Source organism: Camelus bactrianus, chromosome 10 (genome assembly GCF_048773025.1).
Source record: "Camelus bactrianus isolate YW-2024 breed Bactrian camel chromosome 10, ASM4877302v1, whole genome shotgun sequence".
In the NCBI taxonomy this organism is placed as follows: Eukaryota; Metazoa; Chordata; class Mammalia; order Artiodactyla; family Camelidae; genus Camelus; species Camelus bactrianus.
This window is the reverse complement of record NC_133548.1, coordinates 27,963,138-29,116,570: the sequence shown is the minus strand read 5'-3', so window position 1 is coordinate 29,116,570 and position 1,153,433 is coordinate 27,963,138. Positions and strand designations below refer to the sequence as shown.

The 1,153,433-nt window shown below is 38.3% G+C and overlaps 3 protein-coding genes, 2 non-coding genes and 3 pseudogenes across 17 annotated transcripts; 1 reads left to right on the top strand and 7 right to left on the bottom strand.

The window, feature by feature from the left end:
- Positions 1-18,507: 18,507 nt before the first annotated feature.
- Positions 18,508-33,036, bottom strand: BDNF (brain derived neurotrophic factor). Its single transcript, XM_045523934.2, is given in 3 exon segments — positions 18,508-22,216; positions 32,798-32,817; positions 32,820-33,036. Coding segments are annotated over 3 exon segments (987 nt in total). The 5' UTR covers positions 33,022-33,036; the 3' UTR covers positions 18,508-21,451.
- A 264,052-nt stretch (positions 33,037-297,088) lies between these two features.
- On the bottom strand, positions 297,089-297,161 carry TRNAA-UGC (transfer RNA alanine (anticodon UGC)). The gene has a single exon. It is a non-coding gene; the product is annotated as a tRNA-Ala (tRNA).
- Positions 297,162-309,514: 12,353 nt separating this feature from the next.
- Positions 309,515-386,863, bottom strand: KIF18A (kinesin family member 18A). Of its 3 annotated transcripts, XR_012509632.1 has the most exons (19): positions 386,737-386,863; positions 378,161-378,533; positions 375,732-375,889; positions 372,717-372,821; positions 372,194-372,304; positions 370,902-371,099; positions 368,815-368,991; positions 367,307-367,381; positions 366,982-367,094; positions 362,657-362,819; positions 355,903-356,067; positions 350,909-351,030; positions 345,400-345,632; positions 322,449-322,887; positions 321,644-321,751; positions 316,317-316,426; positions 313,747-314,029; positions 312,684-312,786; positions 309,515-310,048 (listed from the first exon to the last, which is right to left on the bottom strand). XR_012509632.1 is itself a non-coding variant. In XM_045524134.2 (17 exons), the coding sequence occupies exons 2-17, from the start codon at positions 378,483-378,485 to the stop codon at positions 313,947-313,949; spliced, it is 2,685 nt and encodes an 894-aa protein (XP_045380090.1). In that variant the 5' UTR covers positions 378,486-378,533; positions 386,737-386,863; the 3' UTR covers positions 313,397-313,946. The 3 variants fall into 3 exon arrangements, 2 of the variants coding, with proteins under 2 accessions (XP_045380090.1, XP_074228321.1); XM_045524134.2 differs by lacking the exons at positions 309,515-310,048; positions 312,684-312,786 and having other exon boundaries at positions 313,397-314,029; XM_074372220.1 differs by lacking the exons at positions 309,515-310,048; positions 312,684-312,786 and having other exon boundaries at positions 313,397-314,029; positions 386,630-386,763.
- A 17-nt stretch (positions 386,864-386,880) lies between these two features.
- METTL15 (methyltransferase 15, mitochondrial 12S rRNA N4-cytidine) lies at positions 386,881-858,223 on the top strand. 11 transcript variants are annotated; one of them, XR_012509638.1, is made up of 15 exons: positions 386,881-387,003; positions 388,962-389,199; positions 392,025-392,311; positions 467,664-467,800; positions 522,567-522,758; positions 526,794-526,972; positions 569,800-569,867; positions 587,362-587,514; positions 592,726-592,849; positions 599,101-599,175; positions 696,925-697,051; positions 842,089-842,153; positions 842,869-843,011; positions 849,261-849,465; positions 853,878-858,223. XR_012509638.1 is itself a non-coding variant. In XM_074372221.1 (8 exons), exons 3-8 carry the CDS (start codon positions 392,042-392,044, stop codon positions 587,374-587,376), a joined length of 861 nt encoding a protein of 286 aa, XP_074228322.1. In that variant the 5' UTR covers positions 386,881-387,003; positions 388,962-389,199; positions 392,025-392,041; the 3' UTR covers positions 587,377-587,741. The 11 variants fall into 11 exon arrangements, 5 of the variants coding, with proteins under 5 accessions (XP_074228322.1, XP_010963041.1, XP_045380092.1 ...); XR_012509634.1 differs by lacking the exons at positions 587,362-587,514; positions 599,101-599,175 and adding an exon at positions 844,619-844,689 and having other exon boundaries at positions 853,878-858,222; XR_012509635.1 differs by lacking the exon at positions 587,362-587,514 and having other exon boundaries at positions 853,878-858,222.
- Positions 858,224-928,176: 69,953 nt separating this feature from the next.
- Positions 928,177-928,282, bottom strand: LOC123619633 (U6 spliceosomal RNA). Its single transcript, XR_006728314.1, has one exon. It is a non-coding gene; the product is annotated as a U6 spliceosomal RNA (small nuclear RNA).
- A 175,190-nt stretch (positions 928,283-1,103,472) lies between these two features.
- LOC105076547 (RWD domain-containing protein 1 pseudogene) lies at positions 1,103,473-1,104,573 on the bottom strand (annotated as a pseudogene).
- Positions 1,104,574-1,121,972: 17,399 nt separating this feature from the next.
- On the bottom strand, positions 1,121,973-1,122,898 carry LOC105076546 (glyceraldehyde-3-phosphate dehydrogenase pseudogene; annotated as a pseudogene).
- A 17,890-nt stretch (positions 1,122,899-1,140,788) lies between these two features.
- LOC105076545 (high mobility group protein B1 pseudogene) lies at positions 1,140,789-1,141,805 on the bottom strand (annotated as a pseudogene).
- Positions 1,141,806-1,153,433: the final 11,628 nt, after the last annotated feature.

Sequence of the window (1,153,433 nt, the reverse complement as noted above, 5' to 3'; positions counted from 1 at the left end):
CCGCCAGTGTCTCTCCAGGGACCTCCCTCTACATTTGTTTGTGGCTGACTGTCTGTGACATTTCCTCCACTTCCTGAGTCCCAAGATGATTTGTTTCTCATTTGAGTTTGAGCAGCCTGGGAGATAATGTCAAAAATCAATCAGTTCCCTGAGAAGCTTTGCACATCCAATCCCTCAACTTTGCATGAAGGATAATCTCTGCTACCTGAGTCTCACGGGAGTGGTGAGGCCCTCCGGATGAGAACCAGGAGGTCAGAACATTTCCTAGAACGTGGAACGTCATGCACGGGAGAAGGTGCGTCGCATGGCATTTGAGTCCCAGTGCAGGAAGACGGGGGCTGAGGAGGTGTCATCCCCTGGGACTTCTGGAAGCTGCAGGTGGGGCATGGGAGCTCTTGATCCAACGTGGATAACCAAGAGCCCCTCTAGAGAGCCCCAGGAACAGTCCCCGAGTCTAGTCTTCCCCCTCGCCTCAGTTTGTCCCTCTGTTATGGGGGAAGGCCATGACGCCTTGGTGCTTTGAACGGGTTTCTGAGGAGAGATTAAGGCTGGGATCTCAGGGTTCCCTCTCCTCTCAAGACAAGCCAGCAGCCGCGGGCTCAGTGCAGCCTGTCATGGATTTGCCTTATAATGTGTTTGGTAAAGAAATTGAATTAGTTGCGACATTTAAAACAAGAGGCTGCATATGAAACTCCACATTTCTGGCATCTCTTGAAGAATCACATCTGATGATCCCAAGCTGGCATTTCCACAGCGAGTGTAGGCTGCATGGAGGGAAGCGTCTTCACGTGGGACAGGCACTCTCCTGTCTGCCCAGGCCTGGTCCCCACGCGGCCCCACACTTCCTCAGGTTATCTGCCTGGTCCCCAGGTTTTGAAAGAGTAAAGAAAAGTAACAACGGAGTTAAAAGAGATTCCTAGTTTGAGACAGGAAAAGTAAAAGGCACTTTCTAACTATTGCCTTTATATATTGTTGTCCCAGTTTCGCAGAAAGAGACACTGGAGATCAGAGAAGTTAGTTAAAACGCTCACGTTATGTGGTTGGTAAGTGGTAGAAATGTAATTTGAGGTTGGGGCTCTCTGGCTCCAAGTGGTGTGACCACAGAATTCCACTCTGCCTTTCCATCATGATGGCCTCACCTGGGATCTGCCGCCCCTTGATGAATAGATGCCCACGCATTGCTGAATCCCCAGGGCACCTGTCAGGCCCCTCGGAGTTCCCATTATATCGATCACCATACTTCATACCAGGAAAATCCAAATGGAGTCTTGCTAGTCTCTTGCCCTGGCTAGAATCCTCTCTGCTCTCTGAATCCCTAAGAAGGATGTGTGTTGTGATATTCAAATAGGAGAGGAGCAACTGCTTTGTGAATCACCAAGGTGAACATTTGCATTCAGGTTAAGAGGTGAGGGGTAAGAAGTCGGATGACTCTCTGTCCCACAAGTCAGCGGCCATCTGCACTTCACATCACTGGCCTGAATTTTTAGCCTCATTAAATTCTTTCAGGTCATCTGGTCCCAATCTTTGTGGTTGCCTTACGTCCCAGGAGTTACTGTCCTTTCTAACCTGTGCTTTTCTGCTCCCACCTCCCCACCAGCCTTAGTTGTTCTTGCAGTACTTATAGTTGTCCTCTTAATTCTTCCCAAGAACCGACAGGGGCTGCTGGGCATGTAGCAGACATCTCTCCTCTGGGTTTCCACATGGCATCCACCTTGTTCTGTCAAAGGTCCTGGGGAGCTACTTTTGCTGGACTCCACCATGTTCCACCTGATGCCCCTGCCGAGAGGCGTCATGGTCACATAGGGTTCTGTGCACCAGTGGTAAAACAAATGCCTCTCCTCACGTTCTGTCTTTCGGTGTGGCTACCAAGCTGCTGGTAGCTTCAATTCTTAGAGAGACTGAGCTTGGCTGGTTTTAATCACAGCATCCCTCTGCCCCCGTCCACATCCTCACACGGCTCTACTGGACCCAGAGGAGCTGCCTGGGGAACTGGGCTGGGAGGCACAATTCGGAGCTAGAGTCTGCCCTTCTCCTTTGATGACTAAGGCTGCATTACTGCATCAAGACTGTCCGCCTAATGCCGCTGTCCCTGAGACTGAGTGTTTTGAGCAAATCCTTACTATCTTACCCACACTCGGCATGACTGGATGTCAGTGATGAAGGAGGCTCAGAGTCTAGTCGGAACCCCCGAAATCTTAGGTGGCAGCGTTTTATATTATCTTATGACCTTAAAGCCCAAATCATCTGAAATAGGCTATCACACAGCCTCAATCTAGACACAGGTTGGCTTAAGTGTTCCTCTGGGTGCTTGGGTGTGCAGCTCCTGTGTCCTCTTTCCCTAAGAAAGCCTCATGACTCAGAGGGGACTAGGGGTTTGGACTCCCGTACTGTGTGGGCTGGGCACAGGGCTACAGGACCACAGTGGCTGCTGCAGTAGGTGGAAACCCTGGGGCCGCCCGAAGTGACAATGAGGGCATGGAAGTGGAACCCAAGGACAGGGTTAGGCTGCATCTTAGAAAGGGACGGAGGTAGTGCACGCTCCCTCTCATCACTGCCTTCCTCTGCAGAGAGCCCTCCTCAGTTCATAGGATGGCATATGGCCGCCCCCAGAGTTCTCCTGTTTACATGTAATAGTTCCAGAAATAAGCAAAACTAGTCATGTCTTTCCCAATCTCACTTTCGAATTTGCAGAGAGGAGAGCCTGATTGTTTCCACTCAGATCCATGTTTATCTCTGATCTAATCAGTCTGCCCCACCCACCATGTCTGTGTCTGTGGATCCAAGGCAGTTCACAGAGAAGGCTGGTGGGAGCTGACAGCTGGAAACACATCCATGCCACCTGAGAATATTTTTTCCATCCTGACATTCACTTGTACCTTTCTGGAAAGGCATTGAGGAGGGGAGGGATGGTGCTTAAGAGAAGCAGTGAGATCTAGCAAATAATCTTTGTAGCTAATAGTTACAGAAAATTTCCCGTATGCCAGATACCACACTGAGTGTGACAGAGGAATTATCTCACCTAAGACACACAATGAGATCTTAGCCTTATCTCATAATGAAGACACCAGGCTCAGGGAGCTGGCTGGACCAAGATCTCCGTGGAGAGCAGAGCTTAAACCCAAACTTATGCTTCTAATCATTTTATTTACAGTCAGGCACACCTGGTTTCAGATCTTGAGGTTGCCACTACCTATGTGATTCTGGACTAATCCCTCTGAGTCTTAGTTTCCTCATCTGTAAATGGAGAGAAAAACACCTTTCCAATTTAAAATGTTGAAGCCAGGCACCTAAAGACCATCATTCTTTCCCTCCATGTACCTGGGCTTCCCCACCCCATCCCAAGCACCCCTGCTTTTTCTCTCATTCAACCTGACTATAACTGAAACCTCCAGAGCTCTCCAGCCATGCCCCCCGCCAACTCCAAGAAACCTCAGATTAAAAAAGTGACAAGAAAGCAGTATTTGGAGTCAGAAGACATGGATTTGAATCTTGTGTCAGCATTATACTAATTTCTTGATAAAGTCTTTTCACAGTGCTGACTCACAGTTTCCCCATCTGTAAAATAAGACTAGAGTCCTGCAGAGATATGGAAGTGGTGGGGCTGATGGTGTGTGTGTGTCTTAATGATTAAATAAGAGATGCATGTGACATGTTCGAGAAACGCAGGGGCGCCACACACTTGGAAGAGATTATTACTAGGGCAGAAAACTCCCAGAATGACCTTTTGGCCTATTGCCTGGTTCCCAGGATGTTTTTGGCAGGCCATCGTTTGCCCAGTACTTTCACACTCTTAATTCGTAGCCGGATATGTTCGCTCGTCTTACCTCTTAGGTGGCAGCACTTAGGTGGCATGAGTCTAGAGTCTAGGGTGTGTCTTTCAAGTTTCTTTACAGAACTTAGAAATGATGGATGTCTAATAAATGCTAGATATACAGACAGAATTCAGGCTTTCTATGCATCTGTCTTTCATGTTTCTGCTGCAGTGGTTTTCAATAGTCTGGAGACCTCCTACCAATAAAGGCCTTTGAAAAATCTCAGAAAGCCCTGTTCAAATGCAAAGGTATTATTAAATTTGCAGGAGATGCTGTTGTTACTAATAGCATGCAGATGTATGAGCAGCAATGGAAATAATAACTCTTGAAGCAAAAATGCTTTTATTTCTGTTTTGTTCTCTGCATTTGGCAAAAACATCCTATATGGGTCAAACTGCTACATTTCTGTATCCTGTGTGCCTGAGGGCACATCTTGAGATATCAAAAGAAGAAAGAAACATATAGCAACACGGAATCATGAAAATTTAGAGCTTAAAGATTATTATGTTCAGCCCCACCACCTCACAGATGAGAAGACTAAATCTAAGAGACGTGAAAATGACTTGCCTAAGGTCACACAGTGAAATGTCACCTTCGTATGTCATTCTTCTTCCCTGGAAACATTTTGATGTCTTCAATATGTCGACACTACCTTGGAAGGAAAACAATTTTAAGAATGAAATCTTTCCTTCCAAGGCCCAATGCCATATATCTTAGACTTGCTGATGGAGGTGGAAGGGGAACCAGAAAAGCCCGCAGGCTCACCACTTGTTCCTCAGCTCACCACAAATACACCCCTCAAGTAGCTAATCACAACCCAGCCAGCAGGCATCTAACCAGGTGACTTTCTTCAAATTAAACATCAAGTCACTTCATTCAAATAATTATCTCTTGAGCATCTACTTCATGTCAACAGTGTGCTAGGCTCTTGAGGGAAATAAACTTCAGTCACAGACAAAAATAGGTAACACCTGTAGGACAGAGGCAATCCAGCACAATGCCCGAGATACGGGCCACAGAGCCAAATGAGCTACTTACTAACTATGTGACTTGGAGCAAGGCCCTTAAGTTTTTTGCTGTCTCAGATTCCCCATGTGTACAGCGGGGCTTAATAATAACGGCTGGGAGGTTCCCAAGCTTAATACATATCAGGTGCTTCCAGTGTCTGACAGACAGTAAGTGTTATATTAAGTATTATTTCAGGTGCCCTATCTCATTAAGTCTCCTGGCAACTCTATGAAGTAGATACCGTCCATCTTTCAAAGAGGAGTAAACTGAAGCTGAGAGGTCAAGTGACCCCTCCAAGGTCACCCAGAAACAGATGCATAGAGCCAGGGTGCAAACCCAGGTCTATCTGACAGCCTGGCCTGGTGTCACACCCACTGCTCTGTGTGCTGCCCCGAGAAGCAAATCTTGCTCTCAAGAAGGCTGGGTTCTAGGAGTGGTACAGCAGGACTGAGAACACAAAGTGCCCCTAGAGAGCTAGAACTAAAATGGGATGGAGATTTCACGACAGGCTTGTGGAAGACCATTTCTAGCTTGGGAAATCAGGACAAGCGTCAAGGAGGAGGTGGCATTTGAATTGAGTCTTGAAGGATTTATTTATCGAGAGGTAGGAGTGAGAAAGGACTAGCAAAGGGTAAGGGGTGGGAAGGGCAAGGTATTGATGGGAGGTAGGCAGTGGGTGTTTCAGGAAAGTGGATCCTGAGGTTCATTCAGGAGAGCAGGGAGGGATGGAGCCTGAAAACCTAGGTGAAGCCAGATCACAAGGGCCTCAAGTGTGAAGCTAAAAAGTGTGCATCTAAAACTGGAGGTTCCTAAAATGGCACTTAAAAAGACCAAATGGAAAAAAAGAACAAAAATTAAAAATTAAAAAAAATAAGACTTTGCAACACGGTGATTATCAGTGAAATTGGTAAAATATGGGCTTATTTACTGAGCTAGCTCTCTTTTGAAAAAGTCACATCAGTTTTTGGAAAAAAAGATTTTTTAACCAAAAAGGGAGCTGATTTTGCAAATAAATATTTATTCATTGGAAGAGCTTTCTTTCTGAAATGTGATATAATTTCCATATTTAAATGAAAATGCAATCTTAGATATTTTTCCTTGCCTGGCTAAGCATACCTAGAACTTAAATTGCATTTGTGAATTCTTTCCTTTCCTCCTTCCATCCTTCCCTCCCTCCCTTCCTTCTCTTTGTGTCTAAGCTCAGTTCACTCCTTCGTCCTGGACAAGTGGTGTCTTCTCCAGATCTTTAATTCTGATTCCTCCTTCACGTTTTGAATGTTGTCTATGTTTGAATTTCACATTCATTGCGACCTGAACTCTCAGCCACCAGGGCACCCAACATCCCCGGAATGGCCGAGCTGAGAGGGATGGCAGAGAGGATAGAGTCTAACGTCAGGTCGGAGCTGAGAGGACTAAGGCCCAAAGAGAGAGCATGACTTTCTCAAGAACATGGAGCCAGTTCAAGGCGGAGCTGGGACCTGAGCTTGTCCCCTGTTCCCCGTCCAGTGCTCATTTTAGTGCATGGTCTGAGCACATGTGTAAGCAGGGCTTAGGGGAAGAATTGAGTTTCTTAGGAGTGGTTGGTTCACAGAGTCTCAACAGACTTCTCATGTACTGTTTCAAGAATTAGAATCCATGGAGTATTTAAGGCTGGAGGGAACTTTGAGATCATCAAATCCAGTGTCCTCTTTTCACAGAGGAGATGACCAAGGCTGAGAGAAGAGAAGGGGGCCTCGCCCAGCTCACACAGCTGGAGAAGGGCAGAGCAAGGTCAGGGATTCCAATCTGCTGACACTCAGGCCCATGTTTTCTCTCTGTACATGATGATCCTTATTTTTCCAAGTCTCCATTTGAATCCGTCTCTTTATAGTCACACACACTGAAAGGAATTCTACCGCACACCACCTGGAAGGGCTTCAAGTGGAATGCAGCCAAACCAGGAGGAAGCCACGCCCTTGGTTTCCACTGATGGTCAGTTCAGGTTGGTGTGTGGTGGGGGTGGAGGTGTGGGAAGCCGGCCAATTCATCTTTAGCAAGTTCTTCATCCTTTTCTACCCAGAATGCATCACAGTTATGAACTCCTTCGTGAAACCAGAACCCAAATGAGTGAAAGTGGGGTTAGGAACTGGCGAAGCAGTGTCCAGCCCAGTCAAAGCCAAGGCTTCAGATTTGCACAGCACTTTCCACAGCCGCCCGCTCCTCACACTCACAGAGGGGACACGTGGTGAAGGCTCAGTGGCTGGACTGTGTCGTGGGTGCGGCTTGTGCCTCTGAGTCCGCGCATGTGTGAGAGCATCGCATAAACTATAAAACACACGGTATGGAAAAAAGGAAAAGGAATCCAGACACTCACCCTCATTATCCCATTCTCTCCCCTTTGCTAGGAATTAGACCCAAAGAAGGGTATCGGTCCAAAAACCTAGCAACCACCCATTGTTTTCAACTTTGCCTGCCTAGTAAAATCGCCCGGGAGCTTTGAAAACAATACCAATGCCTGAGCTCCACCCCCAAGTGTTCTGATTCAGTTGATTTGGGGTGGTGTCTAGACATCACGATTGTTTGAAAAACTCCCCAGATGTCTAACATGTAACTAAGGCAGAGAATCACTCAATTGGGCCATTCAGTAGCTTTCTCTGATTGCTGGAACCCATTTTTTTTGTACTGCTGCTAACTTCTTTGTAGTCACTTAGGGCTAAATGCACTTATATACTGCATTATTCAATTTTAATAGATATTTGTTGAGTGCTTGGTGGCCAGATGGACTGTAGTGGCTGCAAAGATGAATGAAAATGCCCATGGCCCCAGGAGAGCATAGGGCAAAACAAGGGGCTCAGTCACCCATACACGTAACTACTGCCTGGGAAGGGAGCAGTTACTCTTCCTGGGAAAATCCTGATGCCCTCAGAAAACTGAATCTTGAAGATTCTATAATATGTGGGAACAATTTTTATCTTCTTAGTAGACGATTTCTTTGTAGGGAGAGGCCTGCTTAATGGAAAGGTTTTTTTGATAAGTCCTCCATCGTGTTGAAAAGAACCTTGGGCCAGTGTGGGTTTGGAAAATGAATGCTTCCCTGCACAACAGAGAGTGAATGCCAGGGAGCAGGGCTGGACACTGGGTAGGGAAGAGGTCAAAAGAACACTTGGTGACTTTTTCACTACGAATAGAGGCTCATGAGGCCATTTTTAATAAGTTTTTTTAGATGAAATGTTAGGTTTTATGGAATGTAAACCCCACTTTCCATATTTACTAAGAAACCTTTGGTAAAATACACATTATTCACCAATGATTTGGTAAGAGTGAATTCTGTATGGGAAATACAAAGAAGTGCCAGATCCCACTTTAAGACGGGCTGAGTAAAATCAGGGGATACATATGGGGCAACATCTTACAGGTAGGGTTGCTGGAATTATCAGGTAAAATTACAAGACACCAAGTTCAACTTGAATTTAAATAAACACAAATAATTGTTTAATTTAAGTATGTCCTATGCAGTATTTGGACCAACTTACAGTAAGCAAATATTCACTGTTTATCTGAATTAAAATTTAACTGGGCATCTAGCAGTGAGTTACGCTTCAGTGGGATTTTTACAATCAGAGAGGAAATCAGAAAATGAATGAAAGCACAAAGGAGGGAGAGTGCAAAGTGTATCGGGGGAATAGGGAGGGGTGGGTTGGGAGTTGTCTGGGCAATAAAGTAAAAAAATAATCTACAACCCCATCTTAGAAGGTATGAATGCCAGTCTGAATGATCTACACTCTGTCAGCACTGAAAATCCCTGCAGTATGTTAAAGGGGGGGGGGCAATCATGTTTTCTATCCATCCATCCATCCATCCACCCATCATCTACATCAATGTATCTGTATCAATATGGCACATTGGAAAGCACATATCCTCTGCATTTATATTCTGGTTCTACTATGTGCTCCCTGAAGGATGCTCAGCAAAATGCTCAGCCTTTCTCAGCCTCAGTTCCTTGAGAAATGGGCATAATTAGGTCTTCATCCTGCACTACTCATCAGGATTATCACACTGTCATATAATTGCTGAGCAGACAAGTCCATCTTGAATGCCTCCTTGAGGACTTTTTTTGAAGGTTCCGATACTGTGTGTACCAACTCATACCCTTGTTACTCTAAAACATTCCGCTCAGTCTGTCCGTTTCATCCTTTTGCAAAAGCACTGGACTTTACCCCTGTGTCCTTACCGGTGAGTAAGGACAGCATCCCTGTCTCCTGCCAAGTCAGTACGTGGGCGTTGCTCTGTGTATAGTGCTCCGAAATGTTTTCACCTGATTTCCACGGAACCTTCAGGGGGATCCTTCTGCTATCATGGGAGGACAGACTGAGGTGGGGGTAACAGAATGGAGGTAGCGAGCCCACTAGAAGACTACCATGAGAGTCCAGGCGAGAAGGAACAAGGACCTGAACCAGAGTTGTGGAAAGCAGGAGCTGAAAATGGAAGGAACGGATGAAAAGAAATGGCACAGAATAAAAACAAAGGGGAGTCCTGACACTGGTACTTGGTCTCCTTGACATTGTTTCCATTTTCCCTAGGCACGTGTCCCAGCTATGGGTGAAACCGATGCTCCTTGGCAGTTTCAGATGACACCACCCCTAACTTTCCATTGGATGAGGGGAGGCCCAAAATAGCCTCTGCCCACAGGCTAGTGATTCCTGGGACTCAGATTCCTGTTCTGAAAACCCAGAGAAGAAGCCGGGCACTTGCCCAATTACCATCTCCCCAGCCAACCAAGGCATCAGCCCCTGCTGACGCTGACGCAGAGTGTTTGCCGATTTCAATTAGCCCCATGGCCTGGCTTAGCTCAAAGAAGCCCTCCAGGAAGGGGCCGGGAGACCTGGAGATGTTTTTCCTAGTAAGTGTCCATCAAACTGACTGCTTGGCAGTTTGAGACAGGGGTTTGGGAGAGACCGAAATATTAGAAGGAGCAGAGGACAAAGCTAAATGTGAATCTAACAGCCACTTCTGAAAACAGAAAAGATGCTCCAAACCATCATCAGGGATGACTTGTTTTTCTTCTCTTTGCTTGAACTTTATAACGTCCTTTGGAGTCCAGCAGAATAAGCCAAGCTTCAGTGAAATGACGAGTGGAAGCTTGTCTCTGGCTCAGAGCACGCTGCCCAGAGGTGGGACAGGTGATGCCCCGCCTGCCTTCTGGCCTGTGGAGCTGTGTTCTCCACGCTGCTGGCTCAAGCCTTGTCTATGGGCTCAGCCCTCCTGCAGAGTTAGCCCCTCTCCTGTTCCTGATCACAGTGAATTTGAAGGAATTTGAGGACCCTACTAGTTCAGGATTCAGCGTTTGATTGAGCTTTCTGGTCATCCCATCCTGATGCTGAACGTTGATTTTCCTATCTAGAATTGTTTTGTTTCCATGGTGAGGCTTCTACTTGATTTGATTTCCTCTAGGTCTAGGGTCCTAGCTGGTTAATCCTCAGGTATTAGACTCCCACACCCAAGTCCTAGCCACCAGGGTGGGAGCAGAATTCACTGATATTTCCTCCTCATGCTTGCTTGGAGGAAGAGGAGTCCAGGGCAGTGATTATTCTACTCTGGCTGGTCCAAAGAACCACTGGGAAACTTAAAAAAATACAGCTGCCTGGGTCCCACTCCCAGAGATTCCAATTTAGCTCATCTAGGGTGAGCCCTGGGCATAGGAGCTTATTAAACATTCCCTAAGTGATTCAAATGTATATGTCAGGATTAAGAGCCACTTATCTGGTGATTAACGTTGGGGGCCTTCGCGTTTACAACAATGTGGATGGACCTGGAGGGCATTATGCTTAGTGAAATAAGTCAGACAGAAAAAGACAAATACTGTATGCTCCCTCTTATATGTGGAATCTAAAAAAAAGCTGAATTTATAGAAATGGAGACTAGAACGGTGGCTACTAGGGGCTGGAGGCGGGGGAATGGGGAGATACTGGTCAAAGGGTACCACCTTCCAGCTATAAGACAAATATGTTCTGGGAATTCTAATGCACAGCATGGTGATTATAGTTCACAATACTGTATTGTCTACTTGAAAGTTGCTAAGAGAATAGATCTGTAATGGTCTCACCACAGAAAAGAAGCAGTAATTGTGTGATGTGCTGCAGGTGTTAGCTAGCGTTACGGTGGTAATCATTTTGCAATATATAAGTGTATCAAAGCAACACATTGTACTTAAACTTACACAATGTTATATGTCAGTTATATCTTAATAAAGCTGTGGAGGGGGAGAAAACATAGGGTTATACTGAGAATGCCAACAGATTAACATAGAGGCAGCAGCAAACTTGCTAAGAATTGTGGGTAGCGTATAAACAATGAAAGGAAATAAAACAATGCTGATTTGAAAAAATTGGGGGGCCTTGGGATTTTATAGATGTGGCTTCAAATCTGACTTTACCATTTATTAACTGTGTGACCTTGGGGCAAGTTATTTAGGTTGTGCACTGTCAACTTCCTTGTCTCTAAAATTATATGTATCTCATGGTTGGCATGTATTTTAGACAGCACGCAAAGGATCTAGTGTGGCATCTGGGGCAAAATAGGGATATAATATTATTGCCTATTGCCAACTTCTCTTCCTTATGTTCAGCTGGTTCCTAGAGTAATCACTCCCTACTGGGGCTTCTCCAATATGGATTATCTGTCTGAAGCCCACGGAATCCACTCACCGGGAACACGTTGACAGAACATTCTTTGCCCCTGCACGCCCAAATTCTGCTCCAACCTGATGGGCACACCCAGTCCTCAGATCCTTGACTCACCTGAATGATCTATACCACCACCTATGGGATCTGTTCTTGAGAAACTGAGGCAATCAGGAGAGCAAAGCGAGTTCATCTTTTGGGTCAGTTCTGTTCTGTTGGTGGTGACTACACAGACCACACCCTTAAAAAGGATTCTGAGGCTGAAGCAAAGCTCAGAGGGGACTTCTTCCTGAGGTCTGCCATCCCCAGAAGAGTAGGGGAGAGAAGGCACACGGCGGCCCCTCTCCTGATGCCAACTCAGCAGGACCTGGCTCACTGCCCTTCCTCTCCTCCACGAAGCCCAGACACAAAAGAACTTTGTAAATTTCCGGCCTAGGGAAGACTGGGCATTCCTGAGTTTAGCAAGTGGTTCTAAAACACTCTGACTATCACCTCATCCTGGCTGCTCACAGGAAGCCCTTCCGATCCGCTACGAGATGGACCGGGTGACAGCCACCCGACTTCCAGGCATTGGAAACAGCTGGCACAAAGCTCTAGCAACCCTGCCCGCAGGCTGTCCGGCACAGAGCGGTGCTACGTCCACTTTTGGAAGTGTCTCCACGCCGCACGAGCCTCTCGGCCTGCCACCGCTTACACCAGCGAGCCAGTGTTCCCCTCAAAGCTCAGTGCTGTTAGCACCACTAGCGCTCTGCCTTTTTGAAGAGGCCCAGCTCTTCTTAGACATTTGGCTGTTTCCGTTTCTTTTGTTTCCACATTTGCCCGACGGCCTGCCACTGTTTCAGTTTTGCAGTGGTTAACAGAATGGCTCCAGGCCCAGGCCCCGCTCTGCGGCTTCTAGTCTACGCCTGCTGTGAGGATTAAGTAAGTGGGCACAAGGAGCCTCGCACAGGCCTGCCTGCAGTAAGCACTGGTCATTCCTGTCATGTGAAGGGCTGGAGGACATGCAGCTCAACGGCAAGGGACCGTCCTCCAGCCGTGCCACAGCTAATTTTAAGAAATGTGGCCGTGGTTCCTTATTTTTCTTTCAGACTGTGTGAGTTCATCCATGTCACCTTCAGTCTTTTCCATTCAGTTGGGATGGACACTCAAGGATAATGGGCCCCATTTGGATGGTACAATCTAGAAACATGCCTTTTATTGTAGTGTCTCGCCTTCTCCATTTGCCTAAGTATGTGTACTGGCCACAGCTTTACTGCCAAGGAGTGTCACTAGGGGATGCAGCATGAGAGTCACCTCCCTGAGTCTTCCAGTAAAGGCAAAGTGGCCCTGGATGCTAATGAAGCAGATGAAATAAGATCCCCTCTAAGAGTCAGACAGTGTTAGAGAACCGTCTCTGGTAGCTGCGCTAGGTGAGCCCGGCTTGTCCGCGGTCAGCAGAGCCAGCGTTTGAGGCTTTGCCATGGGTCCATCACTTTTCTAAGTGCTTTATGTGCACTGACCCATTCGATTGTCACAAAATCCTATGAGGCAGGTGGTAGTATTTTTTACCTGCCCTTTATAAGTCCTGTCCTCTGAGAGGTGAGAAGCTGGATCCCAGAAGACACAGAGCCCTGAGGTCACCAGAAAGGAAAGATGGACATGAACTGGGAGCAGATGTGGATTCAACTAGAAAGAGAATATAGGCTTCTCAGAGATTCAGGCCCAAAGGTCTCTGGGCCAGGAATAAGCCAAAGTTGGGTGGCTTGAAGGAGGAATTCCAGACTCTGCCTAACCATTGAGCTTTGTCTCCTAAGCTGGCCAAAGCTCTGCTCAGAATGGACTTCCCTAAAGGTTTGCTGTGAAGAAGTCTGCTGTTGGAGGTGGTGTTGCCGTGATTAATCATGTGACACCCTTGTCTTCAAGGCCATTGTCTCGAGAGAGAGGCTGCACCCAGATCGGCGGGGTAGCAGCGAAGTAGGCTGGGAGCTGCATGGCCTCGGTGAAGCTGTAAACCCAAAGGAGCTAGAGGCAAGCCCCACCCGTGTCAGGGGGTTCTACAGACAGTGACTTTACAGGATGCAAATCCTGCAGTTGGATCCAGAGTTTCCCAACCACAACGCAGCAAAGCATGCCAGATCTCTCTTTGCCAGCACCACTGATGTCATGCAACGACATAAAGTGTAGGCAAATATCATTGTTTGGCTTCGAAAGAAAGTTTAGAGCCAGGTAGAAAATGTCTGCACCTTGAAGGATATTTAGGCACTGTTTCCAAGGCACTTTCAGCCTGATTGTCAAACCATTGGTAAATTTGTGTGGTTCTGTATGAAGTAAAAACCTTCCCTGGGTTTTTACTTCCTCCACTCCCATTTTGACCCAGGTGCCTCCTGATTTCAATCCTGTGGCAAGTACCGAGCAGTAAGCACATCAGTGATGGAGGAGAGAGGAGGTGGACAGCGAACTCTCAGAATGTTCCCCAGGCATTAAATGCTTCAGAAACCTCTTTCATCTCTTTTACCACAAATGATGAAGTAGGAAGAACAGAATGATAAACCCTTAGGGCTGGAATTTACCTCCCAGACCATCCGGTTCAATCTCTTCCTAAGACAGACGAAGGCTTGGAAGTTCCGAGACCATAACTGGCTTGGCCGCCCTAGTTAAAGACTGAACCAGCAGGACTCCAGGCTCCTAAGGTAGGCTGGTCAGAATTCAGGGTTCCACATTGCTTAATAGATGGGTAACATCTCGGACACCCTCCACCCCAGCCCATAAACAGAGAATCTTCAAATACAATTTGGAGTGTCTAAAATGTGCAGAAATATGCACACACACACACACACACACACACATACACAGATGGGGTGGGGGTGGGAATAGATTATTCTCCGGTCCTCCTTTCCAGAAATAGTTCCTACAATCAGGAAGAGGTTTGCCACTGAGACTGGAGAAGCCCTTTGCGTTTACAGTCTGGTCATTCTGGAGGGGTGAGCCTCGGACTTCTCAGCTGGACGGTAATAGCTGATTAATTCAGGAAGCTTATTTAATTTGTGACCAATATAGCTCTGCCTCACAGAGAGGGGGCCATGCTGGCAGATGCAGAGACCAGCTCCCCAGATGGAATAATCTTTTTCTTATTAATTTGCTGCATGTTGTTTCTCATTTCTCGCAGTCTTTCCAAATATGTTACAAACGACTACATGCTCCGGGTCCTGAATCCACTACTGCCGTAGCTTTGAAAGGAAAGGAAAAAAAAAATTGTTGACTATAAACTGCAGCGAGCTTTCCCGGCACACATTTTTGTGCTGGCTTTTTAAATCGTCGTTGCCATCTCCCAAGAGATGGCTCCACCTGGGAGTACCCATTGCTCCTGCGTTTTTCAGGAAATGGAAATCTAGATGGTTTGAATGATGTTTTCAGGGCCCTCAAAAGAGGTAGTGGCACGGCTGGGACTGGAACTCGGTTGCAATTTCTTGGGCTGGGCTGTCTTCCTATTGTCTGGAAGAGTACACAGCAGGCTGACTGTCTACTCCCCTTCATCCAGAGATTCTCAAACTCAGGTGGGCATGAGGATCGCCTGGAGGACTTGTTAAAAACATTGGTTGCTGGCCCTGCTCCCCCTGAGCATCTGATTAAGTCTAGGGTGGGGCCTGAGAACATGCATTTCTAACAAGTTCCTGGAGATGCTACGGCGGCTGGTTGGAGGGCACACCCTTGCGGACCATGGCTTAGTCCAATGGGAGGAGAACACGGGTAGTACTATTTCCAAGTAAATGCAGCTTGGTACCTTTCAGAGGTCTCTGATGTTTAGAGGCTTTCTACTGTTTTGAACCTTTTTCATCTTTTCCCCCTTGATACACATCAAGTTCAAGTTTAGAAACTTATTATTTTTTAATGTTAGTGCTCAACGGAGAATGTTGACTAAATTAATTTGAATGTGTACCTTAGTACCTGATATGGATTTTTCCAAAATGTGAGCACTTAAGCTAGACAAAAGTCTTTCCCCTGGGTTCAGCCATCCTCTGCAGACCAGCTCCTGGTTTCTAGGAAGCCATGGGAACAGCGTACAGTGCCAAAGTGCAGTGCTGCGGCGGCCTCCTCGGGGTGCTGTCTAAATGCAGAGCATGGACCTCAAACTCGGCCTGTCAACCAACTTTTTTGTCATTGTTGTTTGCAAGCTTACGGTTGTTAACACCCTGTCACTAACTACAGTGTTTCGTGTAGGGTATTTTAGGACACAAGGGCTTAATTTTGCAAAGGAAAAGTACTTTTGTTTTGCCAGATATAAACAATTAGCAGCTCACACTTAAATATACAATGAATGTAAAAGTCCTATTTGTTTATTTTGCATGTGTGTGTGTGTGTGTGTGTGTGTGTGTGTGTTGGGGGGCTGGAGATAAAATTTAATTAATTGGAATGAAATTGTTTTTACAGTTCCATGCTACTGACATTACCAAACATATAGGGTTATTGTTTTTCAGAAAAGCAAATGTCAGGTTGGGGAGCTTCTGATTTAGTGTCTTGTGCCCAGCAAAGAATTCAAGGGGTTTGAGGTCAAGGCCTATGGAGATCCTGCAGAAAGCGCCACGTGAATGGCTCTTTTTCTTAATGAGGAATACAATGGATAAGGTCACAATATTTTTCTAATATTTAAACATGTTTTTCAGGCAATTTCCTACATCTATTTACATAGCAAAATGTAAAGATGTTGCCTTCTTTTTTTTTTCCTACAAAGAATTAAGTGGTGGCTAGAATTGAGGGACTAGATGAAGAAACACAAAAGCCTGGGGACAGAGGTGCAGGCAGGGCATGCATTAGCTGGGATGGACCCAAAGGCTGGCTGGTTTAGAGTGGCCACACCTACTCTAGCCACCGAGCTTGGCTCTTAGGTGGAGAATTCACAGGACCAACCACCTGTTAAGCTTATTGAAACCAACAAGAGTCAGAGTCCCAACTATTCCTCCCCTCAAACCAACCAACCAACCAACCGACCGACCAACGTTTAAAACAAGTTAAAACAACTCACAGCTTAAAAAAAAAAAAGAAAAAAAAAAGGCCCAGATTCCATCATTAATTTTGCTGTTCAACATTTTTAAGTTGGATCAAATCTGTGGATCACTCTTTCCAGGCTAAATACATCATCTACCTACATTATGTTCATAAAAGTTTTTCTGATGCCAATTATTAACATTCTTTACTTAACAACGGCTTACTGAAATGTGCAGCCATTTCCGCTTTAACTGACTTAAAGGACAGGCTTAATATGAGGTGGACGTGGAGAAGACGTGTCTGTTTTAATCACGCCTAAGCCTTCACGTGGCAGGGGTGCTGGCCAAACTGAGCCCAGGCAGAAAGGCTTCTATCGCAGTTCATAAGGTGTGCAACATTTTATCCCACGTCTAGTAACCATTTAAGTGAATGAGGGAAAGCTTAACACTGATGCATTCTAAGAATTAGGTCACATTCTCACTCAGAACTGTGCTATTCATAGAATTAGTATAGCTAATAAAAGGACTTCATAGGCACTGCTAATGACCAGAGGCTTATCAGTAAGGGGAAAAACAATAGATAAAGCAACTACCTGGGTTATTTTCAGGCACCTTAATGATTACAGAGGTTTCGCTGCTTACCCAAGGAACAGAGTACAAACTGGCTACTCCTGCTAAGTTCAAGTTAGTTAATTCAGTAGATGTCTCCATGTTTTGTTTGCTTGTTTCTCTGATCTCACCTTTGCGTCACGTTTACCAAACTCCTTTACTCCTTTAACTTAAAGGGGTTTGGACGTCACATTGAATTCTCACTTTTTTTTTTTTTCTTACTCAACCCTTTCAAAAATCTTCTAGTCTTCCTCGACTGCGAAAATCGGTTAAACTTGAAATTTTGCCAAAGTTCTAATTCCATGGCTGGGCTCACGCCTTGCCTGGCAGTCGGGACTCCTCTTAGAGGTTAGAGTATTTTGCAAATGCACTGGATGGGTTAGGATCGAGTAATTCCTCTCACTCGATCTGCTCTCCCACACCCAAACCACAAGCCTATGTTTGTTATGACTTTCTTGATCCTTATTTATAAGACAATACAAGAGGAAACCATGTGTGTGTGTCTGAGATAGAAATGATACATTGCAGAGATATAGTTCACCACGTTCTGCCATGGGTTGTCAGTGTTCAAATGGGGAGTCGTAAGAGTAGGAACAGATGCTTTTTTTTTCCTTAATGGCCCTTTCTCTCATTAAAAACCCTTCCATTTATTTCCCTAAGATTTGGTGATAACTTTAAACACTTTAACTCAATTACCCAGCGGCTTGGCAGCCATCTCAGAGGCAAATCTTTTTAGAAATCCTAGCAAACTGTTAGACCCTAGGTTCTGTGATATAAAAATCTGCGTGTCCCACGGACAAAAATTAAATCAGTGCAATGGAGACAAGTACATAATGCAAATGGCACCATTCCCAAACCAAGGGCACAGGACCTGCCTCTAAATATTGAATGTCTGTGTTTTCTTTTTATTTTTTTCAGTCACTGACTTTCTAAATTTGGGCCAATTTATCCTTATTATCCCTAAGTAAACCTACTTTGAATTTTTTTTAACAGTTATTTTATAATCAAATAGAGTTGGCCAGCCCTGATTCACAGGTCCTGATGTTGCTAGGACACACAGCTTAGTATCTGATGAAAGGATATCACTTCAAAAGGGAAAACTTTCAAGAGTCCTGGAAAATGACAATCCCATCTTCCACTGTGGAAGATGGGCCCAATCCTAGAGCTTCTTGAAAGCTCACAGACTGCAGGATTGGCCTCCTGGGCTTTGAAAGAAGCATCCTCTCTGGAGGGCTGTGCAATGGCTAAACCTGGTCTGGTTGGTCTTAAAGCAAGGGACGCACGTATTTATGATAAAACACGTTTGCATGTTTGTTTTACAGTGAAGAGAAAAAAACCCAGAACCCCCAGATTTTATGTACTTTGAAAATATATTTAAAAACATTAAAAATTCTATATTTAAAACATATATTATATGTTAATTAGTACACTTAAATAGAACTTATATTTACAATAGGCTTCTGATGCGATTAAGTTTTAATGCCAATTTTTTTCAATAACATAATTATATAAATATACTAAAATACAATAAATATTTTTTGTTTGTTTTACATGGTGAATAATATCTTTACCATAGAGAGAACAAGGCCACAGACATTTACTTACATTGTCAACGGGAATCACCATAAAAAAGCAACAGGCCTGCTGCCATGCATGAAACACTCCTGCCACAAAGAGACCACAGCAAGACTTTAAAATAAAAACAAAACAAAACAGAACCAAAATGAACAGCAACAGAGGAAGAGTTTAACAAAATAAACCTTAGGTCAACGTAAACCACCAAGCATATGACTGTGATGTAGCTTATTGAGTAAGAGAGTGCCACTGACCACACCATTGCTCAATGTCTCCTACTTGGCCGCTTAACAGATCTGGCCTTTGCAGGACACTTTAAGACCATGATGGGGACTTTTTTTGTTTTGTTATCATTTTGTCCCTCGAAAGGAGACTGTGAAAAATTAACAGACAGCAGATACTCCAAGGGTTCATTCCATGTGAAAGATAATTACAAAGATATTCTTTTCAAACAACACAAAACAAACCTATGCTACACAAAAGTATTCCTTCTTTCAAAGACAGGTATTCATATGATGCTGTAAAAGATAGGCTCGTTCTAAATGAAAAACTGAACAAGTAGAAATTATTTGCTGATGGTATCTTCATTCCCTGGGTCACGATGGACAGCCTCTCTTGTTTCTCCCTCACCCTACTAAGATGCAGCAATTTCTTGAGGCTTTCTGCTACTCAAGGACACTGGTCCAGGACAGTTTCAGGTTTGCACAATGGGCTAAATAAGCCTTAGCACTAATTTTCCCTGGGATCCCTTTTACCCAGGACCACCATTCCAGGCTCCCAACTTGATTTCTCCCAACCCAAGATGGCAGAGGTAAGGCAGGGGCCCTCTCCATGAACAGACAGGATGGATGGGAGGTTGCCATTGCCTTCACTGTGGGCAGCAAAACCTTGTCAGCTCTGTCTTCCATCGAGCAAGGAGCCTTCAAGCCTTTGGTGTCCTGGAAGGGCAGACACCTCCTGAAGTCTTGTCTCTGGACAAGATTTTTCTATTGGTAGCCATGGTCATCCAACCTGAGTTTGGGGGCCTTTTCCTGTTCCCTTCCCCCCTTTACCAAAAGTTCTCAAAAGACAAAACCCTGGTTTCCTCAAGTCTAATTTCAAAGCAGTAAGTGTTCATGCAGCAAACATCTCCCATCTCATTGCATCAATTTCATGATCACGATGCCACACCTGTGGTTCTGAAACTGCTCCAGGCTAATCCAGCTTTATGCATAATTATCCAGGGATGGAGGGTGTGAATCAGCTTGAGCGTGGTCCTCCAGCGAGAACCTCTTAGCACAGTTAGATAATGTAGGCACTTAAAGCGCGAGGTCCAAGCAACTTGACACGTGTCATTCCAGAGCCACCCCTGAAGGGTCCTTCAGAGGCCTCCCTTTTGGAATGTCTCAAGTACCCTTCCCCACCCCCACCTAGACCTCAGCATGGCCACTCAGAAATTCTTCCTGCACCGCCCAGAAATGATATGTCAGCTCCACACAGCCTCCAGGTGGCTGTCCAGTCTCATTTCACTGGCAGTGTGGACTCCTGCTCTGATCTAGGTGTTTCTAGGTCCATACAGAACTCCACCTCTCACTTGCAAGGCAGTTTTAAGCCCTACCATAATTTTTTTAAAGCCTTACAAAGATTTACCCAAATGTTAACCCCTCACCTAAAAGAATCTATTTTCCCCCTCATCTAAAAAAAAAAAAAAAAAAGAAACGAAGAAAAAAAAAAAGAAAAAAGAAAAGAAAAGAAATCACTGTTCTCCATGCTTCTATGAGTGCCAAGACGTGACAAAATTTGTCCACTCACTCACAGCAGTGGTCAAATTCAGATGCGCAACTGATTTTCCTCCCTTAAGGGAAAACAAAACAGAAAGGGGACCAGAGGGGGAGGGGGGGAAAGAATGTGCTCGAAGTAAATGTAGATCTTTGGACCAGAGAAGCTTCCCCTGACCAAGGCCCAGCGGGGGAGGGGGCGCCTGGAAGGTGCGTCCGTCATGGGAAGTGGAGTGAGCACTTCATTCGTTTGCCTTAATTTTTATTCGCTTTCCGGTCATCTGATTGACACGACCAACATCTCAAAAACATCCAACATCTTTTGTCAACCAGAATATAGATGGAAGGAATTCTTTCCCCATCCCTACACCCTGTGGGAACTAAAAAACAAAACAAATGAAAAAAAAAACACAAAACAAACAAAAATATACCCCTCCCGTCCCCCATCCCCTAAGCCAGTAAAGCAATGACAACAGCACCTTGACATTGTTTTAATTCCAACGCTATCAGAAGTTAAAGCAGTAAAACAGATAGAGTACTAACAAGAACGAAGATACTTACTGTCTAAAATGTAAACGGAATGTTTTGGTTCAAATTTTTGTTAGACTTTTTTTCCTTTCTTTTTTTTTTTTTGTCTGTTTTCTGAAAGAGGACAGTTTGTTATCAATTCACAATGAAAGCAGCATGCAATTTATTAGTAGTATTTTTTAAACTTTTTTTTTTAAACGTTTTTCAATTCTTGGCAACGGCAACAAACCACAACATTTTCGAGGAATGTAATGCAGACGTTTTAAAGTTGTGCGCAAAAAAAAAAAAAAAAAAAAAAAAAAAAAAAGAAAGAAAAAAGAAAGAATGAAAGAAAGAAAGAAAGGAAGAAAGAAATGACTGTTTCCCTTCTGGTCATGGAAATGTCCAATAAATAGATTGTAGAGCCACTGGACTGTATAAACTTCATTTATACATGCAGTTCATAAAATTATTTTTTTTTCTTAACTGAATAATTTACCCTGTTATGTCTATATACAAATAGATAATTTTTGTCTCAATAGAATCTATACAACATAAAGCCACTATCTTCCCCTCTTAATGGTCAGTGTACACACACAGGAAGTGTCTATCCTTATGAACCGCCAGCCAATTCTCTTTTTGCTATCCATGGTGAGGGCCCGCACGTACGACTGGGTAGTTCGGCACTGGGAGTTCCAGTGCCTCTTGTCTATGCCCCGGCAGCCCTCCTTTGTGTAACCCATGGGATTGCACTTGGTCTCGTAGAAGTACTGCTTCAGCTGGCCTTTGGAGACGGGGACTTTTTCAAGGACCGTGACCGTCCCGCCCGACATGTCCACGGCAGTCTTCTTATCCGCCGCCGTCACCCACTCGCTGATGCTGTCGCACACGCTCAGCTCCCCGCGGCGGGCGGGGTCCGAGTGGCGCCGGACCCTCATGGACATGTTTGCAGCATCCAGGTAATTTTTGTATTCCTCCAGCAGAAAGAGAAGAGGGGGCTCCAAAGGCACTTGACTGCTGAGCATAACCCGGGACGTGTACAGGTCCGCGTCCTTGCTGCTTTCCTCGTTCGGCCGAACTTTCTGGTCCTCGTCCAACAGCTCTTCGATCACGTGCTCGAAAGTGTCGGCCAGCGACGTCAGGCCTCTTGAACCTGCCTTGGGCCCATTCACGCTCTCCAGAGTCCCGTGGGTCCGCACACCTGGGTAGGCCAAGCTGCCTTGTCCTCGGACGTTTGCTTCTTTCATGGGGGCAGCCTTCATGCAACCGAAGTATGAAATAACCATAGTAAGGAAAAGGATGGTCATCACTCTTCTCACCTGGTGGAACTGTAGGGAGAAAGCAGAAACAGGACACAAGACTCTTTAGGACTTTCTTTGGCAGGGACACAACGCAGCCCTCTGACTGTAATTCCAGGCCATTCTGCCGGGTCAGGGTTTTTGATGTCCTGGTGATAAACTCCAGCTGCACCAGATACAGGTTAACGTCAGCGGTGTGCTGGACGGGGCTTAATGTAAACCAGGGACGGGCCGCCTCGGCCCCAAGATTTAGCGTATAAACCCGAGATCAGGTGACTCTGGAACAAGCGACCAAAACCTTCGCTTCAAGTGTACCTGCTTCCTCCCACTTGAGCAGCTTTGTTCAGTTTAATTTTGAATGATCTCTGCTCAGGCTGTCACAAGAAACACAACACCAGAGATGTAACTAAGGAACCACTGCAAGGCTGATAGGAATTTTTTTTTTTTTCAAGTTGGCAACATGGTCCCACTGCAGGAACGTGTGACAGGAACAGTCGTGGCCTCTGAGGTCTGAGTGGGCCTCTCGAGCTCTGGGCTCCTGAGGCATGAACAGCACAATAAAACAGAAGTCAGGGAGCTACCAGGAGCCTTCCCATTGCCTTTTTTTTTTTTTTTTTCCTCCTGTAGAGATAATCTATCAGAACCAAGGAGAAAGATCATTTCATCAAGCCATCCTGTCTCACAGATAAGGACAGCGAAGGCCACAGAGGACTCGCCTCCTGTAAGGAAGGAAGTTTCCAGTAGAACTCAGGGCTCTCAATTCCAGCTCCAAAGTCTTTCTACTACACCTGGGTGGTCACAGGGAAAATGAGTTTTGCTTATTCCCAAACAGAAATCATTTTCTACACACTGATGTCAATGACGTGTCCATGCCTGGGGCAGGTATTATGAAAAGAACGTGTTGGCTTAAGAGAGAACTGGAGGAGCCAGCATCCAAAAGCTCGGGAGGCAACTTCAACCACCTGCTATATGCACATCCAGCTTATCCTCCACCAACGCTCTGAGCCCCTCGCCCCTTGGCTCTTCTGGCTTATATACAGACCCATCTGAGAGAGCCCAGCTTCTCTACTTATTGGAATGTGGCCTGTGTGTAGGTGTGTGTGCAAGCTCGGAAGTCACTGTACCTTTAGGAAGTTGAGTGGCAATGTGCGCGTTTTAGTACGGGGAGCTGGTGCTTCTTTCTGCACTTTTGAAGTTTTCTGTGAAGTCCCTTAACAGCACACCACAAAATTAACCTTTTCCTGCTTGCCAGAGGGTTGCTATGCTCTAAATTTGGTTCTTGCATCTGCAAGCATGCTCCATGAAGCCAGTGAGAAGGAACGGATAAGCAAAATGAAAACCTACCTACAGACCAACACAAGGTGACCATCGGACGGTGAAGGACTTCAGAATCACTTACCTGAGGCATCGTGTCCCTGAGTAGTAAAGACAAGCATCTCCCCCCTTCGTTCCAACACTCTAACTTTATTCTTACTTCTCAGCTCTGGAGTGAGGACTTAACAAAAAGACACGCATGCACCACACAGCTGTTATGTTGTTCCAACCGGCAGGAAAGGGGACTGTTTCCTCTGTCCACGAAGTGTCACTCAACAGGAAGGTAATCTACCCCTAGCCAGTAGGTCATATCGCAGAAATAGCTGAAACTCTGGGAGTGAGAACCCAGTGACTCTGTTCTCCACTTTCATCAGAGATCACATTTTCTACCACTCCCAGACTTTGTCACCATCACGAACACCAGCCAGTGTCCTGGTAGATTCACTCTCGCTTTGTGCAAATAGCAAGCAAGCTCAGAGCTGCTTGGAGCACATGGGCTGAGGTTGGGAAGGGCACACCAGTTTGAAGAGAACACAGCTATCCATTCTGCTAGTACCTGCACTTTTGTGGATGTTCTGCATTCTGCACCATCAAAGAAATGGATCCTCCAAGGAGGTTTCTATTCCTGGCAGGCAGTATTTACATCACTGAATGAAGAACCCTTTCTCCTAGTGTTCCCAGTCCAAATTAAAACAACCCAAGGGGCACCTCAAATGTAGGCCGATGGAAAAAAGGCAAATTTAGAATATTTTACTCCAGCCCTCTCTGTCACACTGGTACAGATTTGCTGTGATCAGCCATCTTTTAATGCCATATTTTAATACTCAAAGATACCATCTTTATAAAGCATACCATTTTATGTACCGCTAAGATATGGAAAAAATGCAGCCAGTTAAACTATTGTTTTCTTTCTTACTTAGAACTGAAAACAGTTCCTTTAGACTTAGTTGGACATATTTTATCATATAAAACTTTTGTGCATATGTAAAAAAGAAAATTAAGCAAAATAAATTGGTTAAGGCAATGACAACTATATTGCAACTGCTGCAAAGCCAATGACAAAAAAAAATGACATCAACTGTAAGACAGAACCCAATTTCAGAGACGTCAAAAAATGAATAAGAAAATGTGTATCTTAGAATTAATGAAACAGAGTAAGAGTAAATTTTGTAAGTATTTACTAAGTGCCCATATTACTCACTGCTTAAAAGGACCCAAGGTACTGAGACATCTTAATTGTTTATTACCCCTATCGCAGTAATGAGTCTTTTAATGATACATTTTTTCTATACTTGGCTTAAAGAAGTTTACCCTTTAAAAGTTACAGCCTTTTACTTGTCTCATGTACCCTTTTATTAATAACTTTTCGGTTACCAAAGTAGTACTTTATCATTTTCTCATCAGTTTCACCAGTAAATATTTCAGAGGAACAAACAGCATCTGAGTAAATATTACTTGTCTTTCATCCTGACACCCAAACAGAGATTCAGCAATTAACTACCTGGTGATAAAGCCCAGCCCCCATCCACAGCCCTGCCCCCGAGTGACATCTCTATAATGCTAACTGCCTACTGGCTTATAAGGCCAATACTTTCTGTCGAATCAAAGTTACTTCCCAATTTTCTGTTTCTGACAATGGTTTCTTGATGCTTTGGGACCACCCAGGCTACAGGCTAGAAATCTCGGAATCAAGTTAGATAATACATTTCTGATATAGCCTACAAATCCAGTCAGTAAAGAAGTCTACTTGTTTTTTATCTAAAATATCACTCCTGCCCATCCTGTTTCTCCATCCCACCACCACCACCACCTAGGCTCAGCCCTCGCCATCTCATTTTGATTCTAATGCCTCCCTTCCCAATGTACATGACATTCTTTCTGCTCCATTTATTTAACTCTGAGGACCACTGCCTGCCTAACCCCTCAACTTACCATGCTCTTATACAAAAACTTGCAATGACTGTTCCACCAGATAAAATCTAACCTCTTTTACCTGGTTTTTGACACCCTCCAAAATCTGGCATCACCCAACTTAGCTCATTTTCTCATGTTATTCAATGCTTCATCACCTCTGCTCTGATCAGGCCACTGTCCTCGGAGCCCCATATACATTATTGCCTAGAAGCAACTTGCTCCTTTCTTCTGGCAAATTCTTTTTTCTCTATCTACTAAATCTTACTTATCCTTCATGACCTGGTGCAAGTATCAAACCACACATGCCACCTTCCCTAATTATTCTAGCACACACTCCCCTCCTCCTCCTCTAAAATTCTACATGACATCTCATTTAATACTTCATTCCCTACTCACGTGTTCAAATTGTTGTTTGGTTCCCCTTCTTAGCTTTGATCATAGAAACTTGGTTCTAACATGCCTAAATCTTTGGAGAGCTTTCTTTTAGAGGAAGACTGAATTGTCTGAAATTCCATCTACTGAAGAAATCAAGCCTTAAAGTTGAAGGGTCTTAAACGTTTGCTAATTATGGTCAGTCTTCAGTTAGATGATCAACTCTCTGAGGGACTGGATCAAATGTGATTCCCCCATGATGCTTAACACAGATGTAATATAGGTAATAATATAAGAGTGCTCAGTCAAAACCCACTGATGGGTCTATCGGACCATGAGGAAACCCAGTTCTGACATCATTTTCATAGGAAGCTTTTCCATTTGGAAAGCACCAGTGAACTCATGCAAATTATTAGGTCAAGTACAGGCTGGGCTAAATTCAAATGATAAGTTCTGAAGTATTTGGTAGATGGTAATTATCGAAAGTGAGGAATCTCTGGGGTTTCTCTCTAGGGTAAAATTTTACTTAAATAATAAGTTTTCAAAAGCAAGTAACACTATAACATAGTACTTGCCCCTACTACTTCCTGTATAGCTCTGTTTCTAATAGAAAACTTGGAAAGGGGGCAGTAATCATAATACTAATAATTACAGCAAAATTTGGAAGTATCACTCTTAATGTCCCCTTTCCCTATTTACCTCTTCAATGAGTAACTGTATATACCGTATTAGGAAACCATAAAAGGTTAAGTAAGCGAGTCGATGACGACTCTTACATTTTAGCTCTTCAGATGAGTCTTTATTATAAAAGAAGATAAAGAGGCTGTGCAAAATTGCCAAGTAGATCGTTAGTCTATATATCTATTTATACATAATAAAATTCACTGCTGCTAATTCTGTTCCAAGGCTTACAACAATCAGCTCAGCCACATCTATAAAATGCTAGGAAGGCTGTTTTTAGCCCCATTCTCGAAAAATTAAATATAGTGCACAGGGCTGAAAAGGAAATCAGCAAAACAGAAATAAGGTTTAGTTTTAAGCATGACTCACAAGGCTTAAACGTTCAACCCGGATGAATACCCATGACATCAGGCTGTACTAATAACTTACATCTGTCTAAAAGGCCACAGAACATTTACAAACATCATCTAATTTGACTGTCACAAGAAGAAAGGACAGGTATTACATAGATGAGACAATTACTGTTCAGAGAGGTTAAGTAACCTATCAGATATCACAAAGCTAAATGGTTACCTGCCTCCTTGTCCAAGTTTTTACCATCAGGACCATGTTTTAAATGTTTTTTCTTTGTTTAAAATGTTTAACTGCAGGGAGGGGAGAAGCTGTGCTAGGAAAGGTGGTCCAAGAAGGAACTGGTTTGCTGCAATTGTGTGTAATCTGGAGCCCAACTTTCTAAAGGCAGCACCATTAAGTTAAGACTTTGACCTTTACGACCCTTCACCTTTAAGGCTTGATTACTTCAGCAGATGGAATTTCAGACAATTCAGTCTTCTTCTAAAAGAAAGTTCTCCAAAGATTTAGGCGTGTTAAAACCAAGTTTCCGTGGTCAAAGCTAAGATGGGAAACCAAACAAGAATATGGATAACTCGGGCACTTAGGGGGAAGAAATACAAAGCTTTGTTCCCAGTCCCTCTAGGCTTTGTCTATAAGCATGTAGTCAAAGAAAACACAGTTTAAAGATATGGTTGCTCAAGTTAGACAGTCCTATAAGCAACCAGGACAATGGCAAGGTTGACTAAATTATCAATATATAATTCTTAACAGTGATGCAAATCTAGTAAGAAGCTACGTTAATGCAATCTTGCAAGTCAATATAAGTAATCTTTAATTTGCGCCCAGTTTCACTACATGCATAGTCTTACTGTTGTCATTTATCAGACATGGAATCTATTTCCAAGTCTTACAGTCTAGGAGGGAGGTAGGACGTATATGCAAAGTAACCAAAATACAAATGGAGAAATGACCCAGGAAAGCACAGATAAAATTCTATAATGAGAAAGAGGCTACTTCCAGTTAGAGAATGAAGAATGCTTTGTTGAAGAAAGTAGTAAAGGATGGAAAGGATTTAAAGGTACCCAGAAAAGATGCCTGTGGATGGACTGCAGCTTGGTTAAAGGCACGGAGTACATTTCTGGAGAGAAGAGTTCTGGAATAGTGAGAAAGAAGAGTGAATGACGATCAGGTTTTGGAAGATTGAGGACGATGCTAAAGAGTCTGGACCCCACCATACAGGCAGGGAAAAATCAATGAGAATTTCTGAGCCAGAGGAATGCTTCAAAAAGCCCAGTTTATCACCATGTACAGGAGAATTTGAAAGAATGATATACTGGAAGGGGCAAGTCAATTCACTGATTTTATTCTTAGTGGCTATTGAGCTTTGAAAATAAATAAAGGAGTTACTTAAGTACGGAGTTGGGATTAAGGGCATGGATACATCTTTTAACTTAATCCATGGAGGGACGGATGGATGGATAGATGGGTGGATTTATTTTCAGGCTTAAGTTGCCAGAAGCAAAGGGGTTAGAGAGAAGTGTGCAGAGCTGGGTGGTAACCACAAGCCATGTCTGGGTTGGCCAAAGGAACAAAGAGGAGGGAGGTGGAGGGAAGACAGGAATATAACTCTGATTTCAACCATGATGACCCTGAACTTGGATTTCACGGCTTAGCGCTTTTAATTCAAAGATTCCAAATGCTTTGCAAATATTAAGTAATTAAGACTCATAGGACCCTAGAGGTGCAGGTAACTATAATTATCCCCATTTCGTACAGGAGGAAAGAGGACCACAGTTTTTAATCAACTCGTCCATGTGCTGTGGATCCCTTGATAGAACAAGGTCAGATCCTCCGATTCCAAAGGAAAACTAGGACTTCATCTCCAGGGACCAGTTTCTTCCATCGCTCTGCATTATTTCTGTATTGCTCTCCCATTAGGGATATACTGCTTAGCCAACAAGACAAAACAAAAACAAAACCCCTCACATTCCTCAAAGAAAATAATGGGGAGTTGGAATCTACAATTAAAATGGAGGGGAAAAAGCTAATGATCATTACAGACGCTCATCTCCTAAGTTCCTCTAAAAATGGAATTTTTAATCATAATGTATTTTATGTCCAAGAGTATCCAATTACACTTCCTACAAAGCACAACCCTTCATACTAGAGTACTCTCTGATCCCGAGTGTGCCCATGGTGTTGAGTGACACTTAGGGACATGACTTGGCTTCACTAAGAGCTTCAGACAAACTGCTGGCTCTTAGTTCAAACCTGGAATGATACAGACTTGTAAGGAAACATGAAAAACAAGGGTACTTCTCTGAATCATACATCTGATAGGTAGAGTTACATACATATTTGATAGAAAGCACCATAGCACTGGTCCCCAGTGAACTCCTTCTCTTCCCCACCCCAGTTCTGAAAAAGGGTTTTTTCATTGGTCCTGTTGGACCTACCTTACCCAAGAGTAACACTAGACCATCTTCTCCACTAGGATAGGGATTGGGCATTCTCTGAATGACCATAATTCGTGCAGTACCTTGTACAAACTAGGTTCCCACGCACGCTGAATGACTCAGTTCCCTTTGTGCTGGTAATATTTGCATAGTATTCAAGGAGGCGCAATTAAACTAAGAGCAATAAGTCTTCAAGTGAGCTGTAATGATGGAGTGAATTTTGGAGTAAGAGATAGAAAATGTCTGGGCAGAGAACACTGCTACCCACCCCGCCCTTCCCCTTCCTGGCATTCCAACCCAGGTACTGCTGCCACCATGCAAAGGTCTCTAAGTGCTTCGATAACTACTGCCCTAGGAAACCTACTAATGTTCTACGGTAACCAAGGGAGGATGCCTAAAAACTGGAGCCTCCCAGAGCTGGCAGTTTTATCCATGCTCTGCCCTGTTCCTTTTCCCGTCTACAAAGAATTATACTGCCCCAACAGCACACATCTCTAGTCCATAATAAGGAAGCCTCAAACATACACAGATCACTTGCATATCAAATGAGTAGACTGTCGAGAAATGCTTTCTAAATTATTTTTTTTAACCACCAATTTTTAGATTACAAGAACCAAATGGCAGCTAACATCCAATTAAAAAGCCTAACCTCTTGAATTAGGATTGTTTTCTTTAGAATTTCAGGTGGAATCTGTCATAGTGAACTAAAGTTCATTTTTAGCAATGTTCTAACTATTACATTGCCAAAAGCAAAGTATTATTTATCAAATTCCCAAAAGTGGTAGACAGTAGCATTAATTAAGAAGATATTGTCTACCTGGTTCCATGAAGTTTCAGTGATCCACTGTGTAAGGAAGGTCTTGAAGTAAGTATCAAGTAGCCATCACACATTTAATGACAGGGGTTGATTTCTACAAGTTTTGTGAAATCTTTCCTATAAAGGGAAAATGACTTTGGAAATAATAAATAAGGAGATACAAGCTTCAGTGCAACACTGACATTTAAGTTATATGGAAACATACAGACTTTGAATTTACAGAAAAATTTCAAGTACAAAATTCATCTTATGCAACCTAAAGCCTCAAACTTCAGATAATTTTTGAGCATTAGAGTTATAAATTTAAGTGTATTAATGCAATTTCTGTTAGTAAGAATACAACAACTAAAAGAGAAATTTGTGGGGCCAAAATTTGGTTTTGGAAATGTAGGTATGGGATAAACGTCCATGGGCTGCAATTAAAGGAAGCCTTGTTTCTGAAAGTGTGACCCGCGAGCCAGCAGCATTAGCATCACCTGGGAACTTACAAGAAATGAAGACTCTCAGCTTCCCCTCTTGTATCCCACCCACCCCAGCCACTGAATCAGGATCTGCATTTCAGTAAGATTCATAAACTGCAAGGCGATTCATAGTACAGTTGAGAAGCACTGGACTAACATGATAAAGAGAAAGAAAGCTCCTGAAGACACGGAAACAAAAGGGTTAACGCCGACTTAAGGATTGTGGTGCATTCTGAGCGTCTGCCATGGGCTCAGCTGTCATCTTTTCTCCTTGGTTCAACTTGTTTCACTGGGACATTTATTATGTGGGAAAATATTTTTGCTTTTGTGATGTTAAGTAAAATCTGGGTTCCCTTTATGTCAACTGGCTTTTCCACTATTGTGTTTATACCATCAAGTGTAGGATACCTATAAACATGACAGGCTGAATGAGAATTTATAGGGTACTGCTGATCTAAATCGGGACTTCCACTCAATCACTAATTTTTATCTTGGTGCTACAAGGCAAATAGAAGCATAAGTGGCCTCCCTGTTCATTACAGTCTCAACATCACTCACGCGATCAGAATGATACTGGAAATGACATGACCAGTAAGAGCCGCTGGCAGATTTCCAGACACACACATGAGCGTTACTTTCAGTCAGATGTCTCTGATCCTTCTGAGTTCTTTCTGTCCTGAAATGGTGAAACGCAGACACAGGCAGAGAGAACTGATTCACCCACTCAGTGGAGATTTCTTATGTACAGGCTTGCCCTAAAACCAACAGATCCAGCTCTGTCCTACCAAGTCCTATGAAGTTAAAACAGAAAACAAAAAGCTCACAAAATAAAACAACAACAGTGCCATCGATAACAACAAACCCCTAAAATATATTAGTGTTAAGTATCAAGCACCAAAATCCCCTCTCCAAACCCAAATCTGTTTCGCCTTCCATAAGGTACCAGCGGCAACCTAATTTCTCATTTGGGTTCCAACATTTGGGATCATTTGCTTCAAAACTAAAGCACCGAAGATGGTTTAAAAAAAAAAAAAAGATTTCCAAAGAAAAGTAAAACATTTGAGATGAACAACATTATCAGGGAATTGATGGGGTCGATTCACAAACAGAACTGGAGACTGGTCCACGCTTTTTACGAAGGACTGCAAAAATGGCTAGTTTCCAAACCCCCAAGAAGTCACCAAGTTCACCAGTACAAGTGCAAATGACTCACACTGGGAACCCTGAGACTGCTGCGGTTAAGTCACTTGCAGATGGGTGGGGCTGAGACGACACAGGGCCCTCTTTCCCCCGGTAGCATCCCCAGTGCTGCTGGCCTCCACCTTGAGCCCCACAGAGCCCAGATGTCAACACAGCTAAGGGACTGCCTCCCCAGTTACAAACTGGGCGTACCTACTAACAAGCGATGTTGTGAAAGCACGGCAGAGCACCGTCTTCCACGTTCCCAGATTCGGGAATCTATCTTTAAAAAAAAAAAAGGTGCAAGGTTGACACAACTGCATTCTTTGTCCCTAAGGGGAGAATATGCACTAACTCAAACCAGAGGATAAAGAAAATCCCCCTTTAAGAAATGAAGTTCACCATAATGTAGTGACTGAGAACATGCCAGAACAGTTACCGTCGGAGGGGAAAAAAATAAGGAAGAAAGTTAAGACCCATCCGTCCCATTTCAGTCTCTTTCTTCAGAACTGGCAATTTCAAACCAACAAGTTGCTTTCAGGGTGCAGTTGGACAGCAGAGTTCCTGCCAGGGGATGCTACGGGAATTCTGACAGCTGTTAGCCAACACCCCCTAGACACTGTCGCCACACAGACACACTCTTTGTGGACCCCAGAGCTACAGTAAAGCTTCCCAGTTTTTCCACAGATGGTGCTCCGAAAATTTCCATACCCAGTGTATGCCTGTGGTTAATTAGTTACCTGAGCAATTTCCATTATAGAAAGAATATCTGTATATAATTAGAGCCAGCTTAGGTTCCGGCTAGAAGGTTTCAACATCATTAAGTCGGGGTAAAAAGAGAATGGGGTGGGTAATTCTCACCTGATGAAGAGACCTCTCTCCAGATTAGACCCTAGCCTCGGGAGTATGCAGAACATTAACTTTAAAAAAAGAGAGAGAGAGAGAGAGATGGGGGAAGAACCTGGACAGATAAGCTGCCCCTGGAATCAAAAGATTAGCATTCCTTTAAAAGCTACAACCAAGAAATCCTAGGGGAAAGATGAAATTAGTAGGAGAAGGCATTTAGTAGCTCTCTGTCGCTCACCTTTATGAGACCATTTTCTGAATCAGTTTGTTAAACTCCACTGAAGCACAAACGCACACATCACAGCCCTTCTTCTGCGATGCACAGCCACACCAAACAGGAGCGTGTGGGCAGAGGCCAAAACGTGTGTGGACACGCCACCCTTTCTGCAGCAACGCCGTGTTCTGCGCGTTAACGAGGATTAACCTCCTGCACACATGGAGAAAACTGGTGGTTCCACACATCGAGTTGTCCTTCGGGTTATTTTTGCATCCAACCCTATAATTTCTTTTAATTGCTTACCGTAAAGCACAGAGAAGTGCTCATTATTCGTAGCTTAATGCAGGAGCAAAAATAATTGAATGCGCTCCCCCGCCCACTGCGCTACCCCAGCTCCCAACTCTTCTAAGTGTCACTGTTCATCTGAATAGCAAGCACAAGGAAGCCTGTTCCAGGGCCCTGTACATAAGGAGCCATGTGGACGCTACTCCAGAAACGGGCTGCGCTCCAGAGCTACTATAAAATACAGGGAAAATATTAACATCTCAGATGACAAGAGATCTACATGGCTGGTCAGAAAAGATCCACATCATAGAACGCACCTAAATGGAAACATTCACTTCTGTGGCTCCATGAGTATCAGGGCTGTGAGAACATCTGTTTGTCTCCATCCTGTTTCATTAAACACTGATTCCTACAGAAGACATACAAACTCAAATGCCAACGTATTTAACCTAAGCAATGGGATGAGGGCTGTGTTTCTACATACTGCCCTAAACAAATACGGTATTAGTCGTGGTGTATATGGGGGGTATTCTTGGAAGATGCCCCGGGGAGCTGGATAAATAAGCAATACTATACTTCTCTTTTTAAAAAGTGATTTATAGTAATAGTTAACATTTATTAGCTGTGAGTTAAATAATCTGATTATTGATGGTTAACAGCTGAGAAAACTAAGGCTCCCAGAGATTCTGTAAATTGCCCCAAGACCATATGCCTGGCATGTGGCGGAAATGGAATCTGAACCAGGGCTGGTTTGCATGCTTCTTTCCATACGGGGTCAGATGTGGATGTGGTGTCTTACGTTTTGAGGGAGGTCTATTTGGCAGAGACATCCTGCATACCTTAAGGCACCAATTCTATATTTATTTAAGCAAAGAACCATATGATCGTTCCTGATAAGTAGTTTGTTTCCACACTAACTCCACAGAGGCTGAATATAATCCTAGTATTTCTCCTTCACTACCCTCTTCCCCATACTGAGTTATTCCCTCAAGGCACTAACCAGACGTGCATACTTAATAGGGCAGGGTGTCAAAATTACGCATGAAGTTTATTTGCTTGAAATGGCAGGACATTTTCCCCTGAGAAGATCTCTTCGGGCACTGGAGCACAACCACGTGCTTTTCAGACAAGGAACCACAACTGCCAAATACGCGTGTGTCAACTCCACGTAACTAAGAATGACTTCAATCAAGACCCAAGTGCCCATGTGCCTTTGAAAAAATACTTGTCAGGGTGGGCATAGCTCAGTGGTAGAGTGCACGTTTAGCACGCATGAGGTCCTGGGTTCAATTCCTAGTACCCCCACTTAAAAGAAAAAGAAAAAAAGAAGACAAGAAAGAGAAATACCTGTGGCATAAAAATCATTCTTTTTACTACCCCCCCAAGCTAATACCCTCCAAGTCTGGAGACCTGGTACCCTAGGTACCCACTTCTGACCCACCACATTTGTCCTGTTACTCAGAATAGAGCTGAGGGGCTGAGACAAGAGTTAGAAGTATGCCAACAGCCTTGAGCTTCTTCTTGGGGAGCAGTTCAGACACCTAGTTAGGAGAACAGATGGTCCAGCACGGATAGAGCAGCGGACCCTCAGACTGTGCACATAAGAGTGATCAAGTCAAAACACGAAGGGAAAAAGAGTGATAGAGTAGAGACCTCATACGAGGTCCCTGCTACCAAACTGGTACCCGAGGGCCCTCGGCACCAACGACAGAGGCAAAGTGGACCCCAAGGCCACACTATATGCAGAACATACACGCGGGATGACATCCTGAATGTGCGCATGGCTGGTTAGATGATGAAGGCATGAAAGAACAAACACCCAAGTTTCCGGCCACAGTCAGCCCTCGGGAGAGAGCAGACTCCTAGAGAAGCAGCCGCGAGGAGCCTGAGAGCAAAACTGGAAATGCCTGTTGTGAAGCCTTCACAGGTATTAACAAAAGAAAACGTGTATCCGTGTTTGTCAGCGGTGTGTCAGCCAGCTCCTGGCGCTCCACCCTTACACCCAGGACTTATTTCCCGTCTCTTGTGTAGGCCAGATACAGTCATCAGTGCAACTCCCCAAGCAAAACTAGTCCACATAGGGGAAGAGGAGTGGCTGCCCTGTTAAAGTGGCCCCATCAAAAATTCTATGGAAAAGAAGGTTGGATTGAATAACCGTTCTGCCAGGCTCCTACAGCACACTTCTCTGTGCAGTACAACTAAAGTTGTTGTTTTGTTTTTTTTTTTCCAAACAGAGCGCACTGTCCTTAGAGAAAAATAAGACTGAGAATCAATCTTACCAGTGAGAATGGCAGAGTTATGTGAGGATGACCTGGAATGTATGTTTTTTAACATGTGGAGATGTTACCTAGGCTATAAATCTTACAAAGAGGGCACCCTGTAAAAACTCATTCAGGACACTACACAACAACTTTCAGCGAGAAGCCAGCCTAGCAATATTGCGACACCGTGTCCCGGTAGTTTTAATTTATCTTATAAAGCACTAATTATATAATTACAAATCTTGGGGGAAGTGCAAAATTACTTTTCAAAAGAGCATCCTCTTGGGTATGAAAGTCCCAAGCTTACAAAGACTTCCTTCCTCTGTGAGTTGGGATATCTCTCCCGAACTCAGTCCCTAGAAATAAGCATTGAAAGCCTGGTACACGGTGCGCTGCGGTTCTGTTCCACTCAACACCGCGGTGCTGTTTAGACCCAGTATTGTAGCTTGGTGAATAATGAATGCACGCTCAACTTTCCACTGCAGGAAATTCTGCAAGTGGCAACGTGGGTCCATTCCATGTGTGTCATTGGGGCTGGCGGAAGCCCATGGCCATGGTAAGGCATTGTTTCCACTGGAACTGATGCCTGCACCGGCTCTCGAAACTGGGCAGTATTCCCACGGCAAAGCAGGGGCGAGGTAAGAGACTGAGACCTCACTTAGAAGTTCGCTTCTCATCTTTCGTGACATGCACTCTGTTGGTGAGGCTGTAGAGTAACAGTCATTCTCATTTAATGACGGTGGGAGTACAAACAGTTGAAGATCTTTTTGCAGGACAGTGAAGCAACACTTATCAATTTATAGATGAATTTTCCTGCTGATCCAGCAATTTCACTTCTGAGAATAAACGTACAGTGATATGAAGGTACATATGTACGCAGTGATGCATACACAGGATTATTAATTTCTACAAGGCATAGGATAGCAAACATACTATTTCCATCTAAAATAAAGTAGATAAGCCACAGAGCATGTTTACAATGAATTCGTGCAACTGTGAAGAACAAGTTAGCTCCCATATACTGATATGGAAAGCTCTCTGAAATATATCGATAAGTGACCAAGCAAAATACAGCTCAGGGTATGTATACACATACAGATTCTCTTTTGTTTTAAAAATAGGGGAATATAATAATATTCATATTTACTTGTATTTCCATAAAACACACTAGAAGGGATTCACATGAGACTAATACAAATGACCACCCACAGATGGTATATGTTGGGTGGGGAAACTGGGGCAGGCACAACACTGGTGGGCAAGACTTCTCGATGTCGACTTTTTAATACTATTTTGATTTTGAATCATGTGAATAAATGATCACAAATTAAATGAAAAAATAACGAACTAAAAAAATGTTTAACCTAGTGGCTTTGCTTTTGGCAGCAAAGACTCTCCCACACGGTTCTGATGCAAGAGACACTCAGGAGATTTACACCAGTTCTGGGTCCTGATGGTGACTAAACTCAAAAGTCTGGGGGGTGGGGGGTACCATCTCAATTTCTGGGACATTTTCCTGGAAGAAACCAGGATAAGGTGGGACAGTTGGGGACAGAGGATGGTCTCTGGGGCTGGGGGCTGAAGACCTGAGTTCTGATTCTCTCTCTCCCACTTGCTATTAGGTTGACCCTATGAAATGGCTGATCATCTGCCATATCTTACCATCAAATTGGGTGAATCTGTGGGTGAACCTTCACGGGTGAGTTCAATGCAAGGACCCTGCTGCCTCAGCTCTGTGACAAGAGGAGGGTAAGTGTTCTCACCCTGCCTGCCGCAGCATCATGCCCAGTGTCACCAACGCGTGGGAAAGGGTTCTATAAACTGTAAAGAGCAACCCTACAAACAACCATTGTGAAACACAACATCAAGCTGAGGGGTGAGCACGGCCAAACATACGAGGAGAGCAAGACCCACTCCCAAAAGTCTCTGAGACACTGAGATAGTGAGGAGGAAGGCAAACTTCCAAAAGATGGGATCTAAATGTAAACGGAACACAAAAGCAGGCAGACAAAGACTTTGAAGAGGACGACACATAGTTAAATGACTCCATATGTGGTCATCTGCAACTGAATATGCTGTACATTCCAGAAGTCTAAAAGGGAAATTGAAGAGATGTATGTGGAACACACTTAAAGGATACAATGAATTCGTGCAACTGTGAAGAACAAGTTAGCTCCCATATACTGATATGGAAAGCTCTCTGAAATATATCGATAAGTGACCAAGCAAAATACAGCTCAGGGTATGTATACACATACAGATTCTCTTTTGCATACAGATGCAAGATCAAGGTGGAAAGAATGATCAGGGATGGGGGATGGAGGGGGTAGAGCTCAGTGGCAGAGTGCACGCTTAGCAGGCACGAAGTCCTGGGGTTCAACCACCAGTGCCTCCATTAAAAATAAATAAACCTAAGTACCCACCTCAAAAAACTTTTAAAACAAAAGATCCAAAAGGATGGCTCTCATCCTTGTGATCTTGCAGTCAGTGCTGCCGCTGTCAACACACAGGTAGGCCTGCACTCCCCTCCAAAATCAGGTGCAAACTTCAAACACTTTTGAAAATGCTCCCTAGAGAACCTTTTACCCTAAATTTAAAACCTGCATGAAAAACCACTCTTCAAAAAGGCAAAAAAGAAAAACAAACAAACAAACAAAAAAACCCTTCTCATCTCTCTACGTAAGGTCATCTGGAAAGCAGATCTCTCATTAACCAGACGGTCAAAGTTGTACCACAATGTGCCATGAAAATCCAAAGGTTGTTTTCCTCACCTTCCTGAAGTGAAACATTCCAAGAGGTAAGGAAAAAAAAACCCAGGAGAGTCACTGGTGGTGCCCTAACTTGGTACTCCAGAACTACCTCTGATTAACAATAAGAATGTGATCTATTAAGTTAAGGATTGCTTTATTCATTCAGCACAGGTTTTTAAGAACTCACCAAGTGCAGATGTACTTTGCTTTAGGAAAATCATTTTCAAAGAAGCTTCACGTAAAGAGGGAATAATTAACTTGGAAGTTCTTAATGGATTCTTCAAGAGACTGAATCCTGAGTTTAAATCCTCACAGATTTTCAAATATAACAAGAAAATCAATGCTGGAGGTGGACACACTCCCAGCTAATTGTCAATAACTTTCAAGGAAGTGTCAGTGCTGCCCCAAGTGGTCAGTTTTACGTGGTTAATCATGTAGTTAGAGATACACAAGATCAAAAACAATTCTTTAAAAAAAATGTTTACAGAAACACAGGGACAATGAATTGACACCTCCAAGGAGCAAGCCAGGGTCAGGTATATAAGCTCATGTTTCATCAACAGAGCTTTGGTCTTTTGATCGAAGTTGAAGGTCACAACCTGCTGTGTTTCTGTCATTTCATCATGTGAAGAAAACTCAGTTGTAGTCCATGTTTATCCCATGAGTTAAAAAAACCCACAAATGTTTTTGAAGCTACATTTTTACCTCTTCTCCCTTCAGAGCCACAAAGGTCACGTAACTTTCTGTGGTTGGGTTATCTATGAAAGCCTTCCACTTGGATGTCAACTTGTCAGACATACAGCTTAGGATGATTATGACTTAGTGTTCTCCTAAAATTAATCTTTTAACTTTTTGTTCATTTAATAGACATCTGAGCACAGATACTGGGGACACCAAAACTAATGAGACAGAATCCCTGCCTCTGGGGACTTCACTGTTAGAAAGGGGATGGAGAACGGGTAAGACACAGAAACAGACCATTACAGTTCATTGCAGTATACACTGCAATTGATATATGCACAGGGGCATTCCCCAAAGAGAGAATGAAAAGGGAGGGAAGGTAGCAGAAGAGGAAGCTGTTGGTCCAGGTTTTTGTTCAAAATGGACCATATTTTATAGACTAAAAGATTATCATCTATAATAATACAATTATTGTATTTTACCTGATCTGCTAACCTCTTAGCACCCACGGCCCATAAAGTAGAGGACCGATGAAGAATTCAAAGTTGGTGAGCTTCTCAGGCATGTAAGCTGGAAACCAGAAGGCTCATTTAGGAATACTTACCTAGAACTCATTTCCCATTTAGAGTGCTTTTTTAGCTGACTATGCCAATGCTGAAACCTTTATCTTTTCCATGGGACATGCTAAATTATTTAGCAAATAGCTGTGGCATCACCTAGTCCATATGTGCCCATCAGTCAGCTAAGTGCCATGGGGACGAAAGACGTCATGGGAGACATCGTTCTTGCTTTCAAAGGGCTGATGATTTCAATTGTTGCGTTAAGACTAGAGAACATGAAAGCAAAAAGCTAACTTGTAAGGCAGCTTCTTAGGGACAAGGACCACATGCCTCATTCAACTTTGAAAAAAATTACCATTTACTCAACATCCCCCTAGTACAAACTGGGGGTAACCATACCTCCTTGAGGCCCTTGGGATTTTGAACTGAGAAAGAACAGAATGAAGTTGTCAAATGAGAATCACAATAGCGAGTCAGAGTCAAGTTAGCAAAGCTGTGTTAGAAAAAGGGGTGGGGTCTACTTCCTACTACCTTGAACCAAGGTCCTGGGACCCACAGAGCTGGAGGTGGGAAAATGGGGACTGAGGGCAGAGGTCTTGCAGGACATGTAAGAAGCCAGCCACATGTTTACTGCTCACTGCATAATGGCTAGAACGCCAAGAACCACCACATTTGGCCACGGTGGTCCCACAGAGTAAGAGAGGGGTGGGCTCATTTCAGTGCAGCGGTCTCTTGCTTTGGGAAGCAAGTCCCCTGTGGAAACACAGGATGGGGGAAAGGACTTGCCTCATACGTACTCTAGGCACAAAGAGTGTAAGTAACTTGTCCCAGATCACAGACCTAGTGAGTGACAGGCTTGGAATGCAACTTGATCACCAGGTCCAGGGATGTAGGTCCCAGGCCTGGGCTGCCTCATTTAGTTTCTATTTAAGAAATGTTTCTTTAAAGTTAAACCTATCCTGGGCAGAATACTCCAGAATATTTTTTCTAGACTAAAACATCATATCCACAGCTCCGAGCAGAGAACCTGATACAGAGAAGATTTCACAATGATCTCATAGTTGTGTAATTATTGTTTAGATATCAAATTGTCAGATACAGGCCACAGATGATCTAGGAATCCAGAGAGGGCAAGTTTTCCCTTTTTGGGCAGGAGTCTGTCTAGAGGAAGTCAAATTCGAGCTGGGCCTTCCAGAATGAGGAGGATTTAGATAGATGAAAGGAAGACAAAGTCAAAGAGTAAACAAATTAGACTCCAAAGATGATAACAGAAGAGTTCTGGTTTTGTCAGTGTTGGTATAAAGTGAGGCAGATTCGAGCAGGAAGCATGCTGATACAATGATTCACTGTCTTGATAACAGAAGTCATAAAAATGCTCTTTTAGGGCTCGGAAGTACCACTAATGACAACAGTGGCTGAAATTCATTCAGCATTTACTATGCCAAACACTGTTCTGAGCATGTTACATGGATTAACACATTTAGTCCTTACCACAACCCTGTTAAGAGTTTGAGGCACAGAGATTCGAAGTCATTTGTACAAGGTCCCAGACCTTGTTAAGTGTGGACCTGGGATCCAACTCGCTCCTTGGGCCCAGGAATGTTGTCCCAGGCCTTCTGCTCCCACATGAAAGTAAGTCTGTGATTAGGAAATACATTTCGAGTCAAAAGAATATCTTCAACAGGCCTCCCACTTCAAAGCTTCTGAATTTCTGATTATTTACAAGGCTGCAAATCCCTTTTAACCACATTCTAATCCAAGTATTTGGACAATGAAGGAAATGTTAACTCTTCCAATTTATTCGGTTTCTAGTTCAGCAATTCTTAAACCTTCCTGCCCATCTGAACCACCTGTGGAAGTTTCTAAAAATAACGTACACCCGGGCCCTTCCCCAAACCTGCGAATCTCAGGGACGGGGACCCGGTAGCTGTATTCTGTAAAAGTTTCAAAGGTAATTGTGATGATCACCCTGTTTCAGAACCACTGCTCCACACTGTGCTCTCCAACACTTCACTTACGGGATCCTCAGCTTTAAGCCAAAGTATAACCAAGAAGTTCAAAAAAAAAAAAAAAAAAAAAGAAGTTCAAGGAACAAGACATCAAAAATCGTATGTCCTTTCCTCCTCTTTTCAAGAGTTAATTTTTCTTTAAAAAAGGAAACTAAATTTAAAAACTCCTCGGAATAAACATTTTTTTTTACCTTCTCATCACCGGTATCTTCCTTGGCTCACAGAAAGCCAGCCACCTCGCCTCTAGTGAGAGTGGACAGTCAGCCAGGGTGTTGACACTGACCTACATCTGTGCCAGGCACTCACATTAACGAGTCAAGGGTGAAATACAGTTTCTTACTTGACTTCTGCAGGTCATGGTTGCAGCCAGACTGATGGTAAGAGGGCTGGATTAGGAGTCACTGAGCTGTAATCCTTGCTCTGGTTCTAGAGCTGTGCATCTGGATCAAGTCACGTAACTACTCTGAGCTTCTGTTTCCTCATCTGTTATATAGGAATCATGTATCAAATCGAATGAGATGTGGATGCCTTTTCTTAATGCATGGCGCACCACACCTGCGGATGAGATTACTAGCCAAGTCTGCAATCTTGCCTACACATGACAATAAAATCATGATGACTAACCAACTGAATTCTGGTCCCAGTACCAAGGCCTACCGGGGCTTTGCACCAGGACAAGTCAGCATAACCTCTGATGCTGCTCGAACAGCAGTGGAGAGGGCCCCCCTAGATTTTCACATGAGACTGACTCCGAACGACAGTCAGAGGCTCTGGAATAGCAAGATGCTTCCAGGTTTTAAGAAAACCATTGCCAGTGATGTGAAAACCAGAAAAATACACTGGAATTTTAGGGAAAACATTTCAAAGCAAATTTTATTAACAATGATAAATTTTGATGACTAATAAAATCTTTAAGATAAGGTCATCCTGCATTGCTTCTGTTGTTACACGTCTACAATTGCCTCTAAAAATAATGCAGTGGGGAAAGTTTCACGTAGAAGCATCTACTTTACCAAGTTACCACCTGTGAATACTTTAAGCAGGCGGGTAAACACAGCTCTTGATTCAAGAGAATGGCCACGGGGACCGTCAGGAGGACAGTCACATCATGATGAAGGAAGGAAGATTGAGGACTTCGGGATTTCTGCTTATTGACTTTTCTCTAGAACGATAGTTTTTGGGCTGGGTTTTGCAGAGAAAGGAGTCAAGAGACTTCTTGTAAAGGGAGAAATGGAGGTCAAAGAGGCAGGACACGGATGTTCTCAGCTGTAGTTCAACCAGAACAGCAGGGCTAAGTTTTGTTTTACACACTGGGGTTCCAGATAAGATTCTGTTAGAAGAAGAAGAAAAAAAAAAGCAGTCCTACAAATGTGCTTATTTACATTTACGGCACTAATGTGGAGGGTAGTGGACATGGCTCTGTCCCTCTGATGTTCTCTCAAAGAAAGGAACAGTCTCTGGTACTATTTATTTATGACTATTCTGATTGCCTTGCTCAGGAGTGAAAGACAAGGGTGCGAATGTGGCTCTGGGTTTGGGATTGGAAGGAAAGTGGGACCTATGACCACTTCCTGATCCTGGTGTCATAGGGGAACCATGTGAAACTTTGCTTCTTTGTTGTTTAACCTATCAAGAGGTTAAACATTTCTGAGTTGATGGTGCCAAACCATCCTCCAGTTCCACTGACATATTTACATGATCCACGAACACTACATACAGATTCTTATTTCCACCATGTATTTGAGCAAAAACACCTCCTAACTTTGCAGGGAAAGGAGACCACCCAAAGGATTGAAAAGCAGTTTTTGGTAAACCCTAAAAAAAAAAAAAATACCATTGCTAAACTTAAACATGTTATTGACTAATGTTTAAAGGTAAGAGAATATTCACTACACGGATTTTTCCTTCTCTTTTCCCCTACTCCGTATAATCATGAAACCAGCTTCTAGTAAGTAGAAGCAGTCTCACACTTTAAGTTTCTTTAGAGGGGAAACACACAGGATTTATAAACACTGTCAAATAAAAGACATATTCCTAAATACTAGTAGGCCCAAACATGTCCTTGTAAGTAGGGAAAAACATCCATCATAGCATCAGTGGAAAGGAACAGCATCTTTAGTCCAGAAGTTCTCCTTCTGCTGTGGTTTCTACTGGCATCATTACTAGAGTTCCTCTTGAAATATCCTCAACTATATATACAGTTTTATATATATATATAAAGATCAGTCTCTTCGAAGAGAAAGAAGTTGTTCCAAAACATCACAGTCCATAACTGAAAATACAGTATGGGCAGGAAGTTCTGAAATAACTCAGAGAATGTGTTCAACAGATTTTTTAAAACTCCTTTAAGCTAGTATACAAAGAGGTCATGGAAGCCTTACCTGGGGGAGTCAATGGAGTTCCTTCTCAAGGAGCACCTGAAGATGGATGGATCCATCTAGCCCACCCAGTGCCTGGCACCCACTAGGCACACAATTAATGCTTGGTCAGTTAATAAATAAGAGAATCACTCCCTGTGTATAACACCTTTATCTTTTTAAAAATGAAGCAGCTTGGAAACAGGGAAAAAAAAATAGATGCAGAACATAAACTATAAGATATGTGATGTTCTAAAGGGGATGTAAATAATAAACTGTTTGCTTTGCTGACTGACAATATGAATACTTGAAAGCAGTATCAGAGACTGTAAAGAATAAATATTCATAAGTACTAGGAGTGAGCTGTGCCACTGATGGTCTAAACTTGCACCTTAACGACATCTCCATGTTGGTGAATCTCTGACTGTTCTACACAAGAGCAAAGTAAGCTATAAGTAAGTGTTTTTTAAAAAGTTAATTCTATCCCTGTTGAAGCCTGATAGGGTTGGGGGAGAGGTCCGTTTCTTTGACAGTTAACATTTAAAAAGAGAAACTCTTTGGAAAACTGTAGTATCTGAGGATTCCATGGTCCCCAGAAGGGGAAGGGGAATGTTGAGTTTTGGGTATTTTGTTGTTGTTGTTCAGCTGCTGAACTCTCTAAAAAAAAATCTATGTCAAAATTTAATTTCTTAAGCTATTTGGGCATCTGAATCAGGTCAGAACTCTTTTTTAAAATAATTCATTCTGTCTGATCCAAATGAAAAATAACTACTTTTGAGAACCCATTCGTAAGTATGGAAAAAGTATAAGTCTAGCACTTTGCAAAGAAACGGGGACGACTTCTGATGCTCAATTCACGATGCTGCACCTGTCCAGGCAGAGGAGTCAAAAACAGAAACCCATGACTGTCGTCATCAGGAGTGCATGTCCACTAAAAATAAGGTGCATACTTATATGTTTATACTTACATGATCAAAATATTTGAAAAACTTAGGAGTACAAAGGTACTTCAGAATAGACCTGACTCCAACCTTCCATGTCAGTATCCATCCTTCCTTCAAGGGTTTCAGCCTTGGCTTATACGTTTATAGCAGGAAACCGATCATATTCCAAAGAAGCTTCTTTTTTTTTGTTGGAGTATAAACTCCCCCCCAACACAGTGCTTTGTATGTAGTGAGCCTTCACTATTTCCCTAATTAAATGGAACTGAACATTATTCTGGATACTACATACAGTACCTTAATTTCTACGGCTGGTCCCAGGTCTGTTCTCTGGGGCAACATAAAATAAACCTACTCCCTCCTCCTTGTGCTAGTTCTTCCCATTTGTGAAGACTGTCCTCTAAATTAGGATGTCAGAGACATATCCCACATGCCGCCACCCTAACCCAGCATTAACATCAGAACATTCCTTCTCACTGAGGCTGGACAGCTTCAGAATTCTTCTTAACCCAGCCTTCCAGGGTATACCTACCATCACGAGTCTCTCAGGGAGAAAAGATACATTCACCATTCCAGCCTAAGTTTTCTCATCCCCAAGCCACTCATTCCAAGTTCCCTCAACCATTTCTCACTTGCAATCAGTTTCAAGCTCCCCTAGGCACCCTGGTCACAATGACCTCAACGTGTACCAATTTGTCTATGATGTACCTAAAGCAACTGATTTTAGTTCCTCAACTGAAGGTAATATTCTATATACAGTCAACTTAAAAATGGAGGAAAATTATCAGCTTCCCCATTTGAGTATTATGTTTCTACTGGTGTAGACCAAAATTACAGTAGCTTTGTTCACATCCCCCACCCCCACCCCAATATACACATACCACTGGCTCACCCTGAACCTCGGCTTATTTAAAACATCTAAGTTTCCTTTCTACAGTCTAAGTCAGCCCCCTAAACCTTGTCCCAACTCCATATTCTACCCTTCAGTTATACAATTGACTTTTAACCTAATCATAGTATTTTACATGTAAGTAAATGCAAATGATCCAGATTCTATCATTCGACAGAATGTCTGCTGGCTTTATGTTTCAAAATGATAAGCATATCGTCTGTGCCTTCAGAAGCCATCATCAGCCAGCGTGTTAATGCTGGATGTACTTTCCCCATGTTGCATAAGAGAGAACACCTTCAACGGTGTGGTCTAGGAATGTGGCCTGGGGCCCATGCCAAGCATCTCTTCCAGCGGCATGGAGCAAATTTCTCGACCTTCAGATTCCGCGTGATGTCAAAGAAATTTATCTGTGTTTAAAAACACTCCCCATAATTTAAGAAATAAATGAACATGTGAAAAGATAGAGAAACTTGTTCAGCTTGGGCAGAGTTTCAGTTTCCAAAAGCAGAAAGCAAGTATCAGAAAATGCAGCAAATGCTGATGGTAGCAGCTCTAAACCAAGAGTGATTAGACTACATCCCATGTGGCAAACATTTTACTCAATGAGTTTCCTTCTTTCCCTCTCTCTCCCTCTTCCTCTCCCCTCCCTCCCTGTCTCTCTCTCTGTGTATGTGTGATACACACACACACTTTTTTTTAAAGCAATTTTTTCTCTGATTGCTTCTACTGATGACACAGTATACAGACAATACAATGACTTTCTTTGGCTATCTGCTTACCAGAAATTGGCACAAACTTAACATATACTGTTTTCCATTCCCTGAAGCACAATGACTGGCATCTCCACAGGGACCCCCGAAATTGAAAACATTTAAACAAAAATCCACCAGTAGGTATATAGCTGCCACTGTCTAAATCAATGTTAATATTCTTATGTTCCAAACATGATACTTTTATGAGTGAACCAAATTGTGCCTAAGACATTCTAGAGTTAAGCCAACAAAAGGACATTTGTAGTAGGTACTAGAAAAACAAAAAATAGTATTGTTGCATGTATTTCCTCCAATTTCTGCCTCTCTGCCAGCAAAACAAATAAGCATTTTTCTCCCATGATAACGTTTCTTCCTTGTCTACACTGGTGCTCAGGACTTGAGGCAACTATTAATCAATTTATTTGTTCATTCAACAATATTTGTCAAAGAGCCTCTTCTGCTACCACAACTGTTTTGGATGCTCTTGTGGGAGCAGAGTAAAAATGAATTAAATGTAGATTTTGCCATCAAAGAATTTTAAGCTGATTTGTCATTATTGGTTTCTGGTTCCATTGTTATTTTTTGGTGCTGGCTCAGATGTACATCTTTATCCTAAGACTGAAGCAACTCTTACAATTTCCTTCTTCTGTCTGGTTCTTTCTCTCCCCACTCCCCAGTCAACTTTTTTGGTGTTTAAAGTCTTCCTACATATATGACCTTTATTTTATACGTAATTCTTCTCAAATCATGAAAGCTAAAATTAGATCATAGATCAAAGACATTCTTAAGGTCACTCTACTCAATTTATTTGGTGTTATTATATCTCAGAAAGGACAATGAATTGCCTGTAGCAAGTAAATAAAATCAGAACCTTTGTCCTTAGCGCTTAGGGATATATCCTGGAAAATAATAAATGTCAAAAAGGAGGCCAGCCCTTACTCCTGGCAGGTTATTCTACACTTGGCTTAAAATGCTGAAAGGACTTAGTGTAGGTAATGAGTTAAGGATCTGCCTGTTTTAGAACCTCATCTACAATCCCAAGTGCATCCTAAACTATCCCAACACATACCCTCACCACGTCTGAACAGAGCAGCAAGGTAGTCCCAGTAGCTGTAGCCTTGGGAAAAGGGGGCATGTGGCAAATAAGCCGTCTGGCTGGTAAAGCTGGTGATTTGTTCTCTAGATGGCACTGTTACTTCAACTTCTGATGAGTTGCTTAAATTCCCTGAAGCTGTCCACTTATCTTCCTTCAATTTCCATCATATAAATCTTCAGTTTATACATACTAGTTGTCATGAACTGACAGATAGCCTCCTAGCTTTATTTTAAGAAGCCATTTTGAAGTTCAGTGATTTTTTTTTACCATATGATTTTACACGTTTCCTAGTTATACTGTCTTAGAGTTAAGGAATCTTCCCTTTGCCTGCCCTCCTCCCTCTAAAATGCAGAGGCATGTCAAAAACACAGACGGTCGTCATAAAGCTTCAGTCAGACCAAAGGAATCAACATGAAAGCACATTTAAGAGCTACTAGGTTCTGCGAGCTTTCAAAATCAGGACATTACTACCATGACAACCAATGAAAAGTCCTTTCAAGTGGACCTTTGGGGGAAACTGCACGATGTTCGTTATTCTCCGGGCTCTTTGGAAATAAACTTTCACTTTATTATGGCTGTCACTGAGGCTTGTTAATTTACTTAGCTTCCCCAGAGTCCTACACCCAGTCCCCAATTCATCTACTGGAACCCAGCCTCAAACTTCCGGCAGTCTATGAGTGAGACATCAGGGCAGTGAGTCACTGCTTAGCTTCCAGTATTATTGGGTCAGATTTGTTTCACCAAGACCATAGATGTCCCAGAGTTCATACTTGAATTTGAGTGCTTGCATTTAAATGAAAGCTCCTACACCTCTTATTTAACCAGATACTCACGGTTTTCTTACAGAAAGAACACCTTCCCCTTCACTTAGAAAACACGCCCATTTATCACTCCCTCACCCCAAAAAGTTTTCCGAAGTCAATATATCAGTAAGCGCCATTGTTTCATGTCTATCATCAATGATTCCATATATTTAAAAACTGGGTCCATGACTTTTCTAAGGCTTTAGTATAAGTATTCTGGAAAGCCAGAGATGCATTTAAAGTATAAAATTATTTAGGATTACACAAGTCTACACTTTACATGGAAGTTTAAGGAGACTTAGAGGACACATATGGCTAAGTTTTAAAACACCAAAGCCTTCCTCTGTTTCCCAGGGTTGAACCCCACTTACAAATGGCATACGGATTTCATTTGCCAACATCATTTATTGCTTAACATTACTCCATCCTAAACAGAGTAAACGGATGCAGAGCGTAACCAAGAAGTTCACTCATTCACTTCTGAAGCCCATCTGGGCATGTTATTCATCCTAATTAAGAAAATTTATCATGACGCAACTTCATGGGCTTCTGGTTCAAATGATTTCTTCCTCCATTTAACAACAGACAGCATTTTCAGCCTAGAATTCCCCCAAATTCTCTCCTCCATTCCTCTTTTAAAATGCAGTTCACAGCTTGAGATTACAGAGCCTGCCAGTGGCTGAATGGCTGCACTAGATGGTTGAGAGTCCTTCAATTAAGCAGCAATTTTGCAATTAGTGGAAACTGAGGGCTCCACAATAATCTTTTGACAACAAGTTGAGACAAGTTAGCAATTACCCTATTAAAGGGATATGCTCCCTGGCACTGGGCGAGGCTAGCCCCCTCGCACAAACTGAAATCTTCCATATAGGGAGATGCAAGTTGAAAATTGTGTCTCAACCATTAAAATAAATTCAGTATTAGGGACATCTGAAGTGGCGGTGCTTTTCCTTTTAAAAGATATTCTGCGTTGAGCTCTTATATACTCTCCACGCTGTTTTTAATCAATAAGTCTTAAAATTGTTCTTCTCTCTACTCTGGGACTAACTTCCTAAACCTAAAATGTTAATGAACTACTTGTATATGACCTTTCATTGTGTACATCTTCAATATTCTCGAAGCTTAGTAGAAGATTAAGTCAATGATTAAGACCTAAAGCTGCTGGCTGTTACATTCCACAAGTTCACCACCTGGATATAGAGCTGTGTGTGAATGGGGGTGGGGGTGGGTATTCACAGAAGGTTCTAAAGACAAATGTACAAAAAATGTAAACAAGCTCTCTGCTATACTATCAGGTGGACGTGCTCAGCTTTCGGTGTGTGCTAAGCTACAAACCAGAGCTATTCATGTTTGAAAGAAATGAGATTATCAATCATCTGCATTTTGACTATTGAAAAGCTGGGCCTCTTAAAGACTCCAGGAAGAGAATAACTTACATTCCAATGGTGCACCTACTAAACAGGAAGCCCAAGGACTTTGATCCAGGATTTTAGAAATTTGCATTATTTACAGGATCCTCACGCCCCCCCCACCCTCACCCCCTCCCGGTGAATCAAGATGAACCAGCAGCATCCCAGCACCTCCCCACCCCTCTTTGGTCATTTTAAGATTTAGACAATTAATTCATATAGTAAAAATGAATCATTTGAGGTGGTCATTACATTTTGGGCAAATGATCACTGTCTTGGTTTCTCTTGGTTCCTTCTGATTGCAAGTAAAAGTTATACTTATTGAAAAGACATCATAAAACAGAGTTCCTAAATGCTTTATTTTCCGCATACTCAAATGTTAACCTACTATAAAACTTAAATGACCTTAAGTATCGCCTTAAAATAAACAAGGTTTCCAGTTACTAATCCAGCTCTGAATGGGCAATGAAAGGCTCCAAAGGTATGTGAAAAAATACTCTGTTATTTTGCTTTAAAAAAAATGTGATGTCTAAGTGTGTATGCAATGTTCTAATGCTTCAAAACATGTACGTAAGTCTTGTTTATCTGGAAATCATTTCTTTCTGCTTATATCATTTATAAATAGAAATGTTCTGTAATGACTTAAAATAGCTCTACATACATAATGTTTCTCCTGTCATAATACTTAGTACTGGTCTATATTTACCAACTTTTATCACCTTTTGCAAAATAAAGTGAGAGAGAGAAAAAAAAAAAGAGGACTGTATGACCCTGGAATTCCAGTAACGGTGACCAACGTGTTTTAAATTCCAGTTAAGGTTACGGTTATATTTCAACAAGTGTCTCTTTCCTTTCTCTCACCTCCACTGCTAGTCTGGCAATGAACTTAAAAAAGAATCTTAAGCAAGGTATTTGCAGAATCAAGGAACAGGAATTAGTGACTGTTTTAAAGGGGTGTGGTTCCCAGGGTCAAAACTTTGTAAATTTTATATGCAATGTGATCTACTATTTTTATGATGATGATGATGATGATGATGATGATGATGATGATAATAATAATAATAATAATAATAATAATAATAATTTGAAGTGCTATATGCCATAATCTCAGAAACCTCTAACATAAAATTTATAATGTTGCATGAGGTAAACACTGAGGGGTCCGACGTTTAGACGAATTAAATCTGTAATCATAACCTAATAAGTAACATGCAAAAAACATAAGTAGATATAAATATAATTTTAAGGCCAAATGACCCCTGACTTTATAACAAACTCATATAAAAATAGACATTTTTGGATAAAAATAAAGGAGAGGGGATATTTTCCAAGAAGTCAAGCCAATATCAAGGTCTCATTTACTAACATTATTATATGCTATTAAAATTCAATACGCAGTTTTATACGCTAAAAAAAATCAACGTTCCCAATTAAATATTGCTTGGCTTTAAAAGATAACTGCACTAAAGGAATTAATAAACACTCAGAAATATGCTTTTCTTTGCTTCTGGCCAAGAACATTCCTGCATTCTTGTCAGGAAATGTTCGCTGTTTACTGCTGACACTGAGGAATAAGAGTAAGAGATCCGAAGGACCCTAAAATAAGATCTAACTAAGAAGCCCTAACACACCACCAATCGTAGTCCGTTCCCCTGGCTCGAGGAAAACTTTTTGCATTGGAACCAAAGAGGCGCGAAGAGTCGAAATTCATCCGAGTCGGGAGTCAGAAGCGTCATTCAACAAGGTCCCTCCTCCCTGTTACCGAAGGGATCCCTCAGTGCCATCCCTAACCACTTCCCCACCCCCAGCCTCCCGCCCCCAGGAGCTGCTGTGGGCATCTTGGCCGGCAGAGGGCACCCTCTACCTTCCCTAGCGCCGCTCTCCCTGCCCCCTCCTCCTTCGGGCCCCTCCAACCGCGTCCCTCCACCCCACTCCACCCCGCTCCACCCCCAACACACAAACACAGCATCCTAAGACTGTGACTGTGACTCTAGCACACCTAGCAGTTCTGAGGCTTTTCTCCCCAGGGGTGCCCCCAGTCTGCAATTCCCTTTCTCTGCCCGTCGGGCAAAAAGCCTCCAACCCTCAGCTATTTCCTTCCAGGCACAGCTCTCTCACCCACTTCCCCTTCCCAGCTCTGCATCCTCAGAGACCCACCCGAGTCAGGACAGCCTTCACACACATCCCTCCCGAGACGTGAAAGTCAAAACTTCTACTTCCCTGGAAGGTGTCCCAAGGGAGGGCACGAGATGGGAAGAGGTGTGAGCACAGCTGGCCCCGGAGCCCCGCAGCCCCTTTCAGGTTCGAGGAGTGTCTCAAGTTTCCCTAGATACACTGGCATTGGACCTGGATAAGTCCGCTTTGATCTCAACTCCTCGGGAGCAGGTGATCGTGTGCAGCCCTGCCGGAGCCTCGGGGACGGGGATGCTGGCTGCGGGAGCAAAGGGCCCCCCAAAATATGCGAGGGGACCGCTCAGCCAATGGGAAAATTAATACCCCGTCCCAACGCCATCACCTCAGTCGGGGCCCCGTAGAGCTGACGCCCTAAGTCACTCTCACGACCCCTCCTCTGCTGGAGAGGGTTTCGGGAGACCCCGGGGCGCCGTCTTCTCCCGTCGCGCAGCTCTGCGTCTCCTCTTGGCTTTCTCGCCCCCCATTTTCAGGGCTTCCCGGGGTCCCTCTCTCTCGGGGGTCCCTGGCTGCCCCTCAGGGTTGTAAGATGGAAGGGGAAAGCTCCTCGCGAGCAACTCCAATCCCCCCTTTTCGTGGAGGGGAGGAAAGGGAGCGTTCTGGCTTCTTCCCATAACTTCGGGCCCCATCAGCCAACTTTCCCGGCAGACGGGCGTCTCCCGCGCCAAGCCCCATGCCCGACGCTCGCCTACCTCGGGGTCCACACAAAGCTCACGGGTCCTCGGCGGCGGAGTCACATCGTTGTCCCGCTCCTGGCCCCTGAGCCCAGCCCCGGTCCCCGTCGTGGAGCCGCTCCCCGCCGGCCCCACAGCAGCGGTGGCAGCTGCAGTTCAAGTGTCTCATCAAAGCTTCACGAGGAGGAGGTGGGGGGCGCGCCGGTTGGGCTCCTCGGCCCCGCCCGAAAGCCCGCGGCGCAACGGGGTGCGCGGGACAGCGAGCGGGCGGGTGCGCCCCGGCGCGGCGGCGACCCGGAGCTCCAGCCTGCGCCTAGAGCTCGGGTCAGACATTATTTAGCTCTTCGGTTGAGCTTCGATTGGTCAAACGGCGCCGCCCCCCGCCCCCCTCCCGGCTCGCCCGCGCCACCGAGACCCGTGCGGGGCGGCCGCTTAAAGGGAACGCCGAGCCTTTTCCTCGCCCCCGCTCGGCCCCCGGAATTCCCAGGGCTGCCGGGGCTCCCTGGCCCGCGCGCCCCGCGCCGCCTGTCACCGGGGCCCCAAGACGTAGTCCCGCAAACCCCGCGCGGGTCCCCAGGGCGCCTGGACAGGACGCACGCGCCACGCCCGCCGCTCTGTGGGGGTGCCCTAGCCCCCGCCCCGGGGAACCCCGCATCCCGCGTCCTCCGTGGAAATCCCGGCTGTGCGCGCGGAGGCGGGAGGGAACCAGCGCGAATCCAGCGCCCCCGGGATCTGGCTCCCCTCCCTAGCAACTCCCTCCGCCCCATCCCAGCACCCAAGTTCTGCGGGAGAGGGCGTGCGTTTCCCGGGCCACAGACACACCTTCCCGCACCTTCCCGCACGACGGAGCTTGCAAACGCGAGCACACAATGAAATTGCACAGAGCATAGGGGCTTTTGGTTTACTCCGCTGCCTTAAACGCGCCGGCTTAAACAGAGTTCGTGCACTGACCTCTCTGGAGTTTGCCTAATAGGAATTCAATCAAGATAATAACGGCATTTTTTATTAATGAACACCCCCAGATAACGTTACACCAAGTTACTTGCTCCAGCCAGGAAGCTGAGGCAATGACAGACCTCACTAAAGCCACAACGCTTTCTAGCCCACCAAACAGAGAAAAACGGAAAGAGAAAGAAAGAAAAGAAACCCACCTTTTCAGTCACTACTTGTCAAAGTAAACATCAAGGCAGCTGCTCTGGGGAAGACTTCGGCCCCGAAACTCCCAGACTCTATTATTTTTTTCACGTTTCCTTTGGTTAAAAAGAAGGGGTAGGGGGGAGTCTTTGGTGCCCGGTATGTACTTCTTCTGTTCTGCAGCAAAGAAGTTAAATTATTGATAGTGGAAATTGCATGGCGGAGGTAATACCCGCACCCCCTGAACGAGGAGCTCCATTTGATCTCGGCAGAGGCAGGGAGATTTCATGCTAGCTCGCCGGGGGGAGCGGCTGCGCGAGCAGCCCTCTCCGGGTGAATGGGAAAGTGGGTGGGAGTCCACGAGAGGGCTCCACGGTGCCTTGACGTGCGCTGTCATATGATACCTCCGCTGCCTCGAAATAGACACTCCAGTGCACGAATTACCAGAATCAAAATTCAGCGCATTTAAAATGATACATCTTTTATTAGAAGAGTTCCGTTCCAGGGCATTGCACGGTTTTGCAGATGTTTCCACTTCCCTCCCTAGCAAACTCACACACATAAACCAACCCTTTTAATAATGAACCTGGGCAGCAAAGATAAATAAAAAGCCTTCTGTTTTAACGTATTTGTGTGTTGTGGGGGTGGTAGGAGTTAGGGGGTAGTTGGCTCAGTTACTCCTCTCCTCTCGCCCCCCACCCCCCCCCCCCTCCCCAGCAGAAGAGCAGTCTTTCGGATTCTTATTTGCCGGTAGCCAAGACCCTTGGAGAGAACTTAAGTGGCTAGGGTCCAAAGGACCGTTTTCAATTTGCCATTGGACGAACGCTTTCAACCGTCTACCTAGGTTCCTGCTTTAAAGCTGGATTTTCTTCCCATTAGTTCGACCGGTTCGTAGGCACTAGGACAGACCTTATAATTTAGAATGGGGAACAAAACAGCGGCATTTAACTTGAAGTCCTTGGACCTCCTCCGAGCATAAAAATCACCTGGGTGCCTGTTAAATGCAGATTTCTCCTCCTGAAATTGTGATTTAGTAACGATGGGGCAGCGTCCAGAAATTAGCATTTTAACAAGCACCCCATGCAACTGGAATGCAGACTATCTGAGGTTACATTTTGAGAAATAATCCTTTCTTAAGGGAGGCATAGATGAGTGTTAGGGAAATCTCCCATCCCCCCAAAATTTGGTAGGCAGTTTTCTGTGTATGTGCATTTTTTCTGTAATCTTAAAGGGGTTTGACCTAATAAATTGCTAAGACTCATTGCTTTTAAGAATTTCTCTAAACACGCGAACATTAATTTGGGGAAAGGGAAAGATTTATAAACAGTTTCCTTTCTGGACCCTCTTGTGGTTATCAGGAATGTGCTGTTGAACTGAATATATAATATTATATACTCAGTTGAGTTTACCTAAGGGTTGACAGTTAAAAAAATGAGTGCACTTATATTAGCTATTTTAGAGCTTCCAAAGACGTAACAGAAATTACTATTCTTGTTTTATAAATGAAGAACCCAAGGCTCAGTGCCACGAAATAATTTGCCCAAGTTCACACAGCTAAATGCCAGAGACAAGGCTTTAATCAGTCAGAAACTCCAGCTAGAAATATCCCTGACTCTCCCCAGCCCCCCAAAAGGGAACCTATCTGTTTCTTGAAAGTGTTACCAGGATGTGTGATCTTTCATGGCATCTTTGCACATTGTTGGACTGAGTAGTCAAATTATTCAAATATATGCATATTCTTAGAGTGTCACACATCTAACTTTGCACCTCTTGATAGTATACATGACCAATACAAGCTACCCTACTGCACAGATGGGGAAGTAAACTGCAGAATATGTAATGGGAAATATGCAGGCTAGCCAGAAGCAATAAAGGACAGAGGCCATGAAGCCTGGCTTGGCCACCTCAAAGAACCTCTGTATTAATTCCTAGGAGTGTAGGCTGAATGCAGACGTAATTTCTTTTAATATTGCAAAATAATTTGAGAGGCTTGTTCATAAATTAAAAAAAAAAAAACTTGTACTACCTTATAAAGTACTGAAGGAGCCCTACCCTAATTGTTTTAATATAATTTAATGCTAACTTCAAACCAATGGTTACTTTCCAACTTTAAATTTGCTTGAAAATGAGTTATTTCCCCAGATTTTTAATTTGTAATTTAGTTCCTTCCTGAAAAATCCCTAGCCAGTGAACATCCAGAATCTTAGCATTCTCAATGCTGCTGAATGAGAAGTTATAGCAAATCTACCTGCTAAATTTACATTGCCACGTCAGCATTTCTGCTGAAGGAAGGAGTGTTATTTCTGAAACACTGTTTGTGTCCATGGCCAGTCTTATTCCTACTCTCCCCTGACGTTAAACAGCTAGATGTATCTTTACTTTCCAGTGTGTGGAGCAGTTCTACTGAGGAAAAGACAGACGAGTCAGAAATGGCAGGAATATTTAGAAATAAAGGAAAAACACCAACTTCAAATAAATCCTCAGATGAATCACACCTCTGAACACTTTTAAGCACTTCCAAACTTTCTGATTGGTGATTATAGTGTTACCAAAAGCATAAAAGCCCAGACTTGAAACACTTGCCTATTTGCCTTAAAAATACATCTTACATTCAAAGACAATGCCAAGATAAACTAAGATCCTACCAGTGTCTTGCATGGAATTCTGAATAATTTTTTTCTTTGTTTAATTCAGGTAGCATATAGAGATAGTGTTAGAGGTCTAAGGTCAAAATTTCACAAAATTATTTTCCTGCTGTGATCAATGGTGATGCTGAAAGTATAGAGTACATATTTCTGATTCTTCTTAAAGACTGACCTCTGACATGATTGAAATACAGCAAAGATTCCAAATGTGTGATCTGAATGTTTTCTCCATCACCAAAAGGAGGAAAAACTTCACTGCTTGAAAAGAAAATGCTCCCTGTTTCACTTTTGTAGGACTTAAAAAAAATAATTTTGAATTTGTCCAAATCTTTATTTATTTTTGGTTATGGTCTAATACCATCACAATACAATCTTCTAGATGGACAAAGGTCAGGAAGAAATTCCCATCTATTCTTATCAGGAAACAGAAGCTAATCCTCATTAGTGTCTAAGTGGGGAACAGAGGCAGTAAGCTCAGATTTGACACTGACATATTTTTTCTATTAATAATTTTAATTGGCTGAGGTCAATTCTACTAACACTATAAGCATTTTATGTTTCATTATGTTTATTTAAGTTTCCTAGTTACCCCTGCCTTCAGTCGTCCTTATATATAAAAAAAAAAAAGTTGTCTACAATCAAATGAATTGCCCTCAAAAACTGCTGAAAATTAGAGTAATTAGCATGGGGATAATATGAAGTAAAACAGAAAACTCTCCTGCTGAGCAGAGTGGCAAAGATGTTTTCAAATTCATGCTGCATGATTTCACAGGCCCAATCCAGCATCCAACTGTCACTCACAATCCTCCAAATTATTGAGTCAGGCCTGTCCTGAGGAAAACCTTAAGTGAGAAATAATATCCCTATTCATTACATGGTACATTACTATGAGGTGTACTTCTCCAAAAGCTTTTTATGAACCACAAGCATAGATGTGTGCCCTACTGAAATGTGTCCAAATTGGTCAACACCTGTTCCAGGAATTATGTAACCAGGCATGGCCATTAAAGGCAAACAAAAGAAAGGAACCAGAGTAAGAAAATGTTGGAAGGTCCAAGGTTGGGAGAGTAGAAGGAGAAGGTCAAAACCTGATCCCATCTGGGAATAATATTTAGTTGGATCATGAAAAACAGCCCCCCAAACCATTATGAAACCACTGAGACTCACTCCCAAGCATATGAGAGTCATCAACTTGTAACCCTCCAAGGTACCAGATTTTCCCTGAAAACATTTAAAGATGAATAGTGAGCAATAAATTGGTTTACTCATTATAATGTTTCTGTAAACATGGTCAAAAGGGATGTGATTTGTGGACTTAGGACAAGAGTTAAGACTGGCAGTTGTTGGTCTTGCTGGGAGAAGAGCCATGAGAAGAGTTAGCAGGTTTAAACCAAAGGGTTTCAGGACTTTGAATCAGATGGCGAGGATCAGATTCCCTCATATTTGAGACCTAACCATTTAGGCTGTGTGATGATTGGGGTGACAGATTTCCCAGTCCTAAATTTTATATTCTTCATGGAGAAAGTTAGCAACATATGTAAAAAGATAATTTAGAAAAAAAAATAATTACCCAACTTCCTAAAGTCGTATTTTAAAAATCACCCTAATTTGGCCTATTTTTACGTGATTCTGAATCTATACAGAGTCTAGTATTCTTTTTTTTTGTTTTTTGATGAAGGACATGAGCAACTTGTGCCATCAGCTGTCTTGTCCAAGTCCTCTGGATATCCCAGGCCTAGTGGGGACAAAATCCTCAATGATACACACGTGACAGCAAGGGTTCAGCTTTAGACTGGTCTTGCCTACAGAATAACTTGAATAACTCTGCAACTCTCAACCTTCTCAACTTCAGTTTACTACCTTCACTCTGTAGTTAACATTCATTCAACTGATGAAAACTTGCTGACTTCCTAATGCCTTGTGGGCTATGATCCAGGCATATGAGTAAAGCACATTTCAGCTCCCTAGCTTCTCAAATTCTGGACCTAAGATTTGTCTTTCAATCCATTGGGCCACTTGTGTATTAGTTAAAAGTAGGAAGTTATGCTTTGTTTGGTTTTGTTTTCCCTTGCCATAAGTTTGGTGTATAGAAAGATGACCATCAGCATGACCCTAGTGGTCAGATGGTAGTTGTGATGGGCAAGAAATTTGTTCCTAAAGCTGGAGGGGCAGCTAGCAGCTGGGGAGGGCCCACCGTGGTTGATCAATGCCTTAGCCATCTTTGTTTAGCAGTGCTTTACGGAAAGTAGTCAGAGAATGAAGCATCAGGGTAGAGATAGTGGTGGGTAGAAAATGAGATATACATCAGGACAACCATTTTTTTTAACTATGATTAGATAGACTTACAAAAAGATAGATCCAGAAGGGATCTTAAGAGATTATCTCATTGTCCTCACAACTCGTGGGGCCATCACTGCAGACCAGGAAAGTAGACTACACATCCTTTTTCTGAGGACCTTTCTAAGAATCCAGCAATTCTAGTGCTTGGAAGTTCCCACTTGTAACATATTTTTGTTCTTGTTGCAATTTATATCTTATTTCGTTTCATCCAACCTTAGTGAAGATGGAGAACAGCTGCTTACTAACCTTCTTGTGTTATTAAGTCACCACTCAGACTTTTCTCAAAGCGAGAAATCAGATCTCACAACCTTTCTTCATAAACTCCAACTTCCAATCCATTCATTAATCATGTCCCTTGGTCTACCCTGGACCTTCTCCAAGATCTCCATATTCTTCTGAAAATGTGGAGGCCCCGTATTAGACATGTCTGTGAAATTATCCAGGGCTCAGGAAACATGGGAGCCATGAATTATCTGAACACAGCTGTTGTGAAAAACTAAAGGGAAGATTCAATCAGATTGATAAATCCTTCCCTTGCAGCTTGGAGACAGATGTGGTTATTTCACAAAAAAGATGAGCCTTTACATCAAAGCTATGTATTCTATCCTTAGTTTTCAGATGAAGCATTTTTCAAAAGAAACAGATCTTGAATAGGACATTTTGTGTTTAGTTCTCGACAAAATCATATAAGAACAAGTGATTTTTCTGTTCTCCAATTAACATCCCAAGTTATGGGCCTTTAACTGTTAAATTAGGAGAGTGCTTTCATATTCTCAAGTGTTCATTTTGAAATAATTTTTCTCAGAAGGTAAGGTCTACGAAACACTACCCTACTTTTGAAGCTTGAAGTTTCTCCTAAATTGAACCATTTATTTTTGTTTTGTCTGTATACAAAACCTAATTAGAACAGGGTAAAACTAAGTTGAAGTTCACAAAAGAGGATCATGCTAACCTCCATGATTCCTAGAATCATGTTTCACCAATGATTTCGCTTGTCAGGTATATCTCCGTTAGGATCTTCCGATCCAACATGACTGAATATTTTGGCCCTTCCAAAATATTCCAAGACAGGATCCACACCGAATTAGAAAAATAGGGGGGGACAGTATAGCTCAGTAGTCATGCACAGGGTCCTGGGTTCAATCCCCAGTACCTCCATTATAAGTAAATAAATAAAAACCAGACTACCCCCCCCAAAAATATTAAAAGTAAAATGAAGAAAGTGAAGACTTTCTTTACTACCAAACTTTATGCCTCTCCCAAATACAGTAAAATCTTTAGCATTGAGAATCTTTTATCTCAGACACATTTTCTAGGAGGCTTTGGGAAGAATGAGCCAATGCTATCATATATTCTGGCCTTTTTAAGCAAAAAAAAAAAAAAAAAAAAAAAAGGAAAAAGTTCCCAGGATAAATAACTGAAGTTAGCTTGCATTGCTTTGTCTATACTGAATGCTAACTTGAATTACCATTCTCACATAATAAACATATTTTTATGGTATTACAAGCAGATTGTGGATGTAGATCATCTTAGAACTACTTTGCAAGCCAAATTTCCATTGCCTTCCATTTTATCTGCACACAAAAACTAATTAAAGTGAGTAAAAATAAGTTGAATTCCATAAAAGAAAATCATGCTAACCGACATGATGCCAATTTATCTCAAAAAATATGTCGAAGTTTGACATATTCTTAACTATTTGCTTCACTAATTAACATTTTTTTCTAATTTTACTTTTTGTTTTTATGTTTTTGACAATTTGTATTATTATTTATCTATATGATTTTGCCGTCCATTCCTAGAAGAATTTATAAAGTGTCTAATTTACCCTTCAATTAATTAATAAGAGCAGAACTTCAGAGCACTATGTAATAATAGAAGTTAACCACCAAAGCAAAATTATATGCATAGATGTCATATGAAGAACAAAAGAAACAGTCTTAAAGACTATGTCTTTCGAAAATAATGTGAGTTTAAAAATATGAAGTTTAAATTAGTAAACATTTTGTAATGTGTTTAAAACTAGAGATTTCAAGAAATTTTAGAATTTCCCCTTTACTTCTTGATTTTCGTTTTGAAAGAAATAAATCAATTTTTGTTTTGTTTTCCTAGGGCGAGAGGGTAGGAAGCTACGAGAATAAATAAATAAAGCTGTTGTCAAATTTCAGATAAAAACCTAGAACCAGGTGAAGTAACTGAAAACAGAGAGAATAATACAGGAATCAATGAAAACCTGAGGTTTCAATTGATCTTGTCTTTGAGTATCTCAATAATCGTAAAGAAACTATGGAATGTTGAAGAAGTTTAAAATACTGTAATTAGTTTTGTCCTACCAACTTGAGATTAATAACGTCTTATTGGAATGCTGTCAAGATTTTGTTAATTATGTTTATATTTTAGAAATTAGTCTAGCTTTTATGCGAAACACTTTATTTTGAAAATCAAGATAATTAAAATCTTGCACAAACTGTTCATTGTTTGCTTATATTTTAATTATTGGAAAATAGGAGAAATGTCATTGTCACATAATACGATTTTAAGGCCCTCAGTAGTCAAGAGAATTTGGGTCCTAGTTTAAACTGTATCCCTCTCTGGCCGTGTGACCCAGGTAAGTCACTTCACTAGCCTAAGCCTGTTCACATCAATACCGTCAGTTTCATAGAAATGTTTGCTGGATAAGTTGAAAGATCTTGACTACTGGGCTCCTCAGTTGCCTGACCAATGAAATGTGGGCAGTGGGCTATAAGCCGTGGTTGTCAAGCCTGATGGCACAGACTTTAACTAAGAAGGACCAAATGATTCAGGTGATTTCAGTGTATTTGGGGAATCTGTGAACTAGGTCATCTTTATGGTACTTTTTTCTAAAGTTGGACTGCTTTCAGGAACTGCGTGATCATTTGTTAAACTAAAACTTGGAACTCATGTAATTATTTCCCCTTAAATTAGAGCCTTGAGTCAAGGTAAGCTTTCATACTCTTCTACATTTTCTATTACACAGACATCTGTGACAGGGCTTTAGGCAGACTTCTTCATACACCAAAATGTCCTTGAAGATCATCCTTTCCTGCTGGGCTGGATTCTGAGCTCTGGGGACATAACAAATGTACAGTGAGTTCAGGCCATCCTTCCTCTTGTAGCTCAGAATGGAGGCAGGATGAGGTCTCCCCATAGGCTTCCACATCTTTAACTCCTTGAATGACTTTGGCAGCTCTGCAAAGACCACTGACTTGTACTATCTTAGGTTTACCAGTATGCATCCAATCTCTCATTGAAAACCACATCTTTCTAAGAGTTGCTTTCCAGGAGGAAGATGGATGAAATTTATTAGGAAGATGCCCAAGTAGATGTACAATCCCTTACCTAGACTGTCCCCCTGGTTTAGTTTCTAGAGCTGGTATTCTGAGTTCTGAGTTGGTGTAAAGATGCAAAGGACCCAGACACCAATACTTGGCATTCTCCCAAATGAGATGCTCTTTCCAGAGGAATTCCAAGTTTGGAGCAGGGCTTTGGGAAGAAGAATGTTAAATTGCACAAGGAAAGCCAATAAACATTTTAGTCCCCAGCAGGGACTGTAAGCCTTGTAATTATGTTTAGGATTGTGCTTGTCCATCCTCTTCTTCTCCATATCTGTAAACAACATGTTAGCTTTGGGGGTTTGTCATCCACTGTGTTTTTGGAAGGGGCGTTCCTCATCACAGCGTCTGCAGTGCTGTAGCCAGTAACAGTTTGAAAAGGCAAATTTATGAAAAGGCTTCTAAACACACCAAATCCTAATCTAAACAATTTATAACGTTTCTTACTCAATAACTCTCAGAAGTCAACTAACTTGGAACTGCCCTAAACAAGTTAAGAAGGGAGTTAGACATTATCCATGGGGTTAATAAACTCAAGTAAGTGGAAGGAAGAATGTGCAGGTGAAGAGTTCCAGATTCTCATCTTTCTCCTTAGTGACTTCATACTTATTTCTGGACAATTCTGTCTCTCACTAGTGTTTTAAACAGGACAGCAATCATCATAATAGCAGCTAAGATTACATAGGGACTTACAGAATAGTTTGCCAATGGAAAGAACGGTCTTGGAATTAGACAGACCTGGGTTTGGGTTGAGTATTGCCACTTACCGGCTTTGCTACTTTGGGAGACTTAATTAATTAACTGATGCCTCAGTTTCCTTATCTTTAAAATAGGAATATTAATAATCTCTGCCTAGAAAGGTCGTTGTGAGGATTCAACTAACTATGGAAATGTAGACTGCTCGCCACAGTGAACTCAGTATTATTAAGTTAGATTTGATTCTACCAAAACACTTTTAAGTAGTATCACTCTCTCCAGTCTGTGATTGTGAAAATGGGGCTTCCAAAAGGATAGGTGAAAACCAGTCATTTGAAAGTCCTCCATTAGTTAGCAAAGATTCAATATAATTATAAAGCAGCATTTGTGTAATAGCCTATAATGAAAAAGAATATGAAAAGGAATAGCATATATACATATAACTGATTCACTATGCTGTACACCAGAAACTAACACAACATTGTAAACCAACTATACTTCTTTTTTTTTTAAGTCTCTAAAATAAATAAATGAATAAAGCAGCATTTGGGGCCACTGATTTTGAGGTTCTCAGCCATTCAAAAGTTGTGTTGAAGATCTCTTAATAAAATGGATATGCAAAACTGAAAATGAGAGACCCAAATCAAATCTGAGTGGAAGCCATCAGACAGGAGGTGTGATTTTATAATGGACTTTCTAACCAGAAAACATTAGGTTTGAATTTTAGCTTTTCTATCTAAGATTCGCTGTATAATTTTGGGTAAATTACTTAAACGCTCTGAGCTCCAGTTTCCTTATTTATACAATTAGAATATAAACTATCTCAGAAAGTAGCTTTGAGGGTTAAATAATCTATGTCAAATGCAAAGCAAAAAACCTAGTACATGCAAAGTGAATGTTATCCCATCCCATCATAATTTGTGTAAACTTTCCCATAGTCTAGCAATGAGAAAAATGAAGTCTTTATAACCTATTGAGGCTAGTGAAGTCAGTCACACCAGGTTATCTGGGGCAATGCTCGCTGGGTTAATGAGCATAGTCTAAACGTTTTCTCTTTCTCAACGGAGCGATGGATTTCTTGGGCAGTGGGGTAGTGCTGGTAGTACTAAGGATAAACTTCAGATAATAGCAAGCTCAGTCAACAGAAAGATGTCTGCTACAACCTAGCCGTCTCGTCAGTCAGTTCTTTCTCTACTTGGCAGCTCATCTAACGGCAAAAGTGAATTTCAAATGTTTTCTCCAAATGCCGGTTTCCTTTTGCCCGAAGGGAAAACTCAGTGGCGAATACCGAAAGGCAGGAAGAGAATAAATTAACATTTCTGAATCTGTGCTACGTTAGTAAGTGCCCCCTTCCCCAAGTGTTCTGTTGTCAGATACGCTTGGGAAATGCTGCACCGCAGTATATGCAGACTTTGTGACTAACAGGAGTCACAGTCACCTTCATATCACGTGTCAATGGTGACAGATATCTCAGAATACATTGGTGCTTATCACTGCTACAGAATTACAGTATTCACCTTGCTGCTTGAGTTTATTTAGTGCATTAAGAAAGCACAGAAACAGACTCACAGACATAGAATACAAACTTGTGGTTGCCCAGGGGGCAGAGGGTGGGAAGGGATAGACAGGATTTCAAAATTGTAGAATAGATAAGCAAGATTATACTGTATAGCACAGGGAAATATACACAAGATCTTATGGTAGCTCACAGAGAAATAAATGTGACAATGAATATATATATGTTCATGTATAACTGAAAAATTGTGCTCTACACTGGAATTTGACACAATATTGTAAAATGATTATAAATCAATAAAAAATGTTAAAAAAAAAAAGAATGATAGATGTCATCCTGAGTGCATCAGAAGTTATTTTAAATATGGCATCTTCATAAAAGTCAATAGCTGCCTCATCAAAGGGCAATCATGTCCAGTGTGGGTGGCTGTGCCAATTGTTTTTGAACTACTGCAGCAATCTAGCCAATCCCAGGGATTGGCTTGCAGTTTTTCTACACCCACATTTTTCTTAATTATCTGCACCAGGCTGAGTTAGCTAAGGACAGATCTATAGCATTTCCTGGATGTCACAATGCCCACACACCTTCTTCAATCTTTGGGTTACCAGCTCCCTTTTATATTTCTCCTGGTTGGTCCATCTAATTATCTATTATCATGTGTATATAATGCATCATTCATGAGGCCCCAACAATTTCAGGGTGTAGTATCTTTGATTTTTAAAAGGAAATGACCTGAAAAATGAAAACTTCTCCTTGCACAAAGTAAAATAAGCATTTAATTTGATAATGAGTCTCTCATCATCCCATCCCTTTAAAAAATAATCTGCAGAAGTTTAAGATCATTGTCCAAACGAAAACTTTCCAAGTCATCATTTCTCAGAAAACTAGAGGTTCAACATGTAGAGTCTTTCTATGCTGGGTTGCTTTGATTTTTCATAATGTGCTTCTTAACAAACAAGTTAAGCACCAGTGGCACCCAAAGCTGTAAATCACCAAAAGTTAGGATGACTGAGGCCCTCCTATCATCCAAAAAATAAGTTATCCATCGTATCACTCAATCTTGGAGCTAAGTAGAATTTAGAATTTATCCTGAGAACATTACCCTTGTTTTATGTGTGAGGAAATAGGGGTCCAGAGGGACTAACTGATTTTTCAGCTACTAGCAATGAGTCGGGAGCCAAGCTTGAACTCAGGCTTTAAGTCTGGTTCACTGTGTCCTCTTGATAAAGGCAAGAGTCCAGAAGTCTGTCTTATTCTAGCGAACAGAGCAGATTAAAGGACCATTTATGTCTCTAAGCGCCACCAAGATAGGTACCTCGGTCTTATTCATTGCTGAATCTCCAGCATTCTGCACAGTTCCTGGCACATAGTAGGTTGTCAATTAGTGTCTATAGAATAAGATTATGAATATTAGAGTATCTATAGAAAGTATACCTCTTAGGCAAGTGGGAAATGGCCTGTCAACCTCATGACCACCGTAAATATCAGAATATCTACCAAGAAAAGCAAGACCTCAGGCATCCAAGACTGGGAGGAAATTCCAGAGAGTTTTCATCAGATATGAATCAGATATGGCTAAGTGGCCTCAGATAAGCTCCCCAGGCCCCAAATTCTTTGGCTCACAAGTGAAAGTAAAGTGCTTCTTGCCTTTGGCTCTTCCTATCCTCTGTGTTGGTTTTGGAGAGGAATTAGTGACTATGCCTTAGATGGTGTACCAGCTTTAGGAAGACCCTTGCCTTCTTTGAGCCTCCAGTTGTGGGAGAGTGAAAAATGGCTCAGGAAGAGAAGGTCATAGGCAGGTCAAAACTTCTCATTAGGCTTACAGAACTCTGGAAACTCTTTGTAAATAACTTTTTATTCTTTTAGAGTATAGAAATCGAAACAGGAGGAAATAATGCCATCAATCCCCTCAGATGCTTGCATGGGGTTTGAGTCGGCATGATCTGGAGAGCTGTGAGTACAGTCCTGGAAATTCGAAGAACTAGATTGAGACTGTCTTCACCTCTTATTGGCAATATGATCTCGGGAAATTCTGAATCTGAGTTTCCTCATCTGTAAAAGGTGATTGATGTGGTTCCTACCCTACACACTGAAGAGATCAGATAAAGAAACCAGCGAAGAGCTTTCACAGCACTACGTGCATATAAAATAAAATTACTAGGAAATGCACACATAAAGTCTGCATTGTGGCAGAATTCTTTATAGAACTCCTTTACAATGTTAGCAAAGGGGGAAAAAGTCCATCTGAACTTTCAAAAACTCAGAATGAACACTCCAAAAATTGCCAGAGGAGAATGGAGGCAAGGATAAAGAATTTAACATTTTGATCTTTGCACCATGGTGTTTTGGGGTATTAGTTCTTAGGGAACATGTTTATCTCTCTCAAGTCACACTTGTTAAAGCAATAGCTTTAATTTCCAAAGTAAAAGAAGAAAGATTTCATATTTTTGAAATTATGGTCACTCTTCTGCCAAAGAGGAGAGAACATTTCTTTTTATTGTTTAAGAATTTAATCTTTCTCTCTCTTAAAGGTAACCACCCCCCGCCATTTCCATAGGATTCAATAAGGGTAAGCTCTCACTAAATGCTAATGTTTATTTTTATTTATTAAATATCACACACTGTTCTTTACATGGATTATGACATGTAAATTTAAAGAGACTCACTGCTTGTTAAATCCACTAGAAAAACACAGAGACAAACATGCCCGTGTACACACACACACACACACACACACACACACACACACAGCAGTAGCAAACCAGCAGAGAAAGATACCAGCCAAAGAAAGATAATTTGAGATGCTTCTGAGGTAGCAGTTGTAAAATTAAAATAGGCAACTCATTAAATTATCCATAGAGTGAAAAGAAAGCTACAAAAATAGATATTTTTCTGGCAAGTCAGTGCTTTTCAGAACAAATTTAGTTTTAAGCAGAATTTTAAAATCAGATTATATCAGTTCATATTCATTAGAATCATGTAAATGGTTAGTTTTTTTTTTTTTTTTTCCTAATTAAAGGCAAAGATTAGCTTTACTGGGCTTTGGTAGGAGTATATTTAATAAAAAAAAAATGTTCATTTAGACATCATCTTAACCAACAGTTGGTAAGCAGTTTAATCAAGTGAACATCATTTGAGCAAGTTGGCCCTCATCTCCAAATCACAGAATTAAAAAGAAAAACCCTTTGTAACTCGTGCCTCAATGCTGATTTTTCCTCATTTCTATTTGTTGGTTTTTGTGGCTGATTATCTATTTCATGGTCATCCAGGCCCTTGCCTCTCACACTGCCTGGTATTGGAATGCTGTTTCTTACTAAGCTTCCCCTAGAGGACAGGCCAGGAAAAGGAAAGAAACTAAATTCACTAGCTTCTCCTCTTATTAAGAATATAAATTACAGATTTGATTGGGAAAGTGTCTGGCAAATGAACAAAGAGGCTTATGTATTTTGAATTTCGATCTTTTAAAGGTATTCTTTCCAACTTATACTGATAGGCAATTGATAATATTTTTTAAGCAAGCAAAAAACTTGCTTTAAATATCCCATTTACTGCCTTGACCATACGAATTAGATGATAATTAAACATAACTAACACTCTGGTTCAGTTAAATGAAAATGCTGTATGCAAAGAGAATGACATGGTGATACATCCCTCTTATGGAGTGTCTGCTTCCCAGTTTGCAAAGCTCTTTCAGATATTGTCTTCTATCCTCCAAAAATTGCTGTGTTGTAGGTCTTACTATCAATGACACTGAAAAAGCTACAGGCAAAATGAATATATTTTCATCTGAATCAATACTGATATATTCCATTGGGGGAGCTAGACCAAGCTAACATCTCACACAGACATATTAATATGCAAGACCAAGGGTACAAAAGTAGGCTAGATTACTGTACAGTTTTTAAGGTTAAAAATATCCCTCTCCTCTTTCTTCCCCTCTCCTCTTTAACACCTTCTAATCTTCCGTCTGGTTTCACATTGGACAGTTGAAATTTCTTGCCTTCCTGTTGAAGAGCTCTATGTAAACACACATAAACAGTGAATATCAGGTGCACCATTCTTAAAGTGATACTCATTTTCACGACACTTTAGGCGAAATCATTTCATCTCACAAGTCGAGGATGTGATGTGCGCGCGGGTGAGAGAGGATGACGTGACACTTTTGAGGTTTGTTTAAGTTGTTAAAGATCTCGAGGTTACAAGAATTAGTTAAGCATTTTCCCTGCTTGTCTCCCAAAGACGCGAAATCTACAATTTTCTCCGTTCGACTGTCAGATAAATTGGCAAGTTGACTAAAAGGATAATATTCCCTTAACGATGCAGTCATTTGAAGCCCTAGCAACTGTATCAGGCGGCAGCGGGTATTCGCTAGCAAGGCGTCTCGAGGAGAGAGGGAACTTAGCGTTTCAGAGTGACAGATTTTTTTCTCATCCATCAAGCCGCCTCAAAATGTCACAATATTTACACCTCTTCCCTGGTGAATTAGAATCCAGAGACACGCAGACAAGGGGGGAAAAATCCGACCGGTTGCCGCTTGATTGGGGGAAAAGCAAGCGTTGCAGCTTTAAATTCTGCCCCTCCATTCCCCGTCCCCCCCCCCTCGGGATTTTGCAATAAATCTCCCAGTTCTGCGTTCAGCCCTGCAGATCCGTATTTAAAACAGCACCATCTGGGAAGGGTGGGTGGCGATGGTGATGCGGACTCCTTGGAGTTCCTTTGCAGCACGCTTGGAATTGCATCAGACTGATCAGAAATCCCCCCGCCCCCAAGCCCAACCCCTCCCGCCTTGCTCCCCTCCCAGGCCCTCCCCTCCCCTCCCTTCGCGTAGATCTGACTGAGAAAATGACTGGATCTCGGAACAATCTGCCCCATTCGCTGCAGGCTTGCTCCGTAAACCCTGCCCAACGAACGCTCCCTTTGTGTGCGGAGCAGCCTATCACCGTCATCTGATCCGTGCCTGTTTTTTTTTTTTTTTTTTTTTTTTTCCTTTTTCTAAATCTCCACAATATCCTCGCGTTGCCTACGAATCCATCCTTTCCACCTGAGCAGAGTTGGGGTTCTTTCTTTTTTCGTTCACTAGAACAGTCCAGTCTTGAGTTTCGGAAATAGGTTTTCCCCTACGCTCCCCTCACCCTCAGCCCAAGCCTCGCCTCTTAATTAAGGACTGATCCAGGAAGGAGGAGTCCAGAACGCCCAAGCCCTGGGGCGAAAGCTGCCACCAGGCTCGGCCCAGCGGCCGGAACAAAGGGCCCGGGAAGGGGGTGGGTTGAGAGTTGTAGGAGAGGGGAAAGGGCAGTGGCCCCCGTGCAGAGGCACGCAAGTCCCCGGGCTCCCAGAGGAGAGGCAGGACAACGCTGCCGCGCGCTCCGGCGGCTCGCAGTCCCCCTGGGGCGGAGGCGGGGAGGTGGAACGGAAGGCTGGGAGGCTCTGAGCAGCTACGATCACCCCCACCCCCGGCCCACCCGGGCGGCGGCGGCTGCCCCACGACGAGCCGGTAGCCTTCCACCCGCGCCTCCGGGAGCAACCTCGCGGTGGCTGGGCGGTCTGCGCGCCCAGCTGATTGGTGGCTCTGTCCAGCAGCGGCGCGGAGCTACGAGTGTTCTCCACCGCCTCCAGCCGCCAAGGTCCCCTCCCGCGGCCCGGTCCCTGGCTCTTTGGCCCGGAAAGGACCTTCTCCTCCCAAGCAGAGGCCCCCTTTTCCTTAGTTACCCCGACTGACTCGGACCTGGGCTCAATGAGACATCCCGCCCGGCGGGGGAGCGGAGCGCGGTCTCGGCGACTCCCCTTCCCTTGAGAAAGCGAGAGCCCTCTAAGCCAGCGCCCGAAACTCGTGGGGAGGGAGGAAAGAAGGAAAAAAAAAAAAAAAAAAAAAAAAAAACCACCCAGAAAGAAACATCCAGCCAGGCGCAAGGGAGACGGAGGGGAAGAGATAGAATAAGGAAGGGATGGAGGCAGAAGGAGGGGGCGGGGTGGAAGGAGGGGGGGCGGGAAGGAGGGAGGGAGGGGGAGAGGGAGGGAGGGAGGGAGGGATACACTGAGAATGAATCCTTCTCCCTAGAAGAGCTGAAATTACCTTGATTCATTTTGGGTTGGAGGTTTAGCGTTAGCTCTTACCCTCTCTCCAACCTCCACCACCCCTTTCCTTCCCGCATACCACCTCCACTGCCTTATTCTAAACGGTACAAAGTCAAAATTTAGAAAATCGAACGTTGTATAAAAGCTTCATAATTAGTAATGAATCTACTGTACACACACACATGCACACACACACACACACACACACACACACACACCGGCAAAGAGAACGGAAAAGAGGGAGGTGAAGGGAAGAAAAAGAGAGAGAAATCTTACATTTGAATCAGACATTTGCAGGTCCAAGTTAACTAAACTCATTATATCCGCATGAAAACTGAGCTTCCCCACCCCCCTTTTCGCTTTACCCCAAGGCTCTCACCTAGGGCAATTCAAACTGAGCAAATATCAAGAAACAACCCCCCTCTCACACTCTCCTACCACTTCCTCCCCTCCACCGCGTGTCCTCTCAGGAAGATCCAACATCAAAATAGCTCAAAAATTGGGGTTGCAGGGGGTCCCCGCCCCGGTGCTTACCTTCTTTGCGGCTTACACCACCCCGGTGGCTAGATCCTGGAGATAAACACTTGCATTTCCCAAAGTTAACCCAGTATACCAACCCGGAGCTTGCCAAGAGTCTATTCCAGCCTACACCGCTAGGAAGCCAACTTCAGCGAGCTCAATGAGGGGACCAAACTGGGGCTCGCTTTCCAAACGCTCCGCTCCAAAATCTGACTCTCTCTCCAGCCCCGATCTCAGTGTGAGCCGAACCTCCGAAAAGACGCTTCTTAAGGGCGACACAGGGCTGGCTTACTGCGGGGCCGAGACGGCTACCTAGGGTACCACCACCTCGGACAAATCCGTTGGCTCTGTCCAAGGTGCTGAATGGGCTCGTATCTCCCGGATTACACACCCGGCGCAGCGGGAGGAAAAGGCTAAAAAATCTCTAATTAAGTGATACTTGATATTGCTCTAGACGGTTTCTTCCACTTCCTTACGTTTTGTCACGTGCGGGTGGCTTTGCCAAAGCCATTCTGTTAATAGTTGATCACATGTTGATGAGACCCTTTTCTTCTATGAGAGGCTTACCCATTTCATCACCGGTGATATGCCCTTCTGACTTATTTCTCTCCTACCAACCCCACCCCCATCTGCACCCAAACTCCCAGTCTCTACCCCATCCTTACCCCCACTCCACCCCTAATCCCAATCTGTAATAGCATCACTGTTTTTAGATGGAAATTAACCTCCTTGCAAATGTCAATTACATGCCCACATATAAATCATAGAATATGCTCATACACCACACACATAGAGGCAAAGAATGGAATGCAAGAAGGCTGGGAGAGAAGCATCAGCCTTGAACAGCCAATATAACACACACACACACACACACACACACACACATACACACCCCTTCCAGCTCCAAGTTTGTTCCACGCAGTTCCACATTGCTGTGTTAAATCTCAAATGATTCCAATTAAAGTTGCACTATGTAAAAACCCGATTCTCCTGGCCTGAGTAGCTGCTGTTCTTTGGCTTGTGAAGTGCTAGGAAGAGCTGTGATATGCCCGTTGTTAAGCAACATGTCAAGATTTTTCAATTATAATGCAGGGTTTATTGCTACTCACCATTGTGCCTTTGCTGTCCTGGAGACTCAAGTGTCTTAAAATCCCGTCTCCCCAACAGATGCTGGAAGGTAATGTGTCTTGTTTGAAGTCATCATGTGAGAAGTTCGGCTTTGCTCAGTGGATCGCCCACCACTTGGTGTGACTTATGAATCTAATAACCCTTTGCAATATCCGCAAGCTTAAACTCTCAACCACCTTGGCGACTACAGAAGACAAAGCCACTGGCATCGATGTTGAAAAACCTATAGATTTATGCAAACGCCTTCATTCCGAGAGACACGTTTCCTTTTGAGTTCTTACGTGATTCTAATGAATGAGCGAGGTTACCAATGACTGCCCAAGTGCCCCGCTATATAGCGGGTGGTTCCTGGGACTGCCTCCCACCCGCCGGTCACTGGGTCCTGGCACAGAAAGTTCCCGGGGAAAGTGAGGAGTTTCAGGGTACCCTCATAAAAATAACCCAGCCTGCACACCGCCCCCTTGTCCACTGCTCAGGTCACACCTGGGGCTCTGGCAAAGCTGAGCTCGACTCGGGAGAGTTCCCTGTCGCCAGGTAAGAAAACCTTCGGCTAGTCAGTCTAGGGCGGGAAGACCGCTGGGGAACTTGTTGCTTATCAGCGCCAGCAGACTACCGCTTTAATAATAACACCAAAAGCGCGGGGGGAAGGGGCGGGGGGCGGCAACGACGACTATCCATGCTGTTTACGTGACCAACTCACTGTGACTCCTTTGGTAAAAAGGAAACTTCTTAGAAAAGTTCGTGCCCCTCCCCCTTCCCCAATGACTAAGGGTCTCCAGCTGATGAGGTCGTGAGTGATGATCAAGTGAGGAGGGGTGGGAGGTCGGGCGGGGGAGGGGGGATGTGGATGACTGACTTGTCCTTGGGAACAACTACATGCGTCGAAGCGCGCATCAGCCCGGCAACTTTCCCTTTCCCTCTTAGGGACTGATGACTAGGCGAGAGGCACCCGGGCGAGCCACTAGTTGCCCACAGGAACCTGTGTAAACCGAGCTCTCGAGCGGCGGAGTTGAATGAAGTTGTGACTGCGTCTGTTCTAATGGGTTATGGCTTCTCAAATGTGAGTTAACGGCCCCGGTGCGCAGCTAGGTCGGCATGGCGCGCGGCGGAGTGTGGAGTCTCGGGCAAAGGCAGGGAGGGGTGCCACCGCAGCGGCTCGGCGCTCCACGTCCGCTCCGTGTTTCTTCCCCGGAGTCGCTTCCGCATCATTCGGGGGCTCCTGGGCCACCAGAGTGCCCGGGCGAGCGCGGCGGGGAACCAGAGCCCCGCACCGAAGAAGCCAAGGCTGGAGCTGAGAGAAGCGGAAGGGGGCTCTCCCAGGAAGCCCTGCGGTCAGCACCCGCGCTTCCCCACCAGTGGCTGCGCAGGCTGGGAAGTGGAGAGGTCACGTGTTGGCGGAAAGTAACTTAGAACGGATAGCATGAACTTCAAGGAGAAGGAAAAAAATCACAAGAAAATAAACCACGTCCCCACCCCCTCACCCGCACCTCCCTCGCCCTCAGTGTATAAAATAAAAATAAAGGAGCGAGAGGCGGGAGATGCGCGCCGTTCTCCGCTGGAGACCTGGGGAGAGCTCCAGAAATCTCAGGCAACAAGCTATATAACTCGGTCATTGGCAAAGTCCCCCCAGCCTAAGGAGGCGCTAACCCAAGGTATCTTTCCACTGAAGCTGCCCTTTGCCTCTACCCCAGCCGGCGCCTGCACAGCCGAGCAGAGAAACGGAGGATGAATGTAAACCAGTTGTTATGGAGATGACGGTCGCTCCGAGGAGCGCAACTGCCCTGGAAAGTCCCCAGACGCATTTCAGGTTTCGTCGTTTTGGCACCAACACCAAGATTTTACTTTCCACCCAGAGTTCCCACAAAGGGGAGCCCACCAACAGCGTCACAGGCCCTGGCCGTGGCGCTATTGACTGCAGGGATGAGGCAGAGAGATGCTGCAGAAGATGGTGGATAGCTCTCAAGTTTCAGACCATCCAGCCCTTTCCAATTTCCCGTTTCTTTATGCCGATCAAAAGTGCTATATTTGGATGTCATTTGTGCTTCCCTAAGTGTATAAACCTCAGTTACACGATAGGATGATTAGAAGCAAGAGAACATTAGGATTCAGTGGCTGCTGCAAGGTCCTGCTCCCCTCCCCCTCCCATCCCAGAAATGCCTGCCTTATGGAAAACAGGCTTTACTTCCTGATTCTGTATAAGGACTTCTGTTCATTGGAGTCTCCATTAGTACTGGATTATTACTACTATAAGTAAGTCCAGTGTTGAGGTGATATCACTCTAGAGACGTTTCCAGAGCCAACCTTGTTTATCCTAGGCTCCAGCCAAGGTACATATATTCAAATGCTTGCCTGACCTCATAAGGGACAGTTCTAGACTTGCCAAGCTCCTAGAGTCCTGAGGTAGGTCATCATAAAAGGATGCCAGACACCTCCACAGTCACCAACACCACAGTTCTCTCCAACTAAAAACACTGCTCAGATTGTCCACAAATTGCCACTTCTTGTCGATCCATGAATTAGCCAGCAGATGCTGCCCTAGGACTGGAACAGCTGGCACATACCATCCTCAGAGATCTTGGGGTACCGTTTTTGTGGGCAAAACTGGTTTCCTGAGAATGCAGTTCATAATGCTATAATTAAGTACCATTGTCTATTCAGTGTCTCCAGTACAGATCTGAAATCTTGGAATTACACAGGGGGATGATTACTATATGAACATAAGTATTCCCCATCATCATTTATGTGATATATTCATGTGATGTTTTCCTCAGCAGTTTGTGGTCCACGTAGAGACTATTAGTTACTTGTCTGATGGAACCTAATTCTGCAAATTAACATCATATTTGATAGCGGAATACCCTGAATTGTTAGCTTCTTTTGGGGATTCAAAACATGATCTACCAATTAGTTTGAAATGATTTAGACAATGCATGATTGTACGGAAAGTATTTCCCAAGGAATATTTTTGACCATTGCTCTTCCTCCTTGGAATCATTACTAAAACTTACAACTCACAGACCAAGATGAGGGACAAGAGTTATTATATAACCAGAGTTGCTATAGAGAGTTGGGGAGAGGAGTGAAGAGATGGTGCTTGACATATGTATATTTTACTCTCAATTTCTCAGTTATCTGAGAAAGAATTCTCTTCTCTTGGTGCATGATCAGCTTTCCACCGTTTACTCTCCATCCAGTCACTTACATACTTTCTTTTTTCCATCTGCAGAAATCCAGTTTCTAATATAAGCAAAGGTTGCAGTCATTCAATTTGTTAAGATAGATGCCAAGCACTGGACCTGTTACAGTTTTAATCTCAGGAGCACTTGTTCCAGAGGTCATCTCATTTTCTCCTCAAAATCCTAGTCGGCTGTGATATGAATATCACACCTCTCCAGGTTCATCTGACCCCATTCATTTTTAGTCATGGTAAGGACATTTCAAACTGAACAGTAAACAAGGTTTGTTCCTTAAAGATTACTACCTAACAATGTAGCCAAATTGAAAGCAACGTATATTAATACAACCTAGAAGGAAGGATTTTTGCTTTCAAACCATGAGTATTGTGTTCTTTATTGGCAAATTGTTTGATGTTCACATGCAGTTTTCTACCAAAGCCATGGTTATAAAGATTGCCCGCTGACTATACCTTTATGAAGGGTACAAAAATTAATAAGAAGGGACTTATCAAAACTAGGAGGCACAAAAAGATCATTAAGTCGATGTGTCAAGAGTCTCAGAATTAATGGGAGAGAGGTAACAAAACAGGAGTCTACAAAGTCAGAAATGAAAAAGGATTTCTTTTCTTTAGGAAATTAACAGACTCTTGGAATACCTTGAGATAAAGTCTACTCTTTCAATTTCTGAAAGGAAATTTAGCAAGTCATATTAAAAAATAATGGCTTGGGTACTCCCTCCACCATATCAAGGCAGAAGTGATGAGACAGTACTCCATTCTTTCCTCCCAATTTTCTCCCCAAAATCTGTCTGTAGTTAATTGCCAAGCTCTCCATCTCACCTTGTGTTGGATAGATTATTTCCTTCCTTCTTACTCTTATTTCTTCCCCTTCACCTTTAGGACTTCTTCTATGCTCTGCACTTTGATAGAGGCTGATGGTCAACGTATGAATAATCCCCTAGCCCAAAGCATTTCAGAGTCTAAAAAACACAGGATCTAATCTATGAAGTCAGTGAGTCAGGTGAAGATGATACAGTTGAAAAGCACTTGGTTAATTATTGCCAATATGTCAAGATCTGCCTTCTCCTAGTCATTACCTAAGGATCAGTTGTTATAATCAGTGAAGAAAAGTGTTCACAGAATGGCTTCAGATGGTGACATAATTGCTGTCTTGGAGGTGTAGAGAAAAAAAAAAAAACAGGTAGCAAAAGAGTTCTGCTTATGATATAAGATGTGATTCTGACCAGGTAGGAAGAAAGAGTGGCTCTCTTAGTCACTTCCTGATCTCTAATGGTTCTCCACAGGCAATAGAAGGAGAAGCATAGAATCACGAAGCACAATTTGGAAAGCTTTCTGAAAACAAGAATAGGCAACGATTGCCAAGAACCTGGTGTTGAGCTCATATTTAAAAAGATCTCAAGGAATCTTCCATCTACAAACCCAGTTTAGTTAGAAAGGAAACAATCAGAGTATCAAAAAGAAGCAAGCAAGAGAAAGCCTTGGAAAAGTTATGATTTAGTGGCCATAACCTCTGTGCATTCCTGAGCCAGACAAGTAAGCATGAGACAGAAGATCCGGATGTGACTTAACTCAATTTCAGGAAAACCAGACAACCCCATAATGAGGCTGAAGCAAGACCACATGGAATATTGAGGAAGAACTCAATGACTGTTTCTAAACCATCTTACAGACAAGAGATGAATAAGAGGAAGTATGGGTGGCAAGTAGAGATGTGATGTTGTTAATATGAGAAGTTGATGGGAGATTAAGACAGGTCAGGAACATGTCAGGTCAGGGCTTGCAGGAAAATACGCTGAGCTAAATGTAAGATCATATCAGAAACTGAATAAAAAGAGAAAGCAAATCCTCGAAGAGTCATATAACTTAGGACCATGGAAAGGCAAGTGAAAACAAGTGAAAGAGTCTGTATTGTGATGGAGCCTGACAAGGTATGTTTCAGGTCTAATCTGCCTAGAACATCTGGAGAGAAACTTTCACAGGTGCCAAACCATGCTTCTCATACTTACTTGCACATGAATCTCCTGGACAGTTTGTTAAAAGCAGATTCTGAGTCTAGGGTGGGGACCAAGATTTGGCGTTTTTAACAAATTCCTAGGTGATGAGGTTTGACCACACTTTGCACGGGCTGCTCCAGCCATCATTTATGTTACAGCTTCACTGAAAACTAGCTAATCCCTTTATTAACTGAAGTGAATGCCAAATAACAACAACAACAACAACAAAAATCAAGGAAGAGACCTGTTCCTTTAACCTTATGTTACACAAATCACAAACTCTAGCTTAGTCTTGAACCCATTAACTCCAGAAAGTTCCTGAATACAATGAGCATTAACCTCTTATTATCAGTAACAATGTCATAGTTTGAATGTTTGTCATTTCATAGGCATTAGACTAAAAGAGAAGAGGATCAGCTTGGAATATATTGGGCACATTGCGAAACTGAAAAGGAGTCAGAGAAAATGATTCTAGTCATGTAAAGGGGATTGGTTAGGTCATATTATGAGTACTGAGCTCATTCTGCATTTCTTTCTATAAATAGGATATTTTGGAACTAGAGAAGGCATAGCAGAAGGCAACCAGAATGACAGAGGGATTTGGGGAATTTGCTTCTGCTGAAAGGTTAAAGAAACTAGGTCTGTTTTCTTTTGTAAGGAGAGGAAAGATGGTACCTCACTGAGGTGATATCATCCTAAAACTAGTGGAAGTAATAGGATGCGACAAGAGTGCCTTATGGAAACAAGAGTAGAAGGATTCTGGCAAGGAATGAAGGCCAGAAGAATGGCTCCAGCTTTTCTAAAGGCCTTCAGTTAGCAGTGTTCCTATTGGCAAAATTCCACTAGTCACAAAAGGAGCGGTAAACACTGGATTTAGATCAGGAAATAAGTGAGAGATACAACATGAAGAGGCAAGAGGGCACCTCATCTCTTTCTTCACTGAGAGCATGTTCAAATGGGCATCTATTAATCCTATAGAAGCCCTGCATTCACAGCATATGGTGAACTTTACCAGCACTCCCCAGGATCAAGACTTCACTTCTGTAACACACTTCTGCTTCCTATTCATCCCCAAATGGTTCTTTTCCTATACGTTCAGCAAAAAAAAAAAAAAAAAAAAAAAAAAAAAGTAAACAATCAATTACAATTTGTAGGGCTCTTCTGCTAAGTTTTCCCTCTGCATCAATCCTGGAAAATGCATCATGCATAACTTTGCAAATGAGATCCTAACATCTTCTTCTGACCCCTGAAGCTCAGAGATAGAATGACTTGCAGGTCACTCTGGTTAACCCCACCATTTTGCAACAGGGGAATATAGAGCTCATTGAGTTAATAATCATGTAGTTTTGTCTATTTGGTATTGGAATATATACACTTTCCAGACACTTTGAAAATTCCCCACTGAACTCTCCGGAAAATATCAGTCATGCCATGAGTTAACTCAGAACTCGAGTCCTCTGTCAAAATCCATTTTCAGCTTTGTATCTTTTCAATAAGACAACCCACGGAAGGAGGCGGGAATTGCTCTAGGTCCACTGCTTTAAGTGATCTCAGGCTGCCGTGAATGGTCAGGATTTTAGGAAATCAGGTGGGAGAAGAAAGCAATTCTCTCCAGCTTCTCCTTGGAAATATATGATGTTCATATGTGTGCTATTATCTCTAACTGCTTCTTCCTCCACCAAGACAACATGAGATTACCTATCCCCACCTTCATGCTACCCTGCCCTCCTCTGAATAAAGTTTAGCCTAGAGAAGAGAGGAGCAAAGGGTGTACTAAGAAGAGAAAGTAGCCTCTGTGTGGCTCCTGAGGTGGTGTTTTGGTTAGTTATTGCTGTGTAACAAGTGACTCCAAAACTTAGTAGCTTAAAATTAACATAAACATTTATTATACCCACACTTTCTGTGGGCCAGGAATTCTGGATGAGTTTAGCTGGGCAGTCTGGCTCAAGGGAAGAGGGTGGGTGGGGGATGAGGTGGGGCAACATTTCTTATGATGTTGAGGTTTTAGCCAGAGCGGCAGTTTTCTAGAGACTTGATGGAGGCTGGGGAATTCATTCCTAAGCCATTCATGTGGATAGTGAATTACTGCTGTTTCTTGGTAAGAGGTCTTGTTCCTCCCCATATAGACCTCTCCACTGGCTGCTTGAGTGTCCTCACAACATGGCAGTTGGTTTCCCAAAGAGTAAGCAATCAGAAACAGAGAGCCAGGCAGACACCATCCTCTGTAGAACCTTGCCTAGGAAGTCATACAGCATCATTTCTGCCACATTCTATATGTAGAACTAAGTCTAGCCTATACGCAAAGAGAAGAAAATTAGACTTCCTCTATTAAATGGAAGATTGTCAAAGAATTTTATAACATATTTTAAAACCACCACCGGTGGGAAAAACTTTAACTTGTATCTGGTACCAAAAATGTCAATGCAACTGGGGCATGATGGAAGAGGGAGGGAAGAGTGTAAGAGCAGGCAGAAGAAATAAGAAGGTGGGTTAGATCTTGCAGGCCTATAGAACACTTTGGATTTTTAGCCCCAAGTCTTTGGGAAACCATTAAACGCAAAGAGTTACATGATTAGCTTTACATTTAAGAATGATCACTCTGGCTGCCCTGTGAAAACTGCATTAGAATAATCTAGGTATAGAATCTTGGTTGGGATCCATTACAGGTGCCAGGTGAGAGATGACAGAGGCTTAGACTTAGAAAAGTAGGCAGATAAGAGATCTATTTTGTAGGGAAATCAAAGGACTTGGTGATGGATTGGTTCATGGGGAATGAGGAGGAGAGAAGCTTCTGGCATGAGCAAAGGCATGTTTGAAGGAATCATTCACTGAGTGGAGAAGATTGGAGGAAAAGCAGATTTGCAGGATAGGCAGGGGGTGGAGGAAACCAAGAGTCTCAGTCACATAATTTTCACAGCCACCCTGGGAGGCTAGTTAAAATGATAGCCACCATCTATTGGGCACTAACTCTGCCCCAGGCAGTGTGTTCAGGACATTACCTACAATCTTTTGTTTAATCCTCTCAATAAAGTGACTATTATAACTAAGGTGTGCAGAGGTTAACAAACTTTGCCAAAGTCAAACAGCTTGTAAGGGACAGAATAGTAATTAAAAGTTTCTAAATGCTCAATATTGTTAATTATTAGAGAAATGCAAATCAAAACCACAAAGGGGTATCACCACACACGCATCAGAATGGCCATCATTAAAATGCCCACAAACAATAAATGCTGGGCAGGGTGTGGAGAAAAGGGAACCCTCCTGCACTATTGGTGGGAATGTGGTTTGGTGCAGCCACTATGGAAAGATTTATGGAGATTCCTTAAAAAAACTAAGAATAGACTTACCATATGATCCAGCAATCCCACTCCTGGGCATATATCCAGAGAAAACTCTAATTCAAAAAGATGCATGCACCCCAGTGCTCGTAGCAACACTATTTACAATAGCCAAGCCATGGAAACAACCTAAATGTCCGTCGACAGATGACTGGATAAAGAAGTTGTGGTATATTTGTACAATGGAATACTACTCAGCCATTTAAAAAAATCCATTTGCAGCAACATGGATGGACTTTGAAATGGTCATTCTAAGTGAAGTAAGCCAGAAAGAGAAAGAAAAAAACCATATGGTATCACTTATATGTGGAATCTGAAAAAATCACACAAATGAATTTATTTACAAAACAGAAACAGATTCACAGACATAGAAAACAAATTTATGGCTACTGGCGGGAAAAAGGAGGGGGGAGGGATAAATTGGGAGCTCCAGATTTGCAGGTACAAAATACTATATATAAAATAGATGAACAAGGTCCTACACATAACACAGGGAACTGTATTTAATATCTTGTAGTAACCTATAATGGAAAAGAATATGAAAAGGAATATATGTATGCACATGAATGACTGAAACATTATGCTGTACACCAGAAATTGACACAACGTTGTAAACTGACTATACTTCAATTAAAATAAATAAATAAATAAAATCCAGGATTTTCATATCCCAAAGCTTATGCTTTTAAGCCTTAGACTACATTTACCCCTCCTTGTCTTCTCTCCCTTAATACATTCATTATTGTTTTTACTGCAGTCTATTTTGTGTTAGCATATTGAAACAAGCTAGTCTTAATTAACTATACTCCCTCCCCAACACACACACACAGTGTCTGGTATACAATTGAAGCTCAATATAATTTTGTTACATGAGTTGGAATTAAACTGATCCCTTTACCTCTGGGGAGACTTGTTTTCTAATCTCATATAACACAGAAACCTAGATTGGAGTGCAAGATGGGGCAGGAAGAAGAGCGCTGAATACTAACTGTCCTGTGTTCCGGGAAGGCTTAAACCACATCTGGAGTCTCCCCTTCCCCCACCTCCATCCTAGAAGGTAGCAGACGCATCCTAGAAGCCTCCACAGAACACAGGCCAACTCCTCTCTAAGGTGCAGGTTATTCTTGAAATCCAAGAGCTGCATATCCAAGATGGGGTATACACTGCAAATTAGGGGGCACTAATGCGATGACTCAGAGTCCCAGAATGGGTCTGAGTTTGCAAATCACTGAGGAGATGTTCCCAAAGTCTTGACAGATCTATGTTAAGGCAGCAACAAGGACATCATATTCACCAACATTACTGTGATTCAGAATCTAAATAGTGACCTGAATGCCACAAATGTCAGCCAAGAAATGGAAAAAGAAACGAGCAGGCCAGAGATCTGGGTCTGCTGACAGGCCTGGGAACCCAATCACTTGGAATAAAACAATTGTGAAAAGCCTGGAATTTCAAGAGAAAAGGAGGAATCTCTAACCCCCACTTCAGGCCTTTCTGGGTTCCTCTGCCTCTGTTTTCTGCCTCTTGTAAGGAAAAAGGCTACACTAGGAAAAAAACCACTCTCATCCTGGCTCCATTACTAACTGTATTGTCTGACCTTGGCAAAGCATTTTCTCTCTTGGGGCCTCGGCTTTTCTACCTATGTACTGGTGTTAGAGTTGACATTTTTATGAGCTAAATTATTTCCTCCCCCACCCCCCAACATTTATCTTTGGAAGTCCTGATCCTTAGTACCCCAGATGTAACCATATTTGGAGACAGGGTCTTTAAAGAGACAATTACATTAAAATGAGGATGTTCAGGTGGAGCTGTAACCCAATATGACCGGCATTCTCGTAAGAAGAAAGAGAGATCGGGGATGCGTGTGTGCAGAGGAAAGATCATGCAAGGACAAAGCAGGAGGCTGGCCATCTACACTACAAGGAGACAGGCCTCAGAGAAAACCAACCCTGCTGGCAACTTGATCTTGGACTTCCAGCCTCCAGAACTGTGAGAAAATAAATTTCTTTTGTTAAAGCCATCCAGCTTTTTGGTATTTTGTTATAGCAGCCTTAGCAAACTAATACATATTCATACATATTTCAAACTGCCAACTTATCTGCTATTTCCTATTTCTGTGAAATTTCCCTCAATAGGTTTGGTGTTGGGACTGATTAAAGTTGACTGCAAATGCTTGGACAATTCTCCCATCAAGAGGTGGGATCTATGTGCTCCTCCCCCAAATCCTGGTGGGCTCTGTGACTGCTTTGACCAATAGAATATAGCAAAAGAGACACTGCGACTGTTTCTGGGTCCAGGCTTTGAGAGATTCTTAGCTTCCCCTTCCTGTCTCTTGGAACACTATCTCTTGGAGCCATTGGCCACCATATCAGAAAGACCGTTTGAAAGGCCATGAGATTACATGAACAAGGAGAGGGCCCAGCTGAGCCCAGCCTTCCAGTTTACCCTGCCAAGCAGCTGGCATGTGAGTGAAACTGCCCTGGACCAGACCAGCTCCTACTGAAGACCAGCTCCTGCAGAAGACCCTCAAATGACCTTGGTCAATGTCAGGGAGAGTGATAGAATTGCCTAGTCAAGTCCTTTTTGAATTATTATCTTACAAAATCATCAGATATAACATTGTTGCTGATGTAGGTGGGCCACTAAGGTTTGTAAGTAAGCCACCTCATTACAATGATGTAGTAAACATTTCTAAACTGATTTACTGGATGTTTATGGGTCTGTCAACTCTGTACAAGCCTGCTCTTACCAGGTCTCACTTTGTGGGAAGAAGTAACGTGCAGTTACTAAGGGAATGGGCTTTGGGTTTCGATAGGTTCTGCCTTTGTCAAGTCCCTTGTTTTGTTTCAAAATCACTTGATATTTCTGGTCTCAGTTTACTCATCTGCAAAATAGGGCTAATCCCCCCCTGCTGGGTGGGGGTCTTGTGAGAATTGAGTGTGTTGTATTACCTATATTTAGACATCATATTGCTATGCAGATAGCATCCTACAGAGGGTAACCACAACTACTTCAATAGTAATGCCACTGCTGGTGCTGATTACGATGCTAATTCCAGTCTCACCTGGGGAGATTAAGACATGCAAAGACATTAAAAACTGGAAGCCATGTAGCAAAGTTTAAAGAGCGTAAGACTTCATGTAAGCCAGAATTAGTTTAGTTTAGTTTGTTTTTTTTTAATGGAGGTACCAGGGATTGAACCCAGGACCTTGTGCATGCTAAGCATGTGCTCTACCACTGAGCTACACCCACCCCCTCAAATTAGTTTTGACTGCAAGGGGCTCAAGATCCAAAAAATTGTAGATTAAGTGTATTAGAGATTTGACTTCCATGTAATGCCAGGTGGGGCCCCATTCTCAGCACCACTTCAGGGTATAATTTGGATGCTTCTTCTTCACCATCAGGAAATAAGAAAGATTCCATCACTTTAAGGATCTTTCCCAGAAGCTGGACACACTGCTTTTGCTTATGCTCCACGGGCCAAAATTTAATCACGCGGCCAAATCTATCTGATACATAGGCTGGGAAATGCCTATTTGATTTAGGATATCTGTATGCCCAGCTTAAACTTGGGAATTTTATTACAGAGGAAGAAGAGAGGAGTACTGAGGAAAAGAAGTAGCCTTTGTGATCGTTATTACTTATTGAGCATTTATTATTCCAAGTGCTATGCAATTAGAATCGTTACCAGCCCTATGTGCTTAATATTCTTATTCTTGTTTATGAGAGGGGAAGGATGAAGCTGATTTAGTGCCTGAGGCCAGGTTGGTATCAGGCCTGTGTGACCTCAGGGTCTATGCTCTTTTCACTCAAGGAATCCTGTTCTAGTCCTGGATTTGCTGGTTACTCGCTGTGTGACCTTGAGCCAGTCACCTTGCCAAGAAAAGGCAGATTTACCATGAAGCTAGTGAAACACCTTACTTGTATGGACCCTTGTAGAGAGACAGGACTTTCGGGGAGCTGTAGTGCCCTGGAGGTGGTATGGTGCGGGGGTAGAGAGGAAATGGATAGGAAGCATTTCTATGTAAGCATTTCTGGCAAATTTACCAGAGACCCAAGAAGAAAGGGACTCCACTCTCACGACTTCAACAATTTGTTGTGATTTCTCTTCTTATTCTAAAATATTCACTCTTGGACATAAGGTTGTGTTCAGAACATTGTATTCTTTCTTAAAGAGAGTCCCCAAATTGTGCATACTTCAGGTCCCACAAAATCTAGATCCATCCCTTGCCCCAGGTGAAAATTCAAGAAAGCCCATGAGAATGAATTCCATAAAGTTTTGTTTGTTTTTTTTTAATTGATGTGTAGTAGACTTACAATGTTGTGTTTGTTTCTAGTGTACAGCGTGGTGATTCATTTATATATATTTTATATATATATATATATATATATATATATATATATATATATATATATATATATACACACATTCTTTTTCATATTATTTTTCATTATAGGTTATTTGAATGAAAACTTGGGTCTGAGAAATGGCAGAGCAGAGACTCTGATCAGGAGGGCAAACCCCCTGGGAAGTAAGGTGGGGTCTTGGAAGTACAGGAAGGCAGCCCTCCCCTTCACCCCCAGGAACTTGTCCCAGATTCCTCCAGGGAAGGCACTGTCCCCCTCTGGCATATATCCCCAGGGCCCTAGCTGTCCTTTACTTTAACCCTAGCACACTCTGTCTCCTGATAGAATTGCTTGTGTCCCTATCTGTCTCTCTACCTAGAGTAGCAGCTTTTAGAAAGTAGAAACCAGATTTCTTTCATATCTGCACGTTCCCAGGACCGAAGCAACAAGCTGGCACAGAGGAGGAGTTAAATAGTTGCTGAATTAAATTGAACTGAGGGAACTGCGGACTCAAGGGCACAAAAGGGAGCACAAAAAAGCAAAGTTCCTAACTCACTTCTTTACTGTGTGATATTCACCAGGCCTCAGTTTCCTTCAGTGAAATGAAGGCATTAGACTTATTGATCTCTTAGGAGGGCAATTCCGAACCCGACAGCAGTGAACTAATTAACATCTCTGCACTCTGTATTCTCCAAGTGCAGGCTCCCTACCTCAGACTGAGGTGAAATCCAATCTGGAGGGCTCATGTTCATTAAAAAGGCCTACGGCATTGCTTGGAAGTGTCAGATGCTGGCCTGCCCAAATTCCAGCAGGAATAATTGCATTCTGACAACTTCAAGTTCCCCTGCACTCTTCAATTGGATAAGGTAGGCTTTGCTTCCCATCCCAAATTATTTTGCACTGCTGTCCTTGGCTGTTAAAAAGAGATGCCACCTCATTTGTAAGCCAGTTTGCTCTTTCTTTTGAAGGCCTAGTAGTTGTGCTGAGGTTTAATAATAATTTTGACCAGTGAAGACATTGTAGGACTTCAGGCAATCACCATGGATGAAAGGCTGTTCCCGCATACTATATTAGAGCTAGTTTGGAACCTTATTATTTGTCCTCCGGTGCTAAAGAATGACACCGAGACAAAAAAAAATTCCGTTGCAGTGACTGATCTGTGTATTTACGGGAGGAGAATGAAATGCGATGAGAATTTGAACACCCCTTCTGATAGACACACAGGCTTGCCTATAAAAATTGCCAAGAGCCACATGTGTTACCTCTCGTGTGACCTCATCAGTAAAATAACTATAGAGTCCAGTGCATTGTACATTTGTGTCTTAGACACCCTGAACCTGACCTGATATACCTTCTGAGCTAATACAGGAGTAAGAACACATGAAAGGTATTGGAAATTGATGAGGCCCCATAAATTTTGCTATGATCATGATTATATGAATTTGTTTATTTTCTGTCTTCATCGTGGAATGCAGAAACAGGGGAGGGAACTTGCCACGTCTTGCCCTCATATTCAGTTCCAGCAAGATATCTCTGTAAAATCATTTGTTTAATATTAAGGAGGTAATTTAACCCATTTTATGAAGCTTTATTTTATTAGCAGATGCTATAATAGGTTCACATCAGATCATCTTTCTTTGGTTATAATAATAACATCCTTATCCTCTTAATGATGAAATTTTCTCCACTCCTTTGATGTCTGTGCTAATTGCTATCTCTTGTAATATTTAAATTCAGAATTAGAATGACTTTCTTCCTTCATCTGTAGCTCTTAAGAAAGTCAAGTTGTGAACACAATGACACCAAATCAAACCCTAACTCAAGGCCTGTAATAATCTTACTGAACAGCTCAATGACTCTGGTATTATAAATAGACAGTTCATTTTTTCCATCACCAAATGTTTACTGAGTACTTCCTTTGGCTAAGTACGAGTGATGAAAAGATTGCTCTACCGGATATGACCCTGTTACCCATCTCCTCCTTGACACAGATAGTATATATCCTGGAAAAAACTAATAATTTCACAAAACGTACGTGGAGTTAAGATGAATGAAGTTGGGTCATGGGAAGAGGAAAGGGGTGCTGATCATAAATTACAAAGTAAAGTCCCTGTAGGACTGAACTCTTTTCTGAACTCTTTTTTGGACTTTTTCTGAAATCTCTTCTTAGAAAAATGAACCCCACTTTCCAAACTCTGCTTGGAATTTTAAAGTAGTTACAGATGCATAGCAGTTTATTTGGGTGAAGCTACCCAGAGCATGCCATATGTTATTTAAAAGATTTCCCACTTGACTACTGACCTTGCCCCAGAGTTTCTTGCATTGTTCAGCATGTCACCCAAGATGGGAAGTTTCCAGAGTGCTTTTATGACCTTAAATTTATTATCATTATTATAATTGTCAAAATTCTCCTACTCTTGCGACCATTTTACTGATGGTTAGAAAGCCTTTGGATTAAATACTTTTTCAGTGATTATGATCTGGTTTAGTTAGAGGATTGTTGGGGAGGGTAATAGCTCAGTGATAGAGCACATACTTAGCATACACAAGGTCCTGGGTTTAATCCCTGGTACCTCCACTTAGGGAAAAAGAAGGATTGTCAACACTTACCCTTTAATTTAGAAGACTGAAGTCAGAAGTGTGACATGGTATTTATACAACTTTTAGGCCAGACTTTTATTTTATTTGCCTATTTGCCTACTGTCACAACTTAAGCAAAAAGAAGCAGGCAAAATGCTCAAGGATGATCATTAATAGGGTAGGTAACTGTAGACAGAGTCCTAGAGGCACTTTGGTCCTACAGACAAACCAAGTTAAAATCAAAATCTGTTTTATTATGGGTTTATGATTGAGGTGCGTGTGTGCATGTGCGTGTGTGTGTGCATGTGTGTGTGTATGAATCCTTTAATCTCATCGAGGAGGGATTGAGTGAATTTATATTTATAGGGGGATGTCTTCTAACTGGTAAATGTTCAATAAATGTGTTCATTGGGTGACAAAAGTACCAGATATGTATAAGGAAGCCACTTGGTTTATTGCAAATAGTCTTGAAAGTTACTCACCTTCTATTTAACTTAATTCAATGAATATACACTCTACACATGCCATAACTTGTGCTATGCTCTCTGAGTGATTCAAGGACACCTACCATCTTTCCCTGAAGATATTTACTGCTAGTGCAGGTTGGTAAGCACATGTGTAGCCACCATCCCTTCTTGCTCCCACATCAGACATTTCTAATCGATCGTGGTGCTCTTTCTGTCTGAACCTAGACCTAAGTCTTAAAATCCTTTCAAGCTCAATGCTCTAGGCAGTACTTTCCAGTCAATCTGAGTTGGAACAAGTAATAAAATCCATTTGCCATTCTGACTCTAAGGGAGGGGCAGATATATACACAAATACCTATGGTGTCAGACAGATCATATTATCAACAAAAATATTCTTTAACTATTTCCTATGTGCTGGATCAAATTCTCAACAATGGATTGTGGTAGTGACATCCTTAAGGAAATCCTATTGAGACCTTCTTTTGAAAAGCAAAAAAATCACTTTGAAAGAAGATCATCATCTTCTAATTGACCTGTTTGATGAGATCAACTGTGTTAGAATTTTTAGGTGTACCACACACCTAAGGAGGAAAATAAGGTTCAATTTCAATTGCCTTCACTGGAGTATGAGATGAAGCAGAACAAGTAGAATGGAGTGGTTTTTCAAGGAAAAACAATTCACAGGAGGAAAACAAATATCACTGAATGGGAGTAAATAGAAAAGAATATTGAAACTAAAGTTATAAGAATCTCTTCTCCTCTCCATTTGACGTAGGGGAAAAAAATTCTTTTTCCTTTTCTACCTTGATGGAAAAAAAATCTGATTCCTGTTAGATTAGCTTCTGTAAGGAATTTTAATCCTTAATATGTTAACAAAGCATAGAATATTTTTTAAAGTAAGACATTCAACTTAACAAGCTGCTATAGATAGAAAACTTGTGTCCTCCCCAAATTCTTATGTTGAAACGTGATGATAGTTGGAGTTGAGGTCTTTGGGAGATAATTAAGTTGTGAAGGTGGCATCCTCATGAATGAAACTAGTGCCTTTATAAGAGAGACCCCAGAAAGCTCCCCCAACCCTTTCCTCCATGTGGAGGATACAGCGAGAAGACAGCTGTTCACGAACCTGCAAGTGGGTTCTCACCCAGCACCAAATATGCTGGAGCCTTGACCTTGGACTTCCCAGCTTCCAGAACTATGAAAAATACATTCCCGTGTTTATAAGCCACCCAGTCTACGCTGTACTGTCCTAGCAGTTGGAACAACCTAAGACCCAAGGACTTTCCTTGGCACCCATAGCAGATTCTAAAAAGATAACAGTGTACACACAATACAAAGAGAAATATTGCATTAGCCAAAAGGTCCTAGGTATGTTAAAAATGTGTTAAAAAATAAAATTGACGTGCCTATCACTAAGTGGAAAATGTGGGGCCTCTGGGAACGTCCCACAATAGCTGTATTTTCTAGCGCCTTTTTTCTTTTGAAGGAATTCTTAGCTTAAATTTGAATCAGTCATTGATCACCTCTCACTGCCTCTCACATAATAATAATAGTAGCCTGATGCTTTCTGAATGCCAAGGACTGTTCAGAGAGTTTGCATGTCTTAACACTTAATCATTAACAGTCTTATTGTCCTCGTTTTACAGATGAGGAAACTGAGGCAGAGATAGGCTGGGCAATTTGGTCACAGTCATGCAGTTAGCAAGTAGCAGAGCTGGAATGAGAACCCTCCTAGCCTGGTCCCCGTGCCTGCATTCTTAACTGGTATGCTCTACAGCCTCAGACTGGGAACTGAGGCCACAACCTGGTATTCTGGGTTTCCTGGGATAGTTCCATTTCGAAACGTGACCATTAGGACTTTTTGCCTTTATAATTAAATTTGTCCTTTTAAGACAATATGTAAGTAGGAATACAAGGATGACCAAAACTTGGTATTTGCCCACAAATCCATGATCCCATTCATTCATTCATTCATTCATTTTCAACAAACATTCATTTTTGGAGTGCTCTCCATTAGTTTCTTATCCCAGGGACTATTCCCTGGCCTCAGTTTGCTGATTTTTTCCCTCCACCCCCAGATTTCTAGATCATGGGGTTTAGTTCCTGGTTTTAGTTCTTGGGGTTTTCCCTTATTTACAGTTTTCAGTTGACTCATTAAGCCTTATGCCTTTAAATACCTTTTATATAATTTGACTCTAAAATTGATACCTCACTTTGGACCACTCCATTTAATACTCATCTCATATAACTACTGTCTACTTGACAGACGCTTCAATAAGCAACTCAAACCAAACACGCCCCAACCCGCATACAGATTCCTGCCCCTGCGTCCAAAGTCTGCTTCTCCCAGGGACTTCATACACCGTAAACGGCAATTTTATTTTCCTAGTTGCTCAGGATAAGAGTCTTGGTGTCACCCCTAACTCCCTTTCTACCTCATTCCCTTTCCGACCCATCAGCAAATCCTGTCAGCTCTTTATTACTGAAATATAACCTGACTCTGACAACTTCCTTCCTCTCCCACACTCCCCCGGTTCATGCTATCATTACTCCTCACCTGGGTTTTTTCATCAGCCTCTTAATCGGTCTGCCTGCTCCCACCCTGGCCCATTCCGGCAGGGTGTCTCTAGGGTCCCTCAGCATAACACTCAGAGAGATCCTTGTAGAATCAAAGTCAGGTTAAGTTGCTCCTTTGCTTAAAACTCTCCAGCGGCTTCCAACCTCACTTGGCACAAAAGCTGGTACTCTTACAGGACTTATTATGACTTGGTCCCCCAAGGACCTGTGAGGGCCTACAGTTTCTTCTTCCTCCTCAAGGCTGCCGTGACTTTTAGGACTAGCTCCTTCCACTCTCCCCTCGTTCATTTTTCTGCAACTACGCTGGTTTCCCTACAGTTCTTTAAACACACCAAACACAGTCCCTCTTCAGTACCTTTGGATGGCCTCTTCCTTTGCCTGGCTGCTCTTGTTTTAAACAACTGCGTGACTCACTCCCTGACTCTTTTAGTTCTTTGGTTAAAGGTCATTTTGTGAGAGCAGTTTTAGACCGCCTCAAACAATATGCACCATATCCTCACTGCCTCACTCCTCTGACACTTCCTGTCACATTATTCTGCTTCATTTTCCTCTGAAGCATTTATCAGTGATTGTCATGCTGTATCTTCATTTGTTTATTGTTTGAATTGCACCATCAGAATATAAGCTCAGTGAGGGCAGGGACTTCATCTGTTTTGTTCCCTGTTGTATTTCAAGCTCTTGGAACAGTATCTTGCATGTAGTCATTGCTCAACAAATACTTGTGGAATGATTGCATGACTGACTGATTGAATGAATGAATGAATGATTAGGGATCTACTGTGACCCAGACACTGGGCTCAGCCATGAACAAGACAGACATGTCTCCTGCCTTCGTGACTCACACTCTATTGCTTACCAGCATTCTTATTTTTTCTAGAATGTAGCATCTCTTTGATGGTCAGGTGAAAATAGAGAATGAACAAAAGGGGAGGAAAATACTGTGGTATGGTAAGATGATGGCTAAGGAGAAGGAAGGGTGAAGGTTTTAATGCACAATGTGGTTTAATATTCCTTGCACTCCATTAGGGTCATCAGTACTGGAGCTCAGTTAGGAAGGTGCTGGATACAGCCTGTCCTGAAGTTTGCTCTGTGGACTCTCTTTAAGATGTTCCACCAAAGGAAGGAAGATCAAAGTCAAGCCAACCTGCCATGATGGTTGCTTATCTTGTGGGCATTACTCACAAATGCTTACTTTACCCCACGTTGTTCTTAGAGCATATTCTGCATGGAAAATTCACACCTTGCTTTTTGCTTTGTTTCACTGAACATCTACCTGCTATTTCTGGTTTGTTCATGTGAATAATGTTCCATATGAACCAAATCCCAGGAGTGTTGCATGCTGCCTGAATTTTCAGGGACAAGATGGAAATTTTGAAAATTATTCTCCACATTCCCCTGGAAAGGTTGTGGGCCCTCCCCTGCCCCTCTCCTGTCTGACTTTTTAAAAGCTGATTTATTTAGGGACAATGGATTTTCCTCAGTTCTCCAAACACTTCAGGGCATGAAGAGCCCATTGCAGGAGGCTTGCTGAGGAGAAGGAGCTGAGGTAACTTTCAGAATTCCTTTAAGGCTCATTGACATTTCAGGAATGGTTTTGAACAGTAATTGGTTACTTTGCTTCTGCAGAAATGGGTCATCTTGCATTCAGCTGTGTGGTTCGAAGAGTCAGAAGATAGAACCACAATTTTTTTTCTAGCTAGTGGTAGTTCCCTGCAATCATAAAGTATTGAGATTTATTTTGCTTCTGGAGATTAATTTAGGCATGGTGGACAGTGAGAATTTGCCTCAGGATTTATGGGTACAGATGAAAATAATAAATAACAACATGTATTGTAACATGGGACGTGTTCTGGCTCAGTGGAAGATTTTCACTTGATTCTACCAAGTAGCATCTTTGCTAGATTTGGAAGACTTTTCTTTTTGAATCACTATTACCCTTTTAAGTTGCCTGGGCTAATGAGTGTTTTGGTCACTGAAGGAAAGTCATGAAGTGGGTTGGATAGGAATGAACAAAGTCTTGGGGAACGAAAGTGGATCGCTTTTGGACAATCATTGGGTGATCATTGGGCACGTACAGACTGCTATCATTGGGTGATCCTCACCATGTACCCGAGCAGGGCCTTATGGGGCCTTCCAAGGTAAACCTCTCCTCCATATCCTCTGCAGTAGCTCCTCCCTGAGGTACCCAGATAATAGTATCTCATGCATGTTTTCTGGGTGTTTCAGATGCTAAAAACCACCACCAAGTGAAAGAAAGTAACTACTTGATCATGAGCACATAGCCCCCAGACCTTCTGGCGCCTAAGGATTGATCACCGTCAACCAATCAGAGAATTGTGCACAGCTGATCGTGCACCCCGGGATGCCCTCTCCCTCAGCTGGCCTTTAAAAATGCTTAGCTAAAACCCCTCGGGGCGGTCGGGGCTTTGGGGGCTTGAGCCACCTTGCCTGGCCCTACAATGAACTTTTCTCTGCTCCAAACTCTTCCATTTAGGTTTGTTTGGCTTCACTGATTTACATATGTATCATAGTTCTTGAAACTCAACAGCCAAACACTTTTATACTTTTATTCCCTGGTTCCATACTGGCACATTTCCTTTAGACAAGGGTTAATTCCTGTGTAGCCACCAAGGATGAAGGGTCACAGAGTTCATGTGAAGAAATGGAATGAGGAATGAAGGTGTCAGTGGAGTGGCAAGACAGTGGATAACAGTTCGAAATGGTCTCTTGCCCTAATACCATTTAATATGCTGCCAAACACTGGGCTGTACTTTTCATCGAGCATCTAATTTAACTTTCATAACCAGCTGTGGGAAAAGTGTTATTTTTCTGATTTAAGAGATGAGGCAGAGGAAGCCCAGAGAGGTTAAGGGACATGTACAAGATCATGCAAATGCAACCAGTAAGTGACTTTTTAATTCCCAAAGCCATCTGCTCATTCATTCATTCATTCATTCATTTATTCACCACCCCTCACCTGCCCAGAGAGATGCACTCTGAGCAAACAGGCTATGCCTTCTCCTTTACCTCATTTCTGTATTTCTAATACCAGGTTAAATGCAAGATGCATATAAATTGGTGCTATAGGGTGAACCGTTTCTTTTGGCTCGAGCCTGGAGAGTGTGGTAAGTGTACATGGATTGCTGGAATGATAAGAGACCCAGCTTCTCTTCATTATCTGAGCCAGAGCAGGGTGTCAGTTTTTTTCTTTTATCCAGTAGAGGTGTCTCCTACCGAAGCCCCAGGGACCCTCCGGCGCCCCGCCTGCCTCCAGGGCTGTCCTTTCTTAGGAGGCTGTGGAAAATAGCCAGCAATGTTTTTTTTTTTTTCTTTTCCTTTCACTCACAGTTCTCTCTCTTTTCACCTGGGCCTCCTAGTAAACTCTATTCTTCTGTTTTCCTCTGGATGGCTACTCTGGCCCCACGCCATCTCCACAGAACAAGAAGCCCTCCTCTCTGGGGTAAGAGACTTCTCATTCCCCGCTGGAGCTCCCTCAGGAGATAAGGGTTTTTGGCACGTTGTCAAGGATGTTGCAGCTGAATGATCCACCTCTGTGCTTTCTCCCCCTTGCTTTTTGTGACATCTCCTCCATTCTGCATTGTTCCCTGTAACTTTTGTTGATGACAAAAGATACCCTCCATTTACATTTGAAAAAGGGTAGCATCTCTCTTGTAAAGCTGGAACAATACCTACAGAACCTCGGCTTCCGTCCCACTGACTCAATTGAACAGTAGTTTAATATTTTAATAAAATAAAGACCTCTTTTAGTACCTGCTGCTGGGTCTGTGAAGTTTATGATGCATCTTTTATATTCATTTCCACATTTAAGTTCTAATATTTTCTCTCTCTCCCCTGAGCAGCTTAATACACTGCAGGGAACACTTTCCCTTGATGATGAAAACAATATTTTTAAAGGTAAGTGGGGCTTTTAGTTTAAGTATAACCAGGGGACTCATTAAGGAATGTGTTCAATGTCCCAGTACCTGGATTCTGGCTTCTAAACTACTACTGTACATGCTTGAGTTTAAATATTGTTATTTGATCATTTCTGGGGGCGGGGAGGTGGAGGGAAACCATTTGTGTAAGGTTAATGAAAAGTCAGTAACACCTGTGAGCTGATTCCTACGAAACCTCAATGATGATATTATTTTGATGAAGTTAAATAGTCCTTAAGGCTTATAGCCTCTGAAACCTGATTTGTCATTACCCAGAGAGAAGTGTTATTCTCTCAAAGACAGTCTTAAATTATTAGGTATACTAAGATTCCTGTATAAATTGCCATGTCAGTTTATTAATTCATAAGAAGACGTGTAATAATCATTTGAACTGAAATACTTGTGTAGCAAGAACGATCACATTGTTTTCCTGTTCAAAGACCTACATATGAAATCAAATTATAACCAGAAGATTGTACGGTGAGCACAAACACAGTATAAAGGAGATTAAATTGATTCCAGTGTCAGGCTAAGCTTATCTGCACAATGGCTGTTCCCCACGCAGGCTGTGTCTCTGAGACCCAGTGGGGAAATTTTACGAAATTTTCGGAAGCTTGGGATCCATCTCAGACCTAAAATTAGGGTCAGGCGTTTGTATTTTTTTTTTCCCAAAAAAAGAAAAACGCGATTCTCTTGGTCAGTCAGGGTTGAGACCACTGATCTGGTGCGCATTCGCCTCCACAATAGGAAAGGTTTTGCAACGGGGTCATGTTACCCAAAGTCCACTGGGCAGGACTCTCTCTCCTGGGTGGTGGTTAGAATCACAACCCCAAGATTTGCCTTGGCTATTTCCCTTTGCCTGGGGTTACAAGGATGAACAATTCTCTTTTTAGATAAATTTTTGCATTTAGTCAAATGCTTGCTCTGACCATTGGCTTCTCCGTTTTAGATAGCTTTGCCCATCTCTGCTCTGATCTGCATGCCCTGATCATACAACTAAATCTTCTGTGCACACGCAATGCTGTCTCCTTCTTTGGAAGTTTTGAGAGACCCCTGTTATTCTACTCCCATGTTCCACTTTTTCAACCAAAAAAAAAAAAAAAAAAAGTCAGCAGAGAAAGGAGGATTTTTTTTCCCAGTTCTGTAAGTTTATGCAGAGATAACATGTCTCATGGAGAGGCGTCTGGGTCGCTCCCTTACTAGCTGCGCTATCTGAGTCCTTAGTTTCCTTCTCTAAGGGCTAACACAATGCAGCAGGGAGAAGCCAGCTGGAATGATGTACGTACAATGTTCAGCATGGCTCCCGGCACAGATCACGATGGAAAGGATGAGAGTTGTGCTGGCTTCCCGTCACACTGAATTCTCCATTTTCGAGTGTATCTTCAAGCCTTTTTGCTGTTGGGTTTACTGTTCCTTTCACCAGGAAGCCTCCCCAAATTCTGCCAGAGACAGTCCCTCCTCTCTCTGGATATATCCACAGCCTCTTTGTTCACATCACTTTCAGATAAAGCTTCTCCCTTTGGGTTGGAAATCACTAACTTGCCCAAAAAGCTGTGAGCCCCTGTTGGGGATAGGCACTGCCTTCTCATTTCTGTGTCCCTAGGGATAAAAGTAGTACCTACCTCAGAGGTCGTTGTGAGGATTGAGTTAGAAACTGTTAGAACTCCTGAAAAAGAGGACCCAGCCCACAGGAAGTGCTCAATAACACTAGCTACTGTTGTTATTCTTATGATTATTATCAATGTCCAGCACAAGGCCTTGCGGAGAGCAAGGACTCTATATGAACTGAATGAATGAGCAAATGAATAGATGGAGATATAAACACTTTTTTTTTCTCATTATGGTCACTGAGCATCTTAGAAACAAATGTGAGGTTGACATCTGTTATTTTAGCCTGCCTAGCATTCATCTCCCTTTTTGTGGTGATAGCAGCTCTGTTTTCTGTTGAGGCACCATCTTTGTCTGTGCAGGTGGTTCAGAGGGTACTAACTCATCCCCTCAGCTCCAGACTGAGCAAGCAATCCAGAGCTGATCACTCAGCATACCCCAGTCCATCTTCGCTATGACACTGTGCTTACTGTATTGGAACACGACCCACGTTGTTCCGATGAGAGTCAGACTTAGGACTTCTGTTAGCTCCGTGGGAAAAGAGGTGGTGTTTGGCCTGGGGTTGCTAATTTACTCCGATGTAAGCTTGGAGTTGCTGGTGGCCATCTTTGCTGCTGGTGGGAGAGAATCTGCCTGAGCATAAACCCACACAGAACAGAGCAGAAGCAAAAGACAGAGACAGGTTCTCAATGACATCTTCTGAGCACTTGGCTTCAGATATGCCTGAAACCAGCTCCATCTCTGAATCTTTACATTAGTGGGTAACTAAAAATTTTGGTTCAAGAAACACTGGGGATCCTAAGATCCTCTGAGGTGTCGGTACGGTTCAAACTACTTTCATAATAAGATGTTGTCTTTTTCACTCTCATTCCCTCAGGAGTCTGCAGTGGAGTTTTAGGAGCTAAGTTACGTATGATAGGGCAACAGATTGAATGGGGAAGCAGAAATGAGAATGCAGATATCTTCTATTAAGACAGGCATTAAAGAGATTTATAAAAATGTGAAATGATATGACTCTTTTCACTATTTGGGGGAAATATAGTTATTTTTCAATAAAAATATGCTAGCTCATAACATAATGGATTTACCACTGTTGATTTTTTTTTAGTTTCTTTTTTTTTTTTTTTTTACAATTTTTTCCTTTAATTTTTACTTCGGGGGGTAATTAGATTTACCTATTTATTTATTTTAATTATTATTATTTTTTTTAATGGAGGTACTGGGGATTGAACCCAGGACCTCGTGCATGCTAAGCATGAGCTCTACCACTGAGCTCTACCCTCCTCCCGACCATTGTTAATTCAAAATGAATTTGTTAATACATACTTGAAAATAATTTCTCAGTATTAATTTCTAGTATGATAACTATTGACAGATATAACCTATATAAACAAAAGCTCTTGGGGAGGGGGTTATCAATAGTATTTAAGTGTAAGAGGATTCCGGAGCCAAAATATTTAGGAACCACTGAGTTACACAAACTGATAAATTCCAATTTTTTTTTGCCGAGGACATTTTTAGTTGGGTCTCTATCACTTCCAAGTGAAAGAGACGTAGGAAAACAATATTGCCTGGACAAGTTGCGGGTGCCCTACTGGCCAATAATAAACTTTCTGGTTTTTTGGACAGAAAAAAATCTCTCCCCCCTTCCTCTCAAAATCCAAAAGTGAGGAGAAGGCTTGCAATAAATAAAAGAAGCCAGGAAATGTTAAGACTGTGTTGCAATGTAAACCACACACAGGAAAGAGACCCTTCTGTCTCCTAGCACGGAGACCTATGAAACCTGTCCTTATGGGAGCACAGGGGGCTGTTCCGGACCATTGGGATGATTGGCTGTGCTTTCAGGTCAGCAGGACTGATCAGTTTTAGGTTAAGGGGCAAAGAGTTCTTTTGTCTTTTGAATCTATCAAGGTAAGTTTTTAAAGCCTGAGATCTCACAGTCACCTTCTAATGGGGTTTGTCACTTGGATTTTGGTTTTCATCAAAATTGTCCTCAGTTTGAAACTTCATAAGTCAAGGAGCTGCTTTGAAACTGCCTGAAGATTCAACTGGATGCTGATCCTGGTACTTGGGCAGGACTGATCTCTGCAGGCAAGCCAATTTTGGGAAAAGGCCTATAACAAACACGGCATTTTTTTTTCTCTCGAATTGCAAACATTCAAGATGCATGGCAAGTATGCATGGACTTATTTATTCAAGAAACACTTAAGCGGAATGTCATAATCAGAGTAACGATGGGGGCAAGGAAGTCCTCTGAGGAGGTGACGTTTGTACTGATCTTTGCTGTGGGAGGATGAGGTAAAAGACAGTTACTGGTAGAGCACAGAGTAAATACAGGAATCTCCAAAGTGCAAAAGATCTGATCCATGTGAGGACCAGAGGAGAGGCGAATGAGGCCAGAGGGAAGTGACTAAACCCATGAAGAAAGGGAAGCAGGTGGGGAGACAGATCTTGCAAACCATTGCATAATGGCAATTCACTGAAGGATTTCAAACCAAGGGGAAGGGGAGACCAGATGTATAGAACTGCTAAAGGCCAGGCCGTCTGCCCCTTGACTTACCACTTCGGGGAAACTAGACTGTTGGTGGGTCCTCCGTGCCCTTCTAGCTGTTCCGGCTGCTGTGTTTGCTTGCGCTGTTCTTTACATCCAGAGGCTGCTGCTCCATCTCCACCCGGAGATTTGAAATCCTATGCAGCCTTCCAAGAACTGCTCAGACACCATAGCTCCTCAATGAAGCTATGAACTTGGGCTGTTTGGGGCTGTGAAAAGCACACGGACATTGACAACTAGGAAATCTGGTTTGGGTTCCTGGCTCAGTCACTTTTAACATCACTGTGAGTCTTGCATAAGATTGTTAACCTTTCTGTGACCCTTGTTTCCATTTAGCTGACGATAATATCTATCTCAAGGCGTTGCCGCGAGGATCAAATGAGATGGCATTTGTAAAGGGCATGTCTCACAATGGGAGCTCCACAGATGCTGGCTTTCTTCTGCCTTGAAGGGCAAGATGGCCGTGGTGAAGCACAGGGGCTGTGAATCAGAAAGGTTTGGGCTCGCCCCCCACCTGCTGCAAGCTTCCTGCCTGATCTTCGGAGTTATTTCACCTCGTCACAGGCTCCTCATTTGTACGTGGGGCTAATGAAATCATAGGGCTAAAAGCATGGGATTGCTGTGAGGATTCAATGAGATACTCTACTGACAGCATTTGGCTCACTGCCTGACAGATAATAAGCGCTCAGTAAATCCTGGCTGTTGCAAACAAGAGCAGTCCCCAGAGTGGGGGCTCTGTGACACACACACACACACAGTATGATCTGTGAATGCCTTCTGAATGAACGTTTATGGGTGTTGGTAAATTCAGCTGTGGGGTATTGGCAGTGGGGTACGTGCAGGGAGGAGAGGAGCAGGGAACTGATGGAGACATTCATGGAGACCCTGGGCATCCAGCAAGAAATGCCCAAAGCAAGCACAGGCAGCAAAGCAGGCTTCAGAAGTTGAGGGGGACGAACTGTGCCTTCGTCACAACTGTGGTGCGTGAACACAGGCTGAATCTCTCTCCTACGCTGTAAGCAACAAGAATAAACTTCTTATGAAAAATACAACTGAATTTCAATGAGTCTTATTTCTTTCTTGATGATATTTGTAGAGCCCCAGAGTCCAGACGTGATAGCTCCCGCAGAAGGCATGAGTTTTGTCACTGCTGGTGTGACAATAAGCTTGCCAGCCTGGCTCAAGGAGGGGGTGGGCCCAGGCTGGCTGTCTCGAGTAGGTTACATGTCACAATCACTTAAGCCACCCCCACAATCAAGAGGTGCAACTGGCCCAAAGTCCTTGAGTGAGGAATCTTAGGGAAAGGCCACACAAGAAGGCCCCCACATCAATGCTGATCACTAGTGGCATGATGGCTCCTTTTCTAGGCACACGCTCATACTCCAAAGGGAAGCCCTCGAGTTCTAGAATATTCCCAACTGCTGTGTGGGTGACATGCTCAGCCCTGGAGCAGTGGCTTTCACACTGGACACACAACTCAGTTTATTGGAGTTATATTTGGTTGCAGAAAGGTGGAAAAATCTGAGGAACAGCACTGACAAAGAGCCAGAGTCTGGAAAGTCAGACCTTGCCCAGAGCAACAGCTTTGAACAACTCCATTCACATCACTGCCTGTATTAAGTTGGGCAGTGCATGGGCTGAAAATGTCCCAATTCCAAAATCCGTACATGAATATTGAGCCCTTATGATAAGCCAGATGCTTTCTCACAGATGATGTTATTTTATGAAATCTGATCAAACATCTCAGGAGCCATTCCTGAGTCACCTCCTTCCCTCGCCTTACCCCCAACCCAGTAGCAAGTCCTGTGAGCTGGACTCACCGAGTAAAATGTGCATCTGATCACTGCTTGACACCTCCTCACTACGGCCTTCGGCCACGTCCCCTCCACCCTCACCTGGAGGATCTGGGCAGCCTCCTAACTCTACACACGCTTCCACTCCTGTCCTGCCCAGCAGCCGGAGCGCTCTTTGAAAAGTGGAAGGCGGATCACATCACCCAGCTACCTGAAACCCTGCAGGTGCTTTCTGTCCCCCTTCAAGTAAGGTGCAGCCTGCTTGCTATGACCTATGAGGCTCTACACGATGTAGGCTCACTGCCTGCTTCTCTGATTCCGTCTCCTCATTCTCTCTTTGCTCACTGTGCTCAGGCCACTGGCTGTCCTTGACAGTCTTCAAATCTGTTTCTTCCTCGGGGGTCTTTGCACCTGCTGTTCTTTCTTCCTGGAGAGCTCTTCTCCTGGGCTAAATGCCTTCTTCCTTTCCTATCATCTTTTAACCAAATACCACCTCCTCAGAGATGTCTCCCCTGATTGCTGTATCTGAAATATCTTTCCCAATGAAGCCCAGTCACTCGCTACCCCCTTAAGCTGCCTTATTTCCCTTCAGAGTCCCGGATGCCAGTGTTCAGCTATAGCCCTGCTTCTTGTCTGTCCCCCCCGCTGGCATGTAAGCTTCATGAAGACGGGGACTTTGTCTTGTATGGCTTCTCCTTCTAACCTAGACCAGTCCCTAGCACACAGTAGGTAGTCAATAAATATTTGTTGAATAAATGCTCAATGAGCTTAATCCTTAGAGCAGGGTTTCTTAAAGTGTGACCCTGGAGGGTTAGCATCAGCCTCTACTAGGAATTGTTGGAACTGCAAATTCTCTGTTTCTAGCCTGGACCTGCTAAACCAAAAACCCTGGCAGGGGAGCCAGGCGATCAATATTTTAAGAATCTCAGTAGGGGATTCTGATTCATACTTAAGTTTGCGAACTGCTGCCTTAAAACAAACATGTAAAACTCTATCAGGCCTGCTACACAGATAAAGAAGGCAAATTTTAGAGAAGTACCCTAGTTCAGACAACATAAGGAAGAATTAACATTTACTACCAAGTGCCACATTATAGGCACTGAGTGGTAATAATAGTATTTACAACAGTATTACTATCTACTATGTAACAAGTGCTAGATTGCATCTTCACAATAATTCTATTCGGTGGGTATTAATGCTTCCATTGTTACGCTCACTAAAGCTCAGCCAGTTAATTCACCCAAGATCACCTAATAAGAAAGAGGCAGAAAGATCTGCTTGCTTGCTTCTTTCGTTTTTTTCAAAGGGATCTAACTAAGGACAGATCACTGATGTGGCAGCAGATATGCAAGGAAAACACATTTGGCATTTTCCGAAACAAATGCCAAGTTTCCACAGTTGGAGATGATGAATGGTAGGTCTTGACCTCAAGGGAACCCTCAGAAAGAGAAGTAAATGCCCTTTCAGTGGCTTCAACTCAGAGACACTGGCCCGAGCCAACCTTGATGAAGTCCCAACTTGCCAACTTCTACCTTGGAAACAGGGGCTGGGGGGCACTTTGGACGTGGGCTGGCAAAAGACTGGCTAGGGCACCACGAAGCATGAATAACTGTGGGCTCAGCGAGTCACATGGGTACCACTGCCTTCAGGGAAGAGAAGTGACATTTGATGGTGATGGAGAAGATGATGATGGAAATATATAAATATATATACTTCTGAAATCGAGTCACAGTTGTTCTTGGAACTGCACACCCTGAACACATACAGGCAAAACCCCAAACAGCAAATTCCTAAAATTATGCTGCAGCAATCTGGTCAATTTAACCATGAATATTGATGGGGAGATTACGTCAACTGGCCTTTCCACTTCTTCCTTATTCCTTTCTCTATTTTGGGTTTTCATAGCAACATCAATCCATTGCTCTATTCTTAGTTTTATTATTTTTTTTCTAATATGGAGGCAAGCATCTGTGGGTTGGATATTCTTTGAAGTCTCTAATGTAGGTAAAACCTGTGCTGTATTAATTTCCACTTAAACCTGATATCTTTATAGATTTGTATTTGCAAATGCATGGGGGATTTTCCAAGGATCCAGGATATTGCTGTTAAAGTTTTGCTTGTAGGCTGCCATTGGCCTAGAACCTAAGGGAAAATGGCTTTGGACAAACGGACTTACCGAAAGCAAAACCAGTGTGCTGGGAGTTATCAGAGAAAGGGGGCACTGTCTGAGCCGTGTGCATCTCCAGGCCCTTACTCAACATCTAGCACAGAGTAGACATCTAAATAAATCTGCATGGAATGAGTGTTTGGATGATGGATACACAATAGGACCTCAACAAATAATCTTTGGTTGGATAAGAGAAGGGAAAAAGGCAGGACCCTCACTGCATCTGTCATACTGATTAGAAAAGTACTACCAAGAGCCTCAGGGAACGTCGAGTGGGGATGTGAATAAATGCTTGGCACATGGTAGGCAGAATGACAGCAGAATGAACAAGCAGTCATATTCCCTGCCGCACAAATTGGTATCCGCAAGGGGTAATGAAAACATGCTGAGTTACTTCCTGAGAGCAGGGTCCTTACGCCTGGAGTATATCTTTCTTTGTAAGTCTGTGCATTCTACTGCGTTACCAGAAACTTGGGTTGCTCATTTGAGTGACGATAGCTTTGTGTCTCTTCTTATCACTTCTCAGAGGCACACAGACACTCATTTGTGCAAGCTCCCCTGTTAAGGCAAGGGTATGGTCCAGGCTGCTGACATGTCCACACTCATTAGAGCCACCAGAAGAGTCATTCCCAGCTCAAAATGCTTGGAGTGTGGCTTTGTTTACATACACAGAAGCACTGCGTCAGCCCACAGTGCAGACTTCTGACACATTTGATGCTGTGGGAGCCTGTGACATCAGGCATTGTTCTGGGCATTTCCCTCCGCTATCTATATACCAAGCCCATGTCACCACCTCTGCTGAGCTTTCAGAAAGAACTATTGTGAAAAAGCTTTTCTGGAAAATAACACTTCATCTGTGACTGGTGTTTCCTTTAAAACCAAGGTTATATTCTCAGCCTGATTTTAATTTTGTTTGGGTCAGGAGAACAGATGCCACTGGGCATCTGACCTCTCTTTCCATGATGGAAGTAGGCACTCTCTGTTAAGGGTCTTAATTCTTAATTCATGGGCCATGTTAATTAAGCTCCTTGTGTGTCAGTTTCTTCATGTGTAAAAAGGGGTTAATATTTATACCTATGCTAAAGGAGTGTTGTGAAGGGATAGAATTATGGTAAGAAAATCACTTGGAATAGTTATTTGAAGTCAAGCTTGGGAGACCCCCCACCCCCAGAGTTGTGGCATGTCCTATCTTGCAAAGAGGCCTTGGTAGCAGGGAAGGAAAGGTGACAGGGGGTGGCCCTGTTGGTGGGGCAAGGCTCCACACCTCTGTGCTATTTAAGTCTGTTCAGCACACATACTCACCTAATGTTCAGGGCTCCATGTCAGATTTCAGGTAGTAAAACCTTCTAACAGTTGCTTAAAAAGAAAAAGAAAGTTGAAAAGCATGGCTCTAGCATAATCTTCCATTTTACAGATAAGATGACCGAGGACTCAAGATCCCTAGACCCCCACACCAGTGCCTGCTCTACTGTCCAGCTCTGCCCCCTCCCCTCAGCTCTCCAAATTGACTGTTCTTCATCTGTGGTAACAACCCAAACCCATCAACTGGACAGACATAAGACTGACAGATGTCAACTCTCCTTCTCTAGTTAAAAGTGAGGCCTAATTCAATAGTTTGTCCAAGGCTATATAGTTAGGAAGTTGTTTAGACTGTAATGTGGGTTTCTTTGTTTCATCATTCAGCACAATGGATGGAAAAGCTACTACACTTCTGGTGCTATTTCTACTGGACGCTCTAGGACCCTCTGCCCGCGAGGAGGCTACAGCCATAGGGCATGAAAATTCTCATAATGCTGCAAGATTATGTTCCAAGGTTTTGCTCCCTCTCATTCCTCCTAAGGAGTGCAAAGGACTTAAAAAACCTTTAAGCCTCTCATTTTAAAAAATCCCTCATAACCTGTGTTACGAAGAGACCAGGATCTACATTCAATTGGTAACTTTTATTTCTTGGTGTGGTTTTTCCTCATTTATAAAATGAAGATGAAAATGGCCGTCTCACTAGGCTGTCAGGAGAGCTGAATGAGACCATGAGTGCAAAGCCCCAGGCCTGCCGTTAGGCTTTATAGAAGACGTTCAGCCAGCTGGATCTTCCCTCCTCTGCCACGGTAAACATGTGCCCTCTGTTTCCCCAGACTCCTGTGAGGACCCACCTGGACAGTTTGGGTATACTAAACTCTTGTTTCTGAACTTTTTCCTCTGTCCCAGATGAAAAGTTCTTTTCAGTTTTCAGAAGCCCCTAGCCCCTCATGGTCCAGTCTTGAGGTTGGCATGGGGGCTGTGTTTGTTTTTGATTGTCTTTTTTGGAGACTAATATTAACCCCATGAAGTAAGCAGAGCAGGTGCCATTACTCCCATTCTTCAGATAATAAACCCGAGTATCAGGGAGGGACTTGCTCAAGGTCATGTAGCTCACAGTGTCCAGCTTTATCTGACTCACATCCGCTGGTCCACTGGCCTATCTGGCAGCCTCTGGTCACCTCTGGTGGAAACCTTCCTCTAACCTCTCCCAGTACTGCGAGTTGTATTTTTAGAGAAGACAATCTTAACCGCCTCCCAACGGGGGGTAAAAATTCTGGCAAGGGAGGTCACTCCACCTCGGCGGTTGCCTCAAAGGACTGGAAACGTGTGGGAGGTAGAGGAAGGGGACTGGAATGACATTCGGGTCCCCACACCGAGAGAGCCGAGGAGGTGGGAGACATGGGACAAGTCAAGCAGAAAGGAAGAGCGAGACTTTCCAGGCACCGCCTATATAAACACAGCCCTGATGGAGGAAAGGTTGCCTGCAAGGACACACTTGACGTTTTCTTGAGTTTTCGAGGGGAAGGGCTGAGTCACCACGGAAACACCATCCCTGTCCCTCCCCCGGGGCATAGGCAGTGAGGTCTGACTCTAAAGCCATGTGAGGGATGCTTTGCATTCCTGAGCTGCTCACACATTCGGGGGAGGGTTGCCCCTCCTGCCCTCCAATTTGCCCACACACTCCTGGCCCAGGAATTTGAGGTTCCAAACTACTGTTTTAATCTCATCCCACCAGTCACCTGGAGTCATAGTCCTTGATCTTTAACTTAAAGGCAATTTAGTTTGTCTCCTATTTGGAGACTCATGTAACATTTCATCTGCAATTAATTGGAGCCCCAACTTAAAGTGGCTTAAATGTTAAAAAAAGGAAAAAAAAAAGTGTTATCTTAAGTAAGAAGAGAGCGGGAGGGAAGTGGTTGGTCACAGGGTTGGTTAACTCAGGGGCTCAAAGGCAGTAGCTTCCTGCCATCTTTCTCCACTGTTACCTTTAGAGGGTTAGTTTCATCTTCAGAGTCATACAATTATGGTCACGAGAAGATGACTACAGCCCCAGGCTTCACATTCTGAAACAGATTTCCCAAAGGCAGAAAGAAGTGTTGTTGCTGTTGTTTTGAATCAGAGGAAAAAACTTCCCACTAGTCCTCTGACAGTTATTCCTGTGTCTTTTCTTTTTTGGTCAAATCGCATCTTGCCCTTAGCTCAAACAAGCTATGCCAACAGGAATGGCATTACTACCACCGGCTGAGACTAATGAAGACTCATTCCTGGGAGCTTGGGAGAAGCCCCTTCCAGCAAGACAAGTCTGTCCAGGAGGAATGTCTCCAACTAAATCAGGCTCGGAGACAAGGAAGGAGGAAGGGGAACAGGCTGTTGGATAGGTGAGCAGGAGTGTCTTCTACAGTATTACCTATTGCTGCCCAAGACCGCTGTGAAGATTAAATGATTAATACGTGAAAAACACTGTGCGTGGTTCCTGGCAGAGAATGAGTTCAATGTTACTTTCTCTGCCTTTATTTTTCGACTATCTTCTGCTTGCTCATCCTCAAATTGGCTTAGAGTTTTCACCCATATTTTCTGTGTTTAGGATGCCCCCTTCCTGACACAGAACTACTGCCTTACTCTGTTTCGGCTGCTATAGTGGAACGCCATAGGCTGAGTGATTCATGACCACAGACATTTATTTCTCAGCTCTGGAGGCTGGGAAGTCCAAGATGGAGGCGCCAGTAGGTTTGGTGTCCAGTGAGGACCTGCTTCCTGGTCCACAGAAAGCTGTCTTCTTGCTGTGTCTTCCTCTGGGGAAAGGGAGAAGAAAGCTCTCCTGGGCCTCTTTCATAAGGGCACTAATTCCATTCCTGAGGGCTCCACCCCTATGACTCAATCTCCTCCCAAAGGCCCCATCTAGAAGTACTATCACTTTGGAGATTCAGTTTCACCATGAATTTTAGGGGGAGACACAAACATTCAGTCTACAGCAGCTGCCAACACCCTATGGCACATTCTGAATGTCAAACATGCGGTGAGGTCTTCCTAGAGCTCTCAGTCCTCCAAGGTGTCTTTGGTTTTCATTTATGGTTTTATCACACTTTGCCTTGTCTTTGTGCACTTTCTGAAATCTCCCTAGACTGTGGGCTTCTTGGTGCTTCGACTGGGTCTCATTGGCCCCTAAATCTTCGGTATAGCCTCTCATCCGGCCTGACACAGAACAGGCACTCAGAAAACTTCTGTGCGATTGAACTGAATGCATTTTGTTCCAAGCTGCTACTTGGGCTTCACAGTCGTAGAGCTCCAACTCCAATAGTGGCCAGAGCTTGGGGGCACATTCTTTTTTTAAAAAATCGTGATGAAATACACACAACATAACGTTCATCTTCTCAACCAGTTTCAGGGGTACAGCTCTGTAGTACTAAGTATAATCATACTACTGTGCAATCATCACCACCATTCATCTCCAGAACTGTTTTATCGTCCTGAGCTGAAACACTCTGTACCCATTAGACAGTAAGTTCCCATTCCATCCTCCCCTCTTCTACTTTCTGGTAACCACCTTTCTATTTTATGTCTGTGTGAGCTCACTCTAGATACCACACTTACGTAGAATCACACAATATTCATCCTTCTGTGTCTGGTTTACTTCATTTAGTATAATGGCTTCAAGGTCCATCCATGTTGTAGCATGTGTCAGAATTTCATCCCTTTTTTAAGACTAATATTCCATTGTGCATGTATGTGTACACAAATACATATCACATTTTGTTTATTTATTCTTCTGTTGATGGACTTCTGGGCTGCTTTCACCTTCTGGCTATAGTAAATGATGCTGCTATGAACATGGGTGTAAAGGTATCTGCTCAAGTCCCTGCTTTCAATTCTTTTGAATACATACCCGTAAGTGGAATTGTGAGATCATATAATAATTCTATGTTTAATTTTTTGAGGAACCACCAAACTGTTTCCCACAGTGGCTGCACCATCAGCACATTCTTTTGATTTGTACCAGTACCCCAGCTCCTGGGTTTGGGGCTTATCATCTCTAGCCCCCATAAAGAAACTGAGAAATCTGATTTATAATCACAAATAGCCAGAAAAATTTGATTGGTCCTAGTGGGTCAGGTGCTCATCCTGGATGAAACTTGGATTGGGAGGCTGTGGGAAACTTACGTAGAACAAACATGGCTGCCGAGAGTAGATAATGGCGGTCCCTGGAGAGAGGGGGTTCACGCGGCTTCTGCAGACCACCAACAAAAGTGTGTACAATAAAAGAGTTTAGCACTCAGTTTGGCTACTTGTGGTCACTTTTAAATCTATGATTTCTTCTTGACTGTCCAAGGTGGGGAGGGGTTGGTCTTCCATTCTCTAATGGGAAGTCCTGCCAAAAAATGCGGTGAAGGAAAACCTCAGACTAGGTGTCCCCTCTCATGTTTCTTCTCAGTCAAAATACATTGTATGTTCCAGGTACCATTCTCTTTTGATAAGTGACCAGAGTCCACACTGGGCAAGAGGGCTTGTCCTTGGCAACGTTACAGATTGATGACAGATGAACTGTCATTACAACAGCTTTGTAAATGTGTTTTGCCAGCACTCAAGGTGGGAAAAAAACCCACAAAAGGAGAAGGAGAGGTCTTTAACATTTTGGCCAATGATGTCATGTCATCCATCAGAACCTGGAACTCTGCCACCCACCCACTTGGCCGCTGCTGGACCAGAAATGATGAACAGAAGTCACTGTGGTTTTTTTGGTTTTTCAAAAATAGAAGAAAAAAGATTTCGCTAGAATGTGGCATGTCTGGGTTCCCAAATACATCTACTTATACAGGGAAATGGAGGCCCCAGAGTGTGCTATTGTAGAGATCGTTACAGGGGTCCCCCAAATCTCAAGGTTATCAGTCCTCTAGAGCAGGGAAAGATAATTTTGCTCAGCTTTATCACTTTTTCTGATTATAGGTGTTGTGGATTCTCACTCTTAAAAAAAAAAAAAGAAAAACTTTACAGAAATAAATGGCTTGGAAAACAAGGATTCTCCATCATCTTACTCTATAGATACAACCACTGAAAGTCTTTGGTTTAAATTCTTCCAAAATTTTTTCTGTACATATATGCTAATATAAGTAAAGGCATATTTTTCTTCATATGATTGCGTTGACCTAAATGGATTAATGCAATAATATAGCTCTGCAATTCTTATTTTTGTGACAATATGACTTAGACATCTCTCCCAGCCAGTGTCTAGAACTCTCATTCATTATAGGCTGCACAATTTTTTTATTGTATGGATATACTTTAATGTGCTCATTCACTCCCTACTTACAGCTATTCAGGAAGGGAGGAAAATATTTAATGTTCCTATTTTTCCTCATTATTGCTCCTTGCTTTCCACACCTGTCATATTTTATTGGACAAAGGTGATTTTTGGATCAAAAGTCATAAGTGACTTCTGTCTGCTCCACTGGCCATGTCATTGCTTTAAAATTAGTGTCTCTCTTGGTTATTCATTGTGATGCTCAATTATGTGGTTATTTATTCTCAACTAAAAGACATCGCCTCTCATCTCTAAGTTAAATGGTAACAGAATTCCCCCAACTCCACAGAAATCTCAGAGGCGTCTCAGAGCTGTAGGTCTGGGGAGAACCAGGTGAGAGGGTCAGAGAGTTCTTCTGTAGTTTCTGTACTGGTTTTCGATTTTTTTTCCCCCTAGTTTGGTTTCCATGGGAATCGGTGATGTGCACAGGGTGTGTGTGTGTATGTGTGTGCGTCTGTGTGTGTCTGTGGGTGCGAGCATGAGCACGTGTGTATGTGGCATGCATAAATGTACGTCTGGGCAAAAAGGCCTAAATAAGGATAAACTGCCCAGAGCGAACCCCAAGGAGGCAGCCAGGTGGAGTTCTGGGGTTACCGGGCAGTAGGTAAGGTGAGCCTAGTAAATTAAGGCAAAGCTCAGGACAAAGCTTGGATGCTACTTCTACGGTTTTCATGAATTTGGAAAATTGATTCCTTTGTTAGTGTGATGATGCTTTGGGCATCTCTGATTAATTAAATGCTTCTGAGCCCCTTTGTGATGAACATTGTGACTTCTGAGTAATGCACCATCGAATAAGCCAGGAGATCTTGGGGAAATCTCTGACAGTCTTTATTATTCATACTTTGCTTGAACCACAAATGTTGGAACAGAGCTTTGATTTAAGATGGGTGCTGGTTGTCAGAGGGTGTGAGGTTGGGAGGTGTGATTGGAGAAGGGTGGGTAAGGATTAAGGACGAATTCAAGGCATCTTGCTTGAATACTGTTGTCTGTAGTTATAGGAATGCTAGTCTGTGTTACTTAAGAAGGGCAGCTTTAGAGAAGCTTTTATTCTTCAAGTGCTAATTTAAGCACAGCGTGGTTTCCCAAGTATAAATACAGATTTAGTGTGTACTCTACCCTGCTCAATATACGATCGTGTAGCTGCAACAGCCACCTTGTCCTCAGTCTCACATTGCTGGGCGCAGGCAAGAACCATCAGCCTTACACTTCTGGTTTTCTTTAGAAACAGAGATTGTTTTCTAAAGACAAAGAGACCACTGCACCCTTTGTGACAATAACTACAGTTCCTTAATTAAGTTGTCTTTTTAGTGGATAAAGCCCCCTCTATCCATGATTTTATATGGTCCTCTCTAGAAATCCCCAGAGGTATGGGCATGGATTATTATCCCCTTTTTTTTGCAGTTGGGGACAGTGAGGTCGGGAACAGCAAGCAGGAGCCAGGTACATGGTGATTAGAACATGGACTCTGAAGCCACACAGAACTGGGTTCCGATCCAAGCTTCACCCTTTATACTGATGTGACCTGGCGTACGTTATCCAGCTTCTCTGCCTTTAGTTCCTTTTTCTATAATGTGATGATAGTCATCCCTACATAGGGATTATTATGAGATGAAGTAAAATAAATGTACTAAGCATTCAGTGTAGTGCTTGGCACACAGGAAGCCCTCGGCTAATGTAGAAACTTAATAACATTTGTAAGGACACAAAGATGGTAAGTCACAAAACAGGACTAGCGCTGGAGTTTGGCTCTGAGCTGAGTGTGTGTTTTACTACACCACATAGCCGGTTCAAGGGGTGTCTTGGGGAAGTGAATTCTTTCCTGTTGGAACAGTCTAGACGCACTCTGCTGTGGAAGTTGCATACTTGACACAGCCTGATTCTGCCCACGTGAGGCTATTTTAGGAGATAAAGAATGCAAATGGAGTGAGCACATTCTGAGCCCCCTCTATGTGGCAGGAGGGTTTACTGTGCTGTTTCGTCTGATCAGCACACTGATCATTACAAAGACCAGGGAAGGGAGGCTCAGAAAGTAGACCACTTGCTCAAAGTCATGTAGCTGGTATGAGACAGGAAATAAGACCTAGAGCTGTGCAATACCAAAGCCATCTTCCCACTGCTCCAACCAAGGGCCACCAAGAAGCCCCCTTCACTTCTTTTGGCCGGGTGGGAGTAACTGGGGGCTGAGATGGTGTGAGCTGTATTTGGTTTGCCTGCCAGCTCAAGACTCCTTCCTCAGTCTGATTCCCCGGACTATTTCAGGGCTGCCATGCCATCCCAGTCCCCCCTCGGAGAGCCCTGAAGAATGTGCAAAAGAAAAAAAAGAAACCCAAGAAATCTATTATTGGCACTCGCCCTCAATTTGCTATTATGACGTCCATCCTGCAAAGAAGTGTTTATAGCCTTATAAGGTTCCCAGCATCAATTTAACTGTGTTATCACCCAGTAGATGATACAGAACGCAATCTCAGTAGCAGACGGCAGAGAGAAGTGGGAGAGTTTCTTGGCTGGGGAATGAGAGAGAAATGAAAAAGGGCCTACTATGCTGAGTCACTCAAGCAAAGCAGCTTACTAGGGACCACATTCGGGCCCGAGCCAAGACGCAGGAGCGAGTCAGATACTGGTTGGTGGGGCTGAGATGTTCCTCTTTGGGAACGCATCTTCTGAGAAGCTGCAGCCAGCAAAACGGGGGAAAAATGCCAACATCCTGAACATTTTAAGTTCATCAGTTATATTTTTACACAGTTAAATCAAGCACAAAAACAGAAAAAAGAAAGTCATGTTTCCACCAGCTTTCCTCCAGCCTCCCCCAACACAGCCGGATGGCTTAGCTCTCTTCCTCTCATCACAATAATCCAGCTAGCATTACTGCGTGCTGTTCACAGGCCAGGCTTGGGGCTCAGAGCATCAAATGCCTTGTCTCACTGAATCCTTGTGAAAATCTCATAGGGTGGCTACATTGGTCCTTCTCATTTCTGAAATAAGGGAACTGATGCTTAGAGATGTTGAGTTCCTTGATCGCGTTTCAGAACTAGAGAGCTCCAGAGCCAGAGTCAGCATCGGATTCTTTCTGACCCCAGAGATGGAATCCTTAACTGCAATGCACTACTACCTCAGTACTTCCTTAAGCTACAAGAGACAAGAAATTTTTCAGTTCTGGGTCCCAAACCTGGCTTGTTAGCAGGATAATTAGGTGCACTTAAAGCAAAAAAAAAAAAAAAGGAACAAAGCAACACAAAAAATCCTTATAGATTTCTGGACTCACTCTAGAAGATCTTTATTTAGAAGGTTTGTGTTGGATCCTGGAAATTTATATCTGAGTTCTCCCCAGGTGAGTCTAATGAAGACCTAAGTTGGAAGCCACGATTTCATCTATTCCATTCATTTCCAAAGCAACGGCTTAAGAGAATGGTGCCTTGCCCATGGAAGCACATCAGGTTGGTGGTACACAAGAATCTGATTCCTGGTCCTTTCTCCATATTGCCGTGGCCATCAATTGATTAATAAAGCAGTAATATGTGCAGTCAAGTCATAAATTCTGTGAACTAGATGGGACATGCTTTCGAGGAAGGGGCACACAGTGAGATCTGGATAGAAACAGATATAAACCACTTTCCTCAGGGAAGGTTCTCAGAAGGCAATAGAGCTCCTTGCAACAATGTTCAACAAACGTGCCAGGCCCTTAGTTTTCAATAAGCAGAATTTGGAAAGTTGAGAAATCATTGATCAAACCCAAGGTATTTTCAGAAAAAGAGAACAAAAGCATGGACATGGGGATGGGAACGTTCTATCAAGACATGGAAACGTGAAGACTCCACCAAACTGAGGAGCCCAATAGTTACAGATGAGGAAGTTCTAGAGGATGAGCTCCTTAGGAAAAGAGAAGTCAGATTAAGGAGAATATTATTTAGGTACACCACCTGCAGTGAGCACTTGCCATTTTGTTTGCTATCTAGGATCTGAAACTCCTTTCCTGTATTTGAGGAGTTTGCCTCCACATTAGTGTATGGAGATAAAGACAGAGGCTAGATACTTGCTCGTCTCATCTCTGGAAGCTTTGCATAGACATGGTGGGTGATTAGAAACTCCAACCAGATGATACATCTAATCAACTGACTTATTTAGAATTCACTTGGGTGATTGAAGTATGGCGTCTTAGGTCCGGTGGTGGCAGAGGTAGTAAGGCAGGGGCTGTGTCCAATGTCTTGGCACTGTCTCTGGGATGTGCCCAAGGCTGGTGAAGGTGGCCACTCAGCTTCCCTAGCTCCTGCCCCTTGCCCGAACCAGGTTCCCCAGCCTTCCTGCTGAGTCTGAGAGCCACACAATGCCCAGCCAACAAATTTCTTTGCTGCTTCATTTAGCCAGAGTCAGTATGAATCCTTTGTCATCAAAAATCTTGACCTGTGTGCCTCCAGGCACTGAAGCCTCTTGCTTCCCTGCTAGAATTTCTCAACAGTTTTTTTGTTTGACCTGTTCCAACCTTTTCTCTAACTACAATCCATTCAAGAGGACACATTTAAAGGCTTCATCTTGTTTAATACACATTTGTGAGTTAGCTGTCATCATCATTCCCATTTTTAAAGATGTGGAAATCTAGGCTAATAGAAGTAAGTAAAAACATCTGGGTTCAAATCCTCTCTCTGCTACTCAACTTTGTGACTTTGGGAGAATATTTTTACTGCTTTCATGTGTTTGTCTTTGAAAAGCAGGCAGTGATCATCTATCTTCTAGATGTAATAAAATGTTTCTTAAACAAGTTTATTTTCATCATTGTGACTTTATCCCTCCAAAAAAAAAAGGAATATTTATTTCAAAGGAATAAAAAAATTAGAGCCTAGCATCCCCCACCAATCCTAAATTCCATACAAGCCAAAATGTAAAAAAATGGATAATTTTGAACAAAACTGGTTTTCAACTACAGTTTGATTCCAGTCTATCAATGGTTTGTTTTATTGTCCCGAATGCAGTATTTTGTCTGAGTTATGGCTGTTTTATAGAAATACTGGGCTGAGAGCAACTTTCCTGAGGAAGATGAGCCAGTATCATCTCCAACTGATTGAGCATTTTTCCTAAAATGTGTCTGGGAATGAAAAGAAACGCTCTCTTAATTGAAGACTCATGAGGTCTGGCTTACTGGAAACAATAAAGCCATCACTTAGGACACATGGCGATGTTACAGGCTCCAACATCTCCCCCAACATGAATGCCAAGGGCTTGATTGGCAGAGCAGGAGTCTTGAGCTCTGCACTAGAAGCTGGGTGGGAAGAAATGCTTTTCTGGGAGCACAGAGACCTTTTCTGGAGAAACAATTCAGCCAGATACCTCACTGGTCCTACCGGGTCCCATTTTCTTTCAGAATCTAAGAGGACTGATATTAAGCCCTCCCAAGAAAATGGGTACACATGGCCTTTTTCTCCTTCCTTCCATGTCCACAGCTGGGAAACTGTTCATGGATGTCTCTTTTCAGCTATTCCCTAGCCCACTTCCTTTCCTATGTACTTGGTACTACAGGCCCTTCTGAGTATCTCCTGTGAACCTAAAATACAATTTTTATCTATATCCATACCTCTCCTTACTTCATTTTCCTTCCCCTTCAATTCCCCAACTCCCTCTCTCCATGACTTCTCAGAAGAAAATTGTTCTTCTTGTCCACACATGGGGTTGACCCTGCCTCTCAGTCTATCTTCATCTGCTTTCCTCCTCCTTTCCCTAACTCTTTAATAAATCCCTTTATTTTGACTCTACCTCCCCTGAATAAGTGTTCTCCTTTTTTCAGAAACTCCTCTCTCAACCCTGCCGTCTCTTCCATCTACTGGCCCTGCATCTTTCTGTTTACAGTTAAACAACTAGAAAGAGTTATCTTCATTCCCTGTTTCAGTCCCTCACTCCATTCAGCTTCCTATAACCTTTCCCTCTGGCTCCTCCTTGCACCACTCCACTAAAACTGCTCCTGCACAGTTTATAAACTGCCAGTTCAGAGGACTTGCTCAGTTTTTACTGATCTGAAGATGGAAATATGTGACTGTGATGACCTCTCACTCCTTCCAATTTTCCTCTTTTTTCACTTCCTTGACCCTTCCCCTCACTGTCCTCCAACTTCTATGGTATTTCCTGCTCAGTGTCCTTCAATATCTTCTTTACTTCTCCTAACTGTAAATATTGGTGTTGACAAGTGACAGCTACCCTGTAGTCTTTGCCCCTAAATTTTGTTTAGCTCTTAGGCAGAGATATATTGATTTTAGGGAAGGTGAGATCCTACCTCAGATCTGGAACATACATTATGGCTGGTTTAAGCAGAGTGGAAGTTTTTGTCCCTACCTCATATTTCTGCCTTGAACATAGTTGAGTGAGGTCATAGAGTTTAGGCTTTGGCAGCCATCTTGAGACCAGGAGGCAACAACTGTGAAGATGAAAAGTCAGTGTGTGGAAAATGGCAGAACAGAAAGGAGAAAGAGCCTAGATCCTTGATAACATTGTTGAACCCAGACTAACATCAGAACCACCTACCTGCATGATTCTTATTATGTAAGATTATTAATAAATTAAGCCACTGTTAGTTGGATTTCTGGCTATTTGCAGCTGAATGCACTCTAGTACTGCAATCCTAGTATTGCAGGGCTTCAATTTCTTCTTCTTTGGTTCTTTTCTCTTTCTTCTTCCTGTATATTCCCTTTTAGGACAATCTTATAGCATCCAGGGCCACAAGTATCTCCTGTACTCTGGTGTCTTTCTGTCTTGGTGTATTTGGGCCGCTATAACACAAATACCATAGACTGTGGCTTAAACAAACAGACATTTATTTCTCATAATTCTGGAGGCTAGAAAATTCAAGATCAAGGCAATTGCGATTGAGTGTCTAATGAAGACTTGCTTTCTACTTCATAGATGGTTATCTTAGCATTGTGTTCTCACATGGCAGAAAAGAGAGACAGAAAACAAGCTCTCTTTTGACTCTTATAATGGCACTAATCTCATTCATGAGGGCTCCACCCTCATGACCTCACATAATCCTAATTACCTCCCAAAGGCTACTTCTCCTAGTACCATTGAAAGTTGGGGCTTTGACATATGAATTCCAAGGGGATGCAAACATTCCGTCCATAACACTTCCAAATGTGCATTTCCAGCCAACTTCCTTCTAAAGTAATGTTTTGAGCATTTATCATGTATCAGGTACTGTTTTAGATTCTTTACATATTTTTGTTAATCTTCACAGCAGCCCTACGAGGAATACCTCATTATCACCATTTTACAGATAAGGAAAGTGAGCCAAAGAGAGTTAACTTGCCTCAGATTCACAGAGCTATTACAGATCAAAGCTATGATGTGATCTCCATGAGTCTGATTCAGAATCTGAGTTCTTGACCATTATGCTCTGCTTCCCACTGCCAGAGAACGCCAACGTTAAAAAAAGTTGTTTTTCTATAGAGGTTTAATCTACTTCTTATTATTTTCACCTGGTTGGTCATCTGCTTATTCAGAAATATTTACTCTGTTTCCCTCCTCTCAACCCCTCAGACACTGGAAGAATCTCTCTTGTCCTCTCTTCTCTTTTCCAGGCTAAAGAACCCCAGTGACTAGAGCAGTTTCTCATGTAACAGTGTTTCCGGACCCCTCACCAACCTTTAATCTAGACACATTCTGATTAGATTTTTTCCCTCTTAAAAAGGGATGTTCCTTACTGGACCTAACACCATACACATGTGTGGTCTGACCAGTGGAGGGGTGAATCGGTTGATCACATTCCAGAAATCCCAAAAATGACATTTACTAATTATCAGCCACTTACTATGTGCTAGAGTCCATGCTAGGTATTTCCTGTGCATCAAAGTATCTTAAATTTTCTGCTGAAGTACCCTGAAGACAGAGAAAGTGAGCGTCTATTCCTAAGGAGCTAGGAGCATAGCCCAAGCAGCAGCTGTCTGTGTCTTGGAAGTTCCTCACCACTTTGAGCTTTAAAAATGGCAGCAGATTTTTCTTTCTACTCAATAACGGATCCCTGTTTGGCTTACTATAAAAATAGGTTGTAAATGATTTGCCATTGAGTAAAAGAGAAACACTGGGAACACGCCTTGTATTTATGCCATGGCCTCCCATACTCCCAAGCATACTGCCAAATACTCCTAGGAATTTGCCAACCTAATCTGAGAAGTGTAACCATACATTATCTTTATTACTTACAACAACCATTCGAGGGAAGCGTATCTTGGGATAGCTCAAGAAACAGTGGCTCACATATAACTTGCCCAAGTTCTCAGAGATAATAAGCTGAACCTGGCTTTGAACCTAGACCTGCCAAAGCCCTTTCCGCTGCTCTCTGGGCTACCTTAGGAAAGTGTGTATGAAGGCATATCTGAGAAACTGCATGTGTGAGTCTCCTGCACAGCAGATGAAGATTCCACTCCAGAACACTCTGAAGTCAACCTGATCCACAAATCCAAGCAATCTTCTTTTATTAGCTCAGCCCGTGTTGATGTGTGGCACTGCTGGTTGTTGTACACCTTGAAGCCATTTCCCAGGACCTTTTGCAATGACTCTGGGTGGTAAGAAATTTAATGTTCAGACCCCAATGCTAGACTTGATGTTTAGCTCTGCTACCTTTTCTTCATGCCCAGGATGAAGAATTATACTTTACAATACTATACATATTACATATGTGTGTGTGTGTGTGTATATAAATATAAATATAAATAAATAAATACGTATATATACATGTATATATCTAACACAACTCCTCCTCAGATGTCTTTCTCTGACAAACTGAACGCTACTTCAGATCTTTTCTTAAGTCTTCCTCAGTTAATCTGGAATCTCTCTGTCATCTATGTGTTACAGGGAAGCTATTCATTTTGGCTTGAAGAAGCAGCAAAATTGTCTCAGAAGAGGCTGTATTTGAGAACAAGCCTGAAAAATGAGCAGTATTGGAGTGAGTAGGGAATACTCATCCAGGAATCACAATGTGAGAACATTCACGGGGGCCAGGAGGGTAGAAGAAATTGATCAGCAATCTCGTGTGTGTGCGTGCGTGTGTGTGTGCGTGTGCGTTCATGTGTGTGTGTGTTTATGCTGCCAGTGGATCCAACTGGTGTTCCAGGTTCTTGTCCCATCCCAGAAGGAATTCAGAGACAAGACATAGAGGTTAAGAAAAGTAAAGTGAGGCTTTATTAAAGGATGGCTAGTACACTCTCAAGGGGAGAGCAGACAGGCTCAGGTGAGTGACTGCCCTGAGTTTCTTTGGCAAGTTAGTTACATAGGGTGTAAAAATGAATGGGTGGAATATTCATTGAGGAAAGAAGGGCTTGGGGTCGTATTTCCTGATTTTCATCCCAACTCCACCTTTCCAAAGGGAGGAGGGATTTTTGTCCTTATTTAGTCTGGATCGGAAGTGTCATGGCATCAGTGCATGATGGGTACTTCCGACCTGCAAGGCTAATTTTATTGAAATGAGGGCATAATGAGCAAAAGGTTACATTCAGACACTGGAAATCCCTGCCTTTTCTGACCGTTCTTTGTTGGTCTGGTCTCCAGGCCAAAAGGTGTGGCCCCTTATCAGCCCAAAGATTCCTGCTTTTCTTTCTCTGCCCAGGGACTCCTGGTGCTTATATGATGTATGTTTTCCTGCATTTGGCCTGTGCCCCTCCTTTCTGCCCAATTCCTGCCATTTAGTCTGTGTCCGCCTTTCTCTGCTCATATCTAGCTATCTGCCTGCTCTAACATTTATACTTGTATGTTGGTGGGGGATGGGAATTTGTCTTCAGGAAAAAAAGACTGGAAAGTTAGACTGGGTTAGTCCATAGAGAGCCTTGAAAACTCATGTTAAGATAGCTGTACTTTTTCTCATATGCCAAAAAGCATCCTGATCAGGAATGTTTTTGGATAACGCTTTTGGCAGGAGAATATGGAAAAGGTGAGAGGGATGGGGGGAGATGACTTTAGACTGCATAGCCAATGAAGTTTCACTGCAGAGGGTATATTTGACCTGAGATCTGAATGACCTGTGAGAACCAGTCATACAAAGATCTGGGGACTGAAAGGCCTTAAGGTGGAAATCTGCTTCAGGTGCTTCTACTGCAGAAAGGAGCCAGTGAAAGGAAGGTGGTATAGATAAGTCATGAGAAGCAAGGAGGTATCATCTCACACCAGTCAGAATGGCCATATCGTCAAAAAGTCTACAAGTAATAAATGCTGGAGAGGGTGTGGAGAAAAGAGAGCCCTCCTACACTGTTGGTGGGAATGTAAATTGGTGCAGACACTATGGAGAACAGTATGGAGGCTTCTTTAAAAACTAAAAACAGAGTTACCATATGATCCAGCAATCCCACACCTGGGGATATATCTGGAAAAGATGAAAACTTTAATTTAAAAAGATACATGCACCTCAATGTTCACAGCAGCACTATTTACAAATAGTCAAGACATGGAAGCAACCTAAATGTCCATTGACAGATGACTGGATAAAGAAGAAATTATACACACACACACACACACACACACACACACACACACAATGGAATACTACTCAGCCATAAAAAAGGACAAAATAATGCCGTTTGCAGCAACATGGATGGACCCAGAGATTGTCATACTAAGTGATGTTAAGTCAGAAAAAGAAAGACAAATATCATATAATATCACTTATACGTGGAATCTAAAAAATAAAAGGGTCCACATGAACTTATTTACAAACCAGAAGTATACTTACAGACATAAAAAATAAACTATGGTATCAAAGGGGAAAGGGAAGAGGGGTAAATTAGGAGTTTGGGATTAACATATTCATACTACTATATATAAAACATAAACAACAAGGCACTACTGTATAGTACAGGGAACTATATTCAATATCTTATAATAACCTATAATGGAAAAGAATCTGAAAAAGAATATATATATGTGTAACAATCACTTTGCTGTACCCCTGAAACTAACACAACATTGTAAATCAACTATACGTCAATAAAAACATTTTTTAAATAAGTTTTAAGCAGGGAGGTGCTTTTACAGCTTTACTTTTTGAGAAGATCACTCTGACTGCTAGATGGAGAACAGTTTGGGAAACAGTTAGGAAACTATTTCAATAGTCCAGGCCTGAGTTGATGGTGGCTTAACCCAACCTGGTAGCCAAAGAAGTGAAGAGAAACACAGAGATTCCAGTTATATGCTGGAGATAGAAATGACTGGAGTTGGTTCAAGATTAAATATGGGGAGTGGGGAGGGAAAGGGAGGAGTCAAGAATAATCTACAAGTGGGGCGGGCTGAGAAACTGAGTGTATAAAAAGAAAGCAGGAGAAGGTATAACTAATTTCTCTATATTTTGCTTTTTCTTGGAAGGGTTTAATGCTTACAGTGGGAGAGTACCGCGTCACCACCCTGCTTTACGATTGGATGCTAGGGGAGGGTGCATGGTTTTAGCACTTCCGAAGAGCTATTTGGCAAACTGTATCAAGAGCCATAAAGATGTTCACACCCCATTGGCTGAGAAATTCCTATTCTAGGAACAGATCCTAAGGCACAGAGAAAAACATAATGGTTATGAACATATGTTAACGTCGACATTACTTACAAAATGGCAACAAATGGAAATATCCTAAATGTCTGATAATAGATGATCGCTTTAGAAACCGATACTTTTGTATAATGTCATATTATATAACCATTACAAAAATAAGATTTTAGAGGAATAATGAATGATTTGAGAAAAATGCAAAGGCGAAGTACAAAACTATAAAGCAAGCATTCTGTGAACAAGCGTAGAGGTGGTAAAAGGGAGAAACTGTGTCCTCTGAGCAGTTGATATTAACATGTCTCTGGGTTAAACATTTACAAACATTTGGAAGTTGTACTTTGATAAATTGCTTGCATGGGTATAAGACACGCCCTCCTCAGGGTATATTCAAGTAAAGAAAGGTAATCCTTAACTTTTCCTGCTTTCTAAAAACACTACTATCCTATTGATTGTAGATATTTTGCTTTGCTGAGCAGAAGACAAAGGAAAGACACAAGTCTGGGTGTAACAGTATTGTTTTGCAAAAGTGAGAGAGTGCAGTTAGGAAGTCAGGCTATTTTGTGGGAAAGAAGGAAGGAGGAAAGAAAGAAAAAGAGAAAGGGCATCTTAGTTGGGGGCAGGGCGGCCCAGTGAGAAGGGGGGCTCTGGCAGATGAGTCAGTGGCATCCTCAGCTTGTTTGCAGCAGGCTTTTTGTTGTACAGCCTCACTTCCTTGTCCCTTAAGGTATCTTCAGTAAATTAGCAATCTTTCACTAATTAGAGTGGACATCTGTTGTTGATATCTATCCAGAACCTATTTCATCTTCTGCTAACACCTTGGTTTTCCTCTGGGGAACCACCCATCCCTCCCACCTGGTCCATGTGGTTTGGGTGGTATTGACCCAGCCACCCACTCCCCAGACCCAGGGGTGGGGACATGACCCAGACGAGGCTAACGAGAGCATCTCACATCCTTTCCTCTCGGGACGAAAGATTCAAGGATGGACTTGTGATCCTACGGAATGGAACTGGGGATTTCTCCTTCGGACTATTAAGAGAGTGGAAAGCTTTCTCTCCCCTAGAAGTTTTGAAGGGAAAATGTGAGCTTAAAACCAGAATCGTGAGGATGCCAACCTAAAGTTTTTGTTGCCTTTCTCGCCACCACAAGGAGAGAGCCTGCCTATGAATAAAGCTAATCTAGAAGAAGACAGAGCTGAGAGGCAGACTGAAACTGGGACACAGCTCTTTCACATGCTAGAGTTACCTCTGGACCTGTTTTCAGAGTGTGCATGCATGTGTGTGGGTGATTCTTAAAAATGTGTTATGAAATACTTCAAGTTTACCAAAATGTATAGAATTAGTTTAATAAGAACCTGGATACTCACCACGCAACCTCATATATAAAACAGGTTAAATTTTTGCTTCTTCTTGATCACACCCTCTCCCTCCCTCTAGAACTCGGGGTTGATTTCTTCCAATCGCTCTTCTTCCCTTTTTGGATATACAGGTATTCTTGAGCTATGTTTGTAAGTACTCTTAAATAATTATATATCCAAATGGTGTTACGGTACTTGCATTCTTTTGCAACTTGCTTTGTTTCATTCAACATATTTGTGGAAATTGTCTATGTCCCAGTGTACAGTTTCAGTTCACTCATTTTTCTCTGTGGCAAAGGTTTTTCATCATATTGTTACACCACAGTTTATTTATCCCTTCCCCTTCAGCTGGACATTTAGGTCCTGAAATTTTCTATGAGCCAATTAAATTCATTTTTCTGCCCAAACCAGTTTGAGCTGAGTTTTCTGTAACTTGAAAGGGTTCTGGCAAACACACAAGAAGATTTTGGGTTCCCTATTGCAAGCGAAATAAGTGGAAGAGGGGACAGCTGATGCCTGGGTTGCAATTATGAATCTTGAATAAAGAACTGAAATGAAACACATGGAATTGCTTGGTGGTGACACTGTGGATAATCTTCTAAAATGTTTTAAACTTTTCCCTGTTTCCCACAACAAATGTGTATTTTTATTATCATCGGGGAAAAAAAAAACCCTATGGCAAATAAAGATTAGGAGACAGTCATTGCAAAATGACCCCTCCAGGGTAAAAGTGACACAAATTCATTAGCAGTGTACGAGCCAGAGAGGATTTACAACATGCACTCCATGGCAAACATGAAAATACCATTTAGATATTTCTCCAAACCTCTCTTCTCTGTGTCACTTGACTCCCTGAGGGATGAAAGCCCCCCCTTTTTTTTTCATCAGAAAGTTCTGGGCCTTGGAAGTGGGGTCCTCTTTGCTCAGAGAGCCTTTCTTTTCCCTTTCTTTCTTTATTTTTAGCCGGGTTGTGCATTTCATGGGAATCAGTCGAGGAGGCAACCAGTTGGGAGAGGCAAATCGGTGCTCCTTGAGTCTCAGAGCTCCCCCCCTCAGAAATGGATAGCTTCTAGGCCCCCAGCTGGAACCCAGCCCTGTGAGTCACCCCACTTAATAGCACTAAAGCAAGGGAAAAATAACAACGAAATACTATCAGTCTTTATATAGGATGCCTTAGAATACGGTGCCCGAGTAGAAGAGGCAATGAGAAATCGTTCCCCAAATTAGGGCTGAGGCAGTTCAGATTTAGCATCCGCTAGCAAAAAAAGGGCCCTAAAAGTGATCTAATCCAACCCCCTCACTCTACAGACTCAGGTAGTGACTCAAAGAGAACCAAGGTGGTTTGCCCAAGGGCACACACCTGGTTCATGGTAAGGCTTGGATTTGACTGTATGTGTCTGAATCTTTTTGCTCCATTCTCTGAGCTGAAGAACAGCAGTGCTTTTGCTGTCAGCTGTGCTGAAATCACCAGAATTCACATTAAATGATTCCAGGTTGTCTTCCCTGTTTCTGTAGCAGGAGACTCTCGTAGGCAGCATACACATATAAATGTCTCTGTTTGTAACAAGAACAACAGGTGCCAATCTGGACCTGCAGCATCACTGGATTGGGAAGAAGGTAGATGGTGAGAACCCCAACTGTGATTTTTAGGACAAGAGTGGGTGAGATTCCATGGACTGATATTTAATAACTCCAACACCAAGCTCCTTAAAATAAGAAAAGAATTATGAATATGAAAATTTAAAAAGAAGACTCTAGAAATTTCAAGTTGTGGGATCTTTTTTTTCTCTGATAAGTGGCAAAAAATTAGGCAGACATCAGGGAGTTAGTGAGAAACATTGCTAACTGATGATGAAAGATGTTTACAAGCTGAGTCCTAGGACCAATACGCAGTTAGCTTACTTACCTCTTAAATTGCTGCCTCACTGGGCAAAGGGCATTGACACTCAAAGTGATGAGTTGGGGTCCTGGAAAATGCTCTATCATCTGAGCTTCTAAGACAATTGTTAAGGTAGAAAGGTAAATTTTTGTTAAAAGTTTAAACTGTTTTAAAACAAAAATGTGTTTGGAATTTTCCCCAAGATTACTAGACTATCAAATTAACTAGACATCCTATTCCTTTTCCTTATCCTTTTAGGTAATTTGTATCCTCTTATCCACAAAACGATGGAAGTAAAAAATCATGTAAACAGCTAAAAAAAGGGGCAGCTTTAGATGTTATTGCCAATAGATTTAGAAAAATGGGTCTGTATAGATAGAAATTCTCTAATGAGCAAATGCACTCACCATCCTACACCACTTTCTCAGAAGCATAAATGTTCATTTATTCATTCAGGCAAAATTTTTAAATGAGTCACTGAGAACATAAACTAGAGAGAGAGAATGGCTAGGACTGTAAAGCAGAAGCAAGAGCAAATATTTAAACTATAACATAGAGATGGTTACTTCAGATGCGCATTCAAAAGAAACAGGAGGTCAATTCAACAGGGAGCAGGTGGCTGGACTATCAATGGGTCCAGGGAGGCGATAACTCAGGAGTGATGCTGCGGCGAAGGGCACAGTCAGAAAAATGAATGGGTGATTTAGGAAATGCTTGATTCTTAAAAGCATTTTGGTTGAAGTGATACCAAAAGGATGATCTATCATTTTTAAAAAGATGTTTGCTACTTGTGGTAAATGGCTCTAAACTCAGTAACTGTTCAACAAACATTTGCGGAGCATCTAAGAAGTTCTAGGGTCTCAAAGAGATGGTCAATATATTTCATTTTTAGTGCCAGCTCTCAGCAATTAGAAGTGGCTGCCGGGGGATTGGGATGGGCTCAGCTGGATAGAGTGCCTTGATCAACTAGTGATGTCTGCACTAAGGCTTGGGATGGGCTCAGCTGGAAAGAGTGCCTTGATCAACTAGTGATGTCTGCCACTGGTATAGAAGTAGAGAGTGGCAGCTTGAGTGTCAAAAATGTGATATTGCTGTTTCAATTACCACTGGATAACCAAAGGTCCAAGAGATCATCCACCCAGAAATCTCTTCTGATCTGTCTGTTACCAGTGATAAAAAGATGATTCAGACATAGTTCCTACCTTTAGGGAGCTCATGGCTTTGTAAGAAAGACAAGACACATATATAATTAATTCTAATAGAATTTGCTTTATGCTCTGATAGACTATGTTCAAAATGTCATGAAAAAGAGGGGAAGTTATAGCTTCGTGGTAGAGCATGTGCCTAGAATGCACAGCGTCCTGGGTTCAATCCCCAGTACCTCCATAAAAATAAATAAATAAGTAAATAAATAAAAACCTAATTATCTACCCCCTAAATAAATAAATTAATCAATAAATTAATTAAAATGTCATGAAACCATGTAGAGCTGGAAGCCTGACTTTGTCTGGGAGAGCTGAGGAAGACTTCACAAGAGTAACAGACATTTAATATGGGTCTTGAAGGATAAACAGCAGTCCATCATATTTTAAAAAATGGAAAAGAGAGTATTCTTGGTACTAGCAACAGTGTGTATAAGACCAAGATACGTGTAAAAGCCTGGGATCCTGGAGACTGATAAGTAAATTAGTGGGCCTGGAGTATATATTGAATGGGGAGAAATAGGAGGAAATGACACTATAGAAGTAATTTGAGCCCAGATTATGAAGAGCCCTGTCATGCCCCATAGTAAGTTTAGACACATTCTTGTAAGCAACAGGGGTTCGTTGAAAGTATTTGACCACTTCTGCTCTTGAAAGTTTGTCCCAGCAATGTGGAGGGTAAGCTGAAGCTGGGAGAGTAACTGCGTAAGACAAGAGCAAGTCAGAAAATAAGGTGTACGTCATAAAAAGGACACATAAAATAAGGCGTCCTTGTATAAAAAATTATCTGGTGTAGCCAGATAAATGTCAAAAGAATAGGCTTATGAAACTTTTTGAAAGCAAAAATGTGTTTGGAATTTTCCCCAAGATCAGAGCTTCATTTTTCTCATCTGAAGTGCTGCTGTGAAGGTAGATGTGGTCACTTACGCAACTCATTAATTTTCTCTGCCAAGCTGGCTGGCCCCCCAGTGTTCTCAATCTCATTGATCAGCACCCCATCCAGTTGCTCAGGACTAAACCCAGGAAATATTCTTGACAACTACCTCTTTCCCCACTTCCACATCTAATCAGTCTCGAAGCTCCATCAATTCTACCTCCTAAATGTTTTTCAAAACCAGGTATTTCTTTCCATCACACTCTAGTACCATTTTTAAGACACTGTCATCAATCCTGTGACATATTGGTGAAGCCCAACTTGCAGGGATTAAGTTAAGGCAGTTGCTGTTTCGACCAGGTGTACCGTAGGCAGATGTGTTTATTTCCTCATCGACTGCAAATGTGAATTAAGCATCCCTTAGCTGCCTGGACTACATTTAAGCTGCAGGATCCAAAGGCAAATATAACATAGGCCCCATAAGACAGTTACCCCAGGAAGGGACAAAGTATTGAAAAAGAAATGGGATATATTCAGCAGTCTGGCAGTTAGCACAGTTCATGAAAAATGACTTTCCCTTAAAAACTGTTTTACAATGCTGTGCTTTTATTAAAAAAAAAAAATCTTAGTTTTTCTCCTGAGAGAAGTGTTCTGCTGGAGTAACAGGCAGAAACATAGCGGGGTGGGTGACATCCAAGAAAATGACGTTGGAGCCATAATGTACGTATCCTACACAATAAACACTGTCACTTCATGTAAACTGGTGAGAGTAGGGTAAGAAACTTGCTATTATGGAAATTGCTCTAACACTTCTCAGCACTACAGATGTAGTCTCAAAAAAAAAAAAATCACAACCCTATTGAGATGGAAACAGATTGCTGGATTCAGCGGGAAGGTTGACAGGCAGTGAACATTTCTGTTAAGAAAACATTCCCACCAAACTCTTCACCTCTGGGCTTGACACTGTTTCCCCTCTGGGGGATGCTCCTAAGGGGTACAGTGCCTGAGCAGCAGGGTGGCTCTGTTATAAATCCCATGGCTGAAGTCAAGAACTGCCACTCACTCATTCACCACCTAAATATTTACTAAGCACCTACTATGATCCAGGCAGTTACTCCCTGCTCAGTTAGAACAGTAAACAAGGTAGGTAGAGGCCTCCTCGCAGGCAGTTCCATGACACAAGACAGATATGAGTGGGTCACTATTTATGCCAATTATCTATAGCAATAGGTACTAACAGTGAAGCAGAGTAGTGTATGATGGGTGATCGGAAGTAGGAATGGGGAGCTACTTGTCCAGGGTGGTTAGCGAAGGTTTCCGCTGAATTGTCAGGGGCGATTTCTGTCTGTGATGGTGACCTAGGAACAACAGTATTTACTTAACCAGTGTTTTCACCTCAAAGTCTTTGGACCCAATGAGGTGGATCTTTTAACGCTGGGTCCTCTGATTCCTCATAGAATCAGAGAGGATGCAGGAGAAACCTCTGCTTCTTCCTTAACTCAGTAGGGGCATCTTAGACTCCTAGGAGATGATGTAATGGAGTGCAAAACACCGGGAGTTTCAAAGTTAAAAACCTGGGTATTTCAGTCTGATGTCCCCTGATGATGGGCTGAGTGGCCCCAAGCAAGTCACCCATCCAACTGGGTTTGCTTGCCTGGGAAGTGAAGTCTCACGGTCAACTCCATGCGGGAAGGCAGAATGGCTGACCTGTCCCCTGCTGTCTCTCCACCTCCCTGAACACAGGGCCCAGGGCCACAACGGCCCCCTGAAAGCGAACGTTGTTACCTTTATTATTAGCCCCCAGGCGAGATTCATTCCCATCCCGGTAACACAGTACCTGAGCTCAGTCTCTTTATAACAATGACAACCACCACAGCAAATCAGCCTCTGACTTTGCTACAACCGGACCTACTGCATGGAGTCTAGTCACTTCTCCTGTCTGGGCCTCATTCCCTCTCCTCCGTAAAGGGAAGAACTTCATCTCAGCAATTCATCCTGGCTCTAGAATCGTGGATTTTTAATTAAATTTTACAAGTAAAATTGTATTTCAAATACACTAGGGGGACCCCGTGGTGAATTTTAAAATGATCATGTAGTGGAATTCTTTCCCAAAGCAAAAATGTATCATTTTTTGATACTGTTCCTCCAGGTGGGGTCTTACTGCCTAAGAATGGGCTTTCTTAGTGGGATGTATACCAGCGTTTTAAAACATTGCTATCTCTAGCTTCCATTGAGTTGTCAGGGTCATTTCTGGGCTGAAGCATAAACCCCAGGCTGTTGGGGGAGGTGTGAGCCCGGGAACTTGACACTGTCCCGAAGCTACGTCCTGTTCTGGGAGTGGACATACTCTGCCTTCTCTTGCTTGTCCTTTTCTTTCCTCCCTTCATTCCTCACCCCTCCCTCCCTCTCTCCCTCTCTCTCTCTCCCTCTTTCTTTCTTTCTTTGTTTTTTTCTTTCTCTTCTTCCTTTGGAAATGTTGGCAACATTATCAATACGTCATTCCGATGAGGGTAAGGCCCAGAAAATATACCCTTTCCAAGGAATGGAATCAAGAAAAGAGAGCAGTAACTTTAAAAAAAAACAAAAAAAAACCCAACTCTTTCTTGAAAAAGAAGATAGAGTGAGAGAGAGAAGGAAAGTAAAGGGAATGAAATAATAGGAATAAAGGAGAAGCTAATACTGATCGAGTGCACACAGCATGCCAGGCTCTAAACGCTACGAGGCAGGTACTGCTGCTACGCCAGTATCGTGGACGAGGAAACTGTGACATCTCAAATTAAAACTCATGGAGATGGACCACATAGCACAGGTTTAAAAGAGAGCAAATGAGAACAAAAGGAGAGACGGAAGTGAGGAAGGGAAATGTTTAATCTGGAGATTACTTGTTGGGTCAGTGGTATGAACTGGAAAGAACCTGAGTTCTGGTCCTTGCTTCTCGATGGACACATCTGTGAAATGGAGAGAACAGACTCACCTTGAGGGAGATGTGAAGATTGAAACAAGATTAGGTACATGAGGGACCAGTGACTCCACAGCTCAGCAAGCTAGTTGCCTTCCATTCCTCCCAGCAAATCTTTGCCTGTTTTTTGTCCTTTTCTGCTGTATGTACCACTGTTTCTCCCCATGCTCTACCTCATAGCTTCCCCAACTGGGAATCACAGAATCACTAGGAAGCCTCCATTCATTCCTTTAAGTAAGAGATCTCAAAATGGTGTCCCACAGATTGGATCTGGCCTTCGGATATGTTTTCTCTGGCCAAAATAGAATTTTCATTAAAACAAAAAAGAAGTTTGAGTTAGCTGCCAGCACCTAACATTGGCAGGGGAGGGGGCTTCACAAAAAATTTAGAGTTTTGTCCTTTCTTCAAAGATCAGGAGATTTGGCCACATTGGGCTTCCTCCTACCCATCAGTCATTGGCTGGACTTGGGCACAGAGACGTCCAATCAGCTTGTCTCCAACACTCTCCACTGTGTTATAGTCATTGGCATTTCAGGTCTAGTCTCAGTAGACATTTAAATTTGTGACCCTCTGTTTTAGGCTGCTATTGTCCTTTTTCTTGGGGTTCTTTGAAATTGTAAATACATTTGAGAGGGGAATCACATATGTAAAAAGTTGACAGGATGAATTCAACATTGAAATCAAAGACAGTATCCTTACTCCCGGGATAGGGTGGGAGGTCCAAAATTGGATGGATTGGGAGGGAAGGCATGGATCTGGCAAATAGTAGGTGCTCAGAAATTTTTTGTTGAATAGATGAAAGCAGAGTGGCACATTATGAGAGGGGCCTGGAGTCAAGCTTTTTCTTGAAGCATAGGATCCAGCCATCACCAAGATGCACACTTCGGGCCTTAGGACAGACTTAGCTGATGAAACCCAACATGGTCCATCCCTGGGCCCTTTTCCTTTTGGGCGATCATTTCTCCTAAACTGAAAATAAGGACAAAATCCAATGAAAGATTAATTAATTAATTCAAACTAGTTTAAACATCTTTATTATTAGCTTTATTACATGCCAGAGACTTTGCTAGGCTTTGAGGGTACAGAATAAAATCAGAAATGCTTCTCATCCTCAAGAAACTCAGTCTTCTAGAGAATCCAAAAAAGAAATTAGCAATTACAGTATGGGAGAGGTGTTATGATGAGAAATACAGGGTGGTATTATGGGAGCACCTGGGAAGAGAATATATTGTGCCTCCGTATGTGGTACCTTCATGAGAATAAGAAAAAGGACCTCCTCTTCTGAGCAGATGCAGTCTAACTTAGGGCACATGGCTTAAACACAGCCTGGTCTTGAAAGATGTCTTGACCTGGTGCTTTTGGCCACAAATGAGGTGATGCTATTATGTTGTTAGCTATATCAGTTAGGTTATGTTCCACTACAAGTAATAGAAAAGCCAACTAATTGTGGCTTAAACCATAGGACACTGACTGTTTACTTAGCAAAAGGTCTGGAGGTAGGTGGATCCTAGGTTGATGCAGCAGTTCTGTGGTCTGTGGGTCCCTGGGTCTATATCTCGGCTATTTTTAGGTCTTCTCTTCATGGTCACAGGATGACTGTTGTAGATTCAGGTCTCCTCAAGTGATCATTTGTCAAAGTCAGGATATGGGGGGGCAAGAGTGGCAAAAGACAATTCTCCTTGCATGCTTTCTGCTTTGATCAGGGAGGGAAAATCATTCCAGAAATTACAGCCAGCAGATTTTTCCTATATATTTCATATGCCAGAGTAAGGTCACGTGACCACTTCCACTGTCAGAGAGGCCGGGAGAGCAAGTATCTGGCTTTCTCATTCTTCGCAGTGAGAGGCGCATTGGGAAGAAGGGCGGCTGGGAATGTTGGCTGGGTGGACGCTTACAGCGTCAGCCTCACTAACTCAGACTTGGAGAGCAAGAAACGACTTCCTGGAAGAAGTGCTGCTTGAGTCAAGGCCTGAAGGATGAGTCAGCTCCAGCAGGGCAGTGGCGGAGGGGCCGGAAGGCAGGTGGAGACTGAAGAAGCCAATGAAAGAACAGAGAACGTGGCAGCAAGTTCTGCAGGACATGCGGGATCTTAGAGAACTTAAAAAGGTACAATGAATGGAGAGGCAGAAAAAAATAAGGCTTATCTTGACAATTAAGGGACTTGGAAACTGGATGGAAGAGGCAATTTGTAAATTGCAGTCTGAAATAAAAGTACTAGGATTTCTAATATTTCAGTTAAGATATGTAAAGTTTTTAAATGGGCATAATCCGGCATCGTTTCAAGTGTCCGGGCATTTACTATATGGTATCTCAATTGTGAGCTTATAGGTGATGGAGACTGAGCACCCATAGGGAAAGACTCTTTGCAGTTGATCTGTTCTTCCATGAAAAAAAAAAGCTCACTAGACTTCATGATGAGGATGATGATGACGACAGCAATGGCAGCTGATACTTACTGAGCATTTATTCTATGGCAGCCACTGTTCTAAGTGGTTTATGTCTATTAACTCACTAAACCTTCTCAACAACTCTACCAGGCAAATGCCATTAAGTCCCATTCTGCAGATGAAGCAAACTGAGTCAAATGGAGACAGTACCTTGACCAAGCTCAAGGCAACATGGCTCAGCCAGGAGACAGCAAATCATGCTGATGTTAAAAACGTTTCTATTTCTCCCTGTCAGTGGGTGATACTGTCGGTGTATATTGTGTTTGAGCCAGCAGAGGTTAACCCTAACTGCCCTGGGCTCTATGGCTCACGTGTCAACTAGTCACCAGGGGACAAAAGTAAGAGATAGATTGTACCCTCTATGGATTGCCTTGCCTGAGACAACAGCCTGAAAGCAAGGAGTCTGGGCAAGAGAAATCAATATGTCAATGTGGACGTTTTATTAAAACCCAGCCTTGGTTTCTTGCCCAATAAAGTATATTGCTCACAGCCTCATCAGGGCCATTGCTGCCCACCGTGTACTGTGGTAGACTATAGACTTAGGTCTGTTTGGATCATTGATTTCAGCTTTTTAACCCTTCATTTTTTTCTCCTTCCAAGAATATTGTATTAAATGCCTGGTGTGTGCCATGTCTTGTCTGAGGCCCTGGGGATGGCCAGACGAATAAAATGCAGTCCTTGCCTTTGCGGGATCAGATGGTGATGTTTGTCTTCCTACTTTCTTTCCAATCTGTTGGTTATCTTCTTGCATTGTTCTTGGAGAAGATAGAAGAGGTTCCTACATTCTCAGATTTGGCCCAGATGCCACTGAAGCAGCCTAATATGATGGAAAGAATGTGGGATTGGAAATCACGAAATCAAACCTTCGATTGGGTTCTGTCACTTAATCATAAGTCCTTTGGACTGATGACTTCGCATTAGGTTGGCAATGTGGGAAAAGCACTGGATTTGGAGATACGGTTTCTGTTACATTAATGATTGGTTGGTTGGTTGGTTGCATCTGCCTCTAACCAGTGTAAAGAAAGGCCCAGCGTGGTTTAATCTCAAGGAAAAGCTATAATCTCAAGTGCTCAGTTAAGCCGTATTTCTAACTATTACTACCAGCCTCCTAGAGTTCCTCCTAGAGCTGCAGAATGACTACAGAATTCAGGAGGTCTGAAATCACACCTAGGTCGGGCTACATGCTCTGTGACATTCTATGGGATCTCAGGCCTGTGATTTAGGAAAAAACCCAAATAACCATGGCTTAAGTAAATCAAAATTTGTTTCTCTTTTATGTAAAGATAGACCATGGAGGCCTGGTACAGTAGCTCCATACTCCATCAGGGACACTGATTCTGTCTATCTTATTGCTCTACCATCTTCAATATGTGACTTCCATCTCATGGTTCAAATTGATTGCTCTAGCTCCAGCCATCACAACTAACATCCCAATCAATAGGAAGGAGAAAAACTTTTCTCTCTTCGTTTAAGGACATTTTCCAGAAGTTGAACACAATTCTGTTTATATTCCATTGGCTAGAACTTAGTCATGTGCATACATACCTGCAAAGGGGTCTGGGAAATGTCATCTTTATTCTGAGCAGCCATTTGCCCAGTTCAAATGTGGGGGTTCTTTTACTGAGAGAGATTAAGAGGCCAAATATCAGATCAGAATGAGCAATCTTAGCCATAATAAGTAACTTCCCTCTTTGATTCTTCATTTTTTAAAGAATAAATGAGGCTAATATCTGCTTTGTTAGGATTTGTGAATGTTAAAAGGACATGTTCTTATGAAAGTACCTAGCACATAACAGGTGCCCAATCAATGGGAATAAATCCAATTATGCAGATAAAATATCTGGCACATGGTAGGTGCCAGTTCTTCCTCTTGCTCCATTCCTCTTGGTTTCTTCATACATCCTCGATGAGATGTGTGAAAATAAGCTAAAAGGAGCCAAAGCCTGGACCAGTGCTGGCCTGATACATGTAACTCTTACTGCTTTTACCTCTTTCCCCTGGCCTATTCCATCTGAGACAGGTCTGACGCTCAACATAGTTAGGACATGAAAACAGAAAGTGAACCTTTGGCAAATTGCCTCTCATTTAAGTCCATCTTGTAGCAATTTTCAGAGTAATTGCTATCTGGAATCTGTACTGGGGAAAGTAAAGGTCAGTGAGGGCTCCTTCAGTGATTAGAAACTCTTCATTCTAGGGATGAGGTGGGGTAAATAAAGCTAAGCTCTTAAAACAATCAAGATGACCTCATCATTTCACAGAGCTGGAGCTGGGAGCCAAACTGATGCTGGGGCTCCCTGTGTGGGCCTCAGGGCAGGGCTCTCATTGCCAGCATCCAAACTGGACTCTCCTGGGTTCCTCAGAGCAGAGAAGAGAGTTGATGGGGAAGGATGCATCCTGTTCAGTAGAATCTCATCTCAATATCACCAGTGCCTTTTCCACAAAGGTCGGGTGAATGTTTACCATCTGGGAAGACTCTAAACAGCAACCAGTGGCAGTCACTTGAGTGAAATTACACTTGGGACCCCAGAAAGCCAAATTTTCTCCCCAGTTTTCCTGCAATCTACTATGGAAAGAGTCAGATATGGGAAAGTACAAGGGTGGTCCCAGGGCCAAGGTTCTCAAGGTTCTCAATGTCCTTGAATGTCTCAAGGACATTCTCAACCATTTACTTTGTATCTGGTAGAAATTCATTTTACTTATGAATTAATTAACGCATTCCTTCTGTCTTTCAATGGTGATGTATTACATGCCTACTGGGTGTTAAATACTGGAAAGAGTAAAGCCAGCCTTGAAAGGAAAAAAATCTCAAAGCAACAGAAAAGCAATAGACATAATGAGGTGGTCAGGATGGAAAAGGCAAGAGATAAAAATGGGAAAAGGAATACAGTTCCACTCTATGTGCTGTTTATTATATACATGGCCACTGATTTTTTTCCCCCCAAACCGTATTGTTTTCTGTTTCAAATCTAACATATATCTATCATGGAAAATTTGGAAGCTATACAAGAGCAGAGGGAAGAGAGTAAGAATCTCATGTAACCTTACAGGAGCAATAAGCATTTCTGGGTTTTTAGTTTACAGCCATCCAACCCCACCCTCATCTCCCTCCTTTCTAGACTCCTTTGCAGCAAAATGGGGAGCTAAGCAAGGGTGTAATTTTAGGTAAAGTTCCAAAGAAGGTGACTTCAGTCTAATCCCACAGGAAAATTCTGAATTATGTTTCATTCTAAAATTCTGGATTAGGCAGGGGACCTGGGCTCTAGCAGCCTGAGTGCAGTCCATCTCAGAAGTTACTGAGTGATCTTCCACACCAAAGTTAGGAGGAAAGCCACATGGAAATGGGAAAAAAGATTTGAGGAGATCTGAGCAAGGCACTGGCCATTTGCTCAGTAGTGACACTTAAAATGTTTCCTGAACTTTTACCTGTCCAACGACTGTTGCTGGTCTGTGACAAGATAAGTACAGATAGTAAAAGCCAGCATGTAGAAAAATATCTAGCAATTTGACAGAGTAATTTTATATCTTTTGAATATCTTTTGAATATTATAATAAATTTTGAAAATTAGCATTATTTTATTTTATTTTTCTAGTAATTCACTTTATTTGCACTTTACAAAAGAATTGATCTGTGATATATTAGGGGAAAAAAAACAACCCTGGTCCATCACTATTTATGTACCATTGGGCTGCGGTACATATAAAAAAAATGTAGCTATCAAAATGGAAAACCATGCATTCATTCACTTACTCATTTTAAAATATTTATTAAATTCCTGTTATGAACCAGAAATCTTCAGGGGAGTTACAAATTCAGCCGTGATTCTTTTTTGATCTTACATTGTGGTGGAAGAGAAATGATACACAAATTCACAAGTTAAAAAAATTAAACATCAGGTAGTGGTAAGTATATAGAGAAAAACAAAACATGGAAAGAGAAAGGGGATGGCAGAGAAGGAGGTTTTATGAGGCGGTGTATTTGTTATCTATTGCTGCATAACAGATTAGCACAAACTCAGTAGCTTGGAAAATACACATGTATTACCTCACAGATTCCAGGGTAAGGGTTTAGTCATTGCTTAACTGAGTTCTTTGCTCAGGGTCTCATAAGACTGCACTCAAGGTGTGGGCTGAGCTGTGTTCTCATCTGGAGGCTCAGCTGGGGATTAATCCACATCCAAGCTCACTCTGGTTGTTGGTAGAATTCATTCCCTTGTTGCTGTGGAATTGAGTCTCTTGCTGCTATTGACTGGAGGTCACCCTAACATAGAAGCTGCTCTCAGCTCCTTGCTACGGAGCCTCCTGACATAGATGTTCACCTCTTCAAAGCCTGCAAGGGAGGTCTCTAGAGTGAGACTGACAGCTAGATGGGGTCGTAGGTAACAGTCACAGCTGATCCGCTAGAGTGAGGGAAGTTGAAATTGCAGGAGATGGAAGGAACATTAGCTGGAGAGAAGGCTTTGGGTGGTATGTAGTGGGGATGGAATAGGAATCCTTCATAGAGTCAAGGGGAGGATATAATGAGATACTCTCTGTAAGACATCAAAATGGTATCTGATATACTTTGGGGGGTCAGATGATGCATTTACTGTTACTGTATATCATCTTGGGGCAGGGAGAGGGAAAAAGCAATCCTCAAATTCAGAAAACTTGAGGTTGAAATAAAAAACAAGGGTAAGTAAGTGGCCATGTCTAGTGTTGAAAGTATGAGTTAGAAACTGAGATCATAGAACGGGATCACTGGGGCAGTCCAGGTTTGAGTTCTCTGTCCAGGAGAAGCAGGAAAGCCAGAGGCCACTGTGTCAAATGCTTAGGTGTGATCTCTCCAGCAGTAACGACCTGCATAATCAAGTCCCTAAATGATCTTATTCATCTAATTTTCTCTCCTGTAAAAGGAGGCTAGCAATACCCATTCTCTTGACTTGGAAGTTGATTTCTAAGAAGTCAACAAGGCTGAGCAGGAGAAAGTAGTTTAAAACAGCACTCTGCAAATGAGTGTTGTTTCCAAGAAGATCCGTTTCAAAGAGGGGAGAAGTGGGGATGCCAAAGACTCCCTGGGATTAGAAAAAACAAATACCTGGCTGTATACAATAACTCCGTGAGTCCGGAGGGAGGGGAGAGAAAGAGGAGGCAAAGCAGTGTACAGGGATCAGGAGTCAAACAGCAATTAAGGGAACAAAGGTCAGCTGGATGATAATTACAGGCAGTTAGGGAGGGAATTAGAGCTGGAGAGGTGCTAATTACATAGGCCATTTAGACAAGGGCGGGGCTTCCCTGAGAGGAACAAAATGAGGGCTGATTACCTGCTAAAAATAAAGCCTGCCCCCTCTGAGCCTGGGCTCACAAGTCTGGCACCAGCCCAGGCAGCATGAGGCTGTGTGCTCTGCGCCACAGCGCCTCCTCTGCTTCCAGTGTGGGCGGGGCCTGCCTCCACCCCTCGTCAAGTTCTGATCCTACCTCTGGGAGCTCTCTGCAGCGTCGTGGGGGTCAAGGGAAGGGGCTGGCAATAGAGGGTTAGAATCTGGGTAGCCACCAATTGATATAATCCCCCCTAGGGTTGGCTGTGCCCTGCAGAGGGGTGCCAACCAAGAGCACCCTAGGGGTGAAATCCAGGCCATACTCTGTTCCTCATGCCAGTGCCCTGGAGGGGGCTGCAGCTGCGGGGAGGAAGGGGTGCCTTTTCTTGATTTGCATTAAGTCACCATATGGACTATCTCAGTCCTGTAGCCAGTGCAAGAAGTTTGGCCCAGCTCTCCCAGATCCCAGCACTGTACCCTTTATTTCTCTTATCATCTCGTGGCATCACCATTCCCCATGAAGGGCTTGCTGAAGCGGTGAAAGGATGTGGGAGAGGTGGCGGAGGTGAAGCACGTGCTCAGAGCGTGTTTTTCTCAGTCAGGGTCTTCTGCCTCCTGCTGTACTTGTACCCATTGTGACGCTTCCTGGGGCACCTGCATCCAACACCCGGCACAGGTGATCTCTCCTACATGTGGAGATTCTCTGTCATGATGGGTAAAGCACACTACCAGATACTGAGTCCTCTGTGTGCTTCATGTGACATGTCTACCTTTTTTTTTTTTCTTTTTGGTTTTCCTTTGCAATAATTATCTATTACTGCATAACAAATTACTCCAAAATTTAGTGGCTTAAAACAGCAATGAATATTTATTATCTTTCATTAAGTTCTGTGGGTCAAAAATTCAGGAACAGGTGAGGGCTATAGCTCAGTGGCAGAGTTCATGCCTAGGGTGCACATGGTCCTGGGCTCAATCCCTAGTACCTCCATTAAAAAAGTAAAGAAATTAATTTTAAAAATTTGAGACAAAATACACAAATCATAAATTTTTTAAAAAATTTAGGAACAGCTGGTGGTTCTGCCGTAGGGTCTCTTAAGGTAGCATTCAAGATGTCAGCTGGGGCTACAGTAATCTGAAGGCTTGACTGAGGCTGGAGGATACACTTCTATTTATTTATTTATATCGTTGGTACAGTATGTAGTATATTGGTTTCAAGTGCGCAGCACAATGATTCAGTATTTTTACAGATAATGCTTTATTTGAAGTTATGACAAAATAATGACTCTATTTCCCTGTGCTGTACAACGTCTGGGGGAGTCTACTTATAAGACGGCTCACTCACATGGCTGGCAGGTTGGTGCTGGCTGTTGGTGGGAGGTCTCAGCTCCTCTTGTGTGGACCTGTTCACGGAGGTGAATGCTCTCATGACCAGGTGGCTGGCATCCCCCAGAGCAAGCAATGCAATGGTCCAAGGTGGAAGTGACTGCACTTTTTGGACCTAGCTTCAGAGGTCACACATAACACACTGTAACTTCTACTATATTTTTCTTGCCGTACAGTTCATCCTTGATTCACGAGGGTTGAAAACCAGGAAATGGAGGTTAATGGAGGTGGGGGTCAACTTGGACCATTGTGATAGCCATTGTAGTAGGTATTTGATTACATCTACTGCATTTTTTTGAAAATTAAAAAAACAAAACGAAATAAAACATTTGATGCTTGTTGCCAAGCTATTAACTCTCTAGTGGGCTCTCATTCACAGGGGTTTCCTTGACTCAAGGGATGTGTAAGCAGTTTGAGATGGGTATTCATTCATTTGCTCACTCAGTCACAGATTTACTCATTCCTTCGAAAGTATGTGTTCAGTGCCTGGGCACCTGACAGATGGAGAAATTGAGGCATTGAAGTCCAGTGACTTGCCTAAGGTTGAGTGGCAGAGCACAAAGTGGACCCAGGTCTGACTGCCATCATTAAGCATTTGAGAAGCACTTAAGTGCTTGACTGGATGCTCAGAGGTGAACGGTACTCCTGCCCTCAAGGAACTTGAAGCCTTGAGGTAACACACATATACCCAGAGACAGTAATTGTGATAAGCACCAACATGCTATAGGAAGTAGCTGTAGGAGTTGCAAACATGGTCATTGCCAGCTGAAGTGACCAAGGGCAGTGGTGAGAGTTGAAGTTAAGAAGAGGACTGAGAACTGACAAAATGAAAGTCTTTGCCGAGCTCGACAAGAACAGATGCAAAATGAAAGTGGAGCCTCTCCGGGTGAAGTCCGATTGGGAAGGGACTGGGTTCTGTTAGTGGGGGTGGGAGGGGGCTGGAGCCAATTTAGCATGCTCTTTACATGAATTCGTGGGGTGAAACTTAATCCCCGGTGTGATGGTATTTGGAAGTGGGGCCTTTGAGGGGTGATGAGGTCATAAGGTTGGAGCTCTCATGAATGGAACCAGTGTCCTTATAAGAGAGACCCTAGAGGCCATGTGAGGACATAGCAAGAAGAGTGCTGTCTAGAAACCAGGAAGGGGGCCCTCCCCAGGCACCAAGTCTGCTGGCATCTTGATCTTGGACTTCTAGCTTCCAGAACTGTGAGAAATAAATTTCTGTTGTTTGTAAGCCGCTCAGTCTCTGTTATTTTATTAGAGCAAACTGAGTGGACTAGACAGCCCTCAAAACCTCTTTCCAGCAAAGTGACCAGTGGACGGTGTCCTCCCCAGGGCCTCCCTCTCGGCTCATCATCAAAGCCTTGAATTGTGATACCAAACATGGTTCCTGGTCCCCCACATTTTCCATGTTTAGGTTTCCGCATGTGCCTATCCTGGACGAAAAATTCCCAGGGCCAGAACTGCAACATTTGCCCCCGCATTTGTTCTCAGAACGCTCAGTGAGCTTTCAGCACACGCACCTACATTTTCCTATTACTGACATTATCACGTCCAGCGAGGCGGTGAGGTGCAGGGAGTGGTTAAGGGCAGAGCCTCTGGAGCCCAACTGCCTGCACTCAAATCCCGGCTCTGCCGCTTTCACACTGTATGAACCCCTGTAAGCCTCACTTGTCTCATCTGTAACATGGGGATAGCAATCTTACCATCTCAACAGGTTTTGTCGTAAAGACCGAGTTAGCACGTGTAAAACCTTAGACTAATTCCCGGCATGTAGGAAATGCTCAAAATGTGTTTATCATTACTTATCCTCCGATGATCTACATTGAATTAGCAGATCTCAGTGGTTCCTTGATGGTACTGATCTAAAACACCCTACAATTTAAGGGTAGCTTTCCAGAGATAAGGGAGTGAATGGTTTGGAAGGGCAGCGGAGAGAAGAAACACGGTATCAAATGGAAGTCGCTTCTCTGGAAATACTAAAATGAGAACATGTGGATTCACAGCTGAGGAAATGCAGTACATAAACTTTGAAGCAGCTTGTCCTCACCTTTTCCAGCTGGGGCACATCTGCAGCTGGAAGCCAAGCTAGGATGTCAGGGGGCTTTTCAGAGAGTGGAAACACAATCCCACACTTTTGGGCGGAAAGAAAGCAGACTTTTTTTTTTTTAATTGAGGTACAATTTGCATACCGTCAAATGCCCAAATCTTATGTGTACAGCCCAAGCCTATATTTAAAATCATATGTGCTCCTGCCGCAATATTTGAAATAAGTATGGATGTGACTAGGTATTGAAACTTGGAACAACTGTGTCTAGAGACAACGTTTATTATGAAAGAAACTCAGTCAATATCAGAGCATTTTTAGGGCTGAGAGGGAAGAGAACTTACACTTACTGAACAGCTGTTATATGCTAGACCTTTGCCGTGTGTTTTTTCCAGTTAAGGCCTGCCACAGTCTTTTGAGGTGCTTACTCACAGCCCCATCTCACAGATGAGGAAACTGATCCTCAGTTTACACAACTTTCCGCAAAGTCACAGACTATTTCGTGCTTTTGAATTGGACCCAGAAACTGTCCTGCTACAAAATTACTATGCTCTTTTCTTCCTACTTTAATTACAATTACCTTAAATTCAAGTCATTCCTTATCTTAGAGACATCCAATCCAGTTTTGTTTTTGTTTTTTTTTTTTTTTGCAACGTATTAAGATGAAACTCCATTAGATGCCAGGGAAGAAGAGGACAACTGAGATAAAAAGATGAAGCCGGGTGTGATTTTTGAATTGCTATGAACACTCTGGAATGAGTCCAAATGGAATGAGGCAGAAAGGTAAGTCATGTTTGATTTGTTTCATCATTTTTGAGCTGGGGAGGAAATATTTATAGAATAAAATGTCATGAAGATGCATAGTAGAAACTAGGGACTGTTGGGTTAGACATAGAAGGAAGGTGAGAGGGTGGCGGGGGAGTTGCCACCCGGTACTGGTCCTACAGGATGGCAGATGTCTGCCCCAGTGTGTGAAGCAAACATTCCTGCCCCCTCCCCCACCACCCCAGCACGGGCTGTCCTGCAGGAAGGCTAAGGGGCCTTCATCAATCCGTCCTACCAGATTTTGCATACTCCCAGCACCCAAGACATCATTAATTGGCAGAGTCAGATCAGGGCCAGGCAGGAACAGATCGCAGGAGGGGGAGGAGGCCAATGAGATGGGAGAGTGAGACCTTCCGAGCAGGGTCAGTGGAGGCAGAGGAGAGTGACCAAGACTTCCCGAGCTGCACTTTTCCAGAACCCACACAACTGCTCCGTGCGTGTCCATGTTATCACTAGGGCTTCTGTCCTCTGAGGTCTCAACTTCCAGTTGGATTTTCTAGGAAGCACATCTCTCCTGTGGCCTCTCAGATGTGATGGTATTCAGGAATACACCCTGTACACCGCGCGCGCGCGCACACACACACACACACACACACACACACACACACACACCCCAGCATGGCCTTCGTTAATTAAATAAGTTTATTTCTGTTAGAAGTTTTACAAAGGCATTTTCTGTTCCGTTCTCTCATTTGCATCTATTTCTGTGAGGCCAGGATTTCATTAACGAGCAGGCTTCTTGACTTGGCCTCATTTAAATTTGTGCTTTCTGGAAGGCATACTTGGGGAAAAAACTGAGGGGAAAATAAAGACAGGTTGGGTGCTTTCATCTCCAAGGTAACCAAGCCCTGGAGCAGCCCACACCTTGAGGGTCTGGACATTCCAGTGAGAGGGAGTGTGAGCTGGGCAGGGAAGACCCTGGATGAGAGCCAGGTGTGCCAAAAACTTCCCTTTCTTTTGCTCATTCTTTCTTTGACAGATACTGCTCACCTGTGTTAGGGACGCACTGGTCAACAGAAAGATCTCTGTCCTCTCAGACCTTAGTCTGGTGAAGAATACAGACAAGTAGAGGATGGAAAGAAAAATACAGGGAAGGAGCACGCAATCCAGACTGAGGTTTTATTTTTACGTTGATTTCACTTTTTCAGCTACTCTTTCCGACGCCCGACCAGCGCAGACCAGGAAGGATGTCAAAAGACCTGGGGATAAAAAGCCCCTGCTGGTCGTACCCAGAAACCTGCTCAGACCTCAGTGGTGAATCAAGAAGTTACCTTTGCGCTGTCAAGCCCCATAGAAGGGCAGCTGACTGGTATTGTTTTCAAAGCTCACGTCACTGAAGAACTAAGAGTAAAGTTGCTATTTAGGAAGTCAGAGGATGTAGTGGGTTGAATGGTTGTCCCCAAAAGATATGTCCAAGTTCTAACACCCAGAACCTGTGAGGGTGACCTACTGAAAAAAGCAACTTCGCAGATATAATTAAATGAAGGATCTTCCTATGAGCCCATCCTGGATGTAGAGTGGGTCCTATAGCCAAGGACGGGTGTCCTTATTAGAGAAAGGAGAGGGACATTTGAGGCAGACACGCGAGGGAGAAAGCCCTGTGAAGACAACGGCAGAGGCTGGAGTCATACAGCACAGAGGCCGAGGAGCGCCAAGGATGCCAGCAGTTGGCAGACGCTGGAAGCGGCATGGAATTGATTCTCCCGCGGAGCTTCGGGAAGGAACCAACCCTGCCCACACCTTGATTTCAGACCCCTGGCCTCCAGAACTGTGAGAGAGTAAGTTTCTGTTGTTTAAAGCCATCAAATGTTTGATCCCTTGTTACGCCTGCTCTTGGAAATTAATCAGAGGGTTAATGAGATTTTGCTATAGTCTCACTCCGTAGTAGACAAGAGACCAGGAATTGGGATGAGGGAGTCCTGATGCGAACAGAGAATGACAGGATTTTGATATGGTTTCTTCCCCAGGCTCTGAATTACCCCGGGCAATTATGTGGCCACATTTGTACCCCAGGATCCTGTCCCTCCTGGATTTCAGTTATTGGATAATGTTTGGCCACAGACCCATGGAGACCTTGATGAGCTAATAAGTAGATGACCTGCAGACACAGATCAAACATTAACAAGCAAAATACCCAGAGAAGCTCTTGAAATATCTTGATTTTGGTTATAGCAAAAAAAAAAAAAAAAAAAAAAGAATAACCATAATGACAAAAATCAGAACTTTTTTTTCAAATTCCTTACAATTATCATATGTACATGAATATGAGCCCACAAAATGAGGTTATTTCCTATTCTCCCAGGGAGAAAATCAAGAAAATTTTGCTTCCCAAGATGAACAGGTAAACTTCCAGGTATGTGAATGGAATAATACAAATGCATGCCTATTGTATCTAATCTATTCATTTAATTATATTTAACTATTGTGAATCACATATAAAATACTGTATCAGTTTTGAAGTATGCTTTTTTTCCCCCTCATACGTCACAAAACAACCTTACTTAAACTCTTCAAAAAGTATCTTTGACATCAGTATCTTTTCTATCACTGGAGCCATTTTTTGAGTCATTGAATTTCATTCCTTTCCAGAAAACATCATTTGTATTTCTGCATGAGTTGTGGGAAACAGAGCACTTAACTGAATTCTTACATGACATGGTCACTGAGTATTTTATCTCTAAGCACGCAAGAAGCCAGTTTTAGAACAGGATCCTTGCATTTTTCATATGTCTATCTTTGCAATTTCCACACTGTTGCATATTAAAGTCATCCTTAAAGAGCTTGTTTACAACCATATCCAACACTTGGAATTAGGGGCTTGTAATAATTATAATACCTAGTAAGTCTGTGTTGAATTTCTTTGTCTCCTTTTCAACCAATTCTGCCAGGTAACTTCTGTAATCATCTCAAGCCAGTAGTAGCTGAGGAAGTTCTAGGGCTAATATACCTTTCCCTAAACAGTACGTTATGTTCAGAATGAAGTATGAGAGAGGATGTTTGCTAATATGAGACATTTTGACAGAACTGAATAGAAGGGAACTCCATCTTTTCTAAAGGATTTTTTTAGAGGGACAGGGAACATTGCCAAATATAATATTATATAAAATGTAAATATATAATATATATAGGACTACATAAAATACTATATTAAAAGACTATTATATTAAATAGTGTTGTCTTTGTTTTGAATTACCCCTGAGTGGGCAATGTGATCTTTTCAGTATTTGGGGTTCTAAATATCTTACTTCAATCGTGGCCCCATTTAAAACTGCCTTGAGTCAGTATGGCTCTCTCCCTTGAGAATTTGGACTAAGACCCCGTGGTTGGTTGGTGGTGGGCCCTGGAACTGTAAGGTCATTGAGTCTTTAGGGCAGGTGACCATGTTAGGGTATGTGCAAGATGAGTAGGTAGATCTCCTGAGAGTAACAAGCAAATGGGTCCCCCAGGCAAAGGGAGGCAGAGGAGAAACCATGCAATGTAGTGAGCGGTGGCACTTGCTCCTCTATTTGTAGGCTCCAAGAGGCACGGCTAAACCTCGTCCCTGACCCTGGAGGGGCCCAGGATTGCCCGCTCTCTTCTTACAGTACATCCCCAATTTCCTGAATCAGATTGCATGCAACTCAAACACCTTTTATTAAGACTCTCTCTAACTAAGCTTTCTTCTCTCTAAATGCCTCACTTTCTTTCTCTGATAAATGGGAACATTGGCAGCCCTCCCTACTCCACAGAGTCAGTGTAGCAATAGGATGAGGTAGGATATTGAGAGTACTTTGCAAAGTGTAGAATGCCTTAAGGGGGAGGGTATAGCTCAAGTGGTAGAGTGCATGCTTAGCATACACAGAGTCCTGGGTTTGATCCCCAGTACCTCTTCTAAAAATAAATAAATAAATAAATAAACCTAATTACCTCCCCCATTTAAAAAAAAGAAAAGCATAGAATGCCTTTAAGACATGGATAAGGATTTAATACGATGGTTTCTGTAACTGTTCAAGCTGTTCTATAACTGTTAGTGGCAGGTTTGGGGAAAGTTAGGGGAAGTGTCACCCACCCACAGCAAATTAGTTCCTGTGCTGCGTTCACATGCCCCAAATCCTGGGATTGGGTCGTTTCTGTCATGCCTCACACATCAGTCTCTCTAATGAGCTAAGGATGGTGCCCGCTCCTGTGGATACCTCTTAAAGAGGCAGAGATTCAGCAAAGACAATCTGGGGCCCACCCAGAGCTGACTGGAGCCCAATCGGATAACGCTGTCCGCCTTCCCAGTGCCCCTTGGTTCCTGCCTCAGGTTCTCAGTGCTTCCGGCAGGTCCGCAGAAGATTCTACTGTCCATCCTATCAAGGCAGGACTCTATATAAACAAACCTTCCCTGAAATCTCTCCATCAACACATCCGTGACTTCAAGGCCCTGCTTTGGGTTGGTATTTCTGTGCGACATGACCATCCACCCCCAGGTAACATGGTTGCTTTTGATTAAAAAAGAACTTTTTAATTTTCCTATTATAAAAGAACTTAGGAAATAAAAAGAAAAAAATTACCTACAACTCTAAAAACGAAAGATAACTGTTGCTAATACGTTGCTATGTATTTCTATAGTTTTGTGATATGTTTCTCTTAAAAATTTTTTCCAGCTTTTTTGATATAACGGACAAATAACATTGTGTAGGGTTAAGGTGTACAATTCAATGATTTTATATGTATACTGCAAAATGGTTACCACAGTAAGGGTAGTTAACAGATCCATCACCTCACATAGTTACAGTGGATGTGTTTCTTAAATATAATTTACACATACTATATATTCATTTTATTCTGCCCCTTTTTAGGTTATGAACATTGTTTATGCCATGAAATGTTCTTTAAAAACATCATTTTAGCATAAGCACAATAGTCCATAATTTGGCTTTTATATAGTTAACTCCCTCTTACCTGGATAATAATGTTATAATGACCAAGTCTGTGTCTTTGACACAGACCTTTGTATAGCTGATTACTTCCTTAGAATATACCTATGTATGCATATATACATATATATTTATGCACAGAAAGAGAGAGAGAGACAGAAGCATTTTTGAGGCTTTGATGCATGGGTTTATTTAGCGGTAAGAATTTGCTATTTTGTTGCTGCCCAGTATCTGTCTTGTGTAGTGGTAACATCTAAATTTGCTTTTAGGAACGGTGAGTACCACATTCTCAGTCCAGGCACTTTTGTGAAGCTAACTTTCCTTTGGACACAGGACCCCAGAGGAGACATTTGTGTCCAATCAGAGCCAATCGTGGCACTTTTGCTTGAACGCAGAAGCTAAAACAACCTCTTACTGTTAGATGTGGAACTGGGAGAAATGGCAGCCTCTCGCTGCTTCTTGGGTCCCCCAAGGGGGCTTGCGGGAGAGGGCGTGAACACAGAGCAGGCAAAGAGAGAGAAGGAGAAAGAAAAACTAGTTCCCAAGGACACTGCTAGGTATCCTCCATCAGGCTCCGCCTGAACTCAGACGACCCCTAGTCTTTGCAGGGATGTGAACAAATATGTTTTCTTGTTTACCTTAAGGCAGTTGGTTTGTGGTTTCTATCACTTGAAATTTTTAAAATGCTATTTGATAAACACATTGACAGGGGCACTTGGGGGCAAATAATACTCTAACCCAAAGGAATGATTCCAAAGCTACGAACCTTTGCATCTCTGAAAAGCAGGATAGACTGGGAAATACCTTCAAACCAACGAGATAAGTCGCTGCTCTTTCACTCGTTGGAAGGACAGGACCTGGACCTAGTGAGAAGCACGAGGCCCGCTCCTTGCTCTGAGGACGGCCCCTAACAGGAAGTTGGCAGCTCTCCCAGACTGAGCAGATAAAGAAGGGGCCGGGGCAGCAGTGCGGAGGTGGATAGACAGATGGCATCTGCTTATACTTATTAAGGTTACGACTCATGGCCAGAAAGCTCCAGCTAGATTAGGGATGATTACAATTTCCCTGGTGAGTTTGTATTTGTCAACATCCCTGAAAAAGTCATGGCCCCAGTTATAGAGAAAGCCAGCGCTCAAGAATACAATCAAAGAGCACAGAGAAAGCCACCCGCGTCTTAGTTCCCAGAAAAGGATGCTCCGGGCTCCTCACTAGCACGTAGCTTTTGGCCCACAGGTTGATCAAAGGCTTGCCATGCTGTGGGGCCTGCAACATGATGCAAATCCACCCAAATAATCACCAAGATCTCTAAATCCCTTCCAAATGTCACAAGCCACTGTTCAAATTCCACATATGTGGGTGGAAAATGATGGCTCTTAATGACCTCATTGAAAAGACCCAGGCTGATAGGGGAGAGGACAATGGGTTATGCCCCAAATTTTATTTCAGAATGGAATGTTTACCTTCTTAACATCTGGAGGTGGGAGCCCTTTCACGTTAAAAACAAAACAAAACCTGAACCTGAACGCCTACTTTGTGCCATACACTTTTGGTAATGAAAACAGAGCATTGAAAAAGATAGACAGGGTCTCTGCCCTCATTGATAAGGCAGTAAGTCCAGGACCCTCCGGTAGCGTATTGAAGGGCACCTAGCCTAATCTTTGGGGTGGTGACCAAGGAAGACTTCCTGGAAGAAATAAACTGGAGGAAAAAGAAGTAGTGAGGGAGAAGTGTTGGCAGAGGGACCACTGAAACTCAGAAGGAATGGAGGGAGAAGGCAAGTTTGAGGGACTACAAGTATTTCCCCAAGGCTAAATCAGAGCCTGTAAGAGAAGGAGTCTTAGGAGATGTTTGGATCAAGACAAGAAGGATTTTGTGAGTTGTTTAGACACTTGGGTTTTATTTTGAGGGCAATAAACATGTCTAAATAGGAAGGTGAGTCTCTCTTAATTCAGGGTTTTTATGTTCATTGCCAGAAAGGAAACCATATACTTTAAGATTTGCAGACTCTTTCTTCTCCCATAACATGGATTAGGCATTATTTACAGTAGAGAGAAGGTTAAAGCAATCGACTAAAGCAGTAAATGTGCAACGTTATTCCTGCCAATCTGTTCTGCAGGCTTCCCCTTTCCTCCATGGTCCTGTGTCTTCCAGAAGTAAGCAACATCCTTCCTCTCTGATGTCCAGGCCAACACTGAGAATCCCCAGAAGGCACTGGGATCATGAAAAATGCAGTGTCAACAACCAGGAAAGGAGCCGGGAGCTTCCCGGAGACACTGAATTTGAGTGCAAAGCAAACGATCTTTAACCACCTATTTTAGTGCATTCATTGGAGAATCAACTGAAAGCACTTCTAGGGAAAGCCTCATTGGCAGTTAGCAGGGTCGTTAGTTTACGTCTCATATGAAGTAATCCACAAAGCACTTTCGTTACCTCATTTAATCTTCTCCAAAACTGTGGTCAGGAGTATTTTTCTCATCTAACCCACCAGGAGACCAGTTCAGCATGGTTTGCCTGGAGTCACGGGGCCTGTTCATAGTTGGGGTTGGGTTGGAAGTCATGGGTCCTGATGCAGAGTTTTGCTAGCAATTTCCGGCAATGCTGAAAACCAGGTGGTGTGAAGAAAAGTTGCCGGAACAGGGCAGGTGTGGTCTTCAGCCTAAAGAAGAGAAAACACATTTGAAACAATCATTTGTTCAACAACTTATTGGAATATCTACTATATGCTATGTTCTCTCACTGGTGATGGAGAAAAGGTAAATGCTTCTTGCTAATAGAGCACATGCAATTAAGGGAGAAGTTGGGTATTCAACAAAAGACTTCCATATTTCATGCTTCCTCAGGATGTCTTCCTGTGAAAAATGGTCCATTGCCCTTTTCCCAACGAAGCATAACATTTCCTGAAGAACTGGCCTTGTCAACTTTCCTGTATATCCACTGAACCCAGAGTGGGCACCTGGCCTAGAGGTGGCCGATCAGTCACTCCTGGCTTCTGTGATTGGTTTCAGTCTGGCTGTGATCACATCCGGGTGTTTTGTGGAAGCCCCACTGTGGAGGATACTTGCGTCCTTTTCTGAAGGACCTTGGTTTGCAAAGAGGTATAACATGGGAAGAGATAGTGACCATTTTTGCCATCCCATGGGGAAAATAATATATGCTTGAAAAGAAATGAGTGTAACACAGAATAAGGCAGAAGTTAAGAGAGAAAGAGCAGCAAAAGCTTCACGTGAACTCCTAGGTCTAGAGATGTCTTTTGGGTTTGGTAGGGCAACCCTTTCGTGGGTTAAGTTAGTTAGTACTGGATTTCTGTCCTGGTTGATACACAGAGAATTACATAATCACCAAATGTGACAGGGACTAAGAAGGAAACAAAGACGAGACTATGAAAGAGGATGACAGTGGGCATGTGGTTCACATGAGGTTATTGGGAAAGCGGCATTAAAGTTACAACATGAAAGACGAATCGGCTTTAGTGAAGCCAAAGTGGAGACAAAACCTCCTTGGTAGAAAAAGGAACATGTAGGAAGGCTCTGAGGAGGAAGGGAACTGTTGCAAGTACTTGGAGAGCTGTTCAGTTGAATGGAATGCATTTTGTTTGGCAACACTGGACTATAGGAGCTAATGGCTAGTAGCTGCAGTAGGTTGGTTATAGAAGAAACAAAAAGAAAAACTTTCTAGCAGTAAGAAAACCATGATTTCCTTGTCACTAGAGGTCCCAGAAGAGAGTATGGTCACCTATCAAGGGTGTTTTACAGGGAAATTCAGTTACTAAACGAGGGGCGGCTGGTAAACATTTATTTCTTTATTCCTCATTCAACAAATACTTTTTGAGCTCCTGCAATGGGCAAGGTATAACAGCTGTGCATAGCAGTAAACAATATGGAGTCTTAGAACCAACTTAAAAAACGAAGAGTCTAGTGGGGGACATTGAAAATGCATGTATCAGTTACATTACACGATGGTGAGCGGCAGAGCAGATGAAAGCACGAAATGCTTTGTGACCGCGTACAAGGACAGCTAACACGATTGGGAATGACTTCTAAGGTGGATTCCAACGCTATGAAAGTATGATTCTAAACATCGGGGAAGAGTTCTTACGAAACCTGTGACTGGAATCCGAGGGCCATCTCCTAATGTGGCTGGGAGACACAGTTCCCAGGATAATGTTAAATGAATGATTCTAGTGCGAGTTAGAAGAATTAGGCAAACAGCCTGCCTTGTACAATGGCACCTTAACAAATATAATAAAGAGAAAATATTACTCTCTGAATAGTTAGCATAGAATTCATCTTAGGGAGGGACTGTCTCTGGGAAAATCTCTTGAAAAATTTCGGGAGTGGGGAGGCTATAAGGTACTGGGAGTATAGGAGGCCACAGGAGGCCTCACAATAAAATGAGATTTTTAAGCTTTTCTGCCGGAGGCAGTAAGAAAAATTTGTGTCTGGTTTGGTTTGGGTACTGTTTCCTCAAAGGTGGAGAGAGGGCAGGGAGATCCAAATCACAGGTAGAAGAGAGGAGATGGAAAGTGGATCATGGGAATGAGCCTGGTCATTGGCCTTTTAAGACTGGAAGATGCCCAATGTTCCATTTGAAGGGTCTTGCGCTGTTTCTCCATCTTCCCCAGATCCCTGACCCTAGAAGAGTCTATTACACTCAGGAACGCCTCCAGGGAGGGTGTGAGTGTGTTCACATCGGTGTGAACATCCAGGAAAAGAACTGGATTTGTCATCAGGTCCCAAGGTCCGCATTACATAGACAGAGACACTGTGCGTGGACACAGGAGCCCAGAGGTGACAGAGATGCATAAGCCCACAGGTACCTGGAGAAATCCAGGGAAGGTCTTGGAATTCTATGGGGGCACGGAATGGGGAGTTTGGGCTCAATCTTATCTGGATCTCAAGGGACAAGAAGGACTCAGGATCATGAGCTCTGGGTTACACTCACCTTATTCTAGACTGAGTGTACCCCATGCTACATTTCCATTAGAGCATGAATTATATAACTGGAGGTACACATCCCTACATTCCTTCCAACCACCCACCCCAAGTGTGAGATCCTTGAAAACAGGTTCTTCATAGCTTCTCCGGTGCCTAGTCCTTCACACAGATGGGGCTGGAGAAACGCTTATTCGGGGGAGCTGCCAATGCTGTTCCCCAGTAGGCCAAGGAGGAATGAATCAGCCTCAAGCCACTAACAAGGGACAAGCTCCTAGACAAAGGCCTGCACTGGTTCTGGGAACCGTGATAATGAGGCTGCAGAGGGCCCCGGGCTGAGCCAGCTGCGGAGGACACAGGCCCAGCCCAGCTCCAACCTCGTGTGGGCTCTGACTGCAAACCGGGATGTGGAAGCTCATTAGGGAGGAATGTTTTTTTAAAAAATAGCATCATCATCTCTAATCAGCCCAGGAGCCAGGGGTCAGATCCTTCTTAACAGGAACGTGGGCTGGGAGGGCAGGGTAGGGGCGGACGTGACAGGGCACGAAGGGCAGGCTGCAGTCAGCTGCCGGGAGTGACACTTCTGGTCACTCACCCACCTCCGAGGGCACCGTGCTTGAAGGTCTTAATTAGGCCCCTCTACGGTGCCACTGGTTCCTTGGGAAGCCAATCCCCCTAGCCTGTCGGAAAAGAGCAGACGTGCTCAGGCCTGGGCCTTGGGAGGGAAAAGCGAGGCTGGCCTGGCACTGGGTGAGCAGCAGAGAAGGCCTTCTCACCCACACACGCCTGGCCCTGCCAGCAGCTCCGGGCTTGTGCTTCCAGGACTTCTGCTGGGAATGCTGAGAATGGATGAGGGGAAGGCCCAGACTTCCTCCCCACACAGACACAGCTTATTGGAAGGATGCTGGCGCAAACCACGCTGCTGGCTGTCCCCTGCTTCCCTTCAGCTCAATTAAGGCAGTAATCGGTATTTCTTAATTGCTGCTCCTGCTCCATCTCCTGCCCCTCCTCCTCTCTCTGTCCACTGCCGTGTGGTACCAGGAGACCAGTCTGTCCTCTGGGGCTGGCCTAGGAAGACAAGGGATGTGGCTTGAGGAGGCTTAAAGGCCTCAAAGCCTGGGAGGGAAAAGCCTTGCAGAAATTGTTCTGTAGCTGGAACCGACCTGACCGGGCTCAGATCCAAATCTGAAGCCACCTGCCAGCACCCAGGGGGACACCCTGTCTGGCCTTTGGATTTATTTCTCCCTGGTCTTGCTTTTCTATTGCTAGCTTCTCTACACTTGATTCTCATTTTATAGGTATGTTATTTCATTATCGGTGTCATTGTCTGTCATAAACCGTCTCGGATCTTTATGGAATGAGACCAAGTATAAAGATAAAAACGAAATCACAATTATTTGTGTGGCAATAAAAACGACAAGCGGGTAACGTGATGTTGAGGGGCGGGTGGGTTTGTGTAGGGCAGCTTTAAAAGAGGGATTTTTGATGCTGTCAAACCCAATTTGGATGCTCTCCTTTGAGGACATACGGAGATTATTTGCTATGGGAGCAATTCTGGAAGTTAAACAGATAATTTCTGCTGATGCATTCAGGGAGCCTGGGGTAGCCAGGCACTTTCTAGGGCTCTCAGATTAAGACTGACTAGCTGTGCTTTTTGATCTTACCTCTGTCACTCCCTCCTTTCCTTCCTTCCTTCCTCCCTCCTTTCTCACGCTTCCTTATACATTTCACTGAACATTCAAGCTCCAGGTTCTGGGTCAGATGACAACACAAAAGTAAAGCAGGTATGAGTCTTCACTGGAAACTTGGGACTATGTTCTAAGAAGGGAAATCAGGTATGTCCACACGTAACCATGTAGGGTAGACAGTGAGTTGTGTCTTTAAGCAGACACAGCCAAAGCTGTGGGACTCTGCCCATCTCACCCACCATGTTTAATGCCCAGGGATGCTATGCAGGTATTCATTACACCTTTAAGTCTGGCCCTCTTGGATAGGTTGACATTTAATGGACCCCAAGATGCTTTGTCTCAAGGCAAATACCTATTTGAAGCCCTTGAAGCCAAAGATCTGTTTAACTGATCTCTCACACAGCCCTGAGAAAGTACCCAGTTGATGCAGACACTCTTAATTGGCGATTAAGTTGGCAGTGTGGGTCTGTCTGCGAGAGGCTGACGGAGTGTGGGGTTGTTATGAAATCAAAGCCCAGACCAAAATAATGGACTCCAGACCAAATAATGCTTTCTCCCAACTTGACTCTGAAATCGGTCTCTATTAGGCATAGCTTATTCATCTTAAGCTAATTCATTAACTCTTTCCAAGTCCACATCCTGGAAATTCAGCCTGGTTGCCAGGCCCTCCAGGAATTGTCCAGCAGCCTGGGAAGTGGTCAGTGGCTCAGACAATAGTTAAGTGGTACAAACAAGGATAGAGAGTGGAAGAATTTTAAGACTCAACCATTTGGACCATAAAAAACATAATATGAACCACAAACATGAGCCACTATATGATTTAAAATTGTAGAGCAGTAAACTTATTTTAAAAAGTAAAAGGATTTTAAAAAGTAAAAGGAAACAGGTAAAATTAATTTTAATAATATATCTTGTTTAATTCACTGAATATAAATATCACTTCAACATGTCATCAATGGAAAAATGGAAATGGTTCACCTTTTTTTTTTGGGTGCTAGGTCTTCACAATTTGGCACAGATTTTTCCTTTACAGATTAGATACATTTTTGATGCTTAAGAGTCACCCGTGGCTGGTATAGCTCAGCACAGATTTGGATGGTTGGGAGAATCTTGTCACCACCAGAGCCCATTGGCAAGAAATAGCAACATTAATTTTTATCTTCATGCCATACATATAGCACATATACACATCACTTTTCTTTCCACAATATGGTTTATCCGTGTAACCAATCAGGAGGTATATATTTTAATTATGATTTCTCTCTTTTTTTTTTTTCTTTTTCAAATGGAGGTGGTGGGAATTGAACCAAGTACCTCGTGCATGCTCAGCATGCTCTCTACCAACTGAGCTGTACCCCCACCCAGGAAGTATGTATTTTATCCCCATTTTGTAGATGAGAGAATAAAAACTTAAATGTAGTAATTTGCCTTGCAAATGACTATAATAGGTAGCAAATCATAGAGCTGGAACTTGACTCTTCCAGGTCCATTTGACTCTAAATCCTAACAAGCCAGCATTACCAAGGTCCTATAAGAGCCACAAGAAAGGTTTGGGGTCAAGGATGTTTGAGGAATGTTCTTGGGGGTGCACAGTGAAAAGCAGCATGGAAAAGGCTCTGTGAAGTCCTCCGGTTAAAGGAACCTGCTTACCTTCGTTGAACACAAAGTTTTCTAAACAGGGAACATGGAACTGTTTTTTTCTTTTTTTCCCCTCTTCCATTATTACAATTTGACGGCACATATACATTATATTGCATGTAAATACACATATACAATATATCGCAACATTTTTTTAGTTTACATATGTGTACTGATCATTGTTTCTAAGAACAGATTAGAGCTTTAGCTTTTTAAATTTACATAGTTATCAAAAGAATAAAGCCAACTACAAAATAAGAATCAACAGAATGCAGTAATCCAATCATAAAGGACAGTCAGATGTGCATACACATATTCAAGAAATCAATCATCTAAGTTATAAATAATAAGTAGTTCATTTGTGTCCTTATTTATTTTGTTTTATTTTAGGGACTGTTTTTCATGCAACATCTATTAAAATTCTCAGGAACCAGTGTCTCACATAACTTGCTTTGGGAAATGCACTGTGCCAATGGAATTCTGGTCATTGAAACCAGGCTCTCAGCCACATGATAAGGACAGGATTTGTGAACGCCAGCCTCAGGCATTCAAAGAAGGCACTGTCTGGTGACTTTGGTTTAGCAATAATATTGTTCCTATTTGGCCCCTTCAACTTCAGATTAAAATCACGGAGTTTCATTTTAGGCAGCCAGAATCCACATAATACAAGAGCTCAAATCACCAACTCTTTCCCCACCTCACACAGTGATGATTTCAGTTCATCATATCAGCTGGGGCCCCTTTAAGACCTTAGAATAACTTCTGAACCAAACAGTAAGACTCAGATTCATACAGTGTAGTTTTAGCATCAAGTAAAAGTAATCACATGTCCATTTTTTTGACAATAGAGTATTTTCAAAGTATAGGAAAATTGGTACTTAGGCGCACTACACGTGGCTTGAGGACTTCACAAAAACTCAGTGGAGGCAGGAGCTGTGACCATCATCATCACCATTTTAAGCTGAGGAAACAGAGGCACAGAGAGGTGAAGTAACATGCCAGAGGTCACTCAGCTAGACAGCAGCAGAACTCTGCTTTCAGGAGCCAGCAACTCGCCTCTATGTTCAGCCATCACCGTTTAGTCCTGAATCGATGAATCCTCCAGAAAAGCCCATTTTAGAACCGAGTTGGACAAATGGGATGGTTGAGCATGTGTGCAAATGGGCAGAGAGACAGAGAAAGAGGCACAACAAAAGCAGGCAAATTAGAATATATTTTTAAAAAACGAACACAACCCCCTGCAAATCAGAATATATTAGAGACTGGGAGGGAAGTCCTGCTCGACCGTTGCCGTCACTTGGTACTTTACGAAGAGTTTTTATGTGCATTAACTCCTTTGATCCTCATCATTTATTTGAGTTAAGGACTAGTGCAACTAACAAAGTGGCCAAGTGGGAGGGGAGCTCTGGGCCCCCGAGGTCAGGTCCCCCTCTTTCTACCACAGGACTGCTGCTCGAGGAAATTAGCCACAAGTTCCTCCAGGCTCCTGTCTTTGCCTTAAATCTTCTAGCCACACTTTAAAATGATGACTTTGTGTCCACGGCTCCTGCTTCAAATGCTGCATCCAGACATCACCCAGGCTTCCCTCCACATTTCTAAGGCCCCAGTGAGACTGACCAACACAGCATGGCGAGGAGCCAGCGTTCTTATTTCCTGAGGTTGGACGGCTGGGAGGCCTCCGGGCGTCTGGGCCCACTTCCCGGCGCACAGCTGCCGTGGCAGCGCCTGCATAAATGTTTCAGCATCAGACTGGGAAGCCACATGAGGGACCTTTTGGAGGATGGAAGCGCTCTCCTTGTGGCAGTGTCAGGAAAGAAGGAAGCAAACCGAGGCCTACAGGGGACCCCGGGTGGAGACTTGTCTGGCGGGCGTCGTGGAAAGCCCTGACCCAAACTCCAAACCTCTCAGGGTTCTCAGCTGCCCTCAGAGACCCCAAAAGACTGGCTGGACATTGTTGTAGGAAATTCATGCTGGGGGGGCGTGGCATGGGGGGTGGGGTGTTAGTGTCCCTCAACTCAGCCTAGTCCCTCTGCTGGAGGGTCACATGGAGAGGTTGTTCTTTCGAGGGGATCTGGGCATCATCCTGGCAAACTTTGGGTCTCTCTTTGTTTCCCCTGCTGGTTCTTTCCAGATGTAGGAGGAAAAGGCCTGTTTTATATTTCTGTTGAACAAATTAGTTACACCTTTTGGGTTTTCTCACACAGACCAGCACATCAAAACATGCCTTAGCACTCTGGAGAGTGTCCCAGTGGTCCCAGACCCTCTGGAAAAACACTCATTTGGACAGCTGTGGGAGGTGGGACCTAGAACTTGCCTTTGAAGCCCCCCAGTTGGAGAAGCAAACTTGCCAAAGTGACCCCCACAAAAGGGACGGGGGGAGACTCTCTGGTGAACCTAGTTCTGTGATCAAAATAGATTATTTTATTAGACGCTAATGATGGTGGTGACGATGTTAATAGCTACCATTTAGTGAGTATTATTTGCCAAGCACTTAACACATTCATTCATTCCATCAAGATGGCTCCTCATTATCTTATTTCGTTTTCACAATAACCCTTTATGAGCTAAGCATTATTTTCTCCAGATGATAGAACTGAAGGGGAGAGCACTTATGAAATGTGTCCAGTTTCCCTCAGCTTGCTTTGATATTGGAGGCTGGACTCAAAGTACATTTTTTTTTCTGATTCCAAAGATCATATTCTTAGCGAATCATTCATTCATACATTCATTCATTCATTTATTAAGCAAATATTTATTGAGTGCCCACCATATGCCAGGCATTCTTCTAAGGATGTACTAGGGATATAGGGGTGAACAAAACAGAGCTTTCATTTTAACAGAGAGACAGAGAAAAACCAGTAAATGAGTGAATTTATAGTATGTTAGACCTCGATGTGTAAGACAAAATGATGCAGATGTTAGATGCTAAGTTAAGGAGGAAAAGTTAAGCAGGGGAAGGAGTGTAAGGAATATTGGAGTGGAGAGAGGAGAATTTGTTATTTTTGGTCGGGCATTAGGGAATATCATCCTCATACGGAGACACCTTAACCAAGATCTAATTTTAAGGAAGTGAGCCATTCAGGTGAGGAGAGTTCCAGTTGGGGGAATCTGTGCAAAGGCCCTGTGGTGACAATACGCGTGGCACTGGAGCAGAGAAACCAATGCAGCTAGAGTGAAACAAAATAGAAGGAAATCAGGTCAGAGAGGAAGTGGAGCCCAGATCAAGCAGGGTCTTGTAAACCATTGTGTGGTGTGAGTGATATGAGAAGAAGTCAAAGGAAGGTTTTGAGCAGAGGAATGAGTTGAGCTGATATACCCTGAAAACAGCTGCGTGTAGGTTAGTGGACATATATATGGTTAGTTCTGTCTGTGGATGGGGCCCAGGAGCAATGACACCCCAATACTAATAGGTCCATCTAGCACCTAGATCTTGGCTTCTAAATGCCATTTTTCCCAATGGAAGAAACCAGGGCTCCTCAGAGAAGTTGTTATTTCCAGGACTAGGGCAGAAAAAAATATAAGATGGGATGCCTTCTGGTGCCAGAAATAAACGAAGTGCCTGAAAAAAGGGTTGGAGGCATGTTGAAAGGGGATGGGACTCAAGCTGAAGTTCAAATCTAGGACAATTTGAGCAGCAAAATAAATAATAATAGAATCAGATTAAATCCATAGGATAAAATAAAAATAGTAATTTAAACATAGCATTGAATAAATTAGTAAATGGGGGAGAAAGGACAGAAGAATTCGAAATAATAAATGTAGAGTGAATGAAGGAAATACAAGCTCACCATTAGAATCCCACGGTAATGGTTTTTGCAGGCAGGTTCCACCAATAAGTGCTCAAATCAGAGGGTGAAATTCGAACAGAATAGAGTATTAGCCCAGTTTTAAAGTGTCTCCTCCAAGATGTAGACCAACTACAAAGAAGACAACAATAACTTTGTAGTGGAGAAACCCAGTACGTGCCACTTGAAATCAAGAGGTTAAAGCTGACATCACCAACAAAGTAGTGATACTGCGGAGCCCTGAGTACGATGCATGGAGAACACAGAAGCACGTCTGTGGCTGCCTGCTAAAAATGCATAATGTCAATCCCTTCATGAGAACACACCAGGCAAACCCAAGTCGATAGACATTCTATAAAATTACTGTCACGTCCTCCTCCAAAGATCATTAGAGTCAAGGAAAGCCTGAGAAACTGTCACAGACAGGAGGAGGCAAAAGAAATGACAATTTCAAGCCATGTAGATCCCGGATTACATCCAGAAAGAGGAGAAATTTTAAAAAACAGCGGGGGTGGGAGGGAATGATGAAATTTGAATAGGAACTGTGGTTAACAGTGTTAATGTCCTGGTTTTGTCCTTCTATGTAAGTCGTTAACATGATGAGGGGATGTTAAAGGTAAAGGATATACCCGAACTCCCTGTACTAGTTTTGGAACTTTTCTGAAAGTCAGTATTTCAAAACAAACAAAAAATTTAAAACTATAGAACTTAACTAGACTTCTTGTGTTAATCATGTCACAATATGTACATATATAGAATCATTAGGTCATATGCCTAAAACTGATATATATTATATGTCAATTATATCTCAATTTTTAAAAACTATATTAAAAAAAAAAAAAACCTTAGAAAGCCTTAAACAGAATGTTGCTGGATTGAGAGTATACTGTATGGGGGCAAGGACACAGGTCCGAAAACTAGTTAGATGGCTGTAATGGAAATAATCCCGGTGAGAACGATGGTGGTTTGGACTCGGATGTAGCAAGGAAGGAGGTGAGAAGGGTCTGGAGTTTGGACCTTTTTGGATGGAAGGGCTGACAACATTTGCTGGTAGGACAATTTTAGGAAGGGAAAAAAGGAACTGAGGATGACTTTGAGATGTCTGAACTTCTGACAGAATACATTTTTAACGTGTTTTATTTGTATTATTTCAATTAATCCTCACAAAAATATGAGTCAAATGCTCCAGTCACCCCATTTTATTAGTAATAGCAAAAACAGCTAATGTTTTCTGAGTATTTTCACTGGGTACTGCACACGTTAACATCACTTGTGTCATTACTCCTATTTAATGTAAGAGAAACCGGAGGCCCAGAGGGGCTAAGTGGCTTTCCCCCAGTCACCCAGCTGGGAAGTAATGGAGCTAGGATGTGGCCACACTGAGCCTGACTCTGGTGCCCGAGCACTCTGAGCATTAGGCCAGAGCACTCTGCTGCCTAATTCTATCATCGAGGGAATGGAAATTTAGCAGGTTGCATAATCTGCCAGAATTCACGCGGTTCGAATGGGGCAAAGCCAGAATTCGACCCCGGCTCTGATTTCAAAGCTCAGGCTCTTTGGCCTGAGGCTCTGCTGTTGGGTCCTGACCTTCTGAGGGCGGACAGCATCCGAGACGGAGCCCCCTGGCATGGCCTGCCCGGGGCTGGCTGGGGGCTACAGATGGCGGGAGGCCACTAAGGGTCAATCTTCCGACTGTGGGTACCATTTCCAGGCTGGGGATTCAGGCGGCTTCCTCGCCCCGGGTTCGGATGCCGGCCAGGGCTGCTGCGTGCCCTGGACCATGATGGGGAGACGTCACCAGCAGGCCCGAGCAGCACCGCAGCTCCATATGCTGGAACCACACGCGCCCAAGCAGCCTGCTATGCCCAGCAGCCTCCTTGGTCAACCGCCAGCTGGAAAGGACAGACAAATCATGCACTCATTTGAATGGGCCAAAAGGTCCCTGCTTTCCCTTTCTGCTTGGTCGGTCAAAGGCCCGCCCTAGCAGCCCCTGCCCCTAAAGCATAGGGAAATATTCTCAGTCCCTGAAAAATAGAAATGAAATCTTCTCACAAGAAGAGAATATGCCCAACTAATCAGCCCTGAGTGTCTTGGGTAATAGTTAACTCTGGGTGATTTTTTTTTTCTGTTTCTTTCTTTAATTTTCTTTTTTGCCCCATTTTTAATAATGATCTTGCAAGCTTGTATATTTAAATAATGGATAATTTGATAGTTATTTAAAAGACAAATCTAGGTGTGGACTCTGACTTAAGGCTCCTTTTATTGAATGCTAGGTTCACTACTTGCTAGCTATGTGACCGTGAGCAAGTTTACTATTTAAATTATAGTTTTCCTGCCTGTGAAAAGGGGTTTCTAGGAGATCCTACTTCACAGAATCTTTATAAGGATTAAATGAGATAATATATGCAAATAATTTAGCAATAACTTCTAGCTGTGTTATTATTATAATTATTAACTTTTCAATTCTACTGGATTTTCTCTCCTCCATGTTATCTCCAGCCCCTTGTGCCCATGGGAGTGCTAAACTCATCCTGTTGGCAAAGAGAAAGACTCTTGGGAAAATGGGGAGCCCCTCCAATGGGTGGGCTGAGTGAGTGTTGATGAGAGAGAGATTTCTCTGGAAAAAGTAGCCATTTCATTATGTTTCTTAGCAAGGCAGTCAAACAAAGGCTGGCGTTATTTCACTATTCCTATTCTCCAGGGAGCACATCCGCAGTGCCTCCAGTAAATTGGACTTTCAAAGGTAAATGTAAATTCTAGTGTTAATTTATTTAAAGTAAATTATTCAGAGAGTCATATGTCAGCAAACCTCATTTTGTGGCACTATATTAATGTCTTCCTTAAATACAGCTCGGCCTTTCTAAAAGCTGTTTTATGGGTCCAGGAAATCTGTCTATTACAAAGAAGTGCTTATTGTAAAGGATGTTTTAGTCTTTGGGTTCAATTAGGGAGAGAGCCAGGGTCAATGGGAGCCCTACGTGTGAAACAGCCTTAATAGCCGAGATGTAGTAGGGAAGTGGGAAGCCGGCTCAGGCACATGGGTTTTTACCCGGCAGGAAGGGATGTGAAGAAAGATAAGAGAAGGGCTTGACTCAAATTTCACCAGCCTTCAGGGAGCCCAGTGACAGCGTCTGACCAATCCATTGTAGTGGAAAAAAGGCAGGTTCGGTGTGGGAGCTTCTGGGTCCTAGTACCTTCTCAGGCATAGTTAATCTCTCCATGTCTGAATTTCCTTCTCTTTACGTTGGGGAGAGGAATGTCTCAAATAAAATAGCTGTGAAATGATTTGAAAGATTCAAAGAGCCACAGAAATACAAAGGATCTTATTTATGGCTATTAATTGCTATTTTTATTATCAGCACAGGATTGAATTGTCGATACTTCTCAATTCTTGACATATTATCATCACTAAGGCTCTTTCTCTTATATACTTTATTTCTTTATTCTCTTTGATCCTGGTTCTTTATCTCTATTCCCTGCCACTTCCCGGCCCCCAACCCTGCCCCTGCCAGAACCACTCTTCTGTGTTTAGTACGTTCTTTAGAAAATACACACACATACTCATTCACACACATATGGGTGTTTTATGTGCATGGGTTTGTAATTTCCATACAAATGGCATTGTTTGCTAGATCTCATATTGTTTCTTTTATCACCATCTCTGTGTTTTTAAGGATTGTCTGTGCTGCTACCTATACATCTAGTTAATCACGTAGAATTGCCACCTAGTATCTCAGAATAAGCCTTCCCCATCTTCAACAATTAACTTCCCCAGTAAAGAGCCTTCACACTGCCTCTGATTCCCAGCCATTGCAAATGACAGCAATGATCACATTTGAGAAATACACGCCCAGGAGCAGAATTGGGCAAAGGACAAGAACAGGTGATTTCCAGACTAGAAAACCCAAAGGACTAGCAAGCATTTGAAGTTTTGTTCAAATGTATTAGCAATCAGAAAAGTGTGAATTAAAACAAATGAGCTATCACTTTACATGTTATAGATGGACAAGAATTAGAAAATTGGAGAGCGCCAAGTACGGGTGGAGATGAGAGATACAGGTCCTTGTCCGTGGTTGGTGGGGAGAGATGGGGAGTGGTAACTGCACAGTGGTTTGGGAGAAACATCTGGCAGTATTTAACCAAATTCAGACATGCACATTTTCTGATAGGTATTAATTATATTATTGCCTTTTTGCATTAAAAATAATCATCAAACACCTACTTTTCTCATTAAAAATAATTATTCAATACCTACTAACCTAGCTCCACCTTGCTCTACCGTGTTCTAGAGCTCAGACGCAATCCTTGTTCTCATGGAGCTTAAGATACAGGGGGATGTGCTCGATCGTCTCTGTACCACCAGGACCTAGGAGGGCGCCTGGCTCACTCTAGCTCAGTAAATGTCTGCTGAATAAATGAAGAAGGAACAGCAGATATTAACCACACCACTGCTTTCCAATCTTACCATAAATGGACCAACTCTCAGCCCCTAAGACTGTCCCCCAGGCAGGACTGGTTCTATTTGTCCTGCAACCTATTCTTGGCCTCCAGGATAAGCCTTAAACTCACATCCCAACCCCCGCCCCCCCCCATGCACATTAAAGTTATTTGTAACTAACATTCATTATCTTCCAAGCACTTAGCTAAGTTCCTTTACTGCCTAATACACATTCAGTGATGTAGGTATTATTATCATCTTCATTTTACAGATGAGGAAACTGAAGCTCAGAGCAGTGATGGAACTTGCCTGAGGTCACACAGCTTTTGAGGTGCAGGCTAATTCTATCTCTGATTATTTTTGCTCAGTGGTCTGAGTCCCCCCCACCACATCAGTTTGGGTAGAGTATACTTTAGTTTGGGGTGCCGTAACAAAACACCACAGACTAGGTAGCTTATAAACAACAAAAATCCATTCCTCACAATTCTAGGGGCTGGGAGTTCAAGATCAGGGTGCCAGCATGGTCAGGTGAGGGCCCTCAGGGCATCACAGATTCCTTACAGGTAACCTCACATGGGGGAAGGGCAAGGACACTCTCCCAGGTTTCTTTTATAAGGGCATTAATCTAATCACCCCAGATCACCCTATCACCTCCCCACATCCCACCTTCTAGTGCTATCCCATTGGGCATTAGGATTTCAATGTATGAATCTGTGGGGGACACAGATACTCAGACCATAGCAGGGGGCATTTACCTTTGTGGCAACACCCAGTGCCTTAACATAATGCACATTATGTTCTTGGCAAATACATGCTGAACAAAAGCAGCATTTTTATAACTGTCTGTTAAGGCATTGGTTTTCACTCTGAGGTCTGAATAATCACCAACACTAGCTCCCTGCCCTCACCCTCCAACAGCACAGCTTTAATCGGGAGAAACTGCTCATTAGAATGGAACCCCAAAGCTTTGCCTTAGCTCCTCCCAGGAGCCTCAGCCAGTCCGCTCCCAAATGGTTCTGTTCAGGGCTGAAAAGATTTATAGCATCCTCTGGTTGCTGACGATGTTTCTCTATTGATCCCACTTCCGGAGCTCTGCTCAGGGGACAGGGAGTGACTGAAATGCTAAATTTTTACCAGGCTCACTGCAAAATCAGCCAGACAGCCCAGGCCTCCTTGGGGACCAGGAGCTGAAGGCGGAGAGCCACTGAGTCACACACGCTTCCTCCTGACCTACAGTGGGCAAAACCTCCCCCTCCCTCCAGTCAGTGCCTCAACAGCCAGTTTTCAGGTTTATTGCAAGGTCTTTGCTTGCAGGTTTCAGCCTTCCCTTTCTCACAAGCCATTTACTCCACCATGGCCCTGCTGCACCTTATAGTCCCGACACGATAGCCCCTTTCACACTGGTGACCGGGATTGCTCTAAACACGTTTATCTTCTCCATTAGTCTTTACCCTCTTTGAGGGCAGGGACTGTATGGCTCCCGCACTTAGAACAGTCTGCCGGTGGAAATGTTGAATGAAAGAATGACACGCACACTGGTCAGTTTTCACAGCAGGGACTGAGAATGTGAGACCCACCTCTACCACAGGTGAGTTACAGATACCCTAGTTCAGCTCTAAGATTCTGGAGGGCAGGAACACCATTTATTTCAGGTTTAGATAGAAGAGATCTTATCCATGGGATAAAAACTGGGTCAGGGATGGTAACTGTCCATACGCCACCCCTCCCTACTGTCACACCCATGACAGACATCGTTGACTGTTCACGGTGTCCTACTTTGCCGGGTAACCAGGCAGGCTCTCCTAATCGTGAGGGACAAAGCCCCTGTGCCACCCCTTTGGCTGGGAACAGTGAACCACGTTGTGATTTGCGTGACAGATGGTACAAACCCGTGGCTTCTCACAGTCTAATTGGAAAGAAAATGCTTTCACAAATAAAAAGATTAAATAACACTACAATGCTCTGTAATTTACTCACTCATTTAACAAAAATTTAACGAGCATCTATTATGTGCCGACAAAGATTTATTGAGCATATAACATATGAAATGCTGGGGATGTAGGAAGATGAATAAGGTGCCAGTCCCTGCTTTCAAGCAGTTTGTAGTCCAATGGAGGACATGGAAATATTGCATTTAATATACAATGTGCTAAGCTGTTGGGCACAGAAAACATGGGATGCTATGAGAAACCATAAAAATGGCCTTGGGAAGTCTAACAAGGAACCAGAGAAAGGGTACTGTATTCGTTTCTTGATACCACTGTAACAAATTACCACTAATTTGTGGCTTAAAACAACAGAAATTTATTCTTTCATAGATCTGGCAGCCAAAAGTCCAAAAATCAAAGCCATATTCTCTCCAGAGTCCCTAGGGGAGAGCCAGTTCCTTGCCTCTTCCAAATTCCGGTGGCTGCCAGCCTTCCTTGGCTTGTGGCTGCATCACTCCAATCTTCAATGCCACAATCGTCAGAACTCTCTCTGCTCTGTTATCCCATTGCCTTCTCCTCTGTATGTGTCAAATCTCCCACTGTATTCCTCTTATAGGATACATGTGACTGCATCTCATGACTCTTAATTTAGTCACATCTATAGTCTTCTTTTTGACATGTAAAGTAACAATCTAATTCTGGGAGTCAGGATGTGGATATCTTTGGAGGGTGGCATTTTTCAGCCTCCCACAGGTACCCAGCACTTGAACTGTGCCTGGCACATTATAGACACTTTGTTAAATGTTATGTGAATGAATAAAGTTGCACCTAACCTGTGAACACAGGGATGAGTGTGTGGAGAATGATAGACTTGTGCAGAGAGTCCATGAGACAGGAATCAAGAGAGGAGGTCACAAGCTGGGGAAGGTAGCAGGAAGACCAAAAGTTGTAGAAACTGATTCAGTTGGACACCAAAGCAGAGCAGGCAGGAAGTAGGGACAGTGGTGAGCAACAGCAAGACACCGAGAAGAAAAGTCAGGGAGTTTAGGATTAACCTCTGTAAAATCGAAAGTTTACCAGCAGTCCATTTATGCAAGCTTTGCTAGGCTAGGACACCGATGAAAACAGTGGTAAGGATGCTGAGATGCTGGTGGGCTCATGGTTTCCATCTGTTTCTGGTGCTTGCAGTGCCCTCCCCAAACTGCCTCCCTAGCTTACTCTTACTCAACTTTCGGGTCTCGGACCATGTGTCTGTTCCTGACACTAGCTCTCTCATCACTGCCCTCTTCCCACAGAGCCCAGGGCAGCCAGTTAGAGAGGAGAGCAGTAGTAGAGCACAGTGGGAGACAGTGAGGATGCTGGAACAGAAGCTCTGGGGGCAGGGATTTGGGTCTGTTTTGTTCACCGCAGTATCCTAGTGCCTAAAACAGTGTCTGACACACAGTAGACACCCAATAAATATTTGTTAAAAGAATGAATGAATGGGGCCAGATTTGGCATTCTAACCATGATTCTACAACTTACTGGCTGTAAGTAAATTGCTTAATCTCTCTGTGCCACTGTGTCCTTATCTGTAAAAATCAGGAAACTAATATCTGCCTCATGAGGTTGTTCTGGAGAGTAGAAGGGCTGATAGGGGCAAAACATTTAGAACCATGCTGGGACCAGAGATGTTTTTCAACTCCACACTGTAGAGGTACTCAGAGGTTTCCCCAAAGTCCCCTATATGTTTAATTTTAAAGTACATTCTAAACTATTTTCAAAACTGCAAATTTCAATAAGATGCACTCTCAAAAGTATCCTGCATCAGCACCAACCCACAGCAAGACACGTGTGTTCCACTTGCATTGACTTTACAAATTAGTAAATGATATGATCTAAATTTTTAATTTAAAGCTAGACTAGCAAAATGGTATCTGTTCGCTCTGTTGGGGTTCTAAGGAGAGATTTCACTGGAACACAGGGTACATATTCTGGGGGGAGATGCTGGTGACTACTTTTATCTAACTCTGTTTAAGACAATGATAAGATTTGATTTCATACATTTCCAAACATATGCAAAGACGTAAAGTTTGTCTTATTTGAAGGAATGTCCTTCCTCCAGCCTGAAGGAAGAGAGAACCGTTGTGATTTGTTAAAATCATCAGCGTCTTAGCCCTCTGGTTCCACTGCAGTTATAAACCATGAGGCACCAACATGGTGTCTGTCTTTATCTGTACTCACTCAGTGGAAAGGGAGTTGTACCAGAAATAGCAAAGTGATAGGTTATTCTTTCAAAACATAGAGCTCAGCTGGTCCTCTCAAGTATTCATTCATTTCAGAAGTGAAAATTAACAACATACCATGTGGCGGGTATTGTGCTGGGTGCTGAGGTTGTAGTGGTGATGGATGCAAGACAGACAGGATCCTGCCACGATGGAGCACAGAGCTCTCGGGCAGGAAGAACCTCAAACGATGAGAGGAAGTAAGAGTCCTGCGGTAAAGGAAGTTCTCCCGCGTGAAAGCTGGAGTCAATCACTTAGGTGGAGAAGGGACTTCCCTGGACTTTGAGAGGAAAAGAGACTTAAGCTGAGATCTGAACCATAAGTAGGAACAACAATAAGTAGGAATTTTTGTAAAAGGAAGGACGGTTTAATAAAAAAAAAAAATGCAGGGAGGTGAGGGACAACAATATTCCAGCAGAGATAAGGACATGCATCAAGGCACAGAGGCAAGACAGAGAACGCCATGCTTGCAGAACTGGAAGAAGCTGAACATGGCTGGACCGTAATGCTGGGGCTTTCACTGTCAGCCCTCATTTTTCAAACATGCTCACTGGTAGATCACTCAATGTATTTCTTGGCCTTTAACTGCTTTTTTCATTTCAATTCCCTTTTTTGGTTGTTGCCTGCCCCGTTCTAATATCCACTTTTCCAGATGGTCACCACTGTTTGCCATGTGTCCAACATCCCTTCAACTTTTTGATCTTCTGCAGCACCCTTAACTCTGCTTTCCTATCTTGGTGAAAATGACACCTTCCTGTCTGGTGGCCGCCCCAAAGCTTTTCTCATCTGCCTTTGTTGGGACTTAGATTTCATACCCACAGATAGCAATCTTCAAAAGGGAGATTGATCCCAGAGTAATAACTCTCCAGCCTGAGCTTTGCAAAATGAGGGAAAGTCTTTGATCCCTCTCTGGTTACCCCTTTGAATGAAACGAAGTCTTTGAAGTTTGTCACACCTAGAAATGAGAAAACAGGACCAGCGGAGACACAAGGTTTAGTAAGACCAAGATGATGTTGTGTGTAGGTTACTTTGTTAAAGGATTTAAGATTTTCCAAGAATCTCATTTAGGTTTAGGCTGTCAAAATTAGCATCAGAAATTAGATAACTCAAGCTGAATGCTCTTCCCCCATCCTCCTGGCTACATGCACCACGGTGGCAATCCCACACTGTAACACTTTCTCCCCCTAAGAACTTTCCAGAATGTATTCCAGATGCCAGACAAGTCAATATTCAGATGCGTTTTGCATAGTCCACAAGCACACACTATCCGCCTTCTAGAATTGCACAGAGAAACGTGATTTGCCACCAAGAGTTAGGCAACAGGCACAAACAGCAGCGCCATCTGAGCACCAGCTCGCCAACCCTGAAGCCACGTGATTCACACCACAGAGGAAATGGAATCCAAAATGCTGACTGAGTTAACTTTGTAATCAGGTCCACCAGGCAGGGATGGTTATGGGTTGCTCTGGGGCCTGGAAGCTCTCCCCTAAATAACTCAGTCCACCCTGTTTTCTCACTAGATCAGCAACACGTACTGAAGATCAGTTAAAGCATGTGTTCCTTAATTATCCTCCAGAAGAAGACTGTAACGAGTCTCAAACAGGAAGTGTTTTTACCCTGTGCTCAATTCTAGCACTAAGTTGCCAGTAGGTGGCAGAAATTCAAAAAAATTTAATAATTCTGCTTTCTTTTAAAGCAAGGTCCAAGTGTGTTGAACCCAATCTTCGATAGTCATGTCACATCTGTATAAGATTAGAAGCGGTGAAAGAAATGCTTGTGAAGTTGATGGATAACCAACTTGGATTTACCACGGTTTTAAGTAATTTCGGAAATTTCCTTGGAGGGTTTAAAAAAAAAAAAAACCATGGTACAAAGCATTTAATACATTGTATTATTTTTATGACTAGTCTTAAGGAATTGCTCTGTATTGCGTGGATTTTATTCTATAGCCAACTCTGGTCTTGGGCCTTTTTATTGTCAGTCCACACTCACCACCCATGAATTTTGAAATACTGTAGTTCAAAGTTTTCCAAAGAAGATGAAGTTGGCAGCTTCTAATGAACTCTCAGTCTACAATAAATAGTCTGATAGAGGTTGGGTTTTTTTTTAATGCTTAAAAGCGGCTTTTTAAAAAACAAAACAAAACACACACATGCACATACATATTTTCCAGATGCACTCAGTAGGCAGAGTTATGTGGAAATACGAACCAGAAATGTGAAGGAATAAAATTTCAAGTCATGGAGAGGAAAAAAATCTGACATAAATATTTCCAATTAAGATCTACAAGATATGGTTTATAGGCTTTCAAGTGGGACCCTTTGAAAGCAACAGGAAACACACAACATATGAAACGTAATGAAAAGTTTTCCTTCTTATAGAACCTAGGAGAAAAACCAAGCTCTGAATGGTTGGGTTTTTTTGAAAGACAAATCAAACAACACCCAGAAGCCGCTTAGAGGTTTTGGAAGAGGTTTTGGAACATTCTGGGTTCTGTCGGTAACTTTGAAATTCTTCAGGAAAGACTGCCATAGAAATACAAAGAATTAAGGAGGAGTTTTTGGTGATACCAAGGAATCAACTCACCACTGCAGAAAAATACATTCTTTCCATATTTGTATGAGCATTTTTCCTCCCGCCTGATACACAGAGAGGCAAGACCCAACCTAATTTCATTTCAAACAGATACTGAATTTCCCTCCACCAGCTGCGATGCAGTCCTCTCCAAGCCAGCTTCTCCACCCAGTGGTTCTGTCCCTGGGCGACCTGCCAATAACCACACCAGTTTGTCACTGTGGCTGTTCTTTAGGTTTGGAAGCAAAGAGCTGGGTGGGTGGGGACCCATCCCCGATTACCCTATGCTTCTATTACTTATACCAGAGGCCAGTGGTATTTCAAAATTAGGTTCCCTGACCAGCAGCAACAGCATCACCTGAGAACCTGTTAGAAATACAAAGCCTTGGACCCTCTCTTTAGACCTACTGAACCAGAAACTCTAAAGGTAGAATCCAGCAATCAGAAGCTCTCCAGGTGCTTCTGATTCACACTCAAGTTTGAATCTTTCAACAGAGTAGAGGCTCTCTGTAGTCAAGATTTAGGGGTTTCTCCTGCAGGCTGTGAAGTGAATCCCTAAGTACCAAGGGTGGAGGCAAGGAGGGCAGACTTTGGAACCTGTTTGGTCATTCTCAGTATAAGAACGTGATTTTCTTTGTTGTATGAGTGGAGTTATTTTCCCACAAACCGAGTTTACTTTCTGAAAATCAATATGGTGGAGCATAAGAGGGAGGTCTTCGACTCTACCACTTTTTAGCTGTGTAACTTTGAGCAAATGACTTATCAGTGCCTCAATTCCTACATCTGTAAAGCAGAGGTAATACAAATTCTACTTTTTTGAATTGTAAGGATTAAATGAGGCAGTGCATGAAAAGCATGAAAAATAGTGCCTGACATGTGACAACCATAGTAAGTGTTCCATATTATCATTTTTATGGTCCTTCAAAATCAAACTCACTTGTCACCTCCTGCCTCCACTACCCTAAATTGGTTGATCCTTTTTCCTGCCTCCACTACCCTAAATTGGTTGATCCTTTTTCTGTGCTGTAACTATATTTGTCCTTAGCATTTATACATTAGCCTTGGCCATGGCTTACACTCCTTAATGGAAGAGGAGTGGTTTTCCAGCTGAAAATCGGGATGTTATTCCTAGAAGAAAAGGGTAGAGAATTTAAGAAGGGGAAAACAACACATATCTATAATAGGCATAATACTTAGTCTTTGTAAGTTATTGCTTCTTCTGCAAAATCAAGTTAAACTAACAAATAGTCATTGAGCCCAACACACGTAGCTGTATGTAGACATACAGCCACATCATGAGTTTTGGTTATATGAATACCCAATGATTATCTACATATTGCTCACAAGTGACCCACCGTGTGGCATGTTATATTTTTCCTGTGTAACAGGTGTCGGAGAAAATTATGAAAGGCTTTAGTTGGCAAAACAAGATTAAGTGGATCTAGTTCAACCATCCAGGCTGTCTTTGCTTTTCATTGTCTTTGACCTATTTTATAATTCTGTACGTTGCAGAAAACTAATAATGATGTGTGTTATCGTTATACATAGAAATGCAGATGATTGTGTATGGTGGAATGCTGTAGTAGGCAGATTCTAAGATAACCTCCCAATGTCCTAGGATAATCTTTTTCTCTTAAATGTAGGCAGAACATGTGAATGAGATATCATTCCTGTGATTATGTTATGTTATATGGCAAAAGGGAGATTTTGGGGGGTAGACATAATCTAATCACACGAGCCTTAATCTCACGGGCCCTTTAAAGTAGAGGGTTTTCTCCAGCTGATGGCAGAAAGGGAAGTTTGAGAGATTTAAAGCACCAGAAGATTCTGACATGTAGTTGCTGGCTTTGAAGACGAAGGGGACTGTGTACAAGAACCAAAGAAGGGTTTCTAGTTGTCGACAGCAATCTCAGCCAATAGGCAGCAAGGAAATGGGGTCCTCGGTTTTGTAGCTACGTGGAACTGAATTCAGCTAGCATTCTAAGTGAGCCTGGAAGCAGATTCCTAGACTCTCCAGGTAAGAGTCCAAGCTGGCCAACAACTTGATCTTGGCCTTGGAAGACTCTAAACAGAATACTCAGCTGAGCCCATCCAGACTTCCCACCAACAGAACTGTGTGAGATAGTAAATGTGTGTTGTTTTAAGCTGTGAAATTCGTGATGATTTGTTACGCAGCAACAGAAAACTATTATGAACGAAATTGATTATTGCCCTGTGAATAGATCATTTTGCTTCTCTTTGTGAATTCATTTCAGGATTCCTTTTTCTTTATATGTGATTCTGATCTTTGAATTCACCTTTGTACTAGTTGTAACATTTTACTGGTTCCTACAGGGATGAGTGGAATAAAATTCTTTGACACGTGCTCGATTTATATTTGTACTATAGTTAGGAATTTAACTTTTTTATTTGAAAATTGCTCTAACACTGGAATGACCAATTGTTTTGTTTTTTATTTGTTATATTCTGCAAACCTGTTACTCATTCAGTCTACTTTTTTTTTCTTTCTAAAACTTCATTTAACATGGTAAATCACACCAGGTAGTTTATCAGTTGCATTCTGCCCCTACTTGCCAGCATCTCTTCTGGACCCCTCAATCCCAGTACTCCTGTTGGGATTGGTTACCCTCTAAGCCTGCTGCAGAACTGTCATCCTGGAACTTCCCTTTATCACCGCTCTGCGAATATCCTTCACTTCTCTCCTTTTCCTTATTCCACTTCTTGAATTGTTTCTTTGATTATGCCCTTATTTTGTGGGATAGCATCTTTCAGTAGCTTCCTGGAAAATGACGTATGAGAGATCAACTTTTAAAAATATTTCATATTTACATAAGCTTTTCTTCAACTTTTACTTGATTATAAAAGTAATTGTGTCGAAAATAATTTTCCCTTGGAATTTTGAAGGCATTATCCATTTGTACGTTAGCTTTTAATGCTGCTCTAGAGATGTCTTATGCTCTTCTGAATCTAATTGAAGATTGGTCTCATTGTGGCTTGGTCTCATTGTCCCATTCTCACCACTTCCAAAGATTTTAGAATCTTATTTTTGGTCTGGGATGCAACAGAATTTCATAACAATGTGCCTTGGTGTGGGTCATTTAAATTCAAAGTATTGGCCAATGGATGGGTTTTTTTTTAATATAGAAATTCAGGCTGCATCATATTTGACCCTCAGCAGCAAGCAGTATAACTGGCTACTCTCTCCTTCCTGAAAGACTCCTGCATTTTCCTTGGCTTGTGTCTCACTCTTCTTGTTTTCCTCCCAGTTTTCTGATGGTTCCATTTTAATCCCCTTTGTATCTTGTCTTTGGAGTTCTCTGTTTTTCCTTATCTAAAATATTTTCCTCCCTGTGTCTTTAAATACCATTAATATGCCATCAAAATGCCAACTATATCCAAATACGCATCTCCAGCAAACTTCTCAGCTCTGGGTAATACCTGCAATAGCCTACCTGACACCTTACATCTCAAATTCAGTGTGTCTCAAGCTGAACTTCTATATTCTCCTTACATTTATCTCTGGTCAGTGGCTTCCCTCTTTAGCATCAGTTGTGGGAGCCAGAACCAGGAATCTTCAGTGCTTCCCTTCCCCTTGTCATTATATTCAATCCCATCCAACTCCAGTCACTTCCACCTGTAGAACATTTCTTGAGTTTCCATCCTCTTATCTCCATCTCCATGGCCACCTACCATCACTGCTTTCCTGGTGGCTGCAACAGCCTCCCAACTAATCTCTTTATGTCTATTCTTTCTCCAAGTCATCATTCTCCAGGTAGTAGTTTGTGATCCAGTTTTCAGGTCAAATCTAATCATGTTAATTTTCTAGTGAGAATTCCTCAATAGTTTCAGATTGCACCTAGAATAAAATTCAATATTCTTGAGGGACCTACAAGGCCCAAATGACCTGGCCCCTGCCTACCTCTCTAGAACCTATGCCACCCTCTTCTTTCTCATTTTGCTCCAGTCATACTGATTTTGTTTATGTGTTGAAAGTGTCAAACTTTTTTCCACCTCAGGGACTTTTCCTAGAATTTTTCTTTCCTCCCATCACATAGCTGCTACTCATCACTCATATTCAGCATAAAGTCACCTTCCAGAAAGGCTGTTTTCTGATCACCACAGTATAAATGAGGGTCCTCTTTCATTCCTTCATTCCTTTTCCTTTATAATACTTACCAAAATGTTGTAGAATTTGTATAATCTGTTTGTTTCTATTTTTCTTTTCCATTAGATGGTAGATTCCATAAAGGCAAGAACTATGTCTGTTTTCTTTACCACTATTCCCAGCACCTAGGATGGAGTCTTATCTGTTACATGAACAGTTATTCACTTGGAATTTTAATAATCTGACTCCAATCTAGGCCTCTTCACTAACTGTGTAAATTTTCCTGGTCTTAGTTTTCTATAAAAAAAGGATAACTGTACTGACTTCACAAGGCCATTGTGAAGAATTAAAGGACAGAATTCACAGGAAATGATTTGCACAGTGCCTGGCACATGTTAAGTCTTAAGTAATTTTAGATGAAAATAATAATGATGGTGAAAGGGTATAATTTCAGAGCCAAGAGTGAGAGAAATGGGATGAAAAGTCAAACAAAAAGGTTTTGATTGTTTCTACATGTTTCAGTACATGTGTTCTGATATAGCAAAAATACCACAGACTGAGTGACTTACCAATTTCTCATAGTTCTGGAAGTTGGGAAGTCCAATATCGAGGCACTGGCTTTCTGGTTCACAGATGGCTGTCTTCTCACTGTGTCCTCACATGGTGGGAGGAAGGGGTGAGAGAGTCCTCTGGGGTCTTTTTTCATGAGGGCACTAATCCCATCCATGTGGTCTCCACCCTCATGACCTAATTACCTCCCCAAGGCCCCACTTCCTACTATTATCACACTGGGGGCTAGGGTTTCAACATAAGAATTTGGGGGGTTGGACACAAACATTCAGTCCATAACACTACCCAAAGCTCCATAAATTATTGACTTTTATTGTACATGATCACAAAAGCATGTGCCCAGCTATCCCACTATCTGTGTTCCACAACTGGGTGAATATAGAAGACACTGTTGTTGTCTACCCCATTTATTTCTTCTCTTCTTTCTTACTAATAGCACATTCTTTCTGTTCCCTCCAGAGATTCATCCTCTCCAGATAACCATCTGCAAGTCAAGCCCATCTTGGGAGTCCTACTCCCCTTGGCAGTGACTGATCTTGGAGCAGGCATGTAATTTAGTCCTTGTCAGTGAGATGAGGAGGGAGTTCTGCTTGGGGTTGGAGAGAGCCCTGGGAAAAGTCTCCTTTTGAGAAGGTGCACAGAAAGAAAAAGTCCCCTTCTGCTGCCCCAGGACCCTGGTTGTGGCATCTGTAAATGGCATATGTAAATCTGTGACTATTAGGGGAATTGGTCTTGAAAAGAAGCTGCTGTAGAGCAGAGAAACAGAAGGAAGATGGATCCTTTGTGACATCATTGAATGACTGTTTTACCTTGCTTGAGATCTGCACTCTTTCTCCTTTGAGTGTCTGGCCATAGGAGACAATTTGGCCTAACATTTTGTCAGGGCATAATGTCACATGGAGCCCAGAGCATCCCAACCAGGACTCAGTGGCTAGCTGTTCATCAGAGGCTGAGGGCCATGGACCTCTGACCCTCTTCCCAACTTTGAGATAACAATGATATTTAGTCATTTATTAGACAAAGATTACTTGGGGGTGGGGTGAGGAGGAGAGAGTTTGAAAATACTTTTGCCAGTAAACAGAACTCCCTATTTGAGTGTCCGTAAGTGGGTGGAGTGATGTATAAACTAGCCACGCCCAGCGACAGGACAGGGCCACAGTGGCTCCAGTGAATAGACCCTTGTTTCTACAACATTATTCTTCCACAGCCCTGCCAGATGGAAAACATCGTGTGTTTTTCCTCTAGAGATAGGGGATCGATTCATTTTCCAAATGTATCAAAAGAACATTCATTGTTTTGGCTCTCTTTGGCTCTCTTTTGGAGGATTTTTATTACCCCAGACTTCAAAGGCCTTAGAAGATTCTAAAATGGAAGCAGGCTTCCCAGGCCCAGGCTAAAGTCTGATTAACCCGTGAGGCCAGAGAGCATCAGCATCAGAGGGGGCCTGAAGATTCTGTTGTCCAACAGGCATTCCTCATGCAGTTTCCTCTGTGCCTATGCCCACGCTGGACCTGAGAAATCTTGTAGAGAAGTTTAGTGGCATTCCATTTCATGTCAAGCTAGGTTCTAAAGTTAACACCTAAGGCAAAAAAAAGGTCAAAGTGGCCTTGAAGGAGCCTTTAAATAACTAATGTAGAACGGGGCATATGGTTTGCTGCGTACAACCCTGCATGTATACATCTGCACCTGCCTGTATAATTCTATAATATATTTGACAATCTGTAATAGTACCTAACAAAGAATGTATGGAAAATGTAGAACGTGGTTAGACTAATATTCAACAAGGCAAGATGCTCCCACCTCTCATGCCACGAAAGGCCAGAGGCACGGGGAATATGAAAGGAACAGAAGTTTCATATCCCCCGCATCCTTTATTAAATGATATCCATATAGTTAACTGTACGTGTGGTCTCTACACTGGAAAGTTATGGTTTAAAGTCTCTTTAGTTTTTTTACATATACATATATATATATCTTGGAGAATGCCAGAGAACTTATTCCAAGTCACATTAATGGCTAATGGTGGTAGGAAAACTTCACAGCCCCACACTGTCCCTGGTAGGGATTTGTACGTCCAACACTAGGAGGCTGAGTGTGTTTGTGCCAGAGGTTCACACACCTGCCCAGGTGTCCCAGAGCTAGGAAGTCATGACACTTTTACAGGACACCATGGACAAATCGATATGTGAATCTTAAAATGATTACATCAATACTCTGTTACCAAATCAGGTCTGAAATGCCCTGACAAGTGCCAAAGGCTTCAGAAAAAGTCATTTCTTAAATGCCTTCTTTTCTTTCTTTTTTCTTTCTCTGCCTGTTTCACAGGGTTATTACAATAAAAAAAAAAAAAAGATATTTGCGAATGTTCTCTGTGACTTTCAAAGAATGATAATTTTATATTGTTTTAAGAGGCACAGAGATCCCAGTCCATATACCCTACTTTGTGGAATCATCAAAGTAAGTGGTGAAGAGTTGTGAATATAGGTGTGGCCCACGGCCCCTGAAAATCTGGAGATTGCTTGGGTTTTGGGGGAGGGTGGCTGACATTCTGCCATAGTGAGAAGCCCTAGACATTTGTGGATCAGGGTACGAATGCTGGGACTTGGAGGGGACACTGTTGGTAGAACAGAGGAGACTAAATGTGATGACGCATCTAGTCCTGTTAAGGAAATTACCTTGGATGGGCCCAGTCAAGGTGCAGAATGGGACCCCATCTGCTAAGACTTCTAATTTCTTGGAACTAACAAACAATCAATGGGACTGTATTGACATGTTCTAGGTAGGGTGACTACACCCTTCCCTTTCCTTATGCCACTGAAATTCTGATAGGATTGAAAGAAGAAACTTCGAGTCTGTTATCTTTCATAAAGCTCTGACATTCAAAACACAACAATAGATCTATGCAATTTAGTATTATTTTGTAATTTTTGCATGCATATTTCTTTACTGTCTCTAATTCATTCAAGAAGGATTGGAGGGCAATGGACTTACCTTAGGTTCCCTCCAACCTTTTCCCTCACCAAGCCCTGAACAGGCTGCAGCAAGCGCCTTGTAGCCAGTCTCCCTCTCCAGAGCGCCCGTGCCTGCCGCAGTCCACTCCCCAGCAGCCAGTGCGACCTTTCCCAAACATGTACCACCCGCTGTCCAGTTAAAAACATTAATACAAGCCGCATATGTTGTTTAAATGTTCTAGCAATCACATGAATAAAAAGTAAAAAGAAACATGTGAAATTAATTTTAATAATACATATGAAGTATATCACTTAGATATCAAAAATACTATCATTGCAACATGGAATCAACGGGGAAAAATTACTAATGAGGTATTTTACATTCTGTGTACTAAGTCTTCAAAGTCCAACATACATTTACACTTACAACACATCTCAGTTAGGACTGGCCGCATTGGAAGCACTCAGTAGCCACACACACCTTGTGGCTACCACAATGGACAGCACACACCTGGTGGATCACATCACCTCCGCGATTCCCATTGCTGGGTTGCCCCGTCTAGGGTTTCTATTTCGTGTGTGTAAGTTCTAGGACTGCAGGGATTTGGGATATGTCTCTAGCACCTAGAATAGCGCTTAGCAGGTAGTAATGACACAATAAATATTTGCTGAAAAAGCTAATTATTGAATGGCTGTGTGTTTTGCCTACGAAGGAAAGAGCATAGAAAATGGTCTGGAAGGACAGACACCAAGAGGACTGCAGTGGTTACTTGGGGAAAGGACAGGTTGGAGAGAGTGATCATAAGGAACTTTGCATGTGTTATGTTGTCATTTTGTATGTCCTTTGGTTTTCCTGTGTATTGGGCTATTACTTGCACAATAAAAATAAATAAAAATAATTTTAAAGATAAAAAGGAAGATAATGGCTCTTTATAACCAGAAAAACTGAAGGTAAAAATCAAGAATTAACAAAGACAAGAACTAGGTTATGATGTTAGCTTCCTATGGCGGCTGTAACAACTTATCACAAACTTAGTGGCTTAAGACAAGTAAATTTATTTTCTGACGATCAGAAGTCCAAAGTGGGTTTCACTGGGCTAAAATCAAGATAACACCAGGGCTATGGTCTTTCTGGAGGCTGTAGGTGAAAATTCATGTCCTTCCCTTTTCCACCTTCCAGAGATTGCCCACACACCTTGGCTCATGGCCTCCTCTCATCTTCAAAGCCAGCAATTCCATCACTCCCACCCCTGGTTCTGTCATCCCACCTCCTCTGTCTCTCCTGCCTTCTTCTTTCACTTACAAGGACCCCTGTAAGTCCTTGGCCCCACCTGAGTAATCCAGGATAAGTATCCTTCTAAAGACCCTTACATTAATCGTGTGTACAAAGTCTCTTTTGCCAGGTCAGGTAACATGTACCCAGGTTCTGGAGATCAGGATGTGGACATTGTTGGGGCCATCATTGTTCTGCCACCACAGTTACCTTGTCAGACTCAGCTGACTGCCTGCCTGTGATGTGGGATGGGCCCCATCTGTGGGCCCTGGGGTCACTGAAACGAAGCCTGGCTGCTGCTCCTGCTAGAGGTGGGTCCCTGGCTCGCTCTCCAAACTGATCATTTTCAGAAACCAGGGGAGGCTGATCTTGGAGTTCCTACAATTTGTGCCTGTCATTCCCCTTTGGGTGAGAGCTGGATCTAGCTCCTGAATATGTGTGTGCAGCCACTCAGACGGCCCCCAGCAATTACCACCTCCTGGTATTCAGGCCCAGGTAACCCTCTCCCCTAGACCGTGGGCTGGACTTACTGACTTGCTTCTAATGAATAGTATATGGTGGAAGCAATGATTTTACTCCCAAGATTTGGTTACAAGAGATTGTGGCTTCCATCTTGAGTCCCTTCTCACATTTTTTTCTTATTCCAAGGAAATAGGAGCCAGTTGCTAAGCTGTGTGCTGCCCTGTGGAGAGGCCTCTGTGGCAAGAAACTGGTATCTCTGGCCCACAGCTGGGGAGTACCCAAGGCTGCCAACAGTCACATGAGTGAGCATGGGAGAGGGTCCTCTCCCTGTGCAGACTTGAGACGGCTGCAGCCTTGGCTGACACCCCGATGATTAGCCTTGTGAGACCTGGAGCCGGGGACATTGTCTTAGTCCACTCAGGTTGCTATAACAAAGTACCATAGACTGAGGGAATTTTAAACAACATGAACTTATTTCTCACAGTTCTGGAGACCAGAAGTTTGAGATCAGGGTGCCAGCACGGTTGTGTCCTGGTGAGATCCCGCTCCCAGGTTGTAAACTTCTGACTTCTCATATGTCCTCTCATGGTGAAAAGCAGCGTGAGGAAAGTGTTTTTGTGACTCTTCTAAGTGCACTCTATTCCATACCTCTAATCCTAATTTCAACTAATCCTAATTACCTCTTAAAGGCCCCACCTCCCAATACCATCACATTGTGGGGTAGGGTTTCAACACAGGAATTTGGGGGAACATTCAGCTCATGATATCCTGAATGTATTAACATATTCGGTTCATAATAGAGACTTGGCTAAGCAGTGCCTGGATTCCTGACCCAGAGGAATGGTGATATAATAAATATGTGGTGTTTAGTTCCTTAGGTTTTGGGGTAATTTGTTATACAGCAATAGATAACCAGTACAGATTCTTCCCTCCCTCTCTCCTTCCCCCACTCCTTCCTTCCTTCCTTTTCTTTCTTCCTTTCTTTCCCTCTCTCTTTCTTCCTTTCTTTCCCTCTCTCTTTCTTCCTTTCTTTCCCTCTCTCTCTTTCTTCCTTTCTTTCTCTTTCTTTCTCTTTCTTTCTTCCTTTCTTTTTCTTTCTTTCTTTCTTTCTTCCTTTCTTTCTTTCTTTTCTTTCTTTCCTTCTCTTTCTTTCTTTCTTTCTTTCTTTCTTTCTTTCTTTCTTTCTTTCTTTCTTTCTTTCTTTCTTTCTTTCTTTCTTTCTTCCTTTCTTTCTTTCTTCCTTTCTTTCTTTCTTTCTTTCTTCCCTTCCTTCCTTCCTTCCTACCTTCCTTCCTTCCTTCTGTCTTTCCTTTTCTCTCTCTGTCTCTTCCACTCTCTCTCTCTTTCTTTTCTGGCCTGATCTAGTTCCCTAAGATAACTTATCCTGAAGATGGTCAGATAATAAATATTTCAGACTGTATAGGACATGTATACTATCTGCTTAGTATTCTTTTTAATATATGGTTTGTCAACCCCAGAAGCCCATGTATGCTGGGTGAGAAGCAGTTCCTTCCAGCCTGTCTCCTCCAGTTACTCTTCTGCTCAAACCTTTCCACAGTTTCCCACATCTCCAGGAATAAAAGCCAAAGGCCTGGTGATGGTCTGCAAATTCCTGCACATTTAATATGCACATCCCCCTAACATCCTGTTCCAGCTGCACTGACTTCCTTAATGGTCCTTTATGAGGTCCTTTTATGCTCCTCCCTCAGGATGTGTGAGCTTCTGTTCCCTTCACCTGCAGTGCTTCCCCACCCCCGAAATCCACACGGCTTGTTCTTTCACCTCCCGCCTGTCTTGACCACCCTATTTAAAACTGCACCCTCATCTCCTTCCCCAAAATTCTTACTTCTTCTCTGCTTTATCATTTCCCATCTTATGTACTAGATATATATATATATATATATATATATATATATATATATATATATATATATATATATATATATATTTATGTTGTTACATCTTCTGTATTAGAACTTAAGCTCTATGAGGCCACAATTTTTTTTTCTTTTTGGTCTGATTTTTCCCCACAGCTGTAGGCCCAGTATTTGTAAAAGTGCATGACACTCAACAAATATGTGCGAATGAATGATGTTTTTAAAAGAGCACTGGTCTGGATTTGAGGAGCCCTAGCTTCCCATTTCACTATGCCAAGACTCCCTGTGTGGCTTTAAGTATAAAACATTAAGCAAAATTTATAATAAGTAGGTGCTATTGCTGTGTACTAATTTCATGTCCCGTGCTCTGCTAAGTGGTTTATAAACATTACCTTATTTAATCCTCACAGCAAGTGCTATTATTAGCTCTTTTTTTATGGATGAGGTTCACAGAAGCTGAATTTCATCATCTGTAGAAATGAAAAGGTTTCAGCCAAATAATCCCTAAGGTCTCTTTCCCCCTCAAAAGTATGTCTTTTTATTTGAAAATTTATCTATGTCTTTCTGTTTGAAAAGATGGGTTTATTTATCCATGACTCAAAGGAAGAAAGTAAAATCTCAAAGCTCCATCATAAATTTGAACCTCAACACCACTTTCAGATAAACAATCTTTTGCTTCTTTTTATTCTGAAATGCTCACCTCAGCTTTGGGTAAGTTCCCTGGAAATGAATTATCACCACAGTACACGCCTCCCATTATCAAATAACTTCCAACACAAATACCCAAAGTGTGAGGTTAAAAACCCTTGCGTTTTGAAAGAAAATCCATGACCAATTATTTTTAGGGCACCTGAAAAAAGTTCCATGTTCATTATTGGTTTCCTATTAGTAGTGGAATTCAGAGCTGTTGTCACTGAATGTTCTTTGCCTCTAGCCTAATAGCCTTTCTTCAGCAACTTGTCCTAAGAAAATTGGATTAAGGAAAAGCTCTATGAGACTCTGTACCTACACCTTGAATCACGCACTTGAAGGCTGGGAAGGACCAGAATGATAACCTGAGGCAACTCTCATTTTGCAGAGCAGGGGAAGGAAGGCTCAGAGAAGGTAAACCACTTACCCAAACACACACAGCTAACAAGTGACAGAGTTGGAAATTTGAACAACACTTTACCTGATGCCAAAACCCATGCCTTTCCCACTTAATCACATTTCCTTATTGTGACCTTGAAAGACAAGTTCCTTTTTGAAATTTTACTTGGAGCAGCAGTTTTTGTTTTTTTTTTTCCTCCCCAACCACAGCAAATGCAGCAGAGGACACAAATGCAATACATTTTCATGGTGTGTTCAGCGTCTGATGGAAATCAAACAGTATTTTGCATGAAAGCAAACAAATAGTATGACGGGGCGCTCACTAGCCTTACTATAATCTATAATGGTCACAATTATGCAAAAGAATATAAGCAACAGATTAAATGAGTTATCAGCACTTCCTAGAGTTTGAAATATAATAATGAAAATGAGACTGAGAGTAATAGCCTTGACTAAATGCTTATCATATGCCAGGTGTTGTGCTAAATGATTTCAGTCCAAATCCAGATGTAAAAAAGAACAGAGAATGCATAGATTCAAATCCTGGCTCTGCCATTTGCTAGGCTGGTTATTTAAACCACGATTCATCATTTAGGTATATCCACAGAGCAGGGATCACTCCGGCACCTACTTCATAAGATTGCGTAAGAATTAAGCGTGTAGAACAGGCATTGAGGTTTTAGCACTTGCCAGGCTCTGTTCCGAGCCCTCAACCAGTGTTAGCTCTCATTACCTCACTCCATCCTCACCGTCAGCCCAGAGATGCTTGTTCTGGCCTCAGTAACTGACGTAATTACACACGAGGATACTGTAAGGAGAAGTGCCTAGAACATAGTAGAAACGCAATAAATACTGCTTCAGTGAATAAGCTTATGAGCTGTGTGCCCCTTCTGCCTTCCTTTTGCAGTTGAAGAAACTGAGTCTTAGTTCATTTTTTAAGGATCACACGGCTAGGCTTTGTGATAGGATGGTATTTTCAAATGTGTGATAAAGAATCATATCAAAATGCAATTACATGAACATGAGAGAAGGATGATCCTAAATTTGTTCTAATCAGTTTTAATAATTTGATTATTTTCATATATGACTAGTCATTATGCTAAGGTGTCAGTTACCAGAGGCGTACCTGATCCTGACCGGGACAGATCAGTGTGCTGGGCTAAACCTGTAGGCAATGCAGAGCCACAGGGCATTAGATGTGGGGCGACATGTGCAAAGTCATTTAGGGAAGATGAATGTGGCATCAGTGTGCACGAAATATTGGAGGGCCAGGGGCTGGGTGCAGGGAGGGCTGTACAGCAATAAGATGGGTTGGAAAAATACAGATCCACCTTAGAGTTATTCAAAATCATTAGCTTATTCTGAGAGCCAACCCCTTCCCAGCTCCAGATCTCATTCAGCAGGACACAATGAGCAGGAGGAAACCTAATCGAGCCTGGCAAATTCCAAGTGGCCTCCAAGTACCCCCAGCCCAGGTAAGAAAGGCTAGATGGAGAATCTGCCTGACCCCAGGGATATTGATATGGTCCTTTGCAGGGGAAGAGAAAAATTTGATCTGGGATTTACCTGTGACTGTCAGAGGGGATGGTGTGCACTCATGAATAATCCAGAGGGAATTCAGAACCCCAGAGTGTCCACTGCTCCGCTGTCGGCTGGCTTGGCTGATGGATGTGACCGTAGGGTCAGGTCACCCCACAGCACCTGTTTCTACTCCTCCTTTGCAGCTCAGCTCTACCACATCAAACACACTAGGACAGACGTGGAGCCGGGTGAGGCTGGGGAGAGAGGAAGAGCAAAGGTGGAACATGCTGGACACTAGGGCTGGCTTGGTCTGAGGGATCAATCATGTCAGCCTCGGTCTCACTAGGGGCAGTCAAAACAGTGTGGTCTCCATGCCCCCCCAGTGCTTCCACCAGTGACGGCCAGAGGCAAATCCAGAAGTCAGGGTGTGAAACAGATAGGGGCTGCAAGAGAGAAGGGTGGACTTGTCTTGTGACAATGTCGGCAGAGTCAGGACCCCTTGACCATCATTGGCCACTGTGTTTGCAACTGTACCCAAGAGGCTGTGATGACGTTTGGAGATGTGTACAGGGAAGGGATGGAAAAGGGGAAGGATTCCTGAATCAGCGGGGGATGAGCTTGAAGGAGGCAACGTTGTGCATCAAAAAGAGCAGACTGTAGGGTCCAAGAGACTTGGGTTCAAATCCCATCTCAGCCAGTTTCTGGTTGTGTGACTTTGCACAGGTTTTGTCACCTATCTGGGCCTCAAGTGCATCATATGGAAAATATGGATAATCATGATGCTAATAGGAAATAACACCTAATGTTTTGGAGCACTAAGCTATGCCAGAATTATAATGTATTACATAGCAAAATGTATAAAAGTTATATATATATATATATATATATATATTCAAATTATGTGACTTTGAGTCCTACCTCTGTAACTAATTAAGTAAACCTGAAAAACTAACTTCTCCAAGTTCTAGTTTTCTCATCTGTTCAAGGAGTGAGTAAATGGAATAGTGCGGTTATGAACAGTCCCATAGTTGCTGCTTACTTGGCGTTAGTTTCTCCCGCCATCTTTCCTTTCCCGGCTCCATGAATAATTCTTCAAAACTCTCTCACCTAGCCTTGACCTCCATCCAGACATCTCTACTGCTCCAAGTTGGTCAAGGATTTGTAAGTTAAAGTAAAATCAATCTGTCCAATAGATCTCAGAAAAAGGGCACTGAGGCTGGCACCGAGCCCTGGGTGGTAGTGGATTCTTTCCAGAATCTTCAGGCTTCCTCCCTGTGATGCTAGCTGCTCGGAGCACCTGGACATCTTGATGTACCAGCTATTATGGGAAACTCCATCCCATCTGTGGTGATCGTGGCCTCTTATAAGAAGATTCAGAGCAGACCCATAAGTAAACTGCTAGAGCGAGTCCATGAAGAGATGCCCATCCCATTCAAAGCCAGAATTTTTTCCCAGAAAACCCACAGATTCCCACCTTTCCATCCATTCAGCCAGACTACCAGATATCTTTCTCCCTCCTTTCTGCCTAATCAGATCTTATCCACCCTTCAAAGCCCCACATCAATGAGACCCTTTCCTCATGGTCAGATGTAGCAGGTTAATCAGAGAACACAGGAGTCCTCTTGTGCCCGGGACCTAGCAGCTCATGTTAGTCCATGACCTGCGGTGCCCGGAACACTTCCACGTACTCTAAACTAGGAGGTGGGCTGCCTGAGGGAAGGGAGTTTTTGTATATTTTGTTTATCCTCTTTCTCTGGCTCCTAGAAGAGGGGCTAGCACTCGACACCCACTCACTGAGTGAAGGACTGTGTCACGTGATTCTCACTGCAACTCTGTGGCTTTGGTGGGGCACGTGTTACTCTGACCGTCCACACCTACAGCAAGGGAAAGGGAGTCTTGGAGGCATAAATACTCCGAGGCAGGGAGCTGATGGACAGCAGAGCTGAGACACAGACCTTGATGGTAGCCTCTGAGTCATCCTCTTTCCAATAAACCATCTTTCACCCCATGTTTATTTCCTCAACTACGTTTGAAGTTCCTCTGAAGCCCTGTTTGAGAAGCTCCTCATGGAGAGAAACAGCTCCTCCAAGTGGAGTTCTCACTGTGATGATAGTCTTCATGGTGGCTTCCTGACTTGACTTGTGGGCCTTGCTTATTTTTAGGCTCTAGGCCTGCCTTAGCTTCGGATACCTAGTTAGGCTTTAGTTTGTCAATCTGTAAACCTGCTAAGCTATGCTCCTACCTTCCAGTTCCAGCATATTCTCATACCTGGCTGTGATAGGATTATCAACTTTCTGGTTAACCACAGAGCCAGGGTGACAGCGTCATTTCTTCCTAAGGCCTTTGACATTCAGCCCACTTGACAACACAAATTTGTATACATTTTAAGCGCACGTGCTTTGACAATCGCTGTCCAAAGTTAGGTACGAGAGATTTTTACTTTCTACTTTATGTATCTGTGAACTGAAAGAAAAGCAACTTTTTTTTTTAACAAAGATTGTTACTTTTATAATCAGCATAAACAAAGATCTTTTCAACCCAATTTTTAAAAAAGAGTTTTGTCATCTGCTTAGTGAAACATACTGGAAATGCTCCAGCAGACAACTAGGATATAAAATACTGGTCTTGAATTGTTCCATCTCGTTCACTTGTACCCTGCTCCACTCTGTCCACTGCATGCTTTGTTCACTCATTGGTCCCTTCAAGTTATCAAGCTCTGGTTCTGTTCCCCCAGCTTGTTTGTTCCAGTTCTCCTCATTTTGCTTATACCTACCTGACCCTACAACTCCCTTCACAGTGGAAGAGCCAATGACCTCGGAAGCTGATCTTCGTCAAGTGGGGAAGGTGCCAAAGGAAAGATGGTTGGAATAGAAAGCTTCCTTCTTTGACTCTACACAAGCAGCCATGAGGTTATATACCCAATTGTTTTCTCACTGGTTCCTGGTATTTGCCTTATTTTTCTAGCTGTATTTTACATCACTCAAAAGCAGATGTTAAATAATAGTCCTCTTTATCCCACCTAGAAGGAGCTAAATATCTTTTCTATGCTCTGGACCCAGATCCTTTCCAGTGAAGGGCGTGTTTCTGCAGTATTCTGCAAGAGAGATTTCCACTTGCTGAGAATCTCTCGCCCGGTTTATTGGATAATTGATTAAGCTCAAACTATCTAGTATGGTTTACAAAGTCCTTCATAATTGAATACCAAACTCTGTCACTAGGCTCTTCCTGCTTCCCTCTCCCACGTACGCAGCCCTGTTTCCAGTAATAATTTCCTCACCATCCCACAAATACATCATTACCATCATTATTAATCATCATGAATGCTTTTACATTTTGATGCCTTTGTCCAGTGTATAGAATGCCCTTCCTCCCTCCACCCAATCTGATAAGGCCTTCTGTTTCTTCTAAGACCCTCTTCAATGGCTTATCTTCCATAATAACTTTCCGTAGTTCCTGAGTCAGAGTTAGTCTCTCTCTTCTATATTTTCCCACAAAACCTTGTGTAATACTTGTCACCTTACTCATAGGATGTTTTCTCTCTGACTTTCTCAAAGACTTAGGTCTTATTTTTGTGTGTCGGGGGGTTCCCAGCAGTACATTTGATAATATCTGACAGAGCTGGATTCAAGAAATATATGTTGAATGAATGCATGAGCAGAAGACAAGAGGGTTCTCCAGGTATTTACCGTGATGGATTTGAATGCAGAGTGATGGCGAACAATGAAAGAATGGAAGGCGGGAGTGGGGGGGTCATTTTACTGGAAATCAAGGGATTAGCTCTTGCATCACGCAGTGCAACTGACCGCTCCCAGAAGGGAGACATCCAAATGTAAGATGCAGAACATTAAATATTGAAAGCAAAAGTTAAATATTAAATTTTAATATGAAACATTAATGCCAATAAACAAAGCCAGCCAGAAGGGGACAAAATTAGGACCAGGATGTAGCCCAAAAGGAAAGAGTCAGGGCTCAGGCTGAAAGCTGACCATGGCCTGGACTTTCCCAGCAGGGCTCATCGGTAACGGTTACACCCATCAAATTTCCCAGGAGAAGCAGTGGAGGGGGGAGAAAAAAACCTTTTATAACCCACAGCCATAAAACCCAAGTCTTTCCTACAAAACAAAACACAGTAAAGTGTTTCAGGACCGCCAAGGCTTCAGAACTTATGGTACCCTGGAACAAAAATAGACGCAGCAGAGAGGAAAATGTGAGGTCGCTAAAGCCTTGGGGCAGGAATCCTCTCTTTACTTGTACTGTGTAGGGCTGGGCTTGTGTGCAGCCAGCCAGGGCAGAAAGAAACAACAAGAGACATAAAAGAAGCAAAAACAATGGGCTTGGTCCTGTTGATGCCAAAGAGGGTTTTGCCTGAATGAGGAACAATCCTGGGAGCAGATAATTGAAACTAGCACACAAAATTTTAACTTATAAAGACCCAAAGCTTATCCCACCTTGGGGCATGGGACCATTCGTGTCTGCCATGACTGTTCAGGGTCAAGGGCCTCCCAGCCTCACGGGACTCAAGCTAAACCTGAAAATCTCATAAATTGTGAGTTTTCCATCAGAAAGCCAATGGAGTCGGTTGGTAAAGTCAGTAATTAGGTAAGGTGTTGAGTTAGATGTCAAAAAGCTCAGAATACCTTACTCCTACCCCTATATTCACATCTTGCTGGTTTATGAAAAGTTCTTATCTAAACATGAAGGTGGGGACTGCAGGGCCAGGTCAGATTCTTCCAGGGCAACTGTGGTGAGGTATTAGGAATGGAAATCTGTGACCATCGAAAGGAAATAATTTTCACAATGTTGGCCTTCAGGGTCAAGATGACACAGAAGACTATTTGTCTTGCTTTAAGCCTCAGAGCTGAGAGGAAAAGTGAAGAATCCAAAGAGCAAGACCTCTCCATCACAGCAAAGGTCTCACATAACCAGTCCCTAGGCTGACAGGAAATTTCAGAGATCGTGGAATGTAGAGCCCACAGTCCCGGCCACGCTCTCTCCTGATACAGGATGGACACCAAAGTGTGCAGGTTGTCAAGACAGAGGAAAGGCTCCAACAAGTCTCGCATTCTCCAGAACCCTTGCAGTTTCCAGGGGAAATATGGATGTGATAATAAAGGAAGGAGGGTAATTTCGCTGGAAGGATAATCTTCACAAGAAATTAGCAAGCATGAGGGGGGAAATGAGCATGGATTGGTGGTTTAATTTTAACCATCTGGAAGGATTAACTGATCGGTGCTATCAAGTGACCATATCAAGTGAAAGTCAATCAGGAGACAGCTTGGGAGAAAATTAGGTTTTCTCAAAGGAAACAAGGTATGAAAATGGAAGCTGGAGACAAGAAACACAAGGTCCATATTATGTGACGCTTTCTCTCCTCAAGGTCTCTTTCTTCCTTATGATGTATTTTGGCTACTTTCTCTTCTTTCAAATCTATTTGAGCACTTGTACCTCCCCGCTTTTGTCTAACCCACGTAATCACATGAGGCTGAGAGAGGTTAGCCCCGAGAAGCCGGGGTAGCCTGCTGAGCTTCAGAAGAGAACGGGGAGTTTTCATGTGAGTAAGTTGTGCTATTCTTGGTGGAGACAGTCTCACTGATGTCTTCACCTGGGGTGAATGTAATCTGATCCCCTGGTAAAATATTGCCTCTGGGACAAATAAATATTGAGCCTGTTTTATAGGAAAAGAAGAGAAGTTATAGTTTGTATGCTATCAGCAACAGCAAATTATTCTTAATGCCTCACCAAATGCAGAGAAAAGATTAATGAGCCAGACAGTCAGGAATAGAGCCCAGCTTCCATCCTGAGTCACTGGGTGACTCTGAGGTGAGTTACTCAACAGTACAGGCTTTAGTCTCCATGCCCGAAATAGGACCAGATTAGACCAATAAGTGGTTCTCAGACTATTACCCAAGACTCCCGAACGGTTCATGGAGAGGTGATGCAGGGTCCACCAGAAAGACAAAGGGATTGGAACAATGTGATTGCTCCATTTCAATCAACTTATTTATATATTGGACTTTGGCATAATGGTTTATATTTTAAAATGGATTCAAGAGGGGAGGGTATAGCTCACTGGTAGGGTGCATGCTTAGCATGCACAAGGTCCTGGATTCCATCCCCAGTACCTCCACTAAAAATAGATAAATAAAGCATGAAACCCATTTATTTATAACCTAATTACCTCCCCCCACCAAATAACTAACTAAATAAATAAATTAATTAAAAAAATTGAAAACCCTCTGGGCTCTAATAGCTGATCACTTGACAATGTGGCCCTTTTCCACCTCCTTTTACATACATAGAGAACCCCACTTCTGAGCATGAATGAACTGCAGGGATCACCTAGGTGACTTTCTTGCTTTGACATGTGAGGAAGCTGAGACCCAGAGCAGAAGTGACCTGCCCAAGACCTTCTGGCAAGTTGGTGACTGAGCAGATGCAGTCTTTCCATACTCCCAGATCTACTGCTTCCTTTGCTAGGTCAGTGATGGTGAAACTCAGTCTTTTAGTGTGTTGACTGCCATAATAGATCCCACAAACTGGTGGCTTAAACAATAGAACAGTATTTCCTTACAGCTCTGGAAGCTAAAAGTTCAGGATCAAGGTGCTAGCATGATGGATTTCATTCTGAGGCTCATCTCCCTGTGTCTTCACATGAGCTTCCCTCGGTGCATGTTTGTGTCCTAATCTCTTCTTCTAATAAGGGCACCAGTGGATTAGAGCCCACCCATATGATCTCATTTAATCTTCATTCCCTCTTGAAAGACTGTCTCCAAATACAGCCACCTTCTGAGGTACTGAGGCCTGGAACTTCAACATATGAGTTTGGAGGGCAAATAATGCAGCCCATAGCCCTCCAGGATTATAAAAATCACTCCAAGAGTTTCTTCAAAAAAAAATTGTAACATACATGCACTGGTTCAAAAAATGCAAGCAATTCGGAATGGTATATAATGAAAAATCGCTTCAGTCCTCCAGTTCCCCTTCCCAGAAACAACTACTGTTGCTTTTACTCATGTCTCTTTCCAGAAATAATTGATGTCTATTCAAAACTATAGTCTAGGTGTGTCTCCCTAGTATAGACCAGGAAGATTTAAAACAAACCAAAACTCTCCTCTGGCTCAATCCCAGACCCATTAAATCAGAATTTTGGAGCCAGTGATAGGATAGATTTGGGAAACTGCTCTAGGCCCTTGCTACTCAGAGGGTGGGGTGGTCTGAAGTCCTGCAGTGTAAGCTTAGTGACAGTGAGCAGATGAAGCCAGAGCAGAGAAGAACAGGCTGGTGCCTCCAGGCGCAGGAGACAGATCCCTCCCACCCCCGGTGGCCTACCACTTGGGCCAGCAAGTCTTTTGACAACATGTTCCCCAAGAAGAAGAGAAAGGGCCAACCTCAAGAGCTGCCTTGCCATGCCTTTCCCCTGCTAAAGCTCAGGGCCCACTTTGGTACCAGTCACTGAAAAGCCTGCTTCAGATGATGCCAATTCTGCCATCAGACCATCTTTTGCTAGAGAATGAATGTGCCCACTGAGAGCTGGAGGATGGCTCCCGTAAACCACAGAGAACGCACTGCAGAATCGGCAGTCTGACAGTCCCCTGGGCTGGTGCGGTAAATTGCTGAGGCCATCATCCGTGGCAAATAACCCAGCTTGGCTGCTTGGCAGGCCGGGAGGCAGGGACCCAGGGAGGGAGGTGTCAGCCAGGCAATTAGCCAGGGAAACAGCATTCCTTCCTCCAGGGTGGATTTTCCTCTTTTCAGCACCACTAACTCAAATGTCAAACAAGTTGTAACTGCCATGGAGAGCAAGCCCTCGTTACAGTATTTGCTTTCGGTAAGAAACAGAAAACACCCTGCCCATATGGGTCTTACCTTTGGAGTTCTGGGGTTTGGGATGGGGCCAAGCGAGCTGCTGGTTAACCACTTTTTTCCTCCCACCCAGCTCCTACTCCTAGTGCTGCTAAAGGGGACCGCTCCTGAGCACCCTTAGAGCTGGTGAAAACCCAGAGCTGGGGTTGCTGTGGCTAGATGTCAGCCCCAGTCAAATTAAAGCATGTTTCAGCATCTTGAAACCAACCTAGAAAAGAGTTAATGAGGCTTTGGATTCCACCCAATCCTGGAATAAACTGAGATGCCCTTCACAATCCTGCAATGCCAGGTGTTTGCCTCAAAGAGGCATTTATGGGAGCCACTGGTTTGGGCAATTCCCTTTGGCAACAGCAACGGAGCCCTGGGAACTGACCACCTGGGTGAATGTTAGATGCCAAGGGCTTCTGTGACTTGCCCAAGACCACTTGGCGTGGAGACCGCTAGGATCACAAATTTCCTGCACCTGAGCCCCTGGAAGGCAGGTAAGACAGTTTGTGAACTGACTGGATGGGCTACCCAGGGGTTCTTTGGAGTGGGAGGCAGGTAGGAAAGGCTCCAGGTGAGGCAATGGTGATGAAGTCTGGGAGCGGATTGCACCCCACCCTGGAGCTTCGAAGGCACACCTGGCCCTGCTAAGATCTCAGGGCAGGAGATTCTCTCAGTCAGAGAGCAGGCAGCTTCCTAAAGTGGTTCTCTTCCCTCCTTTACCTGGAAAGAGTGTGAGGGAGGTGGTAATGGACATCTTATCTCCACTTAGGAGGACTGTGTAGATCTAAGCAAATCTTGATGCCTGGGGCTAAGAGGCCATGTTTAACAAGGTAGCCAGGAATAGGAGGAAACATCAGGTGAGCAAAAGTTGATTGTTTTGAGTGGGTCTGAATGGTGGAGGCTAAATTCTAAGAGGGCAAAGCAGGGCTGGAAACAGAATGGAAAGATAAGCAGTCAGAAGTTGTGTAGAATGTGAATGGAAGGTGGAGTGAGAGAGTAGAAATAGACCCTCGGGTCTCCCCAGTGGTTTTTCTTGGCTGCCAGCTGACTAGGGTATGGGTGTATTACTTGATTTAAAGAAATGAAGTCAGGCTAAACACAGTCTTGGGTACAAAATGCAGGAGCCCCCCTCCGTGTGCCATCAGCCTAGATGAGCTGTGCACACAAAGCTGCGGCTATGCAGGTCCCTCTCCACAGCTCTGGTCACTGTATACCAATAATATTTAAATTGCATCCTTGGGTATGTGGACAACGGTCTGCCAAGCCCTGGTCTAAACCACTCCCTTTACTTCTTGGAGATCAGCAAGGTATTCATTAACCGTGACCTCCACTGAGAGCTTATCTCATGGCTCCCTCTCCTTAACAATCAATTAAAAGAACAGCCAACAGTAATACACAATGCTTCCTGTGTTCCAAGCAATGTTTTAAGAACCACAAAAATATTTACTCATTTAATCATTGCAGCAATACTTGGGAGGTAGGTACTAATATTATTGCCATTTTACAGTGGAGGAAACTGAGGTACAGAAAGATTAAGGAACTTTCCTGAGGTCATGTTAGTGAGTGGCAGAGAAGAGGCAGAAACCCCAACAATCTATCTCCAGATATGTGATTTAAACCTCTGCCCTGAGTTGCATCCTGAGCTCATTGTACTCTTATAGCTAAATTCATGTTATTTTTCTCTGGATTGGCCTGGGGGATTGGCAAAAATGCCTACATAGAAGATGCTTTATGAAAATCTTTCACATATTGGGAGGAAGTACTTGAGTGAAGCTGAAGCCCTTTCTGCCAGGGCCCCTGTCGAGCTCATGGATGGCTTTAGGAAGTACTTTATCCAAAGTACTCAAAGCAGGGCTCTCTAGTAGATCCACAGCCAAATGAGGAATAAGGGACAAATGCTTCAAGGAAGCATAATATAACCTTAATATAGCTGTGGGCCCATATGGTCCAGTCCATGCCTAGAGTCATATACAAAGAAGTACAGTCCAGAGCCCAAAATAATTATAAGTGCATTTTGATTTTTGTTTCTTCCTGAAAAAATTAAATGGGCTACATTTCTTAACTCACACAGATTTCTAAAAATCCTTTTGTCTCTCTTTCCTGATTTATTTATATCTCAAAGCCGTTCCGGTTCCTCTCTTTCCCAGTTTGCACTTTTCATTCTCTCCCCCAAATCTCTCCCTGACATCTCTGCCATCCTCCTCCCAAAAGTGGCATCTGGAGATCCCCTTCCTGGACTGTTGAGGGACTTGGCCGCTCTGGGTCTTCTGCTCTTTGCTCACACCCCAGGGAAGAAGAAAAATCTTCCAGGAAGTTTAGTTCTTTTCTTGTTTTGACTGTTTCTTAATGAGGCATTCTCTTTGAGAATTTCTGGAAAACACAATTCTTAATTGTTACATTAATAAAGACCATTTTTGAGGGTCTCCAATATGACAGTCCTTGTGTGAAGTCCTTCAAGTTTGTTATTTTATCTTCCCAACAGTCCTCCCAGAAATGTGGTACTGCTATATCAGTTTTATAGATGAGAAATTTTAGGCTCACAGAGCCTAAAATAACCATGCCTAAGGTCATACAGCTAATATGTGGCAAAGTCAGACCTAGTCAAATTCTTGCTTCTTAAAGCGTAGTCTATAGAACACGGTGATGAGAACTAACTGGGGTGCTTGATAGAAATGCAGGTTCTTGGTCCCATCCTAAGGGAGTCATTATGGGGAGTGGTCTTGAGGAATTTTAGTGAATATTCAAAGGTAGGAACCTATTATATACTTTCCTGCCTTATCGGCTGCAGCTTTCCCCTTCCCTTGCTCAGCTCTGTCAGATCCAGGACCAGGCATCTAACTAGTCATTTCCTGCAGGTGCAGTCCCCATGTTTTACTCTGCTTCCCTTTCCCAGTAGAACAAGGACGAGCAGCACTTGTTTCCTGCTGGGCCTGGGTTGGTATTTAGACGTGTGAGTAGGGTGTCCAGTCTATTCAAAGTCAGAAAGCAAACAAGGCTCCCCGCTGAAAGATCCAGGGAGGGCGGGACTCCAGCTGTCTCGGGCAACTGCACAAAGGGATCCAGGCCCCAGTCCAGCTCTCTGGAGCAGATGACACCCAGAAGGAAGGCCATTTGGCATGGTAGATAGGGCTCTGGCTGGGAGCGAGCAATCCAGGGTCTAGTCCTCGCTTTGTCACTGATTCGCCTCAAGTCACTGGCGTTCTGAGCCCGTGGAGTCACTCTCTGAGCTCCACCTGTATGCTAAGCGCTTAAACAAAAGCTCCAATCTGAGCTCCATCTGTATGCTAAGTGCTTAAACAAAAGCTCCAAAGATCCTGCCTCCTTCGAAGAACCTAGGATTCTAGAAAACCAGGACCCCAGGCCATCTGGGAGGCATCTCAGAGAAGCGATGGTTGGGATATCAGACATTTCGTTATCCTGGCCAGTTTCATTTTCTTCTCTGACATCAAACTGCAGCATGATTAGCATTGCTGCTTAAGCAAAGCTGAGGCTTGATGTGGTCAATGGTAAAGAATTAACTTAGACAATCATTTACAAAATTTACTAAGCACCTCCTACTGGCCAGGTACAGTGCTAAGAACTTATGATAAAGCAGGGATGACACTTGTGGAGTATTTATGATATGCCTAGCACTGAATGTTTCACATGCATTGTTATTTAATCCTACAACAATCCTACAAAGTAGGTATAATTATTATCCCATATTATAGGTAAAGAAACTAATGCCCAGAGAAGGTGGCCTAGGGTTTGAATCCAGGCATTCTGACCTTGGAACTCTTGCTCTTCAGAACCATACTACATAGGCCACTCTGGTCCAAGGCATCAGATGCCCAGAGGGATGTTTATTCCAAGGTCTGGCTGAGTACCTGGTATTCCTACCTCACCTTCGTGTATAGACTTCTACATCCAATTGCTGCTCTGCTGTCTCCATCTCCCCACTACCTCTTAGCTGCCTCCTTTCCCAAGCCTTCAGACCACAGTCCAGAACTTCACCTTTTTCTTCTAGATGAGTGCCACAGCACGCTCGCAAGCTTTCTGGGACCCATCCTGCTCCTTCCAGTGCGCACTGCCTGATTCACCCTCCACCAGCTCCATGGCAACCAGATCAGCTCAGGACCAGTCACACCACCACCTCAGCAGCTCCCACAGCTCACATTACACCAAGTGCCAACTTGACATTCCAGACCCACCACACCCTGGACCCTGAGTCCCCACCTCGGCTTGGGCCTCACTCTTGGCACCCTCCTGAAGAGAGAGTGAGTCTACGGGGTTTGACATGCCTCATGCAATCTGGGTCTCATAAAAATCCTATTGTTCTCTTTTTATAGAAGTAGAAACAGAGGTTAGACTTTCCCAACATTGGGCAGCTGGTAAACAGTTGGAATTTGAACACCAATCATGTGGTTCAAATGCCATGCCTTACACTGCATTCCCTTAACTTTAATTATTTTGCCATTTCCTTTCTTTCTTCCTTCCTTCCTTCCTTCCTTCCTTTCTTTCTTTCTTTCTTTCTTTCTTTCTTTCTTTCTTTCTTTCTTTCTTTCTTTCATTATTTTGCCATTTCCTTTCTTTCTTTAATTATTTTGCCATTTTCTTTCTTTCTTTCTTTCTTTCTTTCTTTCTTTCTTTCTTTCTTTCTTTCTTTCTTTCTTTCTTTCTTCCTTCCTTCCTTCCTTCCTTTCTTTCTTTCTTTCTTTCTTTCTTTCTTTCTTTCTTTCTTCCTTCCTTCCTTCCTTCCTTCTTTCCTTCTTTCTTTCCTTCTTTCTTTCTTTCCTTTCTTTCTTTCCTTTCTTTCCTTTCTTTCTTTCTTTTTCTTTCTTTCATTCTTTTTTTGGCCATATCCTCCTCATACGTTAACCTTATAATTTGATGTTTTTCCTTTCAAATGACTCCCCCCCTTTCTTTTTTTCACTTTAATACATCTTACCTCACCTTAAAACAAAAATCCAAAATAATCATAGGTTTTGTGTTCTGGTTACTTTTTCTAATGTATGTTCAAATAACTGTTTCACACATTTACCTCCGTGCCCCTGCTGCCCTTCACTTCCCTGACAGTTCCCCACAGATATGATTCTAAGGACAGGGATGACAGCAAGCAGCCTAGGGTGTTGGAAAGACCGTGGGCCAGAGGAAGAAAAGCTGGCTTCTCAGCCTGACTGTGCAACCATGAAGCCATCTGACTGGGCAAAGGGACTCCCGGCCACCACTGTAAAATGAGGTCACTGGACGAAAGGGATCCCTAGGGTCTCTTTCAACTCTGCCACCCTGAGCCTTTCTTCAGAGCATTCTGTGACAGCCAGGCAGCAAGGAAAGTGCCCCCCATTTTCCAGGGCTGCTGTGGGGATCTGGTGTAACATACATGCCAAGCCCTGTGCACAACGCCTGGCCCAGTGTAGGTGCGGGTTAAGTACTGGCCGTCACTCCCTGCTGGGCTGCTGCGGAATTCCTTCTCCCTGTCCTGCCTCTCTGTCCTGACCCCCAACACCTGCCAGGAACAGGGAGAGAAAAGAAACCAGAGAGGAGAGGCTGGTGCAGCTGGAGCCGGGGAGGGAGGGCTGTAAAATAATCAGAGGGCAGCCGGTGGGTATCGCTTTGCGATGATTGCTCTGGGAGGCTGTGTCAAAGTGAGAGACTGAGTCGCAATCATGAAACATTAGCAAGTTGACACACGTGGCCCCGGCCGAGCAGGGCTCTTTGGTTACAAGAGGGCATGACCTCTGCCCTGGCCCTTAAAGCCAGGCAACTGAGGACCCTCCAGTCACCAGGTCTAGGGGCCTGCCTATGTGGGGAGGCCTTGTTGCCCTGGAGGAAGTCTAAACCCCTTGCTTACCTATGACCTGTGGCCCTGGGGAGACTTCGGGTGGGCCTCCCTGCTGGGGAGACGTCAATGCTCCTGTCAGATGCTGGGTGGGTGGTCTGCTGATGTCAAGGCAGTGGGAAGACTTGTTTTAGACTTTGCCATCTCCTGGGCCTTGCTGCCAAGCTGCCTGCACTTCCACCTCCAAAAAGCTGTGTGACTTTATGAAGTTACTTAGTCTCTCTGACCCTCAGCTTCCTTGTCCATAAATGAGGATAAAGATATCAAGTTGTCCAGGTTAATATGAAGGTTAAATCAAATATTGCACGTAAGGGACCCAGGGCAAAATCTCTAGATAAGACCAGGGGTCATCAAAAGACTGTGAGGTTAGCAGGGGCAATAGTGTTTGGTTTCCTTCTCTGTAAAGATGGCTGGGCCGGTATCTCAGGTTCACTGTTGACGCCCACTGCTTCTGAGGAGGCTACAGAATGAACTTCTCAGAATGACCTTCTTAACAAGGGCTGTGTTTGCAGACAGGAGGCCCTGCCCTCCTGGATGTGTATATAGAGTCAAAGCCTGATAAACACAGATTAGGAACTTGTGTGTGATCCCTTAAGCAGACCTGTGAAAGATGTGGGAATTTTCAGAGCTCGGAGAGCAGCATGGGTAAGTTGCCCCAGTACATTTTTTTTCAGTTCATTAGTTCATTGATATTCACGTCTCCTACCCGAGGCCTGGCTTTCACAAAACTTCTTTGTGAAGCCCCCATGATCCTCATGGTATTCACACTCTTGGGTAGTCCCCTCTTACACTGAACCAGAGATGATCTGCGTGACCAATAAACTGTTGTAGAGGTATAAGGTGTGATGTACACATCTAGGTCATGAAAAGCATCCTGGCTTCCACCTCGGTCTCTTGGATCACTTGCTCTGGAGCCACCATACTGTAAGAAGACTCAAGCAGTCCTGCAGGGGGCCTACAGGAGAGGAGTGAAGGTTTTCTGCCAATGGCCAGCACTAAGATGCCAGCTCTGTGAGTGAGTCATCTTGGAAGTGAATCCTCTGGCCCCAGTCAAGCCTCCAGATGACTGTAGCCCACATATTGGCTGCAACTTCAAAACAGCCTTTGAGCCAGAACTGCCCACCCAAGCCACTCCTGAATTTGTAACCTACAGAAGACTGTGAGAGAGAATAAATATTATAGTTTTAAACCACTAAGTTTAGGGATAATTTTTACACTGTAATAAATAACTAATATAGAACATCTCTAGAAAACAATATGCTCCCACGTTAGTGGAAAGCATTTGACATTGAAGGGCTACATTTAGAATCAGAGAGGCAGTTGAAAACAGGAATTAGAAACATTTAATCCTGTGTTCCCAAGCCCTGGTTCACAGATCTGTATCAGAATCTCTTTGGGAACTTATGAAAATACATATTCCTGTGCCCTACCTGGGAAATTTGAATTCATGAGGTCTGGTGCCCACCGATCTATATTTTTATTACATCTATAAGTTCCCCAGTAGTTTTTGATAAACAGACATTTTCAATCTAGACCAATGTCCTCATTTTATAGATCAGGCAGTGCTGAGATGGGAAGGGGCCCATCAAGGGCACAAAGCAAGGCAGGGACAGAGGAAAGAGCAGAATTCAAGGGTCCTGGAGTTAAGTTTGAGGCTCTAGCCCCAAGTTCACAGATTTATCAGTGGAGTTTAGATGTCAAAACAGGAGGGCATCCAGGGAGCAATTCATCTCAGGTGTGGAGACGCCGTGCTGACCGTTTCCTCCAAGGAAGCGTTTGGTGGGCCCGGCAGGCAGGCAGGCAGGCTCCACCGCCTCTGTGGCTGGGCTAATCACACCCATCTCTGCACAAATGCCAGGTAATAGCATTGTAATGAGCCTGCTGCGCTTTTAAAGCTGCGCTGAACCTGGCATTTGAGTGAAGAGGACCGCGGGGGTTAGGATGGACTCCCATCCACCAGCCTCGGCACAGTGCCGCGGTAACCATGGAGACCGTCGTGACTGTCTTTCCACATGCGCGTGTGCGCTTGCGCGCACCTGAAATTATGGGCACGTGACTGCAACGGTGCACCTATGGGCCTCGATCCACAGTGTGTGTCTGAAAAATACGTGAGCACACACACACCTGTTTGTGTGGTCACTGCTGCCATCACATCCTGTGCTCCAGCAAACACGCGTGATTTGCAGACGCAGGAAATGTCTTTGATGTCACGCATGCTTCTTGTCCATTCTCGGCGCTACGTGCGGCGATTTACAAAGCCAACACCTCATGTTTGATCCAAGCAAGACCTGATGTGGAGCCATGATTCTGGTGGCTTTGTAAATACTTTCAGGGCTCCAGTTACAATGGTCGCTGAGCGCTGTGTGGAGATCAAAGGCCTCACCTCTGCCATGGTATTTGTAAGAGGAAGGGGTGCAGCCAAGTATGTGTGAGGGCATTTGTAGACACAGTAGTGGAGAAGGTGTGGGGGACAGAGGATCACCTACCAGGACTAGCTGCCCCCGCACCCGCATCGCTCCGACCCCTGCTCCAACCATCCGGCTTGGAGCTTTGGCTTCTCTCCCTGTGGGCCTACTTCCAGCTGAAGCTGGGAGGGGTGTTTTAAGGAGCTAGTGCAATGTTTGGCAACCTGGCTAACTCATCAGTCTCAGACTTCAATGTCCCAGTTCTAACAACTAACGGCTGGTGATTCCAGCAACTGCTCCTCTCTCGTTCTTCCTGAGGCTTTTGATGTATCTGCTTCTATGAGAGTTATCTGTCATGTTGTGTTACAGAAATTTGTTAATGTGCTTGACTCTCCCGCCTCCTGGTCCTGGCGCTCTTTAGGGGCAGTATGTCTATCTTGTCTACACTGCTTCCTCAGCCCCTGGCCCGGCACCTGGGACCCAGGTGACAGACAGTCAGCAGTGGATAGGTTTTGAGTTGGGGCCTTGCTTCTGTAACCAATCCTTTCCTTACCCGGATCTCTGTCTTACGGCCTCTCCCCACACCTTTGCTGGAGTCTCTTCTCAGGGACTTGTCTTCCACCCCAGGTTTTCCTTCTGGGTGCCAGTGTCCTCCCTTACTCCCACCGGTTCCTGCAGAAGCTGAACCCTGCCCCTGCCTCCCAGCCTATGCCAGAAGGCAAACACAGAGAGCCTAAGTCAAGCGTCATCGATGATCTGCACGTGCAAGGGGCCTGGGGCATTCAGATAATGCCTGGGCTGAGGCTGCCACTCTCTAGCTGCCTGAGCTATGTCTCCCTGGCAGGTGGCTACTTCCTAGTGCTTCAGGTGCCTCTGGAGTGGCAAGATCCTGTCCTGATAAAGGATCATTGTAACGATGATTGTTGCTTGAATGACAAAGCTGTTGTATATCTGTCCCAAGTGTTTTCTGTACTTAATTCTCACAGAGAAGTTTCTTTCATCCCCCCCTTACAAAGGAAGAAACTGAGGCTCAGAGGGCTTAAGCAACTTGCTTGAGGTAACACAGCCTCTGAAGACCAATGGAAGTGGCACAGTGGGGTTGAGGGGACATAGGTTATGGGCTTGGTCACTAATTTGCCGATTCACTTGGGACAACATACTCTAGGAGCTTTATCTATAGAACAAGGAACATGGCAGCAACCTCTCTGGATTATTCTATTGATCCAATGAGCTGTATCTGCAAAGCATCTAAGCACACAGTTTGACACTTGGTAGGTCCTCACTCCAGAAGGGACTGTTCCCATCTCTCCTCTTCTTGGCCTCTTCTAGTTCTATCTGGAGTTCAGGGACCCTGACATAGAGGCAACACACTGATGTAATTCCCGATCAGAACAGAGCTATACTTTCCTCCTGTCACCTCTTTATTTCATCGTCTCTAATGGGACATAATGAGAGAGCTGGCATTCACCCGTCTTTAAAAAATTTTCCTCCTGACAGTAAATGTATGTCCCCCTCCCCTTACTGTTGGATCATTGTGAACGTGACAAGAGAGAGCCTTATAGAGAAGCAATTATCCCCAGCAAATGAATTCCACACACATTCAAAGGCAAAGATTACAATGAGAACAGAGACGTACATTATTAGGAAATTAAAGTGGAAATCAAACAAGGATTAGGAACCCCGAGTCTCAAATATTTAATTGTCATAATTGCCTAATTAAAATGGTTTTTAAAGCACTCCTCCCCCTCGCCCACGAGTGCTAGAGGGTTCTACTGCCGGGAAGACAATCGCAGCACTTAGACTTATTATAACATGAAGGCTGACCCCTGGCAAACCTTTTCCCTGAAAGAAAAGTTACGCTGCCTCTTCATTCATGCCTTCATTTAGCAACTACAAAGCTAGTGTCTTCTACTACACACTGTTTCATAGGCAGCCGGGGGGCTCACACCCTGGAGGTAAATGGGAGGGGGAGGCCTTCAGAGCCAAGGTGAACCGACTGGTATTACCCAAACCCTGGCTCATGGTTTGCCAAACCAAGAGGGAGCCAGGGCCAGTTGCCTGTACATAAAGCTGGGTCGTGGCCACGGAGGCCATGGAGGTAGGTCAGACTGGAAGGAATAAGGAGGGTGGAGACCAAGATGAGTCACACAGCACAGCAAGTTGAAAGAAGGGACCAGGTGATGGTCCGTTGGATTTAGTACGTCAATACAGATGTTCCCTAGGATACCTGTTGCTTGTTCAGTATCTGTCCTCCCTTGCTGGACTGAATGCCTTTTGAGGGCAAGAAACATGTCCGTCTGAGTTGCTGTGTCCCCAGTGCCTAGCAAACAGTAGGGGCTTTATAGATGTGCTGTTTAGTTGAATTAAAGTAATATTCCTTTGATGTGGACCTTGATGTACTTAAGCCAGGATGGACACCTACTAAGCCTGACATATAGTAGCTGCTCATTAAGAAGGTATTGAGTAAGTAAGTCTATGAATGAATGAATGTCAAGGGCTGTTCCACATGCCGGAATAGAAAGATGATTAATGCATGGCTCTTGCCCTTGAATAGCTTCTAGATGAATGAGGGACACAGATTTGTGACCAGCTAATGAGAACCCAACCTCATCTGAGATGAGTCAGGCCATTTATCAAGCACAAGAGCTGGCATTTCATTTTCATTCATCTAGGGAGTGCTTCCAGGATCAGTTTTGTGGGTCCTCCACTTGAGTGCAAACTTGTTGAGATCAGAGACCTGTACAGTAGTAGGCTATCACTTTGTATTTGCCGGATGAAGGCATGAATGAAAAGGCGCTGTAACTTTCCTTCAGTGGGAGAGTTTGCCTGGGGTTGTTTTCATATTGTGACAAGTGCTGTGATTGTCTCCCCGAATAAATCTTAATGCATTGCATCCAAGTTTGCTTCCTTGCTTAACAAGTACTTTTTCCTCTGACATCCTAGATATCTCGGAATATTGGGTTGGAATGCTCTTAATAAGTCTACTGCAAACACTATGCCAGATACTAAGGGGAGATGGACAGAAATGTATGATTTGATCTCGGCTCTCAAAAGGCTCACATTCTAGTAAAGGGGATAAAGCCTAGATCCACCAGAAAGATCACATTAGCAGCATCCAACTGGAGAAAATGAGATGCCAGGTCTCATTTTTGATAAATGGTATTCTGCCTCCCCCGCCACCCTGCCATGAGCTTTTGCCTTATAAATCCCATTGCCCTGCTGAATGAGTTGGTTAGGCAAGGAACACTGATTTATTGGAATGGATCTATGTTTCTATCACTCTAGGCTAAAAATAAAAAGTGTTGGGGCCTAGGACTGTCACAGAGAACTCCAGGGCAAAATAGGTGACAAACCGCATGAGATGTGCAGGTAACTGATGATCTGCGATGTCAGAGGTGGGTCAGGGAACAATTCACTTGAGAAGTGGTATTTGAACGTGCCTTGAAGGGTAAATGGATTCTGTATGGGGAAAAGTGTGAGCACAAGAGAAGAGAGAGGCATTGTGCCATGATTTGACATGTGTACCTCATCTAAGTTCGTCCTCAAGAGCGTGTAGTGAGGTTAAGTCCTGCTAACACCCTCTCTGTGCATTTGAGGAAACTGAGTTCAGCGGGGTTGAGTCCCCTGCCCACAGACATCCTACACCAAAGGGGCTGAGCCCGTCTCAGAAACTGGTTGTGGGACTTTGAACCCCCAGAGTTGTATGCAGGGGAGCTGGTAGGACAGGAAGGTAAACCTGAATTCACTGAACTCAATGAGCTAGAGCATTTATAAAAATAGACTTGGAAACCTTTTCTAATTTTCTAGCCCTTTCATTTGCTTTCATTTGACTGAGTCGTGTGGTTATTTTTGCCTTCACTTTGACAGTGAAATCTCTGCAGGTTGGGGAAGCAGTCATATGACTGACAACTCCCGTTGCATTCAAAGTCCGGCTCGGCTATCTTCAATGTCTGGCTTTGGAAAAAAACAATCTTCTCTGAGGAGAAATTAAGAGAACGTAGTAGAAAAATGGGGGAACTGGGAGAAAGCGGCCCCAGGAAAATACATAAGACAAACACTCCTTTGATTTTCAACATTCATATCAACCAGGCACAGAGAATTTCTGTACTAGGGTTCCTGCAAAAACTGGGAGGGGGTGGTCTCCGGCATTTTTTTAAGAAGAGCTCAGGTGATAAATAGAAGAAGGTGCTCCATGTGCCCCAGAAGAAGGACTCAGTCGAAACAGAAACACAGCTCAAAAGAAGGAGCCATGATACGTTTCAGAGTAGATACAGAGATGCTTAATAATTTACTTCATTGCAGGATCCAACGTAATACTTGAAAGCTTCAATAAATAAGCATAATGGCTTCCCTTTAAAAATGTATTGGTTGGCAATTTATTTACTCATGCATATGCGCCTTATGGTATGTGACATGTCGCCCTCCCTCTCTTCGAGGAAAAGTGCTCTATAGGAGGCTTTAATTAGTGCTGGCAGCTAAGGGCAGAAACTCTTTCTATACTTAATCTCTCTCATTCTGCACAGTCTTCTAGGTCAATCTTTCTTTCTTTATAGCTATCCTTTCTTTCCTTTTTTATCTTCTCTCTTTTTCTTTCTTTCACTTTTTCTGTTTCTTTCTCTTCTTTTCTTCCTCTTTCTCTCTTTGATCTCTCTCTTTCTCTCATTTCTTGCCCCTTCCTTCCTCCATCTCTCCCTCCCTTCCTTCTTTCTCCTTTCTTTCATTACTTCCTTTTCATTCATTCACTCACGTTTCAACATATTTCAATAAATCTGGCCCCAGGAGATCCCAGTTGCATGGGGGAAACATGGGAAAAGTATGATACACTGGTATGATAAACGATGCAAGTGGGAGGTACATATATTAGGGTCAGGTTAAAATTCTAGTCACGTGAGTGATATATAAGTGAAAATTACTAAAAACTTTCTAAAAAGAAATTTGAAAATATATAGCCAAAGCATTAAAAGCAGACATACACATCAACCCAGTAATTCCACTTTGGGGAATCTACCCTAAATGAAGGAAGACAAAATAAATCCCTGAGTATGGAGAAAGCTTTATGCAGATACTCATCAAAATATTATTTATTATAAAATCAAACAACAACTCAAATTTGTTTTTAAAAACCATAAATTATTTAAAAAATAATGGTGCATCTATTCAATCGGGTTTTAGTTCTACATGAGGTAAGGTTTGGAGAAGGATTCCAGAAATGCTTCCTGGACAAGTTGACAAATAAGCAAAGTTTTGGCTCAACAAACAAATGATTGTTACAGAAACAACATTAACAAATAATCTTGAGCAACTGCCAAGAATATGCAATATATACGTGTTTTAACATGTTTATCTTTTATTATCCTTTACTGAACACCTAATATGTGGCAGTTTGCTAGATTTTCAATTTGTGCTTTGACAGTCTAATCTTTTTTAAATCTCCCAAGAATTCTGAGAGGTTAGTAAAAGTTGTCTTATTTTAAACGTTGGGAAAATGAAGCTCAGAGAAAAGAAACAACATGCCCAAGGTCAAACAAATAAGCCATAGTTAGGGGATTAAGCCTGGGTCTCCTTATTCAAAATTTGGTGCTTATTCTGGTGCCTTGGCTGACCTGATAGAGAGTTATCTTAATATGTAATAAAGTATGTAAAACTCATAAGCACCCATACATCTGGAAGTGGGAGAGTTGCTGGTTCCTCAGCCACTGTGTTAGCTTGTTTTCCACTTGGGAGAAGGCTCCACATCATTCTTATTAAGTGAGCAGTGCTCCTCTTTAGAAAGCCTAAATTAAGACACTAGTTACTCCAGTCACGAAATCACGGCAACAGTTGCTTACTGGGGTTAGTCTGAAAGGCTGGTCAGGGCCGCCATGTACCATCACCTGAATTGAATTGGATGTGTCGGCAGTGTGCACCACGGGGAGTCTCAGCTGCCCGGAGGAAGGTCATGTTTAGAACACCGTTCCTACCTCTCATGCCACTTGGCCTAATCAGACGCTGTCACCAAAGAGAAATGACTACAGTGATAGATCTCATGACAGTTTCCAAATCATATTAACATACACGTGGAGTCCCACAATAAAATTGTGTAAAGGAGACCAAGCAGGCTTTAGTACCCTCACTTGACAGATGAGGAAATTGATGTCCAGTGAATGCAAATGCTATGGCCATGCTGTAAATTGGTGCATTCATTTTGGAAAGTAATTTGCACACACATACAACAACTTAGAAGGATGCAAATTCTTTTGCCCCAGTAATTCCACTTTGTAGTGGAATTCTGTCCTAAGGAGAGAATCTAAAAACAAACAAAGAGCTGTGTGCTCAAAGATCATGATCACAATATTATTTGAAAGAACAGTAACTGAAAACCACCACCATGGCAATGCCTTTGGGAAGATCAGGCATGAGAGTGGAACCCTCATAAATGAGATTAAGACACTTAGAAAAGGGACCCCAGAGAGCTCTCCAGACCTCTTTCTGTCATGTGAGGACACAATGAGAAGTCAACAGTCTGAAGCCTGAAAGCACCTGACTCTGCTGGAACCCTGACCTTGGACTTCCAGCCTCCAGAGCTATGAGAAACAGATTTTTGTTGTTTATAAGCCACTCAGTCTATGGTATATTTGTCATAGCAACTCCAACTGACTGAGACTGACTAATATTCCTATGAGACAGTGACTATTATCACAGATGGAGCTGAGGCACAGTAACTTCCCTCAGTCTCAGTTCGTAAGTGGCAGAGCTGGGCTGCAAACACAGGTGTTCTGGTTTGTGAGCTCACACTCACCCACGGTGATCTGCTGGCCTCTCTCTGACAGCCAAGACCCACAGAGTGCTTGCCTATAGGTTTCCACTTCTCACCTAGATTATCTCATTTCATTCTCCTATTGGCATTAAGAGGAACATACCATAATCATTCCCATTTTTATAGATACAGAGGCTGGTGTTTGAAGAAATTAAGTTACCTACTCAAAGCCCCACAACACTAATGCAGGCAGGCTGACTCCGGGGTCCTTGTGTTTGACCACTACAATAAGCTGCCTGCTGCTTCTTGGTCTTCCTTTCTGTCTTTTCTGAACTTTCTGCAATGACGGGGCTTCTCATTACGATTTCAATTGGATGTCCATCCTGCTGCCTTATAAACAAAGTCTTATTGGGAAACACCAGGTCTATCCGTTTACATATTATCTGTGGCTGCTTTGCCACAATGGTAGAGTTGAGTAATTGAGACACAGATCATATGACTCACACACCCCAAAAAATTTACTGCCTGGCCCTTCACAGAAAAAGTTTGCTGACCCCTGATTTTAATCATCACCGAGCTTGGAAGGGCAACAAGGGAACTAGAATCCTTGTCTTTCAACTATCAATTTCTGGGAGACAGTAGGTAGGAAGGGAAAGGAGGAAATGTGCCCCCAAGAAGATGTGACACAGTCATGCCCCAAATCTGCAGCTGGCCCTCTGTCTTCTCAGACCAGATCAAACTAGCAAAATCTAGAATAAATGGTGTCACTAGCACATTGTTTTCCATGTGCTAAACCATTTCATGAAAGCCTGCACAACCACAAAAGCGGCAATGAATGACTCTGGGGTCTTTTGTAAATTACCAACATTAAAACCACTTTGAAAGACTTGGGTGTGTCCACAGGATAAAGACTTTGAACAGACAAGTGAGAATGGAGAGTGTTTTAAAGAGCATTCCAGTCATTTCAGAAGTTTCCCATCTAAGCAGAAACTCAGTAAATGGAAAGACACGCCCTTTAGCGCTAGGAGAGTCCTCCACAGCGGCCTTTGGGGCATTCCAGCTTGGGAGAGGGGTGGAGTAATCTTTTGAACCCCCTGAAATTGAAGCCAAGCGTCCAGGGGGCCAAGGTACAGACAACACAGCCTCAGGAGAGTGAAGCTAAGCTACCAGCCACTGAAAAACTGGAGCTAATCATGTTTTATGCTAGATCAGACTCTGCCTCCTTGGGCTGGGGAATGTTCTTATAAACACAGAAAGAAATCTAAGGAGATTTAAAGAAGTGAGAAGACCGAGAGAGAGAGAGAGCGCGAACATCCTTTGACGACTACTGTATGTTTCACATTCTATGTCAGATGGTCCTCATGCATTGCCTTGCAACATCTATCGGTGCTCTCCCCAGTTCACAGATGAGAAAATGGAGGCTCCAAGGGACCAAAGTACTTGCTCAAGATCACACATCTAACAATAACAATAAGAAAGACTTACCAAATGCTACGTTGTATAGTAGTTTAGAGGATGGTCTCTCTTTGGGGTTTGTATCTCAACTCGGCCTCTTACCCTGCATTTGTAAATCACTTAACTTCTCCATGGCTCATTTCCTTCACCTGTAAAGTAGGGATAACATTGGCACTTACTTTGAGCAGACATAATAATAAATAAGTTAATTAATTTGTACAGTGCTTAGAACACTATCTGGCACAGAGTGAGTATGTCTTTAAATGAAAACTCAGTGCTAGGCAGTGTTTGAAGTACTTCTTACATGCTATTCGTGTAATCTTAACAACAGCCGTATAAGTTAGGTACTCTCCTCATTTTATAAGGTTCCAAACAAAAGCAATTTTCTCAGATGGCAGAGCCAAGGGGTAAATGCAAATAGCCTAAATGCAGAGCTGACGCGTTTGACCATGTCTTTTGACCATGACACTTTTGACCACTGCCTCTGGTTGGTGAGCAGGAGAGATCTGTATGTTTGCTGTGCTTATGACCTGGTTTTACCTCTTTGTGCATGGCTCTAGGAAGATCTGGGACCAATAACAAGAGGACTTTCTAATAGTCAGAGCATCCAAAGTTGAGGGACTGAGTTTCCTTTCTCAGAAGATGTAAGACCCAGGTACTTTTTTGAGCATCTACTCTGTCAAACATGGTGTCAAGCAATTTCAAGTAGAGTAGAGTAGAGAGAATCAATCCTGCATTGGGTGGGAAGCTGGAAAAGCTGGCTTCTGAAATCTTTCCAGTTTTGAGGTTCTGTCCCCCATAAACTATAATGCCTATGAGAAAGGAAAACGTATGCAAGCAAATTTTAGTTAATAAAGTTATAGGGAAACAGAGATGCTCATGAAACTTAGTGCAAAAAGTATAAATTTCTCATAAAGGGCTGGGACTGGAAACTTAAAAGTTTTCAGGGCCAGAACCACTTTGTCTCTCTTCCTCTTTGTGCATGGATCTCAAATGCTTGCCCCCCCTTAGCCCCAGATTCCAGCTCACATTTGAGGTCCAGCATACTCAGCTACTCTGCTAGAATTTCTGATTTCGAGTCTAAAGGAACTCAGCTTGAATAGAATACCCATCCTTGGTTCAGTGAGCTACAGCAGGGGCAGGCTGGGATGGAGGGGGTCCATGGTTCAAGGAACTGGTGTGACCCAGCCTTATGAGAGTAGGTCAAAGCTTTCAGAACCCGGGGCTGAATAGCTGCCCTAAATCATGTTTACATCAGGATTTCGCAGACACCTAGATAGTGACTACGGACTTTATCTTCCCTCAGAGATTCTGATTCCATAGGTACTGGGTAGGTTTGGGAACCTATGTTTTTGAATTGCTCTCCTGGGTGATTCTAATGTGAACCTCTGTACTACATTGTGATTCTATCTTTCATGCTGCTAACTACCCCATTTCTCAATCAAAACACACCCTTTCACCTCAGAGGAATGTACCCGTACCTCTTACACAACATCTATCATATTAGACTTACTCTAATTCTGTCTTCTGTCCCCAACTTAGTTATGTGGTCCTGGAGGGTACAGATTATTTCTTCCAGATCTTGCCAATTCCTACAGCATTTACCACAATGACAGCACAGCGTTGATTCCCCATAGAATCAATATGGTTCTGAAAACGTACAATAAGCTACACTAATATGATGTTTTCCACCTCCCCAACCCAGGCAGGGACACCCACTCGGAAAACGCCTAATTGTTCTGTGATTCGACATAGCTGGGTAGTCAGGCTGGGATAAGGGTGATTAATTACAAGCGGCCAGCTGTGCTGCCCCAGAGGCTGGTAGCCTGTGTCACACAGTCAATTAGCTACCAGACACAATCATCTAGGTTGTTATTTATTACTGGGTATGTATGAACAGTGAATGCTGTGAGGCAGAGGACAAGTGAGGAGATCTGTTACTATGGGCCTCCACATAGAAAAACCAGAGAACACGGTGATGGTGGTGGGGAAACAGGGACACCAAAACAGGGGCAGTTCTCTTCAAGTCAGGCAACTGGAGAGGTTCCAGGTCCTCCCACCCACAGCTCTCAACACACAAGATGAGGTGGAGCTAAACAAATTCAGTGCGACCAGGGTATGCAAGACACCAGGGAGGCCCGGGGGCAGAGAACACAAGATAAGACCAGTGCATAAGATGTCTACAAGCTTAGGGGTGAGGAAGAGGCAGGCACTAGAGAAAAGAGAGATGACAATGGGCACTTTAAGTAGCCTTCTCTGGCCTCAGTAGACAGGCTGTAGATGAGAAATCAAAAGACAGCTCATGAGTGGTGTGGGTCACCACTGTTAGAAGGCAAAAGAACATCACTTTTGACAAAGGTGATCTGGAAGAGCATAGAGTGCCAGCCAGACCTGGAAGGTAAAAGGAAGAGTATTGCAGGAAAGGGGAAAAAAAGAAAGTTAAGCTTTGTAGACCCCTCCTCTTAGACACTGTACTTGACACTGTTGACAGACAGTGCCTCATAGTGGAAGCACCATGGATACTGGGTCAGATTCAACCTGACTTTGAAAATCTTGGTTCTGCCACTTATCTTGGGCTAATATCTTAACCCATCTGGGGCTGTTCCCAATCTGTGAAAAGGGAAAAAGATATTTATCTCAATGTGTGGTTATGAAGATAGATTGAGATAATCATGTATGTGGAACACCTGGCTGGTTCTTCAAAAGTGATCATTTGTTTTATTATTATTGCAGTGCAAAACAGACCCACAAAGCTGGCTTGTCTATTCCACAGATGAGAATGAGGGAAATGATGTAATTTATCCAAGATTACAAACTGGTAAATGGCAGAGTCGAACTTTAAACTTTTATCTGTTTGACTCCAAAGTATGTGCCTTTCCCAGTACATTTTTTTTAATTGAAGTATAGTCGATTTACAATGTTGTGTTAATTTCCGGTTTACAGCATAGTGATTCATTTATACATATATATATATATATATATATATATATATATATATATATATATATATATATATATATATATATTCCTTTTCATATTCTTTTTCATTATAGGTCATTACAAGGTATTGCATACAGTTCCCTGTGCTGTACAGGAGGGAGAGTAGTAGTAAGTAGTATCTATTTTATATATAGTACTTAGTATCTGCAAATCTTGAACTACCAGGAGAATTTTCCAGACTTCAGAGACTAAAGACACAGCTCTGTACCGTCACACTTAGCCCTTTTTCTGCACAAGGGGATTACACACCAGCAGAGAAGTGGGGAGAATAGATACAAGAACCAGTTTCCAAAAGGGTTGAGTACCAACAGCTCCCCCTCCATCCCCGAGCCCTGGGACAATGTTCAGTTCCTTTAGCTAGACTCCTACCACTGTGATGAATTCTCTTTCTGGTGTCCACTTACAACCATTTGTTATTTTGCTCCCAATACGCCCCACTCATCCACACTTCCACATGAAACCTGTGCCCACGGGGGCTTGACCCTAAGGATTGGGAGTCATTTCCTCTCTAGAGAGAGAAATGAAGTTCCTCTCTTCAACTTCCAAGTAACTCATCACGGCATAGATATCATGCTGAGGTGGCTACATGGGTCCACTTTCTAGTCATCCCTGAATATCAGTTCCAGTCTAGCTGTTTCCCCTGTTGCAATATTTTTACTGTTGTTACTCTTTTAGGTACCAGCTCTACAAGCCAATTTTCTTAGCCAGGAAGCCCAGATTTTTTTTTTGTTTTCTTTTTCCTCTTCTCTTCCTCATCTTTACTCTCCACCTCATCCTTCTTCTTGTTTTCAAATAGGAGTAATTGCATCTCTGGGTCTTCCAGAAATAAAGCCCCACTGTTTCCTCCAAAATGATAATGGCTAATATGAGTCTAAAGACTCAATCCCTAAACCAGGACTTAAAGGAAACTTAAAAACAAATTCCCAAGAAGCATTTCTTGGACCTTGAGCACTCTTACATGGGGATGATGACTAGGGGCTCTTCTGTTAGAGCAATAGTTCTCAAAGTCTAGCATGCATTATAATTACTCAGTTTCTAAAATGTCTACCATGTTCCCTGGTGATGTTGATGCTGCTGGACTGGGGACCCCTTCGAGAACCACTTTGTTAAGATGATCTCTTTACTTCTGCATTGCTGAAGTTCAGCCAGCTGTATTAGGATTCTGGGAAGCTCTCCATTCTCACTTCTGTGACATTCTGCTCTTAATTAAGACCAGGAATGGTCTCTAGTTGGGCTTTTCCTGACGCTGACTTTTCCAAATGGTGCAACAATTTCCCTTTGAGAGTCAACACAAACGGTACCAAAGAGTGACCCTATTTAGGCATGCTCCAAAAAAAAGTTGACTTCTCAATCTGAAAAGCTCATTTAAACTCAATAGCCAGGGGGATGTCAAGTGTGTAAATTATATGGAAATCTTGCACAACAGGGAAGGTCAATATGGAAATACCATTAGAAGTGTTGTGTTTCTTTTCCTTTGGGTTGTAATGTGAAAAAAAGGACTTTCACTTACTTGGCCACTTCATGTTTATTGTTTAACAACTCTCTCCCCTGACGCCTTGTTTATGCATGCGTAAGCTCACATGGCCAAAGGCTAGATGTGCATTCTCCTTATCAAATGATGTAGTACATTTGGTTTTTTAAAAAAAACACAGCTGAAAATTCTGGCTTGGTATAGAAAAGAGCGTGTAGATAGAGGAAAGAGATTTTCTCCCATTCACTCAGAGGAGATGAAACTATAATTGGTTCCCTCCCCATAGGATTCCACTTAAGAGTTAGTTATTGTGAATGGGGTCCTTTGAGTAGGACTCTCCACTGAGGACATAGGGCTTGGGGCAACCCTGAACAGTTCAAGGGCCTGAGACAGCGTTTCCCACCATAGCGTGCACCACAGGATGTGAACAGGTATTAAGCAGAGGAGTTTCAGAATCAAATATGTTTGGGAAATGCTGGAATAAGCAGTTAAACAAGTTCATTATAGGATTTCTCAGAGCCTTTATCTTGGTGGTGTTCATTGTTGATCTCTTAGAGAAAGGATAATTCTGTAGAAGTCTCATATATTTAATTTTTGAGTAGGTAATACAGTCATATGGTTCAAAATTCAAAATGTATAAAAGGGTATACACTTCAAGAGTCTTTTTTTCTTCATCTAGTTCATCTCTCCACAAGCAACATTATTTTCTTGTATATCCTTCTAGAAATACTATATTCATACATAGCAAATATGTATGTATAGTTTCTACTTCTAAATAAATGATGTTATATTATAAACATCAGGATATACCTACTTCTCTTACCAAATATTTTTCCATGTTAGTACGTCACAAAGCGCCTTGTATTTTAATGACACTAGCATTCCATTTCATGGATGTGCCAATTCTAGCTTTTGTGAATGTGTAATTTTTTCTAATTTTAAGTTATTAGAAACATTGCTGTAATACATAGTCTCATATGTAGATATTTTTGTATGTGTGAGACAAATTCCGACGTGAAATCCTCACTCAATGTATATATAATACAGAGAGTATGAAAGTGCCATATCAAATTTTTGGAGATTTGCCGAAATGATAGGTGAAGAGTGGTTTTTTTGTTTGTTTGTTTTTTTTTGGTGTAGCAATAATTTATATTTTTCTTATTAAGAATGATGAACATTCTTTCATACATTTAAGAGCTGTTTACATTTACTTTTCTGTGATTTCTTTATGAACTTTGCCCTTCGTTGGATTGTTGGTCTGTTTTTATTGATTTGTAAAGTTCTTTATGTATTATAGAAATTAGCCTTTTGTTATATGAATTGAAAATATTTTTCCTAATTATTTCTTTGCCTTTTATCTTTGATTATGATGGGTTGTTTTGTTTTGTGTTTTTTTTTTTTTTTTTTGCCATCCAGGATTTTTAAAATGTAAACAAAATTATTAATTTCATTTTAAAGACTCCTAGATTTTTAAAATCATAGTTTAAAAGCTTTTTCTGCTCTGAAGTTGTAAAGAATTCATCCATAGTTTCTTTTAATACTTTTATGTTCTCATTCTTACATTTAAATAGTTGATTCTTTTGAAATTTATACTGAAATAAAATATTGTTTATACATCCATTTTTCCCCCAGATAGTTAACCAGTTGTGCCAACAACAATTACTCAATAATTCATCTTGCCTCCAATGATTTGAAATACAACTTTTATTATTTATTAAGTTCCTGTATTTAGGTCTCTTTCCAAACTTTTAATAATTTCATGGGTCACTTTTCATTCATATGTCAATAGCAAACTGTTTTAATTTATTAAGGCTTGATAGTGTGTTTTACTATTTGGTAGGCTTGTTCACTTGTCACCCTTCTTTTTAAGAATTTTCCTGGCTATACATTTTTGTTTATTTTTACAATGAACTTTAAAACTTGCTTGTCTGATTAAAACAGTTCTACTTGGTATATGTATGGGATTGTTCTAACCTTGTAGATTACCTACAGAGAGTTGATATCTTTTTGAGTTTGCAGTTTCCTTTCTAACAATATAGAATGCTTTTTTCCCCATTTGTTTAAGCCTTTTTGAATCCCTCAAGAGTTTTAAATTTTTTATTATATGGATCTCACATATTTCTTGTTAAATTTATTTCTAGATATTTCATCTTTTGTGGTTGTTGTAAATGGGGTCTTTTCTGCTATTACTATGAAGCTTTATTTGAAGGGAATATTATGGGATTCATGGTCTGTAGGACCACCTTGGGAAATCCTGCTCAACTTTGTGCATCCTTTGTGCTCTAAATAGTGTGTATCCTGGATGGGGAAATTACAGTTCCACAAAGCATCCAGAGACCATGTGAGGAAGGGTAGGAGGAAGACCGTTCTTGTGCTTTTGGAAGAGGTGAGTAGTTCTGATCTCATTCTGTATTGTATAGAAGCGCTCATAGAATATCTAAACTGGAAAACTGCTGAAAGATCAAGCAATGAAATCCTCTCATACAGATGTGAGAAAACAGACGATCAGAAATTTTAAAAATGACCTACTGAGGTTGGGCAGAGGCTGGGTTCTGGTCCCTATCTGTGGATGTCTGGGGCTTCTTGTAGCTTAGCTGCCTTGCCACCAGTAATAGGCAACACCCTCTTATCCTGTCCTGAATTTCTTCATGATTCCTGACGTTTGAGGGAGTATCCCTGACATAAACTTTGACCTAGTTATATACCAGACGCTGTATCACCTACTGAATCCACACTGGTCTCTTTGACACTATACATTCTCACTTCCTGGCCCTGGGCAGTCTTGACTAACCTGCCTTCCTATTCCGTTAGAACATTTATCTCTTTTCCAAACCTAGACAAATGATTGGGTCGATTTGTCATTGCACTTGCAGTCAAAGCTTGGTTATCTGGGTTGTGTGAACCATGGCTTAAGGTGCAACAGGGACCTGAAATGAGCTCTCTTACCTAAGTGGGTTCAGAAAATGGAGTTGGTTCTCTTGTTGAATCAGAGCAGGGTCTAGAACCTACACCTATACCGCTTCCTCCTTGATCTCCCAGCCCTTCTGATTTCAGGTAATAGGAGTTTAACTGTGGAATATTTTAAAGCCTGATTTAGATTGCTGATGATTCTTCAATCTTTCTTTGACTTTCATGAGGGTCTCCTTCCCTCGCCCCTTTCTGGTCAATCAGGAGTTGAGTGTAGTTTACCATCAAGGTTTTTTAGTGATGATCATCATTCCAATAGGCTTTTTCCATACAACCTGGTGGGAGAAGCACTGACTTGGGGAAGCAAAGGGCCTGGGCTGATGTTTTGCTCTGATGACTACTAGTTGCATGACCTGAGGATGGTCACCTAAACTCTCAGGTCTATTTTCTCCATCAATGGGAGACAGAATAAATGAACCATGGTGAAGTATTATGCAGCAGTCAAAATAGAAGAATAACAGTGATATGCAAAAATCTGGGTGCGTCTTAGTAATACACTTTTTGTGTTTATTTTCACTTTGTTCACTTTGAAACCAACTCAAACTTACAGGGAAGTTGGAAGTATAGTCCAGATGCCTTTTTTTCTTCCTGACTCACTTGAAAATAAGTGCCAGTCTGATACTCTATCAGCCTCAAATATTTTATAGTATATTTTCTACATACAGAGACATTCTCTTACATAACCACAGCACAATCATCAAAATCAAGAAATTATGTTAATATTTGACCACCATGCAATCCTCAACCCTCATTTAAGTTTTGTCAGTTCTTCCAAAATTCTTTTTATTTTTATTAAAAATTGTTTTTGCAGAGGAAGGTAATTAGGTTGATTTATTTATCTACTTTTTTTTTTGATGGAGGTGCTGGGGATTGAACCCAGGACCTTGTACATGCTGAACATGTGCTCTGCCACTTGAACTATACCCTCCCCTCCCCCCAAAAATGCCTTTTAGAGCAAAAGAGTCTAGTTCAGAATCACATATTACATTTAGTTGTCATATCCTTTTAGTCTCCTTCATCAGAAACAGTTCCTCAATTTTTTTTTTTGACTTTCATGACCTTTATATGTTTGAAGATTACAGCAGAGTTATTTCATAGAATGTCCCTCAACATGAGTTTGTCTGATGTTCTCTCATGATTAGATTCAGGTTATGTATCTTTGGCAAGAATGTCCCAGAAGCAATGCTGTGTTCTTTTCACTGCATCCTCCCAAGCACATGATTTTGACTTGCCCCATTGCTGATGAAGCTCACTTTGATCCCTTGATTAAGACAGTGTCTGCCAGGCTTCTCTGCTGTGAAGTTGCCCTTTTTCCCTTTAGCAATATAATTTTCGGTAAAAAATAGTCTGTCCAGAAATTTTGAACAGTATAATGCCATTTTATAAAGTTAAAAATAACTAGATTTTAGGAATATATAGAGATGAGATAAAAACCACATTTTTAAAAAAAGCAAACAAATGATGAACACAGAATTCAGGTTGGCAACTACATTAGGTGGAAGAAGGAGGAGAGGTGAGGAGATAAGAGGGGAAGGAACGCACAGGTTTATACAAGTTATCGCCAACTTCCTGGTGTTTGTGTTGGGTGGTGGGCTCAGAGGGGCTTGTTTTATTGTTAAAAACAAGTCTAGCAAGAAGTAAAAGATGGCCATGGTTGGACTAATGGTGACAGTGAGTCAAGAACCATTGATTATGATTAATCCCATTCTACGCACTTAAGGCCCAATTTCTAAAAGTTAACTGTTGATTGACAGATAGGTAGCCGAGAGATACTGGAGACTGGAAGAGAAGAACTAAGTTCACCCCAATAACTACTGCCTTCAGCCCCAGCAACAGTGATTGTGCTTATATGAAAGGGGCCAAACACTCCACATCCTTCAGTTCCTTTAGCCATGTCTGACTGGTTGGAGCCCAGAGGACAAACTGTACAGACCTAAGAAAGCCACAAAAGCTTAGAGCATTTTGATAATAAAATCTAGGAAAATTCTTCTTCCTGGAGCAATTTTGCATGCCCAGAACTTTTGCATTTTTCCAGCTTCATTTCCCTCTTGCAAGATCACATATGGACTTCCTAGTCCTCTGCCTCACCCAGGTCCTGGCTCTTGCATGTATGGGTCTGGCACGGTGGGCACAGACAAGACTTCTTTGCAAAGAGTCCTGTGTTCTAATCCCAGTTGCATCTTTAATCACTAAGTGATCTGAGACAAATTATTTCTCTTTCGTAGGCCTCAATTTATCTAGCTGATATTATCCACACTTTTCTTTACTCCAGAGATTCAGATTTAGTAGGTGTGGGTAGAGCCCAGGCAGGTTTATTTTGAAAAAGCTACTCAGATAGAAGTCAATGTACTTGCTGATCTTTACATCTCATTCTCTCTCCAATGGTCTTACTTTAATGCTATAATGCTTTTGCTTTTCTAGGGGTTCCACTCTGTTGGACGTCCAGCGAACTGAGTTTTCCCTGGAAAATGACCACACTCCACGGAAGTGGGCAGCCAAATGCCTGTCCTGTAACTCCCACCCTTAGCTTTAGCCAGTTTGTCTAGGAGTTGTCACCTGACTCAAAGCAGGTCAATTATATTCTCTTTCCTGGGAACTGGGAATTGGGACAAAGAGATTCCAGTCTCAATCTTGGGCATCTCTTGAGTCACAGTGGAGATTTCTGCATGGTAATTTTGGGTAACAGAGAAAAGTTTTAAGATGAAGCTGAAGCACCAAAAAGAGGAGAGACAGGAGGTGAGAAATGCACACTGAGTTCTCAGTTGTTCTTGATTTCTTGGTTCTGGTCCCTCTGGATGCCTGTTTCCTTTACGCCCTTCTGTGATGGTTAATTTTTTGTGTCAATTTGGCTGGCCTCAAGGATGCCCAGATAGCTGGTAAAATGTTATTTCTGGGTATGAAGGTGTTTCTGGAAGAGATTAGCATTTGAATCAATAGAGGGAGTAAAGATCACTCTCCCCATGGGGATGGGTATCATCCAATCTACTGAGGGTCTGAACAGAACAAAAATGTGGAGGAAGAACAAATCCATCCTCTTTGCTTGAGTTGAAACATCTATTTTCTTCTGCTCTTGGACATTGGCGCTTGGGTTCTCGACTTTCAGACTCAGACTGAGACTTATATAATCAGCCCCCAGATTCTCGGGCCATTGGGTGTAGACTGAATTACAACACTGACTTTCCTAATTTTCTAGTTTGCAAACAGCAGATTGTGGGACTTCTTGGCCTCCATAACCACATGATCTAATTCTTGTTATAAATACACACACACACACACACACACACACACACTACTGATTTTGTTTCTCCAGAGAAACACACTGACTAGTACACTTTGGAGAGGTAGATGAGATGACGAAATAATAAAGTCTACTTTATTTTGCTTAAGTTGCCTCTTTTGAGCTAATTGGCACAGTAATTTGCTATCTCTTGCCCACTGCACAGTTCATCCTCCTTCATCGTGGACTATAAGAACTTCGCTGTGGGTTGATGGACCATAGACTGAATAGCTATAGGTAGGGGAAAACCTGCTGAACTGGGAGGTGGAAGTGGGAAAACCAGAGGGATGTGAAAAAGCAAGTTAAAGTTCTTAGCTTGTCAGAAGGAGAGAAATACTTATTAAGTCTACACATTAAAAGTATATTTGAATATGTATATTAAAATTTTCAGAAGAACCACTGAAAAGTCAAATACAAATATGTATTTCTTTATAATAGTTGGAGTAACACAAACAGACAGAGGGAACTTTAGACCTTTTAATATTACAGATCACCCCGTTAGAAAAGCAAAATAAAAAACAGGATGTTGCCCTCAATGAAGAGTAATGGTATTAAATCAATAACAAGAATGCCACTTCCATCCTACCAAACTGACAAGCAAATAAAAATTATACTATCTAGTGTTGTCAAAGGTATGGAGAAATAAACTCCATGTGAACTTCTCATGTGAATGTATGTTGCTACAATCTTTCTAGAAGGAAATTTGGCAACATGTGCCAAGGCTGCGATTTAATGTATCTTTGATTTTTTGACCCAGAAATTCCACTTTTGGTAATGTATCCTAGGGAAATAATTAAGAATGTAAATAAAAGTATTCATTGTAACATGGCTTAACATATTACAATAGTGAAAATGTTAAAAATAACCTAAATGCTCCAATTATGGTATTGTTATAATGTCATGCTACTTCCATACTTCAGAACACTATGCAGCCATTATCAATTATAATGCAGGCTAATATTTATTAACATGAAATGAAAAGACATTCACCATAGTTCCCTAAATAAGAAATAACAAGATGCAAAGCAATATGAATAGAGTTTTTATAAAACTAATATGTATCTCCATACCCCTAGAAAAATGTTCAGGACTCAAACTATGGTTTTAAGTGATGTTTTTCTTTAAGAAATAAGCTTGCTTGTTCATTTTCTTCTTTTTGCTTGTCTCCTACAGTGACCACTCTCATGATGATAATATCCTTTTCGATGTGACTTAGAGTTTACCTAGGGCTTTCCTACTCACGGTATCATTTGAGCCATGTAACAGCTCAGGAAGCTGAGTGGGGAAAATATTTTCAGCATCCACTTGTATCCACGAGAAAACAAAGTAGTAAGGGGCATAACTGGCATTAATTCTTGGGACTTCTTCATCTAAGGCCAGTACTCTTTCCCCTGCACCATGAGAGAATAGTACAGTTGGAAGTGTCTACATGCATAACAGTAGGTTAAGCTAGATGAAATATCAATCAGATGTAGATCGACACATTCATTGTGTGTGGGTCCTTGGACACGATGGTTAAAGACAGTAAGAACAGAGGGAACTCACAGGTGCATGCATAGGAATTGAAACTACATTAAAAAATACGGACATGCACATATATGGCATTCTGGGAATATATTCAGAGAGATATTAAGAGTGTTTGAAATATTTTGTGTAAAAATTTGAAAGTACATTACTGGGTGGTGTAAGTAGAACCAAAATTTGCCCAATAAATGGGAAAACCAGGGGACAAGAAGTCAGATCAAGTGAGTAGAAAGAAGGGCAAGGGGTTGGAATGGAGGGTCGGGGGTAAGGTGACCAACCGCTCTTGTTTGCCCTGGACAGAGGGGTTTCCTGGCTCCAAGGATTTTTAGTGCTAAAACTGAGATATTCTTGGGCAAAATGGGACAAGTTGGTTTCTCTAGCACTGAGGAGAAGTGGAAAAGGGTTGAGGCAGAATTCAAAATTTCAGAAAGCCAGCAAAAACAGAACGAGCAGAGCAAAAACCTGGATAAAGCCTGCACCCCTCTTTTAACTTCTTTTGTTTGAAGAGGCAAGGGTGTGCTGCTGTGTATTGCCTGCTAGAGGGAGAGAATGCACGGCATGGCTATAGCCAGGCTCTAACTACGGTGGGGCCAGAGGAGGGATTTGGCTCAGTTTTTCTTGGAGATCGTTTATTTTACCACTGGGCTCCAGTCTCAATTTACAGTAGAGCTTAGCACTTGAGAGCTGCTAAGGTGGGCATCTGACGCCCTGGGTTGACAACTTGCCATGTGGCCTGGGGCAAGTTCCCTAACCTCTCTTTGCTTCAATTTTCTCATCTTTAAAACAGAAATAATTATAATCCTACCGTATAAAGTTGCAATAAGCACTGAATGAGATAATACTTGGAAGTGTAATGCCTGACATATCAGGCTCCCAAAATGTTAGCTTTTGTTAATACAGTCACTCTTAACCTGGAAACAACAGTAGCCCTAGTGGAGTTTGTGGGCTTTTGCTTTTTTTGGGGCACCAAAGTCATTAGTCATTTTATGTTGAAAATAGTCTACTATCTAGTTCCCATCACAACCACTTCTCCTCCTATTCCCATTTCATGTTCACCCTCCAATTTCCAAACCTCTCCTGGCCGGGATCTTTCTCTGTGCTTTATTCTTTACAAATGTCCTCGGGCTCTATTTCTTTTTGCAAAGGTACCATTCCAGCCCTCTCCTGCACCACCTCCGGTGAGTATGTTTGTATTATCAGCAAGGACCTTCTGGCAGCAGAATCTCTCAACTGAGAGGCACCGTGAGATTTGCAAATTATGCTTTGAGATCCTTCCACTTATACTCCAAGACCCTTCATTCTCACTCCTGTGGCTTCTAGGAAGAAGGCTGGTCCTTGCTTACTTTGCCTGGACATGGTCTTCAAGGGGCTGAGAGATGGCCAACAACCATACCTGTGTGGGGCAAGTGCTTGGCCATGATAGCGGACAGGGGAAAGGTAAGTCTGAACGTGGGGAAAGGGAAGAAATTTTTGAACTGATCTCTGGAAGCCTCAACCCACAACTGGTTTTTAATTTTTGGAAGTGCCCTAACTTCAGTAGTCAATGGTATTATGAGTGGAAAATAAATAAGCGAAAACTAAATAGCCATGTGGATTTTGTTGCAGAAGGTGAATTGCCTTTGTGGCTACAGGAGGGCATTTCCAGAGGAGTTCCCATAAATGTTAGTGGGATGAATACTGACAACTGGGAAGTATTAAAGCTGGCTAATGCAGGTAGGAAACAGGATGAGCTCTTCCAGATCTTACGTGGTACTGAAACAAATTCCACAGAGCATTATTCTGAAGGAAATTTTCCCTGCCAAGACTCGGTCCTCACTTTGAGCATTGGACAGCATTGCCTGAAGGCATCCCACACTTAGCCTGAATTTCCAAAGGGCTTACATTCAATCATTCATTTGTTCACCAAACATTTATTAAGGCACTGAGCTGACTCTGGGACATAGGGATCAATGAGACATTGTCCTTTCCCTTGAAAATTTCACAGTCTAATATGAGAGATTGGTAGTAAACAGATCATTACTATTAAAACTCTATACCAAAGGCCTGGGAGTGTGTAGGAAGGGGTGAGTGTAATAGGCCTCAGGGAATGAGTTGAGGTTTGAAGGATAATCTTTCAGAGGGGAAAACACTAAAACAAACTTCAAATTGGAGTCTGTCAATTTAAACGGGGGAAGTGATTTTGGGATGGTGCTAAAGAGGAGGGGGTTTTAACAAGGATGCAGAACCCTGAGGACCCACAGACCTTGCACAAGACATCCACGGGGACGGTGGGAGTGGAGAGATTGAGGCGGAACATGCAGGGTTATGTAAGACAAGTAAAGGACCATGCCCTTTATTCTTTAGGTCATGGAGAGCCATTGAAAGGTTTTATACAGAAATGATTCATCTTAGGAAGCTTGCTCAGGCCGCCCTGTGGAGGATAAATTTTATGGGGCTAAAACTGGAGTTAAGATCAGTTAAGAGGCTCCTGTGTTAGTTGAGAATAGTGATGGCCTAAACTAAGGCAATGCCACTGGACATGAAGAGCAGTGAAATTTGAAAATACACGAGTAATATCATGATAGCAAACAATTTCATAGCAAACTAAAAGCTAGGCAGTGTTCTAATCCTCAAAACAAACTATGAAGTAGGAATTATTATTCTTTCCATTTTAAAGATACTTAAACTAAAACCAACGAGGTTAAGAAACTTGCCCAAGGCCATTTATTACCAAGGTGGCCTAGGACCAGGAGGTGGGGATCTTCCTGCACCTGCAGTCAAAACTTCATTATCTTGGCATGAATTAACCATGTTAAGGCCCAACAGGGATCTGGAATGAGCTCAGCTCTCCAGCAGAGCCCCCAAACTAGGCTTCTGCTAAGATTATCCAGGTAGAGACATTCCATCTTTCGTAGGATATGGAAGACTGAAACTTAAGAAAGAAGTTTGAGCTGGAGTCATAGATGTAGGGGTTATCAGCAAATGAGTGGTAATGGAAGGAAGCCTTAAGAGTGAAAGGGATTAGTTAAGGAAAAGGAGCTGACAAGAGGTGAGTAGAGATGAGACAATACCAAACTGGAAGAGATTTGAGGATCTCATGGGATATTAACATTTAAGGGTCTAGCAGAGGAAGACAAATCTCCAAAGGAGATGGAAAAGGAGCATCCACAGGGAAAGGAAGCCTGCTGTTAGTGAGCTCCTGGAGGCTAAAAATAAAAGACCTTTAAGAAGGAGAGAGAACATTAGGGTCAGGGGCTGCCAAGGTACAAGGTAAGAATAAAACTGTAGCATGTCTGACAGTTTCAGAAAACAGGAGGGTACTGGTGATTTTGGTAAAAGCAGTAGGAAGAGAAGATCAGAACGAGGAGCCTAGAGTGATTATGAGTTTATGACATGAATTCTCTCTTTGAAGATGGTCAGTACAAGTGTATCAGACAGGGTCCACTCAGGAAAGCACAGCCACCATGAGTAATATGGAAATTATTACGGAGATCAGCCCCTCTACAAATGTGGGAGGAGCGGGGGAAGGAGGGAGTTGGAGGGTCAGAGAAGCAGTCACTAAACCAACTACCTAAAGAGCCAGTGCAGGCAGAAGAGTTGGAACTGGCAGGGCGATCCTAGGGGCAGGTCTGCTGGCTTAAGCGGGGCTCCTGGAGAGGTCTGTGGAGACTGCCAGCTCTGTGGGTCTGCGGGCTGGTCCGGGGAATGTGTTGGTCAGCAGGGCTGGCAGCCAAGAAGCTGAACTAGAACAAGCTGGTGCCCACTGGGCGGTTCTGCATCTGTTCCTCTGTCACCCTGTCTAACTGTGGCGACCTTCCCGTTCACCTCTGCCTTCCAAATCTTATGCTAGTTCCTAGACTGGCAAACAATGACCAAAGCCACGTGAGGAAGAGGATCCTGGGGAAAATGGCGTCTAGCCTTAGTCAAGTTGGAGAAAACCCAGTCTAGCATAGAAGGAAACAGGGAGGTAGTTTTGCTTTAGTGGAGAGCCCTTGAGAATGCTACAGAGGGCAAGGTCGTAGCTCTGAGGCAAGGGCTCAAAAGAGGCCCAAAGGGGAGCAGTCCTAGACACATGTGGAAGGATTAGCCAATGACAGGAGAATGGACTCTGAATTCTCAGAAGAAAAAGGGAGGTGGCAAGGATACCTGTGGCCCTGATACCTTCACAGACAGAAGGGAAGGTAGAAATTATAGAGCCCCCATTGTAGAGGGGAAAGGAGTAAATTCATCCCGACATGGGGAATGGAGTGACTGGTAAGGAAAGCCAAGGCTTTGGAGCTTTTCTGGGTGCCAGAGTAGAAAATGGTGTGGCTCTAAGATGGACCATGTAGCTCAAAAGCACATGACTGCAGGCTGAGTAATTGAATAAAGACTGAGAGTTCGGTTGCTAAGAGCAACATGGACAAGGAAAAGCAGTTTCCACTGATCTGGAAAAAGAGCTTTTGCGATGCAAGGTGTGATTCAGTGCGCGAAAGGAGCCGCATCTCTGTCACTTCTGTGGCTGGCGCAATGCTCTATTTGCATTTGACGGATTGAGGTGAAAGGTAGTGATAAGAAACTATGAAGGAAGGGACCAGCATGGAGATCTTCTAATGGACAGCTCACTTGAGTTTATAACTACAGTTAGACCAGTATTCAAAGCAGCCTCTCAACCTCAGTATAACTGATGTTTTAGACTGGATCACTCTTAGTTATAGGGAGCTGTCCTATACATTGTGGAAGGTCTAGCAGCATCTCTGGTCTCTACCCATCAGATGGCAGGAGCAGTCCCCTAGTTTTAACAACCAAAAATGTCCCCAGATGTTGCCAAATGTCCCCTGGAGGGCAAAATCACCCCTAGTTGAGAATTACCGATTTAGAGGAAAGTAGCCAGTATTTTTCCATTTTGCTGAACTAAACTTCCACTGTACTGGGAGGGATTGGGGGTGAAGTTCGATAGGGCTTTCCTGAAAATGGGAAACAACCTACACTATCCAATAAAAGATTGGTCAAATTATTCATGGTAAATCTATATAAAGAAATGTTACATAGCCATTAAAAATAGTGTAAAAATATTTTAACATGGAAACCTGCTCCAGATTAATTTTTCTAAAAGCATGTATGTGTATATATGTATATATATTTGGCCCTGACAAAAAGGTATGAGAGGATATACACCAAAATGTTAGCAGTGAAAATCTTAGGGAGGGAAGAATTACAGGCTTTTCTTTTCTTCCTTTGTTTCCTTATTTTATACAGGAATATACAATTTTTAAAAAAGGTAGTGGGGTGGCTATACCTCGGCAGAGCACATGCTTAGCAAGCAGAAGGTCCTATGTTCAGTCCCCAGTACCTCTATTAAAAGAAAGAAAGAAAGAAAGAAAGAAAGAAAGAAAGAAAGAAAGAAAGAAAGAAAGAAAGAAAGAAAGAAAGAAAGAAAGAAAGAAAGAAAAAGGCAGATGTGGGAGGAGAGGGATGTGCTACACTAGGCCAACGAGTAAGGGATTTGCCTGTTCATGTTTATTTGTTTCGTGTTTGCTCCTGAAGTTATATGCCAAAGAGCTGCCATCATCTGAACTTTGATGCAGTCGATGTGTCTATTTTTCCGGTAAAATTGAACAAAGCTTATCTAATGGTTGGAGGATGAGTAAAGTGGGCTGTTTCTGCAAACCCCTCCTTCCATCAAGGAGACGTTCAGGTATGGGAACCACACAGAAGAGTCTGGAAAAAAATGTACCCAATACAATGGCCTGGAAGACCCTCTCCCTGCTAATGACCCAACAAAGGGAAAGGCAGCTCCAGGTTTCTCTTTGGGAACATTCACTATTTGGCCTATACTGACTGTAGGCCTTTTTGGTGCAATAGCCGCTCATTAGGCTACACGCATTTCTTTAATTACCCACTGGCTCCAGCATGCAGCTCTTTCCCTTCCCCACGGGCCATAACTCTGAGGAATCAAAGCCTTCAGGCTTTAGTGAGTCAGCCCTGAAGGGGCCAGAGAAGAACAAAATAAGGGGAGGGCAGGTGCGCCAGGGGACCTTGGATGCCTGAAGCCAGTCAAGCCGTGGCAGCCAGGGGGTGTGCACCTCTCCTGCAGGCCTTTTGTTTAGGGGACTCAGAGTGACAGCCACAAGGGGAGGTAGAGGAAATGAAGAACCCTTTCAAACGCAACAAGAGTGATTTCTTCTTGTGTATTTATAAAGACAAGTTTTTAAAAGTGAGATTTGTTTGACAGTGAGTCATCCCCAACATTTGATGGATATGATTCAGATGACCTTCCCTGACAGCATATTCTGAAAATACAGGCTAAAGTTTCCTGATTGTTCAGAAACCCTCAAAGAGTTCTAAAAGGCAGCATCATCAGCCTGGTTTTTAATCATCTATATTTTTGGTGGTGGTGTTGATAGGTTGAAAGCAAATAATAACAACCCCTGGCTCTGCTGAGAGGAACGGATGCTCACCTAGGACTGGCAGTAATTAAGTTGCCATCAGATGCAGAGCATAGACAAGGGGGAATTCATGAGTCTTGAGTTCTGAAACTCCCTCAGTAACCAGCAGGGTGACCTGACTGTGAACAAGACGCTTTACCAACCCCAGATGTAACATGAGGGTAGGTTAGACTACACAGCATTAAGGTCCCCATCAGCCTTCCGTGATAGCCCAAGATTCATCAAGCTTAAGTGTCGTCTTCTGTGAAGCTTCAGCATCTTGGGTTTATCTCTGTAATAACGCTTCTCATAGAATATTGCCATTGCCTCCCTGGTCTATTAGTCCTCATTACATTGCAGATAGAATCCCTGCCTTATTCACCACTGTATTCCAAGAACCTGGAGCATTGTATGTAGCACATAGTCAATAGACATTTGTTGAATGAAAGTAAGGCTGATCTTAGAGCTTCCCAATGCCAGCTTCCAGTCTCATTTTTCTGCCTTCTGTTATTTCCCCTGCCTTCCCATTGGGTCTAGGATATAAGCTATCTTTTACTCAAAAAAGCTTTTACTCAAGCTTTGGGTGACACTTTGGGGAATCAGCTACACTAGACACCTTTTGGGTGTTCACTGTATTCCTCATGACCATTGTTGTGACCATGGGAATGCGCCTCTCAGATGTTCACCCATGAGAGTATGGTCAACCAAGGGCCCAAGCTGCTGAGCTATGAAATGAATTGTCATGTTTTCTAAGACCTTCTAGCCAATGACTGAATCCAGCAGGGATACTAAGGTAGATCTCTTCCTGGTAGACATGGGTCTCCCCTGATGGGCAGCTTTGGCCTGGGGACTCCACAGTGGTCTTATTGAACTCTCCTTGAAACTTCAAACTTGGACTTAGAACTAGTCTGAGATATTTTCACCCCTTCCCTCCTTTTCTCTCCCCTTCACTTGAGATAATATTTACATCTGATGGCTCTCACCTGGCTCCCTTACCATTCTGTCACACAAATATTTCCCATAATACACTTTATTCAACTTAATCTTGTCTTGGCATTTACTTCTCGCAGGACCTGGACTAACACAACCATTTACTCTGAGAGTTTCCTCTATACCATTGGGTGGGCCCCAAGGGTCTTCTTTGTCCTTCACTCACTCCTAGCAAAATGGGCCAAGGGTAGACTAATCATATTTCCTTTTCAAGGAATTTGGAGTTAGTAATAAGTTAGTCTCTGTGCATGGCTGTAACCAAGAGTAAGGGTAACCAATGGTAACCACAGACAGCCATCTTCTGATCATCATGAACTTGATGAATCAGAGAAAGTCAATCTGGAAAGAAACACAAAAGCAGAGACCTAAAGATACTACTGCTGGGCACCTGATAACATTTATCTCCCTTGTTTCAGACCCCCAGAGCATAGCTGTCCTTAACTTCTGCAAGATACTTTAGTATCTAGTCAATACATTCCATTTTTGGCTTAAGCTAGTTTAAATTGAATTCTGTTGCTTACAATCAGAAGACACTAGGCTCAGAGTCAGTACTCATACCTAATGAAGTTTCTGTAACGACACAGGCCCATGGCTAACGTATAATGACAGAGGGTAACAGTCATTGTCCTATGCCCCATCGTGAGGGTGACCATATAATTTATAATCCAAATTGTGATGCTTCTGGGAGTGAAAGAGGGTGCTATTCACAATTTCACTGAAACAACAGGCTTAATCCATGACTGTCTTGGACAAACTGAGGTTATTATGTCACACTACCTCCATAAAGAGAGCCTGTTGATAACAGAATTAATGAGGTTGGACACAATTGTGGCAAAACAAACCCCTTATAGTATGGTTGAAATCCTAGGTGACTCTAAAACAGAAATTTTTTAGATTATTTTTTCCATGTCCTCATTCTTCAGACAAGGAAACTGAGGTTCAGAAAGAAGTAATTAGCTCAAGTCCACTCAGAGAATAAGTAGAAGAGCTGGACTCAAACCCATGTCTCTGGTCCCCTCATCCAGGGTTCTTTCCTCCATGCAAGAGCCCTTAGAAGTGATGACTTACTTTCAGTGTGAGTTCATGGCTCTCCTCCCTGCCTGGAATATCAGAGCCACTCAGAGCAGAGCACTTATTCTTAATGACAGTATATTTCTAAAGCATGCTTGGGGAGTGTCCTCCTTGTACCAGTGCAACAAATTGTATGTTCCAAAGAAGGTTGCAATGATATCTCTCATCCCACATGCTGTTCTACAATGGATTCTTGCCACTCCTCCATCAAGAGGCAGAGTCTATTTCTCCACCACTTTGAATCTGGGTGAGCCCTATGACTGCACTGATCAAGAGGATATGGTGGAAGTAATGCAGATGAACCATGACTTCTTTGCAGTTTTTTCTTGGGCTGTCTAGAATGCTTACTTAACTTAAGAAGTTCCGTTTTGGAAATCCACCTTCCATCCCCATCATGCTGTGAGAAGTCACAGCCATCTGGAGAGGATGTGGTCAATAGCCCAACTGAGCTTCTTGCCGACCGCGAATACCAAGTCTCAGTCATGTGAATGAGCCATCTTGAACATCCAACCCTATTGAGCCTTCAGATAACTGTAGCTCAGCCAACATTCACCTGCAATCTCACAAGCAACACTAAGTGATAATGACTCAGGTGAGCTAGGTCAACCCGTGGATCCATGAAACATGATAATAAATTTTTGTTTTAAACCACTAAGTTTTGGAGTGGTTTTTTTAGGTGGGAATACATAACCAGAACATCCAGAACCCTCTCTTCAAGTCCAAGGTGGGAATGGACCTCCCTATTGGGGTAAAGTGCTTACCTCCTAATTATAGCCACTGAGAACGATCTTTTGTCAAGAGAGTTCTTTCCCAGGGGTGATGAATGGGGAAACCATTCTTCTGAGTTTTTATCACCTGAGATAAGAACTGTGAGTTCTTTGGGATCTTTTCATGGAACAAAACAAGGTAAATTCCAAGAATACTTGGCATTCCATCCATGATTCGGCCTTTTGCTTACAGGCCTCATCTCCTAAACTCTCTGCTGTGATCTGACAGTACCTCATGGCTTTAGTGCCTCACTGACAGTGAGCTGTTTCCTGCACCATGCTGTTCTCATGTCATGGTCTCACCCTGGAATTCCATTCCTATCTCATTTCACCTACTCCAATCTCATTCATCTTTGGTGTTTTTTGAGACTGGACATTCTCCTCTCAATGAGGTGTCCCTGAATGCTCTGCATCCACTATCTAAGCAGGTAACACATTTTATTGGAGTTACTTGTTAATACATCCAGCTTCTCAAGGAGGATTAAGCCTCTGGGTGATGAGACAGTCCCTATAAATTATCTATCTATCTATTTATCTATCTATCTATCTATCTATCTATCTATCTATCTATCTATCTATCTATCTTTTTATTTATTTACTTATTTATTTATCTACTTATGTATTTATTTAATTTGGGATCTTATTTCTTTTTAAATTCTCAACATTAGGCCAGACACTGATCAAGAAATGTTTGATGAGATGAAACCAAGGAGGGTCAATGAAAATAAATAGAATGTTTTTTAGAGAATTCCTTCCCTTTTAACCAGCCCCATTCACCAACTACTACCAATAAGAATAACAATAGCAGCAAAAGCAAACACTTATAAGGCATTTACTGTGTCAGGAACCCTTCTAAGTGCCATACATAATACATACAATCCTCATAGCCTTATGAGGTGGACATTATTAACATCCTCATTTTAGAGATGAGAAAACCAAGTAACTCACCCAAGAAACCACAGTCTCTGTAAGGGCCAGAGCTGGGATCTGAACCGACAGTCTGGTTCTAAAGCCTGGGTTCCTATCTACCCTTCATCACTGCCTCCCTGGAACTCATCACCGTGACTCGAAATCCCTGGGAATGCTCGGGGTTCAGCACCCCTGGCTCTGCTCTACAGCACTCTGTCTTGGGCAAGTTGCTAGTAACTGCTGCATTCCCACTGGGAGACGAGGTTACTGAAAGAGGAAGAAAGGCAGATAAATAATTTACCACCTGAGCACTGAGAAGAGATTTCTTGGATTAAGAGTCAGGAAATTCAAAAGACACAATTGAGACAAGAAGGTAATAAATGACACAATTATTATCCAATTGGCGACAGGCTCATTCCGGCTCTGGAGGCTGCATTTCCCCTGACGTGGCTCCTACTTCTGCCCCTCCAACATAATCCCTCCACAAACAGAGGCAGATTTCCTCCCACCCACTTCTACCAAAAGGAATTTGCTTGTAAAGCCTGAATTCTCTATTTTTTTTAAGGAGTGAATCTCCCAAGTTATTAAGGATGTGTGTTGAGCTATGGGACTAAGGAAGGAGTCAGAGAGAGAGAGAGATGAAAAGAGGGAGAAAGAAGAGAAAGCCTTGTGGGGTCAGCAGAGAGAGAGAGACAGAAAGAATCAGAGACAGAAAGAGGCAGAGACATATAGATAGATCATTTTGTTGTTTAATATAACCTCTTGCTGAGAGGGCACCCACCTCAGCGGGGTTCCTTGGAAATGTGGGTAAGCCAGCAGTAGATCCACTGAGGAGATCAGCCAACTGACCACCCAAATTCCAAAACAGAACAGAAACTTCATTTTCTGTCCAGGGGTTGTTTTTATTTTCTCTTTGCAAAGGCTGTTGGGAGGCTGTATTGAGCAGTGAGTGAGAGTGTGGGTTCTGTGGCCAGGTTGTCTGCCTTGGGATGCTGGCTGTACCACTCATGAGCTGTGGGAGCTGGGACAGGTGTCTTCACCAATTTGTGCTTCAGTTTCCTCATCTATAAGGTGAGAGTCGTAACAGCACTGACATCAGACTGGTAACGATGAATATGCACGTGCAACACTATGAACAGTACCTGACACACTGGAAGTACTTGATAAACACTAACTTAAATAAACAATCTTAGCAAAGTACATGAGACCCAGAGCACATCCCTTCTCTGATGAGGGCTGTGGAGACGAAATTCTGTAGGTTACTTCTCTCTGCAGTCAGAGGTTACCGGCCAGAGAGAAGGGCCTCGCCTGATGGGCTGGAGATCAGGGGGAAAGAAGTGTTAAGGATGGAGAGTCACCACTTGGATCATTTCCCACCCATCTATAAATGCCTACCTCCAGTTGTTCATTTATGAAACACAAGTAGCTATTACATTCTTCTTATCGGGTCCTGTGCTAGAAGCTAAGGGTAGAGAAATGACTTAAGAGCTGGTACTCTTGAAACCATCATATTACAGGGAAGAAGATGGACGTGTGGAATTAACATAAATACAATGGGTTCCCAAGAATATCTGGATTCAAATCCAATGACAGATGAGCAAACTGACCTTAGCTTTATGACTTCTCTGAACCTCAGATTCCTTTTCACTAAAATCCAAATAAAATAGTAATAATAATAATGATAACATATATAATTCAAAGCTTTTATGAAGGAGAAATGAAAAAATAATTCACAGAAAATGCCTAATGCAGAGCTTAGCACATAAGACGTACTCAATAATTATGGCTTTAAAAGAAAAGTGATATAATAGATAAAAGAAGAGTAACAGAAAAGATGGTGGCTTTAAAAGAAGCAGTGATATGGATAAAGATCTATGAGGAGCCAGAGGGGGTCAGTATTAATCACACTGTGCAGTGAGGGAAAGGGGACTGAGTAGGAAAGTCTGCAGAGAGTGGGGGGTATTGGAGCTGGCTCTTCAAGTGACTAGGAGTTCACCAGGGGAGAAAGAAGGGGACATTCCTGGCAGAGGAAATGCCAGAAGCAAAGCACAGAGGAAAGAAAGGGGATGGTCCAGAAAATGGTACGGAGGTTCCTTAAAAAACTAAAAATAGAACTGCCATATGATCCAGCAGTTCCACTCCTGGGCAAAAACCTGGGAAAAAACAAAACCTCTAATTCAAAAAGATACAGGCACCCCAGTGTTCATAGCAGCACTATTTACAATTGCCAAGATATAGAAGAAACCCGAGTGCTCATCCACAGATGATTGGCTTAAGAAGACGTGATATATATAATGGAATATTACTCAGCCATAAAAAAGAATGAAATAGTGCCATTTGCAGCAACATGGATGGACCTAGAGAATATTATACTTAGTGAAATGTCAGACAGAAAAAGACAAATACTATATGATATCACTTATATGTGGAATCTAAAAAAAAATACAAATGCATCTATATACAAAACAGAAGCAGACTCACAGACACAGGAAACAAACTTATGGTTACCAAAGGGGTGAGGGAGGGGAAAGGAGGGAGAGACGAAGAATGAGGGATTAACAGATACAATCTACTATATGTACAATAGATAAGCAACAAAGATTTATTGTATAATACAGGCAATTATACCTGATACCTTTAATGAAATGTAATCTGCCAGAAAACCTGAATCACTATGCTGTACACCTGAAACTAACACAATATTGTAAACCAGCTATACTTCAATTATATATATATAAAAGAAAGGGGATAGCAGGTTCAAAGAAGGGAAATTCGGTGAGGCAAAGAAGGGAGAGAGTAGTCAGAGACGATGTGAAAAGGTAAATCAGGCTGGATCTTAAAGAAGACCTTTCTGGACAAAATATGGAGTTTATACTTTATCCTGTAGGCCAATATTTCTCAAGATCTGTTCTGTAAAACACGCACACTGGAAGATGGGAGCAGCCACTGCAAGAACAGGGTCTGCCCGCCAGTAAATTCGGGACGTGCTGGGTGGTACCGAGGTGAGCTCTTCGCTCCCAGACTTTGCAGCTCCCAGAACACACTAAGAGGCCTCCCTCCCCAAGAAGAGGAAGCATATACAGCATTTCCCCCCAAAGTTTGTCCCATACGCTGTAATATTATTGCAGAGAAACCTAGGCAAATCCCGCTATAGGTACGACAGCAGAGGCTGCATCTTCTGATCTGCGTTTAAGCAGTTTCATTAAACAATGGGAAGGATGTAAAGTCAGAGGATGGATTGAGGGCGATGAGACTGAAGACGGGGGATCAGTACAGAGGCTGGTGAACGGTGCCTGTGACAGACGGTGAGGTCCAGGGCAAGGTCGCTGGGGAGCAGGGGGGCCAGGTTAGAGCTGCAGTAAAGAGCACGGACTCTGCAGCCAAGCTATCCCAGTTGGAATCCCAGTTCTGTCTCTTACTTGCTAACGATCTTGGACCAATGACTCTACCTCCCTGCCTCAGTCTTCTCCTCTGTAAAATGAGAGGGATAACATACTCATGGTGGGGGGGGGTATATTATGAGGCTTCAATGAGATAATATTTATAAAGCACTTAGAATAGTGCCTGGCATCTATTAACACTGCAAGAGCATTTTGTTAATTAAATGGAGAAGATAAGATAGAATTCTCAAAGGAGTTTTGCTGGAGCAAATCAGAAAAGAGAGTGTGCTGTCCAAAGCACGCCTCAGCTCTCTTGCCCTGGGGCTGGTTCCCGTGGCTCCCCTTCTCCCTCTCTGGTTTAGTTTGCAGAGCAGACTAGTTATATTGCTTGACAAAGAAGCAAACTGGGAATTTATATGAGCATTCAATTTACATGAATGCAAATAAAACAATAAAATGAAATGTAAAATAATAAACAGATATATTATATTAAAACTACGTTATTATAAAATAGGGAGTACGAATGACATTCATACACACGTGTAAGTCGTGTGGGCCATTCGTCTTCCTACCCCACGCTCAGGGAGCTGTGACTGCTATTGGCCCGGGGCTCTCCCTCCCCTGTGCGCTGCTCAGAGACGAAGTCACTTGCCAAGCTGAGGATGATTCCAGGATTTAAAGGTAGCAATTTCTCATGACTTGCCTCTGAAATGCAGGCCAACTCAGTCTGTTGCTCAACTGGAGAAATAAAGAGTTGTTTCTAGAAGAAATACTGGCTGTGTTAGTCTTACTCAAAGCCTCCCATAAAGACTTTGCAAGGTAATTCTGATGCTGTGTTACTTTTGTCTAACACACTTTAGAACATCCCTGAAACTCTCTTGAAACGTAAAACTGAGATTATGACCTGGGTCTTCCTGACTCCAAAGACCTTGCTTTTTCTACCACATAGACCCTTGTAGACAAGTGCTTATGAGTCATCTACTTGTTAATTTAACACCTCTTTACTAGGTGTCTGCAACATGCCGGGAACTGTGTCGGATGCTTGGGGATGGAGTGCAGAACAAGTCAGACACAGTCCTTGTTCTCCTGGGGCTTCCAGGCTCTGGGGAAGGTGCTGAGCAAGAAATGAGTTGATACCGGGCAGAATGGGGATAAAGATTTGCCCATCCATGTGCACGTACAGCACTGGTTTAACCCACTTGGTAAGTAAGCCTAACCTAAGTTAGGGTCCTGGGTGTCATGATCAAATCAAATTGAAACCAGGGCTAACTACTGGAATGTGGGGTCTCAGAGAGCATGGCTTAGCCCAGTTATCTTCCACACTGGCTGCCCACTGGAATCACCTGGGGAGTACATAGACTCAGGCTTTATCCCAGATAAATGTGATAAAAATCTCTGTTTAAGTTAAAGACTAATACTTAACCCCCAGATGAGAAGATGCTCCGCCTCAATCCACCTGTCCAGACACTACAGAAAAAATGCCCTCGATTTTAGGGATAGAAGCATATATGGAATGGCCTTGAGCACATCAGCCCTGAAGATGGGCCGTCACAGCTGGAATTCTAGCTCCACTACCTGTGGGCTACGTGGTTTATGTTCTTTTACCTTGCAGGCCCTCATGTTTCAATAAAGAGGATTAACTAGAGTTGAACCTCACGATTCCTCCTATTACTGGAAAGTTTGCTCTTGTGTTCTCTAAAGCTAAAAACATATTCCAGAAGAAGGATGCTGAGTATAACTGAGAGGCAGGGCTGATTCACAAAGCTGAAGCTAAAAGAGGAAATGATTCATATGTTAAGGATGTGCAGTTCCATTCAACAAAACTTTATTGTGCATTTGGGATGTGCCAGCCTAGGAACTAGAGATGCACAGATGAAATCCCCATGGGTCCAGGGGTGGGATGTGGGACTGATAACTGCCTTCCATCCTTTAAGAGCTATCCCAGAGGTTATGGGCGGGGTTCAGTGGGGCACAAGAGAGGGTATGTTCAGCTCTACTCAAAGAGGTCAGGAAAGACTTCAAGGAAGAGGTGGTATTTCAGTGGAGTATTGAAGAATGAAGAAGTGTTTGTTAGGAAGCCACCAAAGAGACAGATGCCACTCAGTGGTTAAATACATGCAATCTGAAAGCAAACCACATGTATCCCATTCCCCAGTTCTATCACCATTGGCTTTGTTGTCTGGGGTAAATTACTTAACCTCTCCGAGCCTCAGTTTCATTTTCTATAATAGGATAAACAATTGAGGTGCCTTGTTGGATTGTTCTGATGGTTAGAAGAGTTAAAACATGTACATCTCTTAAAATAGTGCCTAGTACATTGCAAGCATACAGTAAATGTTGGCTCCGGCAGAGAAAATTGCCCGTGCAAAGGTACAGAGGCAAGAAACAGCACTGTAGAGTGGGTAAACTGCTGGCAATTCCCAGTGACCAGTAGAAGGAGCTGATGGGGACACGAGGGGAGGGGTGAGCTGGCAAGCAGTGGGAGATGAAGCTATAGAGGACAGCAGGGACCCAATCATGAAAAAGCTTGTACTCAAGGCATGGATTTTGTCTCCTAGGGCAATTATTCTTCAACATGATGTGTCTCTAGAAGGAAATATCAGAATCACTGGGTAGGCAGTATATTTCATTCAAAGCATTTTCAAATTTCTAAATCCCCACTGTTTTGCTAATGTACACTACCAAATACAAAGGCAGGAAACTCTTCTCAGCACACAAGGCACTCTGTCTTCAGAGTCTGGGGGAATCTGACACTTCAGAGAAAGGAGAGGCTGTGGGGGCGATGTGAAGGGCTGAGAACACCGTAGTGGGAAATAGGGAGCCATTGAAGGATTGTGATCATGTGAGAGTCGTAATTAGCCTTACATTTTAGAAATAGGACTTCAGAGGCAGTTTGAAAGGAAGTGTTGGAATGACAGAAGAAGCTGCTGAATGCTGTAAACAGACAAATAGGAGAAGTTTGCAATGGTCCAGATTAGAGGTTATTAGGGCTTTAATGAAGGGAGTGGTCATGGAGGCGGAGAGGAGGGTGCATAGCCTTTATGGTGGAACAGATGGAAGGGGGTTGTCATAAAAGCATCCAAATGGCCGAGGGCTCTCGGATTCCTGTGCCCATGACAGGGCCCTTGGTCCTCATTGCAAGCACCACCTTGTCTTGACTCTCAGGTCAGACTGAATAGATTCATCCTTTGAACTCAAATTTCTGAGTTCCTAATACTGTGGCAGGCCCTGCGCTAGGCAAGAAAAGTAAAGACTGTGAATGTCCTCTACTGGGATTATCTCATTGTGTATTGTCAAAAGACCACAAGTAATCTTGACCCTCTAACTTGTGGGTTTTTTCAGCTGAGAGCCAGAACCACAGGAAGGTCATTTTTAAAACCCATAATCACGCAGATTTCCCCCAGGCTGGTTTGGCAACCAGGTGCAGACCTCCTGTCTGAATCCCGCCTGACTCAAGAACGCTGCCTTTGCTGTAAAGCAGAGACGTGAAGGGGACAGGAGGGCAGCCAAAACCATTCTGTCTTCACACCCAAATCCCTGGGGATTAGACTCATCATCGTATGGTGACTTGGAGGCTTCTGACAAGAAAAGCCAAGACATAAATCTCAGCCATTGTAAAACCATGCGGGAAGCAGGCCAGCCCATGTTTGAGAGCCTCATTCACAAAATCTCTCTGATCTCCAAGAGTTTCACTCAGCGTCTGAATGCCTGTGGTTCCCCACCTATAAAGCCATGGGGACAGCCTGCTGGCTGCTGCGGTCTTCTTCCCAGGGAGGAGGAAGACGCCTGTGTGGATGTTTCCACCATCTCCAGCTCTGAGCTCATTAGCAGAAGGGGCTTCTTGGAAATGTGATGTCTCCTGGTGCAACAGCAATGTTTCTTTTTAAACGTTTACAATGATTAGCTGACCGTGTAATTAAACATTGTGCCTTTAGTTTGCACAGATCACAGGTAAAAAGGAGATTGGGCAAGGAACGCAATAAAACAAAAGCACAGCAAGGATGCTAAATCTCTCTTCGTGTAAGAAGAGGTCTTCGGGGTCTCGGCAATGGGCAGGGTCTGGGAATCTGAGCTAGGCAAGGGGCTTGAGGTGAGGGGGTGGTTCTGGGGCTGGGGGGGACTTCACTGGCCTGTTGCCTCCTTCCAATTCACAGGTGGTTATCTGATGAGAGACATCTTGGGTCAAACCAAAATCAATCCACTGCCAGATGGTCCCAACCACGGGTCATTTGGAAAGGAGTAGGCAAAGAGAGCGACTCTAGATGCTAAGCCCTGGGACGGAGATGAGGAGACTGGTTAGTGGTTAAAAAAAAAAAAAAAATTGATGAGGATGGGAAGCCTAGATAAGCTCGCTGACCTAAAGGTCTTGGGGACGAAGGCTTTGAGCACATCTGGTAAAGCAGCTATGGAAGTCCTGATCTGATCTGCAAAGATACCAGGATCTGACTTTGGATGCCCCGCCCTCCTGGGCAATCAATGGCCAGCAGGGTTTAGTGGCCCATTTTACAGATAAGGAATCAGGCTCAGGGAGGTGAAACAAATCACCCAGGTTCATACATCTAGTGAATAACAGAGCCAGGAGTAAATCCAGGCCATGTGACTCTAAATATCATGTCCTTTCCATTATACCAAGTGTTTTACAAATGTCTGGAGAGAGGTGAGAATTCTGGGTTCCCAAATCAGAAGACAGATGTTAATGAACAGAACGAATCAGGCTGATGGTGGGCACCAGTACCTGGAAATGGGCTGGAGCCAGGGAGGTACTGAAGATGCAAAGGGGGATTACAGAAAGGCATCTCCAAGGCATGGGTCTAGCAAGGGGCCTGGATTCAGAGGTGAGGTCCACCTCAGAGAGATGTCACAGGACCACCAAGATGGACGTGCACATGTGAAGGGATAGAGAATGTTCTCTAAAAGGCATTTACTGCCTCAGCTTCTTAAGGGGAATATGCAGACATGACTACATAATTAGAGGATCCCAGTACAAAAGGAAAAATGTGTGCCACTTACCCAAAAAAGCAGGAAGAAAGTGTTAAAGGTGTATTAGAATACAATACTTCCCCGAGCCTTTGGTTCTCTTTCTCAATCTGTCATTGTATTTTTATTTGCTATTTAATGTTGCATTCCCTCAGGCTTGGGAATTCTCACCAGGTGAGTGCAGACCCTCACAGGCATCTGAAGTTCAGCTCTGCAGTTTGTCAGGTGCACGAGCAGCCCACCTGCTGCAAGGAGCCCCTCACCTGCTGCAGGGGGTCCCCACCTGCCACCAAGCGCAGAGCCCAGTCTGGAGGCAGGGGAGTCCTTCTGCCCTTCCCACAGGCCCAGGGTCCCAGCTCACTCACAGCGCACAGCTGGTGTCCAGGGGATTGCAACTGCTGCCCCAGGACCTGCTCGGCACTGGGAGTGGGGCAGCCAAGGTAATGCCAGGAACGGCTGGCACCGTGCTGCCACGCCCACCTCAACTCGGTTCCTACTGTGCTTGCAGCCCGGCCCCCCCACCAGAGGCAGAGGGCAACGGTAGTCACTGGGCCGAGGTGGAGAAAGGGAGATCAGGCTGGCATTTGGGGGCAGGGGAGTGGGCTACTGAGAACCCACCCTGGGGAGGCAGGAAGGCAGCAGGAGGCAGGACAAATGTGAGTTGAGACTCCAAGTCCTTAGAACAAACTCTATTGTTTCATTGGACTTGACTTATGAAATACAATATCAAAGATAAAGTTATTAAGAATTTCAAGATGGTGACCACAGAACACTATACCCCAAAAGTGGGGTTCTTCTGATGGCAGGGTCCTGGTTGCATGCCCATCAAGCTAGCCCCAAGAATATGCAAACCTCAATAGCAGTGGCCTTAAACAGATCACCACCCAGTAGTCTGAGGAGTGCTGAGCCTCCCCCACTCAAGTCTTCTAACTTCACTCCCAACGCTGCCACACCAAACCACTTCCTTAACATGAAACCCATGCGTCTTGGTTCTCTCCCTCCTTAGGGTGGCTTCCCAGCACTTCCAAGAGAAGAGTCAGCCTTTCCCTGTTCGAGCTCTGTTTCCCAAATAATATTCCTAATCTCAGTGTCTGTGAACCCAAAGGACAGTTGAAAAGCTCCTCATTCTCTCTGCTAGGAAGCCTAGGTCGTCATTATTCAAATTTGATTTTTAGTGAGCTGCCTTGGGACTCCAGGATGTGGACTGGGAATGGAAACAGCCATGAAGGTGTCTCCTGTATCCTTGCTGTGTCTGTAAGTGGATTGATTTTTCGTTACTTTCCAACAGCTATTGGGAGGCACTGAACACGTTCCCCCACATGTCTGTGGGTGCTAATGCTCTTTCAAAGGTGCCAGAGGATTGGTGTCACTGGCAAGGAAATCTTAATTGGCCTCAAATAACATATTTCAGAGTTCAGAAGGGATTTTATTAATGATTTCATTCTAAAGGTAGTGTTCACTATTGCTTAACCTTTGCTGCAAAGGTAATCGCTCAGCCCAAACTATTCTTCCAAGAGGGTTAAATCATTCTTACCCTTTCTGAGGAGACTATCAATAACAGAGAGGTTTCTTTTATACTGTGATGCCCCTCATTTTTCCCTCAGATGCTCCTCTTCTTCCCTCCATGGGAATGTGCCACAGAAAATCAGCTCATTGGGTTTCCCATTTGACATCTGAAATGACTTTTATCTTCATATTATTTTTCTTGAACAAGAAACACCTTTTTGAAGAGTTCTGTTTATGCCATGAAACATAAGTATAACCTTTTTGGTTCCTTCTGGGTGAAAAAAAAAAAAAAAACTTCAAGAGGGTATAACTTCAGTGTCAGCCCTAAGCACTTGGGAACTTTATGGCTCAGGAAGGGGGTCCTTCAAACGTTCCCTTACAATAGGATAATAATGGGCAGCCTAATCTTAAACTCCCAAATTTTTTCATCACTTAATAAATTTGCTTGAAAGTTTACCATTCAAGCAACTATTTTCTCATCCTTCTCTCCCCCTACTTTATGATTTTTTTTTTTCATTTTTTGATTGGGCTAGGATCCACAAAGTGGACACGAAGTTTTCTGGCCATTTTTTGAGAGTCCTGTGGCATCCCAGTTCAGCCTCACCAATATTACAGTCACCATAAGTTTATTAAGTAAAAATATACATTTGCCTCCATAAGCTTGAAAGGCTGACCTGTGTCCCTGTTACGGAAACGACAGGCCAGTCAAGAAACAAGCACCACTCGGAGGGTTGGAGTACTCAGATGTATTACGCCGGCGGGCTCAGAGGGGCTTCTGCTCCGAAGCTCTGAGCGCCTCCAAGACGTGTGCGTGAGGTTTTATAGGGTAAAGTACAAGCTTGGGGTATTTGGCCAATAGGCATGCAACAGCTTTAGCAGCATTATCATCACAAAAGTGGAGGTGGGGAGGCAGCAAACAAACATTCCAAAGCCAGATATGTATCTTTGAAAATCCAGCTGGCTAGCAAAAAACATAAACAGCAAACCAACACTGATAAACTTAGATTTACAAGTTAGTCCAGCAGAACTCAGATCAGTATTCCAATACTTATACTTGTGAGTTATCTTGTTAGCCCAGCCCAGCTTTTCCTTCACATCCCCTCAAAATTCATAGGTCTAAGTCCTAACCTGCAGTGTCTCAGAATGTGACTGCATTTGGAAATAGGGCCCTTCAAGAGGTGACTAAGTTCAATGAGATCATTCAGGTGGATTCAAATCCAATGTGACTTTGTGTCCTTATGAGAAGAAAAGATTAAGACACAGACACACACACAAAGAACATGATATGAAGACAAACAGGAAGAACACCTGCAAGCCAAGGAGAAAGGCTTCGGAAGAAACCTTGATCTTGGACTTTTAGCCTCCAGAATCTTGTGAAAATAAATATTTGTTGATTACGCTACTAATCTTTGGTAGTTTGTCTTGCAGCCCTAACAAACTAATAAAAAGTTTATCTTATATCCATTCAATTTATCATCCCTTTCAAATTCTTTTAATTTCTCAAAACAACTTTACTGAGGGCTAATTTACATATAATAAAATGTATCTTCTAAGTCTGTGGTTCAATGAATTTTGACAAATGTATATACCTATATAAACACACCACAATCAAAATATAAAGTATTTCCTGAAACCCAAAAAGTTCCCTCATGTCCCTCTGCAATCAATCCCTATTACCCAGCTGCAGGCAAAATCTGACCTGCTTTCTGTTATAACAGATTAATCTTGTCTTTTCTAGAATTGCAAAGGGACAGAATCAGATAATATGTGGTAGGTTAAGTGTATGCTTAATTTGTTTAAGAAAGAAAGACAGGGAGAAAGAAAGACAAAGAAAGGAGAAAAGAAAGAAAGAAAAAAGAGAAAAGGAAAAACCTGCTAAACTTGTTTTTCAAATTGTTTTACTTTCGTACAAATTTCACTGTCTTAAATGACAAATTTATCATTTTACTTTCTTAGCAATAATGAATGAGAGTTTCACTTGTTCTATATCCTTGCCAAACCTAGGTATTGTCGCTTTTAAAAACTTTAGCCATTCTAATGGTTGTGTAGTGGTCTCTTATTGTGGTTTTAATTTCAGTTTTCCCAGGTGACAGATGATGTTGAACATCTTTTTATGTGTTTACTGAATACTCGTACATCTTCTTTGGAGAGATGGCTGGTCAAATCTTTGGTACATTTTTAATTGGGTTATCATTGAATTGTTAAGTGTTCTTCATATATTCTGGATACAAGTCTCTTATCTGATATATGTGTGGAGATTTCTTCCTCTATGGCTTATCTTTTCATTTTCTTGATGGTGTCTTTTGATAAGCAGAGATTTTAACTTTTTTAATGATGTCCATATTTATCAATTTTTCCTTTTAATAGCTATTGATTTTTGTGTTCGAAGATATCCCAAAGTTGCAAAAAAAAAATTCTCCTACGTTTTCTTCTAAAAGCTTTGTGTTTAGTTTTTACATTTAGGTATATGACTAATTTTAAGATTTCTTTTTGTGTGCATATGATATAAGGTAAGGGTCAGGATTGATTCAGGTGGCCGTTCAGTGGTCCTAGCACTGTTAGTTATAAAGACTCTTCCCATTGAATTACCTGGGCATCTTTGTCAACAATTTACTGACCATATTTATGGAAGTCTATTTTTGGCTCAGTTGCTCCATATGTCTGATCTTATGTCAATACTGCACATCTTAACTACTGTTGCTTTGTAGTAAGACTTCAGGTCTAACTTTGTTCTTCTATTTCAAAATTGTTTTGGATTTTCTAGGTCCTTCACATTTCTGTATACATTTCAGAATCAGCTTACCAACTTCTCCAAAATAAAACGATTTTAATTGGGATCATGTTAAATCTATGGGTCAAGTTTGGAACAATGGGCATTTTAATAATAATGAAACTTCTCGTGTACGAATATACGTTTTCTTTCCAATCATTTAGGTCTTTGATCTCTCAGCAATGTATTTTAGTTTTCACTGGACAGGTCTTGCACACATTTTGTTAAATTTATCCCTAAATATTCAATATTTATTGATGTTGTTGTAAATTATATTTGTTATAATTATAAATGTTATCTCTTAATTATTTCTAGTACACTGGATTACAATTGTTTTATATATTAACACTGCTTCCGGAAGCCTTGTTAAAATTCCTATTAGTTCTAATAGCTCTATTATAGATTCTTAGAATTTTCTATGCAGACAATTTTGTTGTCTGTGAATAAAGACAGTTTTATTACTTCCTCTCCAAGCTATATGAACTTTATTCCTTTTTATTGCCTATTGCATATGCTAGGTTTCCAGTACAGTCCTGAATAGAAATGATGAGAACAGACATTCTTATTTTGTTTCTGTTCTGAGTGTAAAAGCATTCACTGTTTTGACATTAACTTTGATGTTAGCCTAAGGTTTTCCACAGATGTCTTGTATCGGGTTGAGGAATTTCATATCTACTCCTAGTTTGCTCGTGGCTTTTATCATGAGTAAGTGTTGAATTTTGTCAAATGCTTTTTAAAAAGAAAAAACATCTATTGAGATTATCCAATGATTTTTCCCCTTTAGTTTGCTAATGTGGCAAATACATTTGAATGATTTTCACATGTTAGAGCAAATTTGAATTTCTGAGATAGACTCTGCTCCTGCTGGCAGTCCCAGACCAGCTTTGTGCTGCCCCAACAAAGGAACCAGCAAGCTGAGTGGAACCTCTTCCTCAGAAGTCTGACACCAGCTTCCTCTGAGACCCTGAAGTATGCAGGCTCTTCTCAGAGGTCCCTAGGGGACAACTTCTCAGGGTCAATTCTCTGGGCAACTCATAATCCCACCTCCTCCTTTTCTCCTCTCAGCTCTAGAGCTCACGGTGCTTTTTTAAAATCATAGTTTCTCACAGTTGAAAATAACTTAGAGATCATTTAGTGTTACCTTCCAGCCAATGACGCATGAATCCCTGGAGCAGTATTTCTGTGAAATGGTTGTCCACGCTGGGCTTGAAATCATTTGAGCCAGGAAACCCAGTATCTCCTGCAAATACAAAGAAGTTAAGAAAATCAAGCAGATTAAGAAAATATGCTGTTATGATCACTGTTTTAGCTTTCCTGAGTGCTAAAAGGTGTTATCCACAGTTTAATCTGTTTCAGTGTCTTTGTTTTTGTTTGCTGGTTTCTGTAAACTCTATGGACATACTCTCAGGATTCCATGAGTTATTCATGGAAAAATTTTTTAGAAATTTATTTCTACAGAACCCTAAAAAAGATACAGGTAAATATAGGTATATTTCAATCATCCAGTAGGATGATTTCCATGACCATAGAGTGCTTAGAACAGAGTACCGTTTTCAATGGCCATGTTCACTTTGTGTTTATATTTACAATCTACTTGAAAGACTATTATTGGTTAAGAACAAAGATACTAGATCTAGAGTGCCTGGGTTGAAAAGCCAGATCAGTAACTCACTATATGTGTGACTTAGGGCAAATTATGGTGTCTTTTCGTGCCTCAATTTCCTCATGAATAAAATGCAGATAATTAAAGTGTCTCATTCATAGGACTGTTGTGAGGGTTAAATGATTTAATATATTAGAACAATGCTTGACACATAGTAAGTGCTATATAAATGTTTGGTAGTATCATTAGACAGTACTAACTTTACTATTGCCAGCTATTAACAGAAGACAGAATTAATATGTATCTTAATCATTATGCACCAAGTGAACACTGAACAGTATCACAGCACGTTGTACAAAGGATTATAGTACTTGCGATATATAAAGCAGTAAGAGAATTAAGTAATTCTAAGGCACGCATACTGTAAACATACCCCACAACACAGATAGTGGCAATTTAGTTTCACTATATCATATGTCATATTAACGTTCATTTAAATTTTACTGCTTTTATAGTTTGCTTATATTTGATTTTAAATTGGTTTTCTATTTATATGTTACAAAGACTAGAAGCATGTGGAGTTTGTTTGGTTTCATGTTGTACAAATTTAAATTACATGCTATGAAAAATAATTTGTCAACGCTGAAAATCTGTGAGATAATTTTCCCCTCTAAAGTAGATCCATGCATTACTCAAATTGGAGAAATACTGGTATAGCAAGGCCAGTTCTTTCCCTAATGAAGCACTGTCCTCAGTGGTAGCTGTTAAGTGGGAAAGACATAAGACGGGCCACTTCTGTCCACAGCCAGCCACGAGGGAGCTGGTGGTAGTCATTTTGAAACTCCTGAATCAGGGAGGCTCAGCCATGAGATTAAGGATCCAAGTGAGGAAATTGGGAGAAGGTGCATCTGGAAAAGACCAAGTACCTATGATGGAAGAAAAGTGAAGCGCCAGAGGTGGGTAGGGTGATACAGAACTAACAGTGTTGGAGTTCCTTTAAGGGCCAAACACCACCATCATAACAATTCCATCAGCTGGTGGCCTTACTCTCCACTTTGCAGATGAGGAGAGTGAGGTTCAGGGAAGTTTATAACTTGCCAACAGTCACAGAGCTAGAAAGTAGCAGAGCCGGGGCTCCCACCCAGGCTGCCTGGCTTTACCTGTATTATTTTCTTTTAGAGCTCTATAGAAATAAATTTAAAAATTTTTTTCCGTGAATAATTCATGGAATCCTGAGGGTATGTCCACAGAGTTCACAGAACCCAGCAAACAGAAGCTGATCATTTTGCACTATTGCTTTGTCCCTGAAAGTCACAGGCAAGCTCTGAGATGGACACCGACGACTAAAACTCCTGCCAGAGAATTCCAGAATGCAAGCCTTAATGGAAAGGCAAGACCAGAAAGGCCTCTCTGACTACTTCTTGGCTTCTGATGCTCGGAGGGACAAGGCCTGAAGGCTGGGTTATTGTGATGGCTAATTTTATGTGTCAGCTAGACTGGGCTATGAGATACCCAGATAGCTGGTTACACACGATCCCTGGGTGTGTCTGTGAGGGTATTTCAGAAGAGATTAGCATTTGAATTGGTGAGCTTTGTAAAGCAGATGGCCCTCCCCAAAGTGGGTGGGAAGCATCAAGTCCATTGAGAGCACGACTAGAACAAAAAGGTAGAGGAAGGTTGAATTGACTCATGCTGAGCTGGGACTTCCATCTTCTTCTGCCTTCAGTGATCCAGGTTCTCAGGCTTTCAGACCCAGACTGGAATCTACACCATCTTCTCTGGCTCTCAGGCCTTCTAACTACACCATTGACTTTCCTAGGACTCCAGCTTGCAGAGAACAGATCATAGGACTTAGCTTCCATAATTGTGTGAGCCAGTACTGTCCCCGAGAACAGTGTTCACCTCTGGTGACTGCTGAGCCAAAAGACACAGCCAAACCAAAGATAGAGAGAAGGAAGAATTTCTTACTTGCAGCAAGTAGGGAGAACACTGGGGATCTTTCTCAAAGCAGTGTCTCCCCAACAGCAAAATCAGGGAAGTTTTAACCTAAGGGACATGTATATGCATGAAGGGGCTGGGGCAGTTGACAGAGTCCACGCTTTAGTTGCTTGAAGTCACCAGGGTCAGAAAAGGTCAACACCATCAGCCTTTAGGCTACAGGTGATCTGGTGGTAGAGCACTTTACCACTGAAACAGAAATGGGAGTCTTCACAACTGACATATTATCTTTGCTTTGTTACATTTCTTGCCTGATAACACGTGATGTTTCTGCATTCTTTCATTCCCTAAGATCATTAGTTACTGAGACCTGTTCAAGGGCAAGCATTATGGCCAGGCTTAGATCACAAAGTGGCTTAGGCCCAAAATGGCTTCTCTTACGTCAAGAAAGCCATGTCTGGTTCTCTTTCTCCAGGGATCCCCCAACCCTATCTGCTTACAGTCCCTCACTGTAATAAATCTCTGTCTAGATACATATACCTTTTTGGTTCTGTTTCTCAGGAGAACTCTGACTAACACCGTTACCCCCCTGGCTGAGGCAGTGAGAGAGGGCTGGCTCTCAGCATTCTGACGGTTCTTGCTGGAGGAGCATTTCTACTGAAGCTTCTTTCTTTCCTTAACCCATCTGTGTCAAGGAAGAAATACTGCCATTTATTTTCACATGTGGGTTCATGACCTCAACTAGTTGTAGATCCAAATATGCCTGGGAAAAAATAGGCTTTTCCTTCCTCGGTTTACATGTCATTTTCTGCCAAGGAAGCTGAGGTGTCCAAGTCTTACTGCTGGGAGAATCCTTTCCTCCCAGAATAGAGTGGGTGCGGCAAGGACAGCACAAGGACCAATGCCTCCCTCTCTCTTCACCCCAGTTTCTGCGTCTCCCTTGTTCTTCTCCACGAGAAAGCAACACACGAAACTTGTAAGCCTCAAATCATCACGTGACAAGTTAGAGTTAAAACACGCCCAGGCCCTCAGTTTTCAGAAAGCCCAGTCCCCAAACGCAGGGACCACTTTTGTGAAAGGGCTGCCCATTCCCCCCTTCTCTGCTGCCGCGATGTTCACTAGGGGACCCCGGAGACGCCAAGAGCCTGGTTCCTCCCAGCCTAGACTCCTCCAGCTGCCGCTACAATATAGGGTTAAGGTCACTTACTGCTCCTCCCAGCGGTCTCACTATATTAAGGTCAGGTGTGATTTTTCTGGAGTTCAGTTAATATAAATATCTTCAAGTTATTGATAGTTTAGAAAAGTTTCTTTCAGCTTTACAGCTAATTTTAGGTAACTGTCAAATTTAGGAAAAACTTCATGAAGCTGTAAAAGTTGGGAAGAAGTGTTCACAGACCAGTTTCTGGCTGCATACATTCCAAACCTCATTTCCACATATTCTCCACTCTGCACATATTTCTGGTGCTGGGTGTCGGAGGGAATATTCATATCGTGGTTTGACCTCTGGCCTTGAATCTTTATGTCACGACACCAAGTAAGTCAGCACAGAAGGCCGTAGAACTATTCCTTGAAGCTCCCTCTGCAACAGGATGGCCAATCATAATGTAACTGTATAGGGACGTGGCCCTGACCCATGTGAATAGGTACCAGCTGTCCCAATTTCATCGTGTCTCCAATTCAACTTCCCCATAGGATCTCCAAGATGCACATGGTCATTCCAATACTACTCAACATGCAGAAGAGTGAGAGAGGAGGGTGAGGGCGAAAGGGTGCTCTTAACTGAATGCAGTTGAATATAAAGAACTGCAAATCTTACAAGACACATGACAGCATGAACACATTACAGGATTTCTCCCCAGAGACCTGGAAGTGACTGATACAAATAAGCCATAACCTTAAGCTTCATTAGCTTCACAACCTGTCTCTGTCTTGCATTTGGGGTGTTAGACTTCTTCCTCTTCATGGTCCATTTTTCTTCAGTGTTCATGGTCTCCTTAAAAGTGTCCAAATATTTCTTAGTTTTATTTTACTTCTTTTTGAGATGGCCTTCCTAGATTGCTGAGATAGATCATTAGTCATTGAATTGTTATTTAAATAATGAATCCCCGCTGCTCTTTACCCTAATGCAAATTACAGAGTGTGGCCCGTGGCAGAAAGAACGATTTGAAGGGTCTTGAACTTGTGACTTTTAATTTGGGACTTCAGTCTAAAACTAACATTTGTTATCTCTGACTGTGGCATCTTAATATTTATGGTACATCTTTTCTAGTTGGTCAGTAATGTAGACCTCAGGTTTCTCAGTTTTGGCTACTCAAAAGGGTAAATGCCCATCTTTTGAAGTACCCCTCATGACTCCCTAGAGTGAATTTTATGTACAACACATTGACTGTATGGGGCTAGTGGTCCCAAACAATCTCCAAATTTGGTGAAAATCTAGACCACTGTTGTCACATGATGTATCTACAAATAGACCCAAAACACTTTTACTTGTATGGTTCCATGCTCCATATCATTCCCTAAAGGATTTCAGGTACTATATGATTATAATTTTTATGTTGTTCTCTTACAAAGAGAAAAAAAAAAACTACAACAGAAAATGAAAAAACTCAGAGGAAAAGGAAATGGTGTACACTAGTCAGAGGGCAAAGTTTGTACACAGAAAAGCAGAAATGCAAACGTGATGACCACATCTGAGTTAGTAAATCAACTCTGAGTTTCTATGTGAAAAACGTAAAAAGGGAAACCTGATTCATTATAAGATACACAGTGTTGAGCAGATCAAATCATCATGATTTCTCAGAAGCTCAGCTTTTCCTGGTTCTGAGTGGGATCCAGGATACATTTCATTCACTGTTTAAATCCCAGAGTGGCACCTAGTACTTAGTAAACACTCATTAAATAGTTGCTGGAAAAATAAATAAATAGATGAATGAAATCAATGTTTGCTTTCTCCAATAAGTTGGAACTTATTTAAAGGCCTGTACTGTGCCTCATTCATCTTTATATTCCCCCATTTAGTATGGTTCATTCATTCATTCAACAAGCAGCTGAGGACCTGTTATGTGCCAGGCATTGTTCTAAGCTCTAGGAATTTGATAGTGATCAAAACATTCCAATGAAGAAAAACATAATTGAGATAATTTATATACACGTATGTATTTATATTTATATAGCATGTTAGTGAGTGACTCTTTAATACAGTAAGCACATGTTTGAATTCCATATGAATTCCAAGAGGAGCCTCCTTCCTCAGAAAACCCTTGAGGGTCTTCTAACCAAGGCCTCACAATTGTGACGTAACAACAGGGTCTGTGGAAAAGCTTCACTGGAGGCCTTAGAATGTTCTCTGGATTTTGTGCCTTCTAATAATGGCTGGGATATCTTTTGAAAATCCTAAATCAGAAGTCTATAGGGGAGAGGGTGTGGAGAAAAGGGAACCCTCTTACACTGCTGGTGGGAATGTAGATTGGTGCAGCCACTATGGAGAACAGAATGGAGGTTCCTTAAAAAATCTAAAAATAGAGGTACCATATTTTCTAGCTATCCCACTCCTGGGTATATACCTGGAAAAGATGAAACTCTAATTTGAAAAAATACATGTATCCCAATGTTCATAGCAGCACTTTTTACAATAGGCAAGACATGGAAGGAGCCTAAATGTCCATCAACAGATGAATCAATGAAGATGTGGTGTGTATATATATACAATGGAATATTACTGAGCCATAAAAAGGGATAAAATAATGCCATTTGCAGCAAAACAGAAATAGACTTGCAGACATAGAAAACAAACTTATGGTTACCAAAGGGGAAAGGGAGGGGGAGAGATAAACTAGGAGTTTGGGATGAATGGATACACACTACTACATATAAAGTAGATAAACAACAAGGACCTACTGTATAGCAAACAGAACTACATTCAATATCTTTTAATAACATATAACGGAAAATAATTTTAAAAAGGATATATATATGCATAAAACTGAATCACTTTGCTATATACCTGTAACACTGTCAATCAACTACACTTCAATTTAAAAAAAAACAAATACAAAAACAAGAAGACTGTGGAGTGGGAGACCTTGGAGCCCAGAAGAGTTCTCTTGGGAAGCACTGTCCTTCTCAAATTCAGCAGTGGCAGCCTGACTGAGGCCATCTTTAGAAACAGAATTTCCTCAGGGCCCATTTTTAGCTCTGAGCCATTCTGCTTCCTACTAAGGAAACTCCCAGGATGGGGCCACCCCACCCAACCAAACACCCCCGGTCAAACACGGTCATTGGCCCCTGAAGAATGTTCCCCTCTCTTCTCCTTTGGCTCTCCTTCTGCATACAGGGACTGTTCCAGCATCCCTGTTATCTGTGGCGCCAAGAAGACTAAGAGTCCCGTGACAGCAGGGGCTGGTAGGGCATGCACTGGAGGCTGCCTGACGGCCAGGGCCCATTAACCTCCTCCCCCAGCTCATTGTTTTACAAGTGGTCATCGCCACCTCGCCGCCCAGTCAGAAGCTAGTAGCAGCTTTATAGCCTACTTACAGAAAATGGCTCAGCACTTAGGCATTTTCTGGTGCCCCGGGTTCAAAGTGAAATTAATTTCCATTACCTCCCACAATAAATCACCTCACCCAACACATGTATGAAATTCCATTCAGGAGACTCAAGTCTTTCTGGGGCTCCACAGAAAAGCACACACACTTCAGCTTGCACTTAGTTCACGTCCCTCCTTGGGGTCGAGCTGATAGGGCCCCACAAAATAGTTCGGTTCCAAGGGAGCCATTGGGATGTGAAGCTGGCTTGAGGACCCTGGATTTAGGTAGGGGAGAAGGGGGAGTTCTTTCTCTCTTGGAACACATTTTGGTCCCTGTCCTCTCTCTCTGCGGCCTTTTTTCTCACAGGCACGGATGCGCAGAAGCTGATGAAGTAATAGGGACAGTAGCGGCCCCCTCTGTTTGACATCATAATCTAGATGTGGTTGGAAACACTCTGAGGTCTTTGAGGGGATGTGTGTGTGGCTGGTCATTCTAATTCTCAATCTTTTTATAAGAGAACCTGCTGAACGATCACAAGTGCAGTGCGCGGCTGGATAATGAAGAAAGTAACTAGCCAGGTACAGCGTCTCTGAGACAAATCCACAGAGGCTGAAAGGATGGTGACGTGAATCACGCCTGGCGAATCGTGTCTGAGGAACTGAAGTCAGAAAGGCGAAGGGCGAGGGAATGAGAGAGCCCCAGAATCTGTGAGCTGGGAAGGGTTTTACAAAGCACTGAGCCCAGTCAGTGGACAGGACACACTATAATAGTAACTAATACTGTTTGTTTGGCCTTCACGATGACCAAGGGACTTAGCTGTAACTTTGTTTCAAAAAAACCCCGTGGAAACCCTATAAGGAAGGTACTTCTTTTCTTTCTTTTTTTTTTTTCCAAGAACAGTTTTAGATTTACAGAAAAATCGAGAAGACAGGACAGAGAGTTTCCATATACCCCATACCCTATTTCTCTTACTGTTAACATTTTACATTCATATGGAACATTTGTTATAATAAATGAACCCATACTGACACACTGTTATTAACCAAATACTATACTTTACCCAGATCTCCTTCACTTTTCCCTAATGTGCTTCTGTCAGTTTCAGGATCCCATCCAGGGCACCCACATTACATTCAGTGGTCACGTCTCCTTAGGCTCCTCTCAGCTGCAGTGGTTTCTCAGACTTTGCTTTTGATGCCCTTGACAGCTTTGAGGAGTTTTGTTCAGGTATTTTTCAGGGTGCCCTTTTACTGGAATTTGTTTGATTTTTTTTTCTCATGATTAGAGTAAGGTTAAAGGTTTTTGGAAGATGAGATAGGTATTTTTATCCTCATTTGCAAATGAGAAAACAAAGACTCAGGGAATGGGGAGAATTACCTTGAATCATGTCACCAAAAAGGAATGGAATCAGGTTTGGAACTCAGGTCTCTCTGAATCCAAGAATTAAGTTCTTAACCATTGTATTGTTTCTCTGTAATCCAATAAGCTGGAAGCCCAACTGGGACTTCAGTCTCCAGCCTACATGGATGTTTTTTCCACAGAGATGGTTGCATGCATGGATGGATGGATGGTAGATGGATGAACAGGTAATAGGGAGGTAGGTAAGTTGAAAGATGATAGAAAGTTGATAGATAGATAGATAGATAGATAGATAGATAGATAGATAGATAGATAGACTGACTCTTTATAATTGCTTTCTGATGATATAAGTAACACAGTCGCACTAAAAATACCCAAGCAGAATAGATGTAGGAAGTCAGGGTGCCTTGTAAGCCCTCTGAAATAATTTCTACTGTTAGATATAGAATCCTCCAATTTTTTCCATGCTTATGCCATAAATTATGCAACATATATTTTTTAATGAAAGCACCTTTCCTTCAGTTTTGCTGTGAACCTAAAACTGCTATAAAAAATTAAGTCATTTTTAAAAATGAAAGCATCTTATGCAGATTGTTCTGCATCTTTTTTCTTAATACATCATACAACATCATGAACTATATACATTCTTAGTTCGACATCAAACTTTCTACACATCCTTAATTAAGCGGTTCCTTAAAGTGAACATCAGGTCTCTTAATTCATTGCTGGTGCCCTTTCCACTAACATGGTAGGCCTAAAACTTCAGCAGGTATGAGCATCACTCGGGGAGCTTATGGAAATGTTTATTTGCAGACACCAAGGCTAGAGATTCTTATTCAAACGGTCTGGAGTAGAACTCAGGAATTTAGATTTTTTAATAAACACAATTTCTTCCTCTAGATCTATAGATGCAAGTGATTTTGAGAATATACTTTGCAAAAAGTGTCTAGTCCTCCTCTTTGTATCTTGGTGGTATAGTACTTCCATTCTGACATCCAAACTTCAGGAATATCAATTAATTGGCTAGAGTGAAATAAATCTGAATATGTGACTTTGACAAGTAAATGCTGTTTGAGATCTAAATGGACTTGCTTTCATGACTGAATAGATACTAGACTGTATATTGGGGGCAAGCAGGGGTGAGCACTTCACATACACTATCTGACTTTAACCCTTCAACATCTTGAGGGATAAGCACACCAGGATTTTATGGATGACGTGCTTAAGTCTCAGAGGAGCGCATGAAGGTCACATGAGTGGTGGTCCAGGTGGAAGGCGTCAATCCAGACTGAATCTGAGTTGTATATCAGTTCATAACCAAGTGACTTAACTGTCTCAAGTACCTAACTCACAAGAGGGGAAATAACCAGGTTCAGAGCTGCCAAGACCTCACTTTTCACAGAAGGCATTTTCCACATGGTGGGAAACCTAACCATGAGTAGCTCCCAGCCCTACATTCAGCAATATTGTGGCCTGGGTGGAGGGAAGTTTTTCCAACCTGATTTTAGTGTGAAAAAAAATAATCCCAGGGGATTCCCTAGATTCTGATTGGCCCACCTTGGATACATACCAGCTTCTAGAACTAGCCAAGGAGCTGTGGAACCACAACTGTCCAGTCATGGGTCATATGTCTAACCATGGTACCCCATTAGAATCACAGGTAGAAGAGGAGATGCAGATCCCGAAAGCAAGGAGATGGGGGCTGGACATGGTTACTAGAAGAAAGGGAAAGTGTACTGGTCCATAGCTCTTTGCACCAGGGCTAACAAGCACAAAGTGCACCACATTCAAATATATTTCAGATGTAGTGCATCACTCAGTCCTCACAATGGCCTTAAGGAATAGGTACAGGTAACCCCCTACTTTTTCCAAGTTCGCTTTAACATCACTTCACTTTTACAAAAGACTTAACGTTAGTATCTGTTTTTGCTAACCGAAAGAAATCTGTAGAGGATTTTTTGCTTTTAGGAAAAAAGACTAAAAGAGAAAATAGTGTACAGTGTTTGTTCTGCAGGGACCTGTTCCAGAGGCAACAGGCACCCTGAGCAGGGAGAGTGCCACTCTCCTTCCCGAAAATGCACTTGGCATCGCAGCCTCAAGCCCCATACCTCTGAACCCTGTCTGTGCGCACCTGTGCTTATCTTGGTTTATTTTGAGACGGGCCTCAGACTGGATGCCATTCAATTCAACAGGTCTCCACACTGCGCTGTTCCTGTGGCAGGTGTGGCATTAGCACTGACAACACGAAAATGAGGAAGACTGTCCCCGCCCTCAGTCTAAAAGGGGAGGTGGATGGGAAGAAACGGGAAGAGATGGAGGCAGCATACCATGTGTGCTCTGGAATCAGACAGCCTGGGTGGAATCCCTGCTCCAGCTTTTACTGTATGACCTGGGACACATTTCTGAACCTCTCCCTGTGCTTTGGTTGTTTCACCTGTGAAGGCAGAGCTATGACATTCTCTACCTCTATGATAGTCCTACCTTTTATATTATTGTTGCAAGAATTAAGTGACTTAATACTTAAAGTGTTTAGAATAATCCCTAGCACAAGGGAAGGGCTACCATGAAACTATCATAAGACAGGGTGAGAAGTACAGTAACAGAAGTAAATCCAAGGCACGAAGGAGGGAATAGTGAATTCTTTCACGGGAAGCAAGGCAGATGGTACTATCACTGCTAGGAAGAAAAACAACTACTGCCTATTGATGCTCACTGTTTGCAGGCCCTGTGCTTGTGTTCACCGTGAGCCATTTCACTTAATCCTCTGAATAGTGATTCAAAAAAATTTTAAATAGTGATTTCATTTATTTGGCCCCATTATTATGGTCATCGGATAGATGAGAAAGTAGAGACACAGAGAGGTTACGTAACTCACCCAAGGCCACCCAGCGAGTATGTGACAAAAGTAGGACTTGAACTGATGATGCTGATGTCAGAATAAACTTTTTAAACCGTCAAGTTACGTTTTAGTGGTTCTCTGTCCCACCCACAATTATTGAAAGCAACTTTCCTCACTTCGGTGCTTGATTCTTTAGACCCTGAGATCCAGACATTCACAGAGCTTGCCCGTCAGTCTGTCTCTACTGGCCCGGCTTGTCTCATTGGCTGACAACAATGGTGTGGAGGGTGCTGGGGCTGAAGGGGTACCCCTGTTGAAAGGGGGAGATTTCAGAGGCCAAGACAGAGGACAGAAAGGGGGCTGACAGGGCGCCTTCCAACCTACCCCCCAGCCCCTGCTACAGGCACCAGCCTCCCTCCGCCCTTTCTCCGCACGACCCCATGACGCCTGATGAAATGAAATCTGCCTCCACAGGAACAAGCGATGGGCGTCTGGTTCCCTGGCACTTTTAGTCTAATTGCTGCCCAATGAATATAATAGCTCCCCGACTAGCTTTTCAACAACACAGGCTTCTGAAGCCATTCAGAATGGGCTGAACACCGGTAACATTCACCCTCCTGTCTGAGGGGTGAAATCCAATATCGGCCGGGCGGTCCTCGTTTACGACTTGGTTTTCATCTCAACAAGGTCCCTCAGTCTCAGGTTTACTGTCCAGTTGCTAGACAGGAGCAATCTGTGACATCCCCCTAACCTCTCTCCTGCTTCTCACGTCCCAGGCCTGCTAAACTCAGGATAAGATCATGGGATTACTTTTCAGGTTGAGAACAGGAGCGACAAACTCCAGCTGAAACCCATTTTGTTGAGCTGCTACCTCTTGACCTTGAAAGAGGCAACTAGTTCAAATTGTGCTGGGTTCGAGCTTGGAGAGCAGATGGAGCCTTGGCAAATCAGTTGGACTTGCTAAGGCAGTTAGCAAGCGTGGACACATGTTGGAACATAACTGCAGGGAGCCCCTTGTCTTCACCCGAGGTCAGGCAAGGAGCCATGAGAAAACTCAGCTCCTGGTGACTAAATCTTAGGTACCTCCGTGCTCTGGTTGTCTATTGCAGGGAAACAAAACAGTCCACCCCCAAACTTCACAGCTTAAAACAACAGCTGTTTTGTTATCTTTTTCATTTCTGTGGGTCCGCTGGGCTCAGCATGGGAGTTTATTTGCTGTCTCTCTTGGAGTCTGTCATGCAGCTGAAATCAAATGTTGGCAGGGGCGGAAGTCTTCTGGAATATCCAAGATAATTCTCTCCCATGTCTGGCACCTTGGCAGGGCAGCTGGAAGACTGAGCTCAGCTGGGACCCTACGGCAGTCAGGCCTGTCTCTCCAGATACTCAGGGCCTCTTCCTTTCTGCACGGAGTCTCCAGGTGATCTCTTCACCTGAGTAGCTAGACTTCTTAAGCGGTGGCCTGGGGCTCCCCAAAGTGGAAGCTATCCATGTTTAATGCTGAGGCTCAGAACTGGCATGGTGTCACGTCTGCTGCTGCACTCGCTGGTCAAAGTCCCAGGGCTAACCTGTATTCAGGAAGGGACTTCACCGGAGTGTGGGCACTGCAGGAGTGGCTCAGTGGAAGCGGTCTTGGGAGAGTAGCTATTACACACGTAGTTCTGCACCCATTGCTATAAGCAGGCACGAACCATATTCCCTCATGTAAGCATACTTCCATCTTACAGAAGTACCGTTTGTTTTGTGCTTACCTTAGGTGAAGCACTTCGGTCCATGGGTTATGCTATTCCTTTTTTTTAGGCTTACAAAAACTGAGAGAGCTAGGTATTGGTACCACCGAGTGAACAAACTAAGGTTCAGAGAAGTTGAGTAAACTTCCCTAAATTATCCAGCTAGTAAGTGATAGAACCAGGATTAAATCGAACATCTGTGTGCCTGCAAAAATCTGTCCTTTTATGTGTGTATATATATACAGACAAAAGTCACAGCACCACCAGTTCTTGTCATTCTGGTATGTCAGAAGCTAGCCACAGTTGGCCCAGCTGAGGCTGTCGGTGTTTTACCTAGTGGGGCAAGGATGTTGAGGCAATGTGGCTGTAAACTCAGAAGTTCTTTGCTATGGGGTAGTCGGGCATCCCACCCTGGGTCCCTGTCAGTCTCTGCTTGCTTGCTTTAGATGAGCTCAGGCCCCAGGCAGAAAGCTTTTGGTTTCACTCAGCTCATGCTCATTGCTGGGGACCATGACCTACGAACCCAGCTCCCTGGCTAGAGCCTTACCACTTGTTTCCCAGCCTTCAGCCTCCATCTCTGATCCTTTTGCCTGGACCCCGTGATTGGTCCCCCAGGAGTCTGAGATTTTCCTGCCCAGGCCTGACCTACCTGCTGACCCTACCTTTCCCTGCTTTACTTGACCTTGATGCACTTGATCCATGCCCTGTTTCTGGTCTCCTGTGATCTGTTCTTTTGCTCATTCATTCATTCACTCATTCAGTAGGTCAGTCATTCCATAGCTGTTTATTGAGGGCACCTCATGCCTGAGGTCCTATTTCTGGTACTGGAGATGGGATAGGGTCCAAAATTAACATGTTCCCTGCCCTCATCGACTTTTAATTCAAGCCTGGGGGACAATTAATAAGTAAGCAAGTCACCGAAAGTATGACTGCTCGTGGTAAGGAAGTGAACAGGAAGAAAAAGAAGTGCAAGGAGAAAATTAAGTGTGCATGGGAAGAGGCTGCTCCAGACAGGGATGTCAGGAAGGTGTTGTCTGAGGAAAGGACACTGGAGCACAGGCCTGGATAAGAAGGAACCAGTCTAAAGGAGGCTGGAAAAGTGATCGTTGCAGCGTGAAGGAACACCAAGTACAAAGGAAAAGAGCTTCATGTGTCAGGAGCCGTGCTGATGGGGCTATAAAGGGGTGAGGGAGGGGAGAATGAGCACATTTTGCTGGTTCCAGCACTCTGACCCTCCATCCTGAATTTCATGAGGATCGAAGTAGTTCACAGAGGAGAACACACAGGGAAATGTGAGACCCTCCAGGCTGGGTTGGGGACCCTTCCTACGTGATTCCGCTTTCTGTGGTTCCCACTTCTTGGCTCTTGTAAAATTATTTAGCTGTTTCCTACTTGTCTGCCTTCCTTATTAAATTGTGAATTTTTCCTCTCTTTATACAAAGTGTCTACCACTATTTCTGTTGAGTAAATATTTATTGATGGAAAGAAGGAAGGAAGGACACATGTTTGGTAACTAACCTGTCCCAATCCTGCCATTTGTCATCTCTGGTTTTATAAATCAAGTTTCATGAAATAAGCCTTCTCATTTGTGTGTGTCCTCAAGGTTTTTATCAAAGCTGTCTCTCAGATGAGCTGACAGCTAGTTTCTCTACTTTGTTTTTCCTCTTTCCGCTTCTTAGGAAGGCACTGAAATTTTGCCCGGTGATGCAGGCTGAGGGTCACCATTTATTCTTCCTGAACTCCTCCTGAATGAGGAGGACTTTCATGCAAACCCCATGCTCTGCCCATCACTTCTGGAACCAGTGAGTGGTCCTTCCCATTTTGAGGACAGAGGTAGATTTTCATCTTCCCCTCTGGGTCTTTCGGTCTGTATTGGGACTTCCCAACTATTCCCAAAGGCAGAAGTCTCACGGAGAGGAGAGAAGGAGAATCTGATGCTGGCCAATTTGGTTTTGGTTAACTAGACAGGTAAGGATCTAATTCAAATAAAGAATCAAACTGAAGCTTTCTGTTAGCTAGGAATTTCACATCATTGCCACTTCTTTGTAAGCTCAAACCCTCAGAGATGTTTAGGTAAAAACACAAAAGTTAACTCAACAAATACTTACTGAGCACATTTTGTCCCCAGTACTGCGGATACAAGCAAAGATGATCAACATAACCCCTACCCCAGCTGGTAAAGAGGTAGTAAGTCTAAAGAATGGGAAAATTCCACAGTGCTATGGAGGGACATTGGATGGGTCCATTGACTTGTGAATTAGTCAGGGTAGGCCAACGTTTTGCTGTGTCATGAAAACAATCTGCAAACTTCAATGGCATAAGACAACAAAGGTTTATTTCTCACTCATGCTATGGATCCACTGCAGGCTGGCAAGGGATCCAAGCTAATGGAGCAACCAGCAGTGACACAGGGATTATAGCTCAGGAGGGTCTCGAGCTACCCATGCCCTGCAATGTAGCCTGGGAGTGACACATGTCAATCCTGGTCACAACTCATTAGCCAAATCCAGTCATAGCTCCACCCAAACAGAAGGGGTCCAGGACATTCAGTCCTCCAATTACAGAAGAAAGGATGTTTAAGGGTGAGAAGTAGTGAGGATCTGGGCACAGTAAAGAGCAGGAACAAAAGCTTGCAGGCAATGGAGTGAATATGATTTTGGAAGACTTAAGCTTGGAGAATGAAGGGTGGGTTGGGGAAGAGAAAGAGAATCCTTGGTCATCACTGTAGGATCTAAAACATCGTAGACATTTCCCAAAGGGAAGAAACAGCCATTCAGCAAACCTGCTGGTGATGATTTGTGCATCCATGCGTTTGCTCATCCATATCAGATACATGCCCTTCCCAGGCATACTTTACCTAAGGGCTTTCAGTTGCTCTTCCAGCATCCTTTCCATCATTTTGTCATAGTCACTCTATGGGCAGAATGGCTATGAAAGTACTTTCTTAGCAATTTCTTCAATGCTAACTTTATTATGATACTTTATTCAACAGGGAACTGTATAGAAAAAGTGTTAACCTTCATGAGTCACAAAGAAATTCTTAGAATTCAGGAAGGTACGAGAGGGGGAAGGAACTGTCTGCGTGAGTGAACACTTTAAATATCTGCAAACCAAACCCTATACAGATGTGAGTAATGGAATTCATCTTCTCAGCGGGGACTGAACTGTGCTATGATTTCCTTGTTATCAGTTTTGGGGCCAACCAGGTAATTTCCAAAGGCTTGTATGAGAAGAACTGAAAGTTCCAGGAATTAGCATTTCACTGAAGTATTTCAATGTTTTCGTTCACTGTTCCTTTCATCAAATATTAACTGAGCATGTACTGCATACCAGAGCTTAGGAACTGAAGCCATAGTCGTGAGCAAAACAGCCCCGCCTACATGGAGCTGACAATCTAGTGAGAAAGACAGACAGTGAACAAGTACACATATAATGCATCAATGCATACCTACATAATGTGGTGGTGGTAAGTACCATGGATAAAAATAAAGTAGGGTTAGGAACATGGGGCCCTAAGAACGGTTAGGGAGGGGTTCTAACATAAGACGTCTGAAGGAGGCTATCCAGGAGAACAGCTCAGGAGAGGCAAAGGAAAAAACAAGGGCAAAAAGCATTGGGGCAGAATCATCCTTGGAATGTTCACAGAAACATGGGGAGGCAGTATGGCTGGAGAGATATAAGCAACAAGGAAAGAAGTAAGAGATATTGTCTAAGAGATGGGAGAGGGAGACAGACAATGTCTCCATCCCCTGTAAGGATTTTTGCTTTAAATCAGAGTGAAGTGAAAGCTGGTGAGGGATCTTGAGCAGAGTGGTCTGATCTGATTGAGGGTTTAGAGTGATGACTCTGGCTGCTGTGTGGAGAACAGAGTTTCACTCAAGAGTGAAAGCAAGATTCATTCAGAACTATTCTAGATGAGAAACAATTGTAGCAGTGGTCGTAGTGATGAGTGGTCAGATTCTGGTTCTAATCTGAAGGAAGAGCAGAGAGAATTTGATATTGGATTGGATATGGAGTGTGAGGGATGGAGTAGAGTCAGATATGACCCCTAACTTTCCATCCTGAGCACCTGCAAGGATGGCATTGTCATTTACTGAAAAGAGAAACGCTAAGAGCCCAATTTTTGACAGGTTAAATATAAAATGCCTGCTAGACAGTCAAGTGAAAAAAGCAGGTAGGATGTCCGGGAAGTGAACAGGCTAGAAATTTGTATGTAACTGAGGGGAAGCACTGTCTCAGTCACAAGGTGAACTGGTTCCACACTTGGACGTTTATACTAGTTAACACTATAGACAGAATACATAGGGAAAGAGCAGAATGCTGTAGGGAAAGGAAGCTCTCCTGTAGAGTTAAAAGTAGTTCTCAGACTAGGACCCTCTGAACTTGTTACTGATTATTTCAGGTAAATGAGTGAGTTCTGGTATCCTAACGAGTCCAAAATTAACCCAAATATATTTTTCAAACGTTTGTCAAGACCAGCACAGCCCAGATCACTCTACTTTATTCCATTCCACAAAGTGTCAGGCATTGTCATTGTCTCTACAAAAATGAAGGTTATGAATTTTGCTTCCTGGAGCTCAGAACGAAGTGGCCATGTCCCGTGAAACATCCCACCTAGAGGGCACTTCTTGATCAGGTCAGTTCTCAAGAAATTCAAAGGGGTCTGCAAACAGGGTTTGTGGCCACAGAGGGCGCCAGCAGTAAGAAAAGCTGCAATGCTCTCATAGTCTAACTGTAACATTCAAAACAACCAGCTACAAGGACAAAGTTTAAAAAAAGAAAAGGGCATTTTTTTTTTCATTCCAGAATTGTCCCCATTGAAGTACAAATGAAGTATTCCAATGCATGGGGGATATGTTTCTCTTTATGCTATTTAAAGAAATAAAAAGTAAAGTAACACAGAGATACTACTTTCCATCCACTGTGTTAGCAAGCAGAAAACATCGGTGACACCATGGAGACTGCGGGAAAATGCAACATTTACAAAAGAAAAACAGTTTGGTACAATCTTTGGTAAGCACTGCAGCATTGCATATTTTGGTAGATTGAATGATCAGTCCCAATTCTTCACTTCTCCCCTTGGCTCTTCTCCCAAAAGCAGAGTGTATTTCCCTGCCCTTGACTTCAGGCTCAGCCATGTGAATTGTTTTGACTAACAGGATATTAGCAAGTATGATACAAACAGGGGCTTGAAGTGTGCTTTTGGGTGGTTAAGTGTGACCTCTAATGCGTTTACCATTTTCTGAAGAACAAGACTAGGTTAACCTGCTGCTGTTGGGAGGAGGATCAGAGATACACAGAGTCAGCCCAGCTGGGCTCAACTTAGAGGTTGGCTCCATGAGGTTGAATGAGCATTGTGTGAAGTTACTGGGTTTCGGAGTGTTTTTACAGAGTTTCAAGCACTAGCCAACCAATACACCCACCAAGCATCATTAACGATGTTAATACTCTTCGATCCTCCAAATAAAATATGCTTTGAGAGCTTATTCAGATGAATTCACATGTGTATCAGCATGGGCTAGGTTCTTCTGAAGTAACATGTAAGGCTTAACTCACAACAACGTATTTCTCCCTCATGCAAACCAAACATGGGAAAACATTAATAATGTGTATTTGATGGTAGATGTTTTGAACCTGAGTTATGTCTACTCATGGTATACAAATGGATCGGCGAGAAACAGAAGAGCTACCCAGAGCCAGATGAGCAGAATAACACCAGTAATCAGAGGGCTATCAAATTTCAAATTAATTCCATCTGGCAGAGCTATCTCTCTTCTGTATATTTAGCCTTCGTAAATAATATAACAGAATAAATTTATTTTAAACTTTGAATTAAAATGCCTTTTTCTATTTTGACCTGTAGTAGCAGAAGAATTAGAAACAACCTACCTGTCTAACACAGGGGGAGTCGGTAATAAATTAAGGTATACATAGGATCATAAAAGGCATTTGCAGGATAAGATTAGGGGAAAAAAGAGAAATAAAATTTCCAAGGTGTGATTTTTAATTGTGTAAAATATTCACGTAAGTGAACACATTTTAGAAGGAAATATGATGTAAGAAAAACATAGGGTGGGGATTGTTAGTGGGATATTTTCCCTTTAAAGACCTTTTAACCACATTTTTTGTGCTGTCAAAATAAAAATAAAATGACTCTCATTAAATGTCCTTCTGATGCTGCTTCTCTAGGAAGTAACTAGTTAGAGAATACATTTGCTATGGAATGCTAGCCCCCTGGAGAAACGAGATAGTGCCTATTTAAACATCTTAAGGGTATCAGATGCTAAGGTGTAGTAACTTGCAATTAATACCTGTAATTTGATGAACTGGTAACCAAATCCATCCACCTGAATCCAATCTTTCTTTTTTCATCATAGACTAGAAAAATAACAAGGTTTTAAGCTGTCAGTTCAGGTGAAACACAGAATTTGGTCCTTAGTAAACCTTAAAACATTATCTACACGAAAGAGAGAGAGTTTGAGGGCCCGGAGAGAGGGGTTGCCCGGCTAGTGAGACAGGACACTTCCCTCAGGCTGGAGCCAGCAAGCACACTGGCATTCTCACACACTGAACAGTGCTCAGCTCTCCTCCCCTGGGCAGCCATGGCCCCAGAGCCAAGGCTGAGGTCTCCGCCTCCCAGATGCCACACCAACAAGCATATCTCTGAGATGGGTCAGGGTCAACATTTTGGAGACAATTTCAGAAAGACGCAGTATCTCTGGACATTATCTGGACATAGCTTCTCAAACTCCCAAAATGAGTATAACAAATTCAACATACATTGTTGGGAACTGTAAATGGGTAAATTCTCAACTGCTACAGTTCCAAGAGATGTCTTGATTTCTCAATACATTTTTTTCAAAATAAATTTTTCATTCATTCGCCATCAATCCATATTGGGTGTCTCTTTCCAGCTAGAAGCAGGAGAGAGGGTAGGAAACAAAAAAGGACGAAGGTCCTTGCCCTTGATAAGCTTACATTCTCCTAGGGAAATTATAGATTAGTTCTGTTCTTCCTTCAATTCTGGGCTAGGAAAAGGTTAAGAGGTGAACTTCCAAAGTAAAGATTCACATTGGTAATGGCTCCTGGCCCCAGGCTGTTACTAGCCACACAGTGCTTCACCATCTCTTTTTGACTTTCATTAATCCTGTCCAAACCTTTGTAATTATCCCTCATTAAACCCTCTTGAATTGCCCCATTCCAGTGGCCATCTGTTTTGTATTGGACTTTGATTGCTAAGGCTTGGAAAACAGAACCTAAGAACTACGTAGGCAAGGTTTTTCCCTCTAAAACAAAATGAATTTACATGGCACAGACCAACCCTAACAGGAGCCCTTCATATACTCAGTGCAGAAGATCTCTTTAATTTTTTACTTTTTATCTCTCCCTGAAGATAGAATTTATCTCCCATTCTCTTCCTGAATTGCCAAGGAGACAAGGTTATTTTATTCATTCAGGGTACTTTCACTTTATGTCTGATATTTTTTCATTTGAAAGTTTGAAAAGTTCAGTAAAGCCTGAGACCATAACAGATGTTAAAATTTTACCATTAAACTTTAATATAACCCCTTTTGGTATTACTAATGATGTCTGATGGCTTTAAGTTTCACAGTAAAATAAAATCATTTGACTTTATTTTAGAATGATGAAACATACTGAAGTCACATACTATTATTTCAAGAGGCTACCAGAAGTAGAGACATAGACAGAAGTTAGTAAGATGGAATCTATTACCACTGGTCTCCCTAGTCAACCATCTTAATAAAAATTGGTCTAGTCAGGAAGCCAATTAAAGCCTCCTACATTCTCCTTCATTGACCAGAATAATAATCGTTGTAAAAGTAGTCCAATTGGGAAAGGAAATGTTTCCCCCAGAAATAATATACCAAAATTTCTCCGTATTGCAGAAGTATAATTCAAATCTGGCATTAGTCTTCAAGATGTTTATCCGGTCTTCCCTGACTCCGCCCCTCCCCACTACCATTACCCAAGTTCGACAGCTTCCTGATGGGTCCTTCTGCCTCTAGTTTACATCTCGCCCATCCCATCCTCCATGCTCCAACCAGAATGTTCTCCCTACAAAGTGAGTCTGATCATGTTTCTTCCCTGTGTCAAACCTCTGGATGGCATCCCATGGTCTACAGAATAAAGCAAACTCCTGAGAAACACAAACTAGTCTTGGCTATCTTTCTGGTTGTCCTTCCTCCCTTTCACAGCCCCAGGATCTATGCTTTAGATACTTTGAGTGCCCCACGTTTTTATTTCCTAGATGTAGCCTGCTCTAGCTCTCTTTCTGGGTCTTACCCATGCTGTCCCTCTGCTTGGAAAACTCACTGCCATTGCCCGTCGTAAGCCTCGGGAGTGTCTTCTCATGCTCAAGAAACCAGGTTAAATATCACCTCCTGCCTAAAGCTTTCCCTAAGTGTCTCTCCACAACAGCCTTCTACCACCGTTCATTTCATTCTCAGAGTTTAATGGGGTTTTTTTTTTAATCTACTAAATTTCTTTTTCTTTTTTCAACATCATATCTCTTCAGAGTAGGGAAAGTTACTTAATACTAATTCTCTTTCATAATGCCTGCCCCACTGAGTCAATGAATTCTAATTATAAATTTAGAAAGGAAATGATATTTATCAAGTGCCCACTAATGTATTCCATGGACATTAATTGTTACACATAGTTTCATCTAATCCTCACAACAGTGTTATATAGAGAAACACTATTATCCCATTTTGTTGATGAGGAAACTGAGCCTCAAAACAAAGAAACATCAAGGGAGTAGAGCTGGTCGTGGGGAATCTAGAATTTGAGCTCATGCTCCATCTGACTCAAAATCTATGCTTTTTCCATTATATCACGATTTCCTCTTATAAAAGGTGATTCACAGAATTTTAAGACATCTTGTTTGCATAGGTGTCATAGATTACAAAGTGCTTTCACAGCATTATGTGATTTGATCACCAACAAACCTTTGAGGTGGTTAAGGCAGGGTGAGGGACCTCACTGTATAGATCAAACAGTCAGAAAGGACAAAGATTTGCCCAAGGTCATTAAACCAAAGACCGCAGGCATCAGGACTAGAATTCCTGTCTCCTAAGCCAGTGCTCTTTCTATACAACAAAAGTGTCTCCAGCACAAATAGTATATTCTCTTCCCAGAAGGAAAGAAGAGTTGGAACTTCAAAACAATTTAAATGTCTCCAGAGGCTCCAAATGAACCTCCCACACGTCTTGCTCTTTTGTCCTATCTTAATCACTGAGGACCTAACCTCTGCCCTGACTGGTCAGCTCAGCCAAGCTCCAAAACAGAGATTCCAATGTAGCAATCCAGCAGCCAACTCTGATCTCAAATACAGGATTTCGTTTTTGTTTTTTTGCCCCAGGCCGCATTTTTAAAAAATGTAATCAGTTCCTAATTAAAAAAAAAAAAAATCTGGTGCCTAGTTTCTCTTGGGGGAAAAAACAAAAAGCCAATACTGCAAAAATCACCAGATGTGATAATGAGATGAGACAATTTATGGACCTGCTAGCTCCTGAGTTTCCAGGCCAGATTTCACCATTAAAGACTCCTGGTTGACCATTCTACGATGCAAGAGGGCTTGCAGGAGCATCTGCCACAAATTTGTCTTCTCTAATTTTCTTTTCCAAGGTTAATTCAAGGCTTCTGCCTTCCTGGGATTATTCCCATCTCTCAAGCATTGAAGAGCATCGTCTATGAGGACAAAGTCTTTGCTCCTTCATGCAGAAACAAAGAGACCAGCCACCATCTACTCCTGCTAGCATCCCTTTATGAAACCCCATCCCATCTGTGCTGGTGATTACTCTTCCTTAAATGCTCCAAAGGAAAAGGGCATTGGTGAGTGGGAGAGAATTGCTCACTGCAGGGGATAAGAGCTTAACTTCTGTTCTATCAGGCTTCAGTTTTCTGTCTCTCTTTCCTTGGTTTCTGAATGACACTGAAGAGACAGTATCATAATGTAAATGACAAAAATATTCTTCATTGATCTCTCTAGGCCTCAGTTTCCTTATCTGTAATATGAAGGTGGCCAATTCTTTGCTCTCTAAAGAAAGGCCCTTCCCAGATCTAACATTCTCTGACTCAATGAGGGAACCACCATTAATATACATCCAGTTTTTGTCTTAACAGTGTTTTACTTCCCCAGTTGTAATTTAAAATGTGTCCTGATTTTCAGGTAGGAGAACAGCCCACCCTACTCTCCCAGGCTTCTGGCTGCTCACAGAGCCAGGGTACCTCCTGAGAACCCATGGAAATGTAGAAAGAGTCTTAGGCTAATAGCCAGCAACCCCACTGTGCCACTCGCCTACTACATGGTCCTGGGCAAGTCCCTTTCCTCCTCTGGGCCTTGGTTTCCCCACTGTAAAATGAGAGCAATGGGTTAAATTCAGCGAATCTGTGATTGTGGAGCAAGAAGTACACATCTGTAAGCTTGAGGAGCAGGGGTCATGGAAAAAACGCTGGAAAGAAAGTCAGGAGACCTGGGTGCTATTAATAGTTCTGCTACTCACCAGGTTGGTGACTTCGGGAAGTCACACACAGACTCTCTGGGCCTTTGTCCCTCTTAGCCTTTGCCACTTTTGTGCCATGTTTGTGTGTTCATTTTTAATCTGGCCAGCATCACTCAACTACACAATCACTCGGACCTTGCAAGCATCTGAGTTTGCTTCTCCCCCTTTCCCTGGGAGTTTAATTCATTCAGCGGCATCTACTGAGCATCTCTTGGAGTGCCAGGACTCTTCCGAGGGTGGGTAATATAGACAGAAGTGTGCTGCCCTGGGGAGGCTGACTTTCTGGTGAAGTTGATGGTTCTCCCCGGTACGGACCACACCAAGTCTGGATGCTGATACCACTGACTTTCTTCATCCCTCATCACCTTCCCATTCAATGCTTTATCCTCATCCCTTCCTCACTGGTGCCCTCGTGTCCTTTGAGTGGTGTGCCTGGCCCCTACTCATACCAGTCCTTCCCTAATCCCTGCCAAACCCACAAGCAGCCAGTGAAAGTAAGCATGTCGAGTAAATACTAAAAGTCAATATACACTAATGGATAACCTTCATCCCAAAGGAGTGGTGTGCACGGGGCTCTGGGCTCAAGAGAATGTGGATTCAAATGGTTGTGAAGCTACTCACTGGTTGTGAGACTTGGGTCAAATTGCTCAATTTTTTTGGAGCCTCAGCTTTCTCATCTGTGAAATGGGGACAATAACGATAGTACCTACCCTTCAGGGGGAGTTTTAAGGTTGTATATGTCAATACTCAGCACGGTGCCTGGCTGAGATTTTAAATGCTCAAAACATGGTTGCTATTATGATCAATACAAGGCCCAGACAACAGCATTTGTGGGCAGGCTGATTTCAGAGATGTTCTGTGAGAGAAGAGGCCTTCCCATCACCCCCAGTCATGCTAATTAGCCTATGTGAAGGCCGGCAGGTACAACGCCTCAGTTCAGAATCACCCTCAGTGAGATGTCCCAGGGAGGGAATCAGCGGCAAGATTGCAATTCGACCCTCTTGCTGCTCTGTGTAGGAATGAAAACCTTTGCCAGTTACAGAGCAACACAGCACTCCCCTGGCACATGGTTTTGACTTCCAGTGCCAAAACACAAGGCTTTTTACAAAGCTCTTGTTTTTCTGCAAACGTGTTTGTCAGGGGCCCTGTTTTGCAGATAATGGATTTACAAAGAGGCCTGTTCTTTCTTCCTGGCACCTTGAAAGGAAAGAAAAAAAAAATCCCTGAATGGGAAGAAGGATCGAGTTGCTGCTTTGCATGTACAGTGTCTCTTGCCTACAGGTTATGCCACTGTGTTGGAAGCTAGGTTGCAAAATGACAAAGTGCCAAAACACAATGACTCACAATAGGCTAATTATATAATGACACTATGATTATCTGAAAGATAACATTAAGAACACACTAAAAGGATGGATGGCCGGGAGGTAAACCTGAGGGGAGCGGGGGAGGGGATTGAAGGGCCATCGAGGCAGGTTCCTGGGATCCCAGCCCTGTGCACTGGAGGCCAGGAACCAGCCTCCAGACTCCTGCCCAGCCTCTCCTCCTCTCTGCTCAGGAACAATCCCTTGCATAGTCTGGGCTGCTTGCCTTTCAGGTGACCCCCAGATGTTCCCTTTGCCATCTCTGTCTGTTAACACCACAGTTTATAAAGGACAATTGGGTTGGAAACCACATCAAAATTTCAAGCCAAACATCTCAGCTACACTGCTGATATTTAAAAGCAAACCACAGGTCGTTCTATAGTTCCACACGTCACTGATGGGCTTGTCATTTTCAGATGGCCAGGCCAGAGCAATTAAGCAAAGGTTACACTGGCATAAAAATTACTGCTCTCTGATGGAGGGCCAACTCCAGAACCTCTGGCCTGCTCAGGAGACTGGCTGCCAATTCCACATTTTGATAAATGCATGTTGAGCTCTGGAGGAAAAGTGAGCTTCATGAATATATGCAAGTAACATTTTGGTTTACTCTTCCTGGTTTCTTTCCTGGACTCCCCTGGACACTCCTGGACCCTCCTGGACCAGGATTCTCAATATTCATTCAACGAATAGTTACTGAATACCAATTTTTTTTCCTTTGACAATCTCCAAATCTGATGTTGGAAGTAGAGCAAGGCACAAAATAATCATGGTTCTTGCCCACCAAGAGTTTATAGTCTGACTACGGGGACACATTTTGCTTTCAAGTGGATTTGCCCTTGCTGTGACCATGGGAGAACTGCATTACTGTTCCTAACTGTCCACTCTTCCCTCTAGCCATGCTGTTTGCCATGTGACTTGGAGGCGGTTCCTCTTCCTAGAGAGGGAGTTACTTCCCTACCCCACTTTGGATGGGCTTGGTCATGTGACTTGCTTTGACCAATGAAATTTGGCTTAGAGTTACAGCAGGTCCACGGCAAGCTTCGTCCTTAAGAGACAGCACATGTTTCCACTCATCTCTTAGGGAACCTCCACCCTCTGCCAAGAAAAGAATATGCTCTATGTGCCCTAATGGTCCCAGAAGAAAGAGAAACACATGCAGCAGACCTGAGCTGAACTCAGAGTCAAGCCAAGCCCAGCAACCCAGCTGACATCAGCAGAGCCACCCAACTGACCCTCAGACGTATGAGTGAGAAATAAATGCTAATGGTTGTACGCCACTGAGACTTTGTGGCTGTCCTGTTAAACAGCATTTTTATGGCAATAGCAGACTGACACAAAACTTTTTAAAGGTCCTCATAAGGACATTAGTATAGGATGTGTTTAGTGCAAAATGTGTTTCACCTAAAAAGATGGTGAAGAAAAAATTCTGAAAAGATACTAAGCAAACCAAAGCGTTAACACTGCTTTCCTTTAGAAAGAGGTTTGGGGAAATGCGCTCAGGAGGGGGACCATTTGCTTTTCAATATTCTTAAACTTTCTTTAAATTTCAGTAACCAGCATTATTCCTTTGCAACTTTTAAAATAAATGCATTTTTAAAAAACACATCACTTGAAAAATCAAAAAAAGGGAAACCGAGGAGAGGAGAAAGACACATTAAACCTAGGCAACGTTACCACTTCTTATACATTATCTTATTTAATTTTTACAACAATCCTGCAAGGTGGGTAATACAATCCTTGTCTTAAAGGAAACTTTAAGGAGGAAACTGGACTCAGAAAGTTCTGATAGCTTGCTCAAAACCAAACAGCTAGTACACTGGGAAAAGAACATTTGAATGCCATGCTTCCAACCTCAAATCAGTGTACCTCCCTTCATATTATATTATTGTCACATGCTGTCACGATGAATGAACATGCAGGGCCTCAGTTTCCTCATCTGGAAGAGAGAGAGGTCTGGACTGCATTGTCTCTAAAGTTCCTGATGGTCTCAGGCTCCGTGAGTGAGAAGTCACATTATGCAATAAAGATTCTTTACTTTCAGAGGGATACAATCAAATTTCCTTTAAGTATAGTGCTCCCCTAGCTCACATAAGTGCTTATTATTTCCAGATCATTAACTGTTTGACATAGAGATTTGGCTGAGAAACCTGAAGCTCGAGAGTTAGAGGCCTCTGCCAATTGAAGATCAGTCAAATGTGGATAATGGCTTCTGTTACTCTAATGCAAGTCTACAGGCGAATGTGATTCAATTTATAAAAATTCTATCAAATGCAGCTTTTCAGGAATTCATCTGTTGGGTACAACAAGGTACATCTGTGCTATATTATCCAAATAAGATCCACCTGGCAGGCAGATGACGGTAAAGCTTAAAAAGGAAAAAAAAAAAAAAGGCATTTTTAGAAAGTACTTCCATCTCATCTCACTCTGTTTTAACTTGTTCTAGTCTATCATCCTTATTTCTAGGTAATGCAGAGATATTAAATTTGGCCAACTAGTGGATGATGTATTTTCATTAACAGAAGTGGATTGGTCATGAGAAAACCCTTTCAAATGTCATGCCAGAGGATGGAAGATTGGGAACGAGAAAAAATGGTGAGGGGCTGGGGGGGAGCAAAAGCCCATTCTTCAACCAACTGGCTTTGCTTATGATGAAATTCATAAAATGGTCATGGACGCTTTGTAATGTGAAACACCAGAGGTTTGCTCTAGCTTCTGCTAACATCAAGGGTCCTAAGAATGCTGAAGGCCATTAAGAAAACTCGCAGTCCTCTGAGGGCATTAAGAAGATCAAGGCAGGTTATGTGGATGTCTGGGAAAGTTGGGCTTGAAGAATAGTTTCCAGGTCAATACGATTTAACACGCAGGATTCTTCCTAAAGTCGCTGTTCTGCCTTCGGTGACATTTTGACTTTCAGCAGATCTCCTTCCCCTCTCCCCATCCCCTGCTCATTTTTCCTCTTAGTCTCTGTGGCTTCACCCAAGACAATGTCATCCATTCTTATTTGGGCCTTTGTAAACCTAAATAAGTGCAGACTAAGAAGTTAGCTTCAAGAGCCAGACATCTATTTCATTATGAATATCTGTCTAGACATAAGAGGGATCACTCACCACTGCCTCCCAGGATCCTGGGAGTGCCATGACAATAGCAGAGCAACACAAGACAGACAGACAGGTGTCTCCCACCCCCGGGGCTCTGGCTAACCTTAACAGATTCTACTTTCAGCAGAAGCGAACAGGAAATAGGGTGACTTCTCAGTTGGTAGAAGTAAACATGCCGTGTGCAAAGACTGACTCTATTTGCTGAGTTTGTGGTTTTCTGCTAAAGGCAAGGGTGGTTTCTCGTTTTCAGGGAAGTCTCATAGGTTCAGACTTACTAGTCCTTAGATTCATTATCAAACCAAAAGGATCAAGAAGAAGATGTTGGCTGGTTGGTTATTTTGTCCAAAATTCGAAATTTTGTGCAGAATTGTTCATTTGTAATCAATAAGGGAAGTGTGGCATGCAGCCTCCTTAGGAACCGTGTTAACTCATAATTGCTTCCTCCCACCATCCTTTCTGCATAATGGTGATACCGAATGCAGACCACTTAGTGCTGGTAAATTCATAGTGGTGTTGGAGTGGGCCCAAAGTCCTTTGCCTCCAGACAGAAGTTTTTCCAAGAGAATTCGCCATCTAAATTGTTATTTGAAATCTCCAGAGCAACCTCTCAGTGGCTTAACATACACATTCCTAGAAACAGCCTCCTTAGACTACATTGTTCCCATGTTTTCCATGAGGAGACCAGGCTACCAATACAAGCATCAAGCTAGATTATGGATGTGCTGTTATTAACAACATAAAACTTGGGAAAAATACAAAAAAAAAAAAATTAACATTGCTTCCCTCAAAATTATGTCATTAGGAGGCCACAAGTTCACTTGCTTGAGGCTTCTTTTGCTCTAAACCTTCTCTTACCTCCTTGGGAAGAGCTTTGAGTCACTTAACATGTGTGGAAAAATTAATCCAAATACCTCAGAATTATTTCTTTTTTAAACCAAAAAAAAAAAAAAAAAAAAAGACATTCCCTAGGTTGTTCTACTCTTTCTAAGCAATTTGGTACCTAAAGATTGTTAATATTTCCAAATGTCAAATCCCCCATCAAAGGATTATTTGCAGCTATTAAGGGCATACCAAAGACTGTAACACAGACCTTTAAGGTAATTTTGAAGTTTTAAAGAAGGCAATTATTTTGGATTAAGCCTTTCTAAGGAGGTGGCTACTTTGAGGAAGATTGCTTATTTGCATACATACATTCAGGTCTCCTTTTTGGACAAACCACAGAAGGTCCCGGTCTCATCGTGTTCTATGTAAATAGCCCCTCCTTGTCACACACAGATTCCATGTGTATCCTACTCTGGGAAAAAGTAATACCGTAACTTAAGAGTCACTCTCCTAGTCTTCTTAGTTAAGCATCTTTTCCCCAGTCTAAGTTTGAATATCAGACTTTGAGGGTTACAGTTTTTTTCTCTTGTATATTTTTATCCTGTGGAATCACTGAGTGATGGCCTTATTTTATTGCTAATTATTCTTTGTCATATTTATGAGCCTTTTGAAGAAATAGGAGCTACTTTCTGCAGAAGTTTAGGTTTTGTGTATTTTCACATCCCATTGTAATTTTTATAGGGCAAAAGTGGCAAAGATAGGAACATTTCTATCTTGAAGTTAGTGAGATGATCTGGGTGAATGTTAGTCAAAAGGTTTGGAATTGAAGCCCTATATGTAGTTGAGAACTTTACTGCTAGTATCATCTTCCTTTAATCTTTTTATAGCACACCACCTCCCCTGCAAAAAACCCCACCCAGTTAAGAGACAGATTGGAAAAAAATGATAGAAGCTCTTTAAAAAATCCAAGAATAGAAATTGGTCATTGGTCTCATTTAACTGGTTAGGTTGATAGGTCACATTAATCAATATTTGGTTTCGTAGCAGATGTGGAGGAAGTGAAAAGTCTGGATTCCAAAAGAACCCAAGAATACTGAAAAGAATCATATTTCACACACACAGGATAAAAATGGAGAGGAGGCAAAGATTTGTGTCTATCTGAAAGCAATAAGGATGAAAAAAACACAGCTCGTCATCAAAAATCACTGTGAAAAACCAGATTTGAATGCTGCTTAGAGTTTTCTTAATTAAATTTCAACGTCAGAAAGCCATGGATAAGTATACATCTTAGTGCACCACAGTGTGGTCTGGTGTCCACCTTGTGGGGAGAACTTCAAAGTCTCTCATATAAGTATTCCCTCACAAAGGTACACATTCCATCATTCCCTCTCTCCATCTCTCTCTTTCTCTTACAAACAAAGTTTAGCTTCTTGTATCTTTTGCAGAAGTTCTTCTGTACCTTTTTTTTTCATTCAACAAACATTTACTAAACTCTCCAGGTGGGCTAGCCTCTCCACTAGGTGTGGAGAGAAACACAAAGAAAAAATTGGTAATGGGAGCAAAGGAATCCCAAATGATGAAAATTACTAAAAAATAGGAAGGGTTTTGAAAAATAGATGGGAGCAAGTTTGAATCTGGAGAAGACTCACTCCCCTCCCAGTGTCCACTCACCCAGGTGCACTTACTAACCCCTACTGGGGTTTCCCAGGTACTCAGGAGACCAAGAGAGCCAGATGGAGCCTTCTTGAACATGTCTTTTCAACTTTTACAACACGCTTTTTTCCTAACCTTCCTAAACCTATTCTTCACTTGCATTCACCAAATCACACAGCTGCACGCTAGCAGCCATGTCTGCCCACTTCCAGCTGAGCTGGCTGTGTAACACAGCTACAGGTCTCCTACTAATAATTTGACTCAGTTGTTGACCAGTACAGTTATTTTAAGGCCGGCATGTGACTGCTGCTGGCAGGTTGGGATGCTGAGGAAAACAGGAAATGAACTAAATCATTTATTAACACTGAAAATAACAAATTGAAAGGTGTTGGGTCCTGGGGTAAATAGCACTTGGCTGCTGCAAATGAGGGAAAGGGAATTTTCCAGAGAGCAGGCTTACCTGAAAGAATTTTCCAAAATTTAGTTTTGGTGTCATGGAAAAACACTCATTTTCAAACAATGTTGCTTATTGCCAGACATGTTCTCCAGACGATATGTGCTTGCTAAGAACTATCACATGAACGCTGTCGTTCAAAGTCATGGCACTGATCGTGCCTTGAGTAGATCCCGCCAATTAAAGGGAAAAGAATGAATAAAAAAGGAAAGGAAGTTTTCATTGTGCACCCATCATATGCCAGGCCCAGTGACAGATGTTTTCATAACCACCATGTTACCTACACGTTAAAATAAACCTGTGAGTTAGAAAAGCCAATTTACAAATGTAAAAAAAAAAAAGAAAAGTAGAGGCTTGGAGAGGCTAAATAACATGACTGAAGTCATGTAGCTTTAGATAGTGTGTGCCTGAAACCAAGAGTCATGTCTTCTATTAAACTATGAGGCAGCTCGCACTCCAAGTGTTCTCTCCAGTGAGGGGATTTATTTAGGGAGTGGAAGCTTTGGGAAGAAATGAAACTTTTAAAACATTTTCTAATTAAATAATCCCTTAAGAGATGCTAAACTCTTAAATCACAAATCATACTTTGATTCAGACTGAAAAATCATGTATTAATCATCTTTTGCTTGAAATATATATAGGTCTAGAGTATTGTTGAAAATAGGAAAACAGTTTGCTTGGACATGACCTGCTGCCCTGTCCTTTCCTTTATCCTGGGACTCTGCACTGCTTTGGGAATGAGTAGTGACCCAGGAAGTCAGTACGTAGGGAGGAAGGTGGGCCTGGAGGTTGTCATTAAAAGGGCCTGAGGATTTTATCATAAAGAAAGTGACAACTTATGAGTAAGGATGGTCATGGCGGTATGCTTTATAGTGGCAAAATTTGGAAATACCCAGATGTCCAACACAGGAGACTGGATAAATAAAGTGTATTTGTACAATAAAAGCTTTTTCAGTGGTTAGAAGTAGTGGTGTGTTGGCGGGTGATGGACATCTTGGGGTTCATTATACTATTCTTTTTCTGTGTGTGTTTGAAATTTCCCATAATAAAAGATTTTAAAAATACTGATATACATATATTGACCAGCTTAGAAATATTTTTGTGATATCTTGTTATGTGGAAAAAGCAGATTATTAAATGTAGTAGAAATGCCCACTGTTCATCTGTATCCAGCCCCACTCCGCTGCCACCCCCTTTCAAGTACATGGGAGGACTGTACTTCCTGCCCCCTTGCACTTGGGCAAGGCCATCAGATCGGTCAACAGATGTAGGCAGGGGCGGTGTGTGTCACTTTCAGGCTGGAATAATTAATTGCCAGTGTGCAACTCTCCAGCCTTCTTTATTAACTATCTCTGTAACTGATGGCATTTCAAGTGGTAGAGCCTTTGACCCTGAGTGAGGACAACATCAAACAGCTCCCTGATGAAGTAGGCTGGGCATGTAGTATGAGCAAAAGGTAAACCTTTGATGTTTAGAGCGACTGAGCTGTTTGCTGCCGTGGCATTGATCAGTGTATCATGATTGGTAAATTAAATGATATCATTTGAAAAGAATACTCAGCTTGCTCCCTCCTCTCTGTCAGGTCTCTGTGAGAATCTCATTTTCTGGGCAGCTCCTTAACTTAAGCTTATATTTTAAAACGTCAGAGCCCATAGGATTTGGCAGATAATCTAATTCTGTTATAAATACTTGGGTCCACAGAAGTGAAGTGATTGCTGAGGACACAAAGATTCAGGGCCAGTTCAATGTATATATATTCTGTTTGTCTGTCTCACTCATTAGACTAGAAGTTTCATGAGAACAAGGATTTCTGCCTGCCTTTCCAGCTGTAACTAACCTCTGCAACTTGAAAGGATGGATAATGAGTAATAATAACAATGTATATCTATACAACACTGTCACCCACACGTATTTTCAAATTTTGCTCTTATTCCAACTTGGAGAAAGTTAAAACTATGATTATTTAAAAACCAGGGCCTAGAAGAAGTAAGTGATCTTCTCTAGTTCGAAAGCACACAGCTAAATCACGATAGCTTACAGTTGATTGTGATCTTTTTCTGTGCTAAGCACCTTCCGTGTTTATTGATTTGACCCTCACAACAACCTTGCAAGATCAATTGGATCATTATCCCCTTTTACGTGAGGAAAGAGACAAAAAAAAAGGCTAAGGAATGTAATTAATTCATTCAACTGACATGTACAGAGTACTTGCGAAGGCCAGGCACTGCTCTATGCCCTGAGAATTGAGGTCTAGAGACAAAGCCCTTTTTCTCATAAAGCTCATACATCTTTGGGGGACACTGGGAAATACTAATATGTACCAGAAGCCTCTGGTACCCCCTCCCAGCTCTCAACCAGATTTTTGAGTCAAGCTGCTCCCTGAGGGCTTCCATTACTTGGCACTGACAGCATTTCATCTCAAAAGCTCACCTAGCATCTTTGTTTTCTGTCCCTGGATATATGCTGGCCTACAAACAGCTCACAAGTGTGCAAGGAACTGTCACCATGGATGCAAACTTCAACCAACAGGGGATGGGAGCTGATGGATAAAACTCTAATTTCCAATTTAGGCAGACAGTACAAGGAGGCAAAGAATTAGAAGTTCATGCTAAGTGCTATCAAGAATGCAAAGCAGGGTGAAGGCATGGAGAGTGATCCTGGGGCAGGGATGGTAAGGTGCTATTTTTAGGTTGGATCTCTAAGGAGGACCACTCTCAGGTGGTGGCTGATGAACTGATGTCAAGGAGGTAGTCTTGTCCAGGGCTGGGGCTTGGGGTGGGGAAAGATGGTAGAACAAGTGGATACAAAGACCCTCACGAAGAAACCAACATGGGGGAGAATAGTATGTAAAGAAGTGGAAGTTGGTGGTCAGATGAAATCAAGTCTTACTGGCTGATAAGGAAAATCAGAAATTATTCTCATTGTGATGGGCAGCCATTAGAGGGTATCAAGCAGGGGAGTGATCGGATTGAATGGAGTCTTCTGGAGTCCAAAGCCCAAGCTCCTAACCTTCGTATTAGTTAGGACCTGGAGTCGGCTGCTATGTAACTGAGACCTAACTTGACAAGAGCAGAAAGTTTTCTCTGTGTCAGAGAACCATCTGGGGCTGACACTACAGCTCTGTGACACTGGGGCTCCAGAGTCTTTGCGATTTTCACTCCTTCAACAGATATTTATTGAGTGCTTATTATATACCAAGGCACAGGAGATACTCTGGTGAAAAAATATATAAGCATGGATATTTATACACAAATACTTGCCCATATGGGGTTTATATTTTGGTGGGAGGCAAATACAATAGATACATATATAAATAAATTGCAAAGTATATAAGAAAGTGGTTAAGTGTTAAGGAGAAAAAGCAAGTAAGTGATGAGGAGGATGGGGGTAGAGGTAGGGTTACAATTTTAAAATAGGATTTTCAGGGTAAGCATGGTTAAGAAGTTAACACTTGAACAGGCAGCTTGAGGTGCGTGAGTTAACTATATGGCTAAATGGAGGAAGATCATTTCAAGCAGAGGGACAACCAGGACAAAGACCCTGAGACCAGAGTGTACCAGGTGGACAAGGAGCAGCAAGAAACAGCAAGCTAGGGCAGAAAAGTGGGTAGAAAGTAGTAGGTGAGGTCAGAGAGGTAAAAGGACCAGACCATGAAGGTCTTTACAGACCATTGCTAGGACTTTTCAACTCCAGGTGAGGTGGGAAGCCTTGGGAGGGTTTCGAGGGGGTGAGTTGTTCTGACTTAGGGGTTAAAAGAATCACTCTGGCTTCTCTACTGAAACCAGACTGATGAAGGGAGTGGTAGGGTAAATGCTGTGAAGTCATAAAAAGCTGTTGTCATAATCCAGGTTAAAGGACATGGTGGCTGGGATCATTAGAGGTGGTGAGAAGTGGATGGATTCTGGATATATTCAAAAGCAGAGACAATGGGATTTGCTGATAGACAGGATAGGTTTTCTTGGAGAAAATGAGGAAAAACAAAGATAACTCTAAGATTTTTAGCCTGAGCAACTAGAAAGATGAGGCTGCCATCACGGTGAGATGGGGAAGGCTGCAGATGGAACACGTGATACCAACAAACCCTACGAAGTTTCCCTCATCCTCATGATCAAATATATGTTGCCACTCCCTCTGATTCCACAATCCTATACATGGGAAAGGGAGAAAACAGGAAGTAAAGGACATTCCTTCTGTTTTAAAGGCACACATCTGATGTTGCTGCTCATATTCTTCACTCACATTCCTTTGTGAAAACCTTGACACCTGGTTTCAAGGATGACTAAGCAGTGTAGTCTTCTAGACAGTCATGAGCTCAGCTAAAACCTGGATGTTCTACTATCAAGAGAGAAGGGGAGAATGGATATTGGGGAAGCTCCTGCAGTCTTTGGCCCTAACCCCTGGGTACATTGCCTCCCCAGCCAGCATCCAAATACATCTTTTGAATCTCTTCCTCCCACAAAGACCTTCTTCCAGATAGACCCCTCTTGTTCAAACAGTGAGGCATTTACCACAAATCCGATCCCACCAATGGCAGGTGGAATGCTAGTTCAAGTGGGAGATACATCAGCTCCTCATTCTTTTATCCAACGAACATTATCTTACCACCTGCAATGATTAAGACCAAATAATAAGAGCTGTGGAAAAACAAAAATTAAGAAGACACTATCTATGTCATCTGAAATAAAGCTGCAGGCGAGGGAGGAACAGATATGTATGAAGAGTCCTGATCAAAGGCAGAATTAAATTAAATCAACTTTAAGATGTAAGCAGTGTGTTACAGGAGACAAGGGTGCTTGGTGGACTGTAGACGTTGAGTGGGTCAGTTATTTGAGAGGGTCATTGAAGAATGAGGAAAAATTTGATAGACCAGAAAGGCAAGAGAGGCCTCTGTAGCTCAGATACAGATGTGGGGGGGAAAAGGAATGATGAGATGTCTGGTGGGCTGGGATATACCCAGAGTGCATGGAGAGCTGTAACACGATATGAGGTTGGAATGATGACTTGGGGTCAGATGGTGACAGCGTGAAATCCCTCACAAAGGTGTTTATACTTCATTCTGCAGGTGTTGAGAAACTGCTTAGGGTTTGTGAACTAGGGGATGACTAGATTTGACTTTGATTTTAGGGCAATTACTCCGGCAGTAAGGTGGATTGGGTGGGGAGAGACAGCTTAGAGGAAAACTAGCCCCCCTGCTCAGTTTTGGGAATGTCTGCTCCTGAGCCTGTCAACTGCTCACTATTCAAACTGATGTCTTCTCTCCTGAGTTCCCCAGAATGTTCTGGATTTCCTGGAATTTGATGGCCTTCACTGCTGCAAATATGAATCACTCTGCATATTTACATTGGACCCAGAGAAGCTGATGAGAATAAAGGATCCTATATAATGCCTGAGGAATTATGGGACCTAAAATTCTTTGTCACAGCCCCTGGGCAGCTTCTCCACTTAAGCTCATATGAAAAGTTAGAGCCCAGCGTATTTGGCAGATCATCTATTCCAGTTATGAATACCAGACTCACAGAGGTCCTCGTGATTTCCTGCGACACAAAGCTTCAGGGCTAGGGCCTTACATCGTGGGTTTCCTCGTCCAGTGCTTGATCCACCCACAATAACTGCCAAAAAAGCCCTCCTCACTCAGTAGAGTCTCATATTTATATTAGTTTGGGGTCAGCTCTTGGGCTAGCATGGGTCAAGAAAAATTTGACAAATGTTAATTCCAGTAACTACCCCAAAACTAAAATAAAGCTTGCATTTCTCAGGCCTAATGATATTTAATACTCATTAACACATTTTCAGTTAAATTACAGAGTCACAGAGTCTCACAAAGACTTTAAAGTTCATCTGGTCCAGTTATATAATCTTTAGAATTCTACGTGGTTTTGTGAAAGGCACACGAGTTTAAACCAGTTGTTGTCCTGAGTCACAGAATAATAAAATGTATTAATTACTCATTCACTCAACAAAAAGGTAGGGGGACAAATTGGACCCAGTCCTTAAGATGCATATAGCCCAGTAAAATACCTATAAATCTCCTTAATTCTTTCCTCTGCTGTCCTCCACACCCTTGTTACTGATTTGACCCGTTTGGTAACTTTAGCACTTTGTTCCTGGATTTATTCAACAATCTGAATTTGACTTCAGGAGGAAGTAAAAAGTACTCTTTTAAGCCATGCAGAGACACCTCTCAGCTGCCTTTCATTCACTTCAGACTGTAACTCGCCCAGGACAAGTATCTGCTAGAGCCCGCTTTCTTGCTCTGTTTGCTGGGTTCATGGCAGTGACTTCCCCCAGCCAGGACCAGTCATCATTGACAGGCACTATGGAGACTCTTGACGGGGCCTGAAAATAAATTGCTTTGGTCAAAAACACACCAAACCTTAGCCATAAATTAACCTGACAGTAGGAACTAGACAAAACCTGGTTCAAATAAAGATCTGTTTTCCCTGTGTTGGAGTTTCACATCTTGTGGGGGCTAAACCCCTCAAGTGAGCCCACACCCTTGTCCCAGAAGACCCTTTGCTGGTTTGAGTACCTGTTCACTCTTTAAGTACGTACTGGCGGGAACAGTGTGTACGTTCCAAAGATAGAGCCAGCGGTTGTAATAACAGTAATAAGCTTGGGAAAAACTCTTTCTCATTTATGTATGAGAGTAGGAGACAGACTGCAGTTAGGGATGTATTACCAAATTCCAATTTCATAGTCCAAGCTTTATGGATCATTAGTACTGGGTGCACCAAACGGCTGTGTGCAAAGGTGGTTGACCCGGAGAAACACATGTGTCTTGGGATCTGAAGCTCTAGGGCTGTGCTATCCAGTACAGTAGCCACTAATCACACAAGGCACTTGAAATGGGCTAGTCTGAACTGAGATGGGCTAGAGGTGTAAAATGTACATGCCAGATTTTATAGATTTAGTATAAAAAGGAATTTAAAATATCTCCTTAGTGATATTCAGATTGATTGCATACTGAAATAATATTCTAGACTTATTGAGTGGAAGAAAATAATTATTGAAATTAATTTCATCTGTTTCCTTTTACTTTTTAAAATGTGGCTGCTAGACTATTTAAAGTTATGTACGTGGCTGGCATTATCTTTCTATTGGACAGCGTTGCTCTAAAGGCCTGCTGGAGGATGAGCTAGCTGGAACCTCCTTAACCCGTCTTTAATTGCTAAGAGGGCACGCCTTTCCCCAACATAGAAACAGTGTTGAGAATCACTTTAAAAGAATCTAGTAAACAGACTGGAATTGTCCAGAGAAATGCTCCCTTTCCCCAGCCCTAGGGCCAAATAAAGAAGCCCACTGGGGGTATCTCTGCCCTGAGAAAAAAGCCACAGAAGAGATTTTAAAGACTCCCATGTGTTAAAAAATGTGAAAATACGGCATCCGCATATGACCACAGGACTGAGGCCTGACGCGCAGGGAAGGTTGCCAGCACCACGGTCACCAGGCCACCCAGAAACTGCTCTCCAGTCCAATCTACCCACATAATAAGTGTGCAACCAGGAAGGCTAGGAAAGAGCTTTGTTCTCGTCACCTTCACGCTGTGACAGCTTCTTTGGCCAGCTCATATGAGGTCATTCATAACGCGGTCCTTGGCACTTGACCTTTAATTCCATGGCACCATGGATCTTCTTTCATAAACTGGGCTCCCTACTTCTATCTGCCCCAGCCAGAGAGTCCCTTTGAAAACCTAAGTCAGGGCAAGTCATCCCTCTACTCAGAAACTTACTGGGGCTTCCAAAGCTCCTACAGGAGCCTGTGAGACCTGCCACACCTCCCTGACCTCGTCTTCTACTCCTCTGCCCCAGCTCACTCAACTCCTGGCACTGCCAGGGCCCTGGCCTTTTGTAAGAAGGCCTCCTTGACTGCTCATTTAAAATTCCATCCTGCCCTCCTGTGTTCCCAATCTTCCTTACCTGCCTCTATTTTTTTCCTTCTTCTTTCATAACACTTACACCATACTTATAAACACATTATAAAACTTACTTATTCATCTAATTATTTACTCTCTGTCTCTCTCCATTGGAATATATCACAAGGGTAGAGTCTTGGTGTGTATGTATGTATTCTGTTTACGGATACAACCTAAGAAACTAGAACATTGTTAGGCACTCATTAAGTATTTTAAAAATTCTATTTTTTTTTGCAGGGGGATGTAATTAGATTTGTTTGTTTGTTTATTTTTAATGGAGGTACTGGTGATTGAACCCAGGACCTCGTGGATGCTAAACATGTATTCTACCACTGAGCTATACCCTCCCCTTTAAGTATTTTGTTTTAATAAATAAAGGAAGTTATATAATGTCCATCATCCCTTCTATTCCTATCATTACCTTTCCAGGGTAACCCTATATCACCTGGCACTAAGAACCACCCAGGAGCAAACCAACTCATTACTCTGTTGTGGTCCAATCCAACTGAGCCTCTCTCCATCCCTTCCTTAACAAATCCACGAGATACTGCTAACAGCCAAGTCAGTAATGTACAAACCTCTGGCAAATGCTGGGGTTCAAATAGTTTATGATGGGATTCTCTAACAAGTCTCTGAGGTAAAGCTCTTTTACTAGAGTATTTAGTATCTAGTATTTTACTAGAATATTTAGTTTTAAACCTGTAGGTAATAGAGAATCATTCAAACCTTTTTAGTAAGAGAGATGTGATAAAGGCAGTGCTTAACTATTCATTCTTTTCGATTCTTCAAGGCAATATTCTCTGAATCAATTCAGAGAGTCATAAAACAAACGAGTTGGTTCACATTATCTTCCCCCCTGCAGGAATGCCTTCATTGAGTTACAACTTGATTGTAAATAGGAAGACCTTTTATAAAGAGCTGTACAGGGATCAGCTGTCTGGACAGCCTCTCTGTGTCTTTTAGAAAGTTTCTTGTTTGGTCAGCAATGAGCTAATAAAGAACCCTACATGATTGTTACTACCTTAAAGGTGGTAACTGGAAAAAAAAAAAAAGTTTCTGCTTCTGCAAATGAATCATTTGGATTTCTTTTGTCAGGGAACGGCATCATTGAAGAAATCTAATATATTTCCTTTTTAGCTTTAATTGTCAGAACAGCTTAATTCAGTGCCCTATTTTGGTATTTAACTTACTCCCCATATCTTGTAACTTTTGGGGAATGAGGAACCCAGCTCTAATACCTGGAGGGAGGAGTATCAAAGAATTTGTGGACATACATTAAAAAAACATAGTAATTATTAAGTATTTGGGAGGAAGATCTTCTGAGGCTACCAAGCATTATTTTAACTCTAAATCAAGTCCTTCCCCCGCCAGGCAGATTTTCTAAACAGTAAGGGTTTTCATACAGTGTGTATATCAGCACAGATCAACCTTTGTTCAGTACGGTCTGCCTGTAAGATGCATTCTTTTCTATGTCATGTTCCAATGGCTACACCCAGAATTTTTTGGTTATGCTCAGACTTTTAGCTGTAATTCTACTGCTTCCCATGTGTAGTGTTCAACTCCTGCATTCTAGTTAGGTGTGAGAGTTGTCATGGATGTTGGGGTCAGCTAGACTAGCGTCTGAATCTCAGGCCTGCCAAATATAGCTATGAGATTTTGGGTAAGTCATTTTATCTTTCCATACCTCAGATTCCTTAGCCATCAAACAGGAATGCTTGTAACTACATAGCTAGATTGTTGGAAGGATTAAATTAATTGCTAGAGACAAAACCCCAGTAAGAGTGCTCAGCACACAGAGGGGGCCTATTGACTGGTTTCCTCACCACGACCAACAACACTCATAATCACAAACCCATCTCTGCTTTCTTGCACCTTCTGGACCTCTTGGTTTTCACACTATAGTTTATGGAGTTCTTAGGGGCCACCTGGGAAAAACTTATGGGTGGCTCTCCAGGTCTTTACCTCTGCGTCCTCCAGAACAGTCTGCTTTCGTCTATTTTATACATTGATTTTAGTATAAGATTTTAGTTTGAAAAAAGTGTATTCCAGAACTTACTTATTTTAAACTTACACTGTAAGTTTCTTCAGAGGGGAGAAAATTTATGATCCTTTTTTTGGGTCATTCCTCAGTGTTAACCATGAGACCGTACATACAGTGGATGTTAAGTAAATGTCCAATCAATGATGGAACTAAAAGCTCCTTGTGGCTCTTGGTCTTCAGCGGAGCTTGGTGTATTTATCTACCTATTTTGGTTATCCCAAATGACACATGACCTGCCCACAGATGGCCATCTGGTCTCCTTATGAAAGATCAACACTATAAATTGCTTTTCTCAGAGACCCCATAAATATGGAGCTGTTGGCGCTGATTAAAATGTATTATTGACTTTCTGAGTATATTCTAACTGGAATGAAGTTGTGCTCCTGAAACTTTTGAGGGTTTATAAAAGTTCATGAAAATTCTTATATTTCTTTGCAAAGTTGATTTGGAAGTTGTATTTCTCTCTCTCTCTCTGTGTCACTCACACTCTCATGTAAGTGCGCCAAGATACATACAAAAGCAAATACCAAACTGCTAATAGTATTTCTTTTTCAGTGATGAGATTATGCATGTTTCTTGTGTCTTCCTTTTGCTTATCTTCACTTGATACTTTTTTTCATAAAAATGTATAAAATGCATTTTCCTGAGAAAGGGTATGAGAAAGAGAAGAGAGACAGAGAAACAGAGAGAGAGAATTGAAAAGATTCAACATGGAAATCTGCACCCGAATTTCTTTACCTAGTAGATTTTGTCTGCAATCCTCCTTGAAATGTTGTTCCCTGAAACTCTCTGTGCCTCCATTTACTGGTGATAGTGCCGTTTGTAGCTTCTCTGTACCACTGGTAGGCAGGCATTGTAGGTCAATATCCGTAATGTGTCTCAAGAATGACAAAGGCCATCATCCAAAGATGATCATGCCTTTAATGAACAAGCCCTAAAGAGGAGTGGACCTGAAGCCTGAGGATGTTGCATATTATTTGAATGCTGCCTTTATTTTAAGACAGTGGAGTCATAGAACTCTAGAGCAGAGATTCAGAAAAGAGGATCTCTATTCCACCCCTCACCCCGAGACAGCTGAAGTTCACAGAGGGGATGTGGTTTGCCCAAGAGGATCCCTTTTATCCCGTGAGAGCTCCTTCTCTACCTTTTCTTGGCCTCCTTGCTCAATCATCCCAGATCCGTATAATCAGTTTCCTCATTAGTCAGTTTTTAGAAGTTGTACTTTTACTACATTTTCCAGGTAAACAAGAGCAAAAGCAAAAACGCCTCGGAAACGAAGCTGCATCTCATTTCTTCTGCCATGGCCACTTTGCTTAATGACCTAAATGTGCCATCCCTTTGGTTAGGGTATTGATTTATCAAGGAAGAGGGTGTTATTGAAAGGGAGTGAGTCAGAACATCCACGCAGGCAGACACGGCTCTAAACACACTCCGAGCAAGATGCTGGGGGCGGGTGGGGAGTGGAGGGGCAGACCGCGAGTTAGGGAAAAACAAAGACTTTTTTATGTTTAAGACACAGAAAGGAAAAATTACAGTTCCCTGTCTGCTCACTTCACTCAGACTATTGAAAGTAGGCCAAAGCCAAGGGGTCCCCTTTGGGCCTTGTCCTTTAAAAACAGATCCCAGGCACACGCTTTACCAGTCCAGGCCTGGGCTGCCAGACTTGCAACTGATTTTGATGAAGCTGAGTATCCTCTTTTCTCACGGCTGCCCTAACAAACTGCCATAAGCTGGGAGGTTTACAATAACAGAACCTTATTCCCTCATCGTTTTGGAGGCTAGAAGGTAGAAATCAAGGTGTTGGCAGTTGGTCCCTGCTTGGGGCACTGAGGAAGAAAATTCTCCTTGCCTCTCTCCTGCCTTCTGGCTGTTGTCAGCAATCCTTGGCATTCCTTGGCTTCCAGATACATTACTCCAGTGTCTGCCTCTGTATTCACATGGAGTTCTCTCTACGTGTCTCTTCTCCTCTTATAAGAATGTCAGTCATACTGGATTAAGGGCTCATTCTACTCCATTATGACCTCATATTAATAATTACATTTGCTAGAGTTGCCATATGATCCAGCAGTCCCACTCCTGGACATATATCCAGAGGGAACTCTAATTGGAAAGATACATGCACTCCAGTGTTCATAGCAGCAGTATTTACAATAGCCAGGACATGGAAAGAACTCAAGTGTCCGTTGACAGAAAATTGGATAAATAAGGTGGGAGACTACACACACACACACACACACACACACACACACACACACACACACACACAAAATGGAATACTACTCAGCCATAAAAAGAATGAAATAATGCCATTTGCAGCAACATGAATGGACCTGGAGGTTACCATACTAAGTGAAGTAAGTCAGACAAAGAAAGACAAATATTATATGATATCACTTATATGTGGAATCTAAAAAATTATACAAATGAACTTACTTACAAAATGGAAAGGGATTCACTGACATAGAAAATAAATTTATAGTTACCAGAGGGGAAAGATGGTGAGAAAGGATAAATTAGGAGTTTGGGATTAGCAAATACAAACTACTATATATAAAATAGATAAACAATAAGGTCCTACTGTATAGCACAGGAAACTATATTCAGTATCTTATAATAACCTACAATCAAAAAAAGATGAAAAAGAATATATATATGTGTGTGAATCACTATGCTGTACACCAGAAACTAACACAACATGGTAAATCAACTATACTTCAATTAAATTTTTTTTTAAATAGTAAAATTATATTTGCAGTGACCCTATTTCCAAATCAAGTCATATTCTGAAGTACTGGGGCTTAGGACTTCCACATATCTTCCTGAACACAATTCAACCAATCACAGGGGACAAGAGGCTTAATGGAACCAAGGGCTTGCTACTGTAATTGAGAAAAGAGCAGCATCCAGTTGGAATGACAAAACGTGGCAGTGATAGCATTGAAGTATGAGCCAGTACTACTCAAGGAATGAGGAGAGCGCAGTAAAGGGAACCCTCAGGGCATTTATGAGAAAGTAAGAGTAAATCAATAGTGTCAGAGCTGTGAGCTTGGGGCAAAGTAGATGGAGAGAACAGGGGAGCTGCCTTTGGCTCAGAGGCCCTTCAAGAGGTGTTGGAAGTCTAAGTAGGCCCATGGAATGGAGGAACTTAAGCTCAGCAGAGGAAATTGTGAGACGATTGGGATCAACTGCAGCCATGGTTGGTAACTCTAGCCTATGCCTGCCTGTTGGCAATTCTATGTCTTTTGAGTGTCTTGTAGATACATATGAACACCAACGTGCTACTCTTCTTCCATAACTCATTAGAGTGAGGGTTGTAAATTTAAAAACCTACAGGTGCCAGGGGATAAGAGAAATGAGTAAAGTGGGCTTGGTACAGAATTCTGAAAATCCATAGATTTTCAGTTGTTTAATTGGCACTGGGCCTTGGAGCTGGGAAGGATAAAGAGAATGCTAAGGATCGTATCAACCAGAGAGGATGTTCTCCACCTGTAGGGTGAAATCCAGCCTGTTCTCCTCTCACCAAGCTGTGAGGCCACTGGCCTCCATCAGCCCTTTTTCTAGTTTGTGCAAAGGTTCAGTATAGGCAGGGAGCAGCCCTGGTTCCAGCTTGTTATTGCCAGGCTCAAATGTAGGCTTGGATTTTGGATTTTTGAAGAGAAGCTATAATCCCTGCCTCCAAGACAATTTCAGGATTAGTCACATTGGCCCAGTGTCTTGTGGAGAGATGCCAGGCGATCCCTGGTGCTACCACCCAGGCAACGCCTTCTGAATGAGTATAAAGTATTAATGTGACTGGCTATGAGTTACAAGTTATGTTACCCTGGGCAAGTCATTTGATTTTTCTGGGCATTTGTTTCAGCACCCAAGACAGCTCTCTCAGAAGTTCTTGCAAGTGCCCGGCACGTGGCTGTCATTCAGTATGTGGCAGCAGCTATTACTTTCAAGACTTGGTTGTGAGTACATGCTGGTACCCTCTTCACAAGGGAAGCGCTGCCACTGCATCCTTATTCTTGTCACAATCAAATTACCCCTTTGAGAAACCACGTCTAATAACTCTACCCATAATCATCACAATATACAACGGCGGGGATCAGAAACCTTCATCATCACTTGCTATTTACAAGCATAACATAGTTATCCTTAATCACATGACAAGAACTTAGAGATGATTTAACACACTACTTCAATTTCCTTGTTTGCCAGGTGATAAAACAAAGGTGGAGAGCGTGAGAGTGAGAGCGGGAGAGAGAGAGAGATGGAGACAGACAGAACGGGAGAGAGAAGTATTCATCTATGGTCACACAGTGAAATATTAACAGAGCATGAAATGCAGTTTATATTTGTGTTATTGTTTTGGTTTGAGCTTGAAAGAATTTCATGGTTTTTATTGAAACATTAAACATTGCAGATATTATTTCAAACATTGTTAAGTAATAAATGTGTTCTTGATTGATTTTGGCAATAATCCAACTTTCCAGTCTGAACTAAAATGTAAAAATAAAAATACATTGCCCAAACCACCCCCTACCATCCTCCATCCCATCTTTGAAGGGAATATATTGTATTAAAAACATATTTCACTGAGAGGCAACAAAGGCTGTATTTAGTGTTTTGAAGTGCAGGGTTCGCATTGATGTCTTTTGTGGGGAGGCTGGGGAGCATGTGCTGGTACTTTCCATACAGAGATGTGAGGATTGAATGGTCAGTGCTTGGTGTGTCATCAGTGCTCAATAAATGGTAGCTTTGATTCTCCTCCTCCTTTTTATTCCCACATACTGTACCCTATGCCCCATTCCTGGCCAGAAAAGACACATGGACTCAACACTTCTACACTGCATTGTGAACATTTAGGACCACATCAGTCTCTTTTATTTTGTAAAGAACTGGAAACTAGTTCAGGACTTGTCACCATGGTCATACTCAGTAAAATGTTGAATTTAATTGACTTACTCTGCTGCATTCAATCGTAAGACTTTAGATTGTGCTCAGAGCACAAATTCTTCTACACATTTGTTTGCATATTTATAGTCTACCATATGCTGAAAAGGATTTAAGACTATTCAAACCAATAATATAAATATTATCCCAAAGAAACTCAAATTGTAGTTGCTGTTTAAATAGAAGACCAGAAAAAAAAAAAACTACTAAGCATTTATGGGATAGCTGCCTCCTTGAATTCTGAGGACTGGTGTACTTACTTGTTTTCTCTCGGATGGTGGCACACACACACTGCATGACGGTTTCAAAGAGGAAATTCCAGCCATGCCCTCAGTTCAACCATGAGAAAGTCAAAGCTCTCCGGGCCTCCTTTGGCATAATGAGGGTGAGTGTTCACCAGATCTCTAAGGTCCTTGGACGGGTAGAGATTTCTACGGTGGCTTGTTTTAAATGTTGTCCCTGTTTTCTTTTAGATAACACACATTTCAGGGCCGGCCTCAGTTTGACAGAGAATGGGATGTGTCCTTGTGCAGTCTCCACCACCCAGAGCAAATGAGGACATATTTTTGTCAATAGGGCTTTTCCAGTAAAGAGATTCCAGAAAGCAGTCTTCCCAGTGAAGCCAGGTGGAGTCTTGATGATAGGTGACACATATGTTATGGATGGATGCCAGCAGGGACAACTGATGACTGAGGACCAGGAACCACTTCTGATTCGTGACACCTCATAAGCTCCCTCAGAAACACAGATGCAACCACTGACCTGGCTGATTTACCCTGAACTGACCAAAACTAAGTTTTGTGCCACAAAGTTGAGATGAAGGATGCTACATGTAGATTAAGTTTGACTATAGCAAAGTTGCAATGCTGTGCTCCTGAGCTTCTGGACTGAAATTTACACGAGGTACACACATGTAGCTAAGTATAACGATATTTTTTTCTGATTTTTAAGGTGATAGATGCTCATTATATAAATGTTGTCTGCCTTCATCGTCATCAAGTTTTTTGGAAAAAAAAAACCCTTCACATTTATATAGAACTTTATCATTTAGAAGGTATTTTTCATGTTTAAAGTCTCATTTAATTCTTATGACAACTTTGTTAGACAGAAATCTAGCTCCATATTACAGATGAGAAAACTGAGGCTAATGAAGTGAAAGTAAATTCCCTGTGATCACCAACTACAAATGGGCAAAGCCAGGAACTGAACCCCAATCTTCCCACTCCAGTGCTTCCTCCTTTTTGAAAAAAATTTTTTTCTTTCCTTAGGCTCAGCTGTGTTCCTTATCATAGCTGTTTGTGTGTGGAATAGCCTCCTCTCTGTTTCACAGGGCACATGATTTCTGCCTTAGCAAAAATTAGACGACAGATAGGAAAAAGCCTTGAGATCAGTGAAAAGAATCTGAAACATTATCATCTTTTTTGCACTGATATTCCCCAAATTTAAAATTAAGATTTTTTTCTCCTCTCAAACAACTGATACCTAACAACTCTTTAAGATTTAGTTCCATAATATTATCCCCCTTCACTTCTTACTTATTTACATCAGGCTCTTTGCCTAGTTCTCCTCCTCAAGAGCCCAGTTACTAAGGGATATCAGGTAACAAGAGGATTGATGAGAAGTCAAAAGGCCACAGCTGGTTCAATGAGCAGAGATCAGGGGATACCATTTTTTTCTAGACAAGAATTTTAAGCTCCTTCATGTCCCCAGTCCAAGTGGAAAAACATCATTCATTTACTCATCCATGTATAATGGAAAATTCATTTATTGAACACTTATTTTTGCATTGTTTTGATGTAAGGCATTTAAAGATGAACAGGGCATTAACCTTGTCTTTACAGAGTTCATATGTAGTGGCAAAAGAAAAACCAAAAGATAATTACATTATAGGTGTGGTAATGGAGGTTGACCATCTGGGCCATGGTTCTGTGTTTGAATCTATGTCATCTACTTCCATCACTTTTATGGCTGTGGGCATCATCAATTGCATGAACAGGGAGTTAGTATTGACCTGAACAGATGGAACGGCCTTCAGTAAGAAGGTACGTTTGAATTAGGCCTTGAGTTTTTCAGGCAGAAGACAGCATACTGCTTTGGCTTGCTTTTCTTGGTGGCAAATGTCAAGTGGTGTCCAAGTGCTGCTTTCTCCAGAGTCTTTGTTTATGTGGTTTGTTAAGACGTGGACTCCTGCTTTTGGAAGCAACGGATGTGAAATACGGAAGCAACACTCAAGACAGCCACAATGTTGTCAATTCCATTGATTGTTGAAAGATTTATACAGTGAAATACTCAACACCAAACATGTTTTAACCTCAGGACCCTTAATGTCAGGGACATAGACTGACTGGGTAGAGCTACTCAAAGTTCTAGTAGTTTTTGCCTCAAGAATAATCAATCCCACCTGGTGGAATTAAATGGAAGATTGTATTTCTCAGGTCAGAGAACAACAGGAAGCTATAATCAGATTAAATAAACAGAGTGAAGGTCTATGGATGTCTCACTCATTGTCACTATGTCAGAGGGTACCATCTGGTAAATACTTACTGCGAGTCAAGTGTACACACAGACCCAGTCGGCTGTCATCACCAACCAGCTTATCCCCAGGGCTTTGCTGTTTTCACATACCTGAAGGGCAACTGTATTACCTGATCACAGTTACTCATAATCCAGCAAGACTAATACCTGACACTTGGCCAGGGTTTACATACAATCAGTTACTGCAACTCTATGGCTCACCTTGAGTATGGCCCACAATGGAGACCACTGGCCATGCTTTTAAATCTTTATATAATAGACTCTTGGCCTTATCATTCTCACAGATAGGACTAAAAATAGATGACCCTTCAGTCACCCCCAATTCCAGGTCCCAGGCACGCACCAGAGTTTGAATTGTCTGCAACCTAATTCCCATCAAAATCTTAGCTGAGAAAAATGGTATTCATGGAATATAAGTATAAGGGGCATATTCTTCATCTAACCCTCTAGGATCCACTTATAAGATTAAAAAATAGCATTCATAAACGTGCCCATAATCGTCTTTGCCAATTCAGCTCCATTTCCCCTTCTAAGCTTTCCTCTGTAGTGAAGAGGTCGCAAGACTGGAAACTACATTTCTGAGAAACTCTGCTAGCAGAGGACTAGCACAGATTCCCCCAGAGCACTAGTGTGCAAAGTTGGAAGGAGGAGGACAAGCTGAAGCTATGTTACTGCCTCCTGGGCAGTGGCAGAGATCCACGGGCTTTAAGACACATGAAATAATACAGTGACTTCCAGGCACTTTGCTGTGAACAGTCCTCCTTGGTACTGGGGATACTGCCAGAAATTTTCTATGATTTCTGCATCTTCCTGGATCCCTGAAAGCTAGAAGCAAGCAAACACAGGAATGAAAGTATTTATTGTACCTTCTTCTGGGAACGCTCTTTTCTCAGATGCCCACATACTGCACAGGCTCACTCTTTAGGCTCAAAGTTGTGTGTCACTCATCAGCAAGGTCTTCTCTGATCATTCTTCATAAAAGTGCACCCTTCATGTCGCTCTGTATCCCCACATCCCTCTTTACTCTTCACTGAGTACATATTCAATTTTTATTTTTTAAATTATGTGTTTATTTATTCATTGATCTTCTATTGGAAAGTCAGCCCCAGGAGAGCAGGCACTTAGTTTTCTCCACTGCTGTATCCTCAGCACATGGTGTATTAAAGGTGCTCAGTAAATACTAGTTGAATGAATGGATAGATGTTGAATACAAGAATATGTAACGAAGTAGTTAATAATAAATAGTAACAATAACAATGGCTATCTCAGTCTGTTTGGGCATCTATAGCAAAATACCATAGACTAGGTAGCTTATAAAAACAGAAATTTATTGCTTATAGTTCTAGAGGCTGAAAAGTCCAAGATGAAATTGTCAGCATGGTTGCCTTCTGGTGAGAGTCCTCTTCCTGGTTCATAGTCGGCACCTTCTCGCAGTGTCTTCAGATGGTGGGAGGGGCTCGGCAACTCTCTGGAGCCTTTTAGATAAGGCAGTAATCCCGTTTATGAGGGTTCCATTCTCGTGGCTTAAGCACCTCCCAAAGGCCCTACCTACCAACATCACCATATAGGGCATTAGGATTTCAACATGAATTTTTGGAGGACACAAACATTCAGATGGTAGAATTCTCTTCTGAACCCTCACAAGAATCTCCGTTAATAGTCCATTCATGATAATATATAACATTGCCAGAGTAGTTAATAATGATAACAACAACAACAACAACAACAACAACAATAACTAACCTTGATGAGCAGTTCCAAATGCCAACACAGTGCTGAGTATTGACATATATTATCCCACCAAATCCTCCTAGTAACTCTATGGTACAGGAGGCAACATGCATTATCTCCCGGCATTACATTCTCCCTGAGGCTGTGTTTGGTTCAAGGATAGAAGTGACTGAACCAAAGGGAAGCTCAAAATCTTTGTTTGATGCCGGAAGTCAGACTTCTCCCTTCTGGATAAGAAGCAGGAGGCGTGCAGTGCAGGATACTGCAGCAGTCATTCTATTACTACCACAAGCAGAGTCAGCTTAAGGATAAAGCCAATAGGATGGAAGGCAAAGGAGAAAGAGAGAAAGAACTCAGGCCCATGGTAACATCACTGAGCTGCTGGACCAAACCTTACCTGAAGCCCATCCTACTTCTTTCAGTTATATAATCCAATAAATTCCCTTGATTATTTAATCCAGTTTGAGGGTTTTCATTGTTCCTTGCAACTGAAAACATCTGCACTAACATGAGTAGATCCTACTTAGTAGCTCTGTGATCTTACAGCAAGCTATAGAACACCTCTTTGTTTCTGTTCCCTCATCCATGGAGTGAAAATAATAATAGAATTTAGCTCTGGATTTGTTGTGGGAATAAAGAGATAACATAGATAAAAGCACTGACCACAGTGCCTGGCACTTAGCAAGATATATGTATGTTAATATTAATTCAAGAAGCTCACAATAAAAGGAAGAAGGGAGGGCTGTTAATTGCTTTAGGTCAGATGTGAGGTACCTGACCATATGTGCTCCCATGGCAACTTTTTAGATGCTTTTGTTACCACACATATGTATTCTGGTATTTTATTTACATGTCAATCTCTCAAACTATACTGCAGCCTTCTAGAATCTAGAAGGCGAGACAATGTCTTAGTATTCTTTGCACCTGTCCCAGTGCCCAGCTTTGTGCTAGGCATATGGTGGGTGTTTCATTGAAATGTACTGAAAGTGTATTGAACTAATGAACCAAGTTAAGAGAAAGGAGCCTGAAGAAGGCAGGAGATAGGGAGGCAAGTGTTAGAAATGTTGTATCTGCTGGAAAAGGTTTCAGGAGGGGGCGGGAGAGGTGGGGGATTAGCCTTGGATGGGGGAATGCCAATAACGAGTGGGATCTGATTTCTGCCCCCAAATGACCATTATCACATTTCCTTTAGGGCTATGCACACAGCCAGGCACTAAATATTTCCCAGTGATTATTATTCCCAGGCAAGGACTGGGAAAAACATTTGTAACAAAACGAAATAGTACAGTGAAATTTCCTCCAAGAGGGCTGGGACCAGTATTTGTGTTTATGTTATAGGTTAAACCAAATATGAATTTTTAAAGAAAGAATTACAATTTTTTCACACAATATTAATCTTCACTACATAATGTTGTGAGAATGGGACAGCTCCAACAGAGCAGAGAAATGAGTTACTAAAGATCCCAAGTTATGCAAATAATAATTGTAGTAAATATCTTGACACTACCTAGTAGTATTTTTAGAAACATTTTATTTTTTCTTCATCAAAAGTTATGCTGCAGGTAATGAAGCATGTCTTGTTACTTCCCTTTAAACACAGATTAGTCATAGATTAAATCATTTGGAGTAGACCAAATCCAACAATCCCACTGTTTATGCATTAAGAAGCAGCAATAATGTCCCAGGCTTGGGGCAGCCCTGGGAATATAGAGATAAATGAGGCATGACTTCTATCCTCATAGAAATTACATTTTTTATTACCCTAGACTCAACTAATTGGAACTTGTTTGTAGTCAACTTTAAGGAGAAAAAGGCAAAAAAGAAGGTGAGGTCATTTTAGGGAATCTGCATTTTTACAGCAGTGGAGTATCTCCTGGGGTTAGTCCACACTGAACACAGTCTTCCACACAGCAGCTGACATTTTCCATTTCTCTAATGGCCCAGGGTTCCCATATAATTCTTTCAGGCTGCACTAGTGGGCACACAGCCCCCTCCCCTTGGAGATCTGAAATGCGTGTGTAAATAAAAAGCACAACGGAAACACCTGTGGATCTCTCCTGGGGGTCAGGTGTGTGGAATGGCCCAGGAGTTATCTCACCACCCTTGTTTCCGTGCATTGGAGGATCTGTTTCTGATTTGGACCCTGCACGGGAAGTGACACATTGCCAGAAGGAATTTATACATTCTTTTCCAATTCCTCCCATTGCTGTTTTCTTCTTCCTCTCTATCCCCTCAATTAGCAAGGCTCTTTGCAGATGAGAATATTCCCATTAGAGAGACAGAAAGCTGCAGTGTGATGCATGGCCAGCGTTTTGCAGAGCAGGATGGAGGAAGCAAGACTTTCTAGGTTATAAATTAGTGGATAAAGACCTAGGAATCAAAGATGTACCTTAAGCACTAACTTTTGGGCAAATGCATCAACAAAGCTCAAGAGTCAGTGGAAAGATTCTGGAAGAGACAGCAAGCATTGCAGGACCAGTGATGCACGTGTGACTGGAGTGAAGGATTCCGGAAGGAAGACAAAGATTGTTCCAGATAAGGGGTTGGTTATCACCAAATTCCTAATAACTATAGAGGGCACTTATCCAACTTTGACTATGTGCCAGGTGCTACGTTAGTGCTCTACATACTCGATCCATACTTACTTTCTCTAACTTGATCCAAGATAACCCTTTGAGATCACGACTGTTATTATGTTAATTGTATTGATAACCCATAGCGAGACTCAAAGAAGTAACTACCTAAGATTCGATGGCCAGAACTCAAATGCATGCCTGTCTAACTTGCTTTGCTTGTAACCACTAAGTTCTACTACTTCCTTGGCAGGGGAAAATGAGAAACAGATAGCAGAATTCATCATCAATCCTTTATGATCTGCTGTGTGTAAATATTTACAGTACATTGTATGTAATTGCAAGTCATGCAATATGGTTTATATTTCACATAGTGCATTCAGTTACTAATAAAAAAAACCCTTTGTCTTTTCATAAAACATAACCACAAAACGATACCTGCAATACTTTGGCAAGTAACTGGAAACCATAAAAATTGGTACATTGCTTATTTGCAAGAGAGTCAACTAGAAATACTAGAACTTGAAAAATGCAATAATGAAAATTAAGGACCCTAAAGCTATGATTTAGCACCAATGAAAGAACGGAAGATATAGGAGAAAGATGCTTAAATATATAGATTAAGTATGCATTTAATGGGAGTTCCGGAAAGAGAGGAGAGAAAGAAAAGGCAGAGGTTATCAGTTATTTCATTGATACCAACATGCGTATTTTTTTTCACATTTTATCTTTTCTAAAATCAGGATGTGTTTTACTTTTCTGGAGGCTGTACAGCAGTTATCAATTATCATTGCCTGTGTAGGTGAATATCAAAAGTGAAAACAAAACTTTCAGAATAGGGGTCAGTGGCTTGGAGGAAAATTCCAGAGACTGCTGTGGAACACTCTTTTCAACCACTAGTAAACCAACAGTTGTGGTGAAGGGGGTGAAGCAGATCAATCAGATGTGCTTAACAACATTTTCCAAGGACTAGTCAGTAATAGGTTAGTTGTACATAATTTCAAAGCCAGATTAAGAGCCCATCACTGATGGCTTTTAGTTCCTTTATGGAATCTTTGAGGAAATGCTGTACATAGACAGTAGCCAAAATGTGATTCAGAAGACTTGGATTCTTCATGGGAAGAAGTTTCAGGAATACCTGTGTTGGTAATTCATTTAGCTTTTATTTTCTTTGTTGGGTATTATGATGGTTAATTTTATGTGTCAATGGTACCCTGATTGGCCAAACATTTTTCTGGATGTTTCTGTGAAGTTTTTTTTTTTTTTTTTTGGAGGAGGGGTAAGGTAATTAGGTTTGTTTATTTATTTTTACTGTTTTTTTTTTTAAATTGAGTTATAGTCAGTTTACAATGTTGTGTCAATTTCTGGTCATACAGCACAATTTTCAGTCATACATAAATATAAATATATTCATTTTCTTATTGTTTACTTATTTTTAATGGAGGTACTGGGGATTGAACCCAGGACCTCGAGCTTGCAAGGCACGCATTCTACCACTGAGCTATACCCTCCTCTGTGTGAAGTTATTTTTGGACAAGATTTATATTTAAATCGATGGACTTGGAGTAAAGTAGATTGCCTTCCATAGTGTGGGTGGACCTCATCCAATCCACTGAAGGTCTGAATAGAACAAAAGGCTGACCTCCCCTAAGCAAGAAGGAATTCTCCAACAGACTGCTTTAAGACTCTAACTCCCTCCAGAGTCTCCAGCTTGCCAGCCTTCCCCAGCAGATTTTGGACTCACGAAGCCTCCACAAACACATGAGCAAACTCCTAAAATATATCTCTGCCTATAAATATGCACGCCCTATTGGTTCTGTTTCTCTGGAGAACTCTGACTAATATAGGTATGAACAATGACATATAACACAATTTTGTCTAATAAAAAAACTTCTACAACAAGTATAAGATAAATGTCATTTTAAATGACAAAGGTGTATGTCAGAGTTCAATTGGGCATGGGTTTATTTTCTCTATTCTTGGTTACATAAATTAATGGTACAAGTTATCGTTGATGGTATCATGAACATGATGAAACATAGTAGTTAAAGAGAACATTTAAAAATTCTTCTTGAAGACTTCCCTCAACTGACAAAATGCGCAGACTGACGATGTCCTTTGACTTCCATACAGGATTACAAAAGAAAAGAAAAAAATTTACATTCACATACAGCAAAATTGTAGAAGGCCAAAGATAAAGAGAAAATCTTAACAACATCCAGAAAAAAGGACAGATTATTTTTAAAAGAGCAACAGTAGGATTGACATCGGGACTTCTCCCAAGCTAAAATTGAAACCAATGAATGAAGTCATAATGTGCTGAAAGAAACACTTGGCAACCCAGGATTCTATATCTAGTTAATATTCATTAAGAATAAAGTGAAATGGGTGAAGCTGATCAAAAGATAAAAACTGTCAGTGATAAGTTCTGGAGATGTAATGTACAACATGGTGACTATAGTAAATAATACTTTATTGTATATTTGAGTGTTGCTAAGAGAGTAGATCTTATAAGTTCTTATCACAAGAAAAAAATGTAACTGTGTGGTGCAGGATGTTAACTAAACTTTTTGTGGTATTTCACAATATATACATATATCGAATCATTATGTTGTACACCTAAAAATACTACAATGTTATATGTTAATTATATCTCAATTAAAAAAAACCAATAAAAGTGCAGTAAGACAGCCCCAGGTAAATAAAAATTCATAGGATTCACAAAAGGAACTGGACTAAAGGGGAGTTTTCAGGCCAAAAGAAAAGCCCATTATGGGAGCAAGACGATATAGGAGGAATGAAAATTGACCAAAATGTAAAATGATGAGACTAAATCTAAATAAACATTGTATACAATGATAATTGTGTTTGCAAGTTAATGTATAGGACAAATGCATATATAAAACAAAAGCACGTAAGCCAGAGGGGGTAAAAGGAGTGTGTGATGATCTTTGTCTTGTCTGGGAGGAGATAAAAATAAGTCATTGGACTTTGGTAAGTCAGTGATGCATATTGTAATTTCTAATGTGATCACTAATAGAAATACTTTCAAATTAAGAGAGAAAAATGTAATAAAAATAATCCAAAATGTAAGAAAAATCATCCACCAAGAAGGCAAAGGGAAATATAGAACAAGCAAGAAGGCAAGTATTAGATTGATCCATAAAAAATTGTTGGTTTGTAGGAAGAAAATGGTCAAATATTGGTGGATTTCATATAACTCAACTTATAGTGAGATAGCAGATTTACACCCAAATACATAGGAAATGGTGATAACACTGGTATCAGACTCTACATTATTAACACTGCATAAGCCAGTAAAGCAATGTCTTCAAAGTTCTGGGTGAAAAGGTACTTGAATACAGAATTCTATACTCAGCCAAGTTAGTAATCAGTAGTAAGAGCCAAGGTGAGATATTCTTGGATAAGTAAGAACTCAGAAAGTTTACTGTCCACATGCCCTTTATTTAAAAAAAAAATTACTCAAGAAGATGCAATTGCAAAATAGAAAACATTTCTAATTAAACAGACTAACATGCAATACTGTACCCAGTGGTGGCTGGATATAAACAGAGAAGCAAAGGAAGAGCTAGAAAGAAACTAAGAGAAGCCTCTGGGAAGAATCTTTGTCAAAGGGCAATGTCTTCGTAGAGACAATTGTTGCTGAGAGATCAGCCTCTGCACCCTGAAAAGCGAATTCAAACTCAGAGGCAGAGTTTTGGGAGCAAAGAAAAGAACAGCTTTATTGCTTTGCCAGGCAAAGGGAGTCACAGCAGGATAATGCCTTAAAGACTGTGAGCCCCTCTTGGGGTTGGGGTCTTAAGGTTTTATAGAAAAACTGGATGGAACAGAAAACATGGTAACACTCAGGGCATTTTACAGGGTGCTACATTCCTCTTAACCTCAGTGAATCTTCAGGAGGAACTCCGGAGGGTCTGTCCATTCTTCTGAGATTATCCGCCTGTTATCTCCTTCCTGGAGCATAGCCTCTGGGTTAAAGTTATTCTCCGTAAAGAATGAACCAGCAAACAGTTCATCAGGGAAGTCGGTTTGTTAGTTGGCTTTATATTCCTTCACCATTGTTTCTCAATAGGGGATTATTTTGCTCCCTATGAAAACCTGGCAACATCTGGGAACATTTTTGGTTTTCACAACTGGAGCAGGGATGGCTACTGGCATCGTGTGAGTAGAGGCCAGGATTGCTGCTCAGCATCCTATTGTGCCCAGGATCGCCCTTTGTAACAACAAGCAATCTGGCCCCAAAAGCTAAGAGGGCCCCAAAAGTCAATAGTGTAATCTCCGATGTCGAGTATTACATTTCCTTCACTAGGATCAAGTCATACTATTTAGTTCTTTATGAATGATGTCTACAAAATTACAGTAACCATATTGAGACTCCCAGGAGGATTACGTAAAAGAACAGAACTTTTATTCTATCATAATTTAATGAAGAAAAAGTGATGGTGGAGAAAAGATAGATGGAAGGATGTGCACGTTACACATCACCTGGGGACCTTGTTAAAATACAGATTTTGATTCAGGTGGTCTGGGGTGTGGTCTGAGATTTGAATTTCAAACAAGCTCCCAGGTTTTATTCTTCCTGGAAACATTTAGTATTTTCTTTCTATCCTTTGTGTTTTGAGATTCCCCCAGGAAAATCTCCACAACAACAACTTATTGATCACTATTTTATGTGTACTATTGTTGTTTTATTTGAAAACAATTGTTACCAAATGTGTTCCGTTAGAACCCCCTTTGTCAGTTTTGAATGACTAGAAAGCAAGCAATAACATGTAAACAAGTCTCACTTTAGTATTTTCCTTATGGTGGTTTTCTTTCCTCTTTCAAAGAGGAGTGAGAGCTTTTTGATTGCTTTGTATATTTCGATTTTATATTTATCCCTGCTCTGGCCTGAATTCCTCTAAAGCTAGAGTTTCATTCATACGGCAATGTTGATGTAAAACATTCATTCGTGTATTAATTTCACATTTAGTGATGACTTGCTGGGTGCCACATTCTGCTAAGGGCTGGGAACAGAACAGTAAATAAGCCATACAGTCTGGTTGGAATCTTTCTGGGAAAGCTTTTGCTTTCTTGAGAAAAAAAGAGACAAACCTGGGATAACCTTACACTTTCCTTTTCTTCTTGCCTTGAACACAAGAAGTGACAAGAAACACCTGGGGGATTGCAGAGAAAGAATTCCTGAGCATTGCTAAGCGGCTGAACAAATATCAGTAATTAGTTCTCTCTAGATTTCTAGTAAGTGAGAAAGTCAGTCCTCATTTCTTAAGCTATTGTAGTGTGAAGGAAAAGCCGGGCTGGTCTAACAAGATAACTCACAAGTCTAAGAATGTGAAAAAAGCTGGGCTGGGCTAACAAGATAACACACAAATCTAAGTATCAGAATACTGATCTGAGTTCTGCTGGACTAACTTGTAAATCTAGGTTAATTAGTGTTGGTTTGCTGTTCATGTTTTTTTTGCTAGCCAGCTGGGTTTTCAAAGATACATATCTGGCTTTGGAATGTTGGTTTGCTGCCTCCCTGCCTCCACTTTTGTGATAATGATACTGCTAAAGCTGTTCCATGCCTATTGGCCGAATACCACAAGCTTGTACTTTACCCTATAAAACCTCATGCGCACGTCTTAGAGGTGCTCAGAGCTTCGGAGCAGAAGCCCCTCTGAGCCCGCTGGCGTAATACACCTGAGTACTCCAACCCTCCGAGTGGTGCTTGTTTCTTGGCTGGCCTGTCGTTTCCGTAACAGTAGTTAGGTATTTTCCTCGCATTTTGTATGAGGTGTTTTTGACTCATACAACATAAGCCATCACAAACTGAATGTTTCCCAGTGATGTAATCAAGTACTTGTAATAATGGTTAAGGATACCGCACAACAGATTTTACACTAAGTGTTAAGTGGTAAAATGGGCGCAAAAGATACAGCGTTATTGCTTTCAAGAACAGAATAGAAAAAATGGTCCAAAGTTTCAGTGGGCTAGATTTGGATTCAACATAAATTAGAACTTTCTAACAAAGTATTGCATTAATGGAGTGTGCTATCCTGCAAAGAGATTAATTTCCTATCTGTTAAAATTTTCAGGAAGAGGCAATAACACCACAGAAGGGATTCCAGAATGGTATAGAGGGATAGATGAGAAACTACTAATATTCCTTTTTTGACTCCAAGGTTCTAGTATCAATTTTCAACATGAGTGTCAAAATCAAGAAATCTTTACATCAGAAACTTTAAAAAAATGGTTAAATCCAAATTCAAATAACCAGGGCACCCCAGTTCCTCAATTCTGATTGAAATTATACTGGACAGTTAGAGATGATAGCAGTTTCATCTGATTCCTACTCATAAAACTGAAACATCTTATTTACACATAAAAATCTGACTATTTTTTCTTTCTTCTATGAGTCAATAGACATAGGAAACTTGGGCTATAGCACAGAACCTAGACTTTTAAACATATTAAAGTGGTAAACTTACACAGAACTACTAAAAAGCTGTCTAATAGATATGTAGCATGTGTTTCAATTCAACAAAATAAAAGAATACTTTTAGCTAAAAAATCCTGTAAACAATTACAGTTATAACTCTACATGATTATTTAATAATCTTGACATTATAGGAAAGTTCAATATATTAAGATGTGATTTTTTAAAAAGTTTCAACCAAAGCTATTACTTAACAATTCAATGTTTAGGGCTAAAATGAGAGCCTTGCCAAGAATGGCATGGCCACATGTCCCACTGCCCACACAGAGGGGAAAAATGGCAGACCTCTCAAGTTACATGACTCATTCACCACCTGAGAGATATAGAACATACTACCCAGGCCACTCTGGAGAAGTCAGAACATATTTTAAAAGATAATTGTAAGATATAAATTACTTATTTTTTAAAGCGGGTGAAAAAAATTCACTGTGCCATTTGTACAGCATTGGACTTGCGTTCCTTGTAATTAAGCAGCTTGCTTTCCTCTGGGAAATGCTAAACATGAACCATACATAGTAGGGCCTCCCATGGGATTTCTTGAACACAGGAAAACATAGCATCAGGTACTGTGGTTTTGGGGCACAAGGGGGAACAAAAGCACCATGATCTTGGATTTCTTAGAGCTTATAGTCTTGTTGCCATGAACAACGCATGACTAGAATGCGATAGAATATTAAATACTGATTTATTCTTTTTAAGTAAAATAATTTCTTTCCTGTTTTTCACACTCTAAATAGAAACAGCTCACCCTGAAGAAATGCAAGCTTATTTACAACATTCATGGCTACACAAACCTCTTAGACTACCGGCTCTGATTTTAGTTAAATAAAGTAACACATGAATGACATTCTGAACTTCACGTGTGTAGGTTAATCTTATAATGCCAAATCTAAGGTTTCAAAGTGTAATTGCCTTATGAATATTTACATAATATTTATATATATATTTTTGTTTAAATTACTGATATTTGAATTTAATTATATTTAATATCAAAATCAAAATCTAAGTGATCCGCACAAATCTTTACATTCTGCTACACTGAAGTAGCTCTGCTTCCTAAATGTCTCACTTCATCCCTATCTATTATCTTATTGGTGGACTTGGTCTCCCCTGAGCCTCCTGAGTCTCTCTGTCACATTTAGTCACATACTCCCCTGGGTTCCAGGCACCAGGGACACCTAGGCTCCTGAACTGACACAACTGAGATCCCTGTCCCAGATAAACGGTCATCTTAGGGTAAGGAATGCAGAAGAGCTTATCCACTGGATGGACGCAGCTTTTTGTTTTCATCTAAGGTATAGGTCATTTCATGTTTGCATCAATGATTTATTTTCATTTATTTGACTTTTCAACCAGTTATGAAAGCTTCTTAATACACACCTGTGTGCAGGCTGATTGGCCCTATCACAAACAGACATGGTTGAATACAGAAGGTCCATTTTGCTACAAGTCTGCTAAAGCTACAACTGACTTCATCAATATAATAGTCTGAAGAATTGGCTATTCAGGAATAGGTTTTCTCCCTTCCCCCAACCCCAGTATTTTTCTTTCTAATGACACTTCTAATTGAAAAATATTCTACATCCAAGCTGCCTGCATCACTGAGTCATGCTAAGTTGTGTAATATTATGTTACATTCCATCTGGCATTAGATACTATGGGAGGGTCTAGAATTTTGAACTTTCATTTAAATATAAATATATTTCAAGGTATCACGAAACTACCTATAATTCAGGATTTATCTTGCAAACGTGTTCTACGTGTTCTTTGTGATGGTCACGAAAAGGTAAACATTTATAACAGTCATTGTACCAAATGTGCTTTTCCTATCCAAATGTTAAAAATTCCTGCCATTTATCTGAAGAATTTGTTAAGCATCTAAAATTTTGTACCACTAAGTATCTGGAATATGCCTTGAAGCAACTTCTGTTTACAGACAAAGTCTGTAAGATATCCAAATACCACTGTGATGTGTTTACAGTTTATAAAAGAATGAAATATCAAGTCCTTTTGGGTGCATGTTTCTAAATGAGCATTAAATGAATTGGGAAAAAAAAAACTAGAAAATTTTCATGTCTGGTGCGTGCCAAGTGAATGATTGCATTCATTTACCCTTTGCAGCTTGCTTTTGGTTGATGAGGAACTCTTTCTAACGGTCATTAAGGTCATTGCTGGGAATTAGTTTACTTTTGTAAATGAATTTCACCTGGAAATGTCATTTCTCTGCAATCAACTGTATCATCTTGGGCCTATGAGAAATGATGCTGAACTACTGACAGATGGAGAATTTAGAAATGAGTTCCAACTAATTCTGACAGCCATCACTTCCCACCACCCTTAGTTAAAAATTAACTTCCAATAGTGGGAAAGAAAGATGATGAAACCCACCCAATACCTACAAAAGATGTTTAATATCACGAATTGTTATCCATCATTTCTTTTTTTGGGGAGGGAGAATGAGTTGATCTAGGGAGTTACAATGACTACTAAATAAAACCAAAGTTCATCTCCTACAGAATTAAACTTACAGTCAGTCATGAGGAAGCAGTCTCCCGGGGAAAATCATTGTTAACAGGAATCAAAAAGTATTGTTGGTCAAAAAGAAGCACTAAAATTCACCTGCATAGTTTATCTAGTTCAATTAGTCCTCAAGGCTTGTCTTTTAAATTTCCTATGAAATGGAGAATAGCAACAGTAAATTTCTTAGAGTCAAGATCATTCAGGTATTTAAAGTATTTAAGAGAGTACCTTTGACTATCTGGGTACTACAACGAGCTAACAGGCTTGGTCACTGCTTTAAAATAGAAAAGGTAAGCAAGAGGGAAGCCTCTCTCATCATAGGCTCTGAAAGCAAGAACTAGAATCATGGAGTTTGGGCCTTCAGTAGTGTAAGTACCCGAATGCTTGAATGATTTATATTCTAGTGGGAAAGTCTCAGGGTGGCTTTGTCAAATTAACAGCAAAATAGATGACTTCAGCAGATGCATTCGCTTGGAGCTAAACACTGATTTTGGAAAAATCCACAAGAAAGATGGTCAAAATATATAGGCCTATGTTATTATAATTATTGATGAATGTTCTATCTTTTCCCAGCATGCATATCTCTTTTTAATATCTTCTGTCTCCTTCTGGCTTTGCTGCTTATGTGCCAATGATGGTTAGACAGAGAAATGCAAGCTTTTGTTGATGCCCATTCTTCAATTCTTGGGTTTTTTTTTTTTTTTTCAGTATATTAGGAAAAGATGGAAGGATGTTTATGAGGGAAAATTGGTGGGATTTTATTAGCTAAATAAGTAAAGAATAGTAATGTAAAAATTGTACATTTCAGTAGCATAAACAATGCAAAAAAGTGGCAGAACTGATCATTATAAAAAAGGTAAGTATGTTTGAACTGGGAATGGAAACTTGAGGATAGGCACTCAAAAGATGAAACTGGGTAATGTCGTTAATGGTCACCTGTGCATGGGGAGTGATTTCACTCAGAAACTCAGAGGATCATGTTTGAAGTTTTGGTGTATATTATTTATACATAAAAGGAGAGAAGGGATAGGGTAAATATGAAAAGATCTGAGTTTAAGTGATCACTCTAATATACTACAAAAGCAATTTCAGTTTAATTATGTAAAGAACTTAAATGTTGCCTTATCTTTGAGAAGTTATATAGTACAACTAAGCATTTTATGTTGGGAGATTTGGGAAAAATTAATCCCTTACATCTCTTCTCCTCTAGGTTCAAAGCCCACTGAGAAGTAGACATGAGATCTGGATGAAGTACTAATGAAGTACTACTTCTCTCCAAGTTTAGATCTTGAAGTTTTAATCCAGCCAGTCTCATGAAGGAACACAGCCTACCCAATGCTCTTTGAGTGCAAATGAGCAAGAATGGAAATGATGAGAGGATGGTGGGGCTCTCGGCTTACGTCCTGACCCTGGCTGTTTACTGCATGGAGATAAAGTCTGACAGAACACAGGCCATGAGGAGGCAAGCGGAGTTTCAAGAGAATGTAGTGAGAGGCCAGGCTACACATGAAGTAGAGTAGTAACATTCCACACTTTAACCCAGCCCAGCAGAACAATGTGGAATGATGGATGCTGGGATTTTACTGTCCCCAGTTAGACAAATCACTTCTCTTTGGGGGAGAAAAAATAAGAATGGGGAAGAAGAAGTTTCTCTCTTTCCTCTTGGAGAAAATAAATGTTGGATAAAGTTTTAAGATCAAATGAAGGAATATGTAAAGATGGAGAAAACATTTTTTTTCCCCTATACTGTTCTGTCATTTTTCTGCTTGTATTATTCAAAATGCTTTCAGCTGCAAGTGACAGAAAATCAATAAAAAGTGGCTGGACACACAAAAAGTTGTACATGAATGTTTATAGCAGTTTTATTTGTAACGGCCCGAAAATGGAAACAACCAAAAGTCCTTCAAAAAGTGAATAGTTAAATTATGGTATATCCACATCATGGGATACTAAGTAAAAAAAGAAATAAAAAGGAATGAACTACTGATACACGCATCAACAAGGATGAATCTCTCAAGGACGTTAAGCTGAGAAAAGCCAATCTCAAACAGTCATATACTGCATGATTCCATTCAGATAACATTCTCAGAATAACAGAGGTGGAGAACAGATCAGTGAATGCCAAGGGTAAGGGATGGTGGGTGGATGGGTGGGTTCGACTGTAAAGGGGTAACGTGAGGAAGGTCTTTGTGGTGATAGAATAGTTCTGAATTTCAGTTGCAATGGTGGTTAGATTAAAAAGCACATGCAATGAAATGGAATAGAACTGTGCATACATATTATACTTATGTCCATTTCCTGGCTTGATATTATGCTATAGTTATGTACAAACAACTGGGGAAATACTAGGTAAAGAGTACACAGGACTTCTCTGTACTATTTTTGTAACCTCAAGTGAATCTATATCTCTAAGTAAAAAGTTAAAAAAAAAAAAAGAAAGAAAAAAGATGATTCATGTAAAAAGGGGAATACATTGGGTTATGGAATTGGGTAGTACAGGGGTTGAATCTACCAAGTTTCAGGTAAATCTGGATAAAGGAACTCAACCAATGTTACCAAGAGCTTTCTCTCTCCTTTTCTCAGCTCTGCTCGCTTTTCTTTGTTGACTTCATTCTGAAGACAGCTTTCTCCATGAAGCTGGGGAAGGTGTCAGATTTAGGCTTACCTGATCCTAGTATCTTGTAACCCAGGAAGGAAACAAATTCTCCTCCATTCTTAGAGAAGACTCTGAATTTTCGATCGGAAGTCCTCTTGGAACTGATCGTCATTACCAGGAAGATGCACTACACTGAGTGGTCAGGATGGGCTGGGGGAGTGTGTGTGTGTGTGAGCGCGTGTGCGCGCGTGTGTGTACGAGAGGGCACACATGCACAGAGATAATTCCATTAGGACTCAGTGAGGAAGAGTGGTTTTTGAAAGAACAAGTGAGATGGTTTCATCAGACTCAGATCAGGTGGACCAGGCAAAACAAACGTCTGCTATAGAACTAAAACGTCACAATGACAACTCTGTGGACATGTATGAATACTTGATCCTCTAACTTGCAAAACACTTGAATAATTATATGTTATAATGAGGAGAGGTTATGCTTTAAATTATATGCATTTTTGGGAAGAAAAGTAAAGGCTAGTAGGAATGAACAAAATTTAGTAAATAACTAAAAACCTACAGGAAATATGATCCCAAGGCATGTGGCAATATAAATCTCAACAACACTGCAACACAAGTGAAGTTGATAATGAAAAGTTAGAAATTTACTTCGATCTCTAAATCATACAGAAAACCAAATTTTATAGGTAAAATGATAAATAGCTGAAATAGGCTAAATTGAAGTTTTGAAAAAAAAAAAGTAGAGGCCCTCTAACTTGGACTTACATACTCAAACCTGGAAAGTACCTTTTTAATAGGCACAGACCCCACTGTAATTCTCTATTAAGCTCAGTGGTAGCTGGGGACTTTTTTTCTGAGTTGGGGGCATTTTAGGTAATGTTTTGTAGCCCAAGACAGTAAAAAGGTTGTTCACGGCCAGGGATGTACTCTAAGTAAGTAGATTCCCTTCAAACTGTAGGGGCAGAGCTAACTGGGGAATAATGATTCAGCTGTCTTGAAACTGAATGGGGAAGTGGAATGAAAGTAGATTTATGTGGAGAAAGCAAACGAAGCAGGCAGAGAGAACATACAGCAAGATATTTCAGGCTTAGGTTGAATAGATTAATATTTTTTCAATATGGTGCTCTTTCAGGCTTAGTTTGAATAGGTTAATATATATATATTTTTTACCTAATACGAAGTTCAGGGGAGCAATGTACTTGGAATGAAAGAACGTTTTCAAGTAGCATTTTGAACTGATTGAAAATTGGGGTGGGAGTTAACCTACATTAATAATTTTACTGGGAAGGATGGGAGGGAATAACAATTTTAAAGAAACATACTGATTCTGAAGCAGCCACATGAAGGGAGAATGAGAAAGGGATGTGTGCAAAGGGTGGTGTGTTAGAAAGGATTCTCAGCATTTCATATTTGAGAAGTGGCTTGCAGAAAATAAGAATATTCTGCAGGGATGAGAAATGAGGCTGAGGACAGTATTTTTGTCCAAAGTTCTGATCATAGGACTGTTTTCCTCTCATGTCACTAATCTTCTTAATTATACCAAATAGACATCTTTCACCTCCCATCTGTTTTAAAAGTAGAATAATAAACGACTTTTTTATTCTTGAAATTTTATTATGGCTGCTGGTTTATTTTGTCTTACATCTGCTTTAGGTAGAGACACACACACACACACACACACACGACAGAAATATCTCAGAACTAACCTTTCCTGACAGCTCTTAACTTGATGGACTAATCCCTACAGTGGCTGTTATGCAGAACTTGCCATTTGCAAAGCTTGAATGGTTTCCTAAATGATGTTCACTCTGAGAAATATGGACTATCTGTCAATTACTGCCTTTTGGGGGAAGTTACAGGAGAGGAAGAACTTAGTACTCTATATATACATTTCAAAAACAATTGTCCTGTGCTGATTCTTGAAACACAAGATTATATTTTTGTCTTAGTGTCCAAGTTGTGTCTTCAGACTTTGATTATAGAGTCTTAACACAAAAACATTCAGAATATAAGCCAGTGATTTTATAATATAGCTTACCTTGAGTAGCTGCCAACAAGTTGTAAATATGCAACAAGTAGTAGTATGTGATTTTTGATTGCAAAAGACACAGAATAGTCCTTGAAAAATCAATCCATAGGATTTGTGAATGTCTTTGGTGATACTAAAGACTGCTACTAATAATACTTTACTAGTAAAACTTTAAATTTTGTTTTTGATGTAAACAATATGAACTAAATAGAGTTTATTTAGAACTGTAAAGTGCATTGAGTAAATCTTTCCACAAAGTTACAGATGACCATGGGAGTGAAATTTGCTCTTTGCAGTAGATGCTTTTTGTATAGTTATCTATATGCAAAGTATTAGCCCCACTGCAGATGGAGGTAGTGAATTATCTAGGGATGACGGCAACTCTTTATACCAAGCTTAGTTCAAAGTCCCAACTCTGCTATTGTCTGGTTATTGAGATCTTTGGCAAATTATTTAACTTTTCTAAGTGTCTTCTTTTTCTTTTCTAAGTAGAAAAATAAATATATTTTGTCTATAAACCATCACATGAAATAACTGTGGCTAGGAGTTTGGAAATTCACATTTTTTTTGTTTTAGAAAGGCAATATAATATATATGCTGTACTTACATAACATCATCTGGGGGGTCTGAGGCAACACTCCATAATCGGGCATTAATATTTCTGCAGTGAAACCTTTGAACATTCACACCAAGTGGGATAAAGACCATCAATAGTCTCACATCAGCGGAAGTCAGGTTTTACTGCCAAAAATTACAAAAACAAAAAACTTCTGATTTTCAAAATCTGTGAAGTTTTAGAATAGTAAACGAGGGGCTGTGAATCTGTAACATTGACTTTAAAGGCCTGTTATGAGGAATAAATGAAAAATGCATTTAAAGCACTTATCACATGATAAGAGCTCCCAAAATTAAGATTATTATTAAGAGCTATTGACTGATAGGCCCTCCACAAATGATGGGACACTTTATAAGGCTCCTGACTGGAAGTCTCTGTCAAAATAAGGTTAAAATGTTTTATCTGATTCCAGAACTTGCATCTCCATCAACACTAAAGCTCTAATTGAGCAGTTATCTTAGATATCCGAGTTATTTCAGTGTGAAAGAATCAAATAATAATTCCAAATAAAATACATTTCTTATGAATACCAATCTCTCTTCAGATTGTTAAACATAAATTCAATATTTATAGTCACTTTTGCTATAATGTTTTGAAAATGTGAAATTGCTGACACCACTAATATATATGGGAACAGTTTGAGCATAACGTGCATTTTGTGTTTGTTTATGTGAGATTTCATCCAGATGAAATACTAGGTGAACATAGAAAATTGTATGTAGCTGAACCCAGTCGTGTAGGAGTTAACAAAACATAGCCAGCTCTCAAGTACAATGCGCCACAGCCATCCACACCAGGTGGTGTTATAAATTTCTATCTGATTAATATCACCTGGCCTTCCATCACTTCACTTTAATCTACAACCCTCCGACACTCACTTTCACAAGCAAACTTCTTTTTCAAGGCAAAGTGCCATATTTATAGTAGTATTTATGTGTTTCTTAAATGTTTTAATGTGTGAAACTGGGCTTGTTTATATTAGGTTCCGGTCTTTCTTTTATTATGTCAATGGCAAAGCTTTTGAGTGTTTATTGCACAATTCTGCACAGTGTGGTGAATTTTAGGAACGTATATGCCCTGGTATAGCAGGGCTAACTGTCATTCATCATACTTGATGTGTTTTGTACTTTTGGCTGGTAAGCAAAGTTACTATAGTATCCAGGCACATAAGAACAAGTTCTTCTGTTAATTTAAAAAAGTAGGAGAGCATAATATAAACTTACTTATAAAAATGTTACTCTATAAAAACCAAACTTTGTTTTAATTATCTTAACTTAGTAAAAAGGAGAAAGGTTGGAGTTAGCATTAATGTGTTGAAGTGGTTGTTTCAAACTGGTAAGTAACTCTTTTGAGTTAAATCTCTATCATTGTAACCCTGTTCTCTAGTCCTCTGTTAACTTTATAGCCATTATTAATCTAGAACATTGGTATTCAAAGCGTGTTTTTAGGAATATTACTAGGAGTGCTTTAATAAAAGGATGTATTTGTTTTGGTATTAAATAAGAAAATGGCCATATTTTAACACATTCATAAGCAAGTATGTAGTGATGAAAATGAAACATCTGGGGTGTGCTTTAAAATACTCTAGCAAAGAAAATTAAAAAAAAAAAAAAAAAAAAGACAAGGGAAAAAAGGAATGTTCCAGACAAATGTGGAGAATTTTGGTAACTGGATTCAGTACTATGATTATATGAAGGTTCATTGTACTAGCCTCAAAAATTTTTTTTTTAAGTTTGATGTTTCAAAAGAATTTGGGAATTACTGTGTCAAATCAAGTAAGATTCTGATTGCAAGACTCCAGGGGCTTATATCGTCAATGTGCATGATCAACGTCCTAGCAGGCTGCCATTTCCCACTCTTCTTTGACATGGAAACTTTTCTTGGTGGAGTACCCAGGTAAGCCATGTCCTGTGGAATACACTTTGGACATCATGGTGTAGAATTAATAGTGCATACTTCAAAATATTCTCAGAAGTGCTGCACAGTGTTAGTCAAAAGAGAATGTTCTTTAGGTTTTTCTCTTATTTTTGATTTCCCACATTAAAGTTATTTGTTGTCAGTGGTCACTAAGAGCAATCAATCTTTGATAGCAGTATTTATGAAATTCATACCTAAAAATTTTACAAAGATGTCAACGCTGCTTTCAAATGAGAATAAAAAAACAAATTGCAAAAGAAATAGTATGACGCAAACCAAGTATATAGGTTCGTATGCAAATAAAATAAATAACTATTACCAGTAGTTACAACTGGTAATGATATTTGGGTGGGGGGCGGGGAAGGAAGCACATATTTTACTGTTTACCATTCCTTCTGGAACAAGATATTTTTTAAGAAAAATAAAGATTATCTTAGTTAAAATCAATCTATGGTGTCAGGATAGTGGTTATCCTTAGAGGGAGCTGGGATACAAGAGAGCTTTCTAGGACACTGATAATTCTCTATTCCTTGATTGATGGGCTGGTTACATGGGTTTGTTCACTTTGCGAAAATTCATTGAGCTGTATATTTATTACCGGACTAATTTTCACACAAGTAAAATTCATTTCAAAACTGTTTTATAGTGACTTAAACAGTACCTTGTTCTAGTTTAAATTCATATATTTTCTCCTTATTCATATATTCAACAGCTTTCTTTTCCCACATTTATTAACATTTATTCCCTCTAATTTCTCCTTAACATGGTTGCATTGCAAAGGCATTGTTATTAACTAGGCGAAATCTGTAGCTGACAAAAATGGCATCTAAGAAAATCACTCACGTCGTATGGTATGAGGTGGACCATGAGGTAGGGTCACTTAATCCTGCAAGCTAGCCATTCAGCAGTACGTGGTAAAAAGATGTCTTTTGAGACATATAGTTACCTAAAATAGATGGAAAGGAATAATAGAGAGGCTAGAGTGACTGATAAATAGGCAACACAACCAAAGGCCTAATGACAAAGGGAAAACAAAAATCACGCACAGAGGATCTCCCTACGACAGATCCCGTGTGTGCTTTTATGGATATGGAATTACGAGTGTTGGAGCTGGAAGGAACTTCAAGGATCACTATTCCATCTCACACTCTTCCAACTAGATTTCAAGTCAAAAACATGCTAATAACTAAAAGGCCTAAAATGTTGCAGCTGGTTGTTAAATGGTTGCTTGATTTGACGGGACAGTTCCTTGGCCACATAAAATTCAAAGTGCATTTAACCAAATATTTGTTGTATTCAGAAGATAAACAGTCCAAACAAAGGAGGTGAACAAGGATATATGATTAAGTTGCAGCTCCATATACTTCCTGTAGTAGAAAAAAGTGATTAAAACATTTTCTTCATATCATTAAGGAACATATGCATTATTTTCAGACTTGGTTCTAGTACCACATATCTTGATCTAATCTGAAACACAAATCTACAAAATTCATTTCATATAAAATAAGAGTTTAAGGTGTTAAAGGGGTAGCAATGAGACAGAAAAGCAAGCACTATAAAATCTATGTCTTTAATATATCAATTATCAAGAAACAATATCAGTATTTTATTCATGAAGACTAGTTAAATAATATTTACAACAACTTTATGGGCACATATATGTACATTTGTACATCCAAGTATTTTTGGAAAGAAAAGTCATATATGATTTTTAAAAAAAGTAAGACCTAAGTCGTAATTTTATCACTTCTAAATTCTCCTTATTTTAAAAAACCAGTAAGGAAAAGATAACTCTACTGTTTTCTAAAATGTCCTAATCAACTTGTAGCTTAGTAAAACAGAGCTGCCACCATGCTGACCAAGGGATTTTAAAGGGTAGCAAATATGTCAGAAATGTAAAACACACCTTTTCTGTTGAAATTTTATATTTGCTTGGAATACAAAAGAACAAAACAGAAGGAATTTCGTTTTCTGCTTGCTGAAGGTATTTGGGTAAAGCTAGCTTTTAAGATGGTCTTCTTTCAAACAAGTTTCTGAGAGGGCACTGCAAACAAAGCCTTTTAAAAGCTGCCTCATCAATTTCATTTTCCTTGATTTTGAAGAGACTTATCTTAGATTTCCTTTTGAAATACTTCTTCCAAATTTTCTAACCATGCTTGGCTTTACTTTATGGATGTTTCGTTTATATTCTAGAGAAGAAATAAAAAGATATATAAATATGGTAAAAGTATCATTCAAAAAGAATTTTCACCATTCGTTAAATTTCACAGTTGTTAATTAGCATGATTTAAAACATAGCACCAACAAAGAAATATTAATACATTTGGTTTGAAAGTAGAAATTCATTTCTCCACATTGTAAACTAAAGTTTCAGTGCACGCATAAGTACACCCTTCCTCTCCCCACAGACAGTAGGCAAAGTCAGTGAATAAGCCACCACATTGACTTCTGTTCTTTCTGAACAAAGGAAAGACTGTATTTGTACATTATCTTTTGTGCATCATCATTTTTTTTTCATTCTTTGGATTATTTCCCTAGGACTCTCACACTGCTACATTTTACCAGTTTAGAAGTATCATTTGAATCCAGTACTTCCCAATGTGTTGATCCTGATCCCACAGCCTTTTATCCTTTCATGGCTGCCTCTCAACTGTGTTCTACTTATGTCCATCCTTCTGGCTCTTTGTCAATGTTCACAATGATTCTCTACTCACTGAAGTGTAGTTACAACAAGGTGCCTTCTTTATGGGTCAGTCTAATCTCCCATCCATTTTCTTGGTCACATTAGGTTTTAGCTTTAGGGGCACATTATTCTCTTGACACTATTTCTTGTTTCTCCAACTGCTCAGTAAACAGAGTGACCTTCTCTCCCAGTGACGTTCCTTTGCTTTTTTATTCGTACACTGTTAGCTGGAGAACGCAGGTGAATACATTCTAAGGAAGGCAGTTTCAGTTCTCTCCTGCTTTTCAAGTAATTCCTGATGTGTACCTGGGCATTTTCACTCGGATACCCTGATGTACATAAACCTTTATCTTCCCTTAAACTAATGCCTCTTTCTAAGTGCTCTATTATGCTTAACAACATATACTCTTTTAACCAGCTTTAGCTTTTCTTTCCTCTTTGGCAAGTACTGTATTTAGTATTATCTCTTACATTTTCTTCTATAGACTTTTTAAAAAAATTCATCTCTCCTTACACATAAGGTATTTGGTGCATTTTACACTACTTTTAGACAATAAGCATATTAGGAAACCTAAATCTCTATCACTTGAGAATTACAAACGTATTACTTGGCTGCAGGATTATGACTTCCTGGAGAATTTTTTCAAGGAGACCAGTGGGCAGGACATATCACCAACTGCAGTTACACACTATTAAACATTATTAAACATGGCATGTTAAACCAAATAATCGTAGTAAATTTTACTTTTCAGGACTTTACTGTTTGGCTTTTAAATCTGCACAAAAGACATTTTCATTGAACTTAAAGTAACTGTCACCAGCCACCACAAGAAGTAAGGATTTATCAATACAGGTTGGCAAAACGACTGAGAAATTTTGTATTACTCTAATGAAAGAGCACGGACAGAAAAAAAAGTAACAATAGTTTTCATGTTATTCTTAGAAACACACGTTATCTCATGAAATCTTTAAATTTCAAGTACTATAATAATAAGTCCCTTTACAGAAAAACCAAACTGGGTCTTAACGATCTTCGTATTTATCATAAAAACAAACAAACAAACAACCTTGCACATAGAGAGTGTGCAGTAAATAAATACTTCCTGATTGAAGTCTTAGGAACTACAGCATCAGAAAGATAGAGGTCTAGGCGCAAAGGCTTAGAAACGGGTTGGCGCTACGCACCTCCAGCTTCACTGAAGATGTGGTTTGTTACCATGGACTCATGTGACCTTCATATGAAACTGAGAGGATGCAGTCCCCTCTATCAGTATTTTTTTCAACTTGCTAATGGGAGTAGCAATATAATTGTAACTGGGTAAAGACTGGAGCCTCACAATAATTGCCCAATGAGTCAGAGGCCAAATTACTAAAAATAATAGGCTAAGAGAAAAATGTCAAGTGGATATAGTTATCTGTAAAATATACTTAATCACTAACCTATTAAATAACATAGTTAGCTACTTATTTCAATTACTAGTTAAATTATTTACCCACTCTTCTGTAATATGAGGCAGTATGGAAAACAAAAAGGTGGTAGAATACAGAGTTAGAAGATCCAGCTCTGAGTTTTGGCTCTATCATGAAATCTCTCTGTAATCTTGCATAAGTGTGTTTTCTATTTTGTGTCTTAAGTTTTCTTATCTGTAACAGGGATAACCACACTTACAGTATAATAAAGGTGATGAGTATATAAAAGGAGATTCTTATGAAAACACTGCAAAAAATGTAAAGTATTATCCATATGTTAATTAATCATGTTATTAAATATCAAAATAAGAGCTGAGACATACCCACTGTTGGTCTGTTTTCTTGTAAATGTTTATCACTTGAATTATCTTGATGAACACGTTTGGCAGATCCAGAATTTACCTCAGCAGTTAACGAAGTATTTGATGTAGAACTTCAGGGGAAAAATTTCTATTTTAGTAAAGCATTTTTTATGTCTCTAAGTTCCAACACATATTCTACATGCAGTAATGATTAAAGAAAAAGTGATTACTCTAAAATATTAGGTTGTAAAATCCCACAGATGTAACTGGAGACACAAAATAAATTTTTGGCCCATAGGGAAATTTAGTTGTATGTGATTTTAATGATGCTTTATTCAAATCAGAGATTACAATTACAGATGTATGTCACAATTCTTTAACAGAACATTTCCAGGGTGCTGGGCTGGAATAAAAGCAAATATTGTTATTCAAAGTATAGCAATAAGGAGCACATTGCAACGAGGTGAAAAACTAAACACATGTTACACATTTGGAGCAAGACTCCTAATCTGGGGAATATAAACAAGTGACATTGTTGGGAAAACTTGCTTCTAAATCAAAGCATGGTAATCAACTGCAACTCTCTCTCTGATTATTGCAATTAGAGAAAGAAAAACGAAAAGAATGACCTATTTTCATTTGTTTGATTTTCAAAAATTTATATCAATCTCACATTATCAATGGGTCAAATTTCTAACTCAATTTGAGTTGATGTTTTACTAAACACCTATTGTGGCCTCATATCACAAGATATACAAATGAATAAGGCACAAAGAACCTATGTCCTGAAAACTAACATAATGGATACACAGTGGGGAGGGGGAATTATAAGACAAATAAACAAAACACAAGGTAGAGTAAAAAATAGTGCCACAGGTTTTCAAACTACAAGAAGCTATAGGTTCCTGAGTTTAGAAGAAGGAAGAAAAATGGAAGATTTTGTGGATGAGATGAATTTGATCCGGGCCCTGAAAAACAGCAGTTCAAACCTTCTCAGCCCTAAAGAGGATCAAGTTTTAATAGGCAGGGTTGGGGATTGAGTGGGGGATGACATTCCCCCCTCCACACTGATTCAAATAAGCTAATTCTAGGAAATTTCTGGCTAGTCAAGATATTATATACCATTTTACAGGTTGATACTAATTGGATTGTCAGTTGGATTAACAACTGGAGGCTTCCCTTTTATGGCAACAACTTGTTCCGGCAATCCTAACTACGTGGGTTTATGTTTGTGGAGAAGGGAGAATACAGGTTAGTTACATGCTCATTGAAAGTAGTCTGAAATGGCAATTTAATACCATAGCAAAAAAGAAAAAGAGAAATAGGCATGAACACAGTGAATGCTGGGAAAAATAGGTTAACCTATGTACTTCAATTTTCTAGAACTTATAAGAGAAATGTTTATGGTGTTTATAATGGTGATTTTGCTTAAACTGCTCAAGAATGCAAATAATTACCTTCCCAAAATGGTTATAGAGAAGTACTTGTATTATGAAAGTAAACATATTCAGTTGTAGAAAAATTCTATTCCTAAAAATTGGTAAATAAACTAAGTTACTATAATTCTATTTTGGATACTAAACACACATTTTTGATAGCATATGTATCAGCTGTTTAAGGCAAAAAATCCCTTTTGGTCATTTGGTGATTTTATTTCTTCAATAAAGATTAATGTCATTGGTTATTTTTGAAAAGGGTTGTTTTCCCTGCTATTTATCTTAAAAGTTGTCTTTATTTTTTTTAATGGTATGACTCTTCACTTTGTTTTTACTTGAAAATTAGGGTTTTGAATAAATTTATTTGAATAAAACTCGCATTTCTAGAAATAAAATCAAAGCCTAATAAAATAAGTAATGTATTTATATATAAGTAAAACACACTCAAACATTTTTAGGATTTAGATAACATAGTCAGCCCACTGATGAAATGTTTAACATTTATGTTATAAATTTATGTTCAATCATAAAATAAAAAAGACCTAAAATTGGTATGGTTACAAATTCAAATTATGTTAAAGGCTATCTTGAGAAGAAATCTAAAGAGTCTTCTAGTTGTATGCCACATATATTTCCATACTTATTAATAAAAGTTAAGATTTAGCTTTTTGTTCCCTTACATAGGTAGAATGTTTCTGCTTAATGAATAAAATGCATGTCCATATTCTTTCATGCCAAGATAACTTTTAGTTGGAATCATACACATCTTGCAAAACAAACCAAAAATGTATGTAAATGTGAGACCATTTCTGGGTACTAAGACTGTGGAACAAACGAAAAAACCAACCAAACTAGCATAAAGCAAGCAAAACAGCAAATTGACTAATAAAAATAAATAAAAATTTATATATCTATTTTATTTGTATATTTGGTAAACTGATTCATTTGGTTAAAATAGTCTTATGTTACCGTGACTATACAAGTTGAAATGATTATATACCTGAAATTCTCAGGTTAAGTAGTTACCAAAAAATTCAGTCTGGTGGGTTTTTGGAATACCCAGTGCTTCTGGACTCTATTTTTTTTTTTTTTTGATGAGAAAAACTCATACAAAATAAATGTATACATAGATGGAGCCTTCCCTTCCTCATTTAAAAAAACCATAACAGAATATATACACACCAAGTATGTACATACAGCTGCTAAGTGGAAAATACCAGAGTTTATTACTCTCAAGCTTGTGTAGATTTAATTGGGAGAAAGGAAGATTTTTTAAAAAGTAATTATGTACATTTCTAGGGTTAATCTCTTTTAACCTTAGTTAACGGCAGGATCTAATTATTGGTACCAGAGGGAATGTAATAGAGCAATTAATAGGCTATAAGAAATCTCACTTTCTTTATATGTCCTTTAATATTATCTTACAATATTAGTTACTCATGTGAAAACCCTTTAACTTTTCTAAAACCACTCCAAATACATAATTTACATACCTGGACATTTCTTGAAAAATCACTTGATTTTGACATGACTATGTTTACACTTAAAATTTATTCTTAGCTATAAACTTCTGCCACATCTTAGTTAATACAACAGAGCACACCACCAGTGAAGAACAAAAAACGTCCTCCATATTAATTAATGAAGAGAATGACATTGTTGACACAATGAAAATTAGTGATAAGATGGTTGAAACAGATGTTGCTGGTTAGCTAGGCTCAGTCAGTAACTGACTGCCATAGATGAGCCAGAATAACTACAGAATTCAAGTTTGTGACATAGCAAAATGCAAAACTGTAAGTGCCATGGATAGTCAGAGATATTCAGGAAAAATCAATCCATAAATTTTAAACATTCCAAGGCTTTGCTGTACTTTGGAGGGAAAAGGACAGATCCTAAAAGCAACCAGGAGATGATACTCTATGTGCACAAATAAATAGGCTACTTGTAAATTTGTTTACAGTAACCCAGATAACAGGTTCACGGTGGAAAATACAAAACTTAAAAAGAGTTATCTTAAGATATACTCTTCTCTCCATAATCATATGTAAAAGAAAAAGAGGTAAAGCAAGGCAGATCCATTTTACAATATATCCATTCACTCCATCCTGTCATTGCACTTAGCATTACAGGATATAAAGACCATATAATAGACTTCATGTCATTGAACTCAATTATTTAAGACTTCTTTCCTTGTCTTTGAGTTTTAGCTGTTTTACTGCTATGTACCCAGGTATGTTTCTCTTTTATTAATGCTGCTTGTGGTTTACAGTGCTTGCCGAACCTGCAATTTGTTACCTTTTTGTCAGTTCTGGAAAATGATTAGCCAACATCTTCTCAATACTATTTTCCACGATTCTTTTTCTCTTTCTTTCTGGGGCTCAAAATACATATATGTTAGACCTTTTTAACTGTGACCCATGTGTCTCTTTCACTCTTCTCTATTTTTTTTAATCTTTTTATCTTTTTGCATATTGGTTTGTATTTTTTCTATAATTTATCTTCCAGTTCACTAAACTCTCTTCTGCTGCACCTAATCTGTTAAATTGATTTATTGAGTTTGAAATGTCAGTAAATTCTATTTTTCAATTCTAGAGTATCCATTTGATTCATTTTAATAGAATCCAGTTCTTTGGGAAATTATCATCTATTTTGTTGAGCTTAATCACAGTTAAAATTTTAAAGTCCTTATATGATAATCTCAAAATCTGCACCACTACTTCTCTAATTTGTTTTTTTCTCTTGATTTTCAGTCCTTTGGTCCTGTCTCCTGGCATACTTGGTAAGTTTTGCTTAAGTGCTAAGCATTGTGGATGGAAAAACTGTAGGGGCTGTAGATGACATACTCTTCAGAGACAATTTAATTTTCTTCTGCAAGAATGCAGAATAGAAATAGATCACCTTGATCCAAAAAGGGACTGAACTATCTAAGGTCTGTTTGAGGCTTTCAAGAACTGGTCTATTGCCAATATGCCCTATTCTTTCTTACAGCATAGGCCTTTAGGAGTTTTAAATAATATGCTGGGTGTTTAACAGGATCTTTCTCCATGATGATCCCTGAACAACAATTTTTGTATCCCAGCCCCATGAGAAGATCAAAACTCTGCTTATTACTTTAGCCTCTTGGCAGCTACTTTTAGCTTGGTTTCTCGGCCCCTCATCCCATAGAGTTTACTACCTGGCAAGTATCTTGAGGGCAAAAGCTACACAGAACGACTTTGTTTTCATAGCTCATTGAGCAGCTGATAGCTCTGAGCATCTATTTTCTGCTTGGCCTCAATGCTTGATGCCATGAAATAGCAAATCCTAACTTTAAAAAAGAAGGCACACCTTCTTTTCCTTTTCTCTGGGATCTTAGACCCTCAAGTCCTGGTTGTGTTGGTTGTTCTCTAGTGCCTTCAAGCAGCTGTTCATTGTATTCTATCAGCTTTTACAATTGTTCTTAATGGGTGGCTTGGTCTGATACAAGGTACAGTGTCAGAGCCAGAAACAGAAGTCTATTCATTCATTATATTTTACTCATATATCCAAATCCATTAAAATAATATAATTTTAGGACTGAAGAAATTCAGTAATAGCTAAAGGGAAAAATACCAAGTGAGTAAAAAATTGTCAGCAGAAGAAAAGTTAAAATTAAATGACCCTTTTGAAGGCCAGGAGACTTTTGGATTTATTTTTAATAATCTGAAATATGGAATACTTTATACAAATAATAAGTGAAATACTTGGGCTTTATCAAGATCTCCCTTTGACAGTATAAATCTAGTGCCACATTCAGAGCAACTTATTATATATATGCTTAAATATGAACTGACAGTCTAATTACAAGAAATTAAAAAAGCTACAGGAAACAAAATATGAAGATGATCTTACGTAAGTATGAAGACTGCACCAGCTTGTATTTAATCGTACCTGGTCAGTTTCCGTTTCTTGTTGGCAGCAGCAGTCATGGCCATGTAGGATGGTACTATGCTTGGTATCGGCAGAGGATGTTTAGTTGAGAATGAAGAAGGGGCAAGCCTGTATATCAAATAATAAAAAATAAAAAGAGTAATTTTGATTTGTACTATGGACCAAAAAGGGGGCATAAACTTCCATAATTAAAACACCACTTTGTATTAACAGATAAACATTATTTAATACTATAAAACTTCCCTGGATTGTCAGGGGCTTTCTTCTCTCTTTTTTTATACCATAGATATATGTCAAGAGATTGCAGCATAGAAAGGTGAAGATACCATTCTTCCCATATTTGGATTAATTGTGAATATTCAGGTTACGTGAGAAGGATATGTCTTTGCTTGGATGACATCCAGTCAACCACAGGACTTAGGACTACTTCAGAGTAAGCTGAGACTTGTTAAACATCATAGAAACTGGGGTAGTTCCTTTAGTGAAGACACTAATGAATAATAACAAACATCTGGTAGTCCTCCAGTGATGCCTTCTAGCATTTGAAGGTCTCCTTTGAAGCCTAATGAAGATCAATCAATTAAGTTTTAAAATTAAAGACTCTACAATATTGTGTTAGTGGATTAATATTTAGAGAGAAAGACAATTAAGATTTAATGAAGGTAAAACACCAGCTTCTGTAATCAAGATAGCATACTTGATCTATGAAATAGACCTTACACATAGCTACAGAGGAAAAAGCAAGCTAATAGCTTAAGGCTATGTAAATAAAACAAAAGAATTGGCAAATACTCCTTTTTTGTACCTTTGTAAAATGTTATTGTTTGGTAGTGATTCTTGTTCAGGTAATTCACTTTTCAAGCTCCTGTTGTCTTCACATATAATAAATGTAGACTCCAAATCTTCCTGTCCATACTCTTTTCTTCTGCGGAGAGGGAGATCTACTTCACGTAACATTTTCAGGGAATTATCACTGTTTACATTTGAGCTGATGGACTGACAGATGGTAGTATGTGATGATGGTTTTAATGTCACTGTAGATGGATTTTGAAAACTTTTTCTACAGTCTTCTGGAGTATACACAATGGGCTGAAGATCTCTGCTGAGAGAATCATTGAGCTGCATACTTTCAGACAGTGTAGACTTCTGAGCATGTTTTGCTTTTAAGGGAGAAGGCATTAATTTTCTTCGGGTTCTTTTTTGTGGAGGAATTTTAACCACATTAGATTCACTTGAAGATGTGCCTGTTCAACAGAATTAAAAAGAAGCTCAATAATTTGCTTAAACAGTTTTCCAATAACCCTATCAGTTAAAGGAAAAAAAACAAAAACAAAAACACAATGATACAGTATATATTCTGCCAAATTGATAAAAGTTTAAAAGAAAGTAAGTTAGAAAGAAGAAAATTACTGCTAGTAACTTTAAAAAAGTTAATAAACTCATCATAAAGAGATTCTATAACAGAAAATAATACCAAATGGCTAATTTCAATCTTAAATTATAGATATAGCTATCCTGAGATGTTGGGTAATTATGGAAACAAACTCCAACCAGTAAATGTAGGCATCTCTCTAAGGATTTGCACTTGACTCTCCTGTTCTACACTCTCTTATTTCTAATTATCCTCTTGCCACTGCCTCCTCAGTTACCTGAGTCCCCAAATAATGGCATTTTTTACCTTTTCCTTGCATTTCTCATCTTCACCAATCCCACCTTTCCTACACTTACAGTTAATAATTCTGATCATGTCATTCTTCTGTTTAAAGATGCTTAGTAATCTTTAAACAGAAATATAATATTAGAGATTTTTAGTAGGGGAATTCTTGTTCCTTGCTCCAAAATTAAGAGACAAATTGTTTTGTTTAAACTTAAGTGTCAATTCCCACAGTACTACACAACCTTAAATATTTAAGCACACAAGCCTAAATACTTAAGTACTTAAAGACTTCTCAAATATCTTTTTTTAAAAAATGTACAAAATAATGACCTAATTACACACATAACAATAAACTTGATCAGCTCCAATGTCCTTATGTTACATTTCTTAATTTTTATTTTTTCTGCTTTGCCTATTTCATTCTGGGGAACTTCATGGTATCTGACATGAAGTAACTTTGCTTGGAGTGTGCTATCTAGGGAGGTGACTATAATGTGTAGTTCTGCCCATGTTTTCAAATCATGCAGTAAAATTTCCAATTGATGTTATATTTGCTTTACAATATAATACTAACTTAAATAACACTGAAAGCAGAATAGATTAAGTGCTATGTATTTCAATAAAGCAATTCAAATGTTCAATCAAGTCAGAAGTACACTTGTAACAATCATCAACAGTACATGCATTATTCTTATTATGTTGGTTGACAATAGGCTCTGAGATGGCTAGGTTGACAATTACCCTCTAGGAAATACAATTTAAAAGCAGGAAGGAAAATATGATCCCTGTTCTACTAAGGAATTTTACTTTTCTGAGAACTAGATAAATGAGATCCAGATCTTAAAATAATTTTCCACTCCCTTTAACATGACATTTGTCAAATTTTCCATTACCAGATATTTTTATACTAATGCTGCAGTGTAAAGACAGTTACTTTTCTCCACTGTGCTGCTACCACCAATTTGGTGGCTATTAATAGTGGGAAGATTAACTTCTTTTCCCGTGAGAGGCAGCAGGGGTACACAGAGGATAGAAAGCTGTATCAAGGATAGAGAACTGAATTGGGAGTCAGGAGACTTGGATTCTATTTCTGGCTTCACCAGCGACTCACTTTATTGACCTTGGACAACTCACTTGTTGTATAGGCATTAATATCCCCTAGAAAAAAGGGGGATACTACCTTTCTGTGTACAGAGAATTTTCTAGGATTAGATAATATCTATAAAACACTTAAGGTTCAAGGAAAGGCTCTAGAAATATAGGCTTCAACTGCTACTATTACGCTGTTCACAAGGTAAGTTGTAATTTTCTTTCCAGTGTTCCATCAATACCTAATGCATCGTTATCACTAAGAGAATACATTTCAAACAATAGCTCACTTTCGTTTTATCAGATATCCAGTTCAACAAGGCTGATGATAAATTGTAATATAAACCAAAGGTGGTGTGAAAACAGGCACATCTAAGTGTTATTTGAACATGCAGGCTTCAAAACAACATTCTAAAACTTAGAACACAATGGAATAGAACATCTCAAGGGATAAGGATTATCCAGAGTAACTATTTTTCTTGCATGTATCTACAGAGGGGTAATCTCTGGAGTGGCAGTGGGCAAATTCCCATGAGAGCGGACCACATTTTCCCTGCTGCTTACAAAGAGCATGAAAAGGCGGCGGGGGTGGGGGGGTCTTCTATACACCAAAGAGATATCCACCTGTTCTATGGGATAATTTAAACATATGCTCAATATCAAGTTTTGATATAATCAGACTGACTAACAATTTGTCAATGAAAGCAATAGTAATCTTACAATGACATATCTTTACCCATAATTCTGCTCTCTTGATAGGATATGATAACTTGAAGGAGAAAGATGAAGATGTGACCAATATCATTGTTTTACTGGGCCTGAAAGAGATGCTACAGACATACAGCATGTACAAAATACAAATCCAGAGGGTTCTTTTCCTTTGATCCTTTCAATTATTAAGTACAGATAAAATAGTAAGAAGGGAGCAGAAAACAGATGGCCAATTTAGGACTACTTAGGCTGACTAGTTGCTAAGAAAGGTTCAGAAGATAACCAGAGCAAAACATGATTTAAAGGCTTAAATTAAAATTCAACAGTCAACTCACTGTAACTGTAAGGGGACAATGACTCCATTTATTCAGTGAAAACTAAAAGCACATAATTTTATTTTGAATATGATTTCCAGAATATATAATTATAATAATAAATAGTCATTCTCCTTTAGCTAGTTAGGTAATGGCGTACTTTGAGCGGGTATGGCAAACTGGAGAGTATTGGGTTAGGGGCTATTGGATATGCTGGGTCTATGTCTATAAAAGAGGTTTGCTGTATTTTTCCATTACAGCATGTGCAGTAACTTTCCAGAAATGCAGGCTTGGGGCACGTGAAGTTTCCCAAGTCAGCCTGGGAAAATACTATCTAAGAGGATTCTGCAATTCTTGGGCCTATAGAATGGAAATGACAAACAATGAACCTGGAGGCAGATTATAATTCTTTAAAGAAGGGCCCATAAAGTGAGAAAAGGAATCATGTAGTTACAGACTTCCAGAATAAGAGACCCTTCTAGATGATGATAGTTAGTCAAGGAAATACCTCAGCAGTGGACGTGCCACACAGGAGGGAAAAGGAACTTAAATATGCATTGTTATAAGGTAGGCTCTTGTAAACTGGGATGGAAAAGAGTGGCAGCTGCTTGGGAGGATGGCAAGTCTTCTCTCCAGGGTCTCTCCATCTAAGGAACCATTCTACACATCATACACTTGAGTATGGAAGGTAGTACACATCTTATGGTCTGAAAAATTCTGTTATTTCTAGACCATCTCTTGGAACTTTTAACTCCCCAACGTATTGTAGGTGTACTGCATTTCTATTGCCCTTAAATGGTTATGATCCATGGGTACATGAACGACTTGTTGAAACTCAGGTCCAGCCAGTGGTGACAATAAATTTGTTGATCTCAAGAAAACGAGAGAGGGCTAGTGTGACTGAAGTGTAGTGAGTTAGAGGGAGGGTAGAATTGAGAAGCTAGAGATATTGACAGTGGCCAGCTTGTTTTGGGGTTTATTTATAAGATAAGGGCTTGGATTTATTCCAAGTGCAAAGGGATATCTGTGAAGGATTTTAAGCATGGGTATGATGTGATCTGATTTATGTTTTAAAGAAAGATTGCTTTGCTTACTGGGTGGAGAAGAGAATATGAATGGGCAAGAAACAAGAAACTCAGTAACAAGGCTATTGTTATAGCTCAGGCAAGAAATAATGAGAGCTGGGACTCGAGTGGTAGCAGCAGTGATGCAGAGATGTGGAAAGGTGTTGTAATCAGACAATCAGGTAAACTTACATAAAGTAAATCCAGAACATATGCAATGACATACATAGGTGTGATTAGCTGCCTGACACTAAGCAACAAAGATAAGGCATTCATATAAAGGAGTAGTATTTATTAATTTTACACAACTTAACAGAAATTGACAACTTTCCATGAAACCATGAATCATTTCCACATGCACAATTACAGAAAAGTTCAAAAGGTCCTAAGCATCATTCCCTCATACTTGGCATTCTCTTATTACTGACATTCTCTTCTCCCCACCCCTACTCATCAGGCTTGAGGTCCTGCCCCCTTGAGGAGCTCTGATCCAAGTAAATGCAGGTGTCTTCGAACCTGCTTCCTTCCCTTTCTAGTTTGGATGCTCGTGGACCTGAGGCAGTAGATACACTTTAGGGTTTGATGATATGATTTCTTATTTAGAGATGATGGGTGTTCTTATCATGCTGGGGCAGGGAAAAGGAAAGAAGGAGAAGGAGGCTAAGTAGGAAATGGTTCTAGAACAAGGGTGGCAGACAGAAGAAAAATTATTGAAAATAGACTTTGGCTCCTAGGAAGTTGTACAAAGGGTGACGTGAGGGGAAGATTTAAGTTAACGGAGTGATGGGAAAGGGCATCTCCCTTTAGGTTGAGCACTGGACTTTCTCTGCAAATTCGTCTCTAGACATCCCCAAACAACTGAAACAGATTCACCCTCAGTTCAGACACAGACATACTATGATTTCAGATACAAAAGCTGACTGCCCCATTCCCGATATCTTGTTAATTATCCTATGCATTCAATTCATTAAAAAGGAACCTATGTATTTTAAACCCATGTTTAGTGAAGTTTGTAAAAGCAAAATGTGGTCCTGTAAAGAATACATTCATCAAATAATATACATGACATACATGATATTAGAACCTTTTCTTTTTGGTAGAGGAGGAAGTTAGAAAGGCACTGAATACCTGAAGAATTTCTTACTAGAAGAACCAGCCCTTGGTTGGCTCTGCCTTATATGCCTTGCCTTTGAAACTTCCGTAGTATCAGAAGGGATATGAAGGCTAACTTTGCAAAAGACAACCAATTTTAACCACAGTGGTAACCTAAGTAGAAGCATGCAACTCCCCTCCCAGATTCCCTTTAAAATGACCATACAACAGAAATAGCAGATGGATGGACCTGGAGATTATTATTCTAAGTGAAGTAAGTTAGAAAGAGAAAGAAAAATACCACATGATATCACTTATATGTGGAATCTAAAAAAAAGGCCACAAATGAACTGATCTACAAAACAGAAAGAGACTCACAGACACAGAGAACAAACTTATGGTCACCAGAGGATAAAGAGGGTGGAAAGGGATAAATTGGGAATTTGAAGTTTGCACCTCTTGGGGAATGATGGAAATGTTAGCTATCTTTATTGTGGTGGTGGTTTCATTGGTATACACATTTATCAGAATTCATCAAATTGTACATCTGAAATATGTATAATTTACTGTATAGGAATCATACCATAAGAAAGGTGTTTAAAAAAAAGAAATAGGAGTAAACTTGCCCTGGTGCTGGTAACAAGGGAGGAGTATCATCTGCACACCAGGACTCTAGGGGCCTTCATGAAGGGTACTGTGTAGCTAGAACTGGAATACAGGAAGGCATGGAGAGAATAACATATAATATTCCCTCACTTCATCCTTCAATGCTCTCCCAGGGAGTTAAGTAAAAGACACTGGCAGATGGCACTAAAGTTCCTTAAATGAGGAACAGGGATGAGGGGGTAGGTAGGATAAAGGGTGAGACAATGCTATAAAGTAAAATGGTGATATGTGAACACTAGCAGCAGCACTAAGAAGCCCAAAGATTCAGTCCTGGTCCAGCTGTCTCAGTGCAGAAAGGAACACTGAACAGAAAGTGCCTAATCCCATGGGCCTTGTTCCCAGCCTTGGTGGCCACACCACACATGTTGGGCAAAGAGGCAAAGTTTCTAGCTGAGGTTACCTGAGGACCTGATTTTTCTACCTCCCTAGGCTGTGAAAGCCATGAAAAGGAATGAATTCTCCCCTCTATTTCTGGACCTTAATATCTACTTGATTATCAGCAAATTATGGGCAAAAGCATACTACTAATCAGCATAGAGGAAACTCACTGGACCAGTAAGAGGATAATATACAGGAGTGGCAAAGCTGGCACACAAACTCAGGCTTTCTTGATAATCCAGGTGTCATGTTCTACCTATACCAAGCTCCTACCACAGGGAGAATTTAATCAGTTAGGACAATGGCTAAATAAAACATGGGGCATTCACAATTACACTGTTATTTAAAGCCACATTTTACAGATTATCTGATGATTTGGGAAAATGTTCATGAAATGAAATAGTAAACAAATTTTACATACAGCATGATCCCAATTTTGAAAAAGAAACAAACAAACAAAAAACTATCAAAACCAAATCAAAACGTACATACAGATCCTGTGAACAAAAAGGGGAGAAAAGTCACAGGAAACAGAGCAGAAGGAAATACGACACAATCCATTAAAACACTTATATAGGTAATGGCTGGGGAAATTCTGAGCAATTTAATTTCCTTCCTTAAAGATTTAATTACTTTTTATAATAAATATATGCTATTTTTATAAAATTACAAACAATATTTTTTTTTTTTAAAGAGGAATGTTAGGGATAGGAGGGAAGAAGCCAATTAAAAAACCAAATTCTTTCAAGCCTCAGACTTTCTCAGGAATTGGAGGCATGAGGTTGTCTCTGAAGGCAAAGGGTGAAGCTAAAAACCGGAGAATTGGCTGAAAGTCTGTATAAGGAATGTAGGGCCCCCTCTCCCTCAGGAACCTCCTTGCCCCATCACCATCACCTGTACTGCCAGATAACTGCTCCTTTGTCACCGTGTTAAGAGACATGAGGTTTTATTCTCTGGACAGGTTGCAGACCTGGGGCCCATATACACAGCTGACACTAAGGAGAATAAATAATTTCTCAGTAATGAATGTATGCAGGTTTTTCTCCTGCTTCTCTAAAATACTGGTAGCCAATCTTATATATCCCCTAAATGGGAAATCAAATACTTCTTTTTAGATAAACCATAAAAACAACAAAAGAACTAAGTACTGACATTTTCAGGCTTCCTCAAACTAACGAATTTCCTGGAGATAGCCACAAAGCAAAGCTCATTAGCTGAAAGACCTAACTAGGTACACAGAACACAACCAGGATCATCAGATATTTGAGGATATGATTTCAACATGATAATCAAGATATACAACTACACACAGGAAAAAAAAAGTGAGAGAAAATAGACAATGTAGAAATTGATAAGTATCTTAGGATAACAATAATTAATATCCTTAGAGAGATGAGAAATTATTACATTCATGAAACAAAACCAAAGTGCTATGGAAAGAAACACTGAATTACAAGAAAGAGTTCTGAGAAATTTAAAATGAGAGGGAAAAAAAAGTAAAAATAAAGGTTGTAAGTTAAAGTTGAGGACATCTCCCAGAAAGAAGAAAACATAAAAAACATAAATCAAAAGAGGTAAATACTAAAAAACAGATAACAGAATAAGAGGATCAATCCAGGAGATCCAACATCAGATTACTAAGTGTTCCAAAGACAGAACAGAAAGAAAGGAAGAAAAGTATTATGGAGGTTTATGCATGTAAGCATGTGTATGTCATAAATACATAGACGAACATTTCTGAGAAAGAAAGGTCCACAAACTGTTTAGTATGACTTAAAAAAGACCAGCACCAAGGAATAGCGCTGTGACATTTCAGAATACCAAGGATCCCAAAATCTCTCGGGGAGAAAAAGTCACATACAAAGTATGGAGAATAAAAACAGCATGATAGTTGACAGCAACACTGGAATCACAAAATCAATGTCTTCTCAGTTCTCAGAAAAATTATTTCCAACCCAGAATTCTATACCTAGTCAAACAATCAGAAAATGAAGATACTTCCATACATGTATTGTCTAAAAAGATTTTACTTCCTATGCACCCATTATCTGGAACCTACTGGAGGATGTATTTTTGTAGAATAAAGGGGAACAAGAAAGAGGATGGAGAAAATGTCAAATACTACATACAGAAATCGTAAAACTGTACACGAAAGAGGATTTACACATTTCTTGGCTCAACAGGGAATGATATTTACTTAAAAACACTCTAGGGGTTTATTTTGAAAAAAGTGAAAGACTGCTTGGGCAAAAAGGGGAGAGAAGAAAATGTATATACATTGTAAATGAGTTAAATTCTTATCTTCTAAAATAATAAATGAGTAGATAATATCTAAAATTGGAAAAAATTTAAACAAACAGAAATCAGCAATATAAATTTGAAATTTAGAAATTAGGAGGAAAAATCAAAAGAAATAGCTAAAAGAGGAATAAGAATTGGGAGCGGGCAGCAATAGGGCAAAGAATACTTCTACAAATATTATAGTACTTGTTAGCTTTCTAAACAACATACAGGTATTATTTTTATAAAAATATAAACTGAATTTTAAAAGAGGTGGAGGTGGAGAGGGGGAGAAAAAGGAGGGGAAGGGGGAGTGGAAGGGGGCCAGAAGAACAGACACATATATATGCACAAACATGCAGGGGTTTTTAATGAAGAGAAAAATAGTCAAATTTTGGGACTATAAAAGGAAAAAGCAGACCAAGATTACATCTCTTGCTTGTCCTGGAAGAGCTTTACTCAAAATCTGTGGACTGTGAGTAGGGTCAAAACTGTGAAGCTTTACATTCAAAAGTCTAACTGAAAGGTGTAAGCAAATAGCATGAAATGAAATGGGCAATCAAACAGAAGGGTAAAATGAACATTCTAGGCCTAAGGGAGGTGGGGAAGATCTTTACTTAGTCCCATTCACCACTGGCTTACCACCTCATTCTCCAACCCATGTTTCCCCTAGTATATAACAAAAAGAAAGACAGGCCAATTATCTACTTAGTAGCGTTTAAAGAGAGCCAATAAAAATGTGACTCAATCAGCAAAAAAGGGAAAATCATTCACTACGTTAAGAATGGGCAGAACGGATTAAAAGTTATAAATCCCAGGAATGCAGAAAAATTCCTTTTCTTCAGGGAACAGGTACACCACTTCTGAAATCTGAGTGTTGGCATGTGTAATTTTGATATGCTATAAAGTTTATAGAGAATAATGGCAGAAATAAAAATAAAGTGTAGACAGCAAAAACTGCTAAGAGATAAAAGACACATTTTCTGTGAGGATATGGATTAATCAACCTGTTCTCAGATATTTTAAGTGTCCTAAAGATCTCCAGCTTTAGTTATATTTCTTAGACCTATCTTCACATTTAGATTCCATATTAAGATAAGATATACTTTAATTTTACAGGTTTGTTGAGAAATATTCAGATGATTAAACTGAGAGGATGTCACTTTAAGGATCAAGAAATTTTCTATTATTATTTTCAAATTAACTGGGATTTAAATAATTCTAAAGAACAGTTTGGGAACTACCCAGAGAGAAACTGTTAATTGAAAAACAACTTTGATATTGCTTTATTTATAAAAGTCTAATACAGCTATCTTGAAATTCAAGAGTATCTTAAGGCTTATTAATATCTCACATAATTAAAGGCACATATTAATGAAAAAACAATATCATATACCCTATTGCTATTTTTAGAGTCATGAAGCTTTTCTTAAAAGTGACAATTTAGCAAGAATGCACATAATAATGCTAGAGATTTATTAATCAACCAATCAACTCCTAATTTAGGGAAGAGGATAGGCAATGAAGTTATATGATTAAATAATATAACTTTTCAAAATGATTACGTACTACAGTTTAAACCAGGATTTTAAAAGTAATCAGAGATAGGGCTACTGAAAGATAGAAGAGCCCTAGGATAAGTTTTGCTTAATGAATCCAACCCTAGTCTTTGTAATACTTATCCATTAATAGTTTAGGAAACATCTTAAAATATTTATATGATGTTTTAAGACATCTTATATACAACTGAAAATGTGCATTTCAGGATAAAGTGGTTAGTGTTCTATTCATCTGTTCCCGCATTATGGCTAGAGATTCCCGTTTTAAAAAGTTTGTTTACTGTAAGTCCATACAGAGACTTAAAAAGGAAGTCAGACAAAAACATTTTGTTGAGACTGCCAAGTTTTAGAAGCATTTCAAAATACTTTTAAGGATTAAAACCACTTTTAAAACGAACTCTAAATGCAAGCACTAACGTTGTAGATTAGATGGTGAAAAAAATACAATTTTCATCAGTAATAGTCCAAATTCTAATACGTTACTTAGATTACAACATAAGTACATTAATGTATGCATAGTTTGTATTGTATTGCATAGAATAAAATATGCTATCAATATAAACAACAGCTTAATATCCAAACAAAAACAGTGAAAATAATAATGAAATTAGAATTACTTTGCATGCCCACTAAATTATATTTGCTAAGTGGTTAAAAGAAATTATGAGTAAATATTTGATGACTGGTTAAATGGTTAATGAAGTAAACAAAGTTTAGATATTAATCTATTTGCTATCACCCTCCAAACTTCTGAAATTTTAAGGAATATGATCAAATAATGGCAATGCAATAAAAGCAATAAATCAGATATTTTGATTCTTTTAGTGAAATATAGGAGAGTCTCATGAAGAAGTATATGAAAAAGACATTTGAGAAACTAACTGCCTATACCTCAAAGGAAACATCTAAAATTGTGTTTACTGGCTGTATTGTTCTTTAAGCTATTTAAGTCGACCTGTGAGCACAATCTAGCTGTTTTTCATTATTTCTATCTTTCAAATATTTCAATTCTCCAAGAAGCCTATCCCACAGATCTGGCCAAGGACTCTGAAATGTTTCCAGTAGAAAGCAGGAAAAAACAGAGTTGCTTCATGTCTATCTTTCTAGAAGTAGTTTTAAGAAATGTCAGTATAGTTTTACTTTTAAAAGATTTTTTATGATATTTATTTGTACTTAGCATAAAAAATTTCCTTAACAAGCCCTTAGGATTAAATGTTACATAAATATGTGTATATATATAATATTACATATATTTCACTTCTTACATGATCCTACTAATATACAAGGATATTACATAATTTAAGATAATTATACATTATATACAATATCCTCATACATTAGCAGATCAGGAAGAAACAAAGTTGCCTGTAAATGAGCTAAATCTTCATCCCTTAGAATGAGTTGATAATAACTAAACATAGATAAATCAAGAAACAGCATTATAAGCACACTGTTCAGAAATATTAAGTGAATACTAGAAGTTTGTTATGTCATGTATTTTAATAGAAAATAGAAAAAACAGACTTGTTTTATGTCAATTTTCCTAAAAGTAGTTTTAAGAAATGTCAGTATTTTCTTACTTTTAAATGAATTCTTTTAATTACTATAAGAAATGCCCTTAAATCAATGTATTATTAATAACAAACTAAATAATTTTAAACCAATGCCTATTACAGATAAAAAGGAACTTAAAACTTACCCATAAATGTTTCATAGTAGCAAAAAATGAAAGGCCCAAGCAATATAAACTCTTACTTTATGACATTCTCACATCATAAAAATCATGTAGTTTAGCAATATCTATTTATTTTACTGAGTTCCCATTTTAAAATGGTCATCCTAATCCCTTATTAATTATAGCCAACCAGGAAAATCACAATGGGGTTCATCTCATAAATAGAACCAGAATTTAGTACTAGATGATTTTAATGTTCACTAAAACTTCCTTATTTTATAATTTGTTGCTCACAGTAAGAAAGTAACATGCTCATATATTAATCATATTTGTTGTTGGCAGAACTGAAGTCTCTTGTTAAGTTACCAGGGGGAAGTCATGTAAAGAAACCAAGTAATACAAAGTAATAACATATATAAATATAATTAAAATAAAGACCTAAAAATACAAAATTTTCTTCACAGACCCAAAAATATGAATAGAAGGCAACATACCACTTCAACCCCCCAAAACTGAGATTCTATCACCTGACTACTACCACTAGAAGAGAACATAAGTGTGAATGAAATGCAGATAAATACCTTTAGAATTTAAAATTGAGTTATATAAAAATTAAAAATCACCATAAATAAGAGAAAAAAAGTATCATATATAGCAAAGGGTTTAGAGCTCTTATATGAATATATATGTGTACATATGTGTGTGTGTGTGGTCATCTATCAAGAAAGAACTCTCACAAAATAAGAAAAATGAAAGATAACAGAAAAATAAGGCAAAGGAAATGAACAGGTAATTAATTCAGAATGAACTACAAATAGACAAAAGCACATGAAAAAAAATGTTCACCTTCACTACCCATTTTTGGTGGTAGACTATACAGTTAGAATAGTTCTGGAGAATAACCTGACAATGTATATCAAATGCTTTAAAAATGTACAGACCCTTTGATCTAACTATTCTACTTTTTAGAGGCTTAGTCTAAGGAAATAATTAGACAAATTTGCAAAATACATACACACACACACAGAGATATAGTGTGTTTAGTAGAGTGTTGCTTATAACAGCAAGAAAGTGCAAATAGCTAGATGTTCATTAGCAACTGATTAGGCAAATGTAATACACAGCTAATAAAATGACAAATTCATATTTAATAGGAAAATGTGTGTATCACAAGTGGTTCAGTGAAAAAAAGCAAAACAAGGTTAAAACATAAGTGAAAGGAGCAATAAACCTCAAAATAAATTGATGAAAAAACTGTTTTTGACTGTCAATGAAGTCAAGAGTTTGTTGGGCAGAGGGAAGGTAGGGTATGATAATTGCTACAACAGTGGAATGAAAAATACAATGGAAATGTACAAGACTGAGTGCAGGAAAGGGGAGAGAACTTATTAATGGGAAGGTTTCACAAAAAAGGCAGTACCTGAATTGGACTCTCAATGAGCCTAAGGATTTTAATGGGTTAGGATGTGGGATGGAGAGGAAGCAGCACTCAAGACTGAGGGAAAAGCCTGGAAACTGCAGAGGCAAGAAAATGAAAGGACATTTAAGAGAAGGTTGGGACACCAAGTGCCATATGGAAGTGAGTCTGCAGCTTGACACTGGACTGGGAAAGCCTTTAACGCTCTCCTAAGTAAGGGGTCTGCACTCCACTAGGAAGGTCATTTTAGTGTGAAGAGTAGCTCTGGAGAGGGCAAGATCAGAGAAACGGAGTATAGTTTAGATATCACTATAATTATTCATTTCTTACATCAGATTTTTCTCAAAGTGTTTTAAAATAAACTGAATTAAGAAACATCATTCTATTCACTCCCTCTCTGTTTAAATAAATCTCTAAAACACAAGAACTGTCAATTTCATGTGGTTTCTTAGTTAGGAGGGGTCTATACTTTTTTTTCAGCTTTTTGAAATTTTCCACAGATGGTTCCTTTAAATAAAGAGAAGAGATAATTTATCACTAATGAGTTAAAAATCCCCTCTTAAAAAATGGGCAGACCTTCTGGGGTCATCTTTTGATGTGCCATATCATGTGTCCTGAATGATTTTACCCAGAGGAACTAATTTATCAAAAGCTTAAGACTGCAAATGTTAGAAGATTTACAGAGCTGTACTTTAGTACAGTAAAAAGCAGAAAGCAGTATTTAGCAAACATGAGTCACAGTCTGCAAAGTAGGGTTCATGACAGGGAGACATTGATGAATGGGATTAGATCTAATTGAGGTTTGGTACAAAATGATGGCAAGGATTTTTCTTTTGCTAGCACTCAAGTTAATATGTACGTGAGCAAGTATTTTGGGAAACGATACTAAATTAAAATTAGTTGGCAAAGTTCTAAAGTGAAATCAAATATTAATATATGCATTTCAATAAACACGTCTAGGCTACAAATGATTGATACAATTACTGTACTAATCATAAATCTAGATTCTTTTTAACAGCCTTGTGACTCATGGAATTCATAGTTGTAAATGATACAGGTGAATGAATTTTAACTATTTAAAAGACATGTAACTTTAAGGCACTACTGAATTAACCAAACTAATAAACATTTTATAATGCATTCATAAGACACTATTATGGTTATTGTAGTATTAATGCCTATAAAGATAATATCAGCTGTTTATGAGTATCATAGAGAATACATATTCCTAAATATTAAAGAATTGACATACTCCTTTAAATTAATCCAGCGGTCTAATAATAAATCAACCATAATCTTTTAATACTTGTTTCTGGGAAACAGATCCCATGTTTTCTTCTCAGTCTCATTTTCCTAGTATTTATGCTTATTTAAGATGGAGAAGAGAAAAAGACAATGCAAAGAACCTTTTAATTTACAGTAATATTTGCAGTTACAGATGAATAACTGAACACTGTCTTATGTACAAGCAGATAAGGGCCAAATAAAATATATTTAGGGCTTCAAGCATAACTTCCAATGTCTATTGGTAATGATTAAATTTTGTTGCCAAATAGGAAGATATATCAAAGATTTAGTTTATAAACACTTTGCTGCTTTGTATTTATTATATGAGGAATTAATATAGAGATTTTCTTTTTTTTAAATGAAATTTCCTTGTAGTCAAGTAATTAAAGGGGAAACTCAAACTTACATTGGAACTCGATATTCAATCAGAATATCTGTATTATAAGATTCTGGTTCTACTACTATCTTCTATTGTACTTTAAGATAGAAACCACTGACATGGGGTGCAAAATTTAAGAAAAGATTAGAGACAGAAATATTACTGTGAGTTTCCAGATGGATAATGAGGAAATCTTGACTTTTCATTTAATGTCAGAAATCTTATCAGTTCTATAAATAAACCCTGCTGCCAGCACCCCCATCCTGCATGGCACTCAGTGAGTGTACTTTCTGCTTTCCCACCCAAAAGAGATGCATGTTTTACTTGAGGTCAATAGGCACGCAGTATGGAGGCAAAGATTTCAAGTCAAATAAATATCTAGCTCAAAATTAAGTAATAACATTGGTAAAGCATTAAAGTTAACAAAATTTATTTATTTATTTCCTTTTTGTTTTCTTTTTTAACAAAGGTACTGGTGGTTGAACGCAGGACCCTGTGAATGCTAAGCATGTGTTGTACCACTGAGCTATACACTCCCCTCGAAAATTAACAAAATTAAAAAGTTTCTTCTTGAATATGAAGTAATATTGGCTTATTAATATAAGAAAAATTAAAATAGTCCATATAACAAAAATATAAAATCTAGGGATATCTTTAACAACAAATGTACAAGACATATATGAAGAAAATTCTAAAACTTTGTTGAGGAGCATACAAGAGGATATAAATATGGAGAGATTAACTATTCTAGAGTTAGAAGATTTGATAGTGGGAAAATTTAAAGACAAAATTAATTTATAAATTTTTAAAAGATCTTATTTCCTTGGAATTGGAAAAAAAATTATTCTGACATTTACTTCTTAGGGACAGCCAAGATCACTTAAAAAACAGAATAGCAAAGGGGGACTAGTACAGCTATATATCAAAAAATACTATAAACTATTAGTTATTAAAATAATAGTTACTAGCTCTAGGATAGACAAATAGACAAAAGACTAGGATAAAAATCGAATAAGCAGAATTATACATGACTACTTACTGTATATAAATTAAAGGTACTACAAGGATAGACTGACAATATTAAATTATATAAAAATGACAAGCTCTTTGGAAAAAATCAAGTTAGAGTCTTGCCTGTTATCTTACATCAAAATAAATTAGAAGAAAATGGAAGCAAACATTTAAAAACCTATGGATGAAAAGGCCTTTTGAGGAATAATTCCAAAGGCAGAGAGGGAAAAAAAATGAGGCTGCTTTATTACATTGCTGTATTAAAAAAGACATCTCAAATAAACAACAGTAAATGATAAACTTGAAGAATATATTTGAAACACGTATGTTACTGGAAAGATTTAATATCCTTTGGTGATCTCATCCAGTCCTATGGCTTTAAATATCATCTAAATGTTAACAACTTTCAAATTTGTATTTCAGTTTAGACTTCTCTCTTGAACTCAAGATTCCTATATCCAACTGATTACTTGATATTTCCACTTGGATGTATCTTAGACAAATTTAAAATGCTCCAAATTGAACTAATATCGTCTATAATCTCCACACTAGAAACTTGCTCCATCTGAAGTCTTTCCCATCTCTTTTAAGGTGACTTGATTCTTTCAGTTGCTAAGTTCAGAAATCTTAGAGTCATCCTTGACCTTTCTTTCTCTCACAGCCCAAATCCAATTTGTCATGAAATCCTGCTGGCTCCACCTTCAAACTATATTAGAATCTGACTACTTCTCACCGACTCTACTGCTACCCACCTGGCCCAGCCAGCATCATCTTTTACTTGGGTTACTGCAGTAGTGTCCTGTTTCAAACTTCTGTCATATGACAACCTATTCTCAACTCAGAAACCAGAGGGATCTTTTTAAAACGTGACTGTTACTTCTGCGCTTAGATTATGCCGTGGTTCCCTGTTTTGTGCAGAGTAGAAGGCTGTGTCCTTATAATGACCTACAAGGCTCTATGTGCCTTCTTCCCTTTTATCTTAATGATCTCATCACTGTCTGCTTTCCTTCATACCAGTTACATGTCCTTCTTGCCATTCCTTGAAAAGGCCAAGCAAACACCTTGTGTTAAGAGATTTTTGTACCGCTTGTTCTCACTACCTGAAAATGACTCTTGCCCCAGATACCTACAGGGCTAGCCCTGTGAACTCCTTCAGGTTTTATCATTGAGGTCTAACCTGACCATGCTATTTAAAGTAGCAACCTGTCTCCTATCCTACTCCTGAACTTCCTTTACTGCTTTTCCCTTAGCATGTGCCATCTTAAGAATCTGTTCAGTTTACTTATTATACTCATTGTCTTTCTCCCTGCACTAGAATGTAAGCTCCATGAGGGTGAGAAAGTTTGTTTTGTACTTTGATGTATGCCTAACATCAGAGAAGTGCCTGGCACATAGCAGAAATTCAAGAAATATTATTGTATGAATGAGTAAATATCCATATCTTAAGCTCTTGTAAATAAGTAACAATTTTTACTATACATGACAATGCTGAAATAAATGTTCAAGTGATGGCTAGGTCATTCACAGAAAAGAAAATACGTTCTTAAATACATGGGAAAAAATACACTCACATACACTAGTAAACAAAAGAAAAATGGAAAGATATTATTTATGACTATTAAATTGGCAAAGAATCAATAAGCAATTAGCAAAGACAGATGAGGGAGAGAGAACCTCAAATTTAAAAAGATTTAATAGATACATCAACCAATGACAAGGTATGGGCCTTATTTGGATATTGATATTAAAAAGAAATTATTATATGAGACAATGGAAGAAATTTGAACACTGATAACATTAGGTATGAAAAGGGCATTGTGTCTTCTTTTAGAGACACTAAAATGTAAATGGAAGAAATGATATGTTGCCTGAATTTTCCTTCATAATAATCTAGTGTAGATGTAGATAGCGTAGAGGAAAGTACGTGGGGATCTTAAGACTAGCCATGAGACAATTCTTGAAGTTAGATGATGGGTACAGTACATGGGCCTCATTATGGTTTTCTTTGTATTTCTATGTGTATTTGAAAATGACTTTTTAAAAATTAATAATTGAAAATATTTTAACACTAAAAAGTGGTGAGGTTAAAGGAGAAAGGGGTTCTTTTCTTACACTGCTGATGGGAGTTAAAATTTGTACAATTATAAGGGGAAGGGGGTAATTACTTGGCAATATATAATAGAAACTTCCAATTCTAGGAATTTATCATATAGGTAAAGAGACATGAGGACCAGGACAATTTGCTCACAGCAATATTACTTATAATAATAAAAGTTTATTAAACAACCTAAATGCCTAACAAGAGTACATATTAAATCAGCCACGGTTAATCTCACCAGGCTTTTAAAAACACAGTGTGTGTTTTAAATAAGAACAATGCAGTTGGTCTAGTAAGTGCTTTATAAAGCACCAATAAAATATTCAAACTCTATAGCATTTAGTATTTTTGAAATTTAACAAAACCACTTGACATTATGAGAATACAGGAAAAAGTCAGTGACACATATGTAAGCTTAAGATGAATGAGACACATTTGACTTATATTTTGCTCGAGTTAAATTTTATTTTGAAAATTTGTTAAGAATACCATTTATAACAATTTTAATAACATATGCTATCTGGCTATTGCTTCATGTCTTTAGAGATGCAAACATAAATTTCTCTATTTATACTTTTTTTCAAATGGGGTACTTCAATATTCTAAGACAAAGAAAAATAAATATTTATAAGTGGACTCACTTCATACCCCCCTCCCTGTTATTCATCTTTGACTCTCTTCATAATGAAAACAACACACATAATTCATGGAATGAACAAGATATACTAAGCAAACAGGTAAGCTATAAAATCATTTGAATATTAAAATAACAAACTAAGAACAAAACATAATAAAAACAAAACCCACCTTCTGATACATTATCAAAAGGAAATACATACATATAAAATGTAACACGACTTCAGTAGTATTTCTTTTTGAACATGTTATAAAAAAGAAGAACCAAAGAAATATTTGGTTTTGCTATTGATAAGGATAGTCTATGCAAAGACACTGTAAGTGAAATATAAATTTTTAAATAAGGGATAATGACCATCATATAGCAGGTGGTCAGCATTTCTCAATCTTCGTGTTAAAACTCTACTTCCTTTCCAACATCTTGAATACATTATAAAGAAGCAAGGCCCAAAAGGTATGAGAGAATCTGAAAAAATTCGTAAGTTTTCTTTCCAAAGATCTCAGTTAGGTCAGTTCTAATGGTGATAATGCTTTATTAAGAGAAAAAGAATACAATATACATATATCTTCAACTTCTCTGTCATCTAAATGTAAAGATATAGGAAACCTAATAATTGAGACCTAGGTAATTTATACCAACCTCTCTACTGAAGGCAACTAAAAACTCTGGGCCAAACATAAAAAACATATGCTTGAAGGCACAGGAGAGCTAACAAGACTGTGAAGAATTATAGGCAAGTATCAGGAGGAAGCTGAAGACTCAGGAGACTACTGTCTGCATTTACAGCTGTTTTCCCTTCGAGGTTATTGGCTGATGCTGGAGGAGGTGGCAGAAAAGCTTAGCAACATTGTTGAGAGCTTTATAGGACTGGGATGCTGGAACTGGAACTTAGGGCCTACTGGAGGGAGTTCTTCATAGACCCTCCTTGCTTTGCACTGGGGTCCTGAACAGCTAATCTCCAGAGTGCGAACTAGGAGCAGGCAGGCCCTCGCAGAAACTGCAGCTCAGTTTCAAATTATCTCAGTCCCTAAAACTGGACTGAAATGATTTCAGATTGCTAATGCCACCAGGGGTTGGAATAAGCAAATGTAAATCCTCTCTGAGAAAAACATTATCAGAAGCCTCAAAGGATTTCTATAAACAATTCTGCAAATACATGTGTGATGCACAAAAATTAGCATGCATTCAAGGAAATGAGACCACGTAAAAGAGAACCAGGAGAAAGAGAATAGAAACAGACTCAGAGGGTTCCAGGATTGGAATTCTCAGACACAGACTTCACCCACAATATTCAATAAGAATTTTTGCAAAGAAATGGAAACTACAGAAAGAATCAAATGGAAATTCTAGAACTGAAACAAAACTGAAATTGAGAACTTGATGGATTTAAGAACCATTTGACACAGTTGAAGAGAAATTACAGAATATGTGAAAAGAAATCTCCTGGAAGAGAAAAAACAATGAAAAGCAGGAGAGTAAAAGGCATAGATAAGACAATGAGAAAGCACCATGCAATATAATTGAAGTCCCGTAAGTAGAGATGACAACAAAAGTGGCAGAAGCAATATTTGAAGATATAATGGTTAAGAACCTCACAAAACTGATGAAAAATAATGCAGAGACAAATTCAGAGTTCTGTGAACCCAAGTAAGAGAAATAGTAATAAAATTATATCTAGACACAATATAGCTAAACTACTAAAATTCAAAGACAAAGAGAAAAGATTTTAGGAAGCCTGAAGAAGTAAGGTTATATTCAAGTGAACAACACTTAGAATGAAAGCTGACTTCAACAGCAACAACAAAAGCCAGAAGATAATGAAATGATATCTTTAAAGTGCTACAAGAAAAGAATACTAAACTGGAATTCTATACCCAGCAAAATAGTCTTCAAGAAAGTAGGTCAGAAAAATATAACTTCAGATGGATAAAAACTAAGAAAATGCAACATCAGCATATCCACTATAAAGGAAATGCAAAAGGTTCTTTAGATGAAAAAAAATTTTCTTGGAGGGAGATGCAGAAATGCTAAAAAAATGAACAACAAAAAGAGTAAATATGAATACTGACTGTATACACAATAAAAATAATACTGTAGTTTGATATATAGAAAAATAAAATACATTGTAACAATGTATATGGGGTGTGTGTGTGTGTATATATATATGTATATATCTTGAGGGGAGGGATTAATGTAATTAAAGAATTTAATGTTTTTAGCAGTGAGAAGAGGGTTATAGTAACAAATGGTTACTTTGATAAACAGACTTTGATAAAGCAAGGATACATAATATTACCCAAGGGCAACTAAAAGAATATAAAAACAGTTATAGCTTCCAAGCTCACAGAAATGAAAAAATGGAATATTAAATATTACTCCATCATTTCGAAGGAAAATTCAAAAGAAAAGGAATTTAGAATAAGCAGTACAATTAGAAAGCAAATCACAAGATGGTAGATTTGAACACAAATATCAATAAAATCATCAAGTATAAAAATAATATAGTTCAACTAAAAGATAAAGACTGAATAAGAACAAAAAGCAAAACCAAATTATGCATGTGCTGTTTATGAGAGACACGTTTAGAATAAAAATTATAGAAAAATTCAAAGTGAAAGAAATGGAAAATGATAAACATCAGGCAAAAGAAAAGTGGGGTTGCTTCATTAATATTAAACAAAGTAAACATCAAGTTAAAAAAATTACTAGAAAAGCATTTTGCAATAAAAGATGTAACAACTCTGAAATATACAGGAATAATAATACAAATTCAGTATATAGAAAGCAAAAGTTGACAGAACTATAAGGAGAAATGGGTGGCAGCAGAATGCTCTCTGCCACAGAAAGATGCGCATGCCCTCGCCCCGGAACCTGTGAATATGTTATAGTACATGGCAAAAGGGATTTTGCAGATGTAACTGAGGTTATGAAATTTGAGATAGGGAGATTATCCTAGATTACCCAGTGGACCCAATCTAATCATATGAGCACTTAAAAGCGAAGAACTTTCTCTAATTATAGGCAGGAGAGATGAGGCAGAAGGGAAGGACAGAGAGATCTAAAGCATAAGAATGACTTGACCTGCTTTTGTTGGCTAGGAGATGAAGTGATGAAGAGGGTCATGTGATAGGGAATATGGGTGACTTCTAAAAACTGAGTGCTTGCTTAGTTCCAGGTACTTTAGCAAGTTTGGACTTGCTTGGAATTCAAGCTGCCTTGCCAACAGTCAACAAGAAAACAGAGACCTCAGCCCCACAACCCCACAAAACTGAATTCTGCTTAAAACCAGAATGAGCCTAAAAGTACAATCTCCCCTAGAACTTCCAGGTAGGAGTCCCCACTGGCTGACTCCTTGATTTTTAGCCCATGAAACTCTAGGCAGAGCAACCAACTGAGCCTGTTAGACTTCTGACCTACAGAGCTCTGAGATAAACTTCAAAGGTTTAACATCATACAAAGTATTTTCTCTAAATAAAATTCAGTTAAGCTAGAAATCAATAACCAAAAAAAAAAAAAAAAAAAAAAAAAAGACTGGAATTTGCCTTAGCTTTTCAATATTAAGAAATACTACAATGGTCAAAGAATAAATTACAATAGAAATCAGAAAATATTTTGAACTGAAAAACAATGGAAAATCAGAACTTGTGGGATGAAGCTAAAGCTGTGTTTAGAGAGAAATCTATTTACATAATGAATAAATTAGAAAAATCAGGTGAAAATTAATAAACATTCATCTTTATCAGTTAGAAAAAAAAATAAAAACAGAAACATAAACTAGTGAAAGTAGAGGAAAAAAGTAAGCGTAAAGATAAGAGCAGATTCAATGAACTAGAAGACAAAATCCACATTGAAACAGAAAGTAAGCATACAAGAGGAAAAAAAACACAAAGCAAATATTTGAATGACAGTTCTTCCAGGAAGGGATCATACTAAAAGAAAGAAAATCAAAGACACAAACCTATAGAGATTTTACCTGATAACTCTCTTAAAATCTACTGACAGTTAGCAATAGTTACTAACAAGAGAAACTGGGTAATTTCTGGACATCAAGTGATCTTCCAACAGAAAAATAGTAAATTCTACACTGTTAGTTGATCTCAAGGACATACAAGATTATTATGTGTTAGAGAATATAATATTCTTAATTATAATCATCAGTTATTAATAGAGGTTAAATTCTAAAGAAGGGTGGAAATAAATTATTTAATCAAAAACAGGTAAAATAAAATTAATGCTAGTCATTTAAACCATCAAGCATACTTACTCTTACACTTTTGAAAGATGCTGGTTAATTAAAATGATTCTTAAGTTAATTCTCCCATTAATTCTCACAAAACAGCAAATCTACTAAAAAATTAACTGTCTTGTTGATTGATACTATAACAGAGGCTACTCCTTAGAAATAAAATTTATTTATTTACTGAAATAAAAGCTGTACTTACAAGGAGAAGACTGAACTGGTCCAAGCTGTGGGAAGGTCATAAGAATAGAAACCCCTGGTAGATCATTTTGCTTTGTATGTTCAGTAGTTTGGTCAGCCCAAACCACCACTTTCTTCCTCTCGACCAAATGTTCAATTTCTTTGAAGTCAGACTCAAAAGCAGCATTTAACAGCCCAGATTCTTTTAAAGCACAATACTGTTTTCTTAGGGCTGGAAGTAAAGCATTCAATACTCTACATACAAAAAGTGACAAAAGAGAGATAAACACTAAATTTTAAATATATTATTACAGTTCTATGTAACATCCAAAGTATTTGCAGATGATTAAAATGGTTCCCTGTGCATATTTTCCTTAAGAATATTTCAATCAAATATTTCCACATACTCTTAATACGTTAAGTATAGAGTGGACAGAATCTTGGATGAGAATTACAAGCACCGGGCTGTAGTCTCAGTCTTCATTTGCTTCTATGTGACCTGGACAAGGCACTAACTGAGGTTTCTCCTCTGTAACGTGGGGTACAACTGGACAGTCACTACTTTCAACAGGGGACTGTTTTCAGAACTAAATGAGTTAAATTCATATAAAAGCTTTCTGCAAAGCATAATGTGATTCACAAAATCAAAGATATTGGTTTTATTGTTACTAAATGCCATGAGATTGAAATGAAATATTAATATACTCTAAAATGATAAGACTCATCTTAGCCATGTAAGATTTAAAAAACAAACAAAACTCCATTTTCCTTGAAGTTAGTTCCTCAAGGGCTAACACAATGGCTTTCAATGACATTCAAAGAAGAAAATTGTGGAAAAGTATGGTGGGTATGGGAAATTGATATGGCACTGAATTCTTAGCTCTGATTCAGAATCTAGCCTGTCATTGTTAAGCAGAGCAGTACTAAATGTATTTTTGTATGTACTAGACCTCTATGTAGAGTGTTCACTAAAGAAATGCCACAGCTAAAAAGTTATAAATGATTCCTAAATTTTATATCAAGGAAGATAAACAACATGAATAATCTTGAAATGACTTAGTCCTAGTGTTCTACATGACTCATAACATCCAGGAGAATAGAACATTTGAAATATGGATAGGGAAGTGGGAAAGGAATAGGCATTAATTTTAATACACAAGAAAATAACTGCTTTATTATCCAGGAATCTTAAATATTTGGATAGCAGTACAAATAAATTGTTTGTGACATTTTCCTTTTTGGTGATGGTGTGGAGTAGTCCATTTAATAAGCCAAGTAGGTAACAACTGTTGGGAAAATTCATTAGTCAGAAAGTCCATAAAAACAATTATTGACTGAGCACCTATACTAATCAGGTGCTGAGCATAGAAGAGTTAGCATAGCAGGCCTGAAGCTGCCATCGTAGGAAAGGATTGTCAGTAAGGTGGTCCTTGGCTGGCATCTTGAAACATGGATTCTGAAAGGGTTCTGATCATTTTCAGGACTATTAAGAGTGGCTCTCCGTGTTTAAACGGTAGGAACAACGTGGTCTACACTGAACAACTGCTTTCCTTTTGTAAAGTCTAGAATTTTGGTCCATGCTAGGCAGAGGGTACCTATGCAACCAACCCCTAATAAATGTCGGCCTTAATGGGATTTCAAAGCAGACAACATTTCACATGTGTCATAATGTTTTGCCAGGGGACTTAAATATATCCTGTGTAGGCCCACCGGACGAGGACACTTGAAAGCTTGCAACTGATTTCCTTTGGACTTTACCTCACTCACCTTTTCCTTTTGCTAATTTTGTTTTGCATGCTTTTACTCCAATAAATCATAACTATAGGATCAACTATATGATGGGTTCTGTGAGTCATTCCAGTAAATTCTCAAACATGGAGGTGGTCTTAGGGACCCACGTTAATTATGTATGCATTTCTGCATGTACGTATGTTTGTTTGTATGTATATATTTATGCATTCATTCATTTTAAAATTTTTGAACCCAATATTGATATATATTGCAAAATGATCATCACATTAAGTCTATTTAACATCTGTCACTATATATGGTTACAGAGTTATTTTTTCTTGTGATAACTTTTAAGATCTACTCTTTTAGCAACTTTCAAATATGCAATATAATGTTTATTAGCTATAGTTGCCATGCTGTACATTACATCTCCATGACTTATTTATTTTATAACTGGAGGTTTGTATCTTGTGATTCCCTTGACCAATTCCCCACCCTCTCACCTCCAATACTCCACCACCAGTCTGTTAATCTGTATAATCTATTCTCTGTATCTATAAATTTGGGTTTTGGTTTTTGATGCAATGAACACAGGTGTGTATATATCTTTTTGTGTTAAGTGTTTTCATTTTCTTTGGATAAAAACCCAGAAGTGGAAATGCTGGATTATATGACAGTTATTTTTATCTGTCTATATTTTCTACTCAGTGTTTATGGTTTCAGGTCTTACGTTCAAGACTTTAATAATCCACGTTGAGCTGATTTTTATGCATGGTATAAGACAGAAGTCTAGTCTTATTCTTTGGCATATTGCCTCTCTTTTTCTTGGTGATTCTAGCTAAAGGTTTGTCCATTTTATCTTTTCAAAGAACCAGCTCTTGGTTTCACTGATTTTTTTTTCCAACTTTTTAAAATTCACTTTTTATTTCTTATTTTACTTATTTTCATCTATTTCACTTATTTCTTTCACTTTGTTATTTCCTTCCTACTACTAACTTTAGGCTTTGTTCTGTTTCTGTTCATCTCAGGATATTTTTTGATTATGCTTTTGATTTCTTCTTTGATGCACTGACTGTTCAGTAGCATATTGTTTAATCACTTATTTGTGAATTTTCCAGTTTTCTTTTTGTAATTATTTCTAGTTTTATATCACTGTCATCAGAAAAGATGCTTAATATAATTTCAGTCTTCAAGCTTCTTCTGTTAAGACTTGTTTTGTGGCCTAAGATATGATCTATCCTGGAGAATATCTTATTTGAGATTTGAGAAGAATGTATATTCAGTGGCTTCTGTATGGAATGTTCTGTGCGTATCTGTTAAATTCACCTGGTGTAACATGCAGTTTAAGGTGGATGCTTTCTTATTGACTTTCTGTCTGGATGATCTATCCACTGATATAAGTGGGATATGAAAGTCCCTTATACTTACTGTACTGCTGTCTATTTCTCATTATGCCTATTAATATTTGCTTTATATATTTTGGTTCTCCTATGTTGGGTGCATAAATATTTACAAATATTATATCCTCTTGCTGGATTGACTCCATGCATCATGATGCAATTTCCCTCTTTGTCTCTTATCACACAGTCTTTGTTTTAAACCCTATTTTGTTTGTTATAAGTATAGCTACTCTAGTTTCCTTTTGGCTTCCATTTGAATGGAATACCTTTTTCCATACCTTGGCATTCAGTCTGTGAATGTTTATATGTCTGAAACGAGTCTCTTGTAGGCAGCAATAGATAGCCACTCTACGTCTTTTGATTAGAGCATTTAGTTCATTTACATTTAAAGTAATTATTAATAGATACGTACTTAGTGCCATTTTGTTCATTGTTTTCTGCCTGTTTTGTAGTTCCTCTGTTCCTTTCTTCCCCTCTTTTTCTATTCCTTTGTGGTTTGATGACTATCTTTAGTGTTAAGCTTAGATTCCATTCTCATTATATTTTGTGTATCTACTAAAGGTTTTTGCTTGGCGGTTACCATGAAGCTTACATATGACAACTTATTTACAACAGTCTATTTGAAGTTGATAACCACTTCCGTTTGAATGCATTCTAAAGGTCTACATTTGACATTTATCCCTCTGACACACATTTTATGTTTTCAATGTCATATTTTTATCTTTTTATCTTGTGTACCCCTTAAGTAATTATTGTAGTTACAATAACTACCTTTTTCTTTTAACCTTCACACTAGCTTTGTAAGTAATTAATCCACTATTTTTACTATATATTTACCTTTATCAGTGAGATTAATACTTTCATATTTTTCTTGTTAATAATTAGTGCCCTTTGTTTTCAGCTTAAAGAAGTCCTTTTAACATTTCTTATAAGGTTGGTTTATTGATGACAACTCCTTTAGCTTTTGTTTGTCTGGAAAACTCTTCATCTCTCTTCAATTCTGAATGATAACTTTGCTATGTAGTTTTCTTGATTGAAAATTTTTTCTTGTAGCATTTTGAATTTACACTAATTTTTTTTTTTTTTTACCTCTACTCTATGAGCTCAGGCTAAGATGGTTTATCACATCTACTATTTGATCTTATTTAAGCCTTTCAAAATTGTTATAAAGAAAGTTTAAATTTATTTTGACATATAAGAAAATGAAGGCTTACTGAGGTTAAAAAAAAATTATGCAAGGTTATTGCTAATATAAACTAGAATTGAAGACCAACTCCAAAACTCATACTCCTACTATTATGTTGAATTGCCTCTGTAATGCTTTGGTTCACCAATTTTCTAAATAAGTAAGAGTTAGAAATCTTTTTGCCCATTTTGAGGCAAAAATTTATCTTATATGTATTAATCTGTTTGTCTGATACATCAAATACAGTATGGCTAAAATAATGTTTCTTTGATAACTCCTGCAGCTGGTGTGAGTGCAAGTAAATGAATGTTCAGTGTCTGCTGTAGGCACAGATATAGAAAGTATGAGGAGTTCAGGGGGAGCTTCTGTCCCCAGGATAGTTTTTCCCTAAAGTTTTTCCTTTCCATTTTCTTCTTCTTTTTAAAATAACTATGCTAATATAATTTCCCTTAAATTGAAAGTATGGAAAATTAATTACCAGTTATTTGAGAACACTAGAAGAACTCCAGAAGAATTTTAGACTGGCAGAAAGCCCTTAGAGAAATAAATTTCTCATTTTTACAAAGCATGAAAGTGACACCTAAGAAGTTGACTGATGTATCCAAGGTAATAAAATAAAGATCAAGTCATACCTTTTTACTATTATATCTCAAAAATTAAAAGATGTTACTACTGAGTTAGTAGAGGGAGCATGAAAAAGCTACCATAGCATCACTTAAAATTTGGGACACTTGATGTTAAAAAAACATACATTTTTAATAACTTTATTTTAATGACAGCAAAAAAATCATTCTGGAATTATGAAAAAAACCTGGCTACTCAAAAATTCAGTTGGTATTAACAGTAGTTGTTTCTAAGAGGGGAAAAGGATGGCCAGAGGACAAGCAGAAGAGACTGCTTTTCACTGCAGAGGCATTTTTAGAATTTTGTATTATATGACATATAATACATAAAAATTACAAATTTTTAAAGAAAAATGCTTTTGAAACTATAAAGCACTGTAAAAAATTAGAAGAAAAGAACCACAGTTTTTATACTTTCTTAGTGTTTTTTAACTCTGCATGCTTTCTGATATTGCCAAACACTTAAAAAATACTATATCTTGTATTAGATAAAACTAAATTTTCTGGCAATGAAAAACTGAACTTCTATGCTTCAGTTTATTTAGATCTACAGTGTTAAAATTTTTAGAATAGGTAAATCCATGTACTTACGCCTCAGTCTGCCTGTGTTGCTGTTCTTGAAGACAAGCTAGATCCACCATATGTTTAATTTGGGCTTTCAAATCTTTGTTCTGGAGGTGCAAATGGTGACAATGAAGTTCTTTACTGAGTTCCTGGAGAAAATAATATAAACTATACTTCAGATTCCTTTAAAAATGTTAAACTCCAATCAATTTGAATAAACCTTACTTTATATTGGTATCAATAGTTTCAATTTCTTTTCATATGAAATAGTATATTTAAAAACAATTTGAAAAACTTAACTGTTCTGGTACAGGTAGTCTATAACTTACAAATGAGATTAAGCTTCAAGTTTTCTCAGAAACTGAATGTCAGGAACTCAGAATAATTTTATTATAATGACAGTTTCTTGGTTTATCCAACTTGTTCATAATACTGTGAAAATACATGAATATGACCAGTTTGGCTTAAATGTCACTTCTTCAGGAAGGCCTTCTCTAAGCATTACATTTAAAGATGGCCATTGTCTACCCCCAATAGTCTCTGTCATAGCACTGATCAGTAACAGTTCCATTTATTTATTTGTTTATAGATTCTCTGTACTAGAATGTAAGGTTCACCATGAGAATAGGGGCTGTGTCAAACCAGTTCAGTGTTACAGCCCTAGTAAACAGTGTCTGGAGATGCATGCAATAAAAATTTCTTACCTTCACCCAATCTTGGTATAAGCTTCATCCTAGAGCAAAAGTGTAAAAACATTTTTGTAGGCTCCCATTTCCTAAGCCTAATGTGCATAGGCCCAAATGTTCCCTAATCCACCACCTAAAATTACTTAATGTTCTTTTTTTTCAAATCTACTAAATTTTAAGTATGGAAAACATCAGCTAAATAGTTACATTAAAATGTGAATGGTAATAATCCAATAGCATTCTTAGACTCTCAAATTGGAAAACTTTAGTCAATAAAATAAAAGGGAGTGAAATGTCTCACACACTGTTAGGAGCTGAGACAAAAATTCCATAAGCAGGGGATTTGTGCCAAGAAGCTTCTTCCTATGGATAATTCCCATAATCCATGTTAGGTTTTCAATATTCCTTCCCAACCTGCAGCTGGCCATAGATTCGCTATAAGCTTAAAGTTACTATTTGTTTTTCTTTTTTGTAATACTTCTTATGCCAGTGATAGGCACTATGACAGGGAAAAGAATGTCTGAGATATATTAAAGTTGAGGGTTGTTTATTCACATGATTCATGATTATATTTCAAGAAATACAGCAAGTATTTTAGAGAAAATTCTCTTTAGGGAGTCAGGATAATAGAGTTAGAGCATTGGCCTATGAGTCAGGTGATTTTAGAGATGGCTCAACCATGACACAAATGCTACCTTAAACCAAAAATATGGTGTTTATGGAGATCAGTTTATTTGACTAAAATTTAAGAGCTTGACTCGATGATTTCTTTAGTTTCTTCCAGTCAGAAAATTCAATGATCCTAAAAATATGAACATATTTGACAAATATTCTATCTTTTCTTTTTAAAAAAATTCCTTCTTTATATACTTTCTCTGATATTATCTTCTCAAATCACTCTTAAAGAGGTAAGCCTTGATTATATAATTATTTTAGTCAATAATAGGTCTTGGCTAGCTTGTCATCTTTGGAAAACCAAGTTTATAATTTGAATCTTTTTCTTGTCTTGATACAGTAATGACTGAATCTGCCTGGAAAAGCATGGCCTATTATGAAAGCTACAAGTACGTTAGTAATAGCTGAAGCAAGGACTATAACAAGAGGTGATATATAAAACTTGAGAGGTATCCGGGTGCCATGTGAGGCCTAGGAAATCATCACGGAGACTTTACACGAGGGAAAAAGCACTGAAGAGTGAGATGATCAGTTACCTTTTAGAAAGCTCATTTTGGTTGTGGTAGAGAGAATGAACTGCAGTAGAATATGAATGGGAACATCAAGACCAAGTGTAGCAGTCCAATAATGGGGGCTGGGAGTCTGAATTAGGGTTGTGGTGGTGGCAGGTACAGAGAACTGAATACATTTGAGAGGTTAAGATTCCAGTAGATAACACATAGTCTCTAACAAAGAAGTGGAACGTTATAGATAGGTGAAGCAAACCAAAAACTACTATAAATTCAGCACCTGCAACCTTTTCAAGAGAACCAGCTCTTGTGCACCAAAGGAGAAACATTTGTTTGGCCAGGGCATCAGCTGTTTTCTCTGAAAACTTACATCCAGAGCATGGCCTGCATACTCTCCTAGTACTCTGGTGGAGGCTGTCACCTTCCATGATGAGCCTCCTCAGCTTTAGATGCCTCAGATGTAGCATGGGATTTCAGAAGTTACCTTTCGTAAGCCCAGTTATTCCCTATTATAATTTATTGATTAATCAGTGTCTTCTTTGGTTTACTTCTTTTAAGTCAGGTAATATATTATATAATCTCAAGATGAATATGACATTTTAAAATAAGTGAGCTTTACTGCACTCTGTTGATTCTTATTTTGTGGTTGGCTATATTCCTTTGATAACTATGTAAGTTTAAAAAGCTAAAGCTCTAATCTGTTCTTAGAAACAATGATCAGTACATATATGAAACCTAAAAAAATGTGCAATATATTGTATATGTGTATTTACATGCAGTATAATGTATATGCGCAGTCAAACTGTAATAATTCTACCTAATAAAACTGAAAAAGGAAATAAAATAAAATAAAATAAGTGTGCTTTAGTTTTATTCTAGAGTAGATATTTCTAATTTTGTATTAATGGAAAAATGACTTAAAAAAAAAAAGCAAAACTGTATGAATGTGACCCACTCCCCCAATCTCCTACCTAGGGGAAGATCTATAAAGCTCTTTTGATCAGATTCTCAAAAGCATCTATGACCCAAAAGGATCAGAAACACTATTCTGCAGTCAAAACAGAAAATGAATTTTATAATGCAGCTAACTCTGCTGCACCCCTTTTATGTACACCTTTCTTTGGCTCTTGATATTTATGATGCTGTTGCTTAGAATATTATTAAACTATTATTTATCAACCATCAATTATGTATTAAGTGGTGCTATGCCTTTGTGTACAGCATTTCATTTAAGCTCATAACGCTTTCAATGTATTTTAAAGATGAGAAATTAAGACAATGAAGTTAAATAACTTGTCTAAAGTCACACAATTAGAATTAGTATTCAACACAACTATCAAATAATATCAACCACACTACGACCAAAGTCTATCCTCTTTCCCATATTTACATTCTCCCTGTAGGAAATATTCTAAAGCTTTGTCAATTAAGTTACATTATAAAATCTCATTACAGTATGCTTTGTACTATATTTAATTCCCAATCTACTGAGCTAATTGCCTTGCATGCTTTATCAAGATATTTTGAGGATCTGTAGAATTACTGAGGTATAGATTAAGCTGTTGGCTGACCTCAATGAATCTCCCCACTAAAGAACTATTCAGTCTCTATCTTTGGCTTTCTTCTTAGGAGACAGAGTATCTGCTGCTCATTGCTCCTTTCACTGCCTTGAACTGTCATCACTGACTACTTCTGCTAGTCTTCCTCTCCTTTCAGTCTGAGTCTTAATGCCAAAAGGATGGCCATTTACATCCACTTCCCTAGTCATGATGCACTGGGTAATATCTCTGAATATTAATCATCACTAGCTGCATTCCTTTGTACTGAATATTTAATATTTCATTTCACCTGTATTTATTTTCAGTCTAGTGCTTCTCTAGAAATTTGAAGATTCCAGAGGACTAGACGCCAATTAGCTAATACATAATATAGACTTTCAGAAAAGCATCATCAAAGTAAAGACTTTAGATGTCCCTCCTTTAGAAAAACAGAATATAAAGAAGTCATTGTTTTAAAGTGCTAGGTGGGTATTTAGAGGGGTGGAGGTATAGCTCAGTAGTAGAGTGCATGCCTGGCATGCACAAGGTCCTGGGTTCAATCCCCCGTGCCTCAGCAAAGGGGAAAAAAAAAAAAGTATTAGGCATTTAGATAAAAATTACTTTGAAGCAGTTGCCTGCTAGCTACTTATTCCATATTTATTTTCCCCTTCTTTCTACTTAAGAGAGCTCTAATTTTGTTCAGGATGCCAATGTGTCCAGCAAAAACACTCATCCTTCCAGATTCCCTTGCATCTAGGGATAGCGACATGACAATTCTAGTCAATAAGATATGTCTGTTAGGGATTTCTGGAAAAGTTTTTGCTTTCCCAATACAGATCTCTCTCTCCTCTTTCTTTTACTTTTCTTCTTTCGGCCTAAGTGTGAACTTAAGACTAAAGATGGAATAGTGATAGTGCAACTATGAAATGAAAAGTATAATGATGACACTGATGAAATTTGGGAGGTACTATGTTCGGAATGAACTGCATACTTTCAAGAATAATTATTGTTAAGTGGGCAAAATATAGCCCTAACTGCTAAGGGCACTAAAGTCAGATTTCTACAGTGTTGCAGTTGAACACAATTCGGATCTGACTCAGCCATTAACCATCACTACTCATCACTACTCTTAATAAATATAACCTTTTGCCATTCTAGATGGAATCTCTTCAGTTCAGTACATAAACATACACACATACAGCTTTCAAACCAGCTTTCTTCAGCCATAATACAAACAACGCTGATGACATTTAAAACTATTTTTGCACAAAATATCAAGTATTAAACTTAAATTACCTATATGATAAAAACTCAAGTACAGTTTGAAATAGAATTACTTCATTCTAACCTAAGAGGTACCTCATAAAAAGATGCATTCACTTAAGAATAACATTTAAAAGTAACTTTACTCTTCTGAAAGTACAGAAAAGGCAAATCTAGTAGGTAATTAGAAAGACAGAAGGTATCTTCAGTTAAAAACAGTAAAATGAGTCAATTAAATCTCAGGGAGATGGAGCAAAAGTTGTGAAGGATATTTACTCAATAATGAAGACAATGAGTTTAAAGAGCTCAGCTCTTACAAAATAAATCTAAATATACAAACACATACATACCTTTGGAATATGACCATTCTGACCTAAGAGTCCCATTTCGGCTTCGACACGGTGGAGCCAATTAGTATTCTCATCAAATTGCTTCAATTCCTCCTCCCTTTTCTTCTCTAGGTAGCAGCGGCGAGTTTTCAACATTGCAAGTCTATGATCTCGTTTGCAAGTGGCCTGAAAAATAATGCATTTAATAGTCAACCTAATTTTTATGATATTTGATGTATGTGATATTATTAGTACAGTGGTATATTTCCTTTTAAGTTTGCTACCATAGTCTATTAAATTAGGCTATACTTTTGTACTTAAAGCTATTTCTCCCTTGAAATCTCACAATAGTAGTGCTTGCAGGAAAATAGGAAATTGAGTTGTGAGTCATTTTTATAAAATTACATGTTGAGAGTTTATGGCTTTAAGAAATACAGTGGCCAAACTGAAGTGTATAACTTTTTTTTTTTTTTTTTTTGGTGCTAAAATACATTCCTTTAAATGTTGTATTTGAAAGGTTCATACAAGGTCTGGTAAGTCCCATGATGTCCTTACTCAAAACAAAGCGGATGCAAGTCCTGCTCTTATTTTCCTTCAATTTGAAAGATATGAAGAAGTGAGGTGTTCAGTAATTCTGGTTTTGCTTCCAAGTCCTTTAGACTGCTATTGCAAATGAGAGAAAATGAGCTTATATCACAGTGCTCATAAATATCTTATCATTGGTTCAGGACCCATAATGGGTATTCCAAATATTTTTGGTGTTTCATCTGGACATAAATTGAGATCAAAACTGGCCTTCTGGTTTTTCACCCAAAGGGTCTTGCATACTATCATGAGCACTGTGGGCCAGAACAGCTTGACCTCTCTGAACTTGCCTAAAGACACTGAACTCAATATTCATCAGATATGATAGCTGATCCTGAGATAATAAATTTCCAAAGATTAGAACAAGCACTTGAAGCTCATTTGGGAAGTAGGGAATATAAGAATGAAAAAAAAGCAGGAACTACATTTGAACTTGATTAAAGATCTTACTCTCTTTAGGAGATTAAGTTTTTATTATCTTTTAAAAAGATATGTTGACATTTTTGAGAAAAGTAAGCAGTAAAGAAATGTGGAAAAATATGAAACAATGTTGCTCTTCTCACTACCTCTTTTTGTTTGTTTTAGAAAATAATCAGTTATTTTTCATTAAAGTGTTACTCATGTTGTCATGCAATGGGTAATCAATTATTCTTTAATTAAAACATAAATATATTTCTGTAAATCTCAGTTTAAACTTCTAATAGAATACTGGTAATGAAATCCACATAGACAAAAGCTCTTTGAGACACTAAAAAAATTTTTTAAAGGAGAAAGAGGTCCTGAAACCTGAAAAGTTTAGAACCACTGATATAACAGAAGATAGAATATGTGGTTTCTTGACTTTCTTCTGCTATTCAGCAAGTGTGAAAACTTAGGTAAGTCAATCTCAGTGGGTCTTTAGTCACCTCATCTGAAAAAATGAACATAAAAGTATTGTACCAGCCTGAAGAAAGGTAATTAAATCAAATTATCTTTATTTTGCTTTAACATTTAGAAATGTTGTACCAAGTCTTAGAAATCAGAGCAGGAAATGATCTGCAGGTCTTATGGCAGTCAATATTTAATATCAAAAAGATTCCAACAGAAAATCTCAAAAAATCTACTTCTAATGTCCATTAATTGTATTCTCTATAATGGTTCTCTATGGGGACATTTTCCATCAGGGTAATTTCTATTGAATTACTGTTCTGAAATAAATAGCAGGTAAGTGTTTGGAAATAAATTCTAAAATATGTATGTTAAACCATGACATTAAAGTAAATTGTTTCCCATTAAGGTTTCTAAAAAGCTCCATATATTTTATTAACAAATCTCCAGAATACCATAAAAGGTCTTGAGTAAGAATAAACATATAATTCTAAAGTATTAATTATTGCTTTGTGCTAAAGGACTACAATAAACTCATTATTTCACTAAAACTAATTTGCATATTATCTTTATACTACCATGAAATTACTTAGGAGCTTCACTTTAATACTAATCTCAGAGTCCATACTCTAGAGCCATTTATAGCTGAATCAATGAGATTATTTTAGCAATTACGATAGTAAACCTCTTTGGAGGGTCCCAAACAGATATAAAATTTCTTGCCCCAGCAAGCAGTTTGGTAAAACTATAGTGTGACACTTCTGTGAGAACAAACAAACTCAGCCTCTAGATGGCTTCCTCTGTTTTTCAATAGTTTATAACGAATAAATTAAGAGGTTTTATCTCCTTTGCTTATCTGGTCTCAAAGAACGACTATACAAATTGGAACGTGGATTGAAATGACCAAAAGTAAAATATCATAAAAGGTAAGTGGGTTGAAAAAAGCAGAAGAAAAAACATGCAAACAGAAAATAATTAAAGAAACCAGCCAAACCCATTCCTTTACTCTATGTCTTTTCTAAGTACACACATTCAAAATTCAATGCGGTAAGTCAAAGAGAGTAAAATAAACACTATTTAAATTATCTTGGGATTAAATAGACCAAACTCATTAATTGTACTAATATTCTAAGGTTCAAAAAATGGCAGTCTGATCCTAAGCTCTGGTAATATAATAATCCTTTGCTTCAAAGATTGCCTTTTGACTGCAAAAACAGACTGTAAAATTCCTGGCAACCAAAGCTTCCACAATTTGGCTCACTACCCCTTCTGGAATTGACTGTCAATAACTCCCAATATGGCAAATAGTCTTATATCATGTGCCATCTCCAATCTATTCATAGTGGTTAACTCTGGCAACTTCAGATTCAGAGACAAAGAGTACTGCAATCAATCAATGATACAAGTAAAGGAGTGGGAATTCGCAGGAAGCATTGAGTATAGTTACGCACTTCCACACACACTGTCCTACAAATAAGCTGTGCTCTGGTCAAACCGATGTCCCATTTAGAATACACTATTCTTTTTTATTTTTTTCCCCCCACTGATATTCTCATGCAAGGCCCAGCATAAAGCTCATCTCTCCACCAAGAAGCCTTTCTTCACCACAACTGGAAGCCACAGTTTTCTCCTCTGAATAGCTATAACACTTAAAGTACTTATAGTACAGCCAAATGATCAAAAGTGCGGACTCTGAGGCCAGACGGCCAGAGCTTAATATTATTTCAGCTATGTTAATTAGGTATATAACTCGAGATAGCTTACTTGAATTCTCAGTTGCCTCTGTTGCTCACAAATGGTGATAATATAGGATCTACCACATAGGCTTGTTACAAATACTAAATATATTAACCCATGCAAAAGCAATTTGAAAAGTGTCTGGCACATAATTAATGCTCAATATTAGCTGTTTTTATTGTTATACTACTACTGATGTGACAATCATATAGTGCTATGTCATTTTTATATAATTTCATTGCTTCAACTAGCTTTTAAATAATTGAAGCTTATATAATGTCTCTTTTCTTTACCTCTATTGTGTCTAGCACAATGCTTTGCATAGAAACAAAAAGGTTCAAAAAAAGCTGGTGTCAAAAGTTGAGATGTTAAGCTAGTATTAACTTCTCATGACTAAATTTCTTGTTTTTTTTTCAAGAAATCAGATAATTGCACCTTCATATAATTGACATTTAATGGATACCTACATAAAATCGAAAAGAATTATTATCCTCATTGAAAATTACTCTATAATACATGCAAATAATTAAGATAATATACACAATTATTAGAACATGTAATATAGTACTATTTCAGAATTCACTTAGTAAATATATGAAAGGGGTTCATTACAACAAACTGATATATTAAATATGAGATAGTCTGTTACTTGGAAGTCATGAAGATTATCAAAAATATTGGCAAAAATTTTGCAGTTCAAGAAAGTTAAAGTACAAACATAGCAATAAATCTCAAAGATATAAATTCCATTTTTCTTCTGCTCTAAAAGGATATGCGGAACATTTTAAATGCATTTGAAAAACAAAATTAAAAACAAGTTTTCAGTATTCAGCACATTATTAACTATAGGCACTATGCTGTACAGTAGTAGATCTCCAGGGATTATTTGTCTTGCATAACTGAAACTTTGTACCCTTTGAGTAATACTTGCTGGTTTCCCTTCCCACAGCCCCTGGCAACCACCATTTGACCCTACTTCTGAGTTTGACTTGTTTGGATTTTTCATATAAATGGTACATATCATGCAGGGTTTGTCCTCCTATGTCTGGCTTATTTCACTTAGCATAATGTCCTCCAGGTTCATCTATGTTGCAATTGGCAGGATTTTCTTTCTTTTTTTGTAAAAGCTGAATAATATTCTATTGTTGTATACTTAAAAAACGTTAAGAGGGTAGATTTTATGCTAAGTGTTGTTACTAAGACACTATTATTAATAATAAAGAGGGTGGAGGAAACTTTAGAAGGTGATGTATAGGCTTATGGCATAGGCTGTGCTGACAGTTTCACTAGTGTATATTATCGCCAAACCCGTCAAGTTGCCTACATTAAATATTTATGGGGCTTTTTTGGTATGTCAATCATATATACCAGTAAAGTGGTTTTAAAAATAAAGGCATTTTCAATAAGGCATAGCAAATGTATATTCAGTAAATGATTAACTAATTTTATAATGTAGTTTAACAGCTATTGATAAACTCATGTATTAATACATTTTTATTAACATCTTATAATTAATTTCTTAGCATATCACATCTTTCCCATTTCATATGCTGAAGAAAACCCTAAAATGCTAGTTTTTTAAAGCACTATTTAAAATTTGATGGCTTTCAGACATTAAAAAAAAAATAAAAATTTTATGTATTGTTAACTTCTGGGAAGGTAGAAAAAGAAGGCTCACTTGGGGCAGAAGTCTAAGTGGACGGGGAAGTTATTTACAAGAGGAAAGTTTTAACAAGTAATATGTAAATCCATCTCATGCATTACCTACATGGTTAAACTACATAAAATACATAAAAACGCAATTAACTTTATCATCAATGAACACCAAAACTAGAGGAATCCAATATTTTCAAAATGTTTATTTTTCTGATCTTTGATAATCTGAAGTGGCACATTTCCAAGTACACATTTTTTTTATCCTGCTTAGAGCACATGTTTCTTGAATTTACATCATATTGACATCTTATTAGCCCTGAAAATTCTAAGCCTTAAATTTTGTAAATTATCCTTTCCCCTCATAGATCTCCTTCAGAATATCTATTAGATAAATGGATGACTTTGCAGTCTATCTTTCATGTAACAACATCTTGTTCACATTTGCTACCTTTTTATATTTGGCATGATGTCCTCACATCTCTCAGTTCCCTAATTCTCTCTTTAGCTATATCTAACATGTGTAAATCATAGGGATAAGAGCACAGACTCTGGAGGCAGCTTGTTTGGAGTTCAAATCATAGCTCTGACTCTATGAGCTGTGCGATTTTGGTCAGAATAACTTTTCTGTGCCTTGGTTTCCTCATCTTAATTACAAGGATAATATCACATGTGTTATAGGGTTTTCTCAGAATTAAATGAATTAATGTATGTAAAGTGTTTAAAACATTGCCTAGTATTGTATCTATGAAGTGAAACTTTAAATTTCAGTAAATAAATCTTTAATTGCTGGAAGTTTCATTTGTTTTTTCTCATATATATGTTCCTTCTTTTCTTTGATTCCTTTATTGTTAATTCTTTCTTTGATGACTTTTTCATTTTTTAGTTTTTATCAGGTTGCTATAGTATATGAAGTTTGGGGATTCTGTCATATTTGCTAAGTCAGCTGACCTGCTTGTGGTGGATTGTTTCACCACATGTTTTGTAATTTTGGATAGGGAGTTCTCATTAGTGGTTAGAACTGAGGATCTATTTCACTAGATTGAGTTTGTATTGCTTCTGTCCAATTCCTTACAGATTATCACTACTCTGATACCATTTTCTATGTTAATTTCTCACTCTAGGGATTTGCTAAACAATGTATGGATTGTAGAAATTCAAACCTCAAATCCTATGAAGTGTATTTATTATGACAGTATTCAAATGAGATTTTTTTTTCTTACCCTAATCTTGGCTCCTCATCTTCCTGTGCTAGTTGGTAAGATGTTTTTTTCCTGGTGCATTTCCAAAACGAAGGGTGAAGGCCTCTAAGGTTCCTGGCTTTATGTGGGGCTGGTGGGGGCTGTTATTTCCAACTCCCTGTCTCCCTTGAGTCCCTTACCTAAGTAGTAGTGTACATCAAAGCAGGGTAGTGAAAGTGGTCTGTGCAGAAGGGGAGGGAAGTGCATTACTATATTAAATAATAAAACTGATTGGAAGTTGATCTGGGTTTTTTTTAGCACTCTGCAATGGAAATTCTATCAATGCCAGTGACAAAATATTCTTCCCTGGGGAAAAAAATATACCATTGGTCTAAGTTGCAAAGTATTGCCTACATCTGGAGTGGACTGCTCTCACTGCCCTACCTTGGTACCCAGCTCTCTCTGAGTGTGTTAACTTCTCATTCAGTTTCACTAACCCTCACAGAAGCAATTGTTGTAATTGTATCTGAGATTGTAGAGATTTTTTGTTTCCTTTTTGATTTTGACACCTAGGAATTTAATTTTTTTCTTGTACATTTAAGTATACAATTAAAACAATATTTGTTAGATTTCCTCTAGAGGAATGTTTGTGGAGAATTGGTGATTGAATAACATATCCTGTTAAATTTCTGGAATTATAAGCCCCCATGTTTTTACCTTCTCTAAAATTTAATGATAAAGTTGTTAAATACCTTTTCTACTTTGTCTTCAGAACACATCATTTCTATTTGCTTATGGCACTGTTGTTGATAGAATGACTTAAGTTCATTTTCTTTAAGCAACATTTCTAACTTCAGATATTCTTGCCTGATTTCTTCTCGATTCTGGAACAAGCAGTTCAGAATTTCTTGAAATCTACCAAAAATAAAACACACAGAATCTCACTATTTTGTGACAGATAATACAAGTGTACTTAAACAGAAATATATGAACAAGAGCATATATTCCACCCATAGAATTAGACTCAGTGATAAACGGCAAATAGGTTAGACTGACTGTTTCCTATTAAATTACAAAAATGTTTGGAAAGGGTTATGAAAATTATTTTTATAACACTGGATTTCCCTCTCTCTCCTCCAAATAAGATCATGTTATTAAAAGATATAGGTATTATAAGGCCTCTAGTGTTAGTCATATACTGTATTTTGTTTACATAATCTACCTGCTAACCAAAAAGAAAATATTTTGTTTTTAAGAAAAGGATGATAATCTGGACCTGCACTATCCCAATTAACAAGGCCCCAGAAGCAACACAGTACTGTGTGCTGTTTTGCTGTTGGCTCACTGTGTATAAACAAGCAGTGGGAGGGATAATCATATGGTGCCTCTATGGCCCCCTAGGGAAAGTGAGATAGTCAGTTTTTAGCTTCAGAACTTGTTACAGTGAAAACACACCATACGGTTAGGTACCCCCTACAGTCTGGCTAAGAGTCAGCTGACACTGCCAGGACCCAAAACATTCAAGTTTATAATGTGGTAAATCTAGAAAAGCCGCTCCACTGTGCTTCCTCCAAAGGGCAATGCAGATATAGGGAATCAAAGTTGGGGAGTGTGACTCACATCTCCTCAAATGCATACAGACCTAAAGCGGATTCACTTTGGTGAAAGCCCTAAATGGAACCTGCAATCTTGCATCCCCCAGGGTCAGCAGAACATTGGTCACAGCAATACTCTGATTTTATAAAAATATATTTACACTTTTAAGTAACAAATCAGGCCTAAGCTACAGAAACAGTAAAACAATTATACCTAGGCAAAATTCTCAAAGAAAGATTAGCTGTGAAGCTTTTAAAATAAAATGGTAACAAAGCAGATACACTTAAAAATAAATGTTCTTTGGCCAGAATTTTAGGTATATTTGTAAGAATCTATGGTAAAAACACTGACAATTTACGTCAGTAGTTCTTAATGAAACTCTGTTGGGAATGAATATAAACCACAATACATCGACTTCACTGCAGTTTTGTCAAACTGATAAATATTTCATAGGAAGTATGTACAGACATTGAAATTTCATTGTATTATATTACAACAATGCTAATGCCAGTAAATGATTTGATAAGTTATCTTTAGGTTATGCCCAAAGATAATTTCTTAGTTTTTCTGTAACATTTCACCCAAGGACATAGTTAAATATTGGTCAATTTTGAAAGTTTATGGTCCAGACTTGTAGTTGGTGGTGTTTAGCGTTTAGGATGGAAGTAGTGGAATTAGTATCAAAGGTTTCTAGAGAGCTGTTTTTAAAAAAAAACTATCATTTGAAAAAAAAGAGTTCTAAGGGAATGACTAATAATAACTATTTTCTAGTCATTTAAAACATTCAAGTAGCTAGAAAACCAAAATCTTTACTAATAATCTTAAGTGACACATGATGAACTCTAGACAATTTTCTTGGTATAATCACAAGTGAAGTTTTATAATTAGTCTTTATAAAGAACAACTGTACTTTCTTCTTATGCTTTTTTTGAATATTATCTTTCCAAAGACCTTTGATAGAAAGCAAATATTGCACATTCTTTCCTTTATTTAAACCTCATAAAAATGTTATTTCTTTAAAGACACTTGAAAATTCATGGCTTTAAACAAGTTCTATGCAACATTATATGACTGATGTGATAAAAAGTATTTCATATATTTCTTTCAGAAGACAGATTTTTTGAGAGAAAATGACAAAGGCTATGGGATACATAATTTTATTATTACCTTCTTTATAAATACAAGTAAATTATTCAACCTGCTGAGTGAATTAAAACTTCAAGTTTTATTATTGGTTGGGTTGAAATGTGAAAAGCACCAAAGTTTATTTCATAGCTCAGGCCATCTCCCTTTTGAGCCATTTTACCAGAAAAAAAGAGTTAATAATTTAAAGCCATCAACTCTGGAAAAGTCTACTAACTGGTAAGGTTTTTAATTGGTAACAAGATCTGGTTAAGCAGCACTGAGCAATTCCATGTAAGCAATGACACCAAATGTGAGCAGTTGGTGACTGCTTTAATTGTCAAGAAGCTTGCATCAACAAAGAGATATCTGGTTGAATGAGGACCAATACCATTTTTGACTAACAAAATGAAATAATAATACAACAACTAATAATATATCAGAGTTAAAAGCTTTCTTTGTTAAGACTAGATGAATAATGAGGAATCAATTTTACTTAAGTTATTTTTTAAAAGACACTGTAAAATTGGTGGGATATAACAAAAAGCTTCAAAAGACTATAAAATACAACAATTTTATCTTGACAATGGGCTGCTAAGGGGATTAACAGAAAATAATTTAAACACTTTAGAAAATCTCCGGTATGAACAGAATTCTTCTACTATAACAATATGTGGGTCAACTTTATGCTATATTGTCACTGACAGAGAGAAATAACTGTTTAATTACTTCTTTTGGTTTCTGTAAAATGGGATAGTATGGGAGTAAAAGAATTAGAATTAAAAAGGGATGATAAATAGTTCTCGCCCTAATCTTACACTGATAATTGAGGAAACAATACTCCATTTCAAATTTCAGAGTTGTTGTAGAGATCAGATGAAATTAACATGGGACTAAAAATCATCAAAACCTACAAAGCCAACTCCAAAAATAAAGTATTATTATTATTAGAAGTAGTTATCTTAGCATCTGGGGTCAACTGAGGCAGAAGAAATGATTTTTTTTCAAAATTAAGGATATTTTATGAAAACGTTAATATACAAATCCAGTTTTAAAAAGGTATTGTACTTGAAAATAGGTTTAGTCACTGTTGACTAGCCTTCCTCATGTACACTAAGACATCTTCTACAAACTCTAGAGTTTGTTCCAAAACATTGTGAATAATCAGTGGTTTAAGTTGTGGTTAGTTTTTCATATGAATGATAATAGAAAATTACCTTTGGAGAATGTTAGATAAGTTTAACTTTATTCAACTTTAATCAAAGTTGAACAGATTCCTTTAGTAACAGGGCCTCTTAGAGCTTTCAATATGCTAATATACTTCAGAAATCTCTTAGATTCCGTAAGTAAGACATAATTTCCAAACTTGCTTGATCCAAGAATTTCTTAATGTCTTCTTAGAACTACTCAAGATTCACAGCTTTTGAACTAGTGTCCCATCAGGACAACCTACAAATTGTCTAAGTTGCTTAGAAAAAAGGACTTGTGAGTACTGTATTACTAACAGCTTTCTTTTTAAATTTACCAGCTAAGAAGCTTAGAGGGAATCTACCAAATTTCTGCATCAATTTAAATCACTGAGAGATGTCCCTTCAAATAATTCACTGCTTAAACTCAGTAAGTATATTATTAAGAGTTACATAAAGTCAGAAAAGGGTAGATAGGATTTACATGAATCATATAAATAATGATAATGCCAGATGCAATTGCTTGAATGTTTGTGTCCCCTAAAATTCATATGTTGAAACCTAATACCCAAGGTGATGGTATTGGGAGGTGGGGCCTTTGGGAGATGATCAGGTCATGAGGGTGGAGACCCCATGAATGGTGTTAGTGCCCTTATAAAAGATCCTCCAGAGAGACCTTCCTTTCTTTTGGCTACATGAGGATGTGAGAAGTCTACAACCTGGAAGAAGGCCCTCACTCAACCAGGCTGGCACCCTGCATCTTGGACTTCAAGCTTCCAGAAGAGTAAGAAATAACTTTCTGTTCGTTTGTTTATAAGCTAGCTAGTCTGTGGTATTTTGTTACAACAGCCAGAACGGACTAAGACACCACAGAAGAAAAATATGAAATCTACTAAAAACTAATTTCATAAGTAACATACTTGGCTTTACTTTCTCCAACTTATACCTAAGTCTTGGTTCTTCTCTTTATCTGTATAATCACGATTAAATTACCTGATCTCCAAAGTGTGCAATATAAGACCAAACGGTGACTTCCTGAATTCAGTTGAGAATATATAAAGACAAACAACAAATGGTGATGATACTGTAAAACATCAGACTAAATTTAAAATTTTAAATATCTGACTAAATTTTTTAAAATCCTCAAAATGAGATCTTAACGTCATTTTTACCTTTCAATTTCTTTTTCATGAGGGTTTGAAATCATTAACTTTGCTTTGTTATTTTCATCAGTAATGGCTTTCTGTTCTTCATAGGCCTTTAGTTTTTCTTTTAACATTAAAATCTAGTAAAGAGAAACAGTAGTTAAAATACAAAACAAATTATTTGTCTTCATAATGCATGGCCACAGAAAAAGTTTAGCTGTGAAAAATAACTGAACAAGCCAGATTTCAATTGTAATAGGAAAGCACATCAAAGTTTTAGACAATAAAGATTGCAGAATCCCATAAATGGGGAACTGAGGGAGATTAGCAATAATGTAAAGGGCAGACATACCTCTTCCTTCTGTTCATTACAGATCTTTACATACTGAGTTATATGATTGTCGAGGTTAAGAACATTGCTTCTCAACTGTTGAAAAATAGAAATTAAGATTATGTATATATAGAGATAACAATCACAGAGTTATATACACAAACAAAATGGCATTATATTTTCATGAATTCAGTTCTCTATAAATTCAGAATTTGTGACGATTATGATTATGTGACAATCGTGATAAATTATGCTGATGTTTAAAATCTATGACAAGAGGATGTGCTGTGGACATTAGCACATCAATAATATAAATGAAATTATAAAGAAATCGCCTTACTATCTGAAAAAAGGTACTTTTAAGAACTTGCAAAGCATTCACTCACATTATAATAAAAATTGCCCACTTTCTTTATCTTTTCCCCTCACTTCTAAGAAACAGGTAATTTTAATTTCCACCCATTTATAAGTTCAAGTAGTTTTTAATGAGTTCTTAATACATTTTATCCTTTTTATAAAAGTATGGCCCTCTTGGCAGCTATGGAACAGTGGAAAAAATATTCAACATGTAATCCAAATACTTGATTTTGAGGCCCTGCCCACTTCTCACTGAACTTAGAATTTAACACTTAAAAACTCTGAACATGTGATTCCTCAACTGTAAAGTAGAGGTAGAAATGACTTCTTCAATGGGTTGGTGTAAGGATTGCATGAAAAGCCTGTGTGAAAAACTTTTGTACATCCATATAGTACAACCTTTCCCAATTTATTGTACAAACAATATATAAACATTTCTCTAAGGAAGATAACAACCTCCTTATCTTCATGCAATGGGAGTAGCAGAAGGGTAAGTGGGAAGAGAAGCCATCACATCAGCTGAACTCCCATTCTATTCCAACCCTGAGATCCTGTGATTTTACACATACATCATGTTTAACTTACATTTTAAAAAATTACCCCAAACTACTGGCAAAATTACTGAGCTAATCAATCAAGATTATATTGCTGGAGCTACACAGACTGGTTACATCAGTATCATGAGCGTGGAAATAATTTTTAAAAGGCTATTTACTTCACAAACTGAGGCAGATACTATATCTGCTTTACAGATGAAGTAACTAAGGTTTGGAGAGATTAGCTAACATGCCCTAGATTTTCAGGTAGAAAGTGTTGGTGCTGGGCTAGGCAGAGTACCAGCCTTGGCTGCAACTGATATGTTAAAGCCTTCAGCAATTACTTGAGCTGCCATCAAAATATCACATGCCATGATGTGAAAAGAGTTAGAAAGAAAGGCACTAAAGCATCCTAGCTGCCCAAAGACTAAATGTAACAGTATCTATTATATATGTAATCAAGATGCTTAATGGTTTAAGTGTCTCAGTTAATACTCAATTAATGAGGTTAGTAAACACATTTCTAACTGTTTCCTAACTCATTAGTAGAAATACAACTCTAATATTTTGCTGGAATTACAGAAAAGAAGAAAATGCACCCAATACCCTTACAACAAAGGCAGAGTAAACACTTACAGAAGATTTAATGTCCTTTGCACGGTTAGCATACTTAAGAGTGTTATATGTGTCATCGTAGAACACAGAGGAAGGACTAACAGCAGCTATCATTATAGTTTGACAGTTTCCTCCAAGAGAATCCTTTAACAAGCGAGTGAGCTTACTATTTCTGTAAGGAATATGCTGATTCTTCCTCTGAAAGAACAAAAAAAGAATTCTTATGTCATTTTCCACATTCAAATGCAAACCTGCTACCATTTCACTATAAGAATTTAAGCACTGCCCAACTTTTTCCAGACTCATGATATAATTAGTGACTGAAACGATGATAATGAATCTTATGAGACTATTCAGTGAATATATAAAACAAATATCCCAGTGAAAAACTGTATCTCCATCTGATTAAATATGAACTTTAGTTAATCATAAAATTTCAGTATTGCTTCATTAGCTGTGATAAGTGGACCATATTAATGTGAGATGCTAACAGAGGAAATTGAGTGTGGGGTATATTTAACAAAATCTTCCTGTATTATCCTTATAGCAACTTTTCTATAAAACTATTCAGAAACAAAAATGTCTATTAAAAAAAAAAAACTCCATTCATTTTTTAAAAAGAAATTAAAATACAAAAGTAATATATGCCCTATAGAAATATACTAGAGGAATAATAAGAATTCTGCATGGCATAGAGCTACTTCTCTCCTTAAATAACCATCTAACATGAATACAAAATATATTATAATTAAAATCTTACAGATATTTTATCTGAAAACACAACATTTCTAAGAGAACTTAATTTTTCTAGGTTTTCTTTTACTTAAAAGTTAATAGTTCTGATTTTAAAGTAATAATTTTTTCAAACACTACCACTTCTATATACAAACAGAACAGTACAGTGTTAAGCTTAAAGCAACTTTATGCTATCCAATGTAAACCTTTCATATTATAGAAGAGAAAAATGAAGCTTGGCAAAAAGTGAAATGACTTGCCTCAGGTCACATGGCAGGTAATTCACAAAGCTAGGAATGGGCCCCAGGTCTCCTAACTCCCAGTACACTATGCTGTCCACCATAGATAGCAGTCTTTCCCAATCACTGGGGAAGATGCACCGTTGGTGCTACTTGGAATGATTTTGCTTGTCACTGACTAGTAAATGGCTCAGATGGAGTCAACTAATAAAATTAAATAAGTATATGGAAAAAATATCATGAATGGCTTAAGTTTAGACAATCAGTCTCTATACCCTGCTGTCTGCCTACATGTTTGAGATTTTAACTTAGAATATAAAATATATCTCGCTTTTGTAATCTTCATGTGATTTTAGTAACTTGCCTTTTTAAAAAAGACTTCCCAAATCATTTGAATTTACTTCATACTAGATCAAAATGCAACATTTTGAAGAGTTTAACAGTAACTTTCCTAAAGCTTTTGAGTTTGGCTTTAACTTAAATTACCATATTTTAACTTTAAAACAAGGAAGTCATTTTTACAAATACAGAAGTTATCAAATATGCTCTGTTCTAATAAGTACTTCTAGCATACAGTAGATTTAAAATATTTTTAAATGCCTTAAAGTCATCTAGCAAACACTATCTGATTAGGTGATTTAATTACATTTTCTACCTTAAAACTCCTCTTTCTCTCTAAGAAAAACTAACACTTTAATATTTAATACAACTTTACAGTATGTACATAAAATACTAACCAGACCAGAATTAAGCTTTTCTGAAATGCGTTTTTTGTTTTCATGCCAGTTCAATTATCTTGCTTGCTCTGTAGTGACCATTAAATGGGAATTTTAAAAAATCAAATTCAAATAAATGATGAGAATGTACCATAGAATATTAACTATCAATCTTATATTCATCAAATTCTGATTATAAAACTAGAAGTTAAAAAAACAAAACAGCACTCCCCATAGCTTTATTTGAAATAATAGGCTCTCTGAGGTCTTTGCTCTGTATATAAACATTATTGTTACATTCTTAAAATCTGATTTATAGTAGACCTTAAAAACAAAATTATGTTAAAAATAACTTTCTAAGAACTATACATATTTCAATATCTCAAAATACTTAAACAAATAAGCATATAGTACCTACCTTTGTATCTGCTAAGGCATTGATAACATTCCCAAGAGCTAAAAGTGATCGATTAATATTTGTGCCTTCTATAAACCGGGTCCCTTTAGCACTGGTAGAACTGGCTCTCTCAGACCCTGCCAGGTCAATGAGTGACATCTTGGCAATTCGGACATTTTGGTTGATACTTGCTGTTTTATCTTGTTGTCTCAAATAAATCTTTATGAAATTACAGGAGAATAGGGAAAATGAGAACTAGAGTTAACAAAATTAAAAGGGAAATGTACACTTTATTTTTAAAACAGCAGGAAATTAATTATTTTCATTTAAAAGAACAAGGTATAATCTGACTGACTGATAACCAAGAGTACCAAAAGTAATCACCAACATTAAGAAAAATTTGAAAATAAAAAGGTTTCCTATATGGGTACCAGAAGGCAAGTTAATTCCTGTCCTGATAGGTCAAAAACAACTGCCACTTGTATTCTGGTAACCCTTATAAAGCAAGGGCTAAGACATTTTGGGGGAAATCTCAGTGTCCCAGATAAACATTTCTCTCAAGACTACTGATAAATCAAGAGTCAGTGGTAAGAAAAGAAAAGATTAAAATTTTGTGGCCTGAAGACTTTCTAAATGACCTGATTGCTTCAGATCTAAATTCTTTCAACTATAACTTTCAACAATTTCTTTCTAAAAGATGAGTTTCACATAGCATAATCCAGAATTAAGTTATATAATCATTTGGATTTTAAAAGGACTAGAAACTACAAATAATAACTAAGACCCTATGCTTTAGCTTTTTCTAGAATTGTATTCCTAAAAAGTACTGTATCAACAGAATCACATGCTTCCTTAAAGAATGCAACTACTTACATGGTCACTATGGTGAAATCTTTTGAAAACTCAATCAGTATCTCCCCATTTATTTGTTCTGTAAATCTAGATCTATAAAGAGAAAGTTTGCTCTGAATCTAAGATTATCTTTTGGAAAGATTAAATATTTTCACCAACTCAGAAAAAAAACAAACACTGCAACATCTAACACTACCACTTTACTATTCTCTATCTTCTTACAGATAAAAATTTACATTTCTAATTTACAACATGTCAATTCTAAATATTCTTGACAGTCATCTCAAATCTAAATACTTTTGATAGAATCTTCTCAAAGCTGCAAAGTGATCGCTGAGAAGTAGAGAGGTCCACAGATGAAGAGATTTTTTTTTTTTGTATGTGTGAAAATTACCATCCATAAATTTGGGTTCATTTATTTCTCATTCAGTTTTATGAGCAATAGTCTAGCAACCTGTTACCTGAAAAACAGCATGAGAGCGAGAAGATGTAGCATTCATATCAGTGGGATGCTGTGTCCTGTTTTTGTTTCCATTATCCAATAACTGTAAAATTTCCTCTGAGGATTTGGGCTAAAGAAGTTTAAATAAAAGAAAAATATACAAATTAGCCATCTACTTTAAGTTTTTAAATAAATTGTCAACAAGCAAAATAAAAGCTAAGAAAATGCTTTCCATAAATTTAAATCCCATGAAATACTGTATATCATTTGCTTAGTATTTTGGTGCCATATGAAAAATAAAAGATACCATCTAATCTCTCCAATAAAATATAAATACATTAAGCAGAATAATACACTATATTAAATGTTCAAGTAGATTTTTAAGAGAAAAGTCCATTCAGTTATTTCCAAGGGAAACAAAGTAAGACTAAAGATATACCCTGATGATTTTAACTCTACACTTGGTTATTTAAAGATAAGTAAATAGCTAAATAACCACACTTGCTATTCAAACAAGGGAAAAAGAAGTTTATAAAACACACCTGATGTAAAGTCAACCCTTGAACGACCACCCCTTTTTGGGCATCTTCCCGGACAGCAAGTGGCCCTGAATTTACTAAGAGGTCACGAATCTGTTCATTATATACCTTAAAATAAAAAGGACAACTTTAGCATTGATGTCAAAGCAACAGTGACAGCATCACACACACACCTGTACATATTGCTTATTTAAGGTTATATTAGAATTTTATCTCAAAGAGAAGCAGCAGCTCATTTCCATTCACTTCACCCCATCTATCACACATTGTCATTACTTGCTTAACATCTGAGCAAACAGATGATTACCTACACTTGGACTTAAAATTTAAAGGTGCAGTCATTATACCCTCCTCCATAATTACCAACTTGATGACTACAGTGAAAAAGAAATAAGATAGCTGAAATTGCCTTTTCTTATTTCCTGGAAATATAAGAGACACACTGTCTTGGAAAACTCTAGCAATCTGAATGTAAGTTATATGGAAGTCACATGGTTCTTACTAGAAAAGATACAAATTGTTTCATAATGCCCTAGTCCAAACGTTTTAAATTTTAAAGCTTAAAAGTTAAAAAACACCCACACTCAAAAATGGATAGTATTTATTTCAATTATCCTTCAACTACATTAAGTTTAACACATAATTCTATGATAAGTTCCATAATGGGACACACCCACATCCCAATTTGAATGATGGGGTTAAGTGATCTGTCCACAGTCACAAAGGTAATAGCAGAGCAGGGATCAGAGCCTGATATCCTCACTCTACTGCATGGCACTGAATACACATCTGTATTTTAAGTCTCTGAGAATTACTTTTTTTTTAGTAATTTCTATAAATAATGCACAGAAATAGTACTATTGACCTGATTTCATGAATTTACTAAAGGTACTAAGTTTTCTTCTTGCCAATGAAATGACAATTACAACTACTTGATTATATTTTTAAAAAACCACATATAAAATTAAGTCTTTAAGAATTATTTTGTGTAATATCTATATTATAATAAATAGTCCATAGTGGTAATTCATTGCTGGTAAAATTTTCTACAATGAATGATAACCATGTTTAAATGTAATAAACTCTTAAAAGTAGTAAAAAGATAATATGAAAGATAAATTTTTTGGTTCTCATTTTTCTGATAAGCAGCAGCCACTTTTTAAATGATTCCCCTTACCCCCTTCAATCATACAAAATACACAATTAGAACATTCACTCTCAAGCTGGTCCGTGCATCAGAATCACCTGGGAGCCTTCAAAAAACATAGATGCCTTGGCCACAATCCACACCAATTAAATTAAAATATCCAGGGGGTGAGGCCTAGGCATGTCTATTTTTAAAAAGCTCCATAGCCAATTCTGGTGTGTAGCCTGAGTAGAAAACTATTAGAATGGACACTGCCTTACCATTAATAAAATGAAAGCAGATTTTAAAAAAGGAAAAACAATCAAAAACATTATAAATAACCAAACTTCAAAATTCTCACAGTTACAAAAGTATCTAAGGAAGAAATAATGAGTACGTCCATGCTCCCTTCCTAATTAAGTTCAGAACAATTCTTTTCAGTACTTAACTATAAGAAATGAGTTTTACTTTTCTTTTATCACCAAGTTCTAAAGACCAACAAGAAAATTTTTAGCAACATAATCAATTTTTTCAAAAGTGAAGAAACTCTCCCAGTAGAAACCAAGCTATAAGACGTCAATATAACAGCAGTGACAACTAGAAATTTACTCTCGATACCACAAAGGACAGGTAGTAAAATTAGGGACCTATGTTTCTGCACTGGTTTCTGAAACACTATCTGAACACAAAGTCAGAATGTCAATCACTTAGTTATGATTTGCTGAATGCCAGCTATTAAGAGGGTAACAGCCTCAAAGAACGATAGGGTATGTCAAAAGGACACAAGACACAGTGTGAAGGAGCTGCATCTGGCCAAATCTGGCACAACTTGCGCACATAAATAAATAGTTAGAGAAAGGGATTATAATCTATTGAATAATGTTAAGACTCCATAAATCCACAATGATACAGTAAAGGAAAGGAAAAGCCCTCCTAATATTAGAAAGCCAATGAATAAATGTATATGAAATCATGGAATTCAAAAATCACTATCATCTGCCAACATAATCGTAATTAAGGCAGGAGTCACCAGTGGATGGTAAAACTAATAGATGAAAGTTTGAGGAGTAAGAGGATATTTACATTGATTCCTTATAAGTTACTGATTAATTATAAAGGATAAAGTAGTATCTTTATAGTAGAAAACTTTGTAGACACCAGCATAACAAAATTGACCAAAGCTAACATAGTCAGTAATGGGACTAACTAATTATAATTACATAGGCCTCTTGATATGATGTCATATAAGAAAAAATCATTGCCACTTCTATGGTATTTCTGAAAGTGCATAACCTGAATGCAATCATGACAAATCCAAACTAAGGGCTTTATGACAGTAACATAAAATACAAAGAAATAAAAATCCAGATTAAGGTTTAAGTTCACAAATGAACACAATTCATAATCTTAGATTTTCTTTTTCAATAAAGGACACAAAGAGTAACTAGCAAAATTGCATTAAGGTCTATAGATTAGATAACAGTATATCATTGTTAATTTCTTGATTTTGATAATTATTCAGTGTTTATAAAAGAAAATTGCATGTTTTTATAAGTCTAAGTTATAGTTCAGGAAAAAAATTGCATACACACATACAGAGAAAAATCAAATGTGGTAAAATGTTGATATTTGGGAACTCTGGGTGAAGGTTATCTGTAAGTTCTTCGTACTAATCTTGCTACTTTTGCATAAATCAGAAGTTATGGCAGAATAAAATACTTAACAGGAAAAGAGTAAGATGCATAACAAATACTTAAGACCAGGAATTTTAAAGATATATATTTATGAGAAGATTTCTGCATGATGGAATAATTTGAATGTACCACGGACCTTCTTAAAAAAAGATTTCTCAGTACTATTGATTAATGTAAAAAATGACATTGCGAACTTACCTCCAGATAAGAAACTGCGGTACTACATATCTTCTCCTCTTTAATCTCATCCATGGATTTGTAAAGGTCTAACATTGTTAGATACATCACTCCAGGCTCAGCAGCTGATCCTAGCATTGTGTGGGTCTTCCCAGCTCCAGTGGCACCATACGCAAGGACTGAGTTTTTATGAAAAGGTATCAAAGCTTTTTGTTATGACATATAACATTACAGTACCTACTGTCTATTAATAGTTCCATCTGGCTATCCTAAATGGTAACTATAAATCCACCAGATTCAAAATTAATGTACAGTGTTAACCTTAAAACCTGAGAATTTTAACACAAATTGACTTACTCCTATATTCAATATTGAGAATACAGCAGATGGTGTTATCATCCACCCATCTGCCCCCCACCTCCTCCCTTTCTTCTATAACAATCTTACAAATTTTAATCAATTATCAGTCTCATCTATTAGTCTCAGTCTTCTTTAATCTGTCCTTTAGAATTTGTACAGTTATTTTTAAGAAAACAAAATATGAATATGTTAAACCTTCTTAATTGTTCCAGTCCTATATGAGAAAGTTCAAATGCTTCACCTACAAATATTTTTAGGCACTCTAAGAGAGGACACCTGGATATCGCTCCAGCCTATTTCTACCTCTGATCTAGGTATACTAGGTAATTTCAAGTTCTCTGCAGGTGCTGTTCCTTTTCTATATTCCACTGCCTTTGTCTTGGAGAGTCCCTCTACTGAATCCAGCTGGAAAACTTTTACCTGCTCTAAATATTCAGCACAAACGTCAACTTTCCTGTGCCTTCCCTAATCGTCTTCAGTCAAAACGTCTGCTCCCTCATTTGAGCCCTCATCCTTTTACTCGAGCACGTACCACACTGTATTTCTAACCATGAGCTCCACCACACCAAAGGCCATGCATCCCTCACACCTACCTGGCACAGAGTAGACTCCGGTGCTTAGCACAGTGCCTGACATACTCAACAACAAATAACTTTGAATAGATGAATGTATACTTATGAAAACAGATAAAAGTGACAAACATACCAAAATATGAAAAAGCAACCCTGCAATAACCATGTTTCACGTCACAGGGAAGTTGGGGGAGGAAGCTGGGAAGAATTAGAAACTTGTAACTCAGGACAAGTTTGCTGAATGAATGAATTTTAGATAGAAGTCATTTACAAAATTCCTTTTAAATTTTTTATTTTGGGCAAATTACTTTGTTTTCAAGATTCTATCCAGTACAACATAAAAGTGATGTGTTTCTTCAAGTGCAAAAAATATAAAATTAAAAAAATCCACTCTGAATTACATACCCAACAGAATATCTAGCTAGGGCAATAAGCTTTTGAGAATTATTTTTATAAGTTACACCTCTCTGCTAAGTTTGTTAACATACTACAAAAATACTTTGCAGTAGAATGAATTAAACTGATGCATGTTTCATTTTGTTCTATTTCACGTAAACCAGCAGTACGTCAAGAAGTCTTAAGATAGCTGGCAAGAATATAAAGTGAAACCAAGAAGACACCAAAGATTCAGTATTACTTTGGTAGAGATTTTTTCATTTGGAGTCAAGAAAAAAAATTTTAAATCTCTAGAGAAAATACGGAGTTTCATGAATGAGGAAAAAGAATACCTGCTTAAAAATGAAAATCAAAGCAGTTCTAATCAATAAACCACATTCCATTCTTGCTTGACCTAGAGGGTAAGTCTTCTGTAATAAAAGTGAATGAGTCAGTGAAAGACAGTGAAACATGTTATAGTTTGGGGGTATCTTAAAGAAAATGCCATAAATAATGGTAATTACAAAAATAAGGTATTAATAATGGTGTGAAGTGCCTGGTAAGCATTCAATTAAAATCTCTCTTTCTAGGAAATCAACATGGCTGTTTTGAAAGGCAAATTATTAGAGGTCTATCTAGAGCACTAGAGATGATTTTTGGGATAAAGATATGCTAAAACAGCACATGATATTCAATTAACACGGGCTTTTAATATTTTTTATTTCAAGGTACTATAAAGAAAAATGGTGCTATAAAGAAATTGCCAAGTGTTCAGAAATGCCCCACTATTCCTCCGGGATTGCTCTATAGGTAATTATTGGGAGAATTTATGAATACAAATTGTGACAAATCTGACACTGAGTACGAGAAGCATGTGGTTTTATAACAGGAAACTGAAAGGATGACCATCTACAGGAACCAAAGCAAGGCCCAGGAAGAAAAAGTTTCACAAACAATATATGTTATATATGATTACTATATTTCAAAGAAAATCTACATTTACCAGTGAACGTTTGCTGAACTTTTTTTTTTAAAGCAAACAAGCATCTTAAAATTGATCATATTTAGAAGAAAGAGTAGATGTCCCCTCTAATGTAAAACTGAAATTAGACGGAAACATTAAAACCCAGTTGCAGCAATTACCTGTGCAATTATATCCATTCAAAAAACTACGAAGAATTGGCTTAGTAGTGTGTTCAAAAACTTCCAACTGAGTTGAAGTTTCATCAAAAACAGCATCAAATACAAATTTAAGATCCTTATTTTGTCTCTTTGTAATATCTCGGTTTATAGTTTTCTTCCCGTGGAAAAAACTGATTTCTTCTTGCTTGGGATCAAAAACTAGAATATGCTTATCCACAACATGGACCACTTTATGGAATCCAGCTGCCTTTTCTTTTGTGTTTTCAGGACGCACTCGAACAACTACTTTCATGTGATGACACAGGTCTTCCTCTGTGACAGACATTGTTGATTACCTTGATTCCTCTGTTTATGTGAATGCCTGAATATTTCTCTGAAATTAAGAAATATTAATATTATTTCTACTTGTATGCAAAATGACCAGCATGTAGTACTCACTAAAATAAGAAAGGTGTTAATTCTGTTCCACTCACCTGGTAAATATTACTGGAAATATATTTCTATATATATAGTTCATTCCTTGGTTTGAAACCTTCCTATGGTTCTTTAATCATATTCAGAGTCGAAGTGCTTTTCAGTTTTCACTTCATGTTTTACTTACTTTCCCCTTTGCTCACTCCATTCCAGCTAACATATCAAGCACTCCAGTATGGTCTTTCCATGAGCCATTTCTTCTATTGTAAAGTGCTTTCCTCAATATCTGTATGACTAACTTCCTCATTTCTTTTAAGCCCTTGCTCAAATGCTGCCCCCTTGCCCATTCTTATTACAGTTGCTAATCCTATTCCTAATCACCCTTATACTACTCTACAATTTTCCCAAAGCACTACAACTTCCTAAAAGAATATGTATTTTTTACTTACTTATTTTTTGTTGTTTACTTTCTCTCTTTTAATTAAACTATAAACTCTTTAAGGGCATTTAAAAAAAAAATCTGTTTTGCTTATCAATGTGTTCCAAGCCTAAAGCACTGCCTAGATATGGTAGACGCTCTATAAAAACTTGAATAACTAAGTTAGTAAATTCTAAAAGGCTTCCCCCCAACTTGGTCTTAACTTTTAGATCCTAGATTATTTTCCAGATAGCTGAGGTTCCCAAATTGTTGATCTTTATTAGTTTATCTTTACTGTTTTTATTTGATGTAGTCATATAGTCAGAGTATAATTTTTAACCCTGCTATCATTGATGAACCTTAAATTTGCATCATTATAGAACAGAAACTAGGATCTATATTCAGAGATTAGGACCTCTGAACACACAATGGGGGAATACACCATTTCTATCACCTTTATACATGGGGTAGATAACTGATACATCCTTGGGACTATTTTTAATACTATAGGTCTCTGAGATGCAGGTAGAGACAAGCCTGGTTGTGTCAATTTCCACTGCCAAGAGGCTTGCAGCCAAGATCACTTTTATTAAAAATAGTAAGCCAAAGCTCTCTCTTCATTACCTTAATATAATTCCGAGAGATCCTTTCCTGTCCATTCCCATGACCCAAACATTCCCAGAGCTCTTGTGAAAGTCAAAGCTACGTTTTTGGGTAGCCTAGCTGTGATTATACATGGTTTAGCTACAGTGTTTGAGTTAAAGTGGAAGCCCAGGGTCTGATTGATATTTCAGAGATTTATCAGGTTTTGTGTGTGTGCACCATTCAATGTTTTACATTGTGATATAATGTGATCACTATGCAGATAACATACTATTGGGAATAGAGACTACTGAGGTCACTGAAGTAATATAGATAAGAGATGATGTTGTCAACTCAGAACAGGGTAGGGGTCAGATTTTGGATACATTCTGAAAGTAAAGACAAAGGAATTTCCTGATAGATGTAGGGAATAAGAGAAAGACAGGGCTCAAAAATAACTCCGAGGTTCTCGGTCTGAATGATGGAAGAATAGAATAGTCATCAACTGAGCTGGAAAGAACAGAGGATAGAGCAGGTTTCGGGGTAAGAAAGATCAGGAGTTCATTCTGGACATCTTAAATTTGAGAATTTTAATTGACATCCAGGCAGAAAGGTCAAGACAGCTGGCAGCTAAGTGAAGAAAGTAAAGGTTGTCCTCAGAGTCTTATTACCGTTTGAAACTTTTCACTGTTTTTAAAGTTTAACATGGCATTAAGATTTGGCGGGGGGCGGGCAGGCAGTGGCTTTTAAATCAAGGAGAGAATGGTCAGTTGTGCTAAATACTGCTAATAGGTTAAGTACCTACTAAGAAGTAACCAAGGGATTTGGCAACACAGGGGCAAAGGAGAATGAAAATTATGGGGAAATGGTAGGACAAAGGCCTGAATGGGAGAAGACTCAGACAGCAAATATTGGAAGCATTACTGCAAAAGTGAACTAAGAAATGTTAGTTGGTGTGGGTAGAGGAGAAGGCTTAAAAGAAAAGTATCTTGTTTGTTTTTTAGAAAGGGAGAAAAACAGCAATGATAAAGCTAAAATATGTCACAAAACCATATACTTTTGGGAAGAATTTAAGTAAGGCCAAAGCAATTTAAAAGCAGAAGACACTGGACATTGCACTCCCTTTTCAGGACTCTGTCCTTCTCCCAAAAGAGAATACTGAAATGGAAAGGCTGGTCACTAGGATTCTAACAATTAGGTCCCAGGTGAATTAGTACCCTTCTCTTTCTTCATCCTTGAACTTCTGTCTAGCCAAGTACCACAAAGCGCTTATACCTCACTTCTATGACATTGGACAAGCTACTTAGCCTCAATGAGTCTCAGGTTTCTAATTTGTATAAAAGAGATAATACCTCATAGCTGTTGTGAAGGATAAAAGAGTATTAAGTGTATTAAGGCATTCAATAAATGTCAGTTATCTTCCCTATCTGCCACCATTCCTGCCTCTTCTTCCCAAAGATACTGGCCTATCTTTTTAGTGTTTCCCAGTAGGCTTATGACTAGCATTTTGGGTAGGATAATTCTTCCTTGTTCAGAACTGTCTCAATATTACAGGATTTTAGCATTTTTGATCCTGGTGTATTAAAGGCTAATAATAGAGTTTCACATTCCTTGTGATACCAAAAACTGACCTCCATACACATTTCTAAAAGCTTTTAGAAATATTCAACAGTGCTTTGACGTTAAGTGACAGATAAAATATACACAAATGAAATGGTTAAACATATATAAAACATCAGGTGATTATTTCAAAACAGATCGTAGAATCTCAAGGTTCGAAAGTACCTCTTATTAATTAACTCATTAATTCAATAAGTTAACTGTTAGATGTTAAAGTTGTAAAGAGCTTTGGTTAACCCCACAGTTCTGCTACTAACTGGCTGTGACAGCGGGCAAGTTGCCTCATCTGTGAAGTGGGACTAACATTAATAGCTAACTCATAGAGTTCCTGTGAGGATTAGCATTAGAACAATGCCTGGCACAGAGTATGCCCTATTACTGTTATTACTGCTATTATTATTATCATCATCATCAACATCATCATCATCTATAGTGTAGTAAAGGAAATAGACATTGATAAAACAATAACACAAATGTGCAAAGGTGACGTGCATTATAAGATAAAAGTTAATAGTGCTGTGTGAGACTGTAATGGGGGATTAATACAGTTAGAAAGCTTCCGAGAGGAATGACTGGAGCTGAGAGCTGAAGGATGGAGTTACTAAGTAGGTTTAAAAAAGAACATTTCAGGAAAGAAAACTAGTGTTGCATTCAATAAATATTTATTGAGTGCCTTTTACATGCTAGGCATTTTTCTGAACTTTGGGATAGAGAGGGTCAAAAGGGTGTATGTATATGTAGGATTCTATTTTAGATAAGGCAGTTGTGAAAATTTTGTCTAGTGGGGTAGCTTTTTACAGAGACTTAAGTGAGGGAGCAAGCAAGTAAGTGGCTCTCTGGGGCAAGAATATTTCAGGTAGCCAGTCCAAAAGCCTGTGGTAGGAAACAGCTTGTGCAGAGGACATAGCTGGCTATGTGGTCAATTTGCTTAAATCTCATTTCTTTCAACAGTTTAGTTTGAGATAGTTTTAATTCTATCTGCAGCATCTAAAGAAATGCTCAGTTTAGCTGTGCTTAGTCTTGACTGCAGCTGGAGAGAATAAAAGGGAAGGGAAAGGGTTACATGAAAAAGATAAAACTGGATGAGGGTGGGACCAGATTTAGAAAATCTTGAATGCAAGGCTATAGAGCTTACATTTGACTTTGAAGTTAACTGGCAATTATTGAATGTAAAAATCATGTTCAATTATGTTCAATAAACTGATGATTTCAGAGATTAATGAGGTTGTTCCTACATTAAAACATGATGCCTGATTTCTTTTTTAACATGGTTAAGTAAAAGAAATGGACATCTAGTTGATTCTGAAAAAGGCACACAGAAAACATATTCCTTGACCATCTTTACTAAGAAGTGGCAAAAGAAAAGTCTAAATATTGTTATCTGTGCGATAATAATAATAGTGTCGATTTAAGAATTTTTTTTTTTGGATAACCATTCAGAAGACAGTATCACAGCCCCTGATCAGTTTTGTCATATTTACTTTTAAGTGGTATTTGTTGAATAGAATCTAAAAAGCAAGCTGGTAGGATTTCATTGGTGGGACTAAAACATTAAGGATAAACACTTCCAACATCATTGTCCATTGTAATAGAAAGGTATTTATCTAGTCTAGATTGGGTAGAATATGAAAGAAAGAGTAATGAAGGAGCTAATGCAGGGGCTGTGGTTGCTAATCTATAAAACAATAAGGTTGGACTATATGATATCTAAGGACCTTTTCTAGCTCTGAAATTGTGTGACTATTGCATATGATTAGGAAAGGGTGTAAGAAAGTGACAAGAAATAACAGCTAATAGGACTGTATGACTTTACCTTGTATCTCTAATCTCTTGTAGTGTGCCTGGTATATACTAAGTTCTCAAATATTTGATTAATGAATAAATTAATTAATAAACTGTAAAAAGTAGACACAGAATCCAAGAAGCAATTTACCCCTAAATGGACGGAGGCAAGTAAGCAATATATCTAAGAGATCACATCTCAACATCTCACAGTACTGTACAAGGATTGGCAATGACAGGAAAGCACAATGAGGACCCTGATGCATCAAAAAAAAAGTTGAGTATGTGGCCAACTTCTTATTTACAAAATTAGGAAAATGAGAAGATTATCTTTTATGTTAATCACTGAAGATGGTTAAAACACTCACTTAAAAAGGGTAACATTCAATTTTCTGGGAGATTGACTTATATAGAACAGCTCATTCTTTTGCTATATTTAATAAAGAGGTGTTAAAACCTAATTTTCTTCAATAGTTGCAAGTTAATATAAACCAAGCTGAACAACCGAATCCTTAGCTTATATTTCTAGGTACTGTTAACCCTAGACAAAAATTTAAGCCAATTAAGTGAAAGATTATATGCAAGTATAGTAATAATATTTATTTAATTTATTGGGTGCATATACTGATACTTTGTCAAAAGCAGTCATATTATGTATCTCATGTGGTTCTGCGCTCAACTCTCCAATGACCTCTCAGCATAAGAATAAAATGCAAACTCCTTGCCTGCCCTGTAAGTTCGACATCTGGCCCCTGTCTACCTCTCCGTTCCTGTCTTCAAATGTTATCCTCTCCCTCGATTATTCTGTTTCAGTCACACTGTCCTTCTCAGTGTTCCTTTAACACTTCAGTCTTGTTCCCACCTCATGGCCTTTGCACTTTCTCTTCTCTTTGGCAAATCTTAATCCCTCAGTTAGTCATTCAGGTCTCTGTTCAAATGTCACTTCACAGAGGCTTTCCCTATAGATTCCATTCAAAACAATGTCACCCTGCCTTTGCCTTTCCAATCCCCTCCTGCTTTATTTTCTTCCTCTCTAGACTCATTGGATAATATATGTTATTTGATTACATATTTATTGCTTTTTTCCCCTCTAAAATGTAAGCACTGTGAGACTATGCACTTCATCTGCACCCCAGAACCTAGAACAGGGCTTGTCAAGTATTTAAGATTGATTACCTACTTGTTGAATAACTGAACGAATAAACTAATAGATTTTCAAGATATGTGTGCAAAAAACAAGTGCAGAATAGTGGACCTGGCATTCAACCAGTTGTATCTTTAAATGATACATACATATTTGTACATGCCTGGGCTCTCTCAGGAAGAGAACACAAGAAATTGAAAACACCAGTTGCTTGATGGTGGGAAACTATGAACGTCTGGGTGTCAGGCAGGCTCACTTTCTACTTTATATCCTTTTGTACTGTTAGGATTTTAAACAAGTCTAGGTATTTTTATTTCAAAAACAGAACAAAACAAAAAACATTAAAGTTTACCTTAAACACAACCTCTCACTTAACAATTATGGCATACTTTCTACTGTGCTCTTATTTTACAAACAGAAATGTGTTAAGCAATTTACATGCTCTCATTTAATCCCTGTAACAATCCTATGATACAGGTATTATTATCATGTCTATTTTATAGAGGGAGGAACTGTAGTATAGAGAGATTAAGTTAACTGGTTAACATCACACTATTAGAAGCACAAGACATGGGATTTGAACTCAGAATGACTGAATCTAAAGGTCAGGGATTTATTTAATCACTGCTCTCCATGATGCAAATATATAACCCCCAGAAATTTTCCAATAGAAGAAGTTAAAATTATTTATTTACTATTTTTGATAGAAACTTTTGGGCCTAGTGTAGGAGCTCTTGAAGGAATGTTGAAATAAAACTGGAAGTCCATGATTTCTCATTGCCTGTTGGATATCACACAGTATCTTTTCTCAGCAAACATGCTATTAACTGAGAATGCTTGGACTAGGTCGATATAGTGATAATTAGTAATAATGAACAACGATTATCATTTGAGCACACTCTGTATGCCCAGCATTATTGGTAAACATTTGACATTCATCACCATATTCAATCCTCAGAAATCATATAGATTCTATTACTGTCTCCATTTTACAAAAACAGAGTTAGCTTTAGGGTAAGGAACTTTTCCCAGATGACCTAGCTAGAAAGTGAGGAGCTAGAAAGTGAGGAGCCAGAAAGTGGATCCAGGTCTAAATCCAAAAAGTCCACGTTTTTACCAACTGTGCTCTACTGGAATCAGAACAGAGGGCTTTCAAGCAATGGAACAGAAATGTACACATTTTCTTGAATGTAGACTGGTACAGTTATAAATTATTTCTTAAATACAAACTCAAATCTAAGTTACATTCAGATTCCACAATTTTTAGGACCAGGAACTACCTTTCACACTATCATTTATAGTCTCTAAGCAATTTAAACTTCTTATTGGAAATAAACTTAGTGTTAAAGCCATTGTTTCTACTAACTTACAAGCATCAGGGAAGAATGAAAATATATGGACTATTTTTTCCTCCTAATTATCATAGAGTTGACAGCACAAAAGTCATTTTATCGTGTACCTTAATTGATTCAGAGTATATTTATAGAGGGACAAGATGCACTTTTAAAATGAAAATTTTATGAACTTTTAAATACTTGTCTAATAACAGGAGACTATTACTGTTAAAGGCAGATAATCCTTGTTTACTCAAACTGACAAAACTTACAAAAGTAGAAACTTAATAACAAGCACTACCTAGTTTTCGGATCTTATACTCTCTAGCAACAAAGTTCATATATACCTCCCAGAATCCAAGGTGGGGTGCTGACTGGGGTGGAATAACATTAATCAACTAAAACCTGTAGAATGCCTTATTTTACCTGATTGTTAATGGCAATCTAAACTATATATCATACAACAAAATTATTCAATTCTGGTCAAATAATCTCTTCACATAAAGAGCAGTCAGCCTTGACCTCTCTGAAATTGAGAGCCTAATGAGCTCCTCAAGGCGAGTCTTGCAGAAACTAAGAGCAGACTTCAGAAGGGCTGATTCTAAGTGCTTAGAAGTCCCTTTCATTTGCAGAGCACTTTGTCAACCAGTGTCTCTTTCATAGCCCATCTAATTCTCAGTAATCCCGTCAGGAAATACTGGCAGGTCTTATTTTGATGCTACAGTTGGGGCTCAGGGCAGAGTCCCGATTGATCTTTGCCAGGCTAACAGCAGAACCTCGCCAGATGAAAAGTTTCCAAGTCGGTTAACCAAGGCTCCTCATTTGATAGTTACGCCCAGAGTTACATTTACATCTGTGTCTGAAACAAAATACTGTGAATTTGGAGTCCGGAAGGAACTTCACACTGTAAGGTGCTGGACAGTTAAAGTCCTCTGCCAAAGTCTGGAAAAGGGGCCAGGATGCCCTTTAAAACTTCCGACTTCTTAGAATTTCAGGGAGGCGATCCCTGCCCTTCCTGCAGACAGTCGAGGACTCCCGATCTGGCAGAGCCACTAACTAACGGGTTCTCGAGTTCCTTCTCCCTTTCACTTTCTCTCCAGGGACCCTAACCATCCCCACCCTCATCCTCACCCCCACCGCCCCTACTCAACGCTTCCGTTTGTCAACAAGCCCACCTGGTCCTCTATCCCTAAGGCGGCGGGACCCTTCCGCTTCCAGCGAGACAAGTCATACAAAAAGACGTCTCCGAGACTGGACTTTTCTCCTCTTGCCTCTCACTCACCTCAGGCCCAGAAGAGGTTACCGCGACACTTCTCTTCAATGTCCTCCTCCCGGCGATTCAAACTTAGCCAGGAGATTCAAACCTAAGCCAGCTTCCTCAGCGACTCGTTTCATTGGCTGCCGTCTTCGTTGACGTCATCACGCAGGACGTTGCCGTGGCGCGCTGCAGATTGGCGCCAGGAGTCGCATACGCGCGCTACAGTGAAAGCAGGCTGGCCCCGCGTCACCGTGGCAACGCGCACGGCTGCTTCCGGAGGCAGTGGCAGAGGTGGGCGGGGCTAGGCCGGAGCAGCAGGTGGGAGGCGGCCACCTGGGATCTTCAGGCGCCTTCAGACCGCGGGCGCGGGGCCCGGTCCCAGGGTTCAGGGTGTGAGTGAGACGGGTGCGGGTAGGGGTTGGCGTGTGTCCTCTGCGAGAGGGAGAGGCGGAGCCTGATGGGTGGATTAATGGGATCTGGGTGTTTATTTTCTCCTTTTCTCTATTGAATAATGAGGCCTCCAGGCCACAGGTTCCACGATCTGGAAGCTGTAAAGACACCCTTCCTTTCAGCCACTGTCACTTGGTCCGAACTAGGATCAGTTCGCCTCGACTAATTTAAAGTCCAGTGCTTTTGGTTTGAGGCCTCAGGCTTCATTTCTCAGGATCCTTAGGCCTTCTCCCTTAGTGCTGACTCGGAAACTATTTGGTGTATGGCTGTTTTTTACATTTCTTTCTAATGATGGCATTACAAAATAAATTCATTTAAATTTATTGGCCTAGTTCATTATTGAATGCAATGGGTTTTTAAGTCCTAGGTTGTAGGTGTTATTTTAGAATGTAAACTTTAAAAAGAAAAGAAATAACTGGAAAAAAATAGGAAATGTGTTTGCTAAGAGACTTCATCTTTTATTTCTCAGGGTATTTTTAATAGTATGCTCTGAATTTCATTGTTGTTCTTTATACTGCTATTATTGTACCCATTTATTTAGCAGTTATATATTGTAGATTTTAAGGACATAATAGCACATGATTGAGTTACAATCCCTGCCCACTTGGAGCTTATGTTTTAGTGATTCAATATCACCATATATCTAGGACAGCACAACACCAAATGCAGACTATTGTAAGTGAAACAATGTAGGGGAAACCCTCATATTATAGATGTTTCCTATTGAAGAAAATCAGAAGCTCTATGTATTGTATATGATTCATTATATATGATGCATGTTTCTGAACACTGAATAGAGCATCAATAAAGCTACTAACTGCTGGCTGTATTACATGTATTTTAGCTAATGAGATAGTGATTTGTGTGGTGCTGAGTTTGATAGTGAAATTGAAAAGCTTTTAATTTTATTTCAAATATGCACTCACTCTATAGTGTCTTACTTTTGATGTCCTAGGCATTTTACCAATTTTATATATGTTATATAATCATTTAATTCTCAAAACAGCCCGTAAGATGTAGATACTGTTTATTTTACTGAAGAAAAAACTGAAGTTTTCAGAAATTCTCGGAAGGAAAATATTTCTTTTGAACTGTACAAACCAGCCAATTCAGAACTGAGTCATTTGTCTCTGAAATACTTTATAGATTAAATGATATTATGATACCATCTTAATCTAGTCTGAAAATAGTCATGTTTTACCAATATTTGTAAAATTGCATTGTTTATAGGTGAATAAGTGGAAGTGTTTTTAATTTTGTCATTTTTGATACTCACGTTGTATAAGGCTGACTAGTCTCTCAGGTGTTTCCACACCTAATCCAAGTACTTACTTTAAGTATAACTTTTACCATTTAGCAGTGTTCAGATGATGAGGTTCATATTCTTAGGGTTTTGTAGATTTAGTCAAAGCAGAGAAATTTTAACGTTGTAATCAATGCCATTACTGTGCCAGATGGCTTCTCTTTAGTTTGGCAAGACATTGAGGAGTATAACAGAAAGATTAAGAGACTGAAGTATTTTGTGCGAAATGAAGGGAAAAGATTCCAAACTTTACAAACACGTAGTGCTAAGGAGACAGAAATCGCCACCTTTTGTTAAAGATTGGAGTATAACTAATGCGCCGTGTTATTGAGAACACAAATTTAACACAGGTTCATAGTAAACTGGAAAGAGTGGAGAGAAGGATAAAATGGAAAGTTAGATTTGAAGTTGCATCAGACCAAAAAAAAAAAAAAAGTTAAAGTGAATTTGAACCTGGCAATGGTAAGGACTTATTCACATCCCACCCCTCCCCCAGGAACACTCTTTGGAAACCCCAGCGCCTGCAGGACCCTTTGGCAGCTGGGGACTGGAAGCGGCGGAACCAAAGGCAGACGGTCCTCGGTTACTGGGGCGGACGTGGGCCCAATCTGTCCGTCCTTGCAAGTTTCCCCCAGGGCTGGGACTTGGACTGGCGGCAAATTCAGGTTCTCCGGCACCATAGTGGTCGTCGCTGGCCCGAGTTAGAGGCCAACTGAGAAATCTTCATGCCTCAGGTGAGGAGAAGTTGGCCGAGTCCCGGAGCCCTTTTGGAGCCCGCCTCACGCCTTTGGGGGAACTTCAGGGGTCGCCGGATTCGCACAGGACAAAGGAAACACGCGCCTCACTCTCCCGCTTCCTCCCTTCAACACACACTCCTGCTGATTTCTGAAGTTTCTAAACTGCTCCCTTCGTCACAGTGTAATTCTTAGGCTAAAGGATGAATTCTTCCCTTTCCTTTAGGACCTCTTTCACTTTCTCTGCGTTCGGGTGCCAGCCTCCAGGTCGGGCTTTTGGCTTTAGGAATTACGTTTTCAAAGGGTTTTTTTCTCTGTTGGGAGAGTTGAACTGCAATGACGGTAATTGGGAGCACCGTTGAGGAAATATTGTTCACTTATCTTTGTGCTCCTACAATTAAAAGAGTAACCTGGCTAATTCTGTAATCTCAGTAGTTTAAACTGAATTTTGCTGGCAGAGAAAAGTTAAATGGCTTACCTAGGAAACTACAGAGTTGGCTCTAGAGGTTGAGTTTCCCGACTTCCTGCTTCTTATACTGTGACCAGAGAGAACTTGAACTCTTAAATCATTTAGGGTGGCTAGTTCTTAGGGGACTGCAGGAGTGCTCTTGGTTATTTGGTAGGAGGTTGGGCTGCAGAGGAGGGGGAAGGAAAGCTCCCTTTATGGCGTGCCCCCTTCCATTTTTAGGGAGGTATTTAAAGAAACGACCGAAGAGGAAGATCAAGTATTGAACCCTTTTCTCCATGTTTACCCACATTAGTAGCCAGTTAGTGCATTGTAAAATCTACAGGCTTTGTACCTTGAGCGTATTTGAGTAAATACAAAGAAATTGAATGCGGAAGAAAAGAATTAAATGCTGGTCAAAGAAACATTTTATTTTTCTATGTACTTGCTTTTTCCTGTGTGTTCTGATTCTTACATTGGAACTGATGGGCTTTTTATTTGTTTGCTTGTTTTTTTAAAAAAATTCAAAATCTGAGCATACAGTGTAGATTGTTTAAATACATTGGATAGGCAAAAGAATCAAATAAGTTATTGGTCATACTGTTTAAACACTCCAGAGTCCACTATTGTACATATGTTCTCTGTGGGATGCCCCACAGTATTCTGTATTTCCAAGTGAGTAGGACCAAGCAATACGGTATTGTTGCTTAAAAAAAAAGAATTTAATTCATGGGATACTACAATTACATAGAGTAATCAAAGTACCATTCAATTACATGAGTATATTAAATAGAGCCAGTGGGCTATGTTTATAGCATATAGGTTAAGATAAAAGGTTTTGGGGATAGAATGCTGGTGTTACAGTTCTAGCTTTAAGGGTCTTCTGGTTACTTGACCTTTTGACAAACCACTTCTCTGTTTTCTCATCTGTAAAATATAAATAATGATAGTACCGTCATCTAAGAGTTGGGGTAAGGATGGAATGAGTTAGTACATGTAGGGTGCTTAGAATAGTAAGTGATACTTAGTGCTCAGTAAGTGTTAGCTTTTATTTTGAAATATGTTAGAAATACTAGGTTAAAGTGTAGTTTGGTTTACTTACGTAAGCTTTCTGGAAAAACATAAGGCATAGTTCATAATTTGGCTAAGTTGTTACTGCTGAACATCCAAAATTTTTCTTAAAACACTCATTTCTAACTTTTTTGGCCACATTTTTTTTGTGTCACATTTGTAACAATTCTGTGGATTATGGCTTTTATAAAGTTGACATACTATCCTCAAGGTAACATCTTATTGATATTATATTTATGTAATAGCAAATATATATTTTATTTTCTGGTCATTACATGTGATTGACTTTTTAACATTATTCTTCATTTTATACTGCTAAAGGAAGGGAAAGCAAATTTAAGTGAGATTTGTATTTCTTGAAATATTTTGAGAATGGTTTTTGGTAGGGTCATTGAGACAGGTGAAATTTCCTGATTCAAGAAACAGGGTTTGGTAAAAATGTTAATCCTGTAGACTCTCCCCAACCCCCCCCCCTTTTTTTTTAAGAAAACACTTATGAAGCACCTAGTGTACTTCTGATTTTGTGACTATAAAGGGAAGAGTGATGTTAACTTGCTACTTACTGTGGTAATATCTAAAATATTGCTTGCAACTAAATGGATAAAGAGCATAATGTTTTCAAAAGGTCTTCTGTTAAGATGTTTACATAAATACTTTTTTCCTCTGCATTTTAAAGAATTACAGAATAAAATGGAGCAAGTATGAGAAAGTGAAGGAATGTATCAGTTATTTATTTGCTTGTTTTTGAGGGGCAAGCAACAGATAATTAAAGGTGAAAGTGAAATGCCAAAAAGTGTTCAGTGGAGTGTTTATAAAGTTCTAGTTTCAAATGATGTGTATTCACTGATAGAGGCTACAGTGATGTGATCTCGTTAGAGAATATCCATAACAAGTCTAAGATTTTCACAGACTGATCACTTCCCATAACCCCTTCAGTCATGATAACTTTCAAATTAACAGTTCTGATGCATTGAACCCATTCTTTAGACTTACTTAAAATTCAAAAAAGCGTATTTCAGAAAAATGCTGACTAATCAATTTTCACATCTCTGATGGTTAAAACATTGATGGTGTCAGAGCTTATCAGGTCACATTAAAAATTGTATTTTCAGATAGTTTCTGGGGTTGTCTTGATTTCCTTGCTTTGCCAGGGTTAGGGTCAGAGTAGTCACCTTCACTTGTTTGAGATGATGAGTTTTACATATTATTTTCTGTGTAAAATATTGCATACTAATTGCTTTCCCCCAAGTATTGTAACATTCTTTTTTTAAAAAATCCAACAATCATGATATTTTAAATTTTTTTCTAGATTTGTTGATCTACAGAATGCTTCGATCCCCAGATTTTTATAGGATCTCTAAAAATTTTCTTTCATGCTGGTTGGAATCTGGCATATTTAATTTGGGTGTCTTGCCAAAAAAAATACATGCTACTGCAGAAAGATCTAATGAATATGAAGCCCAGGAGCAAACAGATCAAACTGAAACTCAGGAATTACACAGATCTCAAGATAGAGATTCTCAAGCGATGACTAAATTACATGTTCCAGTAATGGTGGATGAAGTCATTCGTTGTTTGGCACCACAAAAAGGGCAGGTAAGTTGATTAGTTATTTTATTTTCTAACACTTTTTTATTGTTAGGTTGTTTTATTCTTTTATTGTTAAGTTGAATTCACTTAATATTCACAATTTTAAGGTGTGCAATTCAGTGATTTTTAGCATATTCACAAGGTTGTACAATCATCACCACTAACACACACTATCATCTCCCTAGTAGGACACCCCATACCCATTAGCGTTCACTCCTCTTTGACCTCCTTCTCCTTGCCCCTGACAACCACTAATCTATTTTTTACCTAGATAGAGTTGCCTAATCCGGACATTTCATATCAATGAATTTATACATTGTGACCTTTTGTACCTGCCTTCTTTCACTTGGTATGTTTTCAAGATTCATCCATGTTGTAGCATGTATCTTACATCATTTCTTTTTATTCCTCAATCATTCCATTGCATGGATATGGCATTTTTAAAATCCGTTTATCAATTTATGAGATTTAGATTTCCACTTTTGGGCTACTGTGAATAATGCTGCTATGAACATTCATATATAAATTTTTGTGTGGACGTGTTTTCAGTTCTCTTGGGCATGTACCTAGGAGTGGAATTGCTGGGTCATATGGTAACTCTATGCTTAACTTTTTGAGGATCTGCCAGATTGTTTTCCAGAATTGATTAGTTTTATCAATTAACAGTTTTAAGAGGAAAAGAACATTATGCTGGCTGAGTGGTTATGGTATGAAAGCCAAATTCTACTATAGCTTGTTGAGAATTTTGGTATCTTTTTAGGAATAACTAAAGACAAAGGTAAGGGTCTGAATTCCTGTTCCCTGTTTTCTTAGGCTTAGTTTTCAACTACCCTGCTGTCTTATTCAGAGTTCTCCAGAGAAACAGGACCAATAGAATGTGTATGGTGTGTGTATGAGTATAAAAAGAGAGAGAGATTGGTTGATTGATTATATAGGGTTGGTAAATTCAAAATCTACTCAGTAGACTGGTAGGCTAGAGACCTAGGTAAGATTTGTAGTTTGAGTCCAAAGGTGGTCTGCCTGCAGAATTCCTCCTTGTTCCAAGGAGGTCAGTGTTTGTTCCAGCAAGGCTTTCCATTGATTAGATGAAGCCCACCCTTGTTTTGGATGGTAATCTGCTTTACTCAGTTTAGCAATTTAAATGTTAATCTTATCTAAAAAATACCTTCACAGAAACATGCAGAATGGTGTTTGCCCAGACATCTGGGTACCTGTGATCCAGCCAAGTTGACACATAAAATTAACCATCACACTTGCCTTATTTATAGTGCTGCTGATTGGATTATATAGATCAGATATGAAAATCTTTAAAATCAATACAGAGATTGCAAAAATCTTAGGTAATACAATATCCAAAAAGAAAAAGCAAGAATCTTTCTGAAAATTAATCACATTTACAAAAGGAAAAGAAACCTCTATCATAGTACATTTTCTTTTAATATCTGTTTATAACTTTGTGCTGATAATAATCAGCATACAGACTTCAGAACTATGGTCTCTTTTCTAGAAGCTACTATTATTATTTAAAAAGTTATTTTCATTTTAAAAGTCACACCTTACTTCTTTTTCCAATATACAGTGCCTTAATTGTTAAGAGTAAAGATTCAATAACAGGGCTGTCTAGGTTTGAATCCATTGTGTAACATGCATGGGTGTGTGAACAATCCTCCCCCATCCCACCTCCCCACACAGCTCTTAAGAAACCATCAGTAATAGGACTTAGGTGGCTTCATCATAAAAATATTCTGTTTACCTTATCCTCAGACAGTATATATATAATGAAATAAATCCAATGTTCTTAAATGAGAATGTGTGTATGAAGCATCTGGCTAAATGCTGTCACATAGTAGGGACTCCAAAATACACATTAAAATGTAAGTTAAAAAATTAAATTGGATAAAACTGCCTGTTAAATATGACTTCATCTAAATGAAATTCTCTTCATTTTCTTTAAAGACTCAGAGGGCAAGGATAGCAGTTAATACTCATACCTAAATACGAGTAAAAAATATTTATAAATATATGATACATTAGAGGTATATGTGAAGAGGGAAAGGGCAGTTATTAAAAGAGTAGAACTGAATTCTATACTTGAATTTGATCTCTGGAGCCAGAAACCAAAGCTTATTGTATAAATTTGCTGAACCCTAGTATCAAAAACCAAATATTTATTTTGCATTAACCCATGAAGTAGAAAAACAACCAAACAAAAATAAACCCCTTAAGTCTCCTTCTAATTCAGTATTGGATCTGCCTTTTTCAAAAACCAAGTGGAGTAAAATTAGGCAGTTCTACAACTTAACCTACCTGGCTGTTTCATTCTGTTCAAGTTCCTGACAAATGTAATCTTGATTTATTTTGACATTCCCTTGTTCTGATTTAAGTTGGTTTTCTAGTAACTTTTTATAGAAAGTTTAATTTTGTGAATGTTACTTCTGAAAATTTTAATGTGAGGTACATTTAGAGCCATTGTTATTTCTCTCCTTTTCTGCTGTCTGGCAGACAGCTTTATTCACTATTCCCTTAATCTTCAAGTAATAAAGAACTAGTGACAGTCCTTGGACAGGAAAGGTCTTCATTTCTTCCAAAATCCATTATTTGCTTCTTTTCTTCCTAAGCCTTTTCCCAAAAATCATTTTCCTTTGCAAACTATGAGTCATACATCCACTTGTATCAATCACCCACTTAATTACTGTTTTTCATATCACCTTCAGTGATGAATTTACAAATGAAACTTTTGATCATGACAGGAACTTTAAAAAATACCTAAATGTATTTTTGAGTGAGACCTTGGTCATTTAATAATTATTTCCTTTTCTTTCATATTTAAAAGGTGCTTACCTAAAGAAAGTAATTGATTTTGGGATGTTTTTCTGCATCATAGCCAATTCATTGCATATTAATTTAGTTTTACAAATACATGCAAAGTATTTATGAGTGAATTTAAAAGAAAAAAATTCCTATCTTCCTCTTCCTTGGGAGGTACAGAAGAAATTAAATAAATTATAATTCTCCTTGTCCAGTTTTCATTATTTTATATTCTAGGTGAGTAACTTTTTAGACAGAAGTATTACTTGTTCTAAAAACACTTTTCTTGGCTCTTGGAGATGTTTTAATATAGGCTATGTTGGTCAATTTCTTGTTCCTAATTTCTGAAAGCTGGAGAAAATAAACATAATCCTGCCTAGTTGAGGATGGTAGCAGTTTGGGAGATAGAGAAGACTTGGTATTCTTTGCCCAATAGTATTGCCAATGTAGTTTGGTGCTTCACAGTTTCTGTAAGAGTGGTAAGTTATGAGGGACGTGATGGTCATGCAAGGACAAATACCAGTACTGTGTCATTTTTTACAGGTAGCTTATCATAGCTGTGCCTCAGAGTTCTCATCTGTAAAATGAGGAAATACAGCCTATCTTATATGGTCACTATGAGGGTTAAATGAATTCATTTATGTAAATTGCTTAGAATGATGTCGCCTAAGTAGTATGAGCCCAATAAACATTAGTTGTTGTTATTGTGGGTGTAGGATGGGTCAGCATTGGGGGATAGATATAGTAAAATTCAGGAGAAAATGCCAGGAGACAGCAAAGGTGGAAATAAAAGTTCCACCAAAGATGGAACCGACATGTTTAGAACTGAAAAAGTACTGTTTTCTCTTCCTGAACTTTCCTCATTGCCATTCTTCAGGTCTTGAGTCAAATTTTACTTTCTCAGGGAAGCTTTTTCTGAGCCTCCGGAGGAGGCCAGTCTCCCTTCGTAGAGTCATATACTTTTCTTTCATAGCACTTATAATAATTTATAATTATAATTTTTAATGAGATTATTTATTCAATGGACATCTCTCCTTGAAGACTGCCCTCCACGGAGTCATGTTTATTTTTTTTTTTACCATTATATCATTATATCTCCTGTGCCTAACACAAGGCCTGTAACATGGTGTGTTTGCAATTTTTAAGAGAATGAGTAAAAGCCAAAGTAAACTGGAGGATAGATGTAAGTCACAGGTAAAAGGAATTTCCCTTGGGTACTGAGGTAGCTTCTCAAGCTTGAGACTTTTATATGATTCCAGCCTCTGTGGCTCAGTCCGTTGAAGTAACTGGAGAAACCTTGTAAAGGAATAGATATGAGGGCTGAGAGAATGAGCTAGTATCTAATTGATGCAAAATTGATTGCGATAAATATCAGGCTAAGAATATTCTAACCATTCAAAATAGTATTTTACCTATTTTGGTATTCTAACATTTAATATTAATTTCATAATTACTTGGTTCACCAAAGTTGTCATGGTACAAGATATGATAATTTTCTTTATAAAAAAATTGTTGTGTTCTATATAATGGATTTTTCTTAAGATCAGTAGCAGTATTTCACTTGTTTTACTTTAAATCTTTATAATCTTTAAATAGAGAATAAACATCAAAAAGAAAATCCTGGGACTAAAGGTTTACTCTCTCTAAATATTAAAGGCTGATCAATCACAGAAAGGAGGAGTTTATTTTGTTTGACCTCAAATTATTGTAAAAGTTAGGAACTTTTATAAGAGACAGGACCAGTACTATAGCACATGTAGGGAGATGCATGTTTTTTTCTGAAGAAAGAACATTTTAAATGTCAGATGGAATGGACTGTGTTAAGATGTAGTGTTTCCTCTCCTTTATTTTTTTAACATATAGCTTTCTTAGAGGCAATTTTTTTTTTACATTAAATTCTACCATTGTTTATTTGAAAAATATTTCTATCTTAAAACCTCATGTAGCTAGTTAAGTGACCTTTGTATCAAAGTATCTTCAAGAGTGATATTTCCAGTGTAGTGCTGGTAAATATTTAACACTTGGTCTGTGGGTCAAGATAGGGTATGGATTTAAAAAAAATGAAAACCCTGAATAATTTTGTTTGCTAATTTCCATGAAATACAAATTCCTACCATGGCCCATTTCAAGCTTTTAACCTGGTGTCACTGAATGTAGCATTAGGAAGAAATATGTATAGTTGGCTCTCTCCAGCTGTTGTGAATAACACTGGTTATGACTCATGATTGATGCCATTAGATATCTGTGAATTATATAATGGAAAGAATTTTGCCTGACAATTATGAAAATTAGTACAGTCTGTAAATTTTTCCTTTGGCTTATTTGATGTTCCCTAGTTAAGGCCTGTGTTTTATGTTTTTCTATCCTGGAAGGTACCATGGAGTAGCCATGGAATATTGTTTCTCATACACTTTTTTTTAACAGTGGCATTCCTTTTTTCCGTCTCTAATAAACAATCCATCCAAAATATAAAACAGATAAAACCAGTATTGTATAAATTTGTTTATATAATTTACTTGTTGTAAAGTCCATTATGCATTACAGAACAGTGAAGTATTTTGTTGAATGCAAAACTTTGAAATCAACATCATTGTCCTTTAAAAAAATTTTTTTTCCTGGAATCTCAGCTTAATTTTTAATTAAATAGAGCTAGTAAGAGAATTTTAAATTAAATTTAAAAGGGCATTTTAGTAATAAATATATTAAAGGCTCAATATAACAAGAAGAGAAAGCAATTATAATTATTTATATATACATCTAATATGAGACCATCAAAATATATGAAGCAAACCTGACAAAATTGACAGGAGAAAGAGATAATGCTACAATAATAGTTAGAAACTTCAGTACCCCACTCACAATAGTCTGTAGAACAACCAGATAGAATATAAATAAGAAAATAGAGGACTTCACACATTAAACCAACTAGATGTAACAGACATGTACAGAACACTGTAGCTACACATGGGATATTTTCCAAGACAGACTGTATGTTAGGTTATAAATTAAGTCTCAATAAATTTTAAAACATAGATTATCATACAAAGTATCTCCTCTGGTCGCAGTGGGATGAAGTTAGAAATCAATAACAGAACAAAGTCTGGAAAATTCATGAATTTTTGGAAATTAAATAGCACTCTTAAACAACCAGTGGATTAAAGAAGAAATCACAAGGGAGATTAGAAAATACTTACAGACAAATTAAAACAAAAACAAAACATACCAAAGCTAATGGCACAGAGTGAAAGATGTGCTAAGGGAGAAATTTATAGCTACAAATGCTTACATTCAAAAAAGAAAGCTCTCAAATCAGCAACCTAAAATCATAAAGTATAGAGCAGAGATAAGTTAAATAGAAAATAGAAAAACAATAGGGAAATCAATACAACCAAATTGAAGGGATCAACAGAATTGACAATCTGAGCTCAGTGAATTAAGAGAAAACAAAGAGAAGACTCAAATTGCTAAATTGAAAATGGGGCATAACTATCAACTCTACAGCAATAGAATCATATAGGATCATATGAGAGTACTATGAACAGTTGTATGCCAACAAATTGGATAACCTAGATTAAATGGATGAATTCTTAGAAACACAAAACCTACAAAAATATATCATGCAGAAATAGAAAATCTGAATAGACTTGTAACTAGTAAGGAGATTGAGTCAGTAATAAAAATCTCTCAATAAAGAAAAGCCCCAGACCTGATGGCTTCATTGGTGAATTCTACTAAACATTTAACAGAGAATTAATATCAGTTCTTCTCAGACTTTTCCAAAAAACAAGATGAGGGAACGCTTTCTAACGTATTCTGTAAGGCCAGCATTTTCTTGATACCAAAACCAAAGACACTACAAGAAAAGTTCAGACCAATATCTTGTATAAAGACTGACACGAAAATCCTCAACAAATACTAGCAAACAGAATTCAGCAGCACATTAAAAGAAATAAGACACCATGGCCAAGTGGGATTTATTCCTGGAATGCAAGGATAGTTCAACATACAAAATTTTATCAGTGTAATATGCCACATCAACAAAATGAAGGGGAAGAAAACCCCATATGATGATCTTAATTGACGCAGAAAAAGCCTTTTGATAAAATCCTTGAAAAATCTAAACCTGGAGGGCTCATACTTCCTCAGTTCAAAACTTACTATAGAAGTACAGTAATCAAAAGAGTGTGGTACTAGCATGAAGTCAGACACATAACCCAATGGAATAGAAAAGACAGCCCAGAAATAAATTCTTGCATAAATGGTTGAATGATTTTTGACAGGGGTGTCAAGACCAGTCAATAGGGAAAGGACAGTCTTTTCAACAAATGGTGCTAAGAAACTGGATATTCACACACAAAAGAATGAAACTGGACCCTTACCTAACGCTACATAAAAAATTAACTCAAAATGAAAAAAATTAACTCAAAATGGACGAAAGATCGAAATATAACACCTAAAACTATAGCACTATTAGTAGAAAGCATAGGACGAAAGCTTCACAACATTGGATTTGGTAGTGATTTCTTAGATACACACTAAAGGACAGGTTGCAAAAGAGAAAAATAGGTAAATTATACTTCATGAAAATTTTAAAAATTTGTGGGTCAAAAGATAGAGTTAAAAAGGTGACTCACAGAATGGGGGAAAATATTTACAAATCATACATGTGATAAGGATTTAATATCCAGAATATATAGAGAACTTAAAATTCAAAACAAACCTGATTCAAAAATGGGCAAAGGACTTGAATAGACATTTCTCCAAAGAAGATATACAAATGGCCAATAAGCATATAAAACCCTTTTCAACATCACTAATCATTAAGGAAATGCAAATCAAAACCACAATGGGATACCACCCCATGCCCATTAGAATGTCTACTATCCAAAAAATCAGAAAACTGTGTTGGTGAGGATATGGAGGAATTAGAACTCATACTTTCTTGGTGGGAACGTAAAATGGTATAGCAACTGTGAAAAGCAATATGGTGGTTCCTCAAAAAATTTAAAATTCATTATTACTCCATGATCCAGCAGTTCCACTTCTGGATATATTCTTAAAAGAATTGAAAGAAAGGTCTTGAAGTGATATTTGTACACCCATGTTTATATAGCAACATTATTCACAATAGCTAGAACATGGAATTAGCCCAACTGTTCACAGATGTATGAAGAGAAGCAAAATGTGGCATGTACATAAAATGGGGTATTATTCAACCTTAAGAAGGAAGGAAGTTCTGCAATATGCTACAGCATACATTAACCTTGAAGACATTTTCCTAAGTGAAATAAGCCAGTCACAAAGACATATACTGTATGATTCCACTTACATGAGGTATTTAGTGTGGTCAAAATCAGAGACAGAAGGTAGAGTGGTGGTTGCCAAGGGTTTGGGGAGAGGGGCATGGGGAGTTATTGTTTAATTGGTATAGTGTTTAAGTTTGAAAAGATAAAATGAGTTATATAAATGGATGGTAGTGATGGCTATATATAATATTATGAATATATTTAATCCCTACCACTGAAATGTACACTTAAAAATGGTTAAGATGATAAGTTTATGTTACATGCATTGTGTATTTTAATTAACACAATAAAAATTTGTTTTAAAAAAGAGCAAGTTGCCATTTTGAAGAAAACACATTTCTTTTTAATATTTATTTATGTTTTCTAGAAGTAGGTGATTATTTTATAATTATATGCAAACATTTAAGTAAAATAAATACTTTTGCTTTTATTTTACTATTGCAGATTCTTTCCTGCAGATTTTTTCTATGTGTACTTCTAAAGGATGTCTTTAATATATATTTAAAAATCCAACTGGTATTAGATTTAATGATTAGCTTTGTGTTTATTATATGCAATATTTTATTAGTACCATATTTATTTTATCTGTTATCTGATATCTCAGCTATTAGTAGCATTATAAGTAGCCTGCACTACCAGTGATGTGATGAACAGTTTACATTACTGTTGTTAAGGTATTTAAAATCTTTTTTAGGGAGTCAACAGTAGTAAACACAAAACTATTAGATAATTAAATATTGAATTCTTATATTTGATCATTTAATTAAAATTTTTTCTATCAAAGATTTTTGTTATAAAAATTACAGTTTATCAAAGCTCTAATATGTATTAGTTAAACTCATCTTACTCAAAGTATCAAATTTCAAAATTCTTCTTTGATTTTGATGTGGGCCATATTGGAGTATGGATCCCACTGATAAATTTGATACATATTCTCTAATGAGAATGTGTATATTTGATATTATTTATAAATACTTGTTCATATTATGTTATAAGAAATGTGAAAAATGCAGAAATGAGTTTTCTGGTTTTTTTCAATTTTTATTTGGCATGTATGAAAAAGTGAAGTCTAGCTAAATGAGCTACTCAGTCATGTCTGAAATGTTGCTTACTTTCTTTAACAATTTTTTTAAGTTTTAGAAGTAAATGCATCATTTATAATTAAAAGGAAAATAACTTGTTATGCTTATTTTCCTGTGATGATGTGGTACTATTAAAATATTTATTTTACATATATATTTTATATGCATTTATGTAAATAAATATTTATAATTACATTAGTTTTTATATTGAAATCTTTAATAATTACGATGTATTTCCTGAATGTATATCTACCCTTTATAGTAAGTTTAGCTTCCATGAGAATATTCTTGCCTTTCCTCCAGTGAACTAATGCATTTTTATCACTGTGTACAATTTTCTTCATTATAAATAAAGGACATTGGATAGATGAGATCAGTAACTTAACTGATTCTCTTGCCTATCCAGTGGTTTTAAATTATTTTTTAATAATTTTTTATAATTTTATAATTTTAAATTATAATTTTAAAATATTTTTATAATAATTTTTTAATAATTTTTATAATTATAATTTTATAATCTTCTTTCTGGTCCAGAAGCTAAATGTTTACTGTATTTTTGCTATTAAAATATAAAAATTTAAGAATTTTTTGTTTTAAGTCTAACTTAAAAGGTAATTAGAAATTACAGCTTCCGGTTCAAATATAACCCCAAAATAAATGTGGTTCCATGGATGCAAAGATGATCTTCCATTTCAAAAAGTCAGACATATGTACTGAATTTTAAATTTATTTGAGCCATTCTTCTAGTTCAGTAGATAGAGACCCAGGAAGAAAACAAAGGTCAGTTCTGTAAGGGAAGCTCATAGGAAAAAAGAGAAGCGTTAGGTTTTTCTGTTCACAAAGCACATTTGCATGAGTCATTCTGAGTACTGGTTACTCTCTATTTAGGTCAGCACTAGTCCCTGATCAATAGTCTAATCATAGTTACTGCAAGTGGCTAGGTTCAGTGGTTTTGTCTTTTCCTATTGTTTTTCTGGGTTCCATATTATTTTTGTGAAAAGTGGTAGGAAATGTACCTTGACCTTGTGAGTTCTAATAACATTTTGTTTTACTTTTCTTCCACTACCTTCTCCTCATATAACAAACTACTTAGCTGTAAGTAGCATACTTAAAACGTTATTTTATGATAAACCAAGTTGCGGAGCTTTGTGGTGACTCATCTTGTGACAATCTGTGAACTCTCTCTTTCTTCTTTTTTGTGGGTGCTAGTTTTTGTGTCCTTTGGTTGAAACAAATACCATTTACCAGGAGGTAATGTGCATTTAAAGATTTTACTTACTTTGGTGAATATTGTTTCAGAAAGTATTTATATGTATTTTTAATAGCTGCTTACTTTCTTGTGTTGTATAAACTTTTTTCTTGGTTTGAGTATTTAATATATGAGATATTGTTACATTGCATTGTGTGCTGATTTTAAGAATATATTATATCCTGGTCATATTCATTTGTTCTGTGTAGTATACAGTATTTTTCTATATTTATAATTAAATTTCCAGAAAAAATTCTTTCTTTTGTTATATATTTTTTTCTATTTGTAAAGCAAAATAAATTAACTCTGGATGAAGATTTTACTGTTTGCAAACCACTTTCATATATTATTGTCATTGCTTTTCATTAGTGCTGATCTCAGTAGCATTTTGTACAAAGTATCATGTTAAATGTAGAAATAGGAAGATGAAATACGTCTAGCGCTTCTGTTCTACTGGAACCACGTGGTAATAAATGATATTGGTTGGACTTGAATACTTCTAGCTAATCACCAGATTGTATGGTGTGCTTTTTTTCATCCACTGTTAGTATTAATTATTATATATCTAGTAGCCAGCCTACAAGATCTTAAGGGCCTGTATTAGACCCCTTAACACGTTAGCTCAGCCAGTTTGGCCTAATATCCCTAGAGTATAGATCACTAGCTTCCCAAGCACGCCAGGAGCTATGTCAGTGCATAGTCATTTGGAGCTTTTTGCTTTTGTTATCATAATACCCTGCAGAGGAGTCCTGGTCATCTCAATGGTTAGCTCACTGGGTTTTTCAGAGCTTGTTCCAAGATTGATCTTTCACTTTGACACGGAAATCTTCTATTTGTAAGGACAGGAGAAGAGGATGAGTTGCTCAAAGAAAGGTATAGGATAAATTGACTAGAGCCATCAGGTGTTTGAGGCTTAGAAATGAAGATGGAGAGAAAGGGTGCTGTCAAGAGAAGGAAACTATAAGAGATTGTTTTCAAGGAACACTGTTAATACTAAAAAGGGAAACAGACTTAGTGAATTTCCATCTTCTCTATGCTTTCCCTTCTTTTCCAGCACCTCACTACCTTGTATCTCTTCTCCATGGTTTTGGTTCTACTTTTCCTTTGTAGCAGAAATCATGAAAGAGTTAAAGCAAATCCAGTCACCCACCTTCCCCTCCACCATTTAAAAAAGACTTATAAAGACTAACTTTTCTACCAGTACAGAATATTCTCACTAAGATGATTTCTTCTTTGAGCAATATCTTTTTTTAATAGAAAGGCTTGATTTTGCTCTAATTTTAAGTTAATTTTAAAATAGTAAACTACCTTAATGAATGAACATGAAACCAACTTTTCTTGCTAGGGACTACTTGAGAATTTAAATACAAAGTGAGATATTTCAGAAGGGAGAATTTAGATAACTGTGAGAGAGAAATGTTTTATAATGTTTTCTTGGGATAATATTTTCGTAACATCATGTTCATAATAGAAACTGCCCAGATTTTTCTAAAGTTAAATTTTCTCCTGAAGAGCCATTAGCTTAATTGAATAATTGATAACATACAAAATAAAATATTTTAATTCAGGACTTCTTCAAAGAAGTCTTAGAAATTCTTTGAGAAACTTGTATCAGGAATATTCAGTCAGTTCTTCTTAATGTGATTATGCCTTCTGAAAGCCAGGTGTGAGAAATAGTGTTAGTGACAAATTGTCCATTTCCTGTAAAATCTCTATGTGTAGATTAACACCATTTTGGTTCAATTATGCTGAATATATTATTTCCAAGCCTTCTGCAATTGGATAAAGATAAACAAGTATCAGTTTAAAACTGATTTTTTTGTTTGTTCATTTTTTTGTTTGTTTTCAGTATGTTCTGTTCTGATACATCTACGGTAACTGACTTTCCATAATTACTCATGGAACAAAAAATCCAAAAAGTTATTGTTTTTATAAATGATTAATGAATGAATTTTACTATTCTGAAGATGTAACCATACAAATCAAAATTTTGTTTGTTCATGACCAATTTAATCAATAAATATTTATTGACCATGCACTGGATATATCTTAATCCATTTGGGCTGCTATAATGAAGTACCATGGAGTGGGTAGTTTATGAACAACAGAAATTTATTTCTCACAGTCTGAAGGGTGTAAGTCCAGGATCATGGTCTCAGCATGGTCTGGTGAGTGCCCTCTTCCTGTTTCATAGCAGGTGCCTTCTTGCTGTGTCCTCACGTGATGGAAGGGCCTGGGGATCTCTGTGAGCCTCTTTTATAAGGAACGAGTCCCATTAATGAAGGCTCTATCTTCATGATTTAAGTACGTCCCAAAGGCCCCACTTCCTATACCATCACCTTTGGGGGTTAGGATTTCAACATAATGAACTTTGAGTGGATACAGACATTCAGACCACAGAAGGGTACACATTTTTCTTCATTTGAAGAAACAATATGACCTGGCATGCTCCAAAAATAGCTTAGAGTTTCCTAAAGAAGGTAAGGGAAAGGCAGCCTGGATGACAGGATAAGTAACTAAGTTATTGTTAACAGAACTAATAGGAAATGAAAAATCAAAGGTAATCTATTTTATGGATGCTCGTTTTGCTGATACAGGAGCAAACTCTAATTGAGTTAATACTATATAATTATATCCACAAAGTAGGAGATTTTATGATATGAAAAGGCAGATATTCATTTGTATTATGATATTAAAACCAAGATATTAATTTGCATTTTAAATAAGATTCAATACTGCATTCCTTTCTGGATCTTTATGTCAGTTTAGGATGTTAATCACAGTGTTGCAGGTCTCTGATACTTTTCACTGAACTTCTGTGATAATGGGGGAACAAGAATTAACTAGTTAAATGAGAAAGCAATAAACCGTTTTGAACACTTGTGTTTGATTTTGAGTTAGGATGATTGCATATTGCAGTTACTACTTAAAGTACTATAACTATTTTATTCATTTGTTTTGTTTTGTTTTGGGTTTTAGGTAAAAAGTCTTCTAAGTCTTTCCAAAATGTAACCTTACTTACCTTAGAGTATATTCAGCTAAATTAAAGTTTTCTTGATTGATTTAAGGTAGTAATTTTGAACGTCCATTCTTGTTCTGTACTATGTAACAGTGATTTTCTAAGTGCCTTAATTTCCCCCTTCCCTAAATCCCTACATGGCTATGTATTTCTGGGTACCTTTTTAATCTTTTCTCCTGGTGCTCATTTCTTAGTATGTGCTCTTCTAGCAAAGTCATCTCCGCTTAATTTTCCAATAGAGCTAATCTAAGCAAACTGAAGAGTTTAGTTGAAAGTAGCTAGTACATCTATTAAGTCAGAAAACCTGGAATACTCCTCCTTCAGATATCCACATGACTGGCTCCCTCACTTCTAATCTTTATCCAAATGACATGTTTTCAGAGACACCATCCCTGGATACCCTATGTAAAATTTCAACTAGCATCCTGCAATATTTGATAACCCCTTTCCTTGCTTTTTAATCTTTCTTCTTAGTACTTATCACTAACATGCTACGTATTTCATTTTCATCTTACTTCTTAACTGTCTGTTCCCCTCCCCCATACCCTGCCTCCGTGGCATCCTAGAATATAAGCTCCATGGAGTTTTTGTCTGTTTCTTTACAACTGTATCCTCAAAGCATAGAAGGTGCCCCATGAATATTTGCTGAAATAGTTATCAAATGGAGAAATGGAAAGAAAGTACTGGTAAGAGAGATATTAAGAAGATAGATATGGCAAGTGATTGGGTGAAGAGAAGAAAGGATAGGGAAAAGTGAAAAACACGACAGTGAGCTGTTAGGTCTGAGTTTCTGTGTGAAAATGAGATGATTTCCTCATTTAGTCAATAAATATTTATTGAGCTTCCACTGTAACAGGCGCCTGCTCTTGATGCTGAGGATACAGTGTAGAGCAGAACTGGACTTAGCCTCTGAGGAGCTTACTAAAATTTAGTGAAGGAGACAGGAATTTATCAAATAGTTGTCAAGGTGAATATGAAATTTCCACAGCTGTGAAAGAGAATAAATATTTGCATATGTGCATTTCCACATCCACAGATTAAACCAACTGTAAATCAAAATAATCAGAAAAATAAATTCCAGAAAGTTCCAAAAAGGAAATCTTGACTTTGTAGCTCATGGGCAACAGTTTACAAAACATTTACAACTAGTTACATAGCACGTACATTGTATTAGGTATTTAAGTAATCTAAGGATGATTTAAAAGTATAAGGGAGAATGTGCTTAGGTTATATGCAAAAACTATACCATTTGTTTTTTCCAGTTTTATTGAGATGTACAGCACTATATACATTTAAGGTGTACACTGTAATGGTTTGACCTATATCATGAAACAATAAGTTTAGTAAATATCCATCATCTCATATAGATTCAAAATTAAAGAAATGTAAAAAAATTTTTCCTTGTGATGAGAACTCAAGATTTATTTTCTTAATGATATAACATACAGCAGTGTTAATTATTTTTATTATGTTGTACATTACATCCCTAGTAGTTACTTATCTTACAACTGGAAGTTTGTACCTTTTGACTGCCTTTAGAGGTATAAATCTCCACCTCTCTCCCACCTCCCACCTCTGGTTACCACAAATCTGATCTCTTTCCCTATGAGTTTGTTTTGTTTATTTGTTTGTGTGTTCTTGAAGTATAATTGACCTGCATCACTATTTCAGTTCCTGTTAAACGACATAGTGATTCAGCATATCTATACACTTCGTAATGATCACTGTATGTCTAATTACCATCTGTCACCATACAAAGATACTACAATACTATATTATTGACCTATGCTGTACATTTCATCCCTGTGATTCATTTGTTTTGCAGCTGGAAGTTCGTACCTCTTGATCTCCCTCATCTATTTCTCTTCTTCCCCGAATTCCCTCCTCTCTGGCAATCACCTATTTGTTTTCTGTGTCTGTGACTCTGTTTCTATTTGGTTTTGTTTATTCATTTGTTTTTGTTTTTGTTTTTGTTTAGATTCCACATTTAAGTGAAATCATACAGTGTTTTTCTCTAAGTTATTTCACTTATCATTATACCCTCTAGGCCATCATGTTGCAAATAACAGGATTTCATTCTTTTATGGTTGAGTATTATTTCATTGTATGTATATACCACATCTTCTTTATCCGTTTATCTGTTGATGAGCACTTAAGTTGCTTCCATATCACAGCTATTGTAAATAATGCTGCAGTGAACATAGGGTAGATATATCTTTTCCAATTAGCATTTTTGTTTTCTTTGGATAAATACCCAGGAGTGGGATTGTTGGATCTTATGGTAGTTCTATTTTTAATTTTTTGAGGAATCTCCGTACTGTTTTCCATCGTGGCTGTACCATTTACATTTCCACCAACAGTGTATAAGGGTTTCCTTTTCTCTGTATCCTTGTCAACACTTACTTGTTATCTTTTTGATAACAGCCATTCTGACAGATGTGAAATGATAGCTCATTGTGGTTTTGATTTGCATTTCCTGATTATTAGTGACGTTAAGCATCTTTTCTTGTGCCTGTTGGCCATCTGTGTGTCTCTGAAAAAATGTTTTTTCAGATCCTCTGCCCATTTTTTAATTGGGTGGTTGTTGTTGTTGTTGTTGTTGTTGTTGATGTTGAGTTGTATGAGTTTTTTTGTATATCTTGGATATTAACTGCTTATTGGATATATCCTTTGCAAACATATTCTCCCATTCAATATATGGTCTTTTCATTTTGTTGATAGTTTTCTTTGCCTTGCAAAAGCTTTTTAGTTTGATGTAGTCCCATTTGTTTTTTCGCTTTTGTTTCCCTTGCCTGAGGAGACCTAAAAAAAATATTGCTAAGGCTGATGTCAAAGAGCATAATTCCTGTGTTTTCTTCTAGAAGTTTATGGCTTCATGGTTATTTTTAACAATATTAATTATTTCAATTCATGAGCATGGTATGTCTTTACATCTGTTTGTGTCATCTTCAGCTTCTTTTCTCAGTGTTTTCTGAGTACGGTTCTTTTACCTCCTTAGTTAGATTTATGCCTAGGTATTTCATTCTTTTTGATGTGCTGGTAAATTGCATTGTTTTCTTAATTTAACTTTCTGATAGTATTTTGTCAGTGTATAGACACAGAACAGATTTCTATGTATTAATTTTGTATCCTGCAACTTTACTGAAGTCATTGATGAGTTGTACTAGTTTTTTGGTGGTGTTTTTAGCATTTTCTATGTATAGTATCATGTCATTTGCAAGCAGTGATGGTTTTATTTTTTCCTTTACAGTTTGAATTCTTTTTACTTCTTTTTCTTGTCTGATTGCTATGGCCAGGACTTCCAATGCTGTGTTGAATAAAAGTGGTAAGAGTAGGCATCCTTGTCCTATTTCTGACCTTAGAGGAAATGCTATCAACTTTTTACCATTGAGTGTGGTGTTAGCCGTGGGCTTGTCATATATGGCCTGCATTATGTTGAGTTATATTCCTTCTATATACCCACTTTGTTGAGAGTATTTTATCATAAATGAATGTTGAATTCACTTCAGATAGAAGAGAGAATATGTGTAAAGTTTTTATGCTGGATGAGAGTATGATAAGAATGAAGGATTATAAATAAGCCACTGAATGAGCTAAAGATGCAAAGGGGAGGTGGTCAAAGATGAGGCTGGAGAGGGAGATGAAGGTCAGGGTTTAGGTTTGCCTTTTAAGAAGACTATTCTGTCTACACTATAAGGCTTTTGTCCTAACAGAAGATAATTAATGGTGATAGTTGTGAATTTGGAGAGGAATGGAAAGATTTGAGAGAGAGATTTAGGAGGCAAAAAATACAAGATGAAGCTGACATGAATTAAGTACCATTTTTATGTTAGACACTTTGTTAGGTTCTAGTAAAAGCCTGAAGTAGAAGAGCTCTCTGGAATAAAACATTCACACACACACACCCACACCCACACACACACACACACAGCGCATGAGCGAGCGAGCACGCTTTGGGATAATAGTAAGGGGAACTTCCACCTGGGGCTTCACAGAGGAGAGGAATGCTTATATGCATCTTCAGAAATAACAAGGAATTTTCTAAATAGATAAGGAGAGGAAGGGAATTCTAGGAAGAGAGAACTATTTGTTCAAAGGCAGAAAGTCATGAGAAAGCAACATTTGTTCAAGAAAGCAAAAGTTCAGAACATGAGGGAGTTTGTAAGGCATGCTAATGATATGGGACTTTACCTTTTGGAGTTGGGGAGACTTGATACTTTCCTCTCTCTCAGTGCCCTGAGGTTTGTCAAGAAATCTTTAAAATTGAAGCTCACCTGGGATTAGAAATGGAAAAATGGATGATTGTGTTTGAAGAGGGGGCTTTCACTTGACATGTCCCCTAACAGAAATGAGAAACTGGAGGTAGGAACTAGATACGGTGATTGAATGTACCACACAGGTGACATTTAAACCTTTGAGAATAAATGTAATTGTCAAGGCAAAAAGAAGGAAACCTTGGATAATACTTATATTGAATATTTAAACTGTAAAAGAATTTGGAAGGTGGAAAAAGAAGGGATAAGAGAAGTGGCTAAATATGTGGAGTAAGTTGGAATATGAATGCTTGCCTCTTCTAATCTACTTCATTACTTTGGGCCCATTGGCCAAGGTCTTGAAGAAAAAGGTTGTTTTCCCTGCTCTGTGAATAGAGCAAATAAAACGTAAAAATGATTTTTAAACCCTCAATACCTGGACTGTTTTTCTTATTTAGGATTAACTCTTTCCTTGCTATAATTAACAACATTTCATCCAAATTCTAAGACACCCACTTGGTAGTCCACAATATATGCATTATTATATTTCAACTAGAGATCTAAATGTTGTAAAGTGACTTTAGTTTATTTGAACTTTTCATTGCTGTTGTTTTATGTATAATAAACATTACCACGTAGATCCAGCTAATCAAACTAACACTATTATTACTACTAATCCTGACAGATTTATTTACAAAAAAGAATACTAAAGAAATTGCACAGGCAGTTCAAAGTCTGCTAGTTTGGAGATTACCCATCTCTGGTCAATTATTTGAATTTTGTTGTATTTCTTTTCATGTGTTTATGGCTTCAATGCCTTTGGCTAATGTTCAACCTATTAGTTGCCTTATTACCTTTCAGAGACTAGCCTGTGTTTAGTGTAAATTAAGTGGCAGGGAACACCCACTTGAGTTGTGAACATGATTTCTTAATTTTATCTTTCCTAATCTACTTGATGAATTATAATGTTCATACCTAATGGAAAAGAGGAAGGATCTTCTTGCATGTGAGTTTCCATTGAACGCTCTGCAGGCATTTTCTTATGGCAACTATTTTAACCAAGGCAAAAAACGCCCTTTTTTCATATTTATGTATTGATTGTATTAAATAGACCAAGTTAAAAAAAGAAAGAGTAGAAAAACAATTAACCAGGAATAATGTTTAATTTCTAGATGAATTCTAATTGAATGGATGTTGCTATTAGGTGCTTTATTCTACACTCATTGTCTATAAGAATATTTTAAATAAGTGTAAGTTAGCTTAAATTTACCTAATATTCAAAATTGAAAGTGATGTTTGATATTTAAGAAAGGCATTCAGAGAGTACAGTTTTTGTAAATGTATTGTCAGTTGCTAAACATTAACATAAAATGTGTATGCTTGCTATAAACATTTATTTTCAAGATTCTTAAAAATTGGACATTTTGTATGGTTTTCCCTCAAATAATATCAGTGCTAGAGACAGAAACGTTTTTCAATGGACATTTTATATGAATCTCTGGTTGTGGTTTTATTTTCTAGTATTTTGCATAAAAGTTCAAATGTGAGCAGAAACTATTCATTCCCTATTTTTATTTTTGCTTAATTTTGGGGATATGTGATTTCCTGTAAAAATGTGAGTGTAGATTCTCCTATAAATTTTCTGAGTTTTTTTGATTATTCAGATTTTATTGGTAAGGCTTTATTACTTTATTACCTTAAATGATTTGGGTGACCATCAACAGAATTTTTTAGACTGTAATTTAAAGTAGTACTAATGTTGTTTTGGAAGAGTACGAAAACATTAAATTGTGTGCACTATGTCAGTTAGCCTTTGATGGTTTTCTTTTTTGTTATGTTAATTTATTCTCAAGACTCAGAAATAAGGGATCTTTTCTATACTGTTTATTTACACAGCTGATCAGTGGACTTTAGGTCGACAGTTATCTTGAACATTTCAAATTGTTTAGATTTTCCCCCAGTTTTCATGACATTTTATATATTGATTTTGTTAGATTGCAGAAGAAAGGCACACTCATATAATTTGATACTTGTTTGTGTACTTTTTTTTTTTCTAACATAATGATGTCATATCAAATTACTTTTGGTTCTTTTGTATGCTCTAAAAGAACTTTAAAAAATTCAATCTGATAAGTATTGAATGTTTTTTATGTGTCTGGCACTGTGTTGGGGGACAGCGAAGTTACCAGAATGGAAATTGTCATCTGACCTGGCCTCCATTTCATGTGTTACTGCTAAGTAATGATGCTGTCTTGGAAATGTCAGTTGATTGTCTAAGCCTTGGTTCCTAATAGGGAAAAGGAAGAGTTTGGAACTATATCCTCTTTAAGGGCTCTTATAAACTGTAACAGATTATTTGTAATTATCAGAGTTGATTTCATAAATGGCTGGATATCTTCTCTTTACCTTTCCAGAACCACTCTCTACCCTTCTCCATCATGGTATGTGTCCTGAGAGGCTGACCTTTACCAATTACATCATCTGATTCCCCTGCTCTTTGGCTTCTGGTTGAATTACACCAATGGGAGATACCAGGTGGAGATAGAGGGTGAGGGGGAAGTGAAGTCATGATACTTAACCACTGGTGCACTTCCTTGTGTTGCCTTGAGTTGGCTGCTTTCCTCTTCCGAAAGCCTTACCTCCTGTCAGGAGGCCCTCTCTATATAGCTAACCCTCTCTAGATATTGATAATCACTTACTCTTCTTGCCATTCAGGCTTAGGGATGGTAATGTCTCTTGCTGTTGCACGATCCTCTAGAACTGTGCACTATTCCCTGTTCTCTGTCCCCTAAACTCTGTCCACATCTTTGAAAATAGTCCCTTAATTAAACTATCATTCTCAGATTACCAAGTATGAATATGCCACCTTTTTTCCTTTCCAGAACTGACCGCACGCTTTTTCTCTTGGAATGACTTGTCATCAGTCTCTGTATTTTAAGGATATACTACCAATAAGTGTCATCAAGAGTCTCTATAAAATGAAAATATTCTGGAAGGGACTGCATGATAAGCTTTCTGACTAATATGCTAAATGTCAGTAGTTACAATTGTATGCTGCTTGTTATAGAGATGTGTGTATGTATGCGTGTGTGTGTCCCCTTTTCCTTGCTTTGTAATCAGATGAGAGTTCAACATTTTAAGTTATTTTCCAGATAGAAAATACCAGTAGGCTAGTTGGATCCAGATGCATGAAGTTTTTTCTTGTGGCAGTGGGGAATCTTTGAGGAGTTTTAAGATACAGAGTGACCTGGTTAAATTTCCATTTTTTATAGGCTACTCAGATGGCTACATGCTGGGTGAATTTGTAAGCAATGAGGATGATTTTTTATATTCAGTTAAGATAATAAAAGATAATAGATATCTGAACATAAACAGCAATAATTAGTGTATTGAAGAAAGGAGTTGAAAAATCAGCAGTTGTGGCAGTGGATTGGATAAATGGAAAAAAGCTTAACCTTGCTGTCATTATTGTGTGAGTAACCAGATGGAGAGTGTTGCTGCTACACAATTTGGAGAATAATGGAAGAAGATCAGGTTTGGGGGAAGTTGATGAATTAAATTTTGAGTTTGTGTGTTTGAGATGCCTAAAGGACATCTAAGTGTTCCTGTCCAGAGGGCAGTTGATTGGAATGGTCTGAAGCAAGAAGGAGAAGACCAGATTAGAAATAATAATTTAAGGAGTCTTCAGCAAGGCAGTACTGAAGCTAAAAAAAAGAATGAAGTCATTCAATTATTGCATGTAAAAAAATTGTGCACCACAGATGGGAACCCAGAGGAAACTAATGTTTTATGAATTTGGTAGAAGAAAATGACCCAAGGAAAGAAAGAGAAGGAATGGCTCTCTCTCTAAAGAATAGAGAGCCAGAAGACTTCTGGCTGCATGTAAGCCAAGGAAATAGAATTTTAAGACTCAAGCCATCAACAATGGCAAATGCGCTCGGATTTCAGAAAGATGGAGACTAGAAATATTGTTTGGAGTTGACAGTTAAATGATTACCGTAGGGAGAGTAGTTTCAATAGAGTTATAGTTCATTGAATATCAGATTTCTGTATGGAAGGGACAGGAAGAGAGAGCAAGTATTAACTGATATGAAAAGAATCTGGATGAAGAAAGTAGGAGAGAATATGGAGAGTAGTATATCATGGGAGGGTTTTATGTGTGTATGTATGTATGTATGTATGTATGTATGTGTCGGGGTAGGTGGGTAGGTAGCATCCTCCTTAATTTTATGAGGGTAAAGTAGGCCAGAATGAAAGTTTGAAGATATAGGAGAGGAGATGTCTGCTAAAAGCCAGAGGAGAGTCTTGGTTCAAGAGCACAGGTACAAGATAGGCCTTGAGTAGAAGAGAGTTATTTCCTCTTTTGAGGCTTGAAGATAGGATGGGTGTGACTGAAGATAAATTTGTGGGTAATGGGTCAAAAAAAATTGAGAGGAACCTAGTCTGAGTGCCTTTAATTTCAGGATGAGATCAAAGACCATATTGTCTGTAAATCAGAAGGTTGTTTGAAGAGATTATTGAAGAGGGGTTTAAGGAGGTTGTTGAAAATTTAGAATAGTCGTTGAGAAATGAGGCAGTGTGGGATAGTGGTTAAGAGCATGGGATCTGGGACTCTTCTACTGATTAGTTGTGTGACCACAGGCAAATTACACTATTTTTCGGGGTCTCAATTTTCATCTAAAAATGGGGATACTTATAGTTTCTACCTCATTAGAATATTGTGAGGGTTAATAAATGTTTAGTGTGTGAAGTATGCCTGGTACAGAGAAAATAATCTATAGTTCTGATTATTGATATTTTTCAAGTGTTGATATATACTTGAATTATGAGAGATGAAGTGAACAAGTAGTATGGTTGGGGGAGGGAGAGATAGAGAACAAGAACGTTAAGGGGATGTTCATGTGTGAGAAGTGAAGTAGTTGTGATCAAAGAATATTTGAATTTAAAATTTCGGTTAGAACATGTTGGGCCAATGAAAAGGTTTAGCAGCTGACTGTGAGAGGTGAAGGTCATTGGATTTGAGATGGACATATTATCGAAATATCAGAGGTTTGTACTTATAGGCAGAATGACGGAATGCAAATCTGCACATGCAGGCCAACAAAGAGGTATTATTGTATTGACCACTTAAATATGGCAAATGGTATTGTTGAACATGACTTGATTTTCTGAAATGGAGAGCTATTCTTGGTACAGTTTCTCTCAATGTATACAATAGTTGCATTCCTGGAAATTCAGTATATATTCAATCCTTATAAAAAGTACTGAATGAGATAAAAATTTGGTTTCAGGCTCAGATCATTGTTCTCCTTCTCCCCCCTCCCCCTTGGGGAACTGTGTGTTATGTAGAGTATAGGTTATATTGAAGCACTGTGCTGTGTACTGCAGGGCATGCAGCATTCCTGTACCTCACATGTTACATGCTGGTGACATCCTCCAATTCTTTTTTATAGCCTGAATAGAATTTCTCAATGCTCCCATTGAGCACCACTGCATTAGGGCAAAGAAGACACAGTAGCATGTGGATTAGACCCAAGGAAAAGGGTCCTGATTTGCACAGTGATCTAGTCTGATAGGGAAGTGAAGCAGGGAATTACTTGGCAAAAACAAAACAAACACACAAACAAACAAAAAACCTGTAAAATCCTGATATAAAATTGCAATGGTGCAAAGTAATAAAGTTTTCTTACAGTCTCACCCTCTGTCCTCATTACCTCCTTCCACCAAGCCACTCCAGCTCAGAGGTAGCTGGTAGCCATGTTATGCTAACGTTTAGTTGCCTGGTGCAGTAAGAATTCTTGACTGGATGTGGTGAAGAGTATAATTTCAGCATAATTTCTCTTTAAACTGCATTAACATTTTCCTTTCTTTCTACTGTACTTCCAAGCATTCCTGAAAACAGGTGCAAATACCTGATCTTTCCCATTTAAATGTTTATTTCTCGATTTTTTTCTTGCCATCAGTAAATATGTTGCATAAAAATGTAATCATTGAATTTTTGTGTTTGCTTGTGAACATGTCCAAATGCACTAAAATGCAGTGGAATCATTGTAGTTTCATATTTTGTTCAAACTGATAAACTTGTAGTAGTGCCACCCTTGTCAACTGTTAAGGGTTTTTGTTATTTTGGAAGAATCATCTCATTTGCAGCAATTTTATTCTGGTGATCCTAATCAAATAGAAGTATTGCTTTTGAAAGATCAGTGTTTAAAACCTAGTCAAGTGTGCTGTTTAGATATTGTGCTTATTTTAAAGTAGGTGATTTTTGTAATACTGAACAGTTTTTTTTAAATAAAAATTAACATTATAAAAAAAAAGGTTGCCCAGAGAGTTAAATGAGGTTTGATAAGGTTTTTAGCTTTATTTGTGAAGTAAAATCCCTGATATTGAAGATGAGTAGTTCCTGAACTACACATGCTTTGTGAAATATATTCCTATTTCAGTCTATTTCCTGGGGGATATGCCCATGCCATGGACGTTATTGTGATTAGCATTAATTTTTATGCTTCTTGGGTCTCCCTGCAGAGAGGCCAGAGTTGTTAAAAAAAAAAAAAAAGGAACCTTTTTTTTTTTCCCCATAAAGGTCAGAGCTGGTCTTGAAATGGAACACTTATAATGGTCACATAGCTGATTTAAATGGCACTATGTAATTATATCACTATTTTATGCACAGGTGGCATATCTTTATTACATTACATTTCTTTTATATTAAAGTATATATCATTTTTAAGTGAGAAAAATTAGATATTTCATAAAATCCAATTTGTTCTTGTCCCTTAACACCTTAACCTTAATACGTTACTTAGTCTATGTTTTAAACTGGTAGAAAATAATTTGTTCTCCATCTTTTTTTCTCATTTTATCATAGACCCTTAATAATCTTGAAAATAAATTTATTAAATCAATTAAAGTAATTCCAGCTGCTTTTAAGTTCATGGGTGGGAGGCATTGTTTCCCTTATGAGATTTTTATAAGCCATAATAGTTTTTATTTACCCTAAAGTGAATTTTTCAAACATCTGTCCTTTGAAAATTCATTTTGGTATGTGATGTGGTACATTAGATGAGAATTATTTCTTTATCTTTGATACATAACATAGTATTTTTGCTTGTTTGTTTGCTTGTTTGTTTTAGACAAGTTCCTGAAAAGATTTGTGAAAATCAAATTTTAAAAAAACTCTTACATCCCTACTGAATTATATTATAATTTTAGTATGTTTTATTTGAATAAAATGTTGAATACTTATTCCAAAAATCAATTAGAGTTTGATATGATTAAAAGGAAGTATATTTTTTAATTTTCAATTTTCATCTCAGATTTGAAAGTACACAGAAATTGGAATAATGATGCATAAGGAAATTAAATGCAGCTCCTAAATCTTACAGAATAAAACGTTTTAATATATGATATTTGTTAAAATGTATCATGTCATAAAGAAAATTCTACCTGGCAGTATTACTTAAGAGTAATATGATTTAAGAAAAATACAAAAGGTAAATCTTAGGATACATAATTTTGTAACATTTTCTCTTGGACTATTTAGAAAAATTGACTGAAAAACATCTCTTGGAGTAGTTGGGCTAGAAATAGTGGTTGAAGGGTAGGAAGCAGGTGTAGAATGCTTTAAAGAGGATATTTTTGGAACATGGCAGGAAATAGGGTGCCTTAGGGATGGCAGTTGTGACTCAGATTAAGCACAAGACTTCAAGGTAATTTCAGGCTAACTGTAGTCACTTCAGTCTAGATCCTAGAGTTTATCTATTAGGGGAGATTGAAAAAAAAAAGGTCAGTTAACACACTATGATAACCAGTCTACAAATGACTTCCATTGATCTTTCAATTCTTGGTATTTGTGCTCTTTCGTAATTCCTTCTCATAATGAGTTGGGTTGACCAGTGTAACCAATAAAACATTGCAGACATGGTGGTGCATGACTTCAGAGGCTAGGTTAGAAAAGAAATTGTGGCTTCTTTCTTGCTATCTCTCAGATTGCTTGCTCTGGGAGGCCAGTGACCATACTTAAGCATCCTGTGGGAACTGAGGCTTACTGCTAACCACCATCACCAGGTGAGTGAGCCATCTTTGAAGCCGTCTTTGTCCCAGCTTCAGACAAGCCCTGGCTGACACTGTTACTGTAACCTGTGGGAGATCCCAAGCCAGATGATCCTATATTCCTAACCCACAGAAACTGTGAGATAATAAGTGTTTGTTGTGTTAAACCCCTAAATTTAGGGTAATTTGTTAGCGGCACAGAGAAATACTATACGTAAATAAGAACAGAATTTCAACTGTGGTAATTGCCATAAGGGAAAGGTATGCATCACTGTGAGAGCAAATTACAGACGTCTGATTTAGTATGGGTGTTTGGGAGAGTCTTAGAGCTTAGATCTGAAGAACAGAAGAGAACATTCCTGACAGGGACAGCATGTGAAATGCTGTTGTGGAAGAAGACAGGATACTTTTGAGAAACCTCACCAGTGTGTCTAAGTGTAGACAGCAAAGAAAAGTTGGAAAGAGGTGAAGTCTTCATCAGAAAATGCTAGGCCTGAGGCCATATTAAGGATTTTGGTCTTTATTTGAAAAGCAGTGGGAATCCATTAAACATTTTCAGCAGGGGACATGGGGGAACCAGATTGGATATGTATTTTGTGAAGAGCATTCAGATAGCTTTGTGGATAATAAAGGCAATAGGCTGGAAATAGGTTGTGTAAGAGTGGATGAAAATTGAATTTATCTAAAGAGATGTTGATAGTTTGGACTAGAGTGGTGACAATTTTGATGGAGAGAGGTAGGCAGGTTTGAGAGTTTTTGTATTAAACAGAATGTGGTGATGAGGAGATAGACATGAGAGGTAGAGAGAGGGAGCTGTTAAAGGTGGGTTTATTGCCTTGTCATTGGATGGAGAAAGACTCAGTATTTTGAGAAAGAGTTTATATTTTGTTTTGGACATATTTTTAGATGCTTTTCAGATAGCCAAAATGGAGTTTTAAGAGCTAGTTGGGAACTCAGGAAAGGTCTGAGCATGAGACCAAAATTTGTCAGGTTTATTTCTTATGAAGTCATAATTCATGTGATGCAATCTTTGAGGAGTGTTGTGGTCAAAAGAACACAATTTGTTAAAATAACAGTTATTTCAAAATAATGCAAATTTTTAATGCATTTCTCAAAACTATGAATGGAGCTCTTAATTCCTAGCAGTACTTTCTATAATAATTTCTTGTTCCTTTTCCCATTTTCTGTCTTCATCAAGTGCAGTTGCTCTACCACCTCTTTCTTTAAAAATCCTGAAGAGCTACCCGTCTAGCCCCATCCAGGCTAACTTTTATTCTGATTCATCCTTCATTTTCTTTGCTCTTCAGTATTTAAATTGATGTAACTGTGTTTTCCTATTTTGATAACATAGGGCTTTCCTTGCGCTGGAAGGTGGGGAAAGAAACTGGGAACACAGAGCCAGATGTTCCTTTGATGGCTTAGGGAGAGGAGAGTTAGGGAGTGCCTCTGGGAACGGTGACCCCTTAATGATTTTTGTCATGGCAGTGAGTTTTCAGCATATGAGTAAAAATTGAAGCCATGGGCTTATTTTGCTCTGTCTTTGAGTAAATGAAAGAATATCTTGATCCTTAAGTAGCTCCATCATTTAATGGTTGGGGTAAGGAAGATGAGCCAAGAGGAGAACTGATTGGGATCTTCATTGAGTTCTGACTGGAACCGCTCAGCTAATTGCTGCTTCAGGTCTCAGGTCTCAGCTTAGATAATGGTTTCTTTGGGAAGCCTTTTCTGACAATTTTTTTTTCAGGTTATACTCTTCTCCAGCAGCTGCTCAGCTCTATTATTATCTTTATCATTGCTGAAATTATTTAATTGCATATGGTCCTCAGCACTCTAACCTCCATTTTGGAAAGATGGTGGACAAGTTCACCGCTGTATCTCCACTAAGTACTGTCTTACCTTTTATGTAATGAAAATTATTAAGCATGTGTTTAATGAATTCAAGCAGATATTCTCATTAGACTCAGTAGGTTTCATATGTGTGTATCAACCACATTTCTTTCCTGCTTAGCTTACTGTCAAAATATATAGACTTGCTCTTTAGCAAATAACATCTAGCTAAACTCCAGGTTCTTGTCTTAGATTATGACTTTGAACTCTCTGCCATCTAATACCTATAAAAAGTTTGGGGGAAATAAAATTTATGAAGGGCTGCAGTGTATTTGGACCATATCATTTTCACATTCTTACAATTAGTTTAACTGAACTGTGCTTTGCCGTTATTCCATAGCTTATATTGAGGGATGTTAAAAGTAATGCAACTTTCAAATTCATCGTTATATTTACTGTAGGGATGGAAGAGGAGATAGTTTTCTGTGATTTCTTTATGAGGACTGATAGGAAAAATTTATTTAATGTGCAATAGTGAGCGATCTTATTTGAATGACTAAGGGTTTGTTTTTGTATGTGTATTCATAAGTATGTTTAATTTTTTGTGGATATAACCAATGATGAAACTGCATATGTTTCTCTCTTTGCAGTGGCTTCTAGGAAACTCAGATAAATTTTGTGGTCTGTCTTTATCAAAGGACATAAGTATTTTATGTTATGTTTTGTGTAACTGTCTTATTGCTGATTTTAATTTTACCTTTTTATTTCTTCTGTCTTTATTGCCATCTTCATTTCCTTCATATCTCCACTTCTTTACTTTTTAGTTTTCTGTACTAATTTATTTTTGTAAATCATCTCTTTTTTTTTTTTAATCATAAGGCATTTAAAAATTGTATATAGACATCTACAGCATAATGGATCTCTTATTGGCAATTTGTTGAGGAACTGATTCGGTATTAACTTTGACTTCTCTCATTGGATCCCCTAGGCTCTCCAGGATATTGAGACTGGCTGTGTCCTGTGGAGCACCCCTCTCCTAGATTCCAGTTTCTGAATAAAGGGTCTTCTTTGTTTTCCCTGCAGGGTATAGTCTTTCATTTCTCTTTTCTCTCTCTCCCAACCCAAAAGCATTTCTAAACTATTTTAAAAATAGTTACCTGTATTGTAACTTTGTGAGTTAACAAAATATTTGAGTTAGGTAGAGGTAAATTTTGCGATTAAAAATGAGGAAAGCTAGTTACTTGCATTCTTTTATTTATTTTTTGTAGTTTTTTTTTTTTTTTAAGAACCATTTAAGGCATTTATTAATTCTAGAAAGGTCAGTAATTTTGGATCACTCTTAAAGATAAACTGAACCTGAAAAAAATTATAAGAAAGTTTCTGTGGGCTAACTGTATATGATGATTTTAGGCCTTTTTAATGTCTAAATTTTGTTTTCACTGTTATTTGAAGAAATTAGGAAATATCAAATATTTACATATGAATAGGTGAATTTAATTCAATACTTTAATATTGGTTATGTTATTTATATCCTCTATATAATTTTAAAAACTAGGATTCTTTATGGAAATATTTGCAATAGCGATTTTAAAGTAATATATTTTCATTGTTTTGCTAACAAATCAAACTTTTCAAGTTGTTTCTGACTATTAAACCTTTCTGGAAAGTTGTTGCATATCCTTCCGGTCATCTAAATTTATCACAGGCCTTTAACTAAGAAGGCTGGTGAACCCTCTTTCCTTTTGATCTTGCATCCTGGCGGGTGCTTGGATGTTTCTTCTGTAAGAAAAGTTCTGGTGGATGAGTCAGCGTGCTGAGTCACAGGCAGCATGAAGCCTCTCGTGTTCTATACTAACTAATTGGAAACAGTTTCAAAATTAATTAAGGCACAGTTGTCAGCTCAGTGTTACTGATTGACATCCCACCAAAGTATTTTGTTTTTTGGCAACTTGCTTAATGGTTCTTTGGTATTTAGGTTTTTGTTTTGCTTTATGATTTAAAAAAAAAATCTGTTGAATAGACCTATAGTTATCATGTTGATTTTTTTAAAGCCCTTTGATGAACCCTATGTCATTTATGTTTAATTTCTCCCTTGTTCTATGCCTTTTTTCCCCTTAAAAATTATTCAATACAGTTCCTTCTTTTTAGCTTACTAATTTATCAGTCCATGGGAGAAGTCTTTTATGCTCCACAGAAACTAGTTCATACAATAATATTATATTGATTTGTCAAATAAGAGCCTGCTTTCCAACTAAACATTATGTGTTTTATTTAATAAAAACAAATTTAATGGCATGGGCTTAGATTCCTTTACATTTCATTAATTTGACCTTAATAAACTGATTAAAAAGTACATGTTTTTGAAAGGTTTTGTTTCTGTATTGTACTTATATTTGTTTACAAGTACTTATTTGTATGAAGGATTCTGCAAAGGGGAATTGATTAGGTTTTCTTCATGGAAGATTAAACAAGAAATCAAGACCAGGAAGAGATTTTGGCTAAAGCGGTCAAATATGTTCTGGCAAAATGATAAAGTGCTGGGGGAAGAAAAAGAAGAGAACTCACATATTAAGTTTGTACTAATTTCCTGGCACTTTACATATATAATTTCTTTAAATCTTCCTAGCATTCCTGGGACAGGGGAATTATTTACCCATAATCAAATGTGGAATTTGAAGCCCAGCTAGTAAGTAACTTATTCAAAGTCTTCAACAATATCTGTATAATAAACACATTAGGCAGTTTATGGCAGCCCTTTGTGTGCTGTCTCATGGCAAGTTTGGTACTATGCCAAAGAAAAATTTAGGAAAAGCATTTGATCTAGACACACAATGGCCAATCTATATGACAGTAAATAGATTATATATCTTTTAATCATTCCTCTTAAATATTGCTTTTGAAGTTATTTGATTAAAATTGAGACATTTTACAGTTGATGATATGTCATAATTTAATTGGCAGCATCTTTATTTCATGGTACATAAGATTAATACCGCATCTTATAATCAATTTGATCTTAGATTTTTTTGGAATACAGTAGATAGTCCTTGTTCTTTTCACTCTTTCGAAATGTTTAAGAACAAAGGCAACCATTTGACCTTTCAGTTTTTCATTCATTTTCCCCTAAGTCTGTTCTAATGAGATAGGCTTTAAAAAAATTCTATGGTTAAATAAGTTTTAGAAACACAGCGTAATCTATCCTTCTCTTGGAGACTCATTGTGTGCTAGATATAAAAATCTTAGGTAAGAAAAAACAAAGAGTTTTTAAGTTTGTTTAGCATGTTGTTATACAAACTTATGTAACCAAAGAATTCCCCCCACCCCCACCTCTTTCTTACTTGTCTGTTTTTCAAAGAACATTGTAAATGTGCCTAAAGAAATTAATGCTCTACACATGTAATACTGGAAAATGCTGGATTATACACTCTTTTGCCTAAGAGTATCACCAGTTAGAGTCTATTTTCTGAGGGTCAACAGAGTTTTCTTTAATTCTTCCAGTTTTATTGAGGTATAATTGATATACAGCACTGTGTAAGTTTGAGATGTATAGCATAATTATTTGACTGACTTACATCATGAAATAGTTACCACAGTAGGTTTAGTGACCATCCACCGTCTCATACAGATATAAAAGAAAAGAAAAAGAAAAAAAATTTTTCCTTGTGATGAGAACTCTTAGGATTTATTCTCTTAACAATATTCATATATAATATACATCGGTGTTAATTATATTAATCACGTTGCACATTTCACCCCTAGTATTTATTTAATTTATAACTGAAAGTTTGTACTGTTTGACTGCCTTTATAACCTCCACCCCCACCCATAACTACAGATCTGACTTCTTTTTCTATGAGTTGTTTGTTTGTTTTTTGAAGTATAATTGACCTACAACACTGTGTCAGTTACTGATGCACAACATAGTGATTCGATATTTCTATATATCACAAAATGATCACCATAGTAAGTCTGGTTACCATCTGTCACCATACAAAGATATTACATTATTATTGACTGTATTCCTTACACTGTACATTTCATCCCCATGACTCATTTATTGTGTAACTGAAAGTTTGTACCTCTTAGTTTCCCTCAGCTATTTCACTCTTCCCCTACCCCACAACAGATTTTTCTTTTTCAGCATTCTTACCCACCCTCATTTTATTTTTACTTTTCTCTCATGGCTTAGCCAATGATTAATTTTACCAATTCCTTGCATTTTTTTTTCTTTGCTTGAGTCATGTCTTGATGTATAGTTTTTCTTTTTTTCCTAGCAAAATTGTGATACTTGAATCTTATTAACCAGGTGTTTTGGAGTTTTATTAAGGATTTTAAACAGCTGGATGATTCTTGGTAATGTTTAAATTACAAAGGAAAAAGCTCAGTTTTCTGGCCATTTTATGACATCTAAAGTTCAGTAGGTTATGGGAGCCTCATTACCATATCTTATGCTGCTCTCTTCAAAGGCATGACATTTTTCATCTTCAAGGACTCACTAAGAAGGAGGAAATCCCCATTCCCTACTATATTTCTTTTTTATCTCTTTACTTCGATTCTCCCCTCCTTTTCACTCCCCATTTTCTTTTGTCCTCTCTCTAATATCTGGAGTCAGTATACTTACCAATTCTATGTTCTTTTCAGGATTATTTAATCATGTAATATTTGGTCATACTTTTCCCAATAATATTCTTCATTATAATAATGTTGTTTCTGGAGCCCTATTCTTAGCACTTCTGTACAAAAGAGCTTGCCTAAGTCTTTGGCTTTTTGTACCAAAGCTAAGCTAGCTTCTTCATACCTGTCTTGCTGTAGGCCAATAGATCACCATGTTCCTTTAGTCACCAACACATTCAATATACTGATCTTATTGTAATCTTTTCCAGTTTCTTCCTTTCTTACCTATGGTATTCACAGTTCTGCTTGTGGTCATCATTAATGTCAGAAACTATTCTTGAGTTTGTGTTATGTTTTAGAACTGTAGTGGCGATCATAGAGTTTACATATTCTATGCTTAACCCTATGATCTCAGGAAAAATCCATTAATTTATAACTTACTGAATCTATAGCATATAAAGGGAACCTGAAGAATTATAATACTGCATAAAAGGGTGTGGGATATGAGATCAGAAATGTGGACTGGTGCCAGATATTTTAGCAATTTGACTGCCAGGATAAGACACTACTAGGTGCGACAGCTTTGGGCAAGGGAATAATATTCTTCATTTTTCCTATCCTGCTATTTATTTAGCCCCAAAACTTGAATTTATTTCAAGTAGCTTGAAGTTTTGTTACCAGCATATCTTGGCTTCAGTCTCTTTTCTGATTTTTTTAGCCTTTTCTACTTGGAAGAACCTATGTCATAGGATTTTCTGATGATCAAAGTAGACATTGATCATGAAGCATTTCATAAACAGTGTTTCGTAGATAGAGATACAGAAATGACAATAATATGATGACAAAACATACTGGAATATAGATGTAGCCGGGGGGGGGGTGTATGTGTGTGCGCGCACGCGTGCGTGCGTGCATGCATGTGTGTTGGGGTGGGGAGGTGAGGTGGTGAAACTACATAATTTATTCTAATCTAGCAAGTTTAGCCAGTTAGCAGATGTACTACATCAGGGCCATTCTTGTAGCTTGCAATTTTTGAGACTGGAAAGCAGGAGACCTGGGTTCCAGTGCCAACTCTATGTGACTTTGTAGATCATCTTCCCTTCCAGGACACTGTGCCTTTATAGATTAAATAATTGTTTTGGATTAGTAATTATTGAAAGGTATGATTCTAAATTGAAAATACATGATTTTGGAAGATTAGGCAAGTAGTAGTTGAGGATGGATTAAAGATCGTATGAGAGTAGGGCCATCCCTTTTATTTCATTGGATTATTTCTGATGGATTACTCAAACCAAACTGGTAAATGACTGCCTAGGATTCATCTGCTTCCAACAGAAAACTTATTTTAACTACAAAAAGGACCTATATAAAAAAAAAATGATAGCAAAACAGAGTTTAAAGTTCATTTAAAGTTCATTTGCATTTCATAAGTTGAGAATCAATAAATAAAATTCTGAGGCAAGAAAACATCCCTACAATTGGAAACCACTCATTGAGATAACTGAGGAATTTAGAAAAAGAAGTTGGGTAATATCTGATACTTTTACGTTCCTTACCCACCTAGGGCCAATGTAGTCTCTTCAAATTTCAGATATACAGACTACAGGCCTGTCATTGCTCAGGATACATCTCTTGGGCAGGCAGTCCTAAACTCCTTGCCAGACTAGGTTTGAAAGGCTTAATCAGTCTCTCTTCTCCTCACACCCTCTAGTCTCCTACTGCTCCTTCCTGACAAATTGTCAACGAAGTAGTTGGACTAGAAAAATTTTAAGATACCTTCCAATTTGATAATTATACTGCACCAGTATAGTACTGATCCGTCATCAACTTGGTCCATATTTCACTGTTACTGGTTCTTTTGCCTTCCCTTCCCTGTTATTGCCTGTTTCCTTGTTCTTTCTTTTCACTTCTCTCTATTTGTGCCATGGCATTGAGGTGGATTTGTGGGAGAGATCTTGTGGGAGCAAAGGAAATGGACTGATATCTTCTCACTAACACCTCTTCCACATGCAAACACACAAACCAGTATCTATTCTTTTGGATATAGAGAAATGGAGACAGTGAGAACAAAAATTAAAGAGAAACTTGAGGATATTGATTTCGGAAAGGTACTTTAGGAATACCTATACTAATTTGAAGTGGGGATGATTTTAATAAATCAAAGATTCCCCCCTATACACCTCCTGAGGAAAAAAACTAAACAAAAACCCCCTAACATTTATATAATTTCGTTGTAAAGGAGGAGGATATGTTGCTATCACTTCTAGGTATCAGCAGATTGGGAGTCCTACCCATAAGGATTAGAGTGTTAAAAACGGAAGAGAATAATTGCTGTCTATTCAGGAGAGTTGAGACTAACTGTCTTTTAAGGCTTTATTTATCAAAGGTATTCTCAGAAGGTAGTGATGAGCCTGAAACTGTTCCAACCTGTGCAGAAATACTCCCACACTATGTTGTTGGAATAGATTTAAGCACTCTGTAAAACCATGCCAGAAAGTTCTTACCATTTGAAGTTTCTGCCCTCAGTTGGATTAAGAGAAGGAATTTCCCATCTGTTCAGACAGAAGAACAGTAATCAAAAAATAGGTAATAAGAAAAGATTTCCCTATTTGAAATGTGCTTTTTATGGCTGTAAGCTTTTCATTGGAAGAAATTCTTGGTTTTCACAAGACAAATATTTGGACCTGAATTAAAAGCTAACTTATAGCTCTAAGTATTGTACTATATAATTTATTTGTTTGGTTGGTGCTTGAATTCAAAACACAATAGGTATTCTTCGTTGGATTATCCTCACCCTTCCTTCACTTTAAAAACACCACATCACTACCTTCTCATCTCTTAGCAGGATGACTGCAAGAACCTCTTAATTGATCACTTACTTTCAATACATCTTCCATTTTGCTGTTGAACGGATCTAACTTTACATCTGATCATATTGCATTTCTTGGTTTAATGGACTGTAAATTCCTGGCAAATATAAACAAGTTCCTTTATCATGAGGCCCATTCTACCACTTCAGCCTCCTCTTCTGCCACCCCCATCAGACCTGTGATGTTTCTGTGACTTCCCCATGTGCCCTGTCCCTTCTTTTTTCCATGGTGTCATTTATCACATTGTTCTTTCTTCGCCACTGGCATTTACTACACTTTTGTAATTGTCTGTTAACTTACCTGTTTCCTATTTTACAACCGGAGAGATCATATCTACTCTGTATTTCTCAACATTTAGCCCAGTGCCTCACTCAGTAACTATTTACTGAATTACTACTCCTGAGTCTTGTAAATTTCTGTTTCTCTGCTCAGCAAGGTTTAGGATTGCAAGTAGGTTTATGGCTGTTCTTTAAGACCTGTATTTTCTGAATTTTCCCCTGAAAAGGAGTCTTTAATTTCTAACTTTTACCCCTGCTATTATTGGTCCCACCATCTTCCTTTAGATTTCAATAATCAGGAATAGTTACTTGCTCCTGAAATAGGGTCAACCCCTGGCATGAGTGTCTGCTTTATTCACATTATATAACCTTGGTTAGTATATCTCTATTTCTGCTTTGTTTCCCGAGACTTTTATACTTTCCTTCTGTCCCCTTGGCTACACCTGCTACCTTATGTACATTCTAGACAAGTGAATTTAAGTTTAGAGAAGTAAAGTGAGTTGCCCAACTTCATAGAGAGGAAAGTGATAGAATTAGTTTTATATGCCTCACAGCTTATGCATGTTTTGTTCGTTTGTTTTTGCTGTACCACGTTGCCGGTTCCCTTCTGGTTCATAAGCATTATGCTTAAGCTGCTTTCCAAAACTGTCCTGTAACCTCCCCTCTCTTGAATTCATTTCTCATTTCCAAATAGATGGCAGGAAGAAATTGGGGTTCAGGATGGAAAATTTTCTTTCCAGTCAGTTTTAATGGAGATTTGTTTATGTATTTAATGATAGCCATATGGTGGTCATACCACATTCTTTTTATAGTTTGACAGTTCACAGAGAGCAAAAGGGAAAAAATATGTTATGAAACCTTTTTTTTTTTTAAATTCATAGCCTTTGGGGGACTTTTTTTATTCTAGAAATTAATTTTTAAAAAGAAATATTCCAACATGTGATTTATATAGTTGAGGTTGGTTAATTGGTGGGGGAGAGAGAGAGAGAGACAGAGAAAGAGAGACAGAGAGAGATGAGCCCATGAAAATGTTAGTTTCTTGGTTGCTTATAAAGGAGAATAATTAAAGAATTAGAAAACTTCATCTTCCTGTTGTCCCAAAGTTTTGTCTTGGTGACCCAGTCTACTGAGTGGGCAAAAGAGTGTGCTCAGAACATGATGGAACTGGCATTTAGAAAATTCAACAGATAAAATATTACACCCACTGACTCATGAAACAGAAACAATTAAGGTCCCAATTTAGAATGATTCTGGACAGAGCCTCTAATCGTTAGGCTCGTTTAGCAAACATCCATGTGGTAGAGTTGGAAGCATGAGCTAAGTGCAGAAATTAGTAGTGCTTGGGAAAGTTCTGGTTTAAAATCTGAGCTTCTGTTAATCTCCATAAATTGACTCATTTGCATTTTAATATGAATATCTAATATCAATTGAAATAATGGAGCTGTTTGAAATTTCAGCTGAGGAGTCTTATCTGATGTTTCTGTTATTGATTATTTTATCTGTAACTCATAAGTGCAAAGTTTATCTTATTTTCAAGCAGGCATTTTTATTCATTAAGTCTCCAGTGAAGGGAGCTGGGAAGGGAATTAGGAGATCCAACTTGCAGTTAAAAGTCAGGTTCCAGCATAGTGGTTAAGCACACAGATTGTGGAAGCAGACTGTCCTTAAATAGGACAAACCTCTGTTTTTCCTTTTATTATTTGCTTTATGATCTAGACAAGCCACTTACCTTCCCTTTGCTTCAGCTCTCTCATTTATAAAATTTGGATTGTAATAATACCTACTTATATTATAGGGTAGTAAGTTCATGGTAAATTTTAGCAATTTGTAGTTTCTGCCCTGCCATTAACTCGTTATGTCATCTTGGGTAAATTACTTTATATTCTTGGGCTTTATTTTATTTATTTTGTATGAAGAGCTAAATAAGCTCCAGCTTCTGGTTCTAGAGTTAATTTTAATAAAATGAAATAGACATGTAGCAGCTTTTGAATGAGTGTATGACAAGTATATAGATTTTGATGTTAAATAAGAGTTTGAATAAAACAGATTTCTGATCTCAGAGGCCTGTGATTCAGTATTATGTTACTTTGGACAAGTTGGTTTCTTTAAGCTTTAGTAATATTATGTATAAAATAGGTTGATAAGAGCTATCTCATGGTGGTGTGTTCATTTGAAGAAATAACATGCAAAATGCCAATTATAATGCCTGATATATAGTATACATTTACAAATGCTATTGCCTTTAACTCCCTCTTACACAGTCTCTCTATTTTTCTCAGTTCTCTTTCTCAGAGGAACCTCGTTCTAATTTGTGCATTTGAATTTGTGTCAGTTTCAATACGGGATGATTTTAGCATATGACTTAAGTGAATTTGTGGATTGATAGTGAATTTATGAGATAAGAGTAGGCAAGTTTTATCCAGTTCTTTGAGGAACAGAGAGCCATATTAAGGTTGCTGAAAATTAAAAAGCTACAAAAGCTGGAAAGAAGGACCTCCTAATGGCATTTATTATGGCAGGATCAGAATTGAGAACACAGGGAAAAGAGAAGTGAGAAAGCAGGATAAGAGTAAGGTGGATCTCTAGGTGTCTGTAGTATGAATGTGACATACTGTAGGCAACACCAGTCCCAGCTTCTCTTGACTTCTTCATTTTGTTGAGGTCTTTCTCTGCCTCAATATTATACTATATGCAGTAATTCCCCAATGATAAGGACCTGTGGAATGTATTACCCTCCAATAAGAATACGACATTAGTTCTTCATCTGATTTTGCCACTAACTTTGTAGGCTTTGGAAAAAAAAACCACCTAACTTTGCTAAGTTTCAGCCTCTTCTTTTTGAGGATAGAAAGAGGTAGACAGAGAAGGAGTTTGGATTAGATGATTTAAATGTGTTACAACTCTAAAATATTATGGCTCCTAATACTAATCTAAATGTATTATCCTGCCTAATACAGAATAAGCAACCTTAGGAAATGCTACCTTTATTCCAGCAAAATTGCCTTTAGAGCCAATTCTTGATCTGTCAAAAACAAACAAAACCAGCCTTTACTACTTTACAGTTTGAGTAATGCATCCTTTCTCTTTTAACTGTGTTAGAATTTACTTTGTCTTTTCCTTTCCTCCTCTGTCAGATTTCTTGGAGTGTCTCTGCTTGAGTTAACAGCCCATAGGCCCTCTTAGGAGGTGTGAGATGGAGGGATAGGGAGACCATATTGAATTTAAAAGCTGGAGATTTGAGTAAAGGCCAAAGAAGAGAGGACAACACAGAAAAGAGATTAAGAGAATGGGACTTGGAGGAAGACTGCCTGAGTTCAAATCCTGTCTTCTTCCTGTGCCTCAGTTTCCTTAAGTTTAATGAGGATAATAACTCCAATAGAGCTGTACCAAGGAGATTATTTGGTGAGCTTAAGACAGTGCTTGGTAAGCATTGAATAAATGCTTGCTAGAGTTAACAATTATTTTAAAGGTTTTAACTAAGAATCTTATCAGGATTATATCAAGAAGCAGATTGACCAATCTAAGTTTATTTGTATGCCATTTGAGAATAAGTGCAGTAATTAATAGCATAGACTTCATTGTGATAAATATGAATTACTAGAAATCAGTATGACTGGAATTGAAGACTATGTGTGGGAATATGTACAATATTCCTCTTTAGGAAGAAAGATTTCTGCTTGGAAAAATTTGTATGTTCCCACGTGTTTCTAATGTGTTATTGCTCTTACTCTTTAGGGTTTAAAGTGTACCCTAGGGTAGGAAATTAGATTTGGAAGGGACCTTGCAGAAAATCTCATTCATCTCTTCTACCTTATGGAGACATGATCTTGGAAAAAGTACCTATTTGGAGAAGAAAAATGAGATGAAGATCTGAAATTTCTATTAAGGCATATACAACATGGGAACATTTTCTAACTTGAAAATAGCTAGAATGGTTAGAAATTCATTTTTCTGTTCATGTCATAAATGTATTTTTTGTTTTTGATTTTCAGCATTAACATATCTCAATGTATTAGGAAGGTGTATCTTCAGCAGTTCAATATGCCGTAATTCTTCCTGACTGTGGATAGTCATTACAGTAGAATATTTGAAGTCTTTAAAAATGACCTTTTCAAATAGATAAATATCTTTGCCCATAAACATTTATGTCATCACTTTGTAGATGTTTTAAGTCACTCTCATTTTTTTCTGAAGAAAGTTAAAAATTACCAGTGCTTTATTCCCAGGGGAGGGGGAGGGAATAAAACAATGAATGAACATTTGGACAAAGTCATTTTCTTAAATGATACAAACTCCCAAAAAATAATTTTTGTGAGTTGGCAAACTTGTCTGTAGACAAATTTGTTTCCCTTCTTGTATTATAAAATTATGTATTATCTTTTGAGAAACTTACAAATGATAGTATGGATAATTATTTTTATTCTCTGGTAGCTTTAGTCAGCAAATCTGATGGCTCTACCCAGAAGATAATGGCTTTCAAACACACATAAAAGAATAGAAGATATCCTTGCATCAAAATTCTGCAAAAACAGACACTTTAGTTGTTTCTGAAAAACATGGTTGTTTAATCCATGATAGATATAAAAGAAATGATATTTAGCCCTTGTTCATGAAATTATAAACCCCCATCTCCTCATTTCATGAAAGATGTAATGATTCTTAGCTACAGGTCTATCATTGGAAAGTAATCAATTAAGGAGGAACCGATGGCATGATTTTTCTCTTAATATCAGGTTATTATTCTACTTTCAAAATTGCTTCTGTTAAGACAATAGGATTCTACAATTAATGACCTGGCTTAAGTTTCAGATTTCAAATTTTTGTAGAAATTTAATCTGTTCAAGAATTGTTTCCTTGATATCTTTCATAAGTGCAGGAATATATACTGATCTGCTGAATTTATTCTCAGTGTGACCCTGGCTTCTTAAAAGTGACCCTTACTGTTTTCCAAAAACTTCTTTTTCTTTAAATGTTGGAGTGGATATACTTAATTCTGGCATAGAATTTGTGCATATGAAATCAGTATGATGATAGAGATTTTGCAATAATTATAAACCATAGGCATTTGTAAATTAGTATAATAATGGTAATGTTTATCATTGCCCTACTCCTAGTATATAAAATGTACTAAATGGCCAAAATATTAAAATATACAAACCAATAGCAAAGATTACTTCCGTTAATAAACCTAGCAAGGCAATAGAACTCTGTGATGTAGCTCTTCATTTAGTGCATTGATTCTCAATTCTGTCAGACCTATTATCCCCTTTTTATTATAAATATTTTGTAGTATCTTTTTTCATCCTAAAGATATAGCCAAGTATATACAATAACAAATAAATGTAATGTACCAACTATAATTTGAAGAAATAAAGGGAAGCAAATCATAGTAAATGTTAAGTGTTACATGTAAATGCTGGAAAACAATGATACAGTGGAAGTTTGGAGTTAAGATATATCAGAGATCATATAATATTTCATACAAGAAAGATAGTAAGTTGAAAGAGCTAATGTACAGACAGACACTAGAATAAAAAGTGATGTTAGAATAAGTAGTAACAGACCACATTTCTTAGTTTTTTGAGTAAAAAGGTAATCACTAGCCAAAGTAGGAAAACATGAGAAGACAAAATCAAATTGGAGAAAATGAGTAAGGCCTTATTTTAAATGTAACATTAAAATATTTGTCTAGTTTGTGACATAGGGTGGTATAGTAATAAACTATGACTTGTAGTTTGAAATTCTTATACATGTATAAAAAAGCCTAAGAAGAACAATTTTAGTGTCATGATGAGTTCAGTTTGGTGTCTATTGAGTTTGCGCTGTTGGCAGGGCACTGTAATGGAGATATTCAGCAGGTAGGTGAAAATGATAATTAGAGTTCCAGAAAAAGGTTACATCAACAAGATTTACCTTTGAAGATCATTCACAAAGGAGGAATCATTGAAGCTGTAAGATTAGATGATATTATAATAAAGAAGACAATAGTAATAATAGAAATTAACATCATCATCATCACTGCTAACATTTGTTTGTGTTTACTATGTGCCATGCGCTGTACATCTCCTTGACATACCTTTTCTCACACAACCCCTATGAAATGGGTGTAGTACAATTATTACCAACATCTCCTTTTTACAGATAGAACAGCTAACACAGAGAGATTGCCTTAATTCGCATAGCTATTAAGTGGAAGAGTTTGAATACAAACTCAGGCAAATCTGGTTCAAGAACCTACTTCCTATGAAGTAGCCCATTCCTATGGAGGAGCGCATTCATTTTAAAAGCAGCAGTTAAAAGAAAGAAATAGGAATTGGTGAATGGAGTAAATCGGAGTGTACATTTTCATGGAAGGCCAAGGACAAGAGTATGGTAGTTAATATCACAGGCTTAAGAGCATTTTAGAAAAGGCCATTGGATTTGGTGATGAGTAAGTTCTTGGGAAGCAGTCATTCAGTAATGTTATAAAGCCCAAGAAAATTATCAAAGCATGTGTTTTTTCCTCCAGAATTTCTAGAAATTTTTAATATTCTGTTTATTTGTCCAATACCCATTCTGAACTTGAATATACTCTATCAAATTGAATGTGAGCCGTAGCAACCATGCTGTAGCCATTCTTTTAATAAATCCTGATGTCACTCTCAAAGGAAATCTATCAGAAACAAGCAATCTAATTTTGGATTTGTTTGGGGCAACAGAATCTGTTGAAAATACCAAAAGCAATGATTAAATTAGTTCTAGATGGAAAGACAAATATTGCAGAAAAGTTTAGTGTGAAAAGTAAAAAATTTTAAATATGATTTGTACTATGTAGTTAAGAAGAAGTAACTCATCATTTTGGGGTGTGATAATGAGGAGAGAAATATTCATGTGGGTGTTTTGATGATTAATTAGTTGATGTGTGTAAAATGCTTGAAGAAAAAAAAAGTATGGCATAAATTCTAAATATTATTATTTTATTCCCAGAATGCTGTCAGGCTTCATGGCTGCCTTCCCATGTGCTCATCTTTCTGCACTTGTTGCCAAAACTTCTTTCCACAGCAGCACTGCTTTTGCTGTCATCTGAAATCTGTTCCACATTTCTTTTTTCAAAACTCTCTCCACATGCTGTTACTTGATTATCTAATTTTAATAGGATGCTTTTCTTATATATAACTATGAAGGTAACCATATGTGTATATCTGAAACTAAATACAAAGTATATACATAGCATTTACATGTCACACAGAGAACATTACACATAGCAAACACATTTTCTAACATTTAGTTCCTTAGGTAAAATTATTTTGTTTTTGTATATATTTATAAATTTATATATTTTTAATTTATATATGTATATATAAAAATTTGTATGTTATATATATATATATATATATATATTTCCCAGAATCACCTGACCCAAAATGGCCTATTCCCTTGGGAACTTAATTATCTTTAAAATATAGTGAGCTGTTTTGTTAATTCTTCAATGTTCTATCTGTTATCCAGATCCCTTTTCCTTGTTCATTAAAATAGGAACTTCAATTTGAAAACCTGCCACAACTAACATAACTTCTTTTATTAGAATTATTTATTATTCATTATAATTTTAATGCATTTTCCAAATTATAATTTATGTCTCTTTGGGAAAGTTTTTTTTTTTTAAGAAGCAAGCCAAAATATTTTTCTAATGGGCTTAAAATCATCTAAAAATTTTTGATATGAAGTTTAGAGATAATAGTAAAGTCTGAAGAAAATACATGCATCAAATTATCGCATATACAGCTCTTTAAACATAAATATTAGTTATCCTTGGGGATTAACCACTGCCAAAATGAAATCACTGTATTTCATTGGTACTTTATTTTGGTATTTAATTTATTACACACACACACAATCTCACTATTGTATCTTTCTTTACTGATCTAAAACTAAGACAAGCATTTAAAAACTGTTTATCTGTTAACAAAATGATTACTTAAACCAAAAGGCACATTAGAAGGTAATGTTATCATGATGTGATCATTCTCTTGATATCATAAAACTAGAAATAATGCATCATTGCCTTTAATCCCATAGTCTGACTACCTTGTAACCACGGATTTCATTCCAGTATTGGTGGTGTAGAATGTATTTATCTGGAAAAAATGTTTCTGCTTGAAGGAGAGTAAAACAGATATTGTATCATGGTGTATAGTTGTCTCCCCAAATTTAGACATATGTGGTTTTCTTTTGCTTTGAAAACCTAGATTATAATTATTTCAGTGTTTTCTGAGTCTAGTTGTATACATAACTAATTTGCACTTCCTCTTTCTCCCGCATTGTGCAAACGCTATACTTTATTGCTGATTATCTAATTCTCTGCTGTTAGTGATCTTGGATAATGATGTAAGATTAGTTTCTGTGTTCTCAATGATAGTGTGAGTTTATAGTTTAAATTGGTTAATCTGGAAAACAACGTAAGTGCACAGGAAATATCTTAGGAAAACTAGGGGGAAGTACAGAATATATCTTCTCGCCCCAGTTCTTGTTTTTTTAGCTTTCTTCTTGATTAGCATTCCCATTTCTGGTATTATGAGCTATGTTGTATCATAATACTCTTTCTCAGATGTTATTTCAATATCTTATCATTGTGTTCTGCTTACATGGATTTTCTTTTGTTCAGTGTAAATTAACTTTTTAAATGATTTTATTTCCTCAGTGTAGTCTTGAAAACATGGAGAAAAACTGGTTAGCATCCATCTATGGAAACTTTGTGTTTTAGAAGATTGTCATTTGCCAATTGTAATGAAAACTATTTAAAACCCTTATTTCAATTTTTGCCTACCTTTAAGAAAAGATTCCTATACTCACATTTTTTTATTCTTTCTTTTTCCTTCCTTTCCTCTTTTTTCCCTCTTTATGTTTCTAGCCCTTCTTACCTTTGTCACTTATTTATGGAACACTTCTATGTTCAGGCATGGATGTCTAAAAATATAAAAAATAATAAGACAATGACACCCTCAGCCTGACCAGTGTAGAACTGGGTGTGTACGTAAACTAAGTGCAAGTGATTACTGTTATAAGTGAGAAATGAAAAAAATACTACAAAATAAGAAATTCTGGTGATGTATGTCATATATGGTAGGGTAATTAAGAAGAATAATCTCCCTGCTTTCACTCTTTTTTAGAACTATTAATCCAAGTGATGATTTCTTTTAAAGAGAAATTTTATTTTATTTTTATTTTATTTTTTTAATTTTTATTTATTTATTTTTTGGTGGGGGAGGTAATTAGGTTTGTTTACTTATTTATTTATTTACTTTTACAGGAGGTACTGGGGATTGAACCCAGGACCTTGTGCATGCTAAGCATGTGCTCTACCTCTTGAACTATACCCTCCCCTGAGAAATTTTAAAATACAGAAAAACACAAATTATAGGACAAGTAACACCCCTATTCACATACCCCTGAGTTAATATTTTGTCTTAATTTCCTTTAGTTGATTTTTTAAAGAAATACAACATTAATAGACACAATGAAATTCCCTTTAACAAACACAGTTCCATCCTCAACCCCTTTTGTCCAAGGGCAGCTGTAATTTGCACTTTAACTTGTAGGCAATGAGGCAGTCATTAGCATCTTTTAAAAGGGGATTAACATGCTTAGGTTTGTTTTCTTAACAAGAAAAGAGGGCCAAGCAGAGATTAGATCAAAATGGGGAGAGACTGGTAGAGAATTAATGAAAATGCTTATGTAATAATCTAGATGATGATTCTGAGAATTTAACTAATGGAATAACTGCTACAATGGGGAGGTGAAAGTAGATTTGAGAGTGAATTCTGAGGATGAATTCAAAGAACTAGATAATTGGATATTAAGTTTCAAGGAAAATCAGATGTGGCTGTCATTTTATGTGTTTTGAAAACTTAACAGAAGAAAGATTCTCCAGATGTTTTTTTATCTTGGCTATTCAAATCTTTGAAAGCATCAGATTTAAAATTAATGTTTATAATGTAAGGGATTTTTCCACTTACATTCTTCTATAATGAACATTATTTTAAAAATTAATTTAGAAATTCAAGGCAAATGTGATATAGAAGAATACTAAACACCCATTAAAACACTGATGTAGGTTCATAGAAAGGTGATATACCAAAATTACTGACTGTAGAATCACAGGAGGTGATTTCTATTAAATTTTTAAAAAAATTTTAGTCATTTTTAATGGTGAACATAATGTTTTTTAAAATTAAAACTTGTTCTAAGTAACTAGATTTGTGAAATATTTAATAATTACAGTAACCATAAATCTATGGCTGTTAATAATAATGATTCAAAGTCAATATAGGTGTTTCTGGAAAAAGCATAATTTCTAAAATTCAGTGCAAACTCCTACCAGATGAGAATAATTCTACTTGTTCTCTTTCTGCTGCAACAGAGTGGTGATTGTTTTAAATCAAGTGATTTCTGAGCATATTTCCTAAAACTTGTACAGAAGCAAAGTTTGTGCTTGTTTGTTTACTAGTGAACTAATGATTTTCTCCTAGTCTGGTGACCCTGGGCTATCTGTGGGTCGTTGAATGGGGCTGCTGTGATTGTGAGGGTAGGGCATGTAGCCTGTGGAATTCTGTAGAGAGCAACCAGGCCAAGATCTGGTTATTTTGTTGGGAGAATCCAAGTATCAGTACTGGTGAGTCTTTTCTTTTGGGCTTGTCAGTTTTTCCAGAGAAGAGTCCCCCAGTCTCCCACCCACTCACACTGAGTAGAGGGGAGTCCCTGGGGTCTCTAGGGAAGGGAAGAGGACTTGCATTCAACTGCCTCGATTTCATTGTACACCTTTCTCTGCCCTCTGCTGTGCTTCGAGACCAGTCTGTTTGGACTGTTTCTCCAGAGAATGAATTTTCTGTCCTTTAGAAAGGGTAGTGGGAGGAAAGATGGGCTCTGACTGATCCTATATGAATTCCAACTGCTTCTGCTTTCTCTATCCTATCTCTTTCCCCATCTTCTATGGAAGCTGGCACCTACTTCAGCTTCTTAGGCTCTGACAAGTCAGTTTTTACTTATTTGCACTGTCATTTGAACAGGTATTAACATCTCTTATCTTTGTTTTGGGGAATTTACTCCTTTTCATTTATTAATAAATGATCTTAAATAGAGTTTGGGGAGTATGCATTAATTTTAAAATGAGAGAAAGGTAAGTAAAAAATGATGATTGGAGCATGGAAAGAACACTGAACTTAAGATCAGCTGACCTGAGTTTAGTCCTGGCTCTATGTGACTTGTAGCATGCAGCTAGGTAAGTGGCTTAACTTTATTCAGCCTTTGTTTACTTATCTGCAAGACAATATTACGTATCACTTTGTATTGTTGTGAGGCTCACAAGAGAGAATATATGTGAAAAGTTTGACAAATGTTCTTTTTTTTTTTTAACATAGCTTAAAAATATGATTTAAAAGCATATCCTGCTTCTAAGTAATTCTGAGATTATTTTAATCTTAGTTTTTAATAATGAGAATGAATAATATTCTAAACATTTTAGGTGACATTTCATTTTAACACATTTTTATTATTAGTAGACTATCATCACTGGAGTGATGCTAACTAAATATAGTGACATAGTAAAGATCCTAACTGAAAATTTCACTCTTTAAGGTTGATTTCTTTAGTATTTTTATGATTATTTACATATTTTAAGAAACTTTCAAATCTTTGCTCTTTTTAAATTTAGTTCAGCCATAATTATAGAAATTGATATTTCTGATTCAGAAAAACGTGATTTTGTCTTTCATCACGAAATAAATATGGCTTCGGAAATGAAGAAAGTTAAAATAAATATTCTAGGGAGCTGTGTTTTGTCTGGCTGCCTGCCTTGTCTTGCCTTTTCTTTTCCTTTTCATTATCTTTTCTAGGCATGTGAAGAGGTATTTGCTACTAAGAAATGAACACTTTGGCCAGACTATCTGAAAAGGTAGTTACCTTTGCAGAGTGTTATGTCATAAAATGAACTGCTTTCTTCCTTGGTGCATATTTGTGAGTCTAGGTAGCGTATAGAAACTCTAAATTCCTTAGATCATTAATATAGATTAAAGCGATTAAATTTCCAGATATGTTTGTATTTTTTATTCAGTTTTGATAATCCACTTTTAATTAAAGGAATGCAGCACAATTTTAGCATCAAGCCCATCTAAATGCACTGGAGCTGATCTACTTTAAGAGAACATAAATAGATCAGTCCCCTTTTCATATTGTTCTGGCAGCTTGTGTTATATTGGGGATGATTGGTTTATTGAATATAATACCTTCAAAGGCATCATGGCAACTATGTCTCAGGTTGCTAATTTGATGATGAAAGCTCATATATTATTACCTTTTTACTTTTTTTTATTGCATTAGAGAATACTAATTTTCTTTATTTGATCCATCACTATTTTCTACCTTCCTGTTATTTCTAACAGATTCCATTTATTACACCATGTTTCAGCATTCTACTAACTGCTTTATATTCTGTATTACACTTGATCTTCACAATAGCCCAATAGTTATTAAATCCCTGTTTTAGAGACGAGGGGACTGATGCTGAGAGATGTTGAGTTGGTTTCTCCATTGCCTCAGACACTGCGTTAGGTACTACCAGCCTCTTGAGGGGATTGAGAACAGTTCTTAATTTCTGATTGTCTCCTAATATCAGGTCTATATGCATTTCTCAAAGAAGAATAAATAGAAAATAGCAGTATTGGACTATGAGAAAGTTTTGCAGCCCAAGGAAAGAAAAGCAAGTTATGAAGGGCTTAGAAGAAAATCTATCTTTTGTTGACTACTTCCCTCCTCCCCCCTTTCACGTTGGTATTTTATTTTAGTTTGCATCTTTATTATGAGACTCTAAGAAATTAATGAGTGATTGGGGCAGCTGATTTGGACATGAAAACTCTTAAAGATTTTTGAACCTAGGCTTTATAAAGAGGTTTGAAAATTTAAAGAAAATTTATAAAGATATTGCAGGGAGTTCCCATATAACCTGCATCTGTTTCCCATGTTATTTAACATTCTACATTAATACGGTACATTGTTTATAATTAATAAACCAACATTAATAGAGTATCATTAACATAAGTCCATACTTTATTCAGATTTCCTTAGCTCTTACCTAATGTCCTTTTCCTGTTTCAGAGTCTTATTCATTATACCACACTATGTTCAGTTGTCCCGTCTCTTTAGGCTCCTCTTGGCTATGACAGTTTTTCATCCTTTCCTTGTTTTTGAAGATCTTGATAGTTTTGAGGTATACTAACCAGGCATTTTGTAGAATGCTTTTGGAGGGGGGAGCAGATTTGTCTGGTATTTTTATCATGGTTAGACTGGGCTTATGGATTTGGGGAAGGAAGACCACAGAGGTAAATTGCTGTTTTAATCACATCATGATAAGAGTATATATCATCAATACTATTTAACACGATTTATTTAAACTTCATCACCTGACTGAATATTTGCAGATTTCACCATTATTAAGTTACTTTTTTTCCCTTTCCATGCTGTACTTTTCAGAAGGACATCACTACACACAGCTAACACTCAAGGGGCTGGGAGAGTTATGCTCCCTTCCTTGGGAGTGGGGTAACTACATAAATTATTTGGATTTCTTCTGCATGCAATATTTTTCTCTTTTCCCTCATTTTTAAATTAATTCAGTCATTTATTTATACCAGCATGGACTCATGGGTATCTATTTTATATTTGGAATATAATTCAGTACTTTATTTTGTTGCTCAGATTTGTTTCTGTTTTGCTCTTGGGAGCTCTGTCAGTTGGCTCCTATATCCCTTTGACACACCCTCATTAATGAAGGTTTTTGCTTTTTGTATTTTTACTTAGTTAATTTCTTACTTCCTATCACTAGAAATGCTACAGGTTCACTTTGTATACATCCTGCCTGAGTCCTAGAATCATCTATTTCTCCTTTATTTGGAGAATGGTGTTAAAAACCAAGGTCTGGGTGGTGGGTGTGTTCATTGCTACTTGGGTGTCCTTGATTTTATACCCACTAAACTGACAGAACAAAGAAAGGAAATAAATGTGTTTATACTAACCTGTTTTTATACACGTATCTATAAACATTTCTATATGTAATCATGTGTATCTTTATTAAGCTAACCATGAATTCATACTGATGTCTCTGCTCTATTTTTTTATTTTTGTCTGTTCTTACAAATTAAAGTCCTTTGAGATTTCTTTCTAGGTTCTGTTCTAGCATATTTGCTCTCCCTGTTTTATACTCCCTCTTCTCTAGCTAATACGCTTTTTAAATTTTTTTATTTTTAATTTAAATATTTGAATTCTCCAATTATAGAAAGGTAATCATCCTTATTAATATCTTTATATCTTACATGTCTTCTAGAGAATCTTAATATATAAACAAGCAATTACAAATCTTTGCCTTTTTATAGATATTAGGAAGATTTTTTATTCATTAGTAATATGAGTTGTTAATACGTTCCCCACATTTGACATTTGGCTTTGCTTAAAGAGGATATTTTTGTTTTATTATTTCTGGATTTTTTAATCATAGTAAGCAAGGACTTCCCTACTTCATTTTTTTTATAACCAAGTTTTATTTAATACTGTGTGTTTTTATTTTTACCTTTAAATACTGAATCTATTTGGAATTTGCTGAAATATAAGTACTATTTAGAACTTATTGTAATACGTACATTATGAAATATTAACTCAGGTATTTGTTCCAAACATTTCTCTCTTTAAGACATCCATTTTGGACTCTTGAATCATACATCTGTCTCTGAATTGGAGGTTTTCTTTAAATTTCTTGCTGGCATCTATTAAAATTATTCCACACTACTCTTACTAACTTTCTCAAACTTGCACTTCCTCATGTCTCAGTGAATGGTGTGACCAATTAATTGTGTAGGCCAAAAACTTGGGTATCACCTTTGAATTTCTATCTTTTCTCACTCCCTTTACCTAATAAATAGTCATTAAACCCTGTTGAACTTACTTCTAGAATATGTCTCAAATATATTTGTTTCAACCTGCTTTGTTGCCTTTGCCTGAATCTAGGCCACTACCATCTTTTTCTTAGATCACTGCAGTAATACCATACAGTATCTGTTCTTGATGAACAAGAAAATTTTTTGCCCCAAAAGAGCGCACATTTTGCTGAAGGAGATAGAAAATAAATGGGTAAACAAATATATGTAGGCATATATATTTTTAGGTGATGATAATATAAGTTCTACATTTTGTTATAGGAATGTTAACTTAGTGTTAGTACGGTGTTTAGAGGTAGGAAAGAAAACTGGACAGGGGGAGATTAATTAACAGATAAAAGACAGTGAAGGCCAGAATATTGATAGTGGTGGAAGGAAATCACAGATTAAAAAAAAAAATAGTAAAAATGTTTGTTTTACTTTGACATTTCAAAAGAAATATGTATTAATTTTAGAAAACTTAAAAAATTCAGATAAGTTTAAAGAAGACCAAAAGTACCCCTATAATCATATAACCACTGTTAATCCTCTTGGCATATATCTTTCCAAACTCCTGTGTTTATATGATTTTTCTTTTTCTTGCAGAATTGGAATCATACTATTCATACTTTTTTATATGTTAGCAAAAAATGTAAATATCTTTTTTCTATAATATCATCATTAATAATATAACTCGGGAGCCAGAGTGTCTGGGGTGGATTCCTGGCCCTATAACTTACTAGCTGTGTCCTTGGAAAGTTACTCCACTTCTCTGTGCATCAGTTTCCTTATCTATAAAATAATAGGGGTACAGTAGGGATTAAATCAGTTAGTGTTGGAAAGTGTTTAGAATTTTCTAAACATTTAGAAAATGTTCTAAATAACTGTCTGCAATTATTATTATCATCCACTATTCTTCTACACTATTAATTTTTTTGATGGTACATCATATAATATCTAATGGAGGTAGAGTAGTACTGGTATTTGTAGCCAAGCAGACCTGACTGTGCTACCAGTTATTACCTGTGTGACCTTGGGCCATTGATCTTACCGCTATGAGATTGTTATCTTACATGTAAAATGGGGTTATGGCAGTACTATGTAGAGTTTTTGTAAAAAATAAACTAAAGCATTCATATAAAACACCAACTTAGAAAACTTCCTGGCACGGATTACATACCCAATAATAAATATTACCTGTTATTCTTGTCAACATAAAATAACTGCATAAAGGGCATCAGAAGTCTAAGTTTTTAAATAGTGTTTTTTTAAAATTGAAAAGCTATGAGTTTCATAAACGTCTTGCCTTTTACAAATTTAATAATTCTGAGGTGGACATACTAGGAGAAAAGTTCTATGTAAGTAAAAGCTGATTTATATTGTACTTATTTCTTACATTTCTGCGTTATTTAAGATATTTGGTAAGTCTTTTTAGAAATGAAACATTTTGATAAGTTCTGAAAGAACATACAAAACTTTGAAAACATTTTTATATAAACTTTTGCTGAAATAGTCAAATGAAATGTATATTTTGCAAAGAAAGAATTAATACCTAACATTTTATTGTATAAATATCAACCAGTGAATAGGGGCTCTTCATTGAAAATATACAGTAGAATTAAATTTTTTTAAAGTACTTGAATCTGAATCAACAAAAATGCTGATTTCTACAAAGATGATTGATGCAAATGACTTCAAATTTGAAACATTTTCTGGTAGAGCAGATGTTTTATTTGAGACAGGTGTTTCAGGTTGTGTGAAGACTCCAACTAAAATGTTTTCTGTGCATATAAAAAGCTGTATTTAATAGGAAATATGGCAGTGTAGGCACAACATTTGGGTTGTATGGATTAGGTAAAATAAAAAGTGAAAATCAGAACACAGAACTCTGGGAACTAGAAAATTATATTACTCACAGGATGAGATGAACTAGGAAAGCATTTGAAGTTCGATACTTTCTTAATTTTCTTGATTTTCTTGGCATCAGTTTCCCCATCTGATGTCATAAAAGTGATGGAGTTTATTGGAATTTATTCCTAGAATTTCTTTAGGTTCTGAGAAGGAACATACAATGTAAAAGCCTGATGAGAGGTTATGGCTTCAATTGCTTTGGGTGGATGGATGGATAGATGAATTTTTGTTTTAGAGTTGGACAATCCTTCATGAGTTTGTTGTATGCATGCATATGGGACAGGAATTTAAGACAGGGACTAATTTAAGACTATAACTTTTACTATATTATCACATCTCTGATTTAGGGCTTCAGTACTTCTGCTTTCAGAAGAAATACTTAACACAAGTTACTTGCTTTTCATTTTCCATAGAGGTGGAAGTAATTTGATGCCTGACTGCTTAATTTGCTTCTATTATCCTTTGCCTGCCCAGACATTCTACTAGCTATGTGGTTGCTTATTTAGGATTTGCCATTGTAAGAATTCATACACATACACACTGCTCTTGAACCAGCATATTTCTATATGGCAAAGCATCATTAATATTTTTTCATATTAACAAGCATAAATAAAAAGTGCATTTACTGTATAGTATTTTGCTATAAAAATATATCACGCATAAACAATTTACTGCTGTTAGAAATTCAGCTTATTTCCACGTTTTGTTATTGTTCAGTATTTCATGGAAAACTGTTAACTCTTTTATGTAATTATTACACTGGCAATAATTACTTGACATAGACCAAAGGTTATGTACATTTTATGATGTTTGATACATCATAAATTGCCCTCCAGAAAATACCTACCTGTTGACATTCTACCAGCAGTGTTACTGGGGGTCTTTCCTGCAAGACCAATAAGTAATATCCTTTTTTATCAAGAGCATGTTATTTCTATTTTCGTTTTCATTCCCTTATTATGTCAGAAGTTAAACATTTTAATTGTCTATATGTATGTCTTTTAATATGCCCATTTAATAAAATTTCAGGTGTTAATAATCTTATTATTGTTTCCAGCAAAAATTTAATATTATTGACGTGAATACTTTCAGATCGTATTCACTGAAAGTATTTTACCAAGTTTTAAAAATTTATCTATAAATTGTCCTTATAGGTTTGTTGTGTGTGTGTCTCAGAAATTTTAATTTTTATGAAAGACAGTCTGTTTTCCATTCATTTGACTGTTTTTTGTTATTATTTTCATGCTAGGATAGCCTGTCCCCACTCCAGAATTATATTGATATTCATTTATATTTTCTTCTTGTACTTTAAATGTTTCATTTTAAAATACTAATTCTATAAGCCAAATGCATTTTATTTTTACCCAGTGTATGATAAAAGAAAATCTTTTTGAACTGATTCAAACTGTGTGTATGCATGTGCACACATGTATGTGTATATTTAAAACCCAATCGAGAAATATTTTAATTGGAACTTTTAGTTCATTTGCATCTAATATAATCACTGATAACTGTGGGTTGAAATCTATAATCTTACCTCTTTTTTTTTTTCTATTTAGATGGGTTCGATATATATTATTATTATATTTAGCCCTTATTAATTTTCTGTATATATATATATTCTTTTTTCAGTAACATTTTTTAAGTGAAGTCTGGCATACAGGCATGAAAATACAGATATTTTAAGTGTACAATTTCATGAATTTTTATAAATGAGTATATGCTTATAATTACTACCCAGGTGAAGGTATAAAACATCCTGGTATCCAGAAGGCTACCTCAGAGGTAACCACTATTCTCACTTTATCACCTCCTTTTCCCGGTTTTTGAATTTTATTTAAATGAAATCATAAAATATATACTAACTTATGGCTGATTTTTGCATTCACCATGTTAGTGATAGTCATTTATATTTTGATAGGATTAGTAATTCATTATTTTTTTAAATTGCAGTGTGGTATTCAATTCTATGCACATACAATAATCTATTTGTCCATTTTCTTACTAATGGGCTTTTGAGTAGTTACCAGTTTTGCCTATTTTGAATGAAGCTAATGTGGTCATTTTGGGGCATATCTTTGAGTAGTCATATGCAGCCATTTTTCTGCAATATGTACATAAAAGTGGAATCACTGAATCATAGCGTAAGTAAATATTTACCATTTGGTGGATGCTGCTAAACAGTATTACGAAGTAGTTTAATCTCTTTACAATTCTATTAGCAGTGTATGAGTGTCCCAATTGCTTCTCAAACTCAACACTATTTGGTATTGTCAGTGTTCTTAATTTTAGGATTTTTTTGTTGTGTGTGTGTGTTGTGGTATTTCATTGGTTTCAATTTGTATTTCTTTGATGAATAATGATGTTAAATACTCTTGACAGACTCAAAAGGTTCCAAGTCAAGTTCTTATCCTGTTACCTCATATCTTACATTTTTCAGCTGACAGAAGCATAATCCCACTCAGTTGTTTAAACTGAGAGCTTGTGATGTCTTCCCTGTTTGCTATGGTAGTCTATAATGTTCTGTAAGTGTATACATGAAGTCTTTATTATTGAGTGAATAAATGAGCAAATGAATACTGACTCCTCCACATCTTTCATTTCAAATTGATATGTTTTGGCAATTGTAGATCTGAAACATTTTTTAATATCTTGTTTCTTTTTTCTGCTATCACTGCTATTACGTTAATCTTTCCATGATATAGATTCAACAAAACTGACTTAAAAGTAACCTGGCCAATTTGGTTATAAACCTAAAACTGCTCTAAAAATAAAGTTTATTTTTAAAAAAGTTATCTGAAACTGTGATTAAGTTTTTGCTTTCTGTTTCCTTTTTTTTTTTTCCCCCACTGGCTTGGCCCAATCAGTGAGGGTTGTTATTTAATGACTAAGAAGGGCCTGGGACCTCTGCCATTTAAGTATAGTAATCCTCAATCCTCTCTTTGTATGTCTCCTCCCTAGAGAATTAGCATAAAGTTTCTTAACAGTCTTCTTTTCTGAGGTTGACAAAAAGTGAGGTAGAAACAAGATGATTTTTATAAGCAATACAAATGAAAAGAATTACATATTTTAAACACTAATTTCCCCAGTTCCTTGGTACTTTATTTAAACTTTTAGGCCTTTTCTTCTACTGGTGGTTTCCAAGACTTGAGTAAGAAAAATGAATTCTAATAAATTGCTGTTGAGTATTTGTTACCAGTTTTTCTTTAGTTGTTGTTGGTAAAGAAAGTAAAAGCATAAATAAATGAAACTTATACATACACGCTAAATTGTTGATTTTTTTCACTCGGTTTTGTTTCCTTCGTCTCAACTCTGACAATACCGATTGGAGGTAATAATACTGATTGATGTAAATTTACTTTTCTGTCTTTTCTATTTGTCTTGTGAAGCTAGAAAACAGGCAAAAGGCAAGATAAATAATAAAGAAAATATTCATACTGAGAGACATGAATAACTAACCTGTTATATAAAGACATGGTCTCAAACATATGTACAGAGACACACTGATGAGTCATAACCAGTTGTAAGTAATTTGTCGCTAATATTTAAAAACATTACATATAAGTACTTAGGACTGTGCTTGACTTATAATTGTCAACTAGCCTATTCTTATTATCATTACTACCAAAATTTTGCAATATTTTACTTAAACTTTTAAAAACTGTAGCTAATTCAAGTTAATTTTACTGTAATGTATCACTTAATATGCCAATATACACTCTTATAGGGGAGAGAAAGGGTAAATAATAGGTACTGGCTTGGAATCAAACCATAGTCTATCTTCCTTACAGAGTTGGCCCTGAGAAGTATGTGTAACCCATGAAAGCCATCTTTCATGAAATGGGCCGAGAAAATCTGAGACTGCTCTGATAGGCAGTTCCTGGGTAAAGGAGATATATTGGAAATTTGTTCTTAATGTTTAATCCTACTTAATCCACATTTTACTTAATGTCTTTAAGTTTAAAACAAGTATTATAAGAAAAGGGAATATTGCATTTTTAGAAAGCATAAAATACTTGCTTTATATATTCTTAAAATATTTTCTGATTTGAAATCTATCTATAATGGTCTCAAATTACATATAATAAGGTCCTTAGGATTAGGGGTCATATTTTTTCTGTATTTGTTTTACTGTCCTGCAGTGTGTTAGGTATTGTAGCAGTTGACTGATAGTTTCTTTTTTTTTTTTTTTTTATTAAATTGAATTCTGTTTCAAATAAGTAAACATTAGCATTTAAAAGAAAGGCAACTGGAGCACAAATTTCTTCTAAAAGCATTGAGTTTTAAGTCGGATTGATTTGGGCTTGAATCCCAGCCCCACCTCTTAAAAACTTGGGCAAGTTGCTTCATCTTGAGCCTCAGTGTCTATGTCTTGTTTTTATTCTTTATATTTGGAAGTATGATTATACCTGTCTTTTAGAATTGCTATTAGTATTAAATATATAAAAAAGCATCTTTAAATTAGGATATAATAGCCATTGAACAATTAGTAGCTATCATCATCATAATTATCGTCATTATTTTATTATTGATACTTCAGGATCAATTTGACTCTGTACTAAAATCAAAGCAATCCATTGTCCTATACTGCATTTAGAAATAAAATAATTTATCAGTTATTACCCACTAATGGTTTTAGGTTTAAAACTGTTTGAAACATTATTTTAAGGCCCAAGTTAAAAGAAAAGTGAAGAATCATTTTTTTCTAATCCTGCACGTTATTTATTCATTCACTTAATAAATATTTATGGAGCTCTAACTATGTTTCAGTTACTGATTGCAACCCTGAGAATGTAACAGTTAACAAGAAATATCTGTGTTTTTATGAAACTTATGATCTACTAAGGGAGACATAATTAATACATAATCAAATAAATATATAAAAATATGCACATTTATATGTTATATATGCACTTACATATAATATATAAATACTTATATATGCATACATGTATATATTTTTAAATATAGTAGAATCAAGGGTTCTGTTTTACAACCGTGTTAAGTTTTAGATGTATGGTAGAAATCCAACTAGAAATGACAAATATGACATATGGGCTTTTGAGTTTTAGAGAACAAATGAAAAGTTAGGCCATAGAAGATATCTAATACCACGGCCAAGGAAGACGCAATTTGAGGAATGAATCATCCATTGTGTGAAATGCTGAGGTCAAGTAAGATAAGAACAGAGTTTCACCTAAATAGAGGTCATTGGTCATTTTGTAAGGAGATGCTTTAGGAAAGTGGTTGGGATTGAAAACCTGACTGGAGTGGGCTGAAGAGAAAGTTACTGGAAAGCAAATGTAGGCGACCTATTTCACAAAATTCTGTATTATTGTCAATAACTGTGAAATATTTTACAGTCAACAAAAAAAATACATGATTTCTTAATGTCTACATGCTTAAGATTTCTTTTTCTTCAATAGATTAAGAAATCTATTAAAGTTTTCTTGATAATCTTTCTTTTCAATATATAATACTAAGTTTTTAGAAGGGTAATTTTATGAATTTGGATTTTATATTTATAATAAAAATTGTTTTACTGGTTCACCCCTTTAGATGAAAACATATTGTCTCATAAATCTTATTTGGCTTAATTATGAATAACCATAATTGTCTTGTTTTTCATTATATACAATAATATATAGTACTTATATTATGGATGCAAATGGCATAGGTTAACAGTGTGGAAAAAATTTTAAATTATCTAAGCTTGATCATATTTAGTTGGATAATAATTCTTTGTAAATCTTTTGGAAATGCAGTATTTTTGTTTATCTTTAATAATTGCCTTTACAGTCTTAATTTCACCCAACACCACAGTAAAAGAGCGTTAAAAAAGTTTTTTTTAGGAAGATGATACTGTGGTTAAGTAAGTTTAATCCATGTATATAGTATACGTGTCAAAAGCAAGGAGATTCTTTGGATAGAATAGGATGGTGGAACCTGTGAAAACATACTCATATTGATGAATCTTTAAGTATGTATTTTTGGAAATAAACCACTTTACCAATCACGTATCTTCATTCTAGTAATCACACAGGGTGAATTCTGCATTAATACAGTTGGAAAGAAATCTCATAAAAATGTAACAGTGCTATTCTTGATGAAATTAAACAGAATAAGCTAAAATAAATTTTTTCTGGAAATTTCTTAGAAATACATAATATAAAGCTTCTGAAGTCTGTGATAGCTCTTTAAAAATAAAAATTAATATAAAAGTATCTAAGCTTTCTTCACAAATCCAAAGGTTCTTCTGAACAGAAGTAGGTAAGTTTGTAAACTTTCACATTGATTATGATCCTCTTTGACTAGCTAAATAAATCCCAGCTGAGCTTTGTGTGCATGTCTTTAGTTAGGTTGCTGGAGATTTTTAGAATCTTTTAAAATGTACCATTCAGGAAATGCTTAAATAGAATGGTAAGATTGCACACTGGTATACCATATAGTTCTTAGAAAGGATGAAGTGGGGCTGGTAGGGAAGGAGGTGATATTAATAAAGTGTAACACAGGATCCTTATGAGGATTGAAAAAGGTAGAGCATATCAGACACTATTTGTTATTTATTGTTCGAAGTGTTCCAAATAACAAGTATTTTCTAACTTGAAAAATAATAATAGAAAAAGAAAAAAGTATCTCTTCTGATTTGGAAAGATCTTTAGAGATTGTAGTTTCATCACTTTATTTCACATATATAAAAAGTATATATGTCCACATACACATACACATATATACTTTGGGAAACAGCTTTACTATATTGTTTGTGTATGAGAAAGTGTAAGGTTTTAACTTATGTCACACAAGTAAGTGATCAAGTTTATGGATAAAATATACCTTTTGTTTTATAAAAGGGTTGTATTTGAATATTTATAATATAGTTTAGACATTCAAGCATTGCTGTCTTGGACATTTTTCATCTTTAGCCGTGTTCTCTTTTTAGACTTCCCACAAGCCTGGCCCATAACCAGAATTGATTAATATTCTGTTCCTTGTCTTTTGTTATACTAGTTTTCATGACACTTGAAAATACAATGAATACCATATCACAAAATTGTATATACCATATCACAAAATTAACTTTTTCAATGGGAAGATATTCTGGGATGTATCATACTTGACTCAGCCTATTTTTGGCATTTGATTCACCAAACAATATATATGAATCACATATGTCATTTGAAAATAAATTTAAATACATCATTGGAAAGATATTTTAATATTCTGACAGTGTCTTAAAGCAAGGCCTAGATGGTATTTAATTCATTGTGATTTTTGACAATGTAAATTATTAAATAACTTTGATCTTTTTTTGGATTTATTTAGAGATACTGTTTACTGGAATTCATTTACTGTGAACTAAAAGTTAATGATGTAATGATATCAAGTGAATGTGTAAAAATTTGACTCATGCATGAATGTTAACTTACTAGTTTATATTTATAACAATAAATAATTGTCGAGTAGAAGTACAGAAGAAACAAAGATACGAGATGTCTGTTTTAAAAGGATGCATAATTTTAGCTGTAAAGCCTGTGTTAGGACTCACTTGAGTTTATATTCCACTACCTAGCTTCAGAGTCTTGCTATTACCCATACATTCTTTAGGCTGAGCCATAATTTTTACAATATCGTCTGAAGTATGATTATTATTGTAATTTCCCCCAAGTCAACACAAGTGATAGAATTTTAGGTTTTCTCTTTTTATCCTGGGAAATGTCATCAATAACTTCTTTTGGTATAGACTAATAATATTTATTTTCTAAGGGAAACTGTGATTATTCATATAAATAATAGTCTAAAATATGTAAACTTATTTTTTAGAACCCATTTACCTTAGCTTATTTTTTATGTTTACATTCATGAAATATCATTTACCATCATCTGCTCAATGTCTGATTTAGGTATGTAGTTTATTTTATTGTTGTTTTATTTCCCAGAACATATTTGAACTTGTAATAAAATATAGCATGTGAGTGGTACTATAAGCTGACTGAAATACTGTGCTAGTAAGTATTGTTGAATTTTTATTTCCCTCAGAGCCCCACAAGAAATGTTAAATTATTCTATGTGGATTCATAATTCCAAGTTTCTTTTCTTTCTTTAACATACTATATTGAAATTTGGGGATATAAACCTTACTGCAAAGTCACTAATATCTTTAATTACCAAATCAGATTTGTGTGTTTAATTTAATATCATTCTGTCCTGTGTATCTTCATTTTTTATTTCCCAAAGAAAGAAATGAAGCCTACAGAATGTTATAATAGATAAAGATAGGATTATATCTAAAGTCAATATCAAATATTATTTGTGGAGAAAGAGACCATGAAATAACTCTAAGGATTTTTCCTAAAGCTGTAACTTCTAAATTCAATTCTAAATTGAATTCTTTAGTTTTATTTATAAACTCCTTATATATACACCTTGAGTTCTTTTGACAAATGTGAAACACATCTGGATCAATTTATTAAAGTGTCAATTAACCACGGAGCAAGTGGTAGTAAATAACAGAGACCAGTTTTAAAACTTCCTGACTCCATCAGTACTCCATCAGCTGAAGTGTACAACTGGTGAACAATTATAGGAGTAAACTTTCATGAGTGAGTCATTTCCATTTGATGATTCCCTGCAGTGATTAGCTAGCCAGCACAGTAAACTTCACATTTTATCAAATATCACTAGGATGCCATACAAGAGTATTTTATGATTTGTTCAAATAACATTGTAATGGAAATTTCAATAAAATGAGACTCCCAAATTGATCATAATCAGCTGTGTTTTCATTGCAACAGCACTTAGTTATGAGGCCATTACTACAAAGTTCTTTGAAACAGATTTCATATAAATTTGCAATGCTATTGATTTATAATCTTTCTTTTCAGGAATCCTGCTAGAGCCCACTGCAGTGCTCTTTATTTTGAGTTAATGCAATTGATCTGCTCTTAAATTTGATTATACACTGTTGACTTCTTTAAATTTTTTTCTTGATCAATAGTTATTCAAAAGTTGATTTAATGTTGTTTATTACTGATGATTTTAAGATTACTTCTTATAAAGAGAAACCTCTGGCTTCTAATTTCCCTTAATAGTTCTCTTGCCTGTGACAATAATCACTTATTTGGAGAAGGGACATAGATGGCTTCTTTTTGCATTTATCCTAGAACATGAATAAAATCCCTTTCTCACATGATCCCTTTTTCCTGTGGCTTACAATAACAAAGGTAATTTATATTTCCATAGGTGATGAATAAAGATCAACTATTATTTTACAAAATTATAGGGAAAAAAATCACCATTTCAAACATTTACCAGTATTTTGATAAATTACTAACTTTAAATTTAAATTTCTTGCTCACTTGACTTGTTAAGTTATACTAGAGTTATTTCAAGTTTATTTAACACTATTAAAAATGCAAAGGAAGAAGGAGGATATAGCTCAGTGGTAGAGTGTATGCTTAGCATGCACAAGGTCCTGGGTTCAATCCCCAGTACCTCCATTAAAAATAAAAATAAAAATGAAAATAAAAAATCTAATCCCCCCTCCAAAAAAAAAAAAATCCAGTTTGCTGCAGACATAAAAATTTTTTTTTAATATAAAGGAGATATCTCTTAATTTATAGTCACAGATGTGTTTAGATTCTTTATTTTAGAGTTTTTTTTTTAGATTTATTTTAGAATTACAGAATATTTGAGCTTGAAGAGATCATTTTTCAAATCTTCTTGACTTTTTGTTGAGAAAATTCAGGCCTGGAGAGGTAAAGTGTCTTGTCTGAAGTCATATAGCCACATTTATATATATATTTAAAGCATGTTGCTTATAAATGAAGTGTTTAATAATTATCTGTTCAATTATATGTATTTTAAAACCTAGATAAATGATCATGACAGAAGACATAAAACTAATGTTTACATTAGGTAGAATTATAATGTGAATTAATGCAAAGTAAAATACTTAATAAAATTAAGTGATGTTTTAAAAAACATTTTTAATGATGAAGTCAGTATTTGCTATGCTTAGCTCATTTGCTTTAGTTACCACTTGTTCAACCAAAGCAATAGATGCAGACTGGCAGTAATGAGAATTATCCTAGATTTCATTTACATTATACTGTATAACGAAGGTATAACACTGAGTCTACTAATAATAACTTTACTTGGCAGCAGAGAGTTACTGCATATCTCCCAGAAGGCAAGTGGTCTTTCTTTCGTGTGACTATCATATTAAGGTTTACATTTTAAAGTTATCCCTGAAGTTATAACGCATTTTATAGAATTGAACTCTAGCACAGATGTTTTTACAGTTGCCTGTAGAATTTAAAATTGGTGACAATACTTTTACCTAAAATTTTATCTGAAATTTTAATGCAAACATTGATTTTTCTATATAATTTGATGAAATTTGTGAATTTCTCTTTTCTTATAATGTCTTCGGTTTGTGTATCATGGTAATTCAAATTGCTTTTACTTCCTCCTTTGTGTTTTAGTTTTTTTGTCCTTTGTGAGACACTCTTGAGAATTCAACAATTAATTAAAATTAGAAGACTTAGAAAAAACCTGGAACAGAAGTTTAGAGACAAAAAGACCTAAATTTTGTTTATACTTTATATTAGCATAAAGAAATTTACCTCTCAAGGGCTTACCTTTTTGTGTAAAAGAAAAAAAATTTTAGAGCAGTCAATAGTATTCTTTTTTACAACTTAAAAATATTTTTATAAAAATAGTATATGGACGTAAATCTGTGGTATATTTCAGGTCTGTGGGTAATATTCTAGTGTTTAATTATGAACTCCAAGTATAAAAAGGCAAGTAGTAATATATTATGGAAGAGTTCTTTTGGCACAATAACATTTTAAGAAGTAACAACAATTACATATCTGAAATATGATAAACTCCTAAAAGGCAAAGTTGGGTTTATTTTAAGCCTATTGTGAAAACTAATGGTCAGAAAATAGCTTAGCATTGTGTTCTAACAGTAAAATATCTTAATTAACAGAAAATGCTGGTGGTTTCTGCCTGATTTTCTCTTTCTAGCAAGAATAAGGAGAATTTTCTTGATCTAATTTTAATATTTTAATGCTTATTATTTTACATTAGCTTACTCCTGACCTTTGTTTGGAAGTCAAACATATACTCAGTGATTATATATTTGAAGCCTTTTTCAAGTGATTAACCAGATCATCTGAAATTTTATGGAATATTATGTTTTACCTCAAACATAGGCTACTGAACTTTCTTCTTTACTTATTATTCCGTTTTTTTTTTTTTTTTAAGGGTCACAGATTCCTTCAAAGATCACATAGTCTATCTTGTGGTATCTTAGGACTATATCAGATAAGTGGGCTTGATACTTTGTATTATGAAGACATAAATGGTATTGTCTCACAGCAAATGGTAACACGTTCTGTAGTACATAATTTGGCATAACTAAAAGATTTCCAGGCTTTAAGCAATTTCTGACTTATTTTGGAGTCATGTTTATTACAACATAAATAAAGAACTGGAGATAGAGAGTTGAGATTAGAAGTTTAATTTTAGGTGAAGGATTGAAAGAATAGTTGGAGAAATTGACTTTTAGTGTTTCCTCCTCAAATCCAGAAGGCATGATTTAAGATGATTTAATTTAAAATGGATTGGAAATATTGGGCTTTTTTAGTTGTTTAATAAATAGAATTAACTGAGAAAAACCACCTGAAAAGTAGGACATACATAGGGAAGACTGGCTTCCCTTTGTTATAGCAATTTGTAGTTTTTGTTTTGTTTTAAGAAGTTGTTCCCTTTGTATTCCAACCTTATATAGTCCTGGTGCTTAGAAATATAGTAGTTTGCATGTTACACTTATTGTTTAGAAATCTAAATGGCCTCTGCAGTAATGCTCATATTTAGCATTTAAGTACCTTTGTAACTCTGGACTATTGCTGCTTCAAGTATTCCAACCGTACTTTTTGAAAGTGGGCTGTGGTGTCATACCTGGGAGAGGTTCAAGAGGCACACAACACAGGTTTCATGGTCACTGGTCCAAGAACAGAGACCATGATGTAGGCTTTTGAGGTTCTCAATGTAGTGAAATTCAACAGGTGGTAGATCTGTTATAGTGAGACTCTCATGTTGTTAAATTATTTTTATAGGCAATAAATCATTTTGACTATCTGACTTAATTTTCTGATTTTTGATCTCTGATGTTTTGAAAGACAATATTTCTAAATACATTTGAGGTAGAATTAGATATGCCATTATTGTCACCATCAAGTGTTTAATGGCAAAATAATGTATTATGTAGTTATCTATAGTGTACAAAGCATTTTCATATGAATTATCTCTTTGTTTCACACAGCAGTATTAAGACTTACTTTTATTAAGTGACCTTTCCAAGGTTATGTAGAGTGGAGACCTTTTTTTTTTTATTTTTGGTGCGGGGAGGTAATTAGGTTTATTTGTTTATTTATTCTTAGAGGAGGTACTGGAGATTGAACCCAGAGCCTCCTGCATGCTAAGCATGCCCTCTACCACTTGAGTTATACCTTCCCTCTGCGACCCTTTTCTAAATGAACCCATTGGCTAACTCTTCCTGGTCAGTTAAAAATTGAGAAATTTTGGATGCTTTGTTTCTCGTAATAGGTCAGAATACCAATATAGTTAAATTAACCCCACTGACCAATTCATTGTCCCTACATGGAGTTGTTTACACACAAAATATGATTAGTAGTGTGGTAAAATTTTAAAGGACAATAATAAAAATTTTAAACGTATTACTTTCTGAAGAAGAAAAGTAATAATAATACTTACATTTTTAAAATATGTTTTTAAATAGTAAGTAAAAGACATCTAGTAAGCTGTATTCTTTTAATTTGGACTGAATAAGATAATTCAAAGATATTTTCTTTGTTTTAAGGCATATAGGAAAGTCAGACTAATTATGAAATTGTCTTATTATATTCTTATTTCAGATATATCATACGTGATATTTACTGCATTTAAAATTCTTTGAAATTTCTCCATCTAGAAGTGTTAACAGTATTGAGAGGCTTCTTTAAAAGACCATCTGCCAAATGAAGGTTTCGTTAGTGTTTCTTCAAATTCAGAAGCTATGAAATGTTTTTTGTGTGTTAAGTTACTTTTAGATTTAGTGTAAATTACTATGGAGTTTAGGCCTTTTGAGAGTAATTATTAAAATACATCTTATCAATATTATTTATATAACACCATACCATTTTCAGATTTCCTTCATGCATATTGTCTTATTTGCATATCCCAGTAACCTGGTGATGTGGACTAGAGCAATGTATTTTTATCTCTATTTACACATGAGGAAATTGAGGTTCAGAGAAGTTAAGTACCTTGCCCAACTTTTATGACCATTAAATAATAGATTCTGGATCAGAAATCAGATATTTTGACCTTCAGTCTCTTTCTTTTATACCCTGCTGCCTCATTTATATCTTGCTTTTCAATTCAAATAATACTTGAAAGTCACAAAAGCAGTAAAATATTTAGATTTTATTAAACTTGCCTCTTCTAATCATTTTGAATTATTTTAAAGGCAATTTCTTGATTGACTTTTCTCTTCTTAACTTATGAGACTTTTTCTCATGTCTTAAATTTTGCTGTCTTAACATCTACTCCACACGAGGATTTCATGTTAGTGTAGTATTGGTCTGCTTTGATTTGTATAGAATTAATGTTATTTGGAGGCCAAGTAATAGAAAATCTTTCCATTATTGGTTTTATTTTAATGATGTTAAGAATTTAATATTAGAACCATGCTGAAACCACCTTTAGTAAAATGTCTTACCCCCACCAAAATTTTTTGAAAAGAGAATATGCTGAACACATTTGTTAACGAGTTCAGTATTGCATTATTTTCACATTTTTCCAAATACTATAAACAGTATATATTTAATTATTATTAGAAGAAAATAACTGTATAGCATTCTCAGTAGTTGTGTACTGTTCATGGGAAAGTGTGTCCAGAATATGGTATATGAGTTTCTTGATGGTGTAGATTAAAAACTATTTTTCTTATTTAAAAAACTTACTGACAGATTTTCATTGTCTTGGCCTGAGACCTTTGTGAAATTGCGCTTGTTGAGACCACCCATGCCATATTATTTTTAGCTATTTGTGTTAATTCAACCATTGTATCTGAAAGCTGATCACGTGGCAGTCCCTTGTATGAGCCTGGGGCTTATGACTGAAATTCATTCTGTGTTACAGATAGAAGTAAAAGCTACTCATCACCAGGAAGGATGAATACTCCAAATATTTAATTTAATACAATTGAAGAACATACTTTATAAAGAAGAGAAAAAATAAGTTTTGTTATAAGTCAAGATTTCTTTTGTGAATTAGAGTTTAAGCTACAAGATGAAATGCTTGCAGAATTTAGGCAGAATGAATCATCATAGTGACACCAATACTCTTCACAAAATGAGAAAGGAGATAAATTTATTGCAATACATGGATTATTTTGTTTGTGGTATGACTTTTATGTTATTTTGAGATTTTTTTCCTTTTATGTAAGCCCATGTAATAGATACAAATAAAACAAAATAAGCGCATAGCAGACAGATACTCAACAGACCTTGACAAGACAATAAATCAAGGGGTTTTGTCGGAAAAAGGTTTGTTCAGAATGTTAGCTGACTATAAGGTTGGTGGCCTTCTATGCTCACAGTTACATGTTCTAATTTATTTTAGGTCTGCCAATGCATCAGTGTCTTGCCTGTCAAGAGATTAGACAGAAAACCTAAGTAAAGCCTGAGAGAAGTCACTGATAGTCTTGAGTGATTTAAGTACACATGATAGAACAGTATCTCCTTAGCAATTATAACCATTTCAGTGGCATTATAGAGCAGATCACTCTTTCTAGTGAATTTTTGTAGTCATAATGTCCATTATATATCACATATCATGATATATCATATCATATCCAAATAACTAGCTCTTCTCTGTTAACATTTGTCTCATTAGTTACATCAAAGGAGTTCTGCTGTTGCTTTTGGTAAAAGTATGCCAGGTACACTGTATTTGGGGCACAATATTCCCAAAGGCTGCATAGTGTATATCTATATAATGAAAATTATTTATCTTACTTTTTTTCTGCATGTATTAATATTTTTTATTAGGATGAGCTTTTAAAAATACACTTAGAATTGAATGTTCTTTAAATACTTTTGGAAACCAAACTTCTTGCTCCCTCTGTGAATTAATGCTACTATAATTGACCCTATTACATTTGTGGATTTTATTTTTTATTATTCACTTTACAATCTCTGTTTGGCAGTGTCCCTCACTTCACTGTTTCAAGTTTACTGCAAAGAGTTATTCTATTCCCATTTGAAATTCTTAAACCTCTTTATCCTATCAAGCTGCCTGTGTCTTCATATATTTTTCAGTTTTCTCTCTTCTGGATTAAGAAGTTATTCCTTGGCCTCTCTAACACTAACTGGGAGGTGGCAGGGTATGCTTAACTTATTTCTGCCTCTGTCTCTAATTGTACCAGCAATTCATGCTTTCCTAAGAAAGTGGCTCCAATATACTTATCTGTAAAGTGGAATTATTTTACCTACCGTACAGGCTGTGGTAAGAATTAAATTAGATCAGGTTTTTAAAGTGTGTGGCATAGTGAGCATTGGCACACAATAATTGCATAATCGTGCCTGTTGTCCTCTTAGTTACCTAGATAGCATGCTTTGTGATCATTTAAACAATTTTTCTCACTTCTCCACACACTACATCTAATTACTATAGTACCTCTATAAAAAAAAACAAAAAAAAGTAGTTAGTAGTACAGTTTCAGGAGACAGAATTGTTCTTAAAATCCGGTTTCACTATTCATTAACTGTGCCTCGGACAACTTATCTGACCCTTTCTAAACCTCCTGTTTCCCCTCTGTAAAATAGTGATAATCATAGTAACTTGGCTCAGAGTGCAGTTTGGACAGTCACATTCAATTAACTAAATGTGTGTGTGTGTGTGTGTATGTGTGTGTATTTATGCCTAGGTATAAAATGAATGAGTAACACAAAAAAAATGTTTAGCACCGTGTTTTGCATAAAATAAACAAGAAATAAATGTACATACATTTGTTACTACTCTCCATTCCTGTTGCCAGTTCAAGGTCTTGTGTTCTCTTACCCGGATTACCTCTGTATTCTCACACCCTAACTTCCATCTGATATTGGCAGTTATATTATTTTTTGTACTTAAAAAAAGAAGTCCTCAAAGCTCTTCAGCGTCTAGTAAATATGGTGCAAATTACTTATCGTGGCCTTTTAGGACTGATGCAGTTTGACTTCACATTACCTTTCCTGTATTACTTCCTGGTTTGTCCATCTTACAGCAGTGTTACTGTGAGGATTAAGACAGGGAACAAATATCACAACAGATAACACACTATCTGGAGCATACATGAAAGCTGTTCATTTTTCCATTTCTGTTTTCTCCCTTTTTCTCCTTTCCACCCTTTTCTTTTTAATAAATCCTGGATTCCAGTCAACCTTACTCTTCCTTATATCTGACATATCCTTTCCTATGTCTTTGCCTTTGTTAAGATCTAATTCTCCTTGTTCTTATTTATTTATGTAGCAGCTATTTGTTGATTATATTTCATGTGTTACTGTTTGGCACCAGGGACACAAATATCTGGGGCATCTTTCAGAGGTTATTCTAGAAAGAAGGAACAGTATATTGAAGATACTAAGACCTCCAGGCTGAAAGCTACATGAGAGTAAGACCCATGCCTATTTTGGCCTGCTACTGTACTTTCAACTCTTGGAATAGTTGGAATACAGCTAAAGATGTATTGGATTCTCTTAACTGTTTGAGAATAAAATTTGAGAGACATGGAAAGGCAAAGGGAGAGGAGGCATAAGACAGCTTGTTATGCTTGATAATTATATGTACTCCTGTATGGCTAGAGAATACATTGTGAAGTTCATGTCTGGGAGTAGTGGGATAACGTTGGAAAGAAATGTAAAGGCCAGAATATGAAGACTAGTGTCCATTTTTCCCAGAAGTTTGGACTCTTATCGTGTAGTTGTGGAGAGCCTGTGATGAAGTTTAAATAAGAATGTCACATGCTACAATTTTATTTTAGAAAGGATATCCTGTTAACAGTGTAGCAAGAAGAATTAGAATTGAGATTAGAGGCATGGATATGAGTTATTATGAGCAATAATAAAGCAAAGAAATATGGGGGCCTGAGTTAAAAAATAGGAGTGGAAAGATTTAAGAGATAATTTTTATGGAAAATCAACAGGACTTGGTATCTAATTTGATTTGGAGAATATGGAGAGTGAGAAGAAAGTGTGAGTAATTAAAATTAATATGTTTTTTTACTCCTGGTAAAATGTTTTATATATATATATATATGCACGCACACACACACACACACACACACACACACACACACTTCTTATATTGTTGATTTCTCTTTACTAGTTGTTACTTCTGTACATGTCTAAATTCTCTTACCAAACTGGAAGGCCCATAAGTTATTATCTTTGTATTACCTCATATGGCCTTATCTTACTGAATGTTCAGTAAATATACAGATTATTAATTAATGCCGTGCATTTTAATTCATTTACCTCCTGAAAAAAATCTAGAAAGTTAAGTACATGCCTGAGACATTTTAGTATTTCAAAATGAAACCAGTTAGAAATAGGTGATTTAACTAAAATTTTTTCAGAAGACTAATTCTAAAAACTTAGAATTAGTAATTGCCAGAAAGGAAAATATTCATAGGAAGAAATTTTAAAGTGAAATCAGGTCATATTGTTTCCAAATTCAGATAAGAACTTACTTAAAAAATTTGCACAGATTGGAAATGACTAATCAACATTAGTTAAACAAAATTGGAAGATCTGCCCTTGAACTGTTCATGGCTAAAAATGTTTTCATGTCCAATTTTAACAGCGTTGTTCCAGTGTGAAAATTTCAATGATTAGAAGTCTTAGATTGGGGAAAAAATCAATTAAGTAACTATTTATGCAGGATGATCTTGGGCAAATCCCTTGATTCCTGTCAGTCTTCCCCCTTCAAAGAGCAGCCTTAGCTGTCTTAAAGGATATCACTTTTGAGAGATATGAAAGGGTAATGCTAGATAGAGTCTAGAAAAAGCAGTATGTAACGATGGAATTAAACTTGGGTTATTTCTGTGGGTACTTCTAGGTTTAATCATCCATGAGTCTATGATTTTAAGTTAATTTTTTTGTTTTTAATTTCAAGATCAATTTGAAAACTAACTTAAGAAGTGAGTCTTCACCAGTTGTTACACATAGTGGACAGACATTTTTTTCTAGCCCACATATAAAACATAATTGTCTTTGGAATTTAATTCAACAGATTTATCATCATAAAGTCTTAAGAAAATTAAAATGGTAGAACAGTGACTGCTTTTAGCTGTGTTAGAGGCTTAAGGTGCAGAGTTCCCACTTGTATCTATCTTTGTAACAAGAAAAAAATACATTTTCAAAGAATAATTGGGTTTTTCTTTTCAGTGTGATTATTATGGGGGAGTATTATGAGTTGAAGTGGAAGGAGCAGAGATCTGGGTTTTAATATTAGCTTTGCCCTCAACTAGTTACCTCCTACCCTCTTTCACCCTATGTCTCCTAATAAGTGAAATGAGGAGGTGGCATAGTCTGTTATATCCCTCCGAGCTCTGAAAGTCTGTATCTGTATCCTGTCCATATCAGATCCACAGCCATAGCTCAACTTTTCAAGTGTGACTCATCTTGGGGAAAAGTAGAATCTAATCCTTTCTATGATATTTAGAAGACCATGGGGATAAAATGTCATTTAGTTGTTTTGATTAAAAGAGCTAACCTAAAATAAGAGATGTTCATCTTCTTATTTCAAATGTAAAGGAGACTGATCAGCAAATAAAAACATGATGCTATAGATTTATATAATTACAGATCATTATTAATGTTCTGAAAAAGTTCTCTTCACTAATGACAGTTAGTGATATTAGGAATACATTGATATTGAATGACTTTAAAGTTGGGCATCTTATGACTATTTTATGTGATCTTATCATAATGAGTCTTATATGTTGAGGAGTATTTCTGAATTCATATGCACAAATGAGTGTTGCTGTCTTTATCGTAGTTCCATTGGGAGACTGAGCTCATTTTTTGTATCACATCATTAAATATATACTTAACACCTACTACCATATTAAACTGGAGGCAAAGTTGGAGAATTGTGATGAATTTTCTTCCTCAAATGATAGGATTTTTTTTCCCTTTAAATCCCTTTCATTTTGATTCTGATCCCCAGTGTCCCTGTGCTGAGAAATCATCAATTCACTTATCCCCCAGACCCCACACACCATCCAGAGCTATGCAGAGGCCCTGCATCTTCTTACTCACCTCATGCCACACTTAGTTACCCTAAGATGCCTTTTGTTTTAACCTGCTTAGACCCTCTACGACCAAAGGTTCTACTTCTGTATTACAGAGAGGATGGAAATCTCTGGTAGCACTGGGAATCCCATGATTGAGCGTCCATCCTCCTTTAGTTCATCATCTAGCCAGCTGTTCTGAGATCTTATCACCTGTCAGTCACTTCACTGGTCCTACACCTTTCTGGAATTTGTTCATGTTTTCCTTCTCTCTTTTACCCAATTTCAAAGAAATCTCTCTTTTCCTTAAAGACACCACCTACCCAGAGTAACTAGCATTCTCTCTTTCTGAACTTTGTTGTTGTTTTGTAACTAAAAGGTACAAAAGTGATTGTTTTCAAATGACAGGAAAGATAGAAAGTTTTTTTTTCTTTCTTCTATGCAAAAATCCTCAAAGAATATACATTCTAAAGCTCTGAATACCTAGGCAGCTGCTTAAAAGAGAAGAGGAAGAGAGAGACATATATACATATCTCAAGCGTTAACCTGCTGCATAAAGATAAAGAAAGAACTTGGTTTTCAAGAGCCTAAATTCCAATGGGAATGAGTCATCTATAAAACATTAAACTTTTCTTGCATAATTTTTGTAAAGCCATCTCTGCCATGATTCTTTCTTATACCATCCACTTTGTGTTCTTATTTTTTTCTTTCACTCCTTCACTCCCCTCTTCTCTTTCATTTTTTTTTTCAGGAAGAGCACAGAATTCAGAGTTGGTGAGACCTTGTTTAGAATTCTCTTTCCCTCACTTACCAGTAATACGATCTTTTAAGGCACATTATCTCTCTGCACCTGACTTTTCTATTTGTAAAAATGGGGATAATGCCATTTGTTCATATGCTCTTACAGAGCTTTTGTTAGACCAAGTAGGAAAACATTAATGCTTGGAAACCATAAAGCAGTGTGCAAATATAGGCTTTATCGATTTAATGCAGAGGCAGAGTGGTGCCAGAAAGAACACAGGTTTTAGAGCCCAATACACCTATATTCAATTCCTGCCTTTGCCACTTACTAGCTTAGTGTAATCTTAGTTTCTGTGTAGGTAAAATTTACTAACATCTACTCAGTGGTTATAAGGAAGAAATAAGATAATCTTTATAAACCTCTCAGGTAAACAGGGTCATATTTTATCCCCATTTCTTAGACAAAGCATCCGAAGCTCAGAGAATTAAACTGAGTTGGACAGGGTTATACAAGTGATAAGTGAAATTACCAGAAAAATCTCTTCGTATCAAATATGAGTTTGGCTTTTTAAATGAATTATATCAGATAATTTCAAAGAAAGAGTTCCAGATATAGTTGGAGCATAAGCTATACACTTGAATATATGCATAGTTGAGACTCATAAAAGGATTGTTTTGAAACATTCAGATTTATTTATTCTTATGCTTTTGTTAAACAAAAAATTTGTCCAGTTCCTTATTTTATTATCAACTTGTACAAATTAAAAGATGCGCTCTTATGTCAAGTTAAGGACCCAGGAGAAAGGAAGCTGTAATTGGCTCCCTTTCAGTTGCAGTGCTGAGTGACTCACAAGGCCTAGAGGTCTCTTACTATATTCGATGGGCAGTGTATATTAGAATTTAAAAACTGAAAATCGATGGCTCTAATCACCTATTAACCTGGGACATTTGGTGGGGTTCACTTCTAGTTTCATAAGTCCCATTTGTTTCCCACTTTTTGCTTTGTGTTCCACCTGACTGGTAATAATAGATTATTTTTTTCCTATGGAAACTTCCTTGATTGTCAGTACATTTCCAAGGTCATAATCATGATATATAAAAAATAATCATGTAAATTATAAGCATCATCTCATATTTTCCAGAATATTTTTAATAATGAGGATTTTTCTTTTTAAATATTGATTGGGACTTTCCTGGCTTGGGATAAGGTAATCATATGTAAATTATTTTATTTGATATACTCTTAGTTTAAATCCAGGGTTATACAATTGAGGCATAACAAGAAGTTTATAGTTTTGCCTGGCAAAGTTCTTTATTTAAATTAGGCTAAGCCTCTAGCAATTTTAAAACTAAGGTAAGCTATGGTGGAAGATTTTTACCTGTTCATAGATGCATAAAATAAGTGTATAGACCAGGAAAGGAAATTATTTGATCTTGAGAATATACTCCTAACATCCATACAAATAATAAGACTTTAAATGTTGTTTTAAAGTTACTGCTTAAAAAGGTAAAAAAATATGTGTAGCCATAACTTTTGTGCTGACAGTAATAGAAGTGCAAGGTTAAGTTATGCTAACACATTTATGTTAAAAAGCAGTGCTTGTCCATTTTTACCACATTTACATCTCTCCTTTATTTTACATCCCTCCTCTTCTCACTTTTGATCAGAAGATTTTCTCCCATATTATTCTTTGAATAACAGGCTAACTTTTCTGAGGACCTGATCAGAGGATGGACTCAGCATGGTAGCTGTAACAAAAAAATCAAAGCACAATTGTGCCTTGTCTCTGACCATTCTCCCCTGAAATACATTATAACATTCAGAGCAGGGAAATGTTCACATCCATTATAGGAATTTCCTTTGTGCAATGTACACATGAACTTTTTAAAAATTATATGTTTAAATATGTTTAACAGTCTGGCTTATAGTGTGTTATTTGTCATAGTATTCAATGTTATTGGAATAATTGTTTTTATTTTCATCAGAGCAGTAAAGCTTATTGAGAGGGCACATTCAACTAAGAGCATAACTTTGAGGGTTTGTGCTGAGTGTCTTGACTTCCAAACTAGCTACAATCAACTGCTTTGTTCACACATATATTTCTCATGGTCCAGGTCTGGTTTCTTGCTCAAATGTGACCTATTTTTTTTTTAAAATAGTGTGGCCAAATGATATAGCCGAGAAATAGATTCAGATCCAATTAAGTTTATTTTGTATCTAGAGTGATCCAGGCATTTAAATATACATATTCTCAAACATCATATCCTGTTGTCCTGGCAAATCTTTCCCTCTCAAAAGTGTCTCGATTTAGATGAGAAACTGTATGTCACCTTATCAGTTATGTAGGTATTGGGGTATCTTCCAGACTTTCTTTTTCTTTTTAAACTCTGGAGAAGTCTAAAGACACTATAATTTTACGTGACCTTTCCTAAGTTCCATAGCTGCTTAGTGGCAGAGCTAGAATTTACCCCAGGTGTTTTACCTTAAGCCTAGGGCTTTTTCCAGTTCTGATTTGTTAATTTGTCTATTTTTTCAGGTTAGATTTTTAAAGACCTGTCCTGGGACTATTGTTAGGTATAATCTCTCTTGTGCACACACGCTCTAGCTCTCTCTGTATTTTTGAATATCTTTATGTTTAATGTTAAGCATTTATAGAACTTGAGGTAATTCAGCCACACTAATTGTAAACTACCTCCAAATGATGAGAAATTGTTGGAAATATTATTAGCCAGGTGCTTGAAAGCATTATTAAAAAGCTAACAACACAACACTGTGGCCAGTTTGACCTTATGGAGGGAAATATAAATTTCATCTTGAATTGTCCAGCTTGTGCCGGAGATTATCATTTTCTGATACTCTGGCAGATTCTCTTGGATTGATCATTCATAATTGATTCACATCTCATGTATAACAAACCAAACTCTAGGCAAAACAATTGTAATTGTTTTTCTGTTTGCTATCAGCTCTGAATAGGATTATGTGTATCTAGAAATTAAGGTAGCTGGCAAGAGTAAATTTTGTTCATGCTAAGTGGTAATTTTCTTTTTCTTTGTTGGCTAGTTTTTTCTAGATATGACATTTGGTTCAGGAGGACATACAAAAGCCATCTTGCAGAAGGAGTCAGATATTACTCTGTATGCCTTAGACAGAGACCCAGCAGCTTATGCAATAGCTGAACAGCTTTCAAAATTCTATCCGTAAGTAATGCTCTTGTATAATTATTTCATTTTGGTGCTATTACAGAGTTTGGTTTACCATCTTGGAATTTGTCCTCTCTTATTTGATGTGCTTCACTAAGTATTTCTGCCCTTTTTCCTGCAAAATAATTAATGTACATGGTATTTTTAGAACCACTTAAAATAATATTACTACATTTATTCCTTGTGAATTAGTAAATATTAATACAAAAGTGATTTTTGGCTAAAATTTGAAGATGTGTTGAAATCCATCCATGAATAATATTTTGACAAATAACCCATAGTTTAAAAATAATTTTAAGGTATTTTATGAGTTACAGTTACCACAGATTTAGTGGAGTAAATTTGTAAGAATTCTGCAGAAGTAGAACTTTTACAAAATATAAAATATTATCTTCCTGAGTGGTAAAAGCATCTTCCTTTGAAGAAAAAATCCGAATTAGTAAGTTACATCCTTATGCTGTATTGTTTAAAAGTAATCAGCCTGAATAAGAAAAATGTCTTGAAAATTAAGACGATTATTTCCAAATATGTAAAGGGTTATTTTCTGGAATCGGGACTTGTTCTATTCTCTCAAGCTCCAGAGACTGAAATCAACAAAATAGATGAAAATTTTAGAGGTAAATTTTGACTTGATGTGAACTAGAGTTTTTTGCTAGTTGTAACTGTCGAACAATAGAAAGATTTCTTTCATGAAGTAGCAGAACTATAACCATAGAAAGGTTTAATCACAGACTAAAGGTAGAAAGTTGGATTACTAATCTAAGAATAGTTTTTCAGCTTCTCTCAGGTCCCAGACTCTTTGTAAATCTATCAGTGTGATGAATTCTCCCAATAAAAATGTAAATAAACATACCAAGGTTTTTGTTAGCAAGATCACAGGGTTTATGGGGTACCTAAAAACTATTTAACATTAGGTTCTTTTTTTATAAGAAAATATGAGGATGTAGTTTTATGACCTGGTACTAACTTTTTTCTTTAAATCTTTCTGTCATTTTAAGCAGTCCAACTTAGATGCACCTTCTTTAAAAAGATCTTGTACTAGGGCATTCATATTTGTGAAACATCTTAGGAGTTCACTTGATTATGACCTGAACATTTATAGAATGTGTATAAGTCTCCATTAAATTTCACTATCGTAGAAAAAATTGATTTTTTCTTAGATGTTATTGTTTCTGAAGGCAGTGATTCCCAAGGTCTCTCATTCCTTCAAACACCTTACTTTCTCAAATGGAGCTTATAATTTATCAGTTTTATCAGGTGCAATTTTTTACCTAACAGGAATCTTGAGACTCTGTATTCTCTTTTCAGTTTACACATGTGGAAACTATTAGCTACATATATTAAATGATTTGCTAAAAGACATACATCTCTTAATAGAGACAGATTTATGATGTATTTTACCCATTACCGAATAATCTCATTTTATTAAACTATACTACTTATCTCAAATCTTACTGAGACTTCTTTAGTTCAAAATAATTCTTTTGCCTAATTTAATAAATTAATTAAAGAGTAATGAAATAAATCAATATAAAGCAGGAAGAAGGAGTTAATACAGATAACAGCTCAAATCAAAGAAAATGAAAACAGACAAAGAAAGGATAAAGGATAAAAATATCCCAAGTGATCATTCTTTGAAAAGGACAAAATCCCTTTTCAGCCTGATTGTTAAAGGAAACAGAGAGCAAAAATATAATGATTAAGATTGAGAGAGAAGACCCAGTCATAGACAAGATAAATTATAAGATATTATAACTGCAGTTCTGTGGCAACATATAAAATCTAGATGCAGTGAATTATGTCCTAGCAAAATATAAATTATTAAAATTGACTCAATAATTATAAAACTTCCATAAGTTATTATCATAAAAGAGATTAGAAAGGTAACTAAAGTACATAGAAAAATGCACTATGACCAGATTTGCAATTGTTATTTAGCTCTTAAAGAGTAAGAAAGAATTTACCTGATCATGGTAAATATGGAAAGCTGTTAAAGTTCATTGTATACTGAATCCAGTATCTTTTTAATGTCTAATCCTGCTAGCATGTAAGAAAAAAGAAAAAGTCCAACATCACTGAAGATATAAATGCAAAATTCAAAGTATAATAGCATATCTAATTCACACATTATTTAATTATTTAATTGAAAGAGTGATACCTATGACCTATTAGGATTTTATACAGGAATACAGGAATGGCTCCATATCAGTCAATCAATGGTTGATAAGCATCACAATTATCAACTAGCTATTCTTATTAAAATCTCTAAGTTAAAAGGGAATATAAATAAACTGCTTAAATACACATATCCTATTAACCAAGGGCAAATGGCAATTATTTTCTCAAAAGGTGAAATACTGTAACAATCTAAGTCAAAATCAGGTTGTAAGTATGGATTAACTTCTATAAGTGTTTTAATCAATATTTTGGAAAGTCTAGCAGATGTAATTAAGAAACTAAAACAAAAAGTTAAAATAGTCTCTTTTTTATAATGATTTGACTCAGTACTTAAAAACCCAAAAGGACTTATAAAATTACTAAGATGATACAATAAGATGGTTAGATAAACAAGTAAAATCTACTCAAATAGTATTTACCTAGAAAAGGAAATGGGAAAAAATATTCCATTCTTAAAAGTACCTAAAACTATATAAATATTTAATAATTTAACAAGAAAGACATAATTCGAAGTAAAGATAATTATATATATATACTCTATATAATTTTATTGAAAGACATACAAGATCTGAACGAAAAAGAAAACATATTTGTTTAGGGGTAAAATGGATTAGAATTATTAAAAAGCCAGTTTTCCACACTTGCATATATGCATTTATTGTACTTCCAGGAAGTGTCTTAATTGATTTCACTTTAACTGATGTGTGTGTGTGTTTTTTAATTTGGATAATATACTCTTGAGTACTTATGGGGGAAGTGACAAGGTCTTTTGAGAAAAAGAAAAAAATGAGAAGAACTTGCCTCACCAGATTTCAGATCATGCTATAAAGTTACCATAATGAAATCAATATGGTATTGGCATAAGACAAGGCAAGTAGATTAGTGGAGGAGAGAATCCAGATATGAATTCTACTATATAAAAGGATTTAGTAGAAGATAAAGATATTTTAATTCATTGAGAAAATAGTGCATTATTAAATAAATGGTGTTGGTATAATGCCTGTCAAACTTGAAGAAAATAAAATGGATCCCTATTATAATTCAGATTCAAAAATAATTTCCAGATAGAGTAAAAATGTATGAAAAATTAAAAATAAAATCCCTATAAGAAAATTGAAGAGATTATGTATATACATATATATACACACAGTCTAAGGGTAGGAAACTGTCTTAGTTGTGATGAGAAATCATAAATCTATAAAAGTAAATAATAGAAATATCTATTTATATAAAAAATTTTAAAATATATGGCAAAAGTAGTATGGTAAAATTTCTAAACAGTTAACTTAGAAAAGAAATATTGGTAGTATAAAAGATAGGAAAAGGATTAATATTATAGAGGAGGAAAAATATCTTTTTTCTCTACCCTTCTAAGTTCTCAGCTGGGATCCCTGATAGAAGACAGATTAACAAGAGAAAAACATATAAATTCAAATTTTACATGACACAGGAGACTTCATAAGGAAATGAGGGCTCAAAGACACAGCTAAACCAGATCATTTTTATATTAGATCTGATGAAGAGTGGAAAGTTATGGAAAATTATGATAGGACAAAGGGTATGAGCTAAGTCACCTAGGGAAAATTTTGCAAGCCCCATTTAATCAGATGCCTCTAGTCTCTTCATTTTCAGAGATAAGAAGGTTTCCTTCTTTTGGGTGTAGGGAGGGCCTCTCTCACAGGCGGGTCTTATGACCTGCTTTAAGGAAAGGTCAGAAAGTTCTTCCTGCATGTGCTGTTTCTCAAATTCCTTCAGTTTAAAAAATATTCAGTATGCCAAGGTACCATATATTTGAGGTAGCTTGTCCTGAACCCCATCAATGTTTATCATATAGGAAGAGTTCTTTCAAAATTGATAAGACAACAAAATCCTATATGAAAAATGGGTAAAGGATAGAAGGGCCAATCATATAAAGTTAAGGTATGAAAAGGTGCTTCACATAAGTAGCAGTGAGGAGGGGAATGAAATTAAAATAGTAATGATATAATAATTTATACTTAACAGACTGGAAGGACAATAATTTTGAAAGTGAAGATATGGGAAAAAAGATACTTACCCATTTTTCATGAATCTCTTTTATTATTGAAAAAAATACATAACCTCCTTAGAATCTATCCCATCCAAATAAAAGAATCAGTATATAAGGAAACATTCTTAGACTTACTACAGACTTTGTGTGTGTGTGTATATATATATATAGTTTGTGTATATATATATAATCATGGTGAACTTGAGAAAGAAGAAATTAATGGCAGGAGGAAGTATGGAGAAAGAGAAAACAATGGTTAAAAGAAATAAACCGTGAGATTGTATGATCACATTTCTTCATATGTATGTGAAGTAGAAAATGCCAATTGATGCTATACATTATTTATAAATATCTATGTATACATTTATAAAAATACACGCAAGAAAGAAAAACACAAATTTGGGCTAGGGATTATTGCTGAAGATAATGGATAGATGGATGGATGGTTGGTTAGAAGGATAGACAGATTGATTATCTTCCTAAAAATACATATGTAATTACAACTTGTAGTAAAGTGCACAATAAAGGAAACCTTTTGTCATTTCAATGTGCATATCTTTTGAGGAAATATGGTTCTTTCTTTCTTTCTTTCTTTCATTTATTTATTTATTTTGCTGTTGTCAAAGAGGAGGCTGTGCTTCTCTTGAAAAAAATCTCATGTTCTTCACTCTGTCAAAAGTAAGTCAAAAATAGAAACTAACATTTTCACAGAAAACTAAGCAATTCATAGGAAGGCTGAATTTTAGGCTAACTGTTTTTAGCTCTTTCAGAAAAGATGACAGGTCAGATCACCTGTTGTTTGAAAACTGAAACTTTTTTCCATTGCCTCTGAAGACTGTACAAGAGGAAACACATTAAATTAGAGCAGTGGGGTGTTGGCTGACTTTTCACCACAGTGTAAGATGGATGTTGGAAGACAATTTTTTAAAACAATTTTTTTCTGAATTTAGGAATAATATGTGCTCTGTATACTAAGTTTAGAGAATATAGACATGTATAAAGAAAAAATGAAAATCATAATTGAGTCCATCATTTGACTGTAAGTTTAGACAGATTATAAAATATAATAATCTATTACTTTCAACAGTTTATAAAAGTAGATAAGCTTATTGGGACAAACTTATGCAGAAAACTATGAAGAAAAAAATTAAACTCACTTAGTAATTACCACCTTAGTAATAATGATTTTGTATATTTCCTTCTTTTTAATTATTGATATTTCCTTATATTGTGTATGCTATTTCTTGCTTGAACTTTTTGAGTATTTTTGCTTTTTATACTTCTGAAATGTTGGAATATCTTGGCCAAGTTTAGAAAACCATTCTGATCAATTATATTAAATATATAATTAGTTTAGAAGGAATTGGTATCTTTAGTCTATATCTCAATCCAGAAGCATGATATATCTTTCGATTGATTACAGCATTTTGTTTCTTATTAATGTTTTTTCTTAATTAAAATGATAAAATATTGAAAAGCACTGAGAAGAAAATTAAAATAATTTATAATTTCACTACCAATATTAACAGTTTGGAATATTTTCCTTCTAAGTTTTTTGGTTATATATGCTTTCATACATATATACTTTTATAGCTTACAATATTTGATTCTACTTATACATTATCAGCACATTCGTATTTAATTAAATTACCTTAAAGAATAACTTTATTGGTGTAGAATATTTCCTTAATGTAATTATAACTTACATTTTTAGAATTCTAATTCTAATATAGCCTTATCCATATCCATATCGCTACTATTTAATTCTTACTATTATTTTAGATGTACTTCCTATAAACAACAAATACCAGATATACTTTATGTAAACAAATCTGAGTATGTTTTCTGTAAAGGATAATTAAGTCAGATATGCTTGCTCTTTCTATGTTATCTTGCTTTATATTTTCTAGAAATTTTCTTTGTTATTTAAAATTTCTTTTGTCCATTTTACATGTATATGTATTTGTTTTTTACTTTTCTCTAGTGATTTGGATGACTTTTTAAATTTTTTAATTTACTACTGGCTGATGTTAGTGTTAAATTTTAAGATTAAAAGTATTTAAACTTTTTTTGTTAAATATGCAGAAAAAAATATTTATTGTTTAACAACCACATGTAAAGTGAAAGTGTAATACTCTCATTTTTATTTCCCTTTCCTTTCTCACCCTCCTTCCTGCCTTTTAAAATATTATTTTGGATTTTAAACATTAATATCTACTGTTATGATAATTATTACTTAGCATTTGCATTGTTTATAACAGTCATGTCTAAAATAGTTATTTTACTTAAGTTGATTGAATTTGTTTCAATGCACTCCACTAGCCTTTTTATAATACTATAAACCCCATTTTTGGTTATTTATGTAGGCTCATTTCTCACCCAGTCGATTACATGTCGTTTTTCTATAAATATGCAAAAGAAAAGCATCTGTGCCTCTGTCTACCTGGGACTGTGTTACTAATGCTTTTTCATATGGGCAACAACTGATTTAGTGTAATATTCTGGGAGTTGTATAGATATTACTCTTTTTTTTCTAACATGTAGTGTTGTGGAGAAGTCAGGTCAACCCACTGTATTTTTTCCTTTCCTGGGTAATCTGCTTCTCACTTCTTTCCATTATCAGGCTGGATGCTTACTAGATATATTTCTTTGAATATTTTTGATATTCATAAATTTCACCAAGAAATATTACTAATTGGTCTCTTTTTATTATTTTTCCATATACTGTGTGAGTAATTTTGGTCTATTGATCAAGTCTTTTCTCCACAAAGAAGTTTTTGTGTTAGTTACTCCCCCGCTACTCTATTTTCTGTTTTTTAACCTGTGAGCACTTTTTCTTTGTTGATTGGAGTATTATCTGCCCCACACGTCCTTTATTTCTTTTTAGTGTTTTCCACTACTTTTGCTTTGCCTCAGTATTATAGGAATCTCTTCAAAGTTATTCTGTATGTTACAGATTTGATTTTCTACACTGTGACTTACGGTTTTTACTGCCTCTTAAGTTTTAATTCAACTATTGGAAGTTTTCTTTCCCTGTAACCTTACTTAATTCATCATGTTATTTTCTGTCAATTCCTTTTTATTTCCTCTTGTTCTATCATCTTGTTTTAATGTTTTATTTTATAGTCATCAGACCTGTCTTGAGATTTATGAAATCCAAAGTATACGCATTCTAAACTTTTAGTGTGTGTGTAATAAATCCTTTCAAAAGTATGCTTTTGCTCTGTATCTTGAGTACAGAGTTCTCCTTCTGTCTTCCAGAATCTCTTCATACACCCATCTTGGTTGTATATTTATTTATGTGTGTAGTTTTTACTGTTTGGGTAGATTCTCCTTTGAGATACTCATTGCTCAGTCATGTGGGCCTAGAATCTTCACTTCAGATTTTAAGCTAGAAAATTACTTGAGGTACATTGTCTCTTATTGCAAAAATTTTAGCATTTGGGATTCCTTTTCTAGGATCTGCCAATGGAAAGAGAGTTCTATTTTCTTTTTCTAACTGGAGAATTCAGTTCATAGAAGCTACTATTAACATAATGTATTACTTCTTGGCTCTTCTAGACTTCTCATACTAGAGAGATTCTTCATATCCAGGGCACGTTTTTACAGCACTTACCCACTTCTGCCCTCACATTATATAATTATGATCCCTAAATAGATCAAATGATACAGGTATTTGTGGCTGGATATGAAGAGGTGATGGGATAAAATGGCCCCAGCATCTTCAGAGTATTCATATCTACACAGTTTAAATGATTCCTTCAAGTGCTCTCTTGTGTCTCTGAGCCAATGACTGTGAATGGAACAATCTTAACCTTTTAACTAACTAGCTTCACTCCCTTTAACCAAGATTTAATCTTATCTTTGGTAAGAAGAGGTATTTTTCCTGTATTCTGTCATCCATGAGGAACATTAAGTTATTAATACTATTTGAACTTCCACTGTTTTGCTTTTTTAAAGAGAAAATAAGTATCAGTAGCTGGCCTCCATCTTTTCTATTACAGTTTGTCCATGGTCATTAACTTGGAGATTTATAAGTACATTTACCTATATAATATGATCTATTCTAAATTACACATATATGTGATCCGTTCCAAGTTGTGCAGTCTGTTCTCTAGTGCTTGAATTTTACCATTTACCTTCTCTTTCTTTTCAGCCACTATTTATTATTTTTATTTTAATTCACACAGGAAGCCTGGGTAAAGGCAAATCTAGACCTCATTTCTTCAGGCTTGTGGCTTGTGTTCTTTCTACCACACTAAAAAAAGAAAAAAAAATACATATATATATACATAAATAAGTAAAATAGCAATTTAGTCACATTCTCTAGCAGAGCCAGGACTAAAACCCAGGCATTTTGTCTCTAGGACCAATGTGAAAATCATGTAAAGGAATACACTATCTTAAATAGCCCTATCTCGTTAAAATTTAGACTGCAAGGATAAGATATAAAACATAGCTGTTCTTAATCTTACTAACCCATAGGAGGTCAGTTCTGCGATGTATCATCAAAGTGAAAGAATTTTTATAAATATAATAAACAAGCATGAAAAAAAGAAAACTTGGAAAAATTAACCAGATATTTTTAAATGATTCAAGATGTCACTTTTTCACTCTTTTTGATAATAAAAACATCACTAGAACAGGATATTGTATTTTGCCCCACTGATTACTATTAAATATAACTTTTGTACCAGGGATATCAATCTTGCAAAATGAAGGTGTTTGGAGCGGAGGTCGGTGGTTGAAAGTACTTGGCTCTCTGGTTTGCTAAACACTTAGTTCCAAGGCTTTAGAAAACATGTGTCGTACTAAGCAGTTTTCAGGAAGTCTGACAGTTCTAGTGGTTCTAAGGGGATTAGGACATACAGTCTGCGCCTTCACAGAGTTTACAATGAAGCAAAAATAGATAGCAAACAGATACTTTCACTATTTATTATTTAAATGCAGTTGTGATTATGGCTAAGAATGAATACAGTAAGTTTTAAGAGCAAATATGAGTATAGTATGTTTTAAGAGCAGTATGTTCTAATTTAGTTTAGAGCATCTGGAAAGACTACCTGAGTATGTGAATTCAAGTCAGAACTGCAAGACTAATGACTAATAGCTAGGTAAAGAGGAAGGGACGGTAGAGCGAGGGGGAGCACTTTTAGTAGTGAGAACAGTATTTAAAGATCTTCAGCAGGAAAGAGAATGTCATATTGAAGGGACTATAAAATGAGCAGTGTGAAGGGTTGATAGAGGGAGAGGAAGAGTGGCTAGGACTAGATCATACAGGACCTTGTTAAAGATTTTTGATGTTATCTTAAGAGCAATGGGAAGGCACCAGTGTTTGAAACAGGAAACTGACACATTTGCATTTTTAAGGGATTATTCTGCCCACTACATGAAGAATGGGTTGGAGGAGAGTAAAACTGGAAAGGATTCAATAAGATTGTTTAGAAGGCTAGGAATTGCCACTCTACCTAAAAGCTGATGGTGATTGGGCCTTGAAGATTTTATTTTCCTGATCATCCTATTAGAATTTCTACTTTGCTTTAATGGTCCCTAGCTTCCTATTTTAATAGCATTCTAAAAGATTAAAATAATTCATTCCAAAGTAAAATTATGTTGCATGTTTATAGGTGAAATTGAAGTTAGTATTGTGACACTAAATTTTAAAAGAACCTTCAAGAATTCCTGACTCGGTCAGTATAAAGAAGACAAGGAATAAGTACATTGAATTCTGCCATTTTCCTGATTCCTGCAGAGTGTTTGAATTCTTACAGATGACTTTCAGTAATTTCCATTTCTCTAGAATCTACTCCACCTCTTCTTGTCTCTCTCTGGGAGAATGGCACCAACTGAGAAACATATATACATTCATTCATCCAGTGAATGAGTCCAGGCACTAGTCTTACTTAACTGTTTCCTTTCCGTCATCTCTTGTGTGTAATCAACAGTAAGGGCCTTTTAGCTCTCCCTCAAGTCTTGGCAGCTTTAATATTTGACCTTTCTTTTCCTTCTTTACTCTGAAGCTAGACTGCTTCTTTTATTTTAATACCAGCTATGATTCACTCACTGTAAAACTTTACTTGGATAAATTGCTTAACCTCTCTGTTTCTCAGTTTCCTCATCTCTAAGATGAGGATAATAATAGTACCTGTTTCCTAGGAATGTTTTGGAAATTAGCTTTAGAACACTGTTATGTCCTTTTAGTGAGTCATGAAATCATTGTATTGGGCCTTGATCAGCATTTTATAGAATGGAAAGGAATAGAAGAGGAAATATCCTATTGCATAACATGAAGTTAAATTAAGTTTTGTTTTCAATGAAATAATATGTATACATACATATACACACACATATATATATTGTATTTTTGTGTATGGGATTTCAGTTAAACCATTTTTGTCTATGTATCTTGATCAAAATTTCTTGAAAATTGGCTGTCCAAATGGCTACATTCCACGTTTGTTCACATTGTTTACTAAATGTTCATTGAAGACAGAAATTTCATCTAGTGTATATTCATATCCCTAGAACCCAGTTCTATGGTTGGAATGTATGTGGAAATTAACAAGTGTTTGTTTATGGTTCAAACAAAACAGAAACCAGTGGTGTGGATGACAGTTACGCTTTCTAGGATCCTGTTGCCTGGAAACCCTAATTTGTGTAGAGAATTAGAACCCCCTGAAAATCGCTATCTCTTAACCTGTACTTTGCCTAACTGTCTTGCAATGAATGAAGTAGAATGTAAAATAGATACACTGACTCTGAAGAAAGGAAATATGGTTGGGTACTGGAATAGAAGTAAAAATAAAGTAAGAGATAAAGGCCTAATATCTGTAATCAAAACATATACAGTGTATGAGACAGAGAATAATTGAACTTTTCTCCTGACTTGGGATTATAATAGTACCTTAGGAAAGGATGATGAATAGGCTTAAAATGGTTCCTTATCCCATGTTTACCAAATGAACTGCTTTTCTCAATTTCTAAGTCTCCTGAATTCTTACCAGGTGTGCTGAATAGTCTCCTCTCTCTGCCCGTGTCCACACTGATCCTGGGAAGATGACTTTTATGGTTTTATCAACAGGCTTCCTTGTCTTCTGGCTTCTGGTTGGGTTCAGCAAATGCGACACACTGGCGGGAAATCAGAGGGCAGAGGAGAAGAGTTCAGAGTGTGTCTTAGCAGTGGCCAATTCCTCTTCAAATTCATTGTCCATAGTCTCTCCTACTACATGCATCTCTGGCTCTTTGGGGCTTTGGTCACCACTCCTTGCTCTTGCCTCTTCACCTCTTAGCTTCAGGGTGCTTCTCACATCCTTTTTTGCTGCTCCTTAACCTAGTCATACCTTTGTAAATAGTGTCTTTATTAAATTTTTTTTTAGTTACTCTGCTTGAATGTGCATTTTTTTCTTGCCAGAAATTTTACAGACTCACAAGTTCTCTGAACCTTCTTTATCTCTAGTTGGATCCTTCCCCTTTGGATTGATCCAGATCTGACTTGTGACAAATATCCATCTGCATTGTTGGAGAAACAGTCTAGACTTTGGAGTCAAAGTCTTGGTTTGGAGTCTTAATTCTACCTCTTTCTAGCTATAGGATTTTAGATGAGTGACTTAACCTTTCTGAGTTTTTATTATTATCTCTAAAATGAGTTACTGTTAATATGTATCTCATGATATGTTATGAGGATTAAATAATATTATGTAATTAAATTTTTAGCATAAAATTAATAGATATTATCTATAGATGCTTTCTTATAATAATTATTATATAAGATAATATATAATTACACTAATTACTATCATCATTATTCTAAGTCTGGAAAGTGTCAGTGGCATATACCAAATGATGATTGGCATTTATTTCCTGTCTTAACCTGCTTGGTTCCTTAACATGCACATATCAAAACTGATTTAAGAGTTGAGGTATGGGACACTGCATCCAATTTTCCTCACCTTGCACAATGTTCTGGCACCTCCCTTGTGTTACAAGCTTTCTTTCCCATTGTTAGTATAAATACTGAAGACTACATCTGTCAAAGCTCCAAGCACTGCTCCAATGAGCTGTATCCTTGTCTTCCTCCTCCTCACTCCCAGCCCAGACTTAACATTTTATCAGTTTTGATTTATCCATCAATTTTTGGTTTCAGGTCAAAATAACTAATATTTTATGAATGTCATCAACCAATCACAATATGTTTCCTATGTGTCGCCCATTCTTTGGCTCTCTCCTATATCCATATGTTGCTGGCTTCCCAAAAGCTACCTTTTCCACATTAAAGAAGGTTGAAGTTTTTCCAGATTTAAGTTTTAGCTCCTCCTTCTTCTGAAAACTGAAAATTCTGGAAGAGTAATTCTTGAGGTATCTTCATTTTCTGTAGACCTAATTTCTTCTTATATATTACTTAGCTTATTACTGGCATGAGTAGAAAGTCTGCAAGTGTTTATTTCAAATAAACTCTTTGATTTTTGTTTTCTGACAACAGAGACTTAACTATAGACCTGTATAGACCTGTATAATTAACACCTCTATACTCATTCCCAAGTTATGTTGTAGATTTATTTCTTCAGTTAGAATATTTGATTTAAAGTTTACAAAACTGATACATGGAGGTCAACATGTATATTTGAAATGCAAATGATGTTGCATATTATCGTAACTATGAGAATATGAATTACCTCTTCACAAACTTAAGATAATCCATTTTTATTGCCTACGTCATTTGAACATATCCATATGGTACCAGGATAAGAATAGCAACTTGTTCAGCACCAGAATGACTATACCTAGAAAGACTTCATTTTATTTTATCTTGGTAAGCAATACATATTTAGAGTCATATTTTATTACATATGAGAAAATTTTAGTGAAACCCTTTATGTTTGGACTTCCGAGTTATTAAAAGAATGAAAACAGTAGTTGTATTTTCTCTAGTGTCATAAACTAATTAAATCAAAATAAGTGTGCTATAATTACATGTATAATCCTCCTATTCTCTACACCCTCACTTTTGCCTATTATTTAAAGTAAAGCTGAAACAAACAGCTGTTGGATTGGGTTATCTACTTTAGTGTTTTATGCTTGTTTCCTGAGAGAATACAATCTAAGGTTAATGCACAATTCAACATTCATTTTAGTGCCTGCTGTGTGTCGGGAAATAGGCTGGGTTTGGGGAATACTCAGAAGCCCAAGAGAAGGCCTCGGTACCACGAGAGAGAGCTCATTATCTAATAGATAGGTAAACCAATGATGCTATCAGGTAGCTAAATCTCCTGGAAGGTGAAAATGCCAAATGTAGTCTAAACCCAAACTTAAATTATTTTTGGAATATGTATTCTTATTTTCTCTGCAAGTATTGTTTGTTGCTCATTTAGTTCAATTCAAGAAAATTTATTTTAGGGCAGATATTAAACCACATTCTGGGAATATAGCTGGTTAAAAGAGCAATATAATCCCTTTCTACTTTATCAGGAAAGCTAGATATTAAACAGATGTTTACAGTAGAGAATAATGAGTGTTAGGACCCAGAAATATTAGCTATCATGGAAATAAATTTTTATAGCCTGGTACAACTGACTATTATTTAAATAAAGTATCATTACTACATATATTTGTGAGAAGGAGGGATACCCATTACATAGGACAAATTATGGACATTTCATAGGACAAGTAAAATGTCTATGATAACTGGGTATCACTGGTCAAGTTAAGTGAGCTGTTCAAGTAAGACTTCTATACCACGGGCTTTATTCCATGGTAAAATTCCTAGAGTTTTTCAATGATAAACCATAGCTTTCCAGATGAGGTTAAACTTTCTGACTTACCCTGGAGGCCTTTGAGGATTTGGCCACTGTCTTTTGTCTGCATTTATTTCCTGTGAGTCCATACCAGTCTTTTCATATCCTCCATGAAATATTAAACTACTTCTATATAAAATACTCATCATGTTGTGTCATACTGCTTTCTACGTCTCCGTGATGTTCAGTTACCTGGAGCATTGTTTACCCCACTTGTCTTTCAAGACTAAGCACTGTGTCCTCTAGGAAGTCATCAGTGACTCTCTCAGTTTGATTTAATATCCCTCTTCTTTTCCCCATCACACCACGTACAATCTTTATCCAAGCTCTTAACACACTGTTCCATTGGTTTACTTCCATATATTTTACATTCTTTAAAGTATGGCTGTGTCTTACTTGACTTTGTAATTTCAAAATTCTGTAGTAGATACTCAGTTAATGTCATATGAATGAATGGATAAATGAATGGATGATGATTTTCCATTTTCTGCATTAATGTGTAGAAGAAGAAATTAGATGCAGTTTGCTGAGTTTATCTGCTTTCTCTTTCACAACATAAATAGAACCCTTCTAAATCTCCAAACCACTGTTTAAAATAATGTTGTTGGTCTAGATCTAGGTTCTAGAGATAATTAAGGAGCTAACTGCAGATTCAACTCCACTAAATATTTATTAAGAAATATTAGGAGATAAACTCAGATTAGATACAGTATACCTCCCAGTTAGCTTAAAGCCCTTATTACCAGCTTTTACTATCTAGAAACCAGTTAGTTGTTACTTCTGTTTCCACTTGGGGTCCTGCACACCAAGGGAACCTATATGAGAATATATATTCCCACTGTGAAAAGATCTTTAGATATCATATGTTATAAGAAATTTTATTCCATTCTCCACTAATTCTGGTCTATTTTCCTTTCACTGATACTGAAAAATTCATATTTAAAATGTCAAACTTCTATAAATAAAATTAATCATGTCTTTTAAAGGAAAAAAAAGTTAATACTATCTATCTGACATTAAATTATCATGTGATAATTAAAGATATTGGGATACGCAGAATAATTTAGAAAATACTTTTTATATTAACACCCTAACTTATTTTGTATCTTGGAGAATTATTTTTCATATCAGCATGTATATTAAAAGGAACATATTGTGTGCAATGTGTAGGCTCAGCGTAGGATTTTCTGCACTAAAACTTTGCAATGATATTGGTTAATTGCTAGATTTCAGGCATCCTTCTAACCTTCTTTTTAGTGGGTGTGAAAGGGTTCATTTGTAAGAGATACTGCTACCGACAGAATTTTTTCTTTTTCTCCTGGAATCTCAACAGCAATTCCCATGTTAGAGGCATCCCCAGAAAGTTCGTCAAAGGATTTCCACCCACTCTCTGAATATCTAACAGGGCTTGACCCATTTTTTCTCTTACTAAAGTAGCAGCATACGCATCATGGAGAAAAATAGAATAAGAGCTTGTCTCAGCTTGGAATTTCAGAAAGTTATCTACCTATATGGAAGGAGTTCAAGTGGAAACCAAAATTAGTCTTTATTTTCTTATTATACACCTAATAACAATCTAGATTTCTCACACAGAAAAACCACACCTGATGGCATGAATATGGTTTTATTTTGAGTGGCTTAAAATTTGTATTTATATTATCAAAAGCAATGAACATAAATACCAAAAATGGAGCACGTTATAAGTCAGTAAGACTCCTTTGTACCTGATTTTATGACACAAAGTATCTTGATGAATTTGGAGATAAGTATACATCCATGAAACCATCACCGCAATATATGCCATATTCGTCACCTCGGAAAGCTTACTCCCATCCTCTTCATTTATTATTATCATTTTTGTGATAGGAACACGTAACATAAGATCTACCCTCTTAGCAAATTTTAAAATACATAATACAATATTGTTAACTATAGGCTCTCTACTGTACAGTAGGATTTATTCATATTGTATAACTGAAACTTTGTACCGTTTGCCTAGTGCCTCCCCAATGCGCCCTCCTCCCAGCACCTGGCGACCACCATTCTATTCTCTACTTCTGAGTCTGACTGTTTTAGATTAGGACACAAAGTATTTGCCTTACTGATTAAATAGTATAGATAGTAATAGATAAATGCGGGCTAAAACTTTGAATATTAGTATTAGTAGAATTCTTTAAATGTAAGTAAAATATAGAGAATAAGAACAGGTACTTTTAAAATGATTTTGCTTATATAAATGATCAAATCTCAGTATTAGATTTCTGTATCCATTTGAACTGTAGCTCTTATTTTTTTCCCCTGTGGCATTCAAGTACTCATATAGATTGTGGATGATTTTTTTTTTTATCTAAAGAATAAAAGTCTCTTTGGAATACAAGACTACCTTTAGCTTTTTCCTCTTATTGACCATCTGGCTTTGGGCAGGTTACTCTAGTGGCAGTTACCTCATCTTCTTCAGGATGAATGAGATACCATAAGTGAAAAAATAAGGTTTAATTATTTAGATAGATCTTAATTGTTGTTACCTCTTCTGTTGTTATTTTTTGAAGTCAATCCCCCAGCTAACATTCAAGTACAAATACATGAGTGGTGTATTCACTTTTCTGTTGTAGTTATTTCATGATCTGTTTAGATTCACTGTTTTGAATTCCTCCTTCCATTCTTTCTTGGATTTACCCAAGTCAGGCTTTCAACTGCCCCACCTTCCAAGTCTACCAAAACTCCTCCTGTCCAGTCACCAGTGATATCCACATTACCAAATTTAATAGTGAATTCTCAGTCCTCATCTTACTTGAGCCATCAACGTCATGTGATGTAGTTGACCATGTCTTCCTTCCTCAGACTATTTTATTTGGATTCTTTGGCTTTCCCCCTTCCTGATCGGTTAGCTTTTTCTGAAACTCCTTTACAAGTTTTTTCTCATCTTCTCATTAAGTTTGTGCTTCTCCAGGGATCAGTCTATAGGCCTCTTTTCTGTTTACACTCACTCCCTTAGTAATCTTATCCAGTCTCAGAGCTTTAAAAACTATCTACCCATTGATGACTCTCTTTTCTTTTCTTTTCTTTTCTTTTTTCTTTTCTTTTCTTTTCTTTTCTTTTCTTTTCTTTTCTTTTCTTTTCTTTTTTTTTATCTTTAGACAGATCCATCTGATTGCTTAGTTAACATTTCCACTTGGCTGTCTAATAGAAATCTCAAATCTAACATATCCAACAAAGCTCTTGATTTTCCCCTTAAAGCCTGATTTGCCCTGAATCTAACCATCTGGTAAAGGCAATTCTATTTTTCTGTTTGCTCAGGGAAAATAAAATAAAATACTTTTTAATTAAAAAAAAATATTTTGTCTTTTTCACATTGTCATACAATTCTGTCTCAAATTCCTATTAGCTGTACCTTCAAAATATATACAAAATCTGACCCTTATTTACCATCTTAGCAATATCGCTGTAGTTCACGCCACCATCATCTCCTACTTGGTTTTTTGCTTCCTGACTGGTTTCCCTGCTTCTGCCATTATAATATTTTTGTAGTCTTTTCAGCACTAGAACAAATTATCTGTAAAAAAAAAAAAAAAAAAAACCAAATTCGATTATGTCACTCTGCTCTGTGCCCACCTTCATTTTACTCCATTCTAGCCTGACCAACCTCCCAGCCTCTTGTCCTATTCTCTGAATATTCCAAGCATGCTTGAAAAGATACCTGGGTGAGAAATTAGATAATGGAGAACCCTGTTAATGTGTTGATGTGTCCCAGACTTGAAAAACAAAAAAAAAAAAGTAAAATGGAATTATTTGGCAAGGTAAGAGCTTATCAGATTTTTCAAAATAGTAGAGTACTCTGGAAACATTTTCTTGAAATATTTTTCTAGAAGCATGGTCATTTGTTCATTTGTCCAACATATATTTGTTAAACACCTACAATGTGCCAGGCAGTTTACTCTGTGCTTGGGCTAACTCAGTGAAAAAAAATCAGACAAAGAGCCTTGCCCCGAGGAATTAATCTTAGCATGGCAGAACCCATAATAAATATAATGAGTGAGTTGTCTATGTGAGAAATGTGATATATGCCATGGAAAATCACCAGAACAGAACAAAGGGGATTGAGAATGCGGGGGAATGTAGACAAAGCTAGTTGCAATTTTCAGTAGGGTAAATAGGATCTCATTAAGAAGAGGAAATTTGAGCAAAGACTCAGAGGAGGTGAGGAATTAGCACAGGATAGTTCTGAGAGGATGTGCAGTGAGGGAGAGGAGCAGCCAGGGCAGGGTGAAGCCATGAGGGTTATACCACACATGCCTCATCTGTTCAAAAAAAAGCAAGAAAGTCTGTGGGAAGTAGATAATGAACAAGTAAAAGTAGTAAGAGTAGGAAATGATGTCAGAAAGCCCATGGATGGGAAGGAGGGTGGTGGTGCTCAGATGACAGATCAGGCAGAGCTTTGTAGGCAATTGAAAGAGCTTTGGCTTTTTTTCTGAGTGAAATGGGAAGTCATTGCAGATTTTTGAGCACAGGAATGAGTGACATTGTCTGACATGTTTTAAAAGCATCACTCCGGCTGCTATGTTGAGAGTACTCTCAAGGGGCGAAAGGCAGAAGCAAGGAAGGTAGAAACAAGGGGGCTATTAAAATAATATCAGTAAAACTCTGTTTAAAATTCCAGTCTTCACTAGAATTGTAAGAATGTCAAAACTAGGCATTTGATAAAAGTACTATACACGTTTACCTGTTATTAACATGCACTTGTTTGTCAATTATTCTTAGTCATATTAAAATTCCTGTTACTATATTTAGATTCATTGATTTCCTCTGGTGCTTTGCACCATCTCTACTTTGGAGTATGAGACAGAAACTCAAAGACAGAAATGATGTCTTATTCACTTCTGTATTTTTAGTGCTCAAAATATGTTTCTTGAATTAAGTTAGAATAGCTGAAATATACTGTTAATGTGCAGATATTATCTTAGAAAGAGAGAGAGCTAAAGGTCACTTCCAAATAGTAAACTTTAGTTGATGATAATTTAGAAAGCATCATTTCTAGAGTATAAGAGTTTCATTTCTTCATATGTAAAAAAAGAATTTTATCAGTCATATGAGAGTTTCTATGTCTGTCCGTTATAGCTTTCACTTTCATCACTGTCTTTCCTTTTTTTGGTAGATAAAACTGCAGTTTTACCTTAATTGGACTTTCTGTATCTCTTTTAATTCCACATGATAAAATAAATATTAACAACAGTCTTGAAGAATTAGGGAAAAGGACCTCCAGGGCTGATCTAATTAGTAATTTTCAAAGTGTTCTCTGTGAACCCTGGAGGAATTTCTTTGAGTCTGCTATAAAGGGGAGGCATGTGCTAAGCTTGCAGAGAGTTAAATTCCACAGATCTAGCCCTGCTTTCTCTAAGAGTTGGTTACTGGCAGACATCAAATTTCTTACATTGTTTTCCCAGACATCATATTACTTTAATAATTTTGTAAACATAGGTCTGTTATTGAGTGAGTGCTTGTTCTTTTGAAAGGGGTGATACGGATTAAACTTTCTAGCTGAGAATGATCATTTTTTTATTATTTCTTTACTAATAGGAGACCTTATTAAGAAAAATATAATTCTGTATCATAATTGAAGGATAAGAAAAAAACGCATCAAAGTAAAAATATTATGTTTAAAACTAGCGTTCTCGAGGGATTTTTGGATGATTTTGAAAATGAATGCCAAAGAAGGGTTCCTAAATTGTATGGAGTGTTGATGCCATCATTGGTGTAAATATAGCAGTTTCCCATTAGGTCCGCTCCAGTAGAAACAGAAATTTTGGTGTGGTTAGCATTAGTCTCATGACTTCTTTTGGTCATACTTTTTCTCTCTTAGCAATAGAATTTATGGTACGTGGTATTTGATATGATTAAAGTACTTCAAGTGGTAAAGAATATCTAAAAACTTAAACAGATGTGTTTGCTTTCCTGATTTGCTGTAGTTGATGGTCCTTTTATCTTTCTACCTGATTTAATAAAATGCTATACTGTTGACATTTCAGCTACTTTTTTAAGAGGAAAACTGTCTTATTCTCGTTTCCTTCCTGTGGCCAGTGTTACAGCATTCAAATGCCTAAGCAAAGATATGAGTATTAAAGGGTATTTCAAACTAAGAAAAGCATTCCAGGATGTCCAGGTGGGTTATGGTAGCAATACATAAAGTTAAGGGACAAGTCTTCAGTTTTACTGATCATTGAAAGAAAGTTCATCCTAACCATGCATAGCTTGGCCTAATTCAATACATATGTTTCTGAGACGATTGTTTCCTCTTCTGTATTCCCCAGGAAAATGTCATATTCAAAGAACAAATAATAAGTTTTTACTAAAACCTTGTTCTAGTTATCTATATGTACATGACAAACCATCACACAACAAAGCAACAACCACTTTATTATGTTGCTAATTTTATGGATCAGAAATGTGAGCAGGACACAATGGGGGATATTTCATTTCTGGTTCCTAATGACTGAGGCCTCAGCCGATTGCTCAAATTACAAAATGGCTAGGACAGCCAGTTTAGCACACATTTTTTAAGAAGTTCAAAAACAAGCAACTAAATAAAAATTTGGTGATGTATTTGTAGACTGTAAAAAAAAAAAAATCTATGAAGAAAAGCAAAGGCATGTTAGTGCTCAGTTCAGAACCTTGGCTGCATATGTTAGTTAGGCAAGCATATCAGATTGCAGGCAGTCAGGATAATTTTCCATTTCCTCATCTGGCAAGTGTATGCAAGGCTATCTATTTCACTGTTATACTTTAATCGTAACAGTTTATTATAACTACTGTTTTTCTCTTGTCTTGAATTTTTTTTTAACTCTGCCTGAATTTTAATATGGTATCATTTACAGAAGAGTCAATTTAATAATCATTTTGCATGTGCTCTGGGATTAAATAGTTCTAATTTCAGCTACATAAGATTATTGGGGCTGATTTTTTTTGTTTGTTTGCTTCTCCTTCCTGCCCCACCCCCTACCATATAAATTCCTAGGGTCTAACCCCTATTTTTTTGTTTTCATTATGGTCCAGGAATCTGCATTTCTAAAAGCTGCTCCAGGTTATTTTGAGGTATGTCCAGGTTTGAGAACTACTCTATCTGTCATTTAAATCTTATACTTCTTGGAAAGAGTATTTATAAGCAAGTATCAGAAGGACTTGGGGACAAAAGGAGACTCTCTGACTGAGGGCCTTTGTACACAGTAATTGAAGATCTGAGAAGCCAAACAGGGAGGCTGCCTAGGGATTAGCAAGGCCAGAAGCCACTGCTAATCCTGGGCTGGAGAGACAAAGGCAAAGAGATAGTTGTAGAGTTCAAGAACCCAGGTCACCTGTCCAGAGCTGGAATTGTGGGAAAGAGACTGAGAAGAGGTAGGGAAATATCCTGTCTTCTTTCTTCCTCCTGCCTTCTGATCTGTTGTCATCTTCTATTGCATGACCCTGATGGAATCCTGGCGAGTGCAGACTACAGAGTTTAGCTCTCCTAAAACACAAAGCAGAGCAAGAGAAGGGCAGAAGATAGATCCGATGTCCAGCTAGATGAGGGTTGTTATGCCTTCTTAACTGATTTGGCTTCTTATAGTTTGGGCTGGAAATCAGAAAAGCAGAATAAAGAATTGCAGATGATGGACCCATACAACATAGTTTTGCCAAGACATAGCTCTACCCTTACTCATTAGGAGACTTTGGGAAAATTACTTAATCTCCATTCCTATTTCCCCATTTGTAAAACGGTGAGAATAATTAACTACCTCTCCACTTTTGGAACTGTGAACCAAGAAGTTTAAGTGAACTCATGTGGCCACAAAAACATGTTTTACATTTTCAAGGGAAACAGTGATACCCAACACCTGTTGTATATAGCCAAACTATTAGTTCAAGTTAGTTCACAGTTTCAGCATTACATCACACGTTATTTCTTTCAACAATGTCATATCTTTGCAAAGCTGGATTTTCATTGGTTGTTTTGATTTAAAAAATAAGCACCATGTGAAAATCAATATGAAACAGTAAGGATAGTACTGTTCAACCTGATGCCAAGGTTTGAAAAGTTGTACATTGTCTAACAGGTGTACACAGACTTTTAGTAAGTAATTATGATTAAGAATAAAATAAAAATAGCATTTCTTCTTTAATTAATGCATATCTCAAGTGAATAAATTTTAAGATATAATACTTATTAAGTTGCTTGGCCTTAATTACTTAATATGGAATTTTTCGATATTTGTTTTGTTCTGGGGGTGTTGTGAAAAAATTACTGAGGCACTAAGTGTACTGTGAACCAAACAAGTTTGGTAACCTCTTGTCTACCTCATACCATTGTTAAGAAGATAAACTGAGCCAATAAATGTTAAATGATTTTAAAAGTGCCTAGCAAGTAATAGGTTCTATATGTCACATATTATAGGCCAAAAGACATGAGCAATAGAACTCTAGCCACTGTTCCTACTGTTCCCATGAAAACCGACCTGAATTTTTATGATATTATTATGGAACACCTTTCAGACTTCAAGCTTACATCTCCTACTATGATAAGTTAGTGAAGCACATGGGTGATGTCTGTCAGTGAGGAAGACCTCTTCAAGAACTGCTCAGTCTGTTATGGTAGCCACTAGCCACATGTGGCAGCTCACTGAGCACTTGACATGAGATTCACGTGACTGAGGAACTGAATTTTTAACTTTAATTAATTTAAATTAAAAAAATTAACACTTGATTTAATTATTGGAAATCTCACATCTTTTTGAAGACATGTGAATTTATTCTTTTGACTAAATTTTATGGACTCTAAATACAGATCAAGTATTTCTGATGAAATTTTGGCACTTAAATTGAGATGTGCTAGAAATGTAAAATACACACTGGATTTCAAAGATTTGGTATAGAGAAACAGAATGTAAAAGATCTCATTAATAATTTTGTATTTATTAAGTTATCCATGATGGACATATTCTTTCCTATAACTTTGTACATGCCTTTAATTTCTCAAGAGGAAAATTATTGAAAATGGAATATGTGAATTTAAAATTTTGAAGTGTGGTAAATACTGCCACAGTTGTCACAATTTATAGTAATAGAGTTTTTGTTTTGTGACTTGTTAACTTCTTAGGACAAGATTTGTTCAAGAAAAGAAACTTTTCAAAAAAATCTTTAAGTACACCTTTTAATTGGTTTATGAAGTGAGTTGATTCATACTTTGATGCTGTAAACATCAGTGAACATCTTTTATAATTTGACCCGCGAATTAAGCCTTATATAAGGCCAGAACCTGAGAGTATTTTCAGATTGATTGGTAATTCAAACAGAATTTCCTACGGAGGAAAGAAAATACTGTGATGTAAATCCAGAAGTAAAAATTCATCCTCTCCTTATTCAGCTACTGACATCTTTGTCCCATAATCAACTTTTAGAAGTACAGAAGTTGACTTATAGATAAAGTTAGTTAACAGTTAATAAGCCTTTACAAGGCTTTTTAAAATCACTTTTTAAAAAAATGATTTACTCACAAGTCACCCGAGGGATTGAAATTAACCAGAAATATAATCAAAGGAAAACTGTTAAGTAGCTTATTTTAACCAACAAAGGCTGGTTAAAATAAATTAACACAGAGTAGCTATAACGTCACTTTTTTTAAAATTTTAACTTGTTCAGAATAATATTTTTGAGTTTGATAATAGCTTCTATAAAATTCTTGGTAATTTATATTAAGTTGAAGACCGCAATGAGTATTTGAAAGAGAACACTATTAGTTTATTCTATAAATTTCATCAGGTTTAAAAACCTTAAGTGGTTTCTCATCTTTTAAGGATGAAATTTAAAGTCCTTTTGTCAGGGGCTAAAAAGCCATTTATGAAATAGTCCCTGTCTACCACTCCATTCCGAAAGCCTATCTTTCTTTTATGCCAACGGCAGTGCTTCTGTATATTGTATCCATAACACCTTTCTTGCTCCTTCACCTAAGAAACTCCTACTACTGTAGCAAGCCTTCCTTGGCTTCCTAAGTCGAAATCAGGTGTCTTCTTTGTGTTCCTTTAGCATCTACTTTTTATCTCTGTCATAACATTTATTATATTATAGAGCTTTTACCTATTTGCCTCTTCTTCTACATTGGAATATCTTGACATAAGGATTTTTTTTTCAATCCTCTTTGTTTAAAACAGTGGTGTATAAAAGGATCTAATAGGTGTGTGACAATGAATAAATTGGAGAATAAGGCATTTCACATGGGGATGGATCCACTGCAGATGGTTTTAAATTCAAAGCATGATACTTTTTACCCAGAAAAGCTTACTGAAGTTATATAACTTTTCCAGTTATAGTTCTTCTATTGTAAAAGTAATAAAACCAATGGAAAACATTTTGAAATCAAAGAAAGACGTACGGAAAAATTCACTCATAGTCATCCTTGTAAACTCTGTGGTATTCTTTCCTGCTCGTTTGTATTTATTTATTTGTTTTTGGTTTTTTGTTGGGTATTGAAATCTCTGACCATAATTGTGGATTTGTCTTTTTTTTTTTTCTTGCAGTTCTATTAGTTTTTGCTTCAAATATTTTGAAGCTCTGTTATTAGGTGAATAAAAATTAGAATTGCTACTTCCACCTCTCACCATTAGGTACTTAGCTAAAAATTAAAATACCCCTTTGGTACTCCACCTAATACTACATTATAACATGTAAATATATCATTTCTTAAATTACGTTTTATTTTCTATGACGGTTAAGTTCATGCTTCTTAAATATTGATATTTTCTTGTTGCTTTGTATTTTGTTAGTGGTTCAGTAAGTGTTCATTAATGGATATGTCCTTTCTTTACATCATTAAACGGGTAATGCTCATCATTATGCTCATTATTATGTTGTATAATCTAGCTTCCTTGCCCTATTAAACAAATGATGTTATTATATGATGTTGTACTAATTTGCTACGACACTAAGGAGATATTTTAGAACTTATTTTCCATCAAAAAATGATGTTTCTCTTATAACATTTGCTTCTTGCTCATAAAAGTAGGGGTAGAAGAGCCTAACTGTGTAACTTTCTGGGCAGTATGCATGGCTGATTCAGCAAAATTAATTATTGATACAAAGGCCAAAGCAACTTTCTCTTGGTTGGTATTCTTATCTAGAAATTCACCTTCAATTCTTTTTTTCACCTGCCAGAAAAAGCATCTTCTCTCTTGTTATCAGTGACCTTTGACTTGTCAGTAGCATTCAAAACATTGTTATTTCTGCATCACTAATAAAATGTATGAGGTCAACCACCCTGTCAATTTTAGCTCTTCACTTTCCTATCTTACTTGCATTATTTGTGGTTGGGGTGTAAGAAACGAGTTTCAAGGATTTCTGCAGATATTTTCGGAAAGGGGTGATTCTTGAATCAAAACTATCACATCTGGATTTTTCTTTTATCCTTTTAAACAAAGCCTTCCCTCAGTCACATCTGAAATATATCTTGTTCTTTAAGGCTCTGTGACTTTCTAGCCTTCCACTTGCTTCTTAGTAGTGCACATCTCTCGTATTTTTACTAACTAGAGGAATATTTGAAGCTAATTCGAAGAGACGGCTGAATTACTACCTTTGTTTCTCATACCATGTTCTCACCCCACTGTATCTACTCTTCTCAAGTAAAGGGTGAAAGTGAATGATCACTTTTTGGCCCAGCCCCCTGTTGTTAAATTATAAGCTTAATATTTTGGCCAGAACTTTGCTTCACTCTTCACACATAACCCTCTCAGCAGTATATTTTATAATTAATAAATCTGCTAGCTTTAAGGACACCAAGCCTCTCAACTAACTCCAAGCTCGTAACATTCTCTCTCAAGAAATTGTTGAAGGTCAATTTGATTCTTGCTAGGTCATCAGTTTTCTTTTATAAATGAGTCAGTACCCCTGGGCCCTGAGGTTCCCCGTGCCATTCAGAAGTAATATAATGTTGTAAGAGACTTACCCTGTAATAACTCACAAAGCCCTAGATGCTTCATATTTACTAGGTACCTGGTGTTCCAGGAATCAACATTAGAAATATGTCACTGACCAGTCTACACACCAGAATTCTATTCAATATCCCGGTCTCAGTTTCCTAGCTTCCTTAACTCTAATGACAGTTTTTTTTTTTTTTTAATCCCACCTCAATCATTTACTCACATGATCATACCCTAGCTCTCTAAAATTTCTTTAAATATCCCACTCTCTGACCATGACTTCCTGTCCTTCTAGATCCCCTTCTCAAATACTCCCACTGTTTTTCAGCCTCTTGGTGAACTCCAACTTCTAGTCAGTTTCCAATGACCATAATTCTTTTTCACTATCCATCAGCCCCTTTATGTCATTACTCGTCTTTTTCCCTTTCTTCCTCTGTCATATTGTCTCACATAACCCACAAATTTCTTTATAATTGTACTAACTGAACTATTTCAAATTTATTACCCCAAATTCATTCAATCCATTCATATTTTTGGACACCAACTGTGTGTGAGGCATGCTGGGGTGTATTAGTGAAGAAAAAAATACAAAAATCCTTCCCTTCTTAGGACATACATTCTAGTGGGAGGTAAAATATATGTTATCAACAAGTGTTAAAAAGAATATGCAGTAGAGAAAGGGAGTAGGAAGTATCTATGAGAGGAAAGGGGAAGGATTGAAATTTTAGCTAACAAAGAAGGCATCATTAATTTCAAATGGACATTTATTTCTGCCAGTAAATTCCCATCCTCCTGGACAAGTATTTTATACCTCTACTCTTCTTAAATCTCTAGATCCTTTTTGCTCTCTTTCTCAGCCAGTGACCTTGCCACCTACCGATAAAGAGATGCAGTAAGATACGAACTGTGTCATATGTCTACCATCAGTTACACAGTCTTAACCGTATTTGTAGCCACTGTGTCTTCCCTTTAGTTACAATGGAAAAATGCCTCTTTTGAGTAAGGTTTTACACTGAAGCACTGAATCCCACTCTGTTTTTCTTTTTTTAAGGTCTTTGCTCCTGAAATTTTCCCTTTCTTGCATTATCAGTCTCTCTGTCCCCCTGGGAGTATCCTCATCAGTAAACAAGAATTTTTAATATCATAGTTTAAAAAATCCTCTCTTGACCCCACATTACTTTATGGCTTTGCTTTGTTTTTCTTTTCCCTTTACAACAAAGCTCCTTGAAAAAGTTGTCCATATTCTTCACTCCCTCCAGTTCTTCTCTTCCCATTTGCTCCTTAAACCACTCCAGTTGAGCTCCTGTCCTCCTCACTTTGCTGAAATAACTACTTCTTCCTTCTTGATATAATGTTTTTTCTGGGCTTCTATGACCTGAGAGTCACTGGTTTTCTTCATCAATCCACTTCCTGGTATCCCTCTCCTCCAAGAGACTTCTAATTTTGGAGTGCCTCTGGCCTTTGTCTTTGGCCTCCTTTTCTGCCTACATTCTTTCAGAGTTTGATGGCTTCTAAGTCCGTCTCTTCACTGATGCCTCTATACCTTGTATTTCTAACCCTTACCTTTCCCCTAAACTCAACTCAGGTTTAGTCTATTTAGCTGCTTAAAATTGCCACTTAACATGGCCAAACCCTAAATATGTTTTCCTCCCCACCAAGATCATCTTCTATTTCTTGTCTCAGTCATTGGCACTCAGTTGCTTGGGCCAAAAAACCAAGAAGTCATCTACGACTCCTCTCCCTCACTAATGCGTGTTGACGACTCTAAAATATAGTCCTAAGTTTGCTGCTTCTTACCATCCCTATTTCTGTGAACTTAAGATATCTGCATCATCTTTAGCCTGGCTTACTGCAAAAGTCTTCTGACTTTTCTGTCTGCCTTAAATGAGCTATACCTATCTATGCAACTTCATGTTTCTCCAAGCTCTTCCTTGTTCACAATGTTCCAGCCATACTTTCTTTTCTGTACCGAGGACATATCAATTTCATTTCCATATCAAGTACTTAGCTCCTGCTACTCCTTTGCTTAGAACACCCTTCCCAATGCGTGGCTGCCTCTTTCTCATCATTCAAGCTCAAACATTTCAGCCTTTCGTGAAGACTTTTCCTTCATTTAAAGCTGAAGAAGCTTCTTTCTTCATCTCTACCGTCACTGTTCTCCATCCCCCCGCCTTTTTTTGTAATTTATATTTTTTATTGCAGTATAGTCAGTTTACACTGTTGTGTCAATTTCTGATGCACAGCATAATGCTTCAGTCATACATGAACATACATACATTCATTTTCATATTTTTTCACCATAAATTACCATTTCCCCCTTCTTACTTTCTTTGTAACACTTACCTGTACCTGAAATTATCCTATTTATTTATGTGTGTAAAGGCTAGTATCTTTTTCCCCCTCACTTCATCGACCTGTTGTCCTTATTTGTCTCTCCTGTTTGTTGCCTGGGACATGGTAGGTGATCAATAAGTATTTGTTAATTGATTGATTCCCAGAGAAGACTAAAGACATAAAAGAGCTCCCTACAGTTGAGTGAACACATGGGTTTAAAGAGGAAACTGATACCTTTCTAAGCAAAATTAACAACATTTTTGTTAAAATAGGGAAGAACGTGGGAGCCCCAGGTTATGAGAACACATGTTGTGCAACTGAGACCTGGAGGAATTATAGGTTTTTGGCCTGGCAGTCTCACTTCTTACCTAGATGTCAAAAAAAAAAAAAAAAAAAAAAAGTCCTATAATTTATTGTGGTTGGACCATAATCATAGTCTGTAGAGTAGGAATGGCAAATGGAATTTAATTGGAGTGTTGAAGCCTGCTCATTGGTAGTTGCTGTCCCTGGTTCATTTTTTTAAACAAGTGTCCTGGCCTTAGAAGGAAGACTTCCCATAGGTTTGGAAAGCAGGAGTGGTAATGTAAAGGCATGTATTTGATTTTCATTATCTGGAATCCATAAACAAAATGGGATATTTCACAAGGTTCCTTGATGGGAATATGACACCTGAGGATTCCTTGAAACTGTAAATCTCTGGTATTTTTATTTCCCTGCTGGTAAATCCCCATTGACCTAGACCTGTATTTTCTCTGGCTCAAGGAAAATAAAGTACCAACCAAACCAAAACAAAATTATATCAAAAACTCCTGTATTGTATGTCATAGTTATTGAAAGTACTTAAAATAGTATTTCTTTGCAGAAGGTAGCTATTTTGTTCATGAGAGTTTCTCACTTTTAGCTCATCATTTAGAGGTTAAATATTTCATATTACCACTCCTAAGATAACTCCTCCATTTTTAAGAGAGCACATTGCCTAAAATTTTTAATATTTCTTATAGGTCTTTTAGAGACAGGAATAAAAAATATGTGACTACTATAAATAGATCTATTTCTTCCTAATCTGGGTCGGTAAATCGATTTAAAATCCTGCCATCTTTCACCAGAAATGTTCTAGTTACTGGATTTCAAGAATTGTGTCTTATCTTAACTAAAGACCTAGACCCTATCACTGTATCAGTTTATTCATTACTTCCTAGAACCCCCCAAAGAATACAGTTCTTATCTTTGGGCATGGTAATAGATAATAAATGAGTTTACTGAAATAAATATCAGACCCACAAACTAAAATCCCCAAATTCTAAATCTTTCATAACCTTCCATTGAACTTTCAAGAAGTGTTACATTTATAAACCATTAGAAACAGGTTATCTCTTACTAGATCATTTTGAAACTTGATAATCTCCTTATATGCCACTTTCCATTTCAGAGAATATGGTCTTATTAGGATGGATAGACAAATGAATGGATGGGTGGATGAGTGAGTGGGCAGAGACAGATAAATAATATATATATATATGTGTATATATATATATATACACACACAATATATACATGCGTATGTATGGATAAGTGTAGAGAGCTTATTGTGTGTTTGTGTGTGTGCGTGGACATGCATTGAGAACGTATATTAATATGGCTCCTCCTAATGACCTTCACAGATTGCTTGTTAGACATTCAGGTAGCCACCCCCTACATCACTGGGTAAGAGTATACTCTTATTTCTCCTCGATATTTACTGATGTACTGTGTGTTAGTCAGTGTCATTACACCATACACAAAAATTAATTCAAAATGGGTTAAAGACTTAAAATGTTAGATCCGAAATCATCAAACTTCTAGAGAAAAACAAAGGCAGTATGCTCTTTGACACTGGTCTTAGCAATATTTTTTTGGATATGTCTCAGGCGAGGACAACAAAAAGAAAAGTAAACAAATGGGACTACATCAAATTAAAAAGATTTTGCACCACGAAGGAAACTATGAACAAAATGAAAAGGCCACCTACTGAATGGGAAGAAATATTTGCAAATGATACTTCCAGTGAGACTGAATCCAAAACATACAAAGAGCTCATATGACTTAACATCAAAAAAACAAACAAACAAATTTAAAAATGAGCAGAGGACCTGAACAGACATTTTTCCAAACACATTCAGATGGTTAACAAGCACATGAAAAGATGTTTATCATTACTAATCATCAGCGAAATACAAATCAAAACCACAATAAAATAGCACCTCACACTGGTTAAAATGCTTATTATCCAAAAGACAACAAATAACTGTTGGCGAGGATGAGGAGAAAAGGGAACCCTTCTGCACTGTTGGTGGGGATGTAAATTGGTGCAGCTCCTACGGAAAACAGTATGAAGGTTTCTCAAAAAATACAAAAGAACTACTATAGGATCCAGCAATTCAACTTCTGAGTATTTTTCTGAGGAAAATGAAAACACTACTTTGAAAAGTTATATGCACCCCTATCTTTTTTGTGGCATTGTTTACAATAGCCAGGATATGGAAACGCCCTAAGTGTCCATCAACAGATGAATGGATAAAGATGTGGTTTGTATGTATGTATATATACCTATGCTTTATATATATATAAAATTTAAAGTACCATATATACACACATATATATGACATCTTTATCCATTCATATATGTATAGTGAAATATTACTCTGCCATAAAAAGAATGAAATCTTGCCATTTGTGACAACATGGTTGGACCTAGAAGGACCTAGAAGGGAATTATGCTAAGTGAAATAAGTCAGAGAAGGACAAATGCTATGTGATTTCACTCATATGCAGAATCTAAAAAACAAAAACAAATGAGCAAATATGACAAAACAGAGTCATAGATACAGAGAACAAACAGGTGGTTGCCAGAGGGGAGTGGGATGGGTGAGGGATGAGAGAAATAGGTGAGGGAGATTAAGAGGTACAAACTTCCAATTACAAAATAAATGAGTCAAGAGTATAAAATGTACAGTGCAAGGAATATAGTCAGCAATAACATAACATCTTTGTATGGCGATAGTAACTTAACTTGTGGTGATCATTTTGAAATGTATAGAAACATGGAATCACTATGTTGTGCCCCAGGAAGTAACGTAGAGTTGTAGATCAATTATACTTCAAAAGCAAACAAACTCATAGAAAAAGAGATCAGATTTGTGGTTACCAGAGGCATGAGGTGGGAGGATGTAATTGGATGAAGGTAGTAAAAAGGTACAGACTTCCAGTTATAAGATAAATATATGCTAGAGTTGTAATATACAACATAATTAACATAATTAACACAGTGTGTGTTATATGTGAAAATTGTTGAGTAAATTCTAAGAGTTCTCATCACAAGGAAAAAATTTTTTTCTATTTCTTTAATTTTGTATCTGTATGAGATAATGGACACTTACTAAATTTATTGGGATAATCATTGCATGATGTATGTAAGTTAAATCATTGTGCTGTACACCTTACAATTATACAATGCTACATGTCAATTATTTCCCAACAAACCTAGAAGAAAAAAATATGAAAGTGTTTCTTTCACCTTATTTCTCTGGTATAATAATAGCTGTATTATTGATCAGTTAAAGTACATGCCTCTGTGATTGATGATGATCAATTGTAAAATATGGAATGAGACCATCAGAGAAGTGACATGAATTCTGTGGTACAATGGGAGTAAAGGCAAATTACCAAAGATAACTGATACTATAGAAAACAGTGATGAAACAAAATAGGTGCTTTACAGTCTATAAATGTAAATTTAGATCACGCTCTTTTTGATGAATCATAGGCAGGTGTGTTCCTCATTCCCTTCACACCTTTCCTCTTCCTTCTCCTTGAATTCCTTAAATTTACAAGATATGAATTATCCAGCCAAATTAATAGCCTGTGGAATGTGATGACGAAGTCTCTACCTTGCTTAGGTAGAAGTTCACTGGCACCATCTTAGAAAGACTATAGAGATATATAACTTTCTTTGAGAAAAGCTTGAGAGACTTGATGAGTAAATGAGACTGTCAATCCTATAGGCCTTCTCTTTATTATCTTTTACTTGGCATCTAGTCACACATGCCTGAGGGCCCCAGATACAGTATCTGATGAGCATCTTAATGAATATTATTAACAATTAATAAATATACCACGTCAGTCATAATTTCATCCGTATTCCTTCCTCAGCATTAATGTTGTAGTTCGCTGGTTTTCTTCTCTGTCTAGATTCCCCCTTTTGGTAAACTCATCAAGTTTAACAGCTTCAAATACTATCTTCATACTAATCTTCACTCTGAAACTCTAGACTTGTATAGTTAAATAGCTTCTTTGACATTTCCATTTGGATATAGAAAGAGATCTCAAATTTGATGTGAGCAAGGTTGAACACCTGACCTTTGCCTGAAACCTGCTTTACTTATAGCCTTCCCCATTCTTCTTATTGGTTTAGCCAAAATCCTTGTTGTCATCCTTGACTTTTCTCTTTCTCTCTCACTCTACATCCAGTCTACCAGAAATCCTAACTTCAAAACACACTGTGACTATCTAGACTGCACCACTGCCACTGCTACCACCCTAGTTCTAACTACCATCTCTTATTTGGATCACTGCAGTAACCTCTTACCCAACCTTCTTGTTTCCTCAGTGTATTCTCAACACAGCAGCCATTAACGATCCTTTTAAAACTTAAGTCAGATTATGTCAGTCCTTTGCTCAAAATTCTGCAGTAATAACCATTTCATAGAAAATAAAGACCTTACAGTAGCTCACAAAGCCCTACAATGTTCAGCCTTCTCATTTCCTCTCTGTCTTTTTATCATTTTGCTCTGGTCACTGTGGCTTCCTTGCTATTTCTCAAAATTAGTAGGCATGCCTCTGGGTTAAGGCCATTGTACTAGCTATTTCCTCTGCCTGGAATGTTCTTGCCTCTCTTTTTCCCTCCTTCAAGTCTTTGCTCAAACATCGCCTTCTCGAGAAGTGAGGCCTACCGGGCCACTTTATTAAAATCACAACCCTAATACTTCTGACCTTACTCTTCTCCACTTTGTTTTTTATTTTTTGATGTCACTTCTCACCTGTTAAACCTTACAATTTAAAATATTTGTTATTATTTCCCACCTCTACTAGAATATTGACTTCACAAGGCAGAATTCTTTGTTTTGTGTGGTGATAATTCTCAGTAGCCTGTAACAGTACCTGGAATGTTGCATGAGAGGGGCGCTGTTCTAGAGACTTAGATTTGTCTGCCTAAATCACATTCTCTTTGTCTCTCTTACACAAATTAAGTGAAAATAAGGAAATAGAGTAAATACATATATTTGGGTGGATTTATAAGTTATTGCATGGTTAAACCAACTTGATATGAATGCCTACATATAAGAATAAAATATTTTCTATTTTAATATAGAAATAATACTAGAATTTTAATGTTTTCTTGCACATAAATTTCTGTCATCAGTAGCTTGAATATATATTGCTTAGCTTGATATTATTTCAGTGAATATTGTTTCTGAAATAGGAATTCTATTTCCCCCCTTCTCTGTACAAATAATCCTCTGCACCGTCCATAGCGAGACACCATTATAGAAAAATCATTGTCATTCTGGTTGTATATTCTGTTTGATGGATTCTTCAAGCCTTGTAAGATCTCATTTACACCCACTTTAAAATGAAACCGACTGTGTTAATTAGCATCTTTTCGTTATTAAATATAATACATAATTGGAACACATCTTTCAGGGGTTTTAAGCTTACAGTTTCAAGTCTAATTCTAGGATAAGGCAGTACAATTGCTCTATTTTGATTGTAAATTCCTATATTTATTTGAGCAATATCTTTTCTGAATAAATGACTGATATTCCTGCACGGACTATACATAATAACCCATTTTTTTGCATTCTGTAGATTTACTGTTCCTTATTGCTCTATGTCCCTGGTTAGAACCTTATTATTATATTTATCAAGGGATATTTACCTAGTACATGAATCACTTTGTCTTTGGGACATGTAAATATTTCTAATTTGACACTTGTGCTAATAGTGAGTAACTCAGTTACATAGCACTTTAGGACAAGGCAGAGTGAAATATAGCATTTTTTAATCTGATATGTAAGGAGCAGGGCATCTTAAATCACCAGATACTATTTTGGTATAATCTATCACCTTTGTTAACATTTTATTGGATATAAATCATAACATATCAGGTTGCATAGCGACAATATGGTTCACCAGGCACTCTATTTTTGTAACTTTATTTAAAACTGACATGTAACTTGCTGTACCTGAAACCCCAAGTGAGCCAGTTATTGGAGTGTAACAAAGTTTTGACGTCAGAGTAGCTATTTATTCCACTGGAAACCATTAGCGATGCATTACCCTTTGGCACTGCTGTTTTTTGCAGAAACATGGTTAAAATTTTATGACTGATTTGGACCAATTAGATTTCTTTCCCTCTTACAACTGAACAATTATATGTAATACATAAATATATATGCATGTGTATAGATATAATATGCACATGCTTTATATTCCTCAGATGTGTAATATATATTTAAACATGTTTATATGTGTATATATTCTAACATTATACATATAAAGCCTTTTACAAACTTTTTCTCAAAAGCCAAATATTATGGTTTTATTTTTCTTAATGACTGATTACTATTTTATGGAAGGGGATTGGCTGCATGTTGTTATTATTATTACAGTGGGTGTGGCTGCTGCATAGTTCTGTTTGTTGGCATTATTACTGTTGCTCCTGTTTTAAGAGGACTCCTTAGGATTTCATTTGTTTACTACCAACAGTAGGTTCTTTGCAAGTGATGGGGGTAATACCATTTTGTACAAATGCAATGTAATCAGTTACAGACAGGTTTTCCTCCTACTTAGCTTTACTGTTTTTTTTCCCAAAGGTACTAAAATATGCGCTGTGCATCCATGCATGGAGTTAAAGTCCCTTGACTCCTGAGCCAGCCAAGCGCCAGCTACATGCTGAGCTCTGCCAGTGCATTTCAAATTGAATCTGATGGGACTACCATTTGGCATTAAGAAGAGGAAAAAGATTTTAGTTTTTTATTTAGTAACCTAGCTGCTCTCAAAATCCTGTATAAAACATTGCCAGAATTGTGTGTATGGAATAACTCAGTTGTATCGGTTAAGGAGATGCCTGCATTTAATCTGAGGAGAGAAAGTTATTCTCTCAAACTTCAATGTCAGACCCCCAAATTCAATAATTATTAGTACTATTATTTTTAATGTATTATCTAGTTATTAATTCTCATATATTTTTATTTAAGTTTAATTGATTTATAATATTGTGTTAGTTTCAGGTGTACAGCAAAGTGATTCAGTCATATATATATATATTCAGATTATTTTCCATTATAGGTTATTACAAGATGTTGAATATTGTTCCCTGTGCTATATAGTAAATCCTTGTTGCTTATCTATTTTATATACAATAGTTTGTATCTGTTAACCCCATGATTGTTTTTCCTTGGAAAACTCAAATGCTTATGTATAAATTTAGTAAGAGAGCTCCATATTGGTAACCCTTTCAGCATATTATAATTTTTCCAACTCCATCGTTTTCTCCTGCAACCCACCAAGACTTTCTTGAGATGCAACTCTGAAAGAAGTGTATTTCTTACGAAGCATCGTAATATTGCCTAGTGGTTAAGAGTAGAAGCAATGGAAAGAGAGCAAATAGGATTAGAATCTCAGCCTGCCACTACCTCTGACAGTGCGCAGATTATTTCAAAATTCTGAGTTAGTTTCCTGAATTTAAAAATAGGTATATAATAATAAAGGTGATTTTTCTGGGGAGAGATTAAATGAAATCACAAACATAAAACTCTTAACTCACTGTCTGGCAGCTATCCTTTGTGCTGTTGGATTTAGTAACTCTTGTTGTCTGTAGAGGCAGTATGGCATAGTGCTTAGTACTACAGGCTTCAGAGCCTGACTGCCTGGGTTAGAACCCTAGCTCTCCTGTTTCCTAGCTATGTAAACCTTCAAGAAGTTTCTGAACTCTGCTGCCTCAGTTTCCCCATCTGTACAATGGGGGAATAAAATAGCACCTACCTCAGGTGTGTTTCAAGATTATATGGTTTATTCAAAGAGACTGCTGAGAACAGTGCCTGACACATAGTAAGGGTTCAACATGTTAGCTATTATTGTATAAAAATTACTGGATTTGGGCTTCCTGGTATCTTAGAAGTATTTTAAGTATAGCTCTGGCATTTTATAATGATTAAACAGGCCCAGCTATAGAAATGATTTGCCTGAAGACACGTCGCATTTATGGACATTTTGACATCCAGCCCAGAGATCCTGAAAATGGCCTTTCAATAAATATTTATTGCAAAACTCATTTAAACACAAATGAAATAAGCTAAATAAATGACACCAAAGTCTGAATGAATTCCTTTTAGTACTTAGTGAAAAACCATGTTGTTTCAGATTTTATTGTCACACTATTTAAAGTTGAGATACGTAGTCCCTTCAGCAATCCTGTTTGTGCTCGTATGAAGCTAACCTAGTTAATTCTGATTCAAGATTGATATTTGGATAGCTGCTGTTCTCAAGCACACATACGTTTTTCATCAGGCAGATAATTTGAATCTGATCATACCTGCTGTGACCTAACCATCCACATTAGTGACACAGATGCTAAATCTCTATAAATCCATTTCTTTATTGCCTCCTCCTCCTCTTCAAGGGTGAATGCTAAAACTAGAGCAATAAATAGACCTTTTCTCCTGGCATGTCATTCCACCTCCTTAAAAAATGTATACATAGCTCAAGAATTACTATATTAAGAAGTTGTTGAATCAGTTTCATCAGAGAGATGTGCACACAGATGCCCTGAATCAACCTCTCAAGGCTATCTATAGTAATACTTTGACATCTTGGTCTTGGAATTAACTGACCTGAGTTTAATTCTAAGCTTTATCACTACTAGCTATGTGACCTTGAACAATTCACTCGTTATCAAATATTTATTGAGCACCCATTCTGTTCCCTATTAGTGTGCTAGATAATTTTATAGAAAGATGTTTTAGAAAAATATTCTCTACACTCAAGTTTTAATAGTTATAAAATGAGAAGAAAAGTGTTTATATTATATAATTTATAGGATTGTGTTGAAGGTCAAAATGTGATTATCCAAGTTAAAACATTCTGTGACTCATAAAATTGTGCAATATTATTTACTGTTAAAACTCTTTGACAATATGTTAATATCTAACATAGTACCTGACACATAAGTGTGTTCAGAAAATGTCTATAGCAGACTGATTCCCTTAAAAATCTCAAAAGAATCTATCTGTGCATAAAGAATATTAACATTTCAAAATTTAAACTTAAAAATATAGATGATGTTTTCTTTTGATTTGGTTTTCTTACTGGATTCCACATATACTCAGAGTTATGTGGAAACTTCCTATGGAATTTCCTTAAGAAAAAAAAGTTATGTTAGACAAAGTCATTTTTATATTTCCAGTGTTACCAGCAGTCTCTACTTTCTGCAGTGTAATACAGGGTTTGAATTAAGAGAAATTATAAGGTTAAATCTATTATGGCCAACAATTGACATTATTTTTACGTTCCTCAAGCCACAGTCACCAGATTTTTGAATAATTTAACTTATATGTCATATATAAACATACTAGGTAGCTGAAAATATATTTTATATCTGAACTTAATAATAATATCTAAATAATAAAATCTACTTAATTGGCTTAGTAGTCAACTCCTTAAAAATCTTTCTAATTATTTGAACACTATATGTTTATTTATTAAATGGATTAGAAATACAAACTTCAGCATACTGAACCACATACAAAAATCTTTCATTTCATGTAGTGTATTTTAAGCTAATAATGTAGGAAGTGAAATCGTATAGACCAGAGAATATTGGTATTAGGCAACATTAACCTGACACAAAAAACATCAGATACTAGGGATTATCCTTACATTGAACTTCCAGATTTGAAACTAATCACCCAATCACCCTTTTACAAAATAACAGCACCCAAGATATACATTAACTAAACTCATGTTTGGTTTGTGAGGTCATCTCCTGTTAGTATACACTCAAATATCCTTTTGAAATGAGAAATGATGCACAGTAGTCACAGAAGTAAAACTAAGCAACTGAAAAGTGCAGAAAAGTCTCTTCAGCAAGATGCCACTGGAAAATAATATAGCTAAAAAATTTGCTTCTGACCCACACCCAGCTAATTACTTTGCATTTACAGAGGGAATGAATTTTGTTAGTACCACTGAATTTAAAAAGGCAATGAAAATCCACTAATACAGGTATAGAGTAGATTAAAAAGGTACATTAATTTAAAAATTCAAACATCAGACTCATGGTCTGAATTTTTAGCTAATGATTACTCTCTTCATTTGAAAGGCACTGCTGACTTCCATTATAGATTTTACCTTCATTTTAAAATACTTGGTTGTATTTAGTGATTTGTATTTCTTTATACCGAATTTAAGGTGCCATTTTAAAGTCCATCCATCAAAAGATACTATGGTAGGAATTGGTAATTTCAGACTTACATTCTAGAATTAGGCCAATGGCTTACAACTAGAATTGATGCGTGAGGACAAGTTAGTTCTCCTATAGGACTTACTGTCTGTCAGTAATCTTATTGTTCACCACCAGTAAGTAGAATTTCTCTTTTCTCACGTAATTCCCAAGCCTCAGTTTCTAGCAACTGCCATCCCTTACCCTATGTGGCAACTGTTATCCTTTACCATAACAGTAAGCATTTAATGTGTCTTACTCATACTTGTCATGCATACTTAGTGTATAAAAACTGCCATCAGCCTCAAGAATTTACCATTCCTTGTGGTCTTGATAGACGTGCTTAAACCTCTTTTCTTTTTGGCCATGTTTAACCATTGCCCCTTAAGAAGGGCTATGAATGAGAACCCTTCAGAACAATCCCCAAAATACAGCATATTTGTCTTGATGTTAATTCTTTAGGTCGGTAGTAAAACATCCATAATTTATAAACACTCTCCAGATGATTGTTGATATTCACCTTAATTAGAGACCATTAAATTAAATCATCTGGCCTCTTCAGACCTGGGTTCAGGCAGTCATCCAAGCATCCTGCATCAACAATGCCAAACATTCAAAACTGTTAATGTTTAAGTCGTGAGAAAAGTTCCTGAATACTGATAGAATCAATGGGATGTTTTGGCAGTCAGTGTATGTGCATGGTGATTATTTAGAGGTTGAATTCATCAAAACTACTTCAGAAGGTGTAAGTTTTAGAAACTGATTTTTCAGAGAGATGGACACTTCTTACTTTAATTACCACACTAAACTTTATAGGAAATTGTGTAAGAGGGTGGTATGAAGGGAGTGGGATTATCCAGCATAAGGAACTGGACATATTAGAAATCATTGAAGGAACAGTTTAAAGGCCATTTTTGCAAATACTGTCTGAAAATTATTACCCATGGAAAACCAGACTGCACATAAAATAAATCCTTCTATATATAAAAGAAAATGCTATTTTTTCCTGGGACTTTTTAAAGTGCCCCGGAGGGAAAAAAGGATACTCCAAAAGGAATTTTATTTAAATAGTATTGTAATACCATCCTTCAAAGTAAAACACTTCAAAGTTTTCTTCCTCATTGAATGAGTTAAATTTAACCTTAACTGAATTCCCTGGCTTTGGTTAGTATGAATTGTGAATTTTAGTTCCTTTGTTAATAGAACATGCCAGCATTTTTTTCCTTTGACTGTATTTAAGTTCTTCGGTGATAATACAGGTTATAAGATATCATGAACAAAAACTTAAAATTAAAGTTCTTTTGTAATAATGTAAGTGGCAAGATATCATGAACAAAGGCCTAACATGATTGACTGTGGTTATAAGGTGATTACATAAAGCAACTCATGACTCTTAAAAATGTGAAAAATAAATGTCTTAAACGTATTCCCTAATAAGTGTGTATTGCATCAAATTTACAGGATCCACACTGTTTAAGTGCATAAGTATTTCTTTCCAAAGCTTATATCAGCGTACTATGTATTTTACATCTCTTTCTTAGCCCTTTGATCACATTTAAGTATGATGAAAAAAACATTGAGTTATACTATTACTGAGTGTTCTCATCTTTGAAGTCTTTAAAAAATATTATTGCCTTTAAAATCATCACCATTTTCATCATCAAAAAATGTTCATTGAACACTAATAATCTTTCAGATAATCTACTGCAGATACCAAGTAGTGTATAGCCTGGCCCACATGACCCTTAAGAGACTTAGGCAGACCGATAAAAAGACCAATGACATTACAAAGCATGTACTGTGTGCCGGATGAATCATCAATAAGCACAGTTACGATCTGGAAGAAGAAATGATCACTAAGCATTGGAACAATACAGTCCTTAATGAGAGAGAGAATGAGGTGGGCAGGGCGGGCAGGGGAGTTTAAGTGCAGAGGAAATAGATATCTTTTTGTGAGAATTACATGCAACCAAGGGTTCAGTGTTTGAATCTCATGTAAAAAAAAGTGAAGTACAATGTTAAGAAAATTAAGCAAGAAAGCAGTTCTCACCAAGAAAATTTTATTAGAATTATTTCTTGTTCATTTTTTAAAGTCTTTTATAATATAAAATTAGATTAACATCCCTGTGAGGGGCCTAAGTATAATGAAACCGTCTCTAGATCATGTATTTGGGAAAATTGCATTTTTCAACAGTTCGTTTAGTATCATATCTATTTCCTGATAATATCGGCCTCATACCAGAAGAATTCCTCCTCTTTAAAATTTTGTTATATATTCATTAAATGAACATTTGTCAAATTCCTACTATTTTAAGACAATTACAAAAACTGTCTCTCCAGCCTTGACATCTCTCCTTAGCTTCAGTAGTACTGCATGCTCAACAGCTTCACAAATCTTGCCAACTGAATATCAACCTAGTGATATTATCCCTTATGTTATCCCTCATATGTGTAGCTGGATTTGAAATGCTCCTGTTTTGTGTTGTATAATTGTTGTTGTTTTGTCCATGAGAGAATTGGCCTCTAGTTCTTTTTTTGTAATGCATTTGTTTAATTTTGTATTAATGTTATGCTGGCCTTGTGAATGTCTCTTTTTCTGTTCTCTGGAAGGGTTTATGTAATACTGGTGTTATTGTAAATGTTCAAAGAATTCATGCTGAAGCCATTTAGCCTTCTTGTCTTCTATGTGGAATGTTTTATGATTACAGACTTAATTTCTTTATGGTTTTAGGACTATTTATATTTTACATTTCTTCATAGGTCAGTTTTAGTAAGTTATGATTGTTCTGGGAATTTCTTCATCTGATCTAAATTTCAAATTTATTAGCATAAATTTCTTAATAATGCCCCCCTATTATACTTTTAATGCTTGTAAGATCTTTAGTAACTTTTTTTTTACACCTTTTATTAGTAACTTGTGCATTCTTTCTTCTAAATCATCCTTATAAAGGATTAAACAATTGCCTTGGTATTTTCAAAAAGCTTTTGGTTTTTGTTTAATTATTTCTATTATTTTCCTGTAATTTTTTGCTCTTATGTTTATAATTTTCTGCCTCTTTTCGGGAGTTTAACTTGCTGTTGTCTTTATTACTATTGTTTTTATTGAAGTATAGTTGATTTACAATGTTGTGTTTCAAGTGTATAGCAAAGTGATTCAGTTTATATATATATATGTATGTATGTATATATATATACATATATATATATACACACACACAAACACACAAATCAGATTATTTTCCATTACATGTTGTTACAAGATGCTGAATATGGTTCCTGTGCTATAGTAACTCCTTGTTGTTTATCTATTTTTTGTATGGTAGCTTGTGTCAATTAATCCCACACTCCTAATTTGTCCCTCCCCTCCTCCCTCTCTCCTTTGGTAACTATAAATTTATTTTCTATGTCTGTGAATCTGTTCTGTTTGTTATATAGATTCATTTGTATTACTTTTTAGATTCTACATATAAGTTATATCATATAGTATTTGTCTTTCACTGTCTGACTTATTTTACTAAACGTTATATTCTCTAGGTTCATCCATGTTGCTGCAAATAGCAATATTTCATTCTTTTTATGACTGAGTAACATTCCACTGTATATATACCACATCTTTTTAAGCCTGTTGTCTGTTGGTGGGCACTTGGGTTGCATCTATGTCTTGGCTATTATAAACAGTGCTGCTGTGACATTGGAGTACATGTATCTTTTCCAATTAGAGTTTTCATTTTTTCTGGGTGTATACACAGGAGTGGAATTTCTGGATCATATAATAGTTCTATTTTTAGTTTTTAAGAAACCTCTGTACTGTTCTCCATAGTGGCTGTACCAATTTACATTCCCACCATCAGTGTGAGAAGGTTCCCTTTTCTCCACATCCTCTCCAGCATTTATTATTTATAGACTTTTTGACAATAGCCATTCTGACCAGTGTGAGGTAACGCTTCACTATAGTTTTGATTTACGTTTCTCTAATAATTAGCGATGTTGAACATATTGTCATGTGCTTATTGACCACTGGTATGTCTTCTTTGGAAGAGTGATATATTTTTAAGTCTGCCATCATGATTATGTATTTATCTGTCTGCTTTTAGTTCTATCATTTTTTGCTTACATATTTTGAAACTTTATTATTAGGTGCATAGAGATTTGTAATTGGCATGTCATATAATATATTTGACCCTTTTATCATGATTAAATACTTCTTTTTATTTCTAGTACTGTTTCTGTCTGCTGTATTTGACACCACCTCTCTTTTGTGTAGTGTTTTCAGAACATTTTTTCCATTTTTTAAATTTTCAAATTCTCTTTGTCTAAATGGTTAAGTTGCTTTTCTAAGCTGTATATCATTGGATTTTGAAAATCTTTTTTTAAATTAAAGCATTTAGTACAAAAATGTTTAATATAATTTACTGACATATTTGGGTTTTGGGATTAGATCTCTATGTACCATCTTTCTATGTGTTTTTATGTGTCTAGCATGATCTTTGTTCCTTTTTTTCTTCTTTACTGCCAGTTTTTTTGTTATTATTATTTCATCTCCTCTCTCTGTTTGCTCATATGTTACACATTATTTTACTGTATTTTAAGGTTACCCTGGAGATCAAAATACGCATAATTGTTTCATGAAAGTCAAATATAAATTAGTACTTTAACCTCTTCCTGAGCATTGGAATTGCAAGGACTGGATAACATTCACTACATTTACCACACACTTGCCTTTTGTGCCACTGCTGTATATTTTAACTCTACATATATATTGAACCTACAGGAAATTATTATTATCTTATACAGTCAGGAGTCACCTGGATTTACAGATATCATTGCTCTTTATTTCATCATGCATTTCCTTTCTTTCATTTGAAACTATTTTCCTCCTACCGAAAGGAAACCATTTTTAGTTTGTCTTTTAGTATGGGTCTGTTGGTGATGAATTATCTCTATTTTCTTTATCTGAAAATATCTTTATTTACTTTTCACTTTTGTAGGCAATTTGTCAGTTATTTTTGTCATTTGGTTTTTATTATTTCTGTTCTGACTGTTGCTCCTATATCTAATGTAATTTTTTCTTCTGGTCATTATTAATATTTAATTTCCTTTTGTCTTCACAAATTTTACCATCACGGTCCTGGATATTTTTTAAAGTATGTTTGTATCCTCTTTGGAATTTGTTCTGCATTTTGAATCTGTGGTTTTGAAATCTTGAATGATTTTGGAAAATTCTTGGCCATTATGTCTTTAAACATTGCTTTTACCTCATTTCCTATCTCCTCTCCTTTGGAGTTCCAGTTATACATATGTTAGATCTCCTTACCATAGTACATGTCTTTTATGCTCTGTTCTGTATTTTCCAAATCATTTCCACTGCCTTATCAGTCTTACTACTTCCTACTGAACTGTCCTCCATGTCACTGATCCTTTCTTAGGCTATTTCTAAGGTGCCCTTAAACCTATCTATTGAATTCTTAATTTCAATTATTGTATTTTTCTATTTCCATTTGGTCTGATTTTCATTTTGGTATTTTCTGTAGAGGCATTTTTAGGCTGAAATTGTCTGTGTCCTCTCTTCTCATGAACATATTAATATTTTAAAGTCCATTCTGATGACTGTATTCTGTGTCCTGTATATCTATTTTTACTATCAATTCCTTAAGGTGGGTTTATCTAGTAGTTTTTAATTTGATTTCACATATCATTTTTAAGAAATCTTAGAGTTGTTTTTAGAGTCTGAAAGATAGTTTTCTCCAGATATCATCTGTTGTTTCCTCTAGCAGACAGTTCATCTAGGAACATTTCAGTATGAATTGAACTGTTTGAAAACTGGATTTCAGTTTTTGTATGATCTATTTTTGGTCCCTTCCACTAGTTTTAGCCCTTCTATGTTGCAACTGAAATTCTGCAGCTATTACCCGGTTTCATCCATTAGATGGGTTCTAAACTCAGTCTTTCTCTCCCTTATCCAGTGAGGCTGCCGGAATATCTCAGTTTCTCCGTCTCTCAGCTTCCACTTGTACACAGAGGGCTTGAGGGAAAAACCACACCAGTGCTGGGCTCACTTGTTTACACTTCCCTTTTGTCTCCTCAAGTCTCAGCTACGTTTATAGCTCTCTGGCCCCTTCAGATAGATAGTTTTAATTATCTTATCCATCTTTTCTAGTTGTTTTTTTTTTTTTTTTTTTTTTTTTTTTAGTGGGAAGGTTGATCTGATCAAGCTAACTTGCTATAGACAGAAATTAAAGTCTTTGATTTTGATTATCCATCCCATGGAACATAAGCTCTGCAGTCATTGGACTTATCTGTTTTATTTATTTGTGCCTAAATAAATAAAACAGATAAATCATTGGTGCCTAAAACAGTCCCTAACATTTAGTTGTTGCTCAGTTAATATTCATTTTTTGTTTGTTTTTGTGACTGAGCACTGGGTAGTCTAATTTCTGAGCTGACTGTGTTTGCACTTCACAGTAGCCATAGGGCTGTCTGTTACATATTAGGGAATGGAAAAGTTATGGGTCCTGCTAACCTATTATTCCAGAACAGGGGAATATTACTCCACTGAATAAATTTTGAAAGAGTTACTGTGAGATAGAAATACAATTGCATTTTATTATTTCTAAAACGTATTTTATTCAAGTCAATATATGAGTTGTGAATGAATGACTAAATCAATTTTTAGAAAGAATTTCCTGATGGGAAAGACAATGGCCAGTAAAGATAACACTATCAGATTTTCAGCAGATCATGTAGGGCAAAAATAATGTCTTTTCATTCTACCTCTACAGTATATGGGAATAATTTTTGAGCAAGGATATCTTTTAATAATATATTAAAAGTTATCATAATTAATATGAAAATCAAAATATCTCAGAGCTTTATGTGGTATGGTAAGCATTAACCTATCAAAAAGTGAACAGTTCTCAAACTATAACAGGAGCATGGCGAAACAGAAGGAGAAATACAGTCCAATAGCAGAGTATAAAAGAGGTTGGAGGAAAATTCTTTATAGTCGAAAGGTCATAGCCAGTATGCCCTATACTTGGTGCGCTTGGAGCACATCCTTGCCATTGTTCTCAACTTTCAATTGGCAGTACAGTGACCAGATCATAAGAAGAATGTCTAAGAACAGTAGCTTGGAGCAGAGAGAGAGAACATTTATGGAGGGCCTTCTTTTGCCTAGGTATCTTCGGAGGTTCTCGCATGCACATTAGTTAACATACCCTTCACAGGTGCTTTGTGAATTTGGAATTGCTCTGTTGTCCACATGGTACAGATGAAGAATCTGAATCTTAAAGAGATAAATAATTTAAAAGTTAACAATCTGACTCAGTCTAACTCCACAACTTGTTCAGATATTTCTACCATACTAGGCTACCTCAAAGAGGAAAAACTTAAACACCATGAGAAACTGAGGGACATTAAATAACTGATCCTGACTTGATGCCTCAGTTTTAGTGATGGGGCCAGTTCTAATAAATTACATTTCTAATCTCAATACCACAGAGTTAATAAATAGCAGAACCAAAATTTAAACATAAGCCTTAAGGAGGGGAGGGTATAGCTCAGTGATACAGCATGTGCTTAGTATGCATGAGGTCCTGGGTTCAATCACCAGTACCTCCATTTAAATAAATAAATAAATAAACTAATAAATAAATAAACCTAATTGCCTCCCCCCAAAATAAAAATAAAATAAATAAAAACATAATCCTTATGATGCAGTTTCCCCTTTCTACTCTACCACTGTTAAGAAGTAAACCATCTCCTCAGTGATTTATATACATCTGTATATACACTTGTCTATATTGTGTGCTTTGTTCCTTTTTATATTCCTGTACCTAGCACCTGGTAGATAATCCTTATTCAGCAAATATTTGTTGAGTGCTGAATCTGCAGACCTGTAGCTAGGAAGAGATGGCAAATATTAAAAACAATTAAAGCATTTCAATAAAAAAAATTAGACAAACTAGGCAGATTTGCGGATCATGACAAGGTTATAGTGGTGAAGAGTTAGAGATCTGAAATTGCACTAAATAAATAGAAACTTGGGAAGTATTACAATGTAGTGGTTAAAACACAGACTCTGGAGCCAGACTGGACTGAGTTTGCATTCTGATTCCGCCACTTACTAGCTATATGATGTGGGTTAGTGACTTTGTTCTCTGTATTTGTTTCTTCATCTGCAAAATGTGGGTTATAATGTCACCTACCTCATAGGATTATCATAACGATGAAGTGATTTAATGAGTATAAAGCACGTAGCACATGGTCTAGCACCTAGAAAGTGTGCTACAGATGTTTGCTCTTACCATTGCTCAAATATGAACTACACTTTCATCCACCGCTTTGGCTCCCTCTGAGTTCCTTGTGTGGAGGGCCTAATGATGTGATAAAAGCAGCCAAGGCCCCTCCTTTGTGCCCACAGACCAATAAAATTTAATGACTAGGAAACAGGTAGCACACTGGGATTTCATGGATTAATGCTGATACGAATGTGAGAAGAGCTTGGATCTGCTATAAGCAGACCTTCACCCTCCCTCCCCCAAAAAAACCAGTTTGGATTTTGCTCTTCTTATCCTCTTATGGAATGCTATCACCTAGGTATGCCCCTAAATGCACAAAGAAAATGAGTGGTTAAAGTGTCTGTCGAAGTGAGCCCTGAAACAAATTTAAGTATCTGGGAACTATTCCTGCCAGCTTCTTAAGAAATGTTAGTTCTCTTCTGCCTTATATTGCTCTGTTTGTCATGCTGGCCCATATGACCAGAGTTTTGTGCATATCCACCTGCTGGGTCAGTGTACCCGTACCCTCATATTTCACCACGGAATTCCTGATAATGGACTCAAGATAGCATAGTCTGTAGCTTAGGTGACTTAACATCAAGTTGCCTTTGCTGCTGATTCTGACTTGATGCCTCAGTTTTAGTGACTGGGCCAGTTCTACTAAATTACATCTCTAACTTATCCTTTCATGCCTGAATCTCTTTCCATACACCTGTTTAAGACCTCAATTCCGTCTTAGCTAAATGATTTGGGTTTTTTTTTAGAAAAAGTCTGACTAAAAGAGCCCTCTTATTTGCTGCCACATTTACTTGACGCTAACATGACTGCTCATTGCTTTCTTACAGACCCCAAACTATCACACGGCACCCCCTCCCCCAGGTTATTATGTATTAGTCCTTGTCAGACCCCTGTGCCATGGACTCCTGGTTAATCTCTGCTCAGATTTGTATTTCTGGCACTAGAACCCAAACCCTTAGTCTACCTCTGAATTCTAGCATCAATCACCAACCACCACCACATATTTCTTGTGATGCCTGTAAGAAGCTACCCTGTAGCACAGAAGTCTCAATCAGCAGAAGAGAATCTAGGAGATTAGAGGGGGAAAAAATGTTTACTTCTTCCTTCTGTCAAATTCACTTCTAAATACAGAGTGTGGTATGTTGTTTGAAAAAATGTCCACTATAATTTCTCTCTTCTCTGTATGTACCCCCTTGTAATGTGTTCTCATTGCTCTTTCCATCAAGAAGTGAAGTCTGTTTTTATAACCTTTAAATATGAACTGAGCAATGGACTTGCTTTGGCTAATGGGATATTAGAAAATAGGCCATAATCAGAAACTTTTGAACTGTTTGTGTATTGGGGTCATCCTACCTTGCTACATTTGGAACCAGACCACTCTGTGAATAAAGTTAGACTAGCTAGATAAATGCTTAAGGACAGATGGTCCAGTCACCATCTTTATCCCAGTCAACTTCCCAACATTTAAGTAAGGCCAAATGTGATCAACTAAGCCTCAGTCAGCCCACTATCAAAAGAATCACTCGGCTACCCAACTCAAATTTCCAACACACAGAACATGAGCTGATAAATGATTGTTGTTTTAAGCTACTAAGTTTTGGGGTGGTTTGTCAACCAGCAAAAGTTACATGATACAGAGAGAATTAAGACTATCATTATAAATCATTTTTGTGGACCATTTTTATATTTTTTTCAGTGTGTATGTCTGAATTCCACCTTTGTGTACTATGGTGAGATCAACTACTGTACTTGAGATTAGAGGTATATTATGACTTAAACATTTATTTAATATTGTTGGTTATGATGGAGGAGTATTAAATCCTAGAAGGATAAATATGATAGTGATGTTTTTCTTCTGTAGCCTGTCTCGGAAAGAATTAGTTTTCAAAATCAAAGTTTTGCCTGAAAATTTTGTTCAGGCTTCACATTTTTTAAATTACTTTATCCAAGAGCCCAGTTTTTTTTTTTTTTAAATCTGGTTCTACACAAATAAATCTTCTGTCCATGAAACTAAAATTTATTTATCCCTGGGCAGCAAAAGTACTTCTTTATATCAAGTATTTTATAAACCATGGGATTTTGGGGATTCTAAATCCAAGATGGGTAAGTACTCACATTAACTGTAAGATGTTCAACCCTATGAGTTGGATCCACTTTTATAATTTATCCTTAACCCCTGTCATTAGACTGTATGCAGCTAGGGGAATAATGACGTTCCATGTTCAATTCTAAATCAAATACACATTGAATAGTAGCTACTCTTATGTCACCAGCCTCAGCATGTACTAGAGTATTTCATAACAAAACGGTACAAACAGACTTGTACTCCAAGTGCAGATGACTTCCCAGAGTCAAGAGTAACAGTATTTATCATAACGAGAGCCTTAAAAGTGGCTTCCAGCAACCATGGTATTATTGGCACTCTATTGCTCAGTGCCTTACTTTTCTTGAGGTTGGGTTGTAGAATCGTTCTCATGTAACATGTACTTTGAGTCTCAAGCAACATTTTGCTTACATTCTGGAGATACTAGAATGATGATGACAATGATTTGAACAAATTGTGCATTTGTAGTTATGGCTGAATGCCCTTGTTTGGCTCTAATTTTGTGACCATCATGATCCTCTCTGGACAGTTCACACTTTTCAAAAGTTGCTTCTTTTATAACTCTTGTAAACTACATATGCAAAAATACTAAAAAATTTAAATTTGAATAAAAGAAGGAAGAAAGAAAGGAAGGAGGGAGGGAAGGAAGAGAGAAGACCTGATGGAAGAAGGGAAAGAGGAAAGACAGAAGAAAAAGGAAAACAAAAATGGGTATGAAATCCACAAAAATTAGCTTCAATATAATTGCATATATAAAATAATGCCCCAGGGTCTGAAGTTGAGGCTACATTTGGTTGGTAAACTTTGTGGATGATTTCTTTACTCTGAGAGTAATCTAATTTTAGAAACGTATAACTGATACAGCATAAGAAAACTGCCTTAAACACACGATTTACTTTGTGGTATTGCTTCATGGTTGCTTTTATTCCTGTAAGATATTCTCATTCTAGTATATGATTATGCTGAGTTTTGAACTACAAGGATTACATTTTTGTTACTTACTCATAGTCATAGATAAAGCGATATGAATATTATGTGTTAAATAGTTATGTTTGGGTGCATCCAAGAATGCAAACATCCCCTATAAGATATGATTTTTATTTTATAAACTTATTACTTCAAGCAGGATAATAGGCCTAATGCCTAGGGAATTAAGACTGGGCAGTAGTGATTTGTTTGAGGCTTTTGCTGCAGTGTAAAGGTTTATGTGGTTAAAGATAATACCTGGAACCTAAAGGGTTGTAGAAAATGTGTAGGGCAGGGGTGGTACTACTACAGTCAACAAGACAAAACTGCACAAGTACAGCGTGGAGGAAACAAGCTTAGCAGTGGTGTGCATGAGAAAGACTCAAGGGTATTAGAGGGTATAAGTCAACAGTGTGAAATAAATTCTGAAACTATTTTGATTTTGAGGTGTACTAATATAATAACTAGAACAAAAGAGACAAGAATTTATTCTGTGCTGAGCATTGTGGAGTTCAAATATAGGGACACATTCAGAAAAGAGCAGCTGGCATGGTGAGAGATTTTTGTGTGGAGAATAGCAGAAGAAACAAGCGATTATGATTTAGAGAAACGAAGACTTGAGCTTGATCGCTGTAATAGTTATGATGTTTTCCTCTGCAAGTAAAAGACAAAACAACTCAAACTGGTTTTAAATAACAACGGTCATTTATGGGCTCGTGTAACTCAGAAGTTCAGAGACAAGTTGGATTTTAGGTGAGGTTCAATCTAGTGGTCTGGTTAATCTTTCTCTCTACTTTGACTTGTGCAGTCTTGGCCAAATTGGCTGCCACCCTCTGCAATCTTTGGACCAAGATATCTGCTGGCAATGACCAGGGCTATGTGCTTTTTTATATCAAGTGAAACATTTTTCCTCTAATAGCTCATTGGAAGAAGGAATTTTCTTTTCTTAAATCCCTCGGAAATATCTCTTGTATCTATCTTATTAGCCAGAGTTGTGACACATGCCAGTCTCTGAACAAATTATAGAAACCATGGGGATCATGTGTGCAGATTAGCTTAGCTAATCAGAAATGTACTTCTCGAGCTGAGATATCACATCTGTTAGGATTCTCAGGAGAAACAGAACCAGTAGGAGATACACACACACTTATAAGTATATGTGTGTGTGTGTGTGTATATATATAAAAAGAGATTTATCTCAAGGAATTGACTCGCATGATTGTGGGGACTGGCAAGTCTGAAATGGTAGGGCAGGCCAATAGGCTGGAAACTGTGATAGGAGCTGCTAGTGCAGTCTTGAGATAGAACTTCTTCTTACTCTGGAAACCTCATTTTTGCTCGTAAGGCCTTTCATCTGATTGGATGACGCACACTGGCATTAGTGAAGGTAACATCCTTTACTTAAAGTGAACTGATTTTAATGTGAACCACATCTACAGAAACCTTCACAGCAACACCTAGATTAGTGTTTGATTAAATAACTGGGTACTACAGCCTAGTCAGTTTGACATATAAACCATCATAGATATGATTGGTCTCTCCCAAAGTACATGACTGAAATTTTGAGGTCCTGTTGGAATAGAGAGACTGGCAACTATCCCTTACAATAGCTAACAATAGATAAGTGAAAGGCTGCCATGGGTTTTTACTTGTTTTACATGGACTGATACCAGGGACAAAAGTTCTAGAAATAGTGAGGAGATAGCCATCAACTTAACTAAAAAACAACTGTCTTGGGAGAGGGTATAGCTCAAGTGGTAGACCATATGCTTAGCATGCACAAGGTCCTGGGTTCAATCCCCAGTACCTCCTCTAAAAAAATTAAAAATAAATAGACCTAATTACCACCCCCCCACCAAAAAATAAAAAAAAAAAAACTAAAAACAACTGTCTTAAAAAAAAAAAAACATAGTGAGTTCTTATTACTGGAAATGTTCAAACATGTACTAGGTGAAAGGTCTAACACTTAAGCCCGAAGTTCTGTGTTCTTGACATCTGTGGAGAACTGGGAGAACCTCGAACGGCCTATCTGCAAGTTCTCCGCACTATGTTTCCACAGAGAAGCTTCCTAGCCAAACACCCCTCCTTATTAAATGGATCAGGCACAATACCTGCTGATCCCTGAGTAGCAGGGTTCAGTTCCCTGCCAGCCCATGGAATTACTCAAACAAGCCAATGCATCCTTTCATGGGCATGGGGCACCCCACCCTCTTGATACTATAAAATCTGCTTCCCACATCCTCTGTTTGTCTGCTCTGTTCCTAAGTGTGGCACCTGAGTAGCATGCATGGTACGTGGTGCCCTCCTCCCCTGGACTGTGAGAAATAGGTAATTAGTAAACTCCTGTCAATCGCATCTGTCCAGTGTCAGGTGTCATGTGTTAGCTCAACCATTTCCATGATCTTAGAGTGGGACTCCCTTCCTTCCTCACTGAGGTGAATGAAAAGTGATTAAAACAATGACTCTTTTCCCCCTCCTCCCCCTAGCAGTGACGGTGGAGAGGGAAAAGTTTCAAACATCAGTTAAATGATTAGAAAAAAATATTGGTGAGTTGCCTTCCAATCCCAAGAGCCTACTATTTCTGTTTTCAGTGCCAGGATTAAGATTCATTTTATATTTTCCAAATACAAGCATAGCAATTTCTGTCTTTCTCTCCTATAAGCACCCATCAGGTTGTTTTGCAAACTATTTATTTATACATCTCTCCCTTTCAGCTCAAAGCTCCCAAGCCATGCGTTATTAATCTGTATATACCTCAGACTAGCATAATGCCTGACACGTAGCAGATATTCAATAAATATTTGGTGAGTGAATCCAAAAATCACTTTCTCCTTCAGAATCTGAGAAAAAATTACCAATGAGCTGTGAAGTTCTCTTTAAACAACATAACATGTAAGTCAATATCATAAATACAAATTCCCCAACACTGTTGAATTCCACACTCCACACACCTGTAGACAGAGGGAATGAGGTCTTGGGAGTGTTGCCCAACTTTGCTCTTCTCATTCCGTTTCCAAAATGTATGCCAGTTGCCTTAAGGCTTCTGAAGAACCCCGAAGGCAGCATCTCACTTTGTGTAGGAAGGAGAATTAATATAGCTGTAAGGTGATCCCAACTCCTTGCCTGTCTGTTGATTCTGAATGCTCCATTCACTTCAAAATCCCTGCTAAGAGCTAAAACATTGCTTCTGCAAGAAGGCATTTATTTTAAGCATAGTTTCATTCTTCAAGTGTACAGCTGCATGGTACGCCTATCCTAAATTATGTGAAAAAATAGAGAAAGCCAAAATGGTTGTCTTGAAGATGTTTGCCATATCTTTTTTCCTGTGATTTCTGTTTTATTATTTATTTTATTTAAATTCGTTTACTCATTTATTTTTTTCCAATTTTATTGAGATAATAACATATAACACTGTATAAGTTTAAGGTGTACAGCATGATGATTTGACTTATGTATATTAGGAAATGATTACCACAATACTTAATTCACACCCATCATCTCATATAAATAGAAAAAAGAAAAAGAAATGTTTTTTTCCTTGTGACAGTAACTCTCAGGATTTGTTCTCTTAACGACTTTCATGTATACCCCACAGTAGTGTTAACTTTAGTCATCATATTGTATATTGTACATTACATCCCCAGTACTTATTTACCTTATTTATCTGGAAGTTTGTACCTTTTGGCCACCTTCATTCAGTTCCCCTTTCCTCATTCTCCAACTCTGGTAACCACAAATCTAATCTCTTTTTTTATGAGTATAGTTCTCTCTCTCTCTTTCTCTTTATGATTTCACATATAAGTGAAATCATACAGTATTTGTCTTTCTCTGTCTGACTTTTTTCACTTAACATAATGCCCTCCAAGTCCATCCATGTTGTCACAAATGGCAAGATTTTTTTCTTTTTTATGACTAAATAATATTTTGTTTTATATGTATGTATATATGTGTATATATCTAAATTTCCTAGGTTCGTTTTCCATTCATCCATTGATGGGCACTTAGGCTGCTTTCCTGTCTAGGCTGTTGTAAATAATGCTGTTGTGAGCATGAGGGCGCAGGTATTGATTCAGCATAGTGTTCTTGTTTCTTTTGGATGTATTTCCAGAAGTGGAATTGCTGGATTATATGGTAGTTCTATTTTTAAGTTTTTGAGAAACTTCTACACTTTTCTCCATAGTGGCTATACCAGTTTACACTCCCACCAATGGTGCATGAGAGTTTATTCTTTTGATAGACTGGCCTGTTTCTTTCCTGGCCTATAGATTTAAGAATTTTTTTTTTTAAGAAAAAATAAGAGTACTGGTTTGACAAGGGAATTTTTCTAATTCATGAATTTATTATATACCTTCATAAAGTTATAAAATAAATTGTGTTTATTAGCAAGAATAAAATCACATTAAATCGCCTCTGATGTTAAAACCAAAGATGTAGAGTTGCACATCCGTATGTCTTTATATAGTACAAAGCATGTGGTTAGTAAATACATATTGGTTAAATAAACTAATAATAGAATGTGTTCCCCTTCATTGATCCTAGACCTTTAAGAAAGACATCAATATAACAGAAGTGTTTTTTCCATCTCTTGGGTCTCCAGTAAACAGATTCGAGCCATCCTAGGCCAGTTCAGCGAGGCAGAAGCCTTACTAATCAAAGCTGGAGTGCAGCCAGGGACTTTGGATGGAGTCCTTTTGGATCTTGGGTGTTCCTCCATGCAACTTGATGCCCCTGAAAGAGGTTTTTCCCTTCGGAAGGATGGTCCCTTGGACATGAGAATGGATGGTGACAGGTGAGTATTGATAAAGCATTTCTTCTCACAACAAGAAATCAATTTCTCAAAAACACTCTGAATTTAATTTCCTTTTAAGACTGCAGAATTCCCATCACACGCCCACACCTAACACTATCCATACATAATAAATCAGTTTTGTTTGCTACTCATTATAGACTTTGGTGTTTCTCTAGATTTAGAGTTCTAAAAGAAAAATTATTCTGTCTTTACATAGAATAGTGAAGAGGATAACTTTCACACTGGTTTTCTTTTTTACAGATACAGTGTGATCTTTTAGACTACTAACAATATTGTAAATATGATACTGAAACAATGCTTCCATTTTTTATGCAGGCCCACCTATGCCTCTTTTGAGAAGTGAAAGGAACTATATTTAATGTGTATTCTTTTGAATACTGCATAAAAGGCAAGATCTTAGAGGTCAGCGATTCTGTGTTTTGTCCTGTTTCTTGTACAGTCACTTAGGTTCAACCTCCTTCTCTAGAGAAACTAGAATTTAAGGTATAGCAGACATAATACATGTATTAGACAGCTTTACACCTCCTATTCATTCCTCTCCACCCTGGAAACACATTTGTTCTCCATTATTCAGATCGGTAATATGTATTAAATTACACAAAGAGGGTCACTCTCTAGGAAAGCATAGGATAATTTCTTTTAAATCTAAATTGGTTTTAGAAGCTTAGATTAGCACTTATCTCTTTGCCCAACACTGGCCCAGGGACTGAATAGCTTGTACCTACAAAACAGAGCTTAACCATGCTTTTCTCTCTCATTTTATGCCCCCTGCCCTCCACCAAATTATTATCATAGCCCCTACCTTTGGAAAGCTTACTTTCTAAGAAGAACATTAGACTTTCTTATATCTAAATTTGTAATCTATTCTGTTACCAATCTGCATTTCTAGACATGCACAAACATTTCTACTGAAACAAAGAGGTTTTCCAACATTTCTTCCAATCTGTCAGAGGAACTTATATATAAGAAATTTAATGTCTCACTTAAGTCAGCAATTTAATATTGAGTTGACTTTGAGTTTTTTCCCCACACACTTCTTTGTCTCATGGTAATTATTCGCATATAGCCTTTTCCCCATGTTTTGATACGACCTGTTAACTTAGAGTGTGACCTGTACTTGTTGGAACCTTTTTATTCTGAGTCTTATACCTTCTTTCACACAAATTGGCATTCATAGAGTGAAGAATGTGATCATAAAAGAAAATAATAAAAGTCCTTTAAAGACCAGTGACTAACAGTAAAGGTCAAATATCTTCTCATGTTTGGAGATTGAGGTTGTTGTGCAGAGGTAATAAAATGTCAAGCAAATTTCTGCTGTTCCTATGTCTTGCTAAGAAAGATGCCTTCTGAAATACAATGAACAAAGCTTCTAGTTAATAGTAGTAAGTCCCCATATTGTTAATGTAAAGACTTAACAGCAAAGTGTGTGAGGGTTCCTGAGGTTCTCCCCTAAGAACGTGCGAATAAGAGTACCCTTGAGAATTAAACTGTTAAGTCATTACATAATGGATAAGATTGGTGTTGATCAAATACATCTTAAAAAGCAGGATGGCTTCCAGATACCATAGACTGTAACCTAATCAGAGATGTTAACAGATCTGAAGAAACTACATGGCATTCAGAAGGGAGGATCTGGTTCACATGAATTCACAGAAAAAGGAAAGTGAGAGATGCAAATATGTTCGGTGCTAACCTAAGTGGTGTTATGGGGAGAGGAAGTCCAAGCCAAAAAATGTGACCAGCAGATCTGGGAAGGTGATACTTCCCTGTGATGAAGATGGATGCAAGAGCCTTTCTTAGCCCATTGCCGTTGAACCCTGGAATCTTACAGCATAGTTTATTCTGTACTATCTCAATTTCAACACCAGTTTTCAGATTATGATAAAGCTCTCATGTAGCAGAAAGAAATTCTCAGCTTCAAGGACTTGTGTGTCTAGCTCTGTTGTCAGTTATGTTCTTCACTAGAAGGTAATAAATAAATTGCCACTTATGTTAATATTTTCTTTCTCTTATGAGTGTAGTCATTTGTAAGCTGGTGATCTCTGGAGGACTGAGAAGATCTATTAACTGTTATAGAGGGGCAGATTTTGACTCCTTGAGTTTTGCACTATATGAATGCCTATCTGAAGCCTCCTAGCAGCCTGTTGGCTTTCCAGAGTTTTCCCACGAAGCCCTATGGAAACTTCTACGCTGTTGTTAATGTTAACATGAGAATAAAATAAAATTATGCCTATTATCCACTGAACTATACTTGAGCAAAATGCTCTTAATTTTTTTCGCTGAAAAATATAAAGGTATTATTTTTAAAAAGCTGCTAATTACATCCATACTAATCTTAGAATTGTCCTGGTAGAACTGGACTATATCCTGTGAGTCTGAATTTATCATCATTTCTAACAAGGTTCATTCTGATGCTCAGTGCTTCGGGCTGTTAAATTAGCAGCTAGATAAGATCTAGCAGGGATTTTGTCAGTTAGGCAAAGAGTGACAATTGGCATATCTAGGAATGAACAAGATCTAAAGGACGTTGACATTCTTTGATTTCTCTGTGCCAAGTCTACTATGTATTTTATGATTGCACTAACCCTTAATCTCAACAATTTTGTGAGGCAGACATTGTTACTTTCATTTTACAGGTTAGAAATTGAGGCTCCAATAGATTCAGAAGTTTACACAATATGAGTAGTAAGGCCATGATTCTAATCTAATTTGATCTGACTCGAAAGACCAGTCTTTATCCTTAAAGCTGTTATTGAAGGAGCAAAGCCTATCAAGATGGAAACAGGGTACCTTTTAACATGTTCATTGGTCTGGGGGTACCATGCCAGCCAGGAAAAAAAAAAAAGAATCACAGGATCTGGAAAATAAGGTTTCACACACACACACACACACACTTCAGAGGGAGGGAGAGAGAGCATGATATGCAGGTCATGGCAAAATAGGGACAAGCCAAGGACAACAACAAAATTTTCCCCTGGAGGCACTAGGCATGTTAATAAGGTGCAGTATAGTACTTTCAAGGAGGGATTCAGGTGTTGCTTGGCAAGCCCACTCTGATTTAATACTCAGACCTTAAAGCTACCATATCCTTGTTACCTAAAGTCATCCCAGTGTGGTACCAACAATCAATCCAACATACTAACTACAAGAGATGTAACTGTACTGTTAGCAAAGATGTCTTTCTAATAAGTAAGATCTCAGTTAGCTCATGACTTCTAATTCCTTGACCCATTTCCCTAAAGTAAGGTAAACTGGAATGGTCTGACAGAGTGAATGCTATTTCCTGTTACTATGATTTATTCTATTTGACCAGAAGTTGGTATTTATTTTCTCCTCCACCTGAAATCATCATCTAGGCCTGTTTAGTACTGTTTATTGATTACCAGGTTTTACCCCATGGTGACTATAGTCATGGATATATAAGGTAATGTTGTTAACAATTTGAAATAATATATGTTATTACCCGTTAAGGTTGTTGTAGTTTTTGTGAGGGAAACTGACCAGCAGTGTCTTGTGTAGACTTTCTAAATTCAATTCGTGACCTCATATAAGTAGTCAGTTATATTACAGTCTTGAATTTAGTTAAATTCCTGAGATCTGGGCTTATTTAAATATCAGTCAGCCTTGGATCTTCTACAGTAGGGAAAAAAAATTCAAACAGTAATTTAAATTTTGAACAAACTAAATCCAGAACACTTCCCATTATTTTAGTTTAGGGGAAATCTGCATACGCAATAATGACTTCCTTCTGAATTAAGGCTAGTAAAATATTTTATCTTCCTGCTGCCCTTGACCTTGATGAATGTCACACAGCCCCACTTTGCCATAATGATAGGTATTTCAAATGGAAAATCTATTTCATTTGTGTAAGATTTAAGCCTGTGACTTTAAAAACCTTAGAAGCCCTCTTAGACTATGCGTGTATGCCTGACTTTATGTCTCAGGACTCTAAAGTTTCACCTCTTGTCAATGAAAACTGACGTCAGTGAACTAATTGGCTCTTCTTATGCGTAGGTACCCTGACATGCCCACCGCAGCTGATGTTGTGAACGCTTTAGATCAACAGGCGCTTGCATCCATCCTGAGAACATACGGGGAGGAGAAGCACGCCAAGAAAATCGCTTCAGCAATCGTTCAGGCACGCAGCATCTACCCCATCACCAGGACGCAGCAGCTTGCCAGCGTCGTTGCAGGTACCCTCATTAATTCTGAGCAGTGTCTGAGAGAAATATATATATATATATATATGTGTGTGTGTGTGTGTGTATGTATATGTATATATATAAATCCCCCAAACTCCCAAAGGGATTCATTTATACTTGAAATCATGAAGGATAGAATCTTGCCTATCCTTCTCTTACGCCAGCTTTCTTTTGGTTTTGCAAGCTTTCCCCCTTAACACCTCTCCTCCACACACAATTTTTTAAAAATATACTGTAGTCTGCTGATTAGTTTAATATTAGAATTTTTTTCTTTTCTGCATGATGTGATTTATCATTTGTGCCTACCCAGGTGAAATGTGGAATGACAAGAGCAGAATTTCTTAGTCCATCACAGTGGTTGATAAGCATCCTGTATAAGATCTGACATTACCTCTCTTAGTTTCACATTTCTGCATTTTAATATTTTGGGCAAAAGGAGAATTGCATTGCCCAACTGCTAAAATAAAATCCAGTGACTCATACATCTATTCTAAACAACCAGCTAACAAAGGGTATGTGATGTATAGGTTATTCCACTTTGTGAATGCTAACTAAATCAGCCTGAGGGGCTTATTGAAACATTTCATCTTTTCTGCTGCTCGCCACCATAAACCTCTTGAACCTAAGTCTAGCGAGGAGGCGCATTATTATAGCCTTTCTGTTTGAAGCCAAAGTTGTTTCACAGCTGTGTTCCATGATGAAAGTTTTCCAAGGCAAAAATACAACTCCTGCAGTTATTTAACAGAATTCCAATGGTAAATTCTTCATCTTGTTGGACCATCTGAAACCCTACATCATTTTTATTTACCAAATGTAACAAGTTTTCTTTCAATAGCTCCTATTAAGTTACTTTAAGTAGCTAAAGGAGTAAAACAAAAGGAATGTTTCTGTAGCTTATAAAAAGAACCTAATATTGGTTGCTTCTGTCTTAATATTATGCATAGTTTAAGGAATAAAACTTAATAATAAATTCATAATTTAATAAGGTTATATTCTACTTAGTTATTAATAATAAAGAGTTGACCACGTCTTTACTTTTTAAGCTACATACCTCAAGGCACTTCCAACTTACCACTGAGATTCCTTTTGGCAAGTAAAAGTAAAATTCTTGTAGGCTATGTGAGCATAAAATACTCCATGATTTTCTTTCCCAAAAGAGATTACTTTAGCAGGCTGACATCACATTTACCCACTATTTTGTGTCCCTTTCTTCCTTCCCACTCCATACTCACTAACACATCTCCACCTTATCCTTTCTGTCATTCTTTAACTAGCTGTGTTCTCTGTGTTCCATTTTGGAAAGAAGAACAGTGAGAAGTCACATTTTTTTATGCAAAAGAAAATCCAGAATTTTCTAGTGCTGAAAATGAGGACTCAGAGCTAGTGGGCATCCTAGGGATCATCCTGTCTAAAAACCTCGTCTAATAACCGAAGGTACTGAGGCTCAGGGAGGGTCAGCTGTTTCCTCAAGGGGACAGATCATCAATGGCAACATCAATACTAATCTAGAATTTGAAAGTTCATGAGCTTGAAGCATAATTGAGAATCTACCTTAAAGAAATTAAGCTGATTTTTCTGTCTCAGAACCCTAATCTGCAAACTTGGGGAAATAACACAGTGGTATTAGATAGAGATTATATGAAGATATAAGATATGAACAGTTGAAATATTTTCAGAAAGATTATGTTGTGAAAAACATATTAGCACTAAGACTAGTGATATACTAAAAATGAGAATATTCATATATGCGTAGGTAAAACACCATTTTAGAAAATACCATTAAAAAATTGAGTTCTCTGTAAGTCCATTCTTATGGCTCAAATCAGCCCATATTAATACAACTTAATTGATGATATAATTCTTTAGAAAAGGAGAAACAGGAAAAAAATGAATTTCCATTTTATGCTCATTTATTCAAAACATATTTTGGGAGAGGCTGTTGTATACCAGGCATTTTACTGGGAACTAAAGGTACAAGGGGAACAACTCAGAGAGAGCCTCTCTGTGTACATGAAGCTTACAGGCTAATAAGTGACGGAATAAAAACATGGTGTAATAAACCTCTACTTAAAGTAGTCTGAAGTTATGACTGTGTGGCTAATAGAAAAAGTTGATTCAAGTGAAGAATTAAAGAATTATATATAGAGAGAGAGAGACAGAGACACGTGGCTGGGGCCTGATTGCCGTCCCATGAAGTCCATTCTTATATAAACCATACCTATGGCATATCTTCTACAAGCTGTGATTTTATTTTTATTAAAATGAAGTAAGGATTTAAAGGTACTTACAAAGCAATCTTGGCATAATTTCTAGATTTTCATTATTTTTATCTTAGTAATTACCTCACTCATGTCAAATGATTTCATTTTTTATGACTCACCTTAATCAAGAGAAAAATTTTCAGTCTCGAACTTAGTACTCATGGAAATAGCAGCTGTCTTTCCTTTTGCATTCATATTTCACGAGTTCCTGTGCTATTTGATTAAATTATGTGATGGCAGTAGTGAGCGCTCTGGGCTGTGAGCATACTGCTCTTTTGGTGGGAGCAGTACTGTATGGAACGCTGGAGAGTGGGCTACAACCCTGAGACAATTTGCTTAGTAGAGAAAGGGATTAATCTGTCAAGTCCATTAAATAGAAGTCTCTTAAGAGAGCTACTTCATGAAGGAATTATGGGAAGCAGTGGCATGCCCAAGAAGGTTCCTGTGTTAATTTCCTGTATTAGTAGTGCTGCTGTAGTGAAGTACCACACACTAGATGGCTTAAAAGAACAAAAAGTTATTCTTTCACAGTTTTGCAGGCCAGAGGTCCAAAACCAAGGTATCAGCAGGGCTCTGGGCGAGAATGCTTCCTTGAGTATTCCTAGTTTCTGGTGATTGCCAGTAGTCCTTGGTATTTCTTACAGAGACATCACTAAGTCTGTGCCTCCATCATTACGTGATAGTCTCCCTGTGCATCTGTCTTTGTGTCCAGATTTCCCTCTTATTATAAGAACACCAGTCATGTTTGATATAGGGCCCACCCTAATCCAGTATGTACTCCTTTTAGCTTGACTATATCTGCAAAGATCCTATTTCCAAATAAAGTTACATTCACTGGTTCCCTGGACATGAACTTTGGGGGACAGTATTCAACCCAGTACAGTTCCCAAGCCGTATCTTTATTTGACCAACATGTATTTTGGCAGGCTATAATATGCAGTGACTATATTTGAATGCCTTTTCTGGTTCCTAATAAATTCACACTAAATATGTTCAATATTATCAAGCACTCTGGGAAATATGCCACAGTTCCTGACATATAGTAAAATCCATGTATGGGTGAATATATAAATCACTTCCTTTGCTTTCAAAAAGTTAATAAGCCATTAGGACAAGAAAGATCACCACACTTGTAATCACAATTTACTTAGTGGAATTATATAATAATTCAAGTTATTAAGCTGTATTTATAAAACCTAAAGCCTAGTGAATTTTGCCAGTACAGATAACTACGGTTCCGCTATTCTTCCAAATCTCCAGAAGACAGGTTTGAGGCTCCAGGTTGGAGCAGAAGACTTACAACTACCATGAATTACTTTGTAAATTACCAAATTAGTTATTTATAAGATAATTCCCAAAAGAACCTGTAGGACTTCACTGACTATACATACTATTCAGAACTACTAGAAATTTTCATATAAATATCTAACATATGCAATGTTATGTATGATATTCATTCCGCGAAGGTTCCCTAAACTGACCCCTTCCTGTGGCTAATGTCAGCTCTTCTTTTGAACCAAATTGATGTGTCACATCCTTTAAGGAAGTTTTTCCCAGCCCTACGCAGATTAGTTGAGATTCTCTCCTTTGTGCTCCCATAGCACTGCATTCCCCCCCATAGCATTTATGCTGTTCTCATGCTTGCTTACTATTCATCTTTTCCCCTGGACCTGTACTGTCCAATACAGTTGCAGCGAGCCACGTGTGTCTGTGAAGCTCTTAAAATGTGGCTGCTCCAAATGGAGAGGTGCCATCTATACAAATTACACACCAGACTTTGAGGCTTAGTTTGAATAAAGAATTTAGTATATCAAAAATGTTTATGTTCATTATATGTTGAAATGGTAATATTTTTGATAGTATTGGGTTAAACACAGTATTAAAATTAACTATACCTGTTTCTTTTTACTTTTTTAATGTGGCTATAGAAAATTTTAAATTAATTCATGGATTACACTATATTTTGATTGGGCAGCGCTGGTCTAGATGGTGAGCACTGGGAGGGTGCTGCCATGACTCTCTTACTCATGACTGTGCCCCTAGTGTTTACCATAGTTTTGACCCTTGATAGACATTTGGTAAATACTTTTTTGAAGGTTTAGGCATAATATAAAATGCATATAGATCAGGACTTGGTTCTCCTTTTATAAAGTTTGTACTCAGTAAGGTAACATCCATGTTAGTAATAAATTAATGCTCTGTCTCTTAGGTTATAAACAGTGACTCTCCCATACCAATATGGTTTAACAACATTAACACTAAAGTACTCAGCTAAATTAGAAAAAACACCTTGGCTTCCCAGTACTTTAGTTTTTTCGTCTTTAAGTTGAAATGACATTTATTCCACTCTTATTATTTTAGGATACCATCAAGGAAAACAATACTCTAATAAAATATTTTTATTAAGAATGGTTAAAGATGGGAAATGATACATATAAAATTTCTCAAGCTCTTCAGGATAAAGAAAATGTAGGCACTTAATTTTAACAAAATGTCTGTGGTCTGGATTTTGCAGAATTGATGTATATTTGGTTTGTGTAGCCTTAAAGAGCGTTATTGGTTTTGGGCATCCCTTTGGATAAAGTCTGATGGTTTTCCTCAATAGGCTGTTGATATTTTATTTTAGAGTTATTCTATAATCTGTTGCTCTCTTTCCAGTCTCTGGATACATCAAGAAAAAAAATCACCATTTAATCTTAATTATTAAATCTAGTTTAATGTAAAAATGTTAGTTCAAATCCTGGTTCTACAACTTGCATTCTGTGTAAACTTGAACAATTCTAGACCTTATCTTTCTCATCTTAAAATGAAAGTGAATATTTATGATGATGATCTTTGTTATTTCTACTTAGTAAACATAACCCTACTCATTATGTTTCACTTAAATTAATAGTGATTTTCACTTGCAGCTTCCAAACTCATGCGAAAATCAAAGTATGCAGATACCTCTTCAGGTTATTGGAATTTAGATTCAAATTCGCAAAGTAGATGGTTACTCTGTTGATTATCAAACAGTGACAGAAGGCTCATCACTGCAATTTTTAAATGGGAAAAAGGAGAGAGGAGGAAGCTTCTTAGATGTTTGATCCTTATTGATTAAACATATAGACTTATTATTCCCTGACTGAAACTTTGATATAACCTTTATTCTGACTCTTGAACTGGGTACATGGCCAGAGCTTAATGAATGCTTGTTGAACAAATAAATCAATAAAAAGATGTGTACATTCTCAGCCAAAGTAAAATGAAAATTCAGGGGGAAAAACGTATAGTTTATTAGGTGTTACTGAGAATCAGTTGTACTCTGCCCTTCACATTGAAGATTCGGGGACCTAAACATCAGTCCTCAGTTATCAATTAAAGCAGCTTGGGGAATAAGTGAGACTCCCCAGGACATGGGATCAAAAATCTTCAAGTTCTATTTCTGGCTCTGCAATTTATTTGCTTTGTAAACTTGAGTAAGTTCCTTGTCTTCTCTGACCCTTATTTTCTCATCTGGAAAATAAAGATAACTAATTCTTGTTACAATCAGTAAATGACATGGTATTTGGAAAGTTCTCTGTGAATTTTAAAGTGCAAATATACTTGTAAGCATTTTGTTCTCTCTATCCAGACCTGGGGTGATTTGGAGAGCAAACAGTACATTAGTTAGAACCCTGAGTGTGATCTTCCACCCAGGAATACCTGTCTACAGCCAATCAGTGTGATCTCTCATAGACTGATCCGTCATTCCAAGCTATTCTTCCCTTAGAGGTTATGTGAGTTTTTGAAAGGGTAAGATAATCGTCTTTTTCTGCATTAGTACATGTATCTTTCCACAGTAGTATTAATGGCTCATGCCTCAACTTGCATTTGAAATTACTACCTTTTCCCAGCAAAGTTTTATTAATTCAGAGAGAAATTTTCTAAGTAAAAAAAAATAAAATAAAGCATTCATTAAGAAATAGGCATTCTTATCAAATTTTAATGGAACATAAACTTTTTCCTGATAAAGTTAATCAGACTAGTTTGCCATTATTTTATTGTTTTAATAACCTACATGTTGCTTCCTCCATCTTACCCAAAAAGCACTATATTAGCATTGCCATGATTAAGAAATAAATGAAGATGTCAAAGAGTTCGATTATCATTCTAGTGAAAAATGGTTTGGTGAAACCTACAGTTGAATTTGAATGGCTTGCCAGTGAGTCATAGTTGTCTTTGCCACTGCCTATGATAATACACTTATTCTTCATTTATTTTAAATTTCTTCAGTTCAATCTGTTACACACTGTGTGTATTGATGTGGTAACTTCATGCCAACTAAATTATCAAATGACATTTCATAAGTAAACTTATTTCTTATTTTAATAAGTAATCTTTCCAAGAGACATTCTGTACAAGAAGTACAACTCAGAAGAGAATGAAATGAAATGTGAAGGGGGAAAAAAAAAGAAAGGATAAAACCTGAAAATCTTCCTTCTAAAAAAATGTGGCTATTCGCAGTTTGAAGTACCAAGTGGGGAACAGGAAATGCCAATCCCAAGTGACTGTGGCCCAACCCTAATTTAATCATAGTAATAATAATGATGATGCTAACTAACACTTTTTGAGCAAATACTAGGTGCTATCCTAAATTATTTTCATGCATTAACCCTAATCCTTACAACAACCCATGTGGTAGGTACTATTTTTATCCCCATTTTACAGATGAGAAAACGGAGGCACAAAGAGGCTAGGAAATTTGTCTCTTCTCCAGTGAGCTGGACCTGGAAGCTAGTAATCTCATTCTAGACCCTGTGCTCTTACTTACAACACTACTGTAAATTCCTTTCTTCTGATTAAGGTACAGCATGACCTGTTGCTGGAGAATCTAACAGCTCAGTCTTCCAGGATCTCACATACTCGTATAGGAGATAGTCATATAAGCAACTCACTCTGCCACCCTGTAATAAATAATGCATGTAACAGTCATGGACAAAAAGGTATGGGAATCCAGAGAAGAGAGCAAATGATTTTGATAGGGCGAGAGGGTTTGAGTTATTGGGGAGAGGGGTTGGATGGAAGTTACAGACAAAGAGACCTTTGAATTGGGCCTTCTAGGGGGAGATATGGCTATTTATAGAAAAGTCCCTAACACCCATTAGAATTATTGCAGAAATGAAAAAAAAATAAATGAACAAATAAATGAAGAAGCAGACAAGATTTCAGAAGGCTGTGAGGAATAGAAGATGACGATTCAGGATCCTATTCCAGGACCCAATACAGTTCCAAATTTCTGGAATTCCTCCATTATCCTGGGATCTTCTGTCCTAGATGTGACCTTGAGCTGGGTCAGATTCTTGATTCAGCGTAACCAGGTCCTCTACGTCTTCCTAATTATAGTTGAATTCAAACTGTTTCTATGGAACAAGAGAAAGGAAATGCATTCTTTTACCTCATTACTACATTTCTTATTATTTTATACTTCATATACTTCTGCAAGTGACAATTAAAGTGATCTGCTGGCATTGTATGTTCTACATATTAGCAGTTTTCACATTGATAGTAATTTTGTAAAGATGCTTATAAATAGCCTGGGCATTTTGTTTTTCTCTCTTAAAAAAAAAAAGGAAGGTTATTTGTTCCTATAACTAGTTATTAAGAAGTTTTAAGAATTTGATGGTAGATATTTACAAGAACTCTCCATTTGAGAATCAAGATCAAGCAGTTGTATATTAATTGTACTACCAGATTGACATGATTCAGAGCTTGTCTAGATCAAAAGTATAAGAACATGTCTTTATGTCACCCAACAGTACTGGGAAGATCAACAGTGTGCAGCACCATTCCTACAAGTAGTGGTTTCGGGCATCAGCAATTATATTTATATGTTGGGAACATTCTTTGAAGACAAGCCTCTGCTTTCATTTTCAAAGTTTAAAATGTTCAAACATCCCAAAAGAATGTCAAACAATGAGAACCCCAAATATTAATAGGTTGGCAGAGATCAAAGACTTTATTTCCTATGGCTGGGAGGGGAAATAGTCAATGAAAGAGTAATTTTGATGGCCACACTTCAATCATAACTAAAACTTAAGAATAATACTTCCAAATTATTTTCTATGACATCTTTTGCTTTGTGCTGAATGTGAGAAGTTATGAAAAAAAGTATTTGAAAAAGATATTTGTCTAAATTTAAAAAAATAGGAATTTATATTAATTTTTCATATGTTCTTATATTTCCCTTATCTCTTTTTTTTGGCCAAGAATATGAGCAGTTGTGTGATTTTTTCAAACATTTTAATTTATTTTATCCATTTAATCTTTATGTGACTATGTATTGTCTCATATTTTTAATTACTTGGGATCACTGCTACCATATTATAAACTGGAGAACAGGTAGTTTTCCTCTACATTTGTATGTAGTGCTTATTTACATATAACACATAGTAAGCAACAGGAAGTATTTACTGACTCTATAATCTCCTAATGTAAGGTTTTTCATTTAATGGCTTTCTCATCAGCTAGATTATTAATTCTATAAGAGCAAAGATTAGATATGTCTTCTTCATTGCTGCATCCTCCAGACCTGATGCAGTATTTGGCTTATAATATGTGTTTAATTAATATATTTGAATGAATAAATGAATGTCCATTTTTTCATAGTTCTTGTGTTGTTTAGAGAATAGATGAGCCTAGAGACAACTAATAGAAAGTCTTATAACCAAGTAATTTCTTCAGCATTTAGGCACTTCGTATTGTTAGGGAGACAGACCTTCAATATGAAGAGAAACTGTAATAATTTTCTTGACATTTGTAATATTTTTCCTGTTCTCTAAAGGATAAGTCAGGTTTAATATGTCATACAGTACTGTCAGTCTTCTATATTTTCAATTTCTTCATTAGCAAAGCAGGAATTTGACCTAACATTGAGGTGAGACATCTGTTTCATATACACATTATATATTAATTTAACCACCAAGTATTTATTGTGAGTCCACTTGTGCTAGGCACTAATGCCATCACATAAATGATCAAGACAAAGCTTTCATCTTCTAAGAATTAACAAAAATTTTTCTTTCCTAGTTTGATAGTAATCTTCACAATTAGTGCTTATTTATCAACATGTTTACTTTTTTTTCCCGTTAGCTACAATTCCTACTCCTTTCTGGAGTTTCCTTCCAAGTATATATTTGGGGATATTTCAGAGAAGATCTACGAGTGGTACATTCTCATACTTTGCTTAGATGTATCTTTATTTTGCCCTAACTTTTGAATGGTAATTTAGTTGTTATAGAGTCAGCAGGTTTATGACTATCGCTCATTACTTTTGAAGATAATATTCCACTGTCTCTTGATACCGATTATGGCTGATGAAAAGTCTACTTGTTGTTATTTTACAGTTGGTCCTTTCTTTCTCTGGTTACCTTTCAGACTTTTCCTATCATTGATATTTAATTGTGATATATTTGGTTGTGACTCTTTTTTCATTTGTTTGTTTATTTTGTTTTGTTTTGTTTTGTTTTTGTCAATGAAACAGAATGAAATGCTTTAATATTTCTTCAATCCTGGAAATATCAGACATTATTTCTTCCCATACTTACTTTCTCTTATTCTCTCAACCCCTGTGCAACAATTATTCAGCATGTCTCTCACATTTCCCATGTCTTTGTCTCTGTGTTACCATCTGGGTAAGATCCTTTCCTGGTTCACTAAGTCTCTTTTAAGATGTATCTAATCTGCTGTTTAGCCCATTTGATGAATTTTTAAATACATTAGTTGTTTCTTAAAGTTCTGTTGTTTTTCTAAGTACTCTTATTCTTTCATTATCATCTTTATTGATTAAATCTTAATTTATTTTAAATGTAGTCAACATATATGGTTATTTCACATTTATGCTCCTTTTTTCTATTATCTCTAATTCTTCCTATGTGTTTCATCTGCTAATTTTATACACATATGCAGACAGAAACACATCCCTTTTGGGAACACCACATGTGGTTTAATACTTGCTGCTTCATCTCTTCCCTTCCTCATTCCCACTTAATCACCAACCAAAGTGTCATGTTAGTAAGCTCTTTTAGGTTGTAGAAGTCAAAGACACATCTAAGCCCTAGTCCTGACAGTGTCTACTTAATCTTTTACCATTCAGTGCCCAATTTTATTACTCCTTCATCTGTGCTTTGCTAACACAGATATCTTTTACTTTGCATCTTTAACTCATCCTATGGAGTACTGTTCTTGTCCATTTCTTTGGGAATCTTGAAGTACCACCCCCGACCCCCGCTGCCAAGGTCCAGATTTTTATCACCACCCACTGTCCCAGTCCAATTTTCCTAAGTCATATTTCCCTACTTCAGTGACTTTCAGTGACTCTCCATTGCTGATATGTTTGATCCCAGACTCCTAAGCTTGATAGCTTTGGGCCCATTCTCTTATCTGAGATATTCTTTTTACACTTCTTTCTCATCATCCTCCATATTCTTGCCTAACTGTTCTGTCCTTTTCCCCCCAAATATGTCCTTCACTTTCTTTACTTATGTTTTTGATTGTGCTGTACCTTCTGCCTGGGAAAAAAACTCTCCTATCTCCATGGTTGAAAACCTCTCTACCATTAAGGTCCGGCTTAATGCCACTCTGTATTTTTCATGATCCTATCCTTGATCTCCCAAGTTGGATATGATCTTTGATTTAAACTTACCAAAGCGCTTTGTTTAACATTTAACTTCCTCGTGGCAACATGGCATGATGGGAGAATATAGGCTTTAGAGTCAGGCAGAACTGCTTTCAAGTTCTGGTTTTGCTACTTAATGGTTGTGTAACTTTGGCAAGTTATTTAATCTTTCCATGCCTCAGAGGGAGAAATAAGTAATAAGCAAGTAATCATTCAAGTAGATAATTATAAATATTATAGATATATTATAAATTGTATAGATAATTATAAATTGTATAGATGTTATGATGAAAACATATAGGATTTAGTATAAACATATAGGGTTTAGTATAAATGTACAGGGTTTAGAGAAAGCACAGTAGGAGGAACCTAGCCTGGTTAGGGATTTTAGGAAGGCTTCTGTGAAGAAGCAGCCTTTAAGCAAAATCTGGAAGAATAAGTAGGCAAGTGACAAGTCTGGGAGAAGTGTTACCAAGACGAAGAAACTAAGCATAAACAAAGACACTGAGGCCTTCCTATATCTTACTCCATCACTAATATTTTCTCTTCTCCTCTCTTACGTATGACTTCACTTGCTCCTACTTTTTTTTAATTTCATGTTTCATGTCACAATTTGTGTTTGATTAGCAAGTTTAATTCTCATTGCCCTATTTCTATTATGTGACATTTTATAGCATATAATCTTGATAATTGGAAACATCAATTTAGTGTGTCTGTTAAGCTAAACCATTCTAATGGTTAACTAACCTTTTCTGCTACAGTATAATAATATAATATTACAATATAGTAATAGTATATTCCCTATAATCTTTAGGACAAAATCTAAACTCCCTGACATGAAAAACAAGGCCCTTCGTGATCTGGCTTCTGCCTATCTTTTTAACCTAGTTTTTCCACTGACCTTCCCCCCGACAGCCCTCCATATCTACACCAAACTGCTCACTGTTCAGGGTGAGAACTCACTTTCTGCTTTCTCACTTCCTTCCTTTTGTGCATGATCGTTCTCTGCAAGATATATCCTTCCTCACTTCTCCTCCCTCCCCTCAAAAAAGAAAAAAAAAATCCCTCCACTTCTTTCAAGACCAGGTTTATATATCATTACTTTGGATCTTTCCTGGACTTTCCTTTTTACCATCCTCCTGAAGTTGCTCACGTTTCCGTATGTTGTTCATTTATCTAATGAGCATTTTCTTCATTATACTTTGTCTCCGTCATGAACTGTGTAAACTCTTTAAGTGTGGCGTGACCATATCTAATTTACCAGAATAGCCTCAGCATCCATCTCTTAAGAAGTGTGTTAAAGGACTCAACATACTGGGTTAGAGAAAGCAAGAACTATTGAATCAGGTAGATTTGAAGTGGCTCTGTCATTTACTAGCTTTGTAAACTTGGACATTTATTACCTTCTGTGAATCTCTGTTTCTTAATCTGCAAAATACAGATGATAACAAGCAGCCCACAGGACTCTTGGATATCTAAATCAGTCAGTGTATTTTAAATGTCCAGTAGAGACTCGTTTCTAGTAGACATTTATTTTTTTTTAAGTTTTTTTGAATAGACACATAAAAATGAGTGAGTGAGCAGGTTATTGAGTGAGTAAGTGCATTTGAGTGAATAGAACAAATGCTACAAAAAAGTGTAAAATAGATTCACCAGGAGAGAATTCCTATACAAGCAGCAGCTATCTTGCTCTTTGAAGGGATGGTTAAGATGTCAGCAGGCAGAGATGTAGCAGTCAATGAACTGGGAACCTGAAGCTTGAGGAGTAGTGTGAGAAAAGGCGAAGACTGGGGAAGGCATCCCTTTTTTGTTGAAAACATTATTCCCTGCTTTTACTTTACCCTCCCCCCCCCCTTTTTTCTTCATCACATTAAAAAACTTTAAAGACGGACTGGCTGCTAACTCATTCAAGGTGCGTCAGCATCTCTTTAACCAGGAGAAAAATTAGCCCTCACACAGTAAGTTCTAGGCTTGATTTTGAAAAGAGAACGTGGGTAATTATTAATAATAATATAAATTATTATTGTTGAATGGAGGCTTCTATTGCCTAATTATTATTATCCAATGAAATGTTTTAGAGGGAGCATCATTGCAATAATGTTGAAGGTGCTACATTTTCTTCTTTTTTAAAAAAAGAGAACATTAACCTGTATGCAAAGTCCCCTGGGAAGCATTAATCTGGAGTTGTGTGTGCTTCGGGTACCTATCTCAGGAGTTGAAGCTGAGAATGATAATCTGACAGGTAGGGTTTATAAGTTGTTGACTTCATCACTGTACTCTTTAGTTGGAAAATGAACTTTGATGACAGACTCAATTATCAAGCCAGTATGCTATCTAGCTATATTGCTTACCCATTTGCCTTTTTAGTCAGGGTTCATGTCTCTTCATTCTATTGTGTCACTGAATAATGGAAAAAGAAATTCATTTTGGAATTATACAAAACTCAGATTCAAATTTCAGCCCTGCTTTTTACTCTCTGTGTGAACTTGGACAAGTTACATAATTATTCTTATCTTCTCTAAGGTAAGGATAATGTTTCCTAACATATAAGAAGGCTGTGATGATTAGAAATTGTATTTTAAAACTACCTACCCTTGTGTCTGGCACATGATAGAATTTGACAAAAGCTAACCAGTATGAAGAATTTACCTTATCTAGTTGTTCTCTATCTAGTTGATAGAACCTTCTTCACAAATACATGTAAAAAATAATTAAAATTCATGATCATAAAGATAATGTAAGATTTTCTGTATTATAAAAGCATTCTCATCTGTAAGTCTTACAACATTAAGAAATTGAAGTGAAAACTTTAAAAACCTATACCACTCTACCACCATAACACATAAATAATTTTGCATATTCTCTTTATCTCTTAATTTTATTTATGCTCACATTTTTTGAGTTGAAATGATTGAATGTACATAATTTTGAAGTTTATTCACTTAGTGTTTTACATGTTACTTACTTTATGGCAACACATTAAGTATTAAAATAAATACCACAATTAATTTTATCAGATCTTCATTATTGAGTATTTGGCTTACCTCCTAGCGGAGAGTGTTACTGAAAGCCACATAATAAATATTTTTGTGCATATTTAAGGGATTTGGGAGCAGGGAGAGGTACTTCCTTCTAGCTTAAATCCCCTAAGCGAGATTAATGTCACATATATAAGCCTTTAGCCCTTGAAATGTTGTTTTTCAAAATTAGTATACATCCTTCTAAAAACCAGTAGCCTTCACTGGACATTATCCAAAGCACTGCCCCCAGAACAATTTAGTAGGCTAGAGCATCCAGAAAAAATAAACGATGGGAGGGGGAAGTTCAGTGTTGGATTTGGATATGGTAGGGAAAAAAAGAGATTTTTATAGACTATGATTAAGTAAAATTCATATGCTATTGGCCCTTGGAGAAATTGATCCTCTATTGTTTAATTCAGTGAGATTGTCTGTTAGTCTCTCAACAAGCATATTCTGAGAAAAATGATAATAACACACAGTTCCTGCCTTCTGGAAGCTCATATTTCAGTGGGAGAGATTTTTTTATTTTAATAATTGTAATTCAGTTGAGAAGTGTTCCATTGCAGGTGAAGTATGCTGCTACAGGAGTGCAAGCATCTTTATCTTGGAGCATGAGGATTAACTGAGTATATGCTGACCTCACAAGAAAAGGAAGGGCATTGTTAAATACCTTTTCCTGTTAGCATCTCCTGACTCTGAGAGTGTATGGCCCAACTCTGAGGGTAGTACTGCCTGCCTGATAGTCTGTTCCTAAAGGTTCAAATAAGGTATCTTATTATGGGTTTTAAATACACTCAAACATCCTGCTTAGACTTCTGTTTTGTGTTCACAGTATCTGGCAAATAGGCCTCAATACTGGCTTAAAGATACAACAAGTAAATTTAATACTGACCACCTAAATAGGTAATAGGAATCATGATTCAGCTTGAGCTGCCCCATCTATGCTAAGCATTTTAAGATAGAGGTAGTATAGAATTAGCTTTATTGAAAAATCATATGTGAAAAATATCAATCCTTTAATTTGATATTCTTTTAATTCTGAGCCATCTTTTTTATTTCATCTGAGTGGATAATGTTCCTTGTTAACTTTTTTGCTCAAGCCTATAACTTGATTTTTCCCTATTGTATGAAGATTTGTAAGCCTCAGCCACCCATGGTGAGATCATGTTGTCATCAGGTTTAACCTGGTAGGAGTGGAGGATTAGATGAGACTCTGAAGAAGTTTAAAAATAACCTCACTGAGTAAAGCCAGTTTTATCCAGAACCATTGAAGTTCACAGATTTTAATTAACAATTTGAAATTTGTAATATTACTTGAATTTCAGATGGGTGAGAATTTAACACTATATTAAAGGAGCCCAGGCAAAAGGACACGAGTTGCGTCACAGAGACTTATTAAATGTGATGGAAATTCAACAGACGAATGCCGGCAAACAGGTGCAAGAGCTGAATTAATTTTTAAACCCTACCACTCAGGGGGAATTGCAATGCATCACGTTGACAGGCACAGCACGTTGCTAATTTCATTCACAAGCTTAAAAATCTCAATACATTTGAACATGTGAATGTATTAAATTTTAAAAAGTGTAAGTAGCATAAGGGTATCCCAGAACTAAAAATGATAATTTCTCTCTGAGACCTCACGTCATTTATTTAGCCAGAAGCATGGTGTTTTTTATGAATGAAATGACTTCCACATACAAATTGTGTTCTATTATTATATATAGTGCAGACTGTTACTAAGCAAGGTTTTCTCTTACTTTTAATATGAAATTCCTTGTGAGTCAGAGGAAAACCGAGTATTCACTGATACAGTTTCCAACTTCTGCCGTCATGCATAAAGGGGGTTCTCAACCAATGCTTCTGATGGAGCTAAGTGGTGGTATTTCTAGAGTTAAAGAAAAATACAGCAGATTAAAGCTCGATAAATGTAGAGGCTTATTTAGTGGTATCATTAAAAGTGGTAAGTTGTAAGCAGAAAACTCAGTAAGCTCAGTATGTTCTCATCAGGAAGTTATCTACTTTGGAGTCCCTGGTATATCTGAGTATTTGAGGGACGCCCTAGAGTATCTCCACATAAATCTGCACATGCACACAAAATCTTACCAAGGTTTCAGGAATTTTTTGAATTTCCATATCCGAATACCATTTATGGTACATCTTGATCTTTGTCTGGGACTGGAAGAGTATCTCTTATTTAGTGGATTTTCCCCTTTGCCACCTACTGTGCACCAGGCCCTAGACCTGGGACTGGAGATATAAAGAAAAAGAAGAAATGTTCTTGGACTCTTTACAACCTAGTAGAGCTTAATAAACAAATAGTATTGAGCAGTAAATAGTTGGATAATGTATATGTTAAAAGGTCAATGCGAAAGCTTCCTGGAGAAGGCTGCCCCTTAGTGAGTATTAAGGATGAGTAGACATAAACTGTAAAAAAGAGAAGGGCATTCTAGACAGAATGAGAGCAGGAGCACGCCTTGCCATTGCTATAACTGTGCATCTACAAGAGATGCATACTAGCAAACATATGGAAAAATCTTCTAGTCTTCCCTTTCACCACTTCTCAAGAAACTTTAAAAAAAAAAATAGAAAGAACTGGGTTTAATTTCCCAAGATTTTAGCCATCTGAGTCCTTTATTTCTAATCGTACACAAGATTGCCCCCTCATTTTGTCATTTTGTTTAGCCAGAGAATATTAAGCATTCATTTTTAGGACATAAAAACAACTGTAAGGGGTCCCCTTCCATCAAGTGAGTCAGGAAAAGCCCAGTATGTACTGCATTGGATGAGTCTAGATTCTTAATCAAAATCATGTAATTAGTACCTGCCCAGAAGTCTTTTGATAATGGCAGCAGCAGCAACTGTTTCTTTTTTAAACCCACTATCAAGAAAGCTGATGAAAAAGAGAGACAAATGCCCAGTCTAATAACCTGAGCTAACAATACGTTATTTTCAATGGAACGAAAAGGACAAAAGCCAAAGGTATTCATTACTGTTCCCAGGGTAAGAGAGCAGGGCAGTTGCAGCCTTCACCAGATGCGCAGTCTTTAGGCCTGACAATGCACATCTTCCCAAGGGAAATGTGGAGAGAAAGCCAAACTCTTGCAACTTGATGCAAAGTGATTTGGGTTCCATTACAACATCTCTCAGTAAAAGGCTATTCAGGCTTAGAGTAAAGATTGCACACTTATTTTCTTTCAGAAAATGAGATTGTCATATAAAACACCAGACATGGAATCAGAGCTTCTCGAAATCTCTCTAAACCATGTGATTTCATCTTAACTTCCTTAAATTCTAATCAGGAAAGAGGAGATGAGGTGGTTTAGTGAACATACAACCTTAAATTTGTTGCCTTGTTTTGGGCACATTTAAAAACTCAAGAAAATCCTCAGGAAACTGAAAAATTAAAAACCTATATAATAAAATAAGTTTTTTTTTTTCTTTTTAGATGAGCTAATGCTAATCTGGGCTTCTCAGAATGTGTGTCTCAGATGAACTAGCCAGAAATGTTATGCCTTTTTTTCTGGGGAAGTTAGGTTCACTCTGTACTACAGAAAGAAAGAGGTGTTGGAGAGGACTTCATGTTTAAAAAACTTGAGTTCCCATTTTACTCCTATGAACTTGGGATGATACATTTAACCCCTTTGTTTTTTGCATTTAAGTGAAAATAATGATATTTACTTCTTACCTCTCAGAATTATAGGGATTTAATGACATAATTAAGATATGTGGAAAGTGATTAACACACAACCTACTTTTAACATTTTCCTAATTGTGTTACCCAGAAGACAAATTCTGTGGAATAGGTAGTTGTTATTAAAAACGAAAAGTTTGGACATGCTAGGTAAACAAAGTTAAATGGTTACCTTCAGGGTTTTACCACGATAATAGATACTGTGGGTCTCCAAAAGAGGAGCGTAGCACGCTGTGTTTCTCAAACTCACTGGACAACAGACACGTTGGTATTTGGTTGCACGTGCAAGTGCTGTAGTTTACAAGGTTACTGTTCCTCAAAACAGTAGTTTAGAAAATCCTATTGATCTGATATTTACATATCATTCTCTTCATTAGGTTTGAATTTCTTGAGGGCAAGGACTATGTCTTCATAAACATTTTGATCCCTAGTGGTTAGTACATTGTGCATAGTAAATATTGGCTAAATGAATGAATGATGTGATTTCTGATGTGCATCATTCAGGGTGTAATTACTGGGTTTTTTGGAGCTGTGAAAAACAAAGGGCCTGTTTTAAAATGACTCACAAATATATTTTATCCTTGTGGAACCATGCTTAGGAAAGGAGATAACCTGTACAGAAAAATGTTCCATGAAAACTGGAGCAAAGAAATAAAAAAAGAGCAGAGAAAAAAAGTATGTGCTTAAAATGTGTTATGTATAGTTGGATGGCAAGAAGAATCTACAAGTTTAGTTATAGAAAATAATCTCCTAGACAGGTGAATGCAACCTGGAAGGTTTAGATTAATGAACTTAAGGACCTTACAATTCTTAGCATCAGTATTAAAGTCAAGATCAAACTACAGAAAATTGAGTGATTTCCCATTCCTGTGCCATGCTAAGTCTCTATACTTTTAAGGCCTAAATACTACTTTGTAAACTTAGAAGTACACCATTAATTTGTACATAAGGAAAATGTTTTACTTCATTTTGGATGCTGAGGTGTTTTAGTCTGATGCCCAAATCCAATAAGCATTACTCAGGTGCTTCAGGGGTTTTCAGCAGCCCTCTGTCTCAAGTACTCTGCTGTTAGTCCAGGATGAAGGTGGAATTCTTTTGGCAGAACCTCAAATTAACATATCCAATCCCCTCATCACTTACTCCCTTTTACAGCTGAGAATAATAAATAAGTAAATGTGTGAATGACATTCATAAAGTGACTATGCCAAGTATGTACAAAGCCATACTTCAAATGAGTAAGGAAAGAATAAACTATTTAATAAATAGGGCAGTTAGCCATATAGTTTTTTTTTTTTAAATAAAGTGAGATCCTTACATCATACCCTACTAAAAAACAAATTTCTTGTGGGTCAGTTTATTTTTTAATTTTTTTTATAAGTCTTATTTTTTATTGAAGTATAGTTGATTTACAATGTTAGTTCTAGGTGTACAGCAAAGTGATTCAGTTTTAAACATACACACATATATATTTATTTTCAAATTCTTTTCCTTATAGCTCATTACAAGAAACTGAATATAGTTCCCTGTGCTATACAGCAAGTCCTTGTTATCTATTTTATATATAGTAATGTGTATCTGTTAATCCCAAATATTTTAATCTCAAATATTTGAATTTAAGAATTAAAACCAGAAAGATAACAGAAAAACATAGAGTTGATTATATCTATAATCTTGGACTGGAGAGAGCCTTCCAAACTTCATAAAATCAAAAAGACATGAAAAAAATCTATATAAGAAAATCTTTAATTTTTGTACAGTAAAAAAAAAATCTACAAAGTGAGAAGATAGTCACACTCCAGGGAAATATTTGCAACTATATATGAGAGACAAAGGGTTAATATCTTTATTTTATAAATGGCTTTTCCAAATTGATAAGGAAAAAAGGCAACATCACATTATGAATATGGATGAAAGATTTGTTCGAGCAGTTCATAGCTGAAATCAAATAGTCATTAGATTTGAGAAGATGCCCAGTTCTCCTAATTGCCAAAGAAATGCAAATTAAAACAACTTTAAGCTATCATTTGACTACTATTAGACTACTCATGATTTTTTAAAGTGATCATTTCTAGTACTAGTGAGGATGTGGGGAGATGGATTCTCTCAAACACTGTTGATGGAGGTAAATTGGTACAATCTATTTAGAGAGTAAATTTAGAAATTGATTCAAATTTAAGTGAGCATAAACAACCTTTGACCTAACAACTCTAATCTATATACATACTACCACAGGTTCATACTGTTAGTTAAAGTGTTTTTCCCAGATTGTGACTTTTTACTTTGTAAAGTTTTTCTGCCAGGTAGAATTTTAAAATATGTAGTTCACATGTTTACTGCAGCATTTTTTGTGTGTGATAGCAAAAATAGAAAACATCCTAAATATTCCTACTCTAGTGACAATATGAGCTCCACCAGAGTAGACACTGCCTCTATATTAATTACCATTCCCAGTTAACTGGTAATGTGCTTGACAGTACAAACATTTGTTAAATGGAACAAAATGAATTACAATGTACCTGTACAACTGAAGTTATTTTTTTAAAAGTAAGGCAAGTAAACAGAACAAGTTACATATATTGTGCAGATCATTCCCTTCTTACAAATAAATACATATATGCATATACATACATTTATATATAAAATGTCATGTATACCTATAAGAAAAAATTTAGAAAGTATACCTCTTGGTTGCCTTGGGATAGAATTTAAGGGGTAGTCATGTTAATATTTTACTTCATATACAACTGATAATATGTCTTTTTGCTTTTTTTTTGAACAATGACTATAAGTTTAATGAACAAATACAATCACTATTTCAATCCATCAGCTCTTCTCGGTGTAAAAGATTTATAGCAGTGAACAAATGAAGTCCATTATCACTGATTGTATAGTCCAGTGGAGGAAGACAGATGGTAAATAAATATTTATCCCTGATAAGGTATTATTAAAAAATAAAGCAGTGTAAGGGAACTCTAGTGACAGGGAGCTGTTCTTCTTTTCTAATTCTGCAGTGTTTGAGAGGAGACCTGAATGAATTTGGGAGTAAGCCATCCAGGTATGTGTAGGCAGATCGGTACTCTTGGCACAGGGGACCCAGGCTGGACCATACCAAGACTCAGTTAAGAGTACAGGGTTCAAGATCAAGAGATGAGTTTGGAGAAATGGGGGTGGTAAGAAGCAGAGGTTGAATGTGACGTAGGAACACTTGGCAAAGGTAAGAACTTCAGTTCCCATTTCCTGTGATAGGAAGACACTCGTAGTGTTGAACAGTGGAATGGCATGTAATTTTTGTATAAAAAGTGTCTGGTGGTTATGTGTGAAAGATGATGATGGCTTGGACTAGGGTGAGAGCAGTGGAGTTGGTGAGAAGTGTTGGGGTTCTGGATGATTCCAGATAAAGAACCATCAGAATTTGCTGATATGAGAGAAAGAAAAGAGTAAGGATATGAAGTTATCAGGAATTTAAAAATAACACCATACACACACAGAAAACCTGATCTGGAATGTGAAAATGGAGTGCAGTATGAGAATGAGGCAAAATACTTCAACAATTTTCTCGAACAGCTAGGTTCTAGCTCTAGAGAGATAAGTACCAAAAAATGTCTCAAAGTTGTATTGAACTTAGACTCTGTCATCCCACAGTGGATTTAATGTTCATTTACTTTTAAATATACATTTTGTTTAAAGTATACTTGAAAACAACTTGCTACTCACATGTATATTAGCTTTTAACTTCCTTTTGTAGTATGTTTTACTGACATAATTTTGCTAAAGTATTAGGAGGAAAACAGTTCTGCTGTTTTGAAGAACTGAGGAAACTTGTGGTTTAGGATTTCATAGGTAGTAAGTGAAAAAAATTTACAAAAAAATCTCAACAATATTGAGCATTAATCTTTGGAGGAAAATTTGAACTTAAATCACTGAAGATCTCAGTGAATTTTTTAATGTAAATTTCCAAATTTTACCAGGACATTTTCATGTCTCATTTTATTCTGTAAGAGAAAATACACAACAGCAAAGTTCACCTTGCACACTTGCTCATTTCAGATAATAAAGGCTTGAAAGCTTACATTTCCTAAGTTTCAAATTATTTGCAGGTGCTCCATTGCATGTGCGAATGATTAATTCATTAAGGACATTTTCAGTCAGTATCAGATATCATTAAATACATGCATACAGTTGTATTGAGAAAATGAAGTTGCTAGCAAATTTGAGAGTTCATTTGCCCCATTAAAATCATAATTTGGTACCCACAGTCACATTTGGCCAAAAAGGATATAGGATGCAGCCTGTTTCATGACATTATTTTAAAATTCTATTCATAATGTTTTCTGTTACTAAAAATTTAGTCACTGATTGATGTGAGTGAATATTATACTCTGTATATATCCATCCAATGATGTGAATGAAACTGTAATTATGGTCCTGGATTTTTATTCACTTACCCATTTTTTTCATTCATTATCTATTCATTATCTTTTCAACAAATATTTACTGAGTGTTTACTGTAGTAGTTTTTAATCTTGGCAGCAAGTCAAAATCCTCTGTGACACTTTTTAAAACTAGTAATCCCTGTGTAATAAAACCCTGAAACTGATTCAGTAGATCTGGACTAGAGCCAAGTACCTTTATTTTTTAAAAAGCTCTGCAGGGGAGTCTGATGTGCAGTCAGGGTTAAGAATCATAAGTTCCTCTATTAAGTGGGAGGGATATAAGAGTTAACACAAAATAGTTCCTGTTCACAAGGAGATCAGAGTCGAGTGAGAGAGACAGACAAGGGAACTAGTCATTACAGTAGTGTGTGGTAAGTGCTACATGAAGGGTGAGTACGCCTCTTCCCATGCAGAACTGGTAGACATTGGCCTGGTGTAAGTCCACTGATGGACTGTAAGACAGAGAAAGGAGATTCCTCTCAGTACCAAACCAAATGATCCAAACAGTGATTGAGTCCATCTCAACCACCTACTCTGTGCCTTAATCAAATAAATTATCCCTACAAGACTGATTAAATCCAGGAAATGGAAAAACAGAGAGACCAGTTTCTATTTCTGATAATAGGATATGGGAGATGAGAAAGCAGTAAAGAAGGATTGCAAAACAGTGAGCTCCTCAGAGACAGTGACAGAGTGTCACTAATGGCTTTCTTCCCATGGCCTAATTCAGAGTCCAGCACATAGGCAGGCATTGGACCTCGTATAATTTTTGAATCTTCCCCCCACTGGTAACTTGCAGACAAATGTGCCTACCTAGTTTGTGCATTCCTGAGAGAACTCTGTGGCAAAGTTGCTGTCGGACCAGTGACTTTCACAGTGAAACTCATCTTTGCTACCTCAGAGGAATGGGACATTTACTGATTGTCTTTGAACTCTCTAATTCAGACAAAGAACCTCGCTCAATGATTGATAGTAGGATTGTCTTTTCTTATATTCTCATCTGTATCAGTGCCAGTTGGTTTGTTTTTGCTACTTTAATTTTCATTACCATATACTGTTTTATATACCTTCGTTTCCTTTTTATTTCATTTTACACAATCTGCATTATCAACCTTTCTTCCTACAAATTACAGACACAAAAGTGCCATTGTAAAGGAAGGGAAGATATGTGCCTTTGATCCCCAGAATAGCACCAAAAAGCTCCATGAAACATGTTGCCTGTTGCTGTCCCTTGTGATCTGGTTCCTAAAGATGGGACTTGAGGAAGCTGATAGAACCACTCCTAGAAATCCTGTCCAGGAAACCCAGTGGACATAGTCCAGATTAGAATTTCCTAAACAGAAGTAAGAAAGCCCCAGAAAAAAAGCTTCATAGATCGGAATTATCTTCAGGACAATCCATTCCTAAATATAAATGAAAGCTCTTATTTTCTTTCTCTATGGTATGGCAAAGGGAAGGCCTAATTACACCTTATAAAAAAAAAAAGCTCATCTGATCACAGTAGTGTTAATTTGTGAGTTCCAGATTCATATATAGTATAGGCATACTTAATGTGAGCATGAATTATATAAACTTGGGGTTGCGTAATATAAAATATTAATAATGTCTCACTTTATGTGAATACTCAGAAATAAAAACAGATTCCCTCACAAAAAGAAGTAGTCAAGAATCTCATCGTTTCACAGCTAGCTGGCTGAATGAATTATAAACTATAATTCTGCCACAGGAAGGTGCCATTTTAGCAGGTAAACAGAAGTGCCTACCATACTTTGTCATGTCAAATAAGCCAATGCTATTGTTTATATTAGAACTTTGATGGGAGTTTTTGACATTATTTTGTTATTTTAACATATTCTCATATTATTAGTTTTCAAAAATATGTTCAGTGATAATATCAAGGAAGCATTAATTAAGCTCTGCTTTTCTATCATTACATCAATTTAGTTAAGGCTTAGCCAGGCATGGCTAATTAAGTGTGCCATGTTAAAAACCATATCCTTAAATATATATATATATATATTTTTTGACGTGTGATAAATGCAAAGAAAGTTAAGCAGTTACCATGTTGAGCCATGTTTTTAATTTCTACAAAATATTAGAAATGGTAAGAAAAAAATTATTAAGCCTTAAAGCAAAAATATCCTACAGTATTTGTTGATCCATGTGCTCCACGAATGTTTACCTATTTCACATTAAAATCCATGTATATTAAAATGTATTTTATATTACATTTCCCCTTTGAGAAAATTAGTGTTGAATTATGCAAGTTTTGAATTACATACAGTCTTCAGGAATGCAACCTTCCTGAAGGTTTCTTTAATCCTGGCTCTAAATTATGAAAAGTTCCATGTTTGTTCAGATCCTTAGAATTTGAGGGTCTTTTTTTTTTTTTTTTGAGGTATAGTTAATTTTGCAATGTTGTGTTAGTTTTTAGGAGTACAGCAAATTGATTCAGATATGTATATAAACACATGTCTGTTTATACATATATATGTATTCCTTTTTGGATTCTTTTCCATTATGGTTTGTTATGGAATATTGAATATAGTTCCCTGTGCTATACAGTAGGACCTTATTGTTTATCCATATGGTACCATATGATATCACCTAGAATGTTTTGAAGCATATTTCTCAGTGACCAAAGCTCTTTCTCTAGAAAATAGAGAAAAATTGAATAGCAAATGGAAAGAAGTTACCTCCTTCCTCAGCTTTGACTTTGACATTTTGTTTCTGAGAAACCTGGTTGTTGGAAGATAAATTCCCTAGTGTGTAACATTTTCTGGCCTTTCAGCAAAGTAGATTTGTAGAGGAAACAGTGAACCCATAACACTGATTCAGTTATCTTTACATAGCCAGGTTCTCAGCTCTTTGGTATATGTAAGATGTTATTTCTCCCCTTCTCTCATCCAGTTCCCTAAGAAGATTAATCAGATGCGTCTTAACATACTTTTCTGCTGGACCTACAGATTACTAAAATGTGAACTGTTATTAAGTTGTGAGATTCCCGTTATATATTCTGAACAAGAAAATTTTGTCAGATAATATACTTTAGGGTTTTTAGTGTTTACTCTTAGATCCATGATCCATTTTTAATTAATTCTTGTGTGTGGTGTTTAGTAATGGTTGAAGTTCATTTTGTTTTGGATAGATAATCACTTTCGTTGAAGATTTATTCTTTCTCCATTGAATCAACTTGATATCTGGGTCAAAATACAATTGCCTCTATAAATGTGGGTCTTTTTCCTGAGATGTCTAAAGTTTCTTTGGAACTGTGTTATTTGATGCATATGCATTTACAATTGTGTCTTCCTGCTGTCTTGACCATTTTCTCAGTAGGGAATGCTTCTTTGGGGGCCTAGTAATTCTCTTTTTTTAAGTTTATTATATCTAGTATTAATATAATCTCTCTGGGTTTTTTATGCATATTCTCTACACGGCATAGCCACTTGCTTACTTTTATTTGTTTTTATATTTAAAGCACATTTCAGTCAGACAGTCTCTGCATTTTTATTGGAGTGTAGTACATTTATATTTAATGTGAGTACTTTTATATTCGGATTTATTGTCTGCCGTTTTGCTGTTTATCTTCTCTTTGTCTCATTTTTGGGGTCCTGTTCTTCTATTCTGCCTTCTTTTGTGATAAACAATATTTCTGTGGATTATTTTTATTCTCTGTTCACTTACTAACTTTATTTCTTTGCATCATTTTTATTGATTGCTCTAGGGACCACAATATGCAACTTCAACTTCCAATAAAATATGAAAACCTTGTAATATTGTAGTTCCATTTACCCATTCTCATCCTTAGTGTTATTGCTGTCATATACAGTACATATCTATAGCTGTATTATAAACCCAGGAATATTGTGTTATAGTTGTACGTAAAGAGTTCTGCCTTTTAAAGGAATTAAATGTGACAGAAAGACAGTCCTCTCTTTTAAGAAATTAAAGACGTATTTCTTAACTTCATATTCTATCATTCTTATCTTCATTGCTTTCTGTTTATCCAAGTTATCACCTGATGTCACTTTATTTCAGCCTGAACTATTTTTTTTTTGCATTTCTTGAATTTAGAGCTGTTAGCAATGAATTCTCTCATTTTCTAATTTATTTGAAAATGTCTTTGAATCTTTTATTTTGAATATTAGTTTTAGAATAGCCTTCTGGAGGACAGGCTTTTTTTCCTCAACAATTTGAATGTCATTCTAGTATCCTATAGCCTCAACTATCCTAATGATTAATTAGCTGATAATTTTATTTTTGTTCTCTTTTATCTAGTGTATTGTTTTCTTTGTTGTATTCAAGATTTTTCTTATCATCTTTGGCTTATAGTAGTTCGATTATGATTTGCCTAAATACAATTTTCTTTGTTTATTTTATTTGGAGTTCATTGAAATTTTTGTAGCTGAGTGTTAATATTTTTTTTAATCAGAGATGGGAGGTGACTCATTATTATTTCTTCAAATATTTCATCATCCTTTTCTCTTTCTCTGCTTTTGTTTACTCCAGTTACCCTTAAGAGTTCTGAAAGATGTTTCTGACACAATAGTTTTAAACTTTAATAGAATGCTTGGAAATAAAACAGGGAAGCATGGATGAAATGCCATAATTTTCCAAGGAAACTTAGTTTCTTAAACATACATACAACACAACCCAGTTAATTTACAGTGGAAAATACTAATGTTACCTGTTTGTCCTCTTTTCCTGTTTTTACGTAATCTGCTTGTAGGTGCATTTCCTCCCTCTGCTATTTATGCACGAAAAGACTTGCTACAACGACCTACTCATATTGCAACCAAGACTTTTCAAGCTTTTCGTATATTTGTGAATAATGAGCTCAATGAACTTTACACAGGACTGAAGACAGCTCAGAAGTTTCTGAGACCTGGTGGTCGCCTTGTTGCCCTCTCCTTTCATTCACTGGAGGATCGCATCATCAAACGATTCTTGCTTGGGATAAGCATGACAGAGAGGTTTAACCTAAGTGCTAGACAGAAGGTGATACAAAAATCACAGCTGGATTCAGATCATGGAAACAAGGATGGAGTCTCTATAGGAAAGGCCCCTTTAATGTGGGAATTGATGCACAAGAAGGTACTTACTCCAGAACATCAAGATGTACAGGATAACCCCAGAGGGCGCTCAGCTAAGCTTAGAGCAGCTATCAAATTATGAGAAAGTTATCATCTGATCCTTCAAGTTGTTCCTCACAGTTTCTCCTAATGTTTTAATGTGATAATCCTGAACAGCTTAATATAAGAAAGTGTGGGATATATATAGAAAAGTACTATATATGTGTGGAAATTGGGAGTATTGAGCATTTTTTTTCTCAAAAAGAAAATATAGGAAATATCAGCATGACACAGAAAGTTCAAGTCAAGGAACAACAGCATCTCAAAACTGGAAAAATGTGTTCATCTTAGCATTTTATTTGACATCTGAAATGCAGTCCTTTCTCTAACCAGGAAATTTTTTAAAAAGAAGAAGGAGAAGAATCTTGTGTATTTATCTAAATATGTAAATTCAAGCTGTTAAAAGAGATTATATCTGCATGCCCAAATTCTGAATTTAGATATTCAGATTTGCAACAAACTCTCTATGGATCAAATACTTAATTATGATCATACAATGAATTTTAATTTTCCTATTTGGAGGTAATTAATTACTACTCTAACTTTCTCAAATATAGGTATTATGCAAATATAAAATTTTCAAGTATTATTTTTAAAATGTATCATACTGATAAATTTCATTATTGAGATTAGTGTTTATTGTTTTCAAGGGATTTTTCAGTACGATATATGCCATGTTTTCATAAACTAAAAATGTAGAATTGCTTTAATAGTCCTCACAGAGAATATTTCACACAACTTATATTTAAAATCAGTCATGTTTATTTTAATAATAGCCCAGAATGCTTTTGATAAATAATAAAATCTCTCATCATTTGAGTTCTGCATTTTTAATTGAGCTATTCAAAATAATTAAACCAAGTCTATTTGAAATGGAAAAGTATATGATGTATTCCAGATATTAAAATTAATGCACCTTTAATTTTTTAACTTACATATAATAACTGTAATTGTATAATGTTTATTCAGGAGAAGTTCACTTGGTCAAGGATTCTTTAACAAGTTTCTGAAATTAATTCATAATTCACATAACTTTTATATGTAAATATGCACTACTAGTTAACTCAATTATTCATCAAGTACTAAACTAGGCAGAAACAAAGGCAGTAAAATATGCATAGCCTACAGTACCTGTCCTATGGAGTTTATAGTCTAGTGGAGGAGGGCAATGGTAGATAAATAAACACAAAAATTTATATAAAATTGACACAGTAATAAGTGCCATAAAGAAGCAGTACAAAGTATCGTAAGTACATCTAGTAGGGATTTCATCTACTGAAGGAAATCAGGTCTGACAATATGCTGCTTGGTTTACGACCAGGACGAAGAATGAGATGACAGTCAAAGGGTGGATGGGCATGCTGATTAAAGGTGCATGTAAACGATTATTTTCTTATGTAGTTCGTTCCCTTTGAAGTCATATTTATACTATTAATTTGCTCAGGAAACTATTTATTCAAATACAGGAAAAATTCATCTTCTCAATTATATTACAGATTCTAAATTTGTAAATTTAGAAATTCAAGTGAATAAAATATCAACATAACTCTATGGGCAAAAGAATTAATTGCTTGGATTTACCTCAGAATTTATCTGCACTATCAGAATTTATCTATTGCCTCTGAAATATTTCGCTTTAGTTCCCAAGTTTGTTTGCCACTTTTAATTTATATGCTTTATTCAAATCTGAGCAATTCTACAGTGAAATCAGAATTATAAAATGTTCTAGAGAACAATATGCTCAAATTAGAAACAAATGAATGTACCTAGCTTAATCCTCTGAATCCTTCCTGAAGAATTTTTTAAGTTTCTCTGTATGTCAGTCATATTTGCGAATGAGAAAGATTCCCAAAGTTCCCATCTCTTGAATATCTGATTAGAAAATAAAAGATCACATGTAATATTCAACAGTGATTCATCTATTCATCAATCATTTTTGCATCCTATATAATACGGGAACTTTTTCATTAATGTTAATTGGAAACTGACCAACTAGATTAGATGACATCCCTCCAAAATTCATGTCCTTTCTAAAACCTCAAAATGTAACTTTATTTGGAACTACGGTCATTGCAGACATATGTAGTTAAGGTGAGGTCATACTGAAACAGGGCAGGCCCTTAATCCAATATGTCTGGTGCCCTTATAAGGAGAGGAGAAGAGAGACAGAGACAAGGGAAGAGTGCCACATGGAGCTGGAGGCAGAGATTGAAGTGATAAATCTGCAAGCAAGGGACAATTGTTGCTGGCCACCATAAGAAGCTAGGAGAGAAGCATGGAATAGATTCTCCCTCCCTGTCTTTAGTTGGGAACTAACTCTGCTGGCACCTTGATTTCAGATTTCCAACCTCCGGAACACTGAGAGAATAAATTTCTGCTACCTTATGCCACCCAATATGTGGTAATTTGTTATGGCAGCCCTAGGAAACTAATACTGTGAAAAACATCTTGAATGATATGCATGAAAAAAATCCTGCTTCAGTAAACACAAAATTTGTTTCAAAATGTTGTAGTATAAAAGTAAATCAGCTATTTTCTGTAATTAGACTGTTTACCACAATCTTTCGTGCTTCTTAGTCTTAGTTGTCGGATGCATAATAAAATACGTGAATGAGCTTCAAGTGATTAACTCTGGAGAATGGTTTGGGGAAATTCCAACAATACATATGGAAAATAAAAACTGATTGTTAAAATAAATGTACATTGCTTTTTCAATAAAATATAAATGATATAAAACAAGCAATTGTTTTGTACTTCTGAATCTCTGTATTGGCTGCCTTCTACTAATCATTTTAATATAGCATTGATTCCACTGTGTAGGACGCCAGTGCTTAACAGATTTTAGTTCATTGTTTATTATGAAATGAAATTTAATAACAGCACACAATTTTTAGTTGATTTCTCTATTTTGTATATTCATTTCGTTTTGAAAATATGTTAGTTACTATGTAATCTTCTTTTTGAAATTTCTAGGGTAAATTTTGGGGGGAGACTCTAATGGTATCTATTTTTTTTCCTATTTCATATAATATATGATATGTGGTTTGTGCTTAAATTCATTTATATTGAACTATGTTATTATAATACAACCCACAGTTTATAAGAGAATACAGTATGCCTAACTCAGTTTGGGTTTTTGAGGTTAACTAAAATCTCTTAAAATTCACTTGCAAATATTTGAAAGTAGTATTTTCTTTAGTCTTTGCAGAATATTACATATCTTAAGAGGTTTATAAAGTTCCTTTTTTTTAATTTTTTTAAATAAGAAGCAGAGATAATAATGAGTCTATATTATAGACTTTTAAAAAACAATTTAAATTTTATTTGAAGTCTTTTATCCAAGAAGTATGAGACAATTCTTAATGGAAAATTCAAATGTACAACAAATACAAAATCTGTATGATCACTTTCATTTAAAAAAAAAGAAATGTATGTATATATTCATTCAATAAGCATATATTAAAGACTGAGCATTTAGGAAGAAATCAAAAGCACTTCTCTCTCTTCTCTCCTTCTTTTTATACTCCTTCCCTATCCCTTTTTCTGTCCACATTCATATGTGAATTTCTTATGTCTACTGAGATGGCATTCACTTATGTTTCACATTTACTCTGGAAAAAAATATATTAGGCAATATTAGCATGCACTCTCACAAATTAAGCCCTCCATGTTAGATTCTTAGTAATGGATAAGAATTAATTAAAAATTGCTTCTGGTTAAAATCCTGTAATATTTATTTTAATGTAGCTATTTTTCTATTGAGTTTTTGTGATTGCTGCAGTATTTTAATAGATATTTTTGATGTAAACAATATTCAGTAATAGCAAGAAATAAGCATTAAAATGTAAAGGGAATTTTGTGAGGTGCTTGGTAAATATAAATTTACTGACAGAAATCCTGATCAGAGATACATTTTTCTCAGAAGCACAATGCCATATGTTCAATGTTGAATGAAGCATGGTTTGTAAAATATCAGCATCATATTCTAAAGAGGCTAGATTGTATAACAAGCATAACTATTTTTATATTATTTTCTCAAATTTCGTCTGTTTACAGCTACTATTTCCAGCTAATGTTTGGTAACACACAGCGTGATCTTCAGGAATACTAAGAGAAAGTTTAAATACAAATTATTTTATTTTTTTAGATCTTGTTGCAGCATAAATTTTCAAAAACATGAGAAGTTCAGTAGAATTATTTATGCAGCATGCGATGATGATAGCTCACAATACTTTTCATTTAGATGGACGTTAAAATTCTTCACAGAGTTTTTTGTCACCTCACTCTTTTCTCACATGATTTACCAAGATTGTTTCATCAGAGTAAAGAAATAAAATGTAATGCTCTGATATGCAAAGTAGACGTTTGCCTCTTTAGTAATGTCACATCTCCTTAGGCAATTATTTACCTTAAATACAAGGTATTTAAGTACAAGTTTTCCACCATTAGCATACACCCTATTAAAGAGATCCCTGCCCAGAAGCTAGAATACAAAACTGAAATCAAACAAGAGGAGGACATGCTCCATTCCTAGTTCTTCAGTTCTAGCTCCTGCCCATTAAACTCCATCTTTGTGCTTTGGCCAATAATACTTGCCTGCCTTTCACAAGGTGAGGATTTGTATTGTTAAACAATCAAATGGTATGATTCCTCATTCCTTTATGTTGCTTTGTTTTTAAATAGGATTAGTCCTTTTTTTGTGGTTCCATATAAATGATATGATTGTTCTAGTTCTGTGGAAAATATCATGGGTATTTTGATAGGGATTGCATTAAATCTGTAGGTAGCTTTGGGTACAATGGCCATTTTAACAATATTTTTCCAATCCAAGAACATGGGTTATCTTTCCATTTTCTGGTATCATTTTCAAATTGCTTCATCTCAGCATCACTAATCATCAAAGAAATTCAAATGAAAACCACAATGAGATATCACCTCACCCCTGTCAGAATGGCCATCATCAAAAAGAACATAAATAACAAACGTTGGCAAGGATGTGAAGAAAAGGGAACCCTTGTACACTGTTGGTGGGAATGTAAATCGGTGGAAAACAGTATGGATATTCTTCAAAAAATTAAAAATAGAATGAACATGTAATCTAGCAATTTCACTACTGGGCATATATTCCAAAGAAAATGAAAGCTTTGATTGGAAAATATGCATGTACACCAATGTTCATAGCAGCATTATTTACAATAGCCAACATATGGATACAACCTCAGTGTTCATCAACAGAAGAATGAATAAAGATGTGAGAGATATATGACATACAGTGGAATATTACTGAGCCATAAAAAGAGAATGAAATTCTGCCATTTGCAACAAGGTGGTTGGACCTAGAGAGTATTATGCTTAGTGAAATGTCAGAGAAAGACACGTACTCTATGTTATCACTTATATGTGGAATCTAAAAAGAAAACAAATGTATATATCAAAACAGAAACAGACTCACAAGTATAGAGAGCAAACTAGTAGTTATCAGTAGGGTGAAGAAATGAGGGAACAACAGGATAGAGGTAAGTGATTAAGAGATACAAACCACTATGTATGAAATAGATAAATAATAAGAATATATTGTATAGCACAGGGAAATACAACTTTTTAAATAACTTTAAATGAAATAAAATCTATAAAAATTTTGAATTACTATGTTGTTTACTTGAAACTAATGTTGTAAATCAACCATACTTAAATAAATAAAGAAAAATAAAGAAAACAAATATACAACTGAAAGAGACTGTGCAATTCATGGACTTTCACTCAAATGATGGGAAACATCTTAAATTTCTGCTCAGTGCTGATATGGTAAGAAAAAAGAATATGTTCACTTCCTGGATTTACATATATTCTTTATGAGCCTTCTTTTCTTTTTTAATGGCACCATACCTATTTCTTCTGAATTTATGTTGTTTTCACACAAAAACCCCTTTGATGATGAAGAAAAGCATGTTTAAGAGCCAGCCATATGGTTTTCCTGTTTCTTATTATGTACATACATATATGATTTTCATGGAGTGGGGAGGGGTTAGGGAGAAGGGAAAAAAGTACTATTGTGAATGTTGAACCTATCTAGTTATTCTAGAATCTATCATTGTTCCTTTGAAGAAATTCAACATTTGCCTTCCAACCAGAGAATAAACATCAGCTGCTAGAGAAAGCTATTGAATTTCAAAATCCCTTTGAAATGTCACGTTAACCTGTTTAACTTTCAGTCAGTTCTTTAAAGCATCAAACATTTTCTGATGACTCCCAGATCTAAGACTGCTTATATTTCTCTAACTTTAAAGTTTGTTTCCTTCACTTGCAAACAAACTGTGGTGAATGAATCAGCACTGTTTAGGCCTGTGAGAAGTGTATCACAGCGACAATCTCTGTGCAATCTTTCTGTACGTTAGTTCAGTTTGTGAACATTGAGCTGGGGTCAAATGCTCAATCTGGCCATTTGACTAAAACTGCACCACTCTAGCCTTTTACTTAGCCCGCCATTAAATTTTAATCATTAAAGCCGTATTTGTTTCATTGATTATCCTTTATTCTGAGATGTGTAGAAATCAGGCAACCATTAATTCATTATCTGACTCAGCAATATCTATTATCTTTTTGCTAGGTGCTGTGGGTAAAAGGGAAAAGAAATGATGTGCCCCTTGTTATAAGAGCTACATTGTAATATAAATTGGGACAGATATGTAAGTTCTAAAAAGTTGGAATATAACAGGTTTAATTCTATAGTAGAGGTTAAAATAATATGAGACCACAAAGGATTGAATAAATGAATGAGGTGGTCTTCTTCCAAGCAGAACTGGATTTACATTCAGCCCTTCATATCTGTGGGTTCTGCATCCGCACACTCAACCAACCTTAGGTTGAAAATATTTGGGAACCACAATGAGATATCACCTCACATTGGTCAGAATGGCTATCAACAAAAAGAATGCAAATAACAAGTTGGCAAGGATTTGGAGAAAAAGTAACCCTTGTGCATTGTTGGAATGTAAATTGGTACAGCCAATGTGGAAAACAGGATAGAGGTTTCTCAAAAAACTAAACATAGAATTACCATATGACCCAGCAATTCCACCCCTGGGGATGTATCCAAATAAAACAAAAACATTAATTTGGAAAGATACAGGTACCCCAGTGTTCATAGCATTATTTACAATTGCCCAAATTTGAAAGCAACCTAATATAATGGGAGACTTCTCAGCCATAAGAATGAAATTTTGCCATTTGCAGCAACATAAGTGGACTTGGAGGCCATTATGCTAAATGAAATAAGTCAGACAGAGAAAGACAAATACTGTATGATATCACTTTTATGTACAATCTAAAAAATATAACAAACTAATGAATAAAACAAAAAAGAAGCAAACTCATGGATATTTTTAGTCTTTTGAGGAATCTCTAGACTGTTTTCCTTAACAACTGTACCAAATTACATTCCCATCAACAGTGTAGGAAGGTTCCCTCTTCTCTGCAGTGTCTCCAACATTTATCATTCGTGGGCTTTTTAATGATGGCCATTCTGTGTGGTGTGAGGTGATACCTCACTGTAGTTTTGATTTGCATTTCTCTGATAATTAGCAATATTGAACATTTTTTCATGTGCCTTTTGGCCATTTGCATGTCTTCATTGGAGAATTGCTTGTTTAGGTCTTCTGCCCATTTTTGGCCAGATTGGGTTTTTGTTTTTTTATTATTAAGTTGTATGAGCTGTTTATATATTCTGGAAATTAAGCCCTTATCAGTCTCATCTTTTGCAAATATTTTCTCCAATTCCATAGCTTGTCTTTTTGTTTTGCTTATTGTTTCCTTTGCTGTGCAAAAGCTTGTAAGTTCAATTAGGTCCCATTTGTTTATTTTTGCTTTTATTTCTATTGCCTGGGTAGACTGCCCTAGGAGAATGTTGCTGCGTTTTATGTCAGATAAAGTTTTGCCTGTGTTTTCTTCTAAGAGGTTTATAGTGTCTTATCTTATGTTTAAGTCTTTAAGCCATTTTGAGTTTATTTTTGTGTATGGTGTGAGGGAGTATTCTAACTTCATTGATTTACATGTGACTGTCTGATTTTCCCAATACCATTTGCTGAAGAGACTGTCTTTACTCCATTGTATATTCTTGCCTCCTTTGTCAAAGATTAATTGACCAAAAGTCTGTGATTTATTTCTGGGCTCTCTATTCTGTTCTGTTGATCCATATATCTGTTTGTGTACCATTACCATGCTGTTTTGATTACTGTAGCTCCATAGTATTGTCTAAAGTCTGGGAGAGTTAATCCTCCAGCTTCATTCTTTTACTTCAGTATTGCTTTGGCAATTCTGGGTCTTCTGTGATTCCATATAAATTTTAGGATTAGTTCTGTGAAAAATGTCCTGCCTGGATAATTTGATAGAGATCACATTAGATCTGCAAATTGCTTTGGGTAGTATGGCCATTTTAACAATATTAATTCTTCCAATCAAGGAGCATAGGATATCTTTCCATTTCTTTAAGTCATCTTTAATTTCCTTAGTCAGTGTTTTGTAGCTCTCCATGTATAAACCTTTCACATTCTTGGTCACATTTATTCCTAAATAATTTTATTTTTTGGATGTGATTTTTAAAGGAATTGCTTCTTTTCTTTCCTTTTATGGGATTTCATTGTTATTGTAAAGAAATGCAGCTGATTTCTGTATGTTAATGTTGTATCCTGCTACCTTGCCGAATTCTTTTATCAGCTCTAGTAGTTTTTGTGTGGAGCCTTTAGGGTTTTCTATATATAGTATTATGTCATCCTCATATAGTGACAATTTTACCTCTTCTCTTCCAATTTGGATCCCTTTTATTTCTTTTTCTTGACTAATTACTATGGCTAGGACAAATCAATCAACATGATATATACCACATCAATAAGAGAAAGGACAAAAATCACATGATCATCTCAATAGTTGCAGAAAAAGCATTTAATAAAATTCAACACCCATTTATGATAAAAATTCTAACAAAGTGGGCATAGAGGGAACATATCTCAACATAATAAAAGCTATTTATGACATACCTACAATCAGCATAATACTCAATGGTGAAAAGTTGAAAGCTTTCCTGCTGAAATCCAAAACAAGAGAAGGATGCCCACTCTCACTGCTTCTATTCCCTATAGTATTCAAAAGATGAATGTTGATAATTTCTAGCTTTTAACCTCATCTGATTCCTTCATTCCTTTAGAGGATTTCAATCTTGGCATCAACCAAACTGAGTGTCCCAACAAGGCTAATCTGGGCCCCTGTTGCAGTTTTGTGCTAGATGCAAAGAATAGAACGGATGAAGTGATTTCTGAGGACCAAAGTAAATCAAATGTTCTAGACTAGTGCTGCCCAATAAAGATATAGTGCAAGCTACCAACTTGAGCCACATTGTAATTTGAAATTTCAAGAAGCCACATTGAGAAAAATAAAATGAAATAAATAAAATTAATTTTGATAGTATAACCTAGTTAAACTAACATATCCAATATATTTCAACATATAATCAATATAAAAATAAGATATTTTAGATTCTTTTTTGTACTAAGTCTTTGAAATCTGTTATGTATATTTACACTTACAGCACATCTCAATTTGGACTAGCTATATTTCAGGAACTTTAAGTTCTTGAAACCTATAGGTGTCCAGTGGCTACTGTATTGGACAGCACAATTTTAAAATTGGAGTAGATGACAATTTTTCTGTATATCTGGCTTTGTTATAGCAGTGATTAGTTTTTCGCCTTTTAAAAAATCCTCTCCCCCATAATAACTATCCAGAAATAGATGAACAAATGTTTTCTTCTATTGCACTGAATCACACATGGAGGAAGATACAAGCTGTAGTCCCTGAAGTCATGCAGTGAAGCAACCCTGACCATAAAGAAGGTACATCTTTTCATTCCTCCTCTCTAAAAGACCAATGTATTTGGTGCAGCTACAGAGCAGCCTTAAAAATAAAATAGCCCAAATAGATCTTTGTATCCACGTCCTAAATCAAGCGAACTCATCCTAACATCCTCCCTAAAAATCGCTTCAGGCTGACTACACCAGGGTTGCCATTCAGATCAGCATTAGAGGTTGAGTGTAAATTCTGGATAAAACAGTGCATTCCTGACCAGGAACAAGTAGCCACGGCATACATGAAGCCAGGAATGGTGCTTGCAATGAAAAATATTTGAAGTTAATTACTATCTTTTTAAAGAGGGGGAGGGATTATTCTTCCCTCCTCATCCCCTTCACCACACACACCAAGGAAACACTGCTGTTTTACTCAGGTATTTTTAGAGCACTTACCTGAATAGTCTTGAAGACTAAATGCCAAAACTGTAGCTCATACGCAGAAGCTAGTTTACAGACACATCTTTAGCATGATTTCACAGTTAAGCTTTTTCTCATATGCACTTTGTCTTTAGAGTAGCAATTTTCTTGCCATTGAAAGAAAAAAATTCCCCAAAGTTCTTCCAGGCACCAGTTTTTTACCCAATGAAGTACTCTGTTGTGTTTTTAAATGGCATCATTTGGAACAGACACATCATCCTTTGAGGAAAGGGCACAGTTGTTAAGTTTGTTACTGTTAAGTTAAAGCTGTAATGGGCATCTTGAATCTTTTTCTCAAAGGTGAAAAAAAAAATCTCAATGCTAGCAGTTAATAAATGCTAATAAGAATTTTAAAAAAAATAGTGGGTACAATATTGCAGTGTTAATTGCATTACTCACTGAAAGAAATGCAGTGAGTCACAATTTATAGTTGTTACTTACGCAATTTGGAGAAATTTTCAAGCACTTGATAAAGAATGAGGGGACTCCAAACCTGATAAAATGAGTCTAGAAAAATAATTTCCTTTCTTTAATAAGCTTTAGGAAATTTGCAATTAAAAATAGACTAAAGCAACCTGAAATTGTGTTACAGATTCAGTCTTTTCGAACTCAATAGGACCTTAACAGGATCAGTTGATTTCAGTTGTTCCCAACCTTTTCAAAATCAAAGAACCCTTTTGCTAAACTTCATTACCAGCTTTTACAACATGAACCTAATGTTTAAGAAAAAAATGTGTTTTTCTACCACATATAAATAGAATGTATTTCCCTGTTATATTAGTGAAAGGCAGTTAAAAAACAATTTCTGTTCAGTGTAAAACAATGTGTGTTACAATGATGGATCAAAATAATTCCAGAGAAAAGGAAAACAGTTACATGATGTTTAAGTTAGCCCCCACAGGTGACCCAGACAAAAAACAGAAGACTTAACCACATTAAGAAGCCGAAGCAAGTTGGTGGGTTCTTCAGGATTAGGTGTCCATGTTTATTTACTGCAGCCTGATAAATGTGCACACAGCTCAGCTCAAAAATGCCTGACTTCTTAGTAACTAAAAGAAAACTGCTGCTTCAAAAAGAACAAGGTGAAGTACTAAATGCCTGAATTTAAGCTCCTTCACGACTCTCCCTGTAATAACCTTCACCTCTTCTGCCAGTTAAATCCTTTTCATCATCCAAAACTCAAAGGTGGTGATCATGAGCATGCTACCTCCTACTACAGGGAGCATAACTGACTAAGGTCCAAGCTGCCGCTTTCTGAAGTTCATCTCTGTGTTTGCACCCAGGCCGTGCCTACCATGGGCTGCTTCCCATCACAAATTGAGTGCGGTAGGAATGCTAATGCAGACCTGTTCCTGGGAGACACAGGAGTACTTGACAGCCAACTTGGGCTGAAGGACTCACCAATGGCTCTGTTGAACCTTCCATCCAACCTTCCTTACCTCTCTTCTTCACACAAGGTCAGACTTAACAGCCTGATGACTCTCCCAGACTTCTTCAGCTTCCTCACTTCCTTGCATAATAAACTCCTTTCCTCTCTTGATAAACTCCTTGCACATTTAATTCTGTCCTTGAGTCTGCTTCTCAGAGGGCCTGGATGAACACATCAACTCAAATACCTTTTTCAATTTTTCAGACTGCATGTACTCATAACAATACACAAGGAGAAGAGGAAATGGCCCTTTGTCATTTGGTCCCACCTCATCTCCCCAGCTGCCCCTATCATCCCTCTATGTCTGGGTACGCCCAACTTGCTACAGTACTTAGGACTCTACATCCTTGAAAATGCCATCTTCTGTGCCTAAAATGATTCACTCTCTAGTTTATACAATGTCATGTTATAAGACTACAGTGTCCTCCTCTTGGACCCGTACTTAGCTTTCATGATCTTGGCATTTTTAAAGACAGGCCAGTTGTTTTTTAGAATATTTTTCAATTTGGATTTGTCCAATATTTGTAATTTTGGTCAGACTATCACATTGTTTTCTTTTTGTTATATCTTATCAGTTGTTCATGAAGTCTATTTTTCCCATTACTGGTGGTGGTCATTTTGATCACTTGAACAAGAGGGTATCCACCAGGTTTCTCTAATATTTTTCCCTTTGTAATCAACAAATATTTTATGGGGAGATACTTTGAAACCGTGTAAAAACCTCATTCCCTATCTCACTCTCACCCACTAGTTTTAGTGTCCTTTGAGATTTCTTACCTGGATTAGTTATCACTATGCTTGTTGCCAAATGGCGGATTTCTAAAACCATTATTCTTTCTACATTTAATTAGAGACTTTCTACCATAAGGAAGAACTTTCTCTTCTCCCCATTTTGTCACTTATGTATTGATAGCAGTGGAGTACTAATTTATTCAATGAGTTAACAATTTGTTATTATATCATTTAATTTAATGCTCCAACTGTCCTTGATTTGACCAGTTGGAACCCCCTCAAGTTTACTTCTGTTTTTCTGATATGTCTTCATCCTTCTTTGATCATTTTCTTGCTTTCTGTTAGCAGAGATGTTCCAGGGTCATCATGCTCTTTCCCAGTCTCTGCCCTGGATTCAGTCATTTCTTCGGGGAGTCCCAGTCATTTCAGTATTTGAAACCAAGATATTATCACTAGGTGTTCATTTCTACTGAGACACCACTTTTCCCAGGCCCTTTTAGCAGATAGCTAGGAACTAATTATACATTTACATTTACATTTATTTCTATGTCTGTCTATAAGAACTATTTCTTACCTTGGTACATCCAATTCTAATCCAATGCCAGCTGTGTTTATTCTAGCTTTATCTTCTTCTGTATTTGTAACTCCCTTTCCAATAGTAAGAACCCCAACTCTTAATTATTCTTGACATGTTTATTTTTTTGCTCAATATCTCTGGATGTAGCCAATTTCTGATACTGCTGGGCCACTACCCTCTTTACCAGTGGATCTGCCCCGTGCTGAGGTTGGCCTCCTCTGCACAGGCCTGCAACTTACCATGTCAGGCCTGATTTATGGCTATTTCACAACAGGAGGAAGGATGCTAATAAATATTTTTTAAAGAAAAGAAAGAAACAAAGCAGAAGAGGAGAAGCGACATAACTGCTAGCATTCTTTAGACCTTTTTAACACATATCAATCTCTATTAAAAAGAGAGCAGGCTTCAGGCTTAGAGCCTTCTGTAAGGCTCTATCTAGAATTTAACAACACTATTTTATCTTAATTGTGAATGAGTTTAAAGTTACCTGATTTTTTAAACTATATTTTGAGGAAAAGTTTACATATTTTAATCAGCACAGTTCTTAAGTATACAATTCAATGAGTTTAAACAAATATAGATATATGCCATGTTGAGATACAGAGTATTTTTATCTCCCTAAAAGAGGCCAGTCAATCTCCATCCACTGTAGGCATCCACTCTTCTTATTTATATCAGAATTAATTTTGCTTCCTTTGTAAATATTTTAAGGGAAGAGAAAAGTGTTAATCAATAAATTAAATAGGATTAAAAATGGTAAAGATGATGTAAGGAGTGTAGAGCAGCACAGGAGGCATAAACGGTGGGAGTTTGAGCACAACAGTTTGTTTCATGGACTTCTTGCAGAGTTGCTCTTTTGCCTTTAGAAAGGTTGCTGTTGCTACAGTGGAAATGGCCACCAGTGTTATTCAAGGTATTGGATACAAGCTACGGCCTTCCTTTCTCTACTCTTTCCACATGTACTCATCCTTCAAGCATCTTTTATATACCTACTTTGTGCTCTGTGCTCCAGGGGCTATAGATAAATAAGAAACAATGGCTGCATTCAAAATAGAGATGATCTCCATGGAACTGTTTACAAAACTGGCCACAAATTCTTATTGCCACCTTATGGATGATGGTCAAAACTCATAAATCCACTGATTTGCAAGAGGACAATTTCAAAGGCACTTGAAAGAAATGGGAAGAAAAAAGGGAAAGCAACGAGAGTAAAACTCCTATTTCATAGTCTGAATATGATTTTTAATAAACATTGTTTTATTATAAAATTACATCTAGCATTAACAAAATAAAAGAGCCAACCATACTCTACAACTTCAGCGAATTAAACACTATCAATCTAAGTGTGCTGACTCAATTATTCCTCCTATGGTAAAGTCCAGCTAGAAAGAAAATTACTTTGAATTGAAAAATTGGGGTAAAAGTCAAATGGTAATATAATCCTTCTTTTGCTCTACCTGTTTTTTGCGTTCATATCTTATTGTTGTCCAGCAACTGACCCAGTTTTGTATTGCAGTTAGCACATTGTGAAAAAACACAAAGATGAGCACAAAGTGATAAAGTCAGCCAGTCAACAGGTTTCCCTCACTGTCTGGACAGTGTCCCCAAGGAGATTATGCTCTATTTAGGGAAATAAACTACACTGAGCATTTTTTATTTTATTTTTGAGAGAAAGGAATTATAAACTCCCACATAAACATTCCCTACCTTAACTATTAAAATATGCTCACATTAGGTCATTGGTTACTAAGCAACTTCTATTAACAGAAATCACTCACTTTCCATATCCTACCTCAATCTGAGAATTTTAGCCATCCTGCAAAGTGGAATAAATTCCAGTAATTTCTTTTTACAGAGTATAGGGCAACAGCAGTAGAATCTGCTTTACTAGGAAAACCTAATGGAATTTGAGACAGACAACTTAAAGCTATAAATTCAGAAACGATCTTTTATCAACACAAATAAATAAACAACATGAATATCTGGAATTTTTTTTTTCAAAGAGCTAAAAAATACCCTAGTGAGCATCTGCCTCACTAGGGAAATCGATGGGGGGGTGTGTATGTGTGTGTGTGTGTCACAGTGTTTTGTAAATCATGGCACACTATCCACGTGTACGTGAGTAAAATCCTCATAAGTCTGTACAGTTTGCTGCCTAAGCTGTAGTACACATGTGTCCTGCATTTGAGCATCATTTAAGTATAAACTTAAGGCAGTTTAGTGTGACAGAACAATATTCACCAGTCATATATAGTGGTTGAATGAGGCATGACAGGGAATTTACAACTGAGCAAACTAATCATAGGCACACTGAGAGATCTTACATGAGGACTGCTCTTGATTAGGAAGGTTCTAAAGCCAAAGCTTGAGAGGGACTATGTTTTATAAGCTCTGCTCAAGGCTCACGTGGCCTGGAGCCATGAAGCAAGTTACTTGTTCTCTTTGCCTCAGTTTCCTCACAAGGATGTCACGGTTACAAAGATGAAACTGGCTCTATAGATGAAAATTATAAGGTTGTGGATAAGATATAGATATTATGGTGCCATTTATTATTCTGGCTACATTAAATTTACTTTCTTTCTTTGCAAGCTGAGCTTGAGACACCGGGCTCTTTGAGAGATACCCCAGGACCTAGCCTGCACCTCTTCACAGCACAGGTAAGAAAATGCTGCTTGACCTTTCTTTAGGCAAAAACTGTTGACCCATGAGTCAGTCAACATGGTGCTCTCACTTTAGTGCTCCTACAGGAACATCGCGGTCGAGGGAGAAGGAAAGATGGTAAATGCGATATTGGAGTAGTAAAAAAAGTTGGCCACATCCCTTTTCCCACTGCTAATCTATAGAATTCTTGCGTCATTCCAAACTAAGGAGGAGAGGAATCTAAAATGGGAGGAGAGATTAGATATTGTTTTAGGTTGATTTTTAATATTTGAAAATGATACTGTTCTATTATTATCTAGAAATGGCCATAAAAGCTATAGAATTGGCCTGAGAGGACAGAGAAGAAAGATCAGGTAGAATGGTTTGAGGGCAACAGTATTAATAAAAAAATAAAACTACCTTTTACTTCAGTTCATTCCACAAACAGAAGCAAGAAAGGTCAGAGCAGTAAACATGACTACTCCTTCAGTTACATAGAGCTTAAGGGAAATCAATGAGTGGTGCTATAAGTAGGTGCATTTTTTTTTTCAATTTTACGAAACTTATTTTAAAATCAGTGTTGAACTTTTAATCTCTTCCTGTATGTTTTGAGTATGTCAAATTATGTTACCAAGAAAAGGTGTTGAGAACCAGTGTGAAAAGGCATAGAAAGAATGGAACTGGCGTTGGGTAGGATATTGAGACTGAGGACCTTAAAAATCATCGGCACAAAGGTGATTGAGATGATCTTGTCTGCTTGTCCCTGAACCTGTTTTCAATTATCAGCTTTAGATACACATAGACATATAATTTTACCCCTACTTCACCAATTTAAAGGTGGCTCTCTTGAAAGATTTTGCAAAAATTCTTACTTGTCAATAAGTTTGGGAATTTTCTGGGCCCCGACAATCCAAGGACCTGGAAACAAAAATTCCACTTGAAGAATTACACTTATGTGGCAATTTGGAACTATTTAGTAGGTTAATAGTAGCTCTGCAAGGCCAAACCTTCTTTGTCTTTGGAGGAAATCCACCATTTAGTTGGTAGAAATCCCTGAACCTTGGTTTCTTCATTGCTAGAAAAATTATTAATTAATACTTAACAGGTTTGTAGAAGGATCAAAATGAAAGAATATATGCCATTGCCTGCCGGCTGCACTTGTTTTGGATTCTCCCTACCTGTCCAACTTTATCTCACACCATCTTTTTCCTTTACTCACTACCCTCCTGGCACACTAGTTGCCTTTCTCTTCTTCAAACACACGAAGCTGTTTCCTACCCCAGGGCCTTTGCAAGTGTTCTTCTCTCTGTATGTCGTATTTATTCCTCCAGCTCTTTGCTCTTTATCTTTGAGGCTTTCGCCTAATGTCGTCTTCTCAGTGAGGTCTTTCCTTGCTTTCTGTCTAAAGTTGCCTCTGTTGAATATTTGGTAGCTCATAACCTTGCTTATATCTCTCATATCACTTTACAATCTGTAATCATGTTGTCCATGTATTTATTGTGTTATGTTCTGTACCCTCCCACTGGATTTTGCAATATTTTTATGAAGGCATAATTGACATAAGACATTATATTAGTTTCAGGTGTACAACATAATGAATTGCTATTTGTATATAATGCCAAATGATCATAATAAATCTAGCTAATATCTGTCATCATACAACATTGAAAATTGTTTTTCTCATGATGAGAACTTTTAAGATCTACTCTCTTGACAACTTTCAAATATGCAACACAGTGTTACTATAGTCATCATGCCATACATTGCCTCCCCGTGACTTATTTATTTAATAACTGGAAGTTTGTATCATTTGACCCCATTCACCCATTTCTCCCATTCCCGACTCCCTGCCTATGGAAACTACCAATTTGTTCTCTGTATCTATGAGCTCATGTTTTTCTTTTTGGATTCCACATATAAGTGCGATCATACAGTGTTTGTCTTTCTCTGACCTATTTCACTTATGGCTCATCTATTTTGTAACAAATGGCAAGATTTCATTCTTTTTAATGGCAGAATGCTATTCCACTGTGTGTGTGTGTGTGTGTGTGTGTGTGTGTGTGTGTGTGTGTGTCACATTTTCTTTATCCATTTATCCATTGATGGACACTTAGGTTGTTTCCCTATCTTGACTGCAATGCTGTGGTGAAATGGGGGTAAATAGATCTTTTCAAATTAGTTTTTTGTTCTCTTTATTTAAATACTCAGAAGTGAAATAGCTGGATCACACTGTAGTTCAATTTTTAAATTTTGAGGAGCCTCCATAATGTTTTTCATAGTGACTGCACCAGTTTACATTCCCACCAACAGTGCACAAAGGTTCCCTTTTCTCCATATCCTCGTCAACATTTGTTATCTCTTGTCTTTTGATAATAGCCACTCTAACAAGTGTGAGATGATGTTTCATTGTGGTTTTGATTTGCATTTTCCTGAAGATTTGGATTTTAAGAACTTTGAGATCAAAAACCTTGTCTGTCTTGTTTACTGCAATGCCCAAGGTAGCTAATACAGTGCCTGACACACATTAGACACTCACTAATTATTCGTAGAATGAATGACATGAGTCCACTGTATATGAAAGTCTATGGGAAGGTTAGATTGAACATTTTGAAGTAACGAAAAAGTAAAGAAAATTAAAGTTTATGCTCTTTCTGAGAAAAAAATTGCTTAGGCATATTTATATGAAAGCATAAAGAGGAGGTAGGAGAAAGTTCTCTCTATAGGAGAGGTTCTAAAGGCCAGGGGCTTTTTCAGAAAGAAAGCCAACCCAGAAGCTCTGGCTTGGGTGGACAATGGCCCAGCATTCTCTGACCTCCAAAGGCCGCTCCTGGCAAAGCATGAATTTTCATTTGGCAGAGCATTTTCAGACCAGATGAACCATGCCAAACTAAGGCCTGGGGAAACAAAGCATCATTCTAATGATATCATTTTGTAAAGTAATCTTGAATGATTTTACAAGTTAATGCCAGCATCTCTTGGTATTTCAAGCTAACCTACATTTAAGCCATCATTTTTCATCTTGAAATTGATCGGAGACCCAGATGGCATCCTGGCTGAACTAGAATGTACTCCTGGGAAGAAGAAGCATTACCTGGCATGGCCACGGCTGACACAGGCCCAGGTATGCTGGCCTCAGGACTCATTTCTTGAGGAGACTGGGTATATTTGGCTCCACACTTGGGCCTGACTCCATGGACATGTCCAGAACCTCACAGTTGCTAATAATATCCTGGCTCACTGCACACAGAACATTTTTTCTCTTTTCATTTTCTGCTCCTGGTAAGCAGAACTTTTGCTTTTAACTTTGGAAGGAGTGTGTCACTTCCAGGGCTGGTACAGTAGACTGAAGGACCATAGACCTTGGATTTACACATGGCTCTCTGGCTTTACCACTTGCAAATTCTAGGATCTTTGGAAAAATCACTTAACCTGACTGAGTTTTCCTCCTCTATAAATGTGGAAGGTATCACTAAATGGAGTATTTCTGAGGATTCCATGAGATAGTGTGTGTGAATGTATTTGACACATAAAATTTTCCCTCCCTTCTCCTCTTCTTTCCCTTGAAGTTGATGTATAATGTCTCTGTCTGGTTACCAGTAGAACCAGTATTGGTGATCAGAAACTTTGGCTCTCAAGCCACATAGCCTTGCGTTCACATCCCAGGATTCCCCGTCCTAGCTGTACAGACTTGAGCAAGCCATTTAATTCTTTATACCTGAAGTGCTTTATCTGTCACATAATCACCATAATAATCCTCCTTCACAGGAGTATTGTGAAGATTATATGTACTTGACTCATGGCAATTGCTCAGCAAATATCAACCAGCTCGGTTAGCAGCCTCTGTCTTCACTGACTACCCTAAGATGTGGTGAGAGGTTTGAATGAGAGTAAACCACAAATTAGGACCAAGTGACTTTGATTATCTGACCTAGTGCAATTTCTTTAGGCATTGCCTTTGAGTTTAGTACAACCCCTCTCTAGGGTACTGGTCACTTCTTGTAGTGATTCAAAAGAAATCAGCCAGCAAACAGAGGAATACTGTATGTATGTGAGATATAGTAGACAGAATTTTGGCCCCAAGACCTTTTCTCCCTTTGGTGTTACACCCATGAATATATTATGTTACATGGCGAAAGGGACTTCATAAATGTAATTAAGGTTACTAACCAGTAAGATAGGGAGAATACATGATCCCTTTAAAGCAGAAGGGGAAATCTGAGATATTCAAAATATGAGAAGGATTCTATGTGTTATTGTTGGATTAAAGATAAAAGGAACCATGTGTCAAGGAAATGGAAACCTTAGTCCTACAACGACGTGGAACTGAATTCTGCCAGTAACCAGCGAGCTTGGAAGAGGATCCTGGGCCTCCGGAGGCTGAGAACTACAGCCCTGGCTGACACCTTGATTTTAGCCCCATGAGCCCCTAAGCACAGACTCCAGTCACGTCATGCTGTGCTTCTGACCTACCAAAACTCTGAGATAATAAAAGTTGTTGTCTTAGGCCATTAAATTTGTGGTAATTTGTTGCAGAATCCATTAAAACAATAATGCGCCAGGTTTGCAACTTTCCCTGAAGCATGAAGTATAACAATAAAAATTATTCAGGAGAGGGAAGAAGCGCTTCTTGTTGAAAAGAGCACTTTGAGTCAGATGGAGACAGTATACCACTTCCACCAGGAATCTCAGATATCCAGATTTTGAGACCTTCACGCTGATATTTGCTACTGTCTCCTCTAGACTCTGTCAGCACCTTTATATAGTTTTATTGTAGTACTTTTCATTGTTTTATAGTTAACTATGTGACAAGTTTTACAACATATTAGTGTCTTAAGAGAGAATATGTGATTTATTTTTGCATCTCCCAAACCTAGCAGAGCCTGACTTAGTTGGAGGCATTGAAGTGGGGTTTGTTAAATGAAACAATGAATTAACCTATATTTATATAGATGTTAACTTCCAAGTCCTACTAACATCAGTTTTCTTGAGTGATTTCTAAGAAGTTCAGTTCTTTTGCTTTGATGCCTGTGTCAATTTATCTGTTTGGTCCAAAAACAAATTTAATTCTGGAGATGTGTTTAAGGACATAGGAAAAAAAACTCACCCCTCAGGAGAAAGGGTGCATGATCTGGAGTAATGGAGCAGGAGGAGATGCTAAGAGACAGTCTCTTTTGCCTTTAACGGAGTATCTAAACCACATCCTAAAGCCTTACATTCTTTATGATTTCCAGGGATACAATCACCATAACATCTCTTTGTAGCCCATCTCTAATGATTCAGAAATTTATTCTTTCACTTGTTGTCTTCCTTCCCTTGTAACTTCTCCCCCATACAAGTGTGAGATGGACTTAGCAGGTATATTTGCATTATATGATTCTACCACCTCACCTTCCATCCTACTTCACTGCCCAGCCATGGCTGATTGGAACTAGGTTAAAACCATGATCCAAGATGAACCAAGCAGATTCTCCATCCTAATCCTTCTCATGGTAATTCATATTTGGACCTGAGAAGGAGCTTGCTAGTTTGTATTGTAACCACACAATGTAGACTCAGAAGTTGTTGGATACCCACTTCCCTTGGAGGACAAGAGAAGTGAAGAGATCCAACTTGTAGATAAATGGAAATAATCAGCTATAGAGAGAGAAGCTCAGGCATGATGTGAAGAAGGAAAAATCCTTGGTTCCAGAAGCCTTCCTATAATTGATGAGACCTAGATATAAGCCGCTTTCAAGATCTGTAAAGCATCTGTTTATTGTTAAAATACAGCCCTCTTCCCCACTTTTGTTTTCTTATACTAACTAGATTTGGTTTCTGTTATTTCTTAAGGAGGAATTCTAATAAATACACTACCAGAAATTTATCCTCTCTTTAAGCACATTTTTCCTTCCTGGGAAAGAAAAGGAGAAGGGGTCATGAAGTCTTATGGTATTGCTATTTTATTTAATAAATATTTACTTTAACCATATTCCTCATTTGGGACTCTGAGCCTGGGAATTGTGGGATTCCTTTCACAAGCACAGAACAATGAAGATATGGATTGATATCATTATATATGAAAAATAAATGAGGAATCAAAAAAAAAGCAAGTTTAACTTAAGTTAACTGCTTAAAGAAAAAACACACAACCAACTTAAAGAAGGAACCCATTGTCAGGAGGACAGTGAGTTCATGGTAGGCAATAATTGTTCTCCTGTACTTCACACTGGTCAGATGCCATCTGGAATTCTGTGTTCAGTTCTGGGGATTTTTGGAGAAAAATTTTAGGAAGGGCAAAAGCAAACTGGACTCTGGAAGGCATAAAGATGGAGAGAAGGCCTTAGATCCATATGGCAGAAAGGCTGGGAGATGTTCATCTAAAACCAGACCAAACTAGAGTGAGTCATTATATCCATCTTTAAACAAAGAACTGTCCAATGTGATTTAAAAAAAAAAACCCAGATTTATTGGTTCTAATTTCTCCTAAGGGTAGATATAGAAACAATGAGTAGAAACTATACAGAAGTAGATTGCAGAAAAAGAAAAAAATAAAAATTCAATTTCTGAAACCTAGAACTGTACATCAATTAGAATGAGCTTATTCATGGGGCAGTGAGCCCCCTACATAGGAAGAAAGTAGACCCTGTGTAGTGAGGCTTCCTGTGAGCAATATTTTGATACTGGGTTTTCAAAGAACATTGAAGTTATTGAGTCAAAAGAACAAAAAGAAAAAAGAATGAAGAAAAATGAAGACAGCGTAAGGGATTCATGGGACACCATTGAATGAAACAATAAATACATCCAAAAGGAGAAGAGAGAAATGGACAGAGAGGTTATCTGAGCAAACAATGATTGAAAACTTCCCAATCTGAGAAAGGAATTGGACATCCAAATTCAAGAAGCCCAAAGAACTCCAGTTGGGAAGAATTCAAAAAGGCCAATACTGCGATATATTAAAATCAAACTGTCAAAATTCAAAGACAGATAATCTCGAAAGCAGAATGAGAAAGTGATTTGTCACATACAAGAGTGCTCCCATTAGATTACCAACGGATGTATCAGCAGAGACATTACAGGTCTGAAGGGAATATGATGATACATTCAAGGTGCTGAAGGAAAAAAAAAAAAAAGCTGCCAGTCAAGAAGAATATTCTATCTGGCAAAACTGTCCTTCAAAAATGAAGGAGATATAAAGATCTAACAATATAAACAACACCTGAAGGTGTTCATCACCATTAGATCTGCCTTACTAGAAGTGCTAAATGTAGTCTCAAGTTAAAACCAAAGGACACTAAATGTAACATGAAAGTATAAGAAAATAGAAAGCTCTCTGATAAAGGTAAATATAAATTCTACCAAATATTTAAAGAAAAAAATTAACACCAATCCTTCTCAATGTTTCCAAAAATTTTTAAAGAACACTTCCAAATTTATTTTATGAGTTAAGCATTACTCTGATATCAAGCCAGACCAAAATAATATAAGAAAACTACAAGCCTTTATTTCTGATGAGTATTAATGTAAAAATCCTCAAATTCAACAGAACATTAAAATGATTATATACTATGACCAAGTGGGATTTATTACTGAAATGCAAAGATGGCTCAACATGTGAAAATCAATGTAATATACCACTTTAACGGAATTAAGGACAGATATTAAATAGTTATCTCAATGGACGTAGAAAAAGCATTTGACAAAATCCAACACCCTTTCATGATGGAAACACTCAACAAACCAGGAATCGAAGAAAACTACCTCAACACAATAGAGGCCATATATGAAAAATTCACAGCTAACATCATACTTAATTGTGAAAAACTGAAAACTTTTCTTTCAAGATCTGGAACAAGGCAAAGATGCCCACTCTGTGGTAACACTTCTATTCAATATAGTGCTGAAAGTCCTAGCTGTAGCAATTAGGCAAGAAAAAGATATAAAAGGCATCCAAGTTGAAAAGAAAGAAGTAAAATTACCTCTGTTCACAGATTACATGATTTTATATGTAGAAAACCCAGGAGATTTAACACACAAAAAAACTGGTAGAACTAGTAAATGAATTCAGCAAAGTTGCAAGACACAAAATCAAGACACAAAAATTAGTGGCATTGTATAAGCTAACAATAAACAATCCAAAAATTAAATTAATGAAAAAGTCTAATTTACAATAGCATAAAAAATGATAAAATACTTAGGAATAAACTTAACTCAGAACTCATGGACCTGGAAAAAACCTGTTGCTGGGAGGCCACTGGGGCCTCCTTACCTGTACCATTGTTATTGGCTCACATAGTCCTTTTGCTATTTTCCAGGAACTTATGCTCAGTGACCATGACAGAGCTGCTGCATCAGTGTCTCATGCTAGCAGCCTGGCCCTGACCACCTGGGTGTAGCTGACCTTGGAATGCCAGGGTTTGATGACCAGCCAAGGATCTGCTAGTTCTCGTGGAGCCCACCTTAGCCACCATGAAGGCTGCAGTGTGCACTGGGTGCAACCTGCCTTGTCTACTGTAAGAAAGATGACAGTTGCTCCAATGTCTTATGTACTACCCACCTATTGTAGCACCAAGGCCTTGGCCTGGCACAGGCCTTCCAGAAAGTGAAGAACACCTGCTCCATAATGGAGCCCAATCCGGGTTTCTCGTCTCAGCCCCAAAGGTATGAGGAGCCCCTGCAGTTCCAGTCCTACTTTTCTGGGGAGCCTTTGGGACAGTTTTTTCAAATGAGAAGAGATGAGCTCCAGAGTGAGCCCTAATCCATCAGCCTTAGGGAGAGCCAAACCCTCAAAGCAGGGGCACTTGGAATTTCCTGCAGCCTTCATTTGGGAAGAGGTATTTCAGGCACTGACATGAGGGTCCTTCCACACTGTCACAAGGAGTTTTCATTTTCTGCCACGTCCTGAAATGCAGCTCAGGAGACCTCTGTCTCTTCTTGATGGTAATGCATGGGCATGTTCTCTGAGGATGGGACAGAGGCCCATCTCTCCTCCAGTCAGCTTCAGTTTAATAAATAAGGTTTGGTTAGGAAAATCAAAACTGTTGGAGTAACGTTAGGCAGGAAGACATTTAATACAGAGAGACTGAGGCTGGGGAGCTAAGGTTAGAAGGTCAAGAAGTAAGGGAATCACAGAGACCAACTCCACTGATTCTGGCTGCCTACAACTCTAATGTGGGCGACTGTGAGAGGACACCTGGGGCTACTGGCAAAGCCTTGTGCCTGCCACCTGCTCAAGCCATAGTGTTTTTTCCTAAACTTCAACACTCCTTAAATAAGATAGTGTTGAAAGAGACAAGGAAAACTTGAGTAATATATACGAATTGTTGATAATATAGTCCCTGGTTAATAAATACATATATATATATATATATATATATACACACACACACACAACAAGATAACTAATACAAAAGAAAAAAAGGCATGCACTGAAAACTGTGAAAAGGTGATGAAAAATCAAAGATAAATAATTGGGAAGACATCCGTGTTAATTGTTTGGAAGACAATATTGCTAAAATGTCCAGGCTACCCAAATGATCCACAGATTCGGTGCAATCCATTTCAAGTTTCTAATGGCACTTTTTGCAGAAATAGAAAAAGGAGTATCCCAAAATTCATATGGAAACTCAAAGGACCCCAAACAGCCAAAACAATTTTGAGAAAGAATAATGAAGTTGGAGGTGTCATACTTCCTAATTTCAAGACATAAAATAAAGTCATTAGTAATCAAAACAGTGTAACACTGGCATAAAATCAGACATGTAGACCAATGGGACAGAATCAAGAGCCCAGAAATAAATTCTAATGTGTATGGTCAAATTATCTTCAACAAGAGTGCCAAAGCTACACAATAGGAAAAGGATAGTCTCTCAACAAATGGTGTTGGGAAAACTGAATGTCCACCTCCAGAATAAAAAGTAACTCAAAACAGATTAAACATCTTGCTATAGATTGAATTCTGTGCCCCTCGCCCAAATTCATCTGTTAAACCCCCATCCCCAATGTGATGGTATTCAGAGGTGGGTCTTTTGGGAGATCATTAGGTCATGAGGATGGAACCTTCATGCATAAGATTTATGCCTTTATAAAAGATACCCTAGAGAGCTTCCTTACCTGTTCCACCCTATATGCACACAGTGAGAAGACAGCTGTTCATGAGCCAGGTAGTTGGCTGACTTTGACCAGACACCAGATCTGCTGGCACCTTGATCTTAGATTTCCCAACCTCCAGAATGGTGAGAAGTAAATTTCTGTTGTTTATAAAAGCCACCCACCTGTGGTACTCTGTTACAGTAGTTTGAGTAGATTAAGGCAGAAATTGGTACTAAGAAGTACAGTGCTTCCATGAAAAAATGCTCAATATCACTAATTATCAGAGAAATGCAAATCAAAACTACAATGAGGTATCACCTCACATCAGTCAGAATGGCCATCGTTCAAAAATCCACAAATGACAAATGCTGGAGAGGCTGTGGAGAAAAGGGAACCCTCCTGCACTGCTGGTGGGAATGTAGTTTGGTGCAGCCACTATGGAAAACAGTATGGAGATTCCTCAAAAGACTAGGAATAGACTTACCATATGCCTGCTCCTGGGCATATATCCAAAAGGAACCCTACTCCAAAATGACACCTGCAGCCCAATGTTCATAGCAGCACTATTTACAATAGCCAAGACATGGAAACAGCCTAAATGCCAATCAACAGATGACTGGATAAAGAAGAGGTGGTATATTTATACAATGGAATACTATTCAGCCATAAAAACTGACAACATAACGCCATTTGCAGCAACATGGATGGCCCTGGAGAATGTCATTCTAAGTGAAGTAAGCCGGAAAGAGAAAGAAAAATACCATATGAGATCGCTCATATGTGGAATTTAAAATTAAAAACAAACAAACAAACAAACAAAACATAAATACAAAACAGAAATAGACTCTTAGACATAGAATACAAACTTGTGGTTCCCAAGGGGGCAGCGGGTGGGAAGGGATAGACTGGGATTTCAAAATGTAGAGTAGATAAACAAGATTATACTGTACAGCACAGGGAAATATATACAAGATCTTATGGTAGCTCACAGAGAAAAAAATGTAACAATGAATATATATATGTTCATGTGTAACTGAAAAATTATGCTGTACACTGGAATTTGGCACAGCATTGTAAAATTGCTATAAATCAATAAAAATGTTAAAAAAAAAAAAAAGAAGTGCAGTGCTTCTTTAACAAATACCTAAAAATGGGGAAGTGGCTTTAGAGCTGGTTAATGGGTAAAGGCTGGAAGATTTTCAAAGTGCATGCTAGAAAAAGCCAACATTATCATGAACAGACCATTAAGGGTGACTCGTGTGGGCGCCCAGAAAGAAAAAAAGAACCACAGAAAAATACTCAATCTTTTTAGATTACCTAAATAATCTTGAACTGAATGTTAGTAGAAATATGGATAGTAAAAGCCATTCTGATGAGGTCTTAGATGGAAATGAGCAACATGTTATTGGAAACTGGAGGAAAGGTCATCCTTATTATAAAGTGACAAGGAACTTGGCTGAATTGTGTCATGTTAGTGTTTCGTGGAAGGTGGAACTTTCAAGTAATGAAATTGGATATAAATATCCAATTCAGCTAAAGCTAAAACTATTTCTAAGCAAAGTATTGAAGCTATGGCTTGGCACATCTAACTGCTTATAGTAAAATTTGAGAAGAGAGAACTGACTTAAAGATGGAATTGTCAAACAAACAGTAAGTAGAACTTAAATTCTCAGCCTCTCCATATTGTAAAAAATGAAACACTAAGGGTGTGACCAAGAGACAGTTTAATGAAATAGGTAGAGATCAGCCATCTCAACAGAAGCCAGGAGTTATTCTCTAAGACCCTGGAGGAATGACCCTGAAGGCAATTCAGAGATCATCAGATCTACCACTCCCATCGCAAGCCCAGAAGGCAGGGCAGTTTCAAAGGGAAGATTCTTGGCATTTGCAGAGCCTCAGCCCTTGCCATCAGTACTACTTCACATGAAGGGCTCTCCAGCACCATGCTCTTCAGCCACCCCAGGTGCTGCTGTGCTCGACCCCAGTGCAGCACGGTGCAGGCAGCAAATTTTGGCAGCATCTGTGTGGTGCCATCTCTGCAGCCCTCAGAGTACATGGGTCCAGGGACATGGCTGCCTCTGCTTAGGTTTCAAAGGATGGAGCTGCCCAGAGCCATGGGCTTTCAGTTCTGACCTAAAAGAACCACTGCAGTGGGCCTTAGCAGAGACCTGCTGTGGGACTATCTTGCCAAGCCTTGGGGGTAACATTGCTACCCCCATGAGTCTCGAAGGTAGAGCAATGAGCCAAAGGGTACTGTTCTTGAGACATAGGATCTAATGGAATTTTCCCTGTTAGGTTTTGGAATTATCTGAGACCTGTCACTTCTTTCTTTCATATTTCTCCCCTTTGAAATGTGAATATATATTCTCTGCCTTTACCACAACTGTATTTTGGAAACACATAACGTGTTTTGTTTCACAGATTCACAGTTGGAAAGGAATTTGCCTCAGGATGAATCGTACCTTGAGTCTCACCCATATCTGATTTATATGAAATTTAGATTAGACTTTGGACTTTAGATTTTTGAGTTGATGCTGGAATAAGTTAAGACTTTGGGGGCTTCTGGGATTAATGAATGTATTTTACCAGTGAGAAGTACATGAATTTGGGGGGCCAGTGGTAAAAACTGAATGTTTATGTTTCTGCAAAATTCTTACATTGAAAACAAACCCCCAAAGTGATGATATTTAGAGGTGGGACCTTTGGGAGATGATTAGGTCATGAAAATGGAACCCTCATGCATGAGATTAATGCTCTTATAAAAAAAACTCCTTAGCGCCCCCTCGCTCCTTCTGCCATGTGAGGACAGCGGTCTATGAACCAGGAAGTTGACTCTCACTGAACACCAAATTTGCCAGTGCTTTGACCTTGAACTTTTCATTCTCCAGAACTATAAGAAATACATTTCTGTTATTTATCAGTCACCCAGTCTAAGGTATTTTGTAACAGCAGCCTGAATGGACAAAGACAAATCTGAATGTAAGACCTGAAACTATAAAACTCCTAGAAGAAAACATAGGAAAAAAGCTTCATGATATTGAATTTGGTAATGATTTATTGAATATGACACAAAAGCACAGACAACAAAAGTGGAAACTGACCAGTGAGATCACATCAAACTTAAAAACGTCTATGCCACAAGGGAAACATTTAACAGAATAAAAAGACAACCTACAGAATGGGAGAAAATATTTACGAACCATATATCTGATAAGAGGTTAATATCCAGAATATATAAAGAACTCCTGCAACTCAACTACAAAAAAATAAACAACCTGATTAAAAAATAGGCAAGGGACTTAAATGGATGTTTCTCCAGAGGAGATAAACAAATGGCCAACAAGCATGTTCAACATCATAATCACTAGGGAAATGTAAATCAAAACTATAATGAGCTATCACCTCATACCCATTAGGATGGCCACTATCAAAAAAACAAAACAGAAAACAAAAAATAAAAATTGTTGGTGAGGATGTAGAGAAATTGGAACTTTTATGCACTTTTAATGGGAAGGTAAGATGGTGCAGTGCTATGGAAAACAGTATGGAAGTTCCTCAAAAAATTAAAAATAGAATTATCATATGATCCAGCAAAATCACTTCTGATTCTGTATCTAAAAGAATTGAAAACAGGATCTTGAAAAGATATTTTCACACCCATATTTATTGAAGCATTATTTGTTAAGTTCCAAGAGTTGAAAGCAACCCTAATGTCCATTGACAGATAAAGACAAAATAGTATATACATATATACATACAATGGAATATTATTCAGCCTTAAAGAAGAAGGAAATTCTGCCATATACTTCACTTTTAGCTCCCCACACATCCTGAGCTTCTGCTGTTGTTTTCATCCTTGAAATCAACCCTTTTCTTTTTCACTCAGCAGCTTATGTGACCTTAACCTATTTAATCTTGTCCAACTCTATTAGTTACCTATTGCTGCATAACAAATTACCCCAACACTTAGTATCTTAAAGCAATGATAATCATTTATTATTGTTGGGAATGTCTATGGATCAGGAATTTGGAAATGGCTTTGTTGGGTAGTTCTGCCTTGGGAGTTTTTCCAGGGTTGCAGCCAGATGTCAGCCGGAGCCATCTGAAAGCTTAACTGCACTGGGGGATTTATTTCCAAGGTGGCACAATCACATGGCTGGCAAGTTGGGGCTGGCGATTGGCAGGTGGCCTTTCTATGTGGGCCTCTCTTCAGGGTTGTTTGAAAGACTTCACTGCACAGGGGCCAGCTTTCCTCAGAAGCCATATATTATATATGTGCATAATATATATGATATATATGACATATATTTAACACAGAATGTGTGCATTTTATATGTATACATATACATGTATATATTTGTGCATCATATATATGCATATATGTATGTACATACAATGCACGTAGGTCATTTTTAAATGTATACGTTACCTCTTTATGTGTCTGACATCCATCATGCCTTATTATACTTGTCTGTCGTGTTTTTCTCAAAGATTAATCAGGGAAGGGGAAAAGGAAGAAGACAGGGAGGGAAAGGAAAGAAGGAGCAATCTTGAGTAATTAGATTTGGTTGTCACAGGTTTCATGACACACGAGCATTCCAATTCTGTTAATTAACAGATGGTTAACAAAAATATCCTTGTAGGGGCAGTTGGAAAGGAGCAGGCAGAGTTAGAAAAACTTCCATCCACAACAACACAAATGTTGAGGAATGTGTGTGACCTTTGGCGTCATTCGGTTGGCACAGCTCTGACAATCATGTTCAGTCATATTTGGGTTTAATTTTCTTTTCTGTTCTCTTTTTGATATTTCACTGACATACTCTGGCTCACAAGCAGCGGGGGATGGAAGTTGTAAAAAGGAGTGCGGTCTTGGAGATGGCAGAGGACAAAAGTGCTCAACACTAAAGCATTCCTAGAATGTTTCATGGAGTTTTTCAGTTATAATCTTCCCATGCTGGGAGGTCCGCATGCACTGGAGATATTAGATTTTTTCTTATAACAAGATTCTCCGCCAAAAGAGAGCTTTACACATTAAATATATTAATGATGCTTCATCTTTTTAATGACACTGTTGCTGTTCCATGGCTCCTATAGCTTTTCCGACAAAATTCTTACCTTGATTTCCTAAAATCATTAGTTTGCGCTGGTCTTTCCCCAGGACTATGAAAGAGTCATGTATTACTTATCTTTATGTACATATCACAGAGCCTGATACACAATAGATATGCATCAAGTATGAGCAGATGGATTAAATCATTTATGGAAAATAATCGTATTTAAGATTTCACCTTGACAGAGTCCTCCCCATCAAATACACCACTTATTGAAATCTGTAGAAGCAGTGAGTTGATCCTTATTGATCAGGCATAGTTACAATCAAACTGAATATCATGAAATCCATTGAGGAGTTTCCTCCACATGTCTATTGTATATGCTGCAGTTTCTGACATTGTCGGGCAATTATCCTTTACCCACAATTCCTGTCGGTTTCAAAAGAGACCTGATTCTGCCTTCAGGATTCAGGGACCCAAGATTTCTTGTCTTTGGAATTTAGTGTCAAGTGAGACATAAGCCTGACTCTGGTCTTCAAGGGAATGCCAGTCAGCAAAGTTTCACTAAGCATTTCCGTAGTGTCAAATACTATGTTAAGGCACGGGGACAGCAAGGTAATTAATACTGTGTGTGCCTTCTAGGAAAAAGCAGCTGAGTTCCTCTCTAAGCCCTGGAGACTGAGCAGAGGTTACTGTAGTGGTCACTGTGGTGCCTTGGCCTGATGCCCCATCCCACCTGTTTCAGGACTGAAGCACCAGTTCCCCTGCCTGCTGTGTGTTGGTGACTAACAGCTTAGAGTTGAGGCCTCCTGGGAGACTGGACTCATCTTAAAGGGAGCCACCACACCCAAGGTTATGGCCCTGGTCAGTAAGGAGATAGAAAAGTCTGCTCCTGGCCCTGATTTGGGACAGCTCTGCAGGGTTGTACCTGCTGTAAAGCTCCCAGTAGGATCAACTGGGCCTTTGCAGTGACTGCTTTGCAGTTTGACTTCCCCCCTGCCCCATTCTGCTTCCTTCACTCCCCTATATGTGTTGTCCTTGCAAGTACTCCCCCAAAAATCTGCTTGTCTGCTTCCTGGTAAACATGACCTATGAAAGTCACTATACTTAGAGTATTGTTATGGGATAACCCCATGAAAATATGTATCAATATAAATATATATATAAACATGAAGTGAAGTGTATATATATATAAGTATATATAAGCATATATGTGTGTACACATATATATATAGGAGCAGTTAGAGTCTTGACTTACATCTGTGCTGTGAATCATGTTTTGTCATATATATATATTTCACAGGAAGAAACTAGTTTCAGCCATAAGTTTTGGGTAACACTAATAAAGCATTCTTTAATTCAACAATAGAAATCTAATTTACTTCTTTTAGTATTTATCACACTTGCCTAAAACTCAGAACTAGAACTCAGTACTGAAGGTATACTCAGTATTAGAACTCAGTACTTATGGTGCAAGTGTGGATCATTTTCAGTGTATTAAGACTAAAGGAATTTTATTCTCCTGTAGCAGCTGCTATAAGAACGGGAAATGAAACTATTTTTATTCCTCTGGAGAAAATTTCTAGATAATTCACTCATATTGTATTTGCCAAAGGTGTTGTTATAAAGCAATGTGTACAAATTTCAAGGTTTTTTTTTTTTTAAAAAAAATCAATTATTTTCATAGCATGTATTCTGTAATATTAGTTAGTTGTTTAATATCTGATTCAATACTATAGCAGTGACAGATACACACCAAGTGCTTAATAGAAGGCTACTTACTTAATTTGTTATGTACCATGATAAAGAATTCAGTATATTAAGATATAAAATCTTTCTAATCTTTGAAAACATCAAAATGCATCTGCTGATTGATAATGAAATGCCAAAAATAAAATAAAATAAATTTTACACGTAATTTGTAACAGACATTGGGGTATATAAATTCAAAGTACGTATAAGTCCTTCCCTAAGTCTTTTTCTAAACTTTTCTTTGGTTAACATGATCAGAGAGAATGACAGATTACCATTTCTCAGACTATTTGTCAAGATGGTACCTGAAGTCATAAACTAAATATTTATACAGAACAGTATAGACTATAAAATTTGCATGAACTTTTAAGAGAGGACATAAAACTTCAAAGAAATTCCTACAGTGAGCTGGTTTTACCTAGTCTTTAGATTATTCTCTTTTTCTCTCCCTCCTCACATTCTTTGCTGCACTTAAGCAGTAAAGTTTGAGAAAAACTGCTATGCAGATTTGATTCTAGATCATACATTTGGCCTTTTGCTTAGAGATGGCCACCGTTTATTTATGCAACCATCCTTTATTGATAACATGCTATGTGTGGCATTGTATAAAGAAAACTTTCTCCTCTTTTCTCCGCTGCAGTCCTATACCGTATGACAGCTTCCATTCAACCTCAGTAATCCAAGCTCCACTTAAAGCCTACACAATTTTAAGCCTTTAAGAAAGCATGACTGCCCTCAAAGTCATCAACATGGAGGGAAGCTCTGAAGTCCTGCACTGACCTTCAGCTCAAAGGTGAGACACCGTGAACGCTGAGGTCCAGCTCCTCAGATAAACAGCAAGCTGGCTTCCCTGAATTAGGCATCTTTCCAGGTGCTCTCTGGGCAAACAAAGAAGACCTGATGTGGATAAGGTGAGAAACAGTTTAAAAACCAATTTGAATTAGTCAGTGGAGGCTGAGTTGCCCCCACCCCACCCTTCTTTAGGTCCAGAGGTTACATATTTTCCTGACATTTCTGCATTCAGCTCTCTTGCTCACAGGCTTTGTAGAACCCGAGGGGTTTACATTATCCAGATGAGTGTGGAGGAAATCAAAGTTTCATTCACTGTTGTGGGTGGGCTTGGGTAAGGGAATGAAAGTGTTTGCTAAATTTAGATGGCTCGTATAATGCTCACTAACCACAACAACGTGTTTTCAGAACACTAACTTTGGAAAGACCAGCATCTTCCCCCTAAACAGCTTCTCTCACATTGAATTGAACAGAATTAGAAACACTTGAGAGCAGTAACTTATATGAAGTCTTTTTAACTGCAAAGATTTCCATTGGACCAGGGTGACCAAAAATTAGTGCACATGGACAGCTGTCAAGAGGAAGTCATTATCAATCTCTGTTTTAAAAATAGCCAACAAGTTTTCATTACAGCAAACAGAAGATTTTAATTTGGTGTAATTCCTTCCCCAATAAATGATATGCCCAGTGGTGTGTCTTGTCATTTTAATTTTGACAAAAATCTACTGATTTCAAGTGAATGTGAGACAGCCATATTTGTGGTTTCAGTCTAATGAAATCCCTAATTTAGGGAATCAGTGACTTTCAGAGACATTAGAACTGTTTACCATGAAGAAGAATTAGCTGATTCTGCCTAAGAATATCTGCCTGGGGTGATCTTTTGGGGGGCCTTTCCTTGTAGACCTCCCTCAAGAAGTAATACCTTAACCTATTTTTTTTATTTAATTATCATTCAGGATTCTTTTTATGATTTTTTTATTTTGTATTATCTCTGCTCTTTTATTGTAATCATTTTGATGACTGCCATCTCATCTGTTTAACATCTTTTTCTAATTTGTCTTTGCAATAAGGATTGTAAACAGCCACACTTTGGGGATAAATAGCTGAATGCCTTCCGAGTGTTCTATAGATCTGTACCTGGCCCTTCCTCACTCTCTTCTGGCTTTGATGAAGATCTCAATCCTCATTTTGGCTGCCTGAGAGAAACTGAAAAAGCCCTACTCCCTCCAGAGTCCAGAGTCTAAATTACTCTAGAGGAAGAGACTTCAAAGGTAGCTCAGAAAAGTCACTGCTATAAAAACTTTATCTTCTTTTCAGTATGCTTCAAGGTCTCCATGAAAAAAAATTAAAATTTTAAACTATAAAGTAGAGCTTCACATTACTGTATTTATGATCCATTTGTTTCCTTGTTAATAAATGTGAAATCAACATGTCTAACTCTCGCCTAAGGAAAGCATCCAGTTATTTGCTTGACGCCTTCCAAAGCCTACCTAAGCTGCTTTGGGAGATTCCAGAACTTCTACACATTATGCTAGATTCCAAATCTGTTATGAACAGATTTGTTCCCCTTCCTCCGGTCCCTATTTTAGGGCATGTCACCATTGTCTAAGCCTAAACCTGGAATATCATTCATTCTGCCTCTTCTCTGTCCCTTACCGGTGGTAATGAGTCAATTCAGTTCATGGATTCTCATCCTAAATGTCTCTCCAATGCATTTCCTTCCATCAGTCTCTTTTTCTGAAGCAGCCTCCTAACTGGTTCCTTTGCTGTCATTCAGCCTTGGCTGTCTCTCATTCCTTCTCTGATCTGCAGCCAAAGAGATACTAATGAAATATAAATATTACACACCTCTCTCCCTACCCTTTTATAGTCTCCAGTTCTTTTCTGATCTCAGAATAAAGTCTAAATCCTTCAATATCATCCAAGACCTTTCCAGATCTACCCCTCAAATCCTATCTCTCCGTTGTCAACTTTCACTACCATCCCCACCTTGAAATTTGGTAACAATTGCTTTGAGATCCCCAAATATGACTCTTGCCTCTGGACCTTTGCACCTGCTGCTTCCTTTGCTTAGCACATTTTTTTTTTTTTTTTTTTGCTTATTGCCTGGCTACCTTCTATTTGTTCTTCAAGAGTCCATTTAAATGTTACCTTCTCCAGGGAGTCCTCGATTGTCCCACTTCTATGCTCCTGAAGCTTTGGGGTTCAGCCAACAGTACCTGTTTCACCAAACTTTTCCCAACCCATTCTCCCACTGATGAGATCATATCTTATTCAACTTTCTATGTTCAACACCTGGCATGGAGCCTGATACAGAGCAGGCTCAATGAATGCTGTTGAATGAACGAATGAATAGATGAATGAATGAATGAATGAATGAATGAATGAATGAATGAATGAATGAACACTGACACTTGGGATGTGCTTTGCTTCTCCTTTGGAGGCTGCTTTCAGGCACTGTAACCATCAGATGTAACTCATCCCTGTATCTGCTCTCCTGTGGCAACAATGTGTACTCTTTGGAGGGTGATGGTGCATCTTGCTGTTTGAAGGTTTCCAAGAATAAGGCTTTAAATGATTTTAAAGAATAAAGCTTTAAAGGGAGTGGGGACAGGAAAGAAACAAATAGCAGTCAGTAAAGCAGGAGAGCTTGAAACCCCAGGGACAGTCAGTGAAATTCTCTCATTTTCAAGGCACAGAAACCAAGGTATGGAAAGGTCCAGAACTGGCTGCCAGGGGTCATAACCATGTTAACCACAAAGGGTCCTGGAGATCAGGCGTTCTTATACAGCCTGTTTTTCCTAAAGTGTGCAGTGTAGAGATTCTGTGCTATCTAATCCTATAGCCACTAGCCTCATGTGACTGTTGAGTACTTTAAGTGTGGCTGATATGAATTGAGATGTGCTATAAGTGTAAAATACATACCAGATATAAAAGACAATATAAAAAAGCAGTGTAAAATATCTCATAAATAAGTTTTATATTGATTATGTGTTGAAATGATAATATTTTAGATATGTGGGTTTAAATCAAATATTAAAATTAATTTCTCCAATTTATTTTTATTTTTTAATGTAGTTAGTAGAAAATTTTTAATTATGTATGATGTGCATTGTATTTCTACCAAACAGGTTTGTTCACGATGAATTTTAGGTAATGTGCAGACAGGTCATTGAATTAATTGTATAGTATGAGAATTAATAAGAATAAATTGTATAGTATGAAAAGTTTTTCTCTTTTTCATTCCCCTTTAACCCTTCTGATTAGATCAAAGAGAAATATCAGCTTAGTACTGGTTTTTCTCTAATACTACATAATTTCCCTTTTTAACAAAGAGAAAGAAGCCTCAATATTCAGAGTCTTAGAAAGCAATAAAGTCTAGGTAAAATTTAACAACATAGTTTTGTTTTGTCTTGTTTGCTTTTTGAATTGCTCTCTATTTAGATTGGATGATACTAGTTTTCAATCTATTGTGATGAAATAAACTTTTATTTATAAATATATCTATTTACCTAAAAAAATAGTGTATTTAAATCCAAATAGTACATAAATACTAGGAGAGATGGCACAGGACTGAAAAATATCACAAAAGTATTATGGGAATGGCCAATGTTTGGGAAACAGCCTTATATGATGTAGAACCTATTCCTGGCAAGCCCAGGACACTGAGTCTTCTGCAGATGATCTATAAAACCTCAACATATAATCTGTAAAATGTGACTGTTCAGAGTTTAACTCCAACTTCAATAGGGCCATTGCAACATTCTGGTCACAGGAGACTAGATTCAGACACAGTTGGCCAACAAGGAGTATGGCAGTCAAGGTCCTATATCATGAACTGAGATGACCATGTCTTTTGGGCCAAGGGAAAATGCTGGCTGTTTCTAGTAGTTGAATCTAGAAGTAACTTGAGGGCATTCTGGGTGGGAGAACTGAGGGAGAAGAAACATGGGGAAAATTGGAACAATGGAAAATGAGGAGGATATAAGCAAATTCCCGAGTTACATCTTAAAGGTCAAATAGCATAATAAGCTCTAGCCTAGGACTATTTGGGCTTGAATCCTGGTTTGGCCACCTGTGATCCAGGCTAAATTACGTTCTATAGTTTAGTTTCCTTGTCTGTGAACATGTTAGTAATAATCACTACCTTAAAAGCTTTCTGTAAGGCACATACTAAATACTAGCTCAATATTAGCTGTAGTCATCATTGTTCACACTTTCATCATCATTGCTGTCACACACAGTGATGATGTTCAGAGGTGTATGGAGATATATGTGTGATTCTAATCTAGAATAGGCATCAATAAATTGAGACCTGCAGTCGGAGAGCATGCAGAAGACAGCGTATGACGAAAATAATCAGATTAAGTAAAGATGGCCAAGGTATCCTACAGCCAGGCTTTCTTAAGAATCCTTTCCCTAAAGGACCAGTCACAGTGAACTATGACGTAGGCACTCTGATGACACTGAACAATCCTGTAGAAATGTTTCTTTTTAAGCTCTCTAAAAGCAAGGTTAATATGTGGACAAATATTGTTATCTCTGCTTTTGCCAGTGATGACACATCTTGTAGCTGGTTAATGGCTGTTTTTACAACATACCATTAAGACATTTTTCCTACAGTTTTTTTTTTTTTCCATGCAGTGGTTGGGGCTTGAAGAAGCAAAGAAGAAGAGAAGATGCCTCTAAATAGCTTTTTTTTTTTGTCTTTTTGCAATCATGCTGATTTCTATAGCCTGAGGTCTCTACTCCCACACATTCTGATGATGGGTAAATTAGTGTAGTAATAACTTAGACCAGCATTAATCTGTGCCTTTTTTTTTTTTTTTACTTCATGTACCTCTTCAAAAACCTTAGGACACCTATAAACAATAATTTTTAACTATTTTGAAGGGTTTAAAATGCCATTTGAAAATCTACTGAAAGTTGGAGTGTGTTCCCAGAAAGATAAACATTCCCACATATAAAGAGAAAATGTTACACACAATTTCATAGGGTTCAAGGATCCAGGTTAAACATCTCTACTGTAAGCACAAGTAGCCCATTGGCCAACCTGGAACTACAGAGGTAATGCAGAAAATGTAGGTTAGCAAGGTCCCTGATCTCTGGGGCACAAATATCTTTGAAGGCAAAAGGCAGAACAGAAATGTTTTTATTTTTGAATTTTTGATAGGAAGTTGAATAACTGTCTTTCTCTTGGTTTATGTCATTATAGGATAGCTTCGTTATTAAAAATGCTGTGGACTTAGAGAATAAGATTACCATCACAGCCTAAGATACGTAAGACAGATCCCAGAGAGAGAAGCTGGTTAGATCTTCAAGTCCGTGAATGACACCAGGTGAGAATGATTGAAAGTGTCTGAACATCTAGTTCAAATCATTCATTGAACAGACCTTTTATTTTACATCTGTGCCAAACAAAGTTAATTTCTAAGGTCACAAAGCTAGCTGGTGGCAGAGCCAACCACTCTGTCCTAACAACTAGGCCGGGATTTTGTGACTATGTTACTCCACAAAAATTTGTCATAGGGAAATAAAATTCACAGTCCGCCAAATCTTACCTTTGTTTAGAGCTATGCACTGACAAAAGAAAGGTATAGGTCATTTGGCATTTTGAAAGAGATAAATAAGGAATATAAATTGAAAGCAAGATTTCAAGACGTGGCAATGTTGCTGTAAAACCATTTAACCTAATAGAACTTAATCTAATATGGTTTTTCCACCGACCTTGACTATAATGTACTTCTCCTCAATTCTGTTGGAGTACTTTTGCCCAATTTGGTGTTCCACGGAACGCTTTTCTCCCAAGATACTTAATGAACAAAAGATTTTGGGAAATGTTCTATGTTTTAGTCTCTGACGTGTTAAAAAGCACATAAGAACCTTCAAGGCTCTGGGAAGTCCTGCAGTAAAACATAACAGTGAAAATCTTGTTTGGCTTTGTCTGTATTTCCCAAAGTCAATGTATCTCACAATACTCCTTTTTTGTTTGTTTGTTTTTTGGGAAGGAGGTAACTAGGTCTATTTATTTACTTATTATTAGTTTTTTTTTTTAATGGAGGTACCCAGGATTGAACCCAGGAACTTGTACATGCTAAGCACACACTCTACCCCTGAGCCATACCCACCCCCACCCACACCACTTCTTTAATACAACACTTGTTAAAATCCCGCACAGTGGATGTTCTACGGCACATACTATAAAGAATCCTGCTGTAGCTTTACAAGTCTTCAGTCTAAGCTCCCATTTTCCAATGATTGTTGGAAGTGCAGAGCAACTATTTTATGAAAGCCTGCTGCCTTGGCATACCATCCTTTCCAATTGAGTTATATAAACAATGCTAACTAAAACCACCTCTGTTTCTGTTTCAAGCTTTTCTCTTTCCATTACACTGGCTTTATGTCCTGCCTTCTTAACTCTCTTCACATCCATCAACCTACTATTTCCATTTCAGAAATATATTGTATGGAAATAATCATATTTAATTTATTTGATAATGAAAAGTTGGAAACAACATAATCTCGTATATTAGTGAGATGGATAAGTAAATTATCCATATAATGTTAGACAACTATCAAAGATCACATTTTTCTTTTTTTTAATTGAAGTATAATTGATTTATGTATTGTTAGTTTCAGGTGTACAGCATAGTGATTCAGTTATTTTTTCTGGTTATATTCCGTTATACATTATTACAAGGTATTGACTATAATTCCCTGTGCTATACAGTAAATCCTTATTACTTACCTATTTCATCTGTTTGTATCTGTTAATCCTGTGCTCCTAATTTGTTCCTTCCCCCTTCCTCTTCCCTTTGGTAGCCATAAGTTTGTTTCCTATGTCTGTGAGTCTGCTTCTGTTTTGTATATAGATACATTTGTATTTTTTTTTTAGATTCTACATATAAGTGATATATAGTATTTGTCTCTCTCTGGCTGACTTACTTCAGTAAGTATAAATTCTCTAGGTCCATCCCTGTTGCTGTAAATGGCAATATTTCATTTCTTTTTTTAATGGCTGAGTGATATTTTATTGTGTGTGTGTGTGTGTGTGTGTGTGTGTGTATGTGTGTGTGTGTGTGGCATCTTCTTAAGCCAATCATCTATTGATTGGAACCTGGGTTGTTTTCATGTCTTGGCTATTGTAAATAATGCTGCTATGAACATCGGGGTGCACATATCTTCTCAGATTAGAATTTTTGTTTTTTCTGGATGTATAACCAGGAGTGGGATTGCTGGATCATATGGTAAGTCTATTTTTAGTTTTTTAAGGAATCTCCATACCGTTTTCCAGAGCGGCTGCACCGATTTATAGTTCCACCAACAGTGTATGGGGGTTTCCCTTTCTCCCTACCCTGTTCAGCATCTATTATTTGTAAACTTTTTGATGACGGCCATTCTGACTGGTGTGAGGTGATACCTCCTTGTGGTTTTGATTTGCATCTCTTTAATAATTAGCAATGTTGAGCATCTTTTCATGTGCCTGTTGGCCGGCTAAAGATCACATTTCTCAAAGGCCATTTAATCTTGTTGAAAAGTCCATGTAATGTTTTTAGTGACATAAATAAGATAAAGCATTATATTGAGAGCATCATTCCAATTTTGTTATATATATGTGATTTTTACCCAGTACACACACAGACACACATATATACACTATACATACATATCAAAACTTGAAGGAAATAACTTAACATGTTCAGGCATTTATTTCTGAGAAGACTGAAATTTTTTCTTTATACTTTTAAGTATCTAAGAGTTTTTTCAACAAATATGTTCTTTTTAAAACAACAACAAAAATACTATTAAATCTTTGGCTCAAACTGGAATAGAACAGGTGTTCAATATGGGCTCACTTAATCCTTATACATATGTCAATCAAACAGAGATTACCAAGTAGTTTTGTTTCCTTTACCTCCAAATTAGTGTTCTTATTTCCTCTAATTCAGCTGCCGTGAACGTGTTAAGACTCCTTCCCTGGAATTGTTTTAGATTATTTTTATTTTTTACAAACTAAGCTTTTTAAACTAAGATGTTCTTACAAACTGATTTTGTTAAGGCTGTTTACACTTAAAATTTATATTGCTTTCTTCAGAATATGATTTTTATAGGTAATACAAAATAATATATATGCAAATCTGTACAGTGAGTTCTCCACATAGAAGCTAACCTTGAAATAAAAGGATGAAATGGATTTTAAATTCTAACACTCATGACTTCTGAATTGCTGAGCATTTGTATAGCCGTTTTTCCTTTGACTGTAGTCATGATAATATTTATGGCAGAAAGAATATGTCAGAGGTATTTAAAGGAATAGGAGGCAGTTTGTGAGATCATAAAAGCAGTTTTTTTTTTTAATAAAGAGGTTTTACTGCCTGCAAGAACAAAACTTAATAGCTTTTTAAGGAAGATAATATAATCAAACTCACTATAATGTATTGTCTTAAATGTCTTGTGTAATATATGAAGAAAGAGAAAAATGTGAACAGTAATCATGAAAATAAACCAACCAAAAGAAACAGATCCCAGATGACTTAGTTGTTGAAATTAGAGATACTGATTTTGAATTAGCTATTATAAATATATTTAAGAATTTAAAAGAAAAGATGTCTTTAGGAAATGTAGAGTAGTAAATCTCATCAGAAAAATGGAAACTATGAAAACCAAATAGAATTCTAGAACTAACAAGTATACTATCTAAAATTTAAAAATTGATCGGATTATATTAATAGTAGATTGGATACTGAAAAAAAAAGTCAGTGAACTTAAAGATAGAAAAATAGAAATTATCCAACCTGAAGAACAGGGACAAAAAAGATTTTTAAAAAATGGTATATTCTTAATGAGTCATGGGACCATATAAACCAGTCTAATAAAAGTGTAATTAAAGTCACAGAAGTAGAAATACTGAATAAAGCAGAAAAATATATCTGAAAAATTAATGACCTAAAATTTCCCAAATTTGTTAAAAACAATGACAACAACAAAAACAATGAATCCACAAGCACATCATGGTCAATTGCTGAAAAGCAAAAATCAAATGAAAGTAAATGAAATGAAAAACTTATTTCAGTTCTCCAAACTTAAATATCTCTATTCTCAACACAATTTCCTATTTTTTTTTATTGAGTTATAGTCAGTTTACAATGTGTGTCAATTTCTGGTGTACAGCATAATTTTTCAGTCATATATGAATATACATATGTTCGTTTTCATACTCTTTTCACCGTGAGCTACTACAAGATCTTGTATATATTTCCCTATGCTATACAGTATAAGCTTGTTTATCTATTCTATATATACCTGTCAGTATCTATAAATCTTGAACTCCCAGTCTGTCCTTTCCCACCCCCTTCCTCTGGCAACCACAAGTGTGTATTCTATGTCTGTGAGTCTGTTTCTGTTTTATGTTTAAGTTCATTTGTCTTCTTTTTTTTCCTTTAGATTCCACATATGAGGGATATCATATGGTATTTTTCTTTCTCTTTCTGGCTTACTTCACTTAGAATGACATTCTCCAGGGCCATCCATGTTGCTGCAAATGGCATTATGTTGTCATCTTTTATGGCTGAGTAGTATTCCATTGTATAAATATACCACATCTTCTTTATCCAGTCATCTGTCGATGGACATTTAGGTTGTTTCCATGTCTTGGCTATTGTAAACAGTGCTGCTATGAACATTAGGGTGCAGGTGTCTTTTTGAATTAGGGTTCCTTCTGGATATATGCCCAGGAGTGAATTTTCTATTTTTAGAATTACTCTAGGGAGCCTATATGAGAAATCCTTGATAAACGTGATAATTTAAACAGCCAGGAAAGTAAAGAGCCTGAACTCAAATCAAAACTTGCCAAACTTCAAATCTAATTCCCTTATATATTATTATATTTTAGAAGGTAAGAAGATCATCTGTTTTTTTTTTTTTTCATTTTAGGATTTAAGATGACAGATTAGACTTAGAAAAAGAAAGGGGGGGATTGGCTGTTTTTCCTCTGAGGTTTTTAAACTGTTGGTTGATATTGGTCCAAACACTGCCACCACCTCCTCCAGACCATAAACTCCACGCAAGTAAGGGATAGGTTTTTCTAATGTGCTCAGGGGTGTATTTATAGGACCTAGAAAGAATGACTGGTATACAGTAGGTACTCAATGTATAAATGAAAGAATGAGATCAAAATGAAATCAAATGTTTCCATGTGCTGGTTTACATATTTGGCATTCGTTTTGTTAACAAGTCAGACATAATGTTTTCAGGTGTTACTGTGAGCTGTTGTAATGAACATCTTAATGCAGTCCATACTAGATAATAAGCCTATTGGCCTAAGTTCAGAATTTTAAATAGGTCAGTAACTGTTGTTGCATTCACTACTTACCTAGATATTATTTTACCTGGAAGGAAAAAAAAATTGACCATCAAGTCCCTAGATTACACTGTTACCTTATATTCCATTGATCTCTTCTTGCTGGGGCAGTTTTTCCACAATTTATGTTTCACTTCATGTTAGGTCCTAAGAAGTCTGTAAGGTGACTTATCCTACCCAAGTTCATTAACATTCTTATTGGTGCACTAATAATTATGTGCATTGTTTCAAAATTCAGTGAATTATATTATCAGTCAGAGTCTAACCAGGAAAACAGAAATTGCTTTAAGATTTTTCAATAGAGTGAAGTGAATTCAGGAAAGTTATTACAAAGGTAATGGAATATCTGAGAACCACAGAGCGGATGGTAAAGTAATACAAAGTTAAACAGCAGAAAACCGCTACCATCTGTAGGCTGGAAAGATGAAACATGTAGCAGTATTATTGCCTAGAGGGTTGTCAGACGGAAGGCGGAATTAACAAACCCGTCAAGCAAGGGAACCAATGACCTGGAGCAGCAGAGGAGAGGCCACTGCTGAGAAGCTGCCTCCCTAGAGAGGCAGGAGGAGAAATGCCCTGGCTTCTCTATCTCCTTCCAGTGTCTTGCTTTGTTAAAACTCAGCCAGAAGACAGCTGATACAGGATCCTGGGAAACAGACTGCAGGGCTCAGTCTCCCCATCTCACAGAGAGCTGAACTGAAGGAGGATAAGGATGGAGCCAACATGCCCAAGCTCCCAGCTACAGGTGTATCGAGTGTTTCCAGAATTTAAAGCACTTTCTCTAAGGTTCTATGGAGTTTCAACAGTTTGATGCCACATCTCAATGGTTCTACAATTCCAATCACTTACTTTTTGGTTGGGGGCAACTTTACACTGACTATTAGAAACTAGAAAAATCTTTCAAAAATAGAAATCACCTGATGCAGTTCTTGCTCATGCCATCGTGGATTTTTAGATACATAACTGAAGGATTACGATAAAATGACTTTTGTGTGTTCCCTTTTCCAAGTTTATGAGGCACAAAAAGCTTATCTTCCTGCTAGCATAGGGCTACTGTTGTAGTAGTTTCTTAATCTGAAAAATATAATGGAAAGGAAACATAACATTTTGTGAAAGCTATTTAAGCTTGCATTGCTACAGGACTAACTCAAAAAGATTCCTTAAGATTCAGAAAGTCAAGAAAACCCAAGAGGACCTTAAATGCTTGAAACCTTATCTCTGCTATTGCAGATCGTGTCATTGGATACTCCAGAAAATGAATATGTCTTGAAGTGGATGGAGTGTGTGATTAAATCCCTGAGTAGCGTGAGTATGACATAATAATGCTTGACGAGTGTTGAAGAGTTTAAATAGAAAGCAAGGAAGAAAATGGTTTCCTGCAGCATAAGGAGTTCGAACTCAAAGTACCAAAATGGAATTGGCAAATGGAAACATTTGAATGACTTTCTAGAAGTATTTCCTAATGGAGTCATAAGTGAGGTCAGTGGAATTAGTTTTCCAGAGGGAAGTGATTGGAGCAGAGGTTTTTGAAGTAAACAAAAGAAAAAGCATCTGAAAATACACCACAGGAGATATACCTCTGGAGTCAGTTATTATTAACTCTTTTCTTTAGTTCGAGCATTAGAAATGTCAGTGTTGCATCTGAATGCTGCTGGTCAATGAAAGATAGGCACACGCACTATCTTGTTCAATTCTCAGATGAGAAACTAGCGTTCAGAGAGATTACAAATGGCTTGTTCAGAGTGCACACGTGGTAAGGGTCAGAGCTGAATCTTCAACCCAGGCTCTCATCCAACCTTCCATACTTTCTCTACTGTAGTGCAGAGCCTTGGGATCAGGAAGAGTCACAACAATTAGAAGCTATGGTTGATACCGAAAGAGAACCATATTCTTGGACTTCATGTAGACTTATCTACAAGAAAAGGAAAATACAGCCCCTTTCTAAGCATCTAGGGAAGCATAACAAGCAGAGTTCTTGGCTTTAGAGAACAAAATACACTCTGGGTAGTTTAGACAGAAAGGGATTTATTACAGAGCATAAAGTAGCTTACAGAGCATATCAGAGGCTAGAGAACTAAATAGTCCTGCTACAAGAATTTGTGGGATCTGGGGCAAGAGCTCAAGAAGATACCCACATAACATGTCTAAATACTTAAAATTTAGACATACGCTTCAAACTTAAATTAAATATGTGCTGTGTTCACACCTTGGGAAATTTACCTTTGAAATGACCCGAAAAGTCAAGATTAACTCGAATTCTCAGACTCCTTGGGGTTCCTCACCAAAGCACAGTGGCATGGGGAAAGCATGATCTCAGCCCCCAGCCCAGGCTCTCAGTCCTTCTCTTCCCATCTCTGACTCCATGGGCTACAAGAGACACTCGTCTGCATATGTGTGGATGCTAGAGCCCACAGGTCCAAGATCTATCTATACCCCTGGCAACAAGCCACTCTGCGGCCACTCTCAGATCTAAAGGTGTCCACATGGGTAGTGTGGTACACTTTCAGAAGAATGGCCTCAGGAAAGAGTCCCACAAAGATCCTGGAAGAAAGCTCAGGGCTCTTTGGGTAAGGAATTCAGGTCCATGTTCCTGGGGCACAGTCTGGGGCTAGAACTCCAGTTAAGTGTGTCCGGTTGGCCCTACATACTTCTCACTCTGCGTTTGGGAGGCAGTGGCCGGAGTAAGAGCCTCTAAAGTGTTGGTCCCAGAATAGGAGCCCCTCTTGCCTGGATCTAAGGGCAGAACCTGCTCACTAAGGAACAGTGTAGCCTGATGAATTGCTCAACCATACCAGGGACTTGCTAAGAGAAATTCGACTGCCTCAGATACCTGTTGATCTATAACTTTGATGCAAGATCCGGGCCTGTAGAACCTTCTTCACAATGCCTTAGAAGAACCAAACACTTCTGCAGTTGTGTCTGCCAGAAGGCCCAGTCTCTTCATATAAGACTGCTATCTCACAGTGCTGAGTTCTGCATTTCAAGTCTTGTGTGGTATATCTGCTTGGTGGAACCTAAGTCCATGTGGAAACTTAGCTGCAAATGTAGTTTGGCCTTTACAGCTTCCATTACTCAGGAAAACATATTAGAAGTAGATTGAGTGACCACAGGAGACCAAACTTTCTTGCAACATCTTTGGAAAAATCCATATATTGATACAAGTGATAGAAATAGAAATGACTTGGATACATATTGCTTTTTATCCCTTCATGGTAAAACCACCATTATGGATTTATTAGTAGTGGCTATTTGAAGCACCCTGCTGTAAAGGATTTGGAGGCTTTTCCTCAGGACTCAGTGAGAAAAAGCACTTCTATATTTTCAATATCCACCATGGTTATGGGAGGGACCGGGGCGACACTCATGCCATTTTTGGAAACAGGATTGTCTTAGATATATAAGTAGGCATGGAGTTGGGCTTTGTTAAATGAATGAATAAACTATAAATAAGCAAATTATAGATAGTACCTTAGGCAGGAATTAAAATGATTCTGAGTGTTTCCACCTCATAATCCTAATCCATTTAATTTTATCTGTTACCACAGTGAGTTTGAGAAGAAAACAGATACAGTAAAGGGGGACAAAAGGAGGTGACATTTGAAGAAGTTAAGGAGGCAGAAGAGGTTTCTCACGTAATTGAAGGAGAGTAAAATGACAAATATAGAGCAGGGGGTCCAGAGTCTCTTGCCCTCTTCCCATTCCCCTGTTAGCTAAAGTAATATGACCTGCTGTGAAAAACAAACCCCCAGATTTTGTGGTTTCACATGATAGAAATTTATTCTTTTCCCCACAGTAATCTGATGCAGGTGCTTCTTGTCAGTGGGGGGAAGGTGGCTCAGGCTGATGAAGGCTTTAACTTCAAACATGAGCTGTAACATTGCCGCGGGCATCAACATGGAGAACACAGACGGAAGAAGGAAGTGGGAGAAAAAAGGCTTTTTAACCACGTTAATTCAAGAAGTGACACACCATATTTTTGTTCATATTTCTTTGGTGAGAACTTGTTATTTGGCCCCACCTGGATGCAAGGGTGAAGCTGGGACACATGTCTGGGCAGCTGCTTCCCAGCAATGGCTCTGCATCCGTCCTACTCGAAGTATGGTCCGTGGACCAGCAACGTCAGAATCGCCTAGGGGCTTGTGAGAATGGCACATTCTTTTTTTTTTTTTTTTTTAATTTAAAAATGCTTTATTGCTAAAACAATGCCGACCATCATCTGAGCCTTCAGCAGGATGTAATCTTTTTGTAATAGTCGCATCAAAGATCACTCATCGCAGATCACCACAACAAATAGAATAATAATAGAAAAGTTTGAAATATTGCAGGAATTACCGAGAATTACCAAAACATGACAGAGCTGTGAGGTGAGCAAATGCTGTTGGAGAAATGGTCCTGATAGACCTGCTTGGGCAGGGTTGCCACAAACCTTCAATCTGTAAAAAATGTAGACTCTGGGAAGTGCGGTAAAGCAAAGCACAAAACGAGGCGTGCCTGTATGAAAAGAAAGGCACGTTCTTGGGCTCCACCCAGGATCTCTGAATTAGGACGGTTGGGGCTGGGGCACAGGAAGCTGTGTTTTAATAAACCCTCCACAGGGTTCTTACGTATGCTCAAGTGTGAAGACCCCTGATCTCTGGTGGACAGCTTGTCTTTTTTTACCCAACTGCCTCCAGTGACCACAATCCAGTGCATCAATATTGGAAGCCCCTCTGCAGGACGGTTGTACTTCCTACTCCCTTAAAAGTCGTCAGGGGAGGGGAGGGTCTACCTCACTGGTAAAGTGCATGCTTAGCATGCACAAGGTCCTGGGTTCAGTCCCCAATACCTCCATTGAAAATTTTTTTAATTAATTTAAAAAAAAATTAAATAAAATTTTTTAAAAATCGTAATTACCTCCCTCCCCCAAAAATGTCATCCAGGTAGAGGTCCTAGAAGTCAACACATGCTTTACTACTTCCTCTCCTTCCTTCTGTCACTATAAACTGCAATGACCAGATAACAGCTGGTTTGTTAGCCGAGATCCTAGGGTGAGGAGAGCAGGCAACATAGAGCAGAGCCCCAGCTGACCCACCGTGGACGTGGACATGTGTCATGAGAAAGAAAGAGACCTTTGTTGTTTTAAGCTTTGAACTGTGGAAGTTGTTCACTATAGCATTATCTTGTCTGAAACACCCCCTTTCTCCGACCTATAGCACTGCCCATGAGTCTTTATGAATGACCTTGCAAACCTTTTCTCTGTGGGGTTCTTTCCTCCTTCACACTGTGCTAAAAAATTTGGCATGCTGTCCCCAAGTGGATGGTGATTCCTGGTGTTTGTACACTTATCTTTTGTCTTCTTTTATTCCTTTTCACTCTCACTTCAATATTGATGGTGTCTAGAAACCTTGACCATTAGTACAGCATTCTTATCTCTAGTTTGCTCTGGCTTTGGTGACCCTGATTTTTCCATTGTTAATGTTTGTGAAAAGTCTCATGCAAAATCTTATTTCTGTAGGTTCTTGCTCCATCTTCTAGGTCCCAGTCAATCTGTTGTCTTTCTCTTCAAGGTTCAAGTGATGTGATTTCTTGAGATTCTGACTCAAGGGATTCAAAGATAAATTGAATCACAAAATGCTAGAGGGATGTCTTCTTAAGTGGTCTGCTAAAATCAGATTTAAACTTGATCAGCACATACACTAAAATATATTGGTTATGACTGGCAGCAGGCAGGGGCATAGATAACTCTGGAGTCATATATTTGGGGCTGGGGTAGCAATGTGTGATTCTATTTTGGGGGTGGTGGCAGCACATTTACCTAATTTTGTTAAGCTTAGGGCAGTATTAGCATAATGACATTGTGCTTCCTGAATGTGTCTCCCTGGTCAGTGAGGGGCAGGTAGTTTGAGATTGAAATTAGGACATAACCAATGTACAGTAAAATGTTAACTTTCCATCTAGAATATTAAGGAAATGAGTTGTTCTGGTTACAAGGTTCATATGTATAAAAATAGGTTCATTTAAACTATTTTTGGTGAACATCTTTGAAAATGTATATATATTTCCTTGCTTTATTAAATAGAACATTCTAATTCGATCTTGTCTTTCTGACTCAATCATAAATTATTCTAACAGGCTGTAATAGAGCCTGTTGAGTGCAGAGCTCTATATTAGGGTTCTGGTATCAACTTTTCAGAGTTTTTCCATCTTCATCAACTCTTGGGCTGCCAGCTGTCACTTTTTCATGCTGCCAGTGTGTGTCTCCCTGGTGACCTGCTGCCTCCAGGATACCTTGAACTGGGAAAGTAGAACATCATCTCTCTAAAGTTTTGCCTAAAATATAAGTAAATTGACTCCAAATGTGAGCCCAGGAACATTCCTGTGTGAATGAAGTGCATGGGCTTTATCCCATCACCTTAGCCTGATCGGTGGCTAGACTCTTTCTTTCTTTCTTCCTTCCTTTCTTCCTTCCTTTCTTTCTTTCCTTCCTTCCCTTTCCCTTTCCCTTTCCCTTTCCCTTTCCCTTTCCCTTTCCCTTCCCTTCCCTTCCCTTCCCTTCCCTTCCCTTCCCTTCCCTTCCCTTCCCTTCCCCTTCCTTCCTTCCTTCCTTCCTTCCTTCCTCCCTTTCTTTCTTTCTTTCTTTCTTTCTTTCTTTCTTTTTCTTTCTTTCTTTCTTTCTTTCTTTCTTTCTTTCTTTCTTTCTTTCTTTCTTTCTTTCTTTCTTTCTTTCTTTCTTTCTTTCTTTCTTTTCTTTCTTTCTTTCTTTCTTTCTTTCTTTCTTTCTTTCTTTCTTTCTTTCTTTCTTTCTTTCTTTCTTTCTTTCTCTCTCTCTCTCTCTCCCCCTCTCTCCCTCCCTCCTTTCTTTTTCTTTTTTCTTTCCTTCCTCCCTCTCTCTATTTCAGGAAACTGAGTGAAGGTTTATTTTGTTTGTTTGCTTGCTTATTTGTTTGTTTGTTCTTAAATCAGCTCTATTTTGAATGTGGATTACAAAATATTGACTACAGGTGCGATGTCATAGCTACATGGGACTAATGAGAAATCTCATCATGGATCTCTACATTTTTAGGGCCCTTTATGCTATTCTGAGTGTTCTCCCTACTGGCATTTACATCTGTCGTTTTGGTATGATGCTAATATTGCATCATTTTTTGTAGTCACAGTGGTTATAAAGTTTTCTAAACTAATCTTGCTAATAAAAATAACTTAGTCTTACAGAGAAGGAGTGAAAATGTCTAACCTGTTGCTTGTTTTATTCTTTCTAAACATTTGCCCTTTCTTTTTCTAGGCTGCATGATCTTGTGAAAAAGAACTAAAATCATCACCTCTTGCTTTGCCTACAGGTACCCAAAGTGAGCAACTACTGTAGGCCCCTCCCTCCTATTTGGTCCTCTGCATGGAGGATAAGATGGGGTAAAAGTGTAGGGAAGGTACATAACTGTAACAAAGAAGGTGGTAGGAATACAAGAGAGGCATAAGGTCAGTGCAACAATTAGGATTTTGTAGACATAATTCCTTCTAAAAGGCTCTTCAAAGCTCTCTCTTTGTTGTCGGTTATAGAACTTTATATTCCATGAGCACCTGGATTGTTGAAATGTGTGTGATGGTAAAGGAATTGACCCTGGCCAACCTGTGCCTCAAATGGGCTTGCTTAGTGCTGGGAGAAAACCATTTGGCCACACACAGAACAAGAGATGTGGCCCTTTCAATTCTTCCCCTGACAGATGTCGAAGGTATGACTTATCACATTAGACCAAGACCTTTTGTGTGGTTGGGATTACACTGAACATTCCAGACCTCTTCTGGACTTTTTTTCCTCTGTGTTGAGCCACAGTCTGTGGGTCTACTGCAGGGATGTGGGGAGAGCAGAAAACATACGTTTACAGTTACTTGAGTAGCCTTGGAGGGTTGTAGATGGCCTGTCAGAGCTATAAAACCTGGGCATGGAGACTCAGAAACCAGTGAGGGCTACCTGGCTGGGGATGGGAGCATGAGGGGCCATGCTGAGCATGGAAGGAAACCATCATTAAATGAAAACCACTCATTGTTTCCATGTGATAGCATTGCTGCTGGTAGACTTGGCCTCTGGGGCTGTCTTCTGTGCTCTAGGCCCTACTAGAAGACGAAGGGGCAGGCGGGCTACAGGAGCAGTTTAACCTACTGGGACTGGTTTCATGGAGTATGAAGAGCAAGAGTTGGTTTTCTGTCCATCTGTCCATCTGTCCATCTATCCATTTATCTATTCTCTCTACACAGAAACCAGAATGTCTTCTCAAAATGCACATCTGGTCACGTGACTCTCCTCTTAACTCCTTTCTGACTTTTTCATTGGAGTGAAATTCAGACTTCTGAATGTGGCCTCCCTGTTCCTGCATAATGAGGCTCTGCCCATCTCTCTGGTGACATCTCTTATCTCTTCCTCCCATCTTCTTATATACCCTTCACTCCTGTCCACAGTAACTTGAAAGAAATCAAGCTTTTTCTTACGTCTGGGACTTTGAGGAAGTTGGGGGTTTTTTTCCTCTTGCTCTCCATCCTTAGCTTTCATGACCACTAATCCTCTGTCACTAATCATCTCTCAGAAGGTCTCACTTTGAGGGAGTGTCTGGTCCCAGTGTCAAGGGCTCTCAGAGCACCCTCTAGCCTCCCAGCAGGCCCAGGAATAAGTGTTACTATCTTTAATACATCTCTCTTCCCACTATAATCCAAGCTCCTTAAGGGCATTAATGGTACCTATAATATCTAGCATAGACTTTGCCATATAACACGAATTCAGCAAATTGTTGCTGTAAAAAGTGTATACCAACAAGATTGGCAATATTGTTTAAAGATTGGGTTCTGTTGTTAAGCTGTCTGTATCTGTATTCCAGCATCATCATTTATTAAATGGATGACTTCGGACAATTTACTTCACCTACCTGGCCTTGGATTCCTTGTCTTTCAAATAGGAGTCATAGTGTATATTTCTTAGGATACAGTTAAATGAGAAACTACATGTCAATCATCTAGACTAGTGTCTAGCACATAGAATACACTTAGTTACGTATGGTTGTAATTGTGTCTTCTACATGCTCAGTGCTCTGGACTTGAACCTGGCATGAAATAAAAAGTTGTGTTATCAATAAGTCACTATAAGGATTGGCTTAATCCCTCTAAACCACAAAAATGACTCTGTGAGGCAAGCTGAGGACCAGCATAGACTTGGGGTTGGGGAGACATCTTGCCCTAAATCTGGCTTCAGAGCTCAGGACCTCATTTTTCCTTCTGATCAGGCATGATCTCCTTAACAAGCCCAACTCCTCCGCATTCATGAGGTCAAATCACTGCTAGAGTTTCTGTCCTGTTCCCTTGTGTCTTTATTTCTTTTCCAAGACCCTGGTACTTCTGAGAATGGGGCCTGCATTTGTCACCAACAGATCCCCCCACCCCATATCCTGATGACTAGAGTTCTGTTCCTGAAGCCCAGTCCCTGCTGGGGCCAGGCTAACCCTCGGTGCTGACCACCTGTTTGTATTACCTGTGTCTGGAGTGCTCATCACCCTGTTCTACCTGCCTGACTTTTTGACCCCCTATGACACTGCCTGCCTGCCTGGACAGCTACCCCTTTCCAGAACAGTTTGCACTTCTGATGGACTGTCAGAACTACAGCTGGATCTGCCTCCTATTGTTTACCTTACCCTATTTTATATAACAAGTCCCTCAAACTAAGACTCTATTCTCAGTTTTATCTTGCCACCACTGAAACTCCTGTTTAGAGAGTTCTTGCTATCAAAATCTATAATGTTAGAGGACATAATGCATGTCCTTAAATGACAGTTAAAGAAGGTTGAAAGTCAGAAGTGCCTTAGAACATTGGTGGAAGTTGTCTGCTTATAAAAATACTTTAAACAGAGGAATGAGGATGTTTATGTCTAGTGAAATCTATACTGTCAGTCCAAGAAAAAGTCAGACTAACAGCTTATTGGACAACAAGCAAACTGTGTCTCTGCAGGGAGCTCGTCACGGGATTCTTGACTCCCTCCCAGCCCTTATTAGGATTGGAGAAATCCTTCCATTAACACCAGAGTATGTAACTATGGGTGCGGGAAAGACTCCAATTTTCCACTCCAAAACCTTATGTGACTTGGCATCCACCTCATGGAGAATGCTCTTTTGTGCCATGCAAGGGATTATAATAGGATGACCAAATTCTTAGTCAAACCTTATAGTTTGACATGGGCAAAATAAGTGGTTTGGATATCAATTGAGGATGCAAAAGAATAAAGACACTGAGGTGGAAAAGAAAAGCAGCTCACTGCTATTTTATTTCTCTGTCTCATAGTCTGCATGGTGTTGCAGTAGTTTAATCAAAGTTGGGTGTATTTCTTTCTTTTTGGAATTAAGTATAAGGATCAATAATTGCTGATATAATCACTCAATTGACTGGAAATAACCACTCAATTTCTTTTCTCTCCTTGGAAATGTGTTAGAGGGAAGAGGGGAAATGTGTTAGAGGGAAGAGGGGGAATGTGTTAGAGGTGTTTCTTCTTCAACATTGTCCATTGAAGGCAAAAGGGAGAACTTTTCCCTTTCAGTCAGTAACCTGGCAGTTCTGTCTGCATGGTATAAGAAAGTAAGAAAGGGTTTTTAGTGTTAGATCGAAGTTTGAACCTCTCAGCCATTTTCTACCTGAACGATCATTCTCTGGCTGAGCCTCACCCGTAAAATGGAAGGAATGGTATCAATCTCAAAGTGTTGCTGTGAGGATTAAATTATGGAATGCATATAAAGGGTCTGGCACAGTGAATAGTACAAGTAGGGACATAATCAATGAATTCTCAGCTGTTCTTGCTAATTAGGGTCAGTGCACATGGAAGCAGGTGCACCCTGGGAAGAATGCTTTATAGTATGATTGTATTTGACCATGACTGGGAAATAGTCCTTCTTAGCAGTAAACTCCCAGAACTTGTCCACTGGCTCATTTTGGTGACCCCCTTTCCCTCTGTTTTTGCCTTTTGCCTCCACATCTGCAAAAGTCACTCCTGTTTAAATAACCTGGTTACCTTTATACTGACAATGTCAAAAACCCATGTTCATTTAATTTCTTTCTCAAATCCCATCCTATTAATTTCTTCTTGAACATATGCAGGAATTGTCATTTTCTTATTAGCATAACAATGTCCAAAGTCTTCCTACTCCTTCCTTAAGGTCCTTCTCTCAGTTTTTTTCCCCCCTCTGTCATTGGTACTATCATTTTCTTACTCATTTTTTTATTCATTTATCTTTTTTATTTATTTTTTCCATTCATTCATTCAGCAAATATGTATTGTATCTACCATTTGCTAAACCTGAATTGACACTGGGGAGCTAATAAGTATTCTAATGAGAGGTAGCATAGGTAATGTTTAAGAGTAAGACAAATAGATAAACAACAAGGACCTACTGTATAGCACAGGGAATTATATTCAATTTCTTGTAATAAGATATAATGGAAAATAATCTGAAAAGAAAAAATATATGTATGTATGTGTGTAACTAAATCGCTTTGCTGTACACCTGAAACTAATGTTGTAAATCAACTACACTTCAATTAAAAAAAAAAAAAAAAACAAAGTGTAACTGCTTTGCAGAGACAAACCTCTGTTTGAACTCTAAACTCCACTGTGTCCTAGCAGGCTGACCGTGGGTAAGCTACTTCAAGCTCCCAAGACTTCAGCTTCTCATCTATAAAATGGGGGTAATATCAGTTCCTGTTTTTTGGGGTTGTTGTAAAGAGTGAACAAGACAATTAATGAAGGGAAATTTCTCAGTACACTGCCTGGTGTGTAACAAACATAAACACTCAATAGATGTTAGCTTTTGTGAGGATAATAATGATGATTTTTAATTACCCAGTCCTTCGTGAAGCTTAGACTTTAGAGGGATATCACAGAAATTCCCAAAGATCCATCGAAGGTTTCTAAGCAGATTAATTACTGGGTTCTTACCATCTTTGATTCCTCATTTTTCATGCTTCCCCATCCACAGTCAGACCATAAGACTAGTTGGTTTCTCCTTTGATTATGCCTCATAGGTCAATCCTTTCTTCTCTAATCCCACTAAGAATCCCCCATTTGTCCTAAGTGTGATTTTTATTAAAGAGATATCTAATTACCAAATATAATTAAACCAGCCTTATTCCTAAGGAACGGGTGGCCTCCTTGGGCATCATCCTATAGTGAAGAGGCTGCAAATAGAATAATCACATCTCTGACCATGGTTGTTTTCAAGGTTTCAGACACTGACTTGTTGAATTTTTACACTGTAGTAGTCTCTCTGCTATTCTTATTAATGTTTGTAAGTTAGAGGTGTCTATCTGGCTGACATTTTATGGTATCATTACAAGATGAACCTGTTAATAGGGAATATTCTTCAAATTAGCCTAATTAAAGGGAGTTTTTAGTACTGAGATGGCAAATAGATTTCATCTCACATACTATCTATATCAATTTGCCTTTGCTGTGTAACATGCCACCCTGAACTTAGTATCCATTATTTCTCATGAGTTTATACATTGGCTGAGTGGTTTTGCTGATCTGGGCCAGGCTCAGCTCACTTTGACTAGGTTCTCTTGGGCGAGTGCAGTCAGCTGGCAGGTTGACTAGGAGTTGTCACATCTACAATAGGTTCTTTTCTATGTGTCTCTCATTCCTTCTGGGAGGCTAGCCCAGGTATATTCTAATGGCAATGTCAGGGATCAAAAGAGAGAAAGAAGAAATGCACAGGAACTTCTTCAAGTCTCTGCTGGTATCAGATTTTTCTCATTGGTCTAAACAAGTCACTGGTCAAGCCCAGGGTTAGAATGAGAAAACATTCCCAAAAAACATGGATATAAGGAGGCATGGAAACCTAGGGCCTCTAATTCAAACAATCTGCCATAGTCTGTTTTCTGGCCACAATTACTAACATGATGTCACATGGAAAATATGTTCACTCCCATCCCAAGACCCTCCCATATCTCAAGTCATGGCATCATGCTGGAAGTCTAGAGTATTATGATCTACATCAGGTTCATATAAATTCCTCTTGATTCAGAAAGTTACACACTAAAAAAAATTATCCACACTATGTATACCCACCATATAGTGATGAAATGAGAACAGAATAACCTGTATTAATACTCTCATTTGGAAAGGGAAAGAAAAGAATGTACAGAGCAGTCACCCATAGCAATCCCGAACTTTTTCTGTGCAAATTCTGCCAATTTCCCCTACTGTGGACATGGGGATATTCTTTGATTAGACTTCAGTTCTGCTCTCTGGGAATGGCTCCCAGTCCATGGTCCTCTGTGGCTCAGCTCTCTGGCATGTCATTTCCTTTTCACCCTCCTTAGCTCCTTCTGAAGAGGGCATTGGGAAGCATTTCTACTTTCTGCCTGTAGAGAGGTGGGGGCACAAAGGTCTTTCTACAATTTTGAGACATTTTTTTCTACAGTCTCAATTCCTTTTAGTCCATACTAACAGAACATTGCCAATCCAGCCTAATTAAAAACACTGCGGATTTCCTTTGAATATGATGTGATTTTATTCCATGAACTAAAAGCCACAACTTTAAAAGTCTTTCAGTATTGCAGAGAAGTTCTACCAGGCTTTCCCTTAATTCTTTCACAGATCTTTACACAGGGCCTTATAGCCACACCTGTAATTTGATCTTTTGTCCCCAGGTGGTATTTTATTTTGAGAAATTTTCTGCTTCCCAGAGAGGCTAGAGATGAAAAAGTTTTATGTTCTCTGCCAGAAAATCATGAACCCTCTTTATTTCCTCTATGTTCTGCTTATAAACTAGCTAGTTTTCTTTTTTTTCTTTAGAATATCTCCTTATAGCAGTTTATCAGATACATCCAATAAGAGCTGTTTGGCACCTTGAAGGTTTTGCCTGGGAAATCTCATTGTTCAAGTCCAAAAGTTCATTACTACATCTTCTGTCTTCTTAGTTACAATACATGACATTTTTACCAATTGTTTCACCATTATATGGAATGCATCACCATTTTCCAGTTTCTTTTAACAGTTTCCTCCCCATTATTCCAGCTTCTGTTGATTGGTCTGACCCAAAGCCAATATCACATACACAAAGTTTTTGTTATGGCAGAACCCAAGTACATTGCCAGATTCTTTGTCATTTTGCTACTGTGCATCACAAACCACTCCAAAACCTAGTGAGTTAAAGTAACAACCATGTATTATTTCTTACAAGTCTGTGCATTGGTACAAGATCTTGCAGATCTGTGCTAATCTCAGTGCCTCTGTGCTCTTTTATCTGTGGTAGGTTGGGGAATCTTCTGGGATCTGGCTGATGGAGAGGAGCTTTGACTGGGAAATCTCAGCCCTCCTCCATATGGCTCATACACTAAAATTGATTTTTTTGAAATACCTGCATGGAAGACTATGTTTTAAAACATTCAGAGGCTCCATAGAAAGGGGTACTATGTTATTAGTGATTTCATCCATGCGTGAGAGGAGCAGAAGTGGCACACGTGCCCTGTACCCACTGTTTCTCTCTTGGTCCCTGAGGTCTTCAAGGGCGTAGATCAGATCTCATTTATATTTATTCACTAGTATGACATCTGGTACATATTAGGTGCCCAAAGAATATTTTAAATAAGTAATTAGTGAATAAATGGAAAAAGAATACGTACATATAGAGATGCAATGTAGACTAAATCTTTAGCCAGCTATTCTTCAACCTGTTCTGATGTTTATTTCTCCAATTCTTAAGCCCACTCTATAAAACTTCATCCTATTACACCTTTTCTCAAATATTAGATACTCATATTTGCCTTTTCTCATTTCAGCTGATGAATGTTCTTCTCATATCTGTGTGACAAAATCTGCTGCAAATTATGGCTTAGCTCAAACCCCTCCTCAGATGTCAGAAGTAATTTCATTCTGGGGCTTAGTATTTATTTTATTTTGCCCAGTACTAGAATGAATTATTTCAAACTCTGATACAGCAGCTAGGTTAAAAGCTGCTTGAGGGCATGGCCTGTGCATAATTTGGCTAAAGATTCTTCGTAATATACATCACAGTTGCTTCCAAATAGTGTATTTAGTAAATTTGTTAAACAAATGAATGAGTAAATGAATGAGTGAATAAATGAACCAAATTTACACCACACAAGGGCAGAGACTTTTGTCTGTCTAATTTATCCTTAGCCATTCTATCAGTGCCTGGTACATGGTAGGTGCTCAATTAATATTGATTGAATTGAAAATGAATAAATGAGGGAGTAAATGAATTACTGAATGAATTGAAAGTAAGCAAATCCAGATTCATCATTCCTATTTTAAGCAGTTCCAGTCTACGTTATACTAGGACATTGTTTTGTGATTAGTCTTAAAGGTAATTCCTTAAAACAGCTTAGGAACTCAATTCTTTTATTATCCCAAATTTCATTCTTGCTCAGAGACCTTCTCCCAGACAATGAGAATGAGAAATTGTGTACTGCGCTCACCAGGAGCTTCATATTCAAAGGGAAAGAATTTCTAACAAGACAAATGGGATGCTGGAGACTTTTTAGGCCAAGTGGGGCTGGTCTGGTCCTTGTAGGCAGAATGGACTAGTACCTGTGTCCTGGGTGGAGTAACCTGGTAGATCTCAAAAGTCCTTCCTTTGATCCCAAATGTCTTCTATTCCTTGTGCTTTAGAGAATTACAGTTCAGAGCAGTGGTCATTAGATTTTATTGTCTGACTGAATCCCACTTCCCACTCTCCAGATATTCTAATTTAGCTGAACTGGCTGGAGCAGGTCCCAGGAAAGTACTTTATTAACCACTCCACTCCCATGAGTCTGCTATTGGTGCTCTGTAAACCCACAGTTTTAGAAACAGTAATTGTCTGTATGTGTACACACACATGCGTGTGTGTGCAGAATGCAAAAATAAAAATGCCGTAAGGTGCTATAGGTGCTGTGGTGAATGTCCGTTTAGGATCGAGTTGGGGCAGAAGAGAAATCGTCACCTTTTACTAGAAGTCTCTGGACACTTCTTCAGAATCTTGACTGGATGAGCATTTTCTTTTTTTGTAATAATTTATAGGTTTTTAGGATCCATGAAGGGAACCGTTGACGTTGTAAAAGGACTAAGGTGTGCAGGAAAGTTTCCAATTTTGTTAAGATTACTTCTTTCCTAGGAAATCCCAGGAGGTTGTCCGTCATGTGTTATATATTTCTGAGAATCCTCCCACTAAGCTTGCTGCTAGAAAAAAAAGTATACATATATATATTATTATACAATAATGAAGTTCACTATGCTGGGCATGTATCCAAGATATGGAGACCAGAAATGGAGCGGTATGTGGGATAGGTCTGCTTCATGAGATCTCAGGAAAACTCATTCCCAAGCCAAGCAATTAATGCAATTTAGAATAACTGACTTTCATCTATTGGAGTACCATATCTGATTATGTGCATAAAACTTAAACTTAATAGTGCAATGTTTCACTTAGAACTCTGTATCTGTCTACCTTCATTATCCCTGTGGGTGAGACCAATGGGAGGCAGAGGAGAAAAGGTGCTCACTGAGTACTCAATGATCCTACTAACATCACATAGCCTTGGGTAGTTGCAGATGTGTTTTATAAGCACTCGTAAGTCTGATCTCTTTTACTCCTACTGTAATTATCTGTTGGAATTTTGTAGGACTATGGACATACCAAGAGGAGGGATTTAATCGTTAAGCACTTTCAGCCTAATTGGTTCTCAATTGGAAGAGAAGCCTTGGGTTTGGAAACATGCCACATGCTAGCAGAGCATGCCGGTTCATTGCCCACCTGTGGAGTTGACAGATACAAGAGAAGGTTCTGACTTGGCATCATTTTCCGTGTTTAGTTGGCATATCTGTCTTCAGGTCTGCTCCTAAGGTTTTGTATTTGTCAACTGTGCCTATGTTGGCCAGATATGGAGGCTTTTGCCAAGTCTCTTTGATGTCTGGGCTAAGACACTGACTGTGGCAATTAGTGTGGTGTGGGATGGAGTGCTGTAGCTATATTGCTGTTCCCCAAGGAAAGCTATATTGGGAGTTGAGATCATCAATCTAGTTTTCAACATATATTTTGTTGTAGTTTTGCATACCCAGTCAAACCGATGAGCCAGTTATTTGTGTTGTTAAATACAAAAGGCCCACTTGTGAGTAGAAATGATTAAATAAGTTGTTGTATATTCATATGAATTCTAGTGCACAGTCATTACAATCATAATATGAATATTATTTTAAAATATGAAAAATTGCTCATGATAGTTATTAGATAATAATAGCTTTAGCATTTAATTTTTCTTCCAGAAAAGAAAGTGGAAAAAAAAATTCCACAAATCTTAATATAAGTTAAGTTCAAGGACTCTAGGATGAGAATGTTTGGTTTAAAGAAGTTAGATAACCTTTTCAAAGACACTTAAGTGCTGAATAGTTTTGAAAAAAGTTACTTAATCTTAGGACTTTTAACTCATAAAATGAGAATAAATAATACTTATTTCACAAAATTGTTTCAGCTATTTATATTAATATATCTAAAATGCTATATTCATTGCCTGGCATATACTAAAAACTTGATAATGTCATTGTAAGTACACACATAAATTCAGATACACACATATGCACACTGAATTTTGAAGACTATGGGAAAAAAAAGGTTTTGAAAAATACGGAAAAAAGAATGTAAAGTAGCTCAGTAATTTTTAATATTGTTTACATCCTGAAAGATATTTCTGATATCTTAGCTTAAATGTGTTATTAAATAAATAGAATCCATATACACTTTTGGTAAAGGCAACTCTACAGACCCTCAATGACCACACTGAATGGAAACGCTCTTCCCAAAGTAATTATGCGTGAAGCCATTCTTCTGCTTCCTAGCCTTGCACTTTCGGTTATATGTGCCTGATGCTTCTGTGTGCATCTCACTGTGATCTTGAACTCACCATGTCCTAAACCATATTTTCATGTTCTTCATGCCTGTATTCTATTTCTGACTTTCCTATTCCTGTTCTATTCTCACTGCCCTCAAGACCTCACGGTCTACCATGTCAGTAGACTTTCATCTGGGAGCTTCTCTATTACTTGACCCCTTTCAGTCTATTCTGCTGACTGAATCAAGATTGCTAACACATCACTTATTTCTTAAAAATTATGTCAATCTTCTTTTAAAAAACCTTCCATGACACCCATTTGCCAGTAAGATAAGACCCACAACCAAGTTGCTTGGTATTATTCTTGTCCTTTCTCTAATTCTTTGGTCCAGCTTTTTTATTCTAGAAAAACACTAATTATTTTCTATCTTTCAAATGCAGCTTCTGGAGATGATAGAAATGTACTGAGATGCTTTGTACACAGGAAATGGAGTAAGTTTTACAAGGGAAGGAAGAAATTTCATTTTTGGACATGGAAGTTCATATGCCTTTCAGATGAATTAAATTTCTTTCTCAACTAACTTAGAAGAAGACAAGAGTCTCTCATTCTAATGAGAATGGAGGCAGAGGATGATGTACAGCAAAAGAGAGGAAGGGATCATTTGAAAAGTCTCAAGATACAAGCTTCACATTGTACTGCAAAAACTCACTAGCTGTAGAAAGCTAGTGTTTCAGAGTCACAGTTATTGGGGCATTTGCTCTGCACTCTTTTTCCAGGAAAGAAGGAGTTTTTGAGGTCTACCTTCAGTGGGAAGATTCCCTGTAAGCTTACTGAAATAAGTGGAACTGCCCATGGCCTCAGGTTGTATTAATATTTCCCAGGCCTTGAACTTGCAAAATTCTGTATGATTTCCAAATAGCTTTCATGATCATTAGCTCATAGAATTGTCTCAAGACTGTGAGATTGATATATGCAGACATTATTGCCATTTTGGAGAAAATCTGGACACAGAATTTAGCTGACTTACTCAAGGACACAAAACTATATTTTGATATTAGCTTCCATTGCTTTGGATTTGTGAAATGCAAAACTCGCTCATCACCTGAACTGTCCAGTCTTGACCTGTGACAAAGTAGATGTTGCCTGGTTTATCTATAAGAATTAGTTTTTCACTTGCAGAGGTGGGTTTCCCCTAGGGAAATTCGTGGCAAAATTTTCATTATGTACACTATTCAATTATTATTTACACTGGCTTTTGGTTGAGGGAAGAAATAATATCCTGCTAATTCTTACCTTTACAATTCAAAGACGTTTGACATATGCAGTAATCCAACCTTCGGTTCTAAATGTTTAGTTTTTATTATAAAAGTAATGAATGTTCATTATAGTAATATTGGAAATGCAAAGACATGAAAAATAGAATTTATTTTTATTTTTTATTGAAGTGTAATTTGCACACAGTGAAATGCACAGATCTTAGGTGTACAGTTCGATGAGTTTTGAAGGGTGTTCACACCTGTGTGACCCACACCCTAGATAAGATAGAAAACACTTTTGTCACCCCGGAAGCTCCTTGATATTCCTTTCTTATTATCTGCATGACCTCCCTTCCCCACCCTAGGCAACTACTGTTCTGCTTTCTATCAGAAAGGCAGAGTTAGAAAACAACAACAAAAAACTCAGTCCTACCACACACTGGCAATCACCACTTAAGCTATCAGCAGCTTTTGACACCATTGATCATTTCCACGTGATATCCCACACCTCAGCTTGATTTTGAGGCACAGCACTACTTCCGTATTCCTCTCACTCATCTGGCTGCTACTTCTCTGTCTCCTTTGCTCAGTTGTCCTTCTCGTCCTCATGTCTCACTGAACAGGGACAGTTCTTGACTCTCTTCTACCTCTTCCCTACCTGCACACTATTCCTCGTGGTCTCATCAAGTCACATAGCATTCAGTACCGTCTCTAAGTGGACAGTTTTCACATTTATATCCATAACCATGAGATTGAGTCTTATATTCAACAGCCTAGAACATTCTCCCTGAATGTCTAACTAGCATCTCAAAGGTAGCATACCCCAAATCCAAGCCTTGATTTATCCTTCGCCACCTGCTCCCGTTCCGTGTCTCCGTCTCAGAAAATGGCAACTCAAATTTCTGAACCAGAGGACTGGAGGGCATTCTTAACTCCACTCTTTCTTTCATAACATACAACAAATTGATTAGGAAATCCTGTCAGCATAATTTCTGAGTGTATCAGAGAATCTGACAGATTCTCACCACGTCCCACACTGACACCTGAATCCGATTCACCTCCATCATTCTGATCCTAAAGGGATGGAGTTAGAGACGTGAAAGGGTGAGCAGCGGACACAAGCTGAGAGGCAGAACTGTGGCAGTCCCAGAGATTAGGACAAAATGGGGAGGAGTCCAAGGCTGGCCAAGATAGACGTGGTTTCTAGTGGTTAGGAGCAGATAAGAAGGCAGGAATCCTGGGAGTGAAACCTAAGTCATGGTACCAACATTAGAGCCCAGTTTTAAAAATTTTTTCTTTGTAATAATTTCTAATTTACAGAAAAGTTTAAATATTAGTACAAAGTACTTCTGTAGATCCTTTTTCAGATGCACCGATTTTGAACATTTTGTCATACTTTATTTATCATCTGTGTATGTATTTATTTATATCTCTATCTATCCAGCTACCTAGCTAATCTTTACTGCTTAATAGTTCAGTGTCTGTTTCCTAAGAACAAGGATTTTCTTACATAATCATAGTATAGTTATCAAATCCAGGAAATTGAACATTGATACAATACATTCCAACTTCATTTATTGGCCCAATTATGTCTTTTATAGTCCTTTCCCCCATTATATAATCCAATTCAGGATAATATACTGCATTTAGTTTCCATTAATTTAGTTTCCTTTCAGTTTCCTTTGTTCTCCTTTAGTCCAGAATGTGCCTCAGCCTTACTTTGTTTTAGATGGCATTGACTTTTTAAAGATTACAGGTCAGTCATCTTATAGTATGTCTTTTAATTTGGGTTTTGCAGACCTCATGTTTTGAATTTGCTTCTGAACAACCATCTTCTTGCTAGAGATTGCAGTTAGGTCCCTATCTGGATAGGAGCTGGGCCCAAGGATTCTAGATGTAGCAGGATGCGGGAAGCATCTGTAACCCATGGAGATAAGGCAGCCAGGGAACACAGGTGAGGCCATTCGGGCGAAGCAGGGCTCTCATGCCTGAGCAGGGGTTGTAAACCCGAGTCCCAGGGCTGGAAGCGACCTTGAGGGGTCACTAAGTCCATCAGCTTGGCCTTCAGCAGAAGCACATTTCCACTCACCCAGACACGCCAGCCTATTTTTAAAGTCCTCCAGGGAAAGCAATTCTGTGTGTGCTTCTTGCTAACCCACACCGGTGCCACTGCCCTCTCTGCGTGAAGTCTTCCCTGTAACTCAGCTAAGTTCCTCAAGGAGCAGGTCTTAAGCTTTGTTCTCATTCTGTTTTTAGGAAGGACTCATGTATAAGTCACAAGCCCATCATTATGTTTAGAGAACTGTATTGTATCACTTGTCCCTCAGGTTTGTTTTGTTTAGTCTACCCTAAGGAATAAAACAAAGGAACTTAACCTATACAAGTGTAATGCGTTGTTATAATAGCAATAATGGTATAATAACATATTATCATTCAAAACTACACATTATTATAGCAATAATACATTTAAGTGTATATTTGGATTTATTTTCCATGGATCTGACTACCAAGGAGACACTGTAGAATATCATTTCTAGTCACCTACTTTTTTAAATTTTAAAATAATGCAGTGTATTATAAAATGCAAATTCAAACATTACAGAAAAATAAAAGAAAAGAGGTAAAATTTGTCTCTTTTTTTTCCCCCAACCTCAATCCCATTTCCAAAACATGGCTACTATTTATAGCTTTGATGTCTGAAGCTCCAAATTTTTCTACACAAACACAAGCATATATGCCTACACACACTCTTTTTATTAAAAAAATGGGATCGTATACACATATACCATATATTTCAATTTGATGATATATTCTCAATATAAAAATAATACATGTTCTTTATGGAACACATGAAAAGAGCATAAAGGAAAAAAAATTTTTAAATCACCTATAATTGCACTACTTACCTCTGGTATCGTTTGGATATTTTCTGATTTTTTTTTTCTGAGCATGTGTGTTACTGTATGTCCTTCTTTTTCATATTGTTCTTGTCCTTGATCAGCTTTGAGCATCTGAGATTGTTTAATGCGTTTCTTCCTAATTTGGGGCCCAACTGGATGTAGTTCTCTAATGAGGTCAGGTTATAAGATGCAGTGGAAGAAGGAGATGCTCGTGGAAAGGACAGGCCGGCAAAGAGTCAGGTGATCAGGCATGCAGAAAGTTTTCCCTCCTAAAAGGGAACACAGCATCTGTTACCCTTGGTGAACAGAACTTCTGACAGCGTTAGGCTGGTGTCCTGCATATACAAGGCCAGACTCCCTTCATTCACTATAAATTCATCACTATTGGCAGGGCTGATAATAGAGCATTGAATAAGATAAGCATGAGCCTTGACTTTTTTTTTTTTTTTTTTTTTTTTTTGCCATTTAGTTTTCTTTTTTGTGCCATAGAAACCAATGGCTAGATCTCATTAGCTTGTGGTCTACTGGGATTTTGAGATTTGTTTCCTTCTCTAGTTTTATATTGTTTTATATTAATTGTATTATTATATTATACTGCTTTGTATTAATTCTCATGCAAAACTTACCATGAATAATTTCCCAAATCAGTTCTTCTTGATGCATTAAAATGTTTGAAGGCTGGATATTGTGGGCTTTCTTATTGAAAAATTCTTCAGATTCAGAATATCTCAGGAGGAGAGAGAGACTATGGAATGTCTTGCCTTAGGCATTAAGATGGATTATGTCAATCTCTGTTTTTTCCTTCTACCTATGCCTGCTCACTGCTTCAAATTGTCTCACACATGGCTCCTAGTTCCTGAGTCAATCAAATGAAAAAGAGAGTGAATAATGATGTTCTTCACATTGCACTTATCCTTTGAGTGGAGTAAATCTTGGCATTATGTCGTGTATCAAACTTTGGATCATATGGTGTTTCCTCCACTCTGTTCCCATTCCCCTTTCTACTCACCGGGCTTAGGATCTGAGTGTCCAAGTGAAGGTAGGGTTGCAACAGCCTCATACTTGTCCTCTTTGCCCAGTTTCATCATAGAATAAGATTTCTGCCTGTGTCCTCTTTTCTTAACTCTGGTTGGTTGCACTGAGGAGCCCCTCATTACACACTATCCAGTGGACAAGGGCCCTGAGGCTTGCCTCTGTGTTGGCAGGTATCTTGGTTCCATTCTCTTATGCCATGGACAGAGTTCCTGCTGCATGAATACATACCTAGTAACTACACCCACATTCAGTTAGCCTCCTGGATCCTTTTCGGCCAGTCCTCATGAGCTTCATTTGTTAAAAAATGAACAAACATTTATTGAGTGCTCATTACATGCCAGGTGTTGTTCTAAGTGTCTAGGATGCATTAATGAGCAAAAGGCCAAAATCTTACTCCCCATGGATCTTGCATTCTAGTGAACGTTTCAAGAATGAAAGATTGTGATGCTGGGGCTGGGACATTGTGCCCCATCAGAAACAGAACGGTTCTCCAGATGCTTTCTCTGGGATTAACATCTCTAGCTTCTGTTAAACCCATCTTGTTCATTCTCTCCTTTGCTCTTATATTCTAAGGTTTCCACATTTGTGTCTAGATCTACCTTAGTTATGGCAAGTCTTACATTTATAAAGTGTTTTCTTCCCCAATATACTCAGCCATTATCTTGAAAGTTCCAATGAACCAAAATAATCCAAGTGTGCATTTAACAAAATCAAACAGTTCCTCTTTTTGAGCAATTAATAGATAGCAAAAGGCCTGGGTCACTGAAAATAAATATGCAGTATAAATGCTTGTCACAGGTAGAGATTAAGATCATGACACAATAAGAAAATAATCTTTGTGCCTGTGGAAGTAATTTCAATTTGTGGGAATAGGTATGGCTAAAACCTTCAGAAGTAAAACTCCTTAAAATATGGAGCCTCTAGAAACTGGCATTGAGAATAAACGTCAGTTCTCTTTGGGATTGTCCATGATGCCCTGTGCTTGTTTGTGCTATTTGTGTTTTCTTTCTTCTGTGTGGTTTCAGGGATTGTTGTGCTATTTTAGCTCTTACTTAGCCATACTCCCTGTTGAGATGCTAAAATATCCTAAAAGTGGCAGTGCTGAATTTTTTGCATGCCTAGGAGGTTGGTTGATTTGCAATGACACTTTACTGTAGAGTAAATTTTTAGCTGTAATGATATTTTGGGCTGCTTGATCCCACCAGATTTGGAGAAGTTTAAATTACCTTAAATAACTAGAACACAGGCACTCCTATGTTACTCCTGAGACCTGCTCACTGAAGCATGGAAATTAATTCAGATATGCATCCAAACTTCATTGAATTTTAATCTAAGGGTTTATAGAATTATTTACTGATATTTGGGAAATGAAAGTTACTCCATGACAAAAGTCTGATTGAAGATGGCAACAAGAACCACTCCATAGTTTAATGTTTGTGAACTTTTTCTTGGTTAAAGAAACTGTTAGCAGATTAACAATGGCTTCCTATTCTTTGTTATCCTTCCCATCAAGACATGAGATCTATTTCCCCACCCCTTAAATTAAGACCAGCCTGTGACTGCTTTGACCAATAAAGTACAGTGGAAATGATGCTATTTGAATTCTAGACATAACGCTTAAGTAGGCTGCAGGTTTTGTTTCCTCATCTTGGAGCCCCGTGTTGCTGCGTAAGAAGTCTGACAACCCTGCTAGAGAACCAAAGTCAGGAGACTCTGGCACTGCATGAGGAGGGAGAGGCCAAGTTGAGACCACTTCTGCCAAGGCAGAGGCAATTGGGTGAAGAAGTCAGTTTGGAAATGGATCCTCTAAGTCCCATTCACCCCAGCTGGTGCCACATAGCTTAGAGATAAACCAGCCTGCAGAGCCCTTCCCAAATGCCTGATCCACAAAACTGAAAGCAAAATAAAAGGGTTGCTTTAAGCAGCTACGTTTTGGGCAGTAATATATAAAGGACTCAGAAACTTGTTGAAATTCAAGGTTCCATTTTTAGAAAGGAGATGATATTTGTTAATGCACTTATCCCTTATCCATCAACCAAACATTTACCAAGAGTTCATTATATCTCTGATGGTACTGGGGTAGGTCCACAAGGCAGTTCTAATAGGGTTGCAACTTTGTGCTGATTTAGCCTCAAATTATTGAATCTTATCATTCAGGAAATGAGAGTCCTCTTTTTATATTTTCCATTCATTTATTTCACATAAGCACCTGAGTGCCTGCCATGTTCCAGCCGCAGTATAAATTGTTGACCAAACAACGGGGACTAAAATAGTATTGGCTATGTCCTCGTGAGGCTTATTTACGGTGGAGAAATAAAAAATAAACATTTACTCTTCCAATACGTAAAACAGGGTGACAAGATAGACCTCAGGTTTTTTTTTTTTTTTTTGAAGATTAAGTGATATGGTGAATGTAAAAGCCTTTTGTACGTAGTTATTCGTTGTGAAAGGAAGAGCATTTATTGAGTCTTGGTAGTAGCAGTGGCAGAAGAGCTCAGAGATGAAGCAAGTATTTAACACTTGAAGTGAAAATGTGTGTGTGTGTGTGTTTTAAGTGACCATGTATAGTAGGAGGTGTTGTTCGATTTTGCTGGGCCCCTTATTAGACTTCGGTGGAGCCAATGAACTTCTGGAACTCTATGGAAGAGGCTGTGTGAATATGTATACGCACATCACTTTTGGATCAGAGACCCAGTGCTTTCATTAGATTTTCAAAGGTGTGAGTGACCCTGCAAGGTAAAGAATCCTTGATCTGGAGAATAAAGGCAACTGTGATACATTAAACCTCTTTAGGTGCCAACCACCCTATTCCCTCTCCTCACACATGCTGGTTTAATCTACACAATCTCTGTGACGAGGGGCCTCTCATTCTCATTTTATAGATTAGAAACTGGGGCTCATAGAGATTAAGTGACTTGTCCAAGTTTAGTAAGTGATGACCTGGTATGTCAATCCAGCTCTGCCTGGTCCCAAAGGTCGTTCCACTATACCGTGTATACCAGTCAGAGTTCTTAGTTGCAAGCTTTAGTAGCCAATCACGCTGGCTTAAGCAAAAAGGAAATGTCCCGAGAAGATACTGGTGCTCACAGATTTTCTGGGAAGCACGGAGGAGAGGCAAAATCATTCCCGTTACTCTGATAGGGGCTTTCTAGGGCCACAATATTACCTCTTCAAAAACAAATGTCTGAGATATAAGCACCACATACTAATGGTATTAGGGAAGACCCACATAAACAGATTCCATCCTCATTTATGTCTCATCCTCTCTCAATGCTAGATTATATATTGTTTCCAGGCACTTATAAGATATATTTTAAACACCTGTAAGAAGAAATAGTGACAATGTTGCTTATATTGTTCTAATCCTTAGTACTTCGTAATTTATACCGAATTTGCATGAATGTCTATTTGTTTATATTTTGATCCACCCAAGCAGTCTGAAAGGTTGATGAGGACAGATGTTTTTATCTACCTTTGATACATGAGGACACCAAAGCTCACACGGCTGTGATGTGCTCTGATCCCCAAGTCTGAGGCTCCTATTTGCTAGATGTCCCCTAGAACTCAGGTACCTGAGCCACCCACATTGCTGAGGTAGTCAGGCTCTCACCAGGCAGGCCAGCAGCGCTCCGCCCTCCACAGGTGCTGTAAGGAGGAGCTGGTTGTTTGCACACACCTGCAGACTGGGCATCACTGCACAGTTGCCAGCAGATCAGCAAGTGTGACGCTTGGTCACTAAAACATAACGTGAGCAGAATGAAGTGAGGCGAATTTGTAGCCAGACCCAGGTGTTAGTTTCAGATGACAGTTTTTACAAATATATAATTTGATTATACTAGAGTTTCAGAGTGGTCTTGTTGGGTATATAGGAGTCTTGAAAAGCCCCCACTTAGGGCTTCCTACAACTGGCAAGACTTCACCTTGAGTGGGCAGAAGAACGTTACCACACCTGAGTTCATCTCCCTAGAGAAAATTGGGGAAGTTTTAAAGCTGTGCTCATATTCCATCCAATATTCTCTGATAGTCTTTGCTCCAGTGGGGTTCACTGAAACTGGTGGAGGTTTAGATGTTAGATTTATTCATTTTTGTGAAGCCTCATCTTCAAGATTCTGTGGAATTCCTTTAGTGCCAAATGCAGAAATGGACAAACGACAATGTTTCATTTCTTTTCTTCTTCCACGTAACAGACACAGCTGTTGAGTTTTGAGTGTATACTGTGTAGTCGGGGGCTGTGATATGTAATTTACATAATTATGCTATTTAATCTGTACATGACTCTGTGAGGTAGTGATTATTCTATTCATTTAACTGAAATTTAGATATAGAAAAACTTGCCCAATATCGTACAGCTCTCAAGTATCTTAGGAGGGATTTGAATTCAGTCTTTTCTCCCTCCAAAGCCTGGAGCTCTTCACACAGCTGCTTAGAGAGAAGATTCTGTGTCTCTTTCAAGTCAGGGTAATAAGACAGTTCATGGTGTGTTGCGTTCTCACCTTAGAACTGTTGTTCCTTAACTTCCTAGGGCCTTGCACTGGGGGAAAAGGTATCACCACATACAAATCCTGGAGCACTATCTCACTTGGTCCACAAATTGATTGCCTACGCTACTTCTTTGATGCTCTTCACAACAACATGTAGCCTATATCTATCCAGAGGGGTTTCCTGTCCATCTGTATGACCATCTGTGGTTAGAAAAATACATTTCTCTTTTCTTTACACAACTGTAGATGCAGGACATTTTAGAGGATTATTGTTGAAGGAAGGATGTCCATTAGTGGAGTGAAAAGTCAGGTGAAATGTTCAGAAATCCACTCTTCTATGCAATCTCTGTTTATGTTCTTCCTAGGATCCTGGACTTTTTAGCCATTCTGACATGTTTATAAACCCCCTTCCAATGAGCCAGTGCTCTTGAGATGCTCCAGCTTTCTCAACCTGTTTCCTTCCTGTCTTGTTCTTTATCTCAACTCTTCATCCTTAACTTTCTCCTCTACTGTGTCTTTACTAAACATCAGGAACAATGGTAGTGTCTCCCTTATACTTTGGTCTTCCCTATCCAGAACGGTAATAAATAATTCAATTAATTATAATTAGATAATCAGTATACTTTTATAAAGTATGTATTACTTGATATGTGACCATGTGGTAAATACTAGGCTAGGTTCCTTATAATACCATTTTCAATATTCACAAGCCTTTATGAAGTGGGCTTTTAAAAAAAATCTCAGTTCCTCAGATGAGGAAGCTGATGTCCACTGGGACTAAAAATCTTACTCAAATTTCCATAGGCAGAAAGCGAAAACCAGAGAAAGACAAAGCCAGAACCAGAACCTGTGTCTCTCTAAAGCTTATGCACTTTTCACAGTGCCGTATTATATTTTAACTTCAGGACCAGTGAAATAGTTTGTAGTGATTTCTTGTTTCTTTGTCTACCACCATTATTGAAGTGCTAACACTTTTTGGAATCAAGTTGCTCGTATGATCAATTTTAGGAATTGGGAAATTGTATGGGTTGAAAGATCCCTTAAATGAATGTTACCCTCTAAAGAGGAGAGCTCTTTAAAGCTGTTGGAATCTGGGCTGAAATAACCAATTTCTGTCTATGCTCATGTTAGAAAGGCTTTACCTAGAATAGCTTTTTGAGTGAAGTCATTGACCTCATTTTTCCTCTTCCTTTAAACAGAACCAGTTGGAGATAAGTATATGTTTATCCCTTGTCATTTATTGTTGGTGTCCATTACAATTTTATAGATTAGCAGCTTTATGCCCTTATGGGCACATAGAGAAATTTCCTTCAGTTTCTGTTGGTGTTAATTTCCAGATACCATGATCACTAACTGTCATAGCAAAAAACAATGAATTTCTCTCTGGCACCATGAAGCCCATTGGCTTATGGGTCATTGAATTGTTTTTCAGTGGGCCTCAGAGATGGCGTATTTATTTTCCCATGATAAGAAAGGTAAAATAAGCACGTTTTAACCCCATTATTATTTTGTAACATGTACCAGTTTAAAGCTTTTTTCCTTCAAAACTGTGAACTTTCAAAGCTGAGACTGTATCTCTGTATTGTGGTGCCTAGCTCAGAGCTGATGGTCTGTGTTATGAAACTTAACTTTTGGTTTCCTTTTTCATACTGGGGAGGAAAAAAAGACTGTATGTGTACCGTTAACTGGGTACTTCCTTCACCCTCAGCAACAACCCGTGGCCTTATTTCAGAAGTAAGTAACTATTAATTCATCCAACCAATATTAGAGCATCTATTCTATTTTGGGAACTGTGATTGATATATGCTCTCAGCTCCCAAGGAGCTCCGAGTCTGAGTAGGGAAAAACAGATCAAGAGATAAATTACACAGAACATGGAGATGTGTTTAGAGCACTGTGAGGGTTCAGAGGAGTAAGGGACTAGGTCTTTGAAATGAGTAAACAAGGATGGGGAGGATATGACTCCAAGATAAAGAGAACAGGTTTTCCAGTTTAAAAATGTAGCAGGCTTGAAAGTAAGAGTATCAAAAAACTTTGGATAAACTGGAAAAGTTACTGGCTTTTGAAATAGAATGGCAGAGATAGTGGGAGAGGACGTAGTTTGGGGCCGGATGGAATCATGGAGGACCTTGTGTACTGAGGTCAGGAATCTGGAATTCATTGTATAGGCAGAGGGGTTAAGGTGAAGAGGTTCAAGAGGTCAGGTGAAAAAGATTACTTCTTTTTTCTTCAAGAATGGGGACTTGTAATACCAAAGAGATATTTACTAACTCCCTGGTCAATCAGGAAGGGCAGCAGATGAGACAGGACAGACACCATTAAGTAGTACAAAGAGAAAACCAATTCCATTTATTTCTTCCCTAGTTTTGATTAGTGTTTTGCTTCTCTGATTGAAGGTAATTCATTTGAACAGTTGCAAAGTGGGGCTTTGGATCAATCTTTTCAGGAAGGTAGACAGGAACCCCTGGCATTTTCTTATTTATGTTTTGCTATTATTGAATAATTCATTAGTGATTTAACAGGAGGAGTCCAACTGTATCCATTCTTCAGAATTTCCTCAGGGATTGTATCCTTGGCCTTCATTCATATTAGCAGCCTTGTTAAGGATTTCATGGGTTTTTTTCTTCTTCCACATGGTCTCAGGAGAGGAGGGAAATCCTGTTTGTTATACAACGTAACTCACTGCATAATGGGTCATTGTGTATTTCTGCAAAGACAGAGGCCAAGGGAATTTGGAAGGAAACAAAAAATGGCATCAAAATGTGATATGCCAGTGGAAAAGAGAGAGGCAGGGAACCACAGAAGGGAGAGAAGTCGGACAACTATTTTTGCTTTCTACATCTCATCAGTTATTAATTCTAAACACTATAAAGTGTTAATAGGATACAGTTTTCAAAAGAGAAGACAATTGGAAATTTTAAAACATTTAAACTAACAAAGAAAAGAAGAGAGCCATCTTTTGAAAAAAAAATCTCTGGATGTGATTTAGTTCATTCAGTTCAACAAATATTTGTTGAACTTTGCCTGTGTGTCCTTGAGGATTTCAGCATCTCCTGGAAGAGTTGGACATGTGAATCACTAGCTATAATACCCTGTTGTAAGTTATAAAGATGTGAAAATTGCCATGAGTACATGAAAAACAAGGACACTTAATTTTGCCTTCCTTCCATATTTAAGCTAATGTTTAAAGGATGAATTGTAATTTTCCAGAAATGAAGAAAAGGTGTTACGGGAAGAGGGACTATTAAGAACAAAAGCTTGAAAGTGGAATGAAGTATATAGTATGCTGTGAAAATTACTCAAGTTCTTATGGTCCTGGAATCTAGGATATGTGAGGAGAGCTGTGGGAGGAGGTTAGAAGGGAGAGTACCAGTTAGAAATCTCTGGTTACAAGCAACAGAAACTAATGGAAGAACTTAGGCCAAACATACACACATACACCACCAACCCCACCACACACACACACACATACACAAATACACACACACACATGAATGCAAACACACACACACACTCATAATTGCACCCAGACACTCAATTCACTGGAAGCAAACACAGAATCATGGGAAATGCTGCAGAACCAGGATTCCAAGTAGACAGGAACTGGGGCATCAGAAACTAATGGTGGTCTCTTCAGGCAGCCTCCTAAGGTGAATCATTTTCAGTTAATTCCCTTAAACATTAGAGTTCAGTGAGACAGCATGTGATTTTTTACAACTTTGTTACACATCAAACTAATGGTACTGATGGGGGAAATTTAAATTCCATTATCTATTTGGTTGCTATTACTCAAATAGATGGAAACAGATACTGGTCAGAAAAATAGCAAACGTCCATTAAAAGTAAGATGAAGCTGACTTGTGGAGGGATTTGTATGTCAGCTGAGGCTTTTGAAGCATATTTCAAAAGCAGAATCAACAAAACTTCATGATCTACTGTCTGTTGGGGGAATGATAAGGGAGGAATCAAAGAAGACAACAGAGTTTTGATGATGAATGAATTTATGGATAATAAAAAATGTTACTGAGAAAGTTGTTATAAAGAGGGGGATAAGTGTATTTTGAGAAGCCTGCCAGACATGTAGGGTGAAGATGTGGAAAAATTTTATACACACACACACACACACATATATATATATATCAGACCTACCTAAGATGAATCTGAAGATTTCCAGAACAATCCCATGAAGTTTTATTAAGCATATGGTAATTCATTTATGTCTTATCCAAAAATTACTGGTTGTTAGCTTCTCTGATCTAGAACACCACCCAAAACAAGAAAAGAAGTAAAAAAAAAAAAAAAAAAAAAAAAAAAAAGACCTCTGAATGGTCAAAATGGGTGTCATAGGACCCACTCATGCTACTAAAACATTCTGATCCCAAGAAATTCCCTCGAGGACTCCTTTCAAATTCATTTTACTTTAGAAATGATTATAATGATTACATGTCTGCTTTATTAGCTTACAGAAAATTAGGATCAGAGAATTATAAGTGAACGTGAATGTGGGACATGCTGATAACTGCTTAAAATGACAGCCTGGCATTGAAGAAAGAGAGAAACTATGACGTTTCAAATATTGAAATGCTCTAAAGCATGTAAATATGGGACTTTATAGTGTGGAGGAAAGCGTTCTTCTGCCAATAAAAAATCCGCAGGCCATTACATTAGTCTGGATAGAATAAGTTCTACTGCAGTAACAAACACTGCCAGAATCTCAGGGACTTAAGACCATGAGAGATAACTCCTTATACAAGGTCTATTTCTGGCCCAGGTGGCTCTCTCGGGCTACTAATCTCCACATGGAGGCTTCCTAATTTAGGCTACTGCATACTGAATACTGGCTCTCAACACCTTTACCATGAATGCCATGGTAGGGGAAAAAATTATCCTTGGAGGGCCTCCCTCCAGGCAATTAAGTGCTTTGTCCAATAGTGAAACACACACATCTACCACTGAGTAGAACTAAACACATAACCCTGTGGAAGTGCGAGGTGGGGCAAGTGTAGTTCTCCCTTGTGCCAGAAGGAGAGTAAAACTGGATCTGGGTGAGCACTGAAGAGCTTTCCCCCAGTCGTTCCTGCACTGCAGCCTCATGGGATAATGAAAGTTCACGACAATGCTGGCATCCTCTCAGCAACATGCAGTCATGTTTGCTTATGTTGTACTTTAGAAGGAAAGGAAGAATGCAAGGCATTTATTTCGTTTTATTTGTGAAATAGTACAGAAGGCCTTAGTTCATGTCACGCTATCATCATTTGTCTATGCAAGACCATCTATGAAGTATTTTGTAAAAGATTCTACCAATATTGATGAAAATAAATAAAGAGGATTTAACCATAAGAACAGAAAGACTTCCATTCCCTAGGAAAGGAGTTGACAAGCTTTTTCTGAAAATGGCCAGATAGTAATGATTTTTTGGCTTTGTGGGTCATAGAGTTTCGGTCTCAACTACTGAACTCTGCTGTTGTACTGTGAAAGCAGTTGTAGACAGTGGGTAACCAATAGATGCGTTCCCATAAAACGTGATTTACAGAAGTGGCTGGTAGGCCAAATTTGACCCATGGGCCATAGTTTACCCTCCCCTGATCTAGAATGTTTATTTTCTTATGGACACCTCTGTGGGCACCTTAGGGCTCCCCAGGGCACCTTTTGAAAATGATGAAATATGGATCCTCTCTAAATTTACTGTTCTGCTCCAGAGTGGACTGCGTTCTGTTCCTCCAATGCTATCACATGTCTGTACTTTTGTCTATATTCTTTCCCCTCCTAGGAATGTCCTCTCCTTTTCAGGTCTGCTCCTTCTTTAGGGACCAGATCAAGTTCTGCTTCCTCTTTGAGACTTGCTCTTGAAGGCGTTACCACCAAAGAGAACTATTTCCTCTGAGCTCCAAACTCTCTGGCTCAGTGTCTCTTTGCCTTATTTTTCTCTGTGGGTAGATATATCCTCTATTTCCTACTGGATTTTAAGTTCCTTGAAGGCAAGAAAACTGTCCTAGGTTTAACTTCATGGCCTAACATTAAATAGATATATTTAAACCTTTTTCCCAATCACAGCCAAGCTTTCTGGAAGATCTGGCCACACAGGCTCTATTTCCTTCTCTCCTGTTTACTCATCTTTTTAATATCATCTACCTCCCACCTTCATCATTGCATGAATGCTGCTCTTGGCAACACGGCCAAGGAGCTCTTTCTTGCCAAATTCCAATTGGCATTTTCTTATCAGAAATTTCCCATTTGCTATTTCCTTATTTGAATCTTTGAGCGTCATCGACCCTAGTGCCCCTCCCCTCTGAAACACTCTTCATTTTACTTCCTTGGTACCACTCTCTCCTAGTCCCTCCTCCCCATTCCAGCCAGCTTTCTCAGCCTCCTCACCGAGACACTCTTCCCCTTCTTGCCCTTTAAATATTAGTGTTCTTTAGGAGATCCTGTGCCTTTTTCTCTTTTTGCTTTCACATCCTTTCAGAACAATATTATTACCCCTGTATCTTCAATTAACTTTCACATCCTGATGACCCCCAAGTCTATTTTTCTTATTCAAGTGTCCCTTCTGAGCTCCACACCAGTAAATTAATTGCTTATGAGACATCTCCACTTGGATAATGTAAAAGCCTCTCATACATAATCTTTCTAAGGCTAAGCCCTTCATCTTTCCTTTCATCCTACATTTTCTCTTCAGTGAATGGTATCAGCCCATCTACTGGTTGCCAGATCAGAAACCTGGCAATCACCCTTGATGCTTCTGCTCCCATTGGAGAGCTCTTGGTTCATCCTGCATCACAGCAAGATTCTCCTAACAGGTATCCCCTGATCTAGACCCCCTGTCTAGTTATCTTAATCCAGTCTACATATCACAAACAGAACCATCTTCTGAAATGCAAATCTAATGCTCAAACTTATTCGTGGCCATCATTGCTTCAAGATGGTTTTCATTCTGTTTATTCCACATATATGTACTAGGTCCTATATAATCCAGCCCGACAGCTTCTCAGCCTTCTCTCTGGCCACCTAACTTTTGGACTCTGCCTAATTGGTTTTTGCAACACTATGCCTGGAATCACTCCAATTCCAGCCTGTGCCTAGCTAATTCCTGTTTTACTATGGCTTTCAGCTACATCCTAAAAGATGTTCCTCTGACCCTGTAATGCTAACTTAGGTGGTCATTATTAAGGCTATTCCCAAAAGCTCTCATTCCCTTCCTTTTGGACACTTGGTTGGATTGCATGTTCCCTCAACCTTGAAGTGTGTTGTGATCATGTGACTTTCTCTGGCCAATGAAATGTAAGCAGAAGTAGTGTGTCACATCCAGGCAGGAACCTTTAAGAACCAGGGTGTGATTTATAATACCCACCCACCTTTCTCAAGGCAACTGCCCAACTCTGTGTTATTGAAGGCTCTATTGATCTGGGTCCCTGAGAGAGAAGACTTGGAGCACAGCTCCAGCAATTTAGCAGAAATATAATGTGTACCCATTTGATATTCTAAGGCACTATGATTTGAGGGTTGTTTGATGCCTTGACTTAATCTAGCCTCTGGTTATTAATACAGTGCTCCTTCCTGTATAATTTGGTAGCACTCCATACTTCCACCTTTACTGTACCTCATATTGACTATATGTTTTGAGGTAATGCTTGCTATTTATCTTCTTATCTCCAGTACCTAGCAAGTGTCTGCACTGAATAACAAGGTAAATGATAACAAACACTTCTAAAATGCACTTTACACATGTTCATTCCCTTATTGTGCACAATTCCAGAAGGAAGATTCTATTATTATCCCTATTTTACAGATGAGGAAATGTAATCACAGGGAAGTTAACAGCTTGCTCAAGGTTACACAGCTAGGAAGTAAATCAGAGCTCAGATCTGAAGCAAAGTGGATCTAGACCCAGAGTCTGTACTTTTAACCTCTATGCTGTACTTCCTTTCTCAGTAAATGCTTGTGGAATGAATGAATGCTAAACGAATGGATAAATTGGTGTTTGAGCAACTGCTTGTGTTTCTGTACATGGAAACTCTTTCTGTCTCTCCCTCTTCTCTGTCTCATTCAACATTACACATCCCATAAAAGTCAGCTCAGCTAGCATCTTCTCCAGGAAGCTTCCTTGTTCTCTGCAGTGTGAGTTTGATACCCTTCTACTGCTGCTTTAGTCCACCATGCATACCTTGAATATTGCATATTCTCTGTACTATAATTATTGGTCAGTTTGTCTGTCCTTCCCTTTGGATGGTGAGCCACTCAAAGTCAATGACTAGGTCATATTGTCCATGCCTACAAAGCTACTAACTTAGTGCTTAGAACATTATAAATGGTTCACAAATGTTAGTTGAATAAATAAGAGAAAAACTGAATGAATGAAAGGCTTTCTTTAGAATGGAGTTTCTCAGTAGCAGTCCTACTGACATTTGGGGCTGCCCAATTTTTTGTTGTGGGGGCTTCCTGTACATTGTAGAAAGTTTAGTAGCAACCCTGGCCTCTACCCACTACGAGCCTGTAGCACCCTGTCTCGACACTTGTACACACACACAGACACACAGAATGTCTCCAGACATTACCAAATGTCCCCTGAGGGGGCAAAAATTGCCCCCAGTTGCGAACCACTATGTTCAAATATCTTTGATTATGTACTCATTGATTTTACTATATGTTAATTCCATCTCCCCGTTCTTTCCTGTGTTAATTAGAATTCTGTGTTGCAAGAGACAGAAACTCAACCTGAACTAGACTAGACCAAAAGGTAGGAACCCAAGAATATGAATATTACTAGGTCTGAGAACAGCTGGGTCCACAACATGGGCTCTGGGTCAGGTGCCTACACCTGGATCAGTCACCTGCGGCCAGTGTCAGAGTGCAGGGTGAGGCAGGGAGTTCCTGCAGAGATTTGATAAATTGGGTGATGGGAGATTGGAGGACTGTTTCCAAATGAAGATGCCTAGCAGATATACAACAGATTTCTGCCAAACCTCTTTTTCAGATAAACCACAGAAAAAAGAAACTCAGTTTAATAAAGATTTCAGAAATAGAATGGGTTCCTGAAATGAAGAAAACAATTATCTTCACTTAAATATTGGCCCAAACCATCAGAACACATCAGTTCATTAGAGAAACACAGAGACCACGGTCACACTGTAGGTCAGCACAGTTCCTCAAGATGCCTGGGGTATATTAGTGCAATTTTCAGCATAGACAAGAAAGCCTTAGAGGCTGATTGTCTCCATAACTAGGTAATTTTGTGCTCCAAATTTAGTCTCAATCCTGATCTTACTCTTTCCATATGACTGAGGTGCCATGGTCCTCTCTGTACATTCATAAGGCCCGACTGTCTGCATATTTGCAACAATTCCAGAACTTCATTCGCCCTCAGCTATTTGCAAATTGTCACCCCTCTATTCTGACACAGGTTTAGTTTATCCTTTTAGAAGTTGGTCTGGGGCATGCCTGCAGTTGGAGGTGGGTAAAAGAGAAGTATTCAGGCTCCGTGGTTTGGATACTGATGAAGCTGAGACTTATGTCTCAGCAAGAGACACAGAGCTTTTGGTCTGCTGGGGAGGAGGCGTTGCAGAAGACTACCACAGCAGACCCACTTTCTGCCCTAGGAAGGTTTTTAAAACCTTAAGTCCTTTTGGTGGAAAGTGTATGAGAGTATCTCCCTGGTGGCCTGCCCTGAAATGTCTCTTTCCCAGACTCTGGCAGGCTGCCTTTGAGGATTTCCCCAGATAACTTTTCTAAATGATCATCGGTCCGTTATTCTAGTTAGTGCAGAGGACATCTGATGGAGAAGGCACTGTGGGGGAGTGAAATATGGGTGGACTCACTTCAACCCTCCGGACTTCTTCTAGTCATGGGCAGGCTCATGCCGGGGTGGCAGCGGGTAAGAGGGTGGGGGTGAGGGACCCCAGATCGCGGCAACATAGAGATTTGAGAAAAAGATTTTGGTGTATCAGAAACACTTTTGTTCTCAGCCTAAACAAAGCTCAAACTGCCTAACACCTCTGTAGACAACTCCTACCCTGCTGACTCAGGAAGAGCTCAGCAACCAGGGCTCCTAACTGCGCCCCCTCCCTTCACTGCATGTCTCATCCTCCTTGGCGCAGCCCCTGTTGTCTAACCTTTGGTCACCTGCTCGTAATCCGTCAGGTCTCTGCTCCCTTGTCCGGAAGTCCTCCTCAGTGTGCTTCTTGCATCACTCACCTTCGTACATTGCGGAGGGTCTGTAGCTATCTTGTCCCTCCACTCCCATTTGCCATCTGGATTTGGCTTCACCCACTCAGGTACTGAGTGTCTTCTCTGAACTAGATGCTATATTAGGCAACAGGCACAGAATGGTGAAAAGAGAGACTAGAAGAATTGTATGTTCTGATGCAAGGGTTGAGTGGGGGGGGGTGTCAGTGGCGGGGGTGGGGAGGAGAAAAAAGCAAGTAAATTAATTTTTTAAGGCAGTATATGCTATGAAGAAAATATGAAAATAATATGACATAGAGCCAGAGGAATGTTTTAGTGGCATGGACAGAAAGGCTTCTCTGAAGGGGTGAAGTTTTAGCTGTGACTTGAAGGAGAAGGAACCAGTGAGGTGAATTTCCCTTCCAAAATATTGTCTGTTGCACTTTACCACTCTGAATAAAACAAGATCTAGGGCATGGCTATTTTACTATTCGACTACCTAGCTTGCAGACTGTGTATGAACAGCCCCTTAAGTGCTTGAACTTAGAAATCTCAGCATAGAACTTAAATGACATCTCAACCATTCCATTCCAATGCAGCTAATATCCTTATGTGTTTTAACACTGATATACCCCAAGCGACTTGCTTTCCAATCCTATCCCGACTCTGATTGGCTCTGGAAATTTTGGATAAGTGCTTAGCCTATGTTTCATCTTAATTCCTTAATTTATAAAAATAAAGATACTACATATTTTATTAAGATTTTTTTTCCAGTCACAAATTCTATAACTGAGATATTCCCTCATGGGCTGAGAGTAACTCCTGGGAAAGAGTACAGGGAATCAAGATAAAATTTTCATGAAAATGTCATGTCACAGAATGCTACAAATGGTAATGTTTATTGAAATTAAAGAGAGGACTTGCACAGAACAATACCACTTATTGTTCCTGAGGCATGGTGACTATTTTCTACTAATAATTTTAAAAGCATCTACTCCATCCTGAGTCAGCACGCATGGATTTGTATACTGGCTCCACCACTATTGCTTATGTGATCTTTTGAAAGTTATTTAATGTCTCTCTGCTTCAGATTTCATCTGTAAAATGATGATAGTAATGGTACCTACCTTTTGGTTATTATAAGGATAAAATAAGTTAGTATTTGCAGAGCACTTGTAAGAATGCCTACACGCAATAAGTGCTATGTTTGCTATCATTATTTGTTATTGTTTGAGACAGTGTTATAATGTGCATTGATGCACACAAAATTCATGAAGTAGGATGCATCTAGAGAGGAAGAGAGAGGAGTGGGACATGGGAATATAACACAAGGGATTTCAATTTTATCTGTAATATTTTGTTTTCTAAAAAAAGAGGTCTGTAGCCTCTATTAAAACATAATAACATTTGCTAAGTTTGAGTGTCAGGCTCATGAACACATTCTAACTTACATGGTGTACTTTTTTAAAGGAAAATTTATGCACAAACTTCAAAAAAAAAAAACCCAGCAAAAGCAACAAAAACAACAAGAGAGAATAAATAAAAATAAATAAAATGGAATCACCATGCAGTCTCTCTTATTAGAGAAATGGAGGGTCACTAATACTAGTGATGCCATTAATAACAATTTTCAAGAAAGAAACAGTCCCATAGTGTTAAAAAAAAATCTTAGAATCATAGACATTTCAATATTTATGCAATGAATGATTGTTTCTGACTTAGCTGTTATTCCCTTTTCTATTGGTAATTGCACGTTAGAGATTGCTAGCTGTCTCCCAGAAATTTCTTCTTATGTAGTAACAGAAATTTTAATTGGGCAAAGGATCATTGATAAAGACTGCATTTCCTGACTCACACATGGTCAGGTGACTCAGTTCTGGTGAACTGAATGTCAGCAGAAGTTTAATGTGTGACTTTTGCATCCCTCCCTTTACTTTCTCTCCCTTCCTACTTGAGGAAATATGACCATGATGATGAAGCTGGAACAGCCATTTTAAGCCAAGAGATGGAACCTATGTATTAATAATGGCAAAACAATAAGATTAAAAAAAAAACTCTGGGCCCCTGATGCCATCAAGGAAGAAAGGTGCTACATTGCTTGCACTTATGTGAGAGAAAGAAAAGAACTTATTTTTTAAGCCGTTTTAAATTTGGAATTTCTGCTACTGAACCTGAGGTGATATCTCAGCCACCGTAAGTCCTCCATTTTGCTTAGGAGATTACTCCTTCTTAGGCCTTCTTTGGTCTTAGACTGTGTGCATATGAAAAGTACTGATTTCATCTCTGGCTTGTGGAGTGGGCTTGTGGCCCAAGCCAGGTCAATCTACACCAACGTTAGAATTGTTGAGGAAAAAAAGGTTTCTTTCCCTGGGACTTCCAAAGGTTAAACTTCAAGCATAGCCCTGTTGATGGTCACTTTGCTAACACAGGAAAAGGGCCTGCTTGTGAGTAGCACCAACTGAAAGGCAAAAGTAAAGGAGTGAGATCAGTCCTCTACTACATCATTTGAGACTTAGATCTAGTTATGATTGGAATTTTCTGCAGCTAAGGTTTTCAGTTACCTGAACCAGTAAATCCTCTTTTTGTTGCTTGAGTCAGTATGTATTTGTTTCCAAGATTTTCACCTAAAAATGCCTGTATAATGCTGGGCTGGTGCCGCTTTAGAGTCAGTACTCCAAATTTTTAGAATATTCTTTCTAATATTTACTGTGGTATAACCACATCTCTCTCCCCTCGCCCCCATCTTAGTGGCTTAACAACTTATTATTATCACTCATGTTTCTGTGGGTTGAATGAGCTCAGCTGGCTAGTTCTTGGTTCCTCTCATGTGTTGCAGTCAGGTGGCACCTGGGGCTAGAGGCATCAGAAGGTGTCCAACCATGCTGGACGTCCAAGATGGCGTCTTCGCTTACAGGCCAGACTTGTTACATGAGGCTTGCTCCCCTACAGTAAGCATACAAGAGACCAAGGCAGAGACTGCAAGGCAGAAACTGAAGACATGCAGCATTCTTTGTATTATACCTTGTTTGTTTCAGGAAAATCAAAGCCCCAACCTAGATTCAAGGGGAGGGGCTCTCACAAAGGCAATGGATACTGAAAGCTGTGGTTCACTGTGGGACATTTTTAAACACTAACTGCTATAAGAAATTTTTTTTGTTCATTTTTATTCTCAGGGAAGTCCAGTTCCCCTTTGTGGTCTGAATCAATAGAATAACCAATCATTACTCTGAGTTGTGAAGCAAGGTTTGAGCACAAGTGGTTGAGAGAACTTCTGGGATTTGCGTGCTTCTGATTGTAGTCATCCCTTCACGTGGGTGTTATGGCCCTCCAGCTCTCCCATCCCACAAGACTGCTTTTTTGCTAAAGCTTTTGTCATCTCTGGAACAGAACATAACACATTCTGAATCAAGGTCTGGATATAAATATAAGCTTCTCTAAGGTAGTGCTAGATATTTCTTTATAACCCCGACCCCTGTAGATTTTAACATCGTTGTTTTTAGAGGAAATGTTTCCAGCTGGTAGATTATAAACCTCCTGGTACAGGTGGAAAAAAATTGTCCTTGATCATAGAAAAAGAACTGGCTGGAATCTATGCTAATCAGAGCAGACCTCATTCTCTGTGGGGGAAAAAAAACTCAATGGAACACTTTGAGGCGAAAGCTATTTGAATGATTTTCCTGAATGACGTAAGGTTGGGCTCAGGAGAGGTAGATCAAATACAGTGAAAGAGACTAAGATGTTGAAAAAGACTGAATGTCCAGCTGGGACTCCTGCTAGTCACAGGCTTGCAGGAGAAACTTTGTGAAAATATGGCGTTTTCGAAGTACGAGTTCTCCAGAGAAAGTCAAGCAATTTAAATGGAGACAATGAATAAAAGGAACGGTCCCCATAATTGCCACATGGAGAACTTGATAAAAGATTTGTTATAAGCCTTTGTTCTTTTATTTACATCAGATACCTGAAACTAGAGAAACCTGGCATTCTGTGGAGCTCACCATGGAAAGATAACAGCTTGGGGACTTAATTGCTTTTAAAGCACTTAATGAAGAAGTCATTCATCTGCTAAGAAAGCTGTAATCTACCCAATTTCTGAATCTCTATCTTACAGGGGTCAGGCAGGCCACGCTGGTATTGGATTTGCAGGGGCACACTGGCCAAGCTATCCTACCTGAGTTTTCATGAGGCTCGGGAAATTAGTTGGGGTACACGTCAAGCAGATTCCATGAGGGAACTCAAGTCAGAGTCGCAGAGCTACCAGAGGCAAACATCTAGGCCGACAGTGCTAAGAACAGGACAAAGACGTATGTGACTGAACTGACAAGCAGGACAGGAAGGAACAAGGAGTCTTAGGACAAGTAATGATTATTATTATTTTTACAACAGCAGCAGCACAACAACAAAACAACATTTAATGAGCAATTACGATGCACTGGATACTGTTCTGAATGCTTTAAATGGGCTACCCCATTTAATTTACAAAACAACCCTTTGAGGAAAGCACCAGTGTTATTGTTATTTTATAGATGAGGAAACTGAAGCCACGAAGGCTTAAGAAGTTTGCCGAAAGTTGTACATTGTGTATGTGGAGAGCAGAGCTGGAATTTGAATTTACATCTGTCTGGTCACAGAGCCCATGCTCTTAATTGCATGATTTAGACACTGATCCTCAGATGATTGGATTCACTTACAGATTGTACGTGGTCTTTGTGCAGTGAATATAGATCTTAACTTTTCCGTGACAGTCCCCCTTTGGCTATTCGATACAACTGCCTCCATAAGTACCCTTGTGCTTGCTGGAAAACACGTCCTTACTTTTGATTTGTGTGATGGTGTCACCCTTCTCTAGGGAGCCTGTTCTGTGAATGACAATCCAAACCACCACGTTGTTGAAGGAGGCTCCTAGAACTAATATATTGCTGCCCCTTTACTTAGGGATGGGGTGTATGCGTCCTTGCCCTTCTCCATCGTGTACCCATTCTGACGAATCTTTTGTCATTTATGGAACCTGAATTGTCTGTTCATTGTGTTGGGTCAGTCGTTTTTACATCTGGCCTATTACCATAGTCATCTGCAAGACTGTAAAAAGACATATTCTTGGTTCTCCAGCCCAGGCCTCTTTCTGAATCTTAATCTCCAGGAGAGAGTACTGCAATCTGTATTTTTAATAATTTTCTCTCTCCAGGTAATTGTAATCTCCCCTCAAGGAGCAGAGTCTCACTCAAAATTTGCAAATGTAAAAATAAGTATAACATGTAAGACACAGTAAATTGTTGATGATGTCAAGGCCTAAGGCAGTATGGGAATTATCCTACAACCAGGCTGGCGTGGGAAGGAAGTCTGAGAAGCAGGCTGTCTCTGAGTATTAGTGCCGTTCTAACAGCAGGATTACCTCTGCCACCTCCCCAGACTGATGCTTCGCCATTTCATGACCCATCGTTTCTTGCATACACTTCTTCTTTTTTGAGTTTTCCTCCAGGTGTAAAACTACTTACCTCTCTTTCTCTCTCTCTCTTAAATTCACAGTTCTGAGTGAGATGATCTGACTGGTACACAGTTTGTCATTCTCATCCTCATGGCAGAAGTCTTGAATAAGCCCACTAGTCTTACAGTCTCCTAGCCTTCTAGTTGGCCTACATATTGGCTGAATGTGGAAAAGCTGTCCTCCTCTGGTCTGGCCAGCTGTGACCAAGGTGGAATGGTGCTATAGGAATACACATTGCCTCCTACCTTAAAATTAGTGATACAAAGCCAAACAAGCAAATAAAAGTGGTGCCCTCAATAGGAATAGTGGGTGGGAAGCCTAGAAGGTAGCTGAGGCCTTTGTTGGTGTGCCGAGGCCTGTTTATCTGGTGTCCACTGTTCCTGCTTAGGGAATAAATTCCATGTTGATATCATCTCAAACATGCAGTCTTCATCCTGATGGTGGCAGCAGGAATTTGGCCTAGGGAAATAAAATGTATGTCTGGGACACTTACTGTTATTAAAAATGCATGGGTCAGAGCCTAATCATTGGGTCACTGGATTCTGAGCCCATTACTCAGTGTTGACAGTGGAAATTAAATCCTTGGACCACCTGGACAGCATTATGCATTTTACCTTGCTAAAGTTAGTATTTCTTTCTTCTTTCCTTCTTTATTTCTCTCTCTTTCATTCTTCTAAAAGACTTCAGCATTAAGAACAGACTCTGACACAAGAGTTTTTCTATGCCCCCAAGAAAGAAAAATTCATACATGTGAAACATTCTGAATGGCTGTTAACCAGAATTTAATTCACTCCAGGCTAAAAATTGATTGACTCTCTAATGGGGTACTGATCATTTATTTTGCATAGTTCATCTCTTCATGATGAGCAGACAAAAAACGGGCCATTCTGGAATCATTCCAGTTCTTACTGGTTCTACATTTATGTATTTCATTTCCTCTAAGGAACAGACACAAGTAGAGAATTCAGTGAGTAAGAATTTTATTGGGAGAAACAACTGAGAGAAAATTGAAAGGCTGCTTAAATTGGCAGAACATGATCCAGGTCTGAACCTGGGTGAAGGAGAGAGGGAAGGTAGGGAAGTGGTGGAAGCATCTTAGACTGCAGTGGCATCCTAATGAAAGTTAGGCAAGGCAGTCAGGGTGTCCCCAAGCCAAAGCTGACGGTCGGAGGAGTCCCTGGTCTCCTAGGGAATGGGCCTGCCCCAATGTCTCTGCCTTGCTCAGTCCTTAGTCATTGATTGGGGGTAGCCCGTGGGAAATATGGCCTGCATGAAAATGGATTGATGGAATTCAGACCAAAAGTCCATCATACTTCCTACAGTCAGGTGGCTGAGAGACACATTCTCACAGCCACCACAAAACCCATTCTCATAGGGTAAACCAGAGACGTGTTTTTTTAGAAGAAGCCCAAGGTCTGTGGCAACCTTTGGGTCATTCCCAGTTGAAAAAGTCTTAAGGAAAGCAGCTCAGTCCAAGAACCACTGGTTTTCAAATGCGCACTTTGTTGTGTTGTAATTCAGGTACATCAAGGCCAAAAAACCAGGAGACAGTTGCCATTGAAAAAACAAATCGTTATACTTATAGATCCCAAGAGAAGGGGGCATGTCATGCAATGGGGCTCATATGAGCAAGCACAGCATTGGCCAGGGGCAGAGGGAATTCATGGGAAAACGTGGGCAAGAGCTTTTACTGTGGTTTCTGTGACAAGGAATGGGCAAGACAGGGTAAACAGATTTAAGACTGGATAGTTTGAATAATTTAGGTGGTCTCTGGAGCATAGGGGCTGTGCCTAGTGGTCTGAATCTAGTGGTACCTGAATCTGGGGTGATCAGGACAGGAGGATTGTGGCCTTGAATGTGAAAGCTTGACAAAAGAGGGGTGGGGATATGGGCTCTGGATTGGTTGGTTTGCATATGAAAGGTGTGCCTGTAAACCAGTCTTTTACTATCTCTAGGGATTGGCTAATTCTGGGAGGTGTGATCCCTCTCCAAGGCCCCAACTTGGTAAGGCATCAAATACAGAAAACAGAAGATACGGTTGTTACACCATTGCCTCCTTCTCCTTAGGGAGCTGAGTTTAACCTCTAACATCTCCAGTAAAGCCTGGGATTATAATGTTGTAGGCTGATCCAAATATTAAAAGCATTGTACTATTCTCTATCCTGCTCACTCCTGTTCCTTGACCTCCCAGGTTTCTATCTTAGGTCAAGTTCTTGACATCTGTCTATATCAAGCCTGTAATAATAATAACAACAACAACAACAACAACAACAACAACAACAATAATAATAATACCTCACACAGGGAAAGGCCCTTAGAGGACTAGCTGGAGAGAGAATCTCAAGGAGAGATTGGATGTAATGCCAAAGGCTAAAAAGTAAAGAAACTATTGCAGAGATATTAAAAGGAGAGAAAACAAAAATCATGGCACATACCAAAAAAATGAAATAAGAGTTCCTTGTGGTTGAAAAAGGAAGCATGAGCAAGACATCCTTGTGAAGTTGTAGCTAACATGGGCCTTGGAGAAGTCTGGAGACTGAACATTCAGTGGAAAACATAAGTTTTTCTTTAAATGTCTATTTTCTCTTTAGACTTTTGAGTTCCAAGAGGGCAGGCTCTAGATCTGCTGACCTGGTAGGTTGCAGAGCCTGGCACATCATAGGTTTTAAATAAATGTGAAGGGATAAATGATGGGGGAAGACAAGCTAGAAAAATGCTCTGAGATTTAAATTAGGAAGGCACACATAGCCTAAGATTCCTCCCAGAAAAACTTGTAGTGCAAGTGGATGAGGGTGATGTGAATGACATTCAGTAAGATGACATCTGAGATGGTTCTGAGATGACCCTGAAATACCCATGTCTACATGTTACTCAGACACTATTGTTCAGTGTATAGGTTACTTAGGGATTTCCTTCCAGTTGGTATTTTAACAAATTTTTCTGGAGAGCATACTGGTCTTGAACTTCAGTTATTCTCAGGAGTACCTAGAAAATGGTGACAATGCCACCAAGGAAAGTCAGGAAACTAATCACCTGGGGAATGCAGCTGAAACTGCTGTGTCACGGATGCTGTGTGTTAAACCAATCCTGGATAATTAGGGCTTCCTGTTTCTAGGGGGAGCAAATTGGATGATATTTCCCTGTTCATCAGTCAAGGAATATTTGTCACATGTCTAACCTGTTTTGGCTGCAATGCCCAATGGTTGACGGATGTTCTGTCATGTTCCACTCCAGCATTCACGATAAACTTGGACATGTTTATGGTATGAGTAATCATAGCTGTTTTCCCCTGGGATCTCAGAAGAGGTCCCAGAATCCCTTTTAGCATGGCATTAGCCACTGTGGGCCAATCAGATTCAGGATTCAGGATGTCACCCAAGAATGGAATAGAAGGTTCTTCACAAAAGACAAAGAATGACATTAAAACTTCCGTGTAGTTTTGCTTTTGTCTCATCAGGCTTTATCTTGGTCTTTGTCCTGGCCTTCCCACTCATCTAATGCTGGTGAATCACCTACACACTATAACCTGGCAGGGTGTTTGCTTTCCATCACCGACTGCTTACTGAGAACCACTGTTTGTTCAGGACTCCACTTCTCTGCATCACCTTCTCTGAAGTTTCAGTACCACACCCCTTCTTTTTCCCCATTCCCACACCCCAGGGCAGAACTGACATCTTCTCTTCAGTGCCTCCACTCCACTTCTATGAAGATTCTAGGAGTCTTCTAGAATGCCACTGGTTTGTCTCTCTGTCCTCCCAGATGGCAGTGAGCTCCAGGGCACATACTGTCACAGACATAAAAAGATGCACACATATACATGTGTATATACACACATACACATATGTATGTATATTTTAGTTTTTATGGAATAAACTAACATAACTTTGTGTGCTTTTCCAATTATTAGGGATAGATTTTGCAGATATTTATTTCCATTTTTTCTCATCCTGTCTTATCCCCTTTTGATACATACTAATTTAAGTTTTCCAACCGTAATTTTTTTGTTTAATCCAAAAAATAAATGTTATTGCATTTTATAGTGTACAAGACATATCTATAATGCTCCTGTTAGGTAACAGATTCAACTATTTGGTTTATTTTAAAGAATGAATTTATGTTACTTTTTTAAAAAAAAGTTTATGAAGTTTTCTTTTTCTGAAACTACATGTTAGAAGCACTTTTAAAAAAAATATCAAGATAACTAGATGTCGCAAAGGACTCTGTAAAATAAGTCACTAAGACCATAATTGAAAAATATGAGCAAGCCCCCTTAAAATATTGTAGAAATAAATAGATATTCATGAATCTGGGTATATGCGTGGCTGTGAGAAAGTCAGCTCCCAAAGATAGCTGAAGGTGACCCAAGCAGCAAAATCCAGCTTTTCCAGGAGAATATTCACAAATAGCCTGACAGTGTTAAAGTCTAAGGCAGGCTACCAAGAGATGAAACTATGACTGCTGGTGTAAACTGTAGGCATTCAGAGATGATGTAGCCGGATAGTCCTTGCACCAAGAGACAAGTAGAAGATGGTCAGGAGAGCACTACACTTTTATGAGAAAATTGTTCGAAATTTGGTTCGAAAATGCTGTTGACTCAGAAATTCCCTGTATGTAGGATTTGGCCAGGCAGTGAAGGGTGAACTTTAAATGAACATGTCAAATGAAGGTGAATGGTCTGTTGTGTCAATACAATCTTAAGCTCCCATATACTGCTAGTAATATTTGCTCGTTGACCCTCCTGGGTCTCAGAATGAGTGCCTCATACTTAACCTATGGAGACAACAAAGGCAACATGACTAGCTGGTAATGCAGATGACTAAGAGGCAGAGGTCTCCCATTCCCCTCGTGTCTTTTGTATTCATCTTCCTTGTATACTAACTTATTTAACCGAGAGAGCATGTTTTGATAGTCAGAAGGTGATTGAACTGGAGCTGGATTAGCGAGGGGTCTACAGGTCACTTAGCATTTGTACCTCCTTTTGGGGACTGCAGCAAGGTCCTGAGGCTCTCAAAGTAGGCAGAAGCCTTAAGTCTGCCTTAACCAAAGGTCTGAATTGCCAAATGAAATTTACGTGACCCTCTTAACCAGCTTGGTGGTGTGAATAAGGCAACTTCTTGTTCTTTTGCAGTGTTCACCAGATTATTTTTAGGTTCTCCCCTATAAATTGTCCAAGAATTTTACTTGCTCAGTCCAAGGAGCCCAGGCTTCCTTTCAAATTGCAGAAGAATAAAGACCTGCAGAGATGATCAGTCCGGAAGCAGGACCTAGGTTCTATCTAGGTTGCTGCTGTCCCAAGCACATGGTTTTGCTGTTGAAAAATGGTCTTGGTGGTCTGATGCCTCCTTGCACACAGCTGCACTGATGCCATTGTTGGTCCGGATCCTTCTGCAGGCAGCAGCCACTCTTCAGGAGTGAATTTCTTCACCACCCCTTAGTGCTTTGCTCTGTGAAGTGTGCTCTTTTGGGGGCCCCCAGGGTTGCAGGGTCTGGTTGATATTTTCTTGTATTTAAAGAGTTCCATTGGGTCAAGGAGGCTGGCTGGTCAGGAAGGAATTCTTGTCTTGACCACGTGCTTTTTCAGAACCAGCTCTTCCAGGAGACCCTCAGATAACTCTCTCTTTACAGCTATTAAAACTGAGCTCGCCAGAATTGAAATGATGTGCCCAGTCAGTAAGTGGTTGAGCCGTGACGAGTGTGTGAGTCTGGCTCTCAGTCAGACCGGGGGCAGTCCTCTCCTCCCTGCTGCCATCCAGGCTGCGTGCCGGCCCCTGTGCTGCGTCTCCTTGTTGGGAAGCGGTGATCTTCCGCTGAGCTTCCTGCGGGAATCTTGTCCTGATACCATCTTCTGTGCTGTTTGCCTCTGCAAAACCAGGCTTGCTGGGGGTAGTTGACAAAGAAAAGAAAATGAATAATTTATATTTCACTTTCTCACAGAGGCTCCCCACCGGACTGCTCTCTAGGAAAAATATTCCTGGCTTGCCGTCTCAGCGTGAGCGCGTGTGCTGGGTCCAGCCCGTTGCCCGCCTCTCCACACTGTCTGAGCTATTACCTTGACAGAAACATCAGGCTGCAGGGTTGGACTATTGTCTTTTCACTCCTGGGAAAAAGGAATGCTTTCTATCATTCAGGGGTGAAACCTCACTTTCTTAGTGTTTGGCTGCTGTTCAAATGCCCCAGATGGCAGGTAAGGTGATAGTGGTGCCTCTAACAGAACCGCCAGAATTCTTATTTGATATCGTCTGTGAGTGTCCCTTCAGAGCTTGGCTGTGTGGTTTTTGTATTTATCTTCCTTGTATACTGACTTCCAGCTGTCAGAGTTACAGGTTGAGAGTTGAGACAGACCTTAGAGACATCTTTATTCCATTTTCTTCCCACCCACTCTTCTAAATGGGTTAATCAGGACACTCACCCTTCTTTCCTAAAAGAAACTACATTGTCTGCAGAGCACATTGAGTGGCCAGCCCTGGGCTGCTGAGTTCTTTACCACATGACCTCATTCTACTCGGGACACTGTTGCTGGGGTCAGATGTGAGGCTATGACCCAAATGTAGGCAAGCCTTACAGCTAACTGATGGTCCACGCTATATCTTAGTGCTAAAAGCTCAACCAAACAATGATTTTTTTTTTATGGAATAATCAATTCCCTTTCTGTACTGCACTTTCTTGTGCTATAGAACAAATTGTTTTGTGAGCGGTGGGAGTAGAGGAGGACCATGGTAGACACGACTGAGAAAGTAACGAGTGAGTCAAAGCTGTGATGAAGCAAAGACTATGGACAAGCGGAGAATGGAATTGGAAATGAAGGCAGGTAGTAATAAGAGAAGAAGCAAGAGACAGATAGAGAAACAAACGGGGAAGCTAGCCGAGAGTTTAATCACACTACTGATAGCCGACTTGAGACTAAATTCCCCAGACTTGTGCTTCTCAGGTCCCTAGAACTTCAGCAAATACAGAATAACCTTTTGTTCCAGTCTCTTTAGGTGTGACCATATTGCAATTTCTATTCTTGAATATCTAGCAAATTTTTCTTTACCTTATTGCCACAATAATCCTCATACAAACATAAGTTAGCCTGAATGGAACTCTGTCTTGTGACTAAAATAATATAACAGCCTTCATTTCCCACTTCATCCATATAAGAATATCCTCTGTAGCATCCCTGGCAAAAATGTGTACGTTTTCTGCTTAAAGACCTGTAAGATTGAGGTGCTATCCGTTGCAAGAAGCCCCAGCCCATTTTAGTTTAGTTTTTGGTTTGCAGGGAGTGGGTTGGAGGTAATTCAGCTTATTTATTTAATTATTTTTTAAATGGAGGCACTGGGGATTGAACCCAGGTCCTTGTGTATGCTAAGCATGCTCTTTGCCCCTTGAGCTATACCCTGCCCCCTCAGCTCATCTTTAATCACTTCGGAGAGTCAATCCTGAGACCTTTTCCCACTAACAGCCCCTCATACTTTCCCATGTTCATCTCAACCCCACCCATTTTCCTTGAACTCCACTTTAAAGTATATTATTATCATTTCAAGATTTTTCGGCTTTTCTTTACAGAATTTGTTGAGGATCAACCTCGAGCTGCTGTCACCCTTCAATTTTATTTTCCATTTTAAAATGCATCCAGTGGTAATTGATTCCATGAAGACCTGGTTCTTACATGCTAGTGATCTCTCTGATGGATGCATGCCACATCCTGATCCTAAATTTTCTTTTCAAAGTTGTTTTATCCTTTACCTGTTCATTACCATGACCAAACTCTCTCTATCCCACCTATAAACTTGTAATTTTATTCCTTTAGACCTAGATCTGTGACCTTAACATTTTAATTAGATGAAGAATAGAACTCCTGAAAAAATCTGGAACCTCCAGTCATTAATGAAGCTGTAGAGCTTAAGGAGATATCCTGTGAAGAAATTACCTTCCTCTTGCCTTGGTAAAAATGCTAACTATGTAACCAAAATAAAATATATACAACTATATATATTTCAATTCAAGCTCTGTTTCTAGCATAAAGCTATAAATCTAAAGACTACTCATAGAGGTGGTAATGGGCGGGCCTGAATCTACGTGGCTTTCTGCCTTTAAATTAGACAACCTATCACCATATCATTCAAACAGGAGCCAATACAAGACAAATCTGAGATGGGTCTGTGGCCTCAGTCATGGCAGTTATGCTGCCTCTTGGACTTACTTCTGTCTCTGTTGTTCGTGTTCACCACCTCTCAGTTTCTACCTACCTCCAGAGCCTCTTGCTTCTGTCTCCAACTTTTCCGTGTCCCATATTTGCCAACGGAGCTGCTGTCCCTGCTTTTGATTTTGGTTTGCCTGGAAACGTCTCTTGCATTCTCTGGCTTGTTCTGTTCTGGATACTCATGGTAACCACCTGACATTCATTTTTTCTCCAGGAACATTAAAAACCACAAAGGATTAAGTGAAACTGGTAACTTGAAGAAAGTTCAGTATGTTATCATAGCTACTTTACAAATGAGCTGCAAATTCTTGGGAGTCCCCCAGAGGCCATGGATGGTTTAGAATAGAAAAGAGTTTGGGTTTTGATTTGCCTTTGACTTGTAAAAGGATTAAGTCAGATTAGCTCCTAGGAGGCAGAAAACTATGGAACCTGCCAAGGGAGGCCACGTGGTTAAGGCAAGGTATGAAAACAGAACAGAGGTCTTGTGCATGGCAGGCATTCTTATTACTTACTACAGAAAAGTAAACTTGTGCTTCGTGAGCTCTACCTTTTAAAATTTTGTTTATTTCTCTTGTGGGTGCATGTGTGTGAGTGTATGTGTTTGCTTTTGTGATATCTTTACAAAATTCCAGCCATGATCAGTTGAACTAAGCATAAAAGAAAGGGTCATGTTTCCATTTTGTTTTAAATATTGATTATTTCAATAAATATTTGTTAATGTTTACTGTATGTCATGACTATGCCAGGTGCTAGGGTTAACAGGATGAATAAGACAGATACAACTCCGGCCCTCAGAGGAGGGACAGTCCATAAATGTTCTGTAGGACAAAGAGAGGATGGAAAGCCAGATAACCCAAAAGGACAAAGCATGTAAAAGTGACAGAATCCAAAGAGGGAAGTGACATCTTAGGGACAAAAAAATGGAGGAACCTTTGTAGAGTTCCCATTAGCTCCCTTTTCTGTGAGAATTGGCTTTCTCAAGAGCCTTTTTAGTTGGGCTCTGAGAAGATTTTATTCAAAGTTAGTCTCTGATAGTTTTGAATTCTGATTACTCTGCACACAGAAGGTTTTACGATAATTCTAAGATAGGTTCCATCCAGTTTCCCTCTAATCTCTTTCCTCATCTCTAGGTCCATATTCACGAACCTCTGTTAGAAATGAATGATATGGCCTTAGAGTACTCACTTTCTTCTTTGTATCTTGTCTTAGTGGGCAAGTTTCTCTTTCTGAAAAATGTAACCAGTGAAGTGGCAGTAAATATTTAATCACCAGCTCTACAAAAAAAAAAAAAAAAAGAGTATGTGTATATACAAATATAGATATATATATGTTTATAAATGTATTAAAATTTTTTACTGACACAAAGTATGAGCATTACAAATAGTGGAATATACAGTCATCTTTTTCCTAAATTCCATATAGTGAACTGATTCTCACAGAGTATTTTTGTTGATTTTTGCTGAACTCTTTTATCCTTACCTGATCTACTGTTGCAGCTGAAGAATTCCAATGTGAATGTGGTTTGATATTTTCATTTACTTTAGCTAATAAGATAAAAGTGAAAAAATGAAGACGTATGTTGGAACTTCAGTGATTTATCAGTGATGTGTACAGCTTATTTGCTGAATTGAATAAAGGTTTTAGAAGACAGGAAGATTATTTCCTTGAACAATTAGAGACATGACATACTTTGAAGTGTAATCTTCATTATTAACATTTTCTCCACTGTGTTCTTAAGTCTAGATAGTCAGCCGAACTAAAAAGCAAGCCCTGACTTGTGGAGTTTGCTGATTTCCAGGCAGTGACTACTCCCACCATGGCTGACTTTAAGTTACAACATGATGTCACGGAATGCAGAATTGGGAAGGGATGGTAGCAGGGCACCATTACATAATATTTCCACCTCACAGCTGCAATAAAATATAAATAACCTCAAGAACATATATCATATTGAAATGTAGTAAAATCAGTCATTAGGAGTGATGAGATTTGAGAATGTGTTGACTTTGCTTTTAATATTACTTAGCTATAAATTTATATAATAAGCATCTTAATAATAGCTGTATTTATCAGCTCACCAAATTCCTGGAAATTGAACAACAAGCTGGCTCCAGCATTTTGTAGCCTTTTGATTTTAACAGAGTGATCCTCAGTTTTAATCCCCCAGAGCAAAATGAATAAGAGTAATACAACCAGTGGTACAGCTTTGCAATTGTTTATTATTGTTTCACATCTTCATCTCTGTTTTAAGATTTTAAGATTTTAAAATTCCAGTTTGTGAGCTGTGACTAATACTAATTTGAAGGCAATGAAGAGACAGTGGATTTGCTTTGGTCGTAAACTTTTCATCTTGTGACCGTGTCAGAAAGAAAGAGACAGTGGGTCCAGTTTGCACACTCATAATTCCCTGATGCATAGATCTTGGTCCCTAAAGATATTCCTGAAGCTTTGTACTTTTAATGGGAGAAGAGTCCCCGGATAGGAGTTGTGACTTACGGGGAGGACAAGGCTTACCTGGTTGAAGAGGCAAGATTTAAGCAGGAAGATGAGAGAGGAGGAATAAGGTTTCTTTAGCTAACGTTAGAATGTTTTCTTAATTTCAGTCTTCTTGAAAAGAAGTCATCAAGGAATGTGCTGATGAACAAGTAGTTCTAGGCAGACAGTGTCACATTATTGATGTAATTTTAATCCAGATGTCAGCTAAGGTTACATACCCTTTGAACTATGGCATAATTGGTTAAGGCTCCATAATGCATATCCATGAGGACAGTTACTCCAGAAGGAAGGCAACCTTGCTGACACCTTGATTTGGGGAACCCATTTTGGACTTCCAACCTCCAGAACTATAAGACAATAAACGTGCATTGTTTTCAGCCACTTCATTTGTGGTAATTCGTTGTTACAGCCCAACAGGAAACGAATACACTTTTTTTTCTATCTGCAGGGATTTCATGTAGAGATTATCCCAATAACACAAGCGGCAGAACAGGTTTCTGTTAGGGCCACCATCCAATTGTTTTAGTTACTGTGAGCATCACTATGTCCCCACAAGGGGACCAATCTCTGTCTCTGGCTCTGGTGACTCTGGTTGGATTTTACTCTCTGATCTCCCACGCATCAAATGAGAGGGGTAGCTCGTTCTGGCACCTAAGCATAACATCCCCCAGCGTCACTGAAGCGGCCGGGGGGCTCGCCTTCCATGCCGGCCCAGAGCAGCACAAGCAAAAGGCTGGCATTGGAGGAGCTTCTTGGAAGCTGCAGCTCGGGCTGCTCTGTGGTGCCTGTGTGACAGCTCCATTAGAGGGGTGTGTCACACAGCCATTATCCAGTCACATCTTAAGTGCAGCCCGCTGGGCTCAAATACCACTTTGGGAAGCAACAAATAATTTTCTGTTATTGGCGAGGGTTGCTGCGAGTCTCCTCCTGCTCTTTGGCACTTGTTTCCACAGCCCATTGCTGTTAGGAAATGAAAACCCAGCATTAAACGTTTAATTCTGAAATATATTTTCTCAAGAGGTGTTCATTTGAGCTCCCTGGATTTTGAAAGTTGTTTTGTTTTTTGTTTTTTTTTTTTCCGCCCTTGCTGCAAGTTCTCTCAGCCCTAGGCACCCCTGCTGCTGGTCTTTGAAGGATGAAGGATGAAATGATTGCTTCTAAGAGTGGGTAATCACTAGTCTCAAGCACTCCGTCAAATAACATCATCAGCAGAGGGCAAGTGGGGAAGCTGTCTTCACCCCTCTGCTGGCCGGGAGCTGTGGCTGCTACCTGCAGTCAGGAGCCCCCACTTTCTCCTGCACACTGGGTACAAGTGACCACTTAAGCAGTTTTAGGTAGAGTTAGGAGACTACGCCTAGTTGAGGGACTTAAAAGTGTGCTTTGGCGACATTCTAATTTGGGTTAGAATTGAAGTTCTTTTACTTCCTAGCTGCGGCTCTTAGACAAGGTATCTCTTTGGAACCTCAGGATTCCTGAGTTAATGATGACTCTGTTTCCCTTGTAAGGTTGTTACGAAGATCAGAGATAACGTGTCGGGTAAGATGCTGGGCACAGAACTTAGTAGTTCAGGAACTCCTAATTCTCATTACTAGTAAATATTAAAGCAACTTCTGCATTGGTCTCCTCTTCCATTGCTTATTAGCTTGTTAGCTCCATTTCTCAGGTGACGAAGCCAAAGCCCAGGAAATTTTGGTGATTTCTTAAGTAGTGAATAGTGTGTCACTGGTTGGAGCCAGTACTTCTGGCTCAGTGCTACTCAAAGCATAGCTCAGCGTCACCTGGGAGCTTGATGGAAATGCAAGTTCTTGGCCCCTGTCTATAAAGTCAGCATCTCTGGGCACCAAACCCAGGAAGTGATGCTCCCCAGATAATTTGTCAACATGCTAAAGTTCAAGAGGCATTATTTGAACTCGTGATCCAGATCTCTTTCCAATATAGCATGCTGCCTTCTTAGCTCCGGCTACAAATTGAACCATCATCCAGGACAACTTAATCTAAAGCTAATCAGGTGGGACTGACCAGTTTGGGATTCAGGTGGGATCTGCCTCTCCCTCCTTTCTCCTTTCTCCTTCCTACTCACACATGGGCATATTCGTGTGAAAGTAAAAATGCTGCTGACCAGGAACTGTATGAGTTATAGAAGAAGGGGCACTAATAGGAATTTCTTCCCATTTATTCCTGAGACCAGTGTGCCTGGAGCAATACGGTCGGCAGAACGGGAAGTCTGTGCTTTGAGCTCACTATGCTTTGCCTGGTATTTGACAAGATGACTGAAGACAGCCAGCCTATCTGGTGGGTGGCAATGGCGGGAAATGCTGCTGACTCATGGGCCTGATGTCGGATATTTACACGACTAATTGATGTTCGTAGCACCGTCTGCTTATCTCATCAAGCCCTGGAGACTTGTCCTGGCCTTTACATGAAGACCAATAACTCTGGAGAGTGTAAAATAGTGGTTGAGGGCCCGAGCTTGAGCTCAGGCAGGCTGGGGCTTGAACACTTTCTCTGAAGCTAGCCGCGTGATCCTGGACAGGGGGTTGTATCTGAGTCTCCGTGTCTTCATCTCTTTGGAGGAGGGATCAGAAAACTTCTTCTGAAAATTGCTGTCCCAGCTAGTAACTCTGCCACCATAGCACAAACATAGCCACAGACAATATGTAAGTGACTGGGCTGGCTGAGGTCTAGTAAGACTTTGTTTATAAAATAGGCAGTGGGCTGGATTTGGGCTGCAATTCAGTTTCCTGAAGCCTACTCTGGAAGAGATGATGATTGTGTTTCTTTTTAGACTTACTGTGAAGACTAAATATCAGAATCTATATAAACCCAGTCCCTAGTATAAAGTAGATACATAACAATTAGTATGTATTATTTTTGTGTAAGCTGAACTAAATGGTACATTGGTACATATTTGAAAAGAGAGAGCTAGGTGATAGGACTGTCATCCTGAGTAAGGGCAAGATTGCAAGTTTTGTTTTTAATTAGCTATTCCTCCCTGCTGGGATCTAGAGGGATATATACACTGTTGCTGATGATGATGATAAAACAACAACAATAATAACAACAATAGTAATAATAATAATGGTAATAGCACATATTAAGTACTTACTCTAAATCTGAAAATATTCTAAGTATTTTACCTATACTTTATTTAATTCTCACAAACAACTCTGTTAAATTGGTACTAATTTTATCCTCCACTATGTGCAAAGAAATCAAAGCACAAGTCGAGTAATTTGCCCAAGATAACACAGCTAATAAAGAGCAGGACTGACACATGAACTCAGGCAGTCTGGTGTCAGAGCCGACTCTCCTAACCATTAGGCAATCCTGCCTCTCTCATGCAACTCACAGGCACGCTGCCCTGATGATACACACCGAGTACGATGGAGAAGTGGTGCCCCAATGGGTGCTCAGCCCGCTTGGCTTGTTGAGAGCTGCCCGTGGCAGGGTCTTGCTGGGGGTTTCCAGCTCCTCCCATTCTCCATTCAGCCTCTACTTAGGCCATCTAGTCGGATGCTCCCTGTGGGGATCTAGTCCTGGCTTTGCATCTTGGATCCACTTCCCTTGGCTTCAAAACATCAAGGCACTCTCATCATCACCCTGACAGTGTCTCTGCTGGCTCCCACCAGCACGCTCACTTATTTTTTACCAGAACCTCCTGCTTTTCTTATCGGGAACTCAGTAGTTCTGAGTGGAGAAATGAGAGGCATAGAAAGTGAGACGTGACCCCAAGACATCAGCTCAGATTTCCTCAAGATACTTAGCAAGGACTTTCTAAAGAGTCTGGTGTCCTGCCTCAGGGTTTACTGGCCGCTGCTGTTGGTCCAGTGTCCCAGGTTCCTGCTGTCTCTGTTCATGAGACTTAGGTATCTCTGATGACTTGTTTCTGTCTTCCAGGCAAATGAGGCTAAGCTGGGACCTGGAGAGGGACTTCCCTTGGGTTCTTTTCAGATCCTCCCTTGCTCTGGTGCTGGGTCCCTGCTGTCAAGTTTGTCCTGGTCTGTGACATCTTACAATCTGAAGAGGAATTTTCCCCTCTCCCTTCTCCTCCTCCTCACCCCACAGCGAAGGGTCATAGCCGGCATGAGCATTTTTGTTTCAGCCGTTTATTTGGAGGAAAGTATGACTAAATATGCCTACTCTTATTGAGTGCTAGAAAATATAAGAAAACTAGTTGAAAACTAGGGAACATTCAGAAATTCAGACTAGTTGTTAGGACGAGGGAGGATGGAAACATTAAGGTCAGAGGAGGAATGCGAAGAGGTAGGGGCAGAATAAATTGTATTGGAACTCCAGTCCATGCTTGGCAAAATATCTGGGTGAGAGGGTTACAGGGAGGAGGGGGGGAGAGAATAGGAAAGGTGTAAAGTTAACGTCATTGAGCACCTAATATGTGATATGTGTTTCCTATACAAAGGTTTAGTTCTCCCCTGACAATACTGTATTAGTCAGTTCTGGCTGCCGTAACAAAATTCCATAGACTGGAGTGACTTGAACAGCAGGCTTCTATCTCGCACAGTTCTGGAGGCTGGAGACTGAGATCAGAGTGCCAGCATGGTTGGGCTCTGGAGAGGGCTGTCTTCCTGCCTTGTAGATGGCTGATTTCTCACTGTGTCCTCACATGGCCTTTCCTCAGTGCATGTGCATGGAGAGAGAGAGAGATCTCTCTCTCTTCATCTTCTGATAAGACCGCCAAACCAATATGACTCATCTAACCTTAATTCCCTTCAAAGACTCCTATCTCTAAATATAGTCACATTGTAGGTGACAACTTCAACATAAGAATCTGAGAGGGATACAGCTCAATCCACAACAAGCGCTATGAGAAAAGAACTCTTAATTTTAGTTTATAGATGAGAAATGAACGCTTAGAGGAAGGGATCACTTATCCATGGTCTCACATATAGGATATGGCAAAGGAAGGTTCAAAGCTCTGACTCCTGAGCTTTCCTTCATCCGAGGCCACTTGGTGCTTGGTGTGGGCAATTCTGTGGTTGCCCTTGGTGGTCCAGGGGCTGAGTTAGTCCTCCTAGACCTGCTCCTCTGTTAACCTTTTTCACCTGGGCATGACTTCTCAGGTGAGGAACTTGGGAATATGTTTTTCCTCTCTCTCTCTCTTTTTTTTTCCCTCTGCCTCTCTTAGATTATTGGTTCAAGCAGATGCTCTGTCACTTTGTTGAGAAATTGACAGGCCCTGGAGATACTGAGTGGACTTCTGTGATTTCTTCCTGTCTGTGCCAACGAGAACGAGCCTTTTCTGTTTCTCTTTCATCTGATGCTGTCAGGATTGTTAATGAAGCCCGCATCTCTCTGGTGGCAGAGGTGGCCATCTGCCCTCTAGGCCATCTACCTGGTTGGCCAAAAGTAACCTCTCAGTGTCTATGGCAATAAATCCAAGCTGGGAGCCTCTCTGACAGAAAGAACTTTTACAGTCTCAGCTGTCTTCTCCATAATGTATCTTCAGAGTGTCTTCTTGCCATGCCAGGAATTTGTAGACGATAGCTTATCTTTCTTTACCCTTTCAGCTTGGAAGTGTGCACATGGGCATTGTTCCCCTTGTCAGGAAGAATCAGCTCTTCCATGAGAATAAAAGGATGAGAAAGCACCAAGCTAGGTCAGCTGTGGCCACGTTCTTTAGTGCTAACTGTAGACAGGCAGGCGTGGAAAACTAAGAATAGATCTGCAAAAGGACCTTTAGGAAGGTACACATAAAATGAAAATTAAGAGAAGAAATACAGTGTCATTTCCCTTTATCTGGCAAAGAGTTGTTGTTTTTTTTTTTTTAAACACCAAACATGCAGTTTGGGTGAGATTGCAGTGAAATGCCAACTGCATTTATTTTCACAGACCTTCTTTTTTTTTCATTTATTTATTTTATTTATTGAGGTTTAGTCAGTTTGCAATGTTGTGTCAATTTCTGGTGTACAGCACAATGCTCGAGTCATACATGAATATACATATATTCATTTTCCTATTCTTTTTCACCATAAGCTACTACAAGATATTGAATATATTTCCCTGTGCTATACAGTATAAACTTATCTATTTTATGTATACCAGTCCATATCTGTGCATCTCAAACTTACAGTTTATCCCTACCCACCCCTCTCCCCACTTGCAACCACAAGTCTGTATTCTATGTCTGTGAGTCTGTTCCTGTTTTATATATAGGTTCATTTGTCTTATTTATTTATTTATTTATTTATTTTAGATTCCACATATGAATGATATCATATGATATTTTTCTTTCTCTTTCTGGCTTACTTCACTTAGAATGATGTTCTCCAGGGCCATCCATATTGCTGCAAATGGCATTATTTTATTATTTTTTTGGCTGAGTAGTATTCCATTGTATAGATATGCCACAACTTCTTTATCCAGTCATCTGTTGATGGACATTTAGGTTGTTTCCATGTCTTGGCTATTGTAAATAGTGCTGCTATGAACATTGGAGTGGAGGTATCTTTTTGAATTAAGGTCCCCTCTGGATATATGCCCACAAATGGGATTGCTGGGTAGTATGGTAAGTCTATTTTTAGTTTTTTGAGGAATCTCCATACTGTTTTCCACAATGGCTGCACCAAACTGCATTCCCACCAGCAGTGCAGGAAGCTTCCCTTTTCTCCACACCCTCTCCAGCATTTATTATTTGTGGACTTTTGAATGATGGACATTCTGACTGGTATTTTCACAGCCCTTCTGAAGGGCATCATATTTCAAAATTCTTAAAAAGGCACCACCCTTTGAAACACGTGAACCTACTTTTTTAAAAAGTCTAAGAAAATAATCATTCATCTGCACAAACTTTTTACTAGATGACATTCATTGCAGCATTTATAATAGTGAAAATTGGTGTAACTAAATGCTTGTAACTGCATAGGTAAGCAATTTATGGTACATTAATGCAATGGAATAGTATATCAGGTATATATTAAATATTTGTTGACCTAGAAAGATATTTATGATATGTTTTTATTTTTTAAAAGTTACAAGGAAGTATATACAGTATCATTTATTGTTCATACTGTATTTATTATATGTATTTAAGGACTGGGAAGTTATATACTTAAGTTGTTCAATAGTGCTATATAGATATGATTGCAGTTTTCTTTGCCTTCCTATATTTTTATTAAAAATTTTAATACAATAAATGGGTCTCATTTTTCTAATAGGAAAAAAAGTTTATTTTAAAGTTATAGAAAGAAACACTTGCCTAGAAAGTAGACAGGACCACAGGCATAGGCATAGAATCTAGCCCTACCTAATGCCCCATCGCTACCCACCCAGTTCTCTTTTCTCCATTTCATTTTCTGTCCCTTCTTTCACACTCCAGATCCTTTCCTTGGCCATCTGTGGCACTGTACTGTTGCACTGCATGAAATTTTAGAAACTTTTGGATAAATTATCTACAGGTTGGAAGCAAGAAGGAGAACACATTTATTAAGATGATTGGAGCCACAAGAAAGGAACAACTTATCTCTATTTGTATCACAAAAAGCCAGAATTTTTAGCTCCTTTGGGTACAATGGAGAACTATAACTAACATCTGAACTCTGGCCAAGTATCCACACCAAGGTCAGGGCAACAAGCAATTTCACATTATAGTCTCACCTTGACCAGTAGCCTTACACATATACACTCATTTATACAGATACATTTATTAGCAACTTAGCAATACGCTTATTTCACCAATATTTTCAAAACAAATTGCATTTCCTCTTCAGGAACAAGTCTTACCATGCTTGGAGGTAGCAATTCCAGTTAAAGCAAAATTACTGTCTTTTACATTTTTAGTTTTGAGAATAGAATTTTAAAATGAGACACATTTCATGAGCTAACTTATGCTTATTTAAATATTAAGTAGTTATGATAAACCAATTGATAGCAAATTATTTAAATTCTGTCACTGACTCTTTCTATTCTTACATTTATTTAAAATGTTTTCTATCTCTAAAGGATAACACAAGACTGAGTTTTGCAATAAGAGTGTTATGTTGTTTTTAGTCACTTCTGGTTTGTCATCTGGAATTAATTTAAATGAATAGCAGCCTAGCTCACCACAGAATCTAATCTATTTACACTCACAGAAGTTAAGTCTCTGGGATGTGCAAGTTGGAATCGCAGAGGCTGTGGCTGTGCTTTGTCCAGCTTGGCTGGATTTCTATTGTAATGGAACTGTTGTTCCTATTACATGATTTCCATCCACGCTGATTCTGGTCCTTTAAGTGTGCCAGGTGCACCCAGATACCTCAGCTAATTCTTAATAGCTCTGACCCCACAAGACTATTTTTGTGGATATCCCTAGACCTGCTCTCCTTACTTCCTCTTTATGCTATCTCCTGCTTCTCTGTCTTTAATCTGCTGGATTTTAGAATTCAGTGTTTGTATTGGCTAGTGAATCAAATGCCAAGAAGACCTTCACTAAGAGATGTTAATGTGAATAAGCTTAGAGATAAATTATGTGGCATGGCTGCAACCCTCTCTCCCCTTCCCATACCCTTGGTAGACATTGCTAATCAATCACCATACTCTTTCCTGCTGAGCCTGGAGGCAGCCACTGATCATTTCCAAAAGAGCTCCTTAAGCCATCATTACAGATACAATGGGCGAGATATGTGATGTAAAATAAACTTGTCATCTCTGAACTGATCCTGCTAGCTCTTCTTGTTTTAGGCAGCTGCTAGCATAGCATCCTTCCTAAATTTAGAACCTTTAAAACCCAGTTCCAGCACTGGCCACTTGATTGGTACCCCAGCCCCTTCCTGTGCAGTGAACATCTTTGATTAATTGAACTTGTGGTTTTAAAACAAGAGTTTCCAGGTCTCAAATCCTTTCCTCAAAAGCTTCCTTGGTACTTCAGAGAATAAACTGCTAGAGAAAATTGTCAGCTATTGAACATACACTCCTTCACTCCCAAATCCATTCAGCTCTCACCTGTTATTGATTGGATATGTCCCATGCCAAATATTGTACTGGCACAATAGAAACACAAGTAAATTGGATATAGTCAGTACCGTGACAGAGTAAAGATCTATAGGATGGGGTTCAGAAATTACCACAACATGAAACAGGACAAAACTTGTACCTAGAAAGGGAAACTGTTGTGGGAGCTCAGAGAGAGAGATCACATCTGTCAATGGTTGGGGATGCTGATCATGGAGGAAATAGTAATCGAGGTGCATATTGGCTCTGCTAATTGTTAGGTGTGTGACCCTGGACCTGTAATCTCACGTCTTCAAGCCTCAGGCTCCTCAATTCAAAGTGAGGATAATATTGGTAACTCTGCAAAGGATTCAGCAAGGGTTAGATGAAGGTGAGAAAGTGAAGAGAAATCTGGAATACTGTAAGTGTGCGATACATGTTAACTCTCAGAATACCCCCAGAATTGGACCGGGAGAAGAAAAAAAAAAGTGAACTTCTATTTACTGGTCTCTGTGCAGTTAACCCTGCTCCTGCCTTTTCTCCCTTCACTGTATGTCCCCTTTCAGAAATGCTAGCAGTGGTGCTAATGGTAGTAGTGAAAAAGGAAGAAGGAAAAGAAAGAAGAAAGGGGAGGAGGAAGTCAAAGGAAGCTTGCAAAGCCTAAGGATTGAGGGAGAAAGTCAGTTTTCTTGAAGAAGTGTATTTATGTTTTCAGTGATGAGTAATGAGGTGTAATGGCTGAGAGAGAGGGTTCTGAAAGGGTCTGCAATCTGGTCCATGGGAGGAGATGTCAGTTTCTTCTCTTACATGCTCATGTGTCGTTGCAGGTGTGGTGGTTTTAGAATTGTACTCTTCCTAAACCCCAAGAGACCTCTCAGTGATCTTCATTTCTACCCAACCAACATGATAGCTAAATGTCGTCTGTGGCCTGAGAGCCTTAGAGTCACATCTACATTAATTTTCCCTGCAAATCCACCTCTGCATAATGCTCCCAGACCAGACGACCTACTGTTGGCCTCACATATTTCACAAGGATAATATAAACATCTAATGCCGTGGAAACAATTTTGGTGTCTTAATTCAGTATATCTCAATCTTGGCTGCCCCTTAGAATCACTGGCAAGTCAGGGTCTCCTCCAGCTGGGATTTTGATTTAATTCATCCAAGGTGAGAACTTGGCCTCAGTCATTTTAAAACCTCCCCAGGTATTTCTTAATGTGTAGTTTGGGTCAAGTGCCACTAATTTAATTGAATAAATGTTAAGAGGAAAACCTCAGCCATATTTTGCCTATTAATTCTAACATAAGAAACTGAAGAAAACTAAAGGAGAAAAAATAAGTCCTTATTTGTTCAAGAAAAGTGTTTGCTTTTTAAAATAATGAGGCTAAGAAGGCAGGATTCATGACCAAGACTGTGCATAAATAGATAATTTTTGTCAAAAGGCTTGGCTTATTTGGAGCACTGTATAGATAGGGAGGCTCTAAGGATTTGAAACTGGTCCCAGGATTAGAAATTTGGAAGGATTTGTGTTAATTTATGAAATTAAAACATGGCCTAAGTTTAGCAAAAGTAATTTCCCAATGAGTTATTGCTCAATATTATCTTTACACATTAAATCCTGGCCTTCCTAAAAGGGAAATTAAATAGCTTTATGGATTTTTTTTGATACATAGGGCTGTCTCTGGATATACTCATAGGCAAACTGCTCAGACTTGACTTAAAAGGAGCCAGGGAGACAGATGTGTATTTTTTAACCCATTAATTTTACAGATGAGTAAACCAAGGGCCAGTGAGGGGGAAGAGTTGTGTTAAGAATGCAAAGCTGGGCCCAGCTTTTACTTCTGGCCCATTTCTTCATGTTGCTGAACCAAACGTTTAATGTTTATTGAGTATCTGCTATGTACCTGATTCTAGCAAGGACCCTCTTCCTGAGACTGGGGGACGAGATAGGAGCTTGGATACAAAGACTAGAGAAAACACTCAGTAACTAGGATTGTCATCGCTCGTTCATATATCTCACAGAGCTTATTTTGGTCATGGCAGGTGCGCGGCCTGAGCAGAGCCAATGGCAAGGTCAGTGTTTTTGAGTCACCTGGGTTACTGGCTTCTCTGATCAGAAGAGATAGCATTAGAGCCTAGGTGGGTTTGAACCTGAAGGCTAAGGTTAAACGGCACCAGAAATTGTAAGGATAGAGAGACAGAATCTGAAAGGTCATTCCTGTACAATCAGGAGTCACCTCAACCTCATTCTTAATAAATTAAGTCTATGGCTGAAACATCTCCAGTCCTTTCCCAAAGTAAGACTCAGCCAGGTAACTCCTTTGGGAAGAAGATTGCCAAATAAAATGTGGGACACTAGGTAAATTTGAATTTCAGATACACAACAGATAATTATTTTTTTGAGATAAGTATGCTTCATGTTGGCCCCAAATACTTATATTTAAAAAAAAAGTATTTGTTGTATGTTCGAAATTCGAATTTAACTAGTGCCTTCTATTTTTATTTTCTAAGTCTGGCAACCGTATCTGAGACACTCCTCTGGACCCCCTTTCCCCCATAATCTGGCTTAGTTTCCTTTCTTCTTTGTTTACCTAGGATTGAACCCCTGGTACCACTATTAGCTATTTATACTTCCCGCCTCCCCCCATTCTATTGTATAGAGTACGGGCCTTCAGGAGGCTGGCACAAGGTAGCACTCGGGAAAAGCTGACTGGCTGGATGATGAATGGAGCAAATATATCTGAACCCAAGAATGCGGCTGGTTCAGGACAGTCTCTTTCCTGATTTGGAAGAAGTACTTCCATGTGCAGCTGGCACTGGTGTTACATGAAAATATTTCTGGGGCCGGTCCAGGTATTGTTATTCAGACCCACCCTCTCTATTCTGGCTTTCTAGAAGCTCCATGAAGCAGCTCGTGATGCCTTCCCACCCCCTGGTGGGCCTGGGGTTGGGCTGTTAGGCCGGCAGAGTTGAGAGGCACATCTTGCAGCAGGCGCTTCTCTCACTGCTCTTGAAGTGTCCAAGGGCTTCGTGCGCCTGCTGAACCTCAAAGCTGCGAGCCGTTGATTCAGGTTCCGTGGGGGGTGGCGAGTGCACAGTTTTCCTTTGACTGTGTGTTCTTGCTGTGTGAAAATGTCAGAAATTGATAAATTTTAGAAAAGGAAACTGGAAACCAGAAAAAAAAAAAAAACCTTAAATGCTGACTTATTCCCATTGTCATGAGCCATTCGTGATTCACCTGCACGTAGATACCTCCTGGAAAGCCTATGTCATGTCTCCATTTGGATTTTCAGAAATCAATCCTAGCTTTTCATTTTATGAGTGCAAGTACAGGGTTCATGGAGTTGGCCAGCATTACCTGGGGACAAAGATAAAAGTGTTAGTCCCTTCTGTGAGTACAGCACGTAACAGTTTAATGTATGTAAAGCACCTAGCGTGGTGCCTGGCTTCAGTAATTGGTAGCTGAAGGTCGGTGAGGACTTTTTAGATACATCAGGTACATGATGAGGTAGGCACACTATGAGGTTGAACAGCTCTGTAGTTGATATAAGACAAAGCTAGAACTTGAACTCAGGTCTGCTGATTCTTAATCCCATAACTGTTCCATCTCAACTGTGATGAGTCCTGAATCTCGTGGGTAATTCTGGAGTCTTTGCTGTAAACTAGAGGAGTCCATTTGGCACCCAATCTTGTAAATTCACAAGCACAGACCCTCACATTTGGCTGTACTAAGGTCATAGGCATCTCCTGGTTCTTCTCTGCTTCCCAAATCTGCCAGCTCACACGCTCCCGCACCTTCTCTTACCATCCAATGTGAAGGAATACTATGAAGTCAGTTGGTACTGGGACTCCATAATTTTTATTGTAAGCTGTTAAGTTTAGAAGTCTTGCGGACAGCCTCAAGAGTGAGCCTCCCATGCTTCGTTCATCACATGGCCTCTGTTCCGTCACATCGCATCTTAGCTGTTGGGCCTGAAGACTAAGAATGGAGCATCAATAATTAAAGGTACAATCATAGCTGAAGCTTCCGTTAGTTATTTTTCTCCAACCCTGACATTTTATGAGTCAACAAAGCCAAAGCCGTCAATATGAAGCAGATTATTTTTAGCAGTTTCTTAACCAGCGTGCTCTAGCTTTAAATTAAACATTGACGTTGGTTATTATTAAAATTCTGAAAATTCTGGGCAGAGAGGAGCCCACGTTAGTACAGTAAACACTGGGCTTTCATTACCTTGTTTTGAAAAACATCGACTCACTGGCTGCTCCCACCAAATACAACTGCGTAAAACTAATGGATTGTGGATTTGCCAAGGATTAGTTGTTCAAGGTCAGAGTCTGAATATGTGGGTGTAGTTTTCCTGGTTGAATATTACCGTGAACTTCAGCCTTTTCAGATTTGCAATATCTTAGCATTGGCATTATCTTATTATCATGAGTCTATGAAGTTTGTCCCATTTTCTGATCAACACCAAAAATATGGTGTCACAGATTTTTAAAGTAAATTATCACTTCAAGAATTATCGCTTTGAGAATTTTGTTACATCCTTCACAATATGAGATAACTAGGACAGCCTTTGGTAGCACGCAGCTAGGGTTGGGAGTCAATTCCACTGGCATGATGCAGTGGAAAGAACACTGATCTTGGAGCCAGAAGACCTGGTTTCTGCCACTTACTAGCTGTGTGTCCTTGGGCAAATTATTCAGTGTCTTAGGATCTTAGATTTTTCATCTTTTAATTGAGGGGATCTGTGCTAGAGCAGTAATATCCAAACTGAGTTCTACGTACTCACTAAGATGCTTCAGGCTTGCCCATGGAGGAGCAGGAGGAGGTCTCTCCTACTCAACTACTCATTGCCATTTCTTTTTACCTCTTGAGCTTCTGCTAAAGATTTAATCTGGAAAAGACTTTGCCTAGGAAAGGTCCCACTGCTAGGAAAGTTTGAATATCACTGGACAGTATGCTTTCCCACCTTTCTTGTGGTTCTAAAATTCTGTTATTCTAGATGTCAAGTTAGTATTGAAAATATATCATCGAAATATTCACTGACAATTTTTAACTACATTTTTACTCATTCTGAGTTTATTTTATAAAAAGGTACCTGGATCTCAGAAGGGACCTGAGCACTCCCAGTGTAGTGTGGTGAGTAGGACATTAGCCTCTGGGGTCAAATGGACCAACTTCAAATTCTGCCTCAGGCTCTAGCTGTCTATCTTGAGCCATTCACTTTACCTCTCTGTGCCTCGGTTATCTCTGTAGGTCCTATTGTCATCTCCCTTTACAAAGAAGAACAAAAAGCACAAAGAAGTTGTTGAGATGAGGGGGATAACAGTTCCCACCTCATAGGGCTTTGTGATGATTTAATTAATTAATGTGTACAAAACACTTATCATAGTAATTGGCCCATAGTATATGCTGAACAAATATCAATTATTATCATAATTTCATTTATTTACCAAATATATACTGTGCATCTATTTTGTGTTGGTCATTGTGCTAAATTCTAGAGATTCAGAGTGAACACTACATGGTTCCACAACCACCATGGTTCCAACTTCAACATCCTAGGTTAGTAGGAGGGAGAAACCACAGAGACATTCAAGTACAAAGACACATAAAGCAGTGTAATCGCTTGTGCTGAGGCTCTGAGTGAGATACACATACAGGCGGAAGTAAGAACTGATGCTAAGTAGATAACTCACGAAAAGTCTTTGAGAAGCTCTCAGTAGTTTAGAAGGACCAGAGCGTGGGCTGTAGGGTGACAGCGAAGGATGAAGGAGGACAAGGGCAGACTGGGTTTGAATCTCCAGTAACTAAAGTCCAGCTGGTCCCCCTAATTTGTGAGCTCGCCCCTAATGTAGGTGCTGAGCATGCTAGTCATGAGTGTCTCCACCAGCATCTCTGCCCCCATCTGACGTCATTTCTGGCTTGTTCCAGCCAATCATGAGGAATTCTTATCTACATCCTCTTTCCAAGTCAGAGCCTGAAAGTTTATGTTTGCTTGTATGTTTCAGTTATTCATTGAAAACTCAAGGATTTCAAGTAATTTTCAAACAAATCCCTTGGAAAAAAAAAAGAGAGAGAGAGACTGGGAAGAAAGCTCAAAGACCCATAGTCTTTTCTAATAACTTTTAAACCCAAACAGACCATCTTTCTGAAAGCCAAATGAGGCCCTCCCACCAGAATCTCTGCTGTCTTTAGTTAGAGAAAAACTCAGGCACAATCCAGGCCCAAAGAAGAGATTATGTTGGAAAGCTCAGTGAAAAGGGAAAATAAGTTAAGGCATGAAAAGATCCTTGTTGAGAAATGAGCCCAAATGTAGCAATATTTTCTCTCCTTTGGTCTCTGCCCTTCTTCCCTTATGGCTCACCAGATTTCTCAGACATTGGCTTCCGAATGCATGGGAGACTCCAAACTTTTTATTAATGTTATTTGGTCATGTAGCATCACTATTGATCCTGGCACCAAGCAGACTCTCAACACTGTGCTGTAAAAAGAAAGGAAGAAAGAGTGAGAGAAAGGCAGAGGGAAACACAGGTGAATATCCTGGGGGCTATTTGAGCCGCCACTAAAATACAGGCTTACCAAGGACAAGGGTTGTGACTTTTGCTGCCCTTTGTGGCCACCTGAGAGCTTATGGGCACATGAGCAGTGCCCTGCTGGACACCTGAGAGGCTCAGCAAATATTCAGTGAACACCTCAGTGATTGTGTCTTTCCTGGGTTAATAATTTCTACAGTGAAACAGCACTAAGGGAAGGCCAATATATTCTTTGTGTGCCAGTAAATCATGAAGTAAGCACGAAATTGAGGCTCAGCCAGTCCCCTGACTCTCTAGACTGCCTTTAACTTTGTTTCTGATTTGTGCAATTTGCATACCTTTCCCTGAAAATTCAGGTCTTTCCGAAATACGAGGCTGTATCATTAAGCCTGCAAGACCTATCTTAATCTTTCCTCACCACATTCCTCTGAACCTCCCTATTCTCTCTCCTGACTGAGGTATTTCCCCTTTAAGTCAGCTCAGGGGAGCCAGTACCAGGCAGTGCCTCTGTGTTTGACATTGAGCTGGGCATCGAGGACAGAACAGGGGACACTGAAGACTCAATCTCTGCTCTTCAGAATTTTATAACCTAGTTTGGGGACAAAGGACACCAAGTTAACAACTGGGGAACAGTTAGCAGACGCTATGATAAAGAGCTAAATTCTATTTCAGAGTTCAGAGAAAGGACAAATCGTAACAAAGTGGAGTGAAATGTTACTCACTTTTCTTTAGCTTTCTACTCCTCAGAAACCTTCTCCTGGTGGCTCCAAAGGGTGCAAATATTAGTGTTTGCCTCATACACCAAGGTTCTTAAATATAATGACATTTTGTCACACCACATAAATTCTCAGTCCCCATGGAAACTGTAATATAAGGATATGTGTGATATAAGGGGTGAGAGAAGCTTAATTTCAATCAGTGCCAAAAAAGGAGGGAGAATGACATTCTATACACTTTGAATGTCCTTCCACATGTCCCCTTTTTAAAGAAAAAAATTTACGTAAATTTTCATATACGTATCCCACTGGATTATAAGTCCTTTGAGTGCAGAGACAACCATTTCTTATCAATATTTCTTTCAAATTCTTTTACTCAAGTACCTAACAGAGGTACTCAGTAGTATTGAATTATCTATATATCTGGAAAAAACTGAACAACCATCTTAGTGATTATCAAAGAAACAAAGATTCCTCAAAGGCCTCAAGTCTCCTTCCTGACACTGTTTGTCTTTTTCCTTTGTATTGGCCTCACTAAAATGCCCTCAGTTAATCCAGATACCTTTATTATTTGGGGATTCATTCATTTATAAAAGCATTGCCTCCTTCTCAGTGTCTTTTCATTAGAGGCAATAGTTCTGGGACTAACGATCTATGAAATTCCTAACATTCAATTATTGATGCATTTTAGATTCTTCATGATACAGTGAGAGACCTGCAAGGAAAACAACCTTCATAGAAACCGAAATATTGTGCTTGGCCTCCATCCTACACTGTCTTGCCCTACAATTGTCTTACTCCGTTTCTCAACTTTTTCTCATCTCAGCTACTTCTTATTTCTCCTCTTATGATTTTATATTCTGCATGCTAGGAGGTGGAGGGAATAGTCAAAGTGATGGAGAGGGAGAGCAGGGTCTGAAGTCTGTCTGCTTGGTTCTGTATCTTGACTCTGCCATACAACCATGGGCAAGCTTGTCTGTTCCTATCTCACAGGGTTGATATGAGTAGAAAGTGAGATCTGGCATATGTTATTTTGCCCCTCGTATGACCTCTGGCTTTCTCCCTTGCTTTCTAATCATACCTGTCCTGTACATCTGCTGGTTTCAAGCAGACCTGTTTGATCCTACCCTGCCCTTGAACCTTTCCCTAGTGTAACTGATATTCCCCCTAGGCTGTTCTTGTCCTCTCCATCCAGGAAAGTGGGAAAGTCTGTGTCCAGGGTCACAAGGGTAATAGTCCTTGAGGAGTGTTGCAGACATCTAGTGAACATAGGCACATACATGCAAACATGCTCACATGATAATTGTCATTATGACTTCTAGGTATGGCCTGTCCATCCTTTCTTTTCCCTAGTAATAAAAAGGTCTTCATAAGTAACTATGGAAACGGTGTGATTTCTAACCTAAAGAAGTATTTTGGTATGTTTCGGCAAAGGATAAAAAACAGATATCATTTCTTCCTTAGCTCTCTTTACTCTTTGGAAAATACTTGTCTTTCAATCCCCATGCCAAGATTGATGCCAATCAAAATGGTGGCCAATCCCAGATTCTTCCTATAACCTGAAGCCTGATGATAGTTAGCATCACCATCTCTTCCCAACTTTCTATTACTCAGCAAAATAATTCTTAGAGTGATCACTGAATACATGACCATTTTGAGTTGTGACTTCACAGTCTGGAGATATTATAAAATAATCACAAAGAAAGACACTGTGGGAGGGTTTCAGGAATCAGGAACTATAAATACAGGGAACCCTACAGAGCTTCAGGGTCTGAGTTCTTTGCATGGCTCAAGTCCGGGAACCAGGGCTAGACCTTCAGCAATCAAATGGGAAAGGTAAGAAGAGAGGGATATTCGACGAGATGCTGACAGTCTGCCAAGTCAGAATCTGACTTCGCTGATGCATGTGGTATTCCGGGTAGAGCAATTGTCCTTTTAGTTAAAAGTGATAAATATATTTTTGTTTAAAGGGCAGGTGGTTGGGGTTGCTATTTTTTGCCCATGGCAAACCCATAATGTAAAACAATGTGGTCTGGATGGGAGGAAATAATCAAATACCACATGAAGTCCTAATCCCTTAGGAGCAGAAGCCCATGATATAAAAACTTAGGTAGTGGCTGTGAATGGTTATACACAGCTACTAAGTGGCAGAGCCAGGATTCAAATTCAGGGCTGTAAGACCCTGGACAGTGTCCTCTTACTACTGTTCTACACTGCCTCACTTTGAAATTGATTCCAGAGCTGAGAGTGACTTCAATTAGCTTCCATTTCAACCACCTTATTTTAAAGAGAGGGAAAGATGGGCTAAGAAGTGCCCATTAATTGAATGAAAATCTCACCTTGCAAAATACCTACTCCACATATGGCAGATGGAGGTATATCCAATAACCTTGATTAAAGGGAAGCTTGAAGGTGGTCCCTCTACATTGGTGGTAGGGTTTCCATATGTAATTTCTTTTATATTCTTTATGGATGCTTGACCCCTTCAGATGGACTTGATCCTGTGTGAGTGTAATGTGAGCAGCATTTTTCGAATGCCTTTCAGTGTATTTAACTTTCTCCCCAGCAAGCCCAAGAGCTACATCAATTACATATTTCAGCAGGAATAAAAAAAATGGTAACATTCAGCTTCTGACATCCCAATTAGGATTTTTCAAAGCTTCAAAAATACAATAGTATTCATGCCCCAGTTTGTTGAGAAAACTAATATTCTAAATGTCTTTTATCTTCACATTCCCTCATCTTGCCTTTTGATATATTAAGGTCCTGGGCTAGGAGCCTCAATTATAAGGTTCTATGGAAATTCATAGGCATCCTGAATATACAGGAAGAACAAGGTGGAAATACTCATATCAGCTAAAGGGATTTGGGGAGAGACAGAAGTAGAAGCAGCAGATGGCCAACTGTGTGTCCCACTCTCCCTCCTTTAGAATGAAATAACAGAATATTAGATGGATGAGAGGAAATCTGAAGGCTGAGAGATTTCTGCTCCCTTTTCTGCTTAGGATGCTGGAAAGTGGCTTCCTTATAGGTCATCTACCCTACTTGAAACTAGACATCACAGAATGGTTAAACAGAGAGAAAGCCTGAATATAGCCCTCTCAAACCATCCTTGTTTCTCATGAAGCTTGCATAGGACCTAGGATTTCCCACATGTTCCTGAGATAGTATATAGAGATTACTTGAGATTTCATCTGGGGAGTTTGCCAGAAGGGATTCCTGGCATAAAGAAAAGGTAGTCCTGAAGTTGAGGACTGCAGGAGAGTTCCAGCTGGCCCCAATGGAATCTGCAGAATCATCTGTAGTCAAGAAAGTTACCATACACTGACCTGGCAAAAGGAGAAGAGACCAAGAGTTTCTTCTCATGGTTGTAGAGGCCAGTTGTAAACTTGACACTGAATATCAACAGGCCACTCAGTGATAAGACTAGTCTCTTGTCAGTGGTCATTTGTCCAGGAACCATCCATACTAGCCACTGTACAGTAGCTATGAGCAAGAATCCAGAGGGTACCACGTGCACTTGAGAACCTGGTCTCTCCTCCTCTATTTATACTATGGTCACAGAGACCACATACCCTTTAAAACCCAGATATCATCCTGGAAAGTAGTTGAATGAGGAAAGAAAAATCTGAAAGACTAAATTTTATTCCAAAGTGACTGGTCATTTACTTAAAGAGAAAGTTTTTATTAGATATCAGCAAACTTTTTCTACACAAAGATGGATAACAAGTATTTTAGACTTTGTGAGCTATATGAACTCTATTGCAACTACTTGACTCTGCCTTTATAGCCTGGAAGCAGCCATAGCAATATGTGAACGAATGGGCATGACTGCATTCCAATAACACTTTATTGACACAAATAGTGGGCTTACAAGTGCTAGTTTGCAAACTTTGGGTCAATACCATTAAATCAAGCTAAGTTTCTTGAATTTGTCTTAAGATAATTTTCTACTCCTACCTGAAAGGATAGGAACTTTGGAGAAAAGTGAAATTAAATATAAAAATAATTGGCATTTTCTTTGCACATCTTTATGAATTATAAATAAAATTGTAGTCCCTCTCACGTTGAAAGGGGAGAGGCAATCTTAGTGTAAAGAGGAATGATTTGGTGTTTCTCCCTTTTCTAAAGCCTCATGATCACTGGGAGTGTTGAGGGCTGTGAGAAGACAGCAAATTAAGCTCAAAGTGGGTGATGCAATAAGGAGGGGGACGAGTAGCTGACCACAAAGAACAGAGCAGAGATTCTGCATCTCCTGCTCTCTTTGCCAGCAGCCCAGGAAATAAAGGAAAGAGAGGCCTGGCAAGGAAAATAATTTTGAATAACAGTCATAATTATGATAATTATAGTGATAAAAATAATAATTACCACTACAATATCAGTCAGGATGGGCTATGTTACACTGTAGTAACAACAAACACCTCTGAAATCTCAATGGCTTAAAGGAAAAATGGTTTCGTTCTCATTAATTCTCCATGTCTGTCAAGAGTCAGCTAGGGGCTCTCCTCCACATTGTCCTTGAACTCCTTGCAGGACTTGGCATTGGATGGACCACTGTCTGGAGTATGGTCAGTTGCAGTGGTACAGCAAAAGTGTTAAAGCACAAATTGGCCATTCCTGGAAGTGACATACCTCACTTCTGCTTATATTTCATTGGTTAAAACTGGTCACATGACTAAGCCTTACATCAATGGGCAAAAAAAGGTATGATCATTTTCTAGGGAGGAAAAGTTGTTATTAATGAAAAGTTATTTAATATCCATAAACTACTATTACCAGGTGACAACATACTGAGCATTGTTCAAGCATTACCTAATTTTATCCTTAGTCAGAGACCCTGTAAGATAGATATTCTCAACATTTTACTGATAAAAAATTGAGGATCTTGGGAATTAAGTAACTCATTTTGTCCAACCAATAAATGGTAAAGATTTAAATCCAGGTAGGTCTGATTCCATAGCTTGTATTCCTAAGTACTATGTTATACTACCCTGATCATTTATAGGGTTTATATTAGGGATCACAACCTCCAATGTGTTCAGGGGCCAGGCAGTTAATACAAATTTGTGAAGCAGTTCAGACATAATTCAGTATTGAATAGGGCTGTGGCAAACTGGAGAGCCCCTGCTATTTCTAAAGGGGCCAATTGTAATTCATCTTAAACTGATTGTTGCTATGTAAAAATATGCTTATTATCTTCAGATCTCCAGATTCTTAAAAAATGTCCTTAGAAACCTGGATTTTGATGTGTAATTTACTGATTTTAATATGTAAGGACAGTTTAAGATTTTAAAAAAATTATGGGCTGAATAAAATAAATCTATGAGCCAAACAAGCCCTGTAGGCTAATAGTTTACACTCTTACCTAGAGCTTCTGGTGAAGTCTAATTGGGGAAACACAAAAATGAGGATAATGTACTCAGACTATTAGGTAAGACCCAAGTCTATGTGTGATCTCTGTTAAGCAGGAGAACCAGTGCAGTGTGGCAAAGGCTGAATTCAAATGATTATCCTCAAGATGCATAAATGTATATATACACTGGGGACAAGATTGTGTACACACATTTGATTTTGAACCAATTCAAATGTTTAAATAGCCACGGAGCAATTTTCATTTGCAGGCTGCAGTCATGTAACACACACTAATTCCTCCTTTCTCTGGCCAGAGTGGAACTGTCATCATTCCCTGGGGAGCCTTTCTAAGGAGGAGGGTGTTCAATGCCCTCCAGTTCAGTTCGTGCTGTGCCACCAGACTAAGCAGGCTCGTAGATGACATGCATTAATTACAACAGAACAAATAGAAGGGCCATTTCCAGTCTCGGTTAAAGCTAATCACATTGGCTTCTGGTGTAAACAGTCAGGACTAGGCTTGGAAGAAGGTTGGCTGGATATGGATTTTCCTGGAAAAGTGATAGCCAGAGTTTTTGAAAAAATTAGGGAAGAGTCTAACTTGTGACTTTTCACCTGGGGATTCAGGTATATGTTTCTTGAAGAAAGATCTGTCGCTTTCAGCAAATTCTCAAATAGGCGTTGCCACCTCCAACATACTTAGCCATCAAGCCTTTCAAACTGAAAAAACATCAAGAAGGATATGGAAATACCTCCCTGCATCCCAGACCATCTTCCTTAAAAAAGCATTAAGGCAGGAAGGTTCACTGATTCCTAAACATAAGCTATAGTTTCCTGCCGCTTTTCTTTACCTGGAATGCTCTTTCTGGCCATCTCTGTCTAGCTAATTCCCCTCCTTAAAAACAAAACAAAAACCTCCCAAATACTAATCTAGAAAGCATTTCCCAGTCTCCTTACAGGGCATTTTTAATCCCTCTAAGCTCTGAGAACATGTTCTTTGTAGTTTTCTAAAGACATTACTGTTCTACCTCTTATAATTGTGTGTGTGTGTGTGTGTGTGTGTGTGTGTGTGTGTGTGTATGCATGCATGTGTCCATATATTACCATTTTTTAAAAACAGAATAGTAACCTCCATGAGGGTAGCAAGGATGCCTTATTCATCTGGAAATCACAGGATAGTTGCTAGTACATGCTACCGGCAACTCAATTATTAATTGCCAATTTGAATTGAATTTTGCTCTCTGGTTGGATCCATACGTCAGCTGGTGTAGCTAATAAAATACTGTAGGTTCCTGGTCTACGAAAAGGTCTGGCTGAGCGATGGCAGTGGTTGGGTGTTTGTGTGCTCCTAGGGTTTCCTTAAAGAGCCATGAGAAGAAGGGTGCACACCCTTGTGCCTAAGCTTTTGCCAGCTCCTTGCTGCAAAGCCAAGAGATGGTGAAGGAAACAATGTTTTTTCACTCTGGTGGAAGCTTCTTGCCCTTAAGTTTGTGGGAGCCCTTGCTTCCTCATACTGAGGCCCCTCTAACTCATAGACTCAGTCTTTCTCTAGCCTTCTCCCACCATGGCTGTTCTGAGTTGAGTAATATTAGTGGAATAAATGAATGAAAATGAGTTCTCAGAGTGTGCTCACCTCTTGCCTCTGTCATCTGAGTGACATAGGGTCTCCCTCATGGGGGGGCCTCGTTGCCTCTATCTTATAGTTGTTTGTACTCATCATATTGGCTCAGTTTCTATTCTGACTTGGTCCCTATTTTGATATTTCCTTTCATATAATGGCATGATCATGGACTTAGATGTTAAACAAACGATTTTGAATTTCAACGTCACCACTTACTAGCTTCATAAACTTGGTTGCTGAAATCCTCTTTTAATTTCCTATAAAACAAGATAAATAATGCCTATTTTTGTTTTTGCTTTTAGTTTTATTTTTTTATTGACATGTAGTAGATTTACAATATTAGTTACAGGTGTACAGCAAAGCAATTTAGTTATACATAGACAGAAATATTTTTTCAGATTCTTTTCCATTATATCTCATTGCAAGAAATTGAATATAATTCCCTGTGCTATTCAATAGGTCCTTGTTTTTTATCTGTTTTATATATAGCAATGTGTATCTGTTAATTCCAAATCCTAATTTGTCCCTCTGCCTATTTCCCCTTTGGTAATCATAGTTTGTTTTCTATGTCTGTGAGTCTGTTTCTGGTTTGTAAATAAAATTTGTATCATTTTTTTAATATTCCACATATAAGTGATATCCGATATTTGTCTTTCTCCGCCTGACTGACTTCATTTAATATGATCATCTTTAGGCCCATCCATGTTGCTGCAAAAGAATAATGCCTATTTTTCAAGATGGTTATAAAAATTAAATGAAGTCATGATGTAGATGGCCCAAAGTGAGCACTCAGTGAATGGTAACTATTGTTAATACTCTTCTCTACAGCCCATTCTGCCGCCTTTGATACCGAAGCGCTGTCTGACCTGAAGTCTTCGTCTGTATCTTGTTGTGTAAACACCTCTCCCGTTTATGTATTGCTGCATGCCTTCCTAGCAGCAACCTTGACCTGTAATCCCTGCTGCTGTGCTCAAATTATCTGAATCACGGGGATTACTGGTACCTGACTTACTAACCAAGCTCAGCGTTCTTTCCCACTGGGTTCAGACATTACTTCAGAATCCTTAAGACAGTGCTCCAGCAGCCACAACCAAGCAATCAATGTGTACATTCTGACTCCCAGATCTCCGCCTTGAGACCATACCATTTCCCTGAGCTCCAGACATCTATCCGGCCACCTACCTGACCTCTCCTCTTACATTCAGTACTCTTCCAAAACTCAGTGCTTCGAATAAAAAAGTCTTGATTACCATCTTCAAAAAAATCTTCACCATTCTTTCCCATCTCAGAATAGTTTTGATTAGTTCTCAACCCTAGAAATGACCTTTGAATTACTCCTCTGCTTCATATTCAGTACATCAACACGTCCTGTTGGTTCTTCCTCTGACTACTTCTTACCCCTTAAATTGCAGTTTCCCAGGCTCTGATGCCATCATCTCTTGCCCAGATTATCATAAACTTTCCCTTGCATTTTTCTCTCTCACTCTGCTCTAGTTCTTCTCAGTCTATTCTTCATGAAGCAGTCAGAGTGATGTTTTTAAATATAAATCAGATCACCTAACTCACCTCTTCAAAACCCTCCAGTAGCTTCCTAGCTCATTATAAAAAGATCCAACGTCCTTACCGTGTCCCCTTAAGTGATATGTGGTCTAGTCTCTGCCCAATCCCTAACCTCACCACCGGCTACTCTTTTCCTGCCTTCTCAGTTCCAGTCATGATTGTCTTTCTGTTTTTCAAAAAGTCCGAGCATATTCCATCCTCAGGGCTCTCCCTTCACCTGGAAATCTCCTTCTCAGAGAGGCCATCTTTAATTACTTATGTTATTGCCTGGATCATCCCATACCTCCTCATTCTGCTTTATTTTCTTCATCACATTTATTACAACATGAATTTTTATTTTAGTCAGTTTTTATTTTATAACTCCTGTCAGTAGGATATAAGGTTTATGAGGGACAGAACCTTGTCATGTTTACAGCTGTAGCTCTAACACTCGGAACAGAATCTGGTACATAGTAGCTCCCCAACAAATATTGGTTCAGTAAATGAGTGACTGACTGCATGACTACAACCATCAGTTATCCTTGTTCTAGAATTTATCATCACTATCACTTGTTACCATTACTCTGTTCTTTTCCAGCTATGTACCTGTCTACTCAAGGAACATATATCAATATCAATTTTTTCCCAGTTGAAAGTCTGATTAAAGAAACAGAAGCCACTACAAAGTATCATGGCAGGACCATGCTTTCACTGGTGTTTACACTGATGTGGTGTAGACTGATGTTTCCACATCTCTATGAGATCTCCTTGTTCCTTAGCCACTTGCCTTCATGGCTATCAACAGGGAGGTTCCCTTTCAACTTTTGCAAGTCCTGCTGGGTTTAAGTTTGGATAATCATCATCAGATTGCTCCTGACCTTGAGGAGTGCCTGAGAATGGGTACCAAGATTACTTTCTTCAGCAATTAGTTGGAATCAAAGGACTCTTTCTAGCCAAGAAAAAGTTCAACCAAGAAGGGCAAGGGGCACCATTAAGGGATAAGACCAAAATACTTGGTCCTGCCTGGCAAATCAAATGAATTGGCATTGAGCCAAGATGGACATGGTTCAGTGATGTTGACCTACATACACATCTTTTAAATGTTGTACACAGAGGAGTCCGTCATTGTATTGCTGGACCATGCTATGTATTGGCTCAGTTTCCTGGGCCCCCCTTTTTTGACCAGCTAGTATCCACCTTTTCACTGGTGATAATAACATTAAAATGCCTCTCTGCACTTGTTTTGCAATTTTCACTGTTTCTCAGCACTGAAAGCACCATAGAGTTAAAATCAGGCCGCATCTGTTTCTTGTTAGGACCATAACTTTGCCATATGTTCTAAGGTCTGTGAAATGGAGAATAAATCCCTTAGAGAAGGAGATTTTCAAACTCTTGGCTCTCAGTGTAAACATAAAGGTGTTCTACTTTTGCAAGAACTGTGAGTGGCCTACATGATTTGACCACGTCATCTTAGATCTCCAGGAGCCAGCATAGTGCCTAATACAGAGTCAGTGTGTGGTTGATGTATGATGAATGCCATCTCGCCAACTTCTCAATAACTGGCCAATCATGGAAGCAGTTTAAGAACTAATCTGCCTTCTTCTTCTGCACTGAGTCAATCTTTTATAATTTTTTAAAAACAAATATAATAGCAAAGGCTCCAAGAGGTCTTTTGGATGGTTCCTTTATGCCCTTAAATCTCAGGAACAGAATGAATAGAACAACCCTGGGCAGGAAGGCAGGAGAGCTGTTTCTGCTGAAGCATGGGCCAATAACTGAGCATGCGAACTTGCGTACATTGCTTTACACCTCTCTGGGCTTCTGTTTCTTTATTTGTAAAATGAGGGGCTCAAATTAGATTTCCTAAGAGCTCTTCCATGCTTCACGGTCTGTGAACCTATCGCTGAGACACCCCCAACCTTATGGCTAAACAGACTAAGTGAGAGCATGTTATGGGGAGCTCGTTGCATTTCAGGTGTTTTCCTCCATATTGAATTAAATCCCTCATTTGTCTTTGCCTCTGCCTCAGACCTCCCACAACTTTATTTTAGGTTGTAGGGTTTGCTGCCAGGTTTTTTCTTTTTTTCCTACATTCTATTCTTCTTGACCTAAGTAGTAAAAAAAGTTACTATGACAACGGAGTAATTTTCCTGGATGGCCACATTCAATCTGCTTAAGTAGATATTAGGGTTGCAACATGTTTCATTAGCTCCGAGGCCCTTGGGATGTAACACTGAAGAGCTGGGCAGACCAGAGCTTCAGGTTAAGCCCATTGAAACCTGGGTCTATTGACCGTGTAGAGATGACATTTTCTTTACAGGGCCCGTGTCTTAGTTGCTTAGACGTGGTAAGTACCAAAAGTAATTACTAAAGGAAATTGTAAGAAGATCTGCTACTTTAGCTAACAAAAAGAGAAATGGGAGAAAGACTTTAAGCACAGTGCTGGATAGCATAAATCAGAAAGTAAATAGCCAAGATATTAAAATAATATGTTTTGTATCTGTTTGTTTATTTTCCTGTTATATGAAAGAGGAAAATGGACCTTTATCTGAATTAAAGCGTAGATTCCCAAAGGCAGTATACTAAGAAGATGGAAATTATACACAGCTAATAATCAACAGCAAGGAAGTAGAATGAATGTGGTCATTTGAGTAAAATGCCAATTCTAATTAATAATTATAAGGATAATACAAATAAACATCAGTATTTATTATAATAGCAGTAGCAGTGAACATATTTTGAATGTTTTCAATATGCCAGACATTGTGTTCATGATAACCAACCATATGGAATATACATTATTATTATTCCAATTATATAGATAAGAGAAATGGAGGTTTAGAGAGGTTAACAATCTGCCCAAAGTCGTGTCTATCAGGTAGGTAAACTGAACAGCAAATTTGGGATTGTTTCACCTCTTACGCTTAGCCCTACACAGTACTCATATACTCTGAGCGCACCTTAGAACTGCTCAGACTGTTGAGGATGATGAAGTTAAAGACTGGAGAAGATTTGAAAATCTTTCTCCAGGCACTGTGTGTTAAACAGGTATATATGTGGGCACTAATTTGGAAATGACAAGTTAGGTAGGCAGGTATCAGTACTACGTAACACTCCCAGGGTGATTCTGTGGGGCACACTGGAGAGTTTCTGGAGGGAGGCTAGCCGTGTGCCATAGACTTGTGGAACTTTTTCACAATTAAACAAAATCCATGTAAGCCACCTACTGTTAAGATTTTGAGAACACTGGGAAGTGGGACATATGCACATGCACACCTTCACAGATGTACTTTCTTTCCAATGCAAGGATTGTACTTAGACACCTAGATGATTGCAAGGACCAAGAATGCATTTTTTCGGACTTACTTAATAGCAAAAATTAAATGTAAAGAAGCAGAGCAGAGCTCGCAGTTCAGATGGAACCTCTCCTACCATGGTAGGCCAGGCTGGGGCAATAATATCCTCTAACTTTGACTTGCCTTTATGTTAGGGTGAGTGACATCACGGTGGGGCATGAGAACATGGAATTGAGTCAGGTGGAGCTGTATCTGTCCTCTTGCTGTACCACTTGTTCACTGCAACATCTTAGGAGGATGATTTAACTCTCATCCTCAATTCCTTCAGCAGTGAAACAGGAATGATTTCTTCATTCCCAAGGCAGCAAAGCAGGGTCTGGCAAGTTGGCAGGGTACAGTAGCATGGAATCTACCTGCCTGAGGACATGATGCATGTCCTAGGGGAGACTCCAGGGAAGGGGCCAGATGTGGTGACCTTGACTTGGTGAGCTGGACATTGTGATTGTCTTTGCAGATCTGCTCTACCCTTCTCCTTTTACATAGTTAGTATGCAGATCGGGTGGGTCCTAATTAGAAAAAGTCAATTAGCATTCTCTCATCCCCTTTGGCATAGCAGTTGTGTCAGGGACTGACCACAGGTCTAAGCCAAGGAACACACGTCACCTACCTGACCAGGGTAATCAAGTCAGAACAAGGGATTATTTTACCTATGATTAGAAAAAGGATACGACCACCCTCTCATTTTAAATGGCATGATGTATAGTTGTAAAGCCTGGAGCTGCTGCAACTACAGGGGAAGACATTTGGACATAACTAGCATAAGTAGGACAGAGATAAGTGAATTGTAAGGAAATAGAGCCAGAGCCCTGATCAAACCATTCCTAAACCCCACCTTAACATTTTTCACTTAAATGAGGTAACAGATTCCCTTTGTTGCTTAGATCTGGTTGATTTGGATGTTGAATTTGCTATTACTTGCACTGAAAGCCTAGTAAGGTATACCCAACTTCCAATTCTTTAGTTTACAGAGGGAAGGAACAGTTATGAGATTAGTATGAGTCTTTGTCTTCAAATTGTTTCTGGCAAAAATGTCAATCCCTCCATCTCCCTTTCTCCACCAACTTCCTAATCCCCCCTCCCTCCAGACTTTGGACATATGTTTGATGCCTTGGCTGAGATAGCATTGTAATTAGAAGTTAAACAAGAATTTTACTACACTCCAGGGCACATTAAATTCAAGCTGCATTGCTTTAGGGCCCTCTAATGGACATTAACACAAAAGAAGGGGCTAGGCCTTTACTTTTCCCACAGATCACCAAACAGCTTTGTCCACAGAGGACCACAGTGCATTTCTGTGTGGCACATAGGGACTATATTCCTTTACCAGGTTATCCATGGCATGTTGCTACTAAGTTTAAAGACATAATGTGTAATACAGAGTTAAGTGTAGCCAGTACAGTCTTAAAGTAAGATATCATGTTTAACCTCATTTTGATTTGAACATATCATAGGTTATGAGATAGGCGACAGGAGAGTAGGAAGAAAAACATGAGAAAAAAAAATGATTGTAGGAATCAGAATGGACCAGGGAACACGTGAGCAAGAGAACAAAATTTTGTGGCCTTGCCTTAAGCTCATCTTGGTGGCTCTTCTAATTTTACATATTTATTCTCAATTCTTTTATTCTATACTAGGATTATATATTAGTAAAGGTAATACTGACTTTTTAAATAAATAAGCCCTAAAATTTCAGTGTCTTAACAAAATAGAAGTTAACTATTATACTCATGTAATAAGCCAGGACTTGTAATCCTGGTCTGTGTTGCTGGTTTTCCTCTACGTGGGGGTCAGAGACTCGAGGTTTTTCCATCTCATGCTCTGCTATTCTCTAAGGCAGAAATAGGCAATTTGTGTCCTGTGGCTAAATATGGCCCTCCATTTGTTTTTGTAAGTAAAGTTTTATTGGAACACAGCCTCAAATGTTTGTTTATGTATTGTCTGTGACTGCTTTAGTACTATACAGGCAGAGTAGAGTAGCTGTGACAGAGATCATATGGCAACAAAGCATAAAATGTCTACTATCTATCCTTTTACATAGAGATTTTGCCAGCCTTTGCTCTAGGGTTCATTTGTCATCGGCACTGAACCAGCAGGTGTAAAAGAGCAAGATGTTATAAACACTCCTTTAAAGCCTTGGATCACAGAAGTCATATGTGTCTTCTACTTCCACCTCATTGGTAAAATCTGTTTACATGGCTGTAAAAGACGTGAAGGGTGCTGGGAAATGTAGTCCCTGGCTAAGAAAACTCTTTGTATCACCCACGTGACACTGTGAAGTGTGGAGCAAACACTTTAGTAGACAAGTACTCAGCTCTGCTACAAAACATCTAATCATAACCTTGAAAGGGACCATGTAAATTATACTTACTTAATTAATTCCTATTCATCAAGTGTATCCTGTGTTTTAGACAATACATTGAATTCTTAAAAAAGAGAGATGAACAAGACTCAGTCAAATAAATGAAACTACCGCCTGCAGATTTCTCACATTTTTATTAAAGGAAACTCAAATTTAAGACAGTCATTTAGAATAATTGTGAAGGGAATCATGGACTGGTAGGGAATGGGAAAGTGGGTTCTCTCTGGCCCTAGGTCAGCACTGCTATAGATGCCAGCTATTGGCTGTTATTGGGTGGGTGGGACTATTGGAGAACGAGTTTGTTCAGACTAAAAGACTTGGAGCAGAGACTGCTAAGAATTGGAGTTCAGTGGGCATTGCGCGTGGAAAGCCAGGCTACAGGGACCATGCCATGACATTTACCAAGGAACTGTGCTAGCAACTGGGGAAGACTAAATATGAAGATGGCAGCATAAAAGTTAGCTTCAACATGTGTTGAGGATACAAGACAAACTTGCTTATCATGTCTTTGTAATTGAACTCCATTGTTTTTGCCTCTAGTACTCCATACTTTTTTCTTTGATTAAATTTGACTGTCTACTTCTTGCCTGGCATTGGGAATACTAAGAAAATAAAACATCATCTTTGTCCTTGAGGAGCACATGATTTAGTATAGGAGATAAACACAAAAATAGTTTCAGTAAAATATGGTAATTCTTCTGAGGATGTCAGGCCCAGGTGTCTAATCCCATGTGAGGGAGTAATTTGGTGCATTAAGAATGATTTCCTATGGGAAATAGAATCAGCAACAAAAAAAAACCTCCCTGCAAACAAAAATCCAGGACCAGGTGGCTTCACTGGGGAATTCTACCTAACATAGAAAGAAGAATTCATACCAATCCTTCTCAAACTCTTCCAAAAGATTGAAGAGGAGGGAGTTCTCCCAAACTCATTCTATGAAACCACCGTCACCCTGATACCAAAACCAGACAAAAACATTACCAAAAAAGAAAATTACAAGCCATAATCCTTGATAAACATAGATGCAAAAATCCTCAACAAAATATTAGCAAACAGAATCCAACAACACATAGAAAATCATACACTATGATCAAGTTGGAGTCATCCTAGGGGCACAAGGATAGTTGAACATATGCAAATCAAACAATGTGATACACCACATCAACAAAAGAAAGGACAAAAATCACATGATCATATCAATAGATGCCAAAAAAGCATTTGATAAAATTTAACACCCTTATATGATAAAAACTCTAACCAAAGTGGGTATAGAGGGAACTTATCTCAGCATAGTAAAAGCTACTTATGACAAACTCAGAGCCAACATAATGCTCAACAGTGAAAAGCTGAAAGCCTTCCCACTAAAATCTGGAAAAAGACAAGGATGTCCACTCTCACCAATTCTATTCAACATAGTATTGGAAATCCTAGCTATAGCAATCTGACAAGAAAAAGAAATAAAAGGGATCCAAATTGGAGGAGAGGAGGTAAAATTGTCACTATATGTAGATGGCATGATACCATATATAGAAAGCCCCAAAGGCTCCACACAAAAACTACTAGAGCCAATAAAAGAATTCAGCAATGAAGCAAGATATAAGACTAATATACAGAAATCAGTTGCATTTTTCACACTAACAATGAAATACCAGAAAAGGAAAGACAAGAAGCAATCCATTTTTAAATTACATCCAAAAAATTAAATACTTAGGAATAAATCTGACCAAGGAGGTGAAAGATTTATACATGGAGAGCTACAAACAACTGACTAAGGAAATGAAAGATGACTTAAAGAAAGATATACCAATCTCTTGGATTGGAAGAATTAATATTGTTAAAATAGCCATACCACCCAAAGCAATCTACAGATTTACTGTGATCTCTATCAGATAACCCAGGAAATTTTTCACAGAACTAGAACAAGTAATCCTAAAATTTATATAGAAACACAAAAGACCCAGAATTGCCAAAGCAATACTGAAGAAAAAGAGTGAAGCTAGAGGAATAACCCCTCCAGACTTCAGACAATACTACAGAGCTACAGTAATCAAAACAGTGTGGTATTGGCACAAAACAGACATATGGATCAACAGAACAGAATAGAAAGCCCAGAAATAAACCCACAGACTTTCGGTCAGTTAATCTTAGACAAAGGAGGCAAGAATAGAGAAAAGAGAGTCTCCTCAGTAAGTGGTGTTGGGAAAGCCAGACAGCCACATGTAAATCAATGAAGTTAGAGCACTCTCTCACACCATACACAAAAATAAACTCAAAATGGCTTAAAGACTTAAACATAAGACAAGACACTGTAAACCTCTTAGAAGAAAACTTAGGCAAAACATTATCTGAAATGAATCTCAGCAATGTTCTCCTAGGGCAGTCTACCCAGGCAATAGAAATAAAAGCAAAAATAAACAAATGGGATCTAATTACTTACAAGCTTTTGCACAGCAAAGGACACCATAAGCAAAACAAAATGGCAACCTCTAGAATGGGAGAAAATATTTGCAAATGATGCGACTGACAAAGGCTTAGTTTCCAGAATATATAAACAGCTCAAACAACTTAATAACAAAAAGCAAACAATCCAATCCAAAAATGTACAGAAGACCTAAACAAGCAATTCTCCAATGAAGACATATGGATGGCCAATAGGCACATGAAAAAAATGCTCAATATCACTAATTATCTGAGAAATGCAAATCAAAACTACAATGAGGTATCATCTCACACCAGTCAGAATGGCATCATTTGAAAGTCCATAAATGATAAATGCTGGAGAGGGTGTTGTTAGGAATGTAGTTTGGTGCAGCCATTGTGGAAAACAGTATGGAGATTCCTTAAAAAACTAAACATAGACTTACCATATAATTCAACAATCCCACTCCTGGGCATATATCTAGAGGGAAATTTAATTCAAAAGGATACATACACTCCAATGGTCATAGCAGCACTATTTACAATAGCCAAGATATGGAAACAACCTAAATGTCCATTGATAGATGACTGGATAAAGAAGTTATGGTATAGTTATACAATGGAATACTGCTCAGCCATCAAAAAAGAATAAAATAATGCCATTTACAGCAGGATGTTGCAGGATGGACCTGGAGATTGTCATTCTAAGTGAAGTAAGCCAGAAAGAGAAAGAAAAATAAATACCTTATGATATCACTCATATGTGGAATCTGAAAAAAAAAGGTATAAATGAACTTATTTACAAAACAGAAACACGCTCACAGCCATAGAAAACATGGTTACCAAAGGGAGAGGGGATAGGAAGGGATAAGTTGGGAGTTCAATATTTGCAAATATTAACTACTATATATAAAATAGATAAACAACAAGGTCCTACTGTATAGCACAGGGAACTATATTCAATATCTTACAGTAACCTGTAATGAAAAAGAATATGGAAACAAATATATGTATGTATGTGTATGACTGAAACATTATGCTGTACACCAGAAACTGACACAACATTGTAAACTCACACAACATTGTATATGTCAGTTAAAAAATACTAGAGGAAAAAAGGATGACTTCCTAGATTTGATGACACCTGAGTTAGGTCTTGATAGATACGTTGGATTAGATAGAGGGAAAAGAATGAGTAAGGGGAGAGGGCCACCTAGGGAGATAGAGTGTCATAGGATAACCTGTAGAGGCCTAAAGTACAACAATGATTGGGAGGAAACTGAAGTTTCTGAAATTGTTGGAACATACAGTTCAAGAGGCAAAATATTAGAACCTGAACCTGCAACAATAAGCCAGGGTCAAATTACGGAGGTCCATGTAGACCGTGTTGAGGACCTAGGAGTCTATCACTTTGGTGATGGGAGACACTGAAACCTTCCTTCTCTATTATGTAATTATTTTATTTTGGCGGAGGTAACTAGGTTCATTTATTTTTGGAGGAGGTACTGTGGATTGAACCCAGAACCTTCTGCATGCTAAGCATGTGCTCTACCACTTGAGCTATACCCTCCCCCTATTCCTATTCCTTCTTTATATTACCTTTCTTTTTTTCCTAATGGGACAAAATCAGGGCATTCAGAATACAGACTGCTGACCTGTCATGATAACTATAGTGTAAGGAGAAACATAGAAGGTGCTGTATATTCCACTGAACAACTAAACCAACATCAAAAACTCAGAATCCCCAGTGAGCTGATTAACAGCAGCATCCCTATGTTGGCCATAACTCAGCTACAGGGGGTGGGGGGGGGGGAACCACTACATGGGTATAATTTTTCTTGAGAGTATGAAAGGTGGGGTTATGTTTTGAGCACCTTGTAGCTTCTCCTTTAATATTATATATCCCATTTGTTACTTCCCAACATGTTTCTCCCCCTTGTTCTGGGCCTCGTCTTACCTACTAAGAATAAAAAGGGAACACTTTCTTTGTGGGAGAGAGTAGAAATCTACCCTGGAGTTCTGGATGAGCCACTTTCTATCTGTTTACCTTTAAAAATAATTTTGCTTTCGGTCCAGCCTTGCTGGATGATGAAAGGCACTTTGAGCTTTTAGAGGAGAAGGAACTCCTTTCCCTTTTTAGCTACTGCTCTTGTTTATATCAATGCCTTATTCCTATATTTCACTCTGTCTTGCCACTCTTTCCATTCTCAACTGTCACTGCCATTTGCTTTGGCAATAAATAAGGAATGAAAGGCAAAACAAAACAGCCCGCCACGGTCGCTGACAATGATAAGTCTGTGGGGAGATTTTTCAGAAACCTCAGAGAATAGAATCCGGTGGTTTCTCGGCCCACAAGTTTCAGCTGCACTGGGAACAATGGTTCTTCTGCCTACCTCCAAAGGACAAGACGAGACACGGGCCTTGTTTTTTCTTTGTCTTCCCAGCTTCAAACTTGAGCAAACAATCTTTACTTAACCCGCATGGAAAACTTACAAACACAAACACATTCCTCCTCTCCTATTAGTGTTGAGATGAAAAGTGAACTTCAAATTAGTTAATGTTCATGTAGTTAAGTGGTTCCCTATTGACTGGGAGTATGTAGGTGGGGGAGCTGACTTGGAGAGGGGCTTTGCTGTTGGGCCAGCAGAAGAATGAAAGCCAAAATTGGTCAAATTGCAAGAGAAAGTTTTTTTTTTTAAAAAAAGCCTGAAGAACTCATGTAGGTGGTACAGAATCTCGCCTATGTCGTGTGCTGGAGTTCCCACTCCACATGGCACATCTGGGTGACATATGAAAAACGGAAGGAGACTGGGGAAGGGACCGTCCTGCTCCTTGTCATGGTCCATGAATATTTTTGGCTCAGCCCTTTATAAGGGTGCTTGGCACCACCACATAGTTTTATTGTTTGACAGATTGAAGAGTAGTTCCAAGCACATTCTTCGGTTCTCTGAAAAGAATGTCTGGGCTTTCAGCAATGAGGTGGCTTCATCGTTCCTACTGGAAGACATGACCCTCTTGTTCCATGGTTAAGAATGCCTATGCATCCAACTTGAGAAACAAAGCAGTTGGGAACTGAAAGTTCTTACAGCAAGAATCTTGGAAGAGTGTCAGCTGGTTTGCTGGAGTTCAGCCATTCCATCCTCATATCTGTAGTGAAATATTTGAGGAAAATTCAGGATGACACTATTCCTGATAATTAAGAAAAACAAACAAACAAACAAAAAAAAACGAAAAGGAAGTACTAAGTACTTTGAACAAGTTGGAAATTGGGTTAGAGGTTTAAGTTGGAGACAGCATTTGGTTTAGTACAATATCAGCAGCTAAGAAAGTTTGATTTAATCCTAGAAGGGTTCCTTCTCTAATGAATCATCACATTCATCCTGAAATATTTCTATTAGGTCATAGATACCATAGGGATTTTAACTATGGGCTCACAGAGTGTCCACGATGGACACCAAAGGAGATACATAACTGATATTTAAGCTTGCTGTAATTCTAGACAGAGTTCATGTATGTGCTCATGCAAGCATGTGTGTGAGTGTGTTTGTACTTTTCTCAGAGCGAAGATCCATGGCTTTCATCAGATTTCAAAGGGCTTAAATACTGAGAACCACAGTTAGAGTGTCAGAATAGAAAAAGATTTCAGAAATATCTGGTCTGGTGCTTTCCAATGTGCTCAACTTTTTGTGTCCATGAGATTTACCTGAGATGCTTGTTTAAAAGAAGATTCCTGAGCCCCACCTCTACACAGGCTTATTTAGTAGATGTTAAGGGTGGGGCCCAGAGTTCTGCTTAATAAGAACTTCAGAGATCATGAACCACACACACAAGCCAAAGATAATACTCTGAATGCCAAATGAATTTAAGAGGTAAGGGGAAGTGTTATGGCCAAGTGCAGAGGATTGGTGGAAATCACCTTCCCTTCAAACCAGAGTAGCTCTGCCTTTTTCTGCTTCACGTACTGAGTTTCCATGTACTATTTCATTTGAACATAGGTTAAGAAAAATGGTATGGAAGTCACTGACATAATCCAACACCATCATCTGACAGAAGAGGGAAATGAGACCCGGAGAGATAAAGTGACTATGCCAAGATCACAGTCCCCTTTAGTGGCAGGGTCAAAATGAGAACCTAGCCCCCCTGATCCCTTGCCCAGGACTTTTCCATCATGGATAGGTTTCCTTAAAGCCACATATTAGAGTTAAAATACCCAACAATTTTCAACATATTATCTAGGAAGGAAGATAGGCAACCAAAGAAAGAAGTCTTCCTGCCTCAAAATGTTCCAATTAGAAGGAAACTGAGTCATCAGGGAGGCCTGGGTGAGGCAGCCCTGGGAGCCTGATAGAAGTTACAAGGACAACTGGATGGAGCACATGTGACTGAAAACAGCTTTGCCATCTTGCCTAGTGCCAGGCTTGGCACCCAAGAGGCATTGCCTCCACAAGGGTCCCAAGAAAATAATTTAGTGCTAGGCCACCCTGTGAGTTCTTTTATTCATCTATAAATATAAATCTTTTCTTTGGTTTGCACATTATCTGGTAATTAGTGGCTTCAAGGTGATTCTTTATACTTGACTTGAGGGTTTCTGACATGGTATACAGTTTCAATTCAGTGTAATGGTAGGGAGGAGGAACACTTAGCATTCTTCACAGAGTTTAGAATTGTATTCATTTAGGAAGAGGAACTTCAAAAGTTTTCAAAGCTCAGTCAAGGTAAATTTCAATGGTGGTATCAATGAACTAGGCAAACAAGAGTTGTGAAAGCAGTCTGAAAATATTTTCCAACATCTCTCATGATTTCTGATGCCTCTGTATTCTGACTTAGGAAAACAGTTTCTTTTCTTTGTTTTCAGTTTCCATTTTGGGTTCTGGCCAGTACTGAGAACTAGGAATTTCAAGGCTGGTTTACAAAACTATGAAACTTGAAAAAAAAAAAAAACACAACAACATAAAAACCTTTGGAGATATTAATATGAAACACATAGTAAAGTGCTATTTATCCATGATGCAAATAATCAATCCCTTAAAAGAAAAGAATAATATTTTGTACAGTTTTTTGTGCAATGACTATTGACATTTCGGAATCCTGACCTGAGGCCCTGCAGAATCTTGATGTATATAATTCATCCAAGGAAGATTCCATTGTAATCAGTTGCTGTTTAGGGCCAAATACCTCTTACCATATTTTATTGTGTCATGGAGGTCCCAGCATGGAGGTCCTAGCATGGACACATCCAGCCAGTTCTGACCTGTCAGAGCCTGTCCCAAGGCAGCGGAGGGTGTGCACACTAGTACTGTCTTTCTATGAGTAAACAAGGAGGCAGTTGGGAAAAGGAAAGCCCAAAGAGCAGTGTACGGATGCAGGAAGATTTCACTGTGATGTGAGAGAGTTGGGTGTACAGGTTGGTGATGTGGAGGAGGATATTAAAGAAGACAGGCTGTTGGCTTTATCTTGGAGCAGCCATAGGAAATTACAGTCCCTTCTGGGGCCGTGTCAGAGGTTTGGGAAAGTGCAATAATGTGCCAGATCTGACGTCTGTGGCTCTTCCCGATTGACTCTCTACCCTTTCCTGCCTGGCTCTGAATCCCAGAGCTGACCTTGGGCTCCTTTGTCTTCTGGCTTCTGGCTGGGCATGGGTGGGGCAATAGCAGACCCGTAGGTGGGAGTGGAGCGAGGTCAGGCAGTTACCACTCTGGTTCCATCCACATCCTCGGGCCGGGTGTTTCCCTCAAGTAAAGGCTGTAGTTCTGTCAGTCATTTTTCTCTATCTCTCTCTGTCAGTCCAGGTTCCCTCATGGCTCCCTTGCCTTGCTTCTTCAGGCCTAGGGGTGGGTATGGTGATCCTCTGTCACTTGGCTTGGGGCAGTGCGTGTAGTTTCCCTGTGTGCTCCCCATAACTTTGGCAAGTTTTCTTTTATTAAACTCACCTAATTTTCCCAATTTGAGTATGTCATCTGGTTCCTGCAGGTGTGTAATAATGAGTCAGTGAAATGAACACTGCATCATTAACAGTTGGATCAGACACTGAGAGCATCCGAGGTAGGGAAGCTCTGGGCCTTAATACGGATGGGAAGAAGCGGTTTTCTGGGGAGGTATGGGCTCTGGCATTAGCTCTGAACCCCAGATATGCCAGTTATTTGTTGAAAAGTGGTTAGGACACTGGGCCTGTCCATCTAGCTCTGGTATCTTTAGATAAACTGGTTTGCTCAAATAAAGGCATCCTAGATATGCACAAAGTGCCTTAGATGATATCACTCTGTTTTCAGAACTCATTTAGACCAACTTCCACTTGACTGCTTCACTCAGATCCCAGTTTCTTAGCTTCCTCAACCTCTTCTGTCTCACCATTACTTAAGTAATAGCTTTTATTCTTAGCTTACCTTTTTGTTGAAGAATGTTGGGACTGATGTCCTGCCTTTGACCTTGGCACCTTTCTGGGACACAACACAAGCATATCTCAGAGATATTGAGGGTTTGGGTTCAAGACCACAGCAATAAAGTGTATGTCAAAATAAAGGGAGTCACATGACTTTTTTGCTTTTCCAGTGCATATAGAAGTTAGATTCACACTGTTCTGTGACTATTAAAAGGCATTATGTCTTAAAAAAAACCATACATACTTTAACTAAGAATACTTTATTGATAAGAAAATGCTAATCATTATCTGAGTCTTTAGTGAGTCATAATCTTTTTGCTGGTGGAGGGTCTTGCCTCCATGTTGATGGCTGCTAACTGAACAGCGTGGTGGTTGCTGAAGGTGTGGTGGCTGTGGCAGGTTCTTAAAATAAGACAACAGTTAAGTTTGCTGCATCGATTGACTCTTCCTCTCACAAATGATTTCTCTGAAACATGAAATACTGTTTGATAGCATTTTACCCGCAATAGAACTTTTTTCAAAATTGGAGTCAATCCTCTCAAATCCTCCCTCTGTTTTTATAAACTAAATTTATGTAATATTTGAAATTGATTGTCGTAATTTCAATGGTCTTGACAGTACCTTCACAGAAATAGATTCCATCTCAAGAAACGATTGTCTTTGCTTGTCCACAAGAAGCAATTCCTCATCCATTAAAGCTTTATCATGAGATTATAGCAGTTCAGTTCCATCTTCAGGCTCCACTTTTGCTTCTAGTTCTTTTCCTATTTCCATCATATCTGCACTTATTTCTTCCAATGAAGTCTTAAACTCCTCAAAGTCACTCATAAGGGTTGGAATCAGCTTCTTCTAAACTGTTGTTGATGTTGATATTTTGGCCTCTTCCCCTGAATCATGAATGTTCTTAATGGCATCTTGAGTGGTGCATCCTTTCCAGAAGTTTTCCCTTTGACTCTGCCCAGATCCATCAGAGGAATCACTATCTGTGGCAGCTATAGCCTTATAAAATGTATGTATTTTTTAAATAATAAGAGTTGAAGTCCATCTGTGGGCTTCAAAATTGATGTTATGTTAGCAGGCATAAAAACAACATTTATCTCATACATATTCACCAGACTTCTCTCAGTACCTTGTCAATGAGCAGTAATATTTTAAAAGAAATATTTTTTTCTGAACAGTAGTTCTCAACAATTGGCTTAAAATAATTAGTAAATTGGTTGTACTGTCGTTCAGGCTTTGCTGTTCCATTTATAGGCACAGGCAGAGTAGATTTAGCATAATTCTTAAAGGCCTTAGGATTTTCAGAATGGTAAATTAGAATTGACTTCAACTTAAAGTCACCAGCTGCATTAGTCCCCAGTAAGAGAGTCAGCTTGTCCTTTGAAGCTTTGAAGCCAGATATTGACTTCTCCTCTCTGGCTATGTCTTAAGTGGCATCTTCTTCTGATTGAAAGACTGTTTCATTTACATTGAAACTCTGTTGTTTAGTGTAGCTATCTTCGTGAATTTTCTTAGCTAGATCTTCTAGCTAAGCTTCTACATCAGTACTTTCTGTTTCATCTTACACTTTTGTGTTACGGAGATGGCTTCTTTCCTTAAACTTCATGAGCCAACCTGTGCCAACTTCAAACTTTTCTTTTGCAGCTTCTTCACCTCTCTCAGCCTTTATAGAATTGAAGAGGTTAGGGCCTTGCTATGAATTAGGCTTTGACTTAAGGGAATCTGTGGCTGGTTTCGTTTTCTATCCAGACCACTAAAAACCTTCTCTAATCAGCAATAAGGTTGTTTCGCTTTCTTGTCATTGATGCATTCACTGGAGTGGCACTTTTATTTTTCTTCAGGAACTTTCTTTGCATTCACCATTTGGCTAACTATTTGGCACAAGAGACCTAGCTTTCAGTCTGTCTCAGCTTTTGACATGTCTTCCTCGCTAAACTTAATCATTTCTAGCTTTTGATTTAAAGTGAGATATGTGTGATTTTCCCTTTCATTTGAACACTTAAAGGCCATTGTAGGGTTATTAATTGGCCTAGTTTCAATATTGTTGTATCTCAGGAAAAGAGTGTCCTGAGGAAAGGGAGAGAAATGGGGGAAAAGCAGCTCAGAGGAGCAGTCAGAACACACACATTTATCAGTTAAATTCACCGCCTTCTGTGGGCACAAAAGATAGTGCCCCAAAATAATTACGAAAGTAACAAAAAAGATCACTGATCACAGACCACCACAACAAATGGAATAATAGTGGAAAAGCCTCAAATCTTGTTAGAGTTACCAAATTGTGACACAGAGACATAAAACGAGCAAATTCTCCTGGAAAAAAAAATGGCGCTGATAGATTGGCTCAGTGAAGGGTTGTCACAAACTTACAATTTGTAAAAAAAAATGCCATATCTGTGAAGTGCAGTAAAGTGAAGTACAATAAAACAAGGTCTACTTATAACTGCTATTAATACTTAGTGTTTGTTTTACTCTTGCTGTGGCCAGGAATTTTGATAAATGCTTTATATTCTTGATCCCATTCAATTCACACTACAGCATTATGATGTAGGTATTATTATTATTTTTGTTAGTATTATTATTATTATGCCCATTTTACAGAAGAGGAAACTAAGGCTTGAAAGTTCACATGACTAAAAAGTGGCAGAGTTAGAACTAAACTCAGGTCAGCCCATGCTGGAAAAAAAATTGCATGAGGTATACCATTTGACTCTCCATAGTATTACTATAAACACACACACGCGCACGCACACACACACACACACACAAAGAAAAAAACAAAAAACAAGAAACCCAGGCCCTATATGTTTGGCTCAGTTTGTCCCTGAAGAAACACATTAAAAAATTTTCTACAACCACAATATACTTAAAGTAATCAGAAATATGGGAAAGTGGACAAAGCTGATGGTTTGGGGGGTCACACTAGGATTTTTCTTGCCTTGAGCCAAATGAGAGGAAAGGTTTGTGATGAAGACCTGTATTTTAGCATATAGGTATTGAGCCATTCATTCATTCATTTACTTAATTCAACACACTTTTTAAAATCTGCTATGGGCTGGATACTGGGGACACACAGATGGATATGATACAGTATTTGCCCTCAAGAGCCTTGAAAACCTCTTAAAATAAACAAATATGGGAATAGATAAGTGGAATCTAATTCCTACAGATTTAAAGACTACTTTTCATTCCAGACATGAATGCAATTCTATGCACTCTTTTGAAAGTTGGTATTCATGTAAAGAATAAGGGCAATACTATTACTTAGAAGGAAATCTAGAATCAATACATGTATCTGAACAGTGTATTAGTCTTTAGCAGAAAAACAGAACCAATAGGATACTGTGATTTATTTACGGAATTGGCTCACATGATTACAGAGGGTGGCACGTCCAACATATGCCGGGTGGGTTGGCAGACTGGAGACCCAGTGCTGCAGTTCAAGTCTGAATAGTCTATCTGTACAGAATTCCCTCTTGCTCGGGAGTCACCAGTCTTTGGTTCTATTTAGGTCTTCAGCTGATTGGATGAGGTGAGATTGCTCTCCACTCATATTGTGGAGAGCAATCTGACCACCATAAAGTCTACCAGTTTAAATGTTAATTTCATCTAAAAACACCATCACAGAAACATCCAGAATAATATTTGATCACATATCTTGGCACCCTGGTCCAGCCAAGTTGACACATAAAATTAAGCATCACAAACAGCAGGAGGAGCCTCAGGAAACAATATGATCAGTAAAAGCTGGACCCTGGAAACTACAGACTCCCTTTTCTTCTTACCAGCTGCAAATACTAGAATTAAACAGGGTAAGCATAAAATCATGAAATCAAGAGAGGAAGCTCTAGTCTGCTGCACTCAATTCAGAGGTTTGCTTGCAGGAATCTCCATCCTCCTGCTTCTTCATTAGGATATTTTGCTATTCTGCTAAGACAGACAGCCATTTTCTCTTGTTGACCAATGCCCAGATCTGTGCATGACAAAGAACAACTCATTATTGTAAATATTTACTAGGCTATATTTAACTTGAGGACCATATCTATCATAAGAGTCATCCATTTTATTCATTTATTTAATGCTATTTAGAAAGTACTAAATGCCAAGAACTTTGCTAGGTTCTAGGGATACAGCATCAAGCAAGATGGATGTGGTTCTGGTCTTTACTGAGTGTAGTGCCCTTGAAGCAAGATGGATAAGAAACCAATAGCTGCTCAAATAATTTATTATAATTTTGATAAGTGGCATGAAGAAGAAGTACAATGTACAGCGGGAAGATATAACAGTGATGAGTAAAAATAACAGACACTGAGAGCTATCATTAAACCTATTTCCTTGTACCTTAGCCTCACCCATAACATCCTCCTTTATATGATAGTTCATGTTCTTTCTGCTTGTGGTTTGAAACACGTGAACATGGTAACTCTTGAAGCTCTGTGTTGAAAATGGCAAAACCACACATTGAAAGCAACTGGAGTTTCTGAAACCCCACATAGAAGGCCTCCCACCAAATACCAGAATTGGAATATTACATGTGAAAAATGAATTTATATTGGGTTTGGCCAAACTATAGAAATGTTGGTATTTCTTTATTCTGAAGCTAGAATTACTACATAATAAAGAAACTAATTCTCTAGTTATGATTCCACAGAAACTTGGAATGTGATGCTTTCTATAACAAATATTTTAAATGGATGATAGTGACCTCTCAGTAATGTGCTAGGCAGTTAGGAAAATTTCAGAGGTTGGGAAAATGGAGGCCCATGCTCTAAATTTGAACAGATATTTAGTAAACATATTGCTTATGATAACCTAAAGACAGGATAACTTTATATCCCAGGGGACATTCGGCAATGTCTAGAGGCATTGTTGTTTGTTACAACTAGGGATGAGGGTGATGCTATAGGCTTATAGTGGGTAGAGGCCAGGAATGCTAATAGATATCTAATAATATGTAGGATAGATCCTTTAAATACATAATTATCTGATCTAAATGTCAACGGTGCTGTGGTTGAGAAACTCTGTTTCTCAGATGTAGTTGGACATAGTTGGAAAGACTCAGAATAATCATGTATATTGGCTTTTCCTTCCTCCTTTAACCAAGAAAAACAATAAATCCAGGAACAACTGAACAGTTGTCAGACAATAAAAGAATAATGAGAATCTCAAATTTAGGTTAAAAAATCCTGCTTCAAGACCCCCAAACATAATAAGTGAGATATAAAGAGGTTTTGAGTGGCAGCATCTAATTTATACAGTGCTCTGGAGTAAAGATCAGATTAAGGATACGTGGCCTTCCCACTCAAGTCTGTAATTTCGGCTGGCCTCAACATATGTGCTATTCAGGTGAGATACATTGCCCTGAGAGCTCAGAAGCAAAGATTCAAATCAGCATTGAGAATTCCATCTAGGAAAGAAACTTGGACATGTTTATTAGAACATGGAACTTACTGTAAACTAGATTAGAAGCCTGCCAAGTAAGCTACCAAGCATTTGAGGGAAAGAAAATTATCTTTGATGGAGCAGGTAGTATTACCTAATGAGCAGTGATAAGATGTTCAAGAAAGTGTCTTTATGGAAATTGCATTTAAATTAAGTTCTCAAAAGTAGAAGGGAACAATCCACAAGTTAAGAGCATTGTGTTCTCCCTAATGCCAGCAACTGAATGAGAGTCAAACTAATTGCGATATAGTAAATTAAAGGGGGCATGATGATAGATGAAACTACTAGGTATAGACAAGAATATAAAGGACCTCAAATTTTATGGTGAGAATTTTGGCAGCTTATATCTTTCTATGAATTTTCCTATTTTATCTAGGTTATCTAATTTTTTGACATACAATTGCTCATAGTATTTCCTTATAATTTTCTTAATTTTTCTTTTAGGAGTTTGTATATGTCATTCCACTGCCTTCTGACCTTCATAGCTTCTGATGAGGAATCAGCTGTTAATCTTATTGAGACTACCTGGTATGTGATGAGTCACTTTTCTCTTACTATTTTCAAGATTCTTCCTTTATCTTTGACACAGACACACAGAGAGGAAGGACCACATGAATGCAATAAGGAGAAGATGGCCATCCACAAGCGAGAGAGAGAGGTTCAGAAAAAATAAACCCTGCTGACTCCTTGATCTTGGACTTCTGGCCTCCAGAACGGTGAGAAAATAAATTTCTATTTAAGCCACCCAGTCTGTGGTATTTGTTACAGCAGCCCAAACAAACTAGAAAATTAGTACAAACCCTATTACAAGCTTCATGCAATTTAAGTCTCCTTTCTGAGTCATAATTTTCCTGTCTGTTAGATGCTCTAAGTGTCAAGTGATCAAAACTAAATGTTGAAAGTATAGCGAAAAAAAAAAAAATAAAAATCCTGTTCTTGTTTAACAAATCTATTTTTAGGAAGCAGATGCAGACTTTATAAAATACAATCACTTTCTCTTCTCTTTTAAAAAATAAATATAAATTTTCCAAGGTGTTATTTTCATTTGGTTGAATGATACAATTTGCAAATAATCACTCACCCAGAATGTTGCTGATAGTCACTTGACTTATCTTACTACCCTGCTAGAAGACAGATTTGGTAGTCAATTTATACTTTTTGTTGTACTGATTTGAGTTGTAATGCTTTGGCTCATAGTTTTTCTGATAAGACACATATTGAGAAAAGAAAGTAGAACAAAGGGTTGAGTCCCAGCCAGTTCTTTTACTAAATGACTGTTATCTCTGGTTAGCTAAATGGATTTTCTGAGTCTATTAACTACTTTGTAATATGGCATTAATCTCACGATTGCCTCCCCTGATTATTCATTCATAATTCAATAAATAAATAAGTGTTGAGTCTCTCTTGCCTGCCGGGCACTGTACTGGATGCTGGTGACTCAATGGAGAGCAAAACTAGCCAGAGTCTGTGTCCTTGGGCAGCTTGTACCTCAATGGGAAGATAGACATTTGTCAAAGAAATACACAAATAAATGTGAAGCTGCAGCTTTACTAATTCCTACAAGGAGAGAGGCATGGTGCTTTGAAAGCTTATCATGGGGCTGGGGGTAATGAGCAGGCGGAGGAGATTTGAACTAATCAAGGTGTTGGAAGGTCTTCCTGAGGAAGTGATAATTGAACTGAGATCTGACAAAAGGTGTAGGTGCTAACTAGGGCACTGGAAGGATAAAGAGGCAATGGATGTGAGATGTTGTACTATTTTCTTACTATAATTACTGTTATTTAATAAATAGAGACCTACTTAGATTTTTTCATCTAGTTACTGAAATTATAACACATCTTATGATAATTCTCCCTCTGGAATAAATCTTTTCAAACTTGAAGTCAATTTACCCACAAAAAATTCAGACTTTCAAAGTAATTGCCAACTGTCACATTCATAAGATCTAGTAAAAAAATAACTCCGTGTAAATCATGGCCCTTTTACATTTTGCTTAATCTTGTTGCTATTCCCCACTCTCTATGTATATTAAAAAATAGCTTTTATATCTACTGTATTTCTCATGTTAAACCTGAATTAATGGAATTCTTTCTGCATCTCATCTCATGCATTGGAAAGAAAGTTAATTCTCTTCATCTTAATCCTACTCAGTTTAAAGCCCTTGTAATAATGTACTTTATTTTTGAAGGCTTCTGACCAGTAAACTGCATACTTCAAAAAAGGACCATCTAAACCCAATACACACTATCCAAAAACAAACCAGTCAGTTCCCTAATACCAGGCAATTATATAAGGAATATCCAAACATAAAATACCATTTTCCCCTCAAGCAAGGACTTAAAAAGATATTCACCGATTTCTGCTCCTTTCTTATAACATTGCTGCTTTCCCATCTGAACAGAGACCAAGGCAGCACTATGGCTTAAGCTCTTTTAACTGAGAACAAACTGAACCCAGATGTGAATTGTGGAAGGTGGGCCAATTTTGCTTTTGGTCTTGGCAGTGCTAAAGGGCCAATTTTTTCAAAGCTTTTCAGTACCTGGCAACTTTGGGCCAGGCTATAAAGTTCAAGCTTGTAAGTGTTCATTAGCAATTCTCTGATAATTACTTTGACATCAACTTTCTAAATGGACACAAAGTTTAAATTGTCTCACTACTTACTCCTTTTGTAAAATGCTTCTGGTATGTGTGTTTGCACTGGACAGATACTAAGTAGATTTTAGATCATTCTAAACAGGCTTAACTGAGCACTTTTTAAAATAGAGAAGAAATTCAGACTTCTCATTGGTGAGCAATTCTGACGCAGAGATGATTTAATGGATTTTTTGATCTGCCTAATTTTGAAAGGTGTGAATAAAAATGCCCCTTCTGTAGAAAAACAGATGGATGAAGTTTGACATGGTAACGTAGCCAGAATGAGGTAGAATCCTTACCTCAGATATAGTGGCTCAAATTTAGCAATTACTAGGGTCTACTGGTGGGTTCATAATGCTGAAGTGTTTGGAAAAGATGGAGCCATAGGTGAAAGTCTACTTGCGTTGAGGAGAGAGAGAGATCTTAAGATCAATAAACAGCACTTAGTTGAAACCACTAATGAGCTACACAACATGTCTCAGAAATCACAAGTTTATTTTGCTTTAGTGAGACATCGTCATAACTTGTGGTTGAGGCTGTCAACACGCCAGACCGCAATCTTGTGGTGGCCTCTGGTTTTTCTAGTGCCCGAGAAGTGTAAAGTTCCAAGGCAAGGGCAGAAGCCCTGTCATCAAAGCATCAGCTTCGTGATGGAAAGCAACTTGAGCTGTATCGTCTTAAAGCGCCATGAATGGAACTTCACAAAAACCAGTTTCTTGATATTCTCCCACATTTCCAACACTCCCACATTTGAAAGAAAAATATACCCTCCTGCAAAGCTGGCACTTTGAAAGTGTGGAACACAAAATTTCACCCTGATCCCTTCTCTTTTTTTCTTATTAACTAGGATACTTAAGAAGATTTTGTTTGTGTATGGTGGGGCAGGGATGGTGGCAGTGGTGGTAACAGGGTAGAAGGAGAGAAAATTAAAAAAGAGTAAAGAAAATTTGCTTTCTTTTATTCTCCTATTGGACATTTAATTGAGACTTGAGTAGTTTGGGGAGGTTCTTTCATTTCTCTGACTCAGATTTCTCTTCAAATCGCCATTAATTCTTAACTCTGTACTTGGAACAATATGAGTGCCCTCTGGTGGACAAAATGTCATTTTAAAGTTTTGTGTATATGGACTGAACACCGTAAGTATGGAGAAAATAAGTCTTATGTTTCAAATGTCTTCACTGAACTTCTGAAATCCCTGGAAAATTAGTTCCTCATGTTCTGGGGTGGTGACAGCTATGAAAATAGTTCCATAAAATAAAGGGATAAAAAGCAAGTGGGGGTGGCACTCTAGGTCCTATTTGCTACCAAAATAGTGTCTTAGAACTGTGCATAACTTGGATCCTGAACAGGAAGATCAAATGTCTAAGGGAAAGCTAATAACCCTACTTCCTGGCCATCGATACATATTCTTAAATGCTCTCATTAGGAATGAGACACTAATGAAACAATGTGGGCACAAGCAAAGTTGCTAAAGATCTGTAACTGTGGGTGTTTAGTGGTTAGAATTAAAAGAAAGAGAGAAAGAGAGGGAGAGAAAGAAAAGAGAAGGAAGGAAGGAAGGAAGGAAGAAAGGGGGAAAGAAGGAAAGAAAGAAAGGGAGAAAGAAAGGGAGAAAGAAAGAAAGGGAGAAAGAAAGAAAGGGAGAAAGAAAGAAAGAAAGAAAGAAAGAAAGAAAGAAAGAAAGAAAGAAAGAAAGAAAGAAAGAAAGAAAGAAAGAAAGAAAAGAAAGAAAGAAAGAAAGAAGGAAAAGAGGAAGGAAGGAAAGAAGGAAGGAAGGAAGGAAAGAAGGAAGGAAGGAGGGAAGGAAGGAGGGAAGGAAGGAAGGAAGGAAGGAAGGAAGGAAGAAAGAAAGAAAGAAAGAAAGAAAGAAAGAAAGAAAGAAAGAAAGAAAGAAACAAAGAAACAAAGAAACAAAGAAACAAAGAAAGAAAGAAGGAAGTGAGGGAGGGAGGGAGGGAGGAAGGAAGGGAGGGAGGAAGGAGGGAGGGAAGAAGAAAAATCACATCAGTTGTGTAACCCACTCACATGCTCAACTAATGCAAAGAACTAACCCAATGCAGGTCTTTAGGGCTCATAATGCATGTTTTCTCATTGCTTATTTAGATATTCTTTACCTTCTCTGTTGGAGGATGGCATGTTAAAGTCTGAAGATGGACTATCTGGTTCTTCTTTTGAATCTCCTTCAATTTTTGACTTACTACAAGGATAGCAATGTGATTTAAGATTCACTAAACTGAAAGTGCAAAGGATTACTAGCAGTGGTGCACTAATAAATGTTTAACAACTGGTTCTCCAGAAAAGAAATCCCAGCTTTGTGACTTTTGCCAATTTCCATGGTGTAAATAATCTCATCATGGTTGATTTCAAGCTACCAACACAATGTCACTGAACACGTAATTGGGAAGAGACACACACAATTGATTTTCACAAACTGGTTTGGGCAGCTTCAGCCTACCACGACATAAAGGACTTCTAATTACTTTTTTTCCTGTAGCTTTGACACTTTGAGCCGTGAAAATATGTTATTTTTGTAATAAGAAAATAAAAATTCAAAAGTAATTTGAAAAGTTGAGTTCCACTGAAGAAATTATTTATAATAAAAAATGTCTTTCATATCGACACATGTTCCTAGTGACACATACCTCACAATCTTTAATAGTCTTTAAAATGTTTCCAAACTCATTATGTCACTAGCATCTTGTAAAAACTCTGTGAAGTACACAGAGTAGATCTTCATACAACCACTTGACAGAGGAAGGGTCTGAAGAACAAGGATGTGGCTGTGAAATACAGAACTGGTCCTAGAAATCTAGTTTTCTAGCTGTTCATCCAGTGATTTTTCTATTTCACATAGATGTTAAAAAGACAATTTACAACTGAAATTTGTGCATTCTAACTGCGTTCACAGTTTTCATTCAACAACGGTGTTTACTGTTCACTGCTTTGAACAGAGAGGGTTATCTACAGCTATCTCTTTCAGAGATTTCTGACTTCACAAAGCAATTTATGCCTGGGTAGTTCTATGCTATCTATGTGAGGGTCCAAAATAATTACAAAAACCACTACCCCTCCTGAGCTTCCATGGACCTGGAAAATAAGAGTAGAGTCTGATTCTATATCCCACCCCATGTTTCCCTTTGTCTCATTCTCTTGTTGGTTTAACCAATGTTGATAGCCCTTGGTAACTCATTTCTGCCAATGATCCTCACATCCCTGGGCTTAAGGAACTCAGGTGTCTAGTTTGAATATCTTTAAGATCACCCCAAAACACTGAGCCATGTGAAAATCAGTAGCTTAATACAGTGGAAAGAGAACAGACCTGAGAATCAAGAATATAGTCATTTACATACTGCTTCAAATATTTGTGATTTTCAGCAAATCACTCAATTTCTCTGATTCTCTGTTTCCTCCTCTGAAAATAACAATGCCTACCTCATGGGGAAGTTGAGAACATGAAATACGATGGTATTGATTGTTTTTCAGAATGCCTGACATATTGTAAACACTTAAAAATAGTAGCAGTAGTAGTTTTAATTAATAATCATTATAGTTATTGCTATTATTCTTAAAATGCTTAGCTGAATATCTGGCATTTCATAATTTCATGGGTGCTCAGTTAAGATTAGTTCCTACACAAGCACATGATCAAATAACAAATAGCAAAAGATAGAGAATGATGCACATCTCCTTAACCCTAAGACATGAATTCCTATCAGGAGCAACTTATCTGCTTTAATATTTTGTTTCTGTGTATTAGCATTCATTTACTCATTTCCATGGCTATTTTTGTCTCCCTTTTACAGATGAGGAAAATCTCTGGTTAGGCAAATACAACACTGCCTCCATGGAGGAGATGAGCCTTTTAAAAACATTAATTTCCTGTTCTTTAAATCCATGACAAATACATTATTGGACATTATCTGTCTATCATCTATTTATCTCTGTTTATCTATCTCATCTACATATATCATCTATCTCTCTAATCTATCCATGCATCTATTGACTAAAGCCATCCCATGCTGACTGTGATTTTGGGGACTTATTCTGTTGAATAACTGGTTAACTGAGACTAACTGATTAAAAGCCTTGATTCTGGAGATTACTTTTTGCTCCCTGATTTGACGAAATCAGCAACCAATCTTCATTAGGAAGTATTTTTTTAAAATAAATACCAAAAAAACCAAACAAGGGAGCATTTCTATTTCGTAACTATATCTAGGATTATAGGATTTCCCTGAATATGCAAATTTTGCCTGAATTTAATCATTCCTGTGCCTTTTAAAAATGTGTATTTTTTCTAATTATAGAAAAAATTCAAATTAATTATAGAATTCGAACACTTCAGAAAAGCACAAGCAAGTACGAATCACTCAGTCCTATAACTCAGAAAATGGCCATCCAAATTTTTTTGCTTCACCTGCATGAAGATATCTGTAGGTATGCATGTGTATCTGTAGGTATACATATGTTTTAAAAAATTTATATTCACTACTTCATAATACCTTTTGTTTTAACCTAATAATATATGAAGGTCATTTCTTCATGTCATTCAGTATTCTTCTGTGACCTCACTTTTAACAATGATATGCCAGTGTTGTAGGGCAAAACCATGATTTATTTGACTAATTGTCTATTGTAGGACATTTAGAGTAGAATTTAGAGTAAATTCTCAACTTTAGATGTTTTAAAATGCTGAAATTCATATTCTTGTTCTTGATTATAAGCTCGTACTTAGTTTTAAATTGATGGTTTAGAGGTTGATGCAATCAAGACTACCCTAATCTCTCAATGTCTACACTCAGGCATAAGATTTAGATCTTCCAACTATGATACTGCTGAATTTGGTGATCTTAAAAGGTTCCTTAGTACTTCCTTCCCTAAAGAGTCAACAGCGAAAAAAAAGTAAAGCTATGAGGGATGGCTTCTTGGTTATAGCCAGGGGGTATATTACAAGGAGAAGCAGGAAACACCATTGAAGAGTGTTTGCTTAATTCCTTGGTGGTGATTTTTCTCTCGGCATTCTTAGATAAATCCACTCCTTTTCCTGCCTAAGTGGCAGCATTTCCTGCAGGAAACAGAACTGCTCACGCAGATGAGAAGGCTGTAGTCAAAGCAGCCAAGCAGGTGCCACTAGCACAAAGCGGGTGGTAAGAGCATATGTGAGCTCAGTGTTAGAAAGAGTCACGGCAATGAGTCAGACGACTTTAATGAATCCAGATTTCAAGGCATAAGAGCCAACTGTGCAATGTGGCAACCCCAGAGGCAGGACTAAAATCCTTAAATAGTCATCCTTGGATTATCAACTTTTCAGGGATTGGTGGTGAAAGCTAAGCATACACTAATATGTGTATAATTAATGGTTTATACTTAGCACAACTTCTCAGATGTATTTGTTTGTATACTAATTTAATACTTGCATCATTCCGTGCATCATAGGAAGCATTCAAATAGTACTTTCAAATAATTCATTTCTCTGTAGACTACAGAATATATAACCATATATAAAAGAAGATATTTCAGTGTATCAAATTACACATTATATGAGTGTGTATGTGAATGTATGCTAAGTGGATACACACACGTACATAGGCATTTTAACTCTTAAATTTTCCAGCACCCTAATAAATAAGAGAAATAATTAGTGTATTAGTCTGAGTCCAATGAAGAGAGAGAGAAACCATGAAGTAATTTTAACAGGGAAAGTTTAATATGAAGAATAATTAATTCTACCTGGAGGTTGGAGTAAAAAGGCATTGGGTAGTAAGAAATAAAGGGAACACCTAAAAATATAGGAATAGCATATATAAGGAGAAGACATGGCCCTTGAGGCTGAGATAGAGTACCTAACGAAGATACCTTCTTCTTTACCCTCAGAGCTGAGATCCAGACCTTGTGGAGAGGGTATAGTGCAGCTCCCGGGATAGCAGAGAGGTCACTGTGGTGTTGGTAGTATGCCTCTTGGAAGTTGCCAAAAATCTGTTCTCTAGAGTGCTCAGGAAAGCTGTACATAGGAACATGTACACCAGCCACAGTTTGAGAGGGATGCAGGAGAAGTTGCTGGCCAGTGGGTCCCTTTGGCTGACACACACTAGAGAAGCTGAACATGCTGAGAGGTCTGGTGATGAAGAGGCTGACTGCAGTATGGTTTCTGGGCACCAAGGAAGCCGTGTGCCCTTCAGGAGCCTGCTGAGAGAACACATGAGAACCCTTCCCTCTGCAGTGTCCCTCCAGTGCCTTCTATTGACAAAGTTTAACATCCCGCTAGTTGGCAAAGGAAACATTTTTAAAGGGCCTGTATCCATTTTTGCATAGCAGGCAATGAAGGGTGAATTTAGAGCTGAGAGGCAACAAATTGATACATGGAACAATCAATTACCATATACATATGGTCCACACAATAAAAGCATGTGAGTTCCCAAGTTCTGAGACATTTTCTCAAGTGTCCTCCTACAAACCCCTTAAAGGAGACATTCAATTATGTAATAATATGATATAAATGACAATGTCCTTAACCAAACCCATGTAGAAAAGATGATTGTATTGTACTATATATATACATATATTTCTTACAGTACCTTTCTCCGTATGGTCACACCCATTTATCCACTGTGGAATTATTCAACTCAAGTCTTACTCATATAACGTTTCCACTAAAGAATCTCAGTTATCGTCTGAGGTAGGCATATCTAAGTCTGGTTGAATTTTACCAACCATGTTATCAACAGGACTGGTGTCTGTGTTGACCAGGATTGTGCCTTCACAACTGTTTGTATTTCCAGTAGCAAAGAATAGAGCCACGTGAGGGAGCACAGAACAGGAGAAGCTAAGAGGGCCAAGCCATGAAAGGAGATGTAGCCATCATGGTTACAACACTTTTAGAAAAAGCTTTTGTGTCCCTCGGTTCTTCAGAGGCAGAACCTACCAATATAAAAAAGGACATTACATGGTGAGTGGCAAGAGTCTTACTGCTGTGCTTTATTACAGAGTTGGCAAACTTTCTGTTAAATTGTCAAATAGCAAACACTTTCGCCTTTGCAGGCCAGACTGTCTCCATTACAATAACTCAGCTCTGCTGTTGTGGCTCTAAAGCAGCCATAGACAATAGCAAACAAGTAAACAAGTTAGTTTGCTATAGGCTTTTATCTTGCTTTTTGGGTAAATGATACGATACCACTGTGTTAATTTCCTCAGGTTTTAATGCTATACCTTGCCAACGCAGAAACATGCCAGTCTTTCATTGATCTTGAACTGAGGTCAGCAAACTTTCTTCAGTAAAGGGTTATGTTCTAAAGATCTTATAATTTGTGAGCCATATATTGTCCCTGTTACCTTTCTTTCTTCTCTTCCTTCCCCATATTTTTCTTCTTAACCCTTTAAAAATATAGAAAATCCTTCTCAGCTAGCAGGTCCTACAAAACAGACCATGGACTGTGATTTCCCTACTCCTGATCTAGAAGACTGGGTTCAAAAGTGTTTGTTTTAAATATTGGGGATTCTAGTGGCACACTTGAAGGGATTAAATTGCACCTATAGTTTTTCGGTTGTTTTCCAGCATGGTGTGGCTATTTGAGCCGAATTGTTTATTGCCTTGACCTTACCCTCATATAGTCTTATATACTCATAATTCAAGGTTTTCTCATGCTCGGATAAATACCTAATCTTTCCTGGATCCCAGTTTAGCATTTCATAATATATTTTACCTTTTATTCTTTGCAAATCGTATGCCATTCTATAGTTATTTGCCTGGCCCAGTTAATTTAACATTTTACCGTAGATGTTGCCTTAAAGATATTTATGTCTGTTGAAGCAAAACATTTTCTTACTTATTGAAAATGTTTGGCAGCATGCCTTTAAGTGTTTGTAGTATACACTTGTTTTTCCTAGTAAGGTGTGGCAGTATTTGAGCTATGTGAACTACTTAACCGTAATGCCTTTACTGTGCCTGTGGGAAGTTGCACCAGAACAAATTGTATTTGGGGGCAATGTTTAACAGTGTGGAAAAGAAGAGTTCCACAAGTCATTTCTGTGTCCATCAAGGCTGTGGTTGCACTATCCTTGAGGTAACTATTCAAGAGCTAACAAGAAAGAGGGTTGAGAGCTACTTAGAGACTCTTGTAATACCAGACTCAAACCTCATTCTCTGTGGAGCTGCAAAGAATTCTTTTCCTTGTGTCAGACTCAGTGTTAGGGATCAAATGAAAGTTATACAAGAATCCACAAGTTGGTTTGATGTAGTCCCACTTGCTTATTTTAGCTTTTGTTGCCTTTGCTTTTGGTGTTGAATCAAAAAAAAAAAAAAAATCATTGCCAAGACCAATGTTAAGGAGTCTACCCCAGTATGTTTTCTTCTAGGAGTTTAGAGATTTAGATCTTAAATTTAAATTTTGATTCATTTTGAATTGATTTTTGTGCATGTTGTAAGGTAGGGGTCCAGTTTCATTCTTTTGCATGTGGTTGTCCAGTTTTCCCAATACCATTTATTGAAGAGACTATCCTTTCCCCATTGTATATTCTTGTTTCTTTTTCCATAAATTAACGACAACACACGCATGGGTTTATTAATGGGCTCTTGATTCTGTTTCATTGATCTATATGTCTGTTTTTCATGACAATATCATACTGTTTTGATTTCTCTAGCTTCTTAATATAGTTTAGAGGAAGTGCGATGCCTCCAGCTTTGTTCTTCCTTCTCAAGATTGCTTTAGCTGTTCAGGATCTTTTGTGGTTTTGTACAAGGTTTGGAGTTGTTTTTCCTATTACTGTGAAAAATGTCATTGGAATTTTGATAGGCGATTATAGTTGATAACACTGTATTATATAATTGAAATTTGCTGAAAGAGCAGGACTTAAAGTTCTCACCATACATAGTGATGGATGTGTTAACCTGACAGAAGGAATCTTTTCATAACTATACATATATCAAATCATGATATACACTTCTTATGCCTTGTAATTTTATTTGTCAATAAAATAGTTCACAAGTTGGAAATTTCTATTATAATTTGGCTTTGTATTGTCATTATAAACTTGGGACAACTCCATTGCCTCCTTTCTTATTAGTTTTTTCATATATGAAATTGCACTTATAAACCCTTACTTTGTTACAATGATTAAATACCTTATAGATAGCAAAGCACTCTCTGTATAAAAGAGATACCACTTCTTAAATGTCTGTTGTGCCAGGCATTTTTATGACACTCCTATCCCCTGTAAAAAAACTTACATTACCCATATCTCATTTCTTTAAGAGTCTGATGGAGATAAAAGCACATCTGCTCGTTTCTTGTACAGAAGGTATATATGATAGATAATATTTAATAAATGACCTCTCTCAAATCACTTATTTATATTTGAAAGGGGACATAGAGGTCTTTTTTTAATAACTATCTATTGAATAGACTTGAGGCACTATTTTTTATATTGTTATTTTTACATGAATCACTCAATACTCACTTATTCCCCTATTCCTCATTTATACCCACCCCAATCTAATGTATGTATTGATTTCTTCCAATTGACCTTCCATATATTTATGAAGATATGTATTTTCCATTGAAATATGTAACTGTTGTTTCATTAATGAGTTTTTAAAAAACACATTGTAATTTCTGATTATTTCTTTTGAAAATTTGAACTTAGTATACAGGTAAATCTATCTTTGCTAATATATAGAAGTGTGTTATCAGCTCTAAGGGCTCCATAAAACAACAGGTGTATGTCATATATTATTCACTCACTGCCCTTCTTGGTAGACACATACACTAACTCAGTGAACACTCACTATGGTGGACGATGACTGCTCATTCTTGTGGAGGAGTATTCCTTTCCACTGTGTTGAACTTAGACTTAGTCATTTGAATTACTTTGATTGATGGAATGTGAGTGGAAGTGACACACATCACTTCCAGGTAGAAATATGTGTAGTTTGTGCTTTGCTTCTGCCTCTGTGACCAACCGTGTTGCAGATAATTCCTGCTCTGTCAGCCTGGGTCCTAGAGGCAGTGATTATGATCAAAGCCATCCCCTGCCACAGAGTACACAAACTGCACCAATAAAAATAAACTGCTATTATAAGCCAGTAAGATTTGGAAGATGTTTGTTACGGTAGCAAAACCTATCCTATTCTGATTGATATAGAAACTGATATCATGATTAGATGAAACCATAAAATTATTTCCCCAAAGGGAGGGTTAAGGATTCTTTGTACAAAGGAGAATAAACCCAACATTGTGACCACAGGAGTGAACTGTGATGGTCATTAGGACTGTTAAAAAATGTCCATTTTCTTACTCTAGATATAGGGTAGGATTATATTTGTTACCCCATTTGCACATGTATTCTTGTGGACTTGGTGTGAAAATTTCTTTGGCCTATTTACTCAGGAGCTGGACTACTAAATTATAATCTATGTAGCTTTTCATAGTGATTATAGCAGGTTACCATCCTCTAGCAAAGTCAGAGTTCCTCCCATTTGTGATGTTCTCAGAAACACTTTACATATCCATCTTTTTAATTTTTTTAAAATTTTTGGGTAAGAATTGATATATTATTATTGCTTTCAGGATTCCTCAGAGTGCTAGTGAGATTGAAGACCTGTTCACTTAATCTTTATTATTTTGAATCACCTTTTATTAACTGTGTAGGTTTAATTTTGACCATTTAGTCATTGTGTTTCTATAGGTTTCTTACTGATTTTATGGAGTTCTTTGTATATTTTGAATGTTAAACTCATGTCAGATTTTTATATTGTAAATATCTTTCCTCAGTCTGCCACCCATCTGTTAACTTTGACAATGATTTTCATTAAACAAAAGTCTTTAATTTTTATGTAATGTCATTAATTTTTTGGCTCACAGTCTGTGATTTTGGAGTCTTTTTAAAGAAATCCTTCCCTGGTCCCAAAGTAACAAAAATCATCTACCTCAATTTGTGTCATTTCATAACTTCACTTTTCTCATTTAGGTCTTTAATCCATTGAGAGTTATTTTTATGTAGTATGTGAAGTAGGGAATATGACACTTTTTCTTGTCATCATTTTCTAAATAATTTATATTTTTCCCACCCATCTTTGATGCCACCTCTATCATATGGTAGAGTCTCGTATTAATGGATCTGTTTCTAGGTCTTCTACCATATTCCATTGTTCTATTAATACTCTCTACCAGGACCACACTGTTGACAACTATGACATGTTAATTACTGGCTTATTCATGGATGTTTATTCATCATTTAAAAAATTAGAATAAATTTGTCAAATTTCTCCGTGTTTTTTTTATATTGGAACTACATTAAATTTGTATATCGTTTGGTGGAGTTGACATGTTTACAATGCTGTCATCTTTATGAATGAAATATATTTATTTATTCAACTTTTTAGGGGAGAGGTGGACGAAGTCATCTAAAAAAGTTTAAATTTTCTCCACACAGATCTTGAGCAGTGTTGTTACTTTAATTCCTGGACATTTTTAAAAATTGACATGTTATTTGCTGGTTGTTACTGTTGAAGACAAATGCTACTAATTGATTTTGTCTTGGCTACTTTTGTCAAATCTTATTCTAATGGTTTGTCTCTTGGTATTCTTTATTTTTTCATGTAAATAACATCATTTGTTGTGTCTTAAAAATGGTAATGACTTTGCATTCTCTTTTTTAATCTCTCTCTTTTTCTGTCTCTCTCTCCTTGAATGCTATCTTACTGTGCTGGTCAGGACCTCTAGCACCATGTTAAACAAATGAAATGACAGCACGTATCCTTGTCTACTTCCAACCTCAAAAGATATAGTTAAAGTTTCACAATATGTACAATGTTTGCTCTAGTTTTTGGCAAACTATTATTACTATTATTATCATCCCTGTTATTTTTATCAAGTTAAGAGTTTCTATTCCTTGTTTTCTAAGGGGTTTAAAAAAAAAGCATTAGTTTTATCAGATGCCTTTTCTGTATCTATTAAAGTGACCACATGAATTATCTTCTTTAATGCATTATGTAGTAAGTTACATTTTGATTGATATTTAGCAATCCAAGAATTTCTGAAATAAAACCCTTTTATCTTAATTTTTTAAAGTATGTTATTGAATTCCGTTAGCTAATTTAGGATTTTTATATCCATGTTTATAAATAAAATTAGTGCAAATTTTCTTTCCTTTTTATGACTATGTAGTTTAAATATAGATTTTATACTAGCCTTTTAAAATAGGTTGAGTAACTTTTATTGCTTTTACATTTTCTGGAACAACTTGAGCATATGATGGTTATCTGTTTCTTTAAAGTTTACTGAACTCACCTATGCAACTATCTGGGTCTGAAGAGTTTTGAGGGAGATTTTAGAAGATGGGAAGCTTTAAAAATGTTTATCATCATAATTTCTTTAATGAGTTTTGTATATTCATATATTCTATTTTATCATATGCCTATTTTGACATTTTTTTCATCTTTTTCAGCATATTTAGTAATTTCATCTAAGTTTCGTTTTGAGTTTTTTGGGGGTTTTGTTTGTTTGTTTATTTTGGTAATGAGCTCCTTTCAGGCTTTTAATGAATTTTTTGCTGTTTATATTTTTTTCTGTAAATATGAATATAATCAGGTGGTCAAGATAAAATTCAAATCTCAAGACTTCCCAAAATTTATAGATGCTAGCATTTTTTACTTGTATTATCAGCTATCCAGTAACTTGGAATCTAGAGTTTTACTTCTTCTAAGGGAGGCTGTTTTGATTCTATTTTTAATCATAATCCCACATCTGGATGTTTCCACTATACCTCTTTGGAGAGCATTTTTTTTAAACTGAAGTAGAATTTATTTACAAAATTATGTTAGTTTCAGGTGTACAACATAGTGAAATCCAATATTTTTATAGGTTATACTCCGTTTAAAGTTGTTACAAAATAGTGGCTATATTTTCCTGTGCTAATAAATATATTCTTATTGATTATTTATTTTATACATAGTAGTTTGTGTCCCTTTATCCCCTATCCCTATCTCACTCCTTCCTCCTTGCCTCTCTCCACTGGAAACTACTAATTTGTTCTCTGTATGTGTGAATCTGTCTCTGTTTTGTAATATACATTAATTTGTTTTATTTTTCAAATTCCACCTGTAAGAGCTAGCATAGAGTATTTGTCTTTCTCTGTCTGACTAATTTCACTAAGCATAATACCCTCTGGGTCCATCTACACTGCTGCAAATGGCAGAATTTTATTCTTTTTATGGCTAAGTAATATTTAATTTTGTATCTATCTATGTATATATCACATCTTCTTTATCCATTCATCTGTTGATATATTGATAGACACTTAGGTTACTTCCATATCTTGGCTATTGTAAATAATACTGTAAATAATATGAACATTGGGGTACATGTATATTTTCCCAAGAGTGGAATTTTAGTTTTTTGAGAAACCTCCATAGTGTTTTCCATAGTGGCAGCACCGATTTACAATCCCATGAACAGTGTACTAGGGTTCCCTCTTCTCCACATACTCACCAACATTTGTTATTTGTAGACTTTTTGATGATAGCCATTTTGACAGGTGTGAGGTGCTATCTCTTTGTGGTTTTGATTTGCATTTCTCTGGTGATTAGTGACGCTGAACATTTTTTCATGTGCCTGTTGGGCATCTGTATATCTTCCTTGGAAAAATGTCTTTTCAGGTCTTCTGCCCATTTTTAATTGGGTTCTTTATTTTTTGTTTGGTTTGGTTTGGTCTGATATTGAGTTGTATGAGCTGTTTATGTATTTCAGATATTAACTCCTTATAGGTCATACCATTTGCAAATATTTTCTCCCAATGGTGGATTGTCTTTTCACTTTACTGATGGTTTCCTTTACTGTGCAAAAGCTTTTTAGTTTAATTAAGGTCTCAGTTATTTATTTTTGCTTTTATTTCTTTTGCCTTATGAGACAGATCCAAAAAAAAATATTGCTATGAACTATATCAGACAGTGTTCTGCCTATGTTCTCTTCTAGGAGTTTTACGGTTTCAGGTCTTAAGATTTAGGTCTTCAATCCATTTTTTGTTTATTTTTGTGTATGGTATGAGGAAATGTTCTAATCTTTTCCTTTTACATGTAGCTGTCCAGTTTTCCCAGCATCACATAATCTCATCTACATTTTTCAATATAACTCAGTGAAGTTGTTCAGTTGTTCATGTTTTACATAACTTCAAAAAATCTCTCATTTTTAGGGTTATTTCCTCTTTTTTAATTGTTTATTTGTATCTTTGCTTCCACAAATCTGTCAAATTTCTTTTGTCTTTTATTATTCTTTTCAAAGAACCAGCTCTTGATTTGGTTTATAGTGTCTTTTTTCTTCTCTGGTTCTTTATTTCATCAGTTTCTAACATTTTATTACTTTCCTTTCATATCTTTGGTTTACTCTTTTGCAATTTTTTTCTAGTTCTTGAGTTGAATGCTTAGATCATTTGTCTTTAATAAAATCTAGTTTACAGAACAGTTTGATTCCTGCATGATACAAACACAAAGCAGTTTTACTGTTATCTTTCCAATTGCTTCTTTCAAACATTTTCTGCTGAATCTCCCTTCCCCAGCCCTTAGCAAGGTCTCAGGCAGCTCCCGTCACGTCCTGGTCACACACCTGGTCAGGTATTAAAGGGTCCAGTCTTGTTTGGTGTAGTTTAAAATTCAGTCTCAGATCAATCTGGTGTTCACACTTTTGACAGCTTGATTTTGGTCAGGCCTCAGTCTGAGTGGAGAGGAGAGTCTGTTGCCTTTTCCTTTCTCCCTCATCACTATTTTAATTCTAGTTTCTCTGGTGTTGGAAATGGGAAGGTGAGATTAGAGAAAAGATTATAAACCAAATCAAATGTTTGCCACACATATGATGTCTTAATCTTCTTTTGACTGGTGGTTCCTTCTAGGAAACAAAGATCTAAATGCTGGCTCGCTCATGGGGTACCTCTGTGTGTTTCTCAGAAGGTCTGAAGGACTCTTCCCATGGCTCTGGTTCCTGGTCAGGGATACTTGCTTTGCTGTGACATAGTGTGACTCTTCCTAGCTGTGCTCTCAGAAATGCACCCCACACCCTCTTTCTGGAGGGCACTTGACCTTGGCATAGAGCCCTTTTGAGCAAGACAGTTCATGCCCATCTACCTTCCGTTGTGTCTTCATGGCTTATGGTACACTCAGATGTATTGATTGTACAGCCTTGTCCATTGTGGCCTCCTTTCAATATCATGACCTGTCCCTTTTAACATCCTGGTTGTTTCCCTTCTGTAATATGTCTTGTTTCTTGGTTAATGTATTCAGAGTTGTACATTTTCCTCTAGGTATTGCTTTAGCTACGTTTCACAGTCTTTGGCATGTAGTATTTAATAGCTATTCTTCCCAAATTGTTTTGAAATTTCTTTCATGGTTTTCCATTTACTGAAGAGTAAGTTAGTGTTATTTACCTGCTATATATTTTTTAAGTTCATTTTAAATTTCATTATATTTTGGTAATTCATAGAAATATATTCTATGTGATGTTGGCTCTAGATACCATAAGACAAGCGATATATACATCTGAGGCACCACAGGAGGGCACAAGGGAAAATGACCGGGGTCAGAGAATATTTGTATATGGTGCTGACTCTGTTGCTTGTAACAGGAGGGCATAATTATCCAGAAATCTATCCTTCAAACCTTCCATGTGAAAGAATGGGGAATTCAAAGTTGGTAAGAGAAGCATGAGGAGAGGATATGAAATGAAAGCTTCATCAGAGTCCTCTTACCATATTAATCTTGCCCTTTTGGGGAGTAAATGTTGAGAATATTTAATATTGAAGGCACTACAGTAGGCCTTTGGGGGAGTTCAGTTGAATCTCTAATTGGGGGCTGTAGCAGAGACTGGCTAATTCACCAAATACATTCCCTGTTCTTTCTGTGCACATTGCTAAGTTACCCTCCCAGCTCACTTGTACTAGAGCAAGGCTATGCAACCGCTTCTCATGAGTGAGACCAAGGCTGTCTAGAGTGAGTACAGTTTCTCTGTGCTTTCTCCATTTCCTTGCTGCCAGAGAGCTTCCTAAATGAGCTGGAATCCTAAATGACCAAGGGCAAGTTGTCCTCCCCAACCCCCTCTGCCCTGTCCCTACTGAATCGCACTCAAACGTGATACGAGCCACAAATATTCATTTTGTGAAGCCACTGAGATCATGAGATTGCTTAGCACAACAGCTATCATTTACCCTGCTCAATATAAGGAACTTATGGGCTGGTAGAAAAAATAAGATGAATATAGAAAATGGTAATACAAATTAGAAAGTAAGATGTACCGTATGACAGATGATGAAGAACTTCTGTTTCTTTGGAAAATCAAGATTTTATTGGAGGAGTTGGTAGCTGAGCCAGGCATTAAAACTTTAGATAAGATGTAAATAATTAGAAATGAGAAAGGGACAGAGTGGGTAATTACTTCAGAGGTAGAAATAAAAGAACAGAGGGGGGAACTGGAAGGTATGAATAGGTTACTAATCACATGTGAGTTTGGGTGGCAGGAAACACATACGCTGGGAGGGAGGTGAGAAGCCAGATTGGAAAGGTAGAATTCTGAATTCCAGTCAGAAGAACTAGAACTTTACTTACTAGGTTTTTTTGTTTGTTTGCTTGCTTTTTTCTTTTTCAGAACAGAGGAGTAAGAAAAATTAGTTTGAAAGAATGTTTAAGATGACCCATTCGAATATTGAGCTCAATAACATCCCATCCCATGGTTGCAATGAAATTCCTAATTATAGTAGTGCCTAATAATAAGGTAGGCAGCACAGGGAAAGGTTGTACAAGATGAAGTTGGAGAAGAGATAGAAGCCAGATAGCAGCATTACATTAGGACGGTGGATTTTCTTCTAAGTTCCATGGGAACTATGGTTTGATTTGTATGTTTAAAAGACCATGACTGTTGTGTGGAGGATGGACAGTGGGTGAGTAAGAGTGGAAAGCAGGGCACCAATTAGGAGGTGATGACTGAAGTGGAGCAGGTCCTCTCAAAGCATTTGAAATCCTGGTTTTCAGAGTATTCTTTTGGGAAGAGCAATGCAATTGTAGATCAAGGCAAGATGTTAGAAGAGAAGTACATTTTTACAACTCTTCAAAGTAGAAGTGCAAAAACAGACAACTAAATGAACAAATTAATTTATAAATAATCAAAAAAAGAGTCATAGCAGAAAAAAAAAAAAGTGCTCTTAGTAATAGAAAGTAGACTGGTAACATCTCAGGAAAGCTGACTCTGATCACCTGTGATCTAGCCTGCCCTGCCCCATCTCATTTGCCCGCTTTATTTTTCTTTAGAGCATATATCTTCACCTAAGATAATATACTCTTTTTTTTCTTTTTACTAATTTATTGCAAGTCTTTCAAACCTTTAAAATTCAATGCCAAGAAGACAGGAAACTCGTTTTCCATTATTGTATCTCCTGTGCTTGAAGCCGTGCTTGGGCAAGAGAAGGTAGTAGTTGCTGAATGAATGAATGAATGAATGATAACTGACTATTCACAGTAACATGTTTTCCTGGCAAAATATGTTGCTGTTGGAAATCTTGAAGGTTCAGAAAAGCTAAAGAGCCGTGTTTAAGAGTTATTTTTACATTACATTTTGGAGTAACTATTTAAGAGTTATTCTTAAATGAAGGGGCTTAGCATAGAATAATGGGAAAAGCATGACCTTTGGAATCACACAGGAGTGATTCTGTTTCTTGCTCCTAATCCTGGGCATGTGACTCACCTCCCCAAACCTCATTCCTCACCTGTAAAAAACATGGTGTAATGACTCTTACCATGATCTGATGGATATAAAGCATAACACCTGGCTAATACGTCCAGTCTTCCTTTTTAAAAATCATCTTTAATTTGGTGAAAGGAATGTTTAAAGCTTTCTAGAGTCCTTAATTTTTTTAGATTTCCTCCCCTAGAATTCACATTTTATATCCCAAAAATCTGGCTGTGACGAACTTGGTTATCTTTGTTCCCTCCATCCTCACCCTATTAAAATAAATAATTTTATCCTTCTTCCCTGTGCTTGTCTTGAATCTTGTTTCCTACCTATTCCACCACGCTGAGCCACTGAAAACTTGTTTAACTGCACAGCGTTGCCTAGCAATGTCATGCTTCCCTCATGATCTCACTCTGGGATACGGTAACTGGACTCCTGCTACTAATTCTTCCATCTTCATATCGCTATATATCCAGTCTTTTAATAACCATGAGAAGGGACATTCTGGTTTTATTAGCTAAAGGTCTTATAGAAGAGTCACCATTGTTACTCATTCTAATAGCATTAAGCTGAACTGTTTCTTTCTCCTTTCTCTAAATCACTCAGGTTCTATGCTTCAAAGGTCAATTGCATTTGTTTCAAATTGGTCAGACAGACATTTCCTGTGCATCCTGAAAATAAAATGGCCCAATGAACAGTCTCTTGAGAACATTTTATTTTTTAATTTTAAATATGCATCTGGCAATGAAATGTTTCCTCCCCAACCTCAGGACTCTGTTGAAAGTGATACTGAGCAGATGCTGCAGTCTGAAATGGAATCCGTACCCCAGGAAGCTGACACCAGGAGTGGTGTGGGTGAGGTGGCCTGGCCCTGTTATTGTATCCTTCACCACGAAATGATCATCTTGGCCATGCTATGAGTTTGCAAGTATTAAACAGAAAAAGCAACAGCCCACTCACAGTGCTACATCATGGAACATTGGAGGTGGGCCAGATGTAATAAGTATAATTGGAAAGAGAAGTCATTTCAAATCACTAATCTGTAGATGACAAGGCGATCTCCAAGAACCAATCCATGTCAACTAGTTTTTAGAAATTCTCTGTGTGAGAATATGCAGATGTAATAAAAGAATTCAGAGAGTTTCCTCTCGTGTGGAAATGGAGTCTGATCTCTTACCAATGGCTTTCCCAAGGCCCTCCGAGGCCTCTGCCGTTACACATAGAGTCAGGCATCAGACGTAGACCTGTCTAACTGCATACGTTTAACCACTACATTCGACCACATGGGTTACAAACTCAAATGCAAACTGGGCTTCTCGGTTACCTGGGCCAAACTGGAGAGTCGGCCTGTTAAAAGGTCAGCTACCACTTAGTTCCAGGAGTGTACTGCCCTCAGGAATGCAGATCTAGTGAAGCCAGATCATCTGCTTTAAGAGAATCTGGCTATCTGGATTTTCATACTGAAATGTCTTGATTTTATAAATTTTGACAGTTCAGTCAAACAATGTGGTTCAGACATGTCTTTGGGACAGACACAGCGGAGGGTCCAGCAGTCGGTGACTTCTGTGTACAGTTTTTGCTATTTGTGGGCATAGGCTGAATGCAATAGTTTATTCACGGGGTCCCACGGGCTTTTCAGGGAAAGCACAGCTATGTTCTGGGTGAGAGGCTGCAGGTCAAAGGGCATCTAACAAAACCCACTCTCAAATGGAGAAAATACAAATACTCCTTTTATATAGTGACTCCAAGAGGAAAGAAGTTCCCAGAGGAGAGAATAAGGAAGGAGGAAGTGTCGGGGGAGGGAAGAGACTAAGAAAGATGCGTCAGCGGCAGCAGCCTCTGGTTGGACTCCGTTCTCCTTTTCTGTTGGGAAGGGTGGTCCACTGTCTATCATGAAGCAAAGTTAAATTCTGCTTCCCCTTGATCAGCCTGGAAATCTAGAACTCCTTTCAATAAAACACTGTGGCCTTGGTCTTCAATTTTTGGTAAATTCATTACCACTTTGAAGGGGAAGTATAGCCTAATGTCAGTAATATTCATTCTCTCTTCTCTGCCCCTGCAGGAATCTGGTCCTTGCTTGGCTACTGCATCCCCCTGTTTCCCCTGAGAGAAGGAGACAAGGGGACTTTTGTTATAAGCAGGGAGGTCCAGGGAGATCTTGCCTTTATTAGAAGAGATACATCCCTGCATTTAAATACATCATTAGAATACTTTCGATTTGGTAACTGGAGTCAAAATCTGAGCCTGTGTAGTCAGTGTGGTGAAGGAAGTATCCTGTAAGAATGTATCCTTAGAGCAGCTCTTGGAGTACCCCATTCCTCCATCCTCACTGCACCCACTCAGGCCCAGGAACCATCCCAGGCTCTATTCTCGAAGGATGCTTGGTGAAGTTCTGCAAAGTAAAAAGGTCTAATCCTTCCCAAGATGTTTGTAATTTCAGAGGTTTGAAGATGAGAGTTACTGGTTTCAGGACCCAAAAGAACGAAGTTACAACTCCTGGGGCAGAAATCTGTTTAGTAGAGAGAGTAGCAGACATTTCTGGAGATGATCCAGGCAGTAAGAAAAAGTCACAGTGGTAAAAATTTAAAGCCTGGGAACAAGAGTTTCCTATTGGTAAACTCAATCCCACACTCTAGATGGGGTCAGGACGATCACTGTATGGCCTTTGAAGCTAGGGGATGTGGTAAGGGCAAGAAGGTGTGTTAACAAGACTGGGGGCAGAGAATAGAGACGTGACTGGTACTAGAATCTAGTCACTGAGCACAGGGCACGAGGCTGTTGTGAGGCTGAGCCTCTGGGCTCTTTTTAAGCTGCCTAGACCACCGCAAAACGGAAGTGTGGTAGGCATTCTCAGAATGTCCACGCCCTAATCCCTGAAACCTGTGACTATGTTACATGGCAAAAAGGACTTCAACGATGTGATTCAGTTAAGGATCTTGAGATGGGGAGGTTATCCTGGATTATCCAGTTGGACCAATTGTAATCACATGGGTCTTTATAAGAGGGAAATAAGAGTGTCAAAGTCAGAGAGAAATTTGAAGATGCTCTGTTGCTTTCCTTGAAAATGAAGGAAGGATCTATTAGCTGAGGAATGCAGGAAGCCTCTAGAAACCGAAAAAGGCAAGACAAAACAAAACCAAATAAACCCCGTACCTCCTAGAGCCTCCAGAAGCAATACAGTCCCGCCAACAATTTGCTTTCAGCCCTGTGAGACATGTTTTGGGCTTGTGAGCTACAGAACTGTCAGATAACACCTTTGTGTCGTTCTAAACCACTGCACTTGTAATTTCTTACAGTAGCAATAGGAGACTAAAACAGTGAGCAAACACGTTTTGCTTTAAAAAACAAAAACCCTCGCTTACTTCAAATCCAGTTTTACATGAAAATCCGCATGTCTGATGTCTTAAAAAACAAACACACTGGAAGCTCTGCCAAAGGTGGTCTTGTGTTTGTCCTGATAAGAGTCTGTCGGAGCTGCATTAGGCTGTGTCCTTCAGATGAGCATGGACTCTCAGGTTGACCATAGTTTCCACCACCCACCATGCTGCTAGTTAGGTAACGTCTCTCTCCATTTTTACATCCCATGAACCCCTTTGGTCATTTGAGGTTAAGCTCCTTGCCTGGGCCATTGTAAATCATTCTCTCTGACACACAGTAAGATTGGCTCCAGAGTCTGGAGTGCAGCTGAATTTGCAGGTTGGTGTCAAGTAAGCCCAGCTGTCTCTGTTGGGGAACTAAGCGGGACCTAAGCCAATGTCAGGCAATGGGAATATTGCTTGGCTTCTTTAAAAAAAAAAAAAAAAGTCATGTTGTATGGGCATGTGCGCATTCCCCATCCGTTTCAGGTTGGTCTTGTCAGAAGCTCATCGAGCCCCGGGAGCTGACTTTGTAAAGCCAGCTCAGCCTGTGGAAGGGTCCTGCACGACCCAGTGTCCGTGGAGTTCTGCCCACAGCTGTCCAGGGAGAGAGGCGGAGGACCCAGCCCCAGAGGCCAGCCGCTCTGACGGCAGGTGCGCCACATGGCGCATGGGCACAGGTACAGTGAGAAGTGGCTGACAGTGGGCCAGAGCTGCTCTTGCCGTGGGACGCGGGGCCCAGCCCTTTCCCGGAGGGCCTCATTTACTACAGACGAGTAACTTGGTGCAGAACTAACTGCCCTACACAGCGTCGTTTTCCTATTACTCAGCATGGAAATACGTTCGTTGGGAGCATTTGCTCTGCTCTGTCTAGCATAATGGTGTCATGGTGAGTTTCCCAGGATTTTATTGGCACTGATGCAAAATAGCTGTTTTTTTTTTTTTTTTCTTCCCCTCCAACGCTATAATTTTCCATGTTCTGATCCTGCAATCATAGCACCATTTGGGTTAACTCAATTGCTTTGTCGCTTTGGTAAAGACAGCCCACACATAATGGCAATTTAAAAAATCATACAATTTTAATAATTGAGTGACTAAGAACCAAAGTGTCTGATACAGGAAGCTCATAATATTTTGTAATATGATTTTGAAAAGATAATAGAGGGTAGAGAAATGAGTCTGACAAGGAAATGACAACACTTTCTTAAAGTGCTGCTATTAAGTGGGCATGACAAGCCCAGCTGGTTGCTTATAATGTTTAGCAAAGAATGGGACCTTTCTGAGCAGCTGCCAGGGGCAACGCGCATTTGCTTTCTTTTCCCTTTCCTGCTGCCTTTTCTCCTAAGATCATTTTACCGCTCTCCCATCCCTGGCTGTTCCTTACAGACCTGGTGGAGCTAGGGAACACCGGAACCTGCTGCATTTTAACCTCTCTGTTTAATTTTTCCTACTTGGAGCAGTGGTTTTCAAGTCATTTTGTTTTTCCCCAAAGCACTAGAATACTGGAATCCCTTCTTCAAGAGAACATGTGGATGGTAGTCCGAGGTGTAATGCGTATGGTGGCAGCGTGCTCTGATGGAAGGGTCAGAGGGGTAAAACAGATCCTGATCATCCAGACTTTCCTTTCTCCCCACAGCTCAGAGGGACACAGAGAGGGGAGAAATGTTTGAAATCCATTGACTTGGAGCTTGCTAAGAACCTGTGAAAATTCTTTGAAATACTTCCAAAGTTTGCTTCAAGTCAAGGAGATAGAATTTCTCATGCAACTGAGCTTTGAAAATTTCTATGAACTGAACACACTCTGTGGGTAAGGCTCAGGGGGCCTCTTTCAGATTAAAAGGGCATTTCTTTTGTTATTTTGGGGGGTTAATGCTTTGTTTGTTTGGTAAGCTTGAGGGAAGTCTTACAATTTGAAAAGTTTCCCCCAGTAGTCGGTAGGATCATAATTTATCTAAAATAATTCCCTTCAGACTAAAGAAACACTTATGAGAATTCCAGTTTCCTAGGCACTTGGTTTTTCTAATATTGCTTTCTCACCCCTAGAGGATTGTGTGAAATGGTTTCTACTTTTGCTTGAGCACTCAGAGATCCTGGAAGGTTGATGTTTGGCTGTCCTTCCTCAAAGCAGCAAACCCCTCAGGGCTTTCTCTGTCAAGTAACCAAAAAGGGTAAACATGGGACCGAGGTCATACAGCTTCAAGTCTTCGCTCTACGGTTTTCAGATGAGGCCATGGAAGCTCCAACAGGCCAACTGATTTTCTAATGACATCTGTTATCCTTTTTTGGTTTCTAATGTGTCAAAATTAAAATATAATTAAGCTACTGCTGGAGATTTGAAACGTTCTAGGTAAGACAGTTTTGACTTTGATCTGGGAGTCATGAAGGCACAGAGATAAGCTGAAGTTCATTCCAGGTCACCAGTCACCACATAGATGGTGCAGATTTATCTGATGTCAAAACCAAACTTCAGTTTGCCTAGTATTTCTGCTATAATCATAGGATTCTTTGGCATTGTATTAGATGAGGTCCCCTTGGAGGAAAGAATTCATTGTAAAATTAAAGAAAACAGCCCATATGTTATTCTTGATCCCAGGATCAAATTCAGAAATTAACCTTAAGGCAATCTCAGCCTTTCAGGGGCTCAGTTGTTCTCCAAGGGAAAAATCTTTTCAGCTGTGTAGGTTGCCTTAGCGAAAACATGGTGTTAACAGAAGAACTGCCTTTCTTACTTCAATGCTGTGGACAGTAAGTGGCCAATTTACTCAGATCTGAGGGCTGTGAGCTTAGACAGGTGGTTTTGGATGCCCAGCCCAGCTCAAAGCTGTGAGAGTAGATCAGAGCAGATGGCGGTGTTTGGTGTCACTGTCTAAACTGTCACGATTGCCAGACATTTAGGCACACAGTAGGGAGGAGAAATTTCCTGTTCTGCTGCAAAGCCTAAGCCTTCTCTCTTTGTGATTCCCCGCTCATTCAGTGACTGTCTCTTAAACTGACTGAATCAGATCAGCCCACAGATATTCCCAAACCATTGTCCGCTTGTGAACCTCTTGAATAATGCTTCATATGGGCTTGGAATTACACTGTCCTTAAGTGCTGACGTGGTGCCTTTTATGGGGATTGGAGTCAAGTTCAGAATATTCCTCTATTTAGAAAATTACTCCCCATTTCCATGTGTCTTAACCTTCTGCAACAGAATTCCCAAAGACCTGTCTCTCTCCATAAGAGAATTCTACCTCCATACACCATCACTAGCAGACTTGACTTGTAAATTGCTTTGTCTGATGAAATGTGAATGAAAGTTACTTGTCACTTCTTTTTTAAAAATGTTTAATTTTTATAGTTTTTAAAGGTTACTTTCCACTTACCGTTATTCCAAAATATTGGCTCTATTCCCTGTGTTGTACAATACATCCTTGAGCCTACCTTACACCCAGTAGTTTGAACGTCCTACTTCCCCACTTCTGTGTTGTCCCCTGCTCCACCACTGGTAACCACTAGTTTGTTCTCTATATTTGTGTCTGGTTTTTGTTGTTGTTGTTATTGTTGTTACATTCACTGGAAGTGTGCTGTATTTTTTAGATTAAGTCACTTCTGAGTAGAAGCTTTAAGAGCCATTGCATGATCCTGTCAATTACTCTTTTTTTTTTTTTTTTTTAACCCTCTGCTATCAATCAAGTACGCTCCAAACAGGGCATGCTTTGTCGTTGCAGAATATAAAAGACACACAGTTGAACCACAATGGACACGAAATACAAGTAGAAAAAGAAATTGTTGTTGAGATTTTGGGATTGGTTGTTACCACAGCATATCCTAGCATAATCTAACTAATGCGCTTGTTCATCTTTCAAAGCTTAATTCAATGTCATCTCTTCCATGAAATCTCTTACCTCCATAATATGACATTCCTGGATTTGAATCCTAAATTTATCACTTTAGAAGTAATATGACATTGGAAAAGTTATTTAATCTTCCTAAGATTCAGTTACTTTACCTGTAAAATAAGGAAAATACTAATATCTCAAGGATTGTCACACGGCTTAAAATAATTCCTGCAAAGTTCTTCACTCAGTAATTGTTAACTCTTATTATTTATCTTTAGTTTTCCATTTATTATTCTTAGTAACTGGCACACTGCCTCACATTTAGGAAATACTCAATACTTTTTGAGTACAGGACTAAAAAAATACCATGGATGTATTAATATCCATATTTTAGCTTTTCTTAAGAGTCAAGAGTAGATGGACCAGAAGGTCTACCCTGGAATATTCCTTGGACCAGACAGCTTTAGAAGAGAAGAGCATAGTTTTCATTTGCCAGTCACTTTGCATTCTTGAGATGCCAGAGCAGAAAACAGAAAAGGATTTCCTTGTCTCCCATTTGAGAGAAAATATTCACAATTCTCTTCCAGGTTGAATGAGGCACTGATCTATATGCTTTTACCTAGGTGTCTTCTGCCACTCTTTACCAGAAAAATCTATATGGATAAGCTAAATAATGGTTATAAATTATAGTCTTACAATGATCAAAGAGAAAGGATGATTGTAAGATAGTAAAATGTAAGGATGGATTTTACTGCTCTAAATTCTTGTATAAAATGTTCTCATTTCATGTAAGGAGCACTCATGCTGCTTTTATACTTACCCGTTAGGGTAATTTCCTTTTCCTATTCAGAATTAATTCTTGTTTTTAATGGCTCCCCAACGTCTTCCTTTTCTAATAGTTGCTCACCCATCCGTGCATTCATATGCCTTTCTGTAATTCTGGTATCTAAGCACAGAAAATTTTTGTCTCCAGTGATACTAACTGTAGAACAGATAAAACAAGTCAACGTCTTAGTGGTTATCTTCCAAGCACTATCACTGTGGACAACAGTTCAGGAGATAAAAAAGAAAATATGAAAGAGATTTATAATTAAGAATCTAGTCACCTAAGTCTGGTCTAGTTTTGTTTTCCCCCAATTATGTACTAAGTTCTTTAGAAACTTCCTTTTTCTGCCTCAGAGGACTTGAGCTAGAAAGATAAACATCACTCCACCAATTATTTGTTGATTTACTGATTAAGATTTTGCCCACACAATGAGTCGTACTCCTACAACATTACTATCAAGTAGTGTATGCAAAGCCAAGTGCTAACTCAGTGGGATAAAATATGAGTGCAGTAGAAATTAATTAAATGGTCCAAATGGCCACTGTTGAGCCAGGTACCAGGCATAGTCAGCATTTAAGGAGTTTGGCAGAGACAAGAAACCAAGGCCGTTGCTTTACAACTTGATGAGAGCATCACAGACGTCAGTATCGGCTACAGAAGGGGCACAGAAGAGTGAGGAATTGCCTTGAACAAATCATAGAAAGCTCCATATAGGAGTTTTGTTTAAGCTGGATCTGGAAGAACTAGTCATTACATGACAACAGGATGATGTGGAAGGATCAGAGCCCTGATATCAGAAGGCATGGAGGTGGGAGAATAAAACAGTAACATGTTTGAAAAGCTTCATAACTTAGAACTTTTGAGTGTGAGGATTTGGTTGGGAGAAAACTGGAAAAGGTCTCTGTACATGGACTGAAAGGTATTTTGTGATTTTCAAGGTGCAATTTTGATTGACTGGAGGGTAGGAATAGATGAAGAGAGCTGGTGTTCTAAGAAGGAGGTCAGGAGGAATGGAGAGGGGCGATCGGAGTGTAGGCTGAAGATAAAGAATATGTATGGTGTTGAAACAAGTGGATTTTAGGTTTGACTGAACCTCCAGAGAACAACCACAAGCTCACCGGGGCCCTAATGGTAAATGCAGGTAGATTTAGAAGCTTCTTGAAGACCAAAAATGCATCTTATTAATTTCCATGGACTACTACATGCTTGGGCTCCTGCTCAATGACTGCTCAGCAAGGGAGCAAATCTGACCAACCTTTTAATTTTTTCTGCTTCATTCATTCAATCCTGTCTATCAAATGCCCTTATTTACTCCCTCGTGCTTTGATTCACACTGGTGATAACTAACAATCCTAGGATGTCAGTTATGGGTGTGGCTCTAGTGCTGTGTATGTGTTATCTCATAACATATACACACACAGTAAGTTAGCTCATAACACATACACACACATTGAGTTATCTCATAACACATACGCACACAATGAAGAAGGCAGCGCTGTCTCTGTGTGACCTTCAAAACCACCCTATAAGGAAGCTGGCGGTGCATGTGAGTTTCCTCCCCAAAACTCTATGAGTGAGGTAATAGAAATAAAAACATCTGAGGTCCATCAAGCAACTTCCCCAACTGGAGGAAATGTGATTTGAACTCAAGCACTCTGAGTCCAAAGTCTTACCATTTAGCCACCACACTCTACTGGTTCTCAAAGACAGCAAACAGGCTTGCTGATAGACTGAGCTGTGCAAGTACTTGTATACAGTCTGCTTTAAGACAAACCTCTGAAATCTATGGTTCTTGGCAACGTGTTACACCATTTCTGAAAAAAAACAAGTGAAACAGCAGAGTGAGTGGAAGGAACACCAGCTTTGGAATTAGTCTGGACTCCACATGTGCTGGCTGTATAAGTGGGGAAGAGGCTTGACTTCTCTGCAACTTTCCCATAGGTCTTCGTTTGTAAAATGGGAATGGAAATTTACACACTGCAGTGTTGGCGTGAAGATTATGACTAAACCAGGTAAAATTTTCTGGCACATAGTGAGTTCTCCATAAGCCTTAGCCATTAGAATTAATTGATTTCATAAATGTGGTGACCACCTGCTTCTCTTGCATCTCTAGGCTTGGATACTTTTGAGAACAGATTAAATACTAAATAAAGCCTTGCTGACTAGTTGACTGGTATTTTTTGCCTTGCTTGGGGGAGGACATCCCAGAACAATATGTTACTATTAGTCATTTTCTCTAATTTGTACACAGTCTTTTTAATAATAATTTGCACTTGCATAACCCTTTCTATTAACCAGAGTCAGTTTTACTGACATTACTAAGGCTTGCAAATACCTGTGTTATGGCAGGAATTATGTTTTCCATTCAAGTTTGTCAGATTAAAAAAATTACTGAGTTAACAGAAAAACCAAGACTAGAATATTCATATTCCACAGTGACTGGTTGTCTTTTTAGAATGTCCACTGTTTGAAAGTCCCAAGACTTTTTCCTTCTCGTGACTGTTTCCCACTGAAGTCTGCTGCTGACATTAAGGACGCTGCTGACGCAGGTGATCTGTGTATTTGTCACTCTGCCTTAGTCTCAGAGTACGCTGATGATTTGCACCAGCTTGTCATTTATCTGTTGAAACTCCTCTAGATCTGGTAGGTAACAGAACACACATATCTGGGTCTCAAACAGTACAATTTAAAATTAACTCTTTGGCAAGAAGCAAGTCACACTATTGACATGAACCGATGGCCGACTACATTACGACCTGAAAGAAACCGCTGATACTCGTTAACATCGTAGCTAGTTCTCTGGCTTGCCAGCATTGCATTTTACAACCTAAACACACATAATTTTTGTTCCAAAGAGTAAAGGAATCTATTTATATGATGTGAGCAGTTTTTTTTAAACTCAAGCAACAGATAATGAGACACTCACTAATCCCATGTGGCAAATCCTACTCAGAGAGTACTTTTCCTCCTCTTGCAGCCAATCTGTTATTTGTTATTGTATTTGTTATTTAGTATTCTTTTAAAAACTTGAGTAGAGACATCCTAGCTTTTTGGTCTGCAAGGCAGAAAAATACAGCACTACTTGTCACTCATGGAGATCACCATATGCAGAACAGATTATTCAAAGCTGTTTCCCTAACTCTTCTCAACATTTTTTTCTTCTCATTGTCTCACAGCATAGGTGGTCTCCCTGAGGCTTTCCCACCAGCTAGATGTATAAATTTTTGCTAGTTACATTCCTTCTTTGAGCTTCAATCTGTATTACAGGAGAGAGGTTAGAGGTAACATTTTTAAAGACTTTTTCCCAGCTCTAAGTTGTATACATTTTGTCACAGTGCACTAGATTGTTAACAATTCAGTTTTACTCAATAAATATTTTTTGAGCTGAAGTCTATCAGGAAATGGATTGAATTTCTGTGGCCAAAGCAATGGTGTGGGTTAATGTGTTAATTCTCTATTGCTGCTGTAAGTTAGTTATCACAGATTTAGGGGCCTAAACAGCACAAATGTATTATCTTACAGTTCTTCAGGTTAGACACATAAAGACACTTTATGTGTCTCACTGGAATAAAATCAAGGCCTTGCCAGGGCTGTGTTCCTCCTAGAGGCTCTTGGAGAGAATCCGTTTCCTTGTATTTTCCAGCTTCTAGAGGCTGCCCCATTCCTTGGCTCATGGCCCCGTCTCTCTGTCTTCAAAGCCAGCAGTGCTGCATCTCTGTCCATGACTGTCTTCCCAAGTCACATCTTCCTTTGACTGATTCTTCTTTTCTGCTTTCCTCTTCTACTTTCAAGGACACTTGTGGTTACCTGGGACCACCTAGATAATCCAAGATAGTCTTCTTATTTTAAGATCAGCTGATAAGCAACCTTCATTCCATCTGCAACCTTAATTCCCCTTTGCCATGTAATCTACCATATCACAGGTTCCAGGGCTTAGGACATGAATACCATGTGGGGCTGGGGGGATTGACCACAGTTATATATGCATTTATTTAACAAATATTTTTTTTAAACAACTATTATGTGCCAGACACCCTGTTAGGAACTGGGGATATGCCAAAGAACAAAAAAAGATTGTTTTCAACCATCTTGAAATTTTCACTGGGAGGTAACATGGCATTAATTAGATTATCACAGATTCAAGTGTTAAATTGCTTACTTAAATAAGGAAAGAGGGATACTATGAAAACTTATAAACAGATTCACTGACCTAGTAAAAGAGGCCAGGAAAGGCTTCTCTTAAGAAGTAGTGACTACTGAATTGAGAGCTAAAGGAGCAGTTGGAATTTACCAAGTACAGAAGGGAGGAAAGAGAGTTCCATACAGAAGCAACAGCCTGTGCAAAGGCCCTGGGGCAGGAATGAACGTAGCCAATAAGACAGACTGAGATGAGGCCACTGGGGTTGCAGATCCAGCAGGAAGGTGCCATGATGCCTTATGAGATGGAGCTAGAGAGGCAGGAGGGACCAGAGCATGCTCTGCCACTTGTATTGGTCATGCCTGGAAAACTTTGTGCTGATGGTGACAGAAAGCCATGCAGCAATTTAAGTAGCACAGTGACCTGACCAGATCAGATTTGGAGAAGTTGATTTTGAGAATAGAAGACCCAGTCCCTGCCTTCAAAAAACTTCCAGTCTGTATACTAGAAGTTATGAAAATCAACATGAAAAGTGAAATAACATGCAAACTGACTAGGCAAACAAGACAAACAACAAGTTTGTTGTTAGATGGTACAAATAGCTCTGAACTTAGAGGATGAAAATCAGAGCGAATGATCTAAAAAGTCTTCCTGGAAGAAGATAGACTTGGGATAACCAGGGATATACTTCAGTGTTGATACTTCTTAAAGGACGCACTCTATTCATTTTTGATTACTCTTTAACAAATTACCACACACTTAGCAGCTTAAAACAACCTTCATTTATTGTCTCACAGTTCTGTAGGTTGGAAGTCCAGCATAACCTGTCTGTGTTCTTGGCTCAGGGTCTTAAAAGCTGAAATCAAAGTGTTAGCAGAGCTGCTTTCTTTCCTGGAGGCTCTGGGGGAGCAATCTTCTGACAGGTTCAATTAGGCTGTTGGTCAAATATAGTTTCTTTGTTTTTGTTTGTTTGTTTGCTTGTTTTGGGGCGAGGTAATTAGGTTTATTTATTTATTTTAACAAAGGTACTGGGGATTGAACCCAGGACCTCATGCATGCTAAGCACACACTCTACCTTTGAGCTACACCCTACCCCTCTAGAATATAGCTTCTTTGGTTGTGGATCTGAGGTCCCCATTTGCTTGTCACGGAGCCCTCTTCAACTTTGAACAAGCAAGAGAAAATTCTTCTCATACTTCGAATCTCTCTGACTTCTCTTTCCTCTTCTGCTTTTAGATGATCATGTGATTCCACTGGGCCCACTCCATAATCCAGGATAATCTCCTGATTTTAAGGTCAACCAATTAACCTTAATCACATCAGCTAAGTCCCTTTTGCCAGGGAAGGTAACACATTCAAAGTGCTAGGATTAGGGCATGGAATATTCTTGGAGGCTATAATTCTCCTTGCCATAGACACTAGAACTAGACAGAATGGGAAATTTCAAAGGATATATGCCTTTACATTTTTTACATTATGGCTGAGAAGAAGTTTAAGTACAATAATTACCATGTCGGGGGTGTGTGTGTGTGTGTGTTTGATATCATTGTGGTAAATGCCTGTGAGACCCAGGCGCATACACCTGTTTTAAACAAAACCTCAAGGCCTTTGGTTCACTGCAGAGCACATGACCAACGTAAAGTCTTTCAAATTCAATGTTTTAAAACAAAGTCTGAACTGGTCAAACAAAATATATTTGTGAGTAAATCTGGCCCAAAGGCTGTCAGATGTCAACCTTGGAATAGATTTTCTGTAAGCTGGTGAAAAAATAATGTAGAAAAATGACACAGAACTTGAGGCACTCAGACCTAGAACTATTTATTGTATCATCACCAGCATTTGAGAAAATTGCTGCCTCCTCCTTGAAACATGTTCTCCAGAACGCCATTCTCCTCCTGTTTCAGCCTCCTTCAGCCGTCTTCTCCCCCAACTCCAGACACTGAGGTGCCTCAGGACCTGGTCCTCTGACCTCTTCTCATTCCACATTCATTCCAGGTGATCTCATTCAGTCCCTGGCTATAAATGCCACCTTGACAGTGATGACTTCAAATTTTTATTTTCAGTTCTGACTTCTCCCCTGATATACTGTCATTTCTATCTAGCTGCCCATTGGACTCCACTTCCATTTCTAATAGCCATCTACATCTTAATGTGTCCAAACCTGAAATCTTCTTTTTCCTTCCAAAACCGTCTCCTCTCACAATTTTCTTCATCTCAGTAAATGGCTACCCCATTCTTTTGGCTGCATAGGTCCCAAATCTTGGTATAATACATGATGTCTATCTGTCTTTCTTTCTCTCTCTCTCTCTCTCATCCTCCTCTCTCTCTCTCTCTCTCTTTTTCTTTCATGCCCTACCTTAATCTACATCTAATCTATCAACCAGTCATGTTGTCTGGATCTTTGAAGTGCACCCTGGATCTGGTCACCCCACACTATTCCCAGGGCCATCACCCGGGACAATCCAAAACCACCTCTCCCCTGGATATGGTGCTGCCCCCTGTTTACACAATTACCTTCCTCCTGTCTATTACCCATGGCAGCCAGAGTGATGGTGTTTTAAGTGTAAAACCTAAGTGAGATCACATTCCTCCTCTCTTAAAATACTCCAGTGGTTTCCCATGTTACCCAGAATACCTTGCCGTGTTCTTTGCTTGGTCGGTCATCTGACTCTGCCTGCATCCCCGACCTCATCGCCAACCTCCTTCTCTTTTTCTTGTTACTTCAGTCCCATCGACCACCTCGCTGTTCCTTGATCAGATCAAGCACACTCCACTGCCTTCTCCCCACTTGTCTTGCCCTGTGGCTTCATTTGGCTATCGACTCTCGTGTCACATAATCAAGAGACCTCCCTTGACTGCCGTAGGTAAAATAGCACCCCTGTCCCACCACAGCTCTCTGTATCCTTTTCTTTCCCTTTTAAACAGAATTTATACTGCATGACAGATGACAAGTTATATACTTGATGTTTGTTGATTCTAGTGACTCTCCCTCTTCAGCAGACTATAAGCTCTAGGAAAGCAACAACTTTGTTTTGTGGACTGAAGCACTCAGTACCTGGAACAGGGGTAGGCGTGTCAAAAGAATTAATAGATGAGAATTTTGCTGGCAGGGATTTTTCTGAGTTGGTGAATCTTAAATGAGGCTTTAAATGAAGAAATGATGGATTGATAGAGGAGGAAACAGGGGCATTTCTGAGGAAGGAGGTGGTTCTTATAAGGAAGTAAGCTGGAAGTGAGCAAGACCCAGATCTATAAATAACTAAAAATAAAAGTAATAGTAACAACAGCTAGTATTTACTGAGCTCTTACTGTGTGTCAGGTAGTGCTTGATTATTTTAAGCCATTTAATTCTTGCAGTGATGCTATTAGGCAGTTACTATTACAGTTTTACTACTAATGTTCATTTGTCCAACTGAACGTTTGAAAGAACAGACAACCAGCAACCACACAGATTCCTGGTCCTTCCAGCACACAACAGAGTATTCAGTCAGAAACTGCCTGTGCTGCGGCGCCCATGTAAAGTCTTAAATATGAATAAGGAGTTATGCATAAAGGCAGCCATTGCAACATTGTAGAAGAATGAAAAGACAGTGGTAAGTCATTTTTATATAGAAGTAGATCCAGGAAAAAGGGGAAAAAAAGCCCCTCCCCCTTCCACACTTTTTTTTTCTAAAGGAAGTTTATGTCTGCTCAAGAATTTAGAAAAGTCATTGGTTGAGATCCCAGAGTTCTGCACCTTAAAAACCAGAAGTCAATGTATTAATCTAAAAAACAAAATTCTGAAGACTTTAGAGTCATATAAACCTAGGCTTCAATCCTGGCTCTGTCATTTATAAAAAGAAACTAGGGGCACTTCCATTATATGATTCTCAGATTCCTTATCTGTAAAATGGACTTAACAATTGCACTGTATCAAAGGGAACTTATGAGGAGATTGTTGCTCCTTTCTTATGAAATCAGACTCCTTCTGCTGTTTCCTGTCTCGTAGGGATGACTGGCATCACTGTATATCCAGTTCTGTATTCTAGAATCTACATCCCATCCTTACCACCCCTCTTGCCTTCCTCATTTTCCCCATCCTTCCATCCTGCCAATGTCACCACGTATATGTCTATCAGAGCCATTCACTTCTCTCTCTCTTCCCTTTGTGTCTCCTACACACTCCTTAGCACAGACCCTCAGCTCTTGCCCAGCTTACTGTAATAGCCTTCGAAGAATTCACACTTGCACTTTGGTCTTGTTTCTCTCCATTTCCACATTGCAGTGGAAATAATGTTCTTACGATGGAAATCTGATCAGATTCCTTTCTTCTAAACTCCCCAATTTATAAACCTTTCTGTTTTCTTTTTGTTCATAGATTTATTCCCAAATTCTCACCTCGTCTCACCTTACCTATCTCATCACATATTCTTCTCTCCACCTCTCTTTGTTTTCCAACTTACTGGCTTGCTTTGAATTCTTCAAACATGCCACGCTCCCTACTGCTTCAGAACCTTTGTGTTCCCTTAGATCACAATGCTTTTCCCTCTATCCATCCCACTTCTGTTTAATAACCCTCCTGAATTACCCTTTCTTTACCTCACTATCTCTCTCAGTTTCTTTTCTTTTTTTTATGTTTTCTGAGACTCTTGTTATTGAATCTTTACAGCTCTGTTGTCAGTTTGTAATTTTACATTATTACTATGATTATTTGATTAATTCACCCAGTGGACTCTATGATCCTTGAAAGTAGAAATCTCTCTGTCTTTACTGACCATTCTATCCCCAGTGCTTAGCACATCTTCTACATAGTAGGTGTTCTGTTAATATTTACAGAATGGACAATTAAATGAGAATTCACATAATGTTGGTCACATAGTAAACTCTCAATCACAGTAATTATCACAATTTCATCTTTTCGCTGCTTCAGTTGTCATATCACCTCAGTATATATATTCCCTAAAGAATATTCAAGGACTCTACCATTTTACAAGAGCAGACAGCAAGAAACCCCCAGATAGCTGAAAAACTGTCTCGTGTAGAGTTTAAGTCAATATTTAAGTCTGCATTTAAAATGAAAGAATGAATACCCAATAAAATGATTTCTATTTTTGTACAGTATACTAAACAACAATGTGCCTGGTAATTAGCCAAAAAATCAGTTCTTTTCTTAAGGCCACACCCAGTTTATAAAAATAAAACTGTCAGCAGCATAGAGGAGGATGAGGATGCCTGGTTTCCTTTGGTAAGTGGGCAAGCAGCCCATTCTCCTAACAACTGAATCATGTTCACAAAACATAAATTAAAAAGGAAGGGAGTTATGACCCAACTCTCTCTGCCAATCAGTATAATTGGAACTTCATCTGTTAAAAGGTTATGTCTCCCTACTCTGATTTTAGACTCAGTAGGTCTGAGTTCACTCTGTCTTTCTAAATTTATTTCCTGTTACCTCTTTTTTTAATACTGTATTCCATTCAGAATGAGCTACTTGCTGTTTTTATTTTAATCTGTATCCCCAAACTTTCCCCTTCTCTGCTTTTACTGCAGCCTTCTTTGCTGCCTAGAAGGTCTTCTGTCTCTGTCAGTATAATCTTACCACTACTTCAAGACCTGCTCCAAGGCATTCTCTTTGCTAATAGCCCATCCAGAAAGTAATCTTGACCTTCTAGTCTTCTGCAATTCTTTTTTTTTTTTTAATTTCTGCAATGACATTTGTCATTTTACCTGTAACCTTATAGTGTATGTATGTCTTCTGCTAGAGTTTAAGGTCCCTATGGAAAGAGTTCAAATCTGTTTCAGTCATATGGCATCGTACTTGCACATTGATGGCCTTAAATATTTATTAAGTGAATAAATTAATAAGTAAATATTTAAATGGAGGGAGGGATATATAGATTTCAATAACACACTGTTAAGGAGAATCTAGAAATCACATCGATGGCATACATCCATGCTCCTAGGTTATACCTCTCAAAAATGAAAACCTGAAGAAAGATCAATAAATTCTCAAAGAAGCCTGTATCACTCCTAATCATTTTCTTGAGATGCAAGCTTTAGTTTTGCTTGCTTGTGACATAACCTATTAGAAAGAAAAACACAGTCCTACAAATTGTTTAGTAGAAACAAGTAGGATAACATGCATAATACTGAAGAGCTAGGCGGAGCTGGATCCAGCAAGCCCATTGATGGACTCATCTATGGAGTTAGCCAGTCTGTGTAAATAATGGACATCATCACTGAAAATGGTGTCTGGAGCCAGGATGGGGATGGCACAGAGCAGGTATACACAACTTACTCTCTTATTCAGTGGACAGAAAAGACGTCACTAATCACACATGGCATTGTTTTCCTCTGACAGGTGCAATCTGAGAGCGCTTCCCAGCCCAGTCCTCCAGGCAGCCCATACCGATTGAGCTGAGCTGACGCTCAGGAGAAAGTCCACTTGCCACTTGCTGCACCTCACATCCTAATGATCCCAAACGATGGACTGTTTTTTTTTTTTTTTCTGTTTTGTTTGTGTTTGTTTGTTTTAGTTTCAGGTGACTGATAATATATTTTAAGTTGTGTGACACTTTTGGAACACAGTTGAAGGATATATAAAGATCATTACAGAGTTGTATGGGTGGGTAAAAATTTCTCCAGTGGTCACAAGGTACCTGCTCTTCTATGATGCCTTCTGCAAAAGCTACATTGTAAGCAACGGTGTTCCCTAAAGTGTGTCCATTATTGGGTTTGATAGATATCAAAGCCTCCCAGGCGATTGCATTTAGTTTCTTACTTTTTTTTTTCCTGAAAATAACAAGTTTCTGGGGAAAGGTTTAAATTTCTGAAGTGTGTGTGTGACTTCATCTGAGTTATATTGAGATGTTGTGTCATAAACTTCCAGGAAACCAAAAATAGCCTAGGATTTATTTTTGAATCAGGAAATTTGGGTGACCTGGGCCAAGAACAGCACAGGGAGCTTCCACCACCAGCAGTAACTTAGTGGTACATGCATCTAGGCTGGAGGACCTCAACCCGGTGCAGTTTTGTCCCCAACTCCCTCCCTGGGGACATTTGTCAATGTCTGGAGATATTTTGGGATTGTCACAACTGGAAAGGGAGGTGCCACTGGCACTAGTGGTAGTGGTAGAGGTCAGGAGTGAATATCCTTCAGTGCAAGGATATAGTTCCCACAGCAAACAATCAGCTGACCCAAAATGTCAATAGTGCCAATTTTGAAAAACCTTGATTCAGAGGGAGTCTCTCTAGAATGTTAGCTCGTTAAGGCCAGGGATCTGTTTTTCTTAGAATTCCTAGTACAAGGCCTAGAACAAGGTAGGCACTTGTTATGTACGACTGAATGGAAGAATGAGGGAACAGTGTACTCACATTTCAAGAACTCATGAGGTTACTTAGGAAAATGGAGTGATTCCGGCTTTATCTTCAGTTTTTATTTCAATAGCGTCTCTGTTGGACCGATGAGCATGTGACACTTCAAGACAGTAATGATGAAGTTCCTAATATATTTAAGACATAAATAGGTACTCTTGCCTTGGCCCAAAATATCAAGCTGTAATGTGGAGTTAACAAGGAAGAACTGACGCTTGAAGCATTGATGACTCTATCCCCATCATTAGAAACGTAAGACTTTCTCTTTAGACTGTGAATGGGCTCCCATCAGTTTCAGATTGTGAGGATAAATTAATTTTTAAATGTTCTATTATTGCCCAGTTATCTTTAGCAATAATAATAAAGATTATAATAATAACACAAAAAAGAGGTTAATCTTTCCAGCTCATGTGGTGAAGTGTTAAATCTTTGACAAAATTATTTCTAATCATTAATCTCCAAAATTTATCAAGCTGGCTAAAAGACTTTTAGTATAATGTTCAAGATGCTGTCATAAGGTCACCAGAAATTAGAAAATATATTGTGAATCTCTAAGTCCTCAGGGCTTTCTGCTCTCTCGGGGGTGAATTTCGACTTGGGGCTCAGCTAAGGTAGAGTTGGATGTGGACTTGTCAGCGTTTCTCTAAAAGCCATCTCTTTGGTCTGGTCCTGGGACCTCTGGCAGCCATTGGACAACCCACCCCCCCCAACCCACCGCCAAGCATGCAATAGAGAACTGACATTTGTCAAGCAACAACACAATGCCGGGGGTTTGGGGTTTTTTTTTAAGTCTATCCTTTTCTTCGTTAATCTTTACAATCTCTCCACGAGTGAATGCTATGGATGTGGAGACTGATGCTCAGAGTGGTTAGTAACTTCAGCAGGATCACCAAGATAAAAGGCGCAGGGCTTACATAGAATCTGGGTCTGCCTTAATTCCAAAGCCTCAATTCTTTTTGGTTTCTCCATCTGATACTTGTTTACGAGGGCTCTGGCTATCTGTAGGTGTGTTCCCTTACCCGGGTACTTCCTCCCCCCATTTAAAAGAACAGACATAAAATATGTGGCAAATATGGTAAGCAGCAAAAGAGACTGAAGATCCATTTCAGTTTTTTTTTTTTAAACAGTGAAGCAGCAAGAACATTTATTTCCTGAGCTAATATATTTAAAAGTAGTTTAAACGTGCTCTAGGCAACTGCTGTAATGAATCTAGCTTCTTTTCAAGAGAAACATTCGCAAGGGGCTTCCGGGAAGTTCTATAAACAGCTTCCCCTTATCCATTCACACTTATGCACGTTCCTCAAGGTAGGTTTGAAATGCTCAGTTTGAAATGCTCACTTGTGAATTACTTAAGTTTTCTAAACTCACGAGTAACATGAGAGTAATAATTCCTTCTTCATAGGGTTATTGAAAGTATTGAATAAGTTTGTGGGGATAAGAGTGTAGAACAGCGCAAGTATTTGGTGGTGATTTCTTTCTCAGATCCTCAGAGAGGACAGGGACCCTGGGTTTCCACAGTGGTATCACGTGTGAAGATAATTTTGTTGATACTCCATTGCCCCATCATTCTAGTGGATTTCCAAGGAACCTCTTTAAATTATTAGTTCATTGTCAGCAGATGAATTGTGCAAAAATTGCTCTCTCATCACCATTCCAACCACCTGGAAATCATCCTTGAGATGATTCTAGAACAGTCTGATGCTATATATTAGCGTGACTTTATTCTCAGGACCCATCAATCACTGGGGAAAACAGAATGAAATGTAAGTTCTGGTGACCCTCTCTAAAATACGTAACTCTAAAACAATGAAAATTTATAATTTGGGTGTATATGTGTTTGTATTTTTTAAATAAACCTAAAAACCAAAAATCAAGCGCATATAATCAGGAAATCCCCTATGGCTCTTCAACACACCAGATTCCTCAAACTCCCTAAATAAACTGATCATGTTCCCATGATTACAAGCAGAATTGATCCCATTATGCCTTTGTAAAAGTTCTTTTAGAAATTAAAATTTTTATTTTTTCAAAAAGATGTCTTTTTCTCCAAATGACATTTCCCAAAGGAGAAAGTTCTATTCACCACATCTAGGGAAAAACGTGTCTATATTAAACCTGACTCTTATTTTAATAGAAGTGGGAAATACGTTACATTTTTTTTTCTCCACTATCATTCTTTGACTGAACCATGTAATTGGCACTGAGAACTCTGCGCTCAAATTGGATATCAGAGCTCAAGAAGTCTGGAAAAAATTGTTCCCTTTTCTTATCACTTTGATGACTGATCTTAAAAGTTCTGTGGTGATTTTTTTTGCACTAACCAAATGCTTAACTTCACATGCTTGGGTATTAGCACAGAAAGCAAATTAAACTAAAATGTATCACCAGCTAGTCTGCTTTATACAACGAATAGCTTTATTTTCTGCCAATTAGGAAAATTATTTTCTAGGATAAAACCTGTGATTAACCTTGAAGAACTCAAACTTGTATAAATCATTGGATTGATTTTGAGAAAGGATAAAAGTGGCCATCAAACAGATCCTGGGTTTATTCAGGAAAAAAAAATAAGCCTGTAGTTATTACCTGTTTCCCTCATCTCAAAATACTCTACCCCACCTTGCTTTTTCAGATTCAGTCTTCGTTCCCAAATCACTCCCAAACTGCAGCTAAATATAGTACTTTCTGGACTTGCCAAGTTGTGACTCCCTGAAAGTTGACTTGGAAATATCTAAGTGTCACAGATATTGACAGAATGACCAAAGCAGACCTGTGATTTTATTTCAGGGAGAAGTGCCCAGTGGGAAAACTAAGTGATGTTTTACCTCAAAGGATTAATTCAGGCTAGTAGAGAATGTGGTGTCCGGAAATATTACACTTATATTTCCTAGTCTTTTTGATGCTCCCATTGTGGTGAGAACAAACAAGTGAAATTACAGTAAATTCAACCAAGCAGCCACACAAATAATCTAAACAGAGGAAATGTGTGTACGTATTCTAGAAACTGAAAGTTCCAGGGTTGATTAGTAATGAAATGTCTGTAGAATTAAAAATAGCATCAAAGTTTTTTTCGAATAGTAACGAACAGTCAAAAGTGTATCACCCTCCTCAAGATTCTGCTTGTTCCTTGCAAAGAGTTTCCCACATGTTCTGGAACGAGAGGAAAGTTCGCATCTGCAAAACTACAGCCAAAGGGATGGATGAGAGGAAGAGAGGAAGCTTTATCTTTCCCTCTCTCTTCTTTGTGGCCGTGATAAAAAGCTCCGCGGCCTCCTGTCGGTGACCTTAGTCTTTTGGAGGGCCGGGGGGTGCAGGCCCGGCTCAAGCTTGCCTTTAGTCAGTGATCTGTGAATAGCTCTCGGTCCCTTAATGACGTGAGCGCAGGCTCCAAAGGGAGCGGTTGACTCAGAGCGCAGGAGGTACGGAGATTGCCTGAGCAGCCATTAGCACGTCATTGGTAATCCCAGCGACACCTTTCACATCCGCGGTATTTGTCTCCATGCTCTCCGCGGAAGGCTGTGAGAATGTTTTATTTAAGGACTCTGAGCTGCCTTCTCCCTGACGGATTGCTTGTCTGCAGGGCTTACTAACACTTGCAGATCTTCCAAGAGGAGAGGGGTGGGAGATACAGAATTCCTAGTATAGTTACTGGCCATTTCAGTGAATGCAGACATGATGCTTCTGCACTTGGGAAACTGCGTGGCAAATTAAAACTGCAGCCACAGTCCTTTCACTTCACGACAGAAAGCAGCACAGACTCAGCTGTGGTTTTGCCTGGCAAATTCTATTTAATTTCATAGATATCTGTCAAACATCTAGGGAAATAGTATAAAATCCTGGTGAAGAGGCCGGCCTTGCACGGTCTGATAGGGTTCCATCTGAATGCCAGTTTTGTTGCTTTCTATTTCTGTGACTTTAGGTGAGTTACTTATGATCTCTGAACCCTGATTACCTTATCTGCAAAATGGAAATAATGGTGACCTCACAGGGTTGTTGTAAAGATTCAATGAGGGATAAATTGGGAGTTCAAGATTTGCAAACATTAACTGCTATACATAAAATAGATAAACAGCAAGTTTCTTCTGTACAGCACAGGGAACTATATTCAATACCTCATAGTAACCTATAATGAAAAAGAATATGGAAACGAATGTATGTATGTATGTATGTGTGTGACTGAAACATTATGCTGTACACCAGAAATTGACACAATATTGTAAACTGACTATAATTCAATAAAAGAAAGGAGGGAAGGAAGGAAGGAAGGAAGGAAGAAAGAAAGAAAGAAAAGAAGGAAAGAGAAAGAAAGTATATATATCACCACCTGGCAAATAAGCACAAAATGTGTGCTATTTCTATTTACTGGGCACTGGGCTAGGTGCTGGGCTTTAGGGATCCACAGAATGCAGTTCATCCTTGGAGGAACTCACAGCGTAGAGGGAGACAGGCAGGGAAACAAACAACTGTAATGTAGTGTGATAAGCTTGTAAAAATGAAAATTTTGATTCAATAGATCTGGGGCGGAGCCTAAGAGTCTGCATTTTTTTACAAGCACGCAAGCGTTCATGATGACTCTGGTCCAAGGACCCCACATTGAGGAGAAAAAGCCTGAAGCAATGTTGACAGTGCAACAGGAAAAATTCTAGGTGCAGCCAATCCTGACCACCTCCGCTTTTCTGCCTTGTGGATGCTTTTCCTCCCATTCTTCCATGGCCCTACTTGCCCCCAGGACCTTTCTCACACCCAACGCCAAAATGCTAAGCAGGGGAAGGAAAAGCTCAAATCATGGTGTGTTTAGCCAGGGACAACTTTTGGAAAAGGTAAACCTTGAGCCTGATCTTCAAGACAGTGGTGGGCATGGGTGGTCACCTAGAAAGATAAAAGAAAAAGGAGCAGGAAAGTGTGCCTTTCCTGTCAAGCACATGAAATTGTCGGTTTGGTATATTTCAAAAGCCAGGGAATTTGCAGCGGGAGTTAAATATAGTTATTGAACATTTGCCACATTTATGAACTTCAAAAATGTTGAGAGAACATTTTTATTTTTTCCTTCTCACACGTGAGGCTTTGGAAATGTGTACAATTAGCTCGGATTATCAACCCCAGTGGGTGGGGAGTTCCATGTGCACCTCCCACGAGTTCTTACGAGTGTAACTCCTGCAAGCAGCACCAAGCAAACACGGGTCTGGCTGCTTTCCCTTTGACAGCTAAAGTTTCATTGCAAGTCAGTCCTAGAGGCAATGCTTGAACTTAATTGTAGGGCATTGGAGTAGTTAGATTAGTACCCAGCTGGTCTGCAGATCTATATTTGGGGATCTGACACTTTCCAGCAGGGCTTCCCTGTATCATGGTTTGTCTCCTATTCATTCACACCTTCAGGACTCGGCTCACCCTGACGCTCCTGCCTGGGGCACTCTCCCAACTCCCCTCTCCCGATTGAATTTTAAAACTGAGTTGATGTTTCATTGTTCTAGTCAAGGCAGTCTTCATCCCACATTGAAAACTTCTTTTCTTTTCAACCAGACTGTCCAGCAACAACAGTGAGACTTAAGGTCTTATGAGCCTCTGCCTTATAATTGGGCAGTCCTGGATTTGAATCCCTACCTTGCTACTCAGTAGCTGTCCAACCTCAGACACAGCACATTAGCAATAACAAAACCACACTGCCAATGTTAATAATGACTGTTTTCTGGGTTCTGCCTGGGTGCCAGGCCATTGTGCAGCTACTTTATACATACTCTCTTATTCAGTCATTATAATGACCTTATGAGGTTGATACTGAAATGCTTGGTCAAAATCTCAGCTTCATCTGTAAAATATATTATTTACAGTAATTGCTGTTTCAGTAATAGGTACCTCTTCTGTAAATAAGGTAATGTATGCAGATTTATCACTGTGTGTGACACTAGTAAGCATGCATGTGTGAGCCTGCACGTACACACACACACACACACACACACACACGTGCAGCACCTGTGTACCTGGATGGCACATGCACCTCAAACTCATCATTTTGAAATTCTTGCTTCTTTTCTTCCCCTCCCATCTCAGCCATTCACATAACCACCCACCCACTCACCCAAGCCAATCACCTAGGCTCATCTCATTCCCATGGCATCTGTTATGTGCCACACCCTGTTCGAAGCCCTTCATCATACCGACCATATGAGGTCTGCGCCGTTATAATTCACATTTTACCTTTTAATGAAACCTTAATACTCACACAGTCCTGTGAGGTAAGTACTTTTAATGTCCTCATTTTGCAGATGAGTAAACCAAGGCACAGAGTGAAAAAGTAGCTGACATACGGTCCCGCGAGGAGGAGCTTGTATTTTAACCCAGCTTGGCCGCAGTGCTATCCTCAACCCCATGTCTAACTGATTCCCATGTCTATATGATTGCCTTATTTCCTAAGTGGCTTTCGAATCCATACCCTTCTTTCAATCCCCACCGCTGTCTCATGGGACTGCGACCACTATCACCTAGTTACTTTCCCTTACCCCAGTTTTTCACCCCTCGTAAGTCATCCTCTACCTCCTACACGATGAACTGTCTATGAAGCACATTTAATCACCAATCCTTAGCTTATCATCTTTCAATGGTCTTAATTGCCTTTAAGATAAAGTCTAAGTTCCAAGGCCATCTGTATGTGGCCTCTCATCTTTTGTCTTCTGCTTTCCCTGTTTGTTCTTTATAAGTGAATGAACCACCTGCACACAGGTACAGAATAGCTTACAAAAAGGCACAGAGTAATTAAGTTACTTGCCCAGTTTCACATGGCTTAGATTTAAATCTAAGTGGTGTTGGCTCGAGAGTTCTTGCTCTTTGCCATCATGCCTGGAAAAGCAGGTAAAGTATGCTGATACAGTAAAAATGTATTTAGAGGAAGACCAGCTCACCACCCAGTCAGTTGGCTAAGGAGGCCTTAGTCTGGCCTACATCCTTGCAGGGTCCAGAAATCTGTTCTCAAGACTATTCCTACCCACAGTCACGACCTGATATATAAAGCCAGAATGCCAGTTTACTAAATTACTATGAGATCCATAACTCTCCATTGGATTAGGTAGATTACACGAACATATGACCCTTTTAAGAACATAGTATCAGAGCAGAAGGAATAAGTTACATGGTTCTCATTTGCTCCATAACTTCAAATTGTGACTGCCTGTTGGATCCCGCTCCACTACCGGGATCCACCTTTGAGGGTACTTGTGTTAGCGTGACAGCATCCTCCCCTCCCCACCCTTATAGACAAGACTTGGATAGACAATGACCTATTACTGTTTCACTCATCCTCATCCTCTGGGAACATCTTATGATTATTTCTTTACATATGTTAATATTCTTAAGCTGGTTACAGGTATCAGAGTCATTCTTTCTTTCTTTCTTTTTATAATTTTAACCTTTTTTTTTTTGGACTGGTTTTTTTGTTTGTTTGTTTTAACATTTTTTATTGAGTTATAATCATTTTACAATGTTGTGTCAAATTCCAGAGTAGAGCACAATTTTTCAGTTATACATGAACATATATATATTCATTGTCACATTTTTTTCTCTGTGAGCTACCGTAAGATCTTGTGTATATTTCCCTGTGCTTTACAGTATAATCTTGTTTATCTATTCTACATTTTGAAATCCCAGTCTATCCCTTTCCACCCTCGATGCCCTTGGCAACCACAAGTTTGTATTCTATGTCTATGAGTCTATTTCTGTTTTGTATTTATGTTTTGTTTTGGTTTGGGTTTTTTAGATTTCACATATGAGCAATCTCATATGGTATTGTTCTTTCTCTTTCTGGCTTACTTCACTTAGAATGACATTCTCCAGGAACATCCATGTTGCTGCAAATGGCATTATGTTGTCGGTTTTTATGGCTGAATGGTATTCCATTGTATAAATATACCACATCTTCTTTACCCAGTCATCTGTTGATGGACATTTAAGCTCTTTCCATGTCTTGGCTATTGTAAATAGTGCTGCCATGAACACTGGGGTGCAGGTGTCATCCTGAAATAGGGTTCCTTCCGGATATATGCCCAGGAGCGGGATTCCTGGGTCGTATGATAAGTCTATTCCTAGTCTTTTGAGGAATCTCCATACTGTTTTCCACAGTGGCTGCACCAAACTGCATTCCCACCAGCAGTGTAGGAGGGTTCCCTTTTCTCCACAACCTCTCGAGCATTTGTCATTTGTGGACTTTTGAATGATGGCCATTCTGACTGGTAGTTTTGATTTGCGTTTCTCTGATAATTAATAATATTGAACATGAGCCATTCTTTCTTTGAAAGTTTGTTTCGAATATCTCAATTCCAATTCATAAGTAAGAATTTTATGGTTTAATACCTGGAAAGCAATCTTATTTTCTTTCCTTTCAAAAATAGTAGTCACTCTTATCAACTACATTCTGCCAAGTTTGCTCACAACTCTATAGCCTTACACTTGCAGGTCCCACTGCCTGGCTAACACTAAATCAGCTATCAAGACCTGGCTCTTGCCTCTTTCTCTGAAACATCCTTCAATCTTGCTAGGCTGGGTTGGGTAACCCACTTCTGTGTGTGTACTCTGTTCCCGGCTCCACAATAACATATCTCATAATATGCCTACTTATTCACATTTGTACTTATGTGTTCAATGTGTGTATCTTCTCTGCATGTCTGGATCAGAACCTTTCATGAGGTTGCAGTCAAGATGTCAGTGGGACTGCAGTCATCTAATGGTTTCACCTGGGTCTGAAAGATCTGCTCCCAAGGTAGCTCACTCACATACCTACCCAATCACTGCTGGTTGTTGGCAAGGTGCCTAAGTTTCTTGCTACATGGTCCTGTCCAGATGGCTCCTTGAGTATCCTTATGAAACATTAGCTGGCTTCCCCCAGAATGAGTAATCCAAGATAGCAAGATAGAAGTGACAGTGTCTTTTAAGATCTATCCTCAAGAGTCACAAACTATCGTTTCCATAATATCCTATTGGTTGCATAGATCAGTCCAGAAGGGGATTACACAAGGGTGTGAACACCAGGAGGCAGGGATCTTCTTTGAGGCTAATTACCATGGCCTATACTTGCCTTTGTCTGTCCTGTTGGTTATGAGCACAGAGCCTAGAGCTTGTCAGATATTTAAGGCTCTATAAATAGTAATTGGATTTTTTAAAAAAGGAAGTAAGACGAAGAAGGAAGGACAAGAGAAGGAAAAAAGGAATGAGAGATAAAGGAAAGAACGATGAAGAAAAGAAGGAATTATAGTTATTTCTTTACCTCTGTCCCTGACCAGATTATTTCTTGCTTGCAGATAGGAACTGGGATGTTCTTTAAAAATCACTTTAGTTGAAGCAATTTATTTTTAGCACAGAGTAGTATCTTCATGAATGTTAGTTGATTGAATGATTGAATATATGTGCAATGAATGCATGAATGAGTGCTGAATTAAATGAAATTGTCTTGCTTTCTGACTTTGAGAAGAAACTCTGAGGATAAGAACAGGGTCGTTTCCTTCTTCTCCCTTAGTCCCTTACTATGCCTCTCATGGTAGTAAGCTCATTGTAAGCCCCTACATTTTTTTTAAATTGATGCATGGATAATTGAGCAGGTCATAGAGATCACTGCCCAGTAAAACTTTTTGAATATTTTTATGTGGTTTCTTGGTTCAGGAATACATCCACACAGACGCTCAGTTTCTCTTCCTTCTCTTCATCTTAGTCTAAACAGCAAAATAGCAGTGGCTGGTGTGTCAGTGGAAGCTGTTTTTTTGTGTGTGTTTTTTTGTTTTTGTTTTTGTTTTTGTTTTTGTTTTTTGATGGTGGAGGGAAAGAGAATCTCTACTGTTTTGAAAGTAAATGATTTTCAAATACAGGCATGTCTTGTTTTATTGTGCTTTGCTTAACATTTGTGCATCTCAAACGTTGCGTGTTTTTTTTTTTTTTAACAAATGAAAGGTTTGTGGCAGCCCTGTATAGAGCCAGTCTACTGGTGTACACTGCAATAGCATTTGTTCACTTTATGTCTCTGTGTCACATTTTGGTAATTCTTGCAATATTCAAACTTTTTCATTATTATTGTAATTGCTAGGGTGATCTATGATCCATGATCTTTGATGTTACTATTGTAGTTATTATGCGGCACCATGAACTATTCCCGTGTAAGATGGTGAACTTAACTGATACATGCTGTGTGTGTTCTGACCGCTCCATGACCAGCCAGCCATTCCCTCAACTCTCTCCCTCTCCTCAGGCCTTCCTATTCCCTGAGATACAGCAATATTGAAATTAGGCCAAATAATAGCCCTGTCATGGCCTCTAATTATTCAAATGAAAGGAAGAGTTGCACATCTCTCACTTCAACTCAAAAGCTAGACATGATTAAGCTTTGTGAGGAAAGCAGGTCAGAAGCCAAGACAGGCCAAAAGCTTGGCCTCTGGCACCCAACAGTTAGTCCAGTTGTGAATGCAAAGGAAGAATTCTTGAAGGAAACTTAAAGTGCTACTTCAGTAAGCACATGAATGATAAGTAAAACAGCCTTATTGCTGGTGTGGAGAAAGTCTGAGTGTTCTGAATGGGAGATGCAGCCGGCCACAGCACTCCCTTAAGCCAAAGCCTAAGCCAGAGCAAAGTCCTAAGCCTCTTCAATTCTGTGAAGGCTGAGAGAAGTGAGGAAGCTGCAGAAAAAAAGTTGGAAGCTAGCAGAGGTTGGCTTATGAGGTTTAAGGAAAGAAGTCATCTCTACAACATAAAAGTACAAGCTGAAGTAGCAACTGCTGATGTAGGAGCTACAGCAAGTTATCCTGAAGGTCTAGCTGAGATAATTAATGAAGGTGGCTGCACTAAACAATAGATTTTCAATGTGGATGAAACAGACTTATATTGGCAGAAGATCCCTTCTAGGAGTCTCATAGCTATGGAGGAGAACTCAAAGCTTTTAAAGGACAGGTGGATTCTCTTCTTAGGGCTAAATGCAGGTGGTGACCTTCAGTTGAGGCCAGTGCTCATTTACCATTCTGAAAATCCTAAGGCCACTAAGGATTATGCTAAATCCACTCCGCCTGTGCTCTATAAATGGAACAATGAAGTTTGGATGAGAGCAAATCTATTTACAACATGGTCACTGAATATTTTAAGCTCACTGTTGACACCTACTGCTCAGAAAAAAAGATTACTTTCAAAATATGGCTGCTCACTGACAATGTGCCTGGTCACCCGAGAGCCATGATGGAGCTGGACAACTAGGTTCATGTTGTATTATGCTTGCTACCACAACATCCATTTTGCAGCCGATGAATCAAGGAGTAATCTCAACTTTCAAGTTCTATTATTTAAGAAATACGTCTCATAAGGCTGTATCTGCCATAGGTAGTGATTCCTTTGATGGATCTGGGCAAAGTCCAATGAAAATTTGGAAAGGATTCACCATTCTGATGCCATTAGGAACACTCATGATTCAGGGGAAGTGGTCAAAATAGCAACATTAACAGTCATTTGGAAGAAGCTAATTCCAGCCCACGTGGATGACTTTGAGGGGTTCAAGACTTCAGTGAAGGAAGTCACTGCAGATGTGGTGGAAATAACAAGAGAACTAGAATTAGACGTGGAGCCTGAAGGTGTGACTGAATTGCTGCAATCTCATGATGAAAAACTTTAATGGATAAGGAGTTGCTTCTTATGGATGAGTAAAAAAATGGTTTCTTGAGATGGAATGTACTCCCGATGAAGATGCTGTGAAGACAGTTTAAATGACAACAAAAGGTTTAGAGTGTCACATAAACTTAGTTTGTAAACCAGAGCCAGGGTTTGAGAGGATTGATCTCAATTTTGGAAGAAGTCCTACCGTAGGTAAAATGCTATCAAACAGCATTTCATATTACAAGGCAATCATTTGTGAAAGGAAGGGTCAATAAATGCAGCAAACCTCATTGCCTTATTTTAAGAAATTGCCACAGCCTCCCCGACCTTCAGCAACCACCACCCTGATCAGTCAGCAGCCGTCAACAGTGAGGTAAGACCCTCCACCAGCAAAAAGATCACAAATTGCTGAAAGCTCAGATGACAGTTAGCATTTTTTAGCAATAAATTATTTTTAAATTAAGGTATGTACACTTTTTTAGACATAATGCTATTTCACATTTGAAAGACTGTAGCATAGTGTAAACATAACTTTTATATTCACTGGGAAACCAAAAAAAAATTCTGTGACTCGCTTTATTGAGCTATTTCCTTTATGGCAGTGCTCTGGAACTGAACCCGCAATGTCTCTGATATATGCCTGTGTATGCAGTGGAATATTATTCAGCCATAAGAAATGCAACAGCATGAATGGACCTTAGGGTATTATGCTAAGTGAGAGAAGTCGGGCTGAGAAAGACAAATATTGTCTGATCTCACTTACACGTGGAATTTGAAGAAGCTGAACTTGTAGCAACAGAGTAGAATGGTGATTACCAGGAAGGTAGGGGAATCAGAGAGATGTTGTTTAAGAGTTTAAACTTAAAACTGGTAGATAAATAAGTCCTGGAGATCTAATGCACAACATAGTGCTTATAGTCAACAACATTACATTAAAAACATCGAAGTTGCCGAGAGACTAGATCTTAATTCTTCTCACCACAAAATAGAGATAATAATTATGTGACATAAAAGACATGTTAGCTAATTCTGCAGTGGTAATCATATTGCAATATATAAGTGTACCAGATCAACTCACTGTAAACCTTAAACATATACAATGTTTATGTCACTTATATCTCAGTTTAAAAATGTCAGCCTCTTAGTTTACTGGTATTACTATCTGAGATACTTCTGTTAGCCCAGATCTTTATGTATATTTCTTGTACAGGAAATGATGTTGCCTTATTTTTGTATAACACTGAATGGCTCACAAACTATTTTCATATTCATTCTCTCATTTAATCCTTACAGTAACATCATAGGATGGATAATATCCCTGTTTTTAAGATGAAAATGCTGAATTTTTGCTAAGCTGTGATTGCCCAAGGTCACATTACTTTGAATGCAGCAGGGCTAGAATTAGAGCTAAAGATACTTTCTTAGAATTTTCAGCATTTCCTTCCTGAAATGGAAAATTACAGCACATGTATCATATGTAATTTTATATTCTTTCTTTCTATATTCTGAAAACTCTCAGAAGTTTCTATTTTATTTTCAAAATGCAGTCCCACCCGCTGTCACTCATAGCCTTGTTAAGAGGATGACTGATGCAGCGGACAAAAGTCGTGAAGCTAGGCAGTTGGCCTTTTCTTTCAGAAAAGGTCTGAGCACAGCCAGAGGGCAGAAACTGCCTTTGGAAGGAAACTTTTGCAAGCAGGTGGGAGGTAGAGTGAAGACAGTCTGGCAGGAGACGCTCAACGCCATGACTGATTCAAAGATAGTACTCTTGGCCTGGTGTCTTGGGCATGTTTGGTTGAAACACGATAACAACAAAAGAGATCCATTCATATAACTTAAGAACAAGGGAGCTCATTGTGTGGCCATAGGAAAATTATCCATAAGTAAAATACTAGAATTGCAGCCAAGCCTCAAGGGATCTGGAAAATCATCAGCCAACCACTCTCTCTGTCCTCGCTGTTTCTAGAGGCATGCTGGCTCTCATCACTCCTCCAGGCAAATTTTTCATCCCTCTCTCACAGGAGATTGATCTACCCAGTCACTTACAATTGGCTTGTACCTCCCGGACTTGGTGGTCTTTGCTCTGCATGGTCTCTCTGCTTGGCTTGCCACAAAGTGTAGTAACTTTTTGTGTCCAGATTCCAAATGCACGGAAACAGAAATCTGATTGGCCAGTCTTGGGCAGATGTTTGTCACTGGTCCAATCAGCCATGATCAAGCGTGAGAGCACATAGAATGAATATTATGGTTCAAGGCTATAGGCTGAGCAGTATTCTAAGAAGTATGGGCATCAAAAAATTAACACAAGTTTGATTTACCTAAGACCCTATGAAACCTAAGAGGAATGAAACTAAGACATATTTGAGGGACCCTGGATATAGGATTAAAGTATGATCATCTGCAGAATGACAAAGTTGAATGTCTAAGCTGTTTATCCAGAAATTCTTAAGATGGCTCTATATAGGGATAGAATTTCCCCTCTGGTCTGTGCTACAATAGAACTGACAGCCACTGGGTCAGATCATTAGGTTCTTTGAAACCAGTAGAGCCAATTCCTCACATGGGTTAAAGTTTCTCTGAAATTAAAATCTTGTCTTTCTGGACAGGCCCAACATGTAGGCCTGGCTGCCTCAATTAAAAATAGCAACATAAAAATCCTTAGGCAGCTGCTGGAGCAATACTTGCCATTGAGGAAGGCAGAAAACCAACACCTGCGGAGCAACTGAGTGCCAGGTACCTTCGCTGTGTTACTTAATTCTCTCAGGGCGATTCTCTGAAGTCGTCATCATCCCCGCTCCCATTTTACAAAAGAGGAAGTGGCTGAAATCATAAACAAGCAGTTCTCTGCTGCCCAGCTGCCAGCCAGTCTAAGCCCTTTTTAGTTTCAGTGCTTCTCTCCTCTCCTCTTCTCTTTTCTTCTGCTCTCCTTTCTGTCCTTTTCTCCCCTCCCTTGTCTTTCTCTCCTTTCTCTTTTCTTCTTTTCCCATCCCTTTCCTTCCTATCTCTTCCCCTTTTTCCCCTTCCTTCTCCTTTTCATTCCTTTTCATTTTTCCTTTGAAGATTTTGGATCAGGCTGTGTGCTTTAGGATTTTCCCAGAGTCCATATTTGCTACGGGCAGGACTCGTCTGACCTGTGAGTGTTTGATTCCCTGCTTTGACTGGTCCCATTGATACTGGTGATGCTGGACCCTGAGGTCCTACCCAGAGACCCAAGATTGCCTGTTCCTAGCTCCTGCCCGTCCCTACATGGCTAGGGTACTTGAGAGCCCTTCTATCACTGTCGCATTTACCGCTCTCATATCATGGAACCCCCTTTGTTTCTTGGCACTCAGCAGTTAGCTTTTTTTTTTTTTTTCAAACTAGAAATGCCCAAAGCATTCCTCATTATTGGCAAAAGGGTCTCAGTTCTCACACTTTCACTCCAGTCAGATTTGGGTCCAAATGTGATTACAGCGAGAGCAATTGTGATGATCAATCTGGCCAGCTCCTCTGTAACTCAATCAGTTGGACAGTAACAAAGGGAATTGTAGGGGCTTCAGGGAAAAGCCAGGACAACAATTAAGGGCTGGCCTTTAAAAGAGATGTTGGAAATGTTTAAGCCTTTACATTCAGGCCTGGTGGCAGAGCAAAAAAAAGGTTATGATCACAGTTACCATTCTAAAGAGTAATTTCTTACGTGCTGCTATAGTCTGTGTGACATTTAGGGCTGGAGACCACACTGATGCTTTGTGTAAGATGCTCTCTGCGAGATTTTTTAAAAACAACTTTATTGAGGGATGATTGACATGGAAAATCTGTTCATATCAATGAGTTTGGAAATAAGTATAATCTTGTGAAACCATCACCACCATCAAGGACATAAATATATCCGTCACCTCCCCACGTTTCCCCCTGCCTCTTTGATATTAATATCATTTTTGTGTGTGTGGAAGATCTGCCCTCCTAGCAAATTTTAAGTGTGCAATATAATATTGTTAGCTATAGGTGCTATGCTTTACAGTAGATTTCCAGAACTTATTTATCTTATAAAACTGAAAGTTTTCCCAGGAGGAGCAGAGAAAAAAGAAAGGCAGAAAGCTTGTTTTGAGAAATAATGGCAGAAAACTTGCAAAGGAGCCCCTTTAAAACTTTCAGTAGATTTCTCAACAGAAACCTTGCAGGCCAGGAGAGAGTGTGGTGTTATATTTAAAGTGCTGAAAGAAAAAAAAATTGCCAACCAAGAATACTATACCTGGCAAAGCTGTCCTTTAGAAATGAAGTAGAAATAAAACCATTCCAAGATAAAGAAAAGCTGAGGGGGGTTCATCATCGCTCGGCCTGCCTTACAAGAAATTACTGAAAGGAGTTCTTTTTCTTTCTTGAAGTATAGTTGATTTGCAATATTATTTTCAGGTGTACAGCAGAGTGATTCAGTATTTTTGCAGATTATACTCCATTATGAGTTATTACAAGAGAGTGGCTATAATTCCCTGGGCAAGTCAATATATCCTTGTTGCTTATCTAGTTTATACATAGTAGTTTCCATTTATTAATTCCGTAACCCTAATTTGTCCCTCCCCTCCTCCCCTATTCCCTTTAGGAGCCACAAGTACATTTTCTGTGTCTGTGAGTCTGTTTCTGTTTTGCCTGTACATACATCAGCATTAATTTTTAGATTCCACATATAAGTAATATCATACAATATTTGTCTTTTTCTGTCTGACTTATTTCACTAAGCATAATATTCTCTAGGTACATCTGTGTTGCTGTAAATGGCAGGATTTTATTTTTTATGACTGAGTAATATTCTACTATACATATATACCACATCTTCTTTATCTATTTGTCTGTTGCAGCTTGGGCCTTGGGTTGCTTCCATGCCTTGGCTATTGTAAATAGTGTTGCTATAAACACTGGGATGCATATCTTTTTGAATTAGTGTTTTTGTTTTTTTCTTGGTATGTATATCCAGGAGTGGAATTCTGAAAGGAGTTCTTAAAGCTGGAATAAAAGGAAACTAATTAGCAAGATGAAAACATATGAAAGTACAAAACTCACTGTAAAGTGGACATGTAGTCAGATTCACAGTGCTCTAATACTGTAGTGATGGTATATAAGTCACTTTTAACTCCGAGTTTTTCTTTACTTCTTCTTTTATCTCCTTTTAAAAAATCATAACAATATTATTATTGTTAGAAAAAGGAGACAACAAATCAGAATTCCCTCCTTATCACACACCAATCTTGCTCCCCTATCCTCTACACCACCACCATCTCCGTTCATAAATGAAATGTAAATGTTCCCATACTCACTGTTTATAAACTTTCAGCAATATTTGACACTCTTATCTACGCCTTTTTGCCTTACTTTCCTGATTTTTATCTCCTACTTCTTTGGTTACTCTTTTTAAGGATTCTGTGGGAGATTCTCATCTTATATCTGACCTTCACACAACCAACACTTATATAGCTTTTAATATATGCTAAGCACCCTTCTAAGCACCCAATGTATATTATATCAGTAGATCCTTATAATACCCTATGAGAAGTTTTCCTGGCTTTATAGATAAGAAAACTGAGACACAGAAAAGTTAAGCAACTCTCAGAGCTGGGGATTTGAACCTAGGAAACATAATTTCAGAATCCCTATTCTTGACAACTACTCTAGACTGCTCCTGTTTATTGGAATTCTTTAGGATCTTATTCCTAAGACTTCTCAGCTTCTCACTTTATTTCATTTCTAGGCAGTCACAGAAGTTGCTGTGGCTTGAATTACTATCAAAGGCTAATTACCTCCTAAGTTGTGTTGATGGTACTGACCTTCCATCTTACACCTCTAGACACTTATAGTCAATGGTTTGCTAAACATTTCCAGTAAAAAAATCCAACAGAGACCTCGAATGAAACGTGTACTTGTTCTTAGAATCCTTATACATCTCCTTCCTACCACTTGTCACAATTGCAATTAAATGATTAACTTTGTAAATTATTTGCTTCTGTTTATCTTCTCTGTTAGAATGAAAGCTTGCTGAGGGCAGGAAACCTGACTTCCTTGTTCATCATGGTGGCCACAACTCCCAACACAGTGCCTGGCACATTATAGTTGCTCAAAAATAACTTTTTGAATGAAAAATTAACTGAAGGGATAGTCGAGGAATTTTTAAAAAGGAAAAAGAGTCATTTTAAGTCCTACTGCACTTTCCATCTCATTGTGCAACTCTCTTCCAATTGCTTGCATACATTTTAACGGAATTGTACTCACAGGAAATTAAAAACTTAGTATTCTGTCCTTTTTACCTAACATAAGATATTTAGTTTACATAGACATTTGATCATGTTAATGTTGCATGTGTTAAATAACACTTCTCTGCTGTTGGGTTTCCTCTCAGCATCCAATGATTCCAGGCATTTGTAATAAACATTTTTTTGCACATAGCTATATTATTCTTGTGAAATGTTTCCTTAAAATAAATCCGTGGAAGTATTCTAAGTTTAAATGGCATGAACGCTGTCATAGTTCCTGACATATATTGGAAAATTGCTGTACAAAATTGTTGCCTTGATACCAACAGAAGCACTAGAAAAGGGTTTCATCAGCATTGGAAATAATATCTCAGATTCTGCATGCAAACTTAGGGGAACTGCAGATTCTCCATGCAAACTTAGGGGAACTGCAGAAGTGTAGATGGAATGTTGTTCATGAACAAAAGAATTATTCTCCTGGTAGCTAATCCTGGTCCAATTGTATTGTTTTTTTTATCTATCTCTTAAAAATATTTTTTATTGTGGCAAAATTCATGTAAAATTTACAATCTACCCTTTTAACACTTTTAAAGTATATAATCAGCAGCATTAAGTAATTCACAGTGTTGTACAACCCACATACTATTTAGTTCGAGAACTTTTTCATCATCCCAGACAGAAACCCTATACCCATTAATCAGCCACTCCTCATTCCTCCCCTCCCCCAGGCCCTGGCAATTACTAATGTGCTTTATGTCTCTATGGATTGACCTAATCTGGCTAGTTCATATAAGTGAAATCAGGTATTCAAACAAAAATTTGTGGTTGAATATTCATAGCAGCTCTATTTATAATAGTCAAAAGTGGAAACAACTCAAATAAATGTCCAACAAGAGACAAACGAATTTCAAAAATGCTGTATCTGTACAATAGAATATTATTTAGCCATAAAAATAAATGTACTGATACATCCTACAAAGTGAATAAACCTTAAAGTCATCGTTCTAAGTGAAAGAACCAGATACCCATCTCTCTTTGTTCTTCCCTAACTCATTTAAACAGTGTACATCAATGCAAAGAGCTTAGGAAGATGAGGTACATTTGAAAGGAGCAAAAGATGCAGCAAAAGGTCAACCTGAAACACTCATTTGCTGGGACTGACTTTGTACTAATTGAATTCAACAAGCATTTATTGAGTACCAGCTGGGAGTCAGGTCCTGCTCTATGTGCTAAGGCTACAAAATGAATCAAAAACAACCCCTGATTTAAAGCAGGTCATACCCTAGAAGAGACAGAAACATAAAAATAAATCATTAATATAGTGTAGTATGCAGAAGTATATATTTTGTGCTATGAAAGCTCAAATGAGGGAAAAACTAATTCTATCCAGAAGGGTCAAGGTAGGATACAAAAAGGAGGTATCATTTTTCTTTGGCCCTAAACAAAGAGTAGAGGCTGTCAGGGAGGAAATTGGAGTACAACTTTATGGGGTAAAGAAAGCATAGAACAGGTAAATGTCTTCAGCTTTCCCTTTCCTTTTTGCTAATTCAGATCTCTTCTCTTGGCCCCACAATTAGTGGTTCATCCCCTAATCACCAGTTTTGACATAAACTTAAAATAATTTTGGTTTTATCTTAATAGAAAAGATATTCTAAAGAATAAAGTATTATAAAATTGGGCAAAATTAGAGCTTTGTTCTTGCTCCAATGGCATGAATAATTTGTCCATATTGATAATATCACTATTAATTGACATTAATAACGTGTGTTGAATGCCACCTTATTTTTGTTCATTGGGTAGGGATTTAGTGATATTATATGGAAGAGTAAAAGTTGACTAACTATTAGAACTAAAATGATGTTAATTTCAAATGTTTATGTCTGAGCCATATAATATATGAAAGACTGAGTCTATAGTCGCTGACTCTGACTGAGTCCACATAATACAGAACAAACATCACAAATACACAGCATACATGCCCTCATGCCTCCCTCCCGTTCCATGACAGGCATCTCTAATCAATAATGACATTCTTTGATGATGAGTTCGAAACTGCCTCTGAATACCTTTTCAAATAGGCAGCCATGCCGTGATGAACGAGCAGCAGCTGATAAAATTCCATTTGCTCTGTTAGAGAGAAGACCATATTGGGTTTAGGGGTCAAAAGTTGTAGGTTTGAGGCTTAATTCTTTCTTTATCAAGTTAGATAACTTCTCTGAACCTCAGTTTCCTCAGCAGGGAAAAATCTCCTCATAGCTACTGTAAGGATTGTTGTTGAAAGGGCACAGCCCCAGTAACTTAGCAGGGGCTCAGTAGGAAGTTTAGTGAAATTGGAACCCCTGTGACCTGCCTGAAGCCTTCCGCATCCTGCTTTCATGCATCTATTATTGCTGATTCTATTATTGCCAGCGTTGCTGCCATCTTCCTTTCACCCAAAGTGGAAGACTTGGAGCTGTCTTCTACCTCCCTCTCTTTCAGCCTTCATCACTAAATTCTGCTAATTTATTTCACAGCAACTCTTAATTCTTCCCCTTCCTCTGAGCTGATCTAGCACCACCTCGATACCAGTGATGGTTCGTCACCACATGCCTGTATGATTACATTAGCCTTTTGCCTTTACTTCCTCTTATTCCAGGATTTTTCAACCTGTGATCTATTAATATTCTAGGTTCTTCATTGTGAGGGGCACTGTAGGAGGTTTAACAGCATTCCTGACCTCTACTCACCAGATGACAGTAGCACTTTCCCAACTGTGATAACCATCAATGCCTGCAGAAATGCCCAAATACTCCTTGATGTGGAGAGGGGAGATATATTGTTTGAAGTTGAGAACCGCTGCTCTAGTGTCGTCCTTTTAAACCATCTCACCCAAGCTGAGAGATTAATTACCTATGAATAGTGTTCTTGCTTCCTGTCCTCAGTTCAAGAACTGTCAGTAGACTCCTATTTCCCAAAGATTTTAATATTTTTGCCTAGCTGTCAAGTTCATCAATAATTGGCCCTAGTTATCTTTCTTTAGACCTTTTCAAGTTTTAATATAGCTTTTCAAAATTTAATGTGCTTATGAATCACCAGGAAGTCTTTTCAAAATGAAAATTCTTCTTTAGTAGGTCTGGGTGGGGCCTGAAATTCTGCTTTTCCAACAAGGTCCCAGGTGAAGTTGACGCTGGCAGTCCACAGTTTTTTCAGTAGCAGTGTTTTCAAAGACATCAATTAAGTATCTTCTGAAGGTTCATAAAGGGTGAGGTTCTGCTTAAGAAGAGTTCACAGATCAGCAGGAAAGAGAGAAATAAGCAAATAACTATAAGAAAAGTTCCTATTTGTTTTCCTATCGTGAGTATAGATACAATGATATAGAGATGCAAATGGGTGAGGAATTCATTCTGCCCGGGCTGAGAGGTAACTGAAGGGTGAAGAGGAAATAAGTACTAATCAGAGTACATTTTCAGGAGGAAAATGATTTTTTATTTGGGCCTGGAGAGTACATACGTAGGTGGTCTACCAGGTGGAGAGGAAAGGGAAGTGCTCACTGGAAGTGGGAACAGCATGAGCAGAAGCAGAGAGAAATAAAAATACAGAAGGTGTTGAAGAACCTATGTTCAGTGCGGCTGGAGTACAGGTTGGCACTGAAGAAGTCTCAGGAAACTGCTTTCAGATTAGGAATTGCCTTGTCTGTCATACTATGTATTTGACATCTATTATGTAAGTAAGAGGAAAACATTGAAGGTTTTTAAATAGGAAGACAGCATGAACAGATGTATGTGTTTGAAAGATCATGGTGTTGGCAGCATGGATGGTGGGTTACCATGAGGACCATCCAGGAATCAAGCCAGGCTACTAGAGGTGAGGATCTTGACTAGGATGTGAATGGTGGAAGCCGTGATGAGCTGGAGCTGACTCACATCAGCCCTGAGAGTCTATTGTGGGCACCTATTCCCAACTTAACATGTCATCATGTTGGCTGCTTGAAATGGGCCATAGTGGGAATATTTACACTATTGAAATTGGCAAATGCCAGAAATGTTTCCCTGAGAGCTGGTTGTTAAACCTTTGCTGGTATACTGCTGAGTGGAAAAGACTGGCATAGACAGGTGTCAGAGCCATTTGGAGGCAATTTATTAGATGTCAGAGCAAAAGACAAGAATGCATCAAAGACAACATGCCCTCATTTAAGCAATTGGGTAGATTCAGTTTTTTAATATAATAAATATTTATTGAGGGCCCAGTATATGCCTGGTACTGTTCCAAACACTGCCCCCGTGGAGCTTACATTCTGCTGATACGGTGTCATTAACTGAGACAGGGAGGATGGGGGTTGGGGTGGAGGATACTTCTTTTTGTTTGGGATATGGACTGTATCCAAGTAGAATCTTTCAACCATAAACACACAGCCATATCCTGTGGTATACTTTCTAAAGCTTTTCACGTACAAATCTAATGAAATGTTTACAATAATTTGTAGGGCAGATGGGAGTTGTATCTATTGCCCAGATGGGAAAATCTAAGGCTCAGATATTTGAAGAGATCTGCCCAGAATTGCTGCTGAGGAAGTTGGTGTCAGAGTTAGGATTTGAATCCTGGGTTTTGACAACCAGCCTAGTTCTCTCTTCCCAGTGCCCGCTCCACTGCCTGCTTAATGATCAGTGCAGATGATCTGATGAAGCAGTAATAGAACCCCCCCCCCCAGTGCATGACATTCTCACCCGCTAAGTGCTTCCCCAACTGTGATCTCAGTTACTCCCCATAGCCCTAGGTGCTAGTCTGCGCTGTTCACACGGGCTTGTTGCTGGGTGCTGGGGAGCGCTGAGGAGTCATGGGATCCCTGCTCCTAGCTGCAGCCGTGCTTGCTCTGCTTCTGCTTGTAGTGATTTTGCTGCTGCTGCTGTCAGAGAACAAGCATCTCTCTGTCTTGTTTCTGCTCCCCAAGTCCTTTTTATCTCGCTCATTTCTGTCTCCAAATGACATAGCAATAACTCAGAGGGTTACTACATAATAATGATGGTAATGATAATAATAATAATAAATGAAAACAGTAAAAAGAAATAGTAGTAGCATATATATTTGTTGAATGCTACTCAGTACTCACAATATGCATAAAAATATCCTTAAAATAGAAGAGGCACCAGCCTGATCCAAAAATTAATATGATTTCAATATTTAAAAGGAAGAAACAGGAAGTATAATGCAATATATTTAGGAAATAAAAGCCTCAGTTGCTCAAGGGTCAGGGGTTAATAAAAACAAATGCTTCTCATGTTTGGGATTAGCAAATGCCTCTCTACAGGCATTTGGATGGACACCCAGACAGCACAGGAACTGCATCCTAAATGGCGTATCACACTAACTTTCCAAAAAGTGCAGCTACTTTCACAGAACTAGCTTTTCCTTTTTCTTTTGTAAAACCACTTTTTTTTTTGCGTGCACATGAGTATATGTCTGAATATATATTTATATATGAGACTGTATATATAGATATGAGTGTATCTAAAGCAGCTACAGTAGTGTTGCTTGGCTGAGTGGGAGGTGATACAGGACTGTGCTATTAGTGAGCGGGAGGTAGGAGGTGGCTATGGCTGATGGGCAGGAGTGTGAGGTAACAGCAGGGTAATACCGTCTGCAGGTATTTTTAGATGACTCCAGAATGAGAAGATGTTGGTTGGTGCTGATGGTCTATCTTCTTCTAGAACACAGTGATGAAACAGGCATAATGAGAACAGAAGGACTGCCAATTCGGAGCAGACCTTTTGTCCCACCAGCCTAGAACCATCGATAATACAGACACCAACAGCTGTGATGTGGGAGAGTAGGTTTTCATCTTCCTTGCACCCCCCCCATTAATGTTGGAGACTTTGCTCTTGAAATCTTGGGTTTCCCTTAATAAGTCACTGTAGATGTGTCATCTTTTAATCTATTTCAGTCTTATAAATAAATTCGGCCTGAGCTATTTCTTGGGAGAAAGTGTTTCTTGGTTTGGCAAGTTTGCTATCCACTGTCTGGAGTAGAATGTCTTTAATTTATCCTTCACTTAATGTTTTTTTTTTTTTCAAGCTTTAAGGGGGCACAGTAGTTATAGCATTCCAGAATTTAGTTCATTCTGTAGGATTTTTAGCTTATCATCATGTTTTCCCCATGAGAAATATAATAACTATAATCAAATGGGATGAAGATGAAGATGTTCTGGATACTGTGATGTTTCTGTAAGTTATAAAGTTTTTATAAATTTTACTGTTGTTTTTAACTCATGTTCAAAACCTGGACATCTTCTCCACTTCACATCCAAAACACTTTGTAAGTCCTAGTTATGTGACATTGTCTTAATGCTACTTGCAACAGAAGAGGTTCTTTGGGAGCTACAGCCTCAAGAAAATGAAAAATATGCATTGGCTAGACCAATCTTAACTTTTTCAGACCACATCCGCCCTTCCTCTCAGAGATGGACAAGACCAACACTTTATCATCTGGAAAGCTGGTATCTGAGACACAGGGTTTAAAAGCCCTTTCATGTTTTCTTTTAACCTAGGAATATTCTCAGGTGTTCTAGAGAAAGTTTTAACAACCACATTAGAACAGTACTTTAAGAAGCAAGTTACTCATAAAATATTAGTTAAAGGACCCTTAGGTTGATTGGTTGTATGTTGGTATACTTACTCCGTTTATTTTCACATTCAAGTATTGCTTGTTTTTGCATACAACTTTTCTATAATTTTGTTTGCCAAAAAGTTATAGTTTATATGTGTGTGCGTGTGTGTGTGTGTGTGTGCGTGTGTGTGTGTGTGTGTATGTGTGTATACACTCATAATTTGCTCTTAGGACTTCAGTTTTGCTCCTATACGTCTTTCCCTCTATTCTGTATTTCAGAAAATGGCCCCTCTCTCCAAAGAGTTACTCGTGGGCAAATCCTAGAGTCTTCCCTCCTTCACATCCAGTCACTTCCCAGTTCCTATGTAGTTCATCCACTTTTCTCCATCTGCACTCCCACAACTTAAGTTCAGTAATAATCTCTTGCATGAGCTCTAGTCATAGCCTCCAACCTGTTTCCTTGTATTCACTCTAAGCTTCCCCATTTCCCCCTTGGTGCCATCACACATTGCTGTGCTCTCTTCCTGGAATGTTCGTCTTCTCAGCTCCCTGCTGCGTGCCTGACATGCACGGGCACACGCACATCCCTGCGTCCTTCACCTAGCTAACTCCTCCACACCATTTTAGGCTTTCCCTCAGAAGGAACTTTGCAAGGAGGTCTATGTTGATCACTCAGTTCTCCAGTCTAAGTTCTGTCTTTCAGGTTGCTAACAGCCCCTTTCTAATTTTCCAGCAATGCACTCAGAATAATTCCAAGTATAGAGCTTCTCTGTGATCCTTTTCTAGCTATCTTCTCTACTGGACCATAGGCTTGGTGAGGGAAAAAAACTCATCTGTCTGATTCGCTACTACATCCCTAGCCCTTAAGATTGGTCCTTACATGTTGTAGCCACCTATGCAATACATGTTTATTGAATTAATAAATGATTACTTTGTAAATCTTACAGTGGTCTCTTCTGATGCAGTCTGTTTCTAATCTAACTGTGGGAAAGTCATCTGAACATCCCTGGTTTATACCTGGAAAATCTCAGTCATCCTAAATGAGTTTGTTTAAAGATCCCTCAGAAATACACAAAGACTGTTGTTGCATTCTATGAGGGAGAATTTTCATGAATTTTCTCAGGTCATTTGGCATTCTCATTTCTACAGTTTGCCTTGTCAAAAAAAAGTTTGTCTACATCACGTCCTTGCAGTCAGCACGTATAACATTATTCAGCATGCGTGAGTCGGTTCACCATCGGTCCTCTAGCACTTGCAGCGTTGAGGCACACAGGCTTGACGTGCATGGCATTCACACACCCTCCTGAGAAGACTAGGTCCTTTGACACTGGTAAAGTGGTCTTGTTGCTTATAGCAAGGATAGGCCTTAAAGAGCAGTTTATCAGGAGCTGTTTTCCCTGCAAGAATCACATATTTGGTTTTGTCTTTTGGAGTTAACCCATCCTAGCAGGCCTAGCAGCATAAGTCAGTGAATGAATAAAAAGAGGAATGTGTAGATTTAGGGCAAAAAGATAAGTTAAAAGAACAAATATAGTGTCCTCTGTAACAAGTTATAGAATCCTATAACTTGGCCTCTACCTCTGAAAGTCTGTTGGAGGAATAAATACCACCGGTTTCCTGGAGAATTAGCTCAGGGGCACTGAGTGGAGAGTTTGTCATCTGGCAGAACTTACCTTTGTCCTCAACCAATAGGAAAGAGCTAGAAAATTATGTCTTCCCCAAAAGAACATTCCAGCAATTGTGCTAAGAAGGAAGTTGCTGATTGCAGTAAAAACTGTTATAGAATTACAGAAGTGAGGATAAAGTTTGTTAAGGAAAATTGGACAGTTTCAATGTCTTTGTTAAGCAATTTTAACAAAGATGGAAATGTTAGCTATCTTGACTGTGGCGGTCATGGGTGTACACATCTATCAAAATTCATCAAACTGTACATCTGAAATATATGTAGTTTACTGTACAGGAACCACACCATAATAAAGGTGTTAAAAAAAAGAAGATATTTTGGTCTGTATTATATGTTATCAAACTCTGACTTCTCAACGATTGGTTTCCATGATTGAGAAGAGGACAGTTTTCTTTCTTACAGCAGCCTACAAGGCTGGCACAGTTTGGATCACCTCCCAACAAATTATATTTTCAGGACCTTCCTCCTCTTCCCATCTCCTTCCACCTTGTTGATAAAAGCTTACTAAAGTAAGGCTTCTATCTGGTCGCAAACCACATCTGCCTCTTTCATGAGACAACTGTACTTTTGGTTGATATTTAACTAGAGATGACAAGAAAATATGTAGTAAAAGGGACATGCAGTTTTAGGGACATAAAATAGTAAAACTTAAAACCTGGGTTTGCGTTCTGACTATTCCTTACCAGATACACCATCCTGATCTATTACATAACAATTCCAAGCCTTCCTTTCTTGTCCCTAAAAGAAGGCTGATACTGATACCTGCCTGATTAAAGGGTTACAATAAAATTTTAATATGATAATGGCTGTAAAAAGTGCTTGATAAACTGAAAAAAAAACCTCTGCACTCATTAGTTACTATTGTCATTAATTAGTAATATAGACTTTTTATACCATTGACAATTACTAGGGCATTTGATTATAAATTTAGCCAAATGCTCTCCTAAGACAGCTGATATTTAATAAACATGCCAATTACCTGTGGAACTTTATATTCTATCTCTGCATTAAGTCAAGCAAAGTATTTGAAATATGTAATTTTTATTATTCTGATGAAGTGCCCTAAATGACTTTTAGTTTATGATACTCTCTACTTCTGTAGAGGTTTGATATAAAAATTATCCATTTATAGAACTGAGGTGACCGATAGCATGTATCCCTCTTGCTAATTTTACATGATAAATTCCTCCTTGATTCTAATTCCAGGAGAAGTTCTGACTCTATATTTAAATCCTTGCCTGTGACGAGAAGTGGGGTTGCTATAAATTAATGATTTTGCATTTTTGTCAGGTTTATCAGAACATTTAGAGCCAAATTTTATCAAATGTATTAGAATGTTTGCTCAACGTATCCAAAGATGCACAAAGAGCATCTTTACCTTGAAATTGTTCTTAGTTAAGGGGAATCTCTGGTTTGCTTTAAGTTACATTTTGTCTTAGCCAGTGGGTTGCTTTAAGTTCTTTTGGAATCGATGGGGTATAAACCTTAAATATATAAATAACCATAGTCAGGGCAAAGATGTTAAATGTTTCAGGTTTCCTATGTCTTAGTGAGTGATTGCACGGTATGTATTCAATTCTATATCCCTCAGGACTTAACCTGATGCAGAGAAAATTGAACACATTGTTTAGTGAGTTGCTTTACTACCTAAAAAAAGATTCCCAAATTCCAGAGGAATATCACAGTTGAACTTTTCCATCTCTTTCAATTGCCTCCCCACCACTACCACCTTGCCACTTTGAAAGATCATGAGCATTTTCGTTGTTATTCTCTATTTCTGCGGAAAATTCACATTTATGCCTCCCATGTCTTCTTCATTCCATACAAGGTCGCTTGGCTGCACCTTGTCTCCTCCAGGGGTTTCTCTGAATTCTGGGCACTCTTTAGGAGACCTGCCATAGGGGAGGCGAAGCAGGACCGTGCTTGTCCTGTTTGTCCTCTCAAAAGTCAACCTCTTGAGTTGCACTTTCATGTCTTACTAAACAATCTCCCAAGGCCACATTCTTTTAAGCACTTGCGTTTTAAGTAAGATAAAAGAGAATTTGATCCACCAGAATATGCCTTGAGGTTTGCATCTTACCAAGGCCAATCTTGTCAACTTTTTAGATTCTCCTTTCTTGTGTCAAAGGATTGAAGTCCAATTAAAACCCATCTAAAAAACAAGCTATATCCTATCTGACATTTAGAAATAATTTTTTTTTAAATTGTAAGCAGGTGTTTTAAAACTAGGGATAGTTTTTAAAAATCTATTTTATTTAATTCGTTAAACTGTTCAAAGCAACATACTAGACACCTGGGATACAGAAGAATATCAGACATCGTCCTTATCCTTAAAGAGCTCACTGTCTAATAGCCGTCATAGTCCTCAGTGCCTAGTGCAATACCTGCCACAGAAACGCCCAATGATCCTTCTCTTTCATAAGAGAATTTGATGTTTTGGTTTCTATAAATTTTAGGTTAGCATAGCTATAGTGTTTTATAGAAAAGAAAGAAAAATCTACATTCCTATACTTGTCAAGCCTCAAGATGTCCTATTAGAGAGCTTAATCGTTCACTAGAATCTGCATTCAATTTTATTTTATTTTGCTTTATTTTATTTTTTATTGAAATTGATTTACAATATTGTATTAGTTTCTAGTGTACAGCATAGTGATTCAGTTATACACATTCTTCTTCATTATAGGTTATTACAAGGTATTGAATATAGTTCCCTGCGCTATACAGTAGGACCTTGTTGTTTTTCTATTTTATATATGGTAGTTAGTATCTCTTAATCCCAAACTCCTAATTTATCCCTCCCTCCTCTCCCCGCTGGTAATCATAAGTTTGTTTTCTATGGCTATGAGTCTGTTTCTGTTTTATAAATATGTTCATTTGTGCCATTTTTTTTTTAAGATTCCATGTACAAGTGTTGTCATATTTGTCTTTCTCTGCCTAACTTGACTTAGTGTGATAATCTGTATGTCCATCCATGTTGCTGCAAATGACACTGAGCATTCAATTTTAGATTACTCCTCCCAACAAAGAAATATCCACCCCATCCTATTAGTACAAAGTTAGGTTGCCCACCCCTGCTTTTTTTCCCAGAACGAAGTGGTTGGATGGAAATTATTTTGGCAGTTAGGCCCTTTTACAGCGTGGCAAAATTCCCTTCATAATGTTCAGCTGTTATTACAGATGCTTTCTGAGTGGCCCATCTGTAGCAATTAGGGTTGGGAAGTGGAAGACAACTCTTGAGAGTGATTTGTTGAGGGTGCATGTTACCTCCTTGTCCACCCAGTCATGAAATGGTATGACCTTCAGAGTCAGGGAGGGTATGCACAAGAGGACTGGTTAAGAATGTGCAAGGTATATTTAGGAGGCCAGTCTCACTTGTGTGGAAAGTTTCTTTAGAGACGCAGTCAACTAAAATCATAGCCCTGAATTTAGAAGATAGCTCAAAGTCTAGGTAATTTTGGAATTTATGGGTATAATCCTTTTCATATATTTTGCTAAACTTTAGTAAATGACACTAGTGGAAATAGTCAGTAAAAACAAGACATTTTGTATGAGCGGTATAAGCACGTTCAATTAAATGAACTTAGAGAGCTGTGCACTTCATTTTGGTCACATCAGGTTAGACCGCATTGCTTTATAATTGTTCTGTAATCGTGATTTTAGTAGTTAAGCCATCATCCTAGGTATTTTACACTAGTTATTTAGTTAGTTATTTCAGATGTAAAGGTAATAATACCTGGAGTGGTTTTCAAACTCAGGACTTACGAGGACAAAAAGAGACTCTGTGTATAAATGAATGGATCTACGTGTTGGAAGGAACTCCATTTCTTTCTGCAGTCTTACAGTGAACTGAAATAAAATTTACATCCAACAATTTTGGAAACTATTAAGTGCTTATCTTCTTCTGTGTGTTCTATACTGGTCTGTGCCTTCTTATACCAGAGCTCTAATGTTTATGGTTAGAATAGTTTGATACTTGTCTAATTTTTCACAAGTTAGTTTTGTATACTGTCTCCCTATGATGTGGTTAAGAGCCTGAGCTTACATTCGTCGCCTGGCTTTTCATTTACTAGCCATGTGATGTTGGACTAGGTACTTAACATCTAAGTTTCTTCCTATATGCAAGCTGGGAAACCTTCTAGAATTCAGCCCATTGTGTGATTGTGAGGATTGATGAGCAGATTACATGGGTTTAGTACATATTCAGCATTCAGTAAATTTTAGCTATCGTTATCAGCAACATTATTGTTACTATTATTGTCTGTAGAAAATGAGCTTATGTCCTGGAAATGCTTTCCCAAATGCCTGCCATTTGCTGCTTATGGCTGAAAATGGTTTGAGTAGCCCAGGGGGTTCTTCTTTCATGGTTTCATACCACAGCCATTGCTACTTGAGCTCTTCTTCTTCTTTTTTTTTTTTTTTTTTTTAAATTTTGAGGGGAGGTAATTAGATTTGTTTGTTTGTTTGTTTTCATGGAGGTCCTGGAGCTTGAACCCAGGACTTTGTGCATATAAAGCATGTATTCTACCACTGAGCCACACCCTCTCCCCTTACCTGAGCTATTCTGTGGACATCCATTCATAGTTAAGGACATCTTTGATTAATTTAAATCTCTGTACAATTTATTTATAAAATTACAATGTCTCTTGACTTCATGAAGTTCTTTGTTCTTGTGGATAAAATACCCACTCCTTAGAGAAGCTAGACTTGGGGAACTATGTTAGTCATTTGGGGAAATTCTCTTTTAACCCTATATCTGAAAGAGACAGCCCTCAATATGCCAGCAGACCTTTAAGTTACTCTTTTACTCAAGTAGCAGGTTTTGACACCTGTTCTACTGTACATACTTAATTGAGGTAATTTACTGATCCTGCACACAGCAGCCTTCTATTTTGGTGTTTGGGGAGGACTTGCTATTTTATGTGATTTTCTGCTAGGACAGCACAGTGCCTCTACTCTCGCTCTGCATTTTTTAAGAACTTCTTTGTCCAGTTGAATTTCGAGCTGCTTTGGATTATCTCACTACTCGTGAATTAAGGTTAGTTGATTCTTTCAGGGACTCCTAGTGCATATGGGAGAGACACTGGAGGTGAGGGTAGAGATAGCTTATTTTAAAATTTCCAAAAACTCCCAACCTGTTCTCTTCCTTCCCCTCCCTCTCTATCTCATTATGTTTGTAATTTCTGGGAACAATGTAGTTGATGGTTTGTTTTTGTGTATGAGTAAAATATTATGGCTGCAAGGAGCTAACCCCTTCCTCATATTAGCTGTATATCTTCCCCTTAATGTGGATATGGGGCCACTGAGGAAAGAAGGGCCAGTGATTGGAATGACCACTCTGCCAGTGAATTCAGACTATTGTAACAGTTAAAAATTCATTTCTAAATGCATAGATGAGAAGCAGATATGTACTTTTGGCACAGTGACTTGTCCTGGGCCCTCTGGAGCCACTTGGCATACATTGCTCAGTTGTCTTTGAGATGGAAGTCTCTTTAGGGTTTGCAAAGTCTCCAGGTCAACCGCCTGAGTCAGGGTTGGTGAGTATTATAGGACCGAGGAATAAAGATCACTTTCTTTTTCTATTCTTTCTGAGATATTAGACAAAAGTCACACCAGCAAATATCTCTGAGATAAGGATTTCTCTCCCTTGGGCTTCTGCTGAGATTTCTCAGGGTCAATATCCTTAAGCTCTATTGTTTGACTGAGTGGTTCTATGAGGCTTGCATCTTCCTGAGGACATACCTTTGGCTTCATTTTTAGATTGTGTTTCCCTGAAAGTGTCCTACATTTGATCTTTGCCCAGAAGACATTTCTTAATTTTAGCATCATAGGTCATCTGGAGAGACTGAGAATTTTTAAACTCAACAATCCTTGTCTCTGTTTTATTGGTCTTGCCTTTAGCCTTTCTCTGTTTGCATTTCTCTATAAACAGCAGAAGTGAAGTAGCACCTTCCTGCTCCGCCTGGACATCTCCTTAGCTAGGTCACCCAGTCCATTAGGTACATTTCCTATTTCTCATGTTATCAGAGGGGACAGTGCTGCTAAGCTTGCTGTCATTCTGTAAGAAGGCTCCCCTCTCCTCCAGGTCTGAGTAATACTGTCTTCGCTTTCCTGTAAGCCCTTACCTGCAACCTCCACAAAGGCTTCTACTTAACAGATGCTTCAGGCTGTCACTTTCCTCCCAGCTTCTGCCCACTGCCCATTTTCAAAGCCACTCTCATATTTTAGCCTTTGAATTGGTAGTACCCCACTCTTGGTTCTGTTACCCCACAACTGGGTTTGCCTCTTGGTGAGTGTTGAGCCAAAAGACACGCCAAGCCAAAGATCAGGAGAAGGAAGGATTTATTATCACTTGCAGCAGGTAAGGAGAACACCGAAGATCATTCCCAAAGCAGTGTCTCCCCAGCAGCAAGATTAGGGAAGCTTTAAGCTAAGGGACATGCATATTCATGAAGGGGCTGGGGCAGTTGACAGAGTCCAAGCTTTAGTTCTTGAAGTCACCAGGGTCAGAAGAGGTCAACCTCATCAGCCCTTAGGCTCCAGGTGCTCTGGTGGTTGAGCACTTTACCACTGAAACAGAACTGGGCGTCTTCACAACTGACATGTTATCCTTGTTATTGTTACTTCTCTCGCCTGATAACAGACACTGTTTCTGCATTCTTTTGTTCTCTAAAGATCATCAGTTACTGAGACCTGTTCAAGGGCAAGCATTGTGGCCAGGTTTGACTTAGATCACAAGGTGGCTTAGGCCCAAAATGGCCTCTCTGATGTCAAAAAAAAGGGCTGTGACTGGTTGTCCTTCTGGGGGACCCCTGCAGTACCAAAACCTATTTTAGTTACCTGTTGTTACATAACAGATTACGCTAAACCTTAGTTACTTAAACAACAGTAAAAATTCATTATCTGACAGGTTCTGTGGGTTAGATAATATTACTGATTTTGGGCTCAGAGCCTCTCACTCGGCTGCAGTCGAGATGCCACCCTGGGCTGTGGCTATTTGAATGCTGGACACGGCTGAAGGGGCTGCTTCCAGGGCGGCTCAGTCATACGGCTCTGGGCAGAGGCCTCAGTTCCTTACTACGTGGACCTCTCCATGGGGCTACTTGGGTCCACTCATGACAGAGCAGCTGACTTCAGCCAGAGAGAATGATTCAAATGAAAGTAAGGCAGAAACCACGATGCCTTTTAAGACCTAGCCTTGATAGTCAAGCATCATTATTTCTGAAATAATCTAGTGGTTACACAAGTCAGCCCCATTCATCGTGAGGGGGGCTTGATTAGGATGTGAATACAAGGAGGGAAAGGTCCTTGGGAGACATTTCAGAGGATGGATATAACAGGAGGTAATCCAGGAATTTGCAATAACAGGAAGCCAAACAGTGGTGTGCTGATAAGCCAGTTCCCCCCAAAACAAAACAGAACAAAAATATCCTGATTCGTAGTATTTGCTAGAATGTAAATACCCCCACTAGAGCCAGTTTTAAGTTACCAATTGTTTAACAACAGGAATTCAAAATTCCCATATACTTAATTATTGACTCTTATGAGATGGTAAGAGCCACCAGCAGGATACCATTGTCCTCAAGGCCAGAGAGGATGCAGGATACAGGATGGGTTTGAAGGCAATTAGGCACAAGACCGGGTCATTTAAGTGGCAAAAACGGAGGAGCTAGGACAAGCCTATAAGGACAGAAAGCGTAACAGTGATTGCCCAGGGATGAGGGTGAGTACAGGAATTTGACTACAGATGAGCATGAGGGATCTTCTTGATGTGGTTGGAAATGTTATAAAACTGTATTTTGATGATAGTTACACAACTTTGTAAATTTACTAAAGGTATGTGTAAATATATATTTTACACACACACACACACACACACACTCACACACTCACACATATTTTTTTAATGGAGGAGCTACGATTCTATCCAGATCTTTCTAACTACACCGTGTCATGCTACTATGAAGATCAGAAAAAAAGAAGCTGCCCTGTGTGCTGTTTGGTGTATTGTAGACTTTAAGGTGGCCCCAGTGATCCTCATGTCCTGGTGTTTATGCCCTTCCATAGTCTCCTTCCTTTGAGTGTGGGCAGGACCGTGTTTGGCTTCTACCAATAGAATATGACAAAGTGGTGGGATGTTATTCCCATGGTTATGTTATGTTACATAAGACTTCCTCTTAGTAGTAGACACACTCTCTCCATCCTTGCTGGCTTTGAAGAAGAAAGCTACTACGAATCCCACAATCACTAGGAAATGAAATGAATTCTCTCAACAACCTGAATGAACTTGAGAGTGGGTTCTTCCCCAGTCATGCCTCCAGATGAGAATGGAGCCCAGCTAAACCCTGACTGCAGCCTTGTGAGACTTGGAGCAGAGACAGAGCTAAGCTGTGCCTGAACTCCTGACCCACAGAAATGTGAGATAATAAATGTATGTTGTTTTAAGCTGCTAAGTTTGTGAAAATTTGTTCCATACAATAGAAAAATAATAAATCTTCCTTTGAATACAGTCACATCAAAATTTACGGTTAAATTTATGTTCCATGTTTATAGTATTATAATTATATGAACACATTTTTACAGTTGTCTTTTCTTTTTAAATCTTTTATTCTCCAGGATAAATAAATGTCTTAGTTTTCTTTGATTTATTTTCTATGTACCTGTCACTAATTCATTTCTAACCCCTCTGTATAAATGTAAACCTCTTATTAATATCATCAAACATGTCAGGAAAAGTGTCGACTTACTTGTTGCTGTCGAGAAGTTAGATTCCATTCTGAGTCTCCCTCCTACCTACCCCCTACCCCAGAGAGCTTTACAGCTATCTTCATCTTCTGAATTCTAAAATTTTTATGATGACGTATAGTGGCCACATGTATTTTTTATCCACTGCATTGGGCACTCAGCAGATACTTCCCATAAGGAAACCTGTGTCAGTTCTAGGACATTCATTTTTCATTCTCTATCTCTCTCTTTCTGGAGGAGATAATGTCTTCTTCATTTTCTCCTCAAATGGGAAGAACTTCAAGTCTTGTTTTTGCTTTCGCCCTCTCAAGGATTCTATTCCTACAAATACATCCTGAGGTTAACGGGTACAAATTAAGTCCCTTACCTGCTTTCCTTTGTGGGTTTCAGCATTTTAGGGTCTGCTGAATCAGTTATGACTCATGCCTCTGCCTTCCAGCTTCCACAATGTTGCTGTTTTCCCTTCTTCTACTGCCTCCTCTTCATCCAGCTCCTCCTTCTTCTTTTTTTAAATAATCACTTTACTTTCATTTCAGTTTATCTCTGGGAAGAGAGGAGCATAAACTGTTCATTCTAATGTCTTTAACCAGAATCTGGCCTCTCTACATTTAACTTTTCTGTGATTCTCTAATAACAGTCCTATGAGGCAAGCAAGGGAGACATCATTGTCCCTCTTACTGATAAAATATTTGAGAGTCAGATTGCTTAAGTGATTTGTTTGAGATTACTAAGTGGGTTCTGGACTGTTCAAGTCTCAGTAGTCATGTTTGTTGTTCTTTTTACCTGTGGCTATTGCTTCCTAATTCTGGCCAATAGACTCAAAGGTTAGTAAATTAGAGAGGGGCCTTCTATTCCACTAGTTCCCAAAATGTACACCACAGAACACAGTCCCAGGGGAAGCTCTGTAAAGAAGGGTTCCATAATCAGCTACATTTGAGAAATACTCTGTACTAATGGATTTCTTTAATTCTATGACACCATGAATTGCAGGAAATGGTTACTAAGATTTAATAACAGATTTTGATAGCACTGTGGCAGAGTGGGGAAGAAGCATATCAAACACTGTATTATGAGGAACACATAGAATTTGAGAAATGTAGAATTTTTTTTAAAAGTAAATTGTTTAAAAGTTTAAGTAAATTGTTTAACAGTTTAAGTAAAAAAATTACTTTAAAAGCAATTGTTTTAAACATAAACATTAGAATTGAGCAAACACAATATATATCCTTTCTACAGTTGTTCACATACTAGGCTTTAAAAATAGTAATAAAGAAATCTGTTAGAATATTTAATGTTTCTCAAATAAATTTGACCATGAAAGCCCTTTTTCATTTAACACCTATTAATATTCTAAGCAATTTGCTTATTTATTTAACAACTATTTGTTGGGTCTCTGCTGTTTATAGGATGCTGTGCTTGCACTAGATACTGGCATGATGATAAATCAGTCCAGCCGCTCATGGAATTTAAGTGAGGTAGGCATGTTTCTAACAGAGGTCTTAGCCTAATCTGAAAAACTAGTAAAGTTAGCTCTGAGGAACTGACATTCAAATTGAAACCAGAAGGAGGAGTGTAAGTTATCTACCTTCTTGTGGGGTTGTGTGCTGGGAAGATAGGACCAAGAGCCTTCCAAGAATAGGTGGTGTTGCTTCAGATAAGAAATTGGGAAATGCTGAGCTAGTCTAACCTCCTTCATTTGTAGACAAGAAAGTATAGCCTGGAGAAGTTAGAATGAAAAAATGTCAGTATTGAATGGAATCTCAGGCATCTAGTCCAGTACTACACTCAGCGCACATATCACTTTGACCACATCCTAGATAAAGAGATGCCCTTCTCCTTTTGAACCATGTAAGTAACAGGAAACCGGCCCCTCTTAGAGGTTGAGACTTGAGTCAGTTTCCTTTGGAGATTTGTAAAATATAAACAGAAAAAAATGCCAAGGGTTATTTTACATTTATAATAATTACACTAAATAAATATTTTTTGACACACATATAAAAACACAAAGGAAACACAGTGATTAAACACACAACCTCACAACCTTGAGTTTTGATCAAGGCTCTTGTGAATGTGAGACCCAGACTAAATTATACCCCTCATCCTACCTACCCCCACCATATAGACTTTACAGAAAGCTCACTTGCTCTCATTCTGTAGGTTGGAATGATAATGTAGCATCCACCTACTTTTTGGAGACATATGGAAACAGGTCCGCTCCCTCTTCCATCAAAAAGCCCTTAACATACAGGTAGACACTCACTGTGGGCCCCCAAGGTTGAAGTATCTCCAGTAACTTTAGCATTTCCCAGATGCCACAGTTTCTAGGCCCTTCATTTTGCTGTTTCACCTCCTAATAATCATACCCTGGAAAACACAGAGGTTTGCATTCATTTGGCTCTATGAAGCTCCTTTGTCAGTATCGTGGCCTGATAACTTATTTAAATACAAAGTCAGATCCCTTTGACTCATTTCATACTAACTGATAGGGAATTTCTCTCCCTAAAGCTCTATCCTGTCATCACCTTCCAATAGTACATTCTTTCCAGGAGTGGAGTGGGTTCTTTCCGTGAAATAAAACTAGTTTTGCATGTTATTCTGCAATCTGGGTATTCTGATGGAACATATGTACCCTGAATATATATTTCAGCCAGTCTGACATGCCCGTGGACCGCACACATCCCAGTCACTGAAAGTGAACTAAGGATGTGTGACTTCCCTCACTCTCCTGTCTGGTTTCTACTTGAACCCATTCCGTGTTTTAGATTTGATACTTTTGTAATTTTTGCCTGACTCTGACTCAACATTTCTTTAAGAGCTTTGATTGGATCTTAGTTCTTTGACTTGTTCTCTTCCAAATGACCGTACAAAGTATATCTGTCCTCTCATTTTGGGCTCTTGAAACATTCTCCCTCCAATACCCTTCTTATATATCACATTGGCAAACCCCATTTTGGCTATTACTGAAGAAAAAAAACACATCTATATAATGTAAGTGCCTGGGAATATGAGTCTCTCATCAGTTCTAGAGACCTCTCCATCACACCTAAATTCCTGGGACATTTCTCATCTGAGACATGTAATTGTGGCACAGTGTAAATAAAGATCCCGATGTGCAAGAACTTTTTGAGGACTTGCAGAAGAAAGTTCAAGGCAGGGTCTCTGTCTCTGAGCTTCACGGGAAGTATCAGAGCCCCAAGAGACAATGAATACATTTGGTGATAATCCTTTGGAAGATTGGACAATTATTCTTAATTCTTTATTCCTTTTGCTGTGGCCTCCCATGAAAGTAAGCAGGGTGTCTTTCCTGGCTCTGTTGGATGTTGGCCTAGGTCTGGTGAACTGCTTTGGCCAATTTGATGTTAGCAGAGGCTTCACATGTGCTTGCCTGGAGTGCCTGACCTCATGCACTTTGGTAATCCAACGTGAGAAGAGCAAGCCCCAGGCAGCCAGTGGTCCCAGCATGGGAGACTTGAAGAAGACCTGAACCTGACCTGCCACCTGGAGCAGAGCTCCCTCAGCCAGCCCACAGACTGGTTAGCAAGAAAATGTTTATTGTTGTAAGTTACTGAGCTTTTGCAGTTGTTTCAGAAATCTGATTGATAAAATCCTCTTTTGCATCATTTTTAGTATGATTGCCTTCCAGATACTGCCTTTATTACTTCCCCTGGAAAGCTTTCTATTATGGGTTGAACTGTGTTCCCCAAAAAGATAAGACTTCAAGACTTCTAGTCTTGACTTCTAGTACCTTGAATGTGACCTTATTTGGAAATGGGGTCTTTGCAGATGTAATTGGGTTAAAATGAGGTTATAACTGATTAGGATGGGCCCCCATCCAATATGACTGGTATCTTTATAAGAATTAAAAACAGAAATGCAGATAGAGAAACATGAGAACAGTATATGATGACAGAGGCAGTAATGGGAGTGATGCAGTTGCAAGACCAGAGATGCCAAGGGTTTACGAACACCACAAGAAGCTAGGAAGAGGCAAGGAAGGATTCTCCTCAGGGTCTCAAAGGTAGCAGAGGTCTTCTGACACCTTGATTTCGGACTTCCAGCCTCCAGAACTATAAAAGAATACATTTCTGTTCTTAGAAGCCAGCCAGTTTGTAGCACTTTGATACGGCGACCCTTGGACTCTCACATAGTTTTCCTAATGACCCCGGGCCCCAGAGTTTTTCTCTCTTTACAGGATAACTTAGTTTTACCACCCTCAGTGCCCTCATCACATTCTGCCTGTTACCAGAGTTTCTTTCATCTCTCTTACTAAGCTGTGCACCCTTGAGGCTTTGCACATTTTCCATGAGGATTAAATGAGTTAATCCACCTGGAAAATTTTATAAACCACTAAATCATGATACAAATGTTGGGCGGCTTTGTGACTATTCATGTGAATTTTCTATGTGCTGTCATTTACTCAGTACATGCTTATTGAGTGTCTACTGCTGAGTGCCAAGCATGGCACTGGGTGAAGGAGATACTGTGCATGGAATTTACAAAGTAAACTCATTGTTTAGGAGTAAACAAGGTACTATGATGGAGAATGATCAGGGGAGATCTACTTTACAGAGAGAGGACAGTCTTCTTTGAGGAGGTGATATTTAATTTGAGAACGAGATGATGAAAGCATGTCATCAATGTGAAGAGCTAGGGGAAGAGTATGTACAACAAAAGGAAAAGCATGTTCTAAGCTCTTGTTTTAAGAAAGAGCATGTCCAGGTCCTCAGAACTGACAGAAGGAAAATAAGACGGGACCAAAATGAAGTGGGCTCAGATCACAGAATCTTCTGTTTGAGAGGCAGGTCGGGGCCACATTTTCCAGGATCCTGCGGGCCATCATCAAGACTTTGGATTTTTCTTCTAAACACAATAGGGTAATTATTGGAAGATTTTATGTAAAGGGTTAAGATGGAACTTTAAAAAAATCCCTCTGACTTCTATTATGGACTAGGTAGTGGTGGGTATGGGAAGAAGAGCTGGAAGAGGAGGAGGGTGCGGTAGTAATCTGAGTAAGAGATGGATGACAGCATGGACCACTGTAACATCCGATTGCTTAAAGGCTTGAGAGAGAGTTAATGAAAACTCCCAGGTTATGTGCTTTCTTAATTGTGTGTTTGGTGGTGCCTTTATTGAGATGCAGATGAATTTTAGGGGAAGTTTAAGAATTCACAACACATTTCCCACCACATTTTCTTCTCAAAATATCAATTTTGGGCCTTAACATAAGGGACAGAAATTCTGACCCAATGTACGTGGAACTTAGATGTCAACTTATGTTTCAGGGCTTGGCAAACTTTTTCTTAAAGAGACTGATAGTAAATATTTTAGGCTTTATAGGACCAGAAACAAAATATTGAATATTACATAGATGCTTATATAATCACTTAAAATGTGCTCACATAAAATATATATAATATAATCAGTTCTTGGCTTATAAGACCATAAATAGAACAGGCAGCTGGCTGGATTTGGTCTTTGGAAGGTGGCTTGTTGACCCGTGGGCTAGAACAGCAGTTGACAAACTGCTGTCCATGGACCAAATCTAGCCAGCCGCTTGTTTTTGTAAATAAACTTTACTGACACATAATCACACGTATTTGTTTACATATTGTCTAGGTCTGTTTTCCTGCTTCAATGACAGAGACCACATTTCCTCGTCTGCTTGGGTTGCCGTAATGAAATACCATAGAATGGGTGGCTTAAACAGCAAAAATTTATTTTCTCATAGTTCCGGAGGCTGGAAGTCCGAATTTAAGGTGCCAGCATGGGCAGGACTCTCTTTCTGGCTGGTAGATGGCTTCCATCTTGCTATGTGCTCACATGGCCTTTCCTTGGTGTATGAAGAGGGAGAGAGAGAGAAAGCAAGCTCTCTGGTATATCTTCTTATAAGGGCACTAATCTTGCCATGAGGCCTCATCTAAACCTGATGACCTCCCAAAGACCCTGCCTCTAAATATCATTACACTGGATCACATTGGGCTACATAACTAGGGCCTCAACATAGGAATTTTAGAGGAGCACAGTTCAGTGCATAGCACCATATGTCCCACAAACCTAAGAGATTTACTATCTAACCCTTCAGAGAAAGCAGTTGCCAATCTGGTCTAGATGACAGTACTTGAGCTCTCTTCTCCTGTCCGGTGGGAAATCGATGATCTTTTCTAAGTTTTCTGCAAACTCCCAGGGGGCTTGTATTCTCATGGTCCTCTCTGGATCTGAGTCCCTGCACTCACAAATGGATGATTCCATCATCTCACACATGCCCCACCTGCTCAGTACTCTTTCCATAAAGGGAGAATCCTAGCTCCGCTCCTTGGGGTCCAGAACCATTCCACAGCAAAACCCGAATTAACAGGCTCTCCTCCAGAACTTTGTGTGAGAGTTAGGCTTTGAGGACACAGAAGGGGCTTACATGACAAAATAAAAATAATTTAAAATTGATTATTGGCCATTCTTCCATTTCTCTTCTTTGAAAAGTCCCTTGACCACACTGGCTAACTCAGATGCCAATCTCTCAACAAGATCCTTTGCTCTCTCCATTCTCCTCTCTCCTCCTTTTTCCCTTCTCTGCTTTCTCCTATCCCCCAAATTTGTCTCTTCATCTTGAGTGGTTGAGCTACTTACAGTTTTTTTTTTTCTGACATTCATGATAGGTTTCATCTCTTACCCCTAAGAGACATATCAAGATGTTCTCTTAAATAAAAACTGCTTCCTTCTTAAGAATTCTGTTTCTAACCTTAAGGTAATACTTTCTTTTTATGTCAACACCATAGCATCGTGAGCATGAATAGCTATTCTCTGTGCAGGCACTAGTTTTACCATCTTGCCACAGTCATGACAGCTCTATAATTGGAGACACTCTTGTTTCCCTGATATGCGTCACACAGTATGCTAGACCTGTGACCTCCAGCGCAATATTGCATTTGACACTTACCCAGCTCTGTTAAATAAATCATTGCTTCCCATTTTGCAGGTGAGAAAATTGAGGTTCAGATGTCCTTGTGTCCAAAGTCACACCTCTAACAAATGAGATTGGAACCAGTCTTTCCGCTGCTAATTTTCAAGCTGTTTTCACTGTACCACCCAATTTTGAATCTGGCCAATCTTTTTTGGAACATCAGATACAAACAGAGAAAATGTATCATTTCTGGGGAGCGAGAAAATAAAGAAGTATTAGTTGGTATTTTTAGATACTTTCAACTGTTGGGCCAAATTGTGGAGAATGGGAAAATGACAAATATCATATTTCTGTTCCAAAAAGGACAATAAACGACGTAAGTAGTTCTCCTTGGGTTAGGGTACAAAGCAGGTGTAGGGGGAAATATGAGAAACAACCTTGTGGGCTCCAGCGAGGAAACACTTCAAAAAATATCATTTGATTAAGAGACAGCCCGCATGATTCAATGAGGAGGCGGAGGTATTGCCTTGGAAAAGCATCAGATAAAGAAATACTAAATGCCTGTAGAAGTGTCGTGGGTATGGGGGCTAAAAACAGCTTGTGGAATGGCAAACTTTCTGAAAAACATGGCAACAGCAAGTGTCCGTAAATGGCAACTTCACTCTCTGTGGATGAGTGGGAAACAGCAGAGGGTAATTTTTAGATTGCTTGTTTTTTACGTTAGTAGAGTGAAGTGATGCCATTGGAAATATTAAGAAGGATAAAAATGTGTTGGTGACGAAAGAACACTTATGAAAATAGAAAAGCACCAGGACGTGGTAACCCGATGGAGATCATTTGATGACTAAATAGAGAATATTGTTGCTACCTGAAGAATGGTGCTGTGAGCCAATTAACCAGAATAGAACCCCCACCCCTTTCCTCCACAGCACATTGGGATGAAAGTATGCTGCACATTAAGAGCCCTTTTTGAGTTCTGTTCATGGTCATTAGGTAACAAAAAAATCTCAGTTAACTTGAATTTTTGAGGATTGGGGGGTTCTTAGCAGTGATATTTTCTGATGATTTGTTTGATTGGCTTGTTTCACAAATGTCCAAATTTCCTTTCCCGTTTCAGTCTAATGGGAGATTGAAAATCTTGCTAGGCCTCAGAATTTCCTTAGATTAATAAAGACTGCATCACTGAGCAGGTTTTCATTGAACAATTACAATATAGCAGGTTTTATGGTAGGTGTAGGGGACTTAAAGATGGGGAACCTGCTCTTGAAGCCTCTAAGGAACAGTAAAGGTAGCCATCGAGGTTGAAAGATACAGAGATGACTATAGAACGAAACTGACACATCCTGGAATTTGACCTAAGATCCCTAAATCAACATGTTTTGTGATCATCAGACTCCATCTCCTAAATGTAGAAGGTAAAATATGTCAGACTGAAGGCTCTAGTTACCTAGATTCTAGCTGGTTGAGCTTCATTATCAAAATACAATGAAGAGAGTAACAATTTCAAGTTTAATCATACCATTTCATGGATTAAACTTTTTTATTATTTGCTTTGCTCCAATGGTAAGAATCCATTGCCTTAGATTATTAGGATGGAATCAAATATTTCTACCATTTTTTCAATTAGGAAAAACAATCTTATAGCAAAGAAAATGGCCAGGGAATCTTTTTGAGAATCAGGCATATTTTTTGGAGCAGAAAGGATTTGGGGGAATTTGAGATTTATATCTATTTGAGAGACATTGCAAAAACTTTGTTTTCTCATAAGATCATGGGAAAAGTTGATAATATAGATTGTGTTTGTAATGCACCAAGTGATTTCCTTAAACTAGAAGCACTGGAATTGGGACTTTTGAATTATGTTCTAGCAGTGGGGTATATTGGATAAAGTCTATTTGGCACATCATATTTTCAAAGGACTTCATTCTCCCTTCTCCCTTTAAATTCCTTAATAAAGCGAGATTACAAAGTTAAAGTGTGTTTGCCCCCACTCGACACTCTGTTCAGTTATTCTTACTCGCAGGAGTTTTTACTAAAGTTATGATAAAGTAATTCATAGCAGCTTGCTGTATGTGAGACATCAGAAAACATTCACACCTAAGCAGCACACTTAACCCAGAGTAACAGGGACCTTTGTAAAATTTTACCATCAGCTTCTAGTGAATAAATGTTCATAGGAAACCAACTGGTATGTGGAAAACACTTTATAAGGCCCTGGGTGGGACTGAGGAGCAGGATACAAAACTGGGTAAGACATAGATTCCAGAATGCAGTCAAGATGGGGACATTTCACAATGTTGAATAAAGTAAATGCAGTAGGAGAGGGTCTAAAAATTCCGTTGGCATGCAAAGGCAGGAAGCCACGTCTAATTGAAGGGCTATCAGGGACTTGGTGGGGAAGATCATGTTCAATTGTGCTTCAGGGATGGGTAATATGTTAACAGGGGAAAAACAGGTGAAGCATCCAGATGTTAAGAACATCATGAGTACAAATACGGCATCAAAAAATTTCAGAATGTGTATGGGGATGGTTTAGGGTTCTGTCTGGCCAAAGTGGTAGGTTTTCAAACTTTGGTTAGTAGTAAAACACCTTTGTTTTCCTTCCCCCAATGAAAGGTTATGCTGAACTCCAAAATATAACATAAATCAAACTAACCAAGCTGCCCTAGTTAAAGTGTGTGTGTGTGTGTGTGTGTGTGTGTGTGTGTGTGTGTGTGTGTGTGTGTATGAGAGAGAGAGAGAGAGAGAGAATGCAGCCAGAGGGGTTGTATCAGTGTCCTACAGCTGCTGTAATAAGTTGTCACAAACTCAGTAACTTAACACATTTATCCTCCCACAGTTCTGAAGGCTTGAAGGATGACACCAAGGTGTTGGCAGGGCCGTTACCTCTCTGAAAGCTCTGTGGAAGAACACTTCATCCTTCCTGTCTCTTCCTAGCCTCTGGTGGCTGAAGGCAATCCTTGGTGCTCCTTGACGTGTAACAGCACAGCTCTCAGTCTCTGCCTTTGCCTTCACGTGGCCATCTTCCTTGTGTCTCTGTGTGCCTCTGCATCCGAATCTCCACTTCCTCCTCTCATTAGGACACCAGCCATGTTGGATTTAGGGCTCATCCTAAGCCAGTAAGACATCTTCCTAACAAATTACATTGGTGGAGACCCCATTTACATTCACAGGCACCTGGGGTTATGATGTCACCTCATCTTTTGTGGGGACACCGTACAACACACAACAGGGAAGTTTCTTGAGATTCTAAGTTTTCCCTGCTGCAACTAGTCCCCTCTCTTAAAGTGACCATCAAAACACCTTAACCAGCCTTAGGACAGCCTACGAAGAACGCTGACAACCGCTGGGCTATCACCATGTTTCCACATTGTCTGAGCAGAATCACCCGAGGCACTTCTTACGTACGGAGTCCTTGAGCTCCATTCCCATTTACTGAATCAGAATCACGGCACCTGTGCTTTTATGAAGCATTTCAGGGCAGCCTGATGACTGATTAGTCAGGTTCGTAAGAAACACTGATGGGGAGCAGAGGGACGTTCTGGGAAATAGACCAGAAAAGGCTGATTATGGAGAACCTTGCTGTCAGGCTGAGGAAGTTCAAGGAGAATTTGCGGTGAACTTCCTCCCGGTGCTCGTTTATCACACAGCATCGGGCGTACCCAGGACAGGTCCCCGGAGCGTCTCCAGGGGCTCCTCCCTCCCAGAGAGGCAGCTCCGGTGCCTTTGGGCCCGAAGAGCCCAGCCTGGGGCTCAGGCGGTTCCCCGTCTTCTGGGAGGGCCCCAAGCCCCAGGACGGGAGCTTCCTCTGTCTGAGGGGTGACCTGAGGCCGGCAGACTCCGCGGTGAGGCTGTCGCAGGCCTCGTTTTGCTGGCTGAGAAGGAAACGCTTGCTGCAGCTGCTGTGTTCCCTCATTAGGGTTGCCTCCACCTTGAGCACACGTGTGGGAGCGAGCAAGGGAAGTCAGCATCGCAGGAGAGCTGCCGGCCTAACGGGCGGATGGGCCGCAGGGGAGGGAAGGCCTGCTGTTGGTGACTCAGAGTCAGCAAGAGGTGGATGTCGCCGGTAGGAAGCTGCAGTCAGGAGGCACTGCCAGGTACTTTTCCATCCTCTCCCCGACGATCCCTTTGTCCGGGATGCCAAAATGCGCAGGCCCAGCCTGTTTCCTCAAACTGTTTGGACTGACTTGCGTTGGTCAGGATAAAACAACCGAAGAACTTGTCAGAACCCAATGAATAATGTACAGCCCTGTCTGTGCAGGTGGTGGTTTTGACGGATGATTAGACCAGGTGTTTGTGACCAACAGCCTCCCACGATTTCTCACCATGAGTAGAACTCTGCTCCAATCCGGAAAAGAGAAAGAAGAATTTATGCTTTAAAAAAATGTAAGTTGTGCCATCAAATCCCCCCAACAAATCTGGGGAGCAGTTATCCCATTTTGCAGATGAGGAAGCAGAGCCTGGGGAACTCCCCCCTCCCCCATGCTGTCAGTAAGCTGCAGACTCTCATTTATCTCCTAATATAGGACTGAAGACATGATTTCTCAGTGTTTCGCTGGCTGTTAAGCACCTAAGCTGTCCTTTAATCCTTCTGCTCTGAAATCCAAATGCCTTTCTCAGGACACAACTTTGAAGGGGCCCAAAGGCCTCCTCAATTTTCTCTCAAGAGAGGGACTGGGCTTGCCCAGGAAACCCCCACATAGTGTAGCAGGTCGGGGAGATCTTGGGAGACCTGAATCAGGAGGGCTCATAGGAAACTCTCAGCTAGAGTGTAAAACCCTTGCAACATGTTTATATCCTTGGGCTCCAAAGCCCATAAATTTTCAACTAGTTCAGTTCCCTCCCAGTTGAATCCTTCTCTACACTGGCTCTGCCATGCATTCTCCCGTGCTTCTCCTAGAGACGGTATACATTTATTACCACTCAGGTCTAATTCTTTTTAAATTGAGGTATAGTTGATTTACAACATTGTGTTAGTTTCTGGTGTACAGCATAGTGATTCAGCTATACATACATATGTTGTTTTTCATATTCTTTTTCATTATAGTTTATTATAAGCTATTGAATATAGTTCCCTGTGCTACGCAGTAGGTCCTTGTTGTTTATCTATTTTATATATAGTAGTTTGTGTATGCTACCCCAAACTCCTAATTTGTTCCTCCCTGCCCCTCTTTTTCCCCTTTGGTAACTGTAAGTTTGTTTTCTATGTGAGTCTGTTTCTGTTTTGTAAATATGTTCATTTGTGTCTTTTTTTTAGATTCTATGTGTAAGTGATTCATATGATATTTGTCTTTCTCTGTCTGACTTACTTTACTTAGGATGATAATCTCTAGGTCCATCCATGTTGCTGCAAATGGCATTATTTCATTCTTTTTATGGCTGAGTAGTATTCCATTATATGTATATATATATATATATATATATATATATATATATATATATATATATATAATATATATGTGTGTGTGTATATATACATATGTATCTCACAACTTCTTTATCTAGTCATCTTTTTTATCCATTCATCTGTCAGTGGACATTAGGTGTTTCCCACATCCTGGCTACTGCAGATAGTGCTGCTATGAACATTGGGATATATGTATCTTTTCAAATGAAAGTGTTCTCTGGATATATGCCCAGGAGTAGAATTGCTGGATCATATGTTAACTTTTTTAGTTTTTTAAGGAAACTCCATACTGTTTTAACTGCACCAAGTTACATTCCCACCAACAGTGTAGGAAGGGTCCCTTTTCTCCACACCCTCTCCAGCATTTATCATTCATGGACTTTTAATGATGCCCATTCTGATTGGTGTGAGGTGATACCTCATTGTAGTTTTGATTTGCATTTCTCTGATAATTAGTACTATAGAGCATTTTTCATGTACCTATTAGCCATCTATATGTCTTCACTGGAAAAATGTCTGTTTAGGTCTTCTCCCCATTTTTTTAATTGGGTTGTTTGTTTTTTTGTTGTTGAATTGTATGAGCAGTTTGTGTATTCTGGAAGTTAAGCCTTTGTCAGTCGCACCATTTGCAAATATTTTCTCCCAGACCACACATTGTCTTTAATTCTTTCTTGAAGGTTCTTTCTCCATTAATTTCTGGCTGGTTTGACCTCCAATTCCTTTTGCACTTACTGCCTGTATGACATTGTATAGTAGCTACACAATTGTTTGTTGTTTCACGTTTGTGAATTTTGTTTTCCAGAAGAGGATTTAAAATACTTGTGGGCATTAGTCATTGCTTCTGTTTGTTTTCTTCTGTATCTTGTACTGGGAACTTACTTAAATGCTCAATAACTACAGGTTGAGGGTCTTTTATCAAAGTCAAAACAATCAGACTGTTTTCTATGTGTACACCCAACCTCCAACTACTGGATTGCTGTTAATTTCACAGCATCTTAGCTATAAAAACGTTGGTTGGTTTCCCCATATCACTCCTTTCCATTCCATTCTCCTTTTCCCTTCTTTCCTCCTTTCCATAAGCACTTCTTGGGTATCTTATAAGTTATTAATACCAGAGAAACTTCTGTGTTGGATGCTGTCAGTCATATCTACACAGGATAGACAGAAGAAATGATGGTGCCCAGGGGCCTGAACACTTGACCAGCCACTTCGCATAGTCACAGCTAATCCCACAAAATTCCGAGGGAAAATATGGACAAAGAAAGAAACCAGTTAAAGTAACTTTTAACTAAGTTTTTTACTTCTGTTGTGTTGTTGTTTGCCTTAAATTGCCCGGCTGAGCTTTAAATGCTCAGTTGGAGGGAGTTCTTTGGAATAGACCAGTTTCCCAAAGCATGGTCCTTAGATCACTTCCATCAGAATGCTGTCAGGAGGACACCCCAAATTAAATTAGTCACATCATTTCCAAAGGAATACCGTGATGGAAACAGTCCCAAAAGTTGCCACAAAAAAGCCAATAGAGCTAGGATAGAGAAACCATGTCTTGGGAAAAATGTCTTTTAAAAAATAGTTTTTCTACTGTATTTTTATTTTTTAATCAAAGTAATACATGTGCATACACACACACTCTCTACACTCTATATGTATATACATATATACATATTCAAAGATATGCTTTCCTTGGTGCCTTAAATATGCACGTGTGTTTACATATATAACCAGCAATCCCTTGCTCCCCACTCTTGCCGCCCCTTTCCTAACCTCCAGATCTGCTTCTCGGAGAGGTCCATTTCAACTCTCATACCTGTTTATTAGGTATTTACCTCCAAATTTTTAAATAAGATGCTTTTACTGCTACTTCTTGGCTTCTTAATTTTAGACATTAGCTATTAACTGCCTGTCTTACGGTAAATAAATATTTATCTCTCTTAGGGTTCCCCCTTCTGTTTCATTCTGGAGATTCGTGGTTTTTTTCTTCTGAAAAGTTTTCTTATGTCCCTTCTCTGATGAGGTCATCACTTCTCTGTTTTTTAGACCTCCTTAGTGACCACATTGGTGAGATGCTGAACTTCTTCTGTTGACACTCTGCTATTCTTTTCTTGTTTGTTTTTCTGTCTTCTTTCCCATTTTCTCTTTGCTGTTTTGTGCGATTTCCGTGACTCTCCTAAATCTCCTATTGGATGTTTTATTTCAGATCCTTCTAATTGCCAAGAGTATATTATTCTTCCTACCTGTTCCTTTTTTTTTTTCATGACATCCTCTCCTTGTTTACTGAAGGCAAACCTTCAATATCGTTTCTTAATTGCAAAGATATTAACTATAGGTTGATTGGTTTTCTCCTGTTTGTTTGCCTGTTTGAAATTTTTCCTTCATGTTGGAAGATTTCCTAAAAGGCCTGCTAATCTTTAACTACCAATCCACGTTCAGGTGTGAGGCACTACGAGACCAGTTGAAAAGCTGTGCGTATAAGAAATGCACTAGTGGGCTGCTGTTGGCTGACTGAATGGTGAATAAGTCTCTTTGATAGGAAGACCCATTAAATGTCATGGATTTTTCGGGGATTATTCCATTTTACAAGGGAAAAAAGAATCATTCAGTAATTTGCTTGGAAAGCATGTTTCATCGTCTTTTAGCTATGGCAAGGAATTTAGATTTAATTTTAAGTATAATGGGCAGTCCCCTGAGGGTTTTATGTAGTGGAGTGATAGGGCCTGATTTATATTTTTAAGTGATCACTGTGCCTGTGGCGTATGGAAACAAACGGAAAATAAGAGAAATCAGTTATATCAGGAGTAGTGCGAGTGAGACTGAGTGCTCCATGATTCACCCTTGTGGCCTGGCCCACGTATTCCTGAGGAACCCATTTTGCTCTTTGCAAAAAGGCTTGAGGATCTCCAATAGAACAAAAGATTAAAAACATAAAACAAAACAACAACCAAAAAAAAAAAAAAAAAAAACACTCCCAGCAGATGAGGCGTTACCATTTTGAACCCTTGGATCATTTAAATTCCACAAAGTGATAATGGGGTTCCTTGAATTTTATTTGGATATTTGATTTTGGAATAGCCTAACACAAAACTATCTACTTCCAAGCTGTAGAGGCTAATTTAAAGATCAGTGTATTTCATTTTGGATGGGATTATATAAGGTAAGCTTTTAAATTCATTCATTCATTTATTCACTCATTCATTCAAGAAATAGCTTTCACAGAGATTACAGTCTAGTGATCACACCAGTTAGCGCAACCCCGTGGTTAGAAATTCTATATATCTTTGGTTTAAAAAAAATGAGAAAGCAAATTGATTATTACTTAATAAAATTAGATAATTTATAGCTAATTAGCTTATACAGACAAATGTTTCAAAACAAAGTTTTTGTGAAGGAAAAACAAGGTTAAAAATAGTCCTTGAGAACCAGTAGAGGATAAATGGTTAAGAGGACAGAGTGCCTGAGTTCTAAGGCTGACCCTTCCGCTTACCAGCTGAGTGCCCTCGGGGAAATGACTTAATATCCCTGAGTCTTAGAGTTCACGCTTCTACAGAATAGGAACAATAATAATAGAAGCCACTTCACGGGATTGTTGTGAGCACTTGGGTGAAGCTATTATTATTTCTTTGAGGCTAAAATACTTGGAAACTCACTACTTTAGATGATATGATTTGAGAAGGTATCTAGCTGGGGAGACCAGACAGGCATTTCTAAAGCAACAGGAAAGCAAAACAAGTCTGTATGAAAGTAACCCGTACTGTCGGTGTGGAGAAAGCAGGACAACTAAGATGTGCTCCCTTTGATACGGGGCTCGTGAGGGAAAATGTCCTGAAGGGGTTAAGTCTTGGATTTGGTCTTCAAACTATAGAGCTTTAGAATAGAAGTCAGTGAATTCAAAATCCTTCACAAAACCTTTCACATCCCTCACCTGATGGGAAGTAAGACAAAGAAAAGATGAGGATATAAGATTGGCTAATATGAGTTTTACTGCTGTAGGCAGTTGGTGCTCAGTCTTACAGGGAACCTCGGGGAGGCCAGCTGGAGTTGCTTCTGATTTGTTACATTTGAGGGCCCAGGAAGCTGAGATATTTTTCTGTTTACTTCCATCCAGGAATACTTCTGTAGTTGGAGGTTTGCTCTCCAACAGTTTCATCCTAACCCACAAATGGGTCAGGCTTGCAATTGAGGGAAAGCCCTCAAGCGAAATCATGGGAGTTTGCAGTACGAATCTATTGGCACACGCGGGAACAACGAGTGTATTGAGTAGTGGGTAGGGAACCGACAGCGTTTGTGACAAACCACCACTTTCCCCTCTTGGATTGACTAGTGCCCTCTATTAAGTTTATCCTGTTCCTTTACTGATTCTTCAATGTGGTGGATGGTCACAATTTCTTAATAAAGATAAAAAAGAAGATTAGTGGCATAAACTACTGTCCCCATTGCTATAGATGGTCCTGAAGCGACTACTGATATTTATCATCTTCCTCTACCACCCACCTAGAGTCCCTTCATCCTCAGCCAACACTTCTCCTTGTCTAGGTTGCTTGCCTCATACGGTGATTCAGACCTTCATCTCTGAAGGGTTCAAGTTCCTTACTACTGGGCCCTTGTCAGTCTGTTGCTGAAATTAATGGTTCTGTGTTTATCGACAGTCTGTAAGTAACAAGAGGTGCCCCAGTGCATCCTCTGAGTTCCATATGTAATTTTTAGTACGCCAGTCATGTAGCAGCAGTCTTACCTTCACATGATAACTGGGTTGATTACTGCCAATGATATAGAAACTGACAATTGGTTCTGCCAATAAAGAGCCCTGCCTACTACCAGGCAACAATTGTAGTTTTAGAGCTAGAAGAAGTTTTCTGTGTCCCCTGGTAGAAGTATTTTCCCACCCTGGAAACCAGCAGAATCTAAAATTGTAGAAATGGGAAGCACAAATTCACCCAGTGGGTCACCAGAAGCAATCATCCCCAGATCCTGTCCCCACTCCTGAGTTCCCAGATCCTTGTATCCTCCCTGCTAGAAGCACAGCACCATATAGTGGCCATTGGTTACAAATATATACAGCATCTTGAAGAGTAATACCCTGTTCTGCAGAGTTCATCCCCAAATTGGTCCATTAGATGTTCCCTGAGAGGCTATTTCAATATTCTGTCAGGCCAGCAGCTTCCAGATGATACAATATATGGTAGAAAAGCTGATCTCACAGACGTGCACCCATTTTCACATTTCCTTTGTCTTAAAATGAGTATTTTATCACCTGAGGTGATACTATATGGGATCACGGATGAGTAAAATAAACATTCTGTGGACCATCAAATAGTGATGCTGGCCAAGACACTACCAGCAGGAAAGGAAAATCCTTACCCAGTATATGTATCAATTTCATTCGGGATGAATTGTCTTTTCTAGAGTGGAGTCTGATAATCAGCTTATTAACAAATGGCTGGTTGGTCTCCTTGAAGGATGGTACTACATCAAGGACTCAGTGTTTGTATCTGATGCTAAGAGGTTGAATATTCAGCAACAGGGTTGGCCATATTATTAGCCTTGGTGAATGTGACACCACACTGTTGGGTCTTTGCATAGCCTCTATTCCTGCCACTGTCACTGCTCAAATCCCATGGGACCAATGTGGCAGATCTTAGGCAGATGCTGTACATGGTGGGTTTGCAACACAGCTGAGGAACACTGAGCTTGGGAATTTAACGCTTTTATAGCAAGAAGACACAAGCCTACACATTGTCTAGGGAGAGAAATAGCCACATTTCTTTTACTTGATGCCTTATTTTGAAATCCATTCTATATTGTCTGTGTATCCATGGTTCATTCCTTTTTATCCCTGGGTTCTATTGCATTACAAAGATAATCATGGTTTGTTTATCCATTCACAGGCTGATGGTCATTTAGGCTTTTACAGTTTGGGGCTACCACAGATAAAGAAGCTCTAAAAATCAATGTATAAGTCTTTGGAGGGACCTATGCTTTCTTTTCTCCTGGGCAAACTAGGAGTGTATGGTTGCATGACGTGATAGGTGTGTGTTTAAATTCTTCAGAAACTGCCAATTGGTTTTTCAAGTGATGTATCCATGAAAGTCCCAGTTCCTTCACATCCTCTCCAACACTTGGTATGGTCAGTATTTGTAATTTTAGTTTTTTTAATTAAGTGTGTAGTGGTATCTCATTGTGGTTTTAATTTGCATTTCCTAATGACTAATGATATTGATCCTCTTTTCACATGCTTATTTGCTATCCATCATCTTTGGCGATGCATCCGTCCACATCTATAATCATTTTTTTTTATTGGTTTGTTTTGAGAGTTGTTCATGAGTTTTGAGAAGTGTATTTTTATTTTTAATATCTTCATTTTATAAGTCAAGCAGCATCTTTGTTAGCTGCCCATCTACCTTGCCTCTGGAACATTTACAATCTATTCGTAATAACCTTAAATCCCAAGTAATTGCCATTTTGCTGTTTTGGTCTTGCTTCCCATTTCAATAAAAACCTGCTTGGGCCATGCTGAGACTTGATGATGTAAATCCTATATATCTATAGGCCAGTGTTGTCCAATAAAATTTTCTCTAATGATCGAAATGTTCTGTGTATTTTGACATTATTGTACTATCTTATTTGAAAAATGAACTCATTAAGGCCGTGTTTCTGTTCGCCCCTTTTTTACCTTCATTAAGTAAATAATGCAGAGGGGCATAATTCTTTATAATGAAATCTATCTTAAATTCCAGTGAATTCATACAAAATATTTGAAAAATATGAGTTCTTTTAACAGTATACAGTAAAAGGCACAGCTGTACTCACAAATAATCCAAAAATAAATCTTCTGATTGGTCAAATATATATATTTCCAACTTTTCTCAAAACAATGAGGGAGACAAGGGTGGATCCTAAGGGGGATATCATCTTATAATGAGTCTGCCTCAAATCAGGGCTTTGCATGGTTTCCAGGTGATGGAAAATTCACTCTTTTCTATCTACAGGGAAGCAGCTTCTTCTATCAGCTTAGAGGGTTGAGGGTGGATGTGAGGGTTGAATGTTCTCCAGATATACCAAAATAGCCCTATTCCTGGTCTCGGGGTCCCACTCCTTCCCTTTGGGGCCCTGACCCTCACATAGGGGACCTGCAGGAGCTGAGAATTCAGCTTCCTTGGTAATTCTATCATTCTTTACAACCAAATCTTGGGCCTGACTCTTCAGCACAGTTTGCCTTGCACCTGCAAGAAATTAAGTCCCTTTCAGCGCTGCCATGGAGACCCTCTGCCTTTCTCATCATGTTCTGAGTAGGCAGTTGGCTGATCTATCATTTGTTCTTCCGAGTTCTGTGAAACTTGCCACTGAAACAAGCCAGCCAATTTCACCATCTTTATAATTAATGTTGCCTCCATGCCTCTAAGATGCTAGAGCTCTCACATAAGCCTTCCACTGGTGTTCCATCCCAACCCTCAAGAGGCGGACGTCTCAGTAATTGCTCTGCTGTGCGTGCTGTGAGCATCACCAAATAAGTCACTTGTGCTGAAATCCATGAGGGAAGCCACTGGTGGGACAAAGATTCCAGGGAGCAATGTTAGGCGAGAGGGGAAGTGACTCAGGGAAGGAAGGAATTCATGTGCTTATGAATACACTGGGGACCACAGGGCACTGTGTAGAAGCTATCTCAGAGGCTGAGTTTGTTGAGCATTTTTTAGCCAGCTACCATCATCATTGTGGTGTCTGGGCTTTGGCTTCAGCACCTCAGCACTTCAGTTCATTCTGCGCATGGGGAGGACATGCTCCCAGACCAGAGAAAGCACCCAGACGGGGTAACAGGTGCTGGCAGAAAGGGGAGTCAGCACGTACAGGCACAGCGAGTGCCAAGGGGAGATGGTGGGAGGCTGCAGCGTAATGTACAAGGTCCCTTCCTCTGCCCTTTGTTCCTCTTCACCCTGCACAACTCATTCCACCCGTGGTACTCTTTTTTTTTTTTTTTTTTTTAGGATTTCTGTTTTTTTTAATTTTATTTTTTTAACATTTTTTATTGATTTATAATCATTTTACAATGTTGTGTCAAATTCCAGTGTTCAGCACAATTTTTCAGTCATTCATGGACATATACACACTCATTGTCACATTTTTTTCTCTGTGAGTTATCATAACATTTTGTGTATATTTCCCTGTGCTATACAGTGTAATCTTGTTTATCTATTCTACAATTTTGAAATCCCAGTCTATCCCTTCCCACCCTCCACCCCCATGGCAACCACAAGTCTGTATTCTCTGTCTGTGAGTCTATTTCTGTCCTTTATTTACGCTTTGTTTTTGTTTGTTTGTTTTTGTTTTTGTTTTTTAGATTCCACATATGAGCGATCTCCTATGGTATTTTTCTTTCTCTTTCTGGCTTACTTCACTTAGAATGACATTCTCCAGGAACATCCATGTTGCTGCAAATGGCATTATGTTGTCGGTTTTTATGGCTGAGTAGTATTCCATTGTATAAATATACCACATCTTCTTTATCCAGTCACCTGTTGATGGACATTTAGGCTGTTTCCATGTTTTGGCTATTGTAAATAGTGCTGCTATGAACATTGGGGTGCAGGTGTCATCCCGAAGTAGATTTCCTTCTGGATACAAGCCCAGGAGTGGGATTCCTGGGTCATATGGTAAGTCTATTCCTAGTCTTTTGAGGAATCTCCACACTGTTTTCCATAGTGGCTGCACCAAACTGCATTCCCACCAGCAGTGTAGGAGGGTTCCCCTTTCTCCACAGCCTCTCCAGCATTTGTCATTTGTGGATTTTTGAATGACGGCCATTCTGACTGGTGTGAGGTGATACCTCATTGTAGTTTTGATTTGCATTTCTCTGATAATTAGTGATATTGAGCATTTTTTCATGTGCTTTTTGATCATTTGTATGTCTTCCTTGGAGAATTGCTTGTTTAGGTCTTCTGCCCATTTTTGGATTGGGTTGTTTATTTTTTTCTTATTGAGTCGTATGAGCTGCTTATATATTCTGGAGATCAAGCCTTTGTCGGTTTCACTTGCAAAAATTTTCTCCCATTCCGTAGGTTTTCTTCTTGTTTTACTTCTGGTTTCCTTTGCTGTGCAGAACTTGTAAGTTTCATTAGGTCCCATTTGTTTATTCTTGCTTTTATTTCTTCTAGGAGAAAATTTTTGAACACCCATGGTACTCTTGAAGATGTAAGATGTGTTGCTTCTCTCAACAAAACACTTGTTCTCTTACCCCAACACCATTGTTCACGCTGTGCCTTTTGCTTGGAATCTCCTCTGTTCCCTAAGGCCCACCCTACTGCCCTGATGAACTCTGACTCTTCTTTCAAACCTCAGTTCAGCTGCCACTTCCTCTTGGATGCATGCCCAGCCTCCCGCAGGCAGGGTTGCATTGGCCTCTAAGCCCACTTAAAACCCTGGACATATTTCTGGTGTAGAGCTCATTGTGCCGCTGTTGCTACATTTGCTTTCCTTGCCTATCTCCCTGAAGGAACTTGGAGCAACTTGAGGGGAAGGATTTCTTGTATTCATCTTTATTCCCTAAGAACACAGCATGGGGTCTGGCATTGTGTAAAGAATCAAAGGCTGTCGAATGAAGAAACAAATGAATATCATGTACTATATAGCTCAAGATTTTTTTTAAGGTCTCATAGCCAGCCGGTGGCAAGGCTGGGAGAAGAATTAATGTCTCTTCACCTCCAGTCTTGAAGGAAGTGACTCTTTTCTTTAGTAATTAAAAGGAAAAAAAAAATCCCTACACAGACATGAGTGTCCTGGATGCCGCGTATAAAGAATTCATTAAGTGTTGTCTTGTTTACTTTGGTGTCGCATAACTATGGGGTTGTCCTGCTGACCAGGAGAACTTGGATTTCAGGGCCATATTCAGAGTGAGTGTTGGAACATCTTGGAAGATGTGCAGGGTTGTTTTCTTTAGATGTTCTGGCAGGAAGACCTGGAGGAGTCAGGCTGCATTAAGATGAGATGTTGTTTACTCTTCAGAACCGTCATTAGCACTGCATTGTTCAGAAGGCCCTTTCCGCACGTTTGTGAATGTGGCTACTTCATTGTTTGTGTTTCACGGTTTCAGCACATAAATTTCTTTCCAAATAAGCTCAGTAGAGCCTCAAAGTAACTAGTTCAATTTGCTGTCACACAAACGCCTTATCCGTTACCTTTGTCATCACCCAGAGTAATGATCTTCATGGGTGCTCCTTTGGGGTCCCCCGAAGAAAGCCCAGAGTTGTCAAACCACTACATTTCCGTCAGCATGGCCCCTCCTTCTTTGAGGGTCAGCCCCCAGGTGACTGAGTTCTACCTGGCCCATCGTTTCATGTAAGCTCTCACCGGCCTGGTTCAGAATTAAACAGTGGTTTTCTGCTTAGCAGCCCAAAGATATGGGTGGAGGGCAGGGTTGGAGGTGGGGATTCATCAGGGTAGGCCTGCTGGTGGGCCACCAAGGGGCTGCAGTGTAAATGCTCATCTTGGCCAAGGGACTGAGGTCAAGGTCTGACTGTCATCTCTGTTGCTTCAGAAGCCTGGCTTTTCAGCTCAAGGAGGCAGGATTCATCTCTCAAGAGGCTCTCACAGAAGCTGAGCTCAAAGAGGCTGCCAAACAACACAGAATATTCATCCCTTTATGTTGGCGCACATCTCTCTCATGTACGTGAGGAAACGCACATCATGGTCTCTTTGTCAAAGTCTAGAAAGCCAAATTCTTATCAAACAGTGTTTGGCGAGCAGGGAATCAGAGAAAGGGGAGCCCGTCGCGTGATTCAAATGCTTTGTGGCATCTCGCTGAGCGCTGAGCCACTGTCCGACGGGTGGCCAGGATCACATCTTAAAACTGCAAATCGGGACATATCCTCTCTTGGCTTCAAATCTTCAGTGGTTTTGAATTGCTCTTGGAATAGAGGGGGAGAAACAATTTGTTTCGTAAAGCCTGACATGACTTCCCTCAGCCTCACTCCATCTTCCTGGCCTGCTTTCTCTCTCTGAGGCCTCCCTACCTGCTCTGCTCTGCCCGCTGTGACTTTTCTCTCCCATAGCCTAGTTAACTCTTTAAAAAATGTGTGTCAGGTCATCTGTAGTTTTATTCATTTCTTTAAATAAAGCTGTATTAGTGCCCCCTGTGAGTACCGGGGACAGCAGAGTGATGAACAAAGTGAAGTCTATGTCCTGTGGCCTCCTGTGACGAGAGACATAGCACAGGATGTAACAACCAAAAGATAACAGGACGTTGTACACACATAGCGCATGTGTGTACACATGCACACACCTAAATACATACGTATTTATACATGGAATATCTGAAAGTAGTAAGTATGATGGAGAAAATGTAAGTGGTGGCAGGGAGGAGGGGGAGGGAGACGCTGCTCTTTTATTCACAGGATTCCCAGGGAGAGTCTCACTGAGAGAATGATGTTTGAGCAGAGACCTGAGGGAAGTGAGGAGAGAGCTTTAAGCATTATCTGGAGAAAAACAGTTCCAGGCAGGAGGAGCAACAAGTGTAAAGACCCCGATGTCAGGTTGTACTTTGTTGCTTTGTAACATTTATCACACGGGTTAGTTATAGTGATTATACACGTGTATGTTTTATTATGTTATTAATGCTGGTCTCTACCACTAGACGTCCAGGCTTTCTGGAAGCAGAGCCTCAGATTTTTTTTAACATTGTATTCTTAGCCTCTAAAGCACAGGGCCGGGTAGTATAGCGTTCATACATGCGTGTGGGAAGAAGAAAGGGAAGGGGGGGCGTGGATGAGGGAGAGGGCAAGAGGACTGAGGGGGGAGGGAAGGAGGGCAGTTGGGGAAAGGAAGTAAGAAATCCCCCAGAGATGAGCTAAGCCCTTGTCCCGGGCACCCGCCTCCCTGGTTTGGGCAGAGATGGGCATCACAGTAGTGGCTACCCCAGCTCTCCCCCAGCTCTCCCCCACTCTGCTCCTTTTGCTGGGCAGCCCTTGTGTTGTCAGACACGTTCTTCCCTTTCAATGTGCTAATGATTTCCTCTGGGTTGGTGTCAAGTCTTAGGTGCCTGGAAGAACTCTTCTGAATCTTTAATGTGACTTCTCGTATTTTTATTCTGATTTTCTGTTGATTTTATAGTTTACCTTTCAGGAGGCCTCTATTTTTCCTTATATCAAACTCAGAGGGGAACCTTACGTTTGCCCCCATCCCCCCTTACCACACATCTTTTCTAATGTTCTCTGGGTCTCCACCAGCCGCCAGTCTAGGCCAGTGCCACAGGCTAGTCCAGGCAAATGGCTATTTTCTTGGACTGTTTACATTTCCCCAGCAGTTGGTCAGGGGCTTGTTTCCTGTGTTTCTAAAGCTCTCGCAATTCTATGCCAAGTTGGAACAGACAGTATCTAACCTGAAACAAGGAATCTCAGGAGGATTGGCTTTTTATCAAGTGAGATGGGCCAAACCACAAAGTCTGGTCCAGATTCCAGGATGGGTAAGAGTAACCAACCACCCACAGAGTAAGACTGCCTTGGCTTGGGTTTCCCTCAGAACCAGCCTGCCCCTCATGAACCAGCATGTATTAGTTTGTACCTGATACCAAGGAAATGAATATGTTACAAGGATTACAAGGATTTTGGACTTTTGCTGAGAGTTTCATGTGAGCCTTCCTGATTCAGGTCTCCCAAGGTCTCCCCAACCCACCACACGATGTGGGTGTTTCCTGGGCAAGTCCAGCCCTTCTCCTGCCAAGAGAATTGAGGAGGCCTTTATGCCACTTCAAAGCAGTGTCCTGAGAAAGACTTTTGGATTTCAGAGCAGAAAGCTGAAAGGGCAGCTTGGGTGTCCAAGTTCAGAACAAGTGAGATGCTCAGAAATCATGTCCTCAACTTATAAGTCAGGGGTCAGCTAACTTTTCTCTATAAAGGGCCAGATAGTAAATATTTTAGACCTTGAGAGCCTCATAGAGTCTCTGTAGCAACTAATTAACTCTAATATTATGATTAAGACAACAAGACTCTTCCACTGTCAGATGCTCTTTCCTGAGCTGCTTTACAGACACTATAACTGCACCAGAGGGAAAAAGCTACCTGCGTGGAGACCAGACTACAGCCATGATATAAGGGGCTCCATCCTGAGCAGTGCCGAAGAACTGGCCTCCAGAGAATGGGATTCACACTATCACTCATAATGATCTGTGTCTTTGTGGGCATCAAAATAACTGTGGTTTGTTCTGGCCATATACGTAAGTGGCCAATGAAAATTGTCAGCAAAGAGATGCTACAGACCCATGTTGACATCTTCTATTCTGAGAATACAGTGCCCTATGTCAGCATGAAGAAGTTACAGAAGACAGACCTCCGGCCATAATCCCATAGAGATGGAATGCTGTTTCTGACAAGGGGGGATTTGCAAGCAACTTTTGGCAGGAAAGAACTCTTTGCAGGAAAGAGCTCTCGGCAGGAGGCCTCTTTTGTCTTGCCACTAACCTTAAACCAGGCACCCCCTGATCTTCTGATCACACAATACCTTACCTAACATGTTGGTTCTTTCCTAGATCATAGAAGTAGAGGAGAATAAGTAATTAATAGATAGCCGGATCTCCTCCTTAGCTTCCCCTTCAGTAATCTCACCTTGTGAACAAACTGTGAGCAAGATAGCATTAAGGAAAATTCACAAAGAGTTGACAAGCTTGCGTGGCCAGCCTGCATGCAGTGGGGTGTGGTGACGACTCTGACCCCCTATCTGAATGATTAACTGAGATCACTCCCCTATTTCCTCTTAAACTTTCATGGCTGAGCAGACCTTCGGGCATGATCTTTAGGGGATACTGAGCCCACCATCTCGCCAGATTGCCGGCATTGTAATTAAAAGCAACTTTCCTTTCTATCAATATTGCTTCTCTCGGGTGTTGATTTTTGAGCGGTGAGCAGCCGTATCACGTTCAGTAACAATTACAGTATAAAAGCAGCCATGTGTTCCAATAAAATTTCATTTACAAGGCAAGTGGTGGCCTGGATTTCATCCACGGTAGAAGTTTGCTGACTCCTGTCATAGGCCATAAAAATCCTTTATTTCTGTTCTAACTGAACTCTATGTTCGATGGTAAGCAGCCATCAAAAACGTTTGAGTATCTAGTTATTATTGTACACCTTTTAAGAAAGCTGATTATGTAGTCATCATTGTACACAGTTTACAAGATATTATCTTTTCCCTCAAAGAGTCAATCATCTAGTGTGTTTCATGGGAAATCTGTGTTGTTACATCGGCAACGTGAAAGATTTTCCTGTACTCGGCTGTTCAAAGTGTGGCCCGTGGACAGTAGGAGCATGTCATCTAGAAGCAAGTTAGAGATGTAGGGTTTCAGGATCGTCCCCTGATCCAGTGCAGCAGTATTTGCATGTTGACATGATCTCCAGATGACTGGTGCGTATTAAGGTTCAAGAAGCACTGTTCTAGCTCTCAGCGCTGAATGCAGTGTCTCACAAGCATCTCGCGCTGCAGAACCTAAAAGATGGAGTGCAGATTTCCAACAGCTCCCTAAAACAGCTGTAGTAATAGGTTCAAGTTTTGACAGAGGGACTTCTGTAGTGAATATTTGTTAGGTGAATAACCATCCATTTACATAGCTGTTTTGCACAAATGATTGATTTTCACACTGTCCCCTGAAGAGTCTAACACATTCCTGCTTATATACCTGGGCTTTCTCAGTTTTCTTGGCTGGAACGACCTCTCACCAACTGACCTCTCTCACTAACTGAATCCCAAGGATTACCTGAGGCTCGACTCAAGCCCCTTTGCCTTTGACGTAGTTACTTCCTTTTCTGAACTCCTGTTATCTGGTCATCTCACCCTTTGCTAAGAGTGAGTTCTAGACTGCAGTCTCTCTGAGAGTGGAGACCAATATCTTGATCATCCTTGAAGCCCTAAGGGCTTAGAGCATCTTTCTCTGAATATGTTAGAAGCCTTAATTATACAACAATTTCTATATTACAGGAGGGTAGGGTCCACTCACACTTGCCAAAGAACTGAGGCCACATGCGTTCTCTGGAACAACAGAAATTGCACTATGGGTTTGTAAGCCGCATCTTGATCCGATTTAGACCAGGCAGGAACTAGCAGCAGTAGTCCTTAACCCTAAGCCCAGGCACTCTGGGGATAGCTTTGCAGGTTATGAACTAACTGTCAACACGAGAGGACATAGATAGATGGCATATGGTATAGGACCTGTGGAGAAGCTCATATTTTCCAGCACCTGATCCAGTCTATCAGATGTCATCTGGCTGAGGCTAAAGGGAAGACTGGCCACTGATACGCCAGTGTTTTCAGGTCTGGAGAGGCTGATTCCTATAGGACTGTGTCCATATAGTAGATTCCTCTATAGTGAGCCTTTCGATGAATAAATAAATCATACTCGAGTCTGATTTATTCACTCATCTGTTAAGTGATTCTCAGTATCTCAAACTTAGCACTGTACTTAATGCCGCAAACATATAAAAGGCATGTAAAGAGGTACACAGTGTGGTCCCTGACCTTTTAATTCAGTTGGCGAGGTAAGTCAGGACTTGCTTTTTTAGTTAATTAAAATGCACAGCCGCTCACCCACTGCTGTTTGTGGCAGAGTGGCCAGTACTTGGTACCAATGCAATAAATGTACGGCCAGTAAGTGCTACAGTAGTTGATAGGAGAGCCAGAGAGATTACTGTGGGCTGGACACCTGGGGAAGGTTCACTGGCAGCGGTGGGCCCTCAGCAAAGGGCACTCTTCGAGCAGACTTACACGGAAAGGCTTGAGTTGCCCAGATCTGGGATAAGGCTGGCTTCCTAAAGGACCCGTCCTCTTCACTCCCACACTCCTCCTCACAGCTTGCAGCCAGGGAACATCTGCTGCTCCTTCATCCCTGGAAGCTGCAATGCACCACTGGCTTGGGCTTGTCTGTTAGTCTTCCTCACTCCTCCCCATCACCCAACAAATCCAGGCACTTGGCAGGGTGGCTGGACCAGCAATGCAGCGGAAATTCCCCTCTTCTTCCTCAGAACGCAGTTCATTCACTCCATGCCAAGTTGTCTTCCCTCCTGGCTCCCTGAAGAGGCCACGGAACAGACCGCCCAGCAGCTGGGGTGGGGGGCGTTGGGGGGGCTACCTGAAAGCGAAAGTGGATTCTTGCTGCAGGAAAAGAGCAAAGAGCTGCATATGCCACCTCATCTGTTCCTGCTTATTTTTTCCCTCTGCTGCAATGAGACCTGCTCTCAGCTCTGGGGGAGGCAGCAGCTAAGGTTGACTCCCATCTTTAGGAGGAAATATTTATCAACTTTCATATGAAATATTTTTTCAAGTTACTGTGTCACTTATCATGGAGTCAACAGATGCTTATGAGGTACTGACTTTATGCCAAGCCCTGTATCGGAGACTGGGGATACGACACTGGATAAGACACAGTTCCTGCCTTCCTGGCATTTCCTGTAAATGGAGGAAACAGAAAAATTAAGCCAGCGAATTATAGTTCAGTGATAAGTGCTGTGAGAGATGTATGCGCAAGATTCTTGTGTACCAGCCAGGAGGAGTGCCCCACCCAGACTTGGGGGTAGTGCAACAGGAAAGCCTTCCAGATACACTGTTGTCTAAGCAGAGTTTTATGAACAAGTAGGCGATGCTAGCTGGAATTAGGTTGGAAAAGGGGAAGCAGCAGAGAAATAGTTCCAAAGCAAGGGAACTGCATGGACAAAAATCAAGGGATGACAGAGGTCATAGTGCTTTTAGGGGATGACCCTGGGGTGGTCAGGAAGCAGAAGACTGGAGCCAGGCAAAGGTTTAGGCCACAGACTTTACAGGGTTTCCACGGGAAAGGCAAGACAGGACAAGAGACTGGTTAGTTGGAAAAGTTACAGGGGACTTTAGGCTCCAGGGGTGGTCTCTAGTTGCCTGGTATTTGACTGTAGGTTGGATGATTAAGGCAGAGGAATATTGTCTCCTGGGGTATGTGGGCCAGAGAGAGGAGGTAAAGTTCTGGGTTAGGTTGTTTGTAGATTAAAGGGTTGCTGCAGGCTGAATCCTTGCTCTCTAAGAATTGCTTAGCCCTGGAAGGGCAGTCTCTCCCCAGCCAGAATGGTTTTTTAGGCAGTCAACATATTCAAATGTATCAAGAATTTAAAATATATATGTACACCCTGAATGTGGTATTAGTTCTGGAAGTTATACTCCAGGCAGTAACGGAGAGATACTGAAGGCTTAAATGAAAAGGGAGTATGTTGACTCAAGTAATTGAAATATCTTCAGGTGTAGCATCGCACTGATGCTGTTCTCAGGAGCCATCTTTGCACTGCTTCCTCTGGGTTGGTGCTAATGTGCCAGGCTCAGTGTTTTACCCCTGGTAGCCTTAGGCTAACATTATCCCCGCACTAAGTCCTTCAGAGGAGAGTTCCACTTCACCAGTGGGCCAAACAACTGTCAAGAAACTTAGACTTCCACTCTGCTATTCTGACTTAGGTCATGCTCTTTCCTGAAACAAATCACTGTGACCAGTGGAATAATATGCCTGGTTTGGCCTAGACCAGGTTATCTGCCCGTGCCCTGAGACGGCTCTCCCAAAACACTTAGGCCAAGAGTCAACCAGGAATGGTTCCTCTACAAGGAACTCATGGCATGGTTATCAGAATGAGAGTGAAAAGCAGCTGGGGAGGTTAATAATTGATATTTACCTCATATGATGCCTGATAGTCTTTTGGGCAATTGTGTGAGTCATGGTACCATTCAGTGAGATTAGAACCATTGAAATAGTTGTGAGTTTTGAGTATAGAGGGGGTCGACAATTAGGTTTAAAATACAATCCCTTAGTACATTGGAACTTTGAGTATTAGAATGTGATATTCAGTATGGTTGGAGAATTACCTGTGCCTGGGATTTGTTATTTAAACAAACATCATTTCTTAGCTGATGATGCTGGCTGAAGAACTCCTTCCTATTGTCCAATTCCTCTCTGTTCTATGCACTGCCATTGTCCCACACAAGGTGGTAGTTGCTGAAAATACAAATGAGTGATCCACAGTGATCTCTGTCCTCCAGGAGATGATCGTGTAGTCGGGAAGAAGGGAAATATAAATAAGAAACTTGCATTACAGTGGATTAGGGACTATTAGAGAGGACCCCAAAGGGACTAGTGACAGACTCTATTGGAGAGCCGGGGAATTCTTGAGAGAGGAGGTAATTTCTAAATAGAGTTTTGCTGCAAGTGGGAAAAAGAGTGGAAACCCTAAATAATATGTAAATATTTGCAAAATTGCAAGTGGCTTTGTGTAGTAAGAACACGAAATGATAGAGGCGTTAGAAAGGTGCTTTGCCACTGATAACCCTTATTCTGCATAACAGCGTGTTCACCTCTCCACGTGGTACAGTTTGAATAAGAGCAAGCTCTTTATTCTTCCCTTATTTTACCTATCCATCATGGGTATGACCTACCCATCATTTCTCATTCATCCTCTGGATAAAGGACTAGGGTTTTGAGCAAAAATTAAAATGTTAATCTTGAGGCAAGTAAACAGCAAGGGAATTATTAGCCTTTATTATGTATTTTTTTCACATTAGCTAATCACATAGGATCTAGACAAGAAAGGCTTGAGGAAGTGGGATACTTTCTTGAGACCCCCCCTTTCCTTGCTAAACATCTATTAGGATCCCGGCCAATGTCTATATGTCAAAAGTTCAAGAGCATTAGTTGCTGCCATAAGCAGGGCTGTGACTATTTACCAAGAACTATCCAACAATCTTTAATATGCAAACTCCTATTCCTTCTTCAAAACACTAAATTGCAAAATACAATACGCCATGCTTTGAACTAATGTGGTTTCAGCTCCAATAGCAATTTGTGCAAATATTGGGACATTGTATCACATTACTTCTATTCACTTATCTGTCTTACCTGTCAGCTCTTCCTCTGAGGCAGAAAAGGAATCTTATGTATCTTTGTAATTCATGGGTCTAATGTACTGTGTCACATACTCAGAAGCCTTTCAAAAGACAGAGTTCCATATGGTTTAACTGCATTCCAGCTCTAGAAGCTTCCCCACAGTATTCCAAAAGGATCCACCTACCTAGAAGTTTTAACAAGAATTTCTAAAGATGACAAAATTATTCATTGATGATGACTGAATGTTGTTTGTGTTCCTCCTATCCCATTTTCTGTCCGTTTTTATTTGTGTATCGAATCCTCTTCTTCTTGCATACTCTTGTTAGGAGTGGTGATCTGCATGTTGTAAGACTTTCAATTCAACCGCAAAAAGTTGGATTATAACCTTTGTATAAACTGATCAAATTCCATTATAGAAATCTTTATAAAACTCCATTGTCTACTTATTTAGTTTTTAAAATACAGGCTTATTGTAGAACATTCACAAATATAAAAGAATATTAAGTAAATAGATTCCTTCATACCTTCTTTTCACCTACCAAGCTCCCTGTCCCCAACGTGACTACAGTTTTCTTCTAAAATACTTTCTATGCTTTTACACGTGTACTCATTTATTTTTTTCTTTCAGTACATAATTATTGCATGTGTACTCTGTGCCAGACTGTGTTCAGAGACTGGTGATACTGCTGTATAAGAAAGAGGCAAGGTTCTTACTTTCTTGAAGCTGACATTCTGGTGACAGGTAGAGGTAGACAGGTAGGTAGGTAGGTAAGTAGACAGAGCTAAGAAATAATTTTAAAATTTAAAAATGAATAATAAATGCCACAGAAGATTTAAAACTATTATAGAGAATGAATAATTTTATGTACATGTACATCTGTACATATTGTTGAAAACAAGATAACAGGCCCAAAATGGAGTCACTTACACTAAGCCCCAAGTCACCAACTGAAGGATTAATTACAGTTTTGGCTCGCCCAGAAACAGAACCTTACACCAGTCCATCAGGAATCCCCTCCTTATCACTGGTAATCAGCCAGATAGACCCCTGCCAGCCCCTAAAGGGAAGTAACCTTGCAGTAAGAAGCCCACTTTTCTGCCTAGTATAGCTGCCTTGCTCCCTTCTGCCCATCAAAGTCTTTCATTCTGTACAGCTCTTTGGTGCTCCTTTCTAACTGCTAGGCTGGATGCAGCCTGATTCAAATTCATTTTTGCTCAGGTAAACTCTTAAAGTTTACCTTTTAACAACATATACTTATATATATGTATATAGTCTATGTATATGAAAACAAGGCATTATTTAATACATTTTTATTTCAGATTGCTCTCTGTCCTTAATAAAAGACTGTAGACCTCTTCTGCTGTCATTACATATGGATCTATGTTAAGCTGTTGCATCAGAGTTTAGGCTACTAATGTTGCACGTGGGATGAGGGTGCTCCTGGAGTTGGCAATCTGTTAGCCTTGTATAGAAATTCCCTTTAAATACAGTCATCATAATTCTGTATCATGAGCTTTGGTTTTCTGTCTTATACTGAGAAAATTGCTCAACTGCCTGTTTTCTGTATTAGCTTGAGTTTGGATACCTCAGATGGCCGCTCAGATGCTGTCTCTGTTGAACCCAAGCTTTCTGGGTTGTATCAGTCTCTGTTCTCTCCTGCAATCGGCTATGGGGTGGGGGTGGGGGATGGAGAGCTATGGGGGGCTATGGGATGTGTTCTTTTGGAAGAATGCATTCTTTACTGCATTTCTTTCATGGTAGAGATCTATTCCTTTTAGTAGGAAGAATCTCTCGGTGAAATATATTAGATTTTAAAAAATAGATGTTTTCCTTTTTAAAAAGTGCACATCTACACATCTAAAGTGTTTTCCTAGGTGACAAAGCTAAATAAGCCAATACAGGCAGAGGCTATAATGATGCCTCTGTCATGAAGTTTCTGGTAACATAGTGTCTGACACACAGTAAGTTCTCACTGAATACGTGAATGAATGGTTGGTATCAGAAACCGAAGAGTGACCCTGCAGTCATCAGAGTGAGAGGGTACTGAGTATCTTGCAAGGATGGGAGAAGCTCCTGAAGGGAAGGAGAATTCATTCATTCATTCAGCAAATATTCAGTGAGCACAACCCCTAGAAAAGGGCTGGCTCCTTTCTAGTCCCTGGGCATGAATGGACTCTGAAGACAGAGTTTACCTGCTTCACAGATTTATCAGGGGCCTCTCCAAAATAATCCATAATTTTCCTTAATCACTTATTTTCAAACTGAATGTTATGAAATTCTCTGTGGGAGGGGGATATGAGGATGGGAACAAAAGCAAGGAAATTAGGATTATATATTTTAAATCATTTCAACTAGGTCACTCTAGAAAGAGCCTTTCTGTTTCTGAAGAGCTTAATCCTCCCAGATAATTTCCTCTAATGTGCCACTTCAAACCCAGTCTTCTTTTTCTCTTTTTTTCCCTAAATCCTTAAGCCTCATCAGAGGCCGCTGAGCAATCTTTCTGAACACAAAGAAGATCATTATCATCATTATGCTGTTACCCTTGAAGAAAGCATGTAAAGAGACTGACAGAAGATGCGTAATTTAAGAAAACATGGAAACTCGAGGTTGCATAATAGCCTCTTGCTTTCCTGACTGCCACTAAATCTAAATGAGACTAAATATGTCTATATTTACACACATACACATAGCCCTATTATAGGACAATGTTTTGAAGTGTTTCGCCAGACTGTAAGCTTCATGATAATAGGGACCACATTTATGTGTTCACCAATATATAATCCAGTGTTCGCACAGTGCCTGGCACAAAGTCGGTACTTCCTAGATACCAGGTGAGCGGACAAATATATCAATTGCATTTCTAGCCCCTCTACTCAGTAAATTCTTTTGTTTATCTTTTTCTATTTGCTGTAGCTTTTGTATTCTCATGATTCCATTTCAAGTATCTCTCCTCCTCTTCCACCATTGTTCTCACTCGTTTCTGGAACTCCTGTATTATTAGAGAATTACCTTTCCTTACTTATGTCTGTATCTGGTTCCTGTCTTTAGGAGAGCATCAGTAAATGTAAATTTTCAATCTCCCCACGCCCTCTTTTAGTTGTACTCCAGACTTTTCTTTCCTCCCCAATGTTCCCAGGAGCCTGAGTTTTGTCTACTGTTTGGGATTTAATATCTTCACCCCCAGGGTTCAACTTCAATTCCAATTTCAAGTCAGGGAAGTTCTACTGAACAAGGCAGCTGTGATGTGGGGAATCAGACCTAAGTTAATGATGATATTACAACTTACTAAATGTTCAACCTTAGGAAATTTATTTAAATTCTGAGCCTTGGTTTCATCATCTGTAAAATGGGATTAAGTACACTGGCATATGTAAATATCTCAGCACAGGGCTTAGCTAATAGGAGATGCTGCAGATTCATTTGCTTTCCTATATCTTCCCTAGAAGAGATACTTGAAATGGAATCATGAGAATATAAAAGCTACAGCAGTGCCCTGGACTCTTCTAGCTCAAGGTTTCTCAGCTTCATCAGTACTGACAGTTGGGGGCAGTTAATTCTTTGCTGTGGGATCTGTTCTGTGCATCAAAGGACATTTTGCAGTAACCCTGGCCTGTATTCTTTAGATGCTGGTAGCCCTCCCTCCCCATTATGACAACCAAAAATATCTCCAGACACTGCCAAACATCCCCTGGGATGGAGCGGGGGGGGGGGGGGGCCAAAATGGCCCCAATTGAGAACAACTGCTTTAACCTTAGAAACTGAATTTATTAAACTCACTCTGCAGGTCTAGTGATTTCAGATGCCTGAACCAGTCCTGCTCAGTATGGAGGACCTAAAGTTCCTTTTGGCAATTGTTCATTATCCATACATCCATATTTAATTCATTCATTTGTAAACTTCTAGAGGTCAGATTTTAAAAATGTATTGTGTTCTCTGCCACATACCCAAAGGCCTGGAGTTGTGTCTGACACATACCAGGTACTCATTATATATTTGCCAAATAATAAATAGGTTAATAAACAAATCTATCCACTTACTTATCTATCCATCTATCCAAAATTTACTGAGCATATTTGTCATGAAAGAAAAAGATGAGTAGAACATGAACCTTGTATTCAGGAGCTTAGAGTTTAATGAGGAAGACAGAAATTTACACAAAACCAATAGAATATCTGTATTCACTTCCAGAGCTGCCATAACAAGGTAGCGCAAACTGAATGGCCTAAAATAAGAGATGTTTATTCTCTCCCAGTTCTGGAGGCTGGAAGTCCAAAATTAAGGTGTTAGTAGGTTCCCTCTCCCTCTGAGGCCTCTAGGGGAACATCTGTCTTTGCTTTCCCTTCCAGCTTCCGGTAACCCCAGGCATTCTTTGGCTGATAGCTGCATAATTGGAATCTCTGCCTCTGTCTTCACATGGCCATCTTTCCATAAGGTTGTCTGTGTCTCTGTGTCTCCTCTCTTCTTCTAAAGTCACCAGACTTATTGGATTAAAGGCACACTCTACTCCAGTATGACCTCATCCTCACTAATTATATCTGCAAAGTCCCTGTTTTCAAAAAAGATCACATTCTGAAGCACTAGGGGTTAGGACTTCAAATATCTTTATAGCAGACACAATTCAACCGATAATAATATTAAATCTGAAAATGGAGATAGAGAGAAAGTACTCTAGGATCCAGAGGAAAGAAAGTAATTCTTAAATGTGAATGGTTGAGAGCAAAGAGAGATTGGGATTGGCTTCTTGGAGAAGCCTTGACTAATGAGTAGAGTTCAGGGTAGCAGGATAGCATAAGGAGTGGCCATTTCCAGCTGAAGATCCGTTAACAATGGCACATGTGGAGTTAGCAGATCCACGGCACGCAGGCTTATCAGCCATCCCCTGCCTTGGCTCAGTCCGTCACTACCTGTTACTTTACCCTAGTTCATTATTCTTGTCGATCTCAAATATCCGTCTCAAACCCTTCCTCAATACAACACTCCAGGCAACTATGGCCAGACAAGCAGACTGTGCATCCAAGACTAAACTTGTGTACTCCTATGGCATAGAGGAAGGGAAGTGTAGTTAAGTAACTGTGACTAGTTCCTGTGGCTGGAACGTGGCGTCCAAGCATGAGTGGATGAGGTGGCTGATTCCACTGCAAAAACTTTTATAAGAACCCAAGCTTCATTTTGCTGTTTTGTTCTCATTCTCAGATTCTATGAGATTTCTGTGTATTTATCATAACTGCCCCTCCTCTCCTGAAACCATTTTCTATTCTACTCAAGCTGGTTTGATAAAATTTTGGCTCCTTGAAATCAGAAAAGCCCTACCTGGATAAGTTCTTGAGGAGTGTATTAGTTTCCTTTGGCTGCATAACAGATTTATACAAACTCAGCCACTGAAAACATCATTCATTTATTGTCTTAAAATTTCCATAAGTCAGAAGTCCAAGCATGAGATGGCTGGATTCTCTGTTCACTGTTTTACCAGTCTGATATCAAGATGTTGGCTGGGGCTTCAGTTCTCATTTGCGGTTTGGAGTCCTCTTTTAAGCTTACTTGTTGCTAGCAGAATTCATTTCCTTACAGCTGTCGGACTGAGGTTCCTGTGTTCCTGTTAGCTGTTGACCACAGACAGCTCTCAGCTCCTAGAAGCCATTTGCAGCTCCGTGTCATGAAGTGCCCTCGGGTAATTCTCAAAGTAGATGTTTGCTTTCTTCTAGGCAAGCCAGACTGTATCTCTCAGGCTTCCTCTTTTGCAGCTAGCCAAAGACCAGCCTTTTACAAGACTCATCTAATTAGGTCAGGTCCACCCAGGATAATCTTCCTTTTACATTAAAATGTAACATAATCACAGAAGTGCTATCATATTCATAGGTTCCACCCACACTCAAAAGCAAGAGAATTATACAAGGATGAGGGTCACTGGGGGTCATCTCAGAATTCTGCCTACCACAAGGCATATTGTAGTGGGTGTATTCAGATCTCAAGGCAGACCTGTGACTTTCTGTAACCTTGGATGACGTGTGTTCATCTCTCTGGGTCCCAATTTTTCTCACCTTTAAAATAAGGGAACTGTTGTTGATAAGGCTGAGGTTGCTGCTGGTTCTAGGAGTCTTTAAGCAACAGATATTTGTTTGTCTATTGCCTCCTGCAAGGTCTTACAGGTTTTAAAGATCAGATTAAGGGTGGAGGGATGAGTTATTCTTGCCTTTTCTGTACCATGAGCCTCACCATGCCCTTTGATTCCAGCTTCAACGTCTACCTCCTGTTTTTTAATATGACTCCTCTGAAAGCAAAGATACACATAAGGGCCTGTGTGTTCATCTGTGATTCTAATTCCTCTAATCCTGACAATACCTACTATGGTTAGGAGCATCTTGGGAGCCTTTTTTTTTAATGAAATTGAGAAATTGGCACAATCACATGTGACTTTCTTCTCTTGGATTTCTGCCTCTCTCCAGCTCTTCCAAGGCAAAGCTTGAGTGAATTAAATTATAGTTAATATTTTAAAAATTTTTGAACATTACCACTATTGCCACTGGCAAGAATCAATAATCCACTGAATGCCACACAAGTAAGATTCCAGAGAGTGAACCACCCCGTCTTCTACAGGCTCCACATTTTAGAGGAGTTTTTTTGTACATTTAATTATAATATAGATGTTTTCATTAATATGGACGAATGCCAGGAATTTCTATTTAATCTGCCTGCCCTCACTATAGTTGCTCATTTAGTCAGAACTTAATCAAAGGAACAAATGTCCTTCCTTTTCCTTTGCCATATATCATGCTGATTATTGTCTGTGGCAGCCCCAAAGGGCAGTGTTGATTGGTTATTAGATGAGTTATGCCGAACATGCAATAAACAAGTGGAGGAATCAGTCCTCAGAGGGTGTGCGTTCCTCTCACAGGGTATTCACAAACAGAGCCAGAGTGTCTCATTCATCTGTGCACCCTCTCATCTCCTGTTTAATTTCCTGGCCTTGAGTTTTTGAGGTATTTATTATTATCCCCATTTTGTGACTAAGGAAACTAAGACTCAGATTTGACATCATTTGCCCACTGTCACGGGGCCACACAGTCATGGCGGAGCTCGGATGCAAACCTGGGACTGCGTGACTCCAGAATTCATGTTCTTTCCATCACACCTCATTTCTTTTCCCTACACTGAGCAATAGAGTAAACATCAAGACCTCATTTCCTACCAGCCCACTGGACTCAAACACATTCCAATGGAGTGTACAAATGGATGAAAATGGCATATAAAGACTGACTGGGTGAAGATGCTCCGTTGCACTAATGATGTCTCCTCCCTCCAGGCTCTTCTTGGAAAGGCTGCCTGTGTTCCCTTCACAAAGTATGCCTCTCTCATCCCTGCTGAGCAGGCAGAGAAACAAGTAGCTCTGACCCCTGGTCTACTCAATTACATGATTGGAGTGGAACTATCCAGTCTGCTCCTTAGATTCTCTCCCTGGAACTTGGAATTCAAACGCAGAAACTTCATGTTTCTGCAGGCATAGACTTCAAAAGGCATAAGGGAATGGTGTGAGGGAGGACTATTTGGGCTGTCTCTACAAAAAAATGTCAGGTAAAACCACTGAGAGAGAGGTAGCGAGAAAGCAAAAGAAGATTCAAATGTGAGCGGAGAAGCACAGATGATGCTCTTTTTGTTGTGTCCTCTTTAGAATCTAGCACATTGCCTGGCACACCATGGGAGTTCAATAAGTGTTTGCTGAATGACTGACTGAACCATCCATCCCTGGAGATGGGGAGTAATTGTGGTGGTCCCTTCTCTACATCCCCTTTCTTTAGATCTCTTGAGATAGCCCTGTGTCCTCACAGTATATTCCCCTCTTTTGTTAGGTAGCTCATTTGAGTGGGTTTCCACTGCTTGCACCTTGATGATCCACAACTAAATCCCAGCCAGCATGAACACTTGACCTCCAGCTCCTCCCTTGACTCCAGCTTAGACCCTCTGAGTGACTGGGTGTCAGTTTACATTGCATGCAGAAGGCATTCTTTACCATTTGTGCATGTGACTCATGTCTCTCAATTCAGCTAGCCTTTCACTCTGTAGAAGTGTTTAATACTGAACCAACAAAACTTGTCCCTCCCTCCTTAGAAGCAGCTTTCAGGTCTGGTTTTCTGTTCCAGGCTCAAGTCTGCCACTTGGTTAGAAGTCCCCATCGAACCACTCCTGGGTGACTGATGGGTGCTCTGATGTCAGTCTCTTGTCTTTCTCTTTCTCTTTTATTTATTCATACATATTATTGAGCACTCAAGGTGTGAGAGGCAGTGTTCTGGTGAGAAAATGAGGTAGACAAAATGAACAAAATCCTTGTACCTGGTTATTCTCTGTTTACTCCTTCCCACTCCCAGATCGATCCTCTGCCTTCTCTGCCCTGTTCTGTGCCTGAGATGCTGACCACAACAGACAGCACCACCTGCACAACCTTGCTGGCTGGATTCTATTTGGGTTGGGCCAATGAGAGTCAGTGCAGAAGACAGGGTTGGGGGTAGAGTGGTGAGAGGTTGGGCCTTCTCCCTGCCGCAGGCTCTCAGCTCCAGCATTGGTCGTCTCCTCCATGAGCACAGCTGCTGCCCCCCAGCCCCTCCTCTCAGCTCCAGCAACCACTGATTCCAGGAGCATCATTTCTTCCCTTTGAGCCTCCCCCGAGGCCTAGGGTTGGTAATGCCTTCTGGCTTTGGTTTGATTCTGGATGTCTCAATCTTTCTCATTGTTTTCCTCAAAACTGCTTCTGGCTGGGTAAAATGTCCACTTCTATTTTTGAATCCTTTGGGTTAGACCTTTAGAATGGAATTCTCTGTCCTGCTGAGACCCTGCCTGATGCAGTCCCCATCTGACAAGGAGCTTACATTTTAGTGGAGAAGAGACAACAAATGAATATCAAATTCATTGTCATGTAGATAGGTGGTATAGAGAAAATAAAGCAGGGTAAACAGGGTGACAGGCACTACTGTAGTGAGTGTAGTTAGAGAAGGCCTCTCTGAGGAGGTCACTTTGGAGCAATCATCTGACTGAAGGAGCACGATCTGCATAAGCTTGTGAGTTATTTGCCGAGAGGGGAATGTGTTTGAGTCCACTGGGCTGGTAGGAAATGAGGTCTTGATGTTTACTCTTGCTCAGTGTAGGGAAAAGAAATGAGGTGTGATGGAAAGAACATGAATTCTGGAGTCACGCAGTCCCAGGTTTGCATCCGAGCTCCGCCATGACTGTGTGGCCCCGTGACAGTGGGCAAATGATGTCAAATCTGAGTCTTAGTTTCCTTAGTCACAAAATGGGGATAATAATAAATACCTCAAAAGGCTGACACAAAATTTATGAATTTGTAGCCTGGTACCTGGCTCTCTCCCACTCCTCCTTCTCTCCATCACTTGTTCTTACTCTCATATGCTGAATTAAACTCCCTGGCCTCATCAGCTTTATCAGACATCCTTGTTGAATGCTTTCATGGTACCCCTTATTCACTTATTCATTCCACCAATATGGACCATCATAAATGGTATCACGGTTTGCAGTTAAGATTTCATTTTGAGAATGATCTTTGATTTTTTTTTGTTTTTTTTTAAATTTTTTAATTAAGGAATTTTTTATTGATGTATAGTCAAATTACAATGTGTTAATTTCTGGTGTACAGCATAATGATTCGGTTTTACACTTTTTTTCATATTTTTTTCATGATAGATTTTTACAAAGTATTGAATGTAGTTCCCTGTGCTATACAGTAGGACCTTGTTGTTTATCTATTTTATGTGTAGTAGTTAGTATCTGCAAATCCTAAACTCCCACTTTATCCTTCCACCCACCATTCCCTGCTGGTAACCACAAGTTTGTTTTCTATGTCCTTGAATCTGTTCCTGTTTTGTAAATAAATTCATTTGTGTCATTTTTTTAGACCACATATAAGGGATATCATATGATATTTTTCTTTCTCTTTCTGGCTTACCTCACCTCCTATGACAATCTCCAGGTCTATCCATGTTGCTGCAAATGGTATTATTTTATTCTTTTTTATAGCTGAGTAGTATTCCATTGTATAAATATACCACAACTTCTTTATCTAGTCATCTGTCGATGGACATTTAAGTTGTTACCATGTCTTGGCTATTGTAAACAGTGCTACTATGAACATTGGGGTGCGTGTATCTTTTTGAATTAGAGTTTTTATCCAGATATATGCTCAGGAGTGGGATTGCTGGATCAAATGGTAGTCTATTTTTAGTTTTTTAAGGAATCTCCATACTGTTTTCCATAAAGGCTGCAGCAAACTACATTCCCACCAGCAGTGCAGGAGAATGATCTTTTAATGTGTCTCTCTCCCCCTAGTCTGAAATCTCCACAAGAGCAATGGTCTTGTTCACTCTTGGATATCCAGACTCTAGCACAGAGCTCATAGGGCACATGGTGAACATTTAATAGATATTTACTGGATGAAAAGAGGAGAAGAAGGAAGAACATCTACCACAATTTCAATAAGATTTTATTTTCCTAGACACTTTAATCTCCTAGGGAATTCCAATTCACTCAACAAATACTAGTTTAATTAAAATGAACTGTATGTAAAGTTTTATATTTGTTTCTGTGGGGTATATTAAAGAAGAAAACTCTGTGAAGGCAGGGATCACTTTATCTTTTTCATCTTTACATCACTACTATTTAGCATAATGACAAGCACTTAGTGATAAATATACTTAAATATTTGTGAATAAAAATAAGCAAAAAATGATTTTAAGTCTGATACCTATCTAAGTGTGTTTGTCGGGGGCTGGAGGGTGATTACAAAATAGGATCATCTTAAATACTTTTGTGATTTGTAAAATCACAGTGAGAGTTTTGAAATCCCTTTTCCTCTCTCCACCCAGCACACAAAAGAGGGCTCTGAAAAGAGGCTCTTTTGGAAACTGACCAGACAAGGTGAGGTGTCACTTGGGAAGGAACAATACAACGAAAACATCATTTTCCTCTTTTCTGTTTAGAAAAGGTTGATAGGAGAATGTGTAAAAGACAGAGATGAAGTGATCTGGTTGCCCTGGGGGGAACCCTGGAGCCAGAGATGCCCTGGGGGAAGGGCTCAGTGTGGATTCTTTCCTCCGCCTGGTACTGGTTGCCTGGAGAAAGCACATTCCAAGGCTGGAGAGCATCTGACACCCTGCTGAGAACAAAGCCCCGTAGGCTTGAGACACATGGTTCTGATTATCTGGGAACTGTGTTTTTTAAGGACAATAATATTTCCCCTTTGTATGTGCGCTATTTCAGAGAGGCTTCTAGCCCTCCCTGGGCTTAACTCCTGCCCAGGTGTCGGATCCACTCGAAGAGCACAGCCCCAGGCAGAACGGTGCTGGGGTCTTGCGGACGTACTTCTCTGTTAGGACTAGAGCTGGGTTCCCGGAGTTCACGCTTCTGCAGGGCATGTGGTGCTCATTGAAACCTTGTTTCATCAAAGTCCCAGGGTAACAGCCCCTGCCCAAAGTACTCACTCTATCTATAAAATTCTTCAAAGAACCTATGTCTGGGAAAACCCTCACCAGCCGAAAGGAATTGGCAGGCGGAGTTGTAGTCAGTGGTATCTGTGCCGCTGCAGGTTATTGTCTCTGGATGAAGCTCAGATTTGAACATTAAAAAATATGTGAAATATCAAATGCTTTGTACTTATACATCAGAAAAAAAAAAGTTTCCATGAGAAGCAAGAACAAACATTGCTTTCTGCCCATTTCATCCTGTTCTTGAGAAATCTGGGTTAAAAATGTATTCCTGAGTAGCTAGATAACTGGGTCTCCCTTTATATTGATTATGGTAAGGGATGCACATTGATTTGACTCTGAAAAGTAGATATTCCTGTCAATGACAGCATAGCATAATAATCTCTTTCTCACGTTTGGAGAATTCACCGTTGTGTCAATCTTGATGGAAGGCAGGGTTTACTGCCTTATGTGCCAGACACTAAAAACCAGACACTCACTCTCCCTTCCTGCTGGTTCGTGGAGGTAGAGATGGAAGATAAATTAAAGGACACCCAGTGAAATTTGAATTTTAGGTAAATAACAAATAATATTTTCAGTATAAGTATACATCAAATATTGCATAGTATGTACCTATACTAAAAATGTCATTGTTTATCTAAAATTTCAGTTTAATTATGCATCTTATATTTTCATTTGCTAAATCTGCCAACCCTACCTGGTGGCCAGGATATGAAGCCAAACCAAATAGGTGTTCCCTTCCTGTATGTTGAATATATATCAGTGGTACAGAGAAATGGCAGCACTTTAGAATTTATTCAGCCGGTGGCAGTGGAGGCAGTGACATCCAATGTCTAGTCGTGGCAGTGGGGGGGCGAGTGGTGGTGTCCACGATGCAGAGAAAGTGGTGGAGTCTGGCGTCCAGTGGCAGCAGCAGCAGCAGCATTCTGATCAGACTTTTTCTGAGGCAAAACCTTGATTCCAGCCCATTTCCTAAGTCTTTCCTCTAGCCTTCCCATAAATCCTGTGAGCTACCCAGTACCTTCCTGTAAATTCCTTTTTTTGATACACTTGAGCCAGAGTTGATTTCTGGTTTTTTTGAACTCTGAGCCCTGACTGTTATCATTGGGAATGTGGTGACCATGAAAATGTGTTATTCAGGTCTCCCACTATAAGGAACACAACTGACTGGTGGTTGGAGCTGCTGCCCCTCTAAATGTGTTGACTCCCAGGTACTCTTCTTGTAGGATGTTTCTAGATACTCTGCAGAGATGTGGGACTCCTCCAGTGGGCAGCTTTGGCTGGAGGACTCCCCACTGGGCTGGACAAAACATTCTTGAAACTGGGCTGCTGTCTAAGACTCTACCCAATCCTCCTTCCTTCCTTCTCTCCATGTATAGGTGTCAGACCTACATCTTGATCTGAGGGCGCTCTTTACCTTCTTCTGCTCCCTCCCCTAATAAATCTCTCTCCCCTCTGATACCATCTAGCAGTCTGCAATGGACTAACACAGGGGTTGGGGAAAAGGTCACTTGAGCCTCCTACATGGCTTTGTTCCACAAAAATCTTCTCTGGTATTACCTGAAATATACTATAAAAGATAGAAATGAAAATACTAATATGGTTTACAGTCTCATCTTTGGTCCCTGTTGGCCAACCTCTTACAGTCTAGGAAGATTATTGACAGGTATTTTAAGAATGTGTGGCTTAAGTGCCTGAAGGAATCCAGTTCCTTCTTCCACTGTGGCTTTCTGACTCAGAAGACTACCATGATTTGGGGTGTAATGCATATTGTAAAATTTTTCCTGATGCTTCAGTATAAGAAATTTATTCATCATAACCACTCTGGAGCTGAAGTTTAACTTCTGGCCACATTGCACCTTTCAGATAAGCTCCACCCCATCTTTACCTGCTGCTGGCATTTTCACAGCAATGATGCCAGTGAGAGCCTGTTTTTTACTGCCATTTAGCCCACGGTGGCTGGTACTAAGAGGAAGGTCAGTCATATTGCTGTATTTTGTAATTCAGCATGATGGGGAAGTATAGCTCTGACTGGACATTCTACAAACCAGAATTAGCTTTGAGGAGAACATTTCTAGGCAGTGACCATGGTTGTGGCTTAGCCAATATTTGCTTTGGGACTCTGTTGCAATAACCTGAAATACCAAGTTTTTCCTGTGGCTCTGACATGGAGACAAGGTGACTTGAAGAGTAGGGATGAAGTGAGCATTAGGCAATAAATAAGAAGATGTGATTAGCACTGGCTTTGTTTCTGGGCAGCCTCATGACCTGGCGGGAGCCATTGAAGTGTCTGGGATCAGTTCAATCAATATCAAGGGTAGGACTCCTAGTAGTTTCTACCTTATAGGCTTTGTAGCTTCTGCTCCTTGTGTGCTATGATATCATCTTTCTTAGGAAGTCTTAGGGGCCACTTGTGAAGCTCCCCTTGGTTTTCTGGTAACTTCCAGCTGGTGACCTCAGGACTCAGTCCTTTGAGGGCTGTTCCTCTTAGCTCCACAAGGTAGTTGCCTCCAGCAAACTTGCAGCTCCAGCCTAATATCCTTTCTGAGGGACTCTAGGACAAAGGGGAGATTCATCTTTTGTACCTCTTGTAAACTTGGGGACCCTTGCCAAGTGGATCACAATTCTGTCTCCTCTTGTTCTTTTTTTCTACCCCAACAACTCAGAAACAGGTTAGCAAAACCAGACATTGACTGGACATCCCAATCAGGAATGAGGTGTCAGTCTCCTCTTTTGATCCACACTCCCAACTTCTAGGAACATTCTTTTAGGGCCCTTCCCCTGAGATGGCTTCAGGAAGAGAGCCAGTGAAGCACTCCCTTCCCCTTCCAAAGGACAGGAGATAGCATCTCTCCTCAATTACTGCAGTTTCCAGTGGTGGCCTTAGGGACTTCCTGTCCCATCTTGCGTCTCTTTGGAAAAGACCATCAGGCAAGTTTCAGCTGCTTTGTACTCGGGTAGAGACAAAGCAGGAACTAACCTATTTTGATTTGGGAGAATATAGTGACTTTGCTTTCAACAGAGTCCTCTAGCCATTATAGCCCCTACTATTGGAGAACCTCTGGGGAGGGAAAGATCTAAGTCATTTTTATCACAACGTTGTTACTACTATGTTGTCTACAGTGGAAATCCAGCTATTCTCACATCTCTTTCTTGAGAACTTAACTTGATACATGATCATGCATTCTTTTAATTATTACCTCAGGCTTTTGGTTTCTTCTCTCCCACTTTTTCTTCTTTCTTCTATTCCTTTCTGTTTTCTCTACTCTTCAATTTTAGTGCTCGATGTAGACCTCCCAGTCACTACGTATGGGCTAGCCTAATAATGGTTAAGAGTACAAATTCTGAAGGTAGACTGTTTCAGTTTCTTCAGCTGAAGAAGTCACCACTCAAACTGGTATAACATCACCAGTGTCACAGGACTGCTGTAAACTTTAAATGATTTAATTTGTTTCTTCAACAATCTATTACATAGATCTGTTCCAGAACCCACAGAGGTGCATGTTTCCATTCTCATCTGTCACTGCACCTTCTGGGTTCTTGAATGCTACAGTCACATCAGCTTAGTGAACATTCCCAAAATGCACCTCTTCTTTCCTGTCTGCTGCCTTTGTTTATGCTGTTTCCTCAGCCTAGAATGCCCCTCCCTCATCTACGGAGAGCCTCGATGGTGTAGGGACCTCAGCATAGGCTTGTCCTTGAGCACTATTTCTCACGCTTTTCACTTCCAGGTTTCTGGTTGAAGAGCCAGATGGGGTAAGGAACCACCATTAGATAAAACTCTCTGGAAATAATTAGATTGGAAAAGAGCTAAGCCTAAGTCTTGAGGCCACATGACCCAGACTTCCCCCCATCTCTTTGCAGGAGATGAAGTTGAAGCACAAAAATGAAGATCTTCTCTTTGGCAGTGGGGTGGCCTCACCTCTGGTTATGATTTTTACCAGTTATGTTAATCATTTCACCAAAGAAGGGCAAAGAGTGTGTCTCTAACGTCACTGCCTTTTGGAAAGTGGACCTGAAGTACCCTCGTGTTTTTTGTAAAGACTCATGGAAAGAGGAATAAATAGTCCCTCTTAATAAGGACTTAGGACTTCATTCTGTAAGGAATAGGAGGCTTTGAAGTCTTTTGAACAAGGGCATAACGCCATCTTTGCTTTGTTAGGATTCACAGTACTCATACCATGTATCAATACATTGTTTTAGCCTTTTCAAAGGATTTTTCAAATACATGATCTCACGGTACATGTACTTCAGCAAGTGAGTGGACTGTATCTTGAACTATATACAGTGTCTTGCTGACTTCACTTCAGACTAGAAATCTGAAGGTGGATGGCATATCCACAGGTGAGGCAGAGACTTTGTGTTGAACTCATAAGCAGAATGTTCTTTTGTTGTTGTTGTTCCCTTGGTAAGATGAACATGTATCTTGAGAAGCCAAACTTGAAAAGATCAACCTGTCTTTTAAGCACTGGGTGTCTGGGAAACCACACAGCTGTGAGCCTTTGCCATGAAGGGTTATCTCTGCCTGCAATCTAATCTGTATATATTATGTCAACCTCAGCCAGTTGTCCAGTGATGAATGGGGTGCCTACTTCATCCAGCTTGGCATTCTAGGGGGCCCTCTGTCTTCCAGCTGATGGAAGGATAATAAGCATGACAGAGGATGGTGAAGAGAGTTTTGCATGGAGAATCTGGCTGGCTTTGGGCATACATGTGAGCGATTGTCCTTGTACCCTTAAGGGCAAATCCTCTCCCCCTGAGTGAGTCATAAAAACTGCAGCCTCTTAGTTGAAGCCTTAGGCCGCCAGTGAAGGGAAGCCAACTTGAAGCTGGAGCTGCTTACTCATGCCTCTTCAGTGAAGGACATGAAATGAAAAAGCCAGGTGGTCCATGTCTTTTCTTTTTGAGAATTTAGTGATGACCCCTCCAGTTACCCACTAACTCAATGGTATAACTACTGAATTTGGAATTCATGCTTCAGAACACCTAAGAGAGGTGATTTTATTCATACCATTTCCAGCTGGGGCACAGACATCCATTCAACCCCTTACCTATTCTTTGAATTTGGTGATGTAGGGCACTAGTGCATGCATGTATACACACACACACACACACACACACAAACACACACACACAAACACACACATACAAACACACATACACACATGCACAAGCCCATAATTTAGACCTACTTGTGGAATTTATATAAGTTAAAACAAATCAGTGAATAAGAATGATTTTCAAACATGGTCAAAGACCAATTTTAAATAATGGTTAGTAACAAGATTGGAACAGATTTTTTTGACACTGTATTTTAATATTTCTCATTACGCTACACTCCATGAAGTAGGAACTATATCTGCCTAGTTTTGGGGTTTTTTTTTTAAGTTTTTTGTTTTTTGTTTTTCCAGCTAGGAGTGTTTTCCATTTCAGATAACAGAACACCTACTCACAGTAGCTTAACCAAATAGCACTTTTTTTCCTCCCATAACGTAAAAAGAAGTTTGGAGATAAGCAGCTTCCATATGTTGTCACTCATACACCCAAGATGTCTGTGATGGATCTAAAAGTCATAGATGCAATCAAAGTCAGAAATCAAGAGGACTGCATCACTGGGGAGAGCCTTCCTCCTCACCATTTTCTTACCAGGGAGGGAATATCTTTTCCTGAAAGCCCCCATTGTACTTCCCCTCATAATGACTACTCATGGCTACCCCTGTATGGGAGACTGAGAAAGTATGTAATTGGCTTTTCCAACTTCATAAAAGACATTTTGAAGAGGAGAGGAGTATAGTTGTTTTAGAATAGATGGTCTATGTATATGCTATACAACTCTGTCTCTTAGTGTCTGATACCGGGCTTGCTACTGCCCAGTGAATGATTGTTGTGAGGAAGTGATCCAATCCCTCAATAATCATTGGTGCCTGCTAACTGTCTCTCTTCTCACCAACTCAGAAATTACTCTTAAGCTACAGTATGCCAAAAGATGGGGAATCTTTGCTCCTAGATCCCAGAGTTTCTTCTAAATGGATCCCAGGTTATGTGGATCTAAAGCTACTCTGTTTTCTTTCAAGGAAAGATCCAGAAAGGACCATCTCAATGAACACACCATGTTGTTTGAATTATGGCATCTTTATAATGTCTTAATATTTTATAAGGCTGTGCGCTTTCAGCACCCTTCTTTTGAAAAAAAAAACTGGATTATTATTTAGTTCCTATAAAATATATTTTTTTTCTATTTTCTTTCTTCCCCAAAACTTTTTGTTTGTTTGTTTTTGTAAACTCTGAAAATATATTGAGTTTATTGGTTAATTAAAGGAAAAATGAAGTTTGTGATCTTGGATTTCCTATTCAAGATCATGGCAAACATTTCCATTTGTTTTTCTACTACTTCTGAGTCCATGATTAGCATTTTGAAGTTTTATTCATGTAGACCTTACAAGTGTTTTCTTAAGTTTGGAATTTATCTATTTTGTTGGTTTTGTAAATGAGATATTTTTATTCATTTTTTTCTAATTGTTTTTATTGGCATTTATTTAGGCTATTGTTTTCTATATATGAATTCTGTATATAACTACCATACTAGTTCTTTTAAATTTATACTATTTTCTCATCTATGCTCTGTGTTTTCCTCCAAAATAATTTTTGTGTGTGTGCAAGTAATAATGATTTTATATTCCCCATTTAAATGTTTATATATGTCTCTTTTTTTCTTTTCCTAATTGCATTGGTTAGTTCCTCCTCAAAAATATTAAATATTGATGATAATAAAGACATTCTTATCTACTTTTTTACTTTATAGCTATGGTCCTGATGTTTCCATTACTTAAGATGCTGGCTCTGAATTCTCTTCCTATTTTCTTAACAGATATTTTCAAGGGTGAATGTTAAGCTTTCTGAATTGCCTTTGCCACATCTATGGAAATAACTATGTTTTTAAATCTTATTATCTACTAAGTAATGTTTAATCATATTTTTCCAATGACTCACTTGTTTCCTTGTTTCTTATTCATTAACGTAAGTTTTAAGACTATGAATTTTTCTTTAATCACTGCTTGAGTTTTATTCCATGAATTCAATAGGTATAGAATTAATTACGGTTATTTTCAAGACATTTTACAGATTTAATTTTTATTTCTTCTTTGATTTAATAGTTGTCAAGAAAGAAGTTATGATTTTCTAAGAGGAGATTTTTTGTTTTTTCTTTTTGTTGTTAATTTCTGGTTTGTTTGCTTCTTGCTCTTCCTTTCTTCCTTCCTTCTGTTCCCTTCTCTCTCCTTTTCTTTCCTTCCTCCCTTTCTTTTATTTTCTGTCTTTCTTTTTCTTTTTTCTTTGAAGATTGTTAAAGGCATCAAATTCTTATATTCTATTTTTAAATGAGGCTGTGGAAGAATGTGAGACCAGCCCATATTTTTTTTCCCCTTATAAAGAACTTCATCTTTTCTTCCCAGGTATTCAAAGGAATGCTTCATTATTTTTGTAGTTCAGAAAATTTGCTGGAATGTATTAATCATTCTCTGCCAAATTTACCTGGGACACATTATTCTCTTTTAATGAGTAAAATTAAATTTCTGTTTTGTAAAATTTCTGGAATTTTTTAATAATTGCAACTCTATATACCTTATTTCTTGCCTAGTATTTCTGTTCTTTTCTTTGAGATCACCAATCGTGCATTTATGTAGCTCCATACATTTAATTCATATCTATCATTTTTTCTCTGATACTTTTATCTCTTATTCACATTTCATTTTATTTCCTCACTTTTCTTATTCCTGTACACTGTCCGTAACTGTGTTTTCAAGTGTTACTCTTTTTTGTGCTACTTTTAGTTTAACTTTAATTTTTCTTCTACATTTTTCTAAACTTTGTACACCAGTGTTTTATCTTCTGTTACCTTATTATACAGCGTTCCTAAACTCTTGTATCTCTCCTTTGTGCTCTTGTTTTATAGAAGTTGTTGCTATATTGTTTTTAAAAATCATAATAATATATTCTGTCACAATTTTTTCTGCTTTTAAGTTTCTGGTGCATGACATTTGTTTGACTTTTTTTTTCCTGTTCCTTTTCTTCTTGTAATATCTTTAGGCTTTCAGGTGAGAACTGAAAGAGAGAACTCACCTGAAAGCCTAAAGATATTACAAGAAGAAAAGGAACGGGAAATTTTGCAGGTAGCTAATATAAGGGAGAGTCACAAGTTATAGTCTGAACCAGAAGTACAAGTGAATTTTCTTAACCTTAAGTTTGTGTTCTAGTATTGTTCATAATATAAATCTACCTCTTTTTCTTGCCTCACTAGCAGGCTGTTTTCCAATATATTTTACACTTGGTCTTTCTCTTCCCAGCTCCTCTAGGCTTCATGTTTAAGTTGATTCTAAGAAGCTCCCAACACCACTTATACATTCTTTCCTTCCTTGTATTCTGATGAGATTTGTTTTTCGAAATATGCCACATACTTTGGAGAATAATATATGCTGGCTTTGTTTGAACTCTAAAGCTACAGATATTCTTATTTGGTGTTTTTCCATACCCTAGTATGTTTTTTAGTGTCTCTGTCCTCCTTGGTTGTATATTTTGGTTTACATTTTAAATAGCTATGGTTTTGTTAAACAAGGATTTTGTGTCACCCTTGTTGCTTTGGAGGTGACTTCTAGAAGGATCAGAAAGCAGCTTCTATATTTTTCTATGATATTTAAAGCTTGAAGACAGTTTATCTTGTAATTAACATTTAAATTATAATCACAACTCTGTGCTCAATGTTAGAACAAAGACTATATTGAGTATTGACTTCATTTTTTTCATACTTTTCCAGCATAATTCTATGATAGTACAATATTACAAACTTTACTTCACATTTGACTTTTGCATTATGATAATTAAGAGGATTACTTTGATGAAAATATTCTTGAATGGCACTAATTTTCCATAGAACTGATCTTAATCCTTTGATATTCAACAGCTTCTATTTTGGAATGCATATCTCATCACCCATGCTAATTTTTTTCTTCTATATTAACTAACTGGTCTAATTTTACCAAATTCTCCTGAGTCAATGACTAGGAGAATTTGAGAAGTTCTGCAGTGAGAACTAGGTATACTTCATGGAACCATGACTCTCTTGCAAGATTTGTAATTTTATTTGTAGTATATTTGCATTGTGTTTGCATTGTATTTTTGGATGTTTAATATCTTAAAAACAGAAGAATGTGACCCTCATAGATAATGTAAAAAGTAGGAAAAGACACTACTAGTAAGAAAGAAGCAATGTTAAATTGGAGAAAATTTCTTCTGTGACCACAGAAGAATATTTTTATTTTATAATGAGTTTCTTTCCTACACAGTCTTATAATTACAGGGATTTATAATATATGTTGACAGGAAGAAGACCTCCTATACTGCCTTGTTTAGGTACCATGTAAATTCATTAAAGTATAGCTTAGGCAAGGAAAATAAACATGTACTTACAGTTAACTAACACTGAGTTTTATTCTATTCTGATGAGATTCTGGATAAATACAAATTGTTATATTTGGGGTGCAATTTTTGTTTGCATTTTTCATGACTTGTTCAATATGATTATAAAATTAAGATAATGATTGTGTCTCCTACTTAAAATAATCCTACCTCAAATATTTTTAAATGATTACATTGATCTACTTTTAGAACTTTTAATTTCACATTTGCTTTAGTGATTTTTCAATCCATACTAGTGACTGAATCCTTCTTGAATGAAAAAAGCAGTAGACTGAGAACTGTAAGACTTGAGCTGATGTTCTTTCCTGACTTGGAACCTTAGTCATTTCATGGATCCTCTCTGAATGAGTCTTGTTTGAAGAATATTTTGAGATTTCACTAAAATAGCATTGAAAACTTCAAAAGTATATTAAAATAGAAAAGATTCTCTATTCCCCAAAATATCTAGAACATCATCTTTGGGCGGTATCTAGATGAAATGAGAATCAGGCAAGTGTGAATTTGCTTGGTCATTTCAGTGACAAAGGAGTCACTTGTGGAATTAACCATTTTTGTTTTTCAACAAGGATGACTTTGTGTAAATCAGTCCTGTGGATTCACCTCACTTCACAACCTTTCATTGCTGTGTTTTCTCTTGCCTTTAGCATAGCTCAGTCACAGAAGCCATAAGATAACATCCGGAGCATATTTAGCTCATTAAATTCATCAGGGGCCACATACAAAAATATGCCCACTAGCAGTTGTGTGACACTTCAGCGTCTTTCACGTAGGTGATCTCATTTGACTGAATAACACCAAGCACAAAACTGACTGTTGTTCCTGTAATATTGTTTTTGTAGTTATGAGTGTTAAAGCATGTCACATCTGGCCTAAACAAATGTATCATTCAGATCCAAACCTGATGATCACTTATTGAGATCCCGCACAGTTTATTACAAATACTCACTGAGCATTTTAGCATCTCTTCTTTGTTGGTATTACGCTGGGCAGTGGGAATGTGGATGCAGAAGATGCTGTCCCTGCTTTCTAGGAGCTTAGAGTTGAATGTGGCAAACAGATGAGTAAGGGGACAATTATATTAAAATCAGATATATGTGCCATTTCCTGCCACTCTTCCCTTATTTCCTCTGCTTCAGCCTCAGAGGCCTCCTACCTGATCCTCAGCCATGTCATTGGAATGTTCCACCCTACAGAGTCATATGCTCATCACTTCGTCTAGGTCTCTGTTTAAGTCACCTCTTTAGTAATGTCTTCCATGACCTCCTTATGTAAAGTGGTATTTTTTTTTAACTCTGCTTTATTTTCCTTCATGGCATTTATCCATTCCTGATAATTATGTTATATCACATCGTATCACATCATACTGTATTATACTATATTATTTCTTTTTTCTTACTGCCTTTCTCCTCCATTAGTATGTAAGCATCCCCAAGGCAGTAGCCTTGATTTGATCACCACTTTACCCGAGCATCCAAAATAGACCCTGGTTCACAGTAGGCATTCAGTGAATATTTTTTTGCATAATTCAATTGATATGCTAGAGATGTGCACAAAATGTTTTATGTCTGACACTGAGTCAGCCTTTTATCTTCATATATAATTTCATTTAACTCCTACAACTACCCATGAAATGGCTACTATTATTTCCTTGTCACCAGTATGGGATGTGAGACATGAAAGGATTAATGTGCTTTTGTCTGAGGGTAGAGTGAGCTACAGCCTAGTGGCTGACAGAGCCCGGGTCTCCTGAGTTCACTTCTGGTAATCCTTCTGTGACACATGGACTGTCCAGTAACTAGGAGAGCACGTGAGAGATTAAATATATACGCTCCATCACTTGAGACTTGGAAAGAAAATATTCTGTTACGATTTTTACTAAGCCTCTTCTCACAGGCCTAGAAAAGTCTTCTTTATATTTGTCTTTAACATAGATCACTCATGAAACCTTTAGTTGGTTCCTTTACGCAGACTTTTTATGAGCCTGGAGCTCATCCTTTCCATTTATCTCTGAATGGGATGACAGAATCTAAACTGTGAAAACGGGCTGTATGAAGCCATGTGATTTGTTGTCCTAGCCAGGTCTCTTCTGGTTGCCAGTAAGAGAACCCCAACTCAGCTTGTCAGAGAATATATTGGCTCAGGTGACTGGAAAAGCAAAAGGGGACTATTCATGTAGAGCTGCATCTAAGTACTTGCAGGATTGCACCAGCACCCTCTCTCATTTTCTCGCTCTCTTGTTAGCCAAAGGCCCTATGACAGTTCAAGGTACCTGGTCGTTAGAGTTCGTGAAGTCAGGAAAAGAAAGAATGGTCCCGATTGTACTTGCAACATGTTTGAGGAGAGTCTTGATTGGTCTGGCTTAGATTCCACATGTGTTTACCAGACCTGGGAGGCCTGGGAGGCCCTGAGCTGTTGTGGGATTCAAAACCCTGGGGCCAGTGTGGGCCTGGATCTTGTGAAGTGAGAAGAATTATTGTAGCATTGGAGAGAGACATTTCCCTGAAGGAAGGACTGTTAAGAAGACAGAAACTCTCCAACCACCTCACTTACGTCCTACTCCTGTAAACCTTATTTTTGCAGTCAGCAAATATTTGTGAAAATGTTCTCTAAGCCAAGCTCCGGGATCGGCCCTGGATATCACCTCTTTAATCAATAATCCTTGACTTGCCCTTGAAGATATAGATGGGAAGAAAAATGGCCAAAGTGGAAAAAAGATAAAATCACAAACCAAAGTAGAAATAGCTTTGGGAGCTTAGAAGAAGCACTGAAAAAATATGGACTTGTTTCGTGACCACTCCTCCGTGTACCATTTCCAGTAATTTTTAGATGGCCGTCTCATTGCAAACTCTCATACAGCCTTAGACTTCTTCCTTTCTGCATTCTTTGCATGTTTGCTTTCTTCCTGTCATCAGAGACACTCACTTTCTAAGTCATCTCAAACAGCTCCAATGTTTCCTTTCCAAAGTCATGGTTCTGCAATATTTTAGGATCTTACTGTCCTCTCTTTATTTCGTGCAACTGCTTCAGTGACATTTTGTTCTTAGACACCAGGGATTGTTGCTGGGAGAGGAAAAGGATGAGAAGAAGTGGGGAGGGTTAAATCGTGCCAGAAAGTGAAGACGGGGTATCTTCAAATTAGATTTATTTATTAGCGTGATGACTCACAGGATAATAACGCCACTTTGCCAGTGGCCAGGATAGAAAGCAAGACTATAAAGGAATAGCTGGCTGATACTTAGAGGCATCCAAGTTGTTATATCTTTAGGAAGTTAAAAAAGTACCTTAGTGTCTGCTTACTCATCTCTGGGCCGGATGTTCTAAGTTGGAAAAAAAAAAAAAAGTTAAAAAAAAAAAGTTTTCCTCTCCTCTGATTCTGATTGTCAAGGACAAAAGGCCCAAAATGCCACTAATTAGATTTGTGACCTTGAGACGTCACTCAGTCTAGCTTAACCTCTGCTTCTTTGCTAAAGAAACAGATGGTTAATTATATCTATTTTATGGGTTAGTATACAATCATAAAATCTATCTACATATCTCAGTATCATGCCCACTGACACATTTATACAATGTGATATATATATCATATTATATATACATACATATGAGAGATATGTACTAAGGTCCTGTTCAGCAGTGGGACACAGAAGGCACTGAGTAACTCATTTTCCTTACTGTTCCTCTTTCCCCCTATTTAGTCTTGGTTTCCGCCTTTATAGAAGGCTGAATGAGTCAACTGATCACTAAAATACCTTTTCTTTTCTGATATTCTATTCTTCTGGGCATTTTTATACCTTTTGCAAGTGAAGAAAATAGCATTTTTCCCCCAGAAGTTATTTTCTATAAGTAACATATCCTCTGGTCAGAAGAACTCTTCTGCTCAGTGTTCTCACACACATTTTTTTTGCTACCATAAATACATTTAAAGAGTCATTACCGCTGAGTTTCACCATAGGGCTTTCCAAGTTAAGCAGTGACAGAGTCAGTCAGCCTTTGGGGAAGGCACAGGCAGCCTTCAAGGGGTCAGAGCTCACCCTCCGGGCACGGCTTTCTCCAAGAGGTTCCTTGGGGATCAATTCTGTTTCCACGTGTACAGTCACTGCAGAATTTCTTTGCTCTTTGTCTTTGGCCTCACTTGGAGAGGAAATGATTCAGAGGATGCTGGGACAGAGCATTTCTTCTAAAGCCATCCTCCCCATCATCACATCAGCACTGAAGTCTGCTTGGTGTTTCTTGCCAAGCTCTATGAGCTCAATTTCCATATCATCTTCCAGGGCTCTGGAAGAAACTGTCATGACCCACAAAAGGCCAGTAGAATCTCAGAATAAGAATGACAGAATCCAAAACAACCCAAGGGGTCACCAGTCCCATTCAACCCCGTGTTTAAAGGATGAAGATCCTCAAGTTTAAGTGACTTGCTCAAGGTCCAGAAAAAGTTAGTGACAAGAGAAAGAAACAAACCAATAATGTCATCACCCATCCCGGATTAACATTTATGTGACACTTTACATTTACAGAATGCCTCTTCCATACGTGTCCTATTTTACTCTCATTAAATTTATTTTAAAATATATGCAATTTTTATCTCTGCATACATACAGGGAAACTAATTTGAGGTAATAAAAGATTAAATAACTCTTTCTGAGATCATATCTCCAAGAAATACGAGACAGAGATCTGCATTCCAGTTATTTTTATTTATTTATCTGTGTTTCTTTCCCTTGTTATCCATCCAGTCAGGAAACAGTCGATCAGCCTTCCTTCATCAAATTTTAATTAAGGGAAAAGGCAATGAAAGGTATCCATAAATTAGACCCTGACTATTTAAATCGAAAATAGATCTATTGTGTAACTGGTGGCTTTACATTTACAATGGACAGACTTGTTTTTGATTTCTATAGAACAATGACTTTTAGAAATAAGCATGCCCTGGTAAATAAACACTCACTTCTGACTTGGCTTCAGTAGAAAATTTAGTATGTCTTTTATTAGGGAAACTGATGACTTTTAATTTAAAAAATAACAATCATTTTTTAACATTAGAAATACTGATAAGAAAAGGGAAGAGTATAAAAATCACCCATCCACGACTCTCCAATCTGGAGATAACATTTGGTATATATGCTTTCAGATTTTTATAATTCTCTTATGCATATGTATAATTCTTTAAACAAAAAAGTGATTATAATAATATGGACTCTATAAGCTATTTTAAAAATAAATTATGATCATTTTTACTATAAATGTATATGTAGATTTATTTTTAATCACTGCCTGATACATATTTTATAGATACAAAAATATTTAATTTCCTTTTGCTACACATTTCAGTTATTTCAAATGTGACATTATTATAAATCATGCTGCAGATGAACAGCCTTGTTTATAGATATTTGCACATTTCTGATTATTTCCTCAGAATATATTTCTAGAATTAAATTGCCAAGTCACAGAGCATGCATTTTTTTTTTTTACAACTTTTATACATCACAGCATATTGCCTTCCAGGGTGGGGAGGGTGGTTTTCTTTCTCTCACAACATTTTGTCTTAATAATATCAGATTTCTCCCATCCAAATGCTATTTTCTGAGTTTAAGGGAATTGCCTGGATCCACATTAATAATATTTATCACCAATGCCTTTAGATAAAAGAAAAGCAAAAGTCTTACATGGAAGCTTAATTCAGATATTCTGGCTTCTAGAAAATTGTAGAAAGAGTCCTAGCCTCTGGATTTGGGTACAGTGTGAATGTGCCTAGTACAAGAGATACTAGCACATGGTTTCTAGGAAGAGATGGATGGAGATTCTCCTGGTCTGCTGCCTTCCAGGGCTGTGGCCATTGGCAATATAGTGTCAGAAAAGGAGAATGGCTTCTAGAGCCTGACTATCCAGATTTAAATGCTGACTCTTATTACCTATTCTCTGTGTGGCTTCAGGCCATTTCTGAATTTCTCTGTACCTGTTTTTTGTCCTTTAAATGGGGATAGTAATAGCCCCCAGTTTACAGTGTCGTATGAGGATTAAATGAGTTATACAGGTAAAGCTCTCGAAAAACGCCTGACAGGTGAAAATTCTAAATAACTGTTAGCCATTATTATTGTTGATGCTAGTGTTATTAAGCTGTAGCAATTATTATTGAAAAATAACGCTCAATACCTGAGTAGATACTCAAAAAGTATTTGGTGAAAGAATAACAAAGGAACAGTGAATGCATCTAGAAAGAGAGTTAGTTCCAGATCTGGGAGCCACCCACAGAGCGATGGTAGGTGAAGTAGGTAAGTGACAGGAGGGTGGTCCAGCAAAGGAAGTGAGGAATGAAGACCTTGACTCAGGAAATACTACTCCTTCTCACTGTCAGAAAGAAGAAAGTAAGTTTGTTAAAGACATTGAGGTGGAGATGAAGTGGCTGGAAATCCAGGAGAGCAAACAGAGCAGCCCATTCTGGTTTGCACAGTGGGTTTGGGTTTTAATCCTGGGAGATAAAAATGAAAGAAATAGATAAGGATGCCTTTGCCCCTGCCTATGACTTTAGGATTTAGAAGTGACCTGAAATACTAGCAATAAACACTAAAAAAAAAACCAGCAAAGAGTTAAGGTATGGTTCTTTTCAAATAATAATTGCATTTTCTCTAGAGCTGTGCTGTCCAGTGTGATAGCCACTGGTCATGTGGCTATTTAAATTTTACTTGATTAAAAATTAAGTAATTTAAATTCAGTTCTCCAGCTGTATTAGTCATATTCAAATTTTCAGTAGCCACATGTGGTTTGAACAATGCTGCCTTCTATGATCCAAAGGAGTTAGCAGTGTGGGGATTTCAGACACCTTGGCAACAAGGAAACTGATATTGGGGGTATGGCTTTTACATCCTGAGTCTTATTTAACTCCTGTGATGAGTGTTTCAGTCTGGTCTCAGCAGGACACAGACACTACATGCAGACTGGACAATTTGAGGAGAGTTTAATAATAGATTCCCATTGGCTGGACCAAAAAGAAAGCCATCGGGTGAGAGAATCTGTTAGTGTAATCCACTAAGGTCAGGTGTAGAAGGATGGGCCATGGATCTGCAGGGTTACCTGGCAACTAGAAATGACTTGTGCTCTCCAGCACTGCGGTCTTTGACCTACTGAGTGAAGCAGGCAAAGCGAATCCTCTCACTTCTCCCTGGGTAGCCTAATGTTTTCCTTCTGCCTTCTCACAAAGAGGCTCCGGGAAGCCTTTTATTGACATTTTTCCCACGTTGGAAACACACTGTTTAAGTTGTGTCTGGATGGATTTTATTTTATACTTGGAGAGTCTGACTTTTTTTAAATATTAGAGAATTACCCATCAGTTAGCCATTAAAACATACAATACAAATCAGAACCAGGCTTGGGCATAGCCTCAGATGACCAAGCCCAGGGGGTGAGGGGGAGGCAGGGGAGGCAGGGGAGGAAGCCCTCTTGACTATGCAGTAAATCTGAGGTACGGAGTCTTATTTTTCTCAAGGATGAAGAAAATTTGAAATTAAGTAGAGAAACATCTGTTTCCTTTTTGACGTCTGGATACAGTCACCAGGCAGCTTTGCTTTTTGAAAGTTAGATTGGGAGAGAAATATTACTTGGTTATTGAACTTGGTCTCCTCTCACCACTGTGGTCCTGGTATTTTGGTAAGTGATCCAAGACAATTCAAGAAGAAATTCTTATTCAACATCAGACCACCTCCCAACCGCCACCCAAATAAAAATTGTGTAGCTGTTTACATTTTGTGTGGCAGATATCAATATGATTATCTCATTCTGGGGATGTGGAAACTGAGACTCAGGTTAAACAATTTAGGCTGGATCACACAGGTAGTTTGTACTGGGACCCTCAAAGCCTTCCAATAAAAAGCTTGTGCTCTTCCACTAAACATTTTTCTGGCATATCTAAAAAAGAAGTATCACTTATTTCTTGTTTTCATTCAATTTTAATTGAAGAGAAAATGTGTTCACATGAAACAGATAATATTTCATAAATCTGAATGTGCTGAGGACTCATAGTACCTTCTACACAAATTCATTGTCTTTCCCTCCAAACCTGTTTCTCTTTCCATATTTTTTATCTTGGTTATGACTATAATCTTTTGGATCACACAAACTAGAAACCTGAGAGTTTTCCTAAATTTTCCTCTCTTTCTCAAGTCTTCTGGTCCATCCTCCAAGTCCTATAGACTGCTAAAGGTCTATCGCCTCCTTTCCTTTCCAACCCCACTTCTCTGCTCTAAATCAGATGGTCCTTATCTCCTACCAGAATGGTTCCAATAGACTGGTCTTTCTAGCTCAGTCTCAGTCTGATCCATGTTCCACCCTGGGCCCTTGGAGCCCTTCCGTAAAGCCACATCGGAGCATACCATTCCATTTACTCTAGCAGTAATTCCCAAACTCCAGCTATTCTAATCCTGATTACCTGAGTTTAGTCATAGCTGCGTATCATCAATACCCAGAGCTGATTCTGCTGATGTGCAGCAAATATGGCCACAGTAATTGTTAAATAAAGTAAATTGGCTCACTCTTTATAAATTTTCCTTGATCTAAGCAATAATAACTGAAATCAAAGGTTGGAATATGCTGGGAACATAATGTTTTTATATGAGACTCATTAAAATAAATACGTAAGTACTAACTTTTAAAAAGACTTATTAACATACCACCAAAGATAATTTTAGGGTAAATGTTTCACCGTTCAGAACATACAGGACTCTAGAATAAAGCTTAACTGTTTAATGTGATGCCCAGATCCACTAGAATCTGATCATATCACTCACATGCTCTCTTTTTTTTTTTTCGTAGGTAATTCTAGATAATTATGTATTTTAACAACTAGTTTAGATCCCAGTACAGAATAGATATGCAATGAATATTCATTGAATAAGTGAATGAAAAGAACCTGCCTGCCCTATTAGGTGTTAAGCTCCCTTAAATTAGGGATCAGCATATGGTCATTTCTCTCTCTCTCTCTCCCTTGTCTTTGCCTCAAACATTGCACACATAATAAATGTTTAGTGAAGTGCTAGAAAGTATGTAGATAAAAGACATCACTGGAAATAAGAAAAGTGAGAGAGCAATATGAGCCAGTGGTTGTAACGGAGGTGATATGATTCAAAATATGTCTCGAACTAAGGGTCAATAGAGAGAAGGAGATGGGGAATTCCAGGCAGGGAAATGAATAAAAGATCAAGGTGGGGCAGATCCTGAATGACTTATCTAGAGTAGCTAGTGTGCATTTGAGAGTAGATTTCTATGTAGCAAAGAATTTGAACCTCCTCAAAGAGAGGTCTAGCCTTTGTCCTCAGCTTCTGAGAGGTAGTCTTGAAATGTCTTACCTGACAGGAATGCCTTTATTTGTCTGGGGTTCTTGGGCAACACTGGATAGTCTAACAAAGAGATTTAGGGTGCAGTCTTTGGGTCACATGGTCTACGTCCAGAAGGACTGGAGACTGAGGTCTGCCACATAGGTAATCAATCACGTCTACAGGCGATGGGCCCCCAATAAAAACTGTGGATACTGAGGTTCAGGTAATGGCAGTGTTCTGAGTATTGGTTGCAGGGGAATAACATTGCCCTGACCCCACAGGAAGAAGACAATTTCAAGCTACATGTTTGAAACCCTCTTGGACTCAGCCCTATGCACCTTTTACCTTGGCTGATTTTTTTAATTGAAGTATAGTTGATCTATAATACTGTGTTAGTTTCAGGTATACAGCAGAGTGATTTGGCTATACAGATATATGCATATATCTATCTTCTTTTTTGATTCTTTTCCATTATAGTTTATTATAAGATATTGAATACAGTTTCCTGTGCTATACAGTAAATCCTTGTTTCTACCTATTTTAAATATGGTATAGTGCACCTGTTAATTCCATACTCCCAAAGCAATCCATCTCCACTGCTTCCCCTTTGGCAACCATAAATTTGTTTTCTATGTCTGTGAGTCTGTTTCTGTTTTGCAAATCAGTTCATTTATACTGTTTTTTAGATTCCACATATAACTGATAGATCATATAATAATTTGTCTTCCTGTGACTTACTTCACTTAGTATGATAATCTCTAGGTCCATCCATGTTGCTTCAAATAGCATTATTCATTCTTTTTTATGGCTGAGTAATATTCCTGTGTGTGTATGTGTGTGTGTGTATCATATCTTCTTTATCCATTTATTTGTTGATGAACATTTAGGTTGCTTCCATGTCTTGGTTATTAATGTAAACAGTGCTGCTATGAACATTGGGGTGCATGTATCTTTTCAAATTAGAGTTTTCTCCAGCTATATGCCCAGGGGTGGGATTGCTGAATCATATGGTAACTCTATTTTTAGTTTTTTAAAGAACCTCCATACTACTTTTCATAGTGGCTGCACCAAATTACACTCCCATCAACAGTGTAGGAGAGCTCCCTTTTCTCCACACTCTCTCCAATATTTATTATTTGTAGACTTTTTGATAATGACCATTCTGACTGATGTGAGGTGATACCTCATGGTAGTTTTGATTTTCATTTTTCTCATAATGCTTAGCAATGTTGAGCATCTGTTGGCCATCTGTATGTCTTCTTTGTACCTTGGTTGATTTTTAATCTGTATCCATTAGTCATAACAAATGGTAGCTGTGACTACACCTGCTCTCAGTGTGTTCTGAGCCCTTCCAGTGAACTGTATCTGGGGGTGGTTTTGAGAAGCTTGCAGCTGATGTCAGAAGTGAGGAAAGTCATGGGTGCACTCCTACCTCTACCTTCACAGTTATGGAACTTTCCCACTTTCCAGCTCAGTTTAGATCTAAAATTATTTTTTAAAACCAGTCCATGGAGCCCCACTGCCTGGAGGAGGTGTAGAGGGAGTTGCTGTAATTGCAGCCGGCCAGAGGCTCCAGGTCTTGCTGGCTGTCCTTTCTCTCATTTGCCTGGGTAGTCCTGAGGCCTCAGGCTATGCCCACATCCTCAGAAAACCGCCATCTGTGGCCAGATGCTCTGTTAGAAGAAGGAAAAGGAATAACATCCTAACACTTTCTGAATGCCGCCTTGTGAGCTATTTCATGGCATTTCATGTAATCCTGCAGTCACCTCCTGGGGCAGGTATTTTTGTCCCTTTTACATGCATAGCAAATAGGCTTAGAACAATTAGGAGCTAGCCCAAGGCCACACAAGGGAGTGGAAGGCCAGGCTGGGATTAGAAAGTCAGCAGAAGTTCAACCTGATCTTTCAGCAAATAGGGAGAGAACTGGGGGTTTGAGCAGGGTGGGGGTTTCACAAGAGAAGCAGGGGAGGATACGCAGTGTCAGAGTGGAGCAGAGAGAAGAATGGAGATGCAGGGAGACGGTTGCAAGATGAATAAAGCCTGGGATGGCAGTGCTTCAGTCAGGCTGCTAGAGATACAGTGTAGATACAATTTAACTTCAGAGTCCTGGCCTCTTAGGTCAGCACTGGGGGGAAAAAAAAAAAAAGAACCTCCTGGACTATTGCTCTCTGCCCCACCTCTTTAAATAGTGAAGGAAAAGAAACATCCTTCTGTGTTTAAATTCTTTTTTAAAGCTATTTTATTTTAAGTCACTCATGATTTCACCTGTCAAAGGACACAAGCTTCCTCAGAACTTAGGGGTAAAATGAATACAGCCTAGAGAAGATCGCTAAAGAAATCTAAAACATGAAAGCATTTCCATGATGTCTGTGGAAAAAATGAAAATCCTGGTGACCTCTGCCAAACTGGTCTCAAAACCAACTCACTTCATGAAATGAAATGTCTTGACTTGAAGTATCTGACACATAAAATAGCAGCTGGCAAACAAGGTAGGGGCTGGGGAAGCTGGTATGATGACGTAATAGCTAGCCAGTGGGAGGCGCTGACTCTGTTACGTGCCCACAGGCATTAGCTTGGGTCATGATCACACTAAACCTGTGTATGAGACCCACCCAGTCGGTTCAACACAATTTTAATTAAATCACAATTTTGTAATTTTTTTAATTTTATTTTTTAAATTTCTTATTTTAGTTTAGTTTTAATTTAATTTATTATTATTTTTTAATGGAGGTACTAGGGACTGAGCCCAGGACCTTGTGCATGCCAAGCACCCTGAGCTGTCCATTTCCCCATGTGATTTGTTGCTTAGTGTGTATCTCCTTTTCTAGAATGTAAGTTCCCTAAGGACGCAGACCTGGTCTGTCTTACTGCTCAGTTCCTCAATGTTCACGGGCCTTACACGTGATAAATATTCTGATAATGAAGATTTAGTGTATATATTGCAGCCCCAGATTCATACTCAATTCTTCTGACTCTTAGGCAAAGTTGTAGATGACACAACAGGGACCCAGGATGATGATTTAGGTCACTATAAACTGGCCCCTTAGCTTATCCCCCAAACTGGCCTTGATTGTGTCAGATGCTTGACCTGTCTGAACCTCAGTCTCCCATCTCTGAATTGCAATGCTTGGGATTAATGACTCCTGAAGTCCCATGAATCTTGTGAAGCTATGAATCTGTGAATTTCATTAGTTGGTGTTTTAGGTGAACTTATCTTTAAGAGAAGCAGAGCCTGTCATATGTGATATGGGCCATGCCACAAACATGTTTCTTCTGATATTATGATTTTTTTTCCTTCTTAGCCAGAGAATCCCAATAAATCCAGTAAAATTAGGCATCTGTTCCTATTGGTGGATTTTACTGGTAATAAGAAGACCTGCCTTCATATGATCTGTGATCACCTTTGGCTTTCAAGCTCTCCTATGCCAATAATAATAATAGTAGTCGTAATAATAAGAATGAAATCTAACATTCATGGAGTGCCATTGCTATAGACTGAATGTTTGCAGCCACTGCAAATTCATATGTTGGAATCTAAAGCCCTAAGTGGAGGTGTTTTAAAATGGAGCCTTTAAGAGGTCATAAGGGCAAAGCCCTCATGAATTGAATTAGTGCTCTTATGAAGGAGGACCCCAGAGAATTCCCTTGCCCCTTCTGCCATGTGAGGAATCAGTAAAATGATGGCTGTCTGCGGACCAGGAAGTAGGCTCTCACCAGACATCGACTCCATCAGCGCCTTGATCTTGGACTCTGCAGCCTCTAGGACTGTGAGAAGTAAATTTCTGTGTTGATAAGCCACCTAGTCTATGGTACTTTGTTACGGCAGCCTAAATGGGCTAAGACAGCCAGGTACTGTGCCATCACTTTATATTTTTAACTCATCTACTTTGTAAGATAATGTTATGAGTCAGATATTATTATTACCACAAATGACTACGGAAACAGATTCAGAAGTGACTTGCCTGGAATCTCCCATCTTGGATGTGGTGGGGAAAGGAATTGAAGCAGATCTTTCTGGTCTGTGAATTTAAAGACTTTAGCCATGTTGTTTATAGCCTCTGAGATGTGTGAGTTGGACTGGATTTTGTGTTTTTTGAAGTCTTTGTGAAAATGAAAGTTATGATATACTTTCTCTAGAAAAATTAAGATGATTATATAACTTAATATCTTGGAGCACGTGAAAGATTTCATAAACTCCCTAAACATAGCAATTATAAAACTTCAGGGGGAAAAAATGACAAAACAAAACATCCAAATCTGAGCTAGGTTTTCTCTAAGAGCACCTTCTAGAATGGATTTTTAGAAGCCCATGAGGGAAATCTTTAAGAAAAGGCACATGGAGTGCAATTAACCCCTTTCACCAAAAATCTGTACACAGTGGGCTTAGTTATATTGAGGCCCCAAACAATCTCCTCGCCTGCCTGTAGGCTGGAGAATTCAGCCTGGTTGCTGGTTACCACCATCATCACAAGTTTCCATGTTTGCTCCAAGTTCTCAGATTTCTGTTTTTCATGTTTAATCTGCCCGGGATGTTGCAGGAAGAGAGGCCGTGGGGGCATGATTAAAAGCATATGGTGTACGAGTGGGGAGGGGGAGCAGCGAGCACAGCCGGAGGGAGGAGGACTGCTAAATCAAGTGTTTCTAATAAAGGAGAGTGGGAGGGTATTTGCTGCTTTTGCTTGGCTGAACTGTACTGTGTAATACTCCTCTCTCTTGCCCTCCAGGCCTAGCATGTAAGGTAGAGAAGAAGGGTAGGGAGCTGTGATTTTATGGTGTCTGGTTGTCACATCTGGAGAGAGATACATACTGTCTCCCCTTGGAGTACTTTCACATATTATCTAATGTAATGACAGCCACCTCCAGCCCTGTCCCTGTCTCTAGCTCCATCCTCTCCTGTTAAACAGGAGAGTAGTGGTTCCCAAACCTGGTCTGACATCAGAACCCCTTTGGGAACCAGAATGTTCCAAATGCACATTCATGGGCCCACCCAAGTCTCACTAAATCAGACCCTTGGGGGAGTTGCCATTTGCCTTTAAGTATACCCCCCTTTTTGTGTTGTTGGTTACCTCTGTGGGGATTCTTTTACAGCATGATAAGTCTAAATGGACTCCTAGGACATTATATAGCCTTAAAGAACTTACCTGTCACCTGCTTACTACCACTTGTGAATTTGGGGTCACCCAAAGTCCACTCTACCTTCTGTTGATTACAGCAGCTGTGTTTCATTTTGGGAAATGCTCTCTCCCTGCATCATGTGCAGATTTAATTGGATTTATAATATACTATCGCTCTTACCTGGCAATGGGAAGGCAGAATGGTAAATTAGGTTAGTGTGTTCTACCTCTTAAGAATATATGAAGTGATAGACAGCAAAGAAGAAAAAAAGAAGAAGAAGAAGGAGGAGAAGAAAAAGAAGAAGCAGGAGAAGAAGAAGGAGAAAGAGAAGAGAAGGAAGGATGAAGGGAGGCGGATGCTCCTGTGTCCCAGCATGAGCATCCTGGTTAGGCTCTGTGGGAGTTCTTGCTCCCAGGGTCCCCAGCGCCTCTCTGGTCCCTGTTCTTTCCTGGCCTGGGTCTCCAGGACTTCTCTCAGTTCTGTGAGCCACCCGAATCTTTCCAGTGGGTTTCTTCCAGACTTAAGTTAGCCAGTCTACTGCTGCCACTTATCCCAACATCTAGTCTTCTAATCCAACATCTTTGTTTTATGTAAGAAGTAATAGAGACCCACAGACCGTACATTATTGGCCTCAGGATACCAGGTTTGTAAGTGGTGGCATTGGCCTGGAATCTGGATGTCTTGATTTCAGGGATGAGCCACAAGCATTGGTTTGCCTTTATCGAATGGTTCCCCGGTTTTCTATTTGACCTTACTGTGATTTTCTGGATTCTTTTGGAAGTTAGGCCATTAGGAATAAGAAGCACCTCTTTCGGGGGGCAGTGTATAGCTCAGTGGTAGAGCGCATGCTGGGCATGGGCAGGGTCCTGCATTCAGTTCAGTCCCCAGGGACTCCATTTAAAAAAAATAAATAAATAAGTACCTCTTTCTCTGCTAACTTCACATTTGGAAATACAATTTCCGTCAGTTCTCAAAATATTTCACAGGCCAGAAGGCCTTGCGGCCTGCCATCCTGCCTTTGGCAAGTGCCTATTTTAGATATTTCTAAAGAAGATGAACCTTCTCCTCCACTGGGGCTCCTGGCTCAATATGCCAGACCTACGGGCAGAAGACACTTTCCGCCCACAGCCAGTGGTTGTCCTGAAGCCCCACGGTGTAGCTATCGATTGAGGATGGTCAAGTTGAAGAGGCGGGTCAGCCATGCTATTTTAATCTTGACTTTCCCCACCAAAGACAGCCCTGCACACATTATGTAGAAATATTCGTGCTGGTTAAACTTCATCCCCGGAGTTGGAGTCTGAGGTGCTTAAAGTCTGTTGGTTGAGGAGGAATTAAAAGACACAGGAAGTAGAGGTTTGGGGAAGTGCTTGAAAATAATTGGTTCCTCCTGATCATGGTCGTCTCCTCCTTCTATGTCCATATCATTCAAGATGCTGTGTTAATAATGGCTCTGTCTATTTTAACCCATTCTTTATCATTTCACACACTTACTTTCATTCATTCAGTAGTTTAATATTTCACTTACATTACATACTATTCAGTGATCCCACTGCTCTGGAATGTAGATTCCCATGAGGTGCAAGGGTGCTTCTAGAGAGGTGATTAACACGTCCAAGGTGTGTGTGCCCCGTAAGTAGCAAGATGAGACCAGAAACCTGGTATCCTGGCCATGTGCCCCTGATGCCCCTATTTTTACACTTAATTGTTATCATCATGCGGCAGTGTCTTTGGGGAGGAGTAAAGGGATGAGAGCAGAAAATACGAGAGAAGATACAGTGAGAGTTTTCTGGCTGTACATGAGATCACTCGCCATTGTTCCTCTGCCACTCACTAGAGCTGGGCAATTTGTTAGCCAATTTATTCATCAAAACTTCTATTACTTTCTTACTGTGTACCTCCAATTCCAAGAGAAATAAAACACAGCATTAGCCCTTAAAGAGCTAGCTGTCCAGTGGATTAGTTCTAAGGCTAAGATCAAGAGAAACGGAACTAGCATTTTGGGAACAGCCAGCATATGCTCAGTGTGTATCATTTTGGATAATGTCCTTTATAGTTCTTTAAGTGAATTATTTTTTCCCTCTTAGATTCACGGTATTACATCTATAACGTATTTACCACAATGCCTGGCACCTAGAAAATTCGCAGGAAACACATCTATTAAATAATTACTTAAACCCATGTGTGATTATTTCGTACCCTCAATTTTTTTTTTTTTTTGAAAGTCATCATTTCATCATCACTTCTGAACTCCAAAGTGTGACTTATAATGTGGGCCTTCACAACTGACCCAAGCCACCTCCCAACCCTTGCTAGTTTATATCCTGCTCTGTAAAACCCAGTGCAGACTTTTAAAATTTGTTGAAATGGGTAAACTCCTATTTATCACTGAATATCCAGTTCAAAACTGATCTCTTTGGAAAGGCTTCTCCATCCTTCCCTCCACTGAGTTTTGCTTTGCATTATGTATCGTAGGGACCTCCATTCCAGAACCTTGTCAAACATTGTAATTATGTGTTTTTGTAACTCTCTTTCCCACTGAACAGAGAATACCTCTAGATCAGAGACTTTCTTAATCTCTTCCCTTTCCGTTTTCATTACTGATACAGAACTTAGCATGAGGTAAGGTTTTAGCAAATGTTTGCAGAATAAATGAGTAGCCAGCCACCTATTATGAATTGGAAAATTGCAGAGTCATAGTTTTTAAAAAAATTTATGTGTAGGTATCAATTGTTTTAAACTAGTCAGGAGCATTTTGAGAGAAGAAAAAACTGTAATACTGTGGGGTTTTTTTCTTTTTTGCCAGAAAGGAATTTTGAAATAATCTGAAAATATCTGACCTCTTCGTCATTCAAAGGTGGCAAGCTGAAGTGGCAATTGCTAAATATTTGCCAAATTTATCCCAAAATGTTCTCAATGGGTCTCTTTAATGTGACGTTCTTGGTTATCTGTGGAATAATTCGATGATTTAACAACATTTTAACTGATATTAATTGAGCACATACTATTGCCAGGTACTATAAAAGAGTCTAAATGACATTTAAATGTCTAAAAGACAATTAGGGTAAAATCAGGATGGGTAAAATAGAGTCCTTGCCCTCAAGAAACTCATGGTCCAACGGGGGAGACACAGATGTCATAGGAATTGAGATGCTTTTGATTGCAGTCATATGTATTAGGATGCTTTGACTGCAGTCATATGTATTAGGATGCTTTGATTGCAAACAGTAGAAACCACTTTGATCTGGACTAAGTTAAAGAGAGCAAATTTATTAAAAGAAGAAATGATTGTCTTACTAAGGCCAAAGGCAAAGATGTAACTGAAACTAGAGAAGAGACCAGACACAGGGCCTAGAAAGCCATCAAGGTTCTTTTCACCCTGGGCTCTGCTCCTCCCTCCCGGTCTGCATCCCTGCTCTTCGGGGACACAGGCACCTGTGCTCCACCTGTGACAGAAAGGTGATTCTATATCACAGTCAAGCCTCTTACAGGGCTTCTGAATCTCTCTATCCCTCCATTCTCTCATCTTCTACCTATCCATCTTTTAAATGCTTTTTCACTCTTCTTTTCTCCCCCACTCTGTCTTGCTCCTAATTTTAAATTCTTAGGAAAAACTCTGCTTGGCCCCACATGTCAAGTGGCTCCCTTTGAGCCAATCAGTTGCAGACAGGATGGGTGACATTGTGAAAGGTGGGTATGGGACTGTCACTCTGTGATCTGTGACTTTCTACGATGTTGTTTGTCACAGCAGGAAACCGGGATGCCAACCCAACAGATGTCTCCCATATAACAAGGTGTAATGTGTGGTGCAGTAATGTAGTGTAAGTAGGGAAGAGAGTTTAATTCATACCAATTCTGCTTTTAAGTTATGTGGCATGGCAGTGTTGGTCATAAAATAAAGACTGACAGAGGAGCTTGGTATCTGCGTGGGGGCTTTAGGAAGGATATGGTCCAGCAATCCCTGAGTCTAAAATACTTTAAAGCTATAAAAGAGTAAGTAAAAATTAATAGCATGCGAGCAAATCACCTAAGTACTTGCAATTCTGAACAGAATCCTCTGGAGGAAATGCGTCCTATAAATCTCATAAAAATAAGTGAAAAATAATGTTGGTTATCATAAACTAAGTGGGAGAGTATATTGTGTACCCAGGAGAGGGTATCTTTTTTTCTTCCTCCTCACTCTGTTATGGAAAGTGTTAAGACATATTATTAGCCAGGCTCTTGATTTGGAAATGATCCATGAGCCATGAAATATTAGTGGGAGTGAGTGTATTGGTGCTGTGAACATTCTGGGATATTAAAATGCCATTGACATCCACAACTACCAATGTATAAAAATAACAAATGCTAATGAAATGACCTGAGTGCTGAGAGCATGCAGTTTGGCCCTTGTCAACGTTCCGCTTCATGAAATATAGGCCACTCTGCCTCCCCTGCCTACGTCAGACTGTCCAGGAGAATATGCACTTCATTATTCCGCTGCTATCCATCAAAACTTCCGTGCCCAAAAAGTATTAGGGGGAAATAATGCCTTCTCTTTCTCCTTTTTTTTTTTTTTTTTTTCAGGCTGGAGAGTTTGTTGAATAATGGAATTAAGATTTTGGACCGAGGAAGTGATACTTTGGGCCCAGGTAATCTGATTATACTATTTGGCTTTATCAATGAGTACTATTTGCTATGGACTGCATGTTTGTGTTTCTCCCAGGGTCATATCTTGACACCCCAATTCCCAATGAAATAGTTTTAGGATGTGGGGCCTTTGGAAGGTAATTAAGTTTGGAGGAGGTCATGAGAGTGGAGCTCCCACAGTGGGATTACAGTCCTCATTAGAAGAAAAAGAGGTGAGAGTTTGCGACCTGGGCCAGCTGAGGCTATAGCAAGAAAGCAGCCATCTGCAAGCCAGGAAGCAGGCCCTCCCCAGGCCTCAGATCTGCTGGATCTTAGACTTCATCTTGGACTTCCCAGCCTCCAGAACTGTGAGAAATAAATGTTTCTTGTTTAAGCCACTCGGTCTATGGTATTTTTGTTACAGCAGCTCAAACTGACACAAATTCTTCCTGACCAAACCTCAGTAATACACTCTTTGTAATAAGGTGCAAGCGTGGCATTTACACTAAAAAGGGCCCGTGGCTATAGTTGAGACTCATGCACTAAGGGTTACAAATATAAATGAATTTCAAATTTTGGAAAACTGTTGATCAGCATGATGAAGAAAAATGACACTCTTCGGGTGGTTTATCAAGTATGTATTGAATACCTATTGTATACAGAGCATTGATTCAGATACTAAGAATTGTCTGGAATAGATGCTAAGGACTTAACGAGATAATATTCTTGCTCACACAGAAGAGGAAACACATGGATTAAATGATGTGAGGTCAGCTATGGAAGAATGCATCAGTGTCTGATAAGTATTATCCAAGTACAAACTGAATAAATCATGCTAAGAAAAGGCAATATGAAGATGACCAAGACCAACAGATTCACAGGTAAAAATCATGAGCTGATAATTCACAAAAGTGAAATATTGCTTGTTCACAAAGATGGGAGGATGTTCACTTTCACTAGTAATCAAGGGAATGCAAGTTAAACCAACACCACCAATATACTAGTCCTCTCTGTCAACGTGGCGACTTCTCTTTTTCTTTGTGAAGACAATTCCTCACGCAGGCAAGGCTGCACAGCCCGTTGGGGAGTTACTTGGCAAGATGTAACAAGCATCTTCAAATATTCACACCCTCTGACTCTGGTAATTCCAATTCTGGGAACCTCTCTCCTAAAGAAATGGCTAATTCTAAATAACAAAAAAGCTTTTTGAGGTGAACAGCAGTGCCTTTTTTAATGGTGGAAAATTGAAAACAATGTAAATTCCTGAATTTATGCAACGGTTAAGTAAATTATGGTAAATCTACCAAAGCCCTAACATTTTTTAATCTGTTTTTTAAAATGAAGTTTAGTCAGTTTACAATGTTATTTTAATTTCTGATGTACAACATAGTGATTCATTTATATACATGTATGTATATGTTCCTTTTCATATTCTTTTTTATTATAGGCTATTGTAAGGTATTGAATATAGTTCCCTGTGCTATACAGTAGGACCTTTTTTTTTAAATCTGTTTTATATATAGTAGTTAGTATCTACAAATCTCAAACTTCCAATTTATCGCTCCCCACCCCCATTCCCCCAGTAACCATAAGTTTGTGTCTTTTTTTTTTTTTTCAGATTTCACATATAAGTGATATATGATATTTTTCTTTCCCTCTCTGGTTTACTTTAAGCACGAACATTTATTGAAGGTTACTTTGTGCCAGATTCTGTTCTAGACCCTGTTGCTATCTTAATGCATTTAATTTTCACAGAGACTTTTGTTGCTATTCCAGTTTTACAGATGAGGAAACTGAGGCACAGAGAGGTTAAATCACCTGCCCAAAGTCACCCAAGTAGCATGTGACGAGGCGGGGATTCAAATGTAAGCAGCCCTAGACTGATAGGATATTTTACAGATATTTAATAATAGGTTTATACAGCATATATAGTACATGACAAACGCTTATGAAAATATTAAAATAGCCCAATATATTGTGAGACAATAGCCTAAGTCAAAGGTATGTTCAAAACCAACCATATATGCAGTATATATAATAACTAGAAAGAGATAAATAGTCTGAATTTTGCTGGCTTTTAAGGCCTTCTTTTTGGTTCCAAATAATTTTCATATTTCCCACTGCTTCATTACATGACTCTTTCTCTATAATCTAGGCTGTTTTTCTGCCCCTCTCCCTGCCTATATCCATGATATGAATTATAAATGACTTCCCCACCCGCACATCAGCCATCCCCTGCTCACTCTTCTGTAGATATTTTTCAAAGCCCAGTGTCAGTTCTGCTTCCCCCAAGATCTGTCTAAGATTGGCGCAGCTCATGCTGACCAGTCAGCTCTCTGACATCCATTGCACTGACCCTTCACAATTTGTCACTCTGTCCCACGCTGTCTCATTTATTCATTGCTTCCCATGTATTTATGTGTTCTCTGAGCTGGTCTGTGTGCTTCCTGAGGATGAGAGTTGTCTTGTATGTCTCTTATCTCTCCAGCAGCTCTTATCAGAGGATGAAGCACAAAGAAGGTCCTAAATACATGCTGATTCACTGAGACTAGTTTTAAGGTATAACAAACCTTTTTCTTAAAGCTCATTTATGTATGTATGTATATGTACTTTTTTTTTTGCTTTAAAATAGAGGAAATTTGTTTAAACAGGGCTTTATTTCAAACACTTAAGAATTATAGAGAAGTCAGACTTCAACACTTAAAATAATAAGAGAATATTCCAATTAGACAGGATCTTTAAGGTCTTACGATTCAACTCTTTATTTGACCAATAAGGAAAATGAGATCCAGTGAAATGAAGAAATTGGCCCAGGTTCTACAGGAGTAGAATTAGGACTCGAATCCAGGGCTCACACTTCCCAGGGAGGTGCTGAGACAGACCACAGGACACTTGCACTGCTCCCACCCACATTCAGTTGTCTCCTCTCTCCCCTTGTGCTCCATCCCTTACTTCTCCAGTTCTCCATTTCCCCCCCTAATTCACAGGATGGACCTTGCAGCCAGGTCATTCTCCAAATGCAAATGTCCTGGAATAATCTCCCCCTGGCAGAGAGAAGAGAGAGAGTTTACTGGACATCTTTCTCTTTCCTGATCCCTTTGGCTCCTCCAGATTTTCTGCACCCTGGCACAGACTGCCCTGCGTGTCTGTGGAGAGACAATCCTTGCCAGATTCTGCATTCAAAAGTTTTGCCTTTTATTAGAAAGAGCTGTAACTTTTTTGACCACAGTACATCAAGTCCCCTGACATGCAACCACATGACCAACTGAGAGCCTTTGAATCCATAACATGACACTTGTTTTTATTTTTAAAAATTCATTAATCTTCATTAAGCATCCTACTCTCCTCTCAGGTCGATGATGGCATTTCCTGACCCCACCATCTTTATTGGAAACAATATTATTTCTTTTCTCTGATCACTTGTGTGAATGAGTATCCACACTCACAAGAGCATGGTTCCTAAATGATGTTTATTATGTAACATATGGTGGAAAATTAAAAAGGCCTGTGCAGTCACTAAGGTGCACTGGCCCGCAGCCGTTCCTCCCTGCTGGCGCCGCCTGCTGGTCTACCGTGGCCGGAGCTGCAGTCCCTGGTGGTTCACGTTACCCTCAGCTCAGGAGAGTAATGCTCTGAGAACTGATTAAATGTGACTTTTCATGCTTCCCTGAAGCCTGCTGATGGAACCTCGCATGATGATGCAGAAGGCAGCCTGCATTGCAACACGCTGTAATCTGGCTGGAATTAAATGAGCTTAAATAACAAATGCTCAGATCGTGGTTACTAATTAAGAGTGATGCCAGAATGCCTATAAGTTTTACATATGTTCCTCGTTTGGCTGAAATGTTGACAATGAGTAATGCAACACAGACTTGGTCACCTGACCCCCAGGCAGCCGTGCTAGTTGGCTGGGAGATAAGATCCCAGTGAAAACCTTGAGGCTGTAAGTCAGGCTGGTCTTAAAGATGACTGTACTGACCAGAATGGCCAATCTATCACGAGTGTGTGTGTGTGTGTGTGTGTGAGAGAGAGAGAGAGAGAGAGAGAGAGAGAGAGAGAGAGATAGACAGATAGACAGGTGGACAGACAGGGTATACTTTGCCTTGCAATGAGATCAGAACAGATGCCAAAGCCTGACACTAGGAGGGCCATAAATAATTAGTAAAGGGCTTCATCCACTAGCCCCTGAGTGCACTCATGTGTGTCTCATAACTATGTGGTATCCGGGAAACAAGGAAAGACTGAAGCCAAAGATAAATCTCATATACTATGTGGCCACCACTCTCCAGTGACCTTGGAAAATGTCCTCTTGGTAAGACCATGAAATGTACACTTTCGAATGCAGAGCCAGCCTCTCCAGCACATTCAAAGGTCACTCCTGGCAGGACGTAGTCCCTTCACCCACTCCTGCACATTTCTCCCCCTTCAGCTCTGCTCGTCATACCAGCCTTCTTCCTGGTATGTGCTGACTCCAGACCCTTGACAGTCTTCTTTTACCTGGTCCTGGGACCTTGTCCTGGGATTGACCTCAGCACACAGTCAGCACTGGGGCACGATCGAGTCCCGTGAGACTCACCCCTTCTTTGCCAGTTCTGGCTTCACCGCAGCTCCCCTACCTCCCTGCCCCTATTGGGTCCCTGATATTAAGACAAAGTTTCAATCACCATTAATCTGATTTTTCCCTTTAGAATTAAAAACGAGAAAAATAGGTCTTCTGTCTGTGTCTCTGTCTTACTCTCAGCCTGCCTCTCGCATCTGTACTAGCTTCCTGGCCCATAAGACCCTCCCCCTTGGAGGACTCAGAGAATCTGTCGTCGTGGTTTGGTGACAAAGAGCATAGGCTTTCAACAGACCAATCATTCTAATTTTGGGCTTTTTCCACTGGGACGGATGACTTTTTCTGAGTCTCAGTTTCTTCTCTATAAAATGGAGATAATACCTACTACACAAAGTTATTGTAAAGATTAAAGGAAATAATATATACCCTACATTGAGCATGGGGCTGGTACAAAACAGGCAGTCAAAAATAGTAACTAATAATATTTATTAACGTTTCTCTCCTTCTCCAGTTACTTTCCTTATGACCTTAATTTCTGGTGTAAGTCAATAGTATTGGATGGTAGGAGTCAGAGATGAATGTTCCAAATTAGTGGATTGTTGAATACCAGGTGTACCTTGGAGATGCCACAAGTTTGGGTCCAGACCAGCACAATAAAGTGAAAAACGCATTAAACTGAGTCACACGAATCTTTGTAGTTTCTCAGTGCACATAAAAATTGTTTACACTACACTGTAATCTATTAAGTGTGCAATAGCATTATAGCTAAAAAAAAGTAGATATACTTTAATTCAAAATAATTTATTGCTTAATAAATGCTATCATCTGAGCTTTCAGCAAGTCATAATCCTTTTGCTGGTGGAAGTTTTGAAACATTGTAAGAATTACCAAAATGTGACGCAGAGACATGAAACGAGCAAATGCTGTTGGAAAAATGGCACTGATAGACTTGGCTAAATGTAGAGTTGCCATCACACAGAGTCATTAAAAAAAAAAAATGCAACATGTGTGAAGCGCAGTAAAATGAATTGAGCCTCTTCTCTAAAACTTCTTCAGGACTGTGCATCACTTGAGCCATGGTTATCATCATCCAAAATTCAGATCCTTAATAAAAGAGAATTAATACATCACTGATCAGTGTTCTTCCCTCATGTTGGACCAGCTAGCCCAGACCCTTTCCCACATTATGAGGATAAGGAGAGTGTGACAAATTTGACAAAAGGTAAACACCCCTACTGGGTTGGGGACTTTGGAATTCCAAGACCAAACAGTAACTCGAGTTACTGTTGAGTATGTAAGGCAGATGTGAAGGTCCAACAAAATAATTTCCCCCTGCACTGAAGCTGCTGAACCGTAGAAGACAGCTTTAACTAAAGAGAAAATCCACTGAGGTCTCCTGCAGGGAGTTGTGTTATATGAATAGAGTGAGTTTTAATTTTAGTCTGCAGATATGAGCTTTGTAACAGGGCACCGCTGTCACCAGCCGGCCCTGGCTTTGTCAGCATGGCTCCACGTCTTTGTAACCCTAGCCAGCCGGTGTCGGAGTCTTGCATTTCAGTGTGTTAAATATTTACCAACAACCTATTGGCCATATGTCTTTGGAGCGTGTGTGGTGACAGACTCACTACTCGGCACATTTTTAAGTGGATTCTGTAGGATCTGCAGGGTTCTGTAAGCTCACAGATCCTTTTTAATAACCAAGTCTTTTGTCCTTTTTAGTCCTCCTGTTCGCTAAGGTCGTGTCAATACCATACAGAGGGTTCTGAGGGAGTGAACTTGTCCAATCATTCTTCCTTCCATGTTCTTTCTTCCTATCGTACCATGAACGATATCAGTATTCCCTACTCATTGCTTGTTGACTTGACAGTATTAGCTTTATCCATTGTACAGGCGCAGACACATTTTTCCTTTAGAAAATGAAATTATCCTGAGAGTTGAACTCTGCTTACGATGCTTATTTGCCAATAAGTGCCGATTCCCTCTATGCTGTTTGAAGGAAAACTCACTTGAAATGATAAACTTTGGATTTAGACTTGCTGGGTTTTCAAATTGAAAGGCATTCCATGGAGAAGATGTAGGAGTTTATGACATTAAGCACCACTTGAGAAATGTTTCAAGATAAATTGCATGTCCGATTAGAAGGGGCTGATCCTGTGAGGAATCAGATATTCTCCATTCTAATAGCTCAGATCCACTCAACAGACATTTCCTGAGGGCCTACTAAGCACCTCTCCCTTTGCTAAGCGTGGAGCTAAAAAGTTCAGATAGTTTCTGCTCAAGGGTTACAGGGCTGGTCTATCATTTCTTGGAAACTTAGCACTTCTCTCTCACACCTTGACTTATATGAAATGACAACAGATTTATTTTTTAAGGAAACTTACTTAAAGCCAACATGCTGGTAAGAGTGCATAAACTTATAGCTTTATCAGCTATAATACAGCCCAACATGAGTTTTCACTTTCTTACTCTCTTTACAATCTATAATTTTTGTAGATTTACAGTAATAGATCTGCATTTGAGTTTTTCACTTATTATCGGCATATGAGATATTATTTGAGTTTTGATCCTGCAGGGAACCTGGACATTGTGTCATTTTCCATGGAGTGGGGCGAAAATGAGAACTTTGATTTAAATTTAAGCTGATTAAAGACCTTGGTGTTCGATACTCCTCAGCTGACGCTGTTTCTACATGTGTTGTGTGAAACGGAGACATACCATTAGTGCAGAGTTTCAGGCTATGCTGAACTTGAACGTCAATCAGGCAAAGCCCTAGGGAGGTAAGTTTGGACCAGATTTCAGCCATGATTTCAATATTTACCTTCCTTACAATCCAGTACCATATGTATACTTAATATTATGCTTAATATTGTTAAGTAATTGTGTTTCGAGAACATTAAAATCCTGATAATGCAGATGATAATAGATGGTAACAGATGAAGTGAGAAAATAAATTTACTGGCCATAGACAATCACAATTATTTAATATTCTAATGTCTCAGTATGTGGTGTATGTAATATGAGGCACTGGTTTTGCCTACCAGCTTAGAGCAGGCAAAGGTAGAAAGCAACATAGGCTTAAATGTTAATAAAATGGTATGCACAGGCTGTATTGTGTGTGGCACTTTGTGTTGTGGTCAGTTTCAGTTTACTGTGTACTCACCATGCATCGTGTGTAAGTGCTTATGAAATGGGCTTTTCTGGTTATCGCAGGTGTAACGTCAGTGGAGAGAGTTCAGACTTCAGAATTAGGTGCTCAAGGTGCTATTTCTCATTTTACTACTTAACTTTAAAGACTTTTACATATTAAATTTCACTGTTTTGTTATGATCAAGATTAAGGAATTGTCCAGATATTGGTGATTTCAAAACAACTGGTTGATCACAAGTAGTAACACTAGTACCTGACATTTATGTGGTGCTCCCTAAGTGCCAAGCACTTTCCAAGTATTCTCTGGTTATACTTACAACACCCCTAGGTAGGTACTACTATTTCTCCATTTTACAGTTGAGGAAACTGAGGCACGAATGTAATAACTCAAATGCATACAGCTTCAGGCTTGCGTAGGGAAAAATGCAAAGATTCCAGTTCCTTCCTTTGCAACCTTGACCATCTTGCGTATATATCACTGATACATTAATTTAGTTAATTCAACAATATTTACTCAGGGCTTGCTCTGGGGGTGAGTATAGTGACAGCAGGCACACAATCAGTGGCCACAAGAGATTGCAGCTCAGAGAAAGACAAGCAAGCAGATAATCACCTTTCAGGGTTATGATGGGGTGCCAGGGAGTGTATCACAGGAGGCTATAAACTTGGTACTAGCCATGCAAAATGTGGGCTGCATGTGTGTGGGCTGCATGTGTGTGGGCGCATGGTATATATATGGGGAGTAAGAATGCGGTAAAGGTTGGGAGGAAAAGAGGCAGAGAGCAAGAACATCCCAGTCTGAAGAAACAGGATTGAAATGCTGCCTCTGAGGCAATGGAAATCACTCATTTTCGTTAGAGCATACTGCATGGTCGGGGATGAAGTGAGTGACTGAGAGGTGAAACGAGCTTGGAGAAGGTGACTGCAGCCAAATTACAGAGATCTTTATTTCAAACCACGTTAAGGAGTTTGGATTTTATCTTAAAGGCAACCGCCTATCCCACTGCACCATGCCCGTGCTATTTATTACTAGTTGGCTATGACAGTGAGCTTCAGAATCCTCCTCAACACATCTCTCTCGGTAGCCAATAAGAATGAACATGAATTGCCAATGAAGTTGAACTTATAAATGTCATTGTTTTCAAAGCAATTCAAGAAACATTATCTTATTTCATCCCTATTTTACAGATGAGGAAATTGAGATTCACTGAATGAGAAAGATTAAATTTCTTCCATCTAGACCTGAGCTAAGGAGAAAAAAAAGTACCCCTGCTTATTCTCCCAAGATGACAACTCTAGGCCCTTGAGTCTGTCAGTCCCAGGCTAGGGTCAGACTTCACAGCTCCAGCCATCTGGGAAATCCCAAGTCAGGCTCCATTCTGGTGTCTGTCCACTGCAGACCTGAACACATTTTTTTTTTTTTTACATCAGCTAGAGGTTAAGCTATTTTTCCCTTTCAGTTTTTAAGCACAAAAGTGTTCATTCCACCTCCTCCCGTCTTGGATAAGAGATCTTGTTGTCACCAATTAAGCTCGGATCATTAAGAAGCTGAGTTTGTTTGCTCATAACGGGCATAGGGGGTGGACAACACATTTATTTCATAGCTTTTCCCCCTTTTCCTTTGGACACGACAGCTGAGTATGCTCCTCCTCTGGGTCAACTGAACTTGAATGCCCCGAAAGAGCATCAAAACACAAAAAGTTTATCTGCAGCAGTGCCTCAGTGTCATGTACTGTTCCATAAATGACGGGAGAAGTTTGTGAAAATAGAATCAAGTTAAAGCTGCACAGATGGAGAAATTAAGGCTCAGAGGTTGAACGAATTCCCTGCAATTGCAGAGCGAGGAGGTGCATGGTCAGGATGTGAGTGTTTATGCTGGCGATCCCGCACCTTGTGTTCCAGCCTTTACGCCAGGTGGCTGCTGGAATACAACCGTTATCTCCGAGGAATGGGATGCCGTTTCCAGTCATGACTGTCCCGGTATTGTGGGAGGCAGCATGGACTTGAGCCAGGCTCTGTGGCCAGACTGGCTTGAATTTGAATCTCAGCCTTGCTATTTATAAACAGGGTGACCTCAGACAAGTCGCTCAACCTCTCAGACTCAGTTTCCTCACCTGTATAACGCCGGCCATGCTTATCTGGCTGGCTTGCTGGGAGAGTTGCATCAGATTAGTGGTTTTCAAACTTGAGCGTTCACAGAATCACCTGGAAGTCTTGTTAAAACACAGAGGGCTGACCCCACGCCCGAGTTTTTGATTCTGCCGGCCAGAAGTGGAGCCTGAGAATTTGCATTTTTCACAAGTCCCCAGGAGGTGTTGACACTCCAGGGAGCACACTTGGAGAAGGCTTGTATCAGACAGTGTTTATACAGTGCCTAGTTCAGTGAGTAGCTCACTCAGCATGAGTCCCCCGTCTTCTCTCCCTAACGGAAGGCAGGGGTCTTGAGGCAATGTGACAGCAGACAGCTCTGGTTAGAGGAAGAAAGGGAGAAGGGAAAGCTACTCACTCCATCAGCTAAGATGCTGTCACCCAGGCAAACGCCAGGGGAAGCTGTAGGGGCAGTAGATCCTGAAATGAATGGTACAGAAATGCTAAGACAAGTGGGTAGGTCACAAGAAAGGAAAGGGAGGAAGATCAAAATCAAAGCTCAGCAACCACCTTTATTGTCAACGGCAGACCTGGCTATGACTTCAGATCTACTTCCGGGTGGTTTTCTAGGCAGTTGCTGACCATGGACAGTCTTAACACACCTTCCAGTGTGCAAAATGCAGCCACATAATTATTCCCTTTTTTATGTCAATGGTCCTGCATGGCAGGGGCCAGTATTCCCATTTTAAGAATTTGTGAACTGAGGCCCAAAGGGGTTAAGGAGTTTGCCCAAGGTCAAACAGACAATCAGTAAAGAATTAGAACTCAGATCTTGAGTTTTCCAACTCCACAGTCCCTTTTTCTCCCCCTCTCTATGATGACTTCTATGTCTCCCTTTTGAAGTGCTATGTCCAATCACTAAACAAAGAAACTAGTCCCAAGAACAAAGGCTGATGTGTTCAGAATCTGATCCTAATCTCACGCATCTTTTGCACCTTGAGGTGATAAGAATGCTTGAGTGGATCCTTCTGCTTCCGGCCTGAGCACTGGGCTGCTCTTATTTGCACAAACTTCTGCCCAGGCAGAGCGCACCCCGGCAGCCTGGGCGTGCCCCAGAGCAGCGCTGGGATTTTCCGGGATCTGGTCGGCCTGCCTTTTGCGTTTCCATAACACTCACTCTTTGAGGATGTACATGCAGCTTTCTCTTTGCATTATTTAAGAGATGGTTTCCAGTAAGAGAAACAGTTGAAGTCTAAGTCTCCCTGTGATGCTGGTTTTCGGGATTTTTTATCTGAAAAATAAAATTGCTCTTTCCTCCTCCACTCATTTTATTTGTTGAAATGCCAGTAAATGGTACCAGCGCTTTGCCCAAGCTGACATCACTGCTGTGAGCCCTGGGGGAACTCCCCTTGCATGGTGGTCGAAAATTTCATGTAGCCTCTCCTGGGAGGAAACTGCAGCTCTAAACTAACCTGCAACCGTTTCCATCGCAAGCAAGGTCGCCCTTGTAAATGATGGGTTGATTGATGGATTGTTGGGTTCTTGCATTCCTTCAGCACCTACCATAGGATGAGTAAGAAATCGTCTCTAATGGGAGAATATGGTCTTAAGGGAGCAGATTTGGCATTCTCTATGTATTTTATATAAAATCTGAAAGAGGAAGCCTTTGTTATTGGCCTCATAGTGTTGGAAATTACACCAATAGACACTAGATTCATCAGGAAAATTAGTAGACCTTCCATCAGTGGACGAGTAGTCTCAGGATGCCCTCTGTCTTTGTTGTCCTGGGACATAGTTGGGAGAAACCATGATAACCATTTCCTACTGTTTTCCTCCACATGGATGGAAACACAGTCCTCCTGCCTCTCACTGGCTCTTTCCCCAGATCCAGGAGAGACTTAATCTGATGAGTGTATTTGAATAGTTCAGTTCCTTTCTCTCCTTTTTCTTCCAGGAAAATGCCTTGCCTGTGTGCGTTTAATGAGAAAGACCCTGTCCTACATGCAGAAGCCGACAGCTTTCCAGAACTACCTGTGGCTGCACAGATGTCTGCTCATTTTGGAGTTTAGGATAAAGAAGCCCATCCACCAGCAAGTATAACCTGCATTCTCCAAAGTCAGCTTTCCCAATTACAAGGATGCTTTATTATTCTGTCTTATTTCTCAATGTGTTCAGGATTTGGGGAGTAAAGAGTTAACAGTATTATTTACAGGACTCTTTCAAACCCCAACACACACAAACACCCTAAGCACTGAAAAGCATTCACAGTGTTTATTGCTATTTATTATGAGAGCGTCATGCTATTTATTCAACAGATACATTTGTTAAGTGTAAAATCTGTGCCCAGCGTTATGCCAGGTTTTACGGATACAGAGATAAAATTCCTTCAAATAGTTTATGGTCCAGTAGGAAGGACCTTGTGAAACAGGAATTGCCTTGCACTGTTATGTTTGTTATGACAATAAAAGTTTGCACAAATTATGAAGGAAACTTTAAAAAAAAAAAACATGCCATAATAGAAACAGCAAGGATGGGAATTTACACACACTCCAAACACAGAAATCCTACAGTCAAGGTTTACACTGTGTAATTTTCTTCTTCCCAACTCACAATCTAATATTCTTTTGCTCTTTTCTTTTCATAGTGTGGCAAGTAAGTTGCCAGCCTCAGCATTCTCAGCTCCACAGTTAGAACTTAGGTTCCAATCCTGGTTTTGCATCTTTGTTTGTGAGTTTGGGGTGTTTTAATTTTGTCTACAATTTTATTTTGTCCTCTGGAAAATAGGAACTAAATAACCATCTCTTGGGGTGGCTAGGTGGAATGAATTTAATCATCTGTATCAATGATTAGCTTGAGACCTGGTACAGAGTAAGCATTCATTAAATATTAATATTAACTTTTATTATCATCTTACTGTTCATTCAAGAGAAATTCAACATATCTCTTTTTTTTTTTTTTTTTTTTTTAGCGTATCTTACACGGCAGGCACAGTTCTAGGGTCTGGAAATCCTCAATGAATAGAATGAATTGAACGAATGTAATGGATTCTTTCTTCTCCTCCAGGAGTCTGCTCCTTCCCAATCTCCAGGTATGGGAGACCCTTTTCTCCTTTGAAAGATCTTCATTCTGGAGGTTTGCGGGTAAGTTTGTGAATTTGGAGGCTATTATTCAAATAGATTTTAATCACAAGTGGCTAATTTTCACTTCGAGCAGGTACTTAAGCCTAGGAAACATCCATCTCCACATAGTCTTTGATCCTTTAAAGATAAGTCTTGTAACTGTATTTTCCAAATAGTAAGTCAAGACCAATCGTCTGACATTAATGAGAACCCAAAATGTCCGCATCCACACACCTTACTGTTCTATGTTACCATGACTTTATTCTTCCAAGGCCATGGAAGCATGAAATAATTGTTTACTCTCCAAGACTCTTTGAAACCCTGTCTTAAAATCCTTCCTTTGCTAGATCCACCAGTCCTAAAGTGCTATGTCATGACCCTTACCCAATCAAATCAAAAGACCCACCTGAAAACAAGTACCCAGACCTCATAAACATCCCAGCTTTATCTTCACCTCTTTCTCACTGTATTATTTGGGGGCACATCCCTTACTTTCTGTCAACCTGAGTTTCCTAAAGGGAGATAGTAAGAATGGAGCAAATTTAGAGGAGCCTTATGAAGATTAAATGAAATAAGCCGTGTGAAGTTTATTCTACTCTGAGCTATGGCAAGCACTAAGTTACAGCCAGAAAAGGAAACATCATGATCTGTGAGCTCCCTGGGAATGGGTAGCTTGATTACAAGGACAGACTTCATGCTGTGGCTACAAGAAGCTCATGAACACACTGCACTTTGGGGTGTACCGCTGGATTCTCTAAGTGGAGACAGAACTCAACAATGGCAGAGTTGAAGCATTCCTTCCGGTCTTTTCCAAGCATTTCCCAGCTCAGCAAATTTGGCAAGACTGGCAAAATCTCAAGGAAATAAATTTTCGGGAGAAATAAGCAGAGGAACCATTTTGACATAACAAAGCTGTTCGTGCTGGTAGCAGACTGGATTGCCAATTGGCTTCATTTAACTTAACTCTTGGTCCCAGACAGACAGGCTCCTAGGGCCAGGGGCAGGATCCCACAGCAGCCTGGGAGCTGACTCTGGGACTTGATGACAACACATATTTGCAGCTCTGGACAGGAGGAAAGGAAGCTTTAACTGAGAAACTTCCCCAGTTCTGGGGACTTCACCTTCCACTCTGAGGAGGAGAAATAGACAGACTATAGCAATTCCAACCCTTTTGGTGCTCGGAACTTGGCTGGGATTTCCCAAGTCTTCAAGTGGACTCTCCTTCTAATTCTATTTTGGTTTATTGACTATTTAATGGATTGACTTGTCATTCAGAATATACTGATGGAGAGCCAACCCCAAATGAAGCATGTTGTCCCTCAACATGCATCTAGTTATGTAGGATAAGTAAATAAAATTATTAAGGTTTGTTGTGCTAAATGTCATGGAATGTCATTCACAGGCAGACCTCAAGGGGAGGAACTAGGGAAAAACAAAGACCTCAGTGACATGTTTTTAATCTGTTTGATGTTTAATTCATTCTGACTCAACATAATAAGATGAATAGGACAATCACAGTATTCCTGTGCTGTGTCCAGACCAGATGAGGATAATTATCAATGTGCAGCTGAACTGCATTTAACCAGTCTCTTATCACATGTTGTCAGACAAGCTGCATCTGAATCAGAGTCCTAAAGCATCATATCAGCCTATGACAAAGGCCTGATCATGGCAAAGTGAGAACTACTGCATTTTCTTGTTGGAATTATGAATACCTTGATAGTCTAGAACATGTGTGTACTATGGAAATTAGTTAAATTTCAGAACGCATGATTTTGTAATCGGCTGGCCACCAAATTGGAAGACATTATGCCTGGCAGAAAGGTCTGTTTTGGGTAAGAGTAGAAAGGAACCAGGGAGGTTTAGTATATGCAATCTTCACGCTAATTCATTTTACATTATCCTTTGTTATGGTAGACTAGTTGTTCCAGGAATAGCATCACCTGTAGTCTGCTTTCAAGTGCTGTCAACGTGGTGAGTAAAACATTAATCAAACCTTTTTTCTAAGCCTATATAATGTCAAATAATGGGTGTGATTTGATTATTTTTCTCCCATCATGAATTTCTCCAGATGACTGATCTAAATCTACTACCAGTGTCTAAGTTTGGATTCTACTGGAAAAAAAGAACTTATGACAGGGACTTACGAGCTGACGAGGTGGTCCCAGGAAGCAGGGATGACGGATCTGGGAGAGAGAGACAGGGAAGGAGAAAAGGTCAAAGTTAGGGGAAGTTACTGAGGAAGCTCCTGGGGCAGCTGAGATCTAAGTGTTCCTCAGAAGTGTCCATCTGAAGGAAGGAGGCCGGTGCGTGCTTTTACCTGTCAGCTCCTGCCTCCACTGGTTGAGTATTAGCCCGAGGGGGTTAATTCCTGCGTTTCTAGGCTGTCGTTCCAGGGGAATGGACTCCTGTCGCCTCAGAGAAAGTTGTCAGGCAGAGCTGAAGACAGGGGTGCTCGCAGAGGGAGGTGAGTCTCAGTTCTCTGGAAACTGCCCTCTACAGCCACAGCTGAAATCAGGGTGGGCCAAGGGCATGTGAAAAGGGGCACCAAAGCTGTCTTCTGTGAGCACACATGGCTTTTCCGACTCAGACATCTTATTTACCCTCCTTCCCCCAAAGTGAGTGCCAAACTGAGCCAGATCTTTTAAAAGAAATCATCTTCATCAGCCTTGCATATAAATCCCCCTGTATTCTCAAAAGTGGACGTGAAGATTCAAAGGGAAAAAAACGCTGTTGAAATGTGTTTCTAGAAGCATGTGTAATTCGGTAAGTCTGCATTTTCCTCACCTCAGCTTCTCTAAAAAAAGGACTAAGAAAAAGAAAAAGTGAAGAATTTGTCCATGTTGTAGAGGTAGGAAGTATATTTTGTCACTTACGCAATGATCACAAAAGGAGCTCTGGAGGCCATGTTCATAATGACTTCGCACACCCAGCCAGGTGTCCTTTTCTCTGTAGGGAGTTGGCTGGGCCATGTTGAATTTCTCCTCCTCCCTTCTCCCCAGTGAGGGCATCAGTATACCTGGGCATTTACTTCAGCTCTGAAGAAATAGACAATCTCAATGCTGACTTCGATGTCAGCAAGGTCCCCTGCAGTGAAGAGATTTCACAGAGAGAGTTCAATGCCAGCTACCCTCTGGTCAGGCCCTCTGGGATGTCAGAGGGGATGGAGGGCTTGGCTTCCCCAAAGGCAAGCAGCAAAGGCTTCTCTTTACCTTTTCATTGGCATAAAAGCTTGGGTTGTCTGAAGTTCTTTTTGCAAAGGGTTTCAAAGACAGCAGAGCCCAGAAAACAAGTTGCTTAGCAAATAATGACAATTCTGACATACCCAAAGTCTTGTGAGGTCCTCTTATCCTGAGGCTGGGGGGGAGAGGCGGTGTGACTCACGGCCCAGGAGAGCAAGCACAGAGGATTTCCAGACATATGTCTTCTGTGGAGCTGCTTTGCTGTTATGACATCCGGAATGGTCTATAGGGAGTAGAGGAGAAACGAAGGACAGAAAACCCCACAAAATGATAAATGTCCTCAAAGTTGATAAATTTCATCCCAGCATTCCCTTGGACCCCAAAGTAGGAACAATTTCACAGCCTTACGCTGAAAGATGAAAACATTTCTTCTCATCCTTTCCAGGATTTTGGTGGTGGTTCTCTCCTAGTGAGTGAGATTATAATCCTTCAGTCTGGGACCCTAAACTTAGGCAAAATGTAGCATCTTCCTGGCCCGTGATAGGTGCTTAATAACTAGTTGTTGAAAGCTTGAATAGTACATTACGGTGTAGTGTAAAAACAAGTAGACTGGAAGTAGGGGAAAAAATAACACAGTTCTTGCCCAGGCTCTGTGACTAATAACTTCCCTCACTCTCAATTTGTTTATCTGTAAAATGAAACATTAATTGAGCTTCTATAGTGAACAAAGCTCAGGGTTATGAAGAATAGAATGAAGAAATTCAAGTTTAAGAAGCAGTCTTTAACACAAATGAACTGATTTACAAAACAGAAACAGACTCACATAGAAAACAAACTTATGGTTACGGGGGGGCGGGGGGAAAAGGGCGGGAAGGAATAAATTGGGAGATTAAGATTTGCAGATACTAACTGCTGTATATAAAATAAATAAACAACAAGGTTCTACTGTAGAGAACAGGGAACTATATCCAATATCTTGTAGTAACCTATAATAAAACAGAATATGAAAAGGCATGTATATGTTTGACTGAAATATTATGCTGTGTACCAATAATTGATGCAACATTGTAAATGGACTATACTTCAATTTAAAAAAAGCAATATATACATATATATACACATTATATATATATATATATATATATATACACATATGTAAATTAAACTTTATCTTCAGAAAAGATGATAATTATTTTAGGAGAGACATTAATGAATAGTATAGTGATGAAGCTCTGACACTGGGTTCAAAACTCAGGACCTCCATTCAGCAGTAAAATGAAGGTAAGAATAGCGTTGTTGTGAAGATAAAATAAAATAATGCATATGAAGCACACGATAATAGAACATAGCAGATCATAAATATTAGTTATTAATAATTAACTATGAACAAGTGATTATGATAAAACGAGATGTAGCTAACATGTTAATATATCCTTCTGCAGCTATTAGAGAGATGAGAAACTTTATGCTGACTGCCCTGTGAATGGAAAGGGGTAGGGTGTGGGAACGAGGCTTCTGAATTCCTTTTGATTTGGCTCATAAAGCAGGAGAAAGATTTCAGTGAAAGCCTCCCCAGGAGGAGAGGGGCAGTGTTATGAATGTCAAGGTAAGGAAAGGGCATCACGTAGACATTCTGTCGTGAAGAGAGGGTTGGTGTTGTCGGAGATCCCAGGGTAATCTGACGAGTAGCACTTACACTGTAACAATTTTGTCCTCCTTCAGGAGCAAATGGATTATTATTGTCCTTAAGTGCCTATCTGATGTCACTATTCCTCCTCTTCCTATCAGTAGAACTCTGTTTTGGTGTCAGTGTGTCCATTGAAAAACGTTCACCCGCCCTGATCCCTTGCAGCTAGGCAAGATTATATGATCTTGTCCCAGCCAATGAAATTCAAGCAAAGATCTAGTCGGGGTGGGAGGCTTCTGGGCAAGCAATTATATTCCTGTCCAAAAGGGACCATTTCAACTGACAAGCAACTTTGCCCTCACTCCTTTTCCGTCTTTCCTTGCTTCTGCCATGAACACAGAAACAGTGTCAGGAGGAAAAGTCATCTTGCACGATGAGGACAAAAACCATACCCCCATGGAAGTTGGAGCAAGATGGTAGAATGGGTCTGAATTTTTGATGGGACCCTTGAAGGGCCACACAGGCACTATGCTGCCTGCCTCATATTTCTTGTCACAGGAGAGAAACAAAGTCCTATTTGGTTAAGCTGCTCTAATCCAATCCCTGTTACCTGCGACTGAATACCCTTTTAACTGATACTTTCAGCTCCACAGGCCTTGGTGGTTGTGTCTTTTTCTGTACAATACGCTTATCACTATGCTAAAAAAGAACATGGGACATTTCTTGTTTTCCCTACAGGAGGTGCCTTTGATAAGGCTCTTTCCAATCTGTATATTTCCTTGAACAGATTAAGGAAGAATTCGTATCTTTGAATCCAAACTACATGAAGGAAACGAGCTAAAGGGAAGTTGTAATAAAATTTTAGCATTGGAGGGGATAATTTCTGAAAACCACATCCAATTTATGGGCCCATAATCCTTGCCCCAAGGAACGTTTTGAAAACGGTTTAAGAGCACCCTTTCTTTGGCTGGAGAGGTCTTTATAGAGTGGCTCAAGCTGTAAGCTGCAGACAGAACCTCTCCATGTATTGTCTACTGTTTTCCCAACTGCTACCCACTGAGCAGAGCCAGCTAGTGAAGATTCTCACCTCCTTCAATGGGATGAATTAGTGCGGGTGGTGCTTGGAATCAGATGTGATAAAACATAAAGGGCTCGGGAAACTCTTTGATCTGTCTCAATCTCCTTGTTCATGTCTATGGAAAAAAGCAAAATAAATAGACAAGTCACCTCAAATCCAGCAGATCCCAAAGTAACAGACTATGTGGAAATTGGAATTAGATCACTGAGGGATATCAAACTAAAATAATTGTACTTTATTCTGTAAGGGCAGACCAGCATTCTCAGAGCTGAGGTTTATTATTGTTGTTGTTGGCAACAAGATTAGCTAGCACTTGAGTGCTCACTGTGTTTCAGGCCCTGTGCTATTTACATGGGTTATCTCAGTTAATTCAAAAAAAAACCTTTTGAAAAGTTACTAACATTGGCTCTTTCTTAGCATGTGAGAACACTGAGACTCAGAGATGTGAATGGTTTGTTCAAGTTCACCCTTTGTTATGAAATACCCTATCATCCTATTTGGTCCTGGCATCGTTTATTTTGGATAAGCCTCTATTTTCCTTAACACACCTACTGAACATTGAAGACTTTCCAGTTGGTAGCTCAAGTCCTCCTGGTGAATTTGAAAGCTTTGCTGACAAATGATCCAAGAGTTTGCCAAAGTCCCACTCCCTGCCCTTGTGTTCAAATATCATGATAACAATCTTTGCCCAGATTCTTAACTGGGAGAAGAATACAGAAAGCACAGTTCCCTTCCCAGATTCTTCTCTAGTCATTTATTTATTCCTTCATTAATTTTTCTATTGAACTCTTAGCATGTGCTAAATTAAGTCTATATCCCCTCGATAGAGACTTGAGGCCATCTCTGCAAACGAGTTTCCACGCCACTCCTCTAGTGATGCTCCCAGCATATTACTAAATATTCTTTCCTGACTGGCTGTGGTCACATCAGTCTTCTAAATCCTAGAATACTAAATTTTCAAGGAATACAACAGAATCTCCTTTGAGAAGCCACTCAATACCTCAAGATGCAATGAGGTCTACTCAAAACACTTGAGTATTAATTCTCATGATGTTAAAAATATACAGTCTTACCAGTACATTTGCAAAGAACTATTGGTTGATAGAATCTGCATTGTCAAACACTTGTCAGAAGTAATTAAGAGCATCGCTTGTTCATTAATTTCACAAGTTGTTAAGCAGCAGCCATGTGCCACACAACACAATGCTGATGACACAGAGACTCATGAGACAGAGCCCCTGACATCCAAGAGGGGACAGTTAATTGGGGAGACAACATATCCAAGTTAATCATAATATTAGGTATTATAATTTTACATATTATAACAGAGGTGTGCTTAGAGTTCTGTCTTTGTTTCTGTCTTGGAAAAATCAAGGAATTCCTCCAGAAAAGGGGATATTCAGATCAGCCTTTGAAATATGAATAGAAGTTTATGGAGTTTGCCAGAAAGAGCACCGTGAGTCTGGTGGGGGCGGGAGCCTTGTACACCGATGTGAGAGCAAAGTCTGGGAGGCAGGAAAGCTTGGGATGGCCTGGGAGGAAAAAGGAGCGTGGTCAGGATGTAGAGTGCATAGCAAGAGGTGAGGGACCAGACAGAAGGACGGGCTGAGGAGTTCTTTTGAACAACTTCAAATTCCCTTTCACCTCTGCTCCTTTCCCACAACTCCCTAAATCTTTAATGACCAAGGCGTTTCTGCTTTCATAATTTCAGGAAACCAAATGAAGGCAATTTATCACAGCAAATCCACAGCTGACAACCCTCCCTAAAATTATTTGTTTTTACTATCTCTGTCCTTTCCTCTAAGCAGCACTTCGGTCTTACCGGAACAGCTGGCACCCTACCCGAGGAGCCCCTCAGCAGAGCTGACTTTACAAAGGGTCCCCACAACACTGGAAATGAAGTGTGCTCCCTGTGCCGAGACCTAGCATTTCAAGCTTTCATAATTTAAAAAAAAAAAAAAAAAACTTAACCATGGTTTTCCTGAATATTTGGCATGGATTTCCTTCTGGGAGCACTGGGATTCTGCCAGCCTTGAACGTCCTAGCCTCTACTGTTTGTTAAGTTAGAAGAGTGTAGAGAAAAATCATAGCACGCTTTTTTTTTTTTTTTAGACTGGAAAAATTTTTTTTTTATTCATCCTGATGTAGCTGAAAAAGTCACTGAATGGAATCACATAAAACTTTTAAAAGAAATTCACCTTAGAGTTCAGATGAAGTGTGGACACCTTTAGGTGAAGAAGAGCTGATTTTTAAGGAAGCTGTGGGAAAACTTGGAAAATAGGTTTGGGCAGATCATCTGCCTCTCTGTCCCTCCCTTCTTCCCTCGTCATGCAGGGACCCATAGACTTGCACACACACACACACACACACACACACACACACACACACACGGAGAATCTTAGTTCAGTGGAACTTCACTTAAATAGTGACCTTGGTGGTTAGTGTGTTCCAGAAAAGTGAGCTTTCTGGATAACAAAAAGTCAATTCTTCATACTCATTAACTTTTATACAAAGACTAACTACTTTCAGTGAGAACGTTCCTACAGTGTTTGGTACACTTTTCTGCTTTTATAAAGGGCAATAAATATAACTTAACCCTTCTGGTTCCACCACTACATTGATGATGACTTCGGGGTACATCCATAAACTCTCTGAGTTTCAGTTTTCTTAGTTTTTCTATTCATTCTCTGTGACGAGATAACTACATTGTTCTGGTTACCCCCAAATCTCTACCCATCCTTCATTCAAGAGTTCCTCCTAAATTCCCATCCTCAACTGCTATTTGCTGCCCCCTGCTGGCACCTGGTGGCAGTACCTTTCTACTTTTGCAATTGGGGGCGGCGGAGGGGGGTACTTCCGTAACCCTTTGATGGCTGCATGAATCCCTCATATTCAAATTTTGTATTAGTTCTCTCTACAGAAGAGACAATAGATTCTGGAAAGTATAAGTTAAATGATGTCACATTAATTGTCAGCAAAATTCCAAAGTGGATTATTACATGTGTGTTTTGTGAGCCCTTAAAAAGAACTCATGGTCATGTGGAGTGAGTAACGGATCACGAAACACAAATGAAACATATTAACCCCACTAACCCTACCTTCTTTTAGGTTAGAAATGCTAGCCTGGATTAGTAAAATCCTGCAGTTGTTGGTCACATTGGTTTTGTAAGGAATTTAGACTTGGTTGATGTCTCTACGCCCCCTTTCCTTTTCTTTGTCGTGTGTCCATCCCTTCTCTACCCATGCTGAGCCGGAGAAATGTTAGCCAGGGGATTGTACAGTAGTATCAATGCTCCGCTGAACAGATCGGAGCCCCTTGAGGGCAAAGATGGAATTTTATTTTTTTTAATGTTCCATGTCTTTCTCTTTGTATGAATATATACCAGAGTGTAGTTTGTTTGCGCTAAAAGCATATTGAATTTTAGTAACTAACAGGATGATGTTGGACAAGATATTTATTTCTCTGGCCTTCATTTTTATCACCTAAATAATGAACTGGTTGGACCAGATCGATATGGTCCTTAAACACTCTAAATTTCACTGTACAAAGGTATAGCCTCAGAGATTACTGGAATGGGGGTAGAATACCAGTTGTAACAAAACTAAACGATCTCAGCTTTAAGTGATACATTTTAGAGTTTCTTTCTTTTTAAGTAATTTTACCATTTCTGTCACCTACGCAGTTGATAGGCTGTTAGCTCTCTGGTCTCTCTCTTCAAGTACTGATCACCCTTCTCCCTCATCTTACTTGGTGATACTAAACTTTGGGTCTGGGAAACCAATACTGATGCTAATTTGTCCATGGTACTAAACAAAAACGTTTAAAATCCCAGAGCCCTCTGACCCTTTGTAGCGATCTGAGGTTGACTCCAGTTCATCCTGTGGCAAAACGCACCTGGCCTTGGTAAGAGTTATTTTTCTTTCTTTTCCACACTTTTCCCCTCCCAAGTTCTGCTTTGTGGCTGTGTTTCAGATAGATGCTGCTGCCACCAATCTTAAGTAAGTAGGGGGCATTGTAGTGTAACCACTGATGGGCCACCTCTGTATTTCTATTCAGAGCATCAACTGGCTCCACATGGTGCCTAATTTGTGGACAGACCAGTGCATACATCAGTGAACAAGCATTTGGTGAAGATTTCCCCTCACTCTGTGCAAACTACTCATCATGGAGAGACAAAGGAATGAAAGACAGAATCCCCCGTCTCAGGAAGATGTAACACAAATAATAGTAATGCCACAGTTGTAAGCAAACAACAAACTTGAAGCCACCAAGTAGTGTGTGCTTAGCAGTTAAGCACACTGTTCAGAGATTTAATGCTTTGACTATAGAGGCTACCATGGATCTCTTTGGTCATGAAGCTCTCTATGCAGGCTCCTGGGTAGGCAGGTTCTAACACAGAGCTCTGCCGCCTTGTAAATAGAGACATGCTCACTGCTTCCTTAGAGATGGGTTTTAGCTGCCATCTCGTGTCCCCTCTTCTCTGAGAAGGCGTGCTCTATTGCCCCTTCTCTTTTGCTCCAAGAAGCCTCCATCTTTCCATTCTGTGGTTTGGAGCTTGCCTCACCTTCCCTGAATGGCGGGCCTGTTTAGAGGTTACAGATGCATTTCCTCTGATCAGCTAAAGATAGACTCCCTCATGCCCACTGCTCCTCAATGAAAGATGACCTGGTGGTTTTCTGACCATTCAAGTTCAGCTTCGAGGATGGGAATGGGGTGTGGGAGCAAGAGCATGGACTCAAAGTCAGATGAACCTAACTCTCAGATGAATCATGTTCCTCCATTTCTTGCCAATGTGACAATCTTGCCAATTTTCTTAAACTCTCTAAGCCCCAGATTCTTCATCTGTAAATACAGGATAACAAAGAGTTATGACTTCAGCAGAGTACATTTGGCAAAGATAAGGTTCTGAAACTTTCTGAGGGCAGGAACGTTGTCTGTCTTATTGTTCCAGTAACTTCCACAATGTCTGGTTCCTCACAGCCAGACATTTGATGAACACATTTGATGAATGGAAGTACACCACTCTCTAGCTTCACCACATGTTATCTCAGTGTTGCCCCGGGTATAAATGGAGGCTGATGACATTTGGCTGGTGTCCAGTGCCATACTGGTAGAGTCCAATATGGCCTGGATGTCTTTATGGCATGTTTAGAAGGCTAGACTTTGGAATTGGTGGTCCTGAGTTAGAATCCTCCATCTCTTATTTATTAGCTTTATTGGATAAATTATTTCATTACCCTGAGCCTCAGGTTCATCTTCAATGAAATGGAGATCTCATCAACCTAAAACATGTTGTAAAGACTATTTATAACATACAGAAGACGGTTAGCATACTGCCTAGCACATAAGAGGTAAATAATAATCTTTAGCTGTTTTTATTTTTTATTGTTAGTGATATTAGAGACAATCCTCCCCAGCCATTTAACAACTGTCAGCTTTTGTTTATAAGTTGGACTGTATGAAAGAATCCAGCTCAGTTCAAAGCTCATGTCGTGGGTCAGTCAAACATCTGGACCTGGAGAGCCAGACTTATTAATTAAGCCTATGTCTGGATAGGAACTTGGCATAGCCAGGCTCTTCCCCTTGCTGGGCTTCTCTTTTATCCTCCTGTCAGGACACCTAGGGCTGACAGACTTGTCTTTCCTATTGATGCGCGGGTTGACAGGCTACTGGAACACATGGCTGTCTCCTCTTTCCTTCCTCCATCCAAAGCCTCAGTCTCCCAAGAGACTCTGGGAAGAGTGGTTGGCTTTGCTTTCAGGGTATGAGGTACATGCCTGCCTTCTGCACCAGTCTTCCAACTGCATCGTTCCATAGAAATATTATGGACAGGGTTTGATAGTAATGGGATTTTATTTGTAGCTTCCAATAGATTATGAATTAAGTAAGCTTTGAGGCTAACCTAGAAACTATCATCATGAGCTCCATCCTCAGCTCCAGTCCCTTTAAATCTCCATCACAGCTCCCCAAACTACCATCACACACACCGTGATTTCTACAGGGGCAATAGTTCGAAGTTTGAACAACCAACATGTAAATGGTTTCTGGACCACAGCTGGCTGAGATGTTTTCATTGTTAGTGCAACCATGATGAAGTATGTTACATGCGGCACAGAAGACCCATTCTGGGGATCTGGACTCTAAGTTGAGCTCTGCCCCTCACTGGCTTTCTAACTTTGGACTAGTCATGTCCTCCCCTGGGACCAGTTTGCTCATCTGTAAAACCAGGGGTTTGGACTGAAGCCCCTCCTGGCCCCTGATTCAGCAGAACCCTTATTCTAGCAGCTGTTAGACAAGGCTTGTTTCAGCTTGATGGTGGTAGCCACAGCTTTTTTGGCCGGTCTCAGTGCTCAGTTCTTCCCTTTCCCCTCACGTCCCTGTGGTATTTTGGCACAGGATGAGTCACTGTGCCGGCTGTGGCATACATCCGGAAATGGACTGCCATCCTCTTTCCTGGCACAGGGAGGGAGGAGTGTGACTTTTTATATCCCCTCTTATTGATTAATGACATCTACTACACAAGAATTATGATTACTCTGGGCTCACCAAGCCACATCTATGCATACAAATCCTTTGTGTTCCTGCAACCTCAGGATGAGTCTGACCTCGGAAAGGCTTTGGGAACACTTTAGAGAGCATCCTTCTCTACCACTGAAAGGTTCACAACTATTGTTTTCCTCTTCTGACTCATCTTTGAATCAGTAAATTAAATATGTATAACTTGTGAAGATTTCATTTTTATTAAAGCAAGGTGCTTTGCTGAGGGAAGTCAAGATTTAGAGGTACTCAGCCTTCCTTTTCTCCCTCCTCAATGATTTTATTTCCTTTAGTTTGCAAGAGGGCTTTCAGAGAGCTGCTCCCTCTCTCCATCTCTCTGTGGCTCTGGCTCTTCCCTGTACCACGGAGAAGTTAAAAATGAGTTGACTGTCATCACTCACCTCGAGGACTGGCAAGACTTGAGGACCCAGAGGCTGTTTCTCAAGTAAGTGCTGGCCATTGTGTCTTCTGGGAGATTGTGTCTTCCTCTGGCATGGGGGAAGAGCCATCTTTTTCACTGTTTGTGATGTGCTCTAGAATACTCTTTCCTGATGGTCCTCCTGTCTAGAATGTTCTTCCCCAACCCCCTCCCCCCATCTGACACTTTATCAGTTCCTAGCTTCCTCCCTTTTATTTCCCCAATGGGGACTAGTTTATTTTATTACATAAAGCCTTTCTTCCTACATTATTTTTTTCTTATCGGCATGAATGTCTAGACAACTTACAGTCTTTCTCGTCTTTGAAATAATTTGTTTGGGTAATGTATCAGACTTTTATATAGTTTTTCCCTGGTATGCAACTATTGCCTTCCCAACTGAATTGGAGGTTTCTTGAGGACAAGAGACCACATGCTTTTCAATAAATACATACATATTCATCAAGCTCTTTTGATGTTTATGGCACATATTATGATTTATTTCTATCCATTGTACTGTCCTGAGCATAAAATTTAGATGTTACAAAACCCTTTGTTAACAACTGATTGAGTAGCATATGACATCACCTGAAAAAATACAACTCATCTGTCAAACCACCAGAGTAGTGGAGATCATAGCATTTTGATGTTGTTATGGAGACTGAATTCTTAACTTTCTCCATACATTTTAGTCCTAATCAGTTCTCCAAGTCTGAATTAAGTGCTAAATAATGAATTGAGTGCTAATTAATTAATTAAGTGCTAATTAATGCGGAGCACTCTCCTAGGTACCAGAAATACCAAGAACATGCTCAGGTTCCCTGTGCTCAAGGAATGGTCACACTATCTTTAAGTAAGTCATTTAACATTCAGACCTGCTTTCTTCCCAAACAACGGGGACAATAATTCTGTCATAAAGAATATATAAAACTTTTTGAAATTTGGAGTGCTGAGTTACTGTCTGTCTTCCTTAACTCCTTGAGAGGATCTGCCTTATGAAAAGTGATCTTTTCTTGAATACAGGAAGCTTCCTTCTCTTCATTTAAGTAATTTTACTTTCACAGAAGGGGACACCTATATGAATAGTAGTTTTATGTACCCACAATAAGAAGTATGAGTGACAATGAGTTGCTAGGGTGACAGCCTCTGTCTTTCTCCTTTTTAACTTATGTCCAGCAGGCCATAGAACTTCTGATTTTTTCCTCATTTAGCTTTTCCCTTGGCTTTTACTTTTCTTTCCTTCAAGTCACTGTTGCCACCATAGTCAAATCCTTATTAGCTTAGAAACATTCATTCACCAAACAAATCTTCGTTGAGCTCTTACTGTGGTCACTCTTCTAGACACAGGATTATAGGAACAAACAAAACTGACATAATTCTGTCTTCATGAAGCTTACTTTCTGGGAGAAGCCAGAAAATAAATAAAATAAATAACTTAAAAAAAAAAAGAGGACTATTTTGGCAGATGAAGAGCCATGGAGAAAAATAAAGCTGGGAAAGTGCATATGGGATGTTGGAAGTAATTGCTGCAATGTTAAGTAAATAATAAGGAAAGATAATCTTTGCATAAAGACTTGAAGAGGATGAGGGATAAATCATGTGGTTATCTGGTGGAAGAACATTCCAGGGAGAGTGAACAGTTTACAGAAAAAGCTCTAAAGTGAGAATGAGTAAGGTAGAGAAGAAGTAGGAGATGTAGGAACAGGAAGGAGGTAAACAAGGGTCTGAAGACCATTGTGAGAACTTTGGCTTTTATGCTAAGTGAGAGTGATATCATATGGTATTTTTCTTTCTCTTTCTAGCTTCCTTCACTTAGAATGACAATCTCCAGGGCCATCCATGTTGCTGCAAATGGCATTATTTTATCTTTTTTATGGCTCAGTAGTATTCCATTGTATAAATATACCACTGCTTCTTTATCCAGTCATCTGTCAATGGACATTTAGGTTGTTTCCATGTCTTGGCTATTGTAAATAGTGCTGCTATGAACATTGGGGTGTAGGTGTCTTTTTGAATTAAGGTTCCTTCTGGATATATGCCCAGGAGTGGGATTGCTGGATCATATGGTAAGTCTAATTTTAGTCTTTTGAGGAATCTCCATACTGTTTTCCATAACGGCTGCACCAAACTACGTTCCCACCAACTGTGTTAGAGGGTTCCCTTTTCTCCACAATCTCTCTAGCATTTATCATTTGTGGACTATTGTATGATGGCCATTCTGACTGGTGTGAGGTGATACCTCAATGTTGTTTTGATTTGCATTCCTCTGATAGTTAGTGGTTTGGGGCATTTTTTCATGTGCCTATTGGACATTTGTATTTCTTCCTTGGAGAATCGCTTATTTAAATCTTCTGCCCATGTTTGGATTCAGTTTTTTTTTTTAAAGTTGTACGAGCTGTTTATATATTCTGGAAATTAAGCCCTGTCGGTCTCACCATTTGCAAATATTTTCTCCCATTCCATAGGCTGTGCAAAAGTTTGTAAGTTTAAGTCCCATTTGTTTGTTTTTGCTTTTATTTCTTTTTTTCTTTTTTTATATTTTTATTAAAGTATAGTCAGTTTACAATGTTATGTCAATTTCTGGTGTACAGCACAATGCTTCAGTCATATAGGAACATCCATATATTCATTTCCTGGATAGACTGCCCTAGGAGAACATTGCTAAATAAGAGACACAATGAATAGAGACAGAGAATACTATAAAAAGGAAATCAAACTATATAGAGGGGACAATTAAAAACAGAAAACTCAATGGCTGAGATAAAAGCTGAGCTAAATGCAGTCAAAATCAAATTAGATAATGTAGAGGGATGAGTAAGTGATTTAGAAGACAGAATAACAGAATTCACCCAATCAGAGCAGCAGACAGAAAAGCAAGTAAAAACCAATGAAAGCAATATAAGGGAGCTATAGGATAATATAAAGCATGCCAACTTATGCATAATAGGGGTCCCAGAAGGAGAAGAAAGATAAAAGGAGATTGAAAAGGTATTTGAAGAAATTGAACTTGGCCATATGCCCATCCTCTTCCTTCAGTGGCCCTATGCTTACCCCTAGGGCAGCTCAGAGGCACTTCCGTGGAACCCAGTGTTACCAGTGAAGAATTTGAAATTCAGAGTCAATTCATACAAGAAGTAAATAACAAAACAAGTATTTGTGTCCCCAAATATTGGAATTTGTTTACATTATATAAAAAGAATGAATGACTAAATGAAAAAAGAGAGGAAAAAGAAGGTAACTGCTATTCTTTCATCAATAGTCATTCATTGCTGACTGTGGACTGGATCCCTCATGACCTGAGCTTCTCAACAAGGAAGAACAATCACAATACCCATCGTATGGACAGGGCTGAGGGTGGGGAGTTTAACAGATTGCCTCAAGGTTAAGAGATGAACGTGAGATGCAAACCCACCCTCAAAACCCTACTGCCAAAACTCATTCCTTCTGCCATGTCATACCCCCTTCTGGAGTAAAATTAAGAGACTAAATAAGGAAATACATTCAGAGGATACTTGGAATTTATGCACCAAAAACTCTTAGAGCTTTTATCTCTTCCTAGTTTTCTCCTCGTTCCAGACCTCTCACTCTCTGTTTTGTTTTGTTTTGTTTTTTTCACTAATAATAATGCCAGTACAAGATGACTTTAAAGATATTTATTAGCAAAAAGGCTGCAGAGTCACAGGCCAGAAGCTAATTTTGCATTGCAAGATTCATTTCTGTTGAAAGCATATTTCACAAACTTAAAACAACATATTGGGTGGAGACACAAGACAATATCACTGTTTTTCATATTTAACTTAGCCTGCAAACGTGATCTCTCAGCCAGTATAATTTTACACATCCTGTGTGGGACAGGAATATTTCCAAGTAGTGTCACTTAGTAGTGGTAAATGGGATCAGGCTACAAACATTACTCTGGGAGGGTCTTTGGGATATTTAATGCACATTTGCAGAACATTTTATGACATACTACGTTTTTTTTTTTTTTGTAGTCCAGCTTGGATTTGTCTAGAAATGCTGCAGACTATTAAAAATTAAGTGAAATGCCTCCTTGAATGGAATATAAAATATATCCATTCTGGGAGCTTCATAAGTGCTAATTATAAGAAGTTCTAGAGTCTAAATTATCTACCTTGCAGAAACTGTGGACATTCAGGTACGTGGAAAGAATAATTATATCATATCTGGGTAATGCTTTCAGTTTCATCGTTGCTTTTACATATCCTGTCTTATTTAATTCTTATAACAAACCTGTATTGTAGGTGACAGCATCCCCGCTTTAAAGATGAGGAATTTAGGGATCATAGGACTTATTCAAGGTTGCAGAACCTAAAGCTGATGTGTCATAAGAGTTACGTGTGGTGGGAAAAGTGTGTTTATTATGTTATTATATGTTTATTATTTATTATAATAAAGAAGCATGTTTTTCCTTTCCCAGGTAAAAATTCCCTAGACCATATAAACTTAAAATTTTTTATTAGTATCTATTATTGAACTGGTAGAAACCATAAATGGTTCTGCCAAATACTGGTAGAGGACCAAAACCCAAAATAAAACAACATCTTCTGTATAGCAATCTGTGGTTAACAGAGGCCTTTTATCTACAGTATCATATTAGATCCTCCCACCAACCCTGAGGGGCAGGGTGGTCAGGTGTTCTTGTCTATGTTTTATAGATGAGCTGGTTAAGCCACCTAGTGAAAGTCTCATAATCACACAGAAGAGACATAACCCCGGTTTTAGATGTCAAGTCCAGAGATCCTCCACGTGGAAAGATGAACTCACTGTTTGGCATATCTTAAGTGCTTAGTACATGGTACTTGTGTTTTGTTATTACTTTTATTGTTATTCTCTACATCACACTGATTTCTAAGCAGACCTCTCCTTGGCCAAGTTGGCTGATGTCTACAAACCCAGCTAGCAAGCCCACTCTTTAATCCCCCAGTAAACCACTCAGCTGCAAACAATCAAACAAGTGTCTGGATGCTGGAAGCTGAACTTGAGTAGGACAGCTTTTGAGTGGCCAGTTGGGAAGCTTTGCGAGCAGAAGGGAACTTTGTTTTGCAATGTGGTGAGCTGTGTAGATACCATTTTATGCCTCTTCACCAAGATGGTCTTTAGGTTTCATTACTTTTCTCAAGGTTGCAGAGGTGGGACAGAGATGCCACAGTGACCACTAAAAATCATTGACTATTTAAGTTACTTTAAAATAAAAGTTGCAGTCATATGGAGGCAGTCTCAGACAGTCATTGAATGAAGTAATCAGAAAGTTATTCAGGGTTGTTCCTACGGGACAAAATGCTATGTGTCTTTGTTTAATCCAGAATTTTCCAAACTTAACTAGAAGCTATAAAAGAATTTTCAAAATTTAACTAGAAGCTATAATATCTATCATTTATTAAGTGTTCACCATGGCCAATTACTGTGCTGGGTAAATTACACATAGAAAGACCATATATCCAGGTGTGTCTGGGAAAGTCCCATTATTACCTGCCTGTCCTTGCATAATATATCATCTCCTTCACTCTCAAAGGTTTCCTAGAAAAAAAAAAGATAGATAGATGGATATACATGTGATTAAGAAATTTAGAAAAAATGTTAATCATAGAATTTAAGAATTATATATATATATATATATATATCTGAATGATGGTGGATAAAAGTTCTTTTAACTTTTCAAAATAAAATGTTGGGAAAAAAACATCCTGGTTGGAATGACAGATTCTATGGTTATCCAGTGTATATTGATCTTATTTAATACCTAAAATCATTCTCTAAGTTACAGTTATTATGTACATTTTAGAGATAACAGAATTAAGTCACCAAGAGGTTGAGAAAGTGGCCCATAGTGCACGTCTAGTAAATAGGATGGGTCCCCCAGCAAGGTGCCTCCAGAACCCATGCAGTTGGGAATAATACTATAGCCCCCTAAATGTACAATTCCAGCAAACAGCTTTTTTTTTTTTTTTTTGTAACAGTGGGCTTTTTTCCTCTTTTTTAATTGAAGTACAATCAATTATAATGTGTCAATTTCTGGTGTACGGCACAATGTTCCAGTCTCATACACACACACACACACACACACACACACACACACATACACACACACACACACACATACACACACACATACATATTCATTTTCATATAGTAATAGCAATTTAAATCCCATAGAATTGGTGTTTCCCAGAAAACATTTTAGGAAACACTGCATAGAGCAGTGCAGTGGCAGGGGTTGAGGGAGGAACTCACATTTATTTATTTATTTATTTATTTATCTTTTTACTATCTTTTATAGATCAGCTTTCTATTGAGCATTTTATATTACACAATTTTATTTACTTATCACAGTGACATTATTAATAGATGTTAATATCTTTATTTTATAGTGAAGAAATGGACACTTAGAGCTATTAAGTCACTTATCTGTAGTCAAACATCTAGAAGTTTCCATGCTGGAATTCAGATCTAGGAGTGTCTGCCCTCCAGACACCTCAGCAGCTTTTTAAAACTTGCCCACTGCCTCTGTCCTGAGTTTAGCCTGAAAATGAAATACATACCCACGTAGGAAGGCCCTGAATATTATGAATGACTATTAATTTGAATGTGAATATATAATACCAGTATAATTAGAATAATTCAGGTAATTCATAAAATTGTCTTAATATATGACATTTTTAGAGAACACTGAAGGTAGAAATGAATCATCTTTCAAGTTGTAGTACTAGAATCTATGATACTATATTTATTCAAATTCTTTAAGCAGCATTAACTGAGCACTTATTTGGTGAAGGAATCAAAAACCAATTACTCCTATTCCCTCTCAGGAAAGACAGACGAAGTCTATTCACTGATTTTCTACTTTGTGCCAGGCATCATGTCCTTCTCTGTCTTAGTTCTCTTAACTGAAAAATGGGATCTTAGAGGGTGGTAGTGTGGAAATCAAATAGGAGCCGCAAAGCCCTTAGAATAGTGCTTGCCTCATATTAAGACGTCATTCATTCATATATTCATTTATTTGACCAATTCATTTCTTCAGTCAACTGAATGCAGTAGGTGTCACACATCATTCTCTGTGCCAGGGATGTAACTGTGAACAATATAGATGAAGAACCTGCCCTCATGAAGCTTATGTTTTGATAAGAGAATCAAACAATATACAAACGGAAAAGTAAATATGTGTCGGGTGATATATTAGTCAGGATTGCCTAGATTGTGCTGCAGTAAAAAATAACCTCCAATCTCTGTGGCTTACCCCAGTTAAGAGTTTATTTCTCACACTACATGTTTAAAGCAAGTTAACAGGGGCTCTGAGATTCACAGTTATATAGGGATTCAGGACAGAGGCTCCGTCTTGACCTGTGCACCATGATCCTCAAAAGAAACAGGATGAACTGTTCAGTGACTCTTAGAGCTCCTACCAAGATGCCACATTCCACTGGCAAAGGCAAGTCTTATATCTGTGCCTAATGTTAAAGGGCGTAGCAAGTATGATGCTGGCACGTGCTTGGAAGTAGTGCAGAACTGCCCTGAAGGTGATTACAGCGAGAAGAGGCCCTGGAGAGAAATAAAGCAGGATAGTGGGCACTAGGGGACCCCCGGGGCGAGAATGCTGTTTTATACAGATCAACTGTGGATGGCCTTAATGACAGGGTGATATTCAAGAGGAGAAATGAAATAAGGATGGTAGGTCTCGTAGTTATTGGCAGGAAGAGTTTTCTAGTCCAAGAAGGGAGCCAGGGTAAAGGCCCTGAGGCAAGAGCATTCTTGACATGTTTACAAAACAGCTAGAAGATCAAGATGATTGAAATGGTGGGAGCAAGGGAGAGAGTGAGGGAGAGAAGGTCAAAGAGAGCAGGGGGCCAGACCAGGTAGAGCCTTGCGGGTCGCCGTGAAGGCGGTCTCCAGTGCTGAGCAGGCTCTGCGTTTAGAGATGAGGAGAGGTGTCATCTGATGTGCACGTGAGTGGGATCACTCCAGCCACTGAGTGGAGAAGGAGGCTGTTGAATGATCCAGGGGAGAGAGGATGCTGGCTTGGATCAGAGTGAAGCAGTGGAGAAGGTGAGAAAGGATGAGATTACAGACGTATTTTGAAAATGGAGTCAAGAGGATTTGCTCACTGACCAGACATGGGGTGTGAAAGAGAGAGAAAGGCGTCGAGGGCCAAAGGTTTTAATGTGGGAAACTGTCTTAAGGATGAAGTTGTAATTTACAAAGAGGTAGAAACTTCGAGAGGAGAACTCATTAAACATTATCCTAAGTGTCATGATTGTTTGGTCTTTACAGCAGCTCTACCAGGAACGTGCTACTAGGCTCCTTTTCAAAAATACAGAATTGGTGCTCTGCGATGTTAGGCGGCTCATCCCAGGAAACAGCTCCAGATCATTTGGTTCCCAACCCCCAGGAGAGATACCATACACTGATAATTACAGGGCAAATTTCTTCTATTCTTCTGCTTTAGTGATTAACTAGTTTCTAACATATTTTTAAGTGTTGCATCATGAAGGCTAAATTACTTTAGCAATGAGTAAAACTCCCAATGTAGAATTTGTAAAGGGGCTGGTGTAAAACTGCCAGAGAAGGACTCAGAGCTCCTATCAACTGTATTATCAATGTAGAATTACCACCAGCAACACTGTCCTCCATAAAATGGAAAAAACTACAGGGAAATCTGGGTAAATGTATATCTACATGCTCGATCAGAGCATGTAGTCAGATCAGTGGGATAGACTGGGGTCTCATTTTAATACTGTAAATCAATATTAAGGTAGCTGTATATCTATATCTATGTCTACATGGGTATCTGTGTTTATATTCTAGATATTCTATATAATTTTATGTATGTTTTGTTCCTAACCTGTTGTTTTAAACCTGTTGAAAAATTTTGTTTCTTGTGCATAAGATCCTGAACACATTTGTATTTTGTTAAGCTATGGAGGAACTTGTAATTTCTCAGTTCAGCGTTGAAAGCCTTTATGACCTAAACCACTCTTTATAGATAAGCCTCAACACCACTCCTCCAAGTCTTAGCAATTCTTCGCATCTCAGAATTTTCCGTTCTGGTTTACAACTTCATAGACTCACAAATGCTCTTCCGTTTCTCTAAAATGCATTTTCCTGCCACCTCCATTAACTTTAGTGAAGTCCTGCTCATCCTTCAAGACTCAGACAAGGGTCATCTCTTCTTAAAAGTCTTCCAAAACTATTTCTTAAAAGAGGGCCTGGTATCTCTCCTCTGTGTCCTTACCGCGCCTTTAGTATACTTCACTCAGCACTTAGCACCCCGCACTGTAATTAGTAATTTATTTTCTATCTCTCCCACCAGCCTGTAAGCTTTTTGAGGTAAATTCATCCTAACTGCCTCCATATTCCAGGCACTTAAGCCAAGTGTTCACCACATATGAGGAACTCAATAAATATGTATTAAACCAATGCGTAGATGAAAAATGTTGAGTAAAAATCTTCACTGACAATGTCTATAGATGTTGAAATAAAAAGTTTAGACTAGGAACAGCCAATGCGTTTCATCCCTTCCGCCAAATCTGGTCAGTTGGTAGTCTCAGCCTCGAGTGTCAAATTAAAAAAGGATTCTGGGGTTCTTTTATCCGCACTTAATTGGAAGGGAGAGGCATGGTTAATATGCTGTCTGAGGTGGATATGGGAGAGGGAAGTGAAGGCATTCATTTTAAGTTATTGAACTTCCCGGGGCTAGAATATTGTGCTAAATTCACATAACGTCAAGGCCTGGTATGGAAAGTTTATTTTCTAATTGTATGCCTACTAGCAACTTATTTATACACAAGTTGAGGACCTGTTGCTAATTTCATTTCTGAGCAAGTTTTTCTGCTTGATGGTAATCTCTTGAAAAGTGTGTTTCCAAAGAAAATACAAACAACTCTTGCTTTGACATAACTCCAAGGTCTCCGACAGTGGTAGGTACATCTGGAAATATCATTTAATGTTATTTTAGATTCCTCACTCTGTACTCTTGGAAACCCATTTAGAAGATTGCAGGGGAAACATGAAGATTTATCTTCAGTGATTTCAAACTTTTTCTGAAGTGAAAAATATAAAATGAAGCAAATTCCAGGAAGTCCAGACATATTTCTTAATTATAACCACCTTTTCCTGTTAGCATTATACCTGCTATTCCTTCCTCCACTAAAAGGCTAACTGTACAAAACCCAGTTATAGTAGTTGTAATTTCATCAGACATTTTCTAGTGCCTGGCATTGTGCTGTGTCTGTGCGTGTGTGTGTGTGCTCTTATATACCTACGGTATATAACTATACATACACATTTTATCTATCTATCCATCCATCCAATCAGTATAAACTAACTTAACTTATGAAAGATTGCCATTTATTCAGAAATTGTATCCTTTACATTTTTCTGGATGTTAAAATGCCTTTTCTTTTACTAAATAGTGGAGCTAGAAGACAGAAGAGGTTTTTCTTTTGTTTGGTTTTGTTTTTAATGCCCTTACTTGGCAAAATGAGAAGTAAGAAATCCTCTATTTCCCTCCTCCACCACCTCATAGTCTTTTTCTCTCATCATCTCGATCAGCAGCATCATCATTTTTAATTTTACTTGACCATGAAAACTGTGAAAAGACCTTTTCAGTCAATGTGAGACTGGGTACCCTTGTGCTTTTTCCTCACTCTTTTTCTGATGACCAGCATGGCTCAATGTACTGGATTCACATTCTCAGAGATTATTTCTCGGCTTTTGAAGAACACATATACGTCAGTTTTAAAAGGTGATAGCCACCGTATCAGGGAAGCTTATCTGTGTAAGAGATGTTACCGATCGCTTTCCAGGACTTTAACTGGCACTTAAATGAAATACGGTGGTTCTTGACTATTATGGAAACTTCATTACAATAAATAAAGTCAACAAAGGAGTTTTAATGACAGGATTTCTAAAACCTCTATTGCCAGGTTGATAAAGATGTTGTCTCCATTTTGGAACCAACTGAAAATCAAATGTAGCCCCTCGGCCTCCTATTCCAGACATCTGTGCAAACTTTGGGTACATTTGTATGTTTGGACACAGATTAACACACAGGAATAGAATTAATATCAACAGTATTGTCAAGGAAAGCCCTTTATGTAGATCCTCATAAAGTAAATACTTTTTTTTAAAAAGCATTGTGTCTGTTTAAATGGAAGACTTAATATGAGCTGTTCCCAGACATCTAACAAATAAAAATTATTCATCAAACCATAGTTTCATTGTTTGCCTTCCAACCTGTTGTGAAAACTTCAGAGAACTTTTAGACTTGAAATTATTCCCAAGCTATGTGACGTCCCAGGTTCCTAAACTTCTTATTCTTTAATGCTAAGTCAGATAAAAGATTATTTTGTGCTTTAGATGAAAAACCTAGCTGACCATGGAGAGATCTTTATTGCTTTGGTATATTAGAGCAGTGCTGCTCCAACCTTTTGTTTTCAGGACTCTCTTTACATTCTTAAAAATTGTTGAGGATGCCCAAAGAGCTTTTTTTTTTTTTTTAATGTCATATGTATTGATACTTTCTATATTAAAATATAAATACAATTAAAAATATACATATTTATTTTAAAATAATTTTCAAACAATAATAAACAGTGTATGTTAACATAAATAACATTTTAAAGTAAAATGTAGATATATTTTTTCAAAACAAAAAAAATTTAATGAGGAGAATAGCATTGTTTTAAATTCTTTCCAATGCTCCTCATATCTGGCCTAATAGGTAACAGTTGGGTTCTCATATCTGCTTCTGCACTCAAAATACCTCACTACGTGGTTTTCATAACAACATAGAAAGAAGACTGAACATCACACAGATAATGTAGTTAGAAAAGGGGAGTGTACTTTACTAGCCATTTCAGATTATCGTGGATAGCCTTGCCTAACGCCTAATGGTATTTTTAAGCTCTGTTCCTGCTGTATTGTTTTTCTGTTCCACTAATGCTATGTGACTCACTTTAAGTATCTTTCATGTATCACTGAGGACATTCTTCTTTAATACTATACCAAAACTTGACAGGTGGGACTTAGTGTATTAAAGTCCATTGGTCTATCTATGGATGCATCCTTTTCTTTACCATGCATAATTTTTTTTAACATAACTCAGTGGTCATTTGGAAAATATTAGTTCACTGAGTTATGCAGTGCTTCTAAATGTGGACTCGTTCCATTCCACAGCAAGATAAATTGTACCACTTATTCCACCAGGAAAGTCTCTAAGTTTGATGAAGCTGTCAGGCTCGCAGTGGTGGATACAACTTCTCTAAAATTCTAATATTTGTTTGCAAGTTGAATTGTTCTCATTGACAGTAGACATTGCTGGCTGTTTTTCTCAAAGTGACAGGCTTGCTTCTTTCATTTTTGAGAAAGTGTCTGCCAGATACCCGTGTCTGAATAACCATAGTTTGTCAGTCATTCTGTCAGTTAAAAATGATGGTCCAAGGGAAAAGAAAAAGCAGCTAGTTCAGCTTGCAACTCACTCACACAAGTACCTTTTCCAGAGACATCTTCATTTTTAGCAGAACTGCTTTATTCCTTCCCATTTCGTCACACAGAATATTAAAAAACATATATATTCAGGGATTGAGATTGACTAAGATGAACAATTTTTATTGTTCTGTCAAGGACATTTTTAAGTGAAACTGGATTTCTTTTTGTGAGTTCATTTCGTCAAGACCATAATGATGACAGGTTTAGTGAGTTTAGTGTTTACTGTCACTTTAAGGTACAAAGCAGTGTAATTCACCATTACTTTGGCACCACGAGTGCAAATGTCTACACGATGAAAAAGCAAATATCATCACAGTGTTGTTATGAAAATCACTTTGATTTTGTGCCTAAAGGTTCTTGGGCACCTCTGTGGGTCCACAGACCACACTTCAAGAATGTTCATATCTTGAGGAATGACTAAATCCAGGCTAAAGTTTGAAGCAGTTAGGGATTGCCTTTGGTACTCAACCTCTCTCTCCATATGGCTCTTTTCCTCCCATTCCTCCCCCACTCCCCTCTCCTCCCTGCCTCCACCCGCCACCAGCACACTTAATAGACCAAGAGATACAGTCTCAAGTAGGATTCCTGAGTCGAAGTCCATACTTAAAGTTACCCGTTATCAGCTCCCTTCTCCCATCTCCCCATTCCAAAATATGTTTCCTGTGTATTTCATTGTCAGAGATATGACTCCCCAGAAGGTTACCCAGGTGTCCCGATATGAGATCCACGTGGCATGTTCCTTTCCCGGTGTTATATTCATCACTAATAAAACTTCACAGCTGTGCTGAGAAAGGTCAATGTCTGTTTATATATTTTGAATCTCTAATGAAAAAAATGTCAAAAAGCAGTGTTAAAGTATAATTTTCAATAAGTTAACAACATGGTTCTCCTACCAATCTACGGTAAGCATGCGTCAAAGATTTATTTAGCTCATTAATAAGGGAAGCAGCAGGATGGTAAACCTAGTTCAAAGGAGAAAATGAGAAAAAGAAATTATATATATATAGTCAGTGGAAAAAAAGAATGCTAAAATCAGGCAGCAAAATTGGATTCCAAACTGATTAATGTCCTGCAGTATAATAAAATCTTAACCTTTGGAGTTGTTTCCTACTGAAGAGAAATTATTTGCTTCTCTACTGGACAAAAATAATTTGCAGCTTATCCATCTTGTACAAGTTCAGATCTCACTCTACCAAGTCCAGCCCTAATCAAGACAATTACAGATCCAGCACAGTTGTCTTTCCCCAGAGCAAAAATGGACCCTCATGTGGATTTGTTCAACAGTAGTCCTGTGTGGCTTTGAAAGGGAATGCAGGAATGTTTTGGCCTTATTTTCAAGTTTTACATCATTTTTCTTAAATTGGAAATAAAACGATAGAGATAGATGCTTAAGGGATGATCTTCCTAGGTTTTTAAAATGCTGCAATACACTTGACTGTGGATATTCATTTATTTATTTATTGAACTTTAAAAAAAAAACACTTCTGTTATATGATGCCTGTACAGTAAACTACACATATTTCAGACAAGCAATGTGATGAATTCTGATAGATGTGTACACTGAAGAAACCACCACCACAATCAAGATAGCTACCATTTCCATCACTCCCCGAGAGGTGCAAATTTCGAAGTCCCAGTTTATCCCTTCCCACCCCCTTTAACCCTCTGGTAACCATACGTTTGTTCTCTATGTCTGTGAGTCTGTTTCTGTTTTATAAATCAGTTTATTTTTCTCTTTTTTTTTTAGGAATGTGGAATATTTATGAAGTGTTTATTGGACATCTCCTTTGTGACAAGCAGTGTGTAAAAAGGTTTCATGTATAGTTTTATTTTACCTTCACAACAACCTCATGCAGTAGGTTTTTGTCTTTGTTTTTGTTTTTGTTTCTTGTAGAGAAGAGGAAACAGGGACAAGGAGGTTACTGAGTTGCATAAGGTAACACAGTCAGTAAGTAGTAGAGCAAAGGTTCAGGTAGAAGGTCTGACTTTTAACCAGCATAGTGTGGTACTGCCTGCAACGCTCGAGGGCTGTTTCTGCCAATTTCACATTTTGTCTTGGCGAGCAAAATTCATTCATTCATTTTATAAGGTAATATATTTTTTCTGATTTTTAAATATATTATAAGATCATTATAGGAGACATGACCAACAAAGAGAAACATCAAACACCCTCAAAATTTCACTCCCCAGACACAAACCCAATTAACATGTTGGTGTGTTTCCCTGCAATTCTTATTAAATGTATACGTTATGAGTATAGGGTTGCAAATTGTACTGCGATCTATAAGGTGAAAACACTGAATTATAACAAAGTATTGCACAGATAGTGTATTAGACAGATCCTCTATCACTGGACTTCTTAGAGTTTTCAATACTAAATATTAAATAATGTGATAGACATTTTAAAATAAAAGTATCCTTTAAACTTTCTGTCAGCTCAGTAAATAGGCACTATGATTATCTGTAGTTCTTTGCTGAGGAAGGTAAAAAACTTACACAGCTGAAGGGGCAGAGCTGGAATGAGGCCTCAGATATGCAAACCTAGATTTTCAATCACTGATAGAACGGGCACCCGAGTTGAGGTTTTTTTCTCCGCACTAATTTCCATGAGCTCACACGAAGGGGTCATGGGATAGCCTGACATTTTTGACTGTCAGTTTTATGTTTTTTAATTTTTATTTTTATTGAAGTATAGACAGTTTACAATGTTGTGTCAATTTCTGGCGTACAGCATAATGCTTCAGTCATACATATACATACATATATTCGTTTTCATGCCCATTTGAAATTGCACTTACTGCCACAATCTGTGAGATCTTGCTTTCCTGAGACGAAAGCCATTCTCTGCCTCCATACACAGGGTTCGTCAGCATCTAGTTGGCTCTTCAGAGCCAGTGAGACATGCCCTGGGAGGTGGTGCTTCGCACATCTGCGTGCCATATGCTGCCATTCACGATCCACAGGTGCGTTTTATCAGGTTATTAATACTTCTCAACACACACAAAGCTTCAAAGTCTGCCCAATTCTGTAAAACTCTCCTTGAGAAGAAGGGTTTGTTTGTTTATTCAATCAAAAGAAAAATTATCTTCAGTTTTGACATATACAACATATGGAATTTGCACGGCATTACGAGGCAAAACAAGAACTCAGCCACAGCTGTGAACACACCAAATTCCACCAAATGTTCTGGATCTGGGGAGTGTTCAAAATGTCTTTAGTGCAAATAAGATGTGAAAATGTATTATCTCATTTCACATGATATTTTGTCCCCAGGCAATGGAGAGCAGAGATGATCTATATCCTGAACCTAACACATCCTTTAATTATGTAAATCAATTTGTTTTCTTGTGCAATGAGGGTTTTCTTTTTATTGTTTACAGCCTCTGAGGAGGTAGTTTCAAACCTCTGTTCTGCCTTCTGAAATTACATCTTGTAGGCTTTTATCAATTCGACTCATTCTTGTTAGTTTATTTTTTTTCAAAAACAAGTTTCCAGAGCATTACTAGTGTTGAGTGGATTACTGAGAAAAGTAAACAAGGATATTTTGAACGGGGTTGATGTGTCTGCTTTGAAAGCTGTACTGAGGTCAGAAAGGGTCTTTTTAACAGTCTGGATGTACACAACTTTCTGCTTATTAAAAGTACAAAACAAAACAATCATCATCAACAGCAGTGAGCTATTCCTCCAGCTAAACCCTCAGTACAAATGTTCATTATTTTGAACATGCTCCTCTTGCAGAGCAATAGAAAATTTGACACAATTAGTGGCAGACCCTGACATCCATCCTCAGGGGACTCATATAATTCCCCAAAGTATTTTCAGCTGTTTTTGTCATTTTATATCTGGCCAAGTGTGAAAAGAAATCTCCTATTTGGCCCCCCCAGTTTTTTTGGGGGGGGCGCTATTAAAGGCAGAATAAAGCGCCATGTATATTTCTCAATGTGCTTCGGTAGCTGCCTTCAGGATCAAGGCAGAGAAGAAACATTTTATGGTTCTTCTGATCAAATGTAGCAAGTTCCTAGTGATACAGATGCATCTGCGTTCAGATGAGATGTCCTTGCTAAATTCTTTCTGGATCTAGTGTCCTCACCATGACTGGTGCGGCCGCGTTCTGAGTTTCTCTCTCCCCACATTCTGCTGAGTCACGGAGGCCACATACTGGAGAGGAGCCGGGGGATGGAAGGCCGGCTCTGCAGGCTGCCAGCTGTTGCCCTTCCAACAAATTACTCGCACTCTCCCTAAACCTCAGTTCCCTTATGACGTGGGACTTGTGACGCGTTGTGCAGGATGAAATGAGATCATATGTGAGAAGTGTTTAGAACAGTGCTGGAAACATTTTAAGGGTTAAATAAATGTTAGCTGTTTTTGTTTATTTGTTTCAGATGAGATCATCTATGTTGTGTACCCAGCACAGTGCCCGGCACGTAGAAAAGATCTAGTAAACATTAACCATTTTATTCTTATTGTCTTCTGCAGAAAGTTAAGGTCTTATTTTTAAACCTTCCAACACTATTTCTGGTGTGAATAAAGATGTTTTTCTTCACCCCTTCGGAGGGACATAAAGATGAAGGGTTTCTCCTACCTTTCTCTTGCCTTAGTAGAGAGAACGTGCTGACTTCAGAAAGTAACTCCGCTAACAATCCTTTGGTGTCCAGGCTTTGACCTGGACACAGTGTTCTTCCTCGTCTATTTTTCTTTGTTTCCCCTTTTTCCCTTTATGCACCCTCAGGCAGTGAGTAAACAGAGGCTCCGGTGACTTCCATTTGAAGACAACCTCCTGCAGCTGCTGGTGGCTGCGTGAGCCGCAGTCCAGGCTGGGATGGGGTTGTTGCTCACATGAGTGCAGGAGCAGGTAATTCCTCCCTCCACCCAGAGGCAGCCCAGCTCATTGAAGCAGCTAGCAGAAGAAGTCGAGCAAGGGCATGGGAGACTGGAGACAAATCATATATCGAGATAGATACATGCATCGTGTTTTAGCTGGCTTGGGCTGCCATGACGGACTACCGCAGGCTGAGTGGTTTAAACAAAAACTGATTTTCTCACAGTTCTGGAGGCTGGGAGTCCAAAATCAAGGTACATACTGTTGGGGCTGGCTCTGGTTAGGCTTCTTTCCTGGCTCGTAGGCAGCTGCCCTCTCACTGGGTCCTCACAGTGCCTTTCCTCTGAACATGCACAGAGTGAGCAAGCTCTGGTGTCTTTTCCTCTTTTTATAAAGACACAAGAGCTACTGAATTAAGATTATACTCTTACGACCTCATTTCACCTTAATTAGCTGCTGAAAAGCTCATCTCCAAATGCAATCAAACCGGAAGGTAAGGGCTTTACGTATGAATTTTCAGGGGACGCAGTTCAGTCTGTAACACCCATCCATCCATCTCTCTGTCTGTCTGTCTATCTATCTATCTGTCTGTCTATCAGAAGAGAGAATGTGCCATTTGAAGCAGATTTGGTCCCTGTATTCTGTGCCTTTGTGATCCCATAATTCCATGAAAACAGACAAAGTTAATGTTTACCTTCCTTAGAGAGGTCTGTCGTGGATCTTCTGACCTTGTCATTTCCACTTTACCATGTGCAGTCATTGTCCTAAGTGCCTGTCTCCCTTGTAGCTTTTTTTAAACTTACAGTCTTATTTGTTATTAGTCAATGAATGCCTGTGTCTATCTCCCAGGCTCTGTCCGGTCTCGGCCCCAGGCTCTGTGATCACCAGAGCTTTCTGTCTTACCCTTGACCACTCACTGCCCAGCACAGTGCATGGCGCACAGGAAGCAACCCAGTTACATGGCCTTTTTACTTAAATACCAAGCATATTCCTGCCTCGAGGCCTTTGCACTTGGAATCCCTCTGCTTAGGATATTCTTTCTCTAGGTATTTATTGGGCCAACATACTTCTGACTGATCTCTACTCAACTGCTGCTTCCGCTGAAACCTATCCTGCCCGTACACTATCAAAAACTGTAGCATTTCCTTCCCCACCGTATTTTCCCTGGAAAACTCCAATAACTAACCTTGTGTTGTATGTCTAATTAGTTGCATTCTTGTCTGACTCCTGCTTTAGAAATTAGGCTTCAAGGGAGCAGGGCATTTGTTACTTTGTTCACTTACTCTTTTGCTCTGCTCACTGAGCGCTGACTCTAGAATGTAGGACATTCTTGGTGAAACGTATGTTAAACACATGAATGCACAATCATTTGATCAGATGAACAAATGATATTCTTTGAGGTTAGTTCTTTCTAAAAGGGGAATATAGGACACTGAAAATAGAAAATACATTAACTCTCTTCCCCAAAACAATCCTTCTCTACTTCCTTGACTACTCCTACACATCCTGTAGGTCTCCAGGACACTCTACCTGACCCAGGTAGTTGGGATGGGTGTCCTTTCCATGCATTTTCCTATTACAGTGAACTTCACCCTGGTATATGCGTCAGACTCCTTGGAATTCTCTTGATTACTTACTGAAATATGTGTTTCATGAAGGCAGGAACCAGGATTGCTGGCAGAGCAAGAGCTCATTAAATATTTGCTGAATATGTACTGTCTTTGTAAAATGGGGTGAGGTTCTTCTAAGCCATAATCAGCTCATATAATTTCCTTTTCTGCCCTAAATTCAAGGTTCTATGGGACTATTCTCTGCCACCTTTAGAACCATTTATAAAGGTGAATCCTCTCCCCCAACATTTCCTGTATTCCAAGGCTCCATGTAAAAGTGTAACACTAAAGAAACCAGAACACTTTACTTTTGGGGATAAAGTGTGGGGGATTCCAATGGGAAAGGAATATGTTCATTTCAAACTAGTTTGAGTGAAAAAGACTTGGGAATAAATATCCTCCGTGTTAATAGGAAAAGGTACTAAAATTTAAAAAAAAGAAAAAAATTATTCGTGGTTGGGTCCTTGTTCCAGGAACCACTTAAGAACCTTATGCCCAACTTCTCATTTAACACTTAAATCATAGAGTAAATATTATTATTAGGCACACATAAGGAAACTGATGTTTAGAGAAATTGAATGACTCACCCTAGATCATAGACTAACTGAATAGCAGAACCAGGACTCTAATCTTGGTCTGACCCCTAAATCTATTCTTCTCATCAATGCTATTCAAAGTGCTGGCTTGTTTATGTGTTCTATATCATATTACACCTAGAAGTAATTATTTGATTCAGCAAGCACATGAAGCATGTCTGTAAAGCCTTAGAGAAACGGAGGAGGACATAGAGAGCCAAGAGCAGATTTAGAGTTCCCAGTAACCTCCATAGCTTGTGCTTGGCTTCCTCAATAGAGGCAAAATCCAAGAGCACTAGAGTCGGAAAATATCTTGAAGGCTCATCTTGTTTAATGCCTCTGTTTAGAGATGATGAAACTGAGGTTTGAGCAATGATAGGACTTTCCCAAGTAAACTGTGGCAGAGGTAGTCCAGGGCATTCACTGCTTTGGAAAGACAGAAAATAAGAGAGAAAAGAATCCATTGGTAAAATGAAATGAACACAACTTAAAATAATTATCAAGCTGGGATTAAAAACAGTCAGACACGCTGGGTTATATCTATTCTTGGGAGTTAAATGCTTGTGCTATAACTTAGTAGGAATGGATATATATTTTTTAACTTTGGTCTATGTGATTGATAGTTTTTTGAAAACAATAAAAAAAAAAAAAAAGGATTTATTTGACCATGGCACTTGTTAAAGTAATTTATGAGCTTGTGATAAAGATGATAAGGTGGTGTTAAAGAATGGTATGTACATGTGCTTGGGGAGTTTTGTTGAATCAATAGTTGAAACTTGGACCTTGCCATTATGTAATTTGTTATCTGACATTTTCATTGGGGAAATTTGCTGTCTGCTTACTCAGTGAACTCACAGCGAATGTCAGATTTGAAGTAATGAGAAAGTCAGTGTTTTACATATGCTAATTCTCTAACCTGACTATCATTGTTAGTAAACCAAACATGGAACCAGCTGATAGTAGAAGCCTAAATAATGGCATTCACCTGTCCCTTTTAAGCTGTATTGGGAATAATTCAGAGACAGAGTCTCACGTCCACGTTAGTTGGGATGAGAACTAAATAAGAGAAAAATTCTGAAAAAAAAGCACACCAAGAAAAGAATGATAGAAAATCTGAATATTCAGCACCCTAACGATGTCAGACAATCAACCTGAATGACACGGAGGAGATTATTTCAGCATCTGACTGTAAGGTTTGTTTAAAAGAGTCGACATGGCTCTTCTTAAGTCTTTAAATTCACAGTAGACTAAAAATTACAGTGACTTTTCCCCTTGAATATGTACCTGACTAAAATTCGTTCATTAAATGAATAGTGGGCTTTTCACCGATTGAATGGAATGTCTTTATGTGGTTCAGGCTCTTTGTTTACTGTCCTGGAGTCCTCTGGTTCTGCCAGCAATGGATAGCGCGGTCCAGATGATGTCTGTGTATCTGGACCACCATGATTGCATCCCTCCCTTGGGAAAGAGGTGACCTAGCCCGAGGTCAAAAGATGCTTGTTCTTTTCTTCCTCATCCTCTTTCTAGCCACTGGGGAGTCCCTTAACTTCTTTGCCCTTAGTTTCCTTAAGTATAAAATGCAGATAATCTCAAGGGCATCGGGGGGAAAAAAATCAAGATAAAAATAATAGGTACAAGTTACTGAATATCTGCCATAGGCCAGTGCCTGGGTTAGGAACTTTAAGTGTGTTACTCTATTAATCGCTGAAACTCTGGGCCATAAGCATAATTGTTTCCATCTCTTAGGAATAATAAAGGTTGGCCTCAAAGAGGTTGAGTGCTTATCCATTGTCATTTGGCAGAATCAGAGTTTGATACAGATTTATCTGATTTCAAAGTAAATATTCTTAGCATACTAGAGTATGCTGCCTCAGGTAATAAACAGAGAGAGAGCACTGTAAGAAGCAAATAATGGGGAGGGAAATTAGGGAATGTCTTCAATACACTTAATGTCACCTTCTATGGTGTTATCCTGCTTAATCCTCATGACTCTGAAGATAGCTATCTTCACACTTATTACTTCCTTTTCCTCTGATTCCAATGTATTTCTTTACTTTGTTAAGATAGAAACTAGAACACTGGTGAAACCACACGAGATCTATAATCGGAAATTACAATATTAAAAAACTAGAATCGTCTCGTTGGGCGGGAAAGAATGGGTTATGAAAGGAATGCTGGTTCTTTGTGACATCCTTGTCAAAAGTTTACTCGGGGGCTTTGAGGATTTTCTTTGAATATACTAGAAAAGAGCAGGCTAGAATGAAATAATGAAGGGTCAACATGACTTTTCACAATGAGGAAAGTTATGGTTGCAGACATTTGCCTGACTAGTTTTGCTTCTTTAATAAACCTGAAGAGAGAGTGATAAGGAAGATTGAATATGCTGCTGTTTTATTTGGAGATGTGAATTTGCAATTTTTAAAAAAATCCTCACAAATATATCTTTCATTTTTGAGGAATAGATATAGTAATTTAGGGAGGCTATCTGATTTAAATAGTAGACTTTATAATCACTTCTTTTGATGAAGACAAGTGGACAAAGTGGAGAATAAAAAAAATAGCATCAACAGGACATTGCTACAGGTGTCTTTTAGAGGAGTGGAAGAAATTTTAATATCTTATAGTGGAAAGTATAAGATGGTTTTCAAAAGATGTGAAAGATGAATCAGATGCAGACTGTTTATTTGCCTAAAATATTGATTTAAAGAATAAATATCCCAGTTGGCTTTTCAGTGCTTAAGTCTCATAAATACTTATGTGTGTGAGTGTGTGTGTACACGTGCAGAGAAATGTTTCAATATATTAATTCTTGTTCTGCCTAGATTCTCCTACATTTCCCTTGTCAAATTAGCTTTTCCTTGAGAGAAATTGTTAATTCTAATTAATTTGGGCCAAACTGGAAAAGTTCTTTGAAAAGTTCTCAATCGTTGCCAGCTTTTCAGGCATTTTCTCATACTTGTGGGGTATTAAGACAGTTTCCAAGCAATATTTCCAAAACAGATGGCCTTTTCTGAATTCTTGTCCATGCACAGTGGATCATTGGTCTTTTGATGCCCGTATCGTCAAATGCACGCGTCTTATTCATTTTCAGTCACTGTACAGCTCGCCATAAACCCTTTCCCACCCTCCCCAGGTCTGTTGAGAGCCTTTTGACCCTAGCCTGAGTGTCAGACTCAGTTCTCTTTCTGGTTCGCCTTGTCACATGGTTGGTTCTGGTTTCCATCAAAACCCTTTTGTATCTCCGTGAGGCACGGTTGCCCGTGTTCTCTGACTGCATTTTCCCCAAGGAAGCTGTTGTATACCGAGGAAGCTGAGATCCATCCGATGAAGCCTGCAAAGATTTTCACTTAAAGACATTAAACATACTTTCAGAGCCAGAGCGAACTATTCCTGCCCTGGGCTAATCCCTTACTTCAGCCCTGATGGGGACTTAAAAGAGCTGGAAGGTGGAGGAAACAGCATCTTCCATAGAATGATCTCTGTGGCCAGAGGTGGAGCCAAGCTCTGTCACCTGAGAACGAATCCCTCTCCAGGTGTGAACAGGAGAGCTGAGAGCGACCCAGCTCTGAATCAGCTTGACCGACTGCGTGACCACGAGAAAGGAATGAAAGGCCGCAAGTACACTTGGCTGGAGCACAGAAGAGCTCTATAGTGACTATTTGGTTTCTATCTGAATGTTCCCAGCATTAAGTGAAAAGGCAAGTGGCTCAAAATGTTTTCAGGATTTACTGCTCATACATTATATAGTGAACAAGAATGGGTTTTGTCAAACACATTTGGCGATTGTGTGCTGTGGGTCATCTGTAGCTGTGATGTGGTGTACCCTGAGTGAGAAGTGTTTGTTCCCTAAAACACATGGTTCCCAGACTTACAGTGTGCTTTGATTTTGAAATGCCAAAAGAAAGGAAAAGAAAAAAAAAAAACCCTGCAGAATGCATTAATGTAGACACATTTATGTAGGGAAATTGTCAGGGGTGAAGAACTAATTCCAAATAGAGACTAAGCTATGGGTGGAAGGTGGTGTAGTAATCAGTCTGTAGTCTCATATTGGTAAAGAGATATAAGTCTGGAACTTTATATTTTACTTAAGCTTATAAAACTTCGTTGTGGGCAAAGCGTGAACAACGTTATGATACAGAATCCCCAGTCGGCAGGGATTCTTGGTTCTCTTTTATGTAACATGGGACCTCAGGGCCCATCCCATGCATATCCCAGCCTTTAACTGCTGACCCTCCGGCAAAGTCACTGGCTTCCGAGTGTGTGGGAGACTAACCATTGTGAAAAGTTGACCGCTGAGCCTTGAACAATGAGTAGCAAAAGTCTCTTAAGAAAAGAGAAGAAGAGATGATAGAGGACGGGAAGGAAGTATTAAAGGAAAGCTTATTCTAGAGAAAGAGCTTTTTAAAAGGCTGATAACATTATAGACCTGAATGAAGATAAACCAACAAAAGCATCTCTGTAGTAGATGGTGTACCAGGATACTGACATGAGTGAGGGATGCTGACAGCTGCATGCACAGAAGGGACGAGCAAGGTGGGCGGTGGGCGTGGAGGCCTGAGTGTCTGTGTGCCTGGTTACACTTGCAAGGGGAGATGGCAGACTGTGGCAGAAAACCAATGTTAAATGCAGTGAACACCAACACACTGAGTTCTGAGTTTTAATTTCTGATATAATAGGTTTGAGTGATCCCTTGCCACGGGAATAACTGCCAATAACAATCTGGTATCAGATATTAGATAGAAAAGGAGAACTTCTATTTATAAAAACCATTACTTTAAGCACAGAGGACTCTGGAACCCAATTTTGATTTGAATTTTTCGGGGCTCTGGCTGCCTCCTCGCGGGTGTCTCAGACCCGCCTCCCAGGGTTTTTGTGAGGATGATACAAGGTTTTGATGTTGAGGCCCAGGATACGCTCAATGCATAGTGAAGGTTCATCCCCTTTGAAAAATTCTCACTTTAACATAATTTTTGTTCATTTTATAAGAACTCTTCTTAACTTAGTTTGGGGTACCATTCTGAAGGGTGAAAAGTTACCACGGGCACATTTTGGTTTCAGAACAGGTTACATGCAAAATGCGACTGTATTTGCAGCTTCCTTGACTTTCCATCTTTTCTCCAAGGTCACCCATCACGGGCCTGTTTCCAAGGTGACTTGACCAGGCTGCTGCAGGGATGTCCTCTTTGGTGGCAGGGGTGGGGGAGTCCATAGAATTTATGTTTTGAGTCACCAGATCATTTGGAATGAAATCATGGAATCCAGACTGATCAACAATCTTTAAAAGGCTCATGAAGGTTCTGTCTAACCTCTACTGATCTCATTTCTGCAGAGTTTATAGTTCAGATCCTCTGGTTCCCATTTTTTTTTCTCATTATAGGCTGGCTTGTCAATCTGCCTTTCTCACCCTTTATAAGGACACTTTTTGGAATGTCTTTGATTGGCTGCTGGCTCTTAAACTCTTCCATGTGATAAAAGTTTTAGCGGATACTGCCAAAGGGGTCTGATAAAGAAGGTGATACCTGGACTAAATACCTATTGTATGAAGTTGAATGTTTCCTACCAGTTGTTGAGGGTACATTTCATTATTCTTTTCACTTAACATTTGTTAGCCTCTGGGCGTATTTAAAAGAAGATCCCCATCCACCCTGATGGATGCTGGTATTCGGCCAGATCTACAACTTAGAACAAAGTGGAGGAACGACTTAATTATCCTTGCTCATGCCTGAATTATCAGTGTAATTGGGACGGGGATGCACAGGCAAAGAATGCTGCCTATTGCTATTTTTAAGTTCTGCTCCTGCTGTATTGTTCTTCTTATGTTTCAGTAGTGCTGTCACAAGCTTTAAATATTTTACATATCATAATTAATGACTTGGTTGCACCCTGAGGCTTCCTCAGCAAAAGGCACAATTTGCAAATTGAATAGCAAATAATTGCATAGGTGATATCGTTTATGAATAGGAAATGAACAGATGGATCACGGGTCTTCAGGTTTATGTATTTAAACAGCATGTACTCAATTTATTAGTGAGGGTTTTGAGAGGGCTGTTATTGTCAGAAGCGCAGGTATGTGTGGGAAGTGAATTAACATTAATAGGGTGATAATTGACCTTTAATGATATGGAGAGAGCGTGGTCTGCTTGACCTCCAGACTGCTATAATGGTAAAGAGGAAACACATTCAACGTGATTTTCTTGTACAAGTAAAAATCTTTTTGGTCTCTGAGTTTTGTTTTTGTTTTTGTTTTTTCATTTTAAAATAGAAAGTGGAACCCTAACCCTTAAAACTGAAACGTAATAAAACTCAGTCAAAGACGGCGCTTCAGACATACCTGACTTAGTACTGAGCTTCCATGCCAGGTGTTACATGGTTATAGTTAGTAGGTCTCTCCAATTGTGCTGAACGCTCCTGTTTACTAAGGAATGGGTAACTTTCATTGAAAGTTAGATGTCTCCCTTCAGAGGGGAAACCTGCTTTAATACCCAACCTAAAAAGGCACTTCCACAGCCAAAGACAACTTGGCTATAAATAGACGGTCATGACGTTATCCCAGCTGAGGAGATTTCATCCCATTAGAAACTTCACTCAGAAATGTAGAGGAGTGCTTAATAATGAATGAATGTGATTTAAGGCCGCTCTATCCTGATGACACTTTTCCTATAAATATTACAGAGACGTTTAAACTTTTATCTCCCGTAATTCTAATGAATGAATTTCCCTGACCCTTACTGAAAATTATACCTGTAAAGTCTGCAATTTACTGATGATTGCTTGGGCTATTAAAGAGAATAGGGTTTCAAAACATTTTCATTTCATTCATAGATTCCTGTAATGCCTTTGGAACCAAGGTTTAAAGAAACTGGGTGGGCTGTGCTTCCAGCATTAACCATTGGGAGAATCTTCCACAACAAACCTCATTAACACATTAAAAGCCTAACTAAAGTAGAAATGTTGGGGGCACACATGAAGCCACTTTCCTGCGGATCGTGTGCTAGGAAAAAAATATTTAAAAGGGAGAAGGTGCTGTGGCTGCTACTGTTATATTTTGAAAGAGTCTATCCAACTCACTTTTTAAAAAATTAATGATTTTTAATTGAAGTACAGTCAGTTACAAGATGTCAATTTCTGGTGTACAGCACAATGTCCCAGTCATGTATATATATATATATATATATATATTCATTTTCCTATTCTTGTTCATTAAAGATTGTTACAAGGTATTGAATATAGTTCCCTGTGCTGTACAGCAGAAATTTCCAACCCACTTTCATTTGTAATCCAGTATTCCTACTCCTGTATTCCAGCTTGAAGTGCAAAGAGAAGGAACTGAGAGGCCAAAGTCTTGTTATAATCATTTCCCATGTCAACACTTACTAAGTACTAACACTGATTAATTTCTATCAAGTACGAGAGAGCAATGCTACATTTAGCTAAAATTATCCGATTTTTCAGATAACTGTAGCTTAGCTCTTCCGGTCATACAGGGTTTAGGTTGTATTAATGTATTCATTTTAATGGAATATTGTCTAACTTGCCAAACTTATATGGCCTGGAGGAAAGTATATCAAACATATAAATTCTTTCCATCAATATGTTTTGAGTATCTACAAGTGACTGAATCACAGGGCAATATGAATGTGCTGTTTCAAAAAATGTAGACACAGGTTCACAAGAAGGACAGAAAAGGTACTAGGAGAAGAGAGTAGGGAGAGATGAACTGGGGAACTTTCTAGATGTGATGTTGGACTGAATTTTAAAGGTGAGCTCTTTCTTGTTCATGGAAGAAACATCTCAGAGAGCAAGTATACAAAGCATCCATAAGTAGGGAACAAAATTTGAATTCTCTGATAACATATGCCTTCTAGGTTCAGCCTTCTCCCTCATTCCTGTCCCAGGTGGAAAATTTCCTCATATGTTTAATGAGTCACTGGAAATTTGATCTCCCAAAGCTCTGTCTCTCTCTCTCTCTCTTTTCTGCCCTGTGGCCACATCCTTAGTTCAAGTCCTCCTTCTTTCTTCTGTGGACTATCTCAGAAGCCTTCATGCCTCCAGCCTTGCCTTTCTTCATCCCATCGTTAACCCTGTTCTCAAGACGAGCTTCCTGAAACACACATCCAGTCCCATCACTCCCCTCTTTTGACTCCACAACCTCCCGGATGAAGGTCAGAGGCCTCTTCTCCCATCACATTCCCATGTCCACCTTCACAAACTGACTCCTTCACAGTTTCCCAAATATTTCATGCTTTTTCCTGTCTTCTTGCTTTGTTCTACATGCTTTTTTCGATACCTCTATTTCCTAGAATACCCTTAATCCTTTGTCCCCCTAACCTAACATACCTGTCAAGACACATTTCCAGTATTCTCCCCTCTTGGAAGCAATTTTTGATTCCTCGTGCTTCACTTACATGTACCTTCTTTGCTTTCTCATAATATATATTCCTGAATTCTAGCATGTATCACACAGTAATAGACAATCCTGTGTGTGTGTGTGTGTGTGTGTGTGTATGTGTGTGTGTGTTCCTTAAGAGTATTAGCATCCTGAGGGCAGAAACCATGTTTTCTCTCTTCATATATGATCCTAACACAGTATTCTACATGATAGACTTTATCAGTGAATTAATTAATGAATAAGCTTCTCCTTCTCAGGAATACAGTGTGTTTATTTTTCTTATTATACATACTTAGATCAACACCTTATAGAAAATTCAGTTATATTGACATTGTCTTGATAATTTTGGTACATTCATTGCCTAGGACATTTCCTAGCTCATAGACTTTGGTTCATAAATACTCACTGACTGAATGAATAAAGAAACTGTTATTTCAAATTGTGTCCCCCCCACCAAAAAAAAAAAAAAGATATCGGAACCCTATCTCCCAGGACCTATGAATGTGACATTCTTTGGAAGTAGGGTCTTTGTAGATAATCAGACTAAGATGAGATGATTAGGATGGGCCCTAATCCAATAGGACTGGGTCATTATATAAAGGAAAACTTTGGACACAGAGAGAGAGTGCCAGGGGAGTGCCAGGTGAAGAGTTATGCTGCCACAAGCCAAGGGATGCCAAAGACTGCTGGCAAACCAGCAGAAGCTAGGAGAGGGTCATGGAACAGATCCACCCTCTTAGCTTTCAGAAGGGTCCCACCTCACCAACACTTTGATCGCAGGTTTCTAGGCTTCTAGAACTGTGAGGCAATGCATTTCTGTTGCTCAAAGCCATTTAGTGCCTGGTACTTTGTTACAGCAGCCCTGATGCATCTGGGGATGACGAGGAAGGTGTTTCATTGTGTCCAGGCACTGGCGTGGCTCTGTGGGAAGACTGCTCATGGCACTCGTGAAGATTATGGACATCAGGAAGGCAGAAATTCAAGCATTGTTTTCAACCATGGCTGGTGAGAGAATTACTATAGGGTTTGTTTTTTTTTTTGGTGGTTGTTGTATTTTGTTTGTTTGTTTGTTTGTTTGTTTGTTTAAAGAAACAGATTCTTGGAGTAGGAGTATTAGGGACAGTCTACAGTTTACAACAGAGAATTCGATTTTCAGATTAGTGACCAGGTATGTGCATTTTTATAAAAAGCTGCAGGCGGGCCCCAGCGCGGGTGGTCCTGCCTTCCTGCAGGCTGCCTTCTCTTCTCAGTGTGCATTCTGCTCATGGTCAGACTGCAGTGGGAGTTTGTCAGGCGTCCTGGTTCATTCCTGATGAGGCTCTGTCCATGGATGAGAAACCTATGTTTACTTTTACTATTGCAAGTTTTTCTCATTTTTGTTTACCTATCTTTCTGTTTTCCCAAACCCACCTTAGTGGTACATAGTCCTGATAAAACTTCTGAAGTTCTGCACTTTCCAATTATTCTTATTTAGGGAAATAAATCTTCTTTTCTTTTTCTTTCTCTTTTCCTTTTCCTTTTTCTTTTCTTTTCTTTCCTTTCCTTTCCTTTTCTTTTCTTTCTCCCTTGGGTCTTACATTTTTTTCTCTACTTCTTGGCTCTCATATATTCCTATGTCAGACTGGATGAACTCAAACATTGCCACGGAGACTAGTTAAACATAAGTCTTTCCAGGTTAACTGTTGATTTATTATCTGATGGAGTCTTTTGCCCTTTTTGCTCTTTTGAATTCAAAGTAAATCAGAATCCCCAGAGAATCAGACGGAAAGAATATAGTGTTAAATGACTGTTTTACAAAGATTCGAAAAGGAAAAATACTTTCAGAAACAGGCTAATGTGCACAGCTTATGAAGAAATACAGAGATTTAAGTATGTTCTGTTTTTTTCCACTTAAAAATACCAAAACAAAATGGGATCAAGGGATTTGAATATAGTGTGCATGAAAGAGTTTGTAGAAATTCCCTTGCATTTAGAGCAATCAGCTAGATCAGAACCTCCGTGGAAATGGAGATGTTTGAAAAAATCTATATGCTCACTGCAGAATGGTGTGTTTGAGAGACTTGCTAAGTGCTTACATTAATACATCCTGAAGTAGTTTCTAATCAAACATATTATTGCATTACTTTCCACACGGTTGTAAGTTGGAAAGGTTCCTCATATGTTAGTGGTTTTTAAAATCACACATTAAATCCTCACGGCAGATCCATTTCATCATCTCCCATTATTCTAAAACGTTGTGTTAGTTTTCACGAAGCTTGTGGCTGGCCATGGTTATGCCTCGACATACCAGGCTGTCAGTTTGGAGATGGTGCACCTGCTGATGGAGCTTTGCAAATCAGCAAGTGTTATTTCCACAGTTAGACCAGTGGCTATTGGTGTGTGTGTTGGAAGGGAGAATCCCTGCAATGATGGCAAGCGGAAATATTTCACCTGTGGCGGCACAAATCATTTTTGTGAAGCCAAGTTCAAAGCCCATCCAACATATGTCTATAGTGACTTGTGGCTGAAATTTTACACCTGCTTATATTATACATGAATTGGGCCTCGTATCATGTGAATTGTTGATGGTGAAACTTTAAACCATGTGAAAATTCTCTGGTTTCAGGTTTGGTTTCCAAAGCAAGGCTCAGACAATAGTTATAGAATGTTTGACTGAACCTGGGCAAATTTGTATATTTCTCCTGGTTTAAACCCAGGGAAATATTTGTTGTCCTACCTAACTATGACTTAAAACTATGAAGCAAAAAGGAAACGTGAGCATAAGTGTCTAGAGAAAATTTAACAGGAATCAGGGATAATCTAAAATGAAAGCAGCTGGCCTTGCTCCCCTCCCTACTTCCACATCCCCATGCACTTTGAAACTTGCTGTTAGTCCTTCGATTCAGATGGTAGCTTCTTTGTGAAACTTTCCCTGACCCCACAAATTAGCATAATCCTGTCCTCTGTGCTTCCAAAATACTTCATCTCTGTCGATTCTAAAAGTAAGTACATTGTTTTTGGCAATTTCATTTGTTTCTTGCTCCCCCACCTCAACACTGTGGATTTCAGAAAGGCATGAACTTTTGTTGGTACTTTTCCTTGGGTTCCAAGAGTCTAGTATAGTGCCTAGCATGCAAAAGTCAAGTGATACTTGTTGCATGAATAAATGACAGAGTTGGCTGACTATGCATCATCATTTTTTTGTTGTTGTTTAGCTGTTTAAGACATGAATGTAAACAGAATGTCAAGCCATAAAAAGAGTGCAGAAGTAACTAAGAAACTGGCTTAGTGTTGTAAATAAGTTTCAGAAGTTGGTAAATGTGGAGAAGACCTAAGGAGGCCAAAGCTTGAGCTAAAGCAAATTGTTCCTAAAATCAAGCTTTAGAAAACTTGGCTGAGTCCCTGAAGGCCAAAGGAAGTCAGAAAGGAAACTTGGATGCGAGATGATAAAGAACGGGTTAGAAAAAGAGAGTCATGACCCGTCATTGGTTATCTCCACTAGGATAAAGCAGGAGTCAATGGAACAAGGATTAAGCAAGATATAAAAAAGTTATTCCATCTTGTGATGAGTTACTATGGGGCATGTTCTTGTTTCAAACTTCATCTAATAATCATCCACACTGCCATCAAAGGAATAATCACAAATTCCAGGACTGACATTACCCTGTCCCAGCTTAGAATCCCTCATTGAATATTTGTTATTTCCAGTATTGTTTTCTAAACTTACCTGAAAATAATAATTCCCCCAGGACACTGGTAAACACTAGAGATGCCTACCCACCTTCTGAATGAAAATCTTGGAAGATGGGAGTTGGGGAATCTGTTTATTTTCTTTTTAGTAAAACATTTGGTTATCCTTATCCTCAAGCAAGTCTGGATTTGTCTTCAGGGTAAAGTGCTTCCTCCTTAGAAAGGCGCTCTGGGCCCACTCCCTGGTGCATGGCCTCATTTGCCACGTACCCTCATAATGTTCCAGTAATAGTAGCGTACTGTTTCAGTGTGCTATTTATTTCCAAATGCTATTATTTCTACTTAAATTCTATCCACACTTTAACACCAACCTCAAATGACACTTTCTCAAAAACCTTTTTTCACCCCCCACCCAGCAAAAGTACTAGATGTTATCTTACTGCATTCTCTTCATTTGTTCTTTATTTATATTTTTCTGTAGCAGAAGCAACTAAAGATGAATAAATATGTCTAATTTATGTATATTATGTGTCCAAAACCCCGCGTAGTGCCCAGACATAACAGGGTATATATGTTTCTTGACTTCTGTTGTATACCAGATAGCTCTAAGCCATACATCATTTGCCCTTTGTTAAAAACTACCCCACATGAAGCCCCTCCATGGTCTTCTGCGTGGCTTCTGATTTCCCAGTGCGAGCTCTTCTTTACAATCATCCATAATCACCACATCCTGTTTGCTTCTCTGTCTCTTTTTAAAATGTGTGTCTGTTGGACTAGTGTGCAAATGGCTTATGAGCAAGGAAAACATTTATGTTGTATTTTCATGTACCCTTGAGTTTGAGAAGCTCATGAACGCCCTGGAATTGTGTATAATTTTTAAAAGTATGTGCCTTTTTGGGGAGACAGAGCTGATAACTTGAACTAGATTTCAAAGAAATCTACAACCTCAAATCACTTCAGAGCAACTCTTCTGAACTTGCAATAATTTATTGTAAGAATAATTTATTTGTGCAGAATTACAATTTACAAAGAATTTCCTCATGAATTACCTTTTCATTTTTATAGCAGCCAGGAAAAGTGGCCACGACAGGTATTCTTGGCTCTATTGATCAAACAGGGGAATGCACACTCAGGGAGGTTAAGAGCCTCACTGGCGATTAAGTCTCATGACTCCAGAGTTCTTTCCACTACATGCACCAAATGGCTTCTTTCCTTAAACACTGGTTTGCTTAATCCTCTTTGGACATATGGAGTAGGTTAAGCTCCTGCAGGCAGCAGACAGGCAGGTAAAACTTAAATTACCCTTTATAGTTAATGAATGAGGTGAGTTACTTTACTCTGAGTCATTTGTCTTCAGTGTCCTGCTTGTGTATAAAAGGAATTTCCTTTTCATGCCTTCATCCTAAATACAGATTAATTAGGAAAATCCCTGGACTCTCAACACCAGCATCACTTTGTTCATCACTGAGAAACATTTGTTGAATGCATTTCATGTGTGAGGCACTGTGCTTAGTGCTAACAACTGTAAATACACGAGCTGATACAAGCAGACCACTGGACAGTTCATGCTAAAATAAACCAGCTGGTCCAGCCAGCATTAGGAAACTGTTTTGGTGATACTCAGTGTCCTGAGGGTCTTAAAATGAACTATATCCTTTAAACCAGTAATTCTACTTCTAGAAATTGGTCTTATTTAATTCTAAATCTAGAAAACATTTTATGTTCAAAGTAGCATTATTTAAAATGGTAAAAGAATGGAGACAGCCCAAATCTCCAACAATAAGTCAACTGGTATATAAGTTTTGGAGTTTTTCTCAAGCTACTTAATTCTTTTTAAAATTAATTAATTAAAATTATTTTATTGAAGTATAGTCAATTTACAATATTGTGTTAATTTCCAGTGCACAGCATAGTGATTCATATATATATATTTTTTTTTCCTTTTCATATTCTTTTTCATTATAGGCCATAACAGGTATTGAATATAGTTCCCTGCGCTATACAGTAGGACTTTGTTGTTTATCTATTTTATATATGATAATTAGTATCTACAAATCCCGAACTCTCAATTTATCCCTCACCACCCCTTTCCCCCCTGGTAACCATAAGTTTGTTTTCTATGTCTGTATGTCTGTCTCTGTTTTGTAAATAAGTTCATTTGTATCCCCCCCTCTTTTTTTAAGATTCCACATATAAGTGATATCATATTGGCTTATAAAGTTTGATTCATTACTTGTGGATGAACAATTGATCCTTAATCTTTTTTCTACAACAATGCACTTGAGGGGTGTAACACCTTTATCGTTACTATTGGCTTCCTAATGCAGAGAATTACAGAGGGGTCAACCCCAATTTAGCAACGGATCCAGTATCAACCGGGGTCCTTCTCTGAGAGCCAGGAAAGCTCATTCCTCTGAGATTCTAAGTGAGAGGATGTCAAATCACTTTCTCTCTTTTGCCACATTGTGTGAACTTTTCCTATTTGTAATAATTGAGAAGAACATCTGATCTACCCCTGTTCTTCTAAGTTACATGAATGAACTTTTTTCTTCTTTTTTTTCTATTTTTTTTGTACTCAATTTGGATTTTTATCACTTGCAACCTAAAGATTCCGGAGTATAACCAATTAGTGTGGGATCCTACCAAAATAAAAACACTAAAAACAAAACAAAAATCCACCAAAATTCCAAAATTTTATTAATACTAATACCAAAAAATACTGTATGGAGCTGTTCCAAAGCAATGATTATTAATTTATTAGAGATAGTATTTTTCTTGCTCTTTCCAGTTTTCCATATTTTCCCTCAGATTTCCTGTAATAGGTACATAACTTCATTTTAAATTGTAAACAGCAGCACTCACAACATATATAGTTTAGCACCATGGCAACATCCCAGAAGAGGAAGGGAAAAAGGCAGAGATGCAGGCAGTTACGTACAGACTGCTTACTGAAAAGTATGTTGTTTCCCTTTCACTTCCGCCAATTGCTCTTGAGAAAATATGCTAAGCTCTGCGGAAATGTTTAAGTTACACGCTGTCAAACATCTATAGCTGTCGTGAAGGTTAGTAGTGGAAAATGGTAAATCGCCATTTGTTCCCAAGGAGTGTGTAGGTGCTTTAATGGGAAAGCATGTCAGATAAATCGAGGGAAAGGTTAAAAAAGAAGGCTTTCATTTTAACAGAGAGCAAAGAGTAAATATCTTGGTATATCTTAATAGACTCATGCAATGTTCTGACACCACTGGTCTTAAACTGCCGAAAGAAACACTGACTGGGTCAGGGCTAAAATGGACCATCGCAGCAAGCCATCCAGTCTAATCCCGGTGGCCTGTTGTTAGATGACGTTTGACTATTACTTTAGCGGGAGTGAAATGGCTGTGATGATCTGTATATCCTCTTAGCTTTATCAGCAGCTAACAGAGCCTTGAATCCGGCAGACACTTTAGGTTATATTTCTTTATCTGAGAAGAGTCCCAGGTTCTGGAGTCCTGTGGTGTATAATAGTCATCCACTGTAAACCCAGTGAAGAAAACAGCCTCCACAATACACTGTGATAGGGTTAAAACTGGGGTTGGTTTCTGAGTCTTTGTGTAGGCAATTTGCTGGCAAAGGGCAGGGTATTTAAAACTGAGCTGACATTATAGTATCATAGGATTCAGTCTCATTGTCAAGAGATGGATGGAGCAGGGCTCTCCAGGACGATGTAATTGTTAAAGGGATTATAAAAAGATTGTATCAGAATCTATGTATCATCTTTGGAAATTTGGACAGTAAATTTAGGCAGTCTTATTGAACTGAAGAATTGGGTTCTGAAAACTCACTGCCCAAAGTAGACAGGATTGAAAGATGATATGGAAAAGTGGGGGATGCCTCCCAGCCCTGTATTTCTAAGACATGTTCTTGGGACAGATTATAACATGAATTTGGTGGTTGCCTATAATTGTCAAAACACTTTATTATTTGGCCCTGTGATAAGGAGGTTAATTTAGCACACACTTTCATCAGACCTTTATCATACCTTACCTGGAACTCTTCCCTCGTTGACTGTCTGACCTCTCAGCCTCCACCTTTAACCCTTTCTGTTCACCATCCTCACCACTATCAGAGGGATCTTAAAAAAAAAAAAAAAAATCTTATGAGAACTTGCTTCTATCCAAAACAAAACAAAATGAAAACTGAGAAACCAATTCTCTCTTTTAGTTTTCTTTTGCCTATTAAATTAATTCGTCTTCTTTATCTTGATATGTGATCTCACCTCCACCTACCTCACTGGACCACCTCTTGCTACTCTTTCCATGGTTCCCATCTCTCCAGCCACCTTAAGCTTCCAAATAGTCCTTAATGTGCCTCAACTTTTCATGTCTCTGAGATTTTACTTGCATATGTTCTTTCTCTGATTGAAATGCTTTTGCCTCCTTCCTCATCGGAGGAAGGTGGTGAATCATGAGGCAGGAGAGAAACACAGAGGAGGGTGGTGGAAAGCTGTTAAGTTTGCACTTTATCCCAAGGTCAAAAACTAACGATTCAGATGATCTTGGATCAAAACACTTGATTTTGTGATAGCTGTCTGGAATTCCCTGCTATTATCAGGGATCTGGGATCTCTGGAAAGAAAAGAACTCTGTAACAGACCCCGAAACAGTGCTAGAACTTCCCTGATAAAAATAATAATAATAACAATCTTTACTTTGCAAATGAGGAGACTGAGAACTACAAATGTGGATTGATAGCCTAGAATCTCGTAGCTGGTAAATCTGTTGTACTGTGTTGCGTCTACACTACCTCAAGTATCCCATCTCAATGGTTTCTTGGCACGTTGCTTGTACATCTGCTTTAACATCTGCCAAGTGGTGTTATAACTTACAAGCTTGCAGCTTTTTCTTCCTCTTTAAATTGAAGTCTACAAGTATATGTCATTTCAAATTTCTTGCCACAGTGCCTGGCACATTATAGGTGAGCCAAAAAAAAAAAAAATGTGGCATGACTCATAAGTAGAAGAAAATTGATCTAAAAGCACATTTTTAGGCATAGTGTCCACAAAATATATTGTGTTCTACCCCCAAAATTGGTATTTACAATGGCCCTATTTACTAATTTTTTATATTCTGGATAACAGAGTGGTGACCAGCAATATTGTTAGGGCAATAATATTTTACCTGACTCCAAAAGAAAAGGATTTATATTTTATGTATATAAATATATTTTATATATAAAAATATATATATACTTATATATATATTTTATATATTTATATTTTGTATTAAATATCTCAGGAATTTGAGCAATGTGAGCATGTGATATAATACTATTTGTAATTACTATGTAAAGAAAAGAAAAATCATCTCTGAATATATATTACACAGGGCAAGCTTTAAGAAGATTGCAGAAAAGAATTTGTGGGTCATTTGGGATCATCAGCAAAACAGGAATTCATAATATTCATACTTTATTGTTAATTAAGTAAAACATCTGTGAATTGGTAATGAAGTATACAGTTATCATTTATGGCTTTTAGATGACTGAACCTCTGTCTAAAGTCTATGACTTAAACAACAACTAAAAACTAGAAAAACATCCATTGATAAAGGAAAAAGGTAGGTAGGCAGTGATAAAAGTTGGCATCTAATATGTATTAGGCATGTTGTTATAGATGATTTACTCATTGTCACATTTGATCCTGACAACAGCCCTTTGAGAAAGCTGAGTAAACTGGGTCTCACAGTAAGTTACTCATCCAATTGGACAATGGTGGAGCCAGGATTCTCATCCAAAACTGAGTCCAATTGCTATAACCTTTATCCAATACCACAGTGCCTTCAGAAGAAATTTGATTTCTTTGGCCTAGAAAAAAACAATATTCCAAGCGCCTATAAATAGTATAAGGGGTATATATTTATACACGAAATGGGAGTCACTTCTTCCATCAAAGCCTGGGCATGAGGCCGCTCTGTTATGCTGCCACAGCAGAAGTTTCAATTACGTCATCTGAAAAGGACACTAGACTATATTGCCTTGGAAGGTGGTGGAGTCTTCTCAGGAGATCAGATAAGGCTTTCAGGGCTGTCTCTCTGGAGATGAGGCGCCACCATGATGAAAGTCTTGTTCCAGCCCTAACTTTTGACTTTAGTTCAATAGGGTACTGTGTGTTGGCTGAGCATCCTTAAAAGACTCCGGGGAAGGCAGCAATTAATACTGCTCTGCTGTATAGGATAGCAGGACTTCTGTTGGAACAGCTGTTTGTTGATCCAGCTGACATTCTCTTTCATCCACCCATCCATTGTTCTCCTTAAACAATAGCGAGATACAAATGTGAGTTTTACTCACTCTAATGAAAAGGGTAGAGTTTCTCTCCCTATAAATATTTTCAAAAGCCTTGATGATTCATGAGATTTGCACAAATACATTTAGAGCTGCAAGTTAAGTGTATAAGGCGTTTGGAGAATACTCTGCCCCTGGCATTACAGGGAGGGGAGGGCTCCTACATTAAAAATAACTCTGCCTGTGCTTTTAAGGCAAACATGCTCTTCATTACTCTCCTCCCTACCCCAACTCCCCCCTGGAAGAAATAAATATTATCCAAAACAAAACTTGACAGAAGAGAAGACAGCTTCTTGGGTGGGCATGAATGCAGTCTCGCCTGAAGCAAGGGGTACACACAAGATGACCTTTAAAATTTCCTTTCAACCCCATTATTCACTGAGTTTATCTAAACATTGTTTATGAAGGAAGGTAAAATACGGATGAGTTTTCAAATAAAGAAAGAGGCAAAGACTTACTGACTCTGTCTTGTTGCAAAAGGGAAATTGGATTTGTACCTTCATCTCCTACATGTCTCATTATTTCATTCAGGCATGCGGGGGATGTTAGCAAGTATCAAATTCACCCAGGAAGCTCAGCTTATACAATAAAAACAGGATGGCTGCACCTCTTCTGCTCTGCAGAAATCTACATTTTCTTTTCAAGTTAGTAGTTGTTCTTGATATGTCTCTGTTAGAGGAGATTCCAAACTTTTAAAAATCTCCCTCTGGGCATTTTGCTTTTAGAGACACTTCTGAAAAGAGAGGCTCAAGGTATACATGAGATTTGACTCAAACACCTGTGGTTTTTCCCAAACATTTTCCAAGGTATCAGATCACAAAACCTATGTTTTGTTTAACTCCCTATCTTTCATCTAGACACTGAATCACACTCATTTAGCTAGCTGTTTCTTATAATTCAAGATGCAGCTTGAATGCCACCTTTTCAAAGATCTTTCCTGACCACCCTAACCTGAAGTAGCCATGCAGTCACCATCACATCCAATGATTCTAAGTCTCTACCCTGAATTTGTTACCATCTTAATTATTTAATGCTCACATCTCTCAACTGGAATGTGTTCCATAAAAGCAGAGGTCAAGTCTGCTTTATTCACCTCTACACATCCAACAGTAACAACAGAGCTTACCATGAGTACATACCCAATTAATGTTTGTTGGATGAATGAATGTTATGGTGCCCTCAACAAGAAAGACGCTGCAAATGTCCATAAATAATTTCACATTATACAAATAACATAGGCATGGAGAAACATAGATGAATATTAATTACTTGGCATTAAGTTTGTATTGATTGATAAGGGTCAGAAAGTTTGAGAAAACACAAAATTGGGGCGGATTTTCCTAAGATAGAACATATTAATGGTAAATACAAGGGTTTATTCTGACATTGTCCCTTTGTATCAGCAGAACTACTTTCCCTGTAGAAAAAACCCAGTAAGTTTTTGGCATCTATGCTCTCCTCAAAGGTGGTCATGATCTCTTTTTTCTTCTTTTGATGTCCCTATCCTTTCCCTCCATCTAGTTTACATCTCCTTGGACCCAGATCTCTTGATTTAAACACTGCTCTTGAGTCAGTCACCATTTCTTTGAACGGACCTTAGTTCCATTTTTCAGCTAAAAATTGTTCATACCCCTTGAAGTGTGTCTGCTCTTAGCCAGTTTGGGTAACAGACTAAGCAGACCTGCTTTGGCTCCCTGAACCCTACCTTGGCCTCCCTCCGCCAGCAACCAGACTAAGAGACCTGTGTTTTTCTCAAGTCCCTGTAATTCTCAAGTCTTTTAAAGCGTCCCTCTTCTTAGCTGATCACTCCTTCCATTTTCATCCTTTCTCCCACGTTTGTCTCCATTCCTTCCGTTTGACTAGCCAGCCATGTTTTATCAGTCATCAGATTTTAAGTCATTCTCAATCTGCAGGATGAAGAGCAGTTTGGAAATCAAGCTATAACTCTAATATCTGTCTTAATCGGAGCTTATATCAAACTGTATTGACTCTGTTTACATTCACCAAATATTTAAAAAATGTATTGGTGTCAACATTAAGTATGCTTGGAAGACTTCTCTGAGGATAAAGCAGGAATTTTGTATTTCTTAAACTAGGCTTCAAATTGCACATTTCACTAACGGTAATGATTTTTGGTACCTGAAAAAGCTACTTTTTTTTTCTAAAATTTATGACTAGTGACACCCATAGCATCAACATTTAGTGGAACAGAATTGCAGCTAAGTGTCTCTTTAGCTGCACAACCAGGACTGGTGGCAGGGAAAAGTAACACAACTTGATCATGGCTTTTGAAGTCTTCCATTAGTTGGCTCAAAACTCTATTTAATCACATTTAAAAACTTGAATGTATGTAAGTATAGAAATATAATTACATAACAATTCCTTGGTTGCTTTCGGAAATTTAGAAAGTACAGATTAGGAACCCCTACACATACACACGCTTCCAACCTTACTTTCTAGCAAGGTTTCAACTATTCTGCTAAACTGCTTTCTCAGCCACGTAGACAACTGACATCTCAAAGATACATCACGCTCTGCCTGTCCCAGCTCAGCCTGTTCCTTCAACATGAAAAACCCCTTTAAATTCCTTCTCTTTTTGAAATCATCATTACCATTCAGAGTCTAACTCACATGCTACCTTCTTTATCAGCATTGCTCAGGTCATTTCAGATGAACCCCATTTTCCTTCCTCCTCTCTGAACAATCGACTTCTCTCTCAGACTTTTGAATTTCCTGGGACTTGGCGGGTGGACTTCATAGTTTGATAAGATTTAGGTTAGATTTACTTATTCTTTTTTTTTTTTTTTTTTGGCCTGGATCAGGAGGCCCATGTTGTCATTTTCTTTCTCATTTTAAAGTTTGGTAGTCATGGATTCTTAATGCCTAGATCTGCTTATAATTAGGGGGATGTCAAATAGTGATATTCCAATTCTTCTGTATTATTAGTTGGAATACTTTTATTAAGGAAAACTTTCCTCTTACTTACCATTTGGTTACTGCATGGTAAAGTTTGATCGGAAAGGCAGAATAAATGTGTGATTTTTATTTCCCTCTTTACTTACCAGATGTCAAATAATAAGTTGATTCACAAGAATCCTGCAAAGATGAACCTATGCTAAAAGATCATTTTAATCAGTATTAAAAGTATATCTAGGTGGTCCTGTATTATCAGATAAAATGAGAGAAGGTATCTAAAAAGATACTTCTTTTTTTTTTAACATTTTTTATTGAGTAATAGTCATTTTACAATGTTGTGTCAAACTCCAGTGTAGAGCACAATTTTTCAGTATATACGAGATCTTGTGGTAGCTCACAGCAAAAAAGAATGTGACAATAAAAAGACACTTCTAACAGCAAACCATTTTACTTTCCACAAACATATATTCTATCCTTGTTTTATTCTTCATTTTCAGGGAATAATAATTTTAAATCTTTCACATGTCTCTGCTTACTACACCTTGGAAATCTCATCCAGTCTCATTATTTTAAATATAATTTGTATGTCAATAGCTCCCAGATTCCTGGGATTTGGATCCTGTCTGGACATTTCCCCCAAATTTCTGTTTCATGTACCTAACTCTTTACTTGGCCATTGACATCTCTACTTAGATGTCTAATGGTTGTCTCCTACTCCCCATTTCCAAAACCCAACTCCTGATCTTCCTCTATCCTTAAACCTTCTGTACTCAGTTTTGTTTCTTTTTCCTCCATTTTATTCAATGGTAACTCCTTTCCTTCAGGTTAATCAGGCAAAAAATTTGGAGTCACCCATAAGTCCCTGCTATCTGATATCCCTTGTTGGCCCTTGATTAAAAATATACCCAGAATATAAATATTTCTCATTTTCTTCACTGCTACCATCTTGGTTTAATCACCATCATCTCTTGTTTGAATTATACCAATAGATTCCAAAGTATTCTACCCACATTTGCTCTTAATTCCTACAGTGTAATCTCAAATGCAGAATGTTAAGATGTATGTCAGATAGTGTCACTGTTACACTGAAAGCCCTGTAATACCATCTCATTTCACTCAGAGTAAAGCCACAGCCCTTGTAGTTAATAATCTCATCGCCTACTATTATAACCACACTTAACTCCTTATTTTTCCTTCAGCAGACAAATCAGCACTCTCTTTACATCTTTTATTCTTTTAGCCAGGATGGCCTTTCTTCATATTTTATATGTCATTTTCTTTTACCTCCTTCATTCAACCGTAACCCTTTCAGCCTCTCCTTCCCTTCTAATATCACCTTCGGCTATCATCTTCTAATATACTAGATGATTTTTTTTACTTACATTGTTTATTTTCTGTTTCCCTCATTAAAGCATAATATCCAAGAGGGAAGAAGATTTTGTTTTGTTCACTGTTTTAACACTTTCTCTTATAGCAGTGGCTGGAGTAGTTGCTCAATAATTACTTGCAGATTTCAACAGAAAGAGATTCATAGACATAGAAAACAAACTTAACCAGGGAGGAAAGAGGGTGGGGAGGGATAAATTGGGAGTTTGGAATTTGCAGGTACTAACTACTAAAAGAAATAAACAACAAGGTCTAACTGTATAGCACAGGGAACTATATTCTATACCTTGTAATAGCTTATAATGAAAAAGACTATGAAAAGGAATATATATAGATATATCTATATATACACACACACACATATGTATAATTGAATCACTGTGCTATATGCTAGAAACTAACACAACAGTGTAAATCGACTACACTTCAATAAAAGATAATCCCCATAATAATGTCCTTGTAGCAATAAAGATAATTATTTGTAGATTTAACACATTAATTCTGAACTTTTTACTTATGATCTTTAACTTCCTATTTTCCAGTTTCAGAATGTTCACTTGGTTACTTTTTAGAAATTACAATTCTCTTTTAAATTTCTTTCCTTTTTCTTCTACTTTGTTCAAATTTTCTTCTACTTCTCTGGGTGTGTTGATCATAGTTATTTGAAACTCCCTGTCAGATAATTGTAATATCTGAATCATCTGTGGGTCTATTTCTATTGCCTATTTTTTTTTAAACTTTCAATCATTTCATTATGTTTTTTTGTTTCTTTGTGGGTTTTGCTTTTTGTTGTTGCATGCTTCATACTTTTGACTTGATGGATGAAACATTGTAGGTGCTCTTGTGATGGACATTTATCTAAAGCAGGTGAAGATTTTTCTGTCAGGTCCATGGGTAACTGGCAGATCACTAGAGTCCTGGTCAGACTTGGTTTTAGGCTTTGTCAACATAGGTCTGTTTAAATTTTGCCCTTACATAGAGTACAGCACTTAATCCTAGGATGGCACCCTTCTGAGGTAACGATTGAGAAATTCAAACATTTTTGCAAATGCCTCTTTATTTTGGCAAGGATTAACTTTAATTTCTGTCTCCTTGGTACCATGTGGCTGCTGAGATTCATTCTTAAGCCTCTCAATTCCAGGTTATTTGGACTTTCATTCTCTATATAATAGAATTTACATATTATTCATGGGTATTTATAATATATATTATTTTCATATACTTATGCAGTTTAGGAGTCAGTCAGCAGTTGGGAAAGGGGGATTTTAATGTAGATTTTTGGGTTTCTTCTCTGAACTTCTCCACTCTCCAGGCTTCTTCTCTTAAAAATCTATCTTATCTCTCTTGGCAGCCCTGAACTCAAACTTCTGTCTGCTTAAGCACCATCTTTAAGTATTTTTCTTTACTAAAACTTGACTACTTCTATTAAAATAACATAATTATTGTAAAAACTAATATTTGTGGACATACCTTACAGTTATCACATGTCATAGTATCTGATTGTAATAACAATCACATGCTTTTATTTGTTGCATAGCTTTGCCAAAATAGAAATTTTGAGTCAAGGTGCATGTTTTAAATGTTATTAGCTGCTGCTGTGTTACTTTGCACAGTGCTTTCTTTCTCCAACTAGAAATATATTTAATTACTGCTTTCCCACAGCCCCCCAGAAGAAAATGTCATTAACATTTAAAAATTTTAATGGACTGAAGTGGGTTAATGATAGAATGTCAACGTTGATTTGATGATATTTTCAGTTTACCCTTGAGCTGAACATATTTCTGAAGTTTATTGGCCATTTGCCTACCTTTATGTGTGTGATTTTTAAATTTATATTCTTTTTACATTAAATATTATCTCATTAATATTGATTTATAGGAACTCTTTGTGAAGAAAGGAATGTTAAGGCTTTTTTAAAAAAATTCTTATAGTCTATTATTTTTATTTTAACTTTGCTTCAGTGATCTTTCTATTCAAATTTTGATTTTCATGCAGTTATCTATTAATGTTGCTTTTTATGGCATCTGGGTTTACTGTTTGATGAAAAGTTCCCTACCTTTTATGTTATATAAACATCTCCCTAAATTTACTACAATTCTTTTGTTTTTTTACATTTATATTTTAATCCTTCTGAAATTTAATATTTTATGCTGCAAAGTTGAGATTTAATTCTTTCATTTTAAGATGTATAGCTATTTATACTAAGATCATTGATTAAATAAATTACGATTTTCTTTCCACAAATACTTGGATTTATGTGTCTATTTTTTAACTGTCTCCTGTTCTTTTACTTTGTTTTCGGTCCTTGCTTATGCTAATGACATACTGATTTGATTTCAATAACCAGAAGAGTAAATTTTATATGTGATAGGGTATTTACTCTCATCTCTATAACAAAATGTTTCTTAGAGGTTATTACATATTTATGTTTTTTGTATGTATTTTAAAATAATCTCTCCATTTTCTTTTTAAAGTTTTGAATTCTTAATGGAATCACATTAAATTAAGCCTCTCAATTGCTGTTTTATTTTGGGTTACTTAGACCTCACCCTATGTATAATATCATATCATATCATACCATATAAATATTAATATATAATATAATATATTTATATATTATATATATAATATTATATAAATGTAGTTTCAGAGTCTGTCAGCTGTTGGGAAGGGGGGATTTGAATGTAATTTTGGGGTTTCTTAATTTAATCTTAATATGTATTGATTAATATTAATATATTTTAACTTAAGGGAATATTTATATTTTTATAATATTGTCTTATAATTCAGGAATAGAGTACAGATGTCATTGAGTCTTTCTATTTATTCAGGTCATTTATTTATGACTATTTAAAATATTTAATAACTTTACCTTTTAAAATTTATTACAAGATGTGTTACAGTGTTACCATTATTGTCAACAAGGCTTTATATATATATATATTTGAAATATAAATATTTTTGAAGTACACATATTTCAATGGTTGTTAGAATAAAGAAAAATAATATAAAATAGTTTTCTTTTATCCGGTTAGCTCATCAGATTTTTCTCGTATTTATTATACATTTTATAGTGTTTATTTCAACTATAAAATCATGCAACTAGAGATGTTTGTCTTTTTGTTTACAAGAATTATACAGCTAATTGGTTTTATTATTGCATTGGCTTACCTGCAATGCTGTATACTTGGGATGTTGGTCATTCCACTATTCCCCTTGTTTCAATGAGAGTGACCTTGGCATTTTAATAGTTAATATCATGTTCATTGCTTGTTTCACTATGGTAAAAATTTGCCACCATATCTAGGTAATTACTCTTCAATTCTTAAAATAGTTTATATTAAGAGTGGCTACTGAATTTTATGAAATGTCCCTTAGATATATCTTAGCATAAATTACATGTTAACTGTCCCCATTAATATGTAAATACAATAGATTATGACTTAAGAAAACTGTCAAAACAATTCATACATCCAAAACTTATAAAAGTAATGTTACCTTAATGAAAAAAGTATGATCTTTAATATGCTTTTTTAAATGGGCTCATACTATGTTTAATATTTTTATAATCTTACTTTTCCATTTAATGACTTAATGCCCATGTGTTTCTTGCTTATAAACACAGCTCAACATTACCATATAGGTGGCTACATCATATAGCATGACATGGATAGATACCATAATGTATTGTGTTGGACATTTAGGTTATTTGAGGTTTTAGCTATCTAACGTTTTTTAAAGATATTATTCAAGGATGTTTTGAATAACCTTGCAACTGGAAATTTACAAAATATGATTTTAACTGATTTAGATAGTTTATTCATAGTCACACAAATATTTAATTTCTTCCTTTTCTTTCTCAATCATAGCGTATGCAATTTTACTGTCAATATTTCAAAACTGCAAATTTCCTATGAATCCCTAATGCATGATAGTCTGTTTAAAAATTACTAGCCATGAATGGCTACTTTTTTTTCCTCAGAAAATTTTATAATTATACGTGTTTGTTGGGCTTGAAATGATAAGATTTCCATGTATTCTTATCCTTAACAGAAGAAGGGCATTGAGGTGCAGTCAGAGAGGAAGAATATGAGGGACTGGGGAAAACACTCTGTGTGTGAAGTGAAATGGGGTGAGGTCACCGTCAAAGAATCTTTCCTCCTCAGGAAAGTTCCTCCCCCTAGAAACTGTTTTCACCTCAGGTGATCATCTCCAGCCTTCACTTGTCTAGATCCTTTTATAGAAGTTGATTTCTAGAACAGGTCAAACTAGGTAGTTAAAAGACAATATGGAACTTTTCTTAAAAATAGTATGTATAACTTCTGAAATAAACTGAAGGTAACAGTCGGTCATTGAGCACCAGGATTATAAAAACAGACTTTGTCACCAAAATCATATGATTTTGAAAGATATTTTCAGTCTTTCTCTACATTGTGGAGTATGGCTAGCCTTGGAAATCAGAGAGACATAAGTTCGCAGCTTTATGTGTAAAACACAAACTCTCTGAGATTCAGTTGTTGGATATAAGATGAAGGTAATAGTACTTACCTTGCAAGGTGAATGTGAAAACTAGAAAAAAAAATACGGAAAGTTCTTTGCACAGTATGGGGCACTTTGTAAGTGCTCTATAAATGGTGACCCATTACTGACAGCACTACTGTTGGTAATAATAATAATGTTTAAAATATGTATAGTTTACAGACTAGAAAATGTTCAGAGTTTTTCTTTTAACTTTTTAATGATTTGTATTACTTATCTAGCTACTATTTGCTTATACGCATTAGTATTCGACCTAGAGAATGTCTTGGCATAGTAGGTTATTGATGACAATGTTTCCTGTTCCACTTTTTGTTTGGAAGCAAGATTAATTTATATGCTGATTAATTTGGGGGGGCTGGGCACCTTACTCCTCTGCCTTTGTCACAGATCTCATTTGTTTGTAATCAATTTCTCTTAACCTTTATACACCCAAGGAGATGGCATATGAATACATTACTTACTTGCTTCGTACTTTCACTCATAAGACAAATAGCTAAGGGATAGAATGTGAAAAAAATTAGGTGAATTGTGACTTCTTTTGGAATCATGACTTTCAAACTTGTAAAGATAAGTGTTGTAAAAATACATGCTACTGATATTGTGTGTATATAAATGAAAAGATGGATATAATACATATTCATGGATCATTAAGTATGTATGTAACTAGGATGGTATATCATAAAAGTATTTTTCCCTGCATAAAATGCATGTATCAATTTAAGGTAAAGAAAAGACCTCTCAGAATGACTGTATATTTTTTTGAACTCAGACTCACTACTTGGTTAGTCTAAGGTTTGGGAATGCATTCCTGTCATGATGCCTTTCAACTGTGAAATCTTTGATTGTAACACTGTTGAAATTCTTCTTTCAATGATGATTTTATTACATCAGTTAACAGACAGTTGACCTTGAGTGGTAGGGCAGGGGTACAATATTATAAATAAGTGATATCTTGAGAGTCTAATATATTTTATAGTGGACACCATGAATGGATGTAGCTCAATGTTGACCAGGATTCTGAACTTTTTAAATGACATTAGATCATCATAATTTTATCTTAGTCATCTTGTAGTCTTGTGAATAATCATCAGCAGTTCTCAGAATTGGTATATTTCTTTTTATTTTTTGTCAGTAAAGTTTTATAATTAGATGCAATGACAAAAAATGATTCAGGGAAGTGGAAGGGTTACTAGATGGTAATTTGGAAGAAAGAAGAAGAGTAAGGAAATTAAGAAGGAAGAGAAGATGGGAGGAAGACAAAGATGAAGGAAGGAAAGAAAGGAAAGGAACAAAGAGGAGGGAAGGAAAGAATTAAAGAATGGAAAGACGTGGAAAAAAGAAAAAAGGAAGGAAATAAACTAACAGTCATTTTTTACTCTGTCTCTGTCTAAGGCTAACACATTGCATGACATTGGATCCTCACAGCATTATGAGGAAGGAATTTCCCCCATTTTATAGACACATACCAGCGCAGTGCCCGTGCAAGGAATGTGATTCTAAGGGGTCACTGATACACAGAGCATGAAGTTCCACCAAATCCTCCACACCTTGTTTCTTCATTGGTTTGTATTTTTGGCTTGATTTCCTGTCTTTTCTCCATAACCATCATGAGCACACTCTGTGGGCTAATTTTAACCACCAGGATTTAATGTTACTTTTAACTCTAGATGGCTAGGCAGTTAGGTAATTTTGTTTCCCTGGTGGCAGCCTGTCAGGATAGTGCTGATAAGGCCACTGTAGCAGGAGGTCACTCACTTGCCAAGGGCTCCAATCATTTATCTTGGTCACAAGCTACCTTAACTGAAAACACAAAAACAAAGTGGCAGAATACCATTGTGGGTGAGACTCTGGCTCAGGACCCAGAACGACTGGGTTTGAGTCTCAGCTCTGCTACTTACTGGATGGGATATCCTTAGGAAGATTGCTTAGCCTTTCTATACCTCAGGTTTTCTCTTCTCTAAAATGAGGATCATAATACTATTTAGATCATAGACTGCTTCTAAGCATTAAAGGAGTTAATATGTAAAATGTCCTGGCATATAACAAATGCTGATACCGCCTTTATTATTATTTTCCATGAAGTTCATTCTAGCTTTATAATTCAGTAATTCCAGGAGGTACCCTAACTGTATACTTACTCCTACTTTCTTGAACCATCCCTGAACTCCAACCGCATCCACCCCCTTGTTCTTGCAGGAGACCACTGTCTTTGTATGTTGCTGCTCCCCAGCCTGGGAATTAACTCTGAAATCATATTCACCTCAGCCAAAATTTTCTTCGTAAAGTTAGCTACCTCCTCCACCCCACCCCAAAGAAGGCAGATTAGTAGCTCCTATGCCTCTCTATCATGATCATCTTTGCACACATTATAAATGCTGTCAACTCCCCGCCTCCCGCCGGCCCCATCTCACATACACACCTGAAAGGTAGCTATTTGAGGACAGGGACTACAGTACAGCGGGCTCTTTTTGCCTTCAGGGCACATATCACAGTGCCTGGTACCCAGAGGTCTGGCAGTAAATGTCAAAAGAATAAATGAGTTTACCACTTTTTGGAGGACAGCAGTCCAGGGGAGATGAAGTAAACGAAGCCTAGGGACCCGGGGGATTGGAAGGTGGGTGTGCATCCTGGCACAGGCTCGTAGGAACAGTTATCAGCCTATCTAGCTATCTAATAAAACTAATACTTTGTAAATGCCTTATCCAAAACAACTAGTAAGCACTGTACATTTGACATCTCATTTAATATTTACAACAAACTCATGCAGTATATGCCGTTATTAATCCCATTGTATTGATGAAGAAAGAGGCTCAGACAATTAAATAGCACAGCTATGACTTGCTGAAGCTGGGACTACAGCCCTGATCTCTCGGACTTCAAATTCCATGCTCCATCTTGTAAATGGATCCTATACACATGCTGCCTTTCAAATTGATAGATAAGGAGTTTTTTTTTATACAAATATTTTATCTTGTTTCAACAAAGAGTTGAGACATCTCCTGATGGTCAAATCTCTTTTACAGCCCAGGATAGTCTGGGGCAGAATGGGGGAGTATAGGCAGGGAAAGTTCAGGGACTTATGATTGTCTCTTCTCTCTTAGTTTTTCAAAAATCCTGACCACAGTTCAATATTTGTACATTGCTTTTTAATCTCCTCTTTTATTAAAAAAATTCAAAACATTTAACATATCTCTGAACTCAGGGAGAAAACACATTTATATTTTTAAAGATTGAGGCAACTCCATTTGGCTTAAAGAATGCCTCCAAAAACAAATTAAATGCAAGACAAAAATTGACAACTGCCATCAACTCCTTTGAGAGTCATTTTGGAAGGGGCAGATTGTCAACTTTTAAATCCCAAGCAGTTGGGTTAGGATGGAAACCTTGCCTCATTTGACCATGTTTTATTTATTTATTTATTTATTTTTTTACTGGCAGAGACTCAACCCTAGATGCTAAACAACCAGAACTTCATCTTCTAAGAGACCTGACTTGATATCTTAGTCTGTGCAAATGAGGATAAGGTGGTGAAGAATGTGAATGGATGCCTTGGTTTGAATATTTTCCAAAGGTAGAATTTATGAGACTATTGAAATCCTGCTAGACAAGAATTATTGCCTATGCATTTCCAAGCTGAGCAATTTAAGATAGATTAGAATGAAACCTCTGTGATCAGAGCTGCTAACAAGGAGGCTTCTCACCAATAAGCAATATATTATGATAGTCTTGAGTGGGGGAAGAGGTTGTGGCAGCCCGCCCTTTCTGGCATAATAGGAAGTGGATCCAGCATTTTGATTCCAACTCACCACTCCTTGCCAAAATAGGGTACTTTGCAAAGGCTATCAACTTTTGATTCATTCCACTTTTGAAATCACATTGAGGGAAAGGAATTTTCTTCAATTGCCAGGTAAAGAAGAGTGGGAGGTGGAGGTGAATTTCAGGTCACCGTGATGGGTTAGGAATTTGGGCTGGAATGTGGTCTTCCGGATGCCCAGTATTTATCATTTTACACCCTTCAGCATGCTCTCTGCTGTTAGATGCTGGTGACTTCAGCATAGGAGAATCTAGAAGCTTTCTCCATAGCTTGTGAAACTAGATCTTGCTCCTCTGGGAAATAAGCAGGGGTTTGTGAGCTTGGGCATTTATCTCTTGGGATCAATAAGTAAGTACCACTGTTCATTCTTCTCTTTATTGAAGAAAGATCCTGCAAGAGATCATGGTAGCATTCTCCAGTCATGCTTCTCTCACAGTTCATGAAGAGGAAAAAAACTCCACTTCATCTGTAGAAAAATCATTGCATAAAACCCTGTGTTGAGATACCCAAGTTATCACCTTCAAATGTAAGATTTCTTAATGTTTGAGCACTCCTTGTTTTCTCAGTTTTATGTGAAATTATTCATATATATTACTATACTCTCATACAATTTCGTTTTTTGCTTGTTTTATGATTGGTGATGATTTATTGCTTTTGCTTTATTTCCCTCTATTTATTCTCCTGTAGTTTTTGTTTTAACTTCAATGTTTATCTTTGCTTTACTTACTGACATTAGTGACAGATTCTTCAATTTCAGGTACAGTACATTGAGCATTACTGAAAACAACTCTGTATCAAACTGACCTTCCTAGAGAAGGTAAACAGAGCTCGTTGGTTTAATCATTGCATTCCACAACGGGAGATGTCACTTAACCAGCTTTCCTCTCAGTGCCAAGAAATCGGCTCAAAGTATTTTTATTCAGATAAGTGAACATGCTTGTCATAGCTTACTTATGCCTGTTAAATCTTTCTATGAAATATTTTACAGAGAAATATGTAAATATTTTGACTGCTTGTGCCATTCTTTTTAGACTGCTTTGAAGATTACACATGAATCTCTATATGAGACAAGAAGGAAAAGCAAGTAGAAATTTCTTAATGTAGCATTTTTCATAAATGAAGACAGAAAGGCTAAAGGACATTTTTTTAAATGGAGTCTTAATGTAAATAGCCAAGAAGAATATTATATACTCTATGAGTTGGCCTCAAAGAGATACCAATGTGATGGAAGTACATTATCAGTTTCCAGGACAACACGTCCTCTTACCTTTACTCATTGACAGCAGATAGGTAAACCAGAGCTTAGGAGTAGAGTATTTGCCAAAAATGCATTAGCACAGAATTTGTACATAGCAAGACTTTTATGAGTTTGCTATAACTTATGTGAACAGAGATCTATAAACCAGCCTTTAATCTTAGAAATACATATTCTTTACAACCAACAGTTAACAGATGTGATATATTCTGAGCATAGAGTAGAGAAAAGTGAGGGAATTTTCTCCAAGCAGCTCTCATTAAATGTAGAAAGTCTTTGTTTCAATTCAGTTACTTAATTTTTGCTTTTTTTTCATGATTATTGTTGAATAAATAAGATAATATTGATGAGACTTGAAGATCAATGTCATGGAATAATTGCACTGGTCCCACCAACTGAGATGACATGGTTGTAGATGTTTTTAATCATCCAATAACCATATCTTCCATTTTCTCCAATGGAACACATTGAAAAAATGGAATTTTATTCAATTTCAGAGGTTATACATGTAAATATATGACTTGACTGAGGAGAGCATTCCATCACTAATACTTGCTCATGACAAGAGCTGAATAAAGCATCAGTCAAGATTCCTGGTTTGAAGCAATAGAAACCATCTCTGGCCTTAACTAAAAGGAGATGCACTGGGAAAATAGCAGGGATGCCCATAATTAACAATTGGCTGGTATCCTCAAGCTTAGAAAATGGAGCTTGGCAGGCCAGGCTGCAGGAAGTGCAGTGAAAGTCACACTGCAGCAACTGTCTGATCCATGGGCTGTTGCGATGGTTAGAATCATCCAACTTCCTCATTCTTTGTGTTCTCCATCCAAGATTCAGAGTCCCAGAACAAATGCCTTGTCAACAAAGCCTAGCTCATTGGCCTGTCCTGTGGTACAGCCAGGAGTGGTAGAGAAAGGCCCCAGCTTCTGTGGTTTGAGATGGGAACAAGCACTGGGAATTGTTTTCCAACTACATTGGCACACAATGAGGAACTGATAACAATAGTGCAAAGTGGATTATGGTCAGCTGAAAAACAACAGATGTCTACTCCAAAAAAATCTTGGCTTGGAAGTCAAGATGAGTTTTTAGATTGGACTATTTTTATCATTGAGTTTTGTGAGACCTTGGATGAGTCCCTTTTGCTGTCTGTTCCTCAGGCTTTAAAATGACAAATTTAATCCAGAGCAAGATTAGCAGGTAGATGGCACTTACATTGTCTTTCTACTAGTTTGCATAGCAGACATCACTAATCAATCACTGCATTCTGGTCTCCTGAGATCAGACATGACCTCAGAATCCTTCTCAATATAGTATTCTGGCAGCAACTACTAAATTATTAGAGTTGACAAATGAGATAAACCTTGCAAATATCTCTGAACTAGAGGTTAATTACATTTTTTAAAGTGTTAATGTTCTTTCAAGTTCCAGGACTAGGAAGTATTGTTAGTCTAACTATTTTTTTAAAAATTAGAAGGAAAGTAGACCAGGTGAGAATAGATTCATAAAGTAGTGAATCCAGTAATATCTGATTGAAGGGAAAGAAAATATTTTCAAACTTGACTGGCTTTCATTATGAATGTGGTGATGTTGAAGGAACACTTTGTTTCATTGTAGAATGTGCTGTTCATCCTCTGTCATCAATGCAAGGAAGTCCTGAGCTCATAAAGACTATCCTTTGAACAATAGAAAAACAAGATATTGGTCTGAGGTTACAACTATGAATTATATTATTGAGGGTAAATGAATATAACATTATATTGTTAATGGTAAAGAAATTGTCATTAACCACAAATTATATTGTTAATGGTTAAGAAACTACTATTTAAGTAGTCTTTTAAAATTTATAGAATACAGAATCTGAAACAGGTCAAAAATCTATCCTAGAATTCACTGTGATATGTTAATAGCAAGTTTAGCTACTGTGACCAAATAAACTTATTACTTTAGTACAGTTTTGTTTGTTTATTTTAATATTGAGTCTTTGTATTTAGATCTTTTTGAAATATCTCAAGCCACTATTTAGACTAGATGGATTTGCAATTTAGGGCAAGTAACACCAGATGGAATGACTACAGTCCAGGAATTGCTAGTCTCCAACTAGTTACTGCATCCCTTCTCCACCCAGGAAATTCCATTATCTTCCATTAGGCTTTGTTTGTATTCATCTACGCATCAAAGTTTCTTTTTGGAATGATAATGACTTGTAATATGTCCTTGAATCATGCCAGGAAATTCTCTTTCTAATTCTAGGGAAATTCCTGGTACCAAGAAACCACAAAAAATCTTCTAAAACAATTTTTGGACACTGGCTTTCTGTAGGGTACCTAGAAAAAGGTTAGTTTCACAAGTCATCCTTCCTCTGTGGTTCCTGTGGTAAATTGCAAAAGGACCCCAAACTCTTCTCCTTCCTGTATTCATGCCTTTAACAATGCAACTTATATCAAGAGGCAGAGTCTATTTCTCTACCTCTTGATTCTGGATTGGCCACATGTCTTGCTTTGGCCAAAGGGTTCTTAGCAAATGAGACACAAGCAGAGTCTTGAAAAGTGCTTACATTTACACTTTGGAGTTTATCTTCATGCTGTTTGGGGAAGCACTGAGCCCACCAACCATGTGAATTAGCTTGTGCTGGCCTTCTGGATGATGAGAGATACATAACCAAGTTACCACCATCCCTCTAATTAATGTAGAGTCAGTCATCAGAGATGTCAGTGAGTCCTTCCAACATCATTCAGCCCCGTCTGCCCTGGCCCACTATGAGCTGCCCAGTTAACTCTCAGAATTATAGAAAATAACAAATCTTTAGTGATTTAAAGACATTAAGTCTTGGGGTGGTTTTTTAAGTGGCACAATATGCCCCAGTAGTTGCATTTAGTCTCCTCATCATTCACCCAGTAGTTTGCCTCTCACGCAGAGGGTAATCTGTAGCAACTCCTCAGACGTGCCCACCGTCAATGAAAGGAAAGCATCCTTAGAGTCATTCATGGGAAAGACGACTAATACCCTTCCCATAGTTTTAAAAATAAAACTTTGGACTTTTTGGTTTTCATTATTTTAGATTCAGGGCATTATTTTTTAAAATGAAAACATCAGATGTTGAAATTCATTTTTTAGCACAAGCCAGAGATACGGGTGACAAACACCTTAACATATAATGAAAACTTCATAACATCAGCGAATTTCAAACTATTGCAAAAGAAGTAATTTCTCAACTGTTCAGGGTTAACGGCCACATGGATTTGGTATGGCATTAAGGAGTGAAAAAGGCAAGGGAGACCAAAGTTGTCTCAAAGAGAGAGGGAAGGAGCCTTGTAATATTTAAGCTGCACAACATCGCCCTGATGGGATCTAAAGATCAATTTACGTTTAGAATTTATAAAGTTCTTTGAGACATTTTGCTCTAAATCCTACCTTTCTAAGCTGTATCTTACCCTATATCCCAGGGCCAATAGATTCATGTCTTCCCTCCTCTGTCTTCAAGCCATTTCTGACAACGCATCGTCTGTTTCCCCTGGGAATTATTGTCCTTACATAGAGAGTTCTCCCCAGAATGTTCATCTGTTTTGACTGTGGTACTTGGTCCCCACTCAAAGTTTGATAGTTCGTTTATATATGTACAGACAAATGCATGTATTTATGTCATGCTTCTCTGTGGTTTCTCTGTGTGCTTGGAAATGGTTTTCTGGTGGAAAATTGGCCAGAGACATGTTTGGAAGGAATGGCAAAGTATGGTAATCTATGGTCAGAGAGATCATGCCTAAATTATATATCATATCTGTACTTACAAAAATGCTTTTTTGTTTCTAATCATCATATTTCAGTAATGTGATAGTGCTTTGGGGCACACAAATATGCTGCTTACGCAGTTCTGGAGTTCGTTGGTCTAGTATTGTGATGTCAGCTCTTTCAATTGTTGCACCTCAGGAACCGTGGAGCAGTTGACAGAAAGTGCTCATTTCATGATGAGGCATATGGTAGCATGGGTGGTGCATTCTTTAGAATCAAATACCCAGATTCAACATAGGACCACAGTGTTCCCTGCAAGGTGGGAATAGGGTCACAATGGTTCCTATGGCAGCTGGGTTTGAATAATTACTGGTAAGAATTCGCCTTAGATTGAAAGTATTAAATGATCAAGAATAAGGCTCAGACAAAATGTCTCATCATTTTTAGTTCAACACCCCCTGGGTGTGACATGTAATGTGCAGTGTTTTCTTTACAGGTCAGTAGACTCTGTGAATACTTCTATTTGGATAATTCAAATTTTCTGCAAATTTTTCCCTCCAAAATAAGCATATCAATTGTTTATTGAAAATGCTACTGGCTAACTCTGGGCAATATCTTGTAAAATCCATTGACTGCTGAAACAGAGGCAGCCAGAGGCAGAAGTGTCTCAAAGAAATATATTCTCTTAACTCCTTGTCTGTTAGGACTGCCTGTATCAACAGGGAGAAAGACTAAAAAGGATATTCTGTGTTAACAGTGGATAAAGCAAATTGGGTCCCATAATTAGTAACTTGGAATCCCTTCTGCTTCTCAGAAGGACAACAAAGAAAAAGGAAGAGGTATCTGGAACCTTGGAATGAGATCGACTCTAGCTGACCATAATGAGCTGATAGGATATGTGAGAAGAATAGCTCTTTTCTGCCTGTTACTAAGAAGACACTCCAAACCTAGCTTCTAGTTATGAATGCTCTTATCAGTATCTGGTAAAAACTGGTTAAAGCATTATTAAGCAAGAATCTTGACTGTGCCTGGTGCGATAGCTTAGAATCAATTTCTCATCTTCCCTGATTCTTTGACCAGTCAGTGGGAACAGACGTGGATTTCAACATGATTTGTATCCTTCAGTGAGATGTTTGCTTATAAGTATCCCTAAAGTAGACAATCAAAATCAGTCCTATGTTATCATTAAACCTGTCCAGTATTTGTGTGGGAATTACGAGGAAATGAGCTGCCCTCAAGGAACCTTTCAGCCAAGGCCAAAGTTTAGAATTACCTTCTACCCTCCCAACTGTCTCATAGGCAATGATTCTATTTCAGTAGCTCCTAGAATGATAACAATGCCAAAAGTATATTGGTGATTCCATATTTACTTTTTTCCACATCTATTTACTGAGTATCTTGTGTAGCATATGCAAAGCACTGTGCTGGTGCAGTTGGGTTCAAAAGGAGTAAGACCAAAGCTTTGACCTTAAAGCAGAATCAGTTGAAGATATGGCGTGGAACCACCTTTTCACCCTTAAGGAGGGTCTGGTTGTCAATTAAGTGGGGATATGGTGTTTATTAGCTTTGAGGATCCAATCTATCTCATCTTAAGTATAGAGCATGTCTCAGTCCTGCCTCTTGAAGGCATGATGCTCTCATTCAAAAACACAGTTGTTTTATTGAACACCTATCATTCTTCATTCACGTATTTGTTCATTTAAGAAATATGTACTAGGCGTCTATTATCTGCCAGACCCTGTACTAGTCTCTGGGGATAGAGCAGTGAACAAATTGGAGACTAATCCCTTCGCTATGGAGTTTTCATAACAGTGGGAGAAGACAGATGGTAAAGTGAAAAAGTTAAAATACAGTAAGTTAAATGAAAAAAAATCTGTGGAGAAAAACAAGCAGTGCTGCAAAACACAACAGCACTTTTTGTGGCTATTATTACTGTTTGAGGGTAGTTTAACTTAATTATGTGTATGTATATACACAGATATGCCCATATATATATGTATGAATATAATCATATCCATGGACCTCATAGATTTAAAAAATTTTTTCTATTAGCTTGTCTCTTTTCCCCTTTTTGCCTCCCCTATTCCACGGCATCTCTTTACTTCAAATAACCCATGTTAACAACCCATTATATATTCTTGCATATTTTAGCTAGAAAAATGTTAATAATATTGAGCAAACATTTCTTCCCCCTGAATGTTAAGGAGACTACTGCTGGAGCTTCATCCGTAAATATGATAATATGATCCTTATTTTGTACATGAGGTACCCATATTTATAAGGTTAAGAATGTATCTTTCTGTTCCTTTTTATTAAATTTTTCAAAACAATATATTCTAAGTATTATCAAATGTATTTTTAGTGCCTATGGTGATGTTTTATGATATTCCTTTTGAATGTATCAATATGGTGAGTTATACAATCAGATTTTTCTAGTACTGGACTATCTTTGCTCTCCTGGAGTAAATCCCAGGGTGTTGATTGTGGTGTATTAATCTTTTCCCCCCAGCGTTATTGAGATATAATTGATATCATGTAAGTTTAAGGAGTACTATGTGATAATTTGACATATATATATATACATATACATCAAAATGAATACCACAATAAGGTTAGTCAACACGTACTTCACTTCATGTAACTACCATGTTTTTGTTGTTACGGTGAGAACATTTAAGATTTACTTCTCTTAGCAATTTTCAAATGTACAATAGGACATTGTTAACTATATTTACTACACTGTACATTAGACCCCCAGAACTTACTCCTCTTATAACTGGAAGTTCGTACACTTTGAACAACATCTCCTTATTTTCTCTGCTCCCAGTCCCTGGGATTGACCAACTTCTTCCTATTTCTATGAGCTTGGCTAAATTTCCACATATAAGTGTTATTATACAGTGTTTGTCTTTCTCTCTCTGACTTATTTCTCTTAGTATAATACCTTCAAGAGTCATCTGTGTTGTCACAAATGGCAGGATTTCTTTTTGTTTTATGTCTAAATACTATTTCATTGTGTGTGTATATTAAATCACTATATATACACATATACTTACATACATATATGAATACATTATATTTTATATATTTAAATTTTATTTTTAAAATCATATTACACATACATTTATGTAAACATATTAATATATGCATATATAATACATATAAATTTATATATTAACACATATGTTTATATAATACATATAAATATATTAACAAATTACATATACATATGTCATATATATACATATATTCCACATTTCCTTTATCTATTCACTTATCAGTATAGTGCCTCCAGCTTTGTTCTTTCTCAGGATTGCTTTGGCTATTCAGGGTCTTTTGTGGTGTTACACAAATTTTAGAGTTGTTTTTATATTTCTGTGAAAATCACCATTGGATTTTTGATAGAGATTATTGACTCTATAGATTGCTTTGGTGTGAGTAGTGTGGACATTTTAACAATATTAATTCTGGTCCATAAACATGGGATACCATTCCATTTTGGGTCTTCTTTAATTTCTTTTATCAATGTCTTATACTTTTTGGTGTATAGATCGTTTGTCTCCTTGATTAAATTTATTCCTAGGTATTTACAAAATTTTTGATGCTATTGTAAAGGGAGTGGTTTTCTTTACTTCTTTTTCAGGTCATTCATTGTTAGTGTATAGAAGTGCTACCGATTTTTGTACATTGATTTTTGTATCCTGCAACTTTACTGAATCTAAAACATTTTTTGAGGAGTCTTTAGGATTTTCTATATATATGATCTTGTCAACTGCAGACAATTTCATTCCTCTCTTCTTATTTGTATGTCTTCTATTTCTGTTTCTTAGATAAGTATTTCTGGCTAGGACTTCCAGTACTGTGTTGAATAAGAGTAGTCACCGTGAGCATCCTTCTCTAGTTCCTGATCTCAGAGAAAAAAAATCTCTCAGCATTTCACTGTTGATACCATGCTTGTCATGTATCCACTCAGCTACTCTCTGCCTTTTGATTAAAGAGTTTAGTCCATTTACATTCAAAGTAATTATTGATCGATAAGGACTTACTAATTTCATTTTAGTAATTGTTCTCTGGTGGTTTTGTAATTCCTTTGTCCCGTTCTTCCTCCCTTGATGTCTTCTTTTGTGAACTGATGATTTTCCATACTGGTATGCTTTGAGTCTTCTCTCTTCATCTTGCGTGTACCTACGGTAGGTTTTTGCTTTATGGTTTACTTTACATGAAAAAAATCTTATAGAGATAAGTCTAATTTAAGTTTGCATACAAAACTCTATTCTTTTATTCTTCCTTCTCCGCATTTTATGTTTTTGATGTTATAATTCACATCTATTTATATTATGTATTCATTAACAAATTATTGTAGCTATAATTATTTTATTACTATATCCTTTAACCTTTATGCTAGAGTTAAGTGACTAACACACCACCATATTACAGTATTAGACTTTTCTTCATTGACTATATACTTACCTTTACCAGTGCATTTAATATTTTCACATGTTTTCATGACACTAATTAGGGTCCTTTCGTTTCAACTTGAAGAACTCCTTTTAGCATTTCTTGTAAGGCAGGTCCAGTGTTGAATTCTCTCAGCTTTTGTTTGCCTGAGAAAGTCTTTATCTATCCTTCATTTCTGAAAAACAACTTTTCTGGTAAAGTATTCTTAGTTGGTAGTTATTTTCTTTCAGCACTTTGAATGCATTATTACATGACATCACCTTGGCCTGAAGGGTTTATGTTGAAGGATCTGCCTTATGGGAGTTCCTTTGTAAATGAAAAATATGGACTGTTTCATGAATTTGCATGTCGTCTTTGTGTGAGGGCCATGCTAATCTTCTCTGTGTGTCTCCCATTTTAGTACATGTGTGGCCAAAGTGACACTATATTAACTTTCTAATGTTCTCTTGGACTCTGTTTGTCAGTATTTTATTCAAGGTTTTATGTTGACATTCATAGATGAAATTTCCTTGTAGTTATTTTTCTTGTGCTTTTGATATTAATGTTTTTTAGCTTTATAAATACAAAACGGAAAATGTGTGACTTCTTTTTCCGTGCTCTGGAAGCGGCTTTGGAATTAATTGTCCTTTCAATAATTGGTAGAAATCTGTGTAACTGTTTAGCCCTGGTGTGAGGGGGTGTGTTGGAGGTAATGTTGCTCTTTGACAGTTAAATTTTCCCATGGAATTAAGTACAGAGTCAGTTTTGGTAATTATTTTTCCCTCGATAGTTATCTATTTTAGAGTCAATTTATATGAAGTTTATAAATTTGTCCCCTTATGACTCCCTTAATTTCCATTGCATTTGTGGGTTTTTCCCATTACTTATTTTATACATTTGTATTTGCTTAATTTGACTAGGTTAGGCAAAATATTTTTTAAGAAAAATTGTTAGATATATTTTCTGTTCTTGATTTACTAATTTTTACTGTTAATGCTTTCACCTTGTTTTCTTAGTTTTATTATGTTTTTTTGTTTGTACCATCCTGAGTTGGATGATTATTTTATTTTTACCCTATGCTGTTTATAAATGTAAATTTAACACTGTAACTTTTCTTTGAGCACCTCTTTAGCTAGAACCCATATAGTTTGGTATCTATTATTTCATTATAGTTATTTTGAAACACGTCATAATTTTAATTTTACCTTCTCTGTAACCAAAGAGTTGTTCAAGAAATAGCAATAAAATGTCAAGGTCGTATTTTTTTATTATTATTGTTTGTTTTGTAGTTTCATGGTTGATGAGGAGTTTTTATAAGTTTATTTTTATCGAGGTATATTTGACTTACCTTATATTAGTTTCAAGTGTACAACATATTAATTTGAGATTTTTATACACTACCAAATAATCATCCCAGTAAGTCTAGTTACCATCTGTCACCATACAAAGTTATTGCAGTATTACTGACTGTGTTCCCTATGCTGTACATTATATCCTCACGACTTGTTTATTTTATAATTGGAAGTTTGTACCTCTTAATCCCCTTCACCTGTTTTGCCCAGGTCTCCACCCACCTCCCCTCTGGCAGTCACCCATTTGTTCTCTATATCTATGAGCCTATTTCTGCTTTTTTGTTTGTTTGTTTGTTTAAAGATTTTGTCTTATTTTGTCTTATTTTCCACATATTTTGGCTTAAGATTCCTTATATGAGTAAAGTCATACAATATTTGTCTTTCTCAATCTGACTTATTTCACTTAGCATAAATGTTTTAGTACTATTTCAAAACTTTTGGAATTTTTGAAGGTTTTTAAATTACTAATATATAAGCAAATTTTAGGTGTGTGTAATATTCTGTGAACATTTAAAAATGAGGCCTTTATTTTAAGGTCACATACATTTTTCACATCTGCATGTGAAGTTTGTAATTGATCATGAACTTTTTAAACTAAACTATAGTCAGTTTACAATGTTGAGTTAATTTATGGTGTACAGCATAGTGATCCATTTATACATATATATGTATTAGATATATTCCTTTTCATATTCTTTTTTTATTATTTTTATTATTTTTTTTCCTTTTCATATTCTTTTTTATTATAGGCCATTACAAGTTATTGAATATAGTTCCCTGTGCTATACAGTAGGACCTTGCTGATCATGTATTTTTTTCTTATTGAAATATAGTCAGTTTGTAATGTATCAATTTCAATCACATAATTTTTAACCTATATGTTATCTCACTGATTTCTCTCAAAGACAGTGAAGTAAATTAAATGCTCCTACTTCTAATGTACTTTTGCCCACTTTTCTTGTACTTCTTGAGTTTTTATTTTATGTATTTTGAGTGTATGTTATTTGGTTAATAAATATTCTGCACTATTTATTAGAGATTATACTTTTTCTCATTTTATAGAACTCTTCTTTTACTTGTTTATTACTGTTTACCTTGAACTCAAATTTGAATGATATTAATGATAACCCAAGCTTGTTTTTTGGTTTACATTTTCTAGATATGTTTTTTATTTTTGTCACTTTGAGTTACTTTGTTTTAGATGTCTCTCTTATAGATAGCATAGGACTGGCTTTTGTGTTACTTCAAAGCCAAGACTATATTCTGTGCTAGGAAGTATTTAAACCTAACTTCCCTAAGACAGGGCATTGACTGTTAGTGAGTTCTTTTTTTTTTTCCTTTTTTTCAATTTTGGTCAGATTTTTATTTTTTCATTTATCTAGCTATCTATTTTTATTTGTAATTGAAGTATAGTCAGTTTACAATGTGTCAATTTCTGGTGCACAGCATGATGTTTCAGTCATACATATGCATACATATATTCCTGTTCATATTCTTTTTCATTATAAGTTACTATAAGATAATGAATAGAGTTATTATTCCCTCAGCCCAAAGATACTCTCAGCTGTGCTCATGAGTATCTATGCTCCACTTTATTGACACTGTTTTGGGCAAATAGAGAGAGTAGTTTTGAGTTTTCTTTCAGCTCTTGCTTTAGTTTCATATCAAGTTGGCTCTTGTGAGGTTTCCACTGCTGACTGGTAAATTTCATTCCTGTTGTATGAAACAAGTAGTCATTAGTTTTGTCCCCTCATGGTGTGTCATCTACTTTGGAGAATTATATTCTGATGCCTTTTTATTCCCCTGAAATCTGCAGCTACAGGTACAGTTTTCTTACCTGTTTGATCTTCACTGCATTTGCAACCTTTTTTCATATATTGGGAATTACAAATTTGTTTTAGTTTCACTAAAGATGAAATTACAATTCTATTTCTTCTTATTTTTGTTCTGGATAATTTCTCAGAGCTGATACAGCATGATCTTTCTATCATATTTTAAAACTAACATTTAAACATCACCTTTTGATAACGTTAATCCTACTTAATTCAAATTATTGTCCTATGGGTACAAATTTTATTTTCAAAAGATTTTCCTCTTGGACTCATGTATTTCTCTTTTCTTATCAAACATTAAAAAATGGGAAAATGTAAATTTTGCATTTTTTGGTGAAGTTAAGAGAATAGATTCTCTTGTAATGATTATTTTATTCAAGTATAGTCCTCCATTAGATGTATTCCAATCATGATTTTAACTGATAGCAGCAGTTATCTGAGATCTGCAGATCTCAGAGCTATTTGAAAATTGCTATCTCAGACTTCAGAGAGAAAAATAGTGTTTCTATAAAAGGTGTCAATTACTTATAGTATATTTAGACAGAGAGAAGAAAATAATGACCGATGTCCATGTCACAAAGCTCTATTTTAGTAAAACAATAGCTTTGATATTAATGTAATTTTTAATCATACTATGTGTTATATGTGTAAGAAACATAATAACAAAGGGAGTCCACTGGAAACTAAAGTGGAAATTTAAACAAATTTTTCTTTTTTTTCTGGAAGCTAATAAATAATTTTAGAAACAAGAGCATCATGAGTTGATTACCTCCTTTTGCTGATGAAACTTAATTTATGCCACTTTTGCAAATATGTTTTACAATGCCATCTAACTAACCCCAGAGGACCCAAATCCAAACGCTTTTACAATTTTTGGCACGCAAAGCGAAATTTTGATAAAATATACAGGGGAGAAACTATGGCAGAGGTTCCACAGGTATTTGTTCAACATTCAAGTCACCTTAGAAAATCCAGCCATTTGATTTCAGTTCAGAATTTAGAGATGCTCTAGATTGCTTTTGGAAAATGTTTTTGGATTACAGAAGGGGTGTCTGAACATTGATAACCCAATTCTTGTCTGTTTTAATATTTTAATTTCACTCATTCCTTACTGTACTGAGGATGTAGAGAGAAGATTATCTCATAAATTATATTATTTAAAAACTTAGGCCCTCAAAAGCCCAGCCAAAAGTACATAAACAAAACACCTAGGTGATACTTAGGACCAAATATTTTACTGTACAACTGACTTAAAGTTGGATTTTTCAAAACATGGGAAGTATCATTGAAACCCAAGTTGGGGAGCTTGCATAAATGCTAGATTAAATGCTGTAAGTAGCTATGAAAATCAAGGCTGCAAACATGGAAAGCAATCAGTCCACTCATAATTACTATGCCACTTGAATTCTAGTAATTTATGGGGAAGGGAAACAAATCTAGTTACTCATCCTCTTCTTGAATGAAATGTGCTCTGCACCACAAATGCAAATTATTATCCCTCATCTAAATCATTGACTTAATGATATTCTATTTCCCAAATCTCATCCTCATGTCACTGACAATGAACAGGCTTAATCTAATGATTAAAAAGTATTCTCTGTTATATTCGAGCTGGAGTTTATTTCAGAGTTGTGTGCTGTAAAAGAATGTGAAAGAAGGATTTTATGCTTTTATATCTCTGTAAGAGACTATTGAAAAATAAATATTTCTATACTTTCTCCTCAAGAGGAATGATGCAAACATATATATTAGTTCCTGTCCAGAGAGCTCAAAATCTATTTCATAGAGACAAGATATAAATAGGGCCTGCTGGACAACTACACAGGAGATCAGTAAAAATCCAAAATGATAATATAATCTCTGAGGGAAGATTGAATAAATAAAACCTCTTTTTTTTTTTTTTGAAAATTTGGGAAATATTCTAAAATTATGTGACTTTTATTATTTTAAGTAGTGAAGCATTCTTAATTGTATGACAGTTTACTGGCATTCCAGCTTAAATGTTACACGCATACCTCTCCCTTACTTTGTAACCAAGTCGATGACCGTAAATTACACTTTTCCTTGGTGATTTAAAATTGTGGTTGTAAATGTCAACTGTTATAAAACAGGAAGTGTGTTCTTTACATTTAGTATTTCCTGATGACAGCTTTTTAATCGTTGTCTCTTTTTTGGTTGTTGCTGTTTTCCTGCCTTCTGATGTGCTATTTGGACATTTTCTACTTGTTCTTCTTTAGAAAATAAGGTATGGTGTGGGGGTGGGGGTGAATATATAAACATGTGAGTGTGTGTGTGTGTATTTGTACATGTCTGTTTGTCTGTGTCAGATTCCTTTAGTTCAAGGAACTGAAACACTTGTTATACCTACACTTCTAGAGGATTTTTTATCATGTGCGTGTGGAAATAACAAAGGCAGAAATGTCTCCCGGGTGATCATGCCTCAGGGAATCTAGCAACAATTGTGCAATAAAAGACTAGAAAGTGGCCTGGGAACTAGTAAGTCATTTAGGATGCAGAACAATTCTGGGGGCTAGGCTATTTCATCACCTTCTTTTCCACAGAAATCCAGCAAAGAGCTTGGACCCAATTTGACCCATCACCTACTGTCTCCTTTTATTTTTCTTAGTATTTCTATCAACCACTGATGAAAGTTTTAGTTAGTTCACTTAGCTCTCTTGACTTAAGTGGAACTTTAGTTCTCAACCATTTTAGAAATCCCCAGCCAGCCTATGAATTGGCTGCTTATAAAGCCAGGTATATTTGGTGCCAACTTGGCTATTTATTGAAGTAGAAACCCCTGAGAAAGGGACAGCATTTGAGCATTGTTAGATACCATGAGTTTTGGCCAATCCACATTGCATGTGAACCAATTACTTATGACTGTGTTTAATGTAAGACTAAATTTGCTTGGAGAAAAGCTCTCAGGAAGTGGAATCTTTTATCTACAATGAAAATAAACTTATGGTTACCAGAGGGTAAGGGGGTGGGAAGGGATAAATTGGGAGTTCAAAATTTGCACCTCTTGGGGAGTGATGGAAATGTTAGGTATCTTGATTGTAGTGGTAGTTTCATAGGCATATACCTCTATCAAAATTAATCAAATTGTACACCTGAAAAAAAAAAGTATAGGGAATACCCTTTTCAGGAATTTAATAATGAAAGGAAAAAGAAACAGTACTGGGTAAACCAAAAAGTTGTCACTGTCAAGGAAAGCTTGTAAATATATTTTGGACTGGAAAGAGCTGAACATTTATGTAATCAGGGAACATATAAATCAATATCTCATAGATAGCAGCTACCTAAGGAAGGAAGAGTTCTTTGATTCCTGGGTTTTTTTTTTCTTTTTCACGTAATGTTGTTGAATGACTTTTATGGTACAATCATCTATTCTTAGAGCTTGGGTTACAAAGATGAATATAGTACCATATTTACCAATAACTTACAACCTAGAAAGTGAGAGAGACGAACAAACAACTGAAGTTTTAAGTTCCGATTTGTGAAACCTAAGGGAATACCAGATTTGAAGGTCTTGATGAGGGTGCTAAATGCACAAAACCCTGTAAGAAAGACCTCTGTCCTTCATATTATTAATTCTCTTTCCAACATTCTATTTGAGAAGCAGTATTTAAAAACAGAAGATGTCTGGAAAAATCCTTCCGAGTTTGGGAAAAATTGAAGCTTCAGGGCTCTTGGTGATGAATCTGATCGTAAGCATGTTTCATTAAGAATCAAAGCATGTGCATACTTCCGCATTGAAGCCAACAGCAAAGCACAAACAGCATTCCCAAGGTGCAGTGACTAACACTTTGAGGAAGGCCTCAGCGTTCCCTTTATAGATCAGGTGTTAATACACACTGACATGCTTTTCACAGCACTGAAAATTAATACGAACGCAGTTGGGCTAAATAAAGTGCCACTCTGAAAATGCAAATGCTTTGGGTAGACTGGGAAACATTTTATGTTTTCTTTAGAAATATTCTCACAGTTCCTTTGAAGATAAAAATAAAGTGCTAAAAATCCCATTAAGACCTTTTTAGGGGTGGCTGTATTTTTCCTTCTACGTCTTGTACTGAAGTGAAACCTTTGACTTGTGTTCTAATAAACACATTTCCAGAAAGGACAAGATAGAATTAATTCATGACCAAGTCTTTTATCCAATGGCAATCACTTTTATCCCTTGAAACAATGATATTTCAAATTAAGTTTTTTTAAACTGTTTCTTCTGGGTGGTTTAATTATTGATTTGTTGGTTTGGAAGGGTTAGAAGTGGTCAGTTAATCTTGGATTGGGATCTTTGACCACCCAGTATCTTTGAGAGCCAACAGTGACTATTTTAGAGGCTTACTGAGCCTGGAAGAACCTCAGAGATCAACCTAGCAGGGGTTATTTAAAGTTCTCTGTAATTCTGAAAATAGTTTCCTTAAAGTGGGTTCAGGTAGAAAAGATAAAGAACATAAGTTCAGACATAAGGAATTTAACAATGATGTAGCTAGTTATGCCCTTTCTATGGGCACTGGCCCAAGTTTAATGCATCAGTTAATAGCATGGAATATGGCCCCAGACTGGTTTAGAATCCTCTGTTGGCCGCTTAGTAGTTGTGTGACCTTGCAAGGGTTACTGAACATCTCAATTTCCTTCTCTGTAAAGTGAGAATGATAATAGTCCCTACTTGATAAAGTTTTTGTGAATATTGAGTTCAGAGATCAAAAGTGCTCAGAACAACCCTTGACAGATAAACATTACTACTTATGTTTAAGTTTGCCATTATTATAATTTAATTCTTGCAACATTATTAGAGGTAGCTAATGTTTTAATTTTACAGGTAGGGAGATTGAGGCTTACAGAAGGCACAGTGTTATTCAGTGAGTAAGCAGTACAGCCAGGTATGGAGCACTGTTATTTTAACTACAAAATATATGTCCTACGTGATATTGCTTTGAAGTTTCTCCCTTTGTTATAACATGGTTTTCATTCAGAGTTCATGTTCAAATTTTAATTAAAAATAAGATTATGGTATCATTCCAAGTCACTTATTTATAAATTTTATATTAAGTTAAAAGATACACAAGTTTTATTTCCACATACTTTTTAAGGAAAAATAAGATACATTAATTGTTTATTGTTGCTGTAAAATTAGCATAAACCTAGTGGCTTAAAGCAACACAAATTTATTTCTCTTAAATTTTGGAGGCCAGAAGTCTGGAATCCATTTCACTGGAATAAAGAAAGGTGTCTGCAGGCTGGATCCTTCTGGAAGCTCTAGGGGAGACTCCGTTTTCTGACCTTTTCCAGATTCTAGAGGTCATTTGCATTCCTTGGCTTATGGCCCCTTCCTCCATGTTCAAAATATATCACTCACATATTTGCTTCCATTATCACATTGCCCTTACTCTTTCTGATCCTCCTGCCTCCTTCTTATAAAGATCCCTATAATTATAGTGGGCCTACCTGGATAATCCAAGATAACCTTTCTGTATCAGCATCCTTAGCTTAATCACACCTGCAAAGTTTCTTTTGCCATGTAAATAACGTATTTGTAGTTTCTAGGGGTTAGGATGTGGACATCATCAGAGGGGCATTAGTCAGACTACAACACAAGGTTTGGATTAAGAGATGCTCATTTCATGTCATTTTGAAAACCTTGTAAATAGCATAAATTTGAAGGATAGACAGAAAATTTTGATAAAACTCTTAATACCCTTTCATCTTTCACTCTCTCCACCCACATACTTGTTCACCAAGGCTGCTGTGAGATCTGATGTTTGTTAATTACCAGTTTTATTGCCAGAAAGATGCCTACTTAGGGTACAGTACTCATCTAAATATATAAAGGAACACAAGACAACAAATGTTTGGCTGTAAGTATTACAGGGTTAAAGGAAAACTGTAATAAGAACCTTAATTTAAGGAGAAGAATGCAAATTCCTTAAAGTTTCTGGCTGAGTCAAATTGGAGCTACATTAAGTATATAATCCAAGTTTGCAGGTGTCATAACTACTCAAAAACCAGAATTGAGAACCTAGCATGACCTTAGAGAGATCAACTTGCACAGGTGAACTTAAACTAGTTAGCACCATTCAGTCAGCAAAAATAAAAACTGAGAATGGACATACAATTTATCTTTGTAAGATCACTTGTTATGTACATGGGCCCATACACATCATTGACATATTATTATATGAGTAAAGGCACCATTCCCACTCCTAAAATTTAAAAGAAGTAATTTTAGGAAATTGTTTTAAAAAGGGAACTCTCAATAGACTAATATTTTCAGAGAATGGGTTGGTTGCCTTAATTAGATAACATGATCAATTAAGTTTCATCAATTTCAAAGACCATTGAACTCAACATTTAATATTAAAGTCCCTATTCATCAAGCATACAAAATATTTATATTGAGTTCTTACTCTGTGCCAAGCACTGTAGTAAATATTTTAAAATGCAAATATAAATAAGGTACCATTCTTTTAAGATTTTGAGAGTCCCATTGGAAGTCATATAAGTAAACAAGCAAAAAAAAAAAAGAGTATACAATGATAATGATATGCACTATGATGGAGAGATATATATAGGATGAGAAACCTATCCTCAAAATACACAAGAAGGCAGGGCTTCCTGGAGGCACTGCTTGAGCTGAGGCTTCAAGAGTAACAATTGCCTTTATTAGAAAAAGGAAGAGTCTACATCACTGTCAAAAGCATAGACTGGCATAATTGTTCCAGGGAAATATTTTATATGGCAGGATAGAAGAGTGATAGGCATTGAGGCTGAATAGTACTAAGTTGTGAATGACTTTTTGTGTTTAGCCTGAGAAGGTGAGTTTTATTCTGAATTCAATCAATCAAAATATAAGGAACAAAATAATCATATCTGTGGTTTGAAAAAAAATCAATCTGGTGTCATGTCAAGGCTGGATTAGAGAGACCACATGGGAAAACAACTAAGTAAAATCCTATTTCAGGGATCCAATAAAGTAATAAGGATATTGACTAAGAAAACAGAAATAGGCATGGGTAGGAGTGGCCAAATAGAGATATGGATGTATATTGAACAAAACAGAAGTGAAGTAAAATTGAGGACTCAGGAATTCATCTCAGGTAGATGGTAACGTAGTCACTAACGTGGGGACTGTAAGTAAACCAGCAGATTTTGTAAAAAGGATAATGAATAAGTTTTTGGACCTACTTAGTTAGTGGTATCCATAGTATATTGCAATGGAAATGTCACCTGTATAGTTCGGTATATTGGCCTGGGGGTCAGAAGTCTGGGATATATACATACATACATATATATGATATATTCACAAAAAATTGAGGCCATAGGTATCATTAGATTTGTCCAAGGAAGGTAAGAAGAGTCAAATGGTTTAGGATGAAGGCCCATAGAATACTACCCTTTAGAGGAAAAAAAATTAACAATAAAAGGAAGACATGCCACTGAAAGGTCTAAAGCCTGGTAAAATAGAAAGAAATAGGGGAATAGCTTTAGGGTGTGAAGGAAACATCGTGGCAACTGCTACTCTCATTTCCTTACCTTGAAGTAGCAAATTCAATGGCCTCTGGGAGCCAGGAAGTTACATAATGAGCAGAGAAGCTTGGGTGTAGGACAATGATGTGGGATGTCCAATGGCACAGAGCACCTTGTCCACAAGTGGAAGCTGCTGTCTAGGTTCTGCCTATCATTGCCCTGTGGGAGTTTGGGGTCAGTATTGTCAGATACTTTTCAAGCTTTTTCAAGAAGAGCTGAACCTCTGTATGTATTTGATAGGAAATCTGCCAATTTAAAAACATTCCAAGTTCCACAAAAAAAATGTCTATGGGATTTTTTTCAGCTCACAGGCTGCCAGTTTGCAACATTTGCCTCAGCATCCATGATGGCAACAGTCCTGGGCCAGGAAGATCACTGGTTGGACCCACTGTTGTAATCTTCCATTTCCATATACACGAGTAGATTCTCCCCATAAGATACCTGGATGAATAATTTTGACATTCTGTGCTAGTGTATATGAAGGTTGACAATTGGAAAAATTATGAAGTAGCTCATGAAAACAAATACAATCTAATCAATGCCTAAGAATGTTTTTTAACCTTTGTTGGCTACTATCGTGTAAAACCTTGGCGTCTATAAACAACAGGCTGACCATGTATTTTAGCAGTCAAACATTTGGGCACATTTGGGGTTGAAAGAGGTGCTCTAAGCAGCAGCAGGTGTAAAGTGAGATATCTGATCACCCTAATTATAAATGCATATTATCAGTATTGACCTATCTATATTTTATTTAGACCCTGTGAATTTTAAGTTCCTAAGTTAAACGGGACTCATTTTCTCAAAATAAATTAATCTTCAGTGTCTATCTTGAGAGTAGACCATGAGCATTTCAGTATTTTTAAGCCTCACTTGTTAGTCATATAATTTATCTGGAGCAAGAGAAATTTTACTGTGTATCAGTTAGTGGTTTCTTTTGTTTAGGAATGCACAAAGTAACCTTAGATGAGGAAGAAAACAGCCTGTGTCTCTTCACAGGTTGTACATGTAGTTTTCTCATTTATAAACTGAGCATCCAGCGATGCTCTTCTTCTGCAAGTCAAAGGCCATTCAATTAGTAGGACTAATTTTCCCTGGCTTTATGTCAAGTTCTGCTGTTTGGCTTTGGGTTCTGAAGCAGATGACAAGTACATTTTAAAAAAGACTGTTTTCTTTTTTTAAGGGGATGAAATAGAATGTTTTTTCAATACATTAATGATAAGTCTTTTGTGCACCTTTATTCCTAAGATTGCTGTTGTGTGCCCCCACAATTTTTTTATTCCACAGTGAAGATGCCAAGAAAACACCTACTCACATGGGCATTGCTGGATATTCTCTGCTAAATTACACTGAAATGGCCTTGAGGGGAGGAAAATAAAACATAATGATCCCATATCTAATATGCTGCATGGAATTTGATGGCAAATGTGAACTCTAGATAATGAGCTAGAAAACCTTCCTGGTTATAAGGAAGACTCCATTTAAGATACTTTATTTGGAAGAATTACCCAGCAGCAGGGAAAGAAAATTTACTTGGGAAAAAGTAGAAGTAAGTAAATAAGTAAAAAGAGTTCTTTCTGCCATGTTGTTACTGCAAGTATGAGTCATGGAATTCATCAAATAAGGAGGTTTTAAAATGCATGTGTGGGACAACTTTTGAAGTCTCATAAATATTCACGTATTTCAAAATATGATGTTTGAGTAAGATAACTTTTGGTATAAAATGGATCAGTGTCCTTTTAGAGCTGAAAATGGCCTTTGAGATTTTTCAAGTTCAGTCCTTCCTCTCTGCTTGTCAGAGGAGGAGTTTGAAAAAAAATCAGAAGACTCGTTAGTGGAAGCATCAGGAGTCAAATCCAGGGAATTTTCAACTATATATCTTCTGTTTCAACCATTCTTTATAACATAAATATCATTCCAATATCCAGGAAACCAAGTGAAGAAATCTTTGGATGTTTAAGTTGGTGTGACACACCATGAAAGAGTTCATTAATTTTAACATGGTATATCTGGATGGAAATAAGACTTTTAAATGACAATTAAACACACACATAAATATATATACACTCACTTTATCTGGTGTTGTTCATCCTTAGCATATACTCTTCTTGCAGAAAAATGTGTTATAGATCGGTGTTACAGCTCAGTTGTGACAGCAACCTGGATTTGGGCGAGAGACCAAACAGCACTCAGAGAGTTGGAGAAGTCAAGTTTATTATGCCAGCGGGCCCAGAGGAGTTAACACTCCAAGCTCTGGACCCTGTCTGTAGGTTTACACAGGCTTTTATAGGCTGCCAGTTTTACACTTCGCAACATTATATACAAATAAAGTATAACGGAAGTTGACCAACCAGGAACAAGCTTTGTAGAAATAGACCAATCAGGAGTGAGAGAAATAACCAATCAGGAGTGAGAGAAATAACCAATCAGGAGTGACGGGAATGGACCAATCAGGAGTGAGAGAAATAACCAATCAGGAGTGAAGAAAATAACCAATCAGAAGTGAGCTCAGGGAATCAGTAGAATTTTAGGGATAAGTAAGCCATTTCAGAGGCAAAAAGTGAGATAGAGCCTCTGGGCCAGGGAACTAGACGGTGCTGGCACGAGAGTAGTGGCCCTGCTTGGGGGTCCTGCCGGTCTTTCTATGGGGCTTCCCGCCTCACTCTGAGCGGCAATAGTGACTACTTGGTGTTATTTCTATTTTTAGTAATAGGTGGAAGGATATTTGACTAGTGCTTGCCTTGCTAAGAGGTTTCTGGAGACAAATATCCTTTCAGAAGTCCTGAATCTAAAATCCTCTCTCCTAAGAAAACACCTCTTTTTAACAAAAGTTTGCTTTATTTGATCATCCGATTCTCTCCCAAATTAGTTAGAAGTTCTGGACTGTCATATAAAAACTATCCGTTGTAACTTGATCATCACACAGCACTTGGCATTTAGACACAAAAGTGACGTTTGAAAGGTGTGATTGCGAATAGTATGTACCTACGTGTTTGCCAGGGATTCTGAGCTGCTTCTGTCTGGGTGGTCTGTCCCTAAAATGCCAAGCTACTTCTGAACTACACCTATTTGGACCCATTAAGGAGCAGCCGAATAATTATTTCTGTCAGAGATGAACCTGGTCTGTGCTCTCTTTAAAAAACTCACTTATTAAAGGACAAAAAGAAATTGCTTTATAGCTCCACTCCAGGAATTAGACAGTTATTTTTAATTAAAATAATAAACTAATTATGAATAGTAAATATAAATATAAAATATCGATATAAAGATAAAATAGACTAATACAGAATTTTATGAAGGAAACAGGGATTAAATAATAAGATTCCCCTATCACAATAAGGAATGAAAATGGTATACTGTTTGCATCTAAATTAAGCATGATTATCTGTACAGATGTGAACTCTAGATAATGAGCTAGAAAAACTCTTGGCTTGTTTGGTTTTGGATGTTTCTGTTTCGGCCTGGCTTAGGTTCATATTCTGAATTATTCAGAATCCAGGGTCATCTCCTCCATCCCATGCTGCTCCTTTCTCTCAGAGGCTGGGCTGTGACAGACGTCTCCAGGGTGATCCCATGATTCCTGTCTCCTGAGGCTCACACCCTGGTATAGATCCCCTCCTCCTGCGTGTGTGCAGTATGTGACTTGCTTCTAAAAAATAGAATATGGCAAAAACAAAGGGATGTATACAATGATGTGTACGTGACAATACCACATAAGACTGTAATGTCCAACTTGCTGAGACATTTTTTATTCCTTGTTGGCTCTGAAGAAGCAAGTTGATGTGCTCCAAGCTGCTAAATGGAGAGGGTCCTGTGACAAGGGACTGAGGTCAGCCTTTAGCTAAGAATCACAGCCTGCAAGGAGCTGCATTCTGCTAACAGTCACATGAACTTGGAAACAGATCTTTTCCCCCTTGAGCCTCAGATGAGACCACCACCCTTGCTGGTACCTTGACTGCAGATTTATGAGACCCTGAAGCAGATGACCCAAATAAGCTGTGCTTAAACTCATGACCCATAGAAACTGTGAGATAATAAATATGTAATGCCTTAAACTGATGTTTGTGATAATATTGCTACTCAGTAGTAGGTCGCTAGAACAGTGGCCTATATTAGAATGTTTCTTCCTTATATTAGGGTTCATTTGCTTAGTCATTTATTGCACAGATGTTTCTAAGGGTCTTGTGATGCATGAGACTGCAAGATGTCCTGGTCTAACAGATGAGAGAAATGCTGTCATGTCACATAGGTACTATGAATGGAATTTGGGCACGTCCAGTAGAAACAAAAAGAAGGAAATGATCTGTCCAGTTTTCGACCAATTCAGTAAGAGGTAATAATAGCTATAGGCTGTGGTAAATGCCAATAATAATCAAAGCCAATAATGATAGGCTGTGAGAAGTATTATAAGTCACATACATAGAATATGGTGGTAAATAGTAATCATGGAGTACTTATGTCAAGTGCTGTTTGCAAAAAATGTATTATTCTGTGCTCTGTTTTAGGCAATGTAAGTGAATTTCTAAGCCTTTATGTAAATTAATAAACACTCATACAGTAGTTCTATTAGCATATTCATCTTGTAGATGAAGAAACTAAGAGGCTGACAGATTAAACAACTTGCCCAAGGTTTCCCAGTGAGTCAGTGGGACTTAAACTTTGGCCATTTTACCCCAGAGTTTATGTTCTTAAACAGGGGGACCTTCTTTGGGTGGACAAGTCAGGAATTCTTCTCCAAGATGAATTTTAGTGATAAATGAGAGGAATCCAAGGTGCAAATGGCCAGAGGGAAGGGCAGTCCTGGCAGAATGAACAAAAAGGGAAAAGTCATTAAGAGAGAAAGAGTTGGCATAGTCTAGGAGCCAACAGAAGGCCAGTGCCACCAGCCTTCAATGAACACTGGTGACATTGGAGAAGGACATAAAGGCTGGATCATGCAAAGAGGTTTACTTTATTCTAAGTGAAATATAGTGGTGTTTTACACAGGAGGATGAATTGGCTGCTGCGCAGAGAGTGGTTTGGAAGGGATAGAAGTGGGTAAAAAGAGACCAAGGAGGAGATAATTGCAGTATTCCGAGTGAGAGACAATGGTGGCCTGGACCAGAGGGGAGGCAAAGTGATAGAAAGACTAAAGGTCTACTCTGGAGGAAGAAGGGTGAGATGTGCTGAAGCAGCAGGGCATAAGGAAAAGGGAGGCGTTCAAGTTGAAGAACACATTTCCGGCTTTAGTCCTGAATGGGTGGTGCTGCTTTGGTCATTTTCTGAATATGCATTATGTGCCAGTCACTGTGGTAGGTACTGTGGTGGTGGATACAACACCTTCTTGTCATGGGTTTCTTCAACTGAGAGACAGAGAAAGAGAACTTGATTAACAACAGACTATAACATGATGTGGTAAAACATAGCAGCATCTTAGTGCCATGGAAACATGGAGGAGTAAGAGCGAGTGATTCACTCTGCCTGGTGTTCCAGGGACAGTGTGGGCTAAATATCAGGAAGAGCTTTCACAGGGAAGAGGGTATTTGAGCTAGACCTTCAGAAGAGAGAGAGGGAAGGAAAGAAGAGGAAATGACTTAACAAGGGCACCCATTTATCTAACTAACGTCACTTAATATTTATACTCATTCCATAAGGAATCTGAAGTAGTTCACGGAAGGACAAAAATGTATGAAGTGTTTGGAGAACAATAGTCCAGTGTGGCTAGAAAATTGGAAACATGATGGGAAGTCAAAGTTTGCAGAGGCTCGTTCGGGACGTGTTAGTGAAGATTTCTAGGCCAAGCGGGGAGATTAACCTTTCTCCTACTAGGACTTCGTGCAGGTGTGACAAACATCTTGGTAAGTACAAGATGTATTCATTGTATTTAAAAGGCCAATAAAATCCCCAAACAAAAATAGAAGCAACATGCTGTCTGTTTCTTTCCACTACTTTGCAGAGAATCAAATTGTACATGTATTTATTCATTCAATAAATATGTCACAATATATTGGAGTCTTATTAGTCGTAACAAGGTAAACATGATGATTACACTTAGGGTGCAAACCATCTAGTGAGAAAGATTATTATTAAACTGATAATCTAACAAGGTAATTAACTGGATTTGTGTGAAGTGCTGGAAAGGAAAAATGCAGGTTGCTATGACAACATTTAAAATGGGGAACTTCACTAGTCAGGGAGGTCAAGCTAGTGAAAATTAAGGTAATTAGGTCAAATGATAATGAATGCTCTGTGGTGTGTGAAAATGCCTGTTTATAGGAAAAGGTAAACAGCATTTGTAGACGTTTGTTCATTTATTTATCCAACACAGTGACGTTCCACCAGGTTTAAAGCACTTTAATAGAAACAGAAACAAATAATGTAACACTTTGCCTAGAAATTTATTTTGCACTTGCTAGTTTATAAGCCATTTTTTAACAAAACAGATACTAGTTTAACTACAGCAAAAAAATAAGACTCTGCAAATAGATATCCTTAAACATATCTTACGTGGATGATGAAACCAGGGCTGTCTTTGAAAACCACGGCCTTATGGGGAACCAGAGGGCAGGTAATAAAGGCAGAGACTTCTCTGGCTTATGGAGGATAGAGCAGTCTTATTAACAGTCAGTGGAACCATAGGAACGAAGTGAAAATGTTCCCCTCACCCAGTTCAAAAGGCTCAACTTTGAACAAAGCACATGTGATTGAAATAACGGAAAGAACAATAGTAACAACAACTTCTCTCATTGCATCATTCCTTGGTCTTAGAGTTTTAGTTCTGACCTGTCAGCATTACAACCAGAAGGAACAGGGCTGACGGCCTGTCCCTAGAATGTCAGCTGCTTACGCAGACACTTGTCCCCAGATATCTCCTCAGATTTCCTCTCCTTGGAGATTTATCTTGTGAGCAGCAGCATAAGCCACAAAGTACTAAGGAACCCAGGTTTTAACCAACGTTTAGTTATAACATGTACAAGGTGTGATTGCGTCTTCCCTCATGTCCAGTAGTAACAGAAGTAAGGAACCCAGGTTTTAACCAACGTTTAGTTATAACATGTACAAGGTGTGATTGCGTCTTCCCTCATGTCCAGTAGTAACAGAAGAGTACAGATTATTTACACCAACTAGAAAAAGTAGAAGGCAAGATATTCTAATGAAAAGTGAATGCACTGAGTCGCTGGGACCCCAGAGTACCTGCCTCACTTCTGACTAAAATGACATATAACAGAAACAGGAAAAAGGAAGCCTCAGAAGTCACAATGGCCTCGAGAAGATGACTCAGTACATTACATTGTTCAGACTCGTCTGCAAAGTGAGTCTCTTAAGAATACAAGCAGAACTTATTTTTCCATTGCGACCATCCCTTTAGGTCCCTTGGCCAAAAATGAATAGCAGGGGAGATAAGATACACATATAAATAACCAAAGTGTGACATGCAGTGTCGGGGGATACAGATAGAGTGATATTATGCTGACTGGCTACCCCATTCACGGCACGGGGGCATTTCTTTTCAGGATTTGACTCTCAGAGGAGATGGCATAAAGCTGAATAAGTGCCAAAGATAGCTTTGCTCTTTTCACTTTATTTTATTTTTAAAGATTTTATTGGCAGCTTAAGATCAATTCTGAGACTGCTGCTTGACAAAAGTACTCCGAGCTTAGCTGCATTTGGGACAATTTACTATGTGATAAAAATCGTCATTTGTAGATGCTTTTCCTGTCAATAGAGACTAAGGATTTCATTACCGCCAAAATGCCTGTCTCCCATGTAAAGGTCAGAAGCATCTTGGAGAGAATGCTCATATATTTCACTGTCATGACATCGTTCTCTTCCCACAAACTCGAAAAGGTACTCTCTGAGGGTTCACCATTTATTGCACATAGAAGGTATGTGGGCACTTGGTTATAGAAGCTAACATTTCACATCTGATGCATTTTTCATTGGTGGAGAGAGATGGGGAGCTGTAACTTGCACACTCAAGATGCTTATGGGAAAAAAGAGTGGGCATGTGTGGGAAGCGAGAGGCAGGAGTGGGACAAAATTTGTCTCCTCAGGCCGTTTCCTGCCAAACTTTTTAATTCAACTCAACTCGAGAGACAGTACTTTGTGGAACCTAAATGATTAATAAGCCTTCCCAGCAGGGCCACAAACCAACTCGAACCGTGACAGAAAGTTACAGGTTACTGTCTAGGGTAAGAGCAGACGTTCTCAGAGGGCTATAATGACAATCAGGAAGATCAAAGAGGGCTTAAAATGACATCAGTGAGTTACTGCCCAGGAGAAAAAGGAACAACTCGGCACGCTTTGTCAGGATACCCAGGCTGCGCTGGGATGGCTTGGATTTTAGGTAATCAGAACGAATGGACAGAGTTGTTAGGTGCCTGGGTGCTCAGAGGTCATGCTGCCCCTTTAGCTCACCTGGGGCTCCCTTTTCATATGGGATCAATCCTGAACCTAGCTGTGCACTGTACCAAGATGTGCTTTATTTTGCTGTTTTTTTCCCCCCAGTTTCTTTGGACACGTGTCGCTAGGATGGACGGGGTGGAGGCCAATCAATGTAGCTTCACGCACATGGTAATAAATAAAGCATTGCTCAGGTTAGGGCCATCCCTTCACATTCTTCTACAGACGCAGGTGCATTCCAATTACTCCAGGAATTGTTTCTTAGAGCCAAACAAGGAAAAGGCCTAGCCAGCTGGAAAATGGCTTTGATGTTCAGCTAAAGAGATGGATTTTGATTTGGAGATAATGAAAGCATTGTCCAAAATCAGCAAGTGAGTTAGTGACAACATAGACAGCAAGGAAAAGGACACCATTATCCGGAATCAGCATAGCCAAATTCTCAAGTTCAGTTTCCGTGTTCTAGATAAGGAAGAGGGGAGGATTCTGAATAGGCAATGGCCAGCCATTGATAAAGGGAGCACAAACACACACACACACACACACACACACACACACACACACACATACATATATATGCGCGCACACACACACACACACAGCCACCTGAGGTGCAAATTCTTTTCGAGGTTCTTCTACATGATTAACTTTGTAAATCCGATAGTAATATGGGAAATGACTATTTTCTTGCCTTTACGTTTCTATCGAGCATTACCATTCAATTATATTAATGTGGACTTTACGTCTGTGTTAGTTATATATTGTTGCTGTAGCAAATTACCACGGATTTAGTGGCTTAAAACAACACAATTTTATTTCTTTCAGTTCTAGAGGTCAGAAGTCTGAAAGGGGACTTAATGAGCTAAAACCAAGATGCTTTCTAGAGGCTCTAGGAGAGAATTAATTTCTTTGCCTTTTTCAGCTTCTAGGGGCTGATTGCATTCTTTGACTCATAGACCCTCCCCAAATCTTCAAAGCTAGCAGCATAGCACCTTCAAATATCTCTTTGACTTCCTTTTCTATCACCCTCTTCTACGTCCCAGGACCCTTGTGATTATATTGGGTATGACTGGATAATTCAGGATAATCTCATTCTGAGGTCAGTTGATTAACAAACTTAATTTCATCTGCCAATTTAATTCTCTTTTGCTATGTTGCATAACATATTCACAGGGCTTGGAGATGAAGATAGGAACACCTTTGGGGAGGGATGCTATTTTGACTAATACAACATCTAATTGAATATTAAATTAACTTATTTACATGCAGAACATTTTTTGCTCAAATTTACCTTGACAAAGGAGACAACATAATCCAAGCTTCAGAACCTCTGCAGATTCTGAATTACTCTATGATTCTAAACCTTTAATCTACCAAACAATCAACCAACTAGACCCTGTCTACCTCTTTCTGAAAAATATGCCTGCTTTTCCTGGAAAATCATCTAAATTCATTAGTTTTGAATTCTTCCTTAAAGGAGATTTTGCTTCTCGCAGATAAGTTGGCTTGCCTCCGTAATTTTAAATTCGCACTACTGTCACCCTTCCTCCCACCCCATCCCTATCCATTCATTCTCATATTCATCAAGTCCACTACGTGTCAGAGACTCTACAATGTACAGGACACTTAAAGCCACATGGTCACTACTGCTTAAGCAGGATCTGAACTGAAGGCAGAGAAGAGGACATAAAACTAAAGAATAACAATGTGGTTTGAAGTACAGTACCATGAACGTTGAATCAGAGAGAGAAGTCCCAACTCTGGTAAGGTCAGTAAAACTTCTCTGTAAGGATGGACTTTGGATGTGATGGGTGAGGGCAGGGTGGGGATGGCACTTCAGTTAGGAAGGAAGAGCAAGTGGAGAGGGGGACCTACACGTCTCCTTTGCTCTTGTTTGTTCTTCCTGGAATGTCCCCCCACTTTTTGCCACATCTGACCCTTCTTTCTTGCTGTCCCCATTCCTAGGCCACCTGGGTCAAATCTCCATTTCTGTTTCATTGAAAGAATAAGATGAAGACAGAATAAAGTCTTATTATGTGATGTATAAACTCCTTACGATTTTTCTTGCTTACTTCTCCAAATACATCTCTCACCACTTGTCCATCTAGACCTAAATTCTAGATATTCCAGGTTTTATTTCATATCCCTTTTTATGTATTCCATTGTGTAATGGGAAAAGAAGAGACTTGGGACTAAGACGGACCTTAACGTGAACCCTAGAGCAATCGTTGACAGAGCGTGTGACCTTGAACGAATTGCTTTAATGCTTTCAACCCTATGCAGCAGGGATGTTGTAAAGTCAGTAACACGTGATTGATTTATTGAGTAGGTTGAACTTGGTTCGTTTCAATTGAGAAACTGCTTTTTTTTTTACAGCCTTCAAACATTCTGTTGTACTTCCCTAGTCCAACAACATTCAGGCAAGACTTTACAGCTTTAGCTCATCTTAATAAGAATCAATTCCATTTTGATCACAAAGATTAACTTTCAGGCACCTAAATGGTTTTATCTAGACTTAAATCTAAATTCTAAACTTCAGTCTCAATTCCATTTCATCTTGACTAGGGAGGCAGCATGGTTTCTTTTTTAGTATTCCTCAATATTTCTTTCCTTCTGTAACTCCCCCACTTTTTACCCTTCAACTCCTCCAGGGTTAAGAAGAAGAGGAGGAAAAGGTCAAAGTTATTTTTAATTTATCTTGGCCTGTTTGAAATTCTATCTTGGCTTACATGATTTGTCATTCCCTCTGTTTTGGCAAATGTTTAAATGCTCCTGTTTTTGTAAGGCGCAAATCTGTGAGTGCTTGACTGTCCATCCTAGACTTCCACACTGGGCAGCTGCTGGTACACACGATGCATTCGACACCTGGCCTGTTGCACCCACTAACCAGTCTACCTCTCGTACAGCGGTTCACCCCGAGATACGTACAGTATCCCTTTGCCTTGGGGAGTCTCAGTAACATGGCTCAACCTAGTTATCTTCTGTGGAATCCCTCTGATGTGAAGAGACTCCATCTCTTCCTTGACCAATGTGGACATGTGCAATCATTCTATTGCAACCCTCTCCTCTTGTCTTGCATTCGAAAGCATCTCTAGTCATCCTCCCATCTTCAGAATTTTCTGATGGAAAGCAGGTACTAATTTTGATTTAGGACAAAACTCTAGAGGATACATACCAAGATCCTAAGACATCTATCCCCACACTTTCTCTCAACAACACTGAGCTGGGCCCATGGGTTTTTCTGGGCTACCAAACATTGAACCTTGGAGGGAGATGTCTGTCTTTTCTTTTTTCAGGCGTTCTAGTTCTAGATATCTGTGAGTTTTTATCTTGTTGCTCTGTGTCTCTTGACTGGTGGGCATTAGGGAACCACCTACCTCCTCTCTCCCACTGGAGAAAAGTGGACACACTGCCCACTAGGCTGTCAGTTCTCCTCCACCTGACCTTAGAGGAGTTGGATGGAGTGGTAAGTTGAAGGCAGAAGGGCTAATGTGGCCACTCCTAGGGCACCCGCGGTGGCTGTCTAATCTGCCTCCTTTACTGCTGCCTTCAGAATGCAGAGGCATGTGTCTCCCATTGTCTATATGTGTGTCATTTTAGCCCCAAAGCTCAGACAACAGTAAATGTTCCATTTTACACCCAGGTTCATGTGTAAATTTCATAGCAGTGTCTGACAAGTTATGGGGCTCAGAAATGTTCATTGTTTTTATTCCTTTGTTTTGTTCATTTGTTTTGTTTTTACTTTTACTTGCAAAGTATCAGTTGGGCATACCCTTAATGCAACTACTTATATAACTTTTTAAGGGGGTATTTAAATCTAATCTGGCATTTTTTAAATGAGCAAGAAAGCTAAAAGAGGAAAAAAAAATAGATCTCAATTTTAAGAACTGCTTGGGGGAATGGAGGAAAGTAACACCTTTCTGCATTAAAATATTTTTTTCTTCAGTTCAGAGGAAGAACTTGGGTCTCATTTACTCTTGCCTTTCCCAGAAGCTAACTTGTAGCTCAGCACCTGCTTTTAGGAACAGGTTGATTCATTTTACCTTAGCATCCAGTTAGTGCATTTGAAATTGCTGATGAAAGGTACTGTCAAATCCCTGGTCTATTTTGATAATGATTTGTACTTGTAAGGCAGTCTGCCCATTAGTGCAGAGAAGGAGAATTGGGCAGCACCTTACAGAACGGTCTCTGAAAGCAAGCCTGGAGCCCCGGAGTCTGCTGGGCAGGAATTTGTATTCCCGTAGCATTTTGACTCAGCACATGAATGTGGGATGGATGGGGGTGTTTGCATCAGTGCCAGATCGTTTGCCTACACCAGAGACTGTCCTTAGAGTTTTGTTGTATCTGCCTTTGCTTACAGATTGGAACTTAGGGAGCCTTTATTTAAATGCTAAGTTATAGCACAAGGTTTCTCTACATTTTATCTATGACTGCCTAAATGTAACCACCCTCCAATAATCATGATACATCCAAATGTATCCAGTTGTTGGGCAACTAGGTGGAATAGAATCCACCACTAATCTGCTCTTGTGAATGTTCCCGATAAAGGTTACTAAACAGGAGGCTATTTGTCTATTGTAATAGGCAGTGAATCCTCTCCCATCCCTGCTATGAACTCTGCCACACTACCCCGATATTTTACCTCAGAAAAAGCAGTTGTATTGAGAAAATATAAAAATTACAGTCTGGAGTAAATTAGTTTAAATTTTAAGTTTTGTCAGTTTAAGTAAAAAAAAAAATCTTACATTTTCTAAGCTACATTTTTGAAAGAGCAACATCTTCGTTTGCTGTGAGGAAAAAACGAGGTGATACGTGCACAGGGTCTACAACATTACTTGGCATGTAGTCGGTGGTCAGGAATTAGTCATTCTCTTCTGTCTCCAGTGTTAAGGGAAGGCTTACTTGTTACTCTTGCAGCCTAAACTGCCACTGGAGCATCAAAAAAAATTTTTTATAGTAATTATTCCAACAGCCTTGGATTTGGGGGAACTAGCGTTATCTTGAACTGGCGTGCCTTGGGGAGAGAGTAGAAGGTGACTCTGCTGCTGTCTTCAGCTCTTGTGGAGTCTTACTTTGTGTGGAAGGAAGCCATCTTCTCCTTTATGATCCTTTTCATGATAGGAATTTGTGTTCATGAAGAAAACTACTTAAAGGGCTCTTTGTCTCCTCTTGGTCAATCGTAAAGGTGAAGATTTTTGTCAGGATTACTGTTACCTTAAGACTTTTAGGTGGTAAGCTTTAAAAAAATTTTTTTTATTAAAGTATACTTGTTTCACAATGTTATGTTAGCTTCTGGTGTACAGCACAGAGGTTCAGTTATACATTTATATATGTGTATTCTTTTTCATTATAGGCTATTACAAGGTATTGAATGTAGTTCCCTGTGCTGTACAGTAGGGCCTTGTTTATTTTGTGTATGGTAGTGTGTATCTGCAAATCCCAAACTGGTAAACTTTTATGAGTGCTCAGAGGTTTAGGATTATGGTCCTGGGTGTCTCATTCACCTGGAGGGACAGGGAAGGGAAGAGCACAGATATTAGAGCCAGGAAGCCTGGCTGTGATTCCCTCTGTTGCCCATCTCTGTGATGTCAGGCAGAGCAGGCTTCTTCCAGTTCTTTGACCAGATTCCCTGCTGTCTCAGGTCCTGTGTGCCCTCTGCTCCTTCTCTGTAATGCCCCCCTTCTCCTGACTGAGTACTACTCATCTTCTCATCTTTCCAGGCTCAGCTTAGGCATATCAGTTTCAGAGAGACCTGTTGTGGGTTGATCCTCCTCCCTCCTTCAGTCTTTTTTTTTTTTTAATTTTAATATTTTTAATTGAAGTACAGTCAGTTACATTGTGTCCATTTCTGGTGTACACCATAATGTTCCAGTAGTACATATACATACATATATTTGTCTTCATATTCTTTTTCAATATAGGTTACTGCTAGGTGTTGAATATAGTTCCCTGTACTATACAATAGAAACTTGTTTATCTATTTTATATATAGTAGTTAGTATCTACAAATCTCAAACTCCCAATTTATCCCTTCCCACACTCTTTCCCCCCAGTAACCATAAGTTTGTTTGTCTCTGAGTCTGTTTCTGTTTCATAGGTAAGTTCATTAGTATCTTCTCTTTTTTTTTTTTTTAGATTCCACATATGAGTGACATCATATGGTATTTTTCTTTCTCTTTCTGGCTTACTTCACTTAGAATGACAATCTCCAGGTCCATCAATGTTGCTGCAAATAGCATTATTTTACTCTTTTTTATGGCTGAGTAGTATTCTGTTGTATAAATATACAACTTCTTTATCCAGTCATCTGTCGATAGATACATATTGTTTCCACGTCTTGGCTATTGTAAATGTGCTGCTAGAACACTGGAGTGCATATGTCTTTTAGAATTTGAGTTCCCTCCAGATATATGCTGGATCATACAGCATCTCCTTCCGTCTTAATCACAGCTCTTTGGTGGCTATCTTTACCTATTACCATCTGAATTAACATATTTATTTGTTTATTTGTTTATTTACCCTCCGAGCATCTACACTAAGACAAACTCCTTGAGGGCAGTATAGGGAAGATGCTCATAAATATTAATGAGCTCACTGGACAATTGAACGTTCCAGCCTCCCTTGCTTCACCTGTAAACAAGATAACAATAGCACTTGGAGTGAGATTTAAGTGACATAGAAATGAGAAGGATCTGGCAGAGTGCCTGACCCAGACTTGGCATTATCATTATAAGTACATGCATTATTTTTCCGACGATTGTGTAATCTGGGCAATTTTCTTAGCCCTCTGGTCTCACTTAACTCATCTTTCAAATGAGAGCGTTGGGCTATTTCATTTGAATGGTCCTCTTTACCTATATAATTCTCCGTTAGTATACAAAAAACTGTATCTGGACTTTTTAGCATATAAGACACCATCTTGATTAGACAATTAAAAATATTATGCTACATCACGGCCAAATATTTGAGTTATTATGTAATAAGAACATGAAACCACTCCTTTTCCACTGGGAAATTCATTACCACCCAAGGGAAAAGGAGAATATTTCACTGGTTGTAATTCTGTGAGGCTTACTAGCAATAAAAAAAAAAAAAAAAAAAAAAAAAGGAGCTGGAAATAACACTATTTCTCTGCTGTGATAAAACATGTATAAAATTCACTGCAAAATCAACAGCTTTTACCATTTATAAAAACTGCAACTGCTTCTTCCATATTTCTACATTTTCTATTCTGAGGGAGGGGGTTGGGAGGATGTAATCTTCAGATGTGATCTGTTTAATTAAAATTGTGGGCTTGCCTCAGAGGAATCAGCAGGAACCCCTCCTTTGCCAATGCTGGCATGGCTCATCCCCTTATCCGGCAGTGGGGGCGTTTTGCCTCCTTGCCTCCGAGTGACTTGCTGTTGCAACACAACGTAATGCATTCCCCAGTTTGCAGGGCTCACCTGCACCTAATCTGAGCTACACACCCTGTCTTCCCATGATGCCTTGAGGAGACGTGTTGTTAAGACTAGATTCACTTGAATCATTTTTCTCCTCTATTTTCCAGCATTCTGTGACTTGGTACATTTTGCCTCCATTTTCTCCAGTTAGAACAACCACCACCACAACAACAAAAACTAACATTTAACAAGGGTTTACTTTGTTTTGAGCACTGTTGAAAAACTTTACATGTATTAACCTATTCACTCCTAAAGTTGTAGGAATTATTTTCTTCTACCTCTTTACAGGAGGGGGAGAGGTTAAGTAACTGATTCTGAATGACAAGTTAAGGGATCGAGGCAGGATACGAGTGCAGGCGGTCTGGTCCCAGAGTCCATGCACTTAACCACTGTATTTACAAACGTCTCCCGTCAGTGTGAATACCCGTGGTAAGCCACGTCTAAAATGACCCCCAGTGATCCCTGACTTCTGGCATTCAACCCTTATGTAATGTCTCCCCTTTGTGTAAAGAGTGGTTCTGATGACTTGTTACAGAGAGAATGCAGGAGCAGTGAGGAGGTAGCACTTCTGAGATCAGGTTTTAACAGTCCATGACTTCCAGCTTGTTCTTTCTCTCACTCTTTCTCTGGCTCTTCCTTCTGACGAAGCAAGTTGTCCTGTTGTGAGCTGTCCTATGGAGAAGCCTACTTGGCGAAGAACTAATGGCGGCTGACAGCCAACAGCCATCAACAAACGGAGGTTTTCAGCCCAATACCTAGTAGAGAAATAAATCTTGCCAACAACCATGTGAGTGAGATTGGAAGTGGATCCATCCAGAGTTGGGCCTTGTAAAGACTGCAGACTAAGTTAACACTATTGCTCTCTCTTGTAAGAGAACCCAAACTAGAGAATCCAGTTACACTGAACTTGGATTTCTGACCCACCCAGCCTGTGAAATAACAGGTATTTTAAGCCACTAAGTTTTGGAGTGATCTGTTCCACAGTAAAAGATAACTGACACAACACTCTATTATTATTTATTATCTTCCTTTCTTCCTTGTTCCTTCCTTGCCTTTTTTTTTTTTTTTTGTCAGTGCTTGCTACGTGTCAGGCAATATTTTCAAATACATTGTCTTATTTAACCCTCATTATAGAACTATGAAATATATATTATAATTTTCATTCTCCAGGTCAGAAAACAGGGTCTCAGAGTGTTTATGGAACCTCATAGCTACCAAGTGAGAAGCCCGATATTAGCACCTGGGTGTCTGTGATCTCTTCATCTTTTATAAACTTATATCACTTCTTCCATAAGTCAGTTCCTGTTAGATTCAATCCCCAAACCCTAATCCTACAAATAGAGCTAATCATCTTCTTGTCTATGATACCTCTGTCTGCATCATTTAAAATAATTACTAGTAATAGATAGCATTGTTGAGTGACAAAATGGCAAACACTATGTGAAAAGCTTTATATACATTCTTTTATTCTCATAAAAATATCCTGAAATGAGTTCTATTACTTCCTTTAGTTTGTAAATAAGTAAGTTGAGGACCGTAGATGTTAAACAACTCATTTATCATGAAGAGATAGAACACTTTGTATTATACTTACTAGTTTCCATTGTAATCGTTATGCTTGATTTCCCCCATAAACTTTAAGCTCCCACATGGCAACCAGCACAGACCTTCCCTTCTGGGTGCTGAATGAATGTTTATTGAACTGAATTTCAACCTGAAGTCCTCCATTTTGTGCACATGGACAGTCAGACTTATTTAGAGTGATACAAATAACCAGAAAATGCATTCTGTACTTTATAAGATCATTATATATTTACATAGACTTTTATCTGTTATTTTAGCAACATGTTGGAGGGGAGGATTGCAGTAAGTTTTAAGAGAAAATTGAGAGTTACAAAAATCTAGTATCATTGACTCCCATGATATCCTTGACTCACATAGATAGACCCTCTCCAATCTCCTTTTCCTTCACAATTTGTATCTTTATCTCACATCCTTTACAACTAACAGTGATGTCCAGAATAGTGAATTCTGAGAGTACAAAATTAGTAGTTATAAAATAATTCAATAAATACCTTAACGCATTTACTCTTGCTCAAAGAACTGAAGGCGAGAAAGCAGTGTACAGAAAGAATTTCTAAACTGGGATTCAGATCAAATGATATTTGGAAATTAGAATGATGAGGTAATCAGAAAATTGAATCAAGTACCCACATTTCAGTAAATTGAATAATTAATATAGTTTATCTTAGAGGTTCTTACTGAAATATTTATAATTGCTTCATTAGAATGCAACTTTTAAATTATCAACTTGATTAATTCATCCACTGAGTTAAGCAACATTTAATGAATGCTTATGACAGTAAATCGTGTTTTTGTAAACAATAATATAGAAATGAATGAAACATGGTCTCCATGCCAAGGGTCTTTCAGTACAGTAAAAAATTTAGATGTGGATATAAATAGCTATAGTCTCATCTAAGTACAAAGACAGGTGTATATTTTAGGAACCCAGTTAAGGGAGTTTCTACTCTCAGTGATAGGGGTATATCAAAATAGTATGTGTTATATGACTTTAATCCATTCAAATGATTTCCATGTGATTCCATATTCTCTGAAATTTTCTTTAAGTAAAGAAATATAATTATAGAAACTACCAAATAAATAGAGACATTTTGGAAAGTTTTGGCTCCCTATAACAAATTCTTAGCAGCTAATGAGTCACCCAGAAATATGGCACAATTAACGTTATATCTCTGTATACTAACATTAGCACAGGATCACACCAGGAGAAGTCAGAGCATGAGAACCATAGGTACTTTGAACTCCCCAAATGTGTCTCAACTTCAGAAACACCTGTGCTAAATAACTTTGTGTGTATCTGCTGTGGTGACTCAAAGATTTTATAACTATGTGGGACTTTGAATTGCTAAATTTTCTCCATTATGATTCAGAGGAAATCTAGCACTGCATTATAGAATATAGAATTTATGAAGTTCGAACAGAATTACCTTTATTCTAATCTAATGGAATTATAAAACAGACTGACTTTGAAACTTGCAATTGTTCAGGTCATATGGAGGCAACATTTTAAGCCAGAATCATAAATGTATTTTCTATTAAGTTTATTTTATAAAAAATGCTGTAATATTTTCTGAAATAACAGAATTGTTTTTGTTAAATTAAGCAAAAGCAGCCATATTTGTCTTACAGACCACAGTTTCATCTTCGTTTTTCTTTTGAAATGTGTGATATTTTATCATACAACCCTCTGTTTCTCCTTGTCACTATCATCCAGCCACCATCTTGTCTACTGCACTCTTTCTTTGAAGGCTTTTTTACTTGTTGCATGAGGTTTGTATTTTAAGTATGGCTATCATTGTAGTTAACTTATGCATCTACATAAACAGCAGAGCTGGTATCCTGAACTTGGTGAGAATCCTCAACCACTTCTGAAACACAGCATATGCAAACTGGAACCCATGATCTGCTCTTCTTCCCTGTTGCTCATGTTGGTTTTCCCACTTCATACTCCAGACCATCGGGGAGAAATGTTTGTCGTCTTAGATCTCCCTTTCAATCTCTCTGTGCTATTCTCATAAAATGCTGTCAATTCTTTCTCTTAGATGTTTCCCCTTTTCACTTTCCCCTTTCTTTTCTTTCTTAGATCTTGCCATGGTGTTTCTCTTGCAGGTGTGGTTTCTTCCCCCTCAGGTTCACCCTGCATACACCCTTAGACGATCTTTCTACCTCACTGTTTCTGTTCATCATTCATTTTTGGCAAAGCACAAAGATGAATCACAACTGTATCTCATTCAGTCTTTCTTTCCCCTTACTTATTACCTTTCTTTTATTATAAGAGTTTTGCCTACTCATAGAAAAAGTGAGAAGTACTGATATGTTAAAAAAAAAAAAAGATAAAAATTCCATTTTCACTCTTTGCAATACTTGGTCTCCCCACTAAGAATATGGAATAACTACATTCTGTATTTAAATTTAACATTTTCTTACATTCTTCTATGTGAAGGTCTTACATATTTCTTTTGTGTAGTGTTTCTATTTTTTTTTTTTTACAGCTATTGTAACTGAAGACTTTTTCTTTGTGTTTCTTAACTGGTTATCATTGTTTTACATAAAAATATAGATATCTGTTAATTTTAAAATATTCTTACTTAACTTTCACTGATTCTAGGAATTTTCAGTTTATTTTCTTGGAGTTTCTGGGCACATAATCTTATATTCTTCAAAAAATGATAATTTTTCTACCCCTTTCTTTTTAACATTTTATTAAATTTGGTTAGAACTTCCAGGAAAATGCTAACTAATAATGGAAATAGTCCACATCATTATTTTGCTTTTGAAGTCAGTGGGAATGACTCCAGTGTTTTATTAAGTATCATGTTAAGTATGGTTTTATGATCTATGTTCATAAGTAAGTAGCCTTTTTTTTGATTTCTAAGAGTTTTAACCAGGAGTAGGTGTTTAATTTTTATCAAATGCTTTTTTGCCATCACCTGAGAAGGAAAATGAGTCTTTTCCTCTTAATGACTTTTGCAATGTAATCTTTAATAAATTTGCTACTGTAAAATGAATGTTCCTCATCTCCATCAGCTTGTGGGTATGACCTAAGATATATTAATATTGATAATCTAAAGGTTGATGGTTCATTGGTCAGGAACACTGCTCCACTAATAGTTCGAACCTGATACTACCCTACACCAAATTTCAGTGGATTCTTGTTTGCAGAAGGTATTTAAGAAGGTATTTGTGTTCAGGAAGAATTAATCTCATGGCCCTCCCCTTTGTCCTCCTAACTGATGTTGAAACCTCTTAAGAAAGGTGGGTGGTCACCCTCTATCTTCATTGGTGATTCCCTTTATAAGAAAGATACCCTTTGAAGAAAGATGCTTGTTTTATTATAGATTCATACCACAGGTGCCCACAGATTAAAGCCCTCAAGACACCAAATATCTTTGTGGATGTTTCAAACTTTTCTGCACTGTCACCTTTATGCTGAGTTTCATGAAGAAGAAATAGGGAGTCCTCCTATGTCCCTGGGACACTGTAGCAACATTGCTTGTATCCTAAAATATTGTAATGCATATCATGTCAAAGGGATGTCTGGAAGCCATCAGTCTATGGTTTGGACAGTCTCAGCTCTATTCTGAACCGAGCTCAAATTCAGGTAGGTCAGTCATATATTACTAATATTAATTATTCAATATTAAGCCATTTAGTCAAATGTATCCAGTTCAGTTATGTTTCCCATTGCATGAAATCCCCTTTCCCATTTTTGTGCCTTTTAACCTCTAGTCTTTCCACCTACATTGTCCCTGCTCCTGTCTTCCTATCCATTGGTTTTACCCTTAATTTTCCTGTAGTATATCCTCAAATACACACAAGTAAGAATTGTGAATGTTCAAATTTCTGAACTTGACATGTCAAAAATACATTCATTTGTTCTTCTTCGTGAATGGTTATTTAACTGAGTATAAAATTCAGAATTCCAATACATTTCCCTCAATCCTTGAACCACTGCTCCATTACCTTCCACTACTCAGGTGAACTGATTTTTAGACTTTGATAGGGGATCTGCTCTTCTCCCCCTTCCCTCATAAACCTTTACAGTCTTATTTTTATTTTTGAAAATCTGAGGAGGTGTTTTGTGCTTCACTCCCTGGACACATTCATTCTGAGTAATAATTCTTCTCTTTAACTCTTTTGAATTTGCTGTTCTCACTGTTGTCAATGTTGTTTTCCTCCCCTTCATTTTCATCTATTCTTTCTCCTTGGAATGACTATGAGTAGGATATTGAACTTCCTGAATGGTCCTTTATATCTCCTACCTGTTTTTTCAAAGTTCATTTATTTTTTGTGTTGTTTTCTTTGTTCTGAGACAGAAGATTTAAAAAAAAAAAACCTATCTCCCAGGACTTTTGTGAGTTTGCTTTTTTTTTTTTTTATCTTTTAACTTCCAAAAAGTCTTATTCTTCTCAGGTTGATCATTTTTGTTAGCACTGTGTTTCTATTTTATCAATGCCATAACTTTCAAATCTCGTTTAGGACACATTAAAAATGGTTCCTTTAAATTACATAAATTATCTACATTTCTGCTGGGATTTATTGTTCTGCTTATTTTTAATTTTATACAATTCCTTTGTGCTACTAGTTTTTTCTCATGTGTTCTTTTGGCTCATGGATGTTGTTCATATTTAAGAATAAAGAACTTGTTTAAATATTCTCAGTAGCTAGCCTGAATTTCTTCGTTTATTGTATATGGAGTTCAGTTTTAACAACAGCCTTTTCTCCAAAACGGGAAAATTTACTGAAAGCAATTTGGATGGGGTAGGGTTTATGGATAAGAAGCCCTAGAAATAGGGTGTGTAGGTAGGAAGCTGGTTACCAGTGCTGGAATGAGAGTTTACTCTGGTGCTTCAACCTCAAGTCTTAGCTATCCCAGAGTAGTTTTTCCCTCCCTCCCTCCCTCCCTCCCTTCCTTCCTTCCTTCCTTCCTTCCTTCCTTCCTTCCTTCCTTCCTTCTCTCCTTCCTCCCTCCCTCCCTCCTTTCTTTCTTTCCTCCTCTCCCCCTCTCTCATTCTCTCTCTCCCCTTCATCTTTCTTTCCTTTTTCTCAAAGCCCTTTGATTTTCATTCAAGCAGAAAACACAGGGTTGACAATCCCTCATTTTGAAGTGTGGGTTATGGGGAATGGGTAGAGGGCAGGCTAGCGTGGCAGCTTTGTTTACAGAACTGTAACAGATTCTCTTGTTTAACAATCCCGCTCACATCTTCTCTTATCTTCTGACTCCATGGTGTTCTGTTCTCAGCTTTGAACCTCCCCCACGCATTTATTCTGGACTGCAAATACTTCAACTGTTTTGTCAACCCACTGCAGCTACAATCCATTTTCCAGTAATTTGTTGAACTCTCTTCTGCTGTAGATCTTGACCTGTTGATGTCCCTGATCTGATTTCTCCTTTCCTCTGTTCTGAATTGATTACTTTTCAGAGGTCTAGACTCATTACAATGGAGTCATAAGAGGTAGAGGAGACAAGTGCCTGTGTTCCAAATACCAGCATTTGTAAAATAAGAACTTTATTGTTCTATAAAAATGATACATTATAATTATAAATATTTCACACAATACAAAAAAACTGTAAAGAAATATGCCAAAAATCATACAGAATTCCATGATCCAGAAAATACTAATATTAATATTGGTCAAACACGGTATCAGGTACTTCTATATATATATAAATTTAAAAGTGAATGAATTAGAGATACTGATGGAAAAATAAAGAGGGACTCATATTGAAATATCCTTTATACTGGTAAAAATTGCATTTTACTCTCACAATTGCTTCTTGAATGAGACATGCCTCTATCCTCAAATTAATTTCAGTGTTAAAAACCAAATCAATCAATGTTTATGAATGAAGCCACCAAAGCACCAATTCTCAAATCACCTTGGCTCCGTGTTGCAACTTATTCACAAATGAGATCCTTTCTAGTACTTCCTGAATATTTCTGGGAATTCTCAAAGGATCTTTTCATACATCTGGGTTTCTTCTACTGGCTCCTGGCCCTGGCTGCTCAGAACTTCTCCATAATGTGCTATAGAGACTCTGAAAATCAGACAACAACTATAGTTTCCAGTAATTATTTGTAAATTAAAAACAATCCTGTATCTGCTGTTACATATTGGTTATTAAAATATTTATTTTGTATTTTTACTAGGTATGTTTAATTTATATATTTTTATAATATTTAAGATAAATCTTTAAATTATTGCCTTTACAACCTTTCTGAGCTTTTTTTCTTATTTCTACTTCCTTATTGTCTTAACTAGATTTTTATTGTCCTTCTCATCACTTCCTATAATATGAGGAGTTTAATGGAAGGAATTTGCTAAATAGTGAAGTTTTGCCCATATATAAGATTTTAAAAATGTATGTTATTTTCCTTTACATTATTAAAGATGCCTTAGATTTCAGTTTTGTTTCCTTTCTGCTTTTACAACAATAGTTATCCAGGATAGTGTACTTTAAAATTTTCCCTTTTTAGACTTTTATTTTACATTTTTGGTTTTATGGCATGGCCTGATAAATTATTCTGTAAAATTTCTGACTTGGGTGATCAATTAAAATTTATTTGAGGCCTATTTCACTTTGTAAATTTTTCAAAAATAAATGTGATACATATGTATTCACATATGCATATTTCATTACAGTAAAAATATATAACATGAAATCAACTCTCAACAAATTTGCAAGTATACAGTACAGTATGTTAGCTGTATGCAAATTGTACAGCGATCTCTAAAACTTTTTCCTCTTGTGTGACTGCAACTCTGTATCTTTGAACAGCAAATCCCATTTCCTCCTCCTCACAGCCCCTGGCAACCACCATTCTATGTTCTTATTCTGAGTGTGATGACTTTAGATACCTCTTGTAAGTGTAATCATGCAGTATTTGCCCTATTGTGACTGGCTTATTTTGCTTAGCATGTCTTCAAGTTTCATCCATGTTGTAGCATGTGTCAGGAGTTCCTTCTTTTTTAGGGCTGAATAAATAAAAATTACATTTTCTTTATCTATTCATCCGTTGATGGACATTTATGTTTTCCCCACCTCTTGACTATTGTGACTAACACTACAATGAACACAGGAGTTCAAATATCATTTCAAGATTCTGTTTTCAATATGGCTGAATAACTACCCAGAACTGGGACTGCTGGATCATATGGCAGTTCCATTTTTAATTTTTTGAGGAAACCCCACACTGTTTTCCCCAGTGGCTGCATCATTTTTCACTCCTGCTAGCAGTGCACAGGAGTTCCAATTTCTCCGCATTGTCACCAACACTTGCTATTTTTTTTTTCTTGCATAATAGCCATTTTAACATTTGTGAGGTCATATCTCATTGTGGTTTTGATTTACATTTACCCTGAGGATTAGGGATGTTGAGCATCTTTTCATATACTTGTTTGCCATCTGTGTGTCTTTTTTGAAACGTCAATTCAAGTTGCTCGTGCATTTAAAAATCCAGTTATTTATTTATTTACTTATTTATGCTAATACATTGTCAGAGTTTCTTACATACTTTGGAAATTAACCCTTTATAAAATATATGGCTTGCACTTATTTTCTTTCATTTTGTAAATTGACTTTTCACTCTTATTTTCTTTGCTGTGTAGAAGCTTTCTCGTTTGATATAGTGCCACTTGCCTAGTTTTCCGTTTGTTGCCTATGCTTTTTGTGTCTAGTCAAGAAACCATTTCAAGACGGATGTTACGAAGCTTTCTCCTTCTGTTTTCCGCTAAGAGTTTTATGGTTTCAGGTCTTACATTTAAGTCTTTAATTCATTTTGAGTATATTTTTATGTATGGCATAAGAGAAGAGTCCAATTTCATTTCCTTGCTGGGGATACTTAGTTCTTCTAAGGCTATTTTTTTTAAAGAGAATATCCTTTCCGCATTGCGAAGTGTTCGCAATCTTGTCCAAAATGTCGCTGATTTAAAAAAAAAAAATCTATGGGCGAGCAGGCAGGGGAGTCCCGGGATGAGAAATATCTGGGAGCCAGGAGTGCTCAATCTCCTCCTCCTCCCAGACTCCAGCATGAGGAGTTGAGCTCGCATCACGTATCACAGGATCCCCGGTGCTGCTGGACTCCTCTGCGGCCCCTGCCCGCTGCCCAATCAGAGCCAGGGTGCAGCTTCTCCAGGTCCCCGGAAGCCGGGCCAGAGGTGCGGAAACGCACCTGCTCAAACGCGGGGCGCGCGCGGCTTCCGGAAGCCGGGCTGGAGTGAATTGCGCGTGCACGGGCGGCAAAGCTACACCCTTCCAGAGAGGAACCGACATGGCCTGGGGTCCTGCTGGCTCTCCTGGAAACCTAGCGCTCCCATCCCATCTCTGTCAGGGGCAAGGTCACAGCAACTCAACCAGCCTTTCCATTATCTTCAAGTCCAGTTGTTTATCCTGGGAGCTTCGACATACTCGTACCAGAAGACCTCTTCTGCCTGTACCGTAAACGTCGGCCTTTAAGCGCAGCTGCAGGGCTTTACTCTCCGTTTCTGACTCGGCCCATCTAGCAGCAGCCTGAGGAAGCGCCCCTCCCCCCCCGCCCCAGTCGTCTCCATCACAACTATTTTCTCCTTTGAAGACCGTGGAGGACGCCCCGGCAGGGCCTGGGGTGGGGGTGGGCCTGGCCCAGGTGAATGGAGAGTGGCATTTCCCAGGAAGGCATGGGACACAGGAGTCTGCAGGATGTGGTACGCAACTTCGGGCTCATCTCCTTTGTTCACATTTCTGGGCTCTCGTTCTGTTCCTCTGATTTATAGGTCTGTTTTTATGTCAGTATCATGGTTTTGTTTGTTTGTTTGTTTTAAAATAAAACAATAGCTTTGTAATAGGTTTGAAGTCAGGAACACTGAGTGTAAGCTCGACTCTTCACCTCTCCCCCCAGGGAGAGGCCTCCAAGCTGTACTAGGTCTGTGTGATGTACCCCTGGTCCTCAGGAACGGTAGCCAGGCTCCCAGGCACTTAAGGGTATGCTAGTCCCATCAGGGCATCCACAGAGGTAAAACAGAAACCAGCTTCTGAGCAGCCCTCGGGAAAAACTACAACACTGGCTGCATGTTCCAGCTCTTTCCCTCGTCAGGGAAAAGCCAGGTGTTGGGGATTTCTTCCTGCTTCTGCGCGGGTCTGTGCGGCGGGGCCATGGCCAGTGAGTGTGTCCTGGTACACAGTGTTGCCTTTGTTCTCAGCAGCTCCCAACCGGATACCTTTTCCTGTTTCCAGTCCCTTGGGTGCCTCTCCCAAAAGTCTGGATGTTGCCTGAATATGTGTCTTCTCGTGTCCTCCCTAGGGAGAAGCCAGAAACTTGAAGTTTTCTCCTGATTGTGCCACAGCGAGCCAAGGGGAAGGACTAGGTGAGTGAGTGCCACACATTTTCCTACCAGCTTCGGATACAGCTAGTTTTGCCCTTCCATACAGCTAAGTGCAGGAACCGCTTAACTGGTTTAGGGATATGCCACAAAGGGAATTTGTCTCTGTATTGCTGTTGAGTGTTTCCTTAGGGAAAAGAGGGGTTCCTGTTCTGCCATTTTGTTGATATCCTGCACTTTATATTTTTAAGATACACAATTCAATACATATATTTTAATTTGATATTGTTATTTTATCACTTAAATTCCCTGTGCTCTTATCTATTTTTTCCAGATATTTTCTTTGGTAATCTGTGAGAGAATTATGTTAGATTCTCTCAGAAACTGAGTTTTTATTGTCTCCTGGCATTTCAGGCTATTTTTGTTGTAATATTTCAATGTTATGGCCTTTTTGTAACGTTATGAATGTCCATGAATTTATCATTTTATGTTTAAAAATAGACTTGATCCATGTAAAAATTTTCATTTTGCTTTTTTCCCTTAGATTCTACTAATTTTATGTATGTATTTCAACCCCTGCTTTACTTTGTGTGTTTGCCTAAAACGTATTCATTCATTGCTTTATTTTTAAACTTTATGATACTGTTTAGCAGTGCCTCTTAAGATTATTTATTTTTGATGTAATTAAAATCATTTCCTTTTATTAGAGGGATTTAAACCATTTGCATTAAAATAATAATTATTATATATTTTTAACATTGTGTATTTAAAAATATTTAATATCCTCAATGGACTTGGAAAGTATATCTTATGGTTGTAATTATATAAGTGGTTTCCTTAGCTTTCAGAACATTTCCTCATCATTAAAGTCACAAGTTTAATGTTCTTTTCTATTTCTTCTCTGTAGAATGCAAGTTTAATAGAACTTTGTTTTGTCCACATTCCATCTCTCTAAATATAACATAACTTTGTATCCTCATATTATTGTTATTGACTTTTTAAATTGCAGATGTTCCCTTCTAATCTTAATTTTATCATATTTGACGTTTGAATTTGGAGTTTTATTTAAATTAAAAACAATCAGTGTCAACTCAAAGATTTATTTTTACCGCTCACGTTCATTCCCTTCAATTCAAAAATTTCTATTTTCAAATACTTCATTTTGATTAATGTATGGGCCATCTCAAGTCTACAAGAAAGGGTAAATGGGCACATATTCTTAGTCCTTGTTTTGTTGATAGTGCCTTTCTTAGTCTTGTCTTGTTCTTGTCTTTACATTTACTTAAGTCAGATTGGCTGAGTTTCACATTTATGTCTTTCAAAACTCCATTTTGAAATAGAGCTATGTAACTCGATTTTTCTCCCATATATTACAGAAGGGTCTGAAAAAAATTCTGAATTTTATTCTTATCTAAGCATTCTATTTATTTTTTTGAGGTTGGATATTAAATTTATTTTACATTCTGCTTTTATTAATTCTGTGTATATCAATTCAATTCTTTAATGTTTAATTTTCTCATTATTTTCTTTATAAATTCCAACTCTCTTTTAATCTTATTCTATTGCATCTCTCAGCGTTTTCTATTTTCATGACTTTCTGATGTTGTTTCAAAAAATCATGTATTTTTGCCTTACATTGGTGGATCTGTGTAGAGCAAATTTGGGCTAGCATTCAAGTATAGAAATTTTTGATTGCTCCACCTTTTCCATCCAGATGATGGGTGAATCTCTTTCCAGCAGATACTGTTGGACGAGAAGTTCTTGTGCGGTGCCAGCACACATCTCCTTTTTTCCTGCTTCACACTTTGTTTCTCTAGAACTTTTTGAAAGAGCTGGTGAATATGAGAAAAAAAAAAAAAAAAAGGACTAGAAGCCTAAGTAAATAACACTTCTCACTGCTTCTCTTTCCATATTTCCCCTTATTTTCCTTTATTTGTAGGTTCTACACCTCCCAGGGTGTCATGTTCCCAGAAAAAAAAGAAAACTTAAAATACCTTTCTTGTATTTCAAATCTCCATCTAAATGTAAAAAGTTAAGGTACTGTGGCAGATGGGATGTGATTTCTTTTCTGGATACACCTCTTTTTTTGAGCCACTAGAGAATAAGGTGAAAAAAGACAAAAGATATGCTTGCCTACTTTTTGCAGGATTAGTGTACTCTTGATTGCCCTTTTCAGTAGAATTTTTCAGTTCTGTAATTTATAGAAACTTTCCTGGATTTTGACAGTAGTTGAATGAGCAGTAGTCTTGCTATGACATTTTGCTTTCATTTTTACTGTCTTTGGCTATATTTTAGTGGGAAATTGAGAGTGGCTCTCATGGAGAACTAGCCAGTTGCTTTTATACTTCTCTCATAATGTAATAATTTTGGATATCAAAGTCCTCCATAAAGTAAACTCACTTGCCCGTATTGAGTGATGTTTTTCACTGTTTCCCAGTAAAAACTTAATGCACCAATAAGGAGAAACACTTCCAGTATGCTGTTTTTCTCTGTTGCTTATATCTTCCTGTTTTTCTTATCCATATCCTACTAATCATCTAGGGTCAAATAATATATCATTATGAGGATGTCCTTTACTGAACTCTCAAAGTGTATTCTTGATGCCACAAATTGATGCTCTCTAAGTTACTCTTTTTATCTTCTGATTTTCCCGTAAATCTAATCTTAATTCCATGATTGGAATTCTTTGGCAACAAGGCAGATGTATCATGCCATATTTACTTGTTAAGTATTCTTTGAACATTCATAGTCCTTTGCAGTAGACTTTGTAAGGATATTTAAGACAAAAAAGTCCCAGTTCCAGAAGGTTTAATATCCAATAAGAAAATTCTTTGTAGATATCCCCCCAAAGACTCAAATTACTGCACTATGGATAAGAAATACACATTCCGTACAATGTTATAAAATCAAAGGAAGGATAAATGACTTCTTCTGGTATTAATCTGGCAGGGGCCTTAATGATGTATGAGGAAGGTGAAGGGTTCAAAAGTATTTATGGACTAATTATTCTAGTGAGGAAGCCCTTTGATCAGTTTGTTGCAATATTCTAGGCACATGCTTGGTGGGTGAAAAAAAAAAAAGGATCTTTAGAAGTCACTAAAGAAAAGATGAAAAAAAAAATGAGGTAGGATTTGGCAATTTACTAGATTTATGAAGGACAGAAATGATTATGTTCCCTGGGCTAACATCTTTTAGATACAAAGACAGCCAAGCTGCTAGCAGCAATATATTTTCTTCAAAACTAGTTGTGCCTGCTTACTAAAACTTTATGATAATACTGCTCAATTAAGAGAATAAAGTGATGCTGAGTCACGTTTGAAATCTGAATGTTGCTCAGCAGGTATCAGATTTTCACCTAAATTACACATTTGTAACCATATTCCATCTTTCCTTTTATTTCAAGTCTTATTCCTTCCTATCAAGAGTGATGCATGATTATGTGAGTAATTACTCTAATTTGTCTTCAGCGAATCTTAATTTCATAGTTTCAAAATGTATAGGTTGTCATCTTCTAACAGATACATGTCTCGTTAATAAGCATATGTGATATGCTGCATTTACTATAACATAATGATCCATGCAATGAAATAAGGGTGTAGCAAATTAAAACACAAATGCTCAAATAACAGTTGCAGAGGGGGAGGGGTAGCTCAGTGGCAGAGTACGTGCATAGCATGCAGGAGGTCCTGGGTTCAATCCTCAGTACCTCCATTAAAAAAATAAAATAAATAAACCTACTTACCTCCCCTGCAAAAAACAAAAACAAAAATAACTGTTGTAAAGTCTTAAAAATGGCGCTTTTCTTTTAGGCTCTTTTGAACTGACAGCATTTGAATTTAAATGTTAGATAAAATTTGACCATCACATTTATGGTTGATTTCATGCCTATTTATATTTTATTTGGAATTTTATCTCTGTATTCATTTTTAAAATTCAAAGGATCAGGCTAAAGGTTGTTTAACACATTAATAACAGCCATAGAACCAGTGTTTCCTTTTTTTCTGTTCTTGACAAACGAGCATTTGATAACTTTGTAAGCTTTGAGGCAATAAATCTTGGAATCCAAGAGCTGGCATTCAGTGGACCCATCAGCTATACCTCTTCCATTTTTTAGTTCTGAGAAATGATGCATAGATTGGTTGAAGGATTTGCCCATATTCATGTTTTATATAGAATTCATATGGAAACCTACAAGTTTTTTGATGATGCGATCCAGGGATTGGCAAGGGTCATTGTTGAATTAACTGATAATGTAGTTTTTAATGTTCACTGTTATTAAAAACTAGGGAAAGATTTTCCTGAATCCATCTTTTCATTCTCATAGCTCTCTAATCATGGCTTTGAAATGATTCCTTTCCAAATTTACCACTCTAGGACATAAGTCACTAGGGCCAGGACACTCAAACAACAGGACCCTCAAGCTCATATGGTTCCTTCTATGTTCTTACATACTTTGGGCAACAATGGATTTTAGAGTTCTTATTTTACCCTTTACAGTGACAAGGTAATAGTTCTGGCTAGAAAAAACTGCAAGCCAAATAATTAGGGAGTTATTTTGCCTCTTTCTTATGGGATCTCTTTTTTTCTATTACTCCTGTAAACTCCTTCTTTGTACTTTATTGTGGTTTTTGGTTTTATATAGGTGTTTGTGGATTTCTGCTTGGTTTCTTCTTTGTTAGTTGAGCTTTTGCTTATCATGCCTTTGAACCCTCTGAAATTATGTTGAGAGGTATGTTTTTGCCCTAGTTAAATGGCTCTTCTGCCATTTTTGAGTGCTTTTTGAAATCTTAGCTTCTCATAGAGATCTGTTTGCAGTCACATGATATATTGTTATGTTGCCTGTTGATTTGCATTCAGATTAGCCACTTTAATATTATTTGTGATATTTAAGATATTTTAAAATTATACTGTCAAAAATTGACTTTTTAGGTTCTATCACCCTTTTACATCAACTTCCTTTTAGCCTTGGCTTTATGCCTATCCTTCAACCGTTTTTTAAAATTTGTTTTTTTTTAAAGTTTATGCTGTATGGATGAATAACTTCCAGACTTCTTTTTTTCAGTATTAAAGATTTATGATCAAAAAGTTAATATTTCTTTAATGCCAACATCTAGTGACAATAGCAAGAGGTTATTTGTTTATTTACATTATTTTATTTATGTTATTGGCAAAGATTGAAAGATTATAACTTCCAGGATTGTAAAGGTATTGATAATTCTGATTTCTTAATGTGGAACGTAAATTGATACAACTTTTTCAAGGAAAGTTTGACAGTGCTAATCACATGTATATAAATGTACCTCATTCAGGTCAGTAGTTTCATTTTATAGATTTTCATCCAGTAGAAATATTGCTTGAAGTACAGATGGTATATGAGCAGGGATGCTAGTCCATCTTTTTTTTATAATATGGGAAAAGTTAAAACAATCTACATGTCAGTGGGAATTAGTTGAAAAGTCAGGATGCAATTATATAATACTATTCCACTGTTAGAAGGAATGAGATGTTTTATTATTTCATTATAACCCTTTCCAAATTCAAGATATTGAAAGTCATACAGATATTCATTAGTTTAGATCAAATAATCCTACTTCTAGCAGTATTTCTTAAGGAATTCACCAGAAGAACCAATACATTTATGTGCAAAATTTCAGAAATAACCAAGGGCCTATTATGAACACACTCAATGCATGTTGTCCTGTCCTTCCCCTGCAACTTCTTCCTCTCCTTACTCCTTCCCTTCTCCTTTAAAATATTAATCAGGGCTGAGTAAAAGAGAATGAGTAACTTACAGAAACAGAGCTTAAAGTTGGTGTACTTTCTTTTTTGTTGTTCTCAATACCTCACAAATTACAAATTTTATCAAGATTTCTCTTTGAGTCTCTTCCCCTCTATTTAGTTATTCTCCATGAATAGTCATTACACATATGGAATTGGGTCCTGTACACAAAGGAATTTAGGAGGCTGTGCTGATAGAAAGTCAAAAGTGACAACATAAATTGAAATTTTTTTTGGTGGCCTACAAAAATGTAAGGTATATTCTTACATTTCAGGTTGGAAAAACACACCATAGTGAAATGGTCAGGGGTAGCACAACTTGGTTTCTCAGCAGAAGTGTAATTCTGACTGTTTGGTTTTGAAAATAATTAGGAAGCTATTTTCAAGTGTTAGTAAGATGATTAGTGTCATGTACATATTTTGGTTAGATACGTACCTTTCAAAACTATGATTCATTTTCTCAAAAGGAGGAGTGAGAGACTATTGGAAATTTCTCTGACGTACTTTGAAATGTGGAGAGAAAGTGATTCAGATTGTATTGATTGATGCCTTCTGGTCATCTTGACCAGATTTGCAAATAGCCACATATTCTTGTTAGTGCAGTCAACATCTGCTCAATGAAATGAGAAAAATCAATTATTTGGATCATGGAAACAGTTTCTGTGGGAGGAAAGTTGTTTCAATGATTTTTTCCCCCGTACTTTTTAACTAGATGCATTGGCAGCTTGAGGAGGCAGTGTCTCTTCTGGGTTGGAGGTAGGAGTAGTTATCTAGTTATCAAGGGTTTCCGTATCTCACTCCCAATATTTTAATAGGAAATGAGGTCTTAGGTCTGAATGAGGTAAAGAATTAAAACTAAGATGCCTGAATAGACTGTAACCTCCACAAAAGGTAGATTGACCATAATCTGCTACAGCACAGAGAATTGACAAGAAAGCTTCTATATCTAGGCCTGGGTTCTTGATTGGGGGGTGGGGGTGGGATGGGAAAGGGTCACCTGAAAAACTGAAGACTTGAATCTGTATTCATGGATGTTTAAAAATTCACTTTATACTATTAAAAGGTTTTGAAACCTTTTGTGCTCAGACATGATCATAAAAATAGACCTGGATAATGATAATTCCTGCGCTTGGGACAGAAATAAAACAAAAACCATTCTGGAAGGATACTTTCACAATGTAGACCATTGGGAATCTTACACATTAAAAACAAACACTGCTGAAGATTAGCTCTCAACCAGGAACTTTAAAATGTATGGCCAGCAGTTCAACATGAGTGAGACTTGGAAGTCAAAACAAAATAGAAGATTGGAGATCCATGAAAATGAGATGCTCTGAAGAAGAATATAAAATAGTTATATTTAAATGATTAAAAACAAAAAATTACAAGGAAAAATAATAATACTTTAAAAAGTAGCAAATAGAACTTTGAGAAATGAAAAAAATTGCTATTGATATTAAAAACTAAAAAGATTAAGTAGATTAGGCATATCTGAAAAGAAAATTAATGGATTAGTGTGATACCAAGCAAATTACCTAAAATTAAGAAAAGAGATTACAAATTTTTTAAAAAATAGAAAAATAGTATGTAGGCAAAGAGAACAGAATGAGATAGTCTAGCATATGCATAATAAAGACATAAAAAGGGGAATGGGAGCCTGGGGCATAGGTACTGTTTGAATAAATAATGGTTGTGAATTTTCCATTTATGAAAGATAAAAATCTTTCAATTCAGGAGTTATAATTCAGAACAGGAAGACAAACAACAAATCAAAGAAATAAATAAAAACATTGTGTATAATCTGTAGAAGAAAAAAATAAGAATAGTAAGTTGAAAATCTTAAATGTAACTGAGGATAAGAAGTAACAGACCTGTTAAGGGAGGTATCATTAATAAAAAGATAACAGAAAACACATAAATGTTTGAAAATAAAGGGGTGATTTTTTTATGCATTACTTCTTTGATAATAGCTTTACTGAGATATAATTCAGATACCACACAGTTCACACGTTTAAAGTGTATAATTCAGTGTTTTTTAGTATAGCTACAGAGTTGTGCAACTGTAATCACAGTTAATTTTGGAACAGTTTCATTGCCTCTGAAGGATACCCCACATCCTTCAGCTGTCATCCTCAATTCCCTGTCCCATACCCCCAACCTAAAGCAATGCCTAGTCTACTTTATATCTCTGCATATTTTCTTATTCTGGAAATTTAATATAAGTGAAATCATATGATATGTGATATTTTGTAACAGGCTTCTTTCACTTAGAATAATGTTTTCAAAGTTTATCCATGTTGTAGTGTATATTAGTACATCATTCCTTTTTTTGGCTGAATTCTATTCTATTATATGGACATACTACTTCTGTTTATCCATACATCAATTGATGGACATTTGGGTTGTTTCCACCTTTTGGCTGTTCTGAATAATACTGCTGTGGACGTGTGTACAAGTTTTTACATGGACATATGTCTTCATTTTTCTGAGTATATACTTAGGATTTGAATTGCTGGGTAAACATGGTAATTTTATGTTTATTTTTGAGGAAGTGCTAGACCATTTTCCACAGTGGCTGCATCATTTTACATTTCCACCTACAGTGTTTTGATTCTTTAAGTCCTTGCCAACACTGTTATTACCCAACTTTTTAATTGTAAGTATCCTAGTGGAGGTAAACGGGTGTTTCTTTGTGGTTTTAATTTGCATTTCTCTGATGACAAGAGATTTTTGAGCATCTTTTCTTGTGCTTATTAGCTATTTGTATGTCTTCTTTGGAGAAATGTCTATTCAGATCCTTTACCCAGTTTTTATTTGGGTTGTTTATCTTTTTATTACTTAGTTGTAAGAGTTCCTTATCTCTTCTAGATACATGTCCACTATCAAATATATGATTACCAAATATTTTCTATCATTCCGTGGATTGTCATACCTTTTGATAGTTTCTTTAAGGCATACAATTAGACAAATCTGGATGAAGTTCAACTTACTTATTTTTCTTTTGCTGCATATATTTTTAGTATTATATCTAAGGATCTATTGCCATATACAGGGTCATGATATTTACCCCTGTGCTTCCTTCTGAGAGCTTTGTTGTTTTGGCTCTTATATTTAGGTGTGTGATCCATTTTGAGTTAACTTATGTATAAGGAGTAAAATAAGGGTCCAGCTTCATTTTTTGCATGTGGCTATCTTGTTTCCCCAGTACAATTTGTTTTAAAAGACTGTCTGCTCCGCATTGAACGATGTTGGCACCCTTGTCGAAAATCAACTGACCATAGAGGCATGGGTTAATTTCTGTACTTACAATTATATTCCATTGGCCTGTGTCAATCCTTAGGCCAGTACCATATGATTGAGTTTTGAAAAGGGAAGAGTGAATCCTCCAATTTTGTCCTTCTTTTTCAAGATTGTTCTGTTTCTTCTAGTTTTTTTGAATTTTCATATATATTTTAGCATCAGCTTGTCAGTTTCTTCAAAGACGTTAACTGGAACTCCAATAGGGATTGCATTGATTCTATAGATCGATTTTGGGAATGTTGCCATCTTAACAATATAGAGTCTTCTGATACATGAAGATAAGGTGTTTTTCCATTTAGTTAAGAGCTTTTGAAATTTCTTTCAACAGTGTTTAAAAAACAGTTCTAACTATACTATGTTGATGAAAATGTGGAGCATCTGAATCTCTGATACACTGCTGTGGGGAGTGTAAGTATATCATCATTTTGAAAAAAACAAACAAACTAGCAACACCTAATAAAGTTGGACAGATGCATATCTTATAGCCCAGCAGTTCCTCTCTTAGGTAAATACACACTATGTGCAACATAGTGGGTGTACAAGAATGTTCAAAGCAGTAACATTATTTGTAATCAACAGAAACTGGAAACAACACTGAAGTCCACCAAAATAGAATGGATAAATACGTCATGGTGTAGTCATTCATGAAAATATCATAGAGCAGTGACAGAAAACAACTGCTATAGTAACAATGTGGATGAATCTTTAAAACAGAATATTGAGGAAAAGACATAGAAACAAAAGACTACATGCATAAGATTTCGTTTAAGTGATGAGAGAGTTTCCTATGTGACAGAGGAGAGAATAAATATTAATGATGAATTAATAAGCTTTTCCCTAACTAAGTATTGTTTGAATTTGCTCTTCACATTGTAAAGTATAAAATTAGGTATGTATGTCACAGCATACATAAATTTTGAGTGGGGATTTAAGACCTAAATCAGAAAAACAAAAATATAAAAACAAAGCAAAATAAAAGAAATCCTTTATGACATTAGATTAGGAAAGAATATATTAACATACTTATATGCATATACTTATATACAAAATATAACAATAAAAAGGGTGATAAATTTAATCATGTTAAAATGAAAAACTTGTCTAGAAAAGAGAAAGACTAAACAAAATGAAAAATCCATAGATAATTAGGATTTATTTGAAATCCATGTGACTGAAACAATTTTATATAATTTTAAGAAGAACTTCTAGAAATCAATATGAAAAAGATTAACCAATACAGTAAAAATTGACAAAAGATAGAAACCTACAATTTACAGGGTGGGAAATGTAAAAGGATCATATATATATATATAAAAGAATGGTGAACCTCATTAATAATCAGGGAAATGTACAGTAAACAAGATATTTCTCACTCATAACATGGGCAAAAAATAAGACCCAGAAGCATGAGGTTTATATGTAGGTGTGGGAAAATGAGAACTCATACATAGCTGGTGGAAGTATATATTGGTATACTGACTGTGGAAATTAAATTGGGATTATTCAACAAAGCTGAAAGATATACATACACAGCAGTTCCAAATTTTTATGTCTTATTTGACATACTTTTACACGTATGCACAGAAAAGATACATAAAAAATATTTTATGCCTGTGTTTGCAGTGGTGAAAAAGTAGAGACAACCAGAATGCCTCTTAGTAGGGAACGATATAAAAAGTGTCATTTAGTCATCTGGTGAAATATTCCAGACTATTTATGTTAATGCACTAGATATGCATGGGTCTATGTGGATACACTTTAAAAGTATAATGTGAAAAAAAAATAATGTGAAGCCAAAAAAGGCAATATGATTCCACTTATAAACATTATTAAAATCTTACACAACAGAAATCTTAAAACAATAGAAATTATTCTTTTTCAAAACATAGATTTTTAATAAAAGCATAAAAGAGAATCTTAGGAATAATACATGTCAGTTTCTAGTTACTAGGGCTACACTGCAATGACCACGGGGGTACAAATATCTAATAGCCTATGTTAATTTACTTTGGATATTTATCCAGAAATGGGATATGGTAGTTCTATTTTTAATATTTGAAGGAAGCTTTGTGCTGTTGTTTTTTTTTTTTTAAATAGCTGCACCAATTTACATTCCCACCAACAGTGCACAAGTGGCCCCTTTTCTCCATGTTCTTGCTAACCCTTGTACCTCTTGTCTTTTGATGATGGCCATTCTAACAGGTGTGAGATAAAATCTCATTGTGGTTTGATTTGCATTTCTTTAATGACTAGTGATGTTGAGCACCTTTTCATGTACCTCTTGTCTATTTGTATGTCTTCTTTGGAAAACAATGTCTATTTGGTTCCTCTGGCCATTTTAAAAGTGGGATTGTTTTTATGTTTGCTATTGAGTTCTGAGAGTTCTTTATATATTTTGGATACTAACCCTTATCAGATATAGGATTTGCAGATATTTTCTCCCATTCCATAGATTGCCTTCTCATTTTTTTCCTGATGGTTTCCTTTGTTGTGCAGAAACTTTTTAGTTTGATGTAGTCCTACTTGCTTATTTTTGCTTTTAGTGTGAAGTCCAAAAAAATCATTGCCAAGACCAATGTCAAGGAGCGTACCTCCATGTTTTCTTCTGGAAGTTATGTTTTTAGGTCTTAAATTTAAGTCTTTAATCCACTTGGAATTGATTTTTCTGTATGGTGTAATGTAGGAGTCCAGTTTTGCATGTGGCTGGTTCAGTTTTCTCAACACCATTTATTGAAGAAATTATCCTTTTCCTGTTGTATATTCTTGGCTGCATTGTCATACATTAATTGACCATATATGCCTAGGTTTATTTCTGGGATCTCTATTCTGTTTAATGATCTATGTGTCTATTTTTATGCCAGTACCATATTGTTTTGATTATTACAGCTTTGTAATATAGTTGGAAACTAGAAAGTGTAATGTTTCCAGCTTTATTATTCTATCTCAAGATTGCTTTTGCTATTCATAGTCTTTTGTGAGTCCATATAAATTTTAGGATTGTTTCTCTATTTCTCTGAAAAATACTACTGGATTTTTGATAGAGATTGCATTAAATTTATAGATTGCTTGGGGCTGTATGGACATTTTAACAATATTAATTCTTCCAATCCATAAGCATGGACTATCTTTCCACTTATTTGTGTCTTCTTCAATTTCTTTCATCTATGTTTATTACTTTCAGTGTACAGATCTTTTACCTTTTTGGTTAACTTTATTCTTAAGTATTTTATTCTTTTTGATGCAGTTGTAAAGGGGATTGTCTTCTTCTCTTTCTGATGGTTTGTTGTTAGTGTATAGAAATGCCATTGATTTTTGTATATTGACTTTGTATCCCATAAATTTACTGCCATTTATTAGTCTCTATTTCATTTATTTCCACTCTGATCTTTGTTATTTCCTTCCTTCAGCTAACTTTGGGCCTAGTTTGTTGTTCTTTTTCTAGTTCCTTATAGGATGAAGTTAGATTGTTTATAGGAGAGCTTGCTTTCTTCTTAGTGTAGGTGTTTATTACTGTAAACTTGCTGCTTAGAACTGCTTTTGCTATATGCCGCAAGTTTTATATGCTGTATTTCCATTTTCATTTGCTACAAGATTTTTTTTTCCTTTTATTTCTTTCTTGACCTGTTACTTGGGGCCTGTCCTTTGGGCAGCAGCCAGAAAAGCCAGAGCAACAGACGTGTGTATGCTTCCTTCCAGGGAGATGGTGGTGATTTGGCTTGGGTTCAGGTGAGAAGGCAAAAGTGTGTCTACTGGCTTCCCTGTGCTCTGGGGAGGATTGCAGTTAGCTCCAAGAAGCATGTAAAACCAGAAGACTGACCTTCAAGCAGTAGCTTTTAAAGTGTGCAAATAGGCTTCTTTCAGGGAAAGACTGGGAGATGGGAAGGTTTTGCCTGTTGTCTCTGCACTGAGTGCTGGGCGGGGAATACCACAGCGAGTCCTCATGAGGCCGTTAAGAGCTGTGTCTTTTTTGGCTATAATCTGTGGGTCTTCTGGACATAGGCCCTGTTGGCTCTCAGAGCTACGTGTTCTAGGCCTTGTCCGTCAGGTGGGAGTCTTAAAAGATGGGATACTTGATGTGGGGTCCAAATTCTTTGTTACTTAGGGAGAAGCTAAGAGTTGGGAGTTCCCTCCAAATTGTATGATGCTGTGCTCAGGGGTGGAGTTTATGGTGAGGGCGTGTCTCAGCATTTCCTCCTCATTCTGATGTGGGTGACTTGGGTATTCCCGTTTGCCTGATGTGCGGGAGTCGCTCAGCTAGTTTCTGGGTTTCCTTCAGAGGAAGCTGCTCCGTGTGTAGCTGTAGATTCTGTGTGTCTGTGGGAGGAGGGGAGTTCGGGAGGCTCCTGTGTTGCCGTGTTGGACTGGAAGCCTCCGCAGCGTCTTTATATTGCATATTGCCTCTGCCTGGAAGGTACTTCCTCCAAATATCATGAAGCTCACTTCCTTACTGTTTCACCTCTTTCAAATATTCGCTCTGATATCTTCTTTCAATTTCTAATTGCCACCCTCCCAGCTCTGAGTCTTCCTAATTCTGCTCCATTATTTCATTTTCCCCCAGCAGTAGTCACTTGCTCATATAATATAAAATGTACTTACTAATAAATTTTGTTTGTTGATGATGATCCGTCTCAGCCTTCTAAATGAGCTGTGGAAGGTCAGCTATCTTTGTCTCTTTAGTTCACTGATGTATTCCAAATACTTGGAATAATGTCTAGCATGTAGTAAGCATTCATTAAATATTTGCTGAATGAGTAAATAAATGAACTAACATCAGAATATTGGTTATTCTTGGGGAGGAAGAGAAGGCAAAAAGGGATGTACAAGGGTGGTAAGTCTTTAGCTGTAATTAAACTTCTTGAAAGAGAGAGCGAGCACAAGCCAGTCTGGTGAGACTGTGACATGTTCTCAGTGATACATGCATTTGTGCATATAAGGGCCTGTTAAATATTAATTTGTACTTTCAATATGCTTACATTTTTTATAACTAGAACTAAATGTGAGAATAGTATTTAAACTTACAGTAAAGTCATAGACCCAAGGATAACAGGCATTCATTGTGATGGTAAGAAATTATCTGTGGATTATACATTGGAGCACTTTCTAGATCAAGAGTATGTCTTCAAGATGGCTGATGTTCAGACATATTAAAACCATGCAGAAATGTATTTAAAAAGCCCCCAAACCATCTTTTCTTCTTTCATTACTGTTACATTTTTATTCCTTCTCTCTTCATATTCCCAGGTGCCCATCCTGACCATAGTCATTCTTTTAATAATATCACTTGAATTTCTTGGGATGGACTGTCAACTACTTGAGGGCAGGGGCCACGCCTCTTTTTCACTGTTCTATCTTTATTCATATAAAATGTTGCTGGTATATATCAAAGAATAAATACTTGTATGAAGAGATGAATAAACTTCAGCAGGTTGTTACATCATTTATCACAGTTTTAGGAGGTAACTTGTTGGAGTTATAGTAGGTAGACTTTGAGCACATATAATATCTCTCTGGTAAAAAAGAACAGCTCTTCACATAGTGGAATTTTAGACACTGTGCTGGGGCATATCACAGGGTTCATGGGACTGAGGAACATTTTAGGTGATTGCACATCACACCAATGAGGTGACTGTCGACTTTCCTCACTTTTCATGGCTGTTTTTCCCAGATAAAGTTAGGGACATCCCTAGTATATGCCAAGTTACTACGGATTGCTTGCTCACAGGTAGTTCACACATTACAGACTGAAGGTTAGTTTTTTGGAAATCTAAAGTAGATTTCCAGCCCCTAAAAATGTTCAATGTAAGTGAATTTGGATTTGATACAAGCTATATTATTGTAAGTAGAATTTAGTGTGTCTGTAAAATGCATTTCCATTAGTGGCATCTGGTGATAACACTCATCTATTTGTAAAGTGTGATAATGCTTAAAGTAGAGTGCAGATCCAAACTCAGCTATTTTTCCATGTGTGGTGACTCTAAGCTTCTTGGATCTTTTACAGAAGTGACAGAATTCTGGCCATAGAACGAAGGCCACTGTTGAGATTGGCCAATCTTATTTCTCTCTCTCACTCTCTTTTCCTCTTTCTTTCTCTCTCTCCTTTATGCCTTCTCCTTCACCTTCTTCTTTTTCCTCTCTGAATGTTTATGAAATAAACAGAAAGTCCATTTTCTGAAGCAGCGGGATCAAGGAGCTTCATTTCCATCCTTAATGAAGTTATGCTGTCTGATTTCTCAGGAAATCACTGGAGGCTTTATAAACTTTGCTTTCAGATTTATATAACCTACTCCACTGAATGTCTGACCCCAAAATTGAGATATGAGAATATCATTCTTTGAGCAAATATACTATGAATCAGGGTTAATTTCTTCCTCTTGCCTAAATTCCTTAGAGGAGGGGGACAAGAATAAGTTTGGAATTATACATTTCTAGTCCTTTTTTGTGCTCTAGGCTTATTTGGGAAAAAAAAATTTCATTTTAGAAATGGCAAATGCCCTTGGCTGTTTTACTGACGCAACTGTGATAATTCAGAAAGGAATGTTACAGCAGTAGTAAAGGATAATGTAACAGTAACACACCAACACAGCTGATGCTTGAAAGCGTTCTCTCCTGAAGATTGCCACCTATCAGTTAATGAGCATTTGGTGTGAACCAGGCACTGTGCTCTGTGCTTGACGTACAGCATTTCAGAGAATCCTTAAAGACAGAAAACATTTTAAGAATTCTGCATGTGCTGGTATTTTCATTTCATAGATGTTATTCAGGAAAGTTAAGTAACTTGTCAAAGGCTTTAAAACTAAAAAGTAACAAAGCCCTAATTCAAATCCATTTTTCTGGACTCCAAAGCCTACACTCTTAATATGTAAGATGCTGCCTTCTTTTATTTCCACCCACTTTCACTGTCTTGACAGTGGATTAAAGAAAACTGTACATATTCTGTTTTCTTAGAATGAAAAATAAGGTTTCTCTTCCATTTTATATAAAAATCTATGGTGACCTACATTCTTTGGAAGAGAATTTGTCCTCAGTTGACTATATAATGTCACCAGAAAAAAAATAGGAAAATTATTAGCTCATTAATTATGTTAGTATCCTTCAGAAGATTGGTTTCTTCACAGCTTAGACAAGGAAATAAATGTTGTGAAAGATAAGTTATTGAGATACTGTTTCAATTTTGTTTTGGGTTTGCTTAATGGTTTTCTGTGGTTGAATACCCTGGGCAGTGAAGGAATACGACTGCATGTAAGAATTCTTCCTAAAATCATAGGAAATGGACATGATTGACATCTGAAAATTTGTTGTTCTCAAGCACAAATAAAAGTCTGTACAACTCAAAACATTTACCATAGGATCATATTGGATCACAGCTTTACTGAGGGGAAAAAAATTCCCTTTAAACAATAAAAAAAAAAGTCAGACAAACTACATATCCTGACTCTGATATTCTTGTCTTTCAATAAATGCATTCCAAAAGGAGAATAAAAGATGATTGTCATGTGGATGAAATTGATCCAAACCAAAGTGATCCCTAAACAGATTGAGCTTTATTACTATAGTGTAAAGGTGATGCTCTCAGGTAGCACCATTTGAAGGATGCTGAAAGCCCTCATCTGTTTCTACACTTATTACAATGCATAGAAGTCCTTTTTTACACTGTTAATTTGTATCGGATGGTTGAGGAGAATTATTCTAAAACTGCATTAAGTCAAATCAAGATAGGGTCATTATTTGGTTATTATTTACTAAGTACTTATCTTAACTGATTAGTGCATTTATTATTTTTTTAAAAATTCAATAGTACTTTGAAAAATTTGAAAAGACATACAGATATCAAAAAAGACCTCTTTCTAAGGGAAGTTACATGTGTCAATAATAGTCGCACCTCTGAATGACGAATAGGCGGTAGCCAAACAGAAGTAGTCTTGGAGGCTGCTTAAATGTTGACACAAAAGAGCAGATCTCAAATTCTAGAGGGAGAAGATTTGTGTTTGTACATACTCAGGAAGCCATTATGGCCAGCAAAACCCACCTTACCACCACAGCACAGTAGAACACAGAGGGTGAGCAAAGCAGAAAATCACTGAACTGCCAAAATAGAGAGAAGGCATTCCCAGTTAATAAGCAATGATGGCAGATAATTGATAAAATAGCTTGAAGGAACTGACACGCTTATCACTATCATTGGTAAATATTCCACGTAAAGATAATTTAAGCCATGGCATTTGCAGTGATAGATAACGTTGTGCAATTGCAACACAGGCACAGATGATTCTAATGTGTGTGAGAAAATACAGTGACATATGCTTGTTCCTGTGGTAGAAGGGAGACAGGCATAGGGCACTGATGGAAGTGCTGGGTAATAGAGAAGTCTTTCTAGAAGGAGCAGTACCTGATAGAGATCTCGAGAACTGAATACGAGAACTGAATACAGTTTACAAAGACAAATAAAGAATGAATGTTTTTCAGATGAAGTGAATTTTGTGTATAAAGGGAGTGAGAGAGTATGGTGCATTTAGAAAAGTAAAAATTGTTTAGAATGGTGTGATCCTTTCTTGGGTGGAGGGGATTGCAAAGATATGAAGATACAGAAGTATAAAAGGGTCAGATTTGGAAGGGTACTGAGTGCTATGTTAATGTGTTTGAGTTTTTTCCCTGAGTATAATACAGGGCGATTAAAGGATGTTAAGCAAGGAAATGGTATAATTGTATTTTCCACTCTGTAGACACTGTTTTCCAGATGCATTGAGAATACATTGAACAAGGTATGTACTGGTATAGGGAGAAGTCTTTTGAGTATCATGTAAACAATTTGGGGCAAGATAATGAAAGACTGAAGATAGAAAGTGGCAGGAGAGAAGTGGAGAGAGATGAAGGAAAAAGATATAAATGTCAAAATGGCAGAATGTAAAAAGGCAATTGATTGAATATTGCAGATAGGGAATAAAAGAATCTTCTGCCATTAGTGGAGTTCACTAAAATAACTAATGAGGGAAGGGAGCTGGTTGTGGATCAGGGAATGATGGATTCAGCTTTAAAAGTGTTGATTGAATTGGCACATCCAGGTGAAGATGTCCTGTTTGGAATCCACAGATACTACATTCATGAGTGAGAGCTGCACAGAAAATACAGATTTCTGAGATGCTTCATGGATATGAATTAGATAACTCAGAAGGATGAGAAGAAAATACAGAGATTCTGGCAAAAATTGGAGGTTAAAGGGAGTGGGCTGGGGGAGGTAAAGGTTGGGAGCATCACTGAAAATAAGACTATAGAGAAATTTGTTTGCACCTAACAGAAGGTTGTCCCTGTCTGTAGAATTCACATGTAATGCATTTTTTACAAAATTTTATTGAAGTACAGTCAGTTACAAAGTTATGTCAGTTTCTGGTGTATAGCACAATGTCCCAGTCATGCATATACATACATATATTCGTCTTCATACTCTTTTTCATTAAAGATAAACATGTAATGCATTTTTAATTTGTCTTTTTCAAACTAAGGGAATAAGACCTGCAAGTAATTGATAGGTCATGAGTCACCAAGTATCTGAATGTTGAAACTATATTAACATTCTGGATATATTAGCCAGCAAGATTTTCAGGAGCAGCAGATGTTGCTGGGATTAAGGACATGGTGAGAGAGATGAGCACAAGGTGAAGGGCCCATAAAAGCACTTTTGAAAAATGAACAACAGAAGTTGGTAATAATTTAAGGAACAAATTAAAAGAACGGGAGGCTTGGGGCCTGAAAGCAGTGAAAAGGTTTGATTTCCCACTGCGTTAGCTCAGCAGAGACAGTGCTGGTGGTTACATACCACATTGGCCCATTTAGCAGCAAACCATAGCCAAGGACTTTTGAAATTGTTGTTGGAAAAAAAGTATGGAGAGATAGCATCCCATATTACTCTCAGAAGCAGATTAGGGTAATATACATATTAAATCTTGAGAATCTTATAAAATTGATATATTAACTAATGTGGTTTCCAGGTAATAGACAGATGGAGAGGTTTAGGGTTACGGCTATAAACTAGATTAGCAGCCAATACATTATTCTAAGTGTTGACACTCAGTAAGTTATAAAACATATTTACAAATATAGTAATTGAGAAATATTAAAACAAGAGATAGGACCAAATGCTAAATGTAGAAATCCCAAAGCAACATTATCATCTAGTTTTCCTGAATAATGTGATTTCTGAGCAAAGATTCAGCACCTACAGTCTAATCTCTGCCCATGAGTCAGCAGTGACTGACTTTCTTCCTTTAACAGGACCACGTTCTTATTTTGGGTTAGTGGAGAAACTGACATGTTCCTCCTCTTGAAATTTTAAACCAATGAGCCTTAACCTACCTAGTCAGGAAAACTAGATCATTCAACACTTTAGAGAGTAATGTTTTGGGAGTTCTAGAAGGCATTTCAAATATGTTCAGGAAGACATCTCAGTTATCAGTTTGGTTAGTTTCCTTGTGGTGCTACTGATATTCCACTTGTCTCCTGCCTGGACCCCCATCACTGTGAGGCTCCACATTTGTCGGACACTGCCAGGAACCTTCATGGCTTCTGCAGAGTTCTGCAGTTCGAGGCTGCATGGCGTGGCCCACTCTTGCCAGTCTCATGCTCTGATGGTAAACAAAAAGTGATCACTGGGCTGCACGATTTTCTCTTGTGAAAGCAGAGTCATTCTCTTATGACATATCCTGTTAGAAGGCACTAAAGCAGCACTTCTCGGGCACAATGATCCATTCGGGACGTTGACTCATTCTAGGCAAGTCTCTTGGTGTTGAATATGAAATAGTGAGCAAAAACAGCCACTTTTTAGTAAAGGAGCCAGACCTTACTCAGATAAATTCCAGTAAGGACACATGCAAGTACAAAACTACAATTCTGGAAAGGATTCTAAAAGAAAGGAAGAGGTTGGTATGAGATTTGAAGGATCGGTAAAAACTAACTAGGGAAAGTGGAACAGGTAGAGTGGAGATGAGGGGTAGATGGTCACAGCAGAAAGAACTGTCCAAAGGCTGTGACAGTTGGAGCATAGAGCTTCTCAGGATCTGAAGAAATCCAATGTGGTTAAAGTACAGAGAGTAAGGAAGGGAGTGGTGCAGCCTCATGCTGGAGAAGTCTGTAAGGACCAGAGCATGCCTTGCTCACGTCTGATGTCGTCATTCCAAGAGTTAAGTGTTATAAGCTGGAGGTGAGTGAGATCTGTGTCTTTATCACAGTTGTGGGCTGCTGTGGAGAGTTGATTAAAGAGAGGCAGGACTTAACTTTAAGTGAAACAAGACTCTGTTGCTTTATACAAAGCCCACCTCCCCTCCTGCCCTCACCCACATTCTCAATAGGACTGAGCGGTGAGTCTAAAAAAGAGGCTATGCTTTAGAGATGAGTCTAAGGAAATCTTAAGTGTTACAGTCAGATTTGTTTTTCTCCTCCGATAACTATGGATGTCTGGTTGAGTCCACCTTTTTGTGGCTGGCTTTGTAGAAGGCATCTCATGACGGTTAACTTTGGTTAGGACTGTCCCAGCAATATACCAAAGATGCCCAGCCATTTCTGAGTCTCAACACATTAAATTCCAGCTGGGATGCCCACTCTAGCAGATGGAGAAAATTCCTCTTTGGTGCTCTGTGTTCGCTGTCCTTCAAATTGCCTGTATTAACCTATCAGTCTCCCTAGTAGGGGAAGATAGTTCTTCTGGTTTTATTACTTTATAATTTCACCCCATAAACAGGGATCCATGATTCAAATAAAAGTTTTTATTGAATCTGCAACAGCTAAACTAATATATATGTTTTGTGGTTTCAAAAAAAAAAAAAAATATATATATATATGTTTTGTGGTTAACTAAACCAACTATAAAATTTAAAGGCAGAATAACATAGTGATTTCAACTGATGTTAGACAGATGTAGGTACAAATTCTAGCTCAGGTGCTTAAAACTCTGAAATCTTGGGGCAAGTTTCTTTAATCACTGGTACTCAGTCTCATGTGAAAAATAGTGTACAGTAGTTGTGAGTATACAGTAAAATGGTGCTATATATAAAGTGCTTAGAGAAGCACCTATTATATCACATCCATAAAGTCTGATCATTGCTGTACCATTATTATTAATCATGTTTAATGGTGAAAAGTGCAGTATGATAAAGATAAATGACTTCCCACCAAGTCTTTTTTTTCTTTTCTTTTCTTTTCTTTTCTTTTCTTTTCTTTTCTTTTCTTTTCTTTTCTTTTCTTTTCTTTTCTTTTCTTGTTATTTAGTGAAGGCTTCATGCCTGTGGATATTAGTAATATCTTCCCTTAATAAGCAGTACATGTGATTATTTTTTTTTTTTACAAAGCTTCATAAAAGTGAAAAACTTAAGTTTTTCATTCTACTCCCAAAGCATATGGGAAAAACAGTTTCAGAGGCTTTAAATATTAACAAGAGGAACACGGCATAATGATACAGGGAAAAAGTGCGAGCGTGAATGCTCAGAATTGCTTTTAGTGGGAAAAAGCAGCCAGCATTTGTTGAGAGCTAAAGATTTTTTTTAAATAGATCCGAGTTTAATTGGCAGGACTTGGCATCATTTACAGGAAAATATGTTTTATTTATTTCAGTTTAAATATATTTCAAACACTATTTTAAAATACACTTCTGCCAAGTGATAGGGCAGCTGTTAAGTGGTTCAGGATTTCATGCCCTCGTTAGCCCTTCACCTCTGAGGCCCTTGATCTCTCTCCACGTAATTAAGCTCATACAGTAAGTAAGTTTTATGGCATAAAGAAGCCCCAGTGTGGACAGTTCGTACTAGGAAGCCATTTTGGATAATTGGCAGCTTCAACTTGAAAACCACTTGGAGTGGGGGTGAATGGGTGTTGCAAATTTACATTAGCATCAGCAAAATAAATACCAGTGATGAAATTGAGTGTTTCTTTCCCTGTTTTTAATCAGCGTCAACCTGAGGCAAAATTATAAAGTAGATGAAGAGTGTCTTCATTGGAATACCACCTCTTGTCAATGTTTTTTCCTCCCTCTTTCCCGTCTGCCCTCAGGGGGAATGGAAATGCACACATCTGTGAGATGTAATTTCCCCTCGGGGCTCTGCTACCACAATACCGCACTGAAGACTTGTAGCTACTTGCTACAAGATTCTCTGTATCATGCAAATTTATAGTTCATGCCTTTCCTTGTGCTGTTACCTCTGCTTAGAATGACAGCCCTCAGCCCCCAAACCTCTCAGGGCTCCCTGGTAAACAGGACTATTTATCTTTCAAAACTGAAACAGGAGCACCCCTCAAGCAGACACTCCAGGTAGAATTAGACAATCCAGGCAGAACTGTCTCATCTCTGCACAAACTTCTGTTACTCTTCTACTACAGCGGTAACAGGGGAATAGTCAGGCTAGACTGGACTGTGGCACATGAGCCCTAAATCTCTGACTTGACGTAACTTTTAAGCTTACTTCTTACCTTCTTGCACGTCTGGTACTGGTTGTAAATGTGGCGGCGTTATCAGACTCGGGGACCTGGGCTGAGAGAGGCTGTCTGATGGTGCTGCCATATTTACAGCTGGCATCCAGGGTTACCTTGATGGGGAAGAGAAAGTGTGGAAAATTCACGCCAACTTCTAAATGCCCTGGACTGAAGTGATGAAGTCACTTCTGTTTTTGGCCTGTTGGCCACAGTCGACCTAACCGCAAGTTGCACAGGTTGGGGTAAGTTAGGGCCGGGCATCAGCGGAGCGGCGGGGAGGCTGGGAGATACAGGAGTGCAGGTGGACAACTTGGGGAGCGTGACTTTCTCACACATAACCTGTAACAAGTTAGTGCTCTTGTTGACATGACTGCTTTCTCTATAACCTACATTTTATGTCCTCCAGGACTGGAAATTTCTCCTTATAAAATGTTCAGATATTGTGCACTGGCAATGAGTTTCATGTTCGAGAATTAGTATGTTGGCCCATAAGGAAAGAGGTAGAGAAGGGAAGAAAACACTTAACACATATGAGCTCATTAAATTCTCACAGAAGCGTAAGGCAGCATTGCTCGCTTCATTTTGCAGATAGGACTCTAAGGCTCAGATTACTTAAGTGAATTATCACAAAGTTGGAATTCCAACTCAGCCTGACTCTTAAATATATGCTACATTTAAAATTTTGAAGTGTCTCATTTCAGAGGAGATATCTGGAAAGACTAAAACAGAAAGGAATGAATTTCTCATGTGAAGTTCTCAAGGCTTAATTTACTCTGTAAGTAGGGGAAAGTTTGGTGTGTGTGACAAAGAACATTTGGGGAAGCTTTGAATCATAGAATCAGTGTGACCCTGCCCAGGGTTCGAATGCTCTAGTAGATTCCATGTTTAGTGCTCTGACAGTCTGACCTTTTGGTCCATCTGATAGCACATACAGTCTCATGAGTTTTTGGAGAGGATGAGAGGAGATCTGAGGTTTGTAAAGTGCCTTGGATCACGTCTGGCACAAAGCAAACACTCCAGATTGTTGGTTCTGTTCCTGCCTGACTTCTTCCTCTTCTTGGCTGCATAGACCCTTTGCTCATTCCGCAAAGCAAGTATTGCTTTTAGAGTCACATACAAAAATATCAGAGATGGCTGTTTTATCCGAAGGGAGTATGATAGAGTTTTAGATATGTGGGGGCTTTCATTTACAGGGAAGAAAACAGGTTCAAAGAGGAGGAAGTGGCTTCTTTGAGGTCATGAACGTGGCATTAGCAGGAGTGGTCCCGACTCCCGTTCAGCCTGCTTGCCTTCGCTGAGCAGTGAGCAGGTGCTCAGTGATAAATACTTGTCAGTGACTGAGCGATTAAGAAAGTTAAATTTCTTCCATTTGGTTGTGTGTGTGTTAGGGGTTGCTGAAGTCTGCGTGGGGGGAGAAGGAATCTCACTGAAGTAGTTTCAGCCTATTTGGTTCCTATCTTTAGAAAAATACTCTCCCAGCCAATGTTTTCAATAGAATAATTGCATTGTATTCATAACCAGTTCAAACTTTTTTCAGCAACTGTTTCTTTCCCATGTGAGAAACATGGTGAGCATTTCCATTCCATCTTGAAATAATATTTTCATTTTCGAGTCTAAACATAGTAACTAGGGTAAAGACTTAGTCTAAACTTAGCTGCTAATAGCCCGGGCTGTTAAATTTGTCATTACAATAATTCTTTTTTTTTTCCTGAGTGCAAAACTATCGTGGAGTTGGATGAAACAGTCTTTTGTATGCAACTGAAGCTATTGGTTTTAGCCATGTAACTTCCAGAAAACAAAGAGGGCAGTATAGCATATTTTGCCTCTTATTAATAGATGACAGTCACATTTCCATTAAAGGGATGGCGGGGGTAGAGTGGGCTGCAATCACATTAGGTGATGGGCTGTATAACCAGGAGCCTCTGCATTTATTTCCAAGGTGACTGATGTCCCTGTGAGGAGGAGGGTATGCTATGGTGCATAGTCTGTCACCCACCATAATGTGGGAGGAAAGTAAAAGGCTTTCCTGATATTATTTTCTGACTTACTCTGCCCTCTATATGTGATGCCAAATTCAAAATTAAATCACCTTCAAACGTAATGTTTTCTCCAACTTCCTTAAACTTGTATACCTTGAAAAAAAATTGAAGTGCATTTGTAAACATCACCAGAAAGGAACATAATTTAGGAGGCTATCTAATGTGTTTCCTTAATTTGTTCCTGGAAAACACTTAAGTTGATCCAGGCAAGTTTCCTTAAACTTAAATGTATCTCACCTCTTGTAATGATAGAGTATCTCAAGCCTCTTCTAAAGAATATTCCAACATTCAGCATATTTCTGGAGGGGTTTGACTAACAAACCAAGTGGGTGTGTGAAGGGAGGTTATACTATGCAAAGGGGGGTCTGAGGGCCTAAGACTGCTTCTGGGTTGTAGATTATTTCCAAACTAAGGTAGAGGATAACCTGTCTTGGTTGGGATTGCTCAATTCTATTTGGTACCTTTTATACCATCTCTTCCACACCAAACTCCGTGCAATACAAAAAAAAAGGAATCATTCTCTCATAGCTGTTCTTCCCTCTTTACTGGTCTGGAATTCCTTTGTCTGTTATTAAAATTACTCTTTCTCTCACCTGTGTGCTCACTGATTGACATTGAGGTGGGCTGTCCAGAGCCCCTTCAAGGGAGGACTTGCTGACCAGTGGAGGGAGTGCCGTCTCAGGCAGGATCTGGCTCTCAGCTCTTCCAGAGTTGGCCCCGAGTGCAGAATCACCTTTCCTGAAGTCTCACCCTGCCAGAGCAATCCTTATCTTTTGACTGAGCAAGGTGGGAGTATCAAAGATGCCCAGCCTTTTCTGCCTGATGTGGTCAGGTGGGGAAACCTTGATGGCGTATGTTTGGATAGCTCCTCTCTAGGTTGAGCAGATTTTTGGTTGTGTGTCCATTTTGGATGAACTCCTCCCTCTCCTGAATCCTGCATCCTCTCTCTTCCTTTCACAGATGCTATTTCTTATATAGCATCTTTTATCCTAAACTTCATCTCATCATCTGTCCCTGGAGAACTTACCTTGTGACAGTCCTAACTTATTTAATCCCATATCCCTCCATCCTGTATGCCTGGTTAAGCCTCACCTGGATAAACCCGACAACTGTTTGTCTGTTCCCAAGCAGATAAATAGGTCTGGAGGAAAAGATCCAACCTTGTGGATCCACTGTAAATTCCTGATCACCAGTCTCAGAAGGGTGCTCCACCCTGCCAGCTTATCCTACTGTGCATCCTTGGGGTGTGCTCTCTGGGATTCTCCACCTTTTCTGTTTATCCTCTAGTATCAAAACACCAGCACCCCTTTCTCTTAATTCTCAGTTTAGAGAGGAAGCTCTAGAAGATCTCACTTCATAGTTTGGCAGGGAGGAAATATGCATCTGATAATGCTTTCCATCTTCCCACCACCAAATGTGTAAAACTATCTGCATCCAGACACGTGCTCTCTCCTTTCCCTTGGAGAAGTGTCCCCTTCCTCATCTATGCCATTTTGCTCTTGATCTTGTTCACTGTTACTCTCTTTCTTTGGCAACTCCAGTTTTTCTCTGTTTACTGGTTGATTCTCCAGAGCATAACAGTACATGTACTAGAGGCAGACTAGCATAGCAAGAGATAATTCATAGTAGAGATTAAAATTACAAACTCTGGAGTTGGACCACCTTGGGTTGAACACTGGCTCCAGCATTCACTGGGTGAAGCACGTTACACTCTCTCTCACTTCCCCTATCTGTAGGTTGGGGATTGTATTAATGCTTACTGTATAGGAATTTTGTGAAGTTTTGTAAATAAAATCAGGGAGTGCATTTAGAAGAGCACTTTGCACACAGTAATTGCAAAATAAGTAGTAGGAACTAGTAGTATTTCTATCTCCCACCTCCCTGCTCAAGCAGTCCAGGAAACTCTTCTGACATCTTCTCGATCCTACTTCACTTCTCCGTCCTTCTTCAGCACCAGAATTTAAGGGTTGTGCAGATCTCCACTTCCTCATGACCCATTCTCTTCCCAGTGAATGCTGGTTGGGCTTTATTTCCTACCTCTTTATTCACCACGCCTTGCCAAGTCATCTTTGAAGAGCCACCCATCCATCTCCACATCCATGGCATTGCCTCCTGCTTTCCAAGATCTCTCAGCATGTTTTAACATAGTGACCACACCACCTTCTTCAAACACAGACCAACACTGTTTTTTGTTTTATTACTCTGATGCCTCGCCTACTGCTTTTCCAGGCACCTTCCCAGTGGCACCTTGTCTGATTCCTTTGCATTCTCCCCTTCTGTTTGTAACAGGGAAGAACAAACCTGACTCTGGACTGGATCTGTTTCTTTTACTTTAACCTTTGTATTCTAGTGCTTTTGTTACAAGTTAATCACTAAAGGAATGTTGCCTAAAGCTTAAATTATACTTAATGGCCCATCTCTGGGAACTGCGCCTCCCAGGTGATGAGCATTGAGCTAAAATACCTTTGTTTAGCTCACAGGAAACATCCTGACCAGGCCCACCTGCTAATGAATGCAGGGAGGAAGAAATTAACACATCCCCTCCGGAGGCTGACTGGAATCAGGAAATGTTTGACTTTCCTCCCTCCCCTTTTAGTATAAAAGAAGCCTGAATTCTAACTCAGGCAAGATGGTTCTTTGGGACAGTAGACCACCAACTTCTCAGTCTGCTGGTTTTCTGAATGGTCACTTTTCCTTGCCCCAACAACACGTCTCTTGATTTCTTGGCCTTCCATGTGGCAAGCAGCACGAGCTGGGACTAAGTAATGTGTACAGCCTTTAACTGTTGGTTTTTACCTCTTAACTTGGCAGTAGGTTCTTCTGCTTTACCTCAGTTATAATGTTTCTTCTATCTTATCTGTCCTTGCGGTTTTAATTTGTCATCCTGTGGGCTGTTGACTTGCCAGTTTTAAGATTTCCTATCCTGACCTGTCTACCACAACAAATTAGTTACAGATATGTGTATCCAACTACTTACTTGTTACCCCCACGGGGGTGGCCGAAACAAATGCTTCATCTTCCTCTCCACTTAAACCTGTTTCTCCTCTGATCTAGTCTAGGACTAGTCTCCTCTAGTCCATTTAGCAAATGGTAGTATCTAGTTGTTCAAGTCCCAAACAAGATACTCATACTGATTCTTTCTGTTATACTTACATCGAATTTGTCATTAAGTTCTGTTTCCAAAATATAGCCTCAAACTGTCCGCTTCTTTGCATCTCTGTCACTTCTGTCCAAGGTACTAATCTACTTGCTTAGAATCCTGGAAGAGCTTCCTACTTGGTATTCCTGTTTCTCCACTTGCCCCACTGAAATCTATTGCCACCTAAGCATAGATTTTCTATGCAGATTAAATTATCTCCCTTCTCTTCTTAAAATACTCCAGTGAATTCTCCTCCCAATCAAATAAAATCTGAACTTCCTTTCAAAGCTTCCTCCCTGTACTCTTCTTCAGCCATAGTATCAGTTTTCTTTCTTTCTTTTCCTTTCTTTCTCTTTCTTTCTTTCTCTTTCTTTCTTTCTCTTTCTTTCTTTCTCTTTCTTTCTTCTTCCTTCCTTCCTTCTTTCCTTCTTTCCTTCTTTCTTTCTTTCTTTCTTTCTTTCTTTCTTTCTTTCTTCCTTCCTTCCTTCCTTCCTTCCTTTCTTTCTTTCTTTCTTTCTTTCTTTCTTTCTTTCTTTCTTTCTTTCTTTCTTTCTTTCTTTCTTTCTTTCTCCCTCTTTCCTTCCTTCCTTCCTCCCTCCTTTCTCTCTTTCTCTCTTTCTTCCTTTCTTTCCATATGGAATCTCATTCTCACCTTATGGCCCTAGTACTTGCTTTTCTCTCTGCCTGGGGCACCCACTCTCCAATTCCTCACGTAGCTGACAACTGTTCATCATTTCTCAACTTAAACATCACCTCTCAGTGAGGCTTTCCCTGACCACCAATTCTGATGCTCCCCTACCCATTGTCAATATGAATCACATCATCCTTTTAATTTTACTTATGATGTTTATCTTCATGTGGGATAATGCTGTTTAATTTCTCATTTATTGACTGTTTTTACCCATTAGAATGCAAATTTCATGCAAACAGGGTTTTTGCCTGTCTTGTACACCCATTTATCTCTGGCACTCCTTAAGGGCTCAAATAAAGTTTTCAGATAAATAAACTGTAGTCCTTCCATCCTTTAGGCCTGGTTCTCATTTCAGCTCACCTCACCTCTCCCTGTCTGGCGTTCATTATTTGTTTCTTTTCTTAAGGTAAGACCTTGATACTTAATTTTTTTTTTTTCCTGGTGTAGTCTTAGCATTTCATGGTTCAGAGTCTCCCTTTAACCCAGTTGTGGATTGTCTCCATAAGCAGCTTTCTTGTTTCACTCCAATTTGGGAGCTTATTCTAACAGGACACTTTCTTAGGCCGCACTCCACCAAATTTACTCTTTTCCAGAGAACCAGAGCCGGGTACTAATCCCCGTGGCTTGAGGTAATGGCTGTCGCCTTGTGGTTCCAGGGAGCATTACAGTGTCAGGGATACATCTCAGGAACTGCTGCCAGGATGGCGAATGACCTAGTTAATGAGAAGGGATGATTTCCTCTTTCCCCTCGTTTCAAACTAAAACAGTGTTTGTGTTTTGAGAGTCTGCATACTCATGTTGTTTTAAGAAGAACAGTTATGTTTATTTGCTTACAAAGCCACTGTCCAGATGCATTCTCTTCAAAGGTCCTATGACAGAAGTGTTTGCAATGGCATTATTGCAGTGGTTAAAATGGCATTATCTATTACGAAACAGTTTATTTCCAATGACTTTACCATAGGTTTGTTTAACAGTTACCTGGCCAACTCAATGATATTTGCTGCTCAATGGCATTTGAATGACATTCATCATTTGAATTTAGATTTAAAGAAATCAATTGAGGGAAAATTTTACCACATTTTTAATCTGTTTGCAGATTTTATTAACCATTAAATCAGGTCCTTGCTTATAGTTAATTACATGGGTATCAGATAGATGGAGTTCAGGCTCTGTCTGCTCAAGGCTTCAGGGTAAGTGGTCCAACCTTGAGGCCCCAGAGAATCTGAGGCCCCAGATAGCAGTCTTCTCTTTTCCATGGCTTCTATTTCTTTTATTTTTTTTAGTTGCAATATAGTCAATGTAAATACTATACAAGTAACAAGTGTACAGTATCCTGATTCACAATTTTTAAAGATTCTACCCCATTTATAGTTATTATAAAATAATGGCTATATTCTCTTTGCTGTAAAATAAATCCTTGTAGCTTATTTATTTTATAGATAGTAGTTTGTATCTCTGATCTCCTACCTCTATCTTGCCCCTCCCCACTTCACTATCCGCACTGGTAACCACTTGTTATTTCTCTGTATCTGTGAGTCTGTGTCCTTTTTGTTATATTCACTAGTTTGCTTTATTTTTTAGATTCCATATATAAGTGATATCATATAGTGTTTGTCTTTCTCTTTCTGACTTATTTCACTTAGTGTAATACCTTTTAGCTCCATCCATGTTGTTAACAAATGGCAAAATTTCTATCTTTTTATGACTGAGTAGTATTCCATTGTAAATATGCCACATCTTCTCTATCTGTTCATCTGCTGATGGACACTTAGGTTGCTTCCGTATCTTGGCAATTGTAAATAATGCTGCTATGAACATTGGGGTGCATGTATCTTTTAGAATGAATGTTTTTTTTTTTCACGTATATACCCAGGAGTGGAATTCCTGGGTCTCATGATAATTCTATTTTAATTTTTCGAGAAGCAGTCCATGCTGTTTCCCAAATTGACTGCACCCCCACCAGCAGTGTATGAGAATTCCCTTTTTTCCATGTCCTCACCAACATTTTTTATTTGTCATCTTTTTGATGATAGCCATTCTGACAAGTGTGAGATGATACCTCATTGTGGTTTTAATTTGCATTTCTCTGATAGTTACCAATGTTGAGCATCTTTCCATTTGCCTGTTGGCCACCTGTAGATCTTTTTTGGAAAAATGTCTATTCAGGTCTTCTGCCCAATTTTTAATTGGATTGTTTGATTTTTTGATGTTGAATTGTTTGAGCTATTTATATATGTTGGTTTTTAACCCTTTATCGTTCATGTTATTTGCAAATATTATCTCTGATGCGGTAGGTTGTCTTTTTGTTTTGTTGATTGTTTCATTTGCTGTGCAAAAGCTTTTAAGTCTAATTAGGTCCCACTTGTTTATATTTTCTTTTATGTCCTTTGCTTTAGTAGACAGAATAAAAAAAATTCTACAATTCATGTCAGAGTGTTCTGCCTATATGTTTTTCTGGGAGTCTTAATAGTTTCTGGTCTTACATGTAAGTCTTTTTAATCTTATTTTTGTGTATCGTATGAGACAATGTTCTAATTTCATTTTTTTGCATGTAGCTGTTCAGTTTTTCCAACACCACTTACTGAAGAGACTGTTATTTCTCCATTGTATATTCTTACTTCCTTTGTCATAGATTAATAGATCATAAGTGTGTGGGTTTATTTCTGGGCACTCTGCTCTGTTCCATTGATCTATGTGTCTTTTTCCATGCCAGTACCATACTGTTTTGATTATTCTGCCTAAATAGTATAGTCTGAAGTCAGGGAGCATGATTCCTCCAGCTCTGTTCTTCTTTGTGATGGTTGTTTTGTCTATTCAGTATCTTTTATGTTTCCATACATATTTTAAAATTATTTGTTTCAGTTCTGTGAAAAATGCTGTTGATATTTTGATAGGGAGAGCATTGACTCTGTAGATTGCCTTGGGTTGTATGATCATCTTAACAATATTAATTCTTCCAATCCACGAACATGGCATATCTTCCATCTGTTTGTATTGTCCTCAGTTTCTTTCATCAGTGTCTTGTAACTTTTCAAGTACAGGTCTTTTACTTCCTTAGGTAGATTTATTCCTAGGTATTTTATTCTCTCTGATGCAATAGTAAATGTGATTGTTTTCTTAATTTCTCTTTCTGATAGTTTGTTGTTAGTGTATAGAAATGCAACAGATTTCTATATATTAATTTTGTATGATGCATCTATACTGAATTCATTGATGAGCTCCTGTAGTTTTCTGGTGGCATCTTTAGAATTTTCTATGTATAGTACCACCTGCAAACAATATCACTTGCAGGCAATGACAGTTTTACTTTTTCCTTTCCAGTTTCATTCCTTTTATTTCTTTTTCTTATCTGATTGTTGTGGCTAGAATTTCCAATACTATTTTGAATAAAAGTGGTGAGAATAGGCATCTTGCCTTGTTTCAGATCTTAGAGGAAATGCTTTCAATTTTTCACCATTGAGTATGATGCTAGCTGTAGGTTTGTCATTTATGTCCTTTTTATGTTGAGATATGTTCCCTCCATGCCCATGGCCTCTATTTCTAATGTCATGATTCCTCTTGTGGGTTTCTTGGAGGTACTTGCCAATTGTAAACACTCTTAGACCTTGCATATGTTTACTCAGTGCCTACTTCTGGTAATACCCTTGTTTTCCACACTTAACTACCCAGGCACCACACTACTTCTTGCTTCTCCAACTGTGGTGCTGTCTAGCCACTGAGGTTTTTTAAATGGGAGATCAGCTCATCACCCTGTGGAAAACAACCATTTTAGAATAGGTAATTCATTTGCCCTGTGCATTTCTGGCAGGAAAGATTAGCTCCTGGGGAAGAAACATGAAATCAAGTCCTCTAGGGAGAACCAAACAGATGGTCTCCCAGTTATCATTTTAACTGTTGGCTAAAGCAGACCCTCACTCATAACCCAACTGTACTGACAACAATAATAATTATTATCATTATAAACATTAAAGCAATTATTTAGAATTTACAATATGCTGGGCAAAAGTACAGTGTATGTTACATACATGATTTCATTTTGTTCTCAAACAACCCTATGAAGAGATTCCATTATTATCAACTCTGTGTAGCAGATTAAGATAATAAATATGGAGGGGTTTAGTGACTTGGCCCTGATCACACAACTGGTGATATTAGGGCCAGGATTTTAATACAGATGGTGACTCCACAGTCCACATACTTAATGACTCCAAAATTCTCCCTCATAGTGCTATTCCTTCTAACAGTGTTGTGGGTCTTTCCTTCTTGCAGGTCTATGGCTGGTAAGTCTTCAAGAGTTATATCTAAGTTTTTGCTGCATGTTCATTGTGGGTTGATTTTTATTTGCCAACAGAGAATCCAGATGATATTTACAAGGCAGTGGTGATCAGAATAATAGAGAGGTTTGGCTTTTTAGGTCACAATATTAATCACAGAAGATATTTATTGATGACATGCCAAGCATTGTGTTAGCAACACCACACAAATCTGCCCAAATTCTTCCAGCAATACTGAGAAGTAAATGCTATTATATTCATTTTTAAAATAAGAAAATTAGCCTTAGGGAGGGTAAATGATTTACCCAAAGTGATAGCTTTTGGGTAAAACTCACAAAAATAGTAAGTGGAATCAAATAAAATGTGTATATAGACCTGTCCACATACTAAATTCATGTTATTTCTACTATATTAAACAGGAGTGTTTTGAAAGATGGCACTGAATAAGGGTTTGAAATTATGGAAAGTCCAATAGATGGAATCTAGGAAATAGCTATAATACCAAAAATATCAATAATAGCTTCCAAGGATATCACTGGAAGAAGAACAGGTATCTTTGCTTTTCTGGGAAAGGTAATGGCCATCACTTTGTAGCCTGCCATCCAACTGGGTAGTGATTGTTAGTGAGGATACTTTATCACATGTGTTTGCTGTATGTATTTTTGTTTTACTTATTATTTGCCTGATATAATGGATTTTGTAAATGTCCTTCTTAAGGACATTTACAAAATGCAGATAATATCCCTCAATTCATTGGATAGTTATGTGCTAGCCACAATAACGGGATTGTCACAGGATTCAAAGCATGACACAGCAAGAAACATGTGTGCCTTGGACCAAGGGGTATCTAAGTTAAAATTCTGCTTCCTGCACTTAATGTGTAACCCAAGGCAGAACACTAAAACTGCCTTCAAGTCCTAGTTTTCTCATTTGTACAGTAGGATAGTGTGTCTATCTCACAGGGTTGTGGTAAGGATTGAATGAGAGACCTTAGCATGGCACCTAATTATCTTTCTTCTCATTTCCTTCTCTTTGACAGAGAGTATAATACAGAGAGGAAATAAGACAATTCCAAAATCATTGTAATGGTTCACAAAAAAAAAAGTGAAACATCATGGCATGCCTCAATTTTTGATGGATTGAGGTGGTGAACAAATAAATTAATGAAAAATAGGAATTATAAAAGTAAATGCATTGTGGAATACTCACACAGTAGAGTTCTGCTCAGCAATAAAAAGGAACAAACTATTATTACATTCAATATAAAAGAATCTCAAAACATTATGGTAAGTGAAAGAAGCCAGGAGTAATAGAGCACATACTCCATTTATAAGAAATTCTGTAATAGGCAAAACTATTGTGATGGGCATCATAACAGTGGCTGCCACTTTGACAGAGAGTCTTGCTGGAAAGGGGCATGAAGGAACTTTCTGGTATGGTGGAAGCAGTCTATGCCTCAGTTGGGGTGGTGGTTGCCTGGGTCAAAACTCAGTAAGCTGAACACCTAAAATTCGTACATTTTGTATATGGAAACTATAACAATTAAAAAAATACAAGTCTATGAAGATTTGGAAGGGAAGAAAATTAGTCTAGTGGAGGGGATAAGGAAAGTCTGTTTGAAGCATTCATGTAGGAGCTAGAATGATTGCGTGTTGAACAGAAGCCGTGGAGAGGCATTCCGGGTAAGGACTTGCAGGAGGAAGAGCATGAGGAGAGGAAGTCTGGTGGGGTGGGTATTTTTGAGGTGATGGCCGGGGCAGATTATAAAAGGGCTTACATACCGGTCCGAGAGGTCTTACTTAATTCATTGGGTAACAGAAGGGCCACTGGAGAGTTTCAGTGTAGGGGACTGGTATACTTGAAGCAGTGATTTAGGGAGATTATACTGACAGTTACCTGCTGACTAACTAGAAGGCAGAGCCGACAGAGGTGTCAGGCTCCCCATAGGAGACAGTGGAAGAAAGGCTGCAGAGGGGAGGCTGTATCCTGCTTTTTAGGAGGGAATAATGTGCTACTCATAGCCTACAGGTAATTTTTCCAGTAGGCAAAGCCATCACATATTTCCTTAATAGCTTTTACCCGCTTTCCAGTTTGTGAGATAGCAAGTGTGTCAATGGCTTTAGCTGATTTCATTCAACAACACTGACATCTGTCTGCTTTTGAAGTCTGAAGAAGGGAAAACATTCTCCAGCATGTAGTGATGCAGGGGAATTACTAAAAGTGCAGCTGGTTGAGTGTCACGAGGTCTTATAAGCTAGTATTTTCCCCTGATAAAGTTGTTATACATCAGAGTTTGGATATTACATACTTCTAAGCTCCGGTTCTGGGGTGGTTTTTTTTTTTTTTTTTTTTGATATCTAAGAAATGATAAGATTTGGGTATCATGACTCATGCTAATTTCACAGGAAATTGATGTATAAACAATACCACTTTAATTGAGAAGAAAAACAGCTGAGAGCAGAGCCCCAAACAGGTAAATACTAATTGGCTGGGAGAAGGGTCAGGGAAGTATTAGGACTCTCCAGGTAAGGAAAGCCCACTGTAGAAACTGAAGGTACCTTTCTCCTTGCAGCTAATACACAGGTGCTTTATTATGTGACCCAGCCACTCTTAGGCCCGCCTTTAGGTAAGAAACTGGTGGTGCCGGAACAGGAATTGTGCAAAGTCCATCCTAGAGTGTCCGCTGTGGTGTGGCAGCCACATCGAGCGTAGAAAGGCAGCAATCTGGGGGTTACTGTCTAGTGTCAGTGGTGTGGACACTGAGAGCTGAGCCTTTGCCCCATGAAGCCACAGTGCTGTCTTCATTTGATTTGCCTTGAAATGTAATTTTGTTTGTATTCCTGTCAGCAGAGCCACCACCCAGCCGTGAAGCTGTTTGTCTGTACGTAGTTACTCCTCTGCACATGCTTATATGGAAGATAGGGAAATGTAAAGGATTAAAGACTTTCTCTGTAACATCTAGATTTTTAACCTCCAGGGAAATCAGGGATTCATGCAGTTCTAGAGCTTGAATAAAATTTTAGAAACCATTTCTTTTAACTCTTCTCATACTTCCTAGAAAATTAGTTTCCCCAGGATAAGGGACCATACCTTATTTAATCTCTCTTTACCCCAGCCTGACGTGGTCACTGCCAGGCATCAGCACATACTCAGTACTTGCATTTTGAATGAATAAACCATCTAGTTCTTGCACGGCAGGTCCCTGGCAACGTACTTTGCTAGGCCAGGTCTAAGTCCTCCAGCATGCCCGGTAGACCTCAGTAACTGATCAGGTTGGTGTTCTCTTTGCAGCAGATCCTATACATGACCTCTGAGCTCTTCTCAATATAGTCACCTGGAGTTGGCATGAAAATGAAACAGTTTGCCATTTCTGAAATCTAGCATTGTCCATAGAGATGAGAAAACTGAGATCTGAAAATGTTAACTATTTTAAGAAGGATCACTAATGGCTGGTTAGTGACAGAATCAGGAATACAGTTCAAGCTTTAGAGTCCTAGACTAGTATTTTCCACATACTTTTTCACGTTGCCCATTCATTTTTAGTAGGTCTGAGTAATCAGGAATGTTTTGTCTTTGAGCAAGCTAAGGATTTAGTATAATTAATGGAAGAACTGAGTGATATAGGGGTCCAAGGAGCCATACATCTTAATTAAGTAATATATTAAGGGGCTAAAATGCTCCACTGTACTGTTGTTGTGCTGCTATGAAAATTATCATGAGTCAGGCATTAAAGGGACATCTCACTAAGTAAAAACTCTGAGTTGTTTATCCTTGGACCAGTAATGAGGAAGTTTATTCTAACAAGAACCATATAAAACTTGCTAATAAATTTAAGTATCTAAACCAACATATCTGGATGTCAAAGAAAACACAGTATTTTCCAGTGCTTTTGCAATTAATTTTTACCAAGTTTATAAATTATAAATCCTCTTGTCTGGAAACTGACAGCATCTTTCTGATAACCATGCTTGTACAGAATGGCCTTGGCTGTTATTGATTGGAGAAGTGATAGACATGAGATAAGCTGGCCAGTTATATATCAGAACCTTAGAAGTTTGATCTCTGAGTGAAAGTTTGGAGTTGAGTTGTACAGCTGGTAGAGTTTTAGAAGGAAAGCCCTTAGAACCTCCTAGTGTATTCTCTGGAGGTATCTGATTCTCCATCTTTTCTCAGACCTAGTTGCTCTGCTTTTTTTTTTTTTTATTTTTTATTTGAGTTACGTGATATCTCTAACAATAAATTCCATTTTCCCCTTAAAATTTCTTGAAGAATTTCATTACTTACAATTCTCTCAAAACAAGGAAAAACTAACTCATACATTAAAGACAGTTATCCCATCCATCTTATGTTTCCTACTCATCTACTTTACTTCTTTATGTGGACTTTTCTGGGATCAATCTTTGGGCCCCTTCTTTTTTATATCTGAACCTGCTTCTTTAGTAGTATCATCCAGACTCATGATTTTAAATATCATCTATATGAAGATGATTCCAAAATTTAAATCTATACTCCAGACCTCTTCCTTGACCACCAGACTCATAAATCCAAATGCCAGTTTATCCAATCAGATGTCCAACTGAAATGTTAGCCTTATCATGTCCAAAACTAAATTCTTAGCCTACTTTCCATAGTCCTTCCAGTCCAGTTAATTGGAACTCCTGCTGCTTGGAGTGGTCCTTGCTGCCGCTCCTCCAAAACTCCACATCCAACATGTTAACAAACTCTTCACATCTAAACCTTTAAACTGTGCCCCAAATCTGATGACTTCTCACCGACTTCCCTGCTTTGACTTAGTCCCTTCTAGCGTCATCTCTTGCTTACTTTCTCCAACAGTCTTTTTCCACCCTTGTTTCTGTTCAGTCTGTGCTCAGCAAAGCAGCTAGGATGATGTTCTGTTAAAAATGAAATGACGTCATGTGAGAGACTGGACGCCAAAGTCTTCACACTATTTTTTTTACATCTCATTACCTGGCTTACACTACCTCTTTGACTGTATCTTTTCCTACATCCTCCTCACTACCTCTGTTCCAGATTTGCTAGCTTCTCTGCTCCTGAACATGACCTGGCATTCTTCCACTCAGAAGAGTTGTAATTGCTGTTTCCTTTGCCTGGAATACTCTTTCTCTAGCTGGATGGTTTGCTCCCCTCCTTCTCAGTGAAGCCTTTTGTGACCATCCTATCTGTACTGCAACCTTCTCTCGCACCTGTGGAATTCCCTATACTACATCCTTGCTTTATCTTTCTCCGTAGCGTTTACCATCTTCTAGCGTATTATGTATTTTATGTATTTTCTGTCTTCCCCCTAGAATGTAAACTCCAAAGGAGCAGGGATTTTGTCTATTCTTTTTTTTTCACTGCTATGTCTCCAGTGTCTATGAGTGAATTACTCACTGATGTATTCTGTCATCAAAGGTTGTGATACTTCTCCGCTTGGTCCCACTGTATTAGCAATGACCTCAGGTAAGTAGAGATCAGGTTTTCTATAAAGAATTTAATAGGTTAGTTTTGTCTCACTAGCCCACCCTGTCATTGCCTCAGTTTAGCCTAGATGGGTAAGTTTATTTTATTTTTGAAAGTCATTGGATATGAGCAGAACAGGGGCTTAAGACAACAGGCCTAGATTCTTATTCTGTCTCCACTTGAAGTTATTAGCCATCAATTTGATGTTCAGCCTCTCCAAACTTCACATTTATATTCTATAAATAGGATTAAAACTACCCACTTTTTTACTGAGGCCTAACAGTTATTTTTAAGGTCTGGCACATGCCTGATAGGTAATAGATGTTCACTTAGTAAATGGTGACAATATTAGTAGTAATACTGGAATTCTATTTCTTGGCGATAAATCAGAGTTAAAATATATGTGTGCCATAAGTTTGCAGTTTTTGAATTAGGGTCCAGGAGGAGTAAAGTGAACCTTGGATGTTAGGTGACCAAGGATGTTCTCTGGACCAATCTAACTTGATTCAAACCTTAGGTCTGCCATTTCCTAGATGGGTAATTTTGAGTACATTATTCACTCTGAAACTCAGTTTCCTCATTTTGAAAATAGAGATCATAATGGGGTCCTGCCTCACTGAGTTGCTATGAGGATAACATGAATTATTGCAAATAAAATATTTACCGTGGTGCCTGGCATATTGCAAGCATTCAGTAGATATCAGCTGTTAACAACAGAATGCCTGAAATCATGTCAGTTTTGCACTTGATAGTAGAACTAGCCATTTAGACCATCATGGGCCCTTAATAAATATTAGTCAAGTAAATCTGTTAATAAATTCTGATACATTTAAGCAACCCATGTTTATAAATACACAAACATGCATTATTTTGCCCCACTAAATGTATACTCTAGAGCATATACTGGGTAGTAGCTTGGTGGACCTACTAATAAATGACTTGCATTTTTCTTACCAGGTTCACAGAGCTCATGGCTTAAATTCATATCTCTAGAAAAATTATCACAGATTACCTGTCAGGGCTCTTCGGGGCTGCTTGAGAAGACTGAACTCACAAAATAGTTAAGTACGCTCCGGCCAAGGGTTCACTGTGCTGTGCTTCGAGGTGATGGCCATCTCACCACCGCCTCGTGTGGCCTGAGACATTTGTGATAACTGGCTTTTTCTCCCTTTGCTTTTCCAGCATTATCAGTCCACTAGAAATAATCTATTTTGAAAAGATGATGAACAACAGGCCATGGAATAAATTAGCATAAATAAATGAAACCAAAACGTGATGAGTGTTAATAATAAGGTCCCAGTTGGATTTGACAGCAGATGAAGCAACATCCAGAATATGAAGGCAACTGGCTAGGGCATCTCTCCTGTTTCTCAGAAATGAAGGCAGCTCATGTCAACCATTTACTGGCACTAGATACCTTCTTGCAGGAAAAAAAAGTATCAAATGTAGCCAGCGAATTCACACTTGTACTATTTCCTTATGAAAAAATCCATAGCCCTCTTAAGAAATAAAATTAATATTAAATATTCCATTGGCTGAATCCCACGCAGACACTAATGGGAATCTGAAAAGGCCCTGCTTTTGGTAAGCAGTCTTGAGTGTTTTTTTTTTCTTTTCATAATATTGAAAAATATGGATCTGGTTCTGTTCTCCTCTATGAATCTATCCTATACTCTTTGCATATAAATGGGTGTATTTAGATAACTTATCAAAAAATGGACAGTAGAGCTCAGTTTTCCTAAAAACTTCCTTGTCCAGGTGCATAGGCAGATAGCCAGCCATAATCTAAATGAAAGCAAGTTTCAACATCAAATATGAGCTCCAATGTAATGGTGTTGCCTGCCAACTTCATCTCTAATCTCTGCTGGTCTACAAGTCAGCTTTAGTATTTGAAGTTCCTCTCTTGTATTTATTTCATCAATATTATTGCTTATTATCATTAATTATCCATTGTAATCAATTAATAATTAATAATAATAAAGAAGCAACCGAATAGCAGTGGTTCTCTCTCAGCTCGTTACCACTTTGATAGCCCCATCTTTTATGCTGTACTTATGCCTAACCAGACTTTCTGACTTTTCTTCCTCTGATGGCTTTAAGCCCTTCAGTACAAAAGCTAACAGTGATCCCTAGTGCATTTTATCCTTTCTCTGATGGACTATTGCTCTAATTAATCAAATGTTCCTTTGAATTATCTTTCTGCTATCTTGTGTTACAGGCAACCATTCTCAAGTTAATGTCATCTACTGATGGCGTGAACACACTTTTCATGCTTTTATTGTGGTCGCTTTTAAGGGTAAAATAATTATCTGTGTTCTAGGAGTATTTCCTTCCAAAGAAGATTCAGAGAATAATCCTTTAGACACAATTAACCATTTATGTAACACATATATTTTACCATCAAAACCAAATTTAACCAACCTTTATCAGGTTCCTCATCAACTGATCACTTGTTAATGTGCACCCATTGAAATTGTAGCATGTTCCAACAGGAAAAAACAAATTATACTATCAAACTAGGTAGTTAACGCTGTCATTACAGTAAATTTGGCAATACTCCAAAGCTCAAATCAGAAAGATAAGTACACTCAATATTATGTTGTGTGAGAAACAGCCAGCAGAACTAGGTAGGGTTAGGTAAGGTTAGGCTGAAAATGAGCCACTTTGGCAAGTACAGGGCATTAAGGTTGATTGCAAACATTTGGAGTGCTGTCTTACAGAGAAGGAGTGGTCTTATTCTGCACTGACATAAAAAGCAGAGTGAATACCAAGTAGTGACAGACACGTGTCAGACATATTTCATGAAGGATTTCAGAAGAGATAGGAAGAATGTAGACTTCTCGAATATGAGATGTAGTAAGCAGGAATGGTGGTAAGTTTCTTGTCAATCCAACATCCAAAAAGTGACATGAAGATTATTTTCTGAGGCTCTTATAGAAAGCACTTAAGCCTCAAAATGGAGGTTTTACCACTGACCAGTGTTTCCTCTAACCCTGGTGATCCATGGTTCAGTGAAGTATGTTGCATATACCCTTGTCTGTAATTTACTCCTCAATGTCTTGCAACCTCATTGTGCTCATTATTACTCAACTTCTTTCTCCACTGAAGTTGCTATGTTAGATTGCATTCATTTCCTGATTCTTCACCCACCCTGTATCTACACTCTTTACTGTGTGATTTTTGCAGTTTCTACTGTTAAAGCAGAATATATTTCTCTCTCCAACTTGAGTTTGACTATGTGGCTTGCTGTGGCTGAGGTGCTATTAGGAGGCATGATGTGGCAAAAAAAAATCTTAAAATTTTTCGTGTGAGTGATTGGGCTTACCTTCTTGTGCTCCTTGTATTTCCATAAGAATGACATGCCTGGGCTGGCTTACTGGTCCCAGGGGGAGGAGGAAAGACATATGGAGCAGGTCTGAACCGTTCTGTTGATCCCAGCCTAGGTCAGTTGATCCACAGCAAAGCTGCTTTTCCTGAAAATTGATTATTGTTGTTTTAACTGCTGAATTTCTGGATGGTTCATTATTGTAGCTTTTTTGAGCCAGTAGCTAACTGGTACCAAAATTGGTACCTAAAAATAGGGTGCTGTGATATTAAATACTTAAAATTTGTGGCAGGAGTTCTGGGACCCAGCAAGTCAGTGATGATAAAACAATTAGAGGAAGCTAGATAAATGGCACCCCACCCTCTGTAGTGATGAAATTAGTCAAATTGTCTATTATAATAACTGGCGAGATAGAAAATATACATAGATGAATTTTTGTTCTTGTGAAGAACTCTAGGCAAAATGTTGAATGTATATTCTGGTTTCCTTTACTTGTGCTTGGTTACAGTACTTTAAGAAAGTCACGAGTTTATGAAGGTTCTGAGCAGATTGTAAGCAAAATTTAGAAGGAATATAGAATCCATAACCTCTTGGATTGGAAAATAAAAGAACGTCTTATCTCCAGTCTCTCCAGACAGCAAGAGAATCTTCAATTCTGATGAATCCTAAGGGTGAAGACAAAATCTAGAGAACAGCTGATAGGTGCAGGGCCTCCAAATGAAGACCACCAGAGGTTATTACGATAGGTAGGTCCTGTAGGTTTATGGTACTGTAGGTCTTTGTCAAGATCTCTGAAAAAATTTAGGGTGCTACTTTTAGATTCTGTTTGTTGGAGCAAAGAGCTTTTGAATGTTAAGGACTGTTAAGGCTATGAACCCACAGCAGCCTAATATGTCCAAAATACATAATTAAGTCAGGTGGTTTGTCCTACATGGCAGCCAGTAGCCACATGTGGCTAAAATTAATTAGTCATTAGTCATACTGCCTGTATTTTTAACTACTCCATCATTACATGTGGCTCATGGCAACCTTAGTGGCCAGTGCAGATAAAGTGTATTTCCATCATTGGAAAGTGCAATAGGATGGCTCTGGCAGAGCTATCTAATAAAAGCCCACTAAATGTTTTAGAGAATTCAGTTATCTTGTTTACTACCATTCTGGACTAAAAGATAGGGAGACTGTTCAAAATGTTAAGAAGACCAATTGGATCTCCAACATTTTTTCAGGCAGGCCATGGAAATGTCTTATCTTTCAATGCACTCTTCATAAGTAGCCAAAGAGGTGTGATGGCAAAGCAGGGTGCTTCAGAGGTCAGAGCCAGGGAGAGCAAGTGCCTGATAAGTATTCCCTGCCCCCAGAACAGAAGAACCAGAGTTCTGCAGTGTGATTTTAGAACTGCAGTGCTCAGATGACTGCTATTTCATTTCCCCTTTTGGGACAGGAGTGTCTTTGCTGTTATCTTGCCCCTGTTTCACTACTGCATATTGATTCGTGTAGGGTAGGTAACTTATCTTTTTAGACAGTGTCTTTAGATCAAGAGAAGTCATGTTTGAATGTGATAGATCACAAGATCTTGGTAGAGTTTAACGCATAATTGGATAAAAATTTTGTGCTTTCTTTGATGAGGCTCCATGCATTTTGCATGTGAGAGGGATGTGGGTAATGGGAGCAGGGAAGGCAGGCTGTCACAGATTACTTTATTGGCCCTAATGCTGCTTCCCTCCCTGTGTCCAGGTCTTTGCTCTGTGACTTTGTAGTTTCTGTAACTAAGAATGCAGAATATATTTCCTCTTCCTTTGATTTAGGATTCAACCATATTACTTGCTTTGGTCAGTGAAATGTTACTAAGTACAGTAAGACCAAATGTTTGAGAGTTCTTCTGTGATTGGGTTTATCCTCTTGACCCCTGAGATTGCCATGAAAATAATGTTTCTGGACTAGCTTGATGGTCCCAGGAAGTAGGTGAGCAGAAACGAATGGCTCCAGCTGAGTTCAGACTAGATCAGCTAATGTTCTAGCAACATGCAGATGAGGGAGAATCAGTGACTGTAGTTTTAAGCCTTTGATTTGATGGTTGTTTTTCCTGTTGCATTTATGTGTCAGTTGGGAACTGGTAAGAGTCACAAGTGATCTCTTGTCTATTGAATTCAATAAGCTTTTCTCAATCTTTATCTAAACTCCCTGCAATATTTGTTACTCTGACCACTCCCTCTTCTTATAACTTTATTTCCATGACCCACTTGTTGTCCATATGCCTACTTTTATGGTTGCTCTTTCTTAGCTTTTCTTTGTGGGATTTTTTTTCCTGCTTTTTCTTCAAATCCAGGTTCTGTGCACTCTTAACTTTGTCTCTTTTTATTCCACATAGTATTCTTGGTGATATGTCTGTCTCCTTGACTTACTTCTCTCCTAGCCACTTACAATGCCTAGATCTCTGTGTCCTACCACGATCCCTCTGTGCTCTAGAATATTTAGCCATTGATGGGCTGCTTTAGCATGCACGCCTCACTGAATTTGTCTAAAGGCAAATTCCTTGTCTTCATCCTTATAGGCACCACTTCCTGTGTTTCTTAGATCAGTGGATAGCAGCATCGCATAACTAGTTTTTCAGGCCAGGAACCTGGGTGACTTGAAACCTCCTTCTCCCTCACTTCCTACATCTGATTAATTGCAAAGTCCTGTCAACTCCGTCCATTTATATATTTTGTTTGAATTCACTTCATGTAAACCCTCTAGCCTCTGTTATTCTAGGTCTCTGTTATCTGTTGCCTAGACTTCCACAACTTTTAACTGTTTTCATGCCTCCAATTTTGTATTCATAAAGTCCTTCTTTTCACCACTATCAGGCTGATTGCTTATATTAATTAGGGTTCTTTGGTGGCAAGCAAGAGAAACCATCTCTGGATAACTCAAGTGAAAAGATGATGTATTGGAAAGAATTAGAAAGATATGTGGAAGTTTAAAAATAGAAAGATAATTTAAAGAGTCATGTTCTGAACAGGTATAAACTAATTGCTATCAGTGAGAACTACTCGATAGGTTTGTCTAGGCAAGCTTGTTAAAAATGAAAAAAAAAAGTTTTTTCCTTGACTTGACTGGGATTAGGTGTTTCTTTTGTTGACGGTGATTATCGTAGAGTAGTGGAAGGAAGGATGCGACAGTTGGAGCCTCCAGTGGCTCTTTCAGTTTCTGAGGACGGGAGAGCTTGGAATTACAATCTCTCCAAGACTGTGCCCTGTGAGAGAAAGGTCATTCCCAAAGAGGAAATTAGTGTGTTGTTAGGAAGAGGGAATGAATGCTGGGTGGCCCTAAATAGCTTAAACAATTTTAGTATTTCTTCATGTCCCTCAAGGTAAATCCCATATTCCCTAACATGACAGGTGAAGTGTTTCCTGAGATCTTCTTATATCCTCAGACTTACAGAACATCAAAATCATTAAAGTCAGAAGAACAGTCAGACAGACTAGTTATACCTCTTCTAACAAGCTGAGTCCTCGTTGGTTCTGGGTCCTTGGCATCTGCTACCTCCCAGGCATGCCCCCAGCTATGCCTAGCTAACTCCATCTAATCCTTTAGAACTTACCAAAATTAATCTCTTCCAAATACTGAGATGGCATACTGTGTCCCCATGAGCTCATGCAGGCCCTTGGGCTTGCTTCTAGCATAGGGCTTATCATACTGAGTTTTAGTTGTCTTTTAAATGTGATTCCCACTCACATTTGTATTCCCAGTGGCTCACACTTTTGTAGTTGGCACCTAGTACACACTCAATAAATTTGTGGGAAGTTAAAAAATATGTTTCTTATTTCATTGGAAGATTATTTGCAAGCACCATTAAAATGGTAGTAACATTAACCACATGGCAAAGATGCAAGATAGTAAGGCTTTGAATTAATGAAATCCACCCACTCTGTCCTCATTAATCACGCTGCAACATTGTGTTCCAGGTTCCACAGGTGCAATGCTTACATTTAATTGCACTGATCAAACTCTCCTTATGCTGAATTCCTGTATATATCATCCTCTGGGTAGGATCAGCTGAGCAGTTTCAAATCCATTTGTTTCAAAATCCCAGGAGGACTCTGTGTTCTTGTGTGACTTTGTGTTACTTCCTGATGACTCATGGAGTATAAGAGCGATGAAAGTAGATGCTGCGTAAATAGATTCTCCTGGGGAGAAAATTCCTCTTTAAATCAATTTAATTTTCCAAGTTTTTTGAAATGTGAGCTAAGCATGTTTCATTTTTCTTTTAAGGAGTTCAAACCTCCTAGCAAATACCTGGTCCCTTATTCTTAAAGCATTCTTAAAGCCTGAAATGACTGGCTTCAGCTTCCAGGTTTCCTAGTTCCCTGTAGTTTTGTGGGTAAAGGCTAGAATCCATTTGTTCTGTTTTTATAAAACAGATCAGAAAGTAACAATAAAGAAAATGGATACAAATAATGTGGATTTCTATAGAACGTGTTTTTGTTATAGAACTGAAAATTCTTTCCCATGTATTGTATTATCATATTATTTGTTTTGTCAACATGACATAAATGTAGAAATAAAATGTTTGGGGATGCAGAGGCATAAGAAAAAATAATTCCATTGTCAGTTCTCCAGGCTTATCCTCCTGCTGATAATCTCCAAAACATGCTGCTGTCCCATTCACATTTAAAATGTTGGCTCATGATCATTTGAATATCACAATGCGTATACTGGCAAATTGCTCTCAATTTTTCTCTGGTTAGTATGCTTTAGAATAAGAATGGCTCCCAATTGACCAATGTTATGTTTTGAATACACACTGTAATAAATCAATTTGCACAGGCAAACATTGACTTCTCTTACTGATTTGATTTTCTGAAACCTACAGAATAAAGGTCGGAATTCATTAGCTTGACTCTAAGGCTTCTGCCATCAGATCCCCTAAGCATTCCCTAATCTCTCTGCTCCAACCAAGCCCTTTACAATGTATATTCACTGAATACTAGTCCTTTAAAATATTCTGGGAAGGAAATGGGTTCCATAGTAAAATAAGTTTATTAATGGCTGTATACTACATTACCCTCTTAAGGATTTATAATGCAAATTAACTTATCAAAAGCTCTGAGAAGTCTTTTAACAAAGATGCTGGTTCCATTTTGTCCAGCCCAGTGTTTCCCAGTGTTTTCCAAACTTTTGTTGATCAGAGGTTCCCATCTCGCATACCTCTAACTTCCCAAGGAAAGGGTTGCATTCCATGTTTTGGAAAGCCTTGCTTTGGCTACACTGAATTGTGCCCAGAAGCTTCCTATGTCCATTCAGTCTCTCACCCTGGAATACTTAACCCACCATTTTCAAATATCTTTCAAAGCTAAGGCTATGTGCTGTCCATCCTCTTTCCTGATCTTCCTAAGAAGATGTGTCCTCTCCCACTTCTGAATTCCCATGACATTTTTGATATAACTCTCTCATACGGCACCACTGATTTCTCTGCATTGAACAGTATGAAAGCTAGTTTAATTGCTTTCACTGGATTGGGCTACCTGAGGGCAGAGCCTAATTTTAATCATTCTGTCATCCGAAGTATAGATGCTATTTCATACATAGTACTTTTTCTAGGACGTAAAGGATGTTGAGCAAACAAAAGAACAATGGAATGAATGAATGAATGAATGAATGAATGATTAACTTTTATACATCAATAATCAAATGTCACTTTTAATGTTAAGGCTAGATTCAACTCTCTAAAAATAATTTTGTTGATGGTATGCAAAATGACAATGTACAATTTAATGACGTTGATACTTGATTGACAGTTGAATTTACACAGGGATCAGCTGTCAGTTAGCAGCCTTGCCCCTCCACTTCAGGTCTAATATTGTTGCCTATCTCTTTATGAACATAAATCTTTAAAAACCAAACATCTTAGTCTGGTTTTCAGGGATCTCCTGTAACAGGCTCCTGTTACTGCAGTCTTTGACTGTCTTCAACAGTGAAGTCTGTTCTGAAAATGTCTCCTCATCAAATGGATGCTCTGTCCCTTCTTGCCTTCATGCTGCCTTCCATGCTGTACACTCTCCTTGAATACTTTTCATTCTCCTAATCGCTTAGCTTTACCTACTCATTGTTCCAGGCCTCGGTCCAGTCCCAGGTTCAGAAGGAAGCCTTGATCACTTCAGGCGTCTCATCTCCTTTGACACACAGCATGACAGATCTTAAGATCTTGTATTAACGATTAGTTACCATTTGTCCATCTTTTCCCCAGCAGGCTTCAAACATCTGGAGGGCAGGAATGTTTTGTTTGTCCATTTTGTTGCTTCAGCAAACGATAATAATAATACTAACATAGCATTTAGTGGGTGCTTACTGTGTCTCAGCCACTGTTCCTAGCACTTTGCACGGATTGATTCTGTAAACCCTCAGTGATCTAGGGTGCAGAGAAGTTAAATACTATGCCCACAGTAATACAACAAGTTTGTGATTTGAACTTAAGTTGTATGGCTGTGGCACTCGCATACTTAACTACTTACTAATTGGTTAGTTCAAGTAGGTGATTGCCACTTTTCTAGGCATTTTAAATTGTGCATACCCATATGCATATTTATTGCACGGATTATGTTGATAAAATATATGTGTTCTCATACATTATTTTAAAAAACTTTTACAAGAGAAGAATTTCTTTTTAATTGGAGGGGGTTAAGTATACCTAAAAGATAATTGAAACCCAAGATAGTTATAATTTATGTTTTTAGTCATGTGCAGTAGACTCATATTCAAACCCAGGCATATGAGATACATCATACAAGGACATAGTCACACACATAAAATAATTTGAAATAAATAAAACTCTGTATGTATACCTCCGGAAAAAACTCACGAAACTTTGATAGCTTAGGGAAAATAGCAGCCATTTTAAAATCCCAGGGAAAGTAATATGTTTTAGATTTTAAAAGAGGAAAACAATAGTTTTCAGACAAACTGGAAATATCAACTATAAGCTGATATTAATCATTAGCAAATTTTCCCTCAGATTTCTAAGCAGAGATTTCATATTAGGGAATGAGAGAATGTGTTAATCAAGGAACTGGTGAGGGTTCTTTCTTCCCCATTTGCAGGGATAATTTGACAGGGCTTCTAGGTTTAGTAAGATTGACTTTTGCTGAGCTCTCAGGTGATTTTTGTAGACACCCGAAGCATAAACAAATGTGAAAAATTCTGTATGTGTTACCACTTATGGCAAAATTCAGGAAATATTGAAAGTTTTGTAATGAATAAAGGAAACACCAGGCATTAGTTAGACAAATGCATACAAAAAGTGTTGATAAAGTGTTGATTTGCTTTGTTACAACCGTATGGAGTACCTGCCTGTAAGCCAGTGACCAGGGGTGTTTCTCATAGCACCTTCCTCCCCAAGAAGTTCAGAATACCCAGTATCCTGTCATAACTGATAATGGAATATGATATGCAAAAAAACCTAATCACTGTGCTGTACACTTGAAACTAACACAATATTGTAAACCAACTATACGTCAATAAAAAACATAATTTTTAAAGAAGCTAAAAAGCTATATACCACGGGTTTCTGTATGGTTAGGGTCCTCTTCTGACTTTTTATACTGATATTTCTGATAAATGGTTATCTGTTAAAGAATCCCATTAAAATTTTAATGTTGTATAATACCTTAATGTGTCATCTCTCTCGAAAGTAATTATATGTAAAGGTGGACTCCCTAAGGATACGTTGCCTTGGTCCCAAATGACCAATACGTTAAAGTAGTAATTCTGTAGTCAGAATAGGCCAAATGGGGATAAAATATTGATCCTAGATGTAGTATTTGTATTTTTGGCCAAATGTGTAAGGTGGTGTGTGTGTGTGTTGTGTGTGTAATAGTTCCAGATTTCCTTTGTACACTCTTTAGGCTCTGGTTCTCTCTGTACCATCCTCTCCTGCAAAACCTGCCTTCTGGAAAGACTCTGATGCCAGTCATTTACAACTTAATGCAGATGTAAGCACCAATATTTCTCTCTAGTGGCACCTGAATTTTAAGTCTAATTTAAAAACAGGAGTTTTTTCCTGTGGAGGTACTATCCACGGTAGAAGATGTTTTAGTCATTCTAATATGGAGAAGAGAGAAGTAAAATTCTGGCTCTCCAAAATACCATCTGTACTAGTTGAGTGGTGTTCTCTCCCAAATTCATGTCTACCCAGAACCTGTGAGTGTAGCCTTATTTATACATAGAGTCTTCGTAGTCATAATCAAGTTAAGAGGAGGTCATACTGAATTAGGACCTAATCCGATGATTGGTGTCCTTATAAGAAGAGAGGAATTCAGACAAAGATGCACACAAAGGGGAGATGCTATCTGAAGATAGAGGCAGGGATTGGGGTTGCTGCCCCAAGCCAAGGGATGCCAAGGACTGCTGGCAACTACCAGGAGCTAGGAAGAGTCAAGGAAGGGTATTCTCCTGGAGTCTGTAGAAAGAGCGTGACCTTGCCAACACCTTGATATGAGACTTCTTGCCTCCAGGGTTGTGAGAGAATACATATCTGTTCTTGTAAGCCACCCAGTTTGTGGTAATTTGTTAGTCCTAGGAAACCAGTAGATCATCCAGACAACCTGTTGATAAGACAGGAGGAACTTGTCTACACCGACAGTTTTAGTAGCTTATTAGAGGAGGGAAAATTTGTCAGGATAGTTATGGACATTTTTGAAGATGAGTCTTTCAGTGAGTAGGCTTGATTAGCACTGGAGTAAGATCGTGCTCTAGTTGGTTAGATTGGTAGATAGCAAGATGAGAAAGTTGAGTTGAGGGGTCAGAGAATCTTGTAGTGTAACCTGTCATTTGAACTTTTTAATGGAGAGTTGATGTATTGTTCCAAGTTCCTAGCACGAACAGTAGTCCTTTGCAATTATTATCTTCTTGTCAAGAGATTCCTGGAGTAGTAAATTATGCTGATGAAACCTGTAGAATAGTTGAGTCATGTTACTATGGACAGTAAGCTGTGTGAGTGTAAATGGCTTCTCTTCTTAGGTAACAGAAAGCACAACCTACAGTCAGTGAACTACTCTCACCATCTCACATAAGCACTCACTTGCTAGAGGGGGCCTGCCATTCTGCAAGCCATGATTTCATCAACCTTCCTCTTCATATAAGCACCACACTAGATCATGCCTTGGACTGGCCAGTTTTTAGGTGTACATACTCAGTTCTGGTGTGCTCAGATATAGAAAGAGCAAAACATTTTGAACCATGACTCTTTTTAGGTAAGACTCTTAAAGGATGGAGAGGTCGATCCCAGAGCACTTTTAACTTGCTCACTGTAAAGAGAAAGTGGCCCTGATAATCCGGTTTCAGTTTTACCATCTCTAGAGTGTGGCCCAGACAGAAGTACTTCCTCCCTCTTTTGTGTGTCTGTGGCGCATGTAAGCCTCTTTTCTGTAGAGAATAAATTATTAGTCAGAATAAGCTAACTGCTGCTATACGAAACAACCCCCAGATGTCAATGGTTTTAGACAATAGATATTTATTCCTTAGGTAAGCAGTCAATGTGAGTATTCGGCAGACAGCCTAGAGAGCAGTTTCTGAGATGCACGTTCCTTCTGTCTTGTGGCTCTGCCATCCTTGAGTTCTCAGAATTTTGTTTATCAGTTGGTGAGGAAATGAGAGAGAATATAACCCGTGGATGGTTTCAATGGGCCAGCCCTGAAGTGTTAAACATCATGTCTTTCCATATCACGTTGGCAAGAGCTTAGTCACATAACCATACGTACCTGCAGAGGAGTCTGGGAAATGTACTCTGTGTTCCCAGAAGAAAAAGGAAATGGGCTTTTGTGCACATACAGCAGTCTGTGTCACATAGAACTTTTTACATCATGTTCTAGTTAAAATATTATTTATTTTCCAATACCTCCCACTCTTCTCTGAGCTTTTTGAAGATAAGGACTATCTCAGTTTATAATTTGGTATCCTCAGAGCCTAACAGCAAAGTTCCTGGTATGAATTAGTAAGTGCCTAACAAGTGTTGATCGAATGATTGATTATAGTAGCATTTAGATCAAAAAACTGTTATTTGATAATTTTAGGTTATATAGGACTTACCTAATACTGTATTTTCAAAGTTCTTGCTGAATAATAAAATGGACTAAGAAGTAACTCACGTTCAGTGTGTGCAGTTCACCCACCCAGTACATTCGAAAGCACAAATTAAAGCCTATTTTCTCCATGCTATCACACAGCTATTATTTGAGCCTAACCTGCATGCATGCTGTTATTATGGGATTAATTTCCTCACTTAAGTTTTACTGGAAACTGTTTTACTGACTACTATTAAGGGTAACGTCAGACACTTACGACTTGCTCCATTAAGCAAAGCAACCATTGCTTTTAGCACTTTCCTTATGGTTCTTGATACATTATGTTTTTTTCAAAAGGCTCATTCCAGTAAGACTGAGGTTTGCTCAGATGTTCACTTTAAGTAAGTGGTTTTGATCCATAAATACTGTCTAGGAATATTTATGTGGGAAAACATTCCATACTTGAGGAAACCTATATTAAGCCTCTGAGTAGGGATCTTGTTTGCAGTAAATTTTCAGATATTAAAAAATGCCAAAATAGTATATATTTGCTGTGCATTTTACAGTATTATAAATAAACACAGCTTGCATAATAATCATCAATAGACATTTATTCTACATTTGATGAACTCAGTGTGGTTATATAAAGAGAAGGAAGGGGGATATTATAGAGAAGTTAATACAGCAAGTCTTTGAAGTTTGACCTTAATGGATTTAACCCTTAATTTTGCCACCAGAGCTATGTGATCTTAAATCTAGACATCTCTGAGCCTCAATTTCCTTCTCTGTAAAATGGGATGGCAAGAATAGAGAGGGAACTCTGGGATTCAAGTAAATGGTGGGTTCAGGGTCTAGGACTTGTCACACTGTAACTGTTGCTGTCCTTGTCCCCAAAGGACTTACAACCAAATTGGAGAGAAAAACAAACAAAAACTCAGTGGAATAATAAACGCAGTGGTATGATAGCTAATAATTGAGTTCTTTCTATTTGTCAGGCATTTTAAAAATCCTTTATACATTAGGAGGTAAATGCTACCATTATCCCTATTTACCAATGGGGAAACCAGGGCAAAGAAAGTTTAAGCAATGTGTCCAAATACATATGTCTAGTGTGTCCTTCAAAATCCCAAAGCTGGAACTTTAACCCAGGCGGTATGGCTTAAGGGGCTCTCTGCTAACTATCAGGACACACAACTGCTACAGCATAGACTTGTCATTCTGTACGGTGTGTTATGTGGAACAATAAAAGGATGGAGCAGTAAGAACAGTAATAGTTTAAGTGAGGAAAAGAGGCAGGACTTGTTCTAGACCTTAAAAACAAGAGAAAACTTGGATAAATGGAAAAAAGCCAGATGAGCAGTTCAGGAAGATGGATAGTGTGATCAAATGGTAAAGTTTGCAGTATAAATACTTCCAGCCTATTACAGTAAAAGAATTGTACCTTTGCTGGTGAAAGTATTTGGACAGTGCAGCACCAAGCTGGAAAGAGCAAAGCATCCCAAGAACCTTCAGGCTGGAGGTGAATGAGTGGGTGGATATTGAAAGAAAACATGAGTGATTGACAGGTAGAGTTGGCTCCATGTATTACTTTCCTTGAAATCCTTTCAAGGGTCATCATTAAGTGACAGGCTCATTGAGCTTCACATGAGAACCACAGGATAAAAAAATGAACTCATTTCAAAAAGTGTATTGGAAGAGGCCAAGGGAATCTGATAATGAAAATGGCAGTGCTCTTTAACGTGCTTACGGTTTTGAAATGGTTGTGTCAAGTCATGAAACTAGTTTATTCGCCCAGTGATCATCTTATGTCCCGAGCAGCTGAATGGATAGTTGACTTTCATTTTTAAGTTTAGTTGATTTGCCTTAAAAACTCCACTGAAGCTCTGTTTTCTATTTCCCCTTAACTCCGGTATTAGAACGAAATTCACTGTAGCAGTGAATTTACCTCAGCAGTGTTCCCTGGTAGAATTATTTCCCAGTGGAACTATCAGATGCTGAATCTTAGGCTCAGTTTGCACCTACTTTTTGATATATCCTCAGAGCTCTTTTTTGTGTCCACAGAGTTCTTACTGCTCCTTGGTGATCATTCTCTTGAGTAGTGAGTTAACTCTCTTTATATTCCTGCCTTAACTGATAGAGTACATTCAATTTCTGAGACTTTAAAAACGAGAAGGCTTGTCATCTCTGTTTCTGATGATCTGCAGTCTATGTTGGTGTCAAGGTTAGGGCGTGTTAAGGCAGGTGAAAGTCGTCACATTGCCAGGGTCTCTGTTACCATCATGCCATCATCAGTGACATCACCACCACCACCACTATCACCATCAATATCATCACTGTTTATTGCAGGCTTACTATCTGTAGTTGCAACAGCAGTTGTCAGGATCTTTACAGATCCTTATTTTTTTCATGACTCATTATGAGAAAATTGTAATAATTGTTTCCATGGAACAGACGTGGAGATGAGGCTTAGGTAACTCATGTAAAGTCACATTTCTGGTTTGCAGAGGAGAAAGGCTGGGTTTTTACCAAGGTTTTCCTTTCTGAGTCTTGTTTCCCCTTTCTGCCCTGCAGTTTAGTCTTTTTCACCAACCTCAATCTAGAATCCTGGTCTGTGTCTCAGGGAAGAGTGTTTCTTTCTCATAGTCATAAATTGAACTCAGAGTTACTTAACAGCTGCACTTTCGATGTTCTCGGTTGGATAATGTTTTTTAGGGGCATGAGTGTGGGGACTAGCCTTTGCATTGCAGATTGTTTAGCAGCATTCTTGGCTTCTACCCACCAAATGCCAGTAGTACCCCTCTGCAGTCAAGGCAATCACAGATGTCTCTAGCATTGCCAAATGTCCCTTGGGCGGGAGGGGTGCGTAGAATCATCCTGGTTGAGAACCACTGAGTTAATTAACATCCTGGAAAGTATTCGCTTCTCAGGAATAGAAGTTATTTTTTCCCAGGAGCATTTCCATAGAACTGATTTCAAAATGATGAAAATTTAAGGCATTTCCACAGACAAACAGAAGCTAATTTTAGGTGTGGAGTAGAAGCAAGTAGTTCTTCTTGATGATCTTCAAAGTTTATTTGTTCTATCTAAGCAATCACTTGGGAGATGATGTTGTGGGTATTAATATAATAATATAATAAAAGAAGTGAGAAACTAAACACAGTGGTTGTCCAACTACTATAACCTTGCTTACTGTGGACTTCTCTCACGTCACTCACAATTTTTATAAAAATTGTTATATCTCATTTAATTAATTCAATTTTGAAAATAAGAACCATTTTAACTAATTTAAAAAGTGAATAACTGTATAACATAAATTTTAGAAAATTATATCACACAGTAAAAATAATCACCTATCCTCAAAATAACTATTGTTCACATTTTGGCACATTTCTTTATATGTTGAGATTGTGTGTGTGTGTGTGTGTGTGTGTGTGTGCGCGCGCGCGCGCGTGTGCATGGTAATAACTATGCTTTTCTCACAGGACTGTTCTCATTCTCACTTGGTGTTTAGCATACTGCCTGGCAAGCAGTTTGGACTCTCTCTATTGTGCTTCCTATTTTCATATGTATTATATGAAATATATCATTATATAATATATAGTTATTATATAATATAATAAATTTATATTTTAATTATATATAATTTTTAACATTTTTTATTGAGGTATAGTCATTTTACAATGTTGTGTCAAATTCCAGTGTAGAGCACAATTTTTCAGTTATACATGAACATACATATATTCATTGTCGCATTTTTTTCCACTGTGAGCTGCCACAAGATCTTGTATATATTTCCCAGTGCTGTACAGTATAATCTTGTTTATCTGTTCTACATATGCCTGTCAGTATCTACAAAAATTGATCTCCCAGTCTGTCCCTTCCCACCCCCACTCCTTGGCAACCACAAGTTTGTATTCTATGTCTATGAGTCTGTTTCTGCTTTGAATTTATGTTCATTTTTTTTAATGAAAACTTTGCATCATGGGAATGTATCATAATTCACTTGATTTTCCACCTATTTTGCAGAATTTAGATTTGTTCAAAAAATGAGAAATGACTTTCGAAGTCCAAACATACTATTGAACTAAGTTTATAAAGTAGTAGCTGCTTTATGGATACTCCCAGATTAAAGAAGGAACAGCCTTCTTCAAGGCCAGGCAATTAATCAGAGAAACAATATCTTCTCGCCTTACCATCTGTCCACTCTCCACCCGATTTGACCTTATGGCAAAGATAAGCTTTGAGACAGAGAGTATTTGTTGATTAGGTTCAGGTAGAATATGTTGTGCATTCAAACCTTCCTTTTGAAACGATCAGATCACCTGTAAACTATTTGAATGTTTTCTATGGTTTTTTGTTGTTGTTGTTGTTCAAGTGTGGTAATCGTAGGGAAACAGATCTAATAATTGTTAACCAGTTTCTATCCCATGTGGAAAAATGAAAATAGCTCCAGGAGGTCCATTTTGGACTCAGTCAACAGCTTGGACACTCGATATGTGAGGTATGAAGTAGCATCCTCAAACCAGCAGTCTCAACATCCAGTGTACTAGGCTTTGCTCACTCATGGCCGTGGTTCTGCAGGTGTCTTGTCTCAGTTAATGGCAAATATTATTGAGATGATTTATGATTAGGAATTGCAAAAATAATAATCAAGCCCCTGGGTGGACATATTTCTTTCCTATGTGTCAGGAAATTTGGATTTTTAATAATCCTGCAGTAAACTTATTCTAGGAGTTGGGTTTTGTTTCCTCCTCCTCAACAATGAGAGTGGAATTAGATCACTTTTAAGCCCTGTTACTATTTTCTCTTTTGATTTTTCAGTTGTATTTAACAAGCGTATTCAATTCCTTGTGTGTAGATTGATAGAAGTAGGTTATTAGTATGCCGTGTATTAAATCTGGGAGAAAAGAGATCAGAGAAAGCCCCTGGAAAAGATCACACAACTTTTAAAGAAAGATTCAAGTGAGTCAAAGGATGTTAATCTATGAGACTGAAAGAAGGGACTGGACAGCAATGGTGGTCTGCTTTGAGACACACACCAAATGCAAAAGTTACTTAATACAAAGACTATAAAGAGTATCTACTGGACAGTTGGTTTGAAGTCTCAAAAGCTTCTTCCCACATGGATTATATATTCAGTTGAATCAGTTAAAAGAATTGAAAATAGCAGAAAGTAATGAGGCCACGTTGTATCTGCTCCTCAGTCTGTGTTCCATAGATTGTTAGAGAGCACACCCTACTAGTAACTACAGACCTGTGTCTTTAACTCGTGATCAGGATGTCAGATTTTTTAATTAAGGGATAATTAATATAGAACATTACATTAGTTTCAGGTGTACAACATAATTATTTTATATTTGTATATATGACAAAATAATCACCACACTGAGTCCAGCTAATATCAGAGCCATACCTAGTTACCAAATTTTTTTTCTTGTGATGAGGACTTTTAAGAGCTACTCTGTTAGCGACTTTGAAATATGCATTACAGCATTATTGACTATAGTCGCTATGCGGCCCAACTATTCTTAGTGTCTCTAAACATGACACAAAACCTCCCACATTTCCATTAATTTGTGCATTAAAAATATCTGTATATATCTTTTTTTTTTTTTTTTGCCACACATTTTGTTGGACCCTGAAGATGCCAAAATGAAATAGTATTTATTTGGTCTGAGGAGTCCCTGCCTTCGTGGATCTTAGACCCTACTGAAACAAGCAGATAATCACTTTCAAATAAATGCTGAATTACAAGTCTGAAAAATGTTTCAAATAATATATTGTTGTGAAAACACAAAACAGGAAGATAAGAGAAGCTTTCACTTCTTTACCTGGACCAAATCAGAGGGACATCTCCAAAGATCTGACTTGCTTCAAATGCTTTGTGACTTCCTCCCCCTTGTCTTCATGCAAGCCTCAGGAATTTTTGTGGGATAAGGTATGCATATGTAATTCACTGATGCGTTCTGCATGATTTTGATGTAGCACTTTACTCTTTGGGATTCCCACCAAGTCAAAGGAATACAAAATGGTAAGAGCCATAATATTGATTCTTATGCCAGCAAACATTTCATTTCACCATACTGTGGATAGTTTTAAATTTGATCATAACTTAAAGACAAAAGCATGTAGATGAATGAATCTTGGCCACATCATGACTGAATCCCATATTTCGTCTACTTCAGACTTACTGCTGGGTACCTCTTTCTTCAGAGAAGAGGAGGAAGCTCCTAGAGCTTGCCTGCCTGATTCATGCATCTATATGATCAATATTTATGAAGTGCTTGCTTTTTCTGGATGTCAGGAAATCTAACATTGTACCCACACTTGAGGGATTTATGTTCAAATGCTGTTGAGGTGTAGTGGCAAATCTCTCCAGGTGTTAATGAACAGATTTTGGCCAAAAGGATGATTTCTTTTCAGTATATTATTTTTCTTATAAGATTCTAGCATGATGCAGAATGTTGTTAATCATCAGTTCCATCAATCCTGAAGGTGCTCATAAAACTACTGGCAGCTGAGTTTTTAATTTTGATTAGAAATAACACAAAGACAGGCAAACTAGCCTACTGTTACCAAATGAACTTTCCTGTTCCTCAAGCAGTTTTGCAGTTTATTTTCACCCAACTGTTAGTTGTTGGTACACCTGGGCAGGACGTTAACTTTTTTACTTAATAATGTCCTCACATATCACTATTAACTTTTTAACTTAACCTCATATATCACTTCATTAAGGCTGCTAAAAAATGCCAGTTAACTTTAGAATTTTGCAGTAAAGGCTGGGTGTTAGACCAGCATTAGTCAGGCAATAACAGTAACAATGATAGTAAAGATATCAATAATAATATTTTTAATATGTGTTATTAATTGAATATATATGCCTGATGCCACTTTAAATATCTTTTCCACATTGTTTTAATCTTCACAAGAAATAATGTAGGAAGCCTAACTAATTTACACAATACTATGCAACTTATAAATTATGCAACTGGATTCAAACTATAAAGTATATCAGTTTTTAGAGTTCATCCTAATTGTATTAGGCACACTACAACCAACGGGTAAGGGTATTGAGAAAAATTCTGACTTTGCCGTCTGTCTCTTCATGGGTGTGACAAATGGAAAGACTGGCAATCCTGCCACCTCTGCATGTATTTTGTTGACTTTCATGAGGAAGGAAGAAACATTTCGCCAAACCTTGGACATCCTTCTAGCCAGATTTTCAGACCTTTACTATTGTTAGGAAGGTATCTGGATATATAAGCATAAATTTGTCTACTTAAAAATTGATGCTATTATAGAAGGTAAATATTACGACCTTTATGTTTTCAAAGCACATCACATGCTCTTTAAATAAATTAGAATCATTGAAAATGTTACTCTATTTCTTCTTTATTAAATTTAATTAAATATATCTATATTCCCAAAGTACAAAATTGTGCACTGTGGAAAGTAAGCCTTTTTCTACATTTAGTAATTGTTTATCTAATTCCCCTCCCTAGAGAGTGTTGCCACTTTCTGTGTATCTAAAGATGATCTATTAATAAACAAATCTTACAGGTATGTTGAAGTATATTTTTTCATCAGTAATGTATCTGATGATTAGTCCACGTGTATATATCTGTACTTAATTCACACTTTTAACATCTTTACTGTGTTCCATTGTACACATTTGCTGTAATTTACTTAAACCATCTCCTATTGATAGGTATTGTTTCCAGTCTTTTTGTACCCTTACCAATGACAGAATAAATATTTTTCTGTATACTTTTTTTGCACATATGGAACTATATTCATGGGAAGAGTTCCTAGAAATTATTGGGTGAAAAGATATGTGCATTTTAACATGCTGTAGTAATTACCAAATTTCACACTCCAGCAAAAATATATTTTAGTGCCATCTCCATACTCTAACCAAACCTTTTTCTTTTTGTTTAAAAATAATTTCAAATTTACAGTTAAGTTGCAAAAGTAAAAATGGTACAAATAACATAGTATACCTTTACCCAGATTCACCTACTGTTAATAGTTTACCTCTTTTACTTATTTGTTTCATCATTCTTTCTTTCTCTGTATATATGGATGTATGTACACACACAGACACATACACATGCAATTTTAAGGATAAATTACATGCATTTTGGTCTTTTACTCCTAAATACTTCAGTGCTTATTTCCTAAGACTGTGGATGTTTTTATATTACCGTATCATTGACAATGGTAAATCTAAAATTGATAGGTCTGTTTATACAGATAGGTGAAAAGATTTATCCAAATTAATGTTAATTGATTTTCTGAAATAAGTGAGTCTATTTGCATATATGCTTAAATTTCTATTTCTTTTTTTATGAGTTTCATGTTCATATCCTTTGCTATTTTTTCCTATTGACTTGCAAATGCTCTTTATGTATTACACAGATTTTTCTCTCTGTTCTATTGTGGGATATTTTCTCCCATTTTGTAATTTTTGTTTTGACTTAGTTTATGAAGCTCTTTATATTGTAGAAATTACTACTTTTTCTAAAAAATAGACTATTTTTTAGAGCAGTTTTACGTTCACAACAAAATGAAGAGGAAAGTACAGAGATTTCTCCATATAGTCCATGCCCTTACACATGCATTTATTTTTAAATTAATTAATTTTATTATTTTTTAAAAAGCTTATTTGATTCATTAATTTGAAATGCTACATTTATCATATATACTGTATTTCCATTTGTGCTTGGGTCTATCTGAACTCTCAGTTATTCCATTTATATACCACTGTTCATGTGCTAATTCCAAACTTTATTATGACTGTACCTTATACTGTATTTTAAGTTTTAGTGAAGCAAATACTCTGTAATTATTCTTATTTTTCTTACTCTGAGAAGAAGGCTCTTTATGGCAATTTTTTATGCATATGACTTTTTAAAATAATAGTTTTCTATTTCTAATATTAACCTTATTATTAATTTTATTAGAATCACATATAATTTGCAACTTAATGTAGGCAGAGTTAACATTTTTACAATTAATTTACCATTTTTTTTCCCATGTTTTGAATTCCTTATGTCTCCTAAGGGTACTTTATATTATTTTTAAGAATGTATTTATTTATTTATTTTTTACTTATTTATTCATTTAATGCTCTTTTTATCTTTAACACATTTTCTGCCCTCCTTTGTGACCACAATATCACCACACTTAATCCCCACCGGCAAGATAAGCATTTTAATAACATAGAGTACATGTCTGTATTTATTCATTAATATATACACACATGCTTATTACCCCCATACATTTTTTCTCTTTTGATCAGTATTAAATGATGGTCATTTAAATGTTAGATTTATAACATTGAAACCTTAGTTACTTTTCTGTATATTTATTTTCTCAGTTTTCAAAACATTTTGGAAATCTCTCATTATCATCAACTATAGTTTAAATTCATTCTTTTTAATAGCTGTGTGATATCGCATGGTGCAGAACACCATAATTAAGCTAGTTGATATGGTGCTGATGGGCAGTTTCTTTGTTTCCAGTTCTTGGCCACTGTGAGTCAAGTTGAATAAACATCCTTATTTATATGTTATTATTGCATTTATGAATTGACAGTTTAATTTCTGTGGAGTGGATTACCATAAGAGTTACTTTGGGGTGAATATTACCAAATTGCCTTCCAAAGAGCTGTAGCACTTCACATTCTCAATAATGATATGAGATCATTTGCCATCAGAAAGAGTTCTAGACTCTAGAATTTAGATACTATTGCCACTCAAATGTGCATTTCACTATTAGTGTTATAAAGCACGTTTTTACATATTTATTATTCATTTGGATTTGCTCATCTGTGAATTATCTGTTCTTATGATTTGCACATTTTTAATTAATTGGCTTTGTTCTTTTTAACTTTTAAGAGCTCTATTGTATATTTACAAGTTAATCCATGATCTATCATGTACATTGCATATATTTTTAGAACAAATATTTTTCTTTTAGCTTTTTAATGATATCCTTTTCCATATAAAAATTTTAATCTGTTTATTCTCTTTTCTTTCATACCGTCTAGATTTCAGTTAGGAAAATCTCCCTGAATCTAAGATCATATAGTTTCTTAGAGTTCTTTGGAAGTCTTTTGGGTTTTGTTGTTAACTGTTTAATCTATCTGAAATTTGTTTTAGGTTACTAGGGGTTATTTTTCTTTTCTTCCAAATTTTTAGCTAGTTTTGCCCGAACTATTCATTAAATAGCTTATATTTTACCGTCTGAAATAATCTTCATATTTGACATATAAAAACATCCCATTAGCTATCTAATTCTGGGTTTATAATTTATTTCAACAATTCTGTGTGTTTTGCTGCAAAGCAATATTATATTGATTTTATTGTATAATAGAGTTTCTTGACTGAGGTTCTGTAAAATGTTGCTAGGGGTTCTTTGAGAGATTATGATTAGTGAAATAGTTGTTGTTTAAGTTTTGTATGCTTTGCAGTGCTAACTCTGCCGGTAGTGAATATTGACTGAGCAGCAAGCACCATTAGGATTTTTATTATAAGTGTATCGGCCATGTATGGCAAGACACAGTACGAAGGGCCATTTCATTTGGTTCAGTCTATTCTCAGTTGCAGACATGAGATAGGGGAGATTGCTGATTATTGATGACTGCTGTACTAGAGGGAGGCCAGGGCAGTATGGTGATGATGCCAGCTTCTCCCTGTAAATTACTTCTCCCCCTCCTTGCTTTTGTGCTGCCAACTGACTCACAGCATTGAACAAACTCTGCTAGTGTAACAGAAAATTTGAGGAAATTTTTCAGTCTAGGAAAGGAATTTTTACATACCAGGACTTATCTACTACCCCTCTGTATTTTGCTGTTGTAAGTTTGAGGATTATATTAGAGTTGGATTATATTGTGAAATATGTTTTTTTAATAATTTTATTATTTATTGTGCCCTTTGGTTTATATCTTACTAGCCTTTGTGTGTTAAAAACATGTCTGTCTACCCAATATAGTGATGTTTAAAAGTGAGGTTAAGACATGGAAGAGGATTTTAGGCTGATGCCAATTCTGATACGATGAACGATGGAGAACCACAACTTGCAAGTGCAAAAAAGGGTCCAACAAAATTTAAAAGTCACTTGCATACAGCTCACAACCATTTGGCAGAAAAAGCTGCCGATTATTTTACATAGCTGTTATATTCTCAAAGCAGAGTAAAGTTTTGTTTTTAAAAAGTCATACTTAGTCAAAAGCCTCAGGAATCAAGTTATGTAGTAACAACTTATTGTCCAGAAAAGGAAAAGTCATACAGCTGGTGAGAAACTGATAATGTCAGAATGTGAAATTATAGTAAGTAAAATGTTTAGACAAGATACGGTTATGAGAAATCGAAGGCTTCAGTCTCAAACAGAATGGTAAGTTGACGTATTGATGACTTGCCACATCACACTGGTGAGGATCTGCGTAATATACTGAAAAACTACAATTTCTCTGCAGATTGATGAGTCAACAGATTTCACCAATAAATGTCATGATGTAGCATCGTAAGATTTGTAAATGATGGTAACATTTAAGAAAAAGATTTCTCTGCTGTAACGAATTGCCTGCAACAAGCAAGTGCCAGGGTATATTTAGCACTTTGTCTTCATATCTAGAAACAAAAGTTTTATCTTGGAAGAATTGAGCTGGTATCTGTACAGATGCTGCCCTATCAGTGGTTGACTCTATGGGGAAGTTTTGCTTCTCTAAAAAACAGAAAATCCTGATGTTGTGTAACACCCTTCTTTCTTCAGAGAGATGCTCATACTGGTATCAGTACCTCTAACAGATGATATTAAAAGAACTCTGGATAATGCCACAAAAGTTCTCCTGAAAATTAACCCTAATATCACTGTCCAGAGTCGCTTCAGTGATCATCTAGACAGCTGTACCTAGAATATACTCATCAAATTTGTTAAATTAAAATAAGTATGGAAAATTGGAATAAGGTTTCAACATTATCTCATCCAATTGGAGAAAAATGGTGATATCAATTGTATATATGTTTATTCCAAACTCTTTAGACGTTCAGATTTTGAGGTGATGGAGATCAGCTATTCTGGATGTGGATCTGGAAGATATGGAGATTTAATTCCTGTTAGTCACTTTCTTATAGAAACTTCATGATTTGTCTCCTTATCAGCATGATCCTGAACTTGAGGCTGAGACTTACAGTCGATACTTTGAGGTACGGGTCAGTTTTCTTTTCTTACAAAGAGGGATGTTGTGTCGCTTTTGTTCCTACTCGTCTGCTTTGGGAGGCTGAGCTCTGCGCTATTTGGGGATGCCGCCTCATTACCAACTTTCTGACCCTAGACCTCCCATGTTCCGTTAGCACAAATGTTGAGTCATTCTCCTGAGAGGTTTCTTGGAACAGACATTTTTCTTCTTTTTAAGTTTTTTTATTTTATATTTTCAGTAAAGTACACTTTTTCTTGATGCATATGTTTGGAAAGTATAAAGGCAAAAATAAAAGGCCAAAATATTTTCCAAGTGTTCAGCCTTAGATTGACATTGGATTCGTAAAAATTGAGAGATGAAACCTTTATTATCTCCCTGCCTTAAATTCGTCAAAAACAATATGTAATAAGACCAGTTATAGAGCTTTTAAAGGTTTTTTTAAAAAAAAATTTAGATATTTATTGAGATATAATGTGTATAACATGAATATCCATTGATATACACATTATGTTGTTTGACACACACATACTTACCAAAATATCAAATGTACCTATGAAAAATTCCTCATGACCCAGTGGCCTCAGCCTCTTCCTTCAACTCTAGTACCTCTCAACCTGTGATTTGATTTCTGTACCTACAGTTTTGTCTCTTCTAGAATGTCATATACATTGAATCAGAGCTAGGTAACCTTTTCACTCTGACTTCTTTCAATAGTGTTATGTATTTGAGATGCAACCATGTTGTTGTTGAATATATCTGTAGTTTATTCCTTGACATTGTGTAAGTAGTATTCTTTCGTAAGGAGGTACAGGAATTTGTTAATCCATTCAAGAGTTAATGAATATTTGGCTGCTTCTAGGTTTTTGATGACTATGAATAAATCTGCTATAAATATTCATGTACAGACTTTGGGTAAGCATGTTTTCCTTTATCTTATATAAATACAAGGAGCAGTATTGCTGGGTTGTATGGGGATTGTTGTGTAACTTCAGGAAGCTGCCAAACTATTTCTTTAAGTGGCTGTATCATTCTGCGTTCGCATCAGTAACGTATCAGCATGCTAGTTGCTCCACATCCACGCCAGTATTGTCAGCTGTTTCACTATTTGTGTATCTTCTTTTGTGATACATCTGTTTAAATCTGTTGCCCGTTTCTTAGGTCATTGGTTCCCTCATAATTGAGTTGTAAGGAGTCTTTACATATCCTTGATACAAGTCCTTTGTTGGATATAAATTTTGCAAATATTTTCTTACAGTCTGCTCCTTGTCTTTTCATTTTAACTATGTCTTCCAAAGAACAAAAGTGTTAAATTTTGATGAAGTACCACTTGTCAATATTTTCTTTTAGAGTGCATGTTTTTCTTTGTATGTAAGATGTTTTTACTTTAGGAAAGGTCGTAGGATTTTCTCTTTCTTTTGAATTTTGATAGTTCTAGATTTTATTTTTTGTTTATTTATTTTTTAAACTTACGTAGTTATCAAAGGAATAAAGCCAACTACAAAATAAGAATCAACAGAATGTGGTAATCCAGTCATAAAGGACAGTCAAATGTGCTTACACATATTCAAGAAATCAAAATAATAATTAGTTCATTTGTGTTCTTATTTTATGATTTTATGTGTAGGTTTATGATTTAGTTTGAGATAAATTTTGTATTTGATATGAGTGCTGGGTCAAGGGTCATTTTTGTATATGATGGCAGATCATTGAAGCATGATTTGTTGAAAGACTATTCTCTCTCCATTGAATTGTTTTGGCATCTTTATCAAAATTCAGTTGACCACGTATATATGTGCTTATGTCTGGCTTTTCTGTTTCATTTAACTATATGTTTATTTTCTGCCAGTATAACACTTAACTATTGTTGCTTTGTAGACAATCTTAAAATAAGGCTTTGTGAATATTACACAAATTACAGGCTTTATGAATAATGAATGCAAAGCAACTAAAACTTTGATACATTACTACCAAGAACAAGTTATCTTTGTTTCTTTTCTCAAAACAATTTAGCTTTTCTAAGTAATTTTCTTTTTCATATAAATTTTATAATCATATTTGAAATTTATACAAAAACCTGCTGGCATTTTTAAGAGAATTATGTTAAATCTATAGATTAATTTTGGAAGAATTAATATCTTAAAAAATTAAGTATTTATATTCATGAATACAGTGTATCTTTCCAACTTATTTAGGTCTTCTTTGATTTCTTTTATCAATGTTTAATATTTTCAGTATGTGAATCTTGTCATGTTTTGTTAAATATACTCTTAAGTATTTCATTCCTTATCTGAGGCTACTGTAGTTGGTAATTTTGTTTTTAATTTTAATTTACCATTCTTCATTGCCAGTGTGGAAAAACAATTGATTCTTGCTTTCTAAGAACTAGCTAAACTCACTTATTTGTTCTAAAATCTTGTAAATTGTTTGGATTTTCTACTAATACAATTAAGTGTTCTGCAAATAAAGACAGTCTTATTTCTTTTTTTCCAATCTGTATTATTAAAATTTAGTTTTCTTGCTTTATTTCAATGACTAGTATCACTGAATAGAAATAATGAGAATGAGTATCTTTGCATTGTTTCCAATTTTACTGAGAGTATTAAAGGCTTACCATTACATATCATATTAGCTGTAGATATTTTATAATTCCTTCACCATATTGAAGAAATTAAGTTTCTAATGTGGTGTGGATTTTTATAATTAATGAATGTTGAATTTTGTTAAAAACTTTTTTTTTGGAATCTACTTTATTCTTTAATTTGTTAATGATGGTGAATTAAGTTTATTAATTTTCAAAAGTAAAACTTCCCTTGCATTCCTGGGATAAACTATACTTGGTCATAATGCATTAATCTTTTTATTTATTGCTGGGTTCAATTTCTGATATTTTAAAGATTTTGCACTTATATTAAAGAGGGTATTGGTCTGTGATTTTCTTTTGGTGTAATATCTTTGTCTGATATATTGTAATATCTTTATCAGGATATGCTGGTCTCACAAAAAAAATTGTGAAATGTCTCATTCTCTTTTATTTTCTGCAAGAGTTTGTGTAGAATTGATAATCACATTTCCCCAAATGTTTGGTAAAATTTACCAATAAAACCATGTGGGCATGGGGTTTTCTATGTTGGAATGCTTTTAAATTGTAAATTCAGTTTCTTCAGTAAACATAAATCTCTCAAGGATATATTTCTTTCCTTGAGTGGGTTTAGTAGTTTGTGTATTTCAAGATATTTGTCATTTTATCTAAGTTATAAAAAATGTATTTATATGAAGTTGTTCAAGATCTCCCATAAAGTCCGGTTACACTCTCTAGGATCTGTCCCTTCTGTCACATCTAATATTAGAACTTGTGTTTTCTTTCTTTTTTATTCGTCAGTTAGTATATATTTAATTTTATTGATTTTTAATGGACAAAACTATTGATCTTATTAACTGTTTTATGGCTTTTCTATTTTTAATTTCATTGAGTTTTTTCTTATCTGTAGTATTTCCTTCCTTTTGCTTACCTTGGTTTAATTTGCTCTTCCGATTCTAGCTTTTAAAGGTGGGCACTTGTATTACTGAAGTTAAACCTTTTTTATTTTTTAATATAATTGTATAATATTGTATATTTTCTCTTAAGCCTTATTGTAGCTGCATTCACCAATGTTCAACATACCTGACCTCACAAAAAATATTTTCTAGTTTATCTTTTGGTTTCTTCTCTAACCTGTGTTATTTGCTCATTTGTGGTTTATTTGTTGGATTTCCAATTTGTTTCATTTTGGTAATTTCAAGTCTCTTGCATTTGTTGATGCTTGTTTTATTGCCCAGAATTTGGTCTATTTCAGTGAATGTTTCTTGTGCAATTGAAAGTAGTGTCTTATGCTGTTGCTGGGAGTAGTGTTCGGTAACTGTCAACTGGTGAAATTGATTGATAGTGTTGTTTATTTATTCTACATCCTTACTGGTTTTCTGCCTTCTTGTTTTGTCAATTACTGAGAGAAGAGTCTCGAAGTCTCCTACTGTAATTTTGGCTTTGTGTCTTTCTTCTGTCCCTTTGAAGCGTGCTCTCTCTTTTTTTAATGCATGCTGATTTTTACGTCTTCTTGATGAGTTGACCACTTTACCATGGTGCAATATGCCTCTGTATACCTAACAATATTCCTTGTTTTAAACTCTATTTTTTTCTGATAGTAATCTGGCTTTCCGGTTTTTTTTTTGTTTTTAATTACTAGTAGCATGTCAATTTTTTTCAGTCATCTTTGTATTAGCTTATTTACATCTTTATGTTTAAGGTAGGTTTTTTGTGGAAGAGCATATAGTTCAATTTTGCTTTGTTCTGAGATCTTCTTCCATTTAATAGAGGTGTTTATATCTTTTTCCTTTAATGTAGTCATTGTTATGGATGGGTTTAAAGTATCATGCTGATAGCTGTTTTCTATTTGTTCTATTTATTTTTGGTTTGCATTTTCCCTCCTCTTTTGCCTTCCGCTGGTTTATTTTTTATGATTTGATCTCCTCTATTAGCTTATTAGTTATGCATGTTTTAAGTTTTTAGTTTTTGTTCTAAGGTTTACACTATAAATCTTTAACTTTACCCCTAGCATTTCACAGTCAATCTTCAAATAATATACCACTTCATATATAATGTATGAATCTTATAACAGTATTTCCAACTCCTCCTACTTGTGATGTTTTTCGTATATTTTACTTTTCAGTGTGTTAGAAATAGTTTTAAGAGGTAACTAACTAAACCATAATGGTAATATATGAAAGCCACTGAAAATATAGAAAAATTATCTTTTAAGTTTCTCTTTATTTTTACCAGTTCTCGTGCTCACTGTTTCTTTGTTTAGATTGAGTTTCTACCCAGTATCGTATTTCTTCTGCCTGAGGAACTTCTTTAATATTTCTTATAGTATAGTTCTGCTATAAGTAAACTCTCTCAGGTTTTCTTTGTCTAAAAATGACTATTTTGCCTCCATTTTGAAAAATAATGTTTTTTGCTTGGTGTAGAACTCTGGCTTGGTAGTTTTGGGTTTTTTTTCCTCTTGGTATTTTAAAAATAATGAATTGATTTTCTTCTGACTTGCATGTCTCTGACAAAAACTCCACTATAATTCTTATTTATTATGTTTTTCTCTGTGTACATGTCTTCACAACTTTCTTATCTTTGCCTTCAGAATTTTTTTCTTTGTCTTTGGTGTTTATAAGATTACAAGGGCATATCGTTTTTAAATTGCATTTATCTTGAGAGAAAGCCAAGAGTTTAATCTGTGCTTTGATGCTTTTTAATTTTTTTAGTTCTTAAAATTAAGGTATAGTTGAGTTACAATAGTATATTTGTTTGAAGTGTACAACATGGTGACTCAGTGTTTTATAGATTTTACTTCATACAAAGTTATTATAAAATGTTGGCCATATTCCCTGTGCCATATATTATGTCCTTTTAACTTATTTGTTTTATATCTAATTGTTTGTACCTCTTAATCCCCTTCATCTGTCTTGCACCTCCCCAAACGCTGTCCCCTCTGGTAATCACTAGTTTGTTCTCTGTATCTGTTTGAGTTTTGTTATACTTGTTCATTTCTTTTATTTTTTAGATTCCACATATAAGTGAAAACATGAAGTATTTGTCTTTCTCTGTCTGACTTATTTCACTAAGCATAATACCCTCCAGGTCCGTGCATGTTGTCACAAATGGTGAAATATATATACACATATATACCACAAGCTCTTTATCCATTCATTTGTTGATGGACACTTAAATTGCTTCCATATCTTGACTTTTGTAAAAATAAATGCCGCTATGACCATTGGGGTGCGTGTATCTTTTCAAAATAGTATTCATTTTCTTTGGATATATACCGTGGAGAAGAATTGTTGGATCATATGGTAGTTCTATTTTTCCCCATACTGTTTTCCACAGTGGCTGCACCAACTTACATTCCTACTAACAGTGTACTAGGATTCTCTTTTCTCCACATCCTTGCCAACACTTGTTATTTCTTGTCTTTTTGATGCCATTTTGACACGTGTATGGTGATAACTCATTGTGGTTTTGGTTTTTATCCCACTGATAATTAGTGATATTGAGCATCTTTTTCATGTGCCTGGTGGCCATCTCTATGTCTTCTTTGGAAAAATGCCTATTCAGGCCCTCTGTTCAGTTTTTACTCGGTTGCTGTTGTTGTTTGATACTGAGTTGTATGAGTTCTTTATATATTTTGCATATTAACCCTTTATCAGATACATCATTTGCAGATATCTTCTTCCATTTAGTAGGTTGCCTTTTTGTTTTGTTGATGGTTTCTTTCACTGTGCGAAAACTTTTGAATTTGATTAGGTCCCATTTGTTTATATTCGCTTTTGTCTCCCCCACCTGAAGAGACAGATCCAAAAAAATACTAATATGGATACTGAAGTATGTGTTTCTTGTGTTTTCTTTCTGGAGTCTTATGGTTTCTGGTCTTAAGTTTAGATCTGGTGTGTGCTGGCAGTTGCCACCTTGGTGGGGTGTAGAGCTGGAGTCAGAGGGGCTAGGTCTAGAGCCAGATTCATGCAGGGCTTCTCCAAGGCTCAGTGGTGGTAATTCACCATGCTACCTGGGGGCAGGGCCAGGGCCTGAGGTGCTGAAATGGGAGCCCCGAGGGAGTTGGGCTTCTCCCTGAAGTGCTGACAGTCTTGGCCTTGGTGGGGGTAGGCTGAGGTTCCGAGGGGGTGGAGATGCTCTTCTGAGTTGGCTTTCCCTTTCCCCAGTGTGCATGCATGTGCACAACAGCAGTGGCAGTGTCTGCCTTAGGAGGGAGCAATGCCCAGAGCAGAAAGGGCTGGAGCAGGAGCTTGGTACAGGCTAGAGGGTGTGCTGGGGTGGTCCTGGCAGGCTGCTGCCTCTGTGCTGGAACTGGGAGCAAGTCTGTGTGCACACTTTTCAAGAGTGGAATCTTGTTTTTTTGTAGCTCTCCAGTAAGCTCCATTGATTTTCAAACAAGCTGAGGGGGCTTATATCCCCAGTGCTGGGTCTCAGGGCTAAGGTGACTAATATATGGCTAAACCCATTGCTCCTTAGGGAGGATCCCCAAGCCTGTGATATTCCTCTCCTCTTCTGGGTCACCTGCCAGGAGTCCCAATTAGATCGCTGCTTCTCCTGTCCTACAAGGCTCTGTGTGGTTCTTTACAGGCTTGGTAGTAGAAGAAGGGTTTTGCCAGTCTTCAGGTCATTCTCAGGGAGAGTTGTTCTACATGTAGTTGTATTTTTGATGTGTTCATAAGAGAAGTTGAGCTCAGGGGCTTCCTACTCTGCCATCTTGGTCCTCCTCCTAATTTCTTTACTTTCAGATAATATTCTAGACTAAGTGTTACAGGTATCTGAGACCATCTAATGTTGTTTCATGGGTCTTGAGATTGATTTTGTTTTCTTCATTTCTTTTTCTCTTTGCTCTTCAATTGGGTAATTTATATTGACATAACCTCACATTCATTGTTTCCTCTCCTGTGTTGATGTCTACTAATGATGCCATTAAAGGAATTCTTTATTCCTGATATGTGTCTTATATCTAGTATTTTTATTTAACTTTTTCTTATAGTTTCCATCTCTCTTTTGATATTCCGCATGTGTTCATGATTTTGTCAACCTTTTCTGTTATGTCCTTTAATATATTAATTATAGCCATATTAAATATTTTAAAGTTTCTGTCTGATAGGTTCAGCATCTGGGCCATCTTTTGAGTCTGGTAATGTTAATTGCTTTATCTCTTGTCAGTGAATTGTTATTTTGTCTTTCCCTTGTGTGTTGTGATTTTTGATTAAATGCCTGTGTTTTGTGTGTAGAACAGTAAATCGAACAATATGGTAAGAAACACTAGAAATGGGCACAGCGATCCTGTCAGACTCAGCATGGGCAGTTGAGTCGGTGCATCAGCAGCTGAGCTAGTTTTGACATTATGTTTTTATTGTCATTTGCCCTGCTCTACAGGCTTCACATTCCCCGCCGGTGCGCTGCTTTTGCCTTGTACTTAGAATGCGGGCTGCGTTGCTGGTGGGTATTTATCAGCATCCCTGTTCCCCTTCAGCTTTCAGCAGTCCCTGCATCTCTGCTCCCTCTCGTCCCCTGGCTCAGTCTGAGCAGCCTCTGTGCATGTGGGTCTTGGAAATGAGTCTTTTTCAGTATTCCTGCTCCTCCTCACCTTGGCCACCGAATTCGGCCTTGCATCTGTACTTAGTCTTGGGCAGGAGATTCCCGTTCTCCCCTCAGCAGGGAAGACTTCTGCTTGGTGTAGTCCCAAGATGAATCACTGCTTCTTCCCCATCAGGAGAGGATTTTTTTCTGTTACTGTTTTCCTAGTCATAATAGATCTTTGTCTGTTGTCCAGAGAGTGACAAATTTACTGCTCTTCCCTAAGTTGTTTTGAACTTTTGCTTTGTAGGAGGGAAGGATCTGTGGAGTGGGCAGGGATTCATGTCCGCCTACTAACAGCCGCCAGTCAACTCCTGTGTGTCTGTACCACTGAGGAGAGCTCTTGCTAGTCCTCTTCCCTGCCCTCAGTCTTTCTGCTAAGCAGTTAAAGAGGCTTATGGAAAAAGTCTTGTAAGTCAATGCAGACTTCATTTATGTCTCGTACCTTCATCTATTCTAAAATAATATGTTAGTCCACATTTGGCCTTTTATGCTACACTATTTTTTTAACTGATTCCTTCTTACCTGCTTGTGTAGTAGCCACCTATGTCCCCCGTGCTCTGCCAAAGCTGCAACGCTTTTTGTGTTTTGTCTGTCCTTGGAAGAACTTGTTCTTTTTTGATATTCAGTTTACTTTTGTTTCACGAACTTATCTCTCTGATGAGCCCGAGAAAAAAGTTAGGATTTTTTTTAGATTTTTCAGCTTTTTATTATTGTTAGGGTATGAATGATGTTCTTTGGAGCTTTTCATACCCTAAAATAAAGCTTCTGCTATAGTTACTGTATAATTAGTGATGCTGACCATCATAGAAACAAATTATGAATTGATTCTACCTGGGCAAGAACTTGGAGTGCTAAGATGCTCTTAACAAGTGAAGTTAAGACTCATACTTCCCCCCAGTAAAGAGTTTCATTGTGTGTTTGAGATTGAGAGGAAACAAAGTTCCCTATATCTGTTTTCATTTGTCATGTCCATAGGTATAGGAGATTCCTAAATTGGGATTCAAAAATATAAAGCATGTCTGAGGGAAGCTCCGTTAGAGAGAGTTGTCTCTGGATCAATACCTGAATTATGAGAAAGATCTCAGTTATTGAAGTGAGGGCGGAAGGGAGCTGTGGGAGGGTTGCTGACTATGACACAGTGCAGATGATTTGGAACTTCATCTTGACCTTGTCATCTTGGCATACCCCCAAAGAAACAGTGCTGCATATGGAAGGAGCTGAACTACCAAAGATTGACAACCCTGAGGATCCAAACAGTTTTACTGTGGGGCATTCTTGACTGAGTTTCAGTTGAAGAGTAGAAGGTGTGTGTTCTTATTGTAAGAAATTACCTGAATTAATTGACAGAAGTCTAGAAACAAACAGGAGGGATTGAGGGGCCGTGAGTGAGGCTCCGACAGTAATGAGGAGAGTGAGCTCCGTCAGCGTGACTTCGCTGTAGAACTTGCAGGGCTTTTGGCACAGCCATTAGCAACTGTGAGCAGCTAGCGCTCAGTCAGGGGCACTGGGGACATCGAACAGAGACTCTCACAATTATTCAGAGGTCTGCATTTACAGGCGCTGGTCCTAACAGGAAGGCTCCAGAACCTGCTCTTCTATCAAGAGATTGGAGATGAACTGTAATAGTGACTAATTCATGAGCATATTTAAGCATCACTGAGGATCTGGGGGCTAGGGGTTCCCTGGAAAAAATGCTTAAATGTGTTAGTAAAGTCAGTTGTTCCCAGAGTCATTTTACTTTGGTCATAACATCCACTCAAGCACTCAGGTTAGTGAAGTATGCAGGATGTTTGTATTTAAGGATTAAGAAGTCTATACAAAGAGCTACACCCTAGACTGTAGTTTCCTTCAGGATGCAAGTATGTGTCATTTATAATTGCATCCCAGTATCTAGTCTGGTACCTGGCACTGCCAAATTTTTGTTAAATGTTTACTGAATACATAAAGAATAACCATAAACTTAAGGAGAATGTAATGTGATACTTGACAATATTATTATTCGGGGCTTTTTTTTTTTTGTCTTGAATGGTCCCTAATAAAAATATTCTGTAACTGAGAATACCCCTGTTTTAATCAACTGACTATGTGTTTGTTTACACAGGTAGGTAAATAATTTAAAAGTATATAAACTGTTAAGGTGTCAGGTAAAAGAGAACAGCAGAGCTATTTTCTTAAGTCTCCAAGGTCCGCAGTAAGGCTCCAAGCACAATATCTTCCACTAGTGAGGGGCATTGGATTTAGAAATGACTTTGGGTAATACAACTGCCTGAACTAGCTGTCTTCTGAGAAGACCAAGTGTGTGTTTTTTTTTTTTTTTCCCCTCCTAGTCTGAGTTGTTTCAGTTGTACAGTCTGGGCAAGATACACACCATTCCTGGCCATGCATTCCACTGACTCCAAAGAGTAACTAAGTGTAACCAGCTTGTTCTTGCATGTGGTAGACAGAATTCTAAGATGACCCTGAAGATTCCCGAACCCTGAAGTACTAACACCTGGTCTCAGCTATTCAGTCAAACACTAATCTAGGTACCTCTCTGGAAGGATTTTGAAGATTTAATTAAGGTACCAAATCAGTTGACCTTAAAATAGAGAGAGCATCTGAGTGGGCCTGACCTAACCACATGAACCTTTTAAAAGCAGAGAGGTGTTTTGTTTTTTTTTTTTTTTTCTCTTTCCTATCTGATAATAGATGAGGAAGTCAGAGATTTGAAGCATTGAGAACATTCTATAAACAAGGGAATTCTCTTTGTTCACGTGAAAGTTGGAAGAGGCCATGTGGAAGGGGACTGAGCATGCCCTGTAAGACCTGAGAGCAGTCCTTGTCTGACAGTAAGCAGAACAGGAATTCCATCCTACACTTTCAAAGAAGCAGATTCTGTCAACAGCCTGAATGAGCTTGGAGGAAGGCTCTGAGCTCCAGATGAGAACATAACTGCAGACAACTTGATTTCAGTCTTGTGAAACACTGAGCAGAGAACCCAGCCAGGCTGTGCCAAGACTTCTGCCTTCAGAACTTGGAGCTAATCAATGAGTGTTGTTTTAAACTCCAAAAAAGTATATACATTGTAATATTTCTAAAGCTAGCCCAATTGTAATTACTATGGTTTAGAAATTTAACAAGTTAGTTTAAGGCCCATAGACTATGGAGTATCTATATGTCAGATCCAACAGCTCATGAGCCATTTAGGATCGTAAAATCCTAATCAGGTATTATCTGTAGACTCATTTTACCATAGTGGTACACAGATATTCTTCAGAAATGGGAAACACAGTTTCAGGAAACAAGAAAATACCATGCCTATGGAAAAAATGCATTCCTAAATGCACAGAGCATATAGTGGCAAAGATTTTCTTAGTTGCTTACATGTAGGGTGGAGAGTGAGGCCAGCTCAACTCAGGCATAGTCTAAAATAGTTGGCAAATTACAACTCACAGGCCAGCTCTGTTTCCCAGCCTGCTTTTGTAAATAAAGTTTTATTGGAACTTTATTTAAAAGTTCCAATAAAAAAGGTAGACCCATTTATAAAAAAGGTAGACCCATTTTTTTAATGCATGGCGCAACAAAATAATTATGTTGCAATGGACCATATGGCTTCCAATACCTAAAATTTTTGCTATCTGGTCCTTAACAGAAGAACTTTGCTCATTTCTACTCTAAAATAAACCAATTATATTTGTATGTGTGTATACCAAATTTCAAGAGTGTTATGCCCAGAAGTAATCGAGACTGTGCAGTGGAGGTTTGGTGTGTATGACCCAGAAGAAGCTTTGAATCCTGTATGATGAGATTTAAGTTAATGTGCAAACTTAGGTCTGAATGTTAACATGATCTAATAGCTACACATGGTAATGCTTTGGGAAATTCGGGTTACATACTTGTAAATATGTAAAGAGAAATTCAGTGATTCTTAGCATCTCACAACAGATTCTGTTTCACAGTGTGCTCTTTTAGAGGGCTTTACCATGATTTTTTATTATTACCATGAATAAAGGTTCAAGATGTTACCTTGTACTTGGTCAAACAAAATAGAGGTAAAATGTCATCTGGACCTGGCAGAGAAACTTGGTAGGAAACCAGCGGTGGAGATTGCTCTGGGAGGCCGATGAGAGAGATTATTTTTCACAACTATAGTTGAGTGAAATGAAAATGCCTAGCTTTGTCCCTCTATGGCAAAGGCTGGGGAACCATCAATCTTGTCAGCACCTGAATGCTGTTCTACTGGCGGACTTTAATTACATAGGCTAGACAGCTTGCAAGGGAAAAAAAAAAAAAGATGAGAATCTCTATTCTAGGGTAAATTTCCTAAGCAGTGTGTGAGAGGTGTACGCAGAAATCCTGTTGACAAAATATTTTGTGCAAGTGCCTCCCACACACAGCTTTAAAATGTTACCCCTATGTGTTTTCCATTCCTGCTGCTGTTCAAGTAACAAATGTCTGCAGCATCTTCATCTGTTTCTTTCTCTCTTTTGCCCCATGACTCCTCCAAGGAACATCAGCAACTATAGCATTCATCTCCTTATGCCATTTCATGTACTTTTACAATGGCTTTAGAATTAAATTAAGTCCTAAGTTTTCCTGAGAAATTATCTAGAAGGTAAGTTAAATAAACCAGCAATTCTTCACACTAGTATAATATGCTTTTTAAGGCGTTGAAATGCACATTTTCATTGAAAAAATTACGAATTTTCTTTTGTATCTTTTGTGTATTTTCAATGTTTTCAGGGAGAACTGAGGGCACACACAGTTTGGAATTAAGGAGTGGCTGAAATATTTCTCCTGTAAGGGTCTAAACATTTTAATGACATCATCTTTCCTCAGTAACTGCAGTTATTTTTCTTCCCTCCCCTATGGAGTGAGCCATCATGTTGGTCAGTGTGTCTGCAGTTTCTGGAAGCTATCTGGAACATGTCCACTGAGAGAACCCCTGAAAATGCAGTAACAGGGAAATTCAGCTCATTCCTTCACTCACCATTCACCCAATAAAACTTGTACTGAACTCATGTGGTGTGTATATTAGAGATGTGGGGTATTGAATAATATGTGCTTAGACTATGGATCTGGGAGGAGTTAGTGGGATCCCGCTTCCGCCCTTGCCGGCTGTGTGATGACCGTGTTTGGTGACCGTATTTAACTTTGCTGAGCTGTAGCTCCTTCCCATCTCATCTTCATACATGTATGGTTATAAAGACTAGAGTTACTGGGATGTACAGAGCCTATGATCTGGTAGAAGCTCAGTTTAGGCAAGTAACTTCTAGCATTTTCTTTATGGAAGGAGTTGTAACGAATGTTGGGAGAGAAAGAGAATGGTGCAATGTGGAGTGCATCCTTGCATTAAGACATATCTGGATTTGAATTCACCCTGTAGAAATTTTGAGTTTAGTGGGGTCTCAAAGTGACTGGCCCTAACTCAGTGGTGCAGAGAGAAATGTAGATTCTTTATTTGATCTATAACCAGAAAGTGCTTCTGAATGATACAGGGTTCAGTGTTAAATGCCCAACAAAGTTTAGCTTTATAGCTCAGGCTGTGCAGTAATTTTAACTGTCTCATTAGATCAGTGGTTCTCAAACTGCAATGTACAGAGGAATCACCAGGGGGCTTTAAAAATACAGATTGCTGAACCTCATCTCCAGAGTTTCTGCTTCATTAGGTCTAGGAAAGGCCTGAGAATTTGCATTTTTTACAAATCCCCAAGTGATACTGATGCTACTGGTTTAGGGGATTGCATTTTGAGAATCTCTACTTTGATAAGTTCAGTCTTTAAGGAACATTTCTCCTTGTCTTTTATTTCTTCCTACTCTTTCAAATTCCTAGATACCCAATTTATATTAATAGAATTTTACCTCTAATTGACAAAAAATAAGTATATTTGAGTTAATTCTGAATATATGTTAACATTTATATGTTATATATATTTAAATATATTTAAGGTAATAATGTCATTATATATTAATTATATGGTATATATATAACATATATATTAACATTTTGATAGCCAACTTAGGCAATGATAAAAACTTGAAGATGATCAAATAACTTGGGTTTGTCAATATAGAATATTAAAAATATTATTTTAAACTCATGACTTTTAATTAGTATACTTACATTAATTGCCCTTTTGAGTACTATTATAAACTAGTGACGGTTTAACTTTCACTTGTGAAGTTTAATTGTTGTTATTATTTTTTATTTTTTATAGATGTATAGTCAGTTTACAATGTGTTAATTTCTGATATACAGCGTAGTGATTGTTATACATATATGTATATATATTCTTTTCATATGTATATATAATCTTTTTCATTATAGGCTATTAAAAGATACTGAATATAGTTCCCTGTGCTATACAGTAGGACCTTGCTGTTTATCTATTTTGTATGTAATTATTATTTTTGTTTTATCCTTTTGGTTGGGATTCTTGTCCTGTTTAGCACTATTCCAGGTATCTTTGAAAGTACTCTTGCAGTCTGACAACAAGATATTCTAGGCACAGTTTTGTTTTCCTTCTACAAAACATAAATTTCAGAAATGTCAGTAAACAGTAGTATCAGGGATCAAAATTTTGTGTTCTAGGAGTATGTATTAGGTTAGATAATAGAACTAGGAATATTTATTGAAAATCATGAATTCATATTGATATATCTAATTTATTTAAATTATTCTAACTTAAAAAAATCATTTCTTAGCCTTTTCTAATATTTTGAAAGCTCAGTTTTTCTTTGTTCTAAATATCTCATTTCCTATTCTATCAGAATATTTTCATCAATTTTAGTACTGCCATGCTATATTCTGTCATTGCAGATAATATGATTAATTTAGAATATTGCCTGGAATCTAAGATATTACATTATTGTATCATTAAAGAAACCATGCTATATGGGTATCATATTGAAAAAATAAACATTGACTTCTACCTCACACTCTATACAAAACATCACTTCAGGTGTGTTTTAGATCTAAGTGTGAAAGGTAAAACAATAGGGTTTCTAGAAGATAACCTTAAGATCTTGAGATAGTAAAATAATTCTTAAGTAGAATACATAACATTAACCATAAAAAAGCATTAATAAATTAGGCTATGTTAAATTGATATTAGGATCACCATTAAGAAAATGAAAAGGCAGGCAGCGAAGTGAGAGAAATTATTTACATTACGTATAATGAAGAACTATATGTCCAGAATATATAACCACTTCCCCAGAGCAACAAGAAACAAGGCAGATAGCTCAGTCATACAATGTTTTAAGTGGACAAAAGACTTGAACAGTTACTTCACACATAGAAAGATATCCAAATAGCCAAGATACATTTGAAATATTTTGACTTATATGTAGTCAGAGAAATGCAAAGTTAAAACCAGTATGAAATTTCACTTCATACCCACAAGAAAGGCTAAAATAAAATGGGCTGAAATGCCAAATATTGGTGCAGATGTGGAGCTTCTAGAATTCTCATGCACGGCTGATAGGATTCTGATTTATACAAACTCTTTGGAAAAGTGTTTGGTAATGCTGTTCAAGTTGACATATGCATACCCCTCTGACCCAGCAATTCCTCTCCTAGGCATGTACTTAACAGAAGTCTATACATATGTGCACCAAAAGCCATGCACAAATGTGTTTATAGAAGTATTACTGTTAATTGCCAAGGTCTGGAAACAGTCCACTATCCATCAAGAGTAGATTGGATAAATAAATTGTGGTATATTTATACAATGGAATGATAAACAACAAGGAAAATGAATGAACTATTGCTACGTAAAACAACGTGAGTGAATTGAACACATGCAATATTTTCACAAAGGCACTAGATACAAAAGAATACATCCTGGTGTGTAAAGTTTACATAAATTCAGAAACAGGAAAGACTAATCTGTGATGGCCAAAGTTAATTTACTGGTTACTCTGGAGGGAGGGGGAAGAAGAGTGCTAGAAGAGGGCACAAGAGGGCATGCTGCATTTCTGCAAATGTTTTATTTCTTGATTTGGTTCCTTTGTAATAGGCCATTACCTTTAATTTGTGTACTTTTTGTTTCATACCTCAGTGAAAACATTTTTTGTTTGCTATTGTTGAAAAACCGTGTGCACAAATTTACGTGAGAATGGCAGAGATAAAATATCTGACTTGGGACCTAGAGGAAATCATCTCAAAGGAAAGATATGAAGTCAGTCTTTATTTCATGATGCATTGAAATGCAAGTATAGAAATCCCTTTCTTTAGTAGCTTAAAAAAGTAAGGGCTTCCTGTTCATTAAAAGAAAAACAACTTAGGAATGTACGTATCTCAGTAGCAAACATCATCTGAAACTTAGGCTAACTCAGCTCCCACTGCCTTTACTCTGTGTTTTGTCCTTTTGGCTTCAAGAGGCTGTTGTTTCTCCAGGGATTTAGTCTGAGTTACAGGAGTGGAGAAGGAAGAAGAGGAAAAGGTTGCGCAGCAACCTCATACTCATGGCTCACTGACTAGAGGACCAGAGCTGTGCCACCTCTAGGTTTGGGGGAGTCTAGAATGGGAAAATAGAGGGAAGCAAGGGAAGGGAGTTTCAAATGGGTGTTGAGTGAGCCAGCCTGTTTGATTTGCCATGAAAGATATATCTGCTGGTTATGTTTTGGGAGAATACTACAATGCAAAAGAAAAGGTATGTGCAAATGTAGATTTAATTTTTTTTTGCCACCATCTACTTCCTCTAGCTTAATGAATGTCACGTGTTCTCAGAAACTTTCCTATCTCTTCATATGTAGTAGAGTTTAAGGTACACTGACAAAACTTAAAGGTAACTCCAGGAAATGAAGGACCAAAGAGGAACTCAGTGCTCAGGTAGTTAGTTAAGAAGCAAAAAGAGAAGTCTGTAAGCTCATATAGTAACAGGGAGGTCAATTTTTTTTTTCTTTTTGGTTGTGCTTTAATAGTTCGGCATAGATGACATGGTGGGAAAAATAATTTTAGACATCAAGCATTAAAGTTTCCAAACGTAAAATTTCTTAAAACAAAAAAAGCAAGAAAAAATGAAAAACATCATGTCAGTAACTTTAGAAACAACAAAACTATCTTGTTGCTCGGTTCACCTTCAGTAGAACAGAAAGAAGATTTTGTCAATTCCTGAATTCCTGGGAATTGATCACTTATTTATTCAACAATTATTGTACACCCTTATGTGCTGGGTACTGTGCTGCCTAATTAAATATTTATCTTCACAAAAGCCCTTTGCAATTGCTAACTATGAAACTGAGCCCCAGATGGGTTCAGGACTTAAGCAATTGTATGGTTAACAGATTCTGGAATTGGAACCAAGGCCTTCTTGACTGTAAGTCTTTCTAGTCTATGAGCTGCTTGGAATGACCTTGATGCTTGACTGCATCCACCCAACTGTCCAACTAAATAATCAGTTAATACTGACAGTACCAGTACATGGATGTAGTATATAGGTGATGCTGTTTTGCATTATTTTACATCAGCCTCAGTCGTTGTCAGTAGGTTCTGAGGTGTTTCCTGTTAGCTAATTTTAAAAGGGAGAGATGCCCTTTTAAAGTTACCTGATATCTTCCTGAGGGGCTCACTGGATTGTAGAATTTAGGTGTGATTCTGGCTCAAAGTTCTGACCACATAAAAACGGGTATCTCTACTTATCTCTTGTAATCTGGTATTTTGAAGTATCACTTTGGAAAACATTTAAAAATCCTGAAGTATTTAATTCTTACGATTAAAAAACAAAGAATAAAAGAAGGAGATTTCCAGAGATGGCTTGCTTAAATAAAGCACATCAGTCACTTTTCCAGACTTAGGCCAATCCTCAACTGGATCATAAGCAGGACTGGTGTGAGCAACCTCTAAGAAGTGATGCTGTGGAGGGAGACGGAACCCGGTTTAGGTTTGCACACTAAATTCTTCGCCTAGGCATTGTTGCATTATTTGAGGACTTTAACTTTTCCTAAATTTACAGTTGAGGCAAAAGTGTTCCAACTGATGCTAAACTTACACAAAATAAAGTGCTATTCACAACTTAAGGTAGAATCATTTCGTTCTAAAATGTTGATAACCTCATGGCAGTGACTGAAAGTCAAGTTAGGCAAAAATCATGTTGGTATCGATGATCTTTGCGTAGATGAACCTGAGGCAGGATATTCATCACCCGTGAACGTGCAGGAACACTGAGACTGGGTTATAGTTTTGCCTTGTAAACTGTAGAGAATATTTTTACTCTTAATTGCCTTTCAGCAGCTGATAAACACTTAATGACTACACTTAGCATATCGGGTGGGGTGGGCTTTTTCTGCCTTCTAAGTTTGAGATAATTTATCTCGCTTGCCTTTCAATCATGAAAATAGGTGCATATGTGTAAAAAGAAAGCAAAGATAGAAATTTTTCATATGTCTCTTTCAAGTATAAACCACCTTTAAAATAAACATAATCCCTTGTCTGGGACAGTAAAACCAAATTTGTATATTTTATGATTTTTTTTTTGTCAGCAAGACATTGCAGAGGATGGAAAATCCCTTCTGATGGCTCATGGAACTTGTCACAGGTAGGTGGCATTCGATGACTCACAAAAGAGGAACTGTGGTACAGATTAATTATTTTTTTGGCTATAAAATGATGCTGGTTTATTTTGCACTAATAATAGGAAAGTTAATAAATGTCATTCAAGTCATTAAAACTGAAGTTTCTGATGCTATTAGAAACTGTAATCCAAGAATGTTTTGAGAGAGCAATCATTTATGGTAACCTACCAAAATTGCTAATACTCGTATCATTGATTTAATCTACCATTAATTGTTAATATTCCTTAGCAAATCGTCTTCATCAGGTAGTAGATAACTTGCCACATTGCTTTGCTCAAACAGAGGATAATCTCAACATTAACACTTAATATTGCAGTTTTCTTCCTATGCATAAGTATCATGCCACAAAATAGTTTTAAAATATGCCGTTACCCAGGGCTTGTGTGGGAAAGGGTGTTGGAGAATGGACATCGTCATATATTGGCGGTGGGCGTCAACTAGTCCATTTCTGGAGGGCAGCGTGTATCAAAAGATGACATAATCTTTGAACTAGAATCTAATTCTAGAAGCCCGTTCCAAGGAGTTAATCAGACAAATGCTAAGGATGTTCGTGACAATATTATTTACGATAGAAATAGAAATTTACTGTCAGAGGATTTTAAAGATGTTGTTACTGATCTGTACAATAAATTATTGGGTCACAAAATTATGTAATTTTATATTTTTGTGATGGAAAATGTTTATGGTATCTTGTTAAGAGAAGAAAGGAAGTTACAGAAAACTGTGGTATTTCTAGTTTTGTGAAATAAGTATTTATAGAGTTAAATATATATAGATATGCTATCTGTATAAAGATAGCTTAGGCAGTTATAACTACATTAAATGTATTAGATGTGGAAGAATAGGGTAAAGAGTATTATAAGTATTATAATATTAAAATAGTCATCTCTTTATAGATGGTTTAAAATTTTGTTTTCTTTTTGCCCTTACCTGTATTTATCTTTTGTTAAAATAAATAGGAATGCTTGCCTAGAGAAAATTGAAATCAATAAAGTATAGATTATTCATTGACTTCCTCCCCTCCTCTCCCTCTGGGATAGCTCTGTCCTCTTGTGAAATGTAAAAGCAGAAAGAGCAATCTAACCAATAAGCTGCCTAGACCACAACTTGTTTCAGCCACGCGGAAGGCGCCAGGATTTCTATCTAGCTGCCCCTTTCTACCACCACACGCACAGATACAACCCATTAAAGCTTCAGCTGCAGGGGAATAGGCAGGACACTGGGCCTCTTATTACTGACCTTCCTGAATTTCTCTCCTTCCATCAGCTGGTTAAATTTTTACCTCCTTTTGAGTTGAAAGGTGTCTTCTGCTATTATATGTCTTTATCTATGTGGGAAATGGCATTCACAGTTTGAACCTTGGGTATCAGCAAGCCAAATTCTTAGACTGCAAGTGTAGGGCTTCATGAGAGAATCGGGTATCACTCTTCTTCCTCAACTCTTTGGAAGTGTTAGAAAGGACTTCCCAAGCCTAAGGCTCTGATGGCTCCTGCAACCTGGGATATAGAGGGAATCTGGAGAGGTGTTAGGCAAAGTTTCAATATTTTGGACTTTCTACCAGTTTAAATGTGGAATAACACAGGCCCTGCTCCTGGGCCCATTTGAAAAGAGGATACAGGAGATGTTGACCAAGGGAGAGTATGTAAGTTAGTGGTTAATAATACGAGCATACCTGGATTAGATTTCTGACTTTGGCATTTACCACTGGATGACCTTAGGGCAATTCACTTAGGTCCCCTGAACCTCAGTTTCTCCATGTGTAAAACTGGCATAAGAATACCTGTTGAATTATTATTAACGTGAAGATAAAGTAGACAGTATGCACAAGGTAATTAGAGTAATGCCAAGTATATAGTAAGAGCACAAAAATGCTGGCTTATAATGATCATGATTGTCCCCGTGGATTGTCACCATCATCATCATTGTCATCGGATGGAGTCCATCCTAGGAGAGAGGGAAGGCAGAGAAGCTGGGTTAGAAATTACAACAGTAGACACTACTGTCATTCATATATGAGTAATCACAGTAGTTCATTGTTCCATATTTCCATGTATATATTTACCATCCATAACTTATAAATGTGGTTATACTGAACTTACACAGTTCAGCATTTAGTTCAAAAGTGGAACAAAACAAAACAAAATAAAATAGACACTCAAAACAGACTTCTACCTATCCAGATAAAAGGTTAGGCTGCATACTCCAAATTGGGACAACTGATTTTGAATTCAGTTTCCTTACAATTTCAATTAATATCTTTTTACTGAGATTTTCTTAACACTTTGTCCACTCATCTTCTAAGATGATAGCTACATGGATAAGAGCTCAGAAGTAATATTTTGTTTACTTTAGGTGATAAATTAGGTATGCAGCAGGAGCCTTTATCTTCTTACCTTGGTCCAAAGGTTTCATTCCTAAGTTAGATTCATATTTTTGTTAACGTGTATGCTTCTCAGTTCTTCGATTTTGGTAATTGGCATCATTCTTTGTACATTTTTTTCTATGCTGCATTCTGTTCTCTCCTGGTCTTTACAGTAGCTGTATGCTTTTGGCCAGTGCAATGGAAAGTGTATTTAGTCCTGTATTATTATTATTATTATTATTATTATTATTATTATTATTATTATTATTATTCACTGTTAGAGATTGTTTAAATATCTCTGAAAATCCCCCACAGATCAGGCACTTTATATATGGGACAGAGAAATTACTGTAGCATACCTGAGTATAGTATCCATTTTATTAAGAATTGGAGTTATTTGGGTCTTTTACTGTATACAGTAAAAAATATTTATTTTTCAAGTATTTTGTATGCATTCACTAAATTTTAAAATAGATTTTTTTGGTGAAAACTTATACCTCTGTGTTTTATTTACATTTCACATTTGTGAAAAACCCAGCCCTATATGATTATTTCTTCCCAGAGGACTTGGCCATAGCAATTACAAAATGTTAAGGATTTCAATTTGTATAATGTTTATAAATTTCACTGACCAGTCCAAGCTGTTTCTGTTTCCTTGCAAAGTGAAGCTGTGTAAACGATACTCACTGTAGTAGTTTTCTGTTTTAACAAATTGTCACAAACTGAGTGGCTTAAAGTAAAGGAAATTTATTCTCTCTGGTTCTGAAGACTAGACGTCTGAAATCAAGATGTCACCTGAGCTAAGATCCCTTTGAAAGCTCTAGGAAAGTAGCCCTTCTTCCCTTTGTGTGTCTGTATCTCGGTGACCCTCTCTCCTTCTAAGAGTAAGTAATTGGATTTAGGACCTACCCTTATCCAGTATGACCTCATTTTACCTTGATTATATCTGTAAAGACCCATTCCCAGATAAAGTCCCATTCACAGGTCCCAGGGCTTAGGACTTAGACATATCTTTTGGAAGACACAGTTCATCCCACAGCACTCATTGAGCACTTCATGCCTGAGTTACAGCACTTCACATGTGATTACTAGTTTAGGTAAGGTCTACTCCTTTTTCCTTTTCCCACCATCTCCTGCTGCCCAACCCTCAGGGGCAAGAAATCATTTCTTAATTTTCTTTATATCTGCCTTTGCAGTTAAACTGTTGCTGAACATACTCCCTTAATGAATCTAAACAGAATGGAAGATAGCAAGGAGGAGGAAGGCAAAGAAGACCATTAAGAATTATGAAAGAATAAAGAATTGATTTAGACCAGTGGTTTGCATAATTTGCTGGTTATCAGCAATGCTTTGCAACTCCTGAAAGAAAAATTGTAGGTTTCTCCCCTAGATATTCTAATTCACTGAATAACTGTGGGACCCAGGAATCTGTATTATGGGCAGTTTCTCAGATGATTTTACTTTTTGGACAAGAATAGAAAACACTTCATGCCTTGTGGTTATAGGACATTCCAGGGAACTGTGCAGGGAAACTCTCATCCATTTCTCATGCTAGTGCAAGTTGTTTTGCCTTCTCATGTGACTTAATTATCCTGAAGATGTTACATCATTGGTAAGATAAGTGACAGTCACTTCTAAAATTCTTATTTTCCTGTTCAAGTTTTTTGTTTGTCCTTGAAAACTATGTAGTATTGGTTGTGGAATTTCCTTCTTTGGTCTTTATAGGAGAGAGAGTATGTTTGGAATGTTTCTAGTGTTTTCTTGGCCTAGTTATTCTGAAATTGTAGGAGAAGGGCCAGTGTTGGTTATCTTTGAGTGCTGGAGTGGTAGGTGCTTCTTTCTGCTACTTGTCCCTGTATTCCACATCTGTATGATGAGCATATATTACTTTCATAATGGAGGGTTATTAATATACACTCTAGTGTTGCTTAACAAGCAAAAATTAAATACCAAGGAAACATGTAAGAAGTCAACTGTTACTAAAAAACTAAAGGAAAAAAAGTTTAAGAGGCAAATAGGAGCAAAAAAGTGCACGTACAATTTAAAATAGGGGAGCAGAGTTGATATAAAAGTAGAGGGGGTTTTGGGCTTTCAATGTCAACTCTGTTGGCCTTTCTTCTGATTTTATATCCTGCCTAAGATCTTTGGTTAGAATTCTTTTACCATAAAATGATAATTTTTCTTAAGATTTCTAAGCTGAAGCTTATTTAAACTTAGAATATGTTGAACTTGTCTGAGCCACAGACAATGGATAAAATAATAAAACTGTCGTATTGGGGGTGACATTGTCAGCAGTACTGTCGAAAGGTGGGTGTTCTCAGAAGAAGACACATATATAAGAAAACTGATATAAAAGGAGATTGCTTATACCTTATTCTTCTAAGAGGAACAAATGGAACATGTTTGTGCATAAAGTACACACTTATCTGTGCATTTTTACACACGTATCGGTATACTGATAGTTGAAGACCTGGCAGAAAGAATTTAGTTTTTCTGTTTTGAATTCAAATTTCAAAATTTATTTTTTAGAATCAAGTCAAACCCCAAGTGAAAGGACTCTAGGGAATGGGTTGACAAGAAAGCCAGTTTGACATCTGACAGTTTTGTTACTTCCTTTGGTTTTATGAGAGACTTTCTCTTGAGAGGAGAAGCCAGACTGAAAAATGAATGGGAGAATTTGTCTTCTTGAATTCATAGACAGTTCTTCAGTAAGTCAGACCATACATACAAAAATTGTTGAGGGCCTAAATTTGACTGTTAGGAAAAATAGATCATTAAGGTGATGTGAATAATTGCGATTATGCCTTTAATTATTTTGGAAACAATTACTCTTATTAAAAGGAGAAAATCTCAATTACAAACTGAAATTGATTCCAGTATTGGAAAAGTTACTTAACTCATTGTGTTACCGTCTTAGTGTTTGTAAGCAGATTCAAAGCTCACATCATAATTCCCCATTATTGATCAAGAAGGTATGTAGAAAGAGTTAAAAGATGAGTTTCCTTGAAAACACAAGGGCTTTCAGGTCATGCTTAGTTACGTGGCCATTTGACGAGGCTCGCACACACAGCCTGTTTTCTAAGAGTTTCTGGACTACTTTACTGTGTTGCCTAGCAACCTGACATCTTCAGTATTCAAGGATTGTCTTCCCCCAGTGAAATGTAAGTCCCCATGTGAATGATAAGTCCTAAGTGATATCCTTCAAATTAGGGATAATTTTCACTCAGGGAGTGGAATAACTTCTACAGAAGTAAACTTAACTCAAGTGAGAATTCAGGCAAAAATTCTAGGTGGGCACGACAGACCAGGAGAAGACTCCTGTAGGATCAACAGAGCAGCATTGTAATGGACCAAAAAAAAGGATATTGATATTTGGATTCCTTATAGGTTTGGGGATGCCAATATTGAAGAATCACTTATCCACATTACAGGGTGCTTATCCATTGGCGCGAAGCTGGAGAAGTTTCTATACCATGACCTGAGTAGAATTTTTTTCTTTGTCTACTGAACACTGATATTTTAATTTCTTATAGCAGCAGAATCTACTTTTATGATTTCTAAACATCTAATCCACCATCAAATTTTGTTGGGTTTCTCTCTATTTCTCCCCACCTTCATCATGAATATCCTACTCTGTGTAATTAGACCTCTCCTTTTGACTTCCAGAACAACTTTCTGACTGTATCTACTTTTTTCCCCTAATCTATTCTTCAGATTACACATTTCCAAAATGCAGGTTTCATTATATCATTCATCTATCTCCACTTACTTAAAATCCTTTGTAGGTTTTGCATTGCTTTGAGGATGAAGGTAAATTTAGGATAAAGGGAAATGTCGTATTTCACCAAGGTCCGTCTAATTTTTCTGGCTCTGAGGTGCTTCCTCGCCCACATCTTTTCTACTTCAGGATACTTCAATGCTTTTCTCTTGATTCAAAGTACTCTCAGAGTAACACATAATCTTTCTTTCACAGCATGTACCGTATCTGCAGTGTTACATGATTACTTTATAAGTGCCATGCTTCCCCACTAGACCGTAAGTTCCATGAGTATAGAAATCAAGTGTGTTTTTAATTATCATTGACTCTTCAGTTCCTCACATAATACCTTACACTTAGTAGGTACTCAATAAATATTTTGTTGAATGTATAAAAGAATGACTATAGTATATTCTTTCTTTTTTATCTTTTAAAAGGCAATCTGAGGTAAATATTATTACCTCCAATATCTTAGCATGTCCATAGGGTAATTACTTTTCAATATTTTAAGCTCAGTTTATTTCTTTTTAATAAAAATTATTAAAAATAAATTAGAGTTGCAACCTACCTTGAGTGCTTCTGGCTCAGGAAAGTATGAAAATATGTATCTCTTCAGTATCCCAAAGCATATAATATTTCTCATGTGTTCTCCCCATTTTCCATCACACAAGTAATACTATAAGTCTTTAGTGAAATACCATGCAGGCTTGGAAAGAAATACTCTAGTTAAAAGCTCCACAACTCCATTTTTATTAACAAGTGGCAGAGGTAAACCTTACTTATTTTAAGAAAAATATATAGCATAAAGGGATGCTTAATGAATAAATTATTTTATTTATTTTATTTATTCATTTTTGCTCATGGAATTTTTAGAGATAATTTCTTTTTTTTTTTTTTTTTTTTGGAAAATCAATGATCCAAAACCAAGCTTAATCAGTGGTGTGGGAGGGATCACTAATTAAACTTCTAAAATTACCTCTCTATTAATATTTAGAAATCCTCCTCTGAATTAAGTTCAGTGGCATTACATAAAAAGAGGCAACCAAAGTGCTAAACCAAAGACCCAAATTAGCAGCAGGCTTTGCTAGTATTTGGAACTCGTAAATTAAAAATTCACAAACATTAATTGCATCTTTGTAGTATATATATTAATAATATAATGATGACTTTATCTTCAGGTTTAATCATACCATAATAAAACAATGTTATGATTAATTCAGTTATCTTAAGTTTAGAGCTATTGGGTTTTCCCATAAATTAAAATTATTTTCATAAAGTGTCAGCTCAAGGTATAATTATCTTTGGAGCTATATTTTATCATTTATTCTGCAAAAACAAGAAAATAAAATAACTGTATCCATGAAGTAGCCAAATATAGCACATGTTTATAATTGATAAATTGATTAATATAAGGCCACCATAGGATTTGCAAGTTCATAATTCTATTTATGCTTAAAGTTCTCCTCTTTGGTGTTAAGCATCAAATTTTGTGATTTTTGAAGCATCTGAGTTCAAGATCAGGGTGCCTGTATGGTTGGGTTTTGGTGAGGACTATTCCTGGTTTGCAGATGGCTGCCTTCTAGCTATGTGGTCAAATGACCTTCCCTTGATGGATGCACATGGAGAGAGAGCGGTTTCTCCTCTCTCTCTTCCTCTTCTTATAGAGCCACCAATCCTGTCAAATTAAGAACCCACATTTATGACTTTATTTAACCTTAATTAAAAGCCCTATCTTCAAATATAGTCACGTTGGAGGTTAGGGCTTCAACATACGAATTTGGGAGAGGTATACAATTCAGTTCATAGGGTACAGTTTTAAACTTGTAAAAAGTCTGTTACATTCCAGATGTTCACACAATGAAAAGATTTCTTGCTATAGTTAATGGACTGCTTGCTTTGAGCAATACTCTATACAAAGCAAGGATATTTAAAGAACATAAAATACATTTCTCTGAAATCAGTTGTTAAAAGGATTTGACCTGTACTTTCAGTATGATGCACTCAGTCATTTTTCGCCATCTTTACAGGCTAACACAATTGGTGAAGATATGATTCACACAGGACAAGTTTCCTGTCTTGCTGTGTTCCTATAAAGATCTGACTCAAGTGTGAGGATCCAATTTAAAACCAGCTCCTTGCTTGGCTCAAGTTTGAGAAGGGGGAGGAGGTGGTGGCAGTTTTTAAGTTTTCTTAAGTACAAATGACTTTTATGGAACAAGTCATATCCTCTTTCAATAGAACTGAACATAAGTCTTATTCAGGTTGAAGCTTAAAAATAGAGGTGTAAATTGTCAATTAATGAGGTAGTGAAGCCCTGATGTAGGAAGAAGCTTGTGGTATTTGAGTATATGTTGCTGTATTCTATCGGTTTCTTCTATAGAGCGGTAACCAGTATTTTCCATTACTTCAGCTTGCCACACTTGAAAGCCAAAGGGACTTGATTTTGGTTTTCCTAAAATGTATAATGATAACAGTTGATTGAAAGATATAAAATTAGAATCCTCTAAAAAAGTAGATTATTAGCTATCTGAAGGCAAACTGTGCACTCAGTCTTTAGGTTTAAACATTCCCAGCTTATTCTTAGGATTTTTATATCAGAATTCAGGGAAAAAAAAACAAAACAGGGCAACACACTCCAGTATCCTAAGTTGATTGCTGTAGCCCAACTTAAGCCATAAGGTATACATGAAAAACTTTTAGTGGCTGCTGTGTGGACTATCTGCTCCAGAAGAGTTTTGCTAAAAACACTGGAGGCATTTGCTGTGTTTAGACGTGGTCTTGATTTCATATTCTTGGTGAAGTTCTGGACTGCCCTACTGGAGATACTAAATGTTCTCCTCCAGACACCTTCTTGGGAAAACTCCCTGTCCGCACCCCTAGAAGCCAATCAGATGATCTCTCCTAGTAACAGAGAGGATATGAATCAGTTAACTAGGGAGCTGGTGTCCTACTCATAGTTAACCACATTCAAGGATACAGGGAAACTGGTCCTCAGGGATAGACAGAGGGGATTAGAGGAAAAATAGAAAGTCAACAGCAAGAATGGAAAGAGAAGACAGTTCTGAGAAAGAGAAAGACAGAAATTTCACCAGTGAGTTTCTAGGTCTCTCATTCATCCCCTATGATGTCCAGCTCCTTTCATTTCTTGGTCGTGAATGAATACTTCATTATTGCGTATGTGTAAGGGCATCTGTTTTTAACTAACTTATTTTTGTGTGTTTGCTCTTTGCCACAAAACATGCCTAACCAAGAGAGCTACCAAGAACAGGACTCTGTATTTTGTCCTCTAGATTCTTTATTTCTTCTTCCCACAGTGTAGAGCTTTGTGTGTAACTCAAAAGAATGACCTGAACAAGGCTGACAGAGCAACTCTGCCCTTCACTTAGTAGAAGACCTGTTGGTAGCCTGATCTTGTCACTGGGGATTCTGGCTCTGGCTTCCTCCAGAAGGACCTCGGGCAAAAGCCAGGTTATGGTACTGAGGCCAATTTTAAGTTTTTGGTACTTGGTCAGTTATTTTTGTCTGTTTTTAGCCATGGAGTCATTTGCCTTGGGAGAACTAAGAATGACATTTAACAAAAATAGATACAAACTCTTAAACATCACTGAAAGCTATTCTTATTACTTCCCAAGTTCTATATTAAATAACATGCCAGATTTATATCTGAATCATTGAGGTTTCTATTATAATCGTATCTTCCGTATCATTCATGCGGATTAACAATAATGATGTTAGTTGAACTAGTGTTATTAATCTTTCAGGCACATCACTGACAGGACTACAGTTGCTACACTTTAGTTTATTTATGTGTGTATTACAACTTCAGATCACTACATGCTCTTTTTAACCTTCAAAGATGCTGCTTATTCCCCAAACATCTATTCTCCCCACTGCTTACTCACTCTGTTTTGGCTGTCAGGCCGTGGAATGCTGATGAAAGAAAATGCACAAGAGTGACAATTACCAATTCATTCTGTGGAGTTTCATCACGATCATGCCTGTCAGCACATCAGACCTTTTATTCACCTCTCAAATGTCACAAAGCTACTCTCTCACTTATTATTCCTTTCTCCTTGAAATATCCAACCATCTTCCAATTTCTCCCCCTCATTCTTAGTGCAAATATTGCTTCTTATGTTCCAAACTGAATTTGGCTGAAAACTGTCAGAGTTCTTCATCTTCAGCTTAATATCCTCTCATGTTTCCATTTGGGCTCTCTGGAGAAAAGTCCATTGGGCTGTGAGCTTCTTGACGGCAGTCATCATGATTTTTTTCACTCTTGTATTTTTGATGCCCAGCTAATTTTCTTTAACGGAAAGGCTGTTTCCAAATACACTCAAGTATATCCATTATGAAAATAACAAACGCCTCCCTTAGCCCTGTTATTTCTACTAGCTACTTTTTAATCTTTCCATTTATTAAAATCTTGACAAAAGAGACTTCTCCATTGCTTCCACTTCCTATCTTACTCATTTTAACTGTGAGTAATAGGATTTCCCTTTCTTCTAACCCTGTGAACTCTTGAAATTACTATCAAAAGATTTCAAGTGACCTTTATGTCCCTACAGCCAAAGACTGTACCTTTGCTCTCATGGGCCTTAAATGCACTTGGATATTTGATATTTGAGAACACACTCTTGAATCTCTCTTCCACTGGAGTCTTTGCTGTTCTTACAGCATAGTCATAGCTTCATTTCTGATCTCTATGAAGGTAACTCCCAAATGACATCCTCAGCCCTCCTCTCCTGTGTGCATTCCTCCTGTGTTTATTCTCAACTAGCATTGATCGCATTGAACTGTGGATAACATGTAAATTCATTACCTACCAAATGAATTCAGAATTTTGCTGCCCTAACTCTTCTTTTCTAGCTAGAACTGTGTGTGGGAGTTGTCTTATACTTCTAGGTCCCTGAACTAAAAGAATTGTCCTTCACTCTTCTCTGTCATCCACAGCATTCACTATGTCTCTATGCCTTTTAAGTCTTCTTTTGAAACATCTCTGGAATTCTTTTTTTCCCCTTCTCATTGTCCACTAAATCCAAGATTTCGACACCCCAACTTAGATACTGTCACCACATAGTTTTGTGATGTGTTCCACTGTTTTTCTATCATTGGGTCATCACCGTATCGCTGATATTAAGAGAAAGTTTAAACCTGTCACTCCCATGCTTGACTTGCCTGCAACATCAAGTTCATACTTTCTGGGTTAGGTTAGTATTCTGATTAGCTTGCCTCACTTCCCCTAACCAGTATTTTCTCTTTAAACACTAACGTCTAACCTCTGCCCCAGATAAGTATGTGTTCTCACATTTTCCGTCTGAACTTCTCAGTTGTGCACCAAGCTCTTCCTGATTTCTAGGTTTTACTTATTCATCTTCCCCCATGTAATCCTGCATTTCCTGTACTACAGTATGTATCTCATTAATTTTCAATTTCCTGTTTACTCATCAGTCTTACAAGACTCATAGTGCATAAGGATGTTTTTGTTTTTATGTTTCCTGCTATACTCACTCAGTGCTTAGCACTATGTCTGTCATGGAGCAGGTCTTCTGTGTATATTGAAAAACAAATACCCTAGCTCTGAAACACCTACAGGATCTAGTCAGCTGAGTGCCACATACTGTGCCCTCCATTCATCTGGGCTGCTTAATTGAATACACACTTTTTTTCTTAATCATAGTGAATGATATCTATTGGTACCACTTCATAGGGTAGATTTATACTAAACATGCCCACATTTATATTTGGAATTTTTTTTTCTTTTCAAAATATTTATAATACCATGCCTGAATAACCAAACTGCCAAAAATAACTTTAGTTATTTATTAAGCCTTTACCTTCAGTGGTTTTATATGAAATAGATGTATTGTGATGACTATAGGAGGGATAATGTTACTCACCCATTTAATTCTACATCCTTGACTTTATTAAAGGAGTAGCAAAGACATTTCATCATTGTTGCTGTCTATATTTTGTATAATTTCATGTTAGTTGACCTAGCATACTATTCCATACTTACATTGTTAATGTATGATTTTTTTTTGTTTAGAAATAAGTGAAGCTGCTGTTCAATGTATTCAGACTAAACAAGGAGGTTTTTTCCTACCATTATTATTATTGTTGTTGTCATCGTTGTTGTTATTGTTATTACTCCTACTACTACTCAGACTCTGAAGACTTTCACAGTAAGTTATTAAGCTTAGATATATTATTGGGATAAATAAATTTGTATCCCTTAAATACATTTTATACAATTCACAATAGTCAAGTTAAAGATGGGAAGATGACCCAGCACTTCTGTATTGAGACCATAGCCCAGAGAACTGTTCCTTAGGCATGAATACATTCATGAACATAATTCTGATAAAAGCAGAGAAAAACTATGAATGTGTTTAATTTAATATCATACCAATTTTAAGATATATTCTTTGATTTCCTCTGTATAATTCTAAGTTAATAAGGACAGTCAGCAAGCATTTTAAGATTAAGACAAAATGACTATGTTCTTTATAACACACTCTTTTTAATATTTTGAATATTAAAGCTAAGTTATAAAAATTACGTTGTTCTTGGTAAAGGAAGAGGGAAGAGGCAGCAGATTGTTTAAGAACCTTTAAACATAAAAACTATGCTTTAAGACTTCTTAAAAATCTACTTAACCTTTGGTTTTGAGGGTGCTTGACACAAGTTTTCTTTTCAGAAATTCTGTAAACATACTTTTGTAGATAGAAATATGGGAAAATGTGACTTAGGCATCAACATAGGTTAAAATAACAGAAGAAATAATGCCTCCTTGCATTCTGAATGGGAAAGTTGCACTCAGAGTCCCTTGTCTGCAGGAGGCCTTCCCCTCTGTCACCTGCCACCCACTTCTGACCTATGAGTCATTGACTATTCCAACTTCATTTAAAATCTTTATTAAATTAGTTTGAATCCTAAGCCTCTGTATTAAGAAAAAACTGTATTGGATTTTATACCTTTAAAATGAGGAACTGCAGTGGAGATTACAGAATCCTTGGCATGCTTGGGTGTATATATTTGTGTGTGTGAACGCATGGGTGTGTGTATATACGTATGAATGCAACTAAATTGACACCTACCTCTGTTTTTCCCTTAGTCTGTGATAGCTCTGTTACTGCTTTGAGGAGGAATAACAACACTAATAATGGTTAACATTTATGGTGTGCTTTGTCACACATTTTCACTAATAAAATCTCCACTCAGTGGTAAGTTTTGTATAGTAGACTGTGTGTATCTTGTTCATTACTTGATAATGCTCGTTAAGTAATGGGCACTCAAACATTAGCTGAGTGAAGGAATGAATCCCACTATGTCCTTATATGGTATTATGCAGATGAGAAAAAAATGAGACTTAGAGAGATGGAGAACTCCAAAGTTCACCCTTACTCCAAAGCCCATGGGTTTAATTATATTATAATTTGATAGAAATATTCACCAGAAACAAACGTTTTTGGGCAGAGTTTTCAATTTAATTTATTAATTCTTTTGTGGGGGAAAAAGGATTATACTACTAACACATTCTTCATTTCTTATGAAACAGTAACCTACTAAAAACTTTTCCTTAAGTACAAGCATCTACAGTGCTTCACAACTGTTCCACATTAACTCTGTGTTGATAAATGGCTTAAAAGACTCTGGTTTCTTGGTGATTTAAAAAATATATTTACTTTGCTTTAAGCTATGTTCATTGTTAAGTTATGGAAGTCCATATAACTAAATGTATTTAATAAGTGTAAGTTTATATATGCAGATATACTTTAATTTAATTTAGAATTATATATTTAATTTTGGAATTACCTCTTGGATAAAGTCATCTGAAAAATTTCTACTCTTGCCTTGACATGAATGAATAGAAGATAAATGCCAGTAAATTAATTGTGTTTGCCTTTTTAAAAATTGAAGAACAAAATGCTTGAGAAATCAGATATATTTGTTCTCTGGAGTTCTCTGGAAAATCATACCTTCCGCAGTCAATACTATGAGATACCTATGTGTCTTCACATACTCTTTTATTTCTAGGCTTGATCACTCAGAATGTATAGGGTCATGGGTTCCTAATGTCATTTGTTGAATTATAATTTAACTATAATCTTCATCAATATAACTAAGAAGTAAAATGTTCTTCAAAATATACAGAGCATTTAAGAACAAAATATTTTATATGGCATATGCTTATTGTCACTTCCTTTCCTTTGTAGTAGCTATTCAAGTGTATATTTTAGTGAGCAAATCAAAAAATAGTTACTGAATGTCTCATATGTATGTGCCAGGCATTGTGTTAGGGAATGGGAATACTTGGATGAACAAGATCAGTGTGGTCCTTAACTTCAGTCTCATTTCATAATCTAATGGGGGAAGTACAGACAACTTAACTGAAGAATATAATATGGTAATATAAATTGCATGGCCGAGGAAATTTGACATACTCTCAAAGTGTGTGAGAAGTGCATATGATCCATATTTGAGCAATCAAAGAATGCTTCCAGGAGGAAGTGACATTTAAGCTGAGAAATGGAGAATGAATAGTAACAGATCATTTCTAATGACATCCTGATGTGACTGTTCTGAAGTTTGGAAACTTAACCTACACTGAGTGGTTATGATGTTTTTACTGAGATCATAAAGATGAGTTTCTATTAAAAAGAGAGGAAAGTATTTCTGGGGCTTCAAACAGGAGAAGCTGTGTGCAAAAGCCTGTGGCAGAAGAGAGCTTGCAACTCTGGAAAAGCTGGGAAAAAAGCAAAAAAACAAACTGTAAGAAGCTGCCTGTAGACATTACAGAATGAGTGGGTGAGAGACAGGAGAGATAAGGAGGGAGAGAGAGAGGAAAGTCAGACCCCATAGGTGACTTTAAGCAGGAGAGAGCAGGCGTGACAGTCACATTTGCGTTTTTCAAAGAGTAGGCAAACATCCTTCTGATGGGATTTAGAGAGACAGGTTGGAAATACTGCGAAAACTGTCCTGGGTGTGTGGATTTGGGAATTGCCATGTAAATCATAATCGAAGGCACAAGAATTCATGCAGTCACACTGGAAGAGTATAGAGCACTGATGAAAATGACAGTAATGAGCAGTCCCTGAGACTCACTAATAGTTAATGTTGTCTGCTGTGGGTCAGATGGAAGTCTGATTCCCATTTCGAAAAAAAAAATGCTCACAACTGGAACTGGTGGTTCTCTAGAAAATGGCTCAATTTTCTAAATTCTTTAACAAATATCTATTTCATTGTTATAAAGATAATAAATGATCATTTTGAAAAATTTAGAAAAATGCAGAAAAGTAAATAAAAATAAAAACCACATAGACTCCTACCACTCAGAGTTAAGGGATATTAAATGCTGTCAAGTTTACTACCAATACGTGAATTCCTTCATGCTTTCCTATATTCAGAGACTCTGACTTGGCCGTATGACCTGTTTTAGCCAATGGAACTGTGGGAAGTATGGTACTAACAGAGGCATGAAAATAGCCTGTGTTTGGGGCTTACCTTCCCACTCTTTGGCTCCATGAGACTGCCATGGGGAAGCGCAGCCCAGGAGACCTGCCAGAGGGTGGAGCAGAGATGAGTTGTCTCGGCTGAGATCTCCTACACCAACTAGACTTCCAGCTTGTGAGCGAGGACATCCAAGATCATCCAGCCTTAGTCAAAATTTCCCAGACCAGAAGAGTATCAAGCCAACCCACAACCATGAGAAAAAAATAAATGTTTGTTCCTTTAAGCTTTCAATTTTAAGGTGGTTTGTTAATAGAGCAAAAGTCAGCTGATAGGATGGCTGTTAAATGAATTAGCAAATAAGGGATTTCTACCCTGTGTTCAGAAGGCTTGGGCTTGATCTCAGCTCTCCTGCACCCTGGCTGTATGGCCTTAGGTGAATCATCGTCACCTATTTGAACTTCAGTTTCTTTATCAGTAGAGTATTTCTCTAGATGAAGTGTAATAATGAATATGGAACTACTTAATAAGCTCTGAAACATTAGCTGTTATTGTTTTACTTTTATTACTCTCTGTCCTCTAAACCAAGTTCCCTACTAAGCAACTATATTGACTTAATATGATAAAATTCTTATCCAGTGTATATTGTTATGATGTCCAACACAATGTATTAAGGCTATTTCCATATTTCCCACAGCATAACATGACTTGGAATCCATTGGGTTCAAATATCATTATTTCTGTTATTATAAATGTATATATACATGCACAGATTAAACTGAAGAATTGAGACCTGATATGTGTTGTGTTTTGTCCATGTTAGCCCATGGAAAGTTCCCAACAACCCAGTCACCACTTTTCATGTGAGGAAACTGCCGGGACTTAGCCTTTAATTCAGGTTTTTCTGAATTCAGAACCTGAGTTCTTAACCACTGTGCTGTTGTGTTCCAGAAACAGACTCCCAAGTTTCAGAGAGTAAACTGTGAAAGCCCTTGTAGGATTCTCAGATCACTTTGGGGCATCAACGTGGCAACACTCTCTTCAGTTACAGCTCTTTCCAGAGTGATTCTGTATTCCCAGATCTCCCTTACAGAGTGTGCCTGGGACAATTCAGGGTGCTTTTATCCATCGTCCATACCTTGTTACTTCTGAAAGTATCAAAACACTCCCAACTCACCTCCAGTTAACCAACGCAACTTTTTGGAAAATATATCTCTTCATGCATAGATTTATCATTTCCTCTGGGTCCTCTTTTCTCTTTATCTTATGTCAAGTGATTTGCACCAGTGTTAAAATTTAAACCTTAAAAAATTTCTGATCCTTATCAGGCTTACTATCTTTCTTTTTACATAAAATTCTCCTTTCAAGCTGATCTCTGTCCTGACCCTTGCTTTAAAGGCAGGTGCTGCTGACTCACCTGATAGCAGTTCAAAAATGTGAATATGACATTGGCTAAAAGTTTATCTGAGCTGGTGTTAAAAAACTAAATTTTTATAGATAATTTTTCCTTTCCAAAATAAATACTTTCAGTCTTAATGATTTCATTTCAAACCAAAATAAGACAACATAGTCCTAGAACCAGAAGATAACAAAGTATCATTAGCTTCCTTTGGCTTCTTCCTGTCACCCTTTTCTCCTTATTCACCACTGTACCCTTCAAGTCACCCCAGGGACAAGATTAAGACAGATGTTCGAAAGTTTAAATAGTTGGAAATGATTTTTCCTTATGGCTCAGGTGTGTGTTTACATTTGTCATAGATACTGGATTATACCTCATTTCTTGATTCATAAATTACTGACAGGTGTGTGCCAGTAGCAGAAGTTACTTTTCCTCTCAGAACTGCAACCTTTAAAACAATGCATCGTTGTTGGCTCTTCCTTGTGACAGATGTTCCCTGATGTAAGCAGGAATGCCATGATAAGGCACTGCTGGAAGATCTGATAATTAAGTGATATTTGGATGCATTTCAGGTTTACGTTTTAAAATAAACTGTAGTTAAAAGAAACTCTGACTTTGATCTATTGCCTGAGTGTGCAGCTTTTCACACTAAAACTAAAAACAAGCAAAACTTATTGTTATGTCAATTGAAAACCTGTGCACCTTGCATACTGTCATTTCCAAGTTACCAAATTTTATTTTTCTTGAACTTCTTTAACTTAGATTTTCTGGTAATTTTATTTTTTGTTTCATGTTCTGTTACTCCCGGTGATAGTCTGTTCCTTGCCATTTATGCCTTGGTCCCATATTGTTTTGTATTGAACTCATCTGTTTTCTTGGCTTTCTTACCATCTAGAGTTTGTGTTTTTCAGAGGCGGGGATTTTAATTGGCTTTCTACACCAAGTACCTCATTTAGGGACTTAACACTTAGTGGGTCTTCAAAAGTATCTGTTGAGTAAATGCATCAATTTATGATGTGTCTGACTTTCTATGTCCCTTCATATTTCTCTATCATTTTTCCTCTCTTTTCCTCTTTTCTCATCTCTTTCTTCAGTTTTTAAATCCACCTGGGATCATAACAACCTCATAGAGTATCTGAGGCCTGATCTTTGGCCCTCATATAAGGAGCCTAGTGTTCCTATCTTCAGGGTTCCCTGCAGATTCATCACTGTTTGCTCAGATCCTTGCACACGGCTTAGTTGTTACATTTTCTTCTTCTCCAGCTAGTACTTCCCGATCTTTAAATAGATATATTTCCTTGTTTTTCCATCGGGTCCCAAAACACAAGCCAGATGAGGTGGATGGACTGAAATTGAAATGAAGTAATCTGATGGCCATCCCAGCAGAGAAAGTTCCTTATTTCCCATCACTTTACTGGAGCACAGTTTGCAGTCCAAAGATAGCTTCCCTGTCTGGGGAATAACTTCAGGCCTTGGGCCCAAGGAACAGTCAACAGTGCAGATGTTCATCAGCTGTTAGTAACTCTGCACTCTCTATGTCTGCAGTGCTTCTATTTGTTCTGTGTGGCCAGCTGCTGGCCTGCCACTTGGCAGGCTCACACCAACATGGTGTTAACCATTTGCTTTCCCCTCATCTGGTTCTTGAAATTGATCCATGCATATCTGATTTATTACTTCAAACAAGCCTCTGATCAAGATGCTTGAGAACCGCAGGTGGTCCCTTCACCTGGGGGAAACAAAAGCCCCTGTGGAGATGATCCCTTTGGAACCAACTAACAACCCTGTTTTTATAGCACTTGTGTCTGATTTCTTGCTATAGCAGTTGTTAAGTCATGTTTTATCATGATCATATTTCCCTAGCTCTCAAATGAATTTAATATAATGAAATGCAACTTTGCATTTCTTTCTACATAGGGAAAACCACATTACCTTGTGTATTTTCTGGTCCCTGGTACTTATCTGAGCCCTCTTATCTCAACCCTCAAACATACCCTAACAGAACATAATCACATTCTAGGGCAAAGTGGGCTTACACTTAGGTATTGCTGAAAAGATATTATTATATCCACATCACTTCGATACAAATGGGAAAGGAGAGTTGTGTTATTATTGTAAAATATTTATGTAGCCCTCATTAGGTAAGGGCTAAGTGTGTGCATTTTTGATACTGTGCTAAACATTTTCTCATTTAATTCTCAAAATGACCCTGTAAGAAAAAGGGATCTAGAATTCCTATGTGATGGAGGAGAACAGGAGACTTTGTGAGGTTAAGCCACTTGCTAAAGGCCGCACAGTTGTTAAGTTATGGAACTGAGAAGAGGACCAGTTTTACTGAGTAGTCTGCACACCTTTAACCCTCTGCTGTTGTGTCTGCGAGACTAATCACACTGGTTGGCACATGGGGTATTGTGGAAAGAGTTTCAGATTTGCAACTGAGAAATCGTTTTATTTTAGTTCATACTTTGTTGCCTAATTTTGCCCAGAACAAGTCGCTTAACCTCTCTGGAATCCTGCTATAATACACCATTTGGAGCTTTTTTATGAAATGAAATCTGGATGCATTTCAGTTTTACTTTTTAAGATCTCCAGTTATGAGAAATTCTGATTGGCCTGATGGATTACATTTGTTTGTTTTTATTGAATAGAAATGGGCTCAAAATTGCTGTTAGGACGGCATGTGGAATTATCTGCAATCTGACTGCAGTGGTGTATTTCATTTTCATCTCTGCCTTTTGATCCCCTGCTTCTCCCAGTAAATATTCTATTGAAACCCTGAGCTGGTCACTGTATATCTCAAATGCACCGTTATCTTTTGTACTTCTGAGTTTTTACACATACTTTTCCTTCATGTATCCAAATCACTTGAAACAGTGAAACAGCGCTATGACAAAATAAAAGCTAACATAGTATTCTTACTATTAATATTATTATTTTCCTCCTGGCAAACTGCTCTTCAACTTTTAAGAGCCTGTTTATATGTTGCCTTGTCTCTGATTGCATGTGTTAATGTAAGAAATTCCATTGCATGTGACACAAAGCTCTACTCAAACTGACTTAATGCAATAAACAAACAAAAACTACATAAATAAGAACAGGAATTTAGTGACTCACGTAACTGAAATATTCAGGAGTAGATCAAATACATCAGTATTTGGGGGCTCAAATAGTCTTTCTTTGTCTCTTAGCTCGGCTCTTCCTCACTGCTTTATCCCCTCAGTCTCATGAGGTGGTAATAGGACTGGCTGCAGCATGAGGCCTGCCGAGTTCAGGACCAGTACACAAAAAGAGAGGGTTTCTTTCTGGCAGCTCTTACTCTGGTTCGTGGATCAATCCATTTGTCTCTGATCAAATCCATTTGTCTCATGTGTCCTTTCCTGATGCAGTCACTGTGGTCTGCAAATCACTAACTAAGCAGCACCCTTCTTTGCACCCTCACCTACCAGTCTGTGAGTTTCTTCAGTACCAGAGCTATGGCTCATGCTCTTCTGCATCCCTGGGGAGTATGATGTTGCTAGGCACATAGTAGATTCTTAACACATGCTGAATGGCTGACGGGTTAAATGAGTGGGTTCATGGTCTCATGAAAGCCACGCCCAATTGAAAGATATTTACAGTGCAGAGAAGTAGTGAATTTAATATTTATTTGTCTGTTCCAATAATATTTATAAACCACCCCTGATGTGCCAGGCAGCAGACCAACTATTAGGCAAATAGCAGGTAAGAGGAAAATCACCTCTGTTCTCGTGGAGTTTATAGCCGGCTGGAGAAAACCAACAAGCAATTAGAAATGAATAATATCATAATAGAGACTGAAAGGACCATTGGGAATTTGGGAGCAAGTTGACCTAACCTAGTTTAGGGAGCAAGGGAAACGTCTTGTCAGGTTTACCTTTAAGCTGAGCCCTGTGGGGATGAGTAAGTTAAGGTAAGGAAATTAAGAACCAGCATAGTACATTCAAAGAACTGAAGGAAATTCCAAGTGGGTGGTCAGAATGAAGGTGGTTTAGGCTGGAGAGGGGCTTGAAAATCATTTCTGGGATTGTGTAGCTAATCCTAGGAGAAGTGGAAAGTCTTTGAATACACGATCATATCTGAATTACGTGGTAATGACTGTATCAAAGGTAGATATGTACCAGGTTGTATGCTTCCTGGAAAGTCACTGAGAAGAGCTCACCAAAGAAGTTATATGTTTCTTGCACTTTGAAGAATGAATAGGAGTTTTCCCTCACAAAATGAGTAACGAACAACAAGGCATCAATGCAGTAGCACGTTGATGCAAAGGGACTTTATACTGTTCTGGGTATGGTGGACCTTTGGCGTGTGTTTGAGGATACCGTGCTGAGTGAGATGTAAGGAGTGCTGGAGGGGAACCTGGAAAGGTAGTTAGCTGCCAGTTTGTGAACATCTTTGTTTACCATCTTAAGAAATCTAAATTTTATCCTGTAGTCGGTGAGGAATCTTTTAAATAACAATAGCCATTCTCTTCAGATACTCTCAATTATATCCTGTTGCCAATTCTGGAACTTTCAAAAATGAGAAGCAATCAATATTGATCTAAACTATATTTTAACTTAGTTATGAAGACCAACAAAATAATTTACATAAAATTATTCAGATTAAGATATTTCAGTACTCTCTGAAATTTTTAATAACAGATCACAAAATTGCTGACCTTCAAAAGACCGTATTTAACATCACCCAGTAGTCCTAAAATAATTCCTTGCTTCATAGGTTTATTGCACAGTATGTTTTCTCTTGGTCACACCTTAGATCACTGCTGTTTTGCAGCTGTCTTTTCCCTTTCCAAGGGAAGTAACATTTTATTACCTACCAAAGATCATTATTGTGAAAATAAGTATTATCACTGTCATGGCCTGTTTACCTTCCTTGAGCAGTGATCAGAAATGGGCTGTATAAAAAAGAACTGAAAGTATTTCAAACAGACTGTTTACAGTACAGAGGAAGCGGGGAAAGTTACAATCTTGACTGTTAACTGGCTTATCATTATACCGTGGAATAATCTGCTCTTGAAAAGGTCTATGATACTAAGGAGTAGATTGCAAATATCATTTGCTAGATCATCGAGGAACACGGAAACTCTTGTTGGTATAATTTAAAATTTATGTAGAATTTATTAGGTACCTTTACAAATTCTATTTCTTAGAAGCAGCTGTGTTAAAAATAGCTCACTCAGGAATAAAAGTTTGCCTTTGGGCATCAGCTTCTTTCTTCTGAAGTCCTGGGTGCCTGCTCCTGCTTGTTTCCTCGGATCACCGTTTAGGCATCATACTTTATTTGGTTCTCCTCAAACAGCCTCATTTATACCAACCATCCAATATTACCTATCTACGCCATTTCTCTAGATTCCTGATTCCTGGATAGGGAATTAGTTTACTAAATGCATAATGCAGTAATTTTAAGCAGAAATTTTTCATGATGATTTGGTTTTAGAAAGACTGTTCTGATACAAGTGGGCTGAAAGCACTAGGTATGACTAGTGGACTGCTGTTCTAGTAGTACGGGTAAGAGATGATGAAGGCATTAGCCAGGAGAGAGTAAGAATGTTACAGATTACAGACACACACACACACACAGCAGGCACATAGGATTTAAAGAGTTGACTTGTACAGGAAATGTGGAAGAAGAAATAAGAATGGCAAGAATGGTACGAATGTGGATGACGGGAGGACATTGACTCAAAAACGTATAAAAAACGTATAAAACAGTCATGCAAATGACTGTTAAGGTACCTTTGGGGATATCTAAGTGAGGCTCTGCAATAGGCAGTGAAAATACATGTCTGGAACTCTAGGGAGATATGAACTATTGAAGTAGATTTGATAATCTTCAGTATATGGATAGATAGATAAGTATTGAGCCCATGAGCTAGAAAAGTATTGAGCCCATGAGTGTGGGTATTATGCAGGAAGAGTTCATGGAACATGAAGCAAGGAGCTCTGAGAACAGATGCACGGGTTCCTTACCTTAAGGAAAGACTAGAAACCAAAGAAAGAGGGATCTACAAAGATCAGACCAGAAGCACATTGTCAGGAAATCTGAGGTGAGAAGGTTTTATGGAAGTGGGTCACTAAGGTACAATCTTGTGAAATTACAAGATGACAGAAATATATTCACTGGAATTGTCAATTAGGAGTTCATTTCTGAATTCTTCTGAGCCAAATCTTGAGATAAGGACTTGAGTTACAGGTAGCCAGTTGGGAGGTGATTCCTGAAAGCCAGGTAGAAGGTACAGACATTATGTAACTGGCAAAGAGAGGTCAATAAAGGTCATTGCTCTGACCCATTGGGACTCAGTGCTGCTGAAGGCCTGCCGAGGAAGCAAGACACAAGCACATCAAAATTGTCTGCGCAAAGGACTGGCATTTGAGGGCTATCACTGCCAGTGGTTTGAAGGTTGCCCCAGGGGATGTTAGCTTTCTGGAACTTCTGGGTGGAGACTGAGCAGCAACCATAGTTTCAGAGACAGTCATGAATCAGAAAGTGGAGAGACTTGGTATCCACCTAAAGCAGAATTTCATTAGAGTGAATAGATTCTGTACATCCAACTGAAACTAAAGTTAAATGTGGGCCAAGGACAGGTGGCATGGATGCTCAAGGAGTGTCTACTGTGGAATTCATGCGTAAACTCAGAAAACGGGTTTAGAAACAAAGTAAAACTAAGACTTCATTGCTGAGAGTGAGGAATTTAAGATGTTGAGTGGGTGGGCGATGATATCATTGACTTAACTGAGATTGGACAGAGAGTGCTGGGTAATGCAAAGAATACATTTCATAACTTATTAGCACTGGAGGAAGGAAGTGGAGATGTTAATATGAACTCACTCATACTCACAGGTATTTGGATTATAACTGTTTCCAGAATATAGGAAGTGGAGGAAAAAAGGAATTAGAAGTGTGAGAGTGAGGCTTGGTTGAAAGAAGTTTTTATGAATGTGCTTGTAGGCATTCATTCATTTATGCAAAAATGTTTTAAAATATTTATTAGTGGTCAAGTCTAGGCGAAGCATTAAAAATGCTGCAGCAAAAACTACAGGCAAGGGAGCTTGATATCTGGTCCAAGAGACAGGCACATTTTCAAAATTTCGTTCATTATAACTTCATATGTAACTTTATAAATTTATTCATTGTAACAATTTAAGGAAAATTGCAGTGTGTTATGAGAGCTGGTAGCCAGAGGATATATCACCTTAGGAGAAGAGAGGGAAAGATCAAACAGTAACAGGTGGAGAGCTGTCCATCCCAGGGCACTGCCTGCTCTTCCCTTCCTGATTTGGAACCATTGCTCTCTGGTCCCTTATACTTCATGCTATTGATGTTCATTTTAATTTGCTTAAGTATATCTTCAAGTAAAAATAAAATGAGTGAATTGTAGATAAATAATTTTATGTTTCCCACAATGTGATTGAAAGTCAGACTATATAGAAATTTTAAAATCAAAACCATTCTCGCTCAGAATTCTGTAATCACATTTGAATTGAGTTTTGACAATGAGAATTTCAGTGCTAATCTGATTCTCTCTCCATTACATGTCATCTTCACCTGTTCTCCCTTTTTCTTCATCTACTGTAAATCTTTAGTAGCTTCTCTCTATTTATGGTGTACTAAAATTTCGTAATAATGGGGTTACAGTTTTTTACATTTTCCTCCCTCAGCAATCTGTATGTTTTGATGCTTTGAATTTGTAAATATTTTTGACTATGGGGATTTTTCTTAGTTTGTTTTTGTATTAATTTCTCTTTTCTATTTTCTCTTTTCTTAAATTGTGAACTACCTTTGGAATGAATGTTAGGTCTCCTTCATTGATTTTGTCTCTTCAGATTTCTCTGTTGTATGTCATTTAGGACTGTTCTCATGATTTTTCTTTTTTTTTTTTCTTACAGCTTTTTAGAAAAATCAGTTGAATGTTTGATACATTCAAAACTCTTTGTGTTATAGAGGTAAAGCTTGAAGCATAGTAATAACCTTTGACCAGACTTAAAAATTAATCCATTACCAATAGTGGGGAAGTCTTCTGTGGTCCTCAGGTCACGTCTATCCTCCTTGTGCAGGTGATGACTTCTGTATTTTCTTTTTGATAAACCTCTTCCTTTCCTTTGTAGTGTTACTAAGTTCATATCTCTAAACAAGATAGTCATGATTTAGTCATCATGTTTTTATACTTTTAAAAATGTATTTCATAATGTTCTGAACTGTACTTTTTTCAATTAATAACGTTTTTTAAGATCTGTTCATTTTACTTCATGTGACTGTAGATTATTTCCATTCAGATGTGGAATTCCATTGTATGAATATGTAAGATTGTCAGGCACAGAGAGCCAGCAGGAGTAGAAACTGGAATCCAGCTCAAGCTACTGCTCATTTAGTCCGAGCATCAGCCCAGAGGAGGAATGCTTTCTCGTAGTTGCCTACCCCAAGGGGAGATTCTTGGAATTTATGCAAAGGTGTCATATGAGGTGGGAGATGAATGGGGGCTGATTCTAAAATTGGCTTATTTATTCTCTTGTCGATGATTTTTTTGTTTGTTTGTTATTGGGTCTTTTCCAGGTTTTTTTTTTTTTTGAGAAATAATGCTTTTATGAAATATCTCGTGCATGTGTCCATGTGTCTTTTATTTTCCTATGAGTCAATAAGTAGAATTGCTGGGCAGTAAGGTATGCAGATGTTCAACACTACAAGAAAGTACCGAATTACGGTTTGCTGTTTGTATTTCTGTCAACGGTTTGAGTGTTTCCATTGTTCTATATCTTTGCTAGCTGTGATATGTCAAAATTTTAAATTTTTGCCAGCTACTATTGAATTTGATCATGTTTTTATACAATGATTGGTCATTTTGTTGACATCCAAGAAAAATAACATTAAAATTTTTATTAGAACTCCATTTAGTCTAGAGATCATTTTACGGAGAATTGATATTTTATGATATTTAATTAATATGTCCAAGAAAGTAATTAATCGCTTTTTTTGTGTCTTCTTTATTGTTACTGCTATAAAGTTTTATGATTTCCTCCATAAAGATCTTGCATACTTAGGCCCATCAACTTTGCTAAACTCTCATATTCATCCTGGATTTTTTTGAATTTTCTAAATACACAAGCAAAAAAATCTGTTAAAGGCTACTCATATGATGCTTGTGTATATTTCCAATATATTCAACTTGAGTTTAGCTTTTTCCATACAGTTTAGTACCTATATGGTACAGTATTAAGTAGAAGTGATGAAATTTGGCATTTTTGCCTTGATCTGCATTTTCAAATAAGGTGTTTTTATGTTTTGTTACTAAGCATACTTTTGCTGTAGAAGTCATTAATTACCTTTGACCGGGTCTTATTTTACTTTGCATTTTGATTCATAAATATAAATATGATGCTACAATGTGTCAGTCACTTTAAAAAAATTTTTTTTTAAATATATATTGTCTTTTAAGTATTTCAGTAGACTTACAGGGTAAGTACTGGTTTGCTAAAAGCTTTTAAATATATATGGTATTTTATTTACAGCTTTATCTCTCTTATAAAACTATATCTTATTCCTCCTTAATCTGTTAAAAATCAAATTATATTTATGGATTTCTTTAAAGTGAAAGCATCCTTGCAAATGAGATAAACTCCAGTTGATCCTGATATATTATCCCTAATATATGAAGACATACTGTATTTGGATATACTGTTCCTGAGTAATTCCAACATCACAGTTTTTTTTTTCCTCTATATGAGAGTAGAACATTGATTCTTCATTTGAACTGCAGATAAATTGGCTTTTATTTAACAAATGATGTCATATGAAAAATAGGTACTTTTGAAGAGTATGCTTAGTATAGTCAGATGTCTTTGTTACAAGATGAACAAAAGAATTGAGACTGAACAAGGGGAGAGTGTATTTCAGTCTGCCAGATTTTGTTCCCTCTAGGACACATGCCCAGTGAGTGGAATAAGGGCAGGTTATTTTTACATTTATGTTGTCACCATCTCTCTTACTTAATGTTGTACTTGCCTAGTAAATGTGTTTGATTTTGAGTAAGTTAAAAGTATGGATGTGACTATGCTGTGCCTAGTTTATTGTGTTGTGAGGATGAAATAAGATGGGCCATGTGATGTGTTTAGAAGTTTCAGTGCTAAGTGCTTAGTGAGTGTTGATTTTTCTTATTCGTATTAATATATTTTAAATTGCTTATTGAACCAGAATAGCAAATATAAATTTACCAATTCCAGTAATTATATTACTTTACTGTAATACATTTTAGTATTTCATTTATGAATTTGCAATATTTAAGACCTTTATCTTACATATTAAACTCTAATTTTTATTTTATAGGTAAAAAATGTTGTATTTAGAGGTGATGAGGGAAAGTCAGTTATCCATGTCCCTGCATTTGAATTCACATTATTTAATCCTACTATTATTATTGACAAAAAATAACTACCATGATTGATCTACCTACTCGAGACGTAAGTGTATCATTGGGATTAAGAGCACTTAGACTACCTGTGTTTAAATCCTGGCTCTACTGCTTACTGGCTTGTTAACAGTATGCAACTTAATCTCTCTGTGTGTCCATTCCTCATTTGTAAAATGGCAGCAGTGATAATAATGGCTTCTACTTCATAGGATTATTGTGAGAATTATGTGATTTCATGTGTATCAGACATAGAGCCAGGTGGCTACTTTTATTATAACACCATGCTAATAATCACATCATCTTATTTAAATTCTCATAAAATCCTATGAGGTAGGCAGTAGTATCTAATCTTTGAGGCAGGAGAAGGTAGATTTCAGAGAGTCTGCATACCTTGTACAAGGTCACAAAAATTAAAAAATTTGGGGGATGGGATTTTAACTTTGGACTACCTGGATCATAGTCAACTAAACTGAGCCTCACTTGAGTGTGTCTACCAAAATTCAATGCCACATTAAACAAAGCGATAAAGTAGTTTGGACTGATCATGTGAATAATTGAAGATTATTTTATAGACAGAGAAACCTAGAATTTCTAAGTCTTCACTTAAATCAGAGAAGAGAAAAATATTTACATTGTAATATGAGATTATTAACTAAAATATAAAGGGGCTTTGTTTTTGTAAGGATTGGTTTACATTGGAGCAGTCTATGGAGAAAAATATGGACTCCTTCTAGAAGGATTGGTAGGGGATTTGATTTTATTTTGATTAGCTTAATACTGATACTATTGGGTAGTTAAAAGCATGGTCTCTTCCTCTAGAAAGACTTGGGTTCAAATCATGATGCTGTTGCTTTAAAGCTATTTGTTTTGGGGCTGTTCATGTAACCTCTGAACCTCAGTTTCTCATTGAGAAATTATGCATGATGGTGTCATCCCACTGCACTGCAGTGAGTGAAAGAATTAAATCCCTCAGCGACGTCCCTGGCGTAGAATTAATACATGAGAAGATATTAGCTTATTATCATAAAGGGGGTGGGGAAGAAGGGAGAAATCTCTTCTGATTCTGTAGTAATGTGATGTGGTTTGGGAAAACTCAATGTGTTTGTGTTAAACGGGCTGGCTAAGTAAATACATACTCTAAACATCTGGAAGTTATGATTATGACAAATGTTGAGGTTTTAATCAATCTAAATTCTCATTAATCTGTATTTCCATTGTCTAATCAAACACAAACACATACACCCACACACACGCAAATGCACACAAACACCACAAAACAAAACAAACAACAAATCCCCTAAGACTCTAAGAAAAGAAATGAAATCTGTTAGTCATTATTACCACTAATGTGGAACGTATTGTTAGGGACCCAACCTAAAGATGTCTCATAATATTAAGACCACAGTCTCTGATATCAGACTATTTGAACTTTATTGCTGCCTTACTTACTTACTGTGGGTCCCTAGACAATTACTTACCTTCTTTGTGACTGAGTTGCTTTTTGGGTAAAATCAGGATAATAATAGAATATATCCCCATAGAGTTATTCTGATGTTTAATTAGATAATACTTCTTGAGTGGTTTAATCCTGACACTTAGTAAGTGCTTAACAGATATATTAACTATAGCCTTTTAAAAATAAGATTAATAGATGCCCCAATTTACCTTACAGAGTTGTCCTGAGATTTAAATTAAATAAATATATATTTAAGCCATTTTAATAAATGAGGACTAAGTAAAAGATATTTTAATATTGCTTTGCTTACACCAACTATTCTCAGATTCTCAGAGTTGGAAAGCTTTCTTATTTCCTCTTATCTGATCATTTTATTCTTAGGATGACATCTTAAGCATATGTTTATGTGGTTTCTCTTTAATTGCTTCCAGTGTCAAGAATCTCCGTACCTTTCACAGCAACCCATTCCATTTTAGAACATAATAGAAAATATTTCTTCATATTGAATGATTGTGTGGCTATCCATAACTTGCACTAATTATTTTTAGTTCTGTGCTTTGCAGCCACACAAAAAAATAGCAGCCAACATATATTCCGGATATTACTGATACATAGTAAGCCACACCACACCTTTGCAGTGTAAAACAGACATTATCTTTTGCATGCAACTTTGTGAGTCAGGAATTTGAGGAATATTCGTTGGATGTGTCTCTTGTTCCCTGTGTCATCTACTGACATGAGTTATCCAGATGATGGCAAGGCTGGTCTGAGGGCCCCAAGACGGCATCATTTACATGTCAGGTACATTTGTGAGATGCGTTGGACTGTCAACCTAAGCATGTATATATGGCCTCTCTAGCATGGTGCTCTCAGGATCTAGTTGGACTTCCACATGGTAACTGACTTGGAGTCGTAGTAAACATCCTGACAGCATGAAGTCACATAGTCTTTTCTGACTTACTCTCAGAAGCCACTTACCAACACTGTGCTCTATTGGTCAAAGCAGATTAAGCCTGAGGGGATATAGACTCTGCCTTTTGATAGGAGAAGTGTTAAAAAATGGGGAGACCCTGGACAGGAGCAACCATAATTTTTGTTTACACATTTGAAAAATGAAATCTTCAGAGCAAAATTTCTGTGTCGTTGTTCTGCATATAAATAGCATACAAAAACCTAATTGAAAACTACATAATCTTAGTATTAGTTACAACAGTCAAATAATAGCAGGAAGTACAGACACAGACACATTTCTTCTAATCATAGTTAGCAAATAATGCTTGGCTAGAATTTTGCTTATAAAATCCAGAATTTAGGGATCCCACTAATCAAAGTTAGAAACATCTGTGTCTTAAAATGTGAGTTTTTTTTGTTGTCACATGACAGAAATGCCTAAGAATTATGACACCAGCTCCCCATTTCTCCCTGCGTTCCCACTAGAAAAGTCTAATTGCCTACAATAGATTGATACCTTATATTGTTGGTTTGGAGCGAAACTGGGAAGAAATTAAGTTGGCTTAAACAACAAGGAGTTATTTTAATACGGACTGTGTGCAGTAAGTGCAAGCCTTATAAATATCATACGTTTGTCTTCTATCCATTCTTATAAAGTTGGTTGGAGATTGTATATTAAAGAAATTTAATTAAAAATAAACAGAAACTATGCCAATATAAAGAACTGATAGCAATTTAAAGTTAAAAAGAAAGGTAGGTAAAGAAATAATGAAGGAGGAAAGAAAGAACACTGAATGACTCCTGATTGTCTACAAAACTGTGTAAACTCTTTTATTATGCATTCAAATTGCCCTGAAAATGTGTTACTTCCTCCCCATGTTCTTTTCATCTTGACTCTATGAGAGGATTTTGTTCCAGCCAGAATACTGCTTAGCTAGCTACATGCACACACACACACACACACACACACACACACACAAAGGTTTATGCTTGTTTTCATGTTGTTTCTCTGCCTACATCCCAATCTAAATCCTAAGTCTCTGCCCCAGTGCCATCTCTTTAACACTCTAATTGACCCTCCTGCTTCAAAGTGATAACCTCCTCCTCAGAAAACCTATGGCATCTACTTTGAAGATGCCGCCTTATTTATATGAACCTTCTGGGAAGGGCAGTTGCTGCTTAGCTCCACCCTGTGGCCTCCACACAGGCATTAGAGTCCATATTGATGGATCAACAGAATTGTTTTGAGAAGCTGAATGGGAAACTTTTATGTGACTCTCCTCATCAGGAAATGGCGGTTTCATTAAGAGAAGAATCACCTTTGTACTACTGGCTAAAATAAATTTGCAACCTTACAGAGTTCGTTGGACTTCTACTTTGTGACTTTGTTCTAGGGCATCAGGTTTGTAGAAAGAAGGAAGGAAACAAAGAAACAAAGTTCTTCCTCTTCCCTTTCAAGACTGCAGGTAAATATCTGTGTCTGCTTCTACTCCCAAACGTATGTAAGCCTACCTTCCGGCCCGTGGGTTGGGGAGTAGGTCTCAAAATTTACCCACTTTTCTAACCACGTGTATCTCAGTGGGGCCACATAATAGCAGTAAGTCTCAGTGGGAATCTGTGCAAGTCAAGTTGTATATGGAATATAAACATCTGTCTAGTTGGAGTGAAAGCACACTCAGCCCCCCTTCGCCCCTCATTACCTTTCTGAGGTAGGGCTGATTGTGTTGGAACCTTTGGGTTAATGCGAATGATGTACATGATGATTTCATTTGTTCAGAGTGTAATATAATATACCCACATAGAGGCTATCATGTTGTGATTTCCAATCAGTCCACAAACATTTAATCCATGTTTTTGATATGCATGATTGTGTGTTTGGTGATCTGAGCAGGAAACACATGGGAAGTGGAGAGGACTCACGTTAATTGAACACCTAGTCTGTGCCAAGACCTTTACTCTCTTCAGCATATTTTGTAAGTAGAGAATAGTTTAAGAATCTCATATGTTTAGAGTAGCTTACAAATGCACATAGAAAAATAGCTGGCAATGCTGTAATGCGCTGAATGTCGTATACCAGGAGTGGTACAGACAGTGACAACAGCAGGGGCCGGCAGCAAGGAGGCATTGCCGTAGGCAGAAGTCATCCTAGACGGCTTCACTGGAGAGGGGAGCCTTGGCTCTGACTTGGATGAAGGGAGAGAAGTAACTGCAGGTGGTGGTGCAGCAGTCCTAGGAAGAACTAAAGGACAGGATCTCTGTTTTCCTTAGAGACATTGTCACCACGTGATTATGTTGTTGGAAGTCAACTCCTAGAATGTCTGGTACCACATACTATAATATAGAAAAATGCACATTCTTGAGTAAACTTTAAATTATATGTATATGTACATACACATATAATGTATATATGCAAACCTATAGACATATGCATGTATATATGCATGTATAATACGTATATGTATATATAATGTACACATAAATATACATGTCTAGATAATTTGTTCTTCTAATTCATCCGTTTTAGTAAAGAGGAAAGTTTTAGTTTGCTAAAACAGTGTGTACAATTTTTGTGTTACATAAATAAACCTCTTTTCTCCTTGATTTGCACAGCAATTGTTCAGATCCCTTCTAGAAACTTGCATGGGTCAAATGTACTAAGATAGAGAGTATCCACATTGTTTCGTGACTTTTAGCCTTTTTCTAAAAATAATTTTGTACTAAAGAGCCAACTATCTTCAAAGCTGCGTTTCAGGTAACTGAATAAAGTGTAGGGCTTGTCACTCTGCATTTAACAGGGGCTTCACAGAAATCTTCCTAAACCTGACAACTTTTTATAGCTGAGAACTGGTGACTTGACATTGAGGGTTTGAGACTTGTGCTTGATAAAGAAAGACAGGAAGAAAGCAATGTTTTAGGAACATTTATTTTGTGGTTTTATGAAGGATAGAATATTTAGAAGAACAAATGAAGGAAATTTGTTAAAAGCATATAATAAATTCATGTCATTAAAAATGATTTTATGTTAATCAAGTGAGCCATTATTTAATAAAAATTTTTGTGTGCCAAGACCAGTGCTGAATATGGATAATGGTAGTAATCAGCTTCCATGGTAGCCACCAACCATCCTACCCTCTGGTCTTTGCGCTCTTTCCTCCCATACTGAATCACATCTGGCTTGTGTGATCTAAAATATGATGTAAGTGATGTGGGGCTTTTGATGTGATGTTATATCTGGGGTTACAACTTCCTCCTAGCTTTGTAAATGCTCTGCAGCTTCTGCCTTGGTCTCTTGGATCACCCATTGAGGGGAGGCCAGCCGCCATATCGTGAGGACTCTCAAGCATCCCATTGCAGAGACTCACATGGAAAGCAGCCTCCCACCAACAACCAGCACTAACTTGCCAGCCACGGGAGTGAGCAACCCTGGAAGTAGGTCTTCCAGCCTCAGTCAGGGTTTCAGATCACTGCTGCCCAGCTGGCATCTCAACTGCTTTGGATGCACTAAGTCAGAGCTGCCTAACTAGGCTGCTTCTGAATTCCTAACTCCTTCTTTCAGAACTTTGATGTGTCCCCAAAGCGCCTGCATGGAAGAGCCACGAACCTCAGACAGGGAGCAGGAGAAGGAGGATGGAGGAGCTGTTGAAATTCTCCCTTAATTCGTAGCCTAGTCTTTCCCAGAGATGTCTCTGAAATCACGTGGGTTGTGGAGGGAGGCTTTGCCCCTTTCTCTCCTCTGTGTAAGTCATCGTAGATCTCAGCAGTGCAGGATGTGGGACAAGGGGAGAGATGATTTCCAGGAAGTGCTAGTAATGATGCTGAGCATGAAAATAGTTAACTGGGACGAAAGAAATACCTCACACAGATCAATTGGGCAGAGAGCTGATGTGCATATAAAAGAATTCCCATCTGGAAACCAGAGGGTTGAAGTTCTGAAGAAAACTTCAGGGCCCTAGCCAGACAGTGTCTGTCATGCAAAAGGCCTCAGTGATGGAAGGAACAGGAAATGTCATCAAAAAACTAATGAGACTGTCAAGTTTCAGCTAGAATTAGATGAAAGGCTGCTTCACTTGCAGAGAATAGTCCTAGATAGAAGATGAGGAGCCAGAACGGGGCCTGAAGAATGGATATTTAAGATAGATTTTTAAATCTCCCCTTATTCGCCCACACCCTCTATACTACGTTTCAGAATAAAAACTTCAAAGTATCTGACAACCCAGAATAGTTGTCATTTCCTTTTGGAGAAAAGACTGTTCACAAAGGTGCCTGGAATTTCCAATTTCAAGGGGGAAAATTTACCTGGATCATGTATAACTTGAGAAATCGGGGCCTTTATGGGGCCCAGTGATGGAAAATAATTTCAAAGATAAATGAAGTGTTTGTGTATGTGTGTGTGTGTGTGTGTGTGTGTGTGTGTGTGTGTGTAAATTTGACCCAAATATCAGCTTTGCTTTGCTTTCTAAACATGCTTGAAAATGTTTGTGGCCAACAGATCTGGCACAATTTCTTGTACATATCTTCTTAAGATTTAAGGTTAAAAGCACATATATATTTGACCTACTACTGGAATTATCTAACACTCACATTAATTTTCTTTATAGGATAAATTTTTTTAAACATTTTTTATTGAGTTATAGTCAGTTTACAGTGTTGTGTCAATTTCCAGTGTAGAGCACAATTTTTCAGTCATACATGAACATGTATATATTCATTGTCACATTTTTTTCTCTGTGAGCTACCATAAGATCTTGTATATATTTCCCTGTGCTATACAGTATAATCTTGTTTATCTGTTCTACATTTTGAAATTCCAATCTGTCCGTTACTACTCCCGCACCCTTGGCAACCACAAGATTGTATTCTATATCTATGAGTCTGTTTCTGTTTTGTATGTATGTATGTATGTATGTGTTTATTTATTTATTTATTTTTAGATTCCACATATGAGCGATCTCATGTGGTATTTTTCTTTCTCTTTCTGGCTTACTTCACTTAGAATGACATTCTCCAAGAGCATCCATGTTGCTGCAAATGGTGTTATGTTGTCAGTTTTTATGGCTAAGTAGTATTCCATTGTATAAACATACCACCTCTTCTTTATCCAGTCACCTGTTGATGGACATTTAGGCTGTTTCCATGTCTTGGCTATTGTAAATAGTGCTGCTATGAACATTGGGGTGCAGGTGTCATTTTGAAGTAGGGTTCCTTCTGGATATATGCCCAGGAGTGGGATTCCTGGGTCATACGGTAAATCTATTCCTAGTCTTTTGAGGAATCTCCATACTGTCTTCCACAGTGACTGCACCAAACTGCATTCCCACCAGCAGTGTAGGAGGGTTCCCTTTTCTCCACAGCTTCTCCAGCATTTGTCATTTGTGGACTTTTGAATGATGGCCATTGTGACTGGTGTGAGGTGATACCTCATTGTAGTTTTGATTTGCATTTCTCTGATAATTAGTGATATAGAGCATTTTTTCATGTGGCTATTGATGATTTGTATTTAGAAGAAAATATTTTTATAGCCTCAGGGAGATTCAGTAACAGAAGTATAACAAACATGCAGGACAAAAAGGTGAAGTAAAGAATTAAGATAAATAGAAAAGTGAATGAATAAGAAAAAAACTGACTCATTTTCATGCTAGAAAATTAACAACAAAAGAACTTCATTAGCTGCCACATTGGAGTAAGAGCACATAATACGAGGGAAAACTGAATTTGGTAAATATAGGAGGAACTTGAGCTAGACTAGAGAGATAAAAAGAAAACTAAGATGGGGAGCTATGTTTGAATAGATGGAGGAGTTACTGTATGTCTGGCTTTATATAGCATTTGCCTGTTAGATCTAATTTACATACATTCTAATGCAGTTAGTAATTCTTATAGCATATCTCTTGGATAGACACTATTATCTTCCTCTATTTACAGATGAGAAAATTAGAGTTTAGGAGGTTAACTTGCCCAAGCCGAGACAGATGGCAAGGAGAAGGGCTGTTGACTCCAGGTTGAGGAAAGTTTCATTAACTATTCTTCTTAGAAAAATAAAAATCTCTGTCATTAAAGACTGAAATTGAAAGGCAGATGACTAACTGAGGACAATATATGTAATACTTATTACAAAAAAAGTCAGATCATCAGCTTATTTTAATATAAAAGGGCAATGAACAACATGAACACTGTATGAGAGAAGAGGGCCCAGGGACATTTAAAGGCAAATCATTAAAGAAGAAACATGGCCAAGTAACATACTTTTTAGTAAATAGCAATTTTCCTAATAAAATAATTTTAAAACCAAGCAATGGAACACATTTCTTTTTAAAGGTTTAAATCAAGAAAAAGGAAAAGAATGATATTGAATGTCAGTGATAGGTGAGGACAAGAACACTTTCATCTACTGATGATGCTAACAAATGTGGCCATAAATTTGCTGGAGAATCAGTTAGCAATGTGAGTTAAAAGCCTTAAAACCGAAAACTACTTTAAAGCCTAAAGCCTACTCTCAAGAATTTATCATAGATAAATTAATTTTACATGTGCACAATCACATATATTTATCACAACATGCATTTATCATAATATTGTTTATAATAGGAAAAAACAAATAGTTCAGTATTCTAATATAGGACATTTCAATGTTATTGAATATATAATGAATCATTTTTTAATGAAATAATTTCCAGATATTCAAAATAACGTTACATCTATATGTTTAGAAGGGGAAAGATGCTTCAATTACAATATGAGAAAAAATATAGAAAAATATGTGTGGGCTATGTCCCTTCACTCCTTTTGATTATTTGTGGTCTTTCCATAAACAACCTGGATTATTCATGTAAGGTAAATAAAAATATCCCAGTGAAGAAGATTTTTTTTTCCTGTAAATTTGATGTAATAAAGCTCCATAGGTAACATCTCCATCTTCCTCTTCTGATAACATCGCCTAAGTCAATCATAGCAATATTTTACCAAGGACAATTAGAAAAGATACACCACAGCAGGACTGTCTGGAAAGGACTGGAACCATTCGTGGAATGCAGTTCCTCCCAATTGACCCCTGAGGCCAAAAGAAAGGAGCAGAGATACTGGAGCTCCCCATCCCTGTCTTCTAATATCCTCTGCCTGTGCCTCCTATGAATCTAACTCAGAAGCCAGGTGGTATGGAAGTCTGCATTTCAGTAGGGAAAAAGTGAGAACTAAATCTAAGGGAAAACAGGACCAGGTGCAGCACGGGGAAATACACAAACCACATGGGTAGATGCCAGTTTGAATTCTCTATAGATCAGCATCATTCAGAAGTGTCTGGTCTGAGAGGGGTCAAGGTTAAGAGTGATCCACATACAGAGAGCCAGTGGGCAATAGGTAGGTTCATTCTGCTTTGCTTGGGCTAGCCTTGTTTAATGTTTATTGTTTTAGTATAATTTGTAATCATGCTCTTTGTCACTTTCACGGATATCACACCTTAAATGATAACCCTAGCTGTAATACTTTCTCCTATTCTCAGGTTCTTTTCGATTGTTGTTTAGATTTTCCAGAATTGATAGAGGTAGTACCAAGAAAGAGGATATACCTGGCCACGTTATCTATGCATTTTGGAGACCAAACAAAATGGAATCCTTTGAAATAGCAAATTCAGTAAGCACAGACAAAGATCCATGCAAAAAAGAAGTTTTCAGTCCCAGAAGCTATTCTAATCCTCATAGGCTGCTGCTGGAATATTAAACTGGAGCTGCACTTTAATTTAAAAATCTTTAAGTCCACAACATGTAGTAAAGTAGTAAATGAAGCAAAAGTGAAGGAATAAAATAGCTATGAAAAACGTGGATGAATATTTTCCTGATCTCGCAGTGAAAAAGGACTACATCAGGTTAAGAAAGAAACATAAGGAAAAGCTCAATACAACCTAGTAAGTTAAACAGGAGATTTCTCAGTGGTGAAATTTTGGTTGTTATTCAGCTTACTGTTTCAGCTTTTCTATAGTTTTCATTTTTCTACATTGGATTCAAATTAATTTTAATAATTAATTTTATAATCTAACAGCATTTAGAGATTACGTTCGTAGTAATTACATGAATGAATTACTCTAAATGCCTTAATGTTTAGTATATAGTAAGAGCTCAGTAAGTGGTAGATATCCATATTTGGTGGTATAAAATAATTTGATTGCTTAAGACTTTAATTTTTTATTGAAATATATAAGGGTTATTATGGCTAAAACTTCACCAGCATTTTGATGTCCACAGATTTAAAGTTAATGAAAATAACAAAAATTTTAAATTAAGACTTTAATTTTTAGAGCAATTTTATACAGAGAGCAAAATGGAGAGGGTTATTTATACTCACCAGCCCAAACATGCATAACCTCCCACATTATCAACATCACTCATCAGAATGGTATATTTTTCACCAAGGATGACCCTATGCTGACACATTGTAATCACTCAGAGTTCATAGTTTACCTTAGCGTTCCCTCTTGGTATATTGTACATTCTATGGGCTTGGACAAGTGTATAATGACATATATCCATCATTATAATATTATACAGGATATTTTCACTCCCTTAAACTCCTCTGTGCTTTGCCTGTTCACCCCCTGCCACCACACCCCTGGGTATCACTGATCTATTAATTGTCTCCATAGTTTTGCCCTTTCTAGAAGATTATACAACTGGAATCTTACAGTTTGTAGCTGTTTCATTTTGGTTTCTTTTACTTAGTAAAATGCATTTAAATTTTCTCCGTGTCTTTTCATGGCTTGATAGCTGATTTTTTTTTAAAGCTCTGAGTAATACTCCATTAACTGGGTGTACCACAGTTTATTTATCTATCCACCTACTGAAGGACATCTTGGTTACTTCCAAGTTTCGGGAATTATAAGTAAAGATATAAGAGATATCTGTGTGCAGGTGTTTGTGTGTAGTTGCTGGGCTGTATGATAAGTCTACGTTTAGTATAGTAAGAAACCACCAAACTATCTTCCAAAGTGGCTGTACCATTTTGCATTCCCATCAGCCATGTGTGAGCATTCCTGTTGTTCCACATCCTTACCAGCATTTGGTGGTGTCCATCTTCTGGATTTTGGCCATTCCTACTAGGTATGTAGTGGCATTTCATTGTTGTTTTAATTTGCATTTTCCTGATGATATATTATCTGGAAGCTCTTTCCATATACTTATTTGACATTTATATATCTTTGGTGAGATGTCGTAAATATTTTTTGGTGAAGTTGATTAATTTTGGGTTTTCTAAATCTTCAGTCTTGAAATTAAGATAGGAATAATTTTTAGTTACAAAATGGCAGTATGTAAAACAGATCACTTTCATATTTGAATATTTTAAGTTTGAAGTGATAAATTAGAAGTGCATGAAGTTTTAAAAAGACTGTGTAGCCCAGATATTTCTAGGAAAAATGTTATGTTATGTTTTTCCAGGAACACAGTGAAGAAGAGAAAAGAATATTGATCATTCTTCCTAAAGGAGGGCAGTAATCTTACTTTGAGATAATTAAAATTACCTTGAATTATCTGAGGTTTAGATTTTTAGAGTTCAAATTGGTATGGTTTCATTTTATTCATAGGTGAACATCAAAGAGAAAGGAAGTATACTGGGAAAATGAAGAGTTTGTGTTAACTGGATGTATTGAAAAACTGGCCAGAAAAATTAAATTAGCCTGTAGTTTTGTGAGACAATATGCAAGTATAAGTAAGGCAAACCAGCAAATTTTTGTGGCATATTTCTTTCCAGTGCTTTATTCGCTGTGTGAGCTTTTTAAATTTTTTATTGAAATATATTTGATTTAAAATATTACATTAGTTTAAGATGTACAAGCATAGGGATTCAGTATCTTCGCAGATTATACTCCATTATATATTATTACAAGATAATGGCTGTAATTCTGGGTGCTATACAGGATATCCTTGTTGCTTATCTATTTTATACTTACTGGTTTTTATCTTTTAATCCCAAACCTCTAACGTGTTCCTCTTCCCTTCCCTTTTGGTAGCCGCAAGTTTGTTTTCTAACCTTGTGAGTCTGTTTCTGCTTTGCGTATGCATTCTTTGCATTATGTTTTAGATTTCACATGTAAGTGATATCAGACAGTTTTTGTCTTTCTCTGATTTATTTCACTATACATAATCTTCTCTAGGTTGCTGCAAATGGCAGAATTTCATTCTTTTTTTATGGCTGAGTATTCTTAATCCAGTTGTCTGTTGATGGACACTTGGGTTGTTTCCATGTCTTGGCTATTGTACATAGTGAAACAGTGGATGTTTTAATAGAGCTAGACTTCTAATGTTAAGAGAGGCCTAATTTTTTCCCCTATAACATCGTCAGTGCTCAAAACATGAGAGATACAGCTTTTGGGGGGTGAAGTTGGCCTCACGGCATGTGTTACATTCTTTGAAAAATTGTCATTGGCAACAGATCTCCAACTCTGAACTTAAGTTTTATTTTTGCATATTGATAAATTTTTCCCAAATGAATGGAAAGATTGACTAGTCCAGGGAATACTAGTTTAGGGATAAATGTTTGGCGGCCTATAAGAATATTGATTTTCTTCTGTAGTTTGAAAACTGATTTGGGGGATAATTCTGAAAGAGTGATGTGGTAGATTGAATTATAAGTTCCTAATGATTTATTTCCTCTCCACCTGTCTCTTCCTTCCCTGTAGGCATTGGTTTTGAGCTTGGTCTTATGACATGCCTTGGCTAATGGTCTATAAATAGAAATGACATTTGCCATACCTTGGCACAAGCTTGAAATGTGCCTTCATGGTTTGGCTCTGTGTCTGTTTCCTTCCTACCTTTTGCCATGAGAGAGGAGCATTTTCAGATAGTGGGTGCCTCTGCAGTCTGGGTTCCAGAGTGTGAAGAAACATGGACTCCCATTGCCCTCATGTTACAGAGCAAGAAATTATTATTATTATTATTATTATTATTATTATTATTATTATTATTATTATTATTATTATTATTATTTTGTGAGCCTCTAAGATATAGGAGTTGTTAATTTCTACAAAGATTGGCCAGTAAGGTAAATGCCAGAAGTGGCATGATGCCAAAAAGAACCCTAAAATGTAGAACTAGGAAGTATATAGGAAGTAACCTGACATAGGAGACTGGAAAAAATAACAGTCTATATCATGCATTGGTAAAATATGTGATAAAATAATTCCTGCAATAAGATGGAAGCACAAAATATATCTAATAAACTTGTGACTTTGGGCAAACAGATATTGAGCAGAATTTTCATAGCATGATTTGGTTTTTATCAGCTAAATTTGATTAGATATTATAAGAAAGAATGAGCTAAAAGAATAATTGGCATGCTTCCAAGGATGAAGAAAGAGAAATAAAGATAATTTCAACATTCTAGGACTGGTGGGTTGAATGAAAGATGTCATCTCCCACCCATAAAATGTTCTCAAATTAAGATAATCTCAGGGCGAAAATCTAATCAAGGATGTGGCCATCACACCCTTCTTTAAGACCTGTCTTTGGATTAAGATGGATCCATAAAATCCTTTCAGTTGGACAGAAGATCTGAGAGGAAAGACCTAAATGGGTTCCTAGTTCAAGGAATAACATTAACTTCAAGGCAACCAAAATTAATGATAGAACAGCCCTGTCCAGTAGAAACACACTGCAGACGACATGTGTAATTTAAGAATTTTAGTAACCACATTTTAAAAAGTTAAAAACAAACAGATGAAATCAATTCGATACTTTTAGTAAGAATATTCTTATTGAATTCAATACATACAAAATAATATAATTTCCACATGTAATCAATATAAAAATACTAATGAGACCTTTCCCGGTTGTTTGTACTTAGTGTTGAAAAGCAGCTGTGTGCTTTATACTAGCATGTCTCAAGTCAGACTAGTTGCATTTCAGATGCTCAGTAGTCACAGGTGACTGACGGTTACTGTACTGGACAGCAGAGTTCTAGAGAGCGAGGAATGCCAGACAAAGGTTTATTGATGTGGCTTCTGGCAAAGGAGATGAAAATAATAAAATACAACAACAACAAAAAATGACAACGAAGTGTTTGAGAAGAATTATATTGCCAGAATGAATTACATGACTCCTTGAGAGGTAAAATGACCCTTCAGAACTTCTATGGCATTCTGAGAATAATCTGAGAACTGTGATACCTCTGTTTGCTGAGAAGTTAAGAGTTGTTTGTTGCCATAGCAAAAGCTAACTAATGCAAGGAATATTAAAAATATTTTTTAAATCAGCAGACCTTTAATAAGATAGGCTCTTACTCCTACCAAACCATGCATAGCTATTCCTCCCAACTTTGATCTCTGTAATATTTATTAAAAAAGTGAAAGCTTATCTCACTGCACACCAGCAAAGACTAATTGCTTGGGGCATGGGAAGAGCATGAGGATTGTTATTAGAAAAACTTGGATTTGAATCTTAATTTTACTACTCCTTAAATATGTAATACTAACACTAGATACTGTTACACCAAACATAACACAAACAGAGTCTCGGAAAGCATTTGTATATTGAAACTTGTCTTTTTTAATGTGGCCACCATATAGACATTTAAGATAGCCCTGGTGGAGACATGTGGCCTGGCCAACAGCCACCCCCAACAGTCAGGCACCGGAATGAGCTACCTGATTAGGCCATGCAGCCCAGGCAAGCCATCTGATGGCTGCAGCCACATGAGTGACCCCCGCCAAGACTAATGAAAGACCTGTCCGGCTGAGCTCATCCCAGAATGCTAATCCAGATTACTGTGAGCAAATAGAACAGTTGTTTTAAGCTTTTAGATTTGGGGGTAAATAGGTGTTATACAGTGAATAGGTAACATACATATGACTTAAGGGGAGTTATTTAACCCTCCATGATCAGTTTCCTTACCTATAAAACAAGGCTAATAATATTTACTTCTGTGTTGTTATGTGGCCACGCCAGCATATAGCAGGTTCTTTATAAAAGTAATATATTTTTTTCCCTTCTCCTCATTTCTGTTTTACTGTTTTTCCTTCCTCTGTTGCTGCTTCTCTTCTTCCAGTGGCGTTGTAAGAACAATATTGTTAGACTCAGTGTGTAGCCTACCAAGATGGTTACTTCAAATGGGCCAAATGATTTTTTCTTTCAAAGTCAGTACTAACAAGTTGGTATAAAATTAGCTGCTTTCCATTATAGACAGATTTGATAAAAATTTCATGAAATGCAAGGGGAAAAGTGTACATCCCCGTAAAAGTACAAATTTTCCTAGAAATATTCCTATAAAATCTACTCTTAAGTGATATATTCTCTACTGTCATGATGTTTCTCATCTGTAGAGTGAAATCTCTGTTTTGTGTCTAGTCTTGTTTCTATGCCAAAAAAAAAAAAAAAAAAAAAAGAAATCTTTCTTTGGCAAAGCCAGTAGACCAACAAGATAGTCTTTATTCATCCAACTTAATCAAAACTTGTAATCAGTGAATAAGAATCATTTGCCTAAAAGAAGAAAGAAAACTGGGTCTAAGATTGAATGACTCATGCAGGAACTTTATGATTTTGCTCTGTGCTTTATGAAGTAATTTCATAATCATATGTAATTATTTTAAATATTTTATAAACTACAGTGACTTTTTAATAAGAGTTTCTAATTATCCAATACAGTTTCTAGAAAGATTTGCCGAATATGTAGTATATGTGTGATGAGTCATTTGTCATCCAAAAGCTTGTGAAGAAACCTTTATTCCTAAAAATAGGGTTCCCATGGAGTTGATACCGGCTGTAATTTTTCACTTGAGACATTTCCTTTTATATCTCTGACTCCACTTTTGGTAAATCATGATACATAACTATATAAAACATCACATAATCTAAAAAAAGGGAATCAAGGTGCCAACTGGACTACACACACAGTACACTGTGTACCCAGAAATTAAACTAGCAAGTGAATTCCAGGATAGGGAAGAGTAAATTTTTAGTTTTTCTTACTCTTCGCTCCACTGTCTCTCACCCTACCCCTCTACCCCCCATCTTGGAAACTTACGAGACTTGACATACACTGACAATAGGGAAAACTCAATTATTAACATAATGAGAACATTTTTTATTTAATTTCTTGGGATGAAACTTTCACATTAGTAGGAGAACTCATTCATTCTTGTGTATCCAAAGGATAGGACTCTTAACAATGTATCTTAATTTTAGTGTTGCCTATAGGAAACGGAATCAGATTAGGAGGAACAAAAATATCTCTTAAATATCTCTTATCATCTAGCCGATGTCTTCTGAATACTCAGCTCCCCAGTTACATGGCAAAGTGTGGAAATGTGAATTGATAGGAGAATATAACATAAAATCCAAGTAAAAAGCTATATGACTTTGCAAATTGTTGTGCCGTTCCTGCGAATTCTAAAAAATCCACAGATTGGATCTATCTTAGGTTTTGATTAAATTTCCTTATTATATATACATGCACCAATTTTGTGTGGTCTAGTCTGATCAGATCAATATTTTAAAATACTCTATTCTTCTAAAAATTTGATTTTTGTCCTCTTTGGCACAATTCTTTCTAGTGATTGTGATATTTTTGCAAGACTTGCTGGATAACAGAGCACATGCTTCAGGTTTATTAAGTTTATCCTGAAATGCTTGTTTCTGCCCAGGAAATGTTTTTATGTCACAAGTCAGCCCATAGTCAACAGTTTTGTATCCTAGATAACTATGGTTAGAAGGGTTTCAAAATGATCCAAATCTCTCTGGTCCAAATCTCTCATTTTTAATGGGAAACTGGCTCCTAAGAGGTTGGTGTGCTTTCCCAAGGTCATGCAACTTTAAGAAAAGAAATAAAATAAAAGCAAAAAAGAAAACAGAAGACAGCCACAGAATCTTTCTTCTTGTAGTGATTCATTCAAAGGTAGGCACTTAACCAAAATTTGGTCAGTTGGAATAATTTGGCTAGCTGCAGTAATGACTTCAGGAATGCTTCACCGAAACAAGGTGGTCTAATCAGAATAAATTCTAGAACCCATGTAAAATTCACAAGAGATCTTTTTATTTCCTATGGTGAACTTGAAAGACTGTTAAGGTAGTCCTAGTGCTGAAGGCAGCCATGTAGACACTTCAAGGGAGCAAGCCTCCTGAATGAAGCTGGATAGATTGTTTTTGCTCCCCAGGACTTACATATCTTCTGATGTATCCCTGACGACTTCAACTGTGTAAACTGTTGACCTGAAGCAAGCAGACCTGCCACATACTTCTCCAGCGAAGATGGGTTTATTCGGGATCAGCAGAGACTTGCAATTTGGGGTCTGCCACCATGGTGAGCCACGTGCAAGTCCCCACGCAGCAAGGGAAGGAGAGTGCTTTTATAGAGGGGAAAGGACCTCGGAGGACTATAGTAAACAAGAGTCCCTGGCATTTCATTGAGTCCTTGCCAGGTGGGCTCTGCTCTTGTCTCAGGGTGTGAGAGCTCCCCCTTCTGGTCTCCCAATTCTATTTAATTGAGGATTCTATTTATCTGTTTTTTTACGAAACCAAATGTATTTCTTCTCTTTTTGATGTATGCATTTTTATTAGCTTCAGTAAATTTGAGTGGAGTTGTCTGCCACGTGGAAAGTGTCCTGAAACATGAACGCAAAATAATTTACTCAATTATTAAAACAATATAAGACTTTTAGTTCTTTTTAATGCATTAATAATGTTAAAAAGAATGCTTTGTGTAGAAGTCTTTCTTTGTATTTCAGGGTTATTTTCCTAAGAGAGATTCTTCATAATGGGAATATTAAATATGAGAGAGATTCTTAAATATGGAATTAGTGGGCCAATAAAAATGAATATTTTAAAGAATTTTTATACCCACTTTCCAATTACCTTCTAAAAATGAGCAAGCTTTATTTCTATTGAAACTGTATGGGCTGATTTTTCTTATGCAAATTTTGTTAGACTTTAAATGATAGAGTTGAATACTATCACTTAAGAAAACATCATTTCTAGTTCGAGGCAAAGCTGGTACCTCATTTTCAAAAAGGAAAAGTTAATTTTTTGACTAGTCCTGTAGGTTTTTTTTTCAGGATGGATGATAAGAAAGTCATATAGCAAAAGAATTCAATTCTAAGCAGTTACAGGTTGACAAAGTCTCTGACTTTGCAACCACGGTATCTCTAACTTAGGGAGAGACAGAGTGAGTCCAGTGGGGAAGGTGTGGGGTGGGGCAGAGGGCAGTGAAACCTACCACAGAATAGGATGTTTCTGAGAAATCAAATTTTATTTTTAAAAGTTATTTGCTTTCTTTTTGTGTGTGCCACAACTACATGTATTTGTAACGTGAAAGTAATCATTCATATTTTTCTTATACTTTTGCTTCAAATTATATTCAAAAAGTTTAAGTATTCGAGTTGGAGAAACTTGAAATGAGACTAAATCACCAGTTATTTTGATATATAGAGATAATACAAACCACCCAGGAAACAGCAGAAATATGTCTTCTGGAAATTTAAGCACTTCAAAGAGCAAATGTTATAATTCAGTATTCTTTTTATTTTGACCCAATTTTATATCCTGATGAATAAAGATATATTATGTAATTAATAACAGATCCCAATGGGAAAGCATCAGCCAAATTGCAGGGCTGTAGCGTTGTTTTCTATGTGCATATTTCCTTCTGTAATTGAAAGTGGACAGTCTTGCCGGTTGATAGAAGATTCAATTAGTGACAGAGATGTGAGAGAAGATGTGATCCCTGACAATTTTAAGCACATGTTGTGAGTAGTGCATACATCTGTGGAATAGGTTAAGGATATTTTTCCCTCAGTTTAGAGGAAAGAAGCCTTAAGTTAGGCCTCCATCTAACATGCTCAAAATTACAGACAAATATAATATCAGAACAAGGCTCAGAAACCCCCGGGTCGTTGTTGATATTGGTTTTAATTCTGTTACCTGCTACATATTATAAACTTCATTCTCCAGAATTAAATTATTTACCTGTGGAGAAAAGAAACACAATCCTAACCCTATAATCATAATTCTAGGAGTGAATTTTTCTTGGTGATCTGGTTTCTGTTGAAATGTTCTTTTTTGTGGCACTGTCACAGCAGGTAATTATCATGAACAGAAGACACTGTCCCTCTATAGGGAACAGAGCCTTAGCATCACCTGATCTAAGCTGGTGTTTTGTGACATTTGAATAAATTAGTAATACTCTGCTTTTTGGAAGGAAAAATTTTCATCTTTACTAAAATGTAATTTAAAAATCTCATTTAAGAAAAGCTCAGAATGGTTAGATTCTTTTTTTTTTTTTTTTTTTCAGATGTACTGACTTACTGACTAGGTTCATTCTCTGATAATTCCACAATGAATAATACTCATCCTAATATCCTGATCATCCTCAAACAATAACCATTGTCATGGTAACCACATATCATGGGAAAACAAACTGTGCAAATGAGCTTCTTCCATAGTTTTAATTATGCAAATAGAAAATTGAAGGAGTACATCTTAAGGAGTCAGTTTCCTATTTAAGTGTTGACTCAAGTAAATGACTTGAGCAGTTCTCCACATCTGACTGTTGATATGTTGAAGATGTTAACATGATTACGTCTGTTTGGGTTTGTGTTGACGTTCAATACAGGAAACAATTTAAATTTCTGCTTAATATTTTACTTTAAAGCACAGTAATGGAGTCTGATTTAGTTATTTCAGTCAGTTATTCTGATTGCTATTTTCTGGATTCAGTGCATGTGATTTAGTAAATAACTGCTCTGAAGCAAACTACTCTCAGTAGGAGATGTAAGATAAATGAAGGGTGGTGTGAGCTATGTGCATATCACCGGGGTAAGTGTTCCTGGTGAATGGAACACATTCAAGGACATGCTATCAATGTGAGACCAGGCAGATTGGATCAAAGGTTCAGAGTGGAGAGAAGTGGGAAATTAAGAAAGAAAAGATGGTTTAAGGAGGCTGGTGATAGAGAGGCTAATTCATTAGAAGGCATTATAAGCCTACATGAATGACTGGATAATTGCAGATGATTACAGATCAATGCATGGGAGGGTTTTTTTTTTTTTTTCCTTCAAATGGAGTTTTATAGAGTGGTTCAGAAAATCAGAAAACCATAAAAAAAAAGATAATCCTAAAGAAATAAAATGAGAGATAGATTATGACCAGCAAATTCAAGTATTGATGTCATGACCCTCTGTGAAAATGGAAGTACTGAAGAGTAATATGGTAATAATAATAATAAAACACACACACACACACACACACACAAGAATCAGGATGAAAAGAAAAACACAAAGGTGGCATTGTTCAGGAAGTAATTCTTAGTCTGCCTGATGAGATGCTATGACCAAGGCTTTTCTGTTAAGGATTGCAAAGTCAGATCAAAGAAATGAGGAACAGTCGGAATAGAAGAGTCTTGTAAGCATCTGCTGAATGTCTCACTCTACTAAGAACAGGATTTGATAAATGCTTCCTTTCTCTCGAAAAATAACAGGAACAATGAGAAAGCAGCTGCTTTGGGGGTAATTCTGACAACCAAGGAGAAAATGTAAGTTTAGATGTGAGGCAAGTCTTAGTCAAAGAGAGTCATGTTGTATTGGGTAAACATACAGCAAAGAAAGAAACTATTGAACATTTTTAGACGGTATTCTTATATGCCTGAAAGTACTATGGAAATATAAAGCATGAAAAGATAACTATGTTCTGTTCATAGCCTCCCAACTAGGTACCCAGAACAGAATATAGAGAGCTGTGAGTTTACATTTAGCAAGTTACTAAGCAGATGTTAGCTAATTAGGAAGGAAACCCTATATATCAGAGATTTTAAACTGATACAGTTTTGGCATTAGGTGCTTCCAGAGGTAGCAGGCTTGCAGGTAAACCTCACACTGACGCACTAGGAGATTTTTTTCTCACAAAGTATCAACCTTTATCTGATCAATCTTAAAAGGAAAATATCCTTAAAGTAAAATTAATGTAAAAATAAAATAAGAAAAACAGTTATAAAAGCAAATAAGAAGAGCAAGATCAAACATTTTCACTGTTTCTAGTTCAACTTCTGATGTCAATATTACACAAGTATTGTTTCATCAAATTATTCATATTTCCAGAGAGACAGCATAGGAAGTTAGATTTTAATAGGCATAATCACTGAGATAAGAAAATGCTCATTCTGAAGTCACTTACAGAATAAGGAAATCAGGAGCTTTCACCAAGTTATATTTGGTGGGGGTTTATATATTTAAATATATTATTCCAATAAAATGTTAATTCCAATATCCAATAATGAATGGCTAAGTGTTACATTATAAATTTCGTCAGTCATTCATACTACCCAAGGACCAGGAGAGATCTTAGTACCTTCCTACACAAAGCATGAGCTGTGGAATGGCAGCAGTGACATTTCCTGGGAGATTTTAGATATGGAAACTCTTAGACCAGACCCCAGATACACTGAATCAAAACCTGCATTTTTAACAAGATCCCAGATCAGTTGAGAACATTAGAGATTGAAGGGCACTGCTCTAGAGCACCCCACTCAGTTGACATCTGCTTTCCTTCCTTTCTGCCTTGAAGTTCCTGTATTATATAGGTTCTCCCCATGGCCTTTTAATGAGTTCTTTGGCAAGAATACGTGATTGTTTCGTGTTATAATTAAATTTGGTAGGCGCTAGGGATGCTGCCTGAATGGAATATGGGTCCCTTAGCCTCCTGTAGTTCACTGATTCACTCTTTTAGATGCCTATTTTGAGATCAGATCTGTGGCTGTTGTACCCATGATGCCAACATAAATTGAAAAGTGAAAAAAAAAAATGCAACATAAGTTTTCTTTGGTGTGGTGAATGATGTTAGGCAGATTTCTTTTGTCTTCAACCTACTGGAGTTAGAATATGGCTCAGTGACATGAGGAATCAGGTCACTGCCCTGGCAAGAAATATGATCATGATTATGACTCAGAACTCGGCAGAAAAGGGTCCTTCTCACTTTAATCCCTTTGCAGCTTTGAGCTGGCTGTGCCATCTGTATCAGTCAAGTGTTACTGTGTAACAAACACAGCAAACCTAATTTGTTAGCTTCTGACTCAGTGAGTAAACAATTTGGACTGGGCTCAGTTAAGCTATTCTATTTATCTTGCTGAGGTTCACTCAGGCCACTCCAATTAGCTTGTGAAGATGGCCTTTTCCACGTCTGGCTTTTGGCTAGGGTGAATGAGCTACATGTCCTCATCAGGCTAACCCAAGCCTTTTCATATGGCAGCTGGGTTCCAAAAACAGTAAATCCCAATGTACAAGCACTTTTCAAGCTTCTGCTTGCATCATTCTTGCTGATATTCCGTTAGCTAACACAAGCCACACAGCCAAGTCCAGATTCCAGGGGTAAAGATTCTATCACTTGATAAGAGATACTGTAAAATGCTGTGGCCATTATTTTTTTTTTTCTCAATTTATCACCTCTCTATCCCAAAATAATGAATAGGTCTTACAAACTTGTACCTCTTTCTATGTAAGCATTTTTCTGTTACTAGAAGAAAACCTCTATGCCAATGAAACTACTATGGGGCAGACATATTTCTCACTGTAGAATGAGTTCCTTGAAGGGCATTATCCTGTTTTATCTTCTAACCCACAGTCTTCAGTTTCCTTGACTGCATAGGCATTGTCTATGTTTTTAGCTGGTAACATTGTTTCCTCCAGTCTATGGAGAGTACAGAAAATTATGGTTACACTTTACTGATGGGAACTCCAGGTTGAAGATTGGCTTCGTACTTTGGAACTTGGTCACACTGCCTCAAAGTTGATGGATTATACATTTTAAAAAATATATGAACAGTTATTTCCTAGTTCACTTCATTTCCATAGGTCTCAAATCTTCATCTCAAAAATGAGGAAATTATTGTTAATTAATTCAAGGGATTGGACCACCAGTTCTGGTGCCATAATTTTTTCTAGAAGAATCTGACCAAAATCCTTTTCAGTAGCAATAAAAACTGACTTTGGGAAAGAGATTGGGAAGCAGTGATTATCTTCCATGTCTTATGTCTCTGTCCAACAAGTGTACACAGCAGATATTTAATAATACCTTTATTGTTGATGATGGTGATAATAGTTTTCTGTTTTACAGAAAGTCAAGTGGAAAATGACTTTAATATCAGAATACCTAGATTATAAAATGTTTTACTGAAAGTACAAGGATATTAGTACCAAAAGCAATCACAACAACAATTTAAAAAAGTGTTTTCTATACCAGAGGTTGTGTGGCCTTTTACATGAATTATCTCTAAACACTTAAATCGACCTCACAGGATAGGGTCAGTATTTTTAAGTAGTGAAATTAGGATTCAGAGGATTGAAGTGAATTACCTAAGAACACACAGCTGTAGAGAGTAGCTGAAATATAAGCCCAGATTTCTATGACTGGTTTCTGTCCCCACTCTGTCATTGCATCATGTTGCTTTAGAAAAAGATAAAACTCTGTACTTTGTAATAACATCTTCTTAGGTAATATCTAAAAAAACCCCAAAAAACAAAACTACTATGGCTCAGAGATGCCATATGAGCTCTAAGATCTTAGGAATATGGCTTTGAGCTTGATCAGGAAATGCACTTCATTATTTACTCTGAAAGTCCACTTCCTGCTTTTACTCTGGAAAATCTGTATTTGTGAGTGGAACTCTATTTTTTCTTGTTTATTTCACTTCTGTTGCATCAATAAAATCTGCACCTGTTTGTTCTGGCATCGAGAGCAGCTGTCTGCTCTGTAGCAATATTTCCCACCTGGGTAGCTGAGCTGTTTCTCAGTGGCAGACACCTTTGTTAGCGTTGGTGGGGAATGAGCATCATGGCTAATTTGGGTGCTTCCCTTTGGACTTGGTTAAACAGGACAGAACAGGAAGTGTTTGAATCCCAAATCAATCTGCACTGTGAGAAGTTTCCTAAGACACACACAGTAGGTGAGAAAAGCACCAGAAAGGTGGGTAGCATGTGATATGAAGAGGCATTAATAATTGATGTGAATTGTGAAGCAGACAGAAGAATAGGTACCAAGGCACTTGGATGGTGTCACAGTAAACATGTGAGCAAAGCCTTCACAGTTCTTTTTAATTGAGGTATAATTCATTTACAATAATATTTTCAGATGTACACATGTTGATCTAATATTTTTATAGATTATACTCCATTTAAAGTTGTTTAAAATATTGGCTTTATCTCCTGTGTGGAACAATATATTCCTGTACCTTATGTATTTCATACATAGTAGTTTGTGTCTCGTAATCCCTTACCTCTATCTTACCCACCTCTCCCCTCCCCTCTCCTCACTGGTAACCACTAGTTCTCTGTATCTGTGAATCTGTTTCTGTTTTGTTAAATTCGTTTGTTTTATTTTTTAGATTCCATATGTAAGTGATAACATACGGTGTTTGTCATTCTCTTTCTGACTTACTTCACTAAGCATAATACCCTCCAGGTCCATCCATGTTGTTAAAGCTTTCATAGTTTTATATGGTTGAAAAATACCTGATAGATGTGAATAAACTGAGGTATAATTTTCCTCTTTTGGCTTCTGTGTGTACTTGATATATATGTATATAGAGTATGTATAGTAAATATAGTATTGTGGTTGCAATTGAGTTTTTTTTTTTTAGTTTTACTTATTTTATTGCATGTATCAGAAATTTGCCCCTTGTTATTGCTGAGTATATTCTGAGTATATTATATTGCATGAATATCCCTCAGTTTGTTCTTCCATTGACTTAGTGACTGATACTTGAACTGTTTCAAGTTCTTGAGTATTACGAATAAAATTGCTGTGAATAATTTTGTATGACTCTTAGTGTGGATACAAGTTTTAATTTCTCTTGAGTAAGTAGCTCCAGGAGTAGGATTGCTGGGTTATATAGGAAGTACATAATTAGCTTCACAAGAAGGTGCCACACTACATTCCAAAGTGATTGTACCATTTTTCACCTTTCCAGCCATCTGTGAGAGTCTTGCTTGCTCTATATCATCACTAACATTCGGTACTGCTGGGCTTTTTGAATTCTAGTCACTCTAGTGAGTAAGATTTAGTATCTGACTAGTTTTAATTTGCATTTTCCTGGTCATTAACTATGTTGAAGCTCTTTTAATGTAACCAATGGTTATTTTATATCTTCTTTCAAAAACTTTATGAATTTTTTATTGAGTTGTCTGTCTTTGTATTATTAAGTTGTAAGGGTGCTTTATATATTTGCATACAAATGCTTTACCTCTTATAAATATATATATATGTATGTATATACTATATATATATTATGTATTATATATTTGCATATTTGTGGCAAATTCTTTCTTCCAGCCTATGGCTTGCCTTTATTTTTTATTTTCTTTCCTCAGTGGTATCATTTAAGAGCAGAATTTTTTAACTTCAGTGGCATTTATTCTTTCTTTTCAATACTGCTTTTTGTATCTTCTCTAAGAAACTTTTGCCTAACACAAGGTTGAAAAGATGTTCTATTCTCTTCTAAAAGATTTATAAATTTAACTTTTATATTTAAGTCTATACTACATTTCAAATTAATTTCTGTGAGAATGTGAAGGGGGAGTCAAAGTTTTTTCTTTTTCTTCATGTAGATACTCAGTTTTGATAGCACTGTTTATTGGGAAGTCTGTACTTTCAACATTGACATTTCTTGGCACTTTTGCCAAAAATCAGTTTTGACCTCATATATATATGATTTATGCCTAGAATCTGTATTTTTCCCTCTTTATACCTATGGGACACTGTTTTGATAACTATAGCCTTAAAATCAGGTAGCTTAAGAACTTCCTTTATCTTTTCTTTTTTGTAATTATGTTGGCTATTGTGAAGTCCACGAGAGACCTTGCTAAATTTATTTCTACAATCTAGAAGTTTTTTTTTTTCAGACTTAGAATTTTCTACACAGTCAGTTCATTTGTGAATAGATTAACAAAAGTCTTTCTGTCTTAACTTTGTATTTATTATTTTTTCTTGCTTTATTATGTCTCTAGTACAATATTTAATAAAAGTGGTGAGAGTGGGCATCTTTGCCTTGTCCCTGTTTTAGTGAGACACCATTCAGTTCTTAACCATTAAGTATGATATTAGCTGTAGTTTTTTTCTCTTTAAATGCTGTTTACCAAATTGAATAAGTTTTTTTCTACTCTGAATTTGTGTAAGTTTTTTTTCTCATAAAAAGATACTGAATTTGAGATGATTATTTGAATATTCTCTTTAGATTTGTTATGGTAGTGTATTATATTGATTGATTTGAAAATGTTGAACCAACCTTGCATTACTAAGACCAGTTGTACTAGGTAATGGTGTGTAATCTTTTTACATATTGCTGGATTCAATATTTTAATATTCTCTGGATTCTATTTGCTAAAATTTTGTGAAAAATCAATTTGCCAATGTTATTTTGAGGTTTTTTTACCTTTATGTGCTTTGATTTTTGCTTCTTTTAATGTCTTTGTCAGGTTTTATGTTCAAGTTACGTTGGCCTTACGAAAGGAGTTGGGAATGTTCCTTCTGACTTTGAATTGTAAAGAAACTGTATGAAGTTTATATTATTTATATTTATTTAATATATTTATTAAATATATTTTATATATTAATATATATTGATATTATATTAATACAATACATTTAATCTATTTAAAATACCTTAATATAATTTTGCCTTTATTGTCTAGGTTATTAAATATATTAGCACAAAGTTGTTCAGAATATTCCCTTGTAAATCTTTCAGTGTTTGTATGATCTGAAGTGATAACCCTCTTTCACTACTAATATTAATTTATGTTTTCTTTATCTCACTTAAAATTATTCTAGCAGGAGTTTATCAATTTTATTAATATTTTTAAATAACTAACTATTGTCTTTAAAAGTTTTCTTTATTTTCTAGTTCATTGATTTCTGTTTTTATCTTCATTATTTCCTTCCACTTACTTACTAAGATTTTATCTTATTTTTCCTAGACTTTTAAAAGTAGAAACTTAGATACATAATTTTATATTGGCCTTTTCTCCTAATATAGACATTTAAAGCTATAAATTTCCTTCTAAATCCTGATTTTGCTTGCTTCAGTAAATTTCGGTGTGTTGTTTCCATTATCATTTATCTCAAAATAATTCTTATTTCACTTGGAATTTCATTATTACATCATGGGTTACTTAAAAAGTATTAATTTACTTCTAAGTATTTTGTGATTTTCTAGGCAACTTATAGGTATTAATTTTTAATTTAATTCTGTGTTGGTCAGAGACATTTGTAAGGTGTCAATATTTTGACACTTTGGGAAATTTATTCTTTGGCTTAGTGTATGGTTTATCTGGATGACCACTCCATGTAAGATTGAAATGTATGTGTTTTTGTCTTTGTGTTTAGTGTTTTGTAACTATTAGTTAAGTCAGTTTGGATGATAGTTGTTTAAATATTTTATATCTTTACTGAGTTTTGTTCAAATATTTTATATCTTTACTGAGTTTTGTCTACTTTTGTCTTTTTAATCTCTTATACTGCTGTTCAAATATTTTATATCTTTACTGAGTTTTGTCTACTTTTGTCTTTTTAATCTCTTATACTGCTCTTTATCTTACAATTTACTGCTGGCATTTATAGAGCTACCATACCAGCTCTGTATTTCTATATATTTATGTCTGTATCCAATTACGTATCTCATAGAAAGCATATAGTTCAGTCTTGCTATTGTATCTAGTATGACATTTTCTTCATTTTAATTAGTTTTTGGTCTATTTACATTTAATATAATTATCATTGTGGCCGAGTTTGAGCCTGCCACATTGGTATTTGTTTTTCATTTGTTCCTTCTGATTTGTTTTCCTTTGTTTCCACTTTCTTGACTTCTTCTAGCTTAATCAGTATTTTTTTTTAATTTTAAGATCAGTTTATTAAGTTCAATGATGAAAGCTATCAGAAGAATATTCTTCTGAAAATTATTTCTTCTTAGAAAAAAGAAAGGAAAATCAACACCCTCAGCATAGCCACGGGTGCTGTGGCAGTCAATCCTCTACGCAGACAGGGACAGTCCATTAGTCAGTCAGGTTGCTCTTGGGGTCGGCAGGATTGTAGTCTGGATCATCCTCATCATCCTCCAGATCCAAGTCATCTATCTCCTGGAACAAAGACTTACCTACCTCCACATTGTTTCCAGCATCTTTCAAGAACTAGGTATTAGATGTGTTGAGATTATGATCTGTTTCAAATAGCTGTCTCTCACTTAAATTTATTTTTTCCTGCTTGTTCTTATTCTTTCATTCATTTCTTTTTAATTTCCAAGAGTTCTGCATCAAACTTTGTCTTCCAATTTAAGAAATTCTCAATTGGAACTGGAGTGCCATGAAATAATTGCTTTTTGGCTTCTTCTGCTTCTTTTTCTTTTTGTTTCTTCCCTTCTAGGTTTTGTTTGATCCAGTATTTCAGTTAATTTTTCTTGCACAGCTGTCACTAAAGTAAAGATCATCACCATACCAAGATTTTCTTCTGCCTATAATGCTAATAATTTCAAAATGTCTGAGACATCAGTATCTTCTAGGTTTAACTGGGAGACTATTTTGTAAAGGGGGGGAGGGGGGCTCATCCGGGTATTTTTTACTGTGTGTAAACTTGAGGGTAGCCTGGACAGTTTCATCATTTTCTCCAGCCTCAGATGTCACAGTAATGGTAAAGCTGGGTGCATTTTCTGATAATACTGTGAAGGAGTCAGGGTAGATGGACTCCTGAGCCTCGCGTTCGTTGCACTGCTGCTTGCCATAATCTGTCATCGCGGCCCTCGCTGCAGCCCATGGATGGCCCAGACACCCAGGCGGTGCGCTGGGGCCGGGATCGCGGCCTCGGCTGCACGGGGAGAGCTGGCAGCGGCCAGGTGGGCGCAGGCGCAGAGTCCCTGGCCTGGGACCCAAAGCCAGGCCAGGCCTGCTGAGCAACAGCCCCGCGCCAGCCGCCGCCTAATCAGGATTTTTTTGGCTTCCATTTTACTTTCTCTGTTTGCTTCTTACCTTTCCCTCCTTTTAGTATTTGCTCTAGCGCTCAAAATGTGCATTCTTAATTTATCAAAGGCGGTAAGAGTCAATATTATTTACCACTTCACACATCTTACTTTATGCAAGACACTGTACACTTACTACTCCGTTCTGAACACTTCCTGCCTAAAACAGTATACTCCTATTTACCCACCACCGTTCATTTCTGCTGCCATTCTTTTGCTTCTCCATCTTTTATAAAGCCTATATTATCAGTATTACTGTTTTAACTTTAAAAAATCAGTCACCTTTTAAAGAAATTACATGAGCAAAAACTTCATCTTCCGTATTTACCCACTTGTTTGTAATCTCCTGTTCTCTTCATTTCTTCCTACAATCCGATTTTCTTTCTGGTATCATTTTTCATGTTACTTATAAGAAGTCGATAATAATTTCGCCTGTAGTTTTCTTTTCTTTTAATATCTTTGTCTGGTTTTGGTATTAGGATAATAATGGCCTGATAGAAAGTGTTAGGAAATATTCTTTCTAATTTTTGTCTTCTGAAAGAGATTGTTAGAGTATTGGTAAAATCTCTTCCTGAAAAGGTAAAATTTACCAGTGAACCCATCTGGGACTGGTGCATTCTGTTTTGGAAGGTAATTAATCATTTATTGAATTTATTTAATGGATATAAGCCTATTCATAATGTCTATTTCTTGTTTGAGTTTTGGTAGAATATGTCTTTCAAAGAGCTGGTTCATTTCATCTCAGTTAACAGATTTGTAAACGTAGAGTTAGTTGTTCATATTATTTCTTTATTATACTTTTAAGGTGATAGGATCTGAGGTGATAACTTCTCTTTCATTTCTGATATTAGTAATTTGTGTCCTCTCTCTAGTTGAGTTATCCTGACTAGTGACTTACCAGTTTTATTGAACTTCTCAAAAACCAGCTTTTGCTTTAATTGGTTCTGTCTGTTGATTTGTCTTTTGTCTTATTTTTCAGCCTTTTGTGGTTTTAATTGAGCATTTAGTATGATTGAATTTTTTCTCCTTTATTAGCATATAAATTGTATTTCTTTTCTTATCTTTTCTTAGTTATTGCCATGAAGTTTGCAGTACACATTTACAAATAATCCAAGTCTACTTTCAAATACTATACTACTTCGTGGGTAGTGTGAGTATCTTATAATAACAAAATAATCCTAATTCTTCCTCCCTGCTGTCCCTCATATCATTGCGTTCATTCATTTCACTTATATATAAGCATATATATATATATACGTATATATGTATTTGAATGTTTTGTTGCTTAAAATATTATTTTGAACAGACTGTTATCTGTTAATTAAGAATTTAAAAAAATTTTTTATTTTACCATCACTATTTCTTCTCTGATGCTCTTTTTTACTTTATGTAGGTCTGAGTTTCTGATCTATATCATTTTATTTCCCTCTCAAGAGCCTCTTTTAACATTTCTTGCAAAGCAGGTCTACTAGCAGCAAATTCCTACAGTTTTTGTTCGTCTGAGAAAGTCTTTATATTTTCAGTTTTGAAGGATAACTTTACAGAGTTCAGAGTTCTTGATTGGTGTTTTTTTTTCCTCTCAACATTTAAATATTTCAGTTCACTCTCTTCTTGCATGGTTTCTGAGAAGTTGGATTTAATTCTTATCTTTGCTCTTCTATAAGTAAGGTGTATTTCCTATCTGGCTTCTCCCAGGAGTTTTTCTTTATTTTTAATATTCTGGAGTTTGAATATTATATGCCTAGGTATAAATTTTGGGGGGGGGGCATTTATCATGCTTGGGATTCCCTGAGCTTCCTGGGTATGTAGTTTGTTATCTCGCATTAATTTGGGGAAATTCTTAGTCATTATTGTTTCAAATGTTTCTTCTATTCCTTTCTTTCTTTCTTCTCCATACCATTATATGTATGTTATACCTTTATCGCTGTCCCACAGTTCTTGGATATTCCCTAATTTTTTTCTAACCTTTTTTTCTTTGCTTTTCAGTTTTGGTAGTTTCTATTGAGATATCCTCAAGCTCAGAGATTCTTTATTTAGCCATGTCCAGTCTATTAAGAGACCCATCAAGGCATTCTTCATTTCTGCTACACTGTTTTTGATCTCTAACATTTCCTTTTGGTTGTTTCCTGAAATTTTCATCACTCTGTTTATATTGCCCATCTGTTGTTACATGCTGTCTCCTTTATCTGTTAACATAAATATCCTTAGCATATTAATCATAGTTATTTTAAATTTCTGATCTAATAATTCTGACATCTGTGCCATATTTGAGTCTGGTTCCAATGTTTGCTTTTCAAACTTTTTTTGTCTTTTAGTGTGCCTTATAAATTTTTCTTGATGTATTGGGTAAAAGGAACTGCTGTGAATAGGTCTTTAGTAACGTGGTGATAAGGTGTGGGGACAGGATGCCTTCTACAATTCTATGATTAGGTGTCAGTCTTTTGGTCAGCTGACTGAATTTCATGAGTCCTCATTTTTTTCACCCCTTTAGGTGGAACAGGATGGACAGAGTGGGCTGCAGTTGCTTATTTCTTTTCTCCCACATGGAAATCTAGAGAGGGCTGGTGTTGGTTATTTCTCTTTTCCCAGGTCACTTAGGCTCTGGTAATACCCCAGCAGGTTAAGCTCTGGTTAACTAGTTTTTGGGGGGGGCAGGCCTTGTTAAGAAGAACAGAGCGATCTGGTATGTTTCCAAAAGGTTGCCCTTCCCCTCCTCCTGCCAGGAGCAGGAGTGTTTTGTTCTCAGGTATTCACTGTGGAAAACTGGTCAAACTCCTGTGGGTGAAACTTACAAGAATATGGGACTCCTCTCTCAGTGGATTCCCCTGGACTTTTAATCCCTCAGATTTGTATACTGATCCTCTAGCAGTATGCCAGTTACTATTCAGGTTTTACTAACCCAGCACTATTTCCTGAAGAGGTTTCTGCTTGTGGATTTCAGCTGTGTTCCTTGAAAATGTGGAATGCTTCATCCAGTGTGCCTGAATGTCATTCAACTTGCTCAAAACCTATAAACCTTTAATTAACAATTCCAATTGTTCAATTCAGTTCTGCCAAGTAAATGCTTTGGCTATTTTAAGTGCAAAGAATTGGGGCATACACTGTAATTATAACTAAAATCTTTCATCTTGAAGCAGAATTTGTTATATTTTTTCCTGCCATGATTTTTCTAGAGGTTTCCTAACACCAGCTGAAATTAAGATAAATGTGGATTAATCTACAGATTATGGATTTTGTCACTGTTAGACTATATATGTCATATATCTGAAAGGGTTTATATATTTTTTTTGGAAAAGTAATAAAATTCAAATAACATTTGTTGGTAAAGATACTCAGTTTTATCCTTATAGAAGGCTAGTATTTTCTCTCAAAGATGAAGGAAATTATTTTTCCTTTCAAACCTTTCACGATCATTAAAGGATCTGTGTGTAAATCTATAACATGTGCACATGTGACGTATCAGAAGCCAGAATTGTACATCTTCAGAAGAGTAATCCATAATATAATTAATGTAAACAAATATATGACTAATACATTGTATATTAAGAAATAAGGACATTTCTGAGAAATAGAAACAGCAGCAATGCTTATAAAACTTGGACCAGATGGTAAGTAAGGGATTTTTTAAAATTAAGTAATTTTATTTTCATCAAAATCTTATGATGTTGATACTAAAATGGATGAGGAAACAGAAATGTATCTTTCATAAGGTTACACATGTCCTAAATAGTCAATAAAGAATTTAAATTTAGGTCTATTAAGGCTCCAGTGTGCCATGTTTCATGAGTTAAAGCCGATTAGAAACCATAAAAGATTTATTGGTCACACACACATGCACAAAATTCTTCTCAATTATGTGCTATAATCATAAAAAAGAATGCACAGGGTGACATCACAGCACTAAGCCAGAATGACTCCTTAAAATACAATTTAGAGAGAGAAGTGTAAACCTTAGTAGTTTAGAAACTTCCAATGTAACTAGTTATCTGTAGAGGAATCATCATAACATATTTCCAAACCGTATTAATTCTAATCAAATTTGGAGTAAAAATGCATCATAAAGTAATTTCAAAGATTTAGGATTATCACATAATTATTTTGATGACAAACAATTTTTAGTGATTAGTTGTCCATCATCTCCTAGCAGATTCAAGCATGATCCTTCACTGAACTTAACTAGGTGTTGAAGCAGGCATTTACTTAAGAATCAGCCTGAAGAAACAAAGATTTACCTACTGGCATTGCCAATATTACATTTATCTTTCTGTCCTATTTCACAATGGAAAGTAACTGTAACAAGAGATTGGTTTGATTCTGGACAAAGAAATTGAAAAGAATTGTAGTTGCTGTAGGTTTTTTTTTCTCCTCCCATTGGCAAGACACCAGAATATCTTATTTTAGCTTTCAGGATAACGATTAAATTACTCAAAGTTAATAGTTTGTCACACTAACTTTTTTCCATAGTACCTGAAATAAGAGTGAACAAAACAGCCCTTCTTTCCATAATTGCCTTGTAATTATTTTGTAAGCTTTAAGCATTTACATTTCATCAGCTACGGAGGTAATTACACGATCCTGCATGTCCTTTAAATTCCACTTGTTTTGCTTTTTTGATTACAATTTAATCTGAAGCCATTGCTCAAGAAAAGATGGCCTAATACCATTTTTCACTTGATGAATAATTTTCTCGGTTCATCATTTTATTAGTGTTCATTTTTGAACTATTTCCTTTTTCATCAGTTTGTCTATAGGGTTAGTAATAACATTTAGGAGAATATTATCTTTTTTAATGTTTCTTGGGGCGCCATTATGGTGTAGCCCAGATAGATTTATTTTAGCATATATTCATTTTAGTACAGTACTCTAGTTTAGTATAGGTACTCTTTTTGCACTGGTCACGATCATCATTGTCTCACACTTGGGCCAGATTCTTAGGCATGCCATCTGTGCAGTCTCAGAGGGCCCCTATGCTTCATTTAATGGTCTGCTGTTGCTGGTTTGAAATTCTTAATAATTTTTGAAAAAAGAGTCTGCATTTTTATTTTGCACTGGGCCTCAAAAATTCTGTAGCCAGTCCTTTCTCTCTCACACACACACAATCTTAGTGTGGACCACTATTGCAAATCATCATAGGCTGAATGGCTTAAGCAATAAACATGTTTTCCACAGTTCTGGAGATGGCAAAGTCCAAGATAAATTGCCAGAAGATTTGGTGTCTTGGGAAAGCTTTCTTCCTCATTTGTGCATGGCTGCTGCTTCCTCATGTGGTAGAGATCATCTCTGTAGAGTTCCTTTTCATAAGGGCGCTGATCTCACTGATGAGGGTGGGACCTTGATGACCTAATTACCTCCCAGTTACTTTCAAATTATCATCACACTGGGGACTAGGGCTTCAACATATGAATTTTCAGGGAACACAAACATTCATTCCGTAGCACATAAACACACTGTAAATACTATGTGTTATGATGTATATGGCAGAAGCTTGGCATTGATTAAATTAGGTTAAAAAAAAAACAAACCCTCAATCTGTTGCTTTTATACCTAAGTTGTGGATTGATGAATGAATGTTTCAAACAAATAAATGACTCACTAACCTACACCTGTACTGTTGCTCTAAGAATGAAAAGCAAGAAAGTAAAAATAAGGAAGGGAGACAGGCAGGCATGGTGGTTGAACTGGTCCAACTTACTCACAGATAAGTGAACTGAGTCCAAATTCAGTCAACAATCTAAATGAACTTATTGGGCTTTTACACTTGGCTTTAATGCCTTATCAAGGCTTTGGCCAGAGATACCTTTGAGTTTTACTCTAAATCAACCAGTGAAAAGGAATCCCATTTTAAGAGCCTTTCTTCTGTGTTCTCCCGATAATTTAGTTAATTCAAAAGCATCATGTATTTTTAATGAGCGTTCCTTGTGCTCTCACAGAGGAGCACAAACAAAACTTGTTTACTTTGCATTTCTATACTGTATTCAGTTATAGTGATATTGTTGCATTAAGTGTTGAAACTGAGAGTTTGCACAAGCAAGTTTTGATGGTTTTTGTTTTTCCTGTTTCTTCCACTACGTTTGGCACTTAGTCTGAATCTAAAATACATGACCCAAGTTTCTTTCTTGACAAGTTAACTTAGAAGTTGTAGTGAGTAGAGGACAGGTATATGTTCAGATTCCTAAAAGTAGACGTCAGAGTGTCTGCGTAATACTGTTGCATTTGTGTGATGTAAATACTCTATAGAAAAGTAAGGTGGTGTCTGTACAGGTGTAACAGTACCTGTCCACAGTCTTGCCTGTTGTACTTGCAAGCCTTTGATATCTTAGGGCTTGAGCTATGATAGGAAGAAAGCTAAGGCTAGTCTGGCTCACAGTTTTAAGATATTCCATTAACCCGATGGCTCCCACCCCCAAAAAGAATAAAACATTATTATGCTATATCTTAAGCTTGACTCAAAGGAATATTTATAAAATTTCCCTGCAGCTTACCTAAACCAGGTCCTTTTCTCTGCATTATGTTATCTTCTGTAATATCTTGCCATTTTAATTTCTAGAAGATTAATAAATTGCAAATTTCTTTTGTCTGATAGAGATGCAGGTGAATTCTGTCCAGTATAAAAGATCATTTCAAAGATAATGGCTTTAGTGGACTGAAAGCATCAACCAGTTTTGCATTTAGTTTAGCAGTCTTCTTTCAGCATTTTTTCTTTCATTGATTAAATGCATCTGTTTTCCCTCTTCCTTGGAAATAGCTTTATCATTCTCTTTAATATGTTAACTTAATCTTCAACTAGTGAAAATAATTGAAACTTTAAAAATAAATTCTCCTTTCAGGGTTTTAAGACCTGCCCTTCCCACCTTCATTTCCTTGACTACCGTATAAACTGTGAATGCTATTATTGTGTTTGATTTTATTATTTTCCAAAATAAAACCAGATTTTTTTGTTTATTCATGTATAAAGTCAAAATATAATGTATAAAGTCAAAGTATAGGAAGTTTCAAAATATCTCAAACTCTACCACTCAATGTAAAGTATTCTAAAAATAGTATTTCTAGATATCTATCTACAAAGACAGTATTATCAACATTGCTGTGAAATATGTTTTATTTACCCAATAACATTTTGCTGACTTTTATCTATGTAAATGAGCAAGGATATGAATCATTCATTCTCTTAAATGCTTCATAGGATGTTTTTGTTTGACAGTATTACTGTATTAAACTCTTACTTTGTGGATCAACATTTAGCTTGTGTTCAGGTCTTTGTTCTATAAATATTAAACACACTTGTGGTGCATTTTTGATGGTATATTAGTTATCTTCCAGGGATAATTTTTTAGCAGTAGAAATTCTGTATCAAAATTTTGATGCGTATTAGGAAGCTATTATCCAAACATAGTTTTACCAGTTGGCACATTCTCATCAACAGGATATGAAAATGCCAATTTCCTCAAGTATTTGTCAGCACTGTAATTACTGTAATTGATTTAGTCATTATCAGTTTAATAGATTTAATTACTTTTATTTAAGTGACTCTGATTGCCAGTGATTCTGATACTTCTTTTAAAAATATTTATTGGAAATTCATTCATATTTCTTTTTCAAAGATGTGTTTAAAGTCTTGTATGTGTTTCTCTTTAGATATATGATTAACGGCTCTTCTATTTTATGGATATTAACTATGTGTGTGATATATATCTGTACACCTATATCCGTATATATCTATCTATATCTATGTTATCTATCTTTATATTTAATCTATATTCTCCGCACATTTATAATATGAATTCTAGCCCTGATTCTGATGTTTTTTGCTAAACAGTGTTATTTTGTTTGGTGTGGTGTGGTTTTTAATATTCATGCTGTCAAATCTATCACCTTTTCCTTTGTGATTTTGGACATTTATATCATGTTTAGAAAGGTTTCCACAGCTTCAAATTTTTTTAAGTTCCATTTTATTTGACTTATTTTATATTTAATTCTTTTAATATGAAGAGAGAGATAAAGTCAAAAATGAAGCATAATTCAGCTCTTTATTTTTCAGATCTTCGAGTTCATTTTGTACTCTTTATTTATAATGCCATCTTTATCATATTTTAAATTCCCATATGTAGTTGACTATACTGTGATTTTCCTTTATGCTTTTAAAATGAGTATTAATAGATTAATCTAAGAATTTTTGTTTAATTTTTATATTTTATAGCAAATTATTCATTAAATTATAATTTTCTCTAATAGAGAATCAATTAAAATTATTAATAAATATTTTGTTTCCTCATTTCCAATATTTATGTCTTACATTAGTTATTTATCTTTGACCAACATTTAAAGGTAAATAGCCAGGTAGGGGTGTATAACTCAGTGGTAGAGTGGGTGCCAAGCGTGCATGAGGTCCTGGGTTCAATCCCCAGTATTTCCATTAAAAAAAATAAAGATAAATATTCAAGAATAGTGGTATCAATGGGCAAACTGTCTTGTTCTTATAAATATGAATTTATTTAAAATAATCTTCCTGAGTTCAACTGTGGCATTTTCTGTTTCATTTATAAGTGATTAAATCAAGTCAGTATTACACACCATCTTAGGTAATGAAGTTGATGTTGTGAATTCTTGAATAATATTAATTTAGTAGCCACGTGTAATGCCACCTGTATCATATGCTCATAAATTAATACATTAATGAATATGGTCTTACATTGTGAACTATATCAGATTGTTAGGTAAGAATGTGTAGATAAGTGTATTTCCTGTCAGCTATTGTGGAAGCTTATGCATAATACTAAGAGATTTTGAAATCTGAATTTCAAGAAGTTAGGGTTATTGACAATCTCTGTTGTATACCAAGTCCACATTTGGTAGGAGGGAAGATTTGTAATAATTAATTAACCCATTCATCCATTCACTTACAGAATGTAATGGTATTATAGTCCCAAATTGCACATTATGTTTTAGCCAAGAAAATACCCTATTCTGGGCAGAATTTAATGCCTCCAGGATACTGCATTAGTTTCTTGCTCAAATGCAGTCATTCATTCCAACTGGGTCAATTTCACATCATGGATCAAGTAAGCCCCCAGCGGCATAATAAAATAGTACATTTCAATTAAAAAAAATTTTTTTTGAAAGAGCCCATGTTCAAATTAAAGCAAAAGCAATTCTTTGTGTACCCTTAGGATTTGCAAAGAATCAAATTCAGGCTAAATTAATGCTTTATATATGTATTTTGGTAATTTTGTAAATATAATTGTACTGTAAAAACCTGTATATTCAAATGATCAGTCAGGTCAAGTCAGAATGAAATTCTTAAATAACAAAGCACATGAGTAGCAGCATTGGGGAAATTAATGAAGGAGGCAGATGTGAACCAAAAACTTAGGGCACACAATTCTAGTGAAGATATTTTTGAGAAGAAGATGCACACACCTGTGCACACTCTTGACACATATTCCAATGAAGACATTGATGATCCAGAATTTCTAGTTTTAATTAGATGAATTGAGAGGCAGATCATCTAGATTTGTAAGTGGAATGCTTTTTCTTTACGAAAAAGGAGCCCAAGAATTTTTTTTTTTAATAATCCTATTGTTTTAAATCACAAGACTGGCCTGCCACCATTATAATTACCTGGTTTTAGTGTGATCCCACTTGACTTTCATATCCCCAAGACGTCTCTCCACATCTGGGTATAATAACTCAGACCAAGGCTTTGGAAACTTCCCACAGGAACAGTTCCCTCCATCCCATCTTTGTCACATAATATGACAGCTCTTTCCCTCACTACATCCATGATTATTTTTCAGTTCTCATTATTATACCTTTAATTCTATCTTACCCATTTATTTCTAGTTCTTTACAATTTCTCTTCCCAGTTACAAACTATTATCTCTCTTTTATTATGATTTTTTTCCCCTAATCATCTTCTATTATCTCTTATTTTTAGTACTTGGCTTTCCCTCTTTGATGTCTTTTAGTTTGAACTTCAGGTAATTTGACCCTTTTTGTTAATTCTTTGACTTATCATAGATCCATTATCTATTATTTTTTTCCATCTTTCATCTTTTGCTATATATTGAAATTCATACAATTGTATGGTTTGGCTGCAGCCGGCAGGGTGATGAGCTGTGGAGAGCTGTCAGAAGGTGAACAAACAGGCTTTTATGATAAAAGGTTGAAGTAGAGCACACACGAGGTTAAAAAAAGCATTTATTATAGGATTTAGAGAATTGAATGTGCATGACATGATTCCAAAAAAAGGACAAAAAAATACACTGAGTAGGTAATGACATCACGACAAGAGGAAAGCACTATTTATCTCATCAAAGCTTAGTGAACTGAAATACTAAATCGCATAAAACATGCGTTTCAAAATAGTTTGTGGAAGGCTAGATCAGAGAATCCGCATTTGAAGTCTGTGGGCATACGCCAGAAGCACCGGCTGTTGGAAATAGCAACTGACCTGGGAGGCAGGAGATTTCACCACTTGTTTAACCTTTTTCTTTTTGACTTTTATTTTTTCCTCTATAAAATGGAATTAATAGACATTATTGCAATAGTTATAGAGCCTAGAGTCTTAGACTCTTGTCATAACTTAAATGTGGCAAGATCTGGATGAAAGGCTTTCTATTCATGTGTTCTTGAATTTAGGTATATTCAAATGCAAATCTCATCCTGTTGATGGCTGTCCTCAACTGCCTCAGTGTTCATATGTTAAAAAAAAGACTAGATGCATCATTGCGTCTAATCAAACCTCATGGGATATAAAACAATTTATCTGAAAAAAAATAATTCCTATCAAGAATCTTACTGTATACTCCCTTTTGCTCAGTAATTCTACTCTAGTCATGTCTACAAAGAGGAAAAAAAAACAAAGGGGAAAGTTTTTAACACAAAGGTGTTTAATGCAGAGTTTCCTTAAAATAAAATAGGGACATTTTTGAAATGATAATGAATATTCCAGTAGTAAGGAAATGGTTAAACAAATTGTCATGAAAAATGTTTGAGAAGAGATATAACAAATAGTATTTTATTATATTTTTAGGTAAAAAGCATGTTCCAATATTATGCCAATAATGGATCTTAATGGTGTTAAAATGCTTAGAAAAAAACAAGTAGAAGGATAGAAAGCAAAATACTGTGTTTTGCCAATCTAGATGGCTTTGGCTACTTTTGTATTTTCTAGATTTTTTATTATGAGCTTGCTAATTTTTAATGGAGGAAAGAGTAGCATACTTGCTTAATAAATCTAGTACAGCTTTTTAGGAAATTCTCTGCATCTTCTATGCGGCAGGATTATATTTCTGAGAAGCAAATGCCATGTCATAAGGGATGTTTGAGAGCTGTAAATATGAAACCCAAACGAAATCAAACCAAACCAAATCCCAAGAAAGTAATATTTCACCTAAGGGATTATACATATTGCCCTGAATTTTATTTTATTTTTTTAGCATCTCGCCTGTTGCATAATACAAGAAACAATGAAGTAATTGAGTTTTATTGATCTGGAATTTTATTTGCCTAATTATATATTTGCTCTGCATGCAGCCTGGTACTCAACAGCCAGATTCTGCATTTTCCCCCTATGTTTCTTTTGATATGTTGCTGTCTCCAATTCACAGCCAAAGTGAACTGTTTATTTACTGAAGCACTTTTGTGGGCATAGTGCTGCCTTTCCTGGACCTGTTGCCTGCCCAGGTTAAAGGATTTTGGATGCTTCTTGCTTGTAATGTCCTTTCCTGGAAAACTAATCATTAAATGCAGTGATGTCGAAAAAACTAGTTGGAAGACAAGGGAGGAAGGAGAAAGCCTGCATTACTATTATGCCAAGTGACATGGTAATGCAGAAAATGAAATTTCAGGGGTTTTGGGGGTCCTTATTTACTCTGATAGCAACCAAAATTACGGTTACCTTGGCAACTCTCTAAGCTACTGAACGTCTAGGTAGGGAACATAACAGTTACTTCAGCCTCTTGTACGCTGCCGCGGAGTCAGGAAAAATTTTCATGTTAAGTATAGATCACGTGCTCTATGCCTTTTATAGATGGCTTTAGAATAACATGATTTCTCCAGTCACATCATTTTCTCAAGTTATTATTTCTTTTCCTTTTTATTTTCTTAAATGGCACAGCTCAAAAGAAGCAACCACATTAGAAGCAGGAGAAATTTTCTTAAGAGCCAAATAGAAAGCACAAACTAATTGAAATGATATGAAAAGCATTTCAAACTCCTCTCCAAAATAAAAATCAGGTTCACTATATTTTAAAAATCTCTGAAAGGAGTTTCCTCATCATATTTCTATTTTCAGCCCATCGACTTCTAGGGATGTGAAAATGTGCTGTATAAAAGAAACAGCTGAGGTTTTAAAAATCACCCCACTATGAGTTTGAATATTCTACCGAGTTGAGAGATGTTGCTCAGAGCCCTACGCCTTCCTGCCAGCCTCTTCCCCTGTGTGCAGTGAAGATGCTACCACATGTTGTGGAGAAGTGAGCTGCTCACAGTGTGGTCTGAAGACCTTCAGCATTAGCACTACATGGTGCTTATTGAGAAAATGTTTGAGGGCACAGCCCAGCTCAAATGGTTTCATATTCCCTGGACCTTCTGTATCATAATCTTCATTGTAACAGAGCCTCCAGGTGATCTGAGATGGCACTGGTGGAGATCCTAACTCCAGGTCTTGGCATGGCAGGTGCTCAAAAACTATCCATTTTGTTCTCCTTCTACTTAACAGATAGAACTTTCACCCTTGCCTCAAAACAGATGGACCCTATTTTCAGGGCTACACAAAAAACCCAAAAGGCCATCCTTCAACTCCCTGTGTCACTATGAGGTTTTCACAGGGTTGATGTTCTGTTCTTTTGTTCAGTTTAACACCTTAATCTAACATCAAGCCCAAAATGTTCCTAATTAGTAAAATTATATGTATCATTACCTAATCCAAATGCTTAGTGTTTGGGGGTATTTATAACACATTAAATTCCAATCTAAACCCTGGGAGCCTAAGTTAACATGTTAATACTAAAATCACAATTAGATATTTGAAAAGTAAGTTGAAAAATGAAGAAGTTTTTAGGTAAACCCCACAAATATTTACAAAGTCTGGAATGTTGGAGGACTTGAGTCATAGTTCATGCCTGTCTTTGACCCTTTCTAGCCAGTTACTTGCTACCGTTTATAAAATGTAGTAGAAATAGTATGAACTACCTAATCCAGGGTCCGTGACAGTAGGGGATGTTTGCTCCTGTGTTGTTATGTCCAGAAATCATTGATTTTTAGACAGTCAGGCATCTGCATGGACCCACACACAAGTATATTAAAAGTCCTTCACTACATAAAAACTATATAATCCATCATTCATCACCATTCATTATAAGAATTAGGAAAAAGTTTGAATTGTTGTATAAATAAATGCAGTCAGATTATTATTTTCAATTATATACAGTGATTCAAATAAATCATTAACAAAGTGTTCCCAAGTAGAGATCCACCAGGACCAGCTTTAATGAAAACTGAAGATGCCTCTGTAATTAGCAATTATGTGCATAGAAATTTTACTTTCTTACACAGTTTAAATGTGCCTTCTGCCAGGCTTGTCTCCGCTCAGTGATAGCAGGATCCTTTCTCACCTGGTTAATGCTGGTGACAGTCTGTCCCCTCCATCTTCTACTGCCCTACCATGAGCAGGAGTGTCATGCATACAAAAAGATGTTGGTAGACAGTAGTTACTGAAGTTCCCACAAGAAAAAAGATCAGCCTGCCTGTATCATATACTTCCTGACCCCAGCAATCTTTTTTTTTTCTTTCTTTTAACATACTAATTGAGAACAGTTTCAAGTGCAGGCTTTAAGGAGGAAGAATTCTCTCACATTTCAAATCAGTAGGGCACATACTGACAGACTTTTAAGTTAGAAACTTGGCAGTCACTGTCCTCACTAAGGAATGACAAATATAGAGTATAAACCCCTGAGCACCCCTTTCCTTGGCCGTGAACTGGGAGTTGAGTCTGGGGATACAGATTCCAGCCCAGGCCTCCTGAATCTTGTAGGCTCGAATGGGTCACTTAGCCACTTGCAGCCCATTTTCCAGGGAACAGGGACTCTGTCCTGTTCAGTGATACATCATAGGGCCAAGAAGGGTAATTACCCTAAACGTTGATTGAACAAATCTACTTAAACCTTCTCTGTCCATCTCTTCACAGGGATAGTTGAGAGCAGAACTTCCCAACTAGGGTGACCTTTCTCACTAATAGTCCCAGCTGGTTGCAGGTCTGCTGAAATACTGTTCCTCTCAGCCTGGGGGTTTGCGGGGTTGGGTGGGTGGGGCAGCAGGGCAGGGCCTGGGGCAGTTAGTTGGAGCTCTGTGGGCAATGTCTTAAAGGCTTCTTCCATTAGTTCAGTGGCTCCACAAATAAAGTATTATTTTCTGTGTGTTCCATGCATGAAAAACATTGGAAAGCCTTTCTTTAGAGCAAGAGTGATAAACATAAAATGTCTACAGGGTTCTGTAATTTGAGTAAATCAAACCTGCTACAAGTACCTGCTAGCTGATACTTTGAGCCCTGGTCTAGAAAGCAAATATAATGAACATGAAAATGTTATCTCAAACAGAAATTGGTAACAGACTCATATCCTGAAGGGATGAGACACAAATGTATAATACAGGAAGTGAACATTTTCTTAGAAGTATTAATACATTTTTGATTTGAGTTGCACACATATCTGTCTCTGAAACAGACAGAATCACAGTGCCATCCTTCTGCCTGTCAGTTTTATGTTCTGATCCTTCACCCTTTTTGGTCGTCACCTTTTTTTCCATGGTCATTTCACCTTTTCTACTACCGATTAGAGTTCATTTCTCTCACTTCTTTTTCAAGCTTGCCAATGTAAATGCACGCACAGATTTATGTCATAATTTTTATTTTGTGAACTCATCATGTGTTTTTAGTTCATGATTCTACAACTCCTTTTTTCTCATCTTTTATTGTTAAGTGCCTAGAAAGCTCCAGGCATTTTACTAAAGTCTGGGGGGAAAGTTTACTAGACATGATCTGTGTCGTGAGAAGCTCACATTCTAGTAGAAGGAGACTTTATGATAAACCTTTAATAAAAATAATAATAATCTTCATTGAACAATATTGGGGTACTAGGAATTATTCTAAGCAATTATATTTAGACCCTATGTGCTTGTCAAAATTTTCCTAAAGCTACTGACGGGATGCTAGGATGCTAGGACAGTAAATTCCAAGATGCTGGAGAGTTGACATTTTCATTATATGTTCTTACTATATGTACTCAGCCACCCTTCCATTCCTGGTCTTTCTCTCATTCCAAACCCACAAGTACTTACATAGCCATGATCTGTGCATATGTAAGGGCTTATTGTGGTTCAGGTATGGCATGCTTCCATATTTAAAGAATTTCAGAGAATCTCAGGATATATGTGTATATGTGTGTGTGTATATGTATGTATATTTATACACATAAACTGTAATGTAATAAGAGCTATCTATTAATGAGGAATTCTCTGTAGGGTACCTCCACTACTCACAGTAGTCTTGCAAAGTAAGAATAATAATCTCCATTTCAAAAATGTGGCAGTTTGTCCAAGCTCACGTAAAGAGTAAGTACCAAAGCCTTAGATTTATTTTCGTATCTGACTTTAAAACCTAGGTGTAGCCGTTTCTTCTCTCTTACTTAACGTTGTTGAGTCCACCTGCATCTGATACTCATAACCCGTCTGCAGCTGCCCTGGCAAGTGGTAAAACAGCTTACGCCTTCAGACTGGAAATGACAGGGTTCCTATTTCATCTAGAGATACCTTGGACAGCTCTGGGCTTTGAAAGTTAAAATATCACAAAGTTGAAATCTTCCTAAAAATGAAATCATTCTTCCAATGAGGACGATTCAGATTTTAGCCCTTAAACTGTGTGGACGTTGTTTACTTTTTCTTTTGTCTTCTCTGAACGTTGCTTTTTTTCAAAATAACTGCCTCTCGTTCTTCACCTGATCTTCGTAGTGTAGAGTTTCAGGTCTCTTCCCTTTCCCTCTTCCTCTCAGAACATGTTCATAGTGAACATATCGAGTGTGATGTGCTCAGACAGCTCTTCGTCCTCTTCCTCTTAGTAACAGGTGCTGCTTGACCCCATTCCCTCTGCAGCTACTGGCCACGAGGGTCATCGTATAATGAAATCATAGCCAACCGTATTACCCCATTTCTCTGACAGTCGTGACTGGGACAGAGGTTCTTACATGACTAGAGCATGGCCAAACTGAATTCTTCTCAGCGATTGCTATTTGAGTATTGGGCTGAAAGAAACTTTCTTTTTCCACTGGAACAGCTAAGTCAAGACTTTTGATGGTTGTGGTCCCAGCTGGTGGTGAAGGCCTATGTGACATAGGAGAGGCTAAGACTGATCATGCAAAATGAAGCAATGCTAAGCAAAAGTGAGGAGCTGAAAGCAGAGAGAGGTTTGATGGCTCTGAGACCCTTTTCCCCATTCCTCAAGTTGAGGTTCCAGCAGTCCTTTCTTCAGGTGTGTAGGTTACCTGAGAACTCTTCTCTAAGATGTAGGGTTAGGAAGTGGAAATACTGAAAAATCCAGCATGCCACCTCTGTTTCTTCAGATAATCTTATCCTACAATACGACCTAAGAATCTTTTCATTTGCTCAGCAGCCATGTCAACACTACTGACTCACAATGTGCTTGTTAACAAATAAAATATCTACAAATCTCATATTTAATCTAATGTACTAATGAGCTTAGATTCTTTTAGAGCCTGATTATGTAATCCAGCATCCTTGTTCTTTCTCCAGCATCATACAATTTGCATATTTGAAAAGCTTATACCCTCTAACTATAGCTAGGTGACCTTGGATCCGTCTTTCAATTCAGGTAATGTAAAATTTGAAGACTGTCTATCTCTTTGGTTATTGTGAGGATGAAATTCGTGTCAGGGGATTAGCACAGTGCTAACACATAGCAGATGCTCCAATGTGGTAGCTATTTTTAAAAAGAAAGAAAGAAGAAAAAGAGAGATCTTTGGAAACCAATAGAAAATTGTGCTCTTAAGATTTAATCAGTCCAGTAACTAGAATCTTTGATATGGTTGTTTGAACTCAGTCTATTTTCCTGTACGATTATCCAGGTTATGTTTCTATTGTGACTGTTTCAGCTGCCTTGTTTAATCCAGATAAATGTAATCCACCTCATTAGAATTCTTGTCCAAAAGAGAATGAAGCTAGTCTGACCTGACTTATCCTTTGTAAAAACTCATCCTAGCTTCTGCTGACCTCCACTTCCATTTCTAAGTGTTCACAAGCTATTTCGTTTTCTTTTCTTTTTGCTTTTTGGCTGTGTACAGTGTTCTTTATTGATGATACATGACAAGGTAGGGTTCCCTGATCCCCTCTCCTGTTCTTCAGAAGGTCTGGGATGGAAACTGTTGAAGAGGCTCAGTGTGTTGGGAGATTGAGTTAGGGCAAGGACTCCTCAGCATCTGAGGGTCTCTTTCTCCCTCCTCTTGTTTGCACTGAGGCTGGTAGTCCAGGGAGCTCTTACTCCTTGGAAGCCATGTGGACCATGAAGCCCGCTACCCCACTGCTGTAGCCAAACTCATTGTGATCGCAGGAAATGAGACTGACAAGAGTCATGGAGGGCAACACCAGCCCCAGCATCAAAAGCGAAGGAGGGAGTATCATTGTTAAAGTCGCAGGAGTCATCCTGGTCCTCAGTACAACCCAGGATGTCCTTTAGGAGGCCCTCTCATCCCTGCTTCACTACCTTCTCAATGTCATCATATTTGGCAGCTTTCTCCAGGCCGCAGGTCAGACCCATGAGCAACATATTGGAGCTGGGACATGGAAGGCCATGCCAGTAAGCTTCCAGTTCAGCTCAGGGGTGACCTTGTCCACAGTCTTGGCAGTGCCAATAGAAGCAGGGATGATGTTCTAGACAGCCCTCCACAGCCAGCATGCCACAACTTCTCAGAGGAGCCATCTGTAATCTGGGTGGCAGTGATGGCATAGACTGTGGTCATGAGTCCCTCCATCATGGCAGAATCATCATGGATGACCTTGGCTAGAGGGGCCAAGCAGTTAGTGGTGGAGGAGGCATTGCTGACAGTCTTGAGGGTATTGTCCTCCACTTCTTGTGATTTATGCACAAACACAGGGGCATCGGCAAAAGGGCAGAGATGATGTTGACGCTTTTGGTTCCATTGTCGGTGAAATCCACAACATATTTGGCACTAGTGTCGCCCCATTTGATATGAGTGGGATCTTGCTCCTGGAAGATGAAGACTGGCCTTCCATTGATAACAAAGCGTTCCATTCTCAGTCTTGATTGTGGCATAACTTGCTATGGGTGGAATCCCTCTGGAACATGTAGATCATGTAGTTGTGACAATATCCATTTTGCCAGAGTTAAAAGCATCCCTGGTGACCAGGCATCCAACAAGGCCACAGCCATTTGCTCTGACCTTCACGACTGTGTCTCAGAGATGCAGCTGATGCTGCACAAAAAGATGCAACTGTCTGTCAAAGAGGGGAGACTAGAGAGCCCTGTTTTTTTTATATTTTTATTGAAGTATAGTCAATTTCTAGTATACAGCATAATGCTTCATATAGGAACATACATATATTCATTTTCATGTTCTTTTTCACCATAAGTTACTATAAGATATTGAATATAGTTCCCTGTGCTATACAGTATAAACTTGTTGTTTATCTGAGAGCCTTATTTTTAAAATACTTACCAAATTGTGCTTAAGATTCTCCTCAAGCTTCAAGGTCTAAAGTTTGTGTGTAGCTAACTATTGTCCTTTTAAAAAATAAGAACCACCACTGCCTATTTGCCCCTTTGTCGCACTAAGCCCATTTCTCTATGATGGTTCAAGACCACTGAAAACAGCACTATAATTTCAAACACAGGTTTTTAGTAGCCTGAAATGTAGCCTCATTTAACTCAGCAGGTGTTTTCTTATAATTCGTCCAGCTACACATAATGGGAAATTCTTCTTGCCAGTCATATTCATTATGCTTTTTTCTCTTGGTCTGAACATTATTCTCAATGCATAAAAATTATGTGTGTATAAAAATATATGAATATGTATATATAATTTTATTAGTTCATAAAAGATACCGTTAGGTGTCAAAATTTCAAGTTTACTTTATTACCCTTGCTCTGGAAATTGGTATCCACGCATCTGGGGTTGTAAATGTTATTCCCTCCTTGTTCCCAATTGATTTCATGAGTGAATCACTGGGCACCGCCTACACTTTGTTCTTGTGTCAGACCTGCAGTCCTCCACAGTAGCAATCAGTCTCACAGGTTTATCTGTGTATTTTTTTCCTTCCCCTTCAACATCCAATGTAATCATTTCTTTATGCCAGATAGAGTTTAGACAAATATATTCTTACCTTCTCTTATGAAAATTACTGTATCTGAGCATGATGGGTGAGGCTTTACAAATTTATATTCCTACAAATTAAGACATGTCAATTATAATAAATCCCTATTCATTAACAGTTCCTAATTTATTAGTATTCTTTAAAAAACTATTGTTTTTAAATTTTTTCATATTTTTCATAAATGAATCACGAAGTTTTGCCTTACATAGCTTTAACTCAGCAAGCCTTGTTAAGTTAGTGGCGGGAAGACGTCGTCTCTTTCTGTCTATGCTAGGTGCCTCAGACATCTCCGTAATAGAAGTATTTCATCATTTAAGACACTTTGTTCATCAAGTTAAATGCACATTAGAGAGCTAACTGGGAAAAAATAAAATTAGAACCCAACAAAGCCATTTGTTAAAGTGATCATAAGAAAGGATCTTGATGACTTTCTCCTGCACATTAGGCTGTGTGCTTTTGGTTTTGGTTTTTTGTTTTTCCCTTCCTTCTCTTATCCTTTTAGGTGGTCTGGAGTTCAGGATAATTGCAATTACCCCTCATTATTACATTCTTTGTGACTTGTAACCTTCACCTCTCTGCTTGCTTCCCCTCCCCCACGGCTTATAGGTGGGCGAAGGTAGAATGCCACTCACTGCCATTGCCTGGAAGTTTAAAGCTTTGATTCATCAACGCAAGCATCAAATATAAAACCCAGCTATCAGCATGGGTTATCTGCAAGACTTTTACCCGCAAATTGATTAGAAAGAAAGGAAAAAAGAGAAGAAATGTGATCTAGGCATACTTCATCTCTTCTAAAATTCCTGGGTCTAGTTTTTTGAGTGGAAGTGAATGAAGAGTCAACACTAGGAGAGTCAACACTACTTCTCTTTCTTCCCAGATATCCTTCACTGAGTTCAGATTGAATTTTTATTCTTACCTTTAGTAGTAAACAAATAATCTTTTGGTCCCATTTTCTGATCACTGCACCTTGATTTCCCCTTGAGAAAGTACCACTTTCCCGTTCTCTCAGTCTGTAGGATCCGGATGAGCATTGAACAGATGAATGGCTTCCCTCTGGCTATAGAGATTAGTATAGGGATGAACCCTTGACCCAAGCTGGTCCATTTAGAGCTAGTAATGGGGGATTCTGACAAAAAGAACAGAGAAGAAACATTTTTTCTCATGCAGTTGCCTAGAGAGTATAATACAAGTTTGGAAGCCTTGACATTTATTTTGCCAGCAAGAGGAAGTGTGAAGTCTAAGAAGGAAGCCCACACAGAGCAAAGCACAGCCAAGAGAGAAAAAGAGCACATTTTAGTCTTGATAAGGACTTTTGAGCACCTGGATTCACCTGCTCCTGAAGCTACGTATTTCGAAGAATCCTGAGTTACAAAATATATTAATGTCCTATTTTTATTTAAACCTGTGAAGATGGAAGGTTTCCTATCTCTTACAAATGAACGAGTCCTGTGTCGACTGAAATAAACGCGCAGCCTAAAAGTTAAGAATTATGTTTTATTTGGCGGGAGGACTCGAGCTGGGATGACAGCCTCTCAGATCGCTCTGAGGGACTGCTCCAAGAGGTAGGGGAGGAGCTAGGATATATAGGAGCTTTACAACAAAGACCAGGTAGTTGGAACAAGAAAAGATTGCTTGTTATCTAAAGAAAACCAGGCATCTCAAGTTAAAGAATTTAGCGCTTTTCTATGTATGGGAGGAAGCAAACATTTGGGCTGATTGAATTCATTCCTTTGACAAGCACCTTGCTATCTAGGGCCAGTATCCTGTCCTTTCTTATTCTGAGTCCCCTCCAGGTGCACCATTGTGAGTGGCTGCAGAGGCCAGGCTGCAGGCCTGTCCTCACTGGGGGGTGGCGGCAGCCGCTGATGACTTGGTTTCAGCATTCTTTGTTTACTGATGTGGTTGCAGTACTAATACATACTTTTCCTCCCAAAACACCTCTCTTTATTTTCTTGAGCGCTGGAAGACGTATCATTTATCTATTATTTAATTTTTTTCCTCTTTGAAAAATAAAAAAGCATACTTTGAGACTTATTTGTCTGTATTACCTCTTTTCATTAGCTTCATTCTCAGGTCACAGTTCGTTTGTTCGTTTGTTTGTTTTAATGATTACTGTATTCCTGTGCCCTGAAAAGTGATTGACACCATAGTAAGTGCTCTTACACATTTCTGCATTTCCTACATTGAAACTTTCTGCTCACATAGCCTCTGGCTCTTGTATGCCTCCTTGAAGTTATTCACCTGGTTTACATACCCTTTCTTAGGTACATGTGAAGTCCAGTCATTTTACTCTAAGCTTTAAACTTAACATAAAGATAAAGGCCTTGTTAATTAAGAAGGAAGTAAAAATCAATGTCTTGATAATGAGTGAGGGGGGCCTTAAATATCAGTAGTTGATTGCCTCACCTGCAAAGACTTTAGCATTAGTATTTAGAATTTTTTAGAATACTTAAAGTATTATAGTTTATTCATTTAAAAAAAAAAACTAAATCTTATTTATCCAACTGTTTGCTAATAATTCTTAAAAGCTTAAAAGGGCCTCTAGTCTTAAAACTTTTTACCAGTTCTCCTTTTTGAGACAAAAGATCAGGATACTTCTACTCACACTTCCCTTAACACATATTCCTTCCTTCCGCTTGCTCCTGCTCCTCCTTCTGCTTCTTTTGCTTCATTTGGCCAGCCAGTTTCCTTCTTTCAAAGAGCCTTCCTTACATTTGAATTGCAACACATTCCTTTTCAAAACTGATGATAAAATAGCAGCATTTTCTCCTATTCCTTTCTTTCAGTTTTCCATAATTTGGATCTCAGTGAGCTGTTACCATATACAAACAGCCTGGACCCTTGAGATGTTCTGGAATGAAGATAATTTGTACACATTGTGATTGTTAATAGAGAATTGGGTGTACAACACAATCATTACAACGCAGTGAAGATAATTCTAATTGGAGACACAAATAAAACCTGCTTCAGCTAGGAAATTGTTCAGAGACACATGTCATTTTTATGGGTCTCCTTGGGAAAGGGCAAGCCATGTCAAGAACTTACATTTGATATTAAGATATCAAATTACCAAATGATAACAACACCTTCAGGGAAATATGCTTAACTACTTACTCAAATCACATTTTAAACATTTCCCTCCAAGTAAGAATGTATCATTTTTAATATCCCGAGGCAAGTTTGTAAAGTTGGTTAAAAGGGTGAGAAGACATTAAAAAAAAAAACAAACACATTTTTGAAAGGAATACATAATCTTTGCATTGTGTGTAAGCGATAGCAGCCAACCAAGTCCAGAAAAAATATGTGTGGAAGGAATAAAGGAGGAAAATAATTTAAGGTGAATAGGGAGGAGAATGCAGTGGAAGTGTGACAAGGGGTCTTCTTTTAAGTTGTAGAAGATGTAGACCCTCATGAGGAGACTGTATTTGAAGAGGTGTCCAGAGAAAAGAGAAACACTAGGACACGTTGTTTTTCTTTTCAACGAATGTAAGGAATGCTGCAGTGAGTCACTGACCTCTCTTCAGGACTGAAGGAATTATGGCCCCAGATGCTGGGAGCACTGGCTGCTGACAGCTCTCAGCTGAGAACCCTCTCCAGATAGTGCCCTAGACTAGAGAGAGCTGCCCCTGGTAGGAACAGCCTGTATGCAATGACTGGTTGATCCTCGAGGCTAGAGGCCGAGACTCCTTGATGCAGGGAAGGCTAACTCTGGAGGGCTTCCCCAGCTTCCCTGTGGGGCCAGCTGCAGTATTTGCTGAAAATGAATCAAACTTGTCTCTGCCCAATTCTGCTTCCTTCCCATCCATTGCCTTCGTTGAGTGTCTCAGATAAACTTCCTGCGTGTTAATCTCCACTTCAAAGTCTACCTCCCAAGAAGCCCAGCCTGCCACAACCTGTGAAATTATTTCTCTGATTGCTAATGTTTACTGAGTAAATATTATGCATTAGGAACAATGTATACACTTTACATGGATTATTTAATTAGATATGCACAATTTGTAAGGGGGGTATTAATAATCATCTACAGTTTTCAGCCAAGGAAACTGAGGTCAAATGAGGTTAAATAAGTTGTTTTAAGTCCATGGATGAAGAGAGATGGGGTCCAGCATACGCTCCAGGGGACTATGGAGGGAGAGTTTCTCGTAAAAAACTGGGATAAGTAATCTTTAGGACTGTTGTCCCTAAAGTAGAATTAAGAGTCAACATTCAAGAGGGGATGTATCTAAAGTCCAATTTAAGTAAGTAATTGTAAAGCTCTTTGAATTACAATGATAAAGAGAGATTTTCAAGGATAAAAGTTGAACAATGAGTAAAAATATCTAAATGTGTCCCTAAGTTTGGAGCTTTAAAGTTCAGTTTTCATTCAATCTTGAAAAGTAGTTCTGTTTTGAGGATGCTTCTGATGACTTTCAATAGACATTAATTTCTTATATAAAAGTATAGGATTTTAAAATTATACGTCTTTGAGTTTGCACTTTATTTAAAAGAATTTGGAACTTTTACCAGTCTGTTTAACTCATTATTAGCATTGACTAGAGGAGAAAGGATTCCCTTAAAAAATAGTTTCCTTAATTTGTTTTTCCTTCTAAATTTAATACAAATCATGATTAACAAGAGATGGAAATATAAAATCATAGAAAATATAAATGAGCATTTGTCTCCGTTGTTTTTTAAAGCATGATATGATCGTACTTGCAGCTTTATATTCTTTTTAAACTTTATATTGTAATGATAATTTTTCATTTTATGAGCATTTTATATGCATTTTGATAGCTACATAATCTTTGCTGGACAAACATATAATTTTAGCTTAAATGAGAAGTGTCACTTAGGGAATGTCCTCTGGCCCCTGCAAACCCAGTCTACTCCAGACAATACTTGATTTGATCAAAATGACAAGAATTCAGTAGAAACTAGAGAGACCATCCTTTGCTTTGCAAGGAGGAATGTGCACAGAGAGCCACGTGTGACTACCGAGCATGGATTATGGGCCATTGGCATTAGCTATGTGATAGTAACGGTGGTCTTGTTGCACTCACCTTTGCCTGAAAATGATGCACTCAGCAGACCAGATCTGAGTGTTTGCTAACCAAGGAAACTGCCTTTGCTTAAAGCCCTTTAGTCATTTCCCATTCCCTGTGAGGTTAAAATGTACCGTCTGGGTTTTTTGTTCCCAACCATCTCATCTGTCTTGTCCTTCCTGATACCTTACTCCATACAGTCCACATGCTGTACCTTTTTTTGGTTTCTAGAGCTCACCAAACCCCTTGCAATATCACAGCCTTTGAAGATACCATTCTCCTGACCGTGGATGCCCTTTTCCCCACTGTTTCCACCTCATTTTTCAGTCCAACTCCCATTTGTCATCTGTGGCTCTTCTGAATTGTTATTTTCTCAGGAAGCCTCCTCTGAAATACAGATTAGTCAAATTTGACTAATAGTTTTAAACTCTCTTAGCATCTCCTTTGGGGTACTTGCCTCCGTTGTCATTGAACAATTCCATGCACGGTTTTCTATGGAGCAGATCCGTGCTTAAAGGGAAGGTTGATGGGGTAAAGACATGTTCAGTAAGTTACATGAGGTCAAGGGCCATATCTCTTTTTTTTCTCACTGTGACTTCTGTGCCAAGCTCTGGAGTTGGCATTTGTTAGATATGTGTTGCAATTACACAGATTTCTTTCTTTGCCTTTTTTTCTTCTCTGCTTGAATTTTTAACCACAGTGTTTTTCTTTCCTTGCTAAGATGAACACGTATACACACAGGCATGCACAAACACATTTTGCATGTGTGTGTTTGTATAAAACTTTCAGATTCAAGTTCAGAATAACTTTTTGTCTTAGAATAAACAGTCCCTAAAGTTGACTTTATATATTCCTTTTTTGATTTGAAAAGGGAGCTCTATTTCCAAGATTTCAGGATATACCTCACAGTTTCCTCTAGTTACATAAATACTTCACCATTTTCAAAATCTTTGGACAATCAGACTGAATTATATTTTTACCATACACAATGATACACTGTGCTTATACCTATGAAACAATCTCTTTTTGTATTTTCTAATTGAGTTTATTTCCTAGGGTAGACCAAAGAAATGCTTGTAAGAGGCGAGTAAGCCCTTTCTGGACTAAATTTTTTTTTTTAATTAAAGTTGTGTGGATCTTTAATTTCTTTAAGTATTTTGATTTCTCTGAGTTCACAATTGGTTTCAAAGACTCATGTGCAAGTAAAAACATTACCAGCCTAAAAACTGAGCATGGCTGGGTTTGGTTTCCTTCAATATTTCAGGAAATGACAAAATGTTCAACCTTTTGAGAGAACTTAACTTTATGTTCCAGTATTCAATGCTGACACTGCTAAGAATGAATCACTAAATGTGAGAGGAAGGCTAAAAAGGAAAAATGTTTAATCAACTGTCCTTTCCCAGTGCTACATTTAGAAAAAAACTAGTGTTTGGATATACAGAATATATTTCAATGGCTTAGATATAATAGAACCAAAAAAGATATTTTATCAATTTTTGGAATTCATTTATAAAAGCATTTTGCATACTTACAGAACCAAAGTTTAGTGACTGGAATGGAACGTAGAGGGAATGGGAAGGAGAGCTTCATTAGTGAATAGAATGAGAGCTTTCTCATGAAGTGAAATGGTGGTGCTCATTACATACCTCAACAAGAGAAATTGAATTCAACATGGAAGGTTGAAAACTAATTCATCCCTTTCGTAAATCCATGAGCTTCAGATGCATGAAATAATAGCCTTAATTACATAGAGTTCAACTTAAAGAGACATTCAACTAATTAGATTTGTGTTTCCGGAGTTTTACTTTGGAGAAAATAAGGGACCCAGTGATCAGCCAATTAAATCGTATGTGTATGGTTCATGCTGTTGATTGATAGTTTAGTCCTAAGATACAGACCTGTATTACTAAAAGCATGTTTTTATGTATTTTGTACTAGACAATGGGGAATGACACTTGGAGTACTTTGTCTTTTGGAGAAATACTCTGAGTGCCTAAGATATGCCAGATGTTGAGAGTATCACTTTGGATCCCATGGTAAACTAAAGTAACTATTACCTCTGTCCTCACAGAGTTAGAATCTGGTGAAGGACATGGGCATAGGAAAAACTATTTTAAAAAATTAGGTAAATTAAAACTCAGGTAAGCACTATATGGAAAGTTATATAATGCTGTAAGAGTGTGTAAAAGAGCCTCATTAGGAAGTAAGGGAAAGCTTTCCCGACAAAGGAGCAGATGAACAAGGAGATGAAAAATGATGTGATTATTAGTTTAAGAAAGAAGGGAAGAATTTATGGAGAGCTCTAAAATCTGTTTCTTGATATTGCCCTTTATATGAAAAATGCACATGACTAAAAGCATGGTAACTTTTCAAGTGGTAAAATATTCTCTGAAGAGTTTCATTTTATTATTCTTTCAACAAATAGTATTGTCTAGTTGTAGCAAGAAATCATCTAGATTGTGGGAATATGGTGATGAACAAGAGAAAAAAAATGTTCCTCACCTTGACGAGCTTAACATTTGGTAACCCAAGACAAATTAACCAATAAAGAATTAATTTCATATATTAATAAATTCTGTATAGAAAATAAACCTGGGTAAAAGCTAGAGAGTAAATGTGACAGGAAGTAATTCTTTGTATGTATGTATGTTGTATGTATGTATGTGCATGTGTTTGAGTGTATGTATAGTGATTTTAGATATATACTGGTCAGGATATATAGAAGTAACTGACATTAAAGGTGAGAGCAGACAACTGAGAAAGATTCCTGAGAAAATATTAGCGTAGGGAGTAAACCAGGAGGTTAAACAAGGTTTGAGTAATAATTACAAGGACACTGCACCATACTCTTCATTCTGAAAGGCTAGAGTGCTTGGAACATGGTAAGTATAGGAGAGAATGCTGGATGATGATGATCTTGGAGTCATAGGCAGAATTAGATTGTACAAGACCTTCGTGGCTGGGGTAAAGAGTTTGGGTTTTATTCGTATCAAAGAGTTTGGAAGGGTTTATACAAGAAAAAAGAATTAGTAGGCCTTAGCAGTAATTTGGCCATGAACTGACAATGGTAGTGAGAGAGAGAAGAAGTGGTTAGATTTGGGATATGTTAAAGATAGAAACTTACTCATGGATTCGACTTTTGAGGGCAGGAAATGAGAAGAATCAAGCAGAAGTCCCAGGTGTTTAGCATGGCCAACTGGGCTCGTTATGGTGTCATTGCTGAGATCACACCATATTCAGTTACACCCTCATATGTCTTTCATCTTAACACTTGTTCACACATCCATCCATTCTTTTATTCCAATATTGAATGCTTACTTTTTACCTTGCAAGAAGCACTATCCTTTGGGGATAGAAAAAAAGATGAAAAAGACAGACTAGGTCCTTGCCCTACTGAAACGTCCATTCAAAATAGCAACAGATAGACTGGAAAAAAATAAGTAAACAAAAAATACTATGGATTATGATAAGTGGAATAAGAGAAATAAGAGAAATAAAACAGCTTCTGGGATAAATCATGGTACCTAAGTTAACTAGGAAGGAAAAAATTCTTAGATGATTTCTAAGCCAACATCTGTAGAATATAAAGAAGTCAGGCATATAAAGAACCTGGGGAAGGTTTTTAATTTTCTTAATTTAGTGTTTAATTTTTTTTTATTATCTACCAAATGAAGATTTCATGACTCTATGACTATAGTAAGAGTTTCTTTTTAAGCTAGTTCTTCTTATTAAACATTCTTGAGAATAATATTACCACGGTCACTTTTTCCCCCCTGCTACAGAGCATGAACTTCTTTTGATCTTTTTTTCAAAGTAATTTTCATATTTTTACTAATTAAAAAAGTAACACAAAGCTACACTAAATCATATTACAGATATACAAAATATAGAGTATTAAATTTCCAATTACTTCACCATTCCCTTCCTGAAATATAGATTGTCAACAGTTTTCATATACTAGTCCATCTTTTCAGTATACATATGTTCATGTGTACTAAATTTGCTTTATTTTAACAAAATGATGCAATGTTAAATATACTCCTATAGAGCTTATGGGTTTTTGTTTTCATTTGTTTTAACTTTTCACCTTGCATAGCTTTGACTGTCAACACATATGAGACTTTTTATTGTTTTTAATAGCCACATCATAATTCATTTATGGATCTAATATTATTTAATAGTCTCTCTATTTAAGAATATTTAGGTCCTCTCCATTTTTCACCATTATTGTGGATAGTGAATGAAAAGTTCCTAGCAATTGTGGGATGTTCCTAAGAATGTAGCAGAAATGTTAGATGAATAAAATATGCATATTTTAAACTTAATGGGTATTTCTTTTTTCTTTTTTTAAATTTATTTTTTAACATGTTTTATTGAATTACAGCCATTTTACAATTTTGTGTCAAATTCCAGTGTACAGCACAATTTTTCAGTTATACATGAATATACATATATTCATTGTCACATTCTTTTTCACTGTGAGCTACCACAAAATCTTGTATATATTTCCCTGTGCTATACAGTATAATCTTGTTTATCTATTCTGCATATGCCTGTCAGTATCTACAAATTTTGAAATCCCAGTCTGTCCCTTCCCACCCCCTGCCCTGTTGGCAACCACAAGTTTGTATTCTATGTCTATGAGTCTGTTTCTGTTTTGTATTTATGTTCTTTTTTTTTTTTTTTTTTTTTTTTTTTTTAGCTTCCACATATGAGCAATCTCATGTGGTATTTTTCTTTCTCTTTCTGGCTTACTTCACTTGGAGTGACATTCTCCAGGAGCATCCATGTTGCTGCAAATGACGTTATGTTGTCATTTTTGTGGCTGAATAGTATTCCATTGTATAAATATACTACATCTTCTTTATCCAGTCATCTGTTGATGTACATTTGGGCTGTTTCCATGTCTTGGCTATTGTAAATAGCACTGCTATGAACATTGGGGTGCAGGTGTCTTTTTGAAGTAGGGTTCCTTCTGGATATATGCCCAGGAGCAGGATTCCTGGGTCATATGGTAAGCCTGTTCCTAATCTTTTGAGGAATCTCCATACTGTTTTCCACAGTGGCTGCACCAAACTGCATTCCCACCAGCAGTGTAGGAGGGTTCCCGTTTCTCCACAGCCTCTCCAGCATTTGTCATTTGTGGACTTTTGAATGATGGCCATTGTGACTGGTGTGAGGTGATACCTCATTGTAGTTTTGACTGGCATTTCTCTGATAATTAGTGATATTGAGCATTTTATCATGTGCCTGTTGATCATTTGCATTTCTTCCTTGGAGAATTGCTTGTCTAGGTCTTCTGCCCATTTTTGGATTGGGTTTTTTTTTTTCTTATGTTATATGAACTGCTTATATATTCTAGAGATCAAGCCTTTGTCAGTTTCATCATTTGCAAAAATTTTCTCCCATTCCATAGGTTGTCTTTTTGTTTTTCTTATGGTTTCCTTTGTTGTGCAGAAGCTTGTAAGTTTAAATAGGTCCCATTTGTTTATTCTTGCTTTTATTTCTATTGCTTGGGTAGACTGCCCTAGGAAAACATTTTTGAGATGTATGTCAGATAATGTTTTGCCTATATTTTCTTCTGGGAGGTTTATTGTATCTTGTCTTATGTTTAAGTCTTTGATCCATTTTAAGTTTATTTTTGTGTTTGTGTCTAAGGGAGCATTCTAGCTTCATTGTTTTACATGCCGCTGTCCAGTTTTCCCAACACCATTTGCTGAAGAGGCTGTCTTTATTCCATTGTATAGTCTTGCCTTCTTTGTCGAAGATTAGTTGACCAAAAGTTTGGGGCTCATTTCTGGGCTCTCTATTCTGTTCCATTGGTCCATATGTCTGTTTTTGTACCAATACCATGCTATCTTGATTACTGTAGCTCTGTAGTATTGTCAGAAGTCTCGGGAGTTATTCCTCCAGCCCATTTCTTTTTCTTCAGTAATGCTTTGGCAATTCTAGGTCTTTTGTGGTTCCATATAAATTTTATTATGATTTGTTCTAGTTCTGTGAAATACGTCCTGGGTAATTTGATAGAGATTGCATTAAATCTGTAGATTGCCTTGGGCAGTGTGACCATTTTAACAATATTGATTCTTCCAATCCAGGAGCATGGGATATCTTTCCATTTTTTAAAGTCTTCTTTAATTTCCTTCATCAGTGGTTTATAGCTTTCCATATATAAGTGTTTTCACCTCCTTGGTTAGATTTATTCCTAGGTATTTTATTACTTTGGGTGCTATTTTAAAAGGGATTGTTTCTTTACTTTCTTTTTCTGTTGATTCATTGTTAGTGTAAAGAAATGCAATTGATTTTTGAATGTTAATCTTGTAACCTGCTACCTTGCTGAATTTTTTGATTAGTTCTAGCAGTTTTTTTGTGGACCTTTTAGAGTTTTCTATATAGTGTCATGTCTGTCATGTCATCTGCATATAGTGACACTTTTACTTCTTTTCTTCCAATTTAGATCCCTTTTATTTCTCTCTCTTGCCTGATTGCTGTGACTAGGACTTCCAAGACTATGTTGAATAGAAGTGGTGATAGTGAGCAGCCTTGTCTTGTCCTAGACTTTAGTTGGAAGCTTTTGAATTTTTCACCGTTGAGTACTATGCTGGCTGTAGGCTTGTCATATATAGCTTTTATTATGTTGAGATGTGTTCCCTCTATACCCACCTTGGTATAGTTTTACGTATCTTTCCATTTTTACCATTATTATGGATAGTGAATGAAAAGTTCCTAGCAATTGTGGGATCTTCCAAAGAATGTAGCATAAATGTTAGATCAATAAAATATGCATATTTTAAACTTAATGGGTATTTCTACATTGCATTCCAAAAGTTTTTATCATTTTCTTCTATGAGCAAAACATAAGAGTACCCATTTACAGTTTTCTTTGATAAGATTACGTATTAATAAATCATTTTTATGTTCACTTCTTTGATAAACAGTGAAGGTTGTGTTGATGCTGTCTCCCAGCAGACTTCTCTTTCTAACTTCACTTATAAATAAAATGGTAATGCATTAATGGCCATGTGTCTCACCATTCTAAATTTCTTTCTGAATTTCATGTATTTTTATTGTCCAAAACATGCCTCACATATGCAAAACCACAAATCAGAATAGCTTCAAAATTTAAAGAAGGCATTAGCTTTCTCAGCAATGAACACAATTTAGAATATGAGAAAGCCTTTGTATGTGTGAGGCTAGTACTTGTGTAGGGGAAAGAGAGAGCAGGAGAAGCTGACATTGTAAAACTCTGCTAGTGACAGTGAACCCCAGAAGTTCCCATTGGGAGCCATACCACAGAGACATCGAAAAGCAGAACTGTGTGTACAAGGATCAGCAGGAAATATATTTTACTATTATGGGGTAGAGCACTTACATCTGTATGAAAGTTAGTGAGGTTTTCCTTTAATCATGTGATGAGTTTTTCTGAGTGTTCCATGAATACTTAAGAAAATACATCTGTGTGTTTTAGGTTTCATCTGTTAATTTTACTTTATTAATCATATTGTTCTTATTCTTCATGCATTTTATCTAAAACTAGAGCATCATGTTCCAGTGAAGAATAAAGGAATCCACAAGTGGCATTATGACATTTTTCTGGAGCGTTGATATCAGTTATTAAACACTGGGAACTTATGTTCAAGTTTGATTTTGAAGAGCATAACTTTTGTGTTTACTTAATATCCTTGAGTGATTTCTCTGTCGTATATAGATAATGGTTTCATAAATGCCCATTTCTGTCAAATATTTTATCTTTGCATCTTTAAAACTTTTTTTGCTGTATGTCTTATAGTGCTTTATTTTAATTTTGCATATTTATTCCTCTTGGGTCTTTACGGATGTAGTTTGTGTCAATTTAAAATAATTGTCATCTTCCCTTCGATTTATAGTCTAATTTAATTTTTTGTACATTATTCTCTAATGCACAATTAGGAATCCTTGTATTTTTGATAATTTTATTGTCTTTTAGAACTTTGTAAGTGGGAAAGCAAGATACAGCATTTTGGTCTGTTTCAAGGAATTATGCTTTATAATGCTAAAACTGCTGTTTATGTTTACTAGAAATCTGCTTTTTTCATGTTTTTCTGCTGTTTTCTCTTGTGCTTTTTGTTTTACATTGTTTCTGTTTCCTTTCATTTCTTAATTTTAAAAAAATGTACTTCAGAGTTTGGGGTGGTAAAATCTGTTTTTAATTGTGTTGGTGGCAACCCTTACGATATACTTAACATTGTTACGAATAAATTCATCTAACTTTAGATTAGAAACAAAAGAGTAACTGTTGACTTTTCAGTATATGAAAATGGGATATTTGGCATTTTTATTGAAGTATAGTTGATTTACAGTATTTGTTTCAGGTGTACAGCATTGTGCTTCAGTACTTTTATAGATTATATTCCATTAAAAGTTAATACAAGATAATGACTATAATTCCATGTGCTATACACTATGTCCTTGAGGCTTATCTGTTTTACACATAGTAGTTTATATGTCTTAATCTCATACCCCTACTTTGTTCATCCCCTGTCCCTCTCCTCTTTGGTAACCACTAGTTCCTATAGTTTATCATTAGTGTATAGAAAAGCAACAGATTTCTGTATATTAATCGTGTATTCTGCGACTTTGCTGAATTCACTTATTCTAATAGCTTTTAGGTGGAGACTTTATATAAAGTATCATGTCATCTACAAATAGTGACAGTTTTACTTCTTCCCTTCCAATTTCAGTGCCTCTCATTTCTATTCCTTGTTTGATTGCTGTGGCTAGGACTTCCAATACTGTGTTAAATAGAAGTGGCAAGACTGGGCATCCTTGTCTTGTTCCTGACTTTAAAGGCTTTCAGCTTTTCACCATTGAGTATGATGTCAGCCGTGCTTTTGTCATAAATGTACTTTATTATATTGAGATATGTTCCCCCTGTACCCACCCTTCAATAAGTGTTTATCATGAATGGATGTTGAATTTTTTCAAATGCTTTTTCTGTGTTCATTGAGATGACCATGTCATTTTTATCCTTCCTTTTATTAATGTCGTGTGTCACGTTGATTGATTTCTGAGTGTTGAACCATCCTTGTGTCCTTACAATAAATCCAGCTTGATCATGATGTCTGGTCCTTTTTATATATTGTTGGATTTTGTTTGCCAATATTCTGTGGAGGATTTTTGCATCTTTATTTATCAAAGATATTGGCCTGTGATTTTCTTTTTATGTAGTATCTTTTTCTGGTTTTGGCATTAGGGTAATTGTGGCCTTGTAGAATGAATTTCGGACTGTTCTGTCCTCTTCAATTTTTTGAAGTAGTTTTGAGAAATATAGGTATTGTTTCTTCTTTATATGTTTATAGAATTTCCCTGTGAAGCTGTCCAGTCCTGGACTTTTGTTTGCTGGGAGTTTTTAAAATACAAATTCAGTTTCTCTACCACTGATCAGTCTGTTCCAATTGTCTGTATCTTCTTGATTCAGGCTTAGCAGGTAGTATTTATTTTTTAGAAATGTGTTTATTTCTAATTGACATATACCTCTTTGTAGTATTCTCTTATGATTTTTCATATCTCTGTGATATGATTGTTATTTTTCCTGTTTTCATTTCTTATTTTATTTACTTGGGACATCTCTCTTTTCTTTTTGGTGAGTCTGTATAAAGGTTTGTCAATTTTGTTTATCTTTTAAAAAAACAGCTTGCGGTTTCATTGATATATTCTATTTTTTAATCTCTATTTTATTTATTTCCTCTTATTTTTATTATTTCCTTTCTTCTATTGACTTTAGGCTTTGTTTGTTCTTCTTTTTTCTAATTCCTTTAGCTGTTAGGTTAGGTTGTTTAATTTGGTATTTTTCTTGTTTTGGAGTTTTTGTTTTGTTTTGCTTTGTTTTGTTTTTTGAGGAAGGCTTGTATTGCTAAAACTTTCCTCTTAGAACTGCTTTTGTTGCAGCCCATAGATTTTGGAGTGCTTTGTTTCCATTCTCATTTTTCTCAAGGTATTATTATTATTATTTTTTACTGAAGTACCGTCAGTTACAATGTGTCAGTTTCTGGTGTACAGCACAATGTCCCTGTCATGCGTATATATACACACATATATTTGTTTTCGTAAGGGTATTTTCTGATTTTGTCTTTGATTTCTTCGTCGTCTCATTGGACTTTTGGTAGCATGTTGCTTAGTATCTGTGCACGGGCCCCACTTGCTTGAACAGAAGCTGACTCCGTTCCCTTTAAGTGTGAGTTTTTTCCTCTCCCCACTCCCCAGGGGTGGGGAGTGTTGAAGCAAGTGGGGCCCGTGCACAGGTACAGGTTCACCGTGCTGCCCATGTAGGTGTCTGCATCTCCACTCAGATGCAGCCTTGGGTGCAAGTCACCTGTCTCTCTTGCAGCTGCCCTCTGCCTCCCCTGCCCCTGCCCTGTTAGAACCAGCCCACAGGTCTGGTGGGGCTCATGTGGACTCTGTGTTTATCGGGAGGTTAGCTGTGGTGAAGCATCTGCTGTCAGAGATCTGAGGGACTTCTGAGGTGCTGCTGGAGTAAGTGCCAACTACGGCTAATGTCGCCCCACTCAGTCTCCACCCCAAGACCAACAGTGTCACCTCTCTGTCTTCGGTCGAGTCTTTTCTCTGGTGGTGGGTGCTCTAGACCCAGGGCTGTGCTGAGGCATGGATTGAATGAAGCCAGAGGGTTCGCTCGGCTCTGGCTGGGGTGCACAGCAAAGTTGTCATGGGAAATCAGCGGCTGCTAGGACAGATGTCTCCAGCTGGCCTCATGGGCAAGTCCCCTTTATCTCTCACAGCTGGTCACTCCCCCACCCTCACCACTCCCACCCTGTTGAGGAACTGGCCTGCAGGGCAGATAGGGCCCTTGTACTCTCTCTGCATGTATGGGCTTGGGAGGTGAGGTGTGATGGAGCGGCCTCCATCAGAACTCTGGATGGCTTCTGGGACACTGCTTGAGGAAGCACAAACAATGGCTGCTACTCCATACCCAGGCTCTACCCTGGGACTGGACTGCATCTGTGACACACGTTCCAATTGTTCCCCTGGTCTTGGTCACCTCAGATCCAGTGCTGTTCTGTGGTGTGGAGTGAGCAGGGCTGGAGTGGTCACTCGGCTCGGGCTAGGGCGCTTGGCAGGGCAGTCGCAGGAAATCCAGCAGCTACTAGACCGTACCTGTCTCCATCCTGCCTCGGGGAGTCAGCACATGTGCTCCTCACGAGTCCAGGATTCCCCCCTCCCTTCTATTTGCCCCAGCTGTCCTTCAGCCAGCCAAGGGGGCTTGTCTCTCAGTGTAGGACCCCAGGACTAGGACGCCCAGTCTGTGGCTCTGCTTGTTCACTCCCTAGGATGTATGCCATGTAATCTCCCTTTTCCTCTTAAATCTCCTCCCATGGGCACAGGTCCAGACATGATCACTTTTCTTCCCCTCCTTACCATTATACGTGTCTCTTTCTTACAGCCTCGGTTGTACAAGAGTCTTCCAGCCAGTTTCCAGTTAGTTTTCAGTTAGAACTGTTCCACAATAGATGTATTTTTGATGTGTTCATGTGGAGAGATGAGCTCTTCCTTTGTATTTTTGATCCCTTCCTCCTGTATTTTTCAATTATTTGTTCCCAACCAAATCTATCTGATCTTACACGTTTGGAATTAGGCACATTATTTTTTCTTTCAAGTTCAAACTACTATCTTGTAAATGATTATTTAAGTTATTAATTTCTTTTATCGTGTGTTAACTTATTTAAGTGCTCACTGACATTCTTAACTAACAGTCCTGACAAACTCATGCTTAAGTTCATTTTTTTCTTTTCAGAATACCTAAGTAATATATTTAGAAAATGACCATAGGTGATATATATTTTGACAACTTTGTATCAAATATTTTTCCCTTTTTTTAACTAATAAAAAATTGTATTTACTTAGAAGCATTCAGAATGTCAACAAAACAGCTACAACTTTTCTTTCTTTTCTTTTTTTTTTTGCAATTACAGAGTGGTATTCAGTTAACAGAACAACAATTATTTCGTATAAGCTGCATCAGAGACAACTGAAGATGAAAAAACTACCATCCCCCTATATGACTAATTTCTGCTGTGCACCAGCAAGAACCTGCTTTAAATTTCCATGCCAATTTATAACCCCCGTACTGTACCAGGCAAGGTTAGTGGCTATTGAAAATACCACCAGGACAGGGCTATCTAAAGACACATTCGGTAGTGTGTTAACTGTACAAAAAAAGACACTGTACAGTTTAAAAACAAATCTTACACAGCCTTACATTTCAATTTTTCTCTTTAAAAGGACTGAGTTGTGTACAGGGGGGTTAAATGCTTTATAGACAAGAAAAAAAAACTGCGCTAGAACCAACTTATTCATCATCATCTTCTTCTTCTTCCTCTTCGTCTTATTCATCTTCCTCGTCTTCCTTCTTTTCCTTGCTTTTTTCAGCCTTGACAACTCCCTTTTTTGCTGCACCAGGCTTCCCTTTAGCTCGGTACACAGCAATATCCTTTGCGTACTTTTCCTTCAGCTTAGCAGCCTTCTTCTCATATGGCTGCTTGTCATCTGCAGCAGTGTTATTCCTCATCTCTCCCAGTTTCTTTGCAGCATCACCAATGGATAGGCCAGGATGTTCTCCTTTGATTTTTGGACGACATTCAGAACAAAACAAGAAAACGGCCGAAGGAGGCCTCTTAGGTGCATTGGGATCCTTGAACTTCTTTTTTGTTTCCCCTTTAGGGGGGACATAAGTTTTCATTTCTCTTTCATAACGGGCCTTGTACGCCTTTGCCATGTCTTTGAATTCTCCTTTCTCTTTAGCAGACGTGGTCTTCCGCCTCTCTGAGCGCTTCTTAGAAAACTCTGAGAAGTTGACTGAAGCATCTGGGTGCTTGTTCTTGTGCTCCTCCTGTCAAGTTTGCCCAAAGAATGCATGCGATGACATTTTGCCTCTCAGCTTCTTAGGATCTCCTTTGCCCATGATTATTTTTTCCTCAACGAGGCACAGAGTTGCCCAGTGCCCGTCCAGCTCTCACTTACCCTGGCGCTGTCTCTGTGGAGCTCAGTGTACTGCAATGGCTGTCCAGATGTTTTTCCCTTTATCATCACATACCAAATTTTATAGAATAGCATCAAATATTTCTCCCTTTATCATCACATATTAAGTTTTATAGAATGGCGTAAGTTTTATAGAATGGCATAATAAAAATTTCCCTAAAAGCTATTTAGATACCTTTTTATTTCCTTTGGATATCTTATAGTACAAGTTAGAAAGCTCTTTCAAATGGCCAGAGTACTCTGTTTTTCCCAATGGCTATGCTGAAATAACTGGAGAAATAAAATTAATAACAAGAGTATTGGATTATAACCCATAGAATAGAAAAAGTCCATGGTTTTGTGCTGATATAAATAAACTGAATAAATAATTGGAGATAAGGGATAGCTAGCTTAAATATGAAATCCAATAAAAATGTAGATGGAATGAGGGAAATGGAAACTCTCATTAGAACTTTACAGTAATAATCATCAGGCAAGATGTACCAAAGAAATATAAAATTATGGAGCATAAATATGAGTAGAAATAGGATATTTGTATAGACTCAAAGGATATTTATTAATTACAAAAGGAAAAAGAATAGTTTTATAGTAGAGAAACCTGACAGATAGCACCTTAATGAAGTGATCAATGTTACTGTCACTAATAAAATGATATGTTGACATTTTGTGACTCTTCATATGTACTGAGGAGAATATATCACTTTTATGTTACCTTTCCAAAAATACGTAACTTCAGTATAATAATGAAAAATAATAAAACAAGTCCTCACATTGAGAGACATTCTTCAGAATAACAGAGTAGAACCTCAAAGATGTCAGAATCATAAAAGACAAGGAAAGACCAAGGAATTGTCACAGATTGGAGGAGACTGTGGAGACAATTGAATTTAACGTGGGGTCCAGTAATGTATCCTAAAATAGTGTTAGTGGAAATACTGATTAAATCTGAATAGAATGTATAGTTGAGTTTTAAAATAGCAAAAATAAATAAAAAGAAAATAACATTCTAAATAAACCAAGAAAGAAAAGAAACTGAAATTAAAAGATATTTAGAAATGAGTAACAATGAGGATAGAGCATTTTAAATGTCTGGGATGAGAACAAAATAATTAGAGGAAAAATTAGAGCCATAAATACCTTTGTTACAAATAAATATTTAATTGAAAAAATGAATTAAGCACTTAAATCAAGAAGCTAAGGAGGGGGAAACAATAAAATAAACTAGAATACTTGTAAAGATGGACTTTGTAAGGGTTAAATAGAAATAATTAAAACACGAGTAAAGTGTAAAGTGATAACAACACAATAGATGTGATCAATAAAACTAAGTTTTTTGACAGAGACAACTTAGTTGAGAAATTGACAAGTCTACTATAAAGAAACAAGAGAAATTATTGCTAAATAACTATAAGAAAAAATGTACTTATAACACAATGCACAATTTTGAATCATTACATTTAATAATACAGGTGAAATGGACAGTTTTCTAGGAAGTACTAATATAAGAATAAGTAGAATCAATTTTTATTTGAAAAAACCTAATTAGGCCAATAAACCGAGAAAATGTCTTAAAAGTAGAAAGAAAAAAACCTACCCAAAACCCAGAAAATCATTTAGACCATATTCAAGATTATTTCCATGATAAGAACCACATATTGTATATATACAGAATTCTCTTATCTAAGAGAGAAAACACAAAGCATATTTTTATTTAAGTATAGTTGATTTACAATATTCCCGATATATATATCAAAGTGATTTTATATATATATATAAAAAATATATAAACATATATATGAAATATATTTTCAGAAATAAAGGAATAATACACAGTTGCTTCAGCATGGAAATATCCTGTATCATAAATATGTCAGATTTTTCCAATCAACATGTACAATAAAATTCTACTCAGAATCTTTAAAGGAGTTTCATGAAATTAACCAAGAATGTTTGCAAACCAATCTGGAAGATAAAATACACAAAAATGGCAAAGACAAACCTAAAGAGAGAGGAAAGGCTCAGTGTATACAAAAGATGAGGAAGAAGAGCAGCATTAGATTTCTCAACAATACTGGAAAATGGGATACAATAAAGCAATCTTTAAAATTCTGGAATAAATTAATTTTTCCAGTTTTCTACCATTTGTTCCTCCAGATATTTCTCCACCCTAGTCTCTGCCTCAGGATGCTGATCACTATGAAAAACATCAGTGGGATCCCTTAGCCTTTTTCTTTACAATGTGCATGTGGCCAGTGCAAAGCCAAGCAGGAGATTCAAGGAAGGAGGAAGAATGAGGCAGTCTTGTATAGCTTTGTCCCTCAACTGAAGATCTCTCTTCCTAAGAGCTGCATTCCTTACACGTGCTTTACTTAAGAATTTCAATAACCACCCCTATTTGTCCCCTTGGGCCTAAAAGTGGTAACAGCTCCACTGTTCTATTTCAGGATGCTGCACTTTTCATTGCAAACATTTTCTTTATTAACATTTCCTTGAATTATTCTACTTTGTTACCTGTTTCCTGCTAGGTCAGTGTTGGTTAATCAGAAATAAGAGGTAACATAACAAAAGGAGACAGTCAATTCAGGGGATGAAATACTTAACTGAGAATAGTTCCAAAATTGGAAAAGTGAAAATAAAAAGGAAGGATATTTACTAAGAATTAGTTCAAGAAAACTTTCCGTAAGTGATGGACTTGAGATCTAAAAGTCTCTCAGATCACCATAGCCTTCTACTTGTTTACACAATACAGTTGAAAATCTAGACAGAAGATAGATAGGTAGATAGGTAGATAGATATAGATATAGACATATATTTGGTATATAACAGACTATAAAAACTTTACTTATTAGACAGGGTAGTGTTGAGTCAAGAATCAATGTACAGATCTATGTAATGAATAAATAGTTCAGAAACAGGTATTTGTGGGCGTGAGGTTTTATTTTATTGAATATATGACATTTCAGTACATTGGAGAAATAAAGTGTAACATATCAAATAGTTATCCCTTGGAGAGGGGAGCAAAGGTAAATAAAATTCTATATACTAGAAAAATTTTGAACAAAAATTACTTAAAGAATCTAAAGAAGGGCAAATTAGGAGAGAAAAAAGGTGATAACAATAAACAGTAAGATGGTAGAATTAAATGTGTATGCGTGTGTGTATCAGTGATTGATTACTTGTAAATGAGTTAATTACTTCAGTAGAAGACAATGTTTGTTGTATTTTAAATTTTAAAACCTATATACTGTTTTAAAAAATAAAATCTTAAATATGAGTAAATGAAAATTGAAATAGAAATACTAGACAAAGACATACAATGAAAATTTTAGCCAGTATAATAGAGAAACAAATGTACAAAACTTAGGAAAAGTAGTTTTAATATTTCTAACTCTATGTGCACTTGAAAACAGCTGCAAAATACATATAGGAAAAGTTTACAAAACTAAAATCTATAATTACAGAGTGAAATTTCCATAGGTTCTCATAGTAACTTATTAAATGAAATATGGGGGAAAGTTAAGTTTATAGAGGATTTGAAAACACTGAACAAATTTGACCTCATTAACATATATAGATCATTGTATTCAACATCTGGAGAATATAACATTCCTTTGACTGCACATACAGATTTTTCTAAAATTGATATTCGGGACCATGAAACAGCTGGCTAAGGGCTAAAATCATGGTAAAATTCAAGGACTTAACACAGTGGGGCTAAATTATACATAAATAGTAAACAGTAACCACAAAATCCACAAATGTTTGGAAATTAAAGAATTCACTTTTAGATAGTACAGTGAAGTATATTTGGATCTTATATCAACCTAAAAAGATACACATCAAATAAACCATTAAACCAGTGAAAGAGGATAAGAAGAAATTATTAAGAATGGAAATTAATGAAATAGCAATAAATTGTTCAATAGAGGGAATAATAAGCTAAAATTTGCTTCTTTTAAAATGGATATAATTAAGTGGTTAACCTCGTTGGGAAGTAAGATCACAAAAAGAACCTGGTACATATATATCAAAAATGACACAGGATATAACATGAAAGGTAAGACAGAAAATTTTTAAAAAGATATTATAAACAATTTTATGAACATAACTTTAAAAATTGAGAGGAAATGAACATACCTGGTAGAACAAAATTTGCTAAAACTTTCAGAAGAAGAGAGTATCTGAATATTACTATTACCTACTAAAGAAATTGAGTCTATAATTAAAAATCTTCCTACAAATAAGATTCCAAACGTAGATAGCCTCACCAATATTGAAAAAAACGATGTATAAACTCTTTTCGATAATGAAGAAGTTGAAAGCAAATTCTGAGTCATCTATTGAGGCCTGCATAGCATTGATACAGAACCTGAGAAAGACACTGCAAGAAAGGATATCCTAGTCCCTCTCAAATACAAAAACATAAAAAAACTTATAAACAAAATATTTTCAGATTCCAGTGAAATATATATTTTTTAAAGTTTGGAGGGATACTATATCATGACAAAATAGGATTGATTTCATGAATTAAATTTGATTTAATATTTGTAATTTAGTATAAGTGGTGACACATTAATAGCACAAAGGAAAAAAATAATTATTTCAAAGATGCAGAAGCACTCAAGCAAAATAATCATCAATTTATACTGAAAAAAATAGTAAAGTAACAATAAAAGGGAGCTTCCCTATCTATTACTGAGTATTTTTTAGCAAACATCTTACTTAATGGAGAGATATTGAAAATATATCCTCTAAATTTAGACAGGAGAATGGAGATGCCCATTATCATTCATATTCAACTTGTACTGTATAACCTTCCTATGGAATAAGGCAAGAAAATAAATAAAAGATACACAGACTGGAAAGGAATGACTAACACTACTCATTGATAGACTTAATTATAGTCATAAAAATGTACCCAAAGAGTCTAGATAAATGAGTAGAATTAATAAATGATTTTTATCAAAGACACAAACTTGGGTTGTGGATACATGATCATACTCATTTTGTGATCCTTTATTGAACTGTATACTTAATGATTTCTTCTTTTTTTTTTTTTGTCCATATGTTGTACTTCATTAAAAATTGTTAGCAGAAAATACTGGAGAAGTATGGCTATAATCTTGGAATAAAGGCCTTCCTAAGGAATTTGTAAGTTGCATAGATAATTTTGACTTCACAAATCTGAAATCTTCTATAGCATAAAAATAATGCAAGACAGGTTGTATGCTGGGAAAATATTTGCCAAAATAAAACAAAATATGGCATTGCTATCCAGATTATAGAAAAAAAATTTCCCTCAAATCAAATTTTAAAAAGAGAAGGCAGAGAAATACCTAGTTATTTCAAAAACCTATGATCTTGCCACTCAGAAGAGAAGTATAATTGACTGAAAAACACAGAAATATTTTCAACTTCAGTATTACTTAGAGAAATACAAAGTGAAACAAATACTAGATTAAAAGTGATTACAAATAACAAATGTTGGCTTATATGTGGAGAAGTAGGTGGGAGTGTAAGTGTGGACAGCACTTTTGGGAGGCCAGTATGATGATGCCCATCCACAATAACAATGAGTATGGCTTTGGGCCCAGCACTTACACTTCAGTATGCCTCACCTGTAAGATTATTTATATGCTCACAGTGAGTCATATGCGTGGATTTTTACTAATAGGAAAAATTGGATAACCTACATTCACCAATTCATGAATAGTGACGCAAACTCTGGTGTATCTGTTTTATACAGCTCCAAGAATACGGTAGATCTACGTGTAGTGATACATAAAAATTCTGTCATATTAGGAACTAAAAAATAGTAAATTACAGAGCAATTATAATTAGTAGGATTCTATTTCTCTATTAAAAAATAAGCCATCAGTATATGTAACATTGTATGTGCATTTATGTGTTTGTTTGTTTGTTTGTTTTTGTTAAAGTAAAGGGATAAGGTCTAAAGAAATATGCAACAAAACAAATTCCAATACTTAAAAAAATAGTAATTCCACGGAAGGAATTAAGATAAAAGAATTCAGGACCTTTGCTTTTTTTCCTATTGCTGGAACTACTTTAAATTTTTCACATAAAGAATCTATTCCTGCATTACTTGAATAATTAAAAGGGAGGAAGAAAACAATAAAAAGCCCAGCACAAATGTGAGTCATGTTTTTTATTGTAATGTCCATCTTTTATAATACCGCTCTTTGATGGTGTGTATACTGAAGGGGTTGGCATTTGCACGAATACTTAGCCATCCAATAATACAGGAGGTTCAGAGGTGAAAAACAAAATTCCCACTTGTTGTGAGTGCAAGGGAAAGTCTTAACGAAATTACACAGGAGATGCCAGAAAGACATCTGGGTGTAGACAGAACACTGGTAGTGAATGTAGATGAAATCCACATTTCCATGGTCCTTACTGTATGTTTTTCAGTTCCCCCTAATTATTCTTCTCTCTCTCAGGGAGACATTAAAAAATGGAAGTAGTTTCTTGCTACAAAGAGACTACTTTAAAAAGTATGCTAGAATGCTAAATATGGATTTTGATGAGCATCTAAAGAATTCTCAAAGCCAAAGCACATTTGTCTGAGCATACAGTATCTGTATTTTAATTACATTAAGGGAGATTTCTAAACATCTGACATCTGTTTACTAGTAAACATTTAATTAAGTATTTGAACTTACAGCGTTAAATAAAATGTTTTAAAGAAGCCAGTTCTAACCGCAGTCCTAACGAACTCACAGGAGAGCTGTAGACTCTGTTGCTGCAGTCGGGGACAGCAGAGCCCATTCTCCCTTTATTCCCTTGATTCCTTGACTATCGTCTGCTTTTTCTTACCAACTCTCCCTTAGTGATGATGCATTATTCATCAGGCCCTATGTTTGAGAAAGTGGCGTCTTGTAGTCAGAGCAGTGGGTCTGAAGTTTTTCCCTTAAAGGCCACTGTGCATATATACATTTAAAAATCATTTGTTCCCCCAGTAAGAGTAAAGAGTGAGTCTCATTAAAGTTTTTCACTTGGGGCATTGTCTGGCTACCGGAAGTTACGAGACTGACTTTTATCTGGTGATTAAATATGAATCAAGCATTGCAGCTTTTGCAGATTCCATGTAAACACTGCAGACATAGAAACCCTTTTATCCTCTGCCGTGCTGTTCATAGGAGCCAATGTATGAGGGTAGACACGTGGGGAAGAGGCCTCCCAAGTGCAGGGCATTTACATGCAGCTGTGGTGACCCCTCGGGACAAAGCTGCAAAGCGGTGTCTGTAACCTCTCCTATTGCACACCCTATTACGTTCCAACACCCTTGAGGGCTTAGAGCCCTCCTGCTTCTCAAGTCATACAGTGTCACTTGGGACTTCATATGTGATACCCCTACAGCATCATTATGCAGCCTTTCTGGATCCTGCTCTCCTTGATATTAGAATTCACTATTACTTGTTTCTTTTCCCCTAAGATGTACCTATGTGACTATAATGTAGCTGGGATTGGGAAAATCAGATTTTGGTGTTAGCAGCTGATAAATAACTTAACCAGGTCTCCTTTTCAAATAACACTGGTATGTATTTGAAAAGTAAAATTTAATATCCTTAGACACTCAGCATGAAATGTTACATGCAAACATCTAGCATGTCATGTCTAGCAGATAATAAAGTGGCTCTCGTTTTGTTGTTCTGCTGTCATAAAGGACACAGGGCCAGCAGGTGGGGGCATCTCATTTTGAGATTGGGCTTCTCTCTCTGTGATGCTTATTACTGGCTCTGTGGTTTGTATTTGGTCTCTAAATGTTGGCGCAAGGTCTAGTTACATTCTGGCCCTATATCCTCAACAACAGCAAAGTATAATGTTCTCAGCACGTTTATTCAGATTTTGGAAGGGCTTAAATATTGTTTTTCTCTAATAATAATAGTAGCAAATATTCACTGATCTCATACTCCATGCCAAGGACTGCCCTAAGCCCTTTCTATGGAATATGGTGTGTAATCCATACAACAATTCTATGAAGAAATTATTACGGTTATATTTTTATAGATAAGGAATCCACAGGTCAGAGAAGTTAACTCCTTTGTCAAAGGTCATATAGCTAGTAAATAACAGAATTAGAATCCAAACCCACGGTCTAAATTATCACAATTCTCTGCTTCCATCATTCCTTGAGCAGTCTCCTCCCCCTACTCCATACCCCGCCTGCCCTGCCTGTCGCTAAGCTGTGTCTGGCCGAAAGTATCTTCCACTCGTGAATGGAAAACTGCTACTGTTGCAGCTTATCTCATTTTACATCAAATACTACTTCCTCATCTTCCTTTTCAAAAATCATTAATCACCATAAAGGGGCCGAACAAAAGCATCCACTTAACAAATGAGCTTCTATTAAGTGCCAGGCCCTGTTCTAGGTAATGCAGATACAGCAAAACAAAATGTCCGGCTTCACGGTGCCTATAGACTAGAGCGGGAAGACAGGAAATAAGCAAGTAAATGATCAAGATAACTGTTGTCATGATACATGCATCGAGGAAAGTAAAACAGAATGATAAAAGCAACTGACTTACAGAAGGCTGCTTTGGATTATAGCAAAAGACTGGCAGCAGCACCAGGGACCAGCAATCAGGGCCTTGTTGAATGAATATACTCTATCCACATAATGGAGTACTAATTAGCTGCAAAAATTTGCAACAAGAGGGATCTCTGAATACTGATACGGAATGATTACCAGAGTAGTCTATTATTTAATATGCTACCTTTTGTACAAGAAAGGGGAAATATAGGTAGATATGTGTGTGTATATATATATATATATATATATATATGTTGAAATATATATATGTTTGCAAAGACATATATGTATATACAAAAACATATTCACTTATATTTTTAAAAAGACAGCGGCTGAAGAAAACAGAAGACTAATAAAAATAGTTACTTGTAGGAGAGGAGAGAAAAGAGCAGAATGGAAAGGACCAGGAGTGAGGTTTTTTTTTTTTTTTTTTTTTGTGAATGTGCAGACCTTGGCATATAATTTTGACTATGGAAGGTAAATGTTTTCCATAATTTGAAAAAAGTTATTGATTCTGGAAAGAGTGGAAAAGATTGAAAATAAAATTCAGTGAGTTTTTTTTTTTTTTTTTAATGAAAGTTTAATCTGAAGTAGATGCTAGCCATACTGTTTCCTTCTTGGTTCTTGAACCCACCACACGTATTCCTGCCGTAGGACCTTTGAATGTAACCTACTCTGTGTGGGGTGGTCTTCTGTCTCACACAGCTTGCTCCCTTACTCCGCCAGGTATCCGAGGGTACTTCCTGAGTCATCTGTCTACGGCAGCACCTTCATGGTTTTAGAGCATTTGTTACCATTTGTCAAGCCAGGGGATAGGAGAAGGGTGGCTAGAACACTGGATAAAACTGTTAATATTCAAAATGTCTATATCCTTTCCTTCTTTCCAGGCCTAGAGCTACATTATATTTTCTAACCTCCCTTGCAGTTAGGTGGACGTAGCCAGTCACGGGGATAGACTAAGTTCTGAACAATTGAATATGCGTAGAAGTGATGCCCAAACAATTACAGACTTGGTCTAGACAATTACTCTACCCAGTCCTCCATCCTTTCTCCATCTCGTCATATATCACTGAATGGAAGAGACTTCAAAGACATAAACAAGAGTAGAGTTTCAAGAGCAAAGGATCATGATACCTGAAGGAGCAGGGCCCCTCTTCTTCTCTTGTTCCCCCCCGCGTCCACCCCAGGACATGAACCTGTATCTGTCAAAGTCTAAACAGAAATCACTTGACATAATTTACAGCAAAAGAAAATTAATTCAGGAAATTAGTTGACATAGATGATGAGGGTCAAATAAGAGTCAGAGAGATAAACCAGAGGTTAGTATCAGCAGGAACCTTCTGCCATGCTAACCAAGAGACCTCAGGGCCTTGTGGAAACCAGGACCTTGAAAAGGGTACTCTGTGGGAGTTGGAGCCAAAGAGGAGGTATAGCTTTTGACTTGAATAGATTACCAGGAGAAAAACGTATCCTGGACTCTCCCTTCCCTTACCTCCAGGCTCTTGGCCATGCTTTCCATTAGCTGGATTGATCTGGGAGTGAAATGACAAAGGAACCTTGGAAGAGCAGCCTGGAGGGATCAGCTCACCTACAATCAGAGCAGAGTAGGAAGAGGGTAAGACCCATGCCATTACTAATGTTGAGCTTTTGGGTTTCTTTAGGCCATGGTAAGTATGATAGCTCCTATTTCCACTGTAACAAAAAGCCTCTGGAGGATTGTGAGCAGAATAATGCTATGATCTGACTTATGATATAATAGCATTACTCGTAGCAATATGCCAAATGTATTATAAAATGTATAGCAGAAGAAGCAGGGAATAGTAGGCTATTGCAGAAATCTAGGCAGAAGATGTCGATTGCTTAGACTAGAGTGGAAATGATGGAGGGAATGAGAAGCAGTTGGGTATGTGGAAACTAGAGCCTGCATGATTTTTGAAAGATTGAATATATGAGGTATGAGGGGAAAGAGAGGAATAAATGAGGCTTCAAGATTTTTGGTCTGAACAGTGAATGGTAACATCGGTTACTAGACTGGGAAACACTTAGGTTTAGAGTTTAGAGGAAGGAATGAGGAACACTAGGCTTCTGGATGCCTTTGAGAACGCCAGTTTTCTTTGGTGCCTTGGACGCCTGCTCACCTACTACATTTCTGGTAGTGGGCAGTCTCTACTTGGAAGTACTGGAAAAATCTCATTTCACTGACAGTAACTACTTAGACCTCCGCCATCCTTTTAAGAAGTAAAAGGAAAAACTCCTATATATAGTGGCTAGAGATAGCTTTTCATAGACTCACCATGTCACCACTTCACAGTGTTTCCATGGATAGGTTAGTGTTACCACTTTTTGTCATGAAAAACTATAACCAGATCTGAGCCTTGGAATGTGAGGGAAGGATCTGAGGCGAGAAGGAAGAAAATCAGGTTTTAGACCAATGTAGAACTGAGTCATAAAATTCGAATACTCAAAGTAATGATTTGAATTAGTTCCCTAAGACTGAAACTAATCAATATCTGTTATTTAATTATAATCTTACCTAAAACACTAAAATTATGATAAGTATATAATTATGAATCACCTATAAAATGTTTTAAAATAATTATTAATAATGATGAGGATTGTGATAATGATGGGAGTTATTATAGCGTATTTCTAAAAGGTATTTTCACATCTTTTACTTCGGATTGCCCTTAAAATAGCTTCTTATGTTAGCCTGGCTGGAATTATTAGTAAGAAATGGATTTCAGTCTGTTATCACCCTCATCTCCTTTCTGAGAGTGTTCAAAGTAGTCAGTGTTGCAAATAACTAATGATGTCTTAAAATGGACACAATACTCCTGATGAGGTCTAAGTAAGGTACAACCCAGAGGCACGGTGGTTCCTTGGATCTGGATACGTGGCTAGATAATGACAGTATAAAATGGTGATTATAACTCAACTGCTTGGGCGTTGTGTTGTTTCTTTGTTTTTCAGTTTTCTTGTCTGAAAAAAAAAAAAAAAGCAGGT

Bases quoted from the DNA above. Each gene is read 5' to 3' on its own strand.
- KIF18A (XM_045524134.2), bottom strand. From the start codon at position 378,485: ATGTCTGTCACAGAGGAAGACCTGTGTCATCACATGAAAGTAGTTGTT. The intron at 375,890-378,160 runs GTAATTGCTGCA...ATAAAAACTCAG, and splicing joins GAATGGATATAATTGCACAG to TCCTTGCGTATGGTGCCACT. The intron at 314,030-316,316 runs GTATGTCTCAGC...TTTCTTCTCTAG, and splicing joins AGAAAACAGACCAACAGTGG to AATATAAACGAAACATCCAT.
- METTL15 (XM_010964739.3), top strand. From the start codon at position 392,042: ATGCTTCGATCCCCAGATTTTTATAGGATCTCTAAAAATTTTCTTTCA. The intron at 467,801-522,566 runs GTAAGTAATGCT...TTGGGTCTCCAG, and splicing joins CAGCTTTCAAAATTCTATCC to TAAACAGATTCGAGCCATCC. The intron at 522,759-526,793 runs GTGAGTATTGAT...TCTTATGCGTAG, and splicing joins ATGAGAATGGATGGTGACAG to GTACCCTGACATGCCCACCG.